General features: G+C 37.9%; 163 protein-coding genes, 18 long non-coding RNA genes and 1 other non-coding gene across 261 annotated transcripts in view; 86 read left to right on the top strand and 96 right to left on the bottom strand.

Moving 5' to 3' along the window:
• The window catches only part of LOC110854388 (sestrin-1), a 99,129-nt gene extending 38,339 nt beyond the window's left edge, over positions 1 to 60,790 (bottom strand). Inside the window, exons 1-4 of one of the 2 annotated variants that reach the window (XM_022102820.2) lie at positions 59,984 to 60,790; positions 59,201 to 59,921; positions 58,869 to 58,934; positions 44,746 to 44,934 (exon numbers count right to left, since the gene is read on the bottom strand). In XM_022102820.2, the coding sequence (XP_021958512.1) occupies positions 44,746 to 44,934; positions 58,869 to 58,934; positions 59,201 to 59,737 (792 nt within the window). In that variant the 5' untranslated portion in view covers positions 59,738 to 59,921; positions 59,984 to 60,790. Of the gene's footprint in view, positions 1 to 10,685; positions 12,239 to 44,745; positions 44,935 to 58,868; positions 58,935 to 59,200; positions 59,922 to 59,983 lie in introns of those variants that run through there. The other variant, XM_022102819.2, reaches the window with a different exon arrangement.
• LOC118436630 lies at positions 29,442 to 33,777 on the top strand. 3 transcript variants are annotated; one of them, XM_035855093.1, is made up of 8 exons: positions 29,463 to 29,958; positions 31,941 to 32,163; positions 32,237 to 32,416; positions 32,499 to 32,699; positions 32,800 to 32,977; positions 33,052 to 33,251; positions 33,331 to 33,490; positions 33,572 to 33,777. In XM_035855093.1, the coding sequence occupies exons 5-8, from the start codon at positions 32,920 to 32,922 to the stop codon at positions 33,697 to 33,699; spliced, it is 546 nt and encodes a 181-aa protein (XP_035710986.1). In that variant the 5' UTR covers positions 29,463 to 29,958; positions 31,941 to 32,163; positions 32,237 to 32,416; positions 32,499 to 32,699; positions 32,800 to 32,919; the 3' UTR covers positions 33,700 to 33,777. The 3 variants fall into 3 exon arrangements, with proteins under 3 accessions (XP_035710984.1, XP_035710985.1, XP_035710986.1); XM_035855091.1 differs by having other exon boundaries at positions 29,442 to 32,163; XM_035855092.1 differs by having other exon boundaries at positions 29,448 to 29,958; positions 32,800 to 33,251.
• A 999-nt stretch (positions 60,791 to 61,789) lies between the features above and the next one.
• On the top strand, positions 61,790 to 63,048 carry LOC118436575. Its single transcript, XM_035854967.1, has 3 exons — positions 61,790 to 62,166; positions 62,613 to 62,879; positions 62,941 to 63,048. The coding sequence occupies exons 1-3, from the start codon at positions 61,790 to 61,792 to the stop codon at positions 63,002 to 63,004; spliced, it is 708 nt and encodes a 235-aa protein (XP_035710860.1). The 3' UTR covers positions 63,005 to 63,048.
• On the bottom strand, positions 62,910 to 68,005 carry LOC110854183 (pickpocket protein 28). The gene is made up of 13 exons (XM_035855068.1): positions 67,531 to 68,005; positions 67,085 to 67,236; positions 66,942 to 66,990; positions 66,653 to 66,869; positions 65,951 to 66,099; positions 65,325 to 65,589; positions 65,109 to 65,246; positions 64,956 to 65,031; positions 64,514 to 64,633; positions 64,300 to 64,444; positions 64,130 to 64,227; positions 64,011 to 64,040; positions 62,910 to 63,770 (listed from the first exon to the last, which is right to left on the bottom strand). The coding sequence occupies exons 1-13, from the start codon at positions 67,947 to 67,949 to the stop codon at positions 63,490 to 63,492; spliced, it is 2,139 nt and encodes a 712-aa protein (XP_035710961.1). The 5' UTR covers positions 67,950 to 68,005; the 3' UTR covers positions 62,910 to 63,489.
• A 157-nt stretch (positions 68,006 to 68,162) lies between these two features.
• LOC118436618 (pickpocket protein 28-like) lies at positions 68,163 to 73,629 on the bottom strand. The gene is made up of 18 exons (XM_035855067.1): positions 73,544 to 73,629; positions 72,840 to 73,294; positions 72,270 to 72,421; positions 72,141 to 72,189; positions 71,876 to 72,065; positions 71,757 to 71,807; positions 71,638 to 71,695; positions 71,525 to 71,567; positions 70,867 to 71,003; positions 70,592 to 70,809; positions 70,116 to 70,251; positions 69,876 to 69,932; positions 69,635 to 69,779; positions 69,480 to 69,577; positions 69,396 to 69,404; positions 69,264 to 69,319; positions 69,087 to 69,179; positions 68,163 to 69,020 (listed from the first exon to the last, which is right to left on the bottom strand). Exons 1-18 carry the CDS (start codon positions 73,589 to 73,591, stop codon positions 68,694 to 68,696), a joined length of 2,322 nt encoding a protein of 773 aa, XP_035710960.1. The 5' UTR covers positions 73,592 to 73,629; the 3' UTR covers positions 68,163 to 68,693.
• A 1,350-nt stretch (positions 73,630 to 74,979) lies between these two features.
• Positions 74,980 to 85,808, top strand: LOC110854403 (TGF-beta-activated kinase 1 and MAP3K7-binding protein 2). 2 transcript variants are annotated; one of them, XR_002548319.2, is made up of 11 exons: positions 74,980 to 75,210; positions 75,283 to 75,582; positions 75,669 to 75,949; positions 77,955 to 78,070; positions 80,205 to 80,335; positions 81,525 to 81,553; positions 81,674 to 81,732; positions 81,832 to 82,076; positions 82,145 to 82,193; positions 84,293 to 84,744; positions 85,044 to 85,808. XR_002548319.2 is itself a non-coding variant. In XM_022102843.2 (10 exons), exons 3-10 carry the CDS (start codon positions 75,831 to 75,833, stop codon positions 85,100 to 85,102), a joined length of 807 nt encoding a protein of 268 aa, XP_021958535.1. In that variant the 5' UTR covers positions 74,982 to 75,210; positions 75,283 to 75,582; positions 75,669 to 75,830; the 3' UTR covers positions 85,103 to 85,808. The 2 variants fall into 2 exon arrangements, 1 of the variants encoding a protein (XP_021958535.1); XM_022102843.2 differs by lacking the exon at positions 84,293 to 84,744 and having other exon boundaries at positions 74,982 to 75,210.
• Positions 85,809 to 85,863: 55 nt separating this feature from the next.
• On the bottom strand, positions 85,864 to 163,584 carry LOC110854402 (terminal nucleotidyltransferase 5C). Of its 3 annotated transcripts, none has more exons than XM_035855069.1 (15): positions 163,089 to 163,584; positions 113,330 to 113,775; positions 91,824 to 91,878; positions 91,565 to 91,732; positions 91,366 to 91,480; positions 91,129 to 91,283; positions 90,921 to 91,053; positions 90,655 to 90,843; positions 90,553 to 90,565; positions 90,394 to 90,466; positions 90,234 to 90,323; positions 90,091 to 90,157; positions 89,939 to 90,007; positions 89,664 to 89,857; positions 85,864 to 89,583 (listed from the first exon to the last, which is right to left on the bottom strand). In XM_035855069.1, exons 2-15 carry the CDS (start codon positions 113,373 to 113,375, stop codon positions 89,199 to 89,201), a joined length of 1,752 nt encoding a protein of 583 aa, XP_035710962.1. In that variant the 5' UTR covers positions 113,376 to 113,775; positions 163,089 to 163,584; the 3' UTR covers positions 85,864 to 89,198. The 3 variants fall into 3 exon arrangements, with proteins under 3 accessions (XP_035710962.1, XP_021958532.1, XP_021958533.1); XM_022102840.2 differs by lacking the exon at positions 163,089 to 163,584 and adding an exon at positions 115,033 to 115,511; XM_022102841.2 differs by lacking the exon at positions 163,089 to 163,584 and adding an exon at positions 114,042 to 114,058.
• Positions 138,172 to 141,225, bottom strand: LOC110854180. The gene has a single exon (XM_022102579.1). It carries the CDS (start codon positions 141,223 to 141,225, stop codon positions 138,172 to 138,174), a length of 3,054 nt encoding a protein of 1,017 aa, XP_021958271.1.
• Positions 141,334 to 143,109, bottom strand: LOC110854179. Its single transcript, XM_022102578.1, has one exon. It carries the CDS (start codon positions 143,107 to 143,109, stop codon positions 141,334 to 141,336), a length of 1,776 nt encoding a protein of 591 aa, XP_021958270.1.
• A 22,199-nt stretch (positions 163,585 to 185,783) lies between the features above and the next one.
• On the bottom strand, positions 185,784 to 198,818 carry LOC110853846 (protein GDAP2 homolog). Of its 2 annotated transcripts, XM_035854736.1 has the most exons (12): positions 198,312 to 198,818; positions 195,076 to 195,819; positions 193,649 to 194,991; positions 191,411 to 191,616; positions 191,241 to 191,317; positions 191,000 to 191,181; positions 189,966 to 190,009; positions 189,417 to 189,711; positions 189,116 to 189,182; positions 189,009 to 189,034; positions 188,671 to 188,923; positions 185,784 to 187,045 (listed from the first exon to the last, which is right to left on the bottom strand). In XM_035854736.1, the coding sequence occupies exons 3-12, from the start codon at positions 193,813 to 193,815 to the stop codon at positions 186,836 to 186,838; spliced, it is 1,527 nt and encodes a 508-aa protein (XP_035710629.1). In that variant the 5' UTR covers positions 193,816 to 194,991; positions 195,076 to 195,819; positions 198,312 to 198,818; the 3' UTR covers positions 185,784 to 186,835. The 2 variants fall into 2 exon arrangements, with proteins under 2 accessions (XP_035710629.1, XP_021957884.1); XM_022102192.2 differs by having other exon boundaries at positions 193,649 to 195,819.
• Positions 195,814 to 200,807, top strand: LOC118436508. The gene is made up of 2 exons (XR_004835511.1): positions 195,814 to 197,513; positions 197,589 to 200,807. It is a non-coding gene; the product is annotated as an uncharacterized LOC118436508 (long non-coding RNA).
• On the bottom strand, positions 200,562 to 202,055 carry LOC110854070 (E3 ubiquitin-protein ligase SIAH1B). Its single transcript, XM_022102467.2, has 5 exons — positions 201,743 to 202,055; positions 201,573 to 201,678; positions 201,269 to 201,468; positions 201,044 to 201,192; positions 200,562 to 200,976 (listed from the first exon to the last, which is right to left on the bottom strand). The coding sequence occupies exons 1-5, from the start codon at positions 201,805 to 201,807 to the stop codon at positions 200,807 to 200,809; spliced, it is 690 nt and encodes a 229-aa protein (XP_021958159.1). The 5' UTR covers positions 201,808 to 202,055; the 3' UTR covers positions 200,562 to 200,806.
• A 226-nt stretch (positions 202,056 to 202,281) lies between these two features.
• On the bottom strand, positions 202,282 to 203,833 carry LOC110854361. The gene is made up of 4 exons (XM_022102791.2): positions 203,655 to 203,833; positions 203,360 to 203,390; positions 203,094 to 203,195; positions 202,282 to 202,572 (listed from the first exon to the last, which is right to left on the bottom strand). Exons 1-4 carry the CDS (start codon positions 203,706 to 203,708, stop codon positions 202,451 to 202,453), a joined length of 309 nt encoding a protein of 102 aa, XP_021958483.1. The 5' UTR covers positions 203,709 to 203,833; the 3' UTR covers positions 202,282 to 202,450.
• Positions 203,834 to 206,152: 2,319 nt separating this feature from the next.
• Positions 206,153 to 212,871, top strand: LOC110854178 (ATP-binding cassette sub-family G member 1). Its single transcript, XM_035854737.1, is given in 4 exon segments — positions 206,153 to 207,211; positions 210,532 to 210,569; positions 210,855 to 211,712; positions 211,780 to 212,871. Coding segments are annotated over 4 exon segments (2,226 nt in total). The 5' UTR covers positions 206,153 to 206,667; the 3' UTR covers positions 212,566 to 212,871.
• A 174-nt stretch (positions 212,872 to 213,045) lies between these two features.
• LOC118436628 lies at positions 213,046 to 213,754 on the bottom strand. Its single transcript, XM_035855083.1, has 2 exons — positions 213,645 to 213,754; positions 213,046 to 213,583 (listed from the first exon to the last, which is right to left on the bottom strand). Exons 1-2 carry the CDS (start codon positions 213,720 to 213,722, stop codon positions 213,074 to 213,076), a joined length of 588 nt encoding a protein of 195 aa, XP_035710976.1. The 5' UTR covers positions 213,723 to 213,754; the 3' UTR covers positions 213,046 to 213,073.
• A 9,298-nt stretch (positions 213,755 to 223,052) lies between these two features.
• LOC118436606 lies at positions 223,053 to 225,192 on the bottom strand. The gene is made up of 2 exons (XR_004835586.1): positions 224,381 to 225,192; positions 223,053 to 224,290 (listed from the first exon to the last, which is right to left on the bottom strand). It is a non-coding gene; the product is annotated as an uncharacterized LOC118436606 (long non-coding RNA).
• Positions 225,193 to 225,889: 697 nt separating this feature from the next.
• Positions 225,890 to 227,287, top strand: LOC110854020. Its single transcript, XM_022102409.2, has 2 exons — positions 225,890 to 226,064; positions 226,181 to 227,287. The coding sequence occupies exon 2, from the start codon at positions 226,188 to 226,190 to the stop codon at positions 227,193 to 227,195; it is 1,008 nt and encodes a 335-aa protein (XP_021958101.1). The 5' UTR covers positions 225,890 to 226,064; positions 226,181 to 226,187; the 3' UTR covers positions 227,196 to 227,287.
• Positions 227,288 to 235,619: 8,332 nt separating this feature from the next.
• Positions 235,620 to 243,792, top strand: LOC110854253 (protein vestigial). The gene is made up of 4 exons (XM_022102675.2): positions 235,620 to 238,127; positions 239,356 to 240,094; positions 242,757 to 243,072; positions 243,154 to 243,792. Exons 1-4 carry the CDS (start codon positions 238,041 to 238,043, stop codon positions 243,404 to 243,406), a joined length of 1,395 nt encoding a protein of 464 aa, XP_021958367.1. The 5' UTR covers positions 235,620 to 238,040; the 3' UTR covers positions 243,407 to 243,792.
• Positions 243,793 to 246,272: 2,480 nt separating this feature from the next.
• Positions 246,273 to 265,919, bottom strand: LOC110854177 (protein vestigial). 2 transcript variants are annotated; one of them, XM_035855027.1, is made up of 7 exons: positions 264,728 to 265,919; positions 264,319 to 264,530; positions 264,066 to 264,221; positions 262,219 to 262,924; positions 259,481 to 259,760; positions 258,842 to 259,065; positions 246,273 to 247,624 (listed from the first exon to the last, which is right to left on the bottom strand). In XM_035855027.1, exons 3-7 carry the CDS (start codon positions 264,174 to 264,176, stop codon positions 247,563 to 247,565), a joined length of 1,383 nt encoding a protein of 460 aa, XP_035710920.1. In that variant the 5' UTR covers positions 264,177 to 264,221; positions 264,319 to 264,530; positions 264,728 to 265,919; the 3' UTR covers positions 246,273 to 247,562. The 2 variants fall into 2 exon arrangements, with proteins under 2 accessions (XP_035710920.1, XP_021958268.2); XM_022102576.2 differs by having other exon boundaries at positions 264,066 to 264,530.
• A 7,820-nt stretch (positions 265,920 to 273,739) lies between these two features.
• On the bottom strand, positions 273,740 to 275,402 carry LOC110854012 (MOXD1 homolog 2). The gene is made up of 3 exons (XM_022102398.2): positions 274,874 to 275,402; positions 274,187 to 274,473; positions 273,740 to 274,121 (listed from the first exon to the last, which is right to left on the bottom strand). Exons 1-3 carry the CDS (start codon positions 275,082 to 275,084, stop codon positions 273,966 to 273,968), a joined length of 654 nt encoding a protein of 217 aa, XP_021958090.1. The 5' UTR covers positions 275,085 to 275,402; the 3' UTR covers positions 273,740 to 273,965.
• Positions 275,403 to 276,567: 1,165 nt separating this feature from the next.
• LOC118436514 (putative mediator of RNA polymerase II transcription subunit 26) lies at positions 276,568 to 279,410 on the top strand. The gene is made up of 2 exons (XM_035854787.1): positions 276,568 to 276,703; positions 276,831 to 279,410. Exon 2 carries the CDS (start codon positions 276,859 to 276,861, stop codon positions 279,205 to 279,207), a length of 2,349 nt encoding a protein of 782 aa, XP_035710680.1. The 5' UTR covers positions 276,568 to 276,703; positions 276,831 to 276,858; the 3' UTR covers positions 279,208 to 279,410.
• Positions 279,282 to 287,199, bottom strand: LOC110853865 (low-density lipoprotein receptor-related protein 6). 5 transcript variants are annotated; one of them, XM_035854782.1, is made up of 31 exons: positions 287,100 to 287,199; positions 286,932 to 287,019; positions 286,772 to 286,833; positions 286,351 to 286,707; positions 286,197 to 286,238; positions 285,971 to 286,109; positions 285,796 to 285,904; positions 285,693 to 285,729; positions 285,524 to 285,617; positions 285,318 to 285,423; positions 285,009 to 285,250; positions 284,474 to 284,934; positions 284,136 to 284,394; positions 283,937 to 284,063; positions 283,786 to 283,874; positions 283,657 to 283,709; positions 283,529 to 283,589; positions 283,329 to 283,438; positions 283,192 to 283,255; positions 282,906 to 283,095; positions 282,330 to 282,831; positions 281,410 to 282,249; positions 281,207 to 281,303; positions 281,067 to 281,137; positions 280,929 to 280,993; positions 280,831 to 280,863; positions 280,706 to 280,768; positions 280,544 to 280,629; positions 280,370 to 280,446; positions 279,985 to 280,287; positions 279,282 to 279,921 (listed from the first exon to the last, which is right to left on the bottom strand). In XM_035854782.1, exons 4-31 carry the CDS (start codon positions 286,526 to 286,528, stop codon positions 279,596 to 279,598), a joined length of 4,824 nt encoding a protein of 1,607 aa, XP_035710675.1. In that variant the 5' UTR covers positions 286,529 to 286,707; positions 286,772 to 286,833; positions 286,932 to 287,019; positions 287,100 to 287,199; the 3' UTR covers positions 279,282 to 279,595. The 5 variants fall into 5 exon arrangements, with proteins under 5 accessions (XP_035710675.1, XP_035710678.1, XP_035710676.1 ...); XM_035854785.1 differs by having other exon boundaries at positions 286,772 to 286,810; XM_035854783.1 differs by having other exon boundaries at positions 286,772 to 286,851; positions 286,932 to 287,123.
• A 170-nt stretch (positions 287,200 to 287,369) lies between these two features.
• On the top strand, positions 287,370 to 290,950 carry LOC110854234 (serine/arginine repetitive matrix protein 1). Of its 2 annotated transcripts, none has more exons than XM_022102647.2 (9): positions 287,370 to 287,727; positions 287,839 to 287,928; positions 288,190 to 288,312; positions 288,386 to 288,399; positions 288,492 to 288,648; positions 288,790 to 288,929; positions 289,166 to 289,259; positions 289,336 to 289,857; positions 290,042 to 290,950. In XM_022102647.2, the coding sequence occupies exons 1-9, from the start codon at positions 287,704 to 287,706 to the stop codon at positions 290,513 to 290,515; spliced, it is 1,638 nt and encodes a 545-aa protein (XP_021958339.1). In that variant the 5' UTR covers positions 287,370 to 287,703; the 3' UTR covers positions 290,516 to 290,950. The 2 variants fall into 2 exon arrangements, with proteins under 2 accessions (XP_021958339.1, XP_021958338.1); XM_022102646.2 differs by having other exon boundaries at positions 289,163 to 289,259.
• Positions 290,951 to 291,070: 120 nt separating this feature from the next.
• On the top strand, positions 291,071 to 293,983 carry LOC110854176 (cold and drought-regulated protein CORA). The gene is made up of 6 exons (XM_022102575.2): positions 291,071 to 291,685; positions 291,754 to 291,910; positions 292,258 to 292,372; positions 292,487 to 292,543; positions 292,696 to 292,779; positions 293,045 to 293,983. The coding sequence occupies exons 1-6, from the start codon at positions 291,454 to 291,456 to the stop codon at positions 293,354 to 293,356; spliced, it is 957 nt and encodes a 318-aa protein (XP_021958267.2). The 5' UTR covers positions 291,071 to 291,453; the 3' UTR covers positions 293,357 to 293,983.
• LOC110854005 (neuropeptide-like protein 33) lies at positions 293,820 to 294,839 on the bottom strand. The gene is made up of 5 exons (XM_022102392.2): positions 294,705 to 294,839; positions 294,473 to 294,597; positions 294,333 to 294,362; positions 294,191 to 294,247; positions 293,820 to 294,098 (listed from the first exon to the last, which is right to left on the bottom strand). The coding sequence occupies exons 1-5, from the start codon at positions 294,714 to 294,716 to the stop codon at positions 294,059 to 294,061; spliced, it is 264 nt and encodes an 87-aa protein (XP_021958084.1). The 5' UTR covers positions 294,717 to 294,839; the 3' UTR covers positions 293,820 to 294,058.
• A 2,403-nt stretch (positions 294,840 to 297,242) lies between these two features.
• On the bottom strand, positions 297,243 to 299,278 carry LOC118436612 (pickpocket protein 28-like). Its single transcript, XM_035855059.1, has 8 exons — positions 299,187 to 299,278; positions 298,848 to 299,085; positions 298,427 to 298,709; positions 298,299 to 298,361; positions 298,100 to 298,229; positions 297,915 to 298,012; positions 297,700 to 297,843; positions 297,243 to 297,617 (listed from the first exon to the last, which is right to left on the bottom strand). The coding sequence occupies exons 2-8, from the start codon at positions 298,848 to 298,850 to the stop codon at positions 297,496 to 297,498; spliced, it is 843 nt and encodes a 280-aa protein (XP_035710952.1). The 5' UTR covers positions 298,851 to 299,085; positions 299,187 to 299,278; the 3' UTR covers positions 297,243 to 297,495.
• A 4,298-nt stretch (positions 299,279 to 303,576) lies between these two features.
• LOC110853912 (arginine/serine-rich protein PNISR) lies at positions 303,577 to 308,325 on the bottom strand. Of its 2 annotated transcripts, XM_022102269.2 has the most exons (12): positions 308,151 to 308,325; positions 307,903 to 308,079; positions 307,778 to 307,818; positions 307,323 to 307,713; positions 307,017 to 307,247; positions 306,725 to 306,937; positions 306,281 to 306,657; positions 306,044 to 306,152; positions 305,679 to 305,741; positions 305,358 to 305,494; positions 305,070 to 305,301; positions 303,577 to 304,868 (listed from the first exon to the last, which is right to left on the bottom strand). In XM_022102269.2, the coding sequence occupies exons 2-12, from the start codon at positions 308,054 to 308,056 to the stop codon at positions 303,886 to 303,888; spliced, it is 2,931 nt and encodes a 976-aa protein (XP_021957961.1). In that variant the 5' UTR covers positions 308,057 to 308,079; positions 308,151 to 308,325; the 3' UTR covers positions 303,577 to 303,885. The 2 variants fall into 2 exon arrangements, with proteins under 2 accessions (XP_021957961.1, XP_021957960.1); XM_022102268.2 differs by having other exon boundaries at positions 307,903 to 308,325.
• A 17-nt stretch (positions 308,326 to 308,342) lies between these two features.
• Positions 308,343 to 309,638, top strand: LOC110853913 (ubiquinone biosynthesis O-methyltransferase, mitochondrial). Its single transcript, XM_022102270.2, has 4 exons — positions 308,343 to 308,741; positions 308,810 to 309,179; positions 309,249 to 309,408; positions 309,483 to 309,638. Exons 1-4 carry the CDS (start codon positions 308,482 to 308,484, stop codon positions 309,596 to 309,598), a joined length of 906 nt encoding a protein of 301 aa, XP_021957962.1. The 5' UTR covers positions 308,343 to 308,481; the 3' UTR covers positions 309,599 to 309,638.
• A 59-nt stretch (positions 309,639 to 309,697) lies between these two features.
• On the top strand, positions 309,698 to 316,265 carry LOC110854175. The gene is made up of 18 exons (XM_035854809.1): positions 309,698 to 309,894; positions 309,976 to 310,371; positions 310,454 to 310,686; positions 310,776 to 310,973; positions 311,049 to 311,283; positions 311,354 to 311,566; positions 311,634 to 311,967; positions 312,043 to 312,621; positions 312,686 to 313,460; positions 313,524 to 313,813; positions 313,888 to 313,992; positions 314,059 to 314,245; positions 314,321 to 314,508; positions 314,580 to 314,833; positions 314,899 to 315,404; positions 315,478 to 315,646; positions 315,720 to 315,854; positions 315,919 to 316,265. Exons 1-18 carry the CDS (start codon positions 309,730 to 309,732, stop codon positions 316,132 to 316,134), a joined length of 5,178 nt encoding a protein of 1,725 aa, XP_035710702.1. The 5' UTR covers positions 309,698 to 309,729; the 3' UTR covers positions 316,135 to 316,265.
• A 2,094-nt stretch (positions 316,266 to 318,359) lies between these two features.
• LOC118436638 lies at positions 318,360 to 359,170 on the top strand. Its single transcript, XM_035855117.1, has 15 exons — positions 318,360 to 319,045; positions 344,911 to 345,246; positions 345,331 to 345,440; positions 345,514 to 345,581; positions 345,933 to 346,123; positions 346,871 to 346,954; positions 347,607 to 347,717; positions 349,391 to 349,422; positions 349,545 to 349,566; positions 356,134 to 356,183; positions 356,253 to 356,302; positions 356,483 to 356,577; positions 356,654 to 356,827; positions 356,885 to 357,260; positions 357,653 to 359,170. The coding sequence occupies exons 2-15, from the start codon at positions 345,135 to 345,137 to the stop codon at positions 358,701 to 358,703; spliced, it is 2,526 nt and encodes an 841-aa protein (XP_035711010.1). The 5' UTR covers positions 318,360 to 319,045; positions 344,911 to 345,134; the 3' UTR covers positions 358,704 to 359,170.
• On the bottom strand, positions 320,866 to 321,943 carry LOC118436640. Its single transcript, XR_004835610.1, has 2 exons — positions 321,485 to 321,943; positions 320,866 to 321,399 (listed from the first exon to the last, which is right to left on the bottom strand). It is a non-coding gene; the product is annotated as an uncharacterized LOC118436640 (long non-coding RNA).
• Positions 323,682 to 327,829, top strand: LOC118436639. 5 transcript variants are annotated; one of them, XM_035855122.1, is made up of 5 exons: positions 323,682 to 324,630; positions 324,760 to 324,936; positions 325,028 to 325,212; positions 325,289 to 325,454; positions 325,529 to 327,829. In XM_035855122.1, exons 1-5 carry the CDS (start codon positions 324,078 to 324,080, stop codon positions 325,663 to 325,665), a joined length of 1,218 nt encoding a protein of 405 aa, XP_035711015.1. In that variant the 5' UTR covers positions 323,682 to 324,077; the 3' UTR covers positions 325,666 to 327,829. The 5 variants fall into 5 exon arrangements, with proteins under 5 accessions (XP_035711015.1, XP_035711011.1, XP_035711013.1 ...); XM_035855118.1 differs by having other exon boundaries at positions 324,760 to 327,829; XM_035855120.1 differs by lacking the exon at positions 323,682 to 324,630 and having other exon boundaries at positions 324,727 to 324,936; positions 325,028 to 327,829.
• LOC110854325 lies at positions 359,164 to 366,647 on the bottom strand. 4 transcript variants are annotated; one of them, XM_035855114.1, is made up of 25 exons: positions 366,448 to 366,647; positions 364,861 to 365,281; positions 364,201 to 364,766; positions 364,094 to 364,132; positions 363,969 to 363,996; positions 363,681 to 363,730; positions 363,459 to 363,608; positions 363,278 to 363,338; positions 363,122 to 363,210; positions 362,919 to 363,025; positions 362,724 to 362,838; positions 362,610 to 362,639; positions 362,405 to 362,534; positions 362,175 to 362,340; positions 361,893 to 362,103; positions 361,578 to 361,827; positions 361,470 to 361,513; positions 361,333 to 361,397; positions 361,097 to 361,253; positions 361,012 to 361,030; positions 360,829 to 360,941; positions 360,690 to 360,739; positions 360,533 to 360,600; positions 360,387 to 360,453; positions 359,164 to 360,184 (listed from the first exon to the last, which is right to left on the bottom strand). In XM_035855114.1, the coding sequence occupies exons 3-25, from the start codon at positions 364,509 to 364,511 to the stop codon at positions 359,979 to 359,981; spliced, it is 2,526 nt and encodes an 841-aa protein (XP_035711007.1). In that variant the 5' UTR covers positions 364,512 to 364,766; positions 364,861 to 365,281; positions 366,448 to 366,647; the 3' UTR covers positions 359,164 to 359,978. The 4 variants fall into 4 exon arrangements, with proteins under 4 accessions (XP_035711007.1, XP_021958447.1, XP_035711008.1 ...); XM_022102755.2 differs by having other exon boundaries at positions 364,861 to 364,929; XM_035855115.1 differs by lacking the exon at positions 366,448 to 366,647 and adding an exon at positions 365,527 to 366,228.
• Positions 366,648 to 367,710: 1,063 nt separating this feature from the next.
• LOC110854323 (GTP-binding protein Rheb) lies at positions 367,711 to 369,647 on the bottom strand. 2 transcript variants are annotated; one of them, XM_022102752.2, is made up of 3 exons: positions 369,322 to 369,647; positions 368,940 to 369,203; positions 367,711 to 368,872 (listed from the first exon to the last, which is right to left on the bottom strand). In XM_022102752.2, the coding sequence occupies exons 2-3, from the start codon at positions 369,131 to 369,133 to the stop codon at positions 368,500 to 368,502; spliced, it is 567 nt and encodes a 188-aa protein (XP_021958444.1). In that variant the 5' UTR covers positions 369,134 to 369,203; positions 369,322 to 369,647; the 3' UTR covers positions 367,711 to 368,499. The 2 variants fall into 2 exon arrangements, with proteins under 2 accessions (XP_021958444.1, XP_021958443.1); XM_022102751.2 differs by having other exon boundaries at positions 369,368 to 369,646.
• A 215-nt stretch (positions 369,648 to 369,862) lies between these two features.
• LOC110854322 (cullin-5) lies at positions 369,863 to 375,609 on the bottom strand. Its single transcript, XM_022102750.2, has 26 exons — positions 375,337 to 375,609; positions 375,028 to 375,205; positions 374,901 to 374,944; positions 374,707 to 374,811; positions 374,455 to 374,535; positions 374,306 to 374,373; positions 374,181 to 374,224; positions 374,074 to 374,103; positions 373,971 to 373,991; positions 373,659 to 373,858; positions 373,491 to 373,584; positions 373,268 to 373,398; positions 373,035 to 373,205; positions 372,870 to 372,963; positions 372,676 to 372,801; positions 372,545 to 372,593; positions 372,337 to 372,458; positions 372,232 to 372,274; positions 372,097 to 372,161; positions 371,946 to 372,010; positions 371,754 to 371,874; positions 371,644 to 371,684; positions 371,455 to 371,573; positions 371,288 to 371,370; positions 371,145 to 371,212; positions 369,863 to 371,002 (listed from the first exon to the last, which is right to left on the bottom strand). The coding sequence occupies exons 1-26, from the start codon at positions 375,388 to 375,390 to the stop codon at positions 370,835 to 370,837; spliced, it is 2,385 nt and encodes a 794-aa protein (XP_021958442.1). The 5' UTR covers positions 375,391 to 375,609; the 3' UTR covers positions 369,863 to 370,834.
• A 944-nt stretch (positions 375,610 to 376,553) lies between these two features.
• Positions 376,554 to 377,964, top strand: LOC110854002. Of its 3 annotated transcripts, none has more exons than XR_002548285.2 (5): positions 376,554 to 376,706; positions 376,977 to 377,091; positions 377,177 to 377,255; positions 377,350 to 377,427; positions 377,508 to 377,964. It is a non-coding gene; the product is annotated as an uncharacterized LOC110854002 (long non-coding RNA). The 3 variants fall into 3 exon arrangements; XR_004835609.1 differs by lacking the exon at positions 376,554 to 376,706 and adding an exon at positions 376,714 to 376,732; XR_002548284.2 differs by lacking the exon at positions 376,554 to 376,706 and having other exon boundaries at positions 376,813 to 377,091.
• Positions 377,965 to 378,507: 543 nt separating this feature from the next.
• LOC110854357 lies at positions 378,508 to 380,980 on the top strand. Its single transcript, XM_022102787.2, has 2 exons — positions 378,508 to 379,126; positions 380,529 to 380,980. Exons 1-2 carry the CDS (start codon positions 378,641 to 378,643, stop codon positions 380,826 to 380,828), a joined length of 786 nt encoding a protein of 261 aa, XP_021958479.1. The 5' UTR covers positions 378,508 to 378,640; the 3' UTR covers positions 380,829 to 380,980.
• A 2,547-nt stretch (positions 380,981 to 383,527) lies between these two features.
• Positions 383,528 to 385,163, bottom strand: LOC110854299 (bacillopeptidase F). The gene is made up of 2 exons (XM_022102729.1): positions 384,215 to 385,163; positions 383,528 to 384,137 (listed from the first exon to the last, which is right to left on the bottom strand). Exons 1-2 carry the CDS (start codon positions 385,093 to 385,095, stop codon positions 383,630 to 383,632), a joined length of 1,389 nt encoding a protein of 462 aa, XP_021958421.1. The 5' UTR covers positions 385,096 to 385,163; the 3' UTR covers positions 383,528 to 383,629.
• Positions 385,164 to 386,172: 1,009 nt separating this feature from the next.
• LOC110853917 (phospholipid phosphatase 6) lies at positions 386,173 to 387,476 on the top strand. The gene is made up of 4 exons (XM_022102279.2): positions 386,173 to 386,490; positions 386,569 to 386,668; positions 386,756 to 387,114; positions 387,194 to 387,476. The coding sequence occupies exons 1-4, from the start codon at positions 386,317 to 386,319 to the stop codon at positions 387,233 to 387,235; spliced, it is 675 nt and encodes a 224-aa protein (XP_021957971.1). The 5' UTR covers positions 386,173 to 386,316; the 3' UTR covers positions 387,236 to 387,476.
• A 139-nt stretch (positions 387,477 to 387,615) lies between these two features.
• Positions 387,616 to 393,021, bottom strand: LOC110854174. The gene is made up of 6 exons (XM_022102572.2): positions 392,814 to 393,021; positions 392,172 to 392,728; positions 391,989 to 392,074; positions 391,362 to 391,920; positions 391,126 to 391,272; positions 387,616 to 391,058 (listed from the first exon to the last, which is right to left on the bottom strand). The coding sequence occupies exons 2-6, from the start codon at positions 392,614 to 392,616 to the stop codon at positions 387,988 to 387,990; spliced, it is 4,308 nt and encodes a 1,435-aa protein (XP_021958264.1). The 5' UTR covers positions 392,617 to 392,728; positions 392,814 to 393,021; the 3' UTR covers positions 387,616 to 387,987.
• A 547-nt stretch (positions 393,022 to 393,568) lies between these two features.
• Positions 393,569 to 394,784, bottom strand: LOC110854128 (protein FAM151B). Its single transcript, XM_022102528.2, has 2 exons — positions 394,099 to 394,784; positions 393,569 to 394,033 (listed from the first exon to the last, which is right to left on the bottom strand). The coding sequence occupies exons 1-2, from the start codon at positions 394,688 to 394,690 to the stop codon at positions 393,654 to 393,656; spliced, it is 972 nt and encodes a 323-aa protein (XP_021958220.1). The 5' UTR covers positions 394,691 to 394,784; the 3' UTR covers positions 393,569 to 393,653.
• A 2,263-nt stretch (positions 394,785 to 397,047) lies between these two features.
• LOC110854173 (matrix metalloproteinase-2) lies at positions 397,048 to 399,876 on the bottom strand. The gene is made up of 9 exons (XM_022102571.2): positions 399,598 to 399,876; positions 399,379 to 399,534; positions 398,993 to 399,285; positions 398,612 to 398,922; positions 398,233 to 398,474; positions 398,011 to 398,158; positions 397,792 to 397,933; positions 397,595 to 397,725; positions 397,048 to 397,521 (listed from the first exon to the last, which is right to left on the bottom strand). The coding sequence occupies exons 1-9, from the start codon at positions 399,742 to 399,744 to the stop codon at positions 397,409 to 397,411; spliced, it is 1,683 nt and encodes a 560-aa protein (XP_021958263.1). The 5' UTR covers positions 399,745 to 399,876; the 3' UTR covers positions 397,048 to 397,408.
• Positions 399,877 to 400,030: 154 nt separating this feature from the next.
• LOC110854267 (pyridoxal phosphate phosphatase PHOSPHO2) lies at positions 400,031 to 401,730 on the top strand. Its single transcript, XM_022102690.2, has 3 exons — positions 400,031 to 400,748; positions 400,825 to 401,155; positions 401,230 to 401,730. The coding sequence occupies exons 1-3, from the start codon at positions 400,523 to 400,525 to the stop codon at positions 401,396 to 401,398; spliced, it is 726 nt and encodes a 241-aa protein (XP_021958382.2). The 5' UTR covers positions 400,031 to 400,522; the 3' UTR covers positions 401,399 to 401,730.
• Position 401,731: 1 nt separating this feature from the next.
• Positions 401,732 to 402,695, top strand: LOC110854172 (pyridoxal phosphate phosphatase PHOSPHO2). Its single transcript, XM_022102570.2, has 3 exons — positions 401,732 to 402,035; positions 402,113 to 402,443; positions 402,510 to 402,695. Exons 1-3 carry the CDS (start codon positions 401,753 to 401,755, stop codon positions 402,676 to 402,678), a joined length of 783 nt encoding a protein of 260 aa, XP_021958262.2. The 5' UTR covers positions 401,732 to 401,752; the 3' UTR covers positions 402,679 to 402,695.
• Positions 402,645 to 404,334, bottom strand: LOC118436572. The gene is made up of 4 exons (XM_035854963.1): positions 403,120 to 404,334; positions 402,966 to 403,055; positions 402,868 to 402,895; positions 402,645 to 402,789 (listed from the first exon to the last, which is right to left on the bottom strand). The coding sequence occupies exons 1-4, from the start codon at positions 404,332 to 404,334 to the stop codon at positions 402,737 to 402,739; spliced, it is 1,386 nt and encodes a 461-aa protein (XP_035710856.1). The 3' UTR covers positions 402,645 to 402,736.
• Positions 404,335 to 404,460: 126 nt separating this feature from the next.
• On the bottom strand, positions 404,461 to 406,316 carry LOC110854406. Of its 2 annotated transcripts, none has more exons than XM_035855029.1 (5): positions 406,086 to 406,316; positions 405,150 to 406,020; positions 405,027 to 405,092; positions 404,871 to 404,962; positions 404,461 to 404,799 (listed from the first exon to the last, which is right to left on the bottom strand). In XM_035855029.1, exons 2-5 carry the CDS (start codon positions 405,222 to 405,224, stop codon positions 404,640 to 404,642), a joined length of 393 nt encoding a protein of 130 aa, XP_035710922.1. In that variant the 5' UTR covers positions 405,225 to 406,020; positions 406,086 to 406,316; the 3' UTR covers positions 404,461 to 404,639. The 2 variants fall into 2 exon arrangements, with proteins under 2 accessions (XP_035710922.1, XP_035710923.1); XM_035855030.1 differs by having other exon boundaries at positions 404,461 to 404,787; positions 406,086 to 406,308.
• A 1,228-nt stretch (positions 406,317 to 407,544) lies between these two features.
• Positions 407,545 to 410,326, bottom strand: LOC110853826 (ribosome biogenesis protein WDR12 homolog). The gene is made up of 9 exons (XM_022102166.2): positions 410,188 to 410,326; positions 409,640 to 409,753; positions 409,472 to 409,557; positions 409,109 to 409,373; positions 408,883 to 409,041; positions 408,542 to 408,803; positions 408,297 to 408,459; positions 408,136 to 408,219; positions 407,545 to 408,058 (listed from the first exon to the last, which is right to left on the bottom strand). The coding sequence occupies exons 2-9, from the start codon at positions 409,735 to 409,737 to the stop codon at positions 407,781 to 407,783; spliced, it is 1,395 nt and encodes a 464-aa protein (XP_021957858.1). The 5' UTR covers positions 409,738 to 409,753; positions 410,188 to 410,326; the 3' UTR covers positions 407,545 to 407,780.
• Positions 410,320 to 413,400, top strand: LOC110853825 (histone acetyltransferase Tip60). Of its 2 annotated transcripts, none has more exons than XM_022102165.2 (10): positions 410,320 to 410,457; positions 410,777 to 410,834; positions 410,922 to 410,990; positions 411,075 to 411,349; positions 411,453 to 411,650; positions 411,730 to 411,795; positions 411,880 to 412,043; positions 412,133 to 412,311; positions 412,402 to 412,564; positions 412,642 to 413,400. In XM_022102165.2, the coding sequence occupies exons 1-10, from the start codon at positions 410,404 to 410,406 to the stop codon at positions 412,850 to 412,852; spliced, it is 1,437 nt and encodes a 478-aa protein (XP_021957857.1). In that variant the 5' UTR covers positions 410,320 to 410,403; the 3' UTR covers positions 412,853 to 413,400. The 2 variants fall into 2 exon arrangements, with proteins under 2 accessions (XP_021957857.1, XP_021957856.1); XM_022102164.2 differs by having other exon boundaries at positions 411,075 to 411,361.
• A 509-nt stretch (positions 413,401 to 413,909) lies between these two features.
• LOC110853947 (trans-1,2-dihydrobenzene-1,2-diol dehydrogenase) lies at positions 413,910 to 415,308 on the top strand. The gene is made up of 3 exons (XM_022102324.2): positions 413,910 to 414,367; positions 414,440 to 414,817; positions 414,890 to 415,308. Exons 1-3 carry the CDS (start codon positions 414,002 to 414,004, stop codon positions 415,148 to 415,150), a joined length of 1,005 nt encoding a protein of 334 aa, XP_021958016.1. The 5' UTR covers positions 413,910 to 414,001; the 3' UTR covers positions 415,151 to 415,308.
• Positions 415,309 to 415,400: 92 nt separating this feature from the next.
• Positions 415,401 to 418,859, top strand: LOC110853847 (RNA-binding protein 28). Its single transcript, XM_022102194.2, has 8 exons — positions 415,401 to 415,713; positions 415,947 to 416,362; positions 416,441 to 416,609; positions 416,718 to 417,268; positions 417,345 to 417,537; positions 417,606 to 417,823; positions 417,904 to 418,053; positions 418,140 to 418,859. The coding sequence occupies exons 1-8, from the start codon at positions 415,554 to 415,556 to the stop codon at positions 418,770 to 418,772; spliced, it is 2,490 nt and encodes an 829-aa protein (XP_021957886.1). The 5' UTR covers positions 415,401 to 415,553; the 3' UTR covers positions 418,773 to 418,859.
• Positions 418,860 to 418,865: 6 nt separating this feature from the next.
• On the bottom strand, positions 418,866 to 420,001 carry LOC110853848. Its single transcript, XM_022102195.2, has 2 exons — positions 419,842 to 420,001; positions 418,866 to 419,770 (listed from the first exon to the last, which is right to left on the bottom strand). The coding sequence occupies exons 1-2, from the start codon at positions 419,848 to 419,850 to the stop codon at positions 418,952 to 418,954; spliced, it is 828 nt and encodes a 275-aa protein (XP_021957887.1). The 5' UTR covers positions 419,851 to 420,001; the 3' UTR covers positions 418,866 to 418,951.
• A 2,603-nt stretch (positions 420,002 to 422,604) lies between these two features.
• On the top strand, positions 422,605 to 423,852 carry LOC110853997 (cuticle protein 16.5). Its single transcript, XM_022102384.2, has 3 exons — positions 422,605 to 422,727; positions 422,804 to 423,014; positions 423,078 to 423,852. Exons 1-3 carry the CDS (start codon positions 422,716 to 422,718, stop codon positions 423,665 to 423,667), a joined length of 813 nt encoding a protein of 270 aa, XP_021958076.1. The 5' UTR covers positions 422,605 to 422,715; the 3' UTR covers positions 423,668 to 423,852.
• Positions 423,853 to 423,895: 43 nt separating this feature from the next.
• LOC110853996 (lysosomal acid phosphatase) lies at positions 423,896 to 425,885 on the bottom strand. Its single transcript, XM_022102382.2, has 8 exons — positions 425,611 to 425,885; positions 425,464 to 425,535; positions 425,371 to 425,397; positions 425,005 to 425,280; positions 424,734 to 424,925; positions 424,525 to 424,665; positions 424,257 to 424,460; positions 423,896 to 424,178 (listed from the first exon to the last, which is right to left on the bottom strand). The coding sequence occupies exons 1-8, from the start codon at positions 425,740 to 425,742 to the stop codon at positions 424,026 to 424,028; spliced, it is 1,197 nt and encodes a 398-aa protein (XP_021958074.1). The 5' UTR covers positions 425,743 to 425,885; the 3' UTR covers positions 423,896 to 424,025.
• A 140-nt stretch (positions 425,886 to 426,025) lies between these two features.
• Positions 426,026 to 428,602, top strand: LOC110853974 (UDP-glucuronosyltransferase). The gene is made up of 8 exons (XM_022102353.2): positions 426,026 to 426,345; positions 426,429 to 426,812; positions 426,890 to 427,019; positions 427,095 to 427,307; positions 427,367 to 427,604; positions 427,678 to 427,779; positions 427,847 to 427,964; positions 428,035 to 428,602. The coding sequence occupies exons 1-8, from the start codon at positions 426,209 to 426,211 to the stop codon at positions 428,327 to 428,329; spliced, it is 1,617 nt and encodes a 538-aa protein (XP_021958045.1). The 5' UTR covers positions 426,026 to 426,208; the 3' UTR covers positions 428,330 to 428,602.
• Positions 428,603 to 428,739: 137 nt separating this feature from the next.
• Positions 428,740 to 431,940, top strand: LOC110854059. The gene is made up of 4 exons (XM_022102454.2): positions 428,740 to 428,958; positions 430,157 to 430,513; positions 430,582 to 431,199; positions 431,295 to 431,940. The coding sequence occupies exons 2-4, from the start codon at positions 430,163 to 430,165 to the stop codon at positions 431,613 to 431,615; spliced, it is 1,290 nt and encodes a 429-aa protein (XP_021958146.1). The 5' UTR covers positions 428,740 to 428,958; positions 430,157 to 430,162; the 3' UTR covers positions 431,616 to 431,940.
• A 149-nt stretch (positions 431,941 to 432,089) lies between these two features.
• LOC118436596 lies at positions 432,090 to 432,626 on the top strand. The gene is made up of 2 exons (XR_004835581.1): positions 432,090 to 432,149; positions 432,372 to 432,626. It is a non-coding gene; the product is annotated as an uncharacterized LOC118436596 (long non-coding RNA).
• A 1,173-nt stretch (positions 432,627 to 433,799) lies between these two features.
• Positions 433,800 to 436,558, top strand: LOC110854047. The gene is made up of 8 exons (XM_022102442.2): positions 433,800 to 433,957; positions 434,049 to 434,191; positions 434,886 to 435,016; positions 435,076 to 435,225; positions 435,437 to 435,775; positions 435,853 to 435,903; positions 435,973 to 436,204; positions 436,285 to 436,558. The coding sequence occupies exons 1-8, from the start codon at positions 433,931 to 433,933 to the stop codon at positions 436,373 to 436,375; spliced, it is 1,164 nt and encodes a 387-aa protein (XP_021958134.1). The 5' UTR covers positions 433,800 to 433,930; the 3' UTR covers positions 436,376 to 436,558.
• A 269-nt stretch (positions 436,559 to 436,827) lies between these two features.
• LOC110854249 lies at positions 436,828 to 437,573 on the top strand. The gene is made up of 2 exons (XM_022102668.2): positions 436,828 to 437,100; positions 437,176 to 437,573. The coding sequence occupies exons 1-2, from the start codon at positions 436,971 to 436,973 to the stop codon at positions 437,409 to 437,411; spliced, it is 366 nt and encodes a 121-aa protein (XP_021958360.1). The 5' UTR covers positions 436,828 to 436,970; the 3' UTR covers positions 437,412 to 437,573.
• A 128-nt stretch (positions 437,574 to 437,701) lies between these two features.
• Positions 437,702 to 439,208, top strand: LOC110854198 (leukocyte receptor cluster member 1 homolog). The gene is made up of 3 exons (XM_022102601.2): positions 437,702 to 437,824; positions 437,920 to 438,326; positions 438,401 to 439,208. Exons 2-3 carry the CDS (start codon positions 437,933 to 437,935, stop codon positions 439,144 to 439,146), a joined length of 1,140 nt encoding a protein of 379 aa, XP_021958293.1. The 5' UTR covers positions 437,702 to 437,824; positions 437,920 to 437,932; the 3' UTR covers positions 439,147 to 439,208.
• A 10-nt stretch (positions 439,209 to 439,218) lies between these two features.
• LOC110854199 lies at positions 439,219 to 444,008 on the bottom strand. 2 transcript variants are annotated; one of them, XR_004835533.1, is made up of 7 exons: positions 443,213 to 444,008; positions 443,090 to 443,141; positions 442,985 to 443,022; positions 440,806 to 442,896; positions 440,586 to 440,693; positions 440,097 to 440,413; positions 439,311 to 440,034 (listed from the first exon to the last, which is right to left on the bottom strand). XR_004835533.1 is itself a non-coding variant. In XM_022102602.2 (4 exons), exons 1-4 carry the CDS (start codon positions 440,969 to 440,971, stop codon positions 439,708 to 439,710), a joined length of 918 nt encoding a protein of 305 aa, XP_021958294.1. In that variant the 5' UTR covers positions 440,972 to 441,425; the 3' UTR covers positions 439,219 to 439,707. The 2 variants fall into 2 exon arrangements, 1 of the variants encoding a protein (XP_021958294.1); XM_022102602.2 differs by lacking the exons at positions 442,985 to 443,022; positions 443,090 to 443,141; positions 443,213 to 444,008 and having other exon boundaries at positions 439,219 to 440,034; positions 440,806 to 441,425.
• A 644-nt stretch (positions 444,009 to 444,652) lies between these two features.
• LOC110853923 lies at positions 444,653 to 449,858 on the bottom strand. 2 transcript variants are annotated; one of them, XM_022102288.2, is made up of 4 exons: positions 449,637 to 449,858; positions 446,790 to 447,526; positions 445,567 to 446,636; positions 444,653 to 445,427 (listed from the first exon to the last, which is right to left on the bottom strand). In XM_022102288.2, the coding sequence occupies exons 1-4, from the start codon at positions 449,673 to 449,675 to the stop codon at positions 444,943 to 444,945; spliced, it is 2,331 nt and encodes a 776-aa protein (XP_021957980.1). In that variant the 5' UTR covers positions 449,676 to 449,858; the 3' UTR covers positions 444,653 to 444,942. The 2 variants fall into 2 exon arrangements, with proteins under 2 accessions (XP_021957980.1, XP_021957979.1); XM_022102287.2 differs by lacking the exon at positions 449,637 to 449,858 and adding an exon at positions 447,594 to 449,004.
• A 2,302-nt stretch (positions 449,859 to 452,160) lies between these two features.
• On the bottom strand, positions 452,161 to 453,866 carry LOC118436505. The gene is made up of 2 exons (XR_004835510.1): positions 453,501 to 453,866; positions 452,161 to 452,792 (listed from the first exon to the last, which is right to left on the bottom strand). It is a non-coding gene; the product is annotated as an uncharacterized LOC118436505 (long non-coding RNA).
• A 1,206-nt stretch (positions 453,867 to 455,072) lies between these two features.
• Positions 455,073 to 457,669, top strand: LOC110853910. The gene is made up of 5 exons (XM_022102264.2): positions 455,073 to 455,231; positions 455,319 to 455,765; positions 455,835 to 456,206; positions 456,291 to 457,082; positions 457,165 to 457,669. Exons 1-5 carry the CDS (start codon positions 455,220 to 455,222, stop codon positions 457,276 to 457,278), a joined length of 1,737 nt encoding a protein of 578 aa, XP_021957956.1. The 5' UTR covers positions 455,073 to 455,219; the 3' UTR covers positions 457,279 to 457,669.
• Positions 457,670 to 465,851: 8,182 nt separating this feature from the next.
• On the bottom strand, positions 465,852 to 465,967 carry LOC118436656. Its single transcript, XR_004835620.1, has one exon. It is a non-coding gene; the product is annotated as a U5 spliceosomal RNA (small nuclear RNA).
• An 841-nt stretch (positions 465,968 to 466,808) lies between these two features.
• Positions 466,809 to 467,777, top strand: LOC110854342 (larval cuticle protein 1). Its single transcript, XM_022102770.2, has 4 exons — positions 466,809 to 467,212; positions 467,286 to 467,352; positions 467,439 to 467,507; positions 467,604 to 467,777. Exons 1-4 carry the CDS (start codon positions 466,993 to 466,995, stop codon positions 467,707 to 467,709), a joined length of 462 nt encoding a protein of 153 aa, XP_021958462.1. The 5' UTR covers positions 466,809 to 466,992; the 3' UTR covers positions 467,710 to 467,777.
• Positions 467,778 to 470,786: 3,009 nt separating this feature from the next.
• LOC110854170 (pickpocket protein 28-like) lies at positions 470,787 to 474,570 on the top strand. The gene is made up of 11 exons (XM_022102569.1): positions 470,787 to 471,067; positions 472,150 to 472,350; positions 472,421 to 472,655; positions 472,749 to 472,891; positions 472,976 to 473,213; positions 473,281 to 473,563; positions 473,659 to 473,721; positions 473,811 to 473,940; positions 474,025 to 474,122; positions 474,192 to 474,335; positions 474,443 to 474,570. The coding sequence occupies exons 1-11, from the start codon at positions 470,787 to 470,789 to the stop codon at positions 474,568 to 474,570; spliced, it is 1,944 nt and encodes a 647-aa protein (XP_021958261.1).
• A 400-nt stretch (positions 474,571 to 474,970) lies between these two features.
• Positions 474,971 to 480,106, bottom strand: LOC110854169 (sodium-dependent multivitamin transporter). The gene is made up of 12 exons (XM_022102568.2): positions 478,522 to 480,106; positions 478,309 to 478,442; positions 478,138 to 478,233; positions 477,943 to 478,035; positions 477,704 to 477,858; positions 477,570 to 477,625; positions 477,424 to 477,508; positions 476,792 to 477,010; positions 476,605 to 476,723; positions 476,377 to 476,531; positions 475,936 to 476,263; positions 474,971 to 475,862 (listed from the first exon to the last, which is right to left on the bottom strand). The coding sequence occupies exons 1-12, from the start codon at positions 478,718 to 478,720 to the stop codon at positions 475,555 to 475,557; spliced, it is 1,947 nt and encodes a 648-aa protein (XP_021958260.1). The 5' UTR covers positions 478,721 to 480,106; the 3' UTR covers positions 474,971 to 475,554.
• A 1,638-nt stretch (positions 480,107 to 481,744) lies between these two features.
• LOC110854001 lies at positions 481,745 to 483,886 on the bottom strand. Its single transcript, XM_022102388.2, has 5 exons — positions 483,796 to 483,886; positions 483,274 to 483,726; positions 482,705 to 483,202; positions 482,289 to 482,630; positions 481,745 to 482,228 (listed from the first exon to the last, which is right to left on the bottom strand). The coding sequence occupies exons 1-5, from the start codon at positions 483,805 to 483,807 to the stop codon at positions 482,112 to 482,114; spliced, it is 1,422 nt and encodes a 473-aa protein (XP_021958080.1). The 5' UTR covers positions 483,808 to 483,886; the 3' UTR covers positions 481,745 to 482,111.
• A 1,526-nt stretch (positions 483,887 to 485,412) lies between these two features.
• LOC118436539 lies at positions 485,413 to 488,597 on the bottom strand. Of its 2 annotated transcripts, XM_035854858.1 has the most exons (5): positions 488,432 to 488,597; positions 487,503 to 488,367; positions 487,114 to 487,429; positions 486,350 to 487,041; positions 485,413 to 486,285 (listed from the first exon to the last, which is right to left on the bottom strand). In XM_035854858.1, the coding sequence occupies exons 3-5, from the start codon at positions 487,413 to 487,415 to the stop codon at positions 485,798 to 485,800; spliced, it is 1,482 nt and encodes a 493-aa protein (XP_035710751.1). In that variant the 5' UTR covers positions 487,416 to 487,429; positions 487,503 to 488,367; positions 488,432 to 488,597; the 3' UTR covers positions 485,413 to 485,797. The 2 variants fall into 2 exon arrangements, with proteins under 2 accessions (XP_035710751.1, XP_035710750.1); XM_035854857.1 differs by having other exon boundaries at positions 487,114 to 488,367.
• Positions 488,423 to 490,988, bottom strand: LOC118436571. The gene is made up of 3 exons (XM_035854962.1): positions 490,531 to 490,988; positions 488,710 to 488,873; positions 488,423 to 488,631 (listed from the first exon to the last, which is right to left on the bottom strand). Exons 1-3 carry the CDS (start codon positions 490,986 to 490,988, stop codon positions 488,423 to 488,425), a joined length of 831 nt encoding a protein of 276 aa, XP_035710855.1.
• An 805-nt stretch (positions 490,989 to 491,793) lies between these two features.
• On the top strand, positions 491,794 to 495,304 carry LOC110854037. The gene is made up of 9 exons (XM_022102433.2): positions 491,794 to 492,172; positions 492,240 to 492,310; positions 492,393 to 492,487; positions 492,577 to 492,779; positions 493,225 to 493,469; positions 493,529 to 493,713; positions 493,803 to 494,283; positions 494,591 to 494,931; positions 495,001 to 495,304. Exons 1-9 carry the CDS (start codon positions 492,013 to 492,015, stop codon positions 495,113 to 495,115), a joined length of 1,896 nt encoding a protein of 631 aa, XP_021958125.1. The 5' UTR covers positions 491,794 to 492,012; the 3' UTR covers positions 495,116 to 495,304.
• A 3,626-nt stretch (positions 495,305 to 498,930) lies between these two features.
• On the top strand, positions 498,931 to 507,934 carry LOC110854161. Its single transcript, XM_022102559.2, has 11 exons — positions 498,931 to 499,418; positions 499,510 to 499,541; positions 500,191 to 500,261; positions 500,451 to 500,548; positions 500,601 to 500,803; positions 500,875 to 501,128; positions 501,205 to 501,365; positions 501,432 to 501,483; positions 501,803 to 503,471; positions 507,120 to 507,249; positions 507,326 to 507,934. Exons 1-9 carry the CDS (start codon positions 499,279 to 499,281, stop codon positions 502,271 to 502,273), a joined length of 1,482 nt encoding a protein of 493 aa, XP_021958251.1. The 5' UTR covers positions 498,931 to 499,278; the 3' UTR covers positions 502,274 to 503,471; positions 507,120 to 507,249; positions 507,326 to 507,934.
• Positions 503,842 to 507,125, bottom strand: LOC118436549 (serine/threonine-protein kinase atg1-like). The gene is made up of 2 exons (XM_035854899.1): positions 505,211 to 507,125; positions 503,842 to 505,140 (listed from the first exon to the last, which is right to left on the bottom strand). Exons 1-2 carry the CDS (start codon positions 506,319 to 506,321, stop codon positions 504,536 to 504,538), a joined length of 1,716 nt encoding a protein of 571 aa, XP_035710792.1. The 5' UTR covers positions 506,322 to 507,125; the 3' UTR covers positions 503,842 to 504,535.
• Positions 507,935 to 508,434: 500 nt separating the features above from the next.
• Positions 508,435 to 509,383, bottom strand: LOC110854266 (larval cuticle protein LCP-17). The gene is made up of 5 exons (XM_022102689.2): positions 509,237 to 509,383; positions 509,032 to 509,144; positions 508,835 to 508,968; positions 508,675 to 508,703; positions 508,435 to 508,603 (listed from the first exon to the last, which is right to left on the bottom strand). The coding sequence occupies exons 1-5, from the start codon at positions 509,243 to 509,245 to the stop codon at positions 508,583 to 508,585; spliced, it is 306 nt and encodes a 101-aa protein (XP_021958381.1). The 5' UTR covers positions 509,246 to 509,383; the 3' UTR covers positions 508,435 to 508,582.
• A 2,851-nt stretch (positions 509,384 to 512,234) lies between these two features.
• Positions 512,235 to 513,415, bottom strand: LOC110853936 (endocuticle structural glycoprotein ABD-4). The gene is made up of 5 exons (XM_022102306.2): positions 513,267 to 513,415; positions 512,976 to 513,143; positions 512,806 to 512,916; positions 512,695 to 512,710; positions 512,235 to 512,629 (listed from the first exon to the last, which is right to left on the bottom strand). The coding sequence occupies exons 1-5, from the start codon at positions 513,273 to 513,275 to the stop codon at positions 512,469 to 512,471; spliced, it is 465 nt and encodes a 154-aa protein (XP_021957998.1). The 5' UTR covers positions 513,276 to 513,415; the 3' UTR covers positions 512,235 to 512,468.
• Positions 513,416 to 521,047: 7,632 nt separating this feature from the next.
• LOC110853902 (FHA domain-containing protein DDL) lies at positions 521,048 to 522,597 on the bottom strand. Its single transcript, XM_022102256.2, has 2 exons — positions 522,073 to 522,597; positions 521,048 to 521,991 (listed from the first exon to the last, which is right to left on the bottom strand). The coding sequence occupies exons 1-2, from the start codon at positions 522,441 to 522,443 to the stop codon at positions 521,172 to 521,174; spliced, it is 1,191 nt and encodes a 396-aa protein (XP_021957948.1). The 5' UTR covers positions 522,444 to 522,597; the 3' UTR covers positions 521,048 to 521,171.
• Positions 522,598 to 522,611: 14 nt separating this feature from the next.
• On the top strand, positions 522,612 to 523,939 carry LOC110854034. Its single transcript, XM_022102428.2, has 4 exons — positions 522,612 to 523,023; positions 523,089 to 523,281; positions 523,340 to 523,412; positions 523,477 to 523,939. The coding sequence occupies exons 1-4, from the start codon at positions 522,831 to 522,833 to the stop codon at positions 523,732 to 523,734; spliced, it is 717 nt and encodes a 238-aa protein (XP_021958120.1). The 5' UTR covers positions 522,612 to 522,830; the 3' UTR covers positions 523,735 to 523,939.
• Positions 523,940 to 524,494: 555 nt separating this feature from the next.
• On the top strand, positions 524,495 to 537,156 carry LOC110854386 (heterogeneous nuclear ribonucleoprotein R). 5 transcript variants are annotated; one of them, XM_022102814.2, is made up of 21 exons: positions 524,495 to 524,626; positions 527,310 to 528,321; positions 528,401 to 528,527; positions 528,642 to 528,689; positions 528,781 to 528,844; positions 528,912 to 528,947; positions 529,020 to 529,048; positions 529,119 to 529,203; positions 529,609 to 529,790; positions 529,861 to 529,997; positions 530,627 to 530,762; positions 530,989 to 531,090; positions 531,156 to 531,467; positions 531,605 to 531,653; positions 531,951 to 532,001; positions 532,085 to 532,167; positions 532,460 to 532,699; positions 533,188 to 533,238; positions 533,301 to 533,457; positions 533,541 to 533,603; positions 533,678 to 537,156. In XM_022102814.2, the coding sequence occupies exons 2-21, from the start codon at positions 528,250 to 528,252 to the stop codon at positions 533,688 to 533,690; spliced, it is 2,037 nt and encodes a 678-aa protein (XP_021958506.1). In that variant the 5' UTR covers positions 524,495 to 524,626; positions 527,310 to 528,249; the 3' UTR covers positions 533,691 to 537,156. The 5 variants fall into 5 exon arrangements, with proteins under 5 accessions (XP_021958506.1, XP_035710994.1, XP_035710993.1 ...); XM_035855101.1 differs by having other exon boundaries at positions 533,170 to 533,238; XM_035855100.1 differs by having other exon boundaries at positions 532,460 to 532,749.
• Positions 537,157 to 548,303: 11,147 nt separating this feature from the next.
• LOC110854036 lies at positions 548,304 to 567,400 on the top strand. 4 transcript variants are annotated; one of them, XM_035854881.1, is made up of 25 exons: positions 548,304 to 549,327; positions 549,442 to 550,340; positions 558,961 to 559,512; positions 559,610 to 559,698; positions 559,791 to 559,885; positions 560,022 to 560,233; positions 560,329 to 560,539; positions 560,619 to 560,735; positions 560,839 to 560,930; positions 561,140 to 561,160; positions 561,276 to 561,516; positions 561,599 to 561,755; positions 561,842 to 561,878; positions 561,959 to 562,084; positions 562,168 to 562,276; positions 562,346 to 562,563; positions 562,632 to 562,823; positions 562,912 to 563,041; positions 563,111 to 563,145; positions 563,244 to 563,276; positions 563,476 to 563,619; positions 563,979 to 563,984; positions 564,708 to 564,716; positions 565,255 to 565,361; positions 565,781 to 567,400. In XM_035854881.1, exons 2-25 carry the CDS (start codon positions 549,512 to 549,514, stop codon positions 565,871 to 565,873), a joined length of 3,855 nt encoding a protein of 1,284 aa, XP_035710774.1. In that variant the 5' UTR covers positions 548,304 to 549,327; positions 549,442 to 549,511; the 3' UTR covers positions 565,874 to 567,400. The 4 variants fall into 4 exon arrangements, with proteins under 4 accessions (XP_035710774.1, XP_035710775.1, XP_021958123.2 ...); XM_035854882.1 differs by lacking the exon at positions 563,979 to 563,984; XM_022102431.2 differs by lacking the exon at positions 564,708 to 564,716.
• A 2,214-nt stretch (positions 567,401 to 569,614) lies between these two features.
• On the top strand, positions 569,615 to 577,586 carry LOC110853954 (xanthine dehydrogenase). The gene is made up of 31 exons (XM_022102332.2): positions 569,615 to 569,741; positions 570,094 to 570,116; positions 570,197 to 570,252; positions 570,359 to 570,537; positions 570,620 to 570,743; positions 571,014 to 571,050; positions 571,135 to 571,300; positions 571,373 to 571,577; positions 571,668 to 571,894; positions 571,966 to 572,068; positions 572,150 to 572,283; positions 572,421 to 572,540; positions 572,614 to 572,784; positions 573,095 to 573,260; positions 573,339 to 573,454; positions 573,532 to 573,630; positions 574,069 to 574,337; positions 574,421 to 574,505; positions 574,576 to 574,631; positions 574,769 to 574,952; positions 575,044 to 575,265; positions 575,346 to 575,558; positions 575,641 to 575,696; positions 575,768 to 575,876; positions 576,070 to 576,198; positions 576,273 to 576,403; positions 576,478 to 576,568; positions 576,639 to 576,699; positions 576,899 to 576,999; positions 577,076 to 577,280; positions 577,361 to 577,586. Exons 2-31 carry the CDS (start codon positions 570,106 to 570,108, stop codon positions 577,426 to 577,428), a joined length of 3,894 nt encoding a protein of 1,297 aa, XP_021958024.1. The 5' UTR covers positions 569,615 to 569,741; positions 570,094 to 570,105; the 3' UTR covers positions 577,429 to 577,586.
• Positions 577,587 to 578,030: 444 nt separating this feature from the next.
• On the top strand, positions 578,031 to 578,872 carry LOC110854251 (diptericin-D). The gene is made up of 3 exons (XM_022102673.2): positions 578,031 to 578,370; positions 578,434 to 578,592; positions 578,669 to 578,872. Exons 1-3 carry the CDS (start codon positions 578,236 to 578,238, stop codon positions 578,738 to 578,740), a joined length of 366 nt encoding a protein of 121 aa, XP_021958365.1. The 5' UTR covers positions 578,031 to 578,235; the 3' UTR covers positions 578,741 to 578,872.
• Positions 578,873 to 579,589: 717 nt separating this feature from the next.
• Positions 579,590 to 580,685, bottom strand: LOC110854332 (larval cuticle protein A2B). Its single transcript, XM_022102763.2, has 4 exons — positions 580,588 to 580,685; positions 580,448 to 580,504; positions 580,293 to 580,377; positions 579,590 to 580,220 (listed from the first exon to the last, which is right to left on the bottom strand). The coding sequence occupies exons 1-4, from the start codon at positions 580,594 to 580,596 to the stop codon at positions 579,859 to 579,861; spliced, it is 513 nt and encodes a 170-aa protein (XP_021958455.1). The 5' UTR covers positions 580,597 to 580,685; the 3' UTR covers positions 579,590 to 579,858.
• Positions 580,686 to 582,031: 1,346 nt separating this feature from the next.
• On the bottom strand, positions 582,032 to 583,864 carry LOC110854328 (cuticle protein 21). Its single transcript, XM_022102759.2, has 7 exons — positions 583,727 to 583,864; positions 583,523 to 583,609; positions 583,204 to 583,444; positions 583,080 to 583,130; positions 582,702 to 583,018; positions 582,507 to 582,620; positions 582,032 to 582,442 (listed from the first exon to the last, which is right to left on the bottom strand). The coding sequence occupies exons 1-7, from the start codon at positions 583,733 to 583,735 to the stop codon at positions 582,374 to 582,376; spliced, it is 888 nt and encodes a 295-aa protein (XP_021958451.1). The 5' UTR covers positions 583,736 to 583,864; the 3' UTR covers positions 582,032 to 582,373.
• A 7,686-nt stretch (positions 583,865 to 591,550) lies between these two features.
• Positions 591,551 to 593,272, top strand: LOC110854330. Of its 2 annotated transcripts, none has more exons than XM_035854804.1 (8): positions 591,551 to 591,764; positions 591,840 to 591,962; positions 592,021 to 592,227; positions 592,290 to 592,381; positions 592,454 to 592,598; positions 592,673 to 592,871; positions 592,954 to 593,105; positions 593,173 to 593,272. In XM_035854804.1, exons 1-8 carry the CDS (start codon positions 591,665 to 591,667, stop codon positions 593,241 to 593,243), a joined length of 1,089 nt encoding a protein of 362 aa, XP_035710697.1. In that variant the 5' UTR covers positions 591,551 to 591,664; the 3' UTR covers positions 593,244 to 593,272. The 2 variants fall into 2 exon arrangements, with proteins under 2 accessions (XP_035710697.1, XP_021958453.2); XM_022102761.2 differs by having other exon boundaries at positions 591,655 to 591,764; positions 591,828 to 591,962.
• On the bottom strand, positions 592,550 to 594,295 carry LOC110854331. The gene is made up of 3 exons (XM_022102762.2): positions 594,010 to 594,295; positions 593,726 to 593,944; positions 592,550 to 593,657 (listed from the first exon to the last, which is right to left on the bottom strand). Exons 1-3 carry the CDS (start codon positions 594,049 to 594,051, stop codon positions 593,355 to 593,357), a joined length of 564 nt encoding a protein of 187 aa, XP_021958454.1. The 5' UTR covers positions 594,052 to 594,295; the 3' UTR covers positions 592,550 to 593,354.
• A 282-nt stretch (positions 594,296 to 594,577) lies between these two features.
• LOC110854327 lies at positions 594,578 to 596,473 on the bottom strand. Its single transcript, XM_022102758.2, has 5 exons — positions 596,317 to 596,473; positions 596,102 to 596,236; positions 595,837 to 596,024; positions 595,478 to 595,775; positions 594,578 to 595,093 (listed from the first exon to the last, which is right to left on the bottom strand). The coding sequence occupies exons 1-5, from the start codon at positions 596,356 to 596,358 to the stop codon at positions 594,725 to 594,727; spliced, it is 1,032 nt and encodes a 343-aa protein (XP_021958450.1). The 5' UTR covers positions 596,359 to 596,473; the 3' UTR covers positions 594,578 to 594,724.
• Positions 596,474 to 596,684: 211 nt separating this feature from the next.
• On the bottom strand, positions 596,685 to 598,193 carry LOC110854166. The gene is made up of 3 exons (XM_035854803.1): positions 597,614 to 598,193; positions 597,357 to 597,533; positions 596,685 to 597,274 (listed from the first exon to the last, which is right to left on the bottom strand). The coding sequence occupies exons 1-3, from the start codon at positions 598,012 to 598,014 to the stop codon at positions 596,716 to 596,718; spliced, it is 1,137 nt and encodes a 378-aa protein (XP_035710696.1). The 5' UTR covers positions 598,015 to 598,193; the 3' UTR covers positions 596,685 to 596,715.
• A 353-nt stretch (positions 598,194 to 598,546) lies between these two features.
• On the bottom strand, positions 598,547 to 599,773 carry LOC110854329 (larval cuticle protein A3A). The gene is made up of 5 exons (XM_022102760.2): positions 599,665 to 599,773; positions 599,519 to 599,579; positions 599,246 to 599,449; positions 599,134 to 599,184; positions 598,547 to 599,061 (listed from the first exon to the last, which is right to left on the bottom strand). Exons 1-5 carry the CDS (start codon positions 599,671 to 599,673, stop codon positions 598,718 to 598,720), a joined length of 669 nt encoding a protein of 222 aa, XP_021958452.1. The 5' UTR covers positions 599,674 to 599,773; the 3' UTR covers positions 598,547 to 598,717.
• Positions 599,774 to 602,871: 3,098 nt separating this feature from the next.
• On the top strand, positions 602,872 to 605,206 carry LOC118436521. 3 transcript variants are annotated; one of them, XM_035854801.1, is made up of 4 exons: positions 602,872 to 603,242; positions 603,438 to 603,532; positions 603,636 to 604,076; positions 604,136 to 605,206. In XM_035854801.1, exons 2-4 carry the CDS (start codon positions 603,449 to 603,451, stop codon positions 604,979 to 604,981), a joined length of 1,371 nt encoding a protein of 456 aa, XP_035710694.1. In that variant the 5' UTR covers positions 602,872 to 603,242; positions 603,438 to 603,448; the 3' UTR covers positions 604,982 to 605,206. The 3 variants fall into 3 exon arrangements, with proteins under 3 accessions (XP_035710694.1, XP_035710695.1, XP_035710692.1); XM_035854802.1 differs by having other exon boundaries at positions 602,872 to 603,532; positions 604,136 to 604,373; positions 604,495 to 604,651; XM_035854799.1 differs by having other exon boundaries at positions 602,872 to 603,532.
• Positions 605,207 to 605,758: 552 nt separating this feature from the next.
• Positions 605,759 to 607,746, top strand: LOC118436551. Its single transcript, XM_035854901.1, has 4 exons — positions 605,759 to 605,992; positions 606,107 to 606,546; positions 606,624 to 606,879; positions 606,940 to 607,746. The coding sequence occupies exons 2-4, from the start codon at positions 606,364 to 606,366 to the stop codon at positions 607,533 to 607,535; spliced, it is 1,035 nt and encodes a 344-aa protein (XP_035710794.1). The 5' UTR covers positions 605,759 to 605,992; positions 606,107 to 606,363; the 3' UTR covers positions 607,536 to 607,746.
• A 794-nt stretch (positions 607,747 to 608,540) lies between these two features.
• On the top strand, positions 608,541 to 610,626 carry LOC118436550. Its single transcript, XM_035854900.1, has 4 exons — positions 608,541 to 608,766; positions 608,870 to 609,310; positions 609,387 to 609,624; positions 609,687 to 610,626. The coding sequence occupies exons 1-4, from the start codon at positions 608,659 to 608,661 to the stop codon at positions 610,280 to 610,282; spliced, it is 1,383 nt and encodes a 460-aa protein (XP_035710793.1). The 5' UTR covers positions 608,541 to 608,658; the 3' UTR covers positions 610,283 to 610,626.
• A 98-nt stretch (positions 610,627 to 610,724) lies between these two features.
• LOC110853895 (esterase 6) lies at positions 610,725 to 613,367 on the top strand. Its single transcript, XM_022102249.2, has 10 exons — positions 610,725 to 611,057; positions 611,121 to 611,258; positions 611,339 to 611,382; positions 611,465 to 611,559; positions 611,643 to 611,828; positions 611,907 to 612,091; positions 612,178 to 612,346; positions 612,420 to 612,752; positions 612,821 to 612,950; positions 613,043 to 613,367. Exons 1-10 carry the CDS (start codon positions 610,869 to 610,871, stop codon positions 613,236 to 613,238), a joined length of 1,665 nt encoding a protein of 554 aa, XP_021957941.1. The 5' UTR covers positions 610,725 to 610,868; the 3' UTR covers positions 613,239 to 613,367.
• Positions 613,302 to 616,897, bottom strand: LOC110853894 (esterase E4). Its single transcript, XM_022102248.2, has 10 exons — positions 616,249 to 616,897; positions 616,037 to 616,180; positions 615,905 to 615,971; positions 615,749 to 615,830; positions 615,587 to 615,674; positions 615,401 to 615,512; positions 614,952 to 615,323; positions 614,551 to 614,886; positions 613,633 to 613,762; positions 613,302 to 613,567 (listed from the first exon to the last, which is right to left on the bottom strand). The coding sequence occupies exons 1-10, from the start codon at positions 616,705 to 616,707 to the stop codon at positions 613,420 to 613,422; spliced, it is 1,938 nt and encodes a 645-aa protein (XP_021957940.1). The 5' UTR covers positions 616,708 to 616,897; the 3' UTR covers positions 613,302 to 613,419.
• A 1,152-nt stretch (positions 616,898 to 618,049) lies between these two features.
• Positions 618,050 to 619,405, top strand: LOC110853900 (protein LURP-one-related 15). Its single transcript, XM_022102252.2, has 2 exons — positions 618,050 to 618,243; positions 618,354 to 619,405. Exon 2 carries the CDS (start codon positions 618,371 to 618,373, stop codon positions 619,007 to 619,009), a length of 639 nt encoding a protein of 212 aa, XP_021957944.1. The 5' UTR covers positions 618,050 to 618,243; positions 618,354 to 618,370; the 3' UTR covers positions 619,010 to 619,405.
• A 6,430-nt stretch (positions 619,406 to 625,835) lies between these two features.
• Positions 625,836 to 626,865, bottom strand: LOC110854385. Its single transcript, XR_002548318.2, has 3 exons — positions 626,763 to 626,865; positions 626,332 to 626,397; positions 625,836 to 626,272 (listed from the first exon to the last, which is right to left on the bottom strand). It is a non-coding gene; the product is annotated as an uncharacterized LOC110854385 (long non-coding RNA).
• A 669-nt stretch (positions 626,866 to 627,534) lies between these two features.
• Positions 627,535 to 628,152, top strand: LOC118436602. Its single transcript, XM_035855037.1, has 3 exons — positions 627,535 to 627,618; positions 627,696 to 627,881; positions 627,943 to 628,152. Exons 1-3 carry the CDS (start codon positions 627,577 to 627,579, stop codon positions 628,135 to 628,137), a joined length of 423 nt encoding a protein of 140 aa, XP_035710930.1. The 5' UTR covers positions 627,535 to 627,576; the 3' UTR covers positions 628,138 to 628,152.
• A 121-nt stretch (positions 628,153 to 628,273) lies between these two features.
• On the bottom strand, positions 628,274 to 632,631 carry LOC110853989 (elongation of very long chain fatty acids protein 6). Its single transcript, XM_022102373.2, has 7 exons — positions 632,044 to 632,631; positions 630,013 to 630,338; positions 629,803 to 629,922; positions 629,544 to 629,560; positions 629,346 to 629,447; positions 629,208 to 629,269; positions 628,274 to 628,990 (listed from the first exon to the last, which is right to left on the bottom strand). The coding sequence occupies exons 1-7, from the start codon at positions 632,062 to 632,064 to the stop codon at positions 628,628 to 628,630; spliced, it is 1,011 nt and encodes a 336-aa protein (XP_021958065.1). The 5' UTR covers positions 632,065 to 632,631; the 3' UTR covers positions 628,274 to 628,627.
• A 4,510-nt stretch (positions 632,632 to 637,141) lies between these two features.
• LOC110854401 lies at positions 637,142 to 638,713 on the bottom strand. The gene is made up of 3 exons (XR_004835612.1): positions 638,620 to 638,713; positions 637,675 to 638,542; positions 637,142 to 637,595 (listed from the first exon to the last, which is right to left on the bottom strand). It is a non-coding gene; the product is annotated as an uncharacterized LOC110854401 (long non-coding RNA).
• Positions 638,714 to 638,742: 29 nt separating this feature from the next.
• Positions 638,743 to 639,381, bottom strand: LOC118436605. The gene is made up of 3 exons (XR_004835585.1): positions 639,367 to 639,381; positions 638,952 to 639,301; positions 638,743 to 638,866 (listed from the first exon to the last, which is right to left on the bottom strand). It is a non-coding gene; the product is annotated as an uncharacterized LOC118436605 (long non-coding RNA).
• A 1,099-nt stretch (positions 639,382 to 640,480) lies between these two features.
• LOC110853883 (tyrosine-protein phosphatase corkscrew) lies at positions 640,481 to 649,794 on the bottom strand. 6 transcript variants are annotated; one of them, XR_002548277.2, is made up of 15 exons: positions 648,394 to 648,464; positions 648,239 to 648,315; positions 648,071 to 648,157; positions 644,134 to 644,210; positions 643,933 to 644,049; positions 643,662 to 643,862; positions 643,417 to 643,584; positions 643,140 to 643,337; positions 642,899 to 643,048; positions 642,651 to 642,815; positions 642,409 to 642,579; positions 642,264 to 642,324; positions 642,078 to 642,181; positions 641,675 to 641,996; positions 640,481 to 641,598 (listed from the first exon to the last, which is right to left on the bottom strand). XR_002548277.2 is itself a non-coding variant. In XM_022102238.2 (14 exons), the coding sequence occupies exons 1-14, from the start codon at positions 649,009 to 649,011 to the stop codon at positions 641,868 to 641,870; spliced, it is 1,713 nt and encodes a 570-aa protein (XP_021957930.1). In that variant the 5' UTR covers positions 649,012 to 649,794; the 3' UTR covers positions 640,481 to 641,867. The 6 variants fall into 6 exon arrangements, 5 of the variants coding, with proteins under 5 accessions (XP_021957930.1, XP_021957929.1, XP_021957927.1 ...); XM_022102238.2 differs by lacking the exon at positions 648,394 to 648,464 and adding an exon at positions 648,998 to 649,794 and having other exon boundaries at positions 640,481 to 641,996; positions 643,146 to 643,337; XM_022102237.2 differs by lacking the exon at positions 648,394 to 648,464 and adding an exon at positions 648,998 to 649,792 and having other exon boundaries at positions 640,481 to 641,996.
• Positions 645,833 to 647,420, top strand: LOC118436512. The gene is made up of 3 exons (XR_004835523.1): positions 645,833 to 646,959; positions 647,052 to 647,115; positions 647,189 to 647,420. It is a non-coding gene; the product is annotated as an uncharacterized LOC118436512 (long non-coding RNA).
• Positions 649,795 to 651,266: 1,472 nt separating the features above from the next.
• Positions 651,267 to 652,836, bottom strand: LOC110854072 (classical arabinogalactan protein 9). Of its 2 annotated transcripts, none has more exons than XM_022102470.2 (5): positions 652,653 to 652,836; positions 652,472 to 652,588; positions 652,257 to 652,406; positions 651,575 to 651,968; positions 651,267 to 651,492 (listed from the first exon to the last, which is right to left on the bottom strand). In XM_022102470.2, exons 1-5 carry the CDS (start codon positions 652,710 to 652,712, stop codon positions 651,431 to 651,433), a joined length of 783 nt encoding a protein of 260 aa, XP_021958162.1. In that variant the 5' UTR covers positions 652,713 to 652,836; the 3' UTR covers positions 651,267 to 651,430. The 2 variants fall into 2 exon arrangements, with proteins under 2 accessions (XP_021958162.1, XP_021958161.1); XM_022102469.2 differs by having other exon boundaries at positions 652,047 to 652,406; positions 652,653 to 652,835.
• Positions 652,837 to 652,919: 83 nt separating this feature from the next.
• On the bottom strand, positions 652,920 to 655,328 carry LOC110854259. Of its 2 annotated transcripts, none has more exons than XM_035854780.1 (4): positions 655,044 to 655,328; positions 654,047 to 654,962; positions 653,644 to 653,979; positions 652,920 to 653,570 (listed from the first exon to the last, which is right to left on the bottom strand). In XM_035854780.1, the coding sequence occupies exons 2-4, from the start codon at positions 654,110 to 654,112 to the stop codon at positions 653,001 to 653,003; spliced, it is 972 nt and encodes a 323-aa protein (XP_035710673.1). In that variant the 5' UTR covers positions 654,113 to 654,962; positions 655,044 to 655,328; the 3' UTR covers positions 652,920 to 653,000. The 2 variants fall into 2 exon arrangements, with proteins under 2 accessions (XP_035710673.1, XP_021958372.1); XM_022102680.2 differs by having other exon boundaries at positions 655,049 to 655,328.
• Positions 655,329 to 656,447: 1,119 nt separating this feature from the next.
• Positions 656,448 to 659,228, top strand: LOC110854294 (acyl-lipid (8-3)-desaturase). 3 transcript variants are annotated; one of them, XM_022102722.2, is made up of 8 exons: positions 656,448 to 656,641; positions 657,320 to 657,455; positions 657,539 to 657,698; positions 657,772 to 658,089; positions 658,157 to 658,187; positions 658,264 to 658,300; positions 658,390 to 658,824; positions 658,895 to 659,228. In XM_022102722.2, the coding sequence occupies exons 2-8, from the start codon at positions 657,354 to 657,356 to the stop codon at positions 659,072 to 659,074; spliced, it is 1,263 nt and encodes a 420-aa protein (XP_021958414.1). In that variant the 5' UTR covers positions 656,448 to 656,641; positions 657,320 to 657,353; the 3' UTR covers positions 659,075 to 659,228. The 3 variants fall into 3 exon arrangements, with proteins under 3 accessions (XP_021958414.1, XP_021958415.1, XP_021958416.1); XM_022102723.2 differs by lacking the exon at positions 656,448 to 656,641 and adding an exon at positions 656,858 to 657,214; XM_022102724.2 differs by lacking the exon at positions 656,448 to 656,641 and adding an exon at positions 656,858 to 657,237.
• LOC118436511 lies at positions 659,229 to 660,461 on the bottom strand. Its single transcript, XM_035854781.1, has 3 exons — positions 660,272 to 660,461; positions 659,929 to 660,202; positions 659,229 to 659,861 (listed from the first exon to the last, which is right to left on the bottom strand). The coding sequence occupies exons 1-3, from the start codon at positions 660,359 to 660,361 to the stop codon at positions 659,401 to 659,403; spliced, it is 825 nt and encodes a 274-aa protein (XP_035710674.1). The 5' UTR covers positions 660,362 to 660,461; the 3' UTR covers positions 659,229 to 659,400.
• Positions 660,462 to 661,029: 568 nt separating this feature from the next.
• Positions 661,030 to 662,264, bottom strand: LOC110854291 (neural cell adhesion molecule L1). Its single transcript, XM_022102720.2, has 5 exons — positions 661,956 to 662,264; positions 661,771 to 661,888; positions 661,561 to 661,709; positions 661,342 to 661,498; positions 661,030 to 661,278 (listed from the first exon to the last, which is right to left on the bottom strand). Exons 2-5 carry the CDS (start codon positions 661,868 to 661,870, stop codon positions 661,223 to 661,225), a joined length of 462 nt encoding a protein of 153 aa, XP_021958412.1. The 5' UTR covers positions 661,871 to 661,888; positions 661,956 to 662,264; the 3' UTR covers positions 661,030 to 661,222.
• Positions 662,265 to 663,308: 1,044 nt separating this feature from the next.
• LOC110854300 (NPC intracellular cholesterol transporter 2) lies at positions 663,309 to 664,327 on the top strand. Its single transcript, XM_022102731.2, has 5 exons — positions 663,309 to 663,555; positions 663,626 to 663,727; positions 663,790 to 663,858; positions 663,924 to 664,027; positions 664,103 to 664,327. Exons 1-5 carry the CDS (start codon positions 663,462 to 663,464, stop codon positions 664,184 to 664,186), a joined length of 453 nt encoding a protein of 150 aa, XP_021958423.1. The 5' UTR covers positions 663,309 to 663,461; the 3' UTR covers positions 664,187 to 664,327.
• A 1,188-nt stretch (positions 664,328 to 665,515) lies between these two features.
• Positions 665,516 to 667,389, top strand: LOC110854164 (erythrocyte band 7 integral membrane protein-like). Its single transcript, XM_022102563.2, has 11 exons — positions 665,516 to 665,652; positions 665,713 to 665,945; positions 666,040 to 666,128; positions 666,203 to 666,223; positions 666,287 to 666,332; positions 666,397 to 666,494; positions 666,586 to 666,713; positions 666,783 to 666,816; positions 666,890 to 666,956; positions 667,019 to 667,117; positions 667,199 to 667,389. The coding sequence occupies exons 1-11, from the start codon at positions 665,610 to 665,612 to the stop codon at positions 667,295 to 667,297; spliced, it is 957 nt and encodes a 318-aa protein (XP_021958255.2). The 5' UTR covers positions 665,516 to 665,609; the 3' UTR covers positions 667,298 to 667,389.
• A 3,476-nt stretch (positions 667,390 to 670,865) lies between these two features.
• On the top strand, positions 670,866 to 685,056 carry LOC110854163 (dynein heavy chain 7, axonemal-like). Its single transcript, XM_035854979.1, is given in 56 exon segments — positions 670,866 to 670,931; positions 671,003 to 671,218; positions 671,294 to 671,497; positions 671,571 to 671,860; positions 671,925 to 672,041; positions 672,109 to 672,217; positions 672,313 to 672,584; positions 672,643 to 672,841; positions 672,924 to 673,387; positions 673,475 to 673,506; positions 673,581 to 673,717; positions 673,791 to 673,983; positions 674,051 to 674,254; positions 674,331 to 674,395; positions 674,461 to 674,541; positions 674,606 to 674,819; positions 674,887 to 674,921; positions 674,994 to 675,066; positions 675,149 to 675,236; positions 675,310 to 675,344; positions 675,430 to 675,746; positions 675,816 to 675,947; positions 676,013 to 676,207; positions 676,281 to 676,433; positions 676,509 to 676,553; positions 676,627 to 676,750; positions 676,821 to 676,898; positions 676,968 to 677,065; positions 677,138 to 677,162; positions 677,232 to 677,424; positions 677,571 to 677,637; positions 677,700 to 677,768; positions 677,832 to 677,975; positions 678,045 to 678,217; positions 678,277 to 678,680; positions 678,743 to 678,894; positions 678,973 to 679,202; positions 679,267 to 679,382; positions 679,466 to 679,758; positions 679,825 to 680,559; positions 680,632 to 680,693; positions 680,766 to 680,808; positions 680,893 to 681,003; positions 681,071 to 681,204; positions 681,282 to 681,473; positions 681,551 to 681,956; positions 682,022 to 682,397; positions 682,465 to 682,763; positions 682,826 to 683,197; positions 683,265 to 683,421; positions 683,503 to 683,669; positions 683,730 to 684,116; positions 684,185 to 684,257; positions 684,329 to 684,393; positions 684,461 to 684,604; positions 684,684 to 685,056. Coding segments are annotated over 56 exon segments (10,026 nt in total). The 5' UTR covers positions 670,866 to 670,871; the 3' UTR covers positions 684,891 to 685,056.
• A 332-nt stretch (positions 685,057 to 685,388) lies between these two features.
• Positions 685,389 to 694,478, top strand: LOC110853891 (sodium-independent sulfate anion transporter). Of its 2 annotated transcripts, XM_022102246.2 has the most exons (13): positions 685,389 to 685,520; positions 686,157 to 686,384; positions 689,851 to 690,029; positions 691,479 to 691,666; positions 691,826 to 691,906; positions 691,989 to 692,103; positions 692,225 to 692,448; positions 692,527 to 692,558; positions 692,633 to 692,766; positions 692,844 to 693,067; positions 693,200 to 693,432; positions 693,505 to 693,545; positions 693,616 to 694,478. In XM_022102246.2, the coding sequence occupies exons 3-13, from the start codon at positions 690,008 to 690,010 to the stop codon at positions 694,320 to 694,322; spliced, it is 2,001 nt and encodes a 666-aa protein (XP_021957938.1). In that variant the 5' UTR covers positions 685,389 to 685,520; positions 686,157 to 686,384; positions 689,851 to 690,007; the 3' UTR covers positions 694,323 to 694,478. The 2 variants fall into 2 exon arrangements, with proteins under 2 accessions (XP_021957938.1, XP_021957936.1); XM_022102244.2 differs by lacking the exons at positions 685,389 to 685,520; positions 686,157 to 686,384 and adding an exon at positions 688,705 to 688,982.
• On the bottom strand, positions 694,337 to 695,121 carry LOC110853892. The gene is made up of 2 exons (XR_002548279.2): positions 694,945 to 695,121; positions 694,337 to 694,872 (listed from the first exon to the last, which is right to left on the bottom strand). It is a non-coding gene; the product is annotated as an uncharacterized LOC110853892 (long non-coding RNA).
• A 437-nt stretch (positions 695,122 to 695,558) lies between these two features.
• Positions 695,559 to 697,978, top strand: LOC110854255 (probable cysteine--tRNA ligase, mitochondrial). The gene is made up of 7 exons (XM_022102676.2): positions 695,559 to 695,901; positions 696,091 to 696,211; positions 696,275 to 696,452; positions 696,519 to 696,732; positions 696,804 to 697,069; positions 697,136 to 697,590; positions 697,697 to 697,978. Exons 1-7 carry the CDS (start codon positions 695,714 to 695,716, stop codon positions 697,835 to 697,837), a joined length of 1,563 nt encoding a protein of 520 aa, XP_021958368.1. The 5' UTR covers positions 695,559 to 695,713; the 3' UTR covers positions 697,838 to 697,978.
• Positions 697,979 to 698,232: 254 nt separating this feature from the next.
• LOC110854162 (serine/threonine/tyrosine-interacting protein B) lies at positions 698,233 to 699,194 on the top strand. The gene is made up of 4 exons (XM_022102560.1): positions 698,233 to 698,416; positions 698,507 to 698,656; positions 698,732 to 698,879; positions 698,957 to 699,194. The coding sequence occupies exons 1-4, from the start codon at positions 698,233 to 698,235 to the stop codon at positions 699,192 to 699,194; spliced, it is 720 nt and encodes a 239-aa protein (XP_021958252.1).
• On the top strand, positions 699,193 to 702,064 carry LOC118436540. Its single transcript, XM_035854859.1, has 5 exons — positions 699,193 to 700,210; positions 700,280 to 700,774; positions 700,857 to 701,057; positions 701,132 to 701,557; positions 701,633 to 702,064. The coding sequence occupies exons 1-5, from the start codon at positions 699,908 to 699,910 to the stop codon at positions 701,942 to 701,944; spliced, it is 1,737 nt and encodes a 578-aa protein (XP_035710752.1). The 5' UTR covers positions 699,193 to 699,907; the 3' UTR covers positions 701,945 to 702,064.
• Positions 702,065 to 702,261: 197 nt separating this feature from the next.
• LOC118436607 (RNA polymerase II degradation factor 1-like) lies at positions 702,262 to 704,437 on the bottom strand. Its single transcript, XM_035855048.1, has 3 exons — positions 703,547 to 704,437; positions 703,261 to 703,458; positions 702,262 to 703,187 (listed from the first exon to the last, which is right to left on the bottom strand). Exons 1-3 carry the CDS (start codon positions 704,349 to 704,351, stop codon positions 702,907 to 702,909), a joined length of 1,284 nt encoding a protein of 427 aa, XP_035710941.1. The 5' UTR covers positions 704,352 to 704,437; the 3' UTR covers positions 702,262 to 702,906.
• Positions 704,438 to 714,739: 10,302 nt separating this feature from the next.
• On the top strand, positions 714,740 to 716,085 carry LOC118436538. 3 transcript variants are annotated; one of them, XR_004835536.1, is made up of 2 exons: positions 714,740 to 715,060; positions 715,498 to 716,085. XR_004835536.1 is itself a non-coding variant. In XM_035854855.1 (2 exons), exons 1-2 carry the CDS (start codon positions 714,972 to 714,974, stop codon positions 715,995 to 715,997), a joined length of 564 nt encoding a protein of 187 aa, XP_035710748.1. In that variant the 5' UTR covers positions 714,810 to 714,971; the 3' UTR covers positions 715,998 to 716,085. The 3 variants fall into 3 exon arrangements, 1 of the variants encoding a protein (XP_035710748.1); XR_004835535.1 differs by having other exon boundaries at positions 714,766 to 715,436; XM_035854855.1 differs by having other exon boundaries at positions 714,810 to 715,035.
• Positions 716,086 to 716,108: 23 nt separating this feature from the next.
• LOC110854157 lies at positions 716,109 to 716,693 on the bottom strand. The gene is made up of 2 exons (XM_022102558.2): positions 716,443 to 716,693; positions 716,109 to 716,368 (listed from the first exon to the last, which is right to left on the bottom strand). The coding sequence occupies exons 1-2, from the start codon at positions 716,659 to 716,661 to the stop codon at positions 716,123 to 716,125; spliced, it is 465 nt and encodes a 154-aa protein (XP_021958250.1). The 5' UTR covers positions 716,662 to 716,693; the 3' UTR covers positions 716,109 to 716,122.
• A 358-nt stretch (positions 716,694 to 717,051) lies between these two features.
• On the top strand, positions 717,052 to 718,597 carry LOC118436537. Its single transcript, XM_035854854.1, has 5 exons — positions 717,052 to 717,324; positions 717,386 to 717,511; positions 717,575 to 717,960; positions 718,023 to 718,284; positions 718,387 to 718,597. Exons 1-5 carry the CDS (start codon positions 717,070 to 717,072, stop codon positions 718,570 to 718,572), a joined length of 1,215 nt encoding a protein of 404 aa, XP_035710747.1. The 5' UTR covers positions 717,052 to 717,069; the 3' UTR covers positions 718,573 to 718,597.
• A 67-nt stretch (positions 718,598 to 718,664) lies between these two features.
• On the bottom strand, positions 718,665 to 724,693 carry LOC110854224. 3 transcript variants are annotated; one of them, XR_004835537.1, is made up of 6 exons: positions 724,497 to 724,693; positions 724,361 to 724,392; positions 723,270 to 724,275; positions 722,824 to 723,175; positions 722,586 to 722,754; positions 721,551 to 722,500 (listed from the first exon to the last, which is right to left on the bottom strand). It is a non-coding gene; the product is annotated as an uncharacterized LOC110854224 (long non-coding RNA). The 3 variants fall into 3 exon arrangements; XR_004835538.1 differs by having other exon boundaries at positions 724,361 to 724,389; positions 724,497 to 724,511; XR_002548299.2 differs by lacking the exons at positions 723,270 to 724,275; positions 724,361 to 724,392; positions 724,497 to 724,693 and adding an exon at positions 718,665 to 718,882 and having other exon boundaries at positions 718,993 to 722,500; positions 722,824 to 722,965.
• Positions 724,694 to 725,307: 614 nt separating this feature from the next.
• On the top strand, positions 725,308 to 726,530 carry LOC110854231 (putative uncharacterized protein DDB_G0290521). The gene is made up of 2 exons (XM_022102643.2): positions 725,308 to 725,705; positions 725,777 to 726,530. The coding sequence occupies exon 2, from the start codon at positions 725,786 to 725,788 to the stop codon at positions 726,494 to 726,496; it is 711 nt and encodes a 236-aa protein (XP_021958335.1). The 5' UTR covers positions 725,308 to 725,705; positions 725,777 to 725,785; the 3' UTR covers positions 726,497 to 726,530.
• A 2,206-nt stretch (positions 726,531 to 728,736) lies between these two features.
• Positions 728,737 to 730,868, top strand: LOC110854287 (metallo-beta-lactamase domain-containing protein 1). Its single transcript, XM_022102715.2, has 3 exons — positions 728,737 to 728,986; positions 729,066 to 729,233; positions 729,308 to 730,868. The coding sequence occupies exons 1-3, from the start codon at positions 728,812 to 728,814 to the stop codon at positions 729,670 to 729,672; spliced, it is 708 nt and encodes a 235-aa protein (XP_021958407.1). The 5' UTR covers positions 728,737 to 728,811; the 3' UTR covers positions 729,673 to 730,868.
• Positions 730,869 to 730,870: 2 nt separating this feature from the next.
• LOC110854393 (mannosyl-oligosaccharide 1,2-alpha-mannosidase IA) lies at positions 730,871 to 742,492 on the bottom strand. Of its 3 annotated transcripts, none has more exons than XM_022102827.2 (13): positions 741,766 to 742,492; positions 741,462 to 741,695; positions 740,925 to 741,370; positions 736,487 to 736,562; positions 736,254 to 736,396; positions 735,817 to 736,191; positions 735,593 to 735,722; positions 735,400 to 735,510; positions 735,056 to 735,314; positions 734,926 to 734,967; positions 732,333 to 732,432; positions 732,226 to 732,255; positions 730,871 to 732,156 (listed from the first exon to the last, which is right to left on the bottom strand). In XM_022102827.2, exons 1-13 carry the CDS (start codon positions 741,782 to 741,784, stop codon positions 732,025 to 732,027), a joined length of 2,097 nt encoding a protein of 698 aa, XP_021958519.1. In that variant the 5' UTR covers positions 741,785 to 742,492; the 3' UTR covers positions 730,871 to 732,024. The 3 variants fall into 3 exon arrangements, with proteins under 3 accessions (XP_021958519.1, XP_021958520.1, XP_035710918.1); XM_022102828.2 differs by having other exon boundaries at positions 740,925 to 741,358; positions 741,766 to 742,491; XM_035855025.1 differs by lacking the exons at positions 740,925 to 741,370; positions 741,462 to 741,695; positions 741,766 to 742,492 and adding an exon at positions 737,737 to 738,644.
• LOC110854394 lies at positions 732,449 to 734,940 on the top strand. The gene is made up of 5 exons (XM_022102829.2): positions 732,449 to 732,766; positions 732,837 to 733,186; positions 733,248 to 733,571; positions 733,645 to 733,988; positions 734,066 to 734,940. Exons 1-5 carry the CDS (start codon positions 732,645 to 732,647, stop codon positions 734,852 to 734,854), a joined length of 1,929 nt encoding a protein of 642 aa, XP_021958521.1. The 5' UTR covers positions 732,449 to 732,644; the 3' UTR covers positions 734,855 to 734,940.
• A 155-nt stretch (positions 742,493 to 742,647) lies between the features above and the next one.
• Positions 742,648 to 751,572, top strand: LOC110853712 (putative U5 small nuclear ribonucleoprotein 200 kDa helicase). The gene is made up of 25 exons (XM_022102022.2): positions 742,648 to 742,979; positions 743,071 to 743,421; positions 743,496 to 743,840; positions 743,939 to 744,197; positions 744,273 to 744,481; positions 744,547 to 744,670; positions 744,762 to 745,111; positions 745,184 to 745,310; positions 745,416 to 745,478; positions 745,553 to 745,602; positions 745,689 to 746,267; positions 746,358 to 746,584; positions 746,663 to 746,918; positions 746,998 to 747,256; positions 747,342 to 747,398; positions 747,499 to 747,556; positions 747,645 to 748,434; positions 748,517 to 749,290; positions 749,370 to 749,435; positions 749,510 to 749,805; positions 749,885 to 750,362; positions 750,442 to 750,618; positions 750,706 to 750,951; positions 751,029 to 751,152; positions 751,246 to 751,572. The coding sequence occupies exons 1-25, from the start codon at positions 742,935 to 742,937 to the stop codon at positions 751,365 to 751,367; spliced, it is 6,432 nt and encodes a 2,143-aa protein (XP_021957714.1). The 5' UTR covers positions 742,648 to 742,934; the 3' UTR covers positions 751,368 to 751,572.
• On the bottom strand, positions 751,573 to 753,421 carry LOC110853714. Of its 2 annotated transcripts, XM_022102024.2 has the most exons (5): positions 753,133 to 753,420; positions 752,959 to 753,060; positions 752,765 to 752,876; positions 751,896 to 752,260; positions 751,573 to 751,826 (listed from the first exon to the last, which is right to left on the bottom strand). In XM_022102024.2, exons 1-5 carry the CDS (start codon positions 753,149 to 753,151, stop codon positions 751,675 to 751,677), a joined length of 750 nt encoding a protein of 249 aa, XP_021957716.1. In that variant the 5' UTR covers positions 753,152 to 753,420; the 3' UTR covers positions 751,573 to 751,674. The 2 variants fall into 2 exon arrangements, with proteins under 2 accessions (XP_021957716.1, XP_021957715.1); XM_022102023.2 differs by having other exon boundaries at positions 752,959 to 753,421.
• Positions 753,422 to 754,166: 745 nt separating this feature from the next.
• LOC110854156 (glycine, alanine and asparagine-rich protein) lies at positions 754,167 to 757,384 on the bottom strand. The gene is made up of 10 exons (XM_022102557.2): positions 757,161 to 757,384; positions 756,990 to 757,093; positions 756,594 to 756,929; positions 756,478 to 756,524; positions 756,359 to 756,410; positions 756,238 to 756,288; positions 756,106 to 756,150; positions 755,904 to 756,029; positions 754,802 to 755,838; positions 754,167 to 754,724 (listed from the first exon to the last, which is right to left on the bottom strand). The coding sequence occupies exons 1-9, from the start codon at positions 757,195 to 757,197 to the stop codon at positions 755,593 to 755,595; spliced, it is 1,044 nt and encodes a 347-aa protein (XP_021958249.1). The 5' UTR covers positions 757,198 to 757,384; the 3' UTR covers positions 754,167 to 754,724; positions 754,802 to 755,592.
• A 464-nt stretch (positions 757,385 to 757,848) lies between these two features.
• On the bottom strand, positions 757,849 to 758,909 carry LOC110854257 (heterogeneous nuclear ribonucleoprotein A3 homolog 2). The gene is made up of 5 exons (XM_022102679.2): positions 758,749 to 758,909; positions 758,633 to 758,687; positions 758,405 to 758,538; positions 758,261 to 758,342; positions 757,849 to 758,165 (listed from the first exon to the last, which is right to left on the bottom strand). The coding sequence occupies exons 1-5, from the start codon at positions 758,833 to 758,835 to the stop codon at positions 758,068 to 758,070; spliced, it is 456 nt and encodes a 151-aa protein (XP_021958371.1). The 5' UTR covers positions 758,836 to 758,909; the 3' UTR covers positions 757,849 to 758,067.
• A 388-nt stretch (positions 758,910 to 759,297) lies between these two features.
• On the bottom strand, positions 759,298 to 760,607 carry LOC110854155. The gene is made up of 3 exons (XM_022102556.2): positions 760,447 to 760,607; positions 760,058 to 760,371; positions 759,298 to 759,608 (listed from the first exon to the last, which is right to left on the bottom strand). Exons 1-3 carry the CDS (start codon positions 760,519 to 760,521, stop codon positions 759,338 to 759,340), a joined length of 660 nt encoding a protein of 219 aa, XP_021958248.1. The 5' UTR covers positions 760,522 to 760,607; the 3' UTR covers positions 759,298 to 759,337.
• A 3,465-nt stretch (positions 760,608 to 764,072) lies between these two features.
• LOC110854341 lies at positions 764,073 to 764,964 on the bottom strand. The gene is made up of 3 exons (XM_022102769.2): positions 764,759 to 764,964; positions 764,565 to 764,676; positions 764,073 to 764,499 (listed from the first exon to the last, which is right to left on the bottom strand). The coding sequence occupies exons 1-3, from the start codon at positions 764,876 to 764,878 to the stop codon at positions 764,225 to 764,227; spliced, it is 507 nt and encodes a 168-aa protein (XP_021958461.1). The 5' UTR covers positions 764,879 to 764,964; the 3' UTR covers positions 764,073 to 764,224.
• A 352-nt stretch (positions 764,965 to 765,316) lies between these two features.
• On the bottom strand, positions 765,317 to 766,134 carry LOC110854307. The gene is made up of 2 exons (XM_022102738.2): positions 765,948 to 766,134; positions 765,317 to 765,749 (listed from the first exon to the last, which is right to left on the bottom strand). Exons 1-2 carry the CDS (start codon positions 766,032 to 766,034, stop codon positions 765,387 to 765,389), a joined length of 450 nt encoding a protein of 149 aa, XP_021958430.1. The 5' UTR covers positions 766,035 to 766,134; the 3' UTR covers positions 765,317 to 765,386.
• Positions 766,135 to 769,030: 2,896 nt separating this feature from the next.
• On the bottom strand, positions 769,031 to 770,978 carry LOC110854154. 2 transcript variants are annotated; one of them, XM_035855130.1, is made up of 6 exons: positions 770,705 to 770,978; positions 770,380 to 770,573; positions 770,173 to 770,312; positions 769,742 to 770,104; positions 769,494 to 769,669; positions 769,031 to 769,430 (listed from the first exon to the last, which is right to left on the bottom strand). In XM_035855130.1, the coding sequence occupies exons 1-5, from the start codon at positions 770,829 to 770,831 to the stop codon at positions 769,513 to 769,515; spliced, it is 981 nt and encodes a 326-aa protein (XP_035711023.1). In that variant the 5' UTR covers positions 770,832 to 770,978; the 3' UTR covers positions 769,031 to 769,430; positions 769,494 to 769,512. The 2 variants fall into 2 exon arrangements, with proteins under 2 accessions (XP_035711023.1, XP_021958247.1); XM_022102555.2 differs by having other exon boundaries at positions 769,154 to 769,430; positions 769,517 to 769,669; positions 770,705 to 770,966.
• A 3,507-nt stretch (positions 770,979 to 774,485) lies between these two features.
• Positions 774,486 to 795,316, top strand: LOC110853720. The gene is made up of 7 exons (XM_022102033.2): positions 774,486 to 775,425; positions 775,533 to 776,586; positions 778,699 to 781,631; positions 787,730 to 790,407; positions 790,977 to 791,162; positions 794,259 to 794,342; positions 794,412 to 795,316. The coding sequence occupies exons 1-7, from the start codon at positions 774,897 to 774,899 to the stop codon at positions 794,550 to 794,552; spliced, it is 7,605 nt and encodes a 2,534-aa protein (XP_021957725.2). The 5' UTR covers positions 774,486 to 774,896; the 3' UTR covers positions 794,553 to 795,316.
• Positions 795,317 to 795,556: 240 nt separating this feature from the next.
• LOC110853719 lies at positions 795,557 to 797,611 on the bottom strand. Its single transcript, XM_022102032.2, has 2 exons — positions 797,461 to 797,611; positions 795,557 to 797,218 (listed from the first exon to the last, which is right to left on the bottom strand). Exon 2 carries the CDS (start codon positions 797,211 to 797,213, stop codon positions 795,927 to 795,929), a length of 1,287 nt encoding a protein of 428 aa, XP_021957724.1. The 5' UTR covers positions 797,214 to 797,218; positions 797,461 to 797,611; the 3' UTR covers positions 795,557 to 795,926.
• Positions 797,612 to 797,987: 376 nt separating this feature from the next.
• On the bottom strand, positions 797,988 to 799,675 carry LOC110853809. The gene is made up of 3 exons (XM_022102144.2): positions 799,140 to 799,675; positions 798,586 to 799,070; positions 797,988 to 798,503 (listed from the first exon to the last, which is right to left on the bottom strand). Exons 1-3 carry the CDS (start codon positions 799,449 to 799,451, stop codon positions 798,248 to 798,250), a joined length of 1,053 nt encoding a protein of 350 aa, XP_021957836.1. The 5' UTR covers positions 799,452 to 799,675; the 3' UTR covers positions 797,988 to 798,247.
• Positions 799,676 to 799,757: 82 nt separating this feature from the next.
• On the bottom strand, positions 799,758 to 800,649 carry LOC110853811 (succinate dehydrogenase assembly factor 2, mitochondrial-like). The gene is made up of 3 exons (XM_022102146.2): positions 800,508 to 800,649; positions 800,154 to 800,382; positions 799,758 to 800,063 (listed from the first exon to the last, which is right to left on the bottom strand). The coding sequence occupies exons 2-3, from the start codon at positions 800,295 to 800,297 to the stop codon at positions 799,758 to 799,760; spliced, it is 450 nt and encodes a 149-aa protein (XP_021957838.1). The 5' UTR covers positions 800,298 to 800,382; positions 800,508 to 800,649.
• Positions 800,649 to 801,846, top strand: LOC110853812 (dynein light chain Tctex-type 1). Its single transcript, XM_022102148.2, has 4 exons — positions 800,649 to 800,791; positions 800,914 to 800,975; positions 801,049 to 801,214; positions 801,295 to 801,846. The coding sequence occupies exons 2-4, from the start codon at positions 800,955 to 800,957 to the stop codon at positions 801,441 to 801,443; spliced, it is 336 nt and encodes a 111-aa protein (XP_021957840.1). The 5' UTR covers positions 800,649 to 800,791; positions 800,914 to 800,954; the 3' UTR covers positions 801,444 to 801,846.
• LOC110853810 (transcription factor mef2A-like) lies at positions 801,795 to 803,525 on the bottom strand. Its single transcript, XM_022102145.2, has 2 exons — positions 802,148 to 803,525; positions 801,795 to 802,080 (listed from the first exon to the last, which is right to left on the bottom strand). The coding sequence occupies exons 1-2, from the start codon at positions 803,015 to 803,017 to the stop codon at positions 801,904 to 801,906; spliced, it is 1,047 nt and encodes a 348-aa protein (XP_021957837.1). The 5' UTR covers positions 803,018 to 803,525; the 3' UTR covers positions 801,795 to 801,903.
• Positions 803,526 to 804,470: 945 nt separating this feature from the next.
• LOC110853961 (coiled-coil domain-containing protein 174) lies at positions 804,471 to 806,300 on the bottom strand. Its single transcript, XM_022102339.2, has 4 exons — positions 806,099 to 806,300; positions 805,776 to 806,011; positions 805,193 to 805,674; positions 804,471 to 805,110 (listed from the first exon to the last, which is right to left on the bottom strand). The coding sequence occupies exons 1-4, from the start codon at positions 806,135 to 806,137 to the stop codon at positions 804,635 to 804,637; spliced, it is 1,233 nt and encodes a 410-aa protein (XP_021958031.1). The 5' UTR covers positions 806,138 to 806,300; the 3' UTR covers positions 804,471 to 804,634.
• A 1,023-nt stretch (positions 806,301 to 807,323) lies between these two features.
• Positions 807,324 to 810,610, top strand: LOC110853960 (putative inorganic phosphate cotransporter). 2 transcript variants are annotated; one of them, XM_022102338.2, is made up of 10 exons: positions 807,324 to 807,669; positions 808,159 to 808,264; positions 808,335 to 808,792; positions 808,864 to 808,951; positions 809,049 to 809,275; positions 809,340 to 809,492; positions 809,563 to 809,695; positions 809,867 to 809,980; positions 810,147 to 810,274; positions 810,348 to 810,610. In XM_022102338.2, the coding sequence occupies exons 2-10, from the start codon at positions 808,189 to 808,191 to the stop codon at positions 810,471 to 810,473; spliced, it is 1,503 nt and encodes a 500-aa protein (XP_021958030.1). In that variant the 5' UTR covers positions 807,324 to 807,669; positions 808,159 to 808,188; the 3' UTR covers positions 810,474 to 810,610. The 2 variants fall into 2 exon arrangements, with proteins under 2 accessions (XP_021958030.1, XP_035710760.1); XM_035854867.1 differs by having other exon boundaries at positions 808,152 to 808,264.
• A 1,931-nt stretch (positions 810,611 to 812,541) lies between these two features.
• On the top strand, positions 812,542 to 819,614 carry LOC110853745 (probable serine/threonine-protein kinase DDB_G0282963). Its single transcript, XM_022102062.2, has 4 exons — positions 812,542 to 814,004; positions 814,385 to 814,680; positions 814,762 to 815,239; positions 819,082 to 819,614. Exons 1-4 carry the CDS (start codon positions 812,542 to 812,544, stop codon positions 819,422 to 819,424), a joined length of 2,580 nt encoding a protein of 859 aa, XP_021957754.2. The 3' UTR covers positions 819,425 to 819,614.
• Positions 819,615 to 819,684: 70 nt separating this feature from the next.
• On the bottom strand, positions 819,685 to 821,570 carry LOC110853743 (protein limb expression 1 homolog). Its single transcript, XM_022102061.2, has 5 exons — positions 821,008 to 821,570; positions 820,816 to 820,936; positions 820,708 to 820,753; positions 820,226 to 820,628; positions 819,685 to 820,139 (listed from the first exon to the last, which is right to left on the bottom strand). The coding sequence occupies exons 1-5, from the start codon at positions 821,282 to 821,284 to the stop codon at positions 820,012 to 820,014; spliced, it is 975 nt and encodes a 324-aa protein (XP_021957753.1). The 5' UTR covers positions 821,285 to 821,570; the 3' UTR covers positions 819,685 to 820,011.
• Positions 821,571 to 823,036: 1,466 nt separating this feature from the next.
• Positions 823,037 to 826,032, top strand: LOC110853742 (esterase E4). Its single transcript, XM_022102060.2, has 10 exons — positions 823,037 to 823,771; positions 823,850 to 823,993; positions 824,064 to 824,217; positions 824,284 to 824,357; positions 824,427 to 824,538; positions 824,606 to 824,953; positions 825,028 to 825,241; positions 825,307 to 825,440; positions 825,498 to 825,627; positions 825,704 to 826,032. Exons 1-10 carry the CDS (start codon positions 823,169 to 823,171, stop codon positions 825,945 to 825,947), a joined length of 2,157 nt encoding a protein of 718 aa, XP_021957752.1. The 5' UTR covers positions 823,037 to 823,168; the 3' UTR covers positions 825,948 to 826,032.
• A 295-nt stretch (positions 826,033 to 826,327) lies between these two features.
• LOC118436543 (fibrillin-1-like) lies at positions 826,328 to 829,684 on the top strand. Its single transcript, XM_035854868.1, has 5 exons — positions 826,328 to 827,205; positions 827,265 to 827,584; positions 827,664 to 827,824; positions 827,896 to 829,069; positions 829,136 to 829,684. Exons 1-4 carry the CDS (start codon positions 826,630 to 826,632, stop codon positions 828,210 to 828,212), a joined length of 1,374 nt encoding a protein of 457 aa, XP_035710761.1. The 5' UTR covers positions 826,328 to 826,629; the 3' UTR covers positions 828,213 to 829,069; positions 829,136 to 829,684.
• LOC110853980 (phospholipase A and acyltransferase 2) lies at positions 828,668 to 829,297 on the top strand. The gene is made up of 2 exons (XM_022102359.2): positions 828,668 to 829,069; positions 829,136 to 829,297. Exons 1-2 carry the CDS (start codon positions 828,668 to 828,670, stop codon positions 829,295 to 829,297), a joined length of 564 nt encoding a protein of 187 aa, XP_021958051.1.
• Positions 829,289 to 832,284, bottom strand: LOC110853979 (transcriptional regulator ATRX homolog). 2 transcript variants are annotated; one of them, XM_022102357.2, is made up of 4 exons: positions 832,104 to 832,284; positions 831,608 to 831,941; positions 830,227 to 831,193; positions 829,289 to 830,136 (listed from the first exon to the last, which is right to left on the bottom strand). In XM_022102357.2, exons 2-4 carry the CDS (start codon positions 831,894 to 831,896, stop codon positions 829,680 to 829,682), a joined length of 1,713 nt encoding a protein of 570 aa, XP_021958049.1. In that variant the 5' UTR covers positions 831,897 to 831,941; positions 832,104 to 832,284; the 3' UTR covers positions 829,289 to 829,679. The 2 variants fall into 2 exon arrangements, with proteins under 2 accessions (XP_021958049.1, XP_035710759.1); XM_035854866.1 differs by having other exon boundaries at positions 831,608 to 831,936.
• A 169-nt stretch (positions 832,285 to 832,453) lies between these two features.
• On the bottom strand, positions 832,454 to 838,079 carry LOC118436542 (myb-like protein AA). 3 transcript variants are annotated; one of them, XM_035854863.1, is made up of 8 exons: positions 837,538 to 838,079; positions 836,437 to 837,039; positions 835,755 to 836,354; positions 835,341 to 835,678; positions 833,484 to 835,258; positions 833,030 to 833,403; positions 832,815 to 832,952; positions 832,454 to 832,597 (listed from the first exon to the last, which is right to left on the bottom strand). In XM_035854863.1, exons 1-8 carry the CDS (start codon positions 837,680 to 837,682, stop codon positions 832,590 to 832,592), a joined length of 3,981 nt encoding a protein of 1,326 aa, XP_035710756.1. In that variant the 5' UTR covers positions 837,683 to 838,079; the 3' UTR covers positions 832,454 to 832,589. The 3 variants fall into 3 exon arrangements, with proteins under 3 accessions (XP_035710756.1, XP_035710758.1, XP_035710757.1); XM_035854865.1 differs by having other exon boundaries at positions 832,917 to 832,952; XM_035854864.1 differs by having other exon boundaries at positions 835,755 to 836,351.
• Positions 838,080 to 841,059: 2,980 nt separating this feature from the next.
• Positions 841,060 to 841,592, top strand: LOC118436622. Its single transcript, XR_004835595.1, has 2 exons — positions 841,060 to 841,402; positions 841,463 to 841,592. It is a non-coding gene; the product is annotated as an uncharacterized LOC118436622 (long non-coding RNA).
• Positions 841,593 to 841,634: 42 nt separating this feature from the next.
• LOC110854088 (S-phase kinase-associated protein 1) lies at positions 841,635 to 842,636 on the bottom strand. The gene is made up of 4 exons (XM_022102485.2): positions 842,508 to 842,636; positions 842,254 to 842,439; positions 842,042 to 842,158; positions 841,635 to 841,971 (listed from the first exon to the last, which is right to left on the bottom strand). Exons 1-4 carry the CDS (start codon positions 842,514 to 842,516, stop codon positions 841,795 to 841,797), a joined length of 489 nt encoding a protein of 162 aa, XP_021958177.1. The 5' UTR covers positions 842,517 to 842,636; the 3' UTR covers positions 841,635 to 841,794.
• Positions 842,637 to 842,741: 105 nt separating this feature from the next.
• Positions 842,742 to 844,840, bottom strand: LOC110854274 (suppressor of lurcher protein 1). Its single transcript, XM_022102698.2, has 7 exons — positions 844,403 to 844,840; positions 844,060 to 844,342; positions 843,606 to 843,805; positions 843,429 to 843,533; positions 843,250 to 843,352; positions 843,049 to 843,177; positions 842,742 to 842,968 (listed from the first exon to the last, which is right to left on the bottom strand). Exons 1-7 carry the CDS (start codon positions 844,485 to 844,487, stop codon positions 842,785 to 842,787), a joined length of 1,089 nt encoding a protein of 362 aa, XP_021958390.1. The 5' UTR covers positions 844,488 to 844,840; the 3' UTR covers positions 842,742 to 842,784.
• Positions 844,841 to 845,552: 712 nt separating this feature from the next.
• LOC110853981 (prolyl endopeptidase) lies at positions 845,553 to 848,901 on the top strand. Its single transcript, XM_022102360.2, has 12 exons — positions 845,553 to 845,848; positions 845,915 to 846,138; positions 846,210 to 846,492; positions 846,568 to 846,704; positions 846,773 to 846,935; positions 847,007 to 847,170; positions 847,235 to 847,580; positions 847,671 to 847,819; positions 847,895 to 848,107; positions 848,177 to 848,426; positions 848,490 to 848,558; positions 848,621 to 848,901. The coding sequence occupies exons 1-12, from the start codon at positions 845,726 to 845,728 to the stop codon at positions 848,687 to 848,689; spliced, it is 2,190 nt and encodes a 729-aa protein (XP_021958052.1). The 5' UTR covers positions 845,553 to 845,725; the 3' UTR covers positions 848,690 to 848,901.
• Positions 848,697 to 849,896, bottom strand: LOC110853982 (ubiquitin-fold modifier-conjugating enzyme 1). The gene is made up of 5 exons (XM_022102361.2): positions 849,629 to 849,896; positions 849,438 to 849,533; positions 849,323 to 849,358; positions 849,091 to 849,258; positions 848,697 to 849,010 (listed from the first exon to the last, which is right to left on the bottom strand). The coding sequence occupies exons 1-5, from the start codon at positions 849,752 to 849,754 to the stop codon at positions 848,927 to 848,929; spliced, it is 510 nt and encodes a 169-aa protein (XP_021958053.1). The 5' UTR covers positions 849,755 to 849,896; the 3' UTR covers positions 848,697 to 848,926.
• A 61-nt stretch (positions 849,897 to 849,957) lies between these two features.
• LOC110853896 (sphingolipid delta(4)-desaturase DES1) lies at positions 849,958 to 853,573 on the top strand. Its single transcript, XM_022102250.2, has 8 exons — positions 849,958 to 850,109; positions 850,207 to 850,329; positions 850,408 to 850,522; positions 851,021 to 851,197; positions 851,289 to 851,428; positions 851,493 to 851,808; positions 852,473 to 852,582; positions 852,651 to 853,573. Exons 3-8 carry the CDS (start codon positions 850,441 to 850,443, stop codon positions 852,855 to 852,857), a joined length of 1,032 nt encoding a protein of 343 aa, XP_021957942.1. The 5' UTR covers positions 849,958 to 850,109; positions 850,207 to 850,329; positions 850,408 to 850,440; the 3' UTR covers positions 852,858 to 853,573.
• On the bottom strand, positions 853,401 to 856,893 carry LOC110853897 (myophilin). Its single transcript, XM_022102251.2, has 6 exons — positions 856,696 to 856,893; positions 854,402 to 854,538; positions 854,180 to 854,318; positions 854,086 to 854,106; positions 853,882 to 854,007; positions 853,401 to 853,798 (listed from the first exon to the last, which is right to left on the bottom strand). The coding sequence occupies exons 1-6, from the start codon at positions 856,747 to 856,749 to the stop codon at positions 853,709 to 853,711; spliced, it is 567 nt and encodes a 188-aa protein (XP_021957943.1). The 5' UTR covers positions 856,750 to 856,893; the 3' UTR covers positions 853,401 to 853,708.
• A 2,458-nt stretch (positions 856,894 to 859,351) lies between these two features.
• LOC110854152 (trithorax group protein osa) lies at positions 859,352 to 899,511 on the bottom strand. Of its 3 annotated transcripts, XM_035854892.1 has the most exons (28): positions 897,742 to 899,511; positions 897,143 to 897,582; positions 887,820 to 888,086; positions 882,905 to 883,153; positions 876,281 to 876,404; positions 873,732 to 873,815; positions 872,895 to 873,650; positions 872,759 to 872,791; positions 872,043 to 872,206; positions 871,661 to 871,714; positions 871,391 to 871,526; positions 871,233 to 871,285; positions 871,088 to 871,154; positions 870,838 to 871,005; positions 870,562 to 870,774; positions 869,548 to 869,664; positions 868,561 to 869,078; positions 868,321 to 868,471; positions 868,014 to 868,148; positions 864,714 to 865,424; positions 864,333 to 864,634; positions 864,058 to 864,256; positions 862,182 to 863,975; positions 861,788 to 862,101; positions 861,652 to 861,697; positions 861,446 to 861,558; positions 861,202 to 861,362; positions 859,352 to 861,124 (listed from the first exon to the last, which is right to left on the bottom strand). In XM_035854892.1, the coding sequence occupies exons 1-28, from the start codon at positions 898,223 to 898,225 to the stop codon at positions 861,100 to 861,102; spliced, it is 7,878 nt and encodes a 2,625-aa protein (XP_035710785.1). In that variant the 5' UTR covers positions 898,226 to 899,511; the 3' UTR covers positions 859,352 to 861,099. The 3 variants fall into 3 exon arrangements, with proteins under 3 accessions (XP_035710785.1, XP_035710787.1, XP_035710786.1); XM_035854894.1 differs by lacking the exon at positions 868,014 to 868,148 and having other exon boundaries at positions 897,742 to 899,510; XM_035854893.1 differs by lacking the exon at positions 869,548 to 869,664 and having other exon boundaries at positions 897,742 to 899,509.
• On the top strand, positions 866,605 to 867,830 carry LOC118436547. The gene is made up of 3 exons (XM_035854898.1): positions 866,605 to 866,957; positions 867,011 to 867,270; positions 867,341 to 867,830. Exons 1-3 carry the CDS (start codon positions 866,777 to 866,779, stop codon positions 867,668 to 867,670), a joined length of 771 nt encoding a protein of 256 aa, XP_035710791.1. The 5' UTR covers positions 866,605 to 866,776; the 3' UTR covers positions 867,671 to 867,830.
• LOC110853899 lies at positions 899,264 to 903,124 on the top strand. Its single transcript, XR_002548280.2, has 4 exons — positions 899,264 to 899,343; positions 899,425 to 899,770; positions 902,744 to 902,832; positions 902,909 to 903,124. It is a non-coding gene; the product is annotated as an uncharacterized LOC110853899 (long non-coding RNA).
• On the top strand, positions 899,778 to 902,039 carry LOC118436548. The gene is made up of 3 exons (XR_004835542.1): positions 899,778 to 901,498; positions 901,577 to 901,679; positions 901,750 to 902,039. It is a non-coding gene; the product is annotated as an uncharacterized LOC118436548 (long non-coding RNA).
• A 3,138-nt stretch (positions 903,125 to 906,262) lies between the features above and the next one.
• On the top strand, positions 906,263 to 908,944 carry LOC110854256 (protein jagunal). 2 transcript variants are annotated; one of them, XM_022102678.2, is made up of 5 exons: positions 906,263 to 906,624; positions 906,702 to 907,101; positions 907,260 to 907,401; positions 907,471 to 907,686; positions 907,765 to 908,944. In XM_022102678.2, the coding sequence occupies exons 2-5, from the start codon at positions 906,956 to 906,958 to the stop codon at positions 907,882 to 907,884; spliced, it is 624 nt and encodes a 207-aa protein (XP_021958370.1). In that variant the 5' UTR covers positions 906,263 to 906,624; positions 906,702 to 906,955; the 3' UTR covers positions 907,885 to 908,944. The 2 variants fall into 2 exon arrangements, with proteins under 2 accessions (XP_021958370.1, XP_021958369.1); XM_022102677.2 differs by having other exon boundaries at positions 906,263 to 907,101.
• Positions 908,945 to 908,983: 39 nt separating this feature from the next.
• On the bottom strand, positions 908,984 to 918,305 carry LOC110854151 (katanin p60 ATPase-containing subunit A-like 1). 3 transcript variants are annotated; one of them, XM_035854896.1, is made up of 12 exons: positions 917,169 to 918,305; positions 916,748 to 917,018; positions 911,269 to 911,709; positions 910,879 to 911,185; positions 910,608 to 910,749; positions 910,473 to 910,531; positions 910,351 to 910,395; positions 910,032 to 910,261; positions 909,807 to 909,961; positions 909,629 to 909,729; positions 909,519 to 909,544; positions 908,984 to 909,457 (listed from the first exon to the last, which is right to left on the bottom strand). In XM_035854896.1, the coding sequence occupies exons 1-12, from the start codon at positions 917,182 to 917,184 to the stop codon at positions 909,259 to 909,261; spliced, it is 1,992 nt and encodes a 663-aa protein (XP_035710789.1). In that variant the 5' UTR covers positions 917,185 to 918,305; the 3' UTR covers positions 908,984 to 909,258. The 3 variants fall into 3 exon arrangements, with proteins under 3 accessions (XP_035710789.1, XP_035710790.1, XP_021958243.2); XM_035854897.1 differs by lacking the exons at positions 916,748 to 917,018; positions 917,169 to 918,305 and adding an exon at positions 915,255 to 915,815; XM_022102551.2 differs by lacking the exons at positions 916,748 to 917,018; positions 917,169 to 918,305 and adding an exon at positions 913,132 to 913,517.
• An 899-nt stretch (positions 918,306 to 919,204) lies between these two features.
• Positions 919,205 to 922,691, bottom strand: LOC110854187 (katanin p60 ATPase-containing subunit A-like 1). The gene is made up of 12 exons (XM_022102589.2): positions 922,336 to 922,691; positions 922,118 to 922,210; positions 921,787 to 922,043; positions 921,293 to 921,692; positions 921,045 to 921,071; positions 920,879 to 920,929; positions 920,757 to 920,801; positions 920,282 to 920,675; positions 920,086 to 920,212; positions 919,992 to 920,007; positions 919,897 to 919,932; positions 919,205 to 919,814 (listed from the first exon to the last, which is right to left on the bottom strand). Exons 1-12 carry the CDS (start codon positions 922,408 to 922,410, stop codon positions 919,668 to 919,670), a joined length of 1,668 nt encoding a protein of 555 aa, XP_021958281.1. The 5' UTR covers positions 922,411 to 922,691; the 3' UTR covers positions 919,205 to 919,667.
• Positions 922,692 to 922,793: 102 nt separating this feature from the next.
• LOC118436533 lies at positions 922,794 to 925,178 on the bottom strand. Of its 2 annotated transcripts, XM_035854837.1 has the most exons (5): positions 925,054 to 925,178; positions 924,699 to 924,939; positions 924,432 to 924,618; positions 923,847 to 924,344; positions 922,794 to 923,765 (listed from the first exon to the last, which is right to left on the bottom strand). In XM_035854837.1, the coding sequence occupies exons 1-4, from the start codon at positions 925,065 to 925,067 to the stop codon at positions 924,181 to 924,183; spliced, it is 606 nt and encodes a 201-aa protein (XP_035710730.1). In that variant the 5' UTR covers positions 925,068 to 925,178; the 3' UTR covers positions 922,794 to 923,765; positions 923,847 to 924,180. The 2 variants fall into 2 exon arrangements, with proteins under 2 accessions (XP_035710730.1, XP_035710729.1); XM_035854836.1 differs by lacking the exon at positions 925,054 to 925,178 and having other exon boundaries at positions 924,699 to 924,831.
• Positions 925,179 to 925,297: 119 nt separating this feature from the next.
• On the top strand, positions 925,298 to 925,965 carry LOC118436534. Its single transcript, XR_004835532.1, has 2 exons — positions 925,298 to 925,457; positions 925,530 to 925,965. It is a non-coding gene; the product is annotated as an uncharacterized LOC118436534 (long non-coding RNA).
• Positions 925,474 to 928,765, bottom strand: LOC110854185 (conserved oligomeric Golgi complex subunit 1). Its single transcript, XM_022102587.2, has 9 exons — positions 928,454 to 928,765; positions 928,214 to 928,375; positions 927,851 to 928,130; positions 927,601 to 927,778; positions 927,061 to 927,526; positions 926,593 to 926,953; positions 926,372 to 926,518; positions 925,821 to 926,288; positions 925,474 to 925,738 (listed from the first exon to the last, which is right to left on the bottom strand). The coding sequence occupies exons 1-9, from the start codon at positions 928,660 to 928,662 to the stop codon at positions 925,613 to 925,615; spliced, it is 2,397 nt and encodes a 798-aa protein (XP_021958279.1). The 5' UTR covers positions 928,663 to 928,765; the 3' UTR covers positions 925,474 to 925,612.
• Positions 928,766 to 928,800: 35 nt separating this feature from the next.
• Positions 928,801 to 936,162, top strand: LOC110854184. Of its 7 annotated transcripts, none has more exons than XM_035854832.1 (13): positions 928,801 to 929,492; positions 929,591 to 929,796; positions 929,922 to 930,058; positions 930,740 to 931,202; positions 931,296 to 931,594; positions 931,838 to 931,872; positions 931,935 to 932,043; positions 932,130 to 932,228; positions 932,302 to 932,357; positions 932,443 to 932,551; positions 932,627 to 932,760; positions 932,825 to 933,089; positions 934,016 to 936,162. In XM_035854832.1, exons 4-13 carry the CDS (start codon positions 930,850 to 930,852, stop codon positions 934,801 to 934,803), a joined length of 2,247 nt encoding a protein of 748 aa, XP_035710725.1. In that variant the 5' UTR covers positions 928,801 to 929,492; positions 929,591 to 929,796; positions 929,922 to 930,058; positions 930,740 to 930,849; the 3' UTR covers positions 934,804 to 936,162. The 7 variants fall into 7 exon arrangements, with proteins under 7 accessions (XP_035710725.1, XP_021958278.1, XP_021958274.1 ...); XM_022102586.2 differs by having other exon boundaries at positions 929,922 to 930,105; XM_022102582.2 differs by having other exon boundaries at positions 929,922 to 930,112.
• Positions 936,163 to 936,224: 62 nt separating this feature from the next.
• Positions 936,225 to 939,499, bottom strand: LOC110854186 (ectonucleotide pyrophosphatase/phosphodiesterase family member 5). Its single transcript, XM_022102588.2, has 11 exons — positions 938,939 to 939,499; positions 938,754 to 938,874; positions 938,638 to 938,688; positions 938,444 to 938,557; positions 938,250 to 938,313; positions 937,945 to 938,193; positions 937,665 to 937,877; positions 937,497 to 937,587; positions 937,239 to 937,402; positions 937,049 to 937,172; positions 936,225 to 936,827 (listed from the first exon to the last, which is right to left on the bottom strand). Exons 1-11 carry the CDS (start codon positions 939,334 to 939,336, stop codon positions 936,641 to 936,643), a joined length of 1,776 nt encoding a protein of 591 aa, XP_021958280.1. The 5' UTR covers positions 939,337 to 939,499; the 3' UTR covers positions 936,225 to 936,640.
• A 1,108-nt stretch (positions 939,500 to 940,607) lies between these two features.
• On the bottom strand, positions 940,608 to 942,055 carry LOC110853938 (ras-related protein Rab-33B). The gene is made up of 4 exons (XM_022102311.2): positions 941,719 to 942,055; positions 941,522 to 941,637; positions 941,190 to 941,456; positions 940,608 to 941,106 (listed from the first exon to the last, which is right to left on the bottom strand). Exons 1-4 carry the CDS (start codon positions 941,777 to 941,779, stop codon positions 940,906 to 940,908), a joined length of 645 nt encoding a protein of 214 aa, XP_021958003.1. The 5' UTR covers positions 941,780 to 942,055; the 3' UTR covers positions 940,608 to 940,905.
• Positions 942,056 to 942,359: 304 nt separating this feature from the next.
• Positions 942,360 to 947,765, top strand: LOC110854379 (WD repeat-containing protein 47). The gene is made up of 14 exons (XM_022102808.2): positions 942,360 to 942,777; positions 942,963 to 943,277; positions 943,362 to 943,631; positions 944,492 to 944,634; positions 944,696 to 944,738; positions 944,848 to 944,907; positions 944,980 to 945,136; positions 945,214 to 945,373; positions 945,466 to 945,703; positions 945,790 to 945,910; positions 945,984 to 946,114; positions 946,198 to 946,219; positions 946,294 to 946,616; positions 946,711 to 947,765. The coding sequence occupies exons 2-14, from the start codon at positions 943,158 to 943,160 to the stop codon at positions 947,158 to 947,160; spliced, it is 2,238 nt and encodes a 745-aa protein (XP_021958500.1). The 5' UTR covers positions 942,360 to 942,777; positions 942,963 to 943,157; the 3' UTR covers positions 947,161 to 947,765.
• A 3-nt stretch (positions 947,766 to 947,768) lies between these two features.
• LOC110854380 (prickle planar cell polarity protein 3-A) lies at positions 947,769 to 988,619 on the bottom strand. 2 transcript variants are annotated; one of them, XM_022102810.2, is made up of 23 exons: positions 988,208 to 988,619; positions 988,018 to 988,103; positions 973,567 to 973,624; positions 973,356 to 973,487; positions 973,250 to 973,276; positions 973,099 to 973,176; positions 972,584 to 972,611; positions 972,398 to 972,498; positions 972,233 to 972,320; positions 972,030 to 972,157; positions 958,695 to 958,790; positions 958,583 to 958,615; positions 958,419 to 958,490; positions 958,307 to 958,344; positions 958,174 to 958,228; positions 957,981 to 958,062; positions 950,348 to 950,447; positions 950,165 to 950,275; positions 950,057 to 950,101; positions 949,955 to 949,976; positions 949,790 to 949,868; positions 949,683 to 949,719; positions 947,769 to 949,613 (listed from the first exon to the last, which is right to left on the bottom strand). In XM_022102810.2, exons 1-23 carry the CDS (start codon positions 988,352 to 988,354, stop codon positions 949,493 to 949,495), a joined length of 1,764 nt encoding a protein of 587 aa, XP_021958502.1. In that variant the 5' UTR covers positions 988,355 to 988,619; the 3' UTR covers positions 947,769 to 949,492. The 2 variants fall into 2 exon arrangements, with proteins under 2 accessions (XP_021958502.1, XP_035710728.1); XM_035854835.1 differs by lacking the exons at positions 988,018 to 988,103; positions 988,208 to 988,619 and adding an exon at positions 973,747 to 974,080.
• A 1,040-nt stretch (positions 988,620 to 989,659) lies between these two features.
• Positions 989,660 to 991,927, top strand: LOC110854404. Its single transcript, XR_002548320.2, has 3 exons — positions 989,660 to 990,181; positions 990,629 to 990,770; positions 990,854 to 991,927. It is a non-coding gene; the product is annotated as an uncharacterized LOC110854404 (long non-coding RNA).
• A 284-nt stretch (positions 991,928 to 992,211) lies between these two features.
• Positions 992,212 to 995,297, bottom strand: LOC110853945 (keratin, type I cytoskeletal 9). Of its 2 annotated transcripts, XM_022102321.2 has the most exons (4): positions 993,500 to 995,105; positions 993,276 to 993,408; positions 992,983 to 993,185; positions 992,212 to 992,915 (listed from the first exon to the last, which is right to left on the bottom strand). In XM_022102321.2, the coding sequence occupies exons 1-4, from the start codon at positions 993,866 to 993,868 to the stop codon at positions 992,514 to 992,516; spliced, it is 1,107 nt and encodes a 368-aa protein (XP_021958013.1). In that variant the 5' UTR covers positions 993,869 to 995,105; the 3' UTR covers positions 992,212 to 992,513. The 2 variants fall into 2 exon arrangements, with proteins under 2 accessions (XP_021958013.1, XP_021958012.1); XM_022102320.2 differs by having other exon boundaries at positions 992,983 to 993,408; positions 993,500 to 995,297.
• Positions 995,075 to 996,522, top strand: LOC118436536. The gene is made up of 2 exons (XR_004835534.1): positions 995,075 to 995,210; positions 995,729 to 996,522. It is a non-coding gene; the product is annotated as an uncharacterized LOC118436536 (long non-coding RNA).
• Positions 995,441 to 999,290, bottom strand: LOC110854150. 2 transcript variants are annotated; one of them, XM_035854852.1, is made up of 7 exons: positions 999,103 to 999,290; positions 996,732 to 997,189; positions 996,473 to 996,646; positions 996,352 to 996,392; positions 996,250 to 996,265; positions 995,992 to 996,169; positions 995,441 to 995,922 (listed from the first exon to the last, which is right to left on the bottom strand). In XM_035854852.1, the coding sequence occupies exons 2-7, from the start codon at positions 997,174 to 997,176 to the stop codon at positions 995,715 to 995,717; spliced, it is 1,062 nt and encodes a 353-aa protein (XP_035710745.1). In that variant the 5' UTR covers positions 997,177 to 997,189; positions 999,103 to 999,290; the 3' UTR covers positions 995,441 to 995,714. The 2 variants fall into 2 exon arrangements, with proteins under 2 accessions (XP_035710745.1, XP_021958242.1); XM_022102550.2 differs by lacking the exon at positions 999,103 to 999,290 and having other exon boundaries at positions 996,732 to 997,577.
• Positions 999,291 to 1,004,563: 5,273 nt separating this feature from the next.
• On the top strand, positions 1,004,564 to 1,006,376 carry LOC110853842 (DNA excision repair protein ERCC-8). The gene is made up of 4 exons (XM_022102185.2): positions 1,004,564 to 1,004,878; positions 1,004,952 to 1,005,250; positions 1,005,330 to 1,005,581; positions 1,005,660 to 1,006,376. Exons 1-4 carry the CDS (start codon positions 1,004,709 to 1,004,711, stop codon positions 1,006,250 to 1,006,252), a joined length of 1,314 nt encoding a protein of 437 aa, XP_021957877.1. The 5' UTR covers positions 1,004,564 to 1,004,708; the 3' UTR covers positions 1,006,253 to 1,006,376.
• Positions 1,006,377 to 1,006,384: 8 nt separating this feature from the next.
• LOC118436633 (macrophage migration inhibitory factor homolog) lies at positions 1,006,385 to 1,009,392 on the bottom strand. The gene is made up of 2 exons (XM_035855096.1): positions 1,009,268 to 1,009,392; positions 1,006,385 to 1,006,712 (listed from the first exon to the last, which is right to left on the bottom strand). The coding sequence occupies exons 1-2, from the start codon at positions 1,009,373 to 1,009,375 to the stop codon at positions 1,006,500 to 1,006,502; spliced, it is 321 nt and encodes a 106-aa protein (XP_035710989.1). The 5' UTR covers positions 1,009,376 to 1,009,392; the 3' UTR covers positions 1,006,385 to 1,006,499.
• On the top strand, positions 1,006,751 to 1,009,159 carry LOC110853844. The gene is made up of 5 exons (XM_035855095.1): positions 1,006,751 to 1,007,049; positions 1,007,132 to 1,007,475; positions 1,007,550 to 1,007,879; positions 1,007,954 to 1,008,297; positions 1,008,373 to 1,009,159. Exons 1-5 carry the CDS (start codon positions 1,006,919 to 1,006,921, stop codon positions 1,008,505 to 1,008,507), a joined length of 1,284 nt encoding a protein of 427 aa, XP_035710988.1. The 5' UTR covers positions 1,006,751 to 1,006,918; the 3' UTR covers positions 1,008,508 to 1,009,159.
• A 37-nt stretch (positions 1,009,393 to 1,009,429) lies between the features above and the next one.
• On the top strand, positions 1,009,430 to 1,010,923 carry LOC110853845 (histidine triad nucleotide-binding protein 1). 3 transcript variants are annotated; one of them, XM_022102191.2, is made up of 7 exons: positions 1,009,430 to 1,009,568; positions 1,009,867 to 1,009,930; positions 1,010,089 to 1,010,316; positions 1,010,390 to 1,010,462; positions 1,010,528 to 1,010,549; positions 1,010,630 to 1,010,674; positions 1,010,764 to 1,010,923. In XM_022102191.2, the coding sequence occupies exons 3-7, from the start codon at positions 1,010,092 to 1,010,094 to the stop codon at positions 1,010,786 to 1,010,788; spliced, it is 390 nt and encodes a 129-aa protein (XP_021957883.1). In that variant the 5' UTR covers positions 1,009,430 to 1,009,568; positions 1,009,867 to 1,009,930; positions 1,010,089 to 1,010,091; the 3' UTR covers positions 1,010,789 to 1,010,923. The 3 variants fall into 3 exon arrangements, with proteins under 3 accessions (XP_021957883.1, XP_021957882.1, XP_021957881.1); XM_022102190.2 differs by having other exon boundaries at positions 1,009,432 to 1,009,568; positions 1,009,627 to 1,009,930; XM_022102189.2 differs by having other exon boundaries at positions 1,009,455 to 1,009,568; positions 1,009,704 to 1,009,930.
• Positions 1,010,551 to 1,017,705, bottom strand: LOC110853843 (peroxisomal targeting signal 2 receptor). The gene is made up of 6 exons (XM_022102186.2): positions 1,017,518 to 1,017,705; positions 1,012,117 to 1,012,343; positions 1,011,833 to 1,012,017; positions 1,011,657 to 1,011,770; positions 1,011,188 to 1,011,579; positions 1,010,551 to 1,011,120 (listed from the first exon to the last, which is right to left on the bottom strand). The coding sequence occupies exons 2-6, from the start codon at positions 1,012,319 to 1,012,321 to the stop codon at positions 1,010,955 to 1,010,957; spliced, it is 1,062 nt and encodes a 353-aa protein (XP_021957878.1). The 5' UTR covers positions 1,012,322 to 1,012,343; positions 1,017,518 to 1,017,705; the 3' UTR covers positions 1,010,551 to 1,010,954.
• On the top strand, positions 1,012,369 to 1,016,088 carry LOC110854146 (glycine receptor subunit alpha-4). The gene is made up of 12 exons (XM_022102548.2): positions 1,012,369 to 1,013,148; positions 1,013,218 to 1,013,395; positions 1,013,462 to 1,013,572; positions 1,013,644 to 1,013,762; positions 1,013,834 to 1,013,916; positions 1,013,983 to 1,014,117; positions 1,014,192 to 1,014,368; positions 1,014,444 to 1,014,491; positions 1,015,347 to 1,015,358; positions 1,015,445 to 1,015,593; positions 1,015,676 to 1,015,784; positions 1,015,847 to 1,016,088. Exons 1-12 carry the CDS (start codon positions 1,012,844 to 1,012,846, stop codon positions 1,015,921 to 1,015,923), a joined length of 1,503 nt encoding a protein of 500 aa, XP_021958240.1. The 5' UTR covers positions 1,012,369 to 1,012,843; the 3' UTR covers positions 1,015,924 to 1,016,088.
• A 1,220-nt stretch (positions 1,017,706 to 1,018,925) lies between the features above and the next one.
• On the top strand, positions 1,018,926 to 1,027,389 carry LOC110853840 (ribosomal protein S6 kinase 2 beta). 2 transcript variants are annotated; one of them, XM_022102183.2, is made up of 14 exons: positions 1,018,926 to 1,019,368; positions 1,019,448 to 1,019,989; positions 1,020,076 to 1,020,505; positions 1,021,088 to 1,021,121; positions 1,021,201 to 1,021,332; positions 1,021,469 to 1,021,624; positions 1,021,772 to 1,021,962; positions 1,022,541 to 1,022,660; positions 1,023,238 to 1,023,327; positions 1,023,398 to 1,023,556; positions 1,023,645 to 1,023,759; positions 1,023,843 to 1,023,966; positions 1,024,048 to 1,024,303; positions 1,025,891 to 1,027,389. In XM_022102183.2, the coding sequence occupies exons 2-14, from the start codon at positions 1,019,562 to 1,019,564 to the stop codon at positions 1,026,017 to 1,026,019; spliced, it is 2,364 nt and encodes a 787-aa protein (XP_021957875.1). In that variant the 5' UTR covers positions 1,018,926 to 1,019,368; positions 1,019,448 to 1,019,561; the 3' UTR covers positions 1,026,020 to 1,027,389. The 2 variants fall into 2 exon arrangements, with proteins under 2 accessions (XP_021957875.1, XP_021957876.1); XM_022102184.2 differs by having other exon boundaries at positions 1,018,926 to 1,019,375.
• A 25,278-nt stretch (positions 1,027,390 to 1,052,667) lies between these two features.
• On the top strand, positions 1,052,668 to 1,098,951 carry LOC110853933. The gene is made up of 3 exons (XM_022102304.2): positions 1,052,668 to 1,054,181; positions 1,093,909 to 1,094,069; positions 1,094,195 to 1,098,951. The coding sequence occupies exons 1-3, from the start codon at positions 1,053,524 to 1,053,526 to the stop codon at positions 1,094,255 to 1,094,257; spliced, it is 882 nt and encodes a 293-aa protein (XP_021957996.2). The 5' UTR covers positions 1,052,668 to 1,053,523; the 3' UTR covers positions 1,094,258 to 1,098,951.
• On the bottom strand, positions 1,077,680 to 1,084,530 carry LOC110853935 (BLOC-1-related complex subunit 8 homolog). Its single transcript, XM_022102305.2, has 4 exons — positions 1,084,306 to 1,084,530; positions 1,082,854 to 1,082,924; positions 1,082,344 to 1,082,450; positions 1,077,680 to 1,078,092 (listed from the first exon to the last, which is right to left on the bottom strand). The coding sequence occupies exons 1-4, from the start codon at positions 1,084,406 to 1,084,408 to the stop codon at positions 1,077,957 to 1,077,959; spliced, it is 417 nt and encodes a 138-aa protein (XP_021957997.1). The 5' UTR covers positions 1,084,409 to 1,084,530; the 3' UTR covers positions 1,077,680 to 1,077,956.
• LOC110853932 (juvenile hormone epoxide hydrolase 1) lies at positions 1,084,677 to 1,086,567 on the bottom strand. The gene is made up of 5 exons (XM_022102303.2): positions 1,085,881 to 1,086,567; positions 1,085,614 to 1,085,801; positions 1,085,347 to 1,085,546; positions 1,085,057 to 1,085,288; positions 1,084,677 to 1,084,990 (listed from the first exon to the last, which is right to left on the bottom strand). Exons 1-5 carry the CDS (start codon positions 1,086,418 to 1,086,420, stop codon positions 1,084,771 to 1,084,773), a joined length of 1,380 nt encoding a protein of 459 aa, XP_021957995.1. The 5' UTR covers positions 1,086,421 to 1,086,567; the 3' UTR covers positions 1,084,677 to 1,084,770.
• Positions 1,098,952 to 1,101,673: the final 2,722 nt, after the last annotated feature.

The raw sequence follows: 1,101,673 nt of genomic DNA, 5'->3' as shown, positions 1-1,101,673 counted from the left end.
ATGTCCCCCCGCAGCTTCCGCGGCCACTGCTGAGGTTGAAGGCCGTGTAGGTGAACTTTTCTCAATAAAAAAAGTGCACTTGCTCAGTGGTTTTTTATTATCGCCAATTATGCATTATCGCAAATCGCTACTACCACCACCGATATTATTATTGCATGTAAATTGATGATGGGTGGTGGTCTGGTCTGATGCTCATCTTTTCTCGTGATCGGATGCTCCCATATCTCAACATCCATCAAAAAGTTTGATTATTTAAGACGATTTATTTCAATAGTGTAAAGCCCCCCTTAAATTTGACGCTCCATTAATTTTTACTCGAAATAAAAGAAGACATGAAAATAAATTAGGGCCAAAAAACAACAAACGAACGGATGCGGCACACAATACTATAATTTCGTTCGGCCTGTGTAACATAACATAACATTGAAATTAAGAGGATAATTATTAATTTCACACTGCACCAGGCAGCCAACCAGCTACAGATAAGTGCTGAACAACCCATATCTTTCATCCGTGTATTTATTAACATTGTAAGTAATTGAACCATAAAATTAGATAATTTCAGACCCCACCAATTATTTATTCTTCCTGCACAAGGATGAATAAGTAGGTAGTTAAGTGTTATCCGCCTCTCCATGCACATCACGGGTCCAGTGGCCGCGGAAGGGTGGGGGGACAAAATCATCTCCCCATGTTATATATACCCCTCCCTCCCCCCATCCTATAATGGCAATGTCCCCCGATGTCCCCACGGCTTCCGCGGCCACTGCACATCATCATCCTTTAACTTATGTATTGTGTTATGAAAAAGAATGCAATGCATGACTAGCAGGAGTCAAATGAGTTTAAACATTTTTATATTTAACGAAATATTATGTGTGTGTAGATATTCCATTGCAGTTTAATCGGTCAATTACTCCGTTGACTGCTGCCATTAAATACAAGAGAACAGCACACGAACCAACATTTATTTATCCATAGACGTCCTCCTCTGTTAGTTATGTATACATTCGCTCTTGCATTGCATCTTTTTTTCTCAGTGGCCGCGGAACAGAGGGACAATGTCCCCACGGTTATTCGATGTCCGCATCATCTCCCCATCTTATATAAACCCCTCCCTCCCTTATCCTACAATGTTAATGTAAATGTCCCCACGGCTTCCGCGGCCACTGTTTTTTTTTGCTGCAGGACCTTTGATATCAAATACATGGCTGTATTGTATATATATTTGTTCTTTAATTTTTAATTCATCACACTCATCATGACACTAAACTTATCTCTGTACGAGCCAAAGTTAGTGCATATTTGTCGCAAAATGTTATTATTGAGCTAACTGCGTTTCGCTGCGTTCGTTGATCTTTTTTATTAAAAGTTGAAAAACAGTTACAAAATTAAGTAAGTTGTGTTATGATTATCAATTCGTAAAAAATTTATAATTCGTGTGAAGAGAGGAAAGTTAAAGGAGAGAGAAAATGTCGAGATTGGTGATAAAAAATTATCATTTAAAGTATTGAACATACATGAGACAGATAATTATGTACTTTGGAAGGAAGTAAATTGAGTTTGACTTGTGTATAACGGACCATTTTGGTCGTAAAACTAATCAAAGTTGGAAATGATACTGTATCGCAAATAACATAAAACCAACTTGCACATGTAAGGAATCAAGAGAAATACGGTTGCTTGGATCTTGTGATGATGTTGATTTGATGTCGTGTTGCAAAAATTTAACGCGTTTTTAATCAAACTAATTCGTGATAAGTTTCACTGCACATTTACTAATTGACTCATGCACTCAAAGATATTTTTGCAGTGTGCAAATATTTATGCAGTAATAAACCGGTATGCGTCACAATAAATAAAATTGTGCTAAAAATGAGGAGAAAAAGACATGTTTATTCACTCTGCAATTTTTCTGTATCATGAATGACGGGAAAAACGTTTATGTGTTTGGATAGTCCAAGTAACAAAAATTCAGAAGACTCATATCTTATTTACGAATAAAAAGCGCAAGTCATGCACTTTACTGATAAGGGGATTGATACTGCATAATTTAATCTGCATAAGTGATCTCATGTTTAAGTCATTAAATACTGATGCATTAAAATTTCGCACATTTTACTTTATCCTTGTACAAATTAAGGTTGCATGTTGTACACGAGCAGAAAAAAATAGTGCAAAGAGTGCAGTGCTCAAGGTTGCATTATTTTGTCCAGCAGCAGATGTGCTAAAATTTAAATCCGGAAAGGATTGATGACTCATAATTCACTCAGGCACATCACATTTGTCCTTAAGAGTTCTTTTCTATTCATAAGAGAGAAGAAGAAAGAATGAGGAAAATGAGTTTGAAAATTAAATGCTGAATCGGGCTGATGCATAAATGTTGAAATTATCATGTTTGTAAGGAAGGACGAGGAGCTGCCGTCATTCCACGAATTACATAAATGCATACAAGATTTATTAAAGGAAATCATGCATTCTAACTAAACCCTGATTAGATGTATGTATTGTTCTTAATTTAATTTTCGGACAAAGAAAACTTATCGCCATCTTATCAGGATGTAAATATGTAGATAAAGTCAATGCCTTATTAAAGATTTGTATTGTATGTAACCTGTTTGTGTGTTCGCTGGACTATGTATGTATGTACAAAATTGATAATAATATTTACAATTATGCAGCATATTGTGAAAAGAGAAATGAAATGAATAAGTGGTGTCAACGTCAGCAAATCTAAAAATATTTTAAGCTTGGTATTGTTTCTTGTGCTTAGTCAGCGCTTTTACTTACTCAGCGATATGACCTTTTGGCTTAGAAAAAAAGATTTCAAAACAGAAAAGGAAGGAAAGCAGACATAACATTTTCTTGTACATAATAGAAGTACATAATATTATTGACTGGGAAAAAGTGTCGAGCTGTCGTCACTTCATATTTATAATTCTGGGTATAAATATATGTGCAGTGGCTGCGGAAGCCGTGGGGACATTAACATTGTAGGATAGGGGAGGCAGGGGTCTATACGAATGATGTGGACATCTAACAACCGTGGGGACATTGCCCCTCTGTCCCCTCAAGCTTCCGCGGCCACTGAATGTGACAAATATATGTATGAAAGGACACGATATTTGGGGAAAATAATGTGGGGCAAATCAGGACAAAAGTGATCGACATTGCACGACATGTACCCAACCCTTTTCATTTCCTTGTCGATAATGTCCTTGTCTTGTCAACTTTTATGTGCAGGCAGGCATTGAATACATATTTCAAATCAACAGCAGGATGATTCCCACACGAAGCATGTGGCACATCAATTGACAATATTTTTATTATTATTATCATCAGTCATCAATCAAGTCCAATTTATTGATTAGAGTCACAAACACGTGTAAGAGTTTGATGAATGGTTAAGTTTGATACTTGGAAACTTGATGTTTTTTTTCAAAATTTTAGGACTAAAATACGTCATTACAGAAACTGGAGAAGTCACCTGATCCTAAAAATTCTGAGAAATCTATGCACAAGTTTGTATGGATGGACTGAATAATTTAGGGAATTTATATGCATTTCGAAATCGTAGCCACAATTTTAATATGGAACTGTAGGAAGTGGAGAGAGAAAAAAAAATCTGGTATAATAAGACAAACATGTTATTTCTACCGTTATATTATTTTTTCAAGAAATTATTCAGAAATTTAAATTCATGCGAAGAAAAGAAGCCATTGGAAAAAGGTGGGGATGAGAATTTGAAATTATAATATGTACAAAAGGCGAAGATAAGAAACATTTCAAGGAACTCGGCCAACATCTTATCCAGCGGAAATATACATAGAAACAGTGGCCGCGGAAGGGTGGAGACAGAGGGACAATGTCCCCACGGTTGTTCGATGTCCGCATCATCTGCCCATCTTAAATAAACCCACCCCTCCCCTATCCTACAGTGTTAATGTCCCCACGGATTCCGCGACCACTGGTACAATTCAGGCTACTCAAATGTAGCAGCACGACGCAGTGTCCGCGGAAGCGCTGGGACAGAGGACAATGGTTATTTGATGTCCCCATCTTATATAACCCCCCTCCCCTTTCTTATAATTTTACGATTTTAACGTCCCCCCCCTCTTCCGCGGCCACTGCATACCTACATCACCTCAAGATGTGCAAATAGTCTCAACTTTTTGGAATTCAACTCTTCCTTTGTCTTTAACAACAAAATCTGACGAGACAATTTAAATCGATTATCGATACATACATTTTTATGAATGTTTGTTCAATTTTTCTCCTCCTTTAATACGTACGGTTCAATGCCCAATATGGAATTTATTTAATACAAAAAGACAGGTAAGCACGTAACATATTACGCATCATTATGTATTTGTACCTCAGCCTCACCGTTATCGAATCAATACCCACCCAATAAAAAAAGAACGATAGCATACATAACAAAAGTTGTGTACCTACCTGTAAAGTAAACACTTTAATCTAATTTATAAATAAGCATGTTTCTCTCTCTTTTTCAAATTAAAGCCATCCAGCCGAAAAATACGAGAAAAACATGAATTTAATAAATACAAGAATGACAAAAAGTTTTTGACAAAATATGAAATTACTTATTATTTGCAAGAAAAAGTTTAAATTGGTCGTGATACGATACCACGAAATATCGTATCGTAACTAACTTTGTTAATAACTTTTCCTTGTTTATTACCATTTTCGAACACACAAAAGAAATATTACATTACACGCGAAATGGGTGTAATACTTCTTTTGTGTTTAGTACCTACCTACGTTATAAAACCTTATAAAACTTATTATTATTATTGTAATCATCAGAACAACCTGGAAAGCCAAGTTACACAACAACAATAACGAGAAACTGGGTATAGTATGAGAGCTACATAAATGTACTAAAACATATTATCGGCGAAGGAAAAGAGAGCTCATTTAAAGAGTTCAAAAAGTTGAGCAGCCAGCCGAGCCGCCTGCCTGCTCATTATAAATCTTTGGTGAAATTTGTTTATTTCAACTTGAACAACCTCGTCTCCACACACGCCAGACTTTCTCCTTGAGACCGACTAAAGTCTTGCTCTCTTCCTACTTTTACAGGGGCCGCGGAGACAGGTCCCCGCGGTTGTTCGATGTCCGCATCATCTCCCCATCTTATATAAGCCCGTCCCTCCCCCCATCCTACAATGTTAATGTCCCCAGATGTCCCCACCGCTTCCGCGGCCACTGCTACTTTACAACAACAAGTACTGGATGGATGATAAATAGAGGAAAAATAGGGCACCCCATTATATTATCCACAGGAACAGCACAACTCTTCTCTTCTCTCCTCAACTTATTATTATTTTCGTGTTTTGTACACTTTTGTAAAATCAAATTACCATAACCTCCTCCCTCCCTTCTTCACTACCTAGATGTTTACGTCGTCTCGCATTTTACCCGTAATGAGATGACTACATATTTACCGAACCGAATCTCCGAATTTTGTTTTCACCCGGATACATTGATCTCCTCCACACTTTTCCGAAGTCGGAAAAGTGAGGAGGATGGCTAATTAGAAATCCGTCTTTCTCTCTTTTTATACAGAATCCCTATTTTCCAATGTTTCCCACCCACCAAACGTATTCCTACCTGATTCAAAAACTGTGTACGTGCCGTTGCTACCTGATTTTATAACTGGTGGGAAGCTCACCTCGCTCTGGGTAAAGGCGTGAATATGGAGAAAGTCCATCGCGGCTTGAAGAAGTAGTGCAAGAACCTATCGATCCGATTCTGAAGGACGTATGTAGCTACTAGCTCACCCGATTCGGTATTGGTTGGTAAGTGTACATTCAACAATTGTTATTAAAATGGGAACCACCTCGCTCATAAGCACTTCCTTTCATCTCGGTCGTGTAATTAGCAGGGTAATCACCATGAAAAGCGCCAGTGAGTGAAAGAAATGTCAAATCCAGATTGATTAGAACCACGGATTTAGTTCTCACTTTCTCTCTGTTGTTGACTTGACTCTGGGCAAACGAGATGATCAAATGAAATGAAATTGAAAAGCCAGCGTGAAATTGTGTCAATAATAATAATCTCAAAATACGTAACTAACTAGCTCTTCAAAAGTGTCGTATATGCCCCTTTTCCCTGTAATTTGCCACCATCATTACTAACATTTCAGCATCGGGATGACTATACTTTTGGGGAAAAGTTCACACCTAAAGGCATAAATTTATTGCTTCTTCTTCTTGGAAATTCCGTCGGTGCGGCATGTTTTCGTTCATCCGAGCGAAAAAAGAAGAAGGAGAAAGCAGAGGGAGAAAGCGGATTCAGCCATTCGTATATTATTTACGAGGAGCGAGAGAGGAGTAAAATCGAAGACATTTTTTATTTAGTCGGAACCAAAATAAAATAAAAGGTACGAGTGCTACAGTTGAGGACGAGGACAATATCGGTCTGACCTTAGTCAGCAGCGTCCTCCCATTGTCTTGTAAATATGTGCGGCGATAGTCAGTGGCCGCTGACAGTGGGATAATGTCCCCACCTAAGATTGTTCGATGTCGGCATCATCTCCCCATATGTCCCCAAATGTCCCCACGACGTTCGAGGCCATTGCATATATACTTTATAGAGAACAAGGTTCAGTTCAGTGGCCGCGGAAGCGTAGGAACAGAGGGACAATGTCCCCACCTATGATTGTTAGATGTCGAAATCATCTGCCCATCTTATATAAACCCCTCAGTCCCCCCCTCCTACAATGTTAATGTCCCCCGATGTCCCCACGGCTTCCGCGGCCACTGGTGGTCGTGGTGATGGTAGTGGGAGGAGGATAATAATAGGCCAGCCAGGCAGCCAGTTGCCAGGCAAACTTTCACCCAACTCTGAGATTATAAATGTCCTTTCATGTTCTGAAGCAGTTTGTGCTCTCATGGACAGGACGTGAGTTGAGTTGGCCCGACGACTGAACTGACTCAGGAGTGAAAGCTCTCTTCTTATTATACATACGCCATGCAATGCCATCATCACCACAAACCAGCGTCCATCCATCCATCCATCCATGAATGCCCACCTGCTATATGGCATTAGTCATGTTATCACGGCTCATGTAAAATGGATCTGCTTTAGTAAATTCGCATTGTGAGCTAAACTCTATTAATAATGACAAGTTGGACGAAGCAGAGTCGAGATATAGTTAACGACTTTGGTTTAGAAATGGGTATAATGTATAGAAAAGGAAAGTAATGGCCGCGGAAGGTGTGGGGACGTCGGGGGACATTAAAATTGGACGATAGGGGTAGGCAGGGGTTCATGTAAGATAGGCAAATGATGCAGACACCGAAAAACCTTGGGGACATTGTCCCCCTGTCCCCACGCTTCGGCTCATACCTTTGAGTAGCCTGAATTCTCCCAGTGACCCCGGAAGCCGCGGGGACAACTGGGGGCTTTTCATTGTAGAATATGGGTTTATATAGCGTTGGGAGATGATACGGACCCTGAATAACCACCGTGGGGACATTATCCCCCTGTCCCGCGACCATTGTACCAACGAACAAAACAACAACGACGACCCGTCGCCCGTACCATTTCCTTTCGCTCTCCATGAAATGAAATGAAAGCCTTGGACAGAACAACACGGGACAAAGTTTCAATCCAAAGCGGACAAGAAAGACTTATAATTTACCCGATTTCTACACACAAGTTGCACAACAAGAGATTATAATATGTATTCTGTGTATTTCTCCTTCTCTCACTTGTTAAACCATAAATACTTAGTTATTCTGGAGGACTGGGTGTACATACTTTGTCCCATTCAATATGCAAATTCGTTTCAGAGCCCTGTCGCCACTGATGTGAGGCACGCCACGCGAAACAAAGCACACCAAGTTTTCCTTTAGGCACGCATTCAGTGCAAAAGTGTTATTTACAAATATGCACGTGAATAGAAACAGAGAAGGTTATTCAGAAGAAGATAATAATGCCCCGCATCTTGTGAAAGGAGGAAAGTAGTAGAGCAATCCTTTATCTCAAATGAGGCAAAATTTTCCTTTAGAACTTTTACATTTGATCCCTCCTTCAGTGGTGAGATGGTTGACAAATAAAATGATGTTCGTACTACTGCTGGGTGTGTGTGTAGTCCTATTTATATGTGTTTTTGGAGAGACCAGTGGCCGCGGAGGAGAGAGGGACAATGTCCCCACGGTTATTCGAAGTCCGCATCATCTGCCCATCTTATATAAACCCCTTCTTCCCCTATCCTACAATTTTAATGTCCCCAGATGTCCCCACAGCTTCTTCCGCGGTCACTGGATGACGACGGTGTGTGTGTATATAGAATACGCATTTTGCTACCTACCAAAGCACTGTATATTATATTATCCGCATGAATCAGAAAACGAACGAACCATTTCCCGAAAATGGTCTCATTCCTGCAAGTACTTTTTCTTCCATGCATGCACGCTGCGATATCATTTTTAGTGCTTTTGTTCAATTTCAGCGTAAGTTGGTTGGTAGCAAGTAGCAACAGATTCAAGGATTGAGAACGTCTACGTGGTGCTGAATTTTCAGAATTTCTTCTTCTTTCTCTTCCACCTCGGATACTTATGTGCATTGTTGAAGAGATAAATAACCAGCAAGATTTTCAATCCTATCGTCTCTCTGGTGCTCTTTTCTATTCATTCATACTTTGAGCAGGAAAATTCTTGCCTTGCCTGACGCCAGGCCAGTAATACCACCAAATGCGTGCCAGAATACGTACATATTTCTGAGACAAGAGGAGAATAAATAGTACGTGCTAGAAAAGTATGAGAAGCTTATGACGGGCTGGAGAGGTCGGAAATTTACCATTTATGCAGAGAAACTTGATATGAAAATAAATAATACAATACAAAACGAACTACGACTGACAGACGGAGAGAGTTTTGACGAAATTTCTTCCCGAGAAGAGAACAACAACACTATTTGAAAAAGAAGAAGAAGATCACAATCTCTGATAGATTCACATTTTCTGTCTTTATGGCAAATACAATACAGTAAATGTGTACCTAAATGTCTAGTCTTTATGCATATTTTTTTGAGTTCTCTCACCCACCAAGGAGCAAGCGAAATGTACCTCTTTTACTTATGTATTTGTCTTTCTGTCAAGTGCTACAACCCATCGCGAAACATCGAAAAACAACAAGGTTCTCGTAATAATAAGAGGATTAAAAAAATGCGTGAATCCTGTTTTGGATTGGATAAATACAGAAACTTGAAGGAATTCTTGGTCAACACTTTTATTGCAAAAAAGCAGGTTATTTTGCATGCCTACGTACATCCGAAGCCGGTTGGCCTTTAGAGAAGAGGAGAGAGAGGTAAGTAAAACAATAAATGTAAATATAAAGCTAACAAAACCACGACCCTTCCCAACACGCAGGAGAAGACGGACAAGAACAATAAGACGAGGACAATATTATAGAAAATCTATAACTTGCACGACTCATCAGGATCGAGAGTGACTCAATAATACAATTACATACGTACCAACACATAGCACGGCATAGATATACATATGTACATCCATTCAGATGGATAAATAGATAAGAAAAGGTGACCCTGTCCAGTCCAGGTAATAATTTGGGAAAGTCATGAATAAATCTCTTCAAGTGGCATTTTGCCAACTGCTTCAGTTCATCATTTCTGACTGAATTTTATATGGGCCGAATCAATAAAGAAGTATTTGCTAGTGCAACTTTTCACCAGCTCTGTGGGCTGGTTTTGGCGTCTCATGAAATCAAAATCGAAATCGACCTTTTACTGCATAATTTATCGTTGGTGGATTGGATTTTGACGAGAAGTTATTAATAATATGGGGATTATTTGCTTATTTTTAGGATAACTCCCCGGTCAAGTAAAAATCTGAACCGATCAAGCATGAAAAACCACGAAGTGCAAGTAACAGTGGCCGCGGAATCTTGAGGGGACAGAGGGACAATGTCCCCACGGTTGTTCGATGTCCGCATCATCTCCCCATCTAATTTCCCCCGATGTCCCCACTGCTTCCGCGGCCACTGGCAATCAATGTAACTGACTGACTAACTACCTAAATGTGTAGCAACTTGCTACTAGCAAGTTATGAAAACCGAAATTGCTTCTCGCCTCTGATGATGAATGCATCATTCTTTATTTTTAAAGGAAAAGCTGTCATCCATACTGTTCCAATCTAATGAAGAACAGGGGACAAACAAAATAGGTAAGAAAAGAATGAAAATGATGGATCATCATCATCCTCCCGTTCCTTCCTTTTCCTTCCAGTTTTACAACACTATACACTAGCTTGATCCATGTATGTATGTACAACCTCATCAATCAAATTTGTTCCCGGTCCACCAACTTTGTGCTGTGCTAGCTAGCTGCCGTTGTCATGAATAAGGTCGCATGCACGCAGTGACCGCGGAAGCCGTGGGGACATTAACGGGGAGGAAGAGGTTTATATAACATGGTGACATCGAACAACCGTGGGGACATTGTCCCTCTGTCTTGTCCCCACCAACCATTCCGCGGCCACTGCATGCAAGAAGTACCCGTCGTCTTGGTTTGGCATTAACGAGGAAAAGGGAGCGAAATGAAATGAGAGAGAAAAATGCTAATGAATACTTTCCGTGTTTCGAGCCCACAAACGAAAACTAAAATTTCCCTATATCAAATAATTCCTGAAAACTTACATCGAACGTAAAAACCTCCTCGTCCTCCATGGCGTTGGCAATGTCCAAATCCGAATTGGTATTACTTCCACTGCCTCCATCACTATAAAATCTTTTCCTCCCACTTTCACTCATTTGCTGGTTATTACTATGGTGGTAATTATTATGATAGAAACCGGCAGAGTCGCCACCATCGAAATAATTGTAACTCCAAGCCGGCGGTGGTGGTTGTTGCTGGGGTTGATTCTGGAAATATCCCCCTCCGCCCCCTCCCCCCCGCGAGGAGGTGGTGCTGTTACCCAACTGCTGCTGCAAGCCTTGCTGTTGAAACGTCCAAAAGTACGGCTCGTCATCATACCCCCCACCCACGGAGTTCTTCCGATGTCCAAAATATCCCTCGGGGTCGACGCTGTACCCATTATTCTGGTTGTTTGAGAGCCACTTTTCCGTATTATCGTACCCACATGAGAAACACCGGCGACCTCGTTCGGGATCACATCGGTTCAGAATTGCTATCACATTCCGCTCATTGACCTCGCTGAGATGCGGGGGCAAGTCGGGATCCGTATATTTCCACCGGACCGTACTGCTCTTCTCCATGATTCTGTCGGAGGGTTCGAGATCCATCGTGGTGGGAATGTTGGTGGTCACATTTGGTGGAGAAACCACGACAATGCCGGAAATTAGGGGTTGTCTGACAGGCTGTTGATTTTGCTCTGGTTGTTCTTTTTCCGGGTCAAATTCTGCGGCCAGAAATTTGTGTGACCTTTGTTGTTGCAGACCAGTTTCCAATGCTGAGATCCCTGACGTGGCGGAGATTGAGGTGGCGAGGACTTTGGGCGTCCGGCTTCTCGCCAAGAGTTCGAATCCTGTCATTTTGTCGGCGGGGGCAGAACTCGACAGTTTTCCGTTTGGCATTGACATTGGCGTGGGGGGGATGGGGATGGAGGCGGAAGAGGTGGTGGTGGGGGTGCCCAGTTTGGTCAGGATGTCGGCACAACTCCCCCCGATACTGGCGGACGAGGAGACGGCGACGGCTTCTTCGGGGGATGGCGTGGGGATAACCATCCTTCGTAAGGGTTCCGTAATAATAATTGTACTTTTGTACACGCACGCACAAAATTATTCGGTCACACACTTTCTTTTGCGTACGGAAAATATAGTTGAAAAGAAGACTCGATTTGCAAAAAAAATTGCAAAATTATGACCGAGATACGTCAAAATGTGGTGACGATAAAAGTCAATTTTTTCCAAGGTACAATGTAACGTAACTCAACTATTTCTTTTAGTAAATAAATTAGGAAGTCTTATTCCGGCGAGAACTATGTAAATATTCAGCGGAAGTTACTTTTCTTATTATGTAATAAATTCGCTCCGATGAGACGACTGAGACTGATCAGAACCTACTGAGAGAGAGATGATGAGTTTGAGTTATTTGTGAGATATAGAAGAACTCAAAATGAAGAAAGTTGTATGTATAAGTAAGTAAGTGAACTTAAGCCTAAGCTGACTTGACGAAATTCTGAGTCAACTCTGTCTGATGTATCCCTCTCGCCTGCTTCTGCTCTACTGCCAGCAAGGAGACGAGGAAGAGCTTACTTTACCAAGCAAACCAAACCAACTTTTCATCTAGCAACAGAACATTTGTTGGCGTTGGAGTTGGACGAATCCACTTCAGAAAAACAGAACAGAACACCGAGCGAACGAGATGGTTCGATGGTTGGTTGGTTGGTTAAGTTACGTGTGGCTTGGTATAAAATGTCCTGATGCTGCAGGTTACGTAGAAGATTCGGTGCAATGCAATGCAATATAAAGAACAATGCAATGCAATGCAAGCAATGCGAGAGTTGCGCTTGCAAGAAGCGTTTGGATTACACTTGACATTTGGTTGTTTTTTTTTTGGTTTAAATTGTAACTTTATTAAGGAGTCTCGGATTGTTAGAAGTAAAATGGGACTTGAGAGATGATGATTGTGCTCATGTGCCGGTTTTGGGAGACGGCATGAAATCTAGTAATTAAAAGTGTGTGACGTAAAGTAAGCAGGAGGGAACGAATGTGGCGTTATGCATGCATACACTGTTAAAAATCTGGTAGAGTCAGATATGTACTTTGTGTACTGGTATTGATTTGGTATTAACTTCTTGTACCGGATTGGTACTAGTTTGTTTGTGAGTGGTAAATTTTTCATTACTAAATAAAGGTAATGCCCGTTATTACGAGTGCTATATGTAAGTATGTACTCCGGTCGGTACTGATTTAATACCAGTTTTTCTAAGAGTGTACCCCAGCCTATGCTTTCTCCCACCGAGCGATGCACAAATCGGGTATAATTTATCATCAACTTTGTAGAAACCCGTGAAAGTATATGTACACTTTACTTTACTGAGGGTGGTAAGTAAGTAAAATGGAAATGTGCATGGGAACTCTCTTCTCCTCCTCTTAATTTTAAGAGAGTTTTTCACTTTTAAATGCACACTGCTGCCCAATTGCTCAACTTTGTGATTCAACTTTTCGTAGGCACATGTTCCGTATACATATTTCCGTGTATTACGTATGTATCTACTATACAGCTTTTGGTATCTATCTGGGCTTAATGTGATGTACGTTGATGTACATGTGTACTTATGTTTCTATCTCCATCCATGTGCATTTACCACGACTTTGTACGTATGCAGGCACTTATACCCCAACTATCTATCTATGTACTTAACTATGTAACCTCATCCACTTTTATCCACAAACTCTTTCCAGTTTACAACGGTGCAGAGTTAGCGATGCATGTAATGATGATCATGCTTTGCTTATTCATTAGCTACATACTTATGAACGTAACGTATATTTCTGTACCATGAGAAACAGTAGTCATCAGCTCATGGCATCATTATCATTTTCATATGGAGGAGCATGAACGAAAACTATGTACATATGTATGCTATGTACTTATTTATGTATATGCAATTTACTATGCAATTACCAAAAACTTGTTGTTTTCTACGAAGATGAAAAACACAACAAGCGCGTTCTTATTCTTATCTTATCAAGTTTTAAGTGTATGAATTAAGCTACAGATTCATTAATTCAATAATAGTTTCCTTTGACCATGCAAGTTTTAATTAGACTTTCATACATCACTTTACGTAAATAAATGGGGAAGAAATTCATAGAAATGGCTGGATTTCTGTTCTGTCAACAGTTTACGTAAATATGGACATAAACGGTTGGTCGTACTGTATTCGATCATTGGCCGCGGAAGCAGTGGGGACATCGGGGGACGTTACCATTGTAGGATAGGGGGAGGGATGGGTTTATATAACATGGGGAGATGATGCCGACATCGAACAACCGTGAGGACATTGTCCCTCTGTCCTTCCGCGGCCACTGTATTCAATTACGTAACATGCACCCGCAATTAAAAACACTATTTATTTTCTTGCTTGCACAACAATCAATTTGGATGACATTGAACTATAAAGTCATGATTTTTCAGGTGCAATAAAGTTTACATAAGAAATATAATATAATATAACAGTTATTGCTTTACAGTCGTGAAACTTTTTAGCAGTAGTTTTATGCACTTTATTACCCAATGTTACGATTCGAGAGAGAGAGGAAAAGTTTACAGAAAAACTAGCCCATAATAAAAGTTATTTGTGTTTTCAATTTTGTAATTTATGAAAAACCCAACCGGGTCAGATATCTAGATTGATGGTCACTTTACTTTAATAATTATTTATTATTAGTTTAGCCTGCAGAATATGTATGCATAAATAAGGAAGTTAAATATTGCAACAAAAAGACACATATTTATAAATAAGAGTTACATAACAAGAGCAGATAAAATCCAGAGTGCAGCTTCATTTAGTCCGAGTCAGGTTGTAATTAATTTTTCTTTTTAGACAGAATTTGTTCATCTTTGAACTTGATTCCAAATTTTGAATGTTTTCAGTGTGTGCAAAATTTCAAGTCGATTGGATAAGTTTTAAGCAAGCATAATCGATAGACAGACAGACGGACAACCTTGACGAGTACATAAGGCCTGATTCGGGCTAAAACTCGATATCAATTACTGACGAGTTGAACCTCATTTTAGACAGATTTTAGATATGTCATACATACACTCAATTGCTTTACAGATTGCAGATTGAAGTTGAATTGTGCATAATGTATGATTTTTTATTTAAAACTCAATACTTTCCAAATACATGACAAAATTGCAGTCATATTCACGTTCAATTCGCATGCATACATGGATCGAGATTGTAACTCAATTTTGAGGCAATTTCCTGTCTCGATAATGAAAGATATTACACAAAGCAGCGCAAAGTGAAGCAGGAGGAATACACACATAGCAAACTTTGTCCTCATGGCTGGATAGTTCAGAAATTAGATGAATGAAAGTTAATCAAATTTTGATTTTCAATTTCGATATCTAATGCCAACCAGAACCAGAGCCGGCCGGGTGGTACTTTTTTTCCCGACTCTTCTTTATTCACAGCACATCAATAGATAAGTAGTCTGCATGCATGCACGTATATCGAGGACAAAAAGAAGAATATGAAAAAGTCGCTTAGAATGGAGGTCTCCCAGCGTATGCGATCCGATTTTGGGCAAACTAGTGTCAATCGATGACAAATTTAATTAGGATGAAATTTGCGAAAGACACGATCTTCCAATGGGCACGTTTGGCAGAGATATTTGCATCCGAAGAGGAGAAAACGCGCAGTAATTTTGGAAAGTGTCAAATTTGTCAACTTTAAGTTGCGTTTTCTCCTCTTTGGATGCAAATATCTCGGCCAAACGTGCCCATTTGGAGATCGTGTCTTTCGCAAAGTTCATCCTAATTAAATTTGCGATAAATTGACACAAATTTGCTCAAAATTGGATCGTATACGCTGGGAGACCTCCATTTTTTTTAGGTATACGTGCATATCCCTTCTTGCCTCTTATGTACATTACTTATACAGTATCCAGGCAGAAGTTGGAGTGCTGTGCACTACTACCCGGAGGAGAAAAGTAGTCGGGTTGTTGGAGAGGGATAGATAGATACGAAACGGGGAGTTTTTCGGACGAAAGATTTCAATCTATATTTATATCCGTCAGCAGTTTCCAATAGATTTACGGAGAAAGTGCGGCTGCCATTTAAATTATCCATCGGCTTAATACAGACCGGAGGGACTTTTAATGTCATGTGTCTAAGCAGGTGGTAAGTAGGTCGTGATAAAGGGTCCTCTCCTACTCCACCCATACACAAAACTTGTAAATATATGGGCTATGCCGCTATACGGATGAACAAAGTGGTCCAATCTCCGAAAAGCAGTGGTGGGTAGACCTCGAAATACCCGATCCGATTTATTTGAGGAGGGATGTGGAAGTACATACATTGCAACTCGGCAACTCTCTCTCTCTCCATCCGATCCCACTTTACTTTCCTCTCCAGCAAAAGATTCGACCATAACCAAGTTACCAGTTTTTAGTACAAGCCACGACGCCACGGGTAAAAGGAAGGAAGGCAGGCAGGGAAAGCAGTTCACTTCTACCACACCACCACGATCACCAGTGGCCGCGGAAGCATGGGACAGAGGGACAACGATTATTATATGTCCCCATCATCTGCCCATCTTATATAAACCCTTCCCTCCTTTATCCTACAATGGCAATGTCCCCACGGCTTCCGCGGCCACTGGAACAATTCGGGCTACTCAAATGTATGAACATAATGCAGTGCCTGCGGAAGCTTGAGGGGACAGAGGGACAATGTCCCCACGGTTGTTCGAAGTCCTCATCTTATACAAACCCATCCCTCCCCCATCCTATAATGTCAATGTCCCCACATGTCCCCACAGCTTCCGCGGCCACTGACTACCACCACCACCACCACGATCGGTCTCAATTGTCATCATCCAACATCACACCCACGGCCACAAACTCTATGTATATCGATATTTTTCTCCCTTTTTCCTCCAGTACTATACGGACAAACTATGTACATAACATAAGTCTACAGTACACAATTTTAGTGCTTGTCCGTAATTCCACATAGTGCAATATTCTTCTATTCCCCACTTTAACCTGATCCCTTCAGATAAAGAGTCAACAAATCCTACCCAGTAAATCCTGCCCAATTTTAGCCCAAATCCAATCCACCCACATATTTACATGCATCTCCGTAAGAATAATCACAAAATCACTGCACCGACTTTTACTTTACATAAGATTAAATTTCCAAATACATCAGTAAAACTGCATTGCATTCTCGTCGAGAGAAAATTGAAGAATTGTCACAGCACGAAACTCGAGCTGATTGCATTTTCCCCTTTTCCAACACGCCAATGCTGGAAAGCATAATGAAAAACTTCAAATGATGTTAGACCTCGATTTCAATTTCCTTCCAGCCAAGAGAAGAGAAGACCCTTCTTCTCGCCAAGTGTGTTATATAAGATCTGTGCAGCCAAGGGTTGCGTAATAACAATGGGCAAGGCAAGAGGACGACACAACAGGATACCTATTTCTGACGATACTTGTGTAATCAGAGAAAGCAGGGGACCACGGTTTGATGTCCGTCGTCGTGAGCAGAAATATATGAAACGACCCAAAATTGGAGTCCCGTCGGGATTATTATGTTGGAAAGGCGGATATGAAAATTTCGTAATTTTGCGAAATTCCTCTCATCTAAAATGACAGGTTTATTATGTATCTTGCTAAAATGTGTCCATTTTATTTTTAAAGACGCGAATTGCTAAATAGTCGTAAAAGTCTCCACGTGTAACTTCTTTTTTATCTGTCTCATTTATCAAGCTTCATCTCTGGCTGGCGGAAGTGAGATGCAGTAAATAAATTATAAATGACAAGATATGTACACAGCATGGATAGAGTAGCTTGATTTCGTTACTTTCACCTTGTGACCCATCTTCCTCCTCATGTGTGGTGTCAGATTAATAAGTAATCATATTTAAGAGACACACAAACTAATAAAATTCTGTCACAAACAAGATTCCAATCAATATACATGCACAAACACAGCGAATAAATAATCTGCAAGCCTTGTCAGAGTTGCAATCCAATTTTCACCAGAAATCTAGTCGATATTAACGAAACGACCTTGGCCTTCCTTGCCTTTGATTTACGCTCTGTGTGTTTGTGTCGTAAGAAAGATTAAGTTTGACTTTGATGTTGTGTGTTTGTGAATTTTTCCAGAAGTATTATTCTGCTCGTAGATACATACGCGGAATTGGAGACGACGATTGCAGTCAACCGATGTAGACAAACACATCAAATCAGGAACTTATTACGCCATGAAATGCATGCAATAATAATAAATCCAATCCAATTGAAGCCAGTTCTAACTATACGATCGTCACCTTACGGGATAATTTATATCGGCAACTTTATAACCAGTGGCCGCGGAAGCTGTAGGGACATGGGGGGACATTAATATTGTAGGATGATTTATATAAGATGCGGACATCCAACAACTGTGGGGACATTGTCCCTCTGTCCCCTCCAGCTTCCGCGGCCACTGACACTTTATAACTATGTGCCTAAGTATACTCGTAATCATATGGATCCATATTTTTTAACGGGGCACAGATATGAAGCACTGACTGGCAGTGATAAGTAATAAAAACTCTCCTCCTCTTCATAAAAAGAAGACCATGTCACATTTTATTTTGTGCAGTTTTTATTCGTATGCAGCAAACGGAACCATCTTCTTATAAGTAAAGTAAAGTAACACACGCGTGGAGTGAGGTCACAGTTGTTTATTTGCACTTTGCTTTCCTTCAGTTAATTTCAAATCAATCTATATTTTGATATAACGGCTCAATTATTTAAATGTGACAACTTATATAACGCCAGGCAGCCACCCACCCACGCCAACCCAACACCACCAACACACGATTTATCAGGGGCCGCGGAAACGTAGGGACAATGTCCCCACGGTTGTTTGATGTCCGCATCATCTGCCCATGTCATATAAACCCGTCCCTCCCCTGTTAATGTCCCCACAGCTTCCGCGGCCACTGCAGAATTTATCGCGTCAAAGAAAACGGGACGGCAGATATTAGGAATTATATAAATACCCATTACTGTACTAATATTTAAGCTTTTGTGTGGGTACGTATGCTGTTATAAATTGCATATCAAATTCGTAACGCAGAATGTATTTACACATAAAGATAAGGAAGCTTGATTCGGAATAAATAATCTGCAGGCAGGCAGCATATGGAAGAATTTGATCTGCACATGTTTCACCAAATTGAGTTAAATTTGAAAAAAGATGTGCATGCATATTATTTACATGCACAATCTAAATAGCTGTTATACAATTGCATGCAATCAATCCATCCATCCCGGAAATGTGCGCCTCAAGAGGGAAGAACGGATAAAATATTTTTGCAGTTAAGTCTCAACAACTTATCGAGCTGTATTATCATCAAAGCGCAGTTTATGAATGACCTGTGCACATTTTAAACTCATAATTCTGCTGCTGCTGCACCAAATGTGTACAGAGACAGTGGCCGCGGAAGCCGTGGGGACATTAATATTGTAGGATGGGGGAGGGAGGGGTTATATAAGATGGGGAGATGATGCCGACATCGAACAACCGTGGGGACATTGTCCCTCTGTCCTCATGTAAGCTTCCGCGGCCACTGTACAATTCTATTTGCTTCAACTTGATCTGATGCGGCGATGATCGACTTCATTTCATAATATCCTTCCCCTGCAGCCAGCCTCAGCCTCTGTTCTGTTCTGTAGATACATAAATTCTGCCCACAAACTTCATATATGACACACAGTCAGTGGCCGCGGAAGCATGAGGACAATGTCCCCACGGATATTCGATGTCCCATCATCTCCCCATCTTATACAAACCCCTGCCTCCCCCATCCTACAATGTTAATGTCCCCACACCTTCCGCGGTCACTGGACACAGTACAATGTTCAACATTATTTGAGTTCATCTCTCCTCCGAACATTCCATCTCCACGTGCAAGTTGGGCAAACAAAAGAGGGTCAAACATGTATAAATGTAACATCATCGAGAGAAGAGAACCGGCTGAAATGTCATCCCTGAAACCAAGCGAGAGAAGAAAGGCAAGCAAAAGCCTTCGCGAAAATAAATCGATTACGGAAATATTTGTCTAAGCAATTTCCTTTCTTCTTATTCCCGCAGGAGTTGCTATCTTCCTTGAGGAGAGGAGAGAGGAACATATGTATTGCGGTTCAGGCAACAATGCCGGTATTGATTGCTGCGGTGGACAGATTTTAATCCGGGTCATTCTAGGAGAGGAAGATAGACGTCTTAAAATGGAAGAAGGATTGGGCGTAGAGGGTAAAAAAGAAAAGTGTGCAGGTGAAGGACTCGTGGGTAGGTAGGTAATCACGTGAGATAAAAACACGTGGATTTTTAAGTAGAAAGTCAAAAGAAAATCTGCGGCTTTTGGGGATTGTTGCTTGATTTTATGCATTTTTGGAAATAGCTAGCTTTCAAAATTGCTGTCAATTGGGTTCAAAATTGGCGTAAAATTTCAAATTTTGAAAATTGCTACCGTTTGCAGGATCTCCATCGAGCAAAAATACAAAGAGTTCGGATAAAAAAAATTTAAAAAATCATAAAAAATAGTTCGAAACGAAATACTGAAATAAGCTCCATCTTTTCTGAAAAATTTCCAATTTTGGAAATTGTCTGTCATCTTAATCAAACATATAAAGATTTTGGATATCAAAATTTCATAAATTCATAAAAAAAAGGTTCGAAATTAAGTAAGCTTCTCTCCATCTTTTCCGCCCTCTGTTACATCACACAATTGTTAATGAGTTTGACTTGATGACACCACACACAACGTAACTGCGTGACACGAGCCACCTATGCCTACCACCAGACCACCCCCCACATACATTTTCGACACGGTCATTAGTTCACGTAGATGTAGAGGAGCGTCACATTCCAGCTTCTGACTGATGTTTTTGGCATGTCCCAAAGCTGGCTTAGCTGTCAGTTCCGCATTATCCATCAAAATAAACAATAGTCAACCCAACCCAGGATCAGATCAGGGTAGTATTAATGGCTCTCTCTCTGCCATTCTCTTATATAAGTTTGACGATCAGTGGCCGTGGAAGCGTGGGGGCAGGGGGATAATATTCCCCCACCGTTACCAAATGTCCCCATCTTCCTATGTTATATACATACATAAACCCCTCACTCCCCTATCCAACAATGTTAATGTCCCCACGGCTTACGCCGCCACTGTTAAGGATGCCATTCTTTAATACATGCACTGCACTTCATTGCAATAACAGTGCAACTTTTCGGTTCCAAAGTTCATTCATGCCGAGAGCAGCAGCATTTATAGAATTTCAGTCAACCAACTTACAGATATTTAGCCTGACAGTGGCCGCAGAAGAGTAAATTGACAGAGCGACAATGTCCCCACGGGTATTCGATGTCCCCATCATCTCCCCATCTTATATAAAGCCCTCCTTCCCCTATCCTACACTGTTTATCCCCAGATGTCCCCACACCTTCGGCGGCTCCTGATTTTACATAACCTCACATGCTCTGTACAGGCAGAGAGTGCTCACTCATCACACATCCGCAAAATACATAATACATAGGTACGAAGGATCCTCTTTGTGAAAGCAATTTCAATTTATTCACTCTCCAAAAGAAAGAAAACGCTTAGTAATGACAATTGACAAACAAGTCAAACAATGTGAAATGAAATAGGAGCAGCCCAAAGTTTTACAATTTCAACAATCTGCCGATTTCTAGAGGAAAAGAAGAAGAAGGGAAAGGTGCGGTTGAACATGTGCACCATACGGCTACCAGCATGTTAAAATGGGCAGACTTCCTTCTTCCAGTACGGCTGGAAACGATGCTAGTCAATTACATGCCCTTTAAAACCATTTTTCTTTTTCATATAGACAGACAGACAGACAAACCATCCGGAAAACAAGGGCTGGATGCATTAGTTTGTTTCCTCTCGGGCACTTCCCCTGGAGAGAAAGAGAGGTTTTCAATTGAACGGTTTACGAAAAACAGGAGGACACAGAGAGACCGACGACCTTACGAAGCTCGGGAGATTTCCAGCTGAATTTTTCTTTTTCGCAGACGAGAAAAACAATGGAAAAATAAGTATTTTGATTTCATTAGCAGAACACATGTCAACCTTTTGAAACCTTAAAAGTGGTCTCGTCTAAATGAGTTCCTTTAGAAAAGTTGCGTAAATTGTCCACATCATCTGAATCACTAAATGTTTTTTAATTAGTCAATATATCCCTGAGTCAGGTCAGTAATTATATATTGACGTTTTCATCATGATATGTCTGTCAATGACACGACACGCTATATTTTCCGTCCAGGAAGAAGAATGATGATGTTTGTGTTGTGTTGTTGGTCGGCTTGTACGAAAGCGAATTTATTTATTACCGCAAACTGTCGTCCTCCCTTTGACTCCCACTACACATATCCGTTTGTGTAGATTGCATTTTTCGGTCCGGGAAGTGGTGATGACACGAAAAGATATGATAAAGTTTGATGGATGACCAGAACCAGACCAGGAAAATCTTTACCGCTCGCCTGGCTTCACCTTGTCATAAATAATATTGCGAGTGAAAGCCGTGAAATGTACAAAAATAACGAGGACCAGTGGCCGCGGAAGACAGAGCGACAATTTTGTTGTACAAACCCCTCCCTCCCCCTATCCCACAATGTTAATGTCCCCACAGCTTCCGCGGCCATTGACTAGGACGACGACGACTTTTCCCCTGAAATATGTATCTATCTGCCTTCTTTTTCCTATTCCGGCTAAAACCCATCCATCCAATGTCATCCGAGGAGAAAACAAAAGACAGGAAATTTGGATTTCTGACAAAAAATAGGAAAAATCTATTATCTTGTGATGCCGACTTATATGGAAAATAATCCTACCACCGTTTTTCCACGAAATTGGAATAACCAAAACACACACACACACACAAGATTGCTGCGTGATCACTCATCATGAACATGGGAAACTATTGTTGTATTCACAATTTATGAGATCATCATTATCCTGAGTTTACTTTTACTTTGGTCGGATTACTTGTACCAACAAGAGAAGAGAAGGGTGGCAGTTTAGTCATCAAATTATGTATGTATGTACACCAAGTTAAACAAATTGCAGTAATTCGAGAAGAACCAGTGTGTGCTATTATTAGGAACACAAAGGAAAAGGATGATAGATAGATATGCCTCCTCGTGTGTGCAGATATGAATTCATTCCAGTTTTCCAGTCGTTTCGTTCGATAAGAGCAATGATGACTAGATAGGGCGAACTAATAAGCAATACATTTTAGTCTGGTGTACATACGTCCTTGCAGTTTTGCTATTGACAACTTTTGTGTCGGATCAGTGGCCGCGGAAGCTGTGGGGACATTAACATTGTAGGATAGGGGGGAGGGGTTTATATAACATGGGGAGATGATGCGGACATCGAATAACCGTGGGGACATTGTCCCTCTGTCCTTAACCACGCTTCCGCGGACACTGTGTGTCGGATGTACATACATATGCCTCGTGTCTTTCTTCTGCTTAAACCAAACCACAAAATAAACGACAGTTGGCATATGCCACCTGCGTTTTGAGTTCAAAAAAGAGTGAGACATAACGAGCAATTTTAGCAAATTGGGTAAATCTTTAAAGCCGAATCGGCAAATGCTCCACAAATAAATTCAGAAAACAGATGATAAACTCATGCATGAATGGACCCAATTTTTTTTAAAGCGAGCGAGCGACTTGTTGTTGGCGAAAGGATTATATTTTTGCTCTTATTATTATTCTCATTTTGTTACGTATTTTATTATCAAGTGAACATGATCTGCGAAAATGTAGATCGATGGGAAAATTGATTCCTGTTTATTCTCACAATAAAATAAGGCACATAACACACACACATGGCACGATTCTTCATAATAAAGATGACGACCGCAATTATATTTCATGCTTAAGTTTAGTACTAACTAAATAGTAATATTTATTTTAGATAAGACACTTATCCCAAGTGAGAGCGTGAGTGCCACCCAGCAGAGAAAATGGATAAACATCAATTCTCCAAGACATATTTAGATAACGAAAACGTACACATTTCAAGGTTTGTCTTGGTCCCAGCTTATTAAATTACGGCATAGATGTCAACTTAATTTAGTGCTGACCAACTGACCAAATAGTAAAACTGAATATCTGTACGTAAATATAAATAGATTTCCATTCACCCTTTTTTGACTGACTGGTGGGTGACTGGACATCATAAAAATCCAGTGTTAATTAAAATATGTGCATATATGGAATTTATGAATCATAATTATCTTATCTTGTACCTACTAAACTTTTGTTTTCACATATTTTAATTTATTCGCCGTCTAAGCAAATATTCGATTCAATCAAACCTGAAATTTATGTATTTTTCAAAATGCAAAACAATTTTTACGTCTTTTGTCTGTCTGGCCTGGCGAATGCAAGTTTTTTTATGACTTGGCCGACCAGAGATCAAGTCGGTTTTGTAATATGCAGTGACCGCGGAAGGACAGAGGGACAATGTCCCCACGATTATCCTATGTCCCCATGTTATAAAAAACCTCTTCCTCCCCTATCCTACAATGTTAATGTCCCCACAGCTTCCACGGCCACTGGTAATACATACTCGAAACTTGCAGTTTATACCTAATAAAATAATGCTCATTATTGTGTCCTTGTTTCATTTTTATTAAACTGGAATAAACTAACAGATGCGATCACATCACATCACTTGACTAGCAACCTGAATGAAACTCTGATGCCTTGTATTTTCAAACATAACTGTGTTTATGATTGATTGTGATAGAAATGTAAGTAGAATGACACGGCTACACGACTTTCTCGCTTCCTTGTTTCCACTTTATTTCACGTCCCGTTCTCTCAACTGAACTGCATGCACCATTAGGCCACGCTCCAAAGCGATTGGAACTTAATTTGGATCAGTCACATACATAATGCGGACAGACAAAAATACCTCGTGTCGTACATAACAAACAAATCAATCGTGTCTTCCTCTTCGATCATGTCGTCGTCTTCCTCTTGCAAATACGAGACTCCAGTGGCCGCGGAAGCCGTGGGGACATCTGGGGACATTAACATTGTAGGATAGGGGAGGGAGGGGTTTATGTAACATGGACAGATGATGCGGACATCAAACAACCTTGGGGACATTGTCCCTCTGTCCCCACAGCTTCCGCGGCCACTGCTGGTTTTGTTCTGCTCGGTGTGACAACAACGACTTCGCCAGTATCTGAGTCCCCAGTTGTGTTATGTGTAGCATAGCAGTTGAATTAATTAACCCATCCCAAGGGAAATGCTGCTACAGCTTTATCGCCGTCAATTAGTGCCAGACAACCGCAAAATTTTCACGCCCAGACGAAATGTTCTCATTTCAGTTCATTTCATTCAATCCATTTGTGTGTAACATTGACAAGAGAAGAAGTTCTAAATGAAATGCAATTCCAATTCAGAATTGCATCGATGGAGAAGTTTAACTTTAGCCGCAAAACAGTTGTCTTCCGCAAGTTATCTAAGTTTGTATGTATGTAGCTCGTCTGACTTGGATGGGTAATTCAGTACGGTTGACGGTGGTGGTGGTGGTATAAAAATAAGGTCATGCATGGCATTAGTCGCCGCAAATTAGTGGAGAGCTGGTCCCGTTGGAATTTTAGTTTAAGCACGTTTTTTATAGGGAATGGATAGAAATGAGAGACAAGAAATTCGGAATTGAGTTAAGTCGTCCTATGAAAAAGTCGACATTTTTCCATTATCTTAATTAATTCTACAAGCAAATTATTTATGATTAGTCGCCACAAATTAGGGTAAAGTTCCCATTGTAATTTTAGTTTAATCACGTTTTTTTATAAAGTAGAGACACTTTTCGACAAGAAATTTGGAACGGAGTCGATATTTTTGCGTTATCTTAATTAATTCTACAAGCAAATTATTTATGACACAATTGACAACAATTGATGCATTTCAAGGTTGTCTGAAAACTTCTTATAATAATTCTTCAGCCAGACAACACATGAACTTTAGACTGCAGCAACTGACCAAGCCTATGTAAAGAGAAATATGCATGTAAGTAATATAAACTTTTGGTCAAGATGTAAATAGCGTAGCCTTCAATTCACGGCAAAGATACATATAAAAGATGACCAGACGGCATTGCAGTCGTTCGTACATTGTCGTCGTGTAGGAAATAATGGCATTAATTATCTGTGAACACAACAAATCTCTAAAGACAGAAAGAAGCGCATTCCATCCTACTCGTGGATTTACATATGAATACAAATAATTGGCATGAATGTCACTGCGAAACAAAGTTTAATATGGTCCGAACTATGTGTGTACATACATATGTGTCCCTACAGAATTACAGATATTTAGTATTAAATATATACATTATCTAATCATCAATGTGAGCAGAAGATAAGAAAGTCAAATAGTATGTAATCATTTTTCGTAAGAAAACGTTCAGCTGAGGGTAACAAAACTCTTGGAAAAAGGTCAATCTCAATGGAAGTTTCCCAGAGTATGCTCTCCGATTTTGAGCAAATTAGTGGGAATCGATGACAAATTTAATTAGGATGAAATTTGCGAAAGACAAGATCTCCCAATGGGCACGTTTGGCAGAGATATTTGCATCCGAAGAGGAGAAAACGCGTCTTAAAGTCGACAAATTTTACACTTTCTAAATTTACTGCGCATTTTCTCGTGTTTGGATGCAAATATCTCTGCCAAACGTTCCCATTGGGAGATCGTGTCTTTCGCAAATTTCATCCTAATTAAATTTGTCATCGATTGACACTAATTTGCCACAAAATCGGAGAGCATCCACTGGGAGACCTCCCTTCTCAGAAGATTCATGAAGAATAAATATAAATAAATATAATAAAACGCATCGAAACGGAAAGTTAACTATCGCTCTCTGTCTGTCCAGCTTCCGTTTTTATTTATGTTTATTATTATTGTTCATGACTCATTAAGTCGTGAAGGAACAACTTTGGTTTTTATTGCATTTAAAAAAAGGTACACATTTTATTAATCAAAAATGCAGTGAGTGTATTTAATTTACAATGAATATATTAGCACAATACAAATATACTATACGTACAAATGTATGTAACACGGAAACCTGACAGACAGTCGTAAATTTTCTTCTTGGCCTGTCTTGCCTCGACGACCAGTCTTGTTTAAAGTAGTTAAAAAGCGCACTACTTCAATTACAGTGGGATAAAATTGATGCCAAATAATTGCCCATTGTAGTAATTAAAATACACAGTACGGTTCCATCACGCCGTGGTGTTTGGTTAGACAGCAGCATATTAAATGTCATGACATTATCAGTGGCCGCGGACAGAGGGACAATGCCCCCACGGTTGTTCGATGTCCGCATCATCTCCCCATCTTATATAAACCCGTCCCTCCCCCATCCTACAATGTTAATGTCCCCACACCTTCCGCGGCCAGTGAGGACATTATATGAAGTGGGCAGGCTCGAATGAGACAATGTATGTATGTGCACCCATAAGGTGAATAAGTGTCTCGAGAAGAGAAGATTACTTAAAAATTAATGGTTGTGTGGCGAGTAAGAGGTACTTTTCGTTTTTACGATGGAAATAAAATACACCAACAACAATAACAAACAAAACAACTCCTCGACATTTTGCAATCGTGGAAATGTTAGGCTTAAAAATGCTCCTGTTCTACTTTTCAGGGCAAACTATTATAAGTTGAAGGACGCCTTAAAACAAATGGTTTTTAGCAATTTTCAACTGAAACATGACCCCCCGTCGTCATCATAACAAAGAAAATGTCCAGCTTATTTGCATAAGAAAATATTTGCAGAAAGAAAGGATGGACTAACTAACAAAGTTGTTGAGCTAACGAGTATCCGGGTAAAAAAAAACTTTGATTAAGAAATTATTAGGAACTTGCTACTCATGATGTCCATCTGCCATTCAATTATGCACTCGTAAAGAATGGACTTCTTTGTCCTTGCAAAATTGGAGATTTGCCACTACAGATATTTACTGCTCGGAAATAGTTTGAAATTATCAGTCATCATAATCGACATGCTTGCCGAAGAAGAATGCGCCATACCGTATGTTATCTTGTCCAGCATATATTTTGATAATAACTACAATGAAATACAGGAAGAAGGGAAGAAATGGTGACATGTGTGACACAAATAAAGGACGAGGTTGCCGAAAAGTAACATTTCCTGTCATTCATAACCTCTCTCGTTGGTTGGATGGATAAAAGTTTCCAAAACTCCTTCCGCCGCTGTGTGCTACTTGCTTTTTCTTGATGTGGTCACTATATTTACTACTTATGTACATATGACATACGTACAGAAAATGCACCTTTTCTGTACTTACTGCTCCACTTCGACGGGAAATAAGACTTCAAAAGAGCAAAATCTATAATACCAAATGGTTAAATGTACACGACGTAAGTATATAAGTTCCGGACTCTAAAACCCAGCGTGCAGCCTTATTTAGCCCGAGCCATGTTTTTATTAAAAATTCAGGTGGGTATAATACGACCACGACAACTTTTTCATTTTTCCACACATTTTGCTCATCTTCCAGCTTGCCTCCTAATTTTGCATGTTCCACGTGCCTGCAAAATTTCAAGTCGGTTGAACCAGCGTAATCGATAGACAGACAGACAACCATGACGGGAATATAAGCCCTGACGATTCTGGCTAAAAACTTGCCGACCACAGAAGATATTAATAAATATGGCATGCATACTTATGTCGCTACATAACTCATCGAATTGCACATACTACGTATCGAGTGGGTGCTATCAAATGTTTAAAACAGACATGAGAAGTTCTATCGAAAAAACAGCCAGCACATATTGATGTCCATTCCATTCTCCTACTGACCTAATTCCGCTTCTCCCTCCACTTGGAGGTACATACATACATTTTTATGCATGCAATAAGTTATGGCATGAGTACGTGTGTGAAAAAATATAGTTTCAAACCAGGCATGCAGACATCATGCTGTTGTACATTTCATTTCATCCATAACTTAGATTTAGATTACATACATAGTTGTTGAGCTCTGGAAGGAAACTCTCTGCAACATTTATTACCATTCCATACACACAACAATAGCACATTCATGCCATGAATAAGTGTACATGCTGCCTTGTTTGTTCTGCTCTACTGACCAGGGTCGACGTGGTTCCTCCGCCGTCATAATCAAGAATGCATCACAAACTGCATTAAAATGAATAAAAATGAAATTCTTTTTCATATCATGAAGCCGGTCCACCTTCAAAGTTTTATGGATGGTATGGGGTGCCGTGGCCAGGAAGATTCCTATCTGGATTCTCATCCGCTAGAAATCGACCATAATTATATTCCCACACTGTGCTCTTCACCCGCATGCATGACATTATTATAAAAATTATGACATGCGGCGGCAGAACAACAATATAATTTCAGGCAGGTAGAAAAGTATGTGTTAGAGGTGAGTCGGGTCAAAAGGGTTTGAAAACCCGACATTTTTGTGTACCCGACCCGATAAATTTCTGAACCCGACCCACTCGACCCCGAAATTTCTGAACCCGACCCTCTCGACCCCGAAATTTCTGAACCCGACCCACTCGACCCCGAAATTTCTGAACCCGACCCACTCGACCCAGCAAATTTCTTAACCGACCCGACAAATTTCTGAACTCGGAAAATTTCTTAACCCGACAAGGGCGAACCCCCCAAATTTCTGAACCCGACTGGGCCGAACCCCGACAAATTTCTGAACCCGACTCTCCTGACCTGACAAATTTCTGAACCCGATCGGGTTTAATCACCGCGGACCCATAAACCGACTCACCTCTGCTACATATCCCACACAAAACTGGAACAAATACAAAATTTCTTTCGTTCCACAATATATATTTTACCTTCCCATGCAACATTCCATATCGATCTGATATCAGAACAAGATCATTCTAAGATATTGCCTGATATCAGGAATCGATTGTCATATTGATATCGGAACGACATCAGTGATCAAGTCTCCAGCACGTCATTTACATGATTTAAAAACGACATCAGTTTGCGATATCTATATGATATCGTAACGACATCAGACTATGATGTCGTTGACATATCACGAGATATGACATGAATAGGATATGGTCCAAGTTGAAACTGAACCGCAATATTCAATTAGTGCAAGTTGGAGTGTAGCGGCGTGGACATCAAGTTCTGTTAAAAAGGTAATTTTTTAAGTAGAATTTGTTTACAATAAAAATGAGAAAAAGTATAGTAGGTAAAAAGAGATTACAACAACTTGCAAAAAAAGAAACTAACGAAATATCTGTTGGTATAACTTATCAATCAAGTAGTCAGTTACACGAACCAGATCAGTTAATAAATAGTTTGTCCGAGGAGGGAATTGATAATCACGAGGAAAGTTATATTAATTCCACAAGTTCTAGTGACAATTCCATCCAATTTTCAGATTGTGATGATGAAAGTGATTATAAAAATTGTGAAAAAGTGACCTCATCCTCTACTGAAACCCTAGAAAGCATAAAATCTTGGGCCTTTGACTACTCAATTAATCACAGTCAGTTAACTGGACTTCTAAAAATCCTAGGTACCCATGATTGTTTTAAAACCTTTCCGTCAGACAGCAGAACTCTTATCAAGCCCGTGAAGTTTAACGCCCCTACAGAAACAGTTGTCCCTGGAGAATATGTGCATTTTGGATTGAAGACATATACTCAGCAGGTCACAAAGCTACACCCGACATTAAATTCAATCCCCCTTCAAATCAATATTGATGGTCTTCAAGTTTTCAAAAGCTGTTCATTATCATTTTGGCCAATACTGGGATATTTTGGTGGATTAAATTTCAATCCATTTGTGATTGGAGTTTATAGTGGAAATAAGAAACCAGAGAATGTCAACTTATACCTTCAAAAATTAGTTGCGGATGTCAATGCAGAACAAATTACAACAAAAGACAAATTTAAAATACAGTGTTTTGTTTGCGACGCGCCGGCAAAGTCGTTTGTGAAGGCAATTAAAGGGCATAATGGCTACCATGGTTGTGATAAGTGCTGCGCGGTTGGAAGGAGTATAAATCGGCGTATGAGTTTTTTCGAAATTAACAAAGAACTGAGAACTGATTTACAATTTCGCCAACAAAATGACGAAGACCATCATATTGGAACAACGGAATTGACGAAGATAGATGGATTGCACATGATTAATTCATTCCCTATCGACTACATGCACTTAGTCTGTTTAGGGGTAGTCAAAAAACTTTTGAAACTGTGGATAAAGGGTAAACCAAAGCATCAAAAATTGTCAGCTTTCCAGATATCTCAAATTTCAGCAAGATTAAAAGTATTCAAAAAATTTACTTCATCTGAATTTTCCCGTCAACCACGATCATTAGAAGAAGTTGACAAATGGAAGGCAACGGAACTGAGATACTTTTTACTTTATTGTGGCCCTGTGGTATTGAAAAATATTATAACTGACGAAAATTACAATTTATTTTTAAGTTTATCCATTGCGATTAGAATATTGTGTTCTGAAACATTACATATTTCCCTTAACAATTATGCAAAGTCATTACTAATTTACTTTGTCCAAGCCTTCAAAATCCTATATGGAGAAGAACAGGTGTCTTACAACATTCACGGTCTCATTCATTTAGCGGAAGACGTGAAAAATTTTGGTGTGTTGGACAGATTTAGCACATTCAAATTTGAAAATGAACTTGGACAGTTAAGAAAATTAGTTAGGACGCCCAATTTGCCACTGGAGCAACTGAAACAAAGATTATTGGAGAGGGAACTAAAATTGGAGGCGCGAAACATTCAAATAAACGGGCCATCCTCACAGCACAACAATGGACCACATCTAGAAGAATCTATTGGAAATTTTACTCAGTATCACGTATTAATTACACCGAATTATACAATTAACTGTAGGCTTCGCCGCGATACTTTCGTGTTAATACGTGAATGCGCAGTGCTTCGGATTCTTAACATTCTTCAAGACAATGATACCAGTGAGATTTATTTAGTTGGACATAAGTACAGTAAATTGGACTCGTTATTTTCCCAGCCGTGTTCGTCAAAAGTGCTTCAGATTTATAGAGCTGACGAAAATCATTATAAACTCTGTCAAATTCGTGCTTCCGAGGTTGTATATAAATGCCAAGTATTTCCTATCTCTGCAGGAGTTATCGCCGTCTTTCCACTAGTTCACCAGCTTTAAGATGTTCTACATTGTTGAAATGAAGGAGGACGAAAAGAAATGGGTTGCAGTGGTGCCACAATCATATTTCGACAACCAGACGTGTGCATGGCCAAATTCAAAAAATGCAGCAGTAGTCGTAAAATCCGGCCGCCCCCCAAAATCATCCTTTCCCCGATATGCCGCTAGGATTCTTCATGCATATGGTGTGATATTTTATGATTTAGTTAATTGCGTTGGTATTGTTCTTTGTTCTTAGTTATTTTGTTATTATTTCAGCCACATACGAGGAGGCCCGGAAGAAAATTGTGCAAGCCGAGTTGACTTCAGATTTATCTAGTACCGAGGCGGATGATTTACCTCACAAAAGGACTAGAAAACCGCAACGATTCACATCTCCTGGAAGCGATAATGACGTAGAGGACTCAGATGACGACAACGTTTTACACGATTTAAGAGGTCAGAAACGTAAATAAAAGTCTGTTTTATCGCTTCTCTTATCTCCTTCTTAATATTTCATTAATTTTATTTTTCTCAACAGCTTCCGCACATTCGAAAATAACCACTGAGGTCGTCAAAACTCACCTTCCGGAAATGCCTAGTCTTGCACTAGTTGGACATTGTACCGATGATAAAACATCGGATTCATTAGAAAACGCGGACGTCGTACTTGAGAATGCAGATGGTGCTATTCTAGCAAATTCGTCATCATCACAAATTGTGATGACGAATTTGGACGTGGGTAAGTAAAAAATTATACAATGCATTTATCATTTATCTTCTCCCATTTACTTTATCCTTAGTTCCTTTTGTTGTATTAAAATATTATTAATTAAAAATAGGTGAACTAAACATGGATCAGCTCAACTGCGCTTCTGGGTCAAGTAGTCAAAATCCTTCGAACGTTGTTGGAAAACTAAACCGTTGAGTGCGCCGAAGGTTCTGAAATTTTACGGCAGAACATGGAGTGGACAGTAGCTGAAGCCTCACAGCCATTATTTGTGACCAATATTCCAAAAGGTAACATTTTTTGGTGGACGTAACACTTTTTATTTCCATAAACATTGTAACTTTTATGATTTTATTAAATTTAGCTGAGTGGAGCAAACTTCTTACGGACGTGGCATTAATTAAACTTAACTTGGATAATATAAATAAGAGGCTCACAAATTTTTGCAAGGAGGATTTAAAATCCAAGGAACCGCCAATAATTGAAAAACCATTTGACAATTTAGCTGAGTTTCTCGCATTTGACGAGTCACTTATGCACAATGAAGGAAGACAACTAAGACTTGTAAGATGGCTTGTTTATATATAAATATGAACTATTTTTTGAGAGAATTATTTAAATATTAATCATGTATTTTTTACAGAAGCGTCACATTTCTCGTGGAGGTAGCTCAAAAGTCCCGGAAGTCGTTGGCGACATCCTAAAGAAGCTATTTACTAACTTTTTAGCTCTTGGGATTAGCTTTAAAGGGTTAAAGCAAAATTACAATTTTTCATCAACAACGTGCTGGACTGTCATGTCAGGTACCGTATGCATAATATTATAGTATATAGTAATTGCAATCAGTATAAATATGTACTGATTGTAAATGTCTCATTCCATAGATTACATAGGTGAAGCCAAACCGGAAATTTCAGAGAAAGAATTGGCTAAAGCTGTAATTTCCTGGTTCCAGCACGCAGGTGACCGACTGAAGGCTGAGCAAACTACTAAAAAATCCAATACTAAATAATTTTTTAGCTTAAAATCATTAATGCGTGTACTGTTTGTAGAATGTTAAGTAAATAAATAAATTTTGAAGAAAATAATACCATGTCAGTGTATGTCATTTTTGTGCCAACGCATGACATCCATCAGACATCAATACGATATCTAAACAATATCAGCGGTTAGACTTAGTCTGACATCGTGGCGATGTCGGAGTGAACATCTTTATGATATCAAAAGTTGGGAAATAGCGATCCAATCTAGACATACACTGATGTAGTTCTGACGCTCACTGATGTCGTGTGGATATGTTCATATCCAAGTTTTTGTATCATTTTGATATCATATTGATATCAGTAAGTTGCATGGGTTATCTTAAATTTAGCTGCCTGACACAGGAAACGGTTTATTTATTTAGATTGCATACATACATACATACATTCTATTTATTTTAGTCTCATTATTATTCACCACACATTCGCCCGTTACTTGTTACCACCACAGCGATGATGAAGAAGGTGACCTTCATTACCAAAAACCACTGTTTACATTTTTAGCAAAGCAGCAGCAGCATCAGTTTGAGCTTGTCAATAATATTGTGTGACCTCTAAAAAATTAGATAAGAAGAGTTTACTTCACGGGCTACTTCACAACACCCACATCTCATTAGAATCATGCTCCCAACCAAAATGCAGAAAATGCTATCAACAATGAGACAAAAAGTGGTGAATAGCTTTTTTACCTACAAATCTCTCATCCAGGTTATTCAGCACACATTTTTTCGTTGGATGAGAGGTGAGACCTGAGCTGTGAACAAGGGCGCAGGAAACGAAGCGTTTTTTTGACATTTTGCCTTTTCCATTGAAACGAATGAACGATGAGTCCATGAAATGAAACTCAATCCAGTCCAAGTCTAGAGAATTTGTTGGATTGGATTAAAGGGAATGATGACGACGAGTAATTATATTGTTGTGCGTACATCGAGCTAACGAATTGAATGAGGACCAGCGTAAAAAATGGAATGATTCGTCTGGATAATAAATGGATCAAAGCATACTTCCATTTTTCACTTAGGATGATGAGGAAGACCAATATCGAGTCAAGAACAGTGGCCGCGGTAGCTGTGGGGACATTAACATTGTAGGATGGGGGGGGGGAGGGAGGGGTTTGTATAAGATGGGGACATCGAATAACTGTGGGGACATTGTCCTTCTGTCCGCGGCCACTGGTCAAGAAGGAGCTGGAGCTTTTTTCTGAACAGACCAAACCACATTTAGAAAAGGGCAGGATACTCGACCGGATTGAGTTTTATTTTTTATTTTGTGGGCAAAAGCGAATTAAAAATAAGTACATTTCCGCAATAAATCAAGCCTCGCGTACACACACACCTACACTCGAATTAAGAACCATAATGTCCGTAAACACTTATTCTCCCAAGAACCACTTATAAATACATACGTATAAATATATCTAATAACTCACAAATCACGTACATACATTTAGGCAGCTTAGAGATTAATCAATCCAAATCTCCTTTACGAAATCTACGTAATGACGTTTATAAAGCTTCAATCTCCAGAAAGTTAATATTAACATGCAACCCGAAAAATATTTACTCTGAAGGCGCGGCATGCTAAAACAAAAATTCGCATGAAATGAACAATTCATACCTACGTCGATATATACATAATGACGATCTTACCTCATCCCAATTATGGAAATCTGATATATGTCAGTAGTGCTAACCACATTTCCCTTCGTTCAGGTAGAAAAACAAAAGAAATTTACGACCCGACCTCCGACCGACAAAAGTCATAAAATCAGTGCAGATTTTTATAGATTTTTGGGACAGCATGATGCGAATGGGATTGAGATGTCGTCAGTACAATTTGCCATCTCTGGAGCTGGACCACCTTGCCCGACCATCTTGCGTAATCGTATCATTTTGCTGGAAATGCAACTGTGCCCCTAGGGTTGCGAATTTTATTACTGACTCGTTCATATTCATGGCATGACTATAAGATGCATGTCAGGCTGCTGCTGATGAGGAACTAGAGATGCAAATATTGTGCAAAACAGCTCATAAAAGTTTCTACCTACGTCAACCAGCTCAACTTCTCCAGCCAGCCAGCACTTGCTCGTTAGGACTAATCCAGCTAGTAGAAAAACAACTTTTATGATCAAGTCTTGTGCAAAGTAAATGAGGACTAATTCAGCGTATAAGATGCTCCAGGAGATTAAATGTCCGCGGAAGCGTGTGGACAGAGGGACAATGTCCCCATGGTTGTTCGATGTCCGCATTATCTGCCCATCTTATATAAACCCCTCCCTCCCCTATCCTACAATGTTAATGTCCCCAGATGTCCCCACGGCTTCCGCGGCCACTGATATCTCCATCTGTATATGTCCTACATACATACTTTTATAACGACATATATGTCCTTACACGATTTCAATCATCCATTCATTTACGTACACATGCATCTCGTCTTCTACTTGGCTTTACGTACTGAAAACTGCATCGCAAATTTGAATATAAAGTGACAAACCAGCAGCAACATTAAATTAATGTCGTGTTCACCATCACTCTGCTACATACATACATGAAATGGGCTGCCAAGCTAATATTTTTTATGTACATACATATGTCCACCGGCGAATTTTAGTATGCGCAAACTATCGCACATACATATTCGAATAAGACAAGATTGTTTTACCGACGTCATTTGAAAACTGCATGATGCTGGTCCAACTTTCCAAGGTGAACTTTACGCCAAAAGAGAAGAGAACACACATCCTGAAAAAACCCGCATACGAAACCGGCACACTCCACTCTTTATCATTTATTTATTTATTACTGCTTGCCAAACATTAGTCGAGAGCTGCATTACTTATTATTCTGCTGTTACCTATTTATGAAAACTTATCGACAAAATGCCCTTGGTAAATAGATGTGAATGTCAAAAAACCTGTTGAGCTCCGGGTTGCTGAAAGCACATCTTTGTATCTACGTACGTATAACACATGCATTTAAGTGCTGTCGTTTCGTTGCTATCAGTGGCCGCGGAAGCCGTGGGGACATTAACATTGTAATTTGTAGGATAGAGGAGAGAGGGGCTTATAAGTAGATGATGCGGACATCCAATAACCATGGGGACATTGACACCACACTTCCGCGGCCACTGGTTGCTGTGTAGCTAACCGATGAAATCAAGAATATGTACATGGCGAATTTTTATGTACTTTTATTTTCTATGTAACAAACAATCATTTACGAGATCCAGCATAGCGTGACTCACTGTAAGAAAAGTCAAGTAAAAGTCGTATCCAATCCACAGGGTTTGAAAGCTAATAATTTATTTTTGCCTGAAACCCTAATAACTTGGTTGAAAAAATATATTAGCACTATCATTAAACCCCGTTTTTCTCATTTCCTAAGTAAGTAAAGACGAAACCAAACCATCTATTACAAGATAGATAAAGGAGGAAAAGTGTATGTATATTATCTTATAGGATTCCTCGTAATAGATAATTTTATCTCATTTATTTGATGATACGGTTTTTTAATGACTAATAAAACAAGCTAATAAATGAAATGAATATCTATTTATTTCATCAAATACCTAAGAAAACAGCCAATAATACCGTCCCATGAGGAGCCCATCCTTCATACTGGGTTGTATTTTCTTGACGTATGTGAGACAAAACAAATCCCAGGTTCAAAGCTCAGTTTAAAAAAAGTTTGCTTGCATGATCTTATCATGAAAGTTAGTTACATAGATCTTGGCATTGACTTTGACTTTGCCCTCTCGCTCATCATCATCTCGTGTTATTCTGAGTAAAGAAGAAAGGAAAGGGCAGACTAATTATGGGTTACCACAACACGATGAGAGGTAGGTAAGTAGTTTTCTTCTTCTTGCAATTTATTCTTTGCAACTTTTGTTCAACAAGTGATGGTTGGTAGTGGCATGAGCAATCTTTTAGAGCAGAAGCACGATATATGTACATACATAACAGCTAAGTAACAAAGGAAAAACCAAAGCAAAAGGTGGTAGCTACATGGAGGGAACGTTCATTTATTACGGGAGCAAAAAACGCAGGTTTTTAGACTACTCATCTGCCCTTCCCCTATCCTACTCTTGCTAAGCTTAAGGCCCCACTGTATGCGGGTTTTGAGTTTGAATTTTTGTGTCTCAACTTTCCTTTCTTCTATGTATTCAAATGGTTATTTTGAAATCTGTTTATCTCCGTGAGTTTTTTTTACAAAATTAAGATTTCATTGCATCTTAAAATCGATAATTTGTAGGTTTATAAATTTAGGAGGTTATAATTTTGACTTTTTTCTTCCATAAGAAATTATTGAATTTTTACTTATTATTTTTTGCCTATTTTATTTCTATTTTGAAGAAGAGAAAGTTGAGACACAATAATTTAGACTCAAAACCCGCATGCAATGCAACCTTAAGGCTTAACACGAACAAGATAAGCGAACCAAACCCACCCACCAACTTTTCCATGACGTAATCTATGTCCATCCCCTACCCCGCTTAGCTATAATTTTAAGCCTCTGGTAAAAAATTGACGAACCGACCGTCTGACACCGAGCAGTCTGGCAGGTCTCTCTTCCATTCTCTCTCCTATTCCAACTCAAATTTCAATTCTTTCCCTTGATTTTTTATGCGATTCTCAATTTGGTTGTACTCCAAACTAAACTAAACTCCAAGCCAAAACAGAGGTGAAATAAAAGTCGATTTTTTAATACTTATTAATTGCTATGTTATGCTAAACCTGTATGAAATGGAATCGACTCGAATAACACCCAACACAATAATAAAGTATAACGTGTTTCCACTAAAATAATAATAAGTAAATGTTACATCCACCCAGCAACAGGGAGAAAAGTGGGTAGGTCGCCTCATATAATAACGATTCTTATCAATCCTTTACAACCTGTATGTATTATTCATCGTATCAAACATCAAATATGATTAATGCCTCGGTCCGTGGTGGAAAATGCCGGTTGCCGGTTTCATGAATTATTACGTTATGCATTCGGCGGATATAGCATTGCACGTCAACTTGTCTGAAATGTAATGCAGCCTTATTACATATTTCTGCCCTAAACTTAAAGCAAAGTTTAGACTTTGGAAAGTTTTGCTACTCCACCCACCCGCCAACATGCGAGTACAATGAAAATGTAGGAGAATTACATATTCATGCATAATCTTGATTAGCCAGAGGAATGTAATTTTAGTAGCCTGACAAAATGTGAATTGTTACAAAACTTGCGAGTCATTCACTGCTTGCAACTTGGTTGCAATGAAATTGCTACCATTAATTTTAAATATCTTAAAGTGACACCACATCCTTCTCTATTCTGAGAGAGTGAAATGTGAAATTAGCCATTTTCTTGTGTTACGTATGTATATTCGTCCCGCTTGAAGGGAAAGCTTTACTTGGGTGATTCTTCTAGTTACATAATAAATAAAAGAGGTCCCGACACACCCACAATTCTCACGAATGGCAGATAATTCACTCGAACCCGACCACAAGTACGATTTAAGCCATGCGAATTTATGATCATGTGAAATTGAATAAACAATCGCGTTCATTAAGGCAGGACTCGTATTGCCGTTGGATGGAGGAAGAAACTGAACTGTGGACGGGTCCAGTGGCCGCGGAAGGACAGAGGGACAATGTCTCCACGGTTGTTCGATGTCCGCATCATCTCCCCATCTTATATAAACTCGTGCCTCCCCCATCCTACAATGGCAATGTCCCCACGGCTTCCGCGGCCACTGCAAAGTTCAATTGATCCGACGTACATATGTAATCTGACCAAATTATTAGCTTTTTTAAGTGGATTGGATGTACATACATAATTTGTAGCTGTAGATTCAACAAGTGCAGTTTAATTCGAATCTGACTGAGAGAGTTGTTTTTTTTGAATTATTTTTTAAACTCGAGTGGTTTCAAATGAAGGTCTGCTTTCTGTTGTAACAGATTTAGACGTGATGTAACCTCAATTATTTATTTGGCTAAACCAAACCACCCTTCAACTCACTCCTTTACCAAATATTTGGCTGGATTGGGTTAGAAAAAAGTGAAGGATGGATAAAACTCTAATTGAGAACTAGTAAGTAGTCAAACCCAATGGGAAACCCAACAAGTTGTTATTTTTATTCTACCTAACTCATTATACGGGGAACAACAAATTAATCATTCTTGTTTTCTCATTTACATTCAACAGTTAATTGTTACTCCGAAAGAATAATACGATTTCACTTTGAGAAAGAAAAACAACCAGAAACCGACCACTCATAAAGTGGTATTCTTGACCATTTGAATTTATTCAGGTGCAGGCAGTGGCCGCGGAACAGTTGGAGACAATGTCCCCACGGTTATTCGATGTCCGCATCATCTGCCCATCTTACATAAACCCCTCCTTCCCCATCCTACAATGTTAATGTCCCCCAGATGTCCCCACACCTTCCGCGGCCACTGGGCGTGCAGGTGTCGATACTCCATTATAATTTTCAAATCTATCCTGACTGACTGACCAGACCGGAATATTTTCTAACAGTTTCAAAGGTTTTATTACCATATTTTCCTGATTATAACTTAATCATGTAGAATTTTTGAATTTCATTCAAATTTGCAAATTTGCACGCATTCAACTGCACCATGCAATTCTGGTCGGTTATTATATTTAACAAGTTGTGGAAAAACACCAAGCCACCTAAAAATTTGCTCTTGGTAAAGATACATAATGTAATCAAATCAAACATATTAAATTGGATTGGACATGCCTATCTGTCTGCCAATAAAATACATATGGATGACATCATCCCCTCCTTCTCGCCCAACGGACACACACAGATACACTTCACTCATCATCATCTCATCATCCTACATATAAATAATTTTTATGTATGTATTACCTAACCTAACCTGCAACCACAACTCCATTATTGAATCCAATCCACTGAAAAATACTGGATTTGCGAAACATTAATCATCATTCTGATACATAATCGTGGTCGTATTAAACTCCTCTTTTTTTGTTTTCCTGAAACTGTGCAGTGGCCGCCGAAGTGTTTGGACAATGTCCCCACGTTGTTCGATGTCGGTATCATCTCCCCATCTTATACATGCAAACCCCTCCCTCCCCCATCCTACAATGTTAATGTCCCCACAGCTTCCGCGGCCACTGACACCGTATTTAATAAAGGGTGGGAACAAACGCTATATTTCATACTTTTATAGCAAATACATAAGTACGATTGTGGTTCAGATTGTATTTAGCATCGCAGAAAAATGTCGTAACCAACCTAAACCGCAAACTGCCTCGATTAACCTTATCTGAGCAGCAGTAAATGACTAATAATTCCTCCTGATCGGCCCTGAGATGTGTCACCGGTGAATGAAATACTGGGAAAAGGTGTCAATTCATGAGTAAGTGAGAAAAAATATTCAATTAATTTAATTGATTGTCTTATCCAGACCAAAGCAAGAACTGCCCCCAGCAAATTTATTTATCTGTTGCGTGATTAATTTCACTGTCAACCAACCAACCATGGCCTACGGCACGAAATGCACGTATTTGCCTGATTGTAGAAAAATTTGCAAAAAAAATGCTCATAGTTGGCACAGCAGTGGCCGCGGAAGCCGTGGGGACATCGGGGGACATTAGCATTGTAGGATAGGGGAGGGAAGGGTTTATATAACATGGGGAGATGATGCGGACATCGAACAACCGTGGGGACATTGTCCGCGGCCACTGATTCCTCGTTATTTGTTGGTGCAATAAAACTATTGAGGACATGATCGCATGCATGCATGCCTCGTCCTGCAGGCTGAATGACAAGGTGATATTGATGCAGGCAGTAACTAAATAGCTGAGGCTGTGTAATGGGAAAATAATGTATTATCATTTTTATTGTTATTTGATCACACCTCGTCTCATCATGTGGATTGCATTTCTCTTTAAGGAGAAGCCTGCTTCTTCTTTTTGCTTTACCTGCGAACAAATTATTTATTTCGTGGCTGATGTAATGGAAAACCTGCCACAGCGGGGTTGCATCCCTATTATTCAATACCAGCCAATCCATATTTCCAAGCCTTCTCTCCAGGGAGGAATAGATGCAGTGGCCGTGGAAGCTGTGGGGACATCTGAGGACATTAACATTGTAGGATGGGGGGAGGCAGGGGTTTGTATAACACGGGGAGATGATGGGGACATGGAATAACTGAGGGGACTGTCGATAGACTCTGTCCCCACGCACGCTTCCGCGGCCACTGTTAATATCTACATGACCATGACCACGACCACACCGGACTGGACAAGTTTACATCTGATGTGTAAAAAATAAATAAGGTTTGCTCAAAAATCGGTCACGTTGTGAATAGCAAACAAACGACATTGACAACTACTCGACGACCGGATAACTAAACTCAGAGAGCGTTCCCATCATCACGGCTCTTCTTGTCTGTGTCAATCAAATCCTTGGATTAAATTAAGATTACAACCTTTTTATACGCGCTCAAGCAGAAAACCCATTAACCGGTTCGATAATGTAATGGCAAGATTAATAGGAGACGATACATAGAGTCACGATGGGTAAAGGTTATGTACGTACAAAATGTTATTAAATAAATATTGAATTTGCATACGTAACAAATTTTTATACCGAGAATTGTTTTCATTTTGATCTATAGCACGACTCAAAGGTATAGAGATCATTTTAATTAGAACGATACGATATCGCAAGAATAATGGCGAATTGCATAATAATCTTGTTGTTTTTGGTAATCCCTAAGCTAAGCCGTTACACATAGCTCGTATGAAAATGGAAACTATGTATAACCGAGAGGCAAGAATAAGCATGAGTCAGTCGTACAATATTTAATGTTTGAATATTTCATAATCCAGACCACAAGAACATTAGCAATATTTTCGTACATATGGATTTGTACTTGTCCGTCTGGTGAATAATTTCAGGTGTCATAATAACTAAATATTCTGCTATATATTTCTTAGTAGAAGGTGGAACAAGTTGTACGTGCATGTAAATAGGTAAAATAATGATTAAACCAAAATATACACAGGTTCGGTCGGTAGGGTCACCTCTATAAAAATATGGCAACGACAACCTTGGCATAGGTTACTTACTCGTACAAGGATGATGGACAAGTTGAGAAGAATGTGTTACAATTCTGTGCTAATTAAAAATTTGGGCACTCGTACGTACTCATTCTCGTCGATCAATTTGGTTAGTGTCACGTAGCCAGAATTTCATAACTGTCAAAAATCAATTACTTTTTCCCTACCAAATTGTTGTCACGAGGGCAGCGAAACTGGACAACTTCAGTTTTTTGACCGGCACGTGTATGCACTTTGTTAGTAATTGCACAAAAAAAATCAATTTTCTCCCTTAATTAACGGCAGTTTTATTCAATTTCCTGTCATTTAGTGGCATCATTTGCATGGACTTTTACATTTGAGTAGCCTGAACTTTCCCAGTGGCCGCAGAAGCCGGAGGGACATTAACTTTGTAGGATAAAGGGAGGGAGGGGTTTCCATAACATGTGGAGATGATACGGACATCCAATAACCGTGGGGACATTGTCCCTCTGTCCCCACGCTTCCGCGGACACTGGACTGGACTTCTCCACCCTGGCACTGCCCTCTCATTCTATGTTATGTACATCGTATATAAAATGTCAATTAATTGATAATTGTGAGTAAATCTTGTAGTGCAATCACCCTTTTCAATTAACCAAGTCACGAGAACGGAATGTCATCCTGTTACATTCATACAGTGGTCGCGCAGAAGTCGTGGGGACATCGGGGGACATTAAAACTGTAGGATAGGGGAGGGAGGGGTTTGTATAACATGATGATGGGGACATCGAATTGTCCCTCTGTCCCCACGCTTCCGCGGCCCCTGCATTCATCGGAAGGACAGATAAAAAACTATGGTATACTTTCGTCATGTCAATTCGGTTGGAATGGGGTCCAGTTTGATACACAATAATGATAATGTGTCCCATTAAAAAGAAAGAACTCTTTAATTCCGTTATCCATCCATCCGTCCGTCCACCCATAATTATTTAATTTAACTCGCCTGCCTGCCTAACGGCCAACTTTCAAACCGATGATTCACCAACCAGCCATATTTTCTCAATCAAATTAAAATCTCAAAATTATTTTGTTTACAAAGCACCGAGCTAAAACTTTTTGATGATTTAATGCCCATTACTTCTTAATCGTACGTATAATAATAATGATAATAATCATTACCACTCCGTCCGTGCGTGTATGTATTATGCTGAAATTATGCATGCATGCGATGAAATAGTCGCTTAAAGCGACTCGCTTTATGTATACAATAAACGCCTCCAGTTGCATCATCATCTAACCAACATTTCTCGCCAGTATTTAATATGTAAAAAGTTCTGCACGGACAATGGAGGTCTCCCAACGTATGCTCTCCAATTTTGGCAAAATTAGTGTCAATCAAGCGCAAATTTAATTTGTATGAAATTTGTGAAAGACATGATCTCCCAATGGGCACGTTTTGCCGAGATATTTGCATCCCAAGAGGAGAAAAGGCGCTTTAAAGTCGACAAAGTTTTCACTTTCCAAATTTACTGCGCGTTTTCTCCTCTTCGGATGCAAATATCTGCGCCAAACGTGCCCATTGGGAGATCGTGTCTTTCGCAAATTTCATACTAATTAAATTTGTCATCGATTCACAGTAATTTGCTCAAAATCGGAGAGCATCCGCTGGGAGACCTCCTTTGTAAGATTGTATAATTCGCCTTGAATGAAAGCAAAGTAAACCTCGTGGTAAAAAATTTTTCCAATAAATAAAACCACGAAGGTGACAAAATAAATATGCATGTGCCATTAAATACAGTATGTCTGCATGTGCATGTTGATTGATTGATGGCAAATTAGTCTCATGGATGAGTTAATTAGCGATGCGGCATAAACGTACGTACGATAATTAATTGCAGGGTTGCCTCGCATTTTGCACAGGAAATAAAAAAAACATTGCAGCCTTACCTTCTTTTTGTCAAGAAGCTCTTCAATCTCCTCGTCACTTTTCCCCTCGAGATTGTTAATTATCGCTTGCGCGAATGTTTGAGCAATGTTGTCCGAATTTAGGGCTAGGCTAAAACAGCTTTCGACAATGGCATCGTCATCAGTCCCCATCCGTAGTGGTGGGTCCCCATCTCCATCGATGTCAGGACACTGAAACAATAATAAGAATGAGACAGTCAGATATTGAATAGGTAATAATATGAATTCGAATTATAATAGAGGTGAGGCAGATGCTGAGTTGAACCAAGTTTGGTCATGTTCGGGCCGGTTCAATTAAACCGAGCCTAGCTTTTTCGGGCTTGAGTGAGTGAACCTTTGTCGAGCTTGAACCGAGCCTAGCTTTTTTCGAGCTTTGTCAAGCTTGAACCGAGCCTAGCTTTATTGAGCTTGAGCGAGCCTAGCTTTGTCGAGCTTGAGCGAACCTAGCTTTCCGAGTCTGAATCGAGCCGAGCTTGACGGAGCTTAGATTTTTCGAGCTTGGCATAGCTTTTCGAGCTTGACAAAGCCCAGCTTTTGGAAACCGCTCCTCGACTCACCTCTAATTTACAATAATAATTGAAAATCAAACTTTTTCATCGAGTTTCTCATTAGTATTTTTTACTGGTCTGTTCGTCTGATCGTTGTCTGGGTGGTGTTGTAAAATTCGAGTAAAAACTGTTTGCTCCTCGCCCTTTTATTATATTTCCTACTTGTAGATCAGATCACCAAAGAAGACAATAAATCATTAGATTGAATTTTAATTTAACTTGTAAATTTTAATCAGAGGATGGGATCGATTTTTATTGATGGTGCATATGTAAATAAGCGGGTTGACCTGATTGAAGAATCAAGTTTCATTTAATTACACGATTTTAGATTACATGTAGAATCACCCGAGATCTTGCTGTACAAGTCATATTTTTATTTTTATTGGGCTAAATAATTGATGAATTCTGTTCATTACGATTCAATCATGGAGGTCATGTTGTAAGTGGAAGAAGCGAGTTTTTAAAATTAATAGTGCACCTGTGCGTCACTCAACTGTGTACTTATTCTTGTCGATCGGTCATTCATTATCAGAAGAGGGCGGATATGTATTTACGAAAAATCGCTGAAATATGTATTTAATATTTTCAAAGAAAATATGAAAATAAGAAATTTCGAAAAATTCGTATTTTTAACTATACTGCTCCAGATTTATCAGAGGGCGGATATGCAGTAAAGAAAAATCGTAAAAATGTTGAAGTACTATTCACAGAACTATACTATTATTACTATACTATTTACGAAAAAACTAAAAATAAGAATTTTGAAAAAGTTTGTATTTCTGAATATAATGCTCCGGAGTTTTTGTTGTCCAATTTCTTTAAGCAAAAAAATTTCAACGGTATGAGAGTCTCACGCCGTTGAAATATTTACAAAATTTATACATATTTTTGAAAAAATATATAAAAGATGTACGCATTTTTCAAATAATAGTGTAAATATTTATATGCATGAAAACCTTGAAATATGTAAAAATACGTCAAAAATAGTTTGAAATTTTTATAACCTATACGAGTTAGGGAACAAACACAAAATTTGACCGTCGGTCGTCATCGTTGAAAATAAATACATATCCGCCCTCTGTTCATTATTACTGGGTCGAATATTAACTTATATGAATCATAAATACGAACGACGATCAATTATAATTACAAAATTTCTCTACTGTACAGTACACTCAATAACTTGCAAGATGCACTTTTATTTAAGCCACGTACGTCCATTCAAGGGAATTCCAAAATTAAGAGCATTATTAAGTACATTGTGTCACGTAAAGGAAACTTGTTAAGTAACACATAATTCGGCCACAAAAAAGAAGCCCATAAATCTTGAACATTTAAGTACTTACTAACATTGCGAATAATGTGGATTTAAGATCATTATAAAAATGCAATCTATACACATACACCGTGCCTAATTCATAATGGGAATAATTGGCCATAGCTTGAGCTTCAGCTAAGTAATAATCAAAACCTTGCCGTCACAAGCAATCAAAATCAAGATTAAATACTTGACTTGACACAGCGCCACACATCATCGACATTGACTTGACTTACACAACAGCACAACACTTTGAGCATGGCTTATCATTTTTTTGCCTATATGTTTAACTATAATGTATCATCAGCAGCAACAACTGCTGCAATTTTCACCCTTAATCTCGTGTATCTCTCAATCCCATCCATCCATCCATGCCTACGTACATACTTAAGCAGTCGAACACACACAGTGGCTGCGGAAGCGTTCGTGGGGACAGAGGGACAATGTCCCCACGGTAAATCATTTCCCTACCTTATATAAACCCGTCCCTCCCTTATCCTACAATGCTTATGTCCCCACATCGGTTCTAGGTGGATTTGCATAAAGGTTGTTTGCATAAGGGTAATATTGTATAATTTTTATGACATTTTCACATAAAGAAACTTTTTACATAATTTGATATCGCATAATTTTACACTGTTCGAAACCAGGTACAGTCATTGATTTCTCGGTATTAAACTTATTACCGCTTGGTATTGATTGAAAAATATTTCAGCGTGACGGATTTGATTTAAATTTCAGCCCGCTCGCAATGTTAATCCAGTGGGCACGTGTTTTTGCTGGCAGAAATTTCATCACGCTTAAATATTTTACAATCCGTAGTAAAATTATACTGGTCCGTAAAAATTTGCCACCGATATTATAAAGCTTTAATACCCACATGTTCCCACAGCTTCCGCGGCTCCTGCATATACGTGCAGATTGCAAAGTGGTAAAAAATGACATTGAAACGAATTAGCTACACAACACAACCAGCCAAATCCAACTTGTTGGCCAGTAGCACTACCAACCAGCACAACAATGGAGGAGTGGGAGAGAATGAGTGTATTGTATTCTTATGGGAACGCCAGGCTAGTAAAAAATTCACGTGTACATTTGTAATATATTTGGCAAGCTTTGCTTGGTTAGAAACAAAATTGCACGACACACATCACACCAGACCAGCAGACTTTTAGTGTTTAGTTTAGCTAGACTAAATACAATTCTGCAGACCTCACGTACAAAAAAATTGATACGAAAGCAATTTTATTTTGATATCGTTTCAATAGATAAACCATGTAAAAACAGCTTATATAAGATCTTTTTTGTTGCAAAGTGCATGTTATTTTCCATCACCACCATCCGCCCTTGTTAGCATAAAGTACAATTAAAGCCAGTAGTAGGAAAACAAACATTAGTGGCAAAAACGGTCATCAACTCGCCAAATATTAAATAGTAGACATGCAGAAAATATATTGCAACTGTTCAGCTACATAATAAAAGAGATGATTTGTTATTATTATTATGCGGATGAGATGCATGAAAATTGGCTACAGCTCTGATTTCAGTGTAACATAAAAAACAATGAGGGTCTATTTTTATTTTGCGAGTTTCTTTTTTATCATGGAGAACATAACTAATTGTCGATTTAGCATGTTACAATACGCCCACCCTTGGTGCATGTAATATTATTGGCGAGTATTATGTATGTACATATGCGACAACTTCATCTATTTAATGGTGGGGGATTTTGCTATGTATGTATATCCACTCCGGGAACTAATTATTCCATGTGTCAGTGGCCGCGGAAGCGTGGGCGAGGACAGAGGGACAATGTCCCCACGGTTGTTTGGTGTCCGCATCATCTCCCCATCTTATATAAACCCCTCCCTCCCCCCATCCTACAATGTTAATGTCCCCAGATGTCCCCACAGCTTCCGCGGCTACTGTATGTATATTGTAGCCAGCTTAATATGTATGTATGTTTTTGTGGTATTAAATGTGCAAGCAGAGTAAAAATGTGTAATCTTTCTGATAATCTCTGTAGGTGAAGGACGCGAGTTATAGAACTCGTACAACATTATTTATGACTGTCTACAATTTTACAACGACTCAAACCCCAACCAATTAATAGTCGCTGGGTGCAGTGTATACTAGATCTGTATGTAATATGATGATGAGCTATGTATATGCCATGAAAAAGTTGGACTATGTGTGTATGTCCGACAGTAGTGTTCTGCTGAACTGAATTTTTGCACAAGTAGTTCCTCATTGCTGAAAACACTGCTAAATATTTGCACACAAATAAATAATGAGGATTATTTATGTTTATGTATGTACAAAAAATAATTGCATCCCTAAAAATCAACACGTCTTTGTTTCGTTGCTCGCTAAACATGACCAGTTTGAGTGTAAATAATTAAAAATTAAGGTAAAAATCATGTGATGAGGCTAATTACAGGACGCTCCTCGGCAAATAATCAGTGGGAAATCGGTACGATTTATTGGTCAGGAATGTAAAAATGGAGACTCAATGTTCCCACATTTGTCAGGATTTACTCCCACACAACACAGACAGAAGATAAAAAAATGTTTTTGTGGTTATCTATCTACTTGGTTGGTTGATTAGTTAGTTGCATGCAATATTTAGCACTATTTTGTAGGAAATGTCATTTATTTTCGTTTTCATATGTACGATCTGTTATGAACTAGAGTTGTAGTTGTGTGTATGTCGGCGTGTCACATAAATCTGAATCTTTCCGTAATTTTAATTACCCTTGGGCATGCATTCTCTTCTCTCGTGAGTGAGGGAAACATTTTATGTGTGACTTGTCCATCAAGTTGAGGACGCAAACCATGTTCAGCCCAGATTATTTTTTGGCCATGTTAGTTTGAAAGAGTAACTTTTTAGAAACAAGATTTAGTACGGAATTTTGCGAAGATACGAACATTTCAGAAAGTTATGTTATGGGCGCCGAAAGTTCGCGAAAAGTCCGAAGTGCTGCACAGATCAAACAGAGCGTTGCGCGAACTTTCGGCGCCCATATAGGTTGCCGAAATTTTCGCATCTTCGCAAATTCCGGGCTAGCTATTGTCTCTAAAAATTTGGTCTTTTGAGCGAAGCTGTTCAAAAAATAATCTGGGCTGAACATGGTTTGCATTCCCATTTTTAGAAACAGATACACATTTCATGTGCATGACTAAATGTGTGTACTTGAAACTTTGACGATTCAAACGGCTTAAATTAAGAGAAATAGCTAAAGCAGTATTAATTACTGTAAATTACCCACATAAAGTTTTATGTTGGACGTGACGTATAAATAAAAAGTTTTTTTTTATGAAGAAATGAAACCCATGCATTGAAGTTAATGTTGTCTCTCTACCATTACAGACAGACAGAGGCCAATCATTAGTTATAGTCGTCCCTTCTTTGTATTGTAACAACGGAACAGTAATAAATAAATTGCAGGGCCAAGGACAAAGCACGCCAGGTTCCTGTCAAGTCCTAAATATCTACTGGCTGGCTGGCCTGCCTGGAAACGAAGAACAGAAGGAGAGACACTTTATGAAATTGCTTGGTGGCTATGTAAAAAGGGATGCATCAAGGAAGAAGGGAAAAATGTGGGATGCAATTTTGGGTAGCTAATAAGGGAGGTCTCCCTGTGTATGCAATCTGATTTTGAGCAAATTAGTGTTAATTGATGACAAATTTAGTTAGGATGAAATTTGCGAAAGACACGACCTCTCAATGGGCACGTTTTGCAGAGATATTTGCATCCGAAGAGGAAAAAACGCTCCGTAAAGTTGACAAATATTACACTTTCAAAATTTACTGAGCATTTTCTCCTTTTCGGATGCAAATATATCTGCAAAATACTAACCAACATTTCTCGCCACTTATAAATATGTAAAATGTATGCACTTACAATGAAGGTCTCCTAGCGTATACTCTCCGATTTTGAACAAATTAGTGTGAATCGATCACAATTTTAATTAGGATGAAATTTGCGAAAGACGCGATCTCCCATGGGCACGTTTGGCAGGGATATTTGCATCCGAAGAGGAGAAAACGCGCAATAAATTTGGAAAGTATAATCTTTGTCGACTTTACGACGCACTTTTCTCCTCTTCGGATGCAAAAATCTCGGCCAAACGTGCCCATTAGGAGGTCGTGTCTTTCGCAAATTTCATCCTAATTAAATTTGTGATCGATTGACACTAGTTTGTTCAAAATCGGATCGCATACGCTCGGAGATCTCCACTTAAGTATTTAGCAGAAGTGTGCATAGTCATACGCTATACCCAGAAATGAAATGGATAAGGATGGATACATAATGCTGCATTAAGCACTTTTGTTTAGTATGCACATTGGTTTTTAAACTGTGGTGATTCAGATATAGTCTCACTTTTATATCCTCCAAACCACTACTCATTACACCATCATCCTCTTTTTTTAACCGAGCACACAAAAAAAAGTGACTTTAGGTGACATTGTAGGTCGGTGTGACCGCTGGTTTTGTTGGCAGGAAGAAAAAGTTCGCTGGAAACGAGGAGAGACAATGGGTTTCTTTGTGGTTGGTTATTATGTATGTCTCCACTCCACCTAATGCCAACCCTACACTTCAAATTCTGGGAAATTCAGAGAAAATTGGCATCGTTTACTGTACTGGCAAAATTGCATATCGTGAAACAAATTGCGAGCAGTAATACATCGTTAAAAAATCTTCAGTGGTGATGCAGCCCGAGTCAGGGTTTGGGTGCTCTTATTTTTTTGTGAGATGGCCCAATTACAATTCGCAATTGGGGAAAAATGTAAATTTCAAAAATGATTCAAAACGCAAAATTTCAGTTTTTTTACAAATTCGAAAAACCACGGGATCCATCTCGCAAAAATATCTTAAATTTTGACTTCAAATGCTGTAGTCTGATTCACCGTGATACTGAATTTCAGTGTCATGATGAGATTAACGCGAGTTGTCGCCAGACAGACAGACATAATGATTCCGTAAGGTCTAACTTGGCAAAAAAGATGCTCCTGCTGTGTCATTTACCGAGATGAAACTTCACTTTGCTACATTTAGAACGACTTTTTTTGTGTTTCTAAGAGTGGTATGATTTCCCAAGGTACCGTATGATTTCATCTTCCGAGAAGACATAACTGGGACGGAGGACTCTCTCCTGGAAAGAGAGCTCTCTCACAGTTTTCGTGATTTTTACAACGTATTGTCCAAAAGTTTACGGAAATTGGGCTCACTCACTTGGAGTACAGATTTGCCTTAAATATTTATGTACGACGTGACCCGGAAATGTCAAGAAAAGTTAAGAAAATAATAAGTATTCCGGCTAACTTATTTTTGCTTATTAAACGGAATTTCCAACGACTCAGGAAAGAAACTTTGTATCTATTTTCTCAGAATTGGAATCAGGGTTGGAAACCCTTTCTCTCATTTGTTTGCTGACGTATTTAAGTAGTATTTCACCAGTAAAAAAAACTCCTCAGCAATGATACCCTACCGAAATCATCATTAGAATTCATACTTTTACCCAGTAATTATGTGTTTAAAACTTTCAAAAAATTTGGTCGGATTTCCCCACCACGAAGCCGGTGTGTCAGTGACCGCGGAAGCTGGGGGACAGAGGGACAATGTCCCCACGGTTGTTCGATGTCCCCATCATCCGCCCATGTTATATAAACCCCTCACTCCCCACATGTCTCCACGGCTTCCGCGGCCACTGAGTGTACTCACTAACTAAAAACCTCTTTAAAATTATTAAGAAACACTTTAAGCTCATCAAGCGAAACTCACTGAAAGTTAGAACAGAACGCGGATTGACAAAGAACAAAAAGTGGAGAAAATTTGATACATACCGACCCACCGAACGTCATTAATCACCTTCAAGCAAGCTCTGTATGTATGCAATGCCATTCCCGAAGACAACGACAGGACTTGGTGTTCGTTCCCTAATGACCATGATGACCAACCGACGGACGGACCTATCATCATCATCAAGCGTAATCAAGGCTTAAGCACGGAGAGAGAGAAGACCACAATAATAATCATTTCAGAGATATTCTTGATTGCACCCTCTGTCCAGGTTTTCTCCATTTATTGTAATGTCCTCCCTGCCTGACTCGTCGAGGATCCCAGTGATTTGTTGCTTTTTAATAGCTTGTCTCTGATAAGTGAGGAACTGACGAAATGCATAAAAACCAAATACCACCACTACCACTTGCTTAAATATACGTACTGCCCGGCTTGGCGTCTTGGCTAAAGTCGTGATTCGTGTTCAGTTCAGAGAAAAGTAGGTAGTAAAATCGTGCCCACCAAATGTTAATGATACGTGCATACGCTATCATTTCATGGCATGCACTTCCTTCATTTTTAGATAATAAAATTGGGGAAAAAAGTCGTGAAAATGTTGAACTATCAGCTTAAGTAATGTAAGCAATTTTATGTCATATGCTAATTGAAGTGTGGGCACAAAAGTCAGTTAGTACTCTCTTAGAAAACCGGTGTTAAATCATTACTGACCGGAGTACATAGGTATGTATATGACTCTACCGGCACTGGTAATAACGGGCATTACCCTTATTTAGTAATGTTGTGTAAAAGAAAAATTTACCACTAAAACACAAACTACTACCAATCCGGTAAGAAGTTATTACCAAATCGATACCAGTACGAACTATATATCTGACTCTACCAGATTTTTACCAGTGTAACAACATAAATATGCAGGTGGGTAACTAGGAATAAGTATCGGATGACTTTAATTTTCCTCTAGCCTTTTCACCTTGATTAGTTGACAGGCTCCGTCCGTAATCACGGAGATGCATACATATACCTTCCCTTCGTCACTATTATGCATTGTCCTTAACCAGTAGACCTATAAAAGCACTGGTCTACCTAGTAGCATCCCTGCGGATAAATAGTAATCTATTGTGCACTCTCTTCTCTCGTCATTATCCTCAATTCTTTCTTTTCCATCTCCCCTGCCTGACTCACTGGCAATTACTGTGAAAAAGAAATGACAAAAGACAACCAACACTAACCATAGAATAAAATGGAGAGAAAAAAAAATCAAAGCTCCAATCGAACGAGCATCCATGATGATGATGAGGAAGGGCCAAGAAGACAAAAACCTAGCTCAACAATACGTAAATACGTAATCTATATATCAGGGGAGCAGCATCAGTGGCCGCGGAAGCTGTGGGGACATCTGGGGACATGGAAATTGTAGGATGGGGGAGGGAGGGGTTTGTATAAGATGGGGAGATGATGGGGACACCGAATAACCGTGGGGGAATTGTCCCCCTGTCCCCACCAACGCTTCCGAGGCCACTGTGTAAAATGGGAGTCAGGCTAAATATCTGTACATTTATCAGTGACCGCGGAAACCGTGGGGACATTAACATTGTAGGATGAGGGGTAGGGAGGGGTTTATATAAGATGGGGAACATCGAATAACCCAGGGGACATTGTCCCTCCGTCCTTCCGCGGCCACTGATACCCTTCTTCTTCTTCTACATCACTGTCTGTCAGTCGGGTTTCATTTTTCCGAGCCTGAGGACAATAACAATTCTGTCAGTAAAAGTCAACCATTGCCATTAGGCGAGCCATAAGACCCTGATGATCCAGCCAATTAGAAATTATATCAGATTTATCCTAGATGAGAAGGAACAGAGAGCACAATGGAATTCTGTGCTTCTGACTGACTGACTGTTCTCTGAGGATGACTACCTTCAAGACAACCGTAACTAAATGAAAACAAACTCTGGTTCTTTTCAGTTCAGAGATAATCATAATCAGTGGGAGATGAGATGAGATGGTGGAAACGGGAGAAAAGTGTGACACCAGGGTTTCAAATGGCTGATTTATTACCAGATCAGGTCACATTATTACGGTAGTCAGCATGCAGAAGGGAGGAATAGGGTGATAAATATGGTGCTACTACAGTTTTCACTTTTTTCCAGCTTAAGTTTAAAAGTACTCTGGGTCTGAGCGTTAAAAGAAGCCCCATAAGAAACATACATCTAAAATTGGCCTTCGATTTAATACCAGAGAAGACCAGAGACTAGCCCAGCCAGGCAAACTGTTAAGTAATGGGAAAGGGTTTGAAATTGAGGCTCTAAAAATATTGCTAACCCATTAAATCATGTACGTAGTTTCATTTAAGGGCGTGTGGTTTTAAATCTACTCGGTCGGGAGGAGCATTCAAAACGGGAAAGATACATACATAACGTCTCTTAAAATGAAGAGAACAAAAACGTGTTACACAATTGCTGAATGGACTTTTTCTCTGTCGAGATTACGATAAGAGATGGAGATTTTTAGAGAATAGACTTTTTTTTCGGGATGATGATGATGATGATTATTGAGAGTGAAGTGTATGTAGGAATCGAGGGGAGCCTGAAATAAACTATCACTTTTTTGAAGAGATGTAAATAAGGAGAAGAACAATGTAAGAAAAGAACAACTGCTACTCGTCGTTCGTATATGCATATCAGTACAGTTTTGTCCTCTTTTTCAGTGGCCGCGGAGGACAGAGGGACAATGTCCCCACGGTTGTTCGATGTCGGCATCATCTCCCCATCTTATACAAACCCTCCCTCCCCTATCCTGCAATGTTAATGTCCCCACACGGCTTCCGCGGCCACTGACTCCTCGGATACATAGTAATTTATTAGAAAATGTAACAAACTATATCCACTACTCCATCTCTTTAAATAAAAAAACCCTTTACACACAAGACTGGGCTCTTCAGAGGCATTGTAAAAGTAGAGAAATAGCACCATTGTCGTGTGACGGATCCAATTTTTAATTTTCTAAAAGCGTCATCAGCTTATTAATCCTTGTCCGTGGCTCAAAAGTGGGAAGGAGAACGTGTTATTCAGTACATTGTGTTAATTTTGTACAACTTGAAAGGATTTGAAACCCCAATTCCCTTGGCTGGAGCTCATGTTGATTTCGAGCTGTCATGTCATTATAAATAAACTTGCTTTCCTTCAGTCCTTTACAACAAATGGGTTGGGGTTGGTCATGCCAGAACCACGTGAAATGAAAATGTACACTTTTTTCATATAAATAATCTCGATCTAACCCTATCATTTATCCGGAGAGAGTTGATCATTGGATTGGATGCACGTCTACTGGCTGGATAGGATTTCAGACCTCTTTTGTAAATTAAATAAATATATATGTACCAGTCTCCAGAAAAGAGCGAGTATCAAGTTGGGGAAAAAACCAGCCTTATGTAGCCCGAGTCAGGGTGTTAATAACACCGTGTTATTAAGAATTTAGGTGGGTATAAATCGACAACTACAATTATTTATTTATTTTTCCACAGTTTTTGATCATTTCTGAACTTGATTCCTAATTTTGAATGTTCTACGTCCGTTCAGAATTTCAAGTCGATTTCATCAGTTTGACGAGCGTAATCGATAGACAGAAAGACAATCATGATGGGAACATAACTCATGCCTTTTTAATTTTTCTACACAATTTTCTCATCTTCCAACTTAATAATTTTTCATTTCCAACGTGTGTCCAAAATTTCAGGTCGATTGGATCAGTTTTACGACCGTAATCGATACACAGACAATCATGAAGGGTACATAAGCCCTGAGTAGGGCTAAAAAGTTGTACATTTTCCCCCCTAAATATTTATGTATAATGTCCATTAATAAATACATTGTCCGAGAAAATTGATGTCCTATTTTATTTCATCGCATCGCTATACGGGTTAAATGATCCAAATAAAATAATCAATATAGCGATGTCAGAAATGAATCGGACGAAATACGAAAAGTATATTTTCGCTCAATTTAACCCGTAATGTCGAACGGCCATTTGAATAAATCTCTAAACCACCACAAGAGAAGAGGAGAGAACTATGATGAAAGCGAACAAGTTAATGGACCACGACTAGTTCGATTCATTTGGTGCCAGACGAAACGCCAAAAAAGAAGACGTGAAAAAGAACCCTCTCACATTTCCAGGACAAAGTTTCATTTCGTAAATGCAAGCCAGGTTCCGTTTTCTCGAAGCGAAGGTACCGTCCAGAGAGAGAGAAGGATGATAATAAAAAATGATCATGACCACACGACGACTTAAGTTGCTTGGTGGAGAGAGAAAAAGTGTATAATAATCAGAGGGTGGATATGCATTTACTACAAAAACTTCCAAAATATTTACGAAATATGTATTAAATAACATAAAAACAAGAATTTTTCCAAAATTTGTACTTTTAAAGGTAAAATATTTACTCTGGATTTTTCATGGTCCAATTTCTTTCAGAAATAAATTTCGTCTAACACATCGTTGAAATATTTACAAAATGTATACGTATTTTTGAAAAAAATTGTGAAAGATTTACATACTTTTCAAATAATATCAGAAATATTTATATGTCTGAAAACTTCTAAATATGTGCCAATATATAAAAATATTTTGAATTTTTGTGATCTTTGTGAGTTAGGGAACACACCTACAAAGTTTGGGTCGTCATCAAATGAAAAAATTGAAAATAAATACATATCCGCCCTCTGCTAATAATATAGCCGTTGTAGTGTCAGCCTCATATAATCATCCGAGACGGATATGTATATATGTCCAAGCCTTTTAAATTTTAAAAGGAAATGCATCAAAGTGTAAACTTGTGCTCTTCCTTGGCTCGAATAAACTATGTCCACTCTTTTCTTCTTTTTCAACCCACATAAAAATGTATGTAATGGTTTCAGAATTTATTTCAATTACAATTTCTTTACAGAGCAGGAATACTTTCGTTTCGATTCGAGATACACAAATCGTGACTAAATGGCCACCATAATTCTAATGGATTGAGAATATAGTTTAGTCTCACTAAAAATAATTCGACTTTAACAATGCCCCACCGAAATACGTACTCGACTGGTCTTTTCTTTTCTATTTGACTAAAAATAAATGTCCAAGTCATCATAATTTAGTAGATTATTTCTTATGGAAAGATAACGAACGACGATTCCATCCGACTCTTACTTACACTTACAACTTATTAAAGTTTGTATAAGGAAAGGATCAAGTTTTATCAATGTGTTCTGAATAAATACGAGAAAATAATAAATGCAATGTGAACTCCAGTGGCCGCGGAAGCCGTGGGGACATCTGGGGACATTGCTATTGTAGGATGGGGGGAGGCAGGGGTTTATATAAGATGGGCAGATCATGCGGACATCGAACAACCGTGGGGACATTGTCCGTCTGTCCTTCCGCGGCCACTGATGTCCTCTAATCCTAAACTAGGCAGACCAAAAGCGAATGGAGAAATATAAGAAAAGAAAGTCGTAAAAATCAAGTTGAAAAGACTATTCACATTTCGAAAGGCAAATCGCCAGGCAGTTCTTCTGGTTTGGGTGCAGTTGAAATGCAACCAATGCTATTTCTTTGAGAATGTGAGAATATGTACATACTTCTCTTCTCTCCAGGTTTAATTTGTATGCAATGCAATGAAATGCAAACAAAAAAAATATTTTACGAGCGAGAGACGACCTGTGCATGTAACAAGAGATCCTTTCTTCTTATTAGCAAAAGCACTCAAACTCTGTTCCTACCTATTTACTGGACAAACAACTTTGTCATAATTAGTGAATGGTTTCTCGTACATATAAGAAATGACAATAATACTGCATATAAAACCGGGGATTTTACGAGGCACCCGCAGTAGCAGGCAGGATCCATCCAGTTGTAAAAATATTTATTTTGTTTAGTTTTCAGCTGCATATTCATACACTTGCGTAGTATTTACTCGTATTTATGATATATATTCATCCCAACGTTTTATGAGATGTATGCACTAACCAAAGACCAAGGTAGGCATATAATTCCTGCCTCAATTCAGAAATGTATGTATACTATTCAATGGGGAAAAGGTGGTAGTAAAAGTCGTCATAATGTGCATGCAACGTTACGTAATAATGGCACAAGTGTCATAAAATTCTGCCTATGTAACGTGTAGCACACAATAAATTTCAATTGTGGTAATATGTGCTTATGTAATACGGTATAAAAACGTATGGTTGGTGGTATTCATTGGAATGGTTAGTGCTACCCCATTTACTCATAAAAGAGAATAAATACTTGGAGAAAGTATGACATAAAATTCGATCGAGAAAATTCAAAGTCAACTATTTCTTGATGAGGCATATGTACATAATTATTGACAGAGTTGAAACACCAGTAAATAACGCATGGATGGATAATTTATGCGAAAGGTAAACTTACTTCCGACAATGGAATAAAGCTGGATGGCCCGTCATTCAACGCGGTAGGAACCAGACCTCCTTTTCCCTGTTTCAGAGAAAAACAACTTTCTTCAATCATCATAACATAACGTTTCATTAGGCATTTGCATAATAATGTAATTTAATATTCATTAATTGTGTCATGCGCAGTGGCCGCGGAAGCGTATATGGGGACAGAGGGACAATGTCCCCACGGTTGTTCGATGTCCGCATCATCTCCCCATCTTATACAAACCCGGCCCTACCCCCATCCTACACTGTTAATGTCCCCCCAGCTTCCGCGGCCACTGGTCATGCATGTCATTTCATTACGTCGAGTAATCCCAGCAAGGAAACCGCCTGGTCCCGAACTTCTGGAAATGGACAGTCAAACGCCAATCTGAGCAAATTCGATAACTGCAGATCATTTGGTGGGGGTGCGTGAAATTTGAGAAATCGAGAATCCCCCTCGTCCCCTTCTTCTTCTTCTTCTTCATCTTCTTCCGGTATTGCTTGAGAAATTGGGGGCGGTGGTGGTGGTGGTGGTCGAGGTGGGGGCGACGGACTGTGCTGTGCGTTATACAGCAATCCCCCAATCTGACGCCGACACGGGCTTCGCGACCAGTCTGAGATGGTGAGACCAAGGTCAAAATCCAGCTGAGCGTATGACCCAAGGTGAACATCGTTCCAAAACGTTTTTATCGTGAGGCGCTGTTCTTCATTGGGACTTTGATGGAAATGAACTTGAAATCCTAAGTCGGGAGGGTTGGTTATGCTGTTTCGCCAATTTCGAGGCATGCTCAGGTGGAATAGAGTGGTCACTTCTTCCTCAATTTTGGCTGGGGGCATCGTTTCATCGATTTTATTCATTATTACTGGTTTTTTTTATTGAGAGGTAGAGGAATCTTGATGATGAGCAGGATATATCACAGGCGTAAAAGTAAAATGATGAGTATTTTGATTCGGAATTGTTGAGTATTTTGTTCCTTCGGGAAATGTAGTGTTCGGAATTTGGGTAATATATGTATCACTCTTCAATGGGGAATTTTCTTGCCTGAAAAACAAACCGGTAACAAAATGTACATCAAAATTGCATTTTTAGCGTCTTTGTTTTACCCAAAAAATTATACGACGGTCCGGTTGTTTTGCGTCTAATCGTAATATCACAGTTTTCTGAATGACATAAAAATTTGACAAGTAGTGGAATTATGCGATGATTTTTATAATATCAATCTGAATTTGGCATTTATTATTGCTTTGACCTTTAAATTCTTATCACAAACACCGCATAGAAAATTATTTGTATTAGTTAAAAGTCGATACTTTATATTTGCATTAAAACTCTTTAATGTTTATGTATAATTAGATAAATTGTTCCTTTTTCAATTAGCACATTGTTTTAAAAAAATATTGTTTAATTGTTATTAAAATAAACTTTCACTGCACGATACATGAAAAATATGAGCACTTTTCAGCAAATGTTTCTTAATAATATTTAACTTGTAGGACGAACTAAGCTCAAAATTAAACTGGGCTTGTGAAATATTTCACATTTCACTAAATAAATCTGGACAACATTTAATTTTACATTTTCCAGTTCATTCCAGTTAGTTAACGACCTTTCCTAAACTTATCATCACAGGTTAATTTGCATATCACCAATATTTTTGGATTAAGGCACCGGTTTGTTACAAAATTGAGCTAGGTTTACAATTTGGCTTGAAAGTTTAACTAAATAAAGTACGTTATTTGTTCTTATGTAAATCTTGGAATTTGTATATTTTTTCTTTGTCTCCTTGATTCAAATTCAGGAATGCTTTGGCTTTTTGGAGTCAGTGTACTGTACAATCTTTGGTTTTGTTATGTTTAAATTATTTATGTGCTAAATATGTAAGAACTAAATAAGTACGATTTAGCACATTTAGTTAGTTACACAGATATTTGCGCAATAAATGAAAATTGTATTGCAGATTTATTATTGGTGGCGTATTTATCCATGTGAAAAGTAGTAAAATGAGAAGGTTATGGATATGAAAAGACTCAACACTCGCGCAATTCGACTTTTGTCCCAGGTTTCACGAAAGCAGTGTAAAGAAATTCATGAAAATGTTGAATTTTTTAGAAATTTTGAAAGAATTTGAATAAGATAGGAGAAATTTTGGAGGAGAATGTAAACAAAATCTGCGGAATATTTTAAATTGTGTTGGTCCTTAGGGAAAATTTTCGACTTTTAAGTTATCCAAATTCGTTTCTTAACGTTTTTTGGATTTTTAAAAGTTTTGTTTCATACATACTAAAAGTATGTATGGTATTTAGTATTTATAGTATTTATAGTATTTTTAGTACCTATTTATTTATTTTTGATATTTATCATCTTTTTTAGTGTGAAAATATTTAGTGTGAAAATAAATAAAATATATCGACTTTTAAGTTACTCAAATTCACCTTCTAGCCTTCCGTAAATCTTTAAAAGTTTCGTTTCATACACATTTTGGTGTTTTGTCATATTTTTATTTTGAATATATTGATTTTGGAAATATTTAGTTTGAAAATACAATATAATTTTAAAGCTAGTTATTTATTTAATTATGATGCTGGTTGTCTATATAATTAGCAACTTATTGATAAGCAAAAGATATTTTATTTTATGCAACCTAAAATGAGACATATGTGAAATGAGGCTGTAAAATGAGAAAATGTGGTTATGCTGACAAAATTATTGTGATCCGATGTATTGTTAAGATGAGTAATGTCTCGTTGTCAAGTTATTTATCACTAAAACGGAATATAAAATCAGACCCTTGACAAAGAACATGTCCCGTTTTTTTATTGCATTACAAATTTTGACATAGGATCGTAAAATATGAAATATTAACCTACAAAAAAAAATTTATTCGCAATATCTCATAAAAAACTATTCAAATGGGCCAAGTTCTCTCCTTTTTCATCGGTAATACTGCATCCGACAATTTTCATGACGCCTGCATCGAGCGGTACCGAAAAGAACGGAAGAAAACCCGGCAATCCGCAGTACAAGACAAGCTTGAAAATACAGTAATTTCCGGATTTCATCATGGAATTTGGTGTCAAAGTTTTACTGAAAAATTTCGGATGAAGCGTAACAATGAAGTTGAAAGTCGTCATCATGATCCAATTGTAGAAATGAAGTCTCAACTTTCCCTTCAAACACAGTCAGTCTCGGATTTATTGTTGGATCATGGTTCTTCCGACTTTATCGAAAAGTTTGATACGGATTCGGGATATGGGACAAATGTGGACCACAAGCCGTTCAATAAAACGTATGTATGTGGACATGTTTTGGTACAATTTTTCCATGGATGGGCAAAATAATTTGTCAAAATACAGTATTTTGAGCTCTGTTCTTCCCAGGGTTTGGATTTCCGGGAGCGTTACACCCACAAAAAGACGAAAATCTACGTGGAGATGGCAAAAGTTGTACGAAAATGCAGGTTTTGTGAATAATTTAACTTTTTGCTGTCAAAATGCATTGCTTTCACGATTTTTTAATAAATGTCATATTTTGACGCCGATAAAGTTATTTTTTTTCACAAAACGTGTATTTTCGTAAAACTTTTATATTCTCCGTTCTATGATCTCGTCTTTTTGTGGGTGTGACAGTCCTGCAAGTCCAATCCCTGATAAGAACGGGGCTCAAATTTCTGTATTTTGACACCGCATTTTGCCATCCCTGAATTTTACTTTAGTTCAATATTCAATTTTTCAGGTTGAAAACTAATTCCTCTAATGAAGTCGCATCACTCCCTCTTATTACACCACCTCGTAAAAATTCGGATCCTGCAGCAGCACCAACCAGTGTTTGGACAATGATCCAATCTGGAACTTATTTGGCAAGCGTGACAGCAAAAAAGTCAGCCATGACTATCAAAAAGACCTCTCAGACTGGCGAGGTCCAACAAGACGCTGCTGAAATGAAGACCGGAGATTCATTATGTGACGATAATAATTGTGATGACAAAACCGAAAAATTTGAGTAAGAATAAAATTTTGAGAAATATTTAAATCCATTTAAAATCTATTTATTTTTACGACAGGAATAAGCACGTCGATTTTTTAGAGCCATTGGAAATACCCGATAAGCCAGACGAGACTAATTAATAATTTACAGTCCGAACTGTAAAAATAGCCAATTTACTACCACCACGCAATATTTAGTAAACTGTTGATTGTATACAATTATATTTCTGCCGGGATAATAATAAACAATGCACCGAGATATCAGATCGAGTGGAAAGTTGCATAACCGCTGTAATTGCCAAGCTATAATTTAATAGGTAGCTTACTTAATTGACGTTACGTTACGTAAATAGTTTTATTAATAGTTTTATTAAGTGCAGACATACGTACAACGGAGTAGCCAAAGCCATAAACTAATTAAGTATTCGTCTCATCGCGTCATAAAATTGTTCCAATTACACTTTTTTGGAACATTGGCCGCGGAAGCGTGGGGGCGGACAGAGGGACAATGTCCCCACGGTTGTTCATCATCTGCCCATGTTATATAAACCCCTCCCTCCCCATATCCTACAATGTTAATGTCCCCAGATGTCCCCACTGCTTCCGCGGCCGCTGTTAAAAATTGGTTAGTTTTGATGATTGGAAAATGCCACGGTGTACAAAATCTGATCCAATCCTTGCGTTTTTCTTTGATTTTTGCACTCCACGATTTTTTTAAATCCAATATTTGGAGATTTGTATGCCGGCAGGCAGGAAATTTCATTTGTCAAAAGTTCCGTCGTCGTGTCGGAGCGAGCCATCCCGGTGTTTTGACGGCGTTGTTGTCGTCGCCGTCTTCGTGCTCGGAACCAGAGGCGCAAGGTCAGAAAGTAGAGGACTTCGACGAGGCTGAGCCCGCTAAAGCCGACTTTTTAATTGAATTATTAAATTAGTAGGTAATAATTCAGTAGTGAAGTGAAATGATTACAGTGGCCGCGGAAGCCGTGGGGACATTAACATTGAAGGATAGGGGAGGAAGGGGTTTATATAAGATGGGCAGATGATGGGGACATCAAACAACCGTGGGGACATTGTCCCTCTGTCCGCACGCTTCTACGGCCACTGGAAATGAAGCTTGATTTGATTTAATTTTTGATTGACAACTTACGACTTAAACTCATCAGTCCGCCAAAATTCGCTGGAAATTACGACATGCAAATTACGACATGCAACTTACGCCGTTAATATGATTTTGTAATGAAGAAATCTTAAAATAAGTCTGTTTACCGATCAGGTCCACCATACCGTACAGTTCTTTTCGTAGTTTTGCATTAGTGGATCCTTCGCCAAAATAAATGTGCACGATAGACACATTTTTCTCAGCCCTGCAAGTTTTAACCGCATGAATTTTATGATGGTTTTTTAATGATTTTATTTCAAGACTAGATTTAATTTACCAAGCAGCTAACTGATTTTTCGAATCGGTCCAAAGAATTTCTGACGACTGCATGGTCGTGTAAGTGGATTGGATTGCATATACAATTTCCGAACAGGTAGGGATACACATCTTGCACTGGGTTTTATAGTTTTCCACGAATTTTTCTGATGAATTTATGTGCAAGAATTAAAATTAATGAATGTCTTATTAATGACAAATTATAACTTGCATACTCTTAATATTTGAAGCGCATTGAAATTGCTTGGGTCCACAGAGAGGTTTTTGGTCATCGCCGGGCTGATAATGCCTTCTACAGTTGCACTCTTGATACGTTAAATTGGCGATGCATTCATCTGTAATTAATTAATTACGGTGTTATTAGTAGTTAATTATAATTGCATGAACTTAAATTCATCGAGTGTTAAGACCAAAAGAAACGACTGACTAACTTGTACCCGCGCTGATATTTAAGGTCATTGGCGGCGGAAATTAATATGGACAATTAGGTATTGTCCCCCCAGAAATTATGCAAAATCATATCTTATCTTGCACATGTTAATAAGTCCCTCGTCCTCCAATCCATCAATTCTAATGTCCCCATATGCCCCACAAACTTCCGCTGCCACTGTTTAAGGTGCTTGTTAATTAACTATTTGTGCAAAATTATGTCCATACCTATGCAGTTGCTGGAACTGTAGTAATTGTAATATCCAAGTTTATGCTCTTCGTTAAAGTAGCATTGGCGATGTTCCTGCACAGAAAATCAATTTAGTTACAAATATGCATGCAAAATACGAATCTATGCAAATCTGACGACTTTCTCCTCACCAATGAAAATGATTTAATCTCGTCTTTTACTCCGATCGTAATTTCCGGTCGGATGTTAATGAAAACCTCAGAATTTGGTTTTATCGCGCTTCCAAGATCGCTAATGTGTGGGACATCAATTGGCAAGTGTGTTACGAGCTGTATGAAAATTAAGTAAAATAGTTAATTCAGAATTACATTTAGGAAACTTAAATAAGTATATTCTGAAAATCTCACTCTAAATCCGACAGAATCCGATGTAGTACAAAAATACTCGTCTAAATCGGGGTTTAAGAGGATCGACAATCCGAACGATTTTCCAGGTACTTTTTGCTTTCTTGGGGTTTCTTCCTTGTAATCACTTTCCTTTTTGGCGTCGTCCTCCTCTTTTTCAAGTGGTTCACTAGTATCGTCTGGTTTTACGAATTCATACATTTTCGGTTTCTTTAAAAGACTTTCTCCGTCCCAATTCCACCATTTATTTTCCGGTTTTGATGTTTCGCTGTATGTAGGAAAATAATTAAGAAATGCATAATTCGTCAAATTTACATACCGGAAATGCTCTATTTATAGCCGGGCCTAATAAAGAACAGGCTGCAATTTCAGAACAGCTAAAAGGCTAAATTTTGCATACATAATTTGCATGCATACATTATTTGAAGTACTTTATATCTGAGGAGGCTTCGTCGGAATACATGGGTGTGGTTTATAAAAGCAATTTATATTTAATTTACTTTATATCATTCGAGACCCATTTTTTAAAATTTGAAAATCTTGGCCCCCAGACCCAGACCCAGCTATAATTTGAGGATTTGCGATACTTTTTCGGAATTTTAGGATTTCTTCGTAAAAATAAGGCTCACTTAAATCTGTAAAGGACCGAGAGTGGGGCCATGTTAAAAGTGCAACATTTCCCGTAATCGGTTTCAATCTCTGTGAACAGTTCGGAACACACTTTGACCTCTCCTTGCCAAGTGCATTTGACGATCATGTCGGAACACGAGGGTGACGCCTGGGTTACATACAAAGTGAGAAAAACAAAGTGATTATGTCGCTTAATTATTTGACCCAGCGAGAGTCGAGTGATTATTTCAGTACGTGCTTCTTCCTGGATACTCAAAATCCAACACTCGTATAATTGGAAATTGATTGAGTTGCTCTACTATTTGATGATGATTGGCGACATTATTTACATGGTCGTAGCAATCATACTTTTATCCAGTGGCCGCGGAACCGTGGGGACAGAGGGACAAGGACCATATGGTTATTTGATGTCTCCATCATGTCCCCATGATATTCAAACCCCTCCCCTAGCCTACAATGTTAATGTCCCCAGATGTTCCCACGGCTTCCGCGGTCACTGGGAGAATTCAGGCTACTCACATGTAGGTACATGATGCAGTGGCTGCGGAAGCGTGTGGACAGAGGGACAATGTCCCCATCTGTCCGTGTTACATGAACCCTCCCTCTCCTATCCTACAATGTTAATGTCCTCACGGCTTCCGCGGCCACTGCGGACCTTTATTAAATGTACTTATGTAAGTGAAAGTTATATAGTTACTCACCTTCAAGAAAAATTGCCACAAGTCTTCTTTTCCACCGTCGTAATTATTTTCATTCCTGTTGGTCACATGTAAGCTCCACTGGTCAATTTTCCCCCGTGATGCCGAGTAATTGAAAGTTTTGCTAAAGCTTTTCGACGATGAACAGACATGATTTAGGTAAAATAAATTTTCACGAGCGGCACGAACCCCTTCAAGTCGAGAAGAACCTTTCGATTCTCTGGATAAGTAATTTGGGGAGAAAGTGGAAGTCAGTAATTTTCTAAATATGATATTGATAATTGATCCTTACTCCATAAACTGGACTGCCTTGCTCTTCAAGACTTTGTTCATGTTGCAAACTATGGGATGAATAGTTTCAAATTTATGCAAAATGTATGTAAATTTATAATTTAGAAAAATATGATAGCTTAATGAGAAAATGAGTAAACGAACTTGTAATAGCCGGAAATGGAATTTCTTCAATTTTGGTATCAAACGGAGCGAACGTTAGAATTACGGAATTTAACTTATACTTTTTCCAAACATCGCTTATCATGCAATAAGCAATAACAAGTCCCGTGATGAATGCGACACTCCAGAAAATTCTGAAAATAAATAAGAATTTGTTATCTAAAACAGTACAACCTTACTTAACCAGAGTCAGGTTGTTGTTTATAATCGATGTGGTAGGATGCCACCTTCACATTTTTTTCGAAAAATTTTGTTCATTTTCGAAATTAATTCATAATTTTGCGTATTCTACGTGTAGACAAAATTTCAAGTCAGTTGGATAAGTACACACGCGTAATCGATAAAAAAGACAGACAATCATGCCGGGTACATAAGCCCTGACTCGGGCTAAAAACCCATAATAAATATTTCCACCCGAAATAAATTACCTCTCAACCAAATGCTGCTTCTTTTGTCCAATGTATTTAAGCCCGTGTAAACTCGTGTTTCGAAAAAAGTCCATGTGCAACGTGTCGTCATCTGGGGACGTGGCCGTCGACGTGGATCCAGCCACGCCATCCGCCGTTGAAGGGACACAGCACGCACAAAAATAGGAAGATCTGCTGCAATTTTCCTCGTTGAAAAACTGTTCCGGAGGATTATTTTCCACGCGGCGGAACGCATACCGTTCGAGAGAACCCATGTCTTGGACGACAGAATCGCCCAATCCGTTGATGACAATTCTTCGCAGCGCGGTCGTCGTCGGAGACGGTGTGATCTTCCCAAACGTCAATTTCCTTCTGAATCTTTCACACTTTCTCCGCACGGCTCTCTCCACTTCTTGAATCTTCATTACCACCGTTTGCATGGTCGTTTTCGCAATTTATTTTTTTGTGCAAACTGAAAAAAATGCGAATAATATTTGCCAAGTGAGCGAGGTTATTCGAATAATTGAGATTTACTTAACCTCGGTCGGCAACACTTGGAAGAAAGAGTGAATAACTTCATAAATACGGTTCTTTTTATTAAATGAATCGAGCAACGACGGACAGAGACCACTTATCTGAGAGAAAATTGGTTTTGATAAGATCTAGGGAACTCGGATATGGGATAAAGATGCAATTTACGTCAATTATCTTGATGGGACGAATCAAATGGTGGTGATATCGGAAATAAGTGGATGAGGAAAATTATCTGTGCATATCAGGATACTAATTGTAAGTAAGAACAGTGGCCGCGGAAGCTTGAGGGGACAGAGGGACAATGTCCACACGGTTATTCGATGTCCCCATGTTATATAAACCCCTCCATCCCATAACAATTTTAATTTCCGCACATGTCCCCACAGCTTCCGCGGCCACTGCATAATAACCAAATGTCCAACCTTCTCTACTTAAATGTGTCGTGAAAGGTTATTGCGTCTTCTGCTCAGAGTGACAATCTGGTGGACAAATTAGCGTCATTTGATACAATGTGACCTCGAGATGAATGACTTCCGAGAACATATGACATTTACTCAAGTTAATTTTTGCCAAAACTTGGACAATTATTTACATACAAGTTATTAAAGAAAAATTAGAATAATTAGTTAATTATCCAGATCATAAGATCTTTAAATCTCGCCCAAAATAGATTTATAATTCATGCCGACATCCGGTCTAATTTTTACTTCATTTTTTGCAGAATTCACATTCTCCCGATTATGCCGTTCTGCCGATTTTGCAGAATTTGCGAATCTGTTTCGTTGACCCAGTCCGATATCATTTTGTTGATTTGTCTCATTTCTCATCTCGACGGAAAAGGTGTCGTTTTGGTAGACGGGAGAAACGTGTAATTTGCATGGCGAAGACCCCACAGCTTTCTCCAACTCTTGGACTTCGTGTTCTGCCTGTTTGTCCAGGACGGACTGACCATTCCGGAAAAGTTGGAGGGTTTTGACCTACGAAAATAATAAACAAGTTTGTAACAACAGGAAATGGAAGATTTTTGATGAAAGGTTTTCGACCTTAGCCCACGCAGATTTTATCTTTTTGGTTACTTTCCTACGAATCTCGTCCTTTCTTTTGGATGCCCACCAAGCACGGAGGGTGAAAAAGTACTATTTTTTTATAAGAGTCATAAAATTAATTTGGAATTATACTAAAAATTATTATGTAAAATAAATTTCAAATTATGAACTTACAATTACTTCCATGAGGGACAAACCACTAAATCCTAAGCATAGCCCCATTAGCCCACCTGATTAATTAATTAATTGCTTATTTAATTATGAATTTGTAAGTTTGTACTAAAAATTTTATGTAATCATTTTTACCCGTGTTGGCTAAAATATTGTAAAAATAAGTTCAATGAATTTCGAGTAATTTATAATTTCCTAAATATGATTTCCTAAACTTACATAAAAGATCTGTCGTTCCGAATAATTCTTTCCGAACTTTTGCATACGTGGAATCCTGTCCGATAAAGACGTGCACGATTGTGACGTTGCCATTAATCCTGAAACCGTAAAATAACGATAACCCCGATTTTAATTTAATTCCGTTCTTATCTTACGAGAAACTGTCCTGCGTCCCATCTTCATTTACCCAGAGACTATCTTGCAAGGGTGTCAACGTGGTTTGAGATTCATACCCAATCTCCATGCAACTCGGTAAACATTGATTGCACTCACTTTTAGCCCCAAATCTGGTCATATTCACTGTATGGTTTTATCAAGAAAATTGCATTTTCAGAAAATTTCAGAAAATTGTACTTTCACAAAAAATATGACACAATTTCCCAAAAAGATGCATACATTTCACATTTTCAGCACAGACACGATTGCCTCCACAAAGAGATTGATTATCACTCCCTTTAAAGAAAATTCAGGTAAATATTTTAGTTGGATGATGATTCACTGGATCATAACTCGCAATAAATTGGTCCATGGTCCATGGATGGACCAATTTTTTTGTGGTCCATCATGGACCATTTTGGTCCAGTTGACTATGGTCCATTGCGAGCTATGCACTGGATTACAGAATATTTATCTTACTGGGCATGTAGTACCGTTTGCAGTTACATTCCTTCAGCGTTTCGTTTGCTATACACTCGTCGACGCAGTTGCTGGGGGTGTAATAATTGAAATACTGCAGCGCATATTCACCCGGTTTGTAGCATTGTCTGATACTCTGAAAGGAGTAAAATTTCGTGAAATTATAAGTAAAAAATTTTAAATTAAAAAGAATTATAAAATTGAAACTGAAGTATGGGTTTGTAGTATTTTTTGAAGGGTTAGAGATCAAAATTGTTATATAAGAGGAAGTATTGTCAAATGTCATACATGGATGAAATATAAAGCGTATAAATAACAATTAGGAATGTAAAATTAAAAAATTTCATAAATGGAAAAGTTTCTACGCCGAAAATATAATTTTTTATCTTCCTGACTCGGGCCGCATAAGACTTAGGTTTTTGAGGTATATCGAATTGTAAAATGTCAAAATTGTGAACAAATGTACCAATATTTACCTTGTCGAATTTAAAAACTGAAGGGTCCACCAACGTAATATCGGGCTTCACATTAACGAAAACTTCAGCCTTGGTACGAATACTGATCCCAAAATCGGTGACATGCGGCGTATCTGTCGGCCAATGAGTTTGTAAACGAAATCCCGTAGAATCTGACGTGGTGCAAAAATACTCTTCCAAATTGGGATTAAGGAGGAAGGAAAGTCCGTACGATTTTCCTAAATACATTAAAATTAAAAAAATCGGAAACCAATGTATTTGATGTAAGTATTTACCAGCCTCCATTTGGCGACGAGGAAAATTTCCAATTTTGTTATTTAGCAAGACCCCTTCAGCCCCGGCGGACCCACCGCTTTCAACGTTCCATTGCATCCATTCCTTAACTTCGGTCTCGTCGTCACGAGTATCGTTCCTGGAATGTTTGAGTTTTACTTAGAATGGAGGTCTCACAGAGTATGATCTCAGATTTTGAGCAAATTAGTATCAATCGATGGCAAATTCAATTGGGATGAAATTTGCGAAAGACACGATTTCCCAATGGGCACGTTTGGCAGAGATATTTGCATCCGAAGAGGCGAAAACGCGCAGTAAATTTGGGATGTGTAAAATTTGTCGACTTTAAGGGTGCTTTTTCTCCTCTTCGGATGCAAATATCTCTGCGAAACGTGCCCATTGGGAGATCGTGTCTTTCCCAAATTTCATACTAATTAAATTTATGATCGACTGACACTAGTTTGCCCAAAATCGGAGAACATACGCTGGGAGACCTTCATTGTTAAGTAGATTTGAATCGTGTTTATTGTACTTTTTTCGTTAGTAATTTGCACCGATATTACAATTTACCCATGGCGCAAGTTACCAATTTGGAGCTTTGATTTGTTTTAATCCATAGAAACAAGTATACATCTCTTAAAACTTCTAGTAATTACATACCTCAGTTTGTACAGCTCTGACTGTGGCATCATATTAAAAGTACCTATGGACAAAATATTTGAAGAAATTTGACTCTGATTCACAAACTTTGCATACATATGTATTTAGCTTACAGCATTTTCCAAATTCTGTCTCAATTGGTCGAAATAGTTGTGAACAGTTTTTATATTCCTGCGATTTTGAGGTACAAATTTTAAATATTAGAATTACATATACTCGTTTCATAAATTACTTGATCCTGCCAAATACACAAGGGTATCATGTCACTGCAGTTTTGAGACGCCTAAATGTAAACACGAGTCGTTTATCAAATTCATGTTTCGCAAAATTTACCTCTGATTATGCACTAACCTTTCTTAAAAATTCGTTAACTTTTGTCAAGTCGAGCGAATCAACATCTTTGATAAGGGCTCGAACAATTGGTCCGTACGAACCAGTAGTAAAATTGAACTGACTCGTAAAACTTTTTGTCGCTGTGCAAACATGGTCCAAGTAAAATACGTCAGCTTTTGCGTCAAACGAATCCTCATTTTGTGCTCTCCTAAATAAGTTCCAAATTCAGAAATTCCATTTATGAAAAAGATTTCGCATTTTTAAATAATTTTGCATTTCATACGCAATGTATTCTTCCGCTTTTGATTTTAGCACTTTGTTCATGTTGCAGACTGAGAGAAAGTGATTATTATAATATAATGGTGAAAGTGAGAAAATTAGGCAAATCTGATCTGAGAAAATAGGTGTGTACCTGTGATTGCAGGAAATGGGACTCGGTCCACAGATATTTGTGTCGGTTCGAACGAAACTATAATTGGGCTGTTGTTGTATTTGTTCCAAACATCAGTGATTAAAATGGTTGCAATTGTTAGGCCAAGAATGAACGCTCCCATCCAGAAAATTCTGTAAGGAAATTATGTAATCTCACAATGGAGGTCTCCCAGCGTATGTTCTCCGATTTTGACAAAATTAGTGTCAAATGAGCACAAATTTAATCAGTATGAAATTTGCAAAAGACATGATCTCCCAATTGACAGGGTTTACAGAGATATTCGCATCCGAAGAGGAGAAAGCACACAGTACATCTTGTAGAATTTGTCAAGTTTACTGCATGTTTTCTCCTCTTCGGATGCAAATATCTCTGGCAAACGTGACCATTAGGAGATCGTGTCCTTTGTAAATTTCGCATCCATTAAATTTGTACTCGACTCACTCGACGACTGACCTATTTGGTTAACATAGGAGAGCATCGGCTGAGAGACCTCCATTGTCAGAGCTTATTTTCATAAAAATTATGATTTACGAAAATATTTATGCAGACCTTTCAGAAATGTGTCGATTTTGCTGGCCAATATATTTTAATCCGTGAAGACTCGTATCTCTGCAAAAGTCAATTGGCATACTTTCTTCCTCTGGATTCCACCACTGGACATCTTTTAGTGAATCCTTAAAACCTTTCTTCTTTCCACGAATTTCGCTATCGGTCGACTGCTTGCCATTGTTGGAGGACATGTTTGCTATCCCATCGACATTGGTCACGTTATCTGCAGAAGACTTTTGAGTTTCTACGTTGATGATACGATGAGACGACTTTCTCCCCCCGAAAGAATTGTTTCTCTTCAGTTTTACCCGACTGAATACGTTTCCATTTCTGCGGACCAAATTTTGAAACTTTTTGACTAAAGTGTTGCCATTGACGTTTTTGTCGTCGGTGGTCTTTACTGCTGCAGTCAGTTGGGCACCTTCCTCTTTCCGCAGCATTTTCATGTAGTCATCCTGTAATTATTACAATTTTAAGGATAATAATTAATATTTTGAAATGTTAACCAGTTTGCGAGACTACGTTTTTAAAATTTCCGTAACACTCAAAATGGTAAAAATTTCCGTAGCCCATCTTGAAAATATTACAAGGTGTCCTTTAAACATTTTTCATATTGTTTAAACCCAAGAGATAAGGTGAGTTACGGAAATTTTAAAAACCTAGTTTTGCAAACTGCCTATTTAAATTTCGAATTTTTTTCTCACATTAATAATTGTGAGGATCTTTGACTGCGGGGTTGCCCAAGGATCCATCAGACTTGCTGGATTTCTATAGCATGCACATTTGTATGTATTGCTCTTCCTTCCTCTGGACGACGACTATAAAGAACAATAATTAGCAGGAAACCCGAGGACGAAAATAAGCCCTCTTTATAAAATTGTTTTCCAAAAAGTACACCGACTCACGAATTCCCTTGAAGCGGACTAATTTTATGGTTGTTCTCCTTATTTTGACGCAATGAGTTCATCCATTCATCCATTTTCTGATGGATGGATACGTATTTATTGCGTTGTGCATCTTCATTTCGAACTTGTAGGAGGAAATTATATAGTTTTTTTTTTACATGCATGCACTTACCGGGATGATAATGGCATGACCGTCGTGGTGTCATCCTCTTTAATGGATTTATAACGTTTGTCTGGAAAATTCGAGCCATGCCGTTCGCCGTGGCGTGGGTTGGTGGACAGTGGCGTGGCGTGACAATGGGCTATATGACTCGGGATTTGAAAGTGAAACATAATATTGCAGCCGTAAATTAAAGTAAACAGCAGGACGACATTTTCCAGAGACCACTTTCTCCATTCATGCATTGCATTCCCTGACCACTTTTGGGCTCTAATTGAGATTATTTGATTTTCGTGATTTGTTTACGAGCATGTCAGGAGTACTCAAAATTTTGATGAAAGAACCTGGAAAGTTTGATGCATGCATGCAAATATTTCTGCACGATATATTACTCATATCTGCTCCTGCAGATATTGAGACAGGATATGGATACTTGCATGCACTGACCCTGGAAAAGGGATACAAATTGGGAACACTAACCCCTAATTTTGCAAAGTTACTTAATTTGTCTGCAAAATTTTTCAAAAGTAATCGACTTCTTTCTGGTGGAACAAAAGGGTTCGATAAGATATTTACCAGCAGAAACTACAATAAATTGATATGCATAGCTATAAAATTCGGCCATAAAAATATTCATGCCAAATTCAATGAATCGCATCGTACAGTACGATTCGTACTGCATCCTTCTATGCAGCATATTTTCTTCGAAAAATGCGCAAAATTAACATCCTATAAGATCATTACTTGCAAAAAGTGTGCTTCTTGATGGTAGAAATTTCAAAAACTAGTTTTACTTTCATAATTTGAAGAAATATATTTTTCCGTCTTTTTTCGTTTAAAAAATTTTTTTTCGCATGTATGTGAATTGCAGATAGCATTCGAAATATGTATAATAGTAACAAATAAAGTACAACTTTTCCTCTTGCTCTAATGTAAACCAATTAATTCGGAAATTTAGTTAAAATGAAAATTTGTGGAAATTCAGGTGGAGAAAGTTTGAGAGGCGGAGAAAGTCGAGTCCAGTGATGACCCACACGAAAAAAAGAGACGCGCTAACATGTCCACCATTCACACAGCGAATGATTCACTTTACACCCTTTGTGAATAAACACCTGGAAAAACGTTGGCAGTTTTGTTGATTTTTATTTATTTGCGTAAAATCGTGTGAAAAATATATACAAAATTACAAAGTAAATATATTTTAGCTTAAAATAATACAGTAAATTGTTTTCTGAGTGGTGATAATTAATGTGCAAGTTGTTAAAATAAATAAAATCCTGGCCACTGATTTTAAAAATTAAACTTGGTAAAATTTCATATTTATTTTATGTTTATTTAAACAATAATGTGTTTTATATATAATATTCTATTTTTGCAGAACTCTTATCAAGGCAGCTTATCAACTTCTTCAACTGTCGATCCAAGAAGAGACACAAGATTGATGTGGATTATTTTTATCTTCAAAAATCTCGTCCTTATTTATTCGCCCTCACTAAACACATACGTACATAAGCTGTGAACTGTATAAAAAACGAGAAGAGTGGATGGATAAGACCATCTGAATTTTACACCCGCCTACTACAATAAATTGGAAATTCGTCAGATAAGAAGTGGGACCGGATACAAAGTCTTGGATGCAATAATAGCCTCCGGAGGAGCATAGTGCAACTCGTGATAAGTAATGCACATTCATTCTCTCGAACCTCCTTTATCTTATCAGCACACAGGTTTAAAGATGAAGTAACGTTTTTGTTCTGAATGCAGATTTTTAATCGCTATATACTGTGAAGCAGTACTGTATTCGTTGTATCGAGAAATATTCGGATCAGATCGAGCAGCAGAGCAGAGTGACGAAATCGGGTGTTCAAAAGCGGGGGTCGGTTGTCCCATGCTGAATGGTGTCGGTATCAAAACTGTTCTGAAATCATGGATGCGCCCGGAATAGAACCACATTCTCCGAAGAATCTATTCCTGCTGAGGAATGAGGAGGAGGACCGAAATAATTTACATGTTGATGAACATCCACTACCACCAAGTACAACCAGGTACACATATATATTTAATATGTGCCGTATAACCCTCCCATGCTCTCGATAAGCGGTTAGATGTAGTAATAGTATAAATGCGTCAACAAAGGTCTCTCGCTTATATATTATTTTTTCTTTAGCATACATAGTGGATAAAGTAAAGTATTGCTTGCATAGTCCCCTCGCAGCTTGGTCCAATATTCGCGACGTGTGAAACTTAAACCACTCTTTTGCAGTTGTTGAACAGCGTTGTACTTGGTGTTCTTCATACTTATTCACGTTTTTGTAAATTCTTATAATGTGACCTCTTTCTATTTAATTTTCTGCCTCGTACTACTGCGTGAAGAAATCCGAGCTTTGACTTGACCTCGAATATATAATGCTGCTATACAAGTTTAAATATTTGTGGCATTCTTATTTATTTTGTTCTTGTTAATACTTAATTATTGCGTAAATATGTAAATTTTCAAAATTATTATTGAAGAAAATCTACCACATCGGATCTTGTTCAAAATGGAAACCTGCAATAATTTTAGGCTAGTTCAAGTGCCATCATCTACGTCGAATTCAAGACGGTGTGAATTCAGTCGATGCGGCTGCTGCTACGATTGTAATTACTTTCGACGTAGTAAGTGCATCGATATAAACAAGTGTTCCTTATTACTGAAATACTGCTCGTGCGAATCTGCAGAGAAAATGTGATGACACGTTATCTTAGTTTTTTGTGTGTTTGTGCCGTCTCTTGAAAACTTTGAAATATTTTTAAGGAACCAATCCTGAAATGTGAAAATTACTAATGACATGATATTTGTTTTAAGAAGTTTTCATCACTGTCCCGAGACCTGCACCTGGACCCTGTTGCAAAAAATCTCTCCTTTCATATCATCATCATTAACAACGCCAGCAGCTTTCTCCCCCGGAAAAAATGTGATCACCAACTCCAAGGTTTCTGAACAAGAATCGGAACTCCTTGGACCTCAAGATATAAATTCCTCCTCATGGAATCCTCGAATTCCGTCCACCCACGACCTACTAAATTAAGTTCATCGATATCCATGTTCATTGAAGATTCTAGAATAACAGCAGTCGCCAATGCAGATTCACACCCAAGAAATCCTGGCTGTTTCTACACCATTTCGACCTACTCCCACACTCCGATCGTGAATAATTTGGAGATAAAAAATTGCAATGATGATCAAACGACGTGGACTTTTTCCCATTCGTTGGGGGGCTCAAACCCCCGAATTAGCAATGCCAACTTGTTTGAAGGAGAATTCCAACAATTGCCCTTGCCCTTGTCTAACATTACTTTTGGAGGATCTACAAACTCAATTTCCAGCAGTATCAGTGCTTCATGTTCTTCAGGGACGACGACCTCGTCAGGAGGTCATTCGGGCCCGTCATATCATCGCCAACCACCTCCACCACCTTCCTCTTTGCGAAGTTCTAGTTCCCGACCGAGAGAAGTTGTGCATAGAATTATAAGAGAAAGTAGTTTAGAAGACGATGAAGATTTGGTGGACACGTTCAATTTCAATCCACAAAGTGGCGAGTCTTCCGTGTCATCTTCTCGTCAAGGGTCTGTCAGCGTGGTGAGGAGGCATAGCAGCTCAGTCTCACAAAGCAGCACGACTTCCTTGCCTACCGATTTTGAGAGAAGAATCAGCATCTCATCGGAGTCTAGACCGATTCCAAATTCCCGATATCGCACAACCACCCTGAATATCTTACCGATGACTCCGCAGCTAAATGTGAAAGAAAACTTGCCCACGCCCACGCAAAGAATTCGAGACAATAAAACTTTCACCACGGTTAACTTGACTTTACGATCACCTTCTGCTGGTTCAGAAAATAAGTGTTTTAGTCCTGCTCCCTCGTTACAAACGTCTAATACGAATTTTAATAGTAATAATAATAGCCACGCCAGTTTCTCGGATGGACATGCTTTATGTGCTTGTGGGAGCAGTATTCGAGTGCCTCCTTCATTTAATTCTTCTGGTAACATGACATATTCCACTTACAGCGGGTCTAGGGATGGATTCGAGGCGGAAGTCCAGATCCAAATCGGGCCTAATGGAGGAACCATATCCGCGAGTAGGAGGAGGCGAGAAACGGTCGAATTGCAACAAATGAATGCAGGTAATTGTCATAAATAATTTTCATTTTTTATGAAAAATAATTTCTAAACAAAATCGCAGTGAAATTCGTTTTTTGAAAAATAGCACAAAGTCATTTATGTAATTATCCAGCGATGATACTGTTTACAGCCTTGACTCATTTGGTCCATAATGACCACAATACGTGCACGCTTCAGCGGTACAGCATTTTCTCGCTAGGCAAGCCAAGGTTCCGATGGGAAATAGTAAAATTGCGGACAGATAAGCAGCAGTGGTCAACCTCGTTCGAAAGTAACCTATTCCACAATTTGGACAAATGTCAGCGAGGGACGATTTTTTCTTTGTGTTTGGTTTTGTTACTCGTTTCTCCATGCTTCTTCCTTTTTGTTGGGGTTCTTCCGTGGGTAAAATGGTTGATGGGTTATTATTATTAAAGGACGATGCGGATTTGTCAGGATTCGGTTTTTTTGGTGGTGGTATCACTATTTCAGGGGAAGATCGCCTTAGAAGAGGGGGCGGTTGGTTACCATTGTCGATAAAAATGGGGGAAAGTTCGGCATCTTTGTAACGCGGTTGGTTCTCCAAGACGTCTCTAAATTGAAGCTGCATATCTCTTTTGTTTAAAATATCCGGAAGTGTAGCTGCTTCATCTCTGATGTTGTAGTTTTGGACATATCGACCTCGACCATGACCTCCGTGGCCAAGCACGACCAAGCCACCAACCCTACTGGGTTCCGCGGTGGGTGAAAAGAGTACATTTGACGTCTGAGTGTTCTCATCCATTTCGTTGATCGACTCCAGTTTTTCAACATACGGTCTAGTTTGTTGTGCCACTGGTTTTACTGTCCTTGGTGGTGGCGAAGTAGGTATACTTGGCCTATGCTGAATTTGGGGGTGATAGGCAGCAGGTCTTTGTGGACTCGAGGGTAAATGTGACATCGCAGTTGATTGTCTCGCCCAGAGAGCATTAGGGTCTTGTTGTGGTGGTGGTGGTGGTGGGGGCTTGGGTTGTGGAGTTTGTTGAACTATTGGTGCCACTGCTACCCCCTGTGGCAAATTCTGCACGGCTGTGGATGGTCGGACGCCCAACTCGTCTTCTCTTCCGGCGGCTGGAGGAGCAACATATGGCTGTTGTGGTTGGTACTGCATTGGTAGATTGCCAAGAGGAAATTGCCCTCCAGGAGGAATTTGTGCAACCGGAAGTGAAAGTGGTGGAGCTGCTGCTGGAAACGATCCTGGTGGAAGTTGTGGTACTCCCGTGGGCGGAAGTTGCCCAACTCCTGGAGGGGGCATTGCTCCCGCTGCACTTTCCGGCGGCGGCTGACCCCCCGGAGGCCAGAAGAAGTACCATCTCTCATGGTGATGCCCTGGATAATCCGTCTCGATTGGTTGAATTGGCTGAAGTTGGGGCAGTGGTCCAAGCTGTGCGGGAGGAGGAGGGATTGGGACGTGCACATTCACGATGGGATTACCATGATTGTCACGAACGTCGTCCTCATGTCGTAATGGGAGTGGAACATTTGCCATCATCATGTTAGGATTAGGATGAGCGGCGTCCTTTTGATCACTTCGTCTCCGTTCGTAATATTCACGTTCTTCGATGTAACCTTTAGAATCTTTTTTTCTCAGTGAGCGATAATCATGCTCTTCTCCGAGGTCGTCCTCGTTATTGTTGTGGTAGTGGTGGTCGTGGTCATGGTCATGACTGTCTCTCCGGTCGTGGTCGTGGTCATGGCTTTGTCTCCGGTCGTAGTCGTGGTCATGACTGTCTCTCCGGTCGTGGCCATGACTTTCTCTCCTGTGCTGCTGTTCCCTTGGGGGAGGGTGACTGTTCCTCCGTCCTCCTTGGTCATGGCTGCCACGATGATGTTGATCCGTAGCATGTCCATGGGTCTCACTTTTCCGACCTCTTTCATGGTCGGTATGATGTTTTCGTTCCATGTCTCATGCAGATGTTGACTGTTACAGTATTTAGCGCTCGGTATACGCCTCTCTTCTCTTTGGCCTTGAACCAGGATCCGTAGACATTAATCTTCTTAGCAACGCGCTCTGCTAAGTGTGCAGATGGGTCTGGTCAAATGAACATTTTTGGGAAACGTGACAGTGATGAATAATTTTAGCTAATGACTTTTTACTTTTTTTTTGTACATTTACAGATTTAATATCAGCCCAAGACGAGCGGAAAGACAAGTTGCACGCCACCTTGATAGCGGAGAAAGTAGAACTTGAAGAATTACAGAAAGACATTCTAAATCTTCGCAGTAAACTCAACCCGTTATTTAACGACGTGAGACTCCCACTCATTTTTGCCCGTGAAATGAAATGAAATGTATAATGTATGATATGAGCGGATGTACGGTTCCATATTGTTGGACGTGGTTAGTTCAGAAATCTGTTTTCCAAATCTTTCCGACGAGATGGTGGTGCTTAGTTTTAGACAAAGAGGTTGTTCCCTGACAAAGATAAAGTTTCACTTATCCATCATCTTCTCTCCTACTTGAGTTTCAAAATCACCGTTTTGTTTTGTGATTGCACTCTGCTTTTTTGAATGTCGGAGAGAAGCTGCATGAAAGATGTCTTCCTGTCAAAAAAATTAGCCTTTGCTTACTGTTTACCACCATGCCCAGATTTTTTTTACTTGCTTTTTACCAATCTGCCATGATATCGTGATTTGCTTGCTGCTCGCTGTCTTGTGTCGGGTCTTACTGATCGCTAAATAACCTTCAGGATTGACTTATTAGTCATATATTTCATTCTTTTTTAGGCTTTTGTGAACTATTGCTTTGTCTTTTTTGACAGGAAAGGTTTACGCTGTTTGGTTTAATTTGTGGTGCAAAAAATGGCGTCTATTTTAATTTGCAAAGTTGAAAGTTTGCAAATTTTGCAATAAGTTATGCGTCTGATGCTAATAATTATACGTGTAGATTAACCATTGACTAGGCCGGAAATTGATGAAATTCTTGTTATCATCGCACTTATTTAGTCTTATCTAAAACCTTTCATTTTCCAAGTTTAGTTCATGAAAACGGATCTTTGGGTACATTAGTTTGGCGACAATATGCTCGGTAAATGAATCGTTATAAGTGTTTCATTTTGTGAATGGAAATTGGAGCAGACTCCAACTTTCCGTTTTTTTGCAGTTGGTCCTTGCATGAATTCCTTGCAGCAAATGTCCCACGACTTTCGTATCGTAACTGGTTTGACATTTGGCCAACTTAACTAGACTGAACTGAATGTGTGCTCTTTTATAGCTTATCTTTTCCCTCTCTCTCCCTCGCGTTTCTTGTGTTATGTGTGCCTTATCTTTATTTATTTACCCAGATGCATACTGCGAACCAAGATCACGAAAGGCCGACTTTGTTTTACTTCGGAAATGATCTTGATCATAAGATGGTTATCGTACGAATGAGGCGTGAATTTCATTATTTTTCGGTACTTCTCTCACTGACTTTGTTCTACTTGCGATTGTATTTTAGCTGGAAAAGCTCAAAGATGAAAATCAACGGTAAGCGTGATATGTACAACAGATGCATGTACTATGCAGTAATTTGTTAACTGCAATTCTACAGTTTTTCTTGTTAGTCCGGAATTGCATAAAAACGAGGAAACCATTTTATGTACGTAGATTGAGGATAGAGTGTCAACTGATGACGAGGGAAGTGGATCTCTACGACAATGGGACGGGTAAGTGCATGACATGCAACATTTTATTATCCTTCCCTGTAACATGCTATTTCTGCATGGAAATGATTTTAACTGCAATTTTTTTTCTTATGAATGCAGTTCCACTTGGAGAAACCAACTTGGAATTTTACCGGGACATTTACTCCGGACAAGATATCAACGCACTGTTTGGAAGCACCCAAAGTCGTCGACGTCGCCAAGGAGTGGAACCCGGTGGCCAATATGTTTCTCGAAAACCACCTCCACCACGACCGCCTCCACCGAATCCGAAACATTTGCCCTCTCCGCCCAGAGAAGAAGGTCCAAACTCGGAATGGGTTTGTACCATGTGCACATTTCTAAACGTAAAAATTCCTTAATCATTCAGCTCTCAGGCGGTGATGATAATAACCAAAAACTGTCGTTATTTCAGCATCCTGACCTAGTAAAATGTGAGCAGTGTGATATGCAGCGCGTTTCAAGTGAGTCGTCTGTGTGTGTCATACATGTTAACATCTCGGTCTGTTTGTCTTTAGGATTTTATTGACTTTTTGAAATCTCAAATCTCGAGTAAAGTTATAAGACAGGATAGGAATTAGGAATACGTGAAAACGTTGCCAAAAGAGTTTTCTTGTGACTTGCACATTTTGAAATTCTTCGTTGGAGGAAGGAGCAGCAAAGTATTTAGGTGTGAGAAAGGTGTGACTCTACGGCAGTTAAAATGTCCACAGGAATTCTTAAATGATAGCAATATGTACTTGTAGTATTATTGCTTCCATTATTTTCATAAAGGATTTACCGTCGGTAGGTATTATGTAAATGTAGTACGTTTATCTATATGGACACGTATGTATGACTATTCCCGCTATGCAGACATGGTTCACTGGCACGTCTTGTCATATTCTGAATGGAATTAGCAAGTCCTTGACAATTATCCAACTCTGTGTTTAATCCATTGTCAAGAAACCTGCTTCCTTCCGTTACGTCGAGAGATTAGGGTTGGACAAGGAGAAAATCTGTGATGAATTAACTCACACATTTTGAAGATTTACATTAACAGCGTGTTCTGCTCGTGGCTGGCTGGCGTGGCGTGGAGTACATAAAATGAAAGCAACTCTCTGAATTCTTCTTAATTGTGCAATATTTCTTATATTATGGTTTCCCTCGTTAATGTTGTTTTTTGTTCGTTCGTGTAGAAAGAAAGGTGACGTTTGTGGTTTTTCTTAAGTGTTATTTGCCAAGCACGGTAAAATGGATCTAGATCTGATAACCACAATTACACGGGTATGCAACCGATCCGTTAAAAACTTGTTCATTGCTGCTGCTCAGCTATTTTAGGTGAGAGAGAGGCCCAATGAAAAAGTGATACTAACTAATCCGTTGACGATCATTACAAATTCTACTTTTATGTAAGCAGAGTTTAGCTAGATGCTTGATTCCGTTGGTCGTCGTCGTCTATATTTAGAAGTCTCAGACACATTATTTTCATTGGATTGGAGTACTAGTCGACTTTCTTATGCAAACGCCTTCCGGCCACAACGAGTTTATATCAAAATCCAATCATACAACTAATTTTAAATTTTCTAAACCAAGAACCAATCCAATGCCAAAACTGAAAAAATTAGATAAACTAAACTTCCCATCGACGTGACTACTCCGTTTTTCCCATGAGCCAAATGTTGTTGCATTGCATGGCAGTTTTAGTGAGATGAGATTCGAGAAGAGTTTTGTGGAGAAGAGAAGAATGTCCTCAGATTCAGAATGGTGTTGAATCTTGCAAGGAGAATTTATCCTTGTCTTTTTTACTTGACATGTTTAGATTGTGTTAATTAGTTTCACTCCATGAAAGAGGAAATCCAGGAAATTCCTTAATTATTTTGGGGTTATTTCATGCTTATAATTCTCTAAGAATGGAGGTCTCCCAGCGTATGCGATCAGATTTTTAGCAAATCAGTGTTAATTGATCACAATTTTAATCAATATGAAATTTGGGAAAGACACGATCTCGCAATGGGCACGTTTGGCAGATATATTTATTTACATCCGATGAGGAGAAAACGCTCAGTAAATTTGGAAAGTGTAAAATTTGTCAGTTTTCACCATCGGATGCAAATATATTCGCCAAACCTGCGCATTGTAGGATCGTGCATTTTGCAAATTTCATACTAAAAAAATCTGTGATCGATTGACACTAATTTGCTCAAAATTGGAGAGGATACGCTGGGAAACCTCCATTCTAAGAGGCATTTCGTGGATAAAACGCTCTGAGTAGGTTTACGTTTTTAAAACAATTGAAGTACTCATTTGTTTCCTGTATGCAAATGAAACCATATATTTTCAACGTTTTTGTTGGCACGTGTACATATCACAGGAGTTGCAATTTCTATAAGATCGAGAACCCATGCCGAAGAAATTGGCGATCTCGGCCCACCATTTGTCACTGTTTCCTCTCCCCCAAGCAGTCAAGTTGAAAAATGCATTCAGTCCATGTTGATACATATATTTTAAATCCCACTTCAATTAATGCGTCCGTCTTTAAACAAGGCAAGGAAAGGAAATTTAATTAATTGTGACTTAACAGGTCGAGAGCAGAACATTCGCATCAGCATTCGACGCCATCAACAGCCACCACCGCACAGAAAAGTCATTCACTCATGGGTTGTCTGATGAAATATATGACATTGGGAAATGCCAATGTTAAATTTACATTGTGGTCGTCGTTACTGATAAATCAGCGTGTAATATCACCCAGAGCCAAAGACTGATGAAGAAGAATACATTTAGTTGGAAGAAGTTAAAGTTTTAAATAGATTTAAAAATCTGCGGTGTTTGGTAACAAGAAGAAAAAGAAATCGATTTTATTCTCAAACTCGTAATAAGAAGCAATATATCTCTCGTTTTTAGTGGTTGTTTGTGTGGTACTAGAAAAACAGATTAAGTCTAAATGTCTGGGAATCGGTCACAAATGAAGTCACGTAAAAAATCAGTCTGCAGAGGAATTATGTCACACGTTGGATCTTTTTATGGTTGAATGTAAGGAGATGATGATGATGCTTATTGGGTTTTGGTGTGCAAAAAAGATTTCGGGTGTAATTGGTTGAGTTTTTTGGTCTTTCTTTGAGTATTGACACGTGTGATTATTAGATAGTAGAAAAAAATGCAGTTTTTCACATGCTGTTCTTTAGCAGTATTAACCTTAGGAAATATAATTTATGTACTTGTTTTTATAAGAAAATTACTGACAGAGAGTGCAGTGACAAGTAACGTGTTAAAGTTTTTCCAGATTTGTTACGATTTGTGTAATAATATTTTTCTTTTGCTTTTCTTTTAAGGATTGCCAAATGCCACTGTTGGACCTTCTCCTCCTTGGATAGCGTCCCCGCAGCAATGAAAACATCAGATTTCCTCTTGAGACGCCTCAATTATTTGAAGTATTCGACTGTTTAGTTACCTCACGAATTATTAAGTTTAGTTTTAATTAACTGTGATGTCCGCTTTTATTTTACATGTTTGTGTGTTTGTCTTGTTATATACATATTTATTTAAAGGTTAGTTAAACTAAATTTTATCAAGCTTCTGCTATAAAGAGAAGAAAAATAGGACACACAATGACATTCCCAATACAATACCTGAGAGTAATTATATATCATTTTGAATGCAATGCAATGCTATGTTATCGATGATGATAATCGTTTTACTTAATCATATTCAATCTTGTATAACTAAATATCATGATATGCATGTCAAGTATGAAGGAGAAGAAGTGAATTTTACTTTAGTAGATGTATTTAATATTCAAATTAAATTTTATGCCATAGTTTTAACATGTTACGAGACGATGAATGCAAAATGAGAGATTATTGCCAAATATTTTATTTATGTATGAAATGAAAATGAGGTGCTGGTAACTTTTAGTTGGATAAGAACTTATTGGTACTACCAACACTGAACAATGTGGTGAATATTTTACTGAAATTGAAATCTTTACTTTCTAGAGAATGATGTATACGCGAAAAAGTACTATTTGTATTTCATATTTATGACATGAATTAAAGAATAATATACGAGTCGAAAATAAATATATTTTTAAACCTACATTACGAAATTGATTGATATTTATGAAAATAACGAACATACATACATACTTATTCAGTTTACTTAATCCTCCCAGGATCCGTTTTATTGTAATATATTTGAAATTTTTAATAAATCCATTAATTTAATACTTGGATATTCTCAAGCTGTGTTTTTTTCAAAGTTATACAAACCATAAATAAGACAGTACATAAGTTGTTGTTGATTGATAGCTTATTTTAGATAATAAATTGTGCAACGTTTCAACTATAACATTCGGTACGGTACACGGTACGGTCGTTACTAATTACCACCATTGCAGTAGAGATACATTTAATAGATAGGACTTTTTTTTATAACAATCATCATATTACAAGAATGGATTACAATAAACTTTATACCATCACTTTTCATCCTGCTAATTAATTAACTACTTAATTCATTATTAAATGTTAATATTTTTTACCCCCCAAAAAAACACTAAAAATATTTGATAATAGTTTGTATATAATTCATTGTGATAACTGAGAAATAATTGTCTTTAACCTGTCGAAATTAAGGTAGGTTAGGTATCATCATGATGGCTGGCTTATCGGACAGCTAACTTTTTTAGGTAAGGTATGTATGTAAACAACGGTAATTTTTTTATGGAGCACGCTCTGTATGTGATATTTCGTATCATGTTTAAAAATTGGAGTACATATTTCTGAATCATTATTTAGTATGTATTATCACCATTTTTCTCTTTTCTCTCGCTTTCACCAGCAAATTGATAACCCGAAAATATAAAGTTTCTTAAACTTAACTGGGCTGCTGCATTAATAGACTTTTGCATTTTTACTAATAATTTTTGCATTAGCATTTGAAACTTGGCTGCTGGTAGATAATTAAAGTAAATAATAAAATCTCGGAATTTGTCAAACTTCTACACGGAAATATTTACTATTTTTACTAAACTAACAAGTATTTTTAGGAAACTACACGGTTCATCATTTGCATACACATATTTTTAGTTCTACTTCCGGCGGATGGATTTGAATAAACTTGTATGTAATCCATCCTTACAATATATACGATACTTAACTTTTATTTTTTTCACTTTCCTTTTAATTTGATTGTAAGATAGTCACAGATGATTTTTTTGTACTTTTTTCCAAAACCAAGCTTCATTCGATTAATATTCATTGACATTTGGCAAAAGTTGCAATTTGAGGAACTAAATTGCACATTTTTTCTTCTTTCTTGTAAAATTATGTTGGATATTTTTCTACTAAAGGTAAATAATTACTTATGTTACGTTACAAATTAATTGGTGATTGAAAAAAATCGCACATTGCAAAATTAAAAATATGAATATTATACTCGACCTGCCGTACCCTGCACAATTCTGCATAAATTTTAGATAATCATACATAAAAGTAGAATTAAATTAATAATAATGTGTGTATCTTAACATTTATTTATCATCATATTTTTATAAGATTGTACTAATGAGACATCAATAATTTTACTTGTTGGCGACCGACTCGACTACTTGCATTTGCTAATTGTATATAAAGCAGCATTAATAGATATTTTTTATGTATGTAAATGTATTATGCATTTTTTTAATTACTGCTAAAAAAATTAATAAGAGACAAAAAAAGTAAGTTTTAGTAGTAATAATAAGACAGCATATTTTCACATCTTTCATCAGTCCATGACATTTCTATTCAGTATTTTTTTCACTATTATTGATGAAACAGCATCATAACAATAATTAATAATTCTTCAAATTCTCAAGTCTTTCAAGGAAGTGATAAGTCGTTAATGTATGTAATGTAATCAATCAGAGGGGAAAAAAACCTGCTATTTTTCATTAGTACTATAAAACCCAGGGATGGATTAATTAATTATTATGAGGAAATAGTTAATTAATTAGGAGCAGAAATGTTTAATTAATAGGTACACATTTTTTTAGTTAGTAGATATCATCATAGTCTTGGTTCCTCATAGATCATAATAAATGTTAATATATTTTCAGCAAAAACTCAAAGAATTTGATTTTACTAAATTCATGCAGTAAGAAAATATACTTTAATAATAAAAAGAGAAAGAAAAAAACTAGATATTCGAATATAGATAATTTTTTATGGCAATTGGGTTTTCTTCAGAGTGGATAATATGTAATATTTTTTTCTTATAAAATATAAGTAAATGACAAGATTTTTTTTGAGATGGTCACCAACTACTGTGAATTCGTAATTAATTAACTAGGATAATAATAATAAAAATAGCACATTCATCATATTGAACCAACAACTCTCTATTTAGTTAATTGAAGAGGAGGAATATTTAATTTAGTGACACACAAAATGCCACAGTCTAATCAAGGTACATATTATTTCACACTTTGTGTAATCATAATTTTCTGTATGGCGAATTTTTTTCTCTGATAAAATATGTAGAAGACTGCAGCTTCGCATTTATGAAATTCATCATCACAAAGGACATAAGTTATCGTTTGAATTTGAAATCAGAGAAGAAGAAATTTAGTTCAAAAGACAAACAAGGTAATAATTAGTTAGTAATATGGAAGCGTATTTTTAAAGTATCCGACCAATTAAACTGTTAACGTCGTCCATTATAATTCGGACTTTTCAGAGTTTCAGACGCTTAAACGTTTAATGGTACGAGATACAGTCCAAATGTATTTATTTAACTATTCATAATTTGAGAAGAAAATTCCGCAAAGTGTATCAACTTTCGCTTTAATAGTGTAGACATACCCCTCTCAATTTTTTTTGACACATATACACATACCAAGAGCAAACAATGTTCCATGCATTCCTTTGAGTTAACATAGACCCCTTTTTGTCAATCTTCTTCTTAAGGTATTCATATGTTATCTTTTAAAACATTGATAAGTGATAAATATTAGAAGCAGTGGAATTTTTGCGATTTTATGGAAAAAGAAAATTTTGATAATTTGATCCGCCCAGCTAACAGAGACCTTTGACACGAAAGGTAGAGAAAGAGGGGAAATATTGAGAGAGTGAGAATTTCAAATTCATTTTTCTTAATTTTTTAGGCCTTTTTCTATAATTCTGGTGATGATGATGTACTAATAATTTCTTGTTTGGTGATAAGATAATACCCTCTTTTTTGGCAGTAAATTTATCTAGGTAATATAGTATTTAGGTTACTTTCTCTCCTTTTCTGTCGCCAGGTTAAGCTAATGGCGAATACTTTTGCGCCTCTCTACATAATATGCTTCTCGCTACAGCTCATTTTAGATGCTTGCTTCTAGAATAGAGTACAGAATGATTTTTTATGTGATATTATTCGACAGTCTGAGTCGAATGTGTGTATGTTAACTTAAATATTAAATATATAATAGGTTCTCCCACGGATCGAGCTTTTGACCACCCATTTCATGAGGTGGCGGTCAAAAGGGGGACTGAAGAAGAGGTTGAAGAAGGCTTGGCAATGTTCTGACTTGATGTTGTTGATTGAGAATGTCGTTGGGGTTGAGTCTTGTTATTATTCGCAGTGGATTTTGTGTTGGGACACAACTTGTTGTTGGTAGGATGTCTCTGGTGCGAGTAATTTTGTGTTGTCGTCAAAATGGCCGGAGATGACGTGGAAGCCGCCGCGGCTGGGGGAGAATAGTAGGTGGTGCCATTGGAGGAAGTGACAGACTCGACTGCGATTGCCGACGTTGATCCTGATGAGTTTTGTTGCGGCATGTAATACGTGGTTGTGGGATAGCACGGATACAGGTGACTTGGTTGAGAACCGTAAATCCCTTGACGTCCACTAAGAATAGAAAAGTATATAAATTGATGTATTTATATAACTGGGTTACTTATTGGAGAAATTAAGATGCGGATGCTCACTCGGTGTTGAAAAGCTCACAAGCTAATCTCTGAATAAGCTGCAGCGTCAGGCGACGTTCATGACCCATCAGACATACGGTTGAGCTGTCCACGACGTGATAAAGGGTTATCAGGAAAGCATATCGGAGTTTTGCAGAAACTCCAGACATGTGATTAGCAAGGTAGGTTCGCAATTTTGATTCTTGTTGTTCCACCTGCAAAATTACAAATTGTATTTATTCATTGTCCAGCAAGTAAGAAAATAATATGACTATTTTCCATCAAAAGAAAATTACCTCTGGGAAATCAATGAAAAACCTGGAGCACATGTACCGCTGAAGGGGAGGAATGGAATGAATATCCGCCTGCATCAACACAAAATAAATTAGTACCAATAAACCCACAATAATTAAAATCTCTAAGTAATTACCGGAAGATCTCTACTCACCGGTCTGTTTCCTCGCACCAGAAGGTTACAATATTTAAGGAGTCCTCCGCCCCGAATTTCCTCTGGTCTGTAAGCAATACAATCATTAGTTAAAATGGCATAACGGGTACATGCCTTTGGGCTAAAAATGCAGGAAAACTTACGAATTAGTAGCAATCAGACCATTTTGGAGATGGTAAAGCGCACCATAAAAATCTCCAAAGACAGACTCTCCCACAACAGTTGGGTAAAATCTGAACAAAAAATATAATAATTTTTAGCATTGAAGTACTGGTATCATAGATAAGGACAAGGTTTTCTTACCTGCTACACATAGGAACAGCGGAACACTTGTAAAACAACATCAAAGAATCAAGAACAATCTGAAAGCTGTCCACTGAAATTGAAAGAATAAGTTCGTGTAATGACAGAAATTTGGCTACTTTTTTCAACTCCTTTGTTCATTTATTTATGATATCTTACCTGAGAACTCGTACTGCAAATAGAAATAAAATGTTTGTATTTTTTACAATTCAGTTTTTTTCTCAATTATTGTGGTGACTTTTATATGTATAAAGTCCTTACCTGGCGACGCATTGTATCTACAAATTTCAACTCGACTGAGCAGCTTCGCCCTTTACTGCTTGAGTTCACTTGATTCACGGACCCATTTCCCAAAGCAATCAGGGACCAGCGGTCTCCTTCACAGACTTTCACCATCTTGGACACATACGCTTCCTTCAAAGCACAAGGAGACATTCGCTTTCGGCTCACCTAATACAAGAAAAATCTCATCAACAATCCGTATATTTCTGCTTGTAAGCATCTTTTTAAAGTTTATTTTTACTTACATTCTCCGGCAAGAGATCCAGAAGAGCCTGCAGTACTGCAGTCTTGACCCGATCAAAATGTTTGGCTGTCAATAACTCCATTCCAAAGATGAGATCAATGTCAGCAGCAACATGTGACCAAGGAAGTATTGAACTGTAAATGGTAGATTTATAGTTTTATTGATCTTATCTTAAAAATGATACTCTCCCAATTCAATAAATAACTTACCCCGAAAAGTTTTTGGTTTGTTCGGGACAAGAACACACCATTCCACAGTCTCCACTTCCGGAAGGTTGGTAAACCATTCCACACACGCAGCAGTAGTCCAAACGGTCCTTCAGTGCATAACTAGCAGCTCCGCCATTAAGTCGGATATCACGAATCTGTCAGAAAAACACATTCAATTGTCATCATTATTGTCAACTTCGTAAGATTTATAAGATTCCAGCGGAACAACAAACTCACCTTGATTCCTTCCTGGACCAAACGATCCTTCACAGCAGTCAGTAGGTCTTTCAACTTCAATTCCAACGCAGGGAAATTTCCTCGTCCTTCGAGAGCCACCATTTCATTCAAGATGCTACATCATAAAATGAAATATAACGTTAATATTTGTCTCTATAAGATAACTGATAGATAGTAAAATAGCTTATCAATGTATAACCTGTCGACGCGGGTGACTTGTTCATAGCTGAGGATTGCGAATCGGTCTCTGTCCGCTGCGACATGGGTTCCTGCTGATACTGCTTTCGCTGAGGCTGTCGATGACGTTCCTCCATCCTTGCAGGACGAAATGGGCGAAGCACGTCCAGAACTGCAGGCGTCATTGTCACTAAAATAATATGAATATTTATAAAGTTATTGTCAACCAGAGATAAGCTTTTCAGTGTTGTTTACTTGAAATGTTATTGTTTTATACCAACCTAAAAACTCCGCTGTCAGTAACACTCAGAGAATCAAAGTCATCTGTCCCCACTTCTGGAAAAATAGAAAAATATAAATTTCACGTGTCATCTTTCGCATAAAAAATAAAAAACAAGTCAATCAATACGAAAGCTGAGCGTTTAAAAAGCGTAAAAAAATATGAAATATGTCAACTAACTCCTCCCCCACCATGGCACCGCAGGACATAAGAAGCTCGGAAATGGGAACGGACTTCTCAGCCCAAGTCGTGCCGATGGAGATTCGAAATTAGGCTTCCTCCAAGTCCTCCTTCTCATCGTGGCGATGATGTCGTAAGGCCAGGGCGCAAAAGATGAAGCAGAACTGTTCGGACATTCGAGTTAAAATCTGGGGAAATATAAGCTCCTCTCCGACCAGGCAAGAATTTTGATAAGCACGAAGTGTATCAAACAAGTGTATTTCGTTGATTTAGTTAACTTTGTTTGACATTTCTCTTCTACTCGTTATCCCCCGTTTTTGATAAGCACGGCTGTTGTTGACGTGGTCTTTGGCGGGACACGTCGACAAGTGAAGTGTCGACGACTAGTTAATTAATTAATTAATGAAACTGAAGAATTTAGAAATGTTATGAGATTGATTGTTTTGCAATGATGAATGAATGGACCGCGTCGAATAAAATTTGGCCGGAATAATATACAAATTTTTTGACACGCCTGAATTAATTCTGACGCCATAGAAACCGTGTCAATTAATTCAAGGAAACTTAATTTTACACCCCGTCTGATGAACAGACGGGGTAAAATCCCCTACAAAAAATGCCAAAATAAAATTTTACTTCAAAATTAAATATCAGACCACCACCACCATTGCAAAAAAATGGTGATTGTTTGCTTGCGTAGTCTCCAATTTATAAAACCAAGTTGGTTTAACCAACTATAAAATTAACTTGTAATTATTTTGATGATTTATAATGAATTGAACGAGTGGAATCGTTTCAAATTGTGAATTGTGCTGGCTGCATAAACATAAACACTGCGAGAGTGGAGCATAAATGCGTCATTGCAAAATCAAAGTAATCAAGTCTCGTCAAGTCACACCATGATTTTTATTAACCTAACACGTCCCAAATGGGTCGGTCGGAACGCTTTAACGTGGCATATACGTTGTAAAAATCTCATAACTAAAAGACACAGAGGACAGCGATGTTTTAAAACAATAAATTATTCTGTACTTGAGAATCTCAAGTTGAGATTTGTCATGCGTCATTCGTACTTACATAGATAAATATCTGTTTCATCAAATTCATTAAAGTAGATGGATCCGGAGCGTTAATAAACAAGCTTTTATCTTATTTTGATTTTGACTTATTCATACTTACAAAAAATTACAAAAAGACTTTTATAAGACTTACTCAATATTTTGTTAAGTATTTTATGTATTTTTAAAATATTTGATGGATAGTTTAGTTTTTTAGCTCGGTGGTTTAATTCTGAGTGGTTTTTTTATACAGTAGGTAATTTCTGAATATGTTCTCCTCATCTATCTATGCAAATATCGATGATCGAGACTTAATCAGCCATGGTTGAACCAGTTATCGTCGTGAATCTGTTGCGGACACGGTTCATCGACCAAATAATTACTCCAGATTTCAAACCCAGTCTCAAAGCCAAAACCAAAGCCATTAACTATTATTTAGCTACTAACTCTCGTCTAAAAAAAATTACAGGTAGGTAATATTTAGTCAGCCATGCATAATCTCCTGGCCGAGAATACTTATCTAGTTAATAGTTATGGTCTGGAAACTACTCGTCATTTCGTTTGCATGTGCATGCATCGTTAAATGTGTGCTACCAGCTACCACGTATTCATTAACGGGGAATAATTCCAGTTATGATGACTTTTATGGTGGACAATGACGATGGTGACGATGATGACGACGTCGGCCATTGTATCTGCGTGGGTGTGTATGTATCAGATTGAATCAAATCAAGCCAAAGGATATAGAGGGGGATAAGTTGGACAAACAAGAAACTAGGTCACACACACCCGTCCGTAGTCAGTAATTGATCAAAAAAGCTGGTGGTGCTAAGCACATTATGTGTCTAGATATCTTCTCTAGACGACAAGGTAAGTAAGCTAAGGTACGGCTGCCGATGAGATGAGATGAAATGATGATACGCTGCTGCATGATGGTGACATCGAATCGATCAATTACTCTGCCTGCACAAACTTCTTCTTCTCTGCGCCACGTTCGTTAACAACGCTTCATCTTCTTCATCGAATCGCATCAACTGAGATAAATACGTGACTTGGGCCATGTCGGCGGAGGCAGAAGCGCAGAAACATGTAATAGCCTCCATTAACACGGCTACACTTTTTAGAGTGAAATAGTAGCAAACCACGACCACGACCACTGCCAAATGGCAATTATCATTACGACGACGACGACGAGAGGATATCGTAAGTTTTTGTGGTTTTATGCGCCTCTTATTCTTCTTCGACACTATTTGCTCGTGTCGTATGATCATTGAGACGTCTGGTGTTAGAAAACACATTCATCAACTCTCCATAGGTATAAATTTTATTCGTTTGTGTGTAAATAAAATATGGGGGATGATATGGACATGGAAATATGAATGAATTACTTGCACATGGATGAACTGAATTGAAGAAAGGATGTATGTATGTAAAGTAAACTAAGAAAGTTATGATGGGAAGAAATGGTTTGGTCGTTGTCGTCGGCAGTGGCCGCGGAAAGACAGAGGGACAATGGGTGATATGAATAAAACCAGGGAAATCCTTTTTCCGAAAAAATTGAGGAGAATGCCCCAATATAGATGAATAAAAATTTGGGCATTTGCTTTTCCCCGAGGGAAAGGAAAAAGGGAATAGCTTTTCCCTCAACCTCAAGATTTTCCCTGGAGACGGGGATTTTCGTATGAATAAAACCAAGGTGAAAGCCTTTCCTTCAGGCAATCTCCCCAAAAAATACCGATCAGCTACTATGCTGACCCCAACTAACAAAATTAGCAATAAAACTTAGTTTTTAAGCATCTGTTGTACTTTTTATGAATGTTGGACACTAGTTGGACATGTTAGGGCTTTGAAACTCACAAAACCAGATTTATCGACAAAAATATAGATTTTTATTTGCTATCGACATCGAAAAAATGTATTTTATATTTTCATTGAAGACCTGAAAATATTTTCTGAAATATTTTTAAATTCAGATTTCGGCCAACTGGTCATGCTACCGGTATCGCGCAAGTTGCATATAAATGTTGAAAATTTTCCAAGATTCTAATTAAATTCTGCTTTCGCTCATTTATTCGCCGTTTAAGGGTCCATTGCATGTGGGTTTTGAGTTTGAATTTTTGTGTCTCAACTTTCCATTCCTCCATATAAATGGCGATTTTGAAACCCATTCATCGTCGTGCATATTTTACAAAAAGGGAGGTTTCAAAATTCGAAAATTTTTAGCTTTATACAAAGTTAGGAGGTTAGAATTTTAGTATTTTTCCTGGTTAGGAAATTTTTGAAAATCTATAAAAAATTCAAAAATGAGTTTGATCTTGAATATTATAAAATAACTGTATGGGACAATAATCGTAAAAGAGTTTTTAAATTCCGAGAACAATTTGATTTTTGGCGAGCATTTGAAGGTGGTTTTTTCCAGGTTAGTCTGAGTGAGTTTGGAGGGTGTTCAAAAAATCAAAAATAGATTAAATTAAATACACTTATATACAACAAAACAACGCTGAAATTTCCTTGATTTTTGCAATTCTGAGATGCGCCGATACCGAATTTTAGCCTTTTTAGCGAACATCACAAACCAGTGGGGGTCATTGGGGGACATTTCTTTAAGAATTTGATCAAAATCATGGTCAGAGAAATTTTTGAAATGCATTTGTGTTCGTTGCGATGGTATTATTTTAATTACATGTAATTGAAGTCAGGGGATTTGCCCGAAACCAAGGGGATTTGCCTGGCGAGAAAGGTAAAAGTTTATTCATACGAAAAGGAGCAATAGCCTTGACCTGTGAGACTTTCCCTCAGGCAAATGCCTTTCCCTTTTCCCGTTTCCTTGGAGGATTTCCCTGGTTTTATTCATACCAGTAAATGTCCCCACGGTTGTTCGATGTCCGTATCCTCTCCCCATCTTATAAAAACCCGTCCCTCCCCTTTCCTACAATGTTAATGTCCCCACGGCTTCCGCGGCCACTGCTCGTTCGTCGGTGAGAATCCACTATCTTTTTAATGCATGATGTAAGATTTGAAAGAGAGAGTGAAAGAGGACGCGGAGGGAGAAAGTGGGTGAAAGCAGTCGTCAAAGAGGGACCACGTAAGCTTCTTAAGTTATAAAATGGGTGATGCTGATGCCGGTGCATGGATACTTCTTTCTTGGAAAATCTTCTTATCCACGTTTGCCTTGCCCGGCTTGCAATAAAATGTCATATTTTACTTCTCTCTTTCCCTACATAAATTCAAAGATTAACCCAATTTTCTAGAATTAATGGCTTCGGTGAATTCCTATCGTATGGAGATTGAAATGTGAAGAAGAAGCTTTATCTACTTTTCGGCTTATCGAGATTTTTTTTAGAGATGCGATTCCCCGAAAGGAATAAATAGTAAAGGAGAAGAGGGTTCGATTTCGGTTCGAAATCGGATTGTCAACCTTGTAAGATATAAAAGTTTTCGTCTCTCTATGATATTTATTAACTTTCTGAGCAGAGGGTTTCCATCATGGTTTCCATTCCTCGAGCAGTATTTTGACAATACACCCACGCATTCCATTCCTCGACGGTCGGTAGGTCGGTATATATAGTAAAAACCAATAAATAATTCAGAATTTGTGCTCTCAAAGACCTTTCCTTCTAGAAGGAGAAAGTGGTGGCGTCGGCAAACACGAGAAAAGGACCACACCACGACCAGGACGACCAACTTTTCAAATTATTCTCTGTGCCGATGCATTCCAGCTTTTTGTAGATTCTCTCCTCATCTTTCTTTCGCCATAACGCGTCATTTTTTCCCGTAATCCAGCAGCCAGCCAGCCAGTGGCCGCGGACAGGGGGACAGTCTCCCCACAGTTGTTCGATGTCCGTATCATCTGCCCATGCTATACAAACCCTTGCCTCCACTATCCTTCAATGCTAATGTCCCCACGGCTTCCGGGGCCACTGGCAGAATTCAGGCTACTCAAATGTATGTACACTATGCAGTGGCCTCGGAAGCGCAGGGACAGAGGACAATGTCCCCACGGTTATTCGATGTCCCCATCATCTGCCAATTTCCAATAAACCCATCCCTCCCCTATCCTGCAAGTTAATGTCCCCACATGTCCCCCCGGCTTCCGCGGCCACTGAGCCCAACCACATTTTTCCAGATATGTATGCATGCTCCTATGTAATATAGGAGAGAGCCAGAAAAAAAACTGTCGTAAAGCAATGTTCACCATCAAACCACCCACAAAACTGCTAAGTCCTTGGAGTCGAAGAGTCAGGAGTGAAATATTATGCCGAGTTAAACAAGACCAACTTTTCTCCAAGGTTTTCCCCCAAAACTTTCTTCTTCTCCTTACAATGTAATGATAACTTTATTAATGTCACAAAGTTTGGTCATTATGCTTATTTACTTCCAGCGTCAAAAATTAAAGGCACCACACCACACCACCAACACTTTGGTTTCAAACTATTTAAGTACATACATTTGCCCTTTTTCCTTGATTATTTACTGAGCAGTGTGCCAGATTTTGGGAGATAAAGTTTTGGCGAGCAGGATTTGGAGAAAGTTACAGAATAAGAGCTACAGGTTGATAAAAATGTGGTAGATAGCATCATTTTAAAGGGGATTTACTGGCGGACACCATTATTTGATCAATCCGACGGCCGACCATATAAAGTGATTTAGCCACTGATTTCATCCCCGACAAACAAAAAACAGCACTCAATTTGTGTCCATCAGTTTCGGAAATGAAATGAAATGAGTGAAAGAATTTGAAGGACGAAAAAGAAGATTGATGCCCATCCGCCTGGGAGCTATTATCCGCTGCCTTCCTTCCTTCCTTTCACGGCTGGTGGAAAAAAAGAAAGAAGGAAAAGCAGGAGGACGACATGTTCCGTCGCTTTCTTCTTATTGGATTTGGGTCATAACACAATGGGTCAAATATAATAGACTTTAATAATAATAAAAAAACGCCCAAGGACTAAAAGCGTTTCCTTGTTCGAGACCAGGCAATCCGACCGATGGATGGCGATCTGGATGGATCCTCAGTTTGAATTAGGGCCATCATTTATTTTTTTCAATTGGGGACAATGGCCGCGGAAGCGTGGGTGGGGACAGAGGACAATGTCCTCACGGTTGTTCGATGTCCACATCATCTCCCCGTGTTATATAAACCCGTCCCTCCCCCATCCTACAATGTTAATGTCCCACAGCTTCCGCGGCCACTGAATGTATTTACGACCATAAATTGTGGTTCATTCTTCTACTCGAGCGGACTACGTTTTAATTATTTTAATTGGATAGAAGAGAGCATTGCATTGCATTATATTACATTTATTTTATTATTTTGTCGCTGCACTTTATTACTCGAAAATGTCCCAATTCCAACCCAGATGAAAAAGTGATTTCGTAATTTCATTCTCTTTACTGGAGGAATGACGCGAGAAGAAAGCAATTCATCTCTCGGGCAATATTGCATTTTCGACCATTTTCTTTCAGAGAGAAAGCATCATTATTATTTGGGCGACTACATAGAAATGGTGGTACGAATGTGGGAGTAAAAGCGAGTTAGTGAGTCAAGCTACAGGTTGTGTATTATTTTTTGTGTATCTATGACTCAGATGCATAAACTCGTGGGTGACCTTTCTCCCAGTTATCTTTCCCCGAGGTGCCTTTAAAAATGCTGCTCGCTCGCGGTATGAGGCTTGTTTTTGTAAATCTGTTTTTTCTCCTAGACGAGTCCGTGGACATGTCGTTATTCAAAAAAAAATAAGCAGCATTGCGCAATTTAATGAAACAAGAGAGAGAAAATATGAGAGAAACACATAATAATTCCTCGAAATATTATAAAAGAGGGAAGGATTCTTTCGCAATTTTAAATAGCCTTGCTAAAAAATAGTGAAGTATATTTTTTTGCAGTGCAAAAAGTTTGCTGGCTGTGGCAGGTTAGAATTTACTTGTCAAAGTTTTCATTAGCATTGGGCAGACTATAGATATGAGAATAATGGAACAGAGTGGAATTAAAATTGCCAATATTTCCGGTCTAATAAGGTACTTAGTTGTGATGATAATGTTGCGTGTTGGTTATTACGTATGGCTACTGGTTATATATCGTTAGCTTGGCTGGACAGTAACCAGCTACTTGTTAACCATGTCGTATTAGATTATATTCCACGAAAAATATGCGAAACCTAACCAGCACATGAACGATGACAAGTTAGCCAAAGCAGCTTGGGAGGGATGCATGGAGGTCAAAACTGTTTGAAATAGGATCAACAATAAATACGTTGAACGTTCATCTAGATATTTATGATATGAAATAGTACACAATTCAATTTATCGTCATGTGTGGTGACTCAGGGCGCATAAACTTTTTGTTGTCCGTGGTTTCTCCTAAGGGGGTGATGCAAGGATGAATATTTTTTTCAAAAAAATCAAAAAATCAAAAGTTGGGGAATTGCATGCAATTTTGCCATGAATTTGGTTGTCAACCACTTTTCAAAAATGAAATAAATACATTTTATCCTGGCCTTCATCTCCGAAAATGAAGAATAAGCTCGGAGATTGCTAAGATCGGTCAAGTAGGTGACCAGTAGGGATCATATAGGTCGGATAAGGTCGTTGGTGCAGAATATTATAATTTGTAAAATTAGGCTAACAACCAAATTCATGGCAAAATTGCATGCAATTCCCCAACTTTTGATTTTTTTGAAAAAAATATTCATCCTTGCACCACCCCCTTAGGAGAAACCACGGACAACAAAAAGTTTATGCGCCCTGGTGGTGACTCAATTGTACAATTGATTTTGGAAATTTCCACGCTAGACACGACATGTAGCAGTAAAAATGGGTAATTATAATATTTACGAATTTCCACGCTATCTCGCTGCAATCTGGCTGGACTGGACTGGAAATAGTAAAACTGCAGCATATTGCACATCCATCATCAGAATCAGATACACCGTATTTATCTATTTATAGTAACTCATAGAGGTACATTGTGCCTCTACGTTAATTGAAAATTGGCCTAGCATCGCGCTCCCCCTATAATTTCGCTAACGTTGTATCTGCCAATTTTAATAAATAAGTAAACATTTTAACTGATGCAATCTAACCTACCTAAAACTAAACCACAACAAACGCTAAATATCCAGCAGACTATCGATCAAACGGTAATGATAGGCAATTTATTGCACAAAAATAACCAGCAAAAATACACTTATTAAAGGATGACGCACTAAAAAAGTAGGTAGAAAACAGTTTCGTTTCTTACACGAGCCACGAACAATACGAATTTTGTTGTGGCTTTTTTCCATGCATATGCCAAAAAGCAGGATGGTTTCATTTGGATACAGTGGCCGCGGAAGCTGTGGGGACATCGGGGGACGTTATCATTGTAGCATAGGGGAGAGAGTGGTTTATATAACATGGGGAGATGATGGGGACATCGAACAACCGTGGGGACACTCTTCCGCGGCCACTGTTTGGCTAAACTCCACAGGGAAAGAGAGCAGAAATCCCAACTTTCTCGGGAGGAAAGTCAGGAAATGTACATACCAGCAACAAATGTTTATAATTCGGTCGGGGATAGAAAACTGGGGAATGAGACTAACCAAACAGGTGAACAATACCTTTGGGGATGGCCCTCGGTTGGTGAAACCATCAAACTTGTTTTCTACCCTGAACACATGTCCGATGCAATTTTGTATTCATTTCGTCCACCCAGCAGTTCCTGGACGGACCTAATAATCCAATTTCCTCCGCCAACTACCAAGTTCAATTGCAGAACAACTTTCTCCTGACAGACAGATGCTTTGGAATGGGAGATAATTTAATTTAATGAAATTCTAAGCTGCATCCACAGCCTGGTCGTCGCAATCATAAAATGTAGGACGGAATACTTATGACCATGGACTCATGGACCGCACTGCAAAGGACGCCGCGTAGGATGTACAAAGGTTTTCACATTCTGTTAACATGGAATAAATTCGAAGTTGAGACGCTATTTTGTGTGGGTTGCACATATGTACGGAATAAAATATTGGGAAGCGAATCCACCTCCAGAACAGTGTTTCGGGTGAAAGTTGGCAGAAATAAGGGGGAGAAAGTGGTTTCTTACAGGGAAATATTTTGACCTGCAAGAAATGCGAGGCGCTATAAAATGCGTGGCATTTCTTGCACTTTCTCCCAGTTTCGTGCACCTCGCATTTCTTGCATTTCCTGCAAGTGCAAAAAATGTAGCAAACGAAACCCTGCCCCGCCAGGAAAACCTTTCAGTGAACCATGATTTACAGATATTTTAAAAATTTACGAATTTCCGGACTTTCGCTAAAATATCCGCACACAATTTAAATTTCACATTTATGTACGTACCATTCATTCCCTCGCATCATAAATAATCCACTCTTTCCTGGAACTGGGAGACACTTTTTTTCCTGATTCGAATCGTGATTCCTTCTCCCCCTCATTTTTATCTCTGTCGCTTTCACCATATTCTCGTCGAGTAGGTCTGTCTCCCAGCAGTGGCCGCGGAAGAAGCCATGGGGACATTAACATTGTAGGATGGGGGGGAGGGAGGGGTTTGTATAAGATGGGGAAATGATAGGGACATCGAATAACCGTGGGGACATTGTCCCTCTGTTCCGCGGCCACTGTCTCCCAGTATAAATTGTGTCCTACTTCCGTAAGCGAGAAAGGAGGAGGAAGAAGAATGGTGCAGAGAAAGCAGTTCTCGTCGTAAAATTGGAAATCTGGAGGAATTTCGGAGTGGATATGTTGGCACCGTGTTCTTCGTCTTAATTCAGCACGATGGGGGGAAGGAAGGAAGAAGGGAGCACATAATAATGAAATGGATGGCTGTCATGTCATGTAAAATTGCATTGTCAACAGGTAAGATTAAACCTCTATGTTACCCCACTCATCCATTTCGCTCAAAGTGACAGTGAAGTATGACGAGCGAGTTGTTGGATTTCCTCTTATGGAGTGAATATAAATATAAAGTTTCACAATTTTCCAGCCCTGCACGTACACACGCCTCGTGATACGTAGGTACGTGGTAAGTATTACTTTCAGGGGTGGGGGAAATACTTTGGCGAAATAAAAAAATTTTGAGCTCCGTTCTTCCCAGGGTTTGGATTTCCGGGGGTGTTACACCTACAAAATGACGAAAATCGACGTGGAGAAGACAGTAGTTACACAAAAATACAGGTTTTCTGAAGAAATTGACTTTTTATCTCGGTAAAACTACATAGTTTTCACGATTTTTTCAAAATACGGTATTTTGACCCCGATAAAAAGTTAATTTCTTCACAAAACCTCTATTTTCGCGTGACTACTGCCTTCTCCACGTAGATTCTCGTCTTTTTGTGAGTGTAACACCCCTGGAAATCCAAACCCTGGGAAGAACAAAGTTAAAAAAAATAATACATTTCGACAAAGTATTTTGCCCCCCTCTGGAAGTTGTTATGCATATCAAATTCTGCCCAGAAAGAGATCAAGTGGGTGAAACTGCCACGTCCACGTCCACCCCTTGACATCAAAGTAACAACTATCTTGAAGAGCTCACCACTCACTCACTCAACTACTGTCTCATGATCAAAATGAGCCTATTTTATTTATTTAATTAAGGAAAGTGACATAAAAGTTGACATTTACACGACGAATTGTAGCACAAAAGATAAAACCTGAGCGGAATTAACTTTTCGAGGAATTAAGGATCCACCGCCGACATCATGCGGGCTATTATTAAGCTGACTGACATGAACAACGCCAACGGGAAAAATACGATGACAATAGGTGCAGATATGTACGTAGATATGAACATATCTGCGTCACCTGATGAATACAGATATGGATGGACGGATTGTGAAGAAAGAAAGAAAGCACGTTATGAAAGAATGGAACCTTTTGAAGAAGTAAAAGTCCTTGTTCGTTCTCAGTGGCGGCGGAAGCTGGAGGGGATAGAGGGACAATGTCCCCACGGTTATTTAATGTCCCCATCATCTCCCCATATGTTATACAAACCCCTGCCCCCCTTATCCTTCAATGTTAATGTCCCCACATGTCCCACAGCTTCCGCAGCCACTGGGAGAATTCAGGAAACTCAAATGTATGTACGTGATGCAGTGGCCGCGGAAGTCTGAGGACAGAGAGACAATGTCCCCACGGTTGTTCGATCTCGCCATTTATATAAATCCCTGCCACCCCCATCCTACAATTCTAATGTCCCCACAGCTTCCGCGGCCACTGTCTATCCTATTCTCTGCGTGGTTTGGTTTGGTTGGTTTGGTGAAAGAACCAAAAGTTGATTGAAGGATTTTATTGGACTTTAGGGGTAAACAGGACAAATACATGAACGCCTACGACGTCAAAGAGAGAGAGAGAGACATCACGAATCTCTTTCACATTGGAGAAAATTATCATCATTATCTTCCTCATCCGTCATCTCATCTCTGCTCTGCTTTCTCCGTGAAAAACAGAGTGCCAACCATCCAACCAACGCATGGATGGAAGGAAGTAAACCTCACTCACAAGCAAATAAATTACACAAAGAAAACCAACGCCTGGGTTAAATGCACTCTGCGGAATTCTAAATTTATAACGCTTCCCATTCAGCGATGGTAATCAAGTTGAAAATTATTCATGAATTTATGTACCTCGTCAAATTATGTATTTATTTATTGAGTGAGTGAGCTTTGTGCATGGAAATAACGTCTTTCTTCTCGAGTGGTTGTTACTGGTTAGTTTACCTCGAAGGGAAATAAATACATGGATAACCATCTTATATTCAGAATATAATCGAGGAAAATACAGCAATTACTTGAACTAAAGTTGTGATCAAATCATGATTTTCATTCCACCCATTAATCTTTATCCACTCAAAATAAATCTATTCGTTTGATTGCTTAGTGTACTGCATGAATAAGATATATGCATTTATGTATTTACGTCCTAAAGTTAGTTAGCGGTTTTGTCAATTTCAATTCGTATGAAGCACTAAATTGAAGCAGTGTTTCGGGTGCAAGTAATTATAACCACTTGCAAGAAATAACGGGGAGAAAGCGGTTTTAAGCAGGTAAATATTTTGATAAGAAATGCAAGACTCAAAAAACTAGGCCCTGCCTTTATAAATACTTCATACATCGCGTGCCTAGATGATGCATATTTCTTGCACTTTCTCCCAGTTTCTTGCACCTTGCATTTCTTGCGTTTCTTGTTTTGCAGTGCAAGAAATAAAGGCAACAAGTGGGTTCTTCCAGCTATTTTGACCTGCAAGAAATACAAAGCGCAAGAAATTACGCCGCGCCGCTATACTTCATACGCGCGTATGGCGCATATTTCTCCCACTTTCTCCCAGTTTCTTGCATTTCTTACGTTTATTGCTTTCAAGAAATTAGCAAACCCACCAGAAACGAAACACTTCTAGTCGAAGTAATAAAGTTAATCGTAATATGGATCCACTCACTCACTCGCAATATTTATGTGATGAAATTGTCAATAAATATTTTACTGATCCTGGATGGATACTGCATCATCAAATGAAGTAATAATATTTCGTGTGATGAGAAATATGGCGGAATTTCAGCCTCATCGTTGGGGGTGGTTTGGTTAATGCTTAGCTTCCACTTAATTGAATTTTGGCATTAACGCTTCATTTCCTCATCCCATCCCATCATCAACACCGAACCAGACCAGAAGGACGCTGAAGGCGACGACAGGCTGTCCCAATTCACAGACACGCCGGAGAAAGTGGAGGAGATGTAGAAGCCCCGGGTGGTCGGTTCGTATATAGCGGACTAACTTTCTTTACGATGATGATGTGCAACTAACTCATCCATCGACCTTTCCATCCACCACCGGCTGCTGGTGGATGGATGTAGTATTTAAGTACTTGGTTGCATTAGTCAAAGTTGCGGATGGATGGATAGATAACCAACAAAATTCTTATTGCTTTCCAGACGTTGCTTTACTTTCCATGCACCCAGACGGAGGAAATTTAAGCAATATATTATTCTTCTTTTACGGCATGACATACTGACACAGAGACGCCAAGCCACACGTAATTTACAATGACACTTTTCCCCCCGTAATTTATATCGACGCGGAGTCCCGAGTGAATTTCCACGTCCACGCGCATAATAAATATGGGACAGAAGAAGAAGACACCGTATGCAAAAGTATGTTGGGCATAATTTCTTAAAAAAGTTGGTTGCAAAACAACACAGTGGCCGCGGACAGAGGGGGCAATGTTGTCCTCACGGGTGTTCGATGTCCCCATCATCTCCCCATCTTATATAAACCCGTCCCTCCCCCATCCTACAATGTTAATGTCCCCATGGCTTATTCCGCGGCCACTGAACTACTCGTTCCTTTTTCAAGGCTGCTGCTGACAAACTCTTGGAAGAAGAAACAGCCTTCTATTTTGCTAATTGGTTAGGAAAACCGAAATGGATGCCATGCTGCCGATGCTGCAAACACCAGCTGGGCACATTGTCGTTCTTTCTTGATGGCCTTGTAATCGACCGACCAAACCACCCACCAACATCGACCTACGACCTTTCACGAGAGTTTTAAACACTCGAAATGGTGGTATAGCTTTCTCCACGAAGAGAGTGAGATTAAGTCCCGTCCGTGTGTCACCCACTTTTAGTTCTGCTAGATGCTTGCCCTTTCTAAATCCTAATCTATTCTCAAGTTTTCAAATTATATTGTCAAACAGGAAAGTGTAGGAAAGTCGGAGCCCTTGAGAAAGTCTTCTAATTCAAGCCAGAAAAAGATTCATCTTTGTCACGAGCTACACACAATTTTGTATCTTCCCATCAATTGAAATGCAAGTTTTGCTTTGTTTGTTTAAAATTTTTAGCAAAACAACCCACGCAGATAAGTAGGTAAAGTAAAATTGCGTCACGTGTATTACAACAATGCATTATTACCCATACATCCATCCATATGAGCAAACCAAACTTTCTTAACAATCCGTAATAAAAAAGAAGCTTGTGTTTTAACAAAAGATTTAATTGAATTCTATTCCCGTGAAGAATCGAGTAGCGAGTAACGTAGAAAATTAATTGAAATTTAATTCAATTAGAGAAGGAACTTCACAATAATGTTTTTCAAAAAGTTTTTGTTTTCCTCTTTTGTCAACGGTGCTTCTTTTTTTCGCCTCACTTTTAACACTGCTTCGACCTGTTTCTGTTTGTTTTTCTCTGGAACTCGACAAGTTGGTAGACCAGTGGCCGCGGAAGGGTAGGGACAGATGGGGAAAATGTCCATAACATTGAAGGATAGAGGAGTGAGGGTTTATATAACATGGACAGATGATGCCGACATCTAACAACCGTGGGGACATTGTCCCTCTTTTGTCCCCTCACCCTTCCGCGGCCACTGGTATCGAGATGTTGATTGTTCTTACGTACGTGTGATGAGAATTTTCGACCTCCCTCTTCATCGCCCACACGACATTTGACATTGTTCTTACATACGATTTGTTCAACTTTTTTAATTAAAAGAGGAGGAAAGAGAGAAGACGACTGTTCAATTAAAAATAGAGATTGAGAGTGAAGAATGTGTATAAAGCTAGAAATTAGCTGTTGAGCACGTTTCTTTCAAATACAAGACGAACTACGACGATGTCGCCGATTGTTCAGAAATCTTTGACTTCCTGCTGATAATGATATGCACATTTTGATCATGTCATCATGTCGCAATTTTCCTCGCCACCTATTGACGAGTCATCATTGATATGAAAAAATTGTGAATTTAGGTAAATCTTCCCTTTCTGTGTGTATTTATCTCAGAAAACTCGACTCTAATAAAAATTTCTGCAGAAAATAAATAGGTCAAGCAACGTTAATTACTTTTTTTGCTTAATTTTATCAACAAAACAAACAAATCATTACATTGCGGTCAACTATATTTAATTTACTCGAAAAACAAGACAAATCCATAATTTTTGGCTCATTTTCAAGTCAAACGAACAGTAAATGACATTGTTATTACGTTCTCCACATTTTTAGCCGAAATACAAGTGGCGATTAATTAACTGCTTTTTTTGGTGCTATAAACACGTTTTGACAATGTGTAGTTTTGCGTAAGCCAGATTACAGATTGTGCATTATTATATGACGATATAAAATATGTAATACGTCATAGTTAACGATACTCTCTTTTGGGTAATTGTGAATTATATAAGTTATAGATAACTGGTAAATATGATGATGATGAAAAAGCTATTGTATGTTTATAGATAAGGGTCAGAAAACGAACTTGCGTTAGGTTGGCAGCAGATACCTGATTAAAAAAGCGACTGCATGCATGATATCCATTCCAGATAAATGTGAACTATTCATGATAAGCAACAAATTTTATAGATTAACTCCGCAGGAAACTAAATATTCAATCAATATCCAATGTCAAATAATAATAGCTAAACGATGTACATATTTAATATTTTGTAATTCTTCTCCTCTTCACTTTTAAAATTATTACGTACTAAATATTACTACGTAATTAATTATGCAACTGTATCTCATCTCATGTACGTAATAAAGTTTAGTTCACTCATAAAAAATGTTACTGTTTAATAATTCTTTCAAAATTCTTGCTTAAAACATTTGTAAATAAAGTTTAATATTATTCTTGACAATTTCATTTCATTTCATGTGCAGATACTAAAAAAAGGATGAGAACAGTGGCCGCGGAAGCTGTGGGGACATCTGGGGGCATTAACATTGTAGGATATGGGAGGGAGGGGTTTATATAACGTGGGCAGATGATGGGGACATTGTCCCTCTGTTTCCGCGGCCACTGGATGAAAATCCAACAACGCGCACATTGTTACCCATCGGTCAAGGATATTTATTACGACAATAAAACTAATTTATTTTAGAATCTGGTCATCTTATCGAATTACGTACGTACGTACGAACCTTTCCTTTTTTTAATTTTAACAAAGTAAATTAATTTTCTTTAGCCTGACCATAAAAGAGTAATAAAAAAGACAGAAAGTGATCCATTACTTTAGAAGAAACGACCTTGATCCGTCCATCTTCTGCCTACTTTAATAAACCAAATGCCACTTGCACGAACGAACGGCATCTCGTCGTCGGTCGGTACCATTTGTTGGCATGAAATCCTTTATTATCAGAGTTTTTACAAATTGCTTCAAATTCCTAGCGCTCCGAGGTAAGTAAATATTACCAAATTTATCTAGTTATGTGGATCTTGTTAGCTTTGTGCGTGTTGTAACGCGTGGAATTTGTGTTAAAATTTCGTTACTTCATTAAATAAAAAGTTTATTTATCAGGTGCCATTAATTTTTCTTAGAAAAAAACGGCAGGAGTCGTTAAATCGTAAAATTAGTAAGGTAAGGAGATTCATTCAACCAATCTTTGGATATTCGGTATTGCATAATCTTGCTAATTAATTAAAACAAAGGCGGCTTCTGCTTATGCATTTATTCCGTATGAAAAAGTATGCATGTACGCCTTCTCATCTCTGATGAAATTTTGTACACATAGGAAACACACTTTTTTAACTTGGTACGAAAAACTCTTCAACCATGACATGCCTTTTTGACGCAATTTTAAGTGAATAATATGTAAATATAGCGCAAAATTTCATCCTAAGTAAGTAACAAAATATGCATGAAATAAGATATGTGACCTTAATTCACCATCTGAATTTGCACTAGTACTTCTGTAATATCAATATTATTGATGCTCGATATGGTGTACGGGGCAGGTGAAGACGACGAATATAAACCAAGCTAAAATTGAGTGCCGATTGAGAGCTGGCGAAGGTTAACAAGATTTTTGGTTCATGTAATGTACATATTTCAGTCTGTACTGTAGCTTTTACTAAAAACGTTACAGAATTTTTCACAGCGGTGGTGTTTATAATTGTCTCACTCACCTCTAAAAATTCGCAGGCAAGCAGTTGTACATACAAGTAAACTTATTGTATAAAAGGTTAGGTTAAGCAAATATGTGGAAAAGTGAACATTTATATTCATTTATTTATATCGTATCACTGCAACCTACTAATTTTGAGAGAGAGGTGAGGTGACTGAAAACCAGAATAAATATTTTTCAAAATATTTTGTCGATTTTTAAAGTCGATAATAAAATGTGGCAAAATTTCATATTATTACGATATAAATGCAGATTATTTATAACAAACCAATGTTTCTACAAGCAAATATAATAATTTGTTTTTACTTTATAAATAACCATGATTTAATTAGTTTGTACTAATAAATTTCCGATTTTGAAATATAATGATTAATATGTTACAGTGCGGTAAAGTTCGTAGAATTTGTAATTAATTAATGCTAGCTTTTTTATTTTGAATCCAGATTCATTAATGATCGAACGTGTTACATACATTATGTTATTTTGTTACTTGTAACAAAAAATGCCAGACTGAATGACAACCATAAATCGCTTCATACGTATGTACATTTGTAAGTCATTAATTAATTACTGAATTAGCCGCATATATGCATTTATTTGCTGAAAACTTGCTTGGTGGTGCCAGGCCAGTCCAGTGCGTACATAATATTATTCATTTTTTTACTGTGTTCTCAATGCTAATTAATTACAGAGCCTTTTTTTATTTATTTCTACATTAAGTAAGAATTAGTATGGAAGTAAAGTCAATGCAGCCACTACGACTGAAAGCAAAAGTATATTTCATTCCCTTCGTTGTACGAGATGACATTGCAGATAATTCATTGACTTGTATTTATGTACACACTGTTGTGTTCTTGCCTCTCCTTTAAAAAAAATTACCTAAGTCGGCCTTAACTTCAAAATGTGAAGTAAAATAAAAACAAGGCACCACAAGTTTTATGTGTAATTCAACTAAATACACTCGTGAATCGAGTACCTGACTAAAACTGGACTACGTTACGTTACAAATGTACAAAAAAGTATGTACATAAGCCATTTTGTTGCCAAACTAAACAACACTTTATTGATTTTTTTTGGCTATGTGGATAGATATTTATTTACAAATCCATATCATTAAAAGCGCTTCGAGTCGATGAGCCGCATATTAAGAGAATAAAATGGTGGTCATTTTTCCAAGTATTATTTTTGCTTAAGCTTCTGCTGTTACTTTCGTGTCGCAATAATGACTAGACTTTTAACATATAATTAGACTGTTACTTGGGTATGGAATTAATTAGCATAAATATAATGTTGAAGTCAATGAGCAATTGTTGTTAGCCAAATGATAATGACCACACCAACACCGTAAAGTAATGAAGTGTACACTTGTAAGGTTAAGAAAAGAAAGATTTGAATTATTTAAACAGCATCCTAACAGTGTAGTGGATTGTATTGATGATTTAACAAGTTACAATAATATTTAATGGGGGTGGGTACAGAAAGAAATACATAATAATAATCGTAGCCCTGAGACAGAAGAGTATTCAACGGAATTATTGAATAATTAATGGTCAAAAATATAATACTGACTGAATGGTCGGGTCATTGGTAGGATGATCAGTAAACTAAAATTGACAATAGTTCTATTCACCAACCATGTCATTTATGGGTCCATAGTACATGTCATTGAATGCTGTACCAAGTATCCAGTGGCCGCGGAATCGTGGGGACACAGAGGGACAATGTCCCCACGGTTATTTGATGTACGCATCATCTCCCTATCTTATATAAACCCGGCCCTCCCCCATCCTGCAATGTTAATGTCCCCAGATGTCCCCACAGCTTCCGCGGCCACTGGTACACCAAGTAACAAAATACAATGCGCATATCAAACCTCTCTAGAATTCTACTATGTTAATATGTCAATATGTAAATATGTTAGTATTATGTACGTATTTCTGTGCCGATGTCCCAGCTAAATTTTAAAGGTTCTTCTCGCCATCGTGGATTGTTTTCAAGCTTTTATTATTTGCTGTCTCCTTTGTAATAATGCATGCATCGATCAAATAATAAGTATGTGATGCGTACAATGTGTGTGTGTGGGAACCCCCATCGACACATTGCTGGGGCTGATAGATGGCTAAAAATTCTATTCTATTGTTATCTTTTAGATTGATCTTGGACTTGGCCCCGGCGATAATTAAACTTTTTGGATGGATGGATTACTGTGCATGAAAAAAATCGACTCCTCTCGGACTCTCGGTCGGGCTTGACACACTTCACTTTTACTTTTGTATTTAATATAACGATTTGAAAATTGTATGCATGTATGCACATTTTTGATCATTAATTCGTGACAAAAACTGAAATATGTAGAGGAACAGAGCAGAGACCAGACCAGACCACCAAAAATGTTGGAAGTTGGACCTATGAATTGTGAAGGACACAACAATAGATGAGGTTTTCCCAACCCTTTAATTACATCGTATTCGTGGGTTATATTATTATGCTGGCTCGTTCGCAGTGGCCGCGGAACAGGGACAATGTCCCCACGGTTGTTAGATGTCCGCATCATCTGCCCATCTTATATAAACCCCTCCCTCCGAGTCCCTCCCCCATTCTGCAGTGTTAATGTCCCCCGAATGTCCCCACGGCTTCCGCGGCCACTGCGTCCTGCAAATGGTTTAACATTGTTGTGTGTACCACCACCACCATTGGCTGCACTCATAAAGACTAATAATTGGATACTTGGAAATGATTTTGCATAATGACTTGAAATAAGTCACAATATGAAACAAGCTAAATAAGCGCAGGTGGCGATATCTGACTGAACTTTGATATTCAATATCGTACATGGCGTTCTTTCAATATCGATCCTTAATGGCAGGCAGAAATAGTCCTGATTTATTCAACCTTATCAAGTATTTGGGTTGATAGGTGAAATTGGTTTGTGTTGCAGTTTATGTGTTTGACTCGCCTGGATGGGTTGACGTTGGGCGCAGTAATAAATACGTGAAATATGTGCACACCTAGGCAAATATTGCGGATTTGTATGTATGAATTTTGCGATTTTTTTTTATTCCACTTGTGTCAACCATGATTGTTTTTAAATTGCAGAATTCGACAACATCGCACTTTTTACAAGATGATATTTGATAATAAAAGTAGTTCCAAATAAATAAATGCTAGCATTCACCTTGGTTTGATTTGTAACACCGCCCCAAATTTGTGTCCCTAATTGGTACTCATTACTCAAGTATAGCAACAGAAACGCATTGTTTCGTCAGCCAAAAAGTAATTCCAGTCTCGAGAAGAACAGGATCCTTTGGCTGGATTAAATTCTTTTCGTTCATCATTGAGTATGAATATTAATCGAGATTAATCAATAAAACTGCACGTTGTATTTTGGTATGTTTGATGAATCTTACTGCGTACATCTTTTATTAGTATTTATCTCCTTCACATGGGTATTATTTATGTTCTACTGGTGTATTATCAGTGGTATGCATAAGTATGTAGTTATTTGTGGCATGGACGGATTTTTAGTAGACTTGACAAGTACAGATAGTTGTCCGTACAGAATTTTAATAGCAAGAAAAGGTATGAAAGAAGAAAAGGTGTCCTTGCCGTCTAGTAGCATGGTCAAAGCTTTGGCTTGATTAAAAGTGCCTGCTGCTCTTTCAACTTGATTCTCACCTCACCTCACTTTTGAGTTCTTTTATAAGGACTGACTGGTTTGGTTTCTTGTACGTATATACAAGTTGTGTTTGTTAATAAGGAAAACATAAATAAATAGTTACATAAGATAAGAGAAGAAGGAGTCAAAGGTATACATATTTATTTATGTACGTCTAGAGCAGCACGTTCCTTAGTTTTCAGGTTGTTTGCAAGTAGAGAAACAGTTTTGTTTTGTAATAGATTGAGAAACAGATATGATAAAGTAGGAGGAGAAGCTGGAAATATGCTGGAAATTTAATAGTGAATAATATGACACAAAATTACTCCATCGTAAATAAATATGTTGAAATGGTGTTAGTTTCTGAGATGTTCGCTTTAAATAATATGTAAAAATCTGAAGAAAAACGAAAATTTCGACATTTTTGGGGTTTCATGTCGTTGTCACAAACAAGGTCACGCAGGTCACTAGAATAGACGTTGCAAAATACTACCAATTTGACCTCTTTGTCATTTAAAGTAAGTATTATAACCTTTGACCTGGCCTGGAAAGCTAAGTTATCATGATGTTAACTAACGGACGGACAAATCCATCCAAAAACTATCCCCCTTCCCCCACTTTCTTACATAATTAACGAAAAACGGCATTTCCACACCCAAAAAATATTTTACTTATCCTTAGAAAAGCAAGCCAGCAAAATTTAGCTAATTTAGGAAAAAAAGTTTCTTTTTTTAATTACCTTTCTTCCCCGACTCCACCTTAAGGAACTTTGTCTCTTTGATCATCCTCCTCTCGATTAAAAACGAATCCTTCAGTACGATCTACTACTCCTTTGCGAGAAAGTTTACTCTCTTTCTCTCCAAAATTCAATCACAAAATTAACTGTTTGCGGATCCAGATTTGTCGTCGTCGTGGTCGTCGAAATTATTACCTTTTAGCACGAACGAACGAAATTCCCAAAGTTTTTTTAATAGATAGAGGTTTCACTAACAGTGAGAGAAAAAGTTCCACTAAAATAAACGAATGTCCAGGTCACTACTTGGTTTGGTTTTTGGTTCTTGCTCTCTAGCCAACTTGCTGGACGTGACTGGATTATATTCCTTTTCCACTTTTAGTACTGTCCAACGACGAGAAAGAAAGATTGTTTATCTCCAGTTCAGAGTCACTGGAAGTTGAGATGCAAATCTGTAAAATCACAAGTACAAATTATGCCAGGTTTACGTATTCTTTTAGCTCGGAAATTTTATGTATTTATGTTGGTATGTATAATCTCGTGTTATTGTTTGTGTAAATATGTGTAATTGTATGCATTTTATTTTACAATGTGTGCACCTACGTAGCCTCACGTACATATTGGTATTACACAAACAATAAATATGCATATGTACACACACGTAGAAACATTCTGTGCAATGAATAAATATTGAATAACAACAATTATGCAGAATTACGTTAATTTTTGTTAATGCTGATTAGCCAAACTGCGCTGTTATGTTGGTAGCGTAATTTTTTCTCGAGACCAAGTCACAAGCTAGTTCAAATTATGAATGTTATGTTTTGCTATACAAATTTGCAAATCTGCACTAATTTGCAATCATCATCATCATCATCATAGAATCACTACCACACCACCAAAAGTAAAACCTTCCAAACGTCGTATTAAACGTACTTATCCATGTCATGCTAAACCACGAGTTATGAGTGTGGGGATCGTCCCGATAAAAAATATGGTCATTGGTCATTTTTCACCTATCCAGAACAATTTAAGTAGATTATTCGTATTTGCAAAAAATCCCACCCGCTTCCCTTCCCTTTGATGAGAGAGAGAGATGATGACTGATAAGCAACCACAGGTCGACGTAATCTTATCTGCATGGGCAGAATGCATTAGGAAAATATGCCTCTGATAAGTAAATATTACTGATTAGTCGTAAAAAAGGAACAAAGACAAAAAATAATAATGTTCTTCCCTTGACCGCTGTTGTCACTCCACTAATAAAACACCACACGACTAATAATTCGCACCGTATTAACCAATCAGTAATCATCACCAATCGAATAAATAAATACGTATTGCACAGATAAAACCTGAACGAATTTAAGTATATTTTACTTTACCAAATATTATTAACAACATTAAATTGTCCACTTGACTTTGTCCTGGTAAAAAAAAGGATGCAGGCAGGGGAAAAAGAACGCTTGTAAAATGTATATAGCTCGATATAAATTTATATATATCTCTATTATTTAACAAGCTGTTGAAGATACCAAAATTTTTGCATTGAAAATAAAAACTAGATTAGACTGCTTGGCATGTTTAAATTTGAATATATACATATCGCAAAATAACCATCAAAAGTTCTCAATCACCTCAAGTGTTGAATTCAAAGTCATGTATTTATTATGAATCACACAATAATTTATTTATTGAACAGAACGTACACGATTCGGTGGAATGATATAATCCGATCCTTCCAGAGCAAAATTCCGTATGGATGGATGAAATTGATGGATATGCTCTATTTCCCATCCACTTCACTGCAAATCTCGGGTTTTCCACACCACTTTTCCACTTTTGTCCCCGAAACAAACCAATTAAGGAGACGAGAGAATTGCGAATATTTTCGCTATCTTTTAATCCTCGTCCTCAATTAGAGGGCAATGTCACACACCTTTTAAATTCAACAATAAATGCTGCAAACTTCCCCACACTTAAATTAAAATCTGTTTACAAAAAGACTCTTGACTTGTAAATATTTTTTGAGATGGGCCAAAAACTCAACGTCTTTTCAACTTTGACTTACTTGAGATACGATTTTGCGAGAGAAGAAAATGCAGAAAATTGTGAGCGAGGTGAGCGTTGAAGGGTTGCCTCAACTCGACTGAGCTTCTCACTCACTTTCCTTCCAGCTTGAGCATCAACATTTTCTGTTACACGAAATTCTCGCTTCTAGAAGTTAGTAATAGCAAACTTGGTTTGGTTTTGTGTGTGCTGAATCTGTTCGTTCTGAGCTATCCTTGCCTATTCTCATCTCTACTAGAACATGAGAGATAGATGTGGATTTTAGAGCGCAGCGCATCCCAATAACGTGTTTTTAGTGTAGCTGTAATGTTAAGGACGTATCTTTTTAACCAAACCAACTAACTAAACTACTGACTGAGATACTGAGAAGATGAGAATGAATTTAAGACAGACAGACTTTTTCCTACTGTATGGAATGAAGGAGCAAAAGGTATTGTTGTTACTTATTATGTCGGTCCTGGTAGTTTTGGGTGTTTGGCTTTAACTTGAGTGAGACGGATAGATGAGTTTTTCTCCACTTTGTTACTTTACTGAAGGATTCAGGGGTGGGGAAATTATTTTGGAAAAATGAAGAGGTTTGACGCCAGGGTTGAGATTTCTGGGGGTGTTACACCCACGAAAAGGCGATCTACGTGGAGAAAGCAGAAGTGTTATGAAAATTATTTTGTGAAGTTTTGTGAAAAAATTAACTTTTTATCGGCGTCGAAATACTGCATTTTTTTAAATCGTTAAAACAATGTATTTTTACTGGGATAAAAAGTTAATATCTTGACAAACCCCTATTTTCGTGCGACTGTTGCCTTCTCCACGTAGATTTTCGTCTTTTCGTGGGTGTAACACCCGAACGGAGCTGAAAATGGTGCATTTTTCCAAAATATTTTGGTCATCCCTGCCCGAATTGCATCCCATTTCTTTAATACGACGAGAAGAGTAAGTAAGGATGGATGGATGATAAGGAGGAGGAATGAGATCGGGAGAAACTTGTTGGATATCTCTCCTCAGAGCTCATTCTTTCTTCGGGGGGATTGTGGTGGTGGTTGCTGGAAGGCTGCTGCTTGTATTTCTTTCCATACGGAATGAAATTGATGTTTTAGTCAAAGTCAGTCCTCGTCCGTCGGTTCTCGATTCCTCGAGGCTCTCAACTATGTATACAGTCGGGGTTTTATACTCTGGAGACGAGAGAGAGACGAGATGAGAATTTTATTTAGCATGCAGGACCAGAAAGCAGAGGTGGAATTGAAAAGGGACTGAATAAATAGATTCACTTGACTTGTATGAGTTTCATGTCATGAAATTTGCGAAAATTTCACATTTATGCAAAATGATTGGGGCAGAATTAGGCGAATTGTGAGGCTATTTTTACGGAATGGGTGATCCTCCAAGTAAGAAAATCGACTAGCTGGAGAGATGCACTTTTAACTGGACAATAAATTTGACTCATCCGAATTTGGGTAGAAGTTACAAGCTCCATTTCATGAAATTTTGCGAAAATTCACAAAATTTATGCAAAATGATTAGCCGAATTGTGAGAAGAGGTTATTTTTACGGATGGGTGATTCACCAACTGGATAAAAAAATCTACTAGCTGGCTGGAAATGCACTTTTACTTATGTAGAGTCGCTTCCTTTCCCATTAAATTCACTTCCAGTAAAGGAACCAACTTCAGTGGGGAGTTGACCCCAAGGGAAAATATCTGTAGGACACGTCGTAGCTCTTAATGCCATTAAATTGTCAAAAATTTATGACGTGCATATCCCCACACACGAAATGAACTGAATGACGAGGATGAATTATTGGGCAGGCAGTGCTCTGCTATACGAATAAAAAATCATCTCTGTCTGATCAATAAAATAGCCAAAATCTGACCTGTTCGTCCAGGTATCATGCTAAACAAATTGGTCTCTGATTGCGTCTCAGTCTAGCACCACACAAAATTCGATGGCATCAATCAACCAAGACCAAGTCATCTTACTCACATATTTTTGGCATTGCATTGCATTGCACCACCAGGATCAACCAAATATGTAAAAATCACAAACCAAACCACATTCAGTGAGTTCATTATGGACATTTTCGACTGGATGCATACATACCTTTGATTGAAGGTAAACATCGTGAACAAATCCGGTTTCATTAGATATTTATTTCTACGAATTTATTTTTGTGTACATTTTATTTAAAGCGAGTCCACTCCACGTATCGATACCTGGTCTAGATCACAGACTAACCAACGAATCAACCAGTCGCCGCGGAAGCGTGAGGGGACAGAGGGGCAATGTCCCCACGGTTGTTCGATGTCCGCATCATCTCCCCATCTTGTATAAACCCCTCCCTCCCCCATCCTACAATTGTAATGTCCCCCCAGCTTCCGCGGCCACTGACCAACCAACTATGTACAAGAAGTTCTGTATGATATGATGCACGACAAGCCCAACTAACGAAACATAGTCGAACCAAGCTTTTTGGTTTATCTGTGGTTTATCTGCCCAACTTGTAAACTTGCGACGAAACAGTTTTGCTTTTCTTTCAACGTCTCGCTTAATACAGGACAGGTTTTAAAAATGTTACGAAATAACACATGCACCAGACCAGCCAGTGCATGAAGGAAGGCATGATGTGCATATATGTGCACTAATGCATAAGATGTGTTGGCAATAAGAGCTGCTTGGCTTGGCTTGGCTTGGTTTATTATACGAATTTTCTTCTATCTATGTGAGATTATTTTTCAGCATTTTATAATCCACAAATCCTTCCTCTGGCACAGAGTAACACCACCATTTGACATCAAATCATGGCACGATATGCTACCACCACCACCTTCTTCGTCTTCTCGTATCGTAATGATGATCACTAATCAAACCTTGTTATTATATATCATCTCTGCTGGATGGATGGATTTTTATCATGGTTTTTTTGGCTGGGCTTCATTTGTGGAAATAAAGTCGAGACGAGGCCCAGACAACCAAACCACGGAATCATGCAGCAACTTTATTTTATCAATGGCTACATGAGCTGCTGATTGTGGGAGACGGTGCGTTTTTGCTATGATTTTCTGACATAATGCGTAAAAGAGACGCATTATGAGACCAGGATAAAAAAATTCTTGGAACAGGACGACGACTGAAATTTGGGAGCATGGGAAGAAATGATGATAATGCACCCACCAATTTTTTTGCAAGATCCACTTAAAGTTTGTCGTGCAGCAAAAATGGTAAAAATAGGGGTGATCTCTGTGTGTATGTGTGTTGTTGTTGTTGATAGTGTGGCTTGGCTTACACAATAATAACATTGCGCAGAATTATGAGTATGTATGCGTAATTGTGGTGGATAGAATAACCTATTTTTATCCCATTTTTATCCCAAAAGTGTGCACAATGCACCTGTGAGAGTCGTGCTTGCCTTATCTGCATTAAAAACAAGAACGTATTTATGTGAGGGAGATAAGTTAGTCAAAATGTCAAATTGTGTCGTAGCATCTCGGCATGAATCTGTATGTAATCTTGTATGTAATCTGGTTAAGTTATTAAATTCGAAACGCATATGGACTAAAAAATGTAAACAGAATTAGAACCAGTAACAAATTTAGTTGGTGTAAAATACAATCTGATAATCAGATTCTGATTCAGAATGAGTGATACAGAAACGTGTTCTTTAATTCATGCTGTTTCCATATTTTGGTCAAATTGTGACAGGGAACCTCATCCCTTCCAATTTGAATGAAGTGACAGTAATGAGTTGACAGCTACATGTCCCTTATGCAAAAAATTAGGCAAAAGTTGCATAATTTTACTCAATTTCATGAAATTTCGTATCCACACAGACACAAAACATTAATGTTCAATGAGATGACTAGCAAAAATTGGTAACGTTGAGACGAAAAATTTCTCAGAATTTGTACAATTTTCATGAACAGCGCAATTAATAGGAATTTATGAAAAAGGGTATAAAATTTCATATCTACAATACTAACACAAAACTCTAATTTTTCACGTACAAATATTCAATGAAATGCGATGACAAACTAAAATTCCGAACATTGAGACGAAAAATTTCCCAGAATTTATAGAATTTTGATGTATTTTACACATTTTTACAATTTTCATCAACCGCACAATTAAGAAAAATTCAAGATACATACAGCTTAAACTTTAATTTTTCAAGGTATATTCAATGAGATGACAAAAAAATTCTGAATTCTGAATTGAGACTAAAAATTTCCCAGAATTTGTACAATTTTTTTGTATTTTTACAATTCACATGAACCGCACAATTAATAGAAATGGTACATACAAAAAGCTTCAGAGATTAACATTCGGCCTGTCCAATTGATTGAGTGAGATGTGAATCTGAGGCATAACGGCGTGTAGTACAGAATACACTCGAGCCGTACAATCTAAACCGGTGTAATCGTACAATGTAAACCGTGACATAATAATAAAGTTTTATAATGCAAATTATTATGACTCGTGTGGATGTAGTACACATGTCTTGTGGGGAAGAAGCTTCAAGCTGCGAGAGTCAGTCAGTCAGTCAAAACTTGAGAGAGAGAGATTCGTCTTCATCCATCCACGTAAATGATCGGGATTTCAAACTTGGTACATTTTATTATATGTGCTTTTTACATCGAATCGCGTAGATTATTACGTACATATAGACGCACCAGGGTTTCGTATTTTGATGGTTTGCTACATTACAAAGCAAGAAACGCAAAATATATGCACGAAGTTTTTTCATAATTGTAAAACTAAATTTCGATTCTGCAGCGATTCGTTTCTTACGAAATTCGAATAGAATTTGTAAATATGTAAAAATTTGATGCCGTAAATAATAAAAGTATCAACTCGAAATATATTTGTTTATTATAAGATGAAAAATTTTGCACGGCAAAGAATGAAACGCAAGAAATGCGAGGTGCAAGAAACTGCAAGAAAGTGCGAAAATAAGCGCCATTCAGCCACGCGCCGTACGAAGTATAGCGCCGCGGCGTATTTTCTTGCGCCCTGCATTTCTCCCAGGCCAAAATATTTCCCTGCAAGAAACCTCTTTCTTCTTCCCGTTATTTCTTGCACGTGGTTTGGTCACTTCCACCCGAAACATTGATGCACAGCCCATCCGTCTACTTCGATCCCCACCTTTTCGTCCGTAACGTTTTTTTTCTTCGCTTCAAGATTGCGTTGAAAGAAACAAAATAATTCAGCTGAACTTGAAGTAACGCTCACTTTACTTTTTTTCTATAAAATTGAGTTGACTTGATCCAATGTAATTTGATTAAAGCCCTTGAAACAATGTAATCTCGAATCTCACTACGACACGAAAATGCGTTTACTTTCGACTCGATTCTTCTTTTGGGGCTTGGCGTAATTAACCAGATAACGTTTGAATCTCGTTGTAGAAGGATTTTTTTCACGTATTTTTGTTAAGAAAATGGAGATGTGTATGCACCTCCAGTTATTCATGATCTTAAGCAACAGGTAAAAAAGAAGTGCCCATTGTACACAAAATAATAGGAATGGAAATGAAGTGGCAAGAAGAAATGAAAATGATGCAAGTTTAAAAGTCGTAATAAATAAGTTAGATTTTGTTTTTTGGAACGAGAAAAATAAAATAAAAATCCCGTTAAGAAACGTAAAGTATTATGATTATTATGATGTCTGATGATGTCCGTCTGAGGAGGAGAGTACGCCAACCTGATAATGACAGATCTTGATGTCCTTTGGATATACGGTAGTACCCCCTCTGAAAGCAAAAAGTGTGAAGCGGTTTGATGCCATGGCCCAATTTACGCCCGTCACACCCCTTTGAAGGCGCGCCCGATGCCAAACTAGCTGCACTAAAAAATTCGCCAAAAATCCAATTTTGTTCGGATTTTCATAATAGTTACATATTTATGATCCCACATAGTTGCTTTATCATATCAGATATCAATCTGAATTTTTTTGGAATTTTGAATTTTTTCAAGCCATGCCCTTTTCAGGAAATATTCGAAAATATTGAAAATTTCTGAAAAGTTAATTTTGCAACTGAATATGATAAAGGGACTATCTGGGATCACAAATACATAATTATTATGAAAATCCGAACAAAATTGGATTTTTGGCGAATTTTTTAGTGCAGCTAGTTTGGCATCGGGCGCACCTTCAAAGGGGTGTGACGGGCGTAAATTGGGCCATGGCATCAAACCGCTTCACACTTTTTACTTTCAGAAGGGCTACTACCATATATCCAAAGGACATCAAGATCTGTCATTATCAGGTTGGCGTACTCTCCTCCTGAGTGTCCGAGCGAGGGTACATAGTAAAAACTTGTAAAAGTTTATGAACCCAGGCTGAGATTTTTTTTTATGTTATTATTGTTGAAATGAAAGTAAATGCAGCGATAATTTTTGTCCGTTTAGAAATTCGTAGACTTTGACTTGACTTTTCATCCGGTTCGACTTTTTTAATCTTTGCGCAGTCGGTAACTAACTTGAAGAGAAGAAGAAAAGTTCTTCCGGCATCTTTGTGTAATTTATGATTTGGGAGATGTTGTTGCATCAAGAGTTACATATTCTAATCATCCGTTAACAGTTTTTTTTTTTTGTAGTTGAAACATCTGTATGCAATTTTAAGCAAGATTTTTGTGAGGATTAAAAAACAGCGTGAAAATTCGTTCATATTTTGTGATTTCTGGAGCATGCAAATTTGCGAATAATATTTACATATGTAAGGAATAAAAATATGCTTCCTGCATTGACCAAAAGCATTAATTAATTCAAACCCATTAAACTTGCATTGCAGTGAATGTAGATAATTTATGAGCAGCTAAAAAGTAACATATTTACTTAACTGACCACATACCAATTTTTCTTAAAAGGAGCAACTTTTTATTGAAGAATGTGCAATAAAAATCGCTCAATTGCTGCATCTCATAATAAGAACTTCTAAGAATTTGCCTCCTACATACATAAAAAAATGAGACTTACTGAAATGTATATGTTCTTATCTTGCAGAAGAGTATCATTATAAATTACAGGGCTTAAAATCAGTTACTTTTCTTATTAAATAAATATCACACCCACATTTTAATGCATTGTTCCATTTAATCGACTGTTTTGGTTTTGGTTTTTATCCTAATCTACACAGGTAGACGTGTAAAAAGGTGTTTAAGCATAACATAAAACTGAATGGTTATTAATATTATTTACTTTTTTGTCGATATTACATGTGTATTGCGGAAGTGAGTAAATTTGGAATGAATGAATGAATGCAATTGATCCAATTGATATTTGATATTTAATAAAAACCTTGAACGATCCTGATTCAGGCAAGAGTTAGATTGGATTGGCAAATGTGGTTGGTTATGGATTATATTATTGCCTTTGTCTTGGTGAGGTTTTATTTAGCCTGCATTTTGCAATGGATGGATGCATTTTTACTTTTAGTGGTGTGACCTTAAAATGAATGGTATGGTGGTGCGTAATACATATGCTCACATTCTTGTGCATTGTTGCTGCATGGTGAGCACTTGTATCAGACGATTGTTGTGCCGTATAGGTAAGAAATCGAGAGTATATTTACATATGTACGTACATAGATATGTTTATTGCCACCTCACTCACTCCTGGAAGTAATTAAGTCGTTCGATGTGGTTTATTTACCTCTAATTCGCCCCTTCTTATCAATTTGATATCGATATTTGTGTATATGTTACGTAGAATAACTGACTTGATACGCCTCTATTTTCAAGTAGGTAAGGCACATTTTATTTGTAATGGAATTTTGCTGCCTACCTGTTCTTTGTCACTGTTGAGTGCTAATCAACTAATCAGCTAACGAATGAAGTATAATCCTGTCGGAACTGCATTATGTAAATTTATGTAAATTTTTGCACATGTATTTTTTGGGAGTGCAAAATATATTTTATGCGAAATAAATTTAAAATGTTGGACTAATTTTATGCATGCTTGTCAACCAAACTTATAAGCTTGGAAATGTAAGACTCGTGTTAACAATATTTTTCATACTTGTCTCACACGCATATCTATCTAATTTGAACACCTCAAATCGCCACAAATCTGACCATATACGAGCAAAAGTACGTACATACATAAGTAGTCACAAATCTGTATGTACAGGTGCAAATATGTAGTACAGAGACACGTATGTATCACCATTTCTTCATTAAGTCAAGGTTATCCTTACTTACATAAATTGGTGTGGATACCTTTACGGAGTGTAATAAGTAATGTAAGTAATGTAACGCACTAAATCTATTACCTGATTCTGTTACAAGAACACGAGTGTAATTACCTACAAACTTGGTGATGGCTAAGTTTCTGTGCTAAGTAATTAATGAGAGAAGCAATTAATGCTTCTGTATCGGATTATAGTAGTGTGAATTAAGTAATTAACGAGTTACGATAAGTGGCGAAACGTTAATACGTATTGACAATGGTGTAAGTCATGTATGTACATATGTAAGAAAGATGAGAAACACGGTTGTTCTTGTTTTTGCGAAGAGAGCAATTTGTTGCGGATTTTAGGTGCAAAATTTTTGCAAGCGTTATACATGCATACATTTCTTAATTAATAAATTACGATATCAGTAGTTAATATTAACAAAGCTGTAACATGCATGTACATAAGAAAGATGAGAAACATGGTTCTTTTTTTGCAAAGAGAGCAATTTGTTGCGGATTTTGAGGTGCAAAAATTTTGCACACTTTATACACCTTTCTTGTACCAGGATGTTATTGAATTTACATGATTTTCTGTCTTTTGCATATTCAGGTGTCAATTCTTTGAATTATTGGGAGTCTGTAAATTACACATTTTTTATGATAGCAGCAAAAGTCCGGTTCCATTCTACACGTGCAACGTCACGTCATTAGTTTCATCTCATTATTTTTTGTGCATGTTACATATGTATGTTGGTTGGTTGGCAAACATTTACTTTGATTTAGAGAGCATGTGCCGTGTAAAGAGAGCTGCTGCGTAATCAGACCAAATTTTATGAATGAATAAAACCGACTAATAATGGAATAAGGGCCTTATTATTGCTCCTCAATAAAAATTCCTTTCTCCAACCAACACTATCTACTAAACCTTATTCACTTGATACATAAATACGAGCTCACGTCGAGCCACATACAGACTCGAGATGCTCCTTGTTTGTAATTTGCGTCATTTGTACGAATGTATTAGATCCACACATAAAAAGATAAACAACAACTCAACAAGTATGGTTTTTATGTGGAACAAAGTACAATGGTGATAAACTAATTTGCATCACTCATTAATTGCATTCTCTGTTTTAAGAGAGTGGGTGGTGTGATTATTGTGAACTTAAATTCTCTCAAGATGTGATGCAATTTGTTGAGCTGTGCTGTCACAAATTTTTAATGTCGTTCATGGTCAAAATAATCATAAGAAGAATATTGAAATTATTTGAAATGTGTGTAAGCAAGGGAATTTTAGCAGGTACATATTTACAAATATTTGCAACTAGTTGCGTGATTTTTTCACCTTCACCTGGACTGTCAATTTCCCAGGTTGCTTAATAATACAGATAATCGTCGTCGTCAATAGTAGTGAGGTAGTCCTCATGGCAAAGTTAACGTCAGTTATCCCAACTTTTGCTATGTTATTATTACTGAAATTATTGCATACGTACATATGTCAATACGCAACTACCGTATTATTATCTAATTTGCTTTGGGCAAAAACATCAATAAATCGTGAAGTAACAATAACACCAATAAAAATTAATTGTGATAATTTAGCAATCTAGTACCCATATGTATGTATATTATGCGTATAATGTGCAAATTTTTTGCGTGCAAAAATTTTGCATACATGCATCTGTACACGCCGGAGCAGAGTGGAGTCATTCCAGGCGTGGTTTAATTAAAGTTGTCAGTAAGTGAACCGACAAATATGTACCTGTGACGACCTTGAAGGGTGTGACAGAAGGGTATCCCCAAAATCATGGACACTTATTAACCCGTTAACCTTCAACCCCTTTTATTTTATACCCTTTCCCTTTCATCTACACGAGTTCAACGCATGTCTAGGACTACTTTTGTAAGTAACCCTTCAGATGAGATGAGATGAGATAATGCGTTAGTTTCCCTTTCATACAGAGGTTTTTGGGGGTTATTGGGTACGTTTAGGCGACCTTGTGGATGGGTCCCTTTAATTTTATGTACATACACAGATTTTCTTTCTCCAGGACAAAGACGACCTTGCGTAAGAAGATGACTTCACACGTTTGTGTGGATTTATAACAATAAAATTTGTTTCATATTTCATATTTTGTTTCTGTTTTTATTGGGACGACGCTTAGCTGACCGTGAATTTTGGGATAGAATTTCTGGCCGGGCTGGGCTTATGTAAAAGCCTTGTCCATCCAAATCCATTTAAAGATTTTTGGAAGATGTAATGTTTTAAGGTTTGTTTGTTTGGTCAGAAAATCGTGCCTATTTCATCCCTGCTCGACAAAAGGGAGAGAAGAGAGATGAGAAAAGTCACGAAGTAGGAGCATGATAGTTCATCCATCATTTCGTGATTCTTCTTCTGTAAATAAGTAAGTCCTGCTGCAAAAGTGACAAATGGTCTTTCTTCACTGTCCGTTTGGATGAATAAGTTGCCAACTAATAAGGAAAAGTCCTAAAGTGGGATCAGTCAGTCCAGTCCGGTCCAGTGTCATTGATTTGTATGTATGTACATACATAAAAGCTACTTGAAAAAATATGGACAAATATGGCAGTGTGTATCGTATTCATTTTCGAAATGAAGTAAATTATTGTTCAAGTTAAGATCCGTTCCTTAAAAATATAAAAAAAGTGTAAATAATAAATTCGAAGATTCTGGTACGGTGTTGCAAAATTTGTTGCAAAATTTGGGGGCATGCAATTTATGAAATACAGTAATTTATGAAAATGCATCCAAAAAAATGAGACCTTCGACATAATATTCTCCCAGATTTCAATTAAGAGAAACAAAAGTTTGGCATGTCATTGCATGAAGCTACTCTACACCCCGGAGGCATTTCGTCCTTGTGACAGTGACGTTTTTTGTTGCATTACATACAGCTTGACCGTTGCGTACTGCATGCTCCCTGCAGAGGGACTTGTGTGACGATGACATGGATCCTTATTAATTGCATTTTCCAACCAACCTACCTACTGAACAAACCAAGGAAAATCGTATTAATAATGACACACAGCTCCTCCTCAGCTTAACAAACTTTTAGTCGACGTCGTCGTCCCTTGACTCTTGACAAGAGTCGCAGGACTGACATCGACACATCCAATCCAATCCTTAGTATGAATTTCTTACTAAAACCAAGTCCACACGGCGACGTCTCCACTACTTCCACCACTTTTATCTATTTACCCATCCGCCGCAATAGATAAGTAAGTAAGTATTTACTTGTATGTATGCACGTAGGTACTTGCTGCAGCAGGGACAAGAAGGCATGATCTGCCATAAATAAATAATAAATGGTAAAATCAAACCAAAACCAAAACCAGCACTACTTTCCATTATTATTATCATCCTCCATCCATCCATCCCTTGAGTCCACTTACTCCACCTCCTCCTCATGAAATGGAAGGTCGCCTGTGCTCTCTCACGTCGTTTTGTTCTTGTTTATATTGACCAGAGAGAGAGAGACAATAATACTAAAATTGTATAATTGTTAACCAAGAACTGTGCTGTCATGTCCGCAAATAAATTTGGTTACATCATGACAAAAGTAGACATTGTAGATATTGTATTGTTACAGAGTTAACATAACACAACAATCAGCACTACTAAATCCAAGAGCAACTCGTTTTCGTCAATAGTCAATCTCCACTTATTTGTCAAGGCTGACCTTACACTTATAGATCACTGCATGCACAAACCACGGTGATGATCAATAATACACCCCTTTCTCTCTTGTAATCAGGGGCCGCGGAAGGACAGAGGGACAATGTCCCCACGGTTGTTCGACCAATGTCCGCATCATCTCCCCATCTTATATAAGCCCCTGCCTCCCCTATCCTACAATGTTAACGTCCCCACGGCTTCCGCGGCCACTGCAATATCTCTCTTATTACGTATTCGTATTCTGTTCCACGAGTGACACGGCTCTGATTAATAGTTGGTTGGTTGGTGTTTAAGATCTCAAATAAATAATAGACTTTTGGCACCGCCGTATCAATTTCTTTATGTAAGTCAGCACAGGGGTGAGGAAGCTGCCTACATGTAAAAATCATGTAATCGTGCCTACGATATTGATAAGATTGACAGGAAGACAAGGCTGAATTTTGGGGTCCTCCTAGCTACTTATGTAGATATCTATGGACTCATTATGAATTCGCGTATGTACACAAGTTATGTCACTAATCAGTAATTGTTGCAAAGGCCTTAAAGGTTTATTGGGTTTCAACAATGTGTATGTATGTAAGCAAATAATAATAATGCAGTGGCCACGGAAGCGTTCATAGGGACAATGTCCCCACGGTTGTTCGATGTCCGCATCATCTCCCCATGTTATATAAACCCCTCCCTTCCCTATCCTACAATGTTAATGTCCCCACGGCTTCCGCGGCCACTGTGCATCCCTAATAAAAAACAAACAAGGTTTTCTCTCACCGCGTTATTAGCAGACACTCTATTTTCCGTAATTGGATTGTGTAACGCGGCCAAAAAAAAATTGAGATTTACTTACACTCGACTGGAAACTTGTAAAAACTTTGTCTTTTTTTCTTCTTGCAAGTAAATGGATAATCAATAACTTTTCCTTTCTTTACTTTACGGTTTGCCAAGAGATGAAATGGGCGAGATAATTCTGAAACTTTTTAGTTTGGGGAAATCCTCTCTGCTTTTTTAAAATCCCAGATGAACCACAAAAAAGTAGGATCGTTCGTGTCTAGCCAAGCGTCATTCTACATAGAAGATTGCATTATCATGGCATGGTTGTTGTTATTGTTATGAAATTGGAGTCCGGCCGGACAATGATGAGGCAAACAAAACCTGCTGGAGTAAGAGGGTCACTTTTACACGGAAAAAGGACCAGTTCGTCAAGTTTTGTTGTTGTTATGGACCCATTTTATAGTCAACTCAACCCGGGTGGAGTCTGGACTGGACAGGACAACTTTATACGTGGAGATAAACAGTGACCGCGGAAGGTGGGGGGACATTAACATTGGAGGATAGGGGAGGGTGGAGTGTGTATAAAATGGGCAGATGACTGTGGGGGCATTGTCCCTCTATCGTCACGGTTCCGCGGTCATTGCATCATGTACGTACATGAGTAGCCTGAATCCTCCCAGTGGCCGCGGAAGCCGTGGGGACACATTGTAGGGATGGAACGGGTTTATATGACATGGACAGATAGTGAAGACATCAAAAACCCGTGGGGACATTGTCCCCCTGTCCCCACGCACCCTTCCGCGGCCCCTGGATATAAGACGACTTTTCATAAAAATACATCGTATCGTATATGTCGCCGTCCTTGGTTTGAAACGTCCAAGGAGAGAGAGAAGAGAAGACGAGGAAAATATATTTATTCTGAATTGGGCGAAACAACCAAAACCTGTCTTGTTCCCCTCTTGGGACAAATCTGTCCACTTTATTTGCTTTTGTTAGTACTAGTAGTAGCTCCTTACTACTTTCTTTGAAATGCTATGTATCCTTGTAGCAGATGAATTCCTGCACATTCACGACAACCACGTTCACGTTCGACTTTGATTGAGTTTCCAGTCTAACACATCCCTTTTGTCTGCCCGTTTTAATACATTGTTCTGGTCCGAATTTAGTACCAGAGTAAAAAAACACGGGTTGCTCTTTATGCTTTCGTGGTATGAATTATTACCCCATAAATTTTTAAAGGAGAGATGTGTTAAGAATCTTATATGGAAAAAGGAGACCAGGTGAAAATTTTGCTGATATGTATTCAGTGGCCGCGGAAGCTCAAGGGGACAGAACAGAGGGACAATGTCCCGACGGTTGTTCGATGTCCGCATCATCTCCCCATGTCATATAAACCCCTCCCTCCCCTATCCTGCAATGTTAATGTCCCCCGATGTCCCCACAGCTTCCGCGGCCACTGTCTGTACATACAGTTAATAATAAATGGGTGCGAGTTTTTAAGCGACGAGAAGGATGATGCAAACGGTTTGAAATGAAAAAAAAGTCGGTCGAGGTGGTTCGTGGTATATCCCGTAATTTATTGCGGCTCATGTTATAAATGAGTAAATATTGCGTGTATCTACTAAATACGCTCGCTCCATGGATCTTTTTTTGTAAAAGACTGCTTTGTTAAAAAGTGGCTGGCTGGGTAGTAGATTTTACCTATAAGAGATGTTGAATTTACGACATTCAACGGGCTTCCAAACAAAAGTAGTGGTTTGGAGACAGTGGCCGCGGAAGCTGTGTGGGGACATTAACATTGTAGGATAGGGGAGGGAGGGGTTTGTATAACATGGGCAGATGATGGGGACATCGAACAACCTTGGGAACATTGTCCTCTGTCCTCCGCTGCCACTGGAGATGAAATGGTCTCTTTTTCCAGGCAGGTTGAGTGATAAAACAAGGCAGAACTACATGCACTTTATACTTTTTTAGTGAAATGGTTCTCTGTTGCAGTTTAATTTTCTTGTACTCTTTTAATTGTAACTACCTTTTTAACAGGTTCACAACAAAGTATTTGTGCATATGTCGAGCTTAGCTTGGACCATTTTCTCATGGTTATGTGTGCTGCCTTTTATTAGTATCTACTGATTTGTTACCAAGATAATGCACGCCTGGGTCTGCCAAACTCTAAAACCTTTCAGCTCATATGTATCAGTGTCACCTTAAATATAGAGATTTTTACAGAATATATATGTACTAGACAGACAACCGTCCTGTCCTCACCGGCCGGGTGAATTTAGGTCATCCGAACCATATACCAAGCAAATCGATGTGAGATGCAAGTTGCGTTTTCCTCAATGGCATATTTTCATGCGGACGTGTCATTTATGACGGTTTGTGTATCACATTAGATGCTTTTTTGTTGGAGGAAAAGTGAAAATTGATTACAGAACTCTCACTCTTTTTCGCCAATTTTTTGCACATTGCTAATTTCACCGTGCGAACATTAATCTTTGGAGATGATGAGTTACAGAGAAAAATCAAAGATTGAATTGTATTTAGCTTAGCATGGTCTGCTGGTGGTGCTTCTGCGGCAGTTGAACTCTGCCTGCACCAGGTCAGTCAATAGTAATCAAAAACTCATTAACTTCATTTCTCTGTATTTCATTTGTTAGCAGGCGAGTCACACTGCTAAGTAAAGTAAGTGGATTGGGAGAAGATCCCAAAAGACGGAACCGGATGCGGGCTAAATTAGTAAACAGAAACTACTCTGGAAACGTGGAAAGCACAAAGAAACTCAGAATCAGAGTGCCGAGATTTGGCTAATCCTTGCGTACAGTTGAGATGAGGGCAGTGGCCGCGGAAGGGTGGGGACAGAGGGACAATGTCCCCACGGTTGTTCGATGTCCCCATGATCTCCCCATGTTATGTAAACCCCTCCCTCCCCCTATCCCACAATGTTAATGTCCCCACGCTTCCACGGCCACTGGTTGATTGAAACAACGTCAATATATACACCTTTGTAAAAACAGACATGCTTCTGGTTGTCAAATGTGGTAAAGTGAAACATGACCGAAATTATAATTAGACAGGTAAATAAGCCTTGCTTCCACATGTATTTGCCACGTGGGAAAAGTGAGATCAATAAATGAGAATTAATTAAAACTTGTCGAATAATAAAGTCTCATTATAAATTCCCACAACGATTTTCCCCGGAAATCGAGACAAATTCTGGAAATGAAATTGATGACGTCTTACGCAGACGGATGGTGGGTGGACATTGTTAATTTGGCAATTTGGCAAACTTTTCGCCACAAGGAAGAGGAAAATGTATTGTTTGTTCATGAGGCGATGTCACTTCTTCTCAATTCGCAATGGGAATTTATATGTACCATTTAAACCTTTGAGAAGAGATTTAAGCAAGCGGATACAGCATCGAAAAGCCGCACATTAAAGGGAAAAAGCACATTTCTAGTACTATTGATTGCTCTAGTTATTTACATTTACGTTTCTTTTGAAATTGGGACGGCTACGACACAAAAATTGTCATTTTATTCAGCTGCTGCCCAAATAAGTAGGTAGATATGTATGTGCTACCTACCAAACAAGAGAAATTACCGCAATTGACTGACTACACCGTCAATGGTAAACAAATACGTTTCAAATCAGGATACGATACGATGCGACAAATTGCCAAAAAGTCACCATTTAAACGAATCTTTGAGATCGTGGATTGGATTGCATTGCGGACAAGTGCACGCAGGCTGAACCATTATCAAAGAGAAGAAGAATGAATACGGATAAACACCAAACCCACATTTTTGTCACATTTTATTTCATACAACAAAACAATTTTACACGTGCTGTTAAATAGCAGATTGTCTCGAATCCATTGTGAAAAAAGTTTGTTTTCGTGTGGATGTAATCCTGCTGCATGTTTCAAAATACAGGAACTGGTCCCATTTTGCTAGAGATTAATTGTGTCTTGGGATAGATATATTTTTGGGCTACGCAAGTTCGTGAGGTGCTTAAGTAGGTGGTAGAAAATGAGAAATTTGGTCGTTTTTAGGCTGACTCAAGGCTTATGTAGCAGGCATGGTTGTCTGTCTGTCCATCTTTCATTTATTGGTTACGCTCGTAAAACTTATTCAATCGACTTAAAATTTTGGACACACGTGGAATACGCAAAATTGGGAATCAAGGTCCAAAATGAGCAAAATCTGTCGAAAAGCCATAAAAAATGGTTTACTTAAAATCTGTCTAAAAATTAAAACCTATCAGTACAGCTTTGCTTAGCCCGAACCAGGAATGATTACTAAACCCATGTTTGTCAGTAGTTTTCTATGAAATTATGTGCTACTATTTTGCACTTATTCTTCCATCAATCCTTCGTATTACTACGCTCCAAATTCTAAAAAATATTTACTATCCCTTCCCTTGACTACTTCCTAGTGGAGGTCGTCTCTTTAGCCCACCTGGTTAATTTTTGTTCATATTTAACTTCATGTTATTTCGTGAAAAAGCAGTATGGATCTCTGGTCCAAATTTCAGCTTTCTATGTTAATTTCTGAAAATCGGTGGGGGTCACCCCATAGGGTCCCTCTAGATGAAAATTTTACCAATTTCACTTCATATTCTTCCATTAGGGGCCATTAGCAGCCTCTATGCCAAATTTCAGCTCGATTGGATGATTTTGAAAAATCGGTATGGGTCACCCCCTCGGGTGCCTCCGGTTGACAAATTTTCCAATTTCACTTCATATTCTTTCATTAGGAGCCATTAGCAACCTTTGTACCAAATTTGAGCTTTCTACGGCAATTTTGAAATTTTGGTGCATAATACCCCACCCACTCCGATGACCCCCACCGGTCAACCACTGGACTAATGTCACCCATCTTCGAACTCGTTTCCTAACTTTGTCCAATATGCATGTGGTAAAAATTTCAAGTCAATCGGTCAACTCGTTCGAGAGTTATCGAAAGACAGACGGACAGACAGACAGACACACAGACAGACAGACGGACATGACAATTACATAAGCCCTGGTTCGGGCTAAAAAAAATAGTTTACCTAAAATCTGTCGAAAAAAATAGTTTTTCTAAAATCTTTCGAAAAATAAAAATAATAGTCTCCCTAAAATTTGTAGAATTTTTGTTAATTACTCAAAATCTGTCTAAAGATAAAAGAAGTTTCCTCAAAATCTGTCGAAAAAAATTAGCTCTCTAAAATTAATAACAACAACCTGACTCGGGCTAAATAAGGCTGCATTATAGGTTTTTGAGTACATTCTTATTTTAAATACTTGCCAATCCATCCATCCATTTGTCCAGCATTTATTACAAATTGAATCGTACAGTTCAACTGTCAATCTTGCCTGCCAAAAAAATCATCTCTTTTCTGACACTTGGATCATCTTCACCTTATTCATGTAACACATTACCCTCCCATTTTTTTTACCTGATAGCACAACAACCGTACTAATTAATTAATTCTGAGCATCACTTCAAATTAAAGTTGCTTTGTATTGTATTATAATTTACTTTTAGATAGGCAACCTTAACCCCGACCTATCACGACCCCACGTGCACCACTCTCAATCTCTCTCTCTATGACAGAGATGTATCGCGGAATTAATGACGACGAGACGACAACAATGAAATGAAAATGACCAACGAAGCCGTTGTGCAAGATCAGATTCAATTTTCAAACCTTTCATTAGCGAATTACCTGCTGCAATTAGTTTTAAGTGAGTTTTGACAGGTACAAAAGCTACGTATGCAAAAGTACGGTGATTGTTTGTAAGCAGTGACTTACATAAAATTTATGTGCATAAGCAGTGGCCGCGGAAGGCGTGGGGACGTTAACATTGTAGGATGGGGGAGGGATCGGTTCATATAACATGGGCAGATCGAATAACCGTGGGGACATTGTCCTTCTGTCTTCACCCTTCCGCGGCCACTGCATCATGTGCATACATTTGAGAGTAGCCTGAATTTTTCCAGTGGCCGCGGAAGCTGGGGGAAATTAACATTGTAGGATGGGGGTAGGCAGGGGTTTATATAAGATGGGCAGATGATGCCGACATCGAACAACCGTGAGGACATTGTCCCCAGATGCCCTCACCCTTCCGCGGCCACTGCTTACATATAAATACCTATTCTAAATAAATATGCATGCACGCAACCATCTGCTTGATTGAGGTAGTTGAGCAATTGTTTAATTTTTGTGGAGTATGCAAGTTGCAGCAGCAGTGAAATGAAATGAAATAACATTGAAAATGACATTTAAGGACTAATGAATGATTCTATAAAGAGTTTTAAACAAAGCAACGAATCAAACGAAATGAAGGTGATGAATGAAGACGAGTCAATAATTGAAATGCTCTTCACATTTAGAAATCAATTTACGATGTTACAAAATCAACTATGGATTGGATCATTGGATGAGTTTGAGAAATAATTAATGTGGTCGCGGTGTTCAACTTCAACCCTTTTTTGAGCAGATAGACATAGTTTTTTTCCGATGAGTATTTAAATCTTGGGAATTTTCATCATCATTTTGTTGCAAAGATAACTTTATGCATTTCGAGCATTTACACAATTCTGGTTCATTCACCAGATTATTTAATTGCCGTATCATCTTTATACACGAAATGAATGAAGATGACGATGATCTTTGAGAGTACACTCTAAATAAGTTTGTGCAAAATTTGCAAAAAATTTTACACAAAATTTAGTCAAGGTTGATTATTAACTTTTATCATGTAAAATTTTCCCCCAACTTTATTTAGAGTGTAGCTAAGACAGTAAAAGTGAGAGGATGATTCTCTTCCATATCTGCAGATTATGTAAAGTTTGTGCAAATAAATATCTAACTTTGCAACATTTGACATTTAACTCGTATGCAAATTAGGGAAATGGGAGGTCAATAATGTCAACTAATCAAGTCCACTTTTGCTCATCTGCTCACATCCTCCGGCTAAGAATAAATAGTAAGCAAGCAAGCAAAGTAGTAATAAAAAAGGCAACGACATCACGTCCCATTCATTGACTCTTCCAATTTGACCCAATCATCTTCTTCTCAAGTATTTGGCAAGAGTGAAATAATTATGAAAACGTGTGCTATTTGTGTATGTATGTACATGGTTGAAATATTATAATACTATTTATTTTTACGACACTTATAGCTGCTAAACTTTTGGGAAATAGTTGATTCTTTTAATAAGTGAGTGAATGAGTGACACAGGTAGCACGCGAGGACTAAGGTATTATTTTTATGTCGAAAAATAAATATGTATGTCGTCCTTACTTTGGACATTGCTGCCTTGCGTTAATTACCTTAAATAGTAGAAAAATTAGTACGATTTTTCACTTCAACAATTAATTATAGGAGGAGGAGAAGAAGATGACGCTAACCGGAAGTATGTGTATGTACGTATGTACATAATATTAATAAAATGCAGATATATTTGTCTTAAAACACTAAATTTTTCAGAGGTCGACACGTCCATTCAGATTTTATTGGTCCCTCAAAAGAAAATTACATTACATTTATTACAGTTAACAATGTCGTTCCATAAAATATGAAACATTGACATGACATAAAATATTAAAGAGATAATTTTTTTGTGCATAAAATTTTTGACGTGTGTAAAAATATGCGGTACCTCACATGTATTTAACAGTTCTCAAATACAGATAAACTATTTCAGAGTTATTCATCAACATCTCAAAATTAATTGTGTTGTACATTTGTAAAGAAAAACAATTTAAATTGCATCGTTAAGTAGATGAAGGTGTACGACAAACTAGTACATGCACTGCTTTATATACATACCTACACCTTGTCATTTGCTTGATAAGAAGGGAAAAAATATGAATTAATTTAATGACGCTTATCATAAAGCAGTTAATAGCATTGCATTCATTTTAATTCGTTTAATTAATTAATTAATTTTTAAGATTTGGAATAATAAAAAAACATGTCCAAATTTTGCCCACTCCTTGATCTGTACCTCTCTCAAAATAGAAAAATAGACCAAATTTGAGAGGACACATGTAACTAACCTTTCATGAAAAAATGACGGCATTAACACAACGCATTAATTATTATGCAACTTAAAATGCAATTCATTAAGCCGATCCTTAAAATAATTCATTCATTCGAATCACCTTCTTCTGAAGCCAATTTGAGGACACGGAAAATAGGATTGGAGCTATTTTTACTTCAATCGTCTCCAAAAAGTGTGTATATTCAGGTAAACTGAACGTCCTTCCAATTTAGTACATGCAGCTACAGAATCTGGTATCGTGGTGCAAGTTTTGTGGTCGTGGTCGTATTGCATGCATGCATGCATTGTTTTTAAATACGTACGTATGAAAAAGTTGGATGCTGCTGCGAGACATTTTGCGAGGAGGCCCATTAGGAATTTTGCCAAAAAGGCTGGTTGCACTTTGACTTGGTTATGGGCATGATCATCTCATCTCATGGATGGCCAGACCAGACCACTTATGCACTTCTTCAGCATTTAGTGTCTGCACGCAGGGGCCGCGGAAGGACAATGTCCCCACGGTTGTTCCATGTCTGCATCATCTCCCCATATTATATATACCCGGCCCTCCCCCCATCCTAAAAAGCGTCCCCAGATGTCCCCACGGCTTCTGCGGCCACTGGGGGAATTCAGGCTACTCAAATGTATGTACACGATGCAGTGGCCGCGGAAGGGTGTGGATAGAGGGACAATATCCCCACGGTTGTTCGATGTCCGCATTATCTTCCCATCTTATATAAACCCTTCCCTCCCCTATCCTACAATGTTAATGTCCCAGATGTCCCCACAGCTTCCGCGACCACTGTCTGGCCGTAAATAAGTGATTGTACTAATAAGACTGTGATACCCATTGATGAGGTAATAAGCCCTTTACGACGATGTGACACGTCCCTACTCAACTCGTAGGCACATCATATGTCAGTTGCATTCACTCCTTGAGCTAAAGTGTGAATTATTTGCTATTTAGTTGACTGAGTGACATGACGTATGCCTTATTTTGTTGTTCAAGAATGGCTTTTTGAGAGGAGGGAGGAAAAGTCACGCTATCCATTTATTTGCTAACCACAACTCACTCCTAAGTGGTTTGCTTGGTGCTTAACACTTAAGGGTACATGCAAAAATTGATGGACATGCAAAAAAAATCCATATGGATCCATAAAATATGTGCAAAATTGACAAATGTACAGGAACTAAGATAAAAATGGGCAAAATTAATGGTTGTAGTGTGACTCCAGCGATGATTTTATGAAGTAATTGAATAAATGCAGACTTTTTGGTTATTTTTTTCTTTATCACTTTTCAAGGAAATCCGGATTTAGGAAGTGTCACCACTTTGAGGCCTTGTAATTCGTCAGTAATAATGACGAAATGGTAAATAATGCACTTTTATGGAAGTATGTATAGCAGGTGAGTTATTACCTGATGAGACAAGAACCAATTAGTCAATAATCTAGTGGAAATTTAATAAAGTTTTATCCCAATTTTTTTGAGGAAACAATACCCTTCAATGTTTTAGTGTATCACGATAATTTTTTTGTAATGAAGATTATATTTTTTTTCATAAATTATGACGTCAAACTGGATTTTCTTGAATAATTTAACGTCAAACTGAATTTTTAAAAAATTATTTAACGTTAAACTGGATTTTTAAAAAATAATTTAACGTCAAACTGGATTTTTTTGTAATAAATTATTTTAATCTTTTATTTTGAATGTTACTGTTGTGAACGATCGGTTCGTTTCTGATAAATGACCAATGAGATTGTTAACACAGAACTCAGTACAATTATAAGGGGTTTATTATAATGCACAAATATCAAAATGACCCACAAATAATTGTTATTTAATACTTTTACTGTACTAAACTCACTAGACTTCTACTACAACAGACAGACAAAAGAGAAGTGAGGCTACACTAAAAAGCTCCACTCCAACTCAAGAATACCACGAGGCGTTAATTCACACTTAAGACATAGATGCCTCCCACGACTCTAAAACTATGAAAGAACCAACATTTCTGACATTACTCCCACCTTTGACCTTAGAAGAAACATGAGAAGGTCAAATCAAACCTTGAACAGAAATTATATACAACAATAAGAAATTATTAGTAGGAAATAAACATATTAACAAATGCCCAATCTCTCTGGGACTTTCACTTTCCTACCACTACGAGTAATCACTGCACTATCACTTTCACCAATTTTCTTGACAGTGTCTGGAACAGAAAAATGAATGCGTTGCTGGGTCGAAACTTCCAAAGGGAATACACGCTGCACCGGTCGAGTTAACTCTCCATTCTTGGTCTTGAGCTTCACGACTCGAACAATTCCATCCGGTCCAGGATACGTCTCCATGACCTTCGCCAACGGCCACTCCACACGCTTCTTGTTCACAGCTTCCAACAGAACAATGTCACCCAACTTGATTTCAGGGCACCTTTTCGACTTTCCTCTTCCTTTTTGAACAAGAGCCCCCAAATACTCATCTCGAAACCGCTTCCTGATATCTTCTCGCAATTGTTGTCGGTAGCGATATCTCTTGTTGAAGAAGTTGGCTTCCAAATCATCCACTTCTGGAAGTCCATAACTTCTCATCTCATTCAAAAACAATGCGGGTGTGAGAGGGGCCAAATCCTCCGGATCGTCAGACAGGTAGGTGAGAGGACGCGAATTGATGATTTCTTCACAATCACAGAGCACGGTCATCAATTCTTCATAATCCAAACTTGCTCGTCCCAACACCTTCCGAAGTAGGACCTTCACCATCCCGACAACTCGCTCCCACCATCCACCCCACCACGGTCCTGCTGGCGGATTAAACTTCCACTTAATTTGATTGACTGAAGTGGTGGTGGTAATCTCTTTCCAATCCAATTTTGCAAAAGCGTTATTTGCACCCTCAAAATTTGTCCCGTTGTCCGAGAAAATTACAGACGGACGACCACGACGGGAAACAAATCTTCTTAAACTTTGAAGAAACGCCTCTGTTGACAACGACGTCACCAATTCCAAATGTACGGCTCTGTAGACGGCACAAGTAAACACGACGAACCAAGCCTTCTGTCCTCCTTTCAGATACAGTGGTCCTCCCAAGTCGATACCAACAATTTCGAATACAGCCGCATCACGTACACGATCCAATGGGAGTGGTGCTTCCTGTGTGGTTACTTTCTTACTGGAAAATCTCTTACACTTCACACAGCTAGAGACAACTTTCTTCACTGCTTGTCTTGATTTAAGAATCCAAAATCTATCTCTCAAAATGCTCATCAAGTATTGGATTCCACAATGATTTCTTGACTGATGCACATGCATAATCAGCATGTCAACTACTTGATGAGAGTAAGGTAGTAATAAGGGGAGCTTGAATTCCATGGTGTCTGCTCTCCTCACGATTCGTGCCTCGACTCGTAACATTCCCAAGTTATCTTCAATCACATTTAATTGCTTGAGTACGAGGTCATTCTTACGGAAGGATGCACTTTGAATTAACTTAATTAATCTCAGCTCCGCATCCGCTTCCTCTTCACATGTCAGCGGTCCAGCAGGCTTAGGACTTGACTTGATGATCTTCTTCCATCGAAGGATCCATGCGACCATTCTCACAATTTTACGATATGTTGAGAAATGGTTCAAATACCAAGGTCTTGTTGATTCCAGAGCGAGGTGACTGACCACTGTCTTCTTCTCTGCCATCGCTACATTCAGATCACAATTCACTTCTGACCTCGGCCAGTCTTCTTCAGGTTGTCTTAGCCAGACTGGTCCCTCCCACCATCTGAGGTCAACTAATCTAGCTCCGCCACACCCTGGAGATGGTAAGTCGGCAGGATTATGCACGCCCGGAACGTGCCTCCAGTCCGCCACGTTACTGTTCTTCCGTATCTCTAGGACTCGATTATTCACAAATGTTGCCCAATTCTCATTCTTGTGAATCCAATATAACGAGCAACTTGAATCCGTCCAATAATTAATGGGGAGGTCTTCCGCCTCCAACATCGTCTTCACGGTGTTTCCCAACCGGACCGCAATACAGCATCCCAAAAGTTCCAAACGAGGGATGGTCATCTTCTTCACTGAAGCCACGCGAGCTCTTGCCATCACTAATTGCACATTAACTCCGTCGACTCCTTCACTTCTCATAAATACGCAGGCACTGTAAGCGTATTTGCTGGCATCTGAGAAAACATGAATACTTCGGCTAGTCGTCACACCCCGAAAAATACATCTGGGAATTTGAATCTTCTTTAACGCTGCTAATTCTGATCTCCACACGTCGAATCCTTTCTTCACTGAGTCAGGCACGCCCTCATCCCACCCGGTTTTCAACATCCACAATTCTTGCAGTAATAATTTCGGCATTAGCGTGACGGGACTGCAGAAACCGAGAGGATCATAAACAGAATTGGCGGCTGACAGAATCTTCCGTTTAGTAAGAACTCCGTCGAGTTCTTCATCTTTCACGTCAAGTGAGATGCAATCTGATTCTAAATTCCAGAGTAATCCAAGCACTGGTGTGATCCGAACATCATCCGAATATTCTGGTTCTCCACTCCAAATCCAGCCTCTTAAATCAAATCTTCCTTGCTCCATTATCGCAGTTGATTTTCGCACAAATTCTTCCAACTGTTCTTTATCATCTAAACTGGCGATGCAGTTATCCACATACAAGGACTTCTTCAAAAGTTGAGCGACCTCACGACCTCCTTCACGAGCACTATCCAAATGGTGGTTGATAGTTGACGCCAACAAGAACGGACTGGATGACACTCCAAAAACAACACGGCAGTGTCGAAATACCTCCACCTTCTTTGTTGCAAAGTCCTCCCACCATAGGAATCTTAGGAAATTCGGGTCCTCTCTTCTCACTGATATCTGCAGAAAAGCCTTCTTCACATCCGAGACTACTCCGTACCGTTTTGCTCTGAATCTCGTTAATACGGACGGAATCAGCTCGATTAGGTTCTCCCCTTTCTCCAAGCAATCATTTAATGAGGGGAAGTTGCTCGTCTTTGCAGACGCATCAAACACTGGGCGAGTGGGAGTGGTCGTACTACTCGGCTTAAACACGGGTCTGTGGGGCAGGTAGCTTCCTACACTTTCAATTTCATCTTCTGGTACCCGTTCAATTACGCCACTCTCCAGCCATTCATCAAAAATCTTCTGATATTCTGTCATCTTATTGGCGCTTAATAGCTTGTTGGTCGCGGATTGAAGTCTCCGTTCTGCTAGCAGACGATTCTCTGAAACGGGCTTGTGACCCTCAATCCATGGCAAAGCGACCTCTTATCGTTTCTGGCTATTAATCTTCACATTTTCTTTAAAGTGTGTTGAGGCTGATTCCATGAGTTCTTCTCTTGTTTTGGTTTCGCAGGGATCCTTAATTCCAATCACATCCAGCTTCCATAACGCCTGGATATCCAAGTCCCCAACATGCAGTGATGTAGCAATGAGTGAATTGCCATCTTGACCCATTCTCGTTGACTTGTTTTTCCCCATGAGTGTCCATCCCAATCTCGTCTCAATTGCTACTGGTCCACTCGAGGTCCTATATAAATTTCCAGTCAACAAATCTCCAGCCACATCAGCACCAATTAACACATGAATGTCTCTCAGCTCATCATCCACGTCAACATCAGTCAGCTCAATACCTGCACCTTTTAACTCTTTTACCCATGGTCCTTGTGGTACTCTTGAAATCTTGCCACATATCTTCTCTTGATCCAAAACCATGATTTTGCAGTGAAACTGACGATCTTTACTTTGCAGAGCAATCTCAAATAACTTGTGGCGCTGCTCATCTGTCTGTTGTCCCCCAAATAAGGAATGCATGATCCTTTTCTCTCCAATCGGCTTGAATCCCAAAACTTGAACTGCTTTCTTGGACACGTACGACCTCTGCGACCCGGTATCAATCACGGCACGAACCAGTCTCTCTTCATTCTTCGCTTTGTTGCTGATTCTTATTTCCAGCGTCTGCAGCATTACGTCGTGATGACTGTAATTTGACATTGAGGTGTCCGCACTTGCACTCTCACTCGTAGCAGATTCCACTTTATTCTTTGGGTTCTCGGGGCACATTGTGGCGTGATGCAAACGCCCACACAAAGGACACTTCACTTTAGACTTGCACGATTTCGAAATATGTCCAACTCTCAAACAGATGAAACAGGCTCTCTTTTCTTGAACTTTCTTTTTCTTGCTATCGAGACTCATCTTTGCTGCTTGATAACAATCTTGACTATTGTGCTTCTTTTCACAAAATATGCACGTTTTCTGGACAGGCGAATCTCCATTATACAACTCAGCTGCTGTAGAGACTGGATCTGACTTCTCCGTCAAATACTTTTCTTTCTTTGAAGAAGCATTTCCAAATCCAGTTTGCGCCATCTTGATTCGGACGTCACTTTCCACCTCGACCCTGAGAAATTCCATCAGATGAGAAAGACGGTTCACTTCGATAAGGATCTCATCACGTCCAAATCGACTTTTCAAACTTTCGATCACTTTAGGATAGTTCTCAGCAGTAGGAGGATAACTACCAACAATAGCTCTAGCTCTCGAATTATCTGTTGTGGCTTGACACAAATACTGAAACTTTTCTTCTGGCGACATTGACTCGTTCTCATGAATACTCTTAAACTGTCCCCAGAAGCTTAGCCACTCTCTCGGATCCCCTCCATACTTCTTGAACTCCAACTTTGGTAGCCTTATCTTCGACTTGGATTTGCTGCTACCACTACTTGACGCCTCGGACGTTTCTTCTTCCTCCATCACTTCCTTCAGCCTGAGAGTGACATCCGTGAACTTCTCTTTATATTCGACAACCGACGCATATTCCGATGCAAATTCCTCTGCTGTGGTGTCCCCGGCCTTCAACAACGCCTCCTCAACCTTATCATTCACTTGGAGGAGCTTGCTATGATGACCCTCTAACCGCAACGCGAGCTGCTGTAGAATCGTCCCGTCTGGTTCTTCCTTATCAAGTTCCGTCGTCAACTCGGTGATGGCCTTCGTGAACGCCGTCCGAATGGGTCCTCGCTGAGTCTTGTACGCACTCATTGTCACTTATCCTTCGGTTTGATTAGTGCACTTATCACTTAAAGTCACTATCCTGTAGACTGCGCCAAATGTTGTGAACGATCGGTTCGTTTCTGATAAATGACCAATGAGATTGTTAACACGGAACTCAGTACAATTATAAGGGGTTTATTATAATGCACAAATATCAAAATGACCCACAAATAATTGTTATTTAATACTTTTACTGTACTAAACTCACTAGACTTCTACTACAACAGACAGACAAAAGAGAAGTGAGGCTACACTAAAAAGCTCCACCCCAACTCAAGAATTCCACGAGGCGTTAATTCACACTTAAGACATAGATGCCTCCCACGACTCTAAAACTATGAAAGAACCAACATTTCTGACAGTTACATTTCTTAAAACGTACAAATCAAATTATTTATCAATTAGTAAGATTGACCAGTTGAAATTTTACAAAGTCTCGTCTAAATTTTTTGACGAAATAATAGCATCGAACAATATTTTGGGTATCATAACATACCGAATTTCTTCTAATCCAGATTATATTTTTATCGTGTTTAACGCCAAACTTTATTTATTTTGAAAAATTATTATTTTTCCAATTTTATTTAAGATTTTCCATTTTCCATTTGAGGGACACAAATAAAATTATAAACTAATAAATATTTGAGCCAATAAATCATCAAAATAAAACAACAATAAAAAATGTAACATAAAATGCACAGACAAACTAAATATTTCCTTTGTCTCGAGTTCATTAATTTAAAAAAATATACAATTTTTACCCGTAAATATCTTCATAAATTACAAAACCGCATGCGACAAATAAACAAATCTTGTCGAATATCTGTACGAATCCGGATCTGTTTTCATACGTATGTAAATATGTTTATCTAGCTCAAACCTGCCTCGCAATCGCCCAACCCAATCCACTCTACAAGTTTTACACAAAAAAAATTATTTATGAAAAACTTATGTCATTACACGATCCCAACCGTATTGTTGTTATTACACGAATAATACATAAAAGTGAAGTTCGCCTTTGCATTACACGATCAAATATTGTGCACGCCGAGATGAAATGAATGGCAATGTCATTCATTATAATGTCATTTCATTAATTGACGCACATCAAATAGATCATTCTCCTTTTTTACATCATCCATCCATCCATTCCATCCAGCCAGATTCTACTCCAGATATGTTGCACTAACAAAATAAACTGAATGAAATGAAATGAAATAGAATCTACGCAAGCAGTGCAAACAGTTGCACACGATTTTATTAAATACAAAAAGAGAGTAAACTCTTGACCTCTTCACCTCTAAAATAATTTAAATGAAAAAAAAGTAATTTAAATGGATCGACATTTAAAAAATGATACAAGACAAAGTATACATATTTATGTACAAGATCCGGTATGAGTCTCATGGATGGAGGTGACTCCTCAAAGAAATGATGTCAATAATAAACAGTGGCCGCGGACAGAGGGACAATGTCCCCACATTTATTCGATGTCCGCATCATCTCCCCCTCTGCTCAATGTTAATTAATGTCCCCACAGCTTCCGCGGCCACTGCTAGTAAACAAATGGGAAGTTGAGGAGTTGTTGTGAAAAGTTCACCTTCACGAAAGGCGTTAGTAGTTTGTAGATATTATTTAATTTGGTTTGGTAAATTGGCCTGTATTTGATTCACTAAATATCCAGAGAGTGAATAAGCGCTCTATTACAACAGCCACACCCAAACTTCAATGACTTTGCTGTATCTAAGTCGCCTTGTCCAATACTCTTGGATTTTATGTAGGAGAACTCGGTCGATCTTGAACTTGAGTTCTTCTGATTGTTCTAATATAGTCATTTGTAATGAATAACAATATCGTGTGTACGTAGGTAGTTGGTTAGTTTAGAGTGTGATGCAATAAAGGAAGAGAAGAAAACAAAGCATGGCATTTTAATTTGAATTGCCATGTATGACGTTACATAATAATTTCTATGCATGCGATTTTTTTGTCTTTAAGTATTGCCAAAATCAAAGAAAAGATCATCCGGCCGGATATGTAATTGCTTTTTTGACGAGTTTTTAGTGGGTGGCTGATTTGTGTCTGTATTTCAGAAGGATTTAGTTCAGTAACTGGGATTGATTACATTATCAAATCAACTTGGGACAAAAAAGGTGCATAATCTGGTTTGAAAGATTGAGACAAAAAACTCCAATTGGGCAGATAATAAGGGAAGAATGGAGATAAAAATGTATCACATATTTTTATTTTTATTGTGACTTATTTATTGACTAGAAACACCAGAAATCCTCATTTACTTCACGCCATCTTGGGTGTTATCTTAACGCATTGTGTAGTTCGAGAGCCAAATATGTAGGAAAATTGGTCAGCCCAACCTTGACAAAAATGTGGATCATATAGAGTGAAAAATGGTGTTTATTTCACTTAATAGGTATTAATTTTATCTCAAATGTTTACTCTGAAAAGCATTCTGCTGTTATTTCTGTATACAGACAGCCAAGCAGAATAATTAAGTCGAGACAGGTGTCAGTGCAATTTTTACGATGAACGAAACGAGGATAAAAATGGATTAAAGTTTTTTTGATAATTTTTCCTTTAGAATCAGTTTTGGAGAAGTGTTTATTTGAATAAAGGCTCACATTTTTTTGACATTGATCAATAATCATGACTAAAAGAAGGCTGAAAATAGTTCTTTTTTTGATAATGATCTCTAAACATCATCATCATCCGTAAAAAAAACACAGTTAAATATGTATCAAATATCTTTTTAACTGTATGTATTCACGATATAATTAGATGCCAAATTATACATTCATCCAGGAATGTGAAGCTTTTTATGTAGGTATTTGAGTACGCGTAGTATTTTTTACTAGAGAGATTTTTTAACGGACGTGGGAAGTGATGCGATGAAATTTATGGGGGTGGTTTTGTATATTTGTTTTGCAGTTCGCCTTCATCATCACAATCTCCTGACAGTCCAGAAAAAAAGAAGCCATTTCTTTCATCAAAGTCAGAAACGAAATGCAAATATTTAGCAACATGCATAAAAAAGGGCAGATTCAAAAAAAATAAAATGGAATAGTGCAAAAACCTGATCTCGCAATTTTTCTGAGTCACAGTTTTGGAATTCTTGGTAAGAATAATTTAATAAATAAAGAAATTAGCATTTCATGCACTGGACTGGACAAATAAATATGCGAAATATTAATTTATGTATCTCCCCTGCAATCACACCTTGACGTGTGGAATCTTGCCAAAAAAATGGCAGAGGAGGAGAAAAAAGACTTTATGCGAATACAGTTTGTTGATCGACTGAACCGGATTTATAGTAAAACTCGACGCGAATATTATTCATTTTATTGCATAATGAGGACTTGATCTTGGTCCAAACCTTGTCAGTCGACGAGGAGAATGGCACACTGGCCAAACGACCAAATTTATAATCCAGTTTCTATTATGTAAGGTATCAGATCAGATCCGTCCATGCATGTCTTTTGGTCATCATTTCTTCTTATTGACACTTCAATACGTAAACCGGTCAAGAAAGAGGTTGCATTGCAAAAAAATAGCGAGATTTTAATCGGTGTATGTATGCAAAAATGTATTTACAATTATGGGGAAATATTATTTCCATGAAATCATGATTTAGCACATATGTACCAAATGCCACATATTTCAGGGACAAGAAGGTAAATTGGCTTGGCCAGCTGGATTTTTCTCTATTTTCTACTCATTTTTGCAATAAGAGAAATTTTTGTGTCTCTGTTTCGTGTCTACAGAAGATCAGCAGAGGGTGGATATGTATTTATTTTCAGGTTTGTGGGTGGTCAGACCTAACTCGCACAGAGTAATAAAATTTCAAAATATTTTTACATATTGGAGCATATTCCTAGGTTTTCAGAATTTCATTATTCGAAAAATATATAAAAATTTTAGATATTCTTTTTTTCAAAAATACATATATTTTTGTAAATATTTCAACGAATTTATTTTAACTACAAAAAAACCAAAAGCAGTATATTCAGAAATACAAATTTTACGAATTTTTATTTTATTTTTCATACATATTTCTTACATATTTTTGGCATTTTTTCGTAAATACATATCCACCCTCTGAAAACCTCAATCCCACCCAGTCTCACTAAACTCCTGGAGGAGAATATCGAGATAGACAACCAACCAACTTTTGACCATCATCCTCTCTACGACGCACTTTCTTGTGTCTGCAAAAAATTCACGATTGCGGATTTAGCCCAACACACTGTTTAACTCGACCGGCCCAACAAAACATGGTTAGTAGGATAGGATGGCGAGTCGATATATTTAAGTAGGATATACTACAATAGAAAACAAAAGTGGTTTTCATTTCATCCTTGCAAAAAGTACCTTGTCTTCTCTTCGATAATCGGACATCTCTCGAGTAGTCAAGCGTGAATGCATGGTTTGGTTTTATAAAGAACATCATGACTCGGTTAAAAAGAGAGACGCACTACTACGACTTGCACTGCATTTTATGTACACAAGTATCTCCGTCTGGTATTAAAATGATGGAAAACGTCGTAGGAGAAGAAGAGTCATGCAAATTCTTGCGAATTTATTATTGGGGCTGATAGATATTTTACGTGATAATAATTTATGCAAAATAATAAGTAACAGAACAAGACAATGTTTCTGATTGGTCAACCGATCTAATGGACTTTGGGCTCAATTAAAGTTGGACATAGCTTCATACATATCAGGCCACGAGGGTGGAAGATGACCAAGTTTTGCATATTGCGGACTTGCCTTCTCGGGGAGCAGGCTTTAAAGATTTGATACGATTTTATTCGCCTATTCGTTCCTACGATCGAAGTCGGTCGGTGGAGTAAAAATGTGTACCTGTTGGACCACGATAGCTTGTTGCTTTGGCATGGTTTGGTTTGGTGGTTTGGATTTCTTTCTATCCCCTCCGGAGATTTTGCACGATGATGTTGCAAAATTTGAGTGAGGGAGCGAGAAATTTTCCAGTCAAGCAATAACAATAGGAGGCCATCATTCATGCCGTGTTACAAAAGGTTTAAAGATGTGATGTCATCTCGTCTTTGTCCAATTTTCCACAACTAAATATTTAGAAACACTCCTTATTCATATATTCGACGAGTTTCTGAATGAAATAGTTTGTATAAGACAAGACCAATCTTTGCTTGTTGTTCAGTAAGAAGTAAGTTGTTGTTACAAAAAAAAGTATTTAAAGAGGAGGTATTTGTATGGATGTGAATCATGTCATGGATTTACTACTACTGTCATTAAGAAACATGCTAATTTGTTTTTTTCCACTTGCCAATTTCTGTTCTGGAATTTTGCGAAGTCAAGGATGGCCAAAAGTTTGATTAAATAAAAGGGGAACATTGTGATGAGATTCCCGATAAAAGGGGAACTTACGCCAGTGGTGTAATTTAACTATGGCGCAAGTTACCCATAAATACATGATCGCGATAAGATGAGATCCTAATAATACAAGGGCAATTTACGCCACTATTATGATTTAACTATGGCGCAAGTTACCCATAAAATCTAAAATACACCAACTAATCGTACCAGTAACAGTACAATCGTGTGTACCATAAAGTTAATGTGGAATTCTCCCATATGCAAATATTATGCCGTACAGAATTCCTCCACCGCAATTAAACTATGACCCTCGCACCAACCAACAAAAGTACATCTGCAAATAGTAAAATCTCCGACGGGACTGCTTGTTCAACTAGGTCGTAAAAAAAATCTGATCTCATACTCATCACATGAGGAAAGTATTTCTCTCATACGAGAAAAATAAACTTCTTACGACGACGATGATGATATCCCCAACGATGCGATGCGATGATTCACTTTAAAAACTTGCAACCAGCTCAGGAAAACATGGACGAGGAAGCAAAGCAAACTATTTTTAACCAGTGATGTGCTGAACAACTAGATAACTAACTAAAGATATGTGCAAGAAAATGGTCGTGGGTATGGCATTTCCTTTCCTTCCGCTGCTGATCTTAACAATCTGATGGTTAAATTCCTGTTAGCTAGCTAGCTTAGCTTAGCTTACTTATTGCTTGACTTTATTTATCGTGTCTGAAAAGACAAGAGATTTTTTGCATGTATTTACACATGGTTATCATTGCCAAAATGGAGTCACGTAGTTCATGAAAGATGAGACTTTTTTGGCCACACGGCTCAAAATTGCATTTATACTTGTTCCCCAGTGTTTCGTTGCTTGCGGGTTTGCTACATTTCTTGTAGTGCAAAGGAAGAAATGTGAGAAATGCGAGGTGCAAAAAATTGCAAAAAATTGCAAGAAACTGCAAGAAACTGCAAGAAATATGCGCCATCTAACCACTCGCTGTACGAAGCTTAGCGACGGGAACTAATTTTTTGCGCCTTGAATTTCTCCCAGGTCAAAATATTCCCCTGCAAGAAACCACTTTCTCCCCCTTATTTCTTGCAAGTGACCCGAAACACTGTTTCTCCCGTTATTCTAGCTTTCATGCATAAATACACTGATCGAGTGAGAAGACTGTAATGCAATTTATTGTCTAGTTGTCCACGACATTTCTTCCGTCTGGGGGTTGGGCTTAAAGAAGTGGCATAAATAAATCAAGAATGGGATGAGAAAGTGGTGGTGAAAGGTGGTGGGTTAAAGGAACAACTTATGTACATACATATGCAAACACCTTGCAAATATGTTACGTCTTCGTCGTGCAAGAAAAAGGTGAATGGAGAATAAACTAATGTACATATGTATGCAAATTTACTTTGTACATATCAGTTTACTCTGAAATTCCAATGCCAACTTAATCCCCAACTTTTACCGGGTGAAGGTTACGACAAGTTTGAGCATGTAATTATATTTAGGAGATCGAGATCCTAAGCTATGTAAGTAATCCCGAATTTTACGAGGGACACCAAACCACAGATTTGCATCTCTGTACGAGTAGTGAAAAGTCATAATTTTATGAATGAAACGTGATTACGCGTTACGATGGGATGGGGATAGATGACTCAAAATGATGATAAGTGACAAATTAGTGAGGCAGGTGCACTTTCATCGTCGTGACATGCAATTTCCGTTTTGTTCATGTTCCTCCACGACAAACTGGACTATTTAATTTGACCTTTCTAAAAGCATAATTTGCCATGCAATGTCAATGTCACTAATGCTCCATGTGTGAGATAAGTAGATATTTTATATAAATTGTGCCCATTTAAATGCGCATTTTATCCAAATATTTAGTTTCCTTTTTTAATATCTACGTATCTACGTACCTCACTCAGCTCGTGAGTTTGTTTCTGGCAAACACAATGGAAACACGAATGTTTTGTGATGACAGATGGATTGGATTTTGGATTTTGTTTGGTCACAAAATGTTGGTTGAAGTCATGACCTTTCTTTTAAAGGAGGAATGAATTATCATGTTTAATCGTTAAATTTAGTAAATTCGAGGCGATGATTTTGGCGAAAGTTCTTTATTATCATTGATAAAATACTTATGGATTATATGAATTGCACTATTTGATTTGTTTGCATAATTTATTTGCAAAAATTTGCCTATGTATGTATGTTTATAGCTTTGCTATTTTGCTACTCAACTTGGGTAGCAACTAAACTACTGCGGTATATTGCATCGTGTTATGATTTACGTATGTACATTTGCATATGTGCATTGTATTTAGCTCATAATATGCACAATAAGTATGTACAATGTGGTTCAAGTGGTGTGAAGTGGTTATTTGGTGGTGACGTTAATCGGTTTTGAATTTTTTGGAATTGACGCTTTCGGTCCAATTGGAACACTTGAATTGACATGAATTACATACTTACATATTTAGCTCGTCGGGTAGATTTATATTCTTTTATATGGACTAATTATTTATCTGTGTATTTAAATACGTAGGTAAGTTATAACTGGAAATATGTAGCATTATGGCGTATGGTCAATGTTACATATGTATTTATGTGAATTAGGACATGGTGCATTCCATACATAGATTATAGATGAGCACTTAATTACCGGCACATTAGTTAATTGCCTTTCTATCAACGATTTACATACGTTATTTAATCCTAGTTAAATTTTATATGAAATAATATGAGATAGTAAAACATGATAAACTAATATTTACCCCGAATTTTCAATGCTACCGAGAAATAGTACTTATTAAGTGACAAAGTTTACATATGTATGTTTTTTAACAAGAACTATCATATGACAATTTTCCATGAAAAACATAAAGCGTTGAAGTATTGTGAAGTCACATCTGCTTTTGGTCATGCATAAATCGCCTTTGTAGGGAATTTGCATAAAATTGTTTGCGCAAAGAGTCACTTGTTACTTATGTGCAGGTAGTTAGTTGGTAGTGGCATGTATTTATAACACTGATATTGTATATGTACCTATGTTTTTACTGTGAATTTTGTAGAATTTATTGATACGAAGAAACTTAAATTCGAGTTAATATTTGGTTAAAATAATGAAATTGTAAGACTTCAAAGTCAATAAAAAATGTATGAAGTAAATTTTATTTAACTCTTGCATAGATTGAGTTGTTGAAGTTTTGGAGTATGAAGTTTTTGGAGAGTTTTTAGAATTCGCAAAAATTTGAAAAGTATATTTTTCGAATCCATACAGCCTTTTAATTCTTGAAATCGTGTCAAAATTCGAAAAGCTTGAAAACCTTTGATTTTGGCGAAAAAAATAAAAAATTCCGCCTCCATTTACAACTTATGCATTCTGGAAAATATGACTATTTTTCCCCATATGCAAAGTGTTTACATTCCAAATCTTACTCCACCATTTGACACCATCGGATCGGTTCAACTTGACCATAAAACCAACCATTTTGCACAACTCTCTTAAAGATTCATAGCCAGCAGTTTAAACTCGCTTAAAAAAATCCCCTCAAAAAACGTGCAACTAACCGTTTCCACTTATCAAATAAAACGAAATGAATAAATGCATTTTATGTACGACAACCTGTTTTCCTTTATTTTGTTACTTCATCTCCTCTCCTTCAACGCATTTTCAATCAGCTTTTTGGTTTTCATTTCATTTCATTTCACAGTTTTTTCCTCACATTTTACATCACTGTCACTCAATTGTTTCTACAAAAACAAAGTAAAGGATGGTGACCACGTTGGTTTACTAAACTGAAGTGGACACCTGACGTATGTATGCACACAAGCATCTTCTGCTGTTAAATGGTAAGAACAAGTTGAGGGCATGATGATGACAAGTGACATTTTCACGACGGATTCTGCGACACGGAGTCACACACAACAGGTTCCTCCAGTCCAGTGTGTTGCATAAATGAATTTCAATTAGAAGTTGTCGTCCCTTTTAGGCTGATGGGCGCAGTGGCCGCGGAAGCGGTGGGGACATGGGGGGACGTTAAAATTGTAGGATAGGGGAGGATAGAGTTTATAGGATGGGCAAATGATGGGGACATCGAATAACCGTGGGGACATTGTCACGCTTCCGCGGCCACTGCATCATGCACATACATTTGAGTAGGCTGAATTCTCCCAGTGGCCGCGGAAGCTGTGGGGACATCTGGGGGCATTAAAATTGTAGGATGGAGGAGGGAGGGAGGTTTATATAACATGGGGAGATGATTGGGACATCGAATAACTGTGGGGGCATTGTCCCCACTCTTCCGCGGCCACTGTGGTTCTGCTGCTTCTGCTGAGATGAAAGGATTACGTGGAGGATCACCAAATCAAATAAATATTGATATTGATGACTTTTTCCTTTGTCAACCAACTCTCAAAGTAAATACACAATGGAAAAACCGGCACGCAAAGGAATTGTGCATGTCACTTTATTTCACTGGGTGCACGCAGCTAAATAATACATACACGAGGATTACGTATTAAAAGAGCACGTGTCGGATGGGAGAAGCTTTTGTTAAAAAGAGAATTCCTGGCGTAAAAAAATTATTTCATACTTAAAAAATATTTATTTACATAATTTGTTACGTGTTCAAAATTGTATTAAAAAATCTTTGAAATTATGAACTTGTTTAAGCAGATTTTCGTTAAGTAGGTGTACATGCACATATCAAAATTGATCATTATGGAAATTTATTTGATAGAAAATAGTACTTAATTTGTTCAAAATTCCATTAATAAAAATTTTAAATTAAGTATGAATTTATGTAAATTTTCGTTAAGTGTGTGTGTACATCAGGACAGGAATGCATTACATTACATAAATTGATCATTGGTTATATAGGCCAGGGTATCTAATTCCTTGTCATGTACATACACACATACATTCTTAACACATAAGCATGCATAATATGCACATACTGCACTTTATGCAGCAATATGTACAATGTACGTACGTACTTATCACTCATCTCAATCTTGATGAAGTTGCTTTATTTAGCCATCGAAGTACATACACATTTATGTATATTTAAGGCGTGTGGTGTGTATTAGGCATGCATTATATTCGACATATTGCACTTGTACATATGTATTTTTGAGCTGGCTGATCCCATTTTTTGACCCACTGCTAAGCATTTTACCACAGCATTATTTTTACTTTGACTTGGCCAAATTGCAATTGCATCCATGCATAACCTTTAAGAGTCAAATTCTTCTGTTATAAAAGCAAGAGTTGCTTTGTCATAATTTATTATATCACACTTGATACATTTCGCACATACGAATATGCAAAAGCTCAATGACAAAGAGACCAATGTGGTTTTTATTTAGATGCGAGCACGACCTTTTGTTTCTTACTTGCTTGCTTACTCGTGCTTTATTTCCTTATACGAACGAACGTCTAGCCTGTTTAGTATATGAATTTTGTAAGATTGTTTTCTGGGATGATGTTAGTTAACTAACTAGTAAAAAAAATTATAATGAGTCAATACCACAAAACCATGCAGACGAGAAAATCAACACGACTCTGTCAAACCATAACCTGCTAATGAATATATGATGCTGCTTGTCTGATTAAATATTATATCGTGTGTGGATAACAGAGATGGATATCTGCACTATGTAAATTTAGTGTGTGTATGTACATGATATGATATGTGGCTGAGGTGTTAATTGGTTGGTACTCTACAAAATTATATAATATTTATGTAATGAAAAAAAAAAGTTACCTAAATGATCTCTTGAACTGACGACAGGTTCATGAATACAGCGTATAAATTTCGTAACGATTAACTGCATGCAGATTAATTTAGTGTAACATTTTATTGCAGTTACAAATTTACATTTTAAAATTACTGTGTCACTTTTGTGGGATGGATGGGTCGTCGCGTCACTAAATCTGTTACAGTCGACGCAGAACGTCCGTCCGTCCCATTTTGACATCGCAGCAAAGTCAGCCTTCACCCTTTCACTTAGAATATTCTAATTTTGTACGCGTTACAGTTTTGCCAATTAAATTTAAAGTTTTCACAAATACTTAATTTTGAACTGCTTTTTTGCTTAATTTAAACGAACCCAAACCCAAAATATAAGAAGAATTAAGGAGATGCAACCTTAGATTACGTAGATTTTTGAGTGTCATGATGACGATGGGTACATAATCCTTGAGCAGTGGCCGCGGAAGCTGTGGGGACATTGGGGGACATTAACATTATAAGATGGGGAGGAGGGAAGGGTTTATATAAGATGGGAAAATAATGCGGACATCGAGGAACCGTGGGGACATTGTCCCTCTGTCCGCGGCCACTGTCCTTGAGAGAAAGGGAGATGCATTTTACTCGATGTTGCACTTTGCCTCCAAATTAGAATAAGATTAAAAATCAGTTTAAAATTAGAAAGACGAATAATTGGGAACCTAAAAAAGTACTCATGCAAATGCGAATAAGGGTCGAACGATTTCATAAATTAAATGAGCTTGAACATGACAATTCTATTCTTGAGTGTCACGCCAGACCAATTTATCATCTTTAAAAAATAAAAGAACAAGATTAAAATTCTTGCTTGGTCAAGGCTCCAAATATTTCTGGCTTTTGTTTCCCCTCTCCTTTTTTAAAGACATCCAGACATTTGCTAATCCGCACAGTTCAGATTGTGTTTTGTTTTGTCTTTGAATGGTAAAAAGTATGGTAAAGTCGATAGACTACGAACGTAACGTAACGACATCGTCGTGATAATATCGACCTCTGCTGCAAATCCTTGCTGATTAGAAAAAAAGTGAATGTTAATGACAATGTGTCATCAGCATTTGGTCACCGCTGCTGCATGCATGCAGATAATCGGCTCATTAACGATTATTAATTGTGTAGATTTCGATTCAGATGAGTTGAGTACATACGTGAGTGAGGTGAGGTGAGAGGCTTTAAAAGCTTAGAAGTTAGAAAAGGGAGGTCTCCCAGCGGATGCGCTCAGATTTTGAGCAATTTAGGGGAAATCGATCACGAATTTAATTAGTATGAAATTTTGCGAAAGATACGATCTCCAAATGGGCACGTTTGGCAGAGATATTTGCATCCGAAGAGGAGAAAACGCACATTAAAGGCGACAAATTTTACACTTTCCAAATTTACTGCGCGTTTTCTCCTCTTCCGATGCAAATTTCTCGGCCATACGTGCCCATTGGGAGATATTGTCTTTCGCAGATTTCATACTAATTAAATTTGTCATCGATTGACACAGATTTTCCCAAAATCGGATCGCATCCGCTGGGAGACCTCCCTTCTAAATTTGTCAATCATATACACACATAATTTACTGGTCTTTCCCAACTTTTCCAGTAAACGTGTCCACTCAAATCACATCTTAAAATTTAATTCGACAGATTAGACATCAAATGAAAAGAGATAATATAAATTCGAAAGTGCAAAATGACCATAGGATTCAATGCATTGTTATCTATTGCGATTTAGATTTACAACATCCGTGCGGGCCCACATTATGTTATGCATGCATGTATATATTTAAGTGTAAATTGCTACACAGCAAAAAATGGGATGTTCTAAAATGGATAAAGTAAAGTAATGAAATGTGTACGTAAAGTGTTAAGTCAAGCGTGGATATTTTGCTGACTCGACTAATTTATCTTTATCTCGATGGATGGATGTAAGTAATTCATGCATCCGCTCAAACTGCATTACCTGCATCATTGAAAATTGCATAGAGGTGCATAATCACACGCATAGCTTGAAAAAATTTAGAGATTTCTACAATTTTAAGGAAATCAGGGATACACCAATTTGCCAGAAAAACACTGAATTTTACAATTTTGAGGTAGTTCTCGATAAGCAATCATGATGATATGATTTTATGTTAATAAGAAGACCTTCAATTGCGGCAGCAATCGTGACACACAAGGGGACAAATTAGCGTCATTTGCACTTGCTAAATTGTATTTTATTACTGTAAAGCTATCATTATTATAATTAAATCGATTCATGTTCAACAATTGTTATCATCAAATTTATTTATATAAAAAAACTCTGGAATCATGCATTTAAAAAGGTACAATGCATACAGACTTCGCTTAGCCCGAGTTAGGGATAGAGTCCGCTTCAAAATTTTGCTCGTTTTCAAATTCATATTCTTTCATGGAAAGCTATTTAGCGTCGAATTTCAGCTTTTTAAGAGCATTTCTGAAAGAAATATGTGTTCCACTGATTGAAAAATTTTCAAATTTCACCTCAGAAACTTTCATTTTCAAAAAACCACTAACACTCTGCACGTCAAATTTCAGCTTTCTCATACAATTTTGAAAATAATACCTCACCCACTTGTCCACAACTGGCCAACTACAAATATGCATTTTAGCACTAAAATAAAATCGGTTTATCCGCCAGCATATTGCAAACATATGCAGACACACAGACTTACCGGTTCCCTAAGCCCAGACTCATTCTAAAAAGTAACACTGTTTTTTATTCAGCCAGACAAAACTTTTTTCCCAACAAAGATCAAAAGACCCCTTTCATTTCTTGTAACGCATGCATTCTCCTCTTGTCTCATGTCTGTTTATGTTTGTACATTCTATTTGGAGATCTTCCCCCAAAATCTTTGTCTCTCTCACCAGAAATTTGTGCACTCCGGAAATGAAATGGTTTATGGTGGATGATGAAAATAGAGCTTTTAGCAAGTAAACTGGGCGTCCTTGTTATTTAAGAAACAAAAGAAGACAAAGTAAGTAACGTCATATCAATTTTTCTTCTTTCTTCCCCTTTTGTCTCACACACTAATTTTAACTTGAATACAAATACATGTGTCCTCACATCAGCTTAAAAAAGTGTGTCATTCATTCATATAATGAAGTGAGTGAACTACATGACTTCAGAATTTGCAACACATTTCTTTTATTCATTGCATGACAAAGATCAATTATTTTTTCCTTGTTGTGTTGCGCGCATCTTCATCAATTCCTGTACATTATTGCAATAAAATATTGGTGTAATTACTCCACTGAAAAATTTACGAGTGACTGACGTCCATCAATTTTGCTGTGGGTGGCCAATAAATAAATTCATGAAAAAGCTAAGGTGGTAATAGATTAACTTATTAACAAGAAATTGTTGTCATTCTCGTACACTTTTTAAATAAAATAACGTTATGATATGCATTTGTAAATGTTAGAAATTTGAATTTTCTGGCCAATAATGTTTAAATAAGTAAATGCATGCAAAAGTTTAGGTAGTAACAGATCAACTTATTAAGAAGAAATAGTTGTCATTTTCGTACATTTTTTTTCATAAAATGCATTGGGAAATGGTAGGAAATCGTGCAGTTTTATGAGATTTTGTATTTTTTCAATTATTGAATTTTTTTTAATTATTAAGATTTTTAGAAATTATACAAACTTGTTGGACAATCAGTAATAACAATTTTTTTCAATTAAGCCTTTTTGACTTTGCAAAAAAATTTGAAATTGTGCAACTTGTTTGCCATTTTGAGGAAAATTGAAAGCTTCATTTTTAATTAATTTTTAAGGTCGGTAAATTTTTCAAAATTTATCCATTAATATTTTGTTTAACTTGACTATAAAATCCTATTTTTAAGAGAAAATCGACTCATTAATGATGGTCCTTTATCTAATCTGGTTATAATTATTTAATCATTTTCCTCCTATTCCGAACCAGAATGGAAATGTGCTGGCGAGATAAAATTGTATCAATAATCCAACCCAGCCCTCAATATTTTTGTATTTATCGTTAAGTAAACTACGACTATGTATGTAAAAAGCTTGAATAATTTTCCTCGTGTACATAAGTATTAATAGCTGTCAATTAAGCAGAAAAGTGGGAGATGTCACATCACTCACGCTACGAAGTAATTGGTCTGCACTTGCCAATTATTCAAGCCAAGTCTTCCACTTGACTTGACGAAATAATAAGTGATTCACCTTGCACTGGACGGAATCCTTAAGACGCCTGCATGATCAATTCCACGATAAAATAATGATCACTTAGTAGCTTACTAACTGGGTTTGTATGCGCATTAAATGAGGGCCTTGTGTTATTATTATAACACAAGAAACCCCCAAAAATTGGCTGCACATTTTATGTCAAATTCCTCAAAGTTGTTAATATTTTGTGAAATGGATATATGGAAAAAATGCAATAAAATATAGCCTTGATTTTCGTTAATGAGATTCCCTCCACGTTTACATGCATGCATAAATTCAGGGTGTTGAACGAACATAAAAAAGTGGCGTTGTACAGGAAAATGTAAAATGACCCCAGCATGAAAATTATAGGAGTTATGACCTTTGACCTCATCCTTATGGTCGTGTGGTGGTCGGATGTCAAAAATATTGACGGGGTTGATTTCGTGGTGAAATTTCCTTTAAAATGACACCCCGTATGAAAATTAAGGTAAAATTTAATTTTGGCGCTGTGGGGGGTGGTCTAATTGACCCCATTTTCGAACTGGATCAAGAATTAAAAATTAGAAGCACAATGGCGACAGTGAGGTTTGATCCTGTTGAAGTGTTCTAGAGATATCCTGCCCACGGACAGACAGATGGACGGACGGACAAAGCGACCACAAAAAGCAGCCCACGGACTTAATAAATCAGTGATTTTTTTCTCACTGCAGGTGATACATACATAAAATTGGTACAATTTATTTAAGGAAATAAGAATAATCTGGAACCTGTATCGTTTTCCAATATTTTGTTAGGTTTCCCTTCACTCAAAGAGTAATAACCAATTGGTGCTAATTAAATTGTCAAGTACAGATTGCTTCATATTTAATATTCGTAATAACAACTCTGACTTTGACTTCATCTCATAATTAGGCAAGGATTGAAATTGTTCCGTAATTAAAAAGTTAATTAGACACTGACTGAAGTGGGCGATTCATTAAGTTTTGCAGAACGTCTGTCTGTCTGCGAGTAAGTAACAAGCATTTAACCTCAATAACAGAAATGTACATTCGAAATTTGTGGGTTTTGTACTGGACTCTTGTCAGTCAGGCAGATAACAAACCACGACCGGCATGAATATTCAGTAGACGATAAAGAAGAACACAAACCAGTCATAATTATACATTTGCGACTAATTTGGGTTTTGGTCTTCTCTTCTGTACAATGTCAGTGGCCGCGGAAGCTAGGGGGACATCGGGGGACATTAGGATAGGGGGTTATATATGTATAACATGGGGAGATGATGGGGACATTGAATAATCATACCTGTTCACTTTCATTCATTTGACTGATTATGATCGTGAATGAAAATGAATTTCCTGTCATTTGAATGAAAATGATTGAAGGATTCCATCATTTCAGATGAATGACTGTGAATGAAATGATTTCTCACTCCTTTCATTTTTCACCCTATGCTTAATACATGAGACGAAGTAAGAAATCAAGTCTAAAGAAGTGAAGTGAAATGAAATGAGTTTGAAAGAAAATGAATGTGAATGTGAATGAAAATCTTAAGTCAGAAATTTGGATGACTGACTTTTGAATGAAAATTTTGTTTTTGAACAGGTATTCGAACAACCGTGGGGACATTGCCCCTCTATCCCAACCCTTCCGCGGCCACTGCTTCTGTACATTATTCGTACATAGAAATGGAAATTTGACATCGTTAACCTCTAGTACAAACAGGCGAGCAGTGTCTCCTCCGCCTTTCTCCTAATTACTAAGCGTTGCTCTTGCTTTATTTAATGTGTTCTTTTGTCAAATTCGTTCGTGACAGAAAATAAATACGACAAATGTGATGTAGATGTTGCTTGTTTCGAAAGGAAGGAGAGATTAACGGTTTCACTTTATGTTTTTGTGATCTGCTGCTGGATGTCTGGAGTTTGATCCACATTAATGCGACGACAGTCTCAACTCACTCGAGCTACTCTTGAAAACGAGATAAATTACAGAATAAAGTGTCGTTCCGACCATCAGGCAGGATTTGTGAAAGTAGTTGTCGTCAAGCTCTTATTAAGTACACAGTGGCCGCGGAAGCTTGAGGGGACAGACAGAGGGACAATGTCCCCACAGTTGTTCGATGTCCGCATCATCTGCCCATCTTATATAAACCCGTCCCTTCCCTATCCTCCAATGTTAATGTCCACACAGCTTCCGCGGCCACTGAAATATACATTGGTCGTCCCTAAACTTTGCGAAATTTGCAAGAGATAAGATAGCTCCGACATAAATATGCACTCTTTAACCTCTCATTCGCTATGAAATAGCAATTTAAACGTAAATATGCATGTTAATAATTAGTCGAAACTAATGTTATTTATGCGACCCTGTGTAAGTAAACAAACAGATAAGTACATATTTTATTTAAAGACGGAAGTATTTGGACCACCACGCATCGTTGACATGGTCAACTTTTGGCATGCAAATTAACTCACAATGAGAATTCCCTTAATCAAATTACAAATCCTGAATTCCACCCTCCAACCAAAATAGGATGTCACATTCTTTGAAATAATTGATAATGGAGAAAAGTTCCAAAACTGGAGCAGCTAAAATTGCCCTTGACCCTGCTTTCTAAAAAATGCTCATTGTTTCAAATTATGTGTTTGTAAATACTAATAAATTGAATTTATTAGTGCTACATACGCATTTATTTATTTGACACTGGATGCCACCAGTGGCCGCGGAAGCCGTGGGGACATGGGGGGACGTTAACATTGTAGGATGGGGAGGGACGGGTTTATATAAGATGGGGAGATGATGCCGACATCGAATAACCGTGGGGACATTTTACACGCTTCCGCGGCCACTGGATTTCACGTTAGTTATTTACTTGCTCATTCAATTAAGAGAAGAATGGTCAGCCTACTCGCCATAAAAATGGGTGCCAGATGTGCCGAATTCATTGATTATTAGCCCATGAGTGAGTGACATTTGTTCATTCCGAGCTCAAATAGAGGACATTTCCAATTCCCACTGTCACAAAGTATTTGACTTGCAAATATGATGCGTTATGCAGAGAAATAGAGTCAGGCAGATCGGATATACACAGAAATGACATGACATTCTCCACTGCGACACATTTCCGACAGCTGGAGGGAAATTTTATAAAGTGCGATTTTATTCAGCCACCTACACACAAGCAGTGGCCGCGGAAGGACAGAGGGATAATATCCCCATACGGTTATTCGATGTCCGCATTATTTTCCCATCTTATATAAACCCTTCCCTCCTCCCCATCTTATAATGTTCCCAAATGTCCCACAGCTTCCGCGGCCCCTGCCCACCATTAGTAACCGCTTTTACTAGATTGACTTGTCACTACTTGTCATGTCAGTACAATTTTGCGATGAGAATGACGCCCCTCGAATCAAATCGGGAATAATAAATGGAATGAGTAGGTATTTAGCTGCATAATGATACATTTTAGTTTTAAGCTGATAATACAGTGGCCGCGGAAGCTTGGGGACATTGTCCCTCTGTCCCCACGGTTGTTCGATGTCCGTATCATCTCCCCATCTTACATAAACCCCTCCCTCCCCCCATCCTACAATGTTAATGTCCCCACTGCTTCCGCGGCCACTGCATAATATGTTCATGCGTTGAGTGAAGTTATTACTTTTACGGAGGCAGCAAAAACTCCATCGTGCAAATATTAGCAGACAAATATAACATCATTTTATGCGTTGTGTAGGTCGAGAAAACGCTTCGCGAAATTTGTCTCGCAAAATTTAATTATTTATCTGCCTTCACTTTTCTCTCTCGTACTAAAAAAGAAGGCAAATAGAGATTTTCACATGACAAAATGGAAAATTGTGTGAAAATTCGAAATGTCAAAGACCCCGGAGCTGCATAAGCTACACACTCATTTTATTTGAATAATGAAGAAATGAATTTTAAAATTAGACATTTCATATTTCATTAAAGTTTTGTCAAATTGAGCAAAATCCAATCCACCCACACTTTGTTTGCCCGAAGGAGGAGGAGGTTATTACTTTTGTCACGCAAAAATGCGCGATAAACACATGTCTGTCCATAATTATTGATAAGAGCAATATCCATTTTACATATGTAAAGTGCAATATCCAAATGTTTGATAAGGCTTGTGTAGAGAAGAGTTGAAAGAACTGCATGCCTGTGAACTTGGCCAATTTTTTGCACATTTCACATTTTGCACATACATATATTAGCATAATGATTAAGATAAAGAGAGAGAGATGGATTTACTACTATATATATGTAATGTTCTGGTGGTTCTGTTTTGTGGTAAATTTTAATGTCATTTTATCCAGTGTAAAGTTGATAAAGTGAGGAAAGTAATGCTTCTGGATTTGAATGCTTATTAGTTCCAAAGGGGTCATGACCTTTGTTTATTTAAATATTGTAACTATTTTAACCAATTTTAAATAATTTGCATATGCATTTATTTACATGACATAATAATTAATATCGTATCGGCCATGTGGCAATTAAATAAGCTAATATTTAACGCTTTATGAGGGCAGATGAAATGTGTGCAATTTGTGTAAATGGGTATGAATTCGATGCACATTTTGTACATAAAAGGAAGAAATTTGTTCTACTTACCTGCGTTTTTAAATGATAATGATTGAGTTCTTAAGTATGTCCGGATGATGTATGGAATGGTTGCTATATTTCCTTAAAATTTCAAAGTTTCCAGATCACTTATTTGGCTGCACTTATTAAATAGTTTTATACAGTTCAGTGCTTAATTTTTTCTAAATACACACTTGATTTGATCAAATCCTCTTTTTCTTCCTTCCTTCCTAAAATATTTCCACTTTTGTCCTAAAAGTTAATGCACTTTGGTAAATATTCACTCTTTTGAAACTGGGCTGCACCGTGTCGAAGGAAAACTTTTAGAAATTACTTAATTTGAGACAAAAATTCTGTTAAAATGTAAAAATGTCACACTTTTCTTCTCACCAACAGAGAATACGTTCGTATTATTAGTGGAACTTGTTACGTTCGTATGAACGGATCCAATCCAACCAAGTAGATAAATTAGACGTTAATACTTCTTAGCTGCCAAACCCACACTTACTTTCCTTCGTTGAACACAGAACAAAGTGTGAGGATTGGATTTGCAAACCAGCCAGCTTGTGAATAATGAAACGAAACCTTTTTGTCCTTTTTTCTCTCAGGATGAAAGTGAAGCTCTTCTTGCTTCGTCTTCGTCTTCTTCGATTGATGTTTTAAGATGAACGACGAAGAACGTGCTGGTGTTGGTGGAAGGAAGCGAGGAGCAATCAATTAAAAAAAGTTTTAATTAAAGAAGCAACTGTTTCAAGATTTTGAGTCAAGTAAAATTTCTTGCTGACTCAACTTGTCAAAAGAGTCTCAATAATTTGGCATCTTTCGGAATATTATGGGGATTGGGTTGGGTTTGATTTGTTTGTGAGATTGATTATTGAATTGATGATACTGCGAATTCAGCAAGTTTTTCTGAAGGAAAATGGATCCTTTTGGATGAGTGATGATGAATCGGAATCTGGAGGAGGATTGGAAAAATGAGACAAAAATTGTGATCTGGATTTAAAAATCTTGGTCTTAATTCCCTGTGCTGATTATGAAATAAGAATGAAGCATTATGTTCGGTAACCTCGTGTGGATGTGGATATGAATGCGTTATAGATATGGATATACAATACGTATTTATTATTTACGCATGTAAACTAATAATAATACGGCTTTTCATACATATTTGAAGTACAATGTGACGCGGATTTCTCTCCTCAATGTGAGTGACTTCCTTGTCCTTGTTATTATACAAATTTTAGGTACTTTTCACCACTTTGTGGGTGAAGGTGGGTATATTCTTATTGAAATGGTTTGTTTGTTTCTAAATATTGAAAATTTTGGGTACGCATGCATCAGTGGCCGCGGAAGCGTGGGGACAATGTCCCCATCACCTGCCCATGTTATATACACATAAACCCCTCCCTCCCCTATCCTAAAATGGCAATGTCCCCAGATGTCCCCACGGCTTCCGCGGCCACTGAGTACGCTGGTATATATCTCTTAACTTGACCGAGATTTAATTAAGGAAGCTTGCCTTCATATCGCTAAACTATGCAAACTAATTGAAAAATTTAGTAATTGATACCTAGCAAATTGATCCTTTATGCTAAACTTATTGCAAAAATGCATCTTACCTTGATACTAATTTCCACCTGGCTCAATTAAGCGAAAAACAAATATAGATTCTTATGTATGCAAATAGCTCGATAACCAACCGGCACAAACCAACAAACAGGAGCACAAAAATATACGCGTATGTATTCCAGCCTAATTGAGGATTCTTCTGCTAACTCCGTTAACTACACACCTTTTAAGACAGCAATTACATTCCAGCCCCAGTAACTCCTTAATTTCGTTGGAGAAGTCGATATTTAACGGAGAAAAAGAAGAAGTGGTTATCGTTTGTCTTTTGTTGGCTCGGAACTGGAACTGGATTCATGTGCATGTGGCTTTATCGGTTCATTATTTGGTTGCATGACTTTGCCAAAGTCAGTCAGCTTTGGTTGGTTGGTTGGTTAGTTGTTAAGAGCATACATATTTCGTAGGCTATGGAAAAGTTGTATAGTTAGTTAGTGGAGGAGATGCAGATTTAAACGGGCACCGGATTGATCATCATGCAACAGATCGGCCAATACTATAGTTCGAAACTTCATTACCCATCCTTGTTTTATACATGTGCAGACTTCTTTAATACAGTCAAGACAATTTCATGGAGGCAGGACGCATGCAAATTTTTAGTTCTTTTAAGATTGCAAAAAGATAGTTTTGTTTTATAAAATTTTGTAAAATTCTTTTTTTGCACATTGCCGAATTTTGCATGGAAATTACACCTTTGCTGGACGAACCCCACGCATCAGATCGGCATACTTGGCACGAAAGTCAACACACTATGTTACCATGTGGAAAAAGCAGAGGATGATATTATTATATGACCATTAGAGCAAGTCTCGAGTAAATATCTGTACCTATCTCTTTACGAGTGTGTCGTCTTCTTATTCCATGGACGAATTTCTGCCTTTACTTTACCCATCATCATCTTTTACTCGTTTTGTTGCCTGGTTGGTTTTGCGAGATGGAGAGATGATCACGTATTGAGTTGTATGTATGTATTTTCTGTAGCGTAAAATAGTGGTATCATCATCGTCGTTATGTAACGTGCGGTTTTTCTGCTACACTAATTTTTTGATGGATTTGGGTTCACCGTGTTCGCTGCGTGGACGTATTGAACGAGAGATAATGAGTGTTCAATTCTGGATTTAGTTTTAGTTCAAGTCGAAGTTTAGGCATGAACATTCTGAAGTTTTTCTCAGGTTTTTTGTACATATTTGGATACGTAAAAATGCGAAAGATGTGCGATCTGTGGGTATCCATCCATCCATCCATTTTTTATCAGGATGAGGTTTTTGCACCAACTTTTTGGCGATACATAAATATCTTGTCAACCTAACCTTGTTTGACATGTGACAGGGATCTGCTCAAACTTTCAGTTTCATTCAAGAAAGAAATACCACTTCGCTTTTATTGAATTGAATCATGTTCTCACTTTAAACCTAATCGGAAAATTGTTTAGATAAATGAAATGTCTAAAGTCTTCGTGTAAATGAATTTACGAAGTTGGGGGATCAATTACTGGACTCTGTTACGTTGCGTACTGGACAACAGTGGCCGCGGAAGTGGTGGGGACATCTGGGGACATTAACATTGTAGGATGGGGGAGAGGGAAGGGTTTATATAAGATGGGCAGATGATGCGGACATCGAACAACCGTGGGGACATTGTCCCTCTGTCCCCACACACGCTTCCGCGGCCACTGAATCATGCACGAACACTTGAATAGCCTGAATTCTCCCAGCGGCTGCGGAAGCTTTGGGGACAATAAAATTGTAGAATGGAGGAGGAACATACATTCATGGATGATGCGAACATTGAACAACCGTGAGGACATTGTCCCTCTGTCCTCACGCACGCTTCCGCGGCTACTGTACTGCACTGGACAACAAGGTTAGGTTAGCAAACTTACCGAAGAAACGCGTTATACAGTAGTGCACTACAAAGTCTTTATGATTGTAATCAAATATTGAACTCGGTCGGATACATACGCGGCTACCACCCACATTGACCATGCAGCAGCAACAATATAATGTTCCAATCCACCTATAAACCTGCCCGAACCAGGCAGAATTTACGACAATTTTATGCGAAGTGCATAAATTTCGTATAGCACAGTAATCTCATTGTTTAATCCGATGCATTTACAGAGCGGAGATATAATAACGCTGAATTTACGAGGAAACCAATCCCCGTAATTTATGAATGCAACCCACGTTGTGGAAAAGGTATGAATCGAAATCGAAACCTGACATCGTCCATCCAATCCTGTTGAGTGTGACCTCAACAGTGGCCGCGGAAGGACAGAGGGACAATGTCCCCACGGCATCATCTCCCCATGTTATATAAACCCTTCCCTCCCATATCCTACAATGTTAATGTCCCCAGATGTCCCCACAGATTCCGCGGCCACTGAACCTCGAAGACCACGTGTATGGATGTATGGGAGGCCAGAATTTAAATCACAAATGAATCTTGGCTCTCGATTTTATATAATGTTGATCCAACTCTTGGAAGGGATGCAGCAGCCACCCGTTTATTTTTTGTGTACTCTCGGCAAGTCGGAAATCGTGGCTTGTTTTGGCAATTTGGAACCATTACTCACTTGGAACGGCAGCAAGGAAAACAAAACAAATGCATATGTAGATTTGTAAAAAAAAATTGTTCCCAGAAATATTATGGCATAGTTGGAAGGAAAGTGAGGAGCGGATAGTTGAGCTGACTATGTAGTAAAAAATGGAAAGGCTGGTGGAATTGTGCCCAATAATGTAATTTTAGTCGAAAATTTTGAATGTAACGGGGAACTAATTACTGTAAAATTTTGGATATGAATATATTTTCATGCATATTTTGCATTACTGACTGCATTTCTAATAGTCGAGCTGACTAATTTAAAGTCTCCTGAACAAATGGAAAGATTGAAATTATATCCAATAATTAAATTTTGGTTGAAAATTTTGGTTATCTTCGATGCAAAGTGGAACTACTTGCTGTAAAATTTGTAATATGAAAATATTTCCATGCATATTTTGCAATACGAATAGTTAAGCTGAATACATAGTTTAAAGTCTCATAAAAAATGAAAAAACTCAAATTGTGCTCTTTAATTTAATTTTAGTCGAAAATTTTAGTTACACAAGGGGCAACTAATTACCGTAAAATTTTCATACGAATATATTTTCATGCACATTTTGCATCTCGAATAGCTGGTTTCAGTTGGCTGACTACACGTTGCGTGTGCTGCAACACTTCATCACGTAATACGTCGACCACCGCCGCATCGAGGCATCAACTTTAATTTTTATTCCAGTCGACCTCTAATGAACCTCATTTTTATCATTTAGTATAACTTATGACCCTCAAATCCCCTTTTAATCCAAGTAATTGCACTTGCTGCTGGGCTGGACTGGAGGAATGGGCGAGCAGACTCATTTCATAGCCAAAATTATGTATGCATTCACATCACAGACTAAATCTCATGAAACTTTTGTGTTATCAAGAAAGTAATTGGTGGTGGATTGGATTGGATGGGATGGATGGATGCACTGATGGCCTTTAGATTTATCAACTTCTCGATTGCACATAGTGTTGACTGCCAAGCAGTCAACACGGAAAACGGAAGGGGTGGGGACATCGGGGGGCATTGACATTACGGGAAGGAGGGGTTTTCTGTATATAACTTGGGAAGATGATGGGGAGATCGAAAAACCGTGGGGACATTGTCCCCCTGTCCTCACGCTTCCGCGGCCACTGCATCATGTACATACATTTGAGTAGCCTGATTTCTTCCAGTGGCCGCGGAAGCTGGGGGACATTAGGATAGGGGAGGGAGGGGTTTGTATTACATGGGAAGATAATGCGGACATCGAACAACCGTGGGGACATTACCCCTCTGTCTCCTCTGTCCCCACGGCTTCCGCGGCCACTGCTGCCAAGTAATAAAGAAGAAAAGTTAACTTTTTTCTCTAATAGTTAGTGCCTCGAGAGTAAAGGTCAAGTTACTGCGAAGAGAGAATTAACGACTTATCGATTGTGTGGCCAAATTGGAACAAAGCTTGGCTGGGAGGGAGGAAACTCCGAGGTAATAAGTAAGTGAAGAAGGATGCGAAATACGATAAAGGATTAATTTGACAGCAATCCGGATTAAATTTCGTTCGATTCGTTGAAATGCAAAGATCAAATGTGGAAATCAACTGAACCGTGGGTGGGTGGGTGGCTGTACTACGATCGTGTTTGTACGTCCGAACCGATAAACAATCTGGCAGACTTTCGCCGAAATGACAACCTTTCGCCAAACTGGTCCGAGTAAAAATTTGAACCTTTCTACAGAATTTCGCCCAATTTTCAGCAAAAAAAACTGTGATTGTGTGGAAACTATGTAGATTTTTGCACATATGGGTTCTGTAGAATAAAAACGGTTGAAATTTTTTGCAGGATTATGTAAAAAAAAAAAATTATGCAGAATACAGTATGCATCGAGGTTTTGTCGATTAGTGCAGAATTCGACACAGTGATTTCTACTCAGGTGTGGCCACACCCGTGAAGCCATGACCCCTACAAATCCGGCCAGGTTTGAGTCATGTGCTGATATGTTGATCGGGAAGTTATTGTAAAATCGCGTTATAATCACTGAAGATCAGCGAGATTACGAAATGCTCTCTTAGCTATTTTCGTCCCCATAATAAATACTCCCGAGAAACCGAGTAAAGTTGGGAAGATTCAAATTAAATTCGGTCCTAATTTATTATCAAACTTTATGGAACTAGATCGTATAGTTGTACGTCATAGAGTTTATGGTTTGATGACAAACCGTAAATTTACGGGTAAGAAGAACCCAAGAAACTGCAGTCATAATATTCGCGAATGTGTAATATCCCATTAGAGAAAGTATCTGTATTTTCCTCATGCATACGAAAACTGAATCGCCTCGAGAGTGCACAAATTGCGAATCTGATGTTACAGTCTTCTCCACTTCCACACGATTCAGAGCTAATCCTGCTTAAATCAATATTTGCTTTCGGCTTGTTTTACATAAGAACTTATGTAATTCAAAATTGGAAAAGTTACACGATTTTTCAATTCGAAAACATACATAAATCGAATTTATTGGAGCAACCTTGATGAATGATTTTGTAAAGTTGGGTGAGAGCACAAACTTAGAATGGAGGTCTCTCAGCGTATGCGATCCGATTTTGAGCAAATTAGTGTCAATCGATCACAAATTTAATTAGTATGAAATTTGCGAAAGACACGATCTCCCAATGGGCATGTTTGGCAGAGATATTTGCATCCGAAGAGGCGAAAACGCGCAGTAAATTTGGGATGTGTAAAATTTGTCGACTTTAAGGGTGCTTTTTCTCCTCTTCGGATGCAAATATCTCTGCGAAACGTGCCCATTGGGAGATCGTGTCCTCCGCAAATTTCATACTAATTAAATTTGTACTCGATTTTCACTCAAAATCAGGGAACATACGCTGGTCGACCTTCCTTTTTCGTAACGATATTTTTCTCTGGTTTGTTTTTGTATGCAGACACGCCACGAAAAGATCAATGTCGAGAGAAGATGGTCACGAAGAAAGTTTGGGTGAAAGGAGGAGAGGCATACATAATCTTTCCCTAATTTTACACCCTTCCGTGCTCCCCATGATCCCTTTGATGCTCCTCTTTTGTAAGTATTTAAATCCGAGGTGAAGGTTGCACGAGTTTCACTTCCACATGCTGTGCCATGGCATGAGTGGTCTGGTTTTGTTCCACTTTGCACAATGGAAGGTAGGCTTTAGTTTCACAGGTAGCACGCAAGTTGATACAAAAATCAACTACGCAAAATTTTTGCACATAATTTGCGAATTTTTATATAAGCAAAAATTAACCCACGTGATGCTCCTGTATACAACGCGTGAATGTCCCTCTAACTATTAAAACCTTCAACTATTAAATCCAAACCAAACAAATTCTAGTGGATTCAATTTGTCATTCAACACCACTAAAAACTCGTGGTTTTGCTAATCGAAACTGAGCGGATCATCATTCATCAATCACCTTGAACTTTCACCAAATGCAAATTTTTTTGCGTTTCCGTTTCTCATTTCGTAGTCAGTCACGCGCCTTTCTTTTCCTTGAATACGTCAGCATTTTGATGTGAAGCATGTCGAAAAACTAAAAAAAATATTCCTAACCTGTTGATTGTTGATGTTTACGGAAACTTTGAAAATAACAAAATAAATTTCCCACATTTCAAAGGCAGGCCGGCCGTCCGAATAATGTGCGGAAGAACCTTGACCGACTGCCTACGAACCTCAAAAACCTCAACCACAACATAACATTGTTCTGGAACAATATATTCCGAACGTCCTTCGTACTCCTACTCTTTTGTAGTAGGAGTTGAGTCCAATTCCAATTTTATCCGCATAGCTGCCAGCTTTTTTCATTTTATGCGATGAGATGAGATGAACCAACCGAGGTCCATTTGCTGGACGGGATTTTCTCTTTTTCATCAGTGGATTCATACCCTCCTCTCTCTTGTTTCGTAGTTTGGATGGATTTTTTGGACTGGTTTTCTCTCCAGATCATGCCCTCTCTCCGGGCTGGCCATTCGTTTTGTTCATGATATGTAGCAGAAAAAAATCGAATGGCAACTACGTACGTACACTGTTAGAAATCTGGGATAGTCAGGCAGGCAGGCATTTATTTCTCGAGGTTAAAGTTGTTTCCTCTTGGTATTAAAATTACACCGGTCTGTAAAAAGCCGGTATAACTTTAATACCGAGCTATCACTGCACGACATTACTTATCAATACCACTTTGGTATCAGAGTCATATATGAATACGGCTTGGTATTATTTTAATACTGGATCTCTACACTGTTTAAAATCTGGTATATTCAGGCAGCTATTGATTTCTCGGTATTAAAGTTGTTATCGCTTGGTATTAAAATGATACCGGTCCGTAAAAATGTCCTCCCGATAAAGTAAAACTTTAATGCCGAGCTATTTACTACTTAACAATACCGCTTTGGTAGAGTCATACATGAATGTGGCTTGGTATTATTTTAATACCGGATTTCTAAGAGTTTACATTTGCTTTCACCATTCCACTTTCTCCACTTTTCTTTCGAGAGCCTACTTTTGCTGGGGAGAAGACTGTTCCAGAAAAGCGGGTCTCAAGTGAAAACAAGGGCGAGGAGGAGAGGAAAGGACATAATCTCTCCAGACTTAAAGCTCAGTATTGCTCCAGCTGGAGAGAAACTCTGAAATTCGCGTGGATTCGCAAATGTAGAAGAAGAAAATCTGCAATAAGAGCAGAAGCAGTAACAGCAAGAAAAAAAGTCTGAAGGTTACGAAAATTAGAATGAAATATGGTTTGTTTGGCTAACGAAACTTCGTTCTTTTCACAATTGAACGACGACGATGACAAATCCTTCCTCGTCTTAATGCATGTATGCATGCATAAAATTTAGTCGACTGGAGTGAAGTAATCCTTACAGTGGCCGCGGAAGCTTGAGGGGACAAAAGAGGGACAATGTCCCTAGGGTTATTCGATGTCCGCATCATCTGCCCATCTTATATAAACCCATCCCTCCCCTATCCTACAATGTTAATGTCCCCACAGCTTCCTTCCGCGGCCACTGAAATATACATTGGTCGTCCCTAAACTTTGCGAAATTTGTGTACATAACACACCGAATTATAAGAAGTCTGCTCGCAGATAATGAAAAATGTATATTCTGAAAGGATAGGAAGGCCATTTCCGTGCACATTGTTCACTCTGAAGAAAGAAAAAAAATGTGTCTAATCTCGTTGATGATTTCCCCCTTTTCCGTCATCTTTGTTGGCTGATTATGTATGAATGGGGAAGAATTAGGGTGAATATTTACTGAAGTGGAGGAGAAAAGAGAGTGAAAGCGTGGGTGGGAAAACGTTTGGTCTTTCTCTTCGTCCGTGTTATTCAAGGATTTCCGTCGTTCGTAGCTGCTTTCTCTCTCCTCTCTTGATTCTTGTAATCCCCCATCAGTAGTTGGTGCAGGTTCGTCTTGCTCTGGTTATGCAAATTAGGGACGTTGCTATAAATAGCATGATGCATGCCGGAGGAAATTGTGGAGGTCTATTTTGTCGGTAATGCTGTTTGGTCATAGAGGCTTAGCGTAGGTATGAAGGTACACGCTTAGAAATCCGGTATTAAAATGATACCAAGCAGTGTTCATGTATGACTCACTACCAAAGTGGTATTGATAAGTAATACGGTGTAGTAATAGCTCGGTATTAAAGTTTCACCATATCCGTATCAAATTTTTTCGGTTGACGGTCTGGTCCGATATAATTTTAATACCAAGCGGTAGCAAGTTTAATACCGAGAAATCAATAGCTGCCTGACCATACCAGATTTCTAACAGTGTAAAAATCCGGTATTAAAATACTACCAAGTGGTATTCATGTATTACTCTGTCAAAGTGGTATTGATAAGTAATACCGTGTAGTAATAGCCCGGTATTAAAGTTTTACCAGATCAGTAGCAACTTTTTACGGACCGGTGTGTATGATTTTAATACCACATGGTAGCAACTTTAATACCGAGCCTGCCTGACTATACCAGATTTCTAACAGTGTATATATTAGGAAGATAACTGTATAAAATGTCTGTACCTACAAGTAAATAAACATTATTAATCCCCAAAGAAGAAGATTAGGTAAGGCCTCGAATCCTAAAAGTCGTATAAAATTTTTCTATTATTGGAAGAGATCATCCTCATCCTTCAATTCGTACATACAAATTCGATCGGGCAAAGTAGATATTTTCGCGTGGGTAGAATTTTAGCAGATGGAGATGTTTCAAAATCTATATTTATATATCGGTGAAAGTACGTATTACGTACTTTTAGTTGTTTACTTCTCGTACCAGCTAAATATTCTAGGTCGGCCTACCTTACGAAATGATTCAGAGGTTAATAAAGCCGACAGTTTGAAACAATTAGTTACAACTCACCACCACAATTCATTCATTTGTGCGATTCAGAAATTTTACATACGTGTGGAGAAAGCAGTGGCACATAAATTTTAAGCCGAGCATGCAGTGGCCGCGGAAGCCGTGGGGACATCTGGGGACATTAACATTGCAGGATGGGGGGGAGGGAGGGGTTTATATAAGATGGGGAGATGATGCGGACATCGAACAACCGTGGGGACATTGTCCCTCTGTCCCCACAAATGCTTCCGCGGCCACTGCACACACACGATGAAATGAAGTCTGCACTCGACATATCGTGTCGAGTATGACTAGAAAAGGAAATAATAAAGCTGCAACATGACGAGATCACGCCGTCGAGTGCATCTCATCACCGCACTTTCTCCCGACGTGACGACAGCTAGCCCATAATCCAATGAATAAAACAATTCCATCTATTTTTGACCCCCAACAAACAACGTCAATTGGAAATAATTACACCCACAACGCCTCGCATAAAATGTGGGATGAATGGAGAATCAAGTGTAAAAAGGAGACCTTAAAAGGCCAGATTTAGTCCTTGTTCATTTGATTCATGATTGCAGGCAATTTGTAGTTCAGGGGCCGCGGAAGCAGCACGTGGGGACATTAACATTGTAGGATGGGGGAAGGGCGGGGCTTATATAAGATGATGCCGACATCGAACAACCGTGGGGACATTGTCCCTCTGTCCCCTCAAGCTTCCGCGGCCACTGCATCATGCTCATACATTTGAGTAGCCTGAATTTTCCCAGTGGCCGCGGAAGCCATGGGGACATCTGGGGACATTAACATTGTAGGATGGGGGGAGGGAAGTGTTTATATAAGATGGGGAGATAATACCGACATCGAACAACCGTGGGGACATTGTCCCTCTTACACTTCCGCGGCCACTGGATGCGCTCTATACGATCGATCACTTTTATCACGTCTAAACACTCGTGGTTTAGAAACATGTTGTTGTGGCGTGGAAAATGTGGAGTGACGTCAATCTAAATCTGACTGCCTGCGTATCCGTATAAACCTTGAACTAGAGATTCATTCATGAATTTTACATGTGCCCACTTAAGAAAACACGAGTTGTTCTCTGTCCCAGGTCTAATTTTAGTGTCGGACTCACTACTGATCACGTCCGTCGGAGGAGGAGGATAGAAAGTAATTGCATTACTTAAACGATGGTAAATTACGGAGCGTCCTTTATTTGTCAACATAACAGAGGAGGAGAAGAAGAGAGGCGTGTTACGTACGTAGGCAGATTATGTCTGAAGGAATTAGTAGGATAATTGTATGTAAGGAGTCGTTTAATTTAATTAGTGCGACGGAAAGCGCTAATTTCTGGACCTGAGTTATAAATAATTCGCCAATTATTTATAACTCATATGCAGAAATTAGCGCTTTCAGTCGAGAAGAAGAAGAGCTTGGTAAATTTGAGATTTCAGATGTTGAAATTGAATACGGTATCTCTTAAAAATTTAGGAAATTTTAAAAATCGACTAGAAATCTATATTCTTAGAAAACTGGTGCCAAAATCATTACTTTAGTAATGCTGTGGTAATGAAATCTTTACCACTCAGGAACAAACTACTACCAATCCGGTAACAAGTTATCACCGAATCAATACCAGTACGGAATATATATCTGACTCTACCAGATTTTTAGCAACATAGAAATCCAGAAATGCGTTCATTACTCTTCAAACTTGGCATCAATCATCATCGCTGATTGCGTTATTATGTGCAAAAATCTAAATTTGCCATTCTCAGAAAAGTAATCAGTAATAAAAGAGGCGTTTCCAATTTTACTCCTTCAAGGCTGATTTCTGAATCAAACATTCCAATTAAGATTTGCAATATCTTGATTAGAAAAAAAACTAACCTCCTGTCTCTGTCGTCCACCGATATAAAAGTTCGTACCTACGTATTTCTTCTAGGATCAAATGGAAAAAGTCTAAAATTATCTTGTTTTCGCAAAAAGAAGAAAGAACTGCACGTCGCAGTTACATACATATTTGCGAAATGAGTCTTCTTGTTCATGAATAAAGGTTGGTTTTGAGACGAGGATGAGCTATATGTTACAGGAAAACTACTTCCGGCCGCATTATTGTCAAGGTAAGTAGAAAGATAATAAATACGTGTATGTACGAGTCGTCTGCCAGAAACCATTTCGTGATCACGTGCCAACTGACTTTCTCCTCGTGTCAAGCTAAACACCTACGTATGCAAAAAAGAGCAACACATTTACAGCCAAACAGTTTAGCCAAGTGAGACGACGACGATGGCCATTTATTTATATGCGCGACAAACAGTGGCCGCGGAAGCATGAGGACAGAGAGACAGTGTGTCCCCACGGTTGTTCGACCTCCCCACCATGTTATACAAACCCCTCCCTCCCCTACTCTACAATGTTAATGTCCCCACAGCTTCCGCGGCCACTGGCGAAAAACTGCCATCATAATAACAGGAGAGAGAAATGTTTGTGTTTCGAGTTTACTAAACAGGACGACTGCTCCCACTCCAAAGAGCTGTTTGTACTCGAAAAAAGTGGCAACTTGAACAAACGACCACTTTACAGAAGGAATAATAAAGGACGCAAAACTGAACTTTCTCCTTTTCCAAATCCCATTCAGTGAAATTGTCGAGGAAAAAAGAGAGGAGAGGAGAGGAAAGTGAATGCATGCATCTGACGGGAGTTTTTTTTACGTACGTGGGCGAATCCGTGACGTCACACGTGGCGTCTTCGAAGGAGAGAAGGTTCGGGATGCACGGCTCATGAATCTATTCTGTTTGTGGTGGTTCGTAGGTTGGTCGTTCAGAGAATTGAATTGGATTCATGGAGCGAGAGGAAAGAAAGCGAAAAGCAATTCTGCAGTGAACCGGACTTAGTCAGCGGAGAAAGCGAAACCCATGATTTAACAGGATGTCGTGACGTCAGAGGGAGAAGATGAATGCTTCCCGTTGTATTACTTAGGATAATGTTGACTGTATCCGATTCGCACTTTGACTTTGTGCAAGGGTTTCCTTTATTGCGGGTTGGGTACATTTCTTGCAGTGCAAAGGAAGGAACGTGAGGTGCTAGAAACTGGGAGAAAGTAAGCTGCATCTAGCCACGCGCCGTATGAAGTATTTACGGCGGGAAGTAGTTCCTGTGCATTTCTTCTGCCTCGCATTCGTTGCAGGTCAATATACCAAAATGTTTTAGTTTGACGACGTTACAAGAAAAATGTTTCGTGAAGAAATAGAATTTGTGATAAAATAGATAGAATTGTGCAGCATAGTGCATGCGAGACAAAGGTAAAGTCTGAATTAAAGGATGGGCATTAAATTCTATCTCATTTTTCCTGCACATATACAGTTGAAAGCTTGTTGCTCAAGAATGGAAATTAAATATTTTATAAGACATATTTGCCTCAGTACTTAGTCTTTCACTTCAACCATGTTTCGTTTCTTGCACTGGAAAGCAAAGAAATGCAAGAAATACGAGGTGCAAGAAACTGAGAGAAAGTGCAAGAAATATGTCCCATCTAGCCACGCGCCGTATGAAGTATTTACAGCGGCGTGGCATAGTTTCTCGCGCCTTGCATTTCTCCCAGGGCAAAATATTTCCCTGCAAGAAACCACTTTCTCCCCTTTATTTCTTGCACGTGTTACTTACTTTCACCCGAAACACTGGCCGTGGTGCCCTGGTTTGGCGAGTGTTTGGCCTGGTTTGTCTGCTGACTACTTGTTCCACCAACTGTGATGCTGTTGTTGAGGAAATTGGATGAATGGGAAGTCTGAACCTGAACCACTTTCACTTCAGCTACATGCATGCATGCATCCGAGTGATCTCGTTGAACCGTATCACGTTTCCAGCCCACATCGATATTGGGATCCAATCAGTTTTTGCTGCTTGGAGAAATTTAGCAGCACCACCTGCTTCGTACATTTATAGATGGAGAAAAGTTGTGTTTATCTTTTTCTGACATCAAATGTACGTACGTGGTAAATTCTGCGTGATTTTTGGAGAATGTGGAGTCAGTCGGGTAGATAAACTACGTACCACCAGATCAGACCACCCACGCGTCAACAAAACACTCCGCAATAATATTTAGTCTGCTACGCGGCGTAGAATGTTACGTAATTTTTCATATTCGCAAAATTCTAGAACTTTCTCCGCTCGCTTTTGCAGTGATCATTTGAATTAATTGAATAGGGTAACATCTCACCCGTAGGAGTAAGCATTTCCATGCAGTGGCTGCGGAAGCCGTGGGGACATCTGGGGACATTAACATTGCAGGATGGGGGGAGGCAGGGGTTTATATAGGATGGGGAGATGATGCGGACATCAAATAACTCGAGGGGACATTGTCCCTCTGTCCCCAATTTTCCGCGGTCACTGTATATTTCGCTATTTGAATAATTTCCTCGTCTTCGTCATCTCTGCGTGACCAAGTTTGGACATGGAAGATTTCCTGCCATCCTACTCTAAACAGGGGAAACCTCAAGGAACGAAGCCAATTTCCATAATTATGTATGTATCTATGTAGAGTTGCCTTATTTCCGTGTGCAGCGCAATATCCGTTACAACAGGGCCCAAGGGACACCTATGTACATACGTACTAAGCCATGATAAAACTAAGGTACATAAGATCTTCAGAGGCCGCGGAAGCTTGAGGGGACAGAGGGACAATGTCCCCACCGTTATTCGATGTCCGCATCATCTCCCCATCTTATATAAACCCCTCCCTCTCCCCATCCTACAATGTCAATGTCCGCAGATGTTCCCACACTTTCCGCGGCCACTGCATAAGATCTTCGTCAGCCTTGAAGAAACTTGTGAGAAGATCGTCATTTATTTCAGGCTCTATATAATTTCATAACGTAGTTTTACTGCGTCTGCATCCTTCCAAGTTTGTGTTGCAGTGAACGTGTGACATTTTGTGGAAAGGTCTTTGCTACACTAAAATAATGTAAATTCTTCGTATGTACGTACGTCAGGAGGAAGTTTGAAAATAAAATTTCCACTTTTCTGTATCGCCCACAGCGGGGAACAATTACCTTGGCAGGAAAAAAGAGATTACACAAGAAACAGAGAAGAGGCAAAATCAGCGACATTTCTCGCACAATGGCCGCGGACAGAGGGACAATGTTCCCACGGTTATTTGATGTCCGCATCATCTCCCCATGTTATGTAAACCCCTCCCTCCCCTATCCTACAATGTTAATGACCCCACATGTCCCCACGGCTTCCGCGGTTATGCTGCCCACACAGAGACGATTCTTTTTTTGTTGCTTTGTTCAGAGGTGTGTGACGTTTTTGTGGAAGTCATCTCGAAGTAAGTGAGTAGTCTCAAAAAGGATATGCTGGGCTTCTTCTCGGCACGTAAAAATAATGCCAAAAAACCCGAGCGAATGAACCATACTTACTTTCACTATAGTTTTTATGGGAGAAAGTTTTATTACGTATGGGGTTTCATTGCAGGGAAAACACTGTTAAAAATCTGGTAGAGTCAGATATATACTCGGTACTGGTATTGATTTGGTAAGAAGTTCTTATCGGATTGGTAGTGGTTTGTTGGTAAATTTTTCAGTACCACAAGATTGTAAGGCCCGTTATTACCGGTGCCGGTTTGTACTCGGATCAGCAATGATTTAATACCAGTTTTGTAACACTGTATGGATTTGGTAATAACTTTCTACCGGGTTGGTAGTAGTTTGTGCCTGAGTGATAATTTTTTCATTAGAACAACATTACTAAACGGTAATGCCCGTTATTACCGGTGCCGGTAAAGTAATATGTACTCCGATCAGTAACGATTTAATACAATTTTTCTAAGAGTGCGTCACCTTCACCTAATCCGTAAACATATTTGTATTCAAATCATTTCGCTTACTGGATTTATCTTAATTGATACAGAATTATGCAAATGAGTGTGTCGAAGAAGGCACAAATCCATTTCGTTCGTAGCAAGGACGTTTGCCTGCCTGTCTTGCAGATTAAGTCCTAATCTTAATATTAGTCCGGCCGGAAACTTTCCTACTTGCGGAGAAGTGGGCAATAATTTCGTATCATTGAATCTCGTGGGTGGGAGTGGGTGCTGTTTTACAGGTTTCAATTTCACCCACGCAGCCAGCCAGCCAGCAACAAAGGAAGAAAGGCGAACGACAAATTAATGTGGAACAGTCAAAACTAATGAAAAGTTTAAATTTATGTTTTCCTATTTATTTTTAGGTGATTTTAGTACGTATGGTCGAAAAAGTGGAAACCATAGATCGAAGATGGTGGTACCAAAATTTACAGTGTTTCTTGTGCAAGTTAGCACGTGCTAAAAATTTTGGCAAAAAAGTGATTTCTGGCAGCTAAATATTTTGACCTGCAAGAAATGAACGGTGCAAGAAACTACGCTATATTTCACACAGCACGTGGCTAGATGGAGCATATTTCTTGCACTTTCTCCCAGTTTCTTGCACCTCGCATTTCTTGCCTGGCTTGCTTTTGCACTGCAAAAAATGTAGCAAGACCCGCAAAAAACGAAACTCTGAAAGTTTTGGTAAACTTTTGTTAAGCAGATTTAATCAATTTTTCTCCCATCGTTTTTAAAATAGATCGCGGAAATGACATATTTCACTCGAAAATACATAATCCATAAACTTTCTGATATGGTAATAGAAGCAGCAATACAAATTCCTTCGTTATCAGAATTTGTAATTCAATCCAATCTCCGTCCTTTGTGTCGAAAGTTTGTTGGGTGACAAATTCGTCTCCGGCAGAAATTGGGTCAGCCTGGCTGCATACGCCTACCTGTTTTAATCTCGAACTCTCCTCCTCCCCAGCGAATAAATAAATCCAAACTATTTTTAATATCCGCCCGCATTTTAATTACTCCTCGAACTTTGTCAATAAGAATAATTCATTAAATCTTTGTTGATGCGAAGGTGTACTGCGTGGAAAATTCTAGTCAACAGTGGCCGCGCAAGCTGTGGGGACATTCACATTGTAGGATAGGGGAGGGACGGGTTTGTATAAGATGGGGAGATGATGCCGACATCGAACAACCGTGGGGACATTGTCCCTCTGTCCACACCCTTCCGAGGCCACTGTCCGACAGCTTATTCCTACTTTTAGCCTCCCAGACCACACGGGGTACGGATAAAATGTACATAATAATAAGCTCGCTTTTCGTCCATAAAGCAAGCAGCATGAGCCTCAAGCAATCAACTTGTTGACTTCATTTTCCTCCTTCCTTTCGTTTGTCGAGTGAAAGTAAAAAGTTGTTCTTGCTGACAACACGGCACACAAGTCGGTGCAGAGTAAGTAAGTAGATTGGATTGGATTGTTGAGAGTCGAGTCCACAATTTTATACGACAGCCAAGCCAGCCATTCATCCATCCATCCATCTGGAGAGAAATTAACCACCGCACGGCCACCGCTTTCTTTCTTGGCAGACGCCGCATATAGTTTGTTTCCGAGCGAGCACGTTTTTCATCCATACGGCACGACGCAGATAGAAGAAATTTGAGTGAAAATGTGAATACGGGTGACGACTTACTTGGTTTGGACAGTGGCCGCGGACAGAGGGACAATGTCCCCACGGTTGTTGGATGTCGGCATCATCTGCCCATCTTATATAAACCCGTCCCTCCCCCATCCTATAATGTTGATGTCCCCACGGCTTCCGCGGCCACTGGACTGCTGAAGAAAGAAGGAGAAAGCAAGTAAGGAGAATTTTCTGGAGAAAGTTGGTCCTCGGTTTTGCAGAGATAAACCAGCCGTGGACATCTGGCAGAGAAAGTGAGCAATATTTGAGAGAAAGCATGCAAGCAACGTGACACTCCATCACTTATCTTGTCCTTGCTTATCTTGAGTGGCACCTGCTCTACGAAATTAACACGATAAAAATTAACTGTCGTCTTCATATTTCAGAAACCCTGAAATTTCCCTCCCACACTGGAATTAAGCTCATCTCGTATTTAGTACGGGATCCGGTTTAATTTAATTTGGAGGAAATTTCTCATCTTTCCTTCCGTTGTGGACTGGAAATAATTAAGAATTCTGACTGTGCCGTCGGCCAGGATGTATTCATTCCAGCTACCACGCGGCATGGTTTGATCTCGACTTGCTTTCTCTTCTATCCTTCGCAAAAAAGGGCTACGTGCCGGTTTTGTTAATTATTAAAGTGTGAAAACGTCCAAAGTTTCAGGAGTGAAACCTCATGCTGACATTGACTTTAGTAAATAGCATCGTGATGAAAGAAAACTTGGTGTTGTGTAATTCATCATGACGCCAAGATATTGGGCTAAAATAAAACTTTTACGCAATTTCAACAACTAATATTTATCTAAATACACAGTTTTCAAGAAAATAAAATAATTGAGATTATGCATTAAAATCATGCAAGGCATGACTTTAGGTACTTAACTTGCTTATTAACTACCGCTATATGTACTCACAAGCAACAAATATTTAGGTTCTCAAGGCCACCATCAATTTTCGGGGAGTAAATCTGCATCTGACGCCCAGTATGAGCCATGAGGTAAGCCAACCACTGTAGCTTAGCTGAATAACAGAGGCCGCGGAAGCTGTGGGGACATTGGGGGACATTTGCATGTAGGATGGGGAGGGAGGGGTTTATATAAGATGGACAGATGATTCGGACATCGAACAACCTTGGGGACATTGCCCCTCTATCCCCACTCATTCCGCGGCCACTTGTGCTGCATGAGTAGTATTGTTGATTGTTGATACACGAAATTCGATAAAAATTATTTTCATGGCTATTTATTTATTAAGCGAGTTGGGCTTTTGCTTGCTAAATTAGGTGTGGCAAGCAGTTGGCTCTGGTTGTTCACCAACCAAATAAATATAAAATTGAAACCTGGAATTGGAAAATGCTGGTTGAACCCTATAATTATATTGGCCTGGCTCAATTGCATGTACCCATTTATTCGCACTTTTATTTCTTCTTGGTGTGTTTATTTATTGCAAATTGAGAAAACCGGTTTGCTTGTTTAGCTCGCTTTTGGTCGTCCAGAATTGATGATTGTTTGCTAGCTGTTCTTCAATTCTGGAACTTTCTTCTTTTTAGTGGATTGGATAATAGGAAGATGAAAGAAAAGAATTGGGCTGGTTTAGTGGGTGAAGTTTACGACCCATAAAATAAATACAGTTCGACATCAACACTGTTTTAAGATGTTGCACATTTTTTTCTTTCAATAAAAGAATATGTATGTACTTTGTCCGTTGGGGACGGTTTTATTAAGCGTGACACCTTGCTCGCTTTTATGGATCACGCTAGAATCGCGTGAAGCGTTACATTTATTTACGCGAGGTTGTTTGTAAAGTAGATTTTATGTAGATTTTTGTGTATTTTTATGTCAGATGAAAATTTAATCAGTACGATTTTTGTACGATTAGTAATGGAATTAGAGGGAGATGACGTATTTATGCTAGGTGGGTAGTAGGCTAGCCCTGGTGTAAAAATTTGGTGCCAATTTTACTATACAATGTACATGAAATTAGTCCAACAAACCGGTCACATTAATCGGATCATGAGGTCGACAGATGCATTGTGATTTTTACTGCGAGTCCATGCATGGGGTGGATTAATTATGTAAATATCACAATGAAACTAGCCATGTGCCCAATTAATGAAATGCAACCGGTGAAAATTTGCGACCCGCCACTTTGCGAACCCTTACAAAAATTAAAATCTTCTGGATGTGTAGTTGCTTTATATATGCATGTACAGCCAGTCCGTCAGAGATGCAATGATGGTTATGTATTTTAGAGTAGTTTTATGTTAGCTGAAAATTCTTGTACTTTTGCACAATTAGTAGTGAAATTATGTAGACGGAGATCGATGACGTAGATATTCACGGTGTGCAGTAAAAATTTGGTGCCAATTTTGCTACAACGATAGGTATACATGAAATTAGTGCATCAAACCGGTCACATTATAATCGAATCATCATGAGGTCGACAGATGGATGCTGATTTTTACTGCGAATCCATGGATTAAGTTCTGGTTATGAGAAAAACAGAAATATTTTGACTAAACGAAATCTGTACGTGTAGAACTTGGGTAATTTTTTCATGCTATGGACAACTTTTAGACAAACGTGCACGTTTACTATTTTCTGCAACCACCTAAAATTGAGGGTGTTGTATTATTACTCAGATGAAACGGATTTCTGAATTTTTATCCTTCCACTACGGGCGTGGAATAAATTGCATAAGAAAGCAATTCTGGAGCCGTTTATCCACTTTTTGGCAAGGTCGTGCAGTTAATATGAACTTGACTCAACCAAAGTACAAGTAACAACATGCATAATGCTCAATTATTATATCGTAATAGAAATAATAATTTGGCCAGTTAGCAATAATTTTTTGTGGTTAGAAAATATTGAATAATATGTTTTGTATGTAGATACGTGCAAAAATTTAGAAAATTATACCTATTCATCCACTTTTAGTTCGTTTTGATGGATATTTTTGATGTCACGATTAAAGATCAGATGTATTACTGCACCTTCAACTTTTCATCTCTTGCAGTCATGCAAATTCCACTTGCAACGACAAGTTTTTCTTGCTAAATGCTAAATCTGCTGACATCTCATGCGTTCCTGGATGCGGTTATAAATTTGCAAGTTACACAACAACATTTTGCACACGTTAACTTTTTTTATTTTATATTCCTGGTTAATAATATGTATAATATTTTAGACAATAATTTAGGTATCGTTGGTTTGGTGGTGGTATCACCAAAAAATCCAACTGATTGATTATCCATTAGCAGGAATAAAAGATAAATAAATTTTCTTTGACGTCTGATTTATGATTATTTATTCGCAGTGGCCGCAGAAGCTGTGGGGACATCTGGGGACATTAACTTTGTAGGTTAGGGGAGGGAGGGGTTTATATAACATGAACAAATGATGCGGACATCGAACAACCGTGGGGACATTGTCCCTCTTTTGTCCCCACGCTTCCGTGGCCACTGTGACGTTGACACTAAATAGTTTATGTATTGCATAAATACATACACTGGGCGAGGTTAGTAACGACGAATGTTTAGTGAATGACGATCTCTGACAAGAACAACAATTGATGATTTTGTCATGCTAATAACTACATTATTTAAGATTTATATAACAGGTATTTACTATTTTTTTCATCTCTACTATGTAACAATGTAGACTTAATTAATATTAATTAATTATTTAATTGGTGTGTAACCCGCACATTAATTTGTGTGAAGGACAAGAAGAAGAAAGGGCTGATTAACGAGAGTGAAAGTTATGCGGTCATTTACATGAAATTTCGTAAAATAATATTTCGACGCACAAGAATTACAATTTTTTCAATTGATATCGAACCACTTTTTTGTCACTAATTTTTTGATAGTAGATTCAAGAAAGTTTTAAAACATGATTGATTTTCAACTTTATGCAAAGTTGTTGTCATTATTTATTTATTTCTGTATTATAGTTTTGTGTCATTAATTTTTTTATGTTTGAATTAAGGCAACGCACCTGCTTTTTTTGCTAGTTTAGTTAGATACCTGTCATTTTTATCTCATCCCCGTGTTACATGATTGTGTTCACTTTGCATATATAAGTATTTCCGGTATATTATTAGTTTACCTTATAGGATTATTTGTATAACATAATTTTATTAAATACGCGAGGGTTTAATATAATTTATGATAATTTAAGTCGTTGTTCATATGTGAGCAGTTTAATTTAATCATTGCGTGCATGGGGTTCAGGGGGAAATTTCTGGATTTAATCAATATTAATGGGGTCAATTCCTTGGAAAATTTTCTGAGAGGTTATTTGGTTTTTGAAAATAATACAGAGAATCTGATAATCTGTCAGGAAACATTTCAGATTTTTTTGAGACTATTAATATTATTTCAACAGTAGGTTTGACAGAGTACGAGAGGTTTCCAATTTTAGCTAACCAAATTTCAACGTTGATTGTATTGCTATTTGAATGTTTAATTGCATTTGAACGTGATATTTTGATTTAGATTGGTATTATAGTTTCAAAATTTGGCATAGCTAGATACCTTACACGATAATCAATTAAGATTAATATCCACGTGGAAGAACATTTTGTGAAACTCGTAGTTATAAAAAATATAAGTAAATAAATAAAAAAACGAAACAAAAATCATGTATGTATCACTTTTTGGTTTGAATTTATTAATTGTTTCATAACTTGTTATGTATGTGATTAAAGAAAATCATACAAATTAAATGTAAATATGAATGAAAAATTATTGGTTATCAAATACTGCAAGAATCATTTCAGAAATGCGAAATAAAGTTAAGCTATTAGAAAATTATAGTCTCGCGGATATTAGTTTATCGTGATTAGTTATATAATAGATAACTACCGATTTTACTAATTAGTAAAGGTTTACTAATTTATCTACAACTAATCCTCCTGTCTTTCAAAATTATTTAGTTAGTTAGAATACACACTTTTTCACTTATTATTTCATGCATATTAAACTGCACTTTTTCTAGGGTAAGGTATACGCTGGTACATATTTACTACATCCTAAATTAAATGAATTTGGTACTAATACTGCAATTACAAAATCAAAGCACACTTGTATTATACATTTTCTCTCATTATTCAATTTTTTCACCAGTCCAGAGGTGGGTTCAAATCACAAATATTTACTTTCTTCTAAGGTACATTCGATGCCTGCATTTAGCAATCAACGCATAAATTTTCACTAAATATGACATAATTTTTACCTATATTCATTTTTTCTCACAGTAAAACTCACTCATATTAAGGTGCACGTTGCAAAAGTCATCATTCGCATGTACTAATTACTTTCATGGTACACACACATTAATCTAATTATTACTATTAATTGTTATACTTTGGACTAGGATTTGGCAACGATCAAAGAACAATAAAGGTTTGTTGAATACATTTCTGTCGAAATTTTTCAGAAAATTATATCCTTCTTATTCTTCATAGCCCGTTTTTATTAGTTCCAGAGTAAAAGATATTTTATTATTTTGTTTCAAGCCCAGCTTCCAGATTTGATTTGAGATGTGTGTATAGTGTATAATCTACATTTGTCTAATAATAAGTAACACCCTCTCTTTTTTTCATATTTTTCGTCGTAAAATATAGCACCGTTTGGATAACATCTTATCTTTTTTTTGGAATTCTTCTCTTCTTTACTAGAGATTTCTGCTTCGTTATTTGACCGGAGTGGAGGCTCCCGAGTGGGTGTGGGAATACGCAATGGCTCCAAAACCATGCAGGGTGATATCATGTTCTGAGATGTAAGCCGGGATTTTAATCTGATTGGGTTCAACAGCCGCGTAAAGTTCGGATAAGCCCGGTACATTGAGTAATTTCTGCTTGATGTTGGGCGCCAGAAAGGTAAGGAACCACCAGCACATGACCTGCAAAAAGGGAGAGAAAAACGTTTATAAATATACATATTTTGCTAATTGTTTTCCTTGGAAAGGTAGATATGTAAATGAGGCATGTTGGTTGATCAATTAGCAAATGGGAATTGGCTACCTAGCATTACGTAAAATAAGCTAATAATAATTTGCAATGTCTTATTGGATCATGTCAATTTTCTTATTACCGTCATAAAACGGATAAATAACGTCATATCGTTTAGAATGGGCATTCCGAGTGAATTTTCCGAATGACTTTTCTCTTTTTGGGTTAGTTGGCTGGCTATTTCTGTTTTTATGTGAATATGTATGGAATGGGAAAGAAGTAAGGTAAGGTGAGCGATAAGAGGAAATGCATGTCGGTTATCAAAGGAATTGATTTCTGTAATGTAATTCTATCACGCAAGGTAAAAGAGAAAGAAGGAACGAACTTGACACGAAATGCTGAGAATTTTTAGGTAACCTCATAGGAATGAACATACCTAGCTTATCAGTGGCCGCGGAAGCCGTGGGGACATTAACATTGTAGGATGGGGGAGGGAGGGGTTTATATAAGATGGGCAGATTATGCGGGCATCTCACAACCGTGGGGACATTGTCCCCCTGTCCCCATCCACACTTCCGCGGCCACTGCACCGAAATGCCAAGCCAACCTTGTTGCTCAGTATATTTCCTTCGCCAGAACAAATTCCAATCAGTGAACCGAACCACTTATTATTGCTGCATAAAACATAACCAAAGTGCTTTCTCATTTCGAAAACTTTCTCTAATATCAAGTTTATTATTTGGCACTGTTACCGGGTCATAATTGTAATATGTACTGGGTGGTAAATGCTACGTACGGACTGGGTTATGGATGGAGCAGGAGAGAAGAAAGTATGATAATTTATTCATAAAACTGAATTCCAATTTTCACTTCCACGTCCAACTTTCCTTATTAGACTCGCAGTCCACGTCCCACAATGGGAGCGGAGGGAACATAAATTTCGAAAGACTTTAGCACTAATGTTTATGCTACAGTTTGAGAAGAATAGGCACCTCGCAGACTTGACTTTCACAATGAAATGTTACAGAAATACCGTAGAGTCTAAAACCAGGGCATATCGATCATGGTCAAGAATTGTTAATGAAGGCAATCACCAGTTTTGGCACGAACGCAGCAAGCAAAAGGAACTCATATGTATGTACATATCTACCTTGGTCCACATGCGAGCAACTAAGAATGGAGGTCTCCCAAGGAATGCGATCCGATTTTGAGCAAATTAATGGAAATCGATGACAAATTTAGTTGGGATGGAATTTGCGAAAGACAGAATCTCACAATGGGCACGTTTGGCAGAGATAATTGCATCCGAAGAGGAGAAAACGTGCAGTAAGTTTGGAAAGTGTAAAATTTGTCGACTTTACTGCGCGCTTTCTCCTCTTCGGATGCAAATATCTCTGCCAAACGTGCCCATTGGGAGATCGTGTCTTTCACAAATTTAATACTAACTAAGTTTGTGATCGATTGACACTAATTTGCTCAAAATCGGAGAGCATACGCTGGGAAACCTCCATTTCAAGTTGTGGACCACGCAAGAAGGTATATCTCCGCTTAAATAAATATATATTAAGTTCTCTACCTTGGTCCACATGGTGGGATGGATGATATAAAGAGCTTTGAGATTTTTCTTGAATCGATACTCTAGGTTATCGTAGACGGCTCTCATCCATTTTAAACCAGGCCTATTCTCCGTTCCTGTAGCTGCATGGAAGTAAACGACACAATACGGACCGTCGATATCATCAAGGAGTCGGACCAAGTAGAGAAATGTTTTATCCAGATCCATCGCCTCTGGGCGAAACCATTTCCCGACAACCACCACGATTTGACGACTAGAACAAAGTGAAAACGAAATTTATAGAGGGCTTTTAAATGGGAGTAGTATTTTTTAAATTTTGTATATGTATGTACACTCACCCGCATCGGTCTTGGCCACTTCGGTACTAAATGGATCAAAACAAATTGATTTAATACCTATGGCCAGTATATGTATGAGCGTTTGATGCAATAAACGTAAAATTTACCAGGCATCCCGTTTTCTCGATTGACGACAAGTCTTCCGTTCGTGCACGTCGGAGGATACGTTCTTGTCTGGAGGGAAATTAAAGTACCGAAAAGTTACCATTTTATTAGCGTTTTGAAATGTTCGTGCAAAATCTTCCCGAAAAATTATTAGGGTATGCAAATACAAAATTTTGAATATTTCCAGAACCTTTCTAATGTTCCCGGAAATGTCTTCCCCCAAAGACACTCTTTCCCCCAGGCTTCCCCCAAACTTAATTCCGGAAGTTTCTGCATGACTAACAATAAGTATTTTTTTGTTACCTTTCTTTAGTTTCAATCTCAATAGCAATATTTCTCTCTGGTTCAGAGAGACTGGAAAAACTTCGTCTTTTTCTCCCATCCGTGATCAAGCGTTCTTTGTCAATGTCCTCCTTCATCTGAACAAAATCTCGGTTGAGTTGTTCCATGATGCCGACTCCCAAATCGTCCTCCTCGTTACGTTCGGGATGCTCTGCAGGGTTGGCGAAAATTCGAATTTTCCGATCAGGAAGCCAAGCAGCTCCTTCCTCATCACCAATTTGAGTTGGAAGCCGAACACAAGCGTACTCCTCGTGGGCTGTGTAAACAAAATGCTTAATTTTATAATTGGATTTATTTACAAACAAATTTATTTATTATTGCTACCAGTGGCCGCGGAAGGCGTGGGGACATCTGGGGACATTAACATTGTAAGGAAGGGGTTTATATAACAGAGAGATGATGGGGACAACAAATAACCGTGGAGATATTTTCCCTCTGTCCCCACGATTCCGCGGTCAGTGATTGCTACAATTCTTAATTATTAACAAGTGTGACAACTCGCTCGCTTACCTGGTTCGCGTGGAAAGTGACAGACCATAAATGACAAATAAAGGCTGTGAAAAAACAGAATAATTCAAGTTATACGATTAAACGACAGACTTGAGATAGGAATACTGATGACATGACAATCCTTCCTTTATTACGCAGTTCAATTCCAAAGTTGAATATTGTTTTTTAAAAGGAGTGAAATCCTACCAAAGTGACGAACTGTTTCGATATTCGTGGCGTTTGACGTAATAAATAATGAGATAAGACAGAAGTGCTTGGGAGCAAATGCTTATCAGCAACGCTTTGTCTCCCGTTTAAAAATAAATATCAACTTTTACAAGAAAATTGTTCACTGTATGCATCATAATAATTTGTATCTATCCCACTTCTGGTATATGCATGTAAATATGTATGTACTAAACTTGTAATGTGTATGTATTCCCCACGCTGTTGCGTACCCAATACACGGAAAGGTTGATAATAATTTACGGTGACTCAAATATTAACACATTTGCTGGGCTATTATTTGCCTAATTGCATTTTTTTAGTTGGGTCTTTGCGTCACTAAAAAATATCAGCTCGGCAACAACCCATCCATTGTCATCATGTGTCATGACACATGTATATTTGTATACTTATCAATGTTGGTTGATGCATGAGAAATTTGTGAAATCATTTGGTTTGGCCTTCACTGAATAAAAAAAGTATTCAATTATTAAATATTTACATATGTATGCTTTTGACCATAAATAAAAATCAGGCTAAATCCAGAGCAGTATTCAATGAGTAGTAGATACATACAAATACTCATTCCTGATAATTTTGTAGTATATGGAGCATACATAGTAAGAGGGTTATTAGATTTTAGTGTAAATGTGGTGTAGTTGCGTAGAAAAGTTTTTCAGTTTTATGTTAATCTGTGAATCTCGTACTATTGTATCTAGAATATGTAATTCTAGAATGTGTAACTACTAAAATGGTTCATAGTTGAGTGAGATTTCGTGCTATTGTAAGTAATAAACTATGCAAATGGTGCATGTTCGTGTTCGTCTCACCTGAATAATTTCGGATCAGGAACGCAAAGAACGATAAGTCTCGGATAAGAGTGTCCCTTTTCGAGGAATCTCCGCACCGTTCTGATCGCCACGTGGACACCCAACTCGTCCGGAAAGTTTGTCTTGCCTCCGAGATGTAGCGGAGGTATTGCTACCGTTTCCATACGCTTCTCACTAACTTTCTGTGATGATCAATGAAAAAAATCAGTACCAAAATTTAGTCCAGGGTCAATTTTTTTACCTCAAGAACACTACTGTAACAACTGTAAAGCGCCGTTTCCGCTGCGGTTTTATACTTTTCAGAAAATCTCGGAGTCACTGCGGATAAAAAATTGTTATTATTTGTTAAATCCATCATCTAGAAGTAGATATAAGCATCAAAGATTATGCTTAAAATTAGTAAACATTTACCCGTGAGCAGAAGGTTGCGACAAGGAAGATTCGGATGTCCAGAGACCACACGTGCCTCGCCAGTTCGTATAGATTTTATCTCATTCCTAATTTCTTGTGGATAATTGCTTCCCGTCCGGAAAAGTATGGACTCTTGGATTTCATCCAAAGACTCATTCGTCGTCGTGGCGAGTCCATCGACCGTTAAGGACAGGATGTCGCCAAACCTGGAACAAGGAAGGGAACATGAACATGGGGAGGCAATAATACCATCACATAATTGTTACAGTGAGTTATTGCTTCATAAATACGACGCAAGAAAGATCACGGAACCGGAAAGAGTGGAGATACTTATTTTGCGCGTTTCTGCTCCGTTGCTTTGCTGGCAGACGCGGAGAGAGAAAGCATGTTTTGTTTTGTTAAGTAAGTGCTAAGCTCACATATATTTCTCGTATGGGGCGATTATGCAAAATTAAATTCTATCCGCATCTACTTTTCTACATACATTACATTATTATCTTATTACGGCTGGGATGGAATTTCCTAGAAAGTCCTCAGTGCCAGAGGTGCAGTGGCCGCGGAAGCCGTGGGGACATTAACATTTTAGGATGTGGGGAGGGCCGGGTTCATATAAGATGGGGAGATGATGCGGACATCGAACAACCGTGGGGACATTGTCCCTCTGTCCCTCCGCGGCCACTGCAGAGATGTGCACGGGCAGAATAATTTCATACTATTGTGTAGTCAGTCCGACATTTCCGACTTTGAGATTTTATTTACTGTCCTGAGTGTGTGTAATCATCCAGGGAATTGTGTCTGTGTGTCGCACTTATCGTGCAGGGCCAGATGAACCCTTGAGTATTTTAAGTAGGACAAGCTTCTTCTTCACAATTGTATGTAGTGATGTGTCACTATTTACTCTGCAAGTAAACATGTATGTACAAATAAGTACATACATACGGAGTGTAGTGGTTGTTGTTGTCGCTGCTGGTGAAAGCGCATCATCCTCTGAACATCAGTGGCCGCGGACAGAGGGACAATGTCCCCACGGTTGTTCGATGTCCGCATCATCTCCCCACGTTATATAAACCCGTCCCTCCCTCCCCATCCTACAATGTGAATGTCCCCACCGCTTCCGCGGCCACTGTCTGACATACATGGATGTACTTATTTACTGTATATTCAGTTTTGCGGATGGATGGCATTCTCCCCAGTTTTCGTTTGACATTTTGGGTCAAAATGTCCCTCGAGGGTTCCCTTTGTACTCTCTTTGGAGATTCGAAACCACGAATATTCTAGAATATTCTGCATGTGTGCATATAAGCATCACTTTATATAACGAATCTCTGTTGGAGTGGAACTAAGTAAAACTCTATAAAATTTTAATTCCTACAATTACAACCCGTGCTGAAGGACCTCTTATTTAATATGATGGGAAATTGTGGCAGCTTATAGCACAAAGTAAGTAGAGTGCTCTTCTACACGAACTAAGCTCCTCTCTCCAGCAGGCAGAGATCATCAAAATAGTGTAATAAGTAATATTATAGGTAACGTCGAAGGACGCTCTCGAATAAGACCTTTAACAGCAGCAGTGGCCGCGGAAGCGTGCATGGGGACAGAGGGACAATGTCCCAACGGTTGTTCGATGTCCGCACCATCTGTCCATCTTATATAAACCTCCCCTTTCCCCCATCCTACAATGTTAATGTCCCCAGGGCTTCCGCGGCCACTGGGAGAATTCAGGCTACTCAAACGTATAAAATGATCCAGTGGCCGCGGAAGTGTGTGGACAGAGAGACAATGTCCCCACGGTTGTTCGATGTCCGCATCTTATACAAACCCCTCATCCTAAATGTTAATGTCCCCACGCCCCTTCCGCAGTCACTGGTTAACATGACACACAATGATGATGATGACGGTTGATTCCTTAATATTAATAATTCAATTTTTGGCGTGCTCGTCAAGCTTATTTTCCACACCGGTCGGTCTCACTCTCACCTCGTCGAAAGAAGAAACGACCGACTTTTACAAGCTTACAAAGTGCAAATGTCACGAAGAAAGAACGAAACGAACAAGCGAGTCTTGTGGTGCCTTCCTTTTCTTACCTTAATCGAAATCAATACCATATTTTCGTCCCCCAAACCAACACGAGCAGCAACAACTCGTATATAACCTCGACTTAATTTAGCCCACATACATATTTAGAGCTACCAGAGAGAGAGAAAAGAGATAAGACAAACATGCCGATTCTTCACTTACCACAATGCGATTCTGCTGTTAATTACGGGATCGATGGGGAACGGGCTCGAGTCAAAATTCCGGTTGATATAGTTCCACGTATTAAGGTCCAAATTGGTGAGATCCATCTCCGACCATTTCACCGCCCCGGTGGGCTCGTCTCCAATAGAAATTTCCAAATCGCCCATTTTACAAATTGAGTCGACTACTTTTTTTTATGATGATACTTCTTCTTTAGATGTTGTAAGGAATCTCGCACAATGACGATGACGACGACGCCACGATTCGAGAGAAGCTTTCTAAAGTACAAATGTGGGATGTAGGTAAAAGTAGAACCAGATCCAGCTAGAAGTCGATCTTTCTTTCTGTGTATACAACTCCCACTCGAAGCCAAGCCAAGCCACTCAGGAGTCCAGAGTTTCTAATACGCGTGGGTGTAACAGCCTTCTGGCGAAGAGAGAGAGAGAAAAGCCAAACGACGACGAGGACGACGACTGGCGATGCGTATAAGCCAAGTCGGTGACCAGTATGTATTCTTATTATTATTTGGAAGTCAAGAGCTTAAAGCTTATCAACCAACCGCACCGAGAGTCGGCTTTGGAAAAGAAGTAGAAGTTTCCAGTGAAAAAATATATGTCTTGATTGATTGCAAGTCAACTGAGAAAGAACCAATTGTCCGTCAGACAGGATTCTTTAATCAGGATTGGTTTTGAACTTGTGTGCGTCTGTGACTGATAGATACGAGAGAAGAATGAATGAAAGTACGCGGGTATAGATAGATAGGTTTCGTACAAAGTAAAACGGTTGGATCAGTCCCAAGAGACTTTTTTCTGACTTATTTAGAACGATTGTCTTCCTTTCTACTCCTTTTTGCTTGATTTCTCCGGAAAAAGGGTGCTATTCGTGGTGGTTTGGTTGTTGTTGTCTTTGATCACTAAATTATTCACTTTCCCCAAAGAGCAGTAAAGCGATCTTCTTCCTTAATGTGTAGACGGGAAAATTTGGTAATGTTGAGTAATGAGTGGGGTTGTTTGTTGGTCTTCTTGGCTTGGCGATAAGAAGGTTTTGGCGAAACAACAAGGCGTTTTATCTCACGTTCCGATCCTTTTTGGCCGGACGGAATGGCCACAAATCACGATAAAATAAAGTTAAACTTCAAAGTCGTCGTTTCGCTCGGTGGTGCTGTGGTTCTTCTTGCCGTTGTTGGTCTTCTCGCAAAGTTTCCAAGTTCACCACAGGATACGAATAATCTTGGATTGGGATCAAATCTCAATTTGAGTGACACCAAGACAAACACTGTGAAATTGCTTTCCTTCTCCAACAAGAGACCAACAAGATGCAAATTCCGAGTGATCCTGCTGCCGCTGATATGAATATATTATATTTACTTAAATAGGTAGATTATGGATTAATTTGCAACTTATAAAGTTTCCGATTCAAAACACAACCTCAATTTGCTTCAATATGTTTTCAATATCGTGTGCGGAATCTGGGGAAGGAATTTGTAGACGTACGTACAATGATGACGAGATGATGATGATGATGCTAATAAATCTTGAACATTGAACCTCAGCAGCAACGTTCCGTTATGCTATGCGAAGAACTCCACTTTGCTGACTGTGCTGTGGGTCGAGCGTGACCTGAATCCAATCCACTTTCTCGGATGGATAGAATGTGATGTCCAGAATTTAGGATATGCCACCGACGAAACCAAACCACCGACCGACCGATGTAGCAATAAGCTATATTCTACGTGATATTTGATACCATTCCTTCCTTGCTTCTTGCTTGAGATGCTTGACTGGATGGGTCACCGTTTTAATCCGAGCGAGGTTGGTCTTCTGTGATGATACGTTGTCTGCTCTTTCTCTTAAGGACCTCGACGGACGACTGGTATTCTTTTTGTGTCTTCTCAGATCTCTTATGATGATGACGATGACGACGACGACGATGATGGGAGCGAACTCGGGAGTATTTTTTTGTTAAAATGTTATGTTAGTTTCGAACTGGTGAAAGAAAGTGCCTTATATTTTCTCTCATCCGCCTCTTCTTTCAAGTTTTGAGGTTCTTTTCCACGAAAGGAGAATGATTTATCGCTCTTTTAATGTTCACTCTTGTAGTAACGTTACGTTAGGTAATACTGCTTTTCTCCTCCTCGGAAAAAGGTGCAGCTCAGATTTCGCCCTCGCCTCCTGTAACAAACACACAAAGAAAGAAAGACGTAAGATAATTGCAACTTCACTTTAGCTCTGGCTAAAAAAAAACGCGCACACCAAATTAATGGAAGAGGGAGTGGAATTCGAAATTGATTTAGTGTCTGGTTCTTCTTCTTCTCTTCTATAAACTAAATGATGATGTAGAAACCTGATGAAATGAAAGTACACGTTGTGTTGTTTGTGTTAGGAGAGCTTGCAACTGGGAGAGTTCTCACGATCCGGAGTACAAAGAAATTTTTTGCAGACATAATAAACATAGGGAGAGAGACAGTGGCCGCGGAAGGGGGGGACATAGTAGGATGAGGGAGGGAGGGGTTTATATAAGATGGAGAGATGATGTGGACATCGAATAACTGTGGGGACATTGTCCCTCTGTCCGCACCCACGCTTCCGCGGTCACTGTTAAAGAGTACGTTAAACTCGTGTAATCAGTGGCCGCGGAAGCTGTGGGGACATCTGGGACATTGTCATTGTAGGATAAGAGGGGGGGTTTATTTAAGACGGGCAGATGATGGGGACATCGAACAGCCGTATGGGACATTGTCCCTCTGTCCGCACCCACGCTTCCGTGGCCACTGCGTAAAAGTATGTTATACTCGTAAGTAATCAGTGGCCGCGGAAGCTGTGGGGACATTAGCATGTAGGATGGGGGAGGGAGGGGTTTATATAACATTGGCGATGATGCGGACATCGAATAACCTTTGGCACATTGTCCCTCTGCCCCCACTCACGCTTCCGCGGCCACTGAGCTAGGAGAGTTTCCAATTTGTAAAAAAAAAATTCGTCCTCTCACAAATTCGGGGAACAACACCTCTCCTAAAAAAGGAAAATAGGACCGAGAAAGAAAGAAAGGTTTGAAACTGGAGAGATTTTTTTTAACGAGAGCAGACTTCACTTTGCAGGATGGAGCGGGTTGTTGGCTGGCTGGGTGGGTGGCTCGGTGGGTGTGTTCTGTTCTCATTCTACAGGATTTTATTTAAGCTAAAACATTCATCCTTCTTTACAAGTAAAACTTTATCCTGACGGCATACACACACACACACAGTTTTGTCCGAGAGGGCTTTTTCTGACAGGACGCAAATAGAAAGTGTCAACTCAGTTTTGATATGCTTGCCTGAATAATTTCTTTGCTTACGCCTTTCGCACGAACAAACTTTCTTAATCTAAATTTTCTTCAGAGAGAGAAAGCTCCAAGAGAGAGAGATATGAGGGCTGTAATGTATTCAAGGCTGATAATCTGTCGTACTGCTTCAGCTAAATCAACCTTCACTTATCCTCCAGTTATGCTATGCATGATTAACAAGAAGACTTGAGAAGAGTTCTCTTTGCCTAATAAGTTTTGGGCCATTATGCAAAAAGAAAAATTCAAAGGAATTCAGAATTTTTCTGGAGAGGAAACTCGTCAAATATTAATTAGTCTTTTTTGTTTGGTAATTTTCGTAATTTGGGAACTTTTCCAAGTCTTGTAAATAAAATGGGGGCATTAAAAAGGAGTATAAAGTGGTGCCGTAAATAAGCAAATATTTGCATATCATAGGGTATGTACACACACATATGAATGTAGCTAAAAAGTACTTAATGCTTGGATCAACAAAAGGCTTATCTAAATAGGAGCAAAGTGTGGGGATAATTGCCAATTTTGGAGTAAAGTGCTTTGTTGCTGTTCGTGAGTGAGTTTCCATTAAAGCGGTTCAAAATTGATTCATTTATTTAGGATTTTGTCGGCTTAAATAATGTCACTTTAGGTGGGAAATCGATATGGATGGATAGATGCAGTAATTAACCTGACAGTTAATTAATGAATGAGAGCAATGTCTGGTATGGATGTAGGTCTGGTCCAGTTATTTTGCATTATTAATTTCCAAAAGTATGGATTTGATTGAGTATGACTGACACAAATGTATAATCTTGTACTCAACGGTTAACATATATGTAAAAAGTACAGAACTTTTGCGGTATCATCAACGGGATATGACACATCATCGTTATCGGTGGAATCGTGTCATCGTGTGTGACACATACAAAAAATCGCTGGAAAGCCGAAAATTTCAGTCTACCAACAATATGTACATATATTCGTCTAAAAAGATAAGCGTAATCGCCCATTGCAAATATTACGTGTCAGTCAAAACCACACAGCTTTAACAAAATATGTTCAACATTATAACTCAATCTATAAATTTATGTGGATATATCGTTGACTAAATTAAATGAGTCAAGCCATTTAATTTTTATATCGATGTATGGAAGTGCATCTATTTGAATACGAAGTTAATTCAATTTTCTAAAAAAAATTAAATACGGCGTAAAACTTAGCAGCTTTCACTTTTTCTCCAAAAATTAGTCTGTCCTTCCACCCACCATCGGACACATATAGATGACCGACATACGATATCATTCATCAGTGATGAATCATCACCAACCAGCCTGTAATATCAATATGAAGAATCAAGTAGCAAAACACTTACCCGCACAACACCACTTGATAACACAAAAATTGATGTTAATTGACGGATATTAAATTTCCGTTTTATTTTATATCAGCTGCCTCTACCTGCACACCTGGCTTGCTTTTACTCGTAGCAGATATTTTAGCACCACTCCTCCTGGTAAAAATAAAAAATCTAATTTCGTCCCCTTTTATCACCAGAAAACACTTTTCTCCTTTTTACGCACACATTCAATTCAATTCTGTTCTGTTACTTTTCCACCCATTCGTTCAATGATGATGATCACCTGTTTATGACTGGACTCTCTCGTCCATCCATTATTCCAATCTTCCTCCACTCACAAAGTCCAAAAACCAAACCACAAAAACCAACCACGTCGACTATAGTTCATGTGGTCATACTAAAAATCCACACCTTGTCTGTCTCTCTGCTGAGTCACAACTGCCTTGAAACCACCACCAACCTCTCGTCTCGACTCCTATGCTTTACTTTCTCCGGTGGCAGACAAATTCCGTGGACGGAGAGAGAAAGTTGGCCAAGTCCCAATTTCCAGGTTTTCTCCAGTCCACACGGAACAAGACCTGCTGTTCTGGTAAAACCCAACTTTCCCTCGGACCCTGTCTGTGCCAAATTCGGTGCATGGGAAGGTTAGTTGGTCGTCGCTGTTCTGCTGCTGCTGCTTTTTTTTTATCTAAACTTGCTGCCTCTGTTCTGTTCTTGTTCTTCCTTGTTAGAGAAAGTTGGGAAAGTTGTGGAGAGAGAACGGACAGAAATCACGTTGTGATGTGAAAATCAATACTAAAATGTGCCCGTATAGATGGATGGATGGATGTCAGTCAGATATTGACTTATTTGTCAGGCCAGGCGAATGTAAAGTGAGTGAAGTGAACCTCTCTTTTGCAGGGAGATTAATTTCCATTGAATTGGAGGTTGCTTTGCTTTACCCTGCTTTCACTTACTTTCTCTTGGAAATTGATACTTATTATTGTGAGTGAGTGAGTGAAAACCTTGGTGCTGGAGGCGGACGGAGGCATGAAATGAAATGAAATGAAGCCGTTCAGCGTTAGTAACGAAGGAAAGGGAGATCAGAAGAGTGAAATGGCTGAATTGTGAAATGAAATACGGAGAAAGCTCTGAAGTCTAAATGCGTCAATTTAAGTAATAAAATCATGCAAGTTTGAAAGGTATTGAATTTTAGGGAGAGAGCTTATGGAAGAGTTATGTAAATATGGAGGTGTACGATTTCGTCGAGGATTATAGGTGGGAATTTTGCATAAATGTGAAAGTTATGCATACGTTCCAGAGGTCCACTGGTGTACTGGTCACAATTTGGGGAATTGTTAAAAAATTTTGCATTGCATTCAGTGGCCGTGGGGACATCTGGGGACATTAACATTGTAGGATATGGGAGGGAGGGGTTTATATAACATGGGGAGATGATGGAGACATCGAATAACCCTGGGGACATTGTCCCTCTATCTGCCCCCAAGCTTCCGCTGCCACTGACCGCATTTCTGGACATTTTAAGAACCCGGGGTCTTGACCTGTGCAGGAAACAAATTCAAATATTAAAATTTGTGGTGACAAGTGGCACGTCCTAGCCGAAGTATTTTGCGATGCATGCATGGATCCCAAAACTCAGGAGAAAATTCAGATTTAAAAGAGAGAGAAATTGTGCCGAACAAAAGTAGTCGAATGAGCTGAACGGGGTCCTAAAACTTTTCCCCGTAATTGGGAGATTTTACTTTCTTCATTCATTCATCAGTTCTTTTGAGAATTTGGATCGGATTGTGGATGGATTGGATAATAATGACGACTTTCTGAAAATGAGGGCAGTGGGTGCAGTTTTATACTTTATTATACCCACACATACACCATTACTCGCTCTATTTTACAGAAATGCTACCTAACCTTTCTCCAAGGATTGAATCGTTTAATTTAATGAGTATTGACGAAGCAATAGAATAGCGGCGAATTTTAATGATGCCTTCTTTTTGCAAAAGAAATAAATTTCCGTCCTGGTTTTCTGGTTTTGGACGAGAAAATGAGTGTAACAACAAAAACCTGGTTTTATCCAGACGTGACTTTCCTACCGCTTTCACTTGCCAAATTGCGTTTCCTAGTTCTTGTCCGGACTAATGATGCCTTATGGATAGCTATTAAAATCATTCGACCCGATGAATTCCCTTCGGATGGTGTTGCTGCCCCTGGATTCGTTCTCCGGAAAAAAAGTAGCAATAAGTTACATAATATTTTACCTATTTTATACCAAATTCGAACAATTTTCTAGATTTATTTCGTAACAAAATTCTTATAAACAATGAATAATGGGAGCGATAAACAAAATTATTTTCAAACTTAACCTATGTATTTAGCTAGCTACCTATTTGATCCCGTATATTATTTATTTGGTATTGTAATTCGTACATTCATAGTTGCTCAATTAATACGACTGTTTGGAAATATCCGTCAGATTTGGCGTTATGTAGTGAAAGAACTAAGATTGGAATGAATCAGAGAACAAAATTATAGTAACTGGCAAAGAATCCAGCCATGTCGTCGTCGTTGGAGGGATCAAATCGTACAAAGTCGACGAGAAGGAATCCAAACAAGGCGAGGATAAGGATTAGATAGGTTCTATATCCGTGAAAGTCACTTTCTCCATTGTCGATTAAAACGGCATCTGTAAAAATTTGCATACGTAAAGCAATATGTTCAGTTGGTCGAAATGTATTAAATTGATAACTTACTCGGATTTCGCGTCCTCAGCGTGTGACACATTAAAATCCTTGCCCCCTCGTCGTTCAAATCCCACCGGCCGATGCGATGCGCTTTTAATAAGTGATGGTCAATATCGTTAAATGCAACTTTCTTATTGCAGTAACGACATTTGAGAGGTCTGTGTACGAAAAAGAAACATTATAATTAAAACACTGATTTTTCGGTTTCATACCGATTTTTTAAAGTATTATTACCTAAATCGACAGTCTTTAACGTGTTCATTAATCTTTACTCCTGGAAGTTCCACAAAGCACCCGTCCTCATAATATTTACAGCGAAATATACTTTTATTCAGAAAATCTTCCGCAAAAAAATTTCGTCCAGTTCCGATATGTTGTTGACAAAGGGGACAGACTCGAAGGCGAGGAGTACATGCCGCACAAATGATGTGACCCTGCATATTTCAAATTTTAAAACTTTACTATATTTTTTAATTGCTTCAGATTAATTAACAAACTGTTTTGCCGTTAAATTAAACTGTCAACATAAATATTTTACCTGGCAGCATGTTCTGATTGGGGGCAGGGGTAGTTCCATGCAAACCGGACATTCCAGTAAGGGCAAGAGGTCATTTTTACTGGGAGATTTTGTGACTTCATAGTTTCTGAATAAAAAATTTGACATGAAATTTCGTTTATCAATTCTTTTCATTAAATTTGAATACGAACCTGATTGATAAGTCTTCCTCGGCGTCCGAATCACCTCCATAATCTTCAGAGTCGCTCATATTCATTAATGGAATTTTTACAGGTAAATATTGATTGTGTTATTATTGCTGCTATAAAAACATTATTGTCTCGTTTTACAGATAATTTGAGCACATTGGAAATAACTTTTGCCACATTTCAAAAATATTATTGAGCTTTAACTAATTTTATGTATAACAAAAACGCCAATTTTATTTATTTTGTGATGTAATAATTTTATTTATGGGAAAACTTATTATTGACGGCGAAATGGTGTTATTCACCTGATTTTCTGGACTCGTTCAAAAACATCAACAAAGTTGGACTAATGGTGAGATTACGTTTAGTTCCTCACTTTACGGCACGATGGCTTTGTATGCATGATGGTTCATGAAACGCCGACTTGTTACATGTGCATGATAAGTGCATATGATGATAAGTATTAAAAATAAATAAATAAATAAAATATATGTACAATTTTTAACCTTAATTTTTGACTTTAGCACAATACCAGTGTCAAATGATAAATATATTTTTAGTAGAGACAAGACCGTAAAATTGATATTGGTTACAGAAAGCTAAATATAGACAATGCAGATAAATTCGTATATACAATTGTTACTTATTATTAAACATAGTAGAAAATATGCCTACCACCATAATTAGTACAAAAGGAATCAGCAAATTCCGCTAGGTGGGTGTGTCCAGGTTTGGCACACGTTCCTCAGTGATACCTAACTCCCTGCGAAATTGACGGATTCTTTGGTCTAATAGACCAATTTTGTCCGTGATCTCCTTTATCCACGAAGTCACTGCAATACAACAAACTATATTGTAATATAATAAGATAATACATTAAACCAGCAAAAACGTTGATATTCAAATGATTATTTGTATTGAAATATGTATTGCTTCCAAAATCGAACAAGACCTGGTTCTGACCAACGATACATACAAAGACGAGTTTAATGAGAAAGGAAATTGGAGAATTTGAGAATGGAGCTTCTCATCTTAATGAGAGAAAGTTTGCAAAATGACAATTTTAGGACTCAAATTCCCTCTAATTTATGAAATTTTGCACTATACAATTTTGAATTTATGGAAATTCAAAAATTGGAGTTAATTGTACTGTAAAAATCGAGAGTCAGAGTAAGGAGAAAGTTTAAAGTGCAAAGATGAAATTATGAATTATCCAAATAAATTTTATTGAGATAAAAAAAATAGCTAATAACTCCAATAAGTTCTTGGAAAACATAGCTTGTTTCTGTTCTTTTAGCTATACATGCACTTGTTTTTTTTCTGATTCATGAAATGCGAATATTAATTCTCTGACCTTCTCGTGTTTGTGGTGCACGGCTTAAAATTAATCTCTGGTTGATTAATGCTCGTCTTTCGACGCCCAACTCATACAGGAATTCGTAGCGGTAGTCGGGCTCTGTAAAATTAATTAGTAATGTAATAATTTTTATTACTAATAGAATTTTCGATATATTTTAGCATATTGAACTTGATTATATTTATTGCTAGCTTTCGAGTACATACAGTAAATCTTCATCAGGCAAAAAGCTTTTAAAAATTGTATTATGTTTCTGTATTTACCTGCCATATTTAATTCCAGTTTTGGAGCAAGCTATACGATAAAGAGTTTAATTGATATTTCTTAATTGTAAACTGATTTGTACAACAGTTGGTATGCGTGTGCAGATGAGGAATTTAGTCATTTGAACTCAATAATTTGACGAAATGTTGCAAAATTGCATGTAGGTATTTACTCAATTTTGCAAGATACTTGTAACATTTCATTTAAACATTGAGTTTGGAATGGGCATTCAAACATTATTTAAAAAAACTTGTTATGAATATATGCAAAGTTGGTGACGTCTGAGATTCTTACCGGATAACCATCTTCTGAAACAATATGGTTCTGAAAAACATGATGAGCAACCATAATGATTCGCAAATTACGGGTTAATTTTATATTCGCAATTTATTTCGATTATTAAAGATGGTGACAAAAGCGCGTAAATGATGAACTTTATTTCAAAATGAGGCACATTCATGTACATACATATAACCTTTCTACTATAGTTTTACGTACTAACCCTTCTAAGGTTTGTTATACCTTCGCCTTTGCATTGTTGGATTCAAAAGTATGTGAAGGCATGGAATAAGTACATACATATGTTCATGCTACATTATTGTGTTTACGAGATAAAGATATGTATCATATATACATGTATCTACATCGTATCGTAGCATACATATATGCATATTTACATATATACTGTATGCATATGTGGATAAGGAATTGACAGGTGACAGGACGATAGCATAGTGGCAAAATCAGTAGAAATTGACTGATTGTGATAAAAATTGCATAATGATTGAATATTTGTTTATTGCAGTTTATGCAAATGCAATCCAGTAATTACTTGTAATAATAGTGTAACAATAAATAATTTCATGATGCAATGCGACATAATCGTGGCAAGAATTGAGCTTCTTCAGAAGTACGTACGATGGCCACGTGTGCATTATCTCCATGAAACGCTGAGGATTTCCATGAGACGTTGCTTCTTCGACTGGAAATCTCACGAAATGTTCGTTTATATAACTAATTAACACTAAATAATTAATTTTTACTGTAAATATAAACCGTTTTTTGAAAAGTCTCTCATGAGCATGAAACAGCTTGTTGTCTGATATATTACTACATACATATAGCAGTAATACACGTGATAAGCATGATCACTGTATATATGTAGGCATGTGTCACCTTCATTCCTGGTTTTCCATGTAACTTGAGAGCAATTTAAATAATACGTTTTCTTATTACAAAATACGTAAATGTTCAACCAAAGTTTGGATTGTTATAAAATCTCTGAAAACATTTTGTATAATTGATTGTTTTTTTTCAGATAAAAAAAATCTGACACATCAACAAATAAAAATACATCGGTAAATGTTTTACAACCCTCAAATACGTAAAATGTTCTCGTCAATCAAAGTTTGGATTATCATAAATTATCCAAATCTCTGAAAACATTTTTATAATTGATTGTTTATTCTTCCCGACAATAAATCTGAAAATATAAACATCATGTAACAAATATTTACGTGTGCATGTAAAAAATACGTCGCCGCGTGTTATACAAAAGAAGTAATGATAAGCCATATCGATAATTATGTCTGTATATACATACAGCGTCATTTATATTGTGGGTATTCACCAAGGCCTGACAGGAGCAGGTTAATTGAATGGGTGATCTAAAATTGCATGCGAACGAGCCACCATACCGACAGTCCTCAAACTAAACCACAACTAAACAGACTAAAATGACGATTTACTTCTTGTATGATGGCTCTCATGTTGGGGAAAAACAAGCAGATCGGAGTGGGGTCCATCCAACCACAATGTGTATCTAAGTTGGTTTATTGACCGTGGTCAGAAACATTAGTTAAGAATTACTTAAAAATTATTTCGAAAATATTTGTCATGAAGAAATAATGAGAATTTGAAGGTTATCGTAATTTGGTAACAAGTTTGGTAACATGCTACCTGTACCTGACGTTGAAACTGAGTCTCAACAACCTCACAGAATTTTATACATAAAATACATGCCTTGTATGTGTTGTATATAACATTCTAGTGATGGTGGTGATGAGTGATGACGTAATGTTTATGTTCTCAACCAAATCAAAACATCACGTGGCTTGCATTCTCGCTGAACAAAGAGCAATGGTACTCCCTCTGCTTATATTAATAAAACTCTATGGTATTCACGTCACTAAAAAACGTCGCTTCGCAACACATCTTCGCAACTTTGCAGTGTTTGGGAAATAGGTGTCGTGAACGACTTAATTTTACATGAAAATGCGTAAATTGATTATTTGCAAAAAATAATTCATTCGACGGAAAAGTGTAAGGTTGTCTGGCAATTTCTAAAATTGAGGATAAATTAAAATTTCACTTGACGACGAGTTTGTGAAAAATATTTACGACGATAATAGATGCCCTTTTGCTTCGCATGTTTCGTAAAAAAATAAAGCAATCTGATTTTTTTTTAAATTTACTAAAAATATTAAAATTTATTAATTTGGGTAAAGTTTATTATTAACATAAACATTGATAATAAGCAATCTGATTGGTTGTCGCATCGCAACTCTTCGTAAACATCGCAAAGTTGCGAAGATATGTTGCGAAGCGACGTTTACGGCTTTTACGAAGTTGACGTGAATACCCACATTGAATTCTCCCATTTATTATGTACATACATCCGTTTTAATTAGTGTAAAATTTTCAAGTACAAGTGCGAATTTTTCCAATCTCATAATCAGTATTGTATTGTCTCATGAACTGATTATTGCACGTGCATTCCAAAACGCTGGCTATCTATCTATCCAATTCGGAATTGATGTAAAAGGAGTAAGTAAACGAACTGTCGCCAGTCGTGGTATGTAATGTATGTACATTAACTAACTACACCTTGTCGCAGTGGCCGAGGAAGCGTGGGTGCGGACAATGTCCCCACAGTTATTCGATGTCCGCATCATCTCCCCATGTTATATAAACCCCACCCTCCCCCATCCTGCAATCTACAATGTTAACGTCCCCACACCTTCCGCGGCCAATGTCTTCATGAACTTGGCTGATTAAACACCTTTACTCATGAACCGATGATGGACTGACGTAAGTCATTGTCTCGCGGACATCAATCCAATGGGCTTTACATTACATGATTCATTCCATACTTCTCTCCAGCCAGGATAATTACTTACATACCTGGCAAACGTTTCTTTTATGATAACTCCTGGAAAAAGTGCGTTTTTGGTTAAGCATATAAATACCATTTTACGAAAGATCGTACTCATTCTTAACTTGACAAGGTGATAAGCTACACCTGAAAATGTCTCTGGTTTGGCAGAACGTATCATTTAAAGCGAGTGGGTCCATTTGTTCCAGTATAAGGCTTGGTTGTTGCTGCGGTTCGTGCGGTTTGGTGGAAAATGAAAATGCCAAAATTTTGCACGATTTGAGCGGAAAAGTCGACCCTGGCGAGTTATGCGCGCTCATGGGGCCGTCCGGAGCGGGGAAGAGCACCCTGCTGAAATTTATCACACAGGGGAAAAATCATCGAGGGTGTGACGGTCAATTGTGGGTCACGGTGGAGAAGGATGTCAAGGCCGCGTTTATAACGCAGGATGAGAAGGATCATCTTCTCAGCAATTTGACGGTGTATGAGTCGCTGTACTACGCGTCGGAGTTGAAAAATCCTAAAAATACGAGGGCATGGAGGCATAAGGATATCGTAGATATCGTTTTGGAGGATCTAGAACTGGACAAAATTAAGAATAATATGGTTGGAAAGTGTTCCGGTGGAGAGAGAAAGAGGATCGCGATAGGGCAAGAATTGGCGTGTGAGGATAAACCGGATTTTTTGTTTCTTGATGGTAAAATAAAGGAGAGTACCGTTCAAGGGGGTTTTTACGGCCTGAGCGAAATATTATTTTTAAACAATTAAAAATAACAACGTCGTTGGCAACAAAAATGCAAAGAACTTCATTTAGCCCGAGACAGGGTCAGAGTCCGTTTCTAAATTTTTGTCCAACGACCTGACGATTTCCACCAAAATATTTGTATTATTCTTAATTCAATGACGCTGGTTATATCTATCTTATCGTTTTCTCGGAGCAAATTTCCATACACCCGACATAATATTCTCACTAATTGTCACATTTATCGAGCATGAGAAATTCATTTTTTACCAATTTCAAAAAGACACAAATAATGTGACGACAAATGAATTATTTTTTGAAAACCTAGCAGTACAGCTTTGCTAAGCCCGAACCAGGATGGATTAGTAAACCCATGTTTGTCAGAATTTTATACTATTTTTCACTAATTCTTGCATTAACTAACGTCAGTTGGTAGTATTAATTGGCACCAAATACCACAAACAGTGGAGGCTGTTCCTATAAAATTTCGAAATTCAACCCTCCTAAATTCTAATCCTATTTTTCAACTCCACACTAAATTTAAGCTGAATATATAAATTCTTAGAAATCTAGAAATCGGTATTGGTACTCCTTCCTTATTGCCCATCTGGTTATTTTTTGTTCATCTTTGACTTCATATAATTTCATGAGAAGCCATTAAGTATCACCGTTCCGAATTTCAGCTTTTTGAGACAAGTTATGAAAATCGGTATGGGTTACCCCAACGGGTCCCGGATGTGAAAATTTTACTCAATTTTACTTCATCTTCTTCCATTAGGGATCATTAGTAAACTATGTACGAAGTTTCATCTCGATTAAATAATTTAAAAAACCTATCAGTACAGTTTTGTTTAGCCCGAACCAGGATTGGTTAGATATTATAGTATAGTTCTGTGGTTAGTACATAAACCCATGTTTGCCAATAGTTTTCTGTAAAATTATGTGCTACTATTTTGCAATGAATCTTGAATTAACTACTGTTGGTTCAAAATTAATATGCAGTAAAATTACTGTGAAAGTTGAAAAATACATAATGTATATTTAAACAACCTCAAGTCATGGAAAAAGAATATTTCGCCAGATAACCTTTCAGATTTTTTACTGCATATTAGTTTTGAATGAACAGTAGTATCAATTCCTCGTATTGGATCAAGTTCTAAAAATAATATTTTCAATTAAAATATTGCTATCCCTTCCTCGTGACTACTTCCCATGACCAGTGGAGGTCTCTCCTATAAAAATTTCGAAATTCAAGCCTCCTACATGCTATTCATAAGTTATTTTTTGATTCCATTCTAAATTTCAACTGATTATATCAACTTTTACAAATCGATATGGGTTACCCCTACTGCCACTCTGGTTACTTTTTGTTAATATTTTACTTCGTTTATTTCATGAGAAAGCACTAAGGACCACTATTCCTAATTTCAGCTTTTCAAGCTAATTTCTGAAAATCGGAGGGGGTGACCCCCTAGGGTACCTCCGGTTGTAAAATTTTACAATTTCACTTCACATTCTTTCATTAGAAGCCATTAGCAATCTCTGTACCAAATTTCAGCTTTCTATGACAATTTTGAAATTTTGGTGCATAATTCCCACCCACTCCGATGACCCCCACCGGTCAACCACTTGACCGATTTCGCCTATCTTCGAACTCCATTCCTAACTTTGCAAAGTTTTACATGCATATGGTGAAAATTTCAAGTCAATCGGTTAGGCCGTTTTGGTTCTATCGTGTAGATGGGCCGGACGGGCGAACGGACGGACATGAGGGTTCCATAAGCCCAGACTCGGGCTAAAAACTAACTTTCAAGAAAACAGCAGAGTTTTGTTGACCACGGGGTCGCATGACGACAGTCTCCTTGGTCTTTTTATAATTTTTCCCAAATATTTTGCAAAATTTTCAAAACCCACACCACTTTGACGGGCTGAAACTACCAGAAGCGAGCATTACGTTTCTTAGCTTTTTCTTAGCTTTTTCTTACAGATGAGGATATGACTGATTTTATGGCAAAAAAGCTAAGAAACGTAATGCTCGCTTCTGGTAGTTTTAGCCCGTCAAAGTTGACATTATCACCTCCTTGTACGGTACTCATCTTTCTATTATGTTAGAAAATGCTTTGAAGTTTATAGAATAAATTTAACTTAAATTTAAATTTAAGTTAAAATAAATTTATAAATTTAAGTTTATACCTTATAGAAACCGTTTTTAAAAGGTTAACCTTTTAAAAACGGATTCCACCAATAAGGTGGAGGGCGATTTCGATCTCTTGGCGACGGACTACACCAATAAGGTGTAGGCCAAATTTTTCGCCTTAGCGACGGACTACACCAATAAGGTGTAGGCCAACTTTTTCTCGTTGGCGACGGATTCCACCAATAAGGTGTATGGTTACAGAATTCCGTTGAGACCGGGCTACATCAATAAGGTGTAGGAAAAAATAAAAATAAAATGACCGAGAAAATTTTCTCAGTTCCATTCTTTCCTCCTTATTTGTCGTTGGTTTTTCTTCAAGCCTGAACTAATTTTTTTAGAGTTTAGAGTTGTAGTTGTAGTGGGGGGAGGAACTCGGAGGAAGTGCATCAGAGGTCACGCCGCGCCCCCGAAAAATTATCCAACATTGGCGCCGCTAATAAATTGGTCGGCGTTGACCTCTGACCTGTATCATGTTGTAAATATGATACAGTTCATATTTTTTTAAAATTATCACAACGTTCTCTTTAGCTAATATATTCGCAATAGTGTCACCACCGATCGGAACAAGTCACAGAACACTGAAGGACAAAATTATAGCTAATAACTTGTTTAAAATATAAAATGCATCCCAAAATCAGTGTCATCAAATTGATGACATGAATGATGACGATTTATTCGTTTAGTTTATTTTTGTAGTACTATCAAAATCAAATCCGATCTTTTTATCAAAATTAATATCGTGTGTTCATTTGGTTCAGTTGCAATTTCATGTTAAAAATGTATAATGTTCTAATTTTTGTTGTCGAATCAGTTCCAGGTCTCTAATAAATCATAACTGCATCAGTAGAATATTCAAAATCGGTTTGCATTAATTCAGTCCCCAACTGATTTTATCACCGCCCCACAAGTCGGTCTCAATGGTATTCTGCCCCCAGTAAATCCGCCCCCAAATGCAATAGAAACCATTTTTAATTCCGTTTTTAAATGGTATCCAGGTCAAAATTAATTAGTTTCTATAAGGTTAAAAATGACTGAAAAATTACCATTTTACAAAATTATTTTCTACAAATTATTTTAGAGCCGACAAGTGGACTCGACAGTTACTCGGGATTTAACGTAAGTATTTTGACAATTGAAAGTTGGCAGGTATTGATTTCTCGGTATTAAAGTTGTTATCACTTGGTATTAAAATTGTTACCGCTTGGTATTAAAATTGTTACCACTTGGTATTAAAATTGTACCGGGGCGTAACAATTTGCTACCGATATGGTAAAACTTTATACCGAGCTATTTACTATACTTGTCAATACTGCTTTGGTAAAGTCATATATTAATTAATACCGCCTGGTATTATTTTACTACTCGATTTCTAACACAAACTTTCTCTCTTACTTATTTCAGGTCGTATTTCTCCTCCGAAAATTAGCACAAACTCAAAAAATGTCCATCATCACGACCATCCACCAACCCAGTTTCGACATGCTGGAACAATTTCACAAAGTCTACACAATCTCAAAAGCCGGAAACTGCATTTACAACGGACCCCCGGACAACATTCAGCCCACTTTGGCCACCTACAATTTCAAATGTCCCAAAACTGCCAACCCTGCCGACAGCATTATTAAAGTCGCGTCATCCGTCAATCGCGACGACCTAATCGTAGGCACCATAGGAAACTATGAGATCCTTCAGATCGAGATGCAAAACATGATCGCGGACGAAGATGTCGAAGTGGACGAAGACGAAGACGACGCGTATGACGATCTCAACCAAAATCGAGTCCCTCTCAGTCTGGTGGAAGATCTGAAAAATAACAGACTGATTTGTGACGAGATGACGCAACGTGTCTTATCCGAGTGGGACGGAAGCAGCATTTCCCCTGGTCGACATATTGAGGGAGAAGGCCTCTGCAAACCAAGGGCCACTTTTTGCCTTAAGGACCTATGGATTCTGCTCAAACGGGCGGGACGAACGTCAATTTGGCGACAACGGAAATTGATCCTGATCCGGTTTGCGTTACACGTGGTTGTGGCCGGTGTGCTGACGACGCTGTACGGGAGAGAGCTGGGGGTCGCGGATGGGTGATATGTCCCCAATGATACGGCTCTTTTTAACGACGGGGTCAAAGTCACGGCAGAAAAAACGTTAAGAAATGAGAGCTTTACGAGTCAAAATGTGAAATTTCAATTTTTTAGTTTACTTTTTCTCATGTTTGCGGCCTTGATGCCGACCGTGCTCGCGTTTCCGGCGGGGATTCAGGTGAGATTTGTTCGAAATTTTCACAGTGAATTGAAATTTTATGAAAAAAATATTCCCAAATTTTCAGCTATTCCTTAACGAACACCGAAACGGATGGTACAGTACGGGAACATATTACATATCGAAAACCCTGCTCGAAATCCCTTGCCAATTCGCCTTCCCATTCTTCTACACTTATCTTCTCTACTGGTACAGCGAACAAATCGGGATGGACACGTGGTACGGGGGATTATTCGGCTTCATGTCGTGGCGCTACTCCGCCTTCCTTTGGATCACGTTCCTCAGCTGCTTTATCGCGCAGGGATTAGGATTTCTTATCGGGATAATCTGCGTCGACTCGTTCAACATCACGGTCATCTTGTCCAGCACGATTCTCCTCTTTTTGTTCCTGTTTTCAGGCTTTTCTGTGAAAACGATTGCAATGGCGGCAAGCGTGAAGTGGATCACGAATCTGTCATTTATCCGGTTCAGCTTTGAATCACTGCTCATCGTGATTTACGGTTTTGATCGGTGCACATATTTGCCGGGAGATATTGGAAACACGGTTTTATACATGTTTGACTTGAGCGATTCGGATTTGCGGAGGAATGTAATTTGGTTGTTGAGTCATTTAATCGTGATCCGAGTGACAGCTTACGTTCTTCTGAAGATGAAGGCGGAACCGAATTTCTTGCGACCGGCGCCCGTCGTTTATCGCGCGTTGACGATGACCTCGTACGTGTTGGGACATCTGAAGCCACTGTTTTCGAAAATGGGGAGTTTGACAACGATGGTTATTCAGTTTTTGGTGATTGTGGTGTTAGTACAGCTTGTGGTGGGAGGGGTTTTGCTGATTTTTAATCTTTTGCAGTAACGGAGATTTAAATTCCACTGTGTCATTTTTTATATATTTTACTAATAAAATTGTAAGTTTAGATAATTAGCGTTTCATGGCGGCATAAAAAGAGGAAAAGTTTTAAGTTTTTGTCTTGTCAATATTTCGAATGCTAAATATCTGCAATCAAGACATGCGTAAAAAATAAAATAAAAATTACTGCCTCACATATGTATTTTCATGAGTATCGAATATTCTCAGGTGTAAACTCTGTTCACAAATCACAGATCTTCCGCAATTATTATAAGTTTATTTTTTATAAATCTCAGTTTCTTGAAAATATGTAAATATATACATACGAAAATAATGAATAAACTTATATTCAACCAATAATGCTCTACAAGTACATAAAATCTGTATTTTATTCATAACATTTGCATTTTACACATGTAATCATTATAAAATCACGATTTTTTTACGAATTATAATTTCAGGCGATGTGTGTCTACTCAATAAACGATTGGATTAATTCTCTTCCAGAGTTACGTTAAATGTAGTACCGAGCGTCCATGGGGTCTGGAATTTTGAAGTGAGAATACGCCATGGCCTGTTCTTCTGGCAGAGTGAGATGAGTCGATCCAATGTCGCGATACTTGAGGATATCCGTCAAGTCACCTTCCATGTCGAAAATGATGTTTTCCGCAATATCTCCGGCCTCACCCTCCGTGACGTTCCACACGTCCGTGTTGTTGTTGTCTTCCTCGTCGTCGTAACCGGGGTCAATTTTTTCCTCGCTGACACGTCGCAACGTCTCTTCCGCCTTTACAATTTCGACGATGGAGTCCAAAAGCTTTGGATTTTGGGTGGCTCCAGATGAGCTACCGGGTTGTTGATACAGTGCTTCAAAATTGTTGCTGGTTGGGGTTTCATCGACCGTGGTGTCTTTGGAGTCACCGACCGTGGTCAAATTTCCGTCTTCCTCGTCTGGAAAGCCAGCCAGCATTGTTTGCGAGGGGGAATTTTTTAGGGGGATTTCCATTTTGGGGAGTAATTTGATCTGTAATTATGATGAGATATTAGGTGCAAAATCAGGGCAAAATTCAAGAGAAAGTGCTTACTTTCAATTCGATCAGTCGGAAAAAGCTGACACACCGTCTACGGAAATTTACAAATTGCACATTTTTCGAAATTTTCATGAAAAAAGTTAGTTGATCTGAATCTGTAGTTATGCAACTAAATATATCCTGATTTTAATTGATTGATTATTAAGGGCCCGGGGGAAGATTTACTTTTCGAAAATTCATTTTATATATAGCAACAATAATTGCTAGGGATCCAAGATTATTATCACTATATTAGGCTACGACCAAGATTAATTAACATGTTTCTATGGCACTCTCGCGTTCAAAAGCTTTGATTTGGTCACTGTTTTTGAAAAAGTTTCCCTCAAGTCCCTCAAGTTTTTGAAAAAAGTAGTTTTCTTTTGTTCCATGGATACTCAAAATGCAATTCATGCCATCAATTTTGCAATTCTAAGCCAATTTGTGATCTCTTTATGACCAAATATCTCCACTGCGCAAGAGGGCACATTGTCAAAAAAAATGTAAGTAAAATCTAAAGATATGATTAACAAATTAAATATAATTTGAAAAATGTGCCCTCTTGCGCATTGCTGAATTTTATTGTCAAAGTTGACGTGATTTCTAAGCAACTTCCCCCGGGTCCTTAATTTGCATTGTATTTTACTTGTGCAGAACAATCATCGTCATGAATAGAAATGGACACTCATTGTTGTCAAATCCATCTCAGTACATACAAAAAAATGTACAATTTTGTATTGTGGTTCTTATTTTGGAGGTAATTGTTGCCAGTATGTACATTACGTCATATGTACATATGCTGGCTTAATTTTTAGCCCCGTATGAAAGAAGTGTGACATAAATTGACATTAGCACAACAACATCTTGACAGTGACAGAATGACAAAAATGAGCTTTTTAAAATCGATCCTCTCTCCCCTAACTCGCAATTTCGTGAACATTAGCCTCAAAATGTCAAAATTGAAGTGCTTATGCCTTAGCTTATGTATGTACGAGCAGTGGCCGCGGACAGTGTCCCCACGGTTGTTCGATGTCCCCATCATCTGCCCATCTTATACAAAAACCTGCCTCCCCTATCCCACAATGTTAATGTTCCCACAGCTTCCGCGGTCACTGTGTAAATATGAGTAACTTATATAAAGCCAGTGTTGTAATAAGATGGATAGCAGGAGCAAGGGTTTGGAGATGAGATGGTAATTAGCCAGCTGAATCTGTCTTATGATTGATTTGTCATCTTGGGAGATGTGTCACATGTCATGTCATAAACTCTTCGCTTGTATTTATAAAGAAGTGCATTTTTATCAGTGCAATATGGCTATCGTTTTTTAGGTGGTGTCAAATTCGAAGGGTTTTTTTAAACTACGGCTTCATTGGAGGTCTGAACTAAATAGTTCTGAATTTCAAAATTAACGTGGTTGAAATCGAAAATAACGAAAACCTATTTACATGCAGAAATGGATAACTTCACGATCTAATATTATGTAATTAGTAAAGATTTAACACAACATATTTAGAATTGGCGTTTAACAATTTCTAAAATGTTAAACGCATATATTTTTTAAACAAATATTTTTTGGCACAAAATATTGCACACATTAATACTAAATTTTTGTATATTTATTTCTCAACAATCAGTATCAAAATTTTACGCGTGTTTTTACAAACAACAATCAATTCCAAATTGAGTCGTTTTAAATAAATGTAAATATATCAAAAATATACAAAAAATTCGAAATATTTAGAGTTGGCGTCTTAATCATTCAATAAAATTTATTATTCTTGAAAATTCTTACAAAATGAGAGCTCATAAAACAACATTTAAAAAACAGCATTCTTCGGTGAGGGTGCGACTAAAAACTTTGAAACAAGAGCATTGAGAAAATTTTAAATTTAATATTACCAAATTTTGCCTCGCCGTGGGCCCAAACCGATTTCGTATTTAACTGAATGCCAACGGTGAGGCAAAATTTGGTAATATTAAATTTTAAAATTTGCTCAATGCTCTTGTTTCAAAGTTTTTAGTCGCACCCTCACCGAAGAGTGCTGTTTTTTAAATGTTGTTTTATTTTCTGGTTTTTGGGTGGGAATTTTTTTATTCGTTACCAATAGCACCCAGCTAGTTAATGTGCAATTATCATACGCGTTTAAGCAGCGTAAATGGCTGCAGATACCTCCATCAAAAGTTTCTCATTTTTGAACCGATTTTGCTCGAACGTGTCTTAAATGAAGCGTAATCAGTGCCCGGACACTAAAATCAGCTACTGGCATGATCATTGTATGGTGAAATTGAATTTCCGGTTCATTTTAAAGTTTCAAAGGTCCTAAAATTCTTATAATATTAGACTTTCATAACGAGAAAGATGAAAAGACACTAGATTTCGTAATTGTCTGATTTTTTTGTTTCAACAATTTTTCACTAAATTCAACCGTTCGAGCTGTGGCCGTGGCGGAAGTTTTAGGACCCTGTCTTGAAAGCATACCTTGGCTTCGCCGTAACCATGTGCTTTTCTGTCGTGAGGGTAGCCCTTGGTTACTTTCCTCACCTCAGAAAAATAAACACGTCTGCTTGCTTCAATAACCAAGCGACAACTCGTAAGAATTGAATTTTCAAGAATTAAAAACAAATTTAAATTTTAAAATAATCAATTAAAATTATTAAAATTATTAGGAAATAGCATGTTGCAAATTATATATATATTTCTTTGGAGGTCTGAAGTTCTGAAGTTCTGAATTTCAAAGTTAATGTGGTTGTAAATAATAATAAGGATTATTTTATATACAAAAAAAATCAATTCGAAAAGAGGGTAAAATTTTTATTAATCTATCACTGTAATTATTAAAGATTTATTAAAAATATTCACAATTGGCGTTCAATAATTTCTAAAATGCAACAAATATTTTTTAAATGCAAAATATTACACATATTTTTTTGAATTTATTCCTCAGCAATCAGATATTTCCTGTATCATGAAATTTTATGCGTGTTTTTACAAACAGCAATCAATTCCAAGTTGAATCGTTATAAATACCTCAACCTAATACTAAATTATACAAAAAATTCGAAATATTTAGAATTGGCGTTTAATCGTTCAAAAAAATTCATTAGGAAATAGCATGTTTCAAATTTTATACATAGATATATATTTCTCTGGAGGTCTGAACTAGTTCCGAATTTCAAAATTAACTTATTGTTAGTTGAAAACAATAAAACAACCTACTTTACATGCAAAAAAAGAAACTCGAAGAAAAGGGGGAAAATTTAGTATCTAAAATAAAAGATTTATTAGAAATATTCACAATTGGCGTTCAACAATTTCTAAAATGTTTTTTTAACATAAAATATTGCACATATTGAATTTTAATTGTTTTTGCATTTATTTCTCAACAATCAATTACAAATTGCAACATTATACACAAATCTAACTAAAACTAAATTATACAAAAAATTCAAAATATTTAGAATTGGCGTTTAACCGAACAATAAAATTCATTACGAAATAATGCATGTTTCATATTTTATATATATTTCTTAATATAATAATGATAATTATAATGATATTATATAATTCTTCACATTGTTTCCTGTATCATGAAATTTTAATGCGTAGAAATAACAATCAGTTCCAAATTCCAAATAAATAAATCTTAAAAAAATCCTAAGTGAAGCTAAATTATACAAAAAAATCGAATTGGCGTTTAACCGAACAAAAAATTCATTAAGAAATAATGCATTTTTCAAATTTTACGAATATAACAATGACAATTCTTAAAATTATTTCCTGTAACGTATGACTGAAATTTTATACTTGTAACAGATTCCAATTAACGTTTTCCACAATTTTTATTCTCCTGACACAATTTTTACGACAAAAAGTCATCTCATCTTTTATGACAAATTACTCGAACAGCATAACACACAACATTTCTCCCTTTTTGCTTGACGAGATTGATATCACGTCACCCAGGTTGATTAGGTTATTAAATATTCTGCCGTATCACTTCGTGTCACCTTTCTCTTGTTCATCAGTCCAAAACTTGTGATGTCATCGTGTCCAACTGTCTCCAAGTCTTGTTTGCAACGACGGGGGGCGAGCTGCCCTGTCTTCCCCGTCGCTTTTCACAAGTCGTTTTTGTGTATTCGATTCCGCGACGCAATGACAATGAAATGTTATGCAAGTGTGATAAGTCATGTTTTATTTTAAACTTTAGACTTAGAAATTGGTGACACAGAAAAAATCTTCAAAATTATTTGGTTTGGATCTTGGAAAAAAATGGTTGATGGAAATTGTAGAATTTTCAGATATTACTTATCGGAAATTGATGACACAGAATAGAATCTTCAAAATAATTTTGAAAAATATTTACGCAAATTCTATAATTTTCAGGTATTATTTTAAACTTTATCGGAAATTTGTTATACATAATCTTCAAAAATAATTTTGAAAAGGAGTGATGCAAATTCTAGAATTTTACAGATATTGCTTTAAACTTTATTGGAAATTGGTGACACACAATTTTTGAAAAAGATTGACGCAATTTCTAGAATTTTCTTCCGTAACCAAAACTCACCACTAATTATGACGTGATTTATTCCTACCGTTGTCTTTTATCTGTCCTGATTTTCATTCTGATCCGATCTTTCGATTCCGTCCTCGATCCTGTCCATGTAGGATTTATCGTTCCATGAAAAAGATCAATGTCGTCGTATCGTTGCGACTCATTAGGCCGCTCATTTGTGGACATCATCTTCTTCGAACCAAGCACTTTGTCCACCTCTCCGTTGGCCGATGGCCACCCACTTTGCTGAATTGTCGATTGGAGACAAAGTCGAGAGGGTTCTTGAGAGACTCGCTCGAGTGTCATGTCATTCCATCGCAAGCCAATTTATTACCGCATCCCTTGGCTCGCTGACTTCCTAAATTTTCATTGTGTTTAATCTTTTACCTCAACCTTTGTCTCTCCATGATTACTGGAAAACGGGAGAAGGTGACTCGTACCAGAGGCACAAAATAGAGAAGTCATATTGATAGGGATGATACCTCAGCAGAAGTTGTTAATGCAAACAGAGGCCGCGGAAGTGTGTGGACAAAGAGGGACAATGTCCACATGGTTATTCGATGTCCGCATCATCTCCCCATCTTATATAAACCCCTGCTTCCCCCATCCTACAATGTTAATGTCCCCAGATGTCCCCACGGCTTCCGCGGCCACTGAATGCAATGCAATGATGTGTCGGTGTGGTGGTTGGTTAGTTTTGTATGGATTGTTGTGGTAGTTTTGTATAGATCTTCTCCACTCGATTGTTTTGTTATAATAGTTAATCAGGTTTTATCACCGTGCTTCTTTCGTTAATGATTTTGTGACACAACACACAGACGAAACAAACAACATCTGCTGTGGTGGCTGCAGCTTATTGGAGGTGAGACGACTTTGTGATGTGACCACCAACAAACAATGGAATATGGACACTTATGTAGATAGGAAAGTTAATAATTTCTTGGAAAGTGGAAAATCGCGTCCAATCCGGAATATCACGATTAACTACATAATTTTAATATTGAGCATTTTGAACCAATGTTTTTATGAAATTTTGATTTTACGCCATGTTTTTTGTGTCAAAAATTGTGTTTATTACTGAAGGAACAAAGATTTGTTAAAAATGTAGGCAAAAATTGTGAAAATTCTGTCCCTGAAAATGTATTTTATGATTTGATTATCTTTATTAACATTGACAAATGAAAAAAAAAATAAAAATGCCTGAAATTGAATCTTGTATATCAAAACATTTTGTTTTGTTAAATTAAATCATATTACTTCCGGAGGCGAAGTCTCACAAATGATTTCTAATACATGAAAAAATGCTTGCCGATTTGTGAATTACAGAGGGTTAGGCGAGATTACAGAACGTGTAGCAATTTGCCCATATAAATTAAAAAATTGCGCTAATTCCAAATATTTGAAACTTTTCTCGAAGCTTGGTTCAAGCTGCGCCGTGAGCCAAAAGCTCAATTTCGAAAGTTTGAGAACGGGTCCAGAAATTGACCCCACAGAGCTCCATGCTGATAAAACAGTTTGCCAAGCAATAATGACGTACAAAAAAATACTAAACAAACTCCATGATGAAAGAACTGTCATTTCTAATGGCCCAATGCCTAATATAAAGGATTCAGTTGAAAAAAGGAACCAGGCAACAAATTTGATTGTGCCACATCCGTCGAATGCATGCTCCCCGTACTGTAAGAAACCCGACGCACGTGAGAAAAATTGATGTGGACAAGGCAAGAATTTTTTTATCAATCCAAAATCAACTGGCCACGAAGTGTCAGGTCCCTGAGCGTATGTATGTATGTATTTTGGGAGGAGGGCTCCTCTTGTTGGAGGAGCCCAATGCTCAGATCATCCATCAGATCTATTGCATATCCTCTTACTTACACCGTATGACAGTGGCTATCTAGTTGCTCAGGTATAATCCCCATATCTATTGATGAGATATGGGGATCGAGAAACCATTTAAGGATAGTAAGACAGGAAGAGACGCCGGCTTGCCGTAAGCACCACCACTCACCCCTGCACTTACGGGGCCAGTCCCACTCCGCCTATCCTCTACCCACCACTGCCTATTCAATCTTAATGTATGCCCCTTTGGACGCGAATACTGCCACGGAAAGGCAGCATGCTCAGTCCACTCTACTGATTGTCCAGCTACAATGTGTGTAACTGGCACCCAGGGAGGGCTGCCCCAGCTGCCGAGATATGAGGGATCGAACCATAGACCTTCCGAGTGCCGAAAGCCACCGGTTCTCCCCCCAAGCCAAACAGCCAGAGCAGGTCCCTGGGCGTACACTGAACTGAATTCTTCACCAAGATATGCCCAACTTCAGCGAGGATCAGAAGATATTAGGTCGACGCGAAACTTTTTCTCTGACAACGCTCGGATTACCACCCAGTTCGCAGCCATTCTTTTTTTAATATTCGGAATTTAAATTATTTTGCATAAAGATAAACTAGTTACGTCCGGTTATGTGCCTCCAGTGCTTTAATTTTCATTTGAAACTTCAGTTCGACACTTTTTTCAAATGGACATAAAAAATTTTTTATGCATTTTGCAAACTTCTAGATGAACAGTGGTTCAAAGAAAATCTGCTGCCGGCTTTAAAAGCCCGGCTTTTTGGAAATGATAACTTCATTCCTCATGAGAAAAGGATGAGGAATACGATGAGATCATTTAAAATATCCAGCGATGGATATTTCGGCCAAAAATTAATAATTTTTTTCGACACGTTCTGTAATCTTGCCTAACCCTCAGTACACGCAAAAAACATAGCATTAGGAGCCCTGCTCTTACCCTTGCAACTTATCTATAATGACATAACTTTCTAGGTATTGTCATCCTTTATATATGAGAAATGGACTTTGTGTGTGTACATGCTTTAAATAATTTTCGATCCTGTCTTTAAACTTGGTTACATTTCTGCTGCTGCTGCTGGTGCTCCTTGTGGCCATTAAATCTCGGGATTTATGTCCCACAGTTGGCTTGGTCTCCCTTTGTCTTTCCGATTTGATTCATGTGCCTGGAGGAAACACGACTAAAACTAAAAGCTTAAACCCACAAACGCACTATTGTCAATGGGGAGAAGAGAGAGACAACAATTCATTACATGAGATGAACATTTGCCACCCACCCATAACACACAATTCGACTAAAAACAAGTGGACCAAAAAGCCTTTCAACCTTCATCCTTGTTTATATCTCGTTTTAAACAGTGGCCGCGGAAGGGTGTGGACAGAGGGACAATGTCCCCACGGTTGTCCGATGTCTGCATCATCTCCCTATCTTATATAAACCCGTCCCTCCCCCATCCTACAATGTTAATGTCCCCACGGCTTCCGCGGCCACTGCTTAACACGTCGAAACTTGTACATAAATACTAAAATCAAGTACATTTTCCACAAGAAGAATCGATTTTCCCGATTTAATTGTTGCAATTAAAATTGAAATTCTATGTCGTCCTCCTCCTAAAGAGATGAGTAAATGCATAAGAAAACCGTGTTTTGGCACTTTTTCTACGTAACGAGATTGATGCGACTTTTCCATACGAAACCAAAATGACAAATTCTCCTCACATAAATCAGTGACACTAAACATTTTAATCGATTGGTGAAATGAAATGAAACGAACAAATGATGGGAACTAACTGGCCTCTCGTCCAACTTGCGAGAAAGACCGACTTACAGTATGTACCTTCATTTCATCATCGTCCAACTGGACTGGACTAATAAAACTTGTTCGTCCTGACTGACTTGACTAACTAACTGGTAGCCTCTCTCTCTCCTTAATCGTTATCAAACTCAGGTAAGTCAAGATTAGACATCCGATGGCAATAAAGATAAGTTCTCTTTTTCTTTTGAGAGTGACACCGATGCCGACGCTGAGCGGACTGGGCTAATTTAATTTATTCATTGTTTCAAACTTATGCAACGAAATGCATACATACATCTTCATATGCTACCCTTTGAACTGAATCTGTACGTATTTTATGGATGGATGGATGGAACTAGTGGTGGGTGAGATTGATACCCTTATTAACATTTTTCCATCTGTCTCTTCTCTTCTTCCTCCATTCGAAAAATATAAACTGTCGGAAAATGAATGTATGTATGTACGAGATAATTTGAATTTATGAACTGTACATTTATTTATTAAAGGATGCTTTTGTTCTGTTTTGTCGTAAGAGAAGAGTGCAAGGAAGCAGTGGCCGCGGAAGAGGGACAATGTCCCCACGGTTGTTCGATGTCTGCATCATCTGCCCATGTTATATAAACCCCTGCCTCCCCTTATCCTGCAATGTTAATGTCCCCAGATGTCCACAACAAGGCTTCCGCGGTCACTGCAAGCAAGTCGGTATAGATATATATGTTTAGTGGTTTGGTTGGGTTTGTTGGTGGGTCGGAATTCCGGAAATTTTTTGGCAGTAGTTAACGATTAGTAAGTATTTGGATCATTTCTCTGCTATTCGCCCTTTATGTTCTACCACCCACCTGGATTTTAATTGTATTAAAGGCATAATACTGCAAGTCAACTTGCTTTGATGCTGCTGGTTTGTTGGTTAGTTGTTGGTTAACATTTGCATAATATTCACTTTGTACGTACTTATCATGGTTCGCTTTTACAAACTTGCCTATTTATTTATTTACGACTCTTTAATTGTCTTTAAACTTGACTCGATAAAAGAGTAGAGGCATATTTGTGGTTGGTATGAGATGCGCACTTCACATTTTTCGCATACCTTTGACGACCGATTTGTAGTAGGATTGCAGAGAGTGCAAAATTACTGCAAAAATTATAGCCAGGTAATTATGTAACTCAGAAGTTACAAGATGATTAAAAGAGCTATAAAATTATTCGCAAATATTTGCACATAAATCATTTTAACATTGCATAATTTATTTATGTTTTTTTTTACATAAATCTGGTTACATAAATCTGTAAGCAGGAATATTTATTTCGTGAAAATACATAAGCATCGAAGCATAATAGATTTATTTTCATCCGTTGTGACAATGATTCATTAGGTCTCATTAGCTTTTAGCTCCCTCGCCTCGCTCTCTCGGCTACTTGACTTTCCAAAATTCTACACAGACGAGACAACAAAACCTTACCGTAAAATGTCTCATATTCTTCGTTTAGACTCTAAACTTTAGAGTAAAGTAAGGCAGCCTTCGTTATGTAAGAGAACAGACCAGGTTGAGTTTCACGAGACGTTTATTTGATCTTGGTTTTGTTTTGTCTTCTTTTTCTTCCAGGTTTCTTTCTTTCACTTCACCGTTTAGTTTGGTCTTCTCCCAAAAATTTTGGGCAGTCTAAAACAATTCAATTTCAACTTTTGGCGAGGGGTTTCGTCTCGTTGCTTGCGGGTTTTGCTGCATTTCTTGCAGTGGGAAGGAAGAAATGAGAGAAATTCGAGGTGCAAGAAAGTGGGAGAAAGTGCAAGAAATTTGCGCGCCGTATGAAGTATTTATAGCGGCAGGGCATAGTTTTTTACGCCTTGCATTTCTTGCAGGTCGAAATATTTACCTGTAAAAAACCACTTTCTTTCCCTTATTTCAAAATTCCAAAAAATCTTGGAATACGGACATAAAAAATCTGCATAGTAATTTAGTATTATAAAAATCACTCTATTTTCTAAAATGACGTCGAAATCACTCAAAACTCTAAAAATCTTACAATCCACAAAAGGAAACAATGATATAATTCTAAAAAAATATGCAAATGCGTGGTATCCATAATCTTTCCATCCACATTTCTTATTTTGTTCATGAAGAGCATACTTATTTTAATTAAGATTTGTACCATGCTTCTTGTACCAAACAAGAAATACGAGGTGCAAGAAACTGGGAGAAAGTGCAAGAAATATGTGCTATCTAGCCAACCGAAGATATGAAGTATCTGTATTTATAGCGGTGGGAAGTAGTTTCTAACGCCTTGCATTTCTTGCAGGTCAAAATAAGTACTTGCCAAAAACCACTTTATCCCAGTCTTTTCTTGCAATTTGATACTTTCCCGTTGCACCCGAGACACTGTTTTGGCTGAGTATGAAGTGTGTCCAATGTTTGTTTTAAAAAAAGAGTCGCAGAGAAAAGTACAATCGTATCAATTCCAACATTCTACATAAAAAAATGGTTAATGAGTTTCCACCAAAAGTTACATAAATAAGTAACATTTATTAGTAAAGTAAAGCACTGATCTGTTTCAACCTCTGTCTGATGGAGTCGTCAGCCCAGCCAAATGAGAAGTACTTATATAACAAATGGACACATCAAGTCATTGTTTTGATGAAGACGTCTCATTTTTTAGGAAAGACATCCCACCGAGCTGCGGCGAGGGCAGAACCTTCTTTTCCAATAATTCCCAAACGTTCAAACCCACAATTCTCGAGAGGAGTATTAATTACGAGGAGGAAAAGATTGTCTCAAACTAAAAATCATTGTCAGTTCGGAGTCTTTTTAGCAATTTATAACACAATAGATCGATGTGGGTTTATATTTTATGTAGGTCTCATTCTCTGTGTCAGTGGCCGCGGAAGCCGTGGGGGACATGTGGGGACATTAACATTGTAGGATAGGGGAGGGACGGATTTTATATAACATGGGCGGATGATGCGGACATCGAACAACTGTGGGGACATTATCCCTCTCTCCTCACGCTTCCGCGGCCACTGGTGACACTCTGGAATCACCAGCAAATTTCGACTTACCCAGAATTTTGGACTGATTATTTCGAAATTTCCAAGTTATACAATATTTTGTTTGTAATAATGTGAACCTGATCGAGTTGGAAATTCGTAGCCATAAAATAACCTCTGTCCCCACACTTCCGTGGCCACTGATTCTCTCTGTGTATTTGACGTACAAAGGAATTCTGGGGCTAGCCTGGCGCTGTACGTTTAAGGAGAGACGTTACCCATTAATATACGACACGACATTCCAAAAAATTCTTTCGAAAAACTTTATGGACTCTTTGTTGCAGTGGTGAGTTTATGATGTGGACAACTTTTTCTTGAACATTTCTTTCCCATGATTGTCGAAGAATGGTCGTGAAAGAAAAAAAAATCGGATTCAGAAAAGGCGACGAGGTGGTATTTTAAGTATCTGAAACATTTGAGACGACGAAATTCATTGAATTTCATCAAGTGTTTGCATTCAAGTTTTTTTTCTGGGCTGAGTAGGTATTTATGTTTACATGAATTATTCGGATGCTTGGGAAATTAAGACAATTTTTCACCACTTAAATCAACACCACCACCAAGGGAGGAGATGAACGAGAGAGGGATTGGATTATTCATAGGAATTAAATATGCATGTATATGGGCATATAGATGTACATGGGCATCCTGATATATGTCTCTCTTTTTTTTGCCTGTGTTTGATAAATATTTGTAATCAATACTTACTTACGATACGAATGCTTGCTTAACACTATTCGGGAGAGAAAAATAATCACAAATATACAAATTATTTGCTGACTTCTGATTATGTATGTATAAATGCAATACTTCCCTATTTGTCCACGGAAAAATGACTCAGCTTGTAAAGTCAAAGTGGTCAACAAATGTATGACGAACGCGAGAGAGTGAAAAGAAAAGGAGAACAAGAATCGTTGCAGCAATATCTATGTATATATAACAACTTATCTACCATCACGCATCTATAAGTATTTACTTTACAGGTTTCCGGCTTTTTTGCTATATATTCCTGGCTCAATCTCGTATACATTAGTTCGAAATATTTATATGTGACGCAACAACCTATTGCAACGTCAAGTTTTATTGTTTAAATAGAAATTGTCAAATCCAATTTTCATGCTAGTTTGGGTATATACAAAACTTCGACCTTCAGCGTAAATAAATAATTTACAAGTTGTGATTAATCGCACATTAAAGTAAGTAATTCGAAAAAGTTTTATACATATTTTTTTCCATGATTTTAATTAAAAAGAATGTTATTTGTAGAGATTATTAAACACAGACATACTCATTAAATTATAATATTGCTCAGATTTAATATGGCTTCTGAAACAACTAACAACTGGCAGGATCAAGTACGAAAAAAAATAATGTCCATGTTCGAAAATGATCAAGAAAAGTTCATGCGAATAATTTGGTTCTTGGATGAAGAGGATAAGGCATACAATAAAGCGGATCCAAATATAGTATCTCCAATGTGGCGGACATTAAAAGTCGCTCTGAACTTTGATACAAGTTTCAAAAATTACGTTGAGCGAATCTACACTGACGCCAAGTCGGCTGAGAATGATCCAAAATTTATTCACCTCTTGCGGAAAATTTATGAAGGGCTCATGAACGCGAGCGACAAAGAACTTCCAATCAATGGCGATTATCAACTCGCTCTAATTGCTGATCAAACGACGGTCATATCCGGGTTTTCGTCAGGTCTAGCTCGTGCATGGACCTTGATTCCTGCAACTTCCAAAGCTAATGCATTATCGGTTGTGCAAAAATTGGCATCAAATTACACCGCATTGAGCCCAGTGGACAATATTGTTAGTGCCGCTAATAAGGTTGGAGGAAATATTGTAATGATTGGGCTCGCATTCGTGTCTCTTGGGTACACCTGCATCAGTAATATTCTTCGCTGGTATCGTGGCGAAATTACTGGGAAACGTTGCGTTAAAAACTGTATAGATTCTTTGGCATCAATTGGATTCGGAGTGGGCGGAGGTATGGGTGGTGCGGCAATTGGAAGTTTAGTATTTCCAGTTTGGGGAACTATTGTTGGAGGCATTATTGGCGGGATTACTTCCGCTCAGGTGGCTAGTGTACTTTCGGATAAATTAACTCGAAACTTGTTTGATCTTCCAGTAAAAGAAGCGGTGGAGAAAGCATACAACTTTTTTAGTGTGAGTCATCGAGCTCCAAATGATGAAATTAATAGGAAATTTCGAGCAATGTGTTTGCAGCATCATCCTGATAAAGGTGGAAATGTGGCGGACTTCCATGATGTTCAGTTTAATATGGCGGTCATTAGAACTGCTCGTGGGGAGGTCATGTAATAAAAAAATTTGCACTGCATGAGTTACACCTTGAAATTTGGTATAATTTCTTGAAGTGAATAAATTAAATAATTTGTTACCAATTGTGAAAATAAATTTTTGCATGCATTTTTTACCAAAATTTGAACACTATCAATTCATATGCATACATATTAGTTCATTACGCAAAATAAAATCACTTCCGCCCTCATACACAATAATGCAATAACCTTATCAAACGTACATATCATCAATTAAATGAATTTCACTTTCCCAACTTCACTCAACAATTAAATCTTATTCGAATTCAGAATGCGAAATGGAATGCCTTTGTTCTCCTCTAACAAAATGGTATTCAATTGAGTGAGTTGTGCTCATGCAAATTATGCACTTATTCATCACCACACTCCTCACTTCATCTTCATCAAGCATTGTTATTTTGATCCTATTTTGGAAAAGAAGAATAAAGGCATTCTTCACATAATTTGAATTTTGATGGTTCGAAACCTTTACAAAGAGAGCAAAGGGAAGGGAACGAAGGATGCGCAAACTTTTAAATTCCTCGTCTAAAAAATATCTACAATGCCTTTCAACAAGAAAAGGCTTCAATGCTAAGTACTCTTTATGCAGGCGGAGAATCGTCTCAAACGTGCAAAATAGCAGGGGTGGGCAAAATATTGGGTGAGACTACAGTATTTTGAGCTCTGTTCTTCCCAGGGTTTGGATTTCCGGGGGTGTTACACACACAAAAAGACGGAAATCTACGTGGAGAAGGCAATACTCTTGCGAAAATGTAGGTTTTCTGAAGAAATTAGCTTTTATCGGAGTTAAAATACATTGTTTTCAGGATTTTTTAAAGTATTTTGACAGCTATGTAAAGTTAATTTCTACAGAAAACCCGTATTTTCATATGACTGCTGTATTCTCCACGTAGATTTTCGTCTTTTTGTGGGTGTAACATCCCCGGAAAACCAAACCCTGGGAAGAACGGAACTTAAAATATACTCTATTTTGGCAAAGTATTTTGCCCACCCCTGCAAAATAGCAGTAGAAGAGCTCAAAATACTGACTTTCGAGACGGGAAACATACACACCAGACCAGACGAGACAACAAAAGTCCTCTTCGTCGTTTTCGGTGGATTGGATGGATGGATTTGTCTTGGAATGCGAATTATTCTAAAAAGGAAACCTGAAAAAGTGGAACCTTTTTTGGTGCATTTTAAGCTCATCGTCTTTCTTTTCACTTTGTTTGAAGACGGGTTTAAGCAACTTGAAGAATTTCGAGTTCCAAATTCCTACTTTTTTTCTCAAACGTCTAAATTATACTTATACGGACGGAGGGGGTGGATTGATAGAGAATTAAATAACTTGAAGATTGGCACACTTCCATTCCGTCCAAAAAATGAGTGTTAACTGATAAAAGTAAGTTTCACATTTTTACGTGATCTGTTGAAAATGCAGACACGTTTAGATAAAAAAATTGCACAAAAAATGAATGTAAAATTACACAAAATTTTGAAATCTACACTTTTTTAGCCTGACCGAGGACTTATGTAGGCGTCATAGTTGTCTGTCTGTCTGTCTATCGCTTACGCTCTTAAAACTTGTCCAATCCACTTAAAATTTTGCACATAAATAGAACATGCAAAATTACGAGTATGGTTATAAGATGAGCAAAATATGTCGAAAAATGAAAAAGTTTTCGTGGTCATATAAACCCACCTCAATTCTTAATAACACCCTGACTCGGGCTAAATAACGCTTCACTCTGGGTTTTAAGTCGTCAATTTACTCATATTTTTTAAGTTTGTAAATAAAAGGGAGGATCGACCAACAATCCTTTTTTTCCCTTTCTAACAACACTTTTTCCACGTCCACACATTTCGCAACTAATCATTGGCTTTCCCAAGTGAACAAAGGCGTTTCGTTACATTACCAACACCTCCAACCTCTCGTCGTAATATTTTTTTTCTAAAAAAACAGAACACACACATCGAACAAGAAAATAGAGTCGTCGCGTACATGATAGCAGACTACTTCATGATTACACATAAAATTTAAATTTTTTCGAAAAATTCGAATAAGCTGTCACGCGTTGAAAGCGCAATTTATCAGGAAAGTGTTAGCCTTGTGACAAGAGAGTTGATTCTTGCAACACGGAGAGGAAAGGAGGACAAATGGTACTTTTATGTAAGGAATGTTACGTTTTGACAGAAAATTTATCTCTGTGATTTGGACGTTTACGCAGTTCATCGCAATGTCTTGGTAGTATTTGAAGGAAGAATATGTATGTTCGTTGGAGGTTCACTTGTCTGAGAAATTGGTGACTATTACAGACTTCTTTAGTGGTTAATACATCATTTTGAGTGTTTTTACTAGGTATCACTCAGGCAGGCATAGTATTTTTGATAACACGCAATATGGATGTGTAGGGTAAAGTTTTAAGAAATTTTCAAATTTTCAAACTTGTAATTTTTTTATTTTCGAATTTTTCATTTGATGACGCCATTTATTTTGCTAACTCGCTAATTGTTGTCATTGCATATTTATAGGTTTTCGCAAGTATCAATATTTTATCTGTTCTTGTTTTGGCTAGTTTTTAAAGAAATACATCACTTTTCTAAGTTTTTAAAGAATTTAAAACAAAGGTGAAAAATGATTTAGGCAATTAAATTAAATATGCATAAGTTCGCATCCAATAATTAAAATTAGATAAAATATAAATTAATTAATAAAAAATTTAGATGCGTGGTGGATTAATGGGAACCTCAAATTTTCGTTATTTTTGACTTGAAAAGTGGATGAGGTCATGGCTGCTCATCTTGAACGCTGGTCTGGTCATGTACCGATTTATTGTCTGGTTAATACGAAAAAAAATCGTTCCTCGCTTCAATTTACTTACTCTTAAAATACAGTACCTACTTACTTCAATGAAATGAAATGAGACGAACATGCACTGCCTGCGCAACAGAGAAAAGTCGTGAAAGCCATAAAATTTAGAGATGAGAAGCGTGTAATTAAAACTATTAAATTCGGTAGTAAAGTCGAGAGTTGTTTAAAGATCATCACCGCCACGCCACGAATGACGACACGCCACGCACCATCATCGCCATCATTGCCACCACCACGGACCATATTTAACTGACACGACCATCAGTGACCGCGGAAGCTGTGGGGACATCTGGGGACATTAACATTGTAGGATGGGGAGAGGGAGGGGTTTATATAAGATGGGGGAATGATGGGGACATCGAACAACCGTGGGGACATTGTCCTACGCTTCCGCGGCCACTGGTGACACGACCATAATAATAATCACACTTCCGAAACACTGGAAACTTCAAAAACCACATTTTCTTGTCATTTTATCATCCACATAATTTTCATGCGTTGGAATTTAGGCCAGCCACCAGGTGAGACTTGTCTTGAAGTTCAACGATATTAAATTAAATTAAATGTTGTGGTCGGTTCGGTCGCTTTTAATGAACCCAAACACGAAAAGTTATATACTCGAGTCTCTCATGGGTGGAAAATAACAATGCAATAAACACTTTTGAAAGTGGGTTTAAATTTGACAATTGGATTCCCAGCTGTTGCCTTAAAATTGTTGGAATTACGAAGTGACACTTTTTAAAATAGTTTATTTCTGTGATGTGCTGCCCTGTCTCTCAAGGGATTTCTTCACTTCCTTGACTTCTCGGCTTAACTATCCAACTAATGTCAGTCAAGAGTCTAGTGGCCGCGGAAGCGTGGGGACAAAATAGGGACAATGTCCCCACGGTTGTTCGATGTCCGCATCATCTGCCCATGTTATTTAAACCACTCCCTCCCCTATCCTACAATGTTAATGTCCCCACAGCTTCTGCGGCCACTGGGAGAATTCAGGCTACTCAAATGTATGTATATTATGCAGTGGCGGCGGAAGCGTTAGGACAGAGGGACGATGTCCCCACGGTTGTTCGATGTCCGCATCATCTCTCCATCTCATACAAACCCCTCATCCTACAATTTTTATGTCCCCCGATGTCCCCACAGCTTCCGCGGCCACTGACGCACTCAGAAAAGTCACGTGGTTTAGGAGATCATCTCGAACTAAAGTTGTTACTATAATGATTCGCTTTGACTTAATTTTTGTACGAGTTGATTGTAAAAATCTCAATTTACTACAAAATATTTCTCCAAGTGGAGAGAGAGACACGAATCCAAATCCACGGATCAAGGAGAGATCATCCAAGTGTGAGATTCCAAATCTCAAGAAATGCAAAGTATTTGCAACTCGAGTCTGGTGTTAAATAGTTGAATGCCATTTCTCGGCTGAATTGTTCATCCTCTCTAAATTCCACTTGGAGATAATTGGGCTTAATTTCATACTTGGAACTTTTCACTCGCCTCATCTGCTCTTCCGTTCGCAAATCAGGATTTGAAACTGGTGACAGGTTTATGCTAATAATAAAGGGCTCCTCCTAAAAGTGGAATATGTATGGATGGAAGACGGTGCCAAATGTTAATTTCTTAAGAAGATCCAAAATTATCTGGGGAGCAGAAGGTGTCGATGAAAGGTTTAGTTGCATGCATAAAGAGATTTTGGGGAAAGTGAGATTTCTGAAATTTTAATGATTTCGTTTCTCTTGCTTGGAAAAAATCAGAGTTTTATCACTTTCTTGATGAGCTATGGTATGATTTTTTAATAAAAGACTACCCGCGATAAGCTTGTAAAAAAGTCTCGAATTAAAAAAAATTGAGAATTTCTGAAATCTCACTTTCTTTAAAATTTTGTTACGACGTTATGCTATAGTTTGATTTTGAAATAAGAATAATCACGCCATAATCTTTGCATATAAAAAATCTCTTATTTTAAAAATCAAACCATAGCACAACACTGTAACAACATTTTGGGAAAAATGAGATTTCTGAAATTTCCAAGATTTTTTTCCTCTCTCTAAAAAAATCAGAGTTTTATCACTTTCTTGATACGAATCTGACTTATTTGACGATGCGATCTTGCCCAGATTTCATCTCATCTCAGCTTTTCTCCAGCTCCGCGTTTGTTTTGTTAGTTAAACTAATGGGATTGATTTCTAGATTTGATATTTATTTTTATGTTGCCTCTTTAAATCTTGTGAGTCGAGTTGAAGCATGAGGTCGGCATGGCTTTTTAGTTACTGACTGACTAACTTGGTGGTAACAATTGAACATAGTTAGTGGGTGATGGTGAGATGTAATCTTGCGTGTTGGTGAGTAATAAAGGAACAAGTTTTCACTGGGAGGTCTCTTTGCTTCTGGATTCTGAATTATCCGATTAATTCCAACTCAGTCACAAGAGTGATGCTAAATAATAAGATCTTCTGGGAGGGGGCATCCACCAATTATTTTTTGTGTGGGGTTATCGTTAACTTGGCGAATTTCGGATTTTTCCGTGTGAATAATCCTCCTTAATAAGAGAAGAATGAACATTAATTTGATTTCTTCCACTGTTGGTTCTTCACTAATTAATAAATGCAAAGCAGTAAATTAACAAAAACCATTTAAAAGTTTGTTAAATCTCATAAATTTTTGTGAATTTGCAACTTTTTGTTATTTGATACCGTCGGTGAACACGCTCAAGGGCATGGGGTAATATTTCAAAAGTATTTAGTGAGAATGGAGGTCTCCCAGCGTATGCTGTCCGAATTTGAGCAAACTAGTGTGAATCGATGGCAAATTTAATTAGGATGAAATTTGTGAAAGACACGATTTCCCAATGGGCACGATTGGCAGAGATATTTGCATCCGAAGAGGAAAAAACGTGCCCTAAAGTCGACAAATTTTACACTTGTCAAATTTACTGAAGATTTTCTCCTCTTCGGATGCAAATATCTCTGCCAAACGTGCCCATTGTGAGATCGTGTCTTTCGCAAATTTCGTACTAATCAAATTTGCGAATCAATTGACACCAGTTTGCTCAAAATAAGAGAGCATACGCTGGGAGACCTCCATTGTAAATACGTGAGACGTGCAAATCAAGTAGCAGCACAGAAGAAAACAAAGTTTACCTGGTGCAAAAATGAAAGAATTTCTCAAAGGTGGTATTATAGGACTCGTACTTCTTGTCTAAATATAAATCTAAACGACTTCCTTAACTCGTTTGAAAATAATTCTGTACCAAAAATTTTGCACATGCGAATTACGAATACAGCACAGTTTCGTTTCTGCGTTTGAATGAATTATTACGTACAGATATCCGACTGGGTGGCTGACATCGAAATTTTAGCAGTGAGTGAAAGAACCCTTACGCCAACCCTAATATTGCTAAAACTAGGAAGGTTTCTATTGGTGGGAGAGTTGTAAATTTTAATAACTTTGCACTTGCAGAGCCAATCACGAAGTTTTGTGGACGAGGTGCAATTTTATAGACCATTTTGGAAATACGATATCTTATTAACATGATATGCGTCGTTTCGTTGGGTGGGTTCGTGACTACGGGTATTTAGCAGTACTAAAAAAATTGGGCGATAACGGGTGGTTCTCTAATCAAGAAAAGTTAGTTGTGAGTGTAATCTTAGTTTTTGAAAAGTGTTGTTTTTGTATTGTGCAATAATCTTTAAAAAAAGGTTATCAAAAAATCGGTGGGCATTGTTGTTTCGGGAATTTCGGATTTATGATGTTCATAAAGTTTCATAATATCGTCGCTGTAGATCCATAACCTGCCAAGTTGAAAACCAGTTGGAAGCATAAAATGCCAAGTTGAAAACCAGTTGGAACCATAACCTGCCAAGTCTGTTTTCGTGATTTTTCAGGAGAGTAAAAACCCGAACCACATGATTGTTGGTTGAAGGAATCGCAGTAATTGATTTTTTCACTGTTTAATGTTGAATGTAAATTTAAATTTCATCCAAACAATTTCAAATTTGGCATGAACATGCATAAATATATTGTCAATCATAACATGGCATCAATTCCCGTTTCGATCGCTATAAATTTTTCAGGAAAAATATAAAACCAAATTTTTTACGGTTTTTGATTTTTCCTGAAAAATTTATAGCGATCGGAGCGGGAATTGGTGCCATGTTATGATTAACAATATATTTATGCATGTTCATGCCAAATTTGAAATTGTTTGGATGAAATTTAAATTTGCATTCAAAATTAAACAGTTCCTAGATCGCATAGATTAGCCATCTTTCCACGAGTTTTTCGAGCAAGAGAAAGCCAAATCTTATAAATTTTATCAGTTTTTGAACTTTAATATCTCCGGAACTAGGTGGTCAATAATTTTTTTGAAAAAGCCATTTTATAGCTAGCTAAATGCCAAATTTTTATAGACTAAAATCGCAATACACCCCAAAACAGACTTGGCAGGTTATGGTTCCAACTGGTTTTCAACTTGGCATTTTATGCTTCCAACTGGTTTTCAACTTGGCAGGTTATGGATCTACAGCGACGATATGTATTCAGCGAGATAACGGGAAGTTCTCTAATCAAGAAAAGTTCGTAATAATCTCAGTTTTCGAACTGTATTTTTTTGTATGCAATAATCATTTTTTTTAAAGTTATCAAAAAGCAGGCAGGCATTGTTTCGGGAATTTCGGATTTATAAATGTTCATAAACTTTCATAATATGTATGCATTCAACGAGGTGAATTTTCGAAATGTGTTCTTGTTGTCAGTATTGTGCAATATTTCTTTTTAAAAAAGTTATCGAAAAATAAGCGGGCATTGTTCCGGGCATTTCGGACTTGAAGGAAAGTATAGATGTTTATAAAGTTTGGTAATATTGTATTCAGCGAGGTGAAAGCAGAACGGGCGAGTTAGTTATAAAACCGCATCAAGGGAAAGCACCATGAATATTAAAACGTATTTACGTATGTACATACGTACCCTATTAAAAAGTAGGATGGCTTGGTTCATTCTCGGTTGTGGTTTTCATAATGGACTTCGTTCAGACCAAGTTCGTACATATTCCTGCTCGGAATTAAATAACTGGGAGAATATAACTTTTACCATTTTAATTTTAAAACATTTCCCTCTTTAGGAAACCATGAAGCTAAATAATTTTATTGAAAATCCAACTTTTGTAGTGAAATACTTATTTCGATACGATAAAACTGATAAAAGACAAAATTTTGGAAATATTTCATGCTCATCTTCACCGGTATAATTTTCTGTCTGTATTTTCTAGCTATTTATACTGTAATCAAGCTACTAATTTGTATGCTACAATAATTGTAATATGTAAACTCCGTTTCACATTACGTGAGTTCATCACATGGAGTACCTACATTAGCCGAATTATTTTATTATTTGACACCAATTTATTTTATTTTGGCGTTCAAATTATCCAATTTCGTATGATTTAAACGCCAAAATAAAAATAACAAGTGAAAATTGTACTTAAAATGGACCGTGTATGGTTAGCCGTGATAATTTTGATAGCAGTTTCCCCTCTGTAATTTTCTTGTGTGTAATTGTTATATTTCTGTATCTTGCAATCAAGTCACTTTTTTACGCTACAGTAATTTGAATATGGTTTAGAGTGAGAATTATATTTATATATTTTAGAATGCATCCTTTATGGTTAATCTTGATAATTTCGCTAGTAAATCTGCTCCTTCCTTCCCATTATCCATTTCGGTTTTCGGGGGGAAAATTGTTAAAATGTGATACTGTATCATCTCCTCTCCCTCCTTGCTTGCTTCGATTCGGGGATTTTATCGCTCTTCTCCATGGTTCGGATCCACCTAATATTATCATCCTCCATCCACCATTCCATTCTTCCACCGAAATACTGGCCATTATGTAACAAACACCCCCCATCTTCCTTCTCCTAGACCAGAAACTCTCTCATCTTTCTCAAGAGCCCGAGCCTGAATTTCCCTCAGCAAAACACAAACCAAGCCATCAAGATAATTTAATATAGTTGCGATATGACCGCAGATTAGTCCATGGATGCAAAGCCAGCCAGCTCCTCTTCCTCCAGCCAAATAATGCCCACAGAATAATAATAAAAGGCGATCAATACTTTGATATTCCATAGTCTAGTGAACTGAAAAGCATCTCTCTCTCAAGCTAAACCATCGTCGAGACTCGAGAAAAGGGGAGCTCAATTTATTGGAAGGCAAAAGAAAAGAGGGAAGTTTATGAGATTTTTTCTCCGGAATTTTCTCCAGATTCTGTCAGCCAGCCAAGCCAACCAACCAAGTCTGTAATCATAGTTTGATCTCTCAGACTTTGCATGGGCACACGAATATTATTATCAAATATCTTGTATACTATGAAGTGAAATAGTTTGTAGAGAGAAAAAAAATTGAAAAAATTCGTCGTCGTTGTTTTCGGGATCAATTTTTTTTCACCAAGCTGCTCTCTTGCTCTGCTCAGTTTCAGTCAATAAAACAATACTACGACATTTTACCCGGGTATTATCGGGCAGGCAGGATTTGTATTGTGTACACGGACGGATGATGAAGGAGCATATACATTACATAGCAACAAGCTTGGAGCGTTGGGGGACTATTAGTGGCAGCCCACATGAACACAACTCCGCCTTAAATTCATTCCCATCCTATTATGCTGCACGTTCAATCCCAATCCACTCCACAACCCTTTCCACGACTTTCCCCGTAAGCAAAATACGTAATAAAACCAAGCGATTCACATGCACAGCCTCCGTTAAAAGTAAAAACTCACCTTTTCGACGTATTCACGGATTTTTCTGCACTGCTCACCTGAACAGGCATGTTTTTGCATAGAGTATTTAATTTGTAGGAAGAAATTCTGAAAATTTTTCCAAATTTTCCTCATTAAAATATAAAAAATCGAGGAAAAATAAACTGGAAATATAAATATTTATTAACGTTCTACGGTACATTCACACTTTACCTTTGCTCGTAAATATAAGAATCTACCTTGGCACAACAGTACACCCAATAGAAGAGAAGCACCTCCAATTTTTTTGTACAGCCTGCCAGCCTGCCAAGACAATCTTCTTTCATTTCATTTCATACATAGCTCTCTGTTCACACAATACATTTCGTAGTTGAATTGAAAATCTTCCTGAAATCTCGACCCATCCTCCAATCCAATCCAAATCCAATCCACAAAACTTCTTCTTTCTTGGCTGGGTTACGTACACGAGCTCTCTTCTTCTTACGATCCCTTTGTATGTAAGCAAGTAAAGTACGGTACGGACTGGTGGTAAGAAGAAGGGTTACCTACGACCATCCATACCACCACCAAAGAAGTAACAAGTCAGTCGCAGAGTTGTCTTTTACGAGAGAAGAAGAGTCAGAGCCAAAAAGAGAGACGAAAAAGAAGTCACATAATAACTTATCTTGTATCGCTTTTCTCTCCGTTACAAAGTGACGACGAGAACGAGAACGACACTTCTTAAACCTTTCCAAAACATCGTAAGATTCAACCCTTTCTTTCACGTGTTAACATAATTCCGAGCTGAAAACTTATTTTACGTACAAAGCATTTGTAACATCAACGCTTTAAAAGGGGCGAAGAACAATAATCCAAGTGAGTTAGTGAGTTCGAAAGAAAAGATTGTTTTATTGTGAAGAAAGTGTCAAAGTGTACAAATAATGTTTTGCGTAAGAGTGACGTAAAGGGTGGTGGAATGGATTTGGGGAGATTTACAAGTGCATTTACTTACATACATAAGGGATTTATGGTTGGGGTGAAAGTTCAATTGTTTTAAGAAGAGATTGACTTTATGTAAATTAAGACCAGAATCACGTGGTATTTGTTAAACGCTATTATGCAGGCAGAAATTTTGAACATTTATGGAAAAAATTCTACCAGATTTCATCTTAAAAAAATAATTCGTTAAACGTAACGAATTCTAACCTCCCAAAAAAAGTTTTAATGTGTGATTCGTGATTTAAAATGAGCTGCACACTAATGTATCAGCCATACGCGATGTCCTATTCTTCCTCGTCTTCATGCGACAGGACCACCTCGGCGGCTGAAAGGGTAATAATTATTATGGCGTCATTACTACTACTGACTACTTTAGCTTAATATTCCAGTCACGTTTAAAATTACGGCTAATTTCGGCTACCTCAATTACACACTGGCATAAATTAAGGACTAATTAAAATGTTGAGATGTCACATTGTGTGGATGGCAAAATGTTATGCTGTGGGTTATCGAATTATTTATCTAGATTGCGTATGTTATCGATCGAGTATGTGTTGCAAGATAATGGAAAAAGATGTCACGACGAAATGTGACAATGTGACTGTGTTGGCATTGTTGTGAAGAGGAGCGACATGACATTGGGACACAATTTTATGCCAAAAAATGTCACAGTTGGTGACATTGATGTAGATAATGTAGACATAAATAATCGATCAATTATTGGCAGTGGCATCTTATTTAGTAAGAAAATAATTTCTCTAATTCAGGTTATTTTGCTAATCAGCTATTGTAATTACATAATTAGCAAACTAGGCATGATTCCTGCAAAAATTGGAATTACAATTAATTAATATTGGTTTTGCAATCAATTGAAAATATTTGCATATTATATATTAATTTGCAATCCGACCATTTTTGCATCCAGGTCAAGACCGGAGATGATTCATTTGTAAGAATTTGGCCCATATAAATTGGCGAAATTGATTTGAATGCAAAGTTGAAACGCTGCGTTTTATATACACGCCGCGTATTACACACATTCCAGAATGCACTTTAGTTGGGTTTCATTCAACAAAATGTTGGAAATGCAGTGTAATAATGTTTCTGGAATGTGCCTTTTCAGCAGTATCACTACCGAAAGGAATTTAGTCATCCCCTGATCGGCAGCAGAGCAATAATGGATGTTTCATTCTCTCTTTTTGAGTGTAGCATACGTAACGTACGAACATTGTAGAAAGCTAGCTAGCACTCCAGCGAAATAACACGGCTGGAGTGAAATGACCCAATAAAACAAGTTTGACAAATTCCTAGAATTCTTTCTCCTTTGAGTAAAAATGCGAATTTTAGTGTCACACACGACCCAGCCAGCCGATTGCGTAACGTTCATCTGAATCCGACTGAAACGTGTCATGTGATAGATAATTGTTCTCACTATATGCAATTTTTATGATTTCAGCAAAAGGTCTTGCGTAACGTTTATCCGAATCCGACTGAAACGTGTCATGTTGCAATTCTCACAATTTTATGTAAATTTTGAATTGTTTTTATGCTTTGATTACAGCAAAAGGTCTTCAAATTCCCCCCGCAGATTCACCCAGAATCGCCTCCAGATTCTTCCGCCAGCTCGGCGGGAGGTTCGCCCTCCTCCTCGAGCACTTACGCCCCTGCCAACTTCACCCTTCCGCTGATTCCTCCGGGTGGATCTGGACCTTCGACTGGACCCTTCAACTACCACCACTCACACCACCACCACCTCAATCACCACCCTCATCTGAGTCTGGGTCATCAAAATCAAAATCAACAGCTCCAGCACCACCAGCACCATCAACTGCCCCTGTCGCCGCACGAAACGTCCCCCACGTCCCAGCGGAGTTCGTCCAGTTCCCATTCGAGACGGTCACTCACGCCGTGCGCCACCGTCACGTCGGCGGATCAGCAGCAAGACCAGCAGCAGCAGCAGCAACAGCACCATGAAGAATCTACGTCTTCAAGGTCCTCCGATCTCGATTTGCCCCACACGATCACATCCGCGTCATTGGCGTCATCCTCGACTAGTCAGCATACTCGACACCAAAATACGCAGCAGGGTCACGCTCAAGGGGCGACGACTTCATCTGCGACACCGTCGTCCTCGTCGTCATCCAGGGCCCAGTATTTGTCGGCGAATTGCATCGTGTACGAAAACTATGTGGGCGACTCGGCTCGAGAAGTGGATGAGCATTTTAGCAAAGCGTTAAGCGTGGCGTATGGCTCGAATGGTGGGAGTGGACTCGCCGAGAAGAGTGGAAGTGGTGGGAAAAGTAAGAAAATTTAGATATTTGTCTCATATTTTGTGATATATTCACACAGAATTTTCCTCTACCCTTCCGGACGGAAGGACCTTAAACTCTTCTTTTGAACCTTATTGAGCATGTCAATGAATACACCTCATTATTACCAGCTTTACACAAGTGGAGCCTTTTAACACGTTAACCGGGGATAATTTCATCTTACATAGATAATCCAGTCGTAAATCTGGGCTGCAGATGTGCAGGGAAAAAGAGATACATAAATCGTGTGCATGAATCACTAAGCCTTTTTCGGTGTTTCCTTCTTCTTCTTCCTTCCGCGTTGGGAAATTGGCCTTCAGTCGCAGGCCTCTCACTTCCTCTCCAGTGGCCGCGGAAGCTTGAGGGGACAATGCCCCCACGGTTGTTCGATGTCCGCATCATCTCCCCATCTTATACAAACCCGGCCCTCCCCTATCCCACAATGTTAATGTGCCTCCGAGCTTCCGCGGCCACTGTTTCCTCTCCTCTGTCATCAGATGGTAACGTGAAATTCGAAATAATTTCGATCCACATCATCTTCTCCTTATCGTTATCTTTTAGCTATTATACGAGTAATGCGACCTTTTAGATGACAAGGAGGCCGATCGCGACGAACGAAAATCGGAGTGATTTAACGACAAAGTTAACTCATTATTGGGTTTCGAATTTTGAATGGTTTTCTTCTCGAACTGAACTTCTTCATCCTGTTTTGCCTGACACTTTCTTACCCGGCAATATTTTATAGGGAGGAAGTTGTCCATCCGTGGTAGATTTGTAGGTTTGGAATTCTTGTGTGGAAATGGGACTTGGTTGGGTGACGTGGTGGAAAAATAGTTGGATAATTTTTATAGGAAATAAATCCTGGTAAACGAGCCATTAGAATGAAATGGATGGGATCACTAATGTCCCCACTTATACGTCCCCATCGTATTTACTACTCGTACTTATGTACATTTGAATAGTGTGTAGTGGAAGAAATTTGAAAGTTTTTGGCTTCTGCCTCCCCCGTTTACTTTACCGGGTGATGGCTAAGCTATAAGCTAATGGCTAAATCTAATGGGATTCGGTGGAAGTGTGTGCATGTAATAATGTTGCTTTTTCTAGTGGTTGGCAGTGTTAATTTCTGTCATCGTTTGTCCTTACGAGTTTACTTTTGGTGTCGGAGTGGTGGTGACGGTGATGGTGTTAATGGTATTGATTGTTGGGAAATTGTAGGATTTTGAATACATAAACACGTAAAAATGTGTATTATTGCAAAATAGAAGATTTTAGCTTTCTCTGTAATCTCAGAATTTCAAATTTCGAATAAACACGTAAAGGCGTATTATTTGCAAAACAGAAGATTTACTTTTCTCCGTAATCTCAGAATTTTGAATTTCGACGCAGAAAAATGCGTATTATTGCCAAACAGGACATTTTACTTTTCCCCGTAATCTCAGAATTTGGACACCTTTCTCAAATTTTTCGAGAAATTATTACGTATTCTTGCACCCAAAATGTAGTGTAGGGACGAGACATGGTGCAGACAGGCGACAGGGCCGCATGTGGTCGATATAGAAGCTGTAAAGATGCTCAGTCTGTCATCTTGTTGTTTTCAGGGTTCTTATCAATCTCGAATCTCATCTTTTTGCCTTGTAGTCGGTAAACGTGTACATACGTGTTCCTACTTTGTACATAACGGACGACTCCCGTATTGGTATCTAGAAAGCCACGAAACAATAAGGGATAAGTTTTTACCTTTAAATGAATCCAGAAATTTGGAATGGCTCGTTTTTTTGGAGATAAATATGTATAATGCGTATATTTGTACTTTAGTAAAAGTTAGGGTCATCATGCATGTCAGTGGCCGCGGAAGCTGTGGGGACATCTGGGGACATTAACATTGTAGGATGAGGGGAGGGAGGGGATTATATACGATGGGCAGATGATGGGGACATCAAACAACCGTGCGGACATTGTCCCTCTTTTGTCCACATTTACGCTTCCGCGGCCACTGAATTGCATGCCATGTGAAATATGTGTCTCGTGGCCGTGGCTTACTCACATTTCACAAGAGACATTTTCACCCCAAATAAAATACTCGTTGAACAAAGGCGTAAAAATGTGTAAAATCGTAAAAAAAAGTAAAAGGACTACCTCATAAATCTCAAGTCTCTCTGCCGTACCTTGGAAGCTGAGGAGAAATTGGAGTTAATGGATTTATAACAAGGACCCACCCCCTTCTCGCAGCAGGGGCCATTCCTCTTTTGTTTCTCTAATATCAATAAATATATTGTAAAAGATTCCACACATTTTTAAGATTTTTTTTTCAACAGGGACAGACGTAACCCTTTTCTTGCGTTATTAAGCTCGATTTTGTAGCCTGGGTTTAGCAGGGCTTATGTACCCGGAATGGTTGTGTGTCTGTCTGTCTATCGATTATGCTCGTAAAACTGGTCCAATCAACTTGAAATTTTTAACACACGTAAAATATGTAAAATTACGAATCAAGTTGGAAGATGAGCAAAATTTGTGGAAATAAAAAAGTTGTAGTGGTCGTATTATGCACATCTCAATTTATTAATAACAACCTGACTCGGGCCAAACTCTGGGTTTTTAAGGTATACGTACTGATACACAGTTTTAAAATTTTGTCCATTTTTTCATTCTCCAGATCTGCCCATGTCCACGAGAAACTTTCCCCCGTCATTTTGGGACTCTGCTTATCAACCTCCTCCCGTCCCCTCGACGTCATCCCGCCCCCCTTTGTCGAGCTATGGACACACCGACTTTTACGGGAGTGCTGCTGCGTCTATGGATTACACCAACGGACTTCCAGTACCCGGGTTGCATCATCACCCGCAAAGTGACCCTTGGCACTACCCACTAGCCCCGCATCACCATCATCACCACCACCACCAAAGTTATCACCACCATCACCGGGATTTAGCGGCGGCCGCGGCTTATCCAGCGATGCCTTCAAGCTCAAGGTAAAAAATGAATTTTTACGAAATTTTGAGAAATTTTGAGAAATTTTAGTTAAATTTTGTAATTTTTGTGAAATTTTGAAGGTTCAATCCTGCCCAATACAGTAGTTTTCTATTCCCCTCGGCCGCTTCGGCAGCATCGGCGAGCCGGGCATTTCCAGGCATCGGGGCCTCCTCCGTAGGTGGGGTGAAGGGGGACAGTGGTCACTGGGGGGCTGGGGGACGCTACCATCCGCACCCCCACCACGAAAGCTCCTGGTCCGACTTTCACCTTGCCGATTATTCCGCGGCGGCTGCGCACTACTCAAATATTACCGCGGCTGGGGGCAATTTCTAAAGTTGGTAAATCATGTACATAAAATAGTTATTTGTAAATTTTTGCGAATTTTTGTGCAATATTAAATATATTTACATATAAATGCATGCAATTTTAAATAATCATTGAAATTATTATAACTAAATATTGATTTAAATGTATGTACATCTTTATAAAAAAATATACCCACCAAACCAACGAATGAAGAATGAATGAATGAATGAATGAATGAGTGAATATTTAGTAAGTAAAGTATCATCATCCCTTTCATACATACAAAAAAGTAAGCACAAAACTTTTTATTTTACAGTTTACGACCTACTTTGTTTAACTTACCTGATCAAAAGTGTGATAAAGCCGAGTCTAGTCTTAATTAATGAATAAATCACTCACTTTCATATCATAAATTTGATTCAATTTATTAACCAACTTTGCATAATGCGGTAAAAAAGGACATACAAATAGAATGAAACATGACCAGGAGAACGCATGCATCAATCTGTTTATAGATCATCATGAGAACTTGTCTAAATATACACATGTTGCGCATAACTGGATGATGAGGTTATCAGAGGTGGGCAAAATACAGTGCTTTGGGCTCCATTCTTCCCAGGGGGTGGATTTCCGGGATTGTTACACCCACAAAAAGACGAAAATCTAAGTCGAGAAGACCACATTATTCCTATTCCTTTAGTTATTTTTGCTCTCTGGAAGAAAATGATCTTATAAAATCTTACAAAATTGTGTAAAGAAATTATGTGAAGAAATAAACTTTGTATCGGTGTCGAAATACTTCATTTTGAAAAAATTTGAGAAATTTTCACAATTTTTTTCACATTGTTTAGCAATGCATTTTTACAGGTTAATTTCTTCACAAAACCTGCATTTTCATACGACTGTTGCCTTTTCCACGTAGATTTTCGTCTTTTTGTGGTGTAACACCCCCGGAAATCCAAACCCTGGGAAGAACTAAGCTCAAAATACTGTATTATTTTCACAAAGTATTTTGCCCATCCCTGAAAGTTATCATACTCTTAAACATATCATATCATACATACGCACTTCCTAAAAACGTCTCCAAAAAAATAAATTAAACTGCATCCCTTTCACCAAACCATTTAATCCAACATTATAAAATATCAGTTACTCGAATTTGGATTAAGGCTGACCGTCCTCTCATTAGCCAAGATTTATATTCTTCCCAATGTTCCGGATATCATTTTCATTTTATTGTTTGAGAAAGAAAACCGAGGGCATAATATCATTTAGCGGAATGGAGCCGAGGTGAGATCCACTTTTTGTACCTACGTATTTATTTATTATTTCGTCTAATGAATAAATGGAGGGGAGCAGTTACAATGCAAACAGATCCAGTTTATAATTCTATCTGGGTGGCCCATGTCCCATTAAATTGTGGTCATTATTACATTACAATTGAACAGAGAGACAGACATCCGGTTAAATATTTAGTACTTACGAGTCGGCTTTTCCTTCCTCTAAGAAAAAACTGATACATCAATAACCTAAGTAATTCTTTCCTTCTTCTGAGCCGTGGGTCAGTCAGTAAATTAATTAATTAATTAATTAAACGATACGATTGAAATGAAGGAGCAAATTCAATGAGTTATTGTGTAAAATGCCGACAATTGAATGTTTTTCAAGTCCATTGTAAATGAATAAATACGCGTAAAAGATGTATCGATACAGAAAAGAAGGGTTTACATTTCATTGTTTAAAGGGAGAATAATCCGTCTTTGTTTAATTAATTGGAATGAAGTGAAACAATTAGAAATCTCAGGTTGCCCCCAAAGTTCTACTAGATTTTCTAGAGTAGTCGGGCTGAATTAAATGGGAAGATAATAATATATGGTTGGAGGAGAGGGAAGTGTTATGAAATTTGGAAGATGAGAAGTCTGAGGAAAAGCACAACTTTCTTAATAAGTAATTTATGACCCTGTTAAGCCCCGACATTTATGAGCTTCCTTTCCCTTCCCATATTATTCCCACTTTTACAACATTAACTGCTCGCTTCTGAAACACATACGCCCATTAACTTCGCCTCGGAGCGGATGGTTGTCTACGAATTTCCAACTCGTTCACTTCACGTCCACATTATTACGAGATGTTGTATAACAACTTGGAAATTTCGAAACAATGAGAAGAAAATCAGTCCAAAATTTTGTGCAAGTCGAAATCTTCTGGTGATTCCTGCGTGTCACTGTAAACCGTGGCCGCAGAAGCTGTGGGGACATTAACATTGTAGGATAGGGGGAGGGAGGGGTTTATATAACATGGGCAGATGATGGGGACGTCGAACAACCGTGGGGACATTGTCCCTCTGTCCCCCAACACGCTTCCGCGGCCTCTGACTGTAAACCGTGGGAATGCGATGATCATCAATCTGAACTTACTTGAAACTTGTTGAAGTCCGGTAGCCAAATTAACATTTTGTTGAACAATACGAAAAATGTTTGGAAATTAAATTAGATGATGAAAAAAAGGAACGTCGGTCCAAGTTTTTTTGTATCATTCTCTGATTTTCACTTGTATTTATTTATGTGCTGGGTTAAGAAGATTTTGAAGATCTAGGCACAAAAGCGACATTTGACACTGACAAGTGAAGGAGGAGAGGAAGAAGGGTCACCAAGCATAATATGGACTGCTTTGTAAGTATGACGAGGATTTCTTCTGACTTGTGAGATGAAGATATGATTCAAAATGACAAATATGGCCCTTCCTGGTAGCAAATTATTCAACTTTGTTCCTGGATATAATTTTGTCTCACTTTTTTTGTTTAAACGAGTCGACATCCTTGTTTTTTACGTCATGATTAATTGATTACTGAAATTACGGCGAATTAATTAATTTGAGTATTTGATGCAGTTAATTGTGTGTGGAACACTACATTTAATAATTTATTGTTCAAAATGACTTTGTCCGGTAGGGTTGTGTATGTATTAATTAACCACGTTTATTATTGGCATTTGGTTGACTAGCTCTAGTTAACAGCGGTAAATTCAGTAAATCAGCTGAATGATTTGATTAGCGAGTACTCTGTGGCGAAATTGTTAGTTAGTGCCAGCCAAGACTAAATATATGTATGCATTATATTTAGTGTTACATATTTAATTTATGGTACTTAAAGACTGCTACTCAGAACCTACCTAAGTACTGATTTTAGTATATGGAAATACATCAAAAATGAAACACTCGACTGACTTTCATAAAAATAAAAAAAGACTGCGATATTGAAAATTGTGACTATTTTTTTTACCAAGAACACAATAATTACTTAAATACGTTATTATATCCGACAATTATATATTTACATTGTAATCTTGCTATTGTGTATGTTGTATGTACGTTAAATTCATTGTGTAGGAACCTTTCTCATTAAGTTGTCTATTTACATACATAATTTTCTTAAAGAAGAAAGTGACAAGATGCATAATAACTTAAATATTTTTATTAAGAGAAAATATAAGCAGATTTTGATCATTTAATTTCAAAAGTCTTAAAATAACGTTATTCATCTAATACGTATTTTTTTAACGGAATCCTAATCACCCAAAATTTAAATTACTTAAGTAAATAGCTCTTGATGTTTCACTCACTTTTGCTATTTTCTCAAGAACTCAAACTTTCCAAGCTTTGGATGATGATGATGATTGATTTTCTACAGAAATTGAGCTGCCCCCAGAAAAAGAGAGACTAAAATAAAGACAGAAATTGAGTCCCCTAAAATGAGGATGGTCTCATCTCGTCTTCTTTTCTCATTTTAAGAGAAAGAAAGGTTTTCTTCTTTTGTTGACATGTTGACTTCACTCTCGTCGTCTTGGTCTCTTCTCTGAGGGAGTAATGGATGTGAATTTACGTGACATTCTTCCTCATCGGGTGACATTCATCATCCTGACATGCTGGCTGATGCGACTCCTCAACAAATCTCATCATGACGAAACGACGACGACGAAGACGACCTCACTGTTCTAAATTATTCCACTTTTTACATAACTCACACATTTATTATGATACAGATACGATACAAAAACTAGCCGACGGTTTTTTTACTTAGAAGATATTTTAAAATATAATATAACTAACTACAAATTATGTAATGTAACTGCAGTGGGAATATATGTATGTATTTAACTAATTATGTAATGTAAATTGCCCCTTTTTAGAACCAGTAAGGATCCTTATTACCAGACGCCTCTTGACCCACGGCAGTTGTCTCCAAACCTGGAATAAAGTTGAGAAAATGAGGAAATTATTACTACTACCCGAGTAGAAATTAGTGTGTCGAATTATGCAATAAATCGACAAAAGCTTGATGCATAATATTGTATATATTCTGCATGATTTTTTATACATAATCCTGCATACAATTTGTGTGGATTTTATTCTGCAGAACTATATGTGCATAATTTTGCCGAACTGTATTTGCATAATTCAGCATAAGTTTCTCCAAAGTTTGCTCTGCATAAAGATTTTATGCAGAAAATTAGACAAAATTTCTGCAGGAAACCCGTCCAAATTTTTACTCTGGTATTTATTGTCCACCTTATTTACGTAAAGGTCTCCTCATTCCAATAAATTCGAGCTTGACACAATTGGACTTTTTCAACTAGGGTTGGATGAAATTTATTAAAGATTTATTATTCAAGAAAAGACAAAGAGCATCAGAGCTTATATCGAGTGTACGTAATTTCCAAATATATCGCCGATCCTTGCTTCTGACGCTGCGAAATTGAATTGAAACTCGGAAGGAAAATAAAAATAATGGCTTCGTGGAAATCTCCAAACCAGAAACCAAAGGAGCGAAAGGGGAGAAATTAGATTCAATTTGTCACTCCTAAAAAAGAAAGAAAGGGAAAAAAGAAAGCACATGAAAAACAATAAAATAAAACACCCACCATCACAAAAACTTGTTTCAACAAAGTAAACAACACAGGAAAGAAAACGAGCAAAGAAAATGGGCAATTCTGATAAAATGTTGGTGTAATTTACTGCACAATTTATCCCGAAATACGGCCCAAGATTTCAAGAATTTCTATTTTATTTTCCGCAAAAAAAACAAGGTTTTGTTCTTACTATTTGTTCTTTTGTAAGTGAGTATAAACTTGTTACTACAGTGGAAAACAAACAAACCAATAATTTCTTGGTGCGGGGGTTCCTACTGCAGATATTCCGTCAGTGGCCGCGGAAGCGTGGGTGGGGACAATGTCCCCACGGTTATTCGATCTCCCCATCTTATATAAACCCCTCCCTCCCCCCATCCTACAATGTTACCGTCCCCCGATGCCCCCACGGCTTCCGCGGCCACTGTATTCCACCCACCAATCTATGGCTGGCTGATCGACTCTCGACTTATTCCTTTATTGCCCAACTCTTTCACTTTGAAGGTTTTCCAGCTCAAAGTGCCAAAGACAATCCAATTTAGTATTTATTGGACTGTTTTCCACAAAATGTGCTCCTCCTCTTTGATAATATGAAGTTAGTAGAAATAGTAAGTCGGGTGGTCTGGTCTGGTCGGCCAAACTACACGACTTCTAGTAGTAGAACAGCCATTAGATTAACACTTGGAGAAGTCATCAACGAACCACGAAACGAACCATCACCATTATCATTACGTAAACTGCCAAACTTCCAACTTAACCAAAACCTCAAGAAGAAGAAGAAAATTTCTTAACTTATTTCTAGACCAACAAACGACCCGAGGTAAATGAGTCGAAGTTAGTTGACATTACGAGGACAAGAAGAAGAAGAAAATCGAGAAAAATAGGGAATGTATTGTACTTTTCTTGACTTGAGAAAAAAATGTCATCGCTTTTTTTTCTTCCCTTCTTTTCTTGACAATTTGGCCCAAAATGACTCGATTTTCCGGCCCGATCATCATTACGGGAACAGAAGCAGCAAAAGTCAAGTCTGACGTAAGAAAATAACTGATAATCTGACGACAATGCGATCTTTCTTAATTTAAAGTACAGTGTAGCTAAGCTAAATAAATACAGAAAATTTCCGAGCCTTTTGTCATCACGAATGAACCAGTCACGAGAAGAGAATACAAAAAAGGATTCCGTTTTCTGAGAGAAAATGGTCTCTCTCTCGACGAGTTTGAGTTTGATATTGAGTTGAGCGTGACGACTTGATGGGCGACAGTTTTTAGTGGAGGATGGAAGGAGGAGGAAGAATCGAAGTGGATTTATTTTCGGAGAAAGACAAGACATGTTTGGTGGTTGGATGGAAGGAGAGGAAGTTGGTTGACAGGAAGGAAAGTAAGGGATCGAAGAGGGACGAGATTCGCGAGAGAGGAAAAGAAGACGAAGGAGAACAAATGGTTATTGCTTTTTATATTGCTTTCTCCTTTTTACGGCACAATCTCGTCTTTCTCCTTCCTACGTCCACTAGTCCCTCTGCCTGCCTGGCTGACTTTTTCGGAAAAAAACATGTCCTTCTTCTTCCAGGCCATGTCTTTCTTCGGTAGGATTACTTAGGATTCATGTGTGCAAGGGGATTTTTAGGGTTCAGGTTATAAGCACAGAATATGTAGCAGTGTTCAAGTCAACTGTTGAGTATAAAAATTTTGAAAAATTTCGAAATTTCGAGAAAAATTGACACGGACATCGACCCTTGAATACCGGCTTAATGTCATGCTCAAATTTAAAAATTCAGTAATTATGCATATGCTTTCTCTGATACATTTTTGGAATTGTGAGATTTTGTTTAAATCCCCATTTGTTAAAAAAATAAATTTTGAACAATTTTGAAATAAAAAAATAACAAGGACATGCATCGACCCTTAAATATTGTAGTAATGTCAGGTTTAAATTTAAAAATTACGGACTGAAATGCTTTCTCCGATACAACTTAAAAATATGTTTTGGAAATTTTGAGATTTTGTTAAAAAGTTTTATCAAAAATATTATTAAAAATTTATTAAAAATAATTATATTTCTAATGACTAGTTTACTAAATTATGCAATATGCAATACTTCGAAAATTACTTGAACCCTTGAACTCTTATCAACTCATAAATTAAAAAAGTTGTCCAATTACGCAAAAAATGGTATCATTTTTACAATGATAAATATCCCAGTCTCCATTTTACCCTTCTAAAATAATACTTTACTTGGTTTCTTTCCTCCTCTGCTCGTACCGCCATGAATTTCATACGGTTGACAACGTCATAAAACACATAATTAAAATTGCTCCCTACACACATATTCCTTCCTTTTCAAGTTGCGTCGTAGGTACATACGTATGCGTTGCCTGGCTTTGACTTTTTAGCTGTGTGTCATGTCATTCATCCCGCTAGGTAATTTAATCTTTAATCACTCTCACTCTCAGGCTAAATGGGCACAGCCAGTGGCCGCGGACAGAGGGGCAATGTCCCCACGGTTGTTCGACGTCCGCATCATCTGCCCATGTTATATAAACCCCTGCCTCCCCTATCCTACAATGTTAATGTCCCCATATGTCCCCAGACCACAGCTTCCGCGGCCACTGGGCGCAGCCATGTCATTCCGGGTGTGGAGAAAGGGACCATTTATTTATACGATAAGATATTACGTTTTAAGCCACGGAAAACAGCAGCCCCACGACCAACCGGACTCCAGTCCGGACTCGTATTCACTACTACTTTTGAAATGAACAGAGTTTAATCAAAATTTTTAATCAAATCACCCCCGTCCGCGAGAGAGAGAGAGAGAGAGAAGGTAGACAAGAGACCTTATATTATAGGCGAGTAAACACAGTAAGTGCGTTTTTTTATGCCCTTGTCTCCGCTTTTATGTATGTGCTTATGTGCCTCCCTTTTCTGGCATGACATTCGTCGTCGTCGTCGTCCTGCCTGCCACGACTACTTCCTTCCTTCCTACTTTCTCGGCATGCAAAACTTGAACGATACGTGAAAACCAAATTATTCTTGGAAGGCTTTCTCCTCTGGTCATGTGAAGAAAGTAGAATGAAAGAAATGGAAGAAATGGAAATGTAATAACTTTCATAATTTCGGAGAAGTTGAAATTTTGTAGAGAAAGTCGAAATGAAGATGAAATTAGTAATTAATTTTAGTGAGGAAATGCACAAGTCCACAAATTCGAAAAACAACGAATATTCTCCTTAGGTCGTGAAGGAAGTAGAGTTGTGCATAATGCAAAATTCAAGAAATAGGAAACAAGCTGCAATAAATTTTCTAAGAAGTTACAATTTTATAAAGTTGAAATGAGGAAGAAATTAGTTATTAATTTTATTGGAGAAAAACAACGAATACCCGAAAACTTTCTCTTTTCTCTCTACTTTTCTATCCAATCAGCTCGGGAAAGATCAAATAAAATGAGTTGAAAACAAAAGGACGGACGAAATGTTGGTTCGAATTAGAGGATGAGGAAGGAAGCGGAAAAACACATGGATGGAAATGGTGAATCCATTATTTCCTATCTAGCAGTGGGCGAAGATATGATGCACATGGTCTGGCCACCCCAGCCAAATCCAGCCAGAAGTACGGAAGATGAGCAAGTAATGAAAAATGATCTGGGAAATTACGTGACCTCATAACACAACTAATGAATTGTGTTGTACACCCATCCGTATGAATGAATGAATCAATGGTCATTTACAGAATCTAATATTGCTCACTAATATTATTTATTGCTTTTCTTTCCAACAGCGAGTGACATATTGCTCTGATGATGATGATGCCCTATCTGATCTGATCTGCTAGCTCGACTCCCCAAATTACAAAATGAGTGGGAGAAAGTGGAGTGGAAAATTGGTTTCGTGTGACGGTAGCGTGAATTCCTTCTGATATTTTATCTTTTTTTTACGGGGAGATGGAAGGAAGATGAACAAATAATAATAATATGTATTGTGTTTAGTTGGTTAGTAGCAGATGGCAGTTTGCTTTATGTAAAAAAAAGTGCAAAATCACGCGGATAATTGTTTTCTGAAAAGTTTTCATTTTTAAGTTTCCGCCAGGCTTTACTTGTTACCAGTTTGCGCCAATGTTGTGTAGTTTGACTATGTCGCTAGTTATTTAAGAGTGAAATTTAAATGCAGCTTTGTGCATAATTAAACCCTTTCGTTTTATACTGGTTTCAGAGTTTCTGAAGTTAATATTTTGTCCACTGTTTTTTTCAAAACTTTTAATTTTTTAAGGCTCGTTTATACTTACAACTTGCACCAATTTCGTAGTTTAGCTGTGTCGCAAGTTAGTTAAAAGTGAAATGCAAATCCAGATGCAATTAAACCCTTTCGTTTCATATCAGTGCTTCCGAAGTAAATATTTTCTCCGTATTAAATAAATGATTTAATTTAAAGTCTCAATATTGTCCGACTCAGTGCCAGCCATCATCAGTCATTAGTTCCGGTTGCGTTGTCTTTATTGAAAATTCAAACAGAGCAATAAGTAAGAGAGGAGGTCGGAGGGACAATCGAATAAAATCCAATATTTGTCACCCGTGTCATCCATCCGGCTCTAATTACTCTTCAACAACACCCTCCGCACGTACAGCCGACAGTACAGTCGATACTCCCCCTTTTCCGACATACGTACAAATACATCCAATGACGTCGGCTAGTCTCTCAAAGTTTAAATCTACTGGAAATTTCGAAAAAGCAAGATGACAAATAAATCCGAGTAGAAAAATGATATCAAGCTAAAAAAAATTGATACCGACCATGTAAAAACAAAAGGATTGACAAATTCAATACCGAAATAAGTGATACCATGAAAAAATCTACAGGGCAGACTTGATATAGCCCGAGTCAAGTGGGTCTAATATATACGACAATTACAACTTTTCTGTGTCGACAAATTTTGCTAATCTTCGAATTTAATTCCTGATTTTGCATATTCTACAAGTGTGCAAAATCTAAAGTCGATTGGATAAGTTTTAAGAGCGTAATCGATAGAAAGACCGACATACAAACAGGTACATAAGCTCCGACTCGGGCTAAATCTTGGCGAAAATTCTCAGTTTACCTCAAAAAACTTATATACATTAAAAAAAACTTAAAATACAACCCGAGTCAGGTTGTAATTCATAATTAAGGTGGGTATAATCGATAGACAAACAGACAGACACCCATGACGCGTACATAAGCCCTGACTCGTACATAAAAATGATGCCCCACCGTAAAATGAAACCTAATAAGAGCAACACTTGACTTTTGCCACCCGATCTGATCCTTTCCTCCGATCCGATCCATCCATAGGCAGCTGCAGCTTAGTTTCGCCATTGTGTTTCGTAATGTGTGCATGTGTTCCCCCTTTTAGTCGGGATTATCCCTTTTTAATTTAAATCCCCTCTTTGTGTGTGTGTGTCCTTGTGATGTAAATAACGCGTGCTCATATTTGTCGGCCTGTTCATTCAGGGAGAGTTTTATTGACATTTTTATTGTCTCATTTTACCACACCAGTTGCATAAACCTTCCAATAAAGCTTGCTCTCTGGCTCGCTGCATGTGGCCGGAACTAATGCCCAGCTTTGGAATATTCATGAGAATATCATCATTTGTTCGTATATATGGGTTTGGTAGTGTCGTCGTAACGTTAATGAGAGTGGGTGACATATCAACTGTTTTATTTGAGCAGTTAAATTATTATGGGTGTAAAGTGACATGGAAAGTTTTTTAGTGTTGTGTATGTATTTAGATATCATTAGAGTTGTACTTATGTGTTCATGTCCGGTACTGGGCATTTAGCCATTTATGACGTGCGTAATTTGTCCAAAATTTAAAATGTTTATACGGGAAATGTTATAAACGCCAAAATAATTACCGCATATTTACAAAAAAATAAGAATTTTCGAAAAATTTGTATTTTTGAATATAATACTCTGGATTTTTTGTGTTCAACTTTGTTTGAGCTTAAAAAAATTTCTTCTCGCATCGTTCAAATATTTTTTTTAAAAATGTGTACCTATTTTTGGAAAATATCTAAAAGATTTACGTGCTTTTCAAACAATAACGGAAATATTTACAAATATTTGTGTCCGAAAATCTAGTAATACGTAACAATATGGAAAAATATTTTGAAATTATTGTAATCCAAAGGAGTTACACACCCGCAAGGTTTGACCGTCGGTCGTCAGCAAATAAAAAAGTTGGAATAAATACATAGCCGTCCTCTTAAATAAGCAAAATGAAGGATCATGCCCTGAACATTTAACATTTAACATTGTACAACTAACTATAAATATTTTTGTAATGCTGTTGTTCTTAAAATCGAATTTCTAAGTTTTCCCCAAAAAAATTGTGATTTTTTTTCAGAAAAACCTTTCAACGCCAATTACTCCTTGACAAGGGGGCATTTATCTCGATCAAGTCTTTACCCCAAAAAAACGAATGAGCTTCTTCTTGGTCTTGACTTGTGTAAGAAAGTGAATAAAAGGATGAAATTCCTTCTCCTCTCTCTCTCGCTCTCAATTTGGTTTCAATTTCCAACTTTCCGACGCAAACCAACTTCACTTCATTTCATCGTCGGATTAAACCCCGACGTGGACGCCATGTCACGAAGGAATAAGGAGTATGTGTAACTACCAGAGGTGGGCAAAATACTGCGTCAAAATAAATACCGTATTTTGAGCTCCGTTCTTCCCAAGGTTTGGATTTCCGGGGGTGTTATACCCACAAAAAGACGAAAATCTGCGTGGAGAAGACAACAGTCGAATGAAAGTACAGGTTTTCTGAAGAAATTAACTTTTTATCGCGGTTAAAATACTAAAATTTTATAAAATGAGGAAAACGATTTCTCCTTATCTTATAAAAATTTCACAAAATCTTGTGAAGAACTAAACTTGTTATCGCTGTCGAGATAACTCATTTCTTTAAATCGTAAAAACAATGTATTTTGACGCCGATTAAATGTTAATTTCTTCATAAAACCCGTATTTTCGTACGACTGTTGTCTTCTCCACGTAGATTTTCGTGGGTGTGACACTCCTCTGGAAATCCACTCCCTGGGAAGAACCGAGCTCAAAATCTTGTACATTTTGACCCAATATTTTGCCCACCCCTGATAACAACGAGCATGTTATCATCCCGGCTGCCTCTTGGTTTTCCTTCTTTACCAGTTTTAGGATTTTAGCTTCGCCAAGAAGTGATGATGATGATGATGATGACAGGAAGGAAGGAACTGCATGCAGCAGCAAGGCCGATGATATAACAAAGGAAGAAAGGAATGGAAAACCCACCACAGTCGACTCCAACCACACTCTCGACTCGACAAGTAAAAAAGAGCAGGAAAACAAGTGAGGAAGACGGAACAATAAAGTAAGAAAAGAGGTGACTATGGGACGACGAGTGATGTCATCAACCTAAAATAATTCGTTTTGTATAACACAGGATACCACTTGCTTTTTTTTTTATAAATATTTAAGATTTAGTAAAACTGCATCGTTAATGAACATTAGGCTGGACCGGTCCAGAGAAAAAGCAATGAAAACAAAGTGTTAATTTTTGTACAAAAATGCGAGCTTCTGGCAAAACAAAATTCACCAACTCCGTCCTCAATTCATAAATCGATGAGGTATAGGCATAAGAAAAATGCGACAAACCTGGGTTCAACGAAATGTAAGCGTCCAGCAAACAAGTTGAAACTTGATACGAATCTTGATCGTCCAGAATCGGCAAACGAAAAGTTTCTGCTCATTTCGACTACGACATTCAGAGATTGAAGACCACACGTGGAATATTTGACAAAAATATAAAATATACTTGTAATTTCGGAAACAATTATTGTGAGTGAATACAAGTAAGACAAGAGTCAGCCCATCAGCAGCCATCAATATGTAAGTCAATCCCTCCCCCCCGTCTTACCTCTTGAATTATTATAAATATACGATCTTGGCAGAGGTCAAGTTGATTTATAAACGGACATATTTTGATTATTTAAATATATTTCTGATAATAGGGACTCGGACAATGAAGATGTGACGGAAAGAAGACGGACGAAGGTACGACGAATCGTTTATTATGATTCCGAAGATTCACATGAAGAGGAAGAATCTGCTGACGACAATCTGGACCGGTCCAGCCCTGATCCTATTGATCTCGATATTCGTGAGAATTTCCACTTACGCAGATATGGAAAGGTTTGTTTATTACTTTATTATATATTTCTTAGGTTATGAATCATTTTATTTAATTCGTATAATAATCGTTTGAACCGGTTCAATTCTTGTTTACATTTTAGTTGTCTAACGAGCTCCTGGAGCTGCAACGTCGAGAGGAATTGATCGATTGGTTGAAGGAGGTAGAGAACGACCCATCACCAGGCCGAGATATTTTGGACCTACGACGAGCGGAGCTTGAACTTGCAGCGAACTGGGCACAACAGAATCGTAATCATCTGGATATTCAGTTTGACATTCGTATTGCAGGTAAGCTTAGACAATGTTATTCTTAATTTGTGATTATGTAAGATCTCCAAATTGAACCGGTTCAATATATTTGATTATTTAATAAGGGTCCTCCATCAAAGGCTACTATGTCTTTCGGACCGATGGGAAACGGAACAGACTATCTTCCTATTACCCCAAAGCCATGAGAACAGGTGTATCACAAACTATGACGGACCGGAATGCCACCTACAGAGATGAAGATCATCCTCTTCACGATGTGGTAAAGAAAAGTATGCGAGAATCTAATCAAGCTAGACCTCCTATGGATATCATATACGTCGCCTCGCTAATCCCAAAAGATAAGATGGATGAAACATTGCTACGTACTATGAAGAGGATTGAACCGGTTCAAGATGGGGATGGAGTCGAAGATTATATTGGAATTTATTGCGGGAAAGGTGGAAGGTTTTCGATGAGAACATCGAATTTTGTTAGAGAAACTGGCATGTCGAGAATTTATCAGAGAACTGTTGGTGCTGAAGATCCTGATTTCTGTGCCCAAAAGAAGGTCATTCTATGCAACTCAACCTATACAAAAGAAATTGGTGAAGGTTTTTTGATGGTACTAAAGCCTCATTTTATATCTGACTGTTTCTTATATTAGACCGGTCTAATTTTTATTATTTTTTAATTTTAGTCACACGCACGGATGTATAATAAGATTCACGGAGTTGCTCGCTATACCATCACAGAAACTGCAACACCATCAGCTAACCTGATCAAAAAAGCACAACAATATGCCATCGATAGGGTTCCGATGTTCAAATTCGTTGAGGATGGGGAGCAGTCTCACCCCCCTTATTGGGCCAATATTGACCAAGTTGCCACCCTCCCATACACGTTATCTGCAAAAGATATTATTCTGCGTTTCGACCCCGACTTCCCGGATGAAAACAGACACTACAAGAACTTCAAAAATTTTGCAGAATTAGTTGCTGAGTTAGGGAACCCACCTCCAGAATACTTTGTGACAATGGATGATTCAAGAGATGAACTCCTTCTTGAGTTCCAGGAAATCCAACAAGCCCGCAACGACGAGTAGGTTTTAAAATTCCAACTTAATTCGTTTTAGACCGGTCTAAAGTTGTTTAGTTTTAGTTTTTTTTTAAAATCACGCAAATATAATTATTATCAACTGTAATGAATAACTAAATATATGACTTATGGATTCTTGAATTTTATTTACTATCTAGAATATTTTTATATATTAGCTTTATATTTATAATTATATTTTTTATAGTTATATTATAGTTTTATACGGTTGCGACAAATGGAATGTTTCGAAATAAAATTTTCATTTTTGTAAATTTGAGTTCTCTCTCAATGGACTCGAGAACTCAAACCTGCTGTCGTCCTATTTGTGTAATGAGCTGCTGCCGCATAATCTGCAAGATTGAGTTCAGAAATCGCTTCATGGGATGATAAAGTCCTGACGACCAAGTAAACCACAAACTGCCACTAATAAAGTGTGACGTGGCCTTATTGAATTTCCGTCGGGAACATTCATTTCAGGCAAGGTTTACTTTCTCCTCTTTTCTCTGCTGCTGCTGCTGCATCCAATCGGCGTTCAATTCCTTGCCATAAATTCAAAATCAAATAATGCTGATGGGGACAAACTACCGACCGACCGAGCTAAATAAATCGATGCGTTGTCTGCAGTGGCCGCGGAAGCTGGGGCGACATCGGGGGACGTTAACATTGTAGGATGGGGGGAGGGAGGGGTTTATATAAGATGGGGAGATGATGGGGACATCAAATAACTGTGGGGACAGAGGGATAATGTCCCCTCAAGCTTCCGCGGCCACTGGTTGTCTGCTGATTTCTAGAGGAGATGAGACTAAAGGACTGCATAATAATGTGTGATACGGAAATAAACCTCAATCTCAAGATGCCGAAGGTTCATTTGCATTTGGAAAGAAAGTGACGACATGGAAAGCGGTTAGAAATGCAATAATGCTAAATTAGATGAGAGAAATGGAACAAAATTGTATTTTTGCAGCTCAAAATCGACTTAACTATGGGGAGAAAGTATGAAAATTTCACAAAAAATTACTAACCTGCCGCAGTCCTATTCGTGTAATGTGCTGCTGCCGCATAATCTGCCAGGTTGAGTTCAGAAATGGCTTCGTGGGGATGATGATACAGCCCGGACGACCAAGAGGTGCTGTCCCCCTTCAAATTAGCCCCACACTGTCCGGCCCCAGTGGCAAATCGGCTCGCTGCTGAACTCGTAGCGGCAGCCCCGGCGAGAAAAAAGCTCCCGTATTGAGCTGCATTAAATCTGAAAAAATAAAGTAAAAATCAGTAACAAAATTTATATTTTGTTAACATAGGTCTCGACTACTCATCACAAAAATTGTCAAAATCATCACATTTTTAATGATTTCACGCCTTTGGGAATTTATTTTAACAATTCTAGACGACAAATTTGTAGTGGGTGAGTTGATTAATGGAATTGCGGAGAGTTTTTTAAGCCAGTTTCGACGAGTTCCAATTTTTCTGAAGGTTTCTTAAACTTGAGATGTCCTCCTTCAAAAAGTGTCAAAATCTGGAGTGTATATTTTTAAAAAAATTAGCAACTTCTTTCTCTACGAATTTGTCGTCCAGAATTTTAAAATAAATTCTCAGAGGCGAGAAATCATTTAAAATGTGCTGATTTTGACGATCGGTCATATTTTTCAAATTTTTTCAGCCACCTGGAAGTGGAAGGCATGGGAGGGTACGGAGACAAGTCCGTGGCGCGATGATACCCTTGATGATGCGAGGTCAAAGGGTAGTGCCAGGGGTCGGCTTGGTGATGGTGATGATGCCCCAGACCAGAAAGGGTGGATCCAGCATAGTCAACGGCAGCCCCGTAAAAGTCGCTTGCGCTGTAACCACCCATATTTACGAAAGGCTGCTTCGAACTCGACGGTTGTGGTTGGTAGTTCGAGTTCCAAAATGAAGGAGGAAAGTTCCGCGTGGACATTGGCGAGCCTACAAAAAAATTCGACATAAATTCAAATTCTCATACATATTTTTTACCCAGCTGAATACATTGGCCGCGGAAGCGGTGGGGACATCGGGGGACATTAACATTGTAGGATGGGGGGAGGGAAGGGTTTATATAACATGGGCAGATGATGAGAACATCAAATAACCGTGTGGACATTGTCCCTCTGTCCACACCCTTCCGCGGCAACTGCGTCACATACATACATTTGAGTAGCCCGAAGTCTTCCAGTGGCCACAGAAGCTTTGGGGACATTAACATTGTAGAATAGGGGAGGCAGGGGTTTATATAAGATGGGGAAATGATACGGACATAGAATAACCGTGGGGACATTTTAAATTCGCCCCCACCCTTCCGCGGCCCCTGTACGACTTCCGGTCTAACTTTCGTTCCCAACATAACTAATCACTGGATTCGTATAGCACTTGTCCTGTCATGTACATACATACAGAGCCATTTAATGAGCGGGTATCCTCTGCACCCTGTCGGCTTGCCTTGTTTTTTGCCCCTTAAAAACAAACCTCCTAGTCTTTTTACATACATGTTTCTCCTTTGCATGTCTAATAATACTATGAGAAAGGTTAACTAACGAAGTGTGGGAGAAACGAGTCCCTCTCTCTGATAAGTCGTAATTATTCCTTTACAGATAAAGAAACTGAGTCGTTGTAAATAGGATGGAACGAGTGAAATAATTAGTCATCACAAACACCATCAGCGCATTCATTACACTTTTGTCACACACTTACAACTTCAACGGGCACATAGCATTTTCTCGGCTAAAAAGTATCTCACAGACCGGATTATGGGCTATCCCACAACATAACCAAAGAAGGGACCAACTTCCTCTCTGTTAAGGGCTCCTTGTCTCATTTTACGAAGAACTGCGAAATACATGTGCTTAAAAACGTGCAGATGCTGTACAAATGTGCGTATAATGTGTGAGTCATGCTAATTCGCGTAATCTTCCCGTAATTTCATATTCTCCGAATTCCCGTAATTTCATATTTTCCGGACTCAATTTCTCCAAAGTTTTGTACACCATACATTTCAATTTATGAACATGCGAGTCATACTAATTCGCGTAAATTTCCCAAAATTTCATGTACTCCGGATTCAATTGTCTCACCAGTTTCACAAAGTTTTCTACTTACGCACACCATACATTTTAATTTGTGAATGAATTTCCCCTAAAATTATTTCCGTATAAAGGACGACCCTTTACTTTCGAATGGTTTAACAGGATTCAGTACATGCACATTTATAATTTGTGAATCAACATCTGTAAGCCAGAAACTATGCTTGAGCACCTCTCAGTTTCATTCCCAGTGGCAGTTTCCCATACCATAAAGTGAGTGAAACCAAGTCTCAAACACCAGGTTCAAGACCACAACTCTCGACTTGAGATTGAATGAAATGGACCGATTTCGACTTTCGAGCCGGCTTCTTGTGTTTTGTTGTTAGTAAAATGACACTTGGACAAGCAGACTGTCAACCTTTCCGGGAACATATAAGTATAGAACCGGTTCAGGGTGACGTATGTGTGTATTCTTGTATTTATTAGAGGCTGAGTGGAGTTCACTTTACAAGAGGACAGTCTTGGTCTTGGTCTCAAAATATAGAATCTCATCTCACCAGCAGCAAGTATTACTTTACGAAGTCGCAGTGGCCGCGGAAGCGTGCGGACAATGTCCCCACGGTTGTTCGATGTCCACATCATCTCCCCATCTTATATAAACCCGGCCCTCCCCTATCCTACAATGTTAATGTCCCCCGATGTCCCCACAGCTTCCGCGGCCACGTCGTGTTGAACTTGACTCTCACAAAGGACAAGGAAGGTGATTAGTTGTAAAGTTCTAAGTTCTAAATTTGACGATTTCTTCTTCTATTTCTGGACATTACTTTGTGAAACTCTTTGAAAAAAGATATTTCTGCTCTGTTCACTCACGATGTTTGGACATTTCAGTCTTTTCAGCCGACACACTTTTCAACCTACTAAAGACAATACTTCTGGTCACGTTCGTTTTCTGGACTGGTTGGTCTCGGAATGCCGCAAAAGATAAGTTTGGATGACATATGGCATGAAGTAATTAGTGGGCCACAACTGCGCTCCTTCGTTTAAATATGTATGAAATACTAGCAAAGCAACTGCCCAGCAGGCATTGTTTGTCTTTGGTAAGTAAAGAGCATACTTTTCGTGCATCTAATGTTTTGGACTTATCGCTCAAAATTCCGATACAAATAATTTGTATCGCTCAAAAGTGGCCTCGGAAGCCGTGGGGACATTAAAATTGTAGGATGAGGGGAGGGACGGGTTTATATAAGATGGGGAGATGATGCGGACATCGAACAACCGTGGGGACATTGTCCCTCTGTCCTCATCCTTCCGCGGCCACTGTGATTCTCAATTTCATCTCGAACTACTTAAATTTTTAATTTTCTTACATTTCGTCGACGTGGCTGCACTCAAGGCTCGGTTGAAGTGATCCTCCACCACGCGTGCCGTCTCTTCTCGGTAGTTTTCATACACGATGCAATTCGCAGATAAGTACTGTACCCGGTTCCCCCCACCACCCCCACCGTTCCCAACTTGCTGTTGCTGGTCATTGTTATCATTGTTGCTTTGCTGCTGCTGCTGCTGAGACGGTTCGCCCCCGTCCGTGTTGGGATGATCCAGCAGGTGTGCGGGGTGGGGGTGGGTGTGACTAGTGATCGTGGCCGAGGCGGAGGAGGAGGACGAGTTGGACGTCGCAGTGGACGAGGAACTGTGGGAGTGGGAGTGGTGCTGACGGTGCATGGAATTATGTGGGGACCTTCCCCCAAGAGAATGGTGTTGCTGTTGCTGCTGCTGTTGGATTTGCAGTAATTGTGTCGCCGACGTGATCGTGGCCGGGGCGGAGGACGACGGGGAGGAGAATGTTGGTCCAACCAGGCCCAGGAGCGGGGTCAAAGGTCGTCTCCCATTTCCGGTTGTGGAAGAAGACGAAGAGTTGTTCAGGCTGAGGCTGAGGCTTAGCTGGGGACTGTGGGTAGGATTTGGTGGTGGTCCAGCAGCAGCAGCAGTGGACGATGAAGGTCCAGGGCTGTAGGAGGACGTGTCCGAATGCAAAGAGTCAGGTGGGGATGGGACGTAGGGAAATCGGAAAGGTTTCTGGAACATGAAATTAATTGGTTCATTAACTCGAAATAAATGCGAATTGGTCATATTTTTTGTGTTCCCACGATAAGAAGAAATGCAATTAAGCACGTTTCTCCGTATTATGGATTTTGAGGGTGGGCAGGGCACATACATTCTCATATTTCAGCCATCTTAGGATTTAGGTACAGACTTTAATATGATTAATAATAAGCTAATTACTAATTTCTTATGTATGATATGCCCCTAATTAATTGCATGGTTAAAATCTGTGTCATCATAAAATACGAAATTACATGTGGAAAAATGTGTAATTTTTTAACGTCGTCATTTACAAGGCACTGACATGAAACCCATCACACCATGAAAACAAACATTGAGCGAGCATTAATCCCAACAATTATAATTTACTGGCGTTTTTTAGTGGCAATAAACTTTTATTGTTTACATTTAATGCTTTATGGCTTTAACGATATGATGAATGAGATCGAATAGGGTGTACTTTTCTGCATACGGATTTTCCATGCATAATCTTGGCTTGCATCGCATTTCCCTGCATCTGCTGTCCTGAGATCAAATTACTTAAAGTTAAGTACTTATCCTTAGTTAGTTACTGGTCAAGTACGGAGGGCAGCTTTTTTTGCAGAGGTGTCAAATTAACGAGTCTCAATTTGTTGAGGTCTAAATTGCAAGGTAAGTAGTTTATAATGTAAATAAGACAGTGTCACTCACTCACTCACTGCGGTTGGTAGGTGGATAAGCAATGTATGCATTTGTACAGAAGAAACTATTTCATGGTGCGTTGTAGTGGAACAATTAATGATAATGGTAACGACTTTGGAGGAATGTGAGTTGTCTCAAGTTTTTCAGAAGAGATTTTGTCCTCTCGGATCAGATTTTTGAGTACGTATTTTAATAATATTATTATTGTCGTGACTCGTGAGAGACTTTTTTAACGTACTTATTTCAAAAACTTGGGTTTATGAAATTTTGTTTATGAATTTTATCCATGAAATAATAGGTTTCTCGATTTTGTACCCTCACACAGATTTTTTAGCCCGTATTTCAGTATTATTATCATTATTATTGCCGTTCGAGATTTCAAAAATTTGTTTTTTTTTGTGTTTTAGAAATTTTTTTGAAAATAAAAAACTACCTTTTCTGCCGGTGGTCGATCACAAACCCCATAGTTCGAGGAGGACATTGCATACGGCTGATACATCACTGTGCAGCTCATCTTATCACTTTCCAAACCTCTTTTTGACATCAACTTGATTTTTTCAGGGGAAAATCCGTCCTCACATCTTTTTTACTGAGATTGATACCATTCCATAATTTATGTATTAAAAAAAATTATGATAATTCGTCTTAAATAGATAATTAATTATTTATTTACTAGCGTCACTCACTTTCACTTTTAATCTATATTTTTTTCCTACTGCACATTTACTTTATATCATCATCACATCATCAAGCCTGGAATTTTCCTCCTGGAACTTCAAAATTATTACTGTATTATCTCCTCTCCACTCTTCACTTTGTACTTCAGCTATTCCAAATATTTCAGAAAGTTGATCCTCCTCCTCCTACTGCACAAACGGACGCGTTGTCCAACTTTTTCCTGCAACATAAAACAAGCCAGAAAAGGATTAATAACATAAATTCCTTTCCTCTACGTCACGACTGAACTGAACTTTTTAGTTAAGAAAGGTAAGTATAACGATGTGAATGAAAGGTATTTAGCAGCAGCGGCATTGTTGTCTCGTTTTTTGTAACTTATTTTAGTTTTAGTTTTAGTAAAGTTGTGTCCGCACTTACGGTGGAGAGATGAAACAAATGAAAGAAAATCCAACAACCAGAGTGGATTCCAAATTTCTGACTTGTTCTTTCTGTTCTGAGGTAAATCCAACAACTCGACCGACCAACTACTACTTTGTTACATTACTTTACAGAGTAGTGAAAGTGGTGGAGGTGGAAAGAGTCTGGAAATCTGAGAGCTGCTGCTTTGCATTCCAACCGAGTCGAAATTCCACTCAGGTCTAATTATCTCACTCACTTTCCCTCTCAACCTGAAACCAACCAACCTTTCCCGTGTCTTTATTATACAGATTTAGATTTCTTCCAAACCATCCACGCGGCGTATATTTTTACCCAAAAACCTACAAGAAAATGTTCAACAAGTTTTTCGCCTACTTTTTCCTCTTACTAATAATAATGCGGTCTGAATTCTAATTAGGACAAGTACACCGACTTGATCTAGTTGGTAACAGGAGGATAATTGTTATTCTTTTTCTCTTCTTTTATTAATGACAAATGCCGCACACAGCGATCAATTCAAGTTCTACTGCTTGGCACCTGGCTGTCAATTAGGCGAGGCGGCGGCCTTCTTGACGAATAATCGTCCACTTGTCAACTGTCACTTATCTTTTTTGGAGAGAGGATATCACCTTGTTCACCAATTGCAGTACTTAATTCGTTGTATGAACGTATGGATAAAGTTTTTTTGTTATTTTCAATGACTTTTCCTCCTTAATCTGGATTGGATTGGAGGATGATTAATTAAGAATTGACTGAGTTAAAGGTCACTAAAAAGATTGGCAGTATTTTACTGTAATATTATGCGCACCCTAACTTTACTGAAGAGCTGACAGAACTAAAAACTTGCAGTTGAGACTAGAGATCTTATTGCCCAGGAATTTGTGTATGTAAGTTTGAGACTCCTCTGGAAATAAAGTGTTGTATTCGCTGTGTTATTATGTATTAAGCAATATATTCGTGTGTCTTAACTGTATCTTCAACGGAATAATGCGTACTTGTAAGAAGAACAGAAGTCGGAGAGAGAGAGAAGATCTCGTATTTCTTTTGGTCAGGATTTGGAGACTTGAAGTGCAAGTAAAGAGTAAAGTAAAGTAAGCGATGAAAGCTTTTAGAGCCAAGTATGACCAAGTTCTCTCTTTTCTGCTTGCCTTATCCGTTTCCATTGGCTTTGGTTGGGTTGTGTGTGTCCCGTATTCTGCATTATCCGCGAGTGGTCGTATTGTAATAAGAACAGGAAGCAGGGAGGAAGCAGGGGAGGCGGAGTCTCATCTCGTCTGTGGGCAGCCGCTCCACTTCATCTCGAAACGAAAAACGGTACACGTAACAGAGAGGCGAACTTATGCAATGGACTGAAAATTTTGGAAATTTCAGGTTTGGAAATGTGAAAAGTATTGAAGTTTTGTTTGGGGGTAAAATTAGTAAATGAAGTCATAATTCGTGACTCATGAGAGAATGAAATTTTGGAAAGGGCAGGAATTTCATGATGTGTTTCGTAATATATTGTAACTGAAGGTTCGATTGAGACGAAAGTGAGAAGTGAGAATTTTATAGATTAGATGATTTGATGGACTACAGGGATCGGATGATGTGAAAGTGTCATAAGGAATGTGCAGAGTCATTATAATATTTATTTAGAGAGAGACATTACATACACTGCTTGTTCATGTTTTTACAGTGGCCGCGGAAGTGTGGGGGGGACAGAGGGACAATGCCCCCACGGTTGTTCGATGTCCACATCATCTCTCCATCTTATATAAACCCCTCCCTCCCCCCATCCTACAATGTTAATGTCCCCCGATGTCCCCACGGCTTCCGTGGCCACTGCAAATATGAATGATTTTTTTGGCCATGTTAAATAATCTGGACTTATTAATCTTTGTGTTACATAATTTGTCGCATTTAAGGAAATTTCCTGCCACAATTGGCCTACAAAATTGATAACTTACTTACCTACATAACTTATCTAATTATGTATGTAGTAATTGATGTGATTGCTCAATTTCGCCTCATCATACCCCCGATCAGAAATACGTAGATGTGAGGTGTGATTGATGAATTACACAAGAATGAGGAACAATGAAGAAATCAGCATAAAAATGACAAGAATGGGCATCCCACCGAGACCCCCAAAGCGATGAATGGGATGACATTTCATTTTTATAATTTGAGTGGGGCTGCGCAGGTAATAACCATTCTGTGGATGTGAATGAATCGAATCTGTCCCACCTGTAAAGTCAGACTTGTAGTAAAAATGGAAATGGAATAAAAATCATGTTGAGCTGGAGGAGGTGTCTGACTGAAAGGTATTTTTAAATTCGTGCCAGGAAACACCAACGCATTCCAAGAAAGCATTTCATATTTACATTACTTAAAAGTTTTAAGTGTTTTAAGTTAAAACACTAATTTTATATCCAGTAAAACTTAAATTTGCAAGTATTTACTTAGACTGTTAACGTTCTCGTCACAATTATAGGCTCGTATTTTGCTTTCCCTGCAGATGACTATTTTTAAGGGAGGTTGCTAAAATTAATGCTTATGTACATATAATATTTAGCAGCTTAGTCAGTACATTGGGGTTGGATTCCATACGATTAGATCAGGTTGGTTGAAGGATGCAGAGCTAGCCAAGTGCCCGATCGATTTCTGTCCGAAATGTCCTTTCCCCCAGTTCCATCCGATCCGAAAGACTTGACTTTATACCCTCCAAAACTTGATAGACACCTATTTTATCCAGGCTGAGACTCCGACTGGACTAGAGACACGATGTCGTAACGCAACTTTCTTCTTCCCAAATGTACATACGCGACAGCATTATTGCAAACTAAAGTGTCTCCAAATCTACAATTCCCAACAGTTTAAAGACATTGATCTATCACACAGTTTATACTTTTGCCATATGCCATACGCACATGTCCACGTCCACCGTATACAAAAGTCGCGTAACAGCATAACCGGAATTCAGCATTGAGTAATCCAATCGCATTCAGTAAATACCGGAAATTCCTAAAATTCACAACCTTGCCTCCTCCTCTAACTTCTCGTTAGTAAGTGCCTCCAAATGTAGGTCTCTCTCTACTCTCTCATTTTTTCTGATGCTCTGCAAAATAAAAAGTAACAGAATTGTTACTCCAGGCGGAGAAGAGGAGAAGAACAACATTTGCAAAATATTTCGACGACAGATTTATTGAAAGTTTTAACAGGGATTGGAATCCTAAATATTTGCGAATAAGAAAAGAAACGCATTGCAGATTGGATGATTATTTCAACGACCCCAACAGCTCTGTCGTGTATGTTGTGTAGCTCACTTATTGCATAAGTTACATTACTAACACTTTACAGTGCCAGGTTACCACCAGTGGCCGCGGAAGCCGTGGGGACGTTAAAATTGTAGGAGTGGTCATGTTGCCCCAAAAAATGACGAAGTTTTTAGGTGACGCAATGTTAAAACTTGGAAATTTTTTTCCAAAATTTCGAAATTTTGAAAACATGTTTCTGGAATCTACGTATCATAATGCATATGCAAATATGTGCAATAAAATTTTTTCGGCCTGCGCAAAAAAAATTCACAAAAACTTCGGGGGTACTCTTTCCTAAACTCCGGTTTATATAAGATGGGGACACTGAATAACAGAGAGACATTGTCCTTCTTTTGTCCCCACCCTTCCGCGGCCACTGCATACTTATTTTACTTATAATACGATCCGACTAATTTAACTTGCAGACCATTCTGCAAAGAAAGATGGCGTAAATTAGCCAAGATTTCTACTCTTATTACCATTTCCATCCATCCATCCGATCCAATCCAAGTCTGTCTGTCGGTTCTTCGGAGGATGAAAACCTATGCACCACCCCGACGAATTTACATTCCAAATTTAATCAATTCTTCTCAGATGACAGTTTGTGAATAAATTGTCCCGCTAAAGAAATCACCGTTAGCTAAATTGATTACATAAATGTGGTTTGTTTACTTTGTGCACTTATTTAAAATACTTTTCCTCATCGCAGTCTAATTAAAGGAGGTCCATAAATTAAAATGTTGGTGAAGTTGAGATAACTTAATTGACTGACTCGCTGGGAAGGAAAATAAGCGGCGAGAAAGACATTTTCTTTCCTCGTTGGACGTGACTCAATGAATCCTAATTGAATCCAGGTGGCCTTTTCACTTCACCACCGGAAAAATAACAATGGCAAGTCCTTCCTACCCTCCGAATTCGGAGTTTTGTGTCTGACGGCTCAAATTCTGATCTAATTTAGAGGCAACTAAGATCACTTTCATTGATAAGATTTGACTCCGCGTTTGACGTTGACATCGAACATGTCATCTCTTGGGGATGAGAGGGAAGAGAATTCTTTAATGAGTGTTCGGGAGGAAGGAAGGAGGAAAAAGTCGCCCTTTTTTAAAAGTGGCAACTTTGTCCTTTTAAAGCTCAGATTTCCATCGTTTGTGTGCCTGTTCCCACACTTCCGAGGCCACTGGTTGTATAAAATACTGGTGTAATTAACCCCACATTTTGTTGCCTCCTCATCAGTCACATCGCATCCAGTAAAAAAATCTTCACGAATTATGCAACTCTAAATACTCGCAGAAACTAATTCATAAGGGGAAAATGCATCATGTTTATTTACACATTTGAAATATACTTGTTATGTAACACCCTTTACTTTGCACGTTTCGGTGCAGAATTTCTGTGATTTTTTTGATTTGCCCAAATGAGCGGAGGGAATGAGAGGGTTGCTTTTACTTTGTTAAGTAATCCTTGGCACATTGTAAAGATTTGAAGATTTACAGATTTCCAGAGATAAAGAGAGAGAGATTGCTTGAAAGAAATGAGACTCGTCGCTAGTAAGTAGTCGTCAGCTTATTAAGTGCGAGTCTGACAGGGAAAGAGGGTAACAAAGAGATAGATACTAAAATGTGGCAAAGTTTTGGAAAGGTTGTTGCATAATGAAGTGTATGTAAGAGGAGAGTTGTACTTGGGTGCATGTCGAGGGCATTTATGGCACTTTTTGCTCGGCATTTATATTTATGGCCCAAACTGTAAATACTGTAATAAGAAATGCTAAGGGAATTTGAACCACGCCCAAAATGGCCAAAATGCTGGGGATTTAAGCCACGCCGAAAAGGGTCAAATTTCCGGGAATTTAAGCCACGTCCTAAAGTGGTCAAAATGCTGGGAATTTAAGCTACGGCAAAAAATGGTTACAATGTTGGGAATTTAAGCCACGTCCAAAAGTGGTCAAAATGCTGGGAATTTAAACCACGCCCAAAAGTTGTAAAAATGCTGGGAATTTAAGCCACGCCAAAAAATAGTCAAAATGCTGGGAATTTAATCCACTCCCCAAAAAATGTTGAAAATCCTGGGAATTTATTTTCATGTCACGCCCATTGTACAACCCTGCGTAAGAAAATTCTCCAATGTTTCCTTCCCTACACAAACTGGTCGTCACCTCGTTATAATGATTCTGTTAAGTTTCGAGTCAAAATTTTAATGCGAAATTTAATTTATTTCATTTCTATTAAATGGACCAAACAACATTAAGCCGTCTATTCTTGGATGAAGATGAAATCATGTTGTACTATTTTTTGGCACGGGTAGTTAACAATTCAGCGAGACGAGAATTGTACTTTGAAACTATTGTCTCCTCCAAAAACTGAGGTGATTTTCCCATTAATTTACTCGTTTTGTGGGCAAAGTGCTTCGAGTCGTTTGGAGTTTGTCCAATGGCAGATTTATTATTTGTCTCGTGCGAATTTATGGATATGCACACACCGTAAAAAAAATAGGGACAGATTTTATGAATGATTTTTTTGTAAATATTTATCGTAAGTTGAATTTGAGCATTATTTTAGTAAAGCAATTTTGAAAATGGAGTATTTAATGGAAATTTTAAGAAAACGTTTAACTTTCAAGCTTTTGGGTGCAAGTCTGCCCTCATTTTAAAGAGTTTTTCGAAAAAAATGAAATATTTTAGAAAGTTTAGTTACAAAAGAATTTTGAAATAGATTTTGCCGAATTATGTATGCTGAAATTTTGAAAATTTCCATTTTGAACTTTACATATATTTACTACGCTGTATTTTAAGCTACATTTAATTGCCTTAATCTTAACAAGGAATCTCATGAAATATAACTTGATCCTCTTAATTAATCGTTAACTAACGAAAGTGACATAAGAAAACCGAAACCTTTTAAAAAATGCAGTCTAGCTAGCACACGACTGGATTGACTTTTGCGAGGCTAATTAAAACAAGATCAAGCTGTACCTATGTACATATACCTACACAAAACCCATTAAGAGATCCTGCGAAGTTGCCATTATTTATCAGTAGTCTTATACCGTCAGGATTTGCAATTATAATTAAATCCGAGGAAAACTTTTTTTTGCAAAGTCTGGGATCCATTTACATTTACATACGTCGCAAAATTTCAATTAAGTAAATCAGCCAATGGAGAACAGTCTCATTTTGCGACGTTAACAAATGTACAATCGATACCATTACTTTAATGTCACTTTATTTTTTGAAAACATCATCAATTCAGAAATCAAGGCTCTGCACTAATTACGAAGATAAAGTCGAATGAAAAAATTAGATCAGGAGGAGGAAATGGTGAGATGGTCTTAAATTTAGCTACTTTTTTACTGTGTACATACATAGGGTGACACTTCATTTTTCGAATTCATGGATAAACAGACCCAAAGATTTCAGAATTTTTACCACATTCTCAACATACTTTGTTAATTTGTTTAATTGTCTCAAGAATTTACAGAATTTTGGTCTGCTGCACCGACCGAGTCCGAATTATAAGTAAGCCAAATTATATTTGCAAGGGCAATCCTGCATATTTCGAGAGTATGCAGTAATTATCGTCATCTTGTAATATCACATCTTTCCCTTTGTTTCTCTCTTTCCCCCTTAAAAAAATCATCCAACTTATGTATGGCTTATCTTTCATTTACACAAGGAACTTGAGCGTGCTGCTGGTGAAGAAAAAAATCCATTCTTTTTCTCTCTTTCTTCTTATCCACTCTTCTGCTCCAATATAAATTAAACTCATCAAAATTCTTGGCTATTTTTAATCTATGGAATGTACAAATGCAGTAAATGCATCCCAGCAGCAGCTTTTTCCAGCAGGCTCACTTACGAACGACGCTAATGCCGTCGTCCATGCACCTCATTTTCTTCTCCAAGATGAAAAAGTATGTAAGTACGCAGTGGCCGCGGAAGCGTTGGTGGGGGCAGGGGGACAATGTCCCCACGGCTACGCGATGTCCTCATCATCTGCCAATTTTATATAAACCGGAGTCGCAATTGTTTCTGAATTATTTTTGCACTGGCCAAAAAATTTGTATTGCATATTAGCGATTATGATGCGTAGATTTCAAAAACATGTTTTCGAAATTTCGAAATTTTGGAAAAAAATTTCCAAGTTTTTAACATTGTGTCCCCTAAAAACTTAGTCGTTTTTTGGGGTAACATGACCACTCCCTACCCCATCCCAAAATATTAATGTCCCCATAGCTTTCGCGGCCACTGTACGTACAGTACAGGACTTTTTTGTCAACTTGGTTACTTTTAAGCAGGAAATATGTAAGTAAGTAAGCGAGAAGGATGTACAAGTAGTAGATTTTTTTGTACTTTTCTACGTCTGCTGCCTGGATGTGTAAATATCTATTGTCATTCTCATTGTCAGGCTAATCCATTTCCGATTTTTTTACACTAAATTCCTCATTCCTTGTGAAATGCGAAAGTAAAACAAAAACATTTATATTCATCCAACTGACTTTGCTGGATTTAGATTGCGAATATAAACCAAAGAGGCGCAGGCAGACACAACATTTCTGATTTTTTTAAACAATGAATACATAGCAAGTGTGTTACGTAATAAAATTAACGTATTTACCGTTACAACAAATTATTTGCAGTTATTTTTGTTACGAAAACCGGAACGAATTTCGGTTTCGGGGAAAAAGGGAATTAACAAATCTGTTTTGTTACACGGGATGCACTCGACTACATTCTGACGTTTGGGTGGGTGCAACTATGTAAAATGTGTTTTTCTGTGTGTAAAAGGCAAAAAAATATTTAGAGGGTTTAAGAAATTGAGGAACAATAGGTGTACTTTTCGAGTGTTGACTGTCATCTCCGCCCCAAAATTATAGCACATTTGTAACATGTAAAAATACTCTAAAAATTGTATCATAATTCATTTTATGAGTCATGCACACACGTTCTTTGTCACCCAGACGGGCTGGTCTGGTTTGTGGTACTTGGCTTTTTTTTCTCCCTACACATTTGTTACCCACGCGTTCCTTCCCCGATCCGATTCCGGTTTGAGAGCAACCACCCGGACCGGATAATAAATGGACTTTTTCCTCATCCACGAACACCATTACAACAAGGAACGAGTAGTGAGTGCTTTGTACATAAAAAGTACCCAATCTTTTACCAGCAGTGGCCGCGGAAGCCGTGGGGACATTAACATTGTAGGATGGGGGGAGGGACGGGTTTATATATTTAAGATGGGGAGATGATGCGGACATCGAACAACCGTGGGGACATTGTCCCTCTGTCCTTCCGCGGCGACTGGGGTTCCGACTGCATGGAAAAGTTTGGAGGTGTCACGACAGAAATGAAAAATGGTGCTTGGAGACAAATTGACTAAATCAGTTCATCTCTTGGAATAATAAATAATCATCGTTTCACTCCAAATTGGCTGAGAGTCAGTCAGTGACTCGTGTTCTGTATACTTGACACTTCCTTGGCGCAAGGAATAACGCCGCGCCACTGCCGCCGCCGAGTAGTTCAGTGAGGCCTAGATAAGCGTGTAAATAAGTATTACATAATCGTGCAATATGGGTTGGTTGGTGGAGATGACAAATGGAGGTTTGGTATTTGATTGGCAGAAGGGTGTAGGTTATTATACACATGTTTGCTTGTTGATGTCAAATCCTGTCATTTTCTCCATTTATTACTTTTAAATGCGAAAAAAAGAAAGACGGTAAAAAATGAAGGGTGATGTTTTGTGTCTTCATGTTTAAGAAAACTCGGAACAGTTTCACCCTAAAACTAAACATGCGGAACGAACAAGAACAACAAATTTACAGTCAATACCAAAGAAATGGTGTGAGAGTTATATATATTTTTTACTCGAGTAAACGAAGTAAAAAGTCTACAAATCTATGTAAAAATTGTCACTTATAAATTTTATAAATTCGAATATGTACCAAGTAAAAGTCTACAAATCTATGTAAAAATTGTACATTTCTGCGTTAAAACTTTCCAAATAATTGGTGTGGGGATTGATGAGATTCACTTTGAATTTTCCATGACCATGATGTTTCTTGAGTTTATCGGAGACGCCGAGCGCCCAAATTACGTACATGTCCTTGTCCTGTAAAATTAGCACGTGCCAAAAATTATTGCGAAATTATGTACTTTAGGTAAGAACCTGGATACCTTAATCGGGACATAATTTGGGAGAAGGGTGGTATCATCGTCATTTTCTCCGATATCGTCACCTCGGCCGTATGAATTTCTAGTATTGCCGACCAAGGGTCTTTCGTACTTGAGATAAGTGTGCGTCTCGTTTTGCGTGGCTTCCAACAAGGTCCACTTTCTCTTCTTATCCAAGTTAACTTTGTGTTTGTGTCCGGTGTAAATTCCGAAATAGCTGTGACCGTTTTCTGAATGGATGCCTCCAATCGCCATTTCCGCTTTGTCCATTTTTCCCTTCGAGTTAAGGCCTGTTTAAAATCAGATTTATTTGTAAGGGCTGTAACCAATCTGCGAAGGTAATTAAATACTAATTTCGGTGGAAAATTTATTTTCGACTTTTTCACTTGACAAAAAGGAAAAGTTAAAATTTAAAAATACATTTCTAGGCTTTTCTATTTCGTATATTTTTAAAAATATATAAATTTTGTCAATATTTCGACAACTCTAGATGGACAAGTGTCATTAAAAATTGGACAAATAAATACCATTTTTAGCAGTGATTACAAAAAATTGACTAAAAGCTTGATGAAAAAGAATTGAAATGAAACCCTCATTTTTTGTGAATATCTATTTCAGATTTTTGCTTGTATTACTGCATGAGTATTTACGAAATCTTTCATAAGTATGTAAATATGATAATAAACCCACCTAACCCAACATATCCCTGCGTTTCTCCAGTAGCTTCTAGTCGAATGGTGCCATTTTCTTGGTTCACTTCCCATGCAAATAAGTACTTGTCATCCAATCGAACCTCGTACCTTTTGGCGTACACGGGACGAAAAGTAATGCAACTCAGGACCAAAAGTACGGAAAATATCTGCGCGACAAGGGCAAACGTGGCGACAACTGTGTAGGGCATTTTTTCGCGGAATTAAAATTGCAGCAAAATTATTCGCAAATAATTTACTAATTAAATACTGGTCAACGGGATCCTTAAAAAACTGAGTACAGTAATGCTTAAAAAGTCGTTCCAAGATTGTGTTAATCTGTCAAAATCCGGACACACACTGCAGCGTCGTATGATTTTACGTACTCATAATAACTTCATGCAGGATTTTATACACAATGGATTTATTATTTAACAAGTTCATGAATGTGAGAGGAGCCTGCATAGCCGACTAAACGGCTAAACGGATGGAAGAGACTGTTTTATGATGTGAAATTGGAATCGAGATTTATGCACAGCGTGAGAAATGGTGTACGTGACGAGCTTATCAAAGTTTAAATGTTGTAATTTGACGAGGATGTTATATGTCATCGTATTGTAATGATAATTTGTATAACAGGTGGCCATTTTCACGTTATAAATATGTATAACTATGTATGTATGAAGTGCAAACATGCAGTTATTGTGTTGCATGGGTATAAGATTAGGTACTTAAATATGTACATTTTTACATGCCCTTGACATTGAAGGAACCCTTTTTGCGGGGTACTTAGAAGGTAGTAAATGTAAAATTGGAATTCATGGAAATCTACCTTTTAAATGCTTAAAGTCCGCTATTTTTACCTGAAATGTGAAAACTTGTATTGAACCAGTACGTGAGATACATTCACGTATAAGTTTATGCATTTATGATCCGACATTTCTGCGGTTTTTGGAGGATTATTACTGGATTTTATTTTTAAAAATTGCTACATAGCTCTCAATGAACGTCCGTCATCATCAGGCAAAAATACAAAGATTTCGGATAACATGGGAAATAAAATTTCCATTTTCATGTAATAAATACCTCGATAATTTTGAAAGAATTTTGTTTTAATTCAATACATCTTTCCTTTCGTAAACAACGCAAATTTTAGCAAGTCGAAAGAGTCGTGAAAAATGTTATACTTTGATGCCAGTTGATAATTTTGACAAAATTAGTAATTCTAAAATATATAAGTTGCAGATGGGTAATAGTTTCAGCCAGCTTTGGTTTGATGAAGTTTGGTTGGGGAAGTTGTAAAAATTCTTAATTCCATGCACAAATTTTAGAAAGATTCTTAATTCCTCAAAGCTTTGTCAGTGTTAGACCATTGATTTGATAGAAATTATTCATGAATACAAATTAAAATCTAAACAATTCATTCGTTTGACAACTTATATTTTTTGAAAATATTTACATTTAATTTATGCATTTAATTGATACCATTTTCTGACCGAAATCATGAAACGAATGAAAATACAGATGGATGAAATAAAGCCAAAGCATAAACTTTTCTACTTGGAAAACTTCAGCGTTTCATGGCAAACCGGAAACTCCGACTTGGGGGAACCATCTCGTGCGTGGAAACGGAGTGATTTCGGAAGGCCTCTCGTTTTGTTATGCTCTTTGTTGCTGGGGCTTCCATTTACCATTTCACGATCGATATGCACTTTTTTGCTGAATTGTAAATATTTAGCAAAACTATTTCAAATTTCAATAAGTTTGTATAGATTTGGACATAATTTATTTATGAAAATTAATTTTGCAACATCATTCCACAAGAATTGAGGTACATTACAAACTTTTACGAACTTTTACTGTCTAAATTTCGACCACCAACGTGAATTAATTTCTATTTTGAAATACATAATAATTTTTATTTCATAATTTTCAATAATTTTCATAATTTTTTGAAGGTTTTATTCACCTGTGTCAAATCATGAAATGGCATCCACAATGTTAAAACCAAATCGCACCTCCTCCACGAATGACCCCATCGGCGCAATTCTAAATCGGGCGAGAAGCACGTTAAATCAATCCCGACAATTTCGGGACCCCAGCGATAAGCAAGTTAAGCAACCCTCTCTCCTTCTCCGCCCCCCGAAACCGGAAGTCATCAGCACCCAGGCCAGCAAACTACTCCAGAATGACAACCGTTCCATTACAAAGACGAGTAATAATAATAACTCACGATTCATCCTCGACCTGGATAAGCACTCATCCACCACGACAAACTCGATTGACGATTTATTAGGCCGTACTAAAACAATTTTAGAGCAGAAAAAGAGTCGTAATCGAAAGGGAGATGGTGTTTTGTCAAATCCACCAGTTTCTGATGTTGCTCCTCCTCCTGCTGTCCCGCAAAGCACAAAATCTGCCGCAAATTACGACTACGACTCGATTTTCTCGAATGTAACTTCGTCCAAACGAGTGGGACGGAGTGACTTCAATATCTTCAATGTCCAAAATGCGTCCTCAAATGTCGGGGGAGGTTCTTCCGCCAAGTTGGAAAACCTGGAGAGTTTTGTGGGACTACAGCAGCCCCCACCGGAAAAAGTGAAGATTAAAACGTCCAACCCCCGCATGACCAAAAAGTCTTCAAACCTCAATAATTCTCAGAACCAGAGAGATGACGCTTATCATGAGAATGAAGATCGTGGCGACGACGATTCTCAATCTGCGGGGTCCTCCTCGTACGAAAGTAGCTACACGACGGGAGACTCGACCGAAGAGGAGAATGACGACGACGGATCGACCACGATTACGCCACCCACGATAACGGAAACCTATTCAAAATCTGTGAGCAATTCTGCTCCCTTGAAAGCGATCACGCTCGGGGATGAAAACGATTATCGAGCCAAACCTACGGAGTCAAAGAAGTCTAGAAAATTAAAAGTACAGGATTTGAAAGACCGACCACTCGTATTTCTCTCGGAGGAATCGCACGCCGTTTTCAAAGCAATGTCCCCCGACGAAGATGAAAAATCGTCCCCCGCTAATAAACAATATGACAACAATACTTCTCCAAAATCGTACACGGAAGATTTCGTGAGTGAGATTCAAAGCGTGGCGGATAATTTTAGCAGGACCTTTGCCCGTTCCGTGTCCATGGTGGAGGACAGCATTGAAGTACCTCAGACGGAGAGCGACACGGTTTCCGAGATCCCACTAGAATTGGAAGGGAGTGAAAGCGGTGGAGAAAGCAGTCAAAGATCTGTCTCACATCGCAAGCTGAGTGTCAAAAATGCCATCAACAGTCTCCGAATTGTGAAAGAAATACAAGGAAATTTACAAGACTTGGAAATTTCTGATCGTTCTGGTGCATTGTCGGAGGATGAGTCGGAGGCCAACAAGGCGTCTGAGCAGGCGTCTGCCACCACCAATAATGAGTATTCGGACGATCTCGTAATTAATGGTGCTGAGATTATGACATCGACAAACACTTCCGGGGGAGGAAAAGTTGGGAAAAAGTCAGATTCCTTGAAAACTTCGGGGAGTGCGAGTGGAATTTCGAAATCAAGCAAGCTCTCCTCCGCCAAGAATTTGGGACAGCAGAAAGCGCAAAAGTCATCCACCACTTCCCAAAGTGGTATCGAAATCGATCTTTCTCGACAGTCGTCACGAAAAGCGTTTCAAGCAGCGCTTTCTCAAGTAAAACTGCAAGACGAACTACCAAAAAAACACGTGATAACTGCCGTACAACAACCACCCCCACTTGTTGTTGCTGACCAGGAGAAAGATAAACCCACTAAAAAGACCGACCCAGTTTATCAAGTACCACAAACCAAACCTCAAACACAGATTCACTCCATCCTAGAAAAGGAAGTGTATCGCAAGGAGCTGAATCGTCTCCGTAAAATTCATCAACGAGAGGACAAAGAAATTCAGAAAATTAACGAGGTCCGACTCAAAAATTACAAAACGGTGAAAGAACTGGAGAAAGGAGGACGGGGAAAATTTAGACAGCCAAAAATTGACTTTCCAGCAGAACTGGAGACGGATCTGTCCTCCTCGGGAAATTGGGGGGCTCCGTACTTCAATTTGGATGGGAGTTTAAGTCAGGGCTACAGAATGGAAAATTTACCAAGAACACCGGATGAAAATTATGGACTTCAAGTTTCCAACATGGATGTTCCCCAACTGGTGAGGGAAGTGGTCAAGAGTAATGAAAGGATGTACAAGATGACGATCCGGGCGGCGAAAGAGATGTCGAAAGAGTACGGAAAAGATGTCAAGTTGGCGAGAAAAATTAGACAGGACAAACTTGTGAAGAGTAAAGTATTGAAAAATTAAATAATAATTTTAAGTACTTACATGTAAAATCTTGATTTGCTGGATTGAAATAAATGTTGCATACAAGTTTTTTATAGAGTTTATCCATAATTGCGATTGGATTTATTACTTCAATTACTTATTTGGTTTAAATCTGTACCAAGTTTCTAAAATCTAAAAAAACAAATGTGAAACACAAAATAAAAATAATATGGATTTGTAGATTGTAACATGATTATTGATTGGTTCGTCATAATAGTAAAAGTTAACTAGTATCTATTTAGTTAAGCAGTATCTTGTAAGTATGCATTTAGCTGCTGCTTGTCGTGTTACCCGTTAATACACATTAAAAACAACAAGAGTGATAAAATTAATAATAATACATGGTAAATGATTAGGACAATAAATATTAAGTCAAATTAGGCGAAGGCGGAGGAGGATACGCACCTCCGAACGATCTAATGGTAGAATGCGGACTGGAAGACGTGTGGGGGCTTGGCGGAGGCGCAAATGCATAGATATCAGAATTATCACAAACATCTGTTGAACAGGGAGTGGGTGGGGGGACGGGTTCCATTCTGCTGTAATAGGAAACTGCATAATTCCCGTGGCAGCAGAAAGAACGAACTTCGTCCGAACAAAGGGACGGGTTGGGGCCGTGGGGGACGAGAAGCTCACAGTAGGGAGAAGACCCAAAAGATGATCCATTTGTACTGGGAAATTGTCGTAGTGTATCTAAATTGGAAATTTGTGAAAGTGATTAAATTGATTTCGGGAAGATTTTCAATTTTTTCTTACCTATTGTGGGCACCGTGGTCATATTTGTTCCAGGATGATTTAAAGGGTTTGCTTCTTCCAATTGATTGACTGCAGGTCCTTTCCGAGTATACCACCAGTATAAGGCCCCCAATATTGCTATAATAAAAATTAGTACAGGAACTAGTATAGTAGTAACTGGAGTCAGTGGCGTTGCACGAATTGGAGTTTGGGTAGCCGCTTTGGAACAGGCTTGTTCACTCTCGTCCCAAGCGGATCCGAAACAATCTTCTTTGCCGTCGCACATTTGCGACCTTGTGATACACTTTGTTCGGAAACATGTTCCTAAATAAAAATAAAAAAACTAATTTTATCAACCAAATTCATATGCCAAGCAAAATTTTAAAACCCAAAAACTTGTGTGCACCTTCACAAGGGCAAGTAAAATCACAAGGTTCACATTCAGCTTCGTCACTTCCGTCGGCGCAGTCCACCTTCCCATCACTGAAAATACAAATACAACGATTATTGGCGTCGGTTTCTCTCATCGACAGTTACATCGTGACTTTCGTATAAAATATTGTATTGCAAAGTAATTTACCATCGTAGAGGAAGTGGGATACAACCAACTCTGCCACGAATGCATGAAAACTCGTGCGACACACACGGTGAGCGAGGAATACAAGTCTACAGCACAAAATAAAATTTAGTAATGATAATTTACTGCTTTTAGCGTTTGATATAACAAAGGTGGATAACGAACCTGTTGGTCTTCAAAAGACAGTGCGAAGCCTTCAAAACAAGAGCATTCTCCACCGATGCAAACCTGTAGTCAAAAAAATGTTAAAGGATACAAAACATAAAAGAGGAGTCATTGAAAGTACTTACATGACTACAATGAAGGGAGCGACATTGGTCAGCCTACGGATAATTAATTAACAAATTATACAAATTGTGTTCATTTATTTCCATATCGAAAATCTTACCATTTTACTGTGGGACTCGTTGACGAATGTAATGTATTTGGCATTCTCGATACGAGGTAGGACACCTAAAAGATTAATATTATGTATTTAATTTGTCATATGAGTATATAAACAATAGATTATTATAATTAAACCCACGTTGACGTTCATCTCCAGTCCATTTTTCAACTCTTTCTACTCCACTTCGTTCTTCAATCCAGTACACGTATCTATAAAGTGGACAATCTTGTTCAGAATAATAAATCTTGACTAATCAGACCATTTCTGTTGTACCCTACCTGCCCATTACTGCAATCGAACTCGGAGAATCCAAACCAGCTACCAACACTTTTCTATTTTTGCCATCCAAGTCACTAGTTTCAATTCTTTTCGGACCTAAAATTGCATATTGTATTAAACAATGGTAAGTATTGAATAAGCATAAAATTTCTGGGAACGGTTTGATAAAAATTTGTTCAGAATGTGAATTTTATGTATGTACCAGCATCAGTCCAATAAAGCATGCCCTCAACCAAGTCGATTGCCAATCCGGAAATTGTAGAACCACTGCTAGAAATTACGACGCGTTCCATCCCGTCCAACCGAATCCGTTCAATTCGACCATCGTTGCTGAAATACAAGTGACTCTTGAAAGTATTCAGGGCGAGATGTCTCGGACGTAAAGATGCATATTTATCTTCAGGAGAGTAGTTATTATTTGTAGGATATAGTGAAGCAGATGACAAAACGGAGCCAATATTTCGTCCCGTGGCATCACTGACATTGATAGAATTGTAACTTTCACATGTCCAAAAAAGTAGTAGCCTAACTTCATCAAACGCAATGTCAAAAGGTTTGAAATTTTCATCCACCGAGTTTAATAATGAAGTTGTTCCGCCACCATTTTCAACAGCTCGTTTTATAGTGTTTGATTTCGGATCGATCCAAAAAAGATTCCTGGAACGACTATCCCAACTGACTGCACTAATTCCACGGTGTTTTTGTTGCTGACTTCCAAGCACTACTGCATCTGGGCATTCGGTCGTGTCAAAGACCAGTCTTGAAATGGAGGCTCCAGCCGAGAATAAGAGAAACTCTTGTGGAGGAGTGCAATTTCCGTCCGGTGAAAGCGTGTAGTGAGTTGGACAACCACACTTTGCTTTGACATTATTACTCGAGAATGGATCTTTTCGATCTACAGGGACAGAGAAACACAAATGGGAGCAAGACTCGGTCGAGCAAGGGTTCCAACCTTGTTGTTTAAGATTGTGGTAAATGGCCATGTCAACGATGTTAGACGCAGGTCCAAGAGTAACAGGGTGTGCATCTCCACTCTTGTTGGCTAATAATACAAGATAATTTATGAATATGCATGCTAATAATAAGTTATTTACATATTTATGATGATAATGATAACTTTACCTCGAAGGATGGATTGCGTATTTATGTCAGACCAGTAAATATAGTCTTGGTATTGAGCCAATGAAGACGGTTGAAATCTTTCTCTGGAACGCTGAACAACTTGGCGTGTATTGGAAGGATCTTCTAAACTAGCTTTTTCTATAATCATCGAGTCAATATCTGCCCAGTACATGTATGACTCTTCCAAATCAATCGTCAATCCATGAGCACGACCAATATCCCGATCAATGAATGAAGTTCTTCTACTCCCATCTAAAGCTGCTCGCTCAATGGAGGGATTTGAATTTGATAGCCTCCACAATGCGAAATAAATTAAACCCTTGGAAGGATGTAGAGCAATGGATCGAGGGGACTCAATATCACTCCACAAAATAGTTCGACGGTGAGCTCCTGTTAATTTGGCGACTTCGATACGGTGACGTCCCATATCGGACCAATAAATATTTCGAGACAACCAGTCAACAGCAATACCTTCTGGATGGACTAATCCAAACTCGATAATCTGTAAATAAATGAGATAATTTAAGCAATGAAAATTATCCAAGAATTTAAATATTTAAATAGTCATTCGCTTACTCTCTCAGTTTCACTGCCATTCATGTATGCCCGACTAATCGCTTTTACTTTACTGTCACTCCAGTAAATTCGGTTTTCGATTGTGTCAAAGTCCAGAGCACCTGCCGCTTTAACTTTACTAACAGGAACGATGTCATCGAAATTATTGCTGTTGGTTCGGTTCAGGGATAAACGATGAATTTCTCCATCTCTGCAAAATTGATAAATAATTCTCAGAGTTAGTAATGAATGCAATGCAACTCAACCTTTACAATAAATGGTATTCAAGATAATCAGAATTACTTACCTAGAGAATACGAGGAAGGCATCTGGAACCAAGCATGATTGGTTGTCTGATGCAAGCTCATATCCTAAGAAAAATAAATCGATTAGCATACACTAACTCCAGCATAATTTCAGAATGTTGGTAAATAGCATTTGTACCTGAGGCACAAGCACAAACGGCTCCGCTAGGTTTATAAAGGCACAAATGTTTGCATCCGCCATTTGCTTTTGAGCATGAATTTGTCAAGTTGTGAGATTTGTCGTCAGCACTGGAAAATATTTATAGTCAAATATATGTGACGTATGTTTGTACATAGTCTGCAACCAAAAACTTTAATGCTTCAAAATGTATCACCTACCTCACACCAATTAATCCCATTGGGTCCGTAAAGGGGTCTTTGATTGTCATTCTCTCATTACCTAAAATATGTGAATTAACCATTAGAGGCGAAAAGGAAAAAAGAACATGCCTTATGTACAAACTCACCAGTTCGCTTATTGGCTCGTTCAATAGTTCGTCGCTGCCAATCAGTCCAATAACTAGTTGGAACAACACATTTTAATTAGAAAGACATTAAAATACGGATTTACTGATTATATAGCATTTGATGCGTACACATAGTCACCCAACAAGGCGAATCCAAATATGTGAGGTAGGTCATCGGTAATTAACTCTCTGCGATCAGATCCGTCATAGTTTGCCATCTACGAAAATTTAAATTGATAAAACAACCATAATTTTATCATTTTACTATGTTAATTCCAACCTCAATTTTATCTGTCTTGGCATCAGACCAATAGATTTTTCCTTCTTGTAGATCCAAAGCAATCCCATTCGGCCAGTAAATGTCTTGATCCACAAGAACAAGTCGACTTGACCCATCCAAGTACGACCTGAAAGAGTTTATTTTTTATTTTGCTCTATGGCTTGAATACTAGGTTATGACTATAAAAAATATTATATACCGTTCAATGGATGCCTTTTTTCCCCAATCAGACCAAAATAAGAAGCCTTTGATGGGATCAACGCTAATCGCCCTCGGTTCCTGAAGCCCTCGACTAATCAAAACCTTTCTATTTTTTCCGTCTAATCGCGACACCTCTATTCTGTCTGTCCCAGCATCCGTCCAGTATAAATTTTCAGCCACCCAATCTACCGCTAATCCATCTGGATGTACAATTTCTTCTTTTACTACATCTTGTTGTTGAGATCCATCCAATTTTGCTGAAACCAAATAAAATGCCATCAATATAAGCATTAGGTACATGCTTACACTAGTAGGTTTTCATATAATCAAACATACCTCTACGAATTCCAGTGGCTTCATCATCAGTCCAGAACATAAATCCACTCTTTACATGATAATCCACAGCTAAGACATGTTTAATCCCACTTATGTTTAAAACGACATCCGTGTAATCTTCCGTGTCCAGTGAAATCCTTCGGATCCCATTTCCTTTCGCCACAAGCAGAAAATTGATGACAGCACTGTCACACTGGCTGCCGTTCAGGAGCTTGATACCAATTGGACAAGCGCAGGTATAGAATGGGTCAAGGTTTGATAGTAGGCAGAGGTCCGAACAGCGTCCAACTTCACATGGATTATTTTTCCCAGGATATTTATATGACCAGATCGGAGTTGGGATAGTTTGTTCTTCAAATATTATGACATCCATCGGCTGCAATTTCTGTTTAGAACCAGTAGAGATTGTTTTTGGGTCTTTGTCCTTGTCTTTTCCATCAATTTTCAGAATGTGTATATTGCTACAAAAAAATAACATTGTGATTACACCACAAAATCAATACAATATACTCAAAATATCGGAATTTGTGTAAACCTTGTGCTCCAATCGGAATAATAAAGGTTATTATTATGATATGCCAACGCAAACGGATGAAGGAGATCTGCCTGATTTAATTTTTTTCGAGATAAACCGTCAAAATCGACCCGAGCTGCTAACTGTAGCTTGGCATCAACCCAGTAGACATGATTATGTTCCATATCGACAGTTACCCCGTTGGGCCAAAATATATGTTTGTCGACAATTATTTTCCTCTCCCTTCCATCCATACCGGCTCTCTAAATAATTTTAAGAAACAAATTAAGTTTTATTCGAACTATGAGTGGAGAACAATAAGCATATTACTTCGATCTTTGGATTCTCCCCCCAGTCGCTCCAAAACATCAGACCGACATGAATGGCAAGAGCTAAGCCTCTAGGTTGGTCAATGTCGTCCCAAACGAGCACTTTTCTGTTGTTTTTCGAAATGACGATAAAAATCAGTTAGAATTATTTCACTAGACTAGTACAGCTAGCTAGATACTAGATAATTAAAAATAAATCGTATTTGCCTATAGTGCGGATATGACATTGAGACGACTTCTATCCTATTATTTTCCGAATCAGACCAGTACAACTTGGAGGTAATAAAGTCACAAACGAGATCTATGAAATTAATTAAAATTTTGTCACTATCTTACACGTGTTTAAAATATTTAATTCGTCAGGTTTCTTATTTACCTTCTGGGGCTGGTAGAGCATCGTCCACCACGGTTATCTAAATAATATGCAGATTATGATTAGTGAAAAATTGCTAATCATCATGCTATTAATGATTTTTTACCTGATCGTAGAATTGGGAATTATTTAGGTTTAGCTTAGATGCAATTTCTGAAGTAATACTGTGATTAAAAGAGCTGCATTTGATCTTTTCTTCTTCTATATCTGACCAACTGTTGGAAACAGAAACAAAGGGTTAAACTTTTATTTTGGTACAATAATAACTAGAAAATTCTTACCACACGAGACCATATTCATAGTGAATGTCTACTGCGGTGGCTTCTATCAAATCGCTAACAACTATAGACGTGTTCCCACGAGGATTGCCATTTTGGCGAGTAAAGTAATAATCTAAAAGGCGAATATCTTGACGATTAGCTGGAAAATAAACAAGTACATTTATTGAACATTAAACAAACAGGGAAAATGTGTGCTGTTCGGATTGTAAATATAATGGAGACTAACCGAACATCAGTGTTGGCTGAGAGGACGGGTTTGAACTTTTCTCTGAAAACAAAGCCAACCACAAAAATCAATAACACTAACACTGTCGTGCAAAAGGGTTAAAAATGCATGCACAACAACTTAATCGGATTACGTTAATCCGATATTAACTCACCCACTGATGAAGGCACTTGATACAACAGTAAGAATGAAAAAATTAGTAGCTTCGTCCTGCTCAAAGTGTTCCATATTCCACTCCAACTCCGCCTCCCACCACCGCAGCCTCCCCCAACCCAAACATAAGACGACGGTGGTCGTCTTATTACATTATTCGGTGAATTAATCCTGAACATCTTCTTCACATTACTCTAATCTACATAAGTAAATGCACTTTGTTAAGCTTTCTTCTCTGGAGGTCCCACAATCATCTTCCTTGGAAATTCCTTGCATATTCCTTGTCATCTTTCAGTCTCGATAATGAGATTGGACACCATCATCAGCTTCTTCATGCTGGCGTCAAATGATCCTCCGCCTGTTCAGAAATTCAAATTTAAGGTGACAACGAAGTTACAAACTAAATTACAACGGAAACTTACCCAAAGCTTAATCTCGTGTCCAGCAATGATTTTAAAATCCTGGCAAACCTCCCCGAAAAAATCTAAATTAACACTTGTACCTGTACATCTTCAACCTTATCATCTCATGTCACATGTCCAATCTTTATTAAAAATAACAAATAACTTAGAAATAACTTACCTCTCTTTGTTCTCCAGCCACACTTCTTTGCCTTAATTATTTTCAATGACACCTTCAACTCCGCCGCCGCCGCAACAATTGGCAAGAGCTGTTGCTTATAAAAAGCACACTTTTTTAACCTGCCAAATTTGACATTATTATTGTCAACTAAAACTAAACTAAACTTACGAGTTGTTGTATTGCAGGGAGAACACGATATAAAAACATTGGAGTGCAAAGCCGTGGCGGCTTCTTTTTGATTCTAGTCCGACTTTGTGTATCCTGCCACGAATTGTAATAAAATGGACTAGATTTCACTCCACAAGGGCCGGTAAAGAGGGTTAATTGTACGATACGGTTATCGAAATGTGGATAAGCGACTTATCTTGTTGCTTCCGTTTTAATTGTGGTTTAACTAATTGGGTAAAGTTTGAGTAAATAATTTTCAATTTTTGCTAGTTTTCTACGCCACTTTACAAATTGAGAGGTTCCATTCGAATGTTCCGGGTTTATTTTATGCTTGCAGCATTGCATTTCAGCAGTCCGCTCCTTTATGTGGAGTTTTTTTGTAAAAATAAATATTATTATATTTCCGAAAATAATTTCGGAGTTCCAAATGTGCAGTTTGGAAGATGAGTAGTATTAGATAAGCGAGATAAGATAAGAAGCGAGTGGAAACTAAAAAAAAACTTGTCGCCGTGTTCTTCCGTAATTTTACTTGGAGGATTTATTTACAAGAAAATTAAAATATAACTTGGTAGGGATCAGTTTTAAATATATTTAAAAACTAAAAATGACGGACGCAGGATTCTTTCGGGTGAGTTGGGTGGTGGTTTACAAATTTGCAAATTGCGAAACTATTTTTCCGTAAGGTTTCTTGCCCAGTGCCAATATGCAATATGATTTCAAAATTTCTGCATTTCCACAGGGTACCTCATCGGAACAAGATAACCGCTTCAGCGACAAGGAGAAGAAACTCTTGAAACAAATGAAGTTTGCAGATAACCTCACTACGAAGGTAAGGCCATAATAATTAATTACATGACATGAATTATATGAATTGATTAGCCATAAGTGATAAGCCTTGAAGTTTCAATTTTATTCTATTTTGTTATGATGATTACTGTTATCGGACTGAATCTTACGCTGAATTTCATTAGAAAGGAAGTATTAAGAATTTTGTGTAGTTAAATAACCACCTGAACAAATATTAAAGAATGTCTATTTACTTTTTAAAGATGAACCTTGTGGTTTATATAATGTTGTTATTTACTTTTAGATTGAAATGAACAAAATCAAAATTGACGTACTCAAGCCTTGGATTGGAAAGCGGATAAGTGAATTGTTGGGGATGGAAGATGACGTTGTGACGGAATTTGTGGTAAATCAACTTGAAGAAAAGGTAATCAATTGTATAAATTATGGCATAGTTGAGTCTAAGTTTTAATGCTGAGCAATTGTTCTTTTGTTTTTAGAACCTTGATGCCAGGTAAGCCCCCAAACCACTAGCATTTTTTGTAAATTTTAAATCTTACGCCAATTTATAAATTATGAACTCTAACAATTTATTCCTTCCTTCAGAAAAATTCAGATAAATCTGACAGGTTTTCTGAATGGCAAGAACGCTAGAATCTTCACGGGTGAATTGTGGGATATGCTCATTTCTGCTCAAGAGAGCCCGACAGGAATTCCAGCATCAATGGTTGAAGCAAAAAAGGAAGAGATACGCAAACGCAATGTAAGTTATCGTTGCTTACTAAGCTATTTTATTAATGTTATCGATATCAGATAAACTTGTTTATATTTGAATAATTGTTATTTGCAAATTCTTTAATATCATATGCTAATTTCAGTCGTTTATTGGTTTGGTCATGGGCAGGAGGATCAAGAACGAATTAACGAAAGTGTGAAGAGGACTATTAGTCGGTATACGGAAAAAATAAAAGATGACAGAGATTCACCTCCTAGTCGCCGTGATAGATCTTCTTCCAAAGACTCACCACGTCCAACAAAGTCGACGTAAGTTAACTAATTTAATCCAGTGCATGACATTGTGCAGTCATTCCCAATTTCAAATGATGACTACTGTTATCGGCCTGAAGCCTGCAAAAATGTTCTCTATCTTTGATAGAGTTCATTTTGCAGGTGTAATGTTGCCAAATAACCACCTGATCATATCTTTAAACCTCTAAGGTAGTGGTGGCTGTTAATGTTTGTTGTAATTCAAATCGTGATTCATTTCCTACTATAAGCAGGGACCCCGACGACGCGGCGGAGTCTAGTCTATCAAGTTCAAAAAGGAACTACCGCAGCAGGAGATCTGCGTCTGCTTCTCCCGAGCCAAATAAGGCAAGTACTATAATGAAATTTTGTCTTGTACTGTTACAAATCGCTAAAAATGTTTAATTTCATATTGTTTCAACAGAGGAAATCTCGATCTCGAAGTGGTAGTCGAGATAGAAAAAACAATAGAGACAAGAGAACAGCGAGATCGAGGGATAACTCTAGAGACCGTGACAGGGACCGAGATTCTGGGCGACGTGGAGGTGCCTCCGGTGGAGGAACTGACCGATTTGGTAGGGACCATAGACCGGACAACAGACCTAGGAGGTCACGATCGCCTCGTCCCCAAAGACGTAGCCGTTCCCGTTCTCCCCAGAGAAGACCGAGATCACCTCCACATTGGGCGGGTGCGGGTGGTAGAGCTTCGTCTCCTCCAAGAGCAGTAAGACGTCGTTCACCTTTATTCGAACCAAGAAATAGTAGAAATGATACGAATTATCGCGATGCACCAGTAACCGCCGATAGAGACAGATTTCGGAGTCGACAAGATGATCGCAGAAGCAGAAGTCCCACTAATAACGTGAAGCAAAGGGATAAACCAACGGATAGATCGTTGGACCGGAAGGATAAGGAATCTAAAGATGTGCCGGCTGCTAGCAATAAGGTATATATTTAGATATTCTGAATTATCCTGTATCGAGGTGACCTCTAAAGCGTATGTAATTAGTAATATGTATGTGTATATTTTCGTTTTACTGCTATTATATTACTTCTCGACGTGTTATATTAAAACTTTGCTTACCAATCTTTTAAATATCTTCTCATAATGGATTTGTTATGTTTTACAGGCTTCGAAAAAGGATGGTGCCAAGAAGGACTCTGAGTCTCCCAGCAGTAATGGAACATCACCCGAAAACGGAATTCCCAAGTCCGGCAAGAAACACAAAAGTTCTTCAGATTCGGACGACAAATCTGAGGATGAGGACCAACCCAAGAAGCAGAAAAAGGACAAGAAGGATAAAAAGAAGAAAGAGAAGAAGCACAAGAAACATAAAAAGCACACCAAAAAGTTAAAGAAGACCAAAGATTCTACAAAGGATGATAAAAAAGACTCGAGCGAGGAGGATGAAAGTGAGGAAGATGACGATAAAGGAAATGAAGAAAATGGTAACAAGATGATTGTATTACCAAAAGAGATGGAAATGTCATTTCGAAAGCTCATAAGTGCAAATGATGAGCCGTCCAATGAAGATTTAGAGCGGAGGTTGAGAGAAAGAGCGTTAGAATCTATGAAAATGAAAAAGGCAAACATGAATCACTGATGCTGTTCCAGGAAAAGAGTAATAATATTAGTGTAATATTTGTATTCTAACTAAAAAGAGTATGTTAAATTGCTAAAATTTTGCCGCTTCGTAATTTTCCAAGTTTTTTTTTTCAATTTTTGTTAGATTCGCCAATTTGTATTCTCGTGTCTTTCGTCAGTCAGTCAGTGGTGATATCATCAAAACTGCATTATTTTTACTTACTTGCGACGAATCTGTATTTCATGTTTTTTTAAAATATCCAACTGTTTATACGATTATAACGCCCGTCTAAATAAGCAGAATGTTGTTATTATTAAGTAACCTTCCCGATTCCTACCACCAGACGTTTGTTGTTTTACAAGTATTTATTTATATAGACCTTCTTGTTAAATGATAGTTATTTTATAAAACACAAAAAAAGAAAGTAAAAAAAAATCTTCAAAATTCCAAACATACATACGTACAGTTGATCAGTATTTAAAAAGTGATTTAGTTTCCTCACAAAAACAACCAATCTGTTGCCAATATGAAAGTTTATTAAGGCAGACAAGAAGCCGAATCTATATCAATCGATTGAGACTAATTTACTAATTTAGAAAATCACTTTCTTAAATTAAAAACTTAACCGAGATAGAATACGTAAGGTAACAGATCCACCTGCAAAAAAAAGATTGACAAGCGTTCTCCTCCACTGACTCCTCCCAAATCCCAACTAAAGAACTTGACACTGCTGATCACCACCACCACATCGACTCAATAATGAGATGCATCTTTGCATAGTAATTTAAAGCTGGGCAGATATGGCAAATCCAATTTCTTAGCTTGTCCAATGAGCCGGAACGTACCAAGTTCCCTCAAAGATTTCTATAAAAGTAGGATTTTGATCACTTTCATTGCATACTCTGCGTCTCATCTTCTTCACCGTCGCCCGTGCAACAAAGCTTGTGTAAAATAAAATGACAGAGCGGAGGCGAATGTCGGATTCGGCTTATCTTTTTAGCTTCGCCGCTGTGATAAGTGTGGTTTCATTGTACACAAATGTGCCCCAAGTTCAAGCCATTGATCCCACCGGAGTGCCACCACGACCCGCTTTGGTCATCGTTTCTAGTCCTCCTCCTACGCAGAGAATGGGAGCCGACGCGTCTTCTGGGGGCAGACGGGTTCCTAAGCAAGTTGGGACTGTTGGAGGTATTTAAAAAAATAGACTGCAATTAATTCCTGAAAATTTTCGAATGACACTGAATTTTCGATATCAGGTGCGCTTTTGAACAATGGAAAAGACCAACAAGGAGCGGCCGGACATCATCACGACCATCATCATGGTTTTGGTGGTGGAGGGGGTGGAGGTGGGGGAGGGGGGATGGGAATGGGCATGGGGATGGGGCATGGACATGGAGACTCCAAATATTTTCAGTAAGTTGTACTCAAATTTTATATTCAGTGGCCGCAGAAAGGACAGAGAGACAATGTCCCCACGGTTATTCATCATCTGTCCATGTTATGTAAACCCCTCCCTCCCCCTATCCTACAATGTTAATATCCCCACAGCTTCCGCGGCCACTGAAAGTATTTGTAGTGCTGCCCTAAAATCAATTGAGTGAAGGTGGATGGATGGCTACATTATAAAACACGGCCCCAACAAATATGAAGCCGGTCACGTCGGAGAGACGCCGCACGGTTGGGAGTCACGTTATGAACGTGTCGATGGAAATGTCAAGCAGGGAAAGGTGTGTACTAACAACTTCCTTGCAAATTTCCAGATATGCGCATAATCCGCACTACGGCGAGTATGAGTTTGGCTATCGGAGAGGAAATGACTACCATACTCAAGAAAGATATGAAAAGTACGGTCCAGGGTGGACATTTAAGATCAAAGTAAGCCATCGAACTTAACATAATTACAAGTGTTTTGTTAGAAATTCTTGCAAATGGAGTCATTTTACTCGCCGATGAAATCTACAATGTTTTTGAAACTTTATGAATTTACAGGTGAAATATCACGACAAGCATGGCCACGCTTATGGAGAGCATTACTGGGATTATAACGTGAGTTACATAAAGACATAATTTTAAACTCATACATAGATTAGTTTACAATGCAAATTATATAAGAACCCTTATCTTATCTGAGCCGAGATAATTGCTGTTACATACGTTACGTTTTTTCTTATTGATTAAGAACACCTTATTATTTACAGCACGCGGATCACAGTCATGGCGATTATGGTCATGGTGGGGGTGGTGGTGGTGGTGGAGGAGGAGGAGGCGATGGTGGAGATGGTGTAAGTTTACACACATGTACAGTTGTGCAATTATTAGTTAGATGCTTATCCAACCGTGGAAATGATTAGTATCAACTTTCCCTTTTTATCAAAACCCCAAAATGTAATGATGCGACGTGACAAAAGCAAGCTGTAAAAGCGATTTGTAAAAAATAATTTTGTACTTGAGTCAATTCCATTTTCATGCAAAAATTTTAGCAAAATTTGTGTACATATGTAAAACTCTTTAACCTGGCTTATCTCAAAGTATGTATGCATTTCGCAGGGGGGATCCTCAAGTGACACGGTCCCAAATTACCAAAGTTTATCCCACGACAATAAGAAATCATCAATGCTATCCAAACGAGAAAACCAACATAACGGAGAATCAAAACGTGTCGGTAAAAAGGACAAAATGCTGAACAAAGTCCAAAACGACAGCCAAACATCCCCATCAACTTATAGACGAAGCTATTACGACGAAAGTCAGTCTCAAATTCCCAGACCTACTTCGTCATCTTTGCTCCTAGACCCACAAAGTGGTCAAGTAATTGATCAAGTTACTGGAAAAGCTTACTGGTTGCAGCCTAAAAAGTAGTAACATAGCCTAAAAATGATGCTGCTTGGACGGACACAAATTCCATTTTAAGAAAAAAATTTGAGCCATTACCTGCACTTTCTTGAGACACGAGTTTTTTCACAAGATTAGTAAGTCTTTCTTGCACTCAGGACGGAAGTACTGCTTACCTCATTACCTAATTAATGGAATAATTGGGAGACTTTACAAAAATATTATTGATGTTGTATGCACACTGAATTTCTTGGTGTTGGACTATTTACGAACTTAATCTTAATAATCTCACATTTTTTAATGGCTCTCAACCATAAATTGTTGTTGATAGATGTGTATTGTACTTAATTATATTATGATCATTTAAGAAATTTCTGCACTTGTGCACTTTTCTGGTCTATTGTGCTATGCCGACTGTGACGCTATATTTTCTTAATTATGATGTTCACTTTTATGTATGACGAAACAATGCAATTTTTCCATTTGTGAGTTATATAAAAAACGAATCTTTTATTTGTACAAGCGTTTCGTTACCTTAAATTTAAAACAATTTTGTGAAAACTTTTTCAATTTGTTACTAATTAGTCAAAATTCGAAATTTTAACAACTGTGTCTTTAACAATTTTGTTGTTTAATATCTGATATTTTAAACAAGACTAGATTTTGTAAGATTGAAGCTGCTTTCACGCACTGGCTTCTGGATAAGCTGGCTAAGTTTTTGTTAACTTCTTACTTTCCGTGGTGCCCCTTGCCGAACTCTTGTTGGAGCCTGGAGTAATAATAATTTTCGAAATTTAGGAATATTCAATTAATTTCTGTAATGATTTTTTGAAACCGAGACTATTAAATTGAAATGCTTACCATGCGTATCTGTTGTATCCGCTGCCGTGCTCGTCAAGGCTGTACTGGGAAGACCATCTAGATAAGCATGAAAAATTACAAATTGTTGAAAAAAATTCATAAAAGTTGTGAGATTTTAGTCCAAATTTGATATCCAACTTACGGTCCATTCCAAGCTTTCACGTTGGCCCATCTGCACATGAAAATGAAAGTAAATTTTAATTGCGAATGCGAATTTTGCAATGAAAATGTCCAATTAATTTGTAATTAATTGCAAGTTAACTTTTAATTGTGAATTCTCACCCGTGGTATTTCTTTCCCCATCCCCCCCATCCTCCATGAGGGGAGTGACCACCACCACCACCACCACCACCGGCGTGTCCGGCATAGGCGACGGCCAACAAGGCGAGGACGGTGAGAACAAGGACCTATGTGTATCGAACAATTATTGTGTTAACAATTTTGATTGCTGAGTTTTTTTAATAATTTACAAAAAAACGAAGATTTCCGAGAAAAAATAAATTAAACAACTCACCAACTTGAGCATTTTGAAGATTGAGCAAAGAAAAACTTTGTAATGAGATGAGGAAGGAAGAAGTGATGGAAGCTGAGTGATACTTTGGTTTACGACGGATTCAGCTTATATACACGGTCAGGTCGTCGTATTAAGTCTCGTATGAAATATAATGCATGCAGAATGTTAAGATCTGTATGAATCTCACCGTAATGTGAAGTGCCGTTCTGTTATACAACAAAGTACGTTAAGTAATGATCTTAAGGTAAATATGTAGGTCTAAATAAGCTGCACTTGGTTGCAAACTATTAGTAAAATGCAGTAGCATTTTACTACTGGTTTCAATTTCATATTTTCCATTTCATGTTACATTTTGGCTCATACGCATGATGCATATGTTCTAGTGCATGGGATGCAGTGCAAACAAGATACCAGTCGATGCGTTACGACTGAGATTATTATGTAGTTATTAATTGTCGGAGTTACTGTAGCATTAAATCATTAAATTGAGACAGTGGTGGTGGTAGTGGTGTAAAAATGTGGCTAAAATGTATAAAATTGTATAACTTTTGATCCGATAGTGAAAATCTTCAAAATGTAAGAACATTTTTTTATGAAAAACATTTCCAAAAATGAAGATCAAACTTTAAAAAAAATGTTTGGATTGACTTCTCTGCAAAATTTTGATATGACAGGACGACGACGAAATTCGCGAAAAGGCAGCCAAATCCATAATAAAAGATTCATCATCCGTGAAATATAATTATTTTGTATTTGCCTATTGGCTACCTACTTCACCGCACTGAACTGCCTGTCATTATCATCGGCATCTTTTTTTATCAGGATCTAATATCATCAAGAGTTTACAAGTTTTATTGCTCGTTTCCGTATTTCACTCCTTCCCACAAATTTCCAATTAAGTAAATACAAATAACGAGCGTCTTAATAATGATACGTGAACGCTCGTTATTTTCGTATGCGCCACCAATTAAATGGATTAAGTGAATATTAACACTAAAATTATTATCATTATGAGTGAGCATATAGAGAGTGAAAATATCTGCATGAGCGAGTTTCATACAAATGCAAAGTTTGATACCATGTCATCACTTATGAAGAATTCAAAAATTCGCAAATATTTAGTGCAAACTGTATTATGCAATTGGCAGAGCATCATGAACTTGCATGCCTTAATTAACAATAGGAATGTCAATCTGGCGAATAAATATAACTTTTTATTTATACCACCACGATAATAACCGTGAAGTATGAAAGGCACATTTCGTTCGTTAACTGTGAAACGCATGAACCATAAAGAATTCCATTATTCTTTCGTAGAAATTAGTATGGCACACAGTTTAGCAGGGTTTAGATCATGATATAATTTATAGAAATTGTGAGAGTGTGTGTGTATGTCATGTCATGCAGTGGAAAGAAATGCGTTTTTGGCAAAAGGGTAGACTAGACAGACGAATGAAATAAAATTGTAAATCAAGTAAACTAATTTTTAGCCCGAGTCAGGGCTTATGTACCCGTCACGTCCGTCTGTCCGTCTGTCTGTCTTGCGATAACTGCCGTAAAACTAATCCGATCGACTTGAGATTTTGCACAAATGTAGTATGGGTCAAATGAGGAGTTAAGTTCGAAGATGGGCGAAATCGGTCAAGTGATTGACCGGTGGGGGTAATCGGAGTGGGTGGGGTATTATGCGCCAAATTTTCAAAATTATAGTAGGAAGCTGAAATTTGGTACAGAGGTTGATGATGGTTTCTAATGAAAGAATATAAAGTAAAATTATAAAATGTGCAGGGACCCTAGGGGGTGACCCATACCGATATTTAAAACTCATCCAATCGAGCAGAAATTTGGTACAGAGGTTGAAAGAATATGAATTTAAATTTGACACATTTTCATCCGTACAGACCCTATAGGGTGACCCATACCAATTTTTCAAATTCGTGAAATCGAGCTGAAATTTAGTAGACAAGTTGATAATTGCTACTAATGAAACAATATGAATTAAAATATGACAAAATTTCATCTGGAGGACCCTGTTGGGTGACCCATACCGAGTTTTTGAAAACCTCGTATCAAGCTGAAATTTGTTAAATAGGCTGCCAATTGTTATTAATCGAAGCATGTGAATTTAAATTTTTATATTTTTTGAAATCAATTTGCAATAAAATTTCATGCAAAAAGTCGGATTAAATGATAACCACAATTTTGCCTGACTCGGGCTATATCAAGTCTGCACTGTAGGTTTATAGTTTATGGTAGGCAAGAGATCACGATATTCGAAAATTTGTTACATGCGTTATCACCGTTCTTATCGATTTTTTCAGATTAACGAGCATTTTATTAGATTCGTCCTAAAAACTTATGAATTAGTAATGACAAAAATTTTAACTGTGGAGAGAGTTAAAATAAAATACATAAATTTAAAATTTAATAAATTAATTATATATTAATTATTATTAATTATTTATTTATTTAATAAATAAATTTAATTCTTGATATGAAATGACAAATGACTTTAATTGAGCAATAATTTATCGTAATTTTAATATTTTATATGGACAAGTGAAGCATTCCTTAATTATATAAGCTCGAAAATTGAGCAATAATTTATCATAATTTTAATTACTTTATGTCGACAATTCAGGACTAGTGAAGCATTTTTTAATTATATAAGCTCGGAAACTAATTTCTTCTTTCCATCACAATTATGTATCACAACTATTTTTATAAGAATAAAGACTAGCACACAGAATGATCAAAATTTCAATATTTGGCAATAGTTTGATGGCATTTTTTATAGATCAGGGAAAGGGTCCACTGGACGATACTGGGGCGGTGGTGTGGGTGCGCGTGGTTGGACATCGATAACAAAAGCGGGTGGAGGAACTACGACGATGTCACGATCGCGTCTCGGACCTGCTTTGGTCAGCAATTAGTAAATATTATTATGAAAGCTGTGTTATCAATGAACGAATTAAAATTTTAAAAAATGACTCACTCGTTTCCTCATTCACGCGTCCATCCGGTTGTTGGGTCATTAAAAAATACTGACCAGCTAATGCGGTAATAGCGGTCGCGATACCTTTGACGATGTCCAACAAGGAGATTCCTGTCACCATTGAAATTGTTCCTCCATTCAAACCTGGTGAATAAATAATAAATTAGGCAAAATATTCAATTAATTCGAACCATTTAATGATAAGTGATGCTTACCAGTTACTTCAAACCAATTGTAACGCGAGCTCCTTCTCAAGGCTTGGACAGAATCCGTTTCAAAGTACACGCGAACAATAGAAAAGCTGGCTTTATCACTAAAGCAGAAAAAATAGTCAAGTAGTATCATCTAAAATTTGTATATTGCTAATTTTTGTAATAAAAATGCTAATAAATTATCGTACGGTATGTTCCAGTCCTTCATGGTGGTTTCGGACATGGGGCTCGAAGATATCTTCATCTCGTATTTTGTATCCCGACAATTTGGACGACATTCTTGACATTTCGTTGCAAGTCCTTCCTTGAATAAGGTTTCTGGAATAAATTAAATAACATGCACATATTTAAAATGTGTTAATTTTTGTTTTTCTACACTTTACGTACGTTCTTGCTCATGGACGCAGGTTTTCATTTCGTTCACTGTACACAATCTATGCCCAGGTTTTCCTACACTTTAAGTTAAATATTCAATTCTGTCAAAATGGGAGCAATTTTTTGTCTGTTAAATATACCCGGATAAGTGACCATTGTACAGTTGCAGGCTTTGGTAACTTTTTTTGAGAAACATTCGGACAAGCAATTCTGCTTGGAATACTTTTTGTAATATTCTAAATGAGCCATGCCACCTTCGTCGCTGAAATAACAACGACGGTTACTCTGATCAACGTCTTCCTTTATTTCACCATCTGCCAAGTAAACGGTTGGACGCACGGCGACGTAGGCTTCCACGCCAAACGCGATGGGAGCCCCAAAACGGTGTATTTGAGGTTCGTCAAACGGGTGATTTACCTCAACCTGAAATTCGCGATAATCAAGTTAATTAGCTAATTAGTGATAATTAACTAATTCGCAACTCTATCTAAATGCTAAATAATAAAGTCATTTCACATCTTTATTTTATTTAAATGCTGACTAATCGATAATGCTCTTTACCATGAGACCAACTCCTTCACCGTGGATGCAGGCTTCTTCGTAATAGTCTTCATGTTTTATGATGAAAGTTAACCCGGAAGTTTTACCGGGGAAATATTGCTTCCAAGGAATTGGAATTGTCCTATTTTGTGCTTTTTCGGAAACAGCGTCGCTGTCTCGATCAGATTTTACCTGTTCCCATTCATTGAGCTCGTCATCTTTATACTGATGTCCAAATGCTGATTGTAGCGTGTCTTTGCTAGATTAATACAAAATATTTCGGATTATGCAAAAAAATTCTGAAAAAATAATTTTGACTAATACACGAAATAAATACACCAGATAAGCTAATAATCTCACCCTCTAGTTGCTGCGGTTGGAATTCCGTTAAAGACGCAAGTACTTCCCCACTCACAAGGGACACTCACAACCTGTCGTTTGAGTCCAGGGTACCCACCATGTTTTTTAGAATCTACTAGGACCCCAGATGAAGGATTCATTCTTATTTCCGTGTAAAACTCATATTTGGCCCAATGGCGTGGCGCCAAACTTAAAAATTTGCATTTTCGACCAATTTCAAACCCCCATAACTTTTGCAGTTTATGTCGGATTTTTAAAATTGTATGCTTAAAATGATCAGAAAAGTCGAAATTTTAGAGAAAAAAATAAAAATAAAAAAATTTTAATTTTTGAGATATTTTTAGCATTTTTTCGACGAACCCGAAATTTCGAAATTTTGCGAAAAGTTAAAAGCGATAATTTTGGAAAAAATTTCATAGAATACGAAAGTTGAACTCCTTGTCATGATTTTTGCCAAAAATTTTGAAAATCCGTCCAGGATTTCAAAAGTTATGGCGGTTTTAAAATGAAAAACCATCAAATTTGGCGAATTTGGCGCCACGCCATGACGCCAAATATGAGTTTTACACGGAAATATGAATGAATCCTTCATCTGGGGTCCTAGTAGATTCTAAAAAACATGGTGGGTACCCTGGACTCAAACGACAGGTTGTGAGTGTCCCTTGTCAGAAAAATGCTCTTTAAACACCTCCCCGCAATCTAATTCCACTCCGTTGAGAAAGCATCGTTCAATTGCTTCCGAACAGTTCACCATTCCCTGCGACAAAAAGCAAGAGAAAGTGCATAAACAGACGTTACAGCCAATGTAACTAAGGGGTGAAAGCAGTGTCATACGGCAAATGAATATCATATTTTGGTCGCAAATCTGGTAAAATTGACACATACAGATGACGTGTTTTCTCATTTTGCCTCAATTCCATACGCACTCGGCGAGAAATGGGTGTGGCAATTTGGGACCACTGATTAACACATACTGCTAAGCAGATTAAAAATGTTGCGACGTTCAAAAGTCATGTTAACTTAAGCATTTCATCTTTTATTTTACTGGGGGGTGTGACCAGGGAGTTCCCAACAAAGGACTTTCACCCTTTAATATATTTAGCGCAAGTATCCACAAAATAACTGCACTTAATTTTCCCAATTTACTAACCTTTCGAATAAATGGGGCGACTTTTTTACTCATCAGTAGTTCAGTGTCCATTAGTTTTTCAGTCACACCAAGGTAATTTCCTAATTCCCAGTTAGTTTCATCGTGGGTGACGTTATTCAAACCAGCAAAAGTTGTTTTGAGGGAGCAAACTTGATCAATGATTTGAATTGCTCCGGCAGCTTCATTTTTCGTCCAATTATAAACATAAACGTTATTTTGTAGGCGCCTATAATTTCTGTGGGGTATTGAAGAATATAATTAAATGTCTCAAAACAATTACTAAAATAATATTATGCTTACGTATATGCATAATCGATTCCGCTATACTTGAAACCCCCCGGAGGAGCAACGGTGACCCTGGGAAATATAACATTTCCGATGTACGTTTCCTGTGTTTCAGGGTTAACTACTAGCGGATGGCCCATTGTTCTCGTCATCCCCATTCGAACAATGACGTACACAATGGCACTCAACAGCACAATAACGATCATCCAAAACACCCTAAAACAAAAGGAAAAAACGATATTCATTGAACGAAAAGAAATACTTTCATGAAATTACTCTTGATTGAGGTAATGACGAAGCAGTAAGTATTTTACACTTTTAAAAAATTGGGCACTAATTGACCTTGCGATTATTTTGGCACGTGAACAATAATTTTCATAAGCTGCAACTGGGTAAAATAAAAGAAGCAGTTTATTATCAAATTCAAAAAATAATATACTACAATTTATTTGGTTTTAGCTCAACTTTGTGTCGTCCCTTGCAAATAATGAAGCCTACATTAACGCATCTGATGGCAATGCTACTTGTCAGTTGCATTTGTCATGCAACGCATGACGATGCACGAGAACATAAGGCAACTGTGAGGGACTTTGACCGAGTAAATGTTGTATTTGGAGATTCGGAACCGGGTTGTCTGTGTCCAAGCGATCTAAATTCGACGGGAACTTACATTTTTTTCTGTGGTCATGAGCTCAAACCAGATAAGTGTCCCCCGGAGGCTATTGTGCGATGCGTGAATGGACGGAAAAAAGCAATTCAGATGAAGCAGTGCTCATCAGGGCAAAAATGCGGCCCAGAGACTGTGCCAAAAGGGGGTCATTGCCTTCGCTGTGAACGTCATAATTCAAAAGCTTGCCAGTAGACCCTTGGAGAATGATGGAGACGCAGTGTGCATATGTATTAAATATTGGATATGTAGAAATGATTGGTTTAAAATTTTACGATTTAAAGTCATGCGAATTTCACGCACCTGTAATTGATGCAATAAATATTATCGATATGGACTTGTATTATACTGCTTTACTTTTTTGCCTGTTTACTTTTCTATTTATATCTTTATAAGCATATTTTATAATTTATAAGTACATTTGATGTACATAAACAGTAATCCTGGGATCAGAATTTAAACAATTCCTAATCAAAGCCGATATACATCTGCCTTTGCATACAGTGCAGATGCCCATTATGATTATCATTTGTATAAAAATATCAACAATTTAATACCAGCTCACCTCATCGTAATGGGTATGTTGTCTGCAAGGCATTCCCGAAACCCAGGCAAATTCTTGAAGGCTTGAATGAGAAAATTCCCCTGGTTGGGTTGGTATTCCGACCGGATGACAGATTCGCAACGGGATCGACTTCCTGCGCAGCATTCTTCCATCATATCAATTGCGACGTGGTCCCTTCGGGCGGGGGGAGGAGGAGTAGGAATAGGGTCAGGTACAACCGGTCCCTCTGGCCCCATGCCCATGGCAAACTCAAGACAATGTCCCGAATGTCGACGCATCTTATGCAATTTGCGAAGTATGAAATTATGCAAGTTGAAATAAGCAGTCTTTTTAAAGAGATCGTTAAATTCGTGTCGCCCGTGTCAATCAAAAAAATATGAAACTGCTCAAAAACTGGGTGCAGAGTTGTGACGGTGTGAGAGTTTCTTAATTTAGAATTCAAATTATAAAAAATATTTTCTTGACTAGATAGACAAGGAGGATGAGATCACCAGGTGAAAGTGCATAAGCAACTGACATGAAATAGATACCAATTGGTTCATATGTAGCACCTGAGGATGACCAATGACGATACATAACATGAGTCATGGCGTTGTGGTCACACGACGCCATCCAAACAACAGAACTGAACAAACGGCTTTTATTTCAATTTTAAAACCAGCCAGATTGACATATAGGCCGAAATAGGCCGAGGTCTGCAGGGGAAGGATTCCAATCCTCCAACCCCGGAACCAACCTTTTGTTGTTAGTGACAACTTGTCACGGTTTTACGGGGTTGGTGCAAGTACATATGAAAATTTGCTGGATATGGATGGCACGCTTGGGATTGTGGTCCTTTGTTCTAAGAAATCCATATGTACAACATCACAAAAATAAGCTAAGAATACGTGGCAAATTTCTGTACGTTCTTAAATACTTCCTCTTTTAAAGGTATATATGCAGTAGAATTGGAATGGAATTCGATCGGCTTGATACATGGACAGCTTTATTGCTATGGGGCACCCCTTTACTAAATTTGCGTATGCAATACACAGTTTTCCTTTGTAATCAATGCATCAATATAATACAAGGTATGAACATATCTGAGGGAAAGTTAGTCAGTATTAGCTATACCTTTTGTCACGGTTTTACGGGTTTGTTTAGTGGACATACGAAAATTTACTGGGGGGATTGCATGCTTGGGATTGTGATCTTTTGTTTTAAGAAATAGCGTCGTAAACAGCTTACGGTAAACATAAGGTAAGAATACGTAGAAAAATTCAATATATCGCCTACTTTCTTAGATACACTTTCTCCCTTAGAAAGACTAGTTTTATATGTACTTATACCTACATATGCAACACAATTCAAGTGACATTGTGCTCATCCTCAGTTTTGCAAGCCATTTAGACAACATTTGTTCGTGTTCGATCTGTTTTCAAATAAGAAACAAAGAAAAATAATGATTCATCCATGCAAAGCCTGCTCAAACCTTATCGATTCATGATTCATGAAAGTGTAGCTTTACAAAGTGTGTGCCATGATAGGAATGCTAAGGACTTTTTGCGAAAATTTTTGCATATGCAATGCATAGTATGCATACCTACTTTCACCCTCTGTCAAGATGAAGATTCAATTTCCTCCATAATATGCCACTAAAAATTATCTAATTGTTGACCAATTATCAATATTTTACATCAATTTACATGATAAGACGACAGGAGCTCGGTAGCTGACAATAGGATCACATAAAATAGAGCAAATGCCTTCTAAAAATTTATTGCATAGATCAGGTATTGCATTTTACAGGAATAACAATACAAAAGATTTACGCATATTATTACTAAAAATCAAATGATGCAAAACCTACGTGAAAAACACAAAATACATGTTGCATGCATGCAAGTTAGTAATTATGTATACTAATTATAGTGTACATTATTATACAAAGGCAAAGGTACACAGCTAGATTATTTTTATCATGAATTTTGATCACAATATTAAAACTATTAGGAAGAACAAGACAAAGTACTTTCTATTCTCGTGGTCTGTTTTACGAAGATGTTGAAGAATATGAACGGGATCTTGACCGATGTCGACTGGATTTCTTATCCTTTTTCTTACGCTTTTTGTCCTTATGCTTATCGCGATCACTTCGTCTACTACTACTGCTTTTACTGTCTTTGTTAGTTTTGGACCTATTAGAAGTTTTGGAATTGACAGAACTACCCCGACTAGGGGGACTTTGGCTCTGGGATCGACGACGAGGAGACCGCGATTGATGTCGCTCCAACTTGGTTTTGGGTTTGGCAAAACCGTTGTCTTCTTCTTCGTCGATAGAAGAACGTTTGATGTCTTTACCCTTCTTGTCTTTCTTCTCATTATTACTTGCACTTTGTTTCTTGGAGTGGGAATCGTGATCTTTTTTGGGGGAACGAGATTTTGATCTTTTATGATCATGTTTATCTTTTCTCTTTTTTCTCTCGTCAGAGTTGGATCGTCTTTTTGACGATTTGGAGGAGGAACTTGTTTTGATTTCTTTGGATTTTGATCGTGAGCGAGATCTTGATGATCGTTTAGTACGTCTGCTGCGGTCTTCCCTTGATCTCGAACGATTTCGACGACGAGATTTTGAAGGCGATCGGGATTTCGAGCGAGACTTTGACCTCTTCCAACGACGATCGGACGTAGACCTAGATCTGGAATAATTGCGACCTCGAGATCTTGGTCTTTCTCTTTGATTATTACGCCTGCGACTGTTACGGGATGTAGATCGTGATCTCGAACGGGAAGGTGACGAACTTCTGCTGTTATGTCGACGTTTTCTGTCACGGCGACGTGGTGATGATGAACGAGAGCTAGAAGCTCTCCTTCGAGACCTGGATGTCGATCGGTGGCGTCTGCTCCTACTGCTTGTGCGTTCTGGCGAAGAGGAACTTGACCTTTTTCGTTTCTCTTTGGATGCTTTTTCTGATTTCTCCTTCTCGTCGTCTTTAGTGTTTACTGGCTTTGAAGAAGAATTAGTGTCATTCGGACCTATTGGAAACAAACAAATATCGAATGTCAGAAAGTGAATGTTAAAATATTTCTCGTGCTGTGATTATTATAGAGCCGGATTAATTTTGAGTATTATTAAATTATGCAATGTGAAATGTGAATGTCCTTATATGAGATCCTTTTGTATGCTTGTGTATGGGACAGCCGACATAATTGTTCTAAAAAATTGCAAAACGTTACCTGCAACAGTGCTGGACACAATAGCTTTGTCTACCTCTTTCACTTCTTTACTCTTATGTGCCTGACTTTTTGAACTAACACCACCGGACTCAATTATTTCAGACTTTTGTGGGGGCTGCGTGCGTGAAGAACTTTCCTCGGTATCAACAACAGACGAAGATCTTGAGCGTGAGTGATGGTTCAACTCCAACTTTTGTAACTCCCAATTCCTTTTCTTCCTTTCAATTTGAGCCTACAAAATGTATAATTTAAAATATGCTAATTTAAATGTTGGTTCATTTTAATTACCAAAAGTTCCTCATCAGAGTCGGCGCTATTTCTGTCATCCTCCTCCTCGTCAGCAGATCCTTTATTGTCATCAACCTCAGATTTGCTAGATGCGTTAGATTCCTCCGAGTCTGATCCATATCCACCAAGGCCCAGATCTATTATTTTCAGTATTTATCATTAACAAGTGACCGATTTATATGTCAAGGCTAAACACTGACAAGCACAAGGAGGAAATGCCAGTAATATAAGTTGTTTTCTTATTATTGGCAGAAATAAGGTGGAAACGGGCTGTGTACTAATTCAACCCATTTGCGAAAGCTGATTGAAAACAAATCTTACCAAATCCCCCAGCAATTGACGCGAGGGCACTCGTCTTCTGGATTTGAATGGTGGAAGAAGTCACTTCATTCATGAACAAAATGACACTTATACAAACTTGGAAGAAATATGTGAATGTAAAAGTTTTTTTTCTTATTCAATTTAGTTCAATTAGTTTTTGTGCATATCTTTTCTAATAAAAATATAGCCTAGATAGAGATCTCGGTGAGTATATAACAGATTAATATCACAGTCATGTTGTATTACAAGTCTTATAAGTTGCCTATTTTCTCAAACATTTAATTATCCCATTAAATTAAAGCTCTAACTCCAACTCACCACCATTATTCTTTGAATAAGATTGACTAATACTGTGATTTTTCTACCTTTCTTACGACTTTTAGCTCGATTATAAGCAGTTGTCGCGGCATCAAGGATCATCGCATTGGTCACGGTAACCAATACGGATGTGCTTACTCGACGAATAGCGTACATCTAAAATTTCACAAAAACAAAATAAAAACAACCAGTATTGTTATTATGTTGGGCCAATTGAAGTGAATCAAGTTGAAATATAATATGAATAAAATAGAATATGTAAAAAAAAAATTGTGAAAACTTGCAATAGCATCTTCTCGCTCGTCTGGAGGTAAGTTTTTCAGCACGCTTGCCAACGTTGGTTGTTCTTTCTTGACATTATTGTTCCGCTTATTATGGTAACTAGCTTCATTGTGGTGGTCGTCGTCGTTTTCGCCTTCGTCGTCGGCGGCAGAATCTTCATCGTTAGGCAGAGGTTCAGACTCATTCCATTTAGAGTTGTTTGGATCCGATGCAGATTCCTCAACTGCTGCGTTGGCTTCTTGCTGTTCAAGTAAACGTTTCCTTTGTTCTTCTTTCTCTTCGGCTAATCGAGCCTCTTCTTCTTTCTTCTTTTTCTGACGCTCCATTTTCTCCAATCCTTCCCTAATCCAGACGGGCAAGGTTTTCCTTCTCGCAGTCTCTGCATAATTTTGTTGGTGCATGCTATTATATAGTCAACGTAATTTTATACACAATTTTGTACGTACCCATGTCAGACATGGAGTTATCATCGGATGAATATTCAACAGAAGCAGCCATTGACAAATAGGCAGAATAAGGCTGGGTAGACTCCAGACTAAAATCAAGACCAGAATTGTCCTTTGACCCATTATCATTTGATGACCAGTAGCCGGCGGCATTTGTAGCTGCTCTGGTTTGCTGTTGTGCGTTATAATACCCATAATCCGTGGTGGCTGCCGCTGATTGAAAATTAAATTATCACAAGTTTAAATAAATAATAAGGAAGCAATTATCAATTGTAATTTTAGCTGAGCATACGCATATGTTGTTTATTTTGCTTCATCATTGGTCGAAATTTTTGCTGCCCTTGCATAGAAGGAGGAGGAGATGGATGAGGTGAGGCATTAACTCCAAAGGCTGCCTGAATTTTAGCAAGTCTATTTTCACCGAGTGGGGTATTATTGGCGGATGACGTCCAAGGGTTATTAACTTCAGGTGAATACCAATTATTTTGTGCGCCTCCTTTCCAGCCGTCATTATTATTTGCTTCTGAAATTGACATATGCACGATATTCAATATCCAATACACACCCACAACAATATCGATAATTAATAATCACATACTGTGCTGCTGTTGTGGTGGATCTTGTTCCAATGATTCCAATTCCATTGGAGCCTCTCCAATAATGTCTCCAACAAGTGAAGTAGCATTTCCTCCTCCTCTAGAACCATCATTACCATGATAGGAATGCGAACTTTGCGCCACACCAGGAGGACCTTCATCAACAATTTGCTGGGATGCCATTCCCGGATGAAATTGGGGCGGGGGTTGCTGCATTAAGGCGTTGTTACCAAACATATTTTGGCCTGGATGTGGGGGGTGTGGCTGATTGATGAGCTGCTGTCGAGGAACACCCATCATTCTCATATTTGGTGGCATCGGCATTGGTGGCATCCCCATGTGTTGAGGTGGTGGTGCTACTGAAGGATTTTCCGCACGTCCTCCTCCAGCCCCCTTTAATATCATCGATTAATTATTTGCACCTTTAATAATCATACTAATAATTAATTAATCATACCTTTAGTATCATCCATTGCTGCGCTAAGGCTGCCCAATCAACTGCGATTTAACAATGAAACAAAGTCAATGAATGTTTAGAATTTTTGCAACTAATTTATTTATATAAGATCCAAATTGAAATACCTTGATTGTGGGGAATATTTGTGTAGTGATTAGGATTTAGTGAATATTGTGACGAATCACTGTTTTGTTGTCCCATCATTTGCGGAGGAGGTTGCGACCAAGGATCGCCTCCACCCCCGGAAGGCGGAGGACCCCCAGGACCAGCACCCCACATCGCTCTTCAGCCCAGCCAATCACCTATGTTTTTGTAGATAAGCGCTGTCCAAGAAGAATTAAGAATCGATGTGATGAATATTTTATCAAATTACACAAAATGTCCGCACTTAGGCTCCGATTTAAAGCTTTAGTCTTCACTTGTATCAATACTACTGGGTCTCCTAAATGCAATCCTTTCAAGTTATCAGCGTCAAAATTAATTTAACCACATTTCAGAAATTAACCTAAAAAGTCGAGTAAAAAATCAACTTTCAAGTCAGCATCCGCACTCCGTAAACTGCACTAAAAAAAGGAGCCGGCTCTGTCCAAGTTGCAACAAACTTAAACCGGGAACGATGTGAGACACGAGTAAATATTTATTTACCTTTCAAGAATCTGGAAATTTTTGAACAGAAATAGGTTAAAAAAATAGAATTATCAAAAATGTTGCGACGAACATTTGTCACGGTCGGACGCAGAACAATACGCTTATCGGTGTCGCCAGCAAAACAAATTTCGATAAGATGGATATCTTCAGCTACGCCGGGCCAAGAAAATCAAGGTTCTCAAAATTCTTCGAAATCTTCTTATGGTGGAGACAAGACAATTAATGCAGACGAGGTTCGAAAGTTTGAGACAATGTCGTCCTCCTGGTGGGATCCAAATGGGTCGATGAAAGAGCTACATTCCATGAATAAACTCAGGTAAAAAAGCCAATCTATGTACTTCTACTTTTACGAGGCAAGTTAAAAATGTAACTAATTTGCAATAGGGTACCTTTGATCCGCGACGGACTTCTCGAACAGACCAAACAGACGTCACGCTTCAAGTTGCCGAAACCATTGGAGAATCTAAAGCTTCTTGATGTCGGGTGTGGTGGAGGGATTTTATCAGAGTCTTTGGGACGGCTGGGTGCTTCAGTTCTAGGATTGGATCCAGGATATGAAAATATCTCCGTAGCAGAGCTTCATCTCCAACTTAGTCCCGATCTTATAAGAAACGTTAGCTATAAGTGTGACACGATTGAAAAATATGTGGAAACTAATTCAGACGCAAAGTTTGATGGGGTCGTGTCATCAGAAACAATTGAACATGTGGATAACCCAGAATTATTTTTAAGGATGATGGGACAGTGTTTAAAGGTGGACAAGATTTATGTCATCATAATTAAGACAAATTAATAATATTGGTTATTATTATACTTGTTCCAGCCCGGTGGCTCGTTATTCTTGACCACGCTAAATCGAACGTTTGAGTCGTGGGCTGGAGCTATTGTGGCATGGGAGTACTTTCTGAGGAAACTTCCGGTAGGAACTCACCAATGGAACAAGTTTTTGACGCCGCAAGAAATTCAAGGGATCCTAACAAATAGTGAGGATTAATTTTGTTGCATTATTAAATTTTGCAAATTTTATTTAAATAATGACATGCATACATATATTTAGATGGCTTCAAAATACTCCTTATTCATGGAATGTGCTACAACCCTTTGTCAAATCAATGGAATTGGTCCAATTCTACATCGATCAATTATTGTATCCATGCCGTTAAAGAAGAATAATTTTAGCCTATGCACTTAATTTTTTTTGTACCGACAATTTGAGAACCCGTTTACCGAATCAGTTTACTGAGTGGACAGTCCCTGAATTAATAACAATTTGTTTGTAGATTATATATAATAAGAATAATTTAATGATGATGAATTCCAATGAAAATGAAGTTCTCGGTGAAGATGAATATGATGAAAATGGAGATGTCGACGAAGAAAATATTAGACGACCGTTGCCACTTTGGGCGACCCCTCCTTGGCCTGAGTGGAGTGATTCAGCAATTGATATAGAAGTTTGGGAGGAAAATGTAAGCATTCAAAAATTTTGTTACTGTTCCAAGTTTTTAGATCGTTTGTAAAAATCTAATTTCTCTAATTTTTCTCTCTAGGAATCCGTTCAAAGATTCGTCGATCCCACCGGCAGTATTCTACCCCCAACCATCCGCCCCGTGAGATGGATTCGACCAGAAGCGTTACTAGAACCAGCAATATTAGTAGATTGGAGCGCAACAAAAATTGATCTAATAAACGCAAATATTCATATATGTGAAAAATCAGATATGATTCGTTTCATGTTGAGTGAAATCTCTGAATTGTACGACTACGGACTTAGCCATACTTTCCAGTTGGAAGGAGAAGGCACTGTGTTCATTCCAAATTCAGATCACCACAATGCTTCCTGGAAACCGTGGGATCACATATATAGCAGATGCAAGGCTGGCGTGAAAGGGGACAAACCGACGATGAACCGTATTGGAAAATATTATGTCCGATTGTATTTCATGGTAAACTCATGTCATATTTTTAGCAAATAGCACGATTTCATAGTTTGCTCCACTGTGTGTGTCTTCATTGTATGTCTGTCAGGGTGCTTGGCGTCGGATTACGGTGGATGACAGAATTCCGCTAATAAAAGACGACATATTAGGACTCCCAATTTCTAGCAGCAACGAATTGTGGCCTCTTATTCTTGTAAAGGCTCTAGTAAAGCTTGCATCCTTGTCATGGAGTCATGAAATTAGTGAAGGTCTTGACAAAGTCCACCGTTTTAGTACAATCTCAGCTCTTACGGGTTGGGTTCACGAATGGATAGATGTAGAGTGAGTATAGACATGTGTACATTTTTGGTTGAAAATCGCATCGCACTTTGAAAAATGTATTGTAATTTTCTCTCATTTTACATAACTAGGAATCCTATCAGTAGTCATAAATTGTGGAAGGAATTGAACGACATGCTTCCCAAGTACAATGGTCAAGCACAAATAACGTCCAACTTCTGGACGACTGGCAAGACGAAAAAAGAACGGACCCTAGAGGAAATTGCTGCCGACAAAATGAGAGCTGAAAAACAGTCAGAACTTCCTCATGATTTAGCAAAGCGCTGGTGGTATGCATTCAATCTAATTGTTCATTTTTTTAAGTCAAACAAGTATACTATAAATTAGTTAAACTAAATGTACAGGACCCTCACTCCTCTCGTATCGAGAGATCCTGACATGGATTACCTAGAATATTCGGACTCTGATGGTGGTGAATCGATTGCAAACGAATCCGAATATCCATCATCAACTGCACAGTCGCTTTTTTCTGTAAGCGAGATGGACGCTGCGGACGAAGCTGAAGAGGATACCGAGTTTGAAGAACTCGCGAAAAAGAAGCAACAAGAGATGACTGCAGCTCTAGCTTCGACGAAGAAGGTATTGCTTAATTACTATAACGCTATTACTCAGTTTATAGTGAAAATAATAAATACCCATTTGTTTGCAGGGAAAGAAGGAAAAGTCGAGAAAAAAACGGGGCGATAGAGAAAGAAGTAAATCAATTGTCGATATTTCAGCAATCATTGCTACAAGTGGGGAAGAAACTAAAATAGAGGATGCTCAAACCCTGAGCGAAACTGAAGCTGCAGAAGCTGCTGATGGTTTTGATACAGATAAAGACGAAAGTTCCAGGAGAGAAACGTCAAAAAGTTCTGGAAAGGTTGGTATATATTGCAAACTAATGTACATCTAGAGTGCTTAAAATACCAATTTATTCACGATTCTAGAAAGAAGGAAAAAAAGGTGGCGCAAAAAAGGACAAAAAGAAAAACTCTACAGACAGAGACAAATCACAAACGGCACTTATCGAAGAAAGCATGGAGAGTGTGGGTGGCCAAGTAGAATTTGCTGAAACTGGAGGACCTGGAAATGAAATTGCCATTCAAACTGGAATGGACGATTTAGACGGAGGTCAGAAATCGTTTCTAAAACCAAAGACAGGACCTGGAGGAAAAGGGAAAGCACCAGGAAAGAGAATGGAACGTTTATCCGAGAAAATCCGCAAAAAGAGAAGCACTCGCTTCAGCATGCGCATGAAAAAATTTCAAGACGTTGTTGACAGTATGCATATTACATCGGGAATACAATATAGCATTAAATTATCGCACTAACTGATATTCATTTCATACTGCACAGGTATTGTTTCTGTCTCTTTGGACGACGAAGAAACGGAAGACGAAACTCTTGGTTCACTTGAGTTCGTGGCTGATGATGAGCAACTTCAGACCAAAGCCCAAGGTTCCAAGGAGTCCAAAAAAAGTCGAAAATATAAACAGTCCCCCCCAACAGAACTCGCTCCCGTCCCACCCGTCGAACCTGCACCCGAGGAACCACCACCAATTGAATCGAAAAAACTGTCTTTCATTGTTTCCAAAGAAGTTGTAAAACCTTTGAAGCGAGTAAAAGTTAAAATTCCCATGATACAAGACATTTTAGCAGGAGTTCAAAAATATTTGGGGACGGATAACGCTCCACTCGTTGATGCATGGGAATCCATCGTAGGAAAAACTCTCCCGGATGCTATCACAGTCGTTTTGTCCTTGTATCCGAGAGTGGAGGAACAAGGAACCATTGTCCCATCGTTTCTATATCATCCCATTAATTTCGTCGAGGTGCGAGACACACCGTTAGCGAAAGATCCTGACCGTCCAAAAACTCCGCTGTGGAAGTCATTTCGCTGGAAGGGATGGGCCATGAAGAAAGGGTTGATACCAAGTACGAAGCAAAATTAAAAAAAAAATATGTAACAAAATTGTTAACTATTTAATTAATTATCTAGTGGAAACGGATCCTGACCAGATTCGATGTATCAAAGCAAAGACGCCATTTGCCCTCAAAACACATTGGTACCACTCCCGACTGGGCATGACCCATGTGGAAACCCTTACTCGAAAAAGTGAAGAGGAAGAAGAGGAAGAACATCTGCTTGGATATGCACCACAAGGAACTGCAATAGAAGATGTCTGTGGGGGTGGTCGGCCTCCTGGAGGATCCCCGGTGCCAGTTATCGAAATTGTCAGTGTTAATGTTGATCAACCAATAGTACCCACTCCTGGTGCTGCTCGAACTTCAGTTCCGCTCAAGACTCCAACAACGACTGCAGGAGATGCTCGACCAAAGCGACGATCTTCTGGGAAAAAATTGTCCATCAGTCAGAAAAAACTTTCTACTGGTTCCAATCCTGGTGGAGGAACAAAAGGGAGGAATTCTCGAAATTCTCACACCCCACACAAAGAAGATCCCCACAACCATTTGACTATTCATCCTTCTCACCACTCCACCCACTCAGGCGGCCTACATTCTCGACATTCTACAGGAGCAGGATTAGGCGGACACCATCACAAAAAACATGGTCACGGGACGAAAGGAGGAAAAGGTGGCAAAGAACGAGACATTTCAAACAGTGACGATGAAACTTGGTTGGGAGAAGTGGATGAGAACGAAAGCGCTCCGTTACCAACACCTGCTTCAGACATTGGTCCCATGGAAATTATCCCATCTACTGCGTGTGGTTCAGTCTGGTTTCACTGTGATAATGTTTCATCGTACATTCGGTAATTTTGCATATAAGCATAAACTGTATAAAAATAAATTGGTATCTGTTTAATTTTATGTAGAAAAATATGCAAATTCTACTCAACTCGTACAATTTTCGGGTCCTGTTTCACACTTCGTCGCAAACCGGAGTGGGTTGGTGAAACAAATACTACGTCACCGATCCAGATCACATTAACCCCGGACGAAATTCCTGATAAAACAATGGTTCTGGCTCAAAACAACTTTGCTGATCTCCACGCCGTTCCTGACAGTTTTAATCTGACCATTCAATTTGAAAAGTTCAAGGTTTTGAATGTTGAGAATTTTCATCTAGATAAAAGTGCTGGGGTGGAATCTGCTTTCTATTTGTGTACGCAAGATGTTTACCGAGAAATATTCATGTAATTGACACAGCTCTAATGACGCTTTTGTATTTGTTTACAGTCAGCGATTGTTGGATGGAGCAAGAAATTTTGATTTCATTGGATGTATTGCAAGCATTGGATATTACGGGATATGCCGAGAAAACGAATACCATTGCCTGGAATTGTACTTACTGCTAATTATATTTTCACTCAACTTTCTATTATATATTTATTGTATGTTCTATGTTAGATGCAGCAGAATCAGATATGTATAAAAATTCTCCCGAGGACGAAGAAAGCACAGCTCCCTTGTCGTCAGTCAACGTGGGTGTGGTCCTTGAACCATGGGATTGGAGGAAAGATTGTTGCATGCAAAAGCCACTGGTTCATTTCTTGACAGATACGCACTGGTCGGCTCATGTTACCTTGCGTCCAGGGTAAATAATGCTATACTTATCATCCAGTCTTGAATAATATTTCTTTCTACATGCGTAACATTTAATTCTTGAAAGTCGGAGCATGTTTCGAATATGGGTTGCTGAAAATCCTGAAGAAGGCGAAGGAGTCTATAACGCCAATCCGTACACGATGTCGCCATACGTCGTAAAATTTTCCGCCAAGACTCCTATACACATCGGACCCCGAGATGAAATGTTCAATTACATGACAAATGAACCTGTCCTACTTCTCAAGCAAGCTGGTACTATATACCTGCTTAATTGTACCTATTTAATTATAGTACTGACACTTGTAACTTTTATGTTTTTTTAGAAAACCTGGCACAAAACATTTGGACATTGTTCATTTTATTTGGACGACCTAAAGCGTCGTACGCAATTAGCTTGCGTAGTTTACACAAATCATACTGTCCATCATACCAAGAGCCCAATGTTATCAACAGAAAACTGAAAAACGTTCATGTTTCTTTCGAAAACAAGTTCCTAGCTTTGGTCACGGAATTGAACCAGGGACCACCGAACCGAATGATGATTCTGGCTATGAGATGCTTGTTCTTAAATCCGTCGGTACGAAAATGATAAGATTTTTTAAGTTAATTATGGTGTCACAATTAGAATATGTATTTTGTTAGTTGGGCGAAATTATTATCGACCTGGTACCTCCAACTCCGTCAGCAGAACAAGAAGATGCTAGTTTGTTACCAGAAGGAGGTGGTTTTGATATTACTGAAGCCAAGGAAGCAGCAACTCTCGTCATCCAGTCCTACCTCAGGGGATGGTTAGTTCGTCGACTGTTTCTGTTTAGGACGAAAGGACATCCGAAATATCCTCGGATTGAATACCAAATTCGAAAAATTGCATACTTACTGGCCTGCAATACTGATTCCACATTAACTCAAACAATCCCAGTGGTGGACCCAGTTGTTTCAACTGATGCGCCGCCTCCTGACCAAAAGGCCAAATCGGAACAAAGTCTTCTAAATATGAACAGCAACATTAGTCTGGAACAAGGTGAAGAAGAGAACGGAGAAAATACTGCAACTGTAGATCCTGCAAGTCACTCTGCGCCCGAAAGTTCCCCAAATGTTGCACCCACACTCGTCCCAAATCCACCAAAATGGGCAGTCAAGCTATTAAAGTATATTTGTCAATCGTATTATGCTAATTATTCAAAAAATATTATGACCTGTATTTTGATTACTATTTTGCAGTGATCTCTTAAAAGAATTCCCACTACTAATTTCCCTGTACCCGCATGCATACTGTCTGCCGCATCACGTCAGAATCCGTGACACGGAAGGTGTCATGCCGTCGCTAGCAAATGACTCTCATTGCGCCCCCTTTTTCCGGCGTGTAGTTTCCATCGTTGGAGAAGGCAATGTAAGTTCTTGTTTTGTAAGACATTGTTCTTGACAGTAACATGATGTAAAAATTAATTTGCACCAATTTTCAGTGGTGCACTTGCCTAATTCAACTTCAAGTCACTCCAGCCACCAATGTCGTGTTGAGAGTGATTGATAACGACACTGAAACATGTCTGGAAGCTCCAACATTGCATTTTTTCCTGGGAAAACTTCAATACAACAAGGTTCCCGAATTTTCCGCAAAATATTACGTTTTAATTGCACCACTAAAAATATTTTTGGTTACAGAATGGCTACACGATTTTGTGCTATCGTTTAATCAACGAATCCAGTTTCTCACCCGAACAACAGGAAGAAATGCCATTATGTCATCATTGGAAGATACGCATCGTGACGCCACGAATACAGGAACATTTAGTTTACGCAGACGAAATTCACCAACATCATCACCACCACCATCATCATCACATTCCTCCTCCTCCTCAAGAGAGTAGCACCTCCTAATATGTACACATCTTGGAAAGAAATCGGATTATTTATTTCTTCAACTTTCTTTCCTTGTGCCAGAACACTTGACAAACTCAACTCTGATTTTAGACTGATCTGCTAAAAAATAAACTGCTCTCAGGGACAAATTCTTTCTCAATTGGCACTTCTAATTGGCATCCTTCATCCACTTTCATGTAAATCGGGAGGAAAAAAGAGACCGTGAGATTATCATCACTCATCCCATTTTATCCTGCATCGTCCATTTTCTATCCAATTTCCAACTTCCTCCCTCCCTCCCTCCCTAATCTAGTGCCAATTTATTGCAAAAATCTTATTTCTCATCTCCTCCACTCCACTCCACTTTCAACTACTCAATTCTATTTGAAATTGTCGAAACAACATTTGAACCAAGTTCCTTGGAACAATTTGTCGATATTTTCTCCTCTTTGAGAAATCCGTGTCTCTGCGACTACTATAATATTTTCTATCTGTAGTTAACACGGGGGGAGAATATACACGTATAAAATTTATGTAGTCAGTCGACAAAGGAAATGACAAACGGACGAGAAAGAGAAAGCCAAGTTCAAGTTGCTGCTTCATCTCCTTTCAGTGAAAGGAATTAAGATGTAATCTAATGGGGCTGTAAATGTGTGAGAAATTGGCTCTTTTTGTGCTCCTGCTTTCACTCTCTGTGTCTGCAATTCCCCAATCCGACGACTTTTCTCTTCTTAGAGACCAGACCAGGCAATCCAATCCCATCCATCCATCCAATCCTCACTCACACACAAACCAGTTTTCATTCCAATTTAAACTCAATCGAGTTCAGTTCCATTTTGTTTGAATGTTGAGGAGAAAACTGCCACTTTATTTTTGTTGGTGTACGGTGTGTACATTGCCAAGCACGTTTCTCGGGGAAGAATATTCTCCCTTGATATGTATGTAAAAGCTCATTTATTGTCGGGTGTGCATGGTGAAAGGGTGACATCAGACATAATATAAGAAAATACAAAGGAAGAGGAGATGTTAAACTGCAGTTAAAAATCTGGTAGAGGAAGATATGTATGAAGTACTGGTATTGATTTGGTAATAAGTTCCTGCCGGATTGGTAGTAGTTGGTTTCTGAGTGGTCATTTTTTCATTACGGCAACATTACTAAATGATAATATCCGTTATTCAGGTACACATGGAGTAATATATGTATGTACTCTGGTCAGTAATGATTTAATACCAGTTTTCTAAGAGTGCATATTTAGAAAAATTAAGTTGTACATGTCAATTTCTAATGTGGAGAGACACCAATTACATATGTATACTCTTATGAAACTGGTATTAAGTCATTACATAACTCTACCGGCACTGGTAATAACTGACATTACCGTTTAGTAAAGTTATCGTAATGACAAATTTACCACTCAAAAACAAACTACTATCAATCCGGTACGAACTTAACACCAAATCAACACCAGTACATCGTATATATCTTCCTCTACCACATTTTTAACCGTGTATACATTCATGTATAAGAAATGAAGTAATTTCGTCAAATTATATGTCCATATTCATACAAAGTTTGAATTTCACTATAATTCTGGACATTATACCCGGTGAAAGTTGACTAGGTAGAAACTACATACAATCCCTAATGGAAAATATTGCCTGGAACGCCCGGATAATGAAATGGTCCGTCCGTCCTTCGTCCGTCAGCCACTTTTATGCCTGAGCAATTCCCACCGCATACAACACACTGCGAGAGAAAGGTAAGTAAATACAACTACTTTCTCTCCACGAGAAGTGGAAAAGGACACGAAGTAAATCTCAACCATTTTCACCAACCACTTCAACCACACAATGCCTGCCTACCTAATATCAATCCAACCAAACTGTATGCTCAATCCCACTTACTTTCACCGTTTACATCCAAACATTTCCCAAATTGGCAATTCTGCCGAGAACAACATTGTTAACAATAAGTTATGCATGTACGTTGGTACATGTAATTATTGAGATTATGCACATTTGTAGAGTGTACACCCACACAGAAATTTTATTTATTGCGTATTTTATGCAAAATGCATCCCATTCGTTATTTAGTAATGTTTCAATGTACGTGTGTGATCGGATATGGCGTATCTCACTAAAAATCTTGCTCTCTCTGGTGGTTTGGTTTTGATAAATTCGCAGCAGAAGAAGTTCCACCTCAGGCACACTTGGTACCCCGGATCGGCTTCTTGTAGTTGGACGGGAGCCGTGGCAGAGTCAAGTCGCAACTTTCTCCTCCATGCACACTTACTTTAACCCACGGAAAACAGAGCATATTTAAGTTGCACTAAAATTTAATAAGTTTCGGTGCTAAAATACATTCTAATAACAGTCTGGTTAACATTTTTGGAAATAAGATTTGTACACAAAAATATTTACAACAATTTTACCGGATTCGTTCCATGGTGTTTTTGGTGGTTAAGAGAGAGAGAGAGAGAGAGACCCTCTTCCTCTGGGGACATCTGATCTCCATCACGATCTCCTCCTTTCTCTCAGTCGAGATAACTTTGCTACTTACCTTCGCTGCTGTTTTTTCTCGTCTAGTTTATCCAACTCTTTAATTTTTTATCGTTCCGTATATAGCAGAGGAATGTTCGGGATGAAAAAAACTCGTGGTCGGTGAAATCATGATTTGCTGCGGTTACTTTTTTTCACTAGATGTTTGAGAACATCTACGACGACGAGTCGAGAACTGTTTGATGTTTGTTTTAATTGTGGTGAAAGTAGGAGAAATGTCTGAAAAACAAGATATCATCATCGCCACATGGTAGGATTTTTATAAGAAAAATACGGCTAAAAATAAATACGGATGGATTATGATGACGTATGATTATTGAAGCCGAACCGATCTACCCACCCACCAAAAACCAGCCAAAAATACTTTAAGGTAAGAAAAAATAGTTTCTCGGAAACATTTCACATCTCGTCTCCCATTTTTTGAAAGCAAAACTCACCCAAGTTTGAAATGAGTTGATTTATACCGAAAATCAACACTTTCTCCCACAACCAACCATCCCGGAAGAGCAGAGAAAGTGGAATTGAGAAAGAGAAAGCAAGCGAGCGACATTGACATGACAGAATTAGCTTGTTTTCTTCCCCTCGTAACAAAAAAGGAACACAAATCCTTTACAAGTGATCAAGTCAAATAATAAGCCACTTTTGGAGCCTTGTTGTGAAAGAAAAGTCAATATTATTTCTCCGATTTGTGATATATTTGTGTGATGGATGGGTGTTTCTTGTACCGTGAGAATCAACAAATCAGCCACTTTCACTCGCTCGCTCGCTTTCTCCTCTAATAATCTAATCTGATATGTGACGTCCAAACGAAAAATCCATGAAAACCACAAAGGTTTAATTGGTATGGAATCCTAGTTTCTTATTTTCCTCTGTCGTGTAACGAACCGGAGAAAGTTGATAAATTCAGAGAGCAAAGGAAGCACAGAACACGTGTCGCAAAGAGAAAGCAATATATACGTTTTGTAATCCACAAGTCCAAACTTTTTTATTATTGTGTAACATTAATCGAAATAATTTTGGCAATCCGTTCAACTAGAATAACGCAGAAAATTTATTACGCAATAACAAGATTAATAATGTATTGGGTATGTGTATGGAGGTATGTAGGAGAAGGAACAACTTTCACTGGTATATCTACGGTACTACAAGCAAATCTCGAGGTTTGTTCAACTCACTGAACTCTGTGCTAGAATTGGATTTGAGCTGCATTGCATCATAGAATTTTCAGAATTGAGACTTTTCCCTGTAACCTTCCGGTTGAGTGAGATTTAACACTTGAGCACATTATCATTATCAGTTTGGCTACGCGAGGAGTAAGTAGACGACGTGAACGTGGGATTGCGAGAATCTTACGGGATTCACGCAATTCTAGGTCTAAGGTTTGTAACGCCGATCAGTAGTATTGTATCAAATTCTGGGTAAACTACGTATTTATGTATGTATGTTTCTGAAAATCTCAACAAGTATGTTTAATATTTAATCTGCGTCTTGGGGGAATGCTGCATTTCTTGCACTACAAACCAAGAAACGCTAGAAATGAGAAATACAAGAAATTGGGAGAAATTGCAAGAAATTAAGAGAAAGTGTAAGAAATTGCGAAAAAGTGCAAGAAATTGGGAGAAAGTGCAAGAAATATATGCCATCTAACCACGCGCCATATGAATTACAGCAGCCGGGCCTAGTTTCTTGCGCCTTACATTTCTTGCAGTTCAAAATAGCTGCAAAAAACACTTTCTTGCCTTTTGGTTACTTACTTTCACCCGAAATACTGTTTAGGATCGACATTTTACTCAAACTATGACCTGATTTGTGTCACTTTTCTGCACTCTAAACAAAATTGAGTAAGTATTGCGCAAATTTGATCAAACTTAACACAACATCGGGTTAAAAAAGGGGATGACTCACCTTTCGGTTAAATTTTACTTCTCTAGGCTGAGTAAAAGTTTTACTCAACTTTTGGACAAAGCGTGCTCTTCAAGTCGTTGAATTTTTGTTACGATAAAAGCACAAAAGTTACACCATCAAATAGACGAATTTTGCTAAAGTAGTTGTTAAATATTTACTCTTTGTTCCAATCAAATTTTATCACATTCAGGAATGATAATTGCACTTTTGTATGATCGAATTTTGACCTTTTGATGATTATTGTTTATTCCATATGCTTACTAAAATTTGCTCTTTGCTTTATCATTGAATGCTCTTTAATTTATAATTATTTATTATGTTGTTTACTAGAGCTAGTACATTTATAATTTATAATGACAGTGATATTAATAATATATTACTTATATTACTGTACTTATTAAGCGTATTAACAATACTGACAATAAATAAAAATAATACCCGTACATAATACCCGTACGTCTTATTTTAATTAGTAAAATTAAATAATCAATCTTCATTTAATCCTTCGTCCATGGTGATTTGTGACGAAAGCGACAAGACTGAAGACGATGACGACCTAACTTTGTTAGTTTGGAAAACTGTGCAGTCGAAAAACTCCCAAACACTCTTACACTCTTCGGGAAATTTAAGTTCTAGGACGTAAAAGATCTTGAAACAGAGATCCACAGCTTTTACGAAAGACTCTGCAGCAATGAGGCGCCGTTCCACCATGACGAAAGCTTGTTGGATGTCAAGAAACTTCAAGTTTCCTATACAAATAACAAATGGCTGCGTTCTCACGGATTCTGCTAAACGAAATTCTTCAAGATCTTCATTTCTCTATAGTTATAAAAAAAATTATGTATATGTAGTTTAATTATAAACATACAAATCTATGAATTAATCAAAAGAATTTACAATTTACCTTTCAATTTATCCGTATATTGTTCCAGGCCAGTATCTCGAAGAATTTGCTCCATTATTGGACACGTCGAAAAACTTTCAAAAAAAGAAATAATTTATTTTCGTTGTTTCTCCTTTTGCTGGTAGACAGCAACTGTGGCATTTGAGCCACGCGGAAGATGGAGACGTACAGTGGGGAGAGTTGACTTTGTGCACCTGAAGTGTGACTATTACACCAAAAAGTTGACTAAAATTTAACTCCGCCGATAGAGCAAAGTTTACACCATTTATTGACAATGTTTAATCTAGTTTGGTCTGGTTTCTACCCAGAATTGATTAAACTCTATTTTACTCAACCTGAAGTCAAATTTTATCCAATATTGAGTAAACTGAAAATTAATCAACTCAACCGTGTAAAAATTGCACTCTCGAAGTTTTGCTTTAATTCGAAATTGTGGAAAATTTGATCAACATAGTTTTACTCAACCGGTTGAGCTCAATCTTCTTTAGAGTGTGATAATACGCATATATCATGTGGATGTCACAAGACATTCTATGTATGTACATCCAGTGATATTTATACACAGTAAATAACCTCGGGTGGGAGACGATTTATTGAAAAAATTTCTTGTCTTTGTATGAATCAATCGAATTGTTGATCCCAAGCGTTGAGGAAGTAAGTGGAAACAGGAAGGAAATGAAATTGATGGTCAAAGCAACGCAATCAAATATTTATTTGTGCTAAAAGAGGAAACCTTTTTGTTACGCTGCTTTGATTCGTTAGATCGCACAAAAGGAAATAAATAGTTCAAAAGGGATCAGAAAATTGTATTCAAAATAATATTTTAACGAGAACTTTGTCATCTAGATAAGTTATGTGGGTCGTTTTCATCAGATTTTTTGAACCATGCTGCAACTAAACATGCATGAATTTGTGCAATGGCCGCGGAAGCTGTGGGGACATCGGGGGACATTAGCCTTGTAGGATATTGCGAAGGGAGGGGTTTATATAACATGGGGAGATGATGAGGGCATCGAATAACCGTGGGAAAATTGTCCCTCTGTCCACACGTTTCCGCGGCCACTGCATCATGTTCATACATTTGAGTAGCCTGAATTCTTCCAGTGGCCGCGGAAGCCGTGTAGGGACATCTGGGGACATTAACATTGTAGCCTATAGGGAAGGGAGGGGTCAATATAACATGAGCGGATGATGCCGACATCGAATAACCTTGGGGACATTATCCCCCCGTCCCCACGCTTCCGCGGCCCCTGAATTTATGTATAAATTAATACATTCCCCACTGCAACCCAGTGGACTGGACACTGAAATATTATCCATTTCATAAGTACATATTGAGTACGGATTGAAATTCAAAATTCCCCGTTCCACCCGAACGAGTGCATTCATCGCGTCGAGATGCATGCATTCAGCCAGTCTTGCCTACTTGATTGATACCAAACCACAACCAACCACAAGCACTAGGAGGTCCGATGAAGTGCGAAAAGAAGCAAGTCAGGAAGTTATATGTGTTTGTGTGACGGCTGAAGTGAGGAAATCGGATAAATAAGAAGTGAAAAGTAAAAGAATTCAACTTTCTCTCCACACTTTCACCACCCAGCCAAGCACATCCATCCAATCCACCAACCAACCAGCGATACATACACCACCAGATCCAATCCAGCCACAAATTCACCAGAAAAAGCGTGCTATATCAGCACCACCACCACGAGTAGGAAATTTATGGGTGTGATGTGTGAATGGTGAGGAGAAAGTGGGAGGAAAGGAAGGAAAGGAAACGCTGCTGGCATAGAGCAACCATTGATATGGAGATGGTCATTGATTAGATTTTGGATTTGCTCATCTTCAATCAGTCCACCTAACGAAGTCCGGTTTTCGCCCTGGTCGTCCGAATTGAATGAGAGAGAGAAAGTCGGTGGTGGTGATGATGATATTTTGCTTCCATCGCGTCTCATCTTTTGGTCTTTTACATTGCAACACGCTTCAGAGAGTTCGACGATGGTGGAAAGGGAGAGACCATGCTCGAAAAATTGGGTATTCATCATTATTTATTATTATGAATTATGTTTGAAAGGATGAAAATGAATTTGTAATTGAGTCTGTGATTCATTTCTTTAGGGATGAACGAATAGTTAGGCTAGTATTATTACATAGAATTTCATAGAATCCGCATCGAATTGGATTTTTAGACTGACCCAGAACTTATGGAATCGTTCCCGGTGTGCCACAAAGGCTCTTGAAACAGTTGGCAAGTAGTCGCCACCGGCGGCAAAGAGTCGCAGATTTTGCCGACATCCAGCCGAGTACTTGCCACCGCTTTCCCGCCGCCATTTTCACTCGGCAAACCAGTGTATTTGCCGGACTTAATCTGTCTACTTGCCGTCGACGGCCCATCCCAGGCCATAGCAAGCTTTAAATGGTATTTAAGATTTTGCTTCTGGCCACATTCTTGCCAACTACGGCCCGACTCGAATGAGATACCAAAATGCCCCAACTCTTACTTAAAGTAGAGGAAACTTAAAAACCTCCACACCGTCAACATTCTGTCCATCAAATCAGTATTTTGTCTTTATTCCATTAAACGTACTTTGTCATGATTAAATTTGCAGTAGTTATATTTCCCGACGAAGATAACGCCATTGACGTTATATCGTCATCTTGGATTCTTCCGCCACTTATTGCAAATGGGGGGACCCAAGTGAAGAACTGCAGATATCCACCATCAAAAGTTCGAGGTGCAAAACTAGCCAAACTTGTTTGCAATCATCAACCCCCATCTTCGGATTGGTTGGTCTGTTCTTGTCGAGTTTTGAAAGAGTATGGTAAGCAGTTTGTTGCAAAAAAGTATATGGCAAAACTAATTACTTGCTGTTATCTATGTTATTTTCTAGACAATTATTTGACCGCCCGTGAAGCATCAATTAGGGCGGAAGAAACTTCCAACTTGGAGCCATCTTCCGTTGAGGAGGCAGATTCTAGGCGAATCCGAAAACGCATACAAAACAAAGTAAAGCCGCCACCGTGTAATTCCAATAGCAACAAGCTTCAAAAAATAATTGCTGTAGCCGAAGATTCTAGCGACGAATCCAACACGTTGGAGGACGACAACCCGACAACTTTTTGCCTTGGATTAGTTAGAGAAACAGGTAAACCGGAAGGGTGTAACCACTAGTTTACGTCGCCAGTTCATAGTTTATGTTAATTTAAATCATTTAATTAGTATTATAAATAATTATTAATTTAAGTTATGATATTTTTTTCTGTTTATATAATAGCCGATTTGGAAAGGGGCGGTTATGAAGGTGCAGCTAATGACAACACATTATTTGCACCACCTCATGGACAAATAGAAATATACCCAGGAGGAGGAGATCAAAACACTTCCGCAACCCACCAGGCAGAGGATGTCGAGTTTAAAAATCAGTTCGTACAGTTTCTAGAGGAAAATAGAAGTATGATAATATTCGTATGAATAAAATACGATTGTGTGTATTCTCCTTTCTATTATATTTATACTATGGAATTAACTAACTTTTTTATTAGAATTTCAAGATGCGGTGATTTCCAAGCTAGAAATAATTTCTAGTAAGTTGAAGCACATTAATCTTGGGACGACGTGTGCAAAAAATATTAAATTGACTGGAGCCCCGCTACTGCCTTTAACCAGCAAGGATGGTTTAGCTTCCCTCATAACCTGGCTTGGTATTGATAAAAATAGTGACCTAATGGTACCAGAGAATTTTAATGCGTACTTTATTTATTATGCGTACGCTGGGTATGACCTAATCTATTTATTAACGACAGATCGATTATCTAAGTCTACACGGAGGAGAAAATGTTTCTGCAGTAACCGGAAGCATTCTTTCTGAAATATTTACGAACCAGTTCGCAACAGTAGTTAGCTTTACTGGACAAGGACAAAAAGCGGTTTGTGGCATAAAGGACTCAATATTACCTAAATTAATCACAAGTACGTTAATAAAATTTATTCTCGAAACCATCTTATAATTAAAAATGATTAAGTGTTCTGCAACGATTTTCTAGAGTCGGTGCGGTCAAATAAAGGCTTTAGCCAAGCAACAGATTTCGAGGTGAAGCAGGCAATAATAAACTGGTTGAAGAACGCTGGTGACAGAGGTGGGGGCCGAGCAGCTCGTCGTCAACGTCATTTGACAGGATGAATACAGTCACCCCGAGAACGGAATTACGCCGCAGAAGAAAAGCAACATCACGTATATTGCAATTTATTAGAAGTAAGACGATAGGAAATACTGTGCCGACATTATTATTTAGTGAAGAAATTGTAGAGCCACCAGTGAATGTTCAAATAGTTGAAACTGAAATAAGTAGCGCTGAACCCTCAGATTTTGTATTAGACAACAGTCAAGTAAATGTTGAGTCAGATATCAATTTTCCTTTACTTTTGCCAGATAGTCTTCGTCTGTGGGCTACAGCACATAATGTTACACATATGTGTCTCCGAGAACTGATAACCATTATAAATCCACATATTAACAATATTCTTCCTCTCGATCCTAGAACATTAATGAAAACGCCACGACAGATAGTTATAGAAAAGCTAGGTGGAGGTGAACTAGTTTATTTCGGTATAAAAAAAGGTGTGGAAAGACGGCTAAAACTAAAATTATCGGATTGCAATTTTCCAATTATTAAAAAATGGCAGCATGAGTCTATTTCGAAAATTATTTCAATATCAGTTGGTATTGACGGGGTACCGATTTCTCAAAGTAATACTAAGTCGTTTTGGCCAATTCTTGGTATGCTGGACCAAGCTGTAGATTCAAGTCCATTTATTATTGGATTATTTTGCGGCATGTCAAAGCCAAAAGATACTTTATTTCTTAAACAATTTGTTGACGAAGCATTAGAATTAGAAAGGACTGGTATTTTATTTAAAGACTTACAATTTGCATTTAAAATATCTTGTATAATAGCTGATGCACCAGCTAGAAGTTTTATAAAAGGGTGCAAACAGCATAATAGCTACAACTCGTGTGAAAGATGCGAACAGGAAGGTGAATGGCTTGGAAGAGTAATTTTAAGAGAGACAGTATGTCCACAGAGAACGGATGATAAATTTATTAAAAAAACGGATGCAGATCATCACACATACGACAGTGAATTGCTGAGATTAAATTTAGGCCTGGTGTCACAAATAGTACTTGACCATATGCATTTAGTTTTTCTAGGAGTAACTAAAAAATTATTGAACATTTGGGTGAAAGGTAAATTGCCGCACCGACTTAGTTCACAACAAGTTTTAATTTTATCTAGAAATTTAATTCGACTTAGACCTTTTGTATCCCGTGATTTTCAACGCAAACCTCGTGGGCTCGACGAACTAAATCATTTCAAGGCCACTGAATTTAGACTTTTTTTGCTGTACTCTGGAATAGCAGTATTAGGCGAGACACTTCCACTAAATAAGTTTAAAAATTTTCTAAAATTACAAGCAGCGATGTCAATATTATTATCTCCTAATGCAAGTATAAAATCGTGGAATGATGTAGCCAGGTCGTTGCTCATACAATTCGTAAAAGAAGTTGAATTAATTTACGGTCCAGAATTTATGATATATAATGTGCATTCAATTATACACATTTGTGATGATGCATTGAATTTTGGTAATTTGTCCAGGGTCAGCGCATTTCCTTTCGAAAGCTATATGCAGAAACTAAAAAGCATGCTGCATGCTAAAAATTATCACCTGAATCAAGTAGCGAAACGCTTACAAGAAATTGAGGCAATTGATTTTGCGACAAAAATTATGAAATCTAGTACGCAACAGTTTTCTAATAGTAAATATGATAATTGTTTCTACTTAGGAGATGGTACTTATGTAATATTAAAATATATTAACCTATCCATAAAATATGCAGAGTTTTACGAGGTTATAAAACTTGATAAATTTCCGGAATATCCATTCAATAGCTTAACCGTAAATATATTTCTAGCTAAAATTACGACTAATGTGAGGATTGTTAATTACAGTGAAGTTATGTATAAATGTTTACTTTTACCTTATAAAAATATGTACTTGTGTTTACCACTTCTTCATACTTTAAAATAAATAACAAATGAAAAAGTAAATAATATGTGCAATTACTGGTGGCATTTGGATGGGTATAAGCATTTCCGCAGGTCTGAGCCATGGTCTTGCCACCGGTGGCAAGCCGGTATCAAGTTGGCGTGCCAACTGGAATACGAAGTTGGCCCGTACGCGATCGCCACCGCCAAGCCACCTATGGCCATTCGGACATTTCCTGCAGTTTGCCGACCCATTTTGGCCGCAGCTGCGCCTACTGCGGCCCTGCTAGTTTGGCAAATCGGGTTATGTCCGTCCGTCCGTCTCACTGACTGAACCGTTAATTAAAAATTGACCGAAAAAATCTGAAAGTTTGCATGTTGCAAATATAGATAATCTATATGGTTCACACTTCCTTTAGCCCGAGTCAGGGACAGAGTTCGATTCTTAATTTTTGTCCCACTTGACTAATATGTATTACCATACGAAAAAATTGCACAATAACAACACCACTTTTGTAAAATACTGGTTATAAGTCTCAAAAATAATAAGTTAGATACAAAGCAATGGAATTCGAGTTTAATTAATAACTGCAAAAGGAGAAAGTTATTATCTCGCACATATTGAAAAATTGAACATTAATTTGAAAAATATTGGTTACGGAGGCTAGAAAATGGTAAATAAAACACGTGAATTAAAATTTAATTAGCATCCCAAAAAATTAAAAGTCACTCGTTCTGGCTACATTACGTCTTCACTTTCACTTTCTCCTTGCTAATGAAACTAAATAAATAAATAAATAAATTTATTTTGCCTTTCCGTTTCTTCCCTCTTACTCAAAAACATCATTATTATTATTATTATGGCGAGGAAATCGCAATATTTGGGAAGGAATTAAGGCAGTGTTATCTCAATCCTTTCTCTCTCTCTCTCTCTGAGTAAGTTGTAATGAAAGAAAGAGGGAGAAAGCCACCATTCATTCACCCATTTATTTCACCCCCCAGATTTCACGTCTCATTGTCCACTCATTGTATTGTATTGTGAGCAACTGTACGACTTCACCCACCACGACCGACTCGTCCAACAAAACGAAGAATGAGAAGGATTTAGACTACTTTTGTTGTAGATGAGGATCAACTTGAACACATCATTTTATTATTGTGCGTCCCAGACTTTCACTTTCTTCAAGAGAGAGACTGAGACTGAGACTGCCACCCAATCCCATAAACTAAACTAACCCAACAGCAACTTTTTTCCAACTTACTTACTTTTCCGACCAAACGTTTCTTGGAAAAAGTATTGACTTTTTACTTCCTCTTTCTCTCTAACTGAGAATAAGTGCCATATGTATATATGCATTGCGTTGTCATTGCGTGGTTTCAATTATTTTAAATTGAATGTAAAGCTGGGAAGTAGAAAGAAATCGGGTTTTAAACATGGGAAGCATTTTTAAATAGTAAATTCATACACTGGTAAAAATGTGGTATTGATTTGGTAATAAGTTCCTGCGGGATGGGTAGTAGTTTCTTTCTGAGGGAAAATTTGTGATTACTAAACGGTAATGCTCGTCGGTATACACCTTAAATAATTTTGTGATACGATTAATTATTACCGTCAGAGGTACTATGAAATTCTACCGCATGGTAACAAGTTGTCTTCTGAATGTAACAAAATTAAATTTTCTCCGGTAATATTTCTTTCATCAGAGCGTTGACATTGGGGACTGAGCAGGATTTCTATCCTCTGTATATGTGTTACCCTTCGGTGATAAATTGAAATAAAATGAAGTAGTAGAATTGCATTGTATTTCCGCCGGTAATAAAAAATCTTATTATAAAATTGTTTAAAGTGTAGAGCCATTTAGATATGTTCTCCGGTCAGTAATAATTTAACACCAGTTTTCTAAGAGTGTACAATTTGTAGATAGCTACGTGATACCGATTTTATACGTTTCACTTCTTAGATATTCCCTCGTTCACACCACGACAGCGTCAACTCGGGACCACCATTTATTTGATTTTAAAGCCGAGATTTCCCATTTGGCCGAGATGATGAAAGTGATAAGAGAACAAGTAGTGACAAAGGGAAAGGATCTCTCGTGTAGGGACGACTTTGAGATGACGGTGGTGCTGATGGTGGGAAAATGTCTGAAAATGTAGTATGAATACGGCCGCCATGAAAGCTGTGGCGACTAGAAATGGGTGAGAAAGGCGGATTAAATTGCAAAGAAGCAGCCTTTTCTTCATCGCTTCCAGACAAACCTAAGTAACACCACCAACCACCAAACTTTCCCTTCTTCTCGATACATACACCCTGAATCTGAAATATAATTACTTTTCACCGCTTTCACTTCTTCAAAATAATGCAGTTATTTCTTCTCCTACAGAGAAAAATGATTCGATATCTTTGCAAATATCTGCACGATCTGGTTGGCTGCAATTATTTCTCTTAGAGCGAAAAATAACTCGATATATTTGCAAATATCTGGTTGGTTGCATGTATAAATTGGACTTTTATGATGGATGGTGATGACGACGCTGATTTTAATTCTGCTTTGATCGAACCAGGTCAGAAAGTCGTGGTGGTGCATGGCGAGGTATCTTTAATTTTCGGATTTCTTTCCCCTTCCTGGTTGGTTAGGCTTTCTAAAGAGAAAGCATGTGCCTAATATATTTATACGGAGAAGGGCTGGAAGCAGGAAGCGAGTGGGTAGTAGTAAGCACGGTCTGCTTGTTGGTAGGTTTTGGGTGGAAGAGGTTGCGAAATAAGATTGAGGAATGGAAAGACAAGACAATCTTTTGACAAGTCGGAAATTTGATTTGGAAGAGACGAAAGGGCTAAAAGTCCTGCCTCTAGTGAACCCATGGCCCATTATGATATAAGGTTTTGGGGCTACTACTTTCTCCTTCCAGCCTTAAAACCTAGTCACTCACCACATTCTGCACTTTCCCCTAAAACACTATCACCCACCACTTCTGAGATTGTCACACTATTCAGTAATTAGAATTAGAAAGCCATCCCTTCCTCTCCTCAGTACCTACGTCCGACAAAGTGGTGAGAGAGGCAGAAATAACTAAAAGGCTGGGAGGCTCAAGGCTACTACGGGCGAAATGACACACCCATCCACAAAATGTCCTAAGTGAGTGGTAGCTCGTCCATTTTACTTTACATAATTTTACTCACTTTTTTTAACCAAATAGGAAAAAATTCTGGCGATAAAATTAGAGAAAGGTGCAGGCAGAGGTCGACGACGGCAAATTTCGGCGGTGGTGGCGCGAATTTTGGTGATTTTTTGGCGGCTTCTGTGGCGCGGAGAAGCGTCCCAATGTTGAAGGAATAGGAGTTCAAATTTACCGGCAGCGGCGGGTGCGTAAACTGTGACCGGCGTATGCCTGTTCAAAAATTTAGTTTTCATTCAAAAGTCAGTCATCCCGATTTCTGACTCAAGATTATCATTCACATTCAGTCATTTTCGTTGAAATTCATTTCATTTCACTTCACTTCATCGTACTTCATTTCTTACTTCGCCCCATGTATTAAGGATACGGTGAAAAATAAAAGGAGTGAAAAATCCTTTCATTCGCAGTTATTCATCTGAAATGACGGAATACCTCAGTCATTTTCATTCAAATGACAGAAAATTCATTTTCATTCACTATCGTAATCAGTCAAATGAATGAAAGTGAACAGATATGCACCGACGGCGTCGACCTCTGTATACCTCATCTACATAAATATGTATCCGAGTTATTATTATGTCTAACAAAATAAAAATGGGACGACTAGAAGAGTGTCGAAAATTGAAATCGAAAACTTTAATGAGAATAGTTTCGCAATTTGTAGACATTTATTAGACACGGTTCAACTATTTCGTCTCTCGTATTCCGCTCCTCTTTCTAAATACTAATCGCTACGTCCTTCTCCTTACTTAATAAACGGGTCGCGGCGGCTTCATATCCATGAGATGAGACCAATGATGTCACCCTATTGTATAATTTACCATCATCCCCTCTTGAAAGTGAAAGTGAAAAACTTCACGGCTTTCATTTCATTCAACTTTCCCTTTGACTTGATGCCCTGCAAGCCAGACATGAATAGTATGGCTCCTAGTTCATTAAGTGTGCCGGCTTAATCAGCGAAAATGGGACGGATTACCATTGATGCATGTCCCCAAAAATTCTCCTTTGAGCCATTGCGTAAGTTTTTGTGGTGAAAGTTTTCATATCATTTGTTCAAAGGGTATCATAGTGGAAAATGCGTGGAAATAAAATTCGTAGCTGTGACAAAGTCAAAATTTCTGGTTAAATATATATGCGAATGTTGAATTTTTAGGAAACAAAAAAAGTGAAAGTATGCTCCAGGATAAAATTCAGGAAAAGTGAATTATCCACGTTTTTTGTTCCTTGGAAATGTTTTAGAGTCAATTTTACGTACTTTGTTTGATTCAGCAGTGTAATCAATTTCAAGAATAAAATTCAATCCCACCGAGATTACAGGATACGGACTTCTTTGTACTTTCACTTAATTGAACAGTTTGATGATCTAGTAATTAACTTGCTTCCTGCCGACGATCAGTTGACATAACTAATTCCATGGGAAAGGTCAATATTAGCTTACCAACGAATGCACAATGACGAATCTCTGTCAATTGTTTACCAAAGATCATGCACCAAACTGAATCCATTATGGTGTAAGGTGTCATCTCACCATTGCTCGCATGAATCATTAGTCCAGGAAAGAGATCACCTTTTAACCAGGCAGCCTTTATTTTAACTTATTTATTTATGACGAGGGGAGAAGTGAAAGTAAGTGAAAGCAGGAGCCTCGTAAACTAATCTGTGAACCTTCTGTCCTAACCAAACTAGTGGTCAGGACGGCAGCGGAGATTAAGTTTCTGTGACAAATCGTGACTTGACTGCAATGAGGAGGCAAGAAGAAAAAAACTGTTGGTAGTGGTGAAGAAAAAGAAGGTGTCCGTCTTACTTACTTGCTTACAGGAGAAAGTTGGGGTGGTCGCGGTGCATCTGTTTTATAACATCTCCATTTATTTCGGGGTGTCACTTTCTTGACCAGAAAACCAGCGAGGGAGAAGGTAGAAAGTAGTAAAGCAAAGCAGAGCTGCTTATTTTGGGGCGAGACCCTATTATGGGAAGACTTTATTCGTCTGTCTGTCCGTCAGGAGGATAACTGGAGAACGCATTGAGATAATTGAGATCGGTATGCGGCATCATAAATATGTCTCCAGGGGGACGTTGCTGTCAACTTTTGGGGTCAATCGGACCACTACCTCGAGGTCAGGGGGTGTGGTCATATAATTTTTGAGGGAGAATTCTTTTTTCACACAATTGCTACATTTTGTTTATTTAGAACGGTTTATTAAAGGGTGAGCCCTATTGAACGAGGACTTTGTCTCTGTTCGTTGGTCTGTCCGTCTGCAAGATTACTTGAGCTATTCGAGACCGGTTTGAAGCATGATGCATTTGACCCCAGAGGGAAAATGCTATCCACTTTTGGGGCCAATCAGACCACCCTCCCTCGAGGTCAAAGAGTGTGGTCACATAATTTTTGGGAGAATTAACTACTTGTTTCACCCAATTGCTACATTTCGTTTATTTAGAACGGTTTATTTTGGCTCACAACAACCTTGCAATTTCTGCCCAGATTCATTGCCGACTTGGCTTTTCATTCAGACCAAGACTTTGTATAATATCCTCTGTCGGAAGTGGATAACGGATGGATTCAAAGTTGTGATCCATATTCGCACTCATCAAAAAGTGGTTGACAAGACATTCTGGGTCGCCGAATGGAGTAAATATGTAGCCATTCTTGGTTCATGGACGACGACGACGGATGTTTTTTTTATGGTGGAGGATTGACAGGAAGTCATTATGATGCGACGATCCATCCATCCAGCCAGCCAGCCAGACCAATTTTCGCTGTATGAAAGGCCAAACTGTTTAACTTTCTTTTTTTTCTTTCGACGACCTCCCCCAGTCAAAATATGGGTGAAGATTTTGCATTCAAGAATGGCACCCTATTATGAATAAGTTGCTGATTCACGACATGTATACAGATTTCTTGCTTGATAAGCGAAACTATCGAGGCAGGTGACCCACTTTTATCCATATTAGTAAATAATCAGTCTTAATCATCTCTATACGTATTCTCATGTCCATAATTCTCATCATTTTACATAACTCGTAGCAGGGGTGGGCAAAATAAACATTGTCAAAATGTAGTATTTTGAGACCCGTTCTTCCCAGGGTTTGGATTTCCAGGGATGTTACACCCACAAAAAGACGAAAATCTACGTGGAGAAAGCAACAGTCATTCGAAAATACGAGTTTTGTGAAGAAATTAACTTTTTATCGGTGTCGAAATACGTATTTTAAAAATAAAATTTGCGAAAACAATGCATTTTGGCAGCGATAAAAGCTAATTTCTTCACAAAACTCGTATTTTCTTACGACTGCTGCTTTCCCCATGCAAATTCTCGTCTTGTTGTGGGTGTAACAGCCCTGCAAATTCAAACCCTCGGAAGAACAGAGCTCAAAATGCTGTATTTGCCCACCTTTGTCATTTTACATATATTCCTCGACCACCATTTGGTCGTCCCAAGTTCACCAAAGAACGCCGGAGGGGGTTTAATCACCCGAACTCAACATGAAGGATCCCACCAGACCAACCACCACCACGGGACGAACCACACGACCACAAAACTAATAGTGATATCATTTCATCCAAAATCTCTCTTTTTGCTTTAATAATGTTCTCTGAATTGAATTCATGGACTGAAGGGAACAGAGAAACCTCTTTATTTAGTATTGTCAAATATCCATTCTCCGTTAAATCTCTGCTGGCTCAAATTTTCTCCGAGTCAACCATTCATGAATGAAACCAAGGCAAATCTTTCTTTCAATCCCAGCGGAAGTCGGGGGGCCAAACCAAATAATATCGTCGTCATCATCGTCATCATCATATGCTTAAACTTATAATACGAGGACTGACTCACTTATTGCATTCATTTTCACTTGCTCTCAGTCAGTCTCTTACACTCGACCACATTTCATTTCATTTTCACTTTCTGAAGAATTTTGCCTTCCGGTTGAATCCTTTGTATAGTGGTGTAAAATGAGTTCCGATGTTTCCGACGCGACACTGTTATTTCTGTGCAAGGGAGATATAGATGGTTATCTTTAGTGTTTCGTTTCTTGCAGGTTTGCTATATTTATTTTGCACTGGAAAGTGAGAAATGTGAGAAATGCGAGGTGCAAGAAACTGGGAGAAAGTGCAAGAAATTGCGCCATCTAACCACGCGCCGTATGAAATATCGCGGCGGGAAGTAGTTTTATGCGTCTTACATTTCCTGCAGGTCAAAATATTTAGCTGCAAGAAACCACTTTCTTGCGGTTACTTCTTGCAGGTGGTTAAATCCAAGTGTTTCATTCTTCCGGGTTTGCTACATTTTTTGCACTGGAAAGTGAAAAACGCAAGAAATGCGAGGTGCAAGAAACTGGGAGAAAGTGCAAGAAATATACTCCATCTATCCGCGTGCCGTATGAAATATCGCGGCGGGACGTAGTTTCTTTCTATGCGCTTTTCATTTCTTGCAGGTCAAAATATTTACCTGCAAGAAACCACTTTCTTGCAACTGATTACTTTCACCCGAAACACTGGTTATCTTCCCCTCGTATGAAAATCCCTTGCTGGATCAAATCTTTGAGAAAATTGTCAATTTGATCAGTGGCTGCTACTTTTTCTTGGCTTGTCTTGGCTTGACCAACAAAGCAGCCAACTAGAAATAAGTCAATATCTAATAGTAGTCTGTCGATCTTCTCCTTCTCCTTCTGATAACGGTCTGCAATATCTTCTTTTGACAATTGTTCTCCTTTGTGCTTTATCTTTTTTTGGTCTTTTGAACCCTCTTTCTGCCTTATCAAACATCAAAAGGGGAAATAAATCCTTGAATTCTTTTGCATCTAGATCGGTTCGGTGTACGTGCATCGTTACACGGGTGACAAGTCGATAATTTGGCGTGAATCAAATACCGTATTTTGTACAATTTTTGTCTTTCTTAACAAGTGTTTCACGTGAAGCTGTTAACATTTTCATGACTTCTTGAGATATCCGGCAAGTAAATAAAAGACATTTTCTTAACGTTACGAATAGAATAATTTGGGGCGAATAAAAATTTTTGCAAATTTTGTTTTTTCTTAATAACTGTTTTTTTCGCGTGAACCTGTTAACATTTTCACTACTTGTTGAAATATCCGGCAAGTAAATGAACGAAAAAATAATTTTAACGTTACGAATAGGCTAATTTTTCGTTACTAATCGGATAATTTAGCGCAAATCAAATATTTTGCAAATTTCTTTCATTCTTAACAAGTGTTTTTTTTTCGCGTGAAGCTGGTAACATTTTTCACTTCTACTTGTTGAAATATCTCGCATGTAAATAAACAAAATATTTCTTAACATATTCTACGAACAGAATTACAATGTCAATAATAATGCAAAGTTGAAATGTACATATCTGAGTGAATGAAACGTCTCCATAAAAAAACCTGATGCTGTTTCATGATACCAAATAATAATATTGGTTTGGACCCAGTAAAATGGGGAAGAAAGCACGCGGTGAAAGTAAAAGGGGTTGACACGTCTCATGATTGATGATCTGTAACCAATAAATCATTCATCTCTCTCTCCACCCTTCATCACACCTTGGGTTGAATTCGCTAAAAAAATAAACCACACGTTCACTTTTATTATTATTGCTATTATGGAGAAAAATAATGTAATAAAAATAATCCGGGATCACTGACTTTTCGCTGTGTACCAGTCATTTGTATCAGATTATGGTGGATAATACGGAAAAAAGCTTCTAAAAATTTGCGTAATATTTTTTACCCGATGTAAATATGAGTTTTAAAAAATATATTCAATATTGGCATCGAGACGAGAAGTGAAAGCAGAAGAGAAAGTAGACAACGAGGACGAGAGAGAAGTATCCTTGGGCAAAAAAAATCGTTCTTGTTTCACTTTTACTTACTTACTCGCTTCTTATCTACTTTCTCTCCTCGAGACGCTGACGCTGACTTGGGGAGAAAGCAATAACAATGAAAAAAGGTAAAATGTTGCAAGTCAAGTGGATTAGCATTCATTTCCCTCTGCTCCGAAAAAACCGACCTGCATCACGTACGCGGGCATACATGAACACCCAATAAGAAAGAAAAAAGACAAGATAAAGAGGTTGCTTTCCAATTCATGCAAATAAGTTGGTACATAATAGAATATGTGCTGCTGGTTTTGCCTCCTTCTGCCAGGAATGAACAATGAATATGTAAAGCAAATGTATGCAAATAAATGGGGAACAAAACTTATTGTAAGACAATGAAAAGGTGTCAAACAGTTTTTTAGGAACATATTTAACTTTTATGAAACAACGGACTTTCACATTTAAATAAATATTTCAACATTTTTCAAGACAAGATTCGTACTTTCACTTTATTAAAAAATTTTCAAGATGCAATTCCTAATTTCAATTTTTTAAAAATATTTTTCAATACAAAATTCTTGCTTTCGCCTTTTTAAACATTTTTCAAGACAACTTTCACTTACCAAAATTCAATATTTTTAAGACAAGATTCGCACTATCAATTTTTAAACATTATTTAAGACAACTTTCACTTAAAAAAATTCAACATTTTTTAAGACAAGATTCCTACTTTCACTCTTTAAAACATTTTTCGAGACAAGATTCGTCCCCAAATTAAATAAGTAGACACATTATTGTTCATTCCCCTCCTGAGAGGTAGACATGTACATACACAAGCAAATGTCTCAATATTGGAGGCAGCCAGCCAACCAGATACATTTCGACGTACGTAGGGCAATATCCCCAAAAAGCGGAATCTCTCCTTCTCAATAGGGATTTATATACGTAGCTTTTACCCACCGCCGCGTGGCTGTACTGTTATTTAGGAATATTATTATTGTTATTATCCACATCGACAAGAAGAATTGGTGGACGGAGCGTTCCCAGATTCGCTGCGTCCTCCCTTTTTGCCGGAATGTGTATCTAGTCAGAGTAAGTACGACCCCGAAGCTAAAAGGCCATCGGGATCGACCACCTGCCAACAATTGAAATACGCAGCGTGAGTTGAGGTTCAAGGGATTCCGAATGCATGGAGCGAGGACCAAATTGAATAAAACAAACAGAACAAGCCGACCAAAGTACCACAACTGTAGGGGAAAGTGGATTGTTCATGAAAGTAACAAATGTGGAATTCTCGCTGTAATGACTCCTCCACACTTGAGCGGATCGAGGAAAACTGGTGAAAGCAAGTTTTGTTTTATTAATCAGACCAAAGAATTGTGGTTGCATTGCTGCCTGGATAATTGTAGGGTTAGAAAAATATTTGGAAAATTTCGAATATTTTTATTTGTAGCGGAGAGAGAAAGGAGAAAGTCAGGCTGGAACCAGATTCATGATTGAGCCTTGTTTGGTAGCAAGTTTTGTCTTATTAATCAGACCAAAGAATTGTGGTTGGATTGATAAATAATTTAAGGGTTGCAAAAATATTTGGAAAATTTTGAAATATTTTTTTTGTAGGGGAGAGAAAGCAGGAAGTCAGGCTGATTCAGGATCGAGGGTTGTTTTGTTATGGCACTAAAGGTCGGTTGGGGTCAATCCTTGTGTAGATGTATGTACTCCCCTCCTCCTAACAAGGAAGGATGACAATACAGTGCATACACTTTGGTTGGACGGATCGGTGAGTCGGTTTGGTTGAACAAGTTGGCAGAACAAGGAGGATTTTGGAGAGCGAATCGAGAGATAGATACACTTTTACTTTCACCCGTGCCGGAATTCGGATCGGATTTCGCCCTTAACTCAGAGAAACCCCGCTGTTTTCTATCGCTCTCTTTCTCTCTCCATAAGCGAGAACGCAGTGGTTTGGTTGCTTCTATAACTGACCGAATTGACTTGTGTAGTAAATGCATACACACACGAGGAGAAAGCTAACGAGTAATGGGCAGACGTGCAATAATAATTTTGCCCAGAATTACAGAGAGGGGAGAAAACAATGGATGATTGAGATTGCACTTTCACTTTTATTTCTTGGTTGCACTTTAGAGATCGTGGTAAATGCCGAGTTGTTGTGAGAGGAGGAAAGGATCAAAAATCTAGTCCGAAGATAAGCATGAGATAATTTGTTGATAAGTATTATTTCAAAATTTGCTACATAAATTTTTGGAAACGTTTCTTGAAAATTTTGTCTTTGTGAGGAAAGGATAAATAGATAACTTGGTGTTGTGTGGTTTGGTTTTGTCCGAAGATAAGCAGGGGTTAATTTGTTGATAAGTATTACTTATCTTAAAATTTTGCTACATTCTTGGAAACGTTTCTTGGAAATTTGTCTTTGTTTATAAGTGTCCCACTGGGATTTGTAAATTAAGTCGGGACTGGTTTCTGATAGCAAAGAACACTTGTTTGCTTTCACCGGATTATGTTGCTAAATGTGGACAAGTGTTGTTTCGGGTTGATCCTAATCTCGGATTTTCACCACCAGCTACAAGATCATCTCTCACAAGTGCCGAACTGCACTCCTAATACTGGAGTAGCCTCATGCCTTAAAAATATACTCATGGCACTTAAATTAGCATACTCTATCTTTTTTCTCACAAAATCCGGCCGGGCAGAAAAGTGATGAAACTTTCATGTCGCCGTCATCCACCACGAAATGATGAGGTTCCCAAAGTAAAAGTGGATTCGCGAGAGGTCTTGCTTTCTCGGATCAGAGCACTTAATCTGTCGTATAAAATGGTGATAACGATAATATAATGATGCTTCCACTCCACAGTTACAACCTTTAGCGGACGATTTCTTCCTTTACTAGGACGTATCGTGAGTCAAAACTTGATTTATTTTTATGGCGCTTTCACCAGAATTTTCTTCTCCACAAAAATCCAGTCGCTCTTCTGCCTGCAACAGTTTGTTTGAGGGAGTGTAGATTTTGGGGAATAAATTCCTGTAAAGTTTTTAAATATCGTTGTTATCATTATTCTTTGGTTATCATCCTGATGAGAGCTTGACGACAGAAGAGGAGACCAAGTTGGTAATTCGATTTTAGTTCACAAAGTTATACATAAACATGACAAGGCAAGCAAGCAAGCAGTAACTATTTGTCCGCGGTAGTGTTTCGGGTTGCAAGAAATAACGGGGAGAAAGTAGTTTGATGCAGGTCGATATTTTTACCTGCAAGAAATTCAAGTTGGGAGAAACTACGTCCCATCGCTGTAAATATTTCTTGCACTTTCTCCCAGTTTCTTGCACCACGCATTTCTCACGTTTCTTGCTTTGCACTACAAGAAATGTAGCAAACCCGCAAGAAACGAAACACTGGTTCGCCTTTGGACGTCGTAATTTTGTTCAAGGTAGTGTGACCACCATGAGAAAGTGGAGAAAGCTCCAACTTTCCCCAGTTTTGCCTTGAGCCATGTAATATATAACGTTGCGTTACGTGAGTGAATACATCGTTATGCGTCGTTCCTTTGCAAATTCTTCGTCAAAAGAAGAAGCCCCTGAAATGAATTAGATTCCGATGAATTAAAACATAATATTGGCTGCCCGACACAAGTTAATCCTATTTTGAAGACGGGGATATAATCTCGACGTGAAATATCACGCTTCAATTGAGCCACTGTGTTAATCACTGGGTGGAATGAGAGGTGGTGGTGGTACATAACTTGTCGCTTTTAAGTATAGGAAAAGTTTGGCTATTATATTACATAGTTTTGCCACGTACCCCTCAGCTAATCTGGACACGAGAGAAGAAGGCGAAGTAAAGTAAAGCTACTTGAATTTCAGTTAGTACTAAAATCTAACTTTGATAATTTCATAAAGATAAGAAACAAGAAAATGAAGTGGGGACGTGTACTTGGAAATTTCTAGGAAGGATTCGCTGGAAAATTCGATGGAAAACTGAGATGAGATGCACGTGGGTGAAGCGTGTGCCGTTAATTACTTGTTTTTGAGTGTGGGTTTACGTACGTAAATGAAATATCTTTACTGTATTGTATGGGATTCACTCTTATCTATTTATGGATAATAAGAGATCGTTGTGTATCTATTTACTCCTAACAATACGCATTGTTAGTGGACAAGCTGGCAGCAATTGGGACGATGATGATGATGACGCCGAGTATGTATAATAAACCAAGATAAAACGGATGAAAATGGGCCCATGGAATATTAATAAGGTGGCTTTACCAACTCGTCGGGTGCAGCAGGTTTATGAATGGAGAAAGTATAGCCCATCCATCTCCACAAAGGAGAGATGTAGATTACGGGAGAAAGATGATGGCGGATAAACGAGTCGTAAACTCCCTGTGACAGCATAGACTCGAAACAGACCAGAATATGTACTTGTCATAAAAAATCACAATTTGTATCCATAAATTGTGATGAATTTGCATTAATTTAACTAACGGAAGTCATACGTTTACAGCACAATTTGCAATTTGCGGTGATTCATTGCATTCTATTATGCTCAATTTTGCTTGATTTATGTATATACATAGATTGAGCGTGGGGTGTATATTATTACGTGGAATATGGGTGTATTATTATCATTGGATGTCCGGGTTGAATTGCATTGAAAACACCAGTGACCGCGGAACAGAGGGACAATGTCCCCACGGTTGTTCGATATTCGCATCATCTCCCCATGTTATATAAGCCCCTCCCTCCCCTATCCTACAATGTTAAAGTCCCCAGATGTCCCCACGGCTTCTGCGGCCACTGTTTAACACAGCACAACAGCAAAACGCGGCACTCTTCTCATCCAATTTCCTGTCTTCATTACAGATTATTATTTATTACGCGCCCACGCAATTTATCATCGGCACGGCAAGAATGGAAATGGAGAAAGAAGGAAAAGTGTGATTATTCAGGTATAATTATTACAAATGAGCAGGCCAGGCATCAATTATTATCATGACGTTGCATGGACTAGAATTTTGCATATAAAGATTTTTTGGTTACAAACTTTATCTTCACTTTATTGCCTTAAAATTATGTAAATTTAATTTTATAACAATTTTATTTTTAGACAAAATCTTATTAGAAATTTGCAGGCGTCAATTATTATTATGACGTATAGAGGTTACATGGGCTAGAATTTTCCATGTAAAAATTATTTTTACTTTCTCTTTACTTTATAAATATTGCCTTTGAAATTCTGTAAATTTCGTAACAATTTTGCTCATTTATATGCAAAATCAGTTACAGATTCTTACATAAACCGTTCCCAATTTGTAACTTGTTCTGGTTTAGGAAAGTCTCAAATTCTCCAATTTCTTTCTTTCCCTTTTTCTTAGTGAGGCAAATACCTAACAACGAAAAAAATTACTAAGTATGCATTTGACCCACCCCAAAAAAGTGACCATCTGCGATATCTCAGTCATTTCTCAACCGATTTTGATGAAATTTTGCACCGATTATTGTTGCATAATATAGAAATGGGATCTGATCCGACTAAGCGATTACGTGATCTTGACCGGAATTATGGGCAAAAATGTAGCCTTAGAAACACATTTGTAATTATTGCTGGTTACTAGCAAACGTTATCAACAGTTTGATACCCACGAATTGTAGGGCAGTTTATCCCGAAAATTTAAAGCATAAATATATCAAAATCTGTTAAGAATTGGCTTAGTTATTCCAATTTGAAGTTCAGAAATTCCTGCTCGTGCTACGAATCATTGCCATTGACAACGACGCAAGACTAATAAATTGAAAACAAATTACATTCAAAACTGTAAACAGCACAACTAGTCGTTTCTGTAACATGCTTGGTAAACTGCGTGAAATTGTTGTTGTTGGGTTTGCACCTCCAGATCAGGTGTTTAGTAATCTAGGCCGGACATTTTGACCAAAATGATATAAATCGGTTAAGAAATAACGGATTTATTCAATTTTAAACACCCAGCATTTAATAAAATTATTCCGCATCAAACTACTGAAAAGGGGTAGTGCAATGCAGTTATCCAATGGGCAATCTAATTACCCAATTAAAAGTTATAAATAAACAAGGTCCCTAAAAAGGGGAAATCTTAGTGAGGGAGTGCAATCACAACTAATAAATAAAATTAGATTGGAGAATTTTTGCATCACCGCTCTCGGTACCATTTTTACTGGAAGAATTAATCGTTTAAATAGAACACTTGCTCCCTCAAAAGGTTCGATGATTTTGCATAGAGTAGCCAAATTAATATATGAAATTGAAATTTGTATATTTTTTTAAAGAAATACGTAGCTCATAATTATTTAGTCATTATATCTTACATATCTACCTCAGTTAATTTAACCCACTTCTCGTTCACTACACAGTAAAAATGTATTTCTTCCTCAATTTATTCAATAAAACTAACAATTCATGCATATGCAAAAAAAAATTTATACTGCATCCAGTAAAAATAGTACCGAGAGCGGTGATGCAAAAATTCTCCAATCTAATTTTATTTATTAGTTGTGATTGCACTCCCTCACTAAGATTTCCCCTTTTTAGGGACCTTGTTTATCACTCACTGGAAGTGCACGTCTTTATATTTGTCATGTCTTGCAAGATGAAGAAACGTTCCCCCTCTGTGAAAGCAGTGGCGGCGGAAGCTGTGGGGACATCTGGGGACGTTAACATTGTAGGATGGAGAGGGCCGGGTTTATATAACATGGGGAGATGATGCGGACACTGAACAACCTTGGGGACATTTTCCCTGTCCCCTGTCCTCACCCTTCCGCGGGCACTGCCTGCGAGGGAAGCATTTCTGTTGAATTGGGAGAGAAAGAGAGAGACATTAATCCAATCTCGTTCTTCTGGAGAAAGCGATGCAGATTTTAAGCCGATCTTCTCTCCCACTTCACTGATCACTATTTACCAAGCCTCGGTTTTATGGGGAGAGAAGCAGGGCATCATCTCATCTCCTTTGTGATGATCCAAATGAGACAAAGTAGACAAAATGCGGGGGAAAGTGTCGATCTACAAAGCTAACAAGACGCATTCTTCCCTTTTCGGCAAATTAGATCAAAGTTATTTCATTTTATTATGAGATGAATCATTAATCATGGAGTGAAATTTTGAATCGGAGAGGTTGTTGCTCTTACTCCTTTTTGGCACGGAGTTTCTGAATTATGTAAAACTTTTAAGGCGTGAAATATGGATATGAATGAAGGTATGTATCGAATGGGATGATTGCTTTGCAGAGTATTTTGGCTGGCTGGATGGTGGCTGACTTTCTTCAGATATGATAAAATCTTTTGGTTTGAAACTACATAAATATCGATTTCTTCCCGTGATCGTGGAGCTACGGGGAAGGAGTAGTTTGTGATAATGTGCAATATGTAAGTGCAGGGTTATAAAGGGCAAAAGTGTGTTTTTGGTGGGATTACTGTATTCGATTATGATTATGTAATGTAAGTGACAATGATATTTTGGAAGGATTTTTGTACTTATGTGTGTAGCTGTTTGGTTATGTATGGGGGATATAATTTTACGCTAGATTAATGTCCTGACGAGGTCAGTTAATTGCCCTGAAATATTTATGATGATCCGATAAATGTACTAATTCCGCTCCAATTGGCGTGTCCCCGTAATAAGCTTATGTACTTGCGAATTTTGTGCGGAATTTGTCCATGAAGTGGATAATCTTTATTGGCAGAGGTTGACGCTGCCGGTCATACGCTGACGCGTCGCGGGTCGCATTTTACCCGAACCTAAATTTAAATTTGATTTCCTATTCCTTCAACGTTTGGACGCCGCGCTGCGCCGCCAAAAAATCGTCAAAAGAGGTCAGCGTGACCTCTGATTGGAGGTTCATGTTTCTGTGGGTGCCTAAATAAGTAGATATGGACCTGAACTGAACAATTCTACCCAGTCCAAACCAAATGGTGCACTGCGGAAGCAAATTTCACCGAGAACCGTGGTTTAAGGAAATGTTCTTTTGTGCACGAATGACTCCAACAAGGAAATGGACTCCTGCTTCATAACGCAGCTTAAACTTGCATTTGTTCCCCCATTCATTTAATCCATCCAAATTAGCGGCACGGTGGGGCATGAAATGCAAACTTGGCTGGTACACCTACTTATATAGAATTTACACGGAAATTGAAATACATAGAACCGTGTAAATCTACACAAAAATCGTGTCTGTCTCACCGCCCAGCGAATAGTAAATCGTCGTCATTACGAATGTCAGTCAGTGAGTCAATTAGAGAAAATGCTTTCTTCCCTATTCTGTGAAGAATCCAGTATGAAAATGTTTCACAAAACTTTTAATCATTACTCATACTAATGCAAGTGTCCAATTTTTATGTAACTTTCAGACTTCCAGACTGATTCCGATGGGATAAGGAACAAAACTCCACTTTATGCGTCTAATCTCACCAAAAACGAGTCTTAAATTCTTCCCGTTAAAATAATCCTTTTCTCCCAAGTTCGGCTTGACCTTTCGAATTTTAATCGCGCTATTGACCACACCACGAAATCGTTTTTCTTCAATAATTACTTCCCACTCAAATTTTCAACTGAAGAGGAGCGTGGGTTTTGAATGAAGTGGTTTATGAATGAAGAATGCGGATTGAAGAAAATGGACTATTTTCAGTTTTCCTCGGCGTGCTTTCTCCTCTGCGTTTTCCTCCCGTTGCCCGCAGTCCATGGGAGTAAGTGCATTTCGCTAATGTCGTTACTTTTCCATTACATATTCGAATAAGAGACAAAACGTGGTTGGTCCTCCTCTTTTGTAGAATGTCCACAATTCATCGCTCTGTCTGGAGTATCGCAAAGTGGGAATATTACGTCACCCGGGTGGCCAAGCCCGTACCCTCCGGATGCAATTTGCGCTTATAAATTGCAGGTTTGACGGGAAATCGTAAAATTATGATGGCATGATTTGTCGGATTTCTGATTTGGTTTGGTTTTTTTTGCAGGGCGAGGCTTGGCAAGGGGTGAAAATTACGTTCTATTATTTTGATTTGGAGCCTCCCTATTCGGCGGGGTAAGTTATTTAGCAGGGGCCGCGGAAGCTGTGGGGACGTCTGGGGACATTAGGGGTTTATATGGACAGATGATGGGAACATTGTCGTCCCTTTGTCCCCATGCTTCCGCGGACACTGCATGATGTTCATGCATTTGAGTAGCCTGAATTCTCCCAGTGGCCGCGGAAGCCGTGGGGACATTAACATCTAAGGAAGGGGGACAGGGGTTTGTATAACATGGGAAGATGATGCAGACATCGAATAACGGTGGGGACATTTTTCCTTTGTCCTCACCCTTCCGCGGCCACTGCTTATTTGTGATTTATTTAAGACATAATGTATGCAAATGTGTTGTTATGTTATGGGATCAGGTGCTTAAATGACTATTTGGAGCTGAACACGGTGGATACCAAAGGACAAAGAACGTTCCGAGGGCGATATTGTGGAAAACATGCTCCCGCCCCGATTTTGGTTTTACATCCCGTCGTAGAACTAGTTTTTCGGTCAAATCACGCCGCCCATCATAATGGATTTGCTGCATCGTACGAATTTGTGGATGAATGTGAGTTGTACTGCAAAAATCCATTTTTTTCTGCATATTAAAATTGCAAATTATTTGCAATTTTGATATGGAAATGCATACCATGTAAAATTTACTCAATTACGTAACTTTCACATTATGTAAGTACATACATAATGTATGACGCAAGAAAAACCATACGAGTGATTGACGGACAATCAAAAGTATATTTACTGTCCGCCTTTCTTCTTCACCTCTTTTTAAAAATTCACACATTTGTAGCCCGAGTCAGGACTTATGGAACCGGTATGTCCGTCTGTCTTTCTGATTTCCATAACTCTCTTTAGACTTATCCTATCGACTTGAAATATGTGCAGTATAGGTCAAATTAGGAGTCGAAGCGGACTCCTTTCTGTTCTTGACTCGGGCTAAGCGAAGTTATATCCGTCTGTCTAACTCTCTTTAAACTTATCCGACCTACTTGAAATTTTGTACATATACAACGTGTCAAATTAAGAGTCAAGTTCAAAGCGACTCCTGACTCGGGCTACACGAAGGCTCTGCACCTTAAATATTTTGTATGATAAAAGCAACCCCGACTGACTTTCCCTTTTAAAGTTATCCATCGTCTTCGGATGCTTTTAAGTCGCGACTTTGAATTCGATTTCTTTGATATTTTTATTGATTTCAACAAAGGACTTTCTCTCTCCACTTCCTGTCGAGCATTTCATAACTCCACTCACAAACACGCTTTGACTGACGAACGAATGTCTGTTTATGTACATGTAGCGAACGTGCAAGCTCCCGGATTGAATGGGACTTCGCCCTGTGGAAATGTTATCCAAGGAATCGGCGGTCTCATCATTTCTCCCGGTGCGTCCAACCAACTTTACTTTTTTCTGACTTTATTTCTTTAAAACTTGCTTGGCATTTCCTTCCGCTTTTCCCTTTGTGGAGCCATCCACACCGGTGACAGAGGGAAAATGGTATCAAAGGAGAATGGCTCATCACATCTATTCACGCACACCATTTGTAGCACTTCCTCCTCCTCCCACGAAAAGATTTGGTGGTGGTTTGGACACTAAATAAATATTGAGGAGGGTGACAATATGTCAGAAAAAGAGCTACTTTTGTGCGCCAAGTTCCTGCTATTTGTTGGGTTAAAATGTAAAATATGTATATTTTTTGTTGGTAAATATTCAGTATGGTCTAAAAAATCCGGTGACAAATGTTACTGCATGGTGATCACAGTTGTTACCATTTAGATGGTAGTATATGCTTCCGCTTGGTGATAAATTGTGGTGATTCGGCTGTAATTGGTGATCGGAGTTGTTACCGTTTCGGTGGTGCTTCCGCCTTGAGGTAGACTTTCACCCATCTAGTGGTGCGTGTTCTCACGTGGTGATTCCTCTGTAACCGAGCGGTGGCATATTATCACCATCCGGTAATGGATTATAACCGGTCGCTGATAATCTGGTGTAAAATTTGCTAGAGTGTAATTAATAGAATTATTGAATTTTTTTAGGATACCCGCGCGGCTATGCGGCCGGATTAGATTGTCTCTGGCTGATTCGTGCCCAGTACAATCACGTCGTTTATTTACGAATTCAACGCCTCGAATTTCAAGGCAGTACTGGTAAGTTTGAGCAAATTTGTGAATGTCCACTACTCGTAGAATCAAAGCGGCAAGATGACTTTCTCCGTTATGTCAGCCTTCTCATTTACATACATGTGTACGTACATACATACACGATTACCATTGTTTCGCTTCTTGCGAGTTTGCCACATTTCTTGCAGAGGAAGGCCAGAAATGCGAGGTGCAAGAAACTGGGAGAAAGTGCAAGAAATATTCGCCATCCAGCCACGCGCCGTATGGAGTATTTACAGCGGTGGGGCGTAGTTTCTCCCACCTTGCATTTCTTGCAGGTAAAAATATCTACCTGCAAGAAACCTCTTTCTCCCCATTATTTCTTGCAAGTGGTTAATTTCACCAGAAACACTGCCGATTATTTACATGCACGTACCAAGTAGCCCATTCCACAGTAAAAGCGGGGACATATCTACGTACGATATCATCCTCATCCCATTCACATCAAGAAGTTCATCAACTTTCACTTTCTACTACTGCCTTCATAAGCAAAGCATAATGATCCTTCAGATTTCAGAAGAAACAGTAGAAAGCCGACATAACGTTGGTAATAAAACGCCTCTTACTCACCTCCTCCTCTACCCGGCATTTTCCCTCTCATTGTTCCCATCCAGGCAGCCAGCCAGTTCATATTTCATCCGAGAACAGGAAGGAATTTGGTATTCAGGAGAGGCAAACAAAATAAGGAAGAGAGCTCATCATCAGAAATCCACGGATTCATTCAAGCACTCACTCCCACCACGCGGCCACAAACCAACAAAGCACAATACTATTTTGCATGCATGATGATGATCCATCCACAAGAAAACAATGATATGATGGCTGCATACTAAGCGCAAAATGCATAAGTTGCCCATTTGCGGGAGAATGAACGGTTATTGAGGAGGATATTATGTAAGAACGAGGAGTGGCCGCGGAAGCGTGGGGACAGAGGGGTAATGTCCCCACGGTTATTCGATGTCCCAATCATCTGCCCATGTGATATAAACCCTGCCCTCCCCTATCCTACAATGTTAATGTCCCCAGATGTCCCCAGAGCTTCTGCGGCCACTGGGAGAATTTAAGCTACTCAAACGTACGAACATGATGCAGTGGCCGCGGAAGGATGAGGACAGAGGGGCATTGTCCCCACGGTTATTCAATGTCCCAATAATATCATCTGTCCATCTCAAATATATTAATCCCTCCCTCCCCTATTCTGCAATGTTAATGTCCCCGGATGTCCCCACGCTTTCGCGTCCACTGAAAATAGGGACAGCATAATGCTGCTGCATTTCCTTCTAAATTAGGAATGAGTAAGGTTCCTCTTCGATTGCAGAGGAGCTATATGACAAATATTGAGCCCGAGCTACTGGTGGGTTGGGTATCATTACATATTTCTCTGATATCGCGTATGTATGTACGAAACAGAGAGCGACGAGAACTATGTAGGTTGACATTTATGAGAGATGACAATGAGTTTAAGTGGCTGACAGTCCGGCCAACACAAGTTGACACCAACACTACGACATTCTACACAATAAGCCACGCCACGCCGCTGTTATGAAAGAGAGAGTGAGAGAAAGAGGAGCTAGTAGAATTGAAGTGCTTTCACCACCACCGCTGACTGATCTTTCTCTTTGACTTGACTTTCACGCTGGAAACGCTACTTTCACCACCAGCTAATTGCGCCAAGGCTCAATTAAGGATATATGTAAGTAATTATTATAGATATGTTCGGCATTGTGGGTATATGAAACTATGTTATGTTGTGCACGTGGATGGACTGGGGGGATGTATTTTCTGATTTTTCTTTTTTTTCAAATTTGCAACCAGGATGGGTACGAGCATTCGTTGGGTAAGTTTTTTCGAAAGTTATATATTTACTCTTTAGATGGGTATTTCGGGTATTGGGACTAATTCATAATTTTGATGGGTGCATGGATTTAATGGAGAATATTGCGTATGCTTTCACTTTCACTGTTTGTAGAGAATCAGGTTTTTATATGACAAGAAGATGATTATGTACATAGATTTGTATCCAGTCGTAAAAATTTGAGTTAATTGTGATAATAAGTAACTTGCAGTATCCAACAATTTATCCAACATAGAAAATGGTTGATTTGGAATGTCGAAACGAATTTATTGACTATTAGGCTTATGAAATCGTCATGTCTGTCAATCTCTCTGAGATACGAACCAAAACGGCTTAACCGACTACGGTAAGATTCTTACCATGGGGGGGAAAAATGGGGTTTAAATACAAGTTAAATTCGAACCAAACCATTCGAAATTCGACTTATGTACACATATTTTATTAATGATTTCACCCATGTATCAGACCAATGCATAGAATTTATAAAATTGATTTCTGACGATGCGATCCGCCATGATGCGCTATGCTGTGATGTGATGCGCCATGGTGGGACGCGCCATGCAGCAGAGTTCTCCTCCTGTGGACAGAACCACGCTTCGAATGATCTGCCACACCCTCTTCTTCGTCACCATGATTTCTCTTTCCGAGGTGCTGCTGCTCAATCTTTCTCTGCAATTCTTCCACCCTAGCACGAAGGAGTTCTTCTTCAAGACGACGCCCGTTATCGTCCAAGTCGTCCTCACCGGCCAGCTCTAGTTCTAAGAGGTCAAAATCTGGGGGCAATGTCAGTCCGGCTTGCTCCTCTGCCTTCAATCGAGAGTAGAAATACCTGCGGCAAAATATGTAAATTTCAGCTGAACGTGTTTCGTTTTTTGGGATTTGCCACATTTCTTGGAGTGCAATGCGAGAAATGCGAGATATTCGAGGTGCTAGAAAGTGTGAGAAATGCGAGGTGCTAGAAAGTGCGAGAAATGCGAGGTGCTAGAAACTGCGAGAAATGCGAGGTGCTAGAAACTGCAAGGTGCTAAAAACTGCGAGAAATTCGAGGTGCTAGAAACTGCGAGAAATATGAACTAGAGTTTCTTGCTCATTGCATTTCTCCCAGGTCAAAATATTCCCCTGCCAGAAACCACTTTCTCCCCCTTATTTCTTGCAGTGGTTACTTTTGCACCTCAAACATTAACCCTTGTATAAAATATTAATTACCAAAAAATGATTGCTAGGACCAACTGTATGACGATGACAGCGACCCCGATAACAATGTTGGTTTTCATAACGTGTTGCAAACCCCTCTCGAAAAAGTATATCTGCTTCCCAGCGGTACCGGTGTCATCCTTCGAATCCTCGTGAGTAATGTTTCCCTGCGCTTCGAGCCATACCAGGTATTCGTCCCACTTCTTCAATTCCAGTGAATTCGCCTGGACCAAATTTCTACATTTCAGCCCGATCCCGATGTTTTTATCGTTTTGCACGTGCCTCTCGCACCGCTATAATTGGGTCAAATTTCAAGATTACATTTGTAAAATTTTGAAATTATGTACATACATTTTTCCAAAATATCTTGTCCAATATGATATTTTCTGGGACGCCCCTCGTGACATAGTAGAGATTCAGCGTGTCATTTTTACCAGGTGGGAGCGGAGTAGTCGAAGAAGCTAGTTGGCGCATTTGCCGAAATGGCAAATGTCGCAAATTTCGCATGGCGCCGCCGGGGACAGTGGTCACATTTCGACAAACTTTGGTACGACCTCTATTGTCGGATTTGGGGTCTTTATATCTTGTTTCGCACAGTGGGGTCAGGATCAGCATACATTCGAGCTGAAGATGGAAGCACAACTATTTAAATTAGTGGAACAGTTAAGTACTTATCTATTGGACGTTACCTTGATTCCGACGGAATCACTAAAAAATTCACCTTTCGGACAAACACACATTTGCAGGAGGTACAACTTTGGGTCTAATTTAATGCAATTATAATAAAAAGCGCAATCGTCCTCGACTGAGAATTGTAAGTCCTTAGAACATGCATTCAAGGGGAAATTGGTCGCGGGAAAGGGATCAGTTGTTGTGCTAGACGCCGACATTGTTGTTTTTGTTGGCTTTGTCGACGTCGTATTTATTGGGGTCGGCTTTGTCGACGTCGTATTTATTGTCGTCGGCTTCGGCGTCGTTGTTGTTGTCGTTGTCGTTGTCGTCGTCGTTGTTGGAGGATCTGTGCATAAATCATTTCATGAAATTTTCATAAAACTAATAAAATTTCGCGTATTCGTAAAAAGCACGCCTTACAAGTTGCCGTGCATGGAGCCCAAACCGTTTTAACGCAAGTCTGAAACAAATTGGAGGAATTTTCATTTGAAATGTATAAAATCTCGTGTTTTTCTGAATATACCTGATTCTTTTCCATGAAATGATGTCCAAACGGACAAAACTTGTGCGTTAACCTGCCCTCCACGCAGGCATAGTATCCTTCGCAGTCCTTTGGATCCGCAACTAACTTGGTCTGATTGACTGCGCAGTTTAACGTGACCGGAGGGGTCGTGGTCGTTTTCCGTGTAGGTTTGCTCGTGGTGGGGGTACTCGTGGTGGGTTTCGATGTAGTCCTAGTAGTTGAAGGCCTAGAAGTGGTATTGGGGGTGGTAACTGTGGTGGTAGGTAAGGTGGTAGTCCCGGTAAATGGGCGAGGGACTCGTTTCGGAGGTTCCGCGTATTTAAAGATGGCTGGGAAATTCATCAATTAACGTAGGACTCGATGACTCATCGTAAAAATCAGCACATTTTTTAGCCATTTATCGGCTCCGGGAATTTATTTTAAAATTCTGAACGACGAATTCGTAGAATGGGGAGTTTCCAATTTTTTTAAATATGCACTCCAGATTTTGACAGTTTTTGAGAAGGAGGAGGATGCCTTCAAAAAATTGAAACTCTTCATTCAAATAACTGACTACAAATTTGTCGTCCAGAATTTTTAAATAAATTCCCAGAGCCGAGAAATGACTAAAAATGTGTTGATTTTGAAGATTTTCGTGGTGAGATATACATAATTCTTTTCTTACAATTATTTCTGTCCACGGGTATTTTGAAATAAAACCATTCGTCCCTGTTCAGAACGGGTGGGGCTCCCTCCTTGTTCTCCAAGTAGAACATTTCCTCCACGAAGAGGTCAAACTTAATCTGTAGCTCGGTAAAGACTTGGGGCTGTCTCAGCTCCATGGCCGTATTGTTGTAAAATCCGTCGGAAGTGACGCCAGGTGTATTGACTCGAAGCTCGGCAATTATGTTCTTGACGAAAACTTGGACTAAACTTTTGATGAAAGTGTCGTTAAATCGGGAACTGTAGCTGTTTAATTTGTAATCCTTCCGGGTCTGCCATTTCTTGGTCATGTTGGCTTTCTCCATTTTCCAGAAATCCATTTGACTATCCCACTGGAGCAGTTGAAATCCACCCGGTGTTCTGAAATTCATTTACTTATTAGTGAAATTGCGAATTATTGCGAATTAAATGCGAATTACTTGCATGACATGACCAACCTGCGCTTATTGTGCATCCATCCCAAACCACGCCCACAGGTTTGTGAGGAATTGAGAACATTGTACTTTCTATGATTGATGCAGCATCCACCTGGAAAATCTGAAGTTTGGGTTATCACTGGCCAATCCTTGATGCGATCGATGTTCTGTAATCCGCAGCATTCCTGTACATAAAATTCACGTAATTTATTTCGAAAATCTGTAAAAATTGGTAGCCCTACGTGTTTTCAACATTTGTGGCATGTGTGTCAAATTTAACATTTGGTGACCTTTCTGTGACTTTGTGGGTCAAGATGGAGGCCATCACTGAGTTCGGGGTTAAATTTCGGTTTAAATTGATATACATATGCAGTTTAACTATTTTTGACCTTTTTGACCTTGACGGGTGTGACATACAGTGTTCATCTTTAAACTTGCGACTTAAGGTTATGGGTTTACGTTGAAAATGTTACGTCTTTTAATGTCTTTTCGTTGATACACGATGTTATAAAGCAGTTTCATGCAAAATCAATTTTTTCGTAATTTTGAATTTTAAAATTAAAAACCTACACAAGTTGTTTGCAGAAGATTGTAGAAATGGTGAATCTGCTTCCTAACATTGATATGTTGCTTCATTTCGTACCGCATATTTTCAAAGAGTTTATCTTCTTTGATGCTGTACATCGAGCGAGCCACCCCTTTAACGCCAAACGATATCACGACGATGGTAAAGAACATGAACTAAAAACGTAGGCAAATCAAAGCAGTGCAAAAAATCTTAAAAACTGCAATTTTAATATTTATCTCTCACAATAATGCCGCCCAACATGTGACTGATTCGAAACGACAGGATGACAAATCCCACCGGTGCGACGGACACGAGGATAACGCAGCAGATTACGGTCGAGTAGGTGGAGTCCTTACCGTGGGGGGTGGGGGGCTCGTTGAAATTTTTGAACTGGATGAACCAGTAGCCAATCAAGAGGTAGCCGAGGAGCTGGATTGGAAATCAGTTAAATTGGATAAAATTTTACAAAATATTTTCAAAATTTACCATTCCTGCGATGAAACAGGAGAGCAACATGCACTTTTTCTGCTGCCAACGATGCCGACGTTTCAGCATGGCGAAGCGTTTTTGCGCCTGGCGAATGCAAAAAAAATATATTAAATGGATCGCTTATCTATCATAAAAGTGTGATACCTTTCTCTCTGCCTCGATTTCTGGGTCGATTTCATCTTCAGATCCTGTTTCACTGGGGGGTCGAGCCCCTTTGGTTCTTGGAGTTGGTGGGGCTGACTGGCTTTTGATGTCATCCTTACTTGATCTGGGTTTAGGGATGAGTGTGTCTTTGGAATTCGCTTTAAGAGGAGAGTGACCTGCACCGTTCGGGTCGGGTTTTGAAGGGTGACCTGATTTACTGTGGTCGTGTTTTGGATGATGACCTACTTTACTGGGGTCATGTGTTGGATGGTGACCTTTATGGTGGTGGGGAGGCAGATGTCCTGGGTCTGGATCAACCTTGACCATTTTCCTCCCCAATCCGTCCGAAGTATTTATTTATGAATTGGAGGCGTGCCTTATGAGTCTAGACAGATTTCAATTGTGAGACGACGAGTTTCCAGACTTGTCGAGTAAATGGGAAATTAAGCAGAGAAAATTGATTCATTAGATTTTGTAACTTCTGGAAATTTAATTTTGGAGATTTCCATACAAAGCGTTGCTATTTGATACAGTGGAAAATCTTGATAAATGTATGAAATCACGATTACACAGAATGCTCAAGTTAGAAATGAATGTACATATTTTAAGAAGTAAAGTGTTCTTCTATGAAAAGTTTTTGTTCCTACTAAAAGTTTGCTCGCTGCGAGTGATACTCCTATTTTTATAGCATGCACAATATTATTTATGTATAAAGGTCGGATGTTAGGAAATCAAATTGAAGGTGAAAGTGCATCCCAGACTTACGAATATGAATAGCATGAAGTTCTAGAAATGTTTTACGTCATCAGAGTGACCCATATTTACTCAAAACTGGTCGGAAAAATTTGGTTTTCGTAGATATATTAAAGAATCTATGTCGCAACAATAAATCCCATTTTTGTCAGAGGTTCTGCAACCCCACTGACTTTAAAAATACAAAAAAAACAACTGAGCAAATCGCCTCTCGGTCTTTTGACTAAGGAGGAGAGTACGCCAACCTGATAATGACAGATCTTGATGTCCTTTGGATATATGGTAGTACCCCTTCTGAAAGTAAAAAGTGTGAAGCGGTTTGATGCCATGGCCCAATTTACGCCCGTCACACCCCTTTGAAGGCGTGCCCGATGCCAAACTAGCTGCACTAAAAAATTTGCCAAATATCCAATTTTGTTCGGATTTTCATAATAGTTACATATTTATGATCCCAAATAGTTGCTTTATCATATCTGATATCAATCTGAACTTTTTTGGAATTTTGAATTTTTTCAAGCCATGCCCTTTTCAGGAAATATTCGAAAATATTGAAAATTTCTGAAAAGTTAATTTTGCAACTGAATATGATAAAGGGACTATCTGGGATCACAAATATATAATTATTATGAAAATCCGAACAAAATTGGATTTTTGGCGAATTTTTTAGTGCAGCTAGTTTGGCATCGGGCGCGCCTTCAAAGGGGTGTGACGGGCGTAAATTGGGCCATGGCATCAAACCGCTTCACACTTTTTGCTTTCAGAGGGGGTACTACCATATATCCAAAGGACATCAAGATCTGTCATTATCAGGTTGGCGTACTCTCCTCCTAAGATGAAAGTAGACCAGCAGTAGGGATGCAGACATTTTTTGAATAGTTGTACTATAAAATGTGGTCCTAGGATAAAAAGCCATGAATGCATAATATTTGATCTACTTACTGCGGGGAATTTGAGACTGTACGGATATGGGATAGAAAGAAGAATCATGTTTTATTCCTCTCATCCAAATAATTTCATAGATGTATTAATTAATTAATAAGTATTTAATTCGTCTAATTTTAAATTATCTACTTACCATTTTTCCACAGAGGACCATGCCGTACTGAAAAAATTTTGTGGGGACACGCGATTCTATAAGGTACTGAATTCCGTTCCGACATGTTATTAAATGTACATCCGACTCAATTAAAAATTCTTTTTATTAAAGGCAGAAGATGATAAATTCGTATTATCCGAGAGGAATAGACTCCTTGTTCGGTAAGTCGCAGGAGTTCGAATATTTTGAAATTCACATTTTTTTGAAATTTTTGTCCGGACAAAATTATCTCCTTTTTTTGAAACCCCATTTTCTTTTTTGAAAACTAATGTCCTTTATATTTTTTCCTTAATTTTTTAAAACCTATATCCTATTTTGAAATATTATCTTTAAAAAAATAGGTTTACGACGACGGAGCCGTCCAAACCGGTGAATGATACAATGACACGCGTTGGTTTTAAATTGGTCTGGTCCGACGTGGAATATCTAACTCCAGGTGAATTGAAATGCAATTTCTTTACAATTTCCCTACTAAAAATATTGAAAAACTAACGATAAGCCCTTATCTTTAGATAACTGCACAAAAAGCTCAAGGTTTGCATGCCAAGAGACGCAAGTGTGTTTAACGCCACATCACAAAGGAGCATCGAGCTGCCCGGACCTGAAACATTACTGCATTTCATCCTCCCTCGTGTGCGACGGGCTTGCAAATTGTGGCGAATTTGACTCTTCGGATGAACGACATTGTACGAAATTTAGCCATTTCTCGGTTATCTTTTCATAAAAATGACTTATCTTATTAGGCTCCAAGACACCCCTCGTCCTCACCGTGGTGGCAATCCCGTTAGGAATTTTGACCACGTGTCTATTTTTCTGCTTCCTCTGTTACAAGAGAAGGTCTCGAAAGAGGGAACGACGACCCTCCAACTTGAACGGGAATATCAGAAAAAATAATAAAAATGTGACGATAAGCAGTGCCACGAATGGAGGCGGTGGTGGAGGTGGCGGAGGATGTTGTTGCTGTTCGAGGCTATGTTTTTGCTGTTGTCTTAAACCAAAGCGACCCAAAACGCAAGAGTCTGAACGAGATCAGGACAAGAAATGCCGTCCGGGGGGATTTGGAATGGGAGAAGAAGCTCCAATCACACGGGGTCCCATTTACTTTAAGAATGATTTGGAGTAAGAAAGGGGAATCTTTATTTGTTATGATGTAGCTTGGGAAATAGTGTTTCGGGTGGAAATAGCTAGTTGCAAGAAATAGCTGGGAGAAAGAGGTTTCTTGCAGGAAAATATTTTGACCTGGGAGAAATTCAAGGCGCAAGAAACTACGCCCCGCCGCTATAAATAGTAAATACGGCGCGTGGATGGATGGCTCATATTTCTTGCACTTTCTCCCAGTTTCTTGCAATTTCTCCCAATTGCCTGCACTTTCTCCCAATTGCTTGCAATTTCTCCCAGTTTGCAGATCTTTTTCCCAGTTTCTTGCACCTCGCATTTCTTCCTTTCCCGTGCAAGAAATGTAGCAAACCCGCAAGGACACTGTTTCTAAATAAATATTTTTATCTCCCCAGATCCCCCAACGCTTCCGACATAGTCTCCCCCGCGTCCGGATTTTCCGACTCCGAATCCGACATTGGTAATCAAGCCCCCATCTTCTGTCCTGCCCACGGTCCCGTCCACTTCGTCCCTCTGCGCTACCTTTCTCGGCACTTTCCCCTGCTCCCAGTAGTCCAAGAGGTTACGACGGCTGGTGGCAGTGGCGGTGGTGGTCAAGGCAGCTACCCAAACGACATTTACGACGAAGGCGGCTCACTCTACTCCACCAGCCAAAATTCCGACATGATCATTTACGAGGACAACAAAGCCGGAATGAACCACTTGGGCCTGCCGCAACAACAACCCGGCGACAATCATCAAGGGAGCAGCAGCTTTGGTATGAATCATATCATGATGAATAAACAAGCACAACAATCCAACCCCAATTCCGGCATGAGCCTGGGTTTCGTGCAAGAATGGAGGATGAAACAGTTGCGGAGGGTCCAGCGAAGTGACGCCGTTTACATGAGTGATGATAATAAAAGCTCGATTGCTTCCAGTCCCGGTGCGACGGGACGGATTTGTCCCAGGTGTCTGGAAAAAGAGAGAAGTTCTGCGTCCGAACCGCCCTCGTCACACAATCAGAAAACGGGTAGCAGCACGTTGACTTCGTGTCTGTTGGAGAAACAGTCCTCGCTCGGACCTCAGTTTGACTCTGGGATCGATGTCGTAGACTCGATTATGACTGAACCCGTGAAAAATGTGAGTTTTGAGACGTGCACGTCCTCCGACTCGGCGATAAGTCAGGGTTTTCATCATCATCATTATAGACCGAGGCTTTTTGGGGGGTGGATGAAGGATAAGAGTGTGTGCTGTCCTCCCCCGATGGTGGAAGAGGTCACGCAAACTGACCTTCCGCCCCACGGGATGATGAGGAACAATGGTGATGAGATGAGAGAGAGGTGTGGACAAGGTGGGGTGTTTTGTGAAACTGTGACCACTTTTGGGGTGCATACGCCGGAATTGAGTGGGGGTAGTGGAGGTGGGGGTGGTGGACATGTTCAATCGAAAGCGACGGATGTTTGACGATGCTTGCCGATGATTGAAGAAATACTTGAATGAGAGATATAAAAGGTGAAAGTATGGAATGATATTAGTGCCCGCGGAAGTAGTGGGGACATTAACATTGTGGGATGGGGGAGGGAGGGTTTACACATGGGGAGATGATGGGGACATTGTCCACGTTTTCGTGGCCACTGAATGTTACACGATCACCAATCCACCACTCACTGCCAACTTTTTGGAGAAAGTGGTTTTATGCCAAAGTTTTATAGGTGAATTTTTCACATTTCTCAAAAACTCGGGTATTTCGAAACAGTCAAAAACTTAGGTGAAATTATTTGTACATATATTTAGAGATTTTGTTAGAAAAGAAGGTGTTAAATTTTGTAATGTTAATTAACTAAAGATAAGCTGCGACATATCTCGTGTGCAGATTTTATGTCATTGTGAAAAGAGTTTAATAAATAAATGAGATCCTCATTAGTGCATTTGAAACTTGACTTTTCAATTTATTTTGTATTTATTTATTTAACAATTTTCATAAAAATTCAACAAGTTATATATAAAATCTTATAAAGTTGTAAATGTCATAAAAAAATTAGTGCTATGTATTTAGAGAGATATTGACTACAGAGATATATATTTCACCGGATAGAGATTCACCATTTTTGTGTAAAGTGTCATAAATACTTGAGTACAAGGACGGATTTGCTGTCTTATTATTACCATCCCAAAAATTGTCGTAAAACAATCAAGTCATAAAATCAAATACATCGCAATTAATCCAAGTACACACTCATAAATACTGGAGAAAGTTGGGCTGGTTTATGACACTGCGAAGCCAACAATAAAAAGATTATGGGCAAAATTACAAGCATCGATGGAACAGAAAATACCACAAATTCCATTCCACGTGCATTCAACACAATAAAAAGAGGACCAAAAGTTTATGATGGTTAATAGTAATCAACGCGATCATGGAAAGGAAAAGTTGAACACAAGGACACACAATATTTGTACACTATAAATATGACCAATGCCAACGGTACCAGTGGCCGCGGAAGCCGTGGGGACATGTGGGTTCATTAACATTAAAGGATAGGGGAGGGACGGGTTTATATAACATGGACAGATGATGAGGACATCGAACAACCGTGGGGACATTGTCCCTCTGTCCCCACCCTTCCGCGGCCACTGATCATTACAAATGCTTAATCTGACAAATGGCAACTCGAAAGAAACAGAGAGTACAAATCCGTCTCTAGAAATAAAGATAAGAAGGTCGATCGATACTCTTAATTAATTGCCGGAAATAAATAGAGAGCTCCAGAAAAGTATGATGGACGTGGCCAAAATCAGGACCGAACTGGCTGCGGCACTCGATGCTCCGGCCAGTCTGCATTTCAACATGTCAAACCGAGTCTTATTGTTCTGGACCATTGATAAGAATTCGGCTTCCACTAATTGTCCGTCATAGTAAGTGATAGGATCATCGAAGGGATATTCTAGAGGGGAGGAAAGAATATAATAATTAATTCATGACAAATACCAGGACTTATCATCAGTGGCCGCGGAAGAGTGACAATGTCCCCACGGTTGTTCGATGTCCCCATCATCTCCCCATCTTATACAAACCCCTCCCTCCTCTATCCTACAATGTTAATGTCCCCCCAGCTTCCGCGGCCACTGCTTATCAAAATTACTTACCATATGATTGGTGACACTCGCATTTGTAGCCTCCCGTGTCGAAACCTCTTCCTTGAATGGGAACGCACTAAAGAGAAAGTAATAAGAAACAAAAACGTTGTAAAAATAGGAATTCAGACGGAATTTATTTCACTCTTTTCACTTACATATGAAGATTGCCGATCGCACTTGTGTGACCCTTTGAACGCGTTGGGAACCCAGTATTCGTCATCGCCTAATTTATTGGATAAATTGAATCAGAAACATAAAATTCATATAATAAACTATCTAAATTGGTAATTTTAAACAGTTTTATGAACTCACATTGGTTGATGTCAAGTTGAAGTAAATCCATTGAGACTGCAACTACTCCTCTGAAGTAATGAAAATGAAACATTGAATTAATTATTTATTGTTCTTTGCACTACTTTCACATTCGGTGAAAGTTGAATATTGTTATTACTTAAACTCCAAGTTGACTCGAAGACTGTCCCAGCCAAAGAATGGTGCTGCATAAGTAATCAACCATTTCGGAACGAGACCGTTACAATCGAAATATGGGGCTGTCCAATATCCCTGAGAAAGAAATTTTTATTTAGATTTTCATTTTTCTAAAATTTTCTATATGGCGTATGAGTTCGCTTACTTGGTGTATGCTTGCAGCTCTAAATGAATAAACATAAATCTCATTATTAACTCTGATTTAATTTTTGATAATTTTTGAGACAAACCTATAAAAAGTTGGATATTGTTCGAATTTCCTCTGAAAGTTTCCAGTCTCATTGTTTCTCAAATGAATTTTCAAGTAATGTTTCTCCAACTCGTCGAAATTAGTAGCCCATCGATTTTTAAGGAACTTGAAAAACGGTCTGTTCAAGTACACCTCGTCTAGATAATTATATAACAATGGAAGATTATGCGCATTATAAATGTGTAAATAATTGAAAATTTTGTCTAAAAAACTTACTCGTCTTATTTAATCGTGCTAAATCTTCCAATTTGAACTTTCTCGTGTTTAAGTCACGTTTATATCTGCAAAATATTTAGGATATCATAAATTAAATACCTAATTTGTATGTATTTTGCAAAAATTGACTAACGTACCCAAATGGAGCAAATAATGTCCGATTAGTAAATTTATTCCGGTCCTACCATTACAAATTGTTCATTTAAATCTTAAGCCTTGACATCGATTAAAAGTTCCAAACTAACCCAATAAGTACCAGCCGACCAAATTCTAGTGTCCCCTAAAACCAAGGCAAGCGTCTCTCCAATAACTTGATCTTCTGACAAAGGTTTGTCCGGCAATCTTTTCCCCGGAAATACTTCATCCGGGTCTACAATTTGCATAAATCCACTCAAAAAGTTCGCCAATCGAATAGCCATTAGTGCCTCGTTTTCAAATTGTTCCTGAGCTCCGAAACTGACATCTCCATTCAAAACGAGATCGGTTGGGTTGAAACTGAAAATACGCAAATTAGTCATTGTCACCCCCACGTTTTTCTTGTTAAACTAATGTTTTCGTACTTTCCACAATTCTTGGCCGTAATAGAATTAACAAATCTCAACATTGTGACGACATTCAAATTCTTCTGTGCTACTAAGAGTGGGTCATCCGGAGCAAAATAGGTCGTGCCGGAGGATAAGCTCATGTTTCGGTAAGTATGGTAAATATCGAGATATTTTTCACGCGTGTAATTCGGAGCAGGAAACCACTCCACGGGACGAGTTTGAATCCCTGTACAGCAAAAAAATGCAATATTTTAATCATTCTCATTTAAAATATGTATTTAATTAAATGTTAATTACATCCTATCGGATCGCAATTAAAGAAACTGCGATACTGTTCGGTAGAACTTCGTTCCATAATTTCGCCCAGGAATGGCCTCCGATCTACAAACGGCAAACGGAAGCCCGGTCTACACCGACACTGATAGCCCCCTCTTCTCATGCCGTAGCCGTGTATAGGTTCACACTACAATTAAGATAATGGTAATTAAGTTCAACGCTCAATTATTTGCACAACTTTAAAAAATTACTTCGGTAGTTTCTTCTCGACATCGTGCCGTCCCTGCGTACTTATTCGGACCAGGATTCCCCTCTCCGAGGGGACATTGATTTATATCTATCCGTTCTAAATCCATTTCAATTACGGATACGGCAGTGTACCTGAAATTTATCAATTTATCATTTTGCATGAGGTACACAATTAATTGACTGTATTTTTTTAATTAAAAAACTTACGTGGGGTATTCAATATGTCGAAATTGGGTACTGAAAATTGTTTTAAAAAATATATAAAATAATTAATTTTGCACCAAACTACATATTTTGTGATGCACGTTTTTTAATTGTTACCTTCGAGGATAAATATCTGCGATGGGAACAATAGCTCCAATGACCCATTTGTTACTTCTTCCACAATCAAAATAGGGTCGCGTCCATTTTACCGGACCAGGCGTTTCATCGGCACCTTTAATGTAAAATTACAGGAAATTTTTAGAGGAATTTTCGAAATACGACTTTCTACTATTTATGCAGCATATGAATTACCTGGTGGTCCATGAAAGGTGTACGTTTCATTCGTATTATTCGCATATCTAATCTCCACTTGGTACGTGGTTTTTGTGTCGTGTCTTTCTCCAACGATATCAGGGAGCCTGTGTGAATGCATAGATAATTTTTATAATATTCGTAGTAAAAAAAAATTGTGTCATAATTTCATTTAACCCAGTCGTGTTACAGGTTTTACTTACCATGCTTTATACCAATCATTGATCTTGTAGTAATCCGTGGTATAATTGTAACTTTGACTGTTGGATGGAATCGCTCCCAAATCTCGTACCTTTAATATTTCATTTAATCTTCATTATATTAATTTGTGACAAATATTGCAAATAAAAATCTCGAACCATAAAAGTATTCAAAGTAGAAATCCTTTCCAAATGGATGGGATCATTGAAATCGTCCATTCTACAAAAAATAACAATGGAATTTATGATTACATTTTCGCATTAACTTTTTGAAAATTACTGCTGGAAAACATTCCTGCATTAACTTTTTGAAAATTACTGCCGGAAAACACACATTTACCTGAAAGTTCTTGGCGCAAACAAGGGGAAAGTCTTGTTGAAAAATCCTCTATAGCTCGGAGAGAAGGACGTGTTTGGTGAAAAGTAAATGGCACTCGAATTTATCCTCAGATTTGCTGAGACGTCAGCAACAGTTGAGAGAAAGTAGTACCTGCAAAAGATTCATGCTTTATTAATATGCAAAGTTCATGATAAAAATATTTAGATAGTTGACTTGACATACATCATTCCTGGGTCGTACGTGTCGTTTATTGCTGGTCGGATGAATCGAGACTGTAAATAAATAAAAGTATGGACATCAATAATCAAGTTTTTGCACACTTGTACGCCGAAATAAAATAAAATATATTTTTCATATATTAATTTGACGTTCAGATAGATTCACAGTTCATAAATTACGATAAATGACTGACAAATTGTGCGTTGCAAAATTGCAAAAAAAATATTTCAAAAATTATTACTACTAAAAGTAAGCATGAGATGGGTCGGCATTTACGATTTATGTACGTACCTGGAGAATGTATGACCAAAAGAAAGCTCTGTAACAAGTAAAAAAAAGTTACAATTTTTCATACGAGTTACAATAATTGTTCAGAATGTTCAGTTCTAGTATTTATGCAAATTTTTGCCACTTACCTGCTCATGGCGACATTGTGCAAATGAAGTAACGCCGTCCTGTAAGAGATTACGAGTGCTTAAAAATTTGACATTTTTCAATAAATAAAAATTCACGTATGTTTTACCTGTTGGGTAAAATGGGATTAATATTGATTTCCTTAATGTCAGGTTTATGCGTGACGACGTCATCATTATCCTGGTCTTTGCTTAAATACAGCAATTCTCTCGGTTTCAAGGGGCAGTTCTTCTCCGTGACCATGTCATACTTGTACTTGATCTCGTCAAACTCATCCCTCAGCTGCCAGCCGAACTGGGCTGCGCCAAAGGAGATAAACACGACTAGGAGACAGGCACTTATCTTGAGTAACTTTATGTTACAGTCGTCCTCCCTTTGCGGCACTACGGCAGCAGCATCAGATTTTGTGCGTCGTTTCATTTTAAATTGGGTTTTTTGTTGGAACAGTACAAAACTAAGTTTTATGAAAAACTGTTCAAGTTCGACGTCATTTAGGGTGTCAAAATTTTTAGATTTGGGTACAATACAACACTTGTCAAGTCTCAAGCCCTAAGCACTTGTCTCACCTCAAATCACGAAATGTTGTACGAAATCAGAACAAAATTGATGTTTTTTGTTGTTACAAAGCTATTTATTGCATGAAAAACTGTACAAGTTCAACGTCATTTAGGATTTCTGAAACAATATTAGATTTTGAATCAATTTTAGATTTTAGATTTCTCCAGGTAAGTATAACACTTGTCAAGTCTCTTTCAAGCACTTGTCTCACCTCACGAAAATCACGAAATGTTGTTCGAAATCAACGCAGGATTGATGTTTTTCTTAGTGAGGCAAATACCTAGCAACAAAAAAATTACTAAGTATGCATTTGACCCTCCCCAAAAAAGTGACCACCGACGATATCTCCGTCATTTCTCAACCGATTTGGATGAAATTTTGCACCGATCATTGTTAGATAATTTCAAAACGATGTGCGAGTCGCCTTTTGGAATTTTTGTTTTTTGAGAGAGTTATTGGCAAAAATACGCGAAAATTTGCCCCATACTGAACATTTCTTTTCATAGTTCATTAATGGGCCATCCAAACATGTTCTCTTATTGAAAACATTGTAGACAAAGTCATTCCGGTTATTTTAAGTCCATTATTATCCAAATCCGTTAGGAACTCAGAAAGTTATTCAAATTTGAAATCTAAAAAATTGCAATTTTTTAGTGACTTTATACCTGGCAACAAAAATTACATATTGTGTGCATTGACCCCACCCCAAAAACTGACAGAAATAATTCAATATCTCAGTCATTTCTCAACCGATTTTGATGACATTTTGCACCGATTATTCTTATGAAATTTAGAAATGACATTCAAACTGATTTGGTGAATTTACCGGATGATCAAAATCGGTTAAGAACTCGAGAGATTATTAAATTTAGAAAACCTTCAAATTTTTGCAGCGACGCATTAATGTTGTTGACAATAAATCTTCTAATCAACTCTAGCTTTAAGGAATGTGTGGTGCTTATTATTAAATATATAAAGAACTCAATTACAAGTATTAAATAAACAAGGCCCCAAAAAAGGGAAATCTTAGTGAGGCTTGGTGCGACTACAACTAATAAATAAAATTAGATTGCAGAATTTTTGCATCACCGCTCTCTGTACCGTTCTTACTGGATCCAATATAAATTTTGTTTTGCATGCACATGCATTGTTACATTTATTGAATTAATTGGGCTTTTAAGAAGACGTTTTTACTATTGCGGCGCATCGAAGTAAACGGGACAGAATTTCAACGCGCCAAAATCACGTGCCAATTTGATTAACATTGGAGGCGGGTGGAAATTCAAATCAAATCCGTCCCGTTGACTTCGATGCACCGCAATAGTGAACGAGAAGTTTGGTAAATTAACTGGGAACAAATATAATGGGTTAATAATTGTGAACTACGAATCTTTAAGTTTAAGATGCAAACACTTGCAAATATGCTACAAAAGTTGCAAATATTTAATTTAAATATTTTCTGGATAATCCTATAATCTGGATATCCTTTTAATTCTTATTCTCATGAAATTACAAGAATGTTTGAGGGGAACCATTTATTCCTAATGATTACTTAATACTTCCAGTAAAGAATGGTACAGAGAGCGGTGATGCAAAAATTCTGCAATCTAATTTTATTTATTAGTTGTAGTCGCACCAAGCCTCACTAAGATTTCCCTTTTTTGGGGCCTTGTTTATTGGTTATTTATTTCATGAAAAACTGTTCAAATTCAGCGTCATTTAGGATTTTGAAAAAATTTTAGATTGTGCTTTCTCCAGGTAAATACAACACTTATGAAGACTCAACCACTTATCTCACCTCAATTTCGAAAACGCGAAATGTTGTCCAAAATCAAGACAGGATTATGGCAGAGAAAGCATTTTATTTATGTTTATAGTTACGAATTGAATAAAATTTAATTCTATACATACAACTAGCACACCACACCCGCTAATAATGCATTGTTAGAAAAAGCACTATGTATGTACAACGGGTTACTGGACTCATCTAATGCATACATAGCTCGGCTTAATCGTGTTGATGAAATAGGAGTTTTGTACCGCCATGGGATGGATATAACGTAACGCAATGCATAGATTGTACCTGTCCATGAAAAGTCTACCACTTTTTACACAACACAACAATAAGAGTGTAGTGGCATGCATGGTGGTGAGAAAGGGTTGAATATTTAGTTGTTGTATGCTGTGCACCTGTGTCCTCTCCCCGTTAAAAAAGTCCACCCTCGTAAAATAAAAATGCTACGGCCAAGTTATGTCATGCCATCGCAATCATAGATGCGCGTTTGAGCGAGACACTGACACTTTGTCCACTGACACTCGGCCACAGTGAGTGACACTGACACTTTGTCCACCGACACTCGGACAAAGTCGGTGGCACTGACACTTTGTCCACCGACACCCGACCACAGTGAGCGACACTGACACTGTGTCCACCGACACTCAGTGTCAGTGGCTGACACTGACACTGTGGACGACACCCAGTGTCGGACACCCATATATATGGGCACTGTGTCCTGTGACACTCGGACACAATCGGTGGCACTGACACTTTGTCCACCGACACCCGACCACAGTGAGCGACACTGACACTGTGTCCACCGACACTCAGTGTCAGTGGCTGACACTGACACTGTGGACGACACCCAGTGTCGGACACCCATATATATGGGCACTGTGTCCTGTGACACTCGGACACAATCAGTGGCACTGACACTTTGTCCACTGACACCGACACTGTGTCCACAGACACTCGGCCACAGTGGCTGACACTGACACTGTGTCCACCGACACTCGACCACAATAAGTGACACTGACACTGTGTCCACTGACACTCAAAAAAATTCTTGACACTGACACTGTGGACGACACCCAGTGTCCGACACTGAGTGTCCGCGCATCTATGATCGCAATGCATTCGGCATCATCGTCTTATTCCAAAGGAGAATTGGAGTGAGACAAAATACATATGCAAAATTATGAGTCATCTCATGAACTCCTGACTAGTTAAATATTTATGATTCATACAAAACAACAGTTAACCAACAGTTAACTGCAAGACGAATTAATTTTTATGAATCAAAAATAAATTTATTTATGTAACTTATAATTATAATTAAATCACTATTTCAATACATACAATGAGGACATATTTCTTCAACCATGCCTACATATCTGCGAAACTCATATGTACAGAAATCATGCCATTCTTATGTATTTTCATGTAGGATTAATCTAAATACATTCTATTCATTTAGATTTTTTTCATGGGATTAGTTTCATTTCATCTTTTATCATACACTATGCAGCTTTGTGTAAGTTTGGAAAATTTTATTAAAGCTATCTCCGTTGTAATAAAATATTCATACATTTAAGTAATTAAATGAGTAAATACAACATCTTAAAAACATTACGTTACTGTACGAGTTATAAATATCTCAAGTTGAGAATACCGTCGGAGTGGTTATTAGATAAGACAAGATTGGATGAACGTATCGTTTTTTAACCAACTACCTACTTACTAATTAATCATAATAATAAACTCGTTATAATATACCGACTACATACACAAAGGTTTACAGAAACGTAATGTACTCCAAGATGCACCCCAAAACCAAAAAAAGAACACGGATAAAATCAAACTCATACTGCTAGTTCTAATTCATAACTTCTGAACAATTAAAAATATGGTTCCATATTGTTTGCAAAATAATAGTTTAAAATAATAAGCTGATATTTTTTTTTATCTAAATGAACAATTTCATTTTTAACGACCTTATATTTTTCCAAGCTTTGTAAACCCTTCAACAAGTTGTGTATCTCGTATTGAAATGACCTAGAGGAATCACTTAAATCATGATATGACACAATTACTCTCCTTCCCACTACTTTGCCCATTACTTCCTCCCGAATCTGCTTTTTCAATGTGGCCTAAAATAGTGTTAAAGATGTCTGTAACTGAGTCGTTATTTTTGGCAGATGCTTCAAGGAAAATGGCTTTCCACGAGTCGGCCAACTTTTTCCCTTGTTCTTGGCTTATCTTTCGCTCGGTTTGAAGGTCTTTTTTATTTCCTACTAGGACGATGGGCACATTCACTTTTCCCGTCATGTCCAACAGTTTGTCGTAAATTATCTGGACAACCTCGAGCGATCTTGGATCCGTGATGGAGTAGACGAGGACATAACCGTGAATATCCATGGAGTACTGGGTCGGAAAGATGGAATACCTAAAGGACATAGGTAAAAGTTAATTACAGAACATTAATTAATTCAAATAAAGTGATGTGAACGTACTCATCCTGTCCTGCTGTATCAACCAATGTCAATTGGTACTCTTGTCCCCTCAACTTCAGATTCTTGTTGAACGTATTTTCTATCGTTGGCTCGTACGAGTCGACAAATTGTCCGTCAACGAATTGAATAGTTAACGAACTCTTGCCCACGCTCCGGAACCCCAAAACTGCTATTCGACGCTGTTTCATCGGCATTTTCTCAAATTCTTCTCAGGCACACCAAATTAATCTAGTTTTATCGATGTTAAAGTTCACCACGAACAATCTGAAAGGTAAACAAATAAATAATTATTAATTCATTTCTTCCATCAAATTAGTTAACTAATAACCTACAATTAACTGAACAAAAAACCCAACCTAATCATAATCTTAATTTCCCTTACTTAATTATTCCAAACAAAGAGAGAAATAAATTCCAAACTTGATTACCTAATGCGCATTAGCTTCGATTGGGTAGCAAGCAAGCAAGGTCCTCCAAACGAACTCAATCCCCGACCAACCAACAACTATTGAGAAGCCACGCGGAGAGAATTGAAGGCAAAATCATTAACTATATAGTTAAAACTAACTGCTCTTCTGTTAAATAAAATGCTTCTCCACACACTATCAATCACCAATTTGGAATTGATTAGAAGCCAGGCCAGGAATCAGCGTCAGCCCATTTAGATTTGCAAAGTCGTACAAAGAGCAATGGGGACTTTCAAGCTTCCTTTCTCTCACAATTGCGTAATTTACTTGCTGGACAAGGGGAGTCTTGAGAGAAGAACGTGATTATCTGCTTGTGGGAAAGATTATCGGGTCGGGTTATCGAAAAATTATTAATGATATGTGTTATCATGGTTGTCAAACATAATTAATTGGTTGACACACAGTACAGAATTATTTTTTCGTCGAGTTTATTTTATTATTACACTTTACTAATAATTAATTAATAATGTGTTTGGTTTTTTTCATTCAAATCAAACAACATTTACATCATATTTATAATAATATCAGTGCATGAATGATAATATAACGCTATTTTGTTGTTGGGATCACTATATTGCTCAAGTGTGTGATGAAATATAGAGGATTTTTGGTCCATATTTTGATTCATTTTTTACGGTAGGGGGAATATTACTATAGGTTAATTATACTGGTTTTCTGGACAAAGGAAAAAATGCGTTTCTTTGCATAATCATTTTTCTATCATAATATAGAAAAGTCACAGTTTGCTGTTTAGGCAATACAAATTTCTGTGTAATATCAGTTACTCTTTGGATATTAGATATTTTCCTTTCTTAATTACATAATACGCGAGTACATTCATATTTGGCTGAAGAAATGGAAATGTAAATTACATACATAATTTTTGGCCGGATAAATACCAAATGATCAACAATCCTTGTCAGTTCTGGTTATAAATGACTTATAATTATTATTATTACTACATTCTTTGTCCATTAATCCACACACCTACAAATTATTACCAGTTATTTCGAGTTTCGTCCAATCAGATCTTAATTTTACGGTTTTCTCGAGTAGAGTACGTTCATAATACATATTAAACTAAATATTTCTTACTTATTTTAGTTCGGAATTTAACAACAATACAGATTAGAATATTCATCATAATAAATGTGTTTACAACCGGAAGTTACTTCATATGTAAATGAAGTGATCACAGCAGAAAATATTTCCGTACATTCCTCAATAACCTTGCTCACTTGAGCTACACAAAACTTGAAAACTAAGCTCATCCCCTGAGATAAAAATAAAGATTTGAAACTGTATACTCACAATAAAGTTAATAGATAACTAGCTTGAGGTGATGTGAATCGAGTGGAATTGACAATTATTAATTAATTAAACGTATTTACGAATAAGGGTGATAAATCTTGATTCTTATTAGGTTCGCTATGCCATATAAATAAAACTATTAATGTCTGCTTCGTCCCTCCGCATGTACTTATTTTCGATAAGCCACTCGATTTGCTCTTTAATCATTTTTTTCGATGGAAGGAACATGTTTTTGAGAATGTCGACAAGTTCAACCTGTAGTTGAGCGTTGGAAATCTTTTTCCTCTGCAAAAAAGAGAGAATGATTGCTTAGTTTTATTAATTATTTATAGCTACGAATAAAATGTAAATTCATCTTAGGCTGCGTTTGGTCGACTTTAATGGGAAAAAATTAATATACGTGTAGCCAACTTAATATATCCCTTACCATTTTGAGAATTTTGATAATTGCCTCTTGTACTCTAAGTATTCGGAGTTGAACTATGCCTTCGTTGTCTGTAAAGTAAAAAATTTATTACATAGCATCAATTTTATGTATGTAAATGATTGACAAATGGCATATGTACATACCTTCTTCTCGAGATCTTTCTGTGGACAGCTGGAGCCTTCCTATTAACGAAATTTTTCCACGTTTTTGGATACGACCATTTTTCCTAAAGACAAACAAGTAATAACTATGCCATGAATCTTTGTAAGTTAATCTTTGTAACTGTAAATGCAAAATGAGAACTACTTACACAACGGAAAACTCTTGATTAATCCAGAATAATGAATTTTCAGTAAAATCTTTGGGGCTTTGAACTTCTGGAGAGTATAAAAGTAATTGTCGCTTGACTTTGGGAAACGCCACGAGAGACTAGTCAATAAATAAATTAGTTAGGTAAGGGCGCACACAAATTGTATAAATATTCAGAATTTTCAAGTACCCATAATGTTTTTCTAAGCTCTGGATCAGGTAATTCCGTAGCTGGTGAAAATAAACAAAGGATTATGAAAAACCATTTCGGTTGAAAATCATTTGCACAATTACACTCACCCAGTCTTAAATTCTCATACGAGATTTTCTCTTTGGGTCTTTGGTTCCAAGCGAATACCACGGCGGTTTGAAAAGTTGTAACGTCAAGGTCAAACTTTCCGACTGAATTGGAAAATGTTATCTACAGAACGGAAAAAATACCATTTAATCATGAATTTCAGACAAACTCAAGTAATAATAGTAGGTCCTCACCGTCCCGTTTGCCATGTGATGATACCATTGTAATTTACGTCCATTATGCTTTTTCCGATAAAATTCTGCAAAATAAAAACATTAGTTAAATTATTCAACGGCAGAGTGCAAGAAACAAGAACTGGGAAATTAAACTTGTCTTACTGCATACCTTCAACTTCCGGAATATAATCTTCCAGTTCGATCGGAAGAGAAACTGAAATCCTTTCACTCCCACTAAACAATTAATAAATCGATTAATTAATAATTAACACGAATAAGTTATTAAGTTATTGAAATAGCATACCGTGCCCATGCCCCGGCATTAAGGATTTTGATGTTAATTGAGTCTGCAAATAAGTGGTTGGTTTTATGAATTATGTAAACAGCGTCGTGTAACTACTGATTTTACCTGCAATCGGACCACGATAAATTCTGTATTGCTCTTTAAACTGGTTGTTAAGATCTTCAGACACTTTGACATCTTGGAACATTCTCGCAAGCTTATTGACATAATCTGCAGGCATTCCCACTCTAAATAAAATAAACGAGTGTTATTAGTTATTGTGAAGTCATACATAGGACCCATTAGTAAATAATAACATATTTCTGACTCTTACTCTCTGAGCCACTCGACCATGTTCTCTTCTTTTTCTGAGTCCGCCGAAGCTGAATTAAATAAGAAACATTTAGACATGTCGCAAGCATACATATATATCATATTAATTATCAAGAAAATTGCTTGACTCACCATCCAAGATCAAACGACGAGTAAGATGTGCTTTGTGATATCTCATAAACACATCTTTGTTTTGCACGTATTTGAGGACCAATAAAACATCTCTTAGTCTTGCTTCGATTTCGTCCGTCGTGAGGTCTACATGATAAAGGGAATAATGTAGTTACGAAATATACATAATTTGAGACGGCTGTACTATAACTTACGTTTACTCAATGGAGTTTTCCTTAACAGGAGGTCACAATAATTTGCTAAAAGTTCTGGACAACGGGATTCTGGGAGTGTTTTAACTGATGGTCCCTGAAATTGGTAATGCAAAAATTGATTAATTTCCAATTTCAGATCAGCATTGGGATATTAGTTCAGCTTACCTGTCTACTAGTTGGGAGCTCAAGACGGAAAACGCTAGTGTCGTTAACCACCATTTTATATGCTTTATCGCGAGCTGTGAGGAATCTGGGATCATCTAAAAACGCTTGGTTCACCAACTTACTAAACCGCCTGAATAGTTCTAACAGTCTTTCAACGTATTTTTCAGAGTCCTATTAAGAAATACTACATTAAAAATACGCTTATTGACGCGTTGTATATTAAAAACGTTAACCTGTGTTATAACTTCTGCCCATTGCTTCATATCATCCAACCCAGCACAAATAATATGATCCTCTAGATCCTTGAGCATTGAACTGATCCCATCAGGTACGCGATCCATCAACTTGTACATCAACTGTAACTCTGTTGGATAAAATTGCATACAAATTAATAAAAATATACAACTTATACGAATAAACAAACTCTAATAAATAACACATTTAAGATCTTCTTACTATCTGTTTCATTTGCTTTGATCATCCCAGGACATTCTGCCAAAATGGAATCCTTAAACGTCGTCACTAATACGCCAACGCAGCAATCCATTAACTATATAATCGATAAACATGAAATCAGTTGTAAAAGTAATTATTTATAAAGACTTGTGAGTATAATTCTCTTACAGCTAGTATCGAGTTACTCGAAGGTTCTAAATACTTTTTCGCTCTCGCATCTTCTTCTCGCAACTTTGCAAATGCATACTTCATATAATTTTGGACACCATTTTCCTGCAGATATTGAGTTGCTTTCACTTGATAAAAACTTTCGGTGGCTTCTATATAAGCCTTCTCGAAGTTTTCTCTGTATATTTTTAACTTGTCCTCTGCAATGCAAAATACAAATGCTCATAGAATTTGATATAGTAATAAATTTGGGTGTGGAACAGCATGACACCACCCAGATTCACAAAAAAACTACGGGGTTCCTTGACTTACCTTCGGAAGAACACAGATTTACTGTTGGAACAAAAATACAATTAATTAGTTAATTAAGCCAATGATATGAATGTATGTATGATTTAAATAACTGATTTCTTACCATACGACTCTCTAACACCAATGACTAGACCTGTCGAGCAAAATTTCACAATTATTCACATGAACTTATAACCTAAACTAAATCAATTCATCAATTTTTAAATTAACCGGAATCAAAGGCCTCTCCATTCCTCTCCGCACGGACCAATTTCCTAATAAAAATTTATAAATACAGATTAATACGCGATTTTAATACAAATTCTTGCATTTAAAAACTACACTGATAAACTTACATCGCTGAAGATTGCAGTCGTTGTTTGATATTCATAAAAATCTGATTGTTCCAACTATCCAGCATGAGCTGTAATTGCCAAATCAAAGTCATGCCAACAAAATCTTTTCTCGTTCAATCATTACAAAATTAGCTTGACCCTTCACACACCTTTCGAACATCATTATCATCACTTTTATGCTTCTTTGTCACCGCCGAATTGTTCGGAAGAGCATTTAATGAATCTTCTACCTGTAATAAAAAAAGTAAAGCATGGGTTACGTGTCACAAAGGAGAAAAAACCAGCAACATCAACACTATTAAGATTAAACTATTCTGAATACGACAGTTTAGATGACGACGACACCAATGATGATTAAGAGGACTATTTCACAATAAATATATGGATTTTATATAACCTACCTTGTTGAATGGTTTCGGAAGGTAGCTGCATTGATCGAAAAACTTTCGCCATTCAGAAATGTACGCTTTTAGCAGGGCTTGGTCTTCCGAATGCGTTAACACTCTCTGGAAGTAATACCAATTAACCGATATTTAAAATCAATACATCTATAAATAATTAGTTTAGTACTGAATCAATAAAATTTCCCACATACCTGCTGTGCCTGTCTAATAAAATCAGCAATGTTGTCCTGTAAAGCTGAAAAACGCAAAATAATCACATTTACTTTTACTTTGTTCAACTAATCATTCCCTTGTTCACAAATTTTAAACCGCAATTACCTTTAAAGATCTTTTGAGCAGCCTTTTCGTCCCACATACAGACGGTGTGGACGGTGTAGAAAAGGTCATGCCATTCCGACTTGTTGACAGGTTCTTGGCGAAGCAATTTCACAATCGAGGGCTGCATTTTTGGCCATTGTTCTTCAAATATGATTTGTGGCTTATCCATTGCTGCTTGCTACAAAATAATGACAAATATATCAAACTCTTCATAAAACCAATCAATAAAATCTTACAAAACACATCTAAAAATTACCATCAATTAGCCCTAATTTGTTTACGTTTTTAGAAAGTTTTTTTTCTATTTACCTTTGCCGAGTAAGAAGTTGAAGCAGTGGTTGTGGCCATTTTAATTTGGTTCATGCTACGCCCCCTTCCACACACACCCCTTGAAGAAGATACTTATCGAGAAATACTTAACTAATGTGCTTATCTTTGCCTCTCATACAGAAAAATAATTGAAATCACAGCTAAAAATCCGTGTTGTTTTTGCCCAACAACTTTCCTCTTTAGCAGAGATCTGTTTCTTTGTGCCTCTTCTGGTGGTGGCTTGGTTTGGGGGGAAAGTGCTACAGACAGTCTCACTCTGAAAATGCATTTGGGCTTACCGTTCAGACGTGTGGATAATAACGGAATGCGAAAAATGATGATAAGTCGTTATCGGTCAGAGTGCAAAAAACTAGATGCACTTGCAAACAGGCTGAATGCACACATTGCAAGTAAATAATAAAAAGTAATAAAATTAATCATGAGAATGATAGTTTAAGGGCCTGGGGGAAGTTGCTTAGAAATCACGTCAACTTTGACGATAAAATTCAGCAATGCACAAGAGGGCAGATTTTTTAAATTATGTTTAATGCGTTAATCATATCTTTAGATTTTACTTGAGTTTTTTTTGACGATCTGCCCTCTTATGCAGTGGAGATATTTGGTCGTAAAGTGAGGACAAATTGGCTTAGAATTGCCAAATTAATGGCAGGAATTGCATTTTGAGTATCCATGGAACAAAAGAAACAACTTTTTTCAAAAACTTGAGGGACTTGAGGGAAACTTTTTCAAAAGCAGTGACAAAACCAAAGCTTTTGAACGTGAGTGTCCCATAGAAACAGTGTCAATTAATTGTGGTCGTAACCTAACAGAGCGATAATAATCTTGGGGCCCTGGCAATTATTGTTGCTAACATAAAATCAAGTAAATCTTCCCCCGGGCCCTTAACGTATTTTTGCAAAAACGGCAGCAAAGTCTTACAATTTTTTGGAAAAAGTGAAAGTTGACTTTCCCTTGGAAAAATTGCATGGAAAAATCTTGTTCCTGAGAAAAATGGGATTAATATGATATGAAATATGAAACATTTGGCATTTGTCAGTTAATTAGTTATGAAGAGAACGATATTCATATGCAGATAAGCACAAATCAATTTATTCTTCTTATCACAACGTTTCATATTGATTTGCGATATGCTGTGTGTTTAGTTTCATCATTCCCATTACTCATTACCAATAAGGTTATCATTTTTGGATAAAAAAGTGTCAAATTTGCTACGTGTTAAGAAGAATCCTATTCCCCACTGCGTAAAACACGTTGGGCATATACCGCTTAGTAAAAAAAATCCACTTTTTCCAGCAGTATACACTGTTCAGCTGGGTTATAAATACCTACGATATTTGCATAAGCCATAGGTAATACAATACACAAATTTACATAGGTACAACTATGCTTTGTAGCAATCCATTAAGGTTAAAAATTGAGCTTTGTCATGCATTCGGCGTACTAAATCACAAATATTGCAAGTCATACATATTCAATACCTGTTCGTTCCTGATTGCATTTTGTTACACGAATACGACGCAGCCCATTTCTATTATCCGCTTGAGAACAGTTGGTCTTTCGTTCTCTGGAGTTTGGATTATCCTTTTAAAACAGATTTATAATAAAATCCTTTAAAATAGGTTCATCGTGGTCGCTAAATCCAAGTCCGGCAGACTTGGAAGCAGAACCGTACAGACAAACGGTGCACATTTTAACGATGGGGAAGAATAAAGTGAAAGTCCACGTTATTTACTGGTACGTGAAAGTTAAGTATTCAATATTGTGCAAAAATTATATGAAAATTATAAATCATGACGCTTATGTAAAATAATTAATTTAGCGGAGGATGAGGGTACCGACCCAAGTTCGAGAGCCTGAAAAAGGAGCTCGAACGAATCTTCCCTGAGCAGTTGAATATTGTAAGTTGGAAGAAAAATTGAAATGAAATTGATAGTTTTTCTAAATTTTTAGGAGTACATATTTTCATAATTTTTCCTTTTTTACGTCTTTTAGACTGGTGAACCGACGCCAAATACATCGGGGTACTTCGAAGTCCAGATCGTAGGAGGACCCCTACTTCATTCCAAGAAGGTAAAAATGAAAAATATATGAGAATCAAATTTTTCATGTTTTTTTCATATTCAAAAGTCTAATTTATTATAAAATTGAAGGATGGAATGGGTCACGTCGACAGTTCGGCCAAGCTGCAAAAAATCGTGGCTGGGGTCCGGAAGGCCTTGGAGGATGCGGAAGTGGGTTAAGCACTCGGCCTAACTATGACGGGATTCGAAGAAATACCCGAAAATAATTTTACAAACTTTCCCCTTAATAATTATCTCACATTTTACAACTTTCGCTTATGACGCGATCTGCTTAAACCGTTAAATGGGGGGCACTTTGCTGATTTGTATTTTACTTGCGAAAAGTTGTGAGATTAGGAATGATTATTAATGTAAAAGTTTCTTCTATCCATCTAATCTTCAACATTTTCTTAATTAGAATTATATTTCTTTTCTGAAAACGACTTTGTGATCATACAAATTTCATGTTATTAAATATGATATTATTTCCGAATTGTTAATTAGAATTTATTTCAAAAGACTTTAATAAAATTTAATTCCTACTCAATATCGTTCAGTGGAAAGTTTCTAAGTATTCTGCTAAGGTCGGCAAAATTTTACACTTTCCAAATTTACTGCGCTCTTTTTATGCAAATATCTCCGCCAAACTTGCACATTGGCAGATAGTGCTATTTGCAAATTTTATACTAATTAAATCTGTGATCGATTGACACCAGTTTGGTCAAAATCTGTGAGCATACATTGGGAGACCTCCATTGTTATTTAGTTGGATTGGGGAGTAGAGGAAAAACCCGATGTTGGTGGGTTGGGAAAACCTTTATAGGCGTCCGAGATCACCATTCGGTCCCTTTCAAGATTTTTGTAAATAAAATGAGTTATCATTTAAAATATATATCAAATAATTCCTCCCAGTCCTCGTTGACTGGGAACAGCTCTCATTATTGATGCCGCATGATCGAGTTTTTTCTTCAAATAAATTTTAAAAATCTCTCCGTCGTTCCCACACCAACGGAACTTGCCACTAAATACTAAAAAATGCAACATCATTTCCAGACAAAAAAATTTCAAGTTCTCATTCGCCCTGCAATCTCCAACAACTCAACAACTCGCTCTCCAAAAATAATCCTCAAGACTTTTCATATCTTTCGTGCTCAAGAAGTATTTCCTTCAGAACAAGTGCCAAACCTGATTCGACTCTACATTTCTTAAGACATCTCAAAATTATGCCTCGAGCTCGTCGCAATCTTCGAAAACGCCCTCGTGGAAACGCCGCCGGAATCCGACGAACCCTTCCCAAACGACCTCCACGACCTACTTCTGGCTTCAACCTCTTCGTTCGAGAACAGCGAAGAGTAACTGGTCAAACCGGACCAAACGGATTCCGTGCCGCTGCTCAGGCTTGGAACCACCTGACGGCAAATGAAAAAAACAATTGGGCCAGGAGGAATGCACCCGAGCGGCTGAATCGTAAACGTGCCGTCCAGCGGTGGGTGGACCACGAGAAGGCCACCCGACGACCTCCCACGGCCTACTCGCTGTTCCTGAAGGACCTCTGGAAACAGGAGGAACGGACCTTGGCTGCGATGGATTTTCAAGCTGCAGCAAGATACGCATCGAATCGCTGGGTCGCACTGGATGCGGCGACACGAGCGATTTATACCAATCGGTATGCAGATCTGATGACGCGTTACAGGGCTGAAGCTAGGAAGGTGAGATTAAAAAATATATATTTTGAAGGAGGAAAGTTAGCAAGGGTGGGGAAATAGTTTGCATTACGTTGAGCTCCGTTCTTATCAGGGGCTCGAATTTCCAGGGTCGCTGACCCCATAAAAAGACGAGAATCTGCATGGAGAAGGCAAAAGTATTGCGAAAATGCAAGTTTGTGAAGAAATTAACTGCTTATCGCTGTCAAAGTTGTTCTTAATTTTTTTTTAAATTGTGAAAACAATGTATTTTGACAGCTATAAACAGTTAATTTCTTCACAAAACATGATTTTCGTAGGATTTGCCGTCTCGATGTAGGTTCTCCTCTTTTTCATGGGTGCAATGACCCTGAAAATCCTAGCCCTTGGAAGAACGGAGGTCAAAGTACTGCATATTTTGAAAAAATGTTTTATGCCAGAATTGAAAGTTAACCTTATAAAAACTAATTAATTTTGACCTGGATACCATTTAAAAACGGAATTAAAAATGGTTTCTATTGCATTTGGGGGCGGATTTACTGGGGGCAGAATACCATTGAGACCGACTTGTGGGGCGGTGATAAAATCAGTTGGGGACTGAATTAATGCAAACCGATTTTGAATATTCTACTGATGCAGTTATGATTTATTAGAGACCTGGAACTGATTCGACAACAAAAATTAGAACATAATACATTTTTAACATGAAATTGCAACTGAACCAAATGAACACACGATATTAATTTTGATAAAAAGATCGGATTTGATTTTGATAGTACTACAAAAATAAACTAAACGAATAAATCGTCATCATTCATGTCATCAATTTGATGACACTGATTTTGGGATGCATTTTATATTTTAAACAAGTTATTAGCTATAATTTTGTCCTTCAGTGTTCTGTGACTTGTTCCGATCGGTGGTGACACTATTGCGAATATATTAGCTAAAGAGAACGTTGTGATAATTTTAAAAAAATATGAACTGTATCATATTTACATGATACAGGTCAGAGGTCAACGCCGACCAATTTATTAGCGGCGCCAATGTTGGATAATTTTTCGGGGGCGCGGCGTGACCTCTGATGCACTTCCTCCGAGTTCCTCCCCCCACTACAACTACAACTCTAAACTCTAAAAAAATTAGTTCAGGCTTGAAGAAAAACCAACGACAAATAAGGAGGAAAGAATGGAACTGAGAAAATTTTCTCGGTCATTTTATTTTTATTTTTTCCTACACCTTATTGATGTAGCCCGGTCTCAACGGAATTCTGTAACCATACACCTTATTGGTGGAATCCGTCGCCAACGAGAAAAATTTGGCCTACACCTTATTGGTGTAGTCCGTCGCCAAGAGATCGAAATCGCCCTCCACCTTATTGGTGGAATCCGTTTTTAAAAGGTTAATTAATTAATTGAATCCATTTTAGGTTGCTAGAGGAGGACTTTTCAACCGCAATTGGAGACGACTCCCTGCAGGGCCAGCCCCGCAGATCGCTGCCATCGTGCCGGTCGTCAACCCTCCTGCCGCCGTGATGGACATGATTAACGACGCCGCTGGGGTCCCTGGAGGACAGAACTTGCAAGTGGGGGAGGAAGTCGAGATGAATGTGGCTGATCTTGCTGGAATTGTTGCTGCTGCTGGAATCGGCGCTGATCCGCTCGGAGGTGGAGGGAACGACGATGGCGACGACGACGAAGAAGGTGAAAATTGGGAAGATGCCGCGTAAAAGTTCTACACTTTGCAACAATATGTATCAAGATATTTTCCAAATTTTTGCTGTATGTACCAATGAATATGTAATATGAATGTACGCGATTTTAACACACATTGTTGATGAACTTGCTTTCAAAACTACACTGATATAATAATAATAATAGTATTTATTAAACTGATCTTATCATAATATGTGATACGAATAAAACATCTCATGTTATAAATTAGAGAAGGAGACTCTACCAACATTAGTTAATTTAAGTAAGCATCATACATGGTTCTACAGTTTACAAATTCTCTTATAAATACTTATAAATACACACTTACAACATGTTCTGTTCTCTCAGCGTTAAAATAGTTTCATATTTGCAACTAAATATGGTGTTTTTCTCATAAACAAGATAAACAAGATTCTCAAGATAAACTTACATCGCCGAGGATTGCAGTCGTTGTTTGATATTCATAAAAATCTGATTGTTCCAACTATCCAGCATGAGCTGTAATTGTCAAATCAAAGTTAAGCCAAAATCTTTTCTCGTTCAATCATTACAAAACTAGCGTATAGCCCGGCCAAGGCCGGATTCTAGAGTTCCAGTGGGGGGTGTGCCCAAAGCGAAAAATCCGTCATACTATATTTTAAATAATTCCCAGTGGAGACTTTGTCATACTACATACATACATCAGACTGAGGGTTTGCCCAAGTCATACTGCATTTTAATTAACCTGGTCACAGTAAAATTTGATTCCCCCCTGTGGGAGTAGTTGAATAGCTAATTACTTAAATTCCCGTCGCGTGGGAGTAACTGCATAGCTAACTATTTAAATTCCCACGCTTCACGCTCCCGTTAAGTTCCATAAACCCCGTTAACTTCTACAATTAACGCCAAGTTATTGACGGATTCGGATTCAGCGTCAAAAATACATTCGAATTGATATGCGACATCACGAATAAGCCAGATTTGGACACCACGGTCACGGCGAGGTCACGGGGGCCTCGCAGGTCAAAACCATTGACGGCGTTGGATTCAGCGTCAAAAATACATTCGAATTGACATGCCACTCGCTGTGGGTAGAGTTTCTCAAACTAAAATAATTAATTAACAGTGTTTATCACGATCACTTATCATGATAACCACTATTGATGAGTGATGTATGTATGTGGGGTGTACATGTTCATGTATTCATTTATTCATGCAGTGCAGTGCATGCATGCAGTGGTTGCTCCGCTTCCTTCTTTGTCTACTGTATGGGGCAATTTGCATTGCGAAGACGGACCCAGGGACCCAGGGATCATACTAACACTTTATTAGAGTAGATTAACAGCAACAAGCTTGACCCATCACACACCTTGCGAACATAATTATCATCACTATCATTCTGGTCGGGAACACCAACAGCATTTCGCCACGTAGGAAAGGTGGCCAGTGATGACGGATAAATCACGGAGAAAATTAGTCTCCCAAAGTCCAAGAGTCCCACACCCCTCGTTAATCCCCAATTTCCCCCATGTAATCCTTAATGGTGAAAGGTTTGGATGCATATTTATGAGAGAAAGCAGTAAGTGAAAGTAAGAAATATATAGATTTTATTTTTTGCCTATCAAGTTGATCAACCCAGTCGAAGCGATGTTTTACAGTGACCACTCGGACGGAGGCAGCTTCCATGTATGTGATGACAATTGATGTTGGGGTGTCGTCACTGTTAAAATTAGAATTGATTAGTAATAAATATAATTAATCATTGACATTATATGTATATAATGTGAGTACAAGGTGTAAGCATACCGTCTCAATAGGGATGGCATTAAAGCTGCATGCATTACCAGATTCCGTGTAGATATCTTGAAATATTTCGGAACAATCCACTGATGCAGTCAATGAGGTAAGATGAGACTATGATCTGATGCAGTCTATGAGGCAAGATGAGACTAGGGTCTGATGCAGTCTATGAGGCAAGATGAGACTAGGGTCTGATGCAGTCTATGAGGCAAGATGAGACTAGGGTCTGATCCAGTCTATGAGGCAAGATGAGACTAGGATCTGATGCAGTCTATGAGGCAAGATGAGACTAGGGTCTGATGCAGTCAGTGTACATTAAGGTGTACATTAAGGTGCTACTTAATTCTCCTGATTCTTTCTATTAAAATTTAAGATAAAATATGCATTAAATTTTAAGATTTTGCTTACCAGTTGCCCAGAGAAAGGTGAGATGATGAGATATCGGTAGGTTATTGGCTCTTGACATGGACGGAAGTGCATGGGAGATGAATATTTGAGGAATGAGTAGCCAAAATGTGATTAATTTAGTTTTATTGCATATGTGACTAAGATAATGTAAGTCTACATATTCGACTATATTTTAGGTAATTCATAACCATTCGTCAAATGTGTGAAGGCGTTCAAAACTTCGACATGGATAAGAAGTTGCACTACATTTCTGAAGGTGAGGGAGGGATTATGATTGCTTAATAAGTGCAAAAATTAAGATTCGCACATTTTACGGAAGTGTCTTTCGCGTATTAGCATCAAGTGTACACCTTTGTAAAAGTGCAATAGGTGAAAGTTAAAAGCTAATAATAACGTCAATAACGTCACGTTAAAAATAATAAGATTTGGCCACAAATTGTATGAATATCTTAATAGTTTACGAAATCATACTCCTACATAGAACAAATTGATTCACCAGTAGAAATAATTACTTAAGAACAAGAAGTTTGCTTGCAGAAAAGATTTATTTTTGGTCAAAATCAGGTAAAAAATTGTTATGATACAAGAAATGTACAGCTTGAATATACAGTCATGAAAACGATATCAGTTATTTGGAGGCATCAATTAGTCGTCGAAGTGACTTGAAGGCGTTGATCCTGCCTTCACCGTGATGATGGTTGGGAAATTGGTTGTCGGGAACTCCGCTACAGACCTTTCCCATGTCGACGAGGTCTTGGTCAACCCCACCGCGCATGTGGGCCGTGACATTGCCAAAGCTGATGTTCGGGTTGTAGGCGAGGAGCAGAGAGGTCAATCCTGCTGCGTGGGGGCAGGCCATACTCGTTCCGGAGAGGGCTCGATAAGCATCATCCGCCGTATTGTAGGCGGAAAGGACGTTGGATCCTGGTGCAGAAATGTCGGGCTTCATTCTTCCATCGGTTGTAGGGCCGACCGAGGAGAAGGAGGACAATTCGTCGTCAACCGTGGTGGAACCCACGCCAATCACGTTTCTATCTCCGGGTGAGTTGGCCGTGTTGCAGGATGGGCCTGAATTTCCGATGGAGAACAGAGGGATGATATTGGCAGTGTGGAAAGCAGCAATTGCACCATCAAACCTGCAAAGTTGAAAAATTCAAAATAGTCATAAAGAACTGGGCATTAGTAAAGTAAATTTAATTGAATTTAGACTCACCAAGTAGCTCCGCGACCACCTCCCCAACTATTAGAAACGAGATGTGGGGCCTTGCTGCAGTCTGGGGCACTTCCGTCTGGACGCGTTGGGCACGTAATGAACTGGGCGCATGCCAAAAGAGCGTTCTGGGCGCAAGACGATGTCGCACATCCACGACAAGAAGTCCATTTAGCGTCCGGGTAGACTCCGATGCCTCCAGCGCCACAGATCGTCCCAGTCGTGTGTGTCCCGTGACCATTGATGTCCATGGGCAATGCGTTGGCATCGTAGGGGTCGAACCATCCGTATTCTCCGGCCCAATTTCCTCTCAAGGCTTCGTGGGTGTGACGAGCTCCAGTGTCAATTGTGGACACCACGATTTGCGACGCTTTGGTCGTGGACCCCAAAAGTTCACGAGCCTCGGCCGCCTGAATTATCTTGACGCCCCATTCACCCGATGGATCTTGTCTTCCACGCAAAATTGGCCCCTCCACGATCGTGTCAAGCTCAATGATTTCCTCCAACTCCAAACTCTTGACTTCGTTGAAGGACGCGAGGACCATGATCAAGTCCAACGTTGCTCCCTTGACGTAAACCTGGTTCGTGATCCACAGTGATTTGAACTCGAATCGACCCTGGAGGTAGGACAGGACGTTGGACTGGACACGGCCGGCGAGCCGGACGAGGGCAGAGTTCAAGGCGTCAAGTCGATCTTCTCGAGTGTCGAAACGGGTGTCCTCAATCGCTTGTAACGTTTTGGCCGTGCTTTCTTGAAAGGTGACGAAAATGTCGGCAGTTTCGGCTTGTTTGGCTGCTCGGAGGAGACGATAGTCGATTTTGTCGCCATTTTCAGGTCGGCCTTGCGCCAATGCGACAAGTGCGAGTACTAGAAGTATCTTCATTTTCGAGTGAAAATGTTTAATAGGTTTTGTTATTTGGTTGAAGTTGTAGTTATTATTTCTTTGAAGTTAATGATACTCTTCTGCAAAGTTTGGGTGCTTTTTATACCAAAAAATGTCATTGTCTTGCTCTCATTGCGCATCAAAGTTTTTGAACTTTACATTACTTTTGCTGGGATTTCGCTGTGTTCTTCAACACTGCGGAATTGATTTTTAACCGATAATAGGATTAACATTGTCGTGATATGTGCTTATACCTGAATTTTGCATTACTTCATGTGATTTATTTGCATATACGAGTTTATGTTAATTATGTTGTTATTTATTTAATCTTCACATTTCCGATGAAGGTTACTGGCCGTAAAAAGATCAATAATCCATGTTGATTGTCTCCGTTCATTCATAATAACACCCAAAACAGTTGACAGATAACTTCTCTAAATGCACACGGCAAAACTGAATAAAAATTGACGATGGTCGATAAGCTTGGCTATATCCTGCAAAGTCAACTGCATTTTTGAACCTCTCAAGAGTCAAGTGGGTGTTGTTGTTTTTGATGACTCATACGTCCGTTTTATAAATGCATTTTGCGATCATAAAAATTCTGGAAAATGTCTCAAATTGAATTTTATGAGATTTTGTGAAATTAGAAACTATAATAAGCAATCATAAATTACAATGATTGATAAAATCAGCATTTCATGGATGTGTACTAGTACTGCTGTAGCTAATACTGTACATGTTAAGATCACCGTTGATCAATTCGATTGGCAAAATCTTTGACATTGAAATAAAAATAAATCATCTTCATAACTTAACAGTATGTAAAATAGATTTTTTGTTGTAATTTATGCAGAATATGAAAGTCCATGCATGCTTCTCAATTAAGTCCCATCCACTCTACTAAAAGAACTTGTAAACTATTAAATAAAGTATTTTTTTCAACTTGATTACAAATAAACCTTTTCATACACTGTTCTTTTTTAGAACATTTCTTATCTGTGCAGCATATCAAAAAATGTGGTTTTCATTTCATGTCTCCAAAGTTGTTTGCATAAAAACTGAGTCATCAATGCATACACACACACACAACGAATATGACTCAAGGTGATCCAGCAGCTCTAACCACAGCTGACTAAAATTGAGAATCGGGAACCGAAATATATTTCTTGAAATATTTATTTACTGTAGAAAAATTTTGGTAATAAATCCTCCAGCTTGAAAATGACATCCTTTTCATCTGGTGGTACGTCTTCATCTTCTGACCGAGTTCCTCCTGCCCTCAAAAAGGTATTAAACTTGGACATAAGTCTGACAAAAAAGTTTGTTAGTGGGGTTGAACGTGCGTTTCCCGTCGTTGCATCTCCTGCTGGACGAACTTACATGAAAGCATTAGAGGTAAGATAAGATCAATATGATAATCTGGGGACAGTATTTTGATAACTGCTAAAAACATTAATTATCCTGAATTAATAGATCTCATGCCACGGACTCCCTTGGTTTGCTTTGACCCTTATATCGATTTATCTTCTGCGAAGTATAGACTCTCGTGAAGTCGAGATTAATCTTCTATTTGGTAAAAGTCTAAACTTTGCAGTCTAAAGTTTTTAAGGTCATGATAAGTATTTTACCAATTAATAAATGTCCAATTCGATTTTTAAAGGTCTAATTTATGACGTTATGCTGGTCGGCTTTGTGAAAGCGCTTACTCGTCGAAATCGTCCATCGAGCAACGTAAACGACGACATGTTCATGACCCGTGGCGTGGATAAGTTCAGCTTCCCATCTGGTCATGCTTCTCGAGCAGTTTGGGTCGCCTTGTTCTTTACGCAGTGGGCAATTCCGGAAATGTCGATCATTTTCAGAGTCCTCCTCCTCGGTTGGGCGGGGGCAGTTACGGTATCAAGAGTTCTTTTGAGGCGACATCACCTTCTAGACGTGGCGGCAGGTGTAGGACTCGGTTTTGCCGAATTTCTTCTATCAGGAATCTTGTGGGTTGGCCCTGAGGCGTGTAAATGGCTGGTAAGGAGGATAAGATTTGTGCAATTTTTCGATGAGGTGCTGTAGGTCTGATTGATAACAAGCTTCAAATAATTTTCAGGGCGATTGGATTGCTTCTTCGGAGGATGAGTATAATGGATAATTATAAGGACAAAAAAATCATCATATCTTAAGCTTAAAATGACAATGCATATGGTACATATTTCAATGACAAGAATATAATTGACAATTAGGAAATTTCGAAATTTTATTTTGACTGTGATTGAAGTCTACTAATAGTAGTTATGCAATAATGAATGACTCAGAAACGTATACGATATTTTGTGCAACTAATAATCCTACCCCCTGAAGCTTGCATAAGTCAATAAACTTGTTCATTTAAATAGGTTCTTATCAATGTTTTGCAATTTCTTGCAGTTTCAATTTTGACCCCGTGTTAGGTCGGGAAATGAGTAATAGAGTCATGAAAAGGCATAATAGTTTGTGGTGCGACTATGATTTCAACAATTTAGTTTCTACATGTAAGTTTACAGAATTTATTATTATTCTTTATCGTCATCGCTAACAAAATATAAGTTACACCACATTTAACACACTAACATAAATGTACAAAATAAGAGATCAGCTCAGTCTCTATTCTTAACCCATTGCATTCGTAACATTATTATTATAAAAATTATTTGTAAATATAGTGCACATCCAAAACGGCATGCTAATAATATAATCCCATTCAGAAATCCCACTATATATAAAATGTAAAGGCATTGTACTGCGTAATATTACCTCACCGAGAATAGTTTCAAATTATTATTTGACATTAACCGTCGAATTTAAGTACATTTACGTGATTTATACGATTACTAGGAATTGTAAAATATTGAAAGACTCAATTACTCATGGATTTTGAAACGACATTGTAGCAATGGTTGGATAATTGATGACAAATGCGGAGGAAGTTTGAGGACAAAGTGTGGACGACGACGACGAGGGTCCCATTTGACCATGAGAATTTATAAGTTGTAGGGAAGCCAATTGTTGATGTTGCAGGTGATGACCACTCACAACGACAGAATCCAAAGGCAAATTACAAGGATTTTGTAATTGTTGTGCAGCTCCGAGCATGCTTAAAGCAAGGTGGTGAGAGTAAGCATTTAATTGAGATTGGGATTGTTGGAAGGTTGGCGTCGTGTTAAATCCCAAATCTTGTGCTAGACTAGCGCACGATGGAAGTGTCATTGTTTGGTGGTTACTGGTGGGTGGTCCTCCCATCAATGGGGGCGAAGGCCCTGAAGAAAATTGGGACTTGGAAGTTGGCGTCTTTTTCTTTACACCACTCTTTTTATTCGTTGACAAGTTTCCAGGTTTATTCCTCGCCTTTTCCGGTTTATTGGATTTATTGCTTGGAATAAATGTAGGCTTTGTAATTGTATCTGCTTGCCGAGTTTTTCCTGATTTATCCTTTACCATTATCTTTCCTGATTTTTCTCCATTTGTTGTTACACCCGCTCTACTTGATGGAGTGCTATTATGACTGTGACCTTGCTCTGAATGTTGACGAAGTTCATGACTTCTCAATGTTTGATTTCGAGAAAATTTCTTTGAACATTGCCCACAAGCATAGGATTTCATCTCTGGAGTAGAAGTAGTAGTTGTAGTAGGAGTGCTTTTACTTGGAGCGGATTTGCTGCTGCTTATCTTTACCTTGGATTTAGCAGACGTCATTACATTTTCGAGAACTTGACAAACAGGAGTGGTGGATTTTTCGGGTATGTTCAATGGTAGCACTGACATTGGTGGCGACTTGGGGTCCATTGAAGAAGAATTGGAATTCGACCCCGATGGGGACTCGGTGTTTCTATTATTGTCAGGATTGTTTTGTGCGAATTCCTTTTCGTCACAGCCAAAATGAAGTTGGTGTAGGTTCAGTTGGCTCAACGCATCCCGATGGAATTTTCGAATGTGTGCCTTCAAACTTTGCGTTTGAATAAAGTATTTCGTGCATAGTGGGCAAAGTAAAGTTTGTCCGAGAGCCTTCGCTTCTTCGTGACGTTTCATATGCTGGTCTAGCCTTTCTTTTCCTGTGACGAAACGCAGACATTCGGTGCATTGATGTTTGTCCTCCATTTGATGCATTTTGACGTGTTGTTTCAAAATATCAGGGCGCAGAAATTGTCTGCAGCACTGATCGCAGTTGTAAATTTCATCGGTTTGATGGGACTTGAGATGATCGCTTAGCTTATCTCGTCGGCTAAATTTCTTGTCACAAATTTCACACGGAAACATTTTCTCTTCGCTGTGAACATACATGTGTCGCATGAGTTTGTCTCGTCGTTGGAATGATTTTCCACATTTTTCGCACTGTGAGCGCTTTTCGATTTTGTGACAGGCACCGTGATTTATAAGACTTCGGGATTGGGAGAAACATTTTCCGCAAACTTTACAGCTGAATTCTTTTGACTTGAGTGATTTGCGTTCCTTATTGTTGGAGGATGACTGTTGTTGGCTAAGATTCTGATCTTGGTTAATTTTAATTGGAGGAGTGGAATTTAATTTACTAGAAGAAGATTTATTATTCGGCCGAGATCCGCGATCCTCATTGCTGCTGTTACTGTTGCTGCTGCTGGCGTCATTTTCTTCATCCTCGCATCCCACTAATAAGTCTGGAGGTTTATCTGTCTTTGTCAGATCTTCACAAGTATTTGCCTTTGTTGTGATACTGTGCACCGCAACGAATGGAGGTGACTTATTCGTTTTCAGACTGGCCTTTTCTGAAAATTTCCTAATTTTGGAAGATTTCGAGGTCATCACAAGCTCTAGTATTTCCGAATCCCCGTCAATTGATGACATTTCCACACTACCCATGTTTGAATCTGTCGTCGTGTTTGTTGCAGTGGAAGAATTGGTTCCTCCATGATTGAATAATGAATCTGAAGACTTATCTTCGCTCTTTTCCAGTTTAATTTCTTTGATTTTTAGGCGATGTTTAACTGATTCCACACTTAACGTGCATGAATGTCTTTGAAGACGCTTTGTATCCGCATATTGCATTTTGCACAATTGACACTGAAACGGATTTCCGTCGTGATGAGTTTCTTCTAAATGATCTTTCAAGAGGCGTTTCAAATTGAAATATGTATTGCAACAAGGACAAGAATACTTGTTTGAACTATGCGAATGTTTTTTCTTTGTGACTGGTTTCTTGAGCCGTGATTTCGTCATTTTTTGCTCATAATTTGAAGCATCATCTTCACGATTAAGATCATCAGCGAGGGATGAAGGTGGCATTTCCGTGTCACGACAATTTGCTTCTCCTCCACCATCCATATCACCAACACTTTCCGGGGATATGGGAACATCGTCAACCGAAGTTAAATCATTGGAAGGTAGCATACCGTCGCCAGAATTAGAATTGCACTGATGGTGTGCATTGTTATTACTATTGGACATTGTTGTCGGTAATTGTTGGGTTTCGCTCGTATTTGCGTTTGCATAATATTGCGGTGGTGGTACAGAATCATCATGATACTTGGATTCTTCATAATTTTGAAAATCCTTATCTTGATCATTTTCATTGTTAAGGTCGGAATCGTTATCGTCTTGTTGCTGAATCTCTATTTGTACTACGTCGTCCATTTCCGTGTCGTCGCGTTCCGTTGCAGCAACTTGTGCATCGTGAAATTGTTGAGCCGAGATTTTGAGGTTAATCGTACAAGCTTCTGAAGATGAGACGACATGATGTGCAATGTTATCGTGCCTGTCCACGACGTCTCTCTCCGTTTCGTAGTCCCACCATCCTTGATCAGCATTGTGGTCATGAACAATAGCTGAAGGCTTCCCCAAAGAGTGAGGTTCATGTTCAGGCAGCACAATATTTGTAATAGACGAGGAAGACGGATTAAAGTAGGACAGGGGAACAGATTCCTCGTCAGCTTTTGTACCTTCCATGTGAATTATTTGCTTAGGATCTGTAATAATGGCGTACATTACATTAAATATGTACGTGCATAAGTGACAATTAAAAATATGACTTACCCATTGACATTGGATGATCGGAGCGAGGTTCCTGCTGCCCATCAGTGTAATCTTCCGGGTAGAGTTCTAAAATTATGCAATCTTCAAAACTAAATAAAATTCCTCGAACTAAATGTCGATGAGTGTCCTTTTGAGGGATGTTGTTGTCTGTAATTAATTATCATTGAAAGTTGTACGGAAACTCAGAACAATTAACTGATTATATATTTAATATTCTGCAATTGATTTCAACTCACGTGGAGATCTTATATGGCAGACGGAACAACGATACTGGTTTTTATGCTGCTCTTGTTCTCTACACGAATTAAAGTGACCAAACCCAGAATCTGTCCACTGTTTCAAATGGAAGACGACTCGCTCCTCGACGTACATTTTCCCGTGCACCGATTGCCCGTTACTACTACAGCTGGATGGATCTCCATTCATGCCCATATTCATGGATAGGGAGGGATCATTATTTGCTTGTGCGGTGGAATTTCCACCAACAATGACTTCCTGCTCATCTGACATCATCATTGAACTACAGTTTCCAGTAATCATAGGGATGGCAGAGATTGGATTGGAATTTAGCGGATGTCCTTGATTGATGGGAGGTATGTCTTCCTCTATCTCGTGGACGTGAGACATCATCCCATTCTTTTGATGTTCATCCATATTGCTTCCCATCATGTTGAGATCTCCGTTCGAATTAATAACTCTCAACTGTTGACGAACATGCTGTTGCTGTTGGCATGATGGGAGTGGATTTTCTTGGTCTACATTTAGCGACATGGATTGATTATGGTGGACATATCCCTGCAATTATTTACGCAAAGTTATGCATCGGTCTTCTAAATCGCAAAAAAATGTGCAGTTTTTTATACCGATCCTTCAATATGCATTCCGTCGTCGTCAGACTCTTCATCTTCGTCATCTTCATCATCATCGGAACAATCTTCACTGTCTAAACCTATAAAATTAGATAATTGAACTTTTAAATATCATCCAACTGCTGTCACATTGCACATTTGGCAACCAAAGTTTTATTCTGCTCTATAATTGTTTACCGTGATGACCACTCTCCATTTCAAGTCCCAAAGAGTTCCCATCCTGAATCTGAACCGAATTTCCTTCCCCTTCTGAAACTTCTCCCAACGGATGAGAAGGCAAATTTAGTGAGGACAAGTTATCATGATGAGAATGATGATCAATTCCTCCCACGACGGATGGAGACGATGCAAAATGCATGGAAGGCGGAAATCGATGTCTAAAGTCGGCCAAGCGATGCTGTGCCACATCTGACGATAATATTAACGGATATCCACCAAACATGGAAACATCACTCCCGGTCGTTGTATTCAGCAGGCATTCCGTTGATTGCATTGGTGGCCATACGACGTCAGACTGTTGTTGTTGTGGACCTTGTTGTGGGACAGAAACCGAAGAAACAGGACCAATTCCAGGATTCCAGTGGGTGTGCCCTCCTTCTAAAACTCTTTCCCCCATTTCCATCTCGTAGTTGCCGTGGATTAAAAGTGATTTTGGTATTTTGTCACTTGTCGGTGCTTTCCAAGCGGAGGTAGAAGGGCCCCGTTACAGCGTAGATCAGGATTAAAATTTGCCCCTATTTAGTAATTGACCAGAATTAGTTTCTAAACGCACACAGCCATATAATGCAAATAATACATAATTACATAACTAAAACTTACCTTTTTGTATCGTCTTTACCAGTACTCGTACAATGATTAGATCCGGCAGAAATATTTCCTATCTTTGGGACGTTTCATCCTTTTACGATTTTAAAACGCTACAATATTTGAACTATTTTTTCCAATTTTCATGCTGTATGGAAATATTGAATTTTTAATTTATTTGTTTAGGTTTTTTATGGTTGGCTTTGCCATTCGAGTTGTACTTCCTTCCATCACTCGGGGTCAGATGAGATTTCACTCCATACAAGAGTTGAGGCAAAGCTGAGACAAAGTTGAGGCAAAATTGAGACAAAATTGAGACAACTTGTCTCAATACGTGCCCAGTGTCCTTGTTGGTCTATATATGGCTTCGACGGTATCGAAATAAACACTGCGAAATCACACAAACATTGGTGAAATGTGTAATTTCAACCAGAAGTCCTCGGTAAAGTCAAGTTGTCACAGTTGGTGAGTATTATTTACTTACTTAACATAGAAAATACTATTTTCTACGTTAGTACGAGTTATCTTTTCCCCAAGCGACACGGTCCCGTCCTGTACGCAGTACCTTACCATTTAATGGAGTTGTTGTTCCATCAAGCCAAATATTTCAAGCAGATTTGTGCACATAATATGATGCAGTGCAAATTACACCTCCGCTTTCTATTTAGTTTAGTAGATGAATTGCATTATAGATATGTACGAATATTGAAGATGTATGTAGGATTCATAAAATATAAACATAAAATATAAACATAAATAGCAGTCAAAGATTTAGCTATAAAATCTACAATAAGTCCATAAATACTTTATTGATTTTCACTCCTTCTTATAGTTCTTAACACTTCATTATAAGGTTTAACTAGAAAGCCTCAAACAAACCGAAATACTGGCGACAACTAAAACAACCCAATTCGTAATTTGCATCCCGTTTCCTAAACTCGTTTTCCAATCATCATACGGGAGGTCGACGAACACTCGGTGTCTGCCGACAACCTTGAACATATCAGCAATCAGGGCCAAGTCAACCTTAGGGTCGCTCGCTCCCGTCCACAACGTGAGCGATGACCGTTGCGACGTGGCGTTAAGAAGATAGAGCAAATTCGACAAGGAATTCTGCGCCAAAACCGCCCTCACTGCAAATGTCACTGGAAGGTTCTCTGTTCTTATCGGGTTTGACGAAAAGTTGCGAAAAACTTGGATCATTTCATCCATATCTTCCCGAGAGTAGCCTTTGCCTGCATAAAAAAATCTAAAATTTCACTTCTTCATATTTTCAAAATTTGCAATTTTTTTTTCTAACCAATATCCCCCTCATCCCACTTCGTCGTCCATCCGAGCGACAAAACTGAGCTTGGCAAATTAATATTGTGCAACTTTAGCAAATCAACACCCCCAACTTTTGGCAAACTTTGCGAATTTCCTTGCACCACGTCGGCATTTATCCAGACCGGAAATTTCAATGGTTCTGATTCGTTTCGTCCTCGAAGTCGTAAGATTGAAAATGCTGCAGAATAATAGTCTTTCGAGTCCAACTTGACACCTTTCATGTCTTCGAGAGATTTTCCCTTGTTGAATTCAATCACTTGGTCGAGGAAGGAGTTGAACGAGAGGTCCGAAGTGGTTGCGGGAGGGTGCGCCATGATCACCATTTCCCATCCAGAAATTACTCCTGAGATATTCAACCAGCCACGAGAAAGGTCGCATTCGATCATTCGGATCGAAGGGTCGGCCAGAGTTTGGGTTAAGGCTTCTTGAGAATTGACCCCATGCGCCCAGGTCACATTGCTCACGTCGACAGGGAAAAATTGTTGGGGCGGATATTCCACGTCTCGAGCACCGTATGAGAAGTAAATTAGTGATGAGAAAATGTTGAGAAAAATTGAGTAATTCATTTTGAAGATTATTTCTAAAGTAGAAAATAAGTATGTACACACAGGTGACGGAGTGAATTAGTTAATACAATTATTACAAAGTGTCACAAATGAATAAATTTAATGGTTTATAGCCAATCAATAGTGCATCCATACATAAGCAATCCTTGATACTTATCTTGACCAACAGGTGCATATTCGATATTAATTCCTATTGTAATTTCAATCTTATCAATTAAAGGATAATCAGCATCATGCACAGTGGCCGCGGAAGCTGTGGGGACATCTGGGGACATTACCATTGTAGTATAGGTGAGGGATGTGTTTATATAACATGGGCAGATGACAGGGACATCGAATAACCGTGGGGACATTGTCCCTCTGTCCCCATGCTTCCGCGGCCACTGATCATGCACATCTGCGTGAGTGATGTACATAGTTGCAACAATAATAGTCTAAACAGGTGCGACTCATTTTTGTCATTCTTCACTGAGGTGACACTTGATGACACTGATGATAAAGCTCCTAAGCACGTGAAAATGGATTTTATTCGCCTCGTCGAAATTGCACCAAAGCCACTAAAAACCCAGCCATTCCTTGCAGAACCTTATGAAATTCAGCAAATTATTAGAAATGCAGTACTAAATATGCGAACTGATGGTTCATACCGTTGTTACGGACCCACGACTAATTGTAAAGAATTGTTTGGCAGAAACGGTAGGAGGACTGGACTCCAGCTGAATTTGTATGAGACGAATCTGCACAAAAATAGGGAAGAATTTGTAAAAAATTAAGATGAATTAAATAATTTGTACCTTGCGACACATTTTCAAACTCAGCTTATCCAAAGGCACATTATTGATTAACGTCTTCATCGCGACCTGCGCCTCATTCGAAATACTTCCACAAGAGTACCCCAACTCGATGAGTTTCTTCCCGTTGACATAAAGAGGCGTGATAACCTCCCCGATAACCCTGATATTTCCCCGATTTAGCCAAAAACAACCAAAAAATGCGTACAAGACGATAAATGTGATACAAGTGATCATTTCTAGCATGAGACGCTCTCCAAAAACCTTGTTGAATTTTTCAATCATTTTTCCCAAGTTTAGTATAAGTTCTAAATAATCTTCCACCTTTGATTCCAATGCAGCGTCGTGCGTAATTTTCCCCAAATTTTTATTACCGTAAATATTTTCAAAAATTTTTTGTCGTTGGTTTACATCACCATTTTTGGATTGAGGTTTCCAAATCTCGGATAAAAAGTAGTTTGATTTTATTGGTTGGTGAATCCCGTTTTGAAATTTCATACTAATATTTTTCGAAATTTCTTTGTAACATGCCGAGTAAAGGCGAGGGAAAAGGATAATCCATAAATTGGATATCAAAAGATAACTCCAAAATACCCAAAAACCCGATCCGATCGTGTAAACTATGTCAGGATGCCATTTTCCAAACTTGTAATACGCCATCATGGGATGAACGCCGTGTACCAAAATGCAATGGATAACCAATGGGATGAAATACGCAGAAAATGAAATGTTTATGTATCTTGGAATTTTGGAAATTTCCCTCATTTCGGAAACTTTAAGGTCTCGATCTTCAAAATTTTGAAGTAAGTTGCAATTGTCCTGAAAAAAATTGACCTCTCCTTTACGAAAGGCTCCCAACCGGAGAATAATCCCCGCAGTGGAACCCATTATGACGATCATGGTGTACGCGAATGATTCCGTGGGGCCAAAAATTCGGACAAATTGAATCTTTGGTTTGAAAATAGAGTAATAAAGTGTGGTCCAACCAATTATGACGAATAAACCGAGAAAAGATGACATGGTTGGAATGCTGGTTAAAGAATGTGTTAGTAAATTTTTATGTCGAGACTTTTTGAGGGGAGAATTTTGATGGTCCTCGTGATTAACTGAGAGCGGAAGGTATCCTGCAATCTGGGAACTGAGCATTGCAATTTTGCTTATTTTTAAAAGGATTTCAGAAACGGTCAAGTTTTTTAGTTGTTCCATAATGAATGATGCGACGATGAGTTTGTGGAAAACGAACTCGGGTGAACTTATACAATTTAGTTGCAAGTAGTATATAACGTGCATGTTGCATAATATGAGTTAACAATTTTATCTTACAATTGGTAGTGTTAGTGTTACGTAACTCTAATGGAAAAATAATGAACCAATAATACAGAAATTTCTGGATCACAACAATTGTAGCTTATATATTTCAATCTTTTGCAATTTGTAAATCAATATCACCTGTATTAACCATATTATCAATAAATAACAACGACGCAATGCATGGTTCATCAAACATTTAGTGTTGATGTCTATTGTTAACACACTTCTGCCGGTGACAAAACTGAGAAGACGATGTTTTGACAAAAGCACAAGAAACAATTTTATTGAATGAACATTGTAGGTCAGCTCCAAATAATACAAATTGGTTTTCCATCGATTCGACGGCTAACTAATTAATCTTATTGTTTAATCTGGCTAAAATTATGTAAAAAAAAATCTAAATACATATTTAAAACAATACAGAAAATCGCCTCTCGGCATTTTGGCTAAGATCAAAGTGATAGACCCTTAGAGTATTTAATAATCTTATTATTAAATATTCTAAGGATAGGCCAGGTTTTCACACATTTTTAGGTTATTTTAACAAAAAAATACTTAAAACTTCCTTAGACAAATATAAGCTGAATATCTAATAATAATTATTTCTTCACTTCAGCTATGAACAGTTGAACCAGAATCGCCCCGTGTTCTTTGGAATATCTTCTTCAGTATGGACATCAGCGTCTGAAAATCTCCAAAACTCTTGTCCTTTAAAGAAATAAGTTTTTCCTATATGTAGGAAAAAATGTAATGTGAACATTTGCAAGCAATACTTAAAATGTGAAAAATTTGAGGGACCAACCATCCTTGTATGTTATCACAGAAGTGATGCGCGAAGGGATACCACGCCATCGGTCCGAAATACTGGCTGGGTAGTTGGAATCGCCCTTTACGGACCCCAGAGTTTCATTAAATTTCCAGTATCTATCGCCCCTGAGCAAATGATGACATGAAATTTAATCGAAGCTCGTAAAAAATTCAGATAAGTACTTATTTTACTTGAAAAAGTAAGTTTTGTGATTTTTGCCCCACACAAAGGCCGCATCCACGCCGTCGTGTGGTAGTCCAAAATCTGAAAGTGGTCGAGGTCCGTCGCTACTTATCCTTTGGTTGGAACTGTCAAACACCCAGTAGTTTCCTCCTGGTAAAAAAACAATTAAATACGACATTTACAATTTTGCATGTTTTCCAAAAATTGCATAATTAGATAACTTTAACCAGAAATGAAAATGATAGCCCCATCAGATTCCCGTTCGAATGCGGCATCCACCTTTTTGACACCGTCAAGACTGGGGAATAGTCGAGCTGTATGGGCCGGATATGCACCTCCTGCCAATTGTCCCTTGTCCGTCCATCTCCACATGTACTGGAGAAGGTCAACAAGACAAAAATATTTACATATATCAGTTATGTTAAGGACTTTTTGACATTTATACACACCTCTCCTCTAAAGACGAATAGTTCATTCCTGATAAATGCGATCGAGTCATAATCCCCCTGGCAAAGGTCTTGATTAGAGTCTCCACGTTTTGTTGTATAAGTATTGGTTGGCTTGGGCGACGTAGTGGTACTTGTTGAAGGTTCATTTGTGGTTGTTGTAGTTGTCCACGTCCTTTTTGTTGTAATTGGCGATCGTGGCGTTGAAACATCCTCGTCGTCTCCATCCGGAATACTCCTCGTTACTAAATATCATGGAGTTTACTCAATTTAAATCAGGGGTCGATGCAGCCGAAAACCCACCACAATTGACGCCACCCCCGCCGAAAATTGACCTGCGACCTCTGATTGGAAGTAATTAGCTAATTTTTAACGGGCTTACCATAAAGATGATAAAGTGCCAAGATATCGTCCTGCCCCAAAACGGGGTCACCATCACTGGGTGCCTGATAGTAGGGAAACATGACCGAGTCCTGTGCCGCCGAGTGAGCGAGACCAAGGCTGTGGCCGAGCTCGTGTAGGGCGACATCTCTAAATGAGACCACGCCCCGTTTATTTTTCGGCACTTTCCCCACTCGTTCATGGTGATACCAGTTCTCGTCCAGGTCAAAGTGGATGTCCCCACTCAATCCGGGTGAATTTTGGGGGAAGAAGGCATGAGCCAGGGTGCCACCTTCGCCATCAAATGGAAATCTGAACACAACCATCACAATAAAAATGATAAGTTCATCATCGTTAACTGGACTTATCACCCATCACCAACCTATCACCGTGATATCCGCTTCCAAAAGAAATGACAATATCGACCTGGTCATGGATGGGGTCGGTCTTATTGATAAATGTGAGACGAGCATAGTCACCCCAAATTCGCATGACTTTCTCCAAGTCAGCATACACATCTTCCTGACGAAGCTGTGGGGCCCAGTTTTCAAGTCTGTAACTCAATTTTCGCTTGTTCCACCCATTGGAACCTAGAACAAAGCGTTTCCTTCGTCGTAACTCTGAGCTTTCGGGAGAAATTATGTCAGGCACTCCGCATCTCTTCTTCGTCAACAACTAAAAATGGAAATAAGTTCAGAGTGAAAGTAATTGATTTACTTTTTTTCTGATTGACCAACATGATTTATGATTTAAATATTGCTTCCTCACCTTAATTGTTTCTGGATCTAACTTTCCTGTAATTGGGACGGCCCCAAACCGTTGCATATTACGGATCGCGTCTGTCACACGGTCTTCGGAGTAGAGCGTTTCGGACTCATTAGTACCCAAAGGTTCCAAGTAGCCAAACTTTCGGAGGAAAACGAGCTATAAAAAAGAATCTGGTCAGATATTCCGAGATTCTGTAAAACCGTAACTTTATTGACCTACCGCTGCTCCTGGACCTAAATTTACACCACCATTTCCTCCATCGACTTGTTCTGAATCACTGTCAGCGCTGACAGGAGCTCCATGAACCACACCCAACACAGCCCACAAAAACTGCCACCCCATACACCACTTGACTACGAGATGCATCCTTTATTCAGTCATTGACATGAAAAGTCTCACATTTTCCTCTTTTATAGATGACCCAAAAAACGAAGGATTTTACAGTAGAAAAGCTTCTTCAATCAACTACCCACTCAAACCTGAACCCTTACGTTAAAAATCTACCCTTGATCAATGCCTTCTAATTTCAACAGGTTTTTCACTACGGAAAGAAAGGTGAGCGGAGATGATTCACAGTTTATACATCGTGCATTGTGCAACCTCATGGCAGAACTGAGGTAGTTTTGGTTTTAATCTTTCCTGAGAAACGGTACCCGTCGTGTCGTCGTCGCACTTTGTGGAACTCGACACAATTTACACAATACGTGATGATGACCAATCTCAGAACTATTCTCAAATACACAAAGCCATATGTAACACATAATTAGGCTTATTTATTATGGGACGTTGACATGCAATTTCATTCATCATCATTGTAACATCGTGAGGGAATCGTTAGTTTCGTCTTCTTCGCACCATTGACCATTGACCATGTTAAAAACCAACTCAATATTACCAGTCAGTTACTACATATATATTATATAGCGAACTGTAGAGAAATGAGCAGCAAATACAGTTAACATAAATTAGCACAATTTTCTGACAGTTATGAAATAATCATAAATAAGTGTCAAGAATAGTCAAGTTCAAGATCAATTATTGACCTCCCCGTCCAACCGTGTGTTCTGATTAAGCACATCCTTTACGAAATTATGTATTACGATTCTGCAGACCAAATCAGTTCACATTTCTTGCTCTCATCGAGATGTCGATCCTCTTTGCTTTCGACTGCGATCACACGCTCATCAATGAAGATTCGGATGTGGCCGTGGCTAAATTAGGGGCACAACCCCTTCCCCCGGAAATAGTGGCCCTTTGCGACGGCCATTACTGGACGGACTACATGAACGCCGTATTTCGTCACCTGCACGCACAAAAAGTGGATCTGGATGCCATAGCTGACCGAATTAGTGAAATCCAACTTGTTAATGGTGAAAATCAAAAATAATAACATCAAACCTCTTATAATTTGTTTTTACATAATTCCAAACATTAAATTATTTGCAGGAATGGCAGAACTTATTTCATCCCTTACTCGCCAACAAAAAGCCCACACAATCGTCATTTCCGACGCTAATGATTTCGGAATTTCACGAATTCTCACGCAACTTATTGGCGATGAAGAAGCCTCAACAATTCCACTTTTGACGAATGGGTCCTACATTACGGAAAGCGGATGTCTTCAAATTGCTCCATATCATTGGCAGAAGGAGTGCGTTTTCTGTCCGCCAAACCTCTGCAAAGGGAACGCTCTCTCACTCTACGTACAGGAACACGGTCCTTTCGACAGCATCGTGTACATAGGCGACGGAAAGAACGACATTTGTCCAGCGACCAGGTTCTACAATTTCTGCTTTGATGATTTGAGCTTAAAAGGAACTAAAACTAATCTGCATTTTATTAATTCTGTAGATTGTCCAAGACTGACATTGTTTTTGCCCGGACGGGATTCGACCTGGAAAGAATTATTTTGGCCGGTGAAAGGAATGGGATTAAAGTGAAAGTGGAGGCTAATGTAAAATTTTGGAGTGATGGATTTGACATTTTACAACGTAATGATTTATTTAATAAAACTGAATGAAATCTGAATAAAATTATGTATCTGAAACTGTCAATTGTGTACAAATTTGGAAATTTTGTCAGAATTACAGAGTAACAAAGTTAAGGAATTCTTTACCACGTAACTGGCTGATTGCATATATTAATATTGAATTTGTGCAGCAGTGTAGTGAACTTTTGGTATTATAAATACATAGGAATGAGACTTGTTATTTGCATTATTAATAACAATAGTTTTAATTACATTTAGGTTAGTATAGCTGCATAAATTAGCAATTGTGTCATGTATTGGAAACCAGTTTATCATATTAACTGATAATTGGCATGTTAATAAAAGCTTACTTCACTTGTTGACCTTCCACGCTCCAGTCCAACCATGAATTCTGCAGACCGATTTAGTTCACATTTCTCAGTCTCATCATTTGGTCAAGATATGTCGATCCTCTTTGCTTTCGACTGTGATCACACCCTCACCAATGAGGATTTAGATGTAGCTGTGTCTAAATTAGGGGTGCAACCTCTCCCCCCGGAAATTTGGGCCCTTTGCGACGGTCACTACTGGACGGAAGGCACGAACGCCTTATTTCGTCACCTGCACTCGCAAAAATTGGGTCTAGATGCTATTGCTGACCGAATCAAGGAAATCCAACTTGTCAATGGTGACAATCAAAAATAAATAAAATAGACATCAAACCTTGAAACCTCTTATAAATTCTGTGCATAATTGCAATTACAGGAATGTCACAACTGATTTCATCCCTTATTCGCAAAGGAAAAGCTCACACAACCGTCATTTCCGACGCTAACGATTTTGGAATTTCACGAATTCTTACCCAACTTATTGGAGATGAAGAAGCCTCAAAAATTCCGATTCTGACGAATAAATCCTACATTACGGAAAGTGGGTGTCTTCAAATTGCTCCATTTCATTGGCAGAAGGACTGCATTTTCTGTCCCCCAAACCTCTGCAAATGGAAAGCTCTCTCACTCTACGTACAGGAACACGGTCCTTTTGACAGAATTGTGTACGTAGGTGACGGAAAGAACGACATTTGTCCCGTAACCAGGTTGGTTATACAACTTGTGCATTTAGAAGGGCACTAAAACTAATCTATATTTTATTAATTATGTAGATTGTCCAAGACTGATATTGTTTTTGCCCGGAAGGGGTTCGATCTCCAAAGAATTATTTTGGCCGGTGAAAAGAACGGGGTGAAAGTGAAAGTGGAGGCGAATGTAAAATTTTGGAGCGATGGATTTGATATTTTAAAACAAAATGATTTATTTAATAAAACTGAATGAAATTTACAGAATAATAATGAAATTATATGCAACTGTGTATGTACAAATATTTTAATAATTAGCCCGCACTGGTCGCTGTACTATCGGCATCTCTGAATTGGACAAGGACCACTAGATCATAAAACAAAATTATAAAATAGTTATGCATATCCTCATTCTTATCAGTAAGCGACAAGCGTATATTTTTACCTAGAAAAGTAGCCAAGCCACTTAGTACCTACATCATAGCAAAAACATGTTGAAAAATTATGCAAATTAATTAAGCAATACCACTATTTATTACTTACTGCAGTCACTAGCCCTCTATTAATGACGAAAAATTGCTTCGCCGATATCGCCGGTGGATTCGTTAGTATTTGAGTGGACAACATTTGTAGCTGAATGAAACATCGTAAATATATACAAAAATGAAACCCAGTGACATTGGTCATAAAATCATACCTTTAAATGCATATGAGGACTTAGGGTATCCAGAGGTAAGTTCTGCCCCAAAGATTTCACCACACTCTCCGCAGCCGAGGTCAACTCTTCCGAAAATGACCCCACGTCGTACAACTCCTTCCCATAGATGTAAATCGGCACCACGGTTTCCATCAGGAGTCCAATCTCCCCACGACCCAACCACACCAGCGCAAAGAACAAGTAAACCAACAAATTGAGGACGCAAGCGCTTATCTCAAAGATAAGAATGACACCAAAGAACGAATTGAAGTTAGAAATTCCTCCAAGAATGGATTGAAACAAGGAAAGACAAGTTTCCAGTGTGGTCTCGATGTCAACTTTCGCCACCCTTTTCTCCCCTTGGTTATTCGACTTCGGTACTGGGTGCCGTTGTTGAAGAATCATTCTCGTAAATAACTCATCTTCCCCTGAAAAATTACTACTTTTCCTCGACAAAGCCTCCCCCGGGGTAGAAAAACGATCCACAGAAATCTCCCTCAAAGAATTTCCAACCGTGTAAAGACACGCTGTATAAAACTGGATGAAGAACGTCATCCAGACCGATATCCCGGATCCCGAGAGAGAAAAAAATGTCCACACGCCAAGACCAATGGCAAGCTGGGTGTCCTCGTTTGTCCCATCTTCGTGCAGGATTGAGTCCGTAATTCGATAACCGTAGTCAATCAAGACATGAATCAGGATTGGAATTATCAAGGCTGCAAACGAATTTCGAATAGAATTTTCAATGCTATTAAATCTTTCCAAAGTTCCCAGATTTAGACCAAGTTTAGTTTGCAGTTGGTCGAAAATGGTGCAAGTGTCCTCCCAGTACTTGAGAAACTTTGAGGCCTTTCGTAACCCGAAAATCTGAACGTACACGCCCAACATGGATGACGTAGCGAGCATGAGAGTGTACGCGTAGATTTCCGTGGGGCCACGTGCCTTGAGATATTTGTGGAAGGAGGACTGCCTCGCAAAAAATATGAGGTCCCAACAAGACAACAAGGTGGATAAGATGATGACGTAAAGTGCGGCTCCACTGCAGTATGAGAAAGAAAGGTACTGACGCTTCTCTAGTTTCGAGTACGTCAAAATTTTCATGGACGAGGTGGACACGGAGATTGGAAAGTATCCGGGAATCTTGACCGTGAGCAGGCCCCATTTTGCGATGGAAATCAGAGTTGATTCAGAATTTGTGATATCATTTGACGACATTTTTTGGATGGTGTGTCAACTATCGTTCAACTGGTCAGATTATTTATTAGTCTCATTTTTTTGTAGAAACTTTCTGTCATCAATAAATAATTTTCCATCAAAATTACGATAATTTTATTTCCAAGATTAATACATATTTCAAAAGTACAATAATATTATAGTGCTCAAATGCCTATCAATTCAATCAGTCAAACTGATCAGCACAAAAAAAACCGGGTTGTTTGTCATTACTAAACCTCGTCAAAAATAAAATGCTCAATCCAATCAACTAAAATGAAATGAATTTTTGCCAATCTTGACCAAAATTACACGGCATTATCAACCACTCCAAAATTGTTTGCTGAGGGGGAGGAGGACCCATCAAATGTCAGGGACGCTGATACCGGCAGAGCGAGTGGAGGATCGACTGGTGTCACAATTCCGAGAAAAAAGATGCAAGCGTTCTTCACCACTCTGAAAAATAGACTAAACCAATTTAGCACAAATTGGACACATTAATTTGATTTGCTCAGTAATAATACGGTTGGAAAACTCACTCGAAAAGCAAATCAAGAAAATAGAATCCAGTATATTTCGGAATGTTTTCCTTGAATTCTTCAATTGCTCGTTTGATGTATTCAAATTCATCCTGAGAAAATTGTTAAAAGTAATTTTTCAAATTTTGCAAACATATGCGGAACACTTTCGCTTACAGTTTCGTCAAATCGTCCACTTTTTTTGACCTCTTGAACATCTTGGCCACGATTATGAGTAAAAATCTGTAAAATAAAATTTCAACAAAAACGTCTCAACTTGCCTCTTATTCTTGCTTTTACCTTTTCCAAGACCGTGGCTGAAACTGATGATAATGTGGACAGAGCCACGAGAAGTATGAAAACGCAGGGTCTCATTATGATGATTTTATTATGCAAGCAAAATGCAAAATCCAGTGAAATTCGAGGTTAGTAAGTTAATAAGATCAAGTCGTCTGCTGCCCTTAACCTTGCCTTGAACTGGATTGAGGCTACACTGGAATAATCGTCTTCTTAGCAAAGCAATATGTAACGGGAAAAAGTAACAGAAATCGGAGGGGGATGGAATGTTTTTGTATTTATTTCATCATAAAGTTGGAAAGTTGTCTTATACATAATTCAAGGTCGAATTGTCCTTCTAACAGTTAAAGGGTTCCTCGTCCCTTCATATTCAGTACTGTGTAACTGGTAATGATGTTATAGGAATTTATTGAGGAAGGAGTAAGCATGAAGGTGTATAAGGGGCTAAAGAAATGGTGTTAAGGGCTGAAATAAACCTTTACTAACGGGTAAAGGGATAATAATAAAGGGTTTTCTAAGGAATGAGGTGAGGTGAGGCAAGTAGAGTACAATGAACTTTCGTCATCCAACAGGAATTCTGGGGAGATGAGATGAGATTCCACCCTTTAAGAAAGGAGTAGAATCGTGTATTTTAAGGATCAGAAACCAAGTACCTTTGTTGGACTTGGGATTTCCATGTGTTGTTTTTTAGGTAAAACCTAACCAACACAAAATAACAAAGGGATCTATTCTAGGTATACAGAAATAAGTGCCATGATTCATTTTTAAGTTATCCATGTCCTGAAGAATTCCTTGTTGGAGAGAACACTCTTGTGCTATCCGATTCCCTGAATTGCACAAGTACCACGAGCAGCGTCGCAATGGCGCTGACGACCTAGATGAAATGTATCCATATATTAGTTTATCTTATCATTACTTTAAATAAGATGAATGCCATACCGAAGTAACCAAGTGGCGATTCACCACAAAAAAGTCATTCCCACTGATGACCGGAGGGGACACGATAATCTTGGAAGATAAGGTGCACACCTTGAATCGCAAATCGGTCGACAGTTGACCCATCGGAATGCTGTCAAAGAGGGCGCGTGCCACCTCCCCCGCCGCCAAAGTCAGGTCTCCACCCACCGAACTGAATCTGTACAGATGCGCAGCAAATACCAGAAATGGCACGGTTATCATTGCAACCTGTTTAAATACAAATTTAATTCCTGACAATATTATGAAAACATTAGAAAATTGTGTAGCTCACCTGACGCCAAATATTTCTACCAATCCACAACAACAAGAAAAACGAGTGTGCCACAATGTTGCTGATGCAAACGTGCATTTCTGCTATTAATTGCGACCCAAAAAATGTGTTGAATCGATTCACCAATTTCTCCAACATGACAAATGCCGATATGCAATTTCCGACGTGAAGTTCTAAAAGATTGTGGCGATTTCTTGCTTCTTTTTCATTTTCTCCTGTCGCAGATGACTTGTTAACTTTGCTGGGATGCAAAATCTGAAATATTTCCGAGCCATAAATTATCCCTGCTGGTCGTTGCTCCATATAGTCGATTCCTTTCCCGGAATCATTGTCGTCCCCGTTATTGTTCAAGGTTCGAATTTTTCTCGCAATCGAGCGGAACGTTGCGGTATAAATTTTTATGAAGAATGATAACCAAATCGAGTTAAGAACGTGAAAAAGGACCATCGTGAACCAGAAGGCGGACCCCAAATGAAAGTCAGAGTCTGACGACCACCATTGGGTATCATCCGTCAGGGATCGATGAAGTCGGTAGCCGTGAACGATCAAAATGTGAAGCGCTATGAAAACCACGTTCATGAGGATGGACAATTTCAGAGATTTTTTAATCTTTCCAAAATCTGGGGAACTTTCAAAAATTGATTCTTTAAAGAAACCGAGAGCAGTCTGTATTTTGTCTAATGTGAGACAATTGTCCTTCCAAAATTGGATGGTCCGAGGTCCCATGAACAGACCGGAAATGCGAAAACAGAGTCCCATGAATGAAGCTGTAAGGACGAAGAAGAAATGGACCGTTTTCTCGGTGGCTCCAAAGAGTGCGATGAATTTTTGGTAGGTTGTGAAATTGAGGAAAAAGTTTACTTCCCAAGCAAAAATGAGACTGAGGAGGAGGACCGTGTAGATGATGCTGAGGGAGTAAAAGGGTCCAAATTCGAGAAACTTGGTCCGATTTAAGGACCGAAGTGAGAGGGGGAAATAGCCGATGAATTGGGTACTACGAATTGCCCAATTTGCTAAGTCCAAGAGTTTATTTTCAACTTCACAAGACGACATTTTTTAACCAGTGATGTATCATAACACGGGAGAAAGTAAGACTGAATACTTGAAAGCAATTGCCATTGCTCAAGAAATAGTGATTGACACGTATAATTGTTTTGTTGATTTAGAAGTCTGTTAGATTTATTACTCTATATTTACTCTAAAACTCTAGTCATTTCATTACGCTGTGCACATATAGTCGAAGACAATTATATATACGTAAGATATAAGACAACTTTGGAAATGCATGATCAAAAATAAGTAATAAAGTCAATTCAGACAAGAAAAATTAGAGTGCCTGTCACGATTATACATAAAGTAATAAACAAAAACAAACTGTATAAAAATTAAGATTTGTTAGATGATGAGCTTGCTCTAAATATTCTCAAACTATTGTCTGTTCCACCTCCCATTATAAACTCGGGATTTGCCCAAGATGAGCACAAAACTTTGTCAGTGTGACCTGTCATGTTGTACAAGGGGGCTCGTGGACTGCGACGGTCCCACAACTTTAAGAGGTTATCGTGTGCACCAGAGATAAACAAGTTTTCATTTGTAGTTGACCAATTCACGGTAGAAATCCAGCCAGAATGCGAAGTAAACATTGATTTGACAAGAGATCCCTCTGTAAAGACGTGAAAAGATGGAAGCTTTATAAATTTAATTCAAATATGTTACAAGTATGCAAATAAAAAAAATTACCTGTTGATCTTGGATCGTACAGTCGAATATGTCGATCAGCCGCACAAGTAATGACCATATTGTTAAGAGGAGACCACGACATTCCTATTAAATTAAAGAGATTAATTTCGTTTATACAACAAATAGAAAAAGAATACTGGTTCAAGTTCAAAGAAACTTACCAAAGAATGCTTTGTTTCCAACCAATTCGGATTTCATTCCGCCAGTCTCTATGTCCCAAATTTTAATTGTGTGATCCCAAGATGCCGTCATTAGTTCTTCGGAGTCACTCCAGCAAACTGCAGATATAGACTCCTTATGTCCTCCCAACGTCATCAGTGGAGTCTATACATTTCATTTTAAAGATAGAGACGTTCACTCACGAATTGGTATTAAAACTATATTTATAATATATTAGTTTAGCTACCCTGCTGTTCGAAATCTCTTCGTCATCTTCTTCGTCTTTCTTGGATTGCGTAGCTGCCTTATTATTTTCTGGTAAACCTTCAAGAGAAGAAGACCAGATTTTTAGTTCTCCGTCCCATGATCCACTTGCCAATCGGGTTCCGCTGGGATCCGAACTTAATGAATCCACGCTGCGTTTATGTCCTTTGCAAATCCATTTACAGCTCACGGTGTTGTCTTCAGTGTTCCACTCCCAAATTTTTATTGTCTGATCATGTGAGCCGCTGAGGATAAAAATTATCACATTTTTACAGCAAATGTCGAAACATACAATCAATTTAACTTCAATTGACGCTAGTATACCTCGCAAAAATGGACGTAGATGAATCACCTGCGCCACTTTCAGATTTTGACACCCAGCAAACTGCTTTTACAGGAGCGCAATGCGCAGGAATGGCAAGTCTGTGTTTTCCTTTCATTGACCACAAATGAAGCGTCCCATCATATGCACCAGTCAGAATCCTGTAAGTACAATTTAGGTCATTTAGAGACAAATGTGGAAATAATAATAAAATGTAGGCAATTGTACCATTTTTCAGTAACATCCACAGCAGAGACCCAGTCATCGTGCATGAGTACATTTTCAGGTTCTGGTGCACCAGTTCGTTCCAAATATTCGACATCTATAACCTCTTCAACTCCAATTTTTGGCTTCTTGAGTTCATCTGTGACACCCTCGACATCTTTCCCAATAAATTGCTCATGTCTCATAACTAATTCCTCCAGTGACTCTCGCAGAAATTCTCCACCAATGAGAAAGTCAAATTCGACATCTTTTTCTGTAATTCCGTCATCTGCAAGTTAAAGAGAGAGAATAATGGGATAATTAATCAATCAGTAATAATTAATCATATTGATGTTTCTTCCTACGTAATCCAAATCTATCTCTTACCCTTTAAAACTTGATTAACAAGAGCATTTAAACCATCAGTCCCAATCTTTGCTTCCACGACATATGGAAAATCTGGAATGGAGAATCTACAAAGGAAAGAATTAAAAGTTCTAGAATTGTATGTAATTACCAATTAGTTTCGCTATTATTCTTTTAAACAATACTTACTCTTCTTGTTTCGTTGTAAATCTCACTTGTAAAGTTAATGCGGAGGTAGAACTAAGACCTTTCCCCCCACCGGCCTGTGCCACTTCGGTTTCTCCCATTGTTTAAGATCTCTTTCTGTAAATACAATAACAGAAATTAAATTAAATTAAATGAAATGAATTCAAACGTTTAAATTTAAAAGACTCATAGTCATTCAACGTGGGAATATGGCATTAATTACTTTGGGACTCGTTCCCAATCAACGAGGACTGGAGGAATTATATTTTAAACGATGCGTCAATTTATGACATATTTAGAAAAATCATTTAAGGGGCTAATGGCAATCTCGAACACCCATCCAAATCAAGTAGAGCTTTTGCCATATTCACACCAATATACATCGGGGTTTTCCTCTCCTAACTATTTTATATTTTATCAATGTGCTTGTGTTTGAATTAGTTAATTAACAGAAAAACAATTCCATTTCTTCTTTAGCACTTCTTAGCTTCCTTTCTCCTGTAACTTTAAACTGACGTTGATCAGAAATCAGTCAAACCACCATTACTCACCTTTTCCAAGAAATATAAAATTTCGAAATAAATTTCCTTGGCCACGCAGGAACTTTTTTGAAAGGTGAATTAAAATTGCAGACGTTCCTTTCTGTTTGTCTGGCTGTCGTCTGTCTCGTCTCGTGTTTGCTGCTGCACATGCATGTTTGCCGGTGCTGGAATTGAAGCGGGATTCTTAACTCGAACCCCAGCCAGCCCATTTTTGCACTTTTCCAAATGATGGAAAGAAAATTATCCGAGGACTACGAAGAAGTTCCCTGCGACTCTGCCGTACGTTACACCCACTTTTTGAACTGTCCAAATTTTTCTAAAAAATTTCAAAATTCTCCAAAATCCATCACCAATACCGTTTCCATGGTCACACCCACTTTTCATTCCCAGTTTTTCTCCTTGTTTTCATTTTTTGGTGGGCGGGAGGCTTGAAGGGGTGGGGTGATGAGATACAGAGTTAGAAAAATAAAGAGATCTGAATTTTCATGAAATTTTATGTGCTTAATTGTGTCATTTCATAATACTGGAAGCGATAAATAAAGTTATCAGCGTTAATAATAGTAATACTAATTGAAGTCATGTTTATTATTTGATACAGAATGCTGTAGTAGAAGGATGTCGGCTTCCAGTTTTAATGAGAAGTGGAGCAGAATATCGTAAGTTCATAATAATTTATGTTATATGTTTAAGGTAGAAAGTCATGAAAGGTGTAAGTCATTAATTTAACGACTATTAATTTACAGAAATGGCTGAAATCCTCAGTATTAAAGAACTTGCAGCCATGCGGGAATATTATGTTCATTTTTTAGACTGTAAGTAATCGTATTTTTAAGAGTTTGCAAAGCTACTGGTTCGGTAACTAATTGACATTGTCAATAATATCTCATTGTTTCTAGTTAATAAGAGATTGGACGAATGGGTAGACGAGAAAAGACTAGACCCGAGCAAGGTCTTCTTTCCCAAAAAGATTTCACCATCTCGGCCATCTTCCCCGGTCGCGGGAGATGTCCCCACCCTCCCACTACTAGCGACCACTTCTTCAACCCCGTCCCTCAACAAGAAGAAGAAGCAGGGACAGAAACGACCTTACGATGAAATAGATAGGTCATCCTCACAACCTCCAACTCCTGCCCCAAGTCCTGGACCCGCAACACCAATCACTCTCATTAAGGTCGAAATCAAGGTAGCGAGAACGTGGTGTCGCTACCAGAAAATACAAGTTTATCTAGTTAGCGATGGCAATTTAACTAATTGTGGTTAACTTTTCGGTATAGGAAGAAATTCCGGATTTACTTAGTGGTGGTCCTGCAACTCCAGCCGGTCAGGGTGCTGCTACTACTGCTGGTCCTAGAACGACGGGAAGTTTGATGATGCACAGTAATGACGACGTGGTAACGCGAATGAAAAATATAGAAATGATAGAACTGGGCAAGCATCGAATCAAGCCGTGGTATTTCGCTCCATACCCTCAAGTAATACCAATCAGTTGAATTTAACTGATGATTTGTTGCGGTGAAAAGTGTGCCTGAACAAGTTGACATAATTTTTTAGGAATTAGTCCACCTTCCTTGTATTTACATTTGTGAATTTTGCCTAAAATACCGCAAATCTGCAAAGGTAGGTCCTTTACTTATTTTTCGGATCGAAATGCATTTATTTTGCAACCAGTAATATTAATCGTAATAAATCTACTTTTTCAAGGCCCTTGAAAGACATTTACTAAAATGTAAATTAAGACACCCACCTGGAAATGAGATTTATAGGAAGAACAATATTTCAGTATTTGAAATCGATGGGAGAAAAAATAAACAATACTCGCAAAATCTTTGTTTACTTGCCAAATTGTTTTTGGACCATAAAACTTTGTAAGTTCAGTTTATTCAATATGAATAAATAGCTACGAAACATACATATTTATGATGTGTTGCAATGCGATTGCTTTTGTTTTTTGCAGATACTATGATACAGACCCTTTTCTCTTCTACGTCATGACACAATTAGATAATCGGGGCTTCCATTTAGTTGGCTATTTCAGTAAAGAGAAAGAGTCTTCAGAAGATTACAATGTCGCGTGCATATTAACACTCCCTCCTTACCAAAGAAAGGGTTTTGGTAAATTGTTAATCGAATTTAGTAAGTCGAAAGGGAAAATAAAGTTGAAACACAAATTTTGCTAATATTTGATACATCTCTTTTAATGGTTTGACTGTGTTCTGCTTCCAGGTTATGAGCTCAGCAAATTTGAAGGGAAATTAGGTTCACCAGAAAAGCCGTTATCAGATCTGGGTCTTTTATCGTACAGAAGTTATTGGTCTCATACTATTCTTGGCATTTTATTTACACACAAGGCATCCGGTGATCAGGAAAGGCCACAAATAACAATAAAGTATAAAGCTACAACCAATCCTAAAAGCTCGCGCATTTTTACAAAAATTGATTAAATGATAATGCATTCTCTCTCAGTGAAATTTGCGAGTTAACTTCCATGAAAAAGGAGGATGTGATATCAACTCTGCAGACCCTGGGCGTCATCTCGTATTATAAAGGAGGCTTTGTCATAGTTCTCACGCCAGAAATGGGCAAAAACCATGAGAAAAGCTCAAGATTGACTAAAATTGACCCAAAACATTTACACTGGACGCCAAAAGACTGGTCAAAACGAGCCAAATGGTAGATTAGAAGAAGATCTATACTTGCAGTTAAAAACTGTTTACTGCGCACAAGAAAATTTTTCATGACGACAATATTTTATATGTGAATCACTAAAAAAAACTCCTCTAACTTATGCCACCAATTGTTTTTTGATAGAAAAAAATGAGTGATAAAATAGATTTCTTGATTGATTTCCAGCATTTATTATTTCAGCTGATATAGAATCTAATTAAATATATCTTTGATTTGTAGTGTAGAAGTAATTACATGTATATAATAGATGTTAAAATATTTTCAAGATGTTATAACAAAGAATTAAAGAATTACAAAGCAAAATAGGGTTCTCGGATCGGTAAAGTATGAGCCTTGTGATATTTAGATTTAATAAGATTTTAGGCTAACCTGATCCTGAGTTTAGATAAACTCTTTATCTTGATTTTGTTCTACACGAATAATTATCACATTCTTAATCCTTGTTATTTACTAGTAGTATAATTAATAATTAATGATTGCAAAAGTAAAACTTGAGCTCAAATAAAACGGACTGAAATTTCAGGTTCAAAATGTTTTCATTCACACTATAAAGGCTGCTCTAGATTTCATATTAACATTAGTATTTAAAATACATGAAGACGCCGAATCAGATATTAAGATGTAATAGCAAGCTTGGCGTTTCTAAAAGTCCAGGACAGTCTTTTTTTTTGTTTTGTGTTTCTTTTGGTACGGGACTTATAAAATCCTACGATCGACATAATATAATGTAACAAATTAAAAATATCTTATCAACCGCAGCAATCAGAACCAGAGACTAGTAGTAGTTGAGTTAAATATTTTAACCGTTTTAACTAAACTAACCATGATTCCGCTGTATGCAAAATATTTGATGGGCACGCTACTAAGGGTTCCAAAAGTGCATGCAATCTCACTAATTTATTGCAAGAATGACAGTAGCATTGTACTACGTCCATTTAAAATGTGATTGATTAGATAACATCTAATCAACCAGTGGTCACATACGCAAAACATAATCTAATCCCATGTGCGAAAAGTATGCAAACCCGTCTCAAGTTGACTCTCACTCTCTAAATCCACAATGCAATTCAGCTGAAATCTTTTAGCCAGCTTGCATAGCCAAATTTCTTGTAAAAATAAGAAACTCTGATTATTAATTATGGCACTTAACTGGGGAATAATTGGGTGTGGCAAGATCAGTCACGATTTCGTCTCATCCTTATCCTCCCTCCCTCTCGGCGAACACGTCGTCGTGGGGTGTGCCGCACGAAAGTTGGAGTCCGCTCAAGAATTCGCGACGGCTCACCAAATTCCCAAAGCATATGGTTCTTATCAAGAGTTAGTCGAGGACAAGGAGGTCACAGCCGTCTACATCGGTGCAATCAACCCACAACATAAAGATCTTTGCAAATTAGCCATAGCTCATGGAAAAGGGGTCCTGTGCGAGAAGCCGCTCTGCATCAATGTTAAGCAGACGAAGGAACTGATTGATATCGCCAGAGAGAAAAAAGTCTTCTTAATGGAGGTAATACCTTTAAGTACATAAATTGGGAAATAATCGAGATTTAAAATTGCCATTTCATGTAAATCTGTACAGGGTATTTGGTCCCGGTTCTTCCCTGCATATCTAAAACTAAAAGAAGAACTTGCATCCGGTTCGATCGGAGAAGTTCTCCAAGTTTCCACCGTCTTTGGAACACTTCTCGATCAGAAGGACCGTTGCTGCTTGAAGGAGATGGGCGGCGGAGCGATTCTCGACATCGGGGTGTATAACATTCAACTCATATCGCTTATCTTTGGTGGAGAACGACCCATCAAGATCGCTGCGGGTGGTCATCTCAACGAGGACGGGGTTGACCTAAGCAGCAGCGCTACACTTATCTATTCCGGGGGCAGGACTGCAACAACGGTGGCTCATGGGAGGGTGCGGATGCAAAATGAGGCGCATATAATAGGGACCAAGGGCATGATTAAAGTAAGAATATTTAAACTAAGTACTTTAAATATTTCAACAAACCATAAACTGTATGCTCATCTGATTGTACAGGTCCCTATGAGATTCTGGTGCCCCACGGAGTTAGAGACGCCGTCAGGCATACATAAATTCGACCTTCCTCCCACGGATAAGGAGTTCAACTACGCTAACAGCGTCGGACTGTGTTACGAGGCTGCGGAAGTGAGGCGTTGCATTCAAGCCGGTCTGACGGAGAGTCCTGGAATGTCGTGGGAGGAATCTTTGGTCGTGGCTGAAATTATGGAAGGGATTCGAAAACAGGTGGGAGTCATTTATCCACAGGATGATGAGTAAAATCGTCTATTAAAAGGCTGATGATCATCAGAATGATGAAGATCTTCTAAGCCAAACTAAATTGCCCATATTAATCATAGAATTATAACGACTGTTTTTAACTAGTGCAAAAAAGACTTAATAAGGCGAATAAAAATATCTATATTTTGAGATATCCTTAATTGTCGTTAATTGTTTTTATAAAACTAAAATTTCATAAAAATTAATCCATGGGGTTAGTTGAGCAAATTGAGCACCATTCAAACCGGAATGTGTTTCTCGCGTGGTCAAAGAATATTTACGTGCAGCCAGCAGTTCACTTTTCAGTTTTCATTTTGAATTCAATATTTTTCGAATTAAATTTAAATAGTTCATTAGTTTGTAGTTTTTTGACGACATTCTTCCATCGTAGTTATTTATTAGTATGACTGTTGTAGGAGAACCGACAAATATGAACGAAGATGAAAAACCTCGGACTCTTTTGATCGGAAATATTCCAAGAACTACCCACAAACGCGAAATTGAAGAAATTTTTGGAGAGGTCGGCCCCCTGAAGAGATGCTACATCCAGTACCCCAGAGACGGTAGATTGTTGATTTTAATTTAATATACTGAACCATCATCATATTTTAGTTTTTTTAGTTTTGTAGATTATAAATTTTATAATTTATAATTTATAATTTATAATTTATAATTTATAATTTATAATTAAAAAATATTTTTTAGATTATAATCTTAAATCTTAAAAATATGAAGCGACATGGTGAATGCAAAACTATAAGACTAATTATTTTGAAAATAATTGTGATATTTGTAGACAAAAAGAAGCGGCCTGGGGATCAGTCGAGTACCACTTTGCTCTGCTATGTCACGTTTGCGCTGGCAGAAGATGCACTCAAGGCGTTGGAGACGTTAGGATCCCATAAAATTGGAGGAAGTAAAGTTCATATCAAATTCGCAAAAACAAGGAGCGAACAAGTGCGACCTAAATTTATTCCGGATTCAACAACGACTGCAGATGACATTGAAGGAGGCCAAGCAAAAGAGGGCAGAAATAAACGGAAACGGTTCGATGACAATGCAGAAGAAGATGATGAAACTGCAAAAATTAAAAATCCCAATTTGATACCCGTCCGCGGAGTGACGCTGGAAAGACCTAAACCACCAAAAGGTCCCAGACCTAAACCCATCAACAAAAAGTCTCGACTTATCGTCAGGAATCTTTCATTCAAGGTTTTATGTCGTATTAAAAATGTTTTATTTGCTCTCTGATCTCAAATTAACGTAAATGTGGTTGGTTTGAATCAATAGGTCACGGATGAAAAGATGAAAGAGTACTTTGGAGTATGTGGAGATATTAAAGATATCAATATTCTGAAGAAACCTGACGGTAAACTTGTGGGGTGTGCATTTGTCCAGTTTGATACGGTGGCACAAGCTTCCAAAGCAGTTCGGGACCTCAATTTGAAACCATTCTTGGGTACGTTCACATTCACAGACTATTTATCTAGTTTATTATTTCGTATTAATTAATTTATTTATTTAATGGCAAAACCTTGACTTAAAAAATCGTGCTATATATTCGCAGGAAGACCAATTGCTATTGATTGGGCCCTACCAAAGAAGGACTTCCAAGATAAAGATGGGAATCCGGGAGAAGGTGCGGAAAGCACCACAGAAGTTGTTAAAGTTGAAAGTGACGACGACAGTGAAGATGTCAAAATTAAGCAAGAACCACTTGATGACGAAAGTTCCACAGTAATTAATGATGACGATGACGATGTGAAGTTTATAAATCCGTACACTTCAATGCCTATGGATATTAAGGTTGAGGACGGTGACGATAATAGAACAAACAGGAAAAGGAAAATTAAAGAAGAGAGTGATGAAGAGGATCAAGAAGAAGATTTCGTTGATAGTGAAGAAGAAGAGGAAGTTAAGCCAAAGATAAAGAAAATTCCAAGAAAATCAAATGATGTTGAGGAAGGGAAAACTTTGTTTTTAAGAAATTTGGACTTTGGTGTAACTGAAGATGATCTTAAATCATTTTTTGAAGCGTATGGACAACTTCACTATTCTCTTTTATGCAAAGACCATCTTACTGAGCATCCCAAAGGGACTGGATTTGTTAAATTTAAAGTAAGCAATTGATAATTAATGGTTATTTTATTTATATACCATACTTACTGAAGTTTAATTCCTGTGCCTGTTTCAGAATTTGGCCGATGCCAATAAATGTCTTACCGATTTCAATATTGAATCTACAAAGTTTAAGCTAAGCAATAGAAATTTTACAATTGCCGTCGCTTTGCCAAAGGAACGGTTGACGTCTAATAATCCAGCCGGTGACAAGAAGGAAGAAAAAATCAAGCAGGATAACAGAAATCTTTATTTGGTTCGAGAAGGATGTAAGTTTAAATGCAATTTCCTGCAATTTGCATACAAATTTTGCAAGTAAAGTTTTGTCTGTTTGCAGTTATTCGACCACAAAGCAGTGCCGCAGAAGGAGTGTCAATCATGGACATGAATAAACGAGCTGCTTTAAATTCGACCAAGAAACAGATGCTGAAAAACCTTAGCATTTTTGCATCGCCCACAAGACTATGCGTTCATAATCTTCCCGTAAAGCTAACCGATAAGGCCTTGCGAAGACTTTTCAAAAAGTTTTCTTCTGCTGAAGCCAGGATCACAGAGGTACTTGCATTAATAAAAAATGACGATGATATTTTTTAGTAGTGAAAAATAAGGAATAACTTGTTTCTGTTATTTATTAGGCCAGAATTATGAGAGACATGAAGGATATTCAGTTGGGTGGAAAAGGCAAGTCCAAGGGATTTGGTTTCGTTACATTTAAAGAGCATGAACATGCTCTCGCAGCACTTCGGGCGATCAACAATAATCCTGAAGTATTTTCTCCAGCTCAGGCAAAACAATCCACAATTACAACGTCTCACGGTCTCACCATATATGTATATGTATTCTAAATAAGTTCCTATTAATCTTCTTGCAGAGACCAATTGTTGAATTTTCCCTTGAAAATAGAAAAGCTTTACAAGCCAAGGAAAAGAGGATGCAAAAAAGTGTCGAAAATAACAAAATGGCTCCCAAAAAGAAACCGAAAACTCCCAAATCCACAACCCAACAACAATCTGATAACAACGCCACCGATTCTCCTGCTCCAAAATCAGCGATTGTTTCGAAACCAAAAAAGAAATCGAAACCCCCCAAATCCATAAGCCAACAACAACCTGAAGAGAACGCATCCGATTCTCCTGCTCCAAAACCAACGATTGTTTCGAAACCCAAAAATAAACCGAATCCTAAACAACAACAAGGAGTAAAACCTGTTGCAGGAAATGACAACCAACAACGCCAATATACTGGTCTCACAGGCAAACGTGGCATTTCCAAATTACCAGTGATGAAAGCCAAAGGACCTGTTGGGAAAATCAGCCGCAAAAGCCTCAAGGATAGCAGAAGTCTTAAGAAAAAATTGCAAGAAAGAAGAAATAGAGAACCCCAAATTAAACCCAAACAGAAAATTGACAGATCCGACAAGTCTGAACAGCTCCTTGCGAAACACAAGTCCAACATGGAAAAAGCTTCAGGTGGAGGAGGAAAGAAAACAAAGTGGTACAAGTAGTTTAGTACTATTATAATTGTGTTGGTAATTACTACATATGCTATCGTTTGTTTTTTGAGCAATTAAATTTCTCAAACCTTAAACAAATACGTGTAGCATTAATTTTGACTTTATTAAACCAATCAACAGATCATTTGGAAACAGTATTAAACAAACGGCAGGCATATTTTTAAAATTTCTTAGACGACGACCGTGTTGGCGTTCCAAGTCCAGGGTTGTCCCAAACCGTAGCCCCATGGAGAAGCTCCGGCAACATAGGTGGACGCAACTGGAGAAGAGGAAACGATAGAGTTGGATGGTTGTTGAACCTGAACGGTCGAAGCCCAAGTGGCTGCTGGTTGTTGAACAGTGTTCCAGTGTCCGTTCCAGTTGGCCGTGGTGGCAACTGGAGTTCCGGAAGAAACAACGACATTGGAAGCAGTTGGGGAGTGGACGGCATAAGTGGTGGCGACTGGAGAAGCAGAGGAAACGATGGAGTTTCCAGTCTGTTGAACCCAGGTAGAGGCTGGCTGTTGAACAGCCCAAGTGGCTGGTTGTTGAACGGTAGCCCAGGTTGCGGGTTGTTGGACGGCAGACGACCAAACGGTAGCAGGTTGGGCGGTGTGGTGAACTTGGTTGATTTGCTTTTCGGTCTCGACTCCAGCAACGTTGGTCTTGGCAGAGTAGACGATTGGAGAGGAGGCGTCCACAGTGGCCACGTTGGACCACGAAGCGTGGGGCCAAGCCGCACTGTAGGTCGTTGGCCAGGCAGCAACGGTCTGTTGTGGAGCAACGACGGAAACGGTGGAAGGTTGTTGGACCGTGTAGGTCGTGGCGATGGGGGAAGTGACGTGAGAAACGACGGGAGTGACGACTCCTACAGCCTTGTTTTCAGCAACAGAGTAAGCAAAGTTTCCCCCGACTCGGTCAGACTTGATGACGGTGGAGTCATGAGCTGGAACGTGGGTGAAGATGGTGTTGGCGCTAGCAGCGGCCAAAAGGGCGACGAAAACGACGGCCTATAAAAATTTTCGAAAGCATGATTTCTTAATAACATTTCTGGGAAATTATTATTACTCGGCTGACTTACGGATTGCATGTTGACGAGTTTGGGTGATGATTTGCGACGTGTGTGACCTGGTTGAAAACGATGGAGAGAGTGTCTTCTCCAGGGAAAAGTGTGGGTTTTATACTAAATTTTTCTCTGATGTAATAATCGGTGTACAACTAGAGCGGATAATTAAAGCATTGGTATCATCATCATCATCATCCCGGTGTTGAAACGGCTTGGCGTGGTTCATTCTTGATGGGCAGGGCTGCGCGTTTTCGATGATCCCCGGACATCTTCTTCATAAATACTGGTAATAACAGGCAGCGAGGATATATATAATTAAGTTAGGCTCAAAACTGGATAGTAGAGGTTTAGCTATTTTTTGCCTTATTATCGCCACACTGCTTGTTACATGAGGCCGTTGTGTGTTGAACGAAGATGTTCATTTATCCCTGGAAGAGAATCTTCTGGAGAAGTTTGGAGTTTGGTTTGGTCCATTATTTAGCAGGACGAGGACCACCTAACCAACAAAGTTATTATTCAACTGAGAAGGAACCTTTAATCGGATCTCTTCTTCTGTCTTACGTGTATAATTACACATGAAGAATAGCCACTGCCAGCAGCAATAATGTGGTTACCAAATTGGGATGGATTTGCATGATGCAATCGTATCTTAGCTGGTTGTCTCTTCTTCAATAAAAATTTGACAAAGGAATGAAATTACATAGGGTTTGTTAGTCAAAACTTAACACGAATACCTACCAAGGCCACTCATGGTCATCTTCTAAGAGCCATGCGGGGCTCTTCTTCTGCAGTAAAGATGGACTTGTGGTCAGGGTCAAATCCCAGTCGTAAATCGTGATTGATCATCATCAATACATTCCAGTTTTTTGTTGTTTTCTGAGCATTAATTTGCTGACAACCAACAAACAGTGATTAAAATAAGGCATGAACATGTTCTCGTGTTTTTCATGGGGGTTTTGTTGTCCAGATGGGACCATGCATGGCCACAATCCTTTTTAAGTAGTGCTTTAAGTACATATCTATCTGTTGCATAAACGGATTGGTTTGGTTCCAAGATTTTTACCAAAGTCTGGACAATTAATTGGCGACATTTTACTCATGATGGCAGCATGTGTGGGGTGTGCTCGTTGGGAAAGCGGATCTTCCAGGTCCGTAAAATAAAATCGTTGGAAGAAATACACAAGAAGAGTCTGAAGAGTAGTAGGATTCTGGAGCATCCAGTATGCAAATTAAATTGCATACCTCATTTTTTGCGCATCTTTACGTGTTTAAGAATGTTATTATGTAATATATATGCGACGATGAGAAGGTACATACTCAGTTACTAACCTTTTCAGACTTCAGACCACGCCTAATATGTGGCTTTGCAAAAATATTGGCATCACAAAAATCTCAATTTTCAAACTATTTTTCCAATTTTTAATGGGGTTTCAAATGGGCTATAAATTGATAAAAGTTCAATGAAGCCGGACATTTTTTTTTGCAATTTAATGCTAGGCATGACTTGCACTAAATTTTAGACACTTTTACAATCTCTTTAAATAACTCCTGTGGTGGATAAAAATAAAATAAATAAAAAAATTTAAACGTAAAAAGTTCAAATGAAAACGACTTTTCAGAAGGTATTTAAAGAAACCCAAATAGTTGGTATAAAAGCAAAGTCGTCAACAACGTATTTTCCTAGCATGCAAAAATGTTCAATTGGCGAGTTTGTCTCTCTGATCAACACAAAAGATTTAGTCTCCCAACACGCTGTGTTGTCTCATAAACATATAAACATGAATGCGAATAAAGGCAGGTATCAAATCACAGAGACTCGTATCATGAATTCATGCATGCGAATTAGGCAAGTTGGGAAGTCGACCTTGCCAAATCTTTAGCTCTTTTTCGCATACGTACCACACCCACCATGCAACACGTAAATGTTGTAGTTACGGAATGCCATGCCAAACCACAATTTATAGCGATACAATCTAGTCACCTACCCATCTTCTTTTAGTCGGACTAAAAAGCACAGAATTTTGCTCCTCAATTTTCAGTCTCAAAATTTGCAGAAAATTTATTTCTTTTATAGCTCACACAAGTCTGGAAGCTTTTTTTAAAAATCCATTAAATGATAGATAGCACGAATGTACTATATTTTTGTAGTTAAGTACATCGTCTTTTTTGTATTATTGGCTGAGGATGAGATCTTTAACTATTTTAAGTACGTACACGGAAAAGTATGTCTTCAATAATTAGCTATTCACGTTGTTATTCGATTATGATATGATAAGGATTGAAGATGATTTTTATTTCAGCCATCATCCAACGGTAATATGTATTTATTTTAATGCAGATAAATTGATAGTCTACAGTGTTTGATGGTCTCCTCTACAATGTATGTATGTACGTACGTTCATAGTAACATCACCCCTTATTGTCTTTGTTACTGATTGTTGACTAACATGACACACAACTTCACTGTCCAACAATGCATTGACAAATCTTATATTGACTCCTTTCTTTCGCAGAATGCCAACCAATTGATATTGGCGAATGCATGACAAATGACTTATTGATGAGAGCATGTTGGACCACGACCACGAGCGTCTATTGGAATTACGAAGCTTCCTTGTCTGAATTATTACTTGGCTGGATGAATTCTTTAACTTTGCGTTACATTTATGCAAATAGACCATCTATGGCAAAAGTACTTACCTATTTACTGTGCACGTAAGTACTTGATATTTGACTGCCATGCTGGAAATGGATGATAAAATGTGTGCTTTTATTTAGATATAGGGGGACTCAGCGTATAAAAGCGATTGACCACGGTACCCACCCATCACATTTCATTTGCTAGTTGCTTCTGCATTTTGCAAGAATAAAACGCAAATCTCTTCAAAAATGAGTCCATTGGTGAGCAAAAAAATATTTTATGACCTTGACATTTACAGTTTTTAAAAATAATATTCTAATAAAATTTCACAATTAGGCCTTATTGCCTCTCTTCGCCGCGGTCGCTTTGGCCGCTCCTGGAGCCGTGCACCACCAATTTCCAGCCTCCACTGCCCCCTTGGGTACAGGTTTGGTCGCTGCCCCAGCAGTAGCCGTCGCCCACGCCGCTCCAGCCGTCGCTGTTGCCCCAGCCGTCGCGGTCACTCACCACGCCGTGGCTCCAGCCGTTGCTCAAGTTTCCGTTCCAAGTATGACCCCCAATTGACCTCGTAAATCATGGTTTAACTAACAATGTCCGTTTATCTTTTTAGTCACCAAGACCATCCACTACGAGACGAAACCCGTCGTCACCGGATATTCATCTCACATCATCAAACCAGCCATCCCACACTTTGCTGCTCCAGCCCTTCAAGCCGTTTCCGTCCAACAACACGTTGTCGCTGCACCAGTCGCCGTTCAACAGCAAGTCGTCGCCGCCGCTCCAGCTCCAGTCGCCGCCGCCCCAGCTCCAGCTGCTGTCGTCGCTGACGCTGAAATTATCGAAGCCCGTGCCGCCGTCCCAGTCGCAGCAGCTCCAGCAGCCGTTGCCGTTCAACAACATGTCGTCGCTGCCGCCCCCGCTTTGGTTCGAGCACCTCAAGCTGGTGATTTTGGACCACTTGTGACCAAGGAAAATGTCTTGGCCCCAGTCCGAACCCATACCCAAATTATTCCACAAATCACCCAAGTTCAACCAGAGGTCACGGTCCGAAAGGTCGTTCATGATGTGGCTGTCCACACCCCAGTCGCCGTCCAGACTCCAGTCCACTACTCGGTCAACCAACCAATCGTCGCACACACCAACGTCATCTCCACCGGACACCATTTCTTGGGTCATGCTGGTCATCAATTCGTCTTGTAAATCTCCTTTAAAGACTAATTTTAAAGAGGAATTAGAAGAATGATATTATATTTTTACAACGACCGACATTTTCCACCTTTGGTATTATTTTACTGTTATGATGATGATGAGACTATCAAAATTTAACTGAGCAATAATAAATTGGCACAATGTGAATCAAATAAATTTGTAAATTATGTATGATATATAAGTCATTTTATTTATTTTGATAAGTTTCATGTCAAATGGTTGGTTAAAAAGTTTGTACTGTTGTAAATAATTTTCAATTTTCAATATTAAGTTAACTGTCATATTTATAATTAATATTTATGCATATTATTTTTTAGGCCTTTTTAGGTCATGACTAGAGGTCACTCTTTTACTTTCGGCTCAATTTGCACTCTTCATGCCAATTTTTGGGAAGGAATCGTTGAAACTTCCGGATAAAAATTTTGAGGTCACATGAAGCTTGTGGGCATCCAAGGGGCTGAAGTACGTAAGGATCCCGAGAAGTGTCGTTTCGATATAAAACCTGAAAAGCATGGATGGCAAATCAATAGTTATTACAGATTTAGTGGCATCGAACAATGTGACCATGTAATAAAATTACATCAACAAAATAATTCCCCGACGTAACGTTCATGTTGAGCTCGATCATTAATGCACTCGCATAACTGGGCTGGTGGACGTCGTAAACTCCCAACGTGTCCAGAACCGCGGTGAGCGTCAGGTCATGGGCGGAATAAGCGTATAACTTGCGATGTTTAGTGCCAGGCTTGCGTCGAACGCGGTGATCCATGTGGCGAATTATTTCCTGCGTTTATTATGTAAGTCAGTAGATTAATTTGTGCAGATATTTGTAATCATGATAACCTCACTTTGACTAATGGACCACCTCGGAGCCTTTTCATCTCTTCGGTATATGTTGCCATTTTGAATGCAAAGTTGGACAATTTCTGCATAGCTCCTCCCGGAAATATCTTCCTTGTCCATTCAGGAATAGTATAGTTTTTCAGGGTCTGCAATTAATTTAAATTTATTAGAATGGCTATTTAAAATTAGCTATTTATTATGTATTTGTTTTTACCTGAATGTAAAGGATGTTGTTAAACTGGCTCAATTGGATAAAATTGCTGATAACTTGACCACTATGGTTAGACACGTAGTTTAAAAGCCATCCATGTTCGATTAACAATTCTCTAACTTCGACCGAATTTTGTGGTAAGTCTTTATGCAGTTGCTCCCACTTGGGACAGGGTGCTCTGACTTGGAGAAGTTTCTATTTACAAATTAGAGAAATATTTTAGGAATATCAGTAATATTCAATTACAAAGTTTTGATTGAATTGCATTATTTACATTGTCCTCGTTCATGGGAAGAAGGTTCACTGGAATAGAGGAAGAAGTAGCGTTCTGTCGATATCCGGCAGCGACATAATTGTTATCAGCATCCGTGATAAGTTCACTCTCATTAAAGAACCCCCGTAAATTGGAGAACGCACTTTGAATCGTCCTATTCAGGCTGGAGGATTCCACAAATACTTCTTTCGGGTCAAAGCGTGGCTGGAGAAAGCCAGAAGTTATGTAGCGATTTCGGAAATATTTTCCCAGCTCGTGATGTTGCTTCATTCCAGTCTAAATCATCAATTTAAAAAAAACTGTAGCTTAAGACTTTAAATATTTCTGAAATTAATGGATGATTTATTAATAATTAAGATGGCTTACTCGAGTAAGTTCACCAAAACCATCCGGCTAGAAGAAAAATCGTGGTTAATCATAAATTGTCTCATGATTAAAAATGCTTGAAGTACAATTTACCCAGAAGGAAGGGTCTTTATAGGGGTCGGTGGGATATGTCTTTTCTGGGTTGCGGTCTCCGTGCCTCCAAATCTGATTAGTGATTAACAAGGACAAGGTGCATAAATTTCCTGGTAAATGTTGATTAATTATTATGTCATAACTCACCAAATGAACCAATTTCAGTTGAATTTCTCCCGAAGAAATGGTTCCTTGTGCTCGACACATTTGTATAGTGATAAAAATCAAGAGGATAAAATATAAATGTAAAAAATCTACTAACAAAAATACAATAGTCATTGTTTCAAATAAACAAAATAGTGCTCATACAAGAATAAAATTAGTTAGAAAATTAAAAATCTACCGGAGACCAAACAACCAACAACTAACCCAAAATCCGACTCGTAGAAAGATGTGATCTTGGCTTTTATGATGAACATCAAGCGCTGATCTTGCGATTTGTTGGCTTTCCTTCCCAAGCATCGAATTACCATTTACTGGACTGATTTGGGTTTTCTTACATAAATTATGATCATTTGGTTATCAACAGAACTTGAGTTCAATGGGACAAGATTTACAAATCACAAAACTTTACATAAAAGTACATAAATGTGTCCACTTGTGGATATTAGCCTATTTTGATTGATATTGAGTTCGTTGAATCTCACAATTTTATTATTTTACACTAGTAAATAAGTTAAATCTCTTATAAAACAGATTTTTAACCATTCAGTAAAGTTCCAAGTGTACAAGCGAAAAAAATACAATGCGACAAATTTTTAACGCCATAACCATTGTGACGATGATTCTAACTTTTAGCTCATACACAATTATACGAGGAGAGAAAATACTATTTTTCTTTGGGGGAGGAAGTTACAGTCATAAACACAGCGTTTGGCCGTGGTAAGTTTTAACCAAAATTAGTGTCTTATTTACAAATTGGTAATTTAAAATTTTAGTAATTCAATATTATCTGTTTGAATTAGGACAACAGCTTTGGCGGAACGCGGTCACAACGTAATTTTCATATCCGCACATGCAAAATCGCCTTCAAACCATCCAAATATTTCTGATCTTGCGTCCCCCACCCTCAGCAAGTTGATGAACCAGTCGTACGACGTTGACCGCTTTCAGCAGAGGGAGCGAGGACAAGGTCAAAATATTTTGACGAATTACAGCAAACTCTCCGCCGACATTTGTGAACATGTGATTCTACGGTCGGAAAACGACCCAATTCTTCAAAAGCTGCTCCACAACGAAACCTTCGACTTGGTCATAATCAACATCATTTTTGGAGAATGCGGTTACATTTTTGCGCATCGTTATGGTGCAAAAACAATTTTATTTGATGCAAGTGTTCCTCTGTCGTGGTGAGTAGGACACATTTGAAATTCACTTATATTCGTTGACTATATTTTTAAAAAAGTTTAATTAATTATCGCCTCAGGTTTTACGACGTTTTTGGGTATCAAGCCGACCATGCTTGGATTCCTGATGTCATTATGAAGTACGAAAATATTCCCATGTCATTCTTCGATAGGATGAAAAATACAATGTGGCCAGCTTACGTGTACTGGGTGAGCAATTAGCGCATAAATTTTAATTATGTATGAAATACACGTAAATTATGAAATTATATATTTTTGATGTAGAATAGATACACCGTCATGTACCCAGAATTTGACCGAATTATAAAACAAGCATTTCATCCCCACAAGATTCCAGCTTTCCGTGAACTGGAGCAAAATGTTAGCCTGGTCATGGTCAATTCACATCATTCCTTCGACTTTGCTTATTCATTGCCCCCTTGCGTGGTGCAGGTTGGAGGGATGAATGCTTATCTGCCGGAAAAGCCCATCCCTGAGGTTGGAAATACAAAGGATTATTATTTCTGTTTATGATTCTTATAATAATTTGTTTCCAGAAATATTTAAAATTCATGGACGGTGCCGGGTCAGCAGGCGTGGTCTTAATTTCGTTCGGTTCGACCGTGAATTTGCAGAAAGTTGATCCATATTATGGCAACATTTTTTTCCAAGTGATCAAAAAGCACAAAAATGTACGATTCATTTTAAAATGGAATGGACCCTATCCAAATGGATATGAAAATGGGTTGGACAATTTACTCTCTGATGTTTGGCTGCCACAAAGGGAACTTTTAAGTAAGTTAATTATAATACTAACAATTTTTACTGTACGGAGTGCCATTTTTTCAAAATTATGTATTTTTATTAGGGCATCCCAACCTCAAAACTTTTGTGACTCATGGTGGTTTGAATTCAATTCAGGAAGCGACGTTTTATGGATTGCCAATGATTGTGATGCCTCTGTTTGCAGGTATATTTCCGGTATTATTGGAAACTTAACTTATTAAGCTTAATTTATTTCTGGATTATTTTTCAAGACCAGGACTACAATGCTTATCGAATTGAAGCACAGCAAGTCGGATTCAGAATAGAAATTCAAGAGCTGACTTTTCAAGTGATGGATGAAGCCTTACAAAAAATATTGTGGAATAAAACGTATGTACATACACACAAATTATGCTATTAGTTGGGAAAAAGCGATAAAGTTTGATGCTTATCGATACAGGTATCAAAAGAACATGGCGGTGAAAGCGCAGATTTTCCGGGACCGACCTCAAAGCCCATTAGAAACGGCGGTGTATTGGACGGAATTTGTTTTACGAAATGATGATGTCACATCTTTGAGACCTATGATTTCTCACTTAAATTGGTATCAGCGTCGATCGTTGGACGTGTATGTGGTTTACGGGCTTATCTTAGCTTTGCCCTTGTGTATATTAGGGATAGTCCTGCTAGTTATCATTCGAAGAGTTTGTATTCTGAGAAAAGCTAGAGTTCCCTCAAAGAAAAAGAGTATCTAGTGTATATTAGATAATAATATTAAATATATTTTTGCAAATCGTTGTTGAAGGTGCATTATGGGTTATCTCATTTATTATGGATAGAGGGATGAAACGGTCAAAAAGTGAGATAACATACAATGCACTTTCAATGGCGAAAATTGTTATTATCGTTATAGTTTAAACATAATTAACGTTATTAATTATTTGTTGTAAGTTGTTCATTTATTTATATTGTCCAAGTTAATTATTAGTAATCGTTACAAAAAAATAAAAATAAATTACAAATTAAAATCGTTACGAATTTGAATTTATTTGCAAGTTAGTTAAATCTACTTAAAATTATTTTTCAAAACCTAAAAAACATGGAAAGAAAAGTTGAACAAAGTGAAAACGGTCTTTTGGAAAATATGAGAAAATTGGAAGCGGGACTGAACTCGAGGGAAACTTTTTACCCGAATTGATGAAAAACTTTCACCGTTTTTAATTTTGTTTAATTATCTTTAAGTTTATACCACCTCATTTTATTGTGTGAACATTTGTTTTTTAATAATTCGTAATATTTTACATAATTCCTGAGATTTGCAAGTGAAGAAATTACTACTGCCGGACAGAAACAAGTTGAAACGGCTGAGAACTCAAAGTCACGGGTAATTCACAAATGTTACAAAAGCCTCAAAATGTAGTTTCGTAATTATTGAAATTATGTTATATTCCATTTTTTTCGAGAACTCATTCTTTGTTGTGTTTATGTCTATTATGTGCGTCTCATTTATTTTCCATTCCATATCCATCCTTTTTTCCTGGATTTTATTGATCAATCTTTCCATTTCATTCATAAAAATCCTGCACCACGGTCGTCTTTCTTCTGCGTAGTTGTAGATTTGGTGAAAGTAGGTGTGTTGGTGTCGGTGTGAGATTTGTACGGGTGCTTTCTCTATTATTTTCCTTTGTACCATTATTCACACGCCTTGTCAACGTCACTTTCACTCTGATCGGATAAACAAGTGCGAAATTCTATTTGATTTTTGCTCGCATTCATGAAAATAACATTGGGCACGTGGGTGGTGGGAGGGTTGATTCATTAAATTTCATTGTTTATAAACATAAATTATGGACTACGGTCCGTGAACAATTGACGCTTCATGCGCTATCATTAAATCAAACTGAAGGTTGTCGTTATCAATAAGTTTCACCGAGAAATTCGGTTACCGATTTGTTCTTTTTGCATGGCAGTGGCAATCAATAAGATTTTTTTGTGTGCCAAGACCGCAAACAGCATGCATGTCACTGGAAAATAATGATCAAATTGTCCAACATCGACTTTCACCCTGAAGACTTATGTATAGATCTGATTGATAACGTTACATATATTAGCAATTCCTGAACTTGGCACATGACGGTGAAAGGATAATGACTTATTTCCCTAGAAAGAGTTACCAAATTTCTGCCCGATATCGACTTAACATAGTTCACACCACGGGTAGAAAGGGAATAAAAAGAAAGTCGTAACGGTGGCACTTTTCAGTCCAGTCACACACAAAACGACTTTCATTGTTCGTTATATTATAGCTTTGCTTGACGGTACCCAGTTGCTGTTTCCGAGAGCAATGGGGACATTCCATTGTGATGGTCAAAAGTTTCCACCTTCAGGGTCAGTCTGTAGGAAATGAGGTTCAAACACGTGTCCACTTCTACACGCGTAAAAGAACAGTTTTAGCAAAATAAGCGCAATATGATGTACTACGCTAAAGTAAAATCCGCATATTTTTCTGACGATATCAAGGTTAAATTTAGCGATATTACAAAAATATCAGTCGAATTTAATATTTTGTATGTATTTAATAGTTTCAGATGGAGTGGTTACAGGAGAAAATTCAGAGCGTGCCATTTGTCTCTCAAGATGATGGGATCGAGAAAGTGGTACCAGTCCAAAAACCCACAACCACGAAGTCGTTACCAGCTCAAAAACCCACAACTACAAAATATTATAATAGCAAGTTTGCTCAGTTTGATACAATTTGTGGGGGTGAATATGATTTCGAAAAAGTTCCTTCGCCGAAGCCCGTCTCTAATAATACTCCCAAGATGACAACGAATGGAGTAAATTCTATCAGCATGGACAATGGAATTCTCAATATACACATTCCTTGTGCTTACTCTTTTCCTTATCAACCGGTCAAAGAGAAACAATCGGCACAGCAGGTACAATGTAAACCATTTATCAAATGTAACAACTCATTGTTTTAATATTCTTTGCACATTCTTTGCAGAAACAAAACACATCGACAAGGAGAACTACAAGAGATCTTCAAAATTCAAAGTCCAAGAGTCAAACTTCATTGCCAACATCGTCCACTAATTCTCGAAGGAGAACAAGATCAAGACCCAGAGATAATAATGCTGATTGCTATGACCCTTGTGCCCCATCTGCGCCTCCTTTCTGCTCTACGGTTAAATCCATTCGAGGTCCTCCAAACAGAGGTTATTTCGAGTCTTATTCAGCCCAACCGGATTGCGGGGGTCCACCACAAGGCCGAGTAAAAACCTCGATGAAGTGGGATTTTGATACTGGAGTGCAGATTCCTGTCAAGAAAGTCGATTATGGAGAAGAACTTTACGAACAAGCCGTTCAAATCTGGGCGAAGCAATTCGCTTTAGAAAAAGGGAGAAACGGTTCTAAAATAAACGTTGGAGCAATCTTGTCCTCCATGAAGGATGATACCAAAAAAGAGGAGAAATGTCGAGACTTCTCAAAGCCAGCATTTCACTCCAGCTTGAAAGTTACCAATGAGTTAACCAAAGCCCTGGATCATCTGAATCAATTGCCAGACCAAATGGAACGCATCTTTTTGCATGATGATAGATTTGAACCGATTGTTCTTGACAGGGTGAGTATTTATCAATTTTTGTTCAATTCGTCCAATTCATTTCATATAAAATTAATAGACTATTGGCTAATAATAATTTTCTTCATGATTTGCAGGCAACAAAAATTCTAAATGTGCCTCGTGAAAAGAAAGTTTTCAAGGATTTGGTCTCTGTCGAACCGAATAATGCGATAAAGGACAGAGTGACGAAATCAATTTCGGATCAAATTAAAGCAGTGAAGCCGGGGACGAGGTCACGAGATGCGGAACCAAATTTATTGGATTATCAACAAGTGTCTTTCTCAAGAATTAGGCCTAAACCCGTTCCTCCTCCACCAAGACCGCAGGCCGGTGTTGGTATTGATATTCGAAGCCAGACTAAATATCAAATGATCAATGCAGACAAACAGTTTGAAGACGCTGCAGATAAATTATAGCAGAATTATTTATTAGAGATTTACATAAATAATCAACTGCTCATTTGTAATATTTTAGTATTCGCTTCTATGCTACTGCCAAAAAAACAAAGTTCAAATTTCATGTGTTCTTTTGATTTATTTAAGTATGCATGTCTTATGTATAATGCAACGTGCACCAGTAAATTTATAAAAATGTATAGTTTACTCGTTAATCTTCAAAATCACTATTGTGCAATTAATGTCACTATACTATCTTGTTTATTGCTTTAAGAAGGCATATACGTTGAAAAAATCTCATAACTAAAAGACAGAGACGACGGTTGCGTCTCCTTGTGTGCCGAGAGATTTTTTGCTAATGAGGGGGGGGCGGGGCGAAGAGAGCAGCTGATTTTCATGTAAACAATACAGGCAGTTGCATGTAAAAAGTTGCTTTGGGTTTTGAGAGTGACCGTTCCCACTCTCCAAACGGGGCATCGCGAACCAGAAAAGGAGAAAAATTTCGACTAAAACTTCTAATTTGCAGCTAATACAAAATGGATTGATTTCGTTTTGGTGGCAATAAATTCCCAAGTTTGTGCTTTACAATTGCCATGTTGCATAAATTCCATAATAAATCTCAGAGAAAAGTATTGAACTGAAACATGGACTCATATCATGTTTCAGTCCAATACTTTTCACCGAGATTTATTATGGAATTTATGCAACATGGCAATTGTAAAGCACAAACTTGGGAATTTATTGCCACCAAAACGAAATCAATCCATTTTGTATTAGCTGCAAATTAGAAGTCTTAGTGACAAAAATCATTTACATTACTGGTAAGTGGCGAGGAGAAAAAGTCAACTCGCTCACTAGGATGCCCAGACTGTTCCCTAACTCAAACTTTAATATTTTATTTTGCTTATCAATCCCCAACCCTGAAAAGACCACGAATATGTCCAAATATATATTTGTTTGTGTCTTGAAGAAGATGAAGATGAAAGTAAATGAGGATGAAAACGAATAAATCTTTAAATATACCCAATTTAATGATCATTTGCCCCAAATTTATTGCCCATTAAAAAATTATAATTATTGTGATGGTCTTTTGCATTATGAGAACTTTTTATGGATGTGCATATGGCATATGGCGTGGTACACGCATGCAGTATCGATTGGAGCCTTCTTACGCCCACGACCGATTATTCAGCTCACCTTGAAAATTCTTCTACAAGTTCGTTTTTTCCCTTGACCAAGTCAACTTATTTTTCTCTTAATCTTGTCTTGTTTGTCCGGGGGAGAGATTGGTCATTGGTGGGCCATAAAATTGAGACAGATTCAATCACACAAATTTAGCAACAAAAAACCGACCCACATCCAAATCAGGTACAATAATGCGGATATTGATGACCAGGATTAATAAGTATTGTGGAGCAGCCCACCAACCAGGCGTTGACATGAAATTTAGTGAATCTTATCCAGAAACCAGCGAATGGTATAATTTTCTAAATTAAATACGAGATAAACAAGTTCCACATTGATTGATTAAATTAATCCAAAATTAATTCAAATTACAAAAACTCTGTCAAAAATTATTCTAAATTTAATCAATATCCTCTCATCAAAATAGTCCAGAACAATTAAATTCTCATTATTTTACTCCAAAAACCGTGGGCAAACTATGTCAAGCATTCCGTATTTGACATGAGGAGGATGACACACGACGATCACCAACTGGGCGTCTTATCATTTACGAGAAGGGTGCAAAAAAATGGGAGAATAGGCGTTCCTCACCTTTACAAGAGCCCCCACCCAACCGCTTCGCCAAGTCTGATATCAATTCCCGTCAATTGAGGCGACCTAAAATGTGAATTATGCAAGTTAATGGAATCCGCACTATAATTATGGAGAGCCAATCTGGTTTGCAAAAGCTTCATCTCATCATCCGTGTGTGTCTATGCATTGACTTATTTGTTGTCTATGTCCATTAAAAGTTAACAAGGTTTCGTCCAGATATGTCGATGAGAAGATGATACGTACATAAAATTGCATTGTCTCATTATTTATTGTGATATGCAAGTATGTATTACGCGTTTTCTTTATAATACTCTGTCGTGAATTTATGAATTGGAAAAATTTTAACAATGGCAGGTATGTATTCCTTAAGTGCAAGAATTGCGAAGACCCGATGGTTTGGTGGTTTGTGTTGGTCCACAATCCACCCAGGCAGTAACTTTTTTAAAGTTTACACTTTGAAGTCTGCAGATTCATCCAGTCTTTGTTGAATCGTGGTCTAGCGAAGATCATTCGTACCTCGTTTCTTTAATTCTTTTATACACACAGGAGGAAGGAAGATGATAAAGTTCCCGAAATATTTGGTGGTATGTAAATATCTACGAATTATTATTTATAGATAATTAAACTAGTTAATTATAATGATGGTAATTAATTAATTAACTAATTAATTTCTAGGTGCTTCTTCTCGTCGCATCTGCCTCGTTGTCAGCATGCCTTGAAGAAGAGACCCCTCAAGGGAACAAGAGAACGCCACGTCGCGCCCTTCCCTCCGTTTCGGGTGATCATTACTCTGAAGTCTTGTCGGATGGGACGTACAAGTAAGTTTTTGTTGAGAATAAACTGTAAAATGCAAATTAGATATCTTTTTTTACCAGAAAAATTTCGCTATAGTAGATTAAATCGCATACGTATCTATCTGCACATTTATTAAAATTACCATAATCTCACCAACCCGATCCTCTAGCTTCTCCTCGAGGAAAAAACAAGTCTCAATAAGGCACGGCCAAAGTCAGTCAATACTACAATTCTTAATCTGCATGCATGCATAAACACCGAGGAGACCGAACCATTTAGTAATTTTGCTTGTCGGTTCATTCAACTTGAACTTGGCGTTGTAGTTATGTCCAATATGTCATGGATTGCATATTGTGTTTCATATTGTTACCCAAACTTGTAGCGTTGCTGTAATATTTGCCAACAAACAAAACAAGTGAGCAGAGTGCAGCAGGAAAGTTGGACTTGCATCATTCATGTCGGGATGATAATTGAAGAGGCATGAAAACATGCATCTCATGAGATTCTTTTTGCAACCGATGAGATGAGAGATCCGTATTATGGACAATTTTGTAACGGTAGGGAACTCCGACTGGTTTGTGCCAATTATGTGATTAAGTCTGATTGATATTGCGTGATGAGTTTACAAAGTCCAATTTCTGCAGGTGTGTGGTATATGTATGGAGGAATAAATTGATTTCTGAGAGGGGAAAGTTGAGATTTGGATATTTATTGTAGATATGCCTACACTGGGGAGCACCGTTACGTCGCCGAGAGACGCTTGGCCGATGGTTCTATCGAAGGAGAAAGTTTGTTCGTGAGACCGGACGGAGTTCCAGTGAAAGTTCATTACTTTGCGGATAAAGATGGTCAGTAGGAAGAGGAGGAAAATATTTTAGTGGTCATAATATGGTCAATTTGCGTGCAGGGTATCGCCCAAAGACCGAAGTTCTTTACAAGGAACGTCTCGGTGCTGTCCATACAAGAACCGTCGTTCCAAGCAATGTCGTCCGAGAAATTGTCGTTCCAGGAGTGCGAGAAGTTGTCGTCCCTCGACCTGGTCCATCCGTGGTGCTTGGTAAGTCGAACCAAATACGGTCACTTGTCATCAAAAATAACTAATTAATAATTGGATTACACGGAGTTAAGTGGAAAAGTCGAAGAAAAAGTTTTGCTTTATTTTGTCAATATTTCGAATGCTATCTGCTATTCATTATCAAGACATTTACAAGATGGGAAATTTGTTAATAACTAATTAAATAAAATTAAATAACTAATTAATTACTTAGCACCACCCACCACTGGTCACAACTCTGTCAACGTCAACGGAGGTGTCGGCGTCGGATACAGATCGGGTGGAGGTGACATTAACGTGAACACTTGGGGAGGTGGACCATCCGTTCGAAGTGGGGGCGGAAGTGGGACAAGCGACATCAATGTGAATACTCACGGAGGAGATGTGGCCGCTGCTTCTCCCTCCGTCACTGCCATCGTTGGTCCAGGAGGCCAAGCAATCGTTCGTCCCGAAGCGCATGCAAGAACATCTGGGGCCAATAAGTATTTTCGATCGGCGTCCTCGGGTTCGGGTGATGTCGCGATTGCAAACCCGCACACGACTGCGATCGTAGGTACGTTGTTGTATCAGAAACGAGGTGACGATACACTTTTATGAGGTTAAAATTTCTATAAAAACGTAAACTTGCAGGCCCTGGTGGATCCGTTCTCGTTGAGCCGAAAGCGTCTGCTTTTGTTGGAGGTAGTAGTATTTTTAAGACATAGTTTTGCTCAAGATATTACATCACTCTTGAATAAAATATGTACTTAGGTCAACCCGAAGTCGTCCGAGAAGTTCATCACCACACGCAATCCGTCGTAAGGGCCCCCACTCAGGTGGAAAGGGTTGTCGAAAGGGTAGCCGTTCCCGTTCACCAGCCACCAACGTACGGGGGTGGTTACGTTTATGAGGCCCCACGACCTGCCACAGTCGTTGTCCCTCATCCACCACCATCCGTCGCTGTCCGCTCTAGTGGCGTCCTCCTCGTCCCCCCAAGTTCAAGGTTGGACAAATAAAAATTTTGGAAATTTTGAACAAAATATATTTTTATGAAAATCTAATCGACACATAATAATTTAATAGATACAGCTACTCCTACGGCTACTCTGCCCCAGACCCAAAACATCCCCAGAGGGACAACAGTGCCTATGTCAATGTCAATGTTAACCATTAATTAATTCAATATTTCAACAACGACACTTATCGTAAAATAACCATGAATTCTTCTCGTACAAGTGTTAATATACAAATGCTTGTCATCTTCTTTACATGTTTTGTTCTTTTATAATTTTACAATATGACATTGTCGCCACTTCTTTATTAAAAAAAATAAACGTTGAAAAGTAAGCAAGCGGAATTTTCCATAAGGTTGTAAATATTGTTTGCTGCGTATGTAAATACTGCATCATCGACTAAAATAGATTGTCCTTATTGCAATTAGATCCTTAAACGAAGTCAAGGTTCGACATGCATGCATTATTTATCATGAATTGCATCCATCCTATAAGTTGCAATATTATTCTCCAAAAGGTGACCATCATCACCATCACCTAAAACTAACCTTCTAGACGCTTTTACAGTGCCCACACATTCAAGCCAAGCTATATAGGACTCCATAAAAGGCGCAATGAAGTTGCGTGAAACCTCGTAGATTCGCCAACGTCCACGTTGCACAAACAGTTTCTTCGCAGTCAATCGAAATAACACGAGTTATCAACAGTGTCATTTGTGTCAATATTTCTGTGAATTAGTTCAAGCAATCCGAAAATATGGAAATCTTTAGGAAATTCCTTACAATTTTGGCTGTAATATCAGTTTGCATCGCCCTGTCCTCTGCTAAAAATGAAACTGCAAGTACCACAACCGCGACCACGACCACTGCTGCCCCCAGTTCCACAAGTATTTTCATACATATGATAATAAGTTTAATAATAATTTCGAAAAATATTTATGAATTTTTATTCCAATTTTCAGCTAAAGTTTCGCACCGTCCCGTCAAAGAAGAGGGGTGTTATTGGACGCTTTGCAAAAGTCCGTTGACCTATGACCTAAAGTGTCCTCCAGAGACGGAGGAGCAAAATGAGAACGACGAGATGCCGTGTGAAGGAATCTTCCTCAGTTATCAGTGTTGCCCCCGGAAGGACGTGGTAACAAAGCCTCCGACCCCGCCTGTGGTCGGTGAGGACAAAGTTATCCCTCAAGGCGTTTAAGTTTCAATTGTTCAAAAGTACTTTTAAATCGTATGAACTGAAAAATAATAAATTTAGTAAATTATGTATGTCATCTTAGATATGAATTTGACTGAATTATGTTCAAAGTAAAAATACCATTTTTTAGACAACATTGTGAAATAAATATCATTTTATTACTGACTGCAGAGTTTTTTATTCGAAAAATGTCATAAATCTGATCCTGAGAAAAGTGAGACGAGATTAAATTGGTGTAAATTGAGAAAATTGAGACGAAATTGAGACATCACTAACTTGACTGACTTGATTTGACGAAAATGAGACAAAAATAAAATGAGACGAGCGGAATGTGGCAAAATGTACTCTTGTTGACAATCGTAAATCGTAAACTGTGTCGAGCGAACCATGTTTTTTAAGAATTTTTAATTGCATTGGTAATTTCATAATTTTCTAAAAACATTCAAAAATATATTAGAAATTACGGAAATTGATAATTACATAATTTCATTTACTTAAATTCCCCCTCTAGAGAACATACAATAATGAATATTCTTCCCCATAAAAGTTGGCATGTTCGCACGAAGAAGAACATTGCCCGTGTCCGGAAGGACGAAGCACAGGCGGCCGAAGAAGAAAAAGAACGTCAGCGAAAGATTGCCCTTGCCGGTCAAGAAGCGAGAACAGCACTTTTACGACAACGTGCAAGTGAACGATTAACGTCCGCATCGGAAGCTGCGCCAATTGCGACAAGTACGGAAGATCGCTCAATAACACTCGCCCCCGTTAACGACATCGTCCAAAGTGATGGACACGTAAACTTTTTCGTCGACGTGGAAGAGGGCCGACGTCAAGGAGGGGTGAATAAGGAGGCAGAAGCAGAAAAGAAACAAGAGCAGGAAGATTATGAGAAGAAGATTGGTTATCTAGTCTATTTAGGTAAGGAATATTCACTAAATTAATATTTCTAAATATTCTGAATTACTGAAAGTATAACGTGTTTTTATATTTAGGTCAAGATTCACACGAATCCAGTAAAACTCGTCCCTGGTACGCCAACATTGAGAGAGGAACTGCGTCTGAGCCCAAAGTGAAGGAAACTTTTGAAAAAATCAAAAATTTCGAGAACAGCGGATTCCTCCAAGGAACCACCAGCAAGAATTGTGATCTCACTCCTGACGAACTTAAATTAGCAAAATTTAAAAGTTTCCAAGACCCACTCAGCGATATTAGGAAATACTTAAAAACGCCAGGCGTTGCCCAAAAGTTGGAACAAATCAACAAGAAAACCAAAGCCCTTAAACGCAAGAGATCCCCGTCACCACCACCAACATCCTCGCATAGCAAGAAATCAAAAAAACACAAGACTGACAAATCTAAGAAGAAGTCGTCAAAAAAGTCTAAACACAAATCGCACCATAAAGATAAGAAACATAAAAGAAAGCATTCATCAAGCTCAACAAAATTAAAATCTTCGTCCTCATCATCATCTGGTGAAGAAGAGACCTCAGAAGACGAAATAAAACGTATCAACTTGGAAAAGTTGCGAGCCGAAAGACTTCAACGGGAGCGTGAAGAGCGTCGACGGACGGAACAATTGATGGCGAAATTACGTGGCGAAAAACCTCCGGAAGAGCTGGAGAAGGAGAAAGCCGCAATCGCAGAAGCAGAACGAGATGGAGGGTTCACGACAGGAACACGAGTCAAACAAAAGTATAATTCACAATTTAATCCAGACCTTGCCCGTCAAAATTATTAGTTCTTAAATTGTTACACATTTTTTAGAAAATTTTTTAAATATATTATTTTTTATTCCCATCATCACAGACATAAACGGCATAATATACATATTATTTGTAACATTTACTAATTAATTAATTTGTAACTCAGTATGAATATATCTAACCCAATCATGCACAGGAATTAGTACAGGTATTTTGGGTTTAATAATTGCATAGACACCAAGTGATTGACCGAGACTCGGGGCATACCCTTCGTACTCGTGGTCTCGTAACGTACGTAGATAACCTATATACTTTTCCTTACATAGTTTCTACATACATTGTAACATACAACAAGTCTAAAAAATAGCAGTTGGAAAATTGCAACGAAATATTAATCTTATCTGCGTGATAACTACTTTTACTCCCCAACTCAGTTCAAGTCCTTGATTTTTAAAATAGCTCAAAACTACTTTAGCTCTACATGGATGGTATCACTTATCATATGATTATCGCTTATCAACTTATCAATACCATACAAAATTTAAGGTTGTTGACTTCTCCCTAAAATTTTTATGATACATTAGATTTCAAATACTTTAAACGTGATGGGTATAAATTCCCTGCCCATGCGCAGGCGATAAGGATGCATTGTCACTGCCGCACGCGATATATTCCGGTATCGTGGACTCTGATGGTTCTCTGCGGAATCGATTGTTATTGATCCCGTTGGGGGTGGTGGTTCCACTCGAGTTGACCAAAGTGGACATTGTCCTTGCTCCGTTACTCTTTGCACTATTTACCGAGTTCATCGTCTCCGTTTCGGAAACTTTGGAGGGACTTTGACGTTGAGAACCCGTATCAACATTCTGCTCTACAGCGCCCCCACGTCGACGAGGCGATCCAGGAGAGTGGCAGATACCATACTGGAAATTTTAAAATATTATGTAGTTTCTTATCCAGAATTTTATTTAGATTTTTTAAATACCTTGTTATCATAAATCACTGGAAGTTCCATCGCCTTCTTTTTCTCGTCGTTTTTATTCTCTGGTTTGTTCTTTTGAGCATCTCCACTTCCACTACCAGATTTTGAACTAGTAGAACCACCGTTGGGATGAACGGATCGCCAAAAGTAGGTGACGGACGCGATAAACGCGGCAAGAATTAGAGCAATGACGACTAGACAAACTCCAACGAGGACTTTTAGGACGAAGATGTCCCTCTGTAGCGAACGGTAAAGGGATGCGATATCTTCTCCGCCAGAATTATTTTGGATCCGGATGTATCGTTCATCGTGAAGATAATCTGCATAAATTATTTAAAGAATGAACATTTTTGCAATGTTATTTCGCAAAATATGTACGAAATTTTTCATGAAGCCGAATTATTTCGTCATGAAAAATTTGCAAAATTTTCCGTACAGATTCTGCACGGTACTCATATCAGCAAATTGAGAATTTGCAATTTTTTGCTATACCTTGGCATCCAGATTCGCACGTGTCTTTACTAAAATTGTTACTTCCTTCTTTACAAATGCTTGTACAAGGGCTGCAAGTGTGATCGAATTCTCTGCAATACTCGTTCGCTGTAATAAGAGCCAGGAAAAATCATTCCATCAGTTTTCTCTCATGTTTCACTTTCTTTTTTGCCCCACTAAACAAATAAATACTTAATTTAATGACTTCAAATATGTATACCTGGACAAGTCAGCTCGCCACATTGCTTGCTCAAATTCAAATGAGCAAATCCTGGCCGTGGAAATAATAAGCTCGAAACAACCCCCACTAATAAAATTGATGGCAATAGTGTCAATTTCCTGGTGCACCCTCTCTTCAAAAATGTGAGTCCACTGAATGTTCCCATTATTCAGGAAACTAAACTTGTCAACCCATTATATAACTTTAAAATCTATACACAGTTACGAAAATTATGTCGCAAATTGTCGCATTTTGCAAATATTCCCTAAAAAAAACTTAGCACTACCAGAGTGCAATGTAGCACAGGTGCAGAAACCAAACCACTAAACTTTGCTTCTTTAAGGTACGTAGCACTAGAGAAGAGCGCAAATATTATTGTACCTCCACTGCCTCCGGGCGAACCTTACCCCACCAACCAAACCAAGTAATGAGTTGATTTAAAGGTGCAATAAGGCAATAAGCTAAGCGTTTCTGGTGGTGGTCGTGCCATCGTCGCAATAATAAGCATAGGATGAAGTATGCTAATACTTTTAGTATGCCATTTTCTGCGAATCAATTCAACAATGAGCAGAGGCAGAAGCATCACTTGGCTAAAAAGTTTGGTGGTTTGGTTTGGTTGCGTATTGCGAGTGGGCCGTAGTCATTCATTCTCCAATCTTCATATTTCAGTCCAGAAGTGCAAATTGGCACCAGAGCATTAAATAAATTATTGCTAAGTATAAGGAGAACGGAAAAGCCAAGCAGGATGATCGTCGAGAGGGTCATGAATATTTATGCCGTGCGTTGTGGATTTGATGGGCGAAAGAAAGGAAGCAGAATTTATCCAGATTGACATAATAATGAAATGAATGGAAATTTGAGCCTAGGTTTAAACATGTAATGATCAAGGTGAATAATGAATTTGTGTGTGTACACAGATTCGATTGGTCTGGAGGAACAGGTGAAGTGATGAGATGAGACGAGGATAAAGTGTTTAAAAACTGCATCTGCTAAATGAGATGATCAACAAAAATGAGTCAGACAAATCTCATTATCATTCAGTCACTGGTGGGTGATGTGTAAGCAATTAGCATGTTTAAATTTTGTGGCGAAATGCATACATAAATGTTAAGTTTTGCGTGGGAGGACCTTGTGCACCAATTAGCATAACGGATAATTTGACTAATTAACAGTTCTCGGCCAAGTTAGAAAATTGACAAAACTGGAGGAGGAAACAAAGAGAAATTATGTACATACAAGGTTTCAATTTATGCTACGGCGCTGTCTCTTAGGGGGACGGAATGCATAACAAACGCCAAAATTTACGTGCACAAAACACTCGACATGTTATAAACTCGAGATGATCGGGGAGACCACAATCGCAGGCACGACATGCAATAAAAAACTAACAATGCTTACTCTGGCCACGCCATATATGTAACTCAACAAACTAAACTACGTGCCATTCCGAAATGCAAATGTATGTAGCCGTGCAAAATGAGTGCTCTGAGCCTGGTTTTGGGAAGGTGCATGTAAAGCAAAGCGAATGTACATGCATATGAAGCTAAATCGTTTAGTCGATGCGATTGTGTGTCATTTTATTGGATAGTTATTGAAAACCGCTTAAATATTATTAAAGTGTTTGTTAAACATTATTGGTTGGTTGGTGAATTGTTTAAGAAATTGTCCTCGTAAATATTTCAAGTGGTGGTGGTGAAGAATGCTAAATATTATTATGTTATGACTTGCGAATTTACAGGCTGTCGAACTACTAGTAAGTATTTGACATGACTTGCCTTAAACTTTATATTAATAATGCAACGGATGTTTACCTTGCAATATTATTATACGCATAGTAATAAGGTACACACTTAATGTGTTTAATGTTTAGAGATGTAAGATGTGCATGACAGCTAAACATTTGAAAAGTTAAGGAGCAAATGAAGCTCCATTCATGCACTAACTGAATATTTATGTATATGTAAAGCAATGTATTTAGGAAAGTGGAATTTTGCAAGCTGAAAGTATTATGCATGAGTTGCTTCAAGACGATCCTTCCCCATCCCGGAATTGGATAAGGATAACCATGAAAGTTATAATTGTTGACCAAATCTGGAAATAAAATTCGCAGAAATTAAATTGGGAACAAGAATTTAACATATGAATTTATCTCATAGATTTTTAGATTTTTAGAACTCACAGAAGTAATCAGTTTCCGGTTCATAGTGAAAAATTTTCCTAAAAATAATTTAAAATGCAAGTACATTTTATTTTTTATGAAATCCAGCATCGATCTTTTTCATACCGGGTTCCACAGCGAGATGATCAAGCGTCATTTCCCTCAATAAAGATTTCACCTACAAGAAAATTCAAAAAAAATTGAGACACGGAAACTTACGTGATTTTCGGATTATCTAAATTAAATTACCATCAGTCTCATTTCCTCATTGTCCAAATCCACCTCGATACGACACAACCTTTCATAGATTTCTCCATGCAAGACGCTCACATTTTCAGCTTCATTAGACAATTGATAAAGTGTCCTTAGACCCAGCATGACCGGAATACTCCGAGAAATTGTTGGCGAAATCATGCCCGATAAAATCCACGAAAATCCAGAAAAGCATTGACACAATATCTGCACCGAGTTGTAAGCTATTTCGCTAATCAAGCTTTTCTCAAAGTGACGCGTATACAATTTGAGAATTTCACTAATTTTTCGATAATCTTGAATCCAAGTTTGTCTCAACTGAGGCGATTTTTTCAGCTTTGTTTCACTCAGTTCCTGGTCCAATTCTCCTTTCAGAGTTTCCAACAATCCTTGCACAATTTTTAGGGGGAATGTCGTCCAAGCCGTCATAAAAAAGTGGAGACATTGATAAACATTCCACATCGTGGAAACTATCATATGTACAAAAAATAATAGGTGACCCCCTGGTTTTTCCAATTCTGCTGCATGACTGAAGGCAAAAGTTGATACAAAATATAGAGCAAAGATTGACGTAGCCATGCAATTTACGGTCACCGTTCGGCTGATGGATAGCTTGATCCTGATGAATATCGAGGACTTGAAAATGCTTTCTGTTCCTGCCGGTCCTTCAATTTTTTTCAAGGAACTGACGAATTCAGACCAAAATTTCAGTGGCTGTTTATAGAAAATTAGACCATACGCCCGTCTCCCAAAGATCATGTAAGTTGTTAAAAGTCCAGACATTCCGAGCGCAAATTTCTCCGTGGCTCGCTTAATTTTGAGAATGGTGAATATCTGCGAGGCAAAAAAGCGGTACCAAAGGGCAAATACGACCAGTTGGATGATTGAGAGGAAAATTGACCAGATGAAGGGGAAACTTTTTGGTTGGAAAGAAAGTTGTCGTCGCCGCTGATCTGGGGATGAAATTATGCAGAGAGGCAAATATCCAATTAGTTGGCTGGACTTGATGGTACTTTCACCAACGTCGAGTAAATCTGATTCCAGAGTGTCCCCGGGACCAATATCGTTATTTCTAGTGTCCTTTTCTGTGAAATTTATTGGTTCGACATGGATAATTTTTTCTGGAAACATAATTCCTCGAGATGCTGCTATATATTCTTCAGGAACTTTGAGAATTTGGAAAATTTTTGACCAAGTGTACGCCTTATTCTGCTCCATGATGTATGCATACCTGTCAAATAGGAACTTTCGAACCTGCCTTCCTGAGCCCAACTCATCAGTTATCGTCCAGATCTTAGATAATTAATATGATAATGGGCCAAAGAATTCTGCGAATATGATGAAATTATGACTTGATGTGACGTCCGATGCTGGATTGACTGACAGGAAATTACTTGATACAATTATCTAATTAGCCTAAGTGCACCATAACATTTGTTCTGTTTAATAAGTAAGTAGACCAAACAATATTTTATTCCGGTAAACTAAATACGTACAACTAGTTGCATTTTTAGTCTATAATTATGTTAGTATTTTTCACATCAAATTTATGGCTTATTAAGTATTTAAGTTGTGTTAATTCGGTTTATTTGAAGCAAAATAGCACCGCTTAATATTATAATTAATACAATGGTAGGCATACTTATTTATGATTACATATGTACTTGCATCCGTTGAAACAGTCCAGTCATGTCAGAGTAAATATTTAAAATGCAAGCTGTCACAATTTATTGGTTCTGGTTGTTGAAGATCAAAAGCGGAAATTGATGTCCATCATTACTTCCAGTTTGATCATTTGAAGGATTATTTCCAAATCGCACCCTCGTTCCACCTCCACCATTTCCGGTTTGTGCAACGGCTGCCGAGTTGACGCTGACGAAGCCACCATTCCTCACGCTAACAAAAGCGCCCGGAATGAACCCCACAATTGCGACGGATTGTTGCTTTTGTGCCCCATTGTTGCTGCTAGTGTAGCCTTGATATCCTGGCGAAGTGTCCATGTCCACGTAAACGGGAGGATTCGGCTTGGTTCCGACTTGATTCTGCACCATTCCCATGTTTTGATGGGGCACTTGAGGGTCGTGTCTCGCATCCATTGGAATCGATCCGGCGAGATGGGCCTTGAGAGAGGTGGGGAATTTAGAGGTGAACGCGTCGTTATTCGAGGTCATGTAGTGCGGCGATCCACCGACAGAGACGTAGTAAAAGTACCCTTAAAAATTACAATAATTAAAATAATTTATAAGTAGACAATTCTCCGGTTTTGGGGGATAATATTTCATTTTATTGGAAAATTTTACTGAAATCAATTTATTTGCCTTGGGCCAATTTAAGATCTTTAAAATCTTCACCTGGTTGAGTTGCCCGTGTCTTATCATCGCCACCGACATGATTGGGGGGTTGATCAGTATTTGATTGCGTATTTCCAGAAACTGTGTTGGCCTGGTTGGGGACAGAGATTTGATATTGCTGCTGCTGCTGAGACTGCTGCTGGGGGTGATAACCCAGTGCTTGTTGCTGGGGTACACCCACCATGTGGCTAAATTGGTAAGAGGAATCCACCGGTGCTGGTGGTGGTGCCATTGCAACTGGATTGTTTTGCTCTTGTGGTGCTGGGTACTGATATCCGACGGTAAAAGGTTGTTGTTGCTGATATTGGTACTGAGATCCCCACTGAGGCCATTGGTTTTGATTGTACCCTCCATAATTAGCTCCGCCCTGATCTCCAACCAGAACGCTGAAGGAATATCCTGCTTGAGGGGGTGCATCCTGGTTTGGTTGTTGATTTGGTGGCGTGACCGTTTTTGGTGGAACCTTTACCGCGGCTGGAACGGAAGAAGGTTCCTCGTCTTCTCGGCCGATTACGACGGCGTCATTTTCTAGCTCGTCGTCCTCCTGGTTTTCTGGGCCTGGATTAACTCCGTTTTTATCAGGAATTGCGATCGGTTCGGGAAGATTTTTGAAATCGGTGGAGTTGAATTGTTTGTTTGGTTGGTTTGTTGTGGTGGCGTCTTGATCCTCGCTGGATGACGGGGTCGTCGTGTTTTTATTATCTTTTCCAGTGGCATGAACGGCAACGACGTTATCAGATTTGTTGGACGCAGAAGTCTGTTGAGCCTCAATTGCACGAGCTTTTGCATCTTCAATGAATTTTAGTTGTTGGTTGTACGCCTCGAAGAACTGGGCTCGTGCGGCCTGGACTTCCGGTGTGTCTTGAGGAACGGCTGGTACTTGAAACTGAGGGACTGGAGCAGGGTTAGGAATACTGGGTCCGAAAGCTTGGTACCCTTGTTCAGGAGATGCTCGATAATCGACTTGAACCTGTTGGCCAGTCCCGTCAGTGTAGGCATACGACCCAGAAACTGTGCCGTCCAGACCTCGTTGTTCTTGTCGAGACGAGTCGGCAGCATTGTATCCGAAACTATGTCAATGAAATGAATATTCAATCATAAGGTTGGTTTATACTTTATTCTTTTGTAACTTGCGCCAATGTTATAATTTAACTATGGCGCAAGTTGCTAATGATTTAGGTATAAAAGCAGTTTTATAGGCATGAAAATTAATGAATTTTTACCTGTATTGACCATCATCATTGATTCGAAGGTGCTGTTGTACTGCGGGGGCTGTCAATTCTCGGTGGTATTGTTGGTGTTGCTGAGGAGGCACCCAACCTGACCGGACCTGTTGCTTCTGCTGATTCGGTGGGTTCCTTTGTCCCCATTGGTACTGTTGCATTGGCTGCGACGCTCTAACCTGAGCTTGTGGTTGTTGTTGTTGATTCCAGCTATTCCATCCCCACGATGAATCTCTTTGACCTCCTGATGGTCCCTCTAAATTTACGGAATAGCTGTAACCCGGTTGTTGTTGTTGAATTGCGTTATTCCCAATGTTGCTATTATGTCCGGTCGAGTATGGCACTTGTTGAGGGCGTTGGTAGCGTTGCTGTTTTTGCTGGACTGGAACTGCATACGCATTTTGGGGCTGTTGGGCATTGTTATTGTAATACTGTTCATCCTGTTGCGGATTACTGAGCGATGTGCACCCCGCACAAAAAGTCTCTCCTCCAGCAGGAACGGCATTTTGGTATTGCTGTTGTCTCAACTTTTGCGCTTTTGGCAACTGCTCTTCTTCCGCAGGATTAGAGCTGTACGGCGTGTGTGAGATCTGAAGACCATAGTTTTCATTATTGGTAAGAAGAAATTGTCCCGACTGGACGGACCCGTGATGTCCCGCGGATCCTGGTGGGGTCTCGTCTGATAACGCCTTATTCTTCTTCTCAGTCTGACCGAGGGTGCTTGCGACTAGGAGCAGCTAACGGTGCGAATAAATTATTAATTTATTTTTTTGTGTATCATTTTCCCCACTTATTTCGACCTACATTGGAAACTGCATACATAAATAAACGATTGATTTGATGACTTGACTGGAACTGTTTAAAGTTAATGACTTTTTGAACTAGTTGGATCCCACCCATACTCGAAGAATGGGTACGAAAACGGATGAAAATAGTGGCGCAGGGTGGATCGGAACGTCTTCCATGTCATTATTGACGTGATTATAGTCTCCACCCCCTTGACCAAAGTAGCTCAGAAAGAAGATGAACAGAGCCCACGTCCAGGCCAAAATTGAAATCGTTTGTCTCACACTTTTCACTATCATGTCAAAGTCAAGTTCGAAATCCCAGTTGAAAAGGACGCCACGCACCATTTTTTACACGGACACACTTCCTACTTCCTCCCTCGTACAGGAATAAATATTTACTTTTTTTTTTTTAGTTTACTTTACTGATTGATCCCTTTCCAAAGTTTGTCTAGCTCTAGCTCGTCTCAATTTGAAACTGGGCAAACAACTTGTATTTCTAAACTGCGAACTTGTCTCTGTGATGCATTTTCTTTAAATCAGTTTTCAAGTTTAACACGACTAAACCAGAGATTATTTACGTGAGACAATGCAGTTGACCCAAACAGGAAATGTACCGTTGGTTGTTAGAGGCTGTTATATTATGTTGTGGGCCATCCCTCAATTACACTGACTGACTGACATTCATTTAATGAGTCTTTCTTACTTGGTAAACTTGTAACATGGTCTGTCGAATAGGAGAAGAGGCAACATTTCAGTAGTACTGAGCGAGAGTCGTCTCTCGTGAAAAAGGGGGCCAAAGTACCGCTATATTATTCATTTTCATTCCCTACAAATCTACATTGTTATCAGCCAAGGAGAAAAAAAAGTGCAGTGCCCAATTTGTAAATTTCTTGTAAATTAAACGCCTCAGCGGAAGGATGTAGTTTTGTGGATCCTCTAATTTTAATTTTCTTGGGTACAACAGGTAATTCAATTGTGGATTGAAACGGAAATTAAAAGTATTTAAGCAGCTTATATTTAACGAGTGAAACTGCGCTAACTAACGTAATGTCTAAATCTTGCTAATGAATTGGTGGATGAGGAAGTGCGGAAGTTTGTAGTAAAGGGATCCGCGTCAACTACCACGCTCAGCAGCACTAAATAATCACGCTTAAATCTCAAAGCCAAGGTCCCACCTTTTTGAAGATCTCTTTCCCTTTCGTATTATTATTATGTGCACACCATACAGTAAATATTATACTTGTAGTCAAGTAGTGAATGCTTGAGTGAAGGTAATCAAGCCCCAAAATGTTCACACTCCACACGGACGGCACATTTTATTATGAACAGGATCTTGGCTTGGCACATGCAAAATTTTATGAAGTTATATTTACAAAAGCTGGAAATAATTACTTCATTCTGTGGATAAAGTTAAGTAATGTAATGATGCTGCTGCTGAATGAGACTGAGGGCACGTATGCAGTCATGATTATTTATCATTGGGTGGAAATACCAATCAGCTTCTAGAAGGACTAAGTATTTTTTGACTGCTGCTGGACAACAACAGGGTTACCTAATTCCTCTCCACGCGAAGAAAAGGAAGCACCAGATATCACGCAGTTAGTTATGTAATTGTGCATGCATGCTTATGGTATTGTTGTCCATGCAAAATGTATCATGAGAGTCTCCCAAACTGGCTAAACTTCTAATGCAGATATGACTATCTTCTAACATGAAGATGAGTCAAGATTAAGGCTTAACCGGTTTTCGCAGCGTGAAGAAGGTATCGGATGCTAGAGTATTGTGTTGTCGAGATAAGGGTGAGGCCAATCTCATTATGTGGCGTGAAATATTCGCATTTTTGAAGTAAACCGTGTATGGTACCTAAACGACCTTGCTATTTTCTTCGTAGGTAGCACTTTTCCTGGCAAAGATTCGACCAAATTTTTAACGCTTTGTTCGATAAGCATCGATAAGTGAAATTTATTTTGTAATTATAACGATAACAAATTCTCGCGTGGATTTCCTTGCTACCCAAAATCTTATTGTACAATTTCCAAAAAATGTATGTACCACTTACCGTAATTCCCAACACGGTCGACCACTTTGTTGGCGTCATATCTGCAAAGGAAATCTTGATCCGAAAATACAATGAAAAATGGAAAGATTCACTTTTCAAGTCTAAACTTCCCAAGTAAATATATAGGCAGACCTCTCCTGATTTTGGTACTCTTGCACCAACAATCTGACTCTCTGGACTGGATAAGAATTGAAGTTTGACTTGAACCGAGGATGCCAAAACCAATATTAAAACAATATGTACCATTAGATCATGTATGTATGAGGAGTGCAGATTACATATTCAGATTTTTAGCCAGGTAAAATCCCAGTCAGTCCATGTAGTCACTTCATATTTCAATTCAACACAATTCAGCTTTCAGTGCTTTTTGTGTCCATTCATCCAATCCAATCCAATGTGGTGCTCATCTTCTTCTCCATCAATCAACCACACCACGCCACTTGGCTTGGCTTTGGTTTGTTGTATTATGTGGGGTGTAAGTGATCTCATCTTCATATTCTTCTTCTCTGATAGAGATGAAGAAGAAGAAGAAGAAGACGCATCTTATTCTCGATCAAGTCCAAGTCAAGTCACTTGTCTGAAACTAAAACAAAAAAAAAGTCTTTTGGAACAGCTCAGCCAGTGGTGGACATCACATCATCTCGCATTATTGGCTCAATCTTATTCAAAGATCATCATCATCATCATTCATGATCATCATCTTGGTCGTCCCGGTTGGAACAATAACAATCTTTACACAATTACCACATCCGATGATGCAAAAACGTCGCCCTGTGGTCAATCGGAGAGTATTTATTCTTCTTCCGTTCGTGTAAGTATGTTGTGATATCGTGGAGATTTATTTAGGCCATTCACCCAACCACCCATGGATCCTCGTGAACTATAAAATCACCAAGGACGAGGAAGTTGCTTCTGGTGGAAATATTTAAATATGAACAATCCTATCCTGGTGAAAATATTTATGAACAAAGCTTTAAAATTTCTGGGAGCAGTATTTCAAAAATTTCTGGGAGCAGTATTTCAAAAATTTCTGGGAGCAGTATTTCAAAAATTTCTGAAATTATGAAAGGTGGAGGTAGACATACATACTTTTAGATAATTTTTACAAAAAAAATCGCCTAAAAAATTGCAGGTAGTGTAATTTCAGCACAACAACAATTTCGTCATCGTCACTTATGCTATATGCTTCAGAATTTTAGAAATTTCTGGAAGCATTATTTTTTTTAATTCTGCAAATTACAAAGAACCTGGAGAGGACTTTAAGATAATTTCTACAAAAAAAAATCCCCTAAAAAATTTCAGGTAGTGTACGTAATTTCAGTACAACAACAATTTCATCATCGTCACTTACGATAGTCCAGAATTTTAGGTCTCACATCATCCCAAGAATACGAGTACGTCGTAATTTGCAATTTTACTCACAGCCATAACATATCATTTAAGAGTTGAAGTTTTTTGTTTTATCATGATTTTAAGGATCGGCTTTGTCTTTAATAATGCATGAGAAGAACACAATAATCAACGTTATGTAGTTATGACGGAACCAAGATCAAACCTTGCTTTTGCTTTAGTAAACTAAATTCGCCTCATTTTTTATTTTGATTACGTACAAACCACAACAAGGATGAAGATGAGCAATAAATGTGGTAATTCGCGAATTATTTATTAAACGGTTTAAATTTTGTCCTATGCGTAAATGGGTGAGCATTTTTTTTTGCTCTGGAATTAATTTCCAGTCTGGCACGAGTCAACAATGAGAATTAATGGGTGATGATAACTGCATACGTTTGCTGGATGCCCATTTTAGTAAATGTGTGGTATTTCGTGTCGACAGGTCATAAATTTTGATGAAATCCATGAAATAGCAAAAGCAACCCAAGTGCAAATTGCACCCTTTATAATTTTGCATCATCCTCCAAAAGAATATTACATAAGAAGAAAAACATCCATCCATCCTTTTTTCTTCCCCTTTTGCTCAAATAGTTAATTGAATAATTTGAGAATTTGCATCGGTGACTAATAAACATTTAAAATTTCCAATAAAAAACAACCAATTCTTGAGCATTGTGCCATTCAGTGATGTTAATTTCAAACGCCAAACCCACCATTTTCTATGCATCAGGTTCGTTACAATAATCAAATCACTGATTGAACAAACCAAATCAAATTATATGGCCACATAGCCACGCCAAGCCACACACGTGCAAATATGCATGCATCATCTTCCTCCGCGACCATAATGTGATTAATATCAATATAATAATCTAAAACCAAATCATAACAAAAACTATGACATTGCTTGTTTGGCAAGGAGTGAGATCAACCAACAACATCGCTCATCTTCAACTACTTTATATGACTTGAATGTGTAAAAGGCGTCCTTCGCATGTCACTTCATGTCCAAGTTTTGACTCGGCTTTTGTCTCTCCAGAGTCGCCATGCAGTCAAATAATTTTTATGTACTTTTTTTGTTAAGCAGTTATCCGTCCGTGCATAAATAAAATACACTCAAGAGATTATGACATGAATTACTGACTAATGCGAATTTAATGTCCTCTTTTAAGTATTAAGATGTCATCAATCTTTAAACAATGCAATTAATAAGTAGGTACGTTTTTTGTAAAATTTCGACTTGTGCATATTCGCAGGTCCTTATTAATGATTAGACCAACCAGGTTTATGTCTTAACTAGATTTGCACCCCTAAAAAAATTAGATTTATAGAATGCGTCATTTATCTAAATCTGAAATGGATGCATATAAGGAAGCAAAATTTGATATTTTTACCACTACGGGCTAAATTCTTTTGTCTTTCTGTGTACTAAAGTCATCATTAATTAACTAATTAACTTATTTACTTCTTTTTTACATTTCCTACTTTTATTTATGACAAATAGCTTACCAAATTTCAAAATATGTACAAATTACTTAATTAATTAATTTCAAACTCTCCAACCGGGAAGGAACCAAACCATTCAACCACGAGTAAAATATTTTGACAAGGAAGGGAGGAAGAAAAGTGTAATAATAATGATCTAATCTTCTTCTTCAAAAAAATCCCGACCATGAATTGAATTAGCTTTTCGACCGAACAATTAGGAGTTATTGGAGCTAATGAGTTTTTTTTCTTCGTTACATTGTCACTCATCTCTCTCACCTGTAAAAGTAAAAGTTTCGAATATTACGCACAAGGCAGGACTGGGAGGCATAATTTGACTCCATTAATTCCACTTGGGCAAAATCAAGATGGAATAAATTGTGCGTGCATATATGTGTTCCATTGTGTCATCGAATCAAAAGTCATCATTTCCTTTTTTTGTAACGGGATGCTGCCTGGAGTGCCGACTTTTCGTGTTTCTTTTTATGCATGCACTTGACTCGTTGGTTGTTTTATAAAGAAAGAGAATGAGATGAGAATGCATGCAATTCTTCTCTGCGGTTTCCTCAGTTCCATTGAGGAGAAGACAATGATGACATAATGGAAAAATTGTGCAGTGCAATGTCAGTCAGATCAGAAATCAGCGGTGGTGCACGCAATTTGAGACAAAAAAATTGATTAAGGCGAGATTATGGTGGATTTACTGGGTGGATTGGATTGGATTGAGAAAATGTGCATGAGTAAAAAAAATAGTCTATTTCGAATAAGTAGAAATGAAAATATTCTGTTACATGATAAATAAAATTTGAGTTTGAGAAATTTATTTAAAATTTTAGAAAATTTGGGACAATTTATGCTGGAAATACCGTATTTATATCAAACTTGTAGCAAAATATATCACTAATTTTATTAACGTTGGCACAATTACATAACTACAATTTTAAACTCGCTTTCGAAAAATAAAAAATTTTTAATTTCTTAACTCACGTGTAATAAGATGTAAATTTTATTTATTGTAACGGTCAAGCGAAAGTGTAACTCAAGTCAAGGCCAAGGTTGAGCTCTAATAATGAGCAGATTAGAACTAAATCCACAAATACATAGTCCGACTAAAACATATTTTATATTTCAAACCGGTTTTGGAAAAGTCTGGTTTTACTTTTGCTTTCCTCATACGTGCAAAAATGGCATGAAAGCAACTTTTTGATCAGCTCGTGTAAGCAATTTACGAAAAAAAAGTTTAAACCACCCAATTTATGGGAAACCAAACCACGAAACCAACGGATGCATGCATAATAAAATACGTGCCAAAAGAAAATTTTGTTTTTTTTTCAAATTTTTGATAAAATTTTATCTCATTTTCATTTCTGATAGTTTGTTACGTAGCTGAATAGATAAGTCAATGCCTTCTTTTTGCTCGTTCATCATCGTCTGCTTGTCTGGAGTTTGTGGTGTCAAATGTCACATTACGACCCCAGTTTTGCCATATTTTGGATATTATTAAGTATTATCTCTCGTATTACATATCACATCACAGTCCAGAAATTGCATAAACTTTAATTATGCAAATTGACCTTTACTACATATACAACTTTTGCTTTTAATGAGACTGTATATTTCATCCAATTTGTAATTTACTGGTCCAATCAAGCCATAAATAATGTTGTTGGGTTTTGCTACAATCTTCTCGTACGTATTTAGGTACACTAATAATATACGTGCTTAAAAATGAAGATGAGTATAATTCACTATGTTGAGAAGATGTTCTGGAAAGTTTTACTTAACTGATACTACATTACAGATTACAATAACAGTTTTATTAAACTGGTTCTAAAGATTGCTAACTCTTTTGGACGATGGGACCATACCTAACGAGGGTCACCTCTGCCGTTGCCTAAATTATCCCTTTTACCCTTCCGACAATTTTTTTAAGGATTTGCAATTTTAATGTCGAAATTTGCATGAAATTTGTCCTGCTGAAGGATATGAAAAAGTTTTAAGCGAATAAAATGATACTGACAACTAAACCGATGCTTTGGACATTAATTTTTTGATAAAAAACTTTCACACCGAAAAATTTAAAATTTAAAAATTTCGATTTTGCTCATAATTTTAAACTTTGCAAAAAAATATCGTTCCGTTTTTCGCAAACGTGAATTAGTCCACGTGCAATTTTTAATTTAATCATCTCTTTCATAACGTACTTGTTTTTGTCTTATCTGACATCTTCTCTCATCTTCACCTCTGCCGAAGTTCTGCTGTTGCCAACTGGAATGCACATCGCAACAATGGCAACGGGTCGAAGAGTCTCAACCTTTTCTTCCCCATTAGCACCACGATAAACCGGCTTTTGCATGGAATCATCTTGTGCAACAAGCAGCGAAGCAGTGACATTGGCAATATCTTATTTTTGCCAGCACTACCTCTCCCTCCCACCAACCGGCTTCTTCTTCTTGACTGCTATGACTTATGGTCATGGTTCGATTAGTAGATGTGCAGAAACTGGATTTAGTAGTACAAAGTATAATCTTTTTACTTGTTATCTTAAACCTGGTCTGCCATAAAGTAGAAAAAAGTACTGGACAGACCAGGACAAATGGACTGGTCCACGGGTATAAAAGGACGCCGGAGAGAAGCATCAATTCGTCTTTTTGAAACGATCTTGATCTTCTCCACATCGATCCACTCTCCACTTTCTCCTCCAATATGAAGGCTTTCGTAAGTTTTCAGGAAATTTCATTTTTGAAAACCTGTCTCAAGTTTCCTCCAGAAATAATAAAAATGAAATTTATTTACCTACTCTAGATCGTAGCAGCTCTTTTGGTGGTTTCCACTGTTGCCGGCCAAAGCATGGACTTGATGGACTTGGTCAAGGACAAATCCTTGTACAAATACAAGCCCCTTCACCGGTCCTTGTCCTCCGTGGAAGACCTTTTGCTGAAGGAGAAGCTGGGCCGTCACGTTGGGATGGAAAACTACAACACCAAGGACTCCATCTTCGATATGGAAGACATGAGCTCCGTTTTCGGTGGACGCCGTGGGGTCTCCGTGCTCTCTCTGGAAGAGCTCGTGTCCCACCCACTCTTCCGAGAATACCTCCAAATCCCACTTTTCCGTCAATTCTGGGAACAATACCCAACCGTTTTCAGACGTTATGTTGAGTCCCCACTCTTCCAACAGTTCTGGACCGTTCCCCAGTTCCAGATGTACTTCAGGAACCCAATCTTCTTCTACAAGTACATCGTCCCACAAGTAAGTTGATAAAATCAAATTTTCCGAAAAATTTAGCCTGAATTGGAACTAATCGTGTCACTTTTCTAGGTGAAACTCATCTCTGAATCCGTCGTTCCATACACCCCAGAACAAGGAATCTACGATTATGGAACCACCACCACCCAGCGATTCAACCCATACACTTACCAACCAAGGTACAACCGTGAATGGTCCGTTCCCATGTCCCAAATGATGGGACACTTTGACTCCAAATACCCCACCATGACCACCACCCACTACAAGTACCTCTTGGAAAAGATGATGAACAACTTGAACATGAACAAGATGGGACAACACGATGTCACTGAAACCTTCACCGACGTCAAAATGCTCCCAACTGGACAAGTTAAGGAACAAACTTTCGGAAAGATTGTCGACCCCGTTACCGGACTTGAGAAGATCACCGTTGGAGATGTCAAGGTACGTAAGCGTCACTATTTTTTTACTGGTTTTAGGTTTCTGAAATCGTGAGTATTAATTCATTTTTTATTTTATTTTTTGCAGCTTGTTGATGAAAAGATTGTCCCCGTCCAAGGCATGGACTTCTCCACCGTCGGAATTGACAGCATGACCAACAAATACCAAATGAACAAAATTTTCGGCCACCACAACACCGAAAACATTAAGGATATCCTCCTCAAGCACATCATCTTGAACAAAATCTACGGCGACAAGAAAGTCATCACCCCTGAGATTTACCGAACCCTGTTCTCCGAGAACAAGGAACAAGTCTTCCCAGAAATGTACGACATGATTGTCAAGCACAACAAGAACGTCATGACCCCTGAACTCCTCGAGACCATCTTCGGCCAGAACAAGCACGTCCTCACCCCAGAGGTTTACGAAACCCTGTTCGACACCAAGAAGACCTTCACCCCAGAAATCTTCGACACCGTTTTCGGCGAGAACAAGAAAGTCCTCACCCCCGAACTTTACGAGATCCTCACCAAGGGAAACAAGCACGTTCTGTCCCCACGCGTCCTCGAGACCATCTTTGGCAAGAAGATCTACACCCCAGAAGTGTACGGAAACCTTTTCAGCGGAGAGAAGGTCTTTGACGATGTCTACAACAAGTACGATGTTGAGTACGAGCCATTCACCTACAACAAGATGAACAAGTTCGCCGTCAGCCCACTCATCACCCGTATGCTCAAGAACACCAAGTTCTCCCCAAAGATGACCCTCAAGACGCTCGAGAAAATCCAGGCCCAAAAGATGATTGAGGAAATCCAAAAGGAGAAAATTATGGGTCAACTTTACAAGAACAAGGAGCACTCTCTCTACAACATTGAATCTGTAAGTGTAGAAATATTTCCTGAAAACATGGAAATTTAAAAACCACCACCACCACAATTTCTAATTTTCTTTATACTTTCAGGAGCTCCCAACCATGATGGATTCCGAGAAGATCCACATTCCCCTCACCTTCGGCAAGCCCACCATTGGCTCCGGAATTGAGGAATTCCAACGGGAGAAGGAAATCAAGTTTTAAATAACTTGCCCTTAAATATTCTCAGTTTTAATTTTTCTTCAAATTTTCTCATCCTTGTTCCAAGTTTAGTTTGACTTTTGACTTTCTCTTCTTCGTGCCACCAATTTCGACTCCCCTTTTAGTTCCCTACTCTGAAAGGGTTTTTAAAGGAAGTCCATCGGTTAACGATTCGGACCTTGTTAAAAAAGACTGTCTCACAATTTCCTGAAATGACTAGATGTTAATAGATAATTGATATTGAAAGCAACACCTTCAATAGCAGATAAGTCACTTTTGTGATTTATTAGTATGTAAAAAAAGCACTGAACCAAAGCATTTACAAAATTCTCACTCACGAAGAACATCTCAAAAAGTAATAAATTGAAGCAAACTCTTACCATCTAAAAAAAAACTTGGCAAAATTTTCATCATTTTATTTTCTCATTGTCATGAAACTGCATTTCATGGACACATAATGTTTCAAATCTGATTCAGATCAATACAATGCCCAGTCCAGTCCAGAAATTGGACTAGAATGAATCAGCTAATAAAATAATACTTGAATTTAGAATTGCATCGACATCAAATCAAATATCGAATCAAATCGAAAACAACGTGACTAATTCATGCCATGCATTTAGCAAAACACGTATGTACATCGCTTTTATTTGCATTTATGTGCCTTCATTCACCTCGTTTTTCATTTCAAGTGGAGAATTGAAGCACCTTATCCTTACGTCTCGTGTTTATTTATATTTTGTTAGATTGTCCAAGACCTAAAAAAATTGAGAAGATCATCTCTTCAGTTTCCACTCGAGGGAGAAGGACGTGGACGTATGCAGAAAAAAATGCTTTAGTTCAACCAACTGTCTGCCTCTGGGCAACCTTTTAAAGTAAAATGTGTGTACTCATTATTGCGTAATGGACACAATACAATGGGACTGATACACATTTAAAATTTATTAGCTGCGAAACAATCCTCATTTTGATTGCTTACTTCCATTTTAGTAATCGGGTTTAATAAGATGGATTATTATCTTGAGGGTTGGTTGCTTCCATGGTGTGAAGATGAGGGATGAGATTGTGTATGGTACAAATGTATGTAATTAATAATGCTGTATTTATTATTAGAGGGTGAAATCTTGTTAAGAGAAGACTTTGTCCGTCTGTCTGTCTGTCCGTCCGTCCGTCTGTTCTTCTCAAATACGTCAGTATGATATGCATATGACCCCAAGGGGAAGATCCCTATCAACTTTTGGGGTCAATCGGCCCCCACGAGGTCAGAGGGTGTGGTCACATATTTTTAAAAAATTGCATATTTCACTCTATTGCTAAAAGAGCAATATTGCTAAATTCTTCTAAAGAGGTCCACTAACGTCGCGGACTGCCCTGTCAAAGGCGCGCTGGGCGGGAACACAGCGAAATTAAATTTCGAAAAAATTATTTTTGAATAGACCAAGTTATAAGCTTTCCATTGATATATGTCACCAATTATTGAGTCATGGCTAAGATTAGAAAAACTTGGGTTGAAAGGTAAGAGTTGAAAAAAAGAGCGATTGAGTTTCACAAAAATCGAACAAACTATGATTCTTAAATCACTTGACACTTTTTCAAGCAAGAAGGTATTCCTCATTCAAATGTCAACTCTTACATAAAAAAGTACGAGGAATCCAATGAACTCAAATTCAAAGTCCCCACTGGTCGACCTGCAAAGCTAGCGACGACAAAAGTCAAAAATCGCATAAAAAAAATCTTCAAAAATTATCCATCAACGACAATGGCTGCAGCGGAAAGTAAGGTCAAGATTTCAAAAAGCTATCTGAGCAAAATCGAAGTCCATAAACTAGGGATTACAGCAAGGGCAAAAAAACCAGCACCGAATTACAAACCAACGCAACAGGAAAGGATTCATGCGTTCTGCAAGAAATTGTTGAAGAAGATTCGGGGAAACGTGGTCATCATGGACGATGAGCCCCACGTCACAGCTGACCCTTCAAATCTTCCAGGAACGCATTTTTTCCATAGTTCCAACCCCTACGAAGTAAATTATGAAGACAAAGTCCAAACGAAATACCAATTCCCAAAAAAATGAAAAATTTGGTAACGCATGTCTTGCATTGGTCATGTTTCCGATCCCGTTATTTTGGAGGATACTGTAAACCAGGAGGTTTATCTTAAATCATGCCTTAAAGGGGGATTGGAATCGTTTATTACCAAGGATCATAAAAAAATAAAGTTTTGCTTTGGCCTGACCTCGCAACTTCCCATGACGCCAAAAAGGTCACGGAGTACCGACATCTGAAAAAATTGAATTTGTGCCAAAAAATGGAAACCCACCAAATTTTCCTCAACTGCGACCAATTGAGAAATTCTGGGCGCTGACTAAATCCAAACATTCTAAGCTTTCAGAAAAGCCAGACACCTTACGAAAATTTAAGAACAGTTGGAAGAAAATCAGCTTGGAAGTAGGTGCAGTCTCTGCGCAGAATTTGATGCGAAATCTGAAGAAGAAAATACAATCTGTAGCAGATAGCGGAATTGAATCATTAAAATTTTAACTGTGTGGCAATCCAAACACTTTGACAGTAAACATATGCAATTTTTTTGAAATTGCATTTACTGTGTATAAAGTTCTGAGCACTTTATTACATCAGTCCGCGACGTTAGTGGACCTCTTTTTTTTTCTTTTTTTTTCGATTCAAATAAATTTAGGGAATTTCAACCCTTTATTACATATATTTAAGATTAGTTCGTACAATGAGAATTCCAAACACAACTATTCTAAAAAAAAACGGAATAATCATCATACAAATGCAGCTATAATTAGGCCATGATTTAAAATATGCCGAAAACTTAGAGATATAATTTCGTATTTCATTCATTCACGAAAAACTGAAAGAAATGGCTTTATATGATAAGGAAATAAGAAGATTCAGCCTAACCTGACACCTAAGTTGTTGACATACCCACGACGCCAGGTAATGGGTTGGGATCCTCCCTGGGGCTGTGGGTATGTCAACGCGTCCCTAACCTTACCGATGCCAAGTGCTAGGAAATGACTGAAAATAAAGAACCTTCCCAACCCGGGTACGCTCGCATTTTTTGAAATTTCTATAGGTTCTTTAAAAGAATTTAGGAAAGATGTGCCAAATGCAACTTAATACAAGAAGTAAAATTACATGCTAATTACAGTTTAGTCTCCCACGGCGGTGGATCTTCTTGGGAGGAGGACTTTACTTGTGTCATCAGGGGTAGGAATTAAACACTGCCTCTGACTCACTCTGCTTCATGACCACGTTATTTAGTACAATGACAAGTCAATAAATAATTCTTAGGAAGAGATTTGTAGAATAATACATGCTTATGTAAGAATATTTTAACTACCTGAAGGTGGGAAATTTTATCAAAATATTATTTTAAATTGAGATTAATGTTTATTCTATTGTTGATCATAGTGTATAGTTTATATTTTTTCCATTTTCGATGGAAATTGTCCATCAAAACTTTCCCACCTCGCATGCAAACATGGAATTCAGACAATATTCGTCCGAAAACCATGTGCCTAAAGTGGGACAAATAATCAAAATTGTCCCCAAAGTGATTTAGAAAGTGAACATAGGACTTATATATCGTGCAAAGACCATAATAAATAAATATATTATCGTACTTCATATTTCGAGACCCATTAATCCCTGATCGAGAGACATTAGTCAGGTCTCTGCTGAGAATTTTTGAAATAAAAAGCCAGAGGGGCTGAAAATGGATACATTTAAAACAATGACTAGATTTTATATCTTTAAATGGACAAAAGGGGCAATCCCTACCCTCATGTATGCCCATTGACTCAGCCATTTTTGGCGTTAGACCAGTATTGTGCAAAAGTTTATAAATTACGTCTTTCTCTGGATTACTCACCTCGCTTTTTTGAAGGGTAAGCCAGGCGGAATTATTTAAGGTGTCGAGTGATACCTCAGACCATTTTATTTTTCGCACAATACGAGTACATAGTAAATACTGCTTGGTTTTCACAAAAGATTCAAACTCACCCCCGTTGCCGTATTTTAGGCATCGAAATGTGATACACTCTTGAGATAGTACATAAGTGTCAATAATATTACGCAAAATACTACTCTCACAAGAAATTAACCTTTGAGATGGAAAGCGAGGCATGTTTTGGGAAAAATCGAAACTAATAAAATCCTCAATGGTTTCACACCCCAATTGAATTAAACATGGAAAACTATTATTTTTCAAAAAAATTGAATTACTAAGCGGGATAAGGTGAAAAATATTGTGAGGGATTAGTTCAAAACTGAGACCAAGTATTTGTACATATTTGCAAAAATTGTCATAAAAAGAAGTACAATAATCTGGTTCATTCTTTAGGAGAATGTTGAAAACATTTTTACGTGCAAAGTTACAAAAATACGAGTCGCTCGAATTTAGGACTTTGCATGCAAACACTACACGAAAAGTTGTCATCTGGATAAACGGATGACGCACACCAATCCCCCCATTTGCCAGAGGCAAATAGAGTAGATGGCGTCCCACCCAACGTTTTGATCCTCTCCAGAGAAAGTTTTCAATTAAGAATTTCTGTTATAAAAGTTTCCGGGGGGTCAAGAACCTTGAGTACATACCACAGTATTGGGAGAAGGTACGTATTCAAAATTTTAGCCCTTGAAAAAAAACTAACTGCGCAAGTTTTACTGTTATAAAAAGATAACTTCCTACAAAATTTTTCAAACAATAAGGTAAAATTTTGTTCCATGAAACTTGTATTCCCAAAAAATATACCCAGAATTTTTAACCCATCCTTTCTGGTGGGGAAATTGGTCTCTACCCAAGTAGTCCCCCCTAAGAAAAGTAATTCTGACTTACTACTGTTTAGCTTAGAAGCTGAGAATTGAGAGAAGTAGCTATACTCGTTAATTACAATTTGGACTTGTTCCTGACTTGAAAGTAGGGCAGTCGTATCATCCGCGTAGGCAGACAGGTACTTATCAGGTACCCTTGGCCATGCGGCTGGCCCAGACGTCAGGAGACGGCTGTTCAGCTTAAAAAGAAATGGTTCAATTACGAGTACGTACAAGACTGAAGCAATCGGATCTCCCTGTTTTAGACCAACTTTCAGGGGAATCTTTCTAGTAAAAGTGTTACCGACAACAACCGAGATAGAAAAGTCGGTATGCAAGAGTTTAATGTATTTAATAAAATTTGGAGGAAACCCATATTTCTCAAGTATTTTTATCAAATACTCAAAAGACACCCGGTCAAAAGCTGCCTCTTGATCGAGTGAAAAGAGAGCCCCCACAAGCTCATTTGATTGAAAGGCATCACGCATGAAAGTAAGGTTGTCATAAATTGAACGACCCTTAATTCCACACGTTTGCCATGGACCCACCAGTAAGGGTAAAATAGGAAGTAGTCGGGATTTTAAAACGTTGGATAATATTTTGTAGTCCGAGTTAGTCAAAGAAATCGTCCTAAAGTTGGAGAGATCATCCACAGACCCCTTTTTATGAATTAGGCTTGAAATAGCGGTGCGCATGCATAGGGGGAATCTACCACTATTTAAGGAGAATTGTGCAACATTCTCTAAAATAATGGAGAATTGCTCCGAAAATTTCTTGTAAAATTCATGTGTAAGTCCGTCAAGTCCAGGTGCCTTGTCATTTTGTAGCTTGGAAATGCACGCCGCAATTTCTGTGGAACTAATCTTTGCAGCAAGCTGTTCTGATTGCTCCCCAGGAACAGTTGGAATTCCTTGCATAAAATTATCGAAGTTGGTAAAGTCCACTGCCTTACATTCAAATTTAGTTTGAAAGAAGTCAGTAATTAAGGACAATTTACTTTCAAGGGACATATTAGAAAACGAATTAGAAATTGATACAGGATTATCACGACAATTTATTTTCTTCTTCGGGTAATCCTGACAAACTAAAAAATTAGAAAAAGTATTATCTAAACTATCTATGAAAATTTTAAAAATATCAGCGTTACTAAGATGTTGACTAGAACTAACGAGCTGAATATCCTTTTGTACTTTTTTTTACTACATATTTGAATCTACGTTTAAACGAGATGCCAAACTCCATTGAAACCTGAACTATCTTATTTTTTAAAAAGGTATAACTTTCCTCAGAGTAATCGGATTTTAAAATAAAGTCATTGAGTAAAAAGGAAATTGAAAAATTAAAATCATCAATGTTTAAAAGGTGGTTCGGAAAAATCCATATATTTTTAAAATCAAACGAATGGTCAAATTTGAGAAAGATATTAAAAATCACGTGATCACTAATGAAGGGAAACATTTGACATTTTACAACATTAGGAAACTGACTAGCATTAATATAAATTCTATCTAATCTTGCCTCCGAATTGTTTTTTAATTTACTAAAATACGTCATATCACAACCAAAAGGGTTAAGATGACGATACGCATCTGAAAGATTAAAATTTTGGCATATTTTTGAAAATTCTATCACTATCCCTTTGCGACGCTCAACTGATCGTAAACGGTCTAGCGACTCATTGAGAACAAAATTCCAATCACCAGCAAGAAAAACATTATCTTGACTAGGACAAGTACATATGGAAGACTTTAAGATACGCAAAAAGTTGAAACTATCCAGATTATTAAAGGGAAAATGAATGTTATAAAAATAAAAGGTCTGGCCAAAAACTTCAACAGAAATGTGTTGAAGTTTTCCAGGAATAAGAATAGAGTTACTTAAAACATTAAATTGGTTTTTAACTAAAACAATAGTACCACTAACAAGAGTAGTAGACGAATTATAAAAAGTTTTATAAGAGCTCAGCACAAAAGATTCAGATTTTGAGATGTTAATATTTGTTTCTTGTAAACAAACAATATCAGGGGAAAATTTAACTATTACGGAATTTAGGCAACTGCGTTTGACAGCATTATTCAAACCCTGACAATTAAGTGTCCAAATGTTCAGAGCCATATGTTAATTAAAAAAATATTTGCGAAATTTTTGCATTTCATCATCCGAAAGCTTATTGGCCAGTTGGTAGGCCTGTAGCTCAAAATTTCGAAAATTAAGGTCAGTTCTGTCCTTAATTTTCTCAATTTCTTCGGATGACAAATCGATGTATTTTGACACTAATTTTAATATGTCATGCATTTCGGTACGTACTAACTCTTGACTCTTCCCCAAAGAATTCACCACCTCAAAAAGGAGATCGTGTAACTCTTGAGGGTTTCTAGTCGCCATTGCTACTTGTTCGTAAAAGTGGGTATAGCCCCCCTTAAAAAAATCGCGCTTAAGGTTCCTCAGAAACATATAAAGATGGTCTTTATTGAAAGAAGGGTAGGTTTTAAAGTTACCCTTCTTCCAAACATCGAAAGCCCAGGTGGTGGGACTTGAGATTGGCACGGTAGCGGCACTCAATGACCTGGTCACAGAACGGTCAGTTTGATTTGGTGGTCTACCCGGTTTGCGTCTTTTTGGCCTTTCTGAGCCAAGTGTTAATGAGGAATCAAGTTCGGAATCCGTCATTCCTGACCCCTCATTTTGACTTGGAAGGGAGTCAAACCTCCGCCGTTTTTGGCTTTCAGTTTGACCCTGATCTTCCACAAGAATCATTAGAGGAACAGATTTACGTTTGGAGGTCTTGGGGGTTGGTCGTGAAACTGGGACTGTTGCCTTTGTTGGACAGTTGTTACTAGTATGTCCAGGCTTATTACACTTGAAGCATTTCTTTGCCCCCACCTGAACATAAATCACGTGTTTTTTGTTCTCCCAAGAGATTGTTAAACCTTGAGGAACAATAACACCATCCGAAATAGCGAGGGACACATTACGAGTGAAACTTTTGACATGGGCAAAATCTTCACCCACATTGTAACACGACTGGCGTTCTAAAGCGCCACGAATTTCACCATACTTTTGCAAGTAACTAAGAATTACTGTATCCGGTATAAAGGGTGGAACATTACGAAGGACCACCCTGTGTACCGGATTAGTGTATCTGTACATTTTGGTCATTTGACCTTTTATCTCGAGGGTGTCAAGACCAATTAGGTCATCCACACTCTTATCCGTGTCCAACCAGACACCAAAATTAGCAGCAGTAACAAAATCTGCATACAAAATTTTTTTAGGAGAAATCACCTTACCGAGAGCCTCCAAAAGCTCACTGAGTGTGACTCCCTTAATTCTTCGGATAAGCACACCTTTCGACTTATCCAACGCGGAGGATGTGGGGTCAGGTGGCATGACCGCCATGGTCGCAGCTTTGCTGTAGGAAGGAGCAGGGGATCCTTCCAAGGGATCTTCCTGCCCCAACATTGTGGTGGTGGTGGCTGAGATGACGTCACACCATAAATTACACTGCTAAAAAATCCACACAAAAAACTGCACTAAAACTGCACACTTTATGCAAATTTGGAGAAACTTTGACTTCCTTGGGTTGAAGTTGACCCTAGCCAATATTTGACCACTAGCCAAAACTTCTTAGCTACTCAGAAAAGATAAATTTTTAGAAAACTAAAAAAAACCATCAGAGAAAGAAATTAGAAAGTCTACTCGGTTCTCCGTTCGCGCGCCAAGGATAATTTTTTTTTTTTTTTACGGAGGCAGGCTGTCAAAAAATTGTTAAATTCTCATAGAATGTCCCCCCCCCACGGAAATCTTTAGTAAAAGGCGAAAGATTTATACGACTTGAAGGGAGACCCGAGATGTGGACCTCTTTTACATTTCATTTGCAACGATTTATTCAAATTCTTGTCAAATTTTTTTAACAGAAAAGTGCCAATTAAAAAATAATGTTAATAAATACGATAAAATTACTGTTCTTCCGTACTAATGGTGAAGTCATCGTCCAAATGAAAACCACTAATTTTTGCATGTATACATATGTACTCCTCCAATATCGTATAAACGACAGTATCGATGATGATCTTGGTGATGATGCTGCTTGCTTCACCAATTTGATAACGACCACACGTGACAATTAAGTCAATTAAATTGCTCACAGTGAGTTCATCCATCCATCCACATTCCACTCTAGACACTAAGGATCCTGGTTCTCGACTCATAAATTAAGATTGAATATCCACCTTGGAGTCATAATCAGTCTCAAAAAGGAATTTAAGAATTGCAAGAATTATGTCACTTCTCCAATAAAACACCTGTGCGACATGAAATAATTTAGATTCGATTACACAAGATTGACATTCCTGCAATTCCATTTGGGCACGATTTTTGCGGTTTATTGAGCATATACGAAAGTAATGTTATACTTATTACATCACAAATTTTACATATTTACATTTGTACCTTAAGGTGCAGGGGTGGGTGTGGATGTAAAATGCATACTTATTGCTGACCATGATACCCATCTTTCTTGTCATGATGGTGTAAGTATGTGTCTCTCTCTCCAGTCCATGCTTTGTTTCATACACTTTTTCATACACCTGCCCACAGGGTGCTTCAAATGATATGATGCATGAGTAGCAGATTTATTTATTCAGTTCAAGATGAACTATTTAGTTGCTTTGCTCCTTGATAAACGCACTGATTGTTTTATTTCCCATTGATTTTGATTAGTTTCGCATTCTCAGCAAGAGCAGGAGCATCATCATCACCACGATCTTTTAGAATTCGAATACATAAATCGGAACACTTGACCAGCTCCAGGCTCACTTTCAATTCGTCTTCGTAACCAGGAAGTCATTCCAAAGATCTCAGAGAGAGGTGTTTGAGAATGATGATGGGGCAAAATGGGATATTTCTCGGTGTGGGGGTGGTTTTCCTTCTCGTCGCGATGATTGGGGGCAGTGAGGGGAACGTCCAGTTCTTGTGGTATCCTGTGCAAGTTACGCCCACCGCGGCGACCACGTATTTGAGAAGGACGCCAGGAAAAAGCGTGCATTTTGAAGTGAGAAATCCGAACGATGGATCATATCATTTTGGATATGATGCAGGTAGTGAGGCAAATTTTAGCAGTTTCATTTCATAATGAGCATTATTTTTAAAATTCATAATTTTGCATGTAAGATACCACTCGAGGAGATAAGTCTTTCCGAGAAGAACGACGGGATAGTTATGGTCGAGTTACGGGAAGGTATGTATGAGTTATGGGATTATGTGCAAATTATTTTTAGGACGTGATTTATAACCAGTAAATTAATGTAAATAAATGGAATGCAGTTATGGATTTGTCGATCCGGAAGGAACGCTTCAGATTGTGGAGTATATTGCAGATGAGAATGGTTATCGGTAAGACTTTACTCTGCATATGGACTATTATATGGATTAGCTAATTAATTAATTAGTTAATCAATTGATAATATTGTGTCTAAATTAATTTTATAGAACACGAAGTTCTAACCAGCAACCAGTCGGATTACGACTGCACTCCCAACCAATTCAAGTTATTGGTCCTATTCCGAAGCCATTCTCTGAATTTTTCAAGTTTTAAATATAAATATAAATCTTAGATTGAAGTGCTTTCTAAAAATAAAATAAAGTGTGTAAATGATATCAAAATGATTTATTTTTTGCGGAATGCCATAGTTGTCGCATAAACTGTCCTTGATTTCTGTCTCATGCGTTTTAGTTCTTTTTTCAACTTATCTACTTTCACTCAAAAATCGTAGAAGGAGCTCGGGAAAACAAGTGTTATCTCAATATTTCTTAATCATCGTCTAAAGCACACCATTTTATTGAAAATCATCTTAATAAAAGGCGTATGTGCTGTGCATACTTCACGAATGCTCAAAAAATCATGCCCCCTTATTATCAATTTTTGTCTCACATCGTTGTCGCACAGCTCGAGGTCATTAAGTTGCCCGACAATTGATGCTGTACGATCAAGAAATGCCAAATGAGAGTGAATTGGAAATGTTCCCCTCTTCTACAAGCAATCCTACCCAGGCTTCTAAATATATGCAAAGTGACTTAAAATAATTTTCTCTTTTAACTAATATCAGTATATATTTCATTCTATACTAATTAATCAGATACATATGATTACTTCCTACTTTTAGTGAATTTTCAATTAATCTTGTTATCTATGTATATATATGTGCATTAATAATTGAACTTTCACCACAGATGCATTTGTGACCACGATCTTGTAGTCCATCCATAGCGCATGAAAAATTTTCGTGACTAACTTTCTCTCTGTTATTTTATGATCATATTTTGTATGCATTATGCTGACGCGTTGGTTGTGCATAAAGTTAACTGTGTATTGCATGACGCAAATTTAGTAAACTGGGTGTCTCCTTGAAATAAAGCTATGTATGTCTCCATGTATGTACATACCATTTAAGTATATTACTATCAATCTCGTTTGCACATGCATATGTACATATGTATCCAGCCAATCAAATTTCTACTCCAATTCTACTCTACTTACCTACAAAGGAGGAAGTATTTAAGAACAGAACGTACAAAATTTGGCAACGTATTCTTACCTTATTTCCACCATACATACTTGTTTCTAGAACAAAGGGAATCCTGAGCGTGCAAATTCTCATGTCCTCTAACCCCTTCTAAAACCGTGACGGGACAAAAGGTTGGTAGATCCTTTCCTGCAAAGCTCGACTTATGTATTTCACCCATAATTATCCTATGATGTGTATGTAATCTGGTTTGAAAATTGAAATGAAACTCCTTAATTAAATTAAACTTTCACTGTTTATGCAGATTTTGCCAACAATCAAGACCAAGACCTTTTAGTACATAAATAGCGCATGGAAATTCTTCCTTCTTCATGATTAATTGTTCCTCCGACATGTTCATATCTTTGAGTATGCTAATGAATTGGTTGTACGTAAAAATAAACTGTGTACTTCATGAGGCGAATTTATGTAGTAATGGGGCGTCACATACAAAGAAGTAAAGCTAACCATGTATTTTGGACAGTGGCCGCGGGAGCCGTAGGGATATTAACATTGTAGGAAAGGGGAGGAAGGGGTTTATATAACATGGGGAAATGATGCCGACATCGAACAACCGTGGGGACATTGTTCCTCTGTCCTCATGCTTCCACGGCCACTGATCTTAGATCATCAAGCCGATCGAATTCCATTCCAATTCTACTGTATGTACTTACCTGTAAAGTATTTTTAAGAACGTACAGAATTTCGCCACGTATTCTTACCTTGTTTACCATTCTAGGTATGCATTTCCTAAAACAATGGGTCACAATCCCGGGGTGTGGTCACATAGAAGTAAATAAGCTATCCATATATTTTAGCTTACATACTGGAACATCGCGTCGATCGATCTTCACAGTCCCAATTCTAACATTTAAGAACGTACAAGATTTGGTCACGTACTCTTAGCTTTGTATTCTTAGCTTCTTTTAACCATATTATTTCTTAAAACAAAGGGTCACATTCGGGAGCGTGCAAATCTTCGGATTTCCAGCAACCCCGAAAAACCGTGCTGGTTCCGTCTGCTTTCCCCGCACTCGACTTACGTACTTCTACTTCGCCCATAATTACCATGTATGTATGTCAATCTGGCTGGTTTGAAAATCGAAATAAAATTCCTTTGTTCAATTCTGCTTATTGCTTGAATCGTATGACCATCCAGCGTCATGTCATGACTCATATGTATCGATACCATTGGTCATCGGGGTGTGGTCACATAGAAGTAACGCTATCCGTATTATATTTTAGCTTGGATCCTCGAAATCGATCGAATTCAGTTCAAATTCTACAGTACCTGCAAGTCTAGGGATGAGAACGTACCGAATTTAGCCACTTGTTTTTACATATTTCTTAAAACAAAGGGCCACAATCGGGAGCGTGCAAATCTTCGGATTTCAGCCAGCCCCGAAAAAACCTTGACAAAATGTTGGTTCCGTCCCCGCACTCGATCTATGTACTTTCCCCATAATTGCCATGTATGTATGTCAGTCTTGCTGGTTTGAAAATAGAAATAAAATTCCTTTGTTCAAATCTGCTGCCCCATCGTATGACCAGCGTCATGTCATGACTCATATGTATCGATACCGTTGGTCATCGTAAACTGCCATGAACCAATTTCGTATCAGTGTCTTATGTACTTTCTCCTGGCTATCTCACCCTTCTCGTCTGGTCAAGAAAATAATTTGAAATTTTAAAATTCTAATTCCAATTTAAAGAACTCAAACTCAACTTAAACTCTAACGCTCCAACTTGAACGATATTTCAATTCTGAAGGGTGAGTTTTTGAGCACTTTAATATTTTTAGATTGATAGTGGCGACCAGTGTTTCTGGTTCAGAATAACCACTTGCATGAAATAACGGCAAGAAAGTGGTTTCTTGCAGCTATTCTGACCTGCAAGAGATGCAAGAAACTGCACCTCTCCGCGATAATTCATACGGCTCGTGGCTAAAGGGTGCATATTTCTTGCACTTTCTCCCAGTTTCTTGCATCTCGCATTTGAGTTTCTTGCTTACCCGCAAAGACACTGGTCGTGACACGAACTTCACGATCTCCTTAATAAAAATATTGCTTACTTCAACTTGCATAATTTTATTCCTCCCAAATTGCATAAGATGCGTCGAAATTCGCGACATTGTCTTGAGGAGTATGCCATGGATATGGGGGCAGGGGGGGAGGTTGCACCTGACCCTATTCCTCCTCCTCCTCCCCCTGCCCGAAGGGACCACGTCGCAATCGACATGCTGGAAGAATGCTGTGCAGGAAGTCGATCCCGCTGCGAATCTGTCATCCGGTCAGAATGCCAACCCAACGGGGGGGATTTTCTCGTTCAAGCCTTACAGAATTTGCCTGGGTTTCGGGAATGCCTTGCGAAAGACATGCATATCTCGATGAGGTAAGCTGTTATCAAATTGTTGACATTTGCATAAAATTGTAATCACAATGGGCATCTGTCATGTATCAAACCAACGCAAAATCTTCAAGCTAGTGTTACATACAAATGCATTTCATTCGAATTGTTGAAATTCTCATTATTCCCCAAAGAATAATTGTTTAATAACATGTAAAGTATAAATTACAGTACAATTTACATATCAATTTATTATAGCTTACATTTCTTTAAGATATGTATTGCATCAATTTCAGGTGTACAAGATTTGCATAGTAAAGTTTTAAACCAATTATTGTTCAATATTTCATAAATTTCGTCTTCATCATTGTCACACGGTCTACTTCTAAGTAGACTACTTTTATATGCAGTCTTTGAAACGATGAGGTTCACAGTGGAGGCAAGGATTCTTCATTGGACCGCATGTAGTTCCTTTTTCTGCACAGTCCCATTTCTGAATTGCTTTAGTCCGTCCATTGACGCACCTCACCACACCTTCCGGGGCGCACTTGGGTGGTTGCAGGTCACGGCCACAGAAATACACGAAAGTTCCCGTCGTATTTAGATTTGCTGGGCACAGGCAACCCGGTTCCGATTCCTTACTTCCTACCTTGTCATACCCTTTTACAGCTCCCGACGAATGCGATGGATAACAATTGCCACTGGCAAGTAGCATTGTCATCAGAAGCATTAATTCAGCTTTCATTATTTATAAGGAGCAGTGTAAAGTTTGGAGCTGGAATAAAATAATTAATATTTTTTCAATTTTGATAATAAACTTTGAGAAATAAAATTCTAGTGTATACATATAAATACATATTTCATATAATATAATATGTTATGTATGTAAAATGAAAATAGTGTAACCTGCGATAGTGTATTTCTCTTACAAATCACTTTATTTTAAGCATTACTTACTAATGGGGGAGCTAATCGCAAGTACAAGAAATTCACGCTTTGTAAAGTTTATGAAATTCTATTTTTACAATTTACTTACTGCTTCGATAGTCACTCTATTATGAGTAATTTATTTAAAACATTTCTTTTCTAGGTATCACTAAATATCGATTTTGTTTCCTTTGTTTTAGAGTGTTTTGGGCGATCGTTATTGCGCTGTTAAGTGCCATTGTGTACGTCATTGTTCGAATGGGGATGACGAGAACAATGGGCCATCCGCTAGTAATTAACCCTGAAACGGAGGAAACGTACATCGGAAATGTTATATATCCCAGGATCACCATTGCCCCTCACGGGGGTTTCAATCTCAACCAAATCGATGACGCGTTTATGTATGTAAAGATAGTATTTTCGTAATTGATTTTGGATATTTAATTTATACTGTAATACCACAAAATGCAGAAATTATCTCGATGTGCAATCTGGCCATAATATTGATTGGACACATAAGGAGGCCACAGGAGTACTTCAAATAATTGATCAAGTTTGCTCCCCCAATACCACATTTGCTGGTTTGAATAACGTTAGGCATGAAGACGATACAAACTGGGCATTAGGAGATGACCTTAATGCGACTGAAAAAGTAATGGACAAGGAGTTACAGACGAGTGGAAGAGTCGTCCAGTTTATTCGAGGGGTTAGTAAAATTAAAACCACATTATTTTAAGGATATTGGTGATTATTATTTTTGTTATCACCAGATATGCATTCTCTCTTGTCTTTTCTGCAGGGAATGGTAAGCTGTTCGGACGCAATTCAGCGATGCTTTCTCAACGGAGTGAAATTAGATTGCGGAGAGGTATTTAAAGAGCATTTTTCGGAATGGGGAAGTACTTGCGTCTTTAACGGAATTCCAACCGCAGCAACTAGAAGGTAAAATTAATAACTCATGTGGTATCTTTACTTTATTCATTAATTACAATTATTATTTTCATAATGTTTAAATCCGAATTCTAGCCACGAGACACTACAATCAACATTTGGACATCAGTACAAAGATGACGAGCTCGCTGAATGGCAACAGGTAAAATCTGATCGAGACAGTGACACTGTTGCTGAAAAGGGACAAAATAGAACGATTCCAATCCCTTGGAAGCAATATTTCCCTGGTAAAACGTCAGGCTTAACTTTCGTCATAAGGCAACAAAGCTATTCTGAAAAAGCCTGCGTCCACGGAGAAGGGGTCGGTTTCATGGTAAAGAACATTATGAAGTAGTCAGCATTTATGTAAAAAGGGGGATTAAATTTACCTCGAATTTCAGGTTGGAGTAAATCATCCATTTGACGAACCTCAAATACAACGGTTTGGGGTCCCCATCCCGTTTGGCGTGGAAGCCTACGTCGCCGTGCGTCCAACCGTGTACTTGGCAGATGGTGAAATAAAGGAAGACGTTGATCAGAGTAACCGTCGTTGTTATTTCAGCGACGAAGGTGGCATGGCTCATTTAGAATATTACAAAAAGTATTCCAAGCAGAATTGCTTGTCCGAATGTTTCTCAAAGAAAGTTACACAACGCTGCAATTGTACGATGCTCACCTACCCGGGTACAAAAAAATTCCTTTCGTGTTGACATAATTAAATACAATTAAATTAGTTAAATTAGTAGATTGTACAATCTACTTAAAAACTAAAATTGTAGGAAAACCTGGACATAGATTGTGCACAGTTAAAGAAATGAGAACCTGCGTCCAGGAGCAAGAACGTACGTAAATGTGTACAAATATATGTATCTGTGGAATAAAAATTTAAGTACACACTTGAACTTTGTACATGATATTTAATTTCTTACAGAAGCCTTATTCAAGAAAGGACTAGCAACGATATGTGAAAAATGTCGTCCAAATTGTAGGGATACAAAGTACGAGACCTCGATATCTTCGAGCCCCATGTCCAACAGAAAGATGAAGGACTGGCACATACCGTAAGATAATTTACTAACCAAAATTGGTAATAAATAAAAATTTTGGATGATACGATTCGAGTATTTTTGTTCTCTATGCTATAGTAAAAGAAGCAGTTTTTCTGTTGTTCACGTGTACTTTGAAACGGATTCTATCCAAGCCTTGAGAAGGAGCTCGCGTTACAATTGGTTTGAAGTAACCGGTATGCCCGTACGCCACTAAATAGTTTGAATTAATTGTATATTTTTCCCAATTTATAATTATTTACCAGGTTTGAACGGAGGGACAATTTCAATGGTGACAGGGATCTGCTTGTTGGACATCGTCAAAGGTATTTCGACCGCTATTACCTTATTAGCTGGTCAGTATTTTTTAATGACCCAACAACCGGATGGAGGCATGGATGAGGAAACGAGTGAGTCATTTTTGTGTGGAATTTATTAATTATTCAAATGAAAACACATAATAATATTGCATGCATAACATCGCATACTTTCATAATAATACTTATCATTACGATAGGTCAAAGACGCCAACGTGATGTTATCGTGGTTCCTCCTCCGGCTAATGTTATCCCTGTCCAACCACGCGCACCCACACCACCGCCCCAGTATCTTCCAGTGGAGCCTTTACCTGAACCTGATCTATAAAAATGCCATCCAATTCTAATATTATCAAATGTTGATATTTGCATTATGTGTGCTAGTCTTTATACTTATAAAAAATATTGTGATATAGTGAAAGCAGAAATTAGTTTTCGAGCTTATACATACACAAATATAATTACTTCAAGAAATGCTCAACGAGTTCTGAATTTCTTATACAATATGTAGGTATGTAGATATAAATTACCATTGCATACTCTGCGAATATAATTTATATTCAAATGAATAAAACATAAATACATAGTAAATTACATTACGTAAAACTTATAGCATATTTATTATTATTCACTTGCAATCATGGTATGTCATCTTTGGGAACTTATATATTTTATAAGTTACTATTTCTATTTGCACATTTTTTATAACGAATGTTTCCACTTGATGATAATTAGCATTAGAATATGACGAATAAGTCTTTTCTCATGCATGATATTATAGTTAATACCGATTTATTGGGCAATGCTACGACCGAGTTTGAAGATGAAAACCCACAGGGTCAAGGTCGGCTTCTAAATTTCGTAATCGTCAAAAATATTTCCATATTCCAACATGCAAAATTCCAGCTTTTTTGACCAATTTCAAAAACCACTATGGGTCAGCCTGCTGGGTCCATTTACTAAAAGTATTAAAGTTTGACTTAATATTATCTTTAATCTGACGTTCTTGCACGTTGATACAGATTTTCAGCTTTTTAATCAGTTTCAAAAAGCAGTGTGGTTTTATCCCCCTTGTAAAAAATCTTAGAAATTGACCTCTCATTTGTAATTTTTTTTTAGATTGAAACTGCGTGAATATTCTGCATTGATTTATTCATATTTTATATTTTTTCATGATTTTTTCTCACATTTTTTTCCACTACAATACATTCCACATGAGATCCATCAGTTTCAATTTTATTGATAAAATTATTTAATATAAAATAATCTGTTTTTTAAAATTTATTTAAAGATTTGTACATTCTTTAGTAACTCAAAGTTCTGATGAAGCATCGTATCCTTTATTGGTCGCCCCATTTTTGAAATTATTATTGGAAACTGATTTCCCATGATCTGAACTATGTTTCCTTTTTTGTTGGGGATTGTTGTGACCATTTTTGCTGTGACCATTGTAGACAGCAGCAGAAGCCTGTATTTTAAACTGGACGGGATCCATGTGTATTATACTGCTCGTCGTTAGAACCCCTTCTTTCGGAGAATTTGAACAAACGCCACACATTTTTTGTACGATTGGATGCAGATATTTTTTCCTGGGGAATTTTCTCGTCGATTTCACGCAGACTATGCGAACAAAGAAAAATTAAATATGTAGTTTCATGAATTTATTATTAAAATTGCAGATATTTTAACTTACTCAAGGCCAATAGTGACACAATTATCCCAACGCCGATTGTAAGTCCAGCAGCCACGACGGAGTAGAGGAGATAGGACAGTTTGAAAATTTTGTGCAATTCGTACTTATCTTCGGCCATTATATCGATAAGCATCGTTGTTGGTGTTTCGAAAGTAGTCGTGGCGAAGTCCAAATCGGTCGAATTGCCATCACCCCCCGTCAACGCGTCCACGATGGGACACTGATCCACAAAAGTTGGGAGTGGGATTAAGTCAATTTTATGAATGAATGCGGTCACACTGATGACGATCATGGTACCGAGTCCGGTTAGCATGCCGGCAATTGCGCCCTAGTGGAAAGCATGCGAATTAGTTTAACTTAATTTATTTGTGAATTAGTTTAACTTAATTTATTTGTGAATTAGTTTAACTTAATTTATTTGTGAATTAGTTTGGTATTTACCACAAAATTCGCAAATGGACAAAACATTCCGAGTAAAAAGACCCCAAAAAGTGCTCCACCCGTTGCCCCCACTGCGGCGAAGGTTGCGGAATAAATAGCTCCCAGATTTTGAGCTCCGAATGCGAGACCCATTGTCAAAATTCCGTAGAAAAGGCCTAAAATATTTTGTCATAATAACATACATTTGAGTATTTCAAAATTTCATAAAAAAAGCATTTATATTTTTACCGATAAGTCTGGAAACGTTTGCCTGGGATGTTGGTCGCATCTCTTTAAAATATTTATTCCGAGATAGAAAATCTTCCCATGTTACGGCAGAAAGTGAATTTAGGGCAGATGAAATTGAGCTGTACAGAAAAAATGCATATTAATGAATGCGAAAATTTACATGAAAAATCACTTATGCAAGTCATACCTAAGTACCGCACTAAAGATACAAGCCGTGAATAAGCCAATCATTCCCGGAATCGAGGCCAACTCCTTGACCACAAAATATGGAACAATCTGGTCCACTTTCTTTATTTCGCCCTGTTTGAAAGGGTCGCAGTGTGCATACATGGCAAAGATGGAGATTCCGGTGAGAAGGCACATCAGCATCACGGTCAATTTCAAGGGGACACTGTAGATAATTGCTCTGTAAAAATGGAAGCATAATTATTAATTAAAATGGATGAAGCAAGATTTCAGTAGCGTGCATGGCATGAATTGTAGTCTAATAAAAAGATTTCGATTATTCTTGGTTAAAACATCGTGTAAATTGTGTGAAGACAAATATTGCAGTGGAATAAGTTTAGGTTGATTTCGACGTCCATTTTATATTATATTTTATATTTTAGGAAATTTTGAGGTGAGCAAATTTTTGATTTTCTGAGGTTACGATAATAATCCAATTTCTCAAATTGATTTTTTAGACGTCCCTAGACAGTAAATTTCACTTATCCGAAATCAAAATTTGTAATCAATACACAATTCCTAAATCGTATGTGTCATGTCATTTGACATTTTTTCATTTATGCATATGAATCGTTTAAATTATTGTTTTTTTACTTTCTTGCATGCGATATTGAAGGCATGCTGCTGTATCGCTGGACTTGAAGTTGATGCACTGCTGGTTGCATCAAGGCGTAGAATCCTGAATGTTGAAAAACTTATTAGTGAAGATAAGTGATGATAAGACAATAATAATTTCGTACCTGAGCCAATTATGAAATTCCACAAATTATGTCTCATAAAGGGGTCAAAGGTCAAGCTGTGTAATACATAAGTGAGCCCGATAAGAAATTACAACTATTTACATAAATTAAAAATCTCATATTTCCCATCTCACTCGATAAAATTCAGTCGTCCATATTCTGACGCGACTTGAAAAGCATTCGATATTCCCCCCGAGGATGTGACCCCTTTCCAAACAATCGCCACCATTCCAGCCACCATCATTAGAAACTGGAAAGCGTCCGTGACCACGACCGCCTTTAATCCTCCCTATTAAACAAAATCACAAAAAATATTATCTTGCGTAAATAATGACGAAAACAAATTAGCAGAACATAAATTATTTTTGCGTACAATTGATGTGTAAATAGTTCCGCAAATTCCAATTCCAAGAATGCTCAACCACACTGGAAATCCTAGAAACGCTTCGAGAGCGATACTAGGTGCCTACAAATTTAAATATGAATACGAAAAAATTTAAATAAATTTGTACAAATTATTTAGTCAAATAATACTACTTATTATTGGTTAAAATTCAATTTTACGTACATATAAAATAACGCCGGACAGCGTCGTCTGCTGCAAAATAAATGTAGCAGACGCTAACCAGCGTACCCATTTGGAATCAAAGCGTTGTTCCAAGTACTGTAATTAGGATCATTATTTGTCAGAAATACATAAGTAAACAAACCACCAATTTGGAAAAATACCAAATATTACCTCGTTAATACTGGTAAGTTTCATCCTGTAGAAGAATGGAATGAATAAAAACGCACTGAGGGGGAAGGCAATCGCGGAAACGGCGTGGATCATGAAAATCTGTCCGCCAAAGGAATACACCTCAGCAGGAAAACCTTGGAATAGAATGTTTTCATGAGATTTTTATAATTCTATGTGCATTAAATAAATTAAATAATACATTTCTGCTGATACCTAAAACTGTGATGGCACTGACGTACGTAACCATTACGGACGCTGCCACTGGAAGGATTCTCATCTTCCTGCCCCCCACGAGTAAGTCTTCGTTCGAATTTTTTGACCGAATCGCATAATAAATCCCGATGAGTAGCGAGATCAGTAAAGTTCCTCCCACCACCACCCAGTCCAACCAGCCGAAATGATTTTCAAACATTTTTCCCAAAATTTATTTCACAACACTGAAAAATTTGCAATTTCTTGGTCTCAAACACGGCAGTGATACTGATTAGTAAATGAACTCCTCAACAGCGTCTCACATTTATTCCCACTCGTTACCCACAGCTTGTGAAATTCACTTATTTACGAAATTATTTCAGGTAATTCAATTTCTGAACCAGCAAGCAGACCTTCAATTACAGATCTATTATGTAGCAGGTTGCATGTTCTCTTTGATTTGGCGTTCAGTTCACGTGTCAAATATTTCTAGTGCAAGGGCAGAGTTCCATTTATAATGGTCAACTCTTCACTTATTTATTGTTACACACTAACCTCACGAAATGCACTTTTCGCATGAAAGCCAACTTTGCTTCATCACTTTTTCTATTGTTCCATAAAAAAATGTAAGTATGATTTAATCGTAACTAGCAGATGTCAATTTCAATTAATATCTGGACATGCACATTCCTCTGGAATTTTATTTAATGAGATGTCATCACTACTATGCAGATTTCCTCGCATTGTTATTGATCAGGTTCAACTTTTTATGAAGTATGCACCCCAACCTTGCATAACTTACTGGGTAAACTTAAAATAGAAAACTGGATTTAAATTACACCCATTTAAATACACAGCCACCTATCTAAACAACTTTTAAGTAGTGTAAAGTCCACTCAATCACATCCCACTCGCACCGAGTGTAAAATAAAATTCTTATGAAATTCGTTTTCGATATGCATATTTACACAGACACACAGCTACTAAAAGTATTTATCAGACACCATTTTTTACTCAGTCAAGTAGAGTCACTCTTAAAATGAAAAGTTTCATAGGGCCGACTTGGCGTTTATAGATAATCTCGGTACCGATGAGGAATAGGTTGTTGAAATGTGTGTATGTAATCCCTTCGGGGGCGACTGTTACCACCACCACTTTTATTATTAGGGTTACTTCACTCTTCTTTTGGTAGTTATTTATTGATCAGTGGTCTGGTCGTTTGGTTGGTAGGTATTAACAATGTGGGCCGTTGTGGAAATATTAATGAAATAGACGCACCGATGGAGACCACCGCAATGCCAATTCGACTTGGCTGAGTAGTTGGTGAGTGAGTAGTGGTTTGAATTTAAAAAAGTGGACCCAACGCAACGCAGGTTTAGCTTAAGCGTCCGCAAAAAATGGCAAACTCTTTATAAATTCTGAATTTTTGAATGTATGTAATCAACTATCGAGTAGTAGTAGTAGTAGAAATAGTAGTGGTTTGGTAGTCAGTAGTAGTTGTAGGTAGTTGACTATCTAGTAAGTGGGAGGAAAGGTGGAATATTAGCATGTTATTAGCAATAGCTAGGGTGAAGCAAGTAGTCGTTGTTTGTGGCGTGGACGTGGACTTTGATTATTCGGACCGCATTTTTGCCCAAGTATTACCATTATTCATTACATACGTACAGTACAATAATTAAGCGTCGTGATGATGAAGTGAATGTCCATTATGTTGTGTTACATACAAACATTTGTTGTAATTCTGATTACAATTATAAAATAGTATTGCTGTCAGTAGTTCAATCAATTCTTCTGTTTATTTATATGCAAGGCAAGCAGGGATTGAATATTAAATAAGTTGGTTTGTTGTGACTGGTGGTATAATTTGTGTGAAGGCACATTCATAAATGTTGGATGGAGGGGTGACTAATAATAGATTTCCGGTCCGGTATATGTACCCCAACTTCCGGCTGAATGTGCCAAAATGATGCGAAAATTCTAGTGCAAATTGCTATTATGTACTTTATGCGCTGGAGATAAAAGTCAAAGTTGTGGAATGCGAACAACGAGTACAACGACAGGTGTCAACTAACCATAATTATTGCCATGCAGGATGCCATAAATGGAGTGAAAAGCATTTGTTGTTGTCTCATTTTTTCATTAGTCAGTAGTCTCATTTTGTTGTTGCAAACTTTTATGCAAAGTTCACCACATTAGTCGTGTATGAACTCAATTTCTAAAATGTTGTAGAGTCATTTGTTTAATTAACGAATACACAAACTTAGATATACCTGAGCTGAATTCCATTGTAGAATTCTATAATAATGTATCTATTGATTGTGCATGGACTAAATTTTCTGTTACACAATAACAGCAATCAATCCTCCAATCCAATCCACTCTAACTTTTACAAGAAAGTAATTCAATAGGTCATTTATTACCCATTATTGTCACCCACAATAAAATAAATGGTAGTACATATGTACATGCAGAAGATGCATTATTACACAGTTTTATTGCAATATCTCGATTATTAAGCTAGTTATAACCAGTCATATTTCGAAATTAGATAGCTGCACAAGATTAATTTTTATGGTCAATTTTTAATTTTGTCCTCCTTTTTTTAACTACCGACATGCTATTTTATGCGCTGGTAAATTAATTAGGTAATTTTTTTTCTTCTAACGAGCAGATGCGGAAGCAGGGTATAGAATAGAAATGAGTTAAAAATATATACGCTGCAGTTTATTTTTTAGTAGCGACGATTAATCAATTATTACGCGGTCTGGTCTGGTCGCAGGTGGGAGAAGATTAGATCACATTTTAAAGGATGAAGGTAGACGTGGGGCTGCTTTAAATCGAAAATGTTGCATGACAGCAGCCACAGCAGCAGAGATCTTGGGCCTTACTAATTTTAACGAGCTATAATAATACGTAAGTAGCAGTGGCCGCGGAAGCTTGACGGGACAGAGGGACAATGTCCCCACGATTGTTCGATGTCCCCATCATCTGCCCATGTTATATAAACCCGTCCCTCCCCTATCCTACAATGTTAATGTCCCCCAAATGTCCCCACGGCTTCCGCGGCCACTGATAAGTAGTTAGATAACAACAACCTTCTTGTGTTGGTTACTGTCGAAAATGCCAGACTACTTGACGCTGGTTGGTGGTGCTGATAAATATGTGGAAAATCTACTTCAAGTGCCAACAATGCTATGCCTTTGAGATGAATAAAGAATATGTTATTTTTTGTAAACAAGAAATCTTTAGTTTTTTTTACTCATTTATTAATTTTGATTTCAATTCTCTCGTCTCGTGAGGTTTTAAATCACAAAACATTTTTTAAAGCCGATACAATTCTGCCAACTATATCCTATATCTACATCTTACAACAGCAATTCCAAAAAGATTGGTCAAGTCCTTTAAAACAGGTACCGAGTCAGGCTTCGAGTTAGCCAATTTCTATCTGGTTTAAAAACTATGACCAAAACTACGAACTAATTTCTCTCAGAAAAATCAAAACTGTAGGATTGGCTGGGTTTTTAAACTTGACAAAATATTGACTCCCTCATAGGAAACAAGAGTTTAGAAAAAAGTAAAGTGGTGGAGGTGGAAGATTTTGAAGAGGAAATTTAAACGCGGACAACCTCATCCCAGGTGGTAGGGAGGACATCTCGGGTGGTGTGGTGTCCACCAAGGACCTTCAACAAGTCACGGACAACTGGGATGTGTCGTTCACCAACGAGTTCCTGAAATTAATTCATATTAATTTTGGCACAATTTCTCCAATTTATTATTAAATTACTCACATTTTTGTACAGTTGGTTGACAATCTCGTTGATTCTGTGACGGTAGACGACATCGTTGAAGTCAACGTTGTTGATGTCTTCGTAGTGTCGGGTGGGGAAGGTGACATCCTCACCGTAGACGGAGTCAACATCGACAACGGATGGGGAGACAATTCGTCGGACGATTTCCCTGACGTGGTGAAGGGGAAGGTTCTTCAAGATGCTGTAAAGCTCAGGGGTGATTCTCTTGGTGATGAGGAGACGCTTGAGGAGGGATTCCTTGACAATGACGTCTTCAACATCGGTGGTGTGGTGGTACTCGGAGGAGGGGATGATCTTCTCGTCAACCTTGACGTCAACGATCTGTAAAAATTGAAATTTTCAAAATTTGATGTAAAAAAAAAATTAAAATTTTGTCATGATTTTTAAATACGCACCTTGGTTGGCTCATAGACAACCTTGGACTCTCCGGTGACTGGTTCGACAACGATTTCCTTGTGGGCTGGGGCAACCTTGACATCCGTTCGGACTTGGGTGACCTCACCGACGGTTGGCTTGTTGACGAAGAGGGTCTTGTAGATTTTGTCCAAGAGGAATTTGTAGTTGACAGCGTTGTCTCCGTAGTATTGACGTCCAGCGAAGATTGGGCTGCTGTATCGGTCGAAGGTTGGGTAGGATTTTCCATAGGCGTATGGGAAGACGGACCTTGGCACGTAGGTGGAAGTTCGGTCGATTCCATGGCCGAAAATCTTGTTCAAGTACTCTTCAACGGTGATGTCTCGCTGGCCGTAGTGACGTGGGGTGTTGACGTAGTCTTGGACATCGTAGTTGTACCCGGTGTTGTACTTGTCGTAGGAGTAACCCGTGTTGTACTTGTCGTAGTTGTAGAAATCTCCCTCAGAGGTGTAGGGCACGTTCTGGGCGATGATTTGAACCTGGAAAATATTGTGAAATTTGAAAAAGTGCTTGAAATTATGACTCATTATGAATATTAAGGACGACTTACTTGTGGGACAATGTACTTGTAGAAGAAGATTGGGTTCCTGAAGTACATCTGGAACTGGGGAACGGTCCAGAACTGTTGGAAGAGTGGAGACTCGACATAACGTCTGAAAACGGTTGGGTATTGTTCATAGAATTGACGGAAAAGTGGGATTTGGAGGTATTCTCGGAAGAGTGGGGTGGACACGAGCTCCTCAAGGGAGAGGATGGTCACCCTGCGTTGAGTCCAGGATTCGACATCGTCATCTCCGTAGTACGATTGGGTGGGGTAATCGTAGCTGCTGCTGAGAAGGGTTTTCTTTGGCAGAGAGAACCGGTGGGTGTTGGACCACAGCTTGTTGTCCTTGTTCAAAAGGAGGTCATCCCTGGACAGGAGGGATTTTTCCTTTGAGAGGAAACGGAGGGTGTCAATGTCCACGCTGCGAGCAGCAACGCAAGCCACGAGGGCCAACACGATCTGTGAAAAAAAATAGAAATTTAGATTTCAGAAAATCTCAAAATCTCCCCAAAATTTCTGACGACTTACAAAAGCCTTCATTGTCGAGAGGAGAGAAGATGAGAGAATGTTTCCAGAGAGGATTCAAAGCAAGACTCGTACCTTTTCCGAGGTTCTGGACCTCTTTTATATCCGTCGAGTTGTATATGGACATGCTGTCTTTGCACTTTTTTAAATCCAGTCCAGTTAGTTTAGTTGCTACCTCGGTACGCGTATGCACATAACTCGTGGAGAGAATGACAAGACAATGTTATCCTGTAGACTTTGACTTTCTGAATCCATCGTAAATTACCGTATTTGATTGTTGGTTACTAGGCTAGACTTTAAGCAGCAGGAGCAGCAGGACAGCATTTTCTTGTCCACATATTACATCCTCTGACAGCAAGCAGTATCAGAGTCAAAGACATTGCGAATAATAATTGCGATAAAGCAGAGTCACTGAGATCTCACGTGAAAGCGAGCCGGTCGGTTGGTCGTATCGTAACCTGACCCAGCAACAATTTATTGTCCAGTTCACTTAACCAGCAGACCATGCAAGAAAAAAAAACTGCAAATAATCTCCCAAGACCAGTTTCAGTACTTATTTTATGTATACCTACCAAACTATAACATACAAAATGTAAGAGACCAAGTTTGTGGTAGTTTTCCTCCGATGGACAAAATGATAAAAAGAAGTTTCAACATGAAGTTTACTCGTGGGGAATAAAGTTCAAAACCCAATTAAAATTTCCAGTTTTAGTTTTTTATTTTGAGATTCTTTCGATAGTAAGTCAGGATTACATTAGAAAATCGCGAGTTAAAAGAACATGTACAGTTATATCAGAGGTGGTTGGTCGGTCACCTTTCCATGGAATGGACATGTGCACAAATGTCACCTTCAAACATGGTGCGATTGTTGAATTTTTTAAACCGGACAGCTTTTTAATTTTATTGCATTGTTGAAACTTTGCAACAATCCAGCAAGTCTGGTTTTTAAATGAGATGGTCATAAAACGAGGGAATATTATATAATGTGTGGAAAAATATGGTCTTTCCATTACTCAAAATTTCTTAAAATGGGCAAATGAAATGGAAATCATGATACCTAAATGTGTATTTGTACATGCATGAACTGCTGACTGATATAAATATTTAGGTACATACACAAATCTGTATGCTTACCGATCTTGCAATTAATCTCGCAATATTTACTTGATATCAGCATAAATTGCAAAAGGGGTTAGAAAAGGTCACCAATTACTTTAACTGCCTGGTAGACAATGTTGTCGTGCTAAACTGTTATATGTATATTAAAACGTGTCAAATATTCTCTCCTTCGAGACAGCCAGACTGATCGAAAGTGATTTGTTTAATAGCGATTAAATTGCAAACTTGTGACCTCTGGTCAAGTTGTATGAGCAATATTAATCTCCGTTTGCATAAACCAACCATGGTATTTACTTATGTATGTTCACATATATGTACTTATCAAAGTCAAACTCGTAATTAGAAGAGTTCACTCCTGACCAGATTTTTTGACCAAATGTCATTGGATCTTCTAGAACAGTCAGTGCATGCAATTTCTTGAGACGAGACGATGTTTCAGCAGATTTTTGTAGGCAAAATCCACTATTTTGGCAAAATTATGATCAATAAAAGTACAATGGCTGACATGTTCATGAATTTATTAATTGTATTATTTTTAGAAGTTGGCGAGTGATTCTTACAGGTTATTATGTAATATGAAATATAATATGACATGTGTATAGAATGCCTTTAATGTAGCATCACAATTTGCTTCTTATGTATGACTATTATTTTGAATTTTCTAGAAATATGGAAAATTAATAAGAAATTTAAGTTAAACTCCTCTTGTTACCGATGGTAGAGTCAGATCCACCACCGTAAGAATCTATTATTTATAATTATGATTATTAATGTATCACAAATGTAGGTTTGAAAATATGTGCTTATCCATATAAGTTTTTTTGTGTACGCAGCAAATAGCTCCCTAACTAACTAGACCTTCAATTGGCTCGTTTTATATGCATACTTAAGACAAGTTCACACGACGATATCCACGTTTAAGAGCAACATTATGAAAATTTTGTATCGCATTATCTTTCGAAACGGTAGAAATCGCATTGACTAATTTTCTTCGGTCTGATTTAACTGTGCGGAGGCACCAGTGATGATCATGACATCCTTTGTCCTCACATTTTTCGCAAATATCAAGATCAAGACAGCAACAACATTTATACCGAACTCCAAGAATCTCGAACCCACAAACATCGCAAGTTGCTTGGTGGACCACGGCTCCTGTGGCACTACTATTTCCAATGTCTTGGTTCTCGTTTCTCCTGATTTCTGAATATTTCTTACGTATAAGGATATGTTCATTATGTAAGCCTTGTTTTGTACAAGGCTCACAAGCAGTAAAATCTTGGCATTCCGTACATGCATAGACAACCCCCTTGATTGGAGTTTTGCCACAGAAGTCACAAGTGCTTCCCTCAAAAATTTCGAACCTGAGGGATTCGCCTATAATCAAAATTTTAAATTAATCATAATATCGAATATGAATGCATGGTAGCATTTGACAAACCTGTATCTCCATTAACTTTATGATAAGAATTTGACTCCACCACGGCATTATCGCTCCTCTTATTCAAGACGGACTGCGAAACTGAAGATACTGAATTTTGCAAGGCCACATCACATTTTCTTTCCATAGTTGACGAATAAATGACCACTGATAACTTCCATTTGATTAATTTATTTCGATCAACCGTTTTTCCTGAGAAATCAGCCAAGAATCGTAAAGGTACAAAGCATGTCGAAGTGGGGTCACATATTTCCAAGTTTGTAAGATTTTTCCATTTTGCAAAATCCAAGTTTTCGCCACACCAAGTATTCTTAACTTTAGAAAGAATGTCGTTTTCAAGACGGGGCTCAATTGTGATGTCCACTTTATATAACGATGATGCATCGGCATGTTTCCCGGAAGCTGGCAATGTTAAAATTACCCACTGAAATAATTTGTGAGACCCGTTATAGTTGGAGAGTAGGACATGGACTTGATTTTCAATAACAATATGGCAAGGTTCCCAAACGATGCATGTATTTTCAGCATCAGCCAAATCCCCCCATTTTACGGACTGTTCAATATTACAAATTTTGCCGTGAGACATTGTGTTGGTTTGATTTATGTGTGACTCAAAACAGTGCTCTTTAAATTCAACGAATAACACACCAACTGTGCATTTTGATCCGAATTGTTCACACAAACTGAAATTTCTGTACAAAAATTCCATTATTTGACACCTGTCGCAGTATGTAATTTCAATACAATTGAGTTCAAATTCTTACTCATAATCACAGTTGAAAGCCTGTAAATGTTCCTTGAGGTCTTTACTTTTAAATGTGGCATGGCATCCTCGTTTCCAGTTTTTGCATTTAACTTCAATCGAATTTGCCAATTGTTCCAATCCCAAGGCACGAATATTTTCCTTCGGGAGTGCTGTTCTGCATGTGGGGCAGAGCCAATCTGATACTTTGGGAATGCAAATGTGACAAAGAATGTGACCTTTGGTACATTGATAAATTGGAGTGGAGGATATTTCTTGGCAGATTGGACAAATCAATATTTCCTCAAATTTTTCAAAATCCATGATTATTAGAAGGACTGTAAATAATGAATTAATTAATAATTAATTAGATTACACAGAAGATTTAGGGGAAAACGAGGAAATCTTTACTTTATTTGTCAATATTTCAAATACAGTTCGATATCAAGGTATGCGTAAGAAAACGCGAAAAATTATCGCAAAATTAATTAATAATATTTGTGTTCAACTAGCAAGAAGAGAAGCAAAATAAAATTCAATATACATAAATGACTACATATGTACATGGATAAAATGGATTATCTAAGAATTTAATGATTATTTTGATAACTTATCAATTCTACCATACTTCATTTCATTTAAATAATGCAGACGGCGACAATGTTTTATGATTATAATTGACTCCCTAATAGTTAATGTACAACATTTTACATAGTAATTGACATACATACGTGCATAGTCGTCCGAAGTAAGCAAATAATTCACACATTGCTTACCAAACCTCTAATTCAGTCCAGAATGATAATGATTTTACATGAATGTATTAGTTATCTGCATTCTGCACAAATGTACATATTTACAGATTTCGAATGGAAATAACCTATGATTTGAAACATTCAATCGTCACTTATATGTAAACCCGTCATTTTTATTTGCATATTTTATGTGCATTGAGGAACTGAATTTGCATAATACACACAGTAAAATAGATACGTTCAGATTTGTCAGACTTGACGTATTGGGAAAAAAACTCAGTACGATTTTTTACAGGAGTATGTACATACATATGTAAATTATTACACAAAAAAAGAATACATTTTTAGCTCCTGGAGATGTTAACATTTACTCCCCAACTATTTACTCGTTGTCTTCTGACGATTTCTTGTCCCAAATTGTTCTCTATATCATGGCCGCACATGTCTAGGTAAGCGTCGGTTTTTTCAACGTCGTCTACGGTCATACGAGTCGTAGCTTGGACAATTCCAGAAAATTTCATCTAAAAATCAGCTCTGATTAGATACATACATTTAATAAATCGATTTATTATCTTTTTAACTTACATCTCCACCATTTTCTTGGATTTTACGACAATCATCGTCATCATCAGGGAAGTCAAACTTAATCGTTGCCATATATTTACAACCGTCCTGTGGTGCTCCATGAAATGCGACCCAGATGTAAACCCTGTCTTCAACTTGTTTCGCCCTGACCAAAAACTTGTTCTTGTCGACTTCCAATATTACGAGATCGGTTGGTCCGTCTATGCATCACAAATATCACAATCGGTAATTTTTAGCTTTCTTTTCATCTAAATATGCAAATGCATCGGTAAACATACCCTGAACCAATTTGCGATCCTCCTTCACATAATAAATAATCAAGCAAGGGGATCCTTCAAAACATTTGACATTATGAGTAGTTATGAGATGCTGAATATATTCTGAAAATGGTATTTGACCATTGTAACAACACCTCTCCGTTTTCAGGCAGCATTTAATTGGTCTGTAAAATTGGAAATATTACGGATTTTCTCTCGTTTTACTAAATAGTGTATTATGCTCCCAATATTATATTTTTAGCCCGAGTCAGGGCCTAGGTATCCATCATGATTGTCTGTCTGTCTGTCTATCGATTACACTCCGAAAACTTATCTAATCGACTTGAAATCTTGTACACATGTAGAATATTATTTTATGCGTGTGCAAAATTTTGCATATTATGCAAAATTAAGAATTAAAGTTGAAGATAAGTAAATTCTGTCGACAAATAAAATAGTTTGAGTTGTGGTATTTACCCACCCACCTCAATTACAGAGGGTGTCCGCAGTTTATATGAACAGTATGAATTACCTTATAACTTCTGAACACGATGACTGTGAATTACTTTAGCGATCTCAATGTGTTCTCCATTTTTCCTAGCAACAAGTCTGAGTCTTGGTTTCCAACCTCCAAACACATTTTGACACGTTTCAGGGGAGACAAGATCCCATTCATGATTTACAACTTTCCAAAGCCCAACCAAAGTTCATGACTTCCTCTTGAAAATGCTTTGTTTCAGGCATCCAAACCCGAAAAAATCCATCTGACCCGTGTCAGATTACTGCATATGGACCTCGAAATAAGATGTCGAGGTCATTCCGGTTCTTTCTTATAAATCTTGGGCGTAATGCTGAATTGACCAAGCAGTATGTGAAGATGCCGTATCGTTATGGATGCAAACTTTGTAAAGCTCCTCAAATTGCTTCGTTCGAATTTTGACCTCCAAAAGCGTATGTAAAGCACTCTCCATAAAGTGCTTCGAGTTAATTTTTGCATTAGACCCAACAGGTATCAATTCTAGCACTCCACGGCTCGTCATTGCACCAACCACCAGAAATCCGTCAGACAGCTTTTCCTTCTTTTCAGACCCATAGTTTGAAACCTGCTTCTGGTCGTTTCTGAAGCGAATCATTTTTATCCTGTTATAGTTTTGAAGGTAGCAGAGTGCCCCCTCCAACGTGACGACAAATTCGGAATTTTTACTCCCAACATGACCTTCAAACAGCCTCGGACTGTTAATTTTTTGTTTACAACATTGGATGATTTTAGTGTTCCGAATTTCGCCTTCCTAAGGACTGCTTTTTCAAAGTTGTGATTTATAACACGATTAACGTGTTCAATAGGCATCTGGGATTGTTTTGTGACGTTTTTTTGGTCGGATGCTTCTCATTGAGAGGGAGGCGGTCATTTTTCTTGAGGGTGGGAGAATTCGTCGTTTTGAGGGGTGTTCATTTTTAGATATACATTGGTCGGATTTAGCTAATCATCATCGTTTTCTTGCAAAATTGATGAAGGGATATATGGGGGACACGATAAGATGGGTTTCAGATTTTTGGATAATCGTTTGGGCACTTTCCGCGGCCAAATTAGCTTCGGAAACCGCTTTTACGGTTCCCCCACTTTGGGGTCGCTTTTTGGGGCCACCTTTGAAGATACAAATTTGAAACTTTGCACAGCTGTTGTCATGACCTTGAAGTTAATGTGTGCCAAATTTGGCGCCAATTGGATCATCCGTTCGCATGTTACCCGTGTAAATCTAGTGTTCATATAATCTACGGACATCCTGTATTAGCGACAACCTGACTCGGGCTCTTTTAAAATTAGGTCTCAACTCTTCTCACCGATAATCGCAATTTATCTCATGCTGCTGCATATGACTGGCTGCATTTCGATAAGTACAACCCTCCGCAGTGTATTTGCATGAAATATTGTCATCATTTCCAGCGTTGTTACTGCTCGGACTGATCACAATTGTGACATTGTATGGAAAATTGTTGCTCGACAATCCTACCGAGGAGTGGACGGTGGGGGTGGTCACGATTGATGCAATTTTTCTCGCCATGTCTTCAACTTGCTGACTTCTCCTTTCAACAGGGAGACCGACAAGATATTCCGCCACCAAGTTGCGGGCCAATCCGTGCGAAAATGGAATCCGACAAATAGGACAGTCGCGGAGATGAGGAAGATGCGAGGCGCAAATATTATGACCATTTTTACATTGTTGAATCTCACCAGGCATGCACACGTCCAGACAAACGCTACATTTCAATGGTGCAGACAGGCTTGAACTATGAGCCATTGAAATAAAAACAAAATTGGAGACTTGTTTCCTAATTTTTGTAAGATTTATCAAAAAACAAAAAGTAAAACAGTTTGGTACGATTATATTTCAAAAGATAAGCGATTCCGACCTTTCATTCAAGGCACGTTGAGTCACCGTGGCGCCGAGGTAACCTGACCTCTTTTGGACGAAAATTAGTACATACACCTCGATTAAAATAATAAAAATTGTTAAAAATAATAAATATGAAACATTAACAATTTGTAAAAATATGTCGCATAAAACTCGTCATTTAAATATATTATTCGCCACGCAGAACGACTTACATCTAACCTCGATCTATTTGAAGATGCATTTTGCATTGTTTGTAAGTTTGAATTTGTGCACTATTTAAATTAATGCATTTACACCTTCTCTTTGGTCAACAATGTGCTATGCACTACATAAATAAATACATTATGATATTGTGTGTGTGAAGGATGCAAATTCATCTGCTCAAATATTGCACATCATAACAAAACATTCAAACAATTCACGGTACGCCAACTTAATGTGACCACAAGCAGAGAATAATAATATCAAGAGAGCATGGCATGATTTCTTCACAGTTTTTTTTTCTTCTTCTTCATCACTAAAGTCAATCTCAATTTCCAACAATTGGCCTGACTTGATAATGCATCGCATCGCATGCATGCATGACAATGGGCAAGTAACGTAGTGAACAATTGTGACGTTTGGTGTGGTGCCGTAATAAATTTAATATATGCACATAACATTACTTAGTTGCCATTCCCTTTCATTTCATCCCCATTTCCACTCCGTTTCCTCATTAACACATCTTCTTCGTTAAGAGAAGATAGCAAACAACAGGGGACAAGCACCTTTCAAAAATGATCTCAAAACTTGTCGACCCAAAGGACGCACAGTTCATCTTGGTTGGTTTGGTGGTATCCAAGATCCTTTCCTGCTTGAAATTGGGGCTATATTTCTACTTATTTTACTGCAATTTTAGTAAAATTAGTTATCTATTCTTTCGTGTGGAATGAAGGTCTGTCCAGATTTCTTTGTTGTAGTGTTATCCGTGCTGGGGCTGGATTTGGTGGTGTGGGGTCATGTTTCTCTCACGTTCCCACCCGCACGACAGATTCCGATCGACTTTCTGAACACGTTCTGGACAAAGGCCCCGTGTGGGATGCCGAGAGGTACTTAATAAAATTCAAATAATAGAATATATTTTCTTCGGAAATTTATGACTTTTTTTACTTTTAGGACACCTTAAAACGTCCCTGGCTGCGGGCAAAGGGTTCAATGTAACGTGGCATTTGGGTTATGCACATCAAGTCAGTAATTGATTTTTAATGGTTTAATCCACCATGACGAAACGATGCATGTTTGACATGTTCCTTTCATTTATTTTCATAGGGGGGATACAGACTTGAACTTTTGGATCAAAATGAGAACAAGTTGATGGATTTGACGCCTACAAATGATAACACATTTCATCAAGGACAAACCACGTAGGGGAAAAAAATCTCAATTTTTTTCTGTAATTATTACTTTAGAGCATCATGTAACACGTGTTCATCCATTGATGTATTTACTGAAGGGCACAATCTCACTATATTGATCTACCTGAAAACTCGACCTGCGTTGGATGCACGATCCGACTACTTCGACAAGTTCCAGAGTTTGCGCCGGATTTTCAGTTTATTTCCTGCGCCGATGTGGATATCGTATCGAGACAGAATTTTATCGAAAACTGTAACGGACACGGTTACGTGATCGGGGGCAGGTGTACATGTTATGCGAGTAAGTTTACAAATAATTTTCAGGGGTGAGCAAAATACTTTGGCAAAATATTTACAGTATTTTGAGCTCTTTTCTTCCCTTGGTTTGGATTTCCGGGGCTGTTACACCCACAAAAAGGCGAAAATCATTGTGAAGAAGACAAAAATGCAGGTTTTGTCAAGAATTTAACTTCACGAAACGTGTCAAAACACATTATGGTTTTCACGATTTTTTAAAAATAAAGTGTTTTGACAGCGATAAAAAGTTGATTTCTTAAAAAAAAATCCGTAGTTTCGTAAGATTGTTGCATTCTGTATGCAGATTCTCGTGTTTTTGTGAGGGTAAGAGCCCTGAAAATCCTTACCCTGGGAAGAACGGAGCTCAAAATATTGTATTTTGACAAAATATTTTGCCCACCCTTGATAATTTTGTGCATTTTCATGTGAATTACACCCTATTTTTTAAGGGTATTGGGGTGACCGGTGTCAATATCAGGACGAATGTGACACCGACATTGACTGCAATGGTCAAGGACGCTGCATTCATCTGGGTGGATCTGCCCTCCCCCGGAAACAGTGTTACTGCCCAGCATCGCATTATGGGGCGAGATGCAGTTTGCAAAATCCTACCAATATGCCACATCCAGACAACTTGAACCTTAAGCAACACGTCAGAGTCAAGTTGGATGAAAGGATGACCATGTATTTTAAAGTAGGTTGACGAGTAAATTAGCATAAATTTAAATAGTTAAATACAAAATGATTTTCCAGATTTTCTTGGGGTCCACACAATCTCAAGATGAGATGGAATTCGTCCTTCAAATTAATGGAACGTCGTACGGAGGTCTTGGCTGGCGTCCGACGAATATCGGACCAATTTGTAAAAGCTGGCCGTTCATCTCGAGTGCTCTTCACGGGAATAATTATCGTACAAAGAGAAGTTCTTCGTCCGTTTTGTAATTTAAATATGCTAATTAATTTCCAAAAATAGGTCAAAAATTTAAAAATTTTGGTTAATTTTGATTCGTCCAATAATTTTATTTAGCACAATTACAAAATCTATCGATCAAACGGACAACTTTTCCCCATCAAGTCAAAGCCATGGTCGAGGCCAGAATTATATTTCGACGGTGTCATCGTCCATCGACAACTCCCCCCAAGCACGGCAAGCCTCTTCTTCTGTGTACCAATCCTTCGATACCATTACCACCAATAGTGATTCCGGTGTCCAAAACGCGTACCGTGCCCCCGTTTCGAACAACAATATCCAAACCGTGATTCAATCTTCTACTCCGTCAAGACTGAGACTGCAACAAAATAGCCAAAATATCCAGGTTCACACGATTCAGCTCACTACTCCAAGAGGTCCTCAGGTCCAATCATTGCCACTCCCTCGCGCACAACCTGTCGTTGTTTCTTCGTCGTCATCATCATCTCAACAAAGATCTAAACCGCAGCAGCAACAGCAACAAAATCCAGCACCACAACAGACTTCTATTTCTCAACCAAGTTTTACCCCGTCCGAGGTAAGTCATTATTGACCTTCGGTCACTTTGCATAATTTCTGTTGCATAACTAAAATTTTACTAACGGTCACTTTGCATAATTTCCGTTGCATAACTAAAATTTTACATAACAATCATTTTGCGTAATTTCATTAATTTCTGTTGCATAACTAAAATTTCACATAACGGTCATTTTGCATAATTGATAAGTATTTGCATGCAATAAAAATTATGCAAAATAGCCGTTATGCAAAGCTAAAATGACCTAGGAACAAGTCATTTTTACCATTAAAATAGATTTTTTTTACATGAATTTTCATTTTTTAAGTGGGCAGCCAAGGACCCCTTCACACCGATGGACTGCTCTGACATAATCGTGGGTTCGGCTCGTGGAAACTATCACCGAATTAGAGACACCTACTCCCGAGGAAGGCACACCCCACTGCCCGACTACATTTGGGGAGGACGCGACGATCTGATCGGGGCCGTTGGGTGGGAGCAGTATGGCGTCACCACGTTAGCATTTAGACGCCGCATGGACGCTGCTGACGGACCGGATCACCCGATTCGTGGCGACATGCAGGTCATCTGGGCGAGGGGGCAGGAACCAGGGGAAGTAGTTCCCGTGCCACAGCATCAACTCACCCCTGGAAATCCGACAGTTTCATCGTAATCTTTATACATAATTTAGCAGTTTACAAGGCCCCCAACTTTAAAAACTTATACATTTTTTTACAGTTTCTACACCCGAGATGAACTCAAATACCACGGTCTCGGGTCACAAAGAGGATTCCTCTTCATCGACTTTGATGCCGTCCGGCAGGAATTTGTGAATGGAAGATTCAGTCAGTAAGAACACGCAAAAACCACACTCAATTAAATACAACCACGACAAAATCCATCTCATTTGTACCACACACGTATGTAGATATTTACGTACATATAATTAAGAATTATCCCTAAGTCATTATTTTATATAGTGTTTTTCTCATTTCTTACCTATACCAATCTCTGCATGCAAATAATAAAGTTTTTATACGCATTTCTTTCAAGGGGCCATCCATAAATTACGTAACGCAAGTGGGGGGGAGGGGGGGTCATGTGAAGTGCGTTACGAATTGTTACGAAGGGGGTGGGGGTATAGCAAATTTGTTACGTAACACATTTGATAAACTCGACTAAGCCTCGCCAAGTGTGACACCGAGCGGATTGAATTCATGTCATCCAGAAGGTTTCAGTGTACGCATGCATTTATGTAAATATACCGAACTATTGCCACCCATAGTGGTGGAGATGGTCGGACATTTGTTAGCTGTTTAATAAAATTTGGCATCGAATTCTTGGCAGATTAAAAAAAAATCCTTCACTCGACTAGAAAAGTAGGGCTCAGTTCCTTAAAATATTGAGTTTCCTGTTGGAACTTGAATAATTAAAAAGATATTTGTTTTCCCGAATAACGTCAAACCTTATAGCACTGGGAGAGAAAACCCAAGAGTGCTAAAAAAATCGTTGGGAATGCTTTGATTGTTGAGTAAATAATTATTTCCATCAGTTAAATTGTAAATTATTTCTATTTCAATTCTGAAAATTGTTGCATAATAAATAGGTTGCACATGTCAATGGCGAATTTATTAATTTTTGTTGGATTAAACCATATTTTTGTTGGATGGTATGAAATCAACCCTGAAAATTTTGCATTTGACATCTAAAGAGATCACTTGCGGTGAAATCAAATTTATGTTACGTTACGAATGGGGAGGGGGGGTAGTCGAGAAGCGTTACGATGCCGTTACGAGGGGGGAGGGGGGGCTTCAAAAATGACGATTTTTGCGTTACGTAATTTATGGACGGCCCCCAAATATTTGACCAAACTATTTACAGCTTTGTTATTTTATTGATTTATCCTCCACAACTTCCTCTACAACTAAATTCCATTTACCTCGATACGATCTCATCTTTGTCGTCCGTCATGCACAAAATTAGGTAAATTATTCAGAAAAAAATACACTCTTAGAATTTTATCTTTATCAACAAGACGAAAAAAAATACGAGGAAATAGATCATCATCTTTATACGGACGTTACATTCCAAGAACCAGTTTGATTTTTTAGTAGTTAAAATGTCCACAACAATGCATAACGCACTTCCAGTCCAGTCGTGCCTTCATTGCTTTGCTTACATAAATTAATAATAATCTTTTACTAGTGGAATCATGCTCTTGAAGCTTATTTGCAGTATTAGCTAGGAGTAGTTTTTAGCTAATGGTGGTATATTGGTCAGTTATCTTGATGGTAAAAATTGGTAAAAATGACTACAAAATAAAACTGCTTTCCGTCATCGTGTCCTTGTAGTCCTCACTCCTCTCATGCATACAGTAATCTTGTTAATGAACGTTTTCAGCAAACTCTGTAATTTACTCAGGATTTATGAGTTGATCCGTCGTATGTAAATACATACATACGCTTAATAACCAAAGGGCTATTATTATTATTATTAGTGTTCACATTTTCATGTTCCTGAATTTGTAGCAGGTATCATTTCGAGATGATTGCAATAAAATGAGTAGGAAGCATTTTTTTCATGAAGTCATTCTGTCCAGTGGCCGCGGAAGCGTGGACAATGTCCCCACGGTTGTTCGATGTCGGCATCATCTGCCCATCTTATATAAACCCCTCCCTCTCCTATCCTACAATGTTAACGTCCCCAGATGTCCCCACGGCTTCCGCGGCCACTGATTCTGTCCTGACTTTGAATCTCAATCTGGCTTCAGGCAAAGAATGGACTGGACGGACAGGAACTGTAATTTGCTTAGCGCACTTAATTAATTAAGCTTAATTTAATTTGAGCACTGTGCAAAATTGGAAACACACGTTTCCATTCTAAGAATTCATGTAGCAGCAGCAGTGTCAAAAAAGTATGTACGTGAGGTACTTCTTTTACTGAGGTTTCAAGGTTTATGAATTAAATATTGTTATTATTTAGTGTTTAGATCATGATTGAAAGCTGCTTGGGGTAAAATTTCTGGGAAATGAGAAGAAGTCGTTGACAATTATAAAGGTTTTTTTCTTTTGACAGGTTGCAATAATGTAAAAATAAAATTATCTGATATTTTTTTCATTATAAATAAATCAGATTTTAAAAGTGATTATTCACATTTTGTAAATATCTTGTGTGACATCATTCATATTATTATTGCGTAGGATGAAAAAAGAAGAATAATTCTGTTTATTGTGTCGCTTATATAACGCTTATCTTGGAGGGTTATCATCTTGCTCACACCTTTCTTGACATTATTTACAGCGTGTGTATGCGGTTATGTGGTTGAGGGAAGCTCTACTCTACCTGTGGTAACTGCAGTATTTATTATCGTTTGTAATATTCTTCTCGCATTTTAAAGGGATTCGACATTCGACGCTAATTTTATCATTGTGAAATGAGAATGAAGGTGTACTATTACACGTTTATATGGTTTTAGGCGTTCAAAAAAACCAGAGGGTGGATATGTATTTATGCTCAAATTTTCCATTTTATGTCGACGGACGGTCAAACTTTGTGCGTTTGTTCCTCAACTAATAGATCACAAAAATTTCAAAATTCTCTCTAGGTTTTCAGAAATATAAATATTTAGAAATATGTGTCATTATTTGAAAAATACGTTAATATTCTAGATATTTTTTAAACACATCTATAAATATTTATTTCAACGATACGAGACGAATTTTTGTTCAAGGAAATTCGACTGCAAAAAATCCAGACCATTAAATTCAAAAATACTGTGAAAAATTTTATTTTTATGGTTTTTGGCGTACATATTTCGCAAATATTTTGGTGCTTTTTTCCTAAAAATTGAATTGAATTTGTCAATTTTTTCTAAATACATATCCACCCTCTGAACATAACCATCAATGTACGTATATATTTGCCAGCTCTCAACCGTTATTAGCATCATCGTCAAGCTAAGCAAGCGTTGTTGGAGACAACAACCTTCACCCCACTTTTACTTACTTAAGTTGAGACTTAATTTAATTTGGGATGGGACAAAGGACGTTTTGTTTATGAAAGTGAGAGGTTTGTCATTTCATTTCATCCCCGTTAGACGACTTGAGAGAGAGGCAAGTAAGAAAATGCAGAGAGAGATGACATTTTAAGATGAAGGTTTAGTTGCTTATTTCAATTTGTCTTCTACTTGAGATTTACATAATGTAAATTTGGTCATGATGATGATGATAATTATGATTATGCTGCATATGCATCCATTTCAACTTCAACCATGAATGAATCGAATAAAACAATAGTTTTAAAATGTGGTCCAATTTTGGCTTTGTAAAAGTGCGATACATAATTTTGAGTAAATTTGTGTCCAAATTTTGTATAATTTATGTTAATCAGGATGACGACGAGGAGGGGGAAAAATATATAAATAAAAGACTATATATGCATGAAGGTGATCAGTTTTTTGTTCTTGGTAGCTTTTGTATTTCATGTGATTGTATGTAAATAATTGCAATTATGATAAGTGATCTTGATTGCGGTGTGACTTTACTTTACACTGCACCACATATGCAATTCGCTCTTAACAAATTAAATTATGCTTTATAAAACCAAGCCAAAACAGAAAATGCATGCTGCGCGCATTTACCTGAATGAAATGAATGATTAAAGCCAAGTTAAATGCTGAAATAAATAAATAACGGAAAGCTGGTTGTTCTTGGAGGGATAAATCAGCAAATAATTATTGTTCCCTGTCGACACTGCTATGAGCTATGCGCTATGTGCCATGTCACCATTATTTATATATCCATAACACAACAATTGAGAAGCACAAGAGACCTTCAGCCCTTCATTTAATGAATAAACATTCCCACGCAGGTTGCAGTCACTGTTTGACCATTTCCTCGATAACATACTTTGCATAGTTGGTTGCTTGCTGTCTCCCGGCGCAGTTGGTTGGTGTTCGTTCAGGGAATGATTTAGTTTGCATTTTTGAAAAAAAACTGTGTAAATTTGAAGAAAACAATGGTGTCGTATAGTTTTCAAGGAGTGGTGACCACGATCCTCGTGGTGGTGATTAGTGTAATTTTGCTAAGTGTGGAAGCCCATGTGACGCTAACATTTCCACCAGCGAGGAAATTGGATATCGATTTTTTGAATAATTTGTAAATTATTATGAAAATATTATAGTAATGTATTTACATATTTGATAAGTTGAACTGGTGTGATAATCTGAATTATTGTGTTACTAATTAGCTGGACAAAGCCGCCCTGCGGTCAACCGAAAGGTATGTACATAATGCATGCAGGTGCAATTTGTAGTGTTTATACCATAATTTTGGTAATAAAACTGATTTTGAAAAATCTAGAATGCACAAACTTCATACTTTCTATTTTTCGATATGATTACTAAAAACTTGAGAAATATCTCAAAAGTACCTCAACAAACAGAAGCCTCTTTCATACACGTGCACAAAGTATATAATTTTCAGCAATATGTGATAATTAATCCTTTAATAGGAAAAAAGTTATGAGAATTTTTCCGATTCAGAATAAAAAACAGCTTTTCGAAATAGTGGTTTTACGATTTACTCCTAAGTTTTTGATCATTCAGTTTTAAATCATTTGAAGAACAGACCTCTGGTTATCGGATCCTGTACACAATTACATTAGCCACGGAACTTTGTCACCTTTTTTAATGGTGACATGTTAGGTTTCCCATATTCACATATATCTGAATTTGAAAAACTTGCCATTTTTTACGCGACAAGCTTGTTACCTGTCAAAGCAAACACACGCGTGTGAACGAAATTCCGAGATGAATCGAAAGATACATATTATTGAATTGAAAAATTCTTTTATTTGTCATTTTTATCGATCTGGACACAAGATAAGCACACCAGACTCAATAACAAAGACTAATTTTTTATTCGACAGGTTCAACCAGAACGACACTGGCTGCAGGTTCTTCATTCAATGTGAACTGGCAGTTAGGTTATTCTCATATTGTGAGTCGTTGATCTTGATCTTGACGCTTGAAATAGTTTAATTGCTGTATTTATTACTGTCACACTTTCTATTTGCTTTGTTCTTACCCGACATGAGCTTTTGTGTGGGGCAATAAATAATTAATTGATTTGTAGTAAAAAAACATGACATTGAATAATAATTATAATTAACTAATTATGCTAATTTAGGGTGGATACAGGATTGAACTGCTGGACAATAAGGAACAAAAACTTATGGATTTGACCGTAACTAATTCTCCTGATGGATTCGTGCAAGGAAATGCGACGTAAGAATTTACAAAAATATTTTGAAAAATAAAAATATTTTGAATTGATTAGGGCACAATGGCAGAAGATTTACCTCCCTCAAAATTTTGTCTGTCGAGATTGCACAATCCGCCTGTTACGACAGGTCAAGTCGTTCGATCCCAACTTTAACTTTTGGTCATGCGCCGATGTCGACATCGTAAATCCGACGCAGTACACGGAAAACTGTCATAATCGGGGACGACTTGTGGGTGACAAGTGTCGGTGTGGGGATGGTTAGAAAATAACATAAATTCCCAGAAAAAAAAATTATTGAATGTAAATTTAAACTAATTAAATGATTCAGGATACTGGGGGAAAATTTGTCAGTTCAAGGACGAATGTGGGACTGATTCTCAATGCGGGGGGCCTTCGAGGGGGAAATGCTTGTACATGGGGGGCTCCAACCTACCAAGGAGACAATGCTTCTGTAAAAACGGGTACCACGGGGAAGGATGCAATCTAAGGAATAATGCCCCTCTTCCCGTCCCCACGCATTCCCTTAATTTGACAGCTCACTCACTGCAAGTTCTTTCAAACAGGATGCTCATGTATTACAGAGTAAGACAAAATTTGCAAATTTTCGAAAAAACAAAATTAGCAGACAAATTAGCAACGATTTTATTTACTTTTGAAGATACTGCCGAATTCGTTTTCATCGAAAGATACAGAAATTGAAATAGTGCTGCTCGTCAATGGAACGTCGTACGCAGGGGTGGGATGGAGACCGCTAAATTTGGGACCACTTTGCAAAAGTTGGCCATTTATTCCGGAAGCGTTGGATGAAAATGCTAACACGTATGTAGTGAAATTTCGTAAGATAGAGTATGAGCGCTGAATCTACATAGAAATACAATTATACAGGATTGATACATCAAACAAGAATCGGCGTCAAAGTGGAATTGTTGGTTCTCCGGTGAGCAATATAAATACTTGCTAATTTTTTGTTCTTAACTAATTTTAAACGTTATCCAACCTGCCCAAATATTTCCTAACTGGAAATCGATGTGTCGAATTCGACAGTAATCGACAATAGCTCGATGGATATTATATTCTGTATAATTTTTTTCGCATAATCCTGCAGAGAATTTCCGAGTTTTATTCTGCAGACAATTCTGCATAGTTTTTTGAACAAATTGATATGCAAAAAGGTTTCCTGGAGAAAATCGGGTCAATTTCTGCAGGAAATCTGTTCAAATTTTTACTCTGATTACACAATTTCAAATTAATTTTAGTGGGCTGCACAAGACGCCTTTTCCGCCATGGACTGCACCGATATCATCATTGGAACAGCGAAAGGGGGTTTGAGCCGAATTCGGGATTACTACTCGCGAGGTCGTCACACTCCTCAACTTGATTCAACTTGGGGTGGCAAGGATGACATTAATGCCGCCACTGGTTGGGAAAGTAATGGCGTGACGACCCTGATTTTCCGTCGATATCTGCGCGCCCGGGACACCCCCGACCATTCCTTAGACAAGGGAGAAATGCTCGTAATTTGGGCGCGGGGTCAAGAACCGGATGAAATTGTTCGAGATCCAAATGCAAGATTGGAGAAGAATGAACATCGCGTGTCCAGATTTTATGTGCAGGATGAACTCAAATATCACGGGCTGGCGGATCAAAAGGGCGTCCTTACCCTCGACTTCTTGGCGCATACTAACCAACAATTTGGACCACATAATGCAAGACTTTATCGGGGATAGACCAAAAAAATAACAATTAACAAAATTCAGGGAATTTTTTTAGTAACAATGATTTGATTACAATTATTTTATTAGTTGAATCAATTGTATCTAGTTGCTTTAAATTAATTTCTTATTATTATTCTTACGATTTAGTGGCGTCATTGTGCAGCATTTATTGAAATACGGCATTAATCTTACTGCAAACTTGTACAAGATTTAGTATCTTGATTGTTACTGTAATTATACTATTTTAGACTATTCAATTTTAATTATTACTTCAATTGTTACTATTTCCCCCGCATCTTAATTTATTTTTAGTTGTTTTTTTCTCAAAGTACAAAGAGAGATTTGTACCATTGCAATTATTTTTACAGTTTTGTACATATTCTTGTAAAACTTGAACCTAGATTAATTAATTTTAGCCCAAATAATTCGCATAAATTGTAACGAATACACGAATAATATTCAACTACAATTTTCGCCAAGAGAAGAATACTTAATGTCTAATACTCGGATATTTTGTTGCGAAATCTTCTTTAATGGAATTCGCGAATCTGACATATTTCTTTTCAGCACTGGATTATTCTTTACGTGGCGTGGCGTAAAATCAGGTTTTCTTTCATTACGTATTTAGTTAGTACCCGAGAATCAACATTCTTCTCATGTCTACATAAATTAATACGATATTAGATTAGTTTCAGTGGAAGATTGCTGAACCGTCCAAGCCTTGAGATACACGCATGCAAATACTATTTCAAACCACTTATTGTTACAAATCTTATTTTCATGAGTCAAATCCAATTTTCTTTGTGGATCTTGCTAAATGAGGTAGTTACAAGTTACAACTACAGTGATTAATCGCGTCTCGTGCAAGAAAGAACCACTATTTAGTAGCCATTTACTTGATTCACGCACTACAAACAAGCACATCTTCATAACTAACTAGTAATTTCGACCATTTGTGCAAACAAGACGGCAAAAATGACGACACTCATCGTCATCTCGTTATTATTTATTGTCACCTTCGCGATAAGTTACTGTGACGGAGTACAATTTTACAAACATCCCATCCCAATTCCAACCTCATCGTCGAAAAATTATCCAAAAGTTGGACAACGAAGTATTCAAACCGCGTCAGACTGGGAGAACGATCCTGCAGTGCAATTTTTTGTTAATAATGCGAAAGAGGGAACTTATCATTTTGGATTTGATACAGGTAAGTAATTAGAAAAGTTGATTTTGCAAAAATTAGAATATCTTTTGAAAGGTGATAAGCACCTGGCAAAAGTGATAAGGCAAAAGGCAAAAGTGATTCAATCAATTGCTCTAAATTTATGGATAATCGTGACCAGTTTTATTTGGACGGGGGTTCGTTGTGGATGAATGGAATTGGTTCTTTTCTTCTAATGTGAATTGAATCTGGAAATTGTATTTATTACGAAAGCTGAAAAACAGCAATAAAACCAGATCCATACCTCAAGTGATGATCATGCATGCATGCAACTTCTCCAGAATTCTGGTGATTAATCAGTCAACGCCATCGATCCACTCGTAGAATGATGACCAGTAGTTGGAAGTCTGAGCCATCAAGTATCAAAATTGGGAGCATTTATTCATCTCTTATATAAATAAGTTATGTACATGCATGTGAGTGAGTACACTAAAGAAAAGCGTATCCGGGTGTAAAGCAACTTTACTGGAGCCTGAAGACGAAATGTTGTCTGATAAATAATAAAACAAAACTTGTTTCGCACTGATAATCTGTATGGCAAAGTGGAACACAATGGGGGAAAAAGGTGGAACAGTAACAAAATACGAAATGATTCACCCTTTTGTACATACATACATACACAATTTGCATGTATCGGTATTTGTATTTGATGAGAAACTTAGGTAAATAAGCAGATACAAGACAATTCATCAATTTACATAAGCTGAGATATGTAATTAGATATGCAACAATGGAGGTTCTCCAATGTATGTAAGCTCTCCGATTTTGACCAAACTAGTGCCAATCGACTACAAATTTAGTTAATTTAAAATTTGTAAAAGACATGATCTCCTAGGCAGGTTTGACGGAGATATTTGCATCCGAAGAGGAGAAAACTGGTAGTATGTAAATTTGGAAACTTTGATTTTCTCCACTTTAAATGCAAATATCTCTGCAAAACCTGATAGTGTCGTTTGCAAATTTCATATTTACTACTTAAATTTTTGATCGATTGACACAGTTTGTCAATCATACTGTTAAAATCATACGCTAAGAGGCCTCCACTGTATTTACACCCCTTCAAAATCCATAAAAATATGCCCCTCCCCACAAATTTCTGGATTCTTTTCACTCTTAACATTTCTAAAAGAATGGCAGCTTCCATCCACACTAATTTTCTCTGCCTTCACATTTGTAATACAGCAGTTGGCCGTATCTTTATCAATTCGTAACCCAACACCTCCACCACCTCCTTGCAGTTTGTCTATCTCTTTGGTATCCAAGATACGATGAGAGCTGCTCCCACTTCGGATGGACACCCCAGTTTTAAGATTTGACCAGCAAAATGTGGTCACCACGTTGGAAACGCCGTCCAAAGAGATCCCTTCGTCCCCATTTTGCATGTAATTGTAATCCGCCGTGTTTCCCCTGCCTAAAATTGTGATTCCATTCCGTGAGTTTTTGATTTTGAGCTTTTTGACGACATTGTCATCTCCGAAAACGCTGATGGCATCCCCATCTCGGGTCGTGAGCGATATGTTGGATATCTTGTTGGCGTTTCCGAAAACACCGATTCCGCCCTGATTTTTTTGAAAGGTTTCAAACTTTAGGCCGACTACGGTGCAGTTGGATCCTCGCACGGATAGGAGGAAATTTTCACTCGGATTTTGAAATTCTGGGTGAAAATTAATTAAACAATTGTACATAATTAACTTAATAACGTTAAGAAACAATTAATTACTGACCTGCACTCTCTCCAGACACTGGTCGCATTATGGTCCCTTCTCCCATCCCTTTCAAAGTGAGGTTATCCTTCCCAATTTCAAACGCCCCCTCGTAACTGGTCTCCCCCAAGTAAATTACTTCCCTTGGAACGGCATCCCTCAGAAACGTGGTCAACTGCTCAGAATTATGCGCAAAGCGAACCCTCTGTTCAATAAACTGGTCCAAATCCTTCATTCTGTAGTCAATTTGTTTCGACGTCATTCTAACAATGAAATATTTGGCGTTCGGGAGAGGGAGATTTTTCTCTATGAGATGATTATCATTTTCGTTGACGCGTCGGTGAAAGTATTCTGGTCGATCGAAGTCGTTAATAAGTTGGAGAACTTCCCACATGACGAGACCAAATGAGTAGATGTCGGCTGCCTTGCTGTACCGGCCAAGATTGATTTCGGGTGCCATGTAAGAGTCAGTGCCGACGTGTTGGGTCATTTCGACTTGAGAGGTCGAAGTACTGTTTGGGATTTGTCGAGAAAGTCCGAAATCCCCGATTTTTAGTGGGAAAATGAACTTGTTCCGGTCCTCAGGGAGGGAAAACATGACATTTTCTGGTTTAAAGTCACGATGAATGATATCATTCGTGTGGAGAAAGCGTAATCCCTCCGCACATTCGGAAACGATCCGAACTTGGACGGCGTTGAGGTCAGCTTGTGCCTTGTAAAAGATCGGATTTACCGTGTAATAATCCAGCCACACGCGCAATGTTGGACCACACAGCTCCATTTTCAAGATGTGCACTTGAACCCGACCAGTTTCGTAGGCTTGGTGTAAATATTTCGTGATGAGGGTCCAACTCCGGTCCTTACAGTTTGGAAGGAGTGATCGAAGCTCGAGGATGACTTGTGGGGTGAAAAATTCTTCAGAAACTTGGACAAGTTCGACCACATTTTCATGCTTGAGTTGCACATTGCTTTCTCTCTGGATGAGTTGCAACCTTCGGGAATTGTCAGTCTCGCAGAACAGGAATTTTGTGGCGGATAATGAAACGCCGTTCTGGTTACTAGTTTTGAAAACTAGTCCAAAAGATCCCGACGCGAGGAAATTCGTGATTCGGTGCGTGGTTAGGAATGACATTTTGATCTTGAATGAGTCAACAATTTTTGACTCCTTAAATATGGACCCTAGCTCACCCTTGATACGAGTCTATTTATGTTATAGGTTTTAAAAGATCAGGATTTTTTGAAACGTTTCAACACAGTATTAATTAAGTTAGGAATGCATCTGATGACTAGAAGTGTGCAAATTATTATTATTTGAGCTGTTAACCGTCCGACTACTTATTTAGTAGTAAGTAGCAATATGTATTAGCCAATATTTATTACTCGTCTTTATTTTGTGCAATCTCAGCAATACTAATTTGTGCTCATGAGAATCCAATGCCCAGCTAAAACTGTGGAATATCCGGTTTCAATACACTTACCACCGCATACATTATTGGAACAAGAAGAACAACGTGGTTCTTTTTCGTTGGTCTCTCTCAAATGTAACAAGGGATACAAAAACATGTATAACTTGCACACAGTTTGCTTTTGTGGTGACGTCTTTCGTCCTCATGAGATTCAAAGGGAATTGATGGCAGGAAAGGAATGTGGCCAAAATTAGTCATCATTTCTTACTTATCGGTCGTCTAATCTGTATGCGTTCCATTTCGGCGTCAGCTTGTAAATAAATATTGCTTTTGGTATTCGATCCCCGATCTAATGAATGACGTCTTAAATATGTCCCACGTCATTCATTTGAACTGATCTTAAATATTTCAAAATTAAATTAGCGATTCAAATGAATGACGTACTTATTAGTAGCACCACTGATGACTGATCTAATTTTACTTCTACTGACCCCAAAATTAACCACAATTCTCCCTTTTTCTAGGAGGAAGCCCCTCAATTTATCGGGAAGAAATCAGAGAAAAATCTGGACGCGTGAAAGGCCGTCATGCATACATTGATCCAGACGGAATATTAAGAGTCACGGAATACACAGCGGACGCTCGAGGATATCGGTAATGCATAAAGCTCGTCTTTCATGTCATTAATTTAACGACCATATTTATTTACAAATGGTAATTTTCTTCTCAGCTCGGCAGAGTCGCAGTACTTGTTATTCGACACTTCAGATCTACAACTTATCGGTCCAATTCCTAAACCCAGTCGTCAAAAGTTATAACAGTCTGAAATTCAGGATTAGCATTAAGGAATCGTCGTAAAAAATAGTAGCTTTCTGACTTTACAAGTTTATTAAATGAGTAAATAAATAACGAACCCGACCATGTACAATAATCTCCTCGTCGTCGTTGTGGACGTGGACATCTTCGACATAGGTTGACTTTTAATTATTACGACTTTTATACATGCGATACTACGTAAATGTACATCTTCTATTCATCAAACTCCTTCACATAACGAAGTGGAATGCCTCGTTCCCAAAATTAAAACAACTCATCTTCCTTGCTGATCTTCATCAAATTTTACCTATTTCAATCCATCTAAACTAAAACAAGACAATAATTTTCTGGACTGATGAGCTCGTAAAACGGGACCTACCAAACCAAATGTACAACTTTATTACACCCAAAAAAACACTCACGCATAGACGACCTTGCCCAATTACGTATAAAAAAGGTTATTGAATTACTAATAATAAGTACAGTAATAGTTCATCCAAATAAAAGTGAACCTTCTGCTAAATAATCGTAAATGTGTAGATATGTAAATATACGTGTGTGTACCTCCTGCATTTCTTTTATTTAACCTGCTTGACCTTAATGTTTTACTATATATGTATTTATTTCCAAACAAATTGTCGCCCTACAAGATCCAACTAATTCTTTGCTTATGTGTATTGTTGAAAAAGAAGGCTCAAATGTGTCTACATGAACAATAATCTTTTGTTAACTGTGTACATATGTATATGATTTGATTACGTAATGACCCTCACTCTCGGCAGACCAGTATTCAGCACTGCATTATTCACACTTGAATTAAATGAATGCAATTTAAAAGTGCAATGCAAGGCAAGAAGACATTGACAAAAAAATTACATATTCAACTCTTCATCGTCGTCTATTAGACCCTTAGTTTATTTTATTGCAGTTTATGCAATTTATTGCGAAAGAAAATTCAGGGTGCATGAATCAATTATGAATTAATTAATTTGCGTGTACTGTACTACTAAATGTTTTTAGGTATTTTTTTCTGTTATCACAAATAAATAAGTTTTTTTTATTGTTCATCATTTCTGATTTAGAAGCTCATATTTGATCACGTTTTAAATAAATAAATTTTAGAATTCTTTTGATGCCGGAGAGCTTTTTTTCGCGTTTTGGGAAAAAGTTCTTACTTGGGCAAATGGTCACCCTGCGTAAAAAATACAAAATAAACATCTCTTGCATTATCAATTCAAATTTCCTATTAATTACACGACTTACCTGAGGTTGGTAGCCATTCTCATCTGCGACTATAGGGGATAAGACAAGATAAGATAAGATAAAATATAAAAAATATAAAACATAAAAAATATAAAAAATATAAAACATAAAAAATATAAAAATATAATAAATAAATAAATAAATAAATACACATTCTTACCGAATCGAAGGGTGATGACCTGACCTTCGGGGGAGGTCCAGGAGATAGTGCCCTCAGCAGTTTGAGCATCAACATCTCCAACTCGCTTCAGGTTTCCGGATTCGTCACGGGTGGTTCCGTCGCTGAGGGCGTAGCTGTAAAAAAACGATGTTAATTAAGTAACTAAACTTTAAATAGATAACCAAATTGATAAGTACTTGAATTTGTAAGAGCCATCTCCGGGGTTCTCGTAGTCGGACTTAACGATTTGGGTGTCCTTGTCGCCTTGTGGGGCGGCGGAGACGGCGAGGGCCAAAGCCAAGACGAGCACCTGGTGAAAAAAATTCAAAAATGATACATTTCTGATTTTTTTGATTTTTTTTATATATTTTCCATATATTTTTTTATGAAAAAAAAACTTACGAATTTCATTTTTGGTAGTGGTGTGGGTGTGTGTTTGATGAGACGATGAAGTGGTCAAAGTAGAAGATGAGTCTCTAACCAGGACGAACCCCTGCTTTTATATGGTCGAAGTGAAAGGTGACCCTGTTGAGGTGACCACCTTATCGTCATTCCCCCACATGCTGAATTAACCAGCATTGTGGGGAATTGGTGCTAAAATTGCATTATTTTTTAGACGTGCGAGTGTCTAATGGTTAAAAATATAATTTCATATTTATGTATGTATCACTTGAAAAAGGGGGACAGTCGCTGGGTGTGGGAGCATTTTAAAAAAGTTTGACAAATTAAAAATAAAATTTTGAAAATAAAATTGGTGTAATTTCATTTTTAATGAAAAATGCAAGTAAATACTGCATGGTCCGTTACACAAATACTCACGGCTAATCGTCGTAAGGTATTCTATGCATGTGTAAAACTGTGAATAAAACATGTCACTAAAACTTATATAATAGTTCAATTTGACAGTTTTATTGTGCACCTCATTCCTCAAAGGTTACCATAAACGTGTAAAAAGCAAACTTTTGGAGATGCATTTGCAAAATCGTAGCGTTATCCAAGATTACTTACTCTAAATATTTGCATATTTTAGCAATAACTTTATTTTCCACTACTCTTTTTTTATCCAAATTTGTGCACTCAAATTAACCAACAATTATTATATAAATACATATTTAGCTCGCGGTATGATGATATAATTTCTCTCCACAAAAGTCTTAATTTACAATTCAAAATCTTCAAAATTTTTAAAAGACTTATTATGAAACAAATTATTCCAAGTCCTAAAACTGCGTGTTCTTAATCTACTTCATGATAACAGATCATGACTTAGTTTTTAGTTAACCCGTGATTTAGCAAGAATTTTTCTGCTGAACATGACATTAAAATCTTTGTTTTTTTCTTACTTGCATTTTGCTTTGATAAATAATAATAATTTATTTCGTGCCTTACATTACATTGTTTTGGGCATGTCGAACAAAACAAGTTAATCAATTAGTGGATACTTCGTGCATGGGGTACTTACTCGTAGGGATGGTCGTTGGTCGTCGTGGTCGTGGTGCAATGCAACCAGTCTCACGAATTAGTGTACACACAGACCTAAATATGCTCACAAATAAAGTGCATCAAAGATGAGACTTGACTTAAATGTTGCGATGATGATGATGCTGTGACACAACAACTTTTACTTTCCTTTTATCAGAGAGTGAATGTTAACTTAAGATAAGTTAAGTTAATAAGTGATGGTGACAATTATGGCGAGATTTGTCTATGAAATTAAATACATGCACAACTAAGAGTTTGGATTTGAAATTAAATGTGACTGTGTCAAAGTTTGGGCTGTAAGTCACCTTCGGATTTATGTAAATGTGCACCATGTAAAAGTATGCAGTTAGTAAACCGTGTCACAATAATTCACGGTAAATAATATTTTGAAACCAGGAAGAAAAGAGGATGATATACGACTTATTATGTTTGAAAAACTTGCATAATTGTGATGTTTAATCGAATAAATAGATACTTGGATTTTTCAACGCCACCAGGGCGTGGGCCGGACTGTCAAGTCTTCATATTTGCAAATTAATAATTACAGTGATCAATCTCGTTTTTGATTTCCTGTCAGATTTGGGCAGAATTAAGTAATTTATAAAAATGTGATATTTACTCAAGTAATTTTTCAGAAATGTGACCTTTACTAATGTTTCCAAGTCTGTATTTTTATTTACGTACGCACTTTTTCTTTCTAACCCACTTTACATTTTAATAAGGAAAGTGAATTATTTATTTGGTAATGTAATGCAACCGGCCTGTCTCCTGCCATTGTTATGAATACGTGTCATTTATTTAAAGAAATGCATTTAATCCTATAATCGCCCTTATTGTAAATAAATAATTGTGTGTACCCAGCAATTGCATCTCTGACTAAATGAATCGTTTATTGTTAAAGAAGTATAAAGTATTTGGTTTCTTGTTTGGTTACATTGGATGATGATCTTGTCTCTTCTTTCTGCATAAATTATGAGTAGTGAGTGACTCTGATGTGATGGCGTTCAGTGATAGACGGTTTGGCGAAGAAGGATTTGGCGAAACAAATTTTCTATAAAAATGGTAAAAAAATTATTATGAAATGGCGAAATTAGTGACATTTGGCGAAAATGGAAAACTCCTAATATTTAGCGGTTTCTAAATTTCTCATTTACTCATGTCAAATACATTAGAATTAAAATAAATTGAAAATTAAGATGTATTGTCTGGAGCGCTTTTGGCAAATTTTTAGCAAACAATTTTTTCCTGGCTCGAGACCTGTACTTACTCATTTGTCATTACTTTTAATTATCCATTAAAAATCCTTTAGAATGGGCGAATTTTGTTCGCCAAATGAGATTTTCTTTTAACGAATTTTTTGCCAAATGAGACTTTCTTTTAACAAATTATTTTCGCCAAACTGGTTTTCGCTAAACTGTCCGACTTCCATACCGTTATTGTATTTGTGCAGCACGGTAATGTGAGATGAAGTGAGATTATGATTGAGGACGGAATTATGGAATACAATAAAAGTGTGCAATAATAAATGGCTAAGAGATGCAGATGGCTCATTCCTTCGTTGCAGTGCAGTTCTTCTTATGCAACTCTGGAATTTTCAACTTTTTTCTTCTTTTAATCCGTGAATACAAATAAGGAAGAAACGTTTTATAAAATTGGGAAAGATGAGAATGCAAACATTTTTCTTGGCTCGGGTACTTGTTTTGCAGATGACAAAGGAGATCTAACGCATTAATTAAGGTTAGCAATTTTCTTGCCGACTTTTACTTTGCAAAATGCACTTTAATGTGTATCATCTTCCACATTAAAGGACGACTTGTGCAATATTTTGCAATAAGCTTCATCATTACACTATTGTTACATCATAATCTTGATTACCGGTCAAATCATTAAAATGCGTGGCTTTGTTGCCTTCTTCGAATCAATTTTTTCGTGGGGGACGTCACAAGTTTGTTTATTTTCTTGGGAAATTGTTTTTATTACAAAATTAAAGGGAAAAGCTCAAAATGTATCAATTTTTAAAAAAACTGATAAATTTTCACTCGTTCATTTCATTTCCTAACTATTTATCTTTAACGGGAGGGGAAATCACATTTTATTTTTTTCAAGTGTATAGCAAAATTAGGAAGAATTTCACTTATACAACAAGCGTTTTTTAGTGTCGTCGCTGTGGTGGACGGAATCCGGAGGGTGGAGCGACTCGGGATGGGATTGGGGCGGATGAGGCTTTTTCAATGTTGGCGTAGATGATGTCAAGGGCCTTCTGGATTTCGGCAGGGATTGGGGGTGGGGTGGGGAGATGGGCTCCTTCCGGTTCTGAAAAGCAGATTTTAATGATAATTTTCCGTTCACATTGTCATATTTACTAAACAAAATCTTACGGAATCCATTCTCGTCCTGTAAATCGATTTAAAAAAAAATTTAGTTCACAGAGTTCTGCATTCCAAGAAATTCGGAAATTTATGGACGAAAATTAACGGAAATTGACTTACAGCGAGGTATTGAACTTGGATAAGTTCACCTTCGGGGGAATAGTATTGGTAGTTTCCTTGAGCTACTTGGATGGGGTCCTCATTTCCGTTGGGTTTGAGGTATCCAGATTCCTGAATACGCAGAAAATTCATGTAAATTCAGTAAGTAATTGCTACCCTCATTTACTAACCTCGTGTTTGGTGCCATCGCTAGTTTCCCACACATAACGGTAAGTACCGTCCCCATTGTTCTCGTTTTCTTGTCGGACAATGGTAACATCTTCGGGTTTCTGGGATCCACGGCCGGATGGACGACCAAACTGAGCAGCCGCGACTCCGACGAGGGCAAGGAACACCAACTAATTAGGAAAATCCATCAGTTTACAATAATTATCCGAAAGGAAAGTCAAATAAGTAAATTTCGGGATTTCTGACAATTTTCACTACTACTTCACCGAATTAATTTTGCCAAGTACACTTACGAATTTCATGATGAGGACTGTGATGTATTTCTCGCTAAAAGAGAATGCTCTTGTTGTGTGAAGATGAGACAGATTGGATTTGATGAGAAGTTGAGATGACCCATCTGCCTTTTATAGGTGCCCTTCTTCCATCTCTCTCTCTCTCCTCTTGAGATGCACCATCCCTTCAAAGAAGATCAAGTAACAGGTAACATTCTTATTATGGCCCAAATTATATCATCGTCGTCAATCCATATGCATTGCACTATAACAAAATTCTTTGATTTTTGATCCACTATCACTTTCGTTGTGATGTTTATCATTGTGCATACTTACTTCTAGTACCTTCAGGCGGCTTCATAAATATTTGCAGATAGCATAAAAAGAATATTAAAGGGTGCAAGCAAAATGCCGTAAAACTTGGGAAAAAATGGAGAGATGGAATGGAAGGTGGAGTAGATATTTTGGTTGTGGGGATTGTTCCATCTCCACTTTTTTTTCTTGAGAATGGGATTCTTTCTTGGAATATTGGGAGAAGATTTAGATTGTAAAAGAAAGGGATTGATTAATTATTTGCGAAGACAAATCCATAAAATATAAATGATGGATGATGATGTCCGAAAATTGGTGAAATTTCTTAAACTGTGAATATTCAAATTGTCAGTATTTTACTAAAGACCGTTCATTATTGTAGAATTATTTGTAAAATTGTTTGCAGGTTTAATGACGATGAAAGGATGACCGCTTAAAAACATATCTAAAAATGATCAAATAATTGTCACAATTTACTGCATGAAATGAAATTGAAATGACAATGACATAAAAATCGCATGTTTTTTTTAAATAAGTGAGTTTAACAATGCGCTGAAAAATTTTGATTGGTGGTTAAATATACATGTACCATTTTTTAGTGAAGGTTGCAGGACAAGTTTTTGACATGGTTATTTTTTTTATAAAATGTACAATTATGAATTTGTGACAAATCTGATAAATAAAAATAAAGTGATTCACTTCACTCACGAAATGAATTTGATAACTGTTTTTTTACTCTCGATCCTTAACAGTGCTAGTTTTTGCGTACAAACTATGACAAAAAAGGAAGAGGACTTTAAAGTACGGGAAGTAATGGGCCAGAGGTCTTGGAAGCTGACCTTTGATTGATTGTGGTGGATTAAAAAAAGTGTTGTTGTATGTATGTATCTGATCTAAATAGATATATCCCGAGTAGAAATCACTATGTCAAAGTTATTGATAAAAACTCAATGCATATTGTATTCTGCATTTCTACATAATCTTACAAAAAATTTCGATAGGCTTTATTCTGCAGAACCGTATGCGCACAATTCTGCATAGTTTCTGCACAAATCGAGTCTTTCTGGAGAAAGCTGGGCTAAATTTCTGCAAGAAAGCTGTTTAAAATTTGAACTTCAAATTTTCCCTCGGGGTACTACGAATGCCAGGAAATTTATAATCTGAAGAAATTTACTGGTTTAAATTACCAAAATTTGGGAAATTATCTGCAGAGAAAATCGTACCTGCTATGTAATGATTAACCCAAAATAATTTTGTAAAAATCAAAATTGGTGTTACACATATACAAATGCGCATTACTGCAAATCAAAATTTTCCATTTTTTTCATAATTATCTTGTTTTCATAATTAGCCGTGCGTCATTGCCTATATATGTAACGTATTTACTTATTTACCTCGATATATGTATAGGAAGCCGCTGTAGGTTTTCCCTATTCACCTGACTCTACCACCTTGTAATTGCAGGTTTCATGCATGTCTTTGTTGAACTAATTGATCTTGATTTCATGCTACCTTTCATTTCAACACATCCTGGAAGAAGAGTCGACAAGACATTAAACCAAGTTAAATTGTGGACGCCCTTCTGAGTTCCCTGTATTCATTGTCTAACAATAAATAATTCCATGAAGACCATCTTCTTTCATCTCATCTTTCTTCTCGATAAAAAAAAAACTTGCACAAAATCTGGAGCACCATCTCATTCATTCATTCCCTCATTGTTCATTGTAATAATACTCGCATTGTCGACTCTATCTATTTATTGATACGATTGTAAAATTGGTGCAATGCAAACATGGTAATAAAATGGTTAAAAATCTTTTGAGGAATTCGTTAATTTTTTTATTGATACTAATCCATCCATATCGATGAGGGATGAGTTGTTGGAACAGTCCGTGGTGTGGTGGTGACCTTGCATTCATTAATTATCGACAGAAATGTTTAGAAGGGAGTAAATATGTATCGCATCAACATCGCCTTTTTACGATTGCGATCAGATCTTGGAAGAAGATTTGCAATGTGACGACGAAACCATCATCGAACTTGTAAATCGTTACATATACTTGACACGAATCACGTGTGCTAAAGTAAAGTAAAGTCACGTAACCTTCAACTTGCCAATTTCAGGTGGATGAAATATCTGTCTGAATTTGGTGGAGAATGAGCGACATTTTAATGTAAATAGATATCACTCAAAGTACTCGTGTACAAAGGGAGGACCAGTGGCCGCGGAAGCCGTGGGGACATCGGGGGACGCTAACATTATACGATGGGGGAGGTTTACATAACATGGGCAGATGATGCGGATATCGAATAACCGTGGGGACATTGTCCCTCTGTCTTCCGCGGTCACTGTAAGACACTAAAAGGACGACATTTTTTACCGTCGACAATTTTGGGTAGTGTCTTCTTCTTCAGGATTTGTGTCGCAATCGACGACATTCTATTCGCCTCGCTTGACAATTAAAGCGCAAACTGATTTCGATTCCTTCACTCTTACAAGGAAACATACCGAGGTGTCCAACGAGTTAAGGGTCGACACCTATACCAAAATGACCACAATGCATGACTTATTAAACAAACTGAAGGAATTTCCGTGTAAAATTCACTTTTCGTCAAGTTGTGACGATATTTGTGACGAGCGCATGACCATCGGGTTGCCAGAGAGGGAGAGGTCGGCAGCTAACGATCAGGTCGAACACAAAAAAGCGTCGTCGTCTTCACGTCGTCTTCAGAGATTTCAAATTCTATCAAATTTTGAAAACCACTTGAAATTTTGAAAAAAATTGAAATTTCTTCAAAATTTCAAAAATTTCTTCAAAATTTCAAAATTTTCTCAAATTTTCAAAATTTTCTCAAAATTTTCTCAAAATTTCAAAATTTTTTCAAAATTTCAAGATGTTTTCAAAATTTGAAAGAATTTGAAATCTCTGAAGACGACGACGCTTCGATTCGACCTGATCGTTCAGCGGCCGACCTCTCCCGCTGGCAGCCCGATGGTCATGCGCTCGTCACAAATATCGTCACAACTTGACGAAAAGTGAATTTTACACGGAAATTCCTTCAGTTTGTTTAATAAGTCATGCATTGTGGTCATTTTGGTATAGGTGTCGACCCTTAACTCGTTGGACACCTCGGTATGTTCCCTTGTTAGTAGCGAAATATAACAAATGAGTCTGGGGCTCCATTGTTTAAATTAACAGTTGGTTTGGTTGGTAAACTAACAAGCATGCATAATTTATCAATCAACTTAATTTCGTTTATTACTTTTATTATTTATCGCAGATCCTCCGTCGGTAGAATATTTATTAGGAGAAGACGATAAATAATTGGTCAACTGTGCGTATATATATGCAAAAGGATAAGGTCATCATCATCGGTTACGTTTTGATCAAAATTCAATAAACTGTGTGATTTGCAAGCATCAAAATGTACATGTTGTAAGGGCAAAATTTGCATACAATTCATTAAGATCTGTAATACATATGTGGTAACTCGTAAAATTTAATAATCTCTAAATATGGCAGTTTGAAATTGAAATGTAATAAGGATTGCAGGATTTATGACGTGGTTTAAAATCAAGGCTACACCATATCAAAATATGCCGTAAATTGAAATATTTATTGAAGCGATGGGCCAAATGATGACATATAATTAGTGTTTGGATGTGAGAATTATCTATGTGCATTCCTGATTAATTGTACGTAAATATTAACCAGTCTAAATTAGAGATTTGTGTTGATTAGATTGATAATGAGATGAGATTGGTGACTCAATCATTTTTTGTAGTAATTACACAAAATTAATTAGTTTAATTATTATTGTGTCACATTCCCCCGATTGGAATTTAAGTAAAATTTAGTCTCTTCTTTCTACTAATAAAACGAGACGACCTTGATATATCGAAAACCAAGTTATAGATAAATGGACCCTTAAATATATAATCAAATATAAATTATTGGATTGATTAATTGCGAATAATGACGACGAGTTGATCTACAAGACGAGGAGGAGGATTCACCTTCAAGACGAAAACTTGATCTTCTCCTCACTAATTGATGTCTTTATGTCACAGCCATAATAATTTTGTAGAATCTTCATTGTAGATCACTTTTTTAGAACCAGAATTCGATTCGAGTAGTTTTTACCTTGCATGTGATACAATGTTTGAATGATTATTGTATAACAAACGACAATTTATTTGCAAATTTGCCAAACACAAACTTATTCATGCAATTTATTTCGAGACAATGAATTTTAATTTCTTATTTGCCTATACATTAAGGACATTAAAGTCTTTTCTTGATCTCATTAAGCATACGCACACACCAAATTGGGCAAGTTATTGATCTTGATAACATTCAATTTAGATTTAATTTAGTTTCAAGAACGACATGACTGTTTTATGAAAGTCATTCAAATCGATATTTGTACAGCGTCGCTCTAAAATATGGATGTCACTCTAATAGCTCTACTAGAATGGTAAAAAACGTCAAGTTGAATGTTTACGTAAATTACAATCAAATGCAATCTGAGTTAAGTACTCTTGTGCGATGAATTAAGTAAGATCCAGATTTGTAGTACGTACTTAAGGTCACTTTATTAGCAAAGTACATCCATACATTTTTTTAGTCTAGTTAGAGAAACAGGTGAGGTTAACAACATCCACTATTACATGATTTGATGGTAATTAGTGGTGTTTAAGGGGTGGTTTGGTTTGGTTTGGTGGATATGTTTTTATTCTTGTAAATACAAATGTAGGATTCTTCTTATCGATGTAAATAAATGCAGACGATTAAGAATTGGAAGCCAAAATGAATAATGTGATGTGATGATGACTAGATGAGTTATTATTGATAAAAAACAGACCACGAGTCAGACCTGAGAGTGATCTTGAAGATCTTCTTCTCAAATTCTGTTGTCACTCTTTGTTTTTTAATACATACGAGTACGTGTCCTGTAATAAATTCACTGTATTCATTGCAGCATTATTTTGCACTGTTGGGGGGGATAAGGGCTGGCTGGTAGGAAGTGTAAGTAACGACAAAACTGTAACAAAAAGTTAGTTGTAAAGTAACAATGGAAAAGTAACAATGAGAAAGGAATCACATTCATTCATTTCTTGTAAAGCTTGGGGCATCATTTTTTTATCCTATTTTTTGTTGGAAATCTGATTTCCAGTAATTTATTAAACTTAAAAAATCCAAGAATATTGATTATGACATATTTTCGATCAAATGACCACATTAAGCCACCAAATCGTTGTGAGGTAACTGTCTGACGGACATCACTTACTTTTTTTCTTAACGCAACTCATCTTTCCTAAAATAAGTAATGATCTGTGTCATCCGCTTAATTGTTGAGTGTCACTCATCTTCACGTCGTTGTTGCGTTAGGAAGGATTAGTTTACACGGTTGTGTTACAGCTTATAGGAAAAATATAATATGTACGAGTAAATATTTGCTTAATAAAATGGCATCATACAAATTATTTGCATTGCAATAAAGCTTTGCATATTGCACGTGTTTGACATGATCCAAATGTCAAATGTCACCACACACCTTGCAGCAAGAAAGAATAATGGCTCAAAATAGTAAAGAAGTGTCAATTGTTATCAACTTTGTTGTAAAAGCGAGGTGCAAAAACAAACATTAAAGATAACATTAGCATATTGTTTGGTGTGTTAAATTCGGCATCTTTAAGGCGAATTTATTGCAATAATCAAATGCTTTTCGCGTACTGTCATAAATAATATATCGGCATTTCGATAATTAAACGAGTCGAGATTTATTTTACAACCGATGTTTTGAAATATTTAGCAGTTAATCACCTCCAAGAATTTTTTGTGGAGGTGTAAACTGTAAAGAAGGAATTTTCAAATTTAACAAGTTTTTTTTTTCATGATTTTGATCTCTGATAATGACGTTATCAGAGATGTATATATTGATTTTTATGCACTTTTACGTCGAGGTTGCCGTTTCCCATTGCAATTTGGAATTGCAACCAATAATTTATTTTTTTGTGGTTCATGATTTTGTTGAATTGCCGAATGCACTTCTTTTAATTTAATGTTAATGTCATCTTACTTGTCAGTTCGTGACTCTGAAGGCGTTGATCTCCATCTCCAAACTTGGAATTAGGTAGAAATAACTCGTCATAAATTCAAAGGCTGGCAAGCAAAGAGCAAAGGCAATTTTCCAATTATGTGTTGCTTATGTATTTATATCAGTCGTCAGAATCTTTTCATTGTGGATTACTTTACTTTACTTGTTGATGTTTTATAATAATTTAAACAGAAGGGTTTGACTGACTGACTTGCATTGCATTGCGTTGCGTTGCATGTGACCCTCTTCAAATTGAACATTGAATCCGTGACCTGACCAATTCAACATTTCAACAACTGTTTACTTGATTTGTTCATGGCAAAAAGAGGTACACCAATTTTCGCCAATTTATACGAATTATTATTGGTCTGTTTTGCTCGACATGGTAATTTATTAAATTGTAGGTTATGTGTAGGATTTGCGGATGAAGGTTAAAATTTTAAATGTCAGATTTTGCCGTCATTATTGGAATTTTAGTAATGTTTACAATAAAATCAATTAGAAAAAGATTTGTTGAGTTACGTCGGCCATATTGGAATAAATTTGATTTGAAAAATATTCAACAATTTGAAATATTTCAAATTGTTGAATATTTTAGATATTTATCTAAAATTTTACTAATTTTACTAAAATTTTGGGATTGACAAAAACAAACTGCTACACGTCTCGTGTAAGATCGAATAAAATGCAGATTACAAAAATTAATTTCTTGCGACACAAGTGTCCAAACCAATTAATCGAACAAAATATTACAGACCACACGCATTTCTAGTGTAAGTTTAATTTAATGAATTTAATTCGTGTGGAGCAAGAGAACGGAGTTATCGTGATTTGATTTTAAGCTGATTTTACGGATAATTATACGTAATTTGAATCTGACTGAACCTAAACAAAAAGTTAAATTGCATGCAAACTCGTATGCAATTTCAGCATGTGATTTTACAAGACATGGATAATGAAATTGATGAAAATCCACCGATTCATTTGCATAAATTGTATGCATTCGTAAGGAAGAAGTTTTATCAACAAGTGCCAAAAACCTGTCAAACAAATTATTGGGTTGGATGAATTTATAAGGAATTGATGAACGATGGTGCGTACCTACTACATGTGAAATGCATCATGACGCAACCACCGCCCCCCGTTTGTGAAGGTTAGCGTCAAATTAATCATCATCAATTTAGTGGCATCTTTATCAAAATACTAATCATACATGCGTAACTAATTTTTCAATTACTTTTTGATGGTGTACAAATAATACGATTTATGGTCAATTAATCAACTAAATGTATATGATAAGTATTATGCAAAATTTTTAATTAAACTGACCGCTACTGGTAAATTGGGTAAATTTTGATGCAATATTTTTTTTTCAATACGCACAATGATTGAACTTTGATCTTGATATTTATTAATAAAAAATTATGAGGAGTAGGATTAAAATCAATAAAAAAATGTACGTCTTGAACGCAATTTAATAGTAAAAAATAGTTACTATTTATTACTAAACTACTAATCTGGACTGGGGGACTTATCGTAGCCATCATCATCTAAAGGTGAATCGTCCTTACTGTGCTCATGCAACAACACGTACTCTCTCGAACTAAATCCGAATTTTAGTACGTCTTTCTCAAATAGTTCGACATATCGTTTAGGTTCTATCTTCTTCCCATTAACTAATGTCCCATTGGCACTCTCCAAGTCGAGAAGGTAAGGTCGTATCCTCCTCCCCTTCATTCCGTTAGGTTTCTCGTATGGAACGAGTCTGTACTGAATCACAGCATGTTGTTTCGAGCAGGATGGATGGTCAATCGGAATATCTGCAATTTTTCTCTCACGCCCCAACAGATATGCACTTTGGCGATGAATATACATTACTTCGAGTGCTTCTCCATCCTTAAATGGGTATAATCTCCATCGAGTCTTTATAGGTTTTCTAGCTTCGGGAGGTTCACTATATTTTATCACTACGCCACGATAAGTGTTTGTCTCCTCGGTAAGTTTTCCGGATAATCCAAAGTTTGGCTTTTCCTTTTCAATGTTTTCTTCCTTTTTATTTCCATCCTTGTCAAGTTCTTCGAGCCGTTCGCCTCGTTCGTTTTCGTTCTCTTCCCGTTTAACAAGCGCTTGGCGAGACATGTCACTCGAAGGGTTAAAGAAATTATCCCAGTCCTTTTCCCTTTTTATGTCCCTTTGTTGTGGGGGTGAGCGTCTACTGTCGCTTGAGCGTTGTTGGTCATTCGACGGTCTTCGGCGATCTCCTCGATTATTGTGATCGTCTCGGGGGTGGTGGTGACGTGGGTGTGGTCTTGTAAATTCCCCAGGTGGACTCCTGTTCATAAAATTTGAAAAATAATCGTAAATTAATTACAAATTCTGAAAATCAGTAACACATTTAATTAAATAAATCTACCTGCTTCTACTCCTTGGTTCCGTCTTAATGTGAGATCTTGGTCGCTCATTTCTTTCGCCACGGTCGCGATCTCGGTCACCTCCACGATAGTTATCTCCCCGACTTCCTCCGCCGCCGCCACGTTCACGACTTCTTGACCTTGGTCTCGTCGGTGGTGGTGACCTCCTGCGCCCACTTTCCCGATGGTCATGGTCTCTTCTTCGAGGAGGAGATGGGTGTGACCTTCGATGACTTGATGAGGAACGGCCCTCAACATCACTTAAGGGCTCTTCTTTGACCCGCACGTTTCTCCAATCTTCACGAACTGAAGGAGATCGACTTCTAGACCGGTGTCTTCTTTCACCACCACGACTTTTATGTCTATCACTCATCGTAAGGAATAACAATAAGAATTTTCTTAATTGAATTACAAATTTTTTAACTTTTAATTAGAGAGACGAACTTTTTAAACACTAGCAAAAGTTGCCTGTTGATATTTTTGTTTGAGCTCAGCGGCGTAGATTCAACCGGGACGAGTAATCTAATAAAAACACAAATATTGTAAAAGCTGATTTGGTGTCAGATTGAAAATATCACCTGAAAATAAATTGTTTATTTTTTGTTTGACGATTTATATAGTTCAAAATGTGTGAATTACTTATTGAGCACTAATTTCCAGACAAATTAACTTGCAAGTATTTCTAAATGTGATTTCTTCATTCATTCCACATTCAATCAATTCTAGTACAATTTCATTGCGCAATTTAAAATTTTAAGAAATGTCAAATAAAAATAAAACCACGCCCAGTACAAGTAAACTAATCGTTAGTGGAGAAGATCTTGAGTCCGAGGATGAAATTGACTTGGAACCGAGAAATCCAGTAATTGCAGTAACCGATGCGGATGGGAGATCATCCTCTGGGGTCAAAGTGGTCACTTTTCAAGGGGAAGCTCCAGAATCTGATTATGAAGGTAAATATTATAAAGAAAGAAGAATTATTATTTGTATGAAATGCAACTTTTAACTGTTTTTACAGATTTTGGGAGCACCATTAGTCTTGATTCTGCAAATTCTATGGAGTTGGACGAGCTAGATCCAGATGTGGCTACAGTATTAGCCCTGGCGCCGATTCTCCCCCAGCGAAGATCTCCTCGGTTAGATCCAGTTGTCGCGAGAAAACATCGCGAAAAAAATAAGTCACTGAGGACAAACATTACGGACAAATTCCTGTGAGTTTTTTAATAACCATAATTAGTTTGCAACTTAAAGAAAACTATTGGATTCTAGTCTCCCTGTGATTCTCCAAAGTGCAAAAAAGTTTGAGAAATTATCGCATAATTTGTCAAATTCGCAAATGCAGGTATGTTAAATTGACTATTTTGCAAAAAACGTAATTTGGCTCAGATATTCTGTGTACTATTTAGATGCAAGAAGCTCTCTTTCAATCTCGAATCGCAACAGGGAATCTCCTAAGATTGCAAAAAGACTTGGACAATTTTTTGGAAGTCGATTATCTCAAGGAATTAAAAATTCTTCCTTCCGATGAAGTTACACCGATGCTCGGAACCAGCTCAGTTTCACCACCACAAAGTCAAAAAAATTCCAAAAAATCCGACAAACCTTTGAACACTAGTGATTCACTACTTTCCGCTGCCTTATCGGGTGGTGCCCACTTAATCTAACTTCACAGTCTGACATATATTCCAATATATATTTATTATTATATCTTCAACTCTATCTATGCATATATATGCAAACTAGTCTAAACATTCCATTCGTTTAAAAATATTTAAATTTCTGCAGTAAAATGACTTTTAATGCCGTCGTTTACATGCAGATCCTGACAAAAATGCAATAAATTACGATATCCTCACCTCCAATGCAAAATGCAATCTTATTTTCATGCAAATTTTTCTCAAATTGGATCACTTTATGAAATTGCGAAAATTTTCATACTCAATTTCTTATTTCTTCAGGACTTGATTTTGTTCACCCCGTGTTCATTCGACGTCTGCCATGAAAATCCATCCACGCATCGCATGTCTTCAATCCTCTCGCTCCACGTGAAGAAAACTAAAGGGTGAGACTGAACTTTTGCCTGGTGCGTTTCGCCATCACGTCAGAAAATTTGCAAAATTTTAATAATTTATCCCAATTAAAATTATGGCAAATTCCTTGGAATAATTACTTCTAGCATAACTTTGGAGCCGAATAATGAAATATTAAGTGATGCAATTAGGGGAAATTAAAAAAATGTGTGACAAAACTGATGGAATATTTAGAAATTAGTGATTTTAAATTCTGAAAATTCTCCAAACTTTGAGTTTGACATTTGTACGTTTTAATTTGATTAGTTTCCACCAATTTACTCAAAAATCTATTAAAATCTCGAAATATTTGCAGTCACCATGTTTTGGGCCTGGTGATGGTGATGGCTGAAAGTGTGGCTCACCAGCCTGAAAAAAAATTCTTAGGATCAGTCTCCATCATTATACTTTACTTGACCGGCTAGTTCTGCAAATTTTTTCTCGAGATCTTCAAAATTCAAAATTTCTCCCCGACCTTTTTAATTGGGTAAGACCACAACATTTTTCTATATTCGATAAGCTATCATTTAGTCCAAGTTTGGTCGCGATGGGGCCAAAGGGGGCTTCGGAAAGAGATCCAATATGTCGAAAAGTTGTGAAGCACGCAGTTGTTTGCACACTTTTCTTGCATATGTTCACCACCGTATATCAAGTCTGTGCCTTGCTTTTTCAACATGACACGTTGTTTTGGGGTTGGTGAAAATGCAAAGTTTTTTCAAGGTGGAGTTTTCATTTTTTAGGGTCGATTTCAAATTTGTGAGGTCATTTTGGTTGGAAACATTGGTAGTTTGGCTGATGAAGGAAAAATATTTAGGTTATTGCGACAGTCAACAGTTGGTTGTTTATTTTGGAGGATAAGTGATTTTTATGGGTAAGTGTGAGGGATTAGTGGGTGTGACAAGGGGTAATGATCAATTAGTAGTTTGGTTGATTTTTTATGTGAGTTTTGGTCATTTATTTGTCTCATTGGTTTAGCCCAAAAATTGTTGGATGGGGTAATAATTTGAGGCTGAAGGAAAATGCAGTGAAAAAGCATAATACTGCTAAATATTTATTTAGCAGTTTGAATATGTTGTGCAATAATAATACTATATAAATTTATTTAATGATAACCTTTCAAGTTTATCACAATTGTAGAGTTTATATTTAGTATTGAGAAATGCAAAATATATAGAGACTAGAGAGAGAGGATCGTTAAATTAGTTTTATTGATTAGTTCGTTATCAAAATTTGATTCGTGCTCGTGTGGGTAATATGCTTTCTGGGTTGAACGGAGGAAATTGATTTTCTTTAAATATTTATTTTGAAACATTTCTATTAACTTGTTGCATTGGGTCGAAATTGTTATTTTTTTACGAAATTGGATTCAAAGTTCGACAATAATTGCCAAAAAAGAAGCATATTCATTCAAATTAAAGATTCATTCAAGACTTACACAAGTCATGAGGAAAATAGTTTTTCTATTAAGAAAAGAGGTTGAAACATATTGAAGAGAGATGGGATGGGATGGGTATAATTTGCACATTGTGTGATAAGATGATTGATAAAAGACGCAATGAGAACCACTTTCTTCCATGATGCATCCGGTCGAAATCTTCTTCAACTAACTCCTCCACCTCATCAAATCGAATTAACATCTTCCATCGTAGGAGGAGGTATTAAGAAAATGTGGGTATTAGTAGTATGCACGTAGTTAGTAGCAGAAGGTATTAGTTAGTATATAAAAGTAAACCTGGCAACTTTTTTCGCATTACGAAACTGCGTCGAATAATACTTTGATTCGATGTAAGTAAAGCCAGCAAAATTTTCAAAACCAGTCTGTGCAGCGAGAAACATGTAAATGCTGACTTCATTGTGTTGTTTAAGGGTTTGACTTGTCAAAGAAAGACTGGTTTTAATGTTGAGAATAAAATTCATTCAGGTTTGAATTTTGTCAGATGATACATATTGTGAGATTGCTGGGTTTAGTTTGGTATGAATTCATTGTTGTGCAGTGTGAAAGAAACAACACATTTATTAGCTTTTTCGGTCTCGGCATCCTGTTATTAACACCAGCACCACAAGAAAGAAGTTGTATAATAATTGTAACATGCAGAGTGATTCCATAATGTCATAAGAAATAATCTGTCTTATCGAAAAAATGCATTTCCGCATAGTTAGTAGTGGAGCGGTTTAATTTCATGATGAGACTTGTTAATTCGTTCAGTTCAGTCAGTGACTTACTCATGACATGCAATGCACACCTCGGGGGAAGTTTAATTCAAATGCCAATTTTTTGCAAGGTACTCGTATTGCAATTAAATAGTTGGGGAATAATTTTGCACTCCATCTTGAAACGCATGCATGAGTAATATTCGTCCATCGGGTTAGAAATATGGATAAATATTATCACTTGCATAATCATGTAGCACTGATCTTGATGATCTTTAGTGTGTGTCAAGATCGATTTCACTAAACATTATTTACGTAATGTACTCTTCGTTTAATTATAAAAACAGCAGCAGCAGTGATGACAAACATGGATGTGGAAAAGTTATTAACGAGATATTTAATTAGTATGACTTATTCGTCTGCCGAGCAGACCATGTTATCAATTTGTGCATATGTATAATAACGTCTCCCTGCCTATGCTGTCTGTGGTGGTGATGATAATGAGGGAATTCTTAGAATTTATCTCAAACAGTTTTATTTAAGTAAGCTCATTTAGTCCTAGAGTTCTTCTTCTCTGAGTAGTGATCCCAACTTAAATGCACATGTGGTTGAATTAGAATAATTTGGAGGATATTTTAAGCAGAAGAAAATCAAACTAGGTCCACAATCCGTCTTTGTCACGCAATGCTGTATGTAATATGTAATTATGTTGGGTTGGCAAACTGTTGATTCACACCAAAAAAATAATTTTTTAAGTCAAATTCCTGAGTGACGATATAAACAGGAGACCGGTTCAACAACATTGTACTATTTTTTTTTACTTAATGAGATGCTGTTTTTTGAATTCATAAATTTTTTGCTTATTTAAAAATGTATGGAATGGACACCCATGAGTTAGCTGAAATGCGTATGAAAATCATGGATCCAGTGATAGCAATAATTGTTAATGACGTGACGCCCCTTTTCATGATTTTATGTACAAACTAATACTAATGATATTTGTTTTTGTTAAATTGTAGGTGATTAATCTTGGCATCCGTCTGAACGTCATCCGTTCCTAATCACGACCACATCGGATAATCGGGAGCACCAAATTAACATCAGAATCAAAATCGACAATTGGATTCCTTCGATTTTGATTTAATTTTAGTTACTCGAGACGGACGGACTCATTGATCACTCATTAATTTAATTTAATTTCAATAACTTAAATTCCATTCATCCATTGATCGTCCAACCAATTCAAATAATAACTCTTGTTTAAATTTGAATTAAGTTTCTTCCCCCTAAAAATTGGACAGGGTTTGTCGTGTCCATCCAACACGTAGTTAAAAATACTGGACTCAACATTATATATGAAAATCAGAGTTAAGAGTTAGCAACACAATCATCAGTCCAATTTCTATTCGAATCAGAGTTGTAGGGAAACAAAAATCGTGTATCAAGATTTCGTTTTTGGTTAGGTAGGTTTCATTTTCTGTTGTTGCATGGAATTCAGAATATTTAGAATAATTTTAGCCAATACGAAGAGCTAAGAAATTTATTATATATCATGTACTAAACTATTATATTACTTGTTAAAGTTGTTTTTGGTTGAGTTGGTCAATTTTGTAGGATTAGCAGTAGAATCCGTTATTATTATTTCCTGATTTCTTCTCGACCCGAGAAATTTCACGAATTTTGTTATAATTCAGTTTCATATTCATTATTGTTATATTTCAATTTATTGGATTCTGCTGACTGAACGTAATTGTTAATACATTTATAAATTCAGTTCATTAGGTTTAGTTTATAGAAAAAATTAGTTGTTAAATTAATTAAAAAACACTACGCTACAAGTTGAAAATCCACTGGCCAGCACGAAACTGCGATAAGTTGAAGGTTCCTCGTTAACTACGACACGGAAAGTTGTGTGTGATTGGAAATAGTTTTTGCAAAACCATTTGGTTTTAACAAATCATGGCCAGTGGTAACGGGGACCTGAGCGGGCTGACCGATGAGGTAACTGACGGCCCTGTTGAAACTGGAAAGGTGTGGAAAAGTTTGACTGATTATTTACGAAAGTTACTTCAGTTATTTAGAGCTTAATTTATTTCTCTTTTGAATTTAGGTTGACGCTACTGGTGGCGGTGACACTTTCAATTCTTCAACAACTTCTACTCCGAGCGAATCTGTCGAACCGCTGAAAATTCCAGCGGATCAACGATCGGCAGATTATCAAAAACTCATCCAGTATGGTAATTAAAGTTTAGACTACATAGACTAGACATGCCGTATTTCAACATTTACACGTTTACTGAGGTGCATAAATGTTAGAAATCCTTACCAATTTTAGTGATTTTGTTTTCTAGGTCTTGATGAAAAAGTTTCTGCTAAACTGGATGATATTTACAACACTGGTGAGCCCATGTCATTCCTTTGTGTCTCGTGTATCGATATAATTCCAATAATTTAGGTTAAGATTACAGGTTGTCATATTTTTGATTACAGGGAAACTAGCGCATAGTGACCTTGATGAGAGGGCATTGGATGCTCTCAAGGAGTTTCCCGTTGAGTAAGTTTATAGGAGGAATTACTATGATTTTGTAGATTGAGTTAAAAGGACATTTCCTTTTACTTAGCGGGGCTCTAACGGTGCTGAAACAGTTTCTGGATTCGTAAGTTTCCTTTCGTCTGTATCATATGCATTTGTAACAAGAATTTTTAACATGTATTTGTTTCCTATATAGGAACCTGGAACATGTTTCCAACAAGTCGGGTACGCTCTTAATTTACAGAACAGATTTATTTACAGAGAAATTAACATGTACCGTACTTGCTTATTTCAGCCTATCTGTGTGGCGTCATGAAAACTTATCGACAGAAATCCCGTACCACTCTTACCGCTTCTCAAGGTGGCTCGCCAACTGGAAGGTGAGCTAATTTCCGTAGTGATAATAATTTCGTTCACTTACAAAATATATTGGATTCTAGAAGCCAATAAATAAAATTGGCCCTGTATAAATTACGGGGTTTAGTGCGAATTAAATTGCGGGTGTGAATTCCAGAAAAAGGGAATGATATTTTTAAATTGTGGTAGAATTTACTTTCTAAATCTTTTAGTTGGACTATACTTTGACTCAAAACAGTATTAAATCGTAATCAGTCAGAAATTGTTAATTAAAAAAAATCAAATCTTAGTCTATATCAAGTATCACTCATTTATTCGTACCGGACATTTACTGAAATGAAATCGGACCAAAGGTTTTATTTTTGTGGAGCATATGGAATGCAATTATTTTGCAGAGTCTAAACTTCCACTTTGTTCTCTTTTACCAGCCCTGTGAAAGGACCGGACGAGGCAAAAATCAAGGCGATCCTGGAACGAACTGGCTACTCCCTGGACGTAACTACTGGTCAAAGAAAGTATGGAGGTCCTCCACCCAGTTGGGAAGGCATTCCACCCGGCAACGGCTGTGAAGTTTTCTGCGGCAAAATCCCTAAAGACATGTATGAAGACGGTGAGTATACTATCAACCATTTGAAATTCAGTTAAACACAATTGCTGCAATGTGTTTGACCCGTTTATAGAACTGATTCCCCTCTTCGAAAAATGTGGTGGAATCTGGGATCTTCGTTTGATGATGGACCCCATGACCGGGCTCAACAGGGGTTATGCCTTTGTCACATTTATGAATAAGGATGGAGCTCAGGAAGCTGTTCGTCAGGTAATATACCGTTGTTTGTGATGATACTTAATTTGATTGAGTATACTACTTTATTATTACACACAATTCCAAGGAACCATTATCATTATTGTGATGCTTATCATTTACCAATTTAAAATTAACCCAATCAAGGTTAATGGAACTTTAATACGAGAAGACAAGATAGATGAAAGAACGCGAATCTACGTTTGTTGGCCAAGGCGACGCTTGTTTGTTGGGAACATTCCTAAAGCAAAGTCAAGAGAACAGCTTTTCGAAGAATTTCACAGACGTGCATGTAATCTAATTACTTTCTTCCCTGTCCTCCTCTATACTTGACTTTTGTCCTCGTCTTTCTACCTCCTCTTCCACTTATAATTTAATTTGTAACATCTCTCAGTTCATCCTTATCTCTATCCTCCTCTCATTTCCATGCTCAATCCTCCCTCTCTTTCTCTCTCTGCTCGGTCCTAAGTAATATAACTGACAGTAATCCAGGGTCAAATTAGGGAACATATATAATTAGATTATCCGTAAATTGGTGGTTCGCTCACAGTTCCTTGGAATCATATTGTTATTTTGATGCAAAGCCCACTGACTTTATTTAGTCGGACCATAATTTTAATTCCTCCATGTTTTGTGTTCAACAGCTTAATGAATTTGAAATCCGTAAGGGTAAAAAGATCGGGGTTACAATTTCGTATAACAATCACCGTTTGTTTGTCGGGAACATTCCTAAGAACAGAGACCATGATGAACTCGTTGAGGAATTTTCGAAACATGCTCGTAAGTTGTAAAGTACTTTTTGCACAGAAAGTCTTTCTTGAATTGCTTATCGCTTTATATGCTTTGCTCTTGTAAGAAAAAATATTGAGTGGAATTGGGGTTGAGAAATAGAGGACATGAAATGACGAGTTTTGTTTTATTAAAGCGTCAAGTCTGCTTATTGCTGCCCTGTTTTAGTTTGTTGTTATCAGAAATGTGATTAATCAAATGGTTTAATTATATGCAGCTGGTTTGACGGAAGTGATCATCTACAGCTCTCCAGATGATCGAAAGAAGAACCGTGGTTTTTGTTTCCTTGAGTATGAATCACACAAAGCTGCCTCTCTTGGTAATAATTAAAATTTTGTGATTTCTCATCAAGCACACATGAGTAATATTAACTATCCGTTGCAGCCAAGCGTCGTTTGGGTACATCAAGAGTCAAAGTGTGGGGATGCGACATCATCGTAGATTGGGCGGACCCACAAGAAGAACCTGATGATGAGACCATGTCCAAAGTGAAAGTCCTGTACGTGAGAAACCTTACTCAAGATGTAGCCGAGGAAAGGTTGAAGGAGCAGTTTGAACAGTTTGGAAAAGTGGAACGAGTCAAAAAAATCAAGGACTATGCCTTTGTCCACTTTGAAGAACGTGACGGAGCTGTGAAAGCCATGGATGAGCTGAATGGAAAAGATGTGGGCGGATCTCTCATTGAAATCTCGCTTGGTTAGTGTAAAATTATTGAAAATTGAGCTTGAATATTTTTTAAGATTCCCCTTCTCTGCTCTTAATTTTGTTCTATTTCCCAATATGCCTGATTTACATTATACAAACACAATATTTTAAAATCAAACGTATTCCAGCTAAACCTCCGTCCGATAAGAAAAAGAAGGAAGAAATTCTTCGAGCCAGGTCAGAAAAGTATACGCATTATATCAAGGTCGATTAAGTTGATTTAATTTATTCTCATTTTTATATAAAGATTTGTATAGTTTTCTTTATGTTATATATGATTTAAAAAAATTAATTAATCAGAGTTACTTCACATCAAAACAGCAATAAAAATAATAACAAATCATCGGATAAAAATTAATGGAATTCATCTTGAATAGAACGGTGTATTTAAATTAAATAGTAAATTAAGTATTTTCAAATCTTCTCTTCAGCCAAGATTTAAAATAAGTCTAATCTTGTTCATTATCGTTACAGAGAACGAAGAATGATGCAAATGATCGCAACCAGGCCGCCTCCATATGTCGAGTAATAATAAATCTATCGTTTTTATAATTGAGATTCTTTGTAGTATTGAGGTTGATTTGCAACTAATCTTTTTTATTTTACAGCATGCTTCCACCTTTGGCAGTTGGTGGTGGTGGTCGTGGGCGCGGTGGGATGCGCGGAGGACACATGGGTCGCACAGATTTCGGTAAGTATTTATATAATTCTGTTGGTTGGCTACCTGCTGCTTAATCCCAGCGATGCTTTTTTTTACTCCTTTTTGGTTTAAATTCTCCGGCAGTTTTAGTACCTCTAAAACTTGTTCCTTGTACTTCTTACAAATACAAATACTTCGTACAAATGGGCTGTGGAGTTGTTGTGTTGACGATGCTTGTGTGCCACATGTCATTCTGCGACGACATTGTTCCTCCTCTGTAACATTGTCCGTTGCATGAATGTGGCATCTGGCACGAACTTTTGTTATTTTTTAATGCTTTTAGAATACCAAATTGGATTCAATCCGTCTTACTTGGATTTTTCGTCTCACCCTCGAAACCGTAATACCGCAAGTGATCATAATCCTGAATTTGGATCCCGATATGGTAACGAGAGACATCGTGGATACAACAATTCCAGAGTGTCTGGAAGCGCATCAAGCCACATTTTACAAAACGACATGTACAGTGGCTACTCCTCTTCGTATCGACGCAACAATAACAACAATGATCATGGATCAAGAGGTTCGCGTGACAGGAGTCTAAATTACAGCTACAGCTACAATTCTCGCACGGTCTGTGTTTGTGTATATTAACCCAATAACACTAGATTTTTTATAACTGCGGTCAATTCTTAGGTTCATGTTCGTACTAATTTTTTTAACAGGGGATATGAAATGATGTATAAAAGTAGATAATGTTTAGAATTTTTTTATTTATTGCTCGCCTGCCTACTTTGCCTATTTATTAGTTAGAAAATAATAATGTGTGGGTTAATTTAGGGTTAGTTTTTGTTAACTGGGCCAAAAATTAGTTGTAATTTTGTAATGTAAATGGGATCGTTCGTGAAACTACTGTTTATTTATTATTGGTCTTCATCCTTCCTTTCCCTGTACATACGTTAGATTATATATTTATTTGCTTAGCATTTTTTAAACAACAAATTCGTATAATACATTAATTCGTGCTAGAGCAGATGAACCTAATTTGCGCAGATTTTTTAACATCCGCAGGTTGGGCGTGGCCGTGGGATAGCGCATGGTCACGAGCTGGAAATGGGACAGGTTAGTTTAGTATTCAAGTTTATTGTTAAAGTTGATTAACAATGTTTGCTTTTAAACCCCAGCTGGGCGATGGGCAGATGGGGCCGGAGATGCATGGAATGGTACTGGGGGAGCTGCAGGGTGGGGTTCAGCATTCCGCGCACCAACTGGTCCCGCAGCTGCCATACCGTGGACATGGAATCCAACTAGTCGCTCGGGCTTCGCTACCGGAAATGGCTGGTAAGAAATTAGCTCTCCATTAAAATCGGTTAGGCTCCTATTTTTGGTCCAGAGATTCAATTAATTTAATTAACTCTCCATAGGAGTCACCGCCCTGGTGAACAACGGCAACAGAAACAACGCACTCAGGGGAAATTTTCGACGAAGTACGTGTTAACAATCCCTACTTCAACCATACTAAAAATATTATGTATTAATTCCTATCGTATTTGTATTTTAGGGATCAACGATAACTTCGGTGCGACGGGATCCGGGGTTGACGGGTTTACTGATGTCTGGATGGACGCAACGCGATAAATATTCAATTCACCACTAATACACACATGTTCAAAATTCAAGCTATCATTTAACAACCTTCAATCAATCATCAACCAGACTCATCATTGGAGCTTGTAAAACGAATCTTTAAAACAAAACTATTATGAAACTTAATCAGCATGCAGAAGAACAAGTTGTCATTCAACTTCAAAACCAATGTTAAAATATTTCGCAACAGAGTTATAATGCTGAAAATCAATATTATTATTATTCTTATCCTTATCATTTAATTATTACGACCTTTTAACACTGTGAACAATGAAAGGTTTAAATATAATGAACGTTACAGATGTCTATAAAAATAATAATGTTGAATAAGAACTAAAGTCAACAGAAAGAAAGAGGGAGAGAGAGAGAAACAAGATCTAATATATTTTTAATAATATCGGCGACTCGTATTTGATAAGACGTTATAAATAAGATTACGTAATCCAATTTTTCATCCAGTGGATTCAATCAGGGTAGAAAAAAATAACAATATGAATTTTACTTTCTTGATCATTTATAACTCCAATCTAAATTTGCAGTCGGCAGGTTATTTTCTCTGCAAGTGTCATTCTTTCAATTTCATTATTATTATTAGAACTTATTGGTTCATTCGTTCAAACTACCATTCAATTGTCTGACCCCTTTATTTTTTAGTTTGAAATTAAACTCAAAATAATATTGATATACGATCCTTAATACAAATTGTTTTTAACGTTTCGTTTTATAAATCTTCTTCTCGGGATGAGTAGGAGTAGAGTAGAGTACATTTCAATGATACAGGTTTGGCTCTCGTAATTTTATTGTAACTTATGTTATCATGATTAAACCCGGTGTGCATTTGTACGTAGTAATTAGTTTAGTGTGTTTGAAATTCAAATATTCTGTTTCCTCCTGTTAGAAAAGATGTTGATAACGAGAGCGTGTGCCAAACTCATGTTAACTAAAGTTCAATAATTGCCGAATCGTGTAGAATTGGGAAAAAATAGGGGGACGACGGAATTCGGGTGCACATGCATAATTTTATAAGAAATATTATTATCTATGTGGCAACTATTTCCTACATGTCAATTTGCATTTTCAGTTATAACTTTATTATGAATTGTTCTGGTAGCCGTATGAAAAATATTATGTCTGTTTCTCTTTCAAGTTTCAATTCAGCATGCACGAATCGTATTATAAGTAAATAATGATGATGATGATAATAATCTTTGTTAACACTCGTTCTTATTAGTTTTAGTGTTAGGTAGTTAATTAATTAGTGTTAATTATTGATGGAAGACTGCAACTCTTTACTGTCTATCTTGTATACAGAGGTCTCTATCCTATCGACTCTCTCCAAATGAGAGACCATTTATTTCTTAACTGCTAAGGACTCTTTCTATTCTTTCATTTCCGTTTATAGTATTTTTTTCTTATGTTAAGAATGGGGTGGGGACATGTGTTTACTTTACTACTACTCAATATATATTCAGACAGTACATTTATCTATTATTACGTAATTCCCTACATCTACATATTTACTACACCAACCAACTAAAAAAAGGGGACTATTATTATAAAGAAACTCGGTACACTTACTCTGGATTATTATTACTCTTACAAATGGGTCCACTCTATACAACAAGTTGAGATATGCGATTTGCTGGTGAACACATATTGTAGAATAATATGCCAACATTTTAAACCCAGTTTATATGTATGTAATTACTTACTTACCAGGAGTAAGAAGAGAGAAAGCTAATATCTTGTCCTGCTACCCCGATACATTAATTTTTAGTGTATGTAATACCTATCATTTTACTAGTTGACTTATTCTTTAAAAAAAATTCTTGTAATTCGTAAAAATCTGTCCACTCTCCTCACATTTAATATGCTACGTACGTATTAAGCCTTATTTCAATTTAGATGATACGCAAAAATAGTCTCCCCGAAGAAGAGAAAAAAAAACACTTATCCATTTTTTCCACTCACACACTGGCCACAGGACCGTGTCATCCATCCTACGCCTTTCTCTGTGAAAAAATGGCATAAAACAGAATGCCGTACAAATAATATTACGATAATACATAAATAGGTTAGATAAACGAGAGAAATGAAGAAATCCAGGCAGAAGTATATATATATTGACGATAATATAAATATATTGTATATTCTAAAATATCATGAAAAAAAACAGGACACTATACTTTTCCCAGAGAAAAAATATTATGCAATGCAACAATAACCTTAAATAAAAAACAGTGTCGCCTTGATTTGCGTTGTCGGAAACTGCGACAATCGACAAGCAAATGTTTGTTTGATACATGAAAAAAAAGAATATGTAAAAAAAGAAATCTTTGTTTAAAGAGTATCAGCGTGTGTGAGGGGTGGGTGTGAAAAGTCGAAAGAATGCGGATTGATTGCTTGACGAGGAAAGTTTGTCGGGAGAAAATCGGTTAATGTATAAAAATTAAAAGTAAAATGAAAATTAAGATTTTTTTCGTTGCATTTTTCTCTCCTCCTCTTTGTGTAGAGTTTAGATTATTATATAAATTTACATTAGAAAAAAATTGTAAAATTGAATGAAATCTTCATCACGAATTTGTTATCACGTCCAACAACATCACTGAAGAAGAAAAAAGTTGAGTTGCGTCCATAAAATTGAATTAACAAAAAAATGAAATCGTGTACTAGATCAGAAATCATTATTACATAATTATTATGTGTGTACTAATTGTATAAAAAAATTCAAATATTTGATGGTGTAGGGTTCAGAATAATTATTAATGTAATAATGGGAATTTTATTTCAATTTCACCAAAAATATGATAAATGATGATGATGGCGGAAAAGTTATTTGATGATAAATTAACATAACTTTTTCCCTTGTTTTTTTTGGTCCTTTGTGGTGGTTATTAATTAATATGATTATAATTTAAAATTATTACTGAAATCACGGTATAAATTTACATATTTGTTAATATTATATTTGTTATTAATTGATGATTGATATTGGGTTTTGCGAAGATTTTTGAGGAGTTGTGATGACGTGACCAGCTGTTGATGTTGCAACGTTAGTTTAGATTGTCTGTTGTTGAATTTGTTGAGAAAATGCTATCCCTATATGCAAAATTGGAACACTAATATTTACACTTTAGCTGATTGGTTCATTCATTGTTAAAATATTTACTTGGTATCAATTTATTGGAAAATTCTTGTAAACATTATTATTATTACGTAACATAAACACTAAATGGATACATCAGGCAGGCAGACAGAGACGAGAGGAAAGTTTTCAAAGTTTGGACACGAGTTGTTGAGAGAGAGAGTAGAAAGTTGAAAAGTAGGCAAGGTTTGTTTTGGTTTGAGACGAGGTGAAAGTTGAATAAAGATATAATATGATAAAATACATGACATCCCAACTTTCTTCCAACAAAACCAAACAAGTTTTATTACAAAATATTTACTACGTACATAAATTGTTTTTCAAGAAAATGTGGTACATCACATTTCTGCGCAATATACATAGAAAATCATCAATTTATATAAGAGCCAATTGCGCCATCAAGAAAAAAAATTCCGATTCAAAAGCTTTCCCATTATTCGTTCAGTATGAACGGTGGACGAATATTCAAATTGAGTAACTCAATTAAGACGGACGACTAGTTTCGTAAAGGGATTTCTTAGGAAGAGAAAGTTTTCTCGGGACAACAAAAACACAGTGGCCGCGGAAGCCGTGGGGACATTAAAATTAGAGAACGGGGTTTGTATAAGATGGGGAGATGATGCAGACATCGAACAACCGTGGGGACATTGTCCCTCTGTCCCCACGCTTCCGCGGCCACTGTCCTGCTTTCTCTACTTCATCCCTTTGATTTGATTTTATGACGGGACAAACAAGAATCGGTGGGTTTTCTTTCCTTTCTTTCTCGAAATATTATGGTAATGACGACACAGAGACCAGCCTTCAATCCACCTCGTACATTTGACAAACTACACGAGAGTGGAAAACGATTGGAATAAATAAGCCGTAAAATTGAACTCTTTCTTGTCATGTCATGACTCTCTTGGGCAGCATATCATTTTATTAGGGTTCGGCTTCCCCGTTATTGTGATCTCTGTGTGATCTTGGAGTTGTCAAAAATGTCACACACCAAAAAAAATAGCCGACATATTGTATAAATATAGAACGTTAGAACGTATGACTATATTTTTCAGGCCGGCGTGTCGGAATTGAAAAATCCGAGATGTCGACGTCTCCATTCTGAACTGAACGTTATGTAAGAGTTATAAGTGACACGGAGAGGAAACGCACTGAACGAGACCTCTCTTGTTCAATAATTCAATACTCAACTTACTTTGTATTGAATCGGACTAGGAAAAAAGCAGCGAACTTTCTTCTTCTTCTACTTCTACACCAGTGGCCGCGGAAGCCGTGGGGACATTAAAATTGTAGGATGGAGGAGGGAAGGGTTTGTATAAGATGGGAGATGATGCCGACATCGAATAACCGTGGGGACATTGTCCCTCTGTCCTTCTGCGGCCACTGTTTTCCTTCTCGAAACGAATATGTTTGGGCAGGGGGGACTTTGACCTGTTCAAAATTCTTGGGAGAAACATTTAAAAGTTGAGATCTCTTCGCTACACTTGAGGTTTTCTAGCCCGATCGGATTGAGAAATGGGTTTGCTTGCTTTCTTAAGAGCAGAGGGTGCGCAAAATACGTTTTTTGTACGCGAGTATGTAGTCAAACAGAAAAAAGTTGTTTGGTTAGCCAGGATTTCATCAATTTCTGTCCAGGAAAAAAAAGATGGGGAGCATTTTATACGCTAATTTATTAATAGTTTCCTTCCTACCTTGTTTTTCTCCTAGTGAGCTAGACGATCCGTGTATAATGAGCTTAAATTGGTCCACACAACACAGGACGACATTTTATGTATTTCCTTTTGTAACAACTTTCACCTGGAACAATGAACACGTAAAAGTTGGAGTTGATTCGGACCGAGAGAATGTGTACGTAAGAGGAGAGAGAGTGAATGGCCAAATTGGAGACATGGAAGGACGACTAAGCTCAAATTATACACAAGGCTAGACGAGCTTTTAAATTTTTAATAGACTTGCCCATTAACTAGATCCAGCGACATTGCATTATACGCAGTTCGCAGTAAATAATAGGAACATAAGCACAGACTCCTCGTAATAAAATGTATTTTTTATGTAAATTCATCTTCTTCCAGGTTCTCCGGATGCTGGAGAGAGTAATAAATGTATGTATGTACACTGATAATGGCACATGCTACTTACTACTTTACATATGTCGGGAAGAAATATCAATTAAAAATAATTGTCGTCATTACAATCATAAAAGGGCAGCCATTACAAGCTTCGATTCGACCTCCCCGTCGTGATGAAGATAATAATAATCATCACACTTTTATTACCCACTTACTAATTCACTCACCCCTCCTCCGTCCATGGCACGTCATAAGAACGCCCACATCACATTGTAAAAAGTAGGGAACATCTTTTACTGCAAGAATCATGAGGAGAACATGGGATATTACCTGAATTATTAGAACCTCATATACCCCACCGTACTTTCATACACCTTTAAGGAGCGTGTGGGGACGGCCAGATAAAAGAAAAAAACGGAATCATGTCACGTTTAAAAATTCAGATGGTGAAAGTGAAATGATCCCTCAGAGTTTAGATGATATGGATGAGATGGATTCTGAGCAGGATTCCATTGTTGGACGACAAAAAGTCTGTCTGTCCTACTGGTTTGGTTTGCTTTCACAGTTGGTGGACATACGAGAAGAGGAGAGAGGAGAGAAAGTAGAGAAAAGCGACACGGGTTGAGCTTGATCTCTCAAGATTTCCACCGATTAGTATTCTGCCCACACAGCACTCTGCCATTACATTTTGTCCTTGCCGACTTGCGAATTTTGTGTCGAAGGAAGCTCAAATCTCGTCCGGCTCAGTCGAATAGAATACCAAAGTGTCCAATCTAATCCAGATGGAGTGGATCACAGAATGGAATGTTATTGGTCACATGGCGGCGGACGTTTGTCCATATGCAAGAAAGAAAAAGAGCTTAAACACACAAAGGAAAAAATTATCACGTGGGGGCCTCATGTATTTGGAGCCGTTTAGTGTAATAAAACCAGTAATTTTTCCTTTCTTACATAACTTTCATCTCCAATAAATATAATAGATTGAAATCGTTTCATTTTTGATGGGGGGATGAGTAAACGACGCCGCCAAGCTAGGCAAATCAGGCGGCGGTGGCGGTGGCGGTGGCGGTATCGCGCGTATAAGTAATATGATCATCCCCTCTTTTAGAATGACCTCTCAAGTGGGCAATCATGAATCATGATCAGTCTTTAAATGTTCCAATCTAAATCCGAGGCTGGAATGGCGGGGCGAGAAAGAAGAGGAGAACGGGTAAGGGGGACGTAATAATATATGAGCTTTTCCAACCAATCCAACCAAATCTGGAGAATTCTTCAGAAGAAAGAACAAGTTTTCCCTCGGCAGGCAGGGTGTTACAAAAACCGAGTCATCAAAAAATTACGGACTTTTTAGCATAATATTCAATCTTTCGACACCTTTTGTGACAATGTGGTCACATTTTTTTGCATATACGTTTTTATTAAATTTACGGTTTAGCCATTCGAATCACATCCGAAATTATACAAATTTCGAAACCTATACTTTCTTATTTTCCAAAACTTTCCAAAAACTCACCATTATGTATCCTTTTCCATAATACAATTCCCAAAAAAATCATGAAGCCACCCACCCACCCCACGAAACCCTGCCACTTTCTCTCAATTCCCGTCGAACAAGAAGTTACGGCAAGTATTCAAGACTTTTATACGAGTGAGGAGAGAGAGAGAGAAAGTGATGTTGTAAGTTGTAAAGCGAGGATGTGAACATGTGCAAAAATCCAAGTCCAAATTTATTGCTACCACTTTCTCCTCCGGCTTCGTTCCACTAACTAATGCACTTTCACCTCAACTCACCACCATCACCTCGCCATAATACTTTCTTCCTTACTTACTTGTACACATTGTCTATTCTTCTCCTTCTTCCGCACACCTTTGTCCGAAAATCGGTATTAGGACGAAAAATGCTTTCACCACGAACCAAACCAAACCAAACCACCACCTCCGTCCGTCCTGCTTGCCTGCCTTCCTTTTTTAGGTACAAACAAGTAAAGAATTTACCAAACTATTTTCAACTTTCTTACATTATGTTATGCTGCCTCGTCTCTCGGCTCCTGTACACTTTATCATTCCAATCCAAATGGAAGAATAAACTTGGGATTCTTTCCTGATGGCTGGGTCATTTGTGTATGAAAAATGTGAAAAAATAAGAGATGGAAGAAGAAGGAAAGAAAAAACTACTCGGAAATATTTGAACTTTCCGTTACATCTTGTTATTTGTATCATCAATACGAATAAAGTGGATTTTCCCATGAAGCCAAGTCAGATTATCGGAACCACCACCACCACGACAGACTGCTTTCTCTGTCTCTCTAACACGACTCGAGATTACATTTAGGACGAAAAAGAAGCCAGCCCAGGACAAAGAGAGACAGAAGGAAGGGAGGAATAAATGTAAAGCAAACTAACTGGAAATCCAAACAGTGATGCGGATACAGAAGAAGAAAACGAAGAATCAACTAAAGCTACATAAAGAAACCAATCGATTCTTTTAGTGTGACACTCACTACGTGGAAGAAAATTCCTTCTCACCAAAGTGCTCCTCCAAAGAAGAAGAAGAGAAAGAAAATCATTACATTTATTTATTTTACACTGTTTACTCTTTAACACGTTTTGATAGAGTTGTGATTTTCTTGGAAATTGGACAACTTGATGGAGGTGAAAGTCATCGATTGAGGGGAAAATTCTATTCGAAAATTCTGGCTTATAGGTCCTCCTCCCTCACTTATTCCCGCATTAGCATAACATTACATATTCCTAGATATACTCTGAGTCTTTGAAAATTTTCAAATTTCCGCAAGCTCTCGTAATCTTTACAGGATTTAGATCCAATTTTGATATGGTGGCGAATATAGTTTTGAATGGGGTTTGAATAGCTTTCTCCAAAAGAAAGTTTGGGTAGTAAGTAAGTAGCTGGGCTGTGTCTAGATTAGCGATGATGGTGGTGGCCGTGGTGGGATGAAGTCATTCAAAGATCAGATTGATTGCTCCTTAATGTCCAAAGGAGAAAGTTTAACTCACTTCATTTCTGTTCAGACTCTAAGCTCGCTAAACTCTGACCGACCGTATCGCACGCCACTTTCTTCTCCACCACTCCACTTTCTCTGGCTGAATCTATTCATCCGTTCAACAGGGCGAAATACCACGATTCCGAGAAAGAGAGCGATTCAGGTGGAAAATTTACATGCCCGAATCAGCTAAGCCAAACAGTGCGAATTGCGAATTCAACTCTTTTTTCAAAAAGTTTTTTTTTCTCTCTCAATCGAATTATGTTCAAAAACATCTTTCAAAAAAACTGGGACTCGGATGAAATGAAAAAACGGGGGTGGGGTGTGTCTCACTCTCACACAGAAAAAATATATCACATGTCACCTAATTTCAAAATAATGTTCTCCCCCACGTGATGAGAAAGGTGGATGATTACCATTTATGCAGAATTCGGAGGTATACGTTTGAGAAGGAGATGAAGTCAAGTCACCACCGGTTTAGACGAAACCTCATCTCAATTCATTTCCTTTCTCTCTCACGCTCTCCTCTCCTTCTCTCTCCGGCAGAACGAACACCTAATTTGCAAACAATCACCCATGCACCACATCACCCACCCAACCAAACTCATTCTCCGGCTGGGGCTGCTACCAACCACCACCACGTAATACTTTCATACATAACATACCTCGTCATAGCGAGACTTTGGACGACTTGCATTATTCTCTGGGACGCACAGAACACCCGCCCGAAGAGAACGGAACACAAAAGGTTCAAAGGACTTTGGAGAAAGTATAGTAAGCGAGGAGGGAATGAGATTAGTGGAGTTAATGTGATGGCCAGGATGTTATGTTGTGCCCTATCTACTCACCCATAACTCACTTCACAAAGTGGGACCGGGTCGTATACGTACGTACCTCCATGCCACCCACCCACCCAGTGGCCGCGGAAGCTGTGGGACAGTAACATTCATACCTGTTCACTTTCATTCATTTGAGTGAATGAAAATGAAATTCCTGCAATTTGAATGAAAATGACTGAAGGATTCCGTCATTTCAGATGAATGAGTGTGAATGAAAATCTTCAGTCAAAAATCGGGATGACTGACTTTTGAATGCAAAGTGAATTTTTGAACAGGTATGGTAACATTGTAGGATGTGGGGAGGGAGGGGTTTATATAAGATGGGGAGATGATGCGGACATCGAACAACCGTGGGGACATTGTCCCTCTGTCCTCACCCACGCTTCCGCGGCCATTGCCTGCACCCACCCTCCAACAACAACAACAACCCCATAGAAGATATCATGTCACCGAAAAAGAGGAGTCACACTCCTCTTTTTTTATACATCATCCATGCAAAAAAATAACATCACATAAAATCACGGCAGTGGTGGCAGAAGAAGACAGACAAACTTTCCCTCCCAGCGAAAAGTCACCCTTTACTATCCTCAGTCACCCTCGTAAATATCTCAATTAATTTTCCAGACAGATGAAAGAGCGAGCAATTATCTTGTTTTCTCCAAACTTTTAGAACAAGGGGATCATTTATCAAGCTTCTCACAGTCTGGCTGGTCGCTTCAAAGAGCAGAACGTAATAATTTTTGCGACATTGCACTTCTTCCAAACCTGGTACTAAACTAAATACTCCTCGGACATGCAAAGCGAACTTACTTTGAGCGAGTGTGCAAATGATAGGTGACTGATTATAAAGTTTAATCCTACATAATTATGTATACCCACCCGACTTTCTCCAACTTCCGGGTGGTGCACCCTGTGCTGTTTACTACTACCCAAACCCATCTTCAATTTGAGTCTGAACGGCAGCAGCAGCAACAACATTTAATAAATACGACCTGGCCTGGATGGGTCTCGTTTCATCTTCACGTTATATCCAAATAGCTCCTGGCGTGTGTATAAACCTACATAAACTTTTGAGGGAAAAGGTGACGTGCGAGTAGCGTATTTCAAAACCGTTTCGTCTTCTTTTGTTCTTTTAAAGTAACTCCATCCACTTTCTCGTCTCTATCTCTCCCGTTGGATGTTGGATCGTATTTTTCCTACCGTGTGGTTTCACTGTGTTATTAGAGACTTTCTCTCCTCTTCTCTCCGATCCACCACCGCGGTTGGCGGTGGAGGTTCTCATATTTATACAATAATTCACTCCTTTTGCCCACTTTCTCTCGTTCTGTGTACACATTTCGTGCCAGAGAGATAGATACTTGCTTCGCATGAAATTCATGGGCGAATGTTGTTTCAGTCAGAAAGAGAAAGCTGGTGGCTGTATTTATGAAATTGGGGAGTGTAATGCAACTCACTTTACTTTGTGTAATCCTTTCTTCTCTTTTCCCCGTCTGTTTTTCCCTCCAACGGAGACATCACTTTTTGATAATGTAATGTAATGCAAATTCATACTTTTTAGGGAAGACCACGACCAGGCCGGGCTGGCTGGAAAGAAATCGAACAAATACAAGAGTGTCCAACACTAGTGGCCGCGGAAGCTGGAGGAGACAATGTCCCCACGGTTATTCGATGTCGGCATCATCTCCCCATCTTATATAAACCCTTCCCTCCCCTATCCTGCAATGTTAATGTCCCCAACACGGCTTCCACGGCCACTGTCCAACACTTTTACTTACTTACTTAGCCCCCATACATAAGTATAAACACATATCTTACTTAGGAGAACTCGGTATGCATCAAGTTATCACTTTTCTTCTCCATCATACATTATTAATAAGAAAGAATAAGTAAGGAGAGGGATGAATGAAGAGAGAAACGAAATTGGCAGGAAAACAAGATGCACTCCGGAAAAGGACAGATCTCTTTACTACAAAGGCTTTGTTGTTGTTCTTGGCGTAATAATAGGAATAATAATAATAAGGAAAATTTGTTAAAAAATAGCTCCCAAAAATAAAAGGAAGCCTGAGTAACACGATGAAATAACAAGAAATGTAAGTATGCATATCGTGGAATGGAATATGATCCGGATGGAAGACAAGTAGGTGATTTTCTGCAGCTGCTCTTTGTCTAAAGTGTTTAGTTTTATGATTTATTTTCAAAATTCCAGAGACAAAGAGAGAGATATTCAAACTAGAGTTTATTTACTGCAAAAATAAATATTGTGCCATTATAAATGTGTCATCTTCTCCGAAACTGACGCAGAGAAATTATTCCACGAAGTGAAAATTATAACTGGCTGTCTCCATTTTATTTTCATGGTTGAAGTGTGCATGCCACATTTTATTTTGACATTGAATTGTGTCAATCTGCTTCTGTCAAAAGGATTCCACGCGGGGTGCAAATTGCGAATCCTTGTTTCCTTCCATGTCAATCTTCTTCCGAGTAAATGAACAAAATCGGGGTGATTGCAATTCACATGTCATGTTTTTATTTAGAGTGAAAGAGACACATATTTTGGTTAAGGGGCGACTGTATGAGGGGTTTGAGGTTGGATTTTTGTGTCTCAACTTTCACCTCTTTTTTGATGAATTCAAATGGCGATTTTGAAACTTGTTCATCGTTGTGCGTTTTTCGAAAAATGAAGATTTTATTGCACCTAAACATCGATAATTTTTAGGTTTACAAAGTTAGGAGGTTAGAATTTTGATTTTTTTCTTCGATAAGAAAATAGAAATAAAATAGATGCAAAGTAATAAGAAAACATTAAATATTTTCTCATCTGACAAAAAAATCAAAATTATAACATCCTAACTATGTAAACCTTAAAATTATCTATTTAGATGTAATAAAATCTTTCATTTTTTGAAAAACCAACGGAGATGAACATGTTTCAAAATAGCCAATGGAAGGGAAAGTTGAGACACAAAAATTCAAGTTCAAAACCCCCACACAATGGTACCTTAACAGCGCATTCATTTCTCTCTTTCCTCCAGCAATGTGTTCTTTTTTGATATTTCATTACTTACAGAGTCAGTCAGAATGAGATTTGAGTGACACAAATAATATTCAATGCAGTCATTCACTCTTCATTTTTTGTGCCATTTATTACATAATAACTAACAACTGACTGACTGCAGAGCGTATGAAAAGATCAAATTACCGTTTTCGAGGGAGAAGAAATAACATTGGACAAGAATAGGAAATGGCAGGAGCAGTCTTTTCATATCAAAGTCCCTCTCTTCGTCAATATATCTTATTTTTGTTGCCCACATTACACACACAGCCAGAGAGAAAACATGGCCCATGAAACCAGAACATTACACATGATGTTCGAAAGAAAGGTTGAAATATGAATGTGCACTGTATTCTTGTCAAGGTTCGTATCAAGGACTGCTTGTCTGCATTCTCTGCATTATTGGATCCTTCGTCTTTTTCTACCAGTGGCCGCGGACAGAGAGACAATGTCCCCACGGTTGTTCGATGTCTGCATCATCTCCCCATCTTATGCAAACCTCTCCCTCCCCCATCCCACAATGTTAACGTCCCCCGATGTCCCCACGGCTTCCGCGGCCACTGCGTACATACTTCTCTCTACATGTTTGTGACAGAGAGTGCATGGAATATGTGATTGGAAATCTGCATTATGCCGAAAAAAATAACCAGCTTTTTTCTCCCGAGTAGAATCTGTTTTAACCTCGCGATATGAGAGAAAGTGAATATTACTTTTAAAAAATAGTGCCCCAATTGATGAATTTTTTCCCCTTTCCCGTCAAAAATTCACAATACGTACGTAATCAAAGATTTGAATGTTTTACTTTCTCTCCTCGCAGTAGATGATGTAAGTTTTTGTCTCTGTAGGAAAACAACATTTTCGAGATCAGAAGAGAGGAGAAGACCCCCTCCCTCCAGGCAGTAGTAGTTTCAGTTCACTTCAATTCAGCCTGGAACACTTTGGTCGGTCCATTTCTCTCGAAAACAGTTGAAACTTGTGGGAAAAAACGTTTACTGTCTCTGTTTCCAGTTGGGTTTCGGATTCCCAAGTACAGTACTTTTGCTTTCCTTGGCATTGGATCTTTTTGGATGACTAGATGGATGGATATGTATGTGGCGATATTCTCTCTACAATTGGAGAGAAAGCCGGCTTGGTATGTGTGTCGTGGTGGTGGTAGCATCATGAATTGAAGAATTAGGAGGTTGAGGTTGGCGTTGGGCCAAAGCATTCAAGGAGAAGCGGAGAGAGAGAGGGAGCAAAGCATTGATTGCATTAAACAGAAAGAGAGGAGAGGACCCCTTCTTCTTCTTATGTAAGGACTTTTGGTTTGCTCAAAGATAAGTGTCTCTTATCCCCCTGAGCTTCTTCTGCGGTGATGTGGATGACCAAACGGTGAAAGGAAATGCCACATTAATCCGGAAGTTCTTCTTTCTTCACTAAATCATCTCACTTTTGGTAGTGATAATCCATACTAATACTTACCGCAGATACAGCCATATAGCTGGAGATGAATTAGTGCTAAGAGGTTTGCCAAGGGCGTGGAGTTTCTCATCATCAAGCAACAATAAAAAAATGATGGGTGGTTAACCGACCAGACCAGCCAACAAACCTTGAATCACATACATATACACGGAATTTGTAGGATTGTGAATGCATAATAAACTCCACTCTGAAAAGAAAGCCGTTATGCATAAAAAGACGTATTATTTTCCCCTCAGTTTATTAATCAGCTTCATTTCATTGAGCTCTCGGCATGAAAAGATGAAAAGTTGCAGAATTTTCTTGCCGTATTCTTAACTAACCAACTATACACTTTCTTCAATAGCCCTCCGAATTGCATGGTAGTAGTCGTCTCGTAACAGTTGTGACATGTCATGCAATACCATTCCATGTAAAAATCGATGTATTTCATTCGGTCCATGGTAGAGAAAGTTACTATAGTGCATGCATACAGCTAAGGTCCAGACACACAGCAGCAGACTTAGGTTATCAAAGCGGGGAAAGTTTTTAAGGAGAAAGTCTCTCTCACACGCTAAGCCTAAAACTTGCTCCCTTGCTTCTCTCTCACGTTATTCTTCATCCCGTAAGTAAGGTTCATGCCTGGTGTGAGAAGTTCGGATCCATTTTACGACCTGGTTTTGCAAATATTTCGACCCAAAAAGTTTACCAGGGGGGATGACGAATTTGTCTAATTGGTCATTTTTAATGCAATCTGATGAGATTTTTTACCCGATAAGGAGGTGAACGTACTTACGAGTAGCGTCCTGCTTGCGGAGGGGGATGGATGGATGGACCAGGAGTGTCGGGTCGTTCCGTGCCTTCTGCCCGAGTTTGGTGGGTTGGTTGGCTGGCTGGTTGGGCAAGTTCATCTCATTTCTTTCATTGTGAGACTTTCCCAAAAGTGAATCCGCACCGCAGAGCAGCAGGAGTACATACATAGTAGAAGAGAGAGAGAGAACAGTAGAGCGAGTGGTCTTCTTGCCGTAGTAGGAGAGAGAAGTATTATTATTATATGTTCAGAGGAGGTGTGTGCTTTCCCTCGTTCCTTCGTACCACTGCTGAGAAGAATCCTTTCTAACCCAAATAAACCGAATTCTCGGTCCGTCGGCCTGTGCAAGGTTTACATTCACTTAGAGAGAGAGAGGAAGTCCTTCTACTACTACTCAGCCTCTGCCACTGCCTACACAAGTACGGGTGTCCCTCTCTGCCTCTCTTCTTGGAGAGTAATTGGGTCGTCAATTATTCAGCCGTACTAACTAATCTTAAGTGAGTATTAGGATAGTACAGAGAGCAGGACTTGACTGACTGACCCGTCTTCACTTCACTCAACACTTTGTTAACTTGCATTGCATGGTTGTTTCGTACTCTGTTTTAGGGGTCGTGGGGTGGGCGAGTGTTGTGTTGTGGTTGTGGTGGTGAGGGTGGTGAGGATTTATTAGGAAGGAAGGTTCGAGACGGGTGTCATCATCAAGAGAAGAAGAAGAACCAGGGGCCGTTTGACCTTTGCGCTAATTTTGGAACGCCCTACTTTCTCCACCTGGAGTGATTCAGTTAGTTTTAACCAACCAACCCGGAGTGAAAGCAGGACGTAGATAATCATCATGATCATCATGGGGGAGTGATATTACTGATCGGAGGAATATTCCGTGGGGGCAAGTTGGTCGGTTGGGGATGATGATGATTGGGTGGGATTGGTGTGGATATTAATTGCTGGTTTTGGCTGGTTGATAAATAGTGCTGGGCTTGATAATGGGAGAAGAAAATATTGAAAATGAAAATGAAAACGGGAGCAGGAGTGGTAGCAAATTCTCGACGTGCAAGTCCAATCTTGGTTTTGGTTACTTAATCAGCACTGTGAGAGAAAGCTGTCAATCATCCTAACCAAGTGTGCCATGGGGTATTAGCTTCAAAATTGTGTGTGTGGTTGGTGGATGGAAACCACGTCTTCTTCTTGAGTTTGTGTGTATTTTCACGGAATAAGGTGGGTGCATTAAGTTTTGGCTTATCGGAGATAACTCGTGTAATTAATTAATTTTGTCGGTTAAGCTTAATAATCTAAAATTTCACCGCATTTTTGTATGGTTTTGAATTCCAGTATAAAATGGAGCTTACATTCTCCTCCTCCTCCTTCAACTAAAAGGACGCGTTTCTAAAATCAGGTTCGGATGGCGAAACTAATCGGTGGTGAAACCACACCCGGAGACATTTTTCATCCACCATGTCCCTCCGGGTACTCCACGCATTCATCGGAGTACAATCCTCGCCATCATCGTCCAAGAATCAAGCTTAAATCCAAACTGACTTTGTCCGACCATTCAGAAGTGAAGTCTGCCCCCTCATTTGTTGAAAATAGTAGAAAATTGCTCACACCACGTTTCAGTAAAAACCTCCTCCCCCGAAGGAGCAGATTTCTCCCCCCGCCATGTTTGAGAACAGTGATGCTAGTGACCTTTATTTTTGTGGTGCTCAATTCCAACCTGACAGTTTCTGCTGCCACTGACGCTGACATCGAATATAATAACAATCCTAACCCCCTCACCTCATCCTCGTCCTTATCGACCTCACCTTCGCTCAGTGATAAGCCAACTTTAATAACGAGTGACTTTTCGTCTTCTTCCACAAGGGTAAAATCATCCAGTGAAAAAATTGCTATTACTCATCAACAATCCTTTTACAATTCTGCCAATAAGAACGATGCTTCAAATTGGGGCGGTGATATTCGTGGTGGTGGTGGTGATGATAACTCAGATAAGCAGAAGGGACCTCATATAAGTCATAATAATAGGCATGACAAAAAACAGAGCTCATCCTCTTCTGAACATTATTCATCCTCATCTTTATCATCATCATCCGTTAATAGTCAGAAAAATGAGGTCGTCGTTAACTTAAATTTTCACCGACCGCTTCAACACTTTTCCGATTCTCCGGAAAAATCAAGTGCTTCTACAACCCCTGAAGTTATTGAGGATCATTACAACGAGTTGATGCAAGCAGGTAATAATTCTCACCATTAACATTTTTGGAATTGTCGCCACGTCCCTTACGCGATATGATAGATACTTAAAAAAATGGTGACTTCTTGATTGGTTATCATTAAAGTAACGCGGAAAAATAGAGTGAGGAGAGATGATTTCCCCCCGTTTTATGCTCTGGGGTGCAGTTCCACTATTATGTCTGGGTGTCGCTTGATTAATGGGCGTTTGAGTTGGAGACAGTGGTATAATTCTTCAACCCTTAGACCCATTTTGTTCAAGAGGGTGCCATAATAGGCCAATTTTTCATGCGGGAAAAGAATAAGAAAGAAAGCAAGCCAACAAAATAAAAGAGAAAGTTTGTAAATTCTTTCGTAACCGTGGTAAGGAAAATCTCTGCGGTATAAAAAATCGACTAATTTCTCTGCGCACAAATTAAGAACAATCAAGATTTGGTTTTTTATTTTAAATTGGAAGATTTTTTTTATATATTTCCGAGAAATTTTTCGTGTGACAAGATCAGATCCTGAGTGAAAGTGAGTTGGCAACTCCATCCGACTCGGGTTTGGAGAATGCGGGGAGTGTGGATCGGTGGGAGAGGTGGAGCTCTTGTTCCCAGAGGAAAGTTTCGGGTGAAAGTCATCTTGGTCTTGGAATTTCGTGGCCTGAAATTGCTCTCTGTCGACAATATTAAGCTTGTCAGGGGGCATTATTTGTTTGAAATATGTAGTACGTGACGATCCTATTTCATTTTTCATGACACGAATTAACACCAGTTTATTCCATGTCTTGTTTGACTAATATTTACCAAATAAATTAGTTGCCCCGACTTAAAATCTCACGAGTTAATTCTTCATCTCCTTATGTACGTCCAGCTCTAAGTAAATCCGTCTGGTTTTCTGTCTGTGTAGCGTGTCGTTCCACTAGTTTCGTGACAAAATGAAGTTTCCAACAAGTTTTTGTGCTATCTGGCAGGGAAACGAGACGAGTGTTTTATGTACAGAAGTGGGATTTGGAGTGGTACTTTCCTATGTTGTCGTGCTGCCCGTACCAAACCACTCCAGTCACTTTCACCCATTCATCCTGCACTGGTCCGAATCGTAGTCAAGTAGATGGTAGATCCGCATTAGAAAAGTTTGTGTTGCTGCATGGGATTTGTTCAAGAGGTGAGAGCAGCAGGCAGGAAAAGTGAGGTGGTAGTCCTCATCACGAGTTGGTTTGAATTGGAGATCAGGAGATCAGACCAACAAATTTCGCCATGCTTCGTAATACATTAGGCACACTTGCTCAATGAGCCACTTTCACCTCCACTTTCACCAAAATCGAGTGAAGGAGACGGTAGCTCTCATTTCCATTATAATATATAAGTAATTCCAATTTTGTCCGATGCATCATATGGCGAGTCTGGAAATGATGAAGGACAAGAGATCAATTTGAATTTATTATGGGGTGAAAGTCTATTAAGCGAAATACCTTTATGGAAATGTCTTGTCCGTCCGTTTGTCCGTCCGTCGGCAGAATAAGGGAAGAACGGGTAGAGATAATCGAAATCGGTTTGTGGAATCATACATATGACCCAAGGGGAAGGATCCTATCGACTTTTGGGGTCAATCGGACCACCCTCCTAGAGGTCAGGGAGGGGTATGGTCACACATTTTTTGGAAGAATTACTGGTTTCACCCCATTCCTACATTTCGTCTCTACGGTTTATTATTGCACGCGGCCAGGCCGTGGAACAACTTGTAGACTTGTTTTTTTCTCCACATTGCAGATTACAGATGATTGAAATCAAGAAAATGGGACATGGCCGAGAGTTTTATTGATCACGATGGGAATAAATTTTACCCCGTATTCTCCCCTTGTGAATAATGAATTCTAATTTTAAACCTTTTGCTGCCAAAATTAAGCACGACGAGAGGAGGAATTTGGAATTCCTCGCCAACTTATCGCATCTTATCCGAGGAGAAAGGCACTTTCATTTTCTGAGAGAAGAAAAAAGGAGAGGTTTTCAAAATATGTATGGCTCAAATTCTTCCCTAATGGATTTTGCATTTAGAGAATTTGATGAGATTTGCGAGGGTCGTGTCTTGTCTGATCCTCATCCTCGCTTTCTTTCTTGGTCCTCCAGCCATGCCATCCAATCCACTCCATCTTCCTCTCAAACTTGCTCATCTTTCCGTTTCTCGAGTACTTTACGACGAGGAATAAAAGCTTCTCGTCAAGAGTTTGACGCTCAAGTTGGTTGGTTCGTGTGCACCTTATGTAAATACATAATTCTTGCTCATTTAACGTCGCAAATTCGTCGTCCTTGCTGCTGCTGCTGCCTATTTTTGTCATCATTCCTTTTTCAAAAATAATACGCGGAAAGTTGAAGAATCTTCAATAAAGACGTTGTTTTTTGATGATTACTTTGAGGACACAATCAAAATTCCAGGCTAATCAAGTGATGTAAAGAATTTTCAGTGCAAATTACATTTTTCATTGTCAAAAATTCCATCCTGTTTTTAAAACTGTCAATTATGAAATTGCTACACGGAACATTCTAACCTTTTTTTACCTCCATGCATACTTTTCTTTTAAAAGTGAAACTTTCCCCAGGTGAAAGCGGAACCCCTATAAAAAACTATTTTATCTATGTGATCATGTGCAAAATCCCATATTATACAAGAGCCGAGACGACGATGATATTCTGGATTTTGTTGCTGACTTGACTTCCCAATGAGGTGGCATAAGTGTGTGCAAATTGAAATGTTGGGGATCGTGTCGGTTTTGAGTCTCGTCTTTCCATCTGCTTTCTCTTACTCTGAACTGGATTCGATATTGGCAAAGATATTGAATTGAGGAGTGCGAATATCGACCGAAACGCGGAATAAGTTGTTTTCGTACCATTATTACTCTCGCTCTCTGTGGGGAGAAGAAAACCTCAAAAACTCATTTCACGTCAATTCCGTGGATCTCTACGTTTCTGGACCAAAAACCTGAATAAATTCAAGTAACCGTACACCCAACAATGCAAACATGTCAGACATCTCAATCATATTTGTTTGTCTTATCTTAATCATCCCGGTAAACAGTGGGAAGTCGTGTCATCAGAAAGATTGACGACTCACTTTATGCAAATTATTGGTAATAATATTTTACCCTGGAAGAAAGAAGAAGAATTGCCCAATATTTTAGGGTAATCGATCGAACTTGATGTAGCAGATTGTCTGACGGACGGAATGAAATGAAATGAATGAATGCAAAAGTTTCACCGTGTGATGGGTTGAATAATGGATTTATTGAATTGGACGTAACAAAAGTCATCTTTTGACTTGATTTCATGGCCGATTTACTTCATCTTCTCGTATTATTACTGTTCACTCGAGGGAAATCAAGTCAAGAGGAGGAGGAGAAAGTGAGGTAGGGAAGCCTCACAGTCAGTGAAAGATAACATTTGCAACTTTTGTCCACTTTTCTGACACAATAAGGCCATTGGGTTAAAGTATAAGTAATCTGGAACACGGAATCCTCATCCAGAGACAGCCTGAGACTTTACTTACATGCCCCGTGTCACTGTTTTTTTCTTGATCCTCTCCAACTTGGTTGGTTAGTCTCCTATACCGGAAGTTTTACGTCTACTTTGTCCTTTTTGGGCTACATTGGATGTCTACTTTCTACTCAAATATGCACCCAGCCAGACAAGTTCTTCTTGAATACTGTACCAAACTCGGAGAAAATCTTCTTGCCTTGTCAGAAAAAAAAGAAGAGGAAGAAAAAACCTGGCGAAAAAGTCGGCCGGAGAGATATCGAGACAAACATGGCACATCTCTTCTCAAGTAGTGACAATTTGTGTGTAGATTTGTTTTTTTACTCAGATCTTACAAAAATTGGAAGGCTTATCCGTCGGTATGAATTTTGATCGTGATAATATCAGGATCAGGAGGAAGATAAGGTAATCATAATGATTACCATACCTGTTCAAAAATTTAGTTTTCATTCAAAAGTCAGTCATCCCAATTTCTGACTGAAGATTTTCATTCACATTCAGTCATTTTCGCTCAAATTCATTTCACTTCACTTCATTGGACTTCATTTGTTACTTCGCTCCATGTATTAAGCATATGTAGGGTGAAAAGTGAAAGCAGTGAATAATTTTCATTCACAGTCACTCATCTGAAATGATTAAAACCTTCATTCATTTTCACTGAAATAGCAAGAAATTCATTTTCATTCTCTATCATTCACTATCATAATCAATCAAATGAATGAAAGTGAACAGGTATGATAATTACAGATTTTTTTCCTTCTGAACATTTGTCTGTAGATTCATTATAGTTGTTTTTTACCCACATTTTTACCAAAATTGAAAGCCTATTGCACTGCACCTTCCGTCGGTATGAATTTTGATCGTACTAATCTCAGGAGTCAGATAAGTTAATAATAATTACCCCTGTTTTTCTACCTGGTTGGAAAAACTTCCCACTAACTTTGATCGAGTATGCTCCAGGGGAAATATTTTTGTTGGAGTTTTGTTCCCCCTGGCTGGAGAGCCATCATGATAATATGATCAGAAGAGAACAGAGAGTTGAATGGAATTGAATGGATGGATGGCTGGTTGAATAACGAAGGGAAAATCGGTCGGTACGTATCTCTATCTCTATTTCGGCGTGGCCCATGTCATAGGCGGACAGGTGGATTGAGTGGAGAAAGCGAGAGAGGATTTGGCCCTTGGGAGAAAGCAGCGACTCCTCGTCGGTCGGTGGTGGTGGTGGTGTTCCTCTTTTGTAGCCAAACTCTATCCCTTCTCCGCCCCAGTCTCACTTTCACCTTCTTTCACTTCACATACATACACCTTACTTTGGAGGAAAAAATCGTTAAAAATCGAAAATTTTTGAAAAACCAAATTGTCGATTTTGGCTTGAAATTTCAGAAAGAAATCGGAAAGCTTACATCCAGATAGCTCATCATCATCATTGTACATTTTTTTCCAGGGCGAGGTGGTTAGTTTTTTTGATGACTTAACCAGCCCATTTTCACATTATCGTATAAAAGAAACACGCAAATTTACAAAGAAAACGAGATCCGTAAAGGTCGAGTCTCATCGCTGTGTCTGGTGTTTTATTGAAGGTGATAAAAAGGTTTTTACGACTTTTACGACTCCACACGAACCATTCATCCTTCAGCAACATTTCTTTATTTTCATATCATACATACGCAGTCAACAGCTAATATATTTCTGGGTGGTGTGGTTTGGTAGGTTATCTACATCTGTATACGATTTGCATAAACGTCGTATATTCGTTAGGCGATTCATTTTTGCAAAGTCTAAATTTTGCGAGATAATCTAAAATTTTAGGGAGACCAGAAGTAAAAAAAAAAGTTTGTTAACTACGATTTTACACACCGGTAAACTTTTTAAATATTACAATTTACATATTAAAACTGAAACCATTGTGTTAAGTGAACCTGTGCGAAAATGATGCTGGGAATTGCGGTGGCCTGTTTGGTCATCTTTCTCGCGGTTTTCATCATTTTGATCATCTTTATGGGCGAAGCTTTCAATAGACCGTAAGCAACTTAATTTCATAAGGTGAGCGGATTTTCGTTAAATTATTTACTACAAAAATGAGACGTTACGTACAAAAGGCAAGATTTAAAGGTTATCGAAATGAATTGTCTTATTCATGGGGGAATCACACATGTATGCAGTGGCCGCGGAAGCCGTGGGGACATCTGGGGACATTAGCACTGTAGGATAGGGAAGGGAGGAGCTTATATAACAGGGGTAGATGATGGAGATATCGAACCGTGGCCCCATTGTCCCTCTGTCCCCACACTTCCGCGGCCATTGCATGCATGCAAATTCATATCAGCTTCTTCACTAGTCCAGGTTAAATAATAGAGCGGTATTTAGGTTCAGCTGCTAGATTGAGGTGTAGTTTTCCTGAGCTAGTTGGTTTTTGGCGTGGGAGCTTTCGACAAGTGACTGTCAACATAAATCTTTCTTTATTAAATCCACCTGAATGTAGCGGCCGATCGGTAAGTGAGGAGTAGCCTTTCCATTCATTATTTTGGCTTGGCGAAGGTTGCGGTGAATTATGGGGTTCACCTATGAACTCGCTTTCTAAACCTTGTTTGTAGAAAAACACGTTAATTTCGTCGATCCTGGCTTTTTTTTTACAAAGTTCGATGTTGTTTCGGAGTGATTTGTCTGACTGAACTAGTCCGGGTTTAGTTCTTAGCTTAGCTTTCTCCCAATTTGGCGATAATGCTGAACAAATAAAAACTGGTAAACTATTTATGTATGTGCCCCCGATTTGTAAGTAGGGCAAAAGTTCAGTTACTTTGAAAACTTCCACTTATTTGTTTGGAAATCAAGACGTACATACGTACACATTATTTGAAGTCGACATAATATAAAGTACCCATTCTTCATCTTCAAATAATGTAAAGAGTAGTAGCTTTCATCTTATAAAGATAAAAAAATAGTCAATATTTGAGAAAAAGAAGAACTTTCTCTCTCATGTTTCTTTACTTACTTACTTTTCCTTCCCTCATTTTGCAATCGTTTTCTTTTTCTGACAATAAATTGACAAATCTTGCAAAGAGTTTTGTAGGTATAGATCGATAAACAAAGGGTTCCATACAATCGCATCTTAAAAAAACAGGGTAGAAAGAGGGAGAGAAAGAGACGAACTTCTTTTGGATGAAGGAGAAGATCTGTCTTTGTCATAAATGTCCTTGGTCTGAACAAATAACGGGAGGAACGCATCATCTCAAGGACATTTTGGACCAAATCGTATATCGGACCAGGTAGCTTAGCTTGATGGATAAATTCGATCAGAAGTACGGAATATGTCTTCATCATGAACATAAAATTAGGAATGATGTGTTGATGATGACGTGTAAAAAAGAACTTATTGACACAGTGACTGCGGTCTGATTGGTCTTCATTCCTGGCCGCGGAAGCGTGTGGACAGAGGGACAATGTCCCCACGGCTGTTCAATATCTCCATCATCTCCCCATCTTATATAAACCCCTCCCTCCCCCCATCCTACAATGTTAATGTCCCCACAGCTTCCGCGGCCACTGCCTGGCAGTGTCACGAAGAAAAGAAAGAGTGAAAGCAGGTAGAAAAATCGAGGAAAATCCGAGACGAATGTGTGTTTATCATCATTTTCGATGTTGTTGTTGATGTTAAGTTGATGAGATGTGAATCAAATCTCAAAGGACATTTTGTCCTGGACAATTGACGTCATTCGTCATCATCGTATATGATAAGACGTGATGTGATGGTTGCGTGCCTCATCCTCAGACGGACGCCTGGTCCAACTTTTTTTTATATTTATTCCCGAGAACGTAATTCCATCGGGGAACAATAAATGTCGAGTGGAAATTTTAATCGGTTTCCTTTTTTCGGAGAAAGAACGATCAAGTCTTCCTTGTAAATATTTTTTTCTAAAGTTAAGCCTTATTTTATTCGTTGGAGTGGAAAATAGAGACTTAAATTTGAATAGAACGTCAACTTTACATGAAGCGCTTTCCGTCATCGTAGAGACTTTGTCATCGTCATCAGAATGCCATCATATCAGGCGATTTTAACTCGACAACCACTTAAATTAAGGTGAAAGCAAGATGGCGGAAGGTGAAAGCTGCTACGTCTTCTTATTGGCTGTAAGAAAATGAGGGAAAATCTAATTAGTTTGCTATGCCGAGAATGTCGAGGGAAATGAGGAGGTTGACTTAATGAAGAGAGTGAGTAGGAGAAAGTTTGGTCCAGATTTAACGGGTGAAAGCATCCTTTTAAACTCCGTCTCAATTATGAGAGCTGACACTGTCCGTCCGACGGAGTGTCTTCTTCTCCTCGAAAATTATCTATGTGACGCACCATCCGTTTTTCTTCCTTCCCTCTTTTGATAAGAAATTCATATAAAATTCATTCTTAGGGCATGTAGTAATAATCCTATACGGCCCGTCCTATTTCCACTTTCTCTTCCCTTCCCTTTGACGTGCCAGGTAAACCTGTAAGCTCTCCGAAGAGAAGAAGATCTGTTCGCTTCTTGCGATAATATCGGACGGAGAGAGAGAGAAAGGGAATGAGTGATTAGAAAGATGAGTGTGAGTGGATAGAGTTGGGCAATTCATCTCCATTAGCGAAATGTTATACACTGGGTGCCTTCCTTCTTTGCCCACTCACTCGCTAAATACACCTGCACACATAATATTGAGTGAGAGAGACAGAGGGCTGGAGGGACCTCAATTTTCTTGCCAACTTTCACCCAGGCGTGTAACAAACCAAGCCAGCCACGCCAAGCCACGCCACGCCACACGGTTCAAAGAAGAGTTTTCAGTTTCATCTCGTCTCTCTCCCCGTGTTCCATTCTACTCCATTATTACTGCATTTTGGTGTGTGTGTTGTGTACCAGTGGCCGCGGAAACAGAGGGACAATGTCCCCACGGTTGTTAGATGTCCGCATCATCTCCCCATCTTACATAAACCCGTCCCTCCCCTATCCTACAATTCTAATGTCCCCACCACAGCTTCCGCGGCCACTGTTATGCACACGAGCCAGTTGTTGCCACCGTATAATATGACGCCATTCATATATTATGCTGCACAAAAGTTATGACACAAAATATTTATTTCCTCCCTTTCCAGACGAGGCATCAACCCAACAAGCCGACAATAATCCGAAAGGATCCCTTTCCGAAAAGAAAATCACAAAATCTTCCAGAAAGAAGGCCGCCACACAAACCGTGATCGTACCCATTCTAGAATTCAACGCGACGTCACCTCACCGGATAAGCGGTGCTTATCAGAGTATCCTAAATTACAACAAGACCCGAAATGAAATCATTGGCGTTTATCCGAACGGGACTGGTGGTTTGGGGGTCATTATCAAACCTCGCAGATTAGAATCGTTATCGTACGGTTTGAAAAGTACTCCTTCCGCGTCCTCGACTTCTTCTAGAGCCTCCGCCGCCGCCTCTTCTTCTTCTTCTTCCAACTCGATCCCGTTCGACGAAGAGGATGAAGAAAACTCGGGTTCCAATTCCAATATAAAAAAGAAAGCAAATAAAGATCTTGAAGAAGTTGATGAAACAAAGTCGCAACATGTTCATAAAACATCGCTTCAAATAAGGAGAGATTTGAGTCGTCTGGTGGCCTCCGTGGGGGCGGGGATTGACGATGATTCCGCAGCAATGAGCAGTAAGTAAACGAAGATGAATTTATTTTCCCAGCCTAAAATTAGAATCGGATGACAATGATATGTACATATGCTGACGTATTTATCTTGTGTGCACAGAATGTGATCACGTTTACATCTCTTCGCAAAATGGTCCTAAGAATGGAACTTTCGAGTCTCCCATTCTACCCATTGAAGAAGGAAACTTGGTTAGTGGAGTGGAGTGGAGGATTCATAAATAAATATTTACCTGTCTCAAGTTGCCTCACTAATTAAGATTGGGTTCTTCTTCTCTCTCTAGATCACATACACTTGCATGCTCATGTTCGTGGCTCGGCCGAGTGAACGTGTCGATATTAATTTTGAAGAATTCAACGTTAGAGGAACGCCACCTGAGTAAGTTGAACATATGTTTTGGCGACTTTCTCCGCGGAAATTTCAGGAAACTATGCATTTTCCGTATTTTTAGCTACGTTTTCCGCCTATTGCATTCCTTTCAATCAGAATTTTATGTTTGATTTCCTATGTCTAGATGTATTCACGAGTGGGTCGATATCTGGACGGAGGTTGAGGGGACGGATCTCACAGACTTGATAACTACCCCGTTTAGCGGAAGATATTGTGGCAAGATTCCGCCCAGAAAGAGAATTTCTCTCTATGGAGGGATCGCCATTGGGTTTTATTCGGATAAGAACTCCACCGACGAGCCCATCTTCCAGGGCACTTATTCATTTATCAACGAATGTAAGTGACACGTAATATTGGCGGATAACTGAGTTATGGGCGAAATTATGGCCAATTTCATAACAAATTGATTGACTAATTTGATTCCGTAACAGCGAGATACGTCGTGGGAACCCCGGTACCACGAACTCTTTGCTCCTACACCATTTTAGCCTCGTCCAACAAAGGGATTGGAGAACTATTATCGCCAACTTATCCTGGAGTTTATCCAAAAAATCTGTCCTGTTCGTACAAATTTATTGGAAGTCCGGGGCAAAGAGTGAGAATAGAATTTCGGGATTTTGACGTTTTCTATGGTGGACAACAGTACGTAATAAAATTACGAATTTTGACTTATGGATTGAATTTTTCTAAAAATTTTCGAATTTTTCTGTCATTAAATTAGTTGTCCGTTCGACGACGTTAAAGTTTATGACGGTGCCGACCCGACCTCTCCGCTTATCGGGACGTATTGTGGACAACAGAGAAATCTTGTCATATATTCTTCCGAGCACATGATGCTGTAAGTTCACCGCAATTAAATTATCTGCCTGTCCGATTTGGTGCATATGCATTAATTATTTCTCACCACATGTTCTACATGCCATTTCTATTCATTTTTAAAGGGTCACTTTCACCACATTGGATAGAAATACGGACTCGCAAAATAGGGGGTTTAGTGCTGTGTACGAGTTCTCCAACTCGTTCGTCAAGCTTGGTAAGTAAATATATACACACAGTTTGATTAAAGCCCATCCATTAATTAATGCGGGACATGCCATTTACCACGAAAATGTACGACTGGCTTTGGCATGTCTTCATTTAATCAATCCCAATTTGTCAATGTCACGTCTCGGGGATTTCGTGGTCTGATGGGTGGGACAATTAATTGAATTAAATGAATGTTTTTTTATCTCTCGTTTGCAGATTTTATCGAAAAGAACATGGGTGAGTAAACTTATCATGCTTTTCTAACTGCATTTCGGGGAATGATGAGAATTTTAAAGCTAAAAACATCAAGAAAAAAATTTCTAAGTCAATTTCACTTCTTAATTTTGAACAGGTGACCATATTCGTGGGACAGAATGTGACCAGCGTATCTTAAGCAAGGGACAATCTTCTGGCGTTGTCTACTCACCGAACTACCCTTTTCCCTACCTTCCTAAAATTGTATGTCGCTATTTTGTCTATGGACTCCAGGACCAACAAAACTTGGAACGAGTTCGTCTTTCTTTTGAAATTTTTGATGTTCCATCTCAGTCCAACAGTGCGGAGGATGAGGTCAATCAATCAGATGTCAAAAGGTACTCATTCTTCTCCCGAAATAACGAAATTACACAACTTTTTGTAGTACAAGGTAAAAGTTGGCCTTACTTTTTTTCGCAGATGTGGCGACGGCTTTCTAAAAGTTTACTTAAAGGGTCAAGAAGTTATTCAGGCTTATGACAAAGCAGACTATGAGTTTTGTGGCAAAGAGTTGCCTCACAGTGTAGTTTCTGATGGACCTAGGATGGTCTTGGTCTTCAGTTCTGGAGAAACGCAGGTTAGTAGTATTCACATTTAATCACTTTTCATCTTGCAGAATACAACAAAGCCGCAATTCTAACGAGTATTACGTATTTTTAATAGGGTTCAGGGTTTAAAGGCAGATTCAGCTTTGAAACAGGTGAACTATTTGTTTAACTAATTATTTTATACGAATTAAGACTTTCTCTTACATGCAAATTTTGTTTGTACTTTTTACAGAATATCGCGTACCTGGAACCGAAGAGCCTGGAGTACCCTGCCATTTTACATATTATAGCACATCGCGTATGAAAGGAGAATTTAATTCGCCACGTTTCCCTTCCAACTACCCTTCTAAAACTAATTGTAAGTGCATATGGGCTTATCAACAAGTCGATAACTTAAAGCACCTAAATTGATACATTTATGTATATTTACTAAATTTTCAGGTATGTATCTATTTCACATGGAGCATCCTAAAGAACAAGTGCGCATTGTTTTTGACGGCTTCAAACTCAGGGCAGATAAGTTTGTATTGACGGATCGTGGAGCTTATGGGTAAGAAATACTGACTTGACCTTATGTCTCAGGGTAAATATTAATACTATTTTTCCTCTTATTCTACAGGAGTAATTGCGATGAAGACTGGGTAGAAATTTGGAATGTCATTGCTCATCAAGAAGACAGGTTAGTTGGTCGATATTGTGGATCGACGGCTCCAGGGCCGATCGAATCACGAGAGCAGGCCGACGCACTCAAGATCCTCTTGCATACGGATGACGAAGGCGTCTATTCCGGATTTAAGGCGAGATACAGCTTTTTCACGCCGGGGAATGTGTTTGGAGGTAAAGTCTAGATACGAATTTTATATATTTGTTTATTATTAATCTCACAAACTATTTACTAATTTCAGACGACTGCGGTGGAAATATTAGTAATGCAATAAGCGGTGAAATCACTTCCCCACAATGGCCTGCAAAATACGAAGGACCCTCCACAACCAAGGGCGATGGGCACAAAACGTGTAACTGGTACTTGGCAGTCCGACCTGGAAACCGAGTTATGCTCCATTTCCAACAATTTTCCGTCGAAGGAGACCCAAACAGTGAGAAAATAGTCTAAAATTATGCAGCAGAGCAATCAATCATAACTCAACATGATATAAATTATCACTTTGTTTCAAACTATAACAGCTCGAGGTTGTGCCGCAGCTGCTGTCAGAATTTGGGAGGATGTTGATGGAATTCCGGTCGAACTTTGCGGACAAGAGTTGCTACAGGAAAATAGTCAATTTGTTTCAACAAGAAATACAATGCGTATTACGTAAGTTAATCTTTTTCGCTCAAAATGACTGCAAGTATTGATTTTTACGATGGCATAATTTCGTTACAGCTTCATAATGGCGGACAAAGCAATAGGTGCTCCAGGTAAAAAAAATATTTTATTTTATTTTAAGGAATAGTTTTAATAATATTTTAAAATCAATAAATAACAATTCAATAATAATTAAAATGATGATTGTTAGGCTTCCGTGCCGTTTGGACAGAAGTTCAAGATGGTAAGAAATTATTTATTATTTTTAATAGGTACTTATCATGTAGGAAATAATACAAATTCAACATCCAGTCTAAATAATTTTGGAGTTTTGTTTCACTCCATTTTTCTATACATGAAAAATGCACAATTTCAGACCAATTTTAAAACTCAATCTGGATCCCTTGAGACGCTTCATATATTTATTTCCTTAATTTTTTCAGGATCAATCTCCAACTGCCACAACAGCTTTTTCCGCTGTGCTAAATCCCAATTTTGTATTCCAATGGACCTAAAATGTGACGGGACGAGGAACTGCGGCATCGCTAATGTTACCTACGACCATTCCGATGAAGAAGACAGCACTTGTACGTATTTTATCCCCATTAATCTACAATTTTCATCATTGCACATCTTTCTTATTCATCTTTTTAAACTAAAAACCCACACATTTTCTAACTTGCTATTTATATACTCTGCACATCTCATTCGATTTATAATACACCATCAACCTGCAAAATTATTATCAAAACTTTAACTTATCTTGAGGCAATTAATTTCTCGTTAAAAAAATATCCCTACGTTATTGTTATTTTTACGTATTTACTTACTGCATGCACCCTATATTATGTAAATCCCTCTTGAAGTAAAGATTTTTCGTACACCTGCAAAAATAATTTTCGTACAATTTTTCTAAATTGTTCTCGCGTCCTTGTTCTGTTTACAGGTAGCGGTGCGTTTCCACACTTTTTATCAACCTGTTGTACTTCAATCTCTTGTTTGCTCTTCTTCTGTCCCCTAAAAATTCTTCTTCTTCTTGTCCACCAACCCTTGCTGTTACCCTTTGCCGTCGCCCTATGTCACATCTTTTCTTGCTACCCGTGTCCTATGATTTTGCCATTTAATAGCTTCTAAAACGTAGAATAAGTAGTTATCTTGAATACTTTTATTCTCCTTTAAACGCCATAACTTTAATTGCGTATTGTGAGTTTTATTATATTTTTTTTCATCTTCTCAAAATGCATGTTTTCATCATCAAATGGAATCAATCATATTCTACTACGTACACAAAAAAGCTTACTTTTTCAATAATCCATCACAGTAAAATTCATTCAATTAATGGGTTTTGTTTACGTTTTATTTAATTCAAATTTTTCTTAACTTATATCGTTCGCAAAACGATGATAAATAACACGCAAAATTTACAAGGGATAATTTTTCTATAATTTGATCATAATATGAATTAATATCGATTAATTTTTCGGGAATATTTAATTTTGTAAAAAATGGGTGTTAAACATAAAAATTCTAAATGTTGATGGTTTGAAATTTACTTGACATTTCCTGTGCCGACCCTGACCCTGACCTGATGATTCGCGATGACACCTTCTCTCAATTCTGATCAAATGCATATCAATCAATCAATCACCATTTCAATCTTTCAACACTTTCACAGGCCTGACGGGTAAGATCTTATCTCAACATATTCATCAGTTGTTGTGCATCATTTTATTTATTATTTTCTCTACTGTGTGGGTTATCATTTAATGATGAGATTGAAATTTTTCAAAAAAAGAAACGGTCATTTTTATTCAGTTACACATAAATATGAAATAATTTTTGAAATATGATTTTTTTTACATGCATGCAATGTATTTATAATCCCTGAAATTATGTATGTATCTCGTCTAAGAAAGCACTGCATCCGCTTTTGCACCCTTGTCCATAGTTTGATGATAAGTATCTATCTATCTAAGTAAAAAGCATGCCAAATATGAATAGAATTACTACGAAAAAAACGCTGTAAAAATTTTCAACCTCGCGGTGATTATAATTACAGGTAAAATATTTTTAGTACTATTTAAATCAGATGTACTAGAGAAGTTGCAAGTAAAATTGAATGTTAAATATTGGATGATAGAGAAAGACGGACAGGCTGGATTATTGTTTTGTTTTAGTTGATGAATTATGAAGTTAGACCAAAAATAATTTTCGAATTTCAGGTGGAATCGATATTGGGGATATGAATCTCTTATTCACTATCGGAGTGGGTGTGGCAATCGGACTATTTTTCATCATTGTTGTGTGTGCTTGGGGTCAGCGGAGAAAGGTGAGAATATTTACGGGACACAGAAAACTGTGATTTATAAGGGAGATTTCCCAGTTTATGGTCTCAGATTTTGACCAAATTAGTGCCAATCGATGACAAATTTAATTAAAATGAAATTTACTAAAGACACGATCTCCCAATGGGCACGTTTGGCGGAGATATTTGCATCCGAAGAGGAGAAAACGCGCAGTAAAGTTGACAAATGTTATACTTTCTAAACTGTGCGTTTTCTCCTCTTCGGATGCAAATATTTTCGCCAAACGTGCCCATTGGGAGATCGTATCTTTCCCAAATTTCATACTAATAAAATTTATGATCGATTGACACTAATTTTGCCAAAATCTGAGAGCATACGCTGGAAGACTTCCCTTGTTCACTATTTTTTATAATTTTTTACAAAATGATTCTCACTTTTTCAGCGGAGGAGGAGGAGAAGACTGCAACTACGACGCCCACCAATTCATGTTTGTGACAATGCCGGCGCAAGATTCGCCGCCATGGATAGTGTATGACTATAGGCCCCTCTTATACACTTTTAATAACAATATTATCCATACTAAATATTTATTACCTACTTATCTAACTTGACGTGTTGTGCTGCAAACTTTTTGAAAATTTTGCTAGTGAACTGAAAAAATTCGTGAAATTAAATGAAGAACTATTACAAAATTTTCTAAATCTTGCATAAATAAGGTAGAAAAATTGAGTAAGAAATGAAAAAAATGAGATTTTTACTGCTACAAATACATAAAGAAGAAAATCCCATCTCTCAAAACACTCACTCACTAAAAATTAAAAACTATGTACTAACTACATACACTCAACTAATAACGAAATATGTATGATAAGTACTTATCATTTTGAACTTATTACACAGAAATGAAATGACGAATGCTAATAACTAACAGGCGTACTTTTAAGGGATACATAAATTCTAAACAAAATAGCGGTAAACTATTCGACTAATAATTCTCGACTTTTTTGTTCAATTACTTAAGTCAAGTTAGGTTTTTAGATTAAAAAAATCTACTCTAAACTTGATCAAGACGAAGAAATTGTGAAAAGAAAGCTCAAAAGGTTTGTGACTTTTTGCGTATAAAATAGTCATCCCAATAAATATTGAATTATTAATAATTAATAAATATGTGCACGATAGAACCAAAAAATATTTCAATTTTTGTAGTGCCAAAACAGAAACAAGCTCTCTTCTTGTACTTACTTTTCCGTTATTCTATTCAAATTATTACACGCCGACGATAAGTTTGTATTTACAGAGAGGAGAACCGTAATTTAGGCAATAAAAAAATCAACCAAGGTGCAACATACAAAATCAAAAACAGAGTTGTAAAATTTCGAAAAAACTGATGAGATTCACGACAGCTCTTTATATTTATTAGTATGCGATCATAAATAAAACAACTCGACAAGAAATTATCATTACTTTTACAATAGATAAGAAGGGGAGATGAGTATCATAAAAATGTTGATTATTATCAAATACGACGACGACGACTAATAATTTATCCTTGATCAGGTAAAAAAATATTCATCAATAAGTAATATTTACTACATGTTAGACACGTTATTAAAATTCTCGTTTTGTAGTCAGTCACCCGAAAAGAGAAGAGATTACATTTGTGTAATTGTACGACAAAAATAAGTAATAATGTTGATTATTATTGGCCAAAATGTGTGGGGAGAAGACAGAAAAAGAAGCGAGTTTGTTGTTCTTGTTCTTGTGAGACGCTATAATAATTAAGCACTTATTAATTAGTTATTGATACATTTTTTTCTGTTATAAATACATTGACATTTGTATTTAAGAATAAATTAATTAGGAAGAAAAGAAGAGACGGTAACGTTTCTAGGCCAGTTTTAATCGTTCATACATAATGATTATTATACGTATACATGCAAAATGTGTTAGACAGTGTTTATATAATACTTATATGTTTGATTGAGCGTGTTATTATGGACTGGAGAATTTTTAATAATCGCTAAATAATAAAAATTACGTGATGACATAGATAAATACGGAATTGAGGAGGAATTAATTAATTGCAGTGACGAAAATTATGAGCATAAGAAATTACATGAAATTGCATAATTCACAAACTGAAATTGAAAGAATTTTAAAATAAATGAGTAACTTGGCTCGAATAAAAGGTATGTAATACTTAATAAGTATTCCTGGCATATTAAAATCATGACATATTGATGAAAGATTACTTATTTGACACTTTATCGCTCTATATCGCTTCTAAATATACATAAAAATCCCTATATGATCCCAATATGATTCACTACTTGATTGCCTTGAGTTATGACATATAAGTAATAATTGAATTATGCAAATATGGGACACGTTTTGCCTATTTAGTTTTCTCGTAAACGAATTTTTAAGTGAAATGAAATTCGTTAGCCAAATCTCGCAATCTGCCTCAATTGAATTTTGGATTTTGCATATTTCTGGACACCAAAAGTTGTATACATGTACAAAATTACGACACATACGTTTTACTCATCTTCAAACTTGACTATTTGGCATATGGTAAAAAATTGCATGTCTATCGCTAATGTTTTACTCGAATTATCGCCATATGCACAAGCACATATGTATTTCCAGGCGAATGCATAAGCTCTGGTTTGAGTTAAAAGTGTACAATCATGTCAACACTATTTCACTTTTATTTCACATTTCAGCGCTTTAGGTTATTAGATATTATGGTACCTGCATATGTTAGATATGTGGATACAGTTCTACCTTCGAATAATGAGAAACGACCGTCACAGACGAGTTTTGCCAAACATTAGAACAAAAAATAATAATCCTGAAAAGTAGAAGGAGCAAAAACTTGTAATTACTGCAACCTTGAAAATGCGGTGCAAATAATTGGCCAGCGGATGGGCGAGTGTGTACTAACAATGCGATGACGCCAGCGGTCTCGCCCCGATTTTGACGAAACGACGATAATTATGTAGCCTTAGATAAATAATTAGACACGTGTTTCAGGATTTTTCATAATGCTCAGTTTAAACGAAATTATGACGAAATCCGTGAGCGAGAATTCCTATTTTCACGGTGACATTTTTCTGGCAAGGGAGAAAATACAGATTCTCCATTACGGAGTCCATCATAATTTCGTTTAAGCTTAAAATGCGTTGGCATGAAGTGTTTTTCCCGATTTTATGTTGCTTGTACAAATTTTGAAATTTCAAATTTTTGAAAATTTCAAAAAATTTCTGAAAATTTTGAAAATTTTTGAAAATTTCTGAAAATTTTGAAAACTTTTCGAAAATGCAACAAACCAAAATCGTAGTACTTCGTGCCCACCAATTTTAAGTTTAAACGAAATTATGATGGACTCCTTAATGGAGAATCTGTATTTTTCTCCCTTGCCAGAAAAATGTCACCGTGAAAATAGGAATTCTCGCTCACGGATTTCGTCATAATTTCGTTTAACCTGAGCATTATGAAAAATCCGGAAACACGTGTCTAATTATTTACCTAAGGCTACATATTTTTCGTCGTTTCGTCAAAATCGGAGCGAGACCGCTGGCGTCATCGCATTGTAAGTTGCCTTAAAAAAGTTTGTTGCTATATGATGTTGTACTACTGTTTTTTCTGCTAATAAAACCCACATGTATATTTTAAATTGCATAATAGCATCTGCATGTTGTGATCGTTTGTCTGTCCGTTTGTAAACAGAATGCCTCAACATAAGCCAACACCGTTTTCGCCATTGTGCTTCTAATTTTTGACCCCTCAGTGGATTTAGAAAATTGGGTCCCTCCCGTCAAGGTCAAGGTGACCCTGGCGTAAGGTCAAACGCCAAATTGGACCATAACTTTCATAGTCAGTCATTTTAAAGAGAATTTCAATCGCTTTGATGCTACTTCTTTACATTCGTTTGCCAGGGTTTATTCAGAACGCTACAAACATGTACCCAAATTACCAGTCACTAGGTGCACTTTCCAGTTCCACTTCCAGTGATGACGCCAACCCGTGGATCCCGTGATGTTTATGATCATACAGGAATATGTACATATGTAGACCTTTTTCGGATAGAAAAAAAAATCACCCAATAGTGTGAAGTGCAACAAATGGAGTAAAAAAATACTTGTAATACAACTATATAGCTTGACAATTTCATCATGATGACCATGAATCAAGTGGGAATTATATAAAATATGTACACAGCATGAATTGCCACTTACCCGTGGTAGTGAGTCACTAGTGACTGGCTAGATTTTATATTTCCAGTGTGTACATACACCTCCAGTGTTACTCAAGCTTTGTTGTGAGCATCACCTATTTTGCAGACCGGTCTTGAAAGGTCAGCATTACTGGATTTACTAATCTAATCCTAAGTAACACAGGTAAATGATACATCGTTTCAAAATAACCCAATTTCGTACTAATTTCCTAAACAATTTGCTGTTTTTGGTACAAAATTGTTTGCATGTCTAGCTGTAATTTGCACTACAGACAGATACATAGAACTGTTTTCAGATTCCATACTCATCATTTTTCATCCAAGGCATGGATGTATAGGAATATAGATTCAAGGTCTCCGATTAATGCATATCTACCCCAACTTCTAACTCAACTTGTCTTTGCAGAATATATGTTCGTGTTTTATAGTGCGCTGATTGTTTAACTCGACATAGCTAAACATTGTTAATTTTAGGTTTCTCATCTGCATTTCTGACCTAGTTCTTTGAATTTCAGGATCTTTCAACCATGGGGAAGGGGTACGAAAATTAATACCTTAAACATACAAAATAAGAATTCAAACAAGTGTATCCTCTACCCAATTTGTTTATGTACGTAGATCTGGATCAAATGCGAGTACCATCAGTTTCACCATAAATGGAAAAGAATATCATGGTAAGTACATAAATATTTTGGTTAAAAATTTTACATTTTTTATATACGCAAATAAATCTGAAAATTGATGAATGATTCATGATGAACTGATAACTATCGATCGCAGTTGACGCCAACACGTCAAACGTCAACTCGGAAACCATGTTGGTGGACTTTATCCGAGACCATGCAAGTTTAAAGGGGACAAAAGTAATGTGTCGGGAAGGGGGGTGCGGCGCATGCGTTGTTACCGTCCGCACAAAGGACGCCGCAATTGGCGCTGATGTCACAAAGGGGATAAATTCTGTATGCATTTTTTATATTAAATTAGCAATTGACTGGATTAAAACGAGTTTAAATGAATTAATACTTGACACATTTTACACAGTGCATGACTCCAGTGTACAGCTGTCAAGGTTGGGATATATCGACGGTGGAAGATCTTGGGAACAAAGACGTTGGATACGATGTCATTCAAAATCGCTTGGTTAACTTTCATGGAACACAATGCGGTAATGGAAGCGTTAAAAATTAGCATTATGATTCAGTTAGAAGCATAAGTTGTTAGATGAAGATTCGGGAAAAATGTGACACAATGTTATACTTATGGAGTCTCATATTTCCCAAAAATGAGCCGAGAACTTCTATTTCCGACTGATTTATTTTCTCAAAACTGACAACTTTTGCACGAAAAGAGATGATACTTCATAGTAAATATTTACGGCGAATGACTACTTCTTATTTGTTTTTTCATCTACTAAAATCGGTCTCATATTATGCAGGTTACTGTACTCCTGGGATGATTATGAGCATGAACAGGTACATACATCCATAAATAGTTGCATACATTACATGCTTAATAACTAATTTCCATACGTCATTGTACATAATTTTGATTCACAGCCTGCGAGAATCAAAGAAAGACGGTTTAGTAACAGTTAAAGAAGTTGAAGATAATTTTGACGGAAATATCTGTCGGTGTACCGGCTATCGTCCTATTCTTGACGCTTTCAAGTCTCTCGCCGTCGATGCGCTGGAAGACTTGAAGCGGAAATGTGATGACATTGAAGTATGTAATTAACTAAATAATTAAACAAAATAAGCTTTAAACTGTGTTTAATTTTTCCGATATTTTTTGCAGGATTGTGCTTCATGTCCATGCCCCATGAGACAAGGTCAAGGACGCAAGTGTGACAAAGCCAAACCCAAAGAAAACTCCACAATCGTGTTAGCAAATGGATCCGTGTGGACCACAGCCGTTGATTTAAAAGTCGTGTTTCAAGCAATCAAACAATCGAACTCTGATGGTAAAAGAATGAGATTTGTCGCTGGGAATACTTCAACTGGTACATAGCTTCATACATATTTGCATAAATGTTTCGTCCATTGGAAGTAAATTACTCAAAATATGACTAAAACTAACTGATTTTTTGTAGGTGTTTACAAACACGAAGGTCCATACTCGTCTTACATCGAAATAAATGGAATCCCGGAGTTGAAACAGAAAAAAGTCGACTCGTGCGAAGTTCTTTTAGGGGGAGGGGTAACTTTAACGGCTGCGATTGCATTTTTTGCCGACGTTGCTAAAACTAAAGCTGGATTTGAATATGTGGCACAAATCAGCAAACACATGGAAAGAATTGCTAATGTTCCTGTTCGAAATGTAAATCATAAACGCTTTACGATATTTTACGCTTCCAATCGATTCTCTGTCAATTCTCTGTTATCTCTCAGAATGCAACAATTGCTGGGAATTTGATGATCAAACACGCCCATCATGACTTTCCATCTGACGTCTTTGTGCTGCTGGAGACAGCTGGAGCAAAACTAACCATCGGTAAAGTAAAATCAGTGCGTTATGAATGACCAATTAAGAAGTATGAATTCCTAATGGATATACTTATTTAATACATTTTAGCATCTAGTGATTGTACTATCGGAATGAAATTAGTCACAATGATGGATTTCTTAAAGACGGACATGAACGGCAAACTCATTTTGTCCGTACATTTTCCAAAACGCAGTACCGACTACCATTTCAGATCGTTTAAAGTACGATATACTTTTTGTATTGGTTTATCTTTTTTGTTTTATGTTTTATGTTCCCAATTGTTGTGAGCATACTTATTTACATTCATACTACACACAAATACGTATATAAATTGTTTTGCATATGGTTTTTCGCACAGATAACGAGGCGATTCCAAAACGCGCATGCTTACGTAAACGCAGGATTTCTCCTGAAAGTTGTGGATGGAAAGATTGCAGAACAACCTCGAATTTGTTACGGCGGAATAAATCCACAATTCGTAAAGCTATTATATTACGAAAAATCATCTTCCATAACGGGACTGGATGTTAATATCTATAAATATTTATTAGGTGCATGCAACTGCTACGGAAGAATTTTTAGCAAAAAACCCAGACATTGGAAACGATCAAGTTTTGCAAAACGCTTTCCAAATCCTGGATAAAGAGATTAAACCCGATTTCCACCCTCCTGAAGCAATTCCAGAGTATAGAAAGTTTTTAACTCAATCCCTGTTGTATAAGGTATTAAGCTAAAGCGATGATAATTAGTATAATGCAACTATACATACGTACAAATCGTCGCTGTTCGTGCAAAAGTTGTCCGCTGAGTAACCAATCGGAAACACAAGTTGTCAGATGAAAATGCGAGAAAAACGTGACACCCTGTTATAGTTATGGAGTCTCATATTTCCCAAATCCGTATATTTCCAAGTTACCCCTGGTTTTGAAAGCGATAACTTCTGTTTCCGACTGATTTCTCACCCGGCAACTTTTGCACGAACAGCGACGATATGCACATTTATGTCCTAATTATAATACGCACTCTTTAAAGACGATTTTGGGAATCCTGCCTGGGAAAGCGAGTCAGCACATAAAAAGTGGAGGACCGGATATTCCAAGGTCAATCAGTAAAGGCACTCAAGTCTTCGAGTCCGATAAGTCGGACTCCAGACTTTATAAAGCTATGCCAAAATATGAAGGAGCTTGGCAAGCGTCCGGTATGTCGTAAGAATTTTTAAGCTTGTCAACCAAAATTACCTGCAGTTCTTGTTATACATTATCACCAAAAATTACAGGAGAAGCAGAATACACGACCGACATACCCAAACGGCCGGATGAGTTATTTGGCGTTTTCATCCTCAGTACCATTGGTTCGGGCACCCTCAAGAGTATCGACGCCACTGAAGCACTGGTAAATATCTAGAAGATAGATAATAAATTCGGTACTACAGAAAATCGCATTTAAACAATAATATTCTGATTTACTAGGCCATGCCAGGAGTTGTTCAGCTTATCACGGCAAAAGATATCAAAGGGAAGAACAATTTCATGGAATTTTTCTTTTTTCCCACGGCCGCACCCCAACCGGTATGAAGTATATTTTAATTAATTAATAGTTTTCATCACTAACAATGGCGGTCTCCCAGCGTATGCTCTCAGATTTTGAGCAAAATTAGTGTCAATCGATCACGAATTTAATTAATATGAAATTTGCAAAAGCCACGCAAGTTAGGCAGAGATAGAGGAGAAAACGTGCCCTAAAGTTGACAAATTTTACATTTTCATATATAAATAAATGCTTATTATTATTATTTTAAAAATTTACTGCGCGTTTTCTCCTCTTCCGATGCAAATATCTCTGCCAAACGTGCTCATTGGGAGATCGGATCTTTTGCCAATTTCATACTAATCAAATTCGTTATCGGTTGACACTAGTTTTCTCAAAATCGGAGAGCATCCGCTGGGATACCTCCATTGTAAGTGTTAAAAATATGTAATTATATGGAAATATTTACACTGTTACAGGTGTTTGTGAACGTGGGTGACAAAGTTTCCTACCACGGTCAATCAATTGGACTCCTTTTAGCAGAAAACCGACAAATAGCCGTGGAGGCAAGTAGAAAGGTGAAAGTTGCATACGAAGGGGTAACCAAACCTATCGTGGATATAATGGACGCCATAAAAAATGTGGAGGCTGCTGGTCTTCTGCCAAAGCATTTTATTGGTACATTTACCAGTGAGGGTGACCCCAGCGTCAGTGTGAACCACACCATCAGTGGAGATATGAAAATCGGGTAATTATATGAAATTTTAATTAATTAAGCGTTACCCACCTTGAATTTATTTTTTAAGTACTTAATTACGAATGCATACATAGATCGCAATACCATTACTTTATGGAAACCTTAAATTGTCTTTGCATACCACGTGAGGATGGAATCGACATGCACATTCCTACACAAGTATGAACATATGTCATTTAGGTACATATTTCCAATTTGATGTACTAAAATGAGACATTTATTTTGCTAGTGGATGGATCATACTCAAAATAACCTTGCTTTGGTACTTGGAATTCCTTGCAGCAGGTACGCACGTACAGAGATATTTTACGTATTCATTTAAAAAAATCTGTGCTGATCAATAATTGCAATTCCGTAATTATTCTTTATCATATGTAACAATGAAATTACATTTAATTGCATGCATAATTCTTGGTTCTTAGCATAAACATCCAAGTTAAAAGGATAGGGGGTGGTTTTGGGGGGAAGATAACCCAGCCTGCCCACATCGCTGCTGCTGCCGCCGTTGCTGCCACCACAGTTCGTCAACCAGTTCGAATTGTGTTGGATATCGAAACCAATATGAAGATGTTGGGACGACGACTCCCATTTTATATGAAATACGAAGTACACGCAAAAACATATAAATTACTTGGGGAACTTTGGTTCCATCAAATTCCCTAATTAGTTTGGTTCTAAAATTATGTTTTATTTATAGGTTGGGTTTAACGATGTTGGAAAAATTGGCAACTTAAAGACCGAAATTTTTTGCGATGCTGGCTTTACACCAAATGAAGCAGACTCAATTATTGCAGCCATGCATATGCAAAACGTTTATAAGGCATTGGGCTGGGAAGTTAAGCCAGGTTTTGTTACGACAAATACAGCAACAAATACGAGCGTTCGTGCGCCAGGATCTGTGAAAGGGGTCGCTTTGATTGTGAGTTTATAAGAAATTCTAATTTTATTCATCTAGTTGACATATTTTAAACACTTTGGGACTAATTTTTTTTTAAATAGGAGAATATCATGGAACATATCGCATTTTACTTGAAGAAAGAATCTCTGCTCGTTCGTCAAGTGAACTTTATTGAAAAAGGAGACCCGTTTCTTCCAACATTTTTCGGAGGAGGTAATTTCGAAGAAGAAAACCAGATACCTCGACTAGTTGAAGAGATGAAGAAATCCGGAGATTATGAAAACCGAAAAAAGTTTGTGGAAACTTTTAACAAGGTAAAGAAATATGCTAATTAGATATGCTGGCATTGCATGTGCGCAAGCATATCCAAATCGTATTTTCATCCATCTATTGTAGGAGAATCGATGGAAAAAGCGAGGCCTCTCTTTGATTCCTGTGAAGTTTCATGTGGGGTAAATTCCCTATAATTTTGATATTGTTTTATCAAAACGATTCAAATGACAAGGTTAACTTGTGTAACAAGGTACGAGTTTGGGTGCAATTTTCCTGCCATGATAGCCATTTATCATTTTGATGGAACAGTGTCTTGTACTCATGGAGGAGTAGAGATGGGACAAGGTCTTCAAACTAAGGTGAGAATAAATTCTACAATCAGTGGTATACACTCGGCATAGCTCGCAATGGATCATAGTCCATGATTCATGGACCATGGACCACAAAAAATTGGTCCATCGATGGACCACAGACCATGTAATAGTGGACCATGGACCAATTTATTGATGGCCTACTAGTAAAAAAAATAACTCTCAAATGTTACATTCTCAGGTTCTACAAACCATCGCACAAAGCTTCCAAATCCCAATGGATAAAATCAAGCTGAAGCCCACAAACAATTTCGTTGGGGCCAATGCTTTTTCTAGCGGGGGTTCTATAGCCTCTGAAGTTTGTTGTTTTGTAAGTATTAATTCGACCATTTATTATCGTTATACGTCGACCGTTACCGAATATAGTGTGACATTTATTTTTAGGCTGCACTACGAGCCTGTGAAACCATTAAGGAAAGATTGAAACCAATTTTGGAAAAGCTTGAAAATCCAACCTGGGAACAATTAATTGCTGCAGCTCATCAAGCCAAAATCGACTTGACGGCTTCTTACACGTATGGAAAATATAAATGATCAAATAGAAATATAGTACAACTGATGTATGAATAAATTGCATACCATAATTCAGACCTGGACCGAAGGATGATCTTAAGGAGTACGAAGTTTGGGCCTTGGCACTCGCGGAAGTTGAAATTGACGTCCTCACCGGAGAATATAAGGTTCTCACTTGTATTAAAGATACGAAATCGTTGTTCGGGTTTTTACTCGAAAACATTGTAAATCCTTTAGGTTGCTCGAACCGATTTGATCGAAGATTGTGGGAAGAGTTTGAGCCCCGGCGTGGATTTAGGTAGGTCAACATTGATGATATACATACGTGGGGATGGATGGACAATGTCCCCACGGTTATTAAATGTCCCCATCATCTGCCCATGTTGTATAAACCCCTCCCTCCAGTTTTAATGTCCCGGATGTCCCCCATCTTCCGCGACCAATGTATATGTACAAATGTATGATTTAAATTAATTTTACTCATATTTTAAATACAGGTCAAATTGAAGGTGGCTACATTTTCGGACAGGGTATGTGGACTACGGAGCGAATTGTACATTGCAAAGAAACCGGAGAGTTGTTGACGAACCGAACTTGGGTACATATTTTAAAATGAAAAGATTATAAACAGAGGTTTTGTAACTAATTGCTCGTATGTTCCATACATTTCACAGGAATACAAACCCCCAGAAACAAAAGATATTCCGGAGGATTTTAGAGTATCGCTATTGAAGGACGCTCCTAATCCTCATGGAATTTTGCGGTCAAAAGCGACCGGAGAGCCGATCCTATGCGCCACGGTGGCTGTATACTTTGCACTGCGAAATGCAATCACTGCAGCACGCGCAGATAAAGGAAACACGGAATGGTTTAAGTTGGGTATGTGGGGCAATATTACATTTATTGCTTATCTGTACTTCTTCAAAGTCTATAATAATGTCGATAAATTAATATTACAGATTCACCAATTACTCCGGAGGATGTTTACCAGCATTGTTTGACTACTTCCACGGATTTCAAATTTTAATAAAATTACTGTGCACGAAATTATTTGTACTGGGGTACAACAATGTATTTGAATCATAGATATGTACATATTTTGGGTGTGGGGTTTACCTATTTTATGCTAAACTGTAATCAAAACTGCCAATTAATAACAATAAACAATTTTGCGTGGCCAGTTTATTTTGTGAACGTTGATTTTGAGACATTTGGTAAATGAGAGGAGCATGTTATACGTACGTGTGGACTGGAAAATATTTAATAATCGCTATATAAAATATGCAATTACACGATGCCATACAATACATACATACATACATATGTACATATATATTGATCGATTACATCGTTATCAGAGGACATATATGTACATATAGATGCAAAATGCAAATGCAAAATTAATGAGCAATCAATTAATTAATGACGCTAATTATGTGAAATGCATAATTCACTGAATCAGGAGGCTTGTGTTGGCTGGCTGGCAAAGGTCAAGGCAATATATATGCAGTCAGTATTTATTAATAATTAACCACAAACAGAATTCATACACATTTACGATGTGCATTTCCTTTAATAAACTTTATTTATACCGTCAACCGTCCGTTCTTGGAATTATTCGATTCATTAAATCGTTTTGATTTCATTATTATTGATTTCTGTTTGGTTAGTAGTTCACTGAAAACCGAAACTACCATGAAAATTATGAGCCATACATATTTGCGGCATCTTCACGTGTATATAAAGAGCATAATTTTCTTATCCGACTTCATACTCCAGCAGCAAATACAAGTTCAAGCTAAAATATTCGTACAAAGAATTCAGAAACTGAAAAATGTTGTCTTTTCACAAATTCATTTTCACATTTGGTATTATTATCGCATTAATTGTGATCACAACAGCAGCCCCACAATCCAACAACCTTGCGATGCAGAACGCAATGAGAAGTCTGGATTCGGCCAGATTTAAAGTGAGACTCAAATTTCATTTGATTTTGAATTTTTATTTTATTTCATTGTATTTTAAATTATAGCCGAACTGGAACATTAACGGGAGCGGAAGTGGAAACAACGGTCGAAATTGGGGGGCCGGTGGAAACGTTGGGGTTGGCACGAAAGTTTGGCAAAGTCCCAACGGTCGCCATGATGTTGGTGTTGGTGCAAATTATGGACAACAATTTGGACGGAGCCAGGTAATTTAACCAGTTTTGAAATATCCCAGATGTACATTTATCTGATTTACATCCATTTTCACAAACTATTTTCAAGGGTCAATCATGGCACAGTCGACCTGATGTCGGATTCGGTGCAGCGTATCGTTACAAATTTGGTAGACGGTAACTAATCAATATTCAATCCAAGAACCCATCCATCCATATAATTATCATTACCAAATAATTGTGTCATTGCCACCCTCATTTGATTGAATACCAATAAAAATAAAAATAAAATGTCAATTATTGTACAAAAAAACTGGTCCACATCCACATCCACATATTTGCAAATGTCACAATGATACCAGACCAATAAAATCACAAAAACAAAATATTTAATTAAAACGACATCAAAATAATTGACCACACTCAACGCAACCTTCTCTGTTTACTGAACATATTAAAAAATTGATCTTCATCGTCGTCAAGTGCATTTGTGTCAACGTCAACGTCAACCTGACCAGACGTCGTAAAAAAAGACGAAAAAATTTCATATTTTGCAGTAGCATCATCATCTTTAATTGTAATTCTATCCACATGTATGCACATGAATATACATATATCAATACACGTGCATATACTCGATATAGTAATAAAGTAATTAGTTGTCTTTTTGTGCAGCCCAAGGGCAATTTTATTACCACATTTTATTTTATTGTATTATTGACGCTTAAAAGTTTTGGTCAAGTAGAGCAGAAAATAATATTTAAGTGATAAATCAAGTTCACAACTTTGCATGATTACGCACCACTCAACAAGTTGAGCAATGAAATGAACAGGCTGCAATACGTGGTCGGTAGTAGTGATTGATTAAATGGGATCAATTCAATTGTTAACATTGTTTAATATATTTATAGTAGAACAACCTGTAATTATCACAGCGGTTAACTACTTGCGCATAGTGAATATTAATTGCGATGGAGAGTCATTAAATATGCGTATTATGTGTGGAGTTGGACATTGGCGAAATAAAAAATTATTTTACCAGAGGTTTTATTTCAGTGGATTGAAAATTATCACAGATTTTGAAATTTAATTTTAGTATCGGTTTTATTCTTAAAAATAGAAAATTATCACAGATTTCCAAGCTAATTTTACCATCGGTTTCATTTTTAGGAAATTATCACAGATTTTCAAACTATATAAACTTTTGTATCACAGAGAGCTAATTATTTTATACGTATTACAAAGTCATAAAATTCTAGAAAATGTTCATAATTTACTACTCTGAATTATTGACAAGATTTAATGATGATAACCCCCGATGGCTCCATAACCACCACCATAAGCTCCAATAGATCCTGCGTAACTAATAGCAGGGGTGGCATGATAAGCTGGGGCGGCATGATAAGCGGGCGCAGCAGCAGCGTAAACTGGTTGGGCAACTCGGACAGGAGGAGCAGCAACGACATGTTGGGCGACAGCGACTTGTGGTTCTTGTCGGTTGACGATGGCGTTGAAGCCGTTGATGGCGTCAGCAGTGTAGGTGACCGTTCGGATAGCACCGCCCGGCTCGACGAGCGAGTAAGATCCTCGGACAAGGTCGCCGTCTCGGGATTCTTGGGCGTTGTGGTGGTCACCGGTCAAGGGGTCGGAAACCGAGTAGCCTAAATATAATTGGAATGTTAATTATCATTATTTTAACTGGAGTTAAGGCGAATTTTTTGGGCAATTATTACCGTAGTTGTATTGTGGGTGGGGGTCGTAAGGTTCAGCCCGGATGGCTGGGGCGTGTGCCACGATTTGTGGGGACGCTGCGTACCCCTGGGAAATAATTGAAAATTGTTAGTTAACAAATATTTATGATTACAATTTGACCAGTTAAAATTCTTACGTATTCGACATTTCCTGCTCTGGCGACGCCGACGAGAACAACGAGAATGGAAACGATCTGAAATTTTAAAATCCGATTGAAATATATAACTCAGAATTTTGTACTTTGATTTTTACGAAATCATAAATACAGATATTTACCTTGATCATTATGCCTTTTTTTATTTGTTTGACACTTATTATTACTTTACAACTGTTGATACAAACGCTGGTGGCTGAATGATGTCTATTCTCGTCAAATATTTTATATTTATAGCAAGAATGATCATAAAAATATGTAGATAAGGGTCAGCAGACCCTATTTATGTATATACATACATAAGTCATTTTTCTATATATATGCATGTATATGTATATACACACACAACGCCTTGTTTTGATACCTACCGGACCATCGTGTCATATTTCGTCCAATGAGAACTATGCTGTTTTATTTTATTGAATAAAATAGTTGTTTAAAAAGTATCCAACCCTGAACCCTTCTCAGGAGACAGAAGGGCTAAAAAATATATTTATGTAGAATTGCATACGTACAAATGACGGAATTTTTGTGATAAGCATTTTAAAAATATGTGGTAAATGAAGTTTTTCAGTAAACGGCGACGTGAAGGAATGGACGAAGCTCGTGTTTATGAATAAAGTTACAAATGGGGAAATTGAGACGAAGCTATGAGAAGCGAGAACGTGTTTTACAGTAAAGTTACATATGGGGAAATTGAGACCGAAGGAATGGACGAAGCTACTACTACGATGAGAAGAGAACGCATTTATGTAATGAAGTTATTGTACATACATTATACGGGGAAATTGAGACTGCTTAAATTGATTGCTTCAAGAAATGGTTAGAATGATAGAACTTGATTGAAAAATATGACGATCTAAATACGTGAACAGTTTTAAGGTTAAATGTATTAATAATAATAATGTGCAAATATAGCTATAAATTAACAAAACATTCCCAGAAATCCACTAAAAAAGTGCAAGAATACTTTAATCTGAAACCGGTGATGGCGAACGCCATTTAACATCTTTATCATATCATATTCTAATGAATGTTTCTCTCTGAAATGAAATTTCCTAGCATAAGATGTATCGATATCAAGCAGAACTAAATATACACAGATACATACATAATTGTAAGATTGGACTATATCAAAATGGAACACATTATTTAAATTAGAACCCATTATTCGCAATAATTTTGTGGGATCAATGAATGGGATTGCATTGTATTAAATACTTAATTGATAGTTCATGAATCTCCTCCCCAAATATTTTTTCCTGGTTACATGCATGCAGGGAATATTTGCAATTAATTGGATTACACGGAAGTTTTTGTGGAAAAATGAGGAAAAAGTTTACTTTTGTCAATATTTCGAATGCTATCTGCAATTCATTATGAAGACATGCACAGAAAAAGACGAAAAAATTATCACAAAATATAGTTGTGATCATGAATTTATATTAGCATTAATCATATTATGTTATAAATTCATGGTTGTGATATATGTGCCATCGTTTTATATGAACATCGACTTAATCGTTGTAAATGCCGAAAAATAAAATTGACAAAAGCTAATAATGATATATTTTTGTATATATTTTATTTCAGTGTTTCATCAAGTAAAACATATTTATGGAAGGGATTGATCACAGATTTGCAAATATTTTTTTGTACAGTCAAGTAAAGCTCGAAAAACGGCACGTAAACAACATCATACAACACACTCATCATTAAATACTTTGTTATCAACAACCAACAAGAAGAACGCGTAAAGGTCAAGAGGTCAAACAAGAGACAGACAGCAGTACAGTAAGATTGGAAGGAATCAGAAGAAAGAACAGGAAAGAAAAATAAATAATTTATGGAAAGAAATGAAAATTTCAGATCAACTAAAAAAATTAATTAACTTTAATAGTTAATTAATTAGTGGTGGTAGATTTGTCCAGCATAACCAGCTGCGATTCCGTGGTGGGCAATTGGTTGAGCGTAGGCCTAAAAATTTGGAAAATTGTTTTTTAAAATGTTCCCAGATTTCTTTAAAAAATTCAAAATTTACATTGGTAGCGTAGGCTGGAGCGGCATAACCGGCAGAGTAAACAGCTGGGGCGGCGTGGTGGGCAGCGTAGATTTGTGGGGCAGCTCGGACAGCGACGGCGGGTTGAGCATAGGTCTAAAATTAGTTCAGAAATATATTATTTCCAGAATTATAAAAGAAAATTAAAGCGCCATATTTTTAAAATGTGCCACTCACAGCGTGAGCATAAGCTGGGGCGGCGTATCCAGCAGAGTAGACAGCTGGAGCAGCGTGGGCGTATCGGACAGCTGGGGCAGCAGCGTAAACTGGTTGGGCAACTCGGACTGGGGCAGCAGCAACGACGGCCTTGGTCACAGTTGGGGCAGATCGGTCGACGACGGCGTTGAATCCGTTGACTCCATCAGCAGTGTAGGTGACGGTTCGGATGGCACCATCGGGCTCGACGAGGGAGTAGGATCCTCGGACGAGGTCACCGTCTCGGGATTCTTGGGCAGACTTGTGGTCTCCGGTCAAAGCGTCGGAAACGGAGTATCCTAAAGATTAATTATTATTAGTTTAACTGGAATTAAGGCGAATTTTTTGGCTAATTCTTACCGTAGTTGTATTGTGGGTGGGGGTCGTATGGCTCAGCTCGGACGGCAACAGCTGCATAATCGATAACCGATTAGTAAAAATCCTTCAAATTAGTTAAGCTCGACAATTTTCATGGAATCCTTACCCTTGGCGACGGCCACTGGGGCTGGGGCGTAGTGGGCAACTGGGGCAGCGTGGGCGTAAGTGGCGACTGGAGCGGCGTGGGCATATCCGAGCGCTGGGGCAGCGTGGGCATATCCGAGAGCTGGGGCAGCGTGGGCGTATCCGAGAGCTGGGGCAGCGTGGGCGTATCCGAGGGCTGGGGCAGCGTGGGCATATCCGATCGCTGGGGCAGATGCGTACCTCACTGCTGGGGCAGCGTAGGCCTAATCACAATATAATTTTTCTCAATCAAATCTTCCCGAGAAATAATTCTCCAAATTTTTTTTTGAATTTTAATTTACAGCAGTTGCGTAAGGTGCGGCATATCCTCCGAATCCGAGAGGAGCTCCAGCGCTGGCAAAGCCAACAACCGCGAGAAGAGAAACGATCTACAATAATTATTTAATATAAAAACTATAGAGTAAAATCACTGGCACACCCAATTCACAATATATTCCACCACATATTTCACCCTTTATAAATATTTATTATTTCACTTTATTTACCTTGATCATTTTACGCTTTTTGTTTTTTCTTACTGGTAAACTGTCTCAGAGGAAGTTGCTGACTAACTGATGACTATTTGCGCCCTCCACTTACGTATTTATAGTAAAGTTCATCTCACATCTCACCCACCAAAGCAAAGGGTAGGACCCTGAGCGTACAGTGAGTGGAGTGGACTCATTCGAACGCCTTGTTTAAACTGTTGTTGGCGTTGTTTTACGGAATATGCAGCATGCCATTTAGCCATTTTACATGCAGCAATACCCAATAAACTCGTTATTTAATTCAGTTTGCAAAAAGTATCCCACCCTGAACTTACAATAACTCATTATGCGAAGGAATTATAAGAGCGGACGGCGTTTGCTCCCTTAATGACAGAGAGACAAAAGAAGGGACGCGTCTCGTCATACTTATTAGAATGATGTTAAAATTAAATAATCTAGTTTGAGGTGATGCTTGATGCTGCTACCGTTTATTATACATGGATTCTATCCACGCTAGGTAGTTCCTGGGCATATTTGATCGGCATTTATTAAAATTTTGACATTTTCAACTACCACCACCACCAAAATATTTTATGGTTTTGATCACACTCCTCGTTCGTTGCCACATTTCATCCATACATGTTACAGTTTGGGAAAATTAGTCGTCAGGTCGTTTATTATGACATCGACACAGACTGACCAAATACATAGTAAACGTGAAAGTATACATATACATAGGTTGGACCTTCTCGCACCTTTTTTTCTCATTCATTCTCTTAAATATGTACGCACAGGACACAACTTATGTAAATTTGCTAAACTGCTCCATATGCGAATGTCAATCTGTCAGCATAAATATGGTTATTGATGCCTATTTTCAGTTTAAAACAGCAGCAGCCCATATACAACGAACGGGGCCTCTGTAATCATAATACTTGTACACAAACAATTGGATTTGGATGTAATCTGGCCGTGGTCAGATCGATAACTTCGAATAAATCCTGTGACGTAGAAACATGGAAATAACAAAAGGTGCCAGAAAACTCGCAGCAACAATATCTGTCAAACGATCTCATCATTGTTTAGACAGTGGGCAAGATAAGATCTAAACTTCTTGAAATCTGCGTCATATCATTTTTCATGAGAATTAGGCTGGATGGACGCAGAAGGGTAAAATTATGTAAATTCTTACTAATTCTCAACCTGTGTGCCTAAGCAATCAAGACAATTCATACATATAAGTAAATGGTGTAATGTAATTGATTAGGGTGCGGTCGTCATAAATCGTTTCTTAATTATGCACTAACCAAGCTCCAAAATTTTTTTGACAACTTTACACTACAACTCACGAGATTAAAAATATTTCTTTGATTAAGTAATTAATTAATTGGTGAGTTAATTAGGAAAAAACAAATCCGTGGGCATACAACAAATACAGATCTGTGTCGGCATTACAAGTATAATTTACGATCTGCAATGGTTCAAACGATACCATATTCGGCGAATTGGTTCTGCAAAAAGTTTGACTTATTGACAGCCTATTATTAAATTTGGACTGCTTCTTGTTGATGAAATTGGTAGTCTGTCGTGATACGCACGTTTAATTCATTCACCGTTGACACGCACTTACTTTTATGTAAGTACAAACGCACTTGGGCATCAGTTACGCACAATCCGCATAACAAACAATTAGTGACTCAAAGGTTGCGAAAATTGGATTAAATAGCCCAATAATTACGTGTTATTTGTTATCCTAGAGGTCTTCCAAAATTTTTATTGCAGTTTTCCGGATCTTCCCTCTTTCTTATACGACCCACATACATACATATTATTTTTTCATAGCATTGAGAATGCGTGTATATACCTACATAATTGGCACACATACTCTATTAATTTTGCATAACGTAATGACAAATATATAGCAAATTTTAAGATGTGACTAGACTCGCAATTTTTTAATTCAAGATCATTTCGCAAATATATTAAGGATCTAAATCTCTTCATGATGGTTGGAATTCAGGGTTTCTGTTCTGCGATGAAAATCAAAGCGTTCTAATGGTTGGTCCGTCGTCGGTCAATGGTCAATGCCAATGATTACATGGGTCGATTAAGTATGTGACATGCAGATGGTCCAATTTGTCAAATCAGCTTAATTGTCAATTGTTACACCATAAATACATATCCCATCATGCATGCATCATGCCCAGGCCAGGCATGCGAATGATAAAGCAACAATATAAAACCAATCAAATCAATAATCAAATCTGTACTTTTGTTAATTCCTTGTCTCTAAATAGAATCGGAAGGCTGTAGCTAGCCATTTTTTTCCACCGGCTTAAATTCACTTCTTCTCTTGATCGATGTCTTAATATGTTTTGTGCATAATAGAAATGCGTCTTTTAAAAATATAAATAATAACAAGTTTCATTGTTAGTTGCAAGTTGTATGAATGTCTCGTATGAATGACGTCCATATGTAGTTGCAATTCACAACGAGATGAATGAATTAAGTTGCTCAATGCGAAAAGATTGACAGATTCGAGATTAAAATTAACATTTTTTAGTAATTTAGAAATGCGATGAGGCTTTGTTATTGGTTGGAGATGCAATCTATATCGGAATTAGTTTTTTCGTGATGTAATGATCTACTTTATCGCATTATCGGCACTACAAACCAACTTGGTTGCTGGAACTTTGAATAAAAGTTGACTTTTTTTAATAGACTTGTTAATAATATCGCACAAAACATTAAAATGGACTCCGTCAATCAAGTCGTGTCGCCATTTTGCAGAGGACGATATATAATTTGATCGTCTCGTGACATTGTCAGTCATCAGTCAGTATGACACAGAAATGGATTTTACAAGATTATTGCTCTTTAAAAATGTCAACACCAATTCCACCTTATGAATTGACTGATTGACAAAGTGAATGACGCCCAAATAATGATATATCACAATAAAAATAACAGTATAACACGTCCAAATATTGACGATTTATTTAAATAGATCAAGACGAAAATATAAATAAATAAGTCACGGTCCATAAAAATATCCACTTTAATGTCGTGAGCAGCAATAACTCGTAGATAAAATCTTTATTGGACCACAACATTTGGCACAAGTCTCATTCGGTGAATTTGATTTATTTTCTCAAATGCCTTGGAATGTGTTGTCCCATTGCGACATAATTGGTTGATGGTTCTATAATTGCAGGGGTTTTTGTACAAATTGAAAGTTCAAGAGTAAAATATCCTCGTAAAGAATGGAACGTGAGAGAGTGAGCAAGCATAATTTGTAATGTTATTGTTATGTATCGTTAAAATGCCACACCTTATAAATAATAAATCTCATGGATCTTACATACTTTTGCAGTGCAGTAGTCGTCGCAGTGACCGCGGAAGTTTGAGGGAAAAAAGAGGGACAATGTCCCCACGGTTGTTCGATGTCCGCATCTTATACAAACCCCTCCCTTCCTCATCCTACAATGTCAATGTCCCCCGATGTCCCTACGGCTTCCGCGGCCACTGCGTTATTGTGTTTACTAAATAAACTAGTCTAAAATTATGGTCCGCTTAACTAAAACGTGTAAGTAGGGATTTACCTTGTCGATCTTGTTTGTATCTATTTGCGACCTTGCATCGTCAAAATTCAGGAGGAGGAGGAACAGGTGAAGCGTCACGATCTCTTCTGCGGCTTGACCACCAACCATTTTTTGTAGGCATCAACAATTCGATGATAACGCAAAATTAATGGTAGACGAGAGGAAATGCAGCGAAAAGAGCAAAAAGTTTGGATCGTGAATGATTTGTAGATCAAATTTTTGACTGATTATGCTTCAGTATTTTAGGACGTGATGAAGGTGTGAAGAGAATGGATTTCTGATATGTGTGCACATTTTTCTTAGTAGATATTTGATGATATAATTACATTATCTAATGTGAGATATAACAACGTATAATTATTTATGGATGAAAAAGGGCGTGTTCCGTAATTATGGTACATATCAAATTCAAGGTTTGTACGATTTTTTGCGGAACAAAGGTCCGGTCAATTATTAAACGATGACAAATTCAGTTAAACAATTAATTGTTAATTTATTATGATTGATTTTGGTTGGATTTTGATTCTTTTCGTTTTTTCTTGTATTCCACGTGCATTTTTTTATTGTTTTCGAAACAAGGCTTCATGAGCTTGGCGTGTGACGGGGTCCATTTTTTCAATGTCGGCGACATTATTTATTTTGAGCATGGCATAATCTGTGGATTGTAGTGGAGTGAGCTCTTTCATAACGGCGGATTGCATTCGGGTGTAGAAATGTCTGGAAATTGAGAGAATTATGTAAATGAGAGAATTGTTCTTATGTTAACGATAAGTGAATAACTACTGCTTACACGAATAAGATGGAGCAAACTAGGGTGAGTACGGTAATAATTGGTAGGAGTGAATATAGCCAAGTCAAAATGTAGAAGTGACCGTTTTGGAAGAAAGATTTAATATCGGCGGAACTTTGTAGATTTCTTTTCCATCTGAAATATTTTCCAGATTCGGGGAGAAGAAATTTATCGTAGAGTGAATTGTCAGTTTTAAGATCGCTGCATGTTAATAGACCATCGACACTGTTTTTAGATTGCACGTCTCGTTCACATCCCTGAAAATAGCTAAGAAGTCATTTCGTAATAATTTAGGATTGTTTAGCATAATTTTTTGGTCTCACATTTTTCCAAAGGACTTGATCCAATAAAATGTTTTCAGAAATTCCTCGTGATACGTAGTACGTAAAAAGTTCGTCTTGTTGCATTCTGCATAAACCAGTTATTTAGTAATTTTTAGTACATAATTTTTTCCTTGCTACATTGTTAAAATATTAATCTACCGATAATCCGCCATGTAAAAGAAATCGTCTTTCTCACTGTATTCTTGAACCCTTTCGGCTGAAATGTGTCAGTTTTATGTCAAAATTATTAAATTTTCTGTTAGTTGATGTATATATGTATTTAACTTACAACAATTAGCAAACTCGGGTACTGTGCATCTCTAAAGTATTTAAATCAGAAAATATTATATCGATATTATAGAATTTTTGTATGTTGACGTACTTGAAGTCTTGAACTAAAATGCAGCCATTTTTCACAATCCAAGATTTCCCCCAGGGTCGCATTTCCGTTTTTCATGCATTTAAAATAACGCTTGCATGTTTCAGGATGTGGGTAAGATCGGTTCAGTTCTTTATCACTGCAGAACAAATTTGGATCTACATTTTTTGGTTCAGTAGTTGTGGACGATAGTTTGGGTCTTGTTGTCGTTGATTCAGGAAGTTTTGTCGTTGTCGGCTGAATTGTTGACTCCTTATCTGAAACAGGACTTGTGGTCGCAGGCGTCTCTTCGCCATGGTGCACATTAGTTGGAAATAATCTAAAATAGATCCACTCTCCCCTAAAAACCTGCCCACTATAGATCAATTCTTCCACAAAAGCGTCAAATTTTAACAGAATTTCTGACGGGATGACGTTTCCAGGTAGTTTGGAATGGTTGACGAATTTAAGTTCTTCATGCATTTCTTTCTCAAATGATTGAAAAAGTTCTGGTACAATGTCCTGGTTAAGGAGTGGCTGATGATGAGAAAGCTGAAAGTTTGGTTTCACGTCCAATTTATGCGGTCCTTTTCCTATTGTCCAATCTTGCATAAATTTTTCGTTCTGAATTATTACGAATCCACTTGGAATCCTGTAGTTCAAATATTTGATGGTAATAATCTTATTAAACTTAATTGCTTAATTAGGATTAATTAATTATTACCGTGTCACATTAAACATTCTTCCCAATCCGGTGCATGTAGTTTCACTTCCATCCTGACAACAACTAGACGGAAAATCAATTCTTTTGGTTTTTGATGGCCAGTCTTTCAATCGATCGATCTCATTAAATCCACAGCATTCCTATTTGCGCAATTAATTAGAATTCTATTTAAAAAAAAATAGCGTTCAATCCAATTTCCAGGAAATTACACAAGATTTTTGCAGTTTCTGATAAAACGTGGGAATATCACTAGTCCTGTTGACCCTTTTGGTCAGAAATACAGTCATACTTCCGGAAAGTGTGTCATCCGATGAGCCCAAACTTGCATGTGATAATGCCTTCACTGACATCGTTATTGTGTAGAATGAGCCCAGAATAAACTGCAAAATGTGCACAAATTGCATTCTTAAATGTCAATAAATTCGGGTTCGAATGAATCATCACCAAAAATCCAAAGACGGCATGCATTCTGAAATATGACACGATGAAACCGATCGGTGCCAAGGCTGAAAGACTTACAAACGCCGTGAAGGCGTCGTAAAATGCCACTTCGCCATGGTATGACGGAGCTACTCCTAAATTGCTGTTGAGAATGACTAATCTCAAAATACAAGCGATACTAAATACCTATTAATTAGTAAAGCTAATTAGAATAATTATTTAAATATGCAAAATATTGATATCATGTAACTACTAACGGTTGCAATAACGAATGCGGATAACATTAATCTTCTTCGACGTTGTATTTTTCGCTGCTTTTTCATAAAATTATCTCGAACTATTCTCTGCTTTCTCTGAAATTGTGTAAGCAAATTAAAAATTTTTCAGTAATTTTAGACCATAATTAAGGTAATAAGAAATTAAGGTAATTAAGGTAATAAGACCATAATTTAGTACTTTATCTTCGTCGTCGTCATCATCGCCAGAAATTATGGTTTGTACGTCGTCGTCGATGTCATCAATCGGTGGTGGGGGTGGTCGTGATGGGTCAACTTTTCGAGTGTTGGTTTGTTCATACAATTCGCGTAGCTTTTGAAGTTTGGGATTTTTGTTACTAGTTCGGCGAGAATTCTTTTTCAGTGAACTCTTCTTGGGAATGATGTCCACATTATTGTTGTTCTTATCATCATTGTTATCCTCGTTATCATCATTATTATATTCGTCATAAAGGACAAAATTACTTTTGTCATCTACGAGAGGACTGCTATTTTCATAAACTATTGTTTCTGCATTTATGTTTGAAACATGTTCCAAGGATTTTGACGAGTCGATCGATCTTTTGTCAGGTTTGGATGATTCGGTATCACCGTTTTTAGAGCGTCTTTGATCCATTTGCGTATGTAAATCTTATAAAGGTGTTTGAATATAAATCGCATTTATAAACTCGTCTTACAAGGCAGGTTTAAAGCTTAAAGCACGATTGTCCCTTAAGGGACATTACCTAGATACTAAAAGTCGTAGTTATGAATTTGAAATATTTAAGTTTTCATGCAATTATAGTGATGCAAGTAGCGACGTTTCATTTTGAAATACAGTAATTCTACTTCTAATTGTAATTCTGTAATTATAATTTCAAATAGGTCCGTCTCCAAGTCTAGATAAGGATTTGGACTTTGCCGACTTGGCAGAGAGGAATGGCATCATTTGGATGAACAAGCACAATAACATAACATGCAATTAACTTGTAAATTACAAGTTGTAATTATATCAACCTTTAAGCTTGTAGGTTAATGAATCTGACTTTTTCAAATTAAAAAATGACATAAAAACCAGTGCGATTGAAATATACTTGCATATTATTTTCATAGTTGACATAATCATAATTTACCCATATTTATAATGGATTAAATAAAGCAAGATTCAAATACGTAAATAAATACCTTAGTTGTAAACATATCGAATTATTCATCCCACGAGAACGGACTCTGAACTCTCATTCACAAATTTATTCACATGTTATAATCTTATCTCAAGATGACGCTCGCTTATCTCCTATCCATTTCCTCGTGTAAAATTTAGTATACAAACAAAACTTTGGTGTCATGTGTAGTAGTACGAGTTTTCCATTTTGATCCCTACCTAACCTAACGAAACTTGTAAATTATTTCAATTTTAAATCTCAGGTTTTTATTTATTTTAAAAAATATTTGGACTACATAATGGAATCCGTTACACACATTGTGCTGCTATTCTGCATTATTAGTTCATCAATAGTAAATTCCAATCAAGTTGAAACCATTTCACCACCAATTTTGCTAAGTGGGTATTAAAATTATCTATGTCTGCATCGACATATTTTTGAAAATTTTGTGAAAATTCTAGAATAATATTTAGGTCAATACAACGTTCGTCACGATGCCGTCACGCTGTCAGGATTTTCATCCGGATCTTCAATGGCAACGCAGTTGCATGTCTCCCACTCTGCACTTTTTCATGGCGTAGCGTTGTTTTCGCAAGGTTCATAAAGAAAAAATATTTATTGTTCGAATTATTTGTAATTCTCGATTTCCACCAGCATTTTACCGATGCGGTCCCCACTCTCTGGTGGAGTTTGGTCTTCGTTGCAGTAAACTTGGGATGGGTGTGTTTCCCTATGATTTCAGACTCTCGATAGGAGATGCTCGAAGGTACGAATGGATGAGACTGATTGATCCCCTCGTAAATTTGAGGGGTCAACGAATCTTTGTATGGATTGGAGAGTTGGATGAATACGTGCCACTGGGTAATTTTTGCTGTCAATTTGCATATGTATTTAATTTGCGAAGGTGTTTAATGATTTGTTAGAGATGGCGATGGAGAATGCCAAATTTTATGAGACGTTCACATCCAACAAGAGTTTAATAAGGACCACAGTTTTTCATGCAAAGCATTTGTTGGTATGTTTTATGTTCGGAAATTTATTATTAAATGTTTCCTTTAATGCAATTATTTTGTTCTTCATTATCCAGCCAACGACAAACTTTGGTGATGCTTGTGACCAAGATGCCGGCCAAAATGTGTATCTTGGAAATTGCAATTATTCCGGAGCCCACGCCGCCTTAGAATTCTTACTTCGAGACAAAGCAAACATAATAAATCCGTTTATTTCTACACGTATGTACATAAAATAGTAATTCAACCAAGTTTTAATTGCTGTAAAAAAGTATACATTTTTCTCATTTATTTAGAAATGCAAAATATTCCACAAGAAGAAGGTTCATTGATGGCGTACGATCAGTCAGAATTTTACAGTGGGAGGAACATTACAGACGAAGCGATGGGAACTTTGGGCTTTATTTATGTACCAAAAATGTGCCAACCACAATTTAATATTGCCGACGAACCGTGCTTTCTCCACGTCAATTTTCACGGATGCAACGAATGGCAGTAATAATTCGGCAGAAATTTTGAAATAATTATTTTTCCAGAATTATGTCATAATCTTAATTTATATTTAAATATAATTTAGCCCACAAGTCGCATTACGTTATATTAGAAATAGCGGATTTTTACTAGTAGCAGATGCAAACAGAATTCTTACCGTGTTCCCTCTTACTACCAGGGTTCCGCAAAATATGGATGGATGCTGGGACTTTTTTTCATATACGGGGTCATTGTTTGGTTAGTGCCTATTCTTAATTATTAACTTTAAATTTTTACGCAAGTCTAAAAAATATTTTATTTTCAGCTACGAAAAAGGGGAAACAAATCAAAATAGTTAAAGCAATAATTGACCGGATTTTAGGAAAACTGAAATAAAGAACTATTTTTTAAGTTCAATTACAGAATATCTAGAATCTAATTGATCATTAATCAATCATTTTAAAAATAAGTCTTACAAGCTACGTATTTAAAACCACGACTTATGACTTACGACTGTTTGACCAAAACTCTATTAAGCTGGTCACCACTGCCACCCCCATTAAAGTTGCATCGAACACTTTCTCCCCCTATTCCTTCATCAATCTTTTTCACATAGGTCACAACAAAGAGAAAAATTGTCATGTTGAGAAAGACAAAGATAAATTGTCCAATATTATATTCATCAATGGTCCAGAAAGTCCAATCAACGACGAGAGCCGTGGCGATACAAAATCCCCAATTGTAAATTACCGAGATAAGCATCCAACATCGAAGAAGGAAACATTTGTATGCCGTTGGAGTCTCGTTTTCCTAAAAAAGCGTGATTAATTTACATAATTAGCAAAACCATCAAATTGCGTAAAATATGTATCACTCACATCTTTAGTTCCAAAAAGAAGGCAGAGAATCGCCGCAAAAATGACGACGTGATCCAGCAGTGCGTACGAAAGATTCCATAAATCGGTCACATCCTTATCATGGTCGATAAGTGCGGATCCAATTTCTTCCGGTTGAGCAGAATCTGATCCGTCCATTTGTCTCTGTATTATTCCAAGGGCAAAATAGGCACTGGAATTTATCCTCATTCCAAGAATGCACTGAAATCAAGTAAATTCATTGAAATACGTTACGAAACAGTTTTTTATTTCTGAAATTTTCTCACCAATTGCAATAACGCAATGTTGAACAATCTTTGGCGAAGCATGATTTTTGTCGAAAAACTTTTCTAGTCGAATTATGTAAATGAAATCTTAAAACTCTTGCTGGTTCCTCCCTCTGCCAAAAATATATTGAGAGAGAATGGACAAAGAACTGTTATGTATTACACTCGGATGGAAAATAATCTACGAAAAGCCAGCGTCAGACAGACTTCTTTGTGCAACCTGAACAAAGCTATTTTCACGAAAGGATAATGAAACGAGTGAACTGGAATTTTGCATGTCTCAAAAATTGGACAAGCGGACGAATGAGTAGTCGTTCTTGTTATTCATTCAGAAATCTGAAACTTATTTTTACAGCGTGCCAAACTCCCATTATTCTGCATTTGATGACTAAAGTATAAAGGAATGGATTGAAAGAAAGGCGAGCAAAATTCCAAGAAAAGTTTAGTCACTGGAGAGCAATAAAAAATTTGACACCGAGTAAAATTCCGTCACTTTGCAGATATTTATGTATATTAATCTAAATAACACATCTGTAATTAAGCACGTATCCTGTCTTCATGAAAGGAATTTTTAGAGTCGTATTTTAAGCTTGGTTTATTTTATTTCTTGTATAAACGATTACAGAATTATGCTGAAGCACCAAAAAAGTTACCAAAGAACGAGGACCACGTATTGAAAGTATAAGAATAAATTTCCCAAATCCAATAAACCTTATCATTTTGCTGCTTTAACAATAATTGTCGAAATTTCCACAATTTCCGGCGTGGTAGAAACCCCTATGGTCGAAGCTTCTGATGTAGCTTCTGCCGAAATAGTGGTGGCATTAACTATAAGAACTTGCTTTTCTGCTTCTTGGCTGGCCCCATTCTTCCCGTCGTGGACGTTTACTGAGACGATTTTGAAAGTGTCGGCAGTGTCGGCAAAGTCTTTTTCGAGCGAGCCAAGGCCTGGTCGGGTTTCAATGTTTCGCACATCGATGGGAATTACGTCAGAGGGTGGGCTCAATTTTACGGAAGCCTCTTCAAAATCTTCCAAAAGAGAGGTTTCCTTGAGGTTGAACCGTTTGCGGGTTGTGTTGTCAACCTGGAAATTAGATGATGTCACGTACAAAATTCAGATCAGAATTTACGAAGGCTTGGAAAATTATTAAGGAGTGAAAGCCCTTTATAAGACCGTTATATCCGTTTGTCTGTCCTTGCGTCTGATAACTCTGAACGAAAAGACAGAAACTTGAAACTTTCAACGTAAACAACCTCAAGGCGCAGACCGAGTTCTAAGCGGCATTTGGGGGTCAAACCCGTCAAAGTCAAAAAGGTCAAAAAAGGTCACGTAACGGTCAATGTCCATATATGTGTCAATTTAATAGGAAATTTCACCCAGAATGTCAACCTCATACATAACACTTATTACGTGGTTTCACTCCTTTATTACATGCGTTGTAACGGTTTATTATTTTTGATAACGTACCGTCGTTGCGACCGTAGTCGCGATCCTTAAAACGACATCTGTCTTATTCGTGGTAGCTGACGACGAGAGGGCAGGTGGACCGGTTCCATTTCTCGCTGGGGCATCCGTCAGTGGTGCAAGAGTCGTGACATTATGGAGTCCGAAGGCATTATCCAACGCCATTTGAGCAGCGAGGCGTTGATGCGGTGGGAAAAAGTTGACTGTACTTTGAATGACTCGTTTAGGGTTTAGACTTCCGATTCCGGAAAAAATACCGAAGAGTCCCGTCAAAATTCCAGCTGGGCCGGGTCCTGGTGCCCTGAATTTTATAGCAAAAATTTAGTAAAATTTTTGGATTATGTGCATATTTATCCACTCACATCGTGACACCTTCGTCATCCTCATCTCCATCATCTTCTGGTCCACCTTGCTCTCCACCTCCTCCAAAATTTCCCCCGCCACCGCCACCGCCCAGACCGAAAAAGTCACCGATGCCTCCTCCTTGACGGAGGCGATCTTTCCCTTTTTGTTTCTCGTCTTCCACGGCTTTCTCCCAGTTCTCTTTTAGCTACGAATTTAAATCACATAGTAAAAAAAAGTCTTGTATTTAATTTAATCACAATTTAATTAGATAATAATTATTACTTGTTGCAAAAATTCCTCTGAAACCCCTAATTCTTGTGCAAATTCTGTTATAGTTGAAGCATTGTTTAAACGCTCTTGCGTGGAAGGTTCATCAAATGCGATATCCCACTGACCCAAAGGAACACAGTTGTGTGCCTATGAAATTACATGTGCATTTAAAAATTTGAAACTAATTAACTAATGATTTTTACATAAGTTGCTGAAAATTTGCATACCTGAATATATAGAGAAACTAAGAAAAGTATTACCCAATGCATTTTTATCTGTTTTAAGTCACTTTATTTAGAGAACTAACAAGTCTTTCCTATAGCTTTCCACCAACTGAAGATCGTTACACAATCATGAAAGTAATTGTAGAACGTTGTAGATGAAGTAATTGCCGAAAATACCGAGTTCAATGAACAGAAACAGATTTTTATTCGGAATGGATTAACAAAATCAGATCACACAGAATATTCTGCGGAGGTGTTTTGTATGATAATTAGCAGGCGATTAATTCTTGTCGCTCAGTGCGTATAACTACACATTTATTGAACTAATACATACATATTTGGGGTCATGATCAAATAAAATCCACCATTAATTTCTGAATACATGTGTTTTATTTCCGTTAATTACTTATCTAGATATACACTCGGATGATTATCCGACACGAAACAAAGGGTAACTCTGAAATTATCCCTCATCAGTATTTTTCTTCGCCTCTCTTTCACTTTCTTGTTACGAAAATACCCCAACGCATTTACCCAACCGCCTGAATTTGCAGCGATCACTGCTGCAAAAGCACTTAAGGGTTCTATTAGACCAAAACACGAAAAGATTGCACATGACCAACCGACCACTGCGAAAGGAACGTACAAGCAGATCGAAATGTAGATGAATGTGGTCAAGCATTCCGTCGTGGTGGAGTAGTGACGCCTCAAAAGGTGAGGAAGGCGTTGTTCAGTTTCAGTTGTTGGAATGATAATTTGTGTACTATTGTTGTTGTTAAATTGATGCAATTGTTGTTTTGGGGATGGAATGATGTTCATTGAGAAAGTGTGTTCCTGGTTGTTTATAACGTTTTGAATGGCCCGATACGCCACGAGGGTGAGGACTGCGTGAATACTGCAGGAAATGCAAACGTTGACTCCTAATATTATCCCAGAAAGTTTGTTAATGTCGAGCAAAAACCTGTTGGTTAAAAAAATGTAAAAAAATATTGTATACAATTAACTGATGATACGGAAAATATATCAAAATATTTAGTGCATACAAATATCCAGAACTTCCAAATGCACCGAAACACCAATAAATGCCAACTTGGATTAATAGTAAACTGATCACGAAAGTGTGAAGTTTCCACTCCCACGAACCCAGCCTTAGTTTGACCCGTCGTACAACTTTCATATATGTGAATAACGATAAGCCAGCGTTCATGAGTTGTTGATAACTAATGACAAATTGCATTGAAATCAAATGTATGATTAGAATCAAACTTTTTCGAAAAATATATAGAATATAAATATCTACCCGAAAAATAAAAACACGTTGATCCCCAACAATGCCGCAACTCGTTTTTCCGGATATTGAGGGCGAATCAGTAGAACGATGTGATCCCCGGATAAATTCGATAAGGCCCACAATGTATCCGAAATGGCCAAGTAGAACGGAAATCTATCAGAAAAATCCCAATGGTCCCGTTTATTTCGGCAAACACTGACGATTACGGAGACACATGACACTAATGAAATTAAGATAAACACAATTGCAGTTATATGCATTCCATAAAAGACTAGGTGGTTGCCTGCAAGTATTGCGGATTTGCCTGGCTGAATTTCAGCCGCGTAGAGAAACCATGTTATTCCGGAAGGAGTGGATGGACAATTTCCTGCAAAGACAGGAATGTCCCGAGGAGATAACGATGCGTTCATGATTTTATGAAAATTCTATTTCTGAAGATATGATCATTCTATTCTTATGATTCGCATTATGAATGTCCGTCAGTTGTCGACGTAAGATTTATTGGTACAGGAATCGGTCTGAGAACTGGCTCACTCGAGCTATGCAAATTTTGTACTGTCAACTCAAATTTTTTGGCATCATTTTGACAACCAAATAGTCTCCAACCGATTTTGGTAAAATGTAAAATGCATGCGGTGAATTTATTCGCTGTATGAAAGCTAAATTTGTTGCGGTTTGGTTACGGTTAGCCAAGAAATAGAAAATTCAGCATGTTCTAAATATATGCTTTATGTATTCCCTTATAAATCATCATGGAAAGTCCCCAATTTTTTTAAACTGTATAAACTCATTTATTAATTCAATGTACATATGTGGGAAGAAGGAAGTTTGGGTCAAAAAAGTTAATGTGACCTGCCTGAATGACACTGCTAAATACCGGAATACCATGCAAATTATTCCGCATATGCAAAAAAGAAAAGATATCTATACATACTTCACGAGTATTAAACAGTTTCAAAACGTGTGATTTTATTTTTCTGAGGAGAAGGATAAATAAATAAATAATACTTTTGTCTTCACATATTGCACTCAATTCAAGAAGAGATGATACAGATACAGACCTCACGAATTGGATTTTAGAATAGAATAGAAAATAGCTAATTAAAAATAGTTTTAATGATGGTAGACACCAGCGTGGTGTGCGATTCCACCGTAGGCGACGGGGGCGGCGACGGCGTGGTGCGCAACGGCGTGGGCGACTGGAGCGTGGGCGTAAGTGGCGACTGGGGCAACGTGGTGGGCAACTGGGGCAGCAACGACAGCCTTGGCGACAGCGACTTGTGGGGCTTGTCGGTTGACGACGGCGTTGAATCCGTTGACTCCATCGGCGGTGTAGGTGACGGTTCGGATGGCACCATCGGGCTCAACGAGGGAGTATTGTCCTTGGACGAGGTCTCCGTCTCGGGATTCTTGGGCAGAGTGGTGGTCACCGGTCAAACCGTCGGAAACGGAGTATCCTAAACAGAATTGGAATATTAATTATGATGCCTTAAACTCTGGAAAAGTGAAATTTTTTAAAGATCACTAACCGTAGTTGTATTGTGGGTGGGGGTCGAATGGCTCAGCTCGGACGGCAACGGCTATAGAATTGTAAATGATGATAAGAAACCCTTCAAAACTATTAACTTATCGAATCCTTACCCTTGGCGACAGCGACTGGGGCTGGGGCATAGTGGGCAACTGGGGCAGCGTGGGCAACAGCGACTGGAGCAGCGTGGGCGTAGGTGGCGACTGGAGCAGCGTGGGCGTAGGTGGCGACTGGCGCAGCGTGGGCAACAGCCAATGGGGCAGCGTGCGCATAAGTGGCGACTGGTGCGCTGTGGTGCAATTGGGAAGTTGCGTATGCTAATATTTTTTAAAATTTATTGTTAGACATATATAACTGGCTTTGACCATTATATTATTTTTACTAACCGTGACCACCGTTGGGGGCAATTCCAGCACTCGCAACACTGACAAGGGCCAAGAAAACGATCTGAAATTGTAAAAAATTTCACTTTGAGAATTCAATCCTACTTTTCATAAAAGTATTTCAATATTTTTTTTGGTATTTCTTTTACCTTGTTCATTTTGATAGTTTTATAATTTCCTAAGAATCTTTAGACTTATTTTTTGTACTGCTTTGCGAACAGTTGCTGACTAATGCTGGCACCTTGGTCAGTCAAAGTATTTATAGGTCTCGACATATATGTGCATACATATGTAGCGTGAAAGTAAATATTCTTGTTGTTGTGAACCATTTCAGCCGCAATCATGCTAATAATTTTAATTCATAAAGAAAGCCATATGCACTCCTGTGAGTATCACTGCTTATCTAGATTGGCAAAGACAACAGGCAGGTGTGTGTGGCTTGTGGTGTCTTAAAGTGGATAACATTGACATTCATTCATCCCATCGCTATTCCGAATTGAATCTTTTAATTTGGAATTATTCATACGCGTACATACTTTTGCCAATAAGATATTGGTGATTGTTATGCATGTATTTTATTACGGTGGTAATGACAAGTTGATCAAATTTAGTGTGGCACTACTACTCCATATAATCATGCCAATTAAGTAATGACGCGATCCAAGCAATGATACACATGAGACAAACCAATCAATATTGAGTCAAGTGAACAACGACATTAACAACTGAATTTTATTGAGTCAATCAATTTATTAGCGTGAAATAACTAGAGCTAACTGCATCGTGATGTGATGAACGTCTTGATTATTCCGTGAGATAAAGAGAGAAGCGAATAAATTAATCCAGAACTATTTATTTACGATACGAATAACGAGTGAATAATTAAAGACACGCTAACTATCCAATCCACTCTATTTCTTTGTTTTCGTAGTATTTATGCGGTGATTGACTCTTATGTTGAGTTAAAAACCTGTACCAACCATGTAATATATTAATAGTCAAACTTTTGATTGCTAACCTAACTACATTTATGTACGGATTTAATGACTGGTGTGCAGTGGCCGCGGAAGCTGTGGGGACATTAACATTGTAGGATAGGGGAGGGAGGGGTTTGTATAACATGGGGAGATGATGCGGACATCAAATAACCGTAGGGACATTGTCCCTCTGTCCCCACGCTTCCGCGGCCACTGTTGATATGCATGATTCTTGTGGACTAATTAAATGTTATACGACACAATTGTTGTTGTAGGAGGATATCTTTGATAAGTTTGCTTGGCTTGATGCACCCTGAGTTCATGCACACATGCCAAGAAAGGGCGTTGATTTGTCATAATTATTATGTAAGCGTAACGCCAACAAAGTTTAAAGATATGTGATATGATCATGACCAATAATCTAGAGCAATATCAACCACACTACAGAGGGTGAATCAAGATACAAAACTCACTTTAGTTTATTTTTCTACAGCTTCATTTTTCGTTTGTGAATTTTGTAAATTGCTTCAATGTGTAGCCCATTAGTTTGTCTAACGAGGTGCAGTCGCTTTTTCCACGCTATTATCACCTTTGACACTTTTTTGGAGTGATTTTGTTCCACTCGTTTTGAAAAGTTTTCCAAAACCCACTCAGCGCCCGAGCAGTCCGCTTGAAAATCTCTGCTTAAAGTACCAAAATCAAAAATAATCTATCTGAATAATGTCATGCGACTCGTCAAGAGTAATTTCAGTACAAAATTTATTTCTGGAAATTAAGTTTTCATTCAGTTATCGCGAAGTTGCTTTGAAAAACATGATGTAAGACTGCGTGGGGGCGTACACATGGTCCTCCTCCGCTTTAATCTATTTAGGTCAGAGTCACTGACCCTAAAAACTATTGCCTGACTCATCCCCAACATTTTGGATACTTTTCTGTCATGACGGATTTTCCTTATTGATGAAATTTGCGATATAGTACAACACATCCTCGATCCTAGCTGATCTTGGACGCCACTTTGGTGGAGGTGGAACTCCAGCCAATGATCCCTGCTTCTTTATGCTAGTGTCATTTAATACACTGGACCTATGGCTTCAACTGGCATTGAATTCAATTGTCGCCAGTTTCTTAACAATTTTTTATGGTACAATTCATCATTGGAAAACTCTTTTACGGCTACCTCGCACTCCGTGGGGGGGGGGGAGTGGGGGCATGTTGATGCACAGAACTAAGAGTTATTTTGCAAACTGTTCCCTGACTATCTGGGTACGGTACATACAAATTTCAGTAATCCCAGATGTCTCTAACACTTGTTATCTCAAAAACAAAAGTGAGTTTTGTATCTTGATTCACGCTCTGTACATTTCATTCTGCGGCGTCATTGGTTTTTGGAGAAGACGAAGAAATTAGAATTGGATGGAAGCATTTTTTTTTTTAGGGTTAACATTTCAATTGTAAGGACATATCGTATATGTAAATACGTATATAATTAATTATTGACCATGCAAGCACGACTTTGGGTCAGCTACCGTTCTATGTAGCAATTTGCTCTTGTACCCCAAACGAATCATTGTATACGCCCAGTTTTTTATTAGGAATAGTATAATATTGAACAGAAATAGATATCCTTCAAATTCATGTGAAGGAATAACGTTACGACTGTCAAGCTTTTTATATTTATAAGTCGTAAATTTATGAATGACATGATTTTTATTTTATTGTATTTTACTACTCGTTTTTACGACTGGGTTGGGATTCGATACCTGCTGTGGGTCATGTCATACGTTAATGTTACTGGCAAAGTTATCAGAGTTTGAGATGTTGAGACATCAGTCAAACTAGTTTGATTGCAGTTGTGATTATCTGGAAAATGCTGAAGAAATATATATAAAGTTTTATAAAAAGTGCTGATCATACTTCATATAATGCAGTATTACACATATTTAATCATATGCTGAACCATGCATTTAAAACTGAGTTTAAGATGAACCGTTTTTTTCTACATTCTGCATGAGAATTTCTGGAAACTTTGAGCCATATAAGGGAATGTTCTTAAAATAGGTAAGTAGACGGTGGAGGGGTAGGGCTGTTGCATTACAGGTCAACTTGCACCACCAGTTAAAAATGAGGTGAGACCCATTACAAGGGGGAGGGAGGGGGAAAAAACTAATTTTGCCTTACGTATTTTACGACAAAACTTTTACTCGTGAGATTGGTTTCTGGAAAATTACATGTCGTCCGCCAATCTCTTGCCAACCTCCCGAAAATTGTGTGCATGGCTTGGGGCTTGGACGCGTCCATGTGTAAAATTTCCGGAGGTTGACAAAAGAATTTCCCTGTTTTATCATTAAGCAGGAGAATAATAGTTTGTCGTACTATTGCGTAAAATTGAAGGGTGCGGACTAATAACTTATTATTAATAAGTTCACCTTAGGATTAGTCACAAAGACCAAGTTTTTGCACCAGTGTTCTTTATTTCTATGCTACCACTGCAGTTTTCAACCTCTGTTCTTATTACTCTACTCCTTGTTATACGTATGTACGACTGACCTTGCTCCCTTCTCTCTCTCCGTATTTCGGATATTTTCGGAGGATGGATCCCGGCATACCATGACCCGTCCTCACAACAGTACGCAGTATGCACGTGAGGAATTTTCAGGCAGTACTTTTGTTGTCAAACTGCTATGCTGAACCATGGGTAACATTATGAAACTGAAATCAAGTTGAAACGTTTTGTTTCTATATTCCTCATTGTAAGTACTTCTTAAGCAACATAAACCACGTATTATACAATTTGTGAGATTTGTTTCTGCTAAATTATATCAGTTAGTCGTACATACGAGGCGTTTACGGATCAGTCAATACTCTTCTTGCATTGTCAAACCGTTATTTGATTTACTTTAAAATAAAAGTCTCCAATTAATAATTTCTTAAAATGGTCGATCCAGCCAGCGAAGCCATGGATCAGACCATGACAAGGTTCACGCATTCTGTAATTCCTTCAGACGAGTACATGGAAAATCTCAAAGCATCTGCTGAAAAGGTGAGACAATTAAAAATAAATAATAATTACAACAATAAAACCATTTGCGATGTCTGTTAATCAAATCTGTTACATGTTTCACAAACATGCTTAATAATTTCAGGTTCGGAAAGCCTTACAGCTGAAAAGCCCTTATGAAATTGACCGGGTTATTTATTCTGGAAGTGTTGGGAAATCAACGGGTATTTTAGCCCCTGACATGGACCTTGTCGTATTTCAAAATAGTGAAATGCCTCCTTTTGAGAAAGTTTTCGATGAGTGGGAGGATATTTTAATCATGAATGAAGGGATAAACCTGACCAAGGATGGAATTAAAAAGACAAGTATCTCCCTGCAGTTCACATTTGAAGAAGGGATTGAGATGGATCTGCTTCCTGCTACTAACTTTGTTCACGGAATAAAACCTGAGGGTCCACTTTTGGCTAAGAAACAATCTGACGCTGTCCTGAGCAAAATGGACAAGTCAAACTCTCATTTCTACAGCTCAAGTTTGTCAGAGTCCCAGGTTTACTTTATGAAAGAACAAACTTCTTTTACCCATGATGTAAGCATTGAAACAAATTAGTAAAAATTGGTATTTCTAGTTTTTATACATTTTTGTAGGCCGTACGTCTTGCAAAGTTTTGGTATAAAAGCCTTTACCTTGGTGAGCGACCAATTTATGGTGTCAAGACCATTTTGGAGCTGATTGCTATTGCAGCCGCCATGAAGGAAGAAGACCGGGACAAAAAGTCACTGCTCCGAACATTTGCCAAGTTCTTGGACAATGTTGCTCAGGTTGATAAGCTTCGTCTCAAGTTTTCGAATAGCAATGGAAAATGGGAATTGGAAAATACTGGAGGTAAAGTACCCTTCGAGAATTACATCATAGAACCTTCAAATCCGTACAACAACTTGGCAAAACAAATGATTAATCGTGACAAAGAAGTCAACAATCTCAAAGAATTTGCAAAAATTTCCAGACTTCGGATTTCTGACGCCATGAAAACCCACAAAGTTTCAGTTGAATCAGTGTTCAACCTGTTTCGACCGTTACCGACCTCTCTTTATCCGACCTTTTTTAGCGACATTGGCCGCGCAGACATCATTGTAGGAGAAGATCCATCCTTCCGTGGTTACAACCCGGATATGAAAATCTACAACGAAAATATAATCAAGAACCCTGGAATGAAAGAGTTGCTCATGGTCAATGCAGTAAAAATCTTTCTTTCATGTACAGTAAATGCTGGAAACGCAGCACTCGTTGCAAATAATAAGGAAGTTACGCTGACTGAAGTGAGACAAAAACTAAGGCGAATGATTGATGAGGACTTAAAGGGGACGCCACATAATATTACTGAGTGGCTTCCGACTACTAATCGGGTCGAGGATTTTGATATTGTCTTTACAGTACCAATTTCCACTAATTTGGAAAAGGGTGCGGTAAAAATTGGCTTTCGATGGAGGTAATTGAGACAATTTTGATGACTAATTGATTATTTCCTTCTTAAATATTTAAGCAATTAAATTATACATATATTTAATTATGTAACTCTATATGTGGCAAATTTTATCTTCAGATTAGATTAATTACTCTTATACTCTTCAGATTATTTCAGAATATAAATATTAAAGAAAATATGTATGTATGTATTAAATTAAATAAAATCGCCACTACATTCCTTTATTCATGCATTTATTTATGCAACTTTTTTTTCTAAATTAGGTTTTTATTAACATAAACATTTATGCAACTAACTCAAGACTATAGAACTCCTCGCAACTTTAGGCATATCCATCTTCGAATAATAACGTATTAATAACACAGGAAAATTACCTAAGATTTCAGCATTTAGAAAACGTCGTATTTTGATATTCATCAGCAACGTTGTTTTTAAACTGATAAAAGAATACCTAATTTAGAAGCTTGACTTATCATGATTAATCATATGATATCGTATCATTTTGCATACCGGATTACTGCATGTTTCGGGTTCAATAATTTTTTGATGGATCTATATTCCAGCTAAGTAATGTACCAACCAACCTTTTAAAACATGAATGTATTTAAACAACTAATGTAGCGATACGATTGTCAACGATCACGCTGATATCCTGAACCCTGGGTAATATTATGAAACTGAAATCAAGATGAAACGTTTTGTTTCTATATTCCTCATTGTAGTTCTATCCAACACATAAACTTTGAGCTACATATAAACCATGTATTATACAATTTACGAGATTCGTTTCTGCTAAATTATATAAGTTGGTCGTACGAGGCGTTTACGGATCAGTCAAAACTCTTCCTGCATTGTCAACCGTTATTTGCTTTACTTTCAAATAAAAATCTCCAATTAATAATTTCTTAAAATGGGTGACCCAGCTAACGATCTCATGGATCAAAGCATGACAAGGTTCACGCATTCTTTAATTCCTTCAGATGAATACATGGAAAAGCTCAAAACGGCTGCTGAAAAGGTGAAACAATTTAAAAACATGTAATTCAGTATAAATAAATAATTAGAAATATACCAAAAATAGAACCATTTGCGACGTCTTTAAATAAATCTGTTACATATTTCACAATTTTAGGTTCGGAAACTTTTACAGCTGAAAAGTCGTTACGGCGTTGATCGGGTTATTTATGCTGGAAGCGTAGGGAAATCAACGGGTATTTTAGCCCCGGACATGGACCTTGTCGTATTTCAAAATAATGAAATGCCCCCATTTGAGAAAGTTTTGGACGAGTGGGAGGATATTTTAACCTCAGCGAGGGGATAAAGCTGACCAAGGATGGAATAAAAAAGACAAATATCTCCCTGCAGTTCACATTTGAAGAAGGGATTGAGATGGATTTGCTTCCTGCTACTAACTTTGTTCACGGAATAAAACCTGAGGGTCCACTTTTGGCTAAGAAACAATCTGACGCTGTCCTGAATGAAATGGACAAGTCAATGTCTCACTTGTACAGCTCGAGTTTGTCAGAGTCCCAAGTTTACTTTATGAAAGAACAGACTTCTTTTACCCATGATGTAATAAGTATATTCAAACGAATTCGTTCGTTAGGATTACAAATAAATTAGTATGTCAATTTTTTACATTATCGTAGGTTGTACGTCTTGCAAAATTTTGGTTTAAAAGCCTTTATCTCGGTGAGCGACCAATTTATGGTGTCAAGACCATTCTGGAGCTGATTGCTGTTGCAGCTTCCATGAAGGAAGAAGACCGGGACAAAAAGTCACTGCTCCGAACATTTGCCACGTTCTTGGACAATGTTGTTCGGATTGATAAGCTTCGTCTCAAGTTTTCGAATAACAATGGACGATGGGAATTGGAAAATACTCGGGATAACAATACATACAGAGGTAAGTATATGATTACTGTAATGCTTGCAATATTATGATAATCTTGAAATGCTGTAACAGCTGGATTACCCACCGATAATTACATTATCGAACCTTCAAATCCGTACAACAATTTGGCAAAGGAAATGATTCACCGTGACAAAGAAGTCAAAAATCTCAAAGAGTTTGCCAAGATTTCCAGACTTCGGATTTCTCACGCTATGAGAACCAATCAAGTTTCTGTTGACTCAGTGTTCAACCTGTTTCGACCGTTGCCAACTTCTCTTTATCGGATCTGTTTTAGCGACATGGACAGTCCAGAAATGATTTTGGGAGGAGATGCATCCTTCCGGAGGTACAATCCGGATATGAAAGTCCAGAATGAAAATATAATGAAGAAACCTGGAAGGAAAGAATTTCTCGATGCAGTAAAAATCTTTCTCTCATCTGCCGTGAACGCTGGAAGTGCAGCACTGATTGCAAATAATAAGGAAGTTACGTTGGCTGATGTGAAACAAAAAGTAGAGCAAATGATTGACGAGGACTTAAAGGGGACGTCACATACTGCGTGGTCTCCGGCTACCGATCGGTTCGAGGATTATGATGTTGTCTTTACAGTACCAATTTCCAACAATTTGGAAATGGGTGGGGTAAAAATTGGCTTTCGATGGAAGTAAGATGAGCAAGATGTTGTGTGAAGTGTGACTTGGTGTTTTTAAAAAAATAACTATGTAATTGATTATTGATTATTAAACTGACTGGTTGTTGTCTATTTTTAATAATAATTTCATACAATTAAATAATGTATATTTATATTTAAATATAACTCTATTTAGCATTATGTATTTCTTTCGGATTAGGTTATCAGATTATTCCATATATAAATATTAAAGAGAGAAATTTATTTTGAGACTTGAGACGTCAGTCATCAACTGTCAACTAGTTTGATTGGAGTTGTGATGTGATTATCTTGACAATGCTAAAGAATGGCGCAAAGCGTTGATCGGTTTCATATAATGCATGATTTTAACGACGATTACACTGATACATATGCTGAACCCTGCATTTGACACCGAAGTCAAGATGAAGATGAAACATTTTGTTTCAATATTCTTCATGGGAATTTCTATCGAACACTTTGAAACGTTCATAAAATATGTAACACAGTGGAGGGGAGGGCTATTGCAGTACAGATCAACTTGTGGCCACCAGTTAAAAAGGGGGTGTAACCCATTTTAAGGGGGAGGGAGGGGTAAAAAAAACTAACTTTGCCTTACGTATTTTTATGAACGTCTCCCATACTTTTATTTGCGAAATTCGTTACTACCAAATTATATGTCGCCCTTCTAATGATCAAACCGGACAACTCTTTTGACCTATTGATTGGGAAATAAGTAAACGTGATGGATTTGATTTGAATTTCAGCCCGTTCGCAACGTTAATCAAGTGGGCACGTGTTTTTGTCGGGCAGAAATTCCGTCACGCTTAATTATTTCCTAATCAATAGTAATAGTAGGATAGTTATCTTATGCTTTTGACCTCCCAGAAATTTTATAAATTTTTATTTTATATTTTAACTTTTTATGATGCTGCATTATTGATGCATCCAAACCATGCATGCAAAAATACGCCCGCGTAATAATAAATCATTAGGCGGGCGAATATTTCTTGGTCGTACGCTACGCAGTAGGCACGCACGTGAGGCCGAGGCAGTCAGTTCAGTTCTCTTCTTCCATTGTCAAATTGTTATTTGATTTGTTTGCCTTTATAATAAAAGTCTGCAACTAATAATTTCTTAAAATGGTCGACCCAGCTAACGATCTCATGGATCAGAGCATGACAAGGTTCACGCATTCTTTAATCCCTTCAGAGGAATACATGGATAAGCTCAAAACGTCTGCTGAAAAGGTGAGGCAATTAAAAATCAATACTAATTTTTAAGATAAAACCATTTGTGATGTCTTTTAATTAAGTCTGCTACATGTTTCACAAACATTCTTAATAATTCCAGGTTCGCAAAGCCTTACAGCTCAAAAGTACTTATGGAGTTGATCGGGTTATTTATTCTGGAAGTGTTAGGAAATCAACGAGTATTTTGGTCCCTGACTTGGATCTTGTCGTATTTCAAAATAATGAAATGCCTCCATTCGAGAAAGTTTTCGACGAGTGGGAGGATATTTTGATACTCAGCGAGGGTCTTAAGATGACCATGGATGGAATTAAGACGACAAAAATCTCCCTACAGTTCACATTTGAAGAAGGGATTGAGATGGATCTGCTTCCTGCTACTAACTTTGTTCACGGAATAAAACCTGAGGGTCCACTTCTGGCTAAGAAACAATCGGACGCTGTCCTAAGCAAAATGGATAAGTCAAACTCTCACTTCTACAGCTCCAGTTTGGCAGAGTCCCAAGTTTACTTTATGAAAGAACAGACTGCTTTTACCCATGATGTAAGTATATTGAAATGAATTAGTGAGTTAGGAGTACGAATAAATTGGTATTTCAATTTACTATACATTTGTGTAGGTTGTACGTCTTGCGAAGTTTTGGTTTAAAACTCTTTATCTCGGTGAGCGACCAATTTATGGTGTCAAGACCATGCTGGAGCTGATTGCTGTTGCAGCCGCCATGAAGGAAGAAGACCGGGACAAAAAGTCACTGCTCCAAACATTTGCCACGTTCTTGGACAATGTTGCTCAGATTGATAAGCTTCGTCTCAAATTTTCGAATAACAATGGGCGATGGACATTGGAAAATCCTAAGGGTAACAATATTTGAGTACTGTAATGTTTACAATATCATTATAATCTTGACATGCTGTAACAGCTGGAAAGCCCACCGAGAACTACATTATGGAACCTTCAAATCCGTACAACAACTTGGCAAGGCAAATGTTTCATCGTGAAAAAGAAGTCAAAAATCTCAAAGAATTTGCAAAGATTTCCAGACTTCGGATTTCTCACGCAATGAGAACCTTCCAAGTTACTGTTGAATCGGTCTTCAACCTGTTTCGACCGTTGCCTACTTCTCTTTATCAGACTTGTTTCAGCGACATGGGATATCCAGAAATGATTATGGGAGAAAACGCATCTTTCCGTAGCTACAACCCGGATGTGAAAGTCAACAACGAAAACATAATGAAGAACCTGGAAATGAAAGGCTTCATCAATGCAGTAAAAATTTTTCTTTCATCTGCGGTGAACGCTGGAAGTGCAGCACTCATTGCGAATAATAAGGACGTTACGTTGGCTAGTGTGAAACAAAAAGTAAAGCAAATGATTGACGAGGACTTAAGGGGGATGCCACATACTGAGTGGCGTCCGGCTACCGATCGGATCGAGGATTATGATGTTGTCGTTACAGTACCAATTTCCAACAATTTGGAAATGGGTGCGGTAAAAATTGGCTTTCGATGGAAATAATGGAAGTGTGACAATTTTGAAACTAATTGATTATTAACTGACTGAGTATTGACTATTTTTTGATAATCATACAATTAATTGATGCATAATATATTTAATTTATATAACTCTTATTTAGCAACTTTTGTCATCTCAGATCAGATTACTCTTATACTCTTATTTCAGAATATAAAAAAGAAAATATGTGTTAAATCAAATCACCACTACATTCAGTATTATTTATGCATCATGCATCACAAGACTACAGAAACCAACTTTACGAGTATATACATATTCACCCTCACTCATTTTTCTATATATTTATTTAACAAACTGATACTTAGAATTAACTACTTGTAATCAATACTTAATAAGCTTCGAGAACTTACCAATACTTCTATACATATGAACAGCAGTACATCAACCTTTTCAGTCAACAAATACATGCACGCAGCGTATGCTTATCCGTAATGTGATAAGATACAAAATCAGGTTTACATGACGGGCCCGAATAGATTTTCCTCTTATTTAGCACCTGTGCAGTAAGCGTCAGTCAGAGTTAATTGGACCTGTGAACTTTACATACCCATCTCAAAAAGTGACTAGGATGGAAATAATTTTCAGAATTTCTTTGGTTTTGCTTCTACATTTCTTTGTGGCGACTGAAGCATCAGATTCGCCATTGGTAAAGATAGCTCAAGGAGAAGTTGAAGGAGTACATTTAAAATCCAGAGATGGGAAAACGTATTCTGCATTTATGGGAATTCCGTATGCCAACAAACAGGAAAAATTTGAGGTGACTAAATACATATTTAAGAATCTATGTATTCACTAATTTTGGTCTAAATTATTTACACAGTTAGCAGAACCAGTGTCCAGTTGGGATGGAATTAAGGACGCCACAAAATTTGGATCTGTGTGCCCTCAATGGAACTTATTCAGGAACAAATTTGAAGGCGATGAAGAATGTTTATTTGTTAACATCTTTACACCAAACGTAATTTGACGATATAAATTTAGGTTTCTCACATAAAAACAGTTATTACTGATGATAACACGTTATTTATTCTTGATCAGGTGCATGCAAATTATCCTGTGATGGTATTCATCCACGGAGGAGGGTGAGCAGTACACGAATTACTTATTTGCTTGCATTTTTCTTTGTCAATTTCGATTAAATGTAGCTCGCCTAATTCCTTTCAGATTCTTCTTTGGAAATTCTAATGAAAACGGAGCAGACTATTTCATGGATGAAGAAGTTGTCTTTGTAACGATAAACTATAGATTATCCGCCTTAGGTTAATATAAATATTGCAAACTACTTTTTTTAACGGACCTATCTTCAAGACGTTTAAGAATTGATTTGTTTTGATTTTTCCAGGATTTTTGAGCACCGGAGACAGAGCCCTGCCAGGAAATCTGGGATTAAAAGATCAACGTTTAGCTTTACAATTTATTCAACAGAATATCAAGTCATTTGGAGGCGATCCCAAACGTGTAACTTTATTTGGCGAGTCTGCGGGTTCAGCAAGTGTAAATTACCACATTCTTTCTCCTGGGTCTGCAGGTATGTACATGAATTTGTTGCACATTAATTATTTCCTAGATTAAAAACAAATTTATTGCATCGCATCACATTTTTCAGACCTATTTCAAAGCGCGATTTGTCACAGCGGATCATCACTAAATGCCTGGGCGTTGAGTCCAGATCCTAAAATACCGGCTTTTGACCTTGCCAAGAAGTTGAATTGTCCAACTACCGACTCTGCTGGGTTGAAAAAATGTTTAAAATCTAAATCTATCAATGAAATATTGAAACATTCAATAGTTGTAAGAGCACAGTAGAAAAATTTAGTAGTATTTTATTTGCAACGAGTATTTGCATACATGGTTAATGATCACATTTACATATGCAGGAGAATCCACTAGAAAATTTGGTAAAATTCGCACCTGTCGTAGAACTACCAAGTCCGCACGCTGTTATTACCGAGCATCCGGAAGTGCTTTATAAGACGGGACGATTCAACAAGGTGCCACTGGTTATGACCATTTGTGAAAAGGAAGGACTCCTCATCAATTCTGGGCGTAATTGATTTTTTAGTAATGATAAGTGAATTAATATTTTCTGTAAATTTAAATGCAACCCTTGCAATTGCAGTGATCATGAAAGATGAAAAATTGCTTGCTGAAGTCAACGACGAATGGATGGAGCACGCACCCTCATATTTCCTATACGATGACCCCAACGTTTCTAAAGACGCTAAAGATATCATTTCCAAAAGAATTTACAAGTTTTATTTCGGCGATAAGAAAATATCGCAAGAAACGTTTGACAATTTAACAAACCTTTACTCCGATAGCTTTTTCATTCACGAAATTCGAAATACTATCCTACTCCATGCCAAGCATGCACCAGTTTACCCAATCATTCTGGGGTTTGAGGGGTACGAATGGTCACAACTGATGCGATTTGGTTATGAAAAGCCACTAGGTGAGACAATGCAATGATGAAACATCACTTAATTTTAACGCCAAATTTGGTGATGATATTTTGTGTAGGAATGACCCACGCAGACGACCTGCCATTTCTCTTCAATTATGAGTTGTACCCTAAATTTGTACCGAAATCTTTTCCTGAAACGACATCAAAATATTTTGTTAAGGCCTGGGTCACAATGGCCACGCAGGGGTGAGTGAGCATGAAAATTAATGCATGCTACGATTTAATTTGGCGTTAACTTCACTGCAAATAATCAAATCAAATCTGCAATAATATTTTAGGAATCCAAATATTAACCAGCAAGTGGAAGGATGGGCTCCTGTGAGTAAAGATGAAATCAAGAAGGGAAAACTCAAGTGGCTTTTGGCTAAACGGGTCCCAAAAATTATTGAAGATCCATTTTACGAGAGGATGAATATGTGGGATAAAGTTAGCAAGAAGTTAAAGGCACAAAAGAAGAAGAGGGATGAATTGTAAATTCGTGTCACACCCAAAAAGTCGATGAATTTACAGTACCTTTACAAGAATTTTACAAAAATGTTTAATAAAACCCTGGTATATTTATTGCGTCCAAAAATAAAACCTTTTAATAATTCAAAGTAATAATGACTGTTTTGCATTGTTATAAAATACTGATACGTTCTTTATTAAAATGTTCCTAAACATAACACAACTCTTCGTGACTAAACTGGTCCCAAAATTCCATACGTTCTTGCAGCACGGTGGTGGAACCCATGTGGTTATCATTCAATTCATACCAGTAAATTGGCTTCTCCTTCGTCTTTATGGATTCCCAGCCAGGTTTTCTAGAATAAAAAACACGATTTTTAATGAGGACACCAAACCAAATAAAAACTAAATATTTGCATACGCTGTTGCTGCAAACTGCACCCAAATTCTGACGAGTTCTTTCGAAAATTCGTAATATTTCGATCCCTCAAGGTATTCTGGGTAGCCGTAATAGTCAAACAAGTACTGGAGCTCGTCTGCATGTGATGCTCCTGTAAGAAAATTGATAATTATTAAGTAGCGTCAGCTACTTATTGTGATCGTTTTGTCCGTCCGTCCGTCTGTCCGTAAGCAGGATATCTCCAGAACGAGTCAACATAATCAAACCCCGTTTTCGCCATTGTGCTTCTAATTTTTAGTTCTCGGTCGAGTTCGAAAATGGGGTCAATCGGACCACCCCCCACAGCACCAGGGGGTGTGGCTCAAAATTAAGTTCACGTTAATTTTCACATGGGGTATCATTTTCAAGGAAATTTCGCCACGAATTCAACGACATCAATATTTTTGACCTGATGACCTTGACGACGAGGTCAGAGGTCAGAAAACACATAATTTTCATATGGGGTATCATTTTAAAGGAAATTCCACTGCGAATTCGAAGACGTTAATATTTTTGACCTTATGACCTTGTGGACGAGGTCAAAGGGCAAAAGATTCATAATTGTCATATGGGGTGTCATTTTGTAGGAAATTTTACTGCGATTTCAAGGACATTAATATTTTTGACCTCATGACCTTGTGGACGAGGTCAAAGGTCAAAAAATGCATAATTGTCATATGGGGTGTCATTTTGAAAGACATTTTACTGCGATTTCAAGGACATTAATATTTTTGACCTCATGATCTTGAGGACGAGGTCAAGAGTCAAAAATACAGAATTGTCAAAGATGATGTAATTTTAAAGGACATTTCGATCATTCTGACGCTACTTTTTTATATTCGTTTGTAAGGGTTTATTGACTTATTTATGCAAATTTTCCGTCAAAATCTGTTATCTCACCATAGTCCATTGGGGGGAAGCCCACTAGTGCCTTATCCGAATAACTCTTTACTGGTCGTTTGCTCATATAATAGAAGAACACATCAACTCCAAGGTCACTCATTAGAAAACCTTGCGTCTTTGAGCCATAAATTATATCTCTATCTGACAAAAGATGCTCGAGATTCCACAAAGTGTCATTTGAAACTTGCTTTTCTCCGAAATAAAATTCTTTTGATTTTGTTGAGATGGTGTCTTTTATTGGAGAAGTATAATACTCAGATCCAAACAGTGTGGGGGCATACCCGGTCCAGTTACTGTTCAGATTATCAACCAGTTCAAGGTCTTTCAGCGTACCTGAAATATTATTTGGAAAATTCATCAACAAAATATTAATGAATTGTACCTCATTTATTACTAACTTGAAGCAATGGAAATCCATTCCGCACTGTTTACACCAATAATCCACGGAACTTTGTTCACGTTTCCGGTTTTATACAAATTGTACATCGTATCAGGTAAGAACTTATCGGATTCTTGTTCAGCTTCGGCCTCATAGTCTTCTACTGTGGGGAAAAAAATGATCTCTTCGCCACGAAGGACAGCAATATCACTGGCATTCTGTTCACGAAGACATTTTAGAATTCGTCGGTTTTTGCGCTGCTCGTTCCCAACTCTTGCCGAACATCCAATCTCTTCGGCTAATAGTTCAAATGACCGTTTTTGAGCTTCTTTAGGTTTTACGATGGCTCCGAATGCGGGACCACTTTGGGTTATTGCGCGGTGAAATAAGCCTAAAGAGGAGAAATTAATTTTAGGAATTAAGTAATTAATTTATCATGTAATTATTTCTAATTGGTTCATTCATTACCTGCAGCCAGGGGAGAAACCATTAACTGATTTACAGACATTGCTCCTGCAGAATTTCCATAAATCATGACGCGGTCAGGGTCACCTCCAAAATATTTTATGTTTTCTTTAACCTGGATTTTAACAGATTTATAACAATTCTCTAGTTCAAATTTTTATACAATATATTTTCGTTAAGTTTGGTTACCCATTTAAGTGCTTGAATGTGATCTCTCATTCCCATATTTCCTCGAATTGTTCCATCTTCGGAACTAAGAAATCCAAAAATTCCGAGCCTGAAAAGTTATATAAATTAAATTTATTTTTTATTTTTCAACATATATTTGACTATTATATCATTTTTACTAACCGATATTGGAAAGTGACCATTACAGCGTCTTCATCCATGAAATACTTGCCTCCGTATCTGCTCCCATTCCCATCAGTATATCCTACCAAGCAATATTATCAACTTTATGATTTTATTTAAATCCAACTTTCACCCCCCTTCTCCACAAAGAAATACCTCCGCCATGAATGTAAAATAAAGTAGGCATCAACCCTGCGTCTGACGGCATGTCAATTCCGGGGAGCTGTAATGTACATATTTTGTTACACATTTCTTACAACTTATGAAAAAATAATACAAATTGGATACCTTTGGCGTGTAAATATTTGCATAAAGACAATCTTCTTCCCCGACGGCTTCAATGATTGGGGAATATTTTGCTTTTTGCAAGCACTGTGGCGCAACTTCAGTTTCATGTCGGACTCCTTCCCATTTCTCGGGGGGCTGAGGTGACTAAAATTTAAATTAGCAATAAAAACTCAATACCTAATGGTAAATTATCTTTAATTATATGAGCTAACTTCAAATCGCAGTTCGCCAATTGCTGGCTTGGCATATGGCAACTTATAAAACGCATAGTAATCCCGTCCTTGCCTACTCTGCAAAATATTCCATTTTAACCTTCCTTGTGGAATTTCTAACACAACGCCCAAATCTTGTTGTGTCGTATTATCTTCATCTGCAGAGGCCTTTAAAACCCCACCACCACCATCACCATTATTACTACCACTTCCGGTAGATACGGACGAAATTAACACAATCACGACGATAATTAATGTTACACCCAACACGAGAATAAGACCACGAGTCGCTTTGTTCCACGTGGTCCACGTTTTTGCAGACCATGTCGCGTAGGACATTGCTTCATGTTCTTGCTGGTGAATTCCATCTCCGGTTTCAAAATTTGTTCGACCAGAAATGCTCGTCCGGAGAGGAGATGATTCGTTAGGCTCGTCCCGTTTTTGCCCGGTGTACGCCATTTACAGATATTTGATTTACGTACATACAATTTATGATTTAATAAAACTCGATTAAAAAAACTGTCTTATGAACTCGAGAAACACCATAACACACATAAAAAAGGATTACATACTGGACAAGTTCAGTGTACTTGTGTAATCTTGTTTTAGTGATGTGAACCTTTTTCTCATCTCATATTGTCAGGTAAATACTGCTCATGTGATTCTTGTTATATCACGTGAAGCAGTTTTATCAGTATTTTTGTGTCATTAATACGTGATAAGTTATATCAGGAGGAAAATAGTGGAAGGACTCAGATTCCAGAACCTATATGTACCTGTTCAGGTTAAACCTCATTTCATAATCAGAGTATTAATTTCTCTTTGTTTTAAAATAAAACAATCTTTCTACACGAACTGGGCGTATTAATCGAGATTGACGTAATCACAGATGCCGATACATTACAAATTGGTGAATTTTATACGAGGACATGCTGCTGAAAATATGACTTTGCATTAATATTAAGATTTAAAGATTTTGCCATAAAATGCAGCATGGCTTATGCTAACATCGATTCCTTGATTTTGGTGACTTCGTCAGATTCATATTATAATACATAATGCCACGCTTGCTAGGAAGGTAATCGTTCTAGATCGGTTTTAGACATAGTTTGGGTCAAGGATTTGAGAAATCACCATTAACTTGGCCACCGTGTAAACGAAGCCAAAGGTCATAGAAAATGCCGAAACGTCAAAAATGTCTAATTTTCATAGCAAATGACGCACCTTGCATTTCAATCCAATCATTAATGCACCCTATTTCCGTGAGTTTATTTCAGTTGCTGGAGTCTAAGCAAACAATGTATTCATCGATAATTTATTCATGTGTATATATATTTATTTATATGACCGAGGTTTTAACAGTCCAACCCTTATCACTGTTTTCAATTTATGCACTAAAATAAGACTTGAATCTCTAATGTACGTACGCACATCCGATGGAATATACATACATAACTCTTGAAAATTATCTATATGATTATGCACTGCATGCATACGTCACAACATCATCAATTATTTTAAGGTTAAAGTACTAAAAAGCACACTAGTAGTATGACTCATCGTGTACTACGTCATTACTAAATAGCCGTCATTTCCCACACGTCATCATTTCATAGGCACATACAATTGGCAAAAAAGTTTGTAAATGTACGTACGTAATCTAGGTTTACCTGTGTGATGGATGATGGTTACATACATAGAAACCTATTTAGACATGCAGCTTGTGTTTCATGTGTTACTTATTAGTCATGCATCCTCCCATGCATGCGATAACTTCATGCATATATAAAAACAAAGCACTTGTGAAAACACATATTGTAGTTGACTATTGAGCAGCCAAGATACAACAAATTTGCATATTTCTCGTCTCACATCTTTTATCCAGTCAAAATCAAAACCGAGATTTCCGTAGTTTGCATTTTTAAAAAATATCATTTACATTGTTTACTCTACATAGAATTTGCGACTTTTTTCCTATTTGCACATTGTTCGGTGGTGAGTTTAGGTTATAAGATTTATGATTCCTGATTGGAAAATTCCAAAAGCAATACATTTCCTCAGATCAGACAATCAAGAACGCAGCAATACTTTATAATTACTTGCAGAATCAATCCATAACACAATGGGGGCAGATCAATCCGCATTTTCACAACCCTTAACCCCACAATCAAACGATCCCATTTGCGCCACCGAGCCCCGATTTTGCCTCCCACACACCGTCCAGCTCCGCCTTCGGGAAAAACTCTGGTCCTTTTCGGGCGACGATTTTAAAATTACGGATGCCTCCAACGCCGAAATTGTCTACTTCCAGTGTCACGGAAAAGTATTCAGCCTGAGGGACAAGAAGGTGTTACGGGACAACATGGGCGTTCCCGTTCTGAACATGAAAGAACAGCTCATCTCCTTCACCGACAAGTTCAGAGTATACGCAGGAGAAGGTTCAGACCGAGAAATTTGCAAGTTCAACAGCAGACTGACCTTCCTCAAAGCTAAGCTGGTGTCACATTTCAACGACGTCGTCACTGGGCGTCCACGTGTCGTCACGTTGAAGGGAGACTGGAGGGAGAAACGTTGCGCAATTTATTTGGGGGAACCGAAACATGGAGGGATCCCCATCGCCAAAATATTTAGACCTTTGACCGGACGATCCTTAATGTTTGGAGTGAACGACTATATTGTCGAAATTGCTGCTGGGGTTGATATCGCGCTAGCTGTTATAATGTGCATCGCTTTAGATGAGCACAGTAGAGACGGGGACTAAATTTTGTTTCTAGTTTTTTTGACCACCTTGTCGAAGCTCTTTTATGAATATACTCATACCACTATTTATTTATGATAATGCACAAACTGACCAGTATTATTTTTTCATAAGTATGTAAATATGTATGAATGTCATTGTGCAGGTGAGTTACAATATTTAGGAAATCCTTAGTAAGGAATGACAAATTAGAATACTCGAATGTACCAAATTTATTTTATTACTATCGTGTTGCACTGTATATTAATTTTATTTATAATAAAATTTGAAAATATAAACTCCTCCAAAACTTGCTGTCATTAAAATTAAACGCTAGTCGAGCTGTAATGTGTTAACAATTTAAAATATGTAGTTCTGAATGCCCTTCAAACATTTAATTAACTCATTACACACCTAATACATATATATTTATTTATTTATAGAGTGTTTTCTGCTAAAAGATACATAAAAGTGAAATTGAGACCTCCTGGTTCCCCAAAATTAAATCAATGCAAATTTATGAGACTCAATTTATGGGTGAATCAAATTCGCTTATGTTATGGGCTTAATTCCTTAAATCCCCCCCCCCGTTCTTAAGACTTGTAATCAAACTTTTTCACAATTCTAACCGTTGCAGATCTTCTTTTCCCAATCACTTCTATAATCTTGCACATACAACTCACAGTAGCCATAGCACGAGTCGTCTATAAGTAGGCCATCGGGATGATGGCATTTATTTTCCTTGCACCTTTTTGTACAGCTAGTCACTCCATTCATATATTCATGAGTTTCAGGCTTCTATAAAAAGTAAACTATAACGTTAGACACATTTGTTGAGATTATATATTACTGAATATGTATGCTTACAATTGTCACTATGAAATCTAACTGAACGGTGATCAATATTGCCACGAAAATCCATGATGGCCTCATCTAAAAACATTTTCAATTTTATCAAATTCGAAATAAATTGAATTTCGAGTAATGCAGGCGAAAATTATACCTTTTCGGTTAAAAAACTGCAATTTATTTGAAAAGATGTTGTCAGTAATTTTTCGAGAGTTGCATAAAAGTGTTGAAATAGTTCATAGCTCTCAATTTAGATTCACACTTCAATGCTCAATGTGATCGCATTTAGATTAGCGTGTCATTTTGCATTTTTCAAGCCTTTGTTACATTAATTACTGTAGTTAATGGGTATAATTTTCTTATACATTACGAATTTGACAGAACAATGAGAAAAATTTATGTCAATCAATAAGCTTTTTAAAACTTCCGGATATTGTATTCTGGAAATTTGACTTACCACATCAATTGGAACTAACCATAAGCTATAATTTTTAACAGCTCGGTATTTTATTAGATTTTACTATGTATGTACACATATGTACATCCAACCAGGGAAGCATATAGAGAACAATGTTAATTGCCATTACAATTAATGGCTCGCCAAGATATACTGTGTGACTAGTTTAAAATAGTTTTTACGCACTTCAAACATTAAATTAAATCATTGCGCCCTCAATATTCAAACTAATCCTTAATAATAAATTACTTGTTTTTGGCTAAAAGATAAATGTAATCGACAATCGAGGCCTCCTGAATCCTCGAAATTAAATCAATGCAAAATGATGAGTGCATAAAATTCGCTTATTTTGTACATAGTAAAAGTAGGACTTAAATTCTTTTTATTCATTTACTTCTGTAATGAGACGAAGTTGACGTGCAAATTAGTTTGAGTCAAAATGAGACTAAAAGTTTTGCATGGGGTACATGGGAAAATCTAGATCCAGTTTTGTACTGTATTTCGAATTAAAATGACATACACCGGATAATTTTTATTATCCATGTGCACGAAGTCAAATTGACTCGGGATGGAACTACATAATAAGCAGGTAATTAAGGAGCTGATGTTTTGAACAACACAAAATCATTATAATAATTTCAATCATATTGGTTTTTGTGTAATGTCATTTATTTATTTTAAAAAGCGAGATTCACTGAATTATTTTCACGCACCATTGTTAATGCAACACACTAATTAATTTTTATATATTTGAAGAGTTTAAACTAAACACAATTAATTTTATACAGGGTTCATTACTATATACATGTTTAAATTACACTGTATAAAGCATTTACATAAGCTGTGCATTATAAGGTTGTACGCCTGGTTATATTCATTCATTTATAAATGAATATTGGTGCTTAATTTCACCTAAATTGCATTGAGTTATATGCATGAAGTAGGCAAAGATAAGAAGCTTGAAAATTTTTTACTATTTGCCTTCATCTCCAATATTTATTCGCTTTCCGAGGAGGACGCCATGTCCCAAGCCATGTCCATCACGGGGTACTCGACCCCAGAGGAAAGGCCCGCTTTAGGAGAAGAAAGTTCCCTGCTACTTTCACTCTTCTGTCTCCAATCTATGACCATTGTTTCCTCAGTCTCCTCTGTCCCGTCGACCTCCTTTCTCTCTCTCCTCTCAGCCTCCCCCTGCATTACCACCCTCTGATAACCCTCCAACAAGCCCTCCGCCCTTTCAGGGTCCTCTCTACGCATTAATTGAAACTGGTCCGCCAGCCAAGACAAAACGTTCTCATCAAATCCTTCATCAATGCTCAAAATCAACTCAAAATCGTCCCAACGAGCTTCTTTCACTTTCTCTGACATGTCATCGCCTTCCTGCTGCTCTACTTTCTCCGCCGGTTTCACGTTGATAAACCTCGTTTCCTGAATCCTCATAGTTTCCGTCTGAGGGGCTTTATTACGGTAAAACTCTTTCATTTCAATGTCATTTTTACCCTCCTTAGCTTCAGCCCTTGCTGCCTTTCGAGCTAATTTCTTGAGACGCCTACGAACTCGAATCTGTCTCAGCTCTTCTCCTCTCAATTCCCAAATAAACAAGATGCATGCCAAAAGGACAAAGCCTACACAGCCGAGTAAAGGATAGCAAAGTGACCACAATTTTACCGGAGAAAATTCTACCAGTTTCGGCTTCTCCTTTACATCCGGGGTGTGAATAAATCTATAATTCGCATTAATCACGTCTATCGGGATTTCATAATTTCTAATGAAATCTTTATCTTTAACCAAGCCCCGAAACCTAGCAATGTTCTCATACTTGTCCGTATTCTTTTTCCAATAATTCAAAAGTCCAGACTGGTCCAGATAGCTAATCGTTTTCGACAAAATTGGTGCAGCAAAATTGCGCGTTATATGAACGAATTTTTTCGCCACAATTTCCAATCCCAGGTCAAAGTCAAAATCCAACTTTTTTGTCAATTCTTTTATAATGCGCGTGTAATATTTTACAGTTGGTTCTCTGCCTATAATTGCGAATACTGGTGGCACAGTGAAATTCGTCCCGTTCTTTAACTCAACAGGGGAATTGTTAATAATTCCCGTAATGAAAATTGTGGACGAATTAAAAGTCTCAAATTTTGGATAGATTACATGATTTAAGATTGCTTTTGCTGCATTTTCCGTGCCATTGTGCCAACCAGCTCGGACTCGAAGTTCTATTTCAAGTTCGTGTCCATCTTCTGCCGTGGATAACAATGGAATTCCGGCAGCAATAAGTTCATTCATGTCGTGAATATTGTTAGGATTCGGTGTAATTGACAAGGAAGAGTACAACTCTCCACCATAAAGATTATTAAGAAACAAGGTGATGAAATAGGTCATGGCAATGTAAGGTGCAAAAGACCAAAAAGGACGGAAAAGCCGACGCACACTTGAATCTCCGGTTTGGTTTAGGAATAAGCAAATGTGAAAAAATAGAATTCGCGTGCCAAGATATTGATCCAAGTGGGTAAGTTGGATAAGAAATTTCATGACCAAAGTGGAGCAAATACCGGAAGCAACGATGCAAAGCCAAGTGATCAAGTCAAAGGGGGCAAACATACCGGCAGGACCGATAATTTCATTTATGCGTGGATAAAAGACTTTTCCGGTGTATTTGTAAGTGACCGAGCCGTGGGGGAGGACAGTGAATTTAAAGTCAAGTGTTTGTGCAAAGTCGGTGTCTACGACGTTATCGTAAGTTATCTCCGCAATGATTTTTATATTCACATATTTCTTCTTCCATATGTTATAAGTACGGTGTCGTTTTCGAAAAAGAAAATGCATGCAGATCTCATATGGTGGCACGGCCATGAGATCGCGATTATTTTTATTATCTTCCAGCCCCCAAGACCACGCGTCCAAATTTACAGTTGAAAGCCAAGTTATGTTGGAGCAAAGGTCTGAGTCGAGCTTGTCCAAGTCATGTATCCAAAAGCTAGGATTAATAACGTCACCTTGAAAGTTTTGGTGCTTTTCTTCCCACATAGTTGAGAGGGCTATCTCTGTACGTCCTTCTGAAATAGTTCATTCTTTATGTATTCTAAAGTTTTCAGCATTGTGCACACAGTACATTGAGGACTCGCTCAAATGGAATTACAAAAGGCGTTAGGACATGGTTTTGACGAATTCGCGGGTGAATATCTCTGGCGGGGAGTTGAATTTTGAACTGATTTTTGGTCAGTTGTAAGATAATACTCTCAAAAAGATATATTTAAAATTTTAGGCCGATAGCTTTATAAATGTCCCCTCCAGTGCCCCCAGAGTTGGAAGGAGCCAAAAAAACACTTTCCAAACTGAATTACTCATATAGCATGATAACCTAAGAGGTCAGAGGTGAATGATTGTTAATATTACAACCCTAGATAATCATTGCATGTAATAATAAAAGAATCTACATGAATTACATAATGTTGGGCCTCCATCGTCGCTGATACTTTTTCATGAAAATTGATAAATTGGACCGTGCACAGGAAAATTGACCTGCTGACCTTGAACGCGGACCCACTAGGTCAAATGAAGATTGAGGGCAAAGCTCTAAGTGTCCCAAATAATATTAAATTAAACAGTGAAGATTTTGTGTAAACAGTTTTGGAGAACGACCCTAGCTAATCAGCTGTCGCGGAATCCTAAAAAACTCGTGAACTTATTTGGAAAATTAATGGTCAAATTTTGTAGAAAATAAATTTTACTAATCTTTTTGTGTCCCCTACTGCAGAACTATTTTATCTACAAGGTACAAGTGACAAAATAATAAAATTATTGCGTTTTGGTTAGTTAAATTATTTCTGAAGTTCGACATCGAAAACGACGGGAACTTTTCCAAAAATTTTATAAGGTCTGATGAAAACTCAGTCCGTGGGGTATAACCACTTATCAAAATTTTGTCAAAAGTACTTCAAGTGCAATATACTATATGTACCTTGGATAAAAACCACGTTAGGGATTTTTAGCATCAAATTCGTAAAATGTGGGGGCCTTAAAAGTGGAAGAGTTGCGTTAAAGAGCGCATTCCATTAAGACAAGTATGAAATTAGACTGCAAAACGGACTTAAAAGATACGCATAAGGCAAACGTGGTTTTATATAGTGAAAAGCATGCTAAGTCCCTTAAAAATAGTCGCAAAGACGATTTTTGCATCAGGACCTAAGAAAAAAATATTTAGTTCAACGCCATTTTATAAGAACACTGGTTTGGAAAACTAAAAAAGGACACCTCTCCACATTTGACCTTGCCTCATTTCGCAGAGTACACAAAATCGGAAGCCAGATATGCTTACCTATAGTTTGACACATGGGCTTTCACATAAAACAAGTTAGAAATCTCTACGACTAAAAACCATCCCGCAATTAAAGTATGAATTCGTCAAAACCATGTCCTAACGCCTTTTGTAAAGCTTTTAATTACCAAAATTACCCCAACGATGCAAAACTTTTTTCAGCAAGCTATTATTCAAATGAGCGAGTATTGGGAATTTAAGCAAACGATGAATACCTAGTGACGATGGAAGAGGGATGAAAAATTTGTCATACTCAAAATCACAAACCAAGCATGCCATGAAAACTTCGTTGTCTTTTACGATGAGTATTATCGATGTCACGCTCCAAAGATGTATTCCGACATTCCGCAGAAAATCTCGAAATTCACCTGGAATTTCCTCTAAATAAATGAAGACGTAAGTTGGATCCAGTCGATTGGTTATAAGTCGTTCACGAAAATCCCAAATAAATTTATCCAGTCCATAATAGACAGATGAAGGTCTGGGGTACAGGATGGCTGCCGAATTTTTCAAGCCAGGTTGTTGAAGAAGCTTTTTATCATGACGAGTAGTATTTATGTAAACAGTCACTTCATGTCCACTCTTGGCCAAATTGATCAGTTCATCTTCGTATTTATCCATAAGGAATCGGTCACAGTCTTTCTCTTTCCACTCCAAACGGTTAAAGTAAAGGTCTTCATCGAACGATGCTATTACGTTTAAGGGTTCCCAATTCTTTAAAAGTTTGACAATAGGAGATTTTTCGCAACTTTTTATCGGGGAGACGGTGGGACTAATAAGGATCAGAAGAATGAAATAACGCATTTTGTGGTGACGTTGAGATTTTTGTGAATTTGGGGGTTTGAATATATTGAAAAAATATTAAAGATTTTTTCAGAAAGGTATCAACGTGCCTGCGGTAATAAAGGCTTGGATGGAGACTGAGACCTATTGTAAATACAAGTTGAGAAGACAAAGAATTGTACGCTAAACCGACGTGGCGTTTTATGCAGACAACATTGGTCGCTGGGTGGAATATTCACCTAATCTATTGTTTTCAGTTTTATAAAGAAAGCAGCCAATATTCTATTCTATTCTTCTTAGGCTGACGCCTCGATACGCCGCAAGCTAAACCAGGGGTCAGATTATGTACAATATGTTTGTACTAATCCTAAATGCAAGGATATGAAGGAGTAATTATTGTCCTTAGATTCGCCAATTATTTATTCCATCCCCCGGTCGCATTCAGTATTCAATACATTTATTTCATTTACTCTTCATATATTTCGTAATTTTCGTCTCTTATAAATACATATGTGCATGGTTCCAGATTAGTTGAATTGATCTCTGTTGACACGTGAATAAAGGATTAACAACAACAACAACAATAGTTGTGTCAGAGGAACATATCGACACAAATGTCAGTTTATATGAATCTGCTTAATATTATTTAAAGGAATATACGTAAATAAAATAATATCCCTTCTAACAAAACTAATTCACAATTTTAATCCTTGCAGACGTTCTTCTCCCAATCATCTCTATATTTGTCCACTTTGCCCTCACAGTAACCGTCGCACCCCCGATCGCTAACAAGTACGCCACCCGGATGATGGCATTTCTTTTCCTTGCACTTTTTTGTACAACTATTCACCAAATTCCTGAATTTCTGGAGTTCAGGTTCCTATAAAACGTGAAAGTTAGACAAGTCTTTTGAGATTATTACTGCCCATGTATGCTTACCATTGTCACTATGAAATCTAACTGAACGGAGATCAATATTGCTACGAAAATCCATACCGGCCTCATCTAAAAAAAATTTCAATTTTATCAAATACTAAATAAAGATCAAGTAATGCTGGGGAAAAATATACGTTTTTGGTTGAAAAAAACTACAATCAATTTGAAAAGATGTTCTCAGTAAATTTATTAGCGTTGCATAAAAGTATAAGTCCAGAGCTCTCAATTCAGATTCACACTTGAATGCTCAATGTTCCACGTACGAAAATAACGCATTGTTTTCGGAATAAAGAGCAGTGTCGCGTGCCATTCAAAATTTTCTAAGTCTTTGTTAAATTAACTACTGCAGTTAATGGGTCTAATTTTCTTTACATTACGTATTTCACAGAACAATGGAAATATTTATGCCAATCAATAAATTTATTACAACTTACTGCGGTATAGTGTACTCCCGAAATACGTGTTACAGCACCAATTGAGACTATTTTAACATATCGGTGTCCTATTAAATTTTGCTATGTGTATTTTGCTATGTACTTTCATACATCCAAACCATCCATTTTTCAAGCTACTTCTACCAGCTAGTAATGAATAGCATGAAATTGCTTGATACATATTAGTATGTACATCCAGCCAGGGAAGCATATGAATAACAATGTATGCATACGTTAATTTTGATTACTAATTAATTAATCGCTCGTTAAGTTAAACTGTGTGTTAGTAGTTTAAAATATGTAGTTCGGTATTCACTTTAAATTTTTAATTAATTCATGCACCCTCAATATTTAAGCTAGTCATTAATAACAAGTTTTTTTACGGCTAAAAAATAAAAATATTTTAAAATTGAGACCTCCTGAATCCTCGAAATTAAATCGATGCAAAATGATGACATTAAATTGATGGGTGTACTTCGAGTTAGCGTGCCAGTAGTTTGAGTCAAATTGAGACCAATAGTTTTGCATGGGAAAGTCGGTGCAGAATGACGCCAATGGTGTAAAATATTTCTGCTTATAAATAATCCTTTTGTATCATCAGCTATAATTATTCATACGATTTGCATTCGTCATACATAGAACGGCAAGAGTGACCATGAGATGAGTACTCATAATATTCAAATAAACTCCAAGGCAACCACTCCCCTTTACGTAAACGTACATGAATAATTTCTTTAGTCCTTTTCAAATTCCAAAAGCATATCATAATTTTATTCAAGTCAAGAAACACCAATAAAGATTTTTTGTTTACAAAATGGACAACTTTCCTGAAAGCACCGAAGTCAATCGTGCCGTTGTAAGAGAGATGTCTTCATATAGAAATGATCACTTACTAAAATTACATATATACACCAGATAACTTTTCTCTTCCAGATGCACGAAGTCAAATTGACCCTACTTGGGTCCCTCGCGGTCAATGTAGTTTGGTGGCTGGCCGTCAACATTGTAGGCGTCATGTTTCCAATGATGCATTTTGCTTTGGTCTGCTTAACTCTGCTATTTCTTCCCGTCTTGGACCAAAAAGAGTACCGTGTGGACCCTCCGACTTCAATCTATCTTGTGAGCCCGTCGTAAAATGAGTGATGTCAGCATTATGCACATGTTTTTTTATTATTTTCAGGTCCGAACTTTGACCAACGTGGTCCTCTTCTTCATCGGTCTCATTGTCCTCGGTCCATTCGGAATTCTTCTACAGACAGCAGTTCCTTCAGGGATTTTTCAATTTGCATTGTCCTGGATGGCGATCAGTGCGATCTTTGCAGCCCTGCGAGCCGCGCTGATGGGCGCCATGATTGTCGTCAAGAATTTCACTTAAGCAACCTGCTCGAAATTTAGCACATTCTGAACTTTGAATGATACATTTGTACCTGTAATAACTGGCTGAAATGGTATGAAAAGTATGTATATGCACTTTTTCAACATGAATTGTGACTTGCGATTAAACCGTCGAATTACAAGTTAATCTGTATTTTATTACATTTTATAACACGTGTTATTATTACTCAGTTTTTGAACTTTTTCATTGTTTTTCTAGTTTATATTGTATTTTACACAAAACAAATGTATGTACACAGTCTCCAAAAAATCCTAGCAAACAATTGCTAACAAACAAATTAGTATACAATACGGCGTGGCATGCTGCATTATTTATCATTCACTGCAACAATTTATCTCTCTTTTTTTACTCTAAATGCCTCACATTGCATAATTGTAATTGTAAGTATGTAGATTTGCACGCTAATCAATAAGAAGTAACAAATTTAAAATTTTACTGAAAAGCTCTTCAAAAAAAGCATACCGATTTTTTAGTAAACTACTTTCACCGTCCTTTTGGTTGGATGCGTTTCACTAAAAAAGTTGGCATTAACATCTGAACACTGTTTCAAATTTACAATCATCGTCGTACTATTATTATTATTAGTGCTAATTTCATTACTAGTTTTACTACTATTTGTGGTATTATTATTACTCCTCTTCAATCTCAGTCTGTCGGCCCCCTCCTTTTGAAGGTATGCAGTGTGGAAAAAGTGTGCAAAGAGGAAAAAGTAAGAAGCATACATAATCAGCCCAAAATTCAGGTGATAAAATGACACGTCGCAATCCACACCGCCAAGTTTCATGACGTACGCGTAAACATTGACGACGACGCCGATGACCATTTGGCTCAGCTGTAAACAAAGCAGGTGTTAAATTTTTGAGGTCACTTTTATGCATAAAATGGTGATGAGATAAAAGTGGCCGCGGAAGCTGTGGGGTCATTAACATTGTGGGATAGGGGAGGGAGGGGTTTATATAACATGGGGAGATGATGGGGACATCGAACAACCGTGGGGACATTGTCCCTCCTTCCGCGGCCACTGTCGTCAATTATGACATCTTTTTTACCTGCAAGGACGTAATGGTCATCGCAATCTTCTTTGGTATTCTGATGGACAAGGAGCGAATTACTGTAACAAACAAAAAGAGGCAATTCTTAGAACAAATGGGAGGTTACAGGGACCCTTAATTGCTTATTTTACTTACAATAGTACGTGTACATCATTGCATGGATGGAAAAATTGACGCAGATGAACCACCGAGCCGTACTTATTTGGGCAGGATATACATACCAGCAGTATAACAAGACTGTAATAATAACATAATTATACATGTATATATTTATAAGAAGAGAAATATAAATATGCAGTTATGCACGCATTTATTATGTAAGGATGCACATACCCGTGATGTGGTGGTACCTGTAAGAAAAAAATATTAGAAAACGTGTGAGAAAATTAGTGCATATTATTTGTAAACATTGTAAGGGCGTGACCCATTTTGGCAGACATTTAAATTCAACTGAACGTGCCAACATGCATATTTGCATGGTATTTTGGGAAGTGATAAGTTACTTAATCAGGGTTAAAGCTAAGTGCAGCAATTTTCCAATTAGCAGCACGGCATCGATTTCACTTTCATTTTTAAAGTTATGTATACTCACCAATGGAGGAAGATAAGCTTTCTCTTGCGAAGAATGAGAAATACGGTGTCGCCCAATTCGACAATTTTCGACAGGGTAAATAACCACCCCCAGTACAATCCTTGGTCACTGACTTCCTGACTAAAAAATATGCATAATTCCAATAAGTGTAATAATATAATTTTATCATGTAAAATAAGTTAAATGCCAAAAATATACGTAAATTCTTACCAGGATGCACAAACCGATTTATGAAATCCATTCTCGCCCTGAAGAATCTGATAAAACTCGGGAAGGATTTGGATGCATGCCGCAATGGAGAAAATGGCGAGGAGTGTATTCCACAAAATTATTGGTTTCTTAAGGTCCATTGGTTTCCGGTTTTTCATAAATTCTTGTCCGATATAGATAAAAACGACGTACGCCACGACAAAGTAAAATGCTATCGTCCAGTTCTCTAAAAACCACTCGTGCTGTTCGTGACGGTCGAAATTTAGCAGACCTTTTAGTAGCGAAGGGGGTTCCGCGGCTCGGCTCGCGTTGACGGATCCTTTCATCTGTAAGAATAGTTTGTAAATTGCAAAGTTAAATTGCAAAGTTTACAACAAAATGAGCTTAAAAGCACTTAATTTATTGACAAAGAAGGGAAATTATTAGACCAATTTTGAAATAATTTCAAACTTTTAACCAATTATTAGCTTAAATTTCGTGATCTTTAAGTTAAATTAAATCCTCGTTAAATTGATTGCAGCTAAGTTATATCAATTAATGTAATTTAAGTAGATAATTAACTTAATTAAATGATTTGTTGGTTTTTGTGACAGTTAAAAATTTAAGGTACATAACAAAAGCAAACAATAATTTATTGATAACCGCAACTTATACATAGCATATACTCATTAATTATAAAGTGTATATTTTTGGATGTACGGATGCCACACGTGCAAAATAATGTTGCTAATTTGCAAAAAATCACACAGTCTCATTTCACACCTTTTTGCAATAAAAAACAGTTTTGTCTCATTTTTCATCCTACAAATGAATGAATCCGGTCATGTATTAGTGAGTGAACAAGTCCCATTCTGGATCAAGGAACCATGAAGGAGATGCCTAAAGTGATGAAATTCACTATTTTTATAATAATTAGCTGCTCTTGCGTGACTCTAAACATTTACATGTGCATTTTCCTTACAGGTTTTTGCATGCTAAAAGTACATACAGTATTTATGTATAGTTCCCGGAAACTTAAGTTCCAAACTTAAATTTTGACGACTTTAAAAATTAATTTCAATAATTATGATGTATGTAGCAAATTTCAACATTTTTAATGTGATACCTGTAACGAATCATAAATATTCGAGACAACCATCGCAAAATGCAGGATTTAAAGATATTATGTACCTCGAAAAGTATACTCTTCGATGAAGTACGTATGTTCGTACCTACTTGTAAATTTAAACCAAAAGCATTTTTTTATTACTCAATCTGCTTCAATTAAACCAAGGTTATTATAAATTTGCGAGTGAGTAATGTGAATTCAAAGGCTAAACGGTTTCCACCTGACTGAGCCTGTGGGTTCTTTAATTTCAAACGACCTTACTCGCGATATCCACGCGATGTACATATTCACAAATGCTCGCCAAAAGTCAAGGGTACCGTAGACTGAATCAAGCCTATATTTATTAATTGTTTAATTAAGACAGGTTTTGACTGCAACACAGATCAGCGGAGAGATTGGGATCAATAATGACGATTTGGACTGTAAACATATAGCCAAACCGTCAATACGTATCTATTTCTTTGCTGAAATGTTCAATGATACTTAATTCTTGGGTCAGTGAGTCAGTGATTCTGCAGTGTGATTTTATAACAAAATTATTTAGGTATTTGGACCATTCTCGCTATTTCATGTTTTACTGCAGTTGACTGAGTTCCAAAAAAAGACAAAGTGTAGCCTCGTGAAAAAAATGAAGCCCTGTATGAGTAAAGTTTATAAATTTGTCAGTTATCTACATCCTAGGCTTAAAAACTTGAAAATTATTCGAATTTTGAAACTTGTAAAAATGCAACGAATTTTGAACGGGTATTATGAACGACGCAATTTTTTAGATTATTCTGCTAAAGTTTTTCAAAACAAAATCTTCATGGAACGGTACCGAAATGAATATCAAATTATGCTTAAGTAACAAAAAAATTTGAAAACTTGTCAAAATTTCCAATTCCACTGGAGACAGTAAATATCTTACAATTTTTTGGTATTACCTTTACACGCTGAAGATCCATTTCCTCCCGTTAAAAAGTATCGGCTATGCACAATGTATGAGTTTTCAAGAGGAATGTCACCCAAGCACAAGTGATCACTCCTCTATATACGATAACCACCTATGTACGTACCCCACTCGCACTGGAACCCGTTTTCTTAACCTCACTCTGTATCCACCAACCCAGCCCACTGCATTTGGGAAAATTTGGCCAAGAATTCGCAGAATTATGGTCCAACCAAACTGGATCAGTCCAAGATCCAAAATACAAGATTTGTAACTAACTTCTCCCCGATGATGACGGCACACGGATGTTCTTTTCTCGGAACAAAAACTCAACTTCTTCGTCGTTCCTTCCTTCACATTTTATTTAACACAAATTTCCATATTAATAGTTCCCTGAATTTCTAGAAAAAACTGGATTTTGACCAATTGAACAGGTTAGGTTAGGTCACCCCAAGCTCACTCTGCTTCGTGGTCATTCCTTACCGCGATGACAAGCCAGACTGAAACATTGATAAAGTTAGGTGGATGAGTTGGAGTCAGTCGGCATCCTTCCCAAGGCGTGCGTTTTATTTATGGTGGTCAACAATGGATAAGTCTTTTGTTAGTGAGCACTTGACTGGTCAGATGTATTTATGCTTCGTTGGACCACTTCTTGGCTTGGCTTGGGGTGATTTAATTGTGCTAAAATATCCATTACAAAGTAAATATGTATATAAACATCTTTCTGTTTTTATTACCTCTGAATATCCATTCGTGTTAAATGGAAAAATAAATAAATAAATGCATAGTTTTATTTACATAAATTCACTTTCAAACTATGTGCACGAAACGGAGGCATGGAAGGGATGAGAGGATAATTAGTATGTATTTTTTGTCTATACGTATGCCCAAGTTAAGTTAAAGATTTGATAACACGTGACGTTTGTTCTAGTTACTTATTTATTCTTTGTTGATGAAATCGTAAAAAATGATCAGGGAGGAGTGATAGGTTCAGATTAAAAGTATTAATTATCAAATTATTCTGAACAAGAGTTGGCAATTATTTGCATTGCGTTATGTATATGTATGGACATGGCATTTGGTGTGGGTAGTTATCTACCTATTTTGCATGCTTGCAAATGCCAATGATTTACTATATCATATGAGGAAGACGCAATTATTGGACTTTTCTTTCCTTAAATGCTTGGATGTTGATTATTATTCCTGTATTTCTTTAATCCAGGATCATGAAGATGAGACAAGTATTTTGGATATTTGTCAAGAAAGAAGTTATGAAATCATCTCTGGTAATAGACGTGTCAAAATACTTAATTTTTTTAAAATAATGACCTCTTGGTCTCTGTCCTTCCATTCGGGTGATTAATCCGAATATGTGAACAAGGTATCAAAAGATGCACGATCCAGTTCTGTTAAAAAATTTCACTTCGCATATTACAAATAGTACCTGAACTATTTAAGGTAGTCTTGCATAAATTATTGTTATGTTTCAAATTACAAGTAATCTTGGCATTAATATGTAATTAATATATCAATTTGATGTTTTCGATTTACCATATCTCGTATCAGGAAGATGCAATTACATAATCGACCTTTTTCCTTAAATTCTTGTAGTTTGATTATTGCTGCATTTCTTTCATGGAAATGGGATATTTTGGACATTCGTCAAGAAGAAAGAAGTATGAAATCATCGCTAGTGTTACATTTAATACTTAAACGACCCAAAACTAATTTTTAATTTGAAATAATCACCTCTTCGCCTTGTCCTGGGTTAACATTCGGGTGATTAATCTGATGCACGATCGATTCTGTCATGTCCAACAATTTGATTTGCCATATTACAAATAGTACCTGAACTATTTAAGGTAGTCTTGCATAAATTATGATTATGATTCAAATTACAAGTAATCTTGGCATTAATTTAATATGTAATCAATATATCGACATGATCTTTTCAAAGGAAATCCCACGAGAGTTCAGTGAATTGCATGAGTTAATGATCTCGAAATTCTCGGAATAACTTAAGTATATGTAGGGACAAATCAGTCTTGGTTGTTGTATAATAACTCGTAAAATCCAGTTTAATAAGATCCACTTTTTTATCCAGGATTCAATAGCCAATAGCAAGATGTTACTACGTCCGAGTCCTTTCATATGCACATATTTGATTTACTACTCATGAAACAAGTTTACGTACACAATTAAAAATTGTGTGGATTTCATTGTAAAATCTCCGTAATTACTCTTCTACAACCTAAATTGTTCTCACTCCAAAGACCATTTGTGCCATAAAGGAGTCCACTCGTGAATGTCAACGTCAAGCTACGTAGTTAGTTATTTTTGAGATCTTGCTAATTTTACTAATCTGCTCTTAACTTAGGAGGGGAGCTTGCGAGGTTGATAATAACAGATCCTGATGCCCTTTGGATATGTGGTAGGGTCCCATGAGTGTACTAAAACCCTGAAGTGGTTTAACTCCATGGCCACATTTGCGCCCGCCACACCCACTCAAAAATGCCCAAAAAACGCTTTCACACCAGTTTTCACTCACTCAAATCCACGCCAAAAATCCAATTTTACTCAGATTTTGCAATTTCTTTCACCATTACACTCCCAGATAGTTGCTTTCTTCAATCCAATATCAAACTCAATATTTTCGAAATTTTTAGTATTTTTAAAATTTAAAATTCTGAATGAGCATTGTTGTAGTAATCAACAACGCAAATTATCCCTGCGAAATAATCATCAGCAAAATTGAGTTTGATATTGGATTGAAGAAAGCAACTATCTGGGAGTGTAATGGTGAAAGAAATTTCAAAATCCGAGTAAAATTGGATTTTTGGCGAGGTTTTGAGTGAGTGAAAACTGGAGTGAAAGCGTTTTTTGGGTATTTTTGAGTGGGTGTGGCGGGCGCAAATGTGGCCATGGAGTTAAACCACTTCAGGGTTTTAGTACACTCATGGGACCCTACCACATATCCAAAGGGCATCAGGATCTGTTATTATCAACCTCGCAAGCTCCCCTCCTTAGTTGAGTGCATGAACTGCATTTTTAAATTAATTAGCTTGCGCATCAACTTTTTAGGTCAACTCGACGCGCTCACGCAGTAAATTCCTAAAACATAAACGTTTGTCACTATCCAACCTTTGTCTCTTCCTAATTTTTTTGGTCTTTCGTGTGTGCCTAAATAATAACACGCCTTCAAGATTTCGAGATAAAAATGTCCACTTTTGAACCTAATTTGTCATCAAGCACCTATTTACTGCACATTTGCATGTCGATTTTTCTCAAGTGCCTAATTAACTCGTCATAATGAATTACGCATTGCAGGAAAAATCCCAGTGTCAATTATTATGTTCTGTGACTTTGACCCGCATTTTTTCAGGTTTGAGACCCAGTTGACCAGGCTTTGGATAAGTACTTACGTGTCACAATCGATAATCTATTATTGTACATAGTGTACGAAAAAGAAACAATGGAAAGCCCTCTAACAATGTATTTCAACTCGCATACAAAGAAAGTTATTATGAAAGAATTTTTCAATTTAACAAATTAGAATCACTTTTTATTTAGAATTTCTTAAATTATCGTACATCTGTTAATAAGGGACTGAAATTGAGAAAGGAATTTAGTAACTTCAATCTCCTGACCCGGTACTCAATTGTTGTACGCATCAAATTACACATGTATTATGGGGCCATCCATAAATTACGTAACGCAAAAATCATCATTTTTTAGACCCCCCCCCTCCCCCCTCGTAACGGCATCGTAACGCTTCTCGACTACCCCCTCCCCCTTCGTAACGTAACGTAAATTTGATTTCACCGCAGGTAATTTCTTTAACAGTAACTTGCAAAATTTTCATTTGTTCCAGGTTGTGTAGACAAATGTCGCTTTTATTGCTTCTATTTCTTTTAAATTGCTAGATAAATTAGAATTTTGTGAATTTCTTGTTCAAGAACAACGAAATCATATTCGACATCATCATATAAGAAATGGAAATTGTAAATCTTACAGGTCTCTCAACGTTTACCAAGACTCACAATGGAACCTTTTGTCAAGTTGCACCCGGAAAACTATCGTACGACCATTAATAGATGAGTACAATTCTTGACAACCATCATGCCTCCTAAGTGACCTCGTTGGGGCTCAGGTGATCGGCAAATTCGATCAAATTCTCATCTTAAAGGTAAGGCTCAATTAATCGTGAAACTTACGTCACACCATCGCTCTCCGAGGTCACTGTGGAGGAATGATGGTTCACAAGTAGGCAAGAATTTTGCTCTTCTTTTAATGTGAGCACCATAATGAAAAACGTATTTACATGCGTACACTGAAACCTTCTGGATGACATGAGTTCAATTCGATTTTTAATCGCGTTTATGAAATGCGTTACGTAACAAATTTGTTATACCCCCCTCCCCCTACATAACAATTCGTAACGCTCTTCCCATGACCCCCCCTCCCCCCCTCTTGCGTTACGTAATTTATGGACGGCCCCTATGTGCATGTAAATACGTATTGTTTACGTGTGAAATATGTGAGAGTTATTGGTGCCTTAATTTACATGCATACTTATTTATTACACATGTATCAATAGCATCTCACGCTAAATACTTATTAAATATTATTTGTTTGGCAAATAGAAAAGGAAAAATGTAAAGAGCTATAATTTCCATATTGTATTTACATATTTCTCCCTTGGCAATTTTGGTATTCATTTCATATTTAACACCATTCTTTCCTTTTCTGTCCATCCAAACGAAACAATCGATATGAAATTAAAAGGTCTTCTTTTCAATTCAAAGACACAATTATGTAGGAAGTCTGCTTGTTTGGGAAGTCTAGCAGAAATCCAGGTTAGGTATTACATAAAATAAAATAAATCCTGTTAACACTGCAGTAAATGTTCAAGGTTTGATTAGTCTGAAAATATGGATGCATAAAAATGATTATTATTGCTAACTGGACAAAGGTCAAAGGAAAATATGAATACAAGAGCAAAGTACGTAATCAATTGAGAAGATAACAATAAAATGACTTCCATTTTTGCAATGCAAGGTTTTACATAAACAAAACAAGGTGTTGCTCATCACTTTGTTTTACTCATCATTTTATTTTCTTTATTATGCCACAAGTTCATCCGCTTCCTGTACAAAATATATAGAAAAGTACAAAAATTTGGTTAATTTCTCATCGATGAAATGGAAATCCAGGCGGCCAGCCCCACCCGGGCAGTGGGATAATTTGTGGAATTTGCTGAAAATGTGGGGACAATGGCCACCCAAATCCAGGTCCTGCCGGGAACGGGATTGGAATTGGAACTTGCTGAATTTCAGGACCCCAGAGACCTCCCCCATTTTGAGGAAATTCTAACAACTTGTATGATTTGAGACCTCCTCCAGCCGGAAGTGGGGGACCGTATGCGTCCCACGGTCCAAAATTTGGTGGTGGTCCACCATTCACGGTTTCTGACGTGTCGTACGTGTCTGCATAATCTTTTGCTGCAGTGAATGCGATGAGTAACGAAAAAACAATCACTATTTGTTCCTGGTAATAAAGTAGAACTTAATTAATTAAATATTTAATTAAATAAATACTGAAAATTAAGTATATAATTAAGAATTACCGAAATTCTCCACATTTTTTACTCCCTCTATTTTAAGATATTACAGAAATGTAAGCCAGCCCTCGTTCTTCGGCTTGAAGTCTGTTTTGGTGCTTTTGCAGAGATCAGCGCCCATTTATACCCAAAAGTCTGCATTTTCGGAATTTATTACATAATCATCGTCTCAATGTCGTCTTGATTTCAAAATCCATATGTCACTTGGTGCATTAAAAGTGCAGCAAAACCGTGTAAACCAAATGAGTTGGTTGCAAAATTTTGGAACATGACTGAATTCATGATGCACAATTTTATCATAATTTGAGTAAATGTTATGCTTAACATTACAAATTCTAACCTGAAAAAAGATGACGACACGTTTGGGAAGGACATGCCAGCAATTAAACATAGTTAACACTCTGTTTAACGGGTGAAGGAGCAGCATCTTAATTATGCGTTTTGAATTACTTAAAAACAATTCAAAAAATAGACAAATAAAAAATTGTGCACTTGAAAGATCATTTTCTTGTAAATTTAATAAAATGTAATAACTTAATGCCAATTAAGTGATTATCAAATAAATGAAATTGCCAATTAATAAATAAATAGGTTTTAGCTTGACGCATATAGTTCACATATGGTTCACATACATATGTAAATTCATGAAAAATAGAATCTTGACAATTTTTTAAACTTAATTTTTACACATTTGAACTCATCTTGATTTAGAAAAATATATTTGAAAAGCCGATTGAGGAAGATTTGTGAAGGAGAAGAAGACCCCAAAAAAGTCATAAGCGTTCATGGACATCAGTAAATATTTCCGAGTATTTATATTGTTTTAACGGTAAAATCCTCCATAATATCCCCAAGGACCGCCATAACCCCAGCCCTAAATTGTCAATAAACAAGTCCATAATTATTCAATCACTCATAGTTCAATCAGATTTTTGCCTTATTTTAACTTACCCCCCATCCATAAATTGGCAACCCCCAACCCCAGCCCTACACAAATTAAATATTTTTTTCAGAATTTAATACTAAATCCATTAGATAATTAATTAACATAAAATCTTACCCCCCAGCCCCACCCACCCCCATACCCAAATCCTCCATAAAACGAACTCGCCGTCTTCAAGTCAGTCCCTTCCGAAGTTTTCTTCACTTCTTCCGCAGCCAAAGAAAGGGCTACAAAGGCTAATACAGCTACGAGCACCTATTTACAAACAAACGGAAATTATAATTTTTTCCTCCAAAAAAATTCCACATTTCCGAAAAGTTCACAGATTTCAGAAACTTACCGCAAGTTTGGCCATTTTAGTGGCGAATAAAGTTGTATTCTTCTTCTTTACACAATAAAGTATGTTCCCAGACTTGGATAAAACTTGGATTGACCCATCATCCCCACTTTGACCGTTTATATATCTGAGCGCAAACTTGATCGCATTTCATTGTCTCAAGCAAGATCTGCAATTTTCTTTGTCTCGCTAAACTGTAAACAAGGACTTGTGCAACCAGTATAAGCCAAGCGTTAAGTTTGCGTTTTCTTCTTTTGACGACGACGCAAAACACGGGGTTAATTACTGGATTCGTAAATATTGCCTTCCATGTCCTCCCCCATTTTTTGAGGAGCTCTGTTCATTTTAATAATCTAATCGCAAACCAGACTTAAATAATGGAATCATTATTTTACTTATATGATATTTCATGCTATACCTCGCGTCTTGCTTGTGTCGTGCTATGTGTAATGCAATACGTAACACACATCTTAATAATTTTGTTAAATGATAATGATCAAAAATGCCAAAATCAAAGCGATTCACGGCAAAATTGGACTCGCTCACCCATTGTTTTTAAGCTGTTGTGAAGGTAAATGGCGACGAGATGTGCTATTAAGTATACTTGATACCAAATTATTTAACTGAAAGGAAGGATGTAAACCTAACTAAACTATGCTTAGAATCCAACAAAAATGAAAAAAATTAAGGCAGGTTATCATCTATTCTGTGCTTAAATAGAAGAGCTTTGTATGTATGTGTATGACATGACATTCATGCTATTTTCGTACATATCACACAATGTGTAAAAGGAATAAAATGCATGCTGTAGTATTTTAATTTTATAATGAATTCAAGCAATTACCTAATCCATCATATAAAATGGAGAGGAAAATGAAATTGCAACGGGTCATGAATTTTTATAGTGATGAGATGTCCATTGTTCTGTAAAGGAGGGTTGATGCTAAAATTTAATTGTGATTATTTATGCATCTGGATTATTTCAGCACACATTTGTAGGTTTGTAGGATTTAGATTTGCGTGCATTGCAAAAAATTAAACAATTGTTGTTCAAAATAAAAGGAGAGAAAATCTGGATCTTATAATTGAAATTGCATTTCTTGAGGAGATCATTTGCATGCATATTTTGGTTGTTTGCATGCCTAGATAATATTTCGGTAATGATAAATACATAAATAAATAGAAGCTCGTTATAACTAAAATTAAATCGTGTCAGGGTATTTGCATATTACATAACATTTTTTATTCTATTTTGCATGTCATGTTTCGTACGTCTTAATTGAACGTTCCCGCTTTTGGTTCGTATTATCATGCATTTATCAAGGCCGTATGAAGACGGTGTTAAAAAAGTTGATGCTGAATTTTAGACAAAATCTTCATATTTTCAGTTTTTATGTGTCTGCAGAACAGCAAAATTCACGATATTGTATGTGTCAAGATTTCTTGGCGATGACCATATGCAAATATCCGTCCCACTATGGTCCTAAGGCCTTAAAACAAGCATTCATGAAAATGTAAACACTTTTCTCAAATGTTTTTGAAATCTCCACATCATGCGGAAGTTAACATATTTATTTCATACGTACCGCACTCATCATTGCTAGCAATGATATACATATTTTTGTTTGTTGTATTTATTAAGCTAATTACATACAAATAATTAATTACATTATCGAGGTGGTGGGACTAGATCATCTTGTTAGACTCAAGTTTTTTTGTCTATAACTACAACTTAACTAAGGACAAAAAAAAACATTTTAAAATCTGCAAAATCAAAACTGCAAAACAAAAAAAAACACTAACATTAAAACTTCTTCAAATATTATGGAAAAAAATAAAATTTCATTGCATGCAGTACATAACGTATTTATGTAGATTGAACATTGTCATTTTGTTAAAAAGTGTGTATGCATACACTTTAAAAAACATTATTATCTACTATTTTACAGCAATAGTAACGATTACAAATACAATAATAATTAATAAATGCTATTAACTTGACAGTCTCTAGAATTATAGTTTAAGCCGATTATATATAAAGTAGTACTGACACTTTTTTCGGACATGCACATTTTTTTAGGCTCAACAATTTCTTTTCCTTCATAATTATGTAAATTTGAACCAGCAAACATTCATCTATGCAATAATAATGCTTTCACTTTAAAGTATCTATTACGTACAAATAACCAAAGAAAAATCACATTTTTTACGCAACAACAGCGACCAAAATAAAAATTATTATCCATCTGATCAGTTCTATTATGCATTTCGTATTATAATCTAATATTCTAATAACAAGTCATAATTTCATCACGTTCACGTTGGATGTTTTTTTATACACTTATATTTTAAATACGGATTTCGCCACTATTAATATGCTCCCCATTGCATGCGTGTGTGTGTAGTGATTAATTTAGAGCATATATTTATATCCGTCAGTATTTTAGTAAAGAACACATTCCTTTCTCCACGTAAGTGAGACAATCACAAAAAAGCCACTGTTTTTAGTTTTAAATATTTATAGTGTTGAAAATGTGATGTCCAATTAGGGTTGAAAAGTTTTCGGTTGTTCCACAGCCTTCAATTCTAAATTGTTTATGAAGTACTTATGTATGTAGGTACATACATATTAATAAGCAGAGTGCTTAATCTATAACAATTAGTAGAAAGGTTGGTTGATGAATGATGGTTGGTAAATTAGTTGACAGTTGTAGATTTATTCTTACGAGCTGGCGGACGGCGAAACAACACATGCAACGTAAAGAACAAAGAATGCTATTCTTTATAGTGCACTGCATGCGGTAGGACATGCACCATCGCATTCATCATCATCAGTCAATTCAAGACAAGCACGAATTTTTTATACGATGGAAATGAAGTTGATGATTTCCGAAAAGAAAGCTATCTTTTTCACGGGTGCTAATTGTTCCCTAATGGGACCAGATTATTCATAGAGTTGGATCCAATGCTGACAGTCTCTTTAACTGGAAAGTCTTTTCCTTCTCCCCATTTAATGTTAGTGTATTCACGGCCGACTTCCAAACACTTCTGGAAAAATAAACCGTATCATAAACTGTAAATAGGGAGAACTATAATCTAATGAGACGGACAAAAAGATAATATTGTTACCTGCTGCGCTTGTATTTTGTGGGACAAGGTATCTATATAGTGGAGAAGGGCCAAATAGATAAATTTGTACTGCGCCTCAGTTTGAACCATTCCCGACCTTTGAGCTATGTAAAAAAACAGTCAATTTACATAATTGTCACTTGATTTATGTGCTTAATTTGTGTAATGCAATTCCAAATACCATACCTCGCACCATTTGAATCCCACGGCGAATATCGATATCGGTATGCAAGCCACATCTCTTAATCTGGTAATAAAAGATTGCAAATAAATAATAGTGCATATTTCTTACACAACGTGAGAAGGGTATGATTTTGGATTCTTAATTTACCTGATCTACAATGAGATCAATGACGATGAAAGTTCCAGTTCGACCAATTCCGGCCGAACAGTGTACCACAATTGGGCCTGCACCGTCTAAACTTTCCTGTCGGAAATTAACTTCTGATAAAAAGTTGAGGACGCAGCCTGGATCATCAGGGACTCCGTGGTCAGGCCATGCCTAGAATAATACGTGTCAAATGTTGATAAGTTCAATAATCATTCTACAGAAAACTTCGTTTTGTAACTTACGATAAAATGGAACTGGTAAATAACACGCTCTTCTCCGCTTCTAGTCATGAGAAATTCCCTGAGTGTAAAATCTGGAGTGGAAGACTCCTTTTGCATGAGCAGTTTAAATCCCCCCTCGTATTCTTTAATTTCTCCATCGTCTGGCCAATAATGGGCACATTTGCTCTGAAAATCAGCCACCAACCATTAATTGTAAAATTTGAAAATTAAACGACCAAATAAATTGAATTTATTTAATAACTACATACTTTACTCCGTTCAAATTCTTTTGTGGTCATCACAATAACTCTAGAGTTTTCTTGCCACACCATGTACCAGAAATCTGCAACGGTTGATGGTAGACATCCCTGCGTCGCTATGTAGCACTTTTTACATCCTTCAAATATTTCATCGTCAGGCTGCAAGGTATAAAATAAAAGTTTGAAAAAATCCGATGGGAAATATCGCATTTTATTATTACTTACATGCAGCACATGCATATTTACTTACATTTACCTCGATGTAGTTCGCATTAATATAGTCATGAGGCCAGGGTTCCTTCAACAGAACTCGCGTGTGGTCAAACGGAAGAATATTCTTGTATCGATTCTTATTCCTATTGTTTGGCTTTTGTCCTTCCTTCCGGGAAAATACGTGCTTCACTTCTTGCTGGGCGTTTAATTGATTCCGATCACGCTTCTTATTGTACTGCAAGATGTAAAAATGGGTCATTTTATTCATTTTCATGTACTCGTAAATCGGATTGCATTTTTATTTAGAAAATTACCCAAAATTGGACCGGACTGGACTGGAGAGATTCAAACTCTTCCCAAAATCCGGCCTTTTTTCCATCCGCCCTCTTCAACTCTTTTACTCGCACTTCAATTCCAGAAGCCGGGATTCGTGTGGCGTTCAGGGGCTGCTTCAAGTGGACAATTGTCCCTGTCGTGTCCACCTGTTTTTTAAGAAATGTTATAAAATTTGATAAGTTCAAGTTTATATTTACGAATCACTCAACAAATGCAAACTTACCATTGGATTTTTTTTACAATGTTCAACGAGGTCACTTAACGAGTCAAATTTATCTCCCCCTCCGACATCAAACGTTCCTTGGCATCGAATCTTGACGTGCGTCACTGTGTCGTCCGTACGAACGGAGAGGACAAAATGTCCAGGTTGTGATTGAGATTCTCTAACCAGAAATGACCCCGGTTTTGCTTTTTCTGTTAATACCTGATTAAAATTGGACACAATTTTGTTAGTAATTAAAGTTGACATTATAATGCGTATAAAATTTTCTTACTTTTTCTGCTTCTTTTCCACCTATATCGCCATGAAACCAACGCTCCGTAGTTGGATCGGCACAATATAGTGGAAATTTTAATTCAATCGGTTCCCCGTTTTTTTCTCTTAGTTGACCCTGCCAAACACAAAGAAACAGTATAATTTGACACAAATTAAACTATTGATTTACAAATAATTCAGAACTTGTATGTTTTCGTACTTGATTTTCTGTATAAAATTGTATTAACTCGGATAATGTTGCAAATTTTTCTCCGCCATAAAGGTCATAGAAGTCCCCTAAAAAAAGTAATTACAAAAATATTTAGTACATACATGTCAAAAAATCTAGATATTTAAAAATAGTTTCCCTACAAATTACACGCTAAAATATCGTCCTTAAAATAAGAAATGTCAAACTACATCGATCCCACTACATACACTGCACGAACAAATTTTCAATGTCCTCTTCGTCATTGTAAATATTTCTTAAAATTTATGTATCACAATAGAATATACATAAATAAAATAATAAAACCTTCCATTGTGTCTCGGTTAAGAAAACTTACAAAAGTATACATAAATACATAATTCAATAGTTTGCTACTTTTGTATGCGTTGTTACGTATCAGTATTTGCGCATGAAATGAATGCATGCAATCACAGAACCAATCGTGCAATATTGGTTTTGCATAGACCAACGATGTACGTATACTTTTGTAAATAGTAAATCACTTATCTTGTAGACAGTCTCTTCTAAAGTTCTAATCAATTGATTCAATATTTTAATATCAATAATACATATTTACAAATGGTAATTTAAGAAAGAAAGACCAACACCTCTCAACTTTTGCAGCACTCACTTTTACTTCAAGTATTTACTATCGTATAAATAAGCACCCTTTAAAATATAATTTTCAATTAATATTTACAATTAGTTCCAACACAATTTTACCCGATGATCACATAACCTGATTCATGTAGAGCGAATAAAATGTACGACACAAATTTATTTTTTTCGACTTTTTCATTTTACAAGATCAAACTTTGATGTTTGATGTCAAAATCTGGTAGATATCAAAACATTTCAATTTTTTCAGGATGTTTTTAAATATTTCAAGGGTTTCATAAATATACACGTTTTGTAATTACTGCAATAAATAACTTCGAAATATTGAAAAACATTCCTGAAAATATTGAAAAACATTCCTGAAAATATTGAAAAACATTCCTGAAAATATTGAAAAACATTCCTGAAAATATTGAAAAACATTCCTGAAAATATTGAAAAACATTCCTGAAAATATTGAAAAACATTCCTGAAAATATTGAAAAACATTCCTGAAAATATTGAAAAACATTCCTGAAAATATTGAAATGTTTCGGGATTTCTATTAGATTTTGACATCAAAGTTTGATCTTGTCAAATGAAAAAGTCGGAAAAATAAATATCTGTTGTACATATTCATGTCAGGTTATGTAGATCGGCTTTTGGGATGCAATTGTGTTGGTTTAATCAGTACTAATTGAAAGCTTTATAACAAAAAAAATTTCAATTTTTTGTTGTCGTCTAAAATTGAATTTAATTAGATATCATTATACTGTTTAAAATTGTTATCTTTATCTTTATATCTTGATAAATATGCTATCAAAAAACACATGTAAATGACAGAAATATTTGTCATACTAGGTATTGTTCCTAATGCTAAATTTAATATTTCCACGATTTTTTCACAAAATAAATGTCCTGCTTTTCTACATACCTTACGTACTTATAAACCAAACTGACTGAACTGCACAACCTCACAAACTATCGTGTTAACACTAAAAAATGCAAATTCCCCGAACGGAAATTTACACTGCACCCAAAGTGTAAAGTGTTTTAAAACAGATGAGATAAAAAAATTTGAGAATTACCATTCAGATTTATGCCAACTCAGACAGTCAGATACCGACAAACGATACGAACAAACTATTTAACCACTCCATGCAACACCCTCACAAACAATGCCATACGAACGATGAGACCAAAGTCAAAGTCACTAACGAGAAGACAATTAATTGCGCTATAACTTGGACGATGAGTAATGTTCTTACTTAGCGAGGCTGCGCTCGTGCATACATAGAAATGGCATGCAGAAATGGCATGCAGATAAAAATACCTACCTATTCATTCCTTATTCTTCTAAAAGTACAAAATATTATGTAATATAATGACCAAAAGTTAATAATTGCTTTTGCTAGTGCCGTGGTGGTGGGAGAATAAAACCATCACACCGTTAAGTCCATCATTATATCGTCATTACGTTATGTTACATGTTCCGCTGCTTTTTAAGAAGCTCCGCAGGTGCACACAGAATTCATTTTTATGTAAAGAAAAAAAACGATCTTTGCCATCACCACCATGAATAATTGTTCTTCCTTATTTTACATAACTTTTAACCTGTAAAAATACATAATTTTGGAGGATGAGCCAGCTAAATTCAATCCAACCAAGAATAGTACTTGCTATATATGTAACTTTTAATGCTGGTTAAAATTAAATAGTTGTATCTTCTCCGCTGGCTGACACACAGCACATCGAGAGAGTTACATACAAGAAAAGAAGAGAGATTACGAGTGATAGAAGTTAAGAGGTTCATCTTTAAAGAGACCTTGGCCAGCCCAATTTTAAGTATTTTTTTACAAGTGTCACGCATCCATATATTATGCATTTAAGCATCTCTACTTACTACTTGTGTCATTCCACACATGTAATTTTATCTTTATGTATGTATGTATCTGCGTAAAATTATTTTTGACACGTTTTCTGACGTAAAATCTGCACATCTCTCGCTAAACTCGAGCTCTCTGAGGAGAAGAATATTTTTTAAAACTTTTATCCTCCTCCTTGTCCCGCAATTTATGAATGTTTACTAATTATATTTCAACCCAGGAGGATAGTATTTCTTCGTTACCTGTGTAATCATCGTTACGACGTGGCAGTTTTATTGCCTTGATGAATGAATGGAAGACATTGTTTAATAGCAAGTCTCGAGCGATTTTCCCAGTACGTAAATCAATCAAGCGTAATAATATATTTTTATTTAATCTGTTCACTCAGCTCACTGACTGAAATATGTTACTTTACTACTAATCTAGGCAAAATTGCAAGGTAGTTGTGTAAGTACAGGTCGTGCCTGGTGGTCATGAAATATATGTTTACGTAAGTATACTTACTTACTTATTACAGGACGTGCTAAAAATATGTATGTATAACGTGTTTATTTATTTTTCAGTTTCGTTTGTCCGTGAATTTTATCCTGTACAATTTCTCGTTTTAAAAAATGTTCTATCCTTCGGCTATAATAAACTTGGCTTAGGAGAAGAGAGAACAAGAGAAAAAATCAACTAGTTTCTGCACAAGGTCGATCCTTCTCTCAGAAAGGCACAGACCTAGCTTAAAACGAGACCATTTACTTTATAAATCATGACTTTTTAAATCCGCAATATAAATTTAGTAGACAAAAAGCGTGTTTTGTAATTACAATTTTATTTTTTTAATCCACATAAAAAGTTAAATTGGCACGAAAAACACCTTCCATCCATAAGGAAGAACAAGAATTGATATAAAAGGCACACATTTAATTACCAAGCTCCTGTTTTGGTGCAAATTAATAATACTCCTCTCCTGCTGAGATAAATCTTAATGTAAAATCCACTTGGGAATAATAATCTTGCAATTCTTGTCACCTCAACCAGCATACCACGCACATTCATATATATGTATGCAGATTAATTATGTATATTATGTTGTGTTGAAGAAACTAAGTCAAGTTGCAAAACTAGTTTTCTCATTCAATTTCATTTTGATCTCCTGACATGATGCACTTGTTTATCAAAAATACAGTATGTACGACGACTTGGTCTTCTTAATACTACGAAATAGTCAAACTTTTTTAATAGGTACTTGTACCCAGAGATAAGACGGGAGATAAAATGTAAAATGTATAAAACGCAGTAAAACTTTTCCCGTTGAAATGTGGACATTGTAGTATTAATTTTATTACGAAATTATATAAACTCGTCATCCGACAGGTCTCACTTAACGTGACAGATTCTTGCTACTATGTATGCAAATTAGTTATGCAATTTGTTTATGTAAAATTAGGAGGGCTTGCCTGTATTTTGAATTTTGACGTGAGTGACCATCCCATGTCGTCGAACGGATAGGGTGAAGTCGCCAGGGGAGGAGCGCGACGGTCTGGCTGTTATTTTGAAAATAAATAAGTGGATAAGATTCAAGTTTTAAGGATGAAATGGACCTTATCCGAGAAGATAAGACTTACCGAGAAATGACCCCTCCACCCCACGTTCCAAGAGCAACCGCTCCGCCTCCACGCCCGAAATGTTTGGATGGAACCATCTGAAATTGAAATAAAATTTAGAATTTTAAAAGAATTTCCAAAATAAATATTTGCAATAATTGCAATTCAATCCATACCGACGCTGTGGCATGGGAACTTTAAACATTCTCATGTTACTCTAATTTGTGTCAAACTGAACTGCATTGCGATTTTTATAACGTATTGTTTACTTTTTCTACTAATACTCTCAAATTACTAAACAGCCCAAAAAAACCATGTCAATCGTGTAGCGCAACACTGACCACAATCAACACAAAAATAACGAAATAGATATATTGCAAAATTAATAATTTGCACTGCTCCACAAAAATCATGGAATGGCGAAAAATACATAAAATAGAATCATAACAATGCATTAGTAATAACATGGAATTAAATTGACGCACACATATTAATAAACATACGAACGACCAGGAGAGATAACAAAATTCTCAGAAATTTTTGTGCACACAATGGTTTTTATGTGGACTCGAAATTCTTAAGAAATTCATAAATTTTATAATCGCATACATACATAACCACAACAGGATAATAATACAAAAAAAATCCATTTCATTCATGTCAAACTAATGTGACGAACTCATTTTCTGGAGAAAACTAAACAAGGACTAAAATATTTGCACACATTTGCATTTCTCACATTATTTTTGCACACACATTTCTTTCCTAAACTAAACTCACCTCCGACAAGTCATCTCCTTTTCACTCGCACTTCTTCTCGATTTTAAAGCGTTGGGACAAATTCGTCGTCAAAATCAAGACCACACACACCACTTAATTCACAAACTATTATTTATTTATCGTTTCCGTAAAATTTTATTGACACGAATTCATAGTAGTCAAACTCATTGTTGCTTCTTGATCTTAAAGTCGAACTAACTGAACTGAACTGCACATCAGACCGAAGCCTGTTTCACTACTAACGTTGTTTTAGTTTGTGTAACAAGATCATTTTTATTCAACGAGTGATTCATCGTCGTTCGTGATCATATGTGAAGCAAAATCAATAATTTTTCGTCGCCTTTATTTAATCCGTGTGCAAATACTTTTTGATATTTATTTTAACGGGTGGTTAACTTTAATTAATAATTCGATTCAATTTTCATCATTTCTCTATAAAAAAAATAAGTCACATCACATTGATTTATCGTAATATAATCCTCAGACTACTGAACATGTAATAAGAGGCAGCCAGATCTCTGCTCTTTCTTGAATATTTTTCTCAGGAGAGAGATGAGAAACTGTACACTTTTTGTATTTATCTCTCTCTCTCACTCTCTCAATATGCGGATCAGATGTGTCAATTTACCACTATTTTAACTTGGCATTGGAGAAAAATCTTTTTAAACTCGTCGTCCTCCTGTCCTACTGCTAAAAGTAAGTCCAACCAAGCACTACTGCACTCTAAAAACCACGGGCGAGGATGATACCATTCTCTCTCGAGAGAGACTCGACAGGCATTACATGATAAAAATAATTCACTCTTAATTATACGGATTTATTTCAAGTACTCGCACTTATCTCACTGGAGTAGCGCAATTACTTAGGTTAGATTAGATTAATTGGAAAATTTAGTGCACTTTTGTATTTATTAAACTCCACCACTTGAAGTCATGCCGTCCGCGTCGTCGGAAGATAAGAAGAAGCAGTGATTCTAATATTATAATCTGAGCGGATCAAAATCGGCGTCTAAACAAGTGTCCAACTTTTTATTGATGCAGTCATAAAATGGATTATTTCAACTGGAACGAAACCTATGGATCGTACTTCTTTAAAAGTAAAGGGTGCTACTTATATACCAACCAGCTCTTCATGTGTCCTGCTTCTCTTATACGATGTAATATTGATCCGGTTTTTTAACCAAGCAAAGCATACATAAAAAGAGATGTGCAAACGTACCAAGTTACCAACTACACTACTGACTGACTTGAATTCAATAAGCCAGAAGCAGTGAGGATGATGATTTTTGCTTTACTTTGTTCCCTAGGATGAGTCTATTTTAAAACGGAAACTGTGAAACTTTTCGTATTGTTTGTAATTATTTTTTAATTTGATGACAGGTTGTGAAATGTTGGGAAATAAGAGTCATTTGTTTCTTGTAACAATGTAATTTATCTCAATCTCTCGTATCAGAATAATGCGCATTGTCAATTTTATGTATACCCAATGTAAAGTAGAGAACTGTTATGTTATGCATTGTGTCGGCTAAATGTTGTGGCATTTGTTTTGATTTTCACTGACTTTGTTCTATTTTTCATACAAGAGTACAATGCAATGTGAGTTTAAATATGATGGGTGAACACAATTAAGTACTGTACCGCTGTAAATCTGTATGTGGACTTGTAAATACATAAAAACAGCGCTACAAATCATGATTATTTTGTGACGATGCCATGTAAGCAAGTAATGTAATCCTTAAATTTGTTCTGTTCTGTGCTCTCAAAATTAAACGACTTCAATTAGTTTTGGTGCAAAAGAAGGAGAGATGCACAGTTAGTTTAAAGAGTCGTGATGAGTTGAAGAAGAAGAAGGCGATGATTTTACTTTGTTCGCAATTTAATAATAAGTAATAAATAATAATGGGGGGAAGGATTAATAAGAAAAGAATGGAATGAAAGAGAAGAAGGGCGTTTAATTTTTCAACTCTTAAAGGATTATCCTCGCCGCAAAATTAAATAAAAAAAAATGGATTTATGTAACAAACATGACACGGATGCATCTCAGATTACCGTGCTTGTAGGAAGTACCGATGTTGATAAACTACTAGTTCATGCACTTACTTAAATAAAACGTATGCATGCATTTTTTAACTAGGTTGTATGTACTTGAACTCTGCTGGCAAACTAAACTAGTGCATGATGACGATGACGATGTTGGTTGGTGCCAGCTCGAAATTTATTGCTTGACGTATTGCAAATAATCAAATAAGGAAATGACTTACGCTTTACCATTGATTTGATTATTGTACATTTATTATTGAGTTGGACTTTAAAGGAGTGTGAAAATAATTATAATTGGGAAAAATGACGATGATTTTTTCCTATATATGAGGAAATGATGTAATCAATTCGAATTGTAAAGTCCAAATTTGTAATGGAGATGGTTAAATTTTCCTTAACCTCGACACCGTCCGAGGAGACGATTAATCGGCGTGCAGAAAATGGTGTTGAGAATTCCTATCATAAAATAGTGTGTAAATCATTTAAATTAACACAATTTTATATGTATCTTGGAGGAAGTGATTGACTAAATTCTAACCCGTGACCAGATTCTGGACTGGTTTGGACGTATTGATTTGCAGCGATTGGTCCACGATGCCGGTAATATTGCCGATTGCCACGCTGCCAAGGATTTTGTCTACCTGGTTGAGAACGTGTTCGGTGGATGGGCGTGGTCGGAGGGTGACTGGGGGAAGGGTGGGGGCTTCAGGGGTCGCAGCGGCGGGAAGGATGGGGACGGCTGGTGGGGCTGCGGTGGGGGCAGGGATTAAAATTGGGACGGTTTGTGGGGGCAAAGTTTCGACGGGTGGTGGGGGTAGAGTCGTAGGGACAGCTATGTCCTGTTGTTGTTGGGAAATTATGGATTGTTGTAGGGTGTCTGGTACGAAAGTCTGTTGCTGTTGGAGCTGTTGTTGCTGTTGCTGCTGTTGTGGCTGTGGAAAAAAATACAAAAATTCTTTAGGTCATGACATATATTAAAGGAACCATTATTTTGTCGCAATTATTGGTACAATTATTAGCTGCTGCAAGATAGATTGTTGCTGTTGTTGTGGTTGTTGTTGCTGTTGTTGATGATTGGGAAAGTCTGGGTGTGGTGCTTTGGGTGGTTTTGGTTTCTTGGTTTTTGGGGGCTTTGGTGGTTTAGGTTTTTTCGTCTTGATATCTGAATTGTCCAAGCGTTGTGGCGCTTCTGTTGGTGGAGTGACATAGACGTAAATTACCTGAGGTGGGGGTGCCACTGGTTCTGCTGCTGCTGCTTGAATTGGGGGTGGTGGAGGTGGTTGATATTGTTGCTGAGGTGGTGAGACAGGAGCCACGGGGGGACTATTTTCACTCGTATTTGCAGCATTCATCGCAGCAACAAGAATATACTGAAGAAATTCATGAAATTATTAATTAAAAATTTTTGAAGATCAAAATTTTACAAATGACGTACCTGCGCAAACAGTGATTTAATATCACGCTGAACTTGGTTATCTTCCGGAGTTATTAATCTTTCATAAATATTCTGTTGGATTGGTATGAAATCTTCGGGAATGTCCATTTCTTCACCCTATTTTTTAAATTTTTTATTTCAAAATTTTAAATACACATTTTTTCTACGCTTATCAACTTACGTTGATGAGACATCCCGAAATAATTGCCACCAGGGCCGTGATAAATATTAACTTGTTCATCTCAGCACGTCGTCGCCAATTATTCGCGACAAGTGTTCCTCCTCTCGATGAGTATATATCGGATAAATTTAGTCATTTAATAGCTCATCAACTAATCAACGTGAATAATATACTATCGTAATTTAATGAATTTTACGTTGCGTCGTAGTATCTAATAGTGCATCACATAACATGTAATTCAACAGCCGGTGGTGTTGCATTATGGAGTTATTTTTCGACAACCGGAATTTCCCTTTATTTAGAACAATTGATAAATTAACATGGATTGAGGGAATAATAAATTATTATTTAGCTGCAGTTGCCCTCGTTGTTCAGCCTCTCGACGGTGTTGCACCTCACGAGTTGCACAACCCCAGAAATCAATGACCCGATGCTAACGGGATTCGCTGCAATTTCCAAAGTTTTATCCAGAATGCCAGAAATATTGCGTTGATTCAGTGTTTCTCGTAATCTCGTCATTTGTTGCTGCATCGCTGCATGGTCTGGCCCACTGCCGCCTGACGTATTTGGGACACGAATGAATTTCATGAGGTTCATTAATGGAGACGATTGTTTCGTCGTTGTTGGCGCAATAATTTGCATCAGAGATTGAATCATTGGACTCATTCGATCAGAATTGGATATTGCTTCCGCGAATTTTCCGACATTTGGGAAAATTGGATCCCGTCTTTTGGGTGGGGGTCGGTTTTGGAAATATGCCGATACGATTTTCTCATTGTCGCTTTCCTGGCGTTGTTTTAGTGCGCTGCGTTGTTTAGATGAGGAGATTTCTTGGGGGTCATCGTAATCTGAGAGTTGAAGAGCGTCTGTCGTGTCGTTGAAGTTGGTAGAATTTTCTTGCATGATATTTAGCAGAAACTGAACAAAAAACCAAGGATTATGTTTGCATGTGCGAATTTACAATGACCAAATAAATAGCATTAATTTTTACATTTGCAATAATTTCTTTCGCCGATTCTTCTATCTCCGTGTCATTTTCAGAGGATGAAATTTGTCGCAGAATTAATTGATATTTCTTTTCTTCTTCCTCCTCCCATTTCTGAAAATCTGTGTCTCCTCGTGGGGTCGTCGGATACACAGAACTTTCCGTCCTGTCGAATGGAACCCCACTAAACGCGTGGTCATCAGGACCGGAAGTAGTACTCGAACCCAGACCGGGTTTAGTAGGCCAGGACAATCGATTATTATTAACTTCCAAATCAGTTCTCGATTTTGGGGTCGTGTTCCTCCATATAGTTAGCAGTTGGCCGAGTGTGACGCATTTTGTCTAGAGTTAATTTTGCTGAGCTGCTAAATAATGCATACAATAATATTTTATGGGGTAATTAAGGTACCTGATGGAATTGGAGGAGAAGGAAAACTAAGAAACACGCCAAATGTCCCCAAATCCGGAAAATCATTATTGTACTTTATTTAATTGGTGTAAATACTAAATTGAGCAATATTTAGGCCTTATTTATAACAACAACCTACGCACGTCCAACCCGGTAAAATAGTAATCCATGACCGACCCAAAAACCGAGCCATTACACACTTATTAGGTAATTACATATATAATGCATACATAAGAACAAAAGGTTATTTGGTGTGCAAGTGCCGTGTTGAGGTAAATGTCCAATTAATTAATGCATAGATAGAAGAACCGCTTACTTATTTTTCTATTATTGTCACATTTATTCGTATCAAAAAGAATAATAACTTATATAATAATTACCCTTTAAGCGAATTAATTGCACACATCGGATTCAACGTGCACGTGACATGTCCAGCCACGCCGAGTAACGCGTTGGAACCGGATGCCACTAATTTTACCGTATTTTCCGCCACCCCCGCCAAATTTCCGACGATTCCCCCAATATATTCGGCCGGGGATCCGGTCGCCGTGGTCAAATGGTGTGGTGGCCAGGGGGGAAGAAGAAGTGACCCGGGATGTCCCGGCAGAGGAAATCGGTGCCCCCCGATTATACCTAAACCCTGCCCGAACGATGGCGTCAGTCCGGGCAGCGTTTGATGGACTGGTGCTGCTGCTGGAGGACTTGGAGCAGGTTGATACTGCGGGGTCAGAGTGACGCTGGCTGGACGGGGGCGATTAGTTGCTAGCGTTGGACGCATAGTTTTTGCGTCTTCTTCAAGTTGGGCTTGTTCAAGGGCAGCGAAAATTGCATCCTCAATTCCCAGAGCACCGGAAGATTCTTGTTTCTGGGAAATTATTACGACTTTCTGCTCTTCTTCCAAGGGAAAACTGGAAACCTGTGAGAAAACAGAATCACGAACATGTCCCGGCTGAATAAATGAATAAATGAGGATGACTCAATCATATGTGTAACGTACCTTACCTTACCAGCAAGGATTACGGATAAAATTCCTGTAAAAATGAAAACATAGCCTTTTCCTCCCATGCTAGTTTGAGGTGATTTTTTCACTTGGAGGAAATTTATGTAGCGATATTCTTTTCCTCCCAAATTTCGAACTTCTTATCCTGAACCAGCTCAGAAGACTAGGTTCGTATAGATTTATGCAATTCTGCTGGTTGCATGATGATATAACAAATAATTTGGGACGGGCGTAGGTAAATTGTGCAGATAATTGGTGTCATTACTGCGATTAAGGTGTCTAATGAAGTGGATTATTAATAAATAGTTGCACATTGGGATTAACTACGTAGTACAAATATACCTTTCATATTTTGATCCAGGACAGAGAGAAAGTTGCATATGTCGAATAAATCTGCATTGTTATTCATATACATGAGCTAAATAGATCGTCTATCTGGGATCATTTCATCATCCAAGAAAATACATATGACGTGCACATAATATTACGTTGAAAAAAATAAAGGTTAAGTGACAAATTATGTTTAAAACCGACCTTAAATAAAAAAATTTATGCATTTTTATGAGTATTGCGATATTGTGCTGATTATGCAAGCATTTTCAGTCGGGACAAAAAAAAGACGGCAAGCATGAACATGAACAGAACACGTTGTAATTCAATACATGTGAATATATTAAACGTGTAACATGTTCATTTTAAGCCATTTACACCACAGATGCACTGTTGCACTGCATTCAGACATTTGCGACATACATAAGTTAAGTGCATCATCATCCAGATTGACTTTTGGCATAAAAATGAACATTGAACTTTGTCCTTATTCTTCTCATCTGTGATCTCACTCGACGCGTGCAAAAAAAATCACCGTTTTATAGAATTTCAGAACAAGTTTTAACCAAGCTTAAGGATTTCATATGTACATAATTCTGGTAGATTTCTTCAAAATCTTAGAAAATCGAATGTGCACCCAGTTTTAAAAAGTTTTGATAACCTAGTTATTAATTAATTAAACTGAACATATGTGAAATGCCACTCAACTTTATACGTTATCATCAAATTGTGAAGATAAGCACCATACATAAACGCTTTGCTCAAATGAATATGTACATATGTATGTACATAAAGCAACCGTATGCCCCATATTAATATTTGGAAGCACGTGAAACTTAGCTGATCATTAACCTTTTTAATATGCAAGACCAAACCATGGCTTGGCCAACAACTATCTATCCATGCATCTGATGGTACATAAATGTATGAATATTATACATACATACATATTGCATGCAATATGGTTTACATTATATGTAAACCACATAGTACAAAACCATAAACCTAACTTAACTTGAACTTATTTAACTCATCATCGTACGATCACCATGATTAAACCAACCAAAACTGAGACACCTCACGTTACTACCTACCTCTTCATAAAATATATGTGGAAAGCCTGGAATTTACACTTGAACTTGACACTGAATCTCCATTTTTTAAGTGGCTGAAATGCCCAATCAAACCAAATTTAATAGATCTCTCGAAGCATTTCAGTTACGATTAGTGGTGGTCACAGAAGTTGGAAATATTGGATTGTACAGGTAATTTCATTAATATTTAATTTACATATATCCAGAGTTCAGGAAAATGGTCTACATTACATATATTTTTTACCCAATTTATACATACATAATTACAATTAAATTATGTAATGTGGGAGGTATCGAGTTGCGTTGTAACTGGAAAATTGTGAGGTATCCAAGAGCGTATAAACTGGTTATATTCAGAGGTATGGAGGTTACCTTAGTTTAAACCGACTGTATGCACATAACAATTTGCTTCTACTGTACATACTTATGTAAGTATTTGCGTGTAGAATTTTTTTTTGCAACCAGCAAAACTTACTGCTGTTCTGTTGCTTGAGTTGCCAATTGGCATAATAGGTTAGGTACATATGTATTCTAAGAAAGACCGGTGGACATAAGTAGTTTGTCCATTGCCGTGATGGAACTTTTTAGTTCACATGGTTCAGTATTAAACTATTTATTTATTTTCCTTAATTAAAATAATTCTGCATAACTCTATGGACCTAGAATTGCTTCATTCAGGATAGTTCCTCAGTTTATAACCCTCTTTGAGTATGAATTAGCATAAGAGTTTTGGGAATAAATAAGGTACTTCAATTCCAGCAAAGCAAGCAAGTTGATTTATTTAATTTACTATTTATTTCAGCTGTCTTTTTATAAATCTGTGAATAAAATTGGTATGTTAATTTCCAGGTCGATTTTTCTTCAATTTTTCAACTGAACAGAAATGGCCCCCAACATACGCGACCCTCCCACTTCAAATGTCAACGAACCACCCACCGCCAACGTGAAGGAAGTTTATTACAAGGGATTCTTTTACGACGTTACGGTAATTAATTACTTTTTAATTGTTTTTACAGATTTCTTCGTATTTTCAAAATATACTCAAAAAATATTTTACTCTCTTTGTAGGAATGGGTACGTCGTCACCCAGGGGGCAAGATTATCGAGTTTTACACAAAAAAAGGAGAAGATGCGACCCTCCCAATTCAAGAATTTCATAATCGATCCACCAAAAAAGTTGGTGCTATTATGAACTCTTTAAAAAAACGACCTGCCACCCTCGAAGAGCGTGAGTTTTAGTAAATTATTTAAAATTATTTTCTACACAATTTCAAAATTATGCAATTCAACTTTATGCACAGTTGGCCTGGACAAGGAAGCAATTCAAAGACATGAAGCATTAACACGTGATTTTCAAAAGTTGAAGGATGAGCTCGTCGCGGAAGGAATGTTCGAACCCAGCATTCCACACGTTATTTACAGAATTTCGGAGTTAATTGGATTCCTCGTTCTTGGAATGTATTTGCTCATGACGTCGCAAAGCTGGCCAGTTTGGACGTTTGGTCTCTTGTGCTTCGCAATGTATCAAGGAAGGTCAGGATGGCTGATGCATGAGGGAGGTCACCATTCTTTGACTGGGGTGCCAAACGTGGACAGATTTCTCCAAGCGGTTATTTACGGTATAAAATATAATTATTTTATAGAATTTGCTAATTAGATTTTTAATTACGAATATTATTTCATCAGGTTTGGGCGACGGGATGGCGTCAAAGTGGTGGTCAGTAATTTATATTTATTAATTTTACGTATGTATGATTTCCGTAATTCAAACCTTAACATATTTTTCTAAACAGGAGTAGCCAACATAATCGTCACCATGCTATGCCCCAGGTACACTAAATTGATATACTGCGATTTTTTATCAATATTGATTGATTACTTATCGATGTTGATTATTTTTTAATTTTACGAATTTACAGCGTCTCAAGCACGACGTAGATCTTGAAACCTTACCCCTAATCGCTTTCAACAAGGGGGTCGTCCGTCACAAGAAGCAAGGGACTGGATTCTTCATTCAACACCAGTCCACCCTCTTCCTCCTCATCGACACCTTGTTGGTCGCAACAATGTGGAAGGTTTATCTTCACCCACGCTACGTCATCCAGAGGGGGACTTATATTCAACTCCTCTTTATGGGGCTGCACTACCTTTTCGCCTACAATGTGGGATTCGTCACTTATCTCGTGTCCGTTTGGCTGGCTTCAATTTACATTTTTGGAAACTTTTCCCTCTCCCACACCCACTTGCCGATCACAGAAAAACCTACGCATTGGGTCGAATACTCGTTGACGCATACCATGGACATCACACCAGGTTGGATGGTTGACTGGTGGATGGCGTATTTAAATTATCAGGTCAGACCTTTGACATAGAATCGTTCTAGGCAAATGTATGTACACAAAGTAACTTCATTTTATTTTCTAGATCGAGCACCACCTTTTCCCGACAATGCCCCAGTTTAGGCATCCGCTAATCCGTGATCGAGTCGTAGCTCTGGCCAAGAAGCATAATATTCCTTACCACTGCGATGATTATTTTATTACGTTGGACAAAACCTTGCAAAACTTGGCTGACGTTTCAAAAGATCTTAAACATGGAATGTAACAAAATACAGATATTGAACACGAGTTATAATCCAGGTTGACCAGAAAACTTAAAAAATTACTTAATTCAATCATTATAAAGTCGTTCAATTGTTTTTTTGTTGCGGTTTGTTGTACTTGTTATTTCGTCACAAATAAAGAAACTATGTGATATATGTTGTCGTAATACTTATCATTTATGATACTTTCTCAAAAGCCTTATTTTATCACAATATTTCATAATTTCATATCTATTTGCAAAATAACATCACTTTATAGTTTGATATGTAGTATTTTTATGTATTATAAGAAGATCGCTTTTTGCTTGGAATTTTTTTCCCAGAGAAATTATATAATGTTGTAAAAGAAGCCGACCATCGATCCAACAACGGCCACGGAATGTTCACTCATCCACTTTTTAACCTCATGGATTTTCTCAACGGTCCAATCCTCTCCGCCGCTGAGGGTGGAGTCGTCCCCCAAAGTGGTTGACGATGATGATGAAATAGTGGAAGTGTCATTGGTGAGATCGGAAGTACGAGATTTTTTTTGTTTCTGATGAACCTCCCCTCGCTTCTGAAGTTCGACCAAAACCTTATTCCAATTCACTTCGATAAAACCTTTTTTGATGGCAAAGGTCAAAATCAGAAATCCGCCTCCCACCGCGGTGAGAGCCATCTTTCCAAAATTCTTCACCAAATAGGCTCCCACCCAACCGGAAGCACCGCCAAGGACAAGTTGATTCGAAATCTGAAGACCTTCAACCATTCGTTCACGAATTTGATGAACTTCTATTCTCGACGTCATTTCTATGTAGGAGGAATAATTTGCATAATTCATACTTGATTTGCATAATTGAATTATTATTAAACTAACCACGAATCAAGACGAATGTATGTTCGGGCAGAAATCCGGGAATAATGCCTCCACTGTCGGCCTCTTCATCAGTGTCCTCTCCATGAATCGTGCTAGGGTTCAGCTCGGAGGTGGAGAAAATTTCAGTCATTTGACCCTGTTGACCATCTTCAATCTTTGCTTCTCCAAAAACGACGTAGGCATCGCTGCCAGGATTTTTGTACACGTCCGGCTTGGCGATGGTGAATGAAGTATTTTTCGATTTGCGAATGGTGACGCGATTCACACCGGTAATCTGGCATTAAAATGAATGATTTCATTATTACAATTCTGCTCATTTTGGATTCGATTATTAAATCTTGACCTGCTTGAGCCCCAACTTGCTCATGCTTTTCCTCAGCTTTTTCTCCCCACAGCTTTGTTTCACTTTGTTGATGAGGTCAACAGGTCCCATTCCCTGAAAGAACGTGACAAGATCATTCGCAACTTTTTTTATCAGTATTTTTACTTATATATTCTTGGACTGACCAGAATGAGGCATTCCTTCCCGTCTCCCCCAGGCCCCATGGCTCCAGTGTTATCCTCCAATCCTGGGATATCTGATCCATCAGAGTCAGAATCGGTGGTTGATTCGCCATCGGAAATTGTGGGTTGCTTATTTTCAACTTTATCCATTTTGTTTGGAATTGCTACCATATTATTATGTACGAAGTCTAGTTACACTTCCTGCCAGCTTATTAAGAAGGTTGGTCAGAAATGTTTTAATTGTCGATTATTAATTTAGTGATGGGCGATTTGCTCGATTATGGAGGTCATAAATTTTATAAAGATGTCGGACACGATGAGTCACCATGGCACGCGGCGTCCCCTTCGTGACCTCCTTGAGGGCGGTGATCCAGAGCTTACCCAACAATTTGACCCTCATTTATCACTACGATTTTTTCGAACCTGAACTGGTTTATTATTTTTTACAAAGATTTGAAAAACTTAGAGGATTCAAAATCCTACAGAAATTTTCTAAACGCACCAACATCTCGCTTATTCCGAATTAAATAATGTTTATGCATATTTATTAATTCTTTGAATAAACTATGTATAATACGTTAAAAATTATTTGCAAAATTCTCATTTTCATTTATCATATCATTTGTATCTTTATTCATAATATAACTCCATTTTATTTAAGCTCAAACATTAAATGTACAACAAAATATCTTTAAAAAATAATAACGACGAGGTGAGAACAATCAGTCTTAATTAATTCTTGTAAGCACATTATGGACTGTAATATCCATGAAAAACAGTAAACCTCCATTTAACGCCGACTCCAACTGTACCACCATCCCGGACAATCCTCTTTCACACCGGGTGCTAAATTAACCAAAATTAATGTTAACCATTCCAAGTCATACAATCAAAAAAATTGTATATTACCAATAACACAAAGTTTGAAGACCTTCCTCGCCACGCCAAAGTCATTGCTGACCGTGCACGTGTAAGACCCCTCCGATTTTATAGAAGTTTTTGGAATCTCCAGAAAACTATTTCCATTACTGATCAACTGATATTTAATCACGTCTCGGGGAAGTGGCTGCGACAAAATATTATAATTTTTAAGAAATTATGCAAATTCAGTGGACACTAATTACAAACCTTTCCGTCCTTTAACCATGAAAAAACCGGATAATCCTTCAATCCAGTAATACATCTGAACATGATATTTTCTCCAGTCATCCTTTTCCAAGATTCCTCCGGTCCTCCGTCAATCTGAAGTCGGTCATTTACCGTGGGCAAACCTGGAACTATTTTACAAATTTAATTTCACAAACTAAATTAACACGGTCACTTATGTAGGTCACTAACCTGTCTGACCATACAAGAAACTGCTCCCAACACATAAGAAACCACACACCAATAAAAACGTGGCACCCACAACTCCGATTTTTTGAGGCGTGTGTCTCATTTTCTTAATTTTTTTCTTCTATTAATTATTTCACTTATTGAAAAATGAACCAACTAACTGAAACTCGTCAAGAGAAGGAACTTACCTTTTTATAACTTCGTCGTGCCGTAATATGATCCAACAATTATAAGAAAATGAAGGTGGATTGGATATGTACAAGGCACGCGACTGATTTGCAGTACAATTCACACGTGCAAGCATGTTTATGTATCCCGTAATCGTTTACGTAATCGCAATCATCTTTATGTATCGATCATGCGAGAATGTATGTCTACGTGCAGGTAAAAAAAACGTTCATAAAAAATTTCGAAAATTCCTGAATCATAATGAACATCCGGTTATATAATTCACAATCAAATTCATACGACGAAGAAACAGTGGCCGCGGAAGCCGTGGGGACATTAACATCGTAGGATGGGGGAGGGGTTTATATAAGATGGGCACATGATGCGGACATCGAACAACCGTGGGGACATTGTCCCTCTGTTCCGCGGCCACTGGAAGTGAGGGTGACTTGATATGGGTTGTACTTGGCTTGGTGAAAGTTTTTATCAGTCCATTGATCAATTACTGATTTACTACAACCATCACATTATTATCACTTTATGTAGAAGAGGAGATTGTTAAAGGATTACGTATTCGACGACGACGAGTCACCTTTTATTTTACAAATTCTGAATTTGAGACAAAAAGGACAAAACCTGTTTCTAACTATATTAGAATAGCAGACATGGTAAAAAACAAGGCTTGGTCAGTCAACGTGGTGTCACGCGAGCGAGTCTATTCTAAATATTTAATAATCAGCTTTGTTACTTATCTTACACGTAAATTTGATATGTGGTACGATCAGATCAGATTGTGGGTGATGGTGGTTTACGGAAGTGATCATAAGTCAATCAGCTTAATTTATTTGTGCATGCGCCTGGTTTTGCGATATTATGTTCGGATTGATTATTGAGTAAAGGTAAATGTCTGGGTTAATTAGAAGTGTTGGGTGAGGAAGACATTCACATTGACAATTATTGGCAATTTCATCATTCACATTGCATTTTTTTAATGGCAAAGTTGCATCTGAAAGAGCCTCACCATGAAAATGGAAATGAACAGGTGGAAAAATCCATATTTTTAATTTACTTAAAAAACTGTGATGGTCGTAAAAATTTCATGGCGTATAAAATGAATGCTATTTAGTATCAGATATACACGCTTTTTTGCAAAGATCAGCTATTTATGTACATTGTGATGGTGAAGCTACCTCAATTGATATTAAATACTAGATCGAATCGTCCTTCAGATTCGTTACCCTAATTCGAAGGTAAGCCCGGAATTAATTTGCGTGAAAAACATTCAAAATCTCCATAAAAATGAGGACACTTATTATATGCAGTTCTCTGCACAAAAGAAATGTGGTAATTGACACTACTATAAATAATAGGAGCACATGAAATAGATTTGTTACTCAGGTGTCAGCATCTCAATTGATATATCACATTGTTCCCTGACCTGTTTTAAAATATTTACTATTTGAGCAAAAAAAATCACCAATAATTCATTACTAAAGTTTAGTACGGTACTTGTTAAAACGGTAAAAATGAAGTTGTGGGTACTTGTTATATCCTCCATGTCGCTTGTGAATTCTGTCTTATCCGGTGCCGTGGACAATGTGAACCTTGACCCGAAATGTGGTGTGTATAATGTTATTTTCTACTTTACAATTACTAAATAAATTGCAAATCTTTACATATTTATCAACAGTGGGGGGAGCCCTTCATGAATTCCGACTCACGGACTGTACACATTTTCCATGCATTATCAAACGTGGCAAGGAGTACACGATCGATGCGGACTTTAGTTCTTGTAAATACAATAAAATAATTTTCTGAGATTAAAAAGACTTAGATAATTTAAATTCCTTTTAGCGAAAGACATTGTAACTCCGAATGTAAGATGTGGAACAATTTATTTGGGAAGACAAGTCCCCCTTTCAGGTAAATATTAATAATTAAAGCTAATTAGTCCCAATTAATTGTAATTATTTACTAAAAATTCTCAGGATACGGGGGATGCCACACCCTCTCGAATGGCACTTGCCCAATACAAGCCGAAACAATATACAGCACTACTACTTCATTTAAAATTCCATACTATGTTCCATCGGTAATTTATATTTGCTTAATTGGTTTAATATTTAAAGAATAATTGTGATGAATTTACATTAATGGTAATTTCTAGACGATTTACACTGTTTGGTGCCGTTTAGAAGATGACAGCGGACAAACTCTCGTGTGTGGATCAGGGTCGGGAAAAGTGGTTTAATGTTAAATAGTTTAAATTTTCATTTATCTGTATACCTATTTTTAAAATATTTATTGCATTAATTACTACTGCTCAAGGATTATTTAAAATATAACTGTACGGAATATGTTATGAGGAATAAAGTAAATTATAAAGTCATAATTTAATGTTTCAGAAATCATTGTATTCTAAAACGCCGTAATGCAATAAAATAGATTATTTTGCAAACGCCGTAATGCAATAAAATAGATTATTTTGCAAACGCCGTAATGCAATAAAATAGATTATTTTGCAAATATTTTCACAATTTGTGCATGCATTTGAAAACTTTACACTTACGTCGATGCATGTTGGACTACATTTTCGGACCAAAGTGAAAATTGTACTTCGAAATAACCCATTTGTCGCAACTCACGATTAACTGACCCCGTTTCTATAGCGTGGTGTAATTTAGAATGATAATATTGGTCGCAACCACGATTGCTTGACATTTAGTATCTAGGTAACTCTTGTGTCTTTTAACGGTTGCGACAAATGGTGGAGTTACAAATAAAATAATTATTTTTTAAATCGTTGGTACACGTCCCATGGTCGTGTGTACCAACGACTTTGACCTTTAATAACTTTTGAATGGGCAGACATAGAGATTTAATTCGTTAAGATGAAATCATCGTAATTTTTAGCTTGATTTTTTAAGATCAAAATCTCGAGGGTACTATTTCGAAAATTAAATTTGAAATCCCAGTGTGCAGCGTTTGTTTAGCCCGAGTCAGGGTCAGTGTCAGCTTCTAAACTTTAGTCAGACGACCTGCACCAACTACTATTCGTAATCGGCAAAAATGTTCCCACAATCCAGCATGCAAAATTTCAGCTCCTTGACCAATTTTAAAACCAGTACGGGTCTCAGTCTTCTGGGCTGGGCCCACAAAAATATTCATATTCGATGAATATGAATATTCTTCAATTAGACACCATTAGCAATCTCAATGCCAGTTTACAGCTTTCAACGAGGATTTTGAAATACTCCACCCACCCAGATGACCACCACAGGTCAACCACTTAATTGATTTCGCCCATCTTCAAACTTAACTCCTCATTTGTCACATACTACATGTATACCAAATTTAAAGTCGCTAGGCCGAGTTTAACGAAAGTTATCGTAAAATGATCGGACGGACAGACAGACGGACAGACAGACGGACATGACGGTTACAAAATTACATTTCCAAAACTGTAACCAATGGCATATTTTCAACAATTTTTAGTTTTCTAAAAATGAAAATTTATTTTGTAACTCGGCCATTTGTCGTAACCTTATAGATTGATAAAGTGTCAAATAATCTTGGGTCGCAACGATATGGGGATGGCAGGGCCACGCCATTGAAACGGTGTCAATTCCACCGAGTCAGGGTTACATATCTCTAAAGAGGAATCTGAAAACCAAATGCCTTCATCTCACAGCAATCATTCACATCCGTCACGTCACAGTACGATTAAATCTATGCATATTCTGTTATTGACAATGTGACCGTGACTCATTATTTCAGGCCACTTCCCTCAGCCACCACCCCCAACACTACCAGAAATGCAAATGCAAGTGCCAATGAACCCAGCTCCTTACAACCCAGCTCCCTACAACCCTCCGTCCCAAAATGAAATCACGATTGCTCCGGAAACTGAGCAGTCTTCGGGGTCAGCAATGATCGAGTGCTTGGCGACCCTCGGCTCAATGTTTTTATTCTTTATCAGTTTCCCAGTTGCAATCTTTTTCTGTTTCAAGGTACACACATAATTTCGAAATCGGTACGGTTGCCTTGATTGAAAAAATAATAATTGAACGTATTTATTTCCTATTTTCTAATTATGTATGCAAGTCCGTTCAAGAATATCAGAGGGCAGTAATCTTTCGCCTGGGACGCATCAGACCCGGTGGGGCTCGCGGTCCAGGCATATTTTTCGTTCTGTAATTATTAATTAACCTGACATGATGCTAAGATGTTTTCATGAAGCATTTTATGAATTTTTGTTATCTTATAGGCCTTGCATTGATGACTACAGGTAGTGAATTTTTACAGTATAACCGTTAAATTAATTAGTTTCTCTAATGCATATGTTCTACAGATGTATAGATTTACGAACGGTCACTTACGATGTCCCACCGCAAGAAGTAAGGATTTTCAGCATTTTTCAAATTAATTCATTTTCATCAAATTGTTTCATGTACCTATCAGATTCTGACAAAAGATTCCGTGACTGCGGCTGTGGACGCCATTGTGTTTTTCAAAGTTTGGAAACCAGTACTTGCCATAACCAATGTTGAAAACTATAGGTAAGCGCAGTTATCTATGAATTTATTAGTGATACTCAACCAAGACGCGATAAAAACAGTTTTGAATTATGCTATTTAAATGTCATGCCAGACAAGCAACGCAACTGCTTTCGTCCACAACGCTTCGGAACATTCTAGGAACGTTGACATTGTCTCAAATTTTGTCTGATCGGGAACACATTTCACAAACGATGCAGAGATTAATGGACGAGGCGACGGGTACGAGAATAACTATTTCTTGCAGTTTTCTTAATATTCAGGATGATACTTAATCGTTTAATTTTGCAGATCCATGGGGCATAAAAGTGGAACGCGTTGAACTGTAGGAGGCGAATTTCTGTGAAATATTTGATAGAAATCGTAATTTATTAGAATTATTGTTCACTAAATTATAGGAAAGATGTGCGTTTGCCAATACAGCTTCAACGGGCTATGGCCTCTGAAGCGGAAGCCACGCGTGACGTAAATAGACCAATTACGTACTCTTTTTTGTACAGGTAAGTAAATAATTGTTAATATTTTAGGCGCGCGCTAAAGTTCTAGCGGCGGAAGGAGAAATGGAGGCTTCAAAAGCGCTGAAACAGGCGTCTGATGTGATGATGTCTTCGCCTGCAGCTCTTCAGGTATTAAGCCAAGCTTTCAATACTATGTATTTCAAATATGTTGAATTTGCATAACGTTGAAAAATATGTGATATTTTTCAGCTCCGATATCTTCAAACACTTACGACAATTGCTGCCGAAAAGAATTCTACAGTGATTTTCCCACTTCCGATTGAATTCCTCAAGTCATTTGGAAAGTAATATGATGTCAAATGATTTCGAATTAACGGGTACGGTACGAATTCAGATCATTATTGTGGGAACTTTTGTTCCAAAACAAAATGTAATCTGAATCTGACGAACGTATGAAATAAAATGCATAATTTAAAATGTACGATAAATTGTAAATGACTCATTCACTGCATGCATTCAGTAATTAAACCTATATCAATTACAAATTTTGTGTTGCATAATAGTCATAAAACGAATGCGGTCTTATCATGATCACCGCAGAAAAATATGACAAATATGGTCTTATCAAGACACGTTTAGTCACCATGACGCCGTGTCCTTTTCATGTCGACGTGAATCTATATCCCGATCACGACTAGAGTAAAGCGTTCATTAGTGGTGTTACACTCTGACTCTACAAACTGCTTAATTATCACACTCAATTCAAAATGGAACGCCGAATAACAAAAAACCTTGGACCTGAGAAGCCATATAAACACGACGTAATTAATTTTATTTTAATTAAGGTGAGACATTGATCATTTAACGAGACAACTTTTATTCTGCAGGATTTATTGGAAGGGAGAAACAAGAAATCAAAACAGAGTGAGGGTACTTTTGCCTGTCAAAACTTCCATGCGCCATGTGCAGCTGGGGACAGTAATAGTAATAACCTCCAGATAAGAGCGTCTAGCAAGGGGCCTGTCATCGTGAAGAGTGACTATTACACCGTTCCCCAAGGTCTCCTCCATCCAGGGGCCAAGAGACGAAAAGTCCCCAAGTACCATCATCATCGGTACAGAAACGTGAAAAAAGTTCCCACGGTAAAGGCCGGCTCACTTTTTTTATCAGCATTAATTAATAGCATGTTAGTGTAGGACTCGATGACTCGTCGCCAAAAAAAAACAGCAAATTTTTAATGATTTCTCGGCTCTGGGAATTTATTTTAAAATTCAAAACGACAAATTGGTAGAGCTGGTCTTTATCATTTTTCAAAAATATGCACTCCAGATTCCGGCAGTATTTGAAGAAGGAGATCTCACAAGTTTAAGGAGCCTTCAGAAAAATTGGAACTCACCGAAACTGGTTTTTCCAATTTTGTTGTCCAGAATTCTAAAATAAATTCCCAGAGCCGAGAAATGAATAAAAATGTACTGATTTTTGTAATCGGTCATTAAGTTACCTTAAATATTTCCTATAATAATCAGACCAGAGCCAAGGAATGGGCCGAAGTGGCCAGAAAACGGGAAGAATTTCGCATCGCCCTGGTCAAATTGATAAATCGCATGAATCCTCCCAAAGACAACGCCACGGAGAAGTTACCTGCCAAAAAAATCTTTCAAGAAATGGGCGACACTTTTCCCGGAAAGTCGCCAAAATTGGAACTGAATTTTACCCCCACGGCCGAAGACTTGGGCGAACTTCTCTTCAGATTCTACATTCCTCGTGGCTTAGACGCCATAAATATTGGACCCATTGGAGAATCTTGGCTTGAAAATATCTGGAACCACGTCCCCCAAAAGTTGCAGTTAGCTTATGAAGACTTATTTAACGAATTACTGGACGAAGTAACGGGCGAATACAGCGTCACCGTAAAATTTCATATTTCAGATACTGAATTTACTGAATTTACTGAGATACTGAATTTTCAAAATTTAGACTAATTTTTGAAATATATTCATGCAGGTGAAGCGCTCAATGGTGGATTTCGTCCTGCGTGAAGAAACCTCATCATCCGGCGAAATTGCAGACGACGAATCTGGACCAAGAAGTGACGACACTTTGAAAATCGTTCCAAAACCGTGGAGAGCTTCGGTCTTTGCAGCAAAAAGAAAATTGCTTAGAAATCTCCACTCGTACAATCCGGTCCCTGCGTACATCAATTTTGTCTGGAGGGGGGTATTTAGGTGGGAACTATTTTTTTTCAGAAATTTATTCGAGGATTAATTTTGATCAATACACGTTTTTAGCAATATTCGCTACGTGGACTGTGTCATTCTCGGAGAGCAAAAGGAAGCCGTTACTTTGCGTTATTTCAGAGAAATTACTCGCCGAATGATCGAAGACGCGAAGGATCTCTTGATGAAGAAATGGATTAAGGGAATTCAGAATTCTTTGATTGGGGTATATGCACAGAAAATCATAATATTTTGCCAATAATATAACCAGAAACGACTATTTGTTTAGGCCGCAAAGCGAAATATGGTCCCGAAAGCGAACGAACAGCCAAGAATGTTAGCGTTTTTTAGCTGTATTGCAACCCTAATGCAAGCCAACCTACTCGAACTTTTTAACGAGAGCCTGAGCGAGTATAAAAAGTTTATCTGTATGGAATTGGTAGGTTGCAAGGGATCATCAAGACCAGGTTCATGTATGTACGTATGTAAAAAAGTCGCAATAATTTTCTCTGTACAGGATCCAAAACATAGACCAAAATTGGTGGTGCGATTTATCAGCCGACACAGCCAGCTCATTCCTGTCCCGTCTTTCGAAGAGTGGGAAAACGTCTTATTGAGCGTTGTCGACAGACTTGTTGAAGTTTCGTACAGTTTTCCCAAGATGGAGGTAAATAAAAATCAGTATAATTTCATCGATCATGTGAACATGACGTGTTTTTGAGTAGGCCAAAATATTTGGCGAATGGGACATTCAAACAGGAAAACCTGCGCCAGGAACAACGCTTAAAGTTTGTAACTGATTTCGTTATTTCAAATATTTCCATAAAATACATAAGCTTTAAAAAATTCCATTTTTCTTTAGCCCACAATCGATCCCGCTGATGTTAACGCTATGAAAAATGAAATCAGACAATCATTCCGAGAACGGACGAAAGGTCCTCTGGCCTACGTCGAGGCTTACAACCAACACCAATTCCTATTTTATGGAGATGTAAGCTTATCAGTCCCTCAATTTTCCAAATTTATATTTCCATATTTATATTTCAGAATGAGGAAGAAATGGAAGCTTTCATTAACGAAGAACGCACCTGGAATCAAATTGTCGAACAAGTAATCCATTTTCACAACTTGTCCCAAGACATGAGCACTTCTTTCGATCCGAAAACCCTCATTGGAATTTTCGACATTCACTGTGACGATTTGATACGAACATTGGCCAATAGAGCGTCCGAATTACGAGATAAATTTCTGGATAAAATGATTCACAGTTTACACGTGCAATTAAAAGAGTAAGCACTTAATTAATTTCAATTCGAGTTAAATTCAAAAATAGAAATGCAAAATTGTGTAATCTGGCAGGCTGGTCGAGGAGTACGAAGCAATCAGCGAAAAAGCCCTCACCACACCGATCGGTACTGGACAACTCTTCCAACTCAAGGAAGACATGGAAAAAATCCAGGATAAAACGTTACCCAGGATGGAAAACGAATTGAAGGAATTGCTCGGAAAATTCCTCTTCATTTCGGATTACATGCAAATTTCTCCCATTGTCTCCAAACTACAAACGCAGGCGATTCAATGGTGGAGAAGTAAGTGTAATTGCTACTTTTTCGAGTCTTCAGTAGATTTGTTAGGAACTTTTCCAACGGAAATTTTCATTCTGCTTCTTCTAAATAAACTATTTCTTTCCAGGGATGCCATACGTGATGGAAGAACATTTGGCCATCGTGGGCAAAAATGCGACAGACTTCCAAGAATTGTTGAAGGTGGGACGCGTGTTATTTAACAAATTCAAAATTATTCAACTTAATTAATGTTTTAATTGATCATTGTAAAGATTAAACGAGCCAGACTTAAAGAAGAGCTCGATTTGTATGCCAGACAAGTGGAAGAATTCCAACATTTAGGAAATCTAGAAGAACTCGGCAAATATCTTAAACGAGCTCAACTCTTAAATGGCAAACTTCAAGCGGCTTCCGACAAAGCAGACCGACTTAACCGAGAAGAGGAAATGTTTGAGGTTCCCGTTACCAATTATCCGTTGAGGAAACAGGTAAAATTATAGTAATTGTATGCCATAATTAAGGTAAAGCTATGATAACACCTGAGTGAACCTGATTCTTCAAAGGTGTCTGACAAATTGTCCCCATACTTGCGACTTTACGAAAGTGGGGCCGAATTCCTGGAGAAGAGCGCACTCTGGCTGAACAGCCAAGTTGGGACCCATGATCCTGAAGTGATTGAAAATGACGTGATGAATTTATGGCGAACTGTGTACCGACTGGAGAAAACTTTTAACGATATTCCATTAGTTAGGGATTTAGTTGTTCAGGTATTTTTAGCAATTTCTAAAAAAAATTAACCTACTGATACCAATATTAGACGATTTTTTTGCATTATTCCAGATCAAAGGATTAATCGAAGTCTTCAAAGAAAAACTTCCAATCATTCAAACTCTTGGAAATCCTGGACTTCGAGATCGTCACTGGGAAAAGATTTCAGAAATCGTTGGATTTACGATACGGCCATCGCCAGAACTCACTCTACAAAAAATTATTGACATGAATTTAGAAGAACATCTCCCCAAATTCGAACTGATCAGTGAAGCTGCCTCCAAGGAGGCCAGTTTGGAGAGGAATCTCGAGAAAATGAAGGTGGAATGGTTGTCCATCCAATTCCAAGTTGTTGCACTGAGGTGAAATCAGGGTAAATTTTGTCGTAAAAAATATACAAATTAATTAATAGTTATTATTTCACAGAGAATCTCACGTAATTTCATCGATCGATGAAATTCAAGTAATTCTTGATGATCATATCATAAAAACTCAAACAATGTTGGCCTCACCGTTTGCCAAGCCGTTTATGGAAGAGATGACGTAAGGCTTGGCTTGAAAAAAATATTTAGAATCAATTAATTCTCAACTGTTAAATTTTCTTGTTCAGTGCTTGGGAAAGAGATCTAGTTCTCCTTCAAGAAATTTTGGACGAATGGGTCAAAGTGCAGATGGCTCGGTTATACTTGGACCCGATTTTCTCCTCTCCCGACATTATGGTAGGTTTAATTGTCTAGAAATTAACTAAGCCTAGGTCAATTATTGTGGGTCACGTTAAAATAAGATTTACTACCAAATTTGCACATATTTTTAGACACAAATGCCCGAAGAAGGTCGTCGCTTCATGAATGTCGACAAAACCTACAGAGACATTATGAAATACATTTTGAACGATCCCAGAGTCTTGTCAATTATCAAATTTGACAAGATTGTCGAGAAGTTGAAGAAGGCCAACAATTTATTGGACTTGATCAACAAAGGGCTCAACGGATACTTGGAAAGGAAGCGGTTGTACTTTCCAAGATTCTTTTTCTTGTCGAACGACGAGCTGTTGGAAATTTTGGCAGAAACCAAAGATCCAAAACGGTAAGGGTAATGATGTAAGTGTGTCCATGAAGTAAAATTAATTCATTACATTTGTTAGTGTCCAACCCCATCTGAAAAAATGCTTTGAAGGAATTGCCAGAATTACTTTTACTGAAGATTTGGAAATCACGCATATGCAATCATCGGAAAATGAAGTGATTAAATTAAATAGCATTATCAATACGGAAAGTGCTCGAGGTGCGGTCGAGAAATGGTTGGTGGAGTTGGAACAGCTCATGAAAAAGAGTATTCACCGAGTACGTTGGAACCAATCTTATAACTTAATCGTAGAAAAAATTGTAAAAAACTGCAACATTTTTTTATGGTTGATATTTTTAGGAAATTGAGCTTGCTCTGGTCGATTACGTCACAAAAAATCGTAACAACTGGGTCCTGGAATGGCCAGGACAAGCCGTTTTGTGCGTGACTTCCACATTTTGGACGACCTTAATTCACGAAGCTTTCGAAAAAAGAGGAAACGCTTTGAAGGATTATCTTGACGTGAATAACGAGCAAATTAACGACATTGTTGCTCTCGTAAGAGGAAAACTCAGTAAACAGAATCGTACCACGCTTGGGGCACTTGTTGTTCTTGATGTCCATGCTCGAGACGTGTTAGCCCAACTGGTTAAGAACGGGGTCAACAATGACAAGGATTTTCAGTGGCTGGCACAGCTTCGATATTACTCCGAGGATGGTCACACAATCACAAGGATGATCAATTCCAGCTTGCCGTATGGGTACGAATATTTAGGAAATACGCCCAGATTGGTCATCACACCGCTGACAGATCGATGTTACAGGTGAAATATGGTTGCAAATATACACAAATTTAATTGCGAATTCCAAATAAAAAATTCGCAAACAAATCGTTTTACTTGATATTCCAGAACTTTGTTTGGAGCTTTGCACCTCCACTTAGGTACGTGCAATGTGTAATTATTATTTAAAAAAATATACCTTTAGTAAAATTGCAAATTCAAATATTCATTGCAGGTGGAGCTCCGGAAGGACCTGCCGGAACAGGGAAAACAGAAACCACAAAGGATCTCGCAAAAGCCGTCGCAAAACAATGTGTTGTGTTCAATTGTTCTGACGGATTGGATTATATTGCACTTGGGAAATTTTTCAAGGTGATTGACAGATAATGTGGTCCCGTATTAACTTTTCGTTTAAATTTCATGGCATAATTTCGCATTTCATTAGGGACTCGCATCTTGTGGGGCTTGGTCATGTTTTGACGAATTTAACCGAATCGATTTGGAAGTGCTGTCCGTAGTCGCGCAGCAAATTCTGACAATTCAACGAGGAGTCAACAGTGGGTCGAACAAGCTGCTGTTTGAAGGCACCGAGCTAACGTTGGACCCCACTTGCGCCGTATTTATCACGATGAATCCAGGCAAGAATTCTATCATGCAGATTATTTCAGATTATTTCAGACCTTAAATAAATACCTATTTATGCAGGCTACGCTGGGAGAAGTGAACTTCCCGACAATCTCAAAGCCTTGTTTAGGTCGGTGGCCATGATGGTGCCAGATTACGCCTTGATCTCTGAAATATCTTTGTATTCTTGCGGCTTCGTGAATGCGAGACCATTAGCGGTGAAAATCGTTGCAACTTATCGACTATGTTCTGAACAACTGTCTTCTCAGTCTCATTACGATTACGGTGAGTGATATATTTAAAAAAAATATCGGTGGGTTATCCATGCAAAGATTTTAATTGCTTTTACATCTGTGGTTAGGAATGCGAGCCGTGAAATCTGTCCTAATCGCGGCAGGAAACCTCAAATTGAAATATCCTGATGAGGCAATACTTCTTAATTATTTTTTAATGTACAATGATACATAATCTCAATTACTCTTCCTTTTTAGTCTGAAGATATCTTGGTGCTCCGGTCAATCAAGGATATTAACCTGGCAAAATTTCTGTCCCATGATCTCCCCTTGTTTCATGTAATATACATATTATTATGCGACAAGTAATTAATTACCGACTAATTAATGGCTGTTTTTTAAGGGTATCACATCCGATTTGTTCCCTGGGATCAAACTTCCAGAGCCAGATTATGAACTCTTTGACTTGGCTGTGCAACGCACCTGTGTCACAAACAATTGGCAGTGCACTCCTTTCTTTTTAGAGAAAGTACAACAGATTTACGAAATGATGTTGGTCCGTCACGGGTTCATGATTGTTGGATATCCGTTCGGAGGGAAAACGTCGGCTTATCGAGGTACCTAAACGTTAAGATGTAATTCATTTACTGTATTTTGAGTATTTTGATTATTATTCTTGATTAGCATTGGCCGGTGGGCTTGCGGATCTTTGCGAAAGGGTAATTCTTTAAAATTTACTCACTATTCAAGTGGAATATTTATAAATCATGGGGTTTTGGAACTTATTTCAGGGAGAAATGGAAGAAAACAAGGTTCAAATATGCGTCATCAACCCCAAGTCGATAACCATGGGGCAGTTATATGGTCTCTTTTCTTGAGATTTATATTTATACATATTTGGTAAAAAAATGGGTTGGTCTGATTTTTAAAATGCCATTCTTTCTAGGTCGTTTCGACCCAGCCTCACACGAATGGACGGATGGCGTCCTTGCCATTAATTATCGAAATTTTGCTCAAGCTCAAACGCCCGACAGGTGAACATTGCACAATTATCTTGACTCTGTTTAAACTCAGAATTAAAACGTTTGTATGTACATATGTAATTAGGAAATGGCTCATATTTGATGGACCTGTCGATGCGAGTAAGGTTTCAAACAGTTAAAATTCTTAGGATTTCCACAATTTCCGATAAATCTAAATATTTAATTGAATAAATTTATTTACTAGTCTGGATTGAGAACATGAACACTGTGCTCGACGATAATAAAAAGTTGTGCTTGATGAGTGGCGAAATTATCCAGTTGAGCCCCCCATGTAACTTGATTTTCGAACCCATGGACCTCGAGGCTGCCTCCCCTGCCACCGTTTCTCGATGTGGAATGATTTACATGGAACCAATCACACTCGGATGGGAACCCCTTTTCTATTCTTGGCTAAACACGCTTCAAGAATTTGTCCCAGACCAGATTAAAGAATATTTAAAGGAGTTATTTCACCGATTTTGTCCCACGTTGCTTCACTTGGTGCGGAAAGGTGGTCTCAAGGTGGCGTCATCCGATATGCTGATTTTTATCACAAATTAACTTTACTTAAATATGTGTGTAACTTTACAGGAGCATTCTCCAACTACTAATTCAGGACTGGTGAAATCCGCCATGAATATTATCGAGAGTTTGATGGATGAATACAAGGAGGAAAAATATCCCAAAACTTTGACGTTAAATACGCAACTTTCTCGGATTGAAGTGAGATTCTTATCATACTTTTTTCTAAATAAAATTCTCTTCAAACTGTAATTTATCATTTTCAGGGAATTTTTGTGTTTGGAATTACATGGAGCATTGGAGCTAGTACGGATGAAGATGGTCGTGTAAAGTTTGACAAATTATTTCGGTATTTAATCGACACCAAGGCCCAGGAAGATGCTGCAGAGAAGAAAGAACGGAAGGGAAGCATCAACCATCCCCCGAAAGGAATGGTCTACAATTACAACTTTCTGAAAGAGGTGCGTGTGGAATATTATACATTATATTTCATAAAACATATGTCAAATAAACCTTTCTGCATGGTGCCATCAGGGGCCGGGTACTTGGGAAGCGTGGGAAGACTCGCTGCAAAATGCTCCAGCAATTCCAAAAGAAATAATGATGAATCAAATCATTATTCCGACGATTGACACGGTCCGTTACAGCACGCTGATGAAGATTCTCGTCACTCATGGGAAACCCCTGGTATTTATTTAATAATGACACTATTAGTAGTGTCATTTTGGTTTGAATAAAACTATTGATTTTGTACATGCACAGCTTTTAGTGGGACCAACTGGAACTGGAAAATCGGTTTACATTACGGTATTTTTTAAAAATCCTTACATGCGATGATAAAACTTGAACCAAATTTTTAAGTATAAATTCCTCCTTATAGGATTTCCTCTTGAAAAAATTGGACAAGAATGTATACCGACCTCTTTTTGTTTCGTTTTCTGCTCAAACGTCTGCCAACACGACGCAAGACATCATCATGAACAAATTGGACAAGAGAAAGAAGGGTATTTTTCAGAAATAGGTCAAAGAATTATTTGTTTCATAACAAGAAATAATTGTGAACTATTTTCCTAGGAACGTATGGCCCACCCCCTGGGAAGAAATGCGTAGTGTTTGTAGATGATCTGAACATGCCAATAAAAGAGACTTATGGTAAACTGACTACATAAAAAAAGTAATGTAAATTAATGTAAATAATGAAATCCAATAATTTCGTCTTAGGGGCACAACCTCCAATCGAGTTGCTGCGACAATGGGTGGATCACGGTTTGTGGTACGATCGCTTCGACTCGACCCCCATTCATTTGATGGACGTGCAGGTTATTGTTTTTTTCAGAAATAATGCTCAAAATTTCAATGTGATTTTGCCAACTTGCTCTTATATTTTCTAGCTAATGTGTGCAATGGGTCCACCTGGTAATTTCATATTTAAAAACAAATATTTTATCTTCCCAGCAATGTTTTCTTAAATTTTTTGGTGAATAGGTGGAGGGCGAAATTCTATAACTCCCCGATTCCTCCGACATTTCAATACAATAACGATAAACGAATTTAATGATGAGACCATGCTGACAATTTTCAATCGCATTATGATGTGGCATTTGGATGCAAAGTACATAACATTGCCGACATAATTCGTTTTGGGCTTGCTTAATCTGTATGTCGAATTTTTTCAGAGGTTTTAACCAGGATTTTGACCCATGCGTGGATCAAATTGTGATGGCTACTCTCCAAATATATAAAGCTGCCTTTGCCAGGTATTTACATATTGTAGAAATGATTGGATAATTGATTAAAAACTTAATTGTTATTGCTTTTCGCCAGGCTTCTACCAACCCCTGCCAAGTCTCATTACCTGTTCAATTTAAGAGATTTTGCTCGAGTCATTCAGGTACATATTTCTAGGGTACAATTATTTTGCATGGTTTATAACACGACTTATTTTTACGTCAGGGAGTATTACTATCCATGCCTGAAGTAATTTTGGATACTGCATCCATGAAGAGAATGTGGATTCATGAGGTAAATAATCTCAAATTTTTAGATATTTTATCACACCATTTCAAAATATGGTATTTATTTTAGGTCCTTCGGGTCTACTACGATCGCCTGATTGATGACGAAGACAGAGGTTGGCTTTACGGAGCACTGGGAGATATCTGTTCTGACTTTTTGGACGAAGATTTCCACCAGTTACTTATCCGTCTAGATTTGGATGGTGATGGAGTGGTAATAAAAATTAATGGGACGTTATGTTACAAACTAAATTGAGCTAACGATAAGTCCTAAAACTTCCAGGTTTCCGAGTATGAACTACGAAGTCTAATGTACTGCGATTTCGGAGATCCAAAAGCAGACACGCGATTTTACAACGAAGTTAAAAACTTTGACGAATTGAAAACCATTGTGACCGGATTATTGGACGAATTTAACCGAATGAACACAAAGCGAATGAATCTTGTCTTATTCAGGTAAAATATTTAATGTGCTATTCTATACGTGCAAAAATATATCCTAATTTTTGCAACAGATTCGCAATCGAGCATTTGACAAAAATCTGTCGAATTTTAAAACAACCCAAAGGCCACGCACTTTTGGTTGGTGTTGGAGGTTCTGGAAGACAATCGTTGACCAGACTGGCGGCCCACATCATGGAGGATGAACTCTTTCAAATTGAAATCCACAAGACCTACGGACTCAACGAGTTTCACGAGGATCTCAAAATATTTTTGAAAAAATCCACATTTACCGAAGGTCAAGGAGTATTTCTCTTCTCGGATACGCAAATTAAGGAGGAATCCTTTCTGGAGGATGTCAACAATCTCCTCAACTCTGGAGAGGTTCCGAACCTCTTTGCGAATGATGAAAAATTTGAAATTTGTGAAAAAATGAGAGTAATCGATCGACAAAAGGATAGAAGTTTGCAAACCGATGGTAAAATTAAGAGATTTTTTAACATATGCCAGAATTCAGACTAATTTTTGTCCGTTTTCTAGGAAGTCCTCTTGCCTTATTTAACTTGTTCATTGAACGAGCAAGACAACAACTTCACATCGTGCTGGCTCTCAGTCCAATTGGTGACGGTTTCAGAAATCGACTTCGAAAGTTCCCTTCCTTGGTTAATTGTTGTACGATTGACTGGTTTGAGGTAATAGTTAGTTTATATTACAGAATTGTCAATTAATTAAATATGTAGTTAATTATAAATAATTATACCCTGTCATAGAACTGGCCGGAAGACGCTTTGGTCGCTGTTTCCACAAGATTCTTGGCAGACATAGAACTGACCAATGAACAAAGAGAAGCTTGCAGTTACATGTGTCGTTATTTTCACCAGTCCACTGAAAGGCTGTCCATCCAATTTAAGGTAGAATTGAGCCGGTACAATTACGTAACTCCGACCTCGTATCTGGAGATGATTTCCACATTCAAGACCTTACTGCACAACAAGAGAGCGTACGTATTTACTAAATCTGGTCAATATATTAACCAACGTTAAGCCATCCTTCAAAATTTACAGGTTCAACAAAGCTACAAAACGAAGGTATGAAATCGGTCTGGAGAAACTGGACAGTGCTGCAGGACAAGTCAGCGTCATGCAGGATGAGCTGACAAAACTACAACCTGCATTAATCGGTTTGAACAACAATTAAAATTAATCTTAATTATCATTTTTACGGAAACATTAATCACTTTTTTTCACCTATTCATTATTATAGAGGCGTCAAAACAGGTGGAAGAAATTGTGTGGAAAGTGGAGAAAGAATCTGCGGAAGTTGCCGCAGTAGAAATTGTGGTGAAAGCTGACGAAGCCCAAGCCGGAGAACAGGCCGCTGCCGCGATGGCCATCAAAACGGAATGCGACGCCAATTTGGCAGAGGCCTTACCATTACTGAACGGAGCTCTGGAAGCACTGAATACCCTGACCACTGCAGATATTGCGGTTGTAAAAACCATGAAAAATCCCCCAAACCCGGTCAGACTTGTCATGGAGGCGGTCTGCATTCTAAAGGTAATTATTATGAATTTGTCACTTATTTCATCATATTAAGCTTACCATTTTGCATAATTTGTGTAGGGTGTGAAACCGGAAATGGTGACGGAGCAGGGAACCGGGAATAAAATAGAGGATTACTGGGGTCCCTCGAAACGAGTCTTGGGAGACATGAAATTCTTGGAAACATTGCTCGGCTTCGATAAAGACAACATTCCTCTCGCAAATATTACAAAAATTCGTCAAAAGTTCATCGGAAATCCGGATTTTGATCCGGTTAAAATCAAGTCTGCTTCTACGGCTTGTGAAGGTCTTTGCAAATGGGTCATGGCGATAGAAAAGTACGACATCGTGGCACGAGTGGTGGCCCCGAAAAAGGCCGCGTTGGCCGGGGCTGAGGCCACGTACGGGATAGCGATGGCTGCCCTGGAGAAGAAACGGGCGCAACTCGCCGAGGTTCAAGCTCGGCTTGCCATCCTGCAGGAAACTCTGTTTCAAAGCAGAGCTCGGAGACAAAAGTTGGAAAATGATGTTAACCTATGTTCCAAAAAGTTGGAGAGAGCAGAACAAATTATTGTTGGTTTGGGGGGAGAAAAAGGGCGTTGGCAGCAAATTGCTATCGATCTTGGGGTCGCGTATCCTTACTTGACGGGAGATGTTTTGCTGTCATCGGGGATTATCGCGTATTTGGGGGCTTTCACTTCAAAGTATAGAGATTCTCAGATTGATGAATGGTTCAAGAAAGTTGTGGATTTGGATATTCCGATTTCAAAGAATTATACTTTCGCGACAACGCTTGGAGATCCTGTGGCTATTCGGGTAGGCAAATCATCCCGGTACAATTGAAAGCGTAGTCTAAAATTTTTTTTTTATTTCCAAAAAATTTTACAGGCTTGGAATATTGCCGGGTTGCCTTCAGACTCCTTTTCAACAGATAATGGAATCATTGTTAGGTAATTGAGATACATAAAGCATGTCATTAAGGAATTTTAACTTGACAATTTGCATGGTTTGCTTATTTGTAGTCACGCACGACGCTGGCCACTAATGATTGATCCGCAAAGCCAGGTTAGCATAGCACTTATTTTCATGCCCTCGCCACTGTACGACTTAATCAAGATGAGTCATGCATAATATTTTTCGATATTTTAGGCGACTAAATGGATCAAAAATTTAGAAAAGAAACGCAGTCTTACCGTCGTCAAATTAAGTGATAGTAATTTTACTCGAAAGTTGGAATCAGCCATTCAATTTGGAACTCCAGTAATTAATTCAAACACTTCTAAATTGTTTATAACGGACGAAAAATTATAATTAAGTCCATTTTCAGTTTCTAATTGAAAATGTTCAAGAAGAACTCGACGCCGTGTTGGAGCCTGTTCTGCTCCGACAAGTTTTCAAACAAAGTGGCTCCCTTTGCATTAAGCTGGGTGAAGCACTTTTGGAGTACAATAGTGATTTTAGGTAACATAATTACACCAATTTTATGGACATTACTTAAAAATTCGCGTAAATATTTATTAATTCGGGTGATTCTGTAGACTGTACATCACAACAAAACTTAGAAATCCGCACTATGTACCAGAAATTTCGGTGAAAGTGACCCTGCTCAACTTCATGATTACCACGTTGGGGTTGCAAGATCAGTTGTTGGGAATTGTGGTAGCTCGAGAAAATCCAGACTTAGAAGAAGAAAGAACGCAGCTTGTTGTCCAAAGCGCAGATAATAAACGGTACGTTTACACATTTATGTCGAATTTTAATAATTTAGGAAAGCAAAACACATGCTAAAATGTTCTTGAAATTGCAGACAACTGAAAGAAATTGAAGTAAAAATCCTCGAAGTTTTGTCCACCTCGCAAGGAAATCTACTCGAAGATGAAACCGCCGTAAATGCGTTGAGCTCCTCGAAAACTTTGGCGAATGAAATTACCATAAAACAAGCCGGGTCTGAAGAGACGGCGAAAAAGATTAACGAGAAACGCTTGGAGTACACGGAAATTGCTGAATATTCTGCAATTTTGTTCTTCTGTATCGCTGACATTGGTGGAATTGACCCCATGTATCAGTACTCGCTCACCTGGTTTGTCAACCTGTTCGTCAATTCGATTGATTTAGCGGATCGGTCAGACGTTATGGCTGAACGAATAGAAAATCTTAAAGAGCATTTTACATACTCTTTGTACCTCAACGTTTGCAGAAGCCTGTTCGAAAAAGTTTGTGATATTTACTAATTTCGACTTGGTTTTCGAACTTTCAAAAAATAATACTCCAATTTTAGGACAAACTCCTCTTCAGCTTCATCCTGTGCATCAGTCTTATGCGGGAAGAGGGCAAAATCAACCCGGAAGAGTGGTTGTTCCTCTTAACTGGTGGGGTTGGGCTGGACAACCCAAATATCAATCCATCAGCCTGGCTTCCAGCAAAATATTGGGACGAACTTTGTCGTTTGGATGATTTGGAGGCTTTCAAAGGGATCAAAGACGCCTTTGTGGACAACGTTTCCAGCTGGAAGAAAATTTATGACAGCATGACTCCGCAAAACGAGAAGCTCGTGGCACCTTGGGAAGACAAGTTGGCTCCATTTCAAAAGTTGAGCGTTCTCAGATGCCTTCGACCAGATAAAATGGTTCCGGCGATTCAAAACTTTGTTGCATGTGAGCACAGGAAACATTTTACAGGCATAAATTTATTGAAATTATAATTTTTTTTACTATTTATCAGCGAGCATGGGACAGAAATTTATCGAACCACCTCCATTTGACTTGTCGAAATCGTATGCTGAATCTCAGAGCCATATTCCTCTCATTTTCGTACTCACGCCTGGCGCTGATCCGACCGCGGTGCTATTAAAATTCGCGGCCGACATGGGTTTCGGGGGAGAGAAGCTGCAAGCCTTATCACTCGGCCAAGGTCAGGGGCCCATTGCCGTCAGGATGATTACTGAAGCGACAAAATATGGTTCCTGGGTTGTCTTGCAAAACTGTCATTTGGCAAAAAGTTTTATGCCCACGTTGGAAAAGGTACATAAATAATTCGCAATATTGCAATTTTATTACCAATATTAAACGTATATTTTTCTCAGATATGCGAAGAGTTATCTCCAGCAACGACGCATCGCGATTTTAGAATGTGGCTGACATCATATCCCTCTCCAGATTTCCCCGTCCCAGTTTTAGAGACGGGAATAAAGATGACCAACGAACCTCCGAAAGGACTCCGTGCGAATGTTGTGCGCTCATATCTCAGCGACCCTGTAAATGACCCCGAGTTTTTTGATGGTAGCAAACAACCAACGTCCTTCAAAAAGTTGTTGTTTGGACTTTGCTTCTTCCACGCGTTGATTCAAGAACGACGAAAATTCGGCCCAATCGGTTTCAACATTCCGTACGAATTCAATGAAACTGATTTACGAATTAGTGCGACGCAATTGCGAATATTTTTGGATGAGTATGACGTAAGTGAGAAAATGCAACATTACAATTGCAATTGAATTTTAATAGTCCGATTCCCCATGCTTGTAGGATATTCAATTTGACGCTTTACGATACTTGACGGGCGAATGTAATTACGGAGGAAGGGTCACCGACGACTGGGATCGACGGACTCTGATCACAATTTTGGGGAAATTTTACTGCCCGGATCTCGTAAATGTGAAACACTTCAAACTTGACGTTTCTGGTACTATCACTATTTTATGATTTAAAAAATTCTCCGTTCTGGGTCAGACGACTGAATTTGTATTTAACATATTTTTTTAAGGGGATTACTACGTTCCAACGGCCAGTTTTCATGAAGAGTTTGTCACTTACGCTCAATCTTTGCCACTTATCAGCAGCCCCACAGTATTCGGAATGAACGACAATGCAGACATTACAAAGGATCAGAATGAAACGGAACTGCTATTTACCAACATTTTGCTGACTCAGGTATATTTACAAACACAATATTTATTGATTTACATATTTAAAGAGTGATTTCATTTCCAGAGCAAAATATCCAGCGGGGGAGGAGGGAAAACTCCGGACGAATTGGTTATCGAAGTATCTGCCGATATTCTCAACAAATTGCCGGCAGACTTTGATATTGATGCATCCCTGAAAAAATATCCAACTCTGTACAATCAGTCCATGAACACGGTGCTGGTTCAAGAAATGGGGAGGTTCAACATTTTGCTCGTTCTCATTCGCAGCAGTCTTATCAACGTGCAGAAAGCGATCAAAGGTCTGGTCGTGATGTCCATGGAGTTGGAAGAGGTTGTCAAGAGCATTCTCACCTCAAGAATTCCGACACTTTGGAAAGGAAAGTCTTATCCTTCGTTGAAACCGTTGGGCAGTTATGTAAACGACTTTCTTGCAAGGTTGCAATTTTTACAGGTATGCAAAATAATTAATGCTTACATATGCAAATATTTAATCTTAACCTGAGAACGAATATTTACCAGGATTGGTTCAACAACGGTCCACCTCCACAATTTTGGATTTCCGGATTCTTTTTTACTCAAGCTTTCTTGACGGGTATTGAAAATAAGTGACGATTGACAAATAAGTTTCATTTAATTATTACAAGTTTCTACATATTTTTCCAGGTGCGCAACAAAATTATGCTCGAAAATATCAGATTCCTATCGATCTCTTGGACTTTGACTTTCTCGTAATTTTTTTTCAAAATGATATGATTTTCTTGTCTAGTAATTTATATTTATAACAAATATGCACAGGTTCTCGACGACATTGAATACACTGAACCCCCAGAGGACGGGGTTTACGTACACGGCTTATTTATCGAAGGAGCCCGTTGGGACAGGGAGTTGAAGGAACTCAACGAGTCAAAACCAAAAGTTTTGTATGATATTTTGCCCGTGGTAATTTAAAAACACGTTAAAAATAGGTCTTAATTTTCACATTGCTCATCTAATGGCGAGAATGATAACTTTTTTCCAGCTCTGGCTTGTTCCAATGCTCCGTTCCAAAATTCCCGAGCGTCCGTCCTACATTTCTCCAGTATACAAAACTTCGGAACGTCGCGGAACATTGAGTACAACAGGTCATTCGACTAACTTCGTTATTCGTGTCATGCTCCCGAGTAATCGACCTCCGGAACACTGGATTATGCGAGGAGTCGCCCTTCTCTGCCAACTTAGCGCATAAGAAAATAATAATATTTATGCAAATACCTACACTATGCAAGTAATCCAGTCATCACATTTCAACGTCTGTCTCAGCGACACGTTGACTCCGTGTGCACTTCTGTATCGTAATTTTACTTTAAACCTCTAAATATCGTAATGCAATTGACATGCAATAACAAAATAAAATGCAGCATCACGTCATGATAGATAAGTTGACAATAGGTTTAAATAAATAACGTGCGATACAAATCATTGTGAATTTTGCCAGCCAACATGAAAAGTTATTTTATCCATTCATGGAATTTTTTAAACAAATACATCGTCCAGCGCTAGACCGACATGACATCACTCAACAACAATTATTTTAATTCATGTCCGCAAAATTGACCAATTTCAACACAAATTATAACCATTACAAAAAATTACCATTTCTGCTAGTACGATACTCAGCATAATTTATTTTAGTCAGTCCAGCAGATCACTCGACACGAACATGATCTCGGGGCGTGAAAGTGAGCGTCATCCCGTCCCGCAGACGACCTTGCCACCATAAGATTTTAAATAAAATATCAACACTCGACCCTCGCCATACGTCGTTTTGTTCGTCAGTTGATGACGTCTTCTAGAGGATCGATCCGTGAACAAGGAGGTCAGATTTATTAAGGTCGTAATTCATAGTCAGATTCGGATTCAGACATGCACTCATATATTTAAATACGTACATTTCAATCCTTCTCCACGTAAATAAATACGTAACCAATTTTAAAATAGTCAGTTGTTTACCACACAATTTCAATTGTGTTTTGTATTATTACAATTTTGCATTAATTCTCTGAAGAAACTACCCAAAACTGAGACATTTGGCAGATGATGAGATGACATTTGAAAACAGGGAACTACTATACACTCCCAAATTCCAGTCCAACTTCAATCAAGTCTGCCACTAATTATTCAATCTCTTGTTGATCCAAGTCTCGATTCATTGTGAGATCCAAAATTAAACGAGACTATTTATGCCCGACTTGATTCCTTCAAAGGATAAGTAGATGTAAATAGGTTGGTTCCGAATATCACCGGAATAACCCAGTTTACACTCGATTTTCTTAAGTATTATCGTGCATTTAAATATACATACGTACTATTTACGTGTGATAAGATTACTGTGATTTATTTATCTCGTATTATTGATGAGATGCATGCGACGACGCCATGTTATTATTATAACGATCAATCAAAATCAATCTTTGTGGTGGTAGAAGTATTTAGAAATATTTAAATTTTCCAGAATGCACCTTTGCCCCCTTGATTTGCGTAACGGTGTATTGACTCTGGCTGGATTGGATTATTTTTAAAGAGGAGAACAATTGGGTGGAGAGCCTCATTTGCAATTTGAGACTGGGTGCCTATATCCGAACCAATTTTCCATCATTTCCGTGCCATTGTTTTCCAAGCAATTAACCAGAGAAGTACATTAAATCCAATCCAGTGTAAATAAGCGACTAAATTAACGCAGGTAAGGAATTATTCGTTGAGAATTTATGTATTTCCACACGAAATTGTTGTTGTTGATGATTGGCAATTATTGAGGTGATCAGTGGCCGCGGAAGGGTGTGGACAGAGGGACAATGTCCCCACGGTTATTCGATGTCCCCATGTTATATAAACCCCTCCCTCCCCTATCCTTCAATGTTAATGCCCCCAGATGTCCCCACAGCTTCCGCGGCCACTGGAGGTGATCAATGGCAAAAGGCAACAAAAGTTCAGATAAATAATTGTATTGTTAGTTTCTCGTCGTGTCGTGTGAGTGAGAACATTATTGCTCATTATCCATCCCACCAAACCAATTAAGCACCACACCTCAGTTGCAGAATTCTGATTAGAAGTGCCCAATTAACCATGCATGCAGACAACAGGATGGAAATGTGTGCCTAACAATAAGTACACACTTCCGTGAGGCAGGTGAAGATCATGGTCACAAGTGTGTGTGTTTTCGCTTATTGTGAGAAAATAATTCAGCAACTTGGATTATTGACATTGAGCCGTGATGGATATTTTTATTTTTCACGTCATTTCTTTGTCATTTCCGTTTTATTGTACAGGAAAATTCCGGTCCAGTGAGATATAGCAGGTGCATGTGTGTTATACGACCAGTTCATGGTCACAGGATAAAAAAAAGTTGCTAAAGGTCCAGGCTGGCAGGTAGTTTACGAAATTGAGATGTCATGTCATGCAGCATTTATCAATTTATGTAACAAACAACAACATTATTATAGCACGCGAAATGGGAGATTTTTCAATTACAGAAGTTATACACGTGTACATAGAACTTTGTAAAAAGTGGTTATCAATCATTTTATACGCAATTTGAGAGGGGCGAAAATTGTCAAAATTTGCATACACGTGGAAATATAAAAAAAACTACGGTGTGTATATTTACGTAGCCCGAGCCAGGGTCAGGGAGTCCGCTAACTTTTTTTTTAGATGACCAAATTATTATCAAATTGAGGTGCAAAATTCAACGATGCATACTTTTCTAGGCACGAGTTGCATACAATTCCTCTGGCATAATATTCGTAATTGTCATTCAGATTTCAATTTTTGCCATACTATGACCCAGCTTCTATTAATAAATTGTACCGCAAAATGCGGTTATATTATGTCCTTCCCATACTTAATGAAACCACTTGCCAATACACTTGAGATAATATTTGTAATCACCAATTAATTTTCCCCGGTATGCAAAATTTCTGCTTTTCCGACCAATTTTAAAAATCAATGTAGATCGCCCTGTCGTATAATATCTACTCCTCTGGCAAAAAATATTTTTGAACCTGACTCTTTATTTTTTGGTATGATTTGCACTTGCACCTTGATACCTTTCAACCGTATCGTGTTTCAAATAGACAGACCGACACGACTGTTCGATAAGCCCTTGCTCAAGCTCAAAATTTTACTCTGGACATCCAATATTGATAAAATTTATGGTGAATACATACATATTTTTAATTTAATTTCTGTCATTAAAAGAAACAAAATTTGCATCTTAATACGTCAGCAATTGTATTTTAAAACATTTTTCTTGACATCAAGTTCTATACAAAATTTTAAAGTGAATTTTGTGTATGTAGATCAATAACAGTTTATCTAATTCCTGCCACACGTTCGAATTACAATATTTATGCGAGACACCAGACCAGCATTTCAAACTTCTCAGAATACGTACGTAATTAGTGTTTGTGGGTGGTTATACAATAGGCGTCCATGCATTGGAAATTCTCACGTCGTCGCCACACTTAACCTGGCCTCGACATTATCACTCCATCCACTTTTCGACCTGATATCTCTGAAGACGATTGTCACTCAAATCTGACATTTTCTGTCTGTCTGCCAATACATTTGTGAAGAAACAATGAGCGTAAAATAAATTACGTTTACAGATCACTTCCCAACACCGTGATTAAGAGGGCACTGCAATTATCCGGTTGTCACGCAATGCCACGTGCAAGTCGAGATTCGAAGGAATTTCTTCCCCTCTGAAATTCATTGTTGTTCCATCCATGCAATATTTTCTTCTTCATAATTATAATCCGGATCATGCATTCTTTCAGAAAAATGTAAAAGTTGAAAACGTCAGGAGCAGTTAAAAATCAATACAATCGTACATAAAATGGGCATAAAGAACTTGCTACAATATAGGTCCACACATTATTATTTGTTACCATTACACGAGGGGTCTGGTCGGTCGGTTCATTCATATTCATACGCGTTATGCATGGTATTTACTTATTTTATGTATAAATATACGAGGATTGTGTGCATTGTGCTGTGTTGTTTGTTGATTTGATATGAATTCGAGTGAAGGTTTTGGTTGAAAGTTATGTTATATAGTTCTTCTTTCCAATTGTTTTAAACCTTTGTTCTCTTCACGAGTTATTTAGTGTCTAATGTGGCAGGCGGTCGATAAGGTGTCAATTTTTGTTGCTGTGTCTGCATTTTTTGGTAGAATTAAATAAAAACGTGAAGTAAGTTTGGACTCGAGACGGATCTTTAGTCAGTGACATTTTAGCGTTGAAAAGGAAGGAAGAAAGATATCAAGTTTCTTGTTGGTTTGGTAAGTGGAGAATTTATTTTTGTCTCATTTTGCCTCACGGGTAAAAAGTCTCATTTTCAGACTTATTTGCCCCTTCGCTACTTCACACGGCAAATAAGTAATATAAGTCGAGTAGTCTTCGGTAGAAAAAAAGTATTTATCTTGCGTATTCATTAATATTAATTAAACCATGTTTAGAAACTAGGTGAAAAAGAGACTCTAATTATAGCAGTTATAATTCTGCGAGGCAAATAGATAGACAGCTTCATAACAAGTTGTTGTTTTGTTATCCGGATTAATTTGAATCCAATTTTGCCTGAGCTTGACATTCATTCAGGAGGAGGAGTGATACCTATCACGTCTGCCTAATTTGTATAAATATGTAAATAAAGTGACCAATCTTTAAAGAATTATAATACGCAGGAAAAAAACTCAGTTTTTTATACCACATATTACGCATTCGAATTAGTTTTATCTGCTAATTAAATTTTTTGTTCGTCCCGCATTTTAAAAATTTCAAGAATTTTTATATAGGGAAAAGTACGCAGAAATTTATAGAAACGCGATTCCGCTTGTATTTTTCCATTCGTGTGTCCATTTTCTCACTTAACAATTAAATCGGGCCAAATAATGTGTGCATAAACACCGCTGAACAAAGAGTGGAATTTTTACAATGACCCTCATTCATTTCATGCATTCCTTTCCTTGTTGACATTGATTGTCCAGATTGAGTTTGGAGTTGGGAAAGTCTCACTGGGCGATGAGTTCTGAATTTATAATGATGTTTACTTATCAACAAAGCAACGATTGTTCGTATACAAGAATAAACATGGCATGCGTTCAGACAGACCACTAAATTTTAATCTATTTATGAATTCTATGAAACTAGACGTCCATCACTAATCGCAAATAACGTCCCATCCCAGCACCCTCGGAACCTTTATAAAGACCTCGCGTCAGAAAAATTGTGACGACATTGTTTCACAAACGTCCACTCGGAAGGAAGAATTAAGCACCCGAGACAGGAAGAAGAAAAACCGTGAAAAATGAAAAACTTGGACATTTCAGGTAATAAATATTTGTTTTCGAAATTATTCTGTTTTTTTTAAACAATCACTCATCAATAATTATTGAGCTGTTGTTTGTTGTATCGCATTCTTCACCAAAAAGTTACGTAACATGTATGTATGTAAAGTCATCATCATCCTGGTGTCAATCTGTCTGCCAGAAACAATGTGTGTAAATACATACGCATCGTTGTATTTATTATAATCTCAGTATAAACATCAATGGAATTACCACTTTTAGTGGACATCAAGCACAATAATCTCGACAAGAGTGACGAGAGTGAAAGTGTTATTGTGCTACTTGTATTTATTTATTTACATGATTTTATTACAAAAATCTGCCCGTCGAGTTTGGAATTTATACATAAACAATACAAACTTTGCGAAATTCCCTTGTTGAGCTTCGCATCTGATTTATTAAAACAAATGAATGAATGAATAACAAATTCAAATCAAAGAAAGAACGCCGTACGTACATAATTAAATACGTTTGTTGATCCTCTGACAATGCTTGGCTTGGCTAAATAACTGCGTCACGCGTGCTCTGAATATCTGATCGAGTCAATAACTTTGAGATTATTTATGCAAATTAGTCCAAGTTGGTTGATACGCACACAACACATTTTTTAACGATGTAAATATGTATGCATCCGATCATGTCGGATTGATTGTTATGATCATCAATTCATGATTGTTATTATTCTGAATTAATTGGAGTTTTGTCCCTGTGGTTAAGTTATTCGTCTCCTCAATTAATCGTGGTACGCAAAATTACACAATGGAAAACGCAACGTGATGATCCTTTCATGTTCGACCGGTCTGATGGGCTACGCAATGAAAATGAATGAACGCAGCACGCATTTTTAGTTAGGCATGCACATCAATTAATCATTTGGCGAATATTTGAGATGACTTTGGTACATTTTATTTAATCCAAAAACCACCGACCGAACCATACTTTTACATAAAATGTTGGCCAGCGTACTGTTTGAACTTTGATTTGTGGAAGATAAGTAATATGCAAAATAAGTGAATCCATTGATAAAATAATTTGGCAAAACTGGGAATTTCTGGATTGAGTCAAAGATTTTATCAGAATCTGTAAACATTTATCGATTCTTATGTATTTAGCAAGCTTACAGTCCAGTCGGTCATTGTCATCAGTAACAAATTAAAGGTTTTTACAATGATAACCGGGCCGATTGGAATGTAATAAATGTGCATAATTGCACTATGTCTGCTGAATTTGAGGCACATGTCGGATTAAATGAAATGATTTGACCTTTTCGCTTTTCCGAATTGCACAATAAAATTATTTGTACAGGAATCACATACCTTGACCAAGTTATGAAGTATGTGGGGTGATGTCTGGATTAATGATGACCATATTTTTGTGGAATGTTTATTTATTTTCATATGATTTCATACATTTTTTTTTACTTATTTTTAGCCCCACCTGAACCATCATGTGGGAAGAAAGCCTTCAAAATGGTGAAGCGTCGCTTACCAGTGATCGGATGGATAAGACGGTACACAAAAAAGGATTTTATTTCCGACATGATCGCCGGCGTCACCGTTGGTTTGACCGTCGTTCCTCAGTCGATGGCTTATGCAGCCATTGCAGGACTGTCCCCTGAGGTAAAGGAATTCGGTGTCAATTTGCATCCAAAAATTCACATCCATCACCATTTCGCAATTGTTGAGTGCGAATTATTAGATGCAAAAGTGTAGATTATCGAATAATTCGACATCAAAAATTATGAAAATTCCATGATTTAATTTGCTTGCTTAATTTAGTATGGACTTTACTCCTCTTATATTGGCGTCTTGATCTATGCTGTCCTTGGTTCCTGTGCTCAAGCCACGATCGGCCCCACGGTAATAAGCGCGTAATATGTAATAATGGCATGCAAGCCAAGGCTATAGCTTAATTTCGGCTTATTTTTCTCCTTACAAACAGGCAGTTATGGGACTTCTCACGTTTCAAACTTGTGGTCAAGATTATCCATCGTGCGCAATTCTGACAGGGTTTTATTCCGGAGTTTTTGAACTCCTTTTAGCCGTCCTTAGACTCGGTGAGTGCATAAATAAGCTCATTGTATTTTCACCATTTATTTTTAGCGGACTATTATTAACTTGTTTATTTAAGTAGTAAGCCCTTCATGTTTACTTTCTTTGTTGTTCTTTGTTTTAAAGGTTGGGTCGTGTCGTTCATCTCTGAACCAGTTACAGTCGGTTTCACAGCAGGAGCCGCAATGACAATCATATCCTCACAGATAAAATCCTTCCTGGGAATATATGGTTACAAGGGGTCCGGATTTGTGGGGTATTGGCAAAAGGTCATTGAGGACTTCCCAACGATTCATGCTGGAGATGCAGTTATGGGAATTTCCGCCTTCATTTCGTTGATGCTTCTTCGGGTATGATTGATATAAATACGTAGTTTGTTGTATTGGATTGCAATTCGATTAATAATTACCACTTTATTACCCGTATAGAAACTCAAGGACGTAAATCACGACAACAAATTGTGAGTGTCTAAAAATACATGTCACATTTAAAATATGTGGACACTTTTTGATATAATTTGTCGTTATGTTTCAGCATAAAAACTACGCTTTGGCTGATTTCATTGTCTCGAAACGTTATTATCATAATAATTACCACTGTTATTGCCTGGGCCTGGAAAACGCCTCCATTCAAACTTGTCGGAAATGTTCAGGGAGGATTTCCTTCAGGTTGGTGCACAGAAAAATGTTCAGCTAATTTAAAGTCATGCAAATAACTTATGCTTAATGGATGCATTTTCGAACAGTCTCACTTCCCCCATTCCTTCTCCCATCGCGAGAATCTGAAGCTGGATATGGTCCGGACGCCACGAATGAGACAATTCTGGAGGGTGCTGACGAACGATTGAGTTTCTTGGATTCATGGTCACTCATTTCTACCGGACCGTTGGTCATTGCACTGATTTCAATTCTGCAAAACGTCGCGATTTCTAAAGCTTTCGGCAGTGGGCAGAAAGTGGACGCTACGCAAGTGAGATTTTTGATTGAAATCACATTGCTAAATATTTTGAAATCGCACAACTGGAATTTCCAGTGATTCATTCAATGTTCAAAATTGAAATCGACTAAACTTTTCAAAATCGTAATTTTATTCAATTTGCAGGAAATGATCGCTTTGGGCATGTCTTCCATCGTTGGAGGATTCTTCAGCTCAATTCCAACCTCTGCAAGTTTTTCGAGATCCGCAGTGAATGAAGCGAGTGGGGTCCGATCTCCTTTGGGGGGTTTATTTACTGGAGTTTTGGTCATTTTGTCGCTTGGATTTTTAACTCCATCCTTTTACTACATACCTAAAGCAAGTCTGGCAGCGGTGATTATTGCAGCAGTCATGTTCATGTAAACAACCTCAAATGACTTAAAATTCATTTTATTAAATGTTACAAAACGTTTTTCCTCTGCAATTTTTAGGATTGAGTATGAATCCATCCTTCCAATGTGGAGAATTGCAAGTAAGAATTAATTTGCAAACTCTGTTTAATCACCTAATTTTAATCTAACAATGCTTTAACTATTTTGCAGAAATGGACGCCATTTCCTGCATCATCACCTTCGTCGCCTCTCTCTTTCTCGGGATGGAATACGGCATCATAATCGGCGTCGCCGTCTCCGTGGGCTGCCTCCTTTTGAAATCTCTGCACCCAGAAATGCAAAATGAAATCAGAGAAGATTCCCGCACCGGAATTCCCTACTTGCACATCTCTCCAGCAAACTCTGGCGTCAACTTCCCCTCCGTCGACCACATCTCTTCCACAATTCAGAAACTTTCCTTAAAACACAAAAAATGCAGGGTTATCGTGCTCAATTTTAGCCAATGGGACACCTACGACTACACGGCAGCAAATACGCTAATTTCTCTAGTGAAAGGGATGAAGAAGAATGGGAAGATTTTTATTTTCACGAACATTAGCTCAGAATGGGTGAGTGTCCTGCAGTTTGCTGGATTGGCGCATCCCCCCACAATTTCTGGGGACGAAGCCGAGTTGTCGGAGTACCTGAGGAAAAATATTCAGCCAGTTATAGCCCTCGACTTGGGACTTGACACGGGCAAATGTTCGGGAAATAATGGGGGAGGTGGTGGTGGTGGTGGTGCAAGTGGGGGTCAAGTGGGTATCAGTATTGATCGAGAATACAATTACAGATCGAATCCCAGTTTGAGTGGGGCGGACTCCACGGCGTCCGAAAGTTCGGAGGTAACCACGACGAATAGTGCTAAAGGGTTAGTTTAAAAAGGGGGAAATAATATATTTTGCACCACTATTTTATTTCTTGTTAATTGATAAGTTTTTCAGTGTAAGGTTACATTACGTAGGGAAAAAATATGTTGTTTTCTCTTCTAACATACTATTTAGTATTATTATATTATTCGTTATATTATTATTAAGTTTGTGCCATTGTAAATATAATTTGTGTGTATAGAAAATTTTACATGTACTGAAAATATATAAGTACAAAAGATAAGCGACAGCTACTTTAAGTATATTACAATAAAATGTAATATGTATGTATGTACCATAAAATTTGCACGATTTTTTTTGCCTGATTATTTTAACAACTGTACAAGTCACCGGAATGGCAGAGACAAAAGTGTTCTTTTTTGCAGTACGCTCGAGTATGACCAAGTCCTTTGCATTCGGAGAGGCATTCCTCTCGCGTCCTTCCGGCGCATGGGAGGCTGATTTGCTGGAAATCTGGGGGATGTTTTATACACGGTTTGACCTGTCGGGGGGCCGAAGGTGTCCTGGGTCTTGCCGTGGTGGTGACGTTTTGTCCGTTGGTCTAGATTTTAAGGAATATATTTTTTAGAATTCATTTATTCGTATAATTTAGGAGGTCTTAGTAAATGCTTACTGATGCAAATATTCCAAAGATCACAACCCCCACAAAAATGAGATACACAATTTTACCCATGTTTTTTAAAGCACTAAAAATAACGATGATAATTCGCAAATAACAATGACTCTTTACTTCATTACTATTGAACCAAAACTGAATTATTAACCAGTAAAGAAATTTTACCAACAAGACAAGTGTGACAAGGCTAAAAGTGAATGCATGGTGCGACCATGGAATAAGATGTACAAATATACTGGGTCCGACCAGTTAAGGGATTGTGTCATATATGTAAGGTGTCATAATGTCATCTCATTTTGACTGCCAGTATTGCACATTATGTAAAGCATGCCACATAAATGCATATTCACAAACTTTTGTTACTTATGTAAGTTCTGTATGGAAAAATGTATGCAATTCTTAACAAAACGTGGAAACAAAAGTCAGGAGTCGAGATAATGTCGATTTCTGAAATTCCAGCCCTAAACAACGGTCACAGTTATTCGAATACCAAATTTGACTGAAATCCATCGCTCCTACGAGAGTTATCATCGTCACACAAACGGAGTGAGACAAAAAGTTATCATTTCAGAGAATTTTGAGACAATTATTCTCAAAAGCATGCTTTTTGAACCGAGATGTAAGATGAGACGATGCGGCAAACCTGAGTGGAGCGAAGTATTATTTTTTCAGTCTGATTTCTGTGAAAACTCTGGAAACTTTGAAAATATTTCTGTAATTTTTTCTCACTCTAGCTGACCTTCTCTACAAATTGTGGTTATAATAAATGCGAGGAGCAATATTTCAATTTACTCTCCGCCGCACTTTCTCTACCCTTCCGGAACACGGAGGTCTCACAGTTTGGAACAATATTAAGAAGAATTCGAACCCTTTGAGGTCCAAGGTTCCGAATTTGCTGACTTGGTACGCCTGTGGTCCGACTGTGTACGACTCGGCGCATATTGGTCACGCCAGGTACTGACAATTTGCTTTTTTGCTGTTTTTTGACACTAGTCAACTTGCAAAATCATAATACTGGCATTGGTGGCATAATCCTGCAGTTACTTTGTGACTTTACGTCAATAGTCACAAAATAACTTGACATTCATCATGAAGATCATATTGGTTAGTGACCCGTGCACGTAATTATATCTGTACATTTAGTTCGTACATACGCCAAGATGTAATTCGAAGGCTGGTGGAGGGCATTGATGGTCGTCTCGGTGTCCTCCAGCTCATGGGAGTTACTGACATTGACGACAAAATCATAATCAAGGCGAATCAGGTGCGTTTCTTTAAACAAGATTTTTGAATGGTTGGATTATAAACATAATGAATAAATGTATAGCTGAACACTCCGTGGGAAAGTATTAGTCGAAAATACGAGCTAGAATTCTTCCAAGATTTGGAATCATTAAATGTGAAACTTCCCCATGTAAGGACCCGAGTGACGGATTTTATTCCGCAAATTGTGACATTTGTAAGTTCCTTGGTCAAGCAGGGATACGCGTATCCTGTAGCTGATGGTAAATTAATAATTTATACTAATTGTGCTCATGATCGTAAGTATGTAATAATTTGTTCGTATGTAGGAAGCGTGTACTTTGACACGGGCAAATATCAAAGATATGGGAAATTACGAAAGGTAGAAGAAATCGCGCAATTTGAAGTGGAGGAAGGACAAGGAAAAAAGAACAAACAAGATTTTGCCGTATGGAAAGGATGGAAACCTGGAGAACCGTTTTGGACCTCACCTTGGGGGAAAGGACGTCCAGGATGGCATATCGAATGCTCAGCAATGGCGAGGTCCACAATATACGATTAAGCTTTTATAAGAAACTTTAAAAACAACAGTGTCTTTTAATTATTTTATTTAGTCACTACTTTGGCACATCGTTAGACATACATTCTGGTGGGGTCGACTTACTTTTTCCACACCATGAAAACGAGGAGGCTCAGTGTTGTGCAAACTTTGGGGTGGACGACTGGGTGACACACTGGATTCACACGGGTCACTTAAATATCAAAGGGGATACCAAGATGTCCAAGTCTTTAGGCAATACTATAGCTATTCGAGATTTCCTGAAGGAGAATTCTGCCGAAACGTTAAGAATGTTTTGCATCTTGTCAAAATATCGCCACGGTTAGTAATGCAAAGTATTTTTAATTTTGCAGCTGTAGGATGCTATATTTTTTAAATTTTTTGTAGGGCTGGAATATTCTCAGGATTCTCTGAATCACGCCAAATCTATTTTGAAAAAGTTTAAGGATTTCATTTCCGACACGGTTGCAATTCTCCAGTCATCCAAAGTTGTTGTTCAATCTACAGATAAAGACTTATGGAACGTATTAGTTGAAACAAGACGCGACGTATCTTCTGCTCTCGCTAACGATTTTGATACGCCTTCCGCAATCCATAAAATTTCCGAATATATCGATGTCTTTAATCTTTGCTACGTTCCATCCGATAAGAAAAATTCCATTTCGAATTTGGTAGATTTTGGGTTAGTTTTAGCAAGCAAGGAACTCGTCCGTAGTTTTGTTTCGATTGTTGGGCTTTCCAATGACCAGACTATAAGTGACTCTACAAGTATGGAATGTTTGTTGACTGAAATTAACCAATTTCGAAGTGTTGTTAGGAATTACGCTTTAGCTTCCGATGAGGTAAGATAAAAAAAATTGCTGCTAATTAATATATACTTGTATAGTCATCTTTATGTTGTAAATGTTTTTATTGTTTTTAATGTTTTATCTTTGTCTTTGTGTACAGGAAGACAAGTCAATCAGAAAGAAGAAATTAGTTGAAAGGAAACCTTTACTAGAAGCTTGTGATCAAGTTCGAACAAATCTTGTGGGAATGGGATTTGATGTGAAGGACCATGGAAAATCGTCACACGTCGCTTCTAATTAATGAAGTGGTTACCTGTACTTTTATAGTATTTAATATATATAATTTAATTTCTTTATATCTAATTTGCACTTGTTATTTATTTGTAATTGTCATTAAAGTGTTATACAATTTGCACTTTGTATACTGATTTCTTTATTTCTAGATCATCTTCAAAATTTACTTACATAACTTGCCACATTTTATTTACTCTCCTCTGAATTTTGCACATCATAAACCTACACCATATCATAAATCCTGAGGAAAACACATGCTTTCTGCAATTGTAAATGCCACAATAACAATTCTAATGTATTTCCTGTCCTTTTGTCTGCAGATCAATTGATGATAACTAGGGACGAAGTATTAATCTTGATCCCAATTTTGTATCTCAATAGTACGTAGTTAGACAAAGAATCATGGAACAGGGTGACGTGGAAATGGACAGCCAGGAGAAACAAGCACCGCAAAATATTGATGTGGCCAAAGAAATTGGTACTTATGCTGCACCAAAATACTTGGTACTTCCAGCTGTACAATTGGACGATTGGCAATACGTTATGAGACGATCAATGCAGGAAATTATTCCTGGACTGTATCTTGGTTAGACAATACATATATTAATGACTATAACTTTTGTTTGCATTTAAAAATGTGGTGTTGATAAGACAAATGTTTTATCTTTAATTTAAGGTCCCTATGCTGTTGCTACCAGATCAAAGATGCAAGAACTCAAAGACACTGGAATATCTCACATTGTCTGCGTTCGTGAGTTTCGCGAAAGGAATTTGATTCGTACGAATCATCCAGATAGTTTTCAATACTTGGTTGTAGAAGTAGAAGGTATGTCATTACGGACTTATTCAATGTTCCTTTGAATATGCGTATTTTAATTCTCATCTCTTAATTAATCTGCAGATAGCAGCATGGCCAATATCATCCCACACTTTCGAACGGTAAATCCATTCATCAAATCCGCTTTAAACAGTGGGGGGAAGGTGTTGGTTCACGGAAGTGCTGGCATTTCTCGTTCAGTAACTCTCGTGATTGCCTACATTATGGAAACGTAATTAATTATTTGCTTACTATTTGTAATACTTCCAAAGAAAATATAAGCTAATGTTTGCACTTCCACTGTATCAGATACGGAGTGACTACGGAAGAAGCCTACAAATACGTTCAAGCTATCCGATTTTGTAGCAACCCAATTGACAACTTTATGCGTCAACTTCGAGAATACGAACCTATTTATCGCGCAATGCATGTCGTCCCCCGTACTTTGCCAAGTTTACTGCCCACTCAGGACCAGAAATCCTGCAAGCGCAGTCTGGATGAAGATGAAGATTATTACAAAGGTCCCAGTAAAGAGGGAAAGTTCTAGCGGAGAAAGATGCATCCTGTTTCAATATTATCGCCATAAAATCATATGAAATAAACCAAATTTTATGCGCTTGCTTTTAAATTATAGTATTTCATATCGTCCTACTACCGTTCGTTGCACGTTTTGAAGCCGGATGTTTGTAAAATGTTTTAAAAAATATGTCGTGATATTTTGTAATTAGGTGATTATGTGATAATTATTTAGATAAGTTTGTTCGCATTTGTATGTATTTATTGATGATTGGATTTACTTGATTTTCCCCTGTTTTACATACACAAAAGCGTTATATACCAAAATCTGTTACTGGTTATTTTATTCATGTGTTGCTTTGTGAAATAAATTTGTAAAGTTGCAGGGTGGACTCCAAGTGAAATACGAATCAGAAATATAGTACAAAATATAGTATTAGATTTATTCAACAAAACAACATATCAATAAAATAACCAGATTTTTTTAGAAACGATATTCAGATACGATATTCAGATACATGTTAAAAATTTTATAAAAACAGCATGTTAATAAATACTAAACGGTATTTAAACCGCGTTTCCTTGCCTCCCCCTAATTTTTTTCTGCTAGAGAGAAGAATTTAACCTAATTTTATTGACTGCAACTTATGTCTTGTTTTTGTCAAAAGCATAAATAACACAACAACTCGAGTGTCATTTTTGATGAAATGCGGAGTCATTACCTAAACTTTCCCCTTGCCCAGCATGACATGTTTACCCCTCTTCTCTTATAAGCTTACTGGAGGACCCACAAAAAATAAGCTGCACCCACTCCCACCCCCTCACAAAGAACATCTCCGGAACAAAATATCGCAAACAGTTTTCATATTTTGGCAGTGGATTCGACCTCGTCGTCTTCTTCAGAAAATCATTGCTGGCGGAAATATCAGGAAACTTATCTTCCTCTTTCGATATCAAAGTGTGAAACGAGGAATTATGAGTTGTGAGCCATTGTGTAAAACGATGATATTGCACGCCCTAATTTTTACATTGATGGTCTTGTACTGGGTAAAATTTCAAAAATCTGGCTCTATTTTCAAGTTCCACACGCTTTTACATTTTTTCTTCATTCCGCAGGTATTTGAAGCTGTTCTGTTCATGGTGTGGATATCGTTTGGCGTTGGGATGTCATTTTCAGCCTCGACCATCTGCAAGCAAATAACTGGCGAAAAGCTGACGAACGCTTGGGAAACCTACCTCACATTTTATATCCTCGCCTGTGGAGTATTTTTCCAAACAAGTTTCCACCTCATGTTTTGGGAACAATTGTTACTCAACATTAAGAAAAGGGCTAGTTTAGCGTACAAACTTTACCGAACTTTTCCCCCTCGTGTCTTACTCGTCATTTCATTTTATCAACTTTTCGCCCAGTTCAGAATACGTTTTGGGAAAGAGTTAGAATATGATGAGGAGAATTTGGTCACGATGCGATTTCTGCTGGCTGCTTGCTTCGTGGGGTATGCGTTGGGAAGAAAGGCCAGATTTGATTATCGGTTCGACCAAGCAAATTCCGGGGTGGCCTTCGTCAGTCCAGGAATTTTCAAGTATTGCGCAATGTTTTCCATCTTTTATGTAAGACATTGAAATTTTAGGAAACAATATTAATTTAATTTAATGTCAAATAGCTTCATATTTTTTTCTCAATATTTTTTAGACGATGGAAGTCGTGCTAATATTCGTGTGTGGGTTTCCTCTCGTCCTGCTCGCCTGCTTGTTCAGATTCTATTTATTTCAAGAACATTTGGTCTACTTTGGTTTAATTTTGGGGGGCGTCTTGGTGGGTTATGTTATTGCTGGGATGGAACGAAGTTACCAGTATCGGGGTCCATTTAGGAGGGAGCCTATGGTGTCAGTGGTAATACTTTAATTCCATAATTGTGAACAAATTTAGACCCATTTCTCCATGAAAATTTAATTTCCGGTTGTCAGATTTATGCTGAAGTGAAGACCAACGTCATCTTGTTTACCGTCTTCCCCATGATAACCCGGTGGTACTTCCGGGTCCAATTTGAATATCCAGACTACGAAGAAAGCAACAAGGTCAACTTCATCATGTTTTCCGTTAACGTGTCCTTTCTACTCATGTACTTTGTGAAGAATGTGCTGCACTACAAGTATAAAGCGGAGGACGAAGCAATTTATAATAATGCGAGGGTCGCGGAGGAGGAATATCTTCCACAAATTTTAAATGGTGTTATCCATGCGAATAATAATAATGCTGCTGCGGGAGTAGAAAATAATGACGATAACTCTTCCGTAAGTACGGGGTCGTTCTCCTGGCCAAGTTCGTCTGGGTCAGGAAATGTGCATCATCACAATAATAAAGTCATAAAGAAAGAGTCGAATTGTAACTATGTGCGTAAAACGCTGTGTAAAAACTTGATAATTTTTTGTATCCCAAGTCCTTAATATTTTTGTTACGAATTTCAGGCTACTTCCGTCACAGCGTTTACTACATTTTCTGAAAATCAGTCAGAAGCAGAAAAGGAACGCCATTTAGAGTCTGATGTCATCTCTCGAAATGTACAATTGCAGAATAAATCAGAGGAGAAAATTCCCAGCATATTGTCACAAGTAGACGACGACGCGAACAATAATAACCAGCAAGTTGACGTATTGACCTCAAATCACGACAATAATATCGACGCAACCCGTCTTCCAATGACACCGTTAAGAAATACGATCGGTATCATGAAGATAGACAAGAGATGGAGAGACCAAATGTTTCGGGGAGGCTATTGAAACGCTGTCATGCAAGTTTTATCCAGATACTTATAAATAATAAATATGCAAATGATTGCAAAGTATGAATTGTGGGATTTTATTTCAATCAGGGGATTTTATTTCAATCAGATCATCAGTTGAAGTTATGAAAACACTTCCATTTTAGTTCCCAATTTGATTACATGAAGTTTTTATGCACAAATTTAGATGCAGGTCTGAATAGTCTATGCATTTGTTAGATTAGTAAATAGTCACCAAAATTAGTGCATAAAATTAATCAGATTTTATTTGCATGCACACAGTACATTTGTATTACATAAAGATTTGCAGAAAAAGTGTCGAATAATTGGAAGGGTGAGATGCATTTTGAATTTTAAGCTGTGGCGTTATGCTTCCGCATTTTGATTTAAGCTGGAAGTTATAATACGAATTGATTGCATTGACTGAATGGCTATTCAATAGCCGCTATTGTAAATACAATAGCAGCCTATTGTAAATTTGTGTTTAAATTAACATAAATATTGTAGAATTAAGTATAATCATTAAGTATCATCAATTAAGTATTAAGTATTATAAATATTTCTAGTTTATGTGTGAGTGAGTATTTATTATTAGCACATTGGTAAAATCATAAGTCAGATAATTAGGTAAGAGCAAGACTTTATAATTATTGTACATGTTCTAACAGGTTATTTTCAAAAACATAAATCATCTCATAATCTCGAAAAATGTCACAGTTGTCATTATAATGTATTAAAAATAATTTCAGAGGGATTGTCTAAGCGTATTTATGACTAGTTAGTGAAGGCATATTAATTGAGCTGATATTTTAGTGATCTACTGAATTGACTAGAATATTTTTGCATTAGTTGGTTCTAAAATTGACTACAATGTTTTTGCATTAATTTTCTCTAAAATTGACTAGAATATTTTTGCATTAGTTGGCTCAAACATTATTTCAAATTGGCTTATCGAGTTGCTTAAAGCAAGCCTAACTGGTCCAAAACATGACTTGACGATGGTTGAACGTCCACATCAACTGGGGGGATGACGCTACTAACTTCAGGTGTCGAGGAAACAGTAGATGATGGTATTAAGATCCGTGGTGCATTTCCAGGAGCAGAATGAATTTGACGACTTGTGCTGGGAACGACCCCAGCGTCACCGAGTGGAGGGCGGTTTTGCCCCCCAGCTGTGTGGGGTCGAGAGTGGGAGGAGTCAAGTGGGACGACGTCACCAAATCTTCGAGAGGAAATTGCACCTGGAATTATGCAATCAATTTTGTATGACCCAAGTTTTATCTTGTGAAATTTCCTGTATAAGAATGCACAAACCTTGACTGATTGTTTGGGGGTCAATCTCTGCGACAGAATTGGATGCCGTTGTTGGGATGGAATTATTTTCCTTGTCCAAGTTGCTTTCTTCAGTCTCCGCCGATGACCGAATTTCTCCTGTGATCAAACCTGCAGATTCTTGTCCATCCTCCTGGTCTGGTCCATCCGTCGGAACAGAAGAAGATGAGCAGCCAGGCTCTGTATTTACATATGGAAATCAAGTATACAAAATTATCATTAGTTTTGTAAAAAAAAATAGGCTACAAATTTAAATGCGAATTGAGACCTTGTGTATCCATTGAATCAGGTTCATTAGTGGATGGATACATCATTTGTGGGACGGGCGTCCCATCGTCAGCTACCACGTTGCTTTCTCCATCATCAGTTGGTGGGCTGCTTTCTCCGACGCCTGACCCTCCCTGTTCCCTTTCCGATCCTACCGTAAAAATGGGGGCCATGGCGAAATGCTTCAGGGTGCTCATGGTGTCCTCCATCGCACTCGTTGGTCTGAATGGGTCCTCTGGATCGATCTCAAACTTGCCTGGTGATCGAAATAGGGAACGAAATTTTCTTATGAATCCGTCACCTTCCTGTTGTTTCCTCCGTCGCAGAGGGGGTGGGGATGAGCATGTGCGTGGAAAGACATGGTCAGGATGTGTCAAACCAGGACAAAATATGGGCTCATCATCGTCCGAATCGTCATTTGATGTAGTTTCCTCCTCCACAGGTTGCTTTTCTTCCTTCTCCGGTTGTTGTGGTGGCGGTGGTTGTTCAATCTCAGGCTGCTCGGTCACATTATCGGATGCATTTTCTTCCTCCTCTGGTTGCTTATCTTCCTCGTCCGGTTGTGGCGGTGGTTCAATTTCAGGCTGCTTATTATCAGGTGCATTTTCATCTGCCTGTTCTTGTGGGTTTGGAGCTTGTTCAATTGCTGCATTCGCACCATTGTTGTTGGTGTCGTCATTATCTTCGTCATCATCATCCCTGGTCAGGTAGGCCCAAAGAAGAGAGATCAAACTGCAAATAAGATCCAGAGTAGCTTCCCCGACTCGAGCCCCGTCAATGGCGGAAATCCCACTTGTCAATCCCATCGTGCCACCGATGAGGGCTTATCGGAAATAGAATTACGAATTAATTTCTCATAAGATTTTTTTTTCTGTGAGAAATAAAACTTGCCTATGATGTCGGTCCATTCATATTTGACTTGTTTCTCCATCACCAACATTTGATGAACGTTGAAACCGATTTGCACACGGGAGGTGTAAGGAGCATTTCTGTAAAATAGGGAAATTTTGTAGGGATTTGCACATTTATTTATTTTTATTTGATATCATATTTTGCACGGTTTGAGAGGACATTTATTTTTACCCTGTCATTTCCTTCACGATTGCCGGAGCTGTTTTTTCGTCGTACGGAACGGAAATGATCGACGCAACTTTGTACGCGATGTGGGAGCAACCTGGTAAACATTTGGGGCAATTGACGCCGTCATCTATGTACATATGCATAACATTAAATTATTTTTAAAAGTTCACAATTAAGATTAATGCATTAATTAAGCATTGTACTTTGTATTTTCGCTGCACAAATAGTGTCGTTCAGTGTAGTGCACAATTTTCGCCCAGGCTCATCTACATTAATAACGTGTTTTTAACTGATCAAATATTATGATTTTGGATTAGCTTACTTGGTAGTCCAGCCAAGCTGCAATTGCATTTAGTAAAGATTGCCTTTGATTTGCATTCCTTGATACAATTCTCTTGGGTGTAGAATTGATAAAACTTTGGCGGATTTTTGTCCGGCTTTGCCAAAATACAGTCACGTTCCTCCTTGAGATAAGATGAAGATGTAAATAAATAGTGTAATTGTAAAAATTATTTAAGTAGGAAAAAAATATAAATGAAAAAATTACACGATCTAATTTCTTGATGTCTTTCTCAGAAATAGTAATCACGGCTTCAAGAATGATTTTCACGTCATGATTCAGGAGAATTTTGACTCCTCCGGTGTCAGCGTTGAGCTCGTCATAGATCGATGTAATTCCAAGGATGTAGGCAAGCCCCTCGGTTTGTGGGCATACCGTATTTTTCAAATCAAACTGGGCGACAAATCCAAATCCAAAACGGGGTCCAGCATACTTTTGTGTTAGCGGAATCGTATCTTGATAAGGATGTGCTTGCTCTTTGCAGGTCGTAGTTCGATTGGATGGGGTGCGAAGGTTTAGATCACTGTGCTTGTTTAGATACAATTCCGACTCGGACTGGTTGCAAACTTTCTCATCGGCGAGAAGTGTTTTGATTGTATCGTGCCTGAATATTATGTCCAATTATTATTTACATTAAATACAGTCTATTTAATCAACATGTCATGCATTTAGTCACATACTTTCCCGATATTGAAGAAGCCATTCGATTAAATGCGCAAGCAGCCCCAGTGTCAGTAATGATATCGGTGATAGCATCGTTGCAATCAATTCTTTTTGAACCCCAAACGCAGGCTTTGATAATTCCCAATGCCTCGTAACACCATAGTTAAATTGGAGACTCGATCAAAACGGATGAAGAGGAGCGCTCTGACAGAGAAAATAATAACTATCACAGAACCCGAGACACAATTTGAGGCTGGATGAAAAGAAGGCCTGTGTCCTATATGTGGCGTGCAAGTTCGCTATATCAGTTTCTATAGGACACAGTCGCCACCACTCAGGCACTGGCCTGAACTTATCCCCCTTACTCTATTAACAAAGAGCTCTCGTCGCTTCATCCTTATACATCCATGATAATTCCATTATCGCCAGTGCATGATGGGATTGCCTAGGAAGAAATGGTTGTGGTTGAGAATTTCTTAAAATAATTTTTGCGACAGGAGAGAAATTAAAAATTACCTGCTTCAGTTTTGGTATCAATTTGGTTTCGATGAAGGTTTTGTTAGGAGAATTCTCATCATATTCGAAAATATCAGCGTCCCGAAGGTTAAATTCGATGTTTTGTACATTTTGCTTTGCGTTGTTCCAATTTCTTTCAGAAACCAATGGGTTGCATACGTGCTGGGCCGTGTAAAGCAGAGCGGTTGTTTCTTCGTCTTGCCATTCAGTATCATCCGAATCTTTTGCAGAACCAATGATAGTTACATCACCATGAAGCCTATGAAAAATAAATTTAAGATCTAATAGAGGTTTGATATAAAATAATGTGCCAATTAAAATCTACGCCAAGTCTCGTACTTTTCAAGTTCTCTTATTTGTGTGCCGTTAAGATTGTTCCGTTTGTAGATCTGGACCTCTGGGTAAGCGACCCTGTCAATGGGGAGAGTAGTTTCATCGAATACAAGGACAGTAGGATTTTCGGTAAGCTTTCCATAGAGTTGTGAAGACCATTGGACGCCAGTGAAAAACAATGCGAATGTCAATGCCAACCAAGCAATTCTGCAATTAATTACATGTAAAAATTTAATTCCCCCATTGTTCTGCCGCACGTAAATGATATCTAGCTATGCACAAGATTCAGATTACACACATTTTAAACCTCTGGAGTGAACCAGACAATTTTTGTCCTGTTCAAGAATGTGCAAGTTCATTATTTTTCTAATCATTTTACACTTCGGATTTTGCATGGTAAGTTGATAATGGTACATGTGTGTCTTGTTAAAACTTTAAAAAAATCATTTCAGGGGGATGAGGGATGCATCTGTCCAAAATCATATGGAAAATTTGGAAAAGTTTCAAACCCATATTATGGAACAACATTTATGATGTGTGGCTATGAAATTAGGAAGTTCTACCCTCAAACAACCTGCGAAGCGGACACCTATTATCGTTGTATAAATAATAAAACCGTGCTCGTAAGAACTTGTGACACCAGGGATTCTTTCTGCGGGATATCACCAATATTGCCTGAAAATGAAATGCACCAGGACCCATGCGCAACATCTTATGATGTGTGGCTATGAGATTAAGAAATTCTACCCGCACACAAGCTGTGGAATGGACAATTCTTATCGCTGTGTAAACAATAACACTCTGCTCGTACAAAAATGTGACATCAGGGGTGCTTACTGTGGGATGGCGCCAATAGGACCTAAGGATAAGGACCCCTGTGCGAAATTTAGAGACTCCGAGAATTGTTTAACTCATCAATTTTATCGCGGATGTATGGACACCGACACGTTGGGAAAAAATTACAACAGTTCAATGCGACAGATCCACTGATTTCATGTAATTTGATAACTTAGAAACGATATTATTTTAATATGCATATATTACGTATCATCCATCATTGTCGTGTGTCAATCTTTGTCTCAATAACCTTTAAAATTACCTTATTTTAACGAATTATAAATTTTTTAACATGAAAAATAAATGTGACACGTAAGTAGAATTAGAATGAAAATATACTAGAAGGATAAGGATAAGGACCCCTGTGCGAAATCTACAGACTCAGAGAATTGTTTAACTCACCAATTTTATCGCGGATGTATGGACACCGACACGTTGGGAAAAAATTACAACAGTTCAATGCGACAGATCCAGTCCGCTGATTTTATTTAATTTGATAACTTATTAACGATATTATTTTAATATGCATATATTACGTATCATCCATCATTGTCGTGTGTCAATCTTTGTCTCAATAATCTTTAAAATTACCTTATTTTAACGAATTATAAATTTTTTAACATGAAAAATACAGAGGGTGAATCAAGATACAAAACTCACTTTAGTTTATTTTTCTACAGCTTAATTTTTCGTTTGTGAATTTTGTAAATTGCTTCAATGTGTAGCCCATTAGTTTGTCTAACGAGGTGCAGTCGCTTTTTCCACGCTATTATCACCTTTGATACTTTTTTGGAGTGATTTGGTTCCACTCGTTTTGAAAAGTTTTCCAAAACCCACTCAGCGCCCGAGCAGTCCGCTTGAAAATCTCTGCTTAAAGTATCAAAATCAAAAATAATCTATCTGAATAATGTCATGCGACTCGTCAAGAGTAATTTCAGTACAAAATTTATTTCTGGAAATTAAGTTTTCATTCAGTTATCGCGAAGTTGCTTTGAAAAACATGATGTAAGACTGCGTGGGGGCGTACACATGGTCCTCCTCCGCTTTAATCTATTTAGGTCAGAGTGACTGACCCTAAAAACTATTGCCTGACTCATCCCCAACATTTTGGATACTTTTCTGTCATGACGGATTTTCCTTATTGATGAAATTTGCGATATAGTACAACACATCCTCGATCCTAGCTGATCTTGGACGCCACTTTGGTGGAGGTGGAACTCCAGCCAATGATCCCTGCTTCTTTATGCTAGTGTCATTTAATACACTGGACCTATGGCTTCAACTGGCATTGAATTCAATTGTCGCCAGTTTCTTAACAATTTTTTATGGTACAATTCATCATTGGAAAACTCTTTTACGGCTACCTCGCACTCCGTGGGGGGGAGTGGGGGCATGTTGATGCACAGAACTAAGAGTTATTTTGCAAACTGTTCCCTGACTATCTGGGTACGGTACATACAAATTTCAGTAATCCCAGATGTCTCTAACACTTGTTATCTCAAAAACAAAAGTGAGTTTTGTATCTTGATTCACGCTCTGTAAATGTGACACGTAAGTAGAATTAGAATGAAAATATACTCCTTGAATAAAGAACAATATCATTTATTGATTATATAATGATTGGTCATTATGGAATAAATGATCGCAGGATATTTTCGCGCGAAAATCACGTGCCCACTTATTACATTGAGAGCGGGGTGAAATTCAATTTAAACCTGCGATCAGTTATTCCTTACTGCCCAATAAATGGGGAAAGCATTGCAGAGGTGTATTAACAACATGCAGCCAAACGCCACCCCATTGCACGCAAACTTAAGCGTCTGCCGAACCGACGCTCGTCCTCAGATTGATTGACATCTTCTTAGCTAAGGATAAGTGATAATCACGATGGCTATTTGGAACCAGTCGTATATGCCGCAGCATGGAAACGTTTTCATGAAATCAATTATTGAACATTTCTCCTCATAATACTGCATACTTAGGATTAGTACACAAATGCATTTGCATACGTGCCTGGTTGAATATGCATAGCAAACGCGTATGCCTATGTATTACCAAATTCTAGTGTACGTTTGATTTGGATTTTTATCATAATTCAGCAAGCCCTGCCATGTATTCTACGACAATTGAATTTTGAGCATGGATTGATTTAAAAAATATATAGATGTGAATTTCACCAATGCAGCGAGATATGCATAAGGTCATGAATGAACCATTTCATTGAGCATTATATCAAGTAACGTTTAATTATGCAAATGTACTAAATATTCTTCAATTGTTATTTTTAATGACTTCCTTAATTACTACATTCTACAAAAGTTACAGTTACTTAATATCCAAAAATTTGCGTACCTTCTGAGTGGATGGATGTTAGGTCGCATGGCATCCTTAATTCCAGGGATTTTAGATCCTCGGAGGAATTGAACCCCTGTCGAGTTCTGGTTCGGCTGAAGGCCTGAGAACCACGCCCATCCTGCCTTGATTTTGCTCCAGTTGCGGTAACAGAGGACCACGATGAAGATTAAGGTGCATGCTATGATGATGGACGAGACAGCAATTGCTAATATTGGCAACAAGGCCAATAACGATGGTGGGTTGTGGGTGACCTCTCTCTTCGGCATTTTGTAACGCCAAGAGGGCAAAATTTGCTCAAATTAGGGCTCGGGAATTTTATGTCGTAGTTTAAAGTGAATGTCGTTTGGAAAAAATTTGCCTTGTATGCTTTCAGATTGGAGAAAGTTGGCTAATGTTACATTTTCATGCAGGGATTGTCACGTTTTTCAGTGTTGTATTTTACAAAATATGAATTTTAATGATCGCTATTTATGTAAGAGGGCTTTTGATTTGATGAGTGCAGATTAGTTAATTTAAAAGTGATTGAAACTAAAATGTTTAAGCAAGGAAGTGAAGTTGTATTGCAATCGAGGATGGTGCCCTACAACTGACCTCAGCAGTATAAATGCACAAACCTACGTAACACAAAATGTACAACATTGTGTCAATTTCGAACATGGATTCGGATATGTATGTATATTGAATTGTACATCAAAATCATGCCACGACGAGGATAAAGTTGATATGCATATGTGCACATAATTCTACCCTCTTCCAACCCGGTAATAAACAAGGGCATGATCAAGTAGTACAAGTAAAAAATATTGTGCAATTTTGACCATATACATTTACATTTGTCCGGATTGATGTTTGTTTTGCCGAATGGAAAATAAGGAGGGTATGCACCAAACAAGAAATGGATTAATTATTCAATTTTTGGTGGTGTCTTTAGCGTTTGAGTGCGAAATTAGCTTGTGCATATTTGTTTGTACAAGTTTCGGATGGCAAATGAAAGTGTCAAGCGTTTCTTCCTCAATACACGATATGTAGATATCATGGAATCATGAATATGATGATCGTGATGGGGTTAAAATAAGCTTGCACCTCCTATGCAAAAACATACTACTAATTTCCCTCACGCAATATTTGATTCGTAAAAATATTTAGAATTTCGTAAAATTGTAATTTGGACAGATTATCAAATGTCGACTTGAAATCTGAACAGGATTCATATTTATTTGCATCGGTCGGTAGGACTTTTATTACAATTAAGAATTAATTAATGCCCTGGAAAGTTTCTCTCAAATACATACATAGTTAAATATCATAATGTGTTTTATGTATGCATGCAGATTGTGCAGAAAAAGAAAGTATGATGAAAATATATTACTATATGCCGGATGGAAGTGCTGGAACTGGAATTTTTTTTTTGGACAATGAAAACGATGAACACTTTTGATTATACAAAAGCCTTTCGTTTTACCTGGGGGGAACTTCTTTTTGCTAAATAAAATTTTATGAAAACCCTTGTTTAAACAAGACAAACATATGTATGCATATGTACATATTTAGATCGCGTGCATGAAACAAAGTGATGCGACCGTTTGACAAAGAAGTGTTTGTTATGTATGTATGCATAGTTTTAGACCCTGCATGTTGCACCAAATTTGATAATTTTTAAGAACTGGCGTAATTAAAGAGGTTACTGAAGCTGTTAATATGACCAATATGCTGAGGCTCCTACGACTATTCCGAATATGCTGAACCCCGATGACCTACTCTATAGGCTCATGCAAATATGGTCATCTAAATTTTCATGGTTACTATTAGATACCACTTCCGGATTTTCGAAACGTAAAAGAATTCTCAAAATTATATTTGCCTTGATTAGAGGGAGATATCTGCTTGTATGACCACTTAGAATATGGATGTCTGGAAAATCATTGACATCATCCTTGAAATCATTGACGAAATTATCCTGGACATCTTCTAGACTATTAATTAACTGAATAATGGATACCTGCAACAATAAATTGAAAGCATGTCTTGCTCTACTCGCCGTTCTGGTAAATAAATATGCACATAAATACCTTTCATTAACAATTTTGGAACTACTGAAAATTATTCTGTCATCGCAGATGTACCAACTTTTATCATTCTTCGCATTCGTTGCTTTCGCCATCGGCCTGTCCGTAGTGGCGAGCAACTTTTACGAATATTTGATGGGAGGAGCACTACCCAGTGCGTGCGAAACCTTCATTTGCATGTACCTGATCAGCATATTTGCAGAATTTCACATCTTTTGTCAAAAAGAATGTGTGGGGACAGCGTTCGCGTCGTATTATCGGTTGTATCCCACCCTCCTGACGTCGGTAAGAGAGTCGATAAGATCTCGCTTATCATGGCGGAACATTAAACTGTTTTCTCCTCTTTAGGTCACCATGCTCGTTTACAGCACCATTTACATGATCGCCTTTGCCCAGTTGTACTTTCAATTTGAAGAGGCACACATTTCCCTAGTTCGACCAGATGGCAGAAAACATTTTCCAAATCCGAACAGGAACAGATCATCGGACATTCTCGTCGTTGGCAGGGGAGGAGGAAATGGAGAAATATTAATTGGGACGGGAGGGTCCACCGAAGCTGAACAATGGCACACCGTCCTTTTTTTGTTGTCCTTATCCTACATTGTGTACTGCACCATGAAACTAATTCATTTGGACACGATCCACCAAGTTAGACGAATTACTAATCAAGCATCGTGTATCCATTGGATTGTCAGGCTTGGATTCTTGGTGAGAAAGTTTTTCGGTGAAAGTCTCAACATACGGTGGTTTTAGGTTGACTTTAAATTGCACAATTTTACAGGGAGTCCACATCGTGATGAATATTCTGTACTCAATCCCTCTCATAATTGTGGCGTTTTCCGTCAGTATCTACGAGTCTACTGGAGCCTTGACCTTTGTGCAGTTGAACGTTGTCGGAGTTTTGTGTGGAATTGTGTTCGCCGTAATGGAGACGAGACGACCGTGGCCAATTGCGAGGTCGATGGGGCCGTTTTACTTGTATGAGGTGCGTATCTGTTTATGCCAACCACCAGTGGCCGCGGAAGCTTGAGGGGACAGGGGACAATGTCCCCACGGTTATTCGATGTCCCCATCATCTGCCCATGTTATATAAACCCCTCCCTCCCCTATCCTGCAATGTTAATGTCCCCAGATGTCCCCACAGCTTCCGCGGCCACTGATCACCACATCATATTTAAAGTTAACACCTTAATTAAATCATCATTATATTTAATTTGTGTAGAATAATGCCCGAGCAAAATCCATCCTCGGGCAACTTCAGATCATCCTCATTCTCTTTTTCTACTATCGACCTTTCTCCATTGGAAAAATTAATGCTCCTCTGACCGCTCAAAACCCACTGGTCATCACTTTCTGCTTTTCCGTCGCCTTCACCATGCTCCACTACGTGAAAACACTTACTTTCATCATTATACAAAAAGAAGAGAATAATTATCAATTAGAAAACGACATTGTGGACGACGACGACATAATGGGCGACATCGTCGTGGTGGAAGTCGACAATCCGGGCGGATCCGACCAACCAGACCCGATTCCGGTCGAACCACGGGCAGAAATTAATGTTGACGATATGTGTAAAAGGTGCAAAAGGAAGAGTGTCGTGCATGAAAATGAGAGAAAACTTGATGACGTGAACATGAACAAAGTTGTTATTCAGCAAGATTCACGTGATACCAAAGATGACTGCAGTGGTGCAATGATCGAGAACAAGGACAAAGAACAGGACAAAGTCAATGTTCTTATCGAGGAGGATAACCCCACCAACATGCCCACATCCGAAGCTGGGGTGAATTCTGATCCCGAAAATAATGGGAATAAAGCCGTTTCTCCTAAATCTTGCACGAATTGTAATTGTGGGAACAATTCTGGGAATATTGGCATTGTCCTGCCCAAAGAGGATGATTCACAGGAAGAGTCAATCCCCAACATGCCACGCAACCACCCCGATAACCAAGTGTGAATCAAAATTATTTTATTTTACTACTACGTTCAAAAAATCCTGTCCCTTGTTTTTTAATTCCACAAGAATCAATTTATAATGAGATTGTACCCAAATGTATGTATGTATATACTACTAGTAGAAAGTATGTATGTACATGCAGCAATATTCACTTCATGATTGTCTGTCGGAATAAAATTATTAGCGTTTCGCATAATAAAAGACGAAGGAAATTGTAGCAGTTTAAGAATTGTAGTAATTTCGTGTGGTTTATGGATCATTATTTTAGATTGAGAGTAATTTGTAAAAAAAAACTGGTTTGTATTTTTTAAAAGATGTTTGCAATAATTGGGATATTAAATAAAGCGTTGCAAAAGAAATGTAGCAATAGGGTGAACCAAGTGGGATATATACGTGCCTTACGTCGTCTTTCGTTAACTAACGTTTAAAACGCTTGAAACTAATTACATAAGCCCTGTTTCGGGCTAAAAATTGATTTTTTAGTTTGTCGAATGTCGAAATGTCGAATTTTTAAAATTCAACATTTTTGGCCGTTTACCCATCGCCGTGACCTTGTGACCTACAACGACCATCTTCTAACCTAACTCCTCCCTGAAAATTAGAATGAAATCCGCATGTCGAAATTATCATTCGCATATTTGTAACATTATCGTGGATATAGACGGACGGACAGACAAGACCTTCCCATAAAGGGGTCCACCCGATAATAATATGAAGACTTTCTGCTACAACAACGTACATATGCATGCATGTAATTCGAATGCGAAATCATGTCCACCTTCTTTCTAGATTTTTATAACAGGAAGTTTTTTTAGATCGTGACTGCTGTTACCCAACCCTGTAGTCACCTATTGTTTTCGTACCATCATAACTATTCAGGATTTTAATTGGTCTCCAGCGTTAAACATGGTCTAAATATAAATGCTTACTCATTAACACCTTAATCAGTAAGGCGAACCGACCAGCAAGACAAAACCACACCGTGCGTGACAAACTGCGATAAAATACAAAGTCCTAAAATGAGACTGAGGAGACAACACAATGGCTTAATTTAAATGGTTTCATGAAAATGTTGTTACTTTTTTTCGGATAAGGTGAAGGTTGCCATACTCGTCACATCATCATGAATGATAATTCCATTCAAAATATATTTTGCAGACAGAAAATAAAACAACATCACCCACCACCTCTCGAGAGACCAGTCTCATATGAAACCTTTACGTCTGTGCATACGATTTTTCTCTGAGAAAAATTACATCAAAAACAACAAAGTTGAATGGGACACTTAAATGAAATGTGTCTATTACGTGGTGTTTGTGATTTAAAATGCGGACCGATTGGTAAAAGAGTGATTACATAATTGAAGTAACAGCGCTGCTTTACTTTTATTTTATTACTAAATAAATGCCAGTCTGCCTGTCGGTCGGGTAGCGTAGCTTCCTTGAAGTTGTTCTTTTGTTCTTTCTCAGAAAAACGTAGGCTATACGCAGTAATTCTCAGGATACAAATATTTTGGTTCTGCGGTGTGCATAGTTCTACATAATATCTAATATAGTGGTGAAAGGACGTTGGTTAGTGGTGGAAAGGTGTAAAATATTTCGGAAATTTTGGGGAAACTTTCGGGAAAATTGGGGAATATTTCGGGAAAATTGGGAAATATTTCGGGAATATTGTAGAATATTTCGGGAATATTGTAGAATATTTCGGGAACTTCTGGAATATTTCGGATTAATAGACTAATGTATGGTCATAAATTTAAATGATAAGTTACAACTAATTGTCCTTAACAATTTACTTTTTAGGTCACAAAATGTCGGAACCGTCCCTGTCAACCTCGTCGGAGTCACTGGCCAGCCTGTTGGAACTGCGGTATGATGATCCCTCCTCATCATCTCCGCCAAGAAGTCCGATAACTTTGGAACCAATAATTCTGCAAAATTTGCCACCTCGCGTGACCACTCCAATATTTCGAAACTCGTTTTTCTACAATCACGCAATGTTCACCGGAGATCCGTCCGCCAAATCTGTGAGCAGCAGTGGGTGTGGTGGGGAAGACCTCTCTTGGGACATTAATGGCAACTGGGGTTTAACAAAGAGCAATAATTATTCGCCTTCTTGGGGGGATGAAGATGCCAAAAATTCATACAAGGATTTTTGGAGCGTGGAAGTTCTGGATTTCGAAAAGGATCCAAATTTCAAACATATTCAGTCAAACAGTAACAATATTAATCAACCATGTTCAATATTTTCTTCGATTTGTGCTTGTTTTTTGTACTCTTTGGCAGAATGTTTTCTGGGTTAGTAGATATTTACGAGTTTATTGTGATTTTATTGCAGTGACATATTTGTAATATTATTTATGTACGAATAAATGGCGAGCTTTACTAAGATTACATGCCTACAAGAAGGACACTACTTTTGTACTTATCATTCGAAAAATTTCTTGCCGATTGCAACCAAAAGCAGGATAAAGTTGAAGACGGCTCGATTGACGGCGTAAACCGTGGAGGAAGCTAAAAAGGCGAGAAAACCGTTGATGGCAGAGGCGTCGGAGGCCACGATGTGCAAATGTTTGGACATCTCGGCTTCATTGGTGATTCCGTAGTATCCAAGAAATAAGCCGTACAATCCTAACCCGACAAAGAACACGGTGGCGTTGACGCCGAGGCGACTCTATTCAGAGAAAATCAATGAGTAGTTACAACTCTGACTTATTTTTTGTGTGATTAATTCGTCAATTTATTTACCAATTGTCGCGGGACGGTCCACTGTTCCAATCCCCCATTGTCCACGTACTGCCAATACATGTTTAGAATCATGATGACAAGGTTCACGGCCATCATGACTTTTGGAGAAGCGATCCCCGAAAGTCGCAGGATTTCTGTGATTGTCACCGAAATGGCGCTGGCTCCTCCGACGCTCACGATTTCTTGCCATGCGGCGTCTTGAACGGTCACAATCACCATTTTTAGCTTTCAGGAGGTTGCAATTTAGTGAAACAAGTGGAAGTCGGAGTGGTTTATAAAATTTGAATTGGATGAAAATAGAAATTGACTTGAGATCTTGCAAAATGCTCAAAAATTTGATAGCGTAGCAACGAAATAGCATTTTGATAGATTACTCCGATAGACTGTGGGGTCCGCATTTAGCATTTCGTATCTGTAGCTTGACCGTGAAGACCGAAATAAAAACCGAAACCGAAAAACCGAATAATTACCGAAATGTGCAATATTTGGAAGAAAGATCAGTTATTCCGAGTCAGGAACCCGTGTTGCTGTTGCTCCCTGAGATGTGGAACACTTTGGATATGCATTTTCTCATTTGTACTACTTTCACATAATACATACTGATATGCACTTATCATGACATAACTTATGCCACAAATTAACCAAATATATACATGCATCCTACAGTGCTTTGGATTATTCTCAATATTTTTACCGGACCAAGTCGGAATCCAGTATGACCTTAAAGAAGCAAACGAAATTACGCTAAAAGCAGTGGAGACTGTGGCTGGTGACAAATTTTCATGGATGGACCTGCCCGGTCTCCGATTCACGGTGCATTACGGATGCCTCTTTTTGCAAATGGGGACAGCATTATTTCTCGGGGCGACCAATATATGCAAGGTAAGTCACAAACGAATTAATGCTGAATTATGTAATAATTACCGATAACCCAAAAATTCAGTGTGGCGGGCTTATCAATTTTATCGCTGGAACCCTCTGGATCACGTGCCGTCTCGTAGTCACAGGATTTTGGGTACCATTGCTGTACCGAATTTTATCCATTACCAGCAGAACAGAAGACATCATGGTTATAAAAATTAACACGAAATTAATTATTCTGAACAATTAGCTAAATTCAATTATTTTTCAGAAATGGCAACGCTACGGATATTTTCTCGGCACCAATCTCATAATTCATGTCTACTTTCTCTTCGTGGTGCGATATTACACGATGGAAGCGTGGGACATGTGGACGTATCGACCAAGAACGCCCGACTTTCGTCACCCTCTCCGACGACACATTCCTCCCTCTGGAAAACTTATCGACAGAAAGTTCAAGTACCACAAGAGGCCCGCAAAAAAGGAAAACTTGACGGAATGGCGTCAACGGAAATTACTGCATGACTCGGTCACTCCGGAATATCGGGATCGAGTCGCGTGGGATTTGGAAGGCGGCGTCCCCATGTGGCATCTAGGGAACGAATTCACCATTCGTGGCGAAGATTATTCCGGCTTTGATCCCATGCGGCATTACGTGTTAGGAAATATAAATTAGTTAATTGATTAATTAGGAGTAAATTGTAACTAAATATGTGCAGAGAATATGAACGTATAGCGGACACTGGAGTGTTCGACTGGGACGAGGAGGATTTCCTAGATGACGAAAAAATGGATAAAGTTCGTGACGTCATTATCAATCCACAACTTGGTGCTTCAAATGCATTTCGTGATGTTAACACGACTAATTATGATAATACGGCGAATAATTCTGAAGCATCACGGAAAGTTGGAAAGGTTCCCGTTCTTGCGGGATACTATTCTGGACTAATCACAGGACTTAAGGGTCACGCTGGGCATCATGTGAGTCACAATTTCTATGAGGTTTCTGAATAATAGGGAAATTGACATTCAAAATTGGCTACAAACCTGACAATGTTCCCCGTCTGTTTTTACAAATTTCAGAAAAAGAAACATGCCCATCATACTTTTATGGAGAAAATTGTGGATGCCGCCACCCATACGAAAAAAGAAACACCCAAAAACATCAAAGGTCCCCCTGAGCCTAAAAGTGGAGGAAAAACTGAGAACCCTCAAAATAAAGGAGCTCCACCTCCTCCCCCTCCAGAAAATAAAAATACATTAAAATAGTGCAGATTTTAATCAAGGTTATCAAACCAGATTTATTTATTACGTTAGATTTTTCACTTTAATCAAAGTAGGCAAATAATTTAAGGGAGTGTCGCCCACAATAATTTGGCAGCAAACAAATTGTCACATTCTGCATCGCATAATTCATTCGTCCCTTGTTTGGATAATGTTGAATGACATTGTTAAATTATCTTTGAATACAAACTGGTCTTAATTCTGTACTCTAGTCACTAACAAAAACAATATGTAAATATATGTCTCATCTCTTGACACAAATGTGAATGAATTTCTTCTCGCGTACATTGTTTTCCTATTAAGTAAAGATTTTAGCAGACTGGACTGGACACTTGATACCTTTATCGCATCAAGCATCAAACAAACATCAACGAGTTTGGTTTTTATATACGGAGATTTTTGTACCTTTTGTACATAATTTATCCTGTTGCGAGCAGTGGCGTCGGGACGCGTGGGGACTGAGGGACAATGTCCCCACGGTTGTTCGATGTCCGCATCATCTGTCCATCTTATATAAACCCCTCCCTCCCCTATCCTACAATGTTAATGTCCCCAGATGTCCCCACGGGTTCCGCGGCCACTGGTTGTGAGGTTCTTCTTGCATACAATTGAATTATGCAATCATGTGATGTGATACAGCGTCGTCCTCTCCTCGTAGATGAAAAACGATGTGTGAAATTTTGTCTTGAAAAAATGTACCGAGTCGTTGTAACCTCTTCGCTTAAAATTAATGAACCATGAACCAACGCGAGAACGAGAACCACTGATTTAGAAATAATAAAGTAAAAGTCATTCCGGATCGAATTTCATAGAAGAATCACATCATGTAAAACTACGAAGTATCGATTCTGTAATGATCATTTTCCGTAATGAGGCAAGAAATCGGAAATATTTCATAATCCCTAAATAAGTAAATAGATTTACTCAGAAACGGATGCAACTCATTAGCATACCCCGGACAAATATTTTTTTATCCTACCCTACTCATGTTGAGCTCAACACGAGTAGGGTAGGATAAAAAAATATTTGTCCGGGGTATGCTCATTAGGTCCCAACTATTTATTTTAATTGCAATCCTTATCTTATCGTCAACCTTTGTTGTATGTATGCTGAGCTTATGCAAATTTGCTGTCTGGCACATCATAAAATGCAATTGTCAATTTTGTCACTGTAAATTCTTTACCTCGAGTTTACTTATGTGTCCCAGACTTAATGGGACACGGATAAACGTTGAGCATGTACATACTTCTATATTAATTAGTAAGATTTTCTCTCTTATTGACCAAGGATGTGAACAAAATGCATGCACATATTTTACTCTTAACATGATTTTAACGTATTGCAAAGATGACGAGGAAAATGTTCTGTTTAATGTCTTAATGACTACCTAAATAGGCTTATACATACATACTTTGCACTTTCCAAGCTCCTTGTCTTTGAGTATGTAACACTAGCATACCAAATATTTTACCAATCCAACATCATAAAACATGAATACATAAGTGGAATAATTCCAAATCCAAGTACATCTGAAAATCCATTTGCTCAGGTACATGCAAATATAAATCTCATCCATCCATCGCCATTATCCAGGATTAGACCGCAGTCTAGGGGCCATTTATTTGAGACAACTCATTACTACAAACTACTTAACAACTTAATATATGGTTATTGGCATAATGTTAGTAGCAATTATTAACTTAATCCACTATAATCCTTAATCCCACTCGTGTCGGGTACTACGCCCCTAGTTATCCCAGGTCTGCATCAAGGCAAAAAATTGCACTGTATTTTATTCAGCAGGGATGTAAAATTCAATTCAGCCAACCCCCGTCCTCAACCATACTTATTTGCCAACAACCATACCATTAAACAGGAGAAGAAGAGACCAGGAGAAGCAAAAGCAACCTCCCAGTTATGAAAATCAGCAGAACTGGCTTATTTTATAGCTTCAAAACTAACTTGCCATCATGATTCTGCTCGTGTAAGCGAATTTTGCTACCTTCAGCTATTATAACCATGCAACCTGTTTTTGCATATAGAAAGAATCATCCAGCAATCTTGTCGCGATCTAATAGTAACTCAACCAAACCGTATTTATGAGATCAATTTATTCTCAGATCAATCTTTCAACTCCGAGATCAGCATGCTCTCCAAAATCGAACTTCTTACAAATCAGCCCATGCTAACAAAGGACGCATCAAATATTTGAACCACACCAAGCCAAACCATCAGTAGGTGGTTGGTTTGCTTTGCTTATGCTGCAAATCCCTGTAACTCATCCCTAAAATGAGAAGATTCCATCACTTCCATCCATGCAACTATTTCGTATATTACAGCAGCCGAGCCCATAAGGTCTTAAAACGCGTATACGGAGTTAAATAGCTGACGCTTCTATTCTACATCTCCTCCGTCCAACTATCTAAAGTGACTGCAATGCAATAACTGCATGCACCAAACTATGTGTAAAGGTAAGTTTGTGTAATGCAAGGCTTGCTGGTAAGCTAATGATGAAAAGAAGCCAGATAGACGTTACTTAAACACATGGGAAACGTACGTATAAAGGGTTGTTGAATGTGTAAAGTAAAATATGTTGGAATGGATAATAGATCCAGAAATATCCTTGCTTTTGCTTTGCTTATGTGGTGTGGCTCACGGAGAGAGATGACTTCAACTCCACAGACATCGCATCGTCATCATCAAATAGTAGATTTAAAAAAGCTGTAATAAAAGTTAGGGTATGAGAACACACAAAAGAGAAATAGATACTTAAAAAGATAGACAAAAAATAGTGCCAATAATATTCTTCCTTTTTATGGAACGTACATATACATACACACTGCTCATCAAAATCCAATCCACATACAACCCACTAATCTCATTTTTGTACCAGTTGTACACATTTTCGGGAGAGTAAAACCACTAAAATAAAGATAAATACATAAATTGCATTGCATTGCTGGCCATAAAAAATACTTCGCTGAATGAAAAGTGTTTCCTTCTACATAAATATATTATTAATGAGATTGCAGTTCGAGTCTGGCCAGGTAAATTAATAGGAGTGTAGCAGCGAGTGAAGGTGATAATTTACCACGAGGTGAATAAAAAAGTCCCCAATCGTATATCTGCATCTCTAATAAAATTAAATTGTGGGACATATATTACAATTCACCACATACATATGCAACGAGTGCATGCATTTAATATAAGTTTTAAAATGTGAAAGCATTAAATAAGTGATGATTTAAGTTGAGATATTGGTGTGTCACTTCTGTCACTCATAATATTTCGTCATCTTCAATAAATAGAGATATCCATTATTTTTACGTTATCCGTAAAATTGTCAGGATAAAGTTGAAGACTTTATATCAATATTTCGTTATTTGGACAGACTACACAAATTTATAGCATAAATCTTGTGCATAGGGAGGGAGTGAGTTGTATAATAATTTTCTTCTTCTTTGGATGATCTGCTGACTCTTCAAGGATCTTTAATTCATCACAGTCAGTTGCAGCAGAAATAATATATATTTTACAGTCCTCGTGTTCCAAGTTGTCTCCAATCCAACACATAAATCAAATCTGTGTAAGAATTTGTTTAAGAGATTCAATATTGAAGTGAGACTGCTGGATTGGATGAATTATTGATGACCTCATTCACTCCCAAATATAACTAAACATTGATCAAATAAATTGTCTGGGTGGAAAAAGAGTGCACACAAATCTCGGAATTTTTTTTACTAAAAAAGTTAAGTTGAGAATCTTCTGTGTGCAAGGCAAACAAAGTGCGTTTTCAGTTCTTGTGTAAAGCGAATTGAATCCGGGTAAAAATGCCGAGAAAGAAGAAATCCACCGAAACCGTGGTAGAATCTCCGGCCGCAGTTACGGTGAGAATGAGAATTATACAAAAATTCTAAGAAATTATATCGTAAATTTCCACCCTTAATCTAATAAGAGAATATGGACTTTATTTGTAGCTTGTTAACTTTCAGACTCACGGAGAAGGTGACAATGAGCCAGATTCCGAACCCTCTGAACTCAACAGATTAATCTCTGAGGAGGAATATTCCAACGACAAGGCGGAAGTGGTCGTCATGAATCACACGCCAGCCACGTCATCTCCCACCAGTTCCGGAAGTCGGCATAATAGTCACAGCGGGCCTAAAACTGTGGACGAAGTGGGTCAAATTTTGAAAAAAAAATTTGATTTTTTATGTAATATATGCAAATTCTTACTCGATTATTGCACATACAGGACTTGGACAAGATAAGTTCCGAACATAATCGCGAACCCCGAGCGCCCGAGGAGGAAGACATCGTCGACGAGTGTTGCCCCCTCCGAAATCCGGACGATGAAGACGAGCGTCGCCTCGTGTCCCCTGACCAGCCACATTCTGGAGAGTATAAGAAAATCATGGACATGTTGAAAGAGGCCGAAGCTGAAGCTGACCCTGAGCAGGAACAGGCCAAAAGGAGGATGGAGTATCTGGTCAAGTATAATCCTCGACATCCGGACAGTGATTTAGGATTTCTTGACTATTGTTGTGCCTTCTTTGCATGTTTTGCACTCTGTATCGAAGGTTAAGGTCTGTGCGTTTGTAAAGAAATGAACAGTCTCATAATAATCAACGAAAAGGAATATCTATATTTTTAGGAAGGGAATCTAATAGAAAAGTGCTAACCGTAGATCTATATCTCCATCTCATTTGGTATCTGTAAATATACACTTAGCAGCTAAATTATTTCCTTTAAGTAAACTGTGAGAAATATTAGAATGTTTCCTGAAATTGTTAAAAATTATTAAGTTTTCCACCCATAATATTTAAGATTATTACTACCTTCCTAATAAGCCGGTGAATGGGATCAAAGAATGTAAAAAATATATATTTAGTTTTCTGGGTTATCGTACTTTTACTCTGGTCTTAATTTCACTCCAATATTACTTGTTTGAATTTGTTGGGTTGGATTTTCGGAAAGGAATCTTTGGAACAATCAATCTTATAGACTGTGGAACAATCATAATAATAAATGTATACAGTCAGCATTTATGTAGGGTGGCAGGCAGCATAATTCAGTATATTTAAATAGATTAATATTATCGGTAGTACCTTTACATACAAACAATGTCCGAAAAGTTAGTGATCTGCTAAAAGTGTTCGTTAGTTTAGTTTAGTTTAGCAATAATTATTGTACATCGACAATAATAATGTGATTTAGGCTGAAAAAGTCAAATATTCTGAAGCATAATACACAGAATTGAAATATTCAAATATACTCAATGTTGGAATGTAAAGTGATTTATAAGAGGAAGATTGGATGGAAAATTTATCGTTATTCTAGATATTTTGTTTTGTTCTAGATAAATAATTAATTCTATGTAATTTCTATAATATTCCATGCCAAAAGCGTTTCAAGCGTTTTTTTGCAAATGCAGCAATCAACCAAACACAGAATATACCTACATCACAGATACATAATTATTAGTATACAGAATACAATAATCTGAACAATATCTAAGATAAGCAATTATTAAGATAAGTATATATGCTAATATTGTTGTGAACGGACCTGAGTACCAGAATCAGAGTTACATACGTAGAATTGACATTACATTTACTAAAATAATTATTTGAAGCTTTATTATCAAGAATCAAATACTTACTAGTTTACTGTGTGTCGATAAATAATCTGTCATTGTAAATAAATGTATTAAAAATTGTACCAACAAACAACAACAACTTGTAGCAGACGCGTTATTTTAATAAATACATACGCATCATTTTCCGGTATCTAATTCATCCTCTTCTGTCAACACGGATACAATAATTGAAATAAATTGGAGTTACACCACTTTAATTTAATTTTAAAGATGTCAAATAGTTATAAATTAGTTAGTTTAATTTACATACGCAGTATTACGCGAACTGAACCTGAAGGTTTAATCAATTTAAAAATGTCGTCTTTCTAGATCATGGTCGTCTTCGACCAAAGCAAAAATTTCCATTTAAGTAAATGTTTTGTCTGGACAGTAAATAACTGGATCAAAATTGAGTATTTTTAGATTTTAAATGAACACTTAACGATGATGACAAAATACATACTTTGTACATCACATTTAGCACGACTAATGGGAATTCTCTCTCATAAATACATACACAAAATCAGACAACAATAGACACTTAGAGCCCATTCAATTCAAATTAAAACTCACTTTCGTGCCTATGCAAATTTTTCATGGAAATACATACATTTTCTTTCTGAAAGAATGGAAACAATGGAATCGAGTCGGGTCGAGAAGGGTGTAAAGTAAAGTGTAAAACGCTATTCGAATCTTTAATGGAGTGAGTGAAATGACACATTCTCACAATTTAAACTCAATTTAACTCATTAAGTCTTTAACTCGGGCCATTAGTGCCTGCCTTACTTTACAATTTACATACATACATACGTTCCTCGGGGTACAAGAAGTTTGCCTTATAAATTTTAAACATCCTCACGTATTTGGTACAAATACACACTTCATATGCGCTTGGTTTGTAAGATGACTCCACGAATTTTGTAAAAAAAACATCATTCCCACACCGACACGTTCGTGGAATGCGTTTTTTTCTCCTGGAGAAAAACGAGTCCATGTAATGAAACGAAATGGATCCTGCCATTATGTTTGCAGGTTTAGTATTTTTACTTCACTGCTCAACCGGAAGTGAGCCAGTTAGGAGAGTAAAATGCGTATAATACTGCATTTCATTATAGAAAGAAGTGAGAACCACGAACGACAAACTCGTTGAACTCCTCGCATGCATGGGTCTCGACCGTACACATAAATTGAATATGTTTGCAATAAACAGTGAATATAAAGCTGCAGATTTTTTGTTCCGTCAAAAGTTTACAATTTCAATTAGCATCTATTGAGCCATCAGTTAAAGTTGATGTTGAAATTAAGCGTCGTCCCAGTCTCACTCCTTCGTAGATCTTGGGACAGTAATAATTCCATATTTTTTCGCTGAAGTCAACTCCTCCAGAAAGCGTGACATGTAGGAGTCGCAATTTTTATATATTCTTTTTTTACTACTACGTGAGTGAATTTTTGCTGGAAATGAAAAATACGGTTTAAAAAGGTAAATACAAAGATTTTATTTGAGTACAGAAATTTTAAAGTAAAGCTAAAATTGAACCCAAATTTTTACAGAAATTCGAAATGGTACTTCCACCAGATCGGTCTCCCACCTTGACGCCAGCTACGTCATCCTCGTCAACCCCAACGCCTCCAGGTTCTACACCCCCCGTTGGGAAGAAACCCTCCACTTACAGTTCCCTTCGATACTCACCCCCCAAAAGGGGAACGTACGTCGTAAATCATCAAGTTCAATCTAAAACTAAGATTTTATCGATTCGGTCAACAACACTTGCACCAGCGGGAGGAGTTTCGCCGTCGTCTGCATCGTCATCTCCTCGACCCATCAAGAAAAATGCTGGAGCTAACAAACATCTCGCCACGCCAGAAAATTTTGAACTCCAACAGTCCTCATCTTCTTCACCGGATAGTGCAAAATCCAGAAAGGAGAATAAGCCCCCAGTCATTATTGCGTCGCAACCAGTAACGCAAAACTGCATACCTCCTCCTCAAACCAATGACTTGAGGGTTCAAGATTTCCACGAAGACGTCTCCGTGAACACGCCACTTCTCAAGAAAGATACAGAATTGGTGGTCAATTGCAGTGAAGATGGCTCCGTGATGATGCCATCACAAGGTCAAAATAATAATAGTGTTAGGATCGTGTCAAACTCAAATGCAGGTTTGCATGACTTCCATTACGGGAGTGGACAACGAGGTGAAAAACGTACGGTGGAAAATGGGTGCTGCGATTGTCTCTTTAATTGCTTTGAATGCTTGTTTGTCATTTTTTAAATAGTGTTGAAAATAAATTTTTAAATATTAATACTTTTAAAAAGTTATTTTTATTTATTTATCCAGACACTCTAGCATTTTTTAAAATTACAGATTAACCAACATGAACAAGATAGAAATTTAGAATATAATTATTCGGTTCACTAAATCACAAGAAAGTAATTATTTTTAGCCCGAACCAGGGCTTATGTAATCGTCATGTCCGTCCGTCTGTCCGTCCGTCTGTCTTTCGATAACTCTCGAACGAGTTGACCGATTTGGACCAAATTTGGTACAGACATGTATCTGGGCAATGCAACGACCGAGTTCGAAGATGGGTTCAATCAGAAAAGTTTTGGACCGGTGGGGGTCATCGGAGTGGGTGGGGTATTATGCACCAAAATTTCAAAATTGTCGTAGAAAGCTGAAATTTGGCACAGAGGTTACTAATGACTCCTAATAGATAAAAATGAGTTAAAGTTGGAAAAATTTTCATCTTGAGGGACCCTAGAGGGTGACCCATACTGACTTTTCAAAATCGTCATATCAAGCTGAAATTTGGTGGAGAGGTTGCTTATGGGTCCTAATGGAAGAATATGACATGAAATTGGTAAAATTTTTATCTAGAGCGACCCTATGGGGTGACCCATACCGATTTTTAGAAATTAACATAGAAAGCTGAAATTTGGTGGAGAGGTTGCTTATGGGTCCTAATGGAAGAATATGACATGAAATTGGTAAAATTTTTATCTAGAGCGACCCTATGGGGTGACCCATACCGATTTTTAGAAATTAACATAGAAAGCTGAAATTTGGACCAGAGATCCTTACTGCTTTCTCATGAAATAATATGACGTTAAGTATGAACACAAATAAACCATATGGGCTGTAGAGGCGACCCCCACTGGGAAGTAGTCAAGGGCAATGGATAGTAAATATTTTTAGAATTTGGAGACTAGTAGTACGAAAGATTGATGCAAGTTAGTGTAAAATAGTAGCACATAATTTTATAGAAAACTACTGAGAAACATGGGTTTACTAAACCTGGTTCGGGCTAAGCAAAGCTGTACTGATAGGTTTTATTAAACGTTATTTTAATAAGAAACTTAAAATTAACCTCCTGCTGTTGAGCTGCATTATATAATTTTTTCAAGTAGTGACCAGGGAAAAGTGTAAATGTAATCCTATAGCGTGGGGGCGGCTAAAAATCCAATACAGGCGTTGTAACACGCCGTAGCAGCAGATATACAAGCTGGAAGGGCCACACCCCCTGACGCCGCGGTGCAGGCAGTTAGCGCCGTAAAACAGGCACCCATACACGCCGAATAGGCAAGTGGTCCGGCATACGTGCCAAAGATAACGACAGTCAGTAGGATGAAGAAGGTGTGACCAAGCGCCATCGTAAATATTTTATACCTGCAGAAAGTGGGGAAAATATAAGAAAATTTGAAATAAAAATGAGACATACAGAAAATGTGGGGCTTGTGAAACTTACCAAATTATATTTTTCTACTACAACTATCTTGATATTAAAGCGTATTTGTAAATTTGACTCAAATTTGTATTTCTTTGTAAAGCGTTTTCAGGTCTTTCTTTTTAACCAATTATTCTAATCCCAACTTCGTTTTGCTACCGATTGGTCTTATTGTCTTCCACAAAATGGTGAGTTTGAAGTAATTCAAACGAATAGGATGACGTAGAAATGCTCATGAAGATTTGCATACGTACAAATGAACCTTATGTATATGCATATTATGCATGCTAGATAACTGATGATCAACTCGCGAACATAGATTAAATACTTATTACTCTCATTTATTTCTTTACGTGATTACTAATTATGTACATTTTTTTCTTCCAGAAATTTAGAAATGGGAACTAATAATACCATAAAGGGTCTCCTCGTACTGCTTTTGGTATCCGCACTGGTAATTCCAGAAGCAAAGGGTGGCAGCGTCGTGGGCTACTCGATTTGCATGGGGTCATGTTTTGGACTTCTGGTCACCGGCCTTGCCAACTTCACGCCGACCATTGCCGGAAATTATGTCAGTGGTACTTTGTCCTCATGTGCGGCGTCTGCCGTTTGTTATGTTGCTTGTTCTTCAACAGCAACAATGGGATAAAAATCATTGTAAAAATAAATCTATGCGAATAAATAATTTATAAATGATTTAATTTTTTGCGTCCTCGTATTCCTATATTTTTTGTACGATACCAAAATTACTTGATAGAATGGGCGTAGGTCTCGAAACGCCCAAACCAGATTGCACATTTTAAACACGTTTTAAGCACTTCATACACAATTTGTCGTCAAAATCGTTCAATTTATTTAAAAAATGGAAAAAATTGTATCAGAAAACGCTACAATCACGATAATCAAGGAGGGCTACGCATATATCGATGGGGACGGTTGGATGCGGGCAAACGCTTCGTGTACTCTGGTGCAGACGGCGGAAAGCGTCGTCATTGTGGACACATTGACACCGTGGGACGGTCCCTTCATACTGGAAAGTAATAATTTGAGATTTCACATTTATTTAAGGTCAGAATTTAATAAATTGGCTGATTAAAAATAAAATTTACAATACAGAGCTGGCAGAATTGAATATCGACAAGGACACCGTCACCCATGTCGTTTCCACTCATGGACATTCCGACCACAACGGAAATAATAATTTATTTCTCTCCGCGAAACAACATATTGTTGGATATTGTGTTTCAAATAAGGATGTTTATTACGCACACCCATTTGAATTAGGTACATATATGTGATGTCTAACTAATTATTATGGTAAACTATGCAAATTTCATATCATAAATGCAATTTTATAGATGAGCCCTTAATTATTGACCCATTCCTCAAAATCATTCCGACCCCTGGACACACGAATGAAGACGTTTCTCTCATTGTGACTTTGCGAGATTCCGGTGATCAAACCACTGGAGACAACAATAATTTCGAAAATACGTTAGCAATTGCTGGAGATTTGTTCGAATCTGCGAAAGACCTTCTAAACCCTGATGTATGGACGCCCAACAGCTCTCAGCCAGAAATACAAGCAAAGAATCGACTAAAAATTCTGAAAATGGCAAAAACCATTATTCCCGGACATGGACCATATTTTACCGTCCAGCCCGAACATGTCACCGCGGCCGAAGATTTGGTAAAATTGTACGAAAAACAAAATTCAGGATAATGCATGTTTATTTATATACTCTTATAAAAATATAAACCGGTTGACGGTTAGGAGGGGTAAAAACATTGTGTAATATGAATAATGATATAATAAACGTCAAAATAACAAATAATTTCAAACCGGTTATTCAACAAATAATTAATTAGATTTGCATGAAATTAGTAGGCGGAGGTTGGTTTTGACTTTCGATTTGAATCAATTACATAAGCAAAATATTTGGTAGTTAGTGTTGTTACCATTATTTCCTACATTTCACACCACGCCACGCTTGTTTTTGTACAGCATCATGAAAACATAAACATTTAGCTGCACTTCCTTTTATTGGTTTTCTACAGATCTAGCAGTGACACATTCTTCTCAATATCCTCGCATTCACAGGAAGTTGGGTTCCTCTCCTCCACTAAAACTTTCGTTTTCTCAGTCAGCGTCAATGCACATCAATCACTAGTCGAAATTCGCACAAATATTTTTGTGGCATTTCAAAAAATTTACTAAATCAGTATGTTTCGAAGTTACATTTTTGTCGGTTTTTGCTGCCTCATTCCAAGTTCTTCTCTTGCCCTACAATTCCTGGAGTGGGGGGATAAATGCGAAATTCCAACGCACGGTGGGGGCAGTGGGGACTACCCGAGAGAAGAGTGCAATGCTGGGAAGGGTCTAGTCTGTGTGTCCAGTGGGTCCGGGCAGGCTTGTGAGTGCACCTTCAAACAACGCTACTCTTACGACCCTGTCGCCCAAGAGTGTCGTCGACGAGTCGGGAAGCCGTGTCAGTACGTGGACGTAACCACGGAGCAAGGTCGCAACGCCATGGCTCGGTTCCCATTCAATCTGAAATGTCATGAGAATGCGGAATGTGACCAACTCCAAGTTCCCGTAGCCCCACCGCCCAAGACGAAGGGGGGAATTAAGTTCCAGGCCAGTGGGGGTGTCCCCGTGGAGTTTGAAACGGTCAGCATGTGCGTTTGCAAGGATGGATTTGTGGCGACGAGTGACTTTAACACTTGCATCGTGCCACCTCCACTAAATCCGATTGCGGACATGTTCAAGGAGCCGAAGGGAAAGTTAACGTTTAGACCACCGTATTACACTTCTTGAGAATGGAGAATATTTAGAGAAACATTAGATGTATTTATTTTTCTACATACATATTTGTTATTATTTCTGACACCAATAAAAACAAACTTGATCATAAAAAATATTGTGTACTGTGTGTATGTCATTCCACGTTTTATTTCATCTTTAATTTGGCAACGGTATGTACCTACTTAATAACAATGAAATATTAGAGAATAATTTTTATTTTTTACTGGATTGCTGCAGCAGGTCGGTTTCATATTATCACGATGGGACTTAATAAATGGACACCACGTACATACATAGGCATTTTAAGATTGATTTTGGAGCATAATAATTGGTTTTACTAATTGCTACGTATTTATAGATGCGTTAGTCACTGGTAATGTGAACATTGTAAAAGGACAATGACCTTCAGCTGTATTTATGGTTCGATAATTGTGGATAATTTACAAGTCTATAATTTATCACAGTGTCAGGCAGACGCAATGAAGTAGTAATGTTGAATGTTAAAAAAATTATTCAGGAACGAAAATTAATTTAACAAAATCAGATATGAAAGGAAGCAGCCCACCAGTGTAGTAACCTATTTACTTAATTATTATTCTTAAACATGCCTTAAAAGTTAGCATCACCAACGCCATTCTACTACTGAATGACATGTTGCACTGCAACAGTAGTTATTATAGCACTGCGGAGTCTAATTAATATTATATTACATAGTAGTTCTGTTCTTGGTATCATAATTAAGTGTACATAGATTTACTTTTTACAAGTGCACAAAATCATAGTTGGAATATTTAGATCTCCAACTCGAGATTCGACTATATTAAACGATAACATTATTATGCACGGATTCAAGCGGATTCGACGAGAAGTTTGTGTACAAATTTCTGAGAATGTGTATAAAATGTTGAATATTGATATTGTATCATCATTATATAACCTTAGCATAAAACTCAACAAAAATATAACGTGAGATATAACAACCGAAGTAAATAAATTAAACAAAGGAATTTTACATTTTTAACGAATTAATTACATTAATTAATTTGGCCTTGTAATGACTTGGAGCAAACGTTGAGTTTTCTGAAGACTGACACAACAACGTTAGAGAATTACTTATTGTAATCATTCTTACCTGGGTGGACACACTCAATATGATGCCCAGATTTTGCATTCGAATTGCCTTGACTATAATGGACATTGCTGTGTCTTTTCATACAAACGATATTCTACTGTCTACTTCTTGTCAGTATCTTCTAATAACTACTTGTATTACGAAGAAGCATTCGGACTTGGACGATAGTATGGATTCAGTCCTTTGACGGGAAGAGGGTGAGCTTCCGTGTTGAATACCCAGTAATCCAAATCAATTAGGTCGTTGGAACTGAAGAGAAGGTACAGGTACTGCAAACAACAAGACGATTCAGTTAGTTTAGGTGTCGACGACTCAATATTTGCTACAGTTTCACATACCTTAAGCGTCTCAGCCAAGAAAAATGATTGCTAAACATTATAAAATACATGAACACAAATTAGTTTGCTTGTATTTAATATATCATTTAATATTGACATTGAATTACCTGAACATCGTCTTGTTGCGGGTCTTTACTATAAACATTCCTCAAACCTGAGTAACCACCTCCAGGTCCAGCTTTACAATGTTGCTCAATAGCTTGTGCACTGGAACAAATCATTTGCATTTTTCAATTTAGGTTATTGGAAAGTTTGAGATATTCAAAAACAGAAAAGGTTGGGACGTGTGTTACAATCCCCCAGTCATCAGTGGGAATTCACTATAGAACTCATCCTCCTTTCACTCTACTCACCGGCCCACCAAAACAACCAACAACCTTATTTTTTGCTCTGTTTACTTTCACTTTTTGTAATTGATAATGGAGGGGGGCGGGTCAAGGTCAGACGACGACGACTTCCAATTAAGTCAGAGGAAAAGACCACGTGTGGTTAAGAAGAAAAACGTTGCTGGAGCTTCTAATCCTACTGCTGAACAAAAGACGTGAGTTTTTTTCCTCCTCCTCCCAATAATAATTTATTATTTAAATGAATATTTTTATTGTGTATTGTAGTGCCCAGAAAGTGAAGCCTACCCCTGCGCCACTTCTACCCACCCCTGACAAACTATTAACCGTGGAGAAAGCGAAACATCCTCTCGCTCCCCTTGGTCAACTGAATCCGGCTGGGACGAAAGATAAGGAGAAGAGAAAGACCGAAACCGCCACAAGTTCTGCTCGAAACGACCATGATTTTCAGCCCGTGCAGTGGTCGTACGTTGCTCAAGGGGAGGATATGGAGGTAAAGGAAGAGAGACGATTGAGAGATGGGAGGGGAATTAATATTAAAGAGGGGGATTTGGCTGACGAGTTTCAAATCAAATATCCGGTTTCATCGGATGGTCGAGTCGGAAAAATAATAAAAGGTGAGTGAACATTATTATTATTGGTTGATTACTAAATTATAATAAACATGATGCTATATAGGTGAAGGGGTAGATCTCGTTAAACGGAAAATACTGGAGTTGGCTGGTGTCGAGTCTACCTCCTCTGCCGGTCTGAACGTACACGAGGCGTCCCCAGAACTTATCTTGACGCAAGAAGACGTGGGACTGTCTGATGAGCAAAGGGAACTTCTTTTTACCGAGATTTTTAAGAAAGGTGGTCGTGTCCCTATCAATGATAAGCCTGGACGGAGTCTCATCATTCAGAAAGCCCCCACCACCGGGTTTATTCATTTGTGTGTAGAGAAACCAAAAGTTGCGAACGGAGTAAGCGTATATCAAGCTTTCAGGTTTTGTACCGAACCCAGTGAGTATATTTCATGTGAATAAATTATTGTTTGTGAAATGCATTGAAATAATGTGTCAATATTATTGTATAGAATGCTACCAGTACGAGCAAACACTCGCATCTGATGTCCTTCCGAAATGTACTACTCATCAACCTGAGCCAGTTTACACCGTGATGAAAGTAACCGACTATAATTGGAGAGACGTGTTGGTCCAACTTCACATGAAATTTGCACTCTCCGTTAAATTAAATGTGTCCGACGAACAGAAGGATAATGCGGCGGAATTTTACCTTGGTCGTGTATGTACTAGTAACTCGGTTTGGTTAAATTATTGTGCCACGAAAGATTTAAAAACTCGTCCCATTCCAAAGCCAATTTCCATGACACACTTTGCCAACGAGAGAGACGGTCTCAAAAAGTTGTCATTAGAGTCTGTGAGTGAAATAGATCCGAAAATCTGCATTATTGGGTAAAGAGTTGTCACTTTAACATTATTATTATGCATTTTTAGACAATCGGAATGTTCATGAAACTCGCCCCCGGAACTCAACCCATCATTAATTTGGATGATCTCATCCCTTTGTGTTACGGTATGAAGGGTGAGATTGATGCTCGACTGAAGGAGTTGGGGATGGAGCTCAAAATTCGTCGCCACTTGACACCGGAGGAGAGGGTAGAGGTCAAGTATCCGTTTCCAGGAGAGTACTTCCTCACCAGCACCTTCACAACCACTCCCACCACCACCACCTTCATCACTACCGCAACAGCAGCAGCAGCATTACAAAAACCGGGCAAAGAGAAGTCGTTTTTATATGCCATCATGAGTCGGAACATGTGGTACTTTGGGTGGAGTGATACCCCCGATTTCAAGGACCGTCTTAGAGGAAACAAAACTGATGGTGCTAATGAGTACAAACGAATCACGGATAAGCGCCAGAAAGACAGGGAATTGGAGATAGATGGACTACGGCAGAGAGATAGAGAGTTAGATAGAACAGAAGGTATCTATCCACCCCCACTAAAAGCTCCCACCTTGACCTGCTACCTGCTCGCCAAATGTGATGATGATGATAAGAAGAAGAAGACAAAGACGATTGAGGCTAAAATGATTATTGCAGGTTATGTTGCATACTTGTTAGGGTTGCGTAATCCCATTCGACCTAATTCTGATCTAGGCTATTCAACAAACAAGTGTGTTTCTATAAGTCTTGTTGATTCTACTTCCTGGGGAGAGATCTGTGACTTTGTTAAGTTATTTTGGGGAATTGAGCCAATGCTGGACCAATTTAAGAAAGATTAAACTATTTGTTTAATCTTAAGGTTTTTTGTACGTGAAGGAAAACTGAATAAAATTATGAGGACGGTGCATACCTGTCCCATCCCCAGTCCCGGTATTTCTGATCTCCAGTAAGTCTGCGAAATAATCAGAGTGCATATGTGAATACGTGACAAACATTTAGTTAGAACCAAAAAAACATGAAATTCAATAAGTATCTCTTACCTCCACATGATGAAATATGATTCAATTACTTCAGGACGAAGAATATAATATTTTTCGTTAGGTCTTTGAGCTCTGGCCTCAATGGCGTCGGAAAATCTAAAGGACTCTGGACCCAAACGAGTCTGGGTTCTGATGTAGCTTTCATGGCAAGTGTTTGTGATACCCTCAGCTATTTTCATATGTCTGTTGGCCCTGGCCGAGTTCTTTTCAGGTCCAACGAGATTGGGGTCGGTGTGAGCTCCAAGGGCAAACAGACCACCTATTTTTTATATATTAGTTGATGACACAAAGTTTGAAATATTTGTATAAAATATATTTACATAATTGAGTAATGATTATCTCACCAGCAAAACAAGCCAAGTGATCCATTTTGCTTTCTATTCTATCGTATCGCATTTCAGCGATATACAACAGTCCACCTTTAGAGTAGCGAATCAGCCCATTTTTCTCAAAGGCTAATTAAGTCAGACACAAAATTAATCAAACTACTTAAATCATAAATAGATAAGAATAAATCTAAAAACTTGAAACACTTACCCTCCATCGCGGCGTCATACATTTCGCGTGCTTCTATATCCCCAGCTTGGACGTATGCTTTTAGTAAATACTCATAAAAACTGTCACCTAAAGCACCCATTGATACGTGATTCTGCGTGAATTTTGCCATCTGGAATGAACAGTAAAAATTATAAAAAAATTTTTAAGACAAAGAACAACAAAAACATCACAGAAAGAAAATGAAAGCAAATTTAAATACTTACACGAGGATGTACATAGTTGAAATAGAGTCCTTTAGGCTTCTCGATTTGCTTCATCGTTTCTCTGATTTTGAAAACCTTCTCCTTAAAAATGGGATCTCCAGTGATATCAGACAAATAAAGAAATTCCAAGTGCAAAGTTCCAAACTCGGATAAGATGCTCGAACCAGAAGAAGCCCATCCGTAGTTTTTACTGGCCCCAGAGCCCAAACTAATCAACGCCATGGGAATTCCAGTTGGAGTTTCGAAAGCCGGCAACAACTTCTTTGCTAAGTGATATGCTTTGTCTTTATACATGACATCTCCAGTCAGAGCAAACATTGTTAAAAGTCCTCCCACAAAACGAATGTTGGTCTCGAACACGGAAACTTCGGCTCTCTAGAATTACCAAAAATTAAGCAATTAAAATATTTTTGCTTGAGATATTAATTTAGACATACCACAGTGTCAAAGTTGAGGTCTTTTGCCACCCAGTCCCTGGCAACTTGATATTCCTCGTGCAGCCCCATGATGTACAATGTGTCCAAAGCATCAACAATTGTAGCTCCAATTTTGCTTGGACCAAATATGCTTGCAGAATGTCCTATAACAAGAAAGACCAAATAAAGTTAAGCATATTCGATGCACTTCTCATTATTTTTTAAGTATATCCGAAAACAAATGTATCGCTTACCCTTGTGAGTTAGTGGTCTTAACTCATTTTCACCCCAGGCATGGGTCACATAGTTATCCCACGAATCTTTCATCATCTATTTGGAAAAAAAGAAACCAGAATCATATTTAATTGGTGATTAATACATCAGGCATATGTTAAACTGCAGAATAACTTTTTTAGCACATTACACACATTAGTTCAGCAGAGTACCCAACATAAAAAAATATTACTCGTGATGAAATTATGATTGAAAAATGTTAAAATTATACATAAAACCGTCGTCACACATTACGTTCATTACTACCCACCCAGAAAGGCAGGAAGTTAGTTATAATGAATTTGCCTTATCACATTGTCAATTTATTTTCACACTGCAAAATGTTCACGAATTCTGCATAAATTGCACACACCAAACCCTTGGGCAAGACATAGCGGAACATGTAATTTCATTTCTGGTCTCTAGGACATGCCAGTCTCAACGCAAGACGTATCAAATCATTAGCAACTTAACAAACGAAAATCATCAACCTTGGTTTTGCTCTCACACAGACAAAAAACTAATATTCCGACCGAATACCATACCGCCGCATCACGTCGGACATTAACTGCTTTTACCAAGTCTCTTACTTTTGCATCTTTCCTCAACTTTTTGCACAAAACAACACAACAAGGTGAAGAGGTAAGCAGGTCATTACGTATGTGATATGATAACTACACCTACACCAATTTTGCAATAAAACCAAGAAGACCATAAAACAGCATAATATAAGTAGCACAAATTCATAAGATAACTGCAATAATTATTTCTTTCATATCCAGTTCCTCCGAAGACATAAGGTCAAAATATGACTAGCAACAATAAATCATCGATCAATTAACACTGATAAAAAAGTCAGCATCCTCTATAAACTTAATTAATGCCCAAAGGGTTAAAATTCTACATGCAATGTACATACGAGCAGTACCACAATGCGACCATGGCATAATTTTGCAAAAATATAAGAATTGTATCAGCTTATCCGAATCACTTGGTTATCTAATCGTGCCAACCACTTAATTAAAGATTACTCTCTACTCGACAATTTAACCAGAAAAGTGCTGCTTAAAATGAGAGCAAGTCTCACGCACGGGACCCAAGTTTTAAATGCATACATTAAATAATTGCATTGTTGTGATACATACACATTTAGCACTTATGTACACGAACCATCTTCTGCCACGTCCCTAATCGTAATCAATTACAAATCAATCAAACATCGGGAGCAAACCTTTCGGATAAAGTCTCGCCGGTCTGTAGCATTATTTCCATCCGAGCTGGACGCCCTTCCTGATTCTGTCTCCCCAAAAATTATGACACTTTCCATTGGGGCAGCTACTTTATGTTGATATTTATTAAAATGCTCTCCAGATAAATCTTGGCCCCCACTGCCATTCAGATTTCTGTCCCCGGTCAAAAGTTGGGCTTCACCGATCGGGTTCACAAAGCCGGATCCATCACCAAGCATTCCCGTCACGTCGCGAGCGTTTCTTGTCCAGCCGAATAATACGAAACCGGGTAGAAGGACGCCAAAGCAGAACATGAGCACTGCTATAAAATAGAAGCTCCGCCGCCTCATTTTGCCTTATTTGATTTGGAATTTTACGGACAATATGTAAAATATCTGGCTGAAACGTGTCCACCCGCACTTATTCACAACTAGAGACTAATGGAAAAACACTGCTACGAACACGGAACAGGATTCGAAATGAAACCATGCAAATTCGAATTCTTCTTGTTGGATTAAATTAAGAGCAAGATCATGTCACGGGCGGACGAATTCTTCTACTCGACGATCTCTCTCTTACTCATCCCTCCCAATTAGACAAAAAAAGTTTCCACAAGTCACAATAGGATTAATTGTTTGTTTATCTGTCTCTGATATGTGATGATTCACAGTGACAAAATGCACCTGGCATTCATTCACTCGTACGTATAAGGTGTTTTCTTTTAAAAGATTCTCACAATCGCAAACACAACGCCACGCCACGTGAAACTAAATACTACTTTAAAACTCCAAATCTATCCAACTCAGCCTCCCATAAAACTTTGTGTACAATTGCTAAACTTGAATGGATGGAGAGAGAGACAACTTATTAAACGCGACTACGCCAACCACACACAAATCACAAACTGAATTCTCAGTACGAAGGGTTTTATGTCATTCTGTTAACAATCCATTCCGTATTATGCGGTCTGGCGTTCGTTATTAGCTAACTGGTCTCGTTGTCTACCCAGTATTGGTTAATAAAAATGTTGGCTGGGTGGTTGGTTCTTGTTGTTGGGTTTGGGTTTAGTTGCTTTGGTAAATTGCAATAATTGTAACGATATTTTGTCATGATGATGATGGGGTTCTCACTTCGCTGAACGAGATAAGCCCAAAGTTTCACCAACCAATATTATAAATAATACGGCTAAAGTTGGTTTATTACTCGCCTGTTAGTTGGTAATGATAACAGCAAGTATTAAAATTATACCCAGCATCATGCTCGCTAGCTCTTGGTGGGGTCATTATTGAAGTAGCGGCATAGCAGTAGTTACTTAATAATACCAACTTTACGCATTATTATCTCGATACATTGCCGAAATTTTAAGTAATATATGATCTAGTGTGAATAACCATGATACACAACTTGCACTAGTTTACAGTTAATTTTATATCTCATCTCTCAGAGTGAGTGGTCCTATTAAAAGATGAAAATTATGACTGCGTAGCGTGGCGTGCTCACAACTCTGAATCGAAACCCATTTAATAGTTCACCTCCAACGAAAAGAAAGAAACAACCAAATAGTTTAATCCCTTTTAAAGAGAGTGTGAGTAAATGTTCTAAAATATTACGGGAATCGTTAATTATCATTATTCTGCAACCTTTTTAAAAGTGCTGACAGGTGCTCAAATTTTTTGCAGGAAACATTTTGTTTAAAATAATCCCGAGAAAAGTAAAAATATGAACGGGTAAAATTACAGGTTTTAATTTTTTAAAGTCGATGATGAGCCCGTACAAAAAATGGGGATACACAGAAATCGTGAATTTACTTGATTTGAGTTTGAATAGACTGATTTTCGTGAATTCATAGATTCTGAAGAGCTCCCAGCAGTGGGTCTTCTTTAGTTCTTAACCGGTTCCATGACCAAGGAATAGCCTACCTATTTTTTCATACCTACTTTTTCTGCAAACAATTGTTATGCAAATGAACCGACAAATACAACAACGCAAGACTAATTGCTTGCTAGTGGAAGTAGGTAGTGTTCCACATCTCCGATTGCAATATCACACTAAACTGAAAAAAACCGTCACGGAAATTGGCGTGAGAAAAAGAATGCTAATATGGGTCATGTACCAACCAAGGGAATCAAAATCTCAAGGAACAAGTAACAGTCTGGTCATATTATATTCAGAATATTCTGCCCGACTCTGAATTTCACATCAGCGTGTGAATTTCTTGATTATTTATTTTTCTAATGGAAAAATAGAGATGCAAAAGCAAAGCAACTACTGGTCACTGCATTACTTTAGTACTTTTGAGGTACTCATCCAATGAACTTGGTAATCTATCAGTATTCCCACCCATGGGATTCAGTTGACAAGGAAAAATTGCACAAGATGGAAAATTACATTAACTTATGGAAAATTTACTGCTACAGATAAGATTGGTTGGGCTACTGTTTATTAAGCTCTCACACTACGCAAGTGAGAAACTATTAAAATTAATCGTCCTAGCACATGTACATGTCCATTATTTATATCAAAATAAAAACTACGCCATGAACCTGAACTATAAAACAGGAAGGAAGATATTAATGTCTGCCACTACCTTTATCTGATCCTGATCTTTACATGAACATGAACACAACAACATGTAAAAACATACACTATCGTCTTGTTCAGGATGATGTGAAAACAAAAATAAAACAAAACAGGAGTCAGATTTTGATCTGAATTGCGGAGAGACACACACGGTCACTTACACCCCTATACATCTTCCACCCCACTCGTTTAATGACGGAATTGAAGTGTTATATTTTAAGCTTTTAAGCGTACAATCTTATATGGAAGTAGTTGAAAAATTGTGTAAATTGTCAAAGAAAATTTAACACATATGTATTTAGCACATCTGCATGTATTTCTTTATTTTCAAATTGTTGTAATACGGGGATCAAAGGATGGAAGATGTCTAGGGGTGCAAGTGAGAGGCCGTACATGCATCGAATCTGATACAAAGAAAAAGATACCGTGTTGCCTACCGCATAGGTACAGAAACCAACAATTAAAATAATCGCTTTCTGGTGAGAAAGGAACATATTTATTTGCTAAATATAAATGATAAGAGAAAACGCGCTCCAATTTTATGCATGAGCGAAGCGAAATCGTGATTCATAATAATTTAAGAATTATATTTAATTAATTAGCGACCTACCTGTCGGATCACGTTCCGTTTCGACCTGACAGCCCCATTAGGATCTTCTCCACCAAAAACGACGGGTTTAGTAAAATTAGACCGATGAAAGTAAGAATTCCCAGCAGGGAAAGCATGTTCCACCGTGTGGAGTGCAGGGTGTGGGTGGACGTTTCTTGGACTAGAAATGTGATGACTTCCGCTCACACTGCTGGGAGACATCCTTTGGAGATGACCTCGACCGTCGACTTGTGGAATTTTCGTAGTTGTCGTGGTGGAAGTTGAAGGGCCATCAAATATTCTTGGCTTTGCTAAAACTCGTTGATCTTCTTGTTCCAAATCTTGGCGAATTTTAGCGTATAACTTTTCTCGATCTTCATCTCTCCCTCTTGGGGGAAGCATTGGCCTGGGAACGACGTGTTGAGGGCTGCCAGACCCTGGATATCCTTCGAGCCCTATGAAATTAACTACAAAGGTTTAGAGTATTGCTGGATTCACAAGGTCAAGGTTATTGAGAGCTTAAAATACTAATACTAATACTAATATCCTTTTAATTACCATTAAGGCGAAGTTCAGCCCCATGCGGAGGTGGCGGTAGATGAGGGGCTAAAAATAATTCGGGTATTTTCTGATATGCGTCATGTACCCCTGTCGTCGTCTTCGCCCTTAAGTCAGGGAGGAAGTACACCATCCCGACACAGATCATGAAGAAACTCATCAGGATGACGAATAAACAGTACTTCTCCTTCGTTCTTCTATTCCTAAGGTTCATTCTTCCAGTCAATGTTCTCACTAAGTAAGAAAAGGTTCAATTTAACAGTTAATTACTACAGTAGTTAGTTACATATAAAAGTCGACTTACATGTGCTTATTCTAATCATGGTGAAGTATAAAATAGTATTCCACGAAAATGAAGTTTGAGCTTGTAATTCTGGTGGATTAAATGTTTAATATCTCTACATGTGATAGTAACACATGTGACATGAGATTCCAGTTAATTTGTAGCAGATGATTTACATTAATTAAATAATTTAATGTCATGAATGAGATTTAGTTAAACTTGGATTCCTACTGATTTAATCTTAGTACTTTTGTAGTTAAAAACTTTTCCATGTTTCTCAGTAAAATTTAAAATATCGTTAAATTAAAACCTTTAAAACCAACTAACTTTACACTGTCCTCCGATCCGACCCTCAATTCACGTCGTCATTTCTCACACTGTTCAATTTATTTTATAATCACTAAATAAAATTACGTCGTCCTTCGTCAGCAATTAAGTCCCACAATTTTTTTTGCCCAGTATCCTCCCACATCAAACTTTATTACGTTATTTTATATGCTAATTAATTGGATTAAATCAAATCAGCAGCTCAATATTTATTACTTAATTAAACCAATTCGCCTCCACCACCACCGCAATAATCACACAAAGACCACTTTTTATTTCGTGCCATTTATTTATAGCCTACGACACTTTATATTTAATATTGACATTTAATTGACATTTTAATTGGGTCTACATTTTTTGCGCTGCGCTGGCCAAATGCAAATGCAGTGTTTTCTTCAGTCCCGTTGCATTTCGTGATTGTAAAATTCAGTCATTTTTTTGGGGCTCAGTCAATCTGATTTTGTGGCCAGATAAACTCTCAGAATTTAATCAATGGGAGACACCCTGGGTTGACGTGTTACAAATTTTCTGTCCAGTCTCACCATACCCCATTGCCTTTCAGGGGGAAATTTAAAATCATTTTCGTTGTGCGAATGCGTCCCGGCGAAATAATAGACGGGAAATAAATAAAGCATTTTTTTAAAGCTATATAATTTTGAAAACAATTTCCAAATTTCAAATTGTATAGACGGCTGTTTTGTTATTTGTTTTGATATTTGTAGTAAAGACACTTTGTTAGGAAGTTCAATGCATAATCCATGATAATCTTGGATTTAATTTGATTTGTGAGATTTCAAAAGTGTAAGTTTGTGTAAAGTGCTCTTTTGATAGAAACGTGAATTTGACGGCACAAACACTTCGCCATGGCTGATGAAGACGCACGTAAACTCCAGTACGAGTACAAAGCGGTAAGAAAGTTGTCTAATTGTTCTAAAATTTAGAATTTAAATGAAGAAATCCACGCTCATTTTGTATGAATGAATTATGTTCTTTTTTCAGAACTCCAATTTGGTGTTACAAGCTGATGTCCGTCTTATTGAGAAAGTCAAGAGGGATGACGCCACCGGAGAAGTTATGTCCCTTTCCGGGAAGCTCCTTGGCACCCGGATGGGGGATCGATCTCAGCGGACGAAACCAGCCAAAACGGAGGAGCGGAAGGCGAAGCGTATCAAGCGTGACGAGGCGACGACCTCTGTACATAAGTTGAAGGGGAGTGGCTCCGTCTGGGATGACGAATATATTGCTGGAGATTTTGGGGGTGGAGCCATTCTGTACAGACCAAAAACCCAAGAGACGAAGCAAACTTATGAAGTTTTGTTGAGCTTTATACAAAATGCTATCGGTGACCAGGTAAAAATAATCAATTGTAGATTTCGCTTAGGAATTTAATTGTAATCAACTCTAATTGCATTATATAATTTCAGCCAAGAGATCTATTGTGCGGAGCTGCAGATGAAATTCTATCTGTGCTGAAGAATGATAGGAAAATGGATAAAGATCGCAAGAAGGAGACGGAAACTCTGCTTGGTCCAGTTTCTGATGAAAGATTCGCCCTTTTAGTCAACCTTGGCAAAAAAATTACAGATTTCACTACAAAGTCGACCACTGGTGAAGAGAATTTGGATGACATGCATGGAATCAACGTGCAGTTTGATGATCAGTCGGAGGATGAAGACGATGAGGATGTTTATGGAGAGATTAACGAAGACGAGGTTGATGACCAAGAAGGAGAGGAAGCTGGAGACACGTCAGCTATTCAGGCGCAACGTGTAAGCAATATTATGGTTGCGATTTAATTTTGTAGTTAAATTAAAAGCGATAAAAATGACAAAATAATTAACTGATTAAACTATATATTTTTGTGCAGCTCGTTGAATATGAGACAAAGGCAACTTCAGGAAAGAAGGATAAACGATTACATCCGCTGGACATTGATGCTTATTGGATTCAGAGGAAATTATCCAAATATTACAAGGACTCGATCACTTCTCAAGCCAGGGCAAAGGATGTTGTCGAAATTCTACAGACTGCTCAGGACGACAGAGATTTCGAAAATCGACTCGTCCTCTTACTTGGAGTTGATTGCTTTGAGTTTATCAAGATTCTGAAGAAGCACAGATTTATGAGTAAGAGTAGTCAAATTTTGTTGTGTATTATGATGATTATGAGGCTATTATATATTCTAGCGTTATATTTTCTAGTTTTATACTGTACTCTGTTGGCCACTGCACAAACGGAGAAGGAAAAATTGTACATCAAGGATAAAATGCGTCAGGATGCAGATTTAACTAAAATTTTGAGCCAGATTGAAACTGGAGAATCTATTGAAGATCCGTCTGGCAACTCGACAATGTCAACAAGAGACTCTGCAAAAGCTGGAGCTATTCCTGGTTCAAATATTTCTGGACAGGTAGAAATTAAATTTTATTATAGAATATAATTAATTGGTTACTAATAAATATTGCAATTTCTTAGGTCCCCGGATCTCGTAAAATGTTAGATCTAGAATTGATGGCTGAAATGTTCAAGGATGGCTCGCATTTTATGTCAAACGACAAATGTCAACTTCCTGACGGTTCTTTCCGGAAACAGAGAAAGGGTTCGTATGAAATACGAAAATGCATAAAATCATCTTACATTTTGTTTTATTCATTATAAATAATCAATTTTAATGTTTTGTTATTCTACAGGATATGAAGAAGTTCATGTTCCAGCTTTGAAGCCTAAAACTTTCGGTGCAGAGGAATCTCTGATTGGAATAGATCGACTACCACACTACGTTCAACCAGCGTTCGAAGGATTTAAAAGTTTGAATAGGATTCAGTCTCGTATTCATAAGGCGGCTCTTGAAAGTGATCAGAATCTTTTGATTTGTGCCCCCACTGGAGCTGGTAAAACTAATGTAGCATTACTCACAATGATGCGAGAAATTGGAAAACACGTAAATGCGGATGGAACCATTAACGTTGACGAATTCAAAATCGTCTACATTGCTCCAATGAGATCTTTAGTACAGGAAATGGTTGGAAGTTTTACGAAGGTAAATTAAATTCGAGTAATTAATTAATTGCCACATTTTACTTAAAATAATAACTCTATTTATGTAATCTAGCGTTTATCATCCTACAAACTGGTCGTTTCTGAACTGACGGGAGACACGCAGCTTAGCAGAGATCAACTCAACGCTACGCAAATTATCGTTTGCACTCCCGAGAAGTGGGATGTCATCACACGAAAAGGTAAATAAAAATAAATCAAATGTGGTGTGCTCTATATATATACTTGATGGAACCACGTCTGAATAAGAACATCCTAATCAAATGTATTATTTGTAACACTTGCAGAAAATCGAAGTATTACCTCCGTCGTTCGTTTGATTATTATTGATGAAGTTCATTTACTTCATGGTAAGAAAAAATATATTTGATTCATTATTATCGAGATGAATATTAATATTAATATAATGATATTTTGATCCAAGATGAACGAGGACCTGTTTTAGAAACGGTTGTTGCAAGAGCCATGAGATCCGTAAGCGAGATTTTTTATAATTTTTTTATAATTGCCCATTTACTGATTAATTTTGTTGTGTTATTTCATTGATTATTGCCTTACAGGTTTCTCAAGAAGGAGATATTCGCATTGTCGGATTGTCTGCTACACTTCCCAATTACAAAGATGTGGCCTACTTTCTCAAGGTGGACTTATCGACTGGACTCTTCTACTTTGACAACAGTTTCCGTCCCGTCCCTTTGGAGCAACAGTATATTGGAGTTAGCGAGAAGAAGGCGCTCAAGCGATACCAACTCACAAATGAAATAGTTTACGAAAAAGTGATGGAACACGCAGGAAAAAATCAAGTCCTCATATTCGTCCATTCTCGTAAAGAAACTGGGAAGACGGCCAGAACTCTAAGGGACATGTGTTTAGAGAAGGACACACTTGGCCAATTTCTGCGAGAGGGGAGTGCGTCCATGGAAGTGCTCAGAAAAGAAGCCGAAGAAGTTAAGAATTCAGAGTTGAAGGATCTGCTTCCCTACGGATTTGCAATTCATCACGCTGGTATGACCAGAGTGGACCGTACCTTGGTCGAGGACTTGTTTGCGGACAGGCATATTCAAGTTCTGGTGTCCACTGCCACCTTGGCGTGGGGTGTTAATTTACCTGCACATACCGTCATCATTAAGGGGACACAGGTAAATATAAATTAGATAATTAAAATTAGTTGATACTTGTTAGGTAACAGCGCTACATAATTAATGTATATTTTCTTTTATTTTTTCTAGGTATACAATCCTGAAAAGGGTCGATGGGTGGAACTTGGAGCGTTAGATGTTCTTCAAATGTTGGGTCGAGCTGGTCGTCCACAATATGATACAAAAGGAGAAGGGATTCTCATCACGAATCACTCTGAACTTCGATACTATTTGTCACTGTTGAATCAACAACTTCCAATTGAATCACAACTCATCCCAAAACTACCCGACTTGTTGAATGCAGAAATTGTGAATGGGTACGTAATACATACATAATCTATAAGTATGTAAATCGTAAATATTATCTAAGATATGTAATGTTTGATATGTTCTAGATCCATTCAAACGGTGAAGGACGCGGTGGAGTGGTTAAGCTATACGTATTATTATGTTCGAAGTATGAAAGCTCCCCAAACTTACCAAGTTGACGATGATGATAAATTGTTGACCAACCATCGGGCAAACATAATTCACACGGCTGCCGTTAAACTTGACAAATGTAGTCTAATTCGATACGATAGAACAAGTGGGTCATTCGTTCCCACTGAACTTGGACGAATTGCATCACATTATTACATCACTTGTGATACGGTTAGCAATAATTTGTATAAAAGTTAATTTTATGGATTAGTTTATAGTAAAGTAATTGTATGCATTTATAAATTTCCAGATGCAAACCTACAACCAACTATTGAAACCTCATCTTAGCGAGATTGAGCTACTTCGCGTATTTTCATTGTCTGGTGAATTTAGAAACTTGACTGTCCGAGAAGAGGAGAAACTTGAACTGCAAAAACTAATGGAAAGAGTTCCAATCCCAATCAAGGAAAATGTGGAAGAAGCATCCGCAAAAGTATCCATTCTTCTGCAGGCTTACATTTCTCAATTGAAGTTGGAAGGATTTGCCCTGATGGCTGACATGGTTTACGGTAATGATTATAGCACATCAATGCTACAAACAAGTCGATTCTCTGTTTTATTGAAATCAAACTTACGTTTTTTTCTTAATTATAGTCACACAATCTGCTGGACGTCTGGTTCGAGCCATTTATGAAATTGTACTTTCTAGAGGTTAGAATTTTTTTTGTTATCATGGGTCTCGATTAATTATCCTATTTAGTAATATAACACCTGAAATGTAATTTCGACTTTTTACAACTTTTGTTTCTAGGTTGGGCGCAGTTATCAGATAAGACGTTAGCACTGGCAAAAATGGTTGACCGTCGCATGTAAGTTTACCTCCTTTTTGTCCTCACGCTGTGCTTTTTATTAAACTTCAACTGACCTGACCTGACTTTTAATTTAATTTTCATTTAGGTGGCAATCAATGTGCCCGTTGCGACAATTTAAGAAAATCCCGGAAGAAGTAGTCAAGAAAATAGAGAAGAAATCCATCTCGTTTGACCGGCTTTTCGACTTGAATCCACTCGAACTTGGAGAATTAATCAGGATTCCTAAATTGGGGAAAACAATTCACAAGTTTATTCACCACCTTCCCAAAGTAGACCTTTCCTGCACAATTCAACCAATTACTCGATCAACGTTAAAAGTTGAACTCGCAATTACTCCTGACTTTGAATGGGACGAAAAATTGCACGGCGGTTCCGTCGCATTTTGGATCGTGGTTGAAGATGTCGACTCTGAAGTAGTTTTACATCATGAATACTTTTTACTCAAACAAAAGTTTCGAGCCGATGAACATATTGTCAAATTCTACGTGCCCATTTTTGAACCACTCCCTCCACAATACTTTATCCGAGTCGTAAGCGATCGATGGATTGGATCCGAAACACTTTTGCCCGTTTCTTTCCGTCATTTGATTCTCCCAGAAAAGAATCCCCCACCAACGGAACTCTTGGATTTGCAACCACTTCCCATTTCCGCTTTGAGAAATTCCACTTTTGAACTGTTGTACAAGGAAATGAACCAATTCAACCCGATTCAGACCCAAGTTTTCAATGCAGTGTACAACTCGGATGAAAATGTGTTTATTGGAGCTCCACCTGGCTCAGGAAAAACACTGATTGCAGAATTCGCAATTATGAGAATGTTTTCTGCAAGTGGAAAATCTGGTGAAGATCATTGCGTCTACATCAGCCCAAAAGAGGTAGACATAATAATCACATTTTACGAATTTGATTTATTATTATGCAAATTACTATATGAAAATTTTAAAATATTTTTTCTAGGAACTTGCCGAGATCATGTATAACGAATGGAGTGAAAAATTTTCAAAGCTGGGCAAAAAAGTAATTCTACTCACTGGCGAGACTGGAACTGATTTGAAGTTGCTAGCAAAGGGAAACGTCGTCATCAGTACTCCAGAGAAATGGGACGTCTTGTCACGACGATGGAAACAAAGGAAAAATGTTCAGAACGTGAACCTCTTCATAATTGACGATCTCCAACTTTTGGGTGGAGAAGAAGGTCCAATCGTGGAAATTATTTGTTCCCGTATGCGATACATTGCCTCTCAAACTGAGCGACCCATTCGAATGGTATCCTTATCCACTTCGTTGAGCAATGCTCGAGATATTTCTCAGTGGTTGGGTTGTGCACCAACTCATACGTTTAATTTCCACCCCTCCGTGCGACCACTCCCTCTGGAGTTGCATATTCAGGGATACAACATTTCACACAATGGGTCCCGATTAGCAGCAATGTCAAAACCCGTTTACAACGCGATAACGCGACTCTCTACTGACAAGCCAGCAGTCGTCTTTGTCCCTTCAAGAAAACAAGCCAAACTGACAGCCATTGACATCATCAGTTATGCCGAGATGGACGAAAAGCAGGGAAGATTTTTGCTTCTGAGTGAATCCGAATTGCAGGGAGTATTTGCAAAAGTCCAAGACGACACGTTGAAGGGAACTTTAGCACAAGGAGTCGCCTATTTGCATGAAGGAACTTCCGTACAGGATCGTCACATTATTACGACATTGTTTCAATCAGGAGCTATTCAGGTGAAATTTTAAAATATATTTTTACTCTGATAATAATGATTCTAAAATAAGACTAACAATTATAATCCTTTCTGACTAGGTCGTGGTTGCCACTCGAACAATGTGTTGGAACATTAACTTTCACTCACATCTCGTCATTATTATGGTGAGTAAAAACATCAGTAACGAATGGACATACATTTTTTACTATTTTGTTTGACTTTTTTCTTTGCTTATCAGGACACTCAAAATTACAACGGCAAGATTCATGCCTATGAAGATTACGTTGTAACGGACGTCCTTCGAATGGTTGGCGTGGCATGTCGTCCCTTGGAAGATGAGGATTCCAAATGCGTCCTCATGTGTCAAACTTCGAAGAAGGAGTTTTTCAAGAAATTCTTACATGACCCTCTCCCCGTGGAAAGTCATTTGGACCATTGTCTCCACGATCACTTCAATGCAGAAATTGTGACAAAGACAATTGAAAATAAACAGGATGCCGTTGACTACTTGACTTGGACGTTCCTATATCGCAGGTAAGCATTATTTTTTATTAGTATTATTATTAGTTAAATGATGAGTACGTAATTAATTTGATTGTACAAATTATTATAGAATGACGCAAAATCCTAACTATTACAACTTGCAAGGAGTAACTCATCGTCACTTGTCAGATCATTTGTCAGAAGTTGTCGAAAATACATTGAACGATTTGGAGCAATCTAAATGTATCTCAATCGAAGAGGACATGGACATTAGCCCACTCAATTTGGGAATGATTGCTGCATATTACTACATCAATTACACGACTATTGAATTGTTCAGCATGTCCTTGACTGCTAAAACTAAACTGAGAGGACTTTTGGACATTGTGAGTTCATCCTACGAGTACTCCACGCTGGCAATTCGTCATCACGAAGACAACGTGTTGCAAGCTTTGGCAACTAAACTACCAAACAAGCCATCATCTTCCAGTGCTCAGATCAAGTTTACGGATCCCAATGTCAAAGCAAATATTTTGCTTCAAGCTCATCTTTGCCGAATTCAGTTGAGTGCTGAACTTCAACAAGATACAGAATTGGTTTTGAGCAAGGTAAGGCAAAAGTGAAAATACGAGATGCGTTGTATGTTTTCAAATGTTTTTAAATTTTTATTCTGAATTTTTATTCCAGGCTGTTCGACTCATTCAAGCGTGCGTTGATGTTCTCAGTTCTAATGGGTGGCTCTCACCTGCCGTTGCATCTATGGAGTTTGCTCAAATGGTAACGCAGGCAATGTGGGCAAAGGACTCTTACTTGAAGCAAATTCCGCACTTTACTGCAGACACCATCAAGAAATGTACAGAAAAGGTACATAAGGATAAACATTATGTATTATTTATGACAATGTTACTACTTGGCTTGAAATAATTTAATTCTGCTTATCGTTCTGTTTAGAAAGTGGAAACCATTTTCGACCTCATGGAGCTGGAGGATGAAGACAGAAATAAAGTTCTTCACGGATTGTCTGCAACCCAGATGAGTGACGTTGCCCGCTTCTGCAATCGCTACCCCAACATTGAATTGACTTACGAGATTGATAACAAGGACAAGGTTAAAACGGGATCCAGTGTTAATGTCATGGTTCAGTTGGAGCGTGAGGATGAAGTCACGGGTCCAGTCATTGCACCATTTTTCCCTCATGTAAGATTTTACCATAATAAGTATGCCATAATTGAAGTACAACAACAATACCTGACCTTTTTATAATATTTTTGCAGAAACGAGAAGAAGGTTGGTGGGTGGTGATTGGAGATCCGAAGAGTAACTCTTTACTTTCCATTAAACGACTGACTCTTCAACAAAAGGCGAAAGTTAAGCTCGACTTTATCGCACCAAGTCCAGGTAAAATTATTCCATATGCAAAACAATTAAGAGCATTCTACAATATATTGTATTTTACTTATTTTAATATTATTTTTGTTGTAATAATTCCAGGAGAGCATCATTACACGCTGTACTACATGAGTGATGCATACATGGGATGTGATCAAGAATACAAATTTTCCATCAATGTCCGCGGTGGCCGAGATCGGAGAAATGATTCCGAGTCCGATTAGAAAAGATATTTCATGGTCAACTTTTACTTCATATTACTTTTACGTAGTTGATGGACTTTATTGTTATTAGATTCGTCTTAAAAATTATTGGACTTGTTCCAAATAACTTATTATGTATTTTGTATATTAAATCGTTTGTTTTATCTGTTTTCAAACATCTTGATAATTTGATAAGTAAATAAATAAATAAATTCTAACTAGAAAAGACTTTCCTCATAATATAAAATTTATTCACTTTTTAAGTAAATTTCATAATTAACTGCGTACACAATCTCAATTCAGGTACCTAATTTGATTTCACTTTCTTTTACTTTGACGGTTGTGGTATTTCTGGTTGTGCTGAAGCTTTGCCTAGTTTGCGAACAGATTGCTGTGTTCTAATGTGTCCTTGCACTTTGCCAAGATTTTCGGGTTGTACTACTTCTTTAACCTTCTTTTTGTACGTCTCTCCAACGAAATCTGTATGTACATAGTTGAAATCAGATTGCCATGAAGAATGCAATTTTTATACATTAAAGATTGCCTTACCCAACGCTTCATCTGCAAATGGACCAGAAACTCGTCTCACGAAACGAACCCTTTTCAACTTGAGCAAGTCCTTGTCGTTTTCGTGGTCAGTTTTATTGGAGGGCGTGGGTGGTGCTGACTTCGTTTCGGTGACAGGAGCAGCCGGAGAGTAATGATAATGGTCAAAATTCTTGCCCCCACCGTTCGTACGTGTGGGAGCTGAAGCCGCTTCACCACCACCACCAGTTCCATTTTCGACGTCTTTGACCCTGTTGGGGTCAGCCCCGTTTTCATTTTGGCGTCCATTAAGAGGTCGAACTCCTCTGTCTTGGTCCGACTCCACCCGGATTATGGGGTCCTTCTTGGTACAGGCACTTTTCTGACATCTAAATGTGTATAAATCAATCATCCACATTTTATTAAGAGGGGTATTTATTGATTTGATTGCACGGAAATTTTAGTTGAAAAGTGAGGATCAAATTGCTTTATTTGTCAATATTTCGAACTCTATCTGCAGTTCAATATCAAGACATGCGTAGAAAAATACGAAAAAATTATCGCAAAGACTTCTAGAAAAATTGGTTGTTATCTTTTTTTCATTTTTATGACGCCGCACGTTATGTGTTCCATAACTCTTATCGATCACAAAAATAAATTTAAAAAATTTCAACCCACATAGATTTTCATAATTTTTTTCATATTTTTTTACTTATAAAATTTCGACGACTTTAGACGAAATTTATTTTGTCAAGAATTGGAATTTTGTAAGTATTTGTTTAACTTGTGAAATTTCGACGACTTTAGACGAAATTTATTTTGTCAAGAATTGGAATACAAAAATAGATAAATGACGGATGCTTTTGTCTTCTAAAGCAATGGGGTATACTTACAATCGACGCGTCTGCCTGATTATGGTGAGTGTGCATAGCAGCAGAGCAAAGCATACAAAGAGCGTCAAAAGTGCTTGGAAATACTTTGGCACCCGGAAATTGAAATCATCACCTATAAAATTCAATGATATGGTTTCATTTAAACTGCAATTCCTCAGTAATTATTACGGAAAATACTTATTAATTTAACATACCGTCATCTTCTCCATCTCGAATAACCTTATCTGCAGAAACGGATGAAAAATCTTCAGATGGAGGTGAAGAAACGTCATCTTTTTCATCTTCTTGACTTTCGCCTAATTCAGAAGATCCATCCTTATCAATTAAAAGCGTGGATTTGGTTGCATATAATGTGAGGAAAAACGGACTTTCACCAATGGCTGGCATTTTGACTGGTTAAGATTTGGGTACGTTTTTTCCTATGCAATTTTTTTCTGAAATCACTTGTAGATACTTAACTTATACTACACAAATTAACAAATTTTAATAAATGCACTACGTTAAACTTAAAATTATATCGCTTTTCTTAATTAATTACGATAGCCAAGTATGTATGTAAATGACCACATCCAAGGAATTGCAGATTCGGAATGATTTCGTCAAGCCGTATAAAAATGAACAAAGTTCATTTTCCACATGCACGACCCGATGACATTTACAAGAGCTGTATCTCTACATATGTAGCAATTACATTTTAAGACTCGGCATTTATATTATTAGGATATTTAAATAGGGTTGTATTGCATACTTTAATTCCGACCAAGATAAAGCCCGTGTGTGTTTATACCAAAAAAATAGAACGGAACAGGATTTTACATGTGTGCAAAGCCATTTGCATATACTTAAAGATTTCGCAACAACATGAAATGTATTGTATCCACCACTTTTTGCAATTGGTCCTTTTTGTCTAGATGCCAAAATTGTTGGCACTTTTGACTTTACTTGGCAAAACAACGATCTAATACATACATGCAAATCGTCCCTGATGCTGATCAACGACTCTACACATTTTCTTATACATACACGCGGACTGTGATCTGGGTATAATTACGATTTTTTTCTTGAGCATGTCCTCGTACATTTGGGATTAAAATTAGACAGGGATCCGTTGAAGATTAACAACTTCTTTTGTCTTCCTCGCTGTATTTTATTTCACTTGTTCCTCACCCACAGTGCAAAAGAACAATCAGACTTTCAGCGAAATTCGCCAACTTTTCGACTCTAGTAATCCCGTCGTCGTCTCACTAAGGTTAAAGTGCATGCATGCATGCATGAGGAAACCCCGATCAAAAATAGATGATGATGACATTTCACACATGAGCCAAAGTCCTAGGCCTACTTTCGATTTCTATTTTTTTAAATTCTAACACGGTCCACAAAAAAAGAGGCAATAACATTATAATTATTTTTTTCGCTATTTTATTAATCACAGCTCAATAATTCATTAATTTAAATTGGACACATCCTCAAACCTTAACATTAAATGCTAATAAAACTGCACTAATTAAAGCAAAAATGTATAACCAATTCGAAGGTCTGCTTCCCACCAGTGCAGAATTGCACCCGTTCCCATCACAGAAACAAAGGTCAACACTAACTTTTGCTGCCTCGTCCGGATTCAGGTCGATCGTCAGGTTAAATTTTTCTGCCCATTGTTTCAAATTGTTAGAGTTACAGGAGCCAAGCAGGGTCGAATCCACGGCGGAAATGAGAACTTTGGGGAGGCATCCTCTCACAACGTAGGTCGTGTCCCCCAACTTTCCACTTCCTTTTGCACAGGTCAGTTCCTCGTCTTGGGCGATGGTCACGTTTCCATTTTTGGTGTAAGGACCCAAAATATTCGTTGTTTCGCAAGTCTTTTTATACTCATCGGGAACTTTCTTTTCACATTTGGACGAAATTGGGAGTGGAAATCCGCCAACGTTGGGAAAACCGGAAGCGCACTGGAAACATTCTAACCCTGGAAAAGATTTTAATTAAATTAGTTTACAATGGTGCAAATTATGTACACTTTAATGAGGCTTTAGAACAACGTACCACTGCTGAATGGGAGAATGCACAGGATAATCAAGGCCAAAGTAAATTGGAATAGTTTCTCCATTTTTTGAAGGAATTTGTGTATTTTGAAAAGTAGTAGTCAACGTGGTTAACCCTGATAGACTAAATAAGCATATGTATTATTTGCACAATAATGAGTAACGACAGACAACTATCTACGTCTATTTTCTGTGACAAGCAGGATGTGCGGGATAAGATAACAAACAATGATGGCGCACTTTAATTCATTACATGACCTTATCCAGAAATTGGAGGGTGTGATACGTAATAAAGTACATATGTACGTATTTGATTTAACGGAGTGGATAAAGACTGTTAGCAAATGTGCCAATTCATGTTTGCTCACGGTTTGATAATGACTTATTGAGCGTACATACTTATTATATACGTTTTCTACTTGTAACTTATGTACCAATCGATATATGTAATGTCCATGGCATGATTGATGGTTATAAATAGTATAAATGCACACCTGTATATACAGCATTATGTATACACGTGGATCATACATACGCCTTGCAAAATAATGTATAGGAAATTCTAAAATTTATGCATATTGATTTTTGCAAAACATGAAAACCTCATCAATTTGACCCCGGGGTCACTCATATTAAAACTTAAGCCGCATTTGACCATGACTTGACCACATTTGTGGACACATGCTAAAATAAATCTTTATTATTGCTAGTATCTATTTACCCATTTGCTTATGTATACATATTTGCATATCAATAAATAGGTTAGTATTTTATTCATGCCTTAACCATCTTTTACTTCCCATAACCACTGCCACCATGACCCCCTCCTCCCCCACCCCCCGAATAACCACCACCACCATGCCCATATCCGCCCACCGCAGACTGCGCCGAATTCGCCGCCCATGCCGCCTTATTTGCTGCTTCTTGACCCGCTGCTAAATCGTGAAGGGCCGAACTTTGTTTTTGAGCTAAGGCCCACGCATTCTGTTGAGCGTGGTAGGCTTGTTCCGCCTGCCAGGCTTGCACGTTTCGGGCTTCCTAAAAATTTTGAAGGTCAAAGTCAAGTTTTAAAAAAAAAACTGATTATGTTTACAAAACCCTACTTGAAGTGCATGCTGAGCCGCGTAAAGTTGGTCTTGAGCATGATATCCGCCATGATAATGGGCAGCTTGTTGGGCTCGCTGTTTCGCATGTTCAGCCGCAGCAACGGCACGATTCGCCTTTGCCAACTGTATAATTGAATTCGAAATATTAATTAATTATCGTAATTTAATTGGGAGTTTAAATTAAAAAAAAATGATGTACCTGTGTTGATTCTGCATACGCAGCAGCTTGCGCAGCATTTGCAGCCTATGAAAAATATCTCAAAGGTAATTACCCATTTTTTACACCCTTGAAGAATTATCTTTTCCGATGACGTTACACTTTTTAAAGCACCTGGGTAATATGCTCAACTTGGTGTTGTTTAGCAGAGACGACGGCTTGGGCCTGCATAAATAATTTCAGAATTAATTAATGAGATTCATTGGAGTTAATTTGTAAAATTTTTTAAACTCACTTGTTGTGCTGCTTGGGATGCTTGATTTGCTAAAATTGCCCGAGCCTTATGGCTAAATTCGACATGTTAATAAATTAACTACAAATTCTTGTGCAATAAAATTTTACAATTTTAGTCACCTCGCTTGATAAGCCGCTGCGCCCTGTGCGGCAAGAGCGGCTTTGGCCTATCATTAGCAATTTCAACATTTAATAAGACACCAAATTACACAGGTAAATTTATTTTGTTAGGTAACCTGATTAGCCGCTTGCTCCGCAATTGCTGCCGCCCCACCCCCATATCCATATCCTCCCCCATAAGAACTTCCATGACGTCCGCCCCCACCACCATGACCGTGTGACACTGGAATTGCTACAATACCGTAACCAAGTCCACCATGGGGAGTGCCGTGACCATATCCCCCGCCACTGTGACCTCCACCATGACCATACCCACCACCACCTCCACTATGACCTCCACCATGACCATAGCCACTACCATGACCTCCACTATGGCCATACCCACCACCACTGTGACCTCCTCCTCCATGCCCTCCCCCATAACTTCCCCCATGTCCAAATCCTCGTTTCGGCTGAAATAAATTAATCCCAAGTCACTTATCTGATTCAAGTCTACACTTATCCTTCCTTACCCTGCTTAATCCCAAAATAAATCGGACCCGTTTCGAAATCTGACTTCTAGGAATTTCAGAATCATAACTTCTCTCCGCAGAAATAGCACTTACAAAAAATGCACCTAGAAAAATATGTGTACCCAAATTAAACCCAACTTGACACACCGACCTGCATATGTGGCAACTTACACACGACAAGAACCCCAAGGGTGGTAGTGACTCTCATATTTTGAAACTATACACCCCGATTTCGAAACGACTTATATAACTCGACTCGTTAAATAAAATTTTTCAATCCTTCGCCACACGCGACACACGCTGACTTAACTGTTACACGACAGGAATGTAAGTGTCGTAATTTTCATGTGTTTTCCCCCGTTGAAAGCAATTACTTCACCTTCAAAAAAACTATGTATGTATGATTTGACTACATTTTACTTAAAATTACAAGGATTCAAAAATGCAGACAACACCAAAGCTAATTTATATATCCAATGGATCATTTGTTTCATTGAAACATTTACAATGGGCCAAAAGTCCTGATTGCGACATGACATCGAGTCATCGATATTTCTGTGTAGGGACTGACTTAAACTTATCTTTAGAATGATGCATATGCCAAAGGCCACAATGAGAGAACAAACCCCAGAGCTCGAGGTTTTCCAAATTTCTCTCTTTTTCCAAACAAAAGAAGACAAACAATTTAAACTGATCTGTTATTTAATACTTTTGTCCCCACGAAATAGCAGTAGATCAAATTGTGCAAGAGATTTTGTACCTAAAGAAGCGAAGGTTGCGTCTCATGGGGCGCAGTCGTGTAATTAAGATGAATGGACTCGCTTAAATAATACACAAGAAGCTGTGAATGAAAGTGAAATTGGTTTTCGTAAATGTTTATTTCAGTGGAACAACAGTCAGAAAACGCTGTATGTTGGTTAAATTTAGTCAAATGTGTCTCTTAATTTGGACGAATTAAGTAATTATCCTTGCCATGAAGGAGGAGCAACCACGCCTTTTTAACATTAGACGGAAAATTTGGGCAGTTTTATGAGTTTATCAATTATAAGTTGGACTGGAATTGCATGCATATTATTGTTTAACGACGACGTCTTCTATTTTCTCCCTTGTATCCGGCGGGAACTGGTCCAGTAGCGATGGCGTTGTACCAACTACCGACCTGATTAGCGTCGCGTCCTGTTGAGGTCAAAGGTCAAAAATTTTATCAAATAGTCTTGGCAAGGATCTATGACCTCACCCCGGGTACAAATCAAATTTTAATGCAATTATACCAGCATATGCTGCCGTATGTTGTCCCTGTTGCTGTAAGTTATCCAAGGCCCCGGCAGAACTTGCCCCCGCATTTTGGTTTGCCTGGGGATTTTTACAAGTTTTATGTATAAAACATTTTAATGAAATGTGTCCAAAAAAGTTACCTGGTAAGACGCGATGAATTGGTCATTTGCACCAGAAACCGCTTTCAAAGTGATGTGGTCAAATGGGGGTCCACCACCTCCGCCTCCAGTGTGACCTCCGAGCGAAGTTGTTCCACCATATCCGACCCCATGAGCTACAAGTTAATTATAATTTTAAGAATTTTAAGAATTAATTTACTGAAAAATTGATGAAACTGATGAAAAATTTTAGCTATTTAGCAGACTGACCACTTCCAGGCCCAATTCCTCCCGAGTAACGCTCCCCAAAGTTTCCTCGACGGACCTGATAAAATCGGAAACAACCATTAAAATAATTAAAACTTATTAACTGAAGCTGAACTTACCCGAATATGAGATTCCCCTTCTTGAGCATTAGCCCATTCTCCTCCGGCTAGAAGAACCGTGGCCAAAATTGCATAATAAATTGTCATTTTGAAAATTAATGGTTTTCGGTACAAACAAATTCAATCTTGCATTGAAACCCAGACTGCGGACGATTTATAATCTACATGTTCTTTTATAGCGAAACACTAAATCACGACGTGACGAGCGAGTGACAATCTTGTGCATTTTTATTTCAGATGGTTTGTCCCATGTCAATTAAAATTGGTATCACGGTGAGGATATCTTCATGGGGAGATGAGATGACGCAGTGGGGATTTAATTAAATAATCAAATATAGAGCAATTTACATATTATGCAATCACAAAGTCGTGGTGAGTGGTTAAATAAAACGCAGCGTCAAACACTCCAGGCATGCGGAGTCGGAAAAAGAAAACGAGACCGACGCTTCCGGTTTTTTGCCATTCTTTATCCGAGGAAGTTGCGCAATTGATGTATAAAATGCAATTAATTTAATTTCTCTTTGACGGAAAAATAAAAATGCAGAAAAATATATAAAACTTGTTTATTTCTTTATTTCACTGAAAAATTTCAAGAATCAGAATTATAAGTCGTATTGCTGGGCTCCTCGTTGTCGACACTTCCGTTCAGCCCGTAGTACGGCGTTCTGGCCGTGTAGGCTCGGAAAACGGCGGCCAGACCTTTATTATTGTTCGTCGCAGCCTCCAAAAGTCCACTAACGCTGAATGGATTTGGCACATTTAAAGCAAACGGTGAAGTTTCGTCGTCATCATTCGTCGTGCTGGGAGGTATATAAGAATAAGAATCTTCTAAATTTTGAGGCGAATTCCAGCTTGGGGGACTGAAATTAATTGGAATTATAAGAAACAAAAATTGGAGCAAGTAATATAACAGAGTTTTCAAATATTGTTATTAATATGAAGCATTAATCTTGCAAAACATTTTGCTATTATATTTTATGCATAAATATTTACTTTATTGAAAAAGTGATTTCGAAATACAATCAGTTTTCAGTTAAATAAGTATAAATTACTAATGATAAGACCCGATACCATTAAATAAATAATATATTACACAACTATTGGTTTAAATTACATCAATATTTTTAAACTATGAGATCCCAGGCCCAGAATTTACATGTACATAAATTAATTATGATTTTAGAAAATATCCAATTAAATTACAAACAAGAAGAAAATTAGTAATTTGGAAATAAATATAAATAAATTTTCCGAAATTATACCAATAGCTTTCCAATTTCGCTTTCCTTTTTCATTAATTTTCACTTACTCGAAACTGTGGTAAGGATTATACTCAAAATTGAAATTATTTCGATTTTGGAAATCGGTGCTTCTTTTCCTTCGACCGTAACCAGATCCACCGCCCCCACTTCCCCCGTGCCCGCCCCCACCCGCGGAAGGCCCGTGTTGCTGATATTGCGCTAATAATCCACCCCCATACCCGGCAGACGCGGAGTACGGATTATTCGCTCCCACCGCGTTGATAAAATCCTGTGGATTCTTTTCCACGTGAGGGGCCGGGCCCCCAGAGGGAAAAGTGATGTACACGGCAGCCCCACGTTTCACTCGAGGCGTGTCTTCCTCCTAAAATTAGAAAAAAATTGAATAAGTAAATTGATCGATAAGAGAAATGAAATGCAAAATTTTTGGTAAACTTACTCCCGAAACGACGAGTTCGACCAGCATGAAAGTTCCAAGCAGGAGGAAAAACGGATTTTTGGTTAAATTCAACATGTCGAAATTTCAAACGTTTTCAACACAAACTTGTGCAATGAGAGTTATAAGATCATCTAGATTATGCAACACGGGTTGGCAAAGCTTTTATATCTTTTTTCGTCAATCTACTTAAACATGGATTCACGTCTTTTATGTAAAAAAACAGCATAATTCAACGGTATCGCGTTTTAATCAAGTTAATCCAAATGAGTTTAATTCAATTCGAATTCGTCACTGGTATACATACGTAAATACATGCATTCCTTTTTCTTCTTTCTGTCAGAGTGGGGAGATTCTCTTAATTAGAGTAAAGTTATTATTGTACAATGTACATAAATGAGAATGGGATTACCAGGGATTATCTACACACGTGGTGTGATCCTCATCTACGTATGTACACATGTAAATGTGTGTGTATGTACATAAGTATGCTTGACTTTTGAAAGCAATGATGTGTTAAATTTGTCGTGAAAGTAGTGCATTGTTTGAAATTAGTGTATAAATTAAACAAATGAGTAAATTCTAAAAGAGAGACCTTGTGTTCAATAATTTACTAGAATGTATATTACGCAATTGTTCATCATAAATGCTTAAAAAGCTATCATAAATCCTACACATTTTAATTATACATGAGAGAAGATAAGCATAACAGCTTAATCACAATATTCTGATACTATTATCATTAAGGGGAAAATTCGTTATAAAAAAGATCGGCGAATTATCTCGTGAAATGCAAGTAGAAATACTTCGCTTATTAAATATATTCCTACAGTAATTAGTCTGAATAATGACATGATTTGATTTCTATTGAATAATAATAAATATGTCATAATTTTTGGGTAATTTAAATCTATAAGAAATTCAGAAATGCATTTTCTGAAGTATATTTGTAAGCTCGAAAACTAATTTCTGCTTCCACCGCAATTATCACAATTATTTTTGTACATAAATCTAGAGACTAGCAGGTTGGTAATATTAAAGTTTAGTGGCATTTGACCTGAATTGGTCCATGAAGTAAATATTATTACGTATAAAAACTGTATTTTAATTGCATTTTTATCACCCAAATCGTCAAAGTCAGCACATTTCCCCGTACTGGGAATTCATTTTGAAATTCTGAACCACAAATTTATAGTAAGTTGATTAATAGAATGGCGATGAGTTATTTTTAGGCCAGTTTCGACGAGTTCCAATTTTTATGAAGGTTTATTAAACTTGATCTTCTACTTCAAAAAGTGTCAAAATCTGGAGTGTACAGATATATTTTTAAAAAATTAGCAACAACTTGCTCTAGCTCTAACTCTGCTAAGGAGGACAACCCTTCACCGACAGAATCACCGATCTTGATGCCCTTTGGATATGTTGTAGTCCTAGGTGAGTCTAGCAAAAGTGAAGAAGGATTTCATTCAATGGCCCCATTTGCGCCCGCCACACCCACTCAAAGGTGCGAAAAACACGAAAAATACCCTGTTTTCGTTCATTCAAAAAATCACCAAAAATTCATTTTTGATCGGATTTTCATAATTTAAGCGTTTTTGTGATCTTAGATAGTTGCTTTATCATATCCAATAGCAAACTAATTTTTTTAAATTTTGAGTATTTTCGAAAATTTCCTGACCAGGGGTATGCCTTCGCCCTAGTTTGAAAGAACAAGTCTTTACAAACAACATTTGGTTCGGCACTTGAGCAGATGCGCAAATTTCAGCACGTTATGGGCGCCGCAAGTTCGCAAAAACGCACGATGTTGAGCTCGCGCTGGGCATTGCCCGAAAAATCATGCGTTTTTGCGAACTTGCGGCGCCCATAACGTGCTGAAATTTGCGCATCTGCTCAAGTGCCGAACCAAATGTTGTTTGTAAAGACTTGCTCTTTCAAACTAATAAGGTCAAAAAATTATCTGGGCTGAACATGGTTTGCGCCTCCATTGTAAGTAATACAGAAAATGATGATACCAGTTTATTTAGCTAATAATCTCACCCTCTAGTTGCTGCGGTTGGAATTCCATTAAAGACGCAAGAACTTACCCATTCCAAAAAATGCTCTTTAAATACCTATCCGCAATCTAATTCCACTCCGCCGAGGAAGCATCGGTGAATAGCTTCCGAACAGTTTACCATTCCCTGCAGCAAAATACAACAGAGAATGCATTTTTGGTGATAAGATAAATAAATATAACGCAATTTTCCCTAAAATAATTGCTTTTAATTTTCTTAACCTTCCGTATAAATGGGGCGACTTTTTTACTCCTTTGTAACCCCTTGTCCATTACTGTTTCATTCAGGATGCCAGCAATGTTTCCTAATTCAAAATTCCAATTGTCCCAATGTGTGACGTTACTCAAACCAGCAAAAGTCGTATTGGGGGAGCAAACTTGATCAATGATTTGAAGTACTCCTGCGGTTTCATCATTCGTCCAATGAGACTCGCCATAGCGTGCGTCCCTATAATTTCTATGAGGTGTTGAAGTATATAAATGTCCTAAAACAATCTCTAAAAAAAATATTATCCTTACTTATACGCTATGTAGATTTGGCGCCGGGAGAAGCCCCCCGGAGGAGCAACGGTGACCCTGGGAAATATAACATTTCCGATGTACGTTTCCTGTGTTTCAGGGTTAACTACTAGCGGATGGCCCATTGTTCTCGTCATCCCCATTTGAACAATGACGTACACAATGACACTTAACAGCACAATAACGATCGCCCAAAACACCCTAAAACAAAGGAGAGAAAATGCATGGATATTTATTAAAAGAAAATAAAATGGTTTAGAAAAATAGCTCATAATTGAACTGAACCACCGACGAAGCAGTAAGTATTGAAGTACATTTTCACTTCATAAAACTGGGACTACACTCCTGGTAAATATTCATTTTTATAAGCTCTAATGAAAATAGAGTGATTTTTAACTTGTATTCCTTTTTTTCTCAGTTTAACAAACTAAAATTTAATTTAAAATCAAAATGCAAAAAATAAATAATTTGTCTGGTTCTAGCTCCTCAGCGTTACGTCCCTTCAAAATAATGAAGGCTAAATTAATTCTTCTGATGGCAATGGTACTTGTCAATGATGCATTGCACACGCTAAATAGTGAATCATATCTTGGCCTAGTATCATCAAAGGATTCGGAACCGGGTTGCCTGTGCCCAGCAAATTTAAATACAACGGGGACCGTTATTTTTATCTGTGGCCGTGACCTCCAACCACCCATGTGTGCCCCGGAAGGTATTGTGAGGTGCGCCAATGGACGGACAATAGAAATTCAGGAAAAAGACTGTGCAACAAAAGGAGATAAATGCACTCCGAAGACGAAGATGCAAGACGGACGTGTTTGCCCCCACTGTGCATTTCATAAAAACAAAATATGCGCATAGATCTTGTGGCTATGATGAAGACGAAGTGTGAAGATATTGGATATCTAAATTATATCATTTTATATTGGACAATACACAGTTTACTTTTACAACCAATGCATCAGCATAATACAACGTATGAACATGTCTGAGGAAAAATTGATCATGAAAAGTTCCCATATGCCTTTATGGACTAAAAGATAAGTATCGGTCTTGATTGTTAGCAAAATCAGTAGTGAAAGTTCGCAAGTTTTATTACACATAACAAGGTAAATAATATAAATAATTCGTACCTAATTGAAAATTCACTAAAAGTAGGAAGCAATCGTATAAATGCGTTTGATTAATTTATTCAGAACGAAATATTTGTTAAATGAGATTGCCCTGATACAGTCCATGAGCCACACTTCTATAAATGTTAGTGGTGTCGGGTTGTAAGAGAAAAAGGTGACCTTCCTTTCCATGATGGGCATATCCATGGCTTACCGGCATCGTAGGTTCATATGATGCAAATTCTTTTAAATCACTTTGCGTATAAAGACCGGGATAGGATTGCTTGTAAAGGGGAAGATTTCGAATTCCAGTCCCACTTGACATTTCTTGATTGTGCAGCATCAATTGTCGGGCAACTTGGTGACCTCGAGCTGTGATAGAAATGTGACAAGCATTAATACGTGGGTGTGATTTTAACATTTGTGTATGTACATACGCCTTTGATTTGATGATTGTCCAAAATTTGGAGAAAAATTGTACTCTGAGGATTCATCAGATTGCTGTTGAGGTGATCTGTTATGATCTGTGATCTGTCTGGTGAAGATTCCCTACGAATATTCACAAAATTTTTCTGATTATAAATTATTATATTTCATTTATATAGATTATAATTTCGGTTTGACGACTAACTCTAGAGTTTACGAATTCAATTTGCCAAGAGGTCAGAATTCCTGCAACACACCACCAAGATAACCATAATGATAATTTGTTGTTATCCAAGTCAAACACTTTTTTCAGCAGTTCAGCCATTTACGTAATTCTTGGTTCTGTTAATGAATAAGTTTTCAATGCAGAGAGCGAAATAAATTAGCAAATTCTGCTTCTGGTCCTATTTATAGAATGACATCTTAGATACATGCACGTAGTTATGTACCAAAATCTGTCAATGGACACCTGACCTTTGCAACTTGGTACCACGAACGACACAAGTCGACCAGCCTGATAAAGGTCATGCACCATAGTGTGGGCAGGAAGGAATTGCATTGCCATAATTTACAATTGCTTCATCATTGTTACCCCTGAACTGTGAAATTTGACAATTGTTCCGCTGCAATTGCCACATTAGAACGTGTAGTAAATAAATTCTCAGATTGTGTATGTGTGTATGAGAAATAGAGATTGGATCTATGTCATGATTTAATTTAGGTAGTAATGATGATGACATTGGTCTAAAAAAAAGTACACAAATTCGCCCAAAGATATTTATTAGAAAGTCAAATATCAAATTTTATTAGTCTCAAAATATGTTTTAAAAATTTCAGTCCTTGTTGAAAGGGCTGTATTCATTTCCAATAACATTTGGACCTCGGTGACCCCCCTGTACGAATCCTCCATATGAACCGAGTGCTTCTTGTACCGTCTGCTTTCCTCGATATCCACCGTGCGGATTTGGCAAATGACCTCCATATGCTCCCAGGGCTTCCTGTACAGTTTGCTTGCCTTGATAGCCGTGTCGATTTGGTAAATAGCGACCATACGAGCCCAACGACTCCTGCACCGTTTGTTTACGGTAACCTCCATGAGGTTGGTCTGTATGACCACCAAAGGTTCCAAGGGCCACGGACGGCGTTAGTTTTGTGAACGATCCCAAAGCTCCAGCATACGCGGCGCCACGGCGAAACTAATTAATTTGGCAAGAATTTACTAGTTTTATGAAATGGTGATTAAATGTAATGGTAATTTGCACAATAAAATGGTTTCATGATACTAATTTTACCCGTTCTTCGTCACAAATCGATTTGAAATTTTGCACATATTTAAAATTATGGATCATTGTTTGAGTAAAAATACTTGGAGGTTAATGAGTATTATTATTTACCCGAGATTGTTCCCTTGTGGAGTCACAATTTTGAAAAAGAACTAGAACGCATGAGACCAGAAGACTACCTGAAATCAAGATATTCATCGTAATAAAACCCTTAATTTGATAAGGAATTTTACGAATTTTAAAGCTTTTGAAAGTGACAACTTTTAGAAACTGACTAAAACTCTGTAATTAAAATCATGCAGATTTATCATCTTTTCTCATCTCTTTATCATCTCATAAACAAAGGTTTGATTAAACCATGCATCTTGAACAGTGCAGATTGCAAGTGATATTGCCTCATTTCTTCAACACGACGTCATTTTGTTGACGAAATTGTCGTTCGATCTTTTAAAATAAAAGAAACTAAACAAAGTCATTGTCGTTGGGATTGTCAACGCACACACATATTTGCTAATTAATTGACTAAAGTAGTACCTACATATATACACATGCAACTAAATCGCGTAGTGGGTGGCAATTCGCATCGCGAAAAACACTTGCCATTCGCTTTGTCTTATCATTGTTGCCCAAATTACGAGATGGTCCTTACTGTCATGCTCATGCATTACAATGTTGAATTTTTTTCGGATGTACCTAATTTTGCTCCACTGCTCCAGTTTCGTATGAATATCGCTCGAAAATCCCAAATTGAAAACTTTATTAACAAATCGTGTCGTGTATTTCTACACGATTTATATTTTTTTCTGCCACAACCAAATGACCACTTCTCACAACCATGTGTTGAAAGAAATTCGAGATTAATGCATCATGAATGATCGATTTTCGTCTCATCTAATGAAAATGCATCCGTTTATTTACATGGTAGTTAGTTACATGAAGTAGCGCAACCTAATAAAATGACAATCATATCAATAATTATACGGATTTTTAATATCCAAATTTCGTGTTTGAAACCAGACCACGTTCGCATTTCGAATATGTACTCGAATCGATCCAAGTTCAAACCTCAAATATAAACGAGATTAAATTATTAAAGGGTTGGGTACAAGGTTGTTTTGATTAATCCGACTCGAATTTTTTTTACACGTGTGAAAATTCCTAAAAGTTTTTTTTCCTTTCTCCATAATTATTTAGTATTCAATTCGAAAATTAACCGAGAGTAAACAGTCATCGTTGCTGCACAATGATACATATCTCGATAAAGCAAAAGTTTTATATTTCTTTCTTGGCGTGAGGTCTACTTATTTACTCACTAGACAAGTCTGTACTTATTTGCATGCCATGTTTTTTTTATGTGGACGGAACCAATAGTTGGTCTCACTGAGATTCTAATGTGCTATTAAATATGAAGAAGATGAGTCTCATATGCATATTTCCATTATCAACTTAAGAGTGAGAAAAATCTGGGTGCAACATTTTTCTCGCCTCGAAATCTACTATAATTTACTTTCGGCTTCTTCTTTTTTTGCTTTCGAATGACCATCATCGACTGATCTAAATTCATTTAACCAATATTTTAATACTTAATGGACTTAATTTCCATATTGTGTGACTTCTTCTAGAAATATTTTAAACCAATCCTTTTCGTTTAGATTTTATGCGATTGTAAAGTAAATTAAATCAATTTGAGGAGCATAGAACTGATTAGAATAGTTTATTTGAGTGGAAATCAATTTTACATCCGTGTGACGATAAAAATGCATTAATTTCGATTTCACACCTCGAAAGGAATAGTAAATTAAGCGATAAAAATGATGATTGCTCTTCATCTTCATCGGATTTATATTTATTATTAGCAGAAAGTGGATATTTTATTATTCATGAATCCCTACTCATGTTGAGGCACAATTTAGAGACGAATTTCTACGTGCCTAATAAAATATTAGCTAAAAATGTGCATGTCGACGACTTATCTTATCTGATGTCATCATCACGCAAGTTAATTTAATTTCAGGGCGCTCTATATCCTCACTGTTACAACAGAAATGTAAAAATAATAGTACATAGTAAAAACGAAATTTAATCTATTTAGGCCTCGAAATTAGAATCTGTACAGTATCGATTATTTTAAATGTAAGAATAACAATGTTACTTTACTCTACCATTTCTGCTGTCTTATTAAAATGGTAACTAGAATGGAACTGAAATAAGTTAACAAGTCGAGAGAAGATCTTTTTTACCTCGAAATTAAAGAGTTCTTCTTCTTTTCTTCTTCTTAATCATAATTTACAAGCGGCGTGTGTCTTGGGTTAACTTTAATAAGAAGATTACAGAGGAATATTGCATGAATCGTTTGCTTGAGCAATATTCCGTAATATTCGTAATGAACGTTGATTATCAGTACTTTGTATTTTAATACTTTCTTTAAATAAGTTTGGCCAACCGATCAAATGTAATAATTCGAAATAAAATTATATTTAGTTTAAAGTTGAATATAAAAAATTTTACTGAAAATTAGAAAAATCATAATTCACGAATAATAAATAAATAATTCAATGTATGCTCAATTTTGGCGTTAAAATATTACGTAATTATAATTATTATGGAATTTTACCTATTCCATAATTTCAGTGTGTGTTTAGCAAAAGTTGCAATCCGTAAATTTTGTCACTTGAGAATCAAAATAAATTACTAGACGGGAAAAGGTCCGTAAATAATTGTAAAATATTTTTACGACAAAATATGATTAATTAGCATAGCATGATGAGCCTATTGATTCTAATTGTAAAAGTGGTCACGTATAATATCAAAACAAAGGATTTATAATTAGTCAATTAATCGCATAATTAGGTTACTATTTCTAGAGTTCTGCATAGCACTAAAGGTATCTTTCTGACTTGCTGCTACATAAAATTTCGAAAACGTATACTTAACCATGCAGATACATCCAGTAGATGTGCTTTTAATAGAAGTGAGACGTCAAGACAAGATTATTTGACACTTTATCACTTTATGACACGGTTGCATGAGCATGTTGAATTAAATATGTACATATTTCGTTTTACTTATCTTTTGTCACTCACGGGGACAAGAACACGACACCTTAGACTTAAAATTTTAGCTGGGGAATTTTTAACTGTAACCTTTCACTCGTGGATGATTTATCGTTCGTGGCAAAAAATGTAAATATTTTGATTCGTTTAAACCAGGAAGATTGCTTGTTTAGCTCATTATTTTTGCTCATGATAATAACATATAAAACTATTTTGCATTATTGTTAGTATTGACGTAAAGACTTGCATATCCCATATGTAAGATACACGAACATAAATTTAGCCACATAAGTCAACTATTTGTTTATTAAAACGTTACTTGTATGACGAATGTTATGATTCTGTCTCAGTTAAATTGAGTTATTGTAAAAATATTAATTAAATGAATGGTTAATTTCCCATAAAGAAAAACATAAAATTAAAATCATGAATAAATCATGGCTCGTTTGAAAAAAAATCATTGTCGCAGGTCTTGTTAGTTACTATTAAAAATCACTTCGCCGTTTTGTTAGGGTTTCCATCACCATCACCGGAAATTGAGCTAAATACATAAGTTATCATCAGTAAATACTGCATAGACAAGAAATAAAAATATAAAATGTACCGATGGATGAGGAGACTGCTTACCATCGTAGACCTCGAAGACGAGATGTCAAGACGTCTTGAGGCGAACTGTTCACAGGGCCTGGATTGATACCATTCCGTGGGCGTCCAGCCCCAGGAGCAGCAGAAAATCCAGGAGTAGTGACACGAGCCAATGGGGCTGGCATTGCATCCCGCCTGGAAATCATTAACAAAAATTGTTGCATATTAAAATAGTACTTAATCATCAATTGTTAAAACTTGACTTACACTGCAGTTCGATCGAGTGAAGAACTTCTGGATGCAACGCGACCGTAAATATGGTTCGGAGATGGCGTCCCTCGAGCACCTGATCCAAAAAATTTGCTACCTCCACTACTTTGACTATTGAATTGGTCGCTTTGAGTTCGAATTGTGAATGGTGTTCCTTCGAATTTCGATGAAGTACCACTGGCAGGAGTGTCGAAAAATTTTTGTGAGTTTTGTCGGTCTCCAAAGGGTCCAGTTGAAAAAGCGGGTGAGAAGGCTTGACCCTCTCGTCGGGATGTGTTGAGTATCGGGAATAACAATTCATTACCAGTCGGTTGATTTGATGTTATTTTTACTCCAGCACCAATCCAACGCTGATTTTCTCTAAATAATTTGTTTAAAGACATTTAAAACTAAATAAACATAACCAAATTTGAGTTATCATTACTTACAGTTCTTGAAGCTCGACTTTTTTCTTGAGATCAGAAATCTCACATTCTGCTGCTGCAATTTTAGCTTTTAGAGAATTATTTTCATTCTTGAGCTTGGGAATTTCGGAATTTTCAATGCTGAGCTTCTTACACATCTCGTACTAAAAGAGACAAATATCAGTAAGTTTCTTAAGTTGGTTAATCAAATTGAAAAATGCAAAATATTACCATATTTTTCAAAATTCCTTGAACCCCTCGAGCCTGTGCTTTCTGAAACGCTGAAATTTTCATGAATCTCTTCACACTTTCGCAAATCATGGTCGATGCGTCGACAAAGTACGCCTTTATGTCAGAGTTTGCGTTCTGATCGACTTCGACAATCTTGCAGAGCATTTTGCACACGGGACATTGCTCGTTGAGCCCTAATTAATGTATCATTGAAAAATATATTGCATTAATTAATATTATTGACTAATTAAAAGTATGTAACTAATATTAACAATAACGCGACATTATTAAATGGACGACGAAATGTCAATAAAAGATAACTCACCACCAGTCCCATTAGTTACACAACAAGAGCAGAGTAGATGACCGCAGTTGGTGATGAAGTAACGGCGTATATCGATGCCTGGGATGAAGGGCATGTGACTGCAGTTGTTGCAATGGCACATATCCATTTCGACGTAATATCACTAAAAATTTTATGAAAATGAAATGAAAAGCGAAAGTTTCTGAAATTAATTGAAGAAAGACGAATAAAGACGTGATATTCTGTGCTGCTGAGGATGAAAATGAAGGGACGGAGTGGAGATTTTGTGATTTCGGGGTCAACGAACTGAAGAAAACTCAGTCTCCACTCCAGCAGAAAATTTTCTCCATTTCTCTTTTCCAAAAGTTCAACATATTTTGTTTAATGGTGTATAATTAAGGTACCACAAGAGGTTGAATATTTCAATTTTTTCTGGACTTAGCAACATGATTTTTTAGAGAAAATGAGTCAAGACATGAAGTACGGCTCCGCATAACAACAAGGGCATTGGGGCATTTTTAAGAGCTCCCCGAGATGGAGGGGATGGACTTTAAGGTCATAATGGTTGTTATTTGGAATCATTATATATTTCTGCAGGGTGTATAATCGGTTTGTGGGCTCATTTGTGTCTGGTAAAGAGATGTGAACCATTTTTGACCTCAGAAACATAAAATAATATGGAGGGGCAAGTATAGAAATGCTATTTCGAAAAGTATGGAAGACAATATGGAAATGAGACCCATTATCCTCCCCAAGTAAAACTATTTCGCACGATGTGGGAGTCGTCCCACGTTTGTGCTCCGTATGGTTTTGACGCTAGGACGTTTTAAAAAAAATTCATCATGGTCGACTATTTTGGATATAAATACGTAAGTATAAGTAACAGCAGAAGGGGACATTTACCAAAATTTAGAGTAGTAATTTTTTTACAAAATTTGTATTTGAACCAAATTTCTACCTACTATAATTTCTGAGAAAATTACAATCAAACTGAGTGGTATAATTCCTTGCCAACTCTCTTGTGGTACCTTAACAATTAAAGTGTAATTAATTGCTTTTATTAAATTTAATAATTTACATTCCAGAAAATATACATATACTAATTAAATTATATGTAGTAATTATATGACTAACAAAATTATATTATTGTGAATTAATAAAGTTTTAATTAATCTATTTTATGGTAATTATAACTATTTGGAAGCACAATTTCAGAAATATTCAAACCAAGATACTTAGTTAAATGTCAAGTAATCATGACGTCAAAGCGACAACAATTAAGAATGACACTATGTATCTTGTTACATACGTGTCGCACCTGTCATCAACTCCACCAACTGTTCCACAGTCTACAAATGTCCATGTCATTCGAATTACAATTATCCCCTCGATTTAAATCACCTCAACATGTAAAAATCTCCATTTCATTTGATTCCGACTTGAATAAGATCTCTCTCTTAATGCGTACAAATACATGACCAAAACAAAATGTGACCCTGATGTTGTCTTAACCAATTTAACAAAAAATACGTCATTCTGTTATTTTCCTTCGTGTTGTACTTGTTTTACATAGTAATTAAGTGAGCAAATGTGAAATGAAAGCGTCGGATCAAAGAGATGATGCACCTTCAGAAGAAACTGAATCCTGTCCTGAAAATCGTTTGACTTGACCCCGATTAATAGCCACCAGCAGAGAGACAACAGCCTTTTTAGTTGCACCAACCCAACTATTCCACTAACTTACTTGGCTTAAGTAAACTGAAAAGTAAGATTTTACATTATTTTGCATTATCCTTGTTTCATCCGACAGATTAAAATTCACTATCAACCCGAAATCATCGTTAGTATACAACGTTACATATGTGGAGTGGTACGTCATATCTTTTTAGACGCAAACACCGTGTAACGTAACCTTTTGGTCTGTTGCATTGTCAAAAATAATAAGGCACCTGTATAATGAATCATCTCGAGAAATCTAGCACTTTTCCAACTCTTTTACTTCAAGAAAAGTGGAAAATGAATGTAATAGATTATTATGTCTGGTAAATAGTTAGTTGGTTGGAGAAATTAAGTGGGATGATGCAAAATGATGAAAAATGTTGAGTAAGTAGAGTAGGCTGAAGTTGGAACAAGATCGGAATAAATAATAATCTTTTGGATCGCAACCCTGTCTTTCTTTATAAAATAAAATGTACAAACCAACATCCTAACCACTACATACTTGCAGTCCAAAATATTACACATATTTACTGGGTAATACGAGTTACAGAATTTTTCGCAAAGCCGGTTTTACCTGATCCGAAAATGGGTCTGTTGACGAGTGCTCATTCATTTTCGCCTACTTTGCACCCAAATTTTCAATTCGACACTTACTTCCTTGCATAAAATACAGGTACGTAGGCACGTATTACGTATCTACCTCTACACAAGTTATGATGAATGGAATCAGTTTGTGACGAGGATACGTGAACTGGTAAATAAATAAACTAATTAAAACATGGTGTGAGTAAATTTTAGAATACGGATTAATGCGTTTGATTAATTGGATCGACCAATGTGCCCAAATGCACGCAATGATCTGGATTGGGACGACAATCACAGTTATGTTTATTAGAATTTTATGGAAATTAGTGCAGACGAAATTTACATGTACATACGATTAAATCATCCGTTACGTTATACACAACCAAAACTTAACCATGCTAAAAAATTTCATCGAAATCTTACGCGTATAAAAAAGATTTGTGGTGGTTTAGTTGAGGTATGATGGCCGAGCATTATTCATCGGTGAAAAAGTGCCCGAACCACTTTGAATAAAGTAAACCCATGAAGGGATGAGAAAATTTTTGCCAATTTTAATATGGTAAAGTTGGGAAAAACTAGTTTTATGTAATTCTTCAAGAGTGGTGTGGGGTTAAATTGGCTTTGTTCGTAAAGTGTTACATCGGTTTTTCCATAATCACACACAATTGTCTCTGTGTGGCATTATTTGTGTTGTAGTAATTAATAAATCATTACGTGAGGGATGGCGAATTAAGAAAAGCATAAATCACCGAAAAAGATGGATGAAGATTTATTATTTCCAAAAAATCGGCTCTATTTTGAAAAATGTGTCTACCACATGAAACTTTTATGCGTATAGATTTCAATTAACGACACACCCGGCAGAGTTAAGTAAATGGCAAATTGCCGACGATGAAATTTAAATAATTGCCAATGAATTAACCGGTTTCATAAGTTCACTTATTCTAATATCCACGACCCGCTGACTAAACATGTAACATTTTCATTGATTATGTATGCATTTAGGAAATGGGGACGTGGATTTTAAGGGAAAAAATTTAAAATCTAGTAAATAATTTCGATTTCGACCTGGCCCGCATGATATCCTCGTTTTCATTTTGTGTTTTCATAAAGTACTTGTAATTAAAATTTCGTGTTACAGATTATTTCTTGTTAACGATTACTTATTCGAAATATATGTCCCTAAATATGTATGTATGTATGGACCAATTAATACAATTTACATATTCTGCCCCTCAAGATAGCATGATCCATTTAATAAATATGATTTTTTTGTGCGTGGGTGGGTTCAAATTCTCACTCAACACAAGAACAGCATGAACAATCGCAAAGTTTTTAAAGCGGAACATACATAGATAAAATAATAAATATGATGAACTTGAGCTGCGATGGGTTCATTCTTTCCTTTAAAAATTTGCAATAATAGTAAAACCAGTACTTTCCTTGAACATCTCTCTCTCTAACCCAGCCCAACAAGAGCACAAGAAGTGTATGTATGCAAGCATGTACATACTGCCAATTTATTTAACAAGGAGAAGATCATCTTCGTCTCACCAAAAACTGGTCTTGGATTGAGTTTACAATCCCACAGGTAGTAGACGACGGGATAACGGTCAGTAGGACTCTGCCGAGTCTCACATTCGCATCTTCATCTCAATTCCTGCTTACACACCTCACACATCCGCATCAAGTCACTTTCAGATGCATGAAGCTTTCTTCAAGCGTCACACTACTTGTGTACCTCGCCCTCGAAATATTCAGGAAAAAAACCTTCTCAGAAATGTAAAAGTGAAAAAGTGCAAGTTCAGTTTTACCTAAAGGACCCCCGACCCTTGTAGACGAAAAATGAGTGTGGGCCTAGGTCAAGGTCAATCTTGTTCATGGTGACGGACTTTAAAACAGGGTCAAAATGTGTGAACGTGAAAGTGGTGGTGGTGGCACTTGGTGTCAACGAAGGCGACTTTCCTTGAAGGGTGCTGGTCATCTGCAATCAAGTGGAAGTGAGAAGGATGAGAATAATAATGACGTCTTAAATCCCGTCAAAATCGGCGAGGATAAAAAGTTTTGCAGTGATCAGGATCGCTTGTTAGCGACAAATTGTAGTGGTACTGATATTCCAGGGCTGGATCTTTTCGATCCAATGTCAGAAAGAAGCTCAAGTGTTTCAAAGTCACAATTTATTAGTAGTATCTCCTCCCGGAGGAACAGTGATGGTGGTGGTGTAAGTTTAATAAGAAAGGAGAAATGGACTCTAGTATCCACCGTAGTGTTAATTATGCTTGTCTCTTTGTGGGGCAGTCCACCCGGCGTGGGTGGAGTTTGTGTTTGGCAAGGAGGTGGAAATTTCCGACTTGCGTGTGGTTTTCGACAATCAGGACTTTTCAGGATACGAAGCTTAGGAGGACTGAAGGGTTACTTGGGAGGAGGATTTACAATAGGTATGGAAATAATTTTCAAAATTTTATTTACAATTTTTAAGTTGTCGGAAACGTTAGGCAATATTTTATGGGGTGGTAACTTTCATAATTCATACGTCGATTTGTAGGGGATGAGGACGGATTCAAAGACTCACTTACAAATACCGACCCCATCGGCCAGAATAACAATCAATATTCACAAGCCGGTCAATTACAAGTGTACCCAAATGGGTATCAACGCGTCGGTGTGGGAGCAGAACGCCTCCCAACGCCACTTCCCCAACGAGGAGGTAATGGCGTTCCCCTGAGTTTGGAAGAACTCAAAAGACAAGAACAACTCAGATATTTACAACAAATTCAAACCGAACAATTATTGGAACACCAAGTTCTTCAGCAGCAACAACAACAAATGAAAAATAATAATGGAGGGCGCCAGCAAAAGCAAATGTTTCAAAATAGAAGGCTCCCAATCATGCAAACCTCTCCAACCCCACCGGCTATGCGACCAGGAGGTGGTGGCATTACAAAGAGGGCAAGTGCGTATAAATGGCCTTTTAATCATCAGAAATATCCCACTGGTGCGGAACGAAGGATGGGAAATCCTCCTCCTGGAGGAAGGGGGATGAGCCCGAGAAGACGACCACCACCACCACCCCCTCAACAAAGACAACAATTTCAAGGACCCCCTCCTCCACAGAATGCACGCATTGCCCAACAAAGTCAGTTGAGACCTGTCATGATGCGAGGACCACCACCACCGACGACACAGCAATCTATGCAACAACGACCTCCTCCACCAAGTCGAAATCCGCAATTCCCCACATCATTTCAACAGCAGGCCCCATTTCCTCGACAATTCCAACCAATTCCTCAAGAAGGAGTGCCCCTCGGATTAAAAAATGTGGGACGACGAGGTCACGCGTCTGACGATGATTACGACGACATGGGAGAGACTGGTTTTTTCGAAGACCAAATCCCACACCCACAAATACCAAAGTCACAAAATCAACAATATAACTCACTACCTCATCAAATGATGCTACCTCCACCGTCGCCAAGTAGTAATGGAATTCCACCCCCACAATTTAGACAATTCAATCAGAACAAGCAGCCTCAAGAAGATATTCGACATTTACAAGGACCACACCCATCCCAAATTCCGCACGGGCTTCAAATGCTTAGGTAACATTTTAACTAATGCGGGTTGGGTTTTGTCAAATTTGTTCACGCCGATCACGGTTCGGGTGTAGTAAAAGTGTTTCCAGTACTGAGCATGAACTTCGCTATTAGATCACTAGATCAAAATGTTTAAATGTTTAATTTCTTTTAAAAGAGGATACAAAGTTTTTGTTCGCATTAAGTTACATAGTTAAATAATGAATTGGAAATGAGGACAAGGTAGGATTTCAATAAAAGCTCCAAATTCTTTAAGTACGAATCTCTGAATCAACTCTCGTGAATTTGCATCAAAATGAGAAATTGTTGTCCCTTTGTTCAAGGAATGTGGATGAGTGAGGTTCAGTTCTTTGTCCATGTGGTTTCGTAGACGGAATAGATAAGCCACATATAATGCAACATGAAGATGCGACTCCATTTTCTTCAAATTAGCAGATCTGACACCTTTGGGGACTGAAGCGAGTGGAATTATCTTGACATTCGGGTTAAATTCTGCTTTGTATTTGCCAATAGTGTCACATGCTTGGCTTGCATTGTGCAATTGAGCTCTGTTCCCAAGGATAGATTGGCCACCGTACATGATTTTAGGATCAGCAGCAACATACAGAGCACCTTCAGTAGCAGTTATTAACTCTGACAATTGTTCACCTAGCTCTGCTCGTCTTCCAAACGGGAACTCAATCTTCTCACTTTCACTTCTGTTGGTCAACATCATAGTGAGACGTAGTTCCAGTCCAACTCGTCTCAATTCTTCTTTTACTTCTCGTTCCAATCCAATAGCTAATGAGATTGTGGAGGAGTTGTATTTTAAAGTTGGGTGTCGAAGAATTTGAAACAAGAATGCTGTCTGCCAAACTGCGAGTGTTTTTTCAGCATCCTCTCGAGTATCCAAGATCAATCTTCTTGTTTCTTGTCCATCTACTCTGTTGATTCTCTGGATGGCTAGATCCAAATGTTCGTCCATTTGTCCATCAGCATATGTGAACGAGAGAATACGATGATCCATTCTAGTAAGTTGTCCATTTTTGTCGAATGTCCCATATTCGATGACTGCGAATCCAGTATTGGGACCTTTGTGAGTCAAACATGTCGGATTTTGCTCACTCACTCTTGTTCCATTAACCGAACCACAACCTGAAATTGAAAATATTTTTGTTATGTACTCTAATTCATTCATATATATTTACGTAATTGTTATTGTTGCCGTTACCTGCTTGAGTACAAACTGCGGGATAATTCCAGCCTCGCACCCCGACACTCACATAATTTGGTTTTTTGAGACTTAATTGTTCTGAAACACGAGCAACATTTTGCCCAAAACCTCTTGGAGCTGCATCTTTCCACACCAAAAATCGACCAGAATCACCAACCTCGATTCCATCGTCACCAGCTCGTTTGACCATGTCGACAACAATTTCTTCCTCAGCTGGGGAAAGTGTAGAATCTGTCGAAGTTGCAGGTGGCTCTGGAGAAACTCGTCCTAAGTCGCGGATAAATGGTTCCTCCTCATCAAGTTGAAGCTCTGGACGAGCAATTTTATATAACGTCGTCACAACCTCAGAATCTATTCATATATATTTCTTTTCAGTCAAGTATATGTATATAGATATATTGAACCATTAAAGAAAGTAACCAACACTTACCATATACTTTGTCATTGGAAATCCTGCTTCCTTCTTCGTTCAGTCTGATTGTTTTTAAAACTCGACAAAATGGTGGAACGTGGTCACGAACCACAATCTCTTGCCGATGACGGGGAATGTCAATAATGACATCCAAATTAACGTCCATAGTGGGCGAGTTATGTTTTATTATTTAATAAATTTTACATCAAAACTAATACATTAAAATATATGTAATTAGTACAAAAATCTAGAAAAACGAAACTGGTATATTATTATTATTGAGTGAGGTTGGAAATAAGTATTGAGTGAGAGTGGAGTTGAATAAGGAAGTTAACATTGACAGCGAGCCGGGTTTTAACATAAACGTTGTATATACGTACTACACGCACTTGAGTGGGAATCCTTGTTTACTATGCGGCATAAATAACAGAAAATATAATAATATCTTAATACTGTTGTAATCTACTATTTGTAATAAAAATATGTTTTCTAGAAATACGGAGAACTATGGCTCAATTTTCAAACTTGTCGATAAATCGAGGCAACCTCAACAATTCCAGAAATCACTTCCACCAACCCCAATTCCATCCCCTCAATCGCAATCCAGTAACAATCAAGTCCACCGAACGCTTGATTTTGCTCCCGGTCTGGACGACGAGGAAGCCATGTTTCTCTCCGGCTTAGGAAATCTGGACCGTGACGCGTTGCGAACGGCGGTGTACGATCCCAATATTTTTCCCGATATTTATTTCACCACGACGGAACGAGGCGGAAACAGTTTTGGTTTTCCGGCATCGCAGAACAGGGATGCATTCGAGGAGGAGGAGGAAGATCTCCATCGTCGCCAAGGAGGAGACTTTTCCCACAAACTTGATACCGCTGCTCTTCACACGAATGAAAATTATGAACGAATAGACGAAGAAGCACATGACAATTTAGGAGTAGCAGCAGCACAAGGAAATCAAGATGATGATGACGTGCGTGAATCTCCTCCACGTCGCAGGAAAATGAGACGTCGTAAAAAGAAGTACAGACTGATGAAGAAGAAGGGCGACCTCAACGAGGATGTCGGACAAAGTATTGACAACACGGAAGAAGGTCCAGATCAGAATAGCAACAAGAACGGTGAGACTACAAACGAGCTATTAGATCAGCCATACACTAATAACGAGAAAAACGAGGACGGGGAAATTGAGACTCCCGTAAAGAAACTGAGACGTAGGAAGAAGGGTCGCAGGAGGAAGAAGCCAGGACATCGTCGCAATAATTCGACCAAACTTGAAGCCGATCTTATTCGAGAGGCCATTTCTTCCGGTAAAAATACGGGGGCAGAAGAACTCCCGATTTCGGGACCTTCTCCACTTACCCTTTCCTTGACTAAAGCTCCAAGTAGAAGACCTACCACGACACCCACAACGACGACGACGACTACCACGACCACGACTACAACGACAACAACGCCTCGAGTGGAAATGGCCAGGTTCGGATATCATGAAGCTTTAGATAAGAAGGAAAAGGCTACTATTCCACCCCCTCCTAAAAATTATCAGGACGAAAGTAGCATAAATATCTACCCAAAATCGGTAGAACAATCCCCCTACGATCCTCGCTTTCCTCCCAACCATGAATTGAACAAGGGTCGAATTCCCAACAAGTTTATCCGACAACGCGACGATGAACCCACCACCACACCCACTCCGTTCATCTCCGGCGGTCTTAACGTTCTCTCGCACATTCCTTCTCCCGACTTTTCCTCCCCCAGCAGAAATTTCTACGAGCTGGAAAACGGACCTGGACCAACAGTGGAAACGGTAAAGTTTTCCCCTTCGACAGAACTCTCGTCAAAATTTGTGAAATTTGACTCGAGAGAAAGTATCAAGTCGATTGAGCGGACTAAACTGCATAACGACAAGTTTTACAAGTCAACCCATTTCAATAGGAGCTCATCCAATCCTCAAAATTCTAACAACTACGGACCCACAGCCTTTAGCAATCCCGGCTTTTACGACGCACCACCATTCGTGCAAGAACCCGAGTTCCACAATCAGAGAAACATGTTTTCAAACTACCCACGACCTCCGCCTTCCTCGGAAGTTGTTCTTCCTTGGGAACAACAACAACCCTCATTTTTCTCCACGAGCACACTTTCACCCACGAAAAGCCCGATTCCCATCTACCCAAGGAAGTCCAACACAATGATGGTTTTTGACCAGTTCGGCCCCACGTCTCCCTCCCCCGATCTGAAGAAATCTCTTTTCCGCGGAGATGAACCCGACCACCACCCGACGGACTGGGAAGCTCCCAACTTTTGGGGTTCCATTCAACAAGTCGACCGCTACGGGCCGACATCCGATTTTGTGACGAATGACAATTTCAAACGTGTCTTGGAAATGGAACAACGGTCGAAAAACTCCTTTCGAGAAGAAGACCACGACCAGCAAGGCCCCAGTCTCCTTCCGCCCCCAGCACCCCCCACGTTTGACGATCATGAAAGCAACTTTCACTCATTTTTCTCCGGCTCTACGCCAAACTCGATGATTCCTCCGCCAGAATCCAAGTGGGAGCCACCCCAAAGAAAGCACCAGCAATATCGCCCACCCGCACCTAGTACGACGCCCACCCCACCCTTCTTCGACTCATCCCCCACTTTTCACTCCGATCTACAAGAACAACTTGAGGACGACGGAGAAATGAAGTTTGAGCAACTTCCCGTCAAAGAATTAGAACTTGATAATTTTAACGATGGCTTAAACAACTTTAACTTCATCAGTTCCACGTCCACTTCAACCACAGAGATTCCCGAAGTGATCAAAAATATTCGGAATAAACACGCCCGAACGAAAAAGAGGAAGCAGAAGAGACCCGACGTTTCGATAAAAATTCGGGGTGATAACCAACCCGAAACCAGTACCACCACGCCCACGCCGAGCACAACCACGACGACGACAACGACGGAGCAGTACGTGCCAGAACAAATGATAAACTTCAATCCGAACAGGCAACAACAAACCGTCGACATTATCGTGGGTGGCAACCGTGAAGAGGATTCCAACGCAAAAAGTTCTTTCACCGTGGGACACACGATCGGATTTGGTGGAGGTGCCAGTGAAGTGAAAAATAGTGAAAGTGTTGCACAGAATGGATTTGATGGAAACTTTGTTCCCAGTTCGAGCCCGTTTTTGAAAGATTCTAGAAATCCTTTCTCCAACTTTGATTCAGTTTTTCCACAAAATCCGTTCACATTTTTGAATTCGAATCCTACCACGAATCCGAATAATAATAATCATGTGAATGCGATATTATCCTCGTCCGATCTTAATCGACATATTAATCAAATGACGGGATTTGACGGGAGTCAAGGTCAAGGAAGTCATCAATTACAGCATAGAGAAAGTTCGGAGGAACATCGACATATTGTCCGACCAAGTAAGTTTTTATCACTTTTATTAATTAAGTCCCATTCCTAAAAGCATTTTGATACAAAATTGTGCCAATGATAACACGAATTATCAACAGAGTCACTAATTTTCAACGGCACATGCACCACGGGTCAACTTATCTCTTAATTTAATACATTTTTCTTAGTTTACTTTGAATGTGAAAGTGATTTCGCGAGTTGACGTTAGTGCAAATAATTGTTTAAATTTAGAACTGCATATTTGCATATGCATGCAAAAAAATAAGTAACTAAATTTACGAAGCGGAGCTAACATTTCATTTCATGCAGAAGTGTTTCATGTCTGCGCAGGCACAATAAAACACGTCCATACACTTATGCTCATGCACTTGTACAGACATACGCAAATGAAGGGCGTGTTCACTATTGCATGCTTCTTCTTCTTAAATTTTAAATTTGACTGGTCGACGGACAGACGCATGTACGTATTTGAAATTGATGATGATCACATCAAGAAGGAAAAAGGGTGCTTGGTTTGTCTACCTGCTGCGAAAATAAGGCAAACTCACTCCGAGTGGCCGCGGAAGGGTGCGGACAGAGGGACAATGTCCCCACGGTTGTTCGATGTCCCCATCATCTCCCCATCTTATATAAACCCCTCCCTCCCCCATCCTACAATGTTAATGTCCCCACATGTCCCCTCCGCGGCCACTCCTAACCTAAGTGCATGAGTACATAAACCAAGAGATGATGCAGTTTACACTCTAATAACAACTCGAATAAAACTATATGCTTAACCGTGTTAGGTGCATATGTATATTTAAACTAAGGATAAGTAAATCCTGTGATGAGTCGAGTTTGTTGGTCTCTCAACCTTTGAGTTGCAGCAGCAGATACTTAGCAATAATTATGCTCCTTTGGTCCATTGTTACTCGGCAGGATTGCTTGGACGACTACCTTTGTTTGTTACTAAAATGTTAATAATTTCTGGGTCAGTGTTTTCATTCCATTCATCCCCCAATAATATGAAGATCCACACACACACATGCATCTTGGCTCAGCATCTCGGCAGAAAACAAAACCTGTTTTCATCACCGGATGACGTGTTTGTATGTACGTGTCCTGTTATGTTCTGCGAGCGACTCTTGTGCGGAAAAAGAAAGGGTAAAAATCTGTACTATATGCAGGACAGGAAAAAAATTAGATAAGAACAAAAATTTAGACCGAGAACAATAATCCACCTTTTCTTGAAATTGATTTTCATTTCCAACTTCTGTTTACGATGGGCACATAAATTTGGTTTATTTATTATATGAACAGAACATTTTCCTAAGTAGCTGATGAAAAAAAAACATTACAACTTTTACTACTCACTCACTTGGTTATTACACTTTGTGTGTGGCAGTGGCAATGTCATTGTAAATCTTAAAGTTAAATGAATGTCAGTGTCAGTCGTCAGACAGGAGATGAGACGACCACGGTCTCAAGTAGGTAGGTGGGCAGGCAGGTAGATTACTTATGTATGCACTTGCATTGGAGGTGTCAACAATGACAGTGGCCGCAGAAGCTGTGGGGACATTAACATTGTAGGATGGGGGGAGGGCCGGGTTCATATAAGATGGGGAGATGATGCGGACATCGAACAACTATGGGGACATGGTCCCTCTGTCCGCGGCCACTGAGCACTGATAAAAAATTATTTACGTTCATAAACTTCCTTTCCTCGGGACGTGTGTGTGCATGCTCAAAAAATATGCAGATGCGAGGATGCCTTCTCCACAACAAAAGATAACAATGAAAGTTGATTACAATTTGTAAGGGAGTTATTATTGCCTATGGAATAAGAATTAAAGGGGTGGTGGATTGGATGCCGGCCGGGAGTTTTTTTTTTGTCGTGGTGCGTTATTTTATTATTATTGCGAGCACGATATAAAGTCATAAATGGTATTGCGCTTGGTAACGTTGGCCTAAAGAAAGACATTCATGTCGAATGGGCTTAATGGACATCGGCATTTAGCACCCATTCATTCATTCAAGTCAAACACCATAGTACACCCACAAACCTAAAGCAAATTAATATGCGTACGCACCTCTCCAACGCTTTTGGTGAGAACAATTCGCAGAAGTTTGTCTCTTATTTATCATCGGGAACAAAGAAAGTGGAATTTCTTCAAGAGATTCAAGAGATGATTGAAACATTCCGATGATGATGCGGCTTCTTTGGTAAAGGAAGAAAATTGCTAATTTGACCGGCTAGTAATTTCTTTATGAGGTGATCCACCCACTCGCACCGCCCAGTATTTTCAGTATTTTCATACATAATTTCTGACAGATGGTAATTGACTGTTTGAACGGTAAAAAGTAAAAACAGTGATTTTTAAAACATGAATTCTGATAATTGCACGATTTTTGGAACAATTTTTATTCCAAAGTTGTGGAAATTTCTGCACTTTATCACCTTGCAAATGTAATGTGATAATAAATTTAATGCAGCACGTACGTATTTGTGTAGCACGTTAAAAATAGAAAGTACACCAGTAGAGAGTTATTAAATCTATGTACATATGTAATTCAACCAAGCACGTCTAATTTGCAGGAGATCTTCTGCACAGTGCAAATTCTGACTTGTAGTAGTGCAATTAAAGATATAGACCCAGTAAGAAAATAAGAAACAGAATGCTCATCTCATCTCATCGTTGTCAGGTTAGTCAGGCAGACAGGTATTTATGTCTACGTACAAAAGGCCATGTGGTAATTTTAGAAAAGTAAAAAGATGCCATAAAATATAACCAGAATGAAATGAAATCGAAATTTGTCTGCGACTCGGCTTCTTCATCTCCGTGTGAGTTTCACTTGCACACTTTTTAAGGAGTTTTAAAAGAATCCTTCCTATGCAGTAGTAAAATGCGAAGGAAGAAAAGTGCAATTTTATACGCAATTTGATAATTTAACGTTAAATGATGACAGGTGAGATTAATGTTGGTGGACAGGCTATAATCAGCAGCATGTTGCTTTTACTGCACAAGTTCAGCATAGTAATTTGTATGTACGGCTAAATTTTGAATGCTTTTCCGTGTTACGGTTAGTTTTTAGGGTTTTATAAAAAATGGTGTAGGTTAGACGCTGAATTTAGTGTTGGGGGATTTTTAGTATCTTGAAGAAATAAAGATCAAATAAGAAGGAGGTATATATGTATTATTTCAAAGCCGCAATATTTTTGTTAGAAATTCAAATTGTTTGATTTCGAAATTTTTTAACTGATACCAATTTGGAAAATAAAAATTTTTCAAAAACTTGACCTACACAATCGACAGATTTGAATTATTAATCTGATTTTCATTTCCAATTTAATAGAGCGTTTATTTAAAGATTTGGTATCGTTAAGTAATTAAGTAACGTAATTAATTAATTAATTAATTAACTGCAGTGTTACATCGATGGTGCGCCTGTTACTAATTGGAATTTCTCGCGTGCTCGATTGGCTTTTTTAATCTGAAATAATTTGTGAAGATACTTTGCGCTCAGATTAAAATTAGTGTAACTGTGTTGAGATGAAATTGATATATAGATGGAAAAATCAAGCGAAATTCAATACCAACTTTCATCCTCTTTTAATTACTTAGCCTTCTCACACTTCTTGTTTAAGAGTAACAATTAAATGGAATTGCTATCCGCACTGTTATGCAGGCTCGGGCACTAAAAACAATACTTACATACATATTCATGCAAAATAGTATTGCAAACCTGCCAAAATATTCGCACATAAGTACTTACTACGTACGTTATTTAAATCATGATCTTGCATGCTTAACGCACTCTCAAGTCTCAACTGTGTCAAATCTGATCTATATAAAATTTGAGACATTTTTCTCTTTTCCTTTTATGAAGATGAGGATTGAGTGCGTACAAAAAATGCCGACTAGACCGAAGATCTTTTCATATTTTTAAGCCCAATTTCAATTTCATCCATTCATTTTCTTGAATGTAGAGGATTATTTCTTTATTTTTTTCAACTTCAACTTCAACTTCTTTTAGCGGATTAAATAAAGTTGGTTTGGTGCACGGGGGGAGAAATGCTAATGAGAAATTCGTGAACTAAGTGCGACTTGTAGAATACCTTTTGTGACAAAATGATAATTTCGTCTCGTCTCCTTTCTTAAGCTCGATCTTTTTCTGCTGACTTGCACTTGTTGTACTTGAATTCCAAGTATAATGCAGAGTCGTAGAGGCTTAAATAGTTTGTCAAACTGAAAAATATTTTATTGTCACGGGCAAAAAAATCAGAATTTAATTACTTAATTTGCGACTGCTTGTACGCACAATAAGCATTATTTTGTTCCACCTGAAGACATTGTTTCACTCCTTAAGAAAACAATATGGTCTTGTTTATTGACATTTTTACCACATTTTATTATGAAAAGTGAAGACGCTGACAAACAAAATTCGTGTAATTGCACATCTGGTAAATTGCATGCAAAAGTGCAGTTTATGTTATACTTTTACTGATGGTACACGTATTTACATACATATTTAAGTACGACACAACATGACATCTTAGTTTTCGGGCTTTTTTGTCCATCAAACCATACTTGTACTTTGTTATCTTCATTACCATACGGAATTTGGAGCAGTTCAATTCCCACAGTTTTTTTGTTACTACAAACTGTGACAAATTGACATAATGAATAAACTCAAAGCTGCTTTTACTTTGTTTCACTTTTACATAAACGACGAAACCACACCACAAAAATAAATACCAACTGCCGTCGTCGTACTAGTTTCAAAGAAATTATTTAAAGCTTAATTACATGCAGTGTCGGCTTGGTTTACGCATTTACGTGGGCTGCTGTTACAACTTAATAACAAAAGACAGCTAAAAACACTACGTTTTAAAAAAAGGAAGACCGAATTAGTTTATATGGATTTTTAGTCGTATCATCATCATCATCATCATCATCATTCATTCACCTTTTCCCGACTGAAAGAGCATAGACCTGCCAAAGTAAACTAATGACCTGATTTCCCTTGTTAACCAAACTACTGAAATTCATTAGTGTTCTTCCTCCGTCTCATCTCATCAGCGGCCAATTGGACCCAAATCTTCTGCTTGAGATTCACTCAGATTTTCAATTTATGTCATGAATAATACGAGTACGTGAGTTTTTGAGGGGATCAAATTGGGCACTTTTGTTTGCCAAAAGAAGATTTCAGCAAAAGTGCATTATTATCGCGTATTTTACAACGTGTCCTTATTTAAAAACCATCCATCCGAAAGGGTACGTTTTAAATGTTGATAAATTGCAGTATTTAAATTTTTGGTTTCGACAAAGAGAGTTTAATAATCGATCAATCTGTTTTTCTTTTTTGCTGAATTAAAACGAGATGAATTAGATTTTCAATGAAAATAAAATCGTAGAAAAACAAAAAAACATCATTAAACCGAGATTACGCTCCCATTCAAGCGGAACATCGCTCAATAGTTATTTGATTCGTTTTATAAAAAGGAGAGACAGGTGAAAAGACACAAATTGAGCACAATAAGCCTGTAGAATTATAAAAAAGTATATATTATTCAATGCGGCTGAAATAATTAAGTAGACGAATTTGCCATTTTAATGAAACCCTGACCACGACCGAACCCACCCCTGTTGCCAAAAATTTGCTAATTGAAAGCCAAAATCCTCACCACGATGCATTTACTTTAATTGAGCTAATTGCACGTAAGAGATCGTGCCATTATTATTGGCAAGATCGTAATTTTCGGACACCTTGAACCTAAACGAATTAGATTAATTTCTTGAGTAATCTATCGAGATGATACAAAAGTTATGAGAACGGATGCAATAACTTTAATGGTTTTGTGATACTTTTAATAATTTGTTGTATGTGCACTTCAGAAAAAATCGCATCATGGCACCTTCCTTCGTTATATGACTGTACTTATTTGGTGCTTGTGGCTAAACACTTCTGTGATGGCAATCTTTTGTGATAAACAAATTGGTTAACGCAAATTAAAAGAATCCGTTAAACCAAACCCTACTTTATTTTTCACAATCTTCTTATTACGACCAAATTGTAAATGAATTTTCATTCATTTCTTCATCACAGTGTAATTTTTTTGTTGCAGATGAAATTCCTCAGTATGCGTCAGGACCACAGCGTCTCCCACCACCACCACCACCACCATCTGAACCACCGGGCGAAGACATTCTTTCGAATTTTGTCCCTTCCTCGCCTGATCCAATGTTGAACTCTGAAGTGATGTCGTTTGGAGGAAATAATGAGAAAATGAACGACTTCCCGACATCAATTCCGGTCTTGAGACCACCCGATTTCAGTAATTCTGGAAACCTTCGATGGGAAAAGCAGCAGAATGAGGACGAAGCGAGGAGCATGCTTCCTCAATCGATACAGATTTTAAACATTCAAAATCAACCGCAACCACCGAACTTGCAAAATATGCAAAATAATGACTTTTACGGGTCAAATTTCCAAAACTTTGAGAACAATTTTAAGGACAATCGTCAAGAACAAGGACACCAATTTTTTCCAAACCAGCAACAAGAAAATCATCATCAGTTTCCACAAAACCAGCAACAAGAAAATTTTCCAAAGTTTCTACAAAATCCGCAAAACCACCAATTTCAGCAAGATCATCAGCAAGACGTAATGCCAAATCGTAACCAGCAAATGCCTGGCATGTTTAATAATGAAAATAATCAACAGGAATCACCAACCATAAAACTTGTGCGTCCCACCAGCCAACAAATCCAAAGTCAGATTAGAGCTCAGCAACAGAACAATTATTTCACACCTCCAAAACCACACCCGCAAAAGTTCCCATATGAAGAGCCCCCTTTTCCTCAAATGTTCCCGATGCCACAAAAACCACCACAAAATCAACAACTCCCCTTCCAATTAATTCAGCCCCAAACTCCTCCAAAATCTCAATTTCAGAAAAATCCACCCATGAAAAAGTATCAAATTGAGACTGCCAAAAAAGCAGTTGAACAGCACTTCCAAACTACCAGCAAAAGCAATAATATTCCACTTCCCAATAATCCATACATGATGCAGAATAACAACAACTTTAAAAAGATGCCACCCGGATATTTACCACAAAAACCCACACCCACTAAAATTCCTACGCAAAAATTCCAACCTCCACCACCACCCACACCAAAATCCAATAACGGACAAAGCTTTCTCTCCAGATTAAATCCCTTCAGATCATCTTCTCCAAACGGTCAAAGTAGTCCACCCTCAAATTCCAATACAAAACAACAACAGCAATCTAATCAACCGAAAGACAGACAAAGACCAACCTCAAACAATAATAACAACGTCAATCCTTACAATACCCGATTTCAACCTCCCCCACCAAGTCCCACGAAGGGCGTAGAGGTCACTTACGTTGACCTTGATGATAATCTCACTCCACCAAAATTGCTGCCACCATCAGTCTCGTCGCAGTCTTATCAGGGAAGAATGCCTCCACCCCCACCACCACAACTTCCACAACAACAACAACCTCGACAAAGGGGTTCACCCTATGGCCCCCCACCACCACCACAACAACAACAACAACCACCGAGACGAGAAGATCGTCCCATGACCGAGAAGGACAAAGTTCTCCAAGCCATCGCCACACTGAACAATGTCAAGTACGACGTGATCCAATCCGTCGCAGAGGAACAATTCGGTTCAGAAATTTTGGATAGGATAAAAGCCAAAAAGGCGCAGGAACAACAAATCCAGCAGCAATTAGCTAGAACAACAACCACAACTACAACCACGCCTCGACCCATGCTTTTCCCCATCCTCACAACCATGGCCCCACTCGCAGGATCATTCTTGAACATGATGGGCACCGCAGTTTCCAACGCGGCTAATGTCAATAAACCTCAGGAAGACCAAAGAATGAGCCCGTCCGGGTTATCCAACCTGCTCAGCAGTTTCGGAGGATATGGAGATTTCGCCGTCCCCAACAGATTTGTCCCCCCACCACCACCACCAAAATCCCCCACAATTACCTCCCTCAGTACAGACGCCATCACAAATCTATTCAATTCACTCACTTCAGGCGAAATTAGTAGACCTCCGCCAACCACGACGACGACGACGACACAAATCCCTATAATGGTCCGTCTGGACACGATGGTCGGCAATAGTGGGGGGAGCATGGAATTACTCACGAATTCCAATACAGACATTAAATCACTTCAAGCCCAATTGGCCAAAGCCATCCTGGCCAAAGCGAACAGGAAGAAGACTGAGAACGAGTCGGGACCCTCGTCCCCCAACCCTTTCGGACTTATCAATAGCCTCGCCCAAACCAAAAATTATACCCAGAGTCAAATCGCCACTCTTAAAAAACTCATCGCACTCAACAACATTGAACAAAAGCTGAGCTCCCAATTAGGCTTGGGATCCGGAGGAGGAAGCATGGAGCGGTTGAGTGTGGGTCCCACGATAAAATCACTTCTGGCCCCGTCAGGACCTTCGGTCACTCTGTCACAGGGGGGCTCGAATAATGGGGCGTTCAGCAATAAAATGCTCAGGGATCCTTCAGCATCCCTCAATACAGTACAAAACAGTGGGACGACGGGTGGTGATGGGGGTGCCGGATTGCATAACGATCCTACCCTCCTCGCCTTAAAAGCTTACGCGCTCAGAAAGGCGCAGAGCATTCAACAGCCAAATGTTGTCCTTAATCAGAAAAAGCAGCAGGAGGAATCTTCCTCAGATTTTAAACCTATTCCTGTCGACTTGTCAGCCATTTTGTCGCCGGCTCCTCCATTAGAGGTAAAAAAAATTATATATTTTTTATCGATAAAAAATCAGTTGAGTGTATTTACAGCAAAATATTTATTAAACCCTGTCAAGTAAAACCCACACCAATTATATCTCGTTTTCATTCGTGGCCAAAATAATAAAATCTCGTTTACTCTAGTGGAACGAGGAGGGATAAAATTATAGCATTTAATTTTCAACAAACTTATCTATGTACAAATTACTTGCTTTTTTTTACCGACGCACATGCACATGGGCAACAAAGTAGTTTAACTTTACGTCGATTGCTAAAGGTTAAGTAAATTGTTACACAAGTCAGAATTAGATTTTTTAACTCGAGGGAAGGACCTCATTTGTAATCCGGGCGTAACTTGAAGTAGTTTTTTCTCGCAATTTTTAACTGCTCTATATATTAAACTGGTTTTAAAGATTGAGATGAATCTCAGGTATCTGGCGTGATGATGGTGATGGAAGTGGACTCGATTTTATCATTTTGACATTTGCACTCTTACACATTGCAAAATTAAATAATTGAAAAATTGCAGTTCTAATTGATTTGATTTCTTCCTTGCATTTCACAGGAACCCAGAAAACGTCGTTTAACCGATGTGAGAAATGCTCCAAAATCATTTTTCCCTGCCAATGCGACACAAGGATTCGATACGATGGGGTCCGGTCCAGGGTCCGCCCTTAGCACTGACTTTTCTTGCGAATCGCAAAATTTCTTTCCTGGTCTTTACGCTGATAGTAAAGATCTCGGGTGCAAGGTAAATTTTATGCAAAATTAGATTTATCTTCATTCATCAGCAAAAGTGCATATGATAAGCACATGCATAATATGATAAGTAAGAATATGATATATCATATATGATAAACAACCCGTCGAACTCGTGTTCGAGGTCACGACACGACAATTGTCTCCACGCCGGCAGCATTTGTCAAACGGTGGATGCATTTAATTTAAAGAAAGCCGTGAACTTTCAAAGCCGACGAGTGTTACTCTATATGCAAATTCAGGGGATATATGTAAATGACGTGATAAAACGTAGGAACACGAATGAAATGATAAATTGCGCATTGTCAATTGTTCGACCGACCAAAACTCTCCCACCCACTGTGCTTTCAATAAAAAAAATATTAAATTCTGTTTGGTCGGCATATTCACGATTCACTTCATGACAAGTAATGGAATGAGTAGCAATTACATTGTTGTGCTATCTAACATGCTCGCATCGGCAGGAGTCGTTTTGCTAATAGAAAAAAATGAATTCGATTCATTCATCCACAAAAAAACAATCATTCAGAAAAATGGTGGAAATCATGAATTTGTGACAATTTGCCGGTACGATTGATTTAATGTTTCTATTAAAATGCCATTTCATTATCGATTTGTTACTTTTTTTAAGAATTTAAAAGTGGGGAAAGTAAGGGGCATGGATTTAAAAGTGAGACGTGTTTGTAGACATGTACGTGGTTATTATTTAAACAGGACAAAAAATATGGTGACGAGAAATTAAGATCCTGCTCTAGATTGTGAAAAAAAGAATTTCTTGATTTCTTGGATAAGTCACAATTATCAGGATAAACTGGGTTGAATAAAACTTGTACTTTTACATAGTTGATCTAGTTCTGGTTTGCTGAATCCGTGATCATCACCATCCTCTTCAAGTAAATAAAGCGGTTTTTTGATCTTTCACAGTCCTTGTTTTCGCACGAGCTGCAAATATTTTTTTCTGTTTTTTTCTTTACCAGAAATTAGAGGAATTTGAGAAGTTATTATTTTAACATATTTTTTTCTTATATTTTGGTTTGAGAAGCGTCAGTGTTGCATTCCAAGATGCAATCTAGCCAAAAAAATCGGCAAGATGATGAGCAAAGTGCGACATAGTTTATTTATGATGACGAGATAACTTGTCTGTTGAGTCGGTCATTGAAGTCATCATTGCCGTACACATACCAAGATATGGACACGGAAGTCTGTGATATTTACAAGTCGCATGACCTTAACTTTTTTTGATACTTATTTTTCACCTGTCATCGAACTAAATAGTGCAATAGTTAGCATAGCTGTATAAGTATTGACTTTTTTTGCATTCCATGCTTTACCTATATTATGTACATACATATCAGGCCTGAATTAAGTAGTCTGGTCACTTACAAAATAGCCAACAGGATTAAATAACAATCGGTTCAGTTACATATCAATACCTAAAATAAGTTACCGCGTTGGTTTTTGCACCGTAAAGAAAACTCGACCGACTTCTAGTAATCAGTTTTTACCACCTTTGTATTTCTGACGAATCGGTCAAAACAAAAATTCTGTCCACGTCCACATCTTGTTTGAAACTTGATCTAAATCTGATGGTTGACTAATTGAGTCAAAGTTAAAGCTGCAGATCTTTGACATGGACCTGTCGACCTTTAAGTAAACTTTGATGTTCAAGGAAATGCCCATCTTCTAATTCTGTTCATTATTGTCGAGAGTTGAACAAGTTTTTTTTTCATTCTTTAGGATAGCAAATAAGGTTTGCATTGTTAATTGATGACGAGAAGCAGGTTCTTGGAGACAGCAGGGCCAATTTTTTATCCGAATATTGGTAACGAATAAGGGCCTCGAAGAAATACAGATATTTCCCGTTAAACCAATGAAATGAAACGTATTTCAAATGAATATTTAGCATTATCTTTAATTGTTTCGGACATTTCAAGTACAACTGTCACCACCGGTAGTGTCATTGTCCTTGATTTTGTTGACGATTTAATTATGCAGCGTAATTAGTGGAATTTAATGAAAATGCATTTACTTTTAATTTTCTGTTTGTCCTATAATCATCATCAGTTCTGCAATTAAGATATCTTATACATAGAAAAAATGTCATCAATTTGAAATAATTCTCAGCAATAAGAAGTGTATCCCTCCCGGTAAAATGTTTTCATTATGAAGATAACAAAAAATATTAACAATTTTGTCGACTAGAATGTTTTGCATGTCAATTAGGAATTAAACGTAATGAGGCCGTTGTTGTTTACTGCGTTAACTTTGTTATGCCTTCGGTTGCATATGCACAGACCTAAAACTTACCACCACCAGTTGTGAACATGTCATTCAAAACAATATCATTTTCCAACCCGTCATTCAAATTTCATCAAATGTCAGTCTCAAAAAAGGACGTTTTTTATCAGTCAGTCAGTCAGTCGGCTAGCTGTAATTACGTGCAATTACATGTAACGTATTTAACTAACTAAATAAGAAGAGTATTGCATCGCCGAGGTCTATATGATGAGATGATCTTTCGCCGATATGAGATTTGCGTGTGATTATTACAAAAGTGTAAAAACTGCGGCTCTGTTATTTAAAAAAAATCACTTATCCATATTTGGTCTCGTTTCTTTAATTACAAGTGTTAGTGTTGTCTCACTTAAGAATTGCACACTTTTGGCACATCCCATCTTGTTGCATGCACGGGAGTGAAATGCGTGAATAAATTCGGATCATTGTTTGTATACATACACTCGCCGACTTGATAACATCTAATCTTTTTGCTTATTAAAATTAGAGTATGAAATGATGGGGTCGATGAAAAATGCCTAAAATTGACTAACAGACTACGCGTGGGCATCGGAGAGATTATTTAAAATGAAAGTCACGGTCAAGGGTGGTGTGGGTTTATGGGGCGGAAGACGTGCCCAAATTGACAATCTTATCTATCTTTTTGTGCATACTGAAGAAATGTCACTCTCTGTTTAGTCACAGTTTCATAATTTTGGTGTCATTCAGCATCACGTAAACAAACATGAGATTAAGATAATTTATGACCAGTGTAACAATTTATAAAAGGAAATCTTGGAATTTTTATTTGCAGGTGTTCCACTTATGTGCTAAGACGGACGCTGGTTATCTTCTCAAGTCTTTTAGATGTCCTAAAGAAACGGTCTTTGATCAAGAAGTGAGTACATGTTTTTAAAATCACGCAAAATTTCCAAGAATCATGTCAACTAATTAACACAATTTGTAGGTACTGAAATGCAACTGGAGTTTATACGTGGACTGTGCTGGATCAGAATCAAAGTACCACTTCAACAAATATCTGTCACAAAGTTTCCAGTTCCTCAAAGTTTTGGGCGAATTTTCCAAAAATGCTACGGCCCAAGGATGAAAATAGTTTCATACATAAATACATTAAAAGAGCTACATAAATATGAAACGAGTCAAAATTTTAGGTATTTCTTTTATCTATCGCGTGCATAAATACGTATGTATCACAAGTATTCGTTCTCCTACCAAATATTAACTATAAGTACTAACTAACTTAACTAAATGCATAATATTTGTGTAATTAACTGCAATTGACATTTACTCATAATTTTAGTTTACTCTTTTTCTGGTGAGGTTTTATCCCGTAATAATCTTTAAATGTTCTTCAATGGTTTGCTGTACTTACCTTTAATGTAATTCATGCTCAAATATAAAATTTAATGCATGCAATGCAAACCAATGCATAATTAACTTTCCAAAAATAACATAATGCAGACGCTCCTGGGATTAAAGTCGAGAATTAAAATTAATTGGAAAATATACAATGACTGAGTTATGATGAATAAAATGATGTAAATAGTACTTGTATAATGTTATGTATGTATAACTAATCGACACATGAATATTTTAGGACAAAACGCGCTTATTGTGATATAGTAGTTATGATGTAGTAATTAATTAAAAATATGCATTGTCAATTTTTGTACCTAATTGGTTGTTATTTATTTTGTTAATAAAATAATTGTATGTAGGTGCTAATTGTATCAATTGATTATCTAAATGCAGTAGATGAAGAGAGTAAAAAGGAAGATTTGGAAAGTATACTTTTACCATGTCTGTAAAACATGTTACGAGAAATAAATAAATATGATTGTGAACAATGAATTTATAGACTTTGGAAGTGCTCAAGATATTGGGCGTTTATTCAATTTCAAAGGTTTGTTCTAAAGTTGATAATATTGTCTGAAAGTTGCAAAATTGGTTTACATTATGCACACATACATTGAAAAATACAATTTTGGTTGTTGCAAAATAATTGGACTGAGGTCGTATTTTCTTGGGTGGGTGTCATCTTGATTATTCTCGTTTGTAATCAAGTTACTACATAATAATAAAAACAGTCTATGCAGAGCAATTAAAAAACTTTTATTACAAAATCAATAAATATTAAACAGCAAAAACTTTATATTATGCATTACAAAAGTATGTATTGAATTAACACTAATAACTGAAGTTGTACATTATACATATAAACGCATATTTATATCTGAGATGAAAAATGTGACATAATCGAAGATACAATGGGGTTGAAGTCAAATAATGAGAATTTAAGAGTAGTACACATTTAGGTCCAGCTCTTTTAAAATAATAAAAACTCAAAGGAATGATAGTCAAAAATTAAAAACTTATGAACTTATAAAGATTATGCATTACAAATATAAAACTCCTTTTATCAGTCATATTGCTATAAGCGTATTACTAGAGACAAATTTTTCTAGATAAGTCCATTATAGTTCTTATACTCATTAAAGTTCTTCTGCTGCTTGTAAACTTCGGGTGAAAGTACGACGGCAGTTACAGTGTCTGATCCATCTTTAGGATTAGTTCGAATGCATCTTCCCACAAATTGGGTGAAAATACCTGGACTTCCTACATTCCGTAAGATTACACAAACGCTAATTTCGCTATTATCATATCCTTCTAAAAGTCTGCCACATACAAACAAAATTCGGTACAAGCCATTTTCAAACGCTCGAAGATTTTGTGTCCCATCTTGTGAAGTGTAATATGTAGATCTGTCCATGGCTGCTGACCCATCTTCGGCTTCTGCAATGGTGTTCACCAGAACCATAGCTTTATGCTGCACACCAGGCACTTGTCGATCATGGTCGTTGATAATTTCAAGAATAATACGTTCCAACTTTTTAAGCTGCCAGTCAGATTCGCCAAAATTAGTGCTCCATGGTATTTCACTGTTCTTTACTTCTCGAAATTCAATGGGACGGAGAGTATTATTATCGATCAGTGTTTGCTGGTTGATTTTGTGCGTAATTTCTTGACCTTTCCATAATGGATCCTTGCCCGATCCTCGATACGGAGTAGCAGTAAGGAACACAATTTGTTTGCCTTTAAATTCCTTAACAATTAAATCCCAGGTTGAGGCTGGATAATGGTGAGCTTCGTCAACAATAAGGGTGGTGAACGACATGAAATTCTCTTGGATTTTTTTAATAACAGCTTTCATGTCACGTATTTCCTCGTCACAATCTTCTTGGAGAGCCGTGGGCATTGCAAGTCTACAGCTACTTCTTGTGCTAAATTTTTGTGCGTTAACTATAACCAAGTTTGACCATTTCATGTTCACCGGTGCAGTTGCATTTCTAATCACCAGACCACGTTCTAAAAATCCATTCAAATCCTCCTCTTTCACCAGTCCAATTTCAAAGACAAAGCTATCCTTTACGTTTTCATTTTTTAGCCCGAACGTTTTCTCCAATTGATCGGTGATGCACAAGGAAGGTGACAAGACAAAAGCTTTCGCTGATCCCAACACATACGGCAACAAAGAAATTATCCCTGATTTTCCGGCGCCTGTTGGGGCAACGACCAATGCTGGATGTTCTGGAATGTTCGGACTGCTGTCGAAATATGCCTTCACTGCCAATAGCGCCTTTATTTGATGTGGGTATAATTTTCCCAAATTGTTAACTGTCAAACTTTTTATGACATTTCCGGAATAAAGCTGATATTTTGATTGGTGCGCATGCTTGTCAAGTTCCATCGTCCCTGCAAATGAATATAAATTAGAATTTATGTTAGTGTAGAAGCCCGTCAATTGACGTGCAAAATAGGCCCGTCGATAAGCCCGTTACCCCAACATTAGTGAAGTTAGCCTCTCCTGTTCTCTCTGCAGAGTGGAGAGAGAAAAGGAGAGGTTAACTTCTCAACTAAGCCACCGACCCAGCCAGCAGCGATACACTCGCCTGCTTTATATAGTTTAGATTTAGAGGTTTTCTGAATGAACTTACTAATAATTGATGTGACCAAAGAACTTTTATAACTGGATAATATTCACACACCCTTCACGTTTGATGTCTCAATAACTAATGAAACGTTTCCGTGAGTTGACGTGATTTTATATAGTTCAATTCTATCCATATATGTATATACATGTGCAAGAGAAAGAGACAAAGAACGTTGATGATGCAACCCGGGATAATATTTGCATACAGCGCATGTGCCTTTTATGTAGACCAGTAAATCCAGATACAGCTTTTTTTAGTTGCATGATCTATATATGAATATTTGTTAATGCAATGAAACTCTTTTGTGAAATGGTTTATCATTCTTTTCTAAAATTTAAATACTGCATGCATATATGAGAAAGTTGTCAAATTTTTATATAAAAACATGTTTTCCTATTTTCGACGTATTTCTCGAGACAATTGCATGTGAGTGAAAGTTTGCAATTAGCCGAGGTGTTATGCATGAGTCACCATTTCTGTACAAATGTTATTAATCCGAGAAATAAATTAATCTGATTGTGAGTAATGAATTTATAGAGTTTAGAAGTGCTAGAGCGTTTATTCAATAATGCAACTTTCCAAGGTTTGTCCTACAGTTGACACTATCTAGTATTGTCTGAAAGTTGCAAAATTGGTTTACATGCATTCAATGAAAATCACAAAACAATTTTGGTTGTTACAAAATAATTAGATATGACATAACCTTTGTCTATATGTCTAGGTCAAGTAAGACTAGCGTCATTCATGGTTCAGGGGATTCAGTAAATCAGTGGTAGTCTTCTTACTTCTTTCAAATGAGTTTGCGAACTTTGTGGTGCTCCAACTCGAAAACAGAAGTCAAGTTGCATCTTACCAACTTGTTCAAACGCTTCCATGTAAACGTCTCGAAAGAATCAATCGAGTCGTAATCTTGAACAGGTTCAATTTCCAACGAGTCTTCAACCGAGTAGTAGAGACGACCCAAAGATGCGCGTGGTTTAGAACTTGATATCATTTCATTTGCTTTTTGAATTCCATGAGCCATAGCTTGACGGACTGCTTTTTGCCTACAATTTAAAAACATTGTAATTTATTAAAGGCTTCGTTATGAATACATTGCGAGTTATTTTCTGTTAAACTATTACGTACGTGTATAACTGGCGACGATTGGATGAGAATTTTACTACCGGACGAGATACTTCGACATGTCGATCTAATTTCTCATTGCAGATTGAAAAGACTTTCAAATACTGGACAAGGCTGTTGCATCGTACGCAGATTTCTTCGAAATAAACCAAAAACTTTTTTGCTATGTCATCTTTGGCTGTGGGGTTATTATTGTTCTCTGCGTTATCTTCAACTACTCCTTCGTTTTCTTGTTTTGCGAGTCGATCTCTCCTCAACACATGAGCCTCCTCCTGAGCTTCTTGCAAGTAAAGATCGTCTAGGTCATCTATTCCGCGAGGCATTCGTTTGACAATCGTAGAGACGAGAACACCATCATCCGGTATTCCATACTTTTTTAAAACTGTCAAAACAAAGTCTTTTCGTTTCTTTACACTTTCTTTGGCATGCGCTGCATCTTTTTTGCTGGTGGTAATCTTGACACAAAATTCGACAATGTCTGGGTCCATCTACGTGGGTAGATTAGATATTTTATTGTTAATCTTGCTTATTAAACTAAGCACAGCATAATAACTTACCTCGACTTCTCCCGAGGAGGATACTTTGACAAATTTTTTCTTCATTAAAGCCATATCTGAATCTGTGATGAGTGTGTCGTATAAGCCCGCAGGTTCGTCAGGAAGAGGAACATGTGAATATTCCAGAAGATTGCTTCGATTGTTACTGAAATTTAATCGACCACTGCTACCACCAATAGTTGATGGTCTGTTTCTATTTAAAGCTGTATAACTTTGACCAATACTACTAGCGACTTTTGTAAAATACTGAGGCTGGTCTGTCGCGGACTTTGCCATCTTAACTTTTGATAGGTTTTGATGCTGACTCGTCATAATTGAAATAGGTGTATTTAAAGACGAAGAAGATAAAATATTTTAGGCGAAACTGTTTAAAAGTCTACTTAGATCTCAAAAACAGATTGAAAAAACTAACGGAAGGGTTCGTTCAATATATAATTTGATTATCTATTATGTTCTATAATTTCGTTGATAAGAGAGACTAATTGCGAGAGAGTCAGGTAATAAGGTGATAATTATGTTGCGGTGGTAGTACGACTCAGTTCCTACAGTGTACAGAAAAACCATTATTCGTTTTACAATACATTAAAAAATAATTAATATATATTATTCATTCTGCACTCACAAATCTGGCTGTTTGAACCGCTGTTCTTTCTCCGTATTTCTAACGTGTCCAGCAAACTTGTGCAGAATGGGTGTGTCAAACTCGGAAGGAATTGGTTTAACGCCAGTCGCCCAGTAATAGATATCCCAATCGTTCGATGGCAAATTAATGAGACGATCGTACTCCTTCAGTTCCAATTCGGTCATACGATCCAAATACTTTGCAGCAAATGTCGAAAGCAGGATTCCGTTCTCTAACATGCCCCGTTTCCGGCTCTGGTATAAGAGACGAGCCCTGATAGTTTCAGTAGGTTCGCCAATGCGCTAAATAATAATATGTACATCAAATTTATATCTAGATCTTCTTAACTTGCTACAATTATCTATAATCAAATCATCAATAATTATTAATACCTGTTCATATGGTGGAATCCACGGCTCTCCAGTTACACTTGCTGCAGTATTAGAAGAATTGACGACACTGGATACAGAAAATCTCGCCTGACCACCCACAGCAATTCGTTTTAAGGTTGTCCCAATTTGAAGTAATTTAGACATCCCGGATTTCAAACAAGGTTCGGGTTTTCGGTGATTTGGTACCTTTTCGGATCGAAATTGATCGATTTGCTTTGTTGTGCTCAGGCTAGAACCACGACAACAAAATCAAATGTAAACATGTAATTCGACAACATTCCACCACACCGCCAATGCATAATATATAGACGAAGATGACCCTCTTTATTCAAGATAGAAACGATAAGCACTTACCGGATTGAAGGAGTGGAGAAAATTAATTACTTGCAAATTGGTACGTGCAACGCAACTCGCCTTGACTTTGACTTTGAGAATTGTGGTAAAAACGTGAGTCACATTCCGCCCCAATCAGCAGTTTGACAGTTTTGTAAAGAACGAGACAACAAAAACAAAAATAATAAAATTCCAGTTCTTCCCAAAAATTTTGCGTCAAAATTAAATTTTAGTTAAAATTTTAATTAGAGCACACTGCTCATCAAAAATCGCATTCAAAATTCAAAATTTATGTGGCTTTTTTGGTAAGACTTTTGACTTTGACCTTGTTTCGCAACTCCAAGTCTCACAAAATTGTCATTGTCACGTCACCTGTCGTTTTATAATTGCCTTAAGGTAACTTTTTAAAATTGTTTTATTTTTTCAGATTAAAATTACCGAGTAGTTTAGAGACGTTTCATATTTGAAATGGAAGATTTCAATGAAGAGGTAAGGTTTCGAGAACTACGACGCGACCATGAGGAACGACCAATTACTTTAAACTTAATCTAATTAATTTCAGACCCAATTTGTGGCCGACGAAGTAAGTGGAATCGTGAAGGAAACGATCGAGAACGTGATCGGGGGACAAGTTTACTGCAACAGCAAAGTGAGTACTTGGACATCGTCAGTCGTTGAAGGATGTCTCCTTGGTTTGACAGCGCTCCAGAAACCGTTTAAGTATATTGGTAAGATAAGAAGACACTGACTTTACGTATAAATATGAAGATATCGCAGTTTATAAACTGTATATTTTTTTCCTGTTTAGTAAACTGTACCATCATGCAGAAGTCCGGAGCTGGTTTACACACAGCGAGTTCGTGCTACTGGGACAATGCGACGGACGGATGTTGCACTGTCAGATGGGAGAACAAGACTTTGTACTGTATCGTCTCTGTGTTTGGTCTAGCAATTTAAATTATTTCAACGACATTCCTACATTTCCTCGAGACAGTTTAATCATTATCATGATTCAAGTCATCTCATCCCACTGAAGAACAATATGTATTTATTCCATCGGTTTTAATTAATAATCAATGCCATATCCTCCCAACTATGCTGGCCGAAGATACAAAAGAACATCGTATTTCTCGCCTTACTACCGTTATTATTTATCGCAAGTAGGTAGTAACGGCATCGCCACGAGATTTCCATTCCACTTTTCCACCTCAGACTCATCGGTTCTAATTTCGACTATAAAAACTCTTTCTTGATATCGGAGCAAGGATGTAAGAATAACGTAACATGTAACTTGTATAAATCTGGAAATGCGTGTAAAAATTTTTCATTTTAATATATAAAAATAATCTTATCAAAGAAATAACAATGAAGACAACACGGGTAACTTTAACATATTTTTCATATCATTGTAAATCATTTAAATTGATGAAGCAACCTTAATAACTTTTGCTACCACTCCAGCCCCCACATATGCCAATTTTCCTCCAAGTTTAACCCCTGTGGCGACAACTTGCCCTGTTCCTTTCTTTACTCCGCGTCGTACAGCGTTCAAGCCGTCCAGCCCTTTACCTAACGTTGTAAAGATTGGAAATGCCTGAAAGAAATGTACAAAAATCTTTATTTTATTTTTTTTTTCTAAACACATTTTTTCCATTACTTACCTGAATATGTTTCCCCTTGGACTTTATCTTGTACGTGTAGCTTTTGACATGATGGTGATGTGGTCGTTTCTTAGACCTATGTTTCTTTGGGGGCAATTGAAAATTTATCGCAAAATGGGATGGACTTGCCGTTTGAGATTCTTGTTTTACTAGAGGTGCCTTTTGCTGTTGCTGAACGACTGATGGGTATTGTTGCACAATCGGTTGATGTTGCGAATATTGTTGCTGTTGTATTTCTGGTTGCGTGTGTGAATACTGGTGAACCTGCACTGCTTGGACCATCGCAGTATTAGGGTCTGATTGTGGGTACTGTGGTACTTGAACTACAGGGTCAGGTTGTGAATATTGTTGAACATAGTTTTCATGCGTTTTCCCTTGAGCATGATACTTAACAAGGACATTTGGCATGGGTCTTTGCGTATAGTCTTTATTACTGTAAGGTATGTACACATGAGCCGTTTGAACCCCAGATTGTTCAACAGCATTGTAGCGTTGGGGTGGAGGTTCTTGATAAGGTTGCTTCTCAACGTTATGCTCTGGTTGGTGGGGACTTTGTAAATAATAACTGTGAAAATTGTTCTGGTTTCTAAATGCACTTTCGGTCGGAGATTCAACTGGAACACCGGGTCCCAACGCTCGGTACAAAGTTTTCAGAATATTTGGGCTCAGCGAGGGCAGCCTTTCTTGATTTCTTGGCGGATAGCGTCCTCCTCCCTGATTCCTCCATTGGTTTGCAGACGACTCTTGGTGTATCGCATTATTGTGATGTGCATCTGGATAAGGCGGTCCAGGGCGATCTAATTGAGCCTGAGCAAGTCCCACAACAAGCAATAATCCTGCCAAATGTACTTGTGACCTCTTCAACCCCATTTTTATTTATTCGTTACTAAAGCTCTTGGTCAAAATAATTTGAAATCTGATCAGCAAAATAAATAACTGACCACCACTTGCGACGACACGAGCCAGCCTGCAAACTGTAACTGAAGTGATAAAAGGTCCCTTCAAAATCTTGTGGTCACCATTTTTTAGAATCCACTTTACTAAATGCTATTACATAGTAGATCGACGTAATCCACCCTCCACACAATTCGCCGCTGCATGATTAGAGAATTAGTTTATCATAATCTAGTAAAATTATTTTCTGATAATACCATTAAAGGGGATGCATGATAAAGGGGTACGTACGTATGTATAACAGGTAATAATATTGGATGGATTGGCGACTTATAGACGCGAGAGAGAGAGTGGTTTGGTTTGTTTAGTAATTTTACTTACATTTTTTGCTATTTTTGAATTCCAACCTACAGTCGATGCAAATTATCATCAATTTTATATATTATTATGTAGTTTTAGTTTACCTTGCTTAATTTGATCTTGGCATCGTCATCATTCATTCGCACATAACAGGTTGAAGTGCAATAAAATAAAAGAGCAAAAAAATCGGAAGAAGCAAATCCAGTTTGGATGGATCTCTTGTTCTATGATTTTGACTGATTATTTAGTCATAGTGGTTTTCCATGTCTGTGAGTGAATGACAGCGTTTAAAATACTACAAATCGTGTAAGTGGGGGTAGTAGACGCCTTGTAAGCGCGTTTGCTTGGGGGTTGTGATTTACTGATCTCTTTTATTAAGAAAAGTCAAAACAAGGAAAACCTCATGAAACCTCATGTCTTGTGGGAAAGCATGACACAACGAACCACGAGTTGTTGGCACTTGCAATTTATTCAATTTATCAATTTGTCGTCGCTGTATCAAAATTGAAGTGCATCTGCATGCAAAATGCCAGGCCATGATTTTGTATAAACGAACTGTATTGTAGTAGTTTGCGTATAAAATCTATAATTGCTTGTACGTACAATATACAATTGAGAGGAACCAGTTTCAATTTTGATGATGGGTGAATTCAAAGAGATCGTATGTGCAAAATATTTGCAATAAAATGGCAAAATTTGAGTCAAAGTGTGTCTATGGACGAACCAAGGTATTTGATTGCTGGGGTTTGCTTGAGTTGTAAGCTGGTTTAATTATCAGTAATAATAATGCTCACAAATTACACCTATTGTGAAGAGCTGTTGATTTGAAATATACATTATACGTGTGTACATTTTGATCGAGGAACTTCCGGTTTATTGAATTTTTTTTTCAAGATCATGCAAATCTTGTCGACTTCCTTCCTTTGAGGCAGATTTTCTCCACTTTTTTGTGTAAAAATATACGATTATATTTTTATAACGCTAATATATTCGTTTACTTAATAATTAACTGGCAGATGATTTTATGCAGCAAAAATGCCAAAATGATAATAAAAAGTGCACTTTCTTGTTTAACAAATTATTCACGAGTGATCGATCGTGATCAAATTGTTAATTTATTTGTTTTCTTTTAACACGCGAGGCTCTGGAAGAGCATACAAACTAAAGTTGGAAATATAAAAATAAAGTATTTGTACTCTAAATTTTAAAATATTTAAACAAAACTCAACGATTTTAATTGTATGATTTCGGTGGGGCGAATTCACTAAGCCGGTCAGCTCGTCGATCTTTCAACCATTTAGCGTCTAGCTCATCAAACGTCTCTGGTTGTGGTCCGAATACTCCAGGTTTTCCGAAATCCCATGGACGCATTATTTTTTCTTTAGGTACTTCTTCCGTTTCTACATTTGCTTTTTTGGAGGATGATGGTCCATCTTCTTGATCTTTGTCACCGGCGATATTTGACGATTCGGCCTGTACTTCTTTCTTTTCTTCTTCTTCTGGAGGAAGACCTAGCTGGGCACGTTTTTTGGCTCGGACTTTCTTTAGCCTTTCTTCTAAAGCAGAGTCTTTGGCCGATCTGGATTTTAAAACTTTTTCTCTTGTGGCTAAAGTTTCTTCGCTCATTTTCTTGAGATCTTTTAACTGTTCGGCACGTGTAGCTTCATCTTTAGAAAATCCGTAGAATCCAACTCCGTGAGTGCGAACCTCTGCAAGTAAGAATATTAATTGAAATTAATTATTCAAGACATTAACTCATAGATGACAAACAATTAAACCTGTGATTATTACCGTCATAAAGTACGTCTTGATAATGAACTGAATCCTTTCTGGTCACCTCTTCCTGATCTTTCTCCCACTTTTGTCGCTTAATTTCAATCATTGGATCTACTCCAAGGGGTGGGACTGATGATGTCATTTCAGGATTTGTTATTGGTCTGGAAAGTGTGTCGTCACGTGACATAAACGAAGGCAGGTCAGATTTTAGACAACGACGAGTTCGTCCAAAACCATCTTTAAATTCTGTCCACTCCTCCTCGTCTTCCACAAAGCCTTTGTCGATATCAGCCTCGTCGTCGTCGTCGTCGTCCACGACGTCCTCAATCCGTTGTGGTTGTTGGGGACCTTTATCATTCGCTTCTTTAATATTGTCGATTGCTTTTTGCGTAAAATTGACTAGGGCTCGAGATAAGACGGGATGTTCTTGTTCATCGTGATCGAGAGCTTCGGATGTCATCCTTTCGTAAAGCTTTGCTTTCTGCTCTAGGATGGACCTGGTTAATAAATTATTAATTACGATATATATTTATAATTATAATATAAAAAAAGTCCTCATAAAATACCAATAAAAAATTAATTATTATTATCGACTCACTTCGCTTTCTCAATTGTTCTTTCTTCATTTTTGACTTCCTCCAGGTCTCTCCTTGAGCGCTGTTCGATCCCTTTATTTTTGGAGGCATAAGGATTTTTTGCTTCGAGAAGGACAGACTTTCGAACGGATTTGGGGACACCTCTAATCCCACCCGAGGGGACGGGACCTTGTTTATTCCTTGAAGATTGTAGTTCGCCATGTTTCTTGAGTAATTCAGCCTTCAGGTCTACCAGAGACTGGAAAGCATAATTAATAATAAATTGTAAACACAAATTAAGAATTATTAAGTGTGTGCTAGTTAAATGAATGCTGTTTTTCCTTACCGAAGATATCCCAACATCAATCTTTCTTTTCGAATCCATACTTTCCGAATTGCTAAGAAAGTAGCACCAGGCGAAACAATTTTAATTTAACTTGTCTACAATAACAATAATTATAACAACAATTAAATTGGAAGTTCCAATTTGGAACACACAGACAGAAGAGTAAATTGAAATAAGATGATGAATTCTTCTGACGTTCAGAGTTCAGAACCTGCAAAAAAAAGATGAGACGCATGCTTTATGCTTCAAGATGCTCCATGATTTTCATTTACGACGTCAAACTTTTCAAGTGCAATTTCTGTAAATGTGTATTAATTTACAAGAATTAATATTTTAATTGTACTTAAGTATGTGTAAATAATTTATAAAGATTTATATATTTAGTTTGGTATGCAAAACATGTTGTAACACGTGTTCATAGTAGTTCTAAAGTTATAAATTGGGATGCAAAAAGTCAAGCAGAATTATAATGCTTTATCCGATAATTGCATAAAATGAGATAAGCACGAAGATTGTGTAAAATGGAAAATAAAATGTTATGTTTTATAGTAGATCGTTTTTTTTAGTCAAATTAAGTTTACTTACATAAGTACATACTAAATATACACATGCAAATACTTCATTCATGATTTTCACTTAATTTTTAATGGGTCAAAATTAATAGTAAGTGACAGAGCTCTAATTGGTCAGTATGTCTACAAAAGTTAATTTGAATGTCAATTCAATTTAATTAATTGAACGAAATCTACAAAACAAAATGACAGAAATTTTACTTATAAATCCAAGCAAAAGTTGTTTGTAAAGTATCTAAATAAAAGTCTCAATTTCGATTTCACAATTTAATTCATAGATAGTTTACTTCTTTAAATCTTAGCATGATTTCATTTTTCGACTTATTTCTACATACATTACATATACTTCAAATTCTTAATACGCATCTGCATAAATTATATCCATGCATCTTTAATTAACCAGCTTTTAAAATCTTTATGTGGCAATCTTCCCATAATTGAGAAGTGGTTGGTGGTTACTTAATCGCATCACCGTCAATTTTACCCTGTTTTACAACCACTTTAAACTGGCCTGATCATAATTACTGCATAAGTGAAACTTCACTCCACTAAAAAACTAGGATGATGAGATGATGAAAAATGGTTCTTCTAATCATCTCGACACACATCATTCGATCCAATTTAAAGTAGATTTCTTTCTATTCATTCATTTTCTTGTCTCCTCTTTGTCCAGCATGATCTACACGAAATGAAACCCGTCGTCACCCTCGTCACTAATAAATCCTATTCAGTTATTGAAGTGAACTGGATCGATGCTCATCGTACGACAGGCAGGCATCCAAGCAAAGGGAAAAAAGGTTTCAAGTGAATAAGTGCAGGTCACACTTTCTTGTGGTTGGTTTTGGCCAGAAATAGCATTTTAGTCTGTCGAGGACCACGAACCAGAAGACTCAAGACACCAGAAAAGTAGGAAACCCAAGTATTAAGTATTTAACAAAAAAAAATCGTATTCAGTTAAGAAGAAACGAAAAAACACAGGTTTCTAACTGGAAGAAAGTAGTAAGTGGAGTAAATATTTGCATAATATTTTACTTGTCCTCTCTTGTATGCATGTCACCTACCTACAGATAATTAAAGTTCATTGTTCTTATAAAGTAGCAATTATTGCATGAATAATCAGGACTAAGGCACTTATTACTGCGGTGTATGCAAACACTAGAAAACACTGGTAAATGATTATTTATGTACATGAATAAGGACAATAACACACTTATCCTTAGAGAATTGGTTGCATACGCACACGTAACCCATCCGTGGAATGCCACATAATAATTGATCGTCGTACATAATATCAGCATGACTAACTAATTCTGTCTCGTTTAAATAATTTGAACCAAGACCTAAATGCATACGTATGAATGCATGTGTGACGTATCCATAATATTTTGATTTTAATATTTGCATCTTGTTACATTTACTTGATGGACATTTAAACTTTCGAAACTTAACACACAACACATAATATTTTGTCATTTCATTGGGTTTCAGACTCTCGAACAACAACATACAAGCAGAACAATGACGAACAAAACAATGAATAATTTTCAATTAGAGTTGAACCAGACCGTGAACCCTAAACCAGTTAAACCTTCAGGTAGGTAGATAGACATACATAATTCTTAACTGAAAATGCTTTGTTAACGCCTATTTTGCCACGTTTTTAGGATGGGGTGCCCGACATACGATGGCCTTTCTCGGATTTTTGGGCTTTGCCGTCTCCTACGCGATGCGATTCAATTTGTCCATCGCCATCGTAGCGATGGTGGGGTCAAAACCGGGTCATGGTCATGGTCAGGGTCACGAAACGCACAAATCCTCATCAGCCTGCGTCTACACGGCGAATAACTCCATGAAACTTGATGACATCCATTCAGCTGAAGCAACGCTGGGAGAATTTCATCATTGGACGGAAGCCGAACAAGGTTTAATTCTAGGAAGTTTCTTCTGGGGGTATGTCATTACGCAGCTTCCAGGGGGGATTTTATCTGACAAGTACGGGGGGAAGTGGCCGTTAGGATTGGGACTCTTTATTACGGCCATATTCGCAATTCTCTCTCCAATTTGCGCAAGGACGCATACTTATCTTCTCATGTTTTGTAGAGTGATGCAAGGATTGGGGGAGGTGCGTTCTTACGTAGATTCAAATTTTTCAGTGATTTTAAGTTGTGCTACAAACAATAACGAATTTTTTAGGGACTAACGACACCTGCCATGCATGACATTTTAGCTCATTGGGCGCCCCCAGAAGAAAGAAGTCAACTCGCTGGGATAGTTTACGCAGGTTAGTTGGTCAAGTTTTTTGGTGTTGAATTTCCCTTAAATTGATACCTTGAAGTTAATGACTTCCATACATTTTTCTCATTTCCTTACCGATTCAGGTGCTCAATTCGGTACAGCGGCAACCATGGTGGTCAGTGGGTATCTAATCCATGGCGGAGTAATGGGAGGCTGGCCTTCCGTTTTCTACGTAATGGGAGGAATTTCTCTCGTCTGGTTCGTATTTTGGACAATGTTCATCTACAATAAGCCAACAGAACATCCCAGGATCTCAAAAGAGGAACTCAACTATATTGAAAAGAGCATTGGTGACCAATCCGCTCATGAGGTCAGATACAAAACCATTTAAAAAAATAACTGAATAAATATATTCATAAAAATCTGCAATTCAGGAAAATGCTGCAACTCCTTGGTTCGAAATCTTCACATCGCTACCAGTCTGGGCAATTATAATCGGACACGTTGGTCACGCATGGGGTCTGTACACGCTGCTCACCGAGCTTCCAACCTATCTCAGTACCGTCCTCCAATTCGATATTAAAGATGTACGTAATACTCATCATTTTTATTTAAATAAGCAAAATTGTCACCCTCATTTCCATTGTTATGCAACAGAACTCTTGGTTATCAGCTCTCCCATATCTCACCATGTGGTTCGTGTCCATGATGGTTCCACAAATTGCAGATTACTTTATATCTAAAAAGATCCTGAGAACCGTAGTTGTAAGAAAAAGTTGTCAAAGTATTGGTAAGTAAGAAGTCGTGATCTTTACGTGATTTTTTACGGCACAATCAATGTCAGACTTTACACGAGTCGGACATAAAAATTACAAGATAAATTCGTGTAAAAACTCCTCTGACGCAATCAGGTTCCATGCATTCTGCATTAATAATTGATATAATTCTATATTTCATGTAGCTCACTTGGGATCAGCATTAATGTTAATTGCAGCCAGTTACTCTGGTTGTGATCGAGTTGCAACGGTGGCCTTTTTAACGGTGGCTGTCGGAATCAATGGTGCCATATATGCAGGTTAGTTATTGGGTCACGGCATGTATTTAATGACCATCTTTAATCTAAATGTGGAGACATTTGCATGCACTAATTACATGTAAGTCTCGGGCATTGATTCCGATCCCCATGTCACTTTTCATGAGGTCATTAAATGATTGATTTATGTATCCTTGCTTATCATCAGGTTATGTCTGCAACCACGTGGATCTGGCACCACGACATGCCGGAATTTTGATGGGAATCACAAACACCTTCGCGAACCTGACCGGCTTCGGGGCGCCTTGGTTGTGCGGTTTGATGATCAATAACGACGTAAGAAAATTAAGCAGCCACATTAAAGCCGCATTTTGATGGTCAAGTGTCAACGAGTTTGACTTATTTACAGCCCTCGTTGCAAAACTGGCAGTATGTTTTCTTCATTGCGGCTGGAATTTATGTGGTCGATGTCATTTTCTACTCGTTATTCGCCTCAGGTTCGGAACAAAAGTGGAACAGGGGAGTTAAAAAATAAGTGATGAAGGTTGTTGTTGCTTTGCTATTGTTGTTTTTATCTGGAGTGATGATCATGTTACGTTTTAAACAATTACATATTTAAGTACGTACGTCATTGTAAAATAATAAAATTGAGATTTTTATTTAATTACAAAATTCCGTTAAGTACATCACATCGCAAAAGGCGAGGCTGGCTGGAATGGCCTGTTTTCCACCGTTTTCACCGTACTCTCAACAATTAGAGGTTGGAATGAATGAATGACTTTCATGCTTATTTCCTACCATAAACTTTTCCCTAGGAAATTACGCAGAAACCGCAAAAAGCATTGCGTGTCTTCATTATTCAACTACATACATACATGGGTTTGGAGCACATGCATATTTATATGCAGGCATGTACCGCAATAAAAAGCATATTTGTCGTAAACACTTCTTTTAAATGAACTATGCTACAACTTGTAGCCTACAAGTTGGATGTTACGTGTACCAACTAACGAACGAGAATAGTTTGTTAAATGCATAGTTGCCGACAAAATGATGAATAACTTGGTAAATACGAAGTTACATGTTTCCTCGCAGAAAAATTCATGATTCAATTCCCTCAAGCAACACGCCATATTTTAGCCACACTAAAACCACGAATGAATCGGCATGTGTAAAGTTTTTCGGTTTTTTTTACCCGAGAAAGTAGTGGAGAAAGTCGATCAAGTAATAATTATGATACACACCAATACAAATAAAACGAACAAAACTACATATTTTGTCTCATTTTCACCCCTTTCGTGATGATAATGCGTGTGTACGAGCCACCATTTGTTGGGGGTAAGTAGAAGTAGACAATAATGCTTATAATTATGCAAAATGGGTCACCTTTAAAAAATACAGGATGCAATAACGACCATGACATACAAACGGAGCGAATTTATAATTAAATATAGTGAAGAAGGATGTCAAAGTCAGTAGTTTGCGATAATGCTGCACCCGCTTTAACCTCAATGCGATAAAGCTTAAGGAAGTCGCAAGAAAAGTGGAACTTTCTCCACTCTCCGCTTTCTCCAATGTTGTATTTAAAAATATCGTTTTTCAAGTTCAATAATACCTCCATAAATATTTGAAGATTTGTAATGCCTAATTTTTTAACAGTTTTGTCGCTCTTTTTCTAAGAGAAGAAACCTCTCCTCGATTTCTTTAACTGACGATGAGACGAATAAGTTTGAAGGTAAAGTGGGTGAATAAGAATTATTGGTTTTGCTGGCAAGTGTTACATACCAGAAGAATTGTGCATGGCAGCAAAGCAACTTTAACCACATTTACATACATACCCAGCCATCCAACTAGCTAAATAACTGTCCTGTCGCTATTCCACTAACGTAACTTTACCCAATTTTTGTTGGGGAAAGTATCTAAACGCAAATTGTAAACTCCGACAAGTTACGACCCGAATTTCCGGACTGGCATTTATACCTCACTTTAGGTATTTTATTATCCATCCGTCCGTCCATTTTGCATTCCTTGTCGGAGTCAATTGTCCCATATTCGTCTCCAGTACCCGACCCACAAAAAGTGGAAGCATTGCCTTACCGCTTATTTGTACCTATCCTTCGTCTTCTTCTAGTGCTTCGGTCCCTGTCAGAATTCCATCCCAGTTCCTGCACAGCCATCCATCCATACATATTTATCCAGGCGTAATGTCGGTGGTGTGGTCGCCATAAAATGTCCCTTCCCTTTCTCTGCTGCTGCTTTCTCCTGCGTTGTTATCATCCATACTTTCCTCCATCTTATCGCGCTTCGCATCTGGCAAAATTATACGACTAGGTCCACTTGATACTAAACATTTGCGACGGCTTTGATTTGTTCCAAAATAGTGGTAAAACCAGTACTTATTTCGCAAAATATAGGGGAGAAAATGCACTGACATGTTTAAAATAATACAACTAGACAGGCTGTGTATAAAGAGACATTGTTGGGGAAATAGAACGAGAGAGCAGGTCATCCACCAAATTATTCTTGGTATTCTTGCGTAACATCAAGATCTTCGAGTGAAAACGATTCTGTGATGTGACTCGTCACCCGTGATTTTGACCGACATGCGTCCCTTCGACCATCCCAGGTCCCAAGTCGGTGAGAAAGATGATGATGAGAACAACTCAGGGTCAGAATCAGGATCCACGACGTCATCCGGATCCAACGATATTTCGCAAAGTTCTAACAGTTCGTCTCCACCGAGTTCGGCAGGCACGAAAAAGCAGCACCACCACTATCAAAATAGGAAGGCAAGGAAAAAGGGGAGGCGAGATTGGAGGCCAAAGCTAGAAAACCGTTCCAATTCCAATGTTCCGAACGGTGGTGACACAGGAGGTCAAAGTTTATTAAGCGACACTCACCTAATTACAAACGGGTTTAGTCCTTCCGCCAGAGTGAAAAGTGTGCTTAGCAAGAATCACGAGAGTAATAAGATTTCAAAACAACGGGGTAAAAATAAGTTTCCGACGACACCAACGCCTAAAATTCTGAACCGTAATAACAGCAATAATAATGAGGGTGAACCTGAACCCATCATTTCAGCCGCCTCGTCCACGATGGCACCCTCCTCTAAAAAAGGTCACGGAAATAATAAGTTGAGTTTGGCCTCCACGGAGGATTTGGACTTGGTGGACTACGAAGACTTGGGACCTTCAACGTCCCTGTCGTCATGTTCGTCCGCCACGACGAGTGACGAAAATGAGACGAACGTCAAGAACTTTCACCATCATCATGATCCTTCTTCTTCTAAAATAGCGTCATCATCTCACTCCCAAAATGTTACACTGTTTGATGAAGTCTCTTCCAAAAAGGAGTACATGAAATTGGATGGAAGTGCAAGTTTTGGTGCTTGGAACAAAAGTGATGTAAATAAATCCAGTAAAAATAATACTACAAATTTCGTAAGTAATAGTGACTTCAATGCGGTCGAAGATATTGAAAACGTACCATGTTCATCTTCATCTCTGAGAGAAAGACTAAGTTCGCAACGGTCTAGAAATAATTCATCGACACCTTCAACGTCAAAATCAATAACGAAACCTTACAGCATAGAACCCGGAATGGTTCCTGTCTACGAGGACACGACGACCTTTATTATACATAAAAATAATGACGACAAACCCCAAACTTCTACAGGTGATTACAATAATTCAAATAGTCTCGATAAGCTAAGTTTACAACGTGTCGACGAAGGTGAAAGTGAGGATAAGTCGTCGTCGCCAGATAAGTATTTGAATTCCGGTGTGGGTCGCCACTTTGGGAAGAGGAGGACTCCTTCTTCCAACAGTTTGACTGATGGAGAAAACTCTGGTGGGGAGGGTGGTGGTGGGGGGACTGGAGGGTCGGAGGGGGGTTGTGGTACAGAGTGTTTAAACTACTTTTTGAGATTCAAGGCGGTCACGATCGTCTTTTTAGGCACAATTTTCGTCCTTTCTATCTCTTCCCTTCTCTTTGTCTTTCCTCTCGTCGTGGATCCTATCTTGTACGGACTGGAGGCAGAGTTTTCACTTCATCCGGTTAATTGCATGTGAGTTTAAGGCTTAATTTTCAGTTATACTTCATCCTTTGGAAACTTTCTCCTGGAGAAAGTAACTTGACATTGCACGGTTAAAAATCTGGTAGAGTGACATACATACTTCGTACTGGTGCTGATTTGGTAATAACTTCTTAACGGATTGGTAGTAAATAGTTTGTCTCTGACTAGTGAGTAGTAGATTTGTCATTACCAGTAAGGAATAATCCTAAACGGTAATGTCCGTTATTACCAGTCATGTATGCACTCCGGTTACTAATGATTTCTGGCTTAGAGTATTTAATAATAATAAGATTATTATAGTTTTCTAGAGTTTTCTTCAGTTTTCTAAGAGTGCATTTTCATAATTTAATGTCTAACTATTTATCTTGCAGAACAACGAATCTACGCAAAGGCGTAGGTCCAGTGGAATGTTCGCTTCCATCGTGTCGTGCCGGGTGTACGGCTGACCTTTTCCTTTGTACCTTTATCGACGTGCAATATTCATACTATGTTGACTCACAGCTCATTCTTTCCTCTTCTTCTTCCACATTTCCTCCTCCTCCTCCACTTATAAATGGTAGAAGCATCGAACAAATTAATACCTCCACGAGTGACACAAATAGTGAAAATACGAATAGTAATGACAACAACAGTGCGTTCAACTCTAGTACAATTTTGGTCACAAAAAGTAAGCTAATCGTAATTTCATCCCTGCTTTCACCCAATTCAGTTAATGCGTTTTTAATTAATGATTTTTTTCCTACTTCAGATGGAACGCTTTACATCAACATAAACGGGTGTGGCTACCCACCGAGTGTAAACTGTAGCGAATTTTACCACCAATATGGCACCATCGGGACGGAGTTTGGGTGTTACTACAGTGCACGAAATGACACCATTTTGGTCCCTTATTATAACCATGATCTCGAAAAGTATCACCTTTTTATCGCAATTCTTATCCCCTGCGCTATCGCGGCTATTTCCGCCTTCATTTTATTCCTCTTGTTAAAATGTGTCAATTGTAGTAAGGCAAATCGAGCCATGGTTGTCAACAAGTCGACGTCTCAGCTCAAACTTTTAGACAAGGATGAGACCTCTTTGGCGAGTAGTAGTGCAACTGGGAAAAGTGCGAAGAAAGTGAGAAATAAAAAGTGGAATAATATGAAAAAAGACAAGCAAATCAGTAATAATAATGGTGTAAAGAAGATGAATGGTGATGTTGGGGGAGGGGAAGGACCTTACATGAAGTAAGATTTATCTGTACTTATGTAAAATGGAAATCTCACAGCGTATGCTCTTAAATTTTGATTAAATTAGTATCAATTGATCACAAATTTATTTTAATGTTTGCAAAAGACGCGATTTCCCAATGGGTACGTTTTTCGGAGATATTTGCATCAAAAAAAGAGAAAGCGGGCCTAAAAGTTTACAAATTTCGCACTATCCAAATTTACTGCGCGCTTTCTCCTCCTCGGATGCAAATATCTTTGCCAAACGTGCGCATTGGTAGATCGTGTCTTTCACTAATTTAATGTTAATTGAATTTTTGATGGATTGTCACTAATTTAGTAAAAATCGGGGGGCATACGCTCCATTGTATTTTCAATCTTCCAAGCATTTTATTTTGTTAACTTTTTGCACATTTTTTTTACCGTAAATACTTTAACCTATGACCTTATTCTTAATCTGAAGAGAAAAATCCATAAGAAAATCCTTCTCCATCCATCCTATTGTCATGTTTGGTTTGAAGGAGTTGACAATTTCCTGGCTATTGTACATACATAAAAGTTTCTCATAAGAGTATCATCAAATCCACTCCTCGCATTATACTCGGTTTAATTTTTACCGAATGTATGAAACTTCAATCTAGGCCGTCTTTCAGATAAAGTTGTCGAATTGGACAAGTTTTATCAAATACACAATACAATAGTCTGCTGAATAGATTATAATTGTTGGTTTTAGTTCGAGTTTGAGTTGGTGGTGGGCATACAGGAAAGCGAAAATAGAATAGAAAAGAAGAATGCTCCAAATTGGTAAAGATTTTATCGATTCGAGTTTGGAAAGGGGTCATTAAAATTTAATTCACCAGATACTTCCCCACATATTCCCCCAGTTATTGAAAGCACTTGTTTGTCCGCACATACATAACATCACATAACATCACATGATATAATACATACGTTACAAACGGGCAAAAGAAAAGAATGTCGGTCTCTAGGTAGGTATTTGTACATAAATATGAGAATCGGGTACACTAATTTGCTTTCAATTCACTTTTTGGTCCCAGTTTCTGTGAATTTTGTGCGTGTCGTAATTAAATTTCTGGAATTTACTATTTCATACTTATCAAGTTTTCTGATTAGGAAAAATGAAGGTCGGATTGATTGCGGTTTAATTACCCGATTTGCGATTTGACATGTCAAACGGGGACAGGGAGGGATACTAAAGGATGATGAAGTGGTGAAAGTTATTTTACAGGTTTTCCATCCATCCATCCATACATTGGCGGCGGAAGCAGGGGGACATGGGGACATTGTTCCCCCAGAAATTCAGCAAAATATCTAATATTTTGCCCATATTAATAACGCCCTCCTCCCCCTGGCTAATGACCCCCATGTCCCCCACCTTCCGCCGTCACTGCATAGCTTCATTTGCAACAGGACAGTTTTACATTACTGTATCGAGAAATGTATATTCTTCTAAATATTCCTTTTCAATAGTAACATATCGATTATTTAATTGTGCTCCGATTGAGCAGGCTAATCGGCCCCGTCAACTCGTCCCGTGGTGATTGTCCACATGCAGGACGAGTTCTCGATAGAAAGTCCGCAGCACAATAATAATCAGTGTATTTACTAAAATAGGTGATACTTTCTTCTGCCAAATGAGAATGACGTATTCATTTTCCCCTTAACTTCAAGGTCTAGGAAATGAGTAGGGATATCTGTAAAGTAAATTATTCAGATGAGAATAGGTATCGTGGTTCGGTTATACCACTTTAGCGTGTTTACGTATCATGTGCATTATGCAATCGCCTACCAACCCCCATTAAATGACAGACAAAGGAAATACATAAGTCGATTCGGTATGTACATTAGGGCAGAATTATTCATGCTCCTATCGTCCAAATATTTGCACAAATTATCCCCAAAATAAATGGGGAATTAATTGCATGTTGACTTGTAGGTGTGTTTGCATATTCATTCCTCGTGTGAGGCTGACTTGACGCAGACCGGATAACTCAATTAATTAATGAGATCATAAACACGGCAATAATTATGGATGTAGGTCGGCGATGAATCTCTTAATTGCTTCGGCTGCATACATAATAATGTGGATGTCGCATTAATCGGGCAAATTGAAGATGCGTGTACGTATTGTGTAGTGATGTAATCGGACCATAATTATGAGCGTAAAAACCTCCAGTGGTAATAAATATGGGTGGAGATGGACCGAATTTTATGTATGTATTCATCACATTTCATCAGAATTCATGAAATTTTGAGCAAATTTTTATCTCTAGTTTCACTCATACAATCGTAAATACGTTCTCCGTAAATTGTTTCAAAATTTACAAGTTTCTTCATTCGAAATTAACCATTTCAATTCAGGCACTTCCAGAAATTGGTGAATAAATAAATAGGTATGCCCTCCTTCGTATCAATACAAAGTAATTATGCAAACATGTAATGTATCGCGTTCCCTCTTGATTTAACATTAATGCAATTTTCTCATTATCTCGACCAATTAAGTGACAATAACTTGGCCATGAATCCTAGTGGCACATGACAATGACACGACACCTTGATCAAAGGTTACAGAAATACAGATAAAGATACATACACAAATTAAACTTTCTTATTCCGAATGAAAATATAATTTCAAAACTAAATCAGCTCATATGTGCTTAATAATAACAGCAATTTTGACAAGAATCGTTCGTTATCCTGACCAAATTTTGGACATTTTAATTAAAACTTTTGAACCTTTTCCCATCGACACCATCCGACTTTCCGACTTTCCAAACCACGTATGTATCGATATCTGCGACATACTTACTTATTTTCGGATGAATCACGAGACACATGATTCATTTTCTCACGAAATGAACAAACCAATCCACTCGGATAGATATGTCCTCCCGCAAAATGAGATATCTAGAATTGCCAAACACTTTTCGAACAATAATCAAATAGTTGTTCATATAGTTTTGCTTTGAGGTGGACTCTGCGTGTGTGGTGTGTGGTGGCAAAATTGTACATATGAAGGAAGAAGACAGCACATACAAACTTTGCATAATTGATCACTTTCCCATCAAATCGATTTCCGTCAAAACCACCTTATTGCCCATTACACAGCCAGCAGTAGTCCTACTCTCACTCCTCGTAATGAACAGGCAGTCAGTCGTCCTAAAATATGTGCATAAACCAATCGGACATTTGATTGTGTGAGGAGACATATACGCAACGTATCCTTTAAGCGTCCTTCTCGCACTAATAATTTGCGTGCATGTGCTACAAATTCATGTGGTGGGTGAGCACCTGAAGAAAAATGTTCGGAATCGAGAAACGCAATATTTTTATGTACATTACTAAACAAACATGAAGATTAAAATGCGCACCTTAAGATTACAATTTGCCCAAAAATTGATACAAAAAATGCACTTTAGCGTTACATATACGAGTATTCATATACGTAATGTAGGTTATACGTAGCTTTTCAGGGTGAAAAATCAGGTATATCGATTTACACTTTTGTTGAAGCCCGATAATTACTACCCTTCACAGAAATTGGAACCAATTGAACTGAATGCAAATATACAACAAACTTTAATAACATTGTGGATGAATGAGAGGGTAGAACAGGGTTGATTTTAAAGATATGACATTTATTTATCCATCCATTTTATTTTCAAACTTAAATTGAAATGTGGTACATTTTTTATATAGCATTTGCATATTTTAGTACGTACATATTTCAATTTAATTACTTTTCTAAATAGAGGGTACATATTTTTGTAAACTGAATTTTGTCCCAGTTTCATGATTTCACGATTATTTATCTCACGATTTTTTTTACCCTTTCATAGCGGATCACTTCCCAAAGGAAATGGACACGCGTTTCAAAACACGATCGGCGGACTAATGGGTATCATGTCGCCGACCAAGTTGCAAAAATCCATCGGCAATCTGCCCCATCAACACGACAGCTTTGACAAGAAACCGTACTCGAACGGGTCTCCGATGATCGGACAAATGCAAATGAGAAGACCGAGATACATCAAGAAGAATGAAGTCAGTAATGGTAACAAAGGTCCTAAAGGAAAGCCGCCCTTGACGAATTCTTCCTCGGGCGAAGATCAACAACTTTTCACCCCAAGTCCCAACAATATTAAGGAAAGTACTAAAAAACTTGCGGAACATAAGATGTAATTATGTTTATGTAAATATTTATTATGAATGCGTCATTTCAAGCGTTATTTCGTAATCCTACTACAATTTTATGTATTTTTGAAAAAAAGTTTTCAAAGACATTGTGATATATACGAGTATATACGTAAGTAAATAAAGTTTTTTCCTGCTTGGAGGAAGCAACAATTTTTTGCATTGTCATTTTATACTGCACGGTAATAATTATGGTTTGAAAGTTTGTGTTTGAAATTATTTTTCCCAGCTTCGTTTTTTTCAATAAGTAGTTCTTTTTATCCGCATATCAGTTTTATTATTCGTTCTACAAAAAAAAACAATAGAAGGTACAAAATATTAAAAGTTATCAAAAACATCGCAATATTAGCTGCTATGTAGCTACCCATAAAAAAGCCCGATATTTAGTACTGATGCATGATAAATAAGCTCTTTCTTTTATACAAGGTCTACTTTTCCATAAAATTAAAAATACTGATTGAATCCGTAACTTAATTTTAATAATTACGGATTGAATCCGTAATTTTAATAAGTAATGTAATAATATATTCCCATCTATAAAATTAGTACGAACGATAAGTAGTTATCTACTTTTATTAAGCACCAGAATGTAACTGATTTTGAGCTAGGAGAAGAATGTCTCGCTTTTCTTTGAGAAATCTTAGCTCTCTTCCCATACTTCGACACTCGTCGAGCTCCCGTTCCGCCTCGGACAGCTCGAGAACTGGAAAAAATATAAATTTTCATAAAATATTTCAGTTTTTTTTTTAATTTCCTAAGTAAAATTGTTAGAAATTATGTATTTCATACGCGTCGTTCCCGGTTGAAGTTGTTCCCTCGCCACCCAATCCAAACTCATTTGGCGTCTCATCGTATCGTCAATTTTTCTGGAGGAATAATGCTCGATAACTTCCTGTCTGGAACAATTCCTTTCTCGCATCGCTCTCAAACTTCCGTTCCAATGGAGGAGTTGAAACACGGTCATCATTTCTTGAAAGTGCAGCATCGACTTTCCCTTCGAGGTTTCGAGCATGAGTCGAAATGCCGCGATGCCTTCGTCCTCGCCGCCCCCGGAGGATTGTTTCGCATCCTGGATGGCTTGCGAGATGAAGGAATCCGTTATGCAACGGGCAGGATGATGCTCGTTGTAGAGGGAATTCATCAAGGCGAGTTTGCACGCGGATCTCCGTGCGTCCGCTTTGGTCATACATTTCTGAAATTAAATATTTCAAAAAAAATTAATTCTGGAAAACATTTCCGTACGCAATTTCGATGCTTATTAGAATAAATACCTGAAATGTTCCGAAACAACTGCCCCCGGGAAGTGTGACGTAACAGCTAAAAATAAATTGATAAATTCGTAATTGTATTTAGTCACATATTTACTTATGTCGCATTACGTATAAGGTGGATTTTGGGATGGAACGGATTCATAAATGACACACGCCTCCGTGGAAGGTTCTTGTCCGTCCTTGACCAGTTTATTAGTCCAAAATTCTTGCAGCGCCTCCACAACATTTACTATAAGAAAGGAAACAATTGTTTTATCGATTTTGAAGCAAAATATCCAGGAATTTAGACTAAATCCTTACCTCTGTTGTTATACGCCGGCGGAAGAAATTGCAACCCTTGGACGAACGCGTTGTTGGAGTGACCACCTCCACCGCCACCAACCACGCTCCCACTACTGCATCCCGGACTGGGCTGCTGACTCTGCTGTTTGTGTTTCACCTGATGCGAGTGATATTTATGGTGGGAGTGGTTGTGGTTGTGGTTCAAATTATTGTGCACACCGCTCCCACTGCTCAAATGCTCTTTACTCCCACCCAGAGCCATGGACGACTCTGGCGTGCTGCTGCGCCCCATCATTTGTGTACAAATTCGATGTTTTTTATGTAAATATTTATGTAAATCTGCTGCTCCAATTAATGAAACAGGGGCCACACAGGAGGAAGAAGGTTCATTCTTTTCTCAGAACTTTATATCGTTTCGGGTTAAAATTTTGTAAATGAAGAGATGAAATTTAGGTATGACTGACGACTTATGTTTTCTTTCCACGGTTGAAAGGAGGACTGAATCGATCTACTGTTACATTTTTTCGTGTACCTGTCTCGTCCGGTTCCTGATTATGGTCTGATCAGGAGGATCTCTCCAAGATATGATAAAGAATGAGAAGACGGATCCTCCTTGTAAACTGGGTGGGCGTCATGCACACCGATTTTTCATTAATTTCATACTCTCCGCAAAATGGAACTTTTTCATGAAACGATTCAAAATCCCGATAATCTGGAAATTTTGACCCATAAAACTTAATCATGTATCAAAATAGCGACACTCTCCCCTCACAGAACGCTTGGATGCACTTGAATTAAGGTGTAATAGCATAATTGCAGTCTGGTGATAGTCTGAAGCAGTGGTGCAGTAAAATAAGTATAAGGTAGATTTTGGCTTTGGTGGTTGTGGGTGATTTCCCTGCGGGCTTGATCTACCGTGAACTCTGTCATAAAAAAGTTGTTCAGAGGTGCACTTGATTTGGTGGAGAAAAGGTGTATACTTACCTTTCCTTATACTTTGGCAATATGTAAGCGTATGCATTTTACTTTCATAAAGCAAACCGAGCATGCAGCGATGGTGGTAATAAGTCATATCATAACAGAGAAGAGGAGACAATAACGTGCCATGAAATGCATAAGTCAAGTAGGTTCTAAAGCAAAATTTTTAGTCTGCATGAATCCAATCGTAGGAAGGAACCCTCTAATTTTGAGTCCTTTTTATGAACCTGCATTCATCTCAGCGAGGACATTTATGAGACATAATGCTCACTAAATCTCTCGACATAAATACCTTTGGGAGTTGTAGGGTCTCTACTGCAGTGAGTGCGTCCGTCCTTTCAGTGTGATTTACCTCTTCATAACAATATAATAAGCTGTTTTAGTAGCTTTACGCCTTAATACACCTCCAACCAAGCATGCACCATTTATTCTCAATAGTAATGTTTCATAACTGCTAATCCACTTGAGCCGAAAAGCCAATTCCAGAATGGAGTGGTGTGTATAAGGAAATGTCCCTTCTTGCTGAGACTGAAAGTCTTTCTTTAAGTGGATGGATGTCACACAGTCCATTAGTTACAGGCACCTCGGACATATGTACATACTACTTTTAAACATGTAAATATGTGCAGTACATGACTTTTCTGAGTATGTATTTAAAACCCATAAATCCATTCAGGTTGGAAATAATTTGAGAAATGCTTTTTTTCGCTGATGTGTGAAATTGCTAAGAAGGTGTGAAATATTTTGACCACTTGACCACTTCATGTATGTAAAAATTAAATGAAATTTCTTTTGTCTCATGAAGCCCATTAAAAACAAAATCTCAATTAATTATTTAAATGCCCAGTAGTAGTAAACAATAATCTCTAATCGGCATTATAAACTTACAATTCATGATGCGATGTGGTCATGTGAGAATGAGGATACTGTGATGTTTACCACAAAAAAGTAAATTTTAATACTGCACCACACTTGTGTAGTTGAACAATGTTATCTGTCACAGATAAGCGCATATATCATGTTTATATGAGAATGATATCCGTAAAAAAAAATAATTCCCACACCTTGTGACTGCGTGAGTCTTTCAATCAAAGAGATCAATTACCTGCGTGTTCATATATCCTGACTAAAATTCAATTTTGCTTTGGTACGATTAGCATAAATTTTAATTTGCATGTGAAACAACAAATCTCCATAAAAAATGGAGTCAGAATTCACTGAGAAGGACGCAATTTTATCGCATAAAAGGCCAGATCCCTATACTCGTGGTCCATGGGGTCTCAACGTCAGAATAAACAAAAATTGGATCGCTGGCGTGGGTGCGTTTTGCCTGGTTGCTGGAATTTGTGTGTATGCTGTTATCACCGTGTCGACGTCGACTAGCCAGGAGGTCACTGTACTTCGACAAGCTGCCCCTGCTGGTGGTGATGCCGTCGAGAATGCGGACAATGGTGCAGGGGTGGCAGATGAGACGGGAAATCCACCAGCAGAAGTACCAGAAGTGAGTGGAGTGGAGTCACCCGCAGATCCGCCCCCACCACGGGAAGATCCACCAGTTCCTGATGCCACTGATGACACCGGACTGATTGAGGAGGACGAGGAAACTACTCCCGAACCAACTACGACAACCGGTCGAGGAGGAATTTTTGACATTTTCAGAAGGGGACGCTCCTCTGCTCCCACGGTACGAACCAGTTTGGGGAGATTGAAAGGGACGAATTTTACTTCAAGGGGAGGACGGGAATACTTTGGATTTTATAACGTCCCGTACGGACAGCCACCAACTGGTGACCTTCGATTTAAGGTGAATACAAAATGCAATATTTTGTTTGCATCTCCTGCTACAGCAAAATTGACACGATTCATTTGTGTATGTATTTAGCCCCCACAACCAGCCCTGTCGTGGACAGGAACTCGAGACGCGACAGTTAAGGGGACAATGTGCGTCCAAAGAAGTCGTTACAATCCAGACGTTGACGTAGAAGGGACTGAAGATTGTCTACACACTAATATTTTTACCCCCAAGGTTTGCCTCCCACCGCAAAAACTGGACTAGTATTTAAAGGCATACATATTTACTAAATATTATTTTATAGATTCCACGATTATTTAGTCGAGTAAAATATCCCGTGATTGCTTACTTCTTTGGAGGAGGTTTCATGCACGGAACGGCGAATGACTTCAACGTGGACTACTTCATGGATGAAGATGTCGTATTGGTTATTGTTGAGTCTCGTGTGGGGGCATTGGGTACATTAAATCAACTGATGTGATTCGTTTAACAACTTTCTCCAACTCTTTAAATTTACATTTCAGGATTCTTAAATACTGGAGATTTAACCGTAACTGGCAACATGGGGCTGAAAGATCAAGCTCAAGCTCTGAAATGGGTGCATATTTGAAGTTCATCATCCTTACCTCGAGAGCTACCTCACTCACTAATTAATTTGTCTCTTTAGGTGAAAGACAATATAGCTGATTTTGGCGGAGATCCAGCCAAAGTGGTCGCTTTTGGATCTTCTTCTGGAGCCATGTGCGCTCATGCTCACTTACTTTCCCCAATGTCCAACGGTACTGTACTTTTACATCTAAAAATACATGGCATTTTGACCAATAAACTTTCCAATTGGAACCTTAGGTCTGATGTCTGGCGTGATTTCGTTCAGTGGAACAATGCTAATGCCGGGTGGTCAATCATTTAACCTTCAACCTCGCGACACTGCAGTAGATTTGGGAGAAGCTCTAAACTGCACAAATGTCGATGATTCAGAAGAGTTGGTTTCCTGCCTGCGAAACGTATCTTATCACGACATTGCCATGTTCCAACCAGACTTTGGTCCCTCCATTGAAACCATTCCGGAGGACGGTGACCTCACCAACGTTTTCTTTCCCGACAGTCCAAACAACCTTTTAATGCAAGGAAAAGCCAATGCGGTCCCATGGTTGGTTGGCGTTAATAGCGCCGAGGCGATTCTCCAGTCTTACAGTGAGTTTATCGTATACACATAAAAAATTATGGTCTTCCGGCTAAGATAAATCATAACTTTGCCTTTATCACAGCACTTTTACTAAATGAAAATGCCGTCACCGAGCTCAACAATAATTTTGACGTCGTCGCTGCCGACTTATTGGGACTCGAGGAGTGGCAAGAGGAAGTTAATGACAGCGAAGTTAAAGATATCGTCCACAAAGTGCGAGAGTTTTATTTTGGAAACAAAACAATCAGCAAAGGTTCTGAGACGAGGTTTAATTTGACCAATTTGATATCAGACAGGTTAATTAATTTATAAATAATTTATAGTTATTTTCATGGTACATAATATTTCTTATTTTTTAAAGATTTTACTACCATCCTACAAAAACGTCGGGATTAAAGCATTCTCAAACCAGCGACGTATATTGGTACTATCTCACAAAAGAGGCCAATGTAAGCTTTGCGGCGTCCGTTCTCCCATATTTTGACCCACCATACGGTAATATTTAGTCGTCATTTGTCAGCGACTTATTAAGAAATTGGGAAATAATTGCAGGTGTGTCACACGCTGACGAAGTCCAATACGTATTTTCAAGACCACGCTACCCCTACATCCCTCTCGACTCGCCGTGGGCCGAGTTTTCTAAAATGTTTGTCAAATATCTCGTCTCATTTGCAGACACGGGGTAAATAATTACACTAAACTAATTGCTTTGAGGTGATTATAATTATGACAAAAACCCTGCTAATTTTCCTTTTCAGAGCTCCCGTAAATCCTGACACAAATGGTACCGCATGGCCGAAAGTTGACTCTGCTGGGAACGGAACGGTCTGGTATAATTTGGACGATGTTCCCAAACTCATCGAACCATTTTCAGAACGTCTCGCATTCTGGGATTCGTTTCCCTTTGAAATTTTGTACAATTCTTCCGCAGTCGTTACAGCGTTAGACACGCAAGAAATGATGCAAGACGACACGGATGAGCAGCAAGAGTTGGTAGAATGAGTAGTAATAGATTCTGAAGAAAACATACACATTTTAAAATCTGACGTAACATTCGAATAAAATGAGACTGCTGACAACAAAGCTATATATGTGTGGCAATTCCTTGTTATTATTTACAAAGAATCCCTGCCTAAGTAGCCATAAATATGTAATTTATGGCTCGTGCTCTCTATGACCTTGTCCATTCAAGTCAGGTAAGAAGAATGTGTAACTTTACATGTGCATACGCAATGCCTTGTATACAATCAATATCAATACGAGATCTCTTTACTCATGTTTTTGTTACGACGTCATTAAATGGTCAGAATGTATATATGCATACGTATTCGTAGTACAAATAATAATAATAATATGTAAAGTTCTTCACATGCTGATCATAATTATATCGCGTCAAAAACCTAGATTAGCACTTCTGCTCGTTCCCTTGTGGTTTGGTTTGGAAGGTCTGACCAGACCACCAACGAGTTAGCAACGACCATGACCATGACAAATTAAAAGGCTCAACTTACACACTTTCATTCCATTCTCATATATCTGTAGAATGTTGTTGTTGTTGTTTGCAGTGTCATTTTCAGTGTCTCTGTAGCATCAGGTAAGAAGACAAGATGCTTTAGTTTACAGCAATTCCAAGAGGAGTGATTATTTTTTTTTGCAATAAAGAGATCAGTACATTCAACCAGAAATGTCAAGTTTAGTAACTGTGTTGAGTTTAGTGCTGTTAGCGTTTTGGATCTCATTTTCTTCTGCAGATTCGTATTTTTCAAATGATTTGGCAAATTCTGAATCCAACTTTTACACGAATCCGTGCACTTACGATAGACAGTGTGATGAAAGAACAGGTTACGTATGTCGGGATGGCAGATGTGCGTGCAAATTCGGGCGTCCCGATGTCACGGATGACTTCAAGTGTAAAGTGCAAGTTAAACTGGGGGATGATTGCAGGGAACTGCCCATTTCCAAGAGGGATCCTCGTTCCCCGGTGTACGTGAGGCGGAAATGTCCTCGTAATTCGGAGTGTGGTCAAGTTTCCGGGATTTGTGAGTGTGGCCCTTTATTTGAATTGAGGGGGGCAGTGTGCACGCCAAAAGTGGTAAAAGCAGGGGGCAAAGAGTGTCGAGATCATTTAGATTGCATGGTCCAGAGAGGTCAACTGTGTCACAATGCGACATGTGTGGAATGTGCGTTGGGTCAATTTAAGAATTTTAGACCTACAGCGAAATGGGTCGAGGCAAGGTTGGAATGTAGTTGTTTCGATAAGGTAAAAATATCATAATTTTTATAGAAATCGATTTTGAAAGTTTATACATATCTAAACAGTTAGCAGAACTTCAGGGAAACGGAACAAATCAGATCCGTCACAAACGTATGAACAAAAATGCATGTACGGCTCCCGTCTCTGTCGGAGATCATTGCACCGTATCCCGAAATTGCTTATCAGCCTGGACCCCACAACTAATTTGTGACGGTGGAACTTGTAACTGTCCCCCAGGTTCGAGACAATTCCGATTTCCAACATCCCATCCGCTCAGCACGTTCTGCATCTCCCCGATAAATTCGCCCTGCACGGACGATCAGGATTGTCACGGCCCCACGGCGTACTGCGAAACTAGGTTGGAACTTCCAATGTGCAAATGCAGGTGAGTGTCGTTTTTGACTTAACCATTATTTTTAACATGCAGAATATGCAAATAAGATTAATTACCGTCCAAAATGCAGGGATGGCTTTGAGCTGCAAGGGCTCATTAATAAGGGAGGAGCTAAAAAAGATCAGTTTCGGTGCACTTCCCGTTTTCATGAAGAAGTCTGTGGGAAATTTTTTCCACAAAATAATCGACTCAGGGATCAATTAAAACAACAGAAACTGACATGCATTCAAGGTAATTAAGCAATGCAACTAATTAATTGTAGTTTGAATTTACTAGAACATTGCATATGTATAATTCTAAAGGAGTCTACGAATGTGCTCGGCCTCGAGAAATGTTTTGGGACATGGATCGTGGGAAGTGCGTCTCTTTGGTGGGTGGACGCTGTGACCTCGACCTTTTTGACCTGTCCAGCTGTGCAGGAATTAGTCGCTGTTGGGAATACAAAAGCTTGGGAGAATTTCGATGTCAGTGTCCAATGCCGGAGGAGAGTGAGGACAATAAAATCAGTGATATCATCACGAGAGGTGACGACAATAAGCTAGGATTCACAGAGGTCATGGAAATGCTACGCTTCAAACCGTCAAGAAACAGGAGGAATTGTGTCCGTTCAGAAGAGTGATGATAATAAACCAGGCCAGATAAAATAACAATATTTAACATGATAAAGTACGCAATTGCATAAACATCAGTTGCACTACTGGAACTGGAACTGAAACTACGCCCACGAGTTATTATTATGATCTCTACTGCTAAATGCGAAATAGCTGCACCATCAAATCCCATATTCAAGCTGTTGAACGCATTTTGCGTTAAGACAAATTTTGTGCAGAGTGTACATTAGTCAATATTATTCGTTCAGTTCAACAGTAACTCAGTCAACTACAATATTTTGTAATATCTTGTTACTTTTGTTCACACAAGTTTATTTTTATTGAAAAATTTTTCGGTTGGAGGAAAAATGTAATGGGCTAGGTTGAAAGTGAATCCTTCTTTCTACACCAGTTTGTCAATCAATAAGCAACATTTTCTCACTTTAATTAACTGGTATCGTAGAAATTACGATTGTTGTCCGTCATGTCATCATCATCTGACCTGAGTGCTTGGGGGACGGCGGAATCCATCGCCGCCATCGCGCGACCCGGTGACCTCATCGAATTCTCCAGACTGGGTTACGCGCACTGGGCAGTCTACATCGGTAACGGGAGCGTCATTCACGTCTTCTTGGAATGTAAGGGACTAGGAAATTCGGCCGAGATCAAGGAGGAACGCTTACTAAAAGTGTGTGGTGGGGACAAGTGTAGGATCAATAATCATGCAAATGAAGCTAAGAAGAAGGGACTGCAGGCCTTACCACCCGAAGTGGTCGTGGCCAATGCGAAAAGTTACGTCGGACATGAAACTCCGTACGGACTTTTGAGTGACAATTGCGAATTTTTCGCGACCAGTTGCCGATATGGAGATGCTTTTTGTCATCAGGTTAGTACGAGACGTATGATTTCAATTCTTATGCGTGTTTCGAATAATGATGGGCCTGTTTTGCAGATTGATTCCAAGTCAAGTCTCATGGACACGATTGCGATTATCTGTGGCGTAGTTGGTGGTGTTGCATTAGGTGAAAAAAAGTTCCTAGAGTGGAAACAAGGAAATGCAGAACGGGCCTACGAATCTGGAAACCGAACACGGGCAGCAAACCAATTCAATTGACATGATTGCTAGAAAGCGTTTATTAATGATAACGTAGCGTATCATTATCTCGGTGTGTATAAACTAAACTAAATTCCTGTAACGGTTTACAACATACATAATGTTAAATGTTATCATAGTTAATTAAATATTTTAAATGACATATTTTATCTAAATATTTCATCGATTCGATAGTATACGTGCGTCAATTATGAAAGTTACATATCACAACACAAACTAAATTAATATAATGACAACATTTTTTATATAAAAATATTTGTATGATGCTCAGCAATCGTACCCTGAGATTACTTGATTTATAAATATTTTCAGTCTACTATTAGGTTCAATATAATAAAATATGATCGACACTGTCGACTTGACAGTGCTACTTCGTATTTTTCTAGACATGCATTTTCGCATTTGTGCAATGTTTCCCATATTGGCAAATTTTGTTAACCTTGAAAGTCTCAAAGTATAAAGGCCCAGCATTTGGGACGCACCTTTGTCTAATTTTTGCACCCACGCAGGCAGGAACAAGGTTTGAATTGCCTTCTTTAACATGTTCGAATATCCACTGAAGGAAGGCATCCTTGCATTTTGACACTTTTTGTTTGTCTGTGCAATGACGAAATTCTTCCCGTAATTTCTCCTTTTCACCCTTTCTATTTGAATGTTTGAGAAGGGCTTCGCACTGCAAAACCTTCATGTTGAACCTGGGATGATCAGTGATACATTTACCACGACCTCCCATTTTTTCCTTCACGAAGAATTCTTTAATATTGGAAGGTTCTTTGCAACAAACTCGGTCGTAGTTACTCATTTTAGGACTGACTACTTTGCACAGGCCACATTGGCACCTGCAAGGTAAAAACGGCACAGTTTTACATCAGTTTAATCAATGAGAAGTATATTATTTAAATGTAATGTATAAATTGTAATGTACTTACCATTTATCGGCATCAACATAACCATTCCGACGTCTGAAGTCAGCATCGCCCAGAGATTTGCAAAGGTCACATATTTCTTCTTTGGCTTTCTTTAATATGTTGTCAAAAGCTTTGCGACGACGATCATCTCCACTGCTGCTTTCACTCTTTTCAGATCTGGCATCGTCTTCGTCCTCTGGGGACGAAGAGGAAGTAGGAACTTCAAGGCATGACGATGATCCTGGTTCATCTAAAATTGACGGATGTTCCTCGACAGCGTCTTCATCAGAGGTACCGGAAGACTCTAAAATCCCAGGAGCATATTTAATGTTGTCATCAATGAAACTGTCGTCTGACCCTCCTGCATCTTTAGTTTCATCATGAGATTCATCCCCATGAACGTATGCACCACTAGAACGGTTTCGTTTTCTTCGTTTAGTCGTAACCCCTGTACACGTTGGGATAATACTACGCAACTCCGAAATTACATCATTTCCCAGGTCGCGTCGACGAGGAGATGCGGATGACGATTCCGTGGATGAAGATTCCGATTTGCGTCTAGTCTTTGTAAATCGTTTTTTTGGTGATCTCGGAGATTGTGATTTAGATTTCATCCCATTATTGAAAGATTCATCCTCCGTATCGGAGCTTGATGGGGAGGTAGCACGTTTTCTTCTTGGTCGTCTCCTCCTGTTTAACTTTTTTGATCGCATCTTGGATTTCTTTTTTGACTTTTTTTTCTTAATAGATTCACATTCTTCATCTTCAGGATCGCTGGGATCTTCATCGTCACCGACTATAAATCCGTCAAGGGATTTAGTTTCAGAAGATTCACTCTCTACTTCGTCTGACTCGTGTTTTTCCTTAGCTCTTTGACGACGAGTTCTGACCCCCCTTCTTTTTGGTGATTCTCTCTGAAATTTAGCTTTAGGTGATTCTTCTGACTCTGCTGACGAGCTCTCTGTCTCTTCGTCGGAGCTGTCTGGCACTAAATAAATAAGATACACAAATAATAAAGATTAATTATACAGTGGATTTATGTAAGACTACCTGCGGATTAAACTACAAACAACGCAGGAGTGAGAAACGAGCTAAAATTAGTGGAAAGTAAGTAGTACACCCGACGCCGTATTCTATAATAAATTCGCCAGTGGACAATTAATTGTGGATTAAAGTCTACTCACCTTGCCCACTCGTCGAATTTACATATAGAATACGGCGTACCACTTATCATCTACCAATTTCAGCTCCCCTCACTCTGCGTTTTTGGTAAATTTAATCCGCCTGTAATCTTACATAACGAATAAATGTAATACACTTCACAGAAGCGCATTAGAAAGACTAGGAAGTTAGAACTTGACTTAGCACCGTAGTACTTAAGTAAATTGCACCATTAACTCACCTGGTCTTGAAACAAGTGGAACGTATTCGTCATCATCATCGGAGTCTGGAGAACGAATTCTTCTAAATTTTTTTGGATTATTCGGGTCGGGTGCTGGAAGTTCTTCGTCGTTCTCCTCATCTTTGTCCGAAACCGGTTCAGGTTTAACAATCGGTTTTCCATTAGGCTGAGGAGGAAGAGAACTTCTGGACGAAGTTCCAGCGACAGCAGATGATGATGATTCCTTTGCTGGTGAATATGTCGTAGCAAGTGGTTCTCGTTTTATCCTTTTGGGCGAAATTGGAGGCATGTTTCGCCAAATCTGACCTACTTCGACCCGAGGATGCTAACTTGTCTGTGCAAATAGGAAATATATAACAAAAGTAAATAGTAATACAATACAACTGTGAACTGTTTCGTTTCACAGTGATAAAACTGTGTCTTGATTGATTGATTCTTTAAAGTTTGCACAGTTTACAGCAAACTTTAAAGAATCAAATTAGCAAGTCAACCTTACCTTCATCAAAGTTTATTAGGGTGAAGTTTATGACCACAACTACCTCCGGCCAGAGGTAATTGCAATTTTAATTTAATGCACTACTAACTAATTAATTTTTAACTACAAATCCATTATTTTTACTCATGTAACACGATTTCGTGCTGCAATTTAAGTTTCTCAATGCTCTCCGCGGTGAAGTGCATTGGAGCGGTTTGAGTTTGTTTTCATGTTTGTCTGATTGGGAATTGAGAATTAGGAAATTGAGACAAAAATAAGAATTGGAAATATGAGACTATTAAATAAAATGAGGATTGGGATTTCTGGGGAATATGAGATTTTATGAGAACCCTAATTAAAAAATTCTTGGATAAGTAAACTTTCTTCATTTGTTATAATTTAATTGATAACCGACAACGATTACATAGGAGGATAATTTTGTGTCATATTTGATTAAACAACAAGGCTGCTTTCTCCAGTTTTCTGATTTTTAGCAGCCATCACTGATTATCCTGCTGTAAATATAAAGCATAAATTATTATAATTGCATATTTAAATTGATAATCACATGAAAAACGGGGCAATTAAAAAGTGCTCCATTTTGTTCAAAAACTATTAAGTTAAATAAGTTAGTATTTAAATATGTTAATTGATAATTTATGCATTTATTTTTTGTTAAATAATAAATTGGAGGAAAGAGAAAAGATTTTATTTAAAATTCTTTGAAATCACCAAATATTCCTCCAAACTCCTTTTCAATTCCTCTAATGTCGTCTTCTAAATCACCCGATTTTTCATTTGGTGGGGGTTTCTTTGAAGTTTCCACTTTTTTACCTTGTTGTCCATCTCCACCCTTCCTTTGACGGTTTCCTAAACATTAAGATTGCCATGAATGATAAGGACTTATCAAATTTTTAGGGAGAAGAGAAAGCGAATATTAATTTTACCAAGTGGTTTTCTTTTCTCTGGTTCTTCTTCTTCCTCCTCTTCCTCCTCCTCTTCTGCTTCTTCCTCTTCTTCGGCCGGTTTTGGTTTCGGTTTTTCTTCTTCTTCCGGTTCTTCCTCTTCCTCCTCCTCTTCTTGTTCCTTTTCTGCCTTTCGAGGGGGTGGGGATGGCGAGTCTTCGTCGTCCTCGTTTTCTGCGGCTGGCGCCGGTTTTTCCTCTTCTTCCGGTTCTTCCTCCTCCTCCGCCTCCTCCTCCTCTTGCTCTTTTTGAGGACGACGTCGCGCTGGTGGTTCCTTTTCACGGTCATCGTGACCACGATCTTGGTCGTCATCGTCTTCGTCTGGGTCATGTCTTTCGTCATTCTGCTGGCGATCTCTGTAAGAAAAATAAAAACATGAGAAGAAAATTGGAGATAAAATGGATGATTTTTTTAGGGCGAAAGATAACCTACTTACCTGTTATTATTATTTCTTATCGGTTGGGCTGGCCTCTGCTGCTGTTGTGGGGGCTTCTTATTTTCCTCATCGTACTGTTTTATGGTTCTCGTGTAGATTGGGTCGAGTAGAATATTGGCTCGTGGGGCTGGTCCAAAACCGACGCCAAATCCTCGCGGATCATACTCTGGGCCGCGATTGAACAATGGTTGGTTATTGTGTGGGACACTACTTCCACGTTCTTTATTTGGATATTGAATATTGGGATGGTCAAAATTGGGGGAGTTGAAGTCGTGATTAGATGGGCGAATTGGACCGCGATCGACAGGAGAGGCACGAAAATGGCCTGGACCACCGCCGCCACCGCCACCGCCTCGGTTTCGACCGCCTTGATGAGATGGTTGGTCATAAATGGGACGTTGATTGTTAAAGTCGCCATCATAATCTCTTCTGTTGTCATTATTTCCACGATTTCGCTGATTGTTGTTGTTATTCGGTCTGCGGTCGCCTTCTCCTTCATCGATGTAGTCTGTATCATAATCGTCGCTTCTATCGTTTTTATTGGGTTTTGAATTTCGGTGTTGCACTTGGTTTTGTGGAGGTGGTTGTCGTCTTGGTGGCTGAGGTGGTGGTGGTTTAGCTCGGACGGGTTCCTCCTCCTCTTCCTCCTCCTCCTCTTCGTCATTCTCCTCCGTTTCTTCGTCTGGGCCTCTTCTCCTGTCCGAATTCGGGGGTGGATCTTGTCTCCTCTTATTGTTGGTATTATTGTTCTTACTGTTTTTGCTCTGCTGCTGATTTCTATTATTATTATTCCTATTATTTGGTGGGACTGGAGGTGGAACACTGTTCCGTTGTGGTGGGGGTTGTGGATTGTTCTTATTATTATTTGATTTTGCGGTGTTTGGTCTAGGATCACCGTAAAAGGTGTCAGAATCTGGGTCATCTGGAGATGGAAAATTATCACGATTAATTGGTTTAGGAGCAATTGGCTGTGCGGCGTAGTGGTCACGGTCACGGGAAGATTTTCGTCGAGGTGGGGGCTGTTGTTGCTGCTGTTGCTGATGATGATAAATTGGTGGGGCTGCTAACGGTTGTTGTTGTTGATGATGTTGATAGCCCTGAATTTGCTGAATAGGCACGAAAGCCGGTGCCCCTTGCGTGGGGTAAATTTGTCCCTGTGGTTGATAATACGGAGTGGGGGCGACCGGTTGGAAATAAATATTTTGAGGTTGATGCGGCTGTATAAATCCAATTCCGACGGGTTGCTGTTGTTGTTGGACGAATTGAAATGGGTTGGGATTCGTGGTCGGATAAACGGCTTGGGGGACATTTTGTTGTTGAAAATGTTGTCTTCCATCGTGCGGTGAATACTTTACGTTGGGAGACTTGTTAGAATTGTGGGCAACCTGGTTCAAATTTAAGTTTGGATTTAAATCGTCTTCGGGATCTTGGTCCAGCTCGTTATCAGCGAGGGAAGAGTCGTCATCGTCATACTTGTCATTGCTGTTTGCATGTTCCTTGAATATCCCACCTGGTTCTTTGTAAAAGGGGAGGTTGTCATTCACGGCCGCGTGGGAACTCTTCACTCCCGAGGAGGCAGAGTGTGGGGCGGGTAACGTTGTTGGAGAGGGGATCGGACTTGGAGGGACGTATTCCTTCTCTTTACTCTTAGAGAAGAAATTGTTGGTTTTTGTCGGGGTAAATTTTCGTTGAGGAATGATCTGCGGGGGTCGCGTTGTTGGTGGTTGCGTCGGAGCTGGGGTGACGATTTTAACGGAGGGGCGATTCTTAAAGTTCTGTAATGCAAAATAATCCAATAAGGTAACGTATTTCTCTGTAAAATGGTAAAATTTTATTTTAAAAATATAATGCATTTACCTTTTCTAACGGATTTAAGTATTCTTCTGGATCAGGGTCATCATCTTCGTCTTCATCGTCATCATTATTATCAAGATGCTGATGTCTGTGCCTATCATTCCTTGATGGTGAGAACGATGGGGGTCTTAGCGTGGTCGTTGTCGTCGTCGTTGTCGTCGTGGGTGGTGGTGGAGGTGCTGCTGGAGGGGAGAAAGCAGTTCTTCCCCCAGAAACCTTATTCCTACCACTTTTAATATTTGTAGTGACTTGGATTTGATTTTGTATTGGACCCGGTGTGCTCACATCCGTCCCGACCTTTGACCCAAATAGCGCATTGGCGACGCGAATGTCTCGGAAATCTTGAAAGAAATATAAAAAAATTAGATTCTTCTACTATGAGAAAATTCACGATATATTTAAATTAGTTTCTTCTACCTTCCACGCTAAGATCGTCGTCACTATCCACATCAGACACCGGATCTCTCGTGGGGGCAAAGATATGATTGTGCGGAGAGTGTTGGCGATGATAGTGATTTATGCGAGACGGTTCTCTCACCGTGGTCGAGGGCGGAGGAGGCGTGGGTGGTGGCGTTGTGAAATGAAAAGGTCTACTCGTAGGTCGGTTACCACTCGATACCTGGTCGGCTGTGATGGCTACTCTCGTTTCGCCAGTGTTTATCCTATCGTCTGCAGACTTGGGGGGAGAAAGAGTGGTTTGTTCTAAATTTTGAGATAGTTTCCCCACTTTGAGAACAATTGGTGTGGTAGAATAAAAATTGGGAGATAATGGTGCTGGTGCGGCTGGTTTGGGCGATATGATGGAAGAAATTGGTGGCAGTCTGGGTATTTTTAGAGAAGAGGATGGACTCGAACTGGCTATGAAATTGTACGGGTGGATGGTCGAGGTTGGGAGTGATGACTTAAATTCCTCCTCCTCCTCTTCCTCAGAGGATACATAGTCACCATTTCGAGTGGGTGTGGACGCCACAACTTTTGTAGAAACGGTCGTGACTTTTACGTTGACATTTGGCCCTGCTAACAACAAAAACCCCATTTATTCCAGACGTCGTCGTGTCGCAATTAATCAAGATAACCCCAATTTTTTGTAGTTAGTTACCTGGATGTTTTATTTGGCTGCTGCTCTTATCCCCTCCTCCTCCGTCTAATCTTTCCTGAGAATTTTGTCCATAATTCTTAATCCCAAAATGCAGCCCCGGTCCGGTCGATGCATTTCGAGCCCTTTGTTTCGAAAGGTTTCGCAACCGGTCGAGAATATTGAATGGTTTGATTTCTTGCGAATTGACACTATTTCCCAGACTTTGATTTACAGAGTTCTGAATTTCCTGCGTGATAAGAGCCGTCGTTGCCTGCTCTATTAGTTCGAGTGGGTGTGGCTCCTCGGTGGATGTATTTATTCCAATCTTTGTAAACGCGGGGGGTTTTTTGAGACTAAGGGTGAGAACTAGGGCTGGTTTGTATTTATTGCCATTATTGCCACTATTGCTAGATCTTGTGTTATGGTCGTTATTGTGCTTATCATTATAATCCTCGCTGGGTTTGGTATCCTCATTTGTGTACCTGATTGTGGCAACTTTGGTAAAATTTCTTAACGGAAATTGTAAAACGTTTCTGTAAGATGCTAAAGATTCTAAAGTTTCGTCGGGGTCAGGACCTCCTTGGGGGCCTCGTCTCGCGGGGGAAAATTCGGGAGGAGGGTCATCTAAAGTGTAATAATTTCATTCAGTTTCATCAAATTTTGTTAAATACTAAAGCTTTACATAAATAGCTATTTTCTGATTATGCAAAATTATTACGTTTAAGATACGCAATAACACTTTCGCTTTTATGTATTTAACCTGAACCAAACTTAGATATTCTTAGAATTGAACCATTTAGAATTTTGGTGTTCTATTTTGTGTGAATTTAGCATATTTTGACACGTGTCATGGCTGATCGATCACCTTACCCACACTTTACCAAAACTTTGGATTGGGTTGAATTGATTTTAAGCTAGCGTACTTTACGCATGAATTGTGACATCCGTCTACATAATTCGACGAGTCTTTGACTTACGCCTCGTGACAAGCGATTCAGGCTGAACCATGATTATGCAAAAATTTGTAAATGCTTCAATTTTCAAAAGTGACAAAAGTTGTTTAACCTGATTAACAATATATTTATGCATAGGAACTTATCATAATTTTGTATATGTACTTACCCGTCTTATTAAAGGCGTTATGCTCATGACTAAAAATATTGGCACTGACAGAAGAAGAAGAAGAAAAAGTCGTAATTTGTAACAAAAGAAGCCACAAATGCACCGAATTTGTGCTGTCTGTCCATCTCCAAATGTACAATTTCATGTTTCACTTAGAAAATTTTTTGAAAACCACTTAATTCACTTACGTAATTACACAAACGGCTTTTGTAATTATAAACTCTTGAGAGGTATAATTTCATGGTTTTCCAAAAACCTTGTTTTACCCACGTAAAAAAACTGTTATAAAATACTCTTCAACTTCGTCAAATGTCACATTTCGAGTAATTTTATCAATTTTCACCAAAGTATCTATTTGCACAACTGATTATTAATCCCTGTCACAAAAACTTGTATCAATCTTGCAATTATTTGCAGCCTTGTCCCTGTCGCGTCATCTTCCACACTAAAGAAGATAAGTGCTCTGATACTGTAAGATTTTCCAACTCGAGGTTTGAATTGGGCCAAAAAACTGTTGATTTGGATGGTTCAAATGATGACAGAGAAGATCGCGAGGTAAACTAAATCAGAAAAATGTATCCATCTATTTACCAAAAGTTACATATATCTTAGGATTAGTAAATAAGTCATCTCCATCTCATCCCCATCCATCCCCAGCATTTCAGGACAAACAAAAGTGGAACGCTTTGCCAAATAATTGAGCATAATATGAAATGAACGATAACATTGCAGCTCGATAAATTAAGTACCGCCCATCTTTTACAAGTACATCTCTGTATCATCATAATGCCATGTCGTTATCAGTGGCCGCGGAAGCCGTGGGAACATCTGGGGACATTAACATTGTAGGATGGGGGAGGGAGGGGTTTGTATAAGATGGGAGATGATGGGGACATTGAACAACCGTGGGGACATTGTCCCTCTTTTGTCCCCACCCTTCCGCGGCCACTGATTCTTCCCAAAATAGCTCTTCTTATGATTTTGTAACACAAAGAAGGAGGTGCGATCATTACTATTATATAAAATTGTAATTGTAATTTTGGTAGCGCAGACAGCTCAACTCTCAACAAGTCACACCAATTTCTCAGACTAATTCTATTGTCACACTTTTTTTCTTCTTCTTGTGCGAACATCCACCAAAAAGTTTGCCTTAACACGCCGTGAAAACCTCGTTTTGCTAATTTACATTTTTAAGGAAAAATTAAACCTCGTCCAAAATAATGGTAACAATTGGTGCACCATTACATATTTTCCCTATCAATCATTTCTGACATGTCTGAAATCCAGTTCACTACTACTACTTTCCATTTCTTTTTATAAAATTGCATCCCTGCAGAAATTTCTAATAATGCAAAATCGCAAATCTCATCATCAGCAAAAAAAACATTGGTATAAAATAATATTATTATTTTCTGCTGTTTCAAGGTGAAAAGGTTATACGGTAGATTATGCGACTGTCAAAATATGCCAATCATTGTTCCATCGTGATGACACTATCAAAATAATAGTCAAGGTTAAACATAATTAATTATCAGGTGACAAAGGCTATCACTTATCTGCGCATTCTAAATTGTTTATTTTCAAACGGCTTTTTTTTAGGAAATTGCAAAGGAAGAGGAAACAATCGATCACATATGCATAATCAATCGGACATGATTTTAACCAAACTTTCGTGTAAACGTAACAATTTTGAAAGAGTTCTTCAAGCAAATTAATAATATTTATAAACGCGTCATTTAGAAACTTGCGGTCATGATGTAGGAACGAATTGGAAGAAGAGTGCGGTCTTTTACCACAAATTGCATCTTTGACCTGCACATGCAAAAATAAAATGCTACACTATTTATTTCCCAATTTGTGTAGTGCATCATCGTTTTATTTAGTGTTCCCATTGTTGTAAATAGAATCACATTTTATTTACAGAATGTATGTGCTAATAGATTTGCCAAGGTCGATCTAATCTATCCGCTCTGCATTGCTCAACATTTATTGTCCGTGGACAGTTATGAAATATTGCGAAATGTTATTTATTATTTTTACAAGTTCGACATAAAAAACTCCTTTCTGCTGACCGCTCGATTTTATGCGAATAAAATTTCAATCTGCTAAACTAAAATTAATTTTACATTTTCCACCGTGCGGCACTTCCTCACGGAATTTGATGTGGTTGAGAGTCTATAACTAATTGAAAATATTGCGTTGAACATGGTACCACCAAATTAAGCCGATCTTTGAATGAAACCTGTTTCTATTTCCTATATTGATTGTGTGTATAACACGTGTCAATTCCTGATTCAAAGATTGACTAGACAAAATTTACTAGATAACTTTCCATCTCACTTATTTTGAATTCGAGGCAAGGGAAAGGTGACCACAAATTATAACAGAACTAATTGAATATAAAATTCGGTTTCTCACGATTTGCCATAAACTCGAAAACTTTGAAGTTCTCCAATTTCAAAAACAAAATCTACATTTTTAATAAAAATTATTTATCTATGTTTGCTAAATAAATTATAACGATGCATATTTTAGCACATGATTGACTGCCCAACTAATCTTAAGGTCTACAAAGTTTTCGACATGTACACCACCACAAATTGCCCTTTTCGTAATAAAAGACCAGACAGCTCACTTACTAATTTTAGGACTTGACTCTTTCGCAATTTCCACAATCGTTTACTTAATAAAAAAATGTGCAACAGGATTTTTTTGCTTGAATAATTCCTCTTTGTTTGAATATATATCCCAAATCGTCAAATAAATATACCATTTTATTTCTTGCCGTGTTCAATAAACCGAAAAACACAAATTTCAACTAGGCAAACCTATTGAACACACAACGACGACGGATTTAATCAATTTAAACATGACAATGCAAGAAATAGTAGCTCAACATCTCGCTTCGTTGGTTCGAGAATGCAGTAATCACATTTTGAGTTGTGTTTCAGATTTTATTTTCGAAAATTTTGCACTTTTCGTTTTCTGAAATGTCATCATGATTAGAACGTAAAACTGCAAAATTGCAGTTGTTGCACATTATGAAGTCATGAAAAGGTGGACGACTTCGCTATGTGCATACCTATGATCCCGTCATGGTTGGGTTTTCTTGTGCCATACAAAATTAGGACCAAGTAGTCCTTTAACTTACGGCAACAAAAATTCTCGTAAGAATTTTACCCTTGTGACTAATTCACATTTTAGTTCGTCCTCGTATTGAAAAATTGTTCAAGTGCCATTCGACAAATAGGATGCGTGAGTAAGTCGCTTCATACTTGTTTTACGTGGGGTTTGCTTGCATTGCACACAAAAAACTCGTCACGCGTTTTTAAACCTCTCATGACAATTTTGTCGTCGTCGTCAATCGATGATATAATATCTCACCTTTTGTATTGCTACACGGCTCTAGAAATACCACAAATGTTGGATCTCCCTCAAAAAATGGGACATACCACCTTCAAATCTATTTTTTCGACATCGTCGCCCCAGACTTTGAGACGTAAGTTTTGAAGGTGGAGTGAAGAAATGGCCGTAATTTTTTTTTCATAACTTGTGCATATTCTTCTTGCCAAATGGTTCAAGTTTGGTATAAAAGGCTGAGATTAACGGGGATTTACCATCAAATCATCGGCAACTACTTTACTACCAATACAAATCTCTGAAAACTAGCAAGTTTTTCCAAAAACTTTGACAAAAATGACTTCCCAAGTTGGACGAAACCAAACTTCGGTTGCCCGAAAGGCTGCAGCCCTTGCAATCTTTGCCTTGGCGTGGTTGGCTCAGATGTCTCAGACTGAGGCTGGACGCAAGGGATGGGGTTGGGGGTGGGGGTGGGGAAAGTAATTTTCTCCAGGAGAAAGTAAAGGTAAGTGAAGAATTTATAATTAATAATTAAATATTGACTAATTTTACAAATTTTGTACAGGAAACGGGGCTGATTCACGGGGCTGATTGACTGTTGTCTTTACAATTGGAAAGAAATTGGAAATATAAAATGTTTTTGTATATATTTTTGTATAGTGAAATTTTAAAATAAAAATAATTTGACTCCAAAACCATTGTATATGTACAGAAGTATATTTATATAGATTAATTTCCTACATTTGGGTTGATGAAATCATTAATCATGCCGAGTTACAGGACTATCTATGACATAATATTTTGAATTTAACTTTAACTCATATTTCGATATTTTTCGAATACTTTGGATGTCACTGAAAACTTTGGAGACTGCTAGAAACTAAAAATTTGATTCATTCACTTTTCCTCACACCACTCATTTTCCTTGCGAATTTGCTCTTCTTCCGCTGGAGAAAAGTCATTCTTGATGTTGAAGGTTTTTCGGATCTCTTCAGGAGTCTTGCCTTTGATCATGTTGGCCACGGTTTTGCAGCAGACGTCCAAAAGCCCTTTGATATCGAGGTAGTTGGCAGCCTTAAAAGAGGACAATTCAATTGTTATTATTTCCAAGTTTGAATGGATAAGGTCTTATCATTAGCTGTACCAAAATCAGATCGAACAGGATGGGTTGCTCCACCCGAAGAAACTCCTGGTCCCATGGAGAAATGTCGTCGGTCCGTTTTTCACGACCCTCGTCATCCTCGGGCAAAGGGGTGTCGTTCTGAAAAGCAAAAAAGGATATATGTATCAGAGTTTGTCGAAGTTTGTTTACATTTTTCATGAAAGTCGGATTAAAAGGTAAGTAGACATTTTTACCTTGTGCTGATTGCACCAGTTGACCACAAGTCGTAGAATCTCACCCCGAACGTTCGGTAAGGGAATTGTATCCGGCTTGTCCTCGGCGTAACCAAGATCTTCGAGCAAGGTCTTCACCGTCGCCGACATCTTGGCCACTTCCAGACTCACGGTAAAGTTCTCATTGTCAGAGCTTTGAAGAATGACCTGGGGAAATTTTTAATTTTATTTTTTTTGGGGGAAACACAACAAAACATGATGAACATAAATATTACGTCAGGCATTTTGATCACGTAGTCACACACGGTGTCACGTACGCCAAGAAAGTTTTTGAAAGTGGGAGTAGTCGATGATAAGCTTTATTTACTGGAAAGAAGAATTTTTTTTCCGCCCAACTAAAAATTTTACCCCGATTTCAAAATTGGATTCGGGTATTAATTTTTTTCACGACGGTGGAAAATCCGTTGGGCAGGCAACGATGGAAAAAAATGCAAAAATTGATGCCGAAATAGTGCCAATAAATATTTTTATTGATGCCCAATTTATGTACATTTACATAAGAACAAGCATGTTTGCATATAGGATGAGGATGGAAACATGCGGTGTCATCCAAAATGTAGGGATTTGACCATGATTTCTAATGTTTCGAATTGTGAGGTGGTTTGCTTTGTCGGTAAATTGGTACGTAGCTTCGAACCCTGTAGCGTCGTAGCGATCATTCGATTTGAAATTGACCCTATAAAGCAGAAAAATTATTTAGTTGGTCAGATTTTACATAAAATCAGATTTCATGAGTCTTTCATGAGTATTCATTACCGAAAGAACTTTCTATCAGATTTAACTTTAAACCCAGATTCCATCGTGCCACATTTACGATCATATTTTCTATCGATTGGAATGTAGTTGGATAACTCGACATAGTCAGAATATGTGTCATCATCGCACCTGGAATGAAAAATGTACAAGTTTTATTACCCTTGATGCATCTCAGATATTTTACTCAAACATTCAACTTACGGCTGAACTCCATCAATATGAAAATATGTGAAATGCAGCTCTACATGCTCGTTATCCTTGCCATTAAAGAAGTAGTGACATTCCGTGTTTCGTGGGTAGAGTCCTGCAATGCAAAATGCATGATAAATAGACACGAATTTTGCACTCTCACTCATGGAAATTTGCATGATTCTGCATACCTGGATAGTTTGGAGATGCAATAGTCCCATTACTAGTTTCCGTCGAGTTGAAGATGAATCTGCACGGATATCCGCTAGCCTGCTGACCCGTCATTATCCCAAAATCTTAAAAAAATCATGCCAACTCAAATCATCCAACCATTTTAATTAGTTTAGTCAGTCACTATTACTAAATACCTTCAACGAAGCTGTAAAGTGCAGAGAAGCCTCTCACATATTGGGATGATGTGGACGAACGGAATTCCAGGGTGAGCTTATTGCTACTGGACATAATTGAGAGGGGTGGGGCGGATCCGCAGTAGTCATCGATTCGATCCAGATTGTCGTCAGCATCATACACGAAGGCGGACAAAACGTCCACATCTTCCCCAGAGCAACTGTATACAAATAGTAATTAATTATGTACATACATTGGTCACTAACTACTAATAAACTTTGGCGTGATGCCGTACAAAATGTCATTATTCTGCTACACGCTTGAGAGAGTGATAGTTTTTTGGGTGTGTCCTCCACAAAATTGCAGGTAGGACGTACGTGTAGCAGCATGTAATTGGGTTTTGTAACACATGCACTTTTTTTTTTACTGAAGTCATTGCATGCACAAAATTACACGGATGTGCATAAATCTCACTCTTTCTCCCTTTCCTTCCTTCGTTCCTCGTCACGTTCTCGCTGGTTCTGACTGACGCTGTGTCCACCGCCCTTATTTGACAACCTGTCCCCCTGAGAATACGCCCCGTCTGGATGGTAGAGGTTGAAATCGGTGAAAACTATTTTAACCCGCTCTTTAGGATTTCCAATAAAGTCGAATCGACAATGCGTCTTGGCCGGATAGTGGGAAGGGTAGTCGTTGGATGAGAATGTCCCGTTTTTTTCGTGCTCATTGGATTGGACGAGGGGCATGCAACGGGGGACTGAAAGCAGTAAACAGTTGACAGGAACATATTTTTAAATAAATATTTAGAAATTCTTACCATTGTCCAAGTATGCCGATTGGACGGAGTATCGAACAAGTATATAAAAGGAAATGCATAGCTGCAGTTTTTTTGCCGTGTGCATTTTGAGACTCGATTTTATTGCTATTTTTCAAAGTGAAAGCTTAGAAATTTGAAAAACAGTTGGCCTTTGTTTTCCAGTTAGGCGAGAGATCACAACAACAAGACACGTCTAACAGGAGCCAGATCTCTTCTGGATATACATATTTTTAGCTATGTAGCAGAGAAGGGAGAGAAAGTGGGTGAAAGTGCGAAGCAAGCGCAAGTCAGCATCATCATGATGGGAAAGTCGGAGAAAAGTTGGGAGATGAGATCAACTTGGTCCTCGTCATGCATGTCCAAAATTCGGGATACAAACGAGTTTTATACTCGCATCGGCATTTGTACTGCTCAATAGTCATGTCAACTTTTGTACATAATTATTTCTCATGACTGCACAAATTCTGACTTCTGACCTTCATGAACATGCACAATTGCAAAAATGTATATTTTTCCTCACAAAATAAAAAAAACATGAGTAAAATGTCAAACGCCAACAAACCATTATTAAGCACTTCAACAAGGTGGAACATCCGTTCACATTTACATGTCTACGTCTGCATCACGCAATTCTCGTGTGACAATAACGCAATTAAAGTTTAATTTGAGGAAAAGTCTCACAGAATTGAGAAGAAGATTAAGAAGAATACATGGCGCTTATCACCGCCCGTAAATATTATCATTACGATGACTTAATACAAGATTATATAAAAAACACTTAAGTAACAAACAATTCTTAAATCCATAAAGTAATTAATTTGCATATTTATTATCTTTATCTGTCTGTAAAGAAATTCTTTATGAAATACATCATTGCATTCATTACTTGGTTTATTGTTCATCAACCTCACAGAAGTTGAGGCACACATTAAAAGCAAGTTACCTTATCTTTTTCTTCTCTCTTTAGTATGCTTTCATTAAAATTCTCTCATTTTTAAGTGCTCTCGCTAAGTGAGTTTTACACATATTTTATTTTATTCAGATGCAAAACAGGTTTTTTATCCCATCATCATTCCCTTGTTGTTGAAGTAAAAACGTATCTAATATTTGAGTGGAGAGAGGAATGTCATCATGTAAAAGTACATAAAACGGCCATGGCAGGCGCGTTGCTGGTCTTTGTACATAAAGTGATTCATCCTTTTCATTTTATCCAGTCCAGTATATTTCCAAGTAGAGACTGGAGGTTGCGTAGTAATTCTGCTCGTCGTTTAATTTGACTTCAAGGTGATTCAAGTTGCTAATTTTAGGCCAAAGCCATTTAAAATGGTGGCAAAGTTGATCTGCATTTTTGTAGCAGTACTGGTTTCTTGCGGGGAAAGTGGCGGATTCAAGTATCCCAAAGTTCGTAGAAACGAGTCCGTTATTGACGATTATTTTGGGACAAAGGTGAAAATTCTGGAAACGTTTTCTGCATAAAATTTCGTAATTGACAATAATTTCGTAATTTGACAGGTAGCAGATCCATACCGATGGCTGGAAGATTTAAACGCGGTCGAGACTAAGCAATTCGTCAAGGATCAGAATGCCGTCACTCACGCGTACATTGACACAGCACCGGCACGATCTCAAATTAGAGAGACGCTCACAAAGTTATGGACGTATCCGAAGGAAGGGTTGCCCAAGAAGAGGGGGAATAATTACTTTCTGAATAAAAATTCTGGCATTCAAAATCAATGGTACATATGCGAATTTAAATAATATTTGAACCGGACTGACGGGGGGATATTAATTAATCACCAAATTTTAGGATTTTATACAAAGGAAAGACAGTGGAATCTCTGTATAAAGATGAAGCTGAAATATTTCTTAATCCCAACGACTTTTCCACCGACGGCACCGTCGCCTTGAAGAAGGTTTCATACTCTAAAAACGGCGAGTTGTTAGTGTACGCACTATCCACGTCAGGATCGGATTGGACCAAGATTCATATAAAAAATATTTCAACTGGAAAAGATTTCGAGGAGGTTTTACATTTCATCAAATTTCCATCCATCTCATGGACTCATGATCATTTAGGATTTTTCTATACGGTGAGTGAAAGTTTTAAGTTCTCGCATTTCCGAGAGAAAAAAAATGTGAAAGCATTTCTGCCATGAAAATTGTAGAGATATCCGAAACCCAAGGAAGAGGATAAGTTAATCAAGGCTACAAATGATTCGAAAATTTACTATCATCGGGTTGGCACGTCGCAGGACAATGATACATTGATGGTCCAATTTCCAGACAAGCCAGACTGGTCACTGTATGTGTAAATTATTGATTATTTGGATGAGACACTATGAAAAATGACATGCAATCCATTTTGTCCAGTTCTATGGAACTCTCTGACGAAGGGGAATATATGCTCGTCTCAATTTACAAAGTTATTAACGAGGAGACCTTGTTCTACACGAAATTGACGGACGCCATTAAAGCCGGTCTTAAAAAAGAGTTAGTCCTCATTCCTCTTACCACCACGCCGGCATCGTATTCAGTAAGGATAGAAAATTAGTCGTGTTTTTCCCCAGGTTTTACGAGCTATAAAATTAATATGTATTTCCGCAGTTCATTGCAAACGACGCCAACATTTTCTACTTCATCACGAACGCGGGTGCCCCCAATTATCGATTTGTAGGGATGGACATAAATCTTCCAGGCATTGCACATTGGTCAACTTTGATCCCCGAGCACGAGAAAGACGTTCTAAGTTGGGCTGTAGCAATTGCAAAGTAAGCTATTTTTAATTTTATTCAAATAATTATCGAGTTTAATAACTTTCCTATTTCAAAACAGTGACAAATTATTAGTATCCTACAATCGTGACGTAAAGAGTACCTTGGAGCTTCGAAACTTGAGAAATGGGACGCTAATTTTGGAATATTCACTGGAAGCTGGATCCATTCAGTCGACCGAGGGTCGCCGAGAGGATCGCACATTTTACTTTTCACTCGCAACTTTCTCCAATCCTGGAGTCTCGTACAGACTTATTTTCGGAGAGGATGGGTCAATCCCGAGAAATCTGGAGGTCTACAGACGCACCGCTTTCAAAGGGTTGGATACTTCAAAGTTTGAGACAAATCAGGTCTTTTATACCAGCAAGGATGGCACAAGTGTTCCAATGTTCATTGTGAAGAGAAAGGTATACAAAAGTTGTGGTAGATATTGAAAATTGTGTTTCTTTTATCAAAATTATGTAATGGGGCATATATGTATTTTGACATGTACTTAGGATTTGGTCCTCGATGGAACCGCACCTGCCTTAATGTACGGCTATGGTGGGTTCCAAAGCAGTATGGAACCATTCTTTTCCGTGGCGTTTCTCTCCTTTGTCAGCATGTTTGATGGCATCCTTGCTTTTCCGAATATTCGAGGAGGAGGGTGAGTACATATCAGATTTGCATTTAGTTAGTGGCTAAAGCTTAGTTAATTCGAGTTTGGAAAAATTTTCTGTAGAGAATACGGCACGAAATGGTGGGACGATGGTCGACTCTTCAAGAAGCAGAATGTTTTCGATGACTTTTCCTATGCTGCAGAATACTTGATAAAGGCAAATTACACGTCCACGCCGAAACTTGCTATTCAAGGAGGGTCAAATGGGGGCCTACTTGTGGCAGCGTGTGCAAATCAGCGGCCCGATCTTTATGGGGCTGTTGTTGCGGAAGTTGGGCAAGTACCAAATAATTACACAAATTTCTTAAAATATGTATGTCATCATAAAAAATTGTGCTTGTGCAGTGTGATGGATATGTTGAGATTCCAACATTTCACTGTGGGAAGTTTTTGGTGCGGCGAGTATGGCTGCTCAGAAGACAAGGATCACTTCCATAATTTGATTAAGTACTCTCCACTACATAATATAAAGGCTAATACTACATATCCTGCCGTTTTGGTACAAACTGCCGACACTGATGACAGGGTGGTGCCCAGTCATTCATTCAAGTATACGTCACAACTACAGCATGTCGTTGGAAATTTTAAAGCTCAGGTAAAATTATTGAAATTAATTACAAGTAATAATTGTCTATAAATAATTTCTATGTATTTAAAGACGCAACCACTCATGATTCGAGTAGAAGAGAAAGCTGGGCATGGGTCGGGGAAGCCAACGTGGAAGCAGGTACGTTTGAAATTAATTGCAGGAGAATGTATCATGTCATAAGTATTTAATCTTCTCCACAGATTGAGGAGTACGTCGATGCTTATTCGTTCTTGCAATTGGTTTTGAATATTAAATTCGTTGAACTTTAATGTGACCTATGTTTTTATATTTTATTGTAATTTGGAACGAGTAATTGGAGTGTTTCACAAGTATAAGAATTCAATGTTTTTTAAATGAATTTGACAACCTAATTAGAAATGAAAGACGCGTTCAAAAATTGATCTCATGAAATCAAATTTTTGTAACATTTTTAAAAAAGAAATATAAACAGTGAAATCTGCATGCACCAATTTAAACAGGATTGTACGAACTAAAGGAAAACGTCATCATTTCTTATCTTCGCCTTCTTTATATACTACGGCACCTTTCTCAATCATTTCTGGAATTTCAACCGCTAACCAAGGCCCCAACTGAAAGTGAAAGTCGCAAATTAATCGTTAATTCGACACATGGTCTTTAATAATTTGTATTCATCAAACTTAAAACTTACTCCTAGAGCCATAGCATGTGCAATTCCAAACTTTGGAACATTTTTTGCCCACAATGGTTTAAAATGATCTGTCAAACAAATTTTTCCACCACGATACATCTTGGCCGTCTTTCCATCAAGCTCGGGAAGTGCAAGTTCCGGCGCTGTAACGGGATACGTTACAGGAATCTTTATGAAAATGCACCATATCATTAATTAACTGTAACTTACATTATCTTACTCACATACTCACATCAAATTCTACGTCAAACTCATACTTCAACATGTCCTGAAAGAAAGAAAGAAAGAATTAACTTCTATTATACAAATTCAGACTCGAAAATTGATCAGCCTTTTATATCAAATACCTGAACATGCCAACATTTTCCAAACCATCTCGTCCCTTCTTTATTTGATTCCAGGCGAAACCAATCGTTCCCAGCGGCCTTATTGTTTTCCACGTACTTCAAATTGATAAAAACAATGCACAATTACATTTTGACATTCAAACAGTCTAGTCTAACCAATTAACAATGCTGTATAAATAACCAAATAATACCTTAATCAACGCCGTGTACTCTTCCTTCAATCGCTGAAGCCACAGCTTGGGGTCATCTTTCGGGCCTGCTTTTGTCTTTAGGAGTGGAATGCCACTGAGGGATTTACGAGTTGCCTCGTCCACCATGATAATTAGGAAATTAAACTGTTCTACAAATAATTAAGTCAAACTAATTGCGAAGAAAGTTAGTGCAAAATCAGTAAGTAAACTACAAAAATCGAGCAGATGACAACGTTTATGTGTCAGTCAAGTGAAAGTTGCAATTTGAAAAAGGATGGATCGCAGATGATTGGGCAAAGTGAAACTCGAGGAGCCGGCAGCAGAATAATTGTGAACTCTGAGCTGAGCAGTAAATTAAATTAGTCATTAATTTAAATTAGTAATATTTTCCGGCGGATTAAATTTAACAAGCAATTTTAAAGAAAATTATCAAGATAAGTCATTATTCACAAGCTTCTGGAATACGTGACTAGTAGGTTTGGTATGTGTTTTTATTTTATTCATTTCACGTTTGAAGTTTGAACATTGCAATTTTGTTTGTAATTTATATTTAATTTTTTGTCATATATGTATTTCAGTTTGACGAAAATATAACTCTTGTAACCTGGTAGAAGTGTGAAAGAAAATTAGCCGGTCAATGACGTTAGATAACCTATAATTTGTCGTTCCAAGAAATAGAAACATAATCGAGAAGGTTGAAGGTATTTCGGTTTTAGATTTAAATGCAGAAATTAAACAAAATGAGAAGCTGTATTATTTTATATTTGTTTTATTTAAAGGTGTATCAAGTTGACGACACACCCAGGATAAAAATGGGACAACACGTATCTAGAACGGATTTCGAATGGACAGAGTCGCTCGAGCCTCATGCTGTCAGACGCACGGATATTTTGAGTAAGTAATATGATTTTGTGAATTTCATGAGAATTTTGAAAATAATCATGTAGTAGTCGATGCATGTCATTCTAACGGTTAAGTTATTAGATACAGCCCAGTTAGCAAGGAATCCTGTGCAATCATGGAATGATGATTACGTGAGCTGATTAGTGCATTGTTCTCAGAAAGAGGCAGATTACATAACTGTCTAGTGGATGTATAACGTGATTGTCTCCATTTCGCGGCCCTTGTCATTACGTCACAAATGACAACATAGTTCATGTATCCAGAGCTTATCAAGCAGTATCTGCTGATTGAAGTGCTTATCTGTAGAGTAAATGTTTAGAAACAATAAACCTTACATGGTGTCATGATTCTCACGATCACGATGTCATGAAGTGTAAATAATTGTATAACGTGAATGTTATGGATGATGTTTCACAAAAAAAGTAGTAGCTTTTTGAAAATGTGCATTCGAAATTAATTTGATTAACAACTTTAAATTTTTGTTTTCAGAAAAATACCCACAAATTCGGGAGCTTTTTAAACCAGACGAAAATATGAAATGGAAAGTTACACTACTCGTATTCATTCAATTTGTCATGATTGCTGCCGTCTCAGAAATGTCATGGACTTACATTATCCTACTTGCCTACTGCTTTGGTGGTGTAATTAACCACGCTCTTACCTTAGGTACATACGTCCAAAGTCTAATGGAAATATATATTAACGCCTTTGAAGGGTGTGTCATAAATGAAGGTTAATATATTCCTGTATTTTTTAGCTGTTCATGAAATTGCTCACAACCTTGCATTTGGCCACTCACGACCTATGGCGAATCGAATGCTTGGGATGTTTGCAAACCTGCCTATTGCCATTCCTATGTCAATCTCTTTCAAAAAGTATCACCTTGAGCATCATCGCGTAAGACTCAATTTGCATGTTGTAATTTTGGTAAAAATTCTTATATCTTGTTTTACCATTTCAGTATCAAGGCGATGAGGTGTTTGACACAGACATTCCAACGTATTTTGAGGCAAAACTGTTCTGCACAACTGTTGGAAAATTCTTCTGGCTGCTGTTACAACCTCTGTTTTATGCCTTGAGACCTTTACTAGTGTATCCAAAGCCACCATCTAATTTGGAAATTATCAATGCCATCATTCAGCTATCTTTCGACTTTGCCGTGTTTCACTTTTTTGGAGGCAAATCCCTACTCTACCTCTTTCTGGGAACGCTATTAGCCTTGGGTCTTCATCCAGTTGCTGGGCATTTTGTTGCAGAACACTACATGTTTCACAAAGGTACACTCAGAATAAAATGTAAGCAAATTGCTACTGGGCGGTGTCTATATATGACCTCACCGGTTTGGTAGCGATTTGCTACAGAATTGTAGTAAATTTGCTACCATCTTGTAGCATTTCCTTACCCCGCTGTTACGGTTAGTCAAAATGTGGTAGCAAATTTACTAAAGTTTCGTAGAAAATCGCTACCAAACCGGTGAGGTCATATATAGACACCGCCCAGTAGCAATTTGCTTACATTTTATTCTCACAATGGAGGCGCAAACCATGTTCAGCCCAGATAATTTTTTGACCTTATTAGTTTGAAAGAGCAAGTCTTTACAAACAACATTTGGTTCGGCACTTGGGCAGATGCGCAAATTTCAGCATGTTATGGGCGCCGCAAGTTCGCAAAAACGCACGAAGTTGAGCTCGCGCTGGGCATTGCCCGAAAAACCATGCGTTTTTGTGAACTTACGGCGCCCATAACGTGCTGAAATTTGCGCATCTGCCCAAGTGCTGAACCAAATGTTGTTTGTAAAGACTTGCTCTTTCAAACTAATAAGGTCAAAAAATTATCTGGGCTGAACATGGTTTGCGCCTCCATTGTCAGTGTACTAAATTCATTGATTGTAATAAAACATAAATTTCACAAAGGCGATCTAACGTGTTGAATAATTTTCAGGATATGAAACCTACTCGTACTATGGGATTCTAAACTGTGTAACTTTTAACGTTGGCTATCACAATGAACACCACGACTTTCCAGCCGTACCGGGTTGCAATTTGCCTAAGGTATGAATTTGTTGAAAATTTTCATTATAAAAAATATTTCACATCTTTCTTCAATTTGATTTGTATAGCTGAGGGAAATAGCTAAAGATTACTATGATACTCTACCACATCACGATTCTTGGGTTCAAGTTCTTTACGATTTCGTTATGGATCCAGAGATTGGACCCTATGCAAGAATCAAAAGAAAGAATCGGGACTTGGCTAAAGAAATCAAAGATGCAGAAACTTTTAAAAATGGCAATGGCCTTGCAAGTACTTTCGATAAAGTCGATTAGTCAGTTATTCCGCTATTTACTTACATAACTCGCCGACCGCTACTTCATGCATGTATTGTGCTTCTAATCATTTTGCAACAAATGAAACGTGATATAACATTTAAAAAGGTGTCTTATTATGCCGTTTACCATATAGTCTTGATATGTCGAAAGAAACCTAGTGCTAGTATGCACATAAATGCATATAAATTGTGTATTTAAATAATTTGCCGTGTTTATGAAAAATACTATTTTAAAACTTATTACTAAAATCTCATTCGATCTGTGGTTTGAAAATGTTCTTTGTGGATACTCATTCGTGATTCCTCATCGACTGGATTTAGTTGTTGTTGTTGTTGTTGTTAATCCTTTATTCACGTGTCAACAGAGATCAATTCATTACAAATTGACTGCATTTAGTATTCGCCATGTTATGTTTTAGTCTTCCTATAGATACATTACCTTCCTCCCTGCCTGCCCTTATGCATTGTTCAGTAATTACTACATTTATGAAAATAATTATGATTCCACTATTATTAAAAATAATAGCTACATACATAATAGTCAAGAGTATAAATAATTTATTTTATTGATTTCGATAATTGTTCTGAAATACCAAATGCAGTTAACAACACCACAACAGAATTTATGTATAGAAGTAAGAATTAGCTTGGTACTTAAATTTTGTTAGTTGTTAAACCTTCCGAAATACATGTACAATTTTGTTAACAAAATAATATTATTACTGTAATAGTAATTTTCAATTGACGCATTATGCAATTTTTACTTTACTGTAAATTGGTACAAAACTGAATTTAGGAAAGAATGGTCATGGTCACATATTTTCGATGTAAAAGTTGGAGCACCTCGTTTTACATGTGTCTCGTATTTCCAAAATTGATCCCAGACTGATTGGCTCCTTTGTTGGATCCGTACTGGAGAGAGATGACAGAGTCGGAAGCCTTCAAGTGATTAAAATAATTTAGTAAGTTAAATCTTACATCCAATTTAATTAACTACAAATTTAAATTAATTATTTATTAACCTTCAGTTGTTCTTCTGAAAAATTGCGGACATTTTTCGTCGATTCTTTGGGTCCAATTCCAGGCTTGCCAAAGTTGGATGCTTTCCGTCCAAGAGATTGAAGACAGATAACGACAGAATTGAGGTTCTGCGCAAAATAATTTAAATTTGCATTTTAATTACAGATTGAACTATTTGGTTTTAGCATGACAGCTAAATTACGAACCTGTCTTTCCCACAAGTCAACCTACATATTAAAAAAATACGCCATGATTAGATATTCAAGTCAATTTATGCAGGTTATTCCATGCATTTTGTACCGTTTGGAATTGTTCTTGGGACGGAACTCCGAGCGTGGTCGCGGACGCGAGAAAGTTGTTAATGTTCTCCATGCACTTAAAAGCCATCGTGCTAGTGTTGATCTTCTTCACGGAACCAGCCTTGATTTCGTTGACAAGTCTGCATGATAAGTCATTCACCATTAATTACGATTGCCAATTCATTAGATTTACACCTGTGAAGTATGAAAACAGCTAATTTACTCGCAAAGAATGGTACCATCCTTCAAAACATCGTAGAAATTGTCCATTTCTCCATTCGTGTTCAATGGCTTGTTAATTATTTCGGCGATCCACTCCAAAACTTCGTGGGCATGTTGTTCATTATACTTGCTCATGATCTGCAATTTTAAAAATACTTATACTTTACGTCAATGGAATTTCAACAATGTGAAGTGAAAGTCATAAATCGTTGCAAGTTGCATACTATTTTTGCATGGGGCAAAAAATACATACGTACATAGACATTTTTATTTGCATCGTTTATTACTGCACACCTACAATTACATAGATTTATATGTCTATGCAAACTATAATAAATAAAATTAGCATCGCATAATAATACTCATAAAAAACTATTTTAATTCTCCAGTGAACCCACTTATGTCAAAATGAAATGGAATTGTTCACCAATTAACCAGTGGTTTGGTTGTATAAATACATGCTGACTAACACATTTAAAGTGTCACTATTAATGGAGGTGTGGGTGCATGTGAGTAGTTTTCTAATTTAATGGTGTACAAGCAAAGAAAGAGTTTTACTTTATCCTTGTCATAATCTGGAAAATTTGTACCTACTAAACGGTTACTGGAAAGACATGACATCACCCCCAACCAACTGTAGCTCATATGCAACAAATTATTACACGATGTATGTACCACGTATTTATTGTGGTTAAAGGAAAACATGTGCAGAAAAAGTGGCAGTTAATGTTGTGTTGTGACTTTTTCTCATAACCAAAGGTATACATAAGTACACATACTCAATTTAATGATGAACATGATGTCAGCAAATGATGATGATTCGATTTCATCCAGGATAAGACCTAAACTGAAAGCCATCTGCTTCATGTCTTTTACGGATTCGACTTGCCATTATGTATGACATGACATTTTGTATTCTATGAAAAAAAGAAGGGAAATTATTATATTATTACGAGAGGAAGTGGATTTATGTATTTGCAGCTGGTGCTGCTGCTGGTCTGGAAAATCTGCACAAAAAATTTGCTGGATGTACGTACGTACATAATGCATGCCAAATACATAAGAATGCGAATTTTGCACGGTCTACTTATACCGGAAAGATTAGATATATTTGTTGAACGTGTTTATAATGCGGCGCAGGAAGTTGGTCAGCCTTTGGTTTCAGAAAGATGACATAATACAAAACACTGAATGACATATTTTTTTACGTGCCTGCCATGAAAGCGATATCGTAAAGAGTTCAATGTCAGTCAGCATACACGACGCCTTCTTGTTGACTTACTTTAAAAGTGAATGCCATTTGACAAATTGACAATGGACTTTTCATGGAATTTGATTACAACACTTTAATTTGCTCTCCAAACTTGGTGATGAACTCATCGTACGCATGCATATTTATATTTGTACGTGCAGAAAACCTCCTTTCCGGACTAATAACATACATAATAATTTTTATTATTGGCAATTTTATGGAAAATTTTCATATTTATGAAGTGAAATCATAGACCAAGGCATAGATTATAAATTGATTAATGCATATCTGTCACAGTGGTTGGACGGTTTTTGAAACCAGTTTTCTCGTAGGAGTTGCGATTGACATATATTCATTATTCTTATCGTCTTTTTAAGGCGTATTAGTCAAGTACTAGCCCATGAATTTCTTCAAAGTACAAAATAACAGTTTTTTATACTGATTGTTATGGGTCGGGTAATAAGATATGCATAAATGGGAAAGACTCAGCTATGCATTTATAAAGGCCAGGGCGAAGGTCACATTCTTCAAATTTTGAAAGGGGTGACAATATGCTATGTTAAATTAATGTACCACAAGTTACAAAAATACGATGAAATGGGAGAACACATACATTTACGAGGTAATGATTTCGAAATATGCAATCAACCCGTCACCCACAAACACCAAGGAAAATAAAACATCTCTTTGAGCCTAGTCTCACTTCAAAGAGGGCAAGAAGAAGTTATTATGCAAAGTCAGGAGAGGGGTGAATGAGAAAGAAATAAGATGAGCATTAAATTGTCTCGTTTAGTCCAAGAACCAAGAATTACACGTAACACGCCTATGAAGTCGTCGAGAGTTCAACACTTTACTTTTGTCTCTCAAAATCTAACCGTCCCCTCCAGCAAATATGTAAGTAAAGTAAGTGGTTTTAAGAGAAATGCTTAATAAAGGCCACAAAAGAAGAAGATTTTGCAAGTCAGTGTCCTCAATGAATGGTGAAGGAATGTTCCGCATGAAATTGAAATCCCATACAATTCAAGATAACTAAAACCACCAACCTTGGCTTGGGCTTCGGCAGCAAATCCAGACTTGGTAGCACGAGAAGTAGCCATTTTTTCGAGAGAATTAGTGAATTTTTTCAAGTAAATTGAGACGATTTAGATGAATCCACAGGTGTGTAAATAGGATAGCAATGAATTTTTTTTATCTCGTCTGGTAAATTGCACTCGGTGTCAAAAGTAAATTAATAATGGCACTTTAGATAAAGGTGAGTGACGCGATAAGAGGTTATCTTGATGGTACAAAAATGATACTAATTTGGAAGGGAGAGATGGGATAAGCGTTCTAGTCAAAGTCTGTCTCACGAGTGTGAAACTTGCACGATGCGAATAATATGTTGCTTTGGGATGTAAAGTTAAGAGCAAAACTTCACCACGGGAAGGATACAACGATTAATTTTTCGGCTAGCATTTAGCACACGTTGCAAGTCATAAGTTAAATTAGTTGGGTATACGTACGTTGCCGATAAATTTGTGCACAGGGAATTATTCTAATGAGGGTGGGCTTAATGTATGTATGTACGTACGTAAAATGGACTGGAATGGATATAAATTCACGTCCTCGTCGTTCGTCTCATGATTCTTCTTGGGTTTGAATTGCATTTCATTGTTTAATTCATGCAACGGATACATAGATGAAGAATTCATCATCGGTTGGGATTATTTTATTGTTTGCGGCTTACTCACTCAATGTTGAAGGTTGGGTGAACTGTTTGGTATTAAATTTGCATTTTAATTTGAATCAAATTCATAAGTTCGTCATGCTATGGATTTAAATTAAATATGATTGAAATTCTTGAGCGAGGATTAAATTAAGGTTGTTAAATACAAGCAGAATTGTTAATTACGTTTTATTTCATCTTAAAACAAGTATATTTGATCTTGGCAATCGGATTTTGGGTTGTCGCGAAATTATGGCAAAATTCTTGTATGCATTGCTGCACTTGGAATTCGTGTTATTTGGTCAGCGAGCTTTTATTACGGTTGGGGACGAATGGAAGCCAAATTAAATGAAGTAAAATTGGCCAAATTAGCCACACACGTACAACGAATTTATTGACGGAATTATGCTGTACAATACAGTACAGTAAATTGTGTACAGTGAATTTGTCTTGGTTAGCTGAAACTTGAGATGGGGAAATTGAGAGACAACTGGGTGAACTCTCCGTAAATGGAATGTCACTCTATTTTATATGGTCACCCTAACGAGATTATCACTAAAGAGGCTCAAATTCGATCTAGATTCCAGATTAGCAAGCCAGCCAAGCCTCTGGGGCATCTCTGTCTAAGAAAAATGACGAATCTGCTGAAAAGATGTGCAGATTTTACACATTAGAGATGCAGATTTGCATTAAAAACTGCATTGTCTGGGCGTCACGTTTCTAATTTATTTTTGCATCCTGAAACTGACAAAAAGTACCAAACTGAACCGGACACTGTGGAAAAAAGATTAAATTCTGGACACGACGAGATCCTCTAATCCGTTGAGTCTAAAAGAAAAGTTTATTCTAAGGAGTGTTGTCTGTCGGTCGGCCACAAAATAGGGATGATCTCATCCTTCGCTGAATAACTTAAATGTGCACTTTTCTTCGTGCTGACCAACCTGATTTTACCAGTAAATTTTCTCCCTAAATCTTTTGTGCATTCTTACAATAGAGTTTTTATTTTATCAGTTCCGCTGTATAATGGCATCATTTTTTTTTGAAAATGTGAAATCAAAGTCAACTGAACTGACCATCCGTCCTCAAAGATGCCCTTTTACCTACATAACAATCCAAGTAAGCCTACATGGTCGTCGTCGCTATGATGTAACCATTTTCGGTAAGATGGACCAAAATCAAGTCTAAATAAGTTAGGATGACTCGACCATAACGAGACAACTCAACAAATATAAGGTCATCATTGGTGGTTTGGTGGATGTGTCATCTTATAAGGAAATGTAAGAACTTCAGGTGGCGTCGATTGTTATATGTGCCATCAAATATGTATGTAGTATAAATATCATGAAAATGTAATGGGCAGTAACTAATACATAGAATATATGTTATTATCCAAAAGTCATTCCTTAATCGAGATGCATCACACAAACAAATGTTGCAAATGATTTCAAATAATTGCTCTCAAGACAAAACTAAAATTCGATCATCATGAGTAATACGTAGTAAATGCAGATGTGCGTCGTCGTCGCATGGTCATCGTAAATAAAATACATATGTACGTCCTTCTGTTGTTTATATGACGAAAATATTGTCAAATTGCTAAACAAGGACTAAAATCCTTCAGCTTCAGTATAGAAATTATATGCCATACAAGAAACTAAAGTGACAGTGGCCTTTCTCTTCTTTGCCTTATCTCAATAATCAATCAGAATTGAAGTCGAAAGCTAAAATGCAACTGGCCAATTATGCAGAATATATATGTGCAATGAGACCCTTGATGCAATAACCTCTGTCATTGTGACCCGTAGTAAATTGTGATTCTAATCAGAATACAATGCGAAATACAATGCGAAATCCTAAAATAGTTGGAGTATAGTAGTAATCCATCCAAAAATAGAAACTCTTCACTGTCCGTCATCCTTGCCTCACAGGAGGAATGAATTGAATATATGACAGATGCATTTGAATATGTAAGCAAGCACAATTAACAACCATCCTAAATACTTCATTTCAATTTAATTATCAATGACCTTTCGAGGGCCACTTCTTAATAAATTTTGCATGTACACGGAGTTTTAACTAAAGTACCACAAGTAAACACACACCTTATTTATATCAGGAATAAGTTTGCATGTAGATTTTAGTAATACGACAAAGTGTATGTTTTATGTGTATACAACATGATAATAATAGAGTTATAATGGTAGTAATAATAATATCTACAAGAAAATAACTATTGTTTAAAGTTTTTACTTTTACTCTGCAAAATTTCACAAGTTTAATTGCATTTCAAAATTTAATCTATTTATATAAGTTTTAATCAAGTCAATAGATTTCTTCTGTTCAATAATATAATGAGCGCAGATATATATTATCAATATTCCTAAACTGTACAAGTAATAAACAGATGTTGAGACTTGGAGATTTTTTAAAACTTATATAACGTGACTATCCATCCCTTCATTTTCACTGCTTGTGTGTGTAACTTTTACGTTTTCTTTCTTTATTTCTTGCTCGGTTCATTATAGTTTTAACATTTATGTATCACTAAAATGAATGATATAACGTCATTGATTTGCAGATTGTACGCAAACATATACATGTGACGTTTACCACCCAGCAGCATCAGTTAATTGTCATTATATATTCGAAAAACTATTACAGTATCATATAACTGACTCGGGTTACTCCATAGCATACACTGATTAACGTTAATTGAACTAAATTCTATTAACATATGCATATACTAGTAGTAAATGTAATAGTAGTGTCACAAATGGTACTAAAAACTTACGTTAAAAGTTATAAACAAACTATATATAAATTCCGTTACCCATTATCATCATGCCATCCTAAAAGATATCATAGTAAAAATCTTAACAATTACTTGCACTTTGTAGGAAGCGCATAATAATTTAGCTAAAATTAGAAATTAAACTCTAGTGTTTCTTTTTTACATGATAGAGTAGTTTTATAGTGACGAAAATAACTTACGGAAGTATTTGTATATCTGAGAACCTTTATAATTTTTCAAGATATAAAACGCAGCAGCAGCATAGTTAACTTGGTTAAGTCTATTATCATTATTACTATCATTATATGTATGTACAGTACAAGCATAAAACTTTATGGTAAATTTGTTATAATAAATAGAAAAGCAGTTCTTCAAAAATTCACAGACATTTTTCACATGATCATTTCATCAAAAATTAAGTCGTTTTGTTACTTAATTATAGTAATAAGTACCAAAAGTACCTTTCAACAGTATAAATTCTTGTTTTTACTACAAACTAAGCTTTGTCCTCATGATTACTAAAGAGTTTGGCTACAACTTAAATATAATTCTATACTTATTATAAACCTTTAATGTTTATATAGTTTACTTTGAACAATGGTGACCGACCAACCAGAATATAATATTTATGTTTTATGGGAATTACAAAAACAATTTTGTATTGAAAATAGCCAACAGCTCGATTGAAATGCAAAAAAGAGGAGAAAAGACCTCTTAGAAAAAGTAATATTAATTATTAATTTTTTGGTTGAATTGTCGTACAAATAAAAAGAACATAATTTAAACCACGGTCCGCAGGCCAACCTAACCAACCATGGGAATGGGTGGAGGATTTCTGTTCCTTGATTCTTCTTACTCTGATCAGTTTAGATAGACTGCGACGATGCATCCAACGATTATTGAAATGAACAGAGGTTAGGTCCACTTTGTAGTCAATGATTAACAAGGGGATTAGTAAGTCGGTTTTGAACGAGAACTGTAAAGTGTAAACACAATGTTAGAATTTTAAAGCCATAAAGATCTGTGTATGAAAATTGACCAAAATTTACTTACAATAAGGGAGTGTAGAAAGTATCCATATTTGAAGCATAGAGGTATTTTTGAGAGCAGGTAGCATCGGGGGTTGAACACTGGTAGAGAACTTGGGCGACCATTGCAGCTACTTTTTGCTCTAAAATTTGACTCATTACGAGTTGAAGGAGGCGTGGTTCATGCTGAAAGAGAAAATTATTAATTAAATTAAATTAAATTAAATTAAAATACTCAGTAAATCAGCAAATATTTAGAAGATGAGTACCTGAACAAAGAGAGGACGGTTGTCTGGATGTCGAGCCAGATTTAAAAGAGTCATCGCCGCACGTCGCAACATGTCCAGGGAAGTTCCCATTGCTTCCGGATTCTCGCGGAGCACTACGCATAAATTATCCATCAATTGCATTAAAAACTTGCACAAAAAATATTAACAAACATGACAATGTCTCAGTATAATGTTCAAATACTTACCAGAAAATCCATGGTTGTTTGCGATATTCATAGCGTTGTGCTCAGCCTGGAGAATGATACAGATTTGTAATTATTTATTTTAATATTGCCAAAATAATATATTAATTAGCAGTAAAATGGGGTTAGGATAAATTACCTGTTCAATGAATGATATGAGTAAGGATATACATGGATTTTGCAAAGCAATTGTTCTAGCTACGCCAGAATCCGCCGCAGACAAATAATACAGGAGATTCAGAGCAAACTCCCTCATAACTTGCTCTTCTGTTCGACATAGAGAGCGACAAAGGAGTTGGCACAGTCTTTCTATTCTTGAATAAGGTGGTGTAGCCAGTAATAAATCCACATTTCCTTGAATGACACTCAACTTTACGAGGGCTTCGATGGCAAGGCGTTGTGGCGAGAGATATGCGCCAGGACTAAGTGTTGGGAAAGGGTCTTGACCATACGCTGCAAAAAATAAGATTAATAACCGTTGGTGAATTTTGTCAAATCATTGATTACGCTATTTAAATATTCTGTGAATTTACCTGCTGGACACACTGCCCAGTGTAAAAGTCCGTCAAGTATGGGCCTACTGACTTCTTCGGAAAATTGACTGAGGTCCATTTGTCCAGAGATGTTTGAAATCATAACAAGTACATGTTCTCGTATGTGATGAACATAGTCCCACCACCACTCATCATCGTTCGTAAGACTGGTGCAAGAATCAGCTTCAATTTCAATCACTGCAGCGGACCCAGAAGGTTCTGGTTCTTCTTCTTCTGCGAACAATGCTTCCTCCTCTTCGTCCTCCTCCACCTCCTCAACTTGGTCGTCTTTTTCTTTCGCTTTCTCCACCTTCTTCTTCTCCTCTGCCTCTTCCTTGTCATGTTGTTCATCAACTTGCATTTGCTCGTCCGCCGTCTCTTCGTTATTCGTGGTAGATTTAGGTTCAGAAGATTCATCCTCTGCAGATTCGGATGTTGGCTCTTTCGTAACAATCTTCTCGTCCTCCTTGTTGTTGTCTTCGTCCTTTTTCTCCTTTGGCTGTTTTTCTTGATGCTCAGAAGATTCTTTTTCTACCTCATCGGTTTCAGTAGATGTTTTCGACGACGGCTTGGAAGAAGAAGGTGAACTAGGTTTCGCTTTCTTTACAGGATGCTCATGTTGGAGGAGAATTAATTTCCCAACAAGGCTGAGGAATGATGTGCATTTTCCAAACTCTACTTCATTTCCAGGAACAAAAGTTAAATTTCTAATAATGTTACAGATGGATAGGCATCGTCTGGATAACGAATCTTGCGATTCCGTCACGAGATACAAACTGGATTCATCTCTGGAATAACACTCGTCTTCGTAATCTTCAACCCGCTTCCTTTTCAATGCGGCGCCAGGATCTCTTATAGTAATGTCACCTATTTTCACGTCCACCACATGCTTAAAATGTTTACTACTATCACAGGTATTTTCTGAATTAGCTGCCGACAAGTTGGAGTTGTCACTACCTCCTCCCATCATGATGAGGTTGTTACTATCACTCAAACCATTTTCCAGCACTGGTAGGCGTTTCTCGACAACTGTAGCACTATTATTATTATTAACAACAGCAAGTTCATCGTCGATATGATCGTGATGACGTTCTTTCTTCACGACAACAGTTTCAGCGTTTTCAGTGTCTGCTACTGCTGCCGATGGAATTATTGGTGATTCACTTAGAGCATTGTCATCCTCAGTTTGTTCTTTCCTAATACGTCCTAAAACATCATCAAGTCGTTTCTTCTTCTGGTGGACGATACTATTGATCTTCGAATTTGGTAATAAATTTGAAGTTGGAGTGGAAAAAAGTTGACAATTATTTTTCTTTTCCATAGTCATATCCAAAGCGTTCTCAGAGTTGAGAGGTCCATTTTCCTGGATAATTTTCTTTGTATTACTAGTAGTTGATGAATTAATGGGTGTTACAACAGGATGATTAGAACTGGATGAACTATTATTGGTCACAGTCAATGACGACGACGTCTCATTTGAAGGTGATGACGACGATGGTGTTGAAGTGGATGTCGATACAGGCGTAACTAAAGTTGGCATTTTAGTTTCACAACGGTAAAATTCTAATCCCACTTCTGGCAATTTACCGCCATTAGATGATAAATTGTTGGATTCATTGTTGCACTTTTCTTTTCTTCTGTCTTCAGCTTTTATATCGCGAACTATTGAGAGCGGAGTTGGAAGCGTGGTGTTGAAATAGGTGACTATATGTTTGGAAACGTCCATAGTTCCATTAAGTTGTTCTATATCGGGATCGTTTCGCATCTTTTCGTCAACATCCCAATCTCTTGGTCCTGGAATATAAAGGTTATTGGTCAACACGAGTACATTTTAGATACGCACTGCAATCTGGCAAGAAATAAATTTTCTACTCACCAGGAATAATGAAGGGTTCATCGTCCCGTGACAGGATTCTCACTTTCTTTCCCTTAAATCGGCTAACCATGGTGTAGTTGACTGAGCCTTGAAGTAATAAAGTGCGATGGCTATCACGAGGAAACGATTTAATGGGAGTTCCAAGATCTGGTTCTTCCTCAACAACTTTGTCGTCTCTTTCATACCACTGAAGTTGTTTCTGTAAAATAGGCGAGACACACAATAAATAATTAATCAATCAACTAAAGTGAAATAAAAGTAAAATAAACTCTTACAATTGGCTTTCCTACATCTTCTTCAAACTTATCAGCAGTTAAATCAATTCCAACACTTTGTCCAAATAGAAGGATGAGGGCTCGTCGTAAGTGTTCCAATAAAATATCCAACAATCCCGGCAAGTACGTCAGGGAAAAGTATGATACTGACTGGTCATCGTAAAGTAGAACATTGAGCACATCAAGAGCCCACGTTACTTCTGCTAAAAGTCCCGATTTTAAACTCATCATTATTCTCCAAGCCTCAACTGGAGACACATCACTCTTGTGCAATTTCCTTCTCCTACTAAGCACTGGAGTCACTAGATAAAAAAATTGCAAGTGTATTAGTTGAAAGTTAAATTATAATAATAAAATCATTAACACTAATTGTTTCCTTACCTGCTTCAACACTTTCAGGAGGGAAAATAATCTCCCGTTTTACTTGACCACCAGGAAGCATTGGGACTGAATGAGGTGGATATCCTTGTCCAGGATGTCCCCCTAACTGTTGTTGTTGCTGCTGCTGCTGCTGTTGTGGACTCATGCCAGGAGGTCCCATTGGTCCTTTTGAAGGTCCAGCGGAGGGAGACGGTTGAAGGCCAGACGATGGTGACGGACCGTATCCTCTATTAAACATTTCTGGTCCAGGTTTTCCTCCTGACGAAGGGAATGGTGATCGACCACCTCCCGATGAGCGGGATGGGCCTGATGCGCTCGAAGTTGGCCAAGGTGAGGGTTGAGAGGAGTGACTATGAGAACTGGAACCGGAAACTGGCGGAGACATAATACTGCTTCCAGTAGCAGAGGATGAGGAATATCTTGGGTCTTGTTGTTGCGGCCATGTTGCTCCTTGAGGAGGTGGAGGGGGTCCTTGTTGAGCATTTGAATTTGGAGGACCAGGTCTTCCTCCAGGCCCTCCAGCAGAGGATCCAGCCCAAGGTTGTGGTGAAATGGGTTGTTGTGGTGGAGTTGAACCGGGACTTTGAGCAGGGACTGGAGTTGCTCCTTGTGGGGGAGTGTGTGGAGATGGAGACGCGCCCTGAGGGCCAGGAGGAGGAGGAGGGTAACCTCGTTGTTGCCCTGGGTAGTGACCTCCACTGTTTGGCCAACCTGGAAGAGTGCAAATAATAATAAAGTTTTAGTTTACATTTCATATAAAAGTGACATGAAAATGATGAGTGAAAAATTGAACAAGATATGTACAGATAGGCACTACTAAACTACTCTAGAATAAAGAAACATACAATAAAGTGAGTTTTCGTGCATTCTGGCAGCATAATAATGCGGATATTTCAACATCCGCGAATCAAGATTCAAGTACATTGTAGTAATTCAGTGATAAAAGAGATATTACAAACTTTAAATTGAAATGAATTATCGAACTGAAATGTAGTGATAAGAAACAAAACTACAGTTTGATATTCAATATATTCAAGCTATAAAATCAGACTAGAGAAAATCCATGCATCCAGGAAGTCGAAAGAAAGTAATAACAAGAGGACAATAATATTCTTGCATGCATAACAAATATATGTATATTGCCCATTGTTGAATGAAAATATCATAAACAAAAGACCCGAGCATTCACAACAATACGTCGCAAATTAAAAGGATTCATTCCATTGTGCTTAACAGGGTAACAAACACAATGCTACAAATTTTTGACAACTAATAATAACACAGTACTAAAATGATCACAGGAATGTTTTACAGTACGAATAAGAGGAGCATAGCACATGCATGGATGGATGCAAGTTTTAGTGGAATGGACTCTCGTGTCGGGTGTCATGATACCTTCGGAGCGTTTAATATAAATTTATTATTTCATAAAATAAGCATGGCATGGTTTACAATAAATCTAGTTTATTTCTCCTCAGTTAGAAATAATTTAGGATTATGATTTGTTGCAAAAATAACTTTCCTTATCTAAGCCCGCGGAGAAAAAATGCCCAACAAAAATCTCGATGCGTGTCAAAAGATAGGCTTGGGTTGAAGCGTGCCCACGCCACAAGTCTGATGCATTGCTTTTCTCATTCGATTCATTTGTCGCCTGAACACCGTCCTGCAAGTACACGACTTTTTTCCTGTCTTTGTCACACTGCCCCAGTACTAAGAAAACATGGATAATGCTGAGATTTATCAACAATTGCAAAACTACGACAATTTCGGAATAATAATACTGGCTGCTCCCCCTTTACCCATACCTGAGCTAGCCCACATTTGGGAATGGGACACCAAAACAGGTCTACCGATCTTTGGAAATCCAGATAGACGTAAGTATTATTTTTTATCTACTTTTGCAATTTTTATGTATAAGGGCATTACAAATATTCTTTTCCTTTTTTATATCAATATTTTATTTAGCTTGGTCGCGATATGTTCCCGGTTCACTTACGAAACAACAGCTAAGAGATGGATTGGAAAGTAATTCAGAGGAATTTCGAGTAACATGCTCAGGAAATATGAAACGTAAAATGTTGGGGGCTCTCCTGAAGTCTGACATCAAAAAAATTCGAGTTGTTGAACACAAAAACGACATCATCATAAAGAAGACAACTCAACCACTACTACCATTTGACGGCGTGTATGGAGAAGGATCTCTAAAAACGACCAAGGACGACTCTAATCCAAAAACTGTTCCAGGTAATGTTTTACATTTTTATGCAGCGTATGTTTTAAGTTTTCTTCCCAAACAGATTTGCTCCTCGAAGTAAACCACAACGCAGCGAGAGGACATACTGAACCTGGCACTTTTCGATGCAGAGAGGGACATTGCTTGGTCACTGGACCTAATATCTCTGGGACTAACTCGCTTCAATGGGGACCACAGCCGCATCATAACTTGCCCCTTCGCAAAAGATTTACTTGCGAATCTAATAACGTAGTTTATATGATACATTGTGCGGCCTGCATAATTAATGGAAACTGGAGTACATATATCGGGAATTCTAATTTGGTAAGTATTTGTACTAATCTAAATTTATTTTAAACATATATATGTATAACGTGTTAACTATTTTTATCAGGCCACTCACAATATCCACTTTCGATTCAGACAACATAGACAACAGGTATGCGATCAAACGCTACGAGAACGGTACCCACCACCAGAACTGGAGGAAACAGTTACGAGACGTCTGAATGGTGAAGAAGATGACGAGGACGATTTGCTACAGGATCCGTTCGTACATTTTAGATATGTGCACAACCAAAATGATATGAGGTTCACCATTCTCGATGGAAATTTTCCAACCGATAGATGCAGGAACAGATGCGAATCGTATTATAAGCTAGTTTGTGGAAATTATGAGTATGACCCCCATACTTTGTCCGGTTCTCTTAACAGGAAGAATTAATTGTAACTGTTTTTTTATCGACCCTGGATTGATTATTGTTATGATTGTTGGTAGAAATTGTGTTTTTTTAATACTTTTTGTATAATACAATTGATGAATTTATGATTTGTATTTTTTTACAAACTTTTGAACCATTCAATAAACTATATTGACTTGAAAATTATATTGACTTGAAAATTATTTAACAAACCTATGTCGACTTATTATTTTCCAATATATTATAATATTATATCTATTATAACGTGATGTCTGAGTTTTCCATCCAAAACTAAATTTATTGTAAACCGTGCCATGCTTATTTTATGAAATAATAGATTTCTATTATTTTATAACCTAATCTAACCTTCGGGAGCGTTCCAGGGCTTTTGTGCAGGTGCGGTGGGTGATGGTGCAGGAGGAACGTTGGGGGATGGGGAAGGGGATGAACGTGGCGGGGGTGGTGTAAAACCAACCCTGCTGTTAGACCCTGGCTGACCGTCTACTCCATCGAATTATAAATACAACCAGCGAATGCATTACTTATTTACACATTTACACATACATACATTAAACATATACAATGGACCGAAATCCGGCCATCCAATTAAATTCCTATATATTTATTAGGCATACATATATGCATACAGCTTGTGCTATCATTCTAATCTTACCGTAGGGCGGAACTCTTTGCTGAGGACCTTGAGCGGGTGACGGGTAACCAGGATACTGCTGAGCCTGAGCACCCCCCTCTTTCCCCGGAGGATATCGCATTCCTTGATTTGGATGTGGTGGAGGCATATGTTTTCCTCCAGGTGGATAACCCTGCAATTATTACATGAATAATTTTATTAACTATACTGACTCGACTTAATAAATTACTAGGTTAATTTTAGTAGGCGATTATTTTATACCTGTTCAGTCTGTGATTGGGAATTGTAATAGTCTTGTTGACTCGGATAACCATTAGGAGGAGGTGGAGGATGAGGTCCACCTGGCTGTTGTCCAACAGGAGAGGATCCTGGCGGACCTTGTTGACTTGCACTCGACGAAGGAGGATACGGACCCCTTGGAGGATAACCTTGGGGAGGACCGCTACCACCACCACCACCTTGCGTTGAAGAGGGTGGAGCCATATTGTATCTATCTTCACTTCCACTGGTTGAATTCTGAGAGTTAGGAGGATGTTGCCCTTGCGACCCGGACTGGGGTGGAAGAGGTGGCTGACCACTATAACCACCTGGACCTTGAGGAGTAGGGCCTGACCCTTCGCCGCCACCGTAAGGAGGATACATTGAGCGTCCGTACCCACCTTGTGGTTGGACACCCCCAGAATATCCATCTACGAGTGGACCAGGAGGGCGACCAGGGTACTGCTGCTCTACTGGGGATGGGTAAGGGGGATAATTTCCTGGAGGTCCACCTTGGTACCCTGTTTACATTTATGAAAAATATTAGCACAAAATAAAGCATGATACTCTTTCCATTCAGATATAAAGATATACAATATTTTGAATTACTGGGACGTAAACAGCATATAATACAGCACGCTATTATTATTATAAGTATCGAAAGATTTATCGATAAGTCAGAGCGCATGCATGTAGTGAACTTAAGAATGCTGTACTGTATAATTGGGCGGCTCATTTTATGCTGTGATGGATGTTTTAAAAAGGCAAGAAGGGTGTGCAGTAATAGTAGTACAAATAGGTACTCGTAAAGACGAAAGAATTCGCATGCAGCAATTAGTAAAAGATATCGTTTTTGTCTCTATTTTAAGCGGAAAAGTTCCTGGTAGTGTAATACATAGTCGCAGTTATTATATAAGAACAATAAGTAAAAAAAAAGTTATAGTGGAGGAACAACAGATCGTGAAAACGGTGAGTTTATATAGTACGTACCAGAAGGTGGTTGAGATGAATACGGAGGATAATAATTGGGCCTAGATTGTTGTTGATAATGCTGAGGATATTGGTCATCAAATGGATTTGACACACTGACTTGACTCTTATCACGATCTAACAATCAAGTTCAACCCTTATTAACAATCAAACTATATTTTTCTTCTATCAACTCAAACTGAAGTTTACTTTTAATTCTCCAATCATTCTCTCATCATAATCAAACGTGATATTTAGTATGTAGTTCTTGAACGACAAAACTTGTGTATTTTATGGTATCTTTCTTTCTCTCTTTCTCTTTCCTTTGTTTGTGCAGAAAAGATTCCCCGGACCAAAGTTATTAAAAAACAACTTTTTAGTAGCTTTTAGTATAATAATAATAACGGCACAAAAGATCTTTACTAACTATAAGGTACTAATTTGTAACCCTTGACCTACATAACACGTTGTTGATTTTCTAGTGATGGTTTTTGTGGCAGATTTTTTAATTGAATAAAAAAATTCTACTAAACGTCTAATCTTAATCTCAATTCAGTTGAATAAAATAGCAATAATATGTAATAGTAATAATAGTACCCCGTGAAAGCAGGTATATGTAAATCAGAGTACGAGAGCTACAAGTACATTTGTTATTTACAGAAAAGCCCGATTTTCAGTGGCGAATAATAAATCAAGAGTTAGTAAAGGTATTAAATAAAGCGTTAATTATAAGATGGCTAAAGTTGGAAGCGTCAATCAAAAGTACTGACTTATTCAGTAATAATAATAATGGAATCGTTCAGCAACTACAACTTTATCGTTATTACTTTCATTTAACTCGGCGGCCAATGACAATCACACAAGCGAGAAATATTTCGGTATTAAAGCGCTGATAATACATTCAAATCATTCAATTAGTGCTTGGTTTTAACCGAAAATTTCCGCAATTTCAAACGAGCACCAACCAAAGGTTTGTCTTCTTAAATGAAGCTAAAGATTTTTTTACAAGTGCGTTAAAAGTAAACGATGTCATACCTGGATGCTGAGGAGGTTGTTGCGAATTCTGACCAGGAGGACCAGGTGGTCGTGCAAGTGGGCTTGGTGTAGGACCAGAACTTCCAGGAGCGCCACCATATTCTCCGCCGGAAGGGGGTTGTCCATATGTGGGATAGTTGGAAGAAGGTGGAGAATTGAACCCATCCATTGACGACGAATTTGTATTGTTATTATTTATTCCAGGGAATGAATCTTGAGAATTTTGAAATAATTGAATTGAAATAATTGAAAAATTGAATTAATTTTAGAATGAACCTTGAGAATTGGAAGATCCGGGCGAAGGAACTGGAGCAGTTGTCTTTCCCTTTTTCTTTGTAGAGGTTTCAACTTGATTAATCAAAGGCTGAGGATCAATTCCACCCCTGTCAAACTTGCACTCGAAAGGGAACAAGTGTTTGGTATAATGTTTCCTTAAAGTGTAGGCTGCAAATGTGTAAGTAACGGGCGTAAATTAGATTACTCATATAAAATCGATCACTAAATTAAACCTAGCCAATAATAATACCTGCACTAGACGACGCTCCTATTCCTAAAGAACCGGCAATGTCCTTCCAAGTCTTATTTTTAGAGACCTTTTTCCAAAAATAAAATCATTAGCAACCATAACCATGTGAAACTTTTCAAATGCAATAAATTATTATTATATGAACCTCGAGAAATCCACCCCTCTCTTTAACAAATAAATAAAGTCTGAAGAGATCCACTGTAGATAAGAGATGTCAATTAGTTACACAATAATATTATTTCCAGTGTGGGTAAAGATTCCCCCCGGACATCTTTTGAATCTTTTGATTTAAGAAAAACTTACGTGGGTTCTTGGAGATGGTTGGACACGAAGCAATTGGTGTATTGTTCTCCTCCATGAAGTGTATCAACTTATCTAGAAAAAGTCTTCGATCTGGATTCTCATCCATGTCGTATAATTTGTTGAGACTATCCGCCTTCTGCACAAAAAGTAAACAATAGTTAGTACTTGACAAAATATTAACATGTCATCATATTATTATACAACTGCCACTATTCATATTTACACACAAAAAGCTCAGTAACATAAAACATCGATGGTGTTCATGATTACCTTATTCTTTCCTTTAAAGTGCTCACTTGGAGGTGGAGGGTGACTATTTAAACCCTTTAACAACATCAAAGTGCAATTGAATGAGTGCATCACATTAATGAAATTATAAGGAACGCGATAATAAAACGAATTAATAAGAATATTAAAAGAAACACACAACACGAGACACTTATAAAGTTCATAGAGAGAGAATTTGAGATAAATGTGTTTCATAAAAAAAAGTAAAAGAACGTAAAAATAAATTGGCGAAACACATACATAGAACATTAAAGTATTTTTTTTGGAATAATCTTTTCATACTTCTTTTTGGTACAAACAAATTACGTAATAATTTTGTCAACAAACTGAACAAGAAAGCATTTAGATGGATGTATACACTTACAGGACTCGCAGGAGTTCGTGGCCAACCAGGACTATTCATTTCCCCATATTCTTCGTGAACTGAATTCATACTGGCAGCACCAGGAGAAGGAACTGCGTTATTTTGCGGTGTCGTTGGATGACTTGGATAATTTTGATGAGGTCTTGGTCCTTCTGGCCTTAGTTCTGTGTAATCAGTTTGACATAGGAACACATTTTATAGTTTTAGTATGATGCGTGAGGGACCTAATGTGAACGAAGGGCTTGTTGCAGATTTCGCAATGGACTCCAGTAGTATGTAGAAGAACATGTGCGTCGAATATAACCTTATGGTTTTCTGAACACTTGCAGAGACTGCAGTAATACTTTTTTAATCCTTTGTGTTTGATTAGTAAATGGTGCTCTAAAGTCTTTTTAACATTGAATTTTTTATTGCAATGCGAACAAATAAAAATTGAAATTTTTGGTTTTGGCTTGCGAGAATTTTGGGAATTTGGCAAGTTTTTTATGACTGACTGTGCCCCTAGTTTATTGCAATCGAAATCAAAATAATTACGAGTTGAGATATCTAGTTCACCAAAAACTGATTTTAATTGTTTGTTAATGACGATTTTAAAACAATCCTGTCCAGCTATGCTATTTAAAGCAACTCCAACCCGTTCAATACTACCCCATTGCTGAAGATTGTATGATCGTTTTGTATGAAAGAATATATATATATTTTAATTTATAACTTACTTGGCATTGGAGGTCCATCGTCGCCGCCGGATGCTGCACAAAAATCCACAATTATTAATTGAACTATGTCTGAGATTGTTTATTTATTTATATTATACGGGCGCGATCACAAGCAAGTTGACCATTATTGACTCACCTCCTGATGCATTGGACAGTGTAGATTGTTGAGATACTTCATCCACATTAGCTCCATCAGGCCCAACCGACACAAGATTTGGTGGATTGCTGATTCCACCATCTTGAGAATCACCCGGCATAATTCCTGGGTGATGAGAATGTGGTGGTGGTGGGGTTTGCGAAGGTGAAGATGGTCCTGGGGGTCCCATGGGATAGCCGTGAGTAGGGTAGCCAAGTTTATGTTGTAACTGTTGCTTGAGATGCAACTGAGATCTGGGAGGAGGGGGTGTTCCTAGTGGGTTTGAACCTGCTACTGCACCTGGCCATCCTTGTGGGGGTGGTTGTGAAGGGTAATGAGGAGGGTATGGACTATTATATTGATTCCCTCCTCCTGGACCCTGTTGCTGTGGTGGCGGAGGTCCTCCTCCCACATGGTTTGGCATTGGATGTCTCGGACCACCGTAATTATTAGCTTGCATGGGTTGTTGAACAGGTGGAGGGTACGGACTCATCATTCCTCCTACGTGACCTCCATGTTGCTGAGGTGGTGGTGGGCCACGGGGCCCGTAACCTCCTCCTGGCCCTTGCTGGCCTTGTTGCTGTTGATGTTGCCAATGCTGTTGTTGAGGATTAGGTTGTTGATGGGGGTAATGTCCTGCTCCTCCTCCTTGCGAAGGGGGAGGAACCATTCCAGCTTGATGCGCAAGTTTTCCACCACTTTGGTACGGCATATGATGCGGCGGAGGTGCCATTGCTTGACCAGGATAGGAACCACCTAGTGAAACAGGTATAAATATTAGAATTACCATTATCACAAGTACTAATAAGAAAAATTTAGATCGTAAAGTATTATTACTGCCTGGCATCGGTGATTGACTCATCCTTGTACCGTCTGATTGACTACTAGAAGGTCTTGGTGGCATCGGAATGTTTTGATTTCCTGCAACAACACGTAAATAAAACATTATTTATTAGGGGAGTACATAAATAAATATATAAACGTATAAAACCACTCGATAATAATCTATAATCTGATATCTCATATAAATGAGTAGTAGTAGTAGTATTGCAATTACTCATTGCACAAAAACGCACGTGGTGGATTGAACATTTACTTAAGCCGTATATTTATTTATTATAGCGAGAGAGAGACTATTAAACCAAACCAGAAAGAAGGTCGAATTTGGATGATGTCAAAAAATAATGGGTGGACGGAACAGCTGTTTCTTATCATTCGTTGAACTCAACTCACTACTTCACACAGTCAGTGATGTAACCTCTTTTCATTATTTTATGTCAACAACCAAGCAACCTGTCAATGTCAATAGTGTACATACGTCCCAAAATAAAAAGTGCATAAAAATGTCAATCACCACCACTATGCAAGAATGGATGTGCCAATAACGAGTACCTTTTATTCAATTCTTTTGTTCTTGTGTCGCACACAACTAAATATTTGATGAGTCCACGGCGTACGCTATTTATTAACACAATGCCGTATGGATTTCATACTCTTATAGATACTTTTATTCTTGTGGATTATTGGTCCTCTTACAAAAACAATCCTAACCTAACCCCTTGTGCTCCTATACCAATTACAATTCAATACTGACCTGCACTAATGATTATACCGACGAGAAATGGTAAACCAACATCTATAGACTTTTCTGCAGACTTGATACTCTTCTTAATCACCAGCACTCGTCTACATAATCCCCATTTATGAATGAATGAACATTCAAATTCCAAGTTCAGAAATTTGGCCTTGCTCGTTTTCAAAAGGGATTCATGAAACGACATGAAAGCCAATGTTTGCAGGGTCGTGGTCATGATGATATATAGGGCTATATAAGCGGAAAGGAGTGAATAGGAAATGCACGAAGAAAGAAAGAAAAGCTGCTGACGCTGTCAACAGAACCCATTAGTTAAGTAATTTATGTTCTTTTCACCACGGACGGAGAGATCAAGTCGCATAAAAACATGACCCGAGATCAAACTCGTCAACAACATTGCAGTTTCTGTGAAATCCTTCTTTTGACTTTTCAAAGTACAAAAAATGTTGCTGCTATTAAAATAATAAATTCTACTACATTCTGAATAATCTCTTAATTCAATTGAGTAGAATCAAGTTAATTCTACTCAATTCAGTCTTAATTTGGATATACAAATTGCGAAATTTTTACAAAAAAAACAGTAAAATAAATGGCGAGTGGGTGCGCATGGGGTGCGAGTTAGATAACAAATGGACTTGATGAATGAAACAAAACTCTTTTCTGGTGTCCTTCACAATCACAAGCTATGACCTAGATTGGCCGATTCATTCATCTCCTGGGACTCGGAGTTCATTCCATTCCGCAAAAAGGGGAAAGTTAGAAATAAAGTGTGATCATAAAACTGCACCACCCGGCCAGTCACCTTATTTTCATCCTCGGATAAAATATATACTCCTCACCAGGCACAATACACTAATGTTTTTCTGGCTATACCAATTCCCAATGGGTTTAAAAGACCAAGACCTTTTCCTCGCATTGACTCCTGCTACTTTTAAGTATTTAATTATTCATGATACCAATACGTACATAGGGTAATTTGAAACCTAGTCAATATTTAATTATCTATGATGTCATTATGCTATTCCAAGTTTATTTATCTCAATTAACTCTCTCCTTCCAATCAACAAAAATTTGACAATTAGTTGGGCGTTTAACAGTTTGTTTCAAAGTGAGACAAAATGCAGCATTATGAATACATGAAATGACAATTCTCAGCAGTAGTGACATTTGTACGTATACGCCTCATGTTATCAAGACACTAAATTCCAGTCCAAATTAAGACGCATCATTATTGCACACAACACGGTAAGAAGCCGTGGCATACATAAGCCTCCGGGGTCGCCAAGAGATATATTCCACGGTTACGTAAGGATTGTTGGTCTCGGTCCCCGTCTGGGACAAGTCTGAAGAAAACGAAAGTGAATTTCAACCTTAAAAGGAAGGGAAATCATTCTATTTGCTCAATCACATTTCTTACAAGCATAGGATACGAGTAAAATAGTGAATATACAACATAATGCAATCTATTATTGTAAAAGGTATCACTTCCTTGTCAAAACCCGGGCTCAACCCAAACTCAAAGTAAGAAGAAGGTCACATCGATAAAGGAAGTTCAGTCAATCGTAGCAGAAAGGATTAGTTGCAAGTAGTCGATGAGCTAATATCGGTCCTAGTCCCGAGAAGTCTACTTTGCTTGCTCGCTCTTTCGTTCCCTTTCCATTTCACCCAAAGCTAAATGGATTCGGATATATGGGGATTCGTATTATTGCCGATTTACAACCGATGAGGAATATACATATCAAAGTACACACACAATACACTCCGTATAAAATTTGCATCTTTTTTTCCTTACCCACAGCCGGTGACATAGAACGAGATCCGGCCGATCCGGTTGGAGACGGAGAAGGTCTTGGTCCGCAGGGTTGCTGTTGGTTCATCCCACCAACACTATCATTGCTATTACAACCTGTGACTTCCTACAAAACAAAAAAGTTCACATTAATTCAACACGTGTACTGATGATTGGATATCAGCAAAATTGCAACATATTTTAACGTGAATTTGAGCTCAAACCGTTCATCCGCCACACTCCAACTCCAAACTAACCATAACATGACCACTAAAAAAGGGCAAGTTTTACAAGACGTTCATATTTACATATTAAAATACACACATGGAAAGTCGAGGATACGTATTTGCGGGAAACCATTTATTGATTCCAGTCGTTTCCAACCGGTGTCTTCAATATAAATTTACATGCATTATGATTATTGACATTTGCAGTCAACGCACGTCTCCTTTGAAAGTTTTTGAATCCACTACCCTTCGTCGTAACATCATCCATAACCTAGTCCACTCTTCTCGACTACTCTTCTTCCCATCCATTCAGCATACATATTACATAACAACTTGCCTTTTTCATTACAATTTTGCTCCAGCAACCATCATCTCATCCAATATGCAGGCATGCATAACATTATTTCGAGAAGAGAAGGTTCAACAACAAGTAAAGTAGTGGGATAAAAAAATCATGCTTTGAATTAGTCTCTTGTCTCGGTTGTAATTTGAACATCACGATTTTCTCATGACTCAAAAACTGTCCCACATAAACAACCATGCACAAAACCACAAAACTCATTACAATTTCCTCACCTGATGGATATTTACATGTATACTAGACCAGATAAAGGCCAATACTACTTGTTGTGTAGCAAGTATACAAAACAAACTGCACAACTGAATAATTAAAGTAAAAAGGGTATATCACGCAATTAAATTGTCTATCTACCACTACTGAGACAATTTTACGATTCATTAGGCCAACACAACGCCGACCTTCGTTAACGGTTGCATTATTGTCTGTCTGCCTGCCTGTTTAACAACAAATGTACCCAAACTATGTGGAATATGTAAAACCACTCAAAAATTCAACTCAATCTATTTACATATATTACTACAGGCTTATGTATACTTTCCATGTAAATAAACTTACACTTTCAGTTAATTACGAGCAATAGAAAACACTAAATCCGTACGTACTACTGTGCTATAAATATATACGACACAAGTTCTTTATTACACGTTATTAATCACATTCGCAATACTTGAACGAGTCTCGTCGCTGCTGCACCAAATATTTTAATGAACTCGAACCTATAGACCACCACACATTCATGACCATGCAATTGAATTTAATCGAGAAAAACATAACAGAGTTCAAGTTCAAGTTGAATCTATTTGTTTTCATTCATGGCTCACGAATAATTATTCGTGTGCGTATGTATATTATGTAATGCAATGTATTACGAGAAATTGACCTTGATTCTTGGCAGGAGTACAAATACTACAATAACTTGAAACATATTAGGTTCACATATCAACAAATGCTAATCCTTACATCATTCATATATTAAGACAGGTCTATTAACGGAAGGAAAGCATGTCCTCCTGTCATAACACCCACTCTTTAACGTCATGCATATTCGAGGAAACCCGACAAGCTTTTGAGACTTTTAAACGTTCAACAACATTGATTTTAAATTATGGGTTGTAATAACCTCGTTGCGTGATCGGTATCATTATTCAATAATTGTAAAGCATTTCCCTTCTAGTTAGTAATGAAAAAATTTCCCTAATTTAATTCGCATAATTAAACGCTTCATTTATCGACATGAGTATTATTCTGTCTGGATTTAATAAATTGATGAATGAATTAAGACATAATTAGAGAGAAAGAGAGATACGTTGATTTGTGGTACGAAATGAAATGTATGATAACAGATAATTGATTTAATAGCCCCGTTCAACAAAAACATCAACAAGAATGTTGCAACCGATTGAGATAAACCCATTATGCATCTCTACTGCTGCGTAACGTAACACTGATTTTTTTCACGACCTGCCTATTTATTTGGTGCATGTGCATATGTACATAAATACATCAGGAAGTGCAATATGAAAAGTGCAATCAAGGTGGAATTAAAACAATGAGTCACAATCTCTAATACATACTGCACGCCTAATTTCACTATTGAATGTCACGTCACTCTCGATTCTTATCTGTCCATAGTTAATCTACGTCCAGACCATCAGTCTAGTCTCTCTGATGATCAGAAAAGATCAAATTGCAAGAGAATGTGTGCATACATAAATATCCTGCTAATCCATTCTGTCCAACGGAATAAAAAATCTCTTAAAGAAATTGGCATAATGCACAAAATCGTGCAGTGTCCCATTTGTAGAGAGAAATAAATAGAAGAAGCAGTAGTAGGAAAGGAACTATGTACGTACGTACATAATGGGAGTGATTGATGCAATTACAGAAAAAGCAAGTCTCTCGTCGTCGTCTCTCCCCATTTTTCTATCGTCTCTCACCAGGAATCCCAATGAATTTTGTGCATGTGCGGACATAAAACTTTACTAGCTCTACAAAAATAAAGTTGACCTTCCTATTACGAAACCTCGACACAAAAGCTGCACGATATGGAGAGTAGATAACGGCCGCCGTATAGTAAAAAGTCACAAATTCTATAGGCATATAGACACGTTCATAGGGAGCATAGTCATAGTAAATCGTTTCCTTTTTCCGACCTAACCTTACAGTTTAGTAAGTAATGAGTTTTGTGAATGAATGAATGACATTCTTTTTCAAATCACCACCACCACCAACTACACACACACACAATATATATATAAAGACAATGTTAAAGAGAGTAGAAAAAAATGATCTTATATTATGTATTGTCATTATTTAACCATTTCTTCAAGCCGACGGCTATCTATGCAATAAGATTGCAGAAATACTCTGAATGACACAGAATGCAATGCACCATCTGTCTCATTTATAAATCATTTCCCGTTATTAATGAAGACAGTCTTGGACGCGATAATTGCAAATAATCAGCAATGAATTAACATCATTTCTTGTGACGCAAATTTTCGCCAATCCTATTTTTTCTTTTACCGAGTAATAAATATTTTACGCATGCACGTAAAAGGGGAAAATTCAAGAGATGAGCACATTATTGCAGAAAAAAGAAGCATCAAAATGGGATGCGATGCGAAAGTGATGCATCATAAATTGAGTTGTTTTCTACGAGAGGGTTGCATAAATAAAAGTACCATACTTAAAGTGACTGAGAGACACAAAGGAAGAAATGTGATGTGAGCTAAACTAACCATGTCTCACTCTTCTTGGTGAAGTGGCATTGCAAAAGAATAAAACTTATCTTTTCAAAAGCCGGAGCCACATAAACGAGCCGTATATATGCACTACATACATGGCCATGCTGAACGTTGCTTCTTTAGATTCAAATGAATATACATAAATGTGAATGTGAAATGTAAAAAAGAATGTGCGTTGGCCTTGGTTTGGTCTTTAGTAGAAGAAGAAGACTTTAAAAAACACCATCCATATCCATCTAAACAATCCAGAGTGGAGTTATACATTTTATTTTGTGCATGCCTCTATCTATCGCTAAGCAAACCACCAACCAACCCTTTCGGTGGGGTTAGATCACCAAACCATCATTTTTATAAATTCAGCATTCTCTCTCTCTTGTTACACTGCATGATGATCTCAAACCTACACGGCTTATTTTTCTTCACACATGGAGCTTTTGCGGACGCAAGCTAAATTCAAGTTCCAAAGCGCTGAATAAAAAGGAACGAGGAGTGAGAAAGGGTTGAAATTTTTCCTTGTTGGTTGTTGGGTACGTATGTATGTACAGAAAGAGAGTAGGATGGATGGATAGTTCATTCCTGTCAGCTCGTCTCATGTGAACAACAACTGAAAAGCTTTGCCAGCCAGGCAGAATATTGCATTAAAGGAGAGATCCGAAGAGTGCAGAAGGGGTTTCAAAGGATGGAGGATGATGTGCCTGCTGCTGAATATACCACAGAAAAGAGATGCCAAGCAAAACCAACCATCCACCAACTTCATCTATTACTCTTTGCTTTTTACACACCAACGAAACCATGCCCGTTTTCTCAAAGGCACAGTTGTTAGGTATTATTCCTAGTCATCATCATGCCATGATGTTATGTTATGTTAGTTACATCATAGCCCAACTATGTCAATTCAATTCGAAGCAGAGGAGAGTAAAATTTTCCGTGTAACTCGTATTAGTGTAATAATATGTAGCTCTTACATTTGCCTGTCACGCGGTTGCTGGTCTGATGGTACATCCACCCTTATGAACATTGCATACAAATACATACATACTTACGTAAGAAAGAAAGGATGAGAAGGAGTTAGAAAAAGAGAGAGAATGCATGGCATGAAACAGAACACAGGCGGTTAAGTCGACGTCGACGAAGGAAGAAGTAAAGTAAATCTAATATCTAATGCACTCCATCCGTGGAACATTTTGAACATCCAACATCACATTGCATTTGGAACAACTGACAAGAGGATGGGATGAGAGAGAACTGGTGAAAAAACCTGGCTTTCCTTCACTTTTAGCTTAACGTAGAAAGGTACGACGAAAATGGGAAAGGCTTTATCATGATGATGGTTACTAGTTGGAGCCAGAGAGAGCTAACGAAAAACAGGCAGCAAAGTACCGACTGGGAGTAAAAGAGAGAAGAATATCCTTGGGTTCGTCGTCGTCGTCGACGACGACGATGTTGGCGTAGCTCTCTTATGGGAGCAGTTTTTAGTGCAAGAGTGGTAGAGAACTGGATGTTTTGCTGGTGGGGATGATGATGATGATGAAGGAAGAAGGGAAAGAAATGTTCTATTCTGGAGCCAACCGAACCAAAAGCTTGGTTACAACATATTCCTCTCGTTGCCTGCTGCTGCTGCTTGTTCGTCCATTATACATTGAATTCCAACTCTACCAACATAACAACTCGCTCGTAGCTCGACTACTATCGACCCAAGTTTGGAGGAAAGTTGGGGCGCTATGGGTCGAGCAACTCGAATGAACATTCTTCTCAAGCCAACTTTTCATCCACTTTCAATTCCAACCATCAGTCAATACTTTCTTTATCCGTTGTCACTTTTATCTCCTGGCCAAATCTTTCTTTTTTAATAATTTTTCTCCAATTTTCGAATTATGTCGCCAAATATTCATCTGCAATGCTAGCGGCGGGCCGTGACGTGAAGGGCGAAAGTGGTCGATCAACCAATTCCAACTTGAAGCTAGGGAAGCCCAACAACCAAGTTACCAAGAACACTGAACTGCTGAACGAGTATGTAACGCTGCTGCTGCGGTGCCAGTGGTGCCACAGTATATTGCTTCGGCTGTGTGGCATCATGGGCATGTTGGGTTTAACTTCACTTATTTTCAAGTAGCATCATGTTGGAAACTTGTGCACTACTACTACTATTCGCAGAGCATTGCCTAACTAAAACGTTGCTCTTTGGTTTGCCTCTATTCTGTATGTAATAAGTTCTGCTTGTGTTGTTGGTTCGTTCGGTCGGTAGGTTCCATTCCATCCAGAGTCTACTATTCCATAATAGATCCCATTCCCATGTTGTCTTCCGTTGTTCTGTTACTAATGCAACTACCTATTCCATTTTCTGATCCGCCTTTGCTTTCCTTCTTCGTCTTCTTTTACAACAACCAACAAGACTTGGTTACCGAGTCGTCTTCGCTTTTAGCAGCAGATCTTTGTAATGCCAAAAACTTCAATCCAAAAAGAAGAAGAAAGTCCCGATATATTGGCAAAAGCCAACCAACACCACCAGCTTGTGAACAAATAATCTACAATTTGAGAAGGCATAAAATGTCAGTAAAGTAAAATAAAACGCTTCGATTTCATTCAATTCATGTGATGTCACCAGAGATTCTCAATCGGAGGCAGGCACTCTTCTAGACGAACAAATTTTTTTGGATTCCATTTCCGTTTTCCTTTCTTTTTCGCATCCATCCATCCAATCGAAAAGTGGTTGACGTGGATTAAGTGGAGAGTTGAACTGGTTTTTTCTTTCTATTCTTTTCGAGCTTGTTAATTTAATCTCCAAATTCATGGTCGTCGCTTTTATACACGTTCATCATGGTTTTCCAATTTGTTGATGTTTTGTTATTATTCATTCACGTTTTGATTGTTTCTTGTTTCTTCATGCTCCAGTAGTCGTCGTGGTACAGCGTAAACAAACTAGAGTGAAAACACTTTCCTCGCACACGCTTAATTTAATATTTATGTATAAAGACATCAACTTACACAAAACGCACCACTCCACTTATAAAACAGAAGATACATCTGTTGAACAATCCTTGACTGCTTTCACCAACGTTGAAACTTGTTAACATAAAATACAGCATACGTCGTATTATTTTTGGTCCGAATATTTAGAAATATCAATCTATACACAGACACACGGCAAAATAACAAGACCAAAATTTATATTAACCTCATTAACCAACGTAATACGTATAACTTTAAATACTTTTGATCTCGGAGTTACGGTTAGATTTTTGGGGTGGACACACGGGCGGACGATCGTGTAGCTTATTTGTTGGGCACTTACCCCGACATCAGGAGCAGGATAACTATTGGAAGGACTTGAGCCCTGAGGTCGATGTGACGGAGAATTAGGAGGTGGTAAACTATTGGAATTAGAGGACGAAACGGGTGGCGGATGTGGCGTTGGGCGAGGTGATTGTTGAGGCGATGGAGGATTCTGACCATGATTGGCAAGTGATGGCGACGGAGGGGGAGGGGGTGTTGACTTTGGTGGTTCCGAGCCTCCATTGCCTGCATCAGGAGGCGCCATACCCTGCAAAAATTATTTAAAACACAATTAGCAAGATATATAACATTCCCCCATATAAATTACTACGTATCAAAAATCAACCATCAACATTAATCTCATCATATGTCATTGATCTCGATAACGCATCTTTAATGACGATTCCATAAAAACTCACACAAAAACATGCAACTTTCCACAGTCATCAACGAGCGAGTCGAGCGAATACACTAATTATAACCCAGAGCCAAACGTAGTATTACTATAATCTTTTTCAAGTTAGTTACCACCACTTGAAATGAAAAACTCTAATTACACATGTGCACATAACACTAACAAAAATGACCTTTCTCAACTTCAGATTACGTGGTAAACTTTAATCTGAACTCTTCCTCCAATACTCGTTTTTTTTCAACTCATTAAGCACAAAACGATCCAAATGACCACCAAATAAATTGCAACATGCCATACATAATCTCTTATTAAATATTCATATATTCTTCCCATTCCGCGATATTAAGGCAAAATTTAAGATTGGTGAATGGACTAAATTAATAAATTACATTACAACCCATAATTATTTCCATTTAACAATTTATGCAAACTATGCAACTCCTCTGATTAATAAATTACCTAGAAATTATCCATCATCATGGTTCATCAACTTGAAAAAACAAACGTGACATGATTTCCAGCCGCATTAATATCAAGTTTACTTACAGGACTCTGTTATTATTATTATTACTCAACATTTAATAACACGTAACCCTCATTCACAGAAATGAAAGCGAAGGTGCTCTTATATAACACTTGTTATTTCGTGAAAGAGAATGAGGATGACTACATATAATGATTTAATTAAATGAATGAACGAAAGTTTGGCTACTCATGCCATTGTGTATCCGATATCTGGTAGACAATCTTTTAATAGACATTAAGCACTGAAATATGTATGTACATATACACACACATGTGTATTTATGTACCAGGAAGGCTCTACATAGTCATTGACCGATATAAACAAAAGCAAAATAAATAGTGGCAAGACTGACATTGAAATAAAACCAAGTCCAATCACACTCACTCCTACAAATAATAATAAAATACTTAATTTGTACGTAGGGAAGGATTTCATTCACTTTTTTTCACCAAGATTACATACCTCACTCACACAGCTTTTAATGCACAATCAATCTTTTAGCCGGTACAGTAGTTTCACGTATCCTGCACACATTTAGGTCTGAATCTCGGTGTATGGTAAAGACGTATGTAATGTGAAATCGATACATAAATTATTATAGGTCACAGACAATTTTATGCAATAACCGTCTGGCCTGGCAGCAAGAAGAAATCCCTTCCTTTTATACATAAACATTAAAAAGAGATACGGTATACGGCATTACCGATATTTAAGTATCTCACCGCTCCATTACTTTAACATTTTAAAAGATCAAAGAAGAAGAAGAGATATAAAAGCATGATGGTTATTCCATAAGTGCTCGACTGCTATTATAAACGTATCATCTTTGAATGACACTAATTTAATTCAGTCACGGCCACAAGCTAGACAGATAAGAGACACAGCAAGCAAACCCAAATAATCTACTTCCAAGAAGAAGGAGAATCACTAAATATATAAGCCCATCTCGTCTCAATCATACCGTTGAGTATTATTATTATTGGAAATCACTCATACAAGACAACAATCCATCCATCCATCCATCCACTAACTGAACTGTATACAGTTCAGGGCATTATAATGCCCTAGTAAAAAAAGTCTCGGATAGAATAAAAGTAAAAGTCACACAGCTCTGCTCAACTATCTCATCTCGTCATCAATGAGATGTGTCCTTCTTCCTCATCTCTCGTTACTTTGCTACCCTAATGACTTTTGCGTTGGCTTAGTCGTTCCGTGCGGATGAACAAAAGTCTCTCCTCAAATTCAATTTACCAACTAAACTGCTCCTACAATGAGACGTGAACATGAAGAAAATAAGTGTATAGAAGGGAAGGAAACAAAATAACAACCCTCATTTACTATTACCACCGCACTTACCTACCACCAACCAGCCAACTTTAACCATCAGGACGACGAGACATTCAAGTTATTTCGTTTTACTATCTACGGACCAAAACATATATCGTCGTCCATTTACTTTGCTTACTCACTCACTTATTTATAGATATACATGGAGATAAAGTTGAGCTGATGTTGGTGGAACTGGAAGTTGGACTTCCTTTCCTTTCTCTCTTATTATTAGTTGTGCTCTGTCTGTGTAGTCTCAATTTCTGAATGAATGGACCAGTCCATTATTTCCTACCACCGTTCGTTCGTTCGTGTAAAGTAGTATAAAATAAACCTGTGCCAGAGAGAAAGACCATCAAATTCTCTATATCTTTATCTAACATGACCTAACTTAACTTGACTGCTGCCCGAGAACCGGAAGGAAGTAGCACGGCAAGAAGATTGATAAAACGCAAAATAGGAAATGACTTTGTCCAACTGCATAGCCGCCAATTTGCCATATTATTATAAAATGATTACTGTATAGCAGGACGTATGTACTAGCATTTGGTGTTATAATCAGAGCACGTGTTTTGTGGTGAATTGTAAAGATAAAAAGATAAAGAGCTCAAGTGCGAGTGGTAGTGAGATAACAAATTGCAGTATGTGTAATGTACTAATACATGGTTAACACACGCTTTTGCCGGCACACACCATCATAACCCACCACGGACTAAAAGCAGAACATGCTAATAAAATGCTCCACTTTATCTGCGTTTTCGTATCGGTTCGCATAATAATAATGGGGTCAATCTCAATAATAAAGCTTTATATATAACATAGATAGATACAGATATAGTCTCCTGGTATCTGTGTACCTCACTTTGATAACTCGCCTTTCCATCATTGTAACAGGATCAAATAAATCGTAATGTAACGCAAATCCGTAGGATCTTGAAACTTTTATGTATAGAAAATGTGTGTAATGTGTGCAAAATAATAAATTCAAAAAATACATGTGCACCGTAAACCGACACAAAAGAAGACATATCGTATAGAAAGTTGCTCGTGGCTATACCATTTCGATCAATCAGCTCTTTTTGAGCTTTACCTTTCACACAAGAAAACACGTAACAGAAGTATCTCTCGTCTGTTACGTATGTATGACACGACTCGTGTATGAAATGAGACTATTGCAAAGTAATCCATCAATCAAAACTTATGTAATTGCATGCAATCAAAATCAATGCAGCATAGGAAAGGCGGCATTCAAACGTAAATTTGCAACTTTTGGAATTTATACGAATCAATGTCAAAAAGACGATTTAGTTGGTGGTGGTGGTGCAAACCTCGCTTTTATGATTGGATCTCTTTTCTACTCTAATTTTATGAATGAAACCAGCCAAGTAGAAAGAAATTGGGAATGAATCGTAAAGTAGTGGTTGCTGCTGCTGCTGCGGAAAAATAAAGTGCATACGCAGAGACATAGGCATTACAACCAACAAAGTCAATACTTCGTTCGAGACTTTCGAGTATCTGCAGAGTCAGGGAAAGAAAGAAACAAAGGGAGCAAACTCTAAACCTCATCGCTTTTGACAAAAGAAGATTCAAAATCAATGAATCTGTGGTGCATACGATTACGTACGTGCATTTCATGCCATTTTCCATCCAACCCAACCCAACTATATTGTTTGCCAAACCAAATGAAAAAAAGGGCAATGAATCTCTAGAGATTTTCCAGAATGGAAAAATTTCCAGGAATACCAACCACACACACATAAATATCTTATCTCCTTCCGGTTTAATAGGACACCAGCTGTGCTGTGCTGTGCTGCACTGCATCCTTTCCTCCATGTATGGGCAAAAAGTGCACGCAAGAAGAGATCGAGTGGCCTACTTTCAACAAGTTTGATAACAAAACATCCTCATTCTTCGTGCATATAACCATATTTACAATGCATGCGAGAGACTTGCGATGCATTCATGACCAAGTACATACATACATCCATACTTTTACTACCACATGGCTTTTGCAATTTTCCTTCTCAAGCAGAACCCAATTCTTAAGATAAACAAAACTTTGAATAAAGTCCGGATTTGGGAGAAAAAAAGAATGCTTACATAATAACTTTCGACTAGCAAAACTTTTTTCTTTCAAACTTTTGAGATTTTATAACCGAATTTCAAATTAAAAGTTGGTCGCAATATAAACAAAGATTCCTTTACTTACTTATTCACTTTTGTGTCAAAAGCGGTGGCTTAAAAATAAATCGGATAAAATCGTACATGACATGACATGTCATAAAAGAAGGAAAAAAAAACGGTACTTGACACAAACACACCTCATTATTCAAAATACCCTCGAGCCAATCTCTTCAGTAGACAATAATAAATGAGATTTGGTTCCTCGACTACAATGAAAACATGCGAGTTGTACGAGCATGCAGAGCATATGCCCTTTCAACCAACTGTCATTATCATTGTCATCATTCACAACCACAATGGAAACATTTTTAACATGTCCTTGTGTCTACTACCGACCGGCTCATTAACAATAATAAAATCATTCATTCGTGATGTCGTGTTTCTATTTGCATGTCGAAAGTGAAAAGAGCAAGGACGGACGGAAGGAAGCGGGTGAAAGTAAACACAGCACTTTTCTCAAGTATGGAAAAAAAGAGTACTTACGGGGGCGTGTTGAGGAGGGTAGTGAGGTTGATTATCGGGCGGTCTCATCCCCGGGCCTGGGCTAGGATAACGCTGCTGCGAGTGAGGAGGAGGCGGGTAGTGGGGGGACTGAGGGGGAGGAGGTGGGTAGCCGGGATGGTGAGGACCCTGCTGCTGCTGTTGTTGGTAATAGTTTTGATGTTGTTGCTGCTGCTGCTGCTGGGGAGGAGGTCCAGAGACAGGTTGTTGGGGTGGCCCACCGCCTCTACTTCCCGCACCTGGAGCATTCTGTAATTTGGAAAAATACCAAAAATATTAAAGTCATGCATGGACGAGGGTGGAAATTAAATGATTTTTATCATTTTTGAAAATATACCAGGTGTTTATACTCACTGCTTAATGCACATGTCACGATGTTGCGACGATATGATCAATCAATCAGTAGTAATAATGAAGTGAATTGCCGAGTTTATTCAATTTTAGCTATTGTTTTTCTGCCATACGTTTCGTTTCTTTCGTGGTTCTATACTTTGTCACGCAATGCAACAGTCCCTCTCTCCACATAAATGTTTCCATAAATGAGTTATACATACAGAATAATAAAATTAACAACTCTCGTGTACGAATACACACATCATTACAACCTTCCACCTAATAACCTCTAAAACAAGCGAAGAACAAGAAAAAAACTAGAGCAAATATTAAAAGTCGGAGAAAAGTTACTTTCCCTCTTACAAAAATTACAAGACTTCCTAAAAGATGTAAGTCATGATAAGAACACAAAATGACTAGGCGTCCAGCCAGTTTAGAGAAGCATACAAACTATTACGAACGAACATGGTCGTAGTCGTAGTGTGTAGAATGGAATAAAAGTTTTATAACATTCATTCACTTTCACACACTTCTACTACTACGACTACATACTTCCATATAACATCACTTCTTGGTGATGATGATAGTGCAATCCTGCTGCAATACAATGCGACCAAGAAAGATGCAAGCATACCAAGCGCAAGAAGAAGAGAGAAAGTGAAGTGAAAGTGCTTAATACTTTACTTTCTTCACACAACCTCAAACTTGTACTCTCTCGGCCGCTTTCTCGTTAAAATGGTGAACATCACATCACATCGAACTCATACGAAAGGGAAGAAGAAAGAGCAACCAGATATATATACAGGCGAGAGAAGCCGTCAGAGAGGAATAAGCACGTGGTGGTCTTTGAGGTTGAAGAAAAGAAAGAAAAAGTCCCTCTCTCTCTCGACTCCCTTTTTTCTCGATATATATACATATATACGTTTTTCCCTTTTTACTCAAGTTTAGTTTGAGATAAATAGGTCACATCCTCACAACCAGTCCACCAAGTAAGTAGTAGGAGAAAGGGAATATCATCTGCTTTTCCATCCACCATCACCATACCACGACCACATCCAATTGAGGATTCAGGAAAGACGAACGAAAGCCTTGACATTGACCCTCTTTTATCACTACATACACATCAACTACTCGTTCGTACTACCAACTTTGGCCTGCCTACTACGACTTACTCACTTTACTATGATTATATTATACTATTTGTTCAGCCAATTCGACAGATCGTATACATTTATCTCCTTCTATTTTCATCTTTTCCTCTAGTCATTCGCTCATCCATATTATCTAATCATTCATTTGTTTACACTTTCTGTGAGGAGGCTGTGTCCAACCAGTGTCAACACGACTTAATCAAATTAGCAAACATGCTTCAGTTACTAAATGAACCATCACAGAAGCCAAGACAGACGATGAGGGCTAAATGAAATGAGGGAAGACTGTCTCGTTTGAGAGACAAAGTGACAAAATTTGCTGGGCAGGAAATTATAATAATTTAATTTCACTTGCACATAAACTGCATTTCTGTCTCTCGTACTCTGATTGTGAGTCAAAGAACTCTCGTCTCTGACTCATTATACAAAGTTTCATTCATTATTATTCTAGTTTCATGGTACTTTTTCACATGAAGAAACCCACAATAAAGGAATCGCAATGTCCGATTGCAACCTCTTAATGATCATTTCAGATTTTGCGCTTCACCACAAAAATGAAAATACAATTTTATCATTGAAAAACAAAACATTCAAAACAAAGTTTTTAGTCAACAAAAACTAAACTTGCTTGTTCTTTGGCAGGTATAATACTGTGGTATTGGGATATTATTATGGTTTCATTTTCTGCTTTACCACGAGACACGGCAGAAACAATCCATGAAATGAAATGAAATGAAACCCAACAAACAACAACATAACAAACTACAAACCAACCTCATCCGAGGAACCCATCAACTCAATCACAATCAAGGAAAACCAACCACTGCTACCCACCCATCCATCAACGGTATTAATTGACGAGTCTTTCATTTCATTTCACCTTTCCAACAAATATAAACTACACAACGAAACGAACGACGACGCCAACCCATCAAAATTTCACGCTTCTTCTCATCTTCTTGCAAATTCTGTCTCATTCGGCTTTTTATCTCGTCCAACAGAACAGGACCAATAATAAGTGCTTCATTTATTTACGCAATGCAGCTTACGATTCATGCTTCATGGCACGTGTGCCGCACTTGAAAATTTGCGATACGTGATGATGATCATGTAATTTTTTGCCTCTCCTCAATCACCCCTTTTTTCTTAATAATAATAATTGTACAATGAAATGCTTGATTTTCCTTCAACACATTGAGCTAAATCAACCTAAATAAGCCGAGCTCAATTAAGGATCAAGAAAAAGCGAAAATACAGGGCAGCATGTGATGATCTGCACATTTTATCAAAATCCCATCCGGTTTCGTGATTTTGATTTGCTTTTGGCCTATTGCCAAAACCCTCGTTTAATCCCATCGTCATAATATCACAAGGGAAGACTTGTGAGAATCCATAAAATCCAACATTTACGTGTCTATCTCAAAGTTCAGCAGCAGTCCATCGAGTCCATCCAACAAATCCAGACTGACTGCCATGTGATCAGGATCTCACTCCACTTTACTCTGTACACAAGACTAAACTTTTGTTTACTTTAGAATAGCCCAATTCTCCAGCCATTGTCATGACCGACCTTTCACCACCATTCAACTCTTTTACTCCTCGTTGCATTACAACCCCATTGTATTCAAGACGATTTTCTAAGCAAAGTCAAAAGTAATAATGTCAACGGATAGTTGTACAAAAGAACCCGTACGTAAGGTAAAAGGCAATAAGTAAGTGGAGTCTCTCTCCTTCCTTATACCTCATTAAAAAATGTGTGTGTGTGCGCATAAAGTCAACAAAAAACTGCACTCAACCCGAATCAATATCAAGTAACCCCAAAGAAAAGTAAAAATTTGTTTATATACCCTTTTTACACTCGAAGTAAAAATGAAATTGGTGATTTTCCTCCATCCGAGCTAGCATTATTCATTCATTACGAACTAAGAAGCCTTTAGTTTACATCTTTCCTCTCCTTCTTTCCACTGTGCATTACATCCATTCCACTATTTATGTACAGCTGAGCAAGTAAAGTGGGGAAAGTCTGGCGAAAACGGAAGACATAAAATAAAGAAAGGCAACTTTTCTTTCACCCTCCGCCTCCTCCCTCCCTCGGTCGCCTAGCTCGCCTCGTTTTATTTTACCTTCATTTCTCTTTTTACTGAGTGACTGTCGACCGACTACCACCACTGTGCCGCCGGATGAGGAGAGAGAGGAGTAATGTAAGAGGGGTATGGAACAGAAGAAAGTCTCATTTCGTTCATTTTATAACGTACTGAACTCGAGGAGAAAACATCACTACGATGGAACAAAAACTCCCCCAGCAGCAGTCGAACCAAAGGAAAGCAAACTAGCAAAGTAATATCAGTCAGGCAGCTCGTCCGGTGCTGCCTGCCTTTATCCCAGCAACCAGTCTGAGGAGCAGCAGTAGCACGTACTCTGAACGAACCAAGGCAACCTTGTTATTCTATTTCAACATTTCCAACTCAAGCCTCCTCGCATTCAAAGAAGGCAAGCGGAAGAGTAGTGGAGGGAATATAGGATATCAAACTTCGTAGTAGTTGGAGCAATGCAGGGAAAGTCGACAGCAGTAGCAGCACAGCAAAGTAAAAGTAAAGCTTGTTGGTTTGGTTGGCACGACATTCTCCTCTCAATATTCTAGCAGCAGCAGCAGTGCTTCGTTTCGTTGGTAGGAGTGGAAACTCTCTCTCTCCGCTCTGGATATTCTGTGTGATACGTAATAACAGGAGAGAGAGAGAGAGAAAGAGAGAGGGAAAGTATCGATCCAATTCTCTGAGAATTCATCCATCCAACTCAACCAGGCAACCTCACTCTCCATCCAATTCCAACTCCCAGCAGCAAGCATTTCGACATTACTCTCTTTCTCCTCTATCTCTGTTGGGAAACTTGGCCCTTTCCACTCACTGACTTGACTACGTAGCTACACATGCACACGAAACGAGGAAGAGTTGAGCCGTACTGCGGAGAGAGAGAGAGAAATTCTGTAGAGAGAGGAAAGTCTGGGAGAGAGGAGGAAAGAGATGAAATAGATGAGATGAGACGTAGAGACGACTTCCATTCTCCCAATCCTCTCTCCTTTTCTCTTCGCCCTCGTCGTCGTCCTATCTGGTCTGCAGCACAGATTCTAGACTCTGAAATTCTACTTTCTACATCACATCACATCCTCTTTCTCTCTCCTACCAACCAACACGAAGACCAGCCAAGCAAAATGCTTCACCCAGCAGTTTCTTCACCAAAATCAAGAAAACCTCCTCGAGTTGTGCGAGACGTACTTTACTTTACTTTACTTTGCTGCTTTCCCTCCTTTCTCACTACTTTAACTCCTGCCTGCCACCAGCATTCCACTTACTTTGCTTTTACTTCCTTCACTCTTCTCTTCTCTCCCACTCATAACGACGTCGTCTTTTTTGCGTAGATGTTGGTTGGATCAGGATTTGGATTGAAAGCAAGCACTGCTCAGCAACCAAGACGAGACGTGGACTTTCTCTCCCTCCCTCCCTCCAAGCCAACCAATCCTCTCATAAAAAGTACAGTTTTCTTCGCACTTTCATTCCGTCCCCGTGTAAGAAGTACATAACTGAGAGTTTTGCACACAATTTTTATTAAATTTAATACCGCGTCTATGGTTAAATTTACCGCGATTTACGTGTACCACCTTCTCCTCACAAACAAACACACATTCATGCAAACACGTACATATTAGTCTACCGACCGGTCTGCATCATATCAAACCAAAACGATGCAAACTTTCTTCCTCTTTCTGAAATTTATCAAGGGAAATGCTAAATTGCTTTCTCCAGCCAACTGGTAGTTAGTTGGCTGCACTTTTGTACCTCATTGGCTACTCTGTTCTTTGTAATGGATGAATTCAACTTTGTGAGAGTCAGTCAGTAGTGGTCGGTGCGATGATGATGCTTGTTGTGTTACCAAAGGGCGTAATATCCCATTTTCCTTTCTCTCCTTTAATTTAAAAGCGAGACTGCTTTGATGGAGTACTTTGACGCGGTTTCTCGGCTCCGTGGTACTTTTACCTCACATGCTGATGAATTACTGACTGCCACTACACTACATTATTAGCTGTTACATTTTAACGCAACTTTTCCTAATTTACATCCCTCGACCACCTACGAGAATAAAAGTTTTGTTAATTATTCCTTCTTAGAACCTAATCAGACTTCATGTTTTTCCATGTGTAAAATGTTTACCAAAATCGAGCACACGTCAGCAAAAAATGTGAGACATTCTTTACCCACAAAACGTAAATAAAAATGTGTGTATCCATCCTCTCTCCACTAGTCTACACATAAATCTTCTTACTAACCACATAAAACTGCGAGACTAGGGGGAAGAATGACATGCCAACAACCGGCACAAAAACAGAAAGACTAACTTCAGCCAAGTAAAATGAAAGTATAAGTGAGGTAGGTCAGTTGCAGTACATTCGTTCTGAACATACATCGTATCACATCACATCACACCAACCAAAACATGAAACTATAATCACTATTATGCTCGTGTGCATGACGACTACCTACCTATATACATACGCACATGTATGTATATATTTTGTATCCATCCACAAACTTGAGCCAAATACCAATGTAGAAAACCATTTATGTTCCTTGTGTAATTGAATTTGGTGAGGTATTATTATCAGCTTATGTAGTAGTAGTAGTAGTAGTAGAAGCTATACTTACTATACTCTTATTAGTAGTAGGCAATTGCCCAAAGGGTTAGTATGCGATACTCCACTGACTACAAACTAACATGAATGAATGCAATCAAAAGCTGCTTCGCATTAGTTGGTGGAATAGAACGACGACCTTCTCCAGTGGTCATTAAATCATTCTTGGATGAAGAGAACTGACGACTAACCATATGCAACCAACTTTCCAACCACCCTACGATACTACTACTACATACACGTGGTGGGTACAACAAGCCATTTGACCTATTATTGATACCCTCCTTCGTGTGCAATTTGACCACATAATTCTAATCCGCTTAAGAATTCTTTTGAGAATGTATGAAGAAATAAAAGACAAACATGGTGCATGTCCGCCCAGAATGAAATGCAAAGGGAATGTCAAGTAGTACTACGTACTGACTGACTGGAGATGATATAACATGCCTAAACTGTACAAGAAAGATGTGATCAGATAGAAATTCAATTCTCAGTTGAAAACAACTTTCTTGAATGAAAGTGAAAAGGAGGAAGAGTAAACATTTTTCGGTCTTTTGCCACTATAAGTCTACTATGTCGTCTAGTGTATTTACTCTCTACGAACGAGAGAGTTTAGGTTAAAATTTGCAATGAAAACATAAAGAAAGAAGACGACGGGTAAAATCGGGGACCAAAAGTTTGACGTGGTGGTGGTGCTCTGCTTTTCTACTTGTATATGGTGTCGGGACGGATATTTTATTTTATAAAGTTTGACAAGTTCTAACTTTGACTATGAGAACCAGAACCACCACCGTCACCAACATCGTCGTCCTTTTACTGCGTGTTTATTCTGCTAGAAGATATAGTTGTAAACGGGTAAAAGGGTTAGTCTCCTCGCTCTAGTAGAAGGTAATATGTAGTCCTTTCTCCGTATATATTACTTTTGCACAAGAAGTTATATTATATATCGTGAAAAGGAAAGTCGAGGAGACACAACCGGCAAATTCCCACGTGTCTTTCACTTTACTTTACATTCACTTCCGGTCTCATTCCGACAGACTCAATCTCTGTATTCAAACTTTGGAACTTGCCCGGAAAACTGACAAGACTTTTTTTCCTTTGTAAAATAAATAGATAACTAACTAAAACTTTTTGATTCAATTAAGTGCTTAAGTGTGTTTTTTTTTATAAAAATCGGAAATATGTATTATCCTTGTACGCTTCTTTGACTAAACTAGGATCGTACAGGAAATTGAATAAAATCAAATTGCATCGGAAACATTGCAACATGATGAACTTTGGACGAAACTGGTAAACATAACGTTTTTAAATCACCTACACTATTTTAAATAGGTTTATTATTTAAATTTTCTAAATATTTGGAATTGGTGAATAAACCATTAGTTTAGTAGATTAAATCAAATCGTAACAAGATCGAGATTGAATAAACTTTTTTTGCACTAATATTTACGATACGAGACGACATGATATGTTTGCGTGTATGCATATTGCTGTTCATGAGCAAAGTCGGCTAGTTCCATTTATGAAAAATGCAAAAGGTAGTCAGTTAGTCTGACAGATTCAAAGATATGATAGCATGATTCAAATCAATAAATTCAATTTTTTTTTAAAGCAAAACCATATAAAACGGGCCAATTTTTCCTACAACAAGCACAAGCTACACTACTCTGACATTCATTTATATTCAAGGTTTTGTTTCTCCACATTTAATGTTTGATAGTTTCAAAGTGATAAAATAATTTTAGTATTAACGCAGTACCTTTACCACAACACATTGTACACGCCTCATGGTATGCAAATTTTTGCCCTTTTAATTTGCCACTCAATACTTGTTTTGTTAGTCATTATTACTTGTTACATACAAGTACCGAAATCAAAAGTCTTTTGTGTTTGACAGTTTGCAAAACTAACAGCACAACAATAATTGGCAGACATATACATACACACTTCTACTTAAGCCGGTATATGCAAATACATAGTTCACTTCACTTCACGATGATTCTCACACAGTATTTATTATTGCGGTTCAGACTTTTAGATACGATGGTGTCGATTGCGTTGGCTGTCACAATGACACAAGACTGAATTATAAACAAGATTAGTGGCAATTATGCCACACCATACACTACACGCAACTCATCAACATTATTACTACTTTATACTTATAGTACTACTTATACTTTCATTTCATACCCTGCGTTATATAGGGAATCCTGAAATAAATAAAATGAATGACTCATCATCACAACCATCATCACGGTCGTCATTCATCAATCGCCACCAAATTCGATTAAATCCTTTATTCCGTGCAGTCGTATTCGTCGTCTTATATTATGGTTGGTCTGATAAATAAATAAATGAAGATATCTTTGAGTCTCATTTGATGAAGGCAAAAGCTGTTTTTCTACAAAAACATACTAACCAACACTTTTCAACGTGGACACATTTTTTTTTCTTTATGTTCAATGAGATCACTTTTTTCCTTATGCTGATTCTTATCTTGGCCATGACTGACACTGACATTATAAGCAAATTTCACGTACACAGAGCGATTACAATAAAACGGATAATTTATAGCCACACGTGCTCAATCTCATCGACCCCGTTGAAAGAGTAATGGAAATTCGTTTATCTTTCTATATTTGTATTTACCCTTCTTATGATTTGGCGTGGCTTGGTTGGTGGTAGTGTATGTACATACAAAGACCAGTCAAAACAGTGATCGTAAAAAGTGTGAAAACTTTTCACGGTGCTGATAGCAAGTATGTGGGTCTGTTGCTGCGTACACAAAACAAAGTATGTATGCACATATAGCGGAGCACATGGGCTGGATCTTCCTCAACCGAATTCTTTCCAAGAGTTGGGCAAACACTTCAATTAACCTTCAACTCGCCCGTTTCAAAAGCAAATGCCAAAATGAAATGACAGATTACATAAAAGGATATAGCACAAGGACTGCCGATGGACAACTTGTTGCTCGAAAAAGAAAGTGATGACAGCAGAATTATTATATATCGGGGCATGAATTATATTTAGGTATCACATTTCTCCAGTGTTCCCAATGGAATTTATTTATGGGACAAGTGTGTTATATGTGTGTATAATACTGTATAATGTATTATTTGTAATGTTCTTACCTGTCTATACATAGGTTGTTGGGGTTGTTGTTGAAAGGGTGGGGGTGGCGGATGAGCATAAGAATTAGGGGGCGGTCTATTTGCGGGGGGCCAGCCCGTTGGTCCTTGTTGAGAGTAGTCAGCCTTTGCATGATTGGGAGGGTTTTGAGGATAACTGCCGTGTTCATAGCCTGCTGGAGGGGGTGGATATCTGTGACCTCCAGTAGAACCACTAGCACCAGCATTAGCACCGCCAGGCGACTGAAGGAGTTGATTTAAAGTGGGGGTTTGCCCACTCGGCTGCTGCGATATGCTTTGTTGACCTGGAACACCGCCACCCATTCCTCCCCCACCAGGGTAGTTTGGTCTCATACCCCCAGGTCCGGGTGGATAACCGTGAGGTTGGGGTAGACCAGACACATTTGGTCCAGGTGCTCCTCCTGGACCGGGCATAGGTTTACCTGTAAGTTGTGAATCATGTAAGTAATTTGTTAGCCAGAGATGATGCATAACAATATTTTTTCAGTCATTAATATTGACTCTGAACTTTCACTGCTTTCACAATTTCTCAATCTACCCTTATTTGGTTTTATCGCTTCGAGTGACTTTGTTAGGCTTACCGGGATACCGCATGGGTTGAGGGTACCCTGGATGTTGTTGCTGTTGCTGCTGGTGCTGTTGATAACTCTCAGGACCATTATTATGATGGGGTGGAGGTTGTTGGTCGTAACTTTGCTGCGCCCTGTAAGGCGGATACTGCTGATACTGTTGCTGGTGTGGCGGCGGTGGGGGATATTCTTGTTGCTGCTGCTGACCGTCCATCCCTCCACCTACAACCCCTTTTTGCTGCTGATCGGGATGGTGACTGTTTTGATTTAATCTATTATGGTGGTCGTAGGGTCCGGGGGGAGCGTGGTTGTACCGATACCCCTCTTTCATGGCATTGTTGTTCTCTGGTGAAGAAAAGTCCGGGTCGTTTGCCGACCCATTCACCAATTTTGACCCACTACTACCACTACTATTATTGATGCCACTGCTATCACAATTATTCACTTTACTATTTGTGTTATTCGTCGGCGTCTCCGCCTGACCAACCGTGGCCATTTCTTGCGAGATGCACTATGTTGGAAAATTTACTCCCTGTTGTCTTTCGTCACTCCCATCCCATGAAGAAGAAGAAGACGACGAAATCAAAATCATCAAGAAAACTATAATACCACCACAACCCACATCCCCCATCACTTTCTCCGCCGTCGTAGTCGTAAACTTATCCGCATAGTTGCGTAGTAGTATTACATATTCCTATTTTTTCGCCCTATTTTTTTCCTATCTTGTCACAAACACAATTTTGCAGAAACTGAACGGAGAGAGAAAGGAACTTTATAAAATAGCAGTGCCGAAGTAATTTCTTTTTGTATAATATTTCTCTCCAGCAAGCTCTTCGGGATCGGACTAACTTCTTCCAGCACTATTCACCAACAACTTCTCCATGAAATGAAGATTCGATCCAACTTGTACTACCAGCTCGGAACCGTGTTTTCACTCTTTCTTTCTTCTACCACTGGATCCTCCTTCCTGACTTTCAATCCGTACAATATTGTGACCTTTTGACCTCACATCACTGCACATATTTAAACCACAATCCAGGCCAAATAATAATGAAATGATTCACGTAAAATCGCCATCATTCCTTTAGTCTTCTTGCTTTAGTAGCCGTCGTATTTCTCTCAAAGTCAGAGGTCAGGTTTAAAACTGCTACAAAAATAAATGAGCCACCTCTCGTATTTTGTGCTTGTCGTCATAAATCAAGTAAAATATTCTTGTCAGAAATCCAATTCATTTCATACTGCTTAATTAGCCAAGTTAGAAAAAATTCGAAAAACTGCTTTCTTTTGATTACCACCAGTAGTACTTTGTAATATGAAGGACGAAATATGTACAAAACTCTGAGAAATTATGATTCCCTTTAATAATTTGTTCCTTCCTTTTGTTTATTAATCGTGGTTATTCCTTAAATAAGGAATTGACAGAGATTAAAAAAATCTGCTGTTATAGTTAGTGGAAGGTGGATGATGTTGATTTTATTATTTTGCAGTAGTAGAGTCAAAAGTAGTGTCAATACATTATATTATTACTATAAAGTCTTCTTATTAAATCCTAACCAACCACTATTGTATTATTCTCTTGCTGCTGCTGCTGGCTGGCTGTACTTAATAATAAAGGTTAAGTTTGTTGGTAATAATAAATAGATGTTTTAACTCTTGTGTATTTATAAATAAGGTAATTTCTATTTTGTATTTCAGAGTTGGTTGGTGGTGTTGGTTGCTTCACTACTTGATTATTTGGTGGTAGAGTGATTCAGTTTGATTTTTGTGGCTGTGTGTCTGACGAAGGAAGCCACCTCTGTTTGCACTCTCACAGTTACACAGTCTCCTCTCGGCCCCATAAGAATATTATATTCAACTCCAACCAACTCTACTGCTGCTCATGATGATGATAACACACAATAGCAAACCTACCAACTAACTCGGCTCGGTGTACTCCTCCGCTCGTGAACCAATCTCACATTTACCAAATCCACTCTGCGATGCTCGATGCTCTTTGAAAATATCGTGCCAGGAGGGATAGAGGTTGCGCATCAAGTTTGTGGTATGAATTTTGTGTCTTTAAGTTGTATGAAAATTGCTAATAAAAAGTAGATATTTAAAAAAAACAGTAGACGTATTATTACATAAAATATAAAATATCTAACTAAAGATTAAATATTAGGGATGATTAAATGTCGGATTAGATTATTTTCCGGGCCCGATTTGCTTGTGCAGGTCCATTAAGGTGGAATAACTTGGTCATAGATTTTTAATCTCACTCTACCCTTATTCAATAATGGGATCAATTTAATTAGTGTGGCAAGTTTTAATATTTGTACGTGTACATATGAAGTTAATTTTTTAATTTTTAGAATTAACTCATGAAACTCATGAAATTCAGGTACATTTAAACACATTAAGTAGGGGCAGAGCGAAGTTACTGATATTGGACTTCAGTTAAGTGTTACCAATTGTTTACTTTAACAATGTATCGTTTACGAGTGAACAACATGTGTTTGGGATGGTATGGGATTCAAAGGGTCTATGTCGCCTTGACCTTTGTATTAAACTCTCTAGTAAAGTAACTGTTTGCGGGCCGGGAAAATCGGACCGTAAAGATGCTGTGCACTTGTATGTCGTTGAGTTAAATTGATTGTCTTTTTCCGCAAATTGTTTTCACATTTTGAGTGCAATATTTTTTAACTCAGCCCCTAAGATTACAAATCGCAATAACCTAGCATTTAAATAAGTGCTATATCAAAAGTTCCTCATCCTGAATCGGTATGAAATTATGGACCAAAGTTACAGACATTATTTATGGATTCCCCCATAGCTAAATGGAGTATTTCGAGATAGATGTTTGTGAATTGCGAGCATTAGTTCATGCAGCACAGCAGCTTTTTACATGAGGCGTGTATTAAGCAGGCTGCTTCGCTCTCGTATGAAACGAGTAGAGTCGTACTAGCAGCAGCGTTGTTGTGCAGGGTATGTAGAGTGCGTTGAATGTTGAGTAATGTAATTGGACAATGGTTCATTTATCCTTAAAAATGGTGACCTGAAACCTTCTACCCCAAAGGAAGGTTGGGGGACATTTTCGCAGGGTCCAAAATGAACATGCACATGTCAAAGTGCAGCTGATGAGGGCGGGAAAAGACCGGTGTAATTGGTGGGGAAAGAATGGACTAGATGAGCTTTGAACGCAGCAGCACTTTTTTTCCAGGTTGTGGATCGTCACAGTCAAAAGTTCTTTCAAAATCACCAGAAAGACATGAACAGCTTCAACAAAATGTGACTGATCCAACAAATATAAAATGCAAGGGTAGCTGTTGGAATTCAGTTTCATTTTCCCAAAAAATTTAAGTTTAGCACTTGAAGTTTTTGGACCACATTACTTGTCAACTACTAATACTAGTCTACTAAGTATATAGCACGTCATAATAAAAGGGAGAAACTACACGTAGGTCTATTCATAATAGGTAGGTTGCGAGTTAGCGGGAGTTCACGTAAACGCTAACGTAAACGTAAAATTTGGCGTTAACGTTTACGTTTACGGGGTGTACGAATTTTTGCGTGTGCGAATTAACGTGAACGTAAACGTGTGCGCTGAATTTGAATTTCATTTCAATGGTTTGTTTACATTCTTCATGCAATATTTTGCTTATTGTAATTATTTAATTTATCTTATTATAAACTAGCTTGAAATGCCAGTGTTTTCAAAACAAATAGTAAATTTACTCTCTGAATTGACCGACTTCGAAATAGAGGACATTCTTCCTTCAAATAATTAAAAGTAATCAATTAAAAGAATTAAAATTTTTAAATTAAACTCAATTATGAACGAGTTCGTTTTCCTTAACTTTCGCTTAAGCAAAATAAGTTTGAAACCTAAATGCGCCCTTAAACTTCGGGGCGCGATTGCTTGTCGGCGGAGACCCTTTGTGCATTACTCTAAGGATTGCATATTCCAACAGGTAAGGGGACCATATTTTATTAATCTAGAGCAAGTCAATTCACTAAATCAGTTAATTATTTCATTCACAGATACGTCGACTTGATGTAACTTTTTCCTCCTACTCATTGCAGTCACGGATTTTTCATCACGGCAGCCAAACTTCGGATAACTTTTGTGAAGCAATGCCAGATCTTGAGCATTATTTATATTTTCCATGAAATTGTGTGTATAAGAAAATCTAGATGCCATGTACTAAGGCTTAATTTCTGTATTGTATAAACAATAAATTTACTTGTTTCTAATTAATTCAAATAATGCTTTTGTTATTTCAGCTCTTCATTTTGTGTAATATCATTCACTTTCCATACTTCCTTTCCTCCATCGAAGCATGACGTTGTTTTAATAAATAATACTATAATAAATTACATAATTACTAATTAATTTCTTAATTTGCAAACTGCTACAAAAGCAACAGAAGATTTATTTAGTTAGTTTAACTTAAAGCCTCGTCATTTTTTAATCCTTTCATAGAAATTATCAGTTTACTTTTTGTTTTAATGCTTCACAATTAGTTATATATCACTTCAATTAATTATAAGCATATATTCAATAATTAACGCAAAAAATACATGCCTGTTGTTCATTTTGCTTAAATTTGCATGGTGAAAAAACTTTGCGTAAATCGTGGGTGGTTACGTTAAACGAACGCTAAATGGGCTTATTTAACGTCCAAAATAACGTGAACGTAAAGAAAATTCACGTAAACCTTAAATGGGCGCCGCCGAACAGTGGCGGGAAGCAAAATTTTACGTTTACGTTAGCGTTTACGTGAACTTCCGCTAACTCGCAACCTACCTAATAAAAGGGAGAAACTATACGTAGGTCACAATAAAAGGGAGAAACTACACGTAGGTCACAATAAAAGGGAGAAACTACACGTAGGTCTATTCATAATAAAAGGGAGAAACTACACGTAGGTCTATTTCGGCAGCGACGGTCACGTTTAAATCCTTGGTGTGCCCAATGGTATTTTCCATTGAGTTTATTAGTATTTCGATTGATTCCTAACTCCCTCTATTCTAGGCTACGACACATAAATATAATCGAGCCCTTTTACTTACCTGCTGAAGAAGATCTTGGTAAACCTCAATGTTGCACACCCACCGCGGACCGTAAGCTTAGATAGATTGATCCCACGTTTTTTTTTTTTTTGAATTGAAACAATTAATTAATTGTTACTTTTCACAGAGGACGAAATGGGCAGGGTAGTGATATGTTTATGTGTTGAAATTGGCGTTTGAACTTGGCTAGAGATTTCACATTGCCCAGATTGACTTAACTTACCCCAAACCTGGGTTGAATTATTTTATTATTTGATACCAGTATTTTTATTTTGGCGTTTAAATTATTCAATTTCGTATGATTTTTACGCCAAAATTATTAAACGGAGTTTAACAATATCGTTATTATATATCATAAATTGTATTTAAAACTTATTCGTTTGCATAAATAATTCGGGATCACTCATCTCAGGCATTTTCACTAGTACTATAAACGAGTTAGTCCTCCAGTTTGGGAAGGGTCCAAACTTTTCGAGCCCTTTTTCCTTTTCAACCCAAGGTTTCAAAAGACCCTTTTTTCCTTACCTTTCCTGCGTAATAGACCCAAACCATGCAGATTTCATACGAGCAAAAAGGGTCTTTCCGCCCTTCAAAATACACCCATAACTGATGGGTCTTATCCATTTTCAACTTATCAAACAAAATTAAAACAAACTTCAATATGATTGTGCATATGCACATGTATGCATTTCATTTTACGTGGCTTTTACTCTCCCTCCACTAACCATTATGCATGTACGACGGGAGGATAGTGTAAAAGTAATCTGAATTCATAGCAGATAACTATAAGTCATGCTAACTGACTTTGCCATTAAGGTTTAAATAAACTCGATAATAAAAATTATCAGCATGCATGCCATAATCAACAGCACCACATCATCACATTCGCATTTTGGGATGAGATACCCACCAACGATACTTGTATGTAACGTTGTACATATATTGGAATTGTGCAGAGTAAAGCAAACGCAACCAGCTCAAGTTAAAAGTTGTTTGTCTCAGCTCTTCAAGTCAGATTTGCAGTCAAGTTTCAACTCCGACTTAACGAAGACAGATAATAATGTAAATGGCAAGTCAGTCGTCTTCTCGTAACTTGTTGTGTACCATATATTTCGTATCTATGTGGCCAACCAACCAGCTTGGCTTGTAAAGTAAAACGCTGAGAAAGAAATATAAGAAGAATTGAAAAAGTCAAGCAGTAAATGATGACTAAGCCGTAAGCTGAGAGACTCGTCAGTTAGCATACTCTCATGTATTTCGAATTGTGTTGTGTAGACTACACAACACTGAGTAATCTGAAGCCAGAGTAATAAAATAAAAGCAATAGTACGTACAAACCAACGACATGCATGCATACCAGGAGGCACGCCATAGAAGAAGAGGTAACTTCGTCTTCTTTAAGCAAGTCGAAAAGATTTCAACTTTAACTTAACGTGAGACTAAACTTTGGATGATGATGATGGTTTGTGTGCTAGGAGCTATTCCTCTCCTGCTTAAAAGACTTAACTTCTTGGCCGTAGGATGGAATAAGCTCGAGGTAAATAAGAAGAAGAAGAAGGGCGTTGAATAACTTAGCGTCAGGATAGCATGATGATGGCATAGAAAATGTTTTAACTAACCAACCAAAGAGAGAATAAGCTAACAGCGTTACTTATAAGCTCCCCGTAAAGAAAGAGAAGAGATGAACATTGCATCTCCACAACATGGGCATCGTATTAGAGAAGAAGAGGAATCTTAAATCTTAACTTGCCTCTTAACTTTTTGTGGAAGAAATGACTGAGGAGTTACCTTTGCTTGACTTACCTGTCTCTCCAAAAAGCCAAGCCACATAGTACAAGAACCACTCTAAAAACTCTCTGCCACTAATAAATGAGCATATGTACGTATGCTTTGAAAATGTTCAACCTTTTACCAAGCACGACCCACCGACGGCATGATCATCATGACGTTATTATTATTATGGATATATGTGTGCATACCTGTTGGTCGAGTTGGCTGGCTAAGTTTTTCTTACCTCTCTGTTTCTTATTCCCTTGAAGTTTCAAGGTATCCAATTCATTCTAATGCGTTGCGGGTACGAAACAACAACAGGTATGCGAAGAAATATTTCCAAGAAGGAATCCTATGCATGCTTAATCTAAATGTGAGCCAAGTTATACGTCGTCGTCGTCGTTGGGTGTGTGCATTGTGTTGCATGTGTGAATTTCTTTACATCATGAGTGATGGAATCAAATTGAGATAAGAAGAAGGGTTTGAAATTGATGGTTGATTTGTTCCTTTACAGCCAAGTATGAAAATGGCACTTTTGTACGCTGCAATTTGAGGCTTGGCTATTCGGATGGATGGATTCTCTCTCCACATCATCTCACATTTCTCATCTGTCTCATTTTTATACTGCGTTGAACCATTTTATCCACGTTGGCAGTGAAGGAACACAGATTGATGATAGCATTGTGTTACGTGCATGTGTGTATCATTATTATTATTCGACTGGGATGGATGGATACCTTGGTATCGCGAAATAATAGTGTGTGTGAGAGCGGATCAAGTCTGGCTGGACTAGGTTTTGCAAATTAAGATTCGCATGAATTGTTGATGATCAACCTAATCAGCCCCAAAGCTAAATGCACGGAGATAGACGGCTGCTTTAGCTTTGCTCCAACTTTATGCATTTAGTAGACCTTCACTTGTTGAACAGTATGCCGGATTTTGGTCTTTTCGGTCTGCCATAATTTTTTGCTCGTTTAACTTAATCCTATCAATTCTAGGATCTCGAATAACGAGAAAGTTACTCGAGACGGTGATTGGAATATGGAATGGAATGGATGAAAGTGGATGCTCACAGTAATTATTTTTATGAGGGCTAATAATACACAAGTAACTGGAGAAATCAGACATGCTTTTTTTTACTTGTGCAAATCAATGGGCAAAAATCTTATCAATGAAAGAAAACGAATGACGCATTTTGGTCGGAAAAAAAATTATTGGTGGAAAAAAATGCACTTTTCTATTTTTGTCCTATCTACTTATTTATAACAATTGGGGTATAACTCGTATGTGCATGTGCAAAATTCCAGCAGGAAATGGCACCGTTTTGCGCTAAATTATTTTGCCACCGGGGAAAGTCCTTGCATAAAATAGCAACCAGAATAACTGATTAGCATTTGTTGACACAGACAAAGTTCATTATCATTTTGCTTACATTACGTTATATTAGACACACATCCGTACTGCATGGTAATGACTTTTTCATAACTCACCAGCTTCATACTCGCATCATGCTGTTTGCTATTAAATACGGAACGAGATAATAATGTCGGAAGGCATACAAAGCGCCTTCGTTTGCACACCATTACATGTTACAAGTACGGGAGGATAGAGATGAGACAGATATAAAAATTTACATAATAATAAATCCAATCTCAATTTTCTCAGGGTTCTCAGTTATCCTCAGTTCGTATCTGCACATATTGCATTAATGCCACTTTTTTTTAGAGTCATATTTTTCAGTCAAAATTTTTGCGAATTTAATCCATCTCTCGATTTTTACTTACGTATAAGAAAGAAGTCCATTTAAAACTTGGATTTAGTCATTCATGAGACAAGGGCGTCCTTCATTTCTGCGGGTGCAATTCTTCTTATAACTCTCATACAAACAAAGTAAGTAGTGTTATAAAAATCGAAGAATTGGATTTTTTGTGTAATCGATGAACAAGGAAGCTAAAGCGATCCACAATTCCACACTGCTCTAACTAACAAACAACATATAGCTTTTGCCAAACCAAACCATCACCACGCTACACAAAGCAGTGCGAACAAAGGAGCAAAATAGCTGCTGCATATGTTAGACTACATAAAATTAAAATAACGCACTTGAGTATTTAAACAATTAAAAATTTTCCTTATAATTTGACCATCAGAACATCAATTTTTGGGAAAAAACGACTGAAATTTAGGTATCTGCAGGGATTCCAAGAAATTGGTGTTAAAGCAATTATAACTTACCCTACAACTTGACCATCAAAACATCAATTTTTTGAGAAAAGGAGTGAAATTTTGGAAATTTTTGGGATTTCGAGAAATTGCATAACCGTGGATTCCATACCGTCGTCGGAGGCGGAGGATGAGACGACGAGTCTGGGCTGGCGCGATAGCTTGAGCGACGTGTCGTCCCATGTTTTTGAGGAGTTTTCTCTCCTGCTCAACAATCTGTTCCACTTTCTCCAGAACAATGGCATCGCGAAATGGACCTACTGTTAGTGGGACGGATGGGAACGACTTTCTCCACCGCCAAAAGGTCGCCACACAGTATCAGCTCAGGTGAGTGAGGGGGAAAAGTGGGAGAAATATAACTATAAAGGCAGAAGCAAGTCGGGAGTGAAAGCGCTTTCACTTTCACTCGAGAACTGTAATAACAAAAGATTAAGACTGGAACGCAGATAACGCTTATTGTATAAATAGTCTTATTTATTTTACAGCTCAGTGAACAAATCTCGCCTAAAAACATGCATATTTGTCCACATCGTCCTCTTCTTGGTGATGCTGTTCAAATTGCTGCCAGATATTCTGGACCGAGTTGATATCTTTGTAATGGAAGTGGAGGAGCTGGAAATACCAAAGGTTTTAAACTAATGATAATTTTTAGTTGTAAATTAGTTTTGTTTTAATGTAAATGTGACTTTGTTTTAGCCTCTGAAATGGGAATATTGGTGGTGTGTGAGCCTCCCGGTCGCATTTGTGGGGCTCTCGTCCATCCGAAAGAACAATGTTCAGTCGTTGCAAATCTACCTCGGGGGAATTACTGCGAATGGACTCATCCCCGTCCTCTACGCTCTCTACTACTACTTTGGTGATGTCTACAAATATATCGACACTCGCTCTACAAAAGGAATTCAGACTTGGATGGTTAGTTAATAGACGAATCAATGCGCGTATCAATAGGCGTCCTACTGATCGGTAAAAATTCACATTTTTGTTTTGCAGGGGTATCCGTACGCCATCCTGTGGTATGCATTTCTCGTGGTGGCACTTCAAGTTCATGGGGCATCAATTTTCTTCTCGTCAAAACTGGTCAGCGCTTGGAGACTAAAGAAAACAACTTGATCGAAAAAGTCAGGATATACATACATACGGAATCTGATGATATACGGAATTGTGGAATCCCGCACACCGCACAGCTCATTAAATTATAACAATGATAATAATATAATGTTGAAGATGTCAAGACGAGATGAACTATAACGAAGAAACCATATCATTACGTACACACCACTTTTATTGTTTCCCAATCCTTGTCCTGTCTTTTAGAATGATATACTGATAAGTTATCCTCTCCCTTAATTTTCTCTTCTTTTTCTTCAAAAAATATATTATTAGAAATTTCAATTATTGTTCTATATGGTTCACCAAAACCAACTTATTCAATTCCATTTCAACACTGCCAGTGAAAGTTTGACTACTGGCAATTTATTTAAAGAGAAAATAAGCCTTCACTGTATAACACTGTCGTTCTGAAAGTAACACTACTATGATTATGCATGGTATTTAATTAAGTGATTTAATGCCTTGCCTCACAAACAATCATTAATCGTGTCAACGCCAAACAAGTAACAACCCATCCGCATTGTTATTAATGGGTTACATGGATCACTCAACTTACTTAATGGATAAGAATTATGATTATTTAAGCAGGCATAATTAATTGTGTAAGCCAGCCCAATGTCTTTGGTGATGGTTATATATTTAACTTATCTCAATGATCTTGATAATTCCTCTTCTGATATTGTTGCATGTTGTGACCTTACTTATACTCCTGCTTGGAAAAGGAAACAAAATTTCGACAATGGGAAACAAGAACCTGAAAGAATATCACCAATAAAGCATTTAAAGGTTGGACAATCGTTAGATGAGAATATACGTAAATTTTACACACAAGTCAAGTACGCACTTGTCAGAGCTTAACTTTAAATAGTGTAGCTTATTGTACAATTGTTAAATGTGTTATGGGTTATATTCTTCTTCTTTTTTAATTAAGGGTTCGCATTGTTGTTGTTGTTCACTCACATTGTCATTGTTGTTTGTGATTTCAAGTGTTTAATGACCACCGTTAAAAAAAGTTGGAAATAAATTATTCATGTTACTTCACGGATAATCATTCAATACATAGATCGAGTACGATATAGCGATTCATTCTTTTATTTTGTTCAGCGTCTCTTTGTAAATTTGTCTAAATTGATAATTATTCGGAATTATTATTACATAACAAGAAGGCTAAAAGGTTGGCTATACTAAAAACAGTTCGATAAGATTTGTATCAACCACATAAAAAATTTAAAACGGACATGATCAGTCTCACAGCTATTTTCAAACAGTCACCCTTTCTTTGTAGTCACTTCTCCTGATTTTAGGTTAATTTGGATTGCATACATATGTATGTATGCATAGAAAAGCCAAAGTAATTGCGGTATTACGGCTTAATTACTGTGAACCGTACTGTTTCAACCACTTTTCGTAACGTTTAACATCGGTTTCCGAAACTGACCGTTTGCACCGCCCGACCGCTTCTTCAAAATCTTTTGCTGTTATTGGCAATTCGATATCTTCCTTTTTCATATTTTTTATCTCGTCGGGTGTTAATCCACTAATTTTTCGACGCATCGTCATCATCGCAGCATCCCTAGTAGGCCATGATTTCATTAATTTAATGGGTTAATTAATAAAAATATAGACTAAACTACCTGCAAACGCTTGTGATATCAGCACCCTGAAAAAAACACAAAATAGTTTTAATTCGTGATTTTATATAACACAAATTAAGAGAAATAAATGAATAAGCTGATTTCCTGACCGAATATCCATTCAACTTTCTCCCAATCTCTTTAACTTTCACTTCCCCATCAAGCGCTACATCTTTCAAATTCAATTCGAGGAGTGATTCTCTGGCTTCCACTGCATTCAAATAAAAACTTGTTAACATATTATATCATTTATATCCGTGTTTTAATTTTTATTAGTAAACATAATACAGTTCGGCAATGGGATATAGATCCGTTTTTCAAAACGGCGTCTGAACGCTTCATCAATGTCCCAAGGATGATTCGTAGCGGAAAGTACCATAACAGGCTTTTCATCATGATTTGATCCAAGCCCGTCCATTTGGATGAGTAATTCTGCCTTAAATCTGCCAAAAATCAAAAGTAGTCTTGAAACGTATGACCAAATATCATCAAAGTATGCACATTTGTACATACCGTCGTGAAGCTTCATGCTCAGAATCTGTCCCCCGCATGGAACATAAAGAGTCGATTTCGTCAATGAAAATAGTCGTGGGAGCATAAAATCTGGCCATTTCGAATAAAAGTCGGACTAATTTTTCAGATTCTCCACGATATTTCGACGTAAGGGTTGACGAGGATACGTTGAAAAATGTCGTCCCACATTCTGTTGCAACCGCCTTGGCCAACAGTGTTTTTCCAGTGCCCTAATGATTAACAATTAATTAAGCATGCACTCCATAGATAACTAGTCGCTTATCGACGTATATATATTTATTAAAATAGTTCTTCATACTGGTGGTCCAAACATTAGGACCCCCTTCCAAGGTCGACGTATACCCTGCGTTACATAGAAAAATGTGAATCATTCAAGAGGAGTGTGCTTTCACTTTTAAATTATGTTTTGTAAAAAAGTACCCTGAAAAACTCTGGCATGAGAAGAGGTAAAACGACAGCTTCTTGTAACAGAGCTTTCGCTGAAATGGATAAATTCCTTTGTAAACATAATACAATACAATTAATCACTAGACACGATAACGTAAACGTATTTACCCTCGTGGAGTCCCGCGATTGAACTCCAAGGAACGTGAAGATTTCGGGAAAGGACGTCCCTTTCCAGGATATCAACAAGATGAGATTCCCATCCTACGGCGTGAAATACTGGTCGATCTTCTCTGTCCGTTTCGTCCGATAACTGTCGGTCGATAAGGCATTTAGCAGCAAAAATTACATAATTTTTCGTTCCACCAATTACATAATTTTTCGTTCCACCAAAACCATGAAACTTTCAAACTATACAAATATCATGCAAACTTTTTCTTACATCAACTTCGCCATCCGACCTGGTCCTGGTCGTCCTTTGTTGCTGCTCGCCTTTCGTCCCCCTGGGAAATGAGCGCATCAAATTGTCCGAAGCTCTTCGACCCCCATTAGGAACACGCCAAGTAGCTCGCGTCCTTGCCGTCGCGGTCCCATTATTTTCCTTCTTGTTAATAGCTGCGTCTGGAAGACGAGGAATACGTTCCACGGATTTGGATTTACTGGCAAGTCTGCTGCCATTATCGCTGGCACTTCCGCCCGAGTCGTTACTTCCACTGGAACCGGGTGGAGCATTATTTTGTGAGTTGGACCTAAATTAACGAACCAAACTTGCGAAATCTGGATAATTGCTGCGGGGTTGTAAAATTTAAGAGTAATCAAATCAGGACCTTACCTTGCCGGTATGTTGGGCAGAGTTGGCTGAATATCGGGATCCCTTTTTCTCAAGGATGCCTTCCACGACTCCTCACATCGCTGCGTTTCCGACCGCCATTCTCCACCCCCTCCGTTACGCATCCCTCCTCCCGCCGTGTTTGGATTGCTCGGAATGAAATCGTCCCCACCTCCGACACCATTGTTGTTATTGTTCTGATGAAACGGGGTTCTGGGAGGACGTTGGTGTAGCGAGTTGAGATTTTGTCTCGGACGTACCGGTCCAATGGGACGATTAGTTCGATGACCACCGCCAGCACTGCTCAAGTGATTGACGGATTTCGACATCCCACTCATTTTCGCCATTCCCATAGGATTTGGAACGAATGGGTCGAGAATCAGGGTGTCCATCATCCGAGCCATTTGCCCGTATGGTTGGCGAGGCTCGAGGGACTGGGGAGGACTGAAATGCATACGGAGAGAAATTTGGCTTACCGGAAACGATCGAATTTTTATTTATTTTGCTAACAAAGGTAGACGAAGAAATAAGTATTGGACATGTTATTGCCATGATTTTCGTGTAGCGTGTGCATGACTGACGGAGAATCGTGGAGAAAGTTGGGGGTGAAAGTTCTCTCTGTCATTAAGACCACGTTACGAACCAGCGTGCAGCATGTCAATAAATCATTACTCGACCCCACAAAATCTCGATGGAGTAGTCGAGCTAGTAAGAAGCTTATTATTAATATTTCGAATATACATGATTCATTCCTACACGAAGAATATTTGAGGTACGCTATACTTTCACTATATCAAACTACACGGTAGCTCGGGGTTGTACGAACTTTCTCTCAAAACTTCCCGTTTTATTACCATCTTGACCTAACCTACAGCAAATTTTATCAAATTCTTTCCACGTAAATTGCACAAAACTTGGAATCCGGGCAGAAAAAGCAAACTTTTTCCAAGGAGAAAGTCATAGACCAATCGAAAAATATTAGCAACGACTTACTCGATCAAATTTTCTGAGCAATAATAATAATAAATTGGTGAGACATAGACATTGAGAAACTGACTTTGACACAGTTTCCGCTATCCTGTGTCACGGGTGTAATGGTGAAAGTTTAATGAGACTTGAAGGCGAAAGTCGAGGCTCTCCTTGACTCTGTTATTATGTATGACTCTGGCTGTGAACGAATATGATGAGAATGCCCTCAATTCGGGAAAGTTATATGTATGCATCGTCGTTTCACCGAAACTGACGAGAATTGGGTCAGTATCAATAACGCCATAATCTATAACTTGGCTGACAGTCTCAATTTCAATTTCATTGCCATTCACTCAATTAAGTTATGTATATGAGTGAACATTGAGGAATTTACGTAAAATCAACCCATGTCCAATTCTACTGGACAGTCGACATTCAAATTCACTGACCATGAAATCAGACCTATTTTTTATTAAATATTTTACATGATAATATGAACTTGGGCCAATTATTTATAAGATGATATGGCCTCAAGTATTTGTTAGCCAAGGTTTAGACCGAGGACAATTATTTTTGAAATTTTCCAAAATAATTAATATAAATAATGTGTGAAAGCTTTCACCTATACCGTAGGAAACAAATTACTACATATATTTCTCTCTACTTTTCAAACTACCAGAAACACTGTAAAAATTACCAACCAGGAAAAAATTGATGGAAGACGAAGTTTCATTTTTAAAGGTGTTATATCTGCTCTTTCATATATTTTTTAAAATTATTATGAACTTAATCACTCTTTTCGGATTAGTTAATCTTATTAAAATGCATATGCAATTGGTCGGTATGTAAATTAAGTCAATTGTGAGTTAGTATATTTTAAAAATCTTGTAAACTGACTTGACGAACAAGACGGACGACCTTTTCTTTGCCGGTTTTGTGTGAAATTTACCACCACCATCGTTGTTATTACACGGGGATGCGGATCTTGAGCGGAAATGATGACCAAAATCGACTGCTTTCTCCACACGTTTGCTGAACAAGGCACAAATTCCACGATAACCCTTCCCCATTATTTATTATCACTACTTTCACTTGCTAAATTCACTCTTTTATCAGTTGTGTCGCAAAAAATAGAAAAATCCGTGCCAATTTTTTGCATGGCTGTACAGAAGTCAAACACAAATATGCATGGTTTTTAGACCCGCAAGTAAGTGCCGGAGAAAGTGGAACTGGAAGTGTGCAGATTGTGCAGGTGATGAGACAGAGGTCCGAAGCGCACTGCTGTTTGGAGAAGATAAGTAAACTTAACTAACGACAACGACCCGGGTGACCACCACCACCAATACCCGTACCAATACCGGGTAGTTAGGTTAGTTGACTATGGACGTGGGCACGAAACTAGGTCAACCTGTTCCACCTCCTGCTACCATCAGCGATCACGACAGTTCTACAGCATGTATGTATGTACATGATTCTGTTCTGGGACCCGTTGCCAATTTGCCACAACTTTCTCGACAATTGGGTTGTCAAACATTCGATGTATTGATTAATTTATGTAGGAAAGTTGTGTTTACTAGGTGCGCAATAAATGTTATTTCGTTATTTATCATGCTCATACTAAAAGCGAGAACATGGGTGCATGACTTGTAAGCATGGATTTCAGATAATCCCGTCCAAACTAACCTAACTAACCGGCATGTATAAAATTAAATTAGCTTCTATTTAACTTTTCGTCGAAAGAAAGCAAGATGAAAGTTTGATATCCCGGAAGTGGGAAGTGCGGCTCATTAAATCATTTACAACCAACATCCGGTTTTGTAAATGAGAATGGTGCTACTGATACTTTGATATTTCCTCCGTACAAATGACTTTCTTTTACTACTTTCACCACTCACTTCTGTACATCCGTTGCTTTTACTCGTTCTTTGCACTCCACAGGACATGATGAAAGACTAATGAAACTGAAAGTTCAGACGATTTTTCCCCATGGAAAATTGAGGAAGCAATATTGAGACGAGTCAAGTCAAGTCGGAAAGAAAGTCAGGTGTGTACGGTTGACGATGATATCGACTAAACTTGTATGCCTATGTATGTATATTCTGATGTCTTTCTACCCTCTTTATCACAATGGGACATTTCCCGTGACGTTGGACGTAGGTGTGAGAGCGTCAAAGAACTACATGTGTATTTCCAAATATTAATAGTTCTTTTCGCAATGGATTATTCAACAAATTCTATTCGCATACTTGTTGAAGTTGATTGACTGATCCAGTCCAATGGCTTTTTAGGTACTGCTAAAAAATGGGCTTTAGATGGGTTGACGACCTAACGAATGGAATTTCACGAATCTGCGTATCCTTAATTGTTCCACTGTACTCGTGGGTTTGACATTGACAAATTACATAATTTTTATGGGTAGGTGAGACACATTTCATGCAATTTTGCCTCATCGTGCGTATGCAATTATCTATGTCGAGTGGATATGATTATCATCGTAATTGCAAAAATCACTGCCAAAGTAGATAGACACGGGTAAAAGTGCGTGTGTAACATGAACCTGAGAGAAAATGAGTAAAAGTTCTTTTTTGTATGTAAATGTTCACTAATTTCATACGACTTTCAGATAACTCGCGTAATAATAATACCTAAATAATAATATCCTTTCTCCACACAGTATCGACCCAACTTTCGTTTTATTCATGTCGATAGACCAGTATTGAGTGCTTATTCACATAACTTATTGCGAGAGAAAGTCATGCAAGTCTATCCAGCATATTCAGAATGTAAATTCGGCATGGAAGGCCAGTCAGAAACTTTCTCGAGAGACCTTTCCCTCAAAATCACTGCCAATCAAAAGTCTCAAGGATATTTGAATACGTACTTGAATAGTGGGTCAATCTAACTCTTCATAAAATCGTATTTTAAAATAAACCCATGTACTTAAATACATACCTACCTCAAATGTAAAAATATTTCCAATAAGTAGTAATTTAAAAGAAAGTGAATAAATAAATACTTACGCGAAAAATGGGTCGCTCATAAATTCACGAATAATTGAGCCGAAAAAATTCATCCTGATATTATTTGTTCACCAATTATGTGTATATACTATTTGCGGTCACTATTTCCTCAATTTTCAAGTTGCACAAAACGTTTTTGAAACAAATGTGGTGTGGCGACTGGTGGAATACTTTGAAGAAATACTTGTCCACTATAAATCAATATGTTTCAAGTAGTTGTTTGTTCTTCTCTTGACGAGCCATGTATAAAATTTTATACGGAACAATAACGATTTAACAAGTCTACTAGGAAGAGAAAGTAGGTTAAACTCTTTCACTTATGATAATGATTTGACACATTGGAACTATTTCCAGCCTATTTTCATATCTATCTATCTCTATACCTTACTATCTGTGATGGTATTCGAATGACAAAAACTTTCTCCGTCTGCTGCCTCCCTCTGGGCTGGAGGATATCTAAAGAAATGGCGATATTGGCTTTAACCTAGCTTCATTTAAGAGACGCATTATTCACGACAATGGGTTTCTTTTGGGCAGGTGTGCACGTTGCCATACGTCTCAACTGTAACGATTATTGAATCAGAGTGTGTTGACCTGAGCTCAGCTAATCCTAAGGTATTTACGTATATACCTGGAGACCAAGTAATGTAATGTGGTCGTCGATACGAAAATATATACGTGTAGCAAACCAGACCAGTGCGGGTGAAAGCACTTCCTACTTTCTCTTCTACCATCAAATTCCACCAATACAGAAGCCACACCACATGCTAAATACGTATGTACAGGATTATCCCTTTTTCGACGTTGCTTGCGTGTCGTTCTTTGTAACTTCTTTGCCCGAATGCAATTTTTCGAGGATTGATATGAAATGATATGACAGCCTTCTAAATACGTGTAATATATAATTTATTGTGGGGATGTATTGTGCATGTAGTAATGTTTGTGTACAAAAAAGAAATTGTGTTTTGTCAAGTATTTATGCATTTCATACGAATTTCTCCAGGGTGAGCACTCACGAAAAATATTATTTTTTTCTCGAGTTGTTATTGACGTGAATAACTCCAAATTCAAGAGAGACCTTACACAAATATGCTCATAAATATATTGAATGCAATTATTATTGACTATTTGTCATCCAAGTATGTAGTGACCATGTAATAAGAGGTATTGAGATTATGAGTATGACCATGAAATATAAATGTAAGACGAGTAATATTTCGAAAAATGAGAAAAATTCGATTATTAGTCTCAACTGTCTCAACTTGCCTCCAATTATGTACATACATTATGCACTCCATTTCTTGAGAAAACTTCTTATGTACGCCGAGCAAGTTCATGATTCATGCCTCTCATGAGTCATACTCATAATTTTCTTAATTTTCCGATACTTTCGAGTTCGACTCCTCCTTTTGCAAAATTACTTATAATACCAACTCCCCTGTCCAACTAAATTATAGTGCTACTACAAAATTAAAGAATTAATATTGACTCACTATTCCGTCACGGCCTGCTGCTCCAAAAGGTGTGAGTATGCATTGAACCAATACCAATATGAGGGATGGATGTGGCGTGGCTGCTGCTGATGATGATTATGGAATTGTGGGTCTTCCGGGTGTGGCTGCAGGGACGATAAGGTCGGATGGGTCAAAGGTTGCGGTGGTGGGTAACTTATCTCACACTCGTACTCCGACCCTTCCTCCGGCATCTGCGAGTTGTCACGTCGTACTGCAATGAATGCCGAGCGACGATCCATGCTCACTGCACCTTGATAATTATTTTGAACAAAAAATTTACATACTTGAAACAAGATCAAGACAAAAGATCTTATTAATCGCAGCAGTGAAAAGACAAAACGCACTTCAATAACAATAACAATGAGGGGAGAATGTCGAAAAAAATGAAACAAAGACTTACTTGCCCCGTTGCCCATCGACCATGAACGATTAAATAAAATGCAAAGTAAATATTGTCACAGAGGAGAAGACAGCAGATTTTAAATGTAGGAGTACTTTAAAGTAATAAGTATTCGAGAAAAACCAAAAGTATAAGAAGAAGTAAACCTCAAAACGTGGGGCAGATCATCAAAATCACTCAAGCTCATTATGCACAAAATGAGAGTTTCTCTTAAAAGAATCGCTTAAAAAGTTATGCATCTTGGGCACAATTTATTTCACACTTTTGAGATGATGATGTTATGACGTGACGATGAGACTGGGAGGATATTTGCGAGAAAAGTGAGATTTTGTTCTTTTGCTACCTTCTAACTAATTGACTGGTTGTCGATTGTCGATATTTTTGGTAATGAGGTTTACTGAGGTGCTTTCACTACTTTTACTCACACCCGGATATCGGGAGTAGGTTTTAATTGAAATGAAATGTGGTCGGACTAGGGGTAGAGGAATGCCGTGTATAGTGGTCGAGGTAGAAAGTGAAGTAAAGGTAGTACACTTTTTCCCACAAAGGACGGTAGGGAATCGACCCGATCAATTTCATGGATTGTAAATTAATAATGTATCCAAACTATTGGAGGATGCACAAATGTGTGAATTGTTATTTTTTAGTATCTTCAGTAATGAAATTTCAAGGTGTTACGTAAAATGAGTAAACAGTTGGATTTATTTCGTAGTTTTTGTGTATAAATCCTAAAAAAATTATGCACTAGGATTCATACCACAGAATCGTTGGGATGTGACCAAACCAAAACTATTTTATGATAGTTTTTGACCAAATGGACAGCCCAGCAATGCTAATGGTTCGATGCATGCGTGCGCTATCCATAAAACGAAGAGGAATCCTACAGTCGGTGTCTCCATGATACGACGATTTCATAACATTCCTTCCATACAATACTTTGTGGGATCGATAAGTATGTTTTCAACTTTGCATAAAGTTTAGTAAAATACCATGCGTGAGGAAATTGCAGGGTGGAAAATATATGTCATGTTGCAAATTACTACTCAAGTTCACCTATGTAGGTAAAGCTAGATGAATACAAATATAATTATAATTGTGTCTCAATTATTAAGTAGCTTCAGCTACTTTATGTGAAGACTTTGTCTGTCTGTCTGTCTGTCTGTCTGTCTGTCTGTCTGTCTGTCTGTCCGTCTGTCTGTCAGCAGGATATCAGGAGAACGGATCGAGATAATCGAAATCGGTTTTCGCCATCATACATAATACCCCAGGGGGAGGATCCTATCAACTTTTGGGGGCAACCGGACCACACCCCCTTTGGCGACAGGGGGTGTGGTCGGGGCAAAATGAGATTTTTAGTGCAATTTAATCTATAGGTGAAATAGAGTAAAATTATGTGTTCCGGAGTTGTGCCACACCCCCTCGGCGCCAGGGGGTGTGGTTGGGGCAAAATGAGATTTTTAGTGCAATTTAATCTATGGGTAAAATTAGGTGAAATTGAGTGAAATTAAATGAAATTAAGTGAAATTAAGTGAAATTAAGTGCTTCCCCGATTGTCCCACACCCCCTCGGCCCCAGGGGGTGTGGTTGGGGCAAAATGAGATTTTTAGTGCAATTTATTCTATGGGTAAAATTAAGTGAAATTGAGTGAAATTAAATGAAATTAAGTGAAATTAAGTGAAATTGAGTGTTTCCCCGATTTTGCCGCACCCCTTCGGCGCCAGCGGGTGTGGTTGGGGCAAAATGAGATTTTTAGTGCAATTTAATCTATAGGTGAAATAGAGTAAAATTATGTGTTCCGGAGTTGTGCCACACCCCCTAGGCGCCAGGGGTGTGGTTGGGGCAAAATGAGATTTTTATAAAAAATTAATCTATAGATGAAATAGAGTGAAATTAAGTGTTCCCGAGCTGTTCCACACCCCCTCGTCGCCAGGGGGTGTGGTCGGGGCAAAATGAGATTTTTACAAAAAATTAATCTATAGGTGAAATAGAGTGAAATTAAGTGTTCCCGAGTTGTGGTGGGACCGTTTGGGGTGAAGTACGTCTGAAGCTACTTCCGTATGCGCGTTTGCGACGGTTTATTTATTTAATCAAACAAATAAAGAGTTTTAGACAAAATATAGTGATTCGTGAATTTCACACTTTTAAATTTGACATTAGGTGTAAAACATTAATTTAAAAACAATGAGAGTTAAAAAATGTTATGCGTTTTGAACGTGCAAGATTAAAATAGTTACAGGTTAAAATGGTTAAAATATTAGTTACATATAAAGTTTAAAACGTCATTATCACAGAAAAATTACATACATATTTTAGCTGAGAATTATTATTTTGCTGTTAATTATTGATTAGTTGGTGATCCATTCCATGCGTAGCTGGACTAATGGACGGAGAGATTAAACATCCATGGAATTGCATTTCAAGTGTTATTAAAAATATTAAAAATTGTGTGTGTGGAGGAATGATTCTTCTTATTGGAATGTTGATTATCGTTATTGATTATTAGGATGATCCGAATTCAGCCATCCATTTTTCGTATTTTTCCAAATCATCCTGACTAACGCTTTTGTTGGTCTTCTTTAACGCTTCGTCAAAATCTTGCTGAGTAACAGGAAGGTCCAATTCTTCTTTAGGAAGGGTGCGAATCTCCTAGAAAAGAGTAAAAAGTAAATGACTTTGCCAAGTTATTTTGGGGACTTGTGAAAATTTAAGTAGTTAAATTATGTATAACCTCCGGTTTTAAGCCAGCTACCCGACGTCGCATTGCCTGCATTTATGAAAAATAGTTATTTTGCACCTTATTTTCATTGTTTATACTTTTCTTACCATCATTGATGCGTCCCTATTTAAAGAAATGAAATGGATCAATTATGTCTTATACAATGTGGCGATATAGAAATATAATTAGATTGCTAAATACCTGCAAACGTTAGTGATATCTGCCCCAGAATACCCATCCAATTTACGAGCAATTGTCCGTAGATTGACGTCCTCACCTAATTGAACTTCTCGAAGATTTATATCCAGCAGTTTTAGTCGACCCTCATCTATGGAAGTATAAAATGTTGCAATAATCTCAACTAAAAATTATATAAATGAATTATAAAATTGCGTACTTGTCGGCAATGGGATATAAATTCGTTTCTCTAATCTACGTCTCAGTGCCTCGTCGATATCCCACGGAAAATTTGTTGCCGCAAGCACCATGACCATTTTAAGCTCTTCTCCATTTCCGACAGAATTGATTCCATCCATTTGCACTAGCAATTCGGACTTGACTCGCCGACTAGCTTCATGCTCATTTTCTGATCCACGTCGAGAGCAGAGAGAATCAATTTCATCAATGAAGATGGTCGATGGAGCATAAAATCTGGCCATTTCGAATAAAAGTCGGACTAATTTTTCGGATTCTCCACGATATTTCGATGTCAGGGTTGACGAGGACACGTTGAAAAATGTTGTTCCACATTCTGTTGCAACAGCCTTGGCCAGCAGTGTTTTCCCAGTGCCCTAATTAGAAAAATAATAATTTATTAATCACCTGCTAGCTATAGTCCCTTATAGACATGATATTAAGTTATTTATGCATACCGGTGGACCCACCATCAGAACTCCCTTCCAAGGTCTCCTAATTCCCTGTGATTAAGCATCATACAATATATTTAAAAGTTTTTTGTAATTATACTAATGAGAGTTTTATAAATTATTAGTACGGTAAAGAACTGGGGCATCAACATGGGCAACACTACAGCTTCTTGCAACAACTGAAAATAAGAACGTTAAAAAATTATATACATATAATTGACTTTCTCTTCGGTTCCCTTTGGTATTTGCTAATTATAACTAGGAAAAATGTCCAAATATTAACTTGTTTGTTACCTGTTTTGCTTCCGCCAGATCAGCTATCTATAAAGTTTAAGAAACAGTGTTAATTTTATTCCATTTAAGCACCAAACATACAGCACCGACTTTATATAGTTGTCATTTACTGTCCATTTTTTTCAAAATATTAACTAATGGGACGTAATGCCGAGTAATACATCTAAAAAAACTGACCGACTCGGACTACATAAAATCTGCACTGTATGGCTTATTGGGTAGACTAGAAATCTATGAATTATTATTACATCGTCCCAATGAACGCTTAGATGTTTTTGTAGAATATCGCGTTCCAACATGTCCACTAAATCTGCATCCATGTGACAATCTGCTTCAAATTTTCTGTCATCTTCTCCATGTTCACCCTCTTTATTGCTTCCATCAGCTGGCTTGCTCCCATCTTTATTGACGCTTTGATCATCTTTGGTAACATTCCCGTACGTGGTCCTTCCGCCGGGGGCAGCACCCCCACGACTAGCAGCACCACCGCCACGGCCGCCAGTTGTAGGTGCGGTTTTTGATTGATTTCTACCTGCCGGGGCAGCATTTCTTCCATGACCGCGACCAGGTCCAGCTGTAGCTGCCTTGGCACCAGCACCACGTCGTTGAACTGGTTTTGGCTGTTGTTGTGCAACACCAGGTGGTGGTCTAAATTTAATATATAAATTATTTGGAATTAAACGATAATAGGCTGCTAGGCACTCCAACGTTTATTAGAAATTTTGGAAGTAGCATAGTTTACCTATCCGGCGCTGGCGGCCATACGTCTGGGTCCCGCTTTGGTTGACCCCACATATCGCCACCAGGCCCACCAAATCCCGCCCCACTTGTACCACCCCACATGTTGGCGTCCCTCGTGGGCTCCTCGTAGGAAGGCATCCGTAACACGGGCATGGGGCCAAGACCTCGATTGTCTCCTCCGCCATCGTGACGAAACATATTTAATTGGGATTGGATCCCCTTGACGTTTTCGTACTCTACGGCAAGCTGGTGTTGGATCTAGCATAAAGTTGAAATATATTATGTAGCTGATAAAACTATGTGTTAATTATTTAACCAAGTTTATTGTTCACCTCTTGCCATCTCGTTCTTCTCGTGGGGTCAACAATTGTAGCCAACAAGCGATGAATCTGCTGGACGACGCCTTGATAATAGACTGTAGACATCTGTTTTAAATTCAAATAGCAAATGCAGGAAATTTAATACATAATTGATTTGTTTCGAGTATGATGTAGTTTTGATGGTTAATATTTAGCAAAAGGCTTTAAAATTTGCTTAATCAAAGCCATACCTCATAATTGCCAACCAAAGCTTGCTCCCTGGCTAATTCGGCGTTTCGTAAAATCTCGTTTATTTGGACACTCATTTTGAAAGATTTTAAATATCACACTAATAATTTACAATTTATTTAATTTCTAAAAGTCCTAATTAAAGAGGCCATCATTTATATCTCCACGCCCACGCCCACAATCGCTGTCTTCATTAATTGCACAGTGAATTTGTTGCCACCAAGTAAAAATCTTGTGATTAATTAAAATGTAAATTTAAAATACGTTAAAATGCGAATTATACAATTAAAAGTAAATATTTATTTAAGTTGATGGCAATGGGAAGCGAGAAACGACCCATCACTCCATGTATGTCCCTGTAACTTTCTATTTCACATTCGCGGGATGAAAAATCTGTGATTCTTACAAAAAATTGCATGAAATGAAATTTGCATGAAAATTATGATCAGAATTTGTGCAATTTTAGTCAACTTTAATTTATTACTTTGATAAACATCAGTACAATAAGTTATAGGTAACAATTCAAAATTGGCTGGACTATAAATAAATGTAATACTTTGGAATTTCGAATTCTTACTAAACATTGTCAAAATTGTCGCTCTATTTTCATTATCACAAGTTTAAAAGGCCTTCCAAAACTGCATCATTAAATCGGGAGTAATGGGAGTGGAGTAGAAAGCGTTTGGTTGACAAGAGATAAACTTTGGTTTTGTTTGGTTTTGAAATTTTGAGCAATGAAGCAACAAGCAGTGGTTGTGAGTTGGGTGAGACGACCATCTGAGCCTTTATAAAATTAATTAACTTGGGCAGGAGACGCTAGAGTTAATGTTAACTGTCAATTGCTTAAATTTTGTTTATTATGGAAAAATCGAACAAGGCATAGTAGACATTAGTTCATAAATAAGACAATTTTTTTTAGCAAAAGGGAACTTAACTAAGTACATAAGTAAAAGAAATCAATGTCATTTTGTAATTGGGAAACGAGATATAACGCTGGACCGGTCCAGCAAATTATAATCGTAAACTAATACTGATTGCCGGCTTGTCTAATAAGTTGTTCGAACTCCAGTCGGAATCTTTCTCTTGAATTGTCCATGGTGACGAAATAACTTGGAGGAGGATCTCCAAATTCTTCTACCAGTCGTCCAAGATTCTTGAAAGTTTTGTAGTATCTTTTTTCATCAGGATGCTCAGGATCGAAGCGGAGAATCACGTTCTTTGGGGATACGGTATAGGGGAGGGTGGTGACTTGATCAAGAGTAGCCCAACGAGGTGGATGAGACCGGTCTCCGTCTTTAATATAGCGGAACATTGGGACTTCATCGATGACGTATTGTTGGGCTTTTTGGATGAGTTCAGCTGATGGAGTCGCAGTCTCCGTGATGATGTAACGATGAGTATCATGCATCCTATTATATTTCTGGGCATAGGCCTAGATTTAGTGAATTATTCAAGGTTAATTTAGACCGGTCTCACAATTAATATAGTGATAAAGCTATGGGATGCAAATTACCAGTAGAAATCCTTCTCCAATCTCTTTCGTATAGGTCGAGTCGCACAGAACAATCTTCTTTTCGGCGCAGAAGTCGGGGTCTTCACTTCCAACAGTTCTTTTGAAAATGTGTGAGTGACTTGCAGTTTCTGCAGGGATAAAGTGGGAGGGTCTAACTGACGAACGACCGGGACCGCAGTATGATCCAATATAATCTTCCATCCCAGCTCCATTTGGAACCGGTTCCAGTGATTTCAGAGTTTCAAATACATCAATGCCCATCTTGTCTTGTCGAACCAAGGATGCAGCGTAAATTATGTCCAATGGTGGTCTTTTTTCGTTGGATGTATGCCTACTACCCAATACCCGTTGGTGTAGAGGATGTTCCGGGTCTCTGTAGGCTGCACGCGTGTGTCTTAGCTTGTGAAACGCCTGATCTCATCACAGCTGCATAATACGACGATAGCCGATTCCGTTTACCACTTGCGTTTACGACATAAAATCCTTTAACTGACGAACCTTTTTAACAAATACAATAATATTTAACCGGTTAAATTAGAAATGTTTAAAGAGGCACATTTTTTGAAAGAATTTGTTTATTCTTACCAGGAATACGAACGTCAAACTGAAGATCCATTTGATCTCGATCTTCTTGTCTCAAATGTGCAGCCGTTTCAAGCTCCTTTCGCCTTACATCCAGGATTTCTCGACCTGCTGATGGATCCTTCTCCACTTCCTTCAACCAGTCAATCAACTCCTCGCGACTTACTTGTTGTCGGTAATTGTTGGACAACTAAAATGTAAACAAAAATTGAACTAATTGTGAGATGCATTATATTCATATTAGTCAAATGAAATAGTAAACACATTTACCTTTCCATATTTACGTTGAGTGAAGTCCTGGTTCTCCTCGCTTGACGATGAACCCGAATCCGATGTGGACCGGTCCAGCGTTTCGTCTTCTTCCTCGTCCTCATCTTCAGATTCCTCCGAGTCCGAGTCAATGACGCGTGCTTTGCGTTTTCGGTTTTTCAAGATCTGTAAAACTTCTTCGTCCTCGTCATCGAATCGTGCCACGTCCCCGGAATTGCTGGAATCTTCCAAATCTGAAAAACTAGTGCAAAGGTTATCTTTAGATACTCAAACATGTGCTAACAAATATTGTCTTGACCGGTCAAGGTTACATATTTCAAGTAATTATATAAAAGGGAAATAGTAAGGCACCTACTTATCGTTTGACATGGTCACGATTTGTGCAGATTGTCCTGAGAAGGACAGTTGGATTTTTATGTTGAATCTGCTGAAAGAGTTTTGGAGAACCTTCTTGTTGCTTCTTGTCTTCTGGAGTGCTAAAGTCCGAATGATGGGTCACATTTCCATGTCGTTGGCTGCTGGACGCCACATTCCTAACAAGTTTCAACTTGTTTAGAGCGTGGATTTTCTCGTTATCTCTTCCCCAAAACCATCATCGAGTTTGAGCCCGCTCAATTCAAACACATTCGCTTACTTTTCTCCCTTCCACATTTTAAACAATTTGCAAAATAATTGAACAAATTCAATTGTTTTTGCACCGGTGCATAATGTCTGTACCTCCTCATCCACCCGTGTGTTCCAAATGCCACCAGATAAATCGTAACAAAAATTTATGTATTGTATTATTATTGTTAGGCATAATTATTTAACTTTATTATTATTTTCGTTTAGATACAAAGTACAATTGCCCAGAAGGTCGTGAATTGATAAACCTGGACCCACAATATAACGTCCAACGTATGATTAATTGATAATTAAATTGGAAGTAAAGGAAGTGTAGTGCAAAGCGTTTGATTCACAAGAGATATTGGGTTTTGTTTGGTTTTGAAGAAGTGAATGAAGCTGTGACTTTCTTCGGAGAAAAGGAGACCCAACGTCAACTAGAAGAAAGAACGGGCGACGTTAATTATATATTGTTTCAAACAGCTATTGAATATGCATAGGTTATATCATTATACTTACGTGTGTCTCAAATAGAAATTTCTTCAGGTTGACCGTCATTCTGGGAACGACAATGTCTAAATCGAAAGGATCTATAACTCCCGTTAAGTTAGCCACAAGAGTTTTATATGTGTCGTTTTCGGAGAGTGTGGAATGGAACCATTGACAAAATTTCAAATCAAATATAAGCTGCACTGCAACTTGGGGTAGAAGCCGTTGCTCTTCAACCCCATCAGCAGGTTCGCCAGACGAAGATGCTGTGGATGATTGGTCGATAAGATTGTGGTAAATTTTTGCAATGATGGATCCCAATCTGAGGCGAATATTTTCTCTCACAATCTTAGGAATAGATTGTGGACCAACTTTTGCCAGATCTACGCAAATTCCGAAAACCAAAGCGTGGATTTGATGTGATAATTGAAGTGGGACTCGAATAGATGCTTTGACAACTTCTCCATCAGTTGATGACGATACGAAATCCTCGGCTACCTGATGTAAAGTAATTAGAAACTGCATATTCCATTATCGTGGAAAAATGTTGGAATTTTCTTGAAAAAATATGGATAAATTACCGGCATGAAGGATGCTACAGTAAAAGGTCGCAGGTCACACATTTTGGTTTCCAAGTTTGATCTGAATTTATCAATGACTTCTTCACTCCACGCTGACCAGCATTCTTCACATTTTGACTGTAAAATTTGTCTCAACAAAAGTTTATCCTGTAACAAAATCAAAGAAACGTTTAATTAATAGTAAGCATCCACCATAAATTGTAATAAATTCAAGTATGTACATTTTGATTTAACAGTTTCCACAAAGTTGTACACAATTCAGAAATAGCTGTACACAATTTCCCAATGAACAAATTCCGGCAGGATGTGACTTTTGATTTCAGGAATTGGTCGAACTCTTGTACAAGACTTGAAGAGATGTGATTTTTCAAAGTCGTGTCTCCGAGGTGTTGAAAATCTTTCAAGAGTTCTTGAAATTGGTTTTCGAGCTCCGAACACAGACTAGCAACTGGTGGGGATAAACCATTTAATTTCAATTTTAAGTCCAAGTCAGTGTCGTACAATGACTTGTTTGATGATTCATTAACGTTTAATGTTGGTGGTTTCCAGACAAATGAGACTAAATCTAATTGTTCATCCACTCTGAATAGTAAAAAAAATATAGTCATTAGAGAGATATTATTTTTAACATTACTATTTTTAGATATTTGAATATATCCAATTTAGATTGTGAATTAAAAACTGCTCACTTTTGAAATCGTGGTAGTGCATCGTGCTCCAAAAAAGTGAAAATTGTGTGCATCCAATTTCTTGAAACTGTGTTACACTTTTCTGTAAAAACTGGATAGAAAGCTTCGGTCCATAACGTCTTTGAGGTCCCAAGGACGATTCGAAGTAAATCTTGAGCCTCTTTGTTAGCTATTAAACTATTCATAATCAGAGAACGATATTTGCTCAAATCGTCAAAGCTTTTCAGTTCTGAATCTGGTAGAAATTTTTGTGTAGAGTAACATTGTTCCAAAACAATTTTTAAAGGATCGATAAATTGCTTTAGGATTAGATCAGCCAAAATTGTTGGTCTAGGAGGTTCTTCAATATTCAAAGTTTCTTGGTGAAAGGTGCTCAAAGACTTTGTTGTGAATTTAAAGCCAAACTGACCAGTCAACAGATTTGGTCGTTTCATTTTCTTTGCTGATAAGTTGTATAGCTGCGGTTCTACGAAATTCGTTGCGTGAAATTGTTAGATACATTAGAAGCTTGTAATATTAGACATGTTGCTTTAAAATTACCAATAAATATGGAGTGTACAGCTTTAAGGGATGAAGTGATATCTTTTACAAAGTTTGGGTCTTGGTCATCCAACGAATTTTGAATATTTTTTATTCTTTGCGCTAAGAATTCTTTTATTACTTCTTCACATGTTGACTTGGACAAGACCTGTTTAGCAATTATGGATTCAGCAATTTTCTGTAAATCAGAAACATTATTCGTTAATTTTAATTAAACATTATCTGAATTGTAACACTGTTTCTGGCTAACCTCAATTTGCTCATCATCATTCTCAAAGACAGCCGAACATTCTGTCAAAATTGAAATTTTCATGCTCTCTGAAGTCTCTTGTGCAGTTTGGCCTGAATTACTGTTCAAGAATGTCCAAGAGTATGGTTTGGAATTTTGACACAAATATTTTTCATAGAATAAATACAAATGGACGGCAGGAACTAGTTGTTTCTTATCCAAACAGACATTTAGTTGGCGAGGCACTTCAAATGAGAGTTTCAGTTCGGATGCGATTTCAAATTCCTCAGCATTCAACCGGCTAATCAAAAACAAATTATTAACGAATTAGCATATGCTCCATTTCCATCAACATTCATATAAACGCATTAATATTCGAAATACTTTTTGTTCTCAAACTCCTTTGGCGTTTTAATATTTACAAGCTGAGTAGGAAAGCTAGAAAACTTTTCTCGAAGAACAGTCAATTGGTCAAAAACTGATACAGAACTCGTCTTCATTGTTCCGATAGTGTCCGCCGCATCAATCAAGTCTCGATACCGCTCTCTGCGAAATTTGCAGTAAAACATAATGAACTATCTGACTTATAATTTGCAACCACTCAATATTGAACTAATAACTTACCCGACCAACATCCTTAACTCTTCCTTTTTCTTTTCAATTTCCAGATTAACCTTTTTTGAAATTTCTTTGGCATGGTCGACCGACTCTTTTTCCAGGACCTCTCTCACATTCAAGTGTACCAAGGATGGCTTACTGCTCTGTAATACAGGTAACGGTGGTGTCATCGGACCTAGCGTCGTTGGCGACGAGGGGGCCAAAGACGTCGACATGTTTTAACATCAACAAACCCAGAACCGTGACAGTAGAGCCAAAAAACATAAATAAGTGATGATTTGGCGACCGGGTAGTCACACGGCAATGAGAAAATGCGGGACATTCAAAATACTTGCAAATCAGAGACTTGCACTTGAAAATAAGAGAAATTGCAAACTTGTGTGACTTGGTTTTGCGAAATGCTCTGCTGCTGCTGGGCTGGATGGATTGAGCCAAAATCCACACTTTGGATGGGAGTATGTGCAGAAATTGGTTATACTGCTCATATTCGTGCTCGATATTCATAACACGCTCGACATCACGGCATCCGTATCCATCTCCATTTATTCGATGAATTTGCATTGCATTGGCGAATGCAAGGCAAAAGAGCAAAAGTTGAGTGAATGATGGAAGAAGAATTCTTCTGCACGGCAGGGCTTGCAAAAAGCACAAGTCAGATCGAGACTAATATTAGTGAACAGGCAGGAATTCGCCTGTTTTGAAAGGTTATGGTGAAGTGAAGTGCTATATATTGAATGTATAAAGTCAAATGTAAATGTCATTTCCCACTTTTGACTTCATCTCCCTCGCCAGAAAGTACTATTTCCTGTCCTGTCCCACTCCCTGATGTGTAATAGGCTTGAAATCAAAGTGTCGTGATTTTAAATGAGACCTGTCACACAGAGTATAATAATAAACAAAGGGAAAGAAGACTAGTTATTGGGTATTAGTTGGGAACGTGAACTGATACTTACTCAATTGTGTTAATTAAATTAAATAGCTGGAGGTGTGAATGTGTGAGAGTGGTGAGTGGGAGTTGGTCTATTTCTGGAGAGTGAAGTAGGAGGTGAGAAATAATTATTTAAATTGGTATAGTTCGTTGTATTTAGATTGAGGCGATTCTTCGTCATCGTCATATACAATGTTTTTTTATTGATCTTGCAGGTTAAAGATAGACGACATGTATATAGTAGCAAATAATGATGACTCGGACAAATTGTAATCAAGAAACCCAGAAAAGAAATTGATGAGAAGAGAGTATAAAGAAAATACATTTATTTCCTAACTTGTGACTGATTTTCGACACGCACCTGCCTCAGCTGGGATATCGTTGGATTGATTTTATGTAACGCACAACAAGTGAGTTTCTGGTGAGCATCAAATTATAGTATCTTTACAAATCAATAAGAAAGAATCGATGGAGGCAATCATTCTTATTTATTCTTCAATTCTTGCTATTATTCGTTTAACTCAGCATATTTATATGTTATTTTAGGTTCGGTCTGTTGCTGAGAAGTTCTCCTATCCTACGCCACTCTTACTTTCCATAATTTGCGTGTTACCGAAGAAATTTTCTTGGAAAACTAAGACTATATTACCAAACTGATTAAACCCTCTCTGCTGCTGTAACGGGTATTGGAATGGACATGGTTCATGGTTCCAAGACCAAGAAGAAAATCGTACATAGTAGGGTCTCCCAAGTTTGTAAAAAAGATCTGAAAAAGCGAAAAGCTAAAAAATCTGAAATCCGCTTTTTTCGCTCAATACTTGACTGTCCCGATTTTTTATCGCTTGAATACTCGGGAGCAGAGAATGGGTGGTCAGGAAACTTTCGAGTTTCTTTTAAAATTTAAATTTGCTTCATGTTGGATATGATAAAACAACTATCTAAGATCATGTAAATCCAAAAATTACCAAAATGGGATGAAAATAGGATTTTTGGCAAAGGTTTGAATGCGGTAGTTTTAGTGGTTGCAATGCTTTTCAGGGGGTGTGGCGGGCGCAGGTGGGGCAATGGAATAAAATCCTCCCTCACTTTTCATACACTCACCTGATATTGCAATATATTCCATAGGGCATCAAAATCGGGCGATGTCCCCTTAAACATGTCTCTGAGAGACTGATTTTTCACTCAAAGTAGTAAAAAGAGCGAAAAAATCATCTTAAAGTAGATTTTATTTTTGAGCAGAAAAAGCGGAAAAAAGATCGGAATCGCATGCGCAGTGCGGTTTACAAAAAGAGCGAAAAAATCGTGAGCGGAAAAAGCGATTTTTTTTACAAAGTTGGGACACCCTAGTAATGAAAGTTATTCAGCTGTGAGAACTTTGACTAATCCACCTACTACTAAATCAGCGTCAAATGCTTATTGTTCAGTGTGTCGAGATATTGGAACTTGCTCGTTTTGTGTACAAAAAAATAATACGATGGAGTTAACCAACATCGAATTCAGTCCGTCTAATAAGAAAGAACCAGAATTGAGGGAAATTAAAGTAGAATCTCCCAACTCCCCCGTCGTAGGGGGAGATAACAATGGATTCCCTCCCGATGTACTATCTTCTACTCCCATGGCTGGCAAAAGCGTAGTTATCGACGTTGAAAATGGTACCACCAAGAAGAAGGAAGCAATAAAAAAGGATGCCGATCGAAAATGGCGATATTTTCCTGGAAAGAATAGATTTTTTTGTAACGGGAGATTAATTGCGGCACCAAATATTAGTTTTTGTCTGTGCTGTTTTCTCCTGATTGTAGTCACGTTCACTCTTTTCATCATATTTGAGTACGTCATTCTATTTTTAGTTAATTTCCATCTCATTCATCTTATAAATAAAATTATACATTTTCATAAATATTTATTCATTTTAATTTCTAGTGGGCCGTATCTGGCGGACAGATGGTCACTTGCTGTGCCAATATTGGGAATCTTCATGTTCCTTACTGTAATTGTCAGCATGTTGAAAACAACATTTAGTGATCCTGGTATAATTCCTCGGGCGTCGCAACAAGAAGCGGAATACATGGAACGATGTTACGCCACAAATAATGTTGGACGGCCACCACCTCGAACCAAAGATGTTATCGTCAATGGTCAAACACTTAAAGTCAAGTATTGTTTTACTTGCAAAATGTTTCGTCCTCCAAGAGCCTCACACTGTGGCGTATGTGATAATTGTAAGTATTTGGCGAATATATTTGGCATGCGTACCACTCCATGAGTCGATTAAGAAATGATAACTAAACTAACCTTTATAACTCGTATCGTAAATAATTCATGTATTTGATAAAACTAAATTATAATGTTCCGATAATTAACTAACAGTTCTTTCGTGCATTCGATTTGAAGTATTTTAATAATAATTGTAATAATTTTATCACAAATTTGTTTTTTTGCTTAAAAAACACGATTTATTACAGGTGTAGATCGTTTCGACCACCATTGTCCCTTCCTGGTTTGTTTTATATATTATATATATATTATATATATGTTATACATATATTATATATTATGTAGGGCAACTGCATCGGGAAAAGAAATTATAGGCATTTCTACGCATTCGTTCTTTCGCTTAGTTTTCTTTGTGTGTTCGTGCTCTCGTGTGCTACGGCTCATCTTGTACTGGGTAAGAATAGATACAATAAGCGTGCAGATATTTTAAACGCCCCTGACAAAATTGTCATAAAATCATGAATAACATTTCCTTTCCAGTTTCAAAAGAAAGGGGAAATTTTCTAGACGCTCTGAAGGAGTCTCCAACTAGTGCCATTGTGGTTGTCATAAGCTTCTTTGGCATGTGGACTGTTTTGGGTAAACAATCATTAATTGTGTAGGATATTGAGTTATTGACCATATATCATATCCTTCTTATATGCATGTTCAGGTCTAGCCGGATTTCATACATACCTAATATCTGTCGAACAGACTACAAATGAGGATGTAAGTTGGCAATCAATAATTAGTATAATGTATGTATATTTTATTCTCTGCAATTCTCATTACTCGTTCACTTTCCTCTATGCAGATAAAAGGCCTATTTGGAAGGTCGGCCATTAAAAATCCATTTTCTCGAGGAAATATTTTCCTAAATTGTTCTTTCGTCCTTTGTGGACCTTTACAACCCAGTTTGATAGGTACGTACATATATCGTTATCTATAATTAAGGATAATTGATTTGCATATATTTATGCATTTTATTTTATTTTTAGACCCACGAGGCAAAGTTACCGACGATTTCTTGTTATCACTTCCGAGAAAAAATGATGCGACAGGAGTTCCTACGTCGTCAATCTGCAACCGTAGCAGTTTACATATTCAAACATCTATGAAAACTGGACCACAGGTAAAATACCACAAATAAATAATTAATTTTCTATTATATGATTATTATGTATTTCTCATTGTAGTGTGTGGAAGCTTCTAATCGTTCTGGGGTCGCAAAAAGTCAAAACCAACAACAACAACAACCTACTACTTTTACTTCAGCAACAACATCACAGCCGCAAATGCACGCCCAATTAAATCATCAAATTTCGACATCAGGAGCCCCGCCACCCATAGCAAAGCAAGTCGCTGACGGGATTACGTTAACCAGTCACTCGCCCGACAGTGGGAGTGGTCTTTTGTACACGAGTAACAGCTCAAATAGGTCTCTCAGCAATATGAATTCTGGTAAGGAAGAAAACTTTCAAAATCTTCAAACTTTTTCTACTGGAACTACCAATAAACCAATAGATCAGCATCAAGGGCGATACGTGTGTCGACGAACTGTCGCCAATTCATCTAGCCATGGCAAAACAAGACCCTATTCACAAGGCGACTTTTTAGAACGGAGACGCAGTGTTATTCTCGTCAGTAGGAATAATAGTGTCCAACTTGCATCGTCCCAGAAAAAGCTCTTCAATTTTAATAGTTACCCGTATCGTAGTCAAGAAAAGGAAAAATCTAAGAGTCTTCTTAGCCTTCGCAACGTTTCAAACTCTTCAAAGTCTAACTCAAAATCTTTTCTAGCTGATGATGATAAAGAATGCAAGGATTTTATTAAACCACAATCCGATTGTGGAGGGAGCATGAATAATAATAACGGAAACGTTGTGGAAATCCCTTCAGTGAAAGTGGTTGAAGTTCAAAGGTACAGCATCACAACGAAAAATACAATCGGTAATAGTACTAGTAGCAGTAATAATAAAACATGCACAATAGATAAGCTAGATCACTCAAATAGTGGGGAAGGAGTAGTTTCAAACTCTCGAAAAAATTGTGTAAAGTCCAAATAGGTTAATAAGTGTATATGTATGTATTTAGGTAGGTCATGTAAAAATTGACAATTTTATCCGTAGATTGATTACACTATATTCATCACATTTAGTCAGACTAGTCCGATTTTAATACTTAATTGTTGGCTCTTGCTCATTTCCGTGTCTCAAAACCTTATGTAGTTACATATGTCTCTAATCACAATACGTAATATTGTTATTTAATGCACTCATTTTGGAGAGATAAGTGTTGGTAAGAAGAATTATATGTGTGATGTGATCCACGCGTGATTTCATGAGCAAAATATTAATTGTGCTTTTATTTATTATTCATTTATGTAGGTTCTATGAGAAACTTGTACAACTCGATTGAAGAAGATCCTGCCACAACAAGTGCAGATTCTGGTTCAGAGTCAAATCTAAGTCAAGAAAATCATAATACCAGAGTTGACTCCAATCCTTCGAACCTACTACCTTCGTATCAAGCAACACCAAATGATGATTATTTTGACGACCCCACTATCTTAAACTCTTCTCAACAATCATTCTCCTCCTCGTCAACAAACCAGCCATTCCGTTACGGTTACGGGTTCATTAGTGCGGATGCATCAGGCCTAGATATCGATGATCCCATCTCTGCTCAAGGATTACGTAGAATAGATTTGAGCACACGTTCTAAACGTTCCCGACTAGGACATGATAAAAATAATGGGCAAAGAGACGATTCCGCTATTTCTCTGCCATCAATCTCCAACTTGTCTGGAAATAGAAAAAATAAATCCTCGTCTTCTTCTGTCCACTCCCTCAAATCACAACACCAATTGTCAAAAGATATCCTAGCTCGCAATCGTATTGGCAGTAGTAGTGCGAACACGAGTGTTAATGGTAAAATTCCTACCAACAACAACAGCTCCTCCTCTTCCTCCAAGAAATTTCAAAATCAACCGTCAACATCAGCTTCTATTAATAATAATCGTGTAGGTGGGTTAACATCTTCTAATAAGAATCAAAATGGACCGTCAACCTCCTCTGATAACGGCTTTAATGGTAACAAGTCTAGAATTAGCAGCAGAAAACTATCAAAGTCTACAATGATTGACTCACCTCTTCATCTGGATCCAATTACCTAAAAAAATACATAAAAGAAGACGAGAGATATTATGATTGAGAACTCACCGAATCATGAGAATTCATTCCGATCGCATAATTTTTGTATTATTTATTTTTATAATGCGTACATAATATAAGACAAACTGGAAGCAAAATTTTTGTGTATAGGAAATAATTTGCTCATACATATTCGCATTTTTGAAGATTTCTCCATTTCAACGTTTATCACCTAATGCAACATTGTGTTCAAACAAATTGGTGTGTTTTCTTTTATCAGCAAATTATATAGCATGTAATAACGTAACGTATGTACAATTATCTCCACTACTACTGACAATCTTTTAAACATTTCAAACTGAAATTATATACTACATTTGGAGATTGTTGTTTTTCATAATATTCGCCTCTATCTATCTATACTATATTTCTGTAAGTACTTTGTAGACGAGCATTTGAGCAATTATGCATATGTGAGGTTTTTAAATGCCATTGACGTGTCTCAAAAGTAATTGTTGCAAAGAAGTTCCTATTTTTACGTAATTTATATATATCACCGACCAAGTAACGTTGCTACATATTTTAGTAATAATAAATATATCCAAGTGTCTCACTCGCTTATGTCCGCAGCAGCATGCAATGTGCTTATGTAATGTAAGCTAATAAGTAACTAGTTATATATATATATAAACATAATAATACTTTATGAAAGACTGTGTTCCGTAAGTAAACTGCACTTTTGACGTACTACTCTCAAAGTGCCGTTTTTGTCACTAAATGCAAAAAGCCAATCGAAAATTACTATTGTGACCTCGTTTCCGTTCCAAAGAATATTTACAATTACAATGAAAGATTAATTACCATTTTGTTGCTGGAGTGAGTCTGGCTGGACTATAAGAGAAATGACTATGATTATTTAGTAATGTCACGAAAACTTTTGAAAATTCTTCCAAAATTGTATGAAAATTGTAATCGTTTATTTTTGTGACTCGAATGATGTAAATGTTTAAGCCAAACACTCATAATTATTAATTAGATAATTATGGGTAGTATGAAGATATTGTGAAATTATCGGACTAAAACAGCGGAGGAACGAAAGATATTCGCCGTGAACTATTATTTTACTAACTAGAAAGAAACGCCACGTGGACCGCTCCGGTGTCGGTCATTGCCAGACAGCCAATTAATCAAGCATGCCAATAATGTTACTGGCACTTATAAAATATCGTAAAATTCAATTGTGATGTCGATGATGTAACTTTATTTTGTAAATTCAGGATTAATAATTTTCATTATTATTACGCCGCATGTTGACGTACTCGCTAGTTTTATTTGCCTAAAAATAATGGGTTAAAATAAAATATTGCAAAATATATAAGTGACATGTAAAATGAGTAACGCTTTTCATTGTCATAAATAAACAGAACCAAAAAGAATGCAATACTTTGTTCATTCCATGATTTTTATGACTTTATTAAAAACAAATACATTCATGAAAAACTACGATTTTTTTGTTGTAATTTGAATACATTAATGAAAACATTTATAGACCGTTTTTAGATTACAATAACGACTAGAAGGAATTAACATTTTTTATCACAAGAGTTCACTCACAACCTCAACCTTTTTTCCGGAAATATCAATCAGAAATTTTAGTTGTGCTTATACAGATAATTTTATGGAATGGAAATAAGGAATATCAATAAGGAAATACTTTTATGAGATCGTATAAGTTACGTTACATAGTGTTTGAGATTGTACTTGAGAAAGATTCCTGTTATCAGTGCATATGATGATTTTGACTCCAAGGCAGCAACGCGATCTCCCGAATGAGACCAAATCATTCAGTAAGAATGCACACTAAACTTCCTCTGTCTTCAATAGTGCTTGATATTCTTCTTTTCCTGGTTGACATTCTTCATTGTGCTCATCATCATCATCATCATCGTCAACAAGATTATTGAGAACTGAGGACACACCCCCCACGTTCCCCTCTACATTTTCATTTTCATCAGCTGAATCGTAGGAATTCCGGCGATTAATAAACCTACATTGTTCATTATTATATAAGGATTACTGCATTAGAACATATGTATGAACAAAAATAATATAGCCCCGAAACCAATGCATAAATAGGTACATGCACGAAATGCATGCTGCTTTATTTCAAAACTGAAGATTAAAAATACCCGAAATAATAAAACTACTTAACAAGGCAAGCATAAAATACTAAAAACAAATTATTCATTGGTAGGAAGGGCTCCGTACCTGTATCCTCTTGTGCCATTCTGTGAATATGATGATCTAGCTCTTCGATCTCTTTCACGACTAGTTGACGCCAAGATGGACATAATCCCGAGTAAAATCATTACGCCGAAAACAAGTCCGGCCCCTATTTAATTCTTCTGATTAATAAACCATAATTGCACAACTACAAAATTAGTAAGTATGTATTTACCAATCGCCCACCCAACAGGACTCCCAACAGCAAAACCTTGTGTGACAATCAGATTCTTTACGTTTTCAAAAGTGCCATTACTGGATCGAGTCTCAAGGCCCAAAATTTTGCAGATGAGAGGAAATAAATCCACATTTTCGAATGGAGGAGCAATATATTTGTGCCTAATAAACATAATAACCCATATTTCTTATCCAATTTGTAGCAAATGAAAGATTTTTGGTTTTAAGATGATTTTAACAATTATTATTTTCATACCGAAATAATGGTCCGTGTGCAAGAAAGAAGGGATGCATAGGCAGGAGACCATTACTGTAGCCGTGAACGCCGTACCGATTATTTGGACTTGCTACATAAAGGAATTACAAGTTATTTGATTTAACACAATTTTCAAATGTAAATTCAGAAACTTTAGACTAGACTTACGTGTTCTATTAAAGTGAGAGTCGTAATACTTTATTTTGTCAGCAAAGTCTTCGAATACGTAACCCAAGTTTGCGACAACAATAATGTCCAAGATTCTTCTGTTTTTCGAGTAAAACCAATTGGGCACTTGTGCAATTTCCTCTTTGCTATATACGGTGAAATTTTGAGTCTTGGAGGCATTCTTCAATTTGTTGTAAACCACATCAAAATTTCCTAACAAGAATAATAATAGCATTAATATTGATATATAGTAGTAACGCTTTTTAACTAGAATCCATACCTGGTTTAACTTTAAGCTGAACTACCGGTGTCGAACCAAATTGTTCATACAAATCCGGATCAACAATGCTCGAAATATTAATCATATCACTCGCTTTAACTTCTTGAAATCCGTGATCGCTTAAAATTATGAGATTGACTCTGTCAAAAAGGTTCATTGACTTTAATTGTTTCACAAGATATCCCGTCGCGTTATCAAGCTTCACAATTTTGTCAGTTACTTCATCCGATTCTGGGCCGAATGCGTGTGCTAATAATTCATAATTGTCAGAATAACAGTTATAGGTGACAATAATTCAAACTCACCATATTCATCGGGTTCTTCAAAATACATGAAAACTAGGTTAACGGGCTCTTGATCATTTGTAATCTACGTGATTCAAAATATTCTGTATTATTTTATCTTAATACAAACTTGTATTTTGTACTTGTACAAAATAAGCATTGGTTTTACTTAACGTAAACGTATTACATTTTTACTAATTATTATCCAAACTAACCCATTCTAAAACACGGTCGATGCGCCAAATATATGGAAAAGTTTCATTCCACTTTACTACTCGAGATGGTAATTGCATTGAATGATTTAGGCCGTATGGATGGTCCGACCCTGGCTATTATGCAGTTAAAAAGTCTCAAATTTTAATCAGTTACACCCATCTAAACTACTACTAACTGTGTATTGCTTACGTACCCACATCATCACACCGCTTTTACGACCATCGCCTGCTAATTCGTTCCAAGTCTATAAAAATCAAGACATAAATTCACTGAAAATTCATTATTAGGTCATGCAATCACATTTCTCACCCAAAGAGGAACCGTTTCATTATTATAATTCCAAAATAAATTGGAATCCGATGGCAGTGACATGTTGTAATATGGGTCGAATAAGTCGTTATCAACTACTCCATGACTTTCACAGTGCAACCTGCAATAAATCACACATAATTTTATTTATAATTCTTTCACCGCTTTCACTTTCATTTCCTTACCCTGTAGCAATGGACATATGATTTGGAAATGTTTTAGTCACAAATTGGTTTTTCATGTACGGAACCGATGACCCATCTTCTTTAAGCAGATCCAAAAATGGGGTTGCGGCACGGTGAAAGTAATCATGGCGAAAACCGTCAAAAGAAATTACAAGAAGAACAGGATGTTTCGATAAATTACTACTTTTATCAGGTGGGATTGTCGAGGAAGATTGTAAATTACTGGAAGAAATCTCCCCCAAATTATTGCTTATCCAATTTGAACTTGCACTATCACAGTTTCCAGTGTGGAAAAAAGGAAAAGTAAAAAAACTTGTTAAGATTATAAGTGTAATAAAATTACTCGCCCGATCATTATAGATTAAAATACTAATATTCGTTGGACGAGGATTATGCATGATTGTCTTGTAAAAATACTATTAAAATGAATGCATTTAAAGCGAGGTGATAAGCCAAGCCAAAAAACAGGCTAATATATTCGTAATTCGATTTTCTACCACATGTTTCACTCGCAATTCGCAAATCTGTGCATTTGTAGACACAGAATGACGAGAAGTGAGGATGACTCATAGTCTATCTGTTTACTTTCCCTGCACATGAAACGCTGTGGGAAAGCATCTCCAAACTTTTCATGCAAATGTGGAATTTTGCACGTACTCTATATAAGCAAAATTAATAAAACACGTAGAAAACTAGCATATTATGAAAATGCAACAGTGTTTAATACATTTTTGCAGTGGAAAACCGCAGAATCGCTACAGAGTTACAGCATATCAAACGTGGATGAGGATATAAGAAAAATGACACATAAAAATTAATGAAATGTTGTGGTTATCCTCCTCGCATCTGGATAGAAAATAAAATTTCAGTAAGATGGAAAAAATTTAAAAAGTTTACTTTTATAATTACCTGATCTATCTCTTCTTGTTTTCCTCCTTTTTCTTCATATAAGCGTTCACCTTCTCCTCCAAAATTGCGACGTGAGCTTTTTCACGGTCCCTTTCTAAAAGCTGCATCTTCTTATCGGCAATACGATCAGCAATGGCTCGACCCTTTGCCTCCTCTTCTTCTAACGATCTGGTCAACTTTTCCCGCAACATGTTGGCCTTGTCTTTCTTTCCGGAAGCTGCTTGGTTAGACATTTTCAAGTCGTTCGTCGAAACTAGCACCTCTAATAAATATCGAGATAGAAAAACTTTAGGAATTGGTCAAAATCAAACGCAAATCACACGCATTATAATCGAGAAACGGCCAAGGATTAAACAATTAGTAAATTACTACAAATCAGGAAATTAATTTTTGTGAATTCAAAATTTTAAATATCGAAAGATTTTTACGTCTAGATTTTCCACAGTACGCATTAAATTACTGCTGTCATTTTAAATTCATCACACCATTTCTTCCCGGAATATTTTAATAATCAATTAAACTTACCTGTCTGTAAATATTTTGGAAATTCTTTGAAAAAAATTGGTCAACAAAATCAGAATTTTTTGGGCAGCTGCGACTGCGAGAAAGAAGAGTGACGAGTGAAAGAAGAGCTGACGATGAGTGATGGATGACTGATTGAGTGCAGGCAGAAAATAAATTGAGAAATATGGTCCGTCTGACAGACGGCGTCTGTGCCATTACATTTTCAATTTTTCTTGATTTGACTAGATAATACAACTTGTTGTTTTGTAATTTGCACATCATTTTTATTTTATGGTCATATTGAACATACATTATTAAATTGTTATCTACTTTATCCATAACATCTCCGAACGTATATACGGTGTTCTACAATACATAGTTCCTTAACAGACAGATGTAACAGACAGATTGCTGCATTGTTTTAATATATAAAATTAAAAATACATTATTTTGATCAGTTAGTCTTTTCCTTGAACAACGCTTTGTATATAAATTATGCGAAATTTAATCACTACTTTATTTGTTCAAAACCTATCACCAGCGTATACTTAAAATTAGCATAAACATGATGAAGATTGCTCTTCCGAATGGTCAATTCCGCTAACGTCTGCTCTATGGAGAACAATCGATGGGGGTGCGTCCGTAGGTGCTGGACCCATCATGGGCTTGCTCGCCTTGAGCTTATGAGCCAACGTCATAAATATCGAGTCCACATGATTCGAAAGGCTATCGTCCAACGCTGACGTTTCGAACAACTATTAAAAGAAGGCTATATTACCACGTTTTCGCAGCTATTTTATTAGAGAAAATTGGGAGTAGTTTAACATATTGTACTTACAGGCATGTTGTGTAAATCTGCAAATTTCTGTGCAGTATTTGTATTCACCGTTTGAGTTCCAGTGTCAACCTTGTTTCCGATTAGAATCCGCGGAACAGACGAGGTCAGGTTGTACCTTTCGCATTCCGCTATCCAATTGGGCAGCGCTTCAAAACTGATTTGGCTGTTGACATCGTAAACAAAGACGAGCGCATGAACGCCGCGGTAATAATGACTTATCATCGATTTTCGGAATCGCTCTTGACCGGCCGTGTCCCAAATACTGATCTACGCAAAATCGTATTAACTTAACTTGTCAATTTGAATACAAATTTACATCACAAAATCCTAACCTTTATAACCTCTCCTTCAATATCGACACATTTTTCTCTGAAATCCACCCCAATCGTGACTTCTGAATTGACTGGAAATTTTCCAGAGCAGAATCTGTACGTTAAACACGTCTTGCCTACATAAATCGGAGCAAAAATAATTTAGATTTTGTTACACCAGAATAGCGCAAAGACTATTTTTTCAAAAAAGTCCATACCCACACCGGAATCTCCAATAACAATTACTTTAAAGACACGAATCTCGGACTTGCCCAACATGTTAATAATCAACCAATGACGTGTAAAACAAAAATTAATCAATATATCGTCTAAAAGATATTTGAAATTCACAACTACGGCACTACCTACAAGATTGAGCAGACAAAATTAAACACGTAGTTTCTTTTATCACACAAGTCTTTATAAGTTTACATAAAGATATAGCATTCAATTTATTTCGTTAATGTTTGTATTTTGCAGCTGGTGGCATCATTACTTAAACACAATCGATATTTCACAACACAAGTGACAAGTGCGTATAAATATGTGTGATGTGATGATTAAAGTTTGACTTATTTACTTGACTAATACCTGCTGAGTAAAATGTTTGTTTTGTATTGCGCTCAACAAAATCTCACAATTCTCGAACTGTACAAAAATGCAGGAAGAAAAACCACCAACCAGTGATTTAGATAAGGCCTTATCGGACTTGTATATATTTAGTTGTTTGATCCAAACATATAAGCTGCGCATACATGATAAGCTCTCCTATAGAAATGTAACCTAAAAGCTTTACAAAAGGTGCAAATGACGCCGTATGAATTTAGTTCAGTTACAGATATTTCTTGCGGAAAAATTACCGGCGTTCTTCGTAATTTTTCCTGCATATTACAGAAACACTTAATATTCTAGCTTCCGTTCATTAGAAGTTTGCATGTTTGTAGAAATTTGAAGTACTTTTGTTATTGCGGTGGATCGAAGTCAACCGGACAAAATTTCTACGCGCCAAAATCACGTGCCCATTTGATTAACACTGGAGGCGGGCCGAAATTCAAATCAAATCCATCCGGTTGACTTCGATGTATCGCAATATCTAGTCCGATTTTCTGTCTCACTTTTCTTTCTTTGAAATCGAGGGTATTTTGTGTGTAGCAAAACTCGTCTAGCCGTGTAGGTATTGGACATAGCAGAAAAGAGATTCGAGATCAGCAGATGAGTCAGTCTGAATCTCTCGCCCTGCAAGAAAGGAAGTGCTGCCGAGATGTCAATTTTTAAAGGTAACGTTATTAAAATCTGCTGGTTACACGATTTACTGTATTTATAACAGAATAATTGCGCCAAGTTTGTAGTACATTGTGTAAAAAATTGTAAATTAAAGTTGCGCATTTGCATGTAATATTTAATTGTAAACATTGAGAGTTGTTTATTAATTTCTGTATTTACCAACTATGATTTTTTTCAGGAGTCGGTCTGTCTCCATAAATTGGACCAATTACTGGAGAAGGATTATATATTTTGGTTATCTTTCTGCTAGAGGGTTATGGGGCAAATCTGTAATTAGTATTAAAAGTCAATTGCATTCATGATCGATTGACAACTACTTCTGGAATATGTCGTCTGGATATTTTTTGAACGTGGATGGTTTGCTTGAATAAAGATGACCTCAATGCATTCGACAGCAGAAGATGCTGCGGCCGAGCGGCTGCTTATGTGTGAACGAGACGTTGTTCATCTAATTCTGGAATTTTTATCGTCGAGACGATTGACATCTGCTCAGGTAATTAATTACACATCATCATAACTTTTAGGAATATGTATATGGTACAGAAAAACAATACATTGCTCTCTTTGGGTCGTTTAGGTTCAACTGGAGAAAGAGTCTGGAGTAGTCAACGACGTGATTCCATCGCCAGATTTGCTATTTTTGAGATCATTAATCATTGAGGGACGCTGGGATGACGTTACTGAATTTCTTCAACCCCTTGAAGATGCATTTAAAGGATTTCCTGGACGGAGAGTTCGAGCTACGATTTTAAAACATCGATTTCTGGACATTCTTATCCTTCATGTGTCTAATGCAACGTCTTCATTGGAGGAACCAAAACCGGCCGTTGTTGAAGACTTGGTGAAGGTAGGTGACCTTTAAATAGTAGCAATCAATCATAAAAGGTACATTAAGTATGCAATATATATATATCACTAATTTTAGAATCAGATAAAACATTTTCTTCGTTTTGCAGTTTTTTTTAAATCATGAGCTATTTAACAATTTCAAGTTCAGTTCTTTTGTGACCCATACTTTGTGAAACGTAACAGAACTCATCATCTGTTCGTCCTTAACGTGTGGTATTATTCTGTGCGTGTTTTATGAAAATACAGTTTCTGCGTATATCTATATGTGCGATGTGTGAATGTCAGTTACAGTTTCTCAAAGTCATGGTTCGCTTAAGAACGGTTCGTTTATAAGGGAGTTTTCGACTTTAATGTTTGTAATCTGTTAATTTGTGAATGCCTCATCGTGAAACGAGAGATACAGGTTTTCCTCTTTTGGGCACGCGTTACATTTATTTCTTAAAATTATTTCTCAAAGAGTGATCTTTACGATTATAGTTATGAATGGCCGGTTGTTTGGTCGAAAGGTCGGATTTATTGAATAATTATGTTTTATGATAAGAGGAAACATAAATTGGAATTTCACTGAAATGTTCCTGTAACTTTTCATAATACTGTTTTTTAGATTTATTTTATAGTGTGCGAAGAAATAGAATTGAATAGTTGACAGTTTACATAATTGTACCCATCGAGAGTCTTTGTTGTGGGCTTTTGACGAGGACTATGTAAAGTTGTCATAAACAGAATCTGCGAATAGACAATTTCATAATGCAACTCACTGAATAGTTCAGTTACGGCCGTTATTATTGGAATTTACGCGAATGACATTATTTTTTGCTCATTCAATTGTTTGTTTTTTCTTCCGATTTGCGTAAATAGGTGTTGAATGAGTTGGAAGGCCTGGTGGAGTCAAAGGAAGAATACTCGTCGTTATGTTCGCTACTTACTTCACCGACGCGCTTGGTTGAACACCAAGAGTATAAAGATTGGAATTCTTCAACTGCAAGATTAACATGCTTCAGGTTCATATAATACAACACCACATTCCTAAAACAAGCCACCTAATAATAATACAATTTTCAGTCTGCTTAGACCCCTCGTACAAAAGTTCATCCCCCCTCCACAGGTATGCAAGTATATGAAGATGAACGATTATGGTCTATTTTTTGCAAAAACAACTGCAATTGTAAATTTTCACGGAAAATGCTAAAAATGGGTAAATGTTCTTGATTTAGGGGCCTATGAAACCACATCCTGTCGCTACGGCAGACCGGCTCATTCAACTCTTAATCAAAGTAATGAGAAGATGCAAATGTTTAACGAATGATGTGAATTTATGAATGAATATTCTCTCATACTTTTCGCAGGGCCTTCTGTATGAATCGTGTGTCGATTTTTGTCAAAATAAGGCAATGGCAAATGACAAGGGAGCAGCAATCGGCGGAAGGAGTAGTGCTTCCAGTGCGTCAGAATCACAAATTAGATTTTCTCAATTACTGAACGACAACCAACTCTCAGAATCAGGTATGTAGGAAGAGAATGCCAGCCAGGAAAGTACAGAGAAAACAACGACTATAATTATAATGAAATTTATGTTTCAGATTTGAGCTTGATTTCATGGTTGAGGAGTATCCCCAATAATATTTTTGGATGCCCCTTCCAACGAAGAAGTCTGCGAGTTGATATTGAACCCCTGCCCAAAGTCCAAAAGACATTGATGAATATTTCCATAATGGATAGCGCATCAGATCTTTTATCTCGGTATTTTATGAAAAGAATCATATTTTGCATGCAAAAGGTGCACTTCAAATGCGTGAGAAACGAAATGAAATATTTATATTGTGTGTATTCAGGAGTATGGCAAGTACCAGCTTCCATTTGAGTAGCGTCGAACCACAGGCCACAGATTTGAAGACAATGACAACTTCCGTCGATCGTCTTTTTCTCGGCGATTTTGTAGATTCCATTCACCAGTCGTCCTCAGCAGCGCAAGGTGTTCGAGTCGAACCCCTAAAACCTTTCAATACGCATCCTGGAATTAATCCGTCTTCTACTACTGGCCATCCATACTCGAAAACGGTCCATTCCAGAGTATGTTAAAATATAGTTGTGTAAAGAGTAGGCTTTATGAAGGGAAAAATTTTTCAAGTTAACAAAATTGCATCTTTGCACAATAGGATCAAATGGCAACAAAAGAAGCAAACAGCTCAACAAGTGCAAACTCAAAAGCCAAATTTATTTCGGTTACCGTACTTGAAGATGTGCAAGCTATTCGATGTGCTGAATTTCATCCGGAAGGTTATTAACACAATATAACTGCACGAATGCAAGTCGATATAGTAATCAGAGACATTTTTTCCTCGAAATATAGGAAAGGTCTACGCCATTGGTTCAAACTCGAAAACTCTTCGTGTGTGTTCTTATCCTGATTTGGGAGACCTGTCTGAAAGTCATCATCCATATCAACCAACAGTTTTATTTAAACGAACTAAACACCATAAGGTATTTTTATATAAAAACAAATGTACACGTTGTGTGATTTGTTTTTGGAGATGTCGTTAATATTTTAATAATTTTATTTCTAGGGATCAATTTATTGCATGGGTTGTAAGTCAACAATTGCTTGGTATTTATCACAAATAATTAATATATGTATCTGAAATACATATTTTATTTTCCAGGGTCCCCTGATGGTGCATTATTGGCGACGGGGAGCAATGACAAAACTGTAAAGTTGCTCAGATTTGATGACATTAATAGTAGCGAGTTGACAGGATCTCAAGAAGTAGAGTTATCCATGCATGACGGGACTGTCCGAGATGTGTGTTTTTTGGAAGAAATTAGTAACAAGACCTCACTTTTGGTCAGTGGGGGCGCAGGCGACTGCAAAATTTATGTGACCGATTGCGCAACTGCCACTCCATTCCAAGCACTTTCTGGACATACTGGCGCAATTCTGTCTCTATACAATTGGGGAGGTCAAATATTTTGCTCAGGAAGTCAGGTAAATAAGTGAAAGTTCACGCTTTTCAAACGCACGTGCGGCAATGTTTATGCATAATAACTTGAGTGTCTTAACTTGTATTAATTCTTATTAGGACAAGACAATTCGATTCTGGGACCTCCGGACCCGTGGTTGCGTTGACGTTGTCACTCCACTTACATCCACAGCATCAACAAAATCTCCCGTTGCTTCTGTGTGCGTTGAACCATCTGGTAGACTCTTGGTTTGTGGTCACGAGGATGCAGCCATGGTTCTGTACGATATCCGTGGTCAACGTCAAATCCAATCCATGAAAGCCCACTCGGCGGATGTGCGATCTGTTCGATTTTCTCCTGCCGCCTATTACCTGCTTTCTGGAGGATACGATAATAAAATCGCCCTGAGCGACCTGCAAGGCGACCTTTCAGTCCCACTCCCATCAGTCGTTGTTGCTTCTCACACGGATAAAGTCATCAGTGCCCGGTGGCACCCATCAGAATTTACTTTCATTTCAACATCCGCCGATAAGACCGTTAATCTCTGGGCTTTACCACCGGAGCCTTGAAATCTAAATTATTAGTAACCCTGTTCACATGTCGAACTATAATGTAACATTTATGACGCGTGTCTTGCTGTTGTGATGATGCCTTGTGAAGTTTCCAATATGTTAGCTAAGCTATAATGATACCAAATTTATATGTTTTTAACTTATCATCTAGTCTATAGTATTTCTTCCCAGTTAACAATAATTTATTACCAATTAATTTATCTATCGTCACGCACTTTAGCTAACCAAAAATAAGGCTGATGAATTTTAACAAATATTTTACCATTGTTAACATGTAACCGGTGCTGCTGCTGAGTTATTTTTGCAATTTTAATAACCAGAGGTGACCTTTTCCACAGCCACATTGTTCGTAATAGATTTTTCTACTCATTGTTGTTCTCTTTTTGTGGCGACACATCATACTCAAATAATTCAAGTATTTCTTACGACCAATGACTATTAATCCACGCAATGCAACTCCTAATAACCAAATGCAGAATGATATTATATACGTATTAAAACTACTTAATTTTTGTGAATGCAGCTTTTTTACGCTCACTTGATTTATATGTATGTAGTACAAGCAAGCAACAAATAAAATACATTTCAATCACACTAAATAAGTATCATTTTCTATACTTTTTTTATTCTATCATTTTTATGGGATTATTCTCCTTTAAATTTGATTTGTAACTTATATAATAGTACATTTTTACTGCACCACAAAGAACTACACGAGAAATACACAATTGATGCAACACAACACAATTCCTTAACCAAGAATTAGAGTAGCTAATAATGAGGGATTATTTCTAATTTTATGCATAATTGTGTGGTATATATGTACACATTCATATATATAATTCATAATAATCATAAATGGTACATGTTATTTTTTTGACAATCAAAAATTGATAAGATATTATGATTAGTTTTCTGTGGCTGCGATTTTATGAGATTTACACATTATTTTCTTTCATCAGAGATTACAGAGTATCGCTTCAACATCATTTCTTAAGCATTGATTGTTTTACACCACACCACAAAACAGAAATTGCATTAAGTATTCAATCAAATCAAGAAAAATTGAAAAGGTAACAAAAAGACGAACCACATTTTTCAATCTCAACTTAAAAAGGATACATTATGCAACAATATTTTGACATACATTTTGACAACACATATTTTTTTAAGTATATTTATGTATTATGCAGCACAAATTGACTCGAGTCCTTCTTTCAGTCAGTCAAATCATAAAAATTAAAGTATTTGAAAATTGCAAATGGACTTTGGCAAAAAAAATTAAAGCAATAAAACATTTTTTCGGGAGAGAATTTAAACACTATTTTCTATAACAGGTACACACCCTCATTCAATTTTTTTTGTAAAGAATGCACACATTTTGCGAGACAAAATTGGTAAATCTTTATACAGTAAGTATAGCGATTCAAGCACCTTTCGAAATTTGCAATGACTATTATAATTCCATACCAAAGTTGATGGTTTTAGTATTTCTTGAAGAAATTTAAAGTATTAATTAACCACACTTTTTTAGCTTAAAATTCCAAAAAAGAGGTTATTAGCTGACTGACTATATTTTTTCCATGTTAAATATTTACAGCATTCATTACGAAATGCATATTTATAAGTCACTTGGGGCTACATACATTCTTTCCTTTTGATTCGAATGAATGACTGACAACAATAAAGTCTTTGTCTTTCTGCTAAAATAGATACATTTATATAGATATTTATAGAAATATGTATGTATGACCGTCAATTAGTACGTAGAGAAAGATGATGATAATTAGTCTATACATATTTTAAATATTTTCAACTTTTCCCCTTAATTATGTAAGTTAAGTAAAATGGCAGGCAAATGTGGGTTGGTTGGTTGGTTAATAATGATCGAGAAACCCTCCGAAGAAAACATTCATCCGTTTATGATCAGAAGTTTGATGATTAAATGATCTTTTCAAGTCGTCTTTTCAAATCTTGTGATTCCTTGTGGTTCTTTAAATAAGTACACTTTTGCATTATTATTGGTACATGTTGTGTAGTAGATAAAAAGTACGCGATGTTGGTTGTTTGGTTGGTTTAAGTGAAGAAATTAGTAATTAATACTTATAATAATAATAATCATATCATCATCATGAGTGGTTTAAGTATTTCAGTTGAGTGGGATTTTTATAATAACGTGATTTTAAGTGTTATATGTATAATAATTAAATAATGATGGGCAAAAAAGGTTCGATGAATATATTATTATGATGATAAGAGAAGTTAAGTGTTTTTGGGTGGTAGAGAAAGTCCATTCGACTATTTTTTCTTGCTGCTTTCATGCAACTCTTTACATAAGCTTTTGTTTGGCGCAGTCGGGGCAAATGATGTCGTCGCCATCGGTGATAAATCCCCTTCCGACTAACGACGCCTTGCACGATCCACAGTTGAAACAATTGTTGTGCCAATGGCTAAAGCAAATTATAACATAAAAATAAGTTACAAATCAATTGGTAAACATTACTTATATGTCAATTTACCGTTCTTCAAACGAGATGAAACGCGTGCCGCCAATTCCTATAATGGAGAAAGTCGTATGCAAATTTTTGCATGGAAAATGACCTGGTGAAAGGTTTATATTTCGTACCAGTGATGGGCTTGGAGCATGTAAAGCACCTCTTGGCGAATAGCTCGCCATAACAGTCAGCGCAGTACGGCTTATCATCCTTCAATTACAACAAATTACATTTGCATCTTTGAATTACATATGTACATCTTATATATAACACATTAGTTAAATATTTATTTATACCTTGGATGTGAATCGCTGGCCTCTGCACAAATAATTTTAAAATTGAGAGAAATGTTCATATGTAACTTGAAATTTTTTACAAATAAATTATGCATAACTTACTGCAGCTGATTGTTGCAATTCGTACAGGTGAAACACTCACGATGCCTGAAAGCATAGATTCATATAGTTAATAGGCTTGTAGGATGTACATCGTAACAAAATCATTACCATGGGTCATTCTTGTACGTTACACCCCCTGACGTGATAATCTTGGTGCACTTGACACATCGCGTCGCAAATTTTTCCTCATAACATCCAGCACAATAAATCTCTTGTTCACTGGAGGATATAAAATTGCTAAAAGTCAATAATCATGAAGAAAGTAAGTAATGGTAAAAATCTAAATCTCACCGAGGAATGAAGCTCTTGGTTCCAATAGAGTTTTTGCAGACACAGCAAGCAAAGCATTTTTCGTGCCATTGTCGGGTTTTATATTCCATTTTCTTGGTACCTGCAATAAAAAAATGACGAAAATTAGTATAAATAAATAATTTCAGCCATAACCTTGACTTTTGCGCATTTTACATACTAACACCAATTTATCAACAAATAAACATGTACCTTAATCTAGATTGAGACAGATTGCATGATTAAGATGGATAAAAAAAGGTGCACTGCATTTTTGGGGGTTGAACCCAAGTCATATTTGCAGTCGTGCAGTTCTATTTGGATAATTTATTACTCATTATCGAAATCAGATTAATCTTCTACTCGGTCAGTGCATAACGACGCCTTGGGCTGCAATTCAGTAGGAGCAGAAGTACGCAGTGGTCAAAAGGAGATGGGAATAATAAATATTTTCGTCTTGTTTTCGTCTCGTAACGAATAATAAATTGAAAGTGAGAGCTAAACCACCCCTTGGAATTTCGTCACAATAATGACAACAGTATCATCCCATCATGCACATGAACAGTCCGTCAAATCAATTAAGGTAACCCAAAGTCAAGAAATGGGATGGTAGCAGCAGCAAAGCAGCAGCCTCTTCCCCAGCTTCAGGGCTATGGGGTTGCCCACGCTTACTTCTTCACCCTTTTTTGGCACAATTGAAGCAATTCATTCACTGTTGCGATAATCATCACAATGCACACGAGCATTATTAATGCATCCCGTACGCAGCAGACGGATGGTCAACCAGTCCGCATTAATTATTACGTGAGGATTTAGTTTAGTTTAGTTTGATGATAGTGCTGGTCAATCTGCTTGGTGTGGGACTTAAGTGATTGTAATAATGGTTGGTCTCTCTCTCTGCCTCAGTCAGGTGCAATTACGCAAAGTTACTTTAAATCCAAATCTGTTTTCAAGGACCAACTCCATTTATTTCCGTCCAAGTGCAAATGCATCAAACTAATTCAAACCGTATAGAGAGAGTATTACAAGTTGGAAATTTATAAGATTTTGCACACTCTGTGTATTATTGCAAAAAGTAATTTGGTTCGATACATGATTGTATGTCATGTAGTAAATACGTACGGAATAAATCCGTAGCAAATATTGTAATGAGATCATCCTGCTCTAATTTCTGGAGCTAAACATATTAGTATAAAGGAAATATGTATCGTTTTCACGTAAACATTGCAAAAAAAGTTTGCAAAAAATGATAAGTTCAGCGTTTGGTTTATACAACTAAATTTTTACTTTTATACTTTCAACTCTCTGTTTATTTAGTGTTTTTTCGACTAGTTGAAACATTTAAGTCAAGATAAACCAACATATTTACATGATGCACATGTATGTAACCTCTCCTAGAAAGATATCGATATCTCTGAGAAATACTTGACTAATGTGCCAAATGCCAAGTATTTTAGAATTTTTCTGTAAAATGGGAATATGTCAAGGTTGTAATGTAAAGTAAAGGTTCTGCTATTTCAATACGTCTCAACTCAATCTGGAGAGCAAAAAAAACTAGCCAATTTTCTCAATAGTGATGGATCGTCTCACCACGAATGAGTCATATCATTACGAAAACAGATTACATAAAAGCATTTGAAAATAAAATACCCAAGGAATTGTGGTAAACATCTCCGAACACGCAGTCTTCTGCCATATGACATCTGAACTTTTCTCCAGGCATGATCATCGACAGGATGGCGATGTCATCCTCCGTCTCATTTCGCCTCATGGGCTGTGTGACCTTCTTGGTGATCAATTTCCCCCCACCTCCACCACCATTCTTTAAACCCCCACTCAAACTCAAACCACCACCACCACTTCCATTACACCCACCACCACCATTTTTAAGGGTCAGCTTCCTCCCCAGGACGTCGGCCAAGTCACCCATTCTTATTTCAGATGAGTTATAAATTCAGTCTCAATTTCCCAAAGTACGAATTCTTCAACTCTTAAATATCACCAACATTTCCACCCCACACCAAACATACTTTCACAATTGACTATATATTCTCAGTCCTCCTCGTAAAGATAAGCTTCGAGATGTTTCACGTAAAAAGTCTCCGGCAGCACTAAACTGAAATCCATTCAATCCACCGAATGCATAGCGTGAGACGAGCCAATGAATGTAGGTACAAATAAGAAAAAGGTATGTAAGTAACAAGTGAGGTAGTTTTGCTAGTGGACACAACAGACATTTGCCCATGGCTCATCTTACTGAATAATGAAATGCATGGGATTGGATTTGGACGAGGAGGGCAGGTGAGACGACTCTCAAAAGGTGACCATGGCCAAACCTATGTATCCATCTTTCTTTCACTCCTGGCTATAAAACAATCGCTTCGATGAATGGTCTCGTATACCAACTTTTTACTTTGACAGGATGCACGACGACAACCTACCTACACCAAAAATTCATGAGATAGTGATGGGATGACCTATGCACGTACATTCAGCGCACTCCCAATTACATCCATTTGTTGTAAAACAATCACAAATGACTCGGTTTAATGAGTCTTGGTCAAATAAACTTTTACTTTCTAGCTCCTAATAAACCCGCGATCCATCCGAGCATGGTAATGGAAATGGATCGTACGTTACGACCAAAGTGTACGAATATATTGCCCACCAACCAACCACACGGCGCATTTTATGGCTCATCTGGGGTTTACATTAAAGACCATGAATTCAAGCTGTATGCTTGAGACTTTTATTACATTCCAATAAAATGTTACTTGTTTTAGTGTGTGCATTTAAACCCGGGAGAAACTATGTATCTAGGCGAATAAAAGTACAGAAATTTCACCCACCAGAAATGTTGCACATTTCGTGTGGGTGTCTATCGCTCTGGTGTAACTGTCAATGTAAACACTCCGAATCTGCAGGACGCCATTAATACAAGGACATTTGCGCAGGTAAGGTAATGAGATGAGTGCCAGGTACACGGTAATACAGTGACGACAACGATATGAACGGGTGTTCTTTTCTGTCCGACTTGTTTTTTTTCCATGATAATGTATTTACATTTCCACCTAAAGATGGACTCAACCCGTAATTTGCGAATTGGTCATGGACAAACAACGGATTTAGCGAAGGAATGCTAGCCAACTAAAATCAGCCGTGACAATTCTCATGCATAAAAAATCGAAAACTTGATTCTCACAGCGGATAAGTACACATTTTTTACCTGGATATCGACACACCTGTGAACTCTCACACATTTCGGCAATAAGTAAACGGATAGATTTGGATATTTCTCCAAAGGGCAAGACAAGAAAAATACTATTTAGGCACCGGACTCGATTCATGGATTATAACAAATTATAACCTTCGGCATTGTCGTCAAATTAGTAAACATCCAAGTAATAATTTTGGACACGCAGCATCCCCCGTATTTGCTACTTCTACTTATATGAATATCCATAAAAAGTGTTGTTAAGAAGGAAGGAAGGAAAGGCGGAGACTAATTGTTCACAATATTTTTAAGGTGTGAGATTGATTGATCCATTGATCTGATCTTACTTGGATTTAATTTCCACATGAGATGATACCCATAAAATACTTATTGACCACGAGGTCAATTAAACCGCATCACACATACGAACCCAATAAATAAAAGAAACGTATGTACACACACAATATGTCTAAAAGTTGATGAATTGACGAACAACAGATTGGCCAAAGATGTCAACTAAACTGCTCCCTTTGTCACGCAATGTGACAATGGAAGGCCGACCTGGTGACCCTCGTTCGTCGTCACCAGCTCCACCACCACCAACGGAACGATTAATCTCATTACTCTAAACGGAAGGAAGCCATAAGCCTCGCAGTGATAAGAAGGTGACGGACAAAATAAATTGTGGCACTGCATACATAAAAATCTCTCTAAAACTATACATAAAGTGAACGAGTTATGTACTGTGCGGGTGGAGCTTAAACCTACGGCCTCCTGAAGTACCTTGTGCTGAGACTAGGGTTTCTCGTGAGTTTAGCTCCATCCGCACAGCACATAACTAACTCACTTCAAGTATAATGGACTATAAACCACTACAAAACTGCGACTAGTCACCACCACCATTGTTGGATGGTCATCGTGTCCACGTATCATCAAATCATGCCGTAAAATATGGGTGCATTTGGACAATTTGTAATTTGTCGGAAGGAAAAATACTTAATTCAATTATACTTTTATGGAAGTGAGTACATCCTTACTTGATTATTTCGCTTTATGGGCAATGACAGTGCAAGTGATCAATGAATTCTCAAATGTAACGAAGAGGGAACAAAAAAAATTGTTAATTTTATGAAGATGGCTCACAAATTTTGGTAGTTTTATTTCTTAGCGTAGGTGCGCTCGAGTCTGTGATCCTCGGAAATTGAAATTTCAGACATGAATTGAAATCAAATTTCAATTTTTGAAATTATGTTTTCTTTAAAAAATAAGTTGAGAATTATTTAAAGATTTTCAAATTGAAATGATTTGCAAGTTTTCCATGAAATCAAATGAAATGAGGAAAATGATCATTTCAGGAAAAGAAAGCATTTAAAAAAATCAATCTTTTGCTCTTGAACTCATTCCTGCGAGATGAGATGATATGTTGATTTATGGTCAAGAAGTGACATCAAAGATGTAATTAAATTCTGTACTCCTCGTCGAATCGAAGGCTTTCTCGTGCTGCGAGAACGCATCTCTTCAAATTTTTTAGCATGTCATCATCAAATGAAGCTAATGCTGATAGAATATTTCCCTCTACATTACTCTGGTCTTAACAATATAAGTCCTAATTGGGCAGAAATGCAATAACAAAAGGTAAATTGCGACTTAATTCATGGATATTCGCAGACAGTTGGCAATAAAAAAATCTATCCAATCTTTACTGACTTTTGCCTACCTGATAGCAACCAGTGGCCGCGGAAAGGTAGGACAATGTCCCCACGGTTATTCAATGTTCTCATCATCTCCCCATGTTAAATAAACCCGTCCCTCCCCTATCCTACAATGTTAATGTCCCCACATGTCCCCACGGCTTCTTCCGCGGCCACTGATTCCAACCACTCTCTCACATGAAGAATTGATGGAATATTATCATTTGTTAAATTGAAATTGAAGCCTCAAGGCAGACCCAACCTGCACATTTTGTAAAACGATCTAACCAACCATAACCTTGGACTCGATGGTTTCCAATTTTATCAAAATTTTCCCTAATATATATAGAATTTTCTCAGTATTTACTTACCCAGGGGTTTATTTACCAAGTAATTTCGTCATGTAAGTATATATACATACGACGACTCAATTACTGGAATGGGTAGTAGAATGTACTAAAGTGACACATAATATGCGTTTTAATTCACCATGACCGAAATCTGACATGACATTTTGACATTAAAAAGACAATGATTTTTCCCAGGAACAATAAACAATGCATTTAATTTAATTTCGACTAGGATCCTACAAAATAAATAATTCCGTTGCGTTGTACATCCATCCATCATACGATGAGCTCATTTCTCCATCCAGTTTGCAGGTGATTATGTAAATTATTATAAAAATTGCCAAGTACACACACACACCACATACTGGAATATGACCATTACTCTTGTAATTATACAGATTTAGAGGAATTGGCCTTGACTTGAATGGTGCTTTTGCTACGTTGTTTGTCCAAAGTGCAGTATGGATTGTGTGTTAAAAAAGTGTTTGGGTGGTGTACGTGGTGGTCATCGTATCACTTTTTTGGTCAAAATTCAATCATGTGGGTTTGCACTTCGTGACCATGTCGTTTCATCGCGCATTATGATATCCTCTCTGTCCAGGCAGCACAATAATAAGAAACGTAATGTAATGTAATGTACTCCCATAAATAAACAAATACATGCTTCTCACTTCTCTCTCATTAGCATTTCGACTAACCAACCAACCAATAAATAATTCCCGTATTGGTTGCACTGCACAGTCATAAATAATTTTTGGAATTTGCAAAATAAGAAAAGTTTTCGCGATTTCAAATGAACTTTTATTATTCCCTTCTCGAACTTTATTTATGGTCAAATGTCACTTTTGGCTCAGAGTTGTCACATTTGGTACAATTCTTGCTAAATTATCTGACTCAGGTGCGCACTGCATCGTAAAAATGTAGATCCTCAGAGATAAAATTGGCCCGATTTCAGGTGCACATTATTGGAGACATTCTTCGACCAAAAGTCGAGAACTTATTGGAATTGTAAAATAAATTTTGTGCCTTTTTCCCCCTTCAAAATAACACGAGGTAGTGAATTTTTTCCTTATTTTTTTTAAATCACTGCGAGAAGATCTCCTTACAGAAAAATATGTTGTCGTATTACAACAATAATCATGTCCAAAAACACACCTGACGAGTTCTGCCCCATTCACTTACTCTCCCATTCGTCATAATCATCAGATGAAACTTGAGACAAATTTCCTCCGGCTAAAATAAACTCATTCTTTTACGTATTATTCTATTCTATCCGATGGAAATTAATCCCTAGCCAAGTTGGTACCAAGCTATCATAGGATATCTACCCACTCAAATACTGAAATAAATAGGTGCCTATTGACTCCCAGACCCCACATGAGCTAATGGATTTTGTGTACAAATTGAAAATTTAATTGTATATACCCGACCACGAAGCCACAATAGCAAAATTGGATTATAATAATAGAAATCTCATAAACATTTCAGTTCAGCCAGTTTTATGATATGTTTGCCCACCTTCGCATGAAAAGAGAGACCACTCCAATTTCACGTGGCATTTTCAGCCATAATTCCCCTCCTCGTTATTCTTCTTACGATTATTTGCACAGGCAAACTTTTGCATTACAATAAAATAATAATTGAGCAGAGAGAAGCCGACTTGACATTTAGAACTACTCGCTAATTTCTTACTTACTTAACTTTAAACCAAATTACCAAGTTGAAGTAATTCATTCAGTTTGCCCAGTCAAACCATGGTGGTAATAAAGCATGCATGAAATATTACCAAAGTGTCCTAAAAATAGCCTCGTTGGAATGTCGTCGTTCGTCTGTGTACATATTCACGAAATTTTAGTGGGAGGGAGTAGAGAACAAGACACGATGAAGATTCGAGACTACATGACTTTGCGAGACATATAATAAATCACGCTAGTTGTTGTACAGGAACGCGGAAAATATCTATCCCACGCGGCCGTGTGTTTCAAAATTGTGCTAAAATATGCAGCAGCTCCTTCTTCATGGAAAATCTGGTCTAGAGGTGGATGAATGGGATATTTAGTGAATTATGCATCTGTCCATCTCAATCTCGGTAACATTTATCTTCCTCTCCTCCCTCAAAATATGCATGATGATTTTCTCCAGCAAATGCCTCAAAGTCAAGCTTATCCTATAACGTGAGTGAATGGATAAGAACAAGTCACGTGAGAGGGAGGTATTTGATTCTTTTTCCTGTATTATGTATGCATACGTTACGACGTCGATGTAACAGTTGTTTTGAATGTAGCCATATTTTTTGCATGTGCTTTTTTCCCCTTTCTTGGATAAGCCTTGTATGCATAACAAGTTGGTTATCATCGCCATGTTACGTTGCGTTATCTTACCGGCACGGAACACTTCGCCACATCCATCACATCTGGAGGCGAACTGGGCGTCGTAACAGTTGCTGCAGTAGATCTTCTCTGCCTACGGATTTTTATATACAAACAATCAAACCATGAACAAATAAATAAATATACAATCCATAATACAGCAGATCCTCAATTTATGTATATGAATACCAAAAATCATGCATACCTTAGACCCAAACTGCTTATCAACCAGGGATACCTTGCACTTGCTGCAGAGGAAGCTGGATAGAAAAAATGGAAATAAATCAGCATTTACATATATACATACATCCGGCATTTTTTATTAAAAAAAAACGTACCAAGTTTCATGCCAGTGTTTTTCTTTGTAGCTTAAATCCTATCAAGGGAGAAAGTTAGGTAAATATGTTAGAAATTAGAAAATTAACAGATTTTTTGCATAAAAAAACATACTTTGGAGTCAATTCCAATTAGCTGCTGACATTCATCGCAAGTGTTGGCAAAGACAGACTCATAGCATCGGATCTGTAAATGAGGATCGAAATAATTACCGTAATTTTAACATGTATGTATGCAAATTGTAATGTATATGTAAATTCATATTCTTATTAATTTACGCAATAAGGATGCTCCTCGCGCAAAACGTAGCGCTGTAAATAGAAATTAATTAATAATTAATATTTAATTATTTAACAATTATTGTTTAACAATTATTTAATAATTGTCTACCTGTCCAGTTAGCGACTCGTCGCACTGCCAACAGCAGAAATGGGTCGAATGCCAATCCTTGTTCATCGCCTTGGTAAACTCCCCACTGAAAATCAACTGAAAGGAATACAAATTTCGAAAATTAGTTGATTAATTACTAAAGATTCTTTAAACAATAGCATCTTTCATTAATTTACATATACGTAATTAGCACACGAATTTGTCGCGTTAAAAGGATACATACATAAGCAAGCCTATGTACATGTATCCATACGACGACCCTGAGATCATTCACATTAAACAGTTGCAACAAAATATGCAAATCTCGAGTCATACTACATGACCCCAACGACTTGGGAGTATGTAGCACTACCAATAATGTAGCTGGTGGAGGTACATCGAGAAACAGACACACCAATTAATTCCCCAATTGTTTATGAGATCATTTAAGAAGTATGTAGCGATAGTCATCTTCATTTTATAGTAAACTCCAGCAACAGATATACTTAAGTAGCGAAAACGAAGTGCTGAAAGTTCTGTATTGAATATACCCCGATATTTTTGAGGTTCATTATGTGCTTTAAAACGCGAAAATTTGCCATTTTTTGGCGATTCTACATTTTTGACCTTTGACCCCGTTTGTACGGTCACGGGGTCGTCAAACCTCGTAAGCTAAAAAATTGATTCGTTCGAACGTTATCATGCTGACAGTTGGACGGACGGACGGACAAATCGATACCAATAAGTAGCTTCTATTTCTTCTTTTACATAATCATCAAATTGGATGGAAAAAGAAGTATCTACATTTTTTTATCGCAAAGAGATTCTCATCTCGTCTGTCACAATAAAGCTGAGGCATCGACAAGTGTGATGAATCGTTTTGGATGTGACACTCGTCCACCACATCAATATCGTGCCCTTCGACTGTCACTTTTCCTATTTCATCAAAAAGTATTGACATCGTCTCATCTTGCCTCTTCCGAACATGGCTTGAACTGCATAACATTCCCAACTTTATTTCAATACATATACTCAAAATTTTTGAGTCATATTCTTATCTAATCCTAAGTTTTTGCATCTAACTGCCATTTTTTTAGCTACTCAGCCAATTTTGACGGGAAAATTGTTCCTAATAAAAAAAATTAAAAATAGCAATGTTGGGATTTTCATATGAATTATGTAAATTATTTTCCCATAAACACAAAAACTCCTAGTCCAATTTTCCCAAAATATTTCTAAAGCTCAACCCTGCACATGAAACAATTGACATCTTAAAATAATTTACATTCGTCGTCGTCGTCGTTTAAACCAACACGCGATAATGTCACCCGTCCGTCACCCGTCCCGTCTCTGGAAGAAGCAATTATGTCACAGGTAAGTAATCCCGATTTGGAATACTCAACAAAACCTCATTTAAATTCAATTCGCAAACGAAATTCGCACTGACATGACTATTTCGTGTGATGAGATGAGACATTCTTCTTTTGAGACAAAGAACACCACGAGCAAAGCAACCACCGCATGTCAACTCCAAATCCGACGCCCACGCGCAAAAACCCCATAAGACGGAGAGAATTGAATGTAAATTTTTTAATGGACAATCTCATCTCGAATATGATGGTAGGTCTTCTTCTAGTGGGTTTTTAAGTGTAGGTGACTGGACTGGACTGGACTTGTTGGTTGTCTTTAATCTGGTAAATTATTTATTACGGATCGCAATAAATTAATAAATCACTCCTTTACACCCATTTCAATGCCAATTCATCCTTTTGAACGGGCGGCTTTTCATCTCCCTTTATTAAATATTTGCAAAAAAAACGACCAACTTCTGTAGTGCCAGGTGCTTGTTGACTTCTTCTTGGAAATAAATTGCGTGCTAAATATTAATGCTGGCTAATATGTAGGAAAGGTTTTCGGTGAAATTCCGCAATTTTCCTAATAGAATGAGTCGCACAAAAACAAAGAAGTCAATCCCCATCGATTTTCATTCCAATTACACAAACCTCAATTTGTCCAAGAAAGCGACGTAAGGAATGAAAGAAAATGATCGTGCTGTTGATTAGATGCGTTCGATTATCCAAATTAAATAAATAATTCGGAACAAGAAGCACTAAAGATAGTCGTGGTTCGAGAATAGACATGCTCTGCACAACAAGAAAATTGATGAGTTCATTAGTTCGCGAATCTTATCGTGGTAATTTTAGCAATAACATTGTCTTGTGCGAGGTTATAGACACAAGAAGAAAATGAATGGATAGTAATGGGTCCGTAAATAGTGGGCAGAAGATGCCCCACCCTCACTAATAACAGCCGTCTAGCCGATTCTCCATAATAATATTATTATTCAAGAAGTTGGAGTGACTCTTAAAAACCAATGTCTTCGTTTGAGGTACACAATACATTAACACCTTTGAAATTTTAATGTGGAAAAAAAAACTTACAAAATTAGTACGTAACGCAGTCACATTATTACATACATGTTATCTTAATGTTCTTTAAACCTTAGGAGAACACTAGTAAACGGTAATGTGATTAATTCTCTGAAAGATGTAAACGGCCTGAAAACCGCATGATGACACGCCTTTTTACTATTTACGACTTTTCTACATCTGCATAATGTGACTCAGTTTCGGATATATTGGCCAAACCCAAGATTTCTAGGCTGGAGTTTGTCTAAGAATCTTGGGCAAACCGGATTTTTAATTTTTGATTACGCAGTTTTCGTCGTACTCAAATAATAATCGTCATCAGTTAATTAGAAGAAACAATTTTCCTTAAAAAATCGACTCATTGATGAAAACACTTTTTGTAACCATTTCAACAATTGTAAAAAAATTACCTCAGAATTAACATCCTTCACGAAACGTAGAGACACTCCCTCATCGAATCTCATACAATCAACTTATCAAATATTTAGCAAAAGTCCAACCCAATCAAATCAAACCCCTAATGGAAAAAAATCTTATAAACGGCATAAATCACATCTTCCCACTCATCTAAATTAATTAAGAAGGCACAATAATGTTGCAAAAGGCATCATTTATCATTACCAGGTCAAGTAAGCAGTGGTGTCAGCAGGTGTGTAATTGTGACAGTGAGTCAAAATACATAAATAACCTCAGACTTACTGCCCGCCTACCTCCTGTTACTTATCCTCCTCTCATCTACATCTGATAAGTTAATAATAAAAGAGATAATTTAATTAGGGATTGATGACCCTCATTAATTATGAAAAAGCAATAAAATCCAAGCTGGCGGAGAAATAAGGAGTTAAACAATGTACCTAAATATGCACGGGCAAAAAATCCTTTTGCACGTTATGTAATGCAAAATGTCTCAATTTGCAGTTCCACCATGGTCGACGCAATTATGGCTATCTATCGAAATCAAGAGATCAAATTGAAATGAAATCTCCCTCGAGCCCCCGACGGATGGTCACAATTTTATAGTTGCAACCTTATCTGACCCTCGGATCTGTCTCACTTTGTAGTAAAATGAAATTAAGCACTTCATTAGGTAACAAATTAGCGCTACTTTAGAGCTGCTGTGGGATAAGGTCTGACGGAATGAATTTATTTTTTTCTACGTATGTGTGACGTGGTTTATGTATTTTATGCCGAGCTGGCATTTATTTTTGCCCTTTGGGACAAATAGAGAAGCAAGAGATTTATAATCTGGGTTAAATTTTGACCTTCTCTCATTGTCCAAAACAGTGGCCGCGGAAGGGGACAGTGTCCCCAAGGTTATTCGATGTCCGCATCATCTCCCCATGTTATGCAAACCCCTCCCTCCCCTATCCTACAATATTAATGTCCCCAGATGTCCCCACAGCTTCCGCGGCCACTGGTCCAAAACTCCGTACAAATCGACCCCCATGAATACGCAGTTGTAACTCAATCTCCAAAATTTTAGCCAATACTTTCCTTTCCCAGAGGAGCAAAAATAGCCCCAAAAAACTAAAATGGCTTCATTATCCGAGTCCAACCTAGGCCAACAATGCGTACGTAATAGAGAGCCCAAAAATAATGATAATGACGCTATTCTCATGTAATGGATGCCGACGATGATGAAACCGAACCGGGATGGATTTTCCCCTCTTGACATTTTCCAATTTTATGGATTTCCTCGAGTCCCAACCTTGCCCTGACTTTTACTTTTACTTGGTCTCATGTTCTTCTTCTCAAGGTTTCCCGACCAAACCACCACGGGAATAGCACAAAGAATTGATTAGTGATGTGCATGCTATTCCGTCATGAAATGAAATAGAGTGATTTGTCCTTCATAAATAAAGTTATAATGACATTAAAAATACCTTTGGGCTCAGTGAACCAAAAAAAGAAAGTAAGAGTTGCTTGGCGTCACCCTGTCTGCCGGTTCTCCGTTTATCTGCCACATTGTCGTCGTCGCATGTTATGTAACAACTATTCTCTCTCTCCGCCGCGTTCATTCATCGCACTAATGAACGCGACCTTTACTTAATTGCCAAAATGCGAGTCTTGGGTGAAAGTGAGAGTGATGCAGGCAGCCAAACCGTAAAACGTTACGATAATAAATATGCCGGAGATTTGAGATCAGATTATAAAAACCTTTTTCGACACTTTTATCCTAATTGATTTTCTAATTAAATTTTGGTGAGATTGGATTGGATGGGACTTTTGTGAAAAAAATTGATAAGCAAAATTATGAGAATTGAGAGGATAAATAAATGTGGGTGTGTCTATACGTTTCGCCTTCCAGGGGGAGGTTCTCCTTGCCCTCGACCTCCTCGATCGTGGTCGTCTGCTCAGTAATCTCAACCCCACCGTCGACATGTTTTGACGACTTTTTCGTCGTTGTCTTCTTCACTTTTTTGGTCTTCTTCTCCGTCGCAGAAGTCGACACTTGCATCTGCACTTCCACGTCACCCATTTCGAAAACGGTCACAATTTGAGTCCCACTTTTCAAAAAGGTAGTAACAATAACCAAAATATACTGTGGCAGAGGAGAGAAAAGGATGACTAAACGGATCGAGTCCTCTTAGCTGACTGGACGCCACTCTGGACTGAATTGCAGAGAAAACCCCGACTTTTCGGAGGATGGAGGGGAAGCAAGCAAGCAAAGATCACGGAATGACTTCATACCCACCAAACCTTATTTTTAGCCACGCTGCTACAAACCAACAACTTCCGCTCATCATCCATCGCGCCTCTTGATGCTTAATCTTACACTATTTTTATTTTATGTATATCCTCCGCAAACTACTACCGAAACCGAACCAAACCAAACCAAAACTATGGATGCAAGTAGTATTCCCATGTTTTCATATCCTACATACTCGATCGTCTCTTCTCCTGGAAGCTAAAACAAACACTAATGAGGTATGTGCATAAATAAATTAGGTGCGCTTGGTTAGTACATGGATTTACGGGGGCAGCAAAAAAATTGGTATTCTAATGGAGTCACAGGATCAAGGGGAAGAATTCGAGGTGTACAAAAAATCTCAAATATAGAAGTATTTTTATGCACCAATTTAGGATTAGTAGAACTGCTGCGTGATGTATAATCACTTTCACTTTTAGGCGACAAGTAGATTATTTCAAAATAGAGTTGTACAATGGGCACGGGATGAAAATAAATGCCCCTGATTTTAGGCATGCCATTTATTACGACCTTAAACGCGGGGGCAAATTGAGACCACGCCATAAATGCCACAACTCCACTCATCTCATCCTCGTAAACACATACGTAATCCGTTGTTTGTCGCAAAAAAAGGAATCCTTCTCACATGACGATATCATCAATTCCTGACAAACATCCCTTTTAACTTTTCGCCTCCGGAAAATACTCAGATGATTTGGTGAAAGTCGAAGACAAAGCGTGTCTCCGTCACCTCCTCCGCTTTATTTTATTCTTTTTTGTGCCTTCGTACGTATCACATTTGGTAATCTTTCATAAGCCCCGTTCCAAAAACAACTCTGCTTACTTATCATCATTACGGTAAAAGATAAGTGCAGCAGTTCATTGTCAGTTGGAGAAACTGCAAATCATACATCTTGTACTCATCACTTTTAGTTTTAGTAGTACTCCTGACTTGAGGTTGGGTTGCATTCAAAAATCTTGAACTGTTCGGCTCACTCAACTTTTGAAATAATGCAGCCAGCAGTGTATCGACTAGTTTGAAATGGTAAAAGTGCCGGCTACCAGTGGCCGCGGAAGCTGTGGGGACATTAACATTGTAGGATGGGGAGGGATGGGTTTATATAACATGGGGAGATGATGGGGACATCGAACAACCGTGGGGACATTGTTCTCAAGCTTCCGCGGCCACTGTCGACTGCTTATCCGTTTGTTATGCACAGAAGCAAGTTGGCTGGCTGGTATTCTTTCAAATGTGTAAAAAATAGGCCACTTTTTACACACTTCACACCACAAGAAGAGAGAGAGATGAAGCTTATTTAAGTAGTTGGGCGAACGAAAAGTGTCGTGTGCAAAAGGGTCCAACCAAATCTTTAAATTTTCTCAGTCAGTCTGAGAACAACATTTATTTCCTGCTGACTCGATCTGCTTTGGGGACAAGTCGAAGATGGATGGATGTTGTACTTTAGATAGTGACGAGAAGAGAGTGAATTTTTTTACGGTTTGTTTAAAAATTCGGTAGCTTTGCTGCAGGGGTTTTATCTTTTTTGCAAAGTACGTACGTACATACGTCTTTTTATGACTGAGAAAAGCCGGCATTTTGCGAAAACTAGAATAGGATCAAGGTGTCCTAGAGCTGTCTCTCTAATCAATCCGATCCGGCTAAAAAATCGGGTTACACATGTCCTTTCCTCCATTTTGCACACGGCCAATTATAATTATTAATATATTTCGCTGTATTTAGATACCTTTCCTAATTTCTAATTGGCGTTTCGAATGCTAAAAATGTGCAAAAGCAACCGACCGAACCCACCGGAATGTTTGTATCTATGTTCATATAATAAACTGTATTTATCTTCTAATTAAATCCGCAATTTATTTCCGAATTAACTGAATTCTTGCAGATCCCTACGTGATGAAAAATGATATGTTTTTCCCATTGCACCAAATTAAATTGGCGACGCCCCAAATAGCTCAGAGGACAGAATTACTAAACCACCCGAAACAAAAACATTGCGATTTAGTTGCAAAAGAATGAAGTAATAAAAAGAATACTATTTTAGTGATCCTTTGTCGCTGCCAATTAGTATTTTGTACAGTCAAATATACACTTTATAAGTGTGTCGTTAATATGTCGTAATTAAGATAAGGGAAAATATAGCGTCATAATAATAAATAAAATAGTTAATTTCATTGTGCCGCCAATTTCGCAAAAATTGGCTATAACTTTCAAATAAAAGCACGAAAGGGGTGTAACCAACCGCCAACAAGTAAACACATATTACGCGATTTCTTCTAGAATCACTGTACATACGTAATCATTATATACCAACTTATTCATTATTCGCCCTAGACCTCAAACAACACGGCATAATCTCAAGCCAAAAAAACAAAACAAAAGTGTTAAAATTTGTAACTGAGAGAAAGGACATGTGTTCAATATGTTGACAATTAAGCCGTGTCAATCCTATGTCACGTACAAAAGTTTGCTCTCGTGCTTAATGCCATGCCACCATTATTTCAGGCAAGGAGCATCTCTTTAAAAAAAATTGATGTCAACCTGTCAGATTTCTTTCCAGGAATAATAATAATGAGACGGCAAAAAGCAGTGCGCCCCTCCCCCTGACATTATTCATTTAATCAAATAACAAGGTACATGTAAAATGTCGTTGAAATACGATATTTTTATGTAAACATATATTTAGCATGTACATGTAACATGAAAAACAAAAGCATCCCCATTAACGACGAGCTGCTAGGACACTGACGTCATGGATGATTTGCTCGTGAAATTTAACCAATTTCCGGCAAAATTACATATGCATCCGTTCCACCCAGGACAGAACAGATGTAACCAGATTGACATATGTACATATTTATACTATGAAAAAGTTTTTCAGAAAAACTAAACACACAAGTTTGTCAAAACTCAAACTTTGTCTCGTGTCAAATTCTTTTTGAAATTGGAAACAGACGCAATAAATTCCTCGACACACTTTGTCGCAATCATTTCCAGGCTAAATACCTACATATCTACTCTTTCGTCTCAAAAATTTCGCTAATTTGCAAACTCCGTAATAACCACACTCTCGTAAAACAAACAATGGAATGTCTTCTTGCATAAGTAATAAACTCAACCTTGCCCTTGTTTTTTTAGAGGCAGGAAGAAGAAATAATCCCGTTTTTATCGGAATCAAATACTTAATCCGACATAATACTTGTGTTCTGCTCTTACGTATTTACGAAAATGAACTAAAACTCACTAACCCACTCATGCATCCCTGAAAGCCTCAATTTTAGAACGTATGTATGTATATAAAATCTCGCTAAAATACAGACGGTTTAGTTACATTTTTATTACTGACATTTCTCTCTGCACAGAATTGGGCCAAAGTAGTAAAAAGGCGTGTGTATGGACTGTATTTCGTGCTTATTAAGAGCGAAAGGGTTTTCGAATAAAGAGAGATCTTGTAGTATGTAAAATCGTATATATTTTGTCGTCATAATACAAAAATACGTACGAATTATGTATTTGTAATCTTAACTTTTAACAAATGTTGGAATATCTCCATATACTTTTCTTTAGAAATGTCTCTCATCTCGGCCAAAATTTCAGCACTTCTTTACTGTTGAAGTGTTGTTCTCATTTTCCGGTGGGTGAGATTTATGCAGCTTATTCAGTTTTACTAACTGCAGTAACAAGTTGATGATTAAGGAGTATTTTCTTGGCCAGGGTTTTTTTAAAACAATTCAAAAATTCGACTTAAGCTTAACTGGACATAAAATGTGTACATTACGACCCGCATATGTATACATTCTCGTGATAATTTGAGCATAAAAACAGTTTTAGAGTGTAAATATGCTCCAAATTGTAAACGTATGTAACCAAGAAGGAGGATGGCAAGCTGTCATTTCAGCTACGTCGACGTCTTCGTCGTCTTCTTGTCCTGTCGTTTCACCAAAATTAGTGTCGGGTGCAAGAGGAAACCGGGATTCGGAGTTTGATAGGTTCGTGTGCAAAAAGTAGAGAGAGTTATTTCCAAGTGCAAAAATTCTCTCACCCACACCCAAACCCAATCTTATCCAAACCAACCCAGATTTCTACCCCATTTGAAATCATAATACGCTAAATCAGAAGAAGAGCAAGAATAAATCTCAGTTTAGAATTTCATCGGAAACATGTTAAAATGGATGCAAAAGGGTCGTCTATTTACTTAATTGATTGCAAGTTTCGTAAATATTTGCCCAAAAAACGGGAGAGCTACATATGTATGCATGCCCGATTTAATTAAAAGTTTGTGACGCAATTAATTATTTCTTAACCTTTTGACAAGCATTTCTCACGTGCTGGGCTTTATTCTTGGATTGATTTCATCAGATTTCTCATAGCTATTTATACAATGTTAATATTGCATTGCACTGGATATACATGCACAAGCACGAGCGTATTAATAACATGTCATTTTCATTAACTTTTCCTCAAGACGAGTTTGTTCATGTACCTAATTTTCTTTTCTGTTTGATCTACGCACGACGAGCTCCTTTGACTTTGATCTTTGATCCCTTGATGTCAAGTGTCACCGCTTGACAGTTTTGGGAAATTTTCTTCGAGTACAAAGTCCCGTTGGATTTTTTTTTTCCTTGTAAAAATAAATATCCTTGAAGTTGAATTCCTCCAGCTTTTTCATTTTATTGAAACTTGAAATGAAATTTTATTTCGTTGCATGATACAAAGAGACAGAGGAGAAGGGTGACATTCCAAAATTTTGATGTCTTGTGTGCAGTCAATTTGCATAATTTTTTGACCTTGTAAATACAAAATGCAAGGAAAAATACAGATATAATTTAATCTGTGCGACTGCGACGACATTGCAGGGATTTTATGTTTTTGTATATTTTAGTACTGGTAATTTTAGATGCGTAGATATTTGGTTTGCGATCTTATTTTACAATTAATTAAGTATGCTAACAATTAGTAGGTGTGCTATTTTCGGTGTGCAGAACTGCAGAATTTGGTTTGCAGAATATTGTGTGCAAAACGACAATAATCCAGGGAATGAGATGAGAATTTGGGCCTCAAGTTACATTAATACGCATATAAACCTGATTTTCTGTTTCTCATATTTTGTGCCCGCAATTTGAGATGCATGAAAATTTGGTTTCTGACCTTTTTGCACATTACTAATTAAGTATGCTAAATAATCAGGTGTGCTATTCATAATGTGCAGAATAATCTGTGCAAAACGACGGTAATCCAATGAATGAGATGAGAATTTTGGCCTCAAGCTACATCCATACGTACTTCATACTTGTATAAACCTCTTTGTTCCAAGCTGTCTAATTCACTAATAAAATTACCAAGTGGCTCATCCTCCATTCCGGTTTACGAGGAATATGTATTCTCATCCACGTGCTAATTGTTACACACGATTTCTCCAGTAAAACCCACGTTTTAGGACAGAATTGGAATAAACATAAGCCCGAAAATGACCCCATTCAAGGAATTCGCAATCCCGTTATTCTATAATCCTTCTTCTGGAAATACATTATAAAGATTACAATCCACCACGACGCACATAATTTGAGCCATTAAAACTTTTCTGCTGCCTACGTATGTCAAAATCTTTTTTTCTCAGAAGTTTATTTTGATTTGGGTCGAGATGATTTTTCTTCCACTATACCAAAAATATACAACAATGCTCCCTTTGTCATCCATCCGCATTAATCTGGATTAAGCTAATGGATCCGCTAAGCAGAGAAGGAGGAGGGTATACGTGCACACAATGAGCTGCTAATTTTGTTCTTCTGATGGCAAGTAAATAGGTATTGTTACACCGTTCAGTTTCGGAAACCAAGTTGTCCGTAATAACTTTTCTCTGACGACGACGATGTAAACAGTCTGAGTTTTTTGGCGTCTTTGGTAAAGAAAGTGATGGAAAGTGGTTGCTAGTGATGCAAGCAAAACCAATGAGGTGATCCCTATATTAGTTCTTATTATTTAGCTCCCATCATAAAATACGGACAGAATTCGCCATCTGGCCTTCCTTCACACCGGTGGTGCGTATTCAAATTCATACATTTAATATGTTCCAACTGGTCCAGAAGAACATGCCTCTCCAGCACAAAAATCATCGTATGGCGTACAACGGCCGCGGAACAATGTCCCCACGATTATTCGATGTCGGCATCATCTCCCCATGTTATATAAACCACTCCCTCTCCTATCCTACAATGTTAATGTCCCCACGGCTTCCGCGGCTACTGACGTATTGCATCCCAAGTTCGGTTTGGTGACCGAATCACCAAAAATAATAATTTCCCTACATTTATGACCTGATGTCTCCTTTTATGTATCTGTGGCACTGGTGATTTCCACCAACTTTCTTCTCAGCGATAACATTTAATGTTGTTTTACTTCTAGAATGATGTTGCTACTGCAGTGCGGAGGATCTCCAAATTTGCCAAATCATCCAATCTAATCTCCAATGAAATTTTGGACTTGAAACAAATCTTCTCTTAGAGTTTGCAACTAAACGATGCTGTATTTTTCCCAATGCAGTGCGCAAAACGAGATGGAGACCCGTGTGCAAAAAGTTTTAAAGTGAAGTGAGAAATGTTTGCGAAAAAAACGGATGCTTCGAAATTTTGGCAAGTCTTTCAAAGAGAGAGAAAGAGGGATGCGATGAGTACATTTATGTCGTCTGTGTAGCCAAGGAAGAAAGAAAATAAACGGTTTAAAGTCATTCCTCTTCTGCATTTACTAGGGAGTAAATCCAACAACAAAACAAAAAGAGTAGTTGCGACAGTACGGGTTCATTTATTGTGATGTCATGTAAATTTAAACAATACCGAGGAGCATACTTGCGTACATATGTAAAAAAACAGAGGACAGCTTTAGTTAGCCCGAGTCAGGTTGTTATCAATAATTGCGACGCGGGTATAATACGATCACGACAATTTTTTTAGTTTTCCACACATTTTGCTGATCTTCGAACCTGATTCATAATTTTTCAGGTTCTACGTGTGCCCAAAATTTCGAAAAAAGTCGATTGGATAAGTTTTACGAGCGTAATCGATAGACAGACAGACAGCCATAAACATAAGGCCTGACTCGGGCTAAAAACAATTTTTTTAAAAATTTGTCCACATATTTTAGTTATCGAATGTTACATATTCTACGTGTGTGCTAAATTTTAAGCCGATTGGATAAGTTTTACGAGCGCAATCGATACACAGACGAACAGACAAGCATGATGCGTACATAAGCCTTGACTCGGTCTAAAAAAAGTAAAGCTACTGCTGCTATCCTTACATTCTAATCCATTGTTTTTGTAATACTTTTTTGTAAGTATCTAACTACACTGTTTTTATAATTTAGGGGAAGAAAACCCATTTAATTTGGTCACAATTTTGATGAAGGCATCATCCTCCCAACAGTTGAATGTACGTACGAAACGCTAACGTAACGTGCCAAGGAAGTATAGGCATTCGAGTTTAATTGGGATTGATTAGTGAAGCAACTGTTACTCTCATGTTATGCTTTTAACCTCTTTAATTGAGTGCGAGAGTTTGGGATTAATTACCCCCAGAATCAAACGCCTCGCCCCCTCGACTCGAAAGAGACTAATTATATCCTGGTTTCGTCGTGTTGATTGAAGTTTTCTAAAATATATTAAAAGGCTGCTGGGTCGGGTGACATAAGGGAAATTGGAAATTTGTGTTATTTCCATGTGCAAATATTTTGTTTACTCATTTCTCCAGTGACGTAAACGTATATGACATTTCCGTTGACATAAATTTCTCCCCATTTCCTCTCCTCCCTTCTCTTTCTTAATGGGGTGATCGTGGTAGAGGTTTATACAACTAATGTGACGTTGAAATTGATACGACCGAGTCAACATGCACCAAATATTGGTTAGCGTCACTTGTTTACTTCTTGATTTAGCGTCAAAGTCACGAATAAGAAGAAGGACCAGTGACGACGACCATGGACGAGACATCCATCATGCTCGGATCATTATTTCCCATTAAAGATTTCCAAAGCAAACAGAGAAAGTTGTGAGTTGGAAATGTGATCCAAATCGGAAACTTTTAGATTTGGGTCAGAAACGGTTTGACATTTGGATAGTTAGACTACTTTCACTCAGATTTTTTGTGTGCATTTTCTACTACGTTGAGCAATATAATATCGAAGCATATATACAAATTAGTGACCATTTGTAACAGAGAGGTTTCCCTTACCTCATCACAGGCATGACATCTTGGATGTATTTGTTCAGCATAGTGCCGTTCACATGATAGCGCTTCTTGGAATTTGCAATACGTCAGGTCAACGAGAGGTTGGTTGCAGGTGAAGCATTGAAAACAGGCTAAACAAACAAAATTTGGGTTAATTCCGTGTACAATTTTTGTATTGGTATGAATTTGTTCTTTATGTTATGTACCTGGATGCCATACGGCGTCCTCACCAAACTTGGGGGCGAAAACTCCCAGTTGTCCAGTGAGGATGGGTTTTCTGCATCCCTCACAACTCTGCAGGTTCAAATTACCGTAAATTAATGATACACGACGATATACTAGCATTATAAGTAATTATATATCACACTTACGGACGCGGGGATGGAAACTGGAGCGACGAAACCAACGTCTAAAGCTATTTCGTTTCTCGTATTTACAAAGTCCTCGTAAGCGGAATGGTGTTCTTTGTCGACTGCAAGAAAAAATTTGGAAATTTGTGAGCTTGATTTTAAGGTAGATCTATGTACATATTTATTTAGGTGACATAACGCTTTTACCGTGCTTGCAATATGCTAGAGCCAGGTCCTGAAATTAAATTATGTATTAGATAAATCAAAAATATTGCTAACAATTACACCAGATTTACATAAATACATTCTTAAACCATGCATGAATATAAATCTGACCATATCTCAGAAAATATCATAACCGATAAAAAGTCATATCGTCGTTGAAGCATGAAAAGTTCACATACATTTCCGCATTTTGATTCGTCAAAGACGATATAATTTCAGAAATGCACAAAAAGAAGCAAATATTTGACAAGTTCAATATAAAGACATTCATTTCTGACATCAGAGAGACGACGACGACTGCTTGCGCACTTGCTACAGATGGTCAAGTAAAAGTATCCATATAACAAAAGATAATCCCTTCTTGTACGTCCCGACATATTTAGACTCGACGAGAGATAAGCTTCACTTCACCCAAATTGAGCACGTATTAATAATAAATTGTGGCAAGGACAGTTCTCCGTAAGACCATTACTGCTTATCTCTCGCGTATGTATTACTTGTTTGGGTATCTGGTGCAGAATCTGTCGATCTCTGTAAACTTCCCCCGGCGTCCCGACCTTGGGTACGTTATCCGACTGTGGAGGAGAAATCATAAGTGCATCACAAAGTTAGACAAGAATTACGGTGATGATATGATGATACACTAACCTGGAAATCCTTGTAAAACTCGGCAACCTTGTAGAAAAAAAGTTCACTTTATTTTTTTTGACCGTGACCTCCATCAACTATTTGTTTTAATAATTATGATACTTACCTGAGTGGAGTTTAGGTTGGGGGGCAGCCATGTGTAGCCTTGGAGGTGGGATGGACGGTTGGCGGTGAGGCGCTGGAAGGGGTCCGTCGCGTCTTTGGAAAGTAAACCGAGTCGATCACGAATCTCTAACCACTAAAAATTACGTAAAACATGGGTCATTTATGAAATTCGAAAAAAAATCAGTAAAATAATTATTAAATTATTATCTTACCTCGTCGTGTAGGAGGTCGTGTGAGTCCTTGGGACACTTGCAACTCGAACAGGTTTTCCTATACAAGAAAAGCAAAACAATTAAGAATAATTTGTGCAAAATTGATGTCTACCGGATGTTGCAAAGTACAGATTTGATCGTGTCTGGAGATTATGATTTTATTCCAGTGATTTTTTTTACCTAACGATGAATTCGTACAACTCCTGTTGATTGAACACTTTACAGTACGCTTCGAGAACTTGGACACACGCATACTTTAGCCCCGGCCAAGGGACGAGGTGAGTATCAATTCCCAGCGTTACTGGACAAGGGTGCATTTTCATTTGGTTTATTTTTTGAAAAAAAATACGTGGATTTATTTATTCACTTTGGACTAGCTGATTTCCATATTTAATTAATATCGGTGCCTAATCTGTCTAATTTGGAATTCATCATTGTTATAAGTCGGAAATTGAAAGAAATCTCGGTACCAATATAACTTGCAGATAAATGCACAAATTCACTATTTTTGCACTGCATAAATGCATGACCAGCGTGTTGATCCATATTTTAAGGGGGCGAAATGTACGTTATGAAAAATTTATTACAACAAATTAACCAAATTGATTTGATTTAGACTTGCTTCTAATGCAAAATAGCGACATCGAGACATGCTCTATAGGCATAAAAACCAATCTTGGTTGGTGCATATGTACTAATAATACTAATAATCATAATTTATGGGCAGTTATAAGTGTGTTACACTAAACAAATCAATGGTAACGTGGCAGCCTAGACTGACAGCCATTATTTCCTACGTATGCATGGTTAAATATCACACCGGAAGTTGGTTGGCATGTATGATGGTGGGACAATATAAGTGATAATTACTGTACTCCAACCCACCAACCAGAAGTACATACTCGTGGTATGGTCGTATGTATGATTTCCCAACTGAATGAAATTCAATGGAAAACATTTACCGGAAATGAGCAACATTTCAGGAAAACTTACCTTTCGTATGTTTTCGGGAAACCACAAACTTTCTCAGCAGAAATTCGTTATTAAATTGTCAAAGCGACTTTGAGAATTGGGTTTGATTGCGTAACAAACAGTACCACGCTCTCTGTCTCTCTCTTTGTGCAAAACTTGCGCTGCGACTTTCCCGTCCCTTGATCAGATTGCAACTAAAGAAGTCAGTTCTGACAGAGGAGTGACATTAGAAAGAGAGAAAGTAAAAGGTGAACTGGTTTGATGTGGCTGAATCTAAATGTTGCTAATCGAATGTGGGGAAAAGCATAAGTAAAATGTCTAATCTAATCTATATCGATCCAAAATCCGACCTTTTCAGGCAAACCGTGTCGATCCAACGCAGGAAGAAGTGGGACACAGTCATTGTCATCTTCAATCTCTAACGCCATACGGTCACACTATCCAGCAGACCTTCATCGTACCTGCCGTCCTCGTCGTCGTGGTGGCCCACCCACATAAAAGATATGGTCGTATGTACATGCACATAGACAAATTTACTACTTACTACCAGCAGTGGTACGGTACACTCTTAGAAATCCGGTATTAAAATAATACCAAGCGGTATTCATATCCAAAGTGGTATTGATAAGTGATACCCTGTAGTAATAGCTTGATATTAAAGTTTTACCATTTCGGTAGCAAATTTTTATGGACCGGTATAATTTTAATGCCAAGTGGTAGCAACTTTAATACCGAGAAATCAATACCAGCTGCTTGACTATACCAGATTTCTATCAGTGCAGACATTCAGTATTAAAATAATACCAAGCGGTATTCATATATGACTCTACCAAAGTGGTATTAATAAGTAATACCGTGTAGTAATATGTAGCTTGGTAATAAAGTTTTATCATATCTATAGGAAATTTTTACGGACCAGTATAATTTTTTCTATTAAGCGGTAGCAACTTTAACACCGAGAAATCAATACCTGCCTGACTTTACCAGACTTCTAAGGGTGTACCATCGAGAGCCTAGCCCTTTCTCCTGATTACAATACTCATCCCTATCTCAACTTTTACCTTTATTACCGGCGAATTAGAAAGCCGAGCCTGTATGCATAGTTGTATTACATCATATAAGTACATATCTGATGGGAAAATTGTGTACTATGGCTAATTGAGATGCATTTCATTAGATTAATGCAAATCTGGTAGTTTATTGCTACCGTGTTCCTGTCCGCAATTTATGTACAATGGAATTACGCTACCCTGTCACTAATTATGCCCTTGGGAGATATGTAAATACGCATGTAGCTGCAAGATCATAAAGTGAAAGTGGAGAATGCATAATCGAAAATCATTTTTTTGATTAATTTGTTGTTAGTGTCTAAAACTAGAGTGTGAATCCTTAAGTAAATGTTTGATTAGCATATGTTATCACCACGGATGAGATAAACCAGCCCCTCAAATTCTGGGTCAACCAACAAACAATTCCCCTTTTTGCGCATCAACCCTCTCTCAGGTCCAATTATCTATGTTAACGGTACAATAAACCAGACTTGTTGTTCAGAACAAATTAGATCAATCAGTCAATAAACGAGGTGAATTGGTAGTCCTGGTCGGTTCGTGGGTGCAATAAGTTGATCATTAATCCCAATGTGATTAAACGCGGATGACACAAAACCGACCCTCGCACGTCAACGTCAACGTCAACTGGTGTACAAATCGTTCTTGGGATAACATGTCGAGTATAGTATTACATAAAAAAAACTGTCCCCACACTCAAGTGACTGTTGACCTCTCTCATTTGCTACACAGTTTTGTGTCCAGCGAAATCGTCTCTCAGTGGCCGCGGAAGCTTGTGGACAGTGTCCCCACGGTTGTTCGATGTCCGCATCATCTCCCCATCTTATGCAAACCCCTGCCTCCCCCATCCTACAATGCTAATGTCCCCACAGCTTCCGCGGCCACTGCTGAGGATGAATACGTGCCTCATCAATTACGCCACGCCGCCGAGAGACCTGCACCGACCGAGCGCTAATAGGAATAATAAGTATCAGTTAGTCTAAGGAGGTGTTGTTACTACGGTGCTCATTCTCATCCATACAGCCAATTGGGTCTCGAGGGAGAGACAAATCTCAAAATAACAGGGACTAACTGCATCCATAAATTAATAATTCACCACAAACCATTTGCCTTAACCGAGAGAGCCAAACTCGGCGATAATATCACACCACGACCAACTAAACCACAACCACTTTCTCTTACTACGAATTTTTCCAGGGTGAAAGTAGAATTCGCAGCGCACGCTTTCTCTGTCGTTGCGACCATCAGGTTATGATTATGAGACGTAATAAACATTTTTTTACATTCCTACTGCCGGTCATTTTATTCTATCGCTTCAAATTTATTGTGGGAATCATCCCTTTTTTTAGTGATACAATGAAAAGTTGACCACTCTCCGGCAGCTATTTCGTATTCTTTACTTTCGAGTGGATGGGGATGAGAGAGAGAGGAAAAAGAAACAGGCCGAAAATCCCAGCAGGGGACGTAATGTCAACATTGAATAAAAATGAAGTAAAATCCGAAACTATGTAATCCTTCCATCCGCACAATAACCAGGTTTGTGCGGATCCTATCTCCGGATTGAGAGAGAGAGAGAGAAAGATAGTGGTAATAAAAAATCGTAAATGGGAGCATTTTCTCCCTTTAGTCCAAAATGGCTCAAGGTCCTTGCGTGCTTTCACCACCTGCTTTCACCACTTCACCACCACCACGAGAGACGCAACTGTCTCAACTTTCTCCGTTTTTTACGAGATGAATAGTCTTACAGAAATGCAGAAAATATGGTTTTTCGATTTTTCAGAATAATGTTTTAATAATGTATTTAAAGCGTTTTAATTACGCTACTGCCGGTATGAAAATCGACTTGTCAAAAATTGGGCAATTTTTCTGTTTAAGAGAAGTACACAATTTCTGGCGTAGAATAAAATGTGTCGGATTTTTTTTCTTGCACAAAATTTTCTACCAGCCTAAACATGCAAAATTCTGCAGGTGCTTTCCCAAGAAAAATGGGCCACTTTTCCGCAGGTAAATTTTCATTACAGGTGCCTACGTACGCCTACACACTAAAATAAAATGAGTCCCGGTGTTGTGTTGTATAAGCAAACGATGAAATACTTGCTGCTCCCTATTTTTTTCATGGCTTTATGTTTGAGACGCATTTTATAGAAAAGCAGTGATTTCGTAACTTGTATTTATTATTTTTACTTCCTACGTTGCATTTATTTATTCTTATTACCTTTTTCGCCTTTTCTTTCATTCCCTTTCTTCCCCTTTGTCTAAAAAAAGTGGACAATAACCACCTTATAAAACCTCGCCGTTCATAATACTTACGACCTCGAAAAGCGTGGGGGGAAGATCTGTTTCGTCACTGTGGACAATCTATTAAATCAAATCAGCTAACAACATTCCCAAAATAGAAGGCTCAATTCAAAGGAAAAGGGAGGAAGCGTCATAGGTCAAGCAAAGTTAATTCGCCATCACGTCACGCCAGAAACGTCATCTCTCTCTCCCTCTTTCCCCCTTGACGTAATTAAGAAGAACTTGTATTCCGACGACGTTTTAAGGTCACGGGCTGGTTCAAATAATAAATTGTACAAATTAATCTGTGGCAAGATTTAATTAGCGATAAATTTACACAAGATTTTCCTCACACACAAGAAAGTATATCCTGAGGGAAAAGTGAAACTCTGGCCTTACATACATACCTATCATCCAACTCTGTCACTGTCACTACGTGCAATTACTACTAACTAATCTAGCAAAGAAGAAGTCGGGCTAATTTATAGTGCGAAATTTCCTATGGTGTACTGTGGATTAAAGTGTAAATACATAACTCCTCTCGTCCAACCCAACCCAACCCAACCCACCGAAATTGTTTCCAGGCAAAAATTACTGTCAAGTTAACTAATGCCAACTTTACAGTGAGGGAATTTAAGTTCAAAGGGCAAAACCCAAAGCCATTCATAATGTGAGAGAGCAGACATGAACTAAAGTGAATCAAGGAAGGCTAACCAACCAACTTTCTCCACAAAGAATCTTTTGCCCAGATCCACCACCAAGTTTTCAGAGTTAACGAGGCGAACGTAAGGGTCGGAGGATTTCAAGCTTCGTCACACAGTTTCAGAAACAATTTAGAAGGCTTAAGTTGAAGCCTTAAAAGTTTAAGTCGTGCGTTAGTAATGATACCGAGGGAGAGACTTTATATCACACATTTACAGAATTCAAACGATGCCATAAGATCGAAAATGTGAGGGCCAAAATTGAGACGAGGACCAGTCAAAAGCCTCATCTCAAGGTCTCTTGGACAAGATTGTTTTGAAAGAATTTGCCGTATTTTTACAAGTTAAAAAGCAATAGAGGAAGAGATGAAAAGCGATAAGAAGAGAGAAGTAAAGTTTGCATTACTTTGGCGCTGGCTTTCGGATGTCGCTGTTTGTTTGTGGTCTGTCTGTTTTTGGAGTGAATCATGCGGGGCGGGTGAGAAGATGCGACTGACACGGTCAAGGCGTCAAGGTCAAGGCCAACCAAGTAGTGAGAGTAGTAGTGAGCACGACACAGCAGCCTCTAAACAAGGAAACCAAACAAACACAGCAGCCCCAAATTAGTACAAGAACCACCACCAACAAGAACAAGAACGGTAATACTAAAATATTTACCTAAATGTTAATCAGTGTAGGAGTATTAACAATGCAGCAAAAAATGTAATAATGACACAATGAGCAAATTAATTTGTATTGTCTCATTGTGATGATTAGTCAATGAATTGCGTCACAATACGTAAATAAGCGTTAATAAGAAAGAACAAATCAAGTGCAAATTTAAACATTTTTTTATTAATCATAAAAATATGCACTTGTTTAAACACAATTCAACAAGCAAGCCGTGTTATTATTACATAAGCGATGAGATGATGGAACACGACCAGGTTGAGAAAGATGATGGCATGGCAAAATCATTTTGCCAAAATGTATTATTAAGAAGCTGTCTCCGTCTCATACCCAAGCCATGCAATGCAAGCAGTGCAATTTATTTATGCATCGCCTCTTCTCTTATCAGCCCCCACTTTAAATAAAGAGTGCAAAAATAATTGCGAATAATTTTGCAGACATTTTGTTTCCCATAAATTGAAACAAAGTTCTGTTTTATGTACCGAGATTTCTTTTCGTATGTGTGTAAGTATCTCCACTTTTGGACTCCGTAAGTACTTTGAATATGAATAATTACTGTATGTTATCACTTCCGGTTTCTATACACCTTGTAGTTAATAAGTTAATACTGCACCAAAAATACTGATTGTTTCACTTCACTGAAAAGTTCTACTTATCACGCACGTTGCAATAACTTGCAAAAATTTAAAATTCGCAGTTACTTCCTTACGAAAAATGCTAAACCCGAATTTAAGTTTTTTTCGCAACTAACTATGTACACGATGCTGAAACGAGTGCACTTGTTGATTAAGTACGTATGTAAGAGTTTGTGTTCTCCTCAACAGTTCAGTGTGGTTTTTGAAGCTTGACTCTTTTGATTTGGAGACCTGCCATTTCACCAAACGAACCAACTCCATCCAACTCCGTGAATGCAGTAGCGAACCGTCCGTGTTCCAAGTTTTCTGACGGTTGGTTGGTGAACGAACGGAACTAAGGAACAAGAAGAAACAGAAGCTTGCCCAACCAAACCAACTTGCCCAACAAAACCACCAAATCTACCCGAATTTCACCCGCATCAGGTTACACCAGACCCACGCCAACTATTACCCCGAACCACCAAGGATCCAACTCCTGTATGCACGAAGGGGTTAACTTTCCGACGGTATACTTCAATATGTCTGTCGTGATCAGAAAATCAAGTGACTCCAGACCAGTGACGACATAATATGTATGTACTTATGAGGAGAGAAAGGGGAAAATTATGGTGAAATTATTGCCGTCACAAGTCAAAAAGATGTGAAATTCACCGATAAACCAAACCACTGTACGCACAGCGAGAGCAAAAAAAAGAAGTAAAATCTATCTAATAAATTCCGTGTTGATCGGTGAATCTGCAAATCTTCTCTATACTCCGATCTGCTCATTATGTGCTTGCTCACGTTTTTTACAACTCATAAATTCTACCACATGCGGGATTCATGGACCAAAATCAAGACCAAGGATACCCACCCAACGTATCTTTTAATCTTTCCAACATTTTAATTGATATCGCTATTAAATTAATTAAAGACTTTGTTCCCCAACATATTTGTCATTCAGTCAATTAGTCTTCTCCCCCCGTCGGTTTTCTGGTTCACGCTTTAATCAGTATTTATTGGGTGGTGATGCCGTAACGCGAAGTGATCAGTGGGAAATGTGGTGATTCTGAAATTCTTGGCTTAAAGTGAATCAAATTATGTCAAGATCGGTATTTATGTCTCACATCTCGTCAAAAGATCCCAGTAGTCGCATTATTTTGGACTATGCCAACAAAACGCTCTTCTCCCACTCGAGACAAACATCCAGTGGCCGCGGAAGCGGTGGGGACATTAGCATTGTAGGATAGGGAAGGGAGGGGTTTGTATAACATGGGCAGATGATGCGGACATCGAACAACCGTGGGGACATTGTCCCTTTGTCCACTTCACGCTTCCGCGGCCACTGCGTACATCGTATTTATCTACACGGACCTATAATGCGACTAACTTTCCCCCGTCTGTCGACTCGCTCACCTCACCTCATGCATCGGGTCTGGATGGATTGTAAAATAAAAATAAAAATAAATGTGGGCATAAACCAGTAAGTAGAGAGGCTGGTATGGCATTTCGACATATGATGGCGAAATGGACCGGAACGTTAAACTGACAGCGACAAGCTTTTCTCCTCCCGACCTCCAACAAAAGACTTGTTGTCCTACATACAACATTGTTAAGGTTCGTATTTCATTGCTTATTTATTCCATTTGCAATAATATGTACGACACGACAAAGTTGCAAAACCGAAGGAAACCATGTACAAAAAAAATGAAAAATAAATTAGAAAATATGCAATTTATTTATCCCTCTGTAAGTTTTGCTGAACAGCAATAACTCGAGGAAGGTAATGTAATAAATGCTGTTTCGCAATCCAATGCCAGTGAAGAGAACAGAATCCGTAAATAAATTCGTGTTCGTTACTCGTTGCGTAATCGAAACGGGATGAGATGACATCTTTAAGCGTGGGTGGATATTAAATATGCAAACTCGACGATGTATGTAGATACCTATACAAATCTTGTTCTTGGCTGAAGAACATTTTTCTCCAATAAGCCACTCGCTCAGAATTGAGAGAAAATCCGTGAAATATATCCAATCCACTAAATTGTGTAACACGTGGTGGTTGGCCGTTTTTTTCTTCATCAGTTACTTATATATCGAGTCTCGCAATAATATGAATGCTTTTTATCAAATCATGGAGGAGAGACGATTTCGCGAAAAAAGAACCATTTTCTTGGCCGGAAACAAGCCATAAATAAAAAAGCGGGGAGTTCTTTTTTTCTTAACTCGGGAGAAATGGATGTAATAAAAGTGGTGGGTTACATTACAGTAAATGAGTCTGCAAAAATGTATGTAAATGTTGAGTAAACACGTGTAAGTTAAAGTTTAAGACGGCTCTAATGTTGTAATCTGCACAACAGAATGGCAATATCTAGGCATACGTAAGGCGCTGGTTGCCAATCTGTCTGTGAATATGTAGGGGGAGATGAAATAAATAAACTCTGGTCACCACACCACCTAACACGATGCTTTATTTAACGTCACATAAATATTTGCAGATTTCAAATAGTGTAAAAGGTTGAACTTCTGAAGGTCTCTCTTATTCTTTGGGCTGAATGGAACCAAAAGTTGAAAGCATCGTTATATTTAGATTTTGTATGAATACATGCATACATACATATTTTCCTCAATTTACAAATTGGGCGAAATTTTATGCTACTTTTATGATTTTCAGGTTTCAATGAATTTACTGTGTGTGTGGCACAGACTTTCTTCTGGTGATTACTTGATCTCCGGCATTTTTTGTTTGCCAAAAGTTATTTACAAGACGCAATTTAAGACTTTAATAAATTGTATTCGATTGATCAACATCAGACGTATTATTTACATAATATACTGACTGATATTCCTTAAACAGTTCGCCGTACAAATATATAGAGGAGGATGAGGAGGAGGACACAACAATCTGAAAACCATGCACCACAAGATTAACCAATTTATCGTGAACGAAAAAAAACAGGATGCAAAGGAATTTATCATTTTGTACAATTTTCTTTAAAAAAATATTCATCACTTTGTTCACTCGAAATCTACCACAGCTCGCCCATCGTTTCTCACTTTTATTTTATCAGCGTATGAATAATGGATTCAATCTTTTAGTGGTGGTAGATATCCGTCCCGACTCGTTTTTTTCGTGGTCTCCTGCACTTGCACTTTGTTCATCTGGATAAGAAGAACAAGAACAAAGCGTCCTTCATACATTGGAGTACTTAACATAATAAAAATCTGCTAAAGTGGCCAAAAATTATGTGCAGTGGATTGTCCCATATTCGCCCTTCTCCACTCCACGACGTCCTTGAAGATGTTCTCGCATCCATTCATGCAGCGAGCAGTATGTATAATGCAATTGAACAGAATGGTTGTTGGGTGTGGTAGCAGAATATTGCGACTTGTAGTGAAATATTGCTCCTCCGAGCGATGTTTTTCTGCTAAAAGTTGCTCTCTACATATCTATTGCGACGGGGGGAAGAAAATGCCATTGTTTTGATAAATGGTAGCGATCTAGTGCCAACAAAGTTTCTCAAATCATCCCAACTTATGAAAAACTGTCAAAAGTCGAGAGAAACTAAGAAGACAGTATAAAACACGTGACGATATGGGTGGACGTGAACGTGGAGGAAATAATGTTTTTCTGTGACAGCATTTCTGTTTCAATTGGTTCAGAGTCAGAGAAGAGTTTATTTATTTGACTACAATGCAGTCTGTTGTCCTTTCTCTCTTTTTGGGAATGTCAGGGTCTTCTCGCTGCTTTCACTTTTATTGGGGGGCCATAGTCGCAATATTCACGATTTTTTGTATGTATGCCTTGTACGAGCTTCTAAATGTACTGCGACTCTGCTGCATTCCTTCCTTAATGTAATTAGCAATAAATAGACAACAGACGAAAATGCTTCGCCGTTATCATTCTCTTGTTCTCTCAGAACAAGCTCAGTTTTATCAATATGTAGAGAAAGATGAGACGAGGGGAGTAACGTAATAAAAGAAAAATGTTGCAGAAATCAATTCAATGAATGTCGTGTCGTAAGACGAGATACATTTCTGCAATCAGTGGCCGCGGAAGGGTGTGGACAGGGGGACAATGTCCCCACGGTTGTTCGATGTCCCCATCATCTCCCCATCTTATATAAACCCATCCCTCCCCTATCCTACAATTTTAATGTCCCCACGGCTTCCGCGGCCACTGTCTGCAACATATTGAAATCGGAGATAGTCTCAAAATTCTTGAATTTCGTTCTCCCCTGTTTCTTCCCTTTCTTCCGGAAACGAATAAACTTTTTCACTCGTGTCGTACTGCTGCTGGCCCCGGATTTTATAGACTGATCAGAAAAGAAAGTTCCAGATTGGTTGGTAACGGAAGCAGTACAATTGTGATTAAAAGGTGGGAAAACATGAGGGTGATTTATGTGAGAGAAAGTTCTCGCCTCACAAAAAAGTAAAACTTACTCCGCCCTGCGACATTGAATTAACGTTATTGATTTCACTCCAAATTGAACTTGGTTTCCCTTCTTCTTGAGCAAAAAATCTGTTCCTATTATTAAAGAAACCACTCTCATGCTTTCTCCTTGTGCAAAAAAACACGGCGAAATCCCAAATTTTTAATTCTTTGTCATCCATCTCACACGTGCAAATAAGAAAAAAACTACGTTTTTACCAATCTATCCATCAGTCGGCCTTGGAGTTATATTAGTTTCGGAAATGAACCAAATCAAACCCAACAAATACTCTGGGCATATTCTTGATTGTGTTGGCACAAAGGGGGAAAAATCTTGTTATACTTGTAACTCGAGAAAAAGGTTTGAGTGCTGAGTTCTTTTCACTTTGTTGGACTTGGAATAGATTCAGATTGAACAAAGCTTTCAAAGACTGACATCCAGCGTGAGGGGCTCGTCGACTATATTTTAGTTGAAATGGAAAGAACAGATGTTGGACATGAAATAAAATCTCTGCATGTATTTAGCAAACTTTTCTCTCTTTATCCTCCTCCCTGGCATTCAGTCAGCCGAAGAGCAGTGGCCGCGGAAGGGTGTGGACAGAGGGACAATGTCCCTACGGTTGTTCGATATCCCCATCATCTCCCCATCTTATACAAACCCCGCCCTCCCCTATCCTACAATGTTAATGTCCCCACAGCTTCCGCGGCCACTTTTGGAGAGTATATACATTCATATTACTACTCCCACTACTTACTTACATCACAGTTGGAGCTTTTCCCAATAAATTTCCACGGAACAAAATGAGTTTTTCGACATTGGGCTACGAGATGGTTGGTGGAAACGTCACTACCAAGTCACACCCTGACATCACATAAATTACTGTGGCGCTGGTCAGCTCTGGAGATATTCACAGGCTTGCTTGGCCCAATTCTAGGAGGAGGAGGAGAAAATGGCCCAGACCAGATGACCATGGGGGAAAAGTCGCAGGTGAGTGTGTTTATTACCCCGTTCGACCCTTTTCTTTGAGCTGGAATAAATCTCGACGTGTATACAGTTATATTGAACAGATGGGGGAGAAGAAGAAAGTATATCAAGCAAGTTGACGTAGGTAGGTGGGTGTACGTATAAACGGAGTGAAAGCTGGCTCATTTATAGGGTGAAAGTTGAGTGAAAGAAAGATGAAACTTATTTGCAAACTTATTCGCGGAATTTTGCAAGGTTTAAGATGGATGAATGGTTATAAATACACGTATTCTTGTAATACAATGGAAAATTACTACAACAGCGGCTGTTCGGACTAAAAGGGTGTGTAGGTATTGTCAAAAATTAGGTTTTTACATATGTACCTACATACACCGGAATATTTCCAATTCATCTTCATAGTTGCACATGCTACCAGAAAAATTGACTTCAAAAAACTCAAGACAGACTTTTTGATTCAACTGTGATTGAAAATCATAGAATTTTATCCATCCGTGCCACACCACGATAAAAAAGGTGCACGAGAATGACAATTCTGTTTACTTCCTTCCAAGTGATCGCACCGCGTGGAAAGAAAGAATTCATCCAAACCATTACATCGAGAGAAAATGCTTCAATACAACAAATCCAATTTAGATGAAAGTGCGTCTTACACTGCAACTTTGGTCGCACACAACACATTCAGACTGCAATACTACGAATCTGTGTTTTTCCACCGTAAATTTTCCCATCCTTTGATATATACACACCACAGTTAATAATCCCCCTCCCCGGGGAATTAGTCTCAAGCTAACGTTGCGGTACTATGAGACATGCGAAACGCAATGAATATCCCAATAACAATAAAAAGCCAACCACGACCAAGTTGGTGATAATCATAATCATTGAGAGCTACTCATTCGCTTAGCTTAACTTAACTTCTCCAACCGCTCTCAAGTCAACACCGCCACCCACCCGCGTACATTTCTCCGTAAAAAATGTAATAATGGGTGGAACACTACTTTTACTATTTAGCCGGAAATGAAAAGAATATCTCGAACATTCCACGGAACGATTTCCTTCCAGTGGCCGCGGAAGGGTGTGGACAGAGGGACAATGTCCCCACGGTTGTTCGATGTCCGCATCATCTCCCCATCTTATATAAACCCCTCCCTCCCCCATCCTACAATGTTAACGTCCCCAGATGTCCCCCCGGTTTCCGCGGCCACTGTTCCTTCCTCTCATTCTTCGTTAAATGCTAAAGGTCAGTATTTGATCAAATACTCCGATTCCATGCGTCTAAAAAAAACGACACAATTTCACGGATAGCGTCACCCCCACGTACATACATATTTATCCCTTCACGACATTTATTCCCAATTTTTCCCCATATTTTACCCCCATTTTCAAATTTGTGTACATGAGTCAATCATCACTTTGTCCATTCTCTGTCTGCACCAATAAATAAGACACGAAAGCCATATGGTTAATAATAATATGCGGTTTGCATCACACAAAAATCGCACCATTATTAGCACGTATATCCATCCTCGTATCGTGGAAATGTTTAGTTTGTGTACAGTAGAAACGTCTGCTATTTGAGATGAGAAATCTATGTAACATGATGTCTGCACATATCCAGCCGACAAAAGGATTAGGTTTGCAATATTTTTAAGTAGACGTGCCGTAGATTAGTCACCTCTAAAAAAACATCGCCACCAACCATCTACATATTTTGTGACTGGATAATATACAAACATTGACCGCGGAAGCTTGAGGGGACAGAGGGACAATGTCCTCACGGTTGTTCGATGTCCCCATCATCCCCCCATCTTATACAAACCCGTCCCTCCCCCCCCATCCTACAATGTTAATGTCCCCAGATGTCCACACAGCTTCCGCGGCCACTGATGCATACATAATTGGTTAGTCAGGTTTAAAGTAGTTGATGAGCAAAGCAAGACGAATCCAGTCAGGAATTACGTATCTCGTTATTTGCACAAAAACTCAATTAATGGGAATCCGGTCAAATTATCCAATCCTATTTGCAAGGTGGACCCAAGGTCTTAATTGAATCTGACTTTTATTATCTAAATAATGGACACACACATAATCGCCTCTTGGAATGATTCGTTTGTGCTTAAGAATCTCCATCCATTATGCAGGACATAACTTCTTTTTAGCATTAGTCTCTCTTGTGATAATGGGCTAACTGATCCGCCCACACGTGACACTGCAGTACAATAATTAGTCACTACATAATAGAATAATGAGAATGATGCGAAAAAAGAAGCCGTATTTTAGGCAGTGAGTAGTAACATTGGCATTTTTGTATGTGCGAAACACTAGATATTTTGATGTAGATAAATACGTCTGGAATTCGCAGTTCGATGAGGTAACCTGACTGGACTGAATGCACGACCAAAAAATCTACATTTTTTATGGTATGGTCATTTCATTCTACAGATATGTAATTTTGGACTTGGCCTTGTTTCCGCCCTTTATTTACATGTAATTATGCGTGCATTCAACACTTGGTAACATACATACGGCCGAAAAACAATGGAGATGTACATATTTGGGTCTTCTTTAGTAAAGTGAATCGAATACAGTGTGTTCCACAATTTTTTGTGTACACACAATTTACTACGAGCTAACGTTTTGATAAAAATGATGAAATACTTAATTAACGATCTTTTCCATACATATTCATCCGCTCTTATCATCTATTGGTATGCTCTTATACGTATATTCTTACCTCCAAGTATGCGGAATATATCCCGACGGACACTCACACTCCCAGCACCTTCTCCCAATCTCGCTCCTTCCAAATCCATCTTCATCCTGTGTCCACAAAAGTTTTACGTGAATAAGTTTCACAAATATTTTTCATACATATGCCTCCATTTTCCACTAGAAAAATAGAATAATATTAACTTTCACTTTACCCGAGGAGTGGTCCTCGTCCTGTGAGTGAATTCCTTACTGGGTCCCGATAAGCCTGGAGAATCGGGGTCAATCTTGGGTTGGTATGCGTTCGCAAATTTCAATTCGGGCGAATCTCCCCCATGTCCTCCGTGAATCATGGCGGACATATTTTTCACAAAAACAAATAAGGTCAACGGATATTTTTCCGATGTTTACATACAAACACAACTGTCTGAAATTAGATTTCAAGTAGTTTTGCTATCGCGCAAGTAAGTAAGTCAGTCCTACCGGCTCCTACTCGTAGTCTGCCAATGATAAGAGTGAGAGTAATCTGAAGATCACATCAAATTCTCCACCACCAGCAAAACAACGTGGACGTGGACTTATTTTGATGCTGCAGTCTAAATGAATCCTTGCAAAATATTGTGTGTATGTATTTAGAATAAATATTATAAATGGCAAGTCTGTCCGTTCTCCGTGCTAAAGGATTTTTTAGTCATTAAACATACTGCCGTGGGATGTATCGTGGCACTGCTGGAATTTTCGTGACGAGATTCGCTTCAGTCAAGTCAAACTCTCTCTCTCATGAAATGACTCCTTGTTTGTTGTTAGTGAATAATGCAGCAAAACCGTGATGGACATGTATGCATTACCAAGTTGGTAATAGTACCAAACCAACCAAGTCGTCCAGTCAGATGAGATGAAGGATGAGCTCACTCTCCTCTTCTCAAGTCAAACTCGATCCTTTCAGCAAAACCAAAGTAATAAAGCAATGCATAGGTTTAAAGTATGAAGAAGTCTCATCGCGTCGTTGATTTGATGGTGTTCGTTATTCCCCTCGAACAAAAGCTGAATCTTATAAGCGATGCGAATCTCCGTGTTTTTGTCGAGATGGACAAGATTCACTGGATCGTCGCCTACAGCTAAATGAGAAATATGTACGTAAGTATCTACACGAGCGTGTTATTATATTTTATGCATTAGGCACATTCCTCACTGCCAACATAAATATCTACCTAAATCAACACAGACAGAGCAGAGTTCAACGCAATTTTGGTCGAGTGATATAAATATTAATGTTTAAACGTAATTGTCACAAGTAATAAAGCGTAGTACTGAGGGTGGATTTTTCGCATGAAAAAAATTAGCACAAACGAAAATAAGAAATTTAGATAATATTTTGCAATTGATTTGAAGAAAAATTTGGTACACTTTTTAGTTAAATTTAAATAATTCCAATTAAATACAAAGCCAAGAACTTATCGAAAAATCCGTCCTTTGTACTTGACTTAAGCGAGCCCCCCTCTGTATAAATATACATGAAATTAATGAAGTTATGTATATCCCAGCACCATTATTCATTAATGGTCAATTTGGTCATGCATGCAAAATTCTAAATATACTTCAATCTGGATTCATTCATTTGTGTAATGTAATAAATCATCTCATTTTACAAGTCAACTCACCAAACTGCCACCAAACAACCAACGTTACGATATATTTATGTATATAGAACATATCTAATAAGAACCGTTCTTGTCACCCCAGTGTCGATGCAGGATGATAATGATTTGCCAACTCACTCATGGCCATGGTCAGGGTCAATTCCCTTTTTGGGGAGAAGAAGAGGAGACGACTTGATTACAACGCCCATTATAAATAATACACCTCTCTCTACGACTTACCAACCACATTACAGCAATTTATAAACAAAACCTAACCAAATCGATCCACATCAGGATTCAGGAGCATTAATTGACATGGGATATGTACATACGGGAGGAGAGGAGTGAGTCAAAGTCAAGCGTCCTAATGATCTCATGGAAAGGAAAGCAGTATAATTCTCATTTTTGGACGTACTAAAAGTTCTGTTTTATGTGTGCGGCATTGATACTTGAGAATCGTAATCGATACCCTTTTACCACTAATTTCGCTTTCATATGCATACGTACAGGGTCGAAAGTTGTGTTAAGTGCGCTAGATAATATTATAAGGTTAGTTTTCCTACTGATAATGGAGGTCTCCCAGTGGATGCTCTCTGATTTTGACCAACTTATCTGTCGTGTTAATCGATAACGAATTTAATTAACCTGAAATTTGAAAAATACACGATCTCCCAACGCGCACGTTTGGCAGGGATATTTGCATCCTTAGAGGAGAAAACGCGCAGTAAATTTAGAAAGTGTACAACTTTTAGGTCCATTTTCTCCTATTTGGATGCAATAATCTCTGCCCAACCAAATCTCTTCTGCAAATTTCATTTGTGATCTATTGACATTAATTTTTGCCAAAATCGGAGAGCATCCGCTGGGAGACCTCCATTCTGCACAAAAAGCAAGTTTACAAACTAGAATTTCTCCTCTTATTTCTTCCCTTCTCGGTACAAATTTATGAGTCACTTTTACTTACGAAATTAATTTTCATACAAATTTCAAATATAGATTGACTACGATGAGTAATACATACCACAAATTTATGAGACTACAGAAAAAAAAACATTTTTTCTCTCAACGCCAAGCAGATGGTACATACATGCATGGCCACGGGCGACGACGACGACGTTTGTTAGACGACTACACGCGGGTATTTGTCCTACTAAAGCACGATAATCATTTAAATTCATTACATTCTATTCTCTAAATCTGATATGATCATGCCAAAAATAGGGACGGATAATCTGACCTCAATTTATAAACATGCATGCATCCCTACCAACAATACATGCACACTCTGAATAAGATTACTTACTGCACTTGATCATCATCCATATTGTACATCCATCCATCCTCTCCGAAATGCAACCAATTATCAATTTTATGAGACATAAATGCTCAGGTAGGTTTATTGTTAGTTCATTGAGTCCCTTTCTCTAGATTTAAATAAATACATTTACCAACAGAACCAGTGCATGCAGTAAAAAAGAAATAAGGTTTAAAACATGTATTAAAGTAAACACTTATTTATAAAATTGATCTTCTAAATATTTTTAAAGTGCTCAATTCACAAAATGTTTAGTTAAAGAGTTTCAAAAATAAATTGAATTTAAAAAACGTTTAATGTAAGTACATCTGTACCGTCAGATTTTATAATTAGGCCGACAGTATATGTATGTCAGTGTTATTACAATTACACATTTTGACATGTACGCAGCGTCGTAATCAGTGACAACCGTTTGGCCGTTGTGATTCATCATATGCAAATTAGTGTTTAAAATAATGCCGTATTCGTTGATGAAATTAACTGTATTTCCATTATTATCTGTCAATCAACCTATAAATAAACTGATACATTAATGATGTCTCAAATGTTTATATGCAAATAAGTGCCGCATGTGGTGGTGGTTAGAATATTGATCCATCTTTTTTTACAACTGGACTTTTCCACCGAATTAATTAATATTTAAATGTCTTCACCTTTTTAATTTGAAATATCATCTTCTCCTTTTATTTAACATAACACGTATAAAAACAAGGGTGCAATTTTGCAAAACAAATAATATTAAAAACAACAACAATTGATAAAATCATCAATACTTGAATTATAACAAAAACAATTACTGTAAAAATAAATATTTACAATATAATTATAATTTTTATAATTTTCAAAAAATAAATTATAAAATTCTCATCATTTCGTTCATTTTCGTCACGTAAAAAAAACAATCAAGTCAAACAGTCAGCACAAGAGGCAAGAAAAGTTGCACAAAAGTGTGTCCTTTTTTCGTACCAAGTAAAAAAAAAGTAGTGTCTCGTACGTAAAAAAAATATGTCACAATCAAATTGTCTCGAGCTGAGAGCAATATTAAATCACAGTCGGGTAAAGTAAAAGTCGGTAAAAAAAATTAAAGGTTGTGGAAGAAGGTGCGTTTCTCTGTATAAAAGTTCAACTCGTAATAATAATTCGTATCGTAAGTTCGTTCGGTAAGTTTTGTAGCAGCAGCAACGTTATCATCTGCTAAAGTCGGTGATAAGGTCGTACTACTAAATATACATTTAAATTAAATAATAATGTCGTCACTGGTTCGTCCTTCAATATATATCGTATCGTATAATATCTAATAAGCGTCCTCGTAAGGTCTCTCTGTACGTGTTAAAAATATGTAATACTGTAAAGATGTCCAACTTTTTGAAAAAAAATTGTCAAGTGTCAAGTCACTTTTCTCGTCGTCGTCATTATAAAACAGTCAGTCAGCCCGTATCCCTCAAAAAAATCTCAAGTTCCCAATGTAAGTAAATAGTTTCGTTGTGTGTGTGTAAAGATATCAAAATCAGGGACATTGTCGACATAATTTGTCAAATTAATAAATTATTGAGTGAAAAATTTCGATTACATAAACTTGTTGGAACATTGGAAGCGCTGGTTGCACTTGAAGACTCGGTTTTTCTCCTTGTTCGTGTCAAAATATGCACCTAGACCGCGACTCAGCCTGTGACTTTTTATTACCGTTTCGCCATACGAATCCCACAATTGTTTGGCCTGTTTCTGATAAGGTTCTGGGGCTTTGGGCAGTTTGCAGATGAATCGTTCTAAACATTCTTCGGAAGTGAGGACACGTTGAGACAGATCGGCGAGGTAGGAAATGACGGATGGGTCTTTAGAACGACCAGCTCCGACCCCCGTATTCCCGGTCACGGTGATGATGGGAATTGGCAGGAACAACAACAGGATTGGGAGGGCAATGAGAAGTAACAATCCCAAAATAAGGAACGGTTTAATGGCCAAGATTCCCTGTAATTAATTAATGAATTAATTAAGCTTAATTAAATTAGACCCACATGCCAAATTCCTGTCTTACCTTCGCTACCGCGGCCAAAATTCCCAGCCCTTTGAGACCTTTGACTCCTAGAACACCCGCAATTCCTGCTCCCCCAGCCCCACCAGCTCCTCCTCCCGCACCGCCAAAGTCGCCAAGGCCGCCTAAACCGCCGAAACCACCGTCATCATGTCCCTCGCCCCCACCAGCGCTCCAACCCCCGGAGTGGGACCCGGAAATACTACCTGTGGGGTAATGTTGGTAGTAGTAAGTATACGACGGACCATGGGTCGTTTCAATGTTTGGTGGATGTTGTCCTTGAATATTGTTATTACTTGAGGGGATTGAAGGGCTGCTGGGCTGATAACCTCCCACGACTGGGGCTGCAGGTGCATAGCCACCAGATGAGGGCTGATAACCAGAGGATGGCTGGTACCCACCGGAAGATGAGGACGATGGTGACGGGAACTGGAAATTATGAGGCCACAAGAACGTTTAACGACTTGTCTAAAAAAACACTAAATTGCATTGCATCCACACGCAAATATTTTTTTCTTACCAGAGAATGGAAATTTCCCGTCCCTTCCGCCGCTCCTCCATACTCGACGGAACTTTGTTGATTCGTGAACGACTTGGAGGAATCATACACTCCCGAATTTCGTGCCCCCGACGACGCCTCCCCACTTCCATAGGTCGATGATCCCGCAGAAGCAGACGCCAAACTGGCTACGATGGGTTTACTCCCACCGTATGAAACAGAACTTCCCGTGTCCAAAGAGTGACTGTACTGTCGATGTGTCGAATGTAGGCCATCCTTGTCACTGGAAGCACCACCACCACCCACCGAACTTGCAGTTCTTGCACCACCACACCCACAAAATAAGAGGCAAATTGCCACCGAAAAAGTGGACAATTTCCGTAGCCGCATTTTTCTCTAAAGGAATACAAATTCTACTACTTATCCTCGTCCTTCTCCTCTCTTCTTGATGTATTTTTGAGACTCAATATGCGTGAACAACAGAAGGACGACGACGATTTATTCGCAGTTGGTTGGTTAGTGGGGGAGTGTGGCGTTTGTTTTATCGTGCAAGATGCTTTTATAGTTGTTTTATGGGCCAGAAATACGAATAAACGGGGACTTGGTCGTAAAGGTTAATTGAATTCAATCTCTGAATCTCGGATCTTCCTCATCATTCATTGCTTTGCATTGTTTGTGGCTATAACTCTTGATTGTTGGTGGTGTAGTATATGCATTATGCATGCACATATGGATGGACTGCATTGTTGGCGTCGTCAGTCTCATCTTGCACATACCTCTCGCAAGTATGCATAACTAACGCAAATACTAATTCTGGGCAAGAATAGCATCACTATTAAAAACAAATGTCCATTATTAGCTCGTTTGAATAAGTGGTGGATGGTGGATACATGTGACGATGTGGTGGGTCAACGGGGCCAGGCAGCAGAGTCTCGTCACCCGATGCTACAACAATACGATTCCTATTGATTGGGCGTCGCCTCTCTCTTTGGTCGACGTGTTGGTGTCGTGTCATTAATATTCATCCGAGGTATTTACGTATGTAGTATGTACCTTAATTCTCTCACATACGATACACCGTGAAGGAGAGAATTTGTTGCTGTTTGTTGTTCGATAGAGTCGTCATCGTCATCATGGTCAAGGAAAAGTCTTGACTTTTGACTTGCCTCTAATGGTAAGCAGTGATCCGGGAGGGAACTTTTTTTTCTGAATGACAAGGAGAAGGGCTAGATACGACGAATGGGTGCCAATCATTGGAATTTGCAATTAAAATTTTTAATTTCCACCATCACCACCACCTGTCGCAGGGTGTGAGGGAGTGAAGTGGGGAAAGTTTTACGATGCCTTCCTTTTACTACTTGTTCTTCTTGTGGGGTACGTAGGCATTCATTTATTATTAGCCATCCATCCATCCATACGGACATCCGGCACATAAACAAATTTGATTCATTATATTCCTGCATAAATTATCGAGCAGGAAAAATTGTTTTGAAATTCGGAGAGAGAGAGACGACGACGATACTGACGGTGACACAGATTCGAATTGTTTGTTGGCGTTTCTTTGGGCGGATTGGGTTACCATTCTTTCTTGAGAAGTGTGGCTATAAACAGGTGTCCATCCAAGTCTTGGCATATTTCTTGAAAATATTTGCGCATCCGAGTTTTAAGTTGATATCAAATCAACAATTTTTTTAGGGAGGCAGTGTTGAGGAGAACGAGTCCATTCCATCATGTAAGTTTTTTTATTGCCTTGTTAACAAGCGTGAATTATTAGTTGGGCAGAAAATCTGTTCTTGAGACTTTTAAGAGCAAATTTCACTCGAAAGGAATAAAAAAAATTCTGTAGTGGGCTGGTCAGCTGCTGACAATAAGTTGACGAGATAAGTAATGATAGCTGACCACTTTTTGGGCATGTTTAATTTTAAAGGACCATCATTAATTGGTTATTAAATTTGATTGTTGATTTCTCTATGTCATCAAGTAATGACAGGGTAGATACGCAGGAAATTAATGTGTGTTTGCTCTCTTTTACGGATTTTTGCTACTTCTATTTGGACGTCGACGTCGTCGCTTATTTATTTATTTAGAGTCAGTCTTGATTTGGGTGTAGAGTCGAAAAGTTTGATACGTATATATTTCAGTGAGTGAGGTGACTTTGGTGAAGGCTTTTTTGTTGTTTGTTTCGTAATTGTAGGTAAGGTCGATTTTGTGTGTTAATTAACGTGTCGTATTTAAATTACATCTTTTCAGAGTCTGGAATGGCTTCGTTCGCGCTGGGGTTGACTTCATTGTTGTAACTCATTCGCGAGGTGACCTCTCGGTACAGGTCGCACGAGTATTTCGAGCATTTCGGGGATCCTTCGGCTTGATGGCTGGCATCGACGAAGGCGCGCATTCCACGACGCCACTTTTTAGATAAGTAGCCCTCCGTTTTCTCGAATACGCTAAGAAATTAGAATTAATTGAGGTCAATGTTTCACTCTTTCAGATAACAGGATATCCAGTAAACTTACCCTGTGATCAATTTCTCCACAAAGGTCCCATGACTTCGCTTATTGATCTCGCAACTTATCCTCTCTATGCATTGTCCACTGGTGAGAACGTCTTGCGCCACTTGGACCGTATTGTAAACTTTCTCTTGTACGAATGCACCCAATCCGACGGGTTCAAGTGTTCTTCCACCAGCAGTTGCTAGAATTTGACATTTTACACATAAATATATTAGATAAGCATATGATATGCGTTAGATTTTGACACAAAAATCAACTCACGAATGGTGATGACGGGCTAAAAAATGTAGCAAAAAAAATATTATTAGAGAAAGTTATCGTATGTAGTGTGGAAATTCTTATTATTTGGATTTATCTACTTACAATTGGGATGAACAACAAGAGAAGAGGCAACAACAGCAAAACTGCAAATATACATTTTTCATCGTATTACAATTTAAGTCCTAAATATTTTATCACGCCATGTAAAAAGTAGTACACATACGTGGGAGCAACAGTGGCAACAATAAAGGCTTGAACAGCTTGAACAACGCCAAAAGTCCTAAACCTCCAATTCCCTTCAAACCCTTGACCCCCAAAAGTCCAGCCAAACCGCCAAGGCCTCCAAGCCCTCCCAAAGATCCTAATCCACCATCAAATCCTTCATCATCGGAATATCCTAAAAATTAAAAAAATAATTCCACTTTATATATTTCCCAGAATCCATACATACATAAATTCCTAAAATACGTAAATCAACCTACCCGTAGTTTCTCCCCCACTCCAACCCCCATTCCCCCCACCGCCGGCAGCTGCTGGGTAGTGATAGTAATAGTAGGTCATAGAACCTTGTGGATTCTGACTTCCTGGGGCTCCATACGCACCCGATGAACTTGACGACGCCGGTGCCCCGTACGACGAGGAGCTTGCTGAACCCCCAGCTGAACCCACGGTGGAATACCCGCCCGACGAGGTTGACCCCGCATATGCATCGCGCGGCTGCGCATACACCAACTGACCTGACCTAGATTGCGCGGCTGCCAGGGAGGAGGACGCCGTGGGTGAGAAGGATGACCTCGGCTCGGCATCAATGGCAATGTGATGTGCTTTCACCGACTCGGTGGCACCTTGCGTCGTCCTCACAACAATTGCTACCACCAGGACAATTGCAGCCCGTAGGCCTATCGTTTGTAAAGATTGCGATCTCATTTTGACCTAGAAACTGAAAAAAGAGCATAATCAGTAATCAGCATTATTGGAAACTCACAAGTTTATTAGTTCTTGAAGTCTAATTTCATCATTCACTCTTCATCATTCTTCATCATTCATTGTGAAATTTAAAAATTAAATGAAAACGAGGGTACACGTAAAAGTGGTAAAAATAACATCCTCAGTTATTAGGAATAAATCGCAGGTTATTGGAAATTCTCAAGTTTATTATATATTTTTCTTCGAAGTCTAATTTCACCTTTGTGAAATTTTAGTAATTTAAAACTTAAAGGAAAACTAGGATACGATACGACAAGTAAAAGTGGTACAAGACAAAAATGGTCTCATACCCAAGTTGAGATTAGACGAGTAATTAAACTCTCCAATAATTGGGAGCATGCATGCTAAAAAAAGTAACCGCGAAATAAATCCGTCTGACCATCCATCCATCCACCACATTCTATTTACGTATGTACATATTTATGCACTTCATGCATCACTTTTCAAACAAAAGAAGGAACAAAAAGCCGCATGTACGATCAAACCACCAACCAACTTTCATTCTTACTTTTCTTTCAAACTTCCACTTCTCTGACATGACCGCAAAATACCAACAACAAGAGAAATAATAAATAAGCTCTTATCAAACAACGACGCACCACCATTTATAGAGTGACGACGGACCCTGCGATCTTTCTTTTTTCAATTGCATCAATTCAAAAAGCAAGCATCATCATCATCACTGTCAATGTCAAGTTCAACAATGGGATGAAACTCGAAAAGCCAAAATTAGAGCGGATTGGTTCTTCTTGCAGAATGGAGAGATTAATGAGCAGTCATCTTCGTGGGTTGACCACCACAACAATACGGAACAATTGAAGCATTTAGCGTTCTGAATGCAGGGGATGATTAGAATCCAAGTAAGTAATCAGAGGTGTGGGAAAAGTTGGGGTGACCCAATTTACTAATACACTCTACTTTTTTCACGGTGTGTTATCGGAACATGCAAATTTTTTATGAGACAAACAGATCGATAGATATGCGTGTATCGTTGTCAAATATTTGTCCCGAAAAATACGATTCATAAAATTCTGGCTTATCAATTTCTTGTTACACAACAGGAACAAAATTTTGTATGTACCAAGTGCGAATGAAGTGTCCGATTCTTGCGAATTTCATTGTATCCAATACGCGAATTATACACGACCAGATGCCAAAAGATATAGCCACCCATATTTTTTTTTTCAAGCAAACAATAAAGTATAATGATAACTCAATTTGAGATTGGCAACAAATGACAATGCCGAATGTTGCGTTGGTCGTAAATATGTATGTGAAGCATAACCAGTGTTAGATGACTAGCTGAATGTTCAGTACATGAGAAACAAAAATAGCCGAGAAAATAACAAGTGTAGCAATTTTAACGTGACAACAATGGGTAATAATGATTTCAAGTGACGGGTGGCATTTCACATCATTTCACGCTTCCACCTAGTCCAATGGAGCAGCAAGGCTATTTATGGTCTCAGTTTGAATACATAAATCGAAAAAGCGAAACATGATTGTTCTTGAAAATGTTGCAAATTGTAAGTTCTTCAGAATCGCAGCACTATCATAATAACTACAGAAATACAATGTTGCTAAAAAAGGTTACTTTTAAGCGAGAGTTTGACGCCACTTGCGGTACAATCTCAAAACAAAGTTAAAATATTCGATTCAAAAATTATTAAATTTTAGAAAATCCAGTCATTTCTGAGTAATAATTGAGAAATCTTAAATTGCAAATTAATTTTATTCGCAAAAAACATGACCCATTACATACTAAATACTTTCTCTTATACGTATGACCATACTTTATCATGCATTCCCACCCAAAAACAATTTCTAAAATATATTCCAACCCTTCAAAAATTCCAAAAATCTCACCTTTTCAAATTTTCCGGAGAAAGTCCACACCAAGTTTTACAAATATGGAGACCTTTTTTCACTCACTAATATGCACACAGAATTTCACCCACTCGGAGTTGTACGTATCTATGTTACAGACAGAAAGGTGCTAATCAAGATTAAACCGAGGTGTAAATTAGTGGAAGAGATAACAAGAAGTGAATCTCATGTCTTGAACGGGCCTTCTTTTATAGACTTTTACACTCTCGGATGAGAAGACGAGTACCAGAAAGAAATCTCGTCACAACCAAACCACCTATCTATTTACAAGTCAGGCAAACCTTATCATTCACCATCAGGGCTTCTTTCTATCTCCACTAACCAACCAACACCCCCAAGCTTTCCTCGTCAACTTGGATCACACTTCACTTTGTTGCGCTATTGCTTACATTGATCTGTGGCAAATGTTGGGCGTTCTTTATCGGCACGTTTGCCTCTTCTGCGGCTGCTGGTCTCAATCTCGTTAAAACCACTTTTACCATCACATATCCAATTTTATGATTGATCTCAAGTGAGCATGATAATTTGTGCATACATTATGGGCCGTTTAATAACTTTGGTAATTAAGGTGGAGTAAAAGGTTTAGGAATTTTCAAATCAGAGATAATTTCAAAATTAAAATCTCGGAAACTGTTCGTTATTTTTGATAATTTCAATTCTATTACAGTCATATTTTCGTAAAATTTTTGTAGAACAAAATTCTGACTAAAATGGGGCCAACTAAAGTACAAGTCCACCATCCACCGACTTTTTAGCTTTAGTTGACTTGCTAAATTTAAACCGAAATGAAAGCACGCGTCGTTCCGCTTCAATTCTGAATCTCTTTTCATCACAAATTGAATAAAAAGTGTTTAGTGGTCTGGTCTGATCTTGTAGAATTACATGACTGGTTTTACCTTCCATTTTGAAAACCACTCGTCCACATCAAAACTAAGCCCAAGTTTTACTTGTATCCAAATATAATACAAGTTGTATTATATTCAAAGAACTGCTAAATTCAGTCTCTAAATAATGCTCCTAATGTAATGAATTACTTGTACCAAACGTGTCCTACGGCTTCTTCTTTCACACATATAAATTGTCACCTGGTGGTCATGAATGGCTGCAAGTACTTAATTCGCATTATGTTAACGCCGTTTGGCACATTTCACGCACGGCTATCAGTAATTTTGTCACTGATGCACTCAATAATTGAATAATTTGTGTATCCATTGTGTCGAACCATCTCTTACGACTTTTCACTTAAAAGAAAACTACTCTTGATAACCGGCGACATGTGTGTGTCAACCCCTGTCCCACTCCACATGTCGCCTTATCTGTCTCTCTTCTTTATGTAAAACTCTTCAATTCTTGAAGCCTGCCTGCCTCGGCTGTTACGGTTTTCGCGAAATCTTGTAATTCATGCTTTCGCAATAAACTGTCAACTTTCTACGCAGGTAATCATTTCATAATTCAAGAGCCCACTTACATACAAATTCAAGTGTTTTAGGCTTCTCTTCTTTTAGACTTGTTAATTACTTACTCGTCAAGAATGCATGACAGTGTTTATTGCAATTAATACAAACGCCAATTTTCGACTGGACTCATTTATTTAAAAATAATGTGTAAGTACAAGTTGATCAAAAATTTGCAGTGTCATGTCATTTGCGAGACCATCAAGCAAGATACACTTCTTACCACACATGTACACATACACGCTCCACCCGTTATTTCGCATTGTGTTTGAAAACGTACGTTCTAGTCGAGGAGAAGGACGGAGATGACTTTACAAACAAGTCAAGGAATGATGAAGAAGTCGAAATTAAATAGGACTTGACTTTTACACGTGAAATACATAAATAGCAGCTAATTAGTGGCACAGGTGGAAAAGGATGCTCCAAAAAAAAGAAACAATATCATGGATTCATTATCACATTATTTACGTACAAGTGTAGGGTTGCTTTTACTTTAGCTATTCAAGTTGGAAATCAAACACGTATTTAAAAAATTATTATGCCCAAGTCAAGTACATATGGGTTCAAGTGATTATCTCAGATAACGGAAATGCACCCTCTGCCAAAACAAGTATGTAGGGTGACATTCGATTTCATGACAATCAAAAACCAAGGATGCGACAAAAGCTGAAAATTTCGCTACTTGATAAGTGCGTAAAACTATTTATAAGTTTTAAATACACACAAAAATTATAAGGTCAGGGTATACAAGAAATGGTCATGGTCAGGTTGGGAAGAAATAATCCGTCTCACTTTGCCTCTTCAATCCCTATTCTCATTAAATTAACAATTCTACTTTATTTACTTAAAGTAATGAACGATTCCTAAATGAGGATGCTTATTTATCGAGTATCGAGAATTGAATTCTTCTGTAATTCCCAAGTTTCTAATAAATAAAACTTGCTGTCCGACGATTAAATGAAAATCGCCAAACAAGACACGAAGACACGTTCTAAAACCAACGTTGGCCTGAATCTAGTTCTAGTATTCTAAAAATCCACTTAATTTCAAATTCACACCTTGACTTCTTTCTATTTTAAACCCACCTGCTCCGTAAACTCAAACCAAACAAATAGCTCAAAAGAAGTATATCTTTTTTACATAACAAATATCCGCGAAAAAACCACAAAACGCAACGCACCGTCTGACTGAATACCAAAGTAAGTAAGTAAATCTTTTAATTGTGAGGTAAATAAATGGACCTGACTTTGTCGAAAAAAAAGTCGAAAAGTGAACCAACTTTAATCCGTCAAAGTCGTATATTTTGGGCATTTGCAACTTTTCCACGGAAAAAAAGAAGATGCTGACTCACCTTTCAACACCACTTACTTACTTCCTTTCTACGTCTATGGTACACAGTTTTCTTCGAATATAAGCGCTTTTTACGCTCATTTCGTTGTATGCACTCGTTTATACAATAAAGCCTGGTTTAAATACATATTATAGAAATTAAGATCAAGATCACGGACTCGTTATGCTCAACTACATAGAGCATTTATCGTTTTGTTCGAAAATGCGTGCATACAATTCTCAAATTCGTTCGTTTACATAAATTCTGCTACATAAGAATTAGATCAAATCGTCGGATTTGATCAGAATCAAGACTATTTTATGCTTAATTTTTACTTGTTTAAAAATGTAAATATTTATAGACGCACAAACCCGGATATGGTGATGAGTATGTAGAAATAGAAATAAATAACCTCGTGCACGCCTAGATTAAGGCGATCATAACAATTATTCACTAATTATCGTGATTATCAAAGTGTTGATCATGAATTATTATACTTGTGACGATGATGATGACGATATTATTATTAGTTTCTCCTCTTATAAATCTCAAACCAGAGCGTACAAAATCTCACTTGATCTCCTTTTTACTCTGGTGTCGTACGGATTTTCAATTTCTATAATAATTTATTCACCTACATACATACATAATTTATACATATCCATCCATAACCGTCTCTATCATTGTGTTTTGCATGTTAGTGAGCTGTACTCAAGAATCAGTGGCCGCGGAAGGGTGGGGACAGAGGTACAATGTCCCCACGGTTATTCGATGTCCGCATCATCTGCCCATCTTATATAAACCCCTCCCTCCCCTATCCTACAATGTTAATGTCCCCACGGCTTCCGCGGCCACTGATAATAAACCATAAAGAAATACATTTCCTTTGTTAACACTGAACCGAATTATCCCACCTCCTCGTTGAGATTCCCATTATCAAGCTCATCATTCTATTATTTATAATGAAAAAAATACATGTGCGAATTTAAGAAAGTAACAAACGTGATAATTTAATCACATCTCCGAGAATTTTACAACGTGTGGCGGAATAATTTACGAAACCTACGGGAGGTCTGCTTGGTCGGATGATTGAGAATTTCAAAACATCAAATTAAAATTATTGGAATGACCGCTAGCCATTGTCCATTCGCAATAACCGATTTGTTGGTGGGACCACGACACGATATGCCTATTTTTATAGAGATACGTAACTAAAATAAATATGCCGCGTATAGCAGACAGGTCAAGACGTTGATGGATGACCACAATCCAACCAACAGCTTATCCAACCAACCAACCACCTTAGGCATAAATCTCCGAATTCGGTCAGACCTTGGAAAATGAGAACGCATATCATATCATACCAAAAGATTCGATTTAGTGGGGTGGACGGACATGGCATAAATCAGATTTATTTGAAGAGTGACTATTATTAATATTTAGTTTAGTATGCAATAGAGCGGTGTGAAATGCAAATTATTATTATATAAAAAACAGCCTACGTATAATAGCGTTGTTTTAGTGAAAGAAAGACGAGAGAGAAAGACGTCACATGGGCAATTTGAGAATATGAGACGATTCCTGCAATGAATGAAATGAGCAAAGTGAGACACAGCGATTCTAACGTGCAGCCCAGCCTAATAAATAAATTGCTGCTGGTCAGTTTGAATAATTTAGCAGTAATGATAATTAATTTTTAAACCTCCGACAATGTCATGATCAAGCAAGCGCCTAGAAGGAGAAGGATGTTGGATTGGCTTGTCTAAAAATGGACTTGTGCATATATAAGTTTGATTGTTAATTGCTTCTTCACTCACATTTGCTTTGCATTGTTGGTTTGTTGTGGTCACTTCTTTTGTTGCCCACACGAAGTGGATGCATGGAAGGAAATTACATTTCCTAATCGACCGTATACACACATATGTACATATACATACTTACTAAATACGTTCATACATAAGTAAGGCAATGAAGATGACGATGATTGAGATAAAAATAAACTTAATTGTTCGTATGGCTCATTCAATTTCGTATTATTATTACTTTCTGTCCGGTTTGACCGGATGACCGAAATTTTATTTAGGTACGTGAAGAAATGGTAGCTTTATTTTATTTGGTGGCGCATGTCATGAGTATTTACGGCTGCAAATACGGGGGGATAATTAGAAATAAGTGGGTGATTGGCTTGTTGCAGTAAATGGACATAAAATTCTTCGCTATCGGCCAAATCGAAAATATAATCATGAGATGAGATGAAACCGATTGAGGCTTTGGGGCGAATTTGTAGTTGTTAATCTTTGTACGTAGGGTGCTGCTGGTTTTACCGATAACCTTAAGTAGAAAGTAATAATGAATAAGAGGGGTGCAAAAATTATTAAGCAAATTGGATTGAAATTGCTTTTGAGGTACTTGTCAATTAATTAGTCACGCAATTTTCGTAAATAGATACTTATTTTCGGTGTTATTCCGACCTAAATTTATGCTATGATGATGAAAGTGGCTTAAAAAATTAATAAAAAATAACTAATCAATTAATTAAAGTTAATAAATTATTAAATATTGTTGATTTATCTCAAATTTTGAGATTCTCACCTTCAAAGTCTGACAAGAGAATGGTGCTGGCATAGGAAAGCCATCGGCGCGATCCCAATGTTATTTATTTACTTGCAATAAATCGCAATAATAACGTAAACTTCGTTTTGTAAATTTCGTTGTATATTTTAATTAACTATATTAAATCATGACTATATCATAATAATTATTAGTCAGCCTAATAATTATTAAATTAACAACTGGTCACAATGTTAAACTGCTTAGATCTCGTTCGAATAGGACTTCTGCGTGCAGAAACGTTTCAAACTGCGGAGATAACTCGTAGAACACTTAACTTTTCTCTCAGCTCTGTCGCCGTGGTTGAACCCGTCTACACGGGAGCCGTCTTTTCCGTCGACATTGACGCCACGGGTCGATAGTGAGCAATTCAAGTTATTAATAAATAAAAACATTCAATAATAATTTTATTAACAATTTGTATAATTATCTAGCCTCCTTGCTGGAGCTGGAGATGGGTCATGGTATATTCACGACACTTTTAACCTCACTGGAGAAATTGACCATCAGAAGAAATGTGTGAGCCAGGCACCTCGTCGCGTAGGTCATACATCGTCCATCAACACGGTTGAATGGTATCCAGCCGATAATGGGCTGTTTGTCACAAGTTCGTCGGACGGAAATCTTTGTTTGTGGGATGCGAATAATGCGGCAAAGCCAGTTGATAAATATGATCTGGACGAAGTGATAAGTAGACATCAGATTAATCCTTGTTCCGGAACAATGATTGCAGGTGGGCTCATACTTAATGCAAAATGATCGTAATTGAGGATTTGATAGTGATTGAGTACATCTCTTCTTTTAAATTGTAGCTTGTTCGGACGGCGATGTAAATTTGATCGACATTCGGACTGGAACTGCGATTCAAAAACTTCCAGAAACATTAACCCGGAGTAAAGAAGTTTGCTGGAATCCGGCTAATCAGTATGAACTCATGGTAGGAAGTGAAGAGGGGAGTTTAATAGAATGGGATATTAGAAGTACGCTCACCTACCGGGGTTACGGACTTTTAGAAGTTAAGGTTGCAAGAAGAGGGGTTCGAACACGCGATTTTAAAGAACAAGGTGGGAATCGATACTAATTAATTAGCGTTGAGGATTTGAATTTACTAAGATCATACCTATTATTATTGCCTCTTGTAGTTGGACTCCTTCAAAAAGCACATGACGGTCCAATATCTTCAATTCGCTATAGAAAAGATGGCATGGAGTTTTATTCATTTGGTGATGATGGTTGCATCCGCAGATGGTTATCAGAAACATCCCCACTGTCAGAACCTTTAGTTTGTACGCTAAAATATGGCCGGAAATCTAAAGGACATGGGAATTTCCAAATCGGAATCTCTGCGGATACCGACCCCCCATTAATCTTTGCTCCAAAAGGGACTTCAATTTCAGTCTGTGACATGAAAACATGCAAAGTTCAGAAGGAACTTGTCGGTCATTTTAAAAATGTGAATTGCTTCGTATACGACGACAAATACCAGCAGGGTTATAGTGGAGGAAATGACAGTGCGGTCATGGTTTGGAGTGGTAATTTTGTGTCAGAGCAAACATACCAACAGGAAAAGTTGAATAGTGCAATTTCCTCTGGTCGACATGGGCGACAACGAAGGAGGCCCGCGGCCACAACTTCTGCAAATCAGCAACTAATTAATTTAATAGATGAAGATGATTTTGATGAGTATGAACCTGCAAGTTCAGCCTCAGATAATGAAGATCCAAGTTTATACTAACAAATTTAACAATTAATTATATACATATTTTTTAACCAAGGCCAAAGTTTAGGATAGTTGGAATTCCGAATTTATTTTAATTTCTATTGCACTGACATGAAATAAAAAAATATACTGAAGTACAGGTTGTGATTTTCTAACAAAATTCCAAATTGAGAATTTATTTTACAAAGCTTATAAAGTCCAATTAGTTATACTTGTTAACAAATCCAACAACTAACTGTTTCCAAAAAATAGTGTAATCTATTTAACCCCCAAAAATCTCATAGAAAGTGGTCCCATTGTATCCCACATCTTGCGATTTGGCATCCTGGAAGTGAACATACATCTTGCCAGGGTCCACGCCCAATCCCTTCGAAACAGCTTCGAAAACAACCTTGGCGTGCTTAATGTTCTCCTTCTGGCCAAGTTGACCGATGGACATGAGCGTGACCTGAGCGCTTGGTTCGTCACCTCCTCCCCAAGATACGAAAGGGAGAACAAATAATCTTACATTAATCATGGTGAAATACTCACATTTACCCGAGTCACCCGCGGTGGAAATTGCAACATATAAAAATAATAATAGTATGTAATCCTCTTTTTTTACTATATGTCATACAGCAGCAGCAACAACAACTTAATTTTGTGTGCTACAGTTTTTGCTTTAGTTTTCTTTATATAACAATGGAGGGGGACGAGTCATTTTCGGACGACGACGATTTCGTCCTAACGCAGAGGACGACGCCGAAGGTGGTTGAGAAAAAGGCGAAATTAGTGAAAGCCGGTCCATCTACGCCTGCTGCTAAATCTAAACCGTTAGTTTTTAGGTTCCTCCTCCTCCTCCCCCCACTACTTGTTGCTTAATATTTACTCAATATTTTTATTTTTTGTCTTTAGTTACACCGGAAAGACGGCTACCAAACTCTCCCCTGATTCTACCAAACATTTGGCCGTGGAGACTACGAGAGCCGACAACTGTGCAGAAGGGGAATTAAATCCCCGTGGTACGAAGGATAAGGAGAGAAGAAAGTCAGTCACCCCTGCAAGTATTGCTCGTGATGACCAAACTTTTCAATCCGTCCCGTGGTCATACATTCTTGATGAGGAGGAGATGGAAGTGGATGAAGAGATGAGACCCAGGGATGGGAGAGGGATTATTTATAGAGATAAGGATTTGGCTGAAGAGTTCCAAGTGAAATACATGACTTTGTCGGATACGAAACTTGGCACAACGGTCAAAGGTAACATAATAATTACCACTTGCATGATAATTATATCAGCGCACACTATTTAATAGGATTATCATGCTATGTAGGTGAAGGGGTGGATAAAATCAGGAAGACGATTATGCGGTTAGTTGGGCTAGCTCTGAATGAAACCACTTCGCCTGACCTCTATGTTTTTGAAGCGTCCCCACAAGTTGTTTTGACCCAGGAGGATGAGGGATTGACCGCTGGACAGAGGGAGGCTCTCTTTCAGGAGATCTTCCGCAGAGGAGGTCGTGTTGACGTTGAAGACAAACCGGGATGGTTTTTAATTATTTATAAGGCCCCCACCACCGGGTTAATTCATTTATGTTTGGAGTCAGCTCACAAAACTAGAGGAGTACTGCTCTATTCAGCTTCAAGGCTTTGTACAAAACCAAGTAAGCATAGTTAAGGTGGATATGTGTTCTATCTGTGATACGTATTTAAATAAGGTGTCCTTCTCATTAATCAGAGTGTTACCAATACAACCAAACTCTCTCAAGTGATGTCCTCCCCAAGTGTATCAAACATCAGTCAAGTCTCATCTATACCGTGATGAAAGTAACTGATTACAATCGGAGGGACGTGTTGGTGTTTATTCACATGAAGTTCGCAAGCTCTGTAACATCGAATGCATCCGATGAGAAGAAAGATGAAGAGACTGAATTGAGTCTTAATCAATTAAGTGGCAGTTACAGGGGATGGACAAAGTATTGTGCCACGGAGGATCTAAAAACTCGACCAATCGCCAAATCTATTTCTAGACAGCATTTTAACAACGAAGGCGAGGCTCTACGGATGCTGTCATTTGAATCAGTCAGTGAAATTGTCTCGAAACTAATATCTTGAGTAATGAATTGTGATTTCATCATTATTATTATGCATTTCTAGACCATTGGCATGTTTATGAAACTCGCCTCCGGATCTAAACCCATCATCAAATCCCCTTGTGTTACGGAATGGAGAATGAGATCGATGCGCGACTCAAGGAGTTGGGGATGGAGCTCAAAGTTCGGCGCCACTTAACACTGACGGAGAGGAATAAGGTCAAGTACCCATTTCCGGGAGAGTATCTTCTTGGAACAGCAGCAGCAGAACAACAAAAACCGGAGAAAGGGAAGACCTTTTTGTACACCATCATGAGTAGAGACATGTGGTACTTTGGCTGGAGCAACACCCCCGATTTCAAGAGTCGCTTAGACTTAACAGGGGGGACAGATGGTGCTAGGCAGTACAAACGCATCACAGAGAAGAGGCAGAAAGATAGAGCGTTAGAGATAGATGGACTTAAACAGAGAGATGGAGAGTTAGGTAGAGTAGAGGAGTTTAGTATCTACCCACCCCCACTTAAGGCTCCTACTTTGACCCCCTACCTTGTCGCCAAATGTGAGGATGATGATAAGAAGACCATCAAGACCAAAACAATCGAAGCTAAGATGATAATAGCTGGATATGTTGCTTATTTGTTGGGATTGCGTAATCCTATTCGTCCTAATTCTGATGTAGGCTATTCTACCAATAAGTGTGTTTTTATTAGTTTAATTGATCATAATTCGTGGGGCGAGATTTGTGAATTTGTCAAGTTATTCTGGGGGTTTGAACCAATGTTGGGGAAATATGTGACAAATTGAATTATGTTGAGATTTTTTGTGTACGTAACATGAAGATGAAATAGACTGCAACAAGTCTGGGACAATTGTCACGCAGACGTACTACATATATGCACAAATAATTCAGAAATATGCTTAATGTTATATTAATTACAAATTATTACACTCGTACTTACATTGAGAGGCTTTCCCAACGTAGTGGCAACCACTTGGCATAAAGTCTTGACCAGATCGGCAGGGATCTTTTCTCGGGGAACATTGGTTTCAATTTTCAAGTGTGGCATTTTGTTTTCAAGAAAAATTAATAATTTCTTTAAAAGTGAAGTATGTAAAGCGACCTTGAAGAATGGCAAGCAAGAATAAAATCCCTCCCGCAAAACCTGTTTCATTTGACCTCCTTCAATGTCATTCATATTCCATGAGCAAGATTGACAAGAGATGAACACCACATTTACGGTTTTATGCAATTATTATTAGGTAAACATCTTATCATCACGTAATTAAATAAGGGCAATTAATTAATTTCATTTCATAGGACCTTCCACTTTCCATGTATACGAATAGTGAATAGATATACGATTTTACGGAATTTTGTCTCACTTTTCACTCCAGGAAATATTCTGACAACACAGAAAAACCGGTTTCATTATTTTGCTCATCAAGGACGTGTCGAATTCAATCAAATGTCTGCAATTCTTCTGCGAAAGATAGTTGGCAGAAATATATGCAGAAGTTTTGCAAGTTATTCGCCCTGTACTCATACTCCTGTTTTCAGATCACCCGTTGTTAGTGAAAGCAAGGGATTTGGAGGCAGTATACTTGTAACCTTATCAAAGAGGGTAACAAAGATGCATTGATTTTATAGGATAAATTAAAATTAAAGATAAGATTACTAAATGGGACTTATATATCTTTAATCGCATTTATTTACAGAGTCTTTTGTCAACAATGATTACTTAGTGGAAGTTAAGTATTGTTTGTTTATTATTTAAATTAGGGTATGGCGTCCGAGGTGGAGAAAGCACAAGCCGCAGTGGGAGGCGAATACAAGGAGGAAACTATATTTTCCAAAATTGTGGATAAGAAGATTCCGGCTGACATAATTTTCGAAGATGACAAAGTGCTTGCGTTCAACGATGTCAACCCACAGGCACCGACCCACTTTTTGGTCATCCCAAAGAAACGAATTGCCATGTTGAGTTCGGCACAAGAACAGGATTCTGAGGTGAGATTAATTTTTGTGATGTAAATACAATGCAAATGGGACAAAGTTATCAAAAAATGCAAATGGTTTGCAGCTTTTGGGACATATGATGTTTGTGGCGAAGCAAACTGCCGAAAAGTTGGGGCTTAGTAAAGGATATCGTGTCGGTAAGTCTCTAACGCCATGAGTGGGTGTACACAATAAATGTTTCATTGAGACTTTGTATATTTAGTGATCAACAACGGGCAGGACGGGTATCTATTATAAATCAAAGTTTAATATTCCAATTATTGGGTACATTTGTAATTCTTTAAATGCATATGCATATATTTAGGTGTCAATCTGTCTATCATCTCCATATTCACGTTCTTGGAGGCCGGTACGTAACTTGAGCTTATTTTTTAACATCAGCATAAACCACGATTGCCACAGTAAAAGTTAACTATTTGCATAAATTAAATATTATAGTCAACTAGGATGGCCTCCTGGATAAGAAAATACAGAAAGATACAAGGAATTGGAAATCGCACAAGAAACTACAATGAGCAATTTAATTTATAGTAGTAGTACATTGCCGTAAATTGAATACAATTTAATTAATAAAATTTTCAATCTGGATTTTTGGAAACTTGTGCACATTCACGTTCTGCCTTATATTATTATGTACCAACGAGACACTTTGGGGTCCGAATTTTGACTGTGTTATCAAAGGCACAAGTAGCAATTTCATTTCTGTAGTGTAAGTTCCAATCCACGCCATAAACGAATTCAGTGTGATCCGCGATTATTTCAAGATTTTCGTCCGAAATGTGGTAATCAAATATCCTAAAAAAAACAAATATAACAATAATATAATAACCCTTAAAAAAGTACGAGAACTTTTCTCAATCACCTTAAACTCATGTCGTAACTGACAGAAGCAAACACGGTTGGATGGTATGGAGAAAATTTCACGCGTCTCACGGCATGTCCATGATCCATTATGGTGAACAGTGGTTGCGAATAATTTCTTAAATCCCATCCTTTCACAATGCAATCCGATCCGGCCGTCGCCAACACATTATCAGCATATTTCGCCCAGTCGATGGCAAGGAGTTCAGAGTCAGAAACGGGGAGAAAAATTTGTGCTTTTGCATTGTTTGCTTGCATGTCCCATACTTGGAGTACACCTTCTTGAGAAACGCAGGCGAAAGTGTATTGCGTATGGGGAGACCACGCTGCTTGGTAGACTATCACTTCAGAGGCTACCATTTTCAACAGAGGCCAAGGACCAGTCATATCGTACTGCAGATGTACATTTAAATCCATGTTATCTTGTTTTATGGGTCATATTAAAAAATAAATAGTCATATTCTTCTTACACAACAAACTTGACCATCCCAACATGCGGCTAACAAAATATTTCCAAATTTCGAAGGTGACCATTCCACCGAAGACATTTCTACTTTGTGTCCTTTGAACTCATGGACCGGAACCTTAACTTACTCAAATCGGACAAGTTAGCATCTTCGAATACGTGCATAATGATATTGCCAACCTTTGGAAATTTCGAAGACAAATTCCAAACTTGTACAAATCCATCCCCTGCCGCTGTTGTCAATACATTCGGATCCGACTCACACCAACAAATATCCAGTAAATTGTCTCTGTAATCTGCTACGAGCTGCTGCTTCCATTCTCCACTATTCATGTCTCTGTCGAGAATATAGACACGACCAGGACCTGCATCATAATAATAACATGTAATCGATATTATTGAAGCACCACTACTCATCTATGTATTATGTAAATAATTGACTCAATTTAATTTACTCAACTTACCTGTGAGACCATAATCTCCTCCTGTCGAGCATGCGAGACGATTTCCATCAAATGGTGAAAACTTCAGACTTTGTCCATGATCTTCACCAGTTTTAAAGTTCGAAACAACCCCCAGCCAAGGGCTCGGTCCTACGACAGGGGCTGGAGCAACGGTTGGGATGCCGTCCGGAAGTGGGACAGAAAAGGTAGGAGCAGCAGCAGCCATGATAAGGCTCGCAAAATTTCACCTACATAGAAAGTGCATATTGAATATACAAATTTTCAGATGACGGAGAAAGTTCAATAATTTTTTGCAAAACAATAATTATTTTGGCCGACGTCATTTCACGTATAATTCACTGGCATTGCAAATATGCATGCTTCATGATGCTAAAACAAGCCAACCTACGTAATACAAGAAACGATTAGTAATTCGTTTCTTTATGCAAAACATCGCCTCACTAGATTGTGGATGAAACCTTTCAAAACCATTGATTCTCTACTCGAGAAACTCGAGAAACCACACTAGTTGACAATTCCAGTTCCTGTCAGTTGTTTGACGGAAATTGATCAAAGTGAAACACGTAGTCAAATCATCCGTCCCCAAAAACTCGACTTGCAACGACTAAATATGCTTTCACCAGCCAGCCAGCCATCAATCCAGTCTACATTTCTTTCCCCAGTGAATGCAAAATAGAATAAAACTACAATCAAAGACGCAGAAAAGTTGAGAATTTTCTCGTCTATCATGGAAATTGAGACGGACGTTGCAGAAATTATAAATAATAGGACTTTCTCCAGCGTGAAAGTCTCATTACTGGATATTTTTAAGCCAATTCTTTCACAACTTTCTAAAATCAAGCTACTTTTACTCCCACTTGTGACCCTTGTGGTGACACTTTTATATCTCGAGCTCATTGTGGCAGTATTCGGGGTCGGAGTCTTGTCTGCACCAGAATACACGGAAACTTTTACATCCGCGTCGTCGTCACCTTTACAGCAACCTCCTCCACCATATTATCAGAATCAATATCATTACTCGTATTATAATGCGTAAGTTATAAATCTAGAGGTTAATAAAATTAGGAATAATCCTTCTTCCACATACGCGTATGTACATAGACCTCCAACGCCCGAACCCAGATCTGGAGGAGGAAGTCTCTCACTTCACGACATTTTGCCAGAGGATCACAAAAGTTACGATAAGAATCGGCCACCAAAAAAATCTAACAATGAGCCCACAATAGTTTTCTTTCACGTGACCGTTTTAAGCATTGATTCCATAAATGAAGAAAGCATGGTAAAGGGTCTAAAAACACTGACATTGCGATTTTAGACGATTTTTTCTCATTTAATAATTTTGTAGACGTATGTCGCCGACATATTTTTGGCCCAATCGTGGAGAGACCAACGCCTTCGTTTGGGCACAGAGAAAATGGATGACCACTATAGAATCCTTGATGTCAAATGGCTTAATGTAACGGATATTTAATTAAACACTTTAAAATTACAATTACGTTATCCTAATTTGAAGCTTTTATCCATCAGGCAATTTGGCGACCTGACTGCTTCTTCAAAAACGCAAAGTCTGTCACTTTTCATGAAATGTCCGTCCCAAATCATTACTTGTGGCTATATAATGACAAAACTCTTCTTTACATGTCAAAGTAATTGCCAAAATGGAGTATCTCTGATTAAAAAAAACTATCATAAACTACAATGCTAAACATGTTCCTAGACTGACGCTGGTGTTATCGTGTGCCATGAAATTTGAAACCTTCCCCCATGACACGCAAGTTTGTTCGATGATGATTGAAAGTTGTAAGTTGATTAGCAAAAATTTTCGATTGCCAACCAAGAAATAATGTCAAATAATATTATTTGCAGTGTCACATACAACTGAAGATCTCATATTTCGATGGAATGCGACAGATCCTTTAGTGGTCAACGATGCGATTGAGCTTCCGCAATTGGATATTTCAAGAAACGGTACGGAGGATTGTACTTTAGAGTATTCTACAGGTATGGTTTTAAATATTATTTATTCCTAATTAATTAATGACTAAATAATTAATCCGTTAAGAAAATAATTACAGGGAATTTTACTTGTCTTGCTGTCGTTTTCGAGTTGAAGAGGCGTCTCGGATACCATTTATTTCACACCTACATCCCTTCCGCTTTGATTGTGGTCATGTCTTGGATTTCTTTTTGGATTAAACCCGAAGCGATTCCTGCTCGCGTCACCCTCGGAGTTACCTCACTCTTAACTCTCGGTTTGCATTAATTGAGTGATTTTGTAAATTGTTTTGTACAACTAAACTAAATAATTTATTTCAAAATCTGTTTAGCTACCCAGAACACACAGTCCCAATCGTCTTTACCACCCGTTTCTTATGGTAAAATACTAATTAGCCCGAGTCAGGGCTTATGGAACCGTCATGTCCGTCCGTCCGTCCGTCCGTCTGTCCGGCACGATAGAGCCAAAACGGCTGAACCGATTGACTTGAAATTTTTACCATATGCATATTGGACAAAGTTAGGAAACGAGTTCGAAGATGGGCGAAATCGGTCAAGTGGTTGACCGGTGGGGGTCATCGGAGTGGGTGGGGTATTATGCACCAAATTTCAAAATTGTCGTAGAAGGCTGAAATTTGGTACAGAGGTTGCTAATGGCTCCTAATATATAAAAATGACTTTAAGTTGGAAAAATTTTCATCTTGAGGGACCCTATGGGATGACCCATACTGATTTTTCAAAATCGTCATAACAAGCTGAAATTTGGTAGAGAGGTTGCTAATGGGTCTTAATAGAAGAATATGACGTGGAATTGGTAAAATTCTTATCAGGAGCGACCCTATGGGGTGACCCATACCGATTTTTAGAAATTACTTTAAAAACATTAAATCCGGCAAGGTCATACCTAATGGCTTCTCATGAAAGGATATGAAGTTAAAAGTGAGCGAATTTTAACCAGAGTGACCCTGGAGGGTAACCCATACCATTTTTTAAGTTTAATTTTTTCCATCTGAAATTTGGTACGAAGGCTAAAGACCACTTCTTGATAGCAAATATAGCTGTGGAAGTTCAAAGTGGTAATATTATGTCGGTCAATTCGGAGAAAAATTTAGAAACAGCTAGGACTCACGGAGTCAGGGACTCTGTCCCTGACTCGGGCTATATGGAGTCTGCACTGTAGGTTTTTTTGTATAATAACCATAAACTATAATAATTTAATGTTTGGTATTTTATAGTGAAAGCAATCGGTACGTTACATACTTCTTTTTTAATTATGCTTTCCTGACATTGTACTCAATTTATGTTATCATAACTCAAAATTATCCAAAAATAGACGTCTGGATGTCGTCGTGTACAGTTTTCGTTTTCATGTCTTTAATGGAATTTGCAATGGTGAACCATTTTTTGGGACCTGGGCACCCCATTGACAAAGGATACGATGATATTGTGGATTTTCAGAGCATTATAGACTCGCAGTCACGGGTTAGTTATTACGTACAAGAGAAAAATTGTGTATGGAATTGAATTCAAATTAATTAGAGCTTATTGTGATTTTGAAACTTAGCCCTTGAAGACTTCTCCCTGTCAATATTGCAAAATTCATGGAAGGATGTCTACAACTACAGCAAATTACACCAAATTCTGCAGCAATCGACAAATTGCACTAGCGATAGGTTGGTCCCTTTGGTACAAAATTTCTAGGAATTAACCTCATGTTGATGTATTACAATTTCAGATAAAATTTCAAGATATTTCTTCCCCTTCTCGTTCCTTGCATTAAATTGTGTATATTGGGCAACCTTCCTCACGTGAAATGAGAAGATTTATTAAAATTTGAGATGATGAATAGTGATTTAGTTCTAGTGTGCCAATAAGATAGCATATAGTTATTAAAGGTCAATAGAATCTGCGAAAAGTATGTATACATTTATTGTAGCTAAATGGACAAATAATAAACTGAACCTTAAATTTAACACCTCAAGGAATTGCTCCAAATTGGAAGAGACCGATAATTTACACTTCTTTTGAGTGTCAAGCATATACATTACTGATATCTGCAACTTGGCGAATATTGTGTTGGAACTGTGAGAATAATTTGCTCAAATTGAATCCCGTCTTGTCCCCACTTCCATCATTCGGATTTATTGCTTGGAAAAATGGTCCGAGAGAAATAGAGTCCACTAATTCGGTATCTGCATATGTGACCAATAACAAGCCAGGTTTTCGAATTTGCTCACATTTCGTCAGAACTTGGGAGAATAATTGTAAAATTTTAGATCATAAGAATGTTAATGATTATGCATATCTGTAATGACAAATATTAAAGACGTACTTCCAGCACTGGGTCCAGAAACAATATTTGGTGGTCGAAGCTTCTCTGCTTTCACAACATGTCCAAAACTCTTATCCGGAAATGAAGATGATGTCAGATAAAACAATTTTCCAGTGCAACAATCTTCATTTCGATAGTATGCAGAGATATCAGAGTGGAAAATTACTACTTCGGAAGCCGATCTTATTAATGGTAACAGCTACGATTGAGAAAACCACAACATAACTATCAAAATTGAAATTTTCCATATAATTTAGTTGATTTAAGTATTTTAATTTGCCAAACCTTTTGCACAAGGTCATTCGCTAAGAAGCGTGGAACCCCATAAAAGTCAATCAATGCAAAAATTACGGACCCTCCTTTTTCCGCAAATAATCGTGCCGTGGGTTTTCTACGTGGACGCAAGGAACATAAATCCACCGTTCCTTCATTTCCGGTCGTAAATATTTGTCCCAACGGTGAGAACTTTTCCTTCTGAAGTAAGAATCCTTCGCCAAACCCTAATCAAATAATGCCGGATATTAGGACAAAATCTCCATAATAATGAAATGAAACAGCTAACTAATATTACCTAAAGCCACCTTTCCTTCAAAGGCGCAAAATACGTACGGTTGATGAGAGACCCCTTGCACAAATTGTTGACCTTCTTCTGTCCATTCTACTGATAGCCTACATTGCAGACAGTAATTAGTTCCCAATTTATTAAGAAACCTATATTTTAAAGAAATCTAAGCCTATAAATCGCACCCAAACAAAGTTTCTGATAAATTTTCCTCCTCGTCATCTGCGAAAGCTCGAGACGACTCGAAATGTAATTCGCCAAAACCAAACATCTTTATTTCCAAATCTAGTCAACAAAGGGAGAACTTGTTATTAATATTATTCGACTATCGGGTGAGAAACAATAAAACCAGTCCAGCCAAACTACGATGCATTGTTAATTGCCGAAATACCACGATACATGACATGATGAATTAATGCAAATTGCAAATTGCAAAGTCATCTTGTCGGTACACCAACTGCGACTTGCTATTTGCACTTTCAAAGCAAACAACTAGAAAATGAAACCCTTACCTTATCGCTCTCAAACTATGTGTTCCACTCTGCCTTCCAAAAATTCGACTCGTTCACGACTTTTGAAATTTCCAGGAAATTCCAAAATAATCCAGTTTTGCAAAAAACTTTGCACTTTGAGCTGTCTTTCTCATTTGTCCTCCTCCATCATGCAAACCTCCGTTTTGCATGATGTACTACTTACCGCCTAACGCCTAGCTTCCTACCGCCTAGCGCCTACCAGGTACTTCCTACCGCCTACTTCCTAACGCCTAAAATATCTAGCGCCTACTTCCTAACGCCTAAAATATCTAGCGCCTACTTCCTAACGCCTAAAATATCTAGCGCCTACTTCCTAACGCCTAAAATATCTAGCGCCTACTTCCTAACGCCTAAAATATCTAGCGCCTACTTCCTAACGCCTAAACACCTACCGCCTACTTCCTAACGCCTAAAATATCTAGCGCCTACTTCCTAACGCCTAAAATATCTAGCGCCTACTTCCTAACGCCTAAAATATCTAGCGCCTACTTCCTAACGCCTAAACACCTACCGCCTACTTCCTAACGCCTAAAATGTTTACCGCCTAAATTTTTTTTTACATTTTTCGACGTTTCACACTATTCTATTAGTGGGGTACTTTGAGATTTTTGTAAATTTAATATCATGGAAATCATAATTTCTTCTTATAACAGTGGGGCACTATGAGATTATTGCGGTAAAGTGTCATCGATTGTCACAATTATGCCCCACATTGGGGTATTGTTCGTTTTTAAGCGAGCGAAGCGAGCAGGTTAGGTTAGTTATACTAGGTACGGGGAAAGCGTGAAATATTCAGCAAGGAGATCTACCTAGAAGTCCTAGCTAGGAGAGAAAGTAGGACACAGTGTTAGACTTTGTCTCACTTTCCCCCAGGCTGGAAAATTTTTGAGGAAAAATGAGATTTCTACTATCTCTAACTAGGACTACTAGCTAGCTCCCCTAGCTAGGACTTCTAGGTAGATCTCCTTGCTGAATATTTCACGCTTTCCGCGTACCTAGTATAACTAACCTAACCTGCTCGCTTCGCTCGCTTAAAAACGAACAATACCCCAATGTGGGGCATAATTGTGACAATCGATGACACTTTACCGCAATAATCTCATAGTGCCCCACTGTTATAAGAAGAAATTATGATTTCCATGATATTAAATTTACAAAAATCTCAAAGTACCCCACTAATAGAATAGTGTGAAACGTCGAAAAATGTAAAAAAAAATTTAGGCGGTAAACATTTTAGGCGTTAGGAAGTAGGCGGTAGGTGTTTAGGCGTTAGGAAGTAGGCGGTAAGCGTTTAGGCGGTATGAAGTACCTGGTAGGCGCTAGGCGGTAGGAAGCTAGGCGTTAGGCGGTAGGTAGTACATCATCCGTTTTGCTGCCGTCTCTCGAAACCCCGTTTATGCAACAAGTTTTAATAATCGCCAGAAAAACGGCAAAAACAATAAACAAAGAAGCTTGATTGATTTGAAAATAAATTGCTAATTATCTTTTTTTCGCTCAATCATATCATCCACTTCTGATAAGCCATACTGCTGATAAGGTTCGCATACCTTAGCATTCCTTAATCCGCAACTTCCTAGCGAAATCCTTGTGCTAAAAACCAACCACAGTTGCGCAACTTTTGTTCCTGGAGAAATATATGGTTCACTCCAAGACAAGAGATTTTCTGCTTGTTCTCTTGGTCTTGGTCTAGTTTGTGGGTAGAAAGGGAACGGAAACGGCTTCCGCAACCAGCCAGTTTCGTAATAAAAGAACAAACGAAATTTAAAATCTAAATTTCACGATCAATTCGTAGAAATTTGTGCAAGGAAACTCCAAACTCGAAGAATCAAGGTGTGTTGTAGGTGTACATAATTTATTTATGCGATAAAATATTTATGTCATTACTTAACATATCTATACCGTTTTACAGATCTCACATCATTGCATTTGCGGATTTGGTTTTTGGTTACGGATAAGATAGACTGATTTACTATAAAATAAACCGCCATCAAATCGGAAAATTAAGCCAGACATTAAGAGCAAAATGCCTTTAGCAAACCAATTAGGAGTCCCTTGGGGGGATACTAAACGACCCCCAGATGATGAAATGGGAATGGAAATGGAAATATTGGTAGACGAACAAGTAGACCCCTCGCCTCACTCGAGCCAGAGTCAGAGAAATAACGCGAACAACAACGGGTCAAAAGGGGTCAGCCCTACAGAAACACCGACGGACGACTTGAATGGTGAAGGACCAATGAGTGGAGTGGAGGCAGAAATCGAGGTCAATGACGTCACTTGTGAAGGCCATGAAAAAGCGGATCCTTCACAGTTTGAACTTTTAAAAGTTCTTGGGCAAGGTTCCTTTGGGAAGGTGTTTCTTGTGAGGAAAGTCGTCGGCAGTGATGCTGGGACAATGTATGCTATGAAAGTGTTGAGGAAGGCGACATTAAAAGTTCGTGATCGAGTTAGGTAAGTAATTAATAATAATTGCAAATAAATTACACACAACATAATAAATGTACATGCCCTAAAATTAATTTAAATTATGTTTACAGGACCAAGATGGAACGAAATATTCTGACCGAAGTACAACATCCCTTTATAGTTAAGTTACACTATGCATTTCAAAGCGAAGCGAAGCTCTATCTCATTCTCGACTTTCTTCGGGGAGGTGACCTGTTTAATCGACTCGCGAAAGAGATAATGTTCACGGAGGAGGATGTCAAATTCTATTTGGCAGAATTGGCTCTTGCCCTTGATCACCTACACTCTATTGGGATCATTTACCGAGACCTCAAGCCGGAAAATATCCTCTTAGATTCAGAAGGACATATTTCGTTGACCGATTTTGGACTTAGCAAACAACCATTGGAGGACGAGAACGCGTATTCATTCTGTGGTACGGTGGAGTACATGGCGCCCTGCGTGGTGAACAGGAAGGGACATACTTATTCTGCAGACTGGTGGAGTTTTGGAGTCCTGATGGTAAAAATTTTTATTCGAATTACAGAATTTTAGTACTTGATAAACCTATAATTTATAATTAATCGTCGTACATGGTGAACGTTGGATGGTTTTGTTTTTTGCTTGGCAGCGAGTACTACACTACGTGAAACTATTTTATTCTTGCATCTAATGAATTTACACGACTATATGTACAGCACGAAATCTAATCTAAAAGTTAGTAGTTGGGAAGACGTGAGTTAGTAGCGAATCAGCGAATCATTCCTATTCCTAGCCTGGAAATGTAAGAGAAAGAAAGAAGAAAGTGAGTGCGAGCAAAGTGTGACTTTGCTGCATTCCTAAGCCCCATTATTCACTGCCATAAAAAGTCTAGTTAATGTGTAGGTGTTCGTGTTATTTAAGCGAGATCAATCACTGTACGTGTGGACCCCTGTGATCCGCATTAATATTGCACGTGAGAGACCGCTTCCTGACACGTACAAGCGGAAATTAGATCATTATTTATATTTTCTTGGGTCACGACTGTCATGTTATGGCATACGAGGTTGGATTGCATATTGCTTTCACTTTCTAATTTTGTATTGTGTTGTTTTTTCACTTTAGTACGAAATGCTGACTGGTTGTCTCCCATTCCAAGGTAAAATTACGTTTATATTAGAATGGGTAAGGAAAGAAATGCATGAATGAACGAATGCTTTCTTGTCATCACACAACAGGAACAGACCGCAAAGAAACAATGGTACAAATTCTTAAGGCAAAGTTGGGAATGCCACAATTCTTGTCCCCTGAAGCACAATCCTTACTTCGTGCCCTCTTCAAAAGGAATCCGACCAACAGACTTGGAGCCGGTTAGAACAAAAATCCTTGAGCTTAATTTTGTAGTATGCAGACTGTACATAAATGATTCAAAGAAGAGGAAAAAGAAATGATTGAAACGAAACCCACTTTTTCTCACTTTCCTCTGTCTCTCTCTTTGTTTTACAGGAGGCGTACAAGAAATTAAGTCGCACTGCTTCTTTGAGGGAATTGACTGGGAAAAGTTATACTTGAAAGAAGTAGTCCCACCATTCAAGCCTGGAATTTCTAGAGCAGATGATGCTTTCTATTTCGACACTGAATTTACGTCTAGGACACCTAAAGGTATTTAAACTATAAAGTGCAAGAGAGTGACACAGAGATGTATGTATGTATGCGATCGATCGGAGAGCAGGAACCGAATAATTTTATTTGTACTTAATTTACCAAACATAAAAGGGTTGATTAAACGGGTCAAATTAAATTTGATAGATTCACCAGGAGTGCCCGCCAGTGCAAACGCCCACGAATTATTCAGAGGTTTCAGTTTCATCGCTTCGTGCCTGCTAGACGACAATATGAATTCTTCGCCTGTTCACAATTCTATTTCAAACTCGGTCATCGTGGGTGGTGGTGCAAGTATTGTTTCAGACAACAAACCCAAACCGGATATATTCAGATCCGTAAGAAATAAATTGCAATTTTTGTAATTTTACGGTTGCATGGTTTTGTCGATCTTTGTATATATTTGTTGCGAGAAAAACTACTTTTGTTTTGTAATCCTGGAATGAAATATTCTGGTTTCTGATATCCCATGCATGTCTGAATATTCATTCACTCCAGTCGGTTGCAGTGGGTGGATGGATATGTCTATTTTTGACATATGGAACAAAGGGAATATTTTATACCAAACTGAAAGAGAAAGATGAAAGCAGCACATCCAAGCTTTCCTTGTAGACCGGATGTTGTAAAGATACATTTTTTCAGTCTTTCTGGCATTATTAAACTTTGAACTATTGCTGCCTCGGCAGGTTTTCCACCTCGAACGAACAAAGATGACAATCTTCTGCATTCACGAGTAACACGAATCTCCTAGCTAGAAAATGAATGATTATAGTTCATGATTCTTTTATTTCTATGTATTTCTTTCGTATAATGAAAAAATTTTGTTTTTCCGTTCATAACTCATTGACCATAAATTTATACAGTATGTTATATATTAGATTCAGGGATTGTTTAATTTTTATGTATTTTGTTGCAGGCTATACGAACGAGCAATATACTAGACGAATATGAAATGAAAGACGAAATTGCCAAAGGTGCTTATGCAACGTGCCGTCGTTGTGTTCACAAAATCTCCAGGGTTGAGCAAGCAGTAAAGGTTTGTCTACATTTTTAGATTAACTTGATTATGGAATTGGCAGATTTTTCCTTTCTAGCATTTGCACATGCTTGCAAATTTTATCTACTACGTATATTAAAACTACAAAGGACAGCTTGTCTAATGAATGGTAGCTTGATTAACAAGTCCTACGGCATCATTAATTATAAAGTAGCGATGGCTGCTTTTAACGAACCTTCTGTCTGTCCGTCCTTCCGTAGACGAGATAACTCCCGAAGCGAACAAAGCAAACATTTTCAGTTCCATTTTAAGGTATTGACATAAGATTTAAAAAATAAGCTCGAGTTGGATCGTGCAGGTCAACGGTCACAAGCAACCGCAGTTTGAATAGAAATCTCCATCATGTTTGATCTCTCCGTAATAATGAAGGGGTCAAATGTCAAATTTTGAATTTAAATGTTATTTAAAAATTTTATAATTTGAATTGGGTTTCGATATATTAGTTGAACGTTCGTAGAATAGCAGTATCGCAAGTTTCTTTTATCTGTCTCTAGAGTTTATTTTATTAATTGTCTGTCTGATATTGTGTTTATTCTTCTTCTCTTTTGTTTCACAGATTATTACAAAGGGGACGCACGAGTGGCATGATGAAGTCGATATCCTCCTTCGTCACAGTCAGCATCTGCATATTGTCACTTTATACAATGTGAGCAATAATACAATCAGGTATAATTGTGTTGGATCCTAAATTAACGATTCTCTTTCATCATTTTCAGGTATATGAAGATTCAAATAACGTATATCTAATCACTGAATTATTGCGAGGGGGTGAACTGCTCGACAAAATACTAACACAGAAAAGACTATCAGAACGCGAGGCTGCAGATATAATGGCTGTGTTGGTGGATACTGTGGCATATCTTCATAGACATGGCGTAATTAATTCAAATTTTCACAATTGTTACCAAATTAGACTTCTCTATTATTAGTACCAAGTGCATACTATGTATATTTGTGCTACAGGTTGTTCACAGGGACCTGCAACCAGCAAATATAGTGTATGCAGATGTTGCCCAAACTCCGGAAGGAATACGTGTCTGTGATTTTGGTTTTGCGAAGCAGTTGCGAGCAGAAAATGGTAACCATTAAATTGCAAAGTTGAACAAATTTACTTGTTTCCCTTTTCAGTATTCATTCCCTTCTTTCTATTTTCACTTTAAGGTCTTTTGATGACTCCGTGTTACACTGCGAATTTTGTGGCTCCTGAAGTACTCCGGAAACAAGGATATGATGCTGCGTGTGATATTTGGTCCCTCGGTGTCATCCTTTACACCATGTTGTCAGGGTATGTATGGCATAAATTATGCGTATACAATTTCTTACTGTGAGCATGTACTACATATGTGAATACAAAATCATGTTTCAGGAAGACGCCGTTTGCAACAGGTGCAAATGATCCCCCAGCCATGATACTTTCCCGGATCGGGACTGGAGAAATAGATGTCACCTCGGGAAACTGGACAAACGTTTCGGAGTCTGCGAAAAGTATTGTCCGCAAAATGTTAGATGTTGATCCAGCCAAACGTCCATTTGCAAAAGATATTGCTCACTGCCTCTGGCTAAAGAATAGAAATTTGTTGCCGTCACAAGCTCTGGCCATTGAATATCCTTCATCCCTTAAGGTATTTGAGCTAAAATATGGTTTGTAAAATGTGAAGCATCTGACGTTTATTTGTACATTTGACATCTCTCAAAAGCATGATTGGTTTGATAGCATTTTGATGATCCTAAGATGTATTAATAACCCCTCATTATAAGGATTTCCATACATTTGATGCGTTCTCAATACGGTAGAAAATTCTACGAAAGGCATCTCCTCGACATTGACGACATTCGAAGGTAGATAGGATTTCATGGAATGTAAAGATGACGATGATGCTTCTGTGAGTATATTAGCACTCACGCAAGAGAAGAATGTTCCTGAGAGTGTAGGAAGGAAGGAAGGAAGGTGTGAGATGAGAGGAGAGCCCATTGATGCTGCATGTTCTTTAGACTTCGGCAATGCGGAGATATTGACCTGGAAAATGGGGATTGCGTGGGTGGTTTAGTTTAGTTTGGTTACACTTCACTTCCTCTCCTCAGCAGTTCAGCAAGCAGGCCCTGCAAGATTGGATGGACGGTGGGAGAAAGTTGGGTAAATGGAGAAGACGACGACTCGTAAAGTCAACTCTCTCCTGTCCTCTGCTCCTCATCCCTCACCTGACTTGTAAACTAACAGGCATACACACACACACCAGAGAAAGAGATGTAACGGGAAATCCTCCTCGAGGTACTTCTGTTCCTCTTATAACGCTATCCCAAAATTGGACAAGATTCCACGATTTTGTTCAATTTCATGCAGCAGTTTTCTTCCACTCGACGGATAAATAAATGTCATATTACCGATGACAGTATATTACACCACCACTCCTCCTCTTATCTCACCAATAGCGGGGGTTCACAGGGAGAAGAAAGGTTTTGTTCATTCCTTTCACTTGAACTAAGCTCAACCAGTGTTATGTTATTCCTCTTGCTCTTTGGCTTGGCTTCTCTTTGGCACTGTTACATACTGGTTGGTTGCTGGAACTGGAGAGCATATTCCCATTCCCTCCGAAATTAGGATTCAGAGTGAGGTTTGTCATTTTGCGGAATGAGCTTCTATTTTTATCAGATGGGCCATCACTCCATTCCGAATGTGACGACACTTTTCCTTTCTTCCGCTTTTGGTACTAGAAACAGCAAGGGCTCAAACTTTCTTTCAAGGAGAGAATAATGTTCCAACCCTTCTGCACGATTTGGAATTTCTTATCTCCCATTTCTTGTCATTCTAATTGATTTAGACGATCTCCTCGGCTACTTTTCTGCTTTAAGAGGCTCATGGTTTTGTTTAGGCGATATATTAGCAAATGACTTGCTACATACGTATATACTTCTTGCAATTAGTCGTGTTAGGGATTTGGTATGCTTACAACTTTAATGTTAAGAGGGTCGTATATGTATATTATCCATTTTATTATTAGACTGTATGTAATACAGTCTACCCATTGATTGCATAATCGACTCTTATTGAGTGCTCTGTTACATGAAAATTCGTACAAAGAAAGCGTTTAAAAGTATCACACTTCTCATGTTTCTTTCCATACAAGTTATATAACGCCACCTCCTATTTTTGGAGAAAGGTATCTCAAACAAAAAGTAAAAAAAGACGATTGTGTGATTTGTATTTTCAGAGTGCCATTCAAGCCACGTACTCGGCTCTGTCACAAAGTCCAAAGGCCCCACCGTTGGGCCCTATCGTTCAATCCGAGTTGGCTCGTAGACGTCAGCGCTCAAGACCTCATTCCTCCTCAGAGATGTAACACTTGTCAATTCAGTGGTCAAAACCAGCCAACGCAACGCTATATTTTCACGAGTGCAGCAACAAACGCTACCACCACCACCACGTACATCGAATACTTCATTCGTTTTCACTAACTCACTCCTACAATGGATTGGAACTAGGAAATTTAGAAATACACAGATATAAATTTGAGTGGGGAGAAGGATTTAACCAATGTATGATTGGTGGTCCACCATGTAAACCTGTCTGCGTCATTTCTGTTCTTCTCCTCATGTCCATGGAGAATAATAATATATTACAATTAATAGTTCTATCCCACGCTATGTCTGTAACGTTTCCAAATTCTCTGGCCACTTTTAAACTCAATTTCTCATCTTTCACACTCTGTCTGTTTCACCACTGTCCGATAAATTTAAGACGAAAGTGAAGACTTTTTTGTAATAGAAGTATTGTATTAATAGTCCTGTTCCTGTTTGCCATTGTTTTATAAGTTTTCCCTTTACGGACAATCTACTTTTGGACAACCATTTTTTTAATTCCTAGTAGTATTTACTTATTATAGACTTGTGCATTGTACCTTGAACAACCATTTTTGTAATAATAATTCAACCTTCATCATTACTACATTGTACCATTTTATCCTTGCAAAACAATTATTTCCAAAAGTAAATATTTGTGTACAGATATTTTTAATAATAACATTCTCAACTTTTTAGTCTGACAGAAGTTAGTTTCAGTCTCTCTGGAAAGGGATGAAAACGCCATGCGATGTGATGATGCGAAAAAAGTTATGTACTTATTTTTAGATTCAATCATTTATTTTAGCGAAACTTTAGTTAAGGACATGTTAAAATGACAAATGAAGAAAGAAGAAGAGGAGAAACAACCAGTGATATTTTTGTGGCACAATAACGTACTTATTCATAGATCATACAACTTCTTTTAATAATTGTTCTAATACTATGCGAATATAACACCTGCTGTTTTTCTCTCTCTCTCACAATGTCAATGTGATGGCCTAAGTCAACAATAAGCTTATTATTGTGTATCTTTTACCTTGTAAAATGTTTTGCCAATTTATCTGAGCTGATTTAATATGTATTTTATCTGACGGTAACTCTACTGTGATTAATGATTTCACATACGTACATACGTATTTATGATGTATTTATTTTAAATTTAAGAATTTACTTATGAGTACCACGGTCTAAATATGATCCTTCCAAAAAAATAGGTTTTACTAAAACTAATATTTATTATTAAATTGTCTGCTGATTATTAATAATATTTAACAGTTATTCCGATTGCATTTGTGTATCACTTACACTAAACTTTTTAAATGAATAAATAAAGAAATGGCAAGTTTAAATATTGTCAAATATAAATTTACATATTTGCACAATCAACAATTGGATTCTGATATCTGTAAATATAGTATATTATTCCGATTCACGGATGACTAATCCAAATAACAGAACCTTATCAGATGAACAGGCCCCGCGTAATTAAACCATAATTCTCTACTTGATTGGCCATTACCGTGTAAGAATTGCATATGTATTTTCATCATCCTCTCATCCCACGCGGATATCAAATCCAAATCCTAAAATAACCTAATCAAACCTGCACAAATCTTGAGATAAGCCCGATCCTCATGCCAATTTTCTAATTGTATATATTTGACCTTAACTAGTTGGGGTGACGAATTACTAAACTACGTACATACATATATATTATCTATTATCAGCTAATACAATTTCTACTCCAATGAACAAAACAACAATTTAAATACATTCATATCATTATGTAATCATACGTAATAACGCAATCCGATACATATTTTGTCCCCTGATTGGACAACCTACTATATATTATTTAACTTAACAATATTAAATAACAATACCAACCACCGGCATAGGACAATTAACGAATCATGTCCTTAGAAATATGACTACCCACCCGAGGTAGAGCTTTTTCTACCCATCCTTACACCCACCCAACCACCATCATCACTTTCCCTCCTTCATGAATAATATGCAGATGAGGTGCTGAACAAGTGAAAGGTCTGGGCAGTGGGGTGTCTTTAGTGAAAATCTCTCACTTTCTTCAACGTCACATATTTTTCCAAATCTTTCCCCACGTTGAGAAAGAAGAAACAGCAGGAAAAGAAAGAAAGAAGTTACCGAGATGATGAGACTCTCTCCTCGCCTCATAACTTCTTGAGTGAAAGTAAATGTCACCACCACAAGGAGCGAGGAGGTCGTCTTAACTGGGAGAAAGTGAGGGTGGATGGATATCTATGTAAGTTTGCATGAGGTCAAAAATTTTAGTTCCCTTCATCGCTTCTTTGTCACTCACTCCAGGCATGACTTGTTCTTCCTCTCGGGTGGGAAAGGTTAGAGGTGAGATTTTTGATGGAAATCGTATCGTGCCAAAAATATTTAATACGTAGAGCTATCTATCTATCCTCCTTCGTCCTCCCAGTGGCCGCGGAAGCGTGCAGGGGACGGAGGGACAATGTCCCCACGGTTGTTCGATGTCCGCATCATCTGCCCATCTTATATAAACCCATCCCTCCCCAATCCCACAATGTTAATGTCCCCAGATGTCCCCACGGCTTCCGCGGCCACTGCATCCTCCCCTATGTTATGACGATGCCGCCATAATAATAATATTCTGCGAAAAAGCTCCAGCAAATTTTGCACGGAACAACAACTTTTTCGCTCTTTAAGTGAAAGTTGTTCCAGCTCTTGCTTAGCGTTAAGGAATAGGAACAACAAGTCCCCGACATAACCCTTGCAGCATAATTTGACCTTTTAAACTTAAAAATGCTTCGTAATTGAATTTGCCTCGAACATGAAAAGGCTCTTCTTTTCCCTTCATGTTCTTTCCCCACGTGGGGCCAGGAAATGGTCCTTTCGTTTCGTCGACCAATAAAATAAATCCACAAAGTTTTTCATTGTGTTGCTCGTTAAGAGAGAGAGGCGACTATTTATCTGGTCCCCCATTAAAATATTTCCGCACTGGGCACATACCAAACCTAAGGAGAAAGTGTCAGCAGTGGTGGAGGCAGATTTGCTTGGGGGAATTGAATCGAAAAGGGTTACAGTAATGAGGTGAAAGTACGTAAATAGTGCCATAAAGGAAACTAACAAGAGTACGAATCGCGATCTCTTTTCATTTCGCGACATCGACATACAAAGTCAAACTAATGAGTATTATTTCACACTTGACTCTTTACACCCACCCACCCAAACCACCCACCTGATACAGATGGCTTCTTTCTTAGTCGTGGTTTGTATGTATGTATGTTTACGTATAAATATTAAGTTAAGTTAAGCAGGCAGGAGGGTACGAGATATATGCGCCTAGCAAAAGGCACCCTTTAGAGAAACGGAGTGAATTGAAATTGCCATGATGGCATGAAATTGACGAAATTCGCAAATTCCTCTACTTTCATGCACCTTTGCAGGAGTTGTGATATTCATATAATAATCTATTTGTGGTGGTGTCGTACAGTGGCCGCGGAAGCATGGGGACAATGTCGCCACCCGCATCATCTCCCCATGTGATATAAACCCCTCCCTCCCCTATCCTACAATGTTAATGTCCCCACGGCTTCCGCTGCCACTGGTGCTGTAGACTTATTACTGGGTGGTGGGAGACCTGCCAGTAAATAAGTCTGCAAAATTCCATTCCAAATTCCAACCGGAGAGTGAAAAGGAATGAAAATGGATCCCTTCGGGCAAAACCAAGCGGAAATTGGCAGACCAAACTTGTAATCAAATAAGTAAGACAAGTTTGGCAAAAGCATTTAATTCGCTCAGTGACTCTGCTAGGATTTGTTTGTATTGGAAATCATGTAAAGTATGTATAGCTTCGTTTCAAACGGATAAATATGATAACGCTATACATACCACCACGACCACACATAAATAAAATAAATCTTAAAATAAACCAATTTGTGTGGGAAATGTCTCGTTTCGTTGCGACTCTATTCACTCACTTCCGGTTATTTGATAACAATTATGTCATAATTAATCATCATATCGGCTTAAATGGTCGTTGACCGAAACAATGGAATCTACATATAATTGGACGAATTATTTATGAATATCGTCTGAAAAGGATGCTAGCTGACTAAAACACCTGTAAAAAAGTGACGTGCTTTCCAAAAAGGGACGACCAATTGAAATTCAGCTCTTTGTATAAATAAAAAGCCAATTTCACACATCCATTTCATCCCACGTCGATTAATCAGAAGAATGCCGATTGACGCACAAACTTGGTCCAACCAGTAGATATCTGGTGTCTCTCTCTTCAAAACAAGACAGTTAAACCTTCCCAACAACAGGTTCATTCCCGTCCTTTTCCTTTTATTGTTCTCGCTCAACAAAACGGGGCGGATTTAAGTTGGTTGGAATCAATTAACAGAATCAATCCAGTGTCAACAAGTCTTTATTTCTGCCGACGGACCGACGCAAGCAAATGTTTTGTCCTCTTCTGAGAAGAAGTGAAGTATTATGCAGGCGCAGTCAACCAACTAAAACATGACACCACTCACTCATCTGTAAATCAAATGGAATGACGAAAGTACCCCGATTTAATTTCGTTTTCGACACGGCTCAAAATATTTGCACAGGAAAAAAGCAGTGACGCAGCAGGAAGGGAAGAATGGGTTCCTGAGAATTACAAATTCGATAGATATACAAATACATTTTAAGCAGTGGCCGCAGAAGCTGTGTGGGGACATTAACATGTAGGATAGGGGAGGGCCGGGTTTATATAAGATGGGGAGATGATGCGGACATCGAACAACCGTGGGGACATTGTCCCTCTGTCCTTCCGCGGCCACTGATATTAAGCAACACTCCAGAAATTAAAACTTTCCAACTTTCACCCGATCTGGTCATGGTTATTTTCGAGTTAATTATCTCCTCGGTGTGCTCAGTCCCTCAAGAGGAGAGGAAACTGATGACATTTCCTCATCATTTTGCAAAAACTTCCAATCTGGCCTGGCCTGGGCTCAGTATTCATTTCAGTTTCGCACAAAGGACCCCAATTTCCTCACAAATTAGACATTAGTTTACATTACTTACATAAATACCCTTTGTCCCGTTGAGTAAGTGAGTGACGATCAAATTATCGAACTTATCACACATTCGATCCCTGCATATTCATTCGTCGTATGACGACCGACCAAAAACCAAATCCCAGCGGACTTTTAACAACAAACAACTCTTGGAAAAGAGAGACTCCCGTGGCGAAAGTGGTTGTTTTTCAGTGGCGTCAAACCCTATAACAAACCCGGTTTATGACGCCGAGAGAGATCGCGTTAATATGGGTATCGAGATGGGAATTTTTCTTCTTCTTCTTCTGACACACATATATTATTTCACTCAAAGCTGGTGCACCCTTATATTTCACATTATTCTTGTAAACCACGTCTCCCATGGTTCGTGACGTCATCCGATAAAACAATAAAACACCACATTCTACATGGAATCCAACAACTCCTCAGTCAGTGCCAAATGTCATAAAATAAATAAATCTGAACGTAAAGAATGGGATACGCATCACTTTAAGAATTTAAGCTGGCCGGATTCTCGCCAAAAATAACTAGCGCATCATTCATTCATTCATTCATTCATATGTAGTTCCAAAGTTTTATACCCATTTCGATACTTTTTCAAAATTCCGACTTATTATTAGCTCCCGAAACCTTGAATCTTCCCAAATATCTCGCTACTTTCTGAGAGAAGATAATGATCATTTTTCTCATACTGATTTATAGACTTTGAGGATGAATCTCTCTCCATGAATTTCGCAAAGTTCGCACTATTTTTATTATTGCTGACATAAGTCGGCACTCTACTGCTCTGCATCAGGATATGTTAGCAGCCAGCATTTGGATTTGCCTGCTTCCAGGATGTGGCGAATGTGTTCCCCAACTTTACATGCATCTCCAACTTCTTTTCTTCTTATGGGGAAAAGCACGAATTGTACTCGAAGAAGAAAGCATGAGCAGCTGCCAAATGCCGAAACATCTTTGTTTATGAACCTCATAAAGTGAAGAGGCAGTTGACAGTTCGGAGCTTAAAGGCGTGCTCAGGGTTCCCCAAATGTGGATATGGGATAACTTTCACATCTTCAAATCCAACAAATATTCCGTCCGAACCCCACCTTCTTTTAAATGAAGTCTTAAAATTGAAGACAGAAATAACACTGGGGGACCTTCCTCCTCTGAATTGAATGTCATTTTTTTTATTCTGGTACTTGTATAACTCGCCATAATTCTTGTCTGGACGGCGAGTGTGCATTTTTGGTGCAGTAGTAGCTTAACCAAGTCTATTTTTACGAAGTACAATGAATATATTTTCTCCAGTAATTTTCGATCCATGAATGAACAATATTTCACTTAACCAAACTTAATATTTGACTCAATTTGGAACTAAATTGTTGCTCACTCACATATTTGGACGGATTATCTTAAATTATGTATTCTTCATTCATCAGGAACTATCACCACCACCAAGTCGGGCTTGATTACTGGCATGAATTAATTAATAAGCAGCAACCAAACCAAACCAGGACACAACAATTCTCTCTCTGCCTTTATGCCTGACTTGATTGAGGCTGCGAGGCAATTAAAGGAGGACAAGTTCACGAGAGGGAAAGGTTAATGAGCGGAAGAGACTTGGATTAAATAGTGTACACTCTCTCGTATAGATTACTTACCAGGCAGTCATGTCCCAGCCGGCGGGTTTGCATCCTCCTTCTCAGAAAATAATTACTACATTAAATTACAATGCAGAGGCAACAATGTTAAAATAATTTGCAGAGATACCAACCAGCCATCAAATTAAGTAAAGTAAGACATCGTCCAATCAACGCAGCAAAAACGGGGTAAACTTGCCGAGAAGAAATTAAAACGCCTACACTCGACAAAATATCAGGCGGATAAATGTCGAGATGATGTGTATGCATGCATTTATATGTGTATGTACAGTGGCCGCGGAAGCCGTGGGGACATTAACATTGTAGGATGGGGGGAGGGAAAGGTTTATATAAGATGGGGGGATGATGGGGACATCGGACAACCGTGGGGACATTGTCCCTCTGTCCTTCTGCGGCCACTGGATGGCAAAAAGTAGTCGGCGGAAGTATGAGATTTGCCAAGCCAGCTAAAGGATAAACGGATGCATCATCACGGCAAGATCTGCCTGCTCCTGACTAATACCGAAAGTGAGTGGGGGAGTTTTTCACATCATGGACACACACACGCCTCAATGCGGCCCTGGAAAAGTGTCTGATCCGTGACGATGGAGTGGTCAATTTTAAACCTTTTGCCAACACCGAGGGGCCTCCAAAAGTTCTCGGAAAATTGTCACACCGAAAAGTTGGAAGCCGTTCTCATTTTCGAGTTGGCATTGATATTGATGCGGAGGCAGGTGACAGTTCTCAGAAGTCAGGTGCTTCTATGCGACAAAATCATGGAAGTTTTCCACTGAAAAAAGTTTTTAGATTTTTTGTTTTCTTCTTTAAAAAATTATTACAGTTCGGGACACAGTATGCAATCGTAAAAATGTTGTAAAAATGCAAGTATATTTTCTTGCATTCATATGATCGATAACCAATCAATCGATGTAAGGATACCTGTGAAGTGAAAGTCAAAAGGTCGTCTTTTCCACTAAGAACATCTCAACCTGCCCTGTTTGCTAGTCACAAAATAATAACACACACAAATGCATGTACATGCATATCTTCTTACATGTGCATGCTTATGATCGATAACCAATCAATCAATGAGAAGAGATTCGATAAGTGAAGTGAAAGTCAGAAAAAGTTCTTGTCTTCTTTTCCACTAAAAACTTCTCAACCTGCCCTGTTTCCTAATCATACCATACTAATCAGTCCATAAATGTATGCATATCTTCTTGTATGTATATGCTTATCATCGATAACCAATCAACCGATAAGAGGATACCTGTAAAGTGAAAGTCAAAAAAAGTTTTTCTTTTCCACTAAAAACTTCTCACCTTGCCCTGTCCCCTACTCACACAATAATCATCACTACATATCAAACCACATGAAAATGTACATCTTGGGGAAAGGCGAGAAAGTGAAAGAGCGAGAAGGTTCTTGCTTGCGTTTAGCTTGAGACGACCGAAGAGAGAAAGTGTGAATGGCGTGTAGGTACTTCGTGTCCCTTCGGCTCCCTGTTTTTTGTGGGGTCTTCTTCTTTCTTCCTCCCATTTTTTGCTATAGTTCTACGTCCTCTCCTATCTACGTCGTCGTCCTGCTGCTGCTGCTCGTGGATGGATAGTTGTTGCAGTCTCACAAATATTTCCCTCCTCGCTCTCTCCAGCGCTTCCAACTTTACTTTATCTTCTATTTTTAGACCATTCATCTCTCCGAGGCTCCCACCAACCAACCAAAACTTGGCAAAGTTTCCTACAATACAGGAGAAAGTGGGATTCACACAGTTTGTGTCTCACTTTGTGGGAAAGGTAGACTTTTCACCAGGAAAGGAATCCAGATGATCCCTACGTTTTGCTAGGGTGGCAAAATTAGGGGAATCATGTGTGCACGAACCGATCGGATTATTGGGATCAGGAAAACACCTTTGTAACCTTTTGAATCATCTCCTTACAATTCTGCGACTTTAAATAGAGGCGTGTCAAACATGATGAGAGAGACAGGTGTGTAATCCTTAAGGAGGAAAATTTCGTACATAATTATTATGATTATAAACTAATTGGTAGTAAAAAAAATAGGTAAATTCATATCTCCAACGGATTTGAAACATGCAAATATGTGACATCAAAGACGGATTGATTACCTTACGTAACACCACTTTCTCTTGTTTCTTTGAAGACACTCAAGTGAAAAAAAGTCAGCCTGATTACCATTCAACTTTTGAAGCAACTTTGTTATTAAGAATATCCACGTTTTGAGTACGTACAAACACCTAAAATAACGCGACGCAACCAGTGGCAGCGGACAGAGGGGTAATGTCCCCACGGTTGTTCGATGTCCGCATCATCCCCCCATGTTATACAAACTCCTTCCTTCCCCCCATCCTAGAATGTTAATGTCCCCACGGCTTCGGCGGCCTTTGAATACAACCGTCTTCACTTTTACTTTACATACTTTTTACCCGATCAAGCAAGCAGGCAACCCTTTCCATCCAACCAATCCCACTTTCTCTCCAAACTTTCTCCTTTACTCAATCACACAAAATTTCTATCCACCAAATCACTCATTCATCCGTGTTTTCGAAGAGTTGTGACTTTTTCAGACCCCTCCGCACCAACAAAACTACATACCCATTCACTTAACGTTTTGTGCTGCATAATCAGGCCGACAAACGTGGGAAGATGTAGTTGGTTGTGTATGTATATACAGTGGCCGTGGAAGCTGCAGGGATATTAACATTGCAGGATAGGGGGAGGGAGGGGTTTATATAACATGGGGAGATGATGCGGACATCGAACAACCGTGGGGACATTGTCCCTCTGTCCGCGGCCACTGGTTGTGTATCTACGTATGTTAGTCGATGTGAAAACAAATTTCCAAAAGTCCAAAAGTTCACTCCTTATTTTGTTCAATGTATAACCTTTAATTTCCAAGTCTCCAAAAACATGTCAATGCATCTGACAACTTTTTGATCTAGTTTGAAACAGAAAATCAACCCGAATAATGAACATATTGAGATAAACGGAAGGAAAGCATGCCTCTCGGTGGGGATAAAGTTGTTGTTCCAATCAATGGAAAGATTTGGCTTAATAAGTCATCAGTTTGAAATTTTGTGCGGTTTACAAATGTATGCACACATGCGACCCCGATGAACTTGTCAAAATTGCATACACACACACACATGTCTGAATTTGTGTAGGTGACACTGACGCATGTTACTTCGCCAGTTCGTTCCCTTTAATGTGGCAGGAGTTGAAATTGAAAGTGTTGAAATGAGGCTGGAGGGGGTGCCTTTTCAAATAAATGACCTTCCAAGTTTAAATTAATTTACAAAGTAATCAAATCGTGGACTCATTATGTCTCTCAATTTATGTTCGCTATCCACCTGTCTTCATGCAGAAATGTGGTAAACATGTTCTACTTTTCATCTTTTTAAGGTCAAGATTGCACACGAGACAGGCTCCGTTCAAGGTATCGATCTTTATTAAGAGTACGTATGAAAATTAGAAACCTGGTAAAGTCAATGCTTATCCATCGATCATACATATTTCATCAAAGCAAGTTTTGTACGCATCTAGCCATCCATCCATCCATCCATATTCAGCAGATAAACTGTCTGTACAGCGTGTGTACGGATACAGTGGCCGCGGAAGGTGTGGGGACATCGGGGGACATTAACATTGTAGAATAGGAATGGGTGGGATTTATATAAGATGGGGAGATGATGCGGACATCGAACAACCGTGGGGGAATTGTCCCTCTGTCCCCAAGCTTCGGCGGCCACTGTGTCATGTTCATACATTCGAGTAGCCTGAATTCTCTCAGTGGCCGCGGAAGCCGTGGGGACATCTGGGGACATTAACATTGCAAGATAGGGCTTATATAACATGGGCAGATGATGCATACATAGAATAAGACATTGTCCCTCTGTCCCCACCCTTCCGCGGCCACTGTGCATACAAACGTACATCTGAGGTAGGACCGGATTAAGTAAGTAACCGTCTCAGGATGGATGGATGGATGAATCGTCTCTTCTGACGGTTGGTTGCTTAAGAGAGAGAGAGAGAAAGTAAAAGTAAGTGGAGGAGTGATGGAAAGCGGTTCATAACACAATCATAAATCACAAACCAAACCTCGACCTTTTCTCATGTCAGCAAACTACTAAACTACGACTTTCCTCGTCTTCTTCTCCACCACCACCACCACTCATCCCAAGATCAAACACTTGCTCATCACACGACAACGACTACTGATACATCCAATCCACCCACAGGGTGTTGGTGTGGTGTGGTGGGTAGTAGTTCACGTCACCCTCCTCTCTTCTTCTCCCCCATGATAAAATCATTCTCTTCTCAAAGTGGAAAGTCAACAATTTCTCACAATGCGAAAAATGTGTAGTTTATTGTATTCCAGACATCTTTATGGTATCAGTGGGGGTAGAAATACGTAGAACGAACAAGACAAGACAACAAGGCCTTGTCCAGAACATGATAACGATAACGAACCACTACACCAGACATCATCAGTATTATCATCATACCCACTTCTTGCCAACTTACGATAGAGGGGAGGCAAACCATGTTCGACCCAGATTATTTTTTGACCATGTTAGTTTCAATGAGCAACTCGGTAGAAACAATATTTAATGCGGAACTTGAGCAGATGCGCAAAACTTAGCATATTATGGGCGCCGCAAGTTCGCGAAAACGCGTAACTGCTACCGTAAGGGACAGATTCCGCTGAAAAACCGAACGTTTTCGTGAACTTGCAGCGTCCATAACATGCCTAATTTTGCGCATCTGGCCAAGTTCCGCACTAAATATCGTTCCTAAAGAGTTGTTCTTTCAAACCAACATCCTCAAAAAATAATCTGGGTTGAACATGGTTTGCACCCCATTCTATTGCCATGTGATTTTTGTATCAATTCCCCATCGGACCGAACCCAACAACCAGAGAGAGAGGAAAGAAAGAAGGCAAAATATAACGTATCCAGACACCCTTTTTTCGTACATATGTATGTTCATTCCCCGTTCGAGACTACTTTTCTCTGACGCAACCTCTCAATCCAATACAATCGTTCGGAGTGGATGGATGGATGGATGGAAAGGAGAACAAACACAAGTCCAACCAAATACATGCAGCAAAAAACATGGAAGCCGACATGTGATGATTCAAACAAAGTACAAAAGAGCCATAAATATACTAATAATCAACCACTTTCTCCATGTTTACCATCATCTAATAATAAAAAGGGAAAGGTATACACGACCCACTAAAAGGACAAGTTTGTCCATACACACGTGTGCTCGAGTGGAGAGGACAAAAAATTACACAACTTTTATAATTAATAGTTCCTCTCCTCTTTGACATTAATTGTGTAACAATACAAAAAGTGCATGACATTTAAATGAGGGCCGGGATATTTATAAATAAATTGATTGGATGGTGCCGCGTGGATGACGAGAACCTTGACGTGATTGATGATACTGACATATCTGTCGGTGGGTTGGCTTATGGCAAAAATTTCACCTTTTTGCGTGATGATGATCATGACACCTTCAACTCAGTACGTACCTTGGGAAAAGGTGTACAATCCGAGTGTGGTTGGTGGGATGATGATGATGACGTATAGAAAATGAAACCAGTCTGCTACGTGTCTCCTCTGAATTTAATTTTGTAACAGTGAATCGTTTATTTTCTCCTCCTTCTTTTCTCGCTTTCTTTTTTTTGTCTGAGGTGAAATCAAAAGTGTTGACTCGCGTAAAAAAATGACAGATCATGAATTACTTTATTCTTACACACCGTATCTTATTTTTAGCACGTTTCGTACTATCTTGCCCCCTCCATATCTTGCCTACTCAGTGGCCGCGGAAGGGTGAGGACAGAGGGACAATGTCCCCACAGTTGTTCGATGTCCGCATCGTCTGCCCATCTTATATAAATCTCGCCCTTCCCCCATCCTACAATGTTATGTCCCCACAGCTTCCGCGGCCTGTGCTCCTCCTCCCTCCCAGTGTTTTAACTTAATCTATTTTTTCACTCTCTGGTATGTCCTCCTGGGAGAAAGCGTACGTAGTTTTACGTAGTAAAAGTCTATTTAGCAGCGTGATGATATGTAATGTGATTTGGTTTGGAGATACAAAAAAACAAAAATAGACTCGGATGTGACCAGAAAACTGTTGACGATCATGTCTCACGGTTTAAAATTAATGTTCCTCTTGGTACGGGTTGTTTAGTGGGAGGGAAGCTGCGGTTTTCAGTGGGTGGTAGAATGACAAGCTTGTGTACACGGAAAAAATCTGGAATCGAGGGTAAAAAAACACAGTGAGGGTAAACAGAATTATTTCACTCGACTTTATGTCTCCCACCCCCAAGTTTTTGTTTTGCAAATATTTTTAGCACTACTTTAAATTAATGTGCATGCATATTTTGGTCTATTCAATTAAGGAAATGTTCTATAAATTACGTCAAAAACTATTACGTGGGTATGTATGAAAGTTATAAATTCAGCGAAAGAAATATTTCGAGCACTATACTTTAAATTTAATTTCTTCTTTCTATCCACTTTCTTTCTTTAAATTTACGTATTTAAATTAATGTGCATGCATATTTATGTATTTTGGTCTGTTAAAATACGGAAATGTTGTATAAATTCTCTAAAAAGTTATCAAGTTTTGAAAGTGAAAGCTTTAATTTAACAATAAAAATATTTATAGCACTACTTTGAACTAATATACATACATATTTTGGTCCATCCAAATAAGGAAATATTCTATAAATTCCCTCCCTAAAAGGTTGCATGTATTTACATGAAAGCTGTCAATTCAACGATAAGTTCACTCTCACATCCGGTCGTTGTCAGGACTGACACACATAGCCGGATAACAATTTTGAAATTTCAAAAACAAGCTGCAGGGGTCTTCCGGTGAAAGTAGGTAAGTACATATTGACATCTTGTCATAATTATCTTCACAACTATTCATACCATGCAAAATCGAAATACCATCCATCCATCCTGGGGTGCCAGCCTTGAACTTTGCATTGCTTGTTAGCACCACTGTGGTCACCACGCGTTTAAACTTTCTCCCCTCCAAACTCGTGCAGCAACTCAATAATACGTACGAGTAAGCCGTCAAGGAAAGTAGGACACGTAGATTTTCTGGATTGACCACAGTTTCCGCCCTCAATTTATAAACTAAATTGAGCCTGTGTTGGCAAAGTTGGGGAACATCTCTGACCAAACTAACTCACTTCCTAGCAAAATAAACAATTTGTCTACGTGCCTCGAATTTAATTAATGTCTAGAACACTGCAGAAATCAATCAAAGGCAAAAAAATTATGGGGCAATTACAGTAATAAAATTTTATTAAAATCTTGTTAAATTAAAATTAGATAACATCTCGCTCATTTACATAATCAAAAAAACTTTCGATTTTTCCCCCATAAAATGAAAACAACAAGTGTACTCTAAACCCATTTGCAAATTTCCACTTAACAGATACCTGCACACCACCATTAAATACGTGTGCACAGTTTGGGTAATAAAATAAAATTAGGTTTGCACAAAGCCTCGCACTTTCACCCATTTATCCCCAAACAAAAAGGTGATTCAATAGACATTTAGTCAAATTGACTAATAATTTTGGTTTCCATTACGAGAAAATTTGTGATGTAAGGCACACCATCATTTATAATAACCTCATTACTACATATTCGCTACATACGTATGTATCACATGTGCAGGTGAATTTATGTATCTCCGTATCGGTTTTTACCACCATACCACCTGGATAACTTCCCTGTGTGTAGAAAAATTAGTCATTTGTACACTGCCGTTCGTTCCTATGAAATAAAATTGGGCGTGGGTGGATGGATTAACATTTTGTTCGTTCGCAATTTTCTGTCCCTCGTTCGTCCGTCCGTCACGCAACTTTCACTTAGGAAACATACCACACTCACCCGCATTAGTTTATTATTTGCTTCTCTCTCTCTCTGAGCCGATATCGGGTTCCTGCTACTAAATACTATTTGTTGAAATGAAATTAAGTCCGCCCAGTTCTCAGAACCATAAAATCCTAATAATCCTGACAATCACAATCACAATTTACGAGAGAACGAAATCAATTTTCCTTCCTGTCTGTCTGCCGGTAGTCGTCCATTATGCTGATGAATAAATGTGTGTGACGCCAAACTACGAATCTATCTCTACTAACCAGCCAATTAACACATTTTAATAGAGAGATGAAACTGAGAGGAGAGGGAGATGATGAAAAAGCGTAAAACTTTTACCTCCTCCTCTTGGATTAAATCGTCATCATCACCAAATAATCCAGGCATAAATCCGCTCCGGCCAAGTTGACACGAACGTTCTGTGACTAACTTTCTCCTCCATTTCCAATCTGGAGAAAATATTCGACTCACTTTCTCCCAGATTTTTTATACATGGAGATGACGACACACCAAATTCTGACTCATTTATATAAGGAGGAGGCGGTGGTGGTCTCAAATAGTACATATTTATTGGTTGTAGGCTCTCCTACCCTTCTTCTCTCGTACCCGTTAAGGGACAGACTTTCACGAATAATGGTGGCTTGCCAGCAAATGACGTCATTGTCGTCTCCGCAAGATTCGCGAATCACAAGGTCTCGCTACTTGTAGCGCTTTGACTCGTTTGCCAATAAATTCCACAAAATGTTTATTGTCCGTCGTCGTGCATTCATTATTAAGAATTGGCTCTGGCTGGTGGTTGAGCTTATTTCGGGTTATTACAGGCACTTAAAATTAAATGGAGATAGGAGAGAGCCCAGAATAAAAGAGAGAGGTGGTCTCGTACTTAAGGTGAGGTAGCAAAGGTGCATTGGACTGGACGGCTGGGTTTGGTTTTAATAAGGAGAAAGCGTGCAGGGCTAGAGTAGGCAGGGCGAAGGAGAGGAAGGAGAATTTAATTTGTGGCAATTAAAGACGTGACGTAAATCTCTGCTAATGGACACCACCACGTAGACTGCCACAAAACCGGGTAAGTAAGTAAGGCCCAAATGCACAACAAGTATGGGAGAGTTGGCTTATTACGAAAATGGAGATATTTCGCTGATTTGCCCTCTTCTAATGCAGTCTATTCTGCATATGTACATACTTGGAATTATGCAGTTTACCTTTTTGTCGTGGATGTGCATATGTAACAATACGGAGAGGCTGGAAAAATCCAGTTTTCCCTTACTCACTCGTTACACTTTCACCCTTGGAATATTTTCCAAGGAATTTACACTTTGCATTTTCCCACTGAAAAAAAAGTTGGTCGTTTGTAATTTGCAGTTGTAATTTCATTTCGTGAAAGCAAAACTCGTTAAAATTTGCGTTCTCCTTTTTAAATCATGAAACACTAGAAACGATAACAGAACGAGAGAGAGAGAAGTTTGTAATAATCCTTGATTACACACGGAGGAAAAAAGTGGAACAATAGTTTACGTAGTGTCACCAGTAGAAATTATGTACATAAATACAGCTATGTAGCACGGGATGCACTGCATGCTCGACTTAATGATGCACATATAGTTTGGTATGATTATACCTGCAAAAAAGCAGGACTTTCACCATACTTTCTCCCAATAACTGTATTCCTTTCCAGTGGCTGCGGAAACCGTGGGGACATTAACATTGTAGGATATGGGAGGGAGGGGTTAATATAACATGGGCAGATGATGGGGGCAGTGTCCCTCTGTCCCCACGTTTCCGCGACCACTGTTCCCTTCGTGGCAGTAGGATCCGTACAATTCAATTCCACCATTACTCCATGCCCACGACATTTCCGCTTGAAACTAAAAAGTATATAAATTCAATAACCATTTTATCACATTTCCTCCTACCCCCCGAAAAAATCTTGTCATACCGAAAAAAATGCACACTGCTGCATCCCGAAGAAAGAATACGTACATGATACCAAGCCCCTACACGTACGTACATACTGCATGCATACGCACGGCTTTAGAGTGAATTATGGAGGAAGTATGGCCATAATTTAAGTGGACTGAAGAGAACTCCCAATCCCCGAATGCACCTTTATCCACCATAGCTTCACTTTACCTGCCAGGCTAAAAATAGTGGGAGAAAGTAGACTAGAATTGAGAATGGCATGCATACCTAACTTGTTATTACTATCACAAAAAGTGGGAACGAGGTCTTTTCCCAAACCACAAAACTCTAGTGGCTTTGCTGCAGCTCGATTCATTAGAACGTACGACGACGATGGAACCAGGAACAATGTGTTTATGAGGAAAAACGTACGTACATACATGCCCAAAACCAAAACTATTCTTACTAAAAATTTCTATAATGCAAACACATATCCAAATAAGTATTAATACACACACGAAAAAAATCGGTATATTTGGAGTGAGCTTGACTTGGTTTTCTCATTGTTTTTTTCTCCCTGAAACCCAAATACATGAGAGAAAGTCGCGATTGTAAAAAGAAAGCGGGTGATAATAAAGTCTAAAAAAATCACACTGCATGCATTTATTCGGAGTCGATGAGTCTAGCTCGCCATCCGCACCTCACCTCACCGTCTGAAATGTTGGCCAACAACGTTTCTTCTAGACCGACCTTGTTTTCTTTCTTTCTTTCTCTTTTTCCATATATTTCTCCACGTGTGTTACACAACCGGCAATCAAGCACGATTATGCTTGAGATAAGATCTCACATAATTTCGTCCGTTTCCTCTCCACTTTATTTTTATCCTGCACATACTTTCTTTTTTAAGCACTGACGCTTCATTCATTATGCTTCTGGTGAAAAGTTGTCGGGAATATTCCGTGCTTATTGTTTGGCGGACGAGTGAGTGAGGGCCATAATCATGAGAAGTGTATGTATTATGAATATATTAGCGGAGTTATTGTGGGTAACAAAAGTACTAAAAGTGACGTCGGCAGAATTTCTTGTTTTTTTTTATTATTGGAGAGAAAGTTTGTGAGGTGGTTATACTTTCTAGTCAGCTGACGATCTGACGTCTTCAACGTTTAAGGGTCATAATCATGTCGTAAATTTGGAAGTCTTGTGATACAACGTCACTAAAGAAGAAGATAAGTTTAGGGGTTTAGAAAAATTGTGAAATTTCGAATTTTATAAATTATTTAATCAAACTATGTATGATAAAGGAGAAATGGAATCATTGCTGCAAATTATCACGTTAAGTTTCTGAGACAGTTATTTATAATGCCGTCCATTTACAACTCTTCTGATGCAACGTCACTAACGAGGAAGATAAAAGTGGATAAGTTTAGAGTTTAGAAAAATTTTAAAATTCCGAACATTTTTTTAAAATCAATGAACACTGAAATCTGAACCATTTCGCCAATCATTCCAAAATATCACGTTACATGTCTCCGACACTTATTTATTTTTAACCTCAACCAAACAATTAAAACTTTGACTCGAACCAAGTCAAGCGAGACGTTACACGTGCGGTGAAAGTGCGTTCCACATCCGAAGCAGGACGTGTAGGTGGAACTTAACGAGGCCAGACTTCCACCCCACCGCAAAGTAACATTCTTTTTCATTCGTCTCTTTTTTTCTCCACCATGGTTCTTGGCGTGGGTTGTATGTGTATAGTGTGAGAATGATGCATTACACGGCTGCTTCCTTTTCCGGTTCTTGCTACCACTTTCCTCCTCTTTGTTTTTATTATGTATGTACAACAAAGAGAAAAAACACTCCGTTTGTAGGAGGAGGAAAAATTAAACAAAAGACGTACAAATTTGCATTATTTGGTCATGTGCGAAATATTTTTGCGAATATTTAAAATCGATAGATTTTTCAACCGTTTTTTAACTTTTAAGAAAATATATGTATGTCTAGACATGAATCTATCCGGCGTAAAATCTGTGTTACACAGACGCTTAAAAATAACGCCCGTACGAAAATTTAGTTGCATTATTTGGTCATGTGCGAAATATTTTTGCAAATGTATGAAATCATTAGATTTTTTAACCGTTTTTGAACCCACTTTTAAGAAAATGTATATATGTCTCGACATGATGCTCGTCGTAAAATCTATATGTGTTACACTCCCGTTTAAAAATAACACCTGTAAGAAAATCCGGACCAGAAAATACCACATTTTCTTTATGGAGAAAGTAACTCTCCAGTTAAGCCGTCATGAGCCGTATGAATTTCCAAAATCTAATAATATTACCATCCCAAATCCTACCCAGAAAGAAAGCCATTGTTATTTTGATGATGACTCTTTTAGCCGAGCCATTTATACCCAAATGGGTGTTATTCCACCTGACTGAGTAGTGCCCACAAAAAAAAAGAAGTAGGAAGTCATGACGTGGACATAAGTGCGAGATAGATTTAATGGATTTATTTAATGGTCGAGGTGGATTAACATGTCATTTTGGAAGAGTTTTACCTCCTTCGAATGGACACGAAATGTCAGCACCATTTACGCTTCACCACCACCCCTTCTCGGACCTACGGCGAATGAGAAATATGCGTGCCCTGCTTATTCCCTGGCACATTCTCACATGTCATTATTCCCATTTATTTAACTCCACACAACTTTCTCGCCCAGTGTAACAATTCAATTTTCAATAAGTTTCTTTTTTTTCATCGTCCGCACGAAGACGTCCACTGTTAAAAATCTGGTAGTCAGATATACACTGGTATTGATTTGGTAATAATTTCTTGCCGGGCTGGTAGTAGTTTGTTTCCAAGTGGAAAATTTTTCATTACCACAATAACATTACCAAGCGGTAATTCCCGTTATTACCGTGCCGGTCAGTAATGATTTATTACCAGTTTTCTAAGAGTGTATCTACATATTTTCGTTCTTTTGTTTCATTCTTACTCATTATTACTTCTCCGAAAAAGTCGCAAAAAGTCCAGTTTTTTAGTGGGCTGTGAATAGTATTAAAAGATGAAAAAGCAACCTGATACTGTATCACCCGATACAAAAACAACCCGAGGAGATGACGACGTTAATGGCTCAGCTTTCCTCCCTCCTGTAATTTCAGCATCTTTAAAAAACAAGCTTTAAACCAGAAAAGTCATAATAAATGTGAAAATAATGCAGTAATTGGTGACGAAAATTCTTAATAATTCTTCTCCCCTCGTACTAAACACGAAACGATAAAAATATAAAAACAACATTTTGCTTTTATCACGACACCATTTATTGCGCTAAACTTGATAAATTTTGGTGCGGGGGAAGTATTTATTATTCCCGTGTGAGTCAAATCCTCATTTAAAAGGGGCACACATTTGCTCATAATTATTCCTTCCGAGAAGAAATGGAATGGTCGTGTGCTCTACCTGGAGAACAATTACGGAGAAATTCCAGTCTCAAAATTAACAAGGGTTGAGTGACAGAGGCGATTAAAATGGAGAAAGTAGTGACGAAACCAAGTGAAACCCACACGAAAAGACAGTCAACCAAACCACCTACACGGTCCGCATACGGCTAGACGAGCATATATTATTATTCCGCTTTAATTAAATTATTCCAATTTTCAATGACATTTAAAAAAAGGCTCCGCCCTTTAAGTCTAACTCAATTTTGAATTTATTTTTTTAAACTGATAAGAAATTGATTTACTTTAACAAGCCGGGCTGCTTACTTATTAAAGGCTTAAATACATACGTACATGTGCATGACATTTATCTATCCACAACTCGTCCCCCGGCCCGGGTATTGTTTGTATTTCTATATAATTTTCGTTTCCATCATGATGACGGGATCAAACTGTTCGTGGGTGAAAGTTAAATGGTTGGGTGGTTGTTGTTACTTGGGAAAAAATACGTTTACAAAATTAAATATGGTGATGAATAAAACAATAAATAGGTTGACCAGTTTTGTAATTGATTCTAATTTAGAATTCTTCCCGTGTAAGTAAGTAAATACTCGTAATGATAACTTATCATGGTAGTAAAATAAGCTTGTCCTTTACCATTTTGTAGGCGAATATTTGTTTGTTTTCATGCAAGAATTGATGACTTTGACGTGGTGAAAGTATGTACGGCTTGACTTTCTATCTTTCTCCACGAGTCAAACTTTTCGTGGTGACATGACGTATGCACAGGGAAAGTTTTAGGGTCCGTTTTACCCTGCTGGCTGCTAACTTGCTCGTCAGAAACAGTTTAACTGTGTAAATAAATAATTCACTTGGCTTCTTGTGGTGGTTGGTAATGATGTCGTCGTCGTGGTTTGGTTGGGTGCCTGCAATGTTTACAATATTGCAATTATGTATCTCATATATATACTCGATGCTGTGTTTGATTGGTCAAGTTCATTTTAAATATGAGTGACGTCAACGAGCAGGCTTTCATCTTCGATCGGGACGGAGGCACGAGGAGGAATAATTGTGACGCGGTGAATAATATCCGAAAATATAATTGGTTTGAAAATAAAATAATAATGGAACAGGATAATTTTGTGGAATGGGACCCGAATTGGCATGAGGTCCATTTATGTATTACTCGTTCAGCTTAATGGGCATACGAATATACGTACTTATTTATTTGATATGTAAGTATGCAACCCAAATTATACTAAATATGGTAAAAAACGTGGAGAAAACCTACCCGAGTTGTGTGACCGGGCCAGGAGAAAATTATTAAATGGGGCGAACAAATATTTGAGAAATTGTGGAAAAGACAAGTTTAGAGTTCTCGGTCACTTTTACTCGCTCGCACTCCCCGTTTTTTTACCCGGGACGGAAACCACATAAAAGGGGAAAAATTGTGAAATGTCAAAAGGAAATCAGTGGACGAGACGTCCCGTCGCTTTCTCTTCCTCATTTTTATTACTTTCACCACCAATTTGTACTTTCTCCTCGGCCCGAATTTTTGACATGGTCATAAATACTGATCAAAGATTTTTCTTCGGTGCGAAACATATGACAATGTAATTCGCAATGTCCCTTTTAGATATTTTAGGTTGCAGAATTCTGCTCGTGACATTATTGCATGTAAGTGGGAAACTGAGTCAACTCTGGAGGCTGAATTGACCATGATGTCGCCTTGCACGGGTCACGGTTATGGTGTGATTTTAGATTATATTTTTATTTCCGCGGAGAGAAAGTGGTGGCCGAGAAGGTTGTTGTCTTCCATCGCTTCTTGCCCTGTAGGTGGAAAGCAGCTCGCCAAAGCAATACTAATCGGATCCTACCTTTTGTCCCAGAGTCCAATCTAATTAGTTCGTGCGTAAACTAATCTCATCTGGAACTCCCACATACGGCCAGCGGCTAATGCAATGTCGTGCTCAATCTCATCTGGGGAAGCGGAAAGTAGAGAAATATTTCGACAAATGGTGCCCAACAGGAGGGCAAGGTGGCAAAAGAGGAATTGGAAATGGGGCGAATTGGAGGAATATTTTATTTGCGATGGATCTACGAGAAATGAGTTGGTAAAAAATTGTCACCATGTCGTAACTAAAATCATGTTTGTAACCGAATGATAACAATTATTTCGGAGCAATTTACCTCCCGTGAGAAATTGTTACCAACGCGGTAATAATTACAATTTCGTACTTACAAATATTTTAAAAAGTCAGTTCAACTTTCACTACTTTCACTCCACATTGTTTTGCTATTTGTATCGCCAAAAGTTACCCCCAGTGACAAATTGTCACCAAATCGGTATTGATTACCATTGTGTGGTTACAAATATTTAAAAAAGCCAGTCTTTACTTTCACTACTTTCACACCATATCATTTTACTTATCAATTATTCGTATCACCCCCGAAAAAGAAATCTCTGCTGATCCCGACTTTGCCAAAAGTGATTGGACAAACTTGCTTTGATTGATTGTCGTCGTCGTGACTAATGTTTTTCTTCTTCTGCTCTTCTCTTACCCTCCAATCGGAGAAAGTAATCAATCATCCGCCCTCGGGATTATCGACACCTTCCACATTCTAAAAATGGCACAATTGTCCAACCTCACAGATGGACTATGCCAACCAAACGATGAATGAATGGATGAAAACCAAGTTCATGGGAAATAAGTGAGCAGTTTTTTCACCTTCAAAACCATCTTCATCTCATCTCACCTCACACACACATCTGTACCTGCACATAATGATCACCAGTGTAATAATTCATCTCAAATTGACACCTTTTATCTGATCAGCCAGCCTCCTTTCCGTAAAATTATCTAACTATCCCAGACTTTAAATTGGATTAGGTAACTCGCTCGCAAGCAAGTCAACGACAGCAAAGTTGGCGGTTATATTAATCAGACGTGATGGATCTTAGGGCGATAAGTAGCTCAATTCTTGAGCTACGAGGACACATATGCAGTGGCCGCGGAAGCGTGGGACAAAAGAGGGTCAATGTCCCCACGGTTGTTCGATGTTCGCATCATCTGCCCATTTTATATAAACACCTCCCCCCCTATCCTACAATGTTAACGTCCCCAGATGCCCCCACAGCTTCCGCGGTCACTGCAAGGTAGGCAATATATTCACCCTGTTTTGTATGGAATTAACTTCCCGTCGTCGAGGTAGGTCGATAGGTTTTTCGAATTAATTAGCCATGTATGCATGAATTTATTTCGGGAATTTCTAAAGAATCATGCATATCGTTGGCCTAGTTATACGGAAAGCGACATGTGCTACAGATGTCTCTTGTCATCCAATTTGGTAATTAGGCCGACCGTATACATTTCAATTTCCGACTGAACACATATAGGATTAAATTATTATAAAACCTACACAATTCACTCCAAATTTTCCCCGTCTCGTTTTCCACCTGAAAACCAAAAGCATGATTTGATAAATAATATTAATAAGTAACCGAATCTGAGTGTCATATTAATAAGTAGGCGAACATCCATCCATTCTAGCTCAGGTGGCCAAAAACATGAACACAAAGTGAGCATGGGAGAAATACTCCTCCACTTTCTCCACATGTACGAGAAATACGTAATCTTTCTCCCAATAATTTCCAACCCAACTTGTTTTTGCTTTCTCCACGGACAAACATTTCTTCCATCTTCTCAGAAGGGTAAAATAAACAAACCCGACGGCTGAAACCAGACCGGTGCAACATCTTTGTCGCATTACTCCTTCCCTAATTTCTGGCCAGGCATGAATTTTGTTTTGTGAATCCTTATTTAGCGAATCGAATTGGCACCTCCATTAATCTCCTCCTGTGTTTATCTCGTTTTCTCGGAAATCTCACATTTACTCCCTCCACTCCACCTGTCTACATGATCTCATTCATGTTCACGATTCACTTCACGAAACCATTTACAAAGCACGAGTGGAATAAACGTGCTAAATAAATTAGGACAAATGGAGTGATCATCCACCTTAGTTATACTTTCTCCTTGTCTTTCCTGCTATGTAGCTGCCACCCTTAAAACACAAGAACCTGGCTGAATTATGGGTGTCGTTTCGTCCAAATTCAGAGAATTGTTCCCCAAGGTTTGCAGGAGGAGGAGAAAATTGTTCTTAGAAATTATAAAATAAATACCTGCCTGCCAAAAAACAAGCATCTCTCACGGCGCGTGTACATGCATTACTTAATTAGCATCAATAATAATAATATTATCTCTTCACTTCTTAGTGGTCTCTCCTTAGTCGGATTTCATATTAAGAGGAAAACATAAAGAAAGACAACAATATTTTTCTGGGAGAAAGTAACCCAATTTGTGATCGAATTTTGTTCCCTGTTTATTAAATAAAATATGTCTCTGCATTTTGCTGTTGATGATCGCCAACCATAATTGTTGACATTTTCTATATTCTGCTAACTTTCTCTCCTCGTGCCTTCTTCTGCCTGTGTGAAGGTCTTTCTTTTCCTCTGGCAGGAAAGAAAGTCAAGGCAGTTTTCTCCCTCGTATAACCCGTAGTGCTGTCACGTAGTAGCCGAGCCAAGTTTGGGAAAGACAATGCGTGGGCGGGTTGAGTTATACTTTCGCCTTTTGGAATGCCACTGACTGCTATTTGTATGGATGGAGTGTGAGAGAGTCGGTCGGTAGGTGGATAATGTTTGTGTTGTGGGTTTGGGAAATTGACGTGGTTTACAAGAAGGAATTCTGTTCAAGTTCAACAATCTGTGACAATTGTGAGGTTTTAAATTGTGACCTTCATGTCCCAGTTTATCAAAGAATAATGAGAACATGGGCATCCCGTCAACGTCATCATGAGAGGATTAAGGGACGTGTGTGTGTGTGGGGGGTGTTTCTGCTTCTCAAGGTGGCCACGTGAAGGGGACAGGACGACGTATAACTCATGCCTCGCCACACATTCCGACATTTACGGTGGTAGACCACTGGCTTCCTTGAATACAAATTAGATAGCTCTTTGACGCTGGTTGTGTGGAGGAGGAGGAGGGTGAAAGTTAGTTTGAACCGTAATCTTCATCGTCAAGAATATGTATGAATCGGGCCGTTTATGTAGGAATCTTCTCTAAAACAGTATCGTATAACCTAGTTAATTGTGATAATTAGGGCGTAATTAAACTACCCGTAAGTGAACTCAATTAGGACGATGTACTCCTCTCCGAATTGATCCTCTCATTAGGACAATTTACCATTTAATATTAATTACACGGGTAAAATTCATTGTCAATTAATTTTCACCGTGCACCACTTTCTCTCATTTGTCAAATTAGCGTATTTTGAGCGATCTTTACGCCCAAATACGTGTCACAGAATCGTGCATGGCTACTCTCACCCATGCTTTCTCTGCTAAGTATATCCTCAGTATTTATTTTATGAGGAGAGATTATGTGAAGTCTCATCTAAAATTTAAATTCTCTCACTTCGCCGACCCACCGACCGACCAGCCTCCCAGTCTACGCTTTCCCCAACTCATAACGAATATACGTACGTAATCATCACCCATTCAGTTTTCTCACCTTCTTCCTTCCCCAAAACACGGAGGATGGATGGGCAAGCCTCAGAAGCTCGTAGGGAAAGCAATTATTGCGGTCCTTCTTTCCTCCTAACGAACGCGTGTTAAATGACCAGATGGGGGAAGGACTTGGTGGAAGCTAAAAATAGATGCAATCAACGTACTTTATGGCTCCTATTTTTTAGCACAGGGCCAAGTCCCTTAAGCACACTTTATTCTTGCTTTCACATACTTTGCATGCACATTTACGTCTAAATTTACCTCATTTTCTGCCCCTGCTCCTGCTGCATCTCTGTTTGTTCCGCAATCAGCCCTGGGAAAAGAAAATGTGTGTATACAATTTCTGCTTTCCTGGTATTATGCATGCATAAAATATATTTTTTGTCAACATTAGCATATTAAATTGATTGAGTATTGCTCAGAATTTTGCAGCAGTGACGAATTCCTGGCAAGGATTGCATAATCCATGCCGAGAAAGTAGGAGAACCTTCGAAACATGTATGAGTCACAGACTGCATTATGTAATACGCATCAGGCTTAAGTATTTGAGTACTGACTGACTCCCACTTTGGAGACATTTTCCTTCTGCATTGCACGCTGACTAATCTAATGAATGAATGAATTATAAATGACTAAGTGGAAATCTGGGAAGTCGGAGAAAGAACAAATAGTGAAATGATTAGTAAGAAAGCAAGCAGAAACGTGGTCTGGTCATCGACTTTTCTCCTTCTTACATATGCTTCTCTTTCCCCCGTGTAACCTGAGACACCAGAAGAACTACATAAGACGACTACTAACTACAAGCAGAATAGTATTCAATTTGACGACGTGAAAAGTGAAAACAAAACGTGTATGCATACATACATGTCATACACGGGTGCCTACTTTCACCTATATTTCTTGGTGGATTGGATAAGCTAGTATGCAGAAAAGGTACGGAATCTACTAGCGTGTGATTGATGGTGGTGGTCGTTGGTGGTACTGTGCACTACTCGTTCGTCGTTTCGTACCCTGCCTGCCTGGTGAGAGTGCGGGTTGAGATGGTGCGGGGGCGACGGGCAGCAGGAGAAAGCGAGCATTATCAGTACGAAGGACGATCCAACCACTCAAACCCCAACCAGACTTCAGCACGGACACAGAGAAGAACACATCGCTCCTCAAATTTACCAACTTATCCTCAACTCATAGCTAAACAAATTGGAGAAAGTTGGCCGTCTCAACTCTAAACATCATCGTCTCAACTAATCCGCTCGCATTTTCTGCAAAAAAACAAACCTTGTAATTCAAGCAAATTATTTACTAACCAAGTAATTTTCCAAGTTTGAGTAAATGGAAAAAAATTAGTATCCAGTAACCGATATTTTTTCTGGCGTGTGTTTTTTTCATGTCTGAAACTTATCGCTCAGTTGTGAAAGTGTGTAGAAGAGAGAAAATAATCGACTTAGGAAGAAGACCGCACTGGACTCGGAACAACTTTGTTGGTACGTCTCGAAAAGAATTCTAAATTAGTTTTAGGACTCATTTGGGAGAAAGTGAACATTTTTAGAATTTTGAAAAAAATACAATCACTTCATCAAGTTAGACAGCAAAGTATTGATTATCACGAAAAGAGACACGTTCAAGACAAACTTTTACATTTTGGGGTAAAGTAGTACACACGAGTTACTTACTTACTTACTCTCTACACTGTTGAGCTTTTTTACCTACCTAAACATACATTGAGTGCAGTGGAGAAAGTCTCAAAGTTACGAGGGACACTTACTTTTTACCAATGATTATCACCACCTCCATAAGAAGATGAGTGATGATGCCCTGATCTCTACTATCAATACTGGAGCTGCTTATCAACCCCGAAAAAGATAAGATCTCATCTCATCTCATCCACACATACTCTTTTACACTCTTTCGCAAAGCAATCCTCGTTACATAAAACTTTGCCAACTATCAAATTTCTTCTCCTCCAATCATCATGAGTATATACAGCAGAACGGTGGTGAGGGGGTGCGGCCTGGTAGGTGGCGTCCTTCTCCTTCTCCTCCTCCTCTCCCCCACGATGTCATACCGCCTCCAAAGTCAACAACAACAATCTCTCTCGTCAAAGTCCACCCAGCAACGGAATCACTCTCAGCAGAATCATAACTATAACGCGTCATCTCGATCATCAAGTATTGGATCACCCTGGCCACCACGGATCCCTTTGTGGGGGTTTCTTCCCTCCTCGTCATCATCAGCATCATCACCATCGACCTCTTCTTCTTCTTATTCTTCTTCCAATCATCATCCAAATAGTATCAACCATGCCGTCGCCGCCGCCAATTCCCTAAACGCCAAACCCTCCAAGCGAGAGTCCTCCCCCTCTTCTCACAACAACAAAGGACTGAATAATGCAAATCATCTCAAGAGCAACATGGTAGATCCCCATCACCAACGACCCCACCACTTCCCTTCGACCTTCGATACCTTTGAGGACGACAATGACGACGACGACAATCTACTCTTTGACGATGGCAGCAGCATCAACGATGACGATGACGCCTGGCTCGTCAATCTTAAACGGTCTTCAAACAACCTTGGCCAACAACGTTCGGGTGTGAAGAGGAACCGGATCTATGATGTACCTCAAATTGGTGAGAGATTTTTTGCAGTTTTTTTTGCTTTCTCCGCTTTCAAGGGTAAATTGCTGGCTTGCTTTCTCCAGGAATTCATATATTGCTGAGGTCGTCGCCTCTTGACCATGGCGAAGTGGTGCTCAATTCACTCACATGCATATTTACCCTCTCGTTCAAACCTATTAATACTTCTTTTCAATTTCTTCTCTTCTCTTGTCTTGCGTATAAATAAGGAGAGAAAAGAAAACTTGAGTAAGTAAGAATTGTTTTGAGAAAATGTCAAGGTTCGCTCTCTCTCCGTGTGTACACACGATATGTACAAATGCTCTGCTTTTTCGTGTGCTCATCAATTATCCATCCCCTCATTCAGTAGCAATGATGAGTGGAGTGAGTGGAATGGAAAAACTGAGTGTGCTTTCTCTTTTTCTCTCTCTACTTGCGAATTTATGACAACGACATCAAGTATAAATGCAAACCATCAAACTTGACAAGTCGTCTGTTGTATGTGTTTCTTCTTCTCGTATTTTTCTAATAATCCGTCAACTTGGAGGAGAAAGCTACCAGAATACCGTTGCATTGCAGGGAAGAATAAATATGTCAAGAAACAAAATCTTGACAGGTTTTCCGAGGAGGAGGCAGGGCAAACGTCGTGATTAAATTACTCGTGACAAATTCTACCACCACGGCCACCACCTTGCCAATAATCCAATCTATATTAGGGGCAGGTGAGGTGGTGGTGGTGAATGAATACATAATCAAGACAAGAACTGTTGCTGGTCTGGTCTGGGTTTAAGTCGTCGCGTATAAAAAATTCAACTGATTTGCATCGAAATTAGAAATTTAGGAATGAAACCTGTTGGCCTTTTCAATTTCATTTGGTTCTTGGAAAGACCTTGAATACGGAAGGAAGAAGCTGCAGCAATGTCAGTGTCGTCGTCTTCTTGGAAATGAAATCTGCAGGATAAGTTAGCTTATCTCAATGGACAATGGTGAGATTGACACCCACACGCAAACTACAGGGCACGTTCGTTATTGCAAAATACTTTGAAATGGAGAGGACATAAAAATCGGGTCATTTCATTCTCTCTTCTTCTTCGTGCGTAACCTGGTTAAAAGGAGTTAAATCCGAATGGAGATAAAGCGGATAAAACGCACCCACTCTCTGCATGGGAAAAGAGAGAGCCATACACGTATTGAAGGGATAGGGTCACACATTATGGAGACGTGGGAAGGTTGGTGTAGTGGTGATCATAAAACTACTCTCATCCACTTTCACCACCACTTCTTCGCGTCCTCCTCCTCTTATCCTAGCCCCTCATTCACCTCGAGGTACGTACGTATAGTAAAGAACACAAGTAGGGAAAAAAGTGAGAAAACTAAGTGATGAAAGTTTCTCATTTTTCTCGAGGGCCTTTTTTCTCTTCAATACAGATGGGAGAGGAGGATAAAAATTAAAAAATAGCAATCTCCTATTTTATGATGAAAATTATTTTACACGATAAAATTCGATCATTATCTCCTTGTTTAAAAAATATGCCAATTTTAATTCAACAAAACACTTTACTTTCACCCAGATCTAAACCGATATCGATTCTCTGAAGGAGAAGAGTAGTCACTTTATCATACCCTCTCGCTACCACCTACCCCCGTGGTGCTGGAGATGCATATCATCCATTTTATTGGGCAGATAGATAGCTTAGTTTAGCTTCCTTGTGAAGGAGATAAACCTGAATAACTTTACGCAGACACAAGTCAGCACCGACTGAGATGAAGCCAAAATAACAGCTCCTCTCGATCTCCAAGTTTGCAACAACTTTCTCCGACGGGGTGGGAGGAAACAGAAAAGATGACTAATCACGCAAAACACTGGAAAAATCAATCATGAAATTATTCCGTAATTTTGTTTATTATGCGATACTACATGTCGATTATATACACCGTCTCAGTCGTCCGTCGTGCGTTTATTTAGAAGCCTGGAGTTGCATGTCACTCTAAAAATACCCGCGGCATGCAACCCAACCGCAGGAATGACGTCCTCCTTGCATCACAACTTGTTCTCATGCATGTCATGAATATAAATGTTCTTTTTCTTTGCCTCCTCGCTTTGTGATGGGAGAGTAATCACAGTGGTGGCTGGTAAGTGGGAATTGTGGAGGATTTCTGTGTAGCCAATGGACTTTTCATTGTCAGAAGTCGGTGCTGGTACACATTTTATGCCCCGTTCCCAGAGTCAGCACTTTCACTCCCATTACATCCACTCATTCAGATTCAAATGGGGGGAGAATAAGAGAGGGAGAGAGAGCAATAAAATCAGGCCGGAATAATGCCTATCATTGTTATGTTATCTTTTACCCAGACTCAATTGCTCAATCAATCAATTGTTCTTTTCTAACAAAGGATATTGATCACTTAAAGAATTCTTTTTCAAACTAAATATTTTTCCATTTCGTCATCTTCCGGTTTTCTCCTGTAAAAAAAATCACGGCGAGAAAAAAAGGGTCCCTCTCAATGTCGGATAAGTAATAGTAAAATCTGATTTCCACCAGAAAAGTCTAGTTTCACCCGAAAAGTAAGTATGTGCTATGCCAAAGTCTAAATCCTTGCATGGTCTGCGGTTTCATGTGGAATAAATCCTTTCTCCCAACAACAAAATCTAAATCCCACTCATATTATGGCACGGACCGATGAGTGTGCGGATGGATGGCTGGCTGGATAATGCATTGCATAAGCCAATTTATCCTGCCTGGCTGAATCGTCGGCATTTCTCTGTCTGTACATAAATAAATACATAACTCACTTTGTTACCCGTGTCCACGTTGGGTTGAGTTGCTGTCCTATTTTTATGACGACTTGATGTAAAAGTTGGCCAGTTTTATTAGCTTGAGTTTGATGAGGTTTGTGTTTAGGGTTGTGATTTGATGTCTGTCATGTCCTTGTTGCTTATACATAGTTTTACTGGATGCATCATTACGGTGGTGGTGGTGGTGATTGATGGGCATGAAAAACGAACGAACCAACGACGACAATGACCGTTACATTGGCAGTGAGACTGATTTGCTTTGATGACAAGTGCTTTTTGGGGACGAGAATAACTATGTAAAAGTACGAAAAAAGAACAGCACAACAGTCGTCTGGTCACTGATTGTGACATTGAATTATTGTTCATGGACAGAACTAGTTGAAAGATTTTACTAAAAAAAACACCCCTATTCAGGTTTAATTTAATCCTCCTACACGGTTACATGACAAAAAGTTGTTGTTGAGTCGGTCCGAATTCGAAGGTAAATAGTGACAAAAACCAGCCTTGCTACATACTTCATGATCACGGCCCTTTCACTCCTACAAAACAACGACCACCTATATTTTGTCGTACGTGATGTTTTCATTGAGGAAAAAAAACTTTGCTACTGCGGAAATATATTCGTCGTGTTAATGAGTCGTGTGTGCAGTTCGTGGTAAAGTGCCAAGTTTTTAAAGGGCGAAAAATAAATTCGCACACAATTGGCACTACTTGTGAGCAGCACTCACAAAGTTTTATTAGTTTATGTAAGTACGAGATCTCCACCTCCACCAGGTCGGGGTGATGTGCTCTTTTGCCTGGTGAAAGCAGGTGTTGCTCGCACGAGTCATGAGTATTGATTGAGAATTTAGCTAATCAGGCAAAGTGCGAATGGAGCATATGTATGTTGGAGAAAGTTCAGGTCGAGGAGAGTCGGTGGGTTCTTTGGTTGGTACGTTGAGTTGTCACTTTTCCAGTCCAGGGTACGTACCTCCATCTCAACTGTTGAGTCAAATCAATCAATCAAACCGTGGACAAAACCCGACTTCATTCATTCATTCAATCAATCCCAATGTCAATAGTGTCTTGTAACCAAACTAATTTTGATGTTTGTTCATTCCCCCAAAATCTACAGGCATGCATAATTTATCGATTTTAATTTGACGACATTTTAACTACATAGTTCGTGGAGAAAGTTGGGTTGCCTTCGGTATGAAATAATTTCGGAAATTATATTTTTAGAAAGCTGCTTTATTTTCTTCGTGTGCAAATTTTACGACGCAAAATAACCTCCACAAATAAAGTTCAAATTTCAAAGTAAAATTACAAAATTTGTCATAAATTGTCCCTACTTATGTAAGTTATGTCACATTACATCACAAATAATTAGGCAAATTAAGCAATTAATGCACTCCAAGTTTCCTAATGCAGGCAAAATAAATCGAAATATACTTTACCATACCATGCATCCTACATATTTACTGAAGATAATAATGGCTGCTGCATTGACGTAAGAAACGTATGTAGCGTAGCCAAATACGAAAATTTTACGAGTATAATTTTACCCGTTTGAGTGACGTGAATCATGTTTATCTATAATCAGTTGAGTTGTTTTTATTTGATTTGCTCTTCCAAAAAACTAGTAAAAAAATAAGCTTTTACATATTCCTCGTTCACCTCACCTGTCTCAGGTTACTCACAATTTACAAGTTTGAGATTTCTCAACATAAATAATTCGAATTACATATTTATGTATGTACATTCGTCTTTCGAAACAATAAAAAAAACAGGACAAGTTTGCAATACATAAAAAATATTCCAGACTTTCTCCACTTTAATCCAGTTCATTCCTGCCTATTTATGTAGGTATTTTCCGTATTGCATGTCATCACCAACTGGAAAATGTTGTTCTTTTTCCCGTCACGGTCAAATTCCTGATTTTTTCTCCTAAAATTTCCAACCCTACGTAATCAGAGCATGGTTGCCCAACCTGGATGCACACACACGCCGATCGTTGCGGTTGATACGTACCTTCATTGCCTAACAAAAGGAAAAGTAAGCAAAACAAAAGTTTTTTCGTCTCGACTGGAAGGAAAGTAATTGAAGAAGGAAATGTGTGTCAACTGATTTCCTATTTTTAGCAGAATTATTGAAGGAAAGAATTCCACTATTTTTATCCGACAACGCCCCTCAAGGTCTCGATACGAGAGGTTTCTCGCTCACTTTCTTTATGGTTGTTGCACTTTGACACACTTTCCACATAGGAATTTATCATTTTATAAACAAAACATTTATTCATGCCATGTCACATGACATGCGATAAAGTGGGAGGGAGGAGTCACTTATTTCGCATTATTATTATACGGCTCACTGCACAATTTCATTTTTCTCCTAGTTCGTCAACCAAATATGGAAGTGGATTGGATTAATTGAGTCGGCTACTGGTCAACCCAGCAGTAGGTTTAATTACAGCGGAATTTGCATATGTATGTAAATATCATAGATAATTTTAGAAAGTGCATTGTACTGAAATTTTACATAATTTTGAACAATGCTTTTTTGCAAGTCGTATTATGAAGATGTGCTGGTGCTCCCTTGATTAATTAATCCGGACAATAATGAATGAATGAATGCAGCATCACGTCACGTCACCTCTTTGTCTTTCGCATGACAATAATATGATGTGGTTTCTGACCAAACTGTTCCTCCTTCACTCAGGCTGGAAGCTTTGTGGTTGCTCCGTGTGGTTAATCCCATTTAGACAGGAAGTGAAAGCCCACTAATTCTACCTGGTTAATCCTATCCTATCCTATCAAACTCACTTTTTCTTCTCTCTCCCGTGTCTCTCCACCAAGTAAGCATTACACTACAACGACTTTTGGCATTTTCCCAACCAAAATTGATCCCATGTTAGGTACATAAATACGTTACGGTACAAACTCGCTTCTGATGGAATGATATCATTTATCGCCTCGTGTTGCTTTCTCTTTTTTGTGTATTTTTCGGTCACTAAATTCCCACAGATTTCAAGGACACAAAAATTAAGGTTGGATATGTAACATCATTATTTTTAAGTGATTTTCCCCCAGCAAAGGCGTCGTCTCATGTTCGGGAAACTTGTCGTATTCTTGGTAAATTGAAATGCAATCGGGCTCGTTGCTTGGTTGATTAATAGGCTAACACTATACGTATTGTGGGTTATGTAAATGTGTGCAATTTGCATATTTAGGTATGCATGCACCATGATCTTGTCATGATATGAGGGAATTTTGCAAAGTTTCTTTTTATAGTCCAATGATTCAAAGAAGGTGAAGGATTTTTTTCGTGACATGATTAGAATTGTGATGTCACCTTGTGAAAGGTGACATTCATAACTTTCACTACACAAATTGAGGATATTATTTGCATTTGCATTAACATTTTGGTAATCTTATGTCGACACTTATTTTGACAGGGATTTATTTATATAAAAGGAACGCTTTATTGTTCGATTATCTGTGTACGTGCGTACATAAATTGGGACTTTCATACAAGAAAAGCACAGCACTCACGGGCACATAGTAAATCTTGAGGCTTTAATTTATTTACAATTTGGTACGACGGAAACAGAAATTGTTTTCGAGATATCTGTCAATTACAATCTTTAATTCAATTATTAACAATGTACGCGCAGATTCCATTCTCAGTAAAACTTGGCCTTTATAACAGAGTAAAACTTCTTCAATGAATTTGTATATGGGAAAAACTTTTAAAATCATGCAGCCATCGTACTTATGTAAATGCAGTAGCAGTAATTTAATTAATACTTATTGTAACAAACTTGATAATTCTAAGATAACTTTAAAATCTGTCCTTTTCAGTATCTCAATCCGTAAATTATTTAAGGAGTTAATCGACTTTTGGTGTTTCACACTTTTTACGAGGAAACTTATCTTCCCGATTGCATCATATTTCGAGGGGTGATGGTTCCATATCTGTAATTATTAGGTTTATCCCGTGTTTTATTACATATTTAGATGCCATGCCCGTAAAATGAACACATCTCTGGTGAAAGCAGCACAACCAAGAACGTCATATTTACTGAAATAGGTTAATGGTTGTCACTACATATGTGCCGAGTAGTCATACCACCTCTGAAATTAAGGTGGTTTAGCCCCATTAATAATAATTCTTTTGTAAAAAGTGGGCCATTTTATCACATTCAAAAAAGCAGGCAACATTATTATACGGCTGCCCGAAGCCATTCACGAGATTAAGCATACGGCTGCCGTAAGTGGGCAATGACTCCACTGGGACTTTCTCCACTTTCACCCGCAACACCACCACCACCACCGCCGCCGCCACTCATAACAAACAAAACATCACAAAAGTTCTTCTCCTGAAAGGAAAAAGAATTATTCTCTTTTTTCTCTTCTTCCAAACTCATGCAGAACACAATGAATATGAATTTATACGACTTTACTTTCTTCCCAGGAATGACCCACATTTCTTCGGAGTGAATTCTGTTACAAGAAATTGTTTATTTATTTCGATAAATCTGTCATTTCGCTGTCAAGAGAAGTAACTTTCTTAGGCCAGGCTTGACCTTTGAAGAAGAAACAAACTTCTTAAATTGCTTTGTTCTCTTTGATTCTCTGTAAAGTAAATCTCAATTTGAATCGAATTTGTAATCCTGACGAGTTTGAGGCAAGAAGAATCAAATTTTATATATAGCACGTTTTCTGAACAGCCTTTTTCGACGTGTTCCTTTACCCTTTGCTACGTACAGACGTCACTTGTACATTTTACCTTTCAGACAACCAACCACCCACCCGCCCACAATCTCGAAAATCAATCAAATTTATAGTAAAATTTTTTTGAATTTGAATGACCAATCTCGCTTTTACCTTTAATAAAATAATATTTGAATTGTTCCTCTATCATTTTGCGGATTGAAGTATGATAAAAATACAAGATTAGCTTTAGCTTTCACAATTTTACGTAGATCAGGTGAGTCGGTTTGTCAGTGTGGGTGGTCGAGACTACGACTTGAATCTACATCCACGTCATCTCGATTGAAAGATACAGACAAAAAGATTGGGCTATATTCGTCCGTAAAGCGATGGGGGGTCTGCATACATGTAAATTTTGTACAGTCTAGAATTTGGACGCTATTTTACTTCCTGGTTCTTGAATTTTATATTTCCTATTTCTGATGACGCAAAACTGGTTGCTGGTCAAATAGAGAGAAAAAAAAACTTAAAAAAGAAGATCAAACCAATTTTTTCATGCTGAAGGAGAAAAAAACTCGTCACTTTTAGATTTCGTGGTATGATATGCACTACTTATTTCGTGTACTTTCTCTCTCTCTCACTTGAAATGAGAGAAAGTCTGTTGGCGGTTCAATAAGTAAGGCGAAAGTGATCTAGTCAGACAAATCCAATCTTTCTCTCTCTGTGCCGTGATGGGTGGATGTGGATTGGATTAAGCAGTAACGTGAGTGGGTGGCCCTAGAGAAATTTGGTAACCAAACTAAGGCATCCACTCGTCCATCCACAATCAGGATCAATCCAAGTCAGAGAGGGAGGCAAAACAAACAGGCTTTAAAATCACATCACTTTCGTAGATAAAGTCAGATTTGCATCCAATAACTATCAAACGGTATGCATGCAAACCTTAAGCCAATGACTTACTCAACTCACTTACAATACAAGAGAAGCAACTAGCTAATTGAAAAGAGCAAGTCAAATAGAAAAGGAAAAATTGTAAGTCAAATATTTGACATTTAACTCTTTTTTGCTCATTTTTTCGTCATTTTTTACCTTAAAATATTCTGAATGATGTCTGATTGACAATGTGTCTCTGCCTCTATTGCGAGTGACATTTCGAGTTGAAATGCATTAATAAAGAAATAAATTAGCACCGAATATCTTCAACTTTCTCTTCAACAAAGCGACTTGATTTCGAGTAATAAATTACACAAAAAAAGTAATAACATACCTACACTTCTGCTACCTAATCCATTTTCAAAATTATTCTGCAAAGGTGAAAGGTGCATATTGCAAATAAAGTAGAAAATGTCATTTCACCCTCCTCTTCCTCACTGCCTCTGCCCTCCACATTTATACATAATTAATTGGAACAATTATTCTTAAATATGCTGGCATTTGATCATTTCTATACATCCTTCGTGTCGTTGTAAATACACATGTTAACCGATAAAGCAATCACTTTTGTGACAGAGACACGATCAAAATAGTACCAATTTCGTAACCTAGTGGTATTTAGAGCGTCGTATTGTGGATATGTGCGTAAAAAAGCTTGGACGTCATTCATCTGACGAGACCAAAGGCTAGCTGGCTGGCTGACCATCCTATTGCGCGAGGAGGCCTGCCATTTAGTAGAACAACTCTCCATCAATCATGAATATTGAATCAGTTCAGTTGAACCTTTTGGATGGATGGATGCGACGCAACTTATTGTTAGACGTAGAAATATCCTTAAAGATAAGCCGCAGTTTATTTCGTCCGAATACGACTGAGCACAAAGTACAAACAACAATGTCTGGATGGATGGATGGATGGATATCTGTACTTTCTATATTTTTAGTATTTCCGGACCTTCTCTTTCTCTGTGTCTCTGAATACACACAAAAGTGCACGGTTGATGTCCCCAATTTATCTTTACGGCTCTAAACACACCGACCGACCAACTTGACTTTGCTCGCTCAACTCTGTTTGTCCCAAAAAGAGAAAGCTAACTTATCGAGCCTTCGGGTATCCTGTCCTGTCCTGACTTTCACCTAGCACCACCACCACCCACCCGGACTTTGAACCGGGAGGAGCACAGTAAGCACTGGCAAAAAGAGAGTAAATATTTGTATGGCCAATTGTTACCATTGTGTTGCACCCATTCTTCGCCTAAGGGGCAAGATTCAATCAAAATCAGTTGCACACAAATAGAACTATGGACTGACTTTCTTTAATATGTTTATGGCCTTTTTCCTCACTCGATATCATAAATAGTACAACATACGTATGTGTCGTCAAGTCCATCGTTTCGTCCATCCATCCACCTGTTCCTGGAAGGAAAAGCTATTTAATTTTTACGATTCTCGACCCAGCTCGACCCTCCAACTAAATCGGTTCAGGGTTATAAAAAGCTTTATTTCATTTCTTTTGAAATTGGGCGACAGACTGACAGAGAGAAAGAGACGGAAAAAAAGTGGGGATGATTGGCATTCTTCACTGGAGAGAAAGTTTATGTTCATTGCCATCCTTAGGAGAGGCAGCATGTCGGGCAGCGATAAGGGTTAAATTTGACTCCAAATTGTTTCTTTTCGGAGAAAAGAAAGACATAAAAAAATAAATAATTCTGACCCGTGTAACTTGAAATGTGCAAAAAATAAAGTGTATAGTGGGTGAAACTTGATGGTCATCAGGACAGGTTTCATATTACCCGTTCAATAATAGATCTGCCTTCTTGGTAACTTTCCTTCCTGCAAAGTGATCTGTTTTGCAAGTGAGGACAGGCATCAAATTTAAAATGCGTATCGTACCCATATTTGTAAATAGATCGATCCTGTGCATAAATTGGATTAGATTTTCCTCCTTCATGAATGAAAAATGTTTCCCTGTTGCTGGCTTGCATCCCACGCTTTTCGAGAGTTAAGAAAGTGGCAATATTTTGACACTTGTCATTCACAATGACGTGAGTGAAGGAACAAGTTAATGGCGACGACGTGTCCTACTTTTACTACGAGTCGTGACGTGAAATAGTATCACGTCTTACGATACCGAAACACGTCCCATGCACGTTAGGATTTTAAATTTTAAGCTGTATGTTTTCCTCTCAAGTTGTAGTACTAATACTCACTCACTCATTGAGCAAACTGCTGCCAAGGATTGTTTGCTTCTTCTTGGAGAGAAAGAAGATAATAATTCCGGTAAATGTACGGAAGTCACGTAAAGCATCTTTCTCTCAGATCTCGCAAAGTAATCTGTCTATACGTCTAATTTCTTAGGTTTCCCCGGCCACTTTCTCCTTGTTTTCCCGACACACAATATTCAGTAGCTACTTGAGGCAACAAGATACTAAATATTGTGGTACATACATATGTAGGAGTAGCATCATCATTATTGCTGTCAGTTTATTATTACCATGCCCAAAAACAGTGAGGACGAGAGGAGTACGAGTAGGAGGATGATGAGTGATTTAGTACTGTTATGCACATCGTAGATTCATCGCAAACCAAACGGAATCCTTTACGTCAACAAAACAAAATCTAATTTTCCTCCTTTCATCTCCTCCTTTAACTTTTAACTTAAACGCTTTCTCCTTCATCCCATGTCCGCCTCCACCGACCAGCCGCCTCTCCAACCAACCAACCAACTTATGTACTTTCTCCTCCCTTCGTGACAAGCAGGCCAGGCCGACAGAACTAATAAAATATTGAGTGAGTGTGCAGACAGGAATAGCCCGACGGATGGATTGCTCTGAGGTGAAAGTTGGCGAGGTGAAAACCCAACGGATGGTGGCCACTGCTGAAACCATGTCCGATATAAAGCTTGTAATGTCCCAGGTAAAATTTACACTTGGAACAGTTCCATTCTTTCCTTTTCTCGGATTGAATTTTGTGTTAAGTTGTCAACAAGTTTTTGGAAGAATGGGACAATAATGAAATCTCTATAAGTCTTCGAGAGAGTGAGTTTGGGTACAATACAATTGAACTTGAGCCTGATGTGTCATGTTACTGTCACAATAAGCGGATTGAGTGCTGGCTGCATTATTATCAAGAGATTTATTTTGAAATTCTACAAACAGATCAAATTCTATTGTTGTCATTTCAAAGGAAGGATCAACACTTGAATTGTATCGACAGATATGCGAATTCGGAGTGCAGTTATTCGCACATATTTATTTTATTTATTCTGCATTCACTTACTTACTTAACATCCAAATACTCGAGATAACACACTTTTCTTCTTGAACTCTGACCACCATTTTGTTTAGCGTGCCTCTCACGAATATGCAATTAAAGAAATGACGCTACCCGGTCTGAATTAATGTGGAGCGACGATGACGATGATATACTTATATCTGTTGTGACGCGGAGTTGCTACATATATTGCGGGGAAGATACCTGCAAAAATTTGAATAATTCATAACGCACGCGAAAAGAGGAGGAGGAAGAAAGCACACAATTCTTCCGAGTTGGTTATAATAAATCCCTGAAATTGAGACGGCGCTATATTCATATCTACGTACTTATTTTGTATCTTTTATTACGACACGACTCGCTTATTTCTGTTGCTTACGTCCGTGTCATAAAGGTGATGCAGCATGCAGCCTTATTTTTATTACGTTCGTCCATATTTTCCCTGCTGACTATTAAAATTCAACGCACAACTCGAATGAGATGATTAGAAAGAAGAAGAAGAGCAACCAAGCTACGTCTGCATTTAAACAACTTTTCACTTCATTTTGGTCCTCCGAGTTGTTGCGAGGTGGATTAGTCGCTTGACTTTCTCCAAGAGAGATGCTGAGTAATGTTATGTTTCACAATGGCAAAATAGCGCCGTGATGAGCACAGCACAATGGTGGTGTCGTCCCAGTCCAATAATATACTGGGTCGTCCTCTGGGTGGAGGAAAAATCCTGTAAGAGAAAGTACACATTTTTGTAGTGGTGGTGGGTAGGAGTTGTCAGTCACACTACGGTAAAAAAAAGTTGTCATACATACATAAATCCTGAAAAAAATCGGGTTGATCATCTCGATACTGTGGCATGTAATACAAGCCCCTGTTCGGGTAAAATTCTTGGTGAGGGTAAGTAAAAAAAAGGAGAAAGTAAGTAACCAGACAGCCCTGTTTCCACCTCCACCACTCCTCCTTGCCTGCCATATTATTGTACTGTTTGGTTGATGAAAGTAGCCGAGAAAGTTTGCTCCCTCATTGTAATGCGGGTCTCGCTCGTGATGGTCCAATCCACTCTCTCATCACTCTCTCACCATAGGAAAAGTTGGAGTACACAGTCAACATGCAATTCAGAAAATTGCAAAAAGGCCCTTGCACAAATTAGAAGATTACTACACGATAAAATCGCCGTGTTGATGTAGCCCAACATTTATTATTCATGCAACAAACACTTGAGAAGAGGGAAAAAAGTGTGAGTAATATTTCCCAATTATCCGATATACGCGTTCGACGGGGTGGTTGCCTACGGCCCTTGCTCCATTGAGGATTGGGTATCTTGCTTGGCCATCCACCCACCCACGCGGTGTGTGGCCCTTGGTACGTATATAAGGGAACTTATTTTCGGATCCCGGGCGCCGGGATGTCCGGCTGGCAGTGTGCCAGGAGAGATATGACGTCACACGCTCGCTCTCCCTCTTTACACGCCAAATTGCCACCACTCTCTCTCCCTCTCCTACTTTCTCCAGAGGAGCAAAAAAGAAAGAGAGAGGCTCAATCACCATCCTAGCGAAGATATGAATGTGCCACGTACTACCACGAAAACCACCACCAAGGATATGTACGTAGACCAAGTGATGGGTGTCGGATTGGTGGATATGCTTGTATAAACAGACATTGTTTCCATATCCCGATGGGAGCTTTTCATATCTTCATCTCTCTCTAGCTCAGCCTCGTGATACAATGAATGCGTGTCTGTGGTGGTTTAGTTAGGTGACAGTTTTCGATGGGAATAACCAGATCACTACCAGCACGAGGTGATTCTAGTTGCATACATATATTGAGAGAGAAAGTCGCCTTTTTTAGGAAAATTGAGGATATGTATGTATGGAGGTTGACACGGGATATGAATAAATTTACGATAAAATTCTCATATTTTATTCCATAAATAGTCCACACTCGATCCTCTTAAGACAAAAAATTGCATAAGAATGTATGCATTTCATTCTGTGGGAAAAATCATCTCAACTTTTTCCCCAAGAAGGAGAAAGTTTGATTAAATATTATATAAATTGTGGGTCCACGAAATTATTCATATGCGGTTGGTAACTAAAGACTTATTTAGTTACATATGGAGGAGGAGGAGGAGGGAAGAAGAAATTAAATAAATTTTCAACAGAGTTTCTTCACCCGACACTAATACCGTGAAGGTCATGGATAATTAGGAGGAAGGTTGAGAATCACCAACCAACCACATATGTACGACGAGCATGGCACACAAAAAAGGGAAAAAAGACGCTCGGATAGCTCACAAGACTTACATTAATCCAATTATACTTCCTTCTTCTCTTTTTTTAAGAAAAATCTATCCTGCTTTTTATCCTCCTCCCTTGATCATTTTCACGTGACAGAAAGATGTCATACGTACATATGAAAGAAAATAACATTTCAAAAAAATCAATGAAGTCTCTAAAACGCTTTTAAAAATCATGAATGAAGAAGAGAAAGCAGCCCAGCATGAAAAGAAAGTCGCGAGTCACGTCTCACTCTGCTTCTTCTCATTGATTACTTTCTTAATTGGAGGAGGACGACGACAACGACGAAAAGCCAAACCACCGATTTCGCATTCCATTCTTCTTCTTCCCTCGTTTTGCTGAGAAAACCTTAATTATCATCTTTTTGATAATTGAGTTATTCATAAAAGAATGAAGGAGCCTTCGTTCGTTCGTGAACGTATTATGTTTGGAGAAAGAAGGTGGCAGCGAGATTGAGCTAATTTCCGGATAATTGAGCAATTAAATTCCCCACTCAATGCTGCAGCCCCAACAAGTTTTTCGTCTCGTGTGGCTGGTTGGCTGGCAAATCTTGTAAGAAGTTGAAGTTGGAGAGGACTAGAAGTAATCATTTACTTTCTACTTTCTCTCGGCAACTGTAGCGAGTCGTCGTCCAGTGGACAAACATATTTACTTGGCTCCAAGAGACAATCTTCGTCTCGACAGCTTGGACTTTTCCCTCCCATCTTCTTCGCCCCTTCTGGACGAGGCTCCTCTCGTGCACGACTTAATGGGATACATTTATTTACGCTTGTTGGACCTCGGTTCATTTCATTATCTGCGGACGGAGAAAGTTTTTTGGGGCAAGATGTTACACTTGGTCTCGTCTCGCTGCCTACTGTTGGGTAGGGAAAATTGTTGGTGTGGGTGGTGGGGGTGGAGGATTGGATTTACGTGGATAGTTGAACTTATTTCCATTTCCATTGTGCAAAATATGCTGACGAAATCAGATTGGTGGTTGGTTGGTTTGGTGGATATCAGATATTAGACTCTATTCTTATCCATGGGTGGGCATACATGTAATGTGATGTTGTAAGAAGAGGGAATCAGAGATAAGTCCCAGCAGCAGCGAAGATCGGATTGTTATTTTTATTGCTTCCTTCCATAATAGAAAGTTGCAGTTGCTCAACTGGCTGGCTAAATTTTTTGTGATGGTATAAAAGAAGCACAGACTTTTGGTCAAGGCATATAGATAATATAGATGGATAGATATCCTTTTTTTTACCAAAACACTGCATCCCACTATTTTTACATGAGATAACCACACGCAAAAATTTGGGTCATCGGGTTGAGAAATCGGATCATACACATTGTTAAAACTTGTTTGGCTGCAGTCCATTCATTCATTTGTGAAACCGCAGAAAGCTAAAAGCGTGGTGGTGAAAGTAAGTACTCACTTTCACCAAGGATTTTCCCCCCATTTATTATTATGCAATGATCCTAATACATGCATCTCATTCTCCTGTGAAAGATTTTTCTTCACCAACCACGACTTTTTCATTAAGGGAAATCTTTATCACGGGGAGAGAAAGTAAAAGTAAAAAAAGCCATGAAAAAAGTTGCGCTTTTCCAAGTCCACTTGGACTTGAAGTATCCTCTCGTTAGACGTGAAGAGGACGAGATTATCCAAGATACAACCTCTCCTCAGAGCAAATTATCCTCTCTCCTTCTCGTCACCGGCACTACTCTTCTCTAGAGAAATGTATGTGGATATTTAACTAATGGGGATAAATGAGATGCTGGATTTTCATAACATCATCACCTCGCTCTACGAGACATATCCACTTTGTCTCCTTCTCTACGTACGTGCAGCACGATGCAGCAGTTCTGTTGGTGAAAGTGGTTACGACGACAATATGCTTATGCAACCCGATCTAACCTGCGACATTGGATACCTTCCCCAGAACATCGAGTTACGACTCCTTTTATCCAGAAAATGTTGCCTATCTTATTCCCTCCGAGAGGTTATAGCGAACCATCCACCTGCCGACACGAAAGAGAGAGAAAACTTGTTTATACATACATATTACACTCTCTTGTTTTAGGATACTTTGTGACCCGTGCAGGATAAAATAAATATGGGGATGACATGACTCTCTGAAAGTTTATACGACCCACCTCATAATTGAAAATTTAAGACGAAGTACAAAATTTTCACATGAAATAAAGTACACAAAATGTTAAGTGAAAGTTAAACAAAAACTTTTCCCTGGTAAATAGTTCGCCCGCCCGACGTATAAATATCCTTATTAGTCGGGCAAACAGAAAAGTCTATAATTGTCATTCGTGGAAAATATAATTATATCAAAGTTTGATAAACATTTCTTTAAAGGTTATCATCACTCGGGGCTGGTGGTGGTTTGTGATCAGGGAGAAATTTGAGTAAATTTGCGGTGTAATTTAATTTCAGTGACATGCATCACTACCGCTACATGCGACGACCACGGATATATTGTTTACATAATAAGTAAGTAACGGTAACAAGACGAGAAGAAAGTTGGGCGAGGTAACGTTTGTAAACGTAACGATGATACCGACAAGAATAATTAATGAGGGGCAATAATGCATATTCAAATCGGGTTGTGAGTTGTAAGTATAGATTATTTTGGATATGTATTCATGCGAAAAGATACGATTACTAGACTAAAACTTTCACCAAAATTTGCTCACTCACTCAGACAGACAGAGAAATTCGGGACTCTCTTGTTTTTGAGCTTTTCCTATTTACAACATTTATTTCCGACGAATTTCCTCCAAATTGCGCATTCCTGTTTGGCCAGGTATTTTTTATAAATCGTGGAAAACATCCTTTGAAGTCTGGTGAAATGAAATGAAATTTTATCAACCTATTTGTTTAACTTGAGCAATACTGCACAAGAGGAGAGGAGAAAGCATTTCAAGTTTTAATTAAAACACGGTTATGACATTTACAAATTGGGATCACTTCTCGACCGGTCATACAAAAGTCCGTTGCTTGAAATATTCGCCTGCATCAAATCTGTCCCACCTTGTGTAAACTGTACAGAGCCAGATACATACGCTACAGGTTGGTTATGCCATCAGAGAACGGGAGACTATACATAAGTAAAGCATACATATTTACTTCACCTCCTCCTCCTCCATTGCCCGTTTCACCCTGGGGAACAGTTTTCATCCATGAATGGCAAGGTGAAAGTCTGCTTGGTAGACGTTAGCTTCGAGGGTCGTCGAGTACATGGACGCTGACTGCTCACCTTTACAAACCGACTAAATTAAGCTTTATGTATTCAGATGGTGGGTTCAACTGACAGACAGCGTTTTGCAAACAAACGAACTTTTACAAGTATCAAACAATACGCTGATTTGATTTATTTGAACAAATGGAACTGATTAAATTCACATAATTCCATTTGTTTTATTGCACACACATGAGTGGAATTATGTACAAAAAATACCTGTCACACCGGACAATTCCCAGTGTGCATGGCCACCCTGAAATCCTGTGCAGCTGTCTCTTCCTTGGAAGGAATGTAAATAAAAGGTGATCACGACACTCTGCGAGGGCATTTATATTAGTTTGAATCCAGCCGTGTGATCTGAATTACTTTCACCACACAATTCTTACGGAATGTCATGTCACGACCAAACCAAACCAACAGTGGTGCACTGCACTTTCTTCTCACCAACCAACCATCCTCACATTTGGCAAACACAATAAATGAATTCAACCAAGGGGAAAACTACGTATGATGTGTATAAGTAAATAGGCTTAGCACACGGATTTGTGCATTCTCTCACGTAAATGCCACGCACGTGGAGGTGACGTGATTTGATTTTAACAATGAGAAAGAAAAAAATCCCACTTAAAATAATGAATTAATACACGTTTTCGTCGTCGTGGTGGTCATCGAACCACGACTTTTTTTCAAAACATGGCCATGCACATTTAAGAAATTATTTTTGAGCAAAATCCTCCCACGAAGGAGGATGCTTCTCCATTATTATTATCCTAATGTGCACATTACATATTACATATGCATGTAGTTAAAATGTCCTGCGGAACGATAATAAAATTCTCCCACTCACTCACCCACCCATTTAGGGAAGTACAGTGGCCGCGGAAGCTGTGGGGACATCTGAGGACATTAACATTGTAGGATAGGGGAGGGCGGGGTTTATATAACATGGGGAGATGATGCGGACATCGAATAACCGTGGGGACATTGTTCCCCTGTCCGCGGCCACTGGGGAAGTATATATACCGACATATCCGCTGTATGTCCTTCTTAACAAGTGACCTATGTACCAAGATTGTCGGACCGTTCCATCTCTGCCAGAATGAGAAATGGGTAAATTTCAGTTTGCCAAGAGAGAGAGAGATCACCTTTAAATAAGTTTCACTCTTTGTTGAGTTAATTCAGCGTATAGATGAGAACAAGGCCTCCAGCTACACACTCTACTGCTCAATTCATTGTTGTGATGGACTCCCTTGATTGGTTGACTCAGGAAAAGGAGAAGAAAAGTTGTTGGGACGAAATGAGACATGAAATGAAGGCGACCCAAAATAGAGCTCTGACGTGCTTTGTCTTTCTCCAGATACTTTCTTCGTCTTGAAGAAGTTGGTATAGGAGAGAGAGACTTGGAGAAAATGCATCCCCATCCATCCCGAGCATCAAGTAGTACACAATTTTCACAGTGAAAGTAGTAGTAAGACTACTTTCACTCACCGAATAGGATTGTAATGCTAATGCAATATCATGCCTGCAAAAATTTCGTTATCTCTAAGAAAAAGTTGTTTCATGTCCAATTTCCTGGTTTTCGATATTTTGTATCAAAAAATATATGATTTTTCCAAGAAGGGCGAAAATATGGGTGCAAATAGCATCGTGTAACATTGTTAGTTCTGTGATACGAACCAGAAAAGAATAATCACTCAAAAAAAATCCAGCTTTCACTTAAATTCATCATTATTGAAACAACTAGTCGGAACAAATAGGCAAAATTACAAGCTTGAAAAACATAAAACAAATAATACTTAAATAAATTCTGAATTGAATGACGATCGGAAATATAAACACGGCGGGCTAAAAATAGGAAAAAATAAACAATTCAACAACCCCACCAACCAGCTAAAGAAAAAAAAAACTTGCAAGTTTGAAACAACGGTTTAAAAATATATTATTGTTCCATTGTATCGCGATCAGGGTTAAGTCGTACCTTTGCAACTCGCCAACTTTCTCCACCAAGCCAACCAAACTTCAACTTCAGCTGAGACGAGAACAAAAGAGTGTGAACTAAACTTAACTTGTAAACGTCGAGTCGAGTTGGCTTATAGTTTGACTGGAACAAAGATTGAGTAGTCGTGATGTTAAAGTGGAGAGGAAATCTTGCGGGTGAAAGCCGACATGTTTTACTTTGTGTAGGTGTGAAATAGCATAGAAAATCTTTTATGTACGTATCGTTGCCCTTGAAAATAAGGAAAAAGATCACACTTTTTTTTGTAGTAAATTGAAATATTTAGTTTCAAAATATATGTAGAAGATTCAGCTAGCAACTAGTGAAAAAAAATCGGCACAAAATGAGATACATTTGTACCGTGACCTTTAAAATGTTTCGAGAAATAGATTCCATTGTAAATAGATACGATTCTCCCCTGAAATTGTTCAAATATTGGTTTCCGGATATATGTCAAAGCTTTCCTCCAACAAAGGTTTGCATTTCCAATCGTAATCCTACCTAAAACCTCAAGTTTTGCTATGTAAATCTCCCAAATGGAGGAGGAGGAGGCAGAGGTCAACTTTCTACCCAACGTATAGCCTATTTATCTCAACGAAACCCTTATTCAAACATGTTCCCACGCATTGGAGGAGTAGCACAGGAACGAATCGTGGTCGTCAAAGTGGTCGTGGTTAGCGTAGGTTTAGAAAATAAAATCCCACTGAATTTCGATTTATTGGGGAGAAACTTTGTGCAAATATGGCGTGAGTGGTCTGGGTCTTCCAGTTGAGCTTGTAAAATCATGGTCATTACGGTCGACTGATCATTTAAGACTGCAACCCTCGTCTCGTCTCAACTGAATTGTAATCGTCATTAATTAATCGTAACCATTCGAAACAAGTTTAAACCATACTTAGCCTTGACAGGCACATGTTGTACTTTCACCCAGCACCACTTTCACCCACAAGTAGAGCAATCCTGCCTATAAAAAATGCATGTTATCACCCCGAAAATGAAGTGAATGAGACAAGATTCATGATACTGGGTCGGGTAAGTAAGCGTCCTTGTCTCTCTTTTTGGGACGACCACGGTACCACGTTTAATTGAAGAAGGGGATGGGATGACGCAAGGTGGAAGTTGGATGAATCTGGGACATAAATCTCTCACCTGGGTCGAAGAGATTCTCCTGTGTCTCCCTTCGCCTGGTGTTATTACAACTTAAGCTAGCTTGACGTCATTATCTATCCCAGCAGCCAGTCGCCCTGCATGTGAGGCTATGTGCTTCGTCCCAACGTTCTTGTTCTTGGTTCTTGTTCTCCCTGCACCTGGACTTGTGCGGAAAGAAAGTGGTGGCCGTGGACGTGGTGGTGGTTTGGTTGGTGAGGGTGCTCTTGCTTGGTTATCGGTAGGTCGTTATGCGGGTCGATATCTTCTCAACCTGTTTGCTCTTTCCACACCACTTTCTCTCTCTGGTCGGACTCCGTCTGGGTCCTATCCCCAAAAGAAATCGAGAAAAACTTGCGGTGGTGAAAAGAACAAGAATGTCGGCTCGGTCTTTTCTTTTCTTTCTTGATGGTAAACAATATGTATGTACATACGCGACACATTTTTTATTGACGAGCGGATATCGGAAACATGAACTTTTGAAATTCTGTCTTTTTAAAATTCTGTCCATAATTTCATATTTATTCATTCGCCCACCCATCTTCCCTTTTTCTCACACTACTTGACCCGTGAAGCAGGTGAATGAAAGGAGAGAGAGGAAAAGATACTGCTCAAGTGGATTTATGGGATTAATGGAAATGAGAAAAGGAACCCGGTTAAAAATAGGAGGATGAAAAGAAGCCTGTTTTAAAAGCATTACCAAACTCTTGCTAATATAATTCAGAGCGAGATTGTGATTTACTTTGAAGAAAGGATGGAAAAAGTGGGCTGAATAAATAATGAGCATCTCCTCCATCCGTCTGTGCACGATTTCCTTATACAGAAAAAATCCTCTCCTTCTCTCCGAATGTATTAAACCAGTCGGATTTGTTTTTCCCGATCCATTTTCCCCAGTCGATAGGGTAGATACGCTACCATCGCACGTAGGTATCGATGAAGGAAAAAAATTGATGAAAAAAATACTTATTCGCATCAGAAATCATCATCCCACCAATCAAAACAAGTTGTTCAAGGTCTCGAATTATTACTTACTTATCTTGAGAAGAAGAAGAAGAAATGTAATCTCATTAATTTCCTCAATACTAATAATCTCATTAAATTTCCCAATTGGTAAAGAAAAAGAATCCAGAAATGTGGTGGTGGAGGGCGGTTTAATTAAGAGGACATTGGACTTCTCGGTAGAAGATGAGAGATCATATTCATCTCGGAATGAATTGGATTTATTTAGACGCGTTTTTATACTGAATGTGCTTATCAGTGGGTGCGGAAGCTGTGGGGACATCGGGGGACATTAAGACTGTAGGATAGGGGAGGGAGGGGTTTATATAACATGGGGAGATGATAACCGTGGGGACATTGTCCCTCTGTCCCCTCAAACTTCCGCGGCCACTGGTATTTGCTGCCTTGAGCTGGTTTACGATTTCGCAGGTGGCAAGACATACCTACATATATGTAGTTTACTATCATTACCACCAGTGGGTGGGTTTGGATGGATGGATACGGCGTAAAAGTAAAGGAAATAAAAATGAGCGCCGTGGGGAGTACGTACAGCGATGTCGGAAAGACGTGTGAATTCCGTCTAAAAATAGGAGGGAATGAGCAAGAAAGAGAAAGTGATATCCATTTGTTAGTCGTTAATGAGTGTCAGGCTCTGGGTCTCGGATGGATCCGAGAAATATGGAGATGTCAAGTCCTTTCTCGATCTCCTCCTCCTCGTGTATCTAATCAACTCTTATTTCGCTCTTATTTTCCACTACTCACTACTTTCTCCCGTATGTATCGACATATTAAAAAAAATACGCCCCAAATTATATTTTGTGGGTGTTGTTGCTTTCTCTTTAGGTCGTCAAACTATTTCCGTGGCGTGCCCTTTTTTTCTCACGGGTCATTTTCCTTTCCCCCTCTTAAAAAACAGGTGATGATGATATCGTCATCATCATCACGCCCGGATTGGTCATCATGGAAGGCGTTGTCTTCGCCCGGGGGAAATTATTCTCTTGTTCACAAACAACTTTCTTTTTCTCCGTCACACATTGGAGTGCGGCCAAAGCGTCACTAGATGTTAGAAAAGTCACCAGAAAAATAAATTATCTTTTCGTGTGTGGACTGGAACTCAGAGTTGATCAAAAAGTGGACCGCTTTGGAAAGAATGACGCAGTAGAGTTTCATTTCACTACTTTTTTTTAGAGAATTTCCGATGGATTTTTTAGCTCGTAATTTGCCAAATCTTTTTAGACAACATTTCACTTCGTATTTGCATATATTTATTATCTGCATCATGATTAAGTAATATTAAACCACCCACAATCCAAGTCTAAAGTGGTTAACGGAAAGATGAAAGAAAGTATGTACGAACGAGTACGTGGCCTGTCACTCCTCCTCAGTTCCTCTGCGGGGTGGAATGGCATAAATAAGCAGGTTTGAAATGCACTATGACCTTTCACTTCTGCTGCTGCGGCTTTCCCTTCTAATCTAGAAAGAAATGAGGGAAAGAGTTATTTCTCAGATGCGGTTAGAATTATATAGATTGAACTTGGTCAGCTCATTTATTCGACAGGAGTCACGATTTAGATGAGATAACCCACATTTTTTAGATAAAAAGTACTGCTGAGCGGGCAAATAGGATATAAAAAATGGTTCCATATTTATGTACCTATTTGTTGTTTGCATCTTGAGCGATGCCGTAGGAGGAGGAATTTTGGAAAGAAATGAGATTTTCTCATTCACAAGAAATGCCAACCACATTATGCGTAAATTGGGAATGGACTCACACTGAGGAGGTTGAGAGTTTGTCTGGTCTGCCGTGGGGGAAAATATGTCTCAAATTTTGCTTCGAGATTTATTTTTGAGGAAGAATCTCACCAAAGCGTCAACCAGACCGGTCCAGTCTGTACGAGGATGAGGGATGAGAAATGGAAAAGTGTGGGAGGGAGGCGGATGTTTATTCCCAGATTGGCAATTTGGGAAAAAATCTCGCCTTTGCAGTTGAATCAACTCGCTTGGGAACTCTGTCAATTTGAATCTTACGTTTTGATCTGGATATACGTTTTGATATGGATATGAATATATCTTGTTGAGTAGAACATGCATAAAAATTCAGGCCGAAATTTTATATACTCATATTGTACATAAGTAATTCTTGCTGAACAGTTTATTTGCTTTCTCTCCTTACTTTTTATTTCTTCTTCTCGTGACTAAAATTAAAAGGACAACAATACGCGGAAAAGTTGTGTTTTAATTATAATGTATAATACCCTTGACTTAATTCCGTCCCAAGAGGCGCAATATGCATGACAAACGAGCGTAACACTTGGAATCTCTTGAGATCAGGAGTTTCATTCAGCACACAAAACAAAAAACTTGGAATTGTTAATGTTTCATAAAAAAAAGTAACTGTTTCACGACGACAGTTGACCTTTCCTCCTCCTGCGCTACTTCTTCTGCTTCTGCTGCAACTTTCTCCGAGATTCTTCATACTTGAGTTGTTGGCGGAGGAAAAGTGCATTTTTAAGGTAATTTTGAATAGACAGGAATCGATCTTGTGATTTATCTATAGATTTCACCGCCCTGCAAAAAAATAATATTTATTTCGTGTAAGGACCGAGCTGCAGTTTTGAAAAGCAATAAATATTCATAACTAAAACTCGGGTTGGGAAGGGTTGCAACATGCACAAGCTCAATATAAACGGAGAGAGAAAGAGAGAAAGTTTATAAGGAATGCATGAGTATAAACTATTTATAAATAGGGTACCAAAATTATTCCTCGATTTACAGGAAGAAAGTCAAGTCATGAGAATGAGATACCTCATTTCTCCAACTGCTACTTTCTCTTTTTCCTTGATTCAATCCTCCACGAGGTAACCTTAATTATTTAGGTTTCACATAATTGCGAAAAGAATATTATTCCATTACTATTCGTACCAGGATCATGAACCAACCACACAAATGGCACGAGATACACACATATCTGCCCATGACTCCAACATGTGTTCGTTCCTATGTATGTATAAATTTAACCTTCTTTTCCCTCGGACCACCTAATTGTTTACATTGTCCATCCACCACCACCACCACCCGCACTAGACTTTACCAGGTTTCAATTACGACATACTTACTATTTGACAACAGAAAACCGACCAGGCCTCCTCCTGACATCAGGCCTCCACGTGTTTATTTATTAATCAATGGGCCTAAATTATGAGCCAGTTTCCGAATTTAGTGTGGTACAGTTCTTTTTTCGTACCGGACTTTCACCAGAAAGTCAAAGTTGATCAAACCCGAAGTGGGGTTATGTTACAGGAAAAGAAGGAATACTACTAAAATAAAATACATTTCGGACATAATTAAGGACGAAGGCGAGTGGAAAGGAAGAGGCCAAGGCTGAACGCAAAAACATCCAATTTTCCTTCCCCTATTTAATATTTGTTTTGGCAAAATCGAATAATCTTAAGTCAACTGGTACTTAGAGTTGCTCGCTCCTAGTACAACTCACAACATTCCGAGAGACACGAGGACATCTTCTTGGCAAACATCACGGAAAACTTGCTCCACCGCTAACTCGTCCTGCCTGTCTCAACAAGGAGAAAGATAGAAGAAAGTTGTGTTTTCCCAAGTTTTAGATCAAACGCAATGAACTTTTTTTAGACGGAACCCATCCTCATTTTCTAGAATAATAAATTATTCTCAGAGTAATTTTAACTCTTATAAATGAAATTTACAAGAAATGTGAAAGGAAAATAGTGCTCTGGCTGTATTTATGTGGCCGTCATCGAGCAGAAAATTCTCCCAATTTCTTCTCAGATAAATATGTAATGTAGGTACATCGACACCACGAATAACTGACTTATGTACTGCAGTCACCATTCGCTATCGAACCGTTCAACCGGAAAGAAGAGGACCTTCAAGGAGACAACAACTTATTTTTTCGCTCTATTTTTATCCCAACCCACTGTTTCTTCTTGTTCCAGTTACTTACTTACCGGTAGAAAAAACATGGACTCTCTCCCACTTTTCCAGACCAAATGAGTCGTGTCATACTTGTGAGAGAAAGTCATCACATAATTTTAAGATCAAATAAAACGAAGCGTAGTCGTCTGAAGAAGAAATTGCATTTTCGAAAAAAAAACTCGAATTTTCATTTCATTTCATCTCTCTCTCTCTCCTTGTCACCCTTGTTTCTTGCCCAATGGTTTTTATGAAAATTGTGTGTGTGGGACACGACACGACACTAAACTAACCACTACTCAACGATCTGTAAATGCAAAAAAGTACTGAATTGCCCAATTGCGACATTTCATTCCCAAAGGACTCCTAAGTCCTCATCCAATTTCCGCCTCTTCATCTGCTCCCCACACAAAACAAAATCTTGTGTGAAGAAGCAAGAAGGGAACGAAAAGCAGAAAAAAAGTTAGTTTAAGGAGACTCTCTCCGACGTGAGCACTCACTAGACAACAATTCAATTTGCCAAACCTTCTTAGGAATAAATAAAGACAGACTTTTGGGAGAAATCTTCTTCCCATTCGAGAGATGACCCATGACCTTCCCTTTCCCTCAGTAGACAGACAGGCGGACGATCTTCTCCCGGAAAATATATAGTATTTCGTTCGTGGTGAAATTGAAACGACGCTGTTTATTTAAACATTCAAAAGTTAAGTCTACCAAGAGTAAGTTAACAGGCAGCTCAAGTACTAGAGTAGCATCATACTTACTGAAGCATCTTTATCCTTATTTAGAGGGCTCTCTAGGAGAGAAAAGACCCTGTTTTATTCAGAGGCAATTGTGACAGGGAACACAAATGAGGCAACAAAACTCTCACCAAGTTATGTACGCTATCTTATTCCTGAAAGGATACTTGCTCTCCACAAAAGTGAGTATGAACAACAACACGACTAAATAATTCCGTGGTTGGTTTTGAGGGTTAAACTTGCGGGATAAAAACCTGTAGCATGTACATTTATTAAGGTAATGATTACATACATACTTGGTCCAGCAACCATTTCCTACACCCACCCACATACCTACCTATTTACGTACGTATGTACATACACGTGTAATGGAGAAAGTCGAAAGATGCTACTCATGTATCTCACCTCTTTCAATGCCAAATGACCAGAATAGACCATCACATGACGACCACACCAGGATACCGATTCTGAGAAAGTGTTCAACTATATTTTCGCAGTAGGTAGGAAAATAAAAGAAATTCTTCCATTTTCACCAAATCAAAGAGACAGGTGAGATGCATGACAGGGACATGAGCTCGCAGCATGTCACAAATCAAATAAATCCAACGTGACATATCTGAAGGGCATATAATTTACTACCAACCAGAACGGAACTCCTCCTCTCTCCTTCCACGAAGGGAAAGAAAGAAAGCAAGAAATAATTTATTAATTGCAAACCCTATTCAGAACGTGGCCAAAGCCAAGCCACGCAATTGGCGACGAGAAGTCACCTAAATACAATTTCATCATGAAAGGATGCACGAAAATCTAAAAATCAACCCTTAAAATCAATAATCTTGCCAGGTCAAGTTATTAATATCGACTCGAAAACTGTACTTTCTAAAAGCAAACATTACCCGGGATAAATTATGCAGCAAGACTAAATTACGATATAATTGTCATTTACTTACTACACAGAAGCTATTTTTGACCAGTACAATAAATAGAATTACTTAATATGTATGTATTTACTCCTGCGATATTTAAGTTCTGGCTGGTTGACAATAATAGCAGGATAAAGATAGCGGCTGGGAGGGAAAGTTAACGCCGTGGTGGATACGTACATAGATACAAAATTATAGTATTCACAGCAGTTTATAGGAGTAGAAGTGATGGTGGTTTGGAGTATTTTGAGTATTAGAGTGTTTGAGTGTCAATAAAAAATTCATGAGGGAATCCATATACAATCTACAGAAGAGCTTCTTTACTCTCTTTCTCTCTCCCTCTCCTTTCTCCTACTTAACATGACATTCTCTAACTTCCGACATGACAAGACAGCAAGAAGTCCGTCCACGAGAGAGAGCAAAGTCGGTGGTGAAAGTAGGCAGAAAAAACGCCCCAAGAAGAACCCTATGTAAAGGCGAGACGTAGTAAGGTATGCCTGGCTACTTACTACTAAACTGAGGCCGGATGAGCATAAAAATTGACGGAAGTCAGACTATGGGCGCAATATCACTATCAATATCAATAACCCATCCGGCATAACATGTAATATTCATGGTGCAAAAAAGGGTGAATGGGTTCACATTCACCCACACTTTGTCCTCCGACTGGTACAATCTGGATCAACAGAGAGAGCCGTTCCAAGAACTTTTAACGTACATAAACCAGGTGAAAGGTGGCTGTGTCATGATTAATTACCCAGTAAATTAATCAACTAAATGGCAATCTTGCATAAAACGTTGAACCAAACTGCATAATGATATTTTCTATTAAAAAAAAACAAAGACATAAAAAACTTTTAAAAATTTCGTACAACGCACAAGTTGAAATCCATCTCGTCACGATTTCCAGTATAAGAAACTCTAAATTTAGTCCTGTAGTAGGAGTAGAAATCGAAAATTTATATGGGCACGTTTACCCTTCTTTCATTCTTCACCACAAATACGACGTGGAAATCATCATCCATCCGTGTAAAGTTACAGACAAGATAATACCACGTAAAGTAAAGCAGCAATAAATGAAACATGAGTAGGAGGCCGCAGCACCAAGTACAAGGTGTGGGAAGAAGGGAACATAAAACTAACAAAAAGGGTCTTTAATAATTAGTGAGGAATACGACCCCTCTCGCCACCAACGCATCGCTTTCTCTTACCCGATCGCATAGTCACAGTCGTAACAAGTTCCTTGCAAAAGTCTGTGCTGCGTGGTAAACTCGTTCTTTTGACGGATCATATTGGGAACTTCTTTTCGCACATGTTCCTACAAAAACAAACAGACATGAGAGAAAGCCAAGAAGGAATTTTTTGATACAAGTACTTAGATATCGATCTCTCCCATTTTTCAAGACTTGCACACACATCACAAATTATGTATGTTCTTATCAGGCTTGCAATTCTATTCAATTTTTTTGCAACACAATTCTTGATTTTTTTCTTGTAAATATCTACCCACCACCACCACCTTCTTTCTTTTCTATGATTTAGTCAAGTGGATGGATGGATTGGATGGATAGAAAGGTCTTAATTAAATGCAAATATTTTTCAACTTCTCAAAATAGAACTGAATGTGAATTTTTTATCGATTCTTGTCTCAACTGTTGTTTCAAGTGCAAGTGTAAGCAAGCAAGCCATGAAATGAAGCAATCTTTCTATGTTTCACCTACCTGAATACAATAGAGTGCTTGGGATGGCTCATTCCCCATGATGTACAAGTTTTCCGAGAGTCGACCAATCGCTGTGTTGACAAAAGTAACAGAATAAATGTGATAATGCTCTTTCGACGTCATTCATAATATGAAAAAAAACAAGTTATATCTGGATAAGTAATGCACGTGGTGTGATTATATATTTATGGACGCCTCCAACATACATACATAGACCACTTAATTACTTTCACCTCCCAGACAGGAAGGAGTCTAGGTACTGATATAACTACACGGTTAGCTAAATACATACCTGCCTCTGATACCAAAACTAACAGAGATAGAATCAAGCTGAAAAAATAGGTGACTTATTCAAGGCCAATTTTTGCGTCACTTTTTTATACCCAAGACTTTGGGGATACATAGAATTTTCTCTTGCATCACTGTACTATGACGGTTTACTTAAAAGGAGGCAGGCAGCCAGGCGGGTGCGGGTAACATCGGTGTTATAATAATAATACTCTTCCTGTGTCGAACGGTACGAAAGAGAGAGAGAGAAAAAAACCAATGTAAATGTTAATTCGACTTCGAGTCGTTTCACATCAGATCTACCTCCAGTCCACGGAACGAAATGCGACACGACAATGTCGCCTTATACGCAATATATTCCCACATATCTATGTATCCACAATTGCAGAAAATAATGATGCCACCGTGAGAATAGGAAAGTAAAGTAAACCGTCTAAAAATATATGACAAAGTTCATGGAGAAAGTGCGGCCTTGTTTTCATTCAGTTTGGTTACGACGAGTCACGACATAAATAAATGAGAGACATTCTGATGATATTTTGATATAGATCTCTAACTCTCTCCAATCAACTTGAACTTTTGTGGGGAACGTTCGTTCCTCCAATTGTGTGCACAGTTTACTTATTTATGCGAGAAATTAAGTTGAGTTGGACCTTTGATAGGCGTGTTTGGAGGAGTAAAATGATATCACGAAATGCCAAACGACGACATAAACAATGAAGTATTTAGTTTCAAAATATTTTCAGTTTGTTTGAGCTAAATACGAATAAATTAAGGGTAAAAATACGACAAACCACGAATACTTATACAACTCGTTTGTAAGTAAGGAGTGAATGAATGAAAAGCTATATTTATTTTGTTTTAATCATTACAATCTAATTTAGTCAATGTCGTCGTAATCAGAAATGGGACTAAATCACAAACAAATAAATCAACGTAACGGAAACAGTTTTATATTTTTGGAACTCTTTCTAATTATTTTAGTCACGGAATAATACAGAAGATTAGCCGTATTTTTGGGAATCATTACACAATCTAACAAACTTACTCCGTAATTCTTATAATGACATTAAATTCCGAAAGTTGTCTCAATTCTACTCTATTTTAGCACTCAATTAACTAAATATCTCTATAAACTTAGAAAAATTTGCACAATTTACTTACCTCTCCTACATTTCGCGTCGCTATCTGACGGGGATAACATTCCTCCAGTCGAAGAAGTTGCTGCACTTCCAATCGAAGGATTCTTCACCCCGTCAATACTCATCGTAGCAACCTTATCAGGAAATACCTTTGTATCAAAATTTCCTAAAGTAGTTCAAAATTTCCGTATATTTTTTTGGAAAACTGGAAAAATAGAATGTTTACATCTCCTGATGTTTAGAAGGTTTGGTTGGCGGTTGAGCAAGTTTGGGAGAAATCGATGGGAGAGTTGGGTCTACGGCGCATTCTCACTTTCTCCTCCGGGAACGACTTTCTCCGGGATAATGGTAGCGAAATGGGTCGTGTTGCGTTGATAAGTCGACATGATAAGGTTTTCATTTAGTTAATATTTCACTATTTTATTTAACACGTATCCTTTTGTAATTTTTAACAAGAAAAAGTTTTCATGATAAGCTCAGCACTCGTTTATTTCGCCTTGGGCGGAGACGATTTCTGCAACCCGTTGAAGAATTTGATGGCATCCTCCGCAACGACGTCGGGTACTTCGAAAGCTCCGAAATGACCGCCTTTTGACCCCATTGTGAACTGCTGGAGGTTGGGATACTTGTCCCTCAGAGTGAATTCAGGGACTAGGGCTAATTCTTCGGGTAGCATGAGGCACGCCGCTGGAACGGTGATGGGGACACTGTAATTTTTTGGGGAAAATCTGTATGAAAAATTTTACAGTTTAAAATGTAGTTTTACAACTTACCTGTCCATTCTGTGCTTCTTGTTAGCAGTGGCAAATTCGGAGTATAATCGCATTGACGATGTGACAGAATTTGTGACCCAGTAAAGCATCAGATTGTCCAGGAGTTCGTCAAGGGTGAATTTCTCGAGAAGTCCGCCATCCTCGCGATCAATTTTTGACGCGTCGGTCCATGTCGAGAATTTTTCCAAGATGTAGGCTGCCAATCCACTGGGAGATTGAGACAGGGCGACGCCTAAAAGCATGCAAACTTTAAATACCATCGCTTTTTATGCATGCTAATATTTACTGACCAACTGTGTCCGGTTTCGTAGCTTGAAGATGAAAGTACCCAGTTTCTCGGAGTAGGAAGGAGAAGAATTTGGATAAGGGAAACATCTTATCGGCAATTACAGGTTCGGCTAGATACGATGGGAACAAAGAGGTCAGCATTAGTCTCGCAGTTCCTAGTGGATGCATACTACTGCACATGGTGGAATGAGAGCCGAGCACGCTATGAAAATATGAGTGCAAAAAATTAGCACATGCATTTCCCAGGAAAAATATGTGAACACGGTTACTTTTCGGGATAAAGTGCCGCCATATCAGAGACAATAATGGCCCCCCAGTCTCCCCCCATAATGTAAAACTTTTCATGGCCGAGGCGTTTCATCAGTCTCAAAAATATGTTAGCCATCGCCACCGTGTCCATTCCTGGGCGGTGTGCCGCCTCCGAGAACCCGTATCCTGGCAGGGATGGCGTTATGACCTAATGATTTCGGAAAAAGTTTGCAATTTTATGCATTTGAAAGTCTAATGCAATTTCGAAATTTTTTAGATTTTTTTACCTCGTAATTATAATCAGACTTTTCTGGGTCGGTCAGCAGAGGAATAATTTTCTGAAACTCGACAATCGAACCCGGCCAGCCATGCAGGAGGAGGACTGGCAACGTCTTTTTGTAATTCTTTTTCGACTTAATTCTCTGAAAGTGGATATCAATTCCTCCAATTTGCGTTTTAAAGTGGGGAAATTTGTTCAAAAGTTGTTCTCTCTGCTTCCAATCGTACTTGGTGGCCCAGTGGTTGAGCACTTTGGGGAGGAAGTTGGTATTAAAGCCATACTCAAACCCGACCCCGTCCAAGGGGGGAGCATACCGCTTCGAGTCCAGTTCAGATTTCAGCCTCGATTTCAAATCCGTAATCACTTTGTCGTCAATCTTAATTTTAAAGTCGCGAACTGCGGTATCGTCCGCTTTCTTAGAAAGAGACGCCGGTCCCCAGAACTCATTTTCGACTTTGGGCACTGGCGCAGGCACGAGGGCGAGATACGCGACGTAGGCGGAAATGACGGTCGCTAGTAAGAGGACTAGTTTAATAATAAACCCCATTTTGAGAAAATGCTGTCTTTTACAGTGTTGATTTCACTGACATAAACAACTCAGTACTGACAAATTAATTTATACTGGGGCAGCCGGCCCATGAAAACTTGCACTGTCACGAGCACAATAATTGGTAGCAGATTAAGCTTGGAGATAATTCTGTGCCATGGAACGTATCTAGTGGACTGTGGATCTCCACTTTTTTGTGATACATAAGTGATCCAAGGTCACATGGTTATACGGACAGACTCGCTGTACGAGGATAATGATGATGATGATGGTACGAGATGAGAAAAGAGCAATCTCATGCTAGCGTGCATGTAATAAGTACGGGTGGCTGGGTAGATCTGTTGGCCAGTTTATGGTTAGTTAATGATGAGGAAAAAAAACTGTTCAAATTACTAACACTAATATGAAATGGGTATGAAAGTGTGGCATCATCATCATCGCCTTGCCATGCAGTAGCACGCATTTTTTATGACTTTCCTTTCCTGACATAATATTTATTTTATAAACAATTGTTTGCCATTGTTTTGAAATTAATATTTTAACAGCAATATTTATTGGTTTACGGTTTGCCGAAAAAATATGTGTATGTAAATATGCTATTTATAAATAGAATAGCATGAAAGTGTTCATGCATGGGCTGGATGACAGATAACAATTACTGGGACAAAGTTCACTCAATTATTGGTCTGAAATTGAAATTAAGTTCCACTTTAGGCAGTAATTCGTTACATGTAAATATGCAGAATCGGTGTTTACTTTAGCTTACGTAGTAGCACAAAAAATAAGACCGTGTCATTATCACAATTACTTAAATATGTGCCCTTTAAAAGTTTGGACACTTCTTCTGGACATAGAAAATTAGTAGGTAAACAATTCCAGGAAAAAATTCTTGCCCTTTTAATATCCATTTCCATGCCCTTGAGTCGTGTCACTCTACAAAGTCCGAGAAAGCAGTGAGAATATATCAGTGGCCGGGAAAGCCGTGGGGACATTAACATTGAAGGATAGGGGAGGGATGGATTTGCATAACATGGGCAGACGATGGGGACATTGTCCCTCTGTCCACACCCTTCCGCGGCCCCTGATGAGAATATGTATACTAAAAAACGATACAGAAAAAAACGTCCCCACGTGTAAGGGACACGATATCATCAAGTAATGCGGCTGGCATGAGATAAAATAGGATTACAAAGTTAAAACCCAATCACCAACTGCTAAATATTTTATGGTAAAGTTTTTTATACACAGAAAGTTGCCCGTGATGCCGTCTCTCTTTCTCATTTCTCGGTTTATCTTTATAATTTTTCCCATTATTCAAATACGAAGAAGAAAAGTTTGCTTTGCGCCTGGCGTTTTCTCCAAGTTTTAAATGTTTAAATGTGTTAAGCGTCCCGTTAATGGTGAAACTTTTTGGGAAACCCAATATTCAAAATTCTTTCTTTTTCCGTTCCCCAATCTCAACTTTCTTGAGGGAATAAAAAAGTTGTGTTGTGTGGACGGCTAAACGTCCACCCACACCGAGACCAGACCAGACCAGTAGTGGCACTTTCTTCTTTTAACACTCATCATCTCATCAGTTAAGTTGACTTGACGAAGACAAATGACAAGATGATCCTCAGCTTTCCTCCTCCTTTTCCGAGTCGACTTTAGTGCTGACATTTCGACCAGGCCAGGCCAAAAAGTAGCCTGGGTTTGTTGCGGCGGCGGTGGTGGTGTGGGTATGCTTTAAGAAATTAATCCCATTAACTCGTCACTTTATCTAAGTTTAGGTGACGTTTAAAATATGTCTAGTCACTCAGGAAGGAGAATATGCTGTCCCCATTGTACCATTGGGGTTGACATACTTATCGGTTTACATAACAGTTAATTTTTTATAAAATGACCTAGTTTTTCGGGGGGAAATTTATGAAGTGGTGAAAATTGTTTGGACATTTTATGGCCTGTGGTGGGTGTCCATAATATAGTACGTGTTACTCCATATGGATGTATCCATACTTGTGAAGATACGAGTAGATAAATGGGGAGAAAATTATTGTATAATTTGGCACACATTATGTTATGACCAAAGTGTCAACAGGTCGTGATCTATTTTTTACATAGTTTTCACCACCTTGTTACATGTGATGATCGTCTAGTAAATTATTTCCTACTGGTTTACTGCCTTCTTTGTCTACGGCGATTGCTTACTTACTTTCACCGTATAAAGACGACTCGCTTTCTTGCATCGTGTATAGAATTTCGGGCTCTTTATTAGAATGGTCAATGGAAGTTGACAATTATTGTAAAATTCACGAAATTTCATAAAAATTTGAAAATATTTTGATATTCCATATGAGTTTATTTTTTTCTAATGGAAATTTTTTAAAAATTGAAAAATTTCTCAAATTTTGAAGTCTTTTTTAAAAATCGCCCTGTATTACAAGAAATGTTAATAAGTAATCCTCTTTACGAATTGAAAGATCGTACGTCCTTCATATTCCCACGTGGCTGGTTGGCTGCGTTTTGAAATTTTAAAGCGATCCCAAACTTCTCGTTCTTCTCCAATAGATTGCTATCTCTTTCTCAATTATAGTACCTGTCTTAAAGTCAAATTTATCAATAAATACGCTCCCAATTTCTTATTGACTCTTTGAACAAGCATATAAATATATCCATCATTTAAGAAACCCAGTCCAGTCACACAAAACAAAACACATCACAATAATTCCCTCAAAATGCTTCTAAATTCCATCAACCTGAAAATAATAAGTGAAGGGAACAAATATTCTACGATCAATCAACTCACTTAGAATTAAGACAAGCCCAATTTATTTAGATGAAAGCACAACACAACGCACGAAGAAAGGTATCGCAATCTTATCAACTATTTATTTATTCCTTCTACTTCTTCCCGTGGATGCGGCGGAGTAGAAGTTAAGCAATTTATAGAACCACCGATATGACCACAATTATATACACTGCTGTACTTAATAACCCACTAGTCATGCCTCAAAACAGAACACGGAAGGAAGTAAACAACGCAATATATAGAATAAAGTGACGGAAAATAGAATATTCTCAGGAGAAATGAGCTATTTTCAGAGGTAAATAATGTGCCAATCTTATATTTCGTTGTTTGAAAAGTAAGTACTTAGAAAACAAAAACTGGTACGATTCGGTCGTCCAGGTCCAGTCCAGTTTACATAAATAAGTATTTATACATACGCCGCCTCCTTTGTGTGTGTACCTTTGTTTACAAAATGTCAATGTCACAAATGATTGGAAATTGATTGGTCTCTCCCGAACGTTACTTTGCATGAAAATTTCAACAATTATTCCGCTCAGAAATGTTATGCCAGGTCATGCAGCTTATTCAAGTTACCAATCTTACCAGCTTACGGATACCTATTTATTTAATGATTTGCGTCAACAGGATCATTCATGAGGGGAATAAAATATTCGTGCATATAAAATAACTTCCTCCCCGTTATTACCACCCATTACACGTAACTAACTAACTTGGGAATAAAGCTTAATGATGAGAATTAAGCTTGGTTGGCCCAGTTTTCCGTCTATATTCTGAAGAATTTAGTTCGTTTACGAGGACGCGTATATATTTTATGTTTTTGGTCTCCCTCCACCTGTCGATTGTAATCCGGAGAAATAATCCTCCCTGATTTGACTCGAGCTGTCAAGCTGAATGTCAAACTGTTGTCAAATCAGCACCCTTACTGGGGAATTATGACTGCAGTAATTGACCAGTTTATATTTTGGGTTAATTTAGCCACGTACGTACGTCTTTATAGGTTCGAGGGAATGACGACATTTTCTCGCCGGATGCGTCAAACATGTCAATTACTTATTTTATTATTGATTGCATACAGGATACGGGGCAGGCAGGCGGGTTAAAGCGACCAATTATGGACGTAATACGTACACAGCCTTAAAATCGTCGTAGCTTGAAGCAACACCACTTTTTGAGGCTGTAAATAAAATACATGTACGTATAAAATTGATGTTAACTTGTTACCAGTGGCCGCGGAAGGTGTTTGGGGACATTAATATTGTAGGATAGGGGAGGCAGTAGTTTATATAAGATGGACAGATGATGCGGACATCCAACAACCGTGGGGACATTGTCCCGCGGCCACTGCTTGTTACAATATTTCCCCATTTAGTACACCCGTCATTACATAAATGTTTTATAGTGGTTAAGCGACGAAGATGTCGACAAAACCCAGTGGAGAACGACACACCCTTGAGAATTTATTCGCCAAACGACTTTCTCCCTCTCCATCCTGTGCAAATGGTTCCCCAAAATAGAAATCTGACTTCAAATTAAGACCAAAATGGGAATTTTTGTTGGTCGAGATTTATTGTTATCGTCTATTTTAACCCGCACCCCGCCCACAGTGGCAATCGAGATAAACAAAAAATCCCAGCGTTATGCATACTTTGACTGCATTTTGTTGTATTCATTCATTTATTTTGCGTTGGGTGGGGGGTTGAACTCTTTGTGATTTTATTTGTATCCCTTTTATTTCGCAGTCTCACTCAGGACACCACTTAGACCAAAAAACATTAATTGCTTTTTTGCACGACACTGCTCAACTAAAGACACAGCGGTCAAAGTGGTGGGCGAGAGCGCAGCAATCCAGTTTAATTAACGCAATCCGGAAAGATTACAAAATATGTTTGGTACGTACAGTGGCCGCGGAAGGTGTGTGGGGACATTAATATTGTAGGACAGGGGAGGGAGGGGTTTATATAAGATGGGGACATCGAACAACCGTGGGGACATTGTCCCTCTGTCCTTCCGCGGCCACTGCGTACGTACTTTCTACCGAGAGAATAATGGTTCACGAGTTTTGGTTGTCTTCCGCTTTTTTGTGAAAGCGACATGTTCACAAAGCTTGAAAGATTGTAAAAAAGTGGAGCAGGGTTATTATTGGGTGCACATTTTCGTAGTACTTTTACTTGTATGTATGTATTTATTTCCCTGTGTCAGACACAATTAAGTCTGGACGTGGTCTCAGACAGGCAGATTGTGGAAGTAATGGGATGTTTTTTTCTCAACTAATAATACATAGTTTGACCAACGAGGAGAAATGTGGAACGATAATTGAATAAGAGAAAGCAGATTTGTAAATATGTATGTACATAAAAAATCGGTTCCAAACCAAACCACCAGTTTCGTTTAATAGGCTTTAATTAACACAATTAATAAGCACTGTCAATACTTTGCCTGCGTATTTACATGCATTTATTTATTTATGTATATGTCGATTAAACATGACAAACTGGTCGTACCTATTTTCATGTGCGCATTTGTCCCTTGTTGACGAAAACACAAGTAGTCATTTGCTCGAGGCAGCCAAGATGTGATCTATACTTTTTGGCTGGCATCTATAAAAAAAATAATTCCTGCGAGAAACATGGATATCCAGGACAATCTGATTAATCTGGAGATAAGCGGTGGTGGTGGTGGTGGTATTTTTATCCTTATAAATAAATAAGTATGTACATACATTCATTTTTTACCTGTTACATACATACATGCCCACCTGAGTGGAGTCATGTATTAATTTCTGCCTTGTTTTAACTTGCCCCATGGGGAAAGTAATGTAATTTCCTGTATGATTCCTTAGTCCTTGGAGAAAGTCTAGGAAATCAAATTCTGAAAAAATTCTTCACGGAAATTAATCTCAAAATATTTCCCGTCCACTTTTCCCCAAAAGCCTTAAGCCCCCTAATCACTAATTAGTCGATGAATTGCATTTCATGTGGATAACATACATATACCTTGAAAATATGACCTTTACCAAATCCTGACCTCGCCTTATCGAAGTAGATATTTCTTTCACGATACACTCACATAGATAGCAAACGTAATTAAGTATCTCTTTCAAGAAAATTGCGGAACTTCCTGGAAAAGAAAGTCATTACGTTTTGTTAGGAAATTAAATTAGAAATATTATCCACCCAAATCAATTAATATCGGTTTATGGGTAAGAATACCAATGAGAAATCAAAAGGTCAAGCCAAGCCAGCCGCACAACATGCCATGTTTTCTTCATGTATCAGTAATTGACTCCAACTAATTGAACGCAACATAAAATTAATTCGGGTCAACTACACCTACCTTTTTCCTGGTAGCAATTAACCTTTTTGTCTCCACATCGTGCAAAATTCTCATTACTTATTCTTCCCTTTTCGAGAAAAGGAGACGATCTATATGCACACGAGACGGCAAGGTTTTAGTGGAATGAGGAATAATCTCCGCGCTAATCCTCCTTCAAGAATGAACTCATCTTAGCGTTATCTCAATATTGACGGAAACAGGGCTAACATAAGCCGGCGCTACTACCCACTCTAATTTCCAGAGACATTTTGCCTAATTAGTATTCCACTTGGACATTGTTACATGATACAAGTGCCTCTCTTCTTGGATGTAAAAGTGTACATTATTTTCCTTCAAAATTACGCCATACCACCATCTCAAGAACAATTGAGGCTTGTCCGTAATATGTAGAGTGCAGACCAGTAGTAGTCACGCAACATGGCAAAATAATGCTGTACGTATGTATAAGCTCGTAACGTAACTAATTTCACTCAACTTAAGAGATCTTCGCCTGACATTTGATCTCGAACGGAACGAAATGAAGCGAAGAGCTAAAGACAAATGACATTTATGTAACGGGATAAAACTGCAGTTTCTTCCTCTCAAATGGCCAAAAGGTCCACATTCACACACAATGCGGACAGAATTATATAACGACATCATACATATTGTACATAGATACAGTGGCCGCGGAAGTTTGTGGGGACAGAGGGACAATGTCCCCATAATCTGCCCATGTTATATTAACCCCTCCCTCCCCTATCCTACAATGTTAATGTCCCCACAGCTTCCGCGGCCATTGTACCTACACACACACACCACTCCAGCCACGGTGTCACTTTCTCTTCGTCGTCTTGGTCGTCGTGAGGGGTGGCAAAATCACAAGATTGGCTTAAAAGATCTAGCCACGCCATTAAGTGGAATGCACACAATAAGTGAAACAAAACACTACGAGATGTCTACACTAATGAAATAAATAAATTGGATTTGCTAGGATATTTCTTTAACGGGTAGGATGAAATGGCAGCTAAAACTATCCTCTCCTCCAGGCGAAAGTGTCCGTCAGGGTGGATGGAAAGTAGTGAAAGTGACGGGTCTCTTCCTCCTCCTCAACTCATTTGCATAAACTTTATCTACGCTCCAATTCGTTATCTGGACCAATGTGTCTAATGATAACACACTTTTGAGAAGAAGAAGAGTGACATGGCATGGCATGACCTTATCCAACGGATGGGAAAGTTGACCCCTTCATGCTCCTGCTGCATGCATGGCCTTTTACGCTTGCTTTTGCTGCACTAAACTAAACTTGCCGATGCAATGGAAAACAAAATTAATACTTTTTTAACACAATTTTCAACCTTAACAATATTTTATCTTCTATTTTACAGAATGCCCCCCAGCGGAAGACGGCATGGAAAGATTTGCATGTCCCACGCCTGATAAATTAGGTCGTTATCCATGTGTCGATGATCACGTCCTGTGCGATGGCTTTGTCGATTGTCCCGGTCGCGAGGATGAGGACAGGCAAGCCTGCATGTTTTACAAAACGGTGAGTTCTAATTAAAAACTTTATGATGCAACTATGTATTTATCCTAGCGGAAAATTGTGTAGTGTGCATTTTTCACATATTCTACGCCTCCTTTGACCCTCTTATTCTTCTCTCAATTTCACAGACGAAGGCCCATTTGGACGTGTTGGCAGACGCCTTACTAAGATGGGCGAGAGGTCGGCGCTAAACGACACGAAACGAGGAAACAACCCAACCCATCGACGACTATACATAGCTAATCAATAACAACTCAATATTTGTAAATTTCCGACCCACCCATAAGTACTCATTATCACTCAGAATCGATAACCAATTTTCCTACATATTCCCCTCTCCCGTCATAAATACATCCACCCACCCACCCAAATTCAATAATGGCTCAATCAGAGCACAAAATATAAAATTGTCGTCGTTGACCAGACTGGGTCACTAACCAACCACCAGCTTCGTCTCACATACATACGCGTCTCTCATGTCTCGCCATCGTCAAAAAATCTGGATGGGCCGAGACGAGAAAAATGACTGAAAACTATTTATCTCCCACGTGGAAAGAAATTACCTCCCACACGTCCCCCCTCCAACACTCTCCTCATTAAACAATATGTATATTAAGCATACAAAACTATTCAATGATGCAACTAATTTGACATGCGGGTAAAAGAAAAATTTCTAAAGTTGACGGGAAAAGTTACACTTTTCGGCATGATGAACACAACGTGATGAACTACTTATACATAAAAGGATAGTTACATAAGTGTAGAATATATGTAATGTTAATTAAGTAGGTTAGGTGATAACTATTTCAGTTACATACATGTTAGTTGTAGGTAAAAGGATACCAATTAATGGGGAAAAATACAGGTAATTGTAATTTCTTGATTTATGTATCTAACCGGCGAAAATTTGGTTATACAATTTAATATTGTCATGATTATTGGATGTACATACTGTTTTAGAACAGAGCTAGATAGCTACCGTTAATGGATAGGTTAACCTGTTTGCATAAAGTAATAAGGGGGAGAGGACACTTTGAAGGGGGTGGTTTTTGAGCGTCTGTGTGTCAATTTGCGGATTTAGAACCTATCTATTTAGCTACAAATATGTATATACATTCTAAAAAATAGCCGTTTATGAGAAAAAGATATGAGATTTTTAAGTTTTATAGCTTTACAAGTATCAAAAAATGGTATACATAGTGCGTGATAGATTACATGGGGAATTAGCATAATTTACGGTAGGAGCTACATAATATGTAGATTTTTAGGGGAAATAATCCCAGTAAGAAACACCACCACAGCAAAAAAAGCCTGCACATTTGACTCACATAATCTCGTAAATTTACTATAATTACAAATGCACAGCACACACTGACTCAACTTAACTGTCCATTTTTGCACTTCGAATTTAAAATTCTTAAAATTTAAATTTCGCAAAAACACTATTTAAAATTAGTTTAAAAAGAAGAACACACTCAAAACCGTCTCACTTATTGAATGCACTTATTAACCTTAAAACTCTAAGATGCACAAGCTATTAAATAATTTTAGGAAATTACTTACTCACTAAAAATATAGGAAGAAAAAAATTGGCTTTTTACCAAAATTATTTTATTACTTCTTTTTATTATCAGTTCAGAGGAAGTGAAATAAGAATCAAGTCAATCGACAGACTGAATTTTCGGAATCAAAAAATCAGTAATCATATGAAAAAAACTACTTAAAACTTGTGTAAATATTTGTTGTCCAATTGATGATTTAGCGGGTTAATTAATTAATTAAGTATACTTAATTAATTATTAATATTAATTACTGAATTAGTCTTTAATGAAGGATCTTTTATTAAATATTCATCCTTCGAGCAAAACATCAAGAAAACAAGCAAAAATCACTGAGATACAATTTTAGGTACAATTCAAATTCTATTTTAAAGTTGAGATTTTTGCATGGCATGGCATCCTGCAGTTTGTAGAATTAAATCAAATATTATGAGGATACACACGTAGCGATTACTTCTTCTGTACATAAAAGTTTTTTCCTTTCCTTTAAACAAATGAGCAACAAAGTATTATAAAAAAGTGTGTATAATATTCAGGGAAAATCAGATACTTTTCTGTGAGGAGAAAGTTTTGCGAAAAATTGCGAAAAAAGGTGAGATGCGAATCTGAATCTTACAGTGAAACATTTTGGAACGAAAGGTGCTGCTGTTGCCGAAAGTATATACATAAAAATATGTAAATAAATACATAAATAGTTGTTGGTCGAGATTGAGATTAACTAATAAAAGTGATCCATCAATTCAATATACCTCTCTGATAGACTTTTCCCTATTAAAATTAGCCATTAAATTAATTAATAACCCATCTACCTACTTATCTATCCAAAAACTACAAATTATCACAGGCTACTTTATCCCCTCATCTCCAATTCCATTTGCCAGTAATTTGGAGAAAATTAGAACTGAATGGATGGAGATTCTTGATTTAAAACGATATTTTATATCTCTCTCTCTCTTTATCTCCTTGTCTCAAGTCAAAGTTTTTGATTTTGACTCAAGAAATGGGAAATGAAACACTTATTTTGTGAAAAGGGTAAAAAATTTATCATTAATTCTCTAACCCAAAAAAGAAAAAAGTATTTAATATATATTCTCTCTCTTTCACTCGGTTTAATAATTGATGTACATACATACGAAAAAGATTTATGTATTGTTTTGCTTCTTCTTTCAAATATAATATTACACGACTGATGGACATTTATTGGCCTAAGGTTAAAGAATTACTACCTTTTACATTTCCGATATTAAAATATTAGCTGTACTCTACTTCACCTTTTGATACCGCTTTTCTGAAATTTATTAAAATATTTTATTCAATTCCAACGCATAAGAGAAAAAAATATTTAAAAATGTAAGTTTAGATCAATTTCTTCAGCTTTTATCGTTGGTTGTGTGTCTGGTTCGATAAGTTGGTTGGTAAGATAAGTTTAAAATCGGAGGAGGAATAAGAAGAAATTGGACCATGAAAAAGAATGTATAGGAAATTATGTGTCTGCTGAAAAAAAAATAATTCGTCAATGCAAGTGTGATCCTTGTTTTGGTACAAATGTCTACAAAAAGTTGAGAATGAGGAGACATATGTACTCTCAAAAATTGTCATCTTTTTTGAACGTATCTATGTGCTAAATCATTTCATACGGGTGGACAATGTGCAGAAAATTAAATGTGATTATTACAAAAAATTAAGTTTTAAATAGGCTAACTCTACATCTTAAATATGCTAAGCAAAAGCAAAAGCAAGGGAGAAAGGAGAGGTGAAAGAATTACTAAAAATATAGCAACAAATTACTTGAGAACATTTCCTTTTCAAATTCTGCGTCTCTTATTTTTTCCTTAATTTTCGCTAATTCCCAAATAGTTTTTTCGTTTAATTGCCAGTCATCAGTTAATAAAATTAGCTAAATATACATGTACAAGGAACATATATACATCTATATATTATATAAAAATACTACTTGGAGGCTGAATTGTGGTAACTAGAAGATATTTAAGTACTAGAAAACTCCGTAAAAAAGTTAAGAATTTCAACTTTTAGAGAGAAGAGGGAACGAACGCAAAAAAATATACCTTCAACAAGACATATCATCATCATCAATTTCACCATTACAGTTTTACTTACTGAGGAGAAGATAAGCAAAAAAAACTACATTTTACCCGAGGGCGTGGTGGTCTCAGCCAGTGATAATTATTTACAGCAAGTAAATTGCAGCATACGCTTACTCACTACTTGAGTAGAAAAAAATGTGAGGGATGGTGGTCTGGTGGAGAAAGCGGCCGGTAGGAGAAAGTAAGTAAGAGAAAGTATGCCATCATAATCATCATCATATTAAAGAAAAAGGAATATTATTATTATCGATAAGGTATGTAGGAAGGATTCCAATCCAAAAAAGTATTTCATTTTTATATCCTCTTCCGTTTCCTTTTTGGTCTCACTAAAAAAATTAATCTGACACGATTTCGATAACCGAAAACCACTCACTAAAAACTAAAGATAAAAAAGAGCAGAATGATGACCGGTTTGGAAATTTGGTGCGTTTTAAGAAAAGTTGGTGCATATTTAGTGGTGGTGGTCGTTTGGTTGGTGGGGGTGGTGGTGATAGCTGAAAAATATTTAACAGAAAAATATACAAATAGGTAAATATTGCGTTATGTATATCTACTTTAGATATGTACTTATCTACATATTTGCATAGCGTATGTATGTATGTAGCGTATGTAATGTTGTACCGTTAATTAATTAGTCGTGTGATGGTTAAGTATTAATTAAATACATAGGTGAAATTCTATAGGAGTAAATTACAGATATTGTGCAATAGCAGTGTATAAATATGGTAAAAAACTCATCGATTTGATGTAGAAAAACGAGCCAGTAGGTTTTATGATTGCGTATCTACATACATATGTTATTAATCAATTGTTGTAAAAGGTACACACTTACCATCATCATGTAATAAAAAATGAGGAAGAAATATGATGTTACTTACTTGACTTTATTACAGGACTATATATTTCTAATCGTTGCGATTTTGTTGAACGGGTTATTTTTCGGTTATTATTTAGCAATAGAAATTATTAGATTAAAATACATGTCATCAATTTCATGGTTTATCGATTGGTTTGAACCTCCCCCAGTATAATAAAATATCTACATACTTACTTACATAGCCACCATCAGATCCCTCCAACTCTCCCGTGTTATTATAATCGTGCATATTTGTGTATATATAAAATTAAGGGTTATAATTAGTTAGACATAGTTGATGATAGTATAGCCGATTTTTATTTTCAAATTCAAACATAAGAGATAATAAAAAAATGTTAATAATATACATCAAAACCGGGTTTGTTCGCGGAATTTTTTGCGTATTTTGTATACTTGCATATGGCATCTTTTTGCATGATGAAACATCAACCTGGTGGTAATTATATACAGTTATTACATACATACATATGTAATGAGGGGTACTTAATGTGATCGGTCTGTCTGTCTGTCCGTCCGTTGGCACGATAACTTTCTTTTCCATTTTATTCGCACATCACGTTTCATCTTTTTGCATGAAGGAGCATTAACCTAGTGCTAATTATGTTCATACATTTATCACAGAGTAAAGAAGTACTTAATGTGATCGGTCTGTCTGTCCGTCCGTCGGCACGATCACTATCGATCAGGTCAACCGTTTCAATTTTTTCAGATATCGACATCGACATCAACAAGTTTTAAAATAAGATGGATTTCGACAACCGAATTTCTAACTCACACCGCCAGGTCATTGGCCATAAAACCGCTACGTTTCCCCTACTTCATTACATCCGTTGCTGTATGAATGAAGTCTGCAATTCTCTCTGTTTTATGAGTGAAATCTAAATCTCGAGACATAGAGAATCCATTAGTTAGTTGAAGGAGTGGTGGTGTTGATGGTAAATAATACGATTCACTCTCTTAGAGAGAAAGGGATGAATGACGCAAATGGTGAAAGAAGAAAACGTTAGTGTTAATCGTTTTCATTAATTCATTGTTTTCATAATCTTTACTTGTTCAACTATTTTGAGACACAAGCGAGAGAAAAGGAAATAATTTAAGGAAGGTGAACCTGCACCCGACATCATCATTGTTGGTCTGGTCTGCGTATATCCTTCCTGTCTGGATTTCACTAACTTATTCATCACTCCACAAATAACTTGAGGCTTTCTTCGTTAAGGGAAAGTTGGGGAAATCTGAGACCATTCATGAAAACGGGTACATGTGCAACACCACCACCCACCTACATGTCCGTTATACAACCAAGGTCATGATTTTTTTATTCGATGCAATAATACTTCCTACTCGCCTAGTTCTAAGTAATCTAATCAAAAGAAGGAGGAGGAGAAAGTCGTCATTATTTTACCCTTGCAATTTTTTCGCAATTTTTTTTGCATGACGCTGTATCGCAATTTTAAAATTGCGTAATAAAACCGACATGCTTGCTGAAAAAAAGTGCAAGTCCACCTTGGAAAATCAGTCATTTATGACGATCCTGCATGTTTTATGCGTTGCAGACTTTCCCCTAAGTGCGGAAGTGCTCATTGCTCATTCATGAATTCAAATTCGAATTTCAACTTGAGTATCATGCAGTAAAGTCGAATTTGGTTGGACCAGGTTGTGAAATCTGATGCAGGCGAGACCAGTGGCCGCGGAAGCTGTGGGGACGTCAACATTGTAGGATAGGGGGAGGGAAGGGTTTATATAACATGGGCAGATGATGGGGACATCGAACAACCGTGGGGACATTGTCCTTCTGTCCACACTCGTTCCGCGGCCACTGGTCGAGACACACAAATTCCAGAAGTCAGTGATAGTTTTTCAATTCTGGTAGAGAATTGTACCCCATTTGATATCGGCGAGACCAGAGGAGTAAATTAATCTAAATACTGTTGATGTTGTCTTGTCAGTCATCCCATCAGAAATGAGCAGGATAGAATATGACGTTCACAAAGTAATTGATTTACCCCGCAATTATTATTACTCTCTCGCAGCTAAAGTTAGCCCGGAATGAAATAGGACGACGACTACCAGCTCATGACGAATTTATGAATATTCATTAACTAAGAATGTACCTAAATGAAATTAAATGGTATCATCATATATTCTGCCAAAATACGTGGAGCTTCCGAGGTGAAAGTTTCATGCATATCGCACTTGTTGTAGCAGACAATCTGCAACTGTCAGTACGGACGGAATCGACTCGTGTATTTAATTTGCATAGACTGCTGTGAAGAATTATACGTTACTTTCTTCCTCACTTTGTAGTATGCACTTAAATAAATGAGATGATGACACATTCCAGCATATTTTGGGCCACCCCGGATTTAGTAGAAGTTGAAGGCCATGATTTGAAACATTTATTAGTTATGTATTGTACATAAATGCCATTTATGCCACCTACGCAAGTTTATGTGTATAAATTTCATTTTGCAATTGGGATGAGTTTTTGCCAAAAAATGTAAAATCTAAAATTTAGCAAAAAATTCTAAGTGCAAGCAGATTGGTAATTATGAAACCAACCACACGTGCAAATTGGATCATGTAAAAGTATGTGAATACATTGGTCAAGCTACACTATTGGTGATAATGAACAACCATATTTACATATGTACATTGACACCCGATAACCCTCAAGTGTGCCAATCAAGATATTTGAATTTGATAAAACTGCCATGATTTCAGCATTGATGGAATAGATAGCAAAATTATTATGACAAATAATAGATTTTTCACTGAATTTCTTACCACCTGCGTCAAATTTTTTGTGCGGAATATTTTTGACTATCACATGATTCAAGAGGTTATTTATTATTGAGTAAGATACTGAGTAAGCAATGAATATGTATGAATTATTGATTGGCAGATGGTTCGATTACATAATTAAATGATTACGCCAATTACTTAAATTATAAAATTCATAGAATTGAATCCATTAAAAATGAGTCAAGATTTGTGCGATTCAAGTACATGCACATGTGTAATTAATCTAACCTACTGCAGGGGTATATAAAGGTGTCCGATTACAAG

This window comes from Folsomia candida, unplaced genomic scaffold (genome assembly GCF_002217175.1).
Source record: "Folsomia candida strain VU population unplaced genomic scaffold, ASM221717v1 Fcan01_Sc009, whole genome shotgun sequence".
NCBI classification, from domain to species: domain Eukaryota; kingdom Metazoa; phylum Arthropoda; class Collembola; order Entomobryomorpha; family Isotomidae; genus Folsomia; species Folsomia candida.
The sequence above is the reverse complement of the archived record's forward strand: the minus strand, read 5'-3'. Positions and strand labels throughout refer to the sequence as shown.

Bases quoted from the DNA above. Each gene is read 5' to 3' on its own strand.
- LOC118436639 (XM_035855118.1), top strand. From the start codon at position 325,662: ATGAATACAGTCACCCCGAGAACGGAATTACGCCGCAGAAGAAAAGCA.
- LOC110853917 (XM_022102279.2), top strand. From the start codon at position 386,317: ATGACATCCTTTTCATCTGGTGGTACGTCTTCATCTTCTGACCGAGTT. The intron at 386,669-386,755 runs GTAAAAGTCTAA...CGATTTTTAAAG, and splicing joins CGAGATTAATCTTCTATTTG to GTCTAATTTATGACGTTATG. The intron at 387,115-387,193 runs GTAAGGAGGATA...AATAATTTTCAG, and splicing joins CTGAGGCGTGTAAATGGCTG to GGCGATTGGATTGCTTCTTC.
- LOC110854406 (XM_035855029.1), bottom strand. From the start codon at position 405,224: ATGAGACCCTGCGTTTTCATACTTCTCGTGGCTCTGTCCACATTATCA. The intron at 405,093-405,149 runs GTAAAAGCAAGA...TTTATTTTACAG, and splicing joins CAGCCACGGTCTTGGAAAAG to ATTTTTACTCATAATCGTGG. The intron at 404,800-404,870 runs GTGAGTTTTCCA...AAATTGGTTTAG, and splicing joins TTTCTTGATTTGCTTTTCGA to TCTATTTTTCAGAGTGGTGA.
- LOC110854330 (XM_035854804.1), top strand. From the start codon at position 591,665: ATGGAATCCGTTACACACATTGTGCTGCTATTCTGCATTATTAGTTCA. The intron at 592,228-592,289 runs GTAATTTTTGCT...ATGATTTGTTAG, and splicing joins GGATGAATACGTGCCACTGG to AGATGGCGATGGAGAATGCC. The intron at 592,599-592,672 runs GTATGTACATAA...TCATTTATTTAG, and splicing joins AAATCCGTTTATTTCTACAC to AAATGCAAAATATTCCACAA.
- LOC110853745 (XM_022102062.2), top strand. From the start codon at position 812,542: ATGCGTCCCTTCGACCATCCCAGGTCCCAAGTCGGTGAGAAAGATGAT. The intron at 814,005-814,384 runs GTGAGTTTAAGG...TTTATCTTGCAG, and splicing joins CTTCATCCGGTTAATTGCAT to AACAACGAATCTACGCAAAG. The intron at 815,240-819,081 runs GTAAGATTTATC...ACCCTTTCATAG, and splicing joins GGGGAAGGACCTTACATGAA to CGGATCACTTCCCAAAGGAA.
- LOC110854394 (XM_022102829.2), top strand. From the start codon at position 732,645: ATGGAGGGGGGCGGGTCAAGGTCAGACGACGACGACTTCCAATTAAGT. The intron at 732,767-732,836 runs GTGAGTTTTTTT...TGTGTATTGTAG, and splicing joins CCTACTGCTGAACAAAAGAC to TGCCCAGAAAGTGAAGCCTA. The intron at 733,989-734,065 runs GTGAGTGAAATA...ATGCATTTTTAG, and splicing joins AAAAGTTGTCATTAGAGTCT to ACAATCGGAATGTTCATGAA.
- LOC110853742 (XM_022102060.2), top strand. From the start codon at position 823,169: ATGGAGTCAGAATTCACTGAGAAGGACGCAATTTTATCGCATAAAAGG. The intron at 824,358-824,426 runs GTGCATATTTGA...TTGTCTCTTTAG, and splicing joins AAGCTCAAGCTCTGAAATGG to GTGAAAGACAATATAGCTGA. The intron at 824,954-825,027 runs GTGAGTTTATCG...CCTTTATCACAG, and splicing joins GGCGATTCTCCAGTCTTACA to CACTTTTACTAAATGAAAAT.
- LOC110854162 (XM_022102560.1), top strand. From the start codon at position 698,233: ATGGAACAGGGTGACGTGGAAATGGACAGCCAGGAGAAACAAGCACCG. The intron at 698,657-698,731 runs GTATGTCATTAC...ATTAATCTGCAG, and splicing joins CTTGGTTGTAGAAGTAGAAG to ATAGCAGCATGGCCAATATC. The intron at 698,880-698,956 runs GTAATTAATTAT...CCACTGTATCAG, and splicing joins ATTGCCTACATTATGGAAAC to ATACGGAGTGACTACGGAAG.
- LOC110854175 (XM_035854809.1), top strand. From the start codon at position 309,730: ATGATGATGAATTCCAATGAAAATGAAGTTCTCGGTGAAGATGAATAT. The intron at 310,372-310,453 runs GTAAACTCATGT...TATGTCTGTCAG, and splicing joins ATGTCCGATTGTATTTCATG to GGTGCTTGGCGTCGGATTAC. The intron at 315,405-315,477 runs GTATATTTGTCA...ACTATTTTGCAG, and splicing joins TGGGCAGTCAAGCTATTAAA to TGATCTCTTAAAAGAATTCC.
- LOC110854259 (XM_035854780.1), bottom strand. From the start codon at position 654,112: ATGATTTTCCGGATTTGGGGACATTTGGCGTGTTTCTTAGTTTTCCTT. The intron at 653,980-654,046 runs GTACCTTAATTA...AATTAACTCTAG, and splicing joins TTCTCCTCCAATTCCATCAG to ACAAAATGCGTCACACTCGG. The intron at 653,571-653,643 runs GTAAAAATTAAT...TTTTTTGTTCAG, and splicing joins CGAAAGAAATTATTGCAAAT to TTTCTGCTAAATATCATGCA.
- LOC110854198 (XM_022102601.2), top strand. From the start codon at position 437,933: ATGAATATTCTTCCCCATAAAAGTTGGCATGTTCGCACGAAGAAGAAC. The intron at 438,327-438,400 runs GTAAGGAATATT...TTTTATATTTAG, and splicing joins TGGTTATCTAGTCTATTTAG to GTCAAGATTCACACGAATCC.
- LOC110853712 (XM_022102022.2), top strand. From the start codon at position 742,935: ATGGCTGATGAAGACGCACGTAAACTCCAGTACGAGTACAAAGCG. The intron at 744,198-744,272 runs GTAAGAGTAGTC...TATATTTTCTAG, and splicing joins GAAGAAGCACAGATTTATGA to TTTTATACTGTACTCTGTTG. The intron at 746,919-746,997 runs GTTAGCAATAAT...ATAAATTTCCAG, and splicing joins ATTACATCACTTGTGATACG to ATGCAAACCTACAACCAACT.
- LOC110853902 (XM_022102256.2), bottom strand. From the start codon at position 522,443: ATGAGTGATAGACATAAAAGTCGTGGTGGTGAAAGAAGACACCGGTCT. The intron at 521,992-522,072 runs GTAGATTTATTT...TTTTATGAACAG, and splicing joins GAACCAAGGAGTAGAAGCAG to GAGTCCACCTGGGGAATTTA.
- LOC110853811 (XM_022102146.2), bottom strand. From the start codon at position 800,297: ATGTCTAAATTACTTCAAATTGGGACAACCTTAAAACGAATTGCTGTG. The intron at 800,064-800,153 runs GTATTAATAATT...ATTATTATTTAG, and splicing joins GGATTCCACCATATGAACAG to CGCATTGGCGAACCTACTGA.
- LOC110853936 (XM_022102306.2), bottom strand. The intron at 512,917-512,975 runs GTTAGTAAATGA...CTGCGTATTCAG, and splicing joins GCGATGGCACCAAACACGAG to GAATCTGGATACCTCAAACC.
- LOC110854253 (XM_022102675.2), top strand. From the start codon at position 238,041: ATGAGCTGCACACTAATGTATCAGCCATACGCGATGTCCTATTCTTCC. The intron at 238,128-239,355 runs GTAATAATTATT...CTTTGATTACAG, and splicing joins CCACCTCGGCGGCTGAAAGG to CAAAAGGTCTTCAAATTCCC. The intron at 243,073-243,153 runs GTAAAAAATGAA...GAAATTTTGAAG, and splicing joins GCGATGCCTTCAAGCTCAAG to GTTCAATCCTGCCCAATACA.
- LOC110854176 (XM_022102575.2), top strand. From the start codon at position 291,454: ATGACAGAGCGGAGGCGAATGTCGGATTCGGCTTATCTTTTTAGCTTC. The intron at 292,544-292,695 runs GTGAGTTACATA...TATTATTTACAG, and splicing joins AGCATTACTGGGATTATAAC to CACGCGGATCACAGTCATGG. The intron at 292,780-293,044 runs GTAAGTTTACAC...TGCATTTCGCAG, and splicing joins GAGGCGATGGTGGAGATGGT to GGGGGATCCTCAAGTGACAC.
- LOC110853720 (XM_022102033.2), top strand. From the start codon at position 774,897: ATGTGTGAACGTGAAAGTGGTGGTGGTGGCACTTGGTGTCAACGAAGG. The intron at 775,426-775,532 runs GTATGGAAATAA...GTCGATTTGTAG, and splicing joins GGGAGGAGGATTTACAATAG to GGGATGAGGACGGATTCAAA. The intron at 776,587-778,698 runs GTAACATTTTAA...TATGTTTTCTAG, and splicing joins CACGGGCTTCAAATGCTTAG to AAATACGGAGAACTATGGCT.
- LOC110854328 (XM_022102759.2), bottom strand. The intron at 583,131-583,203 runs GTAAGGATTCCA...TCGATTATGCAG, and splicing joins CCCAGTGGCCGTCGCCAAGG to CTGTTGCCGTCCGAGCTGAG. The intron at 582,621-582,701 runs GTGAGTGGCACA...AACTAATTTTAG, and splicing joins CCCCAGCTTATGCTCACGCT to ACCTATGCTCAACCCGCCGT.
- LOC110854150 (XM_035854852.1), bottom strand. From the start codon at position 997,176: ATGAGATCGCAATCTTTACAAACGATAGGCCTACGGGCTGCAATTGTC. The intron at 996,393-996,472 runs GTATGTGTACTA...GTATATTTGCAG, and splicing joins GTTGCCACTGTTGCTCCCAC to TTTTGCTGTTGTTGCCTCTT. The intron at 995,923-995,991 runs GTAAGTTTACTG...CTAATTTCTTAG, and splicing joins GTGGAGAAATTGATCACAGG to CGTATTCGAGAAAACGGAGG.
- LOC110853812 (XM_022102148.2), top strand. From the start codon at position 800,955: ATGGAAGATTTCAATGAAGAG. The intron at 800,976-801,048 runs GTAAGGTTTCGA...AATTAATTTCAG, and splicing joins TGGAAGATTTCAATGAAGAG to ACCCAATTTGTGGCCGACGA. The intron at 801,215-801,294 runs GTAAGATAAGAA...TTTCCTGTTTAG, and splicing joins GAAACCGTTTAAGTATATTG to TAAACTGTACCATCATGCAG.
- LOC110853891 (XM_022102246.2), top strand. From the start codon at position 690,008: ATGAAAAACTTGGACATTTCAG. The intron at 692,559-692,632 runs GTGAGTGTCTAA...GTTATGTTTCAG, and splicing joins GTAAATCACGACAACAAATT to CATAAAAACTACGCTTTGGC. The intron at 693,433-693,504 runs GTAAACAACCTC...TGCAATTTTTAG, and splicing joins ATTGCAGCAGTCATGTTCAT to GATTGAGTATGAATCCATCC.
- LOC118436551 (XM_035854901.1), top strand. From the start codon at position 606,364: ATGGATTTGCTTCCTGCTACTAACTTTGTTCACGGAATAAAACCTGAG. The intron at 606,547-606,623 runs GTAATAAGTATA...ACATTATCGTAG, and splicing joins AGACTTCTTTTACCCATGAT to GTTGTACGTCTTGCAAAATT. The intron at 606,880-606,939 runs GTAAGTATATGA...ATGCTGTAACAG, and splicing joins GGATAACAATACATACAGAG to CTGGATTACCCACCGATAAT.
- LOC118436572 (XM_035854963.1), bottom strand. From the start codon at position 404,334: ATGTCGTCAAATGATATCACAAATTCTGAATCAACTCTGATTTCCATC. The intron at 403,056-403,119 runs GTATGATTTTAT...TGTTTCATTCAG, and splicing joins GTCCTCATATGCATTTAAAG to CTACAAATGTTGTCCACTCA. The intron at 402,790-402,867 runs GTAAAAATATAC...TTTATGATCTAG, and splicing joins TGGCTTGGCTACTTTTCTAG to TGGTCCTTGTCCAATTCAGA.
- LOC118436511 (XM_035854781.1), bottom strand. From the start codon at position 660,361: ATGGGACCTGTTGACCTCATCAACAAAGTGAAACAAAGCTGTGGGGAG. The intron at 660,203-660,271 runs GTCAAGATTTAA...TTTTAATGCCAG, and splicing joins GCAAGTTGGGGCTCAAGCAG to ATTACCGGTGTGAATCGCGT. The intron at 659,862-659,928 runs GTTAGTTTAATA...CCTCCTACATAG, and splicing joins TACATTCGTCTTGATTCGTG to AAATGACGTCGAGAATAGAA.
- LOC110854379 (XM_022102808.2), top strand. From the start codon at position 943,158: ATGACCTCAATGCATTCGACAGCAGAAGATGCTGCGGCCGAGCGGCTG. The intron at 944,635-944,695 runs GTTCATATAATA...TACAATTTTCAG, and splicing joins GCAAGATTAACATGCTTCAG to TCTGCTTAGACCCCTCGTAC. The intron at 946,220-946,293 runs GTAAGTCAACAA...TTTATTTTCCAG, and splicing joins ATCAATTTATTGCATGGGTT to GGTCCCCTGATGGTGCATTA.
- LOC118436538 (XM_035854855.1), top strand. From the start codon at position 714,972: ATGGGACACTTAAATGAAATGTGTCTATTACGTGGTGTTTGTGATTTA. The intron at 715,036-715,497 runs GTAAAAGAGTGA...TTTACTTTTTAG, and splicing joins TTTAAAATGCGGACCGATTG to GTCACAAAATGTCGGAACCG.
- LOC110854187 (XM_022102589.2), bottom strand. From the start codon at position 922,410: ATGAGTGTCCAAATAAACGAGATTTTACGAAACGCCGAATTAGCCAGG. The intron at 921,072-921,292 runs GTAATAATAATT...TAAACTTTATAG, and splicing joins TAAGCGTTCATTGGGACGAT to ATAGCTGATCTGGCGGAAGC. The intron at 920,802-920,878 runs GTACTAATAATT...GCTTAATCACAG, and splicing joins TGATGCCCCAGTTCTTTACC to GGAATTAGGAGACCTTGGAA.
- LOC110853935 (XM_022102305.2), bottom strand. From the start codon at position 1,084,408: ATGAGTATTGACGGGGTGAAGAATCCTTCGATTGGAAGTGCAGCAACT. The intron at 1,082,451-1,082,853 runs GTAGGTGAAACA...TTGTTTTTGTAG, and splicing joins AAGCACTCTATTGTATTCAG to GAACATGTGCGAAAAGAAGT. The intron at 1,078,093-1,082,343 runs GTAAGAGAAAGC...ATTTTTTTGCAG, and splicing joins GACTGTGACTATGCGATCGG to GGCGGTGAAATCTATAGATA.
- LOC110853961 (XM_022102339.2), bottom strand. From the start codon at position 806,137: ATGGATTCGAAAAGAAAGATTGATGTTGGGATATCTTCG. The intron at 806,012-806,098 runs GTAAGGAAAAAC...TATGCTTTCCAG, and splicing joins TTGATGTTGGGATATCTTCG to TCTCTGGTAGACCTGAAGGC. The intron at 805,675-805,775 runs GTGAGTCGATAA...TTTATTAACCAG, and splicing joins AGAACAATTGAGAAAGCGAA to GTCCATCCTAGAGCAGAAAG.
- LOC110853840 (XM_022102183.2), top strand. From the start codon at position 1,019,562: ATGCCTTTAGCAAACCAATTAGGAGTCCCTTGGGGGGATACTAAACGA. The intron at 1,019,990-1,020,075 runs GTAAGTAATTAA...TTATGTTTACAG, and splicing joins AAAGTTCGTGATCGAGTTAG to GACCAAGATGGAACGAAATA. The intron at 1,023,557-1,023,644 runs GTAATTAATTCA...TTTGTGCTACAG, and splicing joins CATATCTTCATAGACATGGC to GTTGTTCACAGGGACCTGCA.
- LOC110853980 (XM_022102359.2), top strand. From the start codon at position 828,668: ATGTCATCATCATCTGACCTGAGTGCTTGGGGGACGGCGGAATCCATC. The intron at 829,070-829,135 runs GTTAGTACGAGA...CCTGTTTTGCAG, and splicing joins GAGATGCTTTTTGTCATCAG to ATTGATTCCAAGTCAAGTCT.
- LOC110854380 (XM_022102810.2), bottom strand. From the start codon at position 988,354: ATGTCCGCCATGATTCACGGAGGACATGGGGGAGATTCGCCCGAATTG. The intron at 988,104-988,207 runs GTAAAGTGAAAG...TTGTGGACACAG, and splicing joins GGACGAGGACCACTCCTCGG to GATGAAGATGGATTTGGAAG. The intron at 949,869-949,954 runs GTATAAATAAAT...TTGTAATTGAAG, and splicing joins GCCAGCGATTCACATCCAAG to GATGATAAGCCGTACTGCGC.
- LOC110854174 (XM_022102572.2), bottom strand. From the start codon at position 392,616: ATGGAAATGGGGGAAAGAGTTTTAGAAGGAGGGCACACCCACTGGAAT. The intron at 391,921-391,988 runs GTATAAAAAACT...AAATAATTGCAG, and splicing joins GAATGCATATTGAAGGATCG to GGATATGTCCACCATAATCA. The intron at 391,059-391,125 runs GTAAGTCATATT...CCATTATTACAG, and splicing joins CGATCATCCAATGTCAATGG to ATCCTAAGCAAATAATTCAC.
- LOC110854274 (XM_022102698.2), bottom strand. From the start codon at position 844,487: ATGCACACGGCAAAAAAACTGCAGCTATGCATTTCCTTTTATATACTT. The intron at 843,806-844,059 runs GTGAGATTTATG...ATTTGTATACAG, and splicing joins AGGAAGGAAAGGGAGAAAGA to TTGCTCTGGGGAAGATGTGG. The intron at 843,353-843,428 runs GTATGCAGAATC...TTTGCATTGCAG, and splicing joins TGCATCTCCAAACTATCCAG to GACTCTACCCACGAAACACG.
- LOC110854166 (XM_035854803.1), bottom strand. From the start codon at position 598,014: ATGAACGCATCGTTATCTCCTCGGGACATTCCTGTCTTTGCAGGAAAT. The intron at 597,534-597,613 runs GTAGATATTTAT...ATTTGTCATTAG, and splicing joins AACGTGTTTTTATTTTTCGG to TTATCAACAACTCATGAACG. The intron at 597,275-597,356 runs GTATGCACTAAA...TTTAACCAACAG, and splicing joins TTTGGAAGTTCTGGATATTT to GTTTTTGCTCGACATTAACA.
- LOC110854036 (XM_035854881.1), top strand. From the start codon at position 549,512: ATGGCGAAACTAATCGGTGGTGAAACCACACCCGGAGACATTTTTCAT. The intron at 560,736-560,838 runs GTAAGTTCACCG...TCATTTTTAAAG, and splicing joins TCTTCCGAGCACATGATGCT to GGTCACTTTCACCACATTGG. The intron at 562,085-562,167 runs GTAAGTGCATAT...CTAAATTTTCAG, and splicing joins CTACCCTTCTAAAACTAATT to GTATGTATCTATTTCACATG.
- LOC118436543 (XM_035854868.1), top strand. From the start codon at position 826,630: ATGTCAAGTTTAGTAACTGTGTTGAGTTTAGTGCTGTTAGCGTTTTGG. The intron at 827,585-827,663 runs GTGAGTGTCGTT...TCCAAAATGCAG, and splicing joins CTTCCAATGTGCAAATGCAG to GGATGGCTTTGAGCTGCAAG. The intron at 827,825-827,895 runs GTAATTAAGCAA...ATAATTCTAAAG, and splicing joins GAAACTGACATGCATTCAAG to GAGTCTACGAATGTGCTCGG.
- LOC110854164 (XM_022102563.2), top strand. From the start codon at position 665,610: ATGCCTTCATCTCACAGCAATCATTCACATCCGTCACGTCACA. The intron at 665,653-665,712 runs GTACGATTAAAT...TCATTATTTCAG, and splicing joins TTCACATCCGTCACGTCACA to GCCACTTCCCTCAGCCACCA. The intron at 665,946-666,039 runs GTACACACATAA...TATGTATGCAAG, and splicing joins CAATCTTTTTCTGTTTCAAG to TCCGTTCAAGAATATCAGAG.
- LOC110853947 (XM_022102324.2), top strand. From the start codon at position 414,002: ATGGCACTTAACTGGGGAATAATTGGGTGTGGCAAGATCAGTCACGAT. The intron at 414,368-414,439 runs GTAATACCTTTA...AAATCTGTACAG, and splicing joins AAAAAGTCTTCTTAATGGAG to GGTATTTGGTCCCGGTTCTT. The intron at 414,818-414,889 runs GTAAGAATATTT...CTGATTGTACAG, and splicing joins GGACCAAGGGCATGATTAAA to GTCCCTATGAGATTCTGGTG.
- LOC110854156 (XM_022102557.2), bottom strand. From the start codon at position 757,197: ATGAGAGTCACTACCACCCTTGGGGTTCTTGTCGTGT. The intron at 756,289-756,358 runs GTGAGTTTAAAA...TTATTTATGCAG, and splicing joins CATCCCAAGCAGCACAACAA to GCCCAAGCCGTCGTCTCTGC. The intron at 756,030-756,105 runs GTACATCATTTT...TCAATTATACAG, and splicing joins CGTATGCAGAATCAACACAG to TTGGCAAAGGCGAATCGTGC.
- LOC118436550 (XM_035854900.1), top strand. From the start codon at position 608,659: ATGGTCGACCCAGCTAACGATCTCATGGATCAGAGCATGACAAGGTTC. The intron at 608,767-608,869 runs GTGAGGCAATTA...TAATAATTCCAG, and splicing joins TCAAAACGTCTGCTGAAAAG to GTTCGCAAAGCCTTACAGCT. The intron at 609,625-609,686 runs GTAACAATATTT...ATGCTGTAACAG, and splicing joins GACATTGGAAAATCCTAAGG to CTGGAAAGCCCACCGAGAAC.
- LOC118436638 (XM_035855117.1), top strand. From the start codon at position 345,135: ATGAAGTGGTTTATGAATGAAGAATGCGGATTGAAGAAAATGGACTAT. The intron at 345,582-345,932 runs GTAAGTTATTTA...TTATGGGATCAG, and splicing joins GAGCCTCCCTATTCGGCGGG to GTGCTTAAATGACTATTTGG. The intron at 349,423-349,544 runs GTAAGTAATTAT...ATTTGCAACCAG, and splicing joins AGGCTCAATTAAGGATATAT to GATGGGTACGAGCATTCGTT.
- LOC110853979 (XM_022102357.2), bottom strand. From the start codon at position 831,896: ATGCCTCCAATTTCGCCCAAAAGGATAAAACGAGAACCACTTGCTACG. The intron at 831,194-831,607 runs GTGAGTTAATGG...TTATTTATTTAG, and splicing joins TCCACTTGTTTCAAGACCAG to TGCCAGACAGCTCCGACGAA. The intron at 830,137-830,226 runs GTAAGTACATTA...TTTACCTTGCAG, and splicing joins TATGTTGATGCCGATAAATG to GTGCCAATGTGGCCTGTGCA.
- LOC118436628 (XM_035855083.1), bottom strand. From the start codon at position 213,722: ATGAAAATTTCGAAAAATGTGCAATTTGTAAATTTCCGTAGACGGTGT. The intron at 213,584-213,644 runs GTAAGCACTTTC...TCATAATTACAG, and splicing joins TCCGACTGATCGAATTGAAA to ATCAAATTACTCCCCAAAAT.
- LOC118436633 (XM_035855096.1), bottom strand. From the start codon at position 1,009,375: ATGCCACACTTGAAAATTGAAACCAATGTTCCCCGAGAAAAGATCCCT. The intron at 1,006,713-1,009,267 runs GTAAGTACGAGT...TTCGTATCTTGG, and splicing joins CGTTGGGAAAGCCTCTCAAT to GGAGGAGGTGACGAACCAAG.
- LOC110854151 (XM_035854896.1), bottom strand. The intron at 911,186-911,268 runs GTAAGGTCCTGA...TCGTTAATTTAG, and splicing joins CTGCCCAACATACCGGCAAG to GTCCAACTCACAAAATAATG. The intron at 909,545-909,628 runs GTCAGGAAATCA...TGTTTTTTTCAG, and splicing joins GAAAGTTGAATGGATATTCG to GGTGCTGATATCACAAGCGT.
- LOC110853910 (XM_022102264.2), top strand. The intron at 455,766-455,834 runs GTAAGTTGATAA...TCACTTTTCTAG, and splicing joins ACAAGTACATCGTCCCACAA to GTGAAACTCATCTCTGAATC. The intron at 456,207-456,290 runs GTACGTAAGCGT...TATTTTTTGCAG, and splicing joins TCACCGTTGGAGATGTCAAG to CTTGTTGATGAAAAGATTGT.
- LOC110853997 (XM_022102384.2), top strand. The intron at 423,015-423,077 runs GTATGACCCCCA...TTATCTTTTTAG, and splicing joins TGCTCAAGTTTCCGTTCCAA to TCACCAAGACCATCCACTAC.
- LOC110853894 (XM_022102248.2), bottom strand. From the start codon at position 616,707: ATGGCGTACACCGGGCAAAAACGGGACGAGCCTAACGAATCATCTCCT. The intron at 616,181-616,248 runs GTTAGCTCATAT...TTTAAATTTTAG, and splicing joins TTGGCGAACTGCGATTTGAA to TCACCTCAGCCCCCCGAGAA. The intron at 614,887-614,951 runs GTTAGTAATAAA...ATAATATTTCAG, and splicing joins ATGGATTTCCATTGCTTCAA to GTACGCTGAAAGACCTTGAA.
- LOC110854402 (XM_035855069.1), bottom strand. From the start codon at position 113,375: ATGATCAAAGAGACAAAGTTCCTTAAGGTGGAGTCGGGGAAGAAAG. The intron at 91,054-91,128 runs GTAAGTTATTTA...TACCATTTACAG, and splicing joins CAAACCAAAAACTTTTCGGG to TTCAATACTTCCTTGGTCAC. The intron at 90,324-90,393 runs GTAAGAAAACCT...TTTTTTGTTCAG, and splicing joins GCTGTTCCTATGTGTAGCAG to ATTTTACCCAACTGTTGTGG.
- LOC110854255 (XM_022102676.2), top strand. From the start codon at position 695,714: ATGCGAGGAGCAATATTTCAATTTACTCTCCGCCGCACTTTCTCTACC. The intron at 696,733-696,803 runs GTCCACAATATA...TATTTTATTTAG, and splicing joins GAATGCTCAGCAATGGCGAG to TCACTACTTTGGCACATCGT. The intron at 697,591-697,696 runs GTAAGATAAAAA...CTTTGTGTACAG, and splicing joins ACGCTTTAGCTTCCGATGAG to GAAGACAAGTCAATCAGAAA.
- LOC110854173 (XM_022102571.2), bottom strand. From the start codon at position 399,744: ATGCATCTCGTAGTCAAGTGGTGTATGGGGTGGCAGTTTTTGTGGGCT. The intron at 398,475-398,611 runs GTAAGCCCGTTA...CATGATATTTAG, and splicing joins GGCACTTTATCATCTTTATG to TAACGAGGAGTATTCCGGAT. The intron at 397,726-397,791 runs GTAAAATAAGTA...TCATTTGCTCAG, and splicing joins CACAAAACTTACTTTTTCAA to GGGCGATAGATACTGGAAAT.
- LOC110854161 (XM_022102559.2), top strand. From the start codon at position 499,279: ATGGTGTCGTATAGTTTTCAAGGAGTGGTGACCACGATCCTCGTGGTG. The intron at 501,129-501,204 runs GTAAGACAAAAT...TTACTTTTGAAG, and splicing joins GGATGCTCATGTATTACAGA to ATACTGCCGAATTCGTTTTC. The intron at 501,366-501,431 runs GTATGTAGTGAA...ACAATTATACAG, and splicing joins TTGGATGAAAATGCTAACAC to GATTGATACATCAAACAAGA.
- LOC110854342 (XM_022102770.2), top strand. From the start codon at position 466,993: ATGATGATGGGGCAAAATGGGATATTTCTCGGTGTGGGGGTGGTTTTC. The intron at 467,353-467,438 runs GTATGTATGAGT...AATGGAATGCAG, and splicing joins TATGGTCGAGTTACGGGAAG to TTATGGATTTGTCGATCCGG. The intron at 467,508-467,603 runs GTAAGACTTTAC...TTAATTTTATAG, and splicing joins GCAGATGAGAATGGTTATCG to AACACGAAGTTCTAACCAGC.
- LOC110854177 (XM_022102576.2), bottom strand. From the start codon at position 264,176: ATGTCAAAAAGAGGTTTGGAAAGTGATAAGATGAGCTGCACAGTGATG. The intron at 262,925-264,065 runs GTAGTTTTTTAT...TTCATGTTCCAG, and splicing joins ATCGACCACCGGCAGAAAAG to AAACCTTTCCGATTTCCCTA. The intron at 259,066-259,480 runs GTGGCTGAAAAA...TTATTTTTTCAG, and splicing joins CCCATGCCTTCCACTTCCAG to ATTTAATGCAGCTCAATACG.
- LOC110854231 (XM_022102643.2), top strand. From the start codon at position 725,786: ATGGTACTTCCACCAGATCGGTCTCCCACCTTGACGCCAGCTACGTCA.
- LOC110853714 (XM_022102023.2), bottom strand. From the start codon at position 753,151: ATGCCAGCCATTGGTGAAAGTCCGTTTTTCCTCACATTATATGCAACC. The intron at 752,877-752,958 runs GTATGTTAAATT...TGAATTTTATAG, and splicing joins TCGAGATGGAGAAGATGACG to GTGATGATTTCAATTTCCGG. The intron at 752,261-752,764 runs GTAAGTATACCC...ATACACATTTAG, and splicing joins ATCAGGCAGACGCGTCGATT to ATGTCAGAAAAGTGCCTGTA.
- LOC118436618 (XM_035855067.1), bottom strand. From the start codon at position 73,591: ATGGATCCTTGGGCAACCCCGCAGTCAAAGATCCTCACAATTATTAAT. The intron at 71,696-71,756 runs GTAATTTATGAA...TCAAAATCGCAG, and splicing joins TGTGTATTTGGCAGGATCAA to GAATATAAAAACTGTTCACA. The intron at 69,180-69,263 runs GTAAGTTCATAA...ATAAAAAAATAG, and splicing joins TGTCCCTCATGGAAGTAATT to TACTTTTTCACCCTCCGTGC.
- LOC110854361 (XM_022102791.2), bottom strand. From the start codon at position 203,708: ATGGTTGCTCATCATGTTTTTCAGAACCATATTGTTTCAGAAGATGGT. The intron at 203,391-203,654 runs GTAAGAATCTCA...TTTATCGTATAG, and splicing joins TTTCAGAAGATGGTTATCCG to CTTGCTCCAAAACTGGAATT. The intron at 202,573-203,093 runs GTCAGAGAATTA...GTTGTATTGCAG, and splicing joins TGCACCACAAACACGAGAAG to TGACTTCGTGGATAAAGGAG.
- LOC110853865 (XM_035854782.1), bottom strand. From the start codon at position 286,528: ATGTTCAGGATTAATTCACCGAATAATGTAATAAGACGACCACCGTCG. The intron at 286,239-286,350 runs GTGAGTTAATAT...CTTTGTTTTCAG, and splicing joins TCAAGTGCCTTCATCAGTGG to AGAAAAGTTCAAACCCGTCC. The intron at 282,832-282,905 runs GTAAGCGAATGA...ATTTATTTACAG, and splicing joins ATGGCAGTGAAACTGAGAGA to ATTATCGAGTTTGGATTAGT.
- LOC110854157 (XM_022102558.2), bottom strand. From the start codon at position 716,661: ATGGTGATTGTGACCGTTCAAGACGCCGCATGGCAAGAAATCGTGAGC. The intron at 716,369-716,442 runs GTAAATAAATTG...TTCTCTGAATAG, and splicing joins GGACCGTCCCGCGACAATTG to AGTCGCCTCGGCGTCAACGC.
- LOC118436514 (XM_035854787.1), top strand. From the start codon at position 276,859: ATGGCATCCACAATGTTAAAACCAAATCGCACCTCCTCCACGAATGAC.
- LOC110853933 (XM_022102304.2), top strand. From the start codon at position 1,053,524: ATGAGTATATACAGCAGAACGGTGGTGAGGGGGTGCGGCCTGGTAGGT. The intron at 1,054,182-1,093,908 runs GTGAGAGATTTT...TCTATTTTACAG, and splicing joins CTATGATGTACCTCAAATTG to AATGCCCCCCAGCGGAAGAC. The intron at 1,094,070-1,094,194 runs GTGAGTTCTAAT...TCAATTTCACAG, and splicing joins CCTGCATGTTTTACAAAACG to ACGAAGGCCCATTTGGACGT.
- LOC110854256 (XM_022102678.2), top strand. From the start codon at position 906,956: ATGTTTTTGAGGAGTTTTCTCTCCTGCTCAACAATCTGTTCCACTTTC. The intron at 907,402-907,470 runs GTTTTAAACTAA...ACTTTGTTTTAG, and splicing joins AGGAGCTGGAAATACCAAAG to CCTCTGAAATGGGAATATTG. The intron at 907,687-907,764 runs GTTAGTTAATAG...TTTGTTTTGCAG, and splicing joins AAGGAATTCAGACTTGGATG to GGGTATCCGTACGCCATCCT.
- LOC110854327 (XM_022102758.2), bottom strand. From the start codon at position 596,358: ATGCATTGGGTAATACTTTTCTTAGTTTCTCTATATATTCAG. The intron at 596,237-596,316 runs GTATGCAAATTT...GTAATTTCATAG, and splicing joins TAGTTTCTCTATATATTCAG to GCACACAACTGTGTTCCTTT. The intron at 596,025-596,101 runs GTAATAATTATT...TTAAATTCGTAG, and splicing joins CAGAGGAATTTTTGCAACAA to CTAAAAGAGAACTGGGAGAA.
- LOC110853923 (XM_022102287.2), bottom strand. From the start codon at position 447,689: ATGGGTGGGATCCAACTAGTTCAAAAAGTCATTAACTTTAAACAGTTC. The intron at 447,527-447,593 runs GTAGGTCGAAAT...TCGCACCGTTAG, and splicing joins TTATGTATGCAGTTTCCAAT to CTGCTCCTAGTCGCAAGCAC. The intron at 445,428-445,566 runs GTGAAGATTTTA...GTAATTTTTAAG, and splicing joins GACACGGGCAACTCAACCAG to GGTACTTTTACTACGTCTCT.
- LOC110853912 (XM_022102268.2), bottom strand. From the start codon at position 308,056: ATGTGGGGTGCTGGTCCTGGGGGTCCTCCGCCTTCCGGGGGTGGAGGC. The intron at 306,658-306,724 runs GTACGTACAAAA...AAAATTATGCAG, and splicing joins TAACTCCATGTCTGACATGG to AGACTGCGAGAAGGAAAACC. The intron at 306,153-306,280 runs GCAAGTTTTCAC...GTGAAATTTTAG, and splicing joins ACGAGCGAGAAGATGCTATT to ATGTACGCTATTCGTCGAGT.
- LOC110853842 (XM_022102185.2), top strand. From the start codon at position 1,004,709: ATGTTAAACTGCTTAGATCTCGTTCGAATAGGACTTCTGCGTGCAGAA. The intron at 1,004,879-1,004,951 runs GTGAGCAATTCA...ATAATTATCTAG, and splicing joins ATTGACGCCACGGGTCGATA to CCTCCTTGCTGGAGCTGGAG. The intron at 1,005,251-1,005,329 runs GTGGGCTCATAC...TTTAAATTGTAG, and splicing joins TTCCGGAACAATGATTGCAG to CTTGTTCGGACGGCGATGTA.
- LOC110853996 (XM_022102382.2), bottom strand. From the start codon at position 425,742: ATGACTATTGTATTTTTGTTAGTAGATTTTTTACATTTATATTTTATC. The intron at 425,281-425,370 runs GTAAGCCATCTT...TTGATGATTTAG, and splicing joins GTTTTGGTGAACTTACTCGA to ACTGGAATGAAGCAACATCA. The intron at 424,926-425,004 runs GTAAATAATGCA...ATTTGTAAATAG, and splicing joins TTCCCATGAACGAGGACAAT to AAACTTCTCCAAGTCAGAGC.
- LOC110854012 (XM_022102398.2), bottom strand. From the start codon at position 275,084: ATGCCCTACACAGTTGTCGCCACGTTTGCCCTTGTCGCGCAGATATTT. The intron at 274,474-274,873 runs GTGGGTTTATTA...GATTTTAAACAG, and splicing joins GCAGGGATATGTTGGGTTAG to GCCTTAACTCGAAGGGAAAA. The intron at 274,122-274,186 runs GTATCCAGGTTC...CTAATTTTACAG, and splicing joins CAAATTATGTCCCGATTAAG to GACAAGGACATGTACGTAAT.
- LOC110854267 (XM_022102690.2), top strand. From the start codon at position 400,523: ATGTCGATCCTCTTTGCTTTCGACTGCGATCACACGCTCATCAATGAA. The intron at 400,749-400,824 runs GTGAAAATCAAA...AATTATTTGCAG, and splicing joins TGAAATCCAACTTGTTAATG to GAATGGCAGAACTTATTTCA. The intron at 401,156-401,229 runs GTTCTACAATTT...TTAATTCTGTAG, and splicing joins GACATTTGTCCAGCGACCAG to ATTGTCCAAGACTGACATTG.
- LOC118436602 (XM_035855037.1), top strand. From the start codon at position 627,577: ATGGACAACTTTCCTGAAAGCACCGAAGTCAATCGTGCCGTT. The intron at 627,619-627,695 runs GTAAGAGAGATG...TTTCTCTTCCAG, and splicing joins CCGAAGTCAATCGTGCCGTT to ATGCACGAAGTCAAATTGAC. The intron at 627,882-627,942 runs GTGAGCCCGTCG...TATTATTTTCAG, and splicing joins CTCCGACTTCAATCTATCTT to GTCCGAACTTTGACCAACGT.
- LOC110853932 (XM_022102303.2), bottom strand. From the start codon at position 1,086,420: ATGGGGTTTATTATTAAACTAGTCCTCTTACTAGCGACCGTCATTTCC. The intron at 1,085,289-1,085,346 runs GTCAGTAAATAT...GCATGCTTTTAG, and splicing joins TACGAAACCGGACACAGTTG to GCGTCGCCCTGTCTCAATCT. The intron at 1,084,991-1,085,056 runs GTAAGTTGTAAA...AAAAAATTACAG, and splicing joins AAGAAGCACAGAATGGACAG to TGTCCCCATCACCGTTCCAG.
- LOC118436539 (XM_035854857.1), bottom strand. From the start codon at position 487,415: ATGGATTTTGAAAAATTTGAGGAAATATTGATTTGTCCAATCTGCCAA. The intron at 487,042-487,113 runs GTAAGAATTTGA...ATTTTTGTACAG, and splicing joins GCTTTCAACTGTGATTATGA to AAATTTCAGTTTGTGTGAAC. The intron at 486,286-486,349 runs GTTTGTCAAATG...TTTTGATTATAG, and splicing joins TAAAGTTAATGGAGATACAG to GCGAATCCCTCAGGTTCGAA.
- LOC110854037 (XM_022102433.2), top strand. From the start codon at position 492,013: ATGAAGGTCTGTCCAGATTTCTTTGTTGTAGTGTTATCCGTGCTGGGG. The intron at 492,780-493,224 runs GTAAGTTTACAA...CTATTTTTTAAG, and splicing joins CAGGTGTACATGTTATGCGA to GGTATTGGGGTGACCGGTGT. The intron at 494,932-495,000 runs GTAATCTTTATA...ATTTTTTTACAG, and splicing joins GGAAATCCGACAGTTTCATC to TTTCTACACCCGAGATGAAC.
- LOC110854299 (XM_022102729.1), bottom strand. From the start codon at position 385,095: ATGAAGATACTTCTAGTACTCGCACTTGTCGCATTGGCGCAAGGCCGA. The intron at 384,138-384,214 runs GTGAGTCTAAAT...TCAACTTTGCAG, and splicing joins GGTGGTCGCGGAGCTACTTG to GTTTGATGGTGCAATTGCTG.
- LOC110854341 (XM_022102769.2), bottom strand. From the start codon at position 764,878: ATGGCTGAACTGCTGAAAAAAGTGTTTGACTTGGATAACAACAAATTA. The intron at 764,677-764,758 runs GTTAGTCGTCAA...GAATATTCGTAG, and splicing joins TTGAATTCGTAAACTCTAGA to GGAATCTTCACCAGACAGAT. The intron at 764,500-764,564 runs GTATGTACATAC...TTTCTATCACAG, and splicing joins ACAATCATCAAATCAAAGGC to CTCGAGGTCACCAAGTTGCC.
- LOC110854152 (XM_035854892.1), bottom strand. From the start codon at position 898,225: ATGGCCACGGTTGGTCAGGCGGAGACGCCGACGAATAACACAAATAGT. The intron at 883,154-887,819 runs GTAAGTACTCTT...TAATTTTTGCAG, and splicing joins ACCCTCCTCAACACGCCCCC to GGTATGGCGCCTCCTGATGC. The intron at 876,405-882,904 runs GTAAGTGCCCAA...TTTGTTTTGTAG, and splicing joins ATCCTGCTCCTGATGTCGGG to GAAGTCACAGGTTGTAATAG.
- LOC110854034 (XM_022102428.2), top strand. From the start codon at position 522,831: ATGTCAAATAAAAATAAAACCACGCCCAGTACAAGTAAACTAATCGTT. The intron at 523,024-523,088 runs GTAAATATTATA...CTGTTTTTACAG, and splicing joins TCCAGAATCTGATTATGAAG to ATTTTGGGAGCACCATTAGT. The intron at 523,413-523,476 runs GTATGTTAAATT...TGTACTATTTAG, and splicing joins TGTCAAATTCGCAAATGCAG to ATGCAAGAAGCTCTCTTTCA.
- LOC110854199 (XM_022102602.2), bottom strand. From the start codon at position 440,971: ATGGGAACATTCAGTGGACTCACATTTTTGAAGAGAGGGTGCACCAGG. The intron at 440,414-440,585 runs GTATAGCAAAAA...TAATTTATGCAG, and splicing joins GTGCGAATCTGGATGCCAAG to ATTATCTTCACGATGAACGA. The intron at 440,035-440,096 runs GTATTTAAAAAA...TAAAATTTCCAG, and splicing joins CAGTGATTTATGATAACAAG to TATGGTATCTGCCACTCTCC.
- LOC110854393 (XM_022102827.2), bottom strand. The intron at 735,315-735,399 runs GTGAGATAATCA...TATAAAAAATAG, and splicing joins TCACTTGGCTTGTTTTGCTG to GTGGTCTGTTTGCCCTTGGA. The intron at 732,256-732,332 runs GTAATTCAATGT...TATAATGTTTAG, and splicing joins CGCAACAAGACGATGTTCAG to CAATCATTTTTCTTGGCTGA.
- LOC110854329 (XM_022102760.2), bottom strand. The intron at 599,450-599,518 runs GTTAGTAAAAAT...AAAAAATATTAG, and splicing joins TGCCCCCAACGGTGGTCACG to CATACGCAACTTCCCAATTG. The intron at 599,185-599,245 runs GTAAGGATTCGA...ACAATTCTATAG, and splicing joins CCCAGTCGCTGTCGCCAAGG to CCGTTGCCGTCCGAGCTGAG.
- LOC110853843 (XM_022102186.2), bottom strand. From the start codon at position 1,012,321: ATGGCTGCTGCTGCTCCTACCTTTTCTGTCCCACTTCCGGACGGCATC. The intron at 1,012,018-1,012,116 runs GTAAGTTGAGTA...ATTATGATGCAG, and splicing joins AGGAGATTATGGTCTCACAG to GTCCTGGTCGTGTCTATATT. The intron at 1,011,121-1,011,187 runs GTGATTGAGAAA...TGTTTTTTTTAG, and splicing joins AGTTACGACATGAGTTTAAG to GATATTTGATTACCACATTT.
- LOC118436547 (XM_035854898.1), top strand. From the start codon at position 866,777: ATGAAACGTAAAATGTTGGGGGCTCTCCTGAAGTCTGACATCAAAAAA. The intron at 866,958-867,010 runs GTAATGTTTTAC...CTTCCCAAACAG, and splicing joins TAATCCAAAAACTGTTCCAG to ATTTGCTCCTCGAAGTAAAC. The intron at 867,271-867,340 runs GTAAGTATTTGT...TATTTTTATCAG, and splicing joins ATATCGGGAATTCTAATTTG to GCCACTCACAATATCCACTT.
- LOC110853846 (XM_022102192.2), bottom strand. From the start codon at position 193,815: ATGGGCGATTTGGAAATTTCTATTGGAGACGAGCCCACCGGGGCGGTG. The intron at 191,617-193,648 runs GTAAGTGAAGAA...TCCTTGTTCCAG, and splicing joins AACAGCAGAATCGCATTGTG to GTTTGGCGACATCCTGTCCT. The intron at 190,010-190,999 runs GTGAGACGAACA...GTTTTTTCACAG, and splicing joins CCTGATCCGAAATTATTCAG to CCTTTATTTGTCATTTATGG.
- LOC110853845 (XM_022102189.2), top strand. The intron at 1,009,931-1,010,088 runs GTAACAAAGATG...TATTTAAATTAG, and splicing joins TTGTAACCTTATCAAAGAGG to GGTATGGCGTCCGAGGTGGA. The intron at 1,010,317-1,010,389 runs GTGAGATTAATT...AATGGTTTGCAG, and splicing joins CACAAGAACAGGATTCTGAG to CTTTTGGGACATATGATGTT.
- LOC118436533 (XM_035854836.1), bottom strand. From the start codon at position 924,107: ATGGGCATTGATGTATTTGAAACTCTGAAATCACTGGAACCGGTTCCA. The intron at 923,766-923,846 runs GTAATTTGCATC...CACTAAATCTAG, and splicing joins TTGGAGAAGGATTTCTACTG to GCCTATGCCCAGAAATATAA.
- LOC110853913 (XM_022102270.2), top strand. From the start codon at position 308,482: ATGTTGCGACGAACATTTGTCACGGTCGGACGCAGAACAATACGCTTA. The intron at 308,742-308,809 runs GTAAAAAAGCCA...AATTTGCAATAG, and splicing joins CATTCCATGAATAAACTCAG to GGTACCTTTGATCCGCGACG. The intron at 309,180-309,248 runs GTGGACAAGATT...TACTTGTTCCAG, and splicing joins TGATGGGACAGTGTTTAAAG to CCCGGTGGCTCGTTATTCTT.
- LOC110854088 (XM_022102485.2), bottom strand. The intron at 842,159-842,253 runs GTAAAAATGTCT...TTTGCTTTTCAG, and splicing joins ACTGGTGCAATCAGCACAAG to AACGACACCCCTTTGCCCGA. The intron at 841,972-842,041 runs GTACAGCTAATG...TCCTCTTTTAAG, and splicing joins TCCTGTTCGATCTGATTTTG to GCTGCCAACTACCTCGATAT.
- LOC118436607 (XM_035855048.1), bottom strand. From the start codon at position 704,351: ATGGGATTGACAAGTGGGATTTCCGCCATTGACGGGGCTCGAGTCGGG. The intron at 703,459-703,546 runs GTCTCAATTCGC...ATGTAAATACAG, and splicing joins TGATTCAATGGATACACAAG to AGCCTGGCTGCTCATCTTCT. The intron at 703,188-703,260 runs GTTTGTGCATTC...GCATAATTCCAG, and splicing joins CCCCCAAACAATCAGTCAAG to GTGCAATTTCCTCTCGAAGA.
- LOC118436521 (XM_035854799.1), top strand. From the start codon at position 603,425: ATGGTCGATCCAGCCAGCGAAGCCATGGATCAGACCATGACAAGGTTC. The intron at 603,533-603,635 runs GTGAGACAATTA...TAATAATTTCAG, and splicing joins TCAAAGCATCTGCTGAAAAG to GTTCGGAAAGCCTTACAGCT. The intron at 604,077-604,135 runs GTAAGCATTGAA...ACATTTTTGTAG, and splicing joins AAACTTCTTTTACCCATGAT to GCCGTACGTCTTGCAAAGTT.
- LOC110854249 (XM_022102668.2), top strand. From the start codon at position 436,971: ATGGAAATCTTTAGGAAATTCCTTACAATTTTGGCTGTAATATCAGTT. The intron at 437,101-437,175 runs GTATTTTCATAC...TCCAATTTTCAG, and splicing joins TGCTGCCCCCAGTTCCACAA to CTAAAGTTTCGCACCGTCCC.
- LOC110854180 (XM_022102579.1), bottom strand. From the start codon at position 141,225: ATGACAGAATATCAGAAGATTTTTGATGAATGGCTGGAGAGTGGCGTA.
- LOC110854128 (XM_022102528.2), bottom strand. From the start codon at position 394,690: ATGAATTACTCAATTTTTCTCAACATTTTCTCATCACTAATTTACTTC. The intron at 394,034-394,098 runs GTTAGAAAAAAA...TTTTTTATGCAG, and splicing joins GTGGGATGAGGGGGATATTG to GCAAAGGCTACTCTCGGGAA.
- LOC110854300 (XM_022102731.2), top strand. From the start codon at position 663,462: ATGAAGTTGTGGGTACTTGTTATATCCTCCATGTCGCTTGTGAATTCT. The intron at 663,859-663,923 runs GTAAATATTAAT...AAAAATTCTCAG, and splicing joins AAGACAAGTCCCCCTTTCAG to GATACGGGGGATGCCACACC. The intron at 664,028-664,102 runs GTAATTTATATT...GGTAATTTCTAG, and splicing joins TTCCATACTATGTTCCATCG to ACGATTTACACTGTTTGGTG.
- LOC118436540 (XM_035854859.1), top strand. From the start codon at position 699,908: ATGACATGTTTACCCCTCTTCTCTTATAAGCTTACTGGAGGACCCACA. The intron at 700,775-700,856 runs GTAAGACATTGA...AATATTTTTTAG, and splicing joins CAATGTTTTCCATCTTTTAT to ACGATGGAAGTCGTGCTAAT. The intron at 701,558-701,632 runs GTGCGTAAAACG...TACGAATTTCAG, and splicing joins AAGAGTCGAATTGTAACTAT to GCTACTTCCGTCACAGCGTT.
- LOC110854170 (XM_022102569.1), top strand. From the start codon at position 470,787: ATGCGTCGAAATTCGCGACATTGTCTTGAGGAGTATGCCATGGATATG. The intron at 473,564-473,658 runs GTACAAAAAAAT...CTAAAATTGTAG, and splicing joins TACGATGCTCACCTACCCGG to GAAAACCTGGACATAGATTG. The intron at 473,941-474,024 runs GTAAGATAATTT...TCTATGCTATAG, and splicing joins ATGAAGGACTGGCACATACC to TAAAAGAAGCAGTTTTTCTG.
- LOC110854287 (XM_022102715.2), top strand. From the start codon at position 728,812: ATGGAAAAAATTGTATCAGAAAACGCTACAATCACGATAATCAAGGAG. The intron at 728,987-729,065 runs GTAATAATTTGA...TTTACAATACAG, and splicing joins CGGTCCCTTCATACTGGAAA to AGCTGGCAGAATTGAATATC. The intron at 729,234-729,307 runs GTACATATATGT...GCAATTTTATAG, and splicing joins CGCACACCCATTTGAATTAG to ATGAGCCCTTAATTATTGAC.
- LOC110854179 (XM_022102578.1), bottom strand. From the start codon at position 143,109: ATGAGTGCGTACAAGACTCAGCGAGGACCCATTCGGACGGCGTTCACG.
- LOC110854294 (XM_022102722.2), top strand. From the start codon at position 657,354: ATGGCCCCCAACATACGCGACCCTCCCACTTCAAATGTCAACGAACCA. The intron at 657,456-657,538 runs GTAATTAATTAC...CTCTCTTTGTAG, and splicing joins GATTCTTTTACGACGTTACG to GAATGGGTACGTCGTCACCC. The intron at 658,090-658,156 runs GTATAAAATATA...TTATTTCATCAG, and splicing joins TCTCCAAGCGGTTATTTACG to GTTTGGGCGACGGGATGGCG.
- LOC110853826 (XM_022102166.2), bottom strand. From the start codon at position 409,737: ATGGGAGAAACCGAAGTGGCACAGGCCGGTGGGGGGAAAGGTCTTAGT. The intron at 409,558-409,639 runs GTAAGTATTGTT...TTTCCTTTGTAG, and splicing joins TTTACAACGAAACAAGAAGA to ATTCTCCATTCCAGATTTTC. The intron at 408,220-408,296 runs GTAAGTTTCTTT...TTAATTTAATAG, and splicing joins TGGAAACAAAGCATTCTTTG to GAATGTCGTGGTCTCCTCTT.
- LOC110854291 (XM_022102720.2), bottom strand. From the start codon at position 661,870: ATGAGACACACGCCTCAAAAAATCGGAGTTGTGGGTGCCACGTTTTTA. The intron at 661,710-661,770 runs GTTAGTGACCTA...TTTGTAAAATAG, and splicing joins TTTCTTGTATGGTCAGACAG to TTCCAGGTTTGCCCACGGTA. The intron at 661,279-661,341 runs GTAATATACAAT...TGGTTAATTTAG, and splicing joins CTTCAAACTTTGTGTTATTG to CACCCGGTGTGAAAGAGGAT.
- LOC110854357 (XM_022102787.2), top strand. From the start codon at position 378,641: ATGCCTCGAGCTCGTCGCAATCTTCGAAAACGCCCTCGTGGAAACGCC. The intron at 379,127-380,528 runs GTGAGATTAAAA...AATCCATTTTAG, and splicing joins ACAGGGCTGAAGCTAGGAAG to GTTGCTAGAGGAGGACTTTT.
- LOC110854005 (XM_022102392.2), bottom strand. The intron at 294,363-294,472 runs GTGAGAATTCAC...TTTCATGTGCAG, and splicing joins TGGGGAAAGAAATACCACGG to ATGGGCCAACGTGAAAGCTT. The intron at 294,248-294,332 runs GTAAGTTGGATA...ATGCTTATCTAG, and splicing joins GTGAAAGCTTGGAATGGACC to ATGGTCTTCCCAGTACAGCC.
- LOC110853938 (XM_022102311.2), bottom strand. From the start codon at position 941,779: ATGTTGGGCAAGTCCGAGATTCGTGTCTTTAAAGTAATTGTTATTGGA. The intron at 941,457-941,521 runs GTTAGGATTTTG...GATTTTGCGTAG, and splicing joins TTGAAGGAGAGGTTATAAAG to ATCAGTATTTGGGACACGGC. The intron at 941,107-941,189 runs GTAAGTACAATA...TTCTTTTAATAG, and splicing joins CAGATTTACACAACATGCCT to TTGTTCGAAACGTCAGCGTT.
- LOC110854251 (XM_022102673.2), top strand. From the start codon at position 578,236: ATGTTGTCTTTTCACAAATTCATTTTCACATTTGGTATTATTATCGCA. The intron at 578,371-578,433 runs GTGAGACTCAAA...TTTAAATTATAG, and splicing joins TGGATTCGGCCAGATTTAAA to CCGAACTGGAACATTAACGG. The intron at 578,593-578,668 runs GTAATTTAACCA...ACTATTTTCAAG, and splicing joins AACAATTTGGACGGAGCCAG to GGTCAATCATGGCACAGTCG.
- LOC118436630 (XM_035855091.1), top strand. From the start codon at position 29,993: ATGAGAAAAAGTATAGTAGGTAAAAAGAGATTACAACAACTTGCAAAA.
- LOC110853954 (XM_022102332.2), top strand. The intron at 573,261-573,338 runs GTATGTCGTAAG...CAAAAATTACAG, and splicing joins AGGAGCTTGGCAAGCGTCCG to GAGAAGCAGAATACACGACC. The intron at 576,569-576,638 runs GTTCTCACTTGT...TAAATCCTTTAG, and splicing joins TCCTCACCGGAGAATATAAG to GTTGCTCGAACCGATTTGAT.
- LOC110854403 (XM_022102843.2), top strand. From the start codon at position 75,831: ATGGATGCGCCCGGAATAGAACCACATTCTCCGAAGAATCTATTCCTG. The intron at 81,554-81,673 runs GTAAGCGTGATA...TTATGTACGTAG, and splicing joins CTCAAAGATGAAAATCAACG to ATTGAGGATAGAGTGTCAAC. The intron at 82,194-85,043 runs GTGAGTCGTCTG...TTTTCTTTTAAG, and splicing joins TGATATGCAGCGCGTTTCAA to GATTGCCAAATGCCACTGTT.
- LOC110853960 (XM_022102338.2), top strand. From the start codon at position 808,189: ATGACGAACAAAACAATGAATAATTTTCAATTAGAGTTGAACCAGACC. The intron at 808,265-808,334 runs GTAGGTAGATAG...CCACGTTTTTAG, and splicing joins TAAACCAGTTAAACCTTCAG to GATGGGGTGCCCGACATACG. The intron at 809,981-810,146 runs GTTAGTTATTGG...GCTTATCATCAG, and splicing joins CAATGGTGCCATATATGCAG to GTTATGTCTGCAACCACGTG.
- LOC110853883 (XM_022102234.2), bottom strand. From the start codon at position 648,428: ATGAGAATGTTTAAAGTTCCCATGCCACAGCGTCG. The intron at 643,049-643,139 runs GTAAGTAAATAT...TATACCTTGCAG, and splicing joins CGAACTACATCGAGGTAAAT to CCTGACGATGAAATATTTGA. The intron at 642,580-642,650 runs GTAAGTTACAAA...GTATTATTCTAG, and splicing joins TTTACCAGTTCCATTTTATC to GCATGGCCTGACCACGGAGT.
- LOC110853981 (XM_022102360.2), top strand. From the start codon at position 845,726: ATGGTGGCAAAGTTGATCTGCATTTTTGTAGCAGTACTGGTTTCTTGC. The intron at 847,171-847,234 runs GTAAGCTATTTT...ATTTCAAAACAG, and splicing joins TGGGCTGTAGCAATTGCAAA to TGACAAATTATTAGTATCCT. The intron at 847,581-847,670 runs GTATACAAAAGT...ACATGTACTTAG, and splicing joins TGTTCATTGTGAAGAGAAAG to GATTTGGTCCTCGATGGAAC.
- LOC110853945 (XM_022102320.2), bottom strand. From the start codon at position 993,868: ATGCGGCTACGGAAATTGTCCACTTTTTCGGTGGCAATTTGCCTCTTA. The intron at 993,409-993,499 runs GTAAGAAAAAAA...CATAATTTCCAG, and splicing joins CGGGAAATTTCCATTCTCTG to TTCCCGTCACCATCGTCCTC. The intron at 992,916-992,982 runs GTAAGACAGGAA...AATTAATTACAG, and splicing joins TTTTGGCCGCGGTAGCGAAG to GGAATCTTGGCCATTAAACC.
- LOC110853982 (XM_022102361.2), bottom strand. From the start codon at position 849,754: ATGGTGGACGAGGCAACTCGTAAATCCCTCAGTGGCATTCCACTCCTA. The intron at 849,359-849,437 runs GTATTTGATATA...TCTTTCTTTCAG, and splicing joins GAAAATGTTGGCATGTTCAG to GACATGTTGAAGTATGAGTT. The intron at 849,011-849,090 runs GTAAGTTTTAAG...TTTCACTTTCAG, and splicing joins CACATGCTATGGCTCTAGGA to TTGGGGCCTTGGTTAGCGGT.
- LOC110854323 (XM_022102752.2), bottom strand. From the start codon at position 369,133: ATGCCGATGAAACAGCGTCGAATAGCAGTTTTGGGGTTCCGGAGCGTG. The intron at 368,873-368,939 runs GTACGTTCACAT...TATGTCCTTTAG, and splicing joins GATACAGCAGGACAGGATGA to GTATTCCATCTTTCCGACCC.
- LOC118436537 (XM_035854854.1), top strand. From the start codon at position 717,070: ATGCCACAAATTAACCAAATATATACATGCATCCTACAGTGCTTTGGA. The intron at 717,325-717,385 runs GTAAGTCACAAA...CCAAAAATTCAG, and splicing joins GGGCGACCAATATATGCAAG to TGTGGCGGGCTTATCAATTT. The intron at 718,285-718,386 runs GTGAGTCACAAT...TACAAATTTCAG, and splicing joins AGGGTCACGCTGGGCATCAT to AAAAAGAAACATGCCCATCA.
- LOC110853896 (XM_022102250.2), top strand. From the start codon at position 850,441: ATGGGACAACACGTATCTAGAACGGATTTCGAATGGACAGAGTCGCTC. The intron at 851,198-851,288 runs GTACATACGTCC...TGTATTTTTTAG, and splicing joins TAACCACGCTCTTACCTTAG to CTGTTCATGAAATTGCTCAC. The intron at 852,583-852,650 runs GTATGAATTTGT...TGATTTGTATAG, and splicing joins CGGGTTGCAATTTGCCTAAG to CTGAGGGAAATAGCTAAAGA.
- LOC110854059 (XM_022102454.2), top strand. From the start codon at position 430,163: ATGGAGTGGTTACAGGAGAAAATTCAGAGCGTGCCATTTGTCTCTCAA. The intron at 430,514-430,581 runs GTACAATGTAAA...CATTCTTTGCAG, and splicing joins AGAAACAATCGGCACAGCAG to AAACAAAACACATCGACAAG. The intron at 431,200-431,294 runs GTGAGTATTTAT...CATGATTTGCAG, and splicing joins AACCGATTGTTCTTGACAGG to GCAACAAAAATTCTAAATGT.
- LOC110854257 (XM_022102679.2), bottom strand. From the start codon at position 758,835: ATGACAATTTATTATGCAATTTTGGCCACGGTTCTTCTAGCCGGAGGA. The intron at 758,539-758,632 runs GTCAGTCTGCTA...ATTAACTTGTAG, and splicing joins AGGAATTGGGCCTGGAAGTG to CTCATGGGGTCGGATATGGT. The intron at 758,166-758,260 runs GTATAATTGCAT...TGACCTCAACAG, and splicing joins ACATACGGCAGCATATGCTG to GACGCGACGCTAATCAGGTC.
- LOC110854172 (XM_022102570.2), top strand. From the start codon at position 401,753: ATGAATTCTGCAGACCGATTTAGTTCACATTTCTCAGTCTCATCATTT. The intron at 402,036-402,112 runs GTGACAATCAAA...TTGCAATTACAG, and splicing joins GGAAATCCAACTTGTCAATG to GAATGTCACAACTGATTTCA. The intron at 402,444-402,509 runs GTTGGTTATACA...TTAATTATGTAG, and splicing joins GACATTTGTCCCGTAACCAG to ATTGTCCAAGACTGATATTG.
- LOC110853847 (XM_022102194.2), top strand. From the start codon at position 415,554: ATGACTGTTGTAGGAGAACCGACAAATATGAACGAAGATGAAAAACCT. The intron at 417,538-417,605 runs GTAAGTTTAAAT...GTCTGTTTGCAG, and splicing joins TTATTTGGTTCGAGAAGGAT to TTATTCGACCACAAAGCAGT. The intron at 418,054-418,139 runs GCAAAACAATCC...ATCTTCTTGCAG, and splicing joins AAGTATTTTCTCCAGCTCAG to AGACCAATTGTTGAATTTTC.
- LOC110854186 (XM_022102588.2), bottom strand. From the start codon at position 939,336: ATGCATAATCCTCGTCCAACGAATATTAGTATTTTAATCTATAATGAT. The intron at 938,689-938,753 runs GTGAGAAATGTG...TGATTTTTATAG, and splicing joins ATGAAACGGTTCCTCTTTGG to ACTTGGAACGAATTAGCAGG. The intron at 938,558-938,637 runs GTACGTAAGCAA...ACTGCATAATAG, and splicing joins AAAGCGGTGTGATGATGTGG to CCAGGGTCGGACCATCCATA.
- LOC110853809 (XM_022102144.2), bottom strand. From the start codon at position 799,451: ATGACGAGTCAGCATCAAAACCTATCAAAAGTTAAGATGGCAAAGTCC. The intron at 799,071-799,139 runs GTAAGTTATTAT...CTACCCACGTAG, and splicing joins CCTCCTCGGGAGAAGTCGAG to ATGGACCCAGACATTGTCGA. The intron at 798,504-798,585 runs GTACGTAATAGT...TTTAAATTGTAG, and splicing joins AATCGTCGCCAGTTATACAC to GCAAAAAGCAGTCCGTCAAG.
- LOC110854332 (XM_022102763.2), bottom strand. The intron at 580,378-580,447 runs GTAAGAATTTTA...ATTATTTCCCAG, and splicing joins GAGCAGGAAATGTCGAATAC to GGGTACGCAGCGTCCCCACA. The intron at 580,221-580,292 runs GTAATAATTGCC...AATTATATTTAG, and splicing joins CCACCCACAATACAACTACG to GCTACTCGGTTTCCGACCCC.
- LOC110854322 (XM_022102750.2), bottom strand. From the start codon at position 375,390: ATGAACCAAATTAAAATGGCCACAACCACTGCTTCAACTTCTTACTCG. The intron at 375,206-375,336 runs GTAAATAGAAAA...ATTATTTTGTAG, and splicing joins CAACTTCTTACTCGGCAAAG to CAAGCAGCAATGGATAAGCC. The intron at 373,859-373,970 runs GTAAGTCAAGGA...TTTGCATTGCAG, and splicing joins AAATCTGTGTTCTTCCGAAG to AGGACAAGTTAAAAATATAC.
- LOC110854266 (XM_022102689.2), bottom strand. The intron at 508,704-508,834 runs GTAAGAATGTGT...TATCCCCTATAG, and splicing joins GGTCATCACCCTTCGATTCG to TCGCAGATGAGAATGGCTAC. The intron at 508,604-508,674 runs GTAAGTCGTGTA...TTTTTTACGCAG, and splicing joins AGAATGGCTACCAACCTCAG to GGTGACCATTTGCCCAAGTA.
- LOC110853897 (XM_022102251.2), bottom strand. From the start codon at position 856,749: ATGGCTACTTCTCGTGCTACCAAGTCTGGATTTGCTGCCGAAGCCCAA. The intron at 854,539-856,695 runs GTTGGTGGTTTT...TTAAAATTGCAG, and splicing joins CTGCCGAAGCCCAAGCCAAG to ATCATGAGCAAGTATAATGA. The intron at 853,799-853,881 runs GTTAATAAATAA...AATCACTTGAAG, and splicing joins TTTCAGAAGAACAACTGAAG to GCTTCCGACTCTGTCATCTC.
- LOC110854386 (XM_035855100.1), top strand. From the start codon at position 528,250: ATGGCCAGTGGTAACGGGGACCTGAGCGGGCTGACCGATGAGGTAACT. The intron at 528,528-528,641 runs GTAATTAAAGTT...TTTGTTTTCTAG, and splicing joins TCAAAAACTCATCCAGTATG to GTCTTGATGAAAAAGTTTCT. The intron at 528,948-529,019 runs GTAAGTTTCCTT...TTTCCTATATAG, and splicing joins CTGAAACAGTTTCTGGATTC to GAACCTGGAACATGTTTCCA.
- LOC110854154 (XM_022102555.2), bottom strand. From the start codon at position 770,831: ATGGATATGTGCCATTGCAACAACTGCAGTCACATGCCCTTCATCCCA. The intron at 770,574-770,704 runs GTGAGTTATCTT...TACATTAATTAG, and splicing joins TGTAACTAATGGGACTGGTG to GGCTCAACGAGCAATGTCCC. The intron at 769,670-769,741 runs GTAAGTCAAGTT...AATGATTTCCAG, and splicing joins TCACTCGATCGAACTGCAGT to GCGGGATGCAATGCCAGCCC.
- LOC110854325 (XM_035855114.1), bottom strand. From the start codon at position 364,511: ATGAAACGACGCACAAAATCTGATGCTGCTGCCGTAGTGCCGCAAAGG. The intron at 361,398-361,469 runs GTACGTTAGTCA...AATATTTTGCAG, and splicing joins ACATTATTTGCTCCATTTGG to ATATAAACGTGACTTAAACA. The intron at 361,254-361,332 runs GTAAGTTTTTTA...ATAATTATCTAG, and splicing joins AGCACGATTAAATAAGACGA to ACGAGGTGTACTTGAACAGA.
- LOC118436571 (XM_035854962.1), bottom strand. From the start codon at position 490,988: ATGGCTCATAGTTCAAGCCTGTCTGCACCATTGAAATGTAGCGTTTGT. The intron at 488,874-490,530 runs GTGAGAAGAGTT...CCAATTTTACAG, and splicing joins GAGATAAATTGCGATTATCG to ACCAATTAAATGCTGCCTGA. The intron at 488,632-488,709 runs GTATGTTTACCG...TGTGATGCATAG, and splicing joins GGATCGCAAATTGGTTCAGG to ACGGACCAACCGATCTCGTA.
- LOC118436542 (XM_035854863.1), bottom strand. From the start codon at position 837,682: ATGAAATTGTACATTTGGAGATGGACAGACAGCACAAATTCGGTGCAT. The intron at 835,259-835,340 runs GTAAATGCATTA...TTTGCATTACAG, and splicing joins ACTTAAATCCGTTAGAAAAG to AACTTTAAGAATCGCCCCTC. The intron at 832,953-833,029 runs GTAAAATTAATA...CTTAATGTTTAG, and splicing joins AGAGAAAAGAAAACCACTTG to GAAACCGTCAAAGGAAGGGT.
- LOC110853900 (XM_022102252.2), top strand. From the start codon at position 618,371: ATGGGGGCAGATCAATCCGCATTTTCACAACCCTTAACCCCACAATCA.
- LOC110854146 (XM_022102548.2), top strand. From the start codon at position 1,012,844: ATGGAAATTGAGACGGACGTTGCAGAAATTATAAATAATAGGACTTTC. The intron at 1,013,149-1,013,217 runs GTAAGTTATAAA...GTATGTACATAG, and splicing joins CATTACTCGTATTATAATGC to ACCTCCAACGCCCGAACCCA. The intron at 1,014,369-1,014,443 runs GTTTGCATTAAT...AAATCTGTTTAG, and splicing joins TACCTCACTCTTAACTCTCG to CTACCCAGAACACACAGTCC.
- LOC110854070 (XM_022102467.2), bottom strand. From the start codon at position 201,807: ATGAATATGAGCGACTCTGAAGATTATGGAGGTGATTCGGACGCCGAG. The intron at 201,679-201,742 runs GTTCGTATTCAA...TTTTTTATTCAG, and splicing joins GAGGAAGACTTATCAATCAG to AAACTATGAAGTCACAAAAT. The intron at 201,193-201,268 runs GTAATAATACTT...TTTCGTACACAG, and splicing joins GTTAAAGACTGTCGATTTAG to ACCTCTCAAATGTCGTTACT.
- LOC110853844 (XM_035855095.1), top strand. From the start codon at position 1,006,919: ATGGAGGGGGACGAGTCATTTTCGGACGACGACGATTTCGTCCTAACG. The intron at 1,007,880-1,007,953 runs GTAAGCATAGTT...CTCATTAATCAG, and splicing joins AAGGCTTTGTACAAAACCAA to AGTGTTACCAATACAACCAA. The intron at 1,008,298-1,008,372 runs GTCAGTGAAATT...ATGCATTTCTAG, and splicing joins GGATGCTGTCATTTGAATCA to ACCATTGGCATGTTTATGAA.
- LOC118436575 (XM_035854967.1), top strand. From the start codon at position 61,790: ATGGGCCAAGTTCTCTCCTTTTTCATCGGTAATACTGCATCCGACAAT. The intron at 62,167-62,612 runs GTATGTATGTGG...TCAATTTTTCAG, and splicing joins CACAAGCCGTTCAATAAAAC to GTTGAAAACTAATTCCTCTA. The intron at 62,880-62,940 runs GTAAGAATAAAA...TTTTTACGACAG, and splicing joins GACAAAACCGAAAAATTTGA to GAATAAGCACGTCGATTTTT.
- LOC110853825 (XM_022102164.2), top strand. From the start codon at position 410,404: ATGATGGAAAGAAAATTATCCGAGGACTACGAAGAAGTTCCCTGCGAC. The intron at 410,835-410,921 runs GTAAGTTCATAA...ATTAATTTACAG, and splicing joins GAGAAGTGGAGCAGAATATC to AAATGGCTGAAATCCTCAGT. The intron at 412,044-412,132 runs GTAAGTTCAGTT...TGTTTTTTGCAG, and splicing joins TTTTTGGACCATAAAACTTT to ATACTATGATACAGACCCTT.
- LOC110854183 (XM_035855068.1), bottom strand. From the start codon at position 67,949: ATGCAAACGGTGGTAATGAAGATTCAAGAAGTGGAGAGAGCCGTGCGG. The intron at 67,237-67,530 runs GTAATTTATTTC...ATTTATTTTCAG, and splicing joins AAGCAGCATTTGGTTGAGAG to AATTTTCTGGAGTGTCGCAT. The intron at 63,771-64,010 runs GTAAGTTGTCAA...TCAATTAAAAAG, and splicing joins CGGACTGATGAGTTTAAGTC to TCGGCTTTAGCGGGCTCAGC.
- LOC110853974 (XM_022102353.2), top strand. From the start codon at position 426,209: ATGCGACAAATTTTTAACGCCATAACCATTGTGACGATGATTCTAACT. The intron at 426,346-426,428 runs GTAAGTTTTAAC...TGTTTGAATTAG, and splicing joins AAACACAGCGTTTGGCCGTG to GACAACAGCTTTGGCGGAAC. The intron at 427,020-427,094 runs GTGAGCAATTAG...TTTTTGATGTAG, and splicing joins GGCCAGCTTACGTGTACTGG to AATAGATACACCGTCATGTA.
- LOC110854020 (XM_022102409.2), top strand. From the start codon at position 226,188: ATGGCTTCTGAAACAACTAACAACTGGCAGGATCAAGTACGAAAAAAA.
- LOC110854001 (XM_022102388.2), bottom strand. The intron at 482,631-482,704 runs GTGCGTATTTAA...CAATTTTTACAG, and splicing joins TTGTCTATGAGCCAACCAAG to ATCGTTGACGTCAAGGTTGA. The intron at 482,229-482,288 runs GTGAGTAATTTA...AATTAATTTCAG, and splicing joins TCAACCAACTGTACAAAAAT to GAACTCGTTGGTGAACGACA.
- LOC118436612 (XM_035855059.1), bottom strand. The intron at 298,362-298,426 runs GTATATTTAACA...CTTAAAGTGTAG, and splicing joins TACAATGGTCACTTATCCGG to GAAAACCTGGGCATAGATTG. The intron at 297,844-297,914 runs GTAAGCATCACT...TTTATTCACCAG, and splicing joins CAATTGGTTTGAAGTAACTG to GTTTGAATGGAGGAACAATT.
- LOC110853743 (XM_022102061.2), bottom strand. From the start codon at position 821,284: ATGATGGGGCGCAGCAGCACGCCAGAGTCGTCCATGGCTCTGGGTGGG. The intron at 820,754-820,815 runs GTAATGCGACAT...ATTTATTTTTAG, and splicing joins TCCCAAAATCCACCTTATAC to CTGTTACGTCACACTTCCCG. The intron at 820,629-820,707 runs GTATTTATTCTA...ATTTAATTTCAG, and splicing joins GTTGTTTCGGAACATTTCAG to AAATGTATGACCAAAGCGGA.
- LOC110854169 (XM_022102568.2), bottom strand. From the start codon at position 478,720: ATGTTTGAAAATCATTTCGGCTGGTTGGACTGGGTGGTGGTGGGAGGA. The intron at 478,443-478,521 runs GTATCAGCAGAA...TTCTATTCCAAG, and splicing joins CAGTGCCATCACAGTTTTAG to GTTTTCCTGCTGAGGTGTAT. The intron at 478,234-478,308 runs GTAATATTTGGT...TCCTAATTACAG, and splicing joins AACTTACCAGTATTAACGAG to TACTTGGAACAACGCTTTGA.
- LOC110853895 (XM_022102249.2), top strand. From the start codon at position 610,869: ATGGAAATAATTTTCAGAATTTCTTTGGTTTTGCTTCTACATTTCTTT. The intron at 612,347-612,419 runs GTAATTGATTTT...TTGCAATTGCAG, and splicing joins ACTCCTCATCAATTCTGGGC to TGATCATGAAAGATGAAAAA. The intron at 612,951-613,042 runs GTGAGTGAGCAT...ATAATATTTTAG, and splicing joins GTCACAATGGCCACGCAGGG to GAATCCAAATATTAACCAGC.
- LOC118436549 (XM_035854899.1), bottom strand. From the start codon at position 506,321: ATGTCATTCCTAACCACGCACCGAATCACGAATTTCCTCGCGTCGGGA. The intron at 505,141-505,210 runs GTCAGTAATTAA...ATTTTCACCCAG, and splicing joins AGTGTCTGGAGAGAGTGCAG to AATTTCAAAATCCGAGTGAA.
- LOC110854155 (XM_022102556.2), bottom strand. From the start codon at position 760,521: ATGTTGAATTTAACCAAAAATCCGTTTTTCCTCCTGCTTGGAACTTTC. The intron at 760,372-760,446 runs GTAAGTTTACCA...TTCTAATTTTAG, and splicing joins TCGAACTCGTCGTTTCGGGA to GAGGAAGACACGCCTCGAGT. The intron at 759,609-760,057 runs GTAAGTGAAAAT...AATTAATTTCAG, and splicing joins AATCCTTACCACAGTTTCGA to TCCCCCAAGCTGGAATTCGC.
- LOC110854307 (XM_022102738.2), bottom strand. From the start codon at position 766,034: ATGAATATCTTGATTTCAGGTAGTCTTCTGGTCTCATGCGTTCTAGTT. The intron at 765,750-765,947 runs GTAAATAATAAT...CAAATTAATTAG, and splicing joins CCACAAGGGAACAATCTCGG to TTTCGCCGTGGCGCCGCGTA.
- LOC110854047 (XM_022102442.2), top strand. From the start codon at position 433,931: ATGATAAAGTTCCCGAAATATTTGGTG. The intron at 435,226-435,436 runs GTAAGTCGAACC...TTAATTACTTAG, and splicing joins TGGTCCATCCGTGGTGCTTG to CACCACCCACCACTGGTCAC. The intron at 436,205-436,284 runs GTTGGACAAATA...ATAATTTAATAG, and splicing joins CTCGTCCCCCCAAGTTCAAG to ATACAGCTACTCCTACGGCT.
- LOC110853989 (XM_022102373.2), bottom strand. From the start codon at position 632,064: ATGGATCTTCAGCGTGTAAAG. The intron at 630,339-632,043 runs GTAATACCAAAA...CTATTCTTACAG, and splicing joins TGGATCTTCAGCGTGTAAAG to ATGAAAGGATCCGTCAACGC. The intron at 628,991-629,207 runs GTAAAAAAGATG...CTTTGTTTACAG, and splicing joins TGACCATTACGTCCTTGCAG to CTGAGCCAAATGGTCATCGG.
- LOC110854184 (XM_035854830.1), top strand. From the start codon at position 930,067: ATGGACATGGTTCATGGTTCCAAGACCAAGAAGAAAATCGTACATAGT. The intron at 932,229-932,301 runs GTAAACAATCAT...ATGCATGTTCAG, and splicing joins TGGCATGTGGACTGTTTTGG to GTCTAGCCGGATTTCATACA. The intron at 932,552-932,626 runs GTACGTACATAT...TTTTATTTTTAG, and splicing joins TTTACAACCCAGTTTGATAG to ACCCACGAGGCAAAGTTACC.
- LOC110854185 (XM_022102587.2), bottom strand. From the start codon at position 928,662: ATGTCGACGTCTTTGGCCCCCTCGTCGCCAACGACGCTAGGTCCGATG. The intron at 928,131-928,213 runs GTATTTCGAATA...GTTTTTGATTAG, and splicing joins AAGGAGTTTGAGAACAAAAA to CCGGTTGAATGCTGAGGAAT. The intron at 926,289-926,371 runs GTAATTTATCCA...ACTTTACATCAG, and splicing joins CTGTAGCATCCTTCATGCCG to GTAGCCGAGGATTTCGTATC.
- LOC110853719 (XM_022102032.2), bottom strand. From the start codon at position 797,213: ATGGAACTTGACAAGCATGCGCACCAATCAAAATATCAGCTTTATTCC.
- LOC110854072 (XM_022102469.2), bottom strand. From the start codon at position 652,712: ATGAACAAGTTAATATTTATCACGGCCCTGGTGGCAATTATTTCGGGA. The intron at 652,589-652,652 runs GTAAGTTGATAA...TTTAAAAAATAG, and splicing joins TTTCGGGATGTCTCATCAAC to GGTGAAGAAATGGACATTCC. The intron at 652,407-652,471 runs GTACGTCATTTG...GAATTTCTTCAG, and splicing joins TTAAATCACTGTTTGCGCAG to TATATTCTTGTTGCTGCGAT.
- LOC110854331 (XM_022102762.2), bottom strand. From the start codon at position 594,051: ATGCTTCGCCAAAGATTGTTCAACATTGCGTTATTGCAATTG. The intron at 593,945-594,009 runs GTGAGAAAATTT...ACTTGATTTCAG, and splicing joins ACATTGCGTTATTGCAATTG to TGCATTCTTGGAATGAGGAT. The intron at 593,658-593,725 runs GTGAGTGATACA...ACGCTTTTTTAG, and splicing joins TTCTTTTTGGAACTAAAGAT to GAAAACGAGACTCCAACGGC.
- LOC110854234 (XM_022102646.2), top strand. From the start codon at position 287,704: ATGACGGACGCAGGATTCTTTCGG. The intron at 287,929-288,189 runs GTAAGGCCATAA...ATTTACTTTTAG, and splicing joins CAGATAACCTCACTACGAAG to ATTGAAATGAACAAAATCAA. The intron at 289,260-289,335 runs GCAAGTACTATA...TTGTTTCAACAG, and splicing joins CTTCTCCCGAGCCAAATAAG to AGGAAATCTCGATCTCGAAG.
- LOC110853810 (XM_022102145.2), bottom strand. From the start codon at position 803,017: ATGGGGTTGAAGAGGTCACAAGTACATTTGGCAGGATTATTGCTTGTT. The intron at 802,081-802,147 runs GTAAGTAATGGA...CATTTCTTTCAG, and splicing joins CCAAGGGGAAACATATTCAG to GCATTTCCAATCTTTACAAC.